Source organism: Pteronotus mesoamericanus, unplaced genomic scaffold, assembly GCF_021234165.1.
Source record: "Pteronotus mesoamericanus isolate MK-2021 breed Mesoamerican mustached bat unplaced genomic scaffold, CSHL_Meso_final contig_1, whole genome shotgun sequence".
NCBI classification, from domain to species: domain Eukaryota; kingdom Metazoa; phylum Chordata; class Mammalia; order Chiroptera; family Mormoopidae; genus Pteronotus; species Pteronotus mesoamericanus.
Window position 1 is genome coordinate 2,754,482 of NW_026554998.1, and position 1,134,395 is coordinate 3,888,876.

Below are 1,134,395 nucleotides of genomic sequence, written 5' to 3' on the forward strand. Positions count from 1 at the left end.
TGGAATGGAGCGCGATTCCGCGTCACCTATGGCGGGTGACTGCCCCTGAGGACGGCACACAAGTTGGCTGCATCCTGTCCCTGTTTCTCTGAAATCACCTGAAAGCAAGAGATGTTTCACAAGAGCTTATTTCCCGCGTAAGGGTTAGTGCCATAGAAACGCCTGGTTTGGGGCCCAAAGAACACAGGACAGGGTTCCCCCGGCCCCCACGCCGGGCAGAGGAGGCTGGAGGATGTGCCGCACTGGTCCACAGCGACTGACGGCGCCTGGCGTGGGGACTCTGTGGCTGTGAGACGGAGCCCGGCGAGACACTCCACACGCAAGCCAGTCTTGCCTGCGCTGCCTTGAGACCGTGCCCCACGGTTCCCGCCCCGGAGCCAACCCCTGTCCACCGGGTCCCCGCCGGGGAGACGGCCCGCTCTCCATCTCGGGGGGCTACAGAGGTTGTGTCACCGGGCCCAGGTCAGGCAGGCGGCCTTCGGTGAGGACTTGCACCGAGGGTGGGCCGGCGCAGCAGGAGGACCAGGACTCCGGAGCTCCATGCGTTTGCGGTTTCTAGGTGTGTCCACCGTGCGGAACCAGCACCTCCTCACAGAGGCCCCTCCACCTTTCCTGAGAATGTTCTCCGAGAGCAGCTGAGAGGCGGGGCTTGGCCCTGCTGGTGCTGCCTCCTCGGGGAAGCCGGCGACCCCGCCTGCAGCGCGTGGCCCACGGCTGTGACCCTGCCGCAGACGAGACCAGCAGGGCCAGCGAGGGCGGGGCGCGGGGCGCGCGGCTGGCCCCGTGCCGACTGACCCCGAGCCCTGGCGCCTGCGGGTGATAAGACGACTTGGTGAAGCAGCAGAGAGAGCGGCTCAGCTCCTGTGGTGGCCGCTGGCACCAGGGTGTCAAGGCCACAGAGAGGGCAGGGCTGGCCCTTCCGTGATGCAGGTGCGAGAGAGCAGAGCGCGGGACGCTGAGGGCGGGAGGCTGCGGCTCTGAGGTGCGCCCCCCACAGCATTCGCCTCGAGTGCCGATCCAGGAAGCCAGTGACCCCCGTGAAGTGAGCGGGCAGGGCGGAGGGTTCGTCTTGCCAGGGTGCTGCAACCAGCAAGGCCCACAGGCCCATGGCGGTGTCCCTTCCTCCAGGTGGAAGCCTCAGAGACAGGCGATCTCTTTGTGTGTGTCTCAGACGGAGGATGAAGCCCGGATGCCACGTTGCAACCAAACAAGAACTACTTGGGGTCCAAAGCCAACTGACCCCCTGCCTTCCCCCTGTTAATGCCGATCCGATACTTTCTAGGTCACTATGTGAGGGAGCAGGCGCCATGAAGAGTCAGAAGTCCGACTGCACCCGCCTTTCTTGCGCCGGTTCTGATCCTCAGCAGATGGCGGTGAGCGCCCTGCCTCCCCTCGGGGGCCTCTGTCGGTGGGGCCGCTGGGGCGCAGGCCGTGGCTCAGGGCCGGGGGGCCTGGGGACGAGGCGGTGCTCAGGGGGAGGGAGAACAAAGAAGCCCCAGAATCATACAATCAGCTGTCTGAATGCGTTTATGTGTTTTTGTTTCAACCACAGCAGGGACGGGAGACGGACGGCAGGGCGGACGAGCGCAGGAGCAGGGGACGGCCGTCCGGTCCGAGCGGCACCGCGCTGTGGCGGCCTGGGGCTTGCTCGTCGAGGTCCCGGGTGGCGGCAGCTGTGGTCCAGCTCCACAGCTCCTTTGGGCGTGCGTCCCACGCCACCTCCGCCGGCGACATCACTCCCCGGTCCCGGGCCCCTGCGGGGCGGCGGCAGCGATCACCCCAGCCTGCGAGGTCGCAGTCCCGCTGGGCTCCTCCAGCCGGGGCCTTTTGGCTTCGGGCTCCCCGGTGGAGGAGGCAGAGGTGGCGGCGGGAGCTGGGGTGGCGGCGGCGGCGGCTGGCTCCTCAGGCCCCACCTCGCACACCCGGGTGACCACCACTGGCGTCGACGAGCTGGCCTGGGCCGCGAGGAGCTGCAGGGGGCTCGTGAGGGCTGGCGGGGGAGGAAAGGGGGTTTGTGTTGGGAAACCGGTCGGGACCAGCACCGATGGTTCTGAACACAGGCCCGAGTTGCTGCACAGGAACCCGCTCCCTAGCAGCCCCAGTGCCTTGGGCCCCAGCACCCTGGTGGTGCTGGTCCCCACCGGCTCCCACGGCAGCCGGCCTTCCGTCCCGGGGTTGGACTCCCATGAGCCACCCCCTCCCTGGTCTACCCAGCGGCCCCTCGCTCTCACTCCGTGGGGGGCCCTACCCGTCGGCAGGCTGCCAACAAACGCTGCCCATCCTGAACCACCCGACTGGCACCTGAAGCCCTCCCTCCGGTTGGCCCCTGGCGCCGCTGCGCGCCGTGGGCGTCCCTCCTGGGCCTCTGGTCTCACCCGGCCGGGCCTGAGCCCCGAGACAGGGGGCTTCGCTCTCAGCCTCGCCACGGTGCCAGCTGCTCAGCAGGCAGACTGTGCCGACTGGCTCCCTGGTTTAACAGGGAAAGCCTTCTGCTGCGGCAGTGGCTGCGGACTGAACCCCAGCTTAAAACGAGGGCGTGGCAGTCGCAGGGCCTCACCGTACGCGCTGCTGGCTAAACTGTTGGTGGGGACAGCGTGCTTTCCGTTCTGGGTGACGGCCCGGACGGGCAGGTGGTGCTGCCCGATGCTCACGGGGGCTGCCGGCTGCAGGATGGTGACCGTGTGTCCGGAGACCCCGGGGGCCATCTGGCCGGCCACCGTCTGGATGACGCGGCTGGCGGCGGGGATGGTGGCGAAGGCGATGGTGGGCTTCTCCTCCGCGCCTGCGGGGGGAGGGCGCATCAGGGCCCGTGGCCGCGGCCGCGGCGGGAAGGCCACCCACGGGGACAGTGCACCGGGCCTCTAAGCACCGAAGGGGAGGAAACCCCCCTGGAGGGTTTTAGACAAAAGTCCAGATACCTTACACTTTAACCAGCCCAGGTGTAACCTGAGAAAGGAATTGTATTGATCCGAGTGCCGTGATTTGCATTTAGAGCCATACTGTTGCCTTTCACCCAAATGCATCTGTCACTTGACAGTGTCGGAAGGGACACCGAGGCGGCTGGGGGGCGGAGGGGCCACCCTCCCCGATCCTGCCGGGCCTGTCCCCTGCCGGGCCTGTCCCCTGCCGGCTGCACCGTCAGGACTCACCCGTAATGGCCTGGGGTCCAGGTTTCTAGTTTAGGGCTGTGTGACTCTTTTACTTTCAATGACTTCTAAGGACGTCTCGCTGGGCAGGACTCATCCTCTGGGCCCCGTGTGGGGCAGCCCCCCCACCCCCTACCTGACTCAGCGCGGCCTTGGGGCTCTGAGCGCCGGGAGCGCTATTTCACGAGGAGAGACATGTTTCGGAGGATGAACAGTGCTGATCTCAAAGGGCAGACCCCCCGAGAAACACGCAGCTGGGAGCGGGGCCGAGGCTGAGAGCCAGCGGCTCCAGAGGTGCCTGTGCCCCGACACCTGGGCTCCGTAGCCCCCGAGGCCCAGGCTGGCAGCGCCGCCCCCGGTGACGCAGCCCCGCGGCCGCGCGGCTCCTTACCTCTCGCCTCGCCGCCCAGGTCCAGCACCGCCGTGCCCGCTGCTTCGTGGGCGCCCCCGGCCGAGGCCTGGCCGGCGAGGATGTACCCGTTGGCGGAGCTGGCGGAGGAGGTGACCACCCGGAGCATGGTGACGGGGGGGGCCTGCTGCACGACGTGGATCGCGTGGCCCGAGGGCGGCTGCGCCGTCACTATGGACGCCGGCACGTAGGCCACGGGCTTGGCCACCAGGCTGGGCGGCCGGGGCGGCACGGCCATGATGACGGGCTGGGCGCTGACGGGGGAGCCTGCGCGGAGAGGGTGCTGTCAGCGCGCGCCCGGCACCCCCCGCGCTCAGGGGCAGAACCGCTCTTACCGGGTGCGCTTTGGGAGTACCGGTACTCCGGAACAGCAGCTAACTTTGACCCAAAGTCGGGGTCGTGAGGAATGGGGGAGCCCTCCCGAGACAGGCACTCCGGAGTCTGCAGGCCGCTAGAGCGAGGGGACATCAGCCCCGGGTGGGTGGGCGAGGCCGGAGCGCTCCTAAACGCGGGAGAAGGGGCCACGGAGGTGAGCGCGCCCAGGGAGCAACGGCCCCGCACGGCTGCGCCCGCACGGCTGCGCCCGCACAGCCGCGGCCCAGTCGCCCTCACGCGGGGCCGGCGCCGACGCTGCTGGGGCGACACCTTTGCCACCCAACGGCCCCACCGGCAGCGCCGCGCGGACGGCCCAGCCCGGGGCAGAGTCCGCACGGCGTGGCTACAGGCAGAGCTGCGGTCCCGAGCGATCTCTCCCCGAGGGGACCGAGAGGCTGTGTCTTTACAGAGGCTTCCATGGGGCGGGCACAACCCCCCCCCCCAGGGTGGGTCTAAAACAAAGAGGGCGAAGCGCACCCTCCGTGGAGCAGCTGCCGTTGGGGAAGCGGGCGCCGCACTGGGCACCCTCCAGTCCTCCGCCCGAAGGCCGTGCCGAGTGGCTCAGCTTCCCGTGGCCGCCACGTCACGGGGCAGCCAAGGCACGAGCACCCCGATACCAGTGTGAGGGTGGCCACCGGCGGGGCTGGGCTCACCTGGACGACAGCGGCCCGAAGGGGGTGCGGAAGCAGGAGACGCCCCTCTGCCTCCGTTTCCGGAAGGCCTGTTCCACGAGCTTGGCCTCCGAGGCAGGGTCTATTCGCCAGAAAGACCCCTTCCCGGGCTCCTCCTGGGAACGGGGCACTTTAATAAAATAGCGGTTCAAGGAGAGGTTGTGTCGAATAGAGTTCTGCAGGCAAGCAGAGAGAGTCACCGGTCATTAGCAAATCAGACCGCAACCTCCGCCCGCCCCACACCAGACCACGCCGGGCGACCAGAGGCGAGGGGAGGCCACGGTCCACACCGGCGAGGGCTCCCGTGGGCTGTCCGGGGCCACTGCCTTACGGGGAAGTGCAAAGGTGCAGCCCCACTGCCACTCTTTTAGAAGGAGTAGGAGAGACAAGCCCCGGCTGAGGGGTGCGTCCAGGTCAAAAGCTGCCCTGAGCCCAGACGGGGAAGACGCTAGGCAGGCAGATGGATGAGCGGGATGCGCTGGTCGTGCCCGGGGGCACAAAGGTCGTACGAGCCCATACAAAGGACCACGTCCACAACATGTACGACCAAACGTGGCGTGATCACAACGCACGCACAGAGCACCGCAGCGTAACGAGGCAGGTGGAGCAGCCTGCGCAGTCCTGGGGCTCGGGCGGGGCCCGGGCACCTTCCCGTTCCGAGGAGGCCGCGGGCGGCCGGGGGCGCGGCTCACCTGCCAGCCCTTGTCGGCCGTCCTGTAGTAGGGGTAATGCTTGGTGATGTGGGCGTAGATGCCGCTCAGCGTCAGCTGCCGGTCCTGCGCCGAGGAGATGGCCTGCACGATCAGCTGCGCGTAGGAGTACGGAGGCTTCGACTCGTCCTGCGGGGGCGGCAGCGCGGCTCCAGGCGTGTTCCCCAGCCCGCCCCCCGCCGTCCCCTCCCAGCAGAGGAACCGTCCAGTGAGCACAAGGGCTGGACAGTGTGTCTGCGTGAACCAGACCCAGCGACCTGCGCGGGCCGGCAATGCGCCCGCTTGACCGGGAAGGGCTGCCGTCCCCCCGCCTCGACAGACCGGCTTTGGAACTTATCCCGTGATTTCACTCCTAGGTGGTGTCCAATGAGCAACAAAAACTAACAAAGTAGAAACAGACTCAGAGAGAACAGACGGACAGACGGCAGCAGGGCGCTGGGCAGCTGGGTGGAGAAGGTGCCGGGATTAAGCAAAGATAAGTAAATAGATAGGTAGATAGATATAAAGTTAAACAGATTTTGTCTGCCCAGCAGTCGCACTCCTGACCCCGGGCTGTTCCAGGGGCAGCTGTGCGCACTGAAAACAAGTGCGTAGGGTTGTAAGCAAATCACACTTCAAAAGTCAATAAAGCAAAGCTGCACTGAGATATATTTTTAAAAAGCTATCACATGGGAATGAACTAAGACACAAAGTTGTAAGGCAAACACCCGGGGCTCCTGTCAAAGGCTGTCACCAAAACCCTGACGCCGGCCAGCAGCAGGAGGTGGGCAGGGGAGGGGGCGCCGGCAGCGGTCACTGAGCCCCACCCCCGCCCGCGGCCCACTGGGCTGGCAGCGAGAGACCTTGGGGCTGTCGCCTCCCGACGTGTCCGCCTGCTGCTCCGAGGCGGCCTTCGCGGCGAACTCGGCGGCCAGCTGCAGGTCCGAGGTCACGTTCTGGACGAACCGGTAGCCGGAGGACCCGGCTCCGCGGGGGCTGGCCGGGCAGGAGTTGGGAACACTGCGGAGAGAAGGACATGGGTTGAGGCGGGGTCCCCAGGAGGGGACTTGGCATAGGGACAGGACCTCCCCAGGGGACGGAAAGGCTGGCACAGGGAAAGGCACTTCCCTGTTCGCTCTGTTATCCTGGCGCCGCACCAGCCCCTGAGCAGGCTGGTGGCTCGGCAGGCCCGGCTACTGCCCTGCACCCCCTTGTCCACACGGGGGCGCCCTCTGCAAAGGTTGGAGCTGGGCCCCGTGGGTGAAAACCTCGAGGGGCCCCAGCCGCGCTCCCTGCCCTCTCCTGGGCTGCAGAGGCCGCCCAGGCCGAAGCTGCGACCGGACAGGGGGCCGCAGCACCTCTGGCTGCTCCTCCCAGGCCGCTCCGGGGGCTCGGCCCCGGCCACAGGCCCAGGCCCGTTTCCTCTCAGTAACACATGGCCTTTGCTTATCAAACCACATCAAAATACTGGCTCTAAAATGAACTCTATTACAAAATATTCAGAGAAAACCAACAAAAGCACTAAATGCGGGCAACACACCCAGGTGGGAAGTGCGCTGCTGGGTGCGGCCCAGGCCCCCGGCCACAACTGCACAGAGCCACGTCCCCGCTCCCAGGTGTGGGGCCTGAAGCCCTGCTTGGGCCAGCATCTCCAAGCAGCCCCCGCCCCCTGGCCGTCCGAACAAAAGACCCCCGCACCTCCCCCCCCCCCCGGGCTGCAGCTCAGGTGGGGCCCCGGCCCCTTGCTGGACCCTCGTGCCCGAGCCTCCCCCCGACAAGCCCGGCAGGGCTGCCGACATACCGTCTCCGGTGACGCTTCGGCGGGGACGGGGCACGCCGGGCCGTCCTGGGGACCTGCCTTCGCACACATGGCCTTTCCAGCCTCGAGCAGCCAGCCCCTCAATAACCCCCCTTCAGCGCCCGTGCGCTGGCCTGGCGGGGCCGCGCCTCCGCCCGGGGGAGGAGGCCCCAGGCCCCGTGGGCTGAGCGTTTTGGGGCTGCCCGGGCTCCGTTCTGGGTCAGGCCTCCGCTCGGAGGGGCTCCACGCCGCTCCACTAAAGCTCGCCGACAGCGAGCGACGCGGGGGTGTCCCTGCAGGGGACGAGGGAGGGGGTGTGGGGCGCCAGGCCGAAGCGAAGACCTGCTCGCCTCAGGGGCCCCCCACGGCCCAGGCGCGCGGGAGGTCTGGATTCGGGGCGCGGTAAAGCAGCACTGGGTGTCACGTGACTCAAATGCTCGCCTCGACTTCAGATTCAAGGTGGACGTGACGGTGAACACGCATGCGACACTGGCGGTCACCGATCCCCCCTCAGAAGAAATGATCTGAAGTCAGATTTCCATTTCAGGTCCCACATGGCGACCCCTTGAGGCTAGGCTGTCCTGCCAGCAGCTGCCCGGGTTTGGGCCCCTGAGCTGCCAGGACAAACCCGTGCCGGGCCTGTGACCGCCCGGACCTATGACACGGCTCCTGCGACCGCCCGTCGCACACCCGGCAACGCCTGTCCCCACGGTCGCAGTGCTGGAAAAGCCTGACAGCAGGCACGGTGGCAGGGGTGCCCGGACGCGCGGGGCCAAGTGCGCGCGGGCGACTCCTGTGCCGAGTGCCAGGGGTCAGAGGCGCGCTGGCTTCTTCACAGCGGCCCCCGAAGCCAGGAAACGATGTAAATGGCAGGGGGACCCCCCACCTCGAACTCTGCACAGTGAAGTCGCCTATTCGGTGTGAATGGGGAGCAATCATGTACGAGCATGGACCTCTCTGGGCCCGTCTCCCTGGGAGCGGCTGGAGGGCGTTCTCTAATAAACGAGGGGGCGGATGGGCAAGGGGAACACCGGGAGTCAGGGAGGAGCGGGTCCCCGGGCGCCCGCACCCGGGGCAGGGCGGCGGCGAGGCCTGAGCCCCAGCGCGAGGTCTTGCCCTGAAGGCACGAGTGACAGACGCGCGCTCTGGGCACGGGGCGGGGGAGGGCTGGCCCTTGGGACACGCAGAGCCAACCAAGCACCGACCGGGCCACACCGCTCCCAGGGGGCACAGGTCGGAGGACCCGCCGGGAAGAGTGGCCAAGACCGTGACTGCTACAAGGTCACACCGGGGAGACCCAACAGTGACCAAACCAGCAGTTCTTAGCAGGCCAGAGGGTTACACTGAGGAAAATGCAACGCCAAAGCAGCCAAGAAAACTCCGCGGGCTTTTGCTGGGAATGGGATAGGGGCCAAGGCTACCCCTGAATCTCCACAGGGCAGCCAACCTACAACACACGCAGCCCCGGGAGGCGCGAGGGGTGTGTCCGTGCGCCGTGCCGGTGAGAAGCTGGAGGGGCTGTCCAGGCGCGGACCGGCGGGGCGTGGCCAGGGGACTGCCATTCTTGTCATCAGCGTTCTCGGGAAATCACCTGAATTCTCACACCCTGTGCTGACAGTACTTTGATAAAAATAACCAAAACAGGCCTTTTAGGACCAGGCGTGAAATAGACCATCATGCACTGTCCCCATGGTGCCGCCCGCTCTGCGCTGCAGCTTCCTGGCCTCCGCTGCAGGGGGCGCTGCAGGGACGGGGGGGGGGGCGCTGAGCACCCAGCCTGGGCACGGTGGCCTGAGAGCGGGCAGTTCCCGTGTCATCACCGATCTCAGTGCCTTGTGGCTCCTGACCCTGAAGGGCACATCGTAAACAACAGGACCAGATCGGGGAATTCTAGCGCCCTGGAATAAGGCGCCCAGGCATCTCTGGGGGCAGAGTCAGACGCCTGATGTGCCGCTGACCCGCGGAAGGCGATCAAGTCCCCCTTGAAGGAGGAGGCCAGGGTGAGGCCCCTCCTCTTCCTCGGGAGGGACCACATGCGCCGCAGCTGCGAGAGGGGCCGTCGCGTAGCCCTGAAATGCAGTGACACGGAAAGGTGCCAACCACAGAGTGAGGAGGAAACACGGGGGCAGGGCGGTGGGCACGCCACGTGTGCCCCTCCTGGGGAGGCGTGGCCGGGGACGCGCCTGCTGCTCAGCCCCGGGCAGGGCTCGGGGACTCTCCCTGGGAGCGCTCGGCCCCCTGCCGGACGTGTGCGCGATGCGTGTAGATGGTTTGTGACGCTTCGGCCGGGCCCTAACCCAGTGTGCACCTTGAGGTGGGGGCCCGCCCTTGTACAGATTTGGGGGGGGCGCCTCCCGCCCCTCAAATCCCAGAGGTGTGGCCTGGGAGGGGCTCTCTGGGCGGCCGGGCGCCCACACAGGCTGGGCGTTGCCTGGCAGGCACACCCAGGAAAACATGCACCGCCTTCAGAGGGCCCCTGAGCCGTGCCCAGAACAGGTGCCCAGCCCCGGTGGCTCTGCAACCGACACGGGAGTTCGTCTGCGCTCCAGTCAACTTTCCTTCAACAGTTTAGAGCCCAGTACCACCTGGCAGGGATCAGGCAGGAGGGAAACACAAAGGACCTGGGAGGCCCGGCTTTCTGTGGGGAGGAGCGGATTTTCACTTCTCTGAAGTTTTCAAAGGGGCAGAGGGACCAGGCGGGGGTGGGGCTGGGGTGGTGGGGCCCACAGGTACAGCGAGGGGAGGCAAAGGGCCCCCAGGGGGGCCCATGCGTGGGGAGGCCTGAGACGGGCGGGCAGGGACGCCTGTGCGCCTGGGTTAAGCCGAGAACCTCGCCCCTCGCGAGGTCAGGCTGCGAACAGAGCGCAGGCCGCCGCCTTCTGGGGAGTCCTGGGCTCCCCGGGGCCTGATGACCCCCCGCCTCGAGGGCGCTGACACCCAAAGCCAGACAAGCACCGGGCTGGGTTCCCTGCAGCAACAAAGGAGGACTGTGTCGAAGGTCGCGATCTCAAGCGGCCGCGGCACTGGTGTTGGGCCGGGGTGTGTGATTCTGGGTCCCGCCAACCTCTGCCAACTCTCAATAAACCAGTGACGCTCCTTTCCGATCTCCCTGTTAGAAATATCAAGAAATGCTTTCTTAAACAGCTTCTAAAATCTTGCTTTCATGAGCAAAATGCAGTTGCTCTCTTCCTGTGATGTGCCTTTTCTCTGCCGATTGTAGCCGCTTTCCTAAAACTGGCTCGGAGGGGCGCCTCTCAGCCTAGCCTCTGTGTCTGCAATACCCAGAAAATGATTAACCAATTTCTTCTTTCCTGTAAATAGCACTTCTTTGCAAAATGAGGAAAAAAAGAAGTCAACAAAACACAGCTTAAGACAGCGGAATTTGTTTCAAAGACAGTTCATTCATTTTCTGGGTGGAGCGCCTCATGGTGAAAAAAAGGAGAAAAGAAAATGCAAGGCACACGCCCTGGCGTGGCGGCCCAGGGGAAGCAAGAAACGGGGACAGGGCACAGGCGGCTGGGTCAGGAGGGCAGGGCGGGGCTGTTTATCAGGGCGAATGTTCCTACAGGTACAGCCACTCCCCAAATCTTGGAGGACGCAGGGGCGCAGGGCAAGGTGCAGGCAAAAACCGAAAATCTGCTCCAGGAAGGGAGGGAACGACCCCGACCAAGGTCTCCAAACTGCAGGCTCTGAGCTGGCCAATGGGGCGCGCCGGGCGCAGCCGCACCAAATTAGGAGGCAGGCGGAGGAGGGGCCGCGGCCTGCATTCTTAGAAAGGGCCCAGTGGTGGCGGGCGGCTGGCTGCTGCGGGGGTGCCAGGGCGCCCGGCGGCGCCGCAGCCTCGGCCACGCCCCACAGAGGATCCGGGAGGCGGGGGAAGGGCGGCTCGACTGTTTGTAAATACTCGGGCTCCTCCCCTCCGATGAAGCAAACCTCAGGGGCCTCTGAGGTTTCTACAAGGCTCAGCTGAATTCTGCAGTGCGGGCTAAGATAAACAGCTGTCGACAGGAATCCTCTGTGACATTTGGTTCAAGGCCCCAGAGTGAGGAAGCCTGTCCACGGTCACTACTCTCCCTGCAAATATCTCGCCAAACGAAAACAAGCCAGTCCCTTCTGGGCGAGTGGGGACCAGCTGGGTGGGGACCGCGCCACCCTCTTAGGATCTCCTGCCCCAAGAGCAAGTTAAATATAAACCCAGCGCCGCCCGGGCAGTCCAGCCTCTGCCGGACCTTCCCAACGACGGTTCCGGCAACGCCGGCTGGGCTCCGCTCAGCAAAAACGACTCTTCCTCCCTGCGCGACCCGCCGCCTCCTCCTCACGCAGAGCAGCTTCACCACCAGAGCTCCACTGGGGCATCTTCACCAGCGGGTCCCATTTTTATTTGGAGTATGACTAGGAAACAGACTTACTTTCCGAAAAGCTCTCCCGGTACAGACCCAAACACTTCCTGAAAAGCGTCTACTTGGCCAGATTACAGGCGTGCTGTTAATGATCCCGCCCCCCTGCACTGGCCGCCGCCCCCGTGGCTCTCCCGGGAGGCAGAGAGCACCCTGGCCCCGCCGGCCTGCACGGCTGGCCGCACGCCGGGGACGTCCCCGCAGCTGCTCTCAGCGGCTGCCGGGTAGCGGGGTCAGTGCGAGGTGTCCTCCTTGGCTTCACTGATGACACACGCCACACACTCTGAGTGCACCGTGAGCGGCTTTACCGCACTCGCAGCGCCGCGAGACCGCCGCGGCCGCCCACGTCCAGAGCACGGCTGTCCTGCGGGAGGAAGCCCACAGCGCGGCGGCCGCCCACCTACCCTCTGTCCCTGCAGAGCGGCCTGTTCTGCACGTGTTGCACCCACAGGGCATGACGAGGGTCTCTGTGTCCGGCCTCCGTCCTGTGGCCAATGCTCGCGAGGACTCCCCACGCTGGGTGCCGCGGCTCTCGGGGCGGACCGCACGCCCCGCTTAAGGTGGCCCCCAGCCCAGCGCTGCTCGTCAGCTGGGAGACACGTGACGCCCTCCGCCCAGGGGCTGTCAGAGGGAAGTGGCCGTGAGCCCCGGGGTCCCCGCTTCCACGTGATGGCAGGCCCCATGACAGGGGCCACGTGGTGACGCTCTGTGTCACGCCTGGAGGGGCCGCCAGACCAGCGCCCAGAGCGGTGGCCACCTCACCTCGCTGCACTGGACGTTCCCGCGTGTGAGCTGTGCGTGCCCAGGTACATGCACGCGCATTTTCATAGCGCAACCTGGTTGTGGTTCACATGAGATGAGTTAGATGTCGGAAGAAAGTGAGAATACATGCCAAGTTTTGGGCTTTAGAACAGAGCCGTTGCAAGAGATTGAAATGAGCCCGCGAAGAAACCGTCTACAGGGCCACGCACGAGGTCTGCTGGAAGCGGTTGCTCCTCGTTGTTATCGCAGACAAGTAAATGAAACATCACGAGGTCTGGCCGCACAGGGGAACGGCACACAGGCTTCACCGACGACAAAAGCCAGGCCCGCGAGGCTGCAGGGACCTGTCCCCAGCCTCCCACTAGCTGGGCTCGGGCCCCAGACGTGGGATGTGGGCCACGTTCAGTGCTGTCCCCGGACCTGCTCTCGGCAGAAGAAAGACATGCCTATGCAACCGCCTCTGGAGGGACCGACTCCAAATAACCCAACGCCAGCAGCTCCCAATGTGTGACCGATGTGTCATGGGCAGAAAACAAAGGTGCAAGTGACGCTCTGATTATCACAAAGAGCTCCCAGCACGTGGTTCCCAATGTGACCGTGGAAAGGGAGGACACAGGGACCACCGAGGCGCGGGCTGTGAGCAATAGGTGGGCCTGGCGCCTCATGACACAGAGGGACAGCAAGCCAGCCGCCGGCGTGGCGGGGCCGCTGGGGCGGCTCGCAGACGCGCCCGAGACCCCGAGGGCGCGGCAGAGGCGCACCGTGCGCCACCCCCGCACCGGGCCGCCCGCACCGGACGCCCAGCCCTGCCGGAGACGCTGTGCCAGGGCCACACGTGCAGAAAAGGAAAAGAAGCCAGTTTTGTTTAAAATGTCCCCAGTGGAGCAGTAAACTAGTTTAAAATGTATTACATCGCGACCTGCAAATAAGTGCGTGTCTTCCCACGTCACGCCCAAGGGGCGGGCGGCACGGGGCCGCTGCAGAGGCGGGACGCTGGGCACAGGGCCCCGGCACCAGCACAGCCGCCCGCTCACCGGCCGCACAGACCTCTGGGGGCACGTTCGCTGGGGCTGCGCCCAGCAGCCAGGGATGAGAAAGCTCGGGGACTTCCTTTCCTTCAGAATTGAGGCTAATTTCTAAAACTTCCCAAAGAATTTCCATAAAGTTCAGCAAGTGCTGCTATACAAATACTGCGACAAAATATTTTCATTGTCCTAAAAAACAATGCCTGTGCTCACTCGAAGGGGCCCCAATACACAAAGCACCTAACTGGCAACGTGATGGAGTAGCTCGTGGCTCCCTTGAGGGAGAATTCTCCAGAGACCTGTTCAAAGAGTCAGGTCCCCTGATGCTCTTACAATAGTCCCAGAATCCCTGCCCGCACGCGCTATTCCGGACACACGTCACACACCGTACGAGCTGCGGAATGTCCGCGCACGTCCTTCGTTCCTAAGCTGCGCGGGCGCGAGGCCGCTCTGGCGCAGAGCCGTGCGGCAGGCGCTCCCGGGGGCCCGGGGACGGCGGCTCACCTGATGGTGCCGGTCGGCGAGGGGACGGGGCTGACCAGGCTGCGGAGGTCGGGCTCGGGAATGTGGATCCTCAGCGGGGAGATCTGCGGGCAGAGCGGCCGGAGGGGCGAGGCCGGGGCCTCCTCCTGCTGGAACAGCGCCGTGAACTGGATCTTGATGGCCGTGCTGGGGAAGCGGAAGGTGCACCTGCAGGGGAGAGCGCGGCGTGAGGCCCAGAGGCGAACGAGGAGAAGGACCGCGTGGCAGCGACGCCCGGGTCCACCGCAGTCTCGGGGACCACGTGACGTGGCGCTCGTGGCCGCCCTGCAGTTGGCTGCGCTAATGTCGCGTCTCTTCTGCCTTCACCAGGACCCCCACTAGTGCGACGCTGGTTTCCCTTTGTGCACGTGAACAGCCGAGATTTGAATGTCCCCAGACAAGCGCCTGGGATGTCACCCCTGACGGAGGGTCCAGACAGAGCTTCTTCCGGCCACACCGCATGCGACTCACTGCCCCACGGAGAACGCTCGTGGGAAGCCGGGGAGCCACGAGCACAGGGGCTGCGGTGACGTTAGGGACCGAGAGACATGAAGCGACTGGGGCACGGCCGGGGCCGCCACACCGCCCAGGGCCGCTGGCCGGGGCCTGGGGCCGGGACGGGACGAGCACCGCCGGCCGCCTGGCCACCCAGGCAGCTCTGGGGTCCAGAACCAGGGGCCCGGTTTTCTCCGTGGCGGACGGCCGCATGCGAATGCGCCAGCACCTGCTGGCGGCCGGGGCCAACGCACCACACGCGTACGTGGGCCCCCGGGCGTCCCCCTCCGAGGACCCTGTCCCTGCCAGGTCGGGGCATTACAGACGCAGCATGCCGCCCGGCATCTGAGCCGACCAGCCATCAGCGAGGCGCTAACTGCGTGGCTTAGTTAAAATCAAGAACCTCCAGGAAAGCAGGCTGCCCACACGAGGCAGGCGGCATGGCCCACCTGCGGCAGCCGCTTAGGAAAGGCTCTCTGCGAAGAGCAGGGGCGGGGGGCTCGGAAAGAATGGAAACCCCCGCCGCCGGCACGTGTCCAGCCGGTTTCATTAAAGAGGCAGGTGTTCGGAGGGCGCCGCTGAACCCCTGGGACGAGCAGCCACCTTCCACGGTGCAGCTCGATCATCCAGGATCATCCGGGGCCTCGCCGGCCCCTCCTGACGCTCTGTCAATTCAGCGGCAATGTTTGCACAGCAAACGTGCCTCCAGCCTCCCATGGACACAGCAAACACCTCTTCATTTGCATCCCCTTTTTCTCTTAGGAAACTAGTCTTTAAAAAACAAGACCTGCCCTGGCTGGTGAGGCTCAGTGGATTGAGTGCCGGCCTGCAAACCACAGGGTCACTGGTTTGATTCCCAGGCAGGGCACAGGCCTGGGTTGCAGGCCAGGTCCCCAGTGGAGGGGCGCGTGAGAGGCAACCTCACATAGATGTTTCCCTCCCTCTCTTTCTTCCTCCCTTCCCCTCTGTCTAAAAATAAATAAACAAAATCTTAAAAAAAAAACCACCCAAAACTCAAGCAAGATTTAAGAGCAGGTCACACAGCGACCAGATCAGAGGAGCTGCGGAAGGTGCCCCGGTGGCCTCGGGGTTCCCCTGCGCCTTCCCCTCGGAGACCCGCCGCTCCCGCTCTGACTCAGCAGTGCGCGCACCTGCCCTGAGAGCCGCCGCATCCCACGGAGCGAGGCAGCGGCCCCTCAGGCTCCACCTGCCGGCCCTGCTCCTCCCAGACGCTGAGCAGGCCGTGCGCTGTCCCGAAGGGGTGCCCGGCCGCCGGCACGGAGCCCCCGGTACCATCAGACCCACAGGCTCTGCATTTCTGTTTCCAAACCCAAACTCGGAACAGAGGGCCTGTGAGCCTTCCCGGCACTGCCCCTGGCGGGGTGCTCTCTGGGCTCTGGGAGAGGCAGCGGGGTCCTGTAACGTGCAAACGGCAGCACCCCCGCGTTCTGCACCCTAGGGCTCTCCAAAACCACTCTGCCACGCTCTTCCTTTAAGCCGCGGTTACACAAGCCACGACGTCCTCCCCGGCCTGCGTTTCCCCAGCGCCCAGCAGGAACTTCCTCCGTCAGCCCCCCGGCAAGAAAGTCACAGCACGCGTTTTCCTGAGGTGCTTCCCGAGGCCTGCGGTCTCGCCAGACCCCGAGCCCTGCCCGCCTCTGTCAGTCGCGGGCCACGGGCCCCCCTGCGCCTGCCCAAGGGTGGGCTGGGCGTCCCCAGCACAAGGGAGGAAGGAAAGCGTGTGGAGCCAGACACGTGGCCGGGACTCCACGCGGGTGCGCTGGGCAGGCGAGGGGGCTACCGGGGGAGCACACGTGCGTGCACACCCACTGCACAGTGTCGGCTGCAAAGGCACAAGAGTGACAAGTAAGCAAGGACAGTCTCCGAGGCCTTTGCCACGTGGCCCTGCCTTTAACTGCTGCCGACGAACAACGTTTTCATTGCCCTGTCTGCCCGAGGGCCACGCGGGGTGCCGCTGCCCCGCACCGTGGAAGGCCCTGCGCAGCCATGAGGTCGTATCCCGCTGCAGTCGTCGGGGCGACCAGGAGGCGGGTGTGGCTCGGCCGCGACAGGGCGCACGGCAGATGGGGAGTCAGAGAACACGGGGGAGGGCGAAGACAAGGGACGGCGCGTGGCCCAGAGGGCGGGGCAGGGAGGGAGGCCGGGGCGCAGCGTCCGGACTGTCCCTGCCCCCCACCCCTCCGCCTGCCGTCTGCCTGAGGAGCGCCCGCCGGCGCGTGGGGGGAGGCCCGGGAAACTCCAGGCAGGTGCCGGGGGAGGGCGGCGTGACCTGCTCGCTCGCCAGAGGGTGCGCCCTGAGCATCAGCGGTCGCCCGCGAGGTTCCGTCTGGGCCGCGAAACCGAGGCTCCGGACGCCGTGTGCACGCAGACTGAGGTCCGGGCAGACCGGGCCGCCTCCGAGGCCAGGGGCTTGGGCGCATCACGAGCAGCGACGTCCGACACCACCACCGCCTGGCACTGGCGGGGCCATTTCCCTTGGGAGGCACGTTTCCAATGAAGGTTTAACGACAGACACTTCCCTGTTATTTGCTGCAATAGCTATTTCAAAAGCACCTCCTGACCCACGCTCCCAAAACTCACCCCGAGGCGTACGCTCCCCTGCCTGGGAGGAGGGGGGGACGCCCTCGGGTGCGGCTGAGTTTGCCAATTACGCTCCCCGTAATATCGTGGTTCTGGTTGGGCCCTCCCTGCGGTTTTCAGGAGCACGTTCCCCGACGGAGGCTGCCCTCGCGGGTGCGTCCACGTCGCCCGAGAGCCAGACGCACAGCGCACGCTTGCCAGAGGCTCCGGACAAGCCACCACGGGCCCTGGCAAGCCGAGCCCGTCCCGCTGCTGCAAAACCCTCGCCGTGGCTCAGAGACGGCAGGCGGGGGTGGGGGGGCTGCAGAGGGCAGGGGGTGGGCAGGCAAGCGACGTCCCCTGGGCACGGGTGGCTTCCAGGGTGACACACGTGTTCTCAACCCGAGTCGGGCAATGGCCGCGCGACCATGAACCTGCTCGAACCGCAGACGTGAACAATGCAGACGGGCCCGTGGCAGCGCGGCGCCTCGGCCGAGCTCGCTCCGAGGGCATTCCCGCCCTGACGCAGCCGCGCTCGGGGCCGCCCTGTGCGGCACCAGGCTGAAGAGCACCGTGCGGGGCTGGCTCGGGGCCAGCCCTGAGGCTAAGTGGCCCGGCGGCCCCTCACCTTCACCTCCCTCTCGCCCTTCAGGAGGAGCCCAGCGCCTGCCCTTGCCCCCAGGGTGCTGCCGGGGAGTCAGGCGGCTCACTGACTCCTTGCTGATACTAAGAAACACGCAGAAGACATCACACCCTTGCTACCCTGACCTTTGTTGTACAACCAAACCTGCACCCCAGGTCTACATGGCCAGAGTCCCCCCCACGCACGGCCGCGGGCATCGGTGGGCACGGCCCACGTCGCAGGGAGGGGCGCCCTGGCCGTTCAGAAGGAGGCTCTCAGCGCCATGGGCCTGGGCGAATCTCCTGGCCCCGCAGCCCTGTCCCCCTCTTCAGGGCGCTTCGCGGGGTCGCCGTGAGCCTCCGTGACGCAGTCCGGGCAAAGGTGATGGGCGCACACAGTGTACCGTGTACATCTACGCGCCCACTGAGGCTGCCCGCAGGGCAGCGCGGCAAATGACGACACACAGACACGGGAAAACGGCAGAGACCCAGCGGCACGGGTCGTGGCTGCAAGGGCAGAATGGGGGCCGGGGGCAAGGGACGGAACCAGAGGCCCCGCGCTGGCACCCTGGGAGCCGGGGGCACTGAGAGCAGGCGCGCGGGGCCGGCTCACAGCACGTGGCCGGTGGCGCGGGTCCAGCTGTTGTTAGACAGGGATGGGCGGATGCAGGGATGGAGGCTGCCCCAGGTGAAGGTGCTGTTGAGGCCACTCTTTTCTCCAAAATGTTCTTTGAATGTCGTTGCTGCGTCTTTTAAGACGTGAAAAACTCAAAGACTCGGGGGGAAAGCTGTTATACCCGTATTTTGCAAGGTGTGACGGCCTTCTGGGAACCTCGTCAAGTGTTGCGCCTGCCCCAGTTCCGCCGTGTGGTCCGCTGTGGTGGGGAGGGACCCACGGGCCCAGGCCCCTCAGATTCAGAGGGCGGGGGCAGGCGCCCAGCACGGCCTCCCCCGGCGCTCTGTGCCCACCCTCACCCAGTGGCGTACCCCGGGCCCCCCACCCCGGCCAGAGGCTTCCCCGGGGCGCCCGGACCCCCCGCGCCCTCAGGGCGCAGGTCTAACATGAGGGCCGCTCGAGGCTCAGGGTGTGCAAAGACGCCCAAGAAAAATCAGGCTGTTCAGGGAATAGTTTTGAAAAACTTTTACATATAATATCCTCCAATCAAAGGATTATTCAATATTTTTAACCTAAAAGTTCTATTTCTAATGACAATTTAAAACATTTTTCTAGGACACCTGAAAAACAGCAGAGGCGGCGGTGGCGGCGGGACAGTGGCACCTGAGGGGCCGGGCCGCAGAGATGGTCTGGGGAGGGCCGGCTGCGCCCCGGCCGCCGGCCCGGGAGGCGGGGGGCGTGTCCTCTGCTGCAGGACAGAGTGGACTTAAAACAAGCCAGACCACTCGGTGGGCAAGGAGGGCGCCTGCGATGGCACGGAGGGCCGGGAGCTGCCGGCCTCGCTGCGCCGACGCGCGGCCACAGTTTAAAGCCAGAGGTTCAGGGGCCATCTGCGCGGCGATTGGCACCCGCCTGTTCGAATGCTTGTCTGACTGAAAGGCGGTCGGATGACAAGGGTCCCTCCACCGAAGGGACAGCTCCTCCCTCCCCGGTCAGAAGCCGGCGGGACTCTCCGCCACTCTGGCCACCTGCGAGCCGTGCCCGGGGCCCAGCCCGCTGCCCTGTGAGAGTGCCAGGCAGAGGCCGCTCAGCCACCCCCTGAGGACACGCCGAGGCCCCGCCCATTCCCAGCACACTGCTCACGCCCAAAGCCGACAGGACACCTCAGACCCTACTGCACTGCCAAGAAGGAAAGAGAAAGCAAAGCTCTGTCTCCTTGCCCTTCATTCCCGGGGCGGCTGGTCTCCCGAAATACCGAGCTGGTTCACAGGGGCACGACACAAACACAGCCGGATCGTCCCCGCGGGTGTCTCAGCAAAGCCACGCCCCTCATTGGTCTCAGGAGCGTGTGGTGCAGCGAAGAGACACGTCTCTGCATGGTGTTCTCGTGAGCAGGGAGCGGCTGGGGACTAAGACAGCAGCCCCCACGCTCCAAAGGAACCCCAGCTTTAAACGGGCAGAGCCGACCCACAGAGCTGAGGCCCACGGGCCCGGCGGGCGAATGGGTGTGTGGGGGATGCGGGGCGAGGGGCGCACCAGGCAGCGGGCGTGGCGCACGAGGGTGGGCCTGGGCGAGCTTCTGCTGGGGAGAGTGCAGAAGGTGAGCGCCCACCCAAAACCCGCTTCCCTTCTCTACCCCGCCCCCACTCCATGTCCACAGCAGAAAGATACCATTTCCACCTCCCCTGCAGCCAGGGACGACCAGGGGAGAGTGAGCGGAACCTGCTGGACAAGCCTCAAAAGGTGTCGCTGCGGAGGGGCACGGACCCCTGCCGACCCGCCCGCCCGCCCGCTCTCCCCGGGAGAGAGATGTGATGGCTGTGCCCCAGCAGCCACGCTGCACAAGGGGTCTCCGTGAGCGGGGAGCCTCGTGCTGAGAATGCAGGACAGGAAAACAGAGTGGCCGAGCGGGCGCGGCCACGTGACACATTCACACACACGCACTCAGAGCGCGGCACAAACCTCTTTCCCTTGACGTATTTTGGACAAAACAAAATGCTTGGCTTTAGGAAGGAAAGCAAGTCATGGAGAAGTTTGTCTCTACTGAAGAAAAAACCAGCGGGGTCCGTCCACAGCCACAGAAGGGCGGGGGCCCTCGGGGAGCCCCTCCTGCTGGGTCGTGATCATTTTCACTCCCACAAGTTAGGAACACAAAGTACCCGAGGCCCTCAGAAAAATTAAGAAGCAGAAAATGCAAGGTCACCAAGTGTCCTGAAAATGAATGGTGATGATTTGGAACAACATCTGCCTGAAAGAGGGAACAGAGGCATAACACACAAAACACACTTCCTGATTCCTACAGGCGCTCAGTGGGTGTGCGGCGGCCACAGCGGTTGCCACGGCAACCGGGACACTGGCCAGCAGACTCACAGGCCACGGACGGGGACGCGCGGGGCCGGCCAGGCCTGCCGGGCCGCCCTCCAGCACCGGCGCCTCCACGCCCCCTGCACTGCTCACCGGGGGGGGGGGGGGGGGGGGGCTGCGCAGGGACCGTCCTCGGAAGAGTTGGGTGCCGCCTCCAGGACACGGGCGCACGAGCTTTGGAGGACGGACGGAGCCGGCGGTTCCAGGCGACGCCGCACGCCCGCTCTTTCCCTGACTGGGTCCCTCGGGGTGAGGCAGCACCGACGTTGTCAGAAAGACCCTGCTGTCTTTGCCTCGTTTTGCCAGGGGAGGGAAGCTGGACTCCCAGGGAGAAGGCATTGTCCGCTCAGGGACACCAGCTGAGAAGTGGAGGGGCTGGGATCCGAGCCCAGCGCCACGCCTCTCGTCCGCATCTCAGCGTCTGAGAGGCCTGCGCCTGCCGCCCCTCTGGGTCCACCCCACAGAGACAGCCACGTTCCCCGCCGCACCACCTCTGGCAGGGGGCTCCACACACAGGGCTTCTGGGCTAAACGCCTGCTCTTTGGGAGCTGGGCCCGAAGCACAGGGGGAGAAGGAGCACCCAGCGCGGGGGCTCCCTGCGCGCTCCGGCCAAGACTCCAGGGAAATCCCTGTCATGGGTCCTTCTAGCAAAGGAGACACCTCCAACGCACCACTTTTAGCACCGCTGAGGCTAAAAGGATCTGGCACATCTTTCAGGAGTTTCTAGAACAACAGACACTGGATGCTGCCTGGGGCGGGGACATTGGAAGGGAGGGAACAAAGCTCAGTCCACCTCCTGGTGTTTGTCTTCAGGCAGCAACAGAAGAGACACCAAACTGTCACCGAGACACACCCGCCTCCTGTACCCGCCTCCTGTTCCCTCGGCCGCTCAGTCAAGTGCTGGGCAAGGCCAGACCCTAAACCCAGGGCTCGGCCCAGGTTGCCTCTCTCACCAGGGCCTGAGGGCCGGGCCGGGGCTGCGGGAGGCTGGGGCGCAGGGGCGGGGCCTCCCTCTCGGCCCGGCGCCTGGTGCCTGGCACGTCACAGCGAAGGTTATCGATGGAACGGGAAACTCTAACAGCAATGATGATAACAATAAAACAAACAAACAAACAAACAAACAAAAAAAGGAAAAAAGGCCCAGAGATATTCAAGGCCTCTAAGGAGAAAAGTTATAAAATTTAATGGAAGGACATAAAAGACCTACCTGAACGGGAAGATAGGCCACCCAGTTTTTAAGACAGTTTATAATCGGCCTGTCTGATCCTGAGGAAGCATTTGACTGTTGGGGGAGAAGGGATGTTCAAACACGTGGCGAGGACGAGGCGGCGCCAGACGGGGCGAGGCGGCGGGTGCGTGAGGCCGCGCTCCGCTGGGCCGGCGCATCAGCCAGGGGGACACGGCGGAAGCGGGCTCCTGGGAAACACGGCATGTCCACTGAGGACCAGGGGACCCACTCCGCCCCCGCCGAGGACCAGGCGACACTCAGGCCGCACAGAGAGCCCTCGGCCGGCCGCGGTGACAGCTGCGCGGGCGCCCGGCACACCCTCCGCACCAGGGAGACCCCTCCGCGCCCCCGAGAGGGGCCGCGGGGCGGCTAAGGAAACACAGGCCGGGGGTGAGCCCCGGGCCTCGGCCCCTGCAGCCCGCCGTCCAGGGAACCGCGTAAAGCCACTCGTCGCACCCGGAACGAGGAAGGTCTCAGACGGAATGAGAAGGGGGTCAGCAGCCACCCACATGGAGTGGCCGCGATGTCAGGAGAGCTGATGCGGATTAAAGCACCCGCCGTAAGGCCTTTAAGACAATTACAGGAAACAGAAAGTTGCCATGAAGAAACAGAAGGTAGAGAGTCACACCGTGTGGGACACCACCAAAGGCCGCACAGTCACGGCGCCGGAGTCCCAGGTCGGCACAAGAAGGGGGTGGGGTGAAGAAATACCCAAAGAAGAAATGGCCACAAATGTCCCAACTTTGGCAACGAAGGTAACCCTACAAGCAGGTGAGTGAACCCGAAGAGGGTAAACCCAGAGACTCCCACAGCAGCCGCCTGAAAACCGGAGACCGAGACATCTTCAAAGCAGCCAGAGAGAAAAGATGAAAACAACTCAAAGTTCAAAAGCCATTTCTGGGAGCCTGGGTTTGGTGAAGAGTTCGCAGACACGCCACCCAAAGCCTGTCCCATAAAGGAAAAACAAATCGACGAGGGGCGGACTTCGCCGACATTTAAAACGGAAGCCTGTTGTCAGGTGCCGGCCGGGGGGCTGCGTGAACGGCGTGTGGGGCCGCGGGCTCACCTCGAACGCGTGCAGAACTCTCAAGACTCAACAAAAAAACCCAACCGTTCAATCAGCCAAAGACACGAAGAGGCTTTTCCCTGGAGACAGTGCCTGAGAAGACGTGGCAACAGTGCTGGTCATCGGGGCAACGCCAGTGACAGCCCCGGCTGGGACGCGGCCACACACCTGTCGGAGCGGCCTGCCGGACGCTGGCGAGGGCGCGGGGACCCGGGGCCCCTCGCATACCGTGGCAGGCGCGGAAAAGGGCCCTTTCACGCGCTGAACACACGCTGGTGATACAACTCAGCGACCGCACCCCTGACCGTGGGTCCCAGAGAGTGACACTGCGTCCACTCCAAGCCTGCAGGGGACGGCTCCCAGCAGCTCCGTCTGCGACGGCCCCGCCCTGAGTCCGCGGCGGACGTCCCCTCCACCCGGCGGAATATTGATCACGCAGCAGGAAAAAGGTGCGAGCCACTAAGCACATGGCACCTGGAGGAGGGCGGGGTGCCGGGCCGGGAAAAGCCCAACCCCACCGGTGCATACGATCCAGGGATGTGATGTGGCCGGAGCCAGGCAGCCCAGACCCCCGGTGGCCGGAGCTGCGGGAGGGCCAGGCGGGGCTCTACGTGGGGGCGGCGCCCTGTGGGCCCTTGTGGAGTGGAGGTTACACAGACCCGCATGGGTAGAAACGAGAAAACCGCACAGGCGGTGCCACCGTCCGCTTCCGGGCTGGGAGGCTGCGCCGTAGGCACCTCGGATGCGCCTACTGAGGGAACCGGGGAGAAGGGCACAGGGCCTCTCCTGCTGTATTTGCAGCCTCCTGCGAATCTCTAATCGTTCCAAAACCAGTGGCCTGTGAACAGTTACAAATTTGCTCTGTTGATCATCTGAAAATTTAAGCAACTAGCAAATTAAATGAATAAGGCAAGAAGAGATTTTTCTTTTAAGCCACAAATTTGCTTGGATAAGTTACCTGAATAAGGTATTGGACAACGAATCTGATGTGACGCTCGTCAGCTGAAGGGGCCAGGGGGCGGGCCGCCCCCTAAAAGTGCTCACCACGCTCCCCTGGCTCGCCCTAATTTTAAGATGAAATCTCGTTCTGAGTTCTGCAGAAGTCACAGAGCGGTGAGCACAATTTAAAAATAAACGCTACCTCTTGTCAACTGGAAGCGACCAGAGCAGAGCGCCAAGGCCACGCCGCGCCGCACCCACCCCTAACACCCTGCTTGGAGCCAGGGCAGCCGGCCAGGCCGGTGACAGGGGACGGTGACCGCGGCGGTGCCTGAGAAGCCGGGCAGCTGGCACGCCAGGTCAGACAGCCACGGTCACTTCCGAGATGACAGACTTGACCCAGGGCTCGGGACAGCAGCTTGGCGCTGTCCCCTCTCGGGTCCGTCCCCCACCTGCGGCCATGCTGACTCCTGGGTGGTGCACAGCCAGGCCGAGGTGATTCCTCTGTGACCCCTGCCAGGGAGGCGGCCTCCGCCCCTTGGTCTGGGCTCCCCACAACCACCCCCGGCCAACGCTGCACGCAAAGCGGACGCCGACGCCTGGCCCTCGTCACGTCTCCATTAAAAGTAGCCCCGTGTCTGAGACAGGACGTGCACGCCAGAGCGAGGGGCCTGGGGTGCGGCCCAGCAGCGCGAGCCTGGCCGTCGGGCGGGGCGTCTGGACGTCGCCTGCCTCTCCCGCCCGGGCTCGGGTGCAAGGGCACACACACCAAGGAGCTGACAACAGTCGAGCAGAGACGACCCGCCGGGTTTCGGGCCAGGGCCGCCGTGGGCCCCGCTCCCGCGCTCTGGCACTGGCCGCCAGCTCCCGGCGCGCGCCCTGCCCCCTCCCTACACACAGCTCTTCCTGGCATCCGGGGCCTGTCGGCCGCCCGCCGCAGCCCCTGCCCCGTTCCTGACCTCCGTCCACGTACAGCCGAGTCCAGCCTCGCCCACGGCCCGCTCACCTGTCTCCCCCTCCCTGTGAGCTCCGCACCCTCCGCACATCTGAGCGTGACGTCCCGGGCCCTGCGTGGGAAGCCAGCCGGCTGGCAACCCAGAGCTGTGTGGCCTGGGGAAGGGGCGCCATGTCCAAACCAGGCCCCCTCTCTGAAGTGTGGTGACGCCACACCCGCCCTTTGGAATTATGGGGACAACCGGACCACGGGAACGTGACGCACGGAGCCCAGTGCACGTGACAAAGGCCAATGCACATACACAGTCGGACAGGTTTGTGTGTGTCGGTCTTCTCTCACCGAGGGGCCACCTCACGACAGCCCGTGTGTAGGCCGCGGCTGACGCCGATCACACTGCCTGCCTCCTCTACGAACGGCCCGCGTTCCCGGGGCCACGGAACCACGCGGACGGCTCCCTGCTCTTCTCTCGCCACGATGTCTGAGGCCCACTGAGAGCACTGGACCTTCCTCTACCCAGGGTCCGGCCCTCCTCAATGTCCAGACTGGCCTTCTCTTGCAATAGAAACTGCTGGCTGCTCCCCGGAGCCTGTCTCTTCTGTGGGGGCGCGCGGCTCCCACCCCCAGCATCCTATGCAGTCCCGTGTGCCACGGAGCCCGGTTCTCACGGGGAGCGGGGGACGTGAGGGTTAAACAAACCGCTGCTGGACCAGTGCGTTGAAGAACTTGCTCCTTCTCTCCTCCTTCTGGCGCCCCCGTGAAGTGGATGTTGTCCCATCTGCTAACACTGTCCTCATTTTCGGGGGTTCTTTTTTGCTTCCTTATGCTCCAAATCGTTGATTTGATTCTCGGCTTCCTCCACTCGACTGTTGTTTCCCTGTAAGTTGTTCTTTATTTCAATCAGCGTATCCTTCGTTTCTGACTGGGTCTTTTTTGTGCTCTTGAGGTCCTCACTGAGTTCCTTGAGCAGCCTCATAACCCGTGTTTTGAACTCTGCATCTGATAGATTGCTTATCTCCATTTCACTTAGCTCTTTTTCTGAAGTTTTGATCTGTTCTTCCATTTTGGGCTCTATACTTTGTCTTCAAGTTTTGGGAGCCTCACTGTGTTGGTTTCTATGCATTAGGTAGAGCTGCTATGACTCCCTGTCTTGGTCGTGTGGCCTAACATAGTCGGTGTCCTGTAGGACCCAGAGGCACAGCCTCCCCTATCACCCAAGCTGGGCACTCGTGCGCCCCTCGTGTGGGCTGAGCACACCCTCCTCTTGTGGTTGAGCCTTGGTTGCTGTTGGCAGGTCAATGGGAGGGACTTACCCAGGCCAGTCAGCTGCAAGGACTGCCTGTGACCCCTGACCACCAACCTCCGCCCTCTGTGGAGGACCCGCTGTGCAGGGGCAGGTGGCGGTGCTCCGACGTGGTCTGTGGCTGCCCACTGGGTGCACTGGCCCTGGGGTTTCCTGGGGGGTGCAGCCCAAGGTCAGCCCCCTCCTGTGTTGTGCCCGGGGCACCCTGCCTGAGCTGTAAAGCAGCCTGAGACGGCTGCTGCTGGTGCTGGGCCTCGGGCTCCGAGGCCAGATGTTGCTCATTTGAGAGGGTTTAGGAAGTTGTGAAGCAGGAGCCAAGACCAGCCGTTCACATGGAAAAGCAGCTCGGGTGGGCCCGTAAGTTTGATGGAGTCTCAGATATGGCAGTGGGGAGGGCTCAGAGAAGGGACAATGTCTTCTCCTGACCTTGATGCCAGACACTTCAGTCTCTCCCCGTGTGCCACTGGTGCCCTCTAAGCTGCCATCCCGGTGCCGGAGCTCAGAGGGAGGGAGTCTGAGTGTGTCCGTGTGTGGGTTCTTTAAGAGGAACTGCTTGGGGCTCTAGAAGTTTCTTCCACCGACTCAAGCCCCACTGGCTTTCACAGCCAGGAGTTATGGGGACTTATCTTCCTGGCACTGGGACCCTGGGCTGGGACCCCTCGCTCCCTAGATAGCCCTCCCGAATTTTTATCCACCACGTGTGGGCGTGGGACCAGCCTGCTCTGCGCCTGCGCCCCTGCCTCCAGTCTGGATGGGTGCGGTTTAATCCCCGTAGTTGTCAGACCTCCATGGAACTCGATTTCTGATGGTTCCAAGTGACAGTGGTTCTATATTTTAGCTGTAATTTTGATGTGCTTGTGCGAGGAGGCAGCCATGTCTACCTAGGCTGCCATCTTGACCAGAAGGTTTATTTACAAAGTAATTTTTAAAAGTTACTTCTTTTGCCTGTTTCCCCCTGGGCATCAGAATGACACGGGCACCACCGGCACAGCTCACAGGGTGCTGGACCCCAGGAGCCCGTGGGCCCTGTCACCGCAGGGCAGAAAGTGTCACCACGCCCACCGTACAGTGAGCAGCCGAGGACGCCAGGGCAGCTTCCGGTGACTCCACGTTGGGAGTCACTGTTATGTGGTAAAATCTCACTGCCCCCACGTCCAAACCTAAGGTACAATATGCAATTTGAACTTTTTAAAATCAGGTGTTAAGCGTTACTGTGGCAAAATTAGTTCACAATTTACCAAATTTAGATTCTGAAGCTCCTCGTGTTCGATGCCTAGCAGACCCCACGATGCCCGGCCGCTGCGCCCCTGCCACGTGCCCAGGCCGCGCAGGAGACGGCCCGGAGGTGCCTGGGCCCCCGGCCGGGATGGGGCCCCGGCGGCTGCCTTGCCTGTGCAGCTGGCAACCCACCCGCACACGGTTGCCAAACGCTGTTAGGTCCCTGGCCCTCTCTGGGCCCTAAGAATGAAAATAAACGAGAGTTTCTCCTACAAGGCAGGGCCCCTGGCCTGGTCGACCGGGCAAGCAAACCCAGCAACGAGGGCGGCGTTGAGAGGGGCGATGGGAATGGGCGGGCAGGCTCCCCCGAGGCAGGAGCGCGAGGTCCGGGGGCAGAGCCGCAGGTGCCCGGTCGCCTCCGGTCGTCCATGTTTTCCGCTGGCCTCTCTTCCAGAAGCTGCGTCTGACCACCACCGGCCCCCAAACTGGCCAAGAGGGAGGAGCGGGAGGAGCAGCCCCCCTGGCCGCCGTGGGCAGCCAGCAGCAAACCCACGCGGGACAGGGACAGGAGGGAGGGCCACACCCCACTGCTGCTGCGGCTGCGGCTTCGCCAGCCTCCTGGCTTCCCCGGATCACACAGAAGTTGAAGTTAATACCATTTGGGGCAAGTTGCTGTATTTTTATTACACCAATTTATGATACTTCGGTCACCTTTGTTGTCATTCTGTCACATAAAATTCCATATTAAACTGAAAAAAATCCCTGCGGATAAGTGAAGGCTAAGTTAGATTTTAACCTGCACCACCTTCCCCGAGGGAGCCGTCTGCCCCGCGTGGATTCCCCGGTCGCCCCCGGTCAGCAGAAGCGGGACTGCGGTCAGGGCGCGCGGCCAGGTTTCCCAGGGAGGGAGGCGGGGGTAACCGCTGGCGACCGGCGGTGTTTACAGAGCAGCGGGGGACTCGCTTAGAGACCTCTCTGCCGCCTGGATAGAGCCCAAAACAAAACACAGGACGGCAGAATCTGCTCGAGCGGGGTTTGAAAAGGCCTTTATTTGGCTTAAGGCTCAGGCCTTCAAAGCCACAGAGCTCAGATCCAGGAAAGCAGAGCCCCGCCCGGAGGAAACGCCCTCGGTCAGCCCCCCCCCCTCCGCCCCCCGGCAGCCCCTCCCCCGCTCCTCAGGCCCGGAGGACTCGGGCGCGGCCTCCGCCGCAGAGCCGCCCCGCACACCGCCCCGCACACCGCACACCGGGGGCGGCCTCCCCCCACAGCTGCGGCCGGGCGGGGGCGGGGGCGGGGGTGGGGTGGGCACGGAGCAGAGGAAGGAATTCCAGGGACGGCTCTTAAAACCGCCGTCCCTACGCACATTCCCAAGTCCGGGAATGTTTTAGAGTCAAGGAAAAGGAGTCTCCGGGTGCGAAAACTGGGTCATAAAACAGATGAAGGGGGCTGAGCCGCGGCGGCAGAGGGCAGGTCCGCGGGACACGAACCCTGTTTCATTGTTAGGTAAATTGCATCGGCAGGCCCCTGGATTTCTCCCCACAGCCTGGGGCCTATTTGTTGGGACAGTTTTCTCTGAAACAAACCGAAAACACAAAACCCAGCCAGACACGCTCTGCCAGTGGCCACCCGCCCCCCCCCCCCCCCGCCCAGCCTGGGGCCCCAAGTCCCAGTGAGGTCTCCCCGAGGGTCGTGCAGCCCTGTCCAAGGGCCTGGTGAAAACAGCAGAAGCAAACAGTACACAGTGCAGGGGGCGGGAGGGGAACACTGTCCCTCCCGCCCTGCGCCTGGGCCGCATCCCCCGGCTCGCCGGCGCCCCGGGCCGGGCCCACAGGCAGCGCTTCCCTCAGGAGCCGGGCAGGCCCCGCGCCGGCCCAGTCCTCATCTGTACGGAGAAACCGCAACAGCGTCCAGTGGAGGTGTGAAGCGGCTAAGTTGTTTCCTCCTGGGATTCTGCCGTGAGCTGCTGTATTATTTGTTCAGTTTCAATACAACTATTTGTAGATCCTGCAACAACAGAAAAAGTGCTCCAACAGCAGGAAGCTTCGCTGGGCAGGACTCGTGCAAGTGACGGACCTGCGTCCGGGGCGTCCGGGCCGGGACCGCGGGGTCAGGCAGGGCCTCACCGCTGAGCACACTGTCCCCAAGGCCTCGCCCTGTGACACCTCCGACCCGAGGGGCAGGACCCCCGGACACCGCTCCGCTCTGAACACAACGCCGGCCGGACGACTAGGAGTCACGTTCTGCGTCCGGGCGGCGCGAGCATTCTCAGACCCTGCCCCTGGAGCTCGGGCTCTCGGGGAGGAGGGGGAGGGCTCCTTCCCTAGGAGAGAAGCGGGGAGCACAGCCCGGCGCCGCCCCTCCGCCCGCCCGCCGGCCCCGCGCGGCCCTGCGTGTCGCCCCTTCCCGTTCAGCCTCCGCCGCAGGGCCGCGCTCCTGCCGGCCCATCCGACAGACACAAACGTGAAAGCGGTGCTTCCAGGCCCCTGAGTGAGGGGAGGGTCCCCCACAGCGGCGAAATCCCCGACACAGTTTCAGCTCCGGCTTTTTTTGGGTGGGGGTGGGCGGGGGGAAGCAGACACAGGAAAACCTGGAATGGCGACCGCAGTCATCGCTGTGGAGGGCGGCGCATGGCGCTTCTCCCATCTCCATGTCTGTGTTTTCCAAATTTCCTGTGAGCACAGGTTTGCACAGATAACACCCAAACATTTGAAACCATAAAGGTTAAACAGATAAATAGCAGAAGAGCTAAAGTATGCCTTTCCCCCCTTTCTTTTAAAAATTGGCTCCTCCAAAAACAAATGGCGCTGAAGAATTTTGACTTTTAAGAAAATTAGAGAGTGCAAAATGATAAAAATAAGCTCCCAAATAAGCTATACAACTCGAGGCTTCTGACTTCCTGTTGCCTGCCATGTTAGTAGTCTGGAGTCCCCAGGGAAAAGCCAGCTTGTGGCTGTTGCTGTTTTAACGATTATTTACTCGCAGCGGCACCTCAGTGCTCATCACTCATCTGTCCCGGGATTCACAACTTGTGCCGAAACCAACGGGAACCGAGGAAGCGCCGAGGGGCGAGGAAGCGCCGAGGGGCCAGGCGTCTCCTTCCGCGGGGCAGTGCTGAGAGGCACGCGAGTTCTAGCAAGTGCGGCGAGTCCCGAGCACGCGCCGAGCCTGAAACGTTTTTTCCTCGTCAAACTGCGATGGGCACAGGGTTTGACAAGTTCTGAAGCCGACGAGTACTGAGGCCCCAGTGTATCTACTTTTAGAGGGACCCGGCGCATGAAGGCCGTCCACACCGACTCGAGGTGAGCGGAGCTCCTCTTGTCGAGTCTCCCGCACTTGGAGCTCCATCCTCTGGAGACGCGGCACAGACGGACACCAGCAAACAAGCCGACCTTCTCGACCGATCGCGATCGCGCCGCCCTAGGGCGAGGGCGTCCTGGAGACGCCTCGCCCCTCCCCCCGCCCCCGCCCCGGTGTGCTCCCCGTGGCACGGGCGCAGCCCTGCCTGCTGCCAGGCCGGAGTCCCCTCAGCTCCACCGTGATCAGCTCAGACACCGCGAAGCTTCTGCACCAACAGCCCAGCTCTCACTCTGACGACCGAGGCCCGTAGAGCGACCGCAGCCCCGGTCTGACAAGGCCACCACGACCGCAGCGACCGCAGCGTGTTGTGGGTGCGTGGTGAGTGCGTCCGTGCGCCAGCACTGAAGTGAGCGCTGCGACGCGTCACCTTTAGCTTGTCACGGTCTCATAATTGCCCCAGAAGCGGGCAGTGCGCCCGCGCTACAGACGAGGAGACAGGGGCTTGAGGTTCGGTCACTCGCCCAAGGGCGCCCAGCTGCGGGGGACGCCAGGCCCGTCCAAAGGCAAGCTGCCTTAACGTAACACTGGCCATGTTCTTTAGCCAGGTGTTTTTGCGTACAGATCTGTCCTGTTTGTTTACTCATTTTGCCAACTATTTACAGGGCGCCCTCGACGCGCCAAGCACATTGGCAGGTGCTGGGGCTACAGGAGTAAAGCCAGGGAGGCCGAGTCCCTTCCCCGCCCCCAGCACTCGTAGTGTGGCAGACGAACACAGCTGCCGCCTCCTATAGGACAAAGGGGTGGCTCCACGGGGCCCTGGGCACCCGGGGGCGCTGCCCGTGGGATGCCCCCTGCCAAGGGGCATTTAAGGAGGTGGCTTTTAGGCAGCAAAGCTGTATTTGCCCTGAAATGCCTCCTGTGTGTTCCTGGTCAAGCCGAGAAACAAGAAGGGAGCTCATTACAGAATTTACTCCGTGCTATTTGGAAGCTCTAGGCAATTCAAGGAGACAACAAAAAGAAATGAGAGGCACTGGTGGAAGAAGGAGACAAAGTAACTTTTATTTGCAGATGAAGATTAGACCTAGAAAACTCATGGGAAGAGAGAATTAAAAAACTGTTACTAAAAAACAATGTGCCTGGATACAAAATTAGTAACTCATTGCCCTACTGAACTGCAACAGTAACTCTGCAATTACAAAGGAAAAACAGTAACTATCTGGTGCAGAAGCCTGACCCCCCAGACAGCCGCCCATAGCACCTCCATGGAGGACCCCGGGGCGTCTTAAGTGACACAACGAGGAGAGCACGGCCCCCTCCGGCGGCTCAGACAGGCTCAGCCTGAATCTGACCAGGGTTTTGTCAAAGGACATTGAGTCTAAATTGAGAGACATCCAATAAATGTCCTGCTTCCTTTTAAAAATGCCAAGGTCAATCAAAACAAAGGAAGGTTGCAGAGCTGTCCCAGGGGTGGGAGACAGGAGAAAGGACCACCAAGCGACCCCTGAGCGCAAGGCTCGATTCTGGGCGGGGCCCCGGGCGGGCCGGGAACGCCACAGGGATGCTGTTGGGACAAGTGACAAGACTGGGCTACGGGTCAGACGAGAATATCATATAATCCGAAATGTCCTGCATGTAATAATGGGGGTGTGGGCATAGACACTTCCTTTTCTTAGGAAATATGTTGTAGCATCAAGGGAAAGGGCCACAACAGACAGAACCCGCCCCCAAATAACGCGCGCACGGAACTCACTCAAGCAGATGGGGCGGAATGTTGGAAAGCGACGAATCTGGGCAGAGGAGGTCTAGGAACTACCTGTACTAGTCTTGCAACTTTTTGGAAGCTTAAAATAATAATAATAAAAAAGGATTAAAAAGCCCATACCAAAAAATAAAAAAAAAAAAACCATAAAAAGGAAAAAGAAACAGACACACACACACAGCCCACCTTTCGTGCACGTAGGCACTGACCCTTTAGAAAACAGAATAAGGAGAGAAGATCCTATTCATGTTAACCACCCCCCAAACAAATACAGAAACGCTGAGGAGTAAACTGAGCTCACTGAAGGCACAGACTCTATAGGGACAGCAGGTGGCAGGAGGTCTCGATTAGTCTTGGCAAGATGCGCGAACAAGGACGGCGTCGGTCCCCAGCCAGGCGTGCACACCGCTTCTGCGGATGTTTCACGCTTACGGGCCACGTGGTCTGTCTCCACTAAGCAGCCAGACAGCACATACATGTGGCTGTTCCAATAAAACTTTATTTATAAAAACAGGAGTCTGGCAGGACTTGGCTTGCAGACCTAGTAGGTCCTGCTGACCCATCCACTGTAAGTGGGGCCGAGCTGGCCTCACTGTCCCCGAAGGTGTCTCCTTCGCCCTGGCCTGCGCTGAGCTCCAGCTGCTGGCGCGTGCGCGCTGCCACCTCAGGGCGCGGCCACCACTGCAACCCCACGAGGGGCGGGCTGGCCGGGCGGCGTCACCGGGCGTCTGGGGCCAGCCCCACCCCTGGTTTTTGCTGTGAAAGAGGTGTTTTCTGACCACTGATCAGAAACACCTATTTTGGAACTTTCCATGAGCCAGATGTTGGCATTTCTCTCTGAGAACAGCCAGCAGCCTGCAGAAGACTATATACAGGGAACAGGACAAATAGGGCCCCTTTTTATTACAAAATCACAAGCATGTCATTCTGTAACATACAATGTCACATGCAAGCGCATCATGTGACATTTTGGGAGAAATGTTCAAATTAAAACTATAAACGACTACACCCACGTGACTACCTTGCCGACCACGCCCAGGCAGGCCTCGCTTCTGCCGGGCCCTGTGCGTAAACAAACACCCGCTCAGCCTCCGGAGGGCCAGGCGCGGCCCTGCGTCCTCGAAGCTTCCCGAGGGCGGGCACTGCTCAATGGGCACACTGCACGGGGCCGGGCACACTGACGGGTGCCACCTGCAGTGCACGGGCGTCCCCGCAGACGGCGCGGAGGCACGGCGGGCACACGCGGCACGCGCGCCCTTGGGAACAAGGACGGCAGGCCCCCGCGGGGGCAGAGGCGGCGACGTGCCGGGCAGGGGCCTCCGTCACGCAGCCCACACGGCGGGCCTGGGCTGTGAACGCCGCGGGGAGTGTTGACCCCCCGCCCCCCGCCGTCCACGGGAACCCTCTCAGGCCCCTCGCGTTCCCCTGGGCTTTAGTAACTGGGAGGTAAAGGCACACGGGAGCCCCGAGTTGTAGCTGGCTCGGTCCCGCGGGCAGAAACCGGGGACCCTGGGCAACCTGCGAGCACCAGGGGCCCGCCAGCCAGCGCTGGGCCCGCGCCGCCCGCCGCTGCGGCCGCGGCTTCGTTCCGTGTGTCGGCCCGAGGCCCCGGCCAGGACACCCCTCTTTCTCATGCAGCCGCAAATTGTGGAAACAGTCCTCGTGCCCAGAGGGGAATGGGGTCAGCCCAGGTGGCCACACCCAGGAGCCCGGGGCGTCAGAGACCTGCCCCCTCTTCAAGGACACCAGGCACAGCAGCGGCACGTGCGGCCCCTTAAACTTAATTGGAAAATGAAACAAAATTCAGTTCTTCAGTCACATTAGCCCCACACAGCTAGTGACACAGAGAGGTCTGACCCGATCACTGGGGAGAAGGCAGAGCGGCCGTAGGAAGCGTTGGCCAGGCCTGGTGACCAGCCCGGGACGGGACTGGCGGAGGCGCGGAAGGCCTCCGGAGCGCCTGGCGTCGCCGCCAGAAGACCTGGAAGAGGAGCAGGGCTCCCTGGCTCTCGGGCCTCCTCTCCCTCCAGGGAGGCCGGGGGGCCACGCTGCGGCTGCCTGCACCGCCCAGCAGGCGGCGTCCCGGACGGGAGGAGCCCCGGGCGCCTAGGGTCAGGCTGGCCGGGCAGCGGGGCGGGGCGTTCTTTCTTGGGGGCTCCAGCGGGGACGGGCTCTGAGGCAGAAGCCTGCCGTTCTTCCAAATTGCGTAGCTTTCGTTTCTTAGGTTGTTTCAGTTTGTAAACTCACCCTTTAGAAATAAGAGCATTAAAAGCTAGCAGGGGGCATGAGAGGAGAACCCAGGTGTTAGAGTTCAGCCTTGATTGACAGGCTTAGTGACTAACGCGGGGGAAGCTGCCCTGCGCAACGGGGAAGCTTTTGAATGAAGCCTCCTTTCCTCGTCGCCCAACCTCGGCCTCGGGAACGCTGCCTGGAGGGTGGCGGCGGCGGGACCCGCTCCGTTACAGTAGTGCGTGCGTGCTGGACGGCGCAGACACAGAACACTGCTCCACTGCAGAAAGTTCCGGGCTCTCCATGGGACCCCTGCTGGCGAGCCCCAGGGTGAGCAGGCCCGGAAAATCTTTTCTCACCACGCGGCTGCTGGGAAAGCCGAGGAGCCCTGCAGGCAGGGAGCCAGGCCTGCGGCGAGCGCTCCCGGTTTGTGCGGAGCCCAGGCGGGGGGAGGCGACCGCGCTGCAAGAGCACGTTCTCCTCACTGTGGTGAGTCACCGTTCCCAGCTTCAGGGACGTACCCGCCAAGCGGACGGGGCTCCCGCGGCCCGCAGGGCGGGGGCCGGACACAGGCCTGGGCAGCTCTCCTGCCCCCGCCCGCCCCGGCCCTGCCCCGAGTCCCATCGGATTTCAATGTAACTTTCTTTCCCCGTTGCCTCGGAGTTATCTTCACCGACTCCCCTTCCAGCGTGGCTCCCTGGTAGCATCGAGGAGGCTCCGGATCCTCGTCGGCCACCGGAGCGGAGGCACATCTAGAAGGCTCGCCCTCGGCCCGCCGCCCCTGCCCGGCCGCTCTCAGAGCCCGAGCCGCGCGTGGTTCGCGGGACAGGCGAGTCCGCCTCCCGCGTGTCCGCCTGCAGCTCCGCACGCAGCGGCCGCCCGGATGCCCCAGGGCAGCTCCGCACCCGTTTCCTCAGAGACGCGGCTCAGAATTCCGAAGGAAGCCCTGAAATGATTCTTGAACCCGCCACGCTGCCCCCACACCCAGAGCGCCGGCGAGGGGAGGCCCCACGGTCCGTGGCGAGGGAAGCCACCGAGCACGCACCCAATGTGTCCGCGACGGTTAGGAGAGTGAGCGCCTCTTGTTTTTGTGACAAATCACAGAAAGCAAAGCTTTTTCAGAATGGCTGAAGGTCACGTATTCTCTGTGTGAGAGGAATTTACTGTGAGGGGTGATCGAGCGAACTGTCCCCTGAGAAAAACGCCAGCCGGGGGGGGGCACAGGACCGTGTTCTGAGGTGGCGCCCGCGTCCTTGAGACGCGGGCCTAGCGCCGGTTCAGGGAAGATCCCAAGCGGGGGACCTCCCCACAAAGCCACACGTTGTCACGGATGTCCTTGAGGCCCGCAGAGCCCCACGCCCGCCCTGCCCCCCTCCTGGCCCGCGCCTGGGGCTGCAGGGAGGAGGCAGGGCTGCCGCCCGGAGCCGGCGTGGGGGAGGAAAAAGGCCGCCGCTCCCTGCCTGGTGACGCGAACAACGAACAACGGGCCAGGTGGAGAGTTCCCTGGGGAATGACCAGGAATCGAGGTGCAAAAATACTAAATTTAAGCTGAATTATGTCACAACGTGCTAATGAGGCCAATAACTATGCTATATGACTTTTTCACTGCTATAAAAATACTGTGTCCCACTCGACTCTTAAAGCAAATTTAACAATTAAACTGTATCAAAAAGGCTGACCCTTTAGCTGAGATGGAGTCAAACGGCAACACCGGGCGCTGGATCTCGTGCCGCGACAGCCGGAAAAGGCCGGCGAGGCGGCCCCCGTGGCACCGGCCGCCGACCCACCGGCAACGACCCGGGGGCGCCGCCCCGCCCCCGCGGCAGCTACGGGGCCTGAGGCCCGACTTCCCCGGCCCGAGGACCCGAAACGACATAGCCCCACCAAGGAAAAGCCGGAGCGCCTGCCGGACATTAAAATCTTTTACAGAAAACGAACACTTCCTATGTTTCTTTTGTTTTGGGAAACAGTTATTTTTCACGAAATGTCGTTTTTGAATAGGGTTCTAATGGCGGTTTTTGAATAGGTTAGTTTCTAACATGGTGAGAGAGACAGACAGATCCCCACATGAACTAAAGCGGAGGGGTCCCGGCCGCAGCGGTGTGCGACCTGCCGGAACACGCGCAGGCGTGCGGTGCCCGCAGGCACCCGGCCCCCCGAGGTCCCAGCACACACACATCTGGGAGGTGCTGCCTCTGAGGAAATGCTCGGGGACAAAATATTACAGATGGCTGAGGGCCAACGTGCCTTCAGCTGTCACCTCCTCAGGCTGCTCCTCGGAGAGAAGCCACACGCAGGCGGCTCCTGCCTGGATGCTGGGTGTGTTACATCTCAGCAACGCAGACCCCACCCCGGCTCAGCCTCCCGTGTCCGAGGAAATCCCACGTGGTCCGTTGTCTAGAGGTGGGACCCGTGAGGCCAGGGGACGGCCAGGACACACGCTGCCATGGCCTCGGGCCGGACAGCGCCCGGCCCGCCTGCCGGTCCCTTTGACGCATCCAGGAGGTATGTTCACACACACACACATCCCATTGTTCTTCTTTTTAATCACCTGGCAACACTTGACCAGAAACTAGAAACTCCTGAAAAATGAGAGTAGCAATGAAAATGACCTGCAAGTTCTCTCAGTGAGTCACGATGCAGGGGTCCATTTCCAGGACACCAGAGTGGAAGTGTTTTATATAATCCTCTCATTTTAATATGAAATGCATTAAATGTAGGGTAATTATGGAAATGAGGTGTTGCTGCAATTGGAGGTGTCATTGCTTCGGTGAGTCTCTCCCCTCACATTCCCAAGGCTGGCGCGCAGTGGGAGAAATGCCTGCACGTCCCGTGGCCGGGGACTCTCCCCGCCGGCCTTCTGGCCCTGCCCTGACCTGTCCCCCTGTCCCCTCAGCAACGGGAGGCTTCCGGAAACGAACTACAAATCCAGTCGCACCCACACTCCATGACGGACGACGTCCCTCTCCTAGACTGATTTCTAAAACGCGACATGAACGTTCTTGTCCGGTGCGGAGCCCCGCACTCTCCGGGTGAGCCATGTGCTGGAGACGGTGGCACCTATTTTATTACCCGGTTCGATAGACTGGCTCCCAAAAGCCTTTTTAAAGCAAGCTTGGAACTAGACGACAGCCTAACTTTGAGCAAATACACACGCTACAGAGTAGCTGCTAACTGGCAAGAAAACCGGACTAAGACGGCTCTTCAGCGAGTGCCCGGTCTCGGGCTCGGGCTCGACCCAGCAGCTGGGGCTCCTGTGCCGTGTGGGGGGCGCGGGTCTCCGGGCCTGGGCGGCCCTCCCTCGGGGCTCCCAGTGCGCCCGCCCCGCAGCAGGTCCCGCTGCCCCGGGCCAGCCCGGCCCCTGCCGGCTGAGCACAGCCCCCCTCCCGCTCCCAGTGCCGCCCTGTCCAGGCCCCGCAGGCCCGGCCTGTGCGCCCCTGGCTCTGCAGGCGTCCGCACGCATAGCCACACGTCACAGGGGACTGTCCTGCCTCATCACAGCTCTTTTCTCCACATGACAACAGCCAGCAGGGTCTCCCCTGCCCGGCTTCCAGGTCCGGCTGGGGACGCAGGCGGATCTGGCCCCCTCTCTGGTCCAAGCGCAAACCCAGCTCAGCGCACAGGCCCACTCCCGGGCCCACCGCCCAGCGCGGTGGCGTTGGCGCCATAGGGGCCCGGGGGAGGCCCAGGGACCAGGAGCCGGAGGAGCAGTGTCCTGTCCCCCAGGACGCTGGGTAGTGAGTATTTGGCTGGTACCTGCTGTCTTCACTAAGGCCAGGACACTTCCCAGTTAATTTCAAAACACTTTCAGTCTAATGACCACCTGTATGAAGGCTAGTGGCTAATTCGATATTCTTGGAGCGACCCGTTGAAACAGCAACGAGAAGCTGCTTTCTGTGTGCTTTTAGAGGGCCTGAAACAATTATTTATGTCGTAAAAAGCTTTGGTGGTTACAATTAATTACTTTTTACCACGTTACACGTGCAGAAGCCGTGACCTGTGACCTCTGCCGTCCCCAGCGCGTCCCTCAGAGGGCAGAGCGTGTCAGCACCGCTGAGGAGGGGCCAGGAAGGACCGGGACGGTGCAGGCGACAACCAGCGCCCGGACGGGGCGAGGCCGGGACCCAGCGCCAGGGAGGAAGACCTGGAGCCGCGACAGACGCACGGGCCACCCGCTGCCTGGGAGCGATTCTGGCAAAAACATCAAACCTGAGTCTCTTCAAACCTTTAGGTCCAGCCACCAAGTGACAGGAATGACAGGGGACATGTCACCCTCCACAGACACGATGGGAATCCAGTCTGCGAAAGGAGACTGCGGGAAGCTTGGAGGACCAACGACCGCGATCCCGGGCGAGGAACAAGCCGGGGGGACGGGGGCCACCGCCTCATGTCCCCACCACGCCCACCAAGCCCAGCGTCTGCGCCCGCCTGCCCGACGCCAACCACCGCGCTCGACAGCCTCCTGAGGCAGCGAGGGAAATCCAAGCGCTGACTGGGTGTTTGTTGATAGTAAGAATTGTTATTAATTTTTTAGGTGTGATAATGATATTGTGGTTAGGTTTTAAAAAAAGAATCTTTATCTCTTATGGAAGTATTTCCAGGCCGGGTGATAGGGCATTTGTGATTTGCTTCCAAATAACTGGGGACAGAGAGAAAGATGAGTGGGGACGCGGATAAAGCAGGCCAAGCCCTCACACCGGGGCCGCGGGGCCGGGGGAGGGCGCGCCAACAACGAAGCCGCCTCCTGCGACCGCGGCCCACCGCGCCGCAGCTCCCCGAGTCCAGGCCGCGCTGGCGCGGCGCCGCCCCCATGAGGATTTTGAATCTGTGGCAAAGAGATTCATTCCATCAAATATTAATGGCAAAACTGTGTACCGAAGCCGGAGGGGAAACAATGACTGACACTCCGTGAAAGTCCGCAATGAACTGCCAATTTCAGAGCGACAAAAACGTACACATCCAATGTCCTTGCTCTGAATTCGTTAAAATCTTGATCAGTTTCCATGTGAGCGGCCCAAGATCCTTGACCTCACTCTAGAAAGCAGTTCACAACAGCCCACACTACGTTCGTGAGCACTGAGTCTGCGGTTTCTGGAAGAATATAAAATGCTCAAACTGTCTACAGGCTTGTCAACAGGTTGCGACAGTTTTCAGAAGCAAACAGCCCTTTCTAGGAGGGCACACATGGACGTGCGCCGAACGATGTCCCTCCTTCCGCACGCGTGGGCTGTCCTTGTGCATTCTGCACCTCTGCCCACGGGGACACTGCCCCGAAGCAGAGCCACGGGCAGAAGGGCCCCAGGGGGCAAAGCGCCGCATGGGGGGGGGGGCACGGGACCGCCTCCGCTGCCAGGCCTGCCCCTGGCTCAGAGGCCGGGCTCTGCGGGAATAACCCTGCAAAGCCCAGAAACACCGAAGCCACGTCACAGGCCACAAACGCGGTCTGGCCTATCTGGCGGGTGACCGGAGATGCCTCCGGCGAACACGTCTCCCCCTTGAGTCAGAGAAAACAGCGGTGCATTCGCGATGCAGGGAGGCCCAGGTCCGGTGGGCGCCCCAGGGCCTGGCAGGGCGCTCTGACGCCGGGCTTCCCGCAGCAGCACCTCCAGGACCTGAGTCACATCAAGTGCCCTGGCAGCAACCGGCCCCTGGGGCCCGCGGGGCGGGCGGGAAAGGAGCCCTCGCCTGAGCCTGCTCGCAGCAGGGGCGGCGGCTCCCGGGCGCAGGCCGTGGCCCAGGATGGAGAAGGCGTGAAGGTTATTACGGAAAAGGCAGGACGGAGTAATGACAACCATGAGGTAGAACGGCTTTAATTATTCATCAAGTCCTGGTTTCCCCAAATACATACCTTTCACGTTTGCAAAATGCAGTGAGTCATTGTTGATGTTGCACTTGAAGGTTATTCAATACAATATTTACAACCAAACAAGCCAAGACCCCAGAAGAGGAGCAGTTTATAGAAGCAAGCTCCGGGCCCTGGGAATTGCCCCGGCAAAAACTCCCCGACCACGAGGAGCTTGTAAAAGGGTAATTAGACAGCCAGAGACACTGCGGAACAGGGGGCACACAGGAGAAATATAAACATTAGTGAGGAGTTAAAAAGCAATTACTACATAGAAAAAGAAAGTGCCTAAAGAGGAAATGCGTAGTTAAATGGGCTTTCTTATGATCTTGAGAAACCAAGGATCTTGGGGGAGGGGGGGTGCGTGCGTGGGAACCGGAAGAGGGGAAAGTGAGGGAAGAGCGGAAGGAGCGCAGGGATGTTGCTAAAGCTCCCGGCGTCACGGCCCTGCCACCGGCGGCGCCCCGCGCGGCCTCCACACCCTGCGGTTTTCCCTTCCTGCCCGCGCCCCCCGCCGCGTGCGGGGACCCTGCCCACCCCGGGCGCGCCGGCCTCCGACCCGTGTCGCCACGAACACCGAGCAGAGGGCACCCTCGGCCCGGTCCCCTGCCCTCCCTCGGAGCGGAACGTCCCCTCCCCGCCCAAGTCGCCGCGGCTTCAGACCCGGCCCCTCCTGCCGGGGGCTCGGGCCTTCCGGGGGAGCCCGCACTTCTCCGAGCGGCACCACCTGACGCAACCCGTCTCGCGAGCGTGTGCGGGGGCGACCCCGGGGTCCTGGTCGCGGCGGGGACAAGGGCAGCCTGCAGGCAGGGGCCAGGAGTGACCCCTGGGGCGGGGGGCCCAGACCGGGCGGGGTCAGAAGTAACCCCGTGTCCACGTCGGCCCGGGCCGGGCGAGATCGGGCCCCCAGATCCCGGGCCAGGCGGGGTGGTGGGCGTTGCCCGGCGGGGCCGGGCGGGGGTCGGGGGTCGGGGGTCGGCGCGCACTCACTGCTTGGGCAGCTGCAGGGCGGGCGCCCCGCGCCGCTGGAAGGCGCCGTCCACGAAGACGCCGTTCTTGCCGAGGCAGCGGAGGAAGAAGTACGGCTCCTGGAAGGTGAGCTGCAGGTGGCGCCGCGAGATGAAGCTCGACAGGCCCATGCTCAGGTCCACCGAGCCCTGCGACGAGTTGCGGCCGATGGTGACGCTGGGCTGCCGCATGAGGAACTCGAACTCGCGGCCCTCCAGGCGCGCCAGCGCGGGCCCGGGGCTCCGGCGCACCGAGTCGGCTGCCGCGGCCACCGCGGCCTCGCCCGCCGGGCCCGCGTCCCCCGCGCCCCCCGCGATCGCGCCCGGCGGCGGCGGCGGCGGCGGCGGGGGCTGGGCGGGCGGCGGCGGCGACGGGGTGGCGGGCCCGGGCGCCGCCGGGGCGGCGGGGGCCGCGGCGGCGGGGAAGGCGGCGGCGGCGGCGGCGGCGCACAGCACTGGGCTGCAGGGCGCCGAGCGCAGCGCCAGCAGGGCGCGGGCCCCGCTGTCCTCGCCGACTTCGGCCATGTTCGCGCAGCTCCGAGCGGCCTCCGGCGGCGGCGCGGCGACAGGGGGCGGGGCTCCGCGGGACCCGGGCGGGCGCGGAATCCCGGGCTGGATCGCGCCACGCGGGCGCGGAGCCGGCCGGCCGCGCGCCCCGCCCTCCCGCTGCGGCTCGCGGGGGCGGCGCGGGGGGACCGAAAGGGGCCCCGGCTGTCCCGGCCGCCTCGCCTGCCCCGGGCGCGCCCCTCGCCCACTGCCCCGGCGGTGGGCTGCCCTTTCCTCCGCTCTAGGTGGGCTGGAGCGGGGAACCCCCGAAATGTCACACTGGAAAGTTTTGGTTCTGGAACAAATGACATCAGCAGTTTCCTGGGCCCGAACTGCTCCATCCTCCAACCCAAAAGTATGAGCACACTTACGCACCCAAATGAAGGGTTTCCGTACTGTAAGTGAAGTTTGCCTGAAGGTGCTTGCAACCCCTGGGGCCCTGTGTTTCTTTGTGGAATCATCCGTTTACTCAACCAACGGCCCCATCAAATATCCCGGGAGCAGAGCTGGACACCAGGGTAAACAAACCAGACAGGCCTGCGCTTCGAACCCGTCCCGGAGGCAGGTGCGGGGAGGGATCTCAGCCGCAATGACGACCTGGCCAAGCCGGGCACGCTCAGGTCCCAGTAGCACTTAGTGTGGTGGTCACGCATTCCTGATTCAGCCAGGTGTCGACCCCCCCAAAAGGTGGCAGCGTTCCCACATTTGCATCCTTGAATAATCATTGAGGGTGAGGACATGGACCTTCCGTGGTGGAGCTTAGAATCCAGGGGGGAGACGCAGTCATGAGTGAAGGGCAGAGACTACGGGTGATCAAATCAGCACGGTCACAAGTCCTGGGAGGCCCTGCTGCGGGGCGCCGCGGGAGTGTGCGGGGAGAGTGACAGGTGGGGGGCGGGAAGCCTCTGTGCTTGCCCACTTTCCACCTGGCGCTAAAACTGCTCTTAACCCAGTCGCCTCGGGTGAACATATCGATACATTCGAGGCAATGTGTTGGAGGCAAGTAACGCATTTTGTGAGGTGCCTAACAACAGAACGGGTCGCGCCAAGTTGCCCGTCCCCCACGTGGCGGCTGGGGCCAGGCCCGCCGGGTGCCCGGTCAGTGGTGTCACTGCAGTGTGGGGTGCCCCCTGCAGACAAAGGCCACCCATGGCCCAGGAGGCGCTGATGATGTGCCCTGGGCAGGAGCCCCCTGGGAGCCCTGGGGTGCCGCTGGGCACAACGGTGGCCACTCGAAGCCTTCGTGACCCAGGCGGGCCCCCGTGGAAATGCCTGGGGACAGGTCTGAGCCCCTGTGTTTCCGACGTGGTGGCCAGTGGCTACGTGTGGCTATCATGCTGGTCCGAACTGAGATGGGATGTAAGTGTAAAATACTCAGTACCCTGGACTTGAAAGACTTAAAGAGAAGCAAATCTCATTAATAGTTTTCATATTGGCTGCAGCTTGAAATGATAACATTTTGGATCTCTTCGGTTAAACAAGGTGTATTACTAAGATTAATTTCACTGATTTCTTTTTCCTGCCTCAATACAGCTACTGGAAAATGTAAAACCACACGTGCGGCTCTGTCGGTCGGCGCTGTTCGGGAGTGCCGATGGAGCTTTCTCTGTCTCGGCAGATGGTTCTGTCTCCACTGTGACACTTCACGTTTGGGGGCTCCTGGCTGCCAGTCTGGGGTCCGAATCACGCGCATCCCTCCCTCTTTCAGCCTCGCGTAGGTTTCCAGTCCAAGGCTGCCTGCGGGAGTGGCGGAATCGGCCAGAGGCAGAGCTCACAGTCCATCCGCCGGCTGCGCTGTCCCTGCCCCAGGGCACTTTGTTTTTTGGCTGCGGAAACCCACTCTGGCCAACTTAAACAAAGAAGGAATGTCTTGGCATGATGGTAGGACGCTCACAGAACCCAAGACAGCCCAGAGCCAGGTTTCAGAGAGGGCTGATCCAGCAGAAAACCCTCCCACGGTGGCTCAGGACGCCCCCCTCCCCGCCCCCCCCGCCCCAGGTTTATCAGCCCCGGCTTTCCTCTCCTGGCACCAACCTCAGCGAGGCTGGGGTCCCCAGGAGAGAGCGGCGGGTGGCTTAGCGGGGGCTCTGCCCAGCCCCGGGCCCAAGGTGGGCAGCCCGGGAAGACGGCTGCAGAGGCCTGGCCGAGGCTCAAAGCGAAGTCTGGTTGCTGTTAGTGGGAGGGGGAGGGGGCCTGAGCCGGCAGAAACAATAGATGTCCACGGTCTCATTCCAACCAGGTTTCGTCAGGCCGGCGGCGGACTCCGCCAATTCAGCTTTTTCAAAAAGACTGAAGTTCATTTTTAAACAAACTTTACATTATGGAAAGATTGAAAACATATACAAAAGAAGACAGAATGAACAAATAACCCCCCACGGCCCCATCACCCAGCTGGAACAATGACTCATTTATGGTCAATCTTATTTCACCAGCAAGCCACCCAAAGCCCTGGGGTTCCTTTGAAGCACATCTCAGGCGTTACCTCATTTCCTATAAGTCAGTGTGTGTCTCTAAAGAGGCTTTTCTTAAAAAAACACAACCACAATATCATCACTTGTAAGAGAATCCTGATAATGTCTTAATATTCACATTTCTGGCCAGTGTTTTAACTTTATTAACTTATTTTTAACTTTATTGAGGTATAATTTACATAATGACAACATTCACACATTAGTATACAATTTTAGTAGGTTTATACAGTTGTTCAATAATCACCACAATCCACGTTTAGACTATTTTAGAATGTTTCCATCACCCCAAAAGTTTATGTCTGTTCAGTTAACCCCCCTTTGGGAAAACAGTCTGGTTATTTCTTAATAAGTTCAACGTACCCTTGGTGTGTAACCCAGAAACTGCATCCCTTGGAATCTACTCAAGAGAAATGAAAACACACGTTAAAGACAAGGCGCCGGGCCCTGGCTGGCACGGCTCAGTGGGTCGAGCGCAGGCTGCGAACTGAAAGGTCATGGGCTCGATCCCCGGTCTGGGCACAGGCCTGGGCTGCTGGCCAGGTCCTCGGTTGGGGGTGTGGAACAGGCAAACACGCATCGGTGTGTTTTCCCTCCCTCTTGCTAAAAATAAATAAATAAATAAATCTTAAAAAAAAAAAAAGAATAAAAGAGCCCATGAATGTGTATAGCAGAATCATTCATAAAACCCAAACTGGAAACAATCCATATGTCTATCAAGTAGCTGGATCAATTTTAAAGAACTGTGCTACAGTTACACAGCCAAGTGCCGTCAGCAATACCGAGGGTGGAGCTGCTGGGAAGCAGCAGTGGCCCCCTCCCCCGCCCCGCCCAGTGCTCCCCGAGGGGAGCCAGGCACAAGCACCCGCACCCGGGGGGGGGGGGGCTGCCTCTGTACGGGACGTGGTGGGGAAGGGAAGCTACAGAGGAGAAAGCGGCTCAGTGGCTGCCTGGGCCACCCCTTCTGGAAACTTCTCCCCGTCCCTCCCCAGGGGCCCTGGTGTAACCCCCTCACTGAAAACTTAATGCTTTCAGTCCTGCAACCAAAGCTCCCCTAAAACCACGGCGCTCCCGGCCTGGCCACTTCCAGCAGCAGAACCCGAGAGAACGGGGTGCAAAAGGACGTAGCAGGAGATACCGTGCCGCATACATTTGAAGAAGTGTGTCTCCATGTTTTAGAATAACAACACCTTGGTTTTCAGATCTTCGAAGTGTTTTGGACGGGGGTTAGAGAGTGTTGTTACCCTGCTTTGGCCGCTGAGAAGACGGACAGCCAGGCGTTGCGCGTCGCGCCCAGGTCTCCCAGGGGCTGCTGGTGAAAAATTAACCCGACCTGCCCCTGGAGCCGGTCGCCTGCCCGGTCCTCGGCTCGTCTCTGCGGTTTGCTGCGTCATCGTTGGTCTGCGTCCCCGTTTGCTGAGCGCGGGCCATGCCGTGTGCGTGTAGAGGGCTCGGTGCGGCCGGCCCTCCGCCGCGGCCCCCTCGCCGGAGGCTGGCTCCGTGCGCGGCCACTCACGGATGGTCCGCCGCGCTCAGCGTTGTGGGGGTCTCGTGGTTCAGCCTGAAACTATAACCCAACTCTAAGTGAAAAAAGACCCAAGTCGGAGGGCGGCTAGAAACCTCCAGAGCTGCGACAGGGGGCTGAATGACTTAGACAGAGATGGCGGGAGAAAACAAGACCGGACTTGAGTGAACGGCACGGCTCAGGCGGAGCCTCTTGTTTCTCCCTCCCTTCGGACGACCTGCGAACAAAGCCCGTGTCGTGAGGTGGGAGGAAGGAGAGAGCAGGTGTGGTTTCCCACTTGCCTGGGCAGGGGGGGATCTGTGTCCTCGAGGAGCGGCCGGGATTTGAGACGGGGTCCTCTGGGAGGGACCGGGCTTACTGCCGGGGTCGAGGGCGCAGCCGGCGGTGCTCCCAGCGGGGACGCGGGTGGGGAGGCCGCGACACGCACGTGATGGGGGCACAGCCCGCTTCCTGCGGCCCCAGGGCTGCCGGCAGCCGCACGAACCCGCCGGGGAGAAACCAGCCAGCTAAGAGGCTTACCAACTCATTTTGTCTGCAGGATCAAATCCAGAAGGCATCTCTGTGCCTCCCTCCTTTTAGGTTTGTTATTTCCGTCAAGGACAAGCGGCCTGCTGGTGAACTTTGGTTGAGGCAGCACACCGGCCTCCTGGGGTTGAACAAATCCTCCCTGGCAGGCAGGCGCTTTCCTACGACGCCAACAGGAGCAAATGCGGGTCCCCGAGGGTGTTTGGGATAAACCGAGGACCGAGGTCAAGTCTGAGAAAGCACCAAATAAGTAAATAGGAGAAGAAAGAGCACAGCACCCAAGAAGATTCCCGAGCCCCTTTTAAAACGAGGCCCTTAAACCCCGACCCCATTCAAACAGAGCCGTGCTTGACGGACGCAGGAATGCACGGAGCCTCTGCAGCCCCGGCCACGCTCCCCGACCACGACACCGCTGCCCCTGAGCGAGCCCCCGCCCCGGGGCGAACTGCCCAGCCCCTGCTCCGCAGACGTAAGGAGCCGCTGAAGACGGAAGATGGTAAAGGGCGGGGAGCCGGCCTGTCTAGGATGCCAGAGCGAACCCCTGTTCACGGGGATGGGGGCAGGCAGGCGTCCTGTGGGAGGCGACCGGCGGCCTGGCCGGCTGTGGCTGCCACCTGGCTGCTGGTCCTGCGGTTTCGGGCGGTGCGGCGGGGCCAGTGGCCCCGGCCGGGGCGGGGGGAGCCGCCAAGCCGCCAGCAGCGCCCCCCGACCCTGTCCGCTCTGTAGTTGCCCAGCTTTGATTCTTTCTGGGAAGACATTGCGTCTTAAAATGACATTTCTAAGCCATGGCATTTCTCTGCCTTCCTTGAAGCCAGGGGCGGCCGCCCGGCTTAACCGTGGTTGACGCGTGTAAGTGGAGCCCGCCCGCCCGAGCCTGCCCGGACTTTCCCGGCCTGAGCCAGGAAAGTCCTGTATGCGGGGGGGACGCTGCAGTCCCAGACAAGCTGGGACTCTTGGCCACGCTGGAGAGGGCTCTCCGGGAGGGACGCAGGGCGTCTGGGCTCGCTACTGGAGTCCCCGTGGGACGAGCTTAAGACAGGAGCCACCAGCCTACTGTGACAGAAGGAACCGACGGGAAGAGCGGTGACCGAGGCACCTGAAGGGGACCGAGAAGGGGCAGCACTGAGCGGCTGGGTGCGAACCTGGGGCTGAACCTGGGGCTGAGGTGGGGACAAGTGACGGGGATGGGGCTGTAGCAACTTAGGAAACCAGAGGAGCTGGAAGCCCAGTTTACGAGGGGGGCTGGCCGGTGCGTTGTTTCTGTGTTAGAAAAGTAGCTGCGGGAGGAGAACCCGCTGCGTCGCAGGCGCAGGTGCCGCGGGGTAAAGAGGCCGGGCTGGAGGAGCTCGCGGAAGCTCCACAGGTGGGGACCCGGAGGGAGGAAACCTGGCCGGCCCGCCCTTCCTCCCCCACCTCGCGGGCTTGGTCTAGCGCCACCTACTGGCAGGCCGGAGCCCCAGCCGGACCCCACGGAGCAGATCTACTGGGTGGGTCCGGGGCCCGGAGGCGGGGACTCCCAAAGGGGCACGCTTTCCCTGCTCACGGCACCCTCCTTTTCCCGGGAGGAGGCCACCGCACCAGCATTCGTGGGGTCGCCCTGCTTCTCCTCAGAGTTTTATCACATGCACATGCAACCCTGAATAATGTGGTTTGATTCTACCTGCTTTTCAAGCTTCTGTGGTTGGAATGATGCTGTATATGGTTTACTGTGTCTGGGGGTTTTTTTTTTGTTTGTTTGTTTTTTAAAAGGACACTAACATGATTAAATTTAGTAGTCGGTATTACTTTTTTGTTTTTATCCTCACCCGAGGACATGCTTATAGACTTTGAGAGAGAGGGGAAGGTGGGGGGGGGGGGAACAAATGTGGATGAGAGATGTTGATCGGTTGCCTCTCATACGTGCCCTGACCTGGGGCCGAACCCTCAACCCAGGCATGTGCCCTGACTGGGGATCGAACCCGCAACCTTTCGGTTTACAGGAAGACGCGCCAACCCACTGAGCTGCGCCAGCCAGGGCGAGTCTGGCTTTTTACATTCAAAGTGTTTGAGAGATGCACACTTATGTTGCAGATGGTGGTCCTTCATTCACTTTCAAAGCTTTATAGTGTGAATGTTTTATAACGCACTTCCCGCGGTCAAAGGCTGATGGACATGTTTAGCTACTGCTCCAAGCACGTTTCCTGTCCAGGAATCCTGGAGGACGTACGTTTCTCTAGGTGGTCCTCAAAGCGTGGTGCCCAGGCCATCGGCACAGCCAGGGAACTGGTCAGAGGGGCACGTCTCGGGTCGCACCCAAGCCTCCTGACTCACTCCCTGGGGTGGGGCCCAGCAGCTCCCCAGGGGGTTCTGAGGACGCGCAGTCCCAGGACCACTGCCGTGAGCTCTACCTCTAGAAGGAGCCTTATGAGTCATGGGTATGCAAAGTTCAGCACCGGCTCAGCGAGGAGGCGTTGCCAGCCAGGACTGGAAACCCCGCTCCTCGTGGCTCTGACAACCGACGGGCTTTATGGCCTGACTTACGGGAACTAGGGGAAAGGGCAGCCCTAGAACTCAGTGGTGCCAACCCGGACTCAGCCTCTGTCCGGCATCTGGCTTCCCTGTCCTGGAAGGATTGGCTTCCCTGATGTCGAGGTGGCTGCAGAGGTCCTAGCCGTCCCCGCCCCTCACCCTGTCTTCACAAACTAGATTCAGAGACCAGTTTTGCTTCATGCATCTCTTAGGAACAAAGCCGCTTTTCTAAGGATCTCTTCCCCTTCCGGGGCCCACTTCCCCTCAGGCCTCATTGGCCAGGGTCACACACGTGCTCTTGTCCCGCCCACGGGGGTGGAGACCACCCTGCCTTCTCACCCAATCAGGATGCTCTCGGAGCTGGGCCCACCTCTCTGGAGCTGATGGAAACTGGGTATCTGGACAAAACCTGGTTCTCTTGGCGGAGAAGGGCGAGGGGTGGGCAGGGGCTGCTGGGTGGGCAACCAAAATATACCTGCTACACCAGGGCAGAGGTCAGGAGACCAGGCCCCCGCGCGTGTGGCTCAGTGGATTGAGCACCGGCCTGTGACCCAAGGCTCAGTGGATCGAGCACCTGCCTGTCAACCAAGGAGTCCCCGGTTCTATTCCTGGTCAGGGCACAGGCCTGGGTTGCAGGCCAGACTCCCGGTTGGGGGTGCACGAGAGGCAACCACACATCGATGTTTCTCTCCCTCTCTATCTCCCTCTCTCTTTCTCTAAAAATAAATAAATAAAATCTTAAAGAAAAAAAAAAAAGAGCGCTGGAGACCCCAAGGCACAGGTGGAAAGAGATTTTCAGGGCTGGATGTGGAAGCAAAAACTAGGAACCACGGATCCTGAAGGTGCTGTCCTTTCTAGTACATTTATTAAATGTAATGTTGTGGTGCCCACGATCACTGAGGTCAGGTGGTCTCGTTTCCTGCCTGGTCTGAAGTCAGTTCGCGCTCACTGCTCTGCAGCACGGCCTCCCTAACGGGTGCCCACCAGAGCAAGGCGGTCATTAAAAATGATCATTGCCAAGCGGCGAGTTCGCCTAGCAAGGACTGAATGGAAGGACCTCCGACGGACCGCCGAATCACACCGCAGCAGGCCGCGTGGGAGAAAGGGGATAGCAGAGGGCTGTTCCAATTTCTATTAAATTTCATTTTGCAAACTACGCTTCTGATTAGATGCAACATATGTTCACTGTAGAAAATCAGGGAAAACTATACATATGAACCTAGTCATAGACGTATTCCCCCCTCACTTGATACAGAGTTGCCTCATGTTATTAAGAATCCCCAGTGAACGTCATTTTCAACGACTGTATGGCGCCGGCACTGATCAGTTACCCTTGGCTCCACACTGCGTGGGCTCTGGAGGGGCTCCCACAGGGAAGGGGCGGGGTGAGTGCCGGAGCGCCGCCTGCCTTACCGGCCTCGCTGGCTGGATTCTGAGGGTCGCTCAAAGGTTCAGCATCCTTCTAACCTCGGCTTCAGCTGGGGGAACGAAAGCCTGTGTTGAGGACGGGGTGGAAGGAACGTCTCTGAATTTTTTTTTTGTGTGTGGGACCCTGTGCGTTCATTTGTGCTGCAAAATACAAAGTAAAGACAAACCCTGCCGATTATTAGTGGTGTTTCTTGCCAAGACTGGCCATGGAGGGTCTGGCACCTCCTGGGCTGACAGTGCGTGGGTCGGGGGGCCTGCAGCTGGGCCTCCCTTTTCCTGCCCTAACGGGTGTGACCCATCCTTAGGGAAGCATAGGTGTGCCATTAGAATCCTCGCTTGTGTTGTAGTGTCACTTTAATTAAGAAAACAAATCTCACAATAGTAAAGCTGCAGAATATTTAACTGCCCCCTCTATCTGGTAACAGGGTGCGTCTGACTAATCTCTGTCCCTAACCGGATGGGTTCCAGTCACTGAGTTCTGTTAACCTTAATGGATGAGTAGGCTTTGCCCATCACAAATCAAGTCATGAAATGTGGTCCTCAGGTTTGTTTGCTGTGTGAGGACGGCGGCTGACTCTTAGGCTGAAGCACCGCCCTGCTACCCTCCCCCCGCCCCCCGCCCAGCCCCCTCTGTTCTGCACCATAGCGGTCCCACAGTCGCCAGCCTAGCACTGTATCCAGTGCGGTGACATCTGCACCTTGAAACCACCCCCCCGCCCCCACCGGGCCAAGGATGGTACTGTCACTTGCATTCCAAGCCAGGGTTCACCCTATTTTCGCATGGCCCTGTGCCCTCAAATGTGAATGGATGGCCTGCAAGTGCTCCTGAGGCTGCTTCCTGCTTTCCTGGTGTTTTAAAAATTAAATTTTAATGAAAAAGAAGGAGCTTCCACTCAGAGGCGGAATGATCCTCGTGCATGAGGGAACCACTGCATCTGGCTACAAAGGCCATTTCCCTCGGTAACAGGATGATCCAAACAGACCCTCCCGTAACAGTCCTGGTCCCTTGCGGCGGGGTGGTGCACGGGGACTTGCCTGGGAAACGATGGCTTGGTGCTTCGGCCTGTGTCTTCCGTTTAAAAAGAGGGGCCAAATTTCACATTTGTAGATGTGTGAATAATGCATCACTTACTGGTTAATGCATAGTGGCAACACCGGGGATAAAGGGACAAAGGAGTCGAGATTCGAAATGTCTGAGGAGGAAGAGAAGTGGGCTTTTTGTTTTCTCTCCCATCCTCCCAGTATGCGGCTACTTACAAAACTTGTTTAGTGGAGCCTTTGGTTTCTAAAATAAGACAAGTTAGGGCTGCAGGCAGGCGAGCCCCCCTACGCAGCCTGTGCCCCCTGCCCGGGGCCTCTGGGGCCCACAGGAGAATGGGGCCTGTTCCAAGTCCCCCCGCAGGCGGCCAGGCGGCTCTTCTTGTGTGTGAGTCCGGGAGGCCCAGCATCTTGTCAGTGCCCTGCTGGTGAGAGGGGCCAGGGGGTCTGTCTGCTCAGGCCTCCGGAACCCTCTTCCTGCTTAGAAAAGAGGTTTTGTTTGGCTCCCTTTTTGGCCTCCCAGGCACCAAAGGGAGTGATTAATAGGGAGCCACCTCGAGGTTTCAATAGCGCAGCAGCGAGAGCTGCCTCGCCGGCCAGGCCTTTGTTCAGCAGAAAAGAGCTCCGAGGGGTGAGGGCTGCTGCCTGGGAACTCGGCCCTCATGCCGGCCCCGCTGCATCTCTGCCAGGCCCACCTCCTGACCTGTGCCGGTCTGGGAAGATTCCTCTGGGGGCTGCGGGGCCTGCAAAGTGCTCTGGCTGGGCCCAGAGACCCTTGTTTTCTTTTGTGAAATCTCACAGATAACAGCGAAGGAGCCAGGGGCAGGGTGGCTGGAGGGTGCACCTCCCAGGCCTGGACGCAGAGCGGGCTCCTCCGAGCCGGCGCCAAAGCGGCTGGGCCTCCCGGCCTCCGTGAGCGGGAGAAGAATGCAGGCCTGTGAACGGGGACAAGGCTCCCGTCCCCCTTGGCTGACTCTGGGAAGGCTGGGCAGGGCTTTGGGAGTGTAGCAGCTGCGAGGGCAGGCGTGGGAAGTGGAAGGAAGGTGACGGGCATAGGAGTTAAACCGGGAAGGAAATCAGCAGCCAGCGGGCTCACGTTAGTTCACATCACCATCACCGGTGAATAAAGCTCTGTGTCTCTCTGGTTTCAATGGTCTTACTCACTAATTATCAGCCAACGTTACGTTGGGAGGCAACTCAACTTGACAGCCTGCAGTTAAATCTCAGCCACAGGTTGGCTATGGGGATTGTACGTTCTATCGTTTCTTTGGCAGAGGGTGCTGCACATGCTTTTATGTCAGTCAAGCTCGTAATAAATGTGTGTGTACATATGTACTCCTCCCCGCGCCAGCTGTCATACATGTACCATCAGCATGATGTTTAGGGTAAAGACTTCCTGGATTCCCTTTTTAATTTAACCACTTTAACAGTTCCTGTTCGCTAGATGTAACCCGAGATGCCGCCGAAGTGTGTAAACTTCTGAGGAACACTAATTCTACAGAGCAACCTCAGCGGCGGCACAATTGTGAGCCTTTACGAGAAAACGGCAGAAAAAGTCAGGGCGAATTCTGTTTGCTTTTTAGTGACTGCAGGCCCCTTCAGATCTTTTTAGACTTAATGGTATCAAGTCAGAGGGGGGGAAAAAAGGGCAAGAGCCACAACTACCCTAGTCTCCAGCGCTGGTGGGCGCAGCAGTGTTCTTTTCTGTGCCGAATCTCATATACCTGGAGGAGGTGACAAAATAAAAAACCGGACACACTTCTGGAATATAACAATCCCATCAGCTCGCCATCCGTTCACATATTAAATGGGCACAGAGCACTTTTCTAGGCACGGACTAAGAAAAGGACGTGGTCTCAGGCCCGGAGGCGGCCCAGGACCCCCGCCCGACCGGCGAGCGCGGAGTCATTCACCGGCCATCACAACCCTGCCCCCGGTGCACGTCCGGCCCGGGACCCACGTGGACCGCTGGACGCCCCTCCCTGGTTCCTACAGCCTCGCCAGCCCGCGCCTGTAACCTTGGCGGGTCGCCCCACCCCGCTGGGACCCCGGACCCTGCCGACGCGCAACAGTCACGAGGACGCAACGGACCCACGCCCGGATCCCGCTCAGACCGGAAGACGCATCGTGACGCCTTGTGCGCAGGCGCACCGCGCAGCGGGCACGCCCGGCCGCCGCCAGGGGGCGCTGCGCGCCGCCAACACCGTGGGGGAGGGGAGGCCGCCGCGCCGGACCGGACCACGTGCGTACCACGTGGCGCCCCGGCAGACCCGGACCGCGGTAGGGCGGCTGGGTCCGCCACGCTGCACAGTAAGAAGCCCGCGAAAGTGAAGGGCCAAGTTTCCCCGCTGGGGCCCCCCGATGACCCCCGACCTCCGACCTCACTACCTTTAGGGTTACCCCTCACCGGCGACCTCGCGGTGTGTTTATAAACACAACCCCTGGCGGGGCCAAAACCCTGGATAGCGGATTTACACTCGGAGGGAGCGGAACCTTCCGCAAAAGCCTCCTTCCGCGCATGCGCCCTGAGCTCTGCCGCGCGGCTCCCCTTGCGCTTGCGCGCTCGCGCTCTCGCGCTCTCGCGGCTAGGGCAGGTAGTGCGGCGAAGACGGGAAGGGAGGGGTGGGCCAAGAGAGCGGGACTCGGGCGGTGGTTGCCCGGCAGCCTGGCCCCCGCCCCGGCTTGTGCTCGCCGCCGGCTGTGCGACCCGGGCAGGCCGCCTGGCTGCTTGGAGCCCGGGATCCTCGCCGGTGAAGTTGGGCTGAGGTCGTGGTCCCGAACGTCACGTACTGAGCTGCCTTAGCTACTGTCCCGGGTCCGCGGTGGCCCTGGGGACCCTCTTCTCCTGTCCTCCATTTGCCCTTTAAACACACGAGCCCCGCGCTCATGAATGGGCGAGCAGAATGTGGCGCTCACACACAGCTGATCCCATCAGCCTTAACAGTGGCCGAGTCCATTTTGTGCCGTGTGTACTTTATCATAATCCGTTGCGTGCTGCGACACGCAGGGGCCTGGAAGACGCTGTGCAAGTGAAATAACCCCGACGGAAGGAAACGCGTTGCCTGCTTCCACTTCCCTGAGGCCCCACAGTCTCCTTCTCCTGTTCTAAAGGGCCCAGCCTCAGCCCCACCCGTGCCACCTTGAACCCCTCCGGCCCCACCAGCTGCCTTTCCGACCTAGAGCACACGGGCCTTGCGTCCCCTCCTCGCGCTTCCCTGCGGCAGAAGTGCTGTTCCCTCTCCTCTTCTGCTGCTTCCTTCTCCTGTATTTAATAAACGTATATCCAGGCTTACTTCCTGTGGGGCTTGCACAGGGAGCAGGGGACACACAAGTGATCAAACAGAGAAGGACTCCCCTCTCACGGACTTTAAATTCTGACGGAGGCAGAGCCAGTGAACAGAACAGGGCCAGGTGGTGGAGGCGCTGTAAAAGCTTAGTGACAGGGGACCGGCATCTAATCTAGGGCAGGTGATCCTGAAGAACTTGCTGAGGGGGTGGCCCTGAGCTGAGACCTACAAGATAAAGAGGCCACCACGGGAGCCTGGGAGAAGAGGGAAGGAAGGAGAGGTAACCAGTGCACAAAGCCCTGAGGTCAGAACCATTTGAATGTGTCTTGAGAAACAGAAAGACAGACCAGGTGGCCGGCACGTGAGTGAGGGAGCGGCTTAAGAAATGAGGGTGGAGAGATAGGCACTCCATTATGCTGCAGAGCAAGTTACTCTCAAACCTATGAGTGTAAAACAATCATGTGTGGCCTGAGATTTGACGGGTCAGGAGTTCGTTCAGGGCTCAGCGACACAGTTCTTGCTTGGGGTCTCAGGTGGCACTCTCAGATGTGCGTGGGGGCTGAGGGCACCTGGAGGCTGGATGGGGCTGGACGTCCAAGTTGGTTCCCTCGCCTGGCTGGCAGGTGATGCTGACCGTCGGCTGGGCGCTCAGATGGGGCTGCCTTTGGAAGTACCCACCTGTGGCTTTTCGGCATGGCGCCGGACTTTTTGCCCGGCAAGGCTCCCAAGAGAAGCAGGCAGAAAAGACATGGTCCTTTAGGGACCAATGTGTAAATTACAGGGTCCTGGGTTTGGAGGCAATTCTCCTTGTAGCCACGTGGGAGTGTTTCCATTTCCACACACCCCTGCTACCCCTTGTTATTTTCCATTTCTAAAACTGTATCCATTCCAGCGGGTATGAGCTGGTGGCTCACTGTGGTTTTGATTTACATTTCCCTAATGACTAATGACGCTGAGCATCTCCTCATGGGTTCGTTGGCTGTTTTGACTATCCTCCCGGGAGATAAAAATTGTAATAAATATTGATAAAAATACGAGTAAAATTTAATAAAATATTGATGAGTATCGTAACAGAAAGCAAACTCTCAGACTTTCGTGTTAGGGTCACTTGGGGAGTTTAAAACACCCCTGATCTGCAGGTCGCACCCAATGCAGATGAAATCGGGGTCTCTAGGGGTTCCCACGCCAGCAGCTTTAAAATCCCTGCAGGTGGTTTCAACATGCGGACAGGCTGGAGGGCCCCCTTTGCTGTGTCTGTGCGTCACCAAATGGGGAGCTGGTTCAAATGCCAACCTTGATCCAGGAGGTCAGGGTAGGGCCCAAGACTCTGTTTTAAGCAGGCTCCCAGGTGATGCTGAGGCTGCCCAAATGAGCATCGTAAGTAGCAAGTCTCTTCTAGGAGGTTCTAGTGCCGATGCTGCTGTCCTTGGGTCACGTGTAGAATATGAAAGAGAGACCTACGTGGCATCGGACTGGCAGCATCGGCACCTGGGATTTGCTAGAAGTACAGACCCCCAGGCTCCACCCCAGCCTCCCGGGTGCTGGCAGCCCCCTACCCCGGGGTAAGCACCGCCTTGGCCCTGTGGCCCCGCCAGTTCCTAGCGTAGGAGATGAGCAGTGCGTGTCGCCCCGGCAAGTAAGGGGAACGTAACGCTGAGTGAGTTTCTCAAGCGCCCTGCCCTGACCTTATTCAGATCCAACGCCCTGGCAGTGAGGGTGACTGTGTTTCCCAACTAAGTTCGCCGGGCCTCTGAGCACCCTGGAGGGTGCCCTGCGTCCTGCAGGGGGCAGTGCAGGACGGGAATTGAACCAGGAGGGCGGGCGGCCTGCAGCAGCTCCTCCCTGACTTAGGCCTTCATTCCCCTACCGTCAGGGCCCGGCCTGGGCGACTCCCCACGCACCCACCCTGAGCTCTGGGTTCCCGGGGAAATCAGGAGTGTGCGTCCGCCCAGCCCCGCTCCCTGAGCGATCCTCCGACTGGACGATCGGGTGGACAGGTCGGGAGGGAGGGGCGGTGTCACGTTATCGCGAGAGCGTTCATTCAGTCATTTAATCAGCATTTATTAATTGCCTGCTATGCAACTGGCAGCCTGCCAGGTGCCCGGGACACAGACCCAATGCAAAGAAAATAAACAGTGATTAAACGTCACCCAAATACATGAGAGCCAAGAGGAAGTGCTACCAAGGAGAGTTCCCCGGGGCTCAAAAGAGATCTCAGGAGAGGCTGCGACCCTGTCCGGGCCGCAGGAGCTGAGGGCTGACCAAGCAGCTGCGCAGAACGGGTGAGGCAGGGAGCACGCTTAGCGGCTTTAAGATGCCAACACAGTTCTGCCTTGTCTGCGTGAATGACAGATTTCCTTCCAGTTTCCCATTCTGCCTGGTGACAAACTGGACTTAGCCAATCAAAGCTGGAGTTTCCGGGACATTGTGTCCCTCCAAAAGGACCCTAAGCTTTTCTGCAGGGATGGCCCCAAAGGCGACGCCTGCCCTCAGAGTGCTCAGCCAGTGTCCTCTGGGGGTGTGTCGTGAGCAGGGCGTGGCGCGGGGTCAGGCTGAGAAGCGACAGACAGGCTCCCGCCTGCGAAGAACCACTGATTTTATTGAAAAGACTGGACACCACCCACAAAAAGAAAGAGAACGTTGCCGTGTGGTTTGCAAGATGGCAAATGAGAGCCGGAGGGGCGGGGACGCCGCGGCAGTTCAGAGGACGGGGGCGGGGTGCTGGGGCAAAGGGGGTGGCTTAGCCGGGGGGAGGGCAGGCCTCCCCTGCTTGTCCCCTCCGCACCCCAAGGGGCAGGCGAAGGAGGGTGGATGGGGCCCGTGCAGCTGAAATCCCGCCTCACCTTAAATCTGCTCTTACATTTTGCATTCTACTCCATCTGAGAGGCATGTTTAGCATAAAAATAATGTTGTGAATTGCTAGCTAAATTGTTGGAGTTTTCCCTCCCCATCCCTCAGGACAGACGGAGGCTTTGGGGAGGGGCGGGCGTTTCGGGCCCATCACCGACCGCTCTCCTCGGCTGGGCAGGCGGCTGGGGAGGGGCTTCTTCCCTGGGGGCCTGAGGGCCCGCCTGCTGGTGGGCGAGCCCTTCGCCTGTCCGCGGGCCTGAGCTCCGGATGGGGACGGGTCACAGGACCCACCTTGTGGGGTTGGGTGTCGAGTGAGTCACCGTGCATAGCAAGCAACGTTAGATGTTATGACACTGTTCGTAAATGTCGGGTGCCGTGATTACCAGCACCATTAATGGGTCATGGGCGGTCTTGACTGTTCACACCTCAAAAAGCGCGTCCAGGGCCGGGTAGGGGGGCGGGGTCCTACGCGTAAACGGTTGTGGATCTGGGGACCGGCAGGGCTGAGGGGCTCGGCCTGCACTGTGAGGGCCTCGTTGCCGTTGGCCCTTGGAGAAATAGGCAGGGGCAGCCATGCCACACCAGCCAGGCCACCAGCTGGGAGGACCGGGGAGGGAGGCCGGGGGTGGCGACGGGGTCACATGCCGTCGAAGCCAACCTGGGCGAGGTGACAGGGAGGTGCCCCTTTGTGCCACGCTGAATCTTTGCCCCCTCCAACATTCACATGTGGAGTCGTAGCCCTCAGCCTGGCTGCGTTTGGAGGTAGGGCTCTCTGAAGAAGTAATTAAGGGTAAATGAGGTCCCACGGGTGGGCCCCTGATCTCGTAGGATTAGTGTCCCTATAAGAGAGCTTACTACCCCTCTCTCTGTCTGAGACGTGAGGTCAGGAGGAGAAGGTGGTCGCCTGCGAGCCAGGCAGAGGGCACAGCAGAGAGAATCAGCTGGACTCGACGCGGGAGGTCTGGCCTCCAGGACTACGGGAAAACGAATGTCGTTGGCCAAGCTGCCCCATCTGTGGTCCTTTGTCACAGCACTCGGAGCAGACGGACACATCATGCGGACAGAGCGGAGCTGGCGGCGGGAAGGGGGGCTGCCACCTATCAGATGCCCGGCATGTCCAGGCCTGAGATGCTCTGCATGTTGGATTTTTTTTTTTAAGCTGAGAGAGGCTTATTCTGACTGTCCCTGTCCCCAGGTCTCTCCCTCCCTTTATTATTGCATGTTCTTGGGCTCATGTGCTTACTTTATTTAAAAAAAAAAAAAAATATTTATTTATATTTGGAGAAAGGGGAAATGAGGGAGAAAGGAAGGAAGAGAAACAACATTGATCGGTTGCCTCTCACATGCTCCCCACTGGGAACCTGGCCTGCAACCCACGCCTGTGCCCTGACTGGGAACCGAACTGGCGACCTTGCGGGCCCCAGGCTGGCCCTCAACCCACGGAGCCACACCAGCAAGGGCTCAGTTGTAACGTGATGAGCTTGCTGAGAGGGCGGGCTGCTTGGTGGGTCCCTGAAGAGGACGCCTGCAGACGCCAAGGGTCTCAGAGCTGGAAAGGGCCCTGGGGGCGTCACTGCACTCTGATGTTCGGGACTGGACTCCGGTCTCCATGTTCCTGGAAGCCGGTCACCCAGGGGCTGCTCAACGCGCCCAGTGTGGGACTCCCCGCCCCCTGCCCCCGCCGGCACCGCGGAGGGCCTGCCAGTTCTTTGTAAGAAGACGTTGGGTTGCTTAAGTTGTCCTTTGTCCTGAGCCGTTAATCTATTTCCTTGGTTTAATAAAACGATACACAGGACAGAGCCAAGAGGAGAGCTGTGAGGTCTTGAGACCTTTTCCTGGCTCAACAGCAGCCCATTTATTAAAACTTTGCCTTTGCCCCTCGGACACTTCCGAATGCCTCACTCGGCTGCCTCTGCTGGTGTTTGTCTGTCGTACTGTGAGGGCCTCTGTCACATGATGGGCTGACTTGACACCCAGACACACAGTCTCCTTGCCCTCCCCTCGGGGGGGCGGGGGGTGAGCTCCCTCTGGTGCCGCTGGCCTCGGACCGGGCGTCTCCTACGGACTGTCCACCCAGCCTTCCCCTCCCCGGGCTTACGAGGTTTTAGATTTTGGCCCAGACGTCATGTTTTGCAGCTTCCAGAAGCGGCCCTCTCTTGCTTCTTTGCAAAGTGGGACATCTGTTCATCTCTCCTCTCATGGCAGCTGTCCGCCCCTCGGGGCTTTCTGAGGACGGGACATGTCTGCCATGGTCCCTGTCCTGCTCGCGGCAGTGGCCCCAGAGCCTGGCGGCGAGGAATGCCCAGTGACGGTGTGATCCGAACTGGACAGGCTCTAGCCCCGCAGTCTCTGCCACCAGCTCTGTCGTGTCTGGGACCCTCTGCTTTCCCAGATCTCACCCGTCACCTGCTGTCTTTATTCTTAAACAATAACATACTCTTTTTGTAACTCTAAAAGTAACACACGTGCTTGTTAAGGATCCTGAAAATTACCAAACAAAAATTATCCATAATTCAGTGCCCAACATTTTCTTCCCAAGTTTTTTCTTTTTTTTTAAAAATTGATTTTGAAAGAGAGAGGAGGGGGCAGGAGAGAGAGACAGACAGACATTGGTTTGTCCTTCCACATATTTATGCACTCACTGGTTGACTTTTGAATGTGCCCTGACTGGGTATCGAACCCACAACCTGGTCCTATCGGGACAATGCTCTAACTGGCTGAGCTACCCTGCTGGGCTCTTGCCGTTCTTGACTCAGATTTCCCACTGCCTGTAGGACATTCCTGTGGGGTGTGCCCACAGCTCCTCCAGCCCCTCCCTGCCTCAGTCACCCTCGTCACCTTCCCCTTGACACTGTTCCAGTCCCTAGGTCAGTTCATAGCATAACCCTTCGCCAGGGCACCCAGAACGGAAGTCTTGTGTTATCTTCCTTGGGCCCCAACACCCACTCAGTCACCGAGACGGGCCCGCCCCACTTCCTGGAGCGTTTCCCTGCCGTCGCCCGGCGTCCGGGCTCCGAAGCAGCCTTATCACTGCTTATCTGTGTGATGGCTGGGCCTTCCTGCCCGCCTCCGGGCCTTCACCCCTCCTGTTGGGCAGCCTAATCTCTGCGTGCCGCTGGGGTAAGCCGCCTTAGCCCCGTGCTCAGAAACCTCGGCGACACTCTGCTGTCCAGGGAGAAATCCAGATGACGCTCAGAGACCCGCAGCCTTGGGTTCAAATCTCTGTCTTTAGTTTTTTCACACTCACTCACGGACACGCTTCTTGATTTTAGAGGGCGGGGAAGGGAGGGAGAGAACGTCAACGTGAGAGCGCAATGTTGCTCGGCTGCTTTTTGTACCCACCCTGACTGGGGACTGACCTCGCAACCCCTGCATGTGGCCTGGCTGGGGATTGAACCCATGGCCTTCCGGTTTGTGGGACGACGCCCAACCCACTGAGCCACACCGGCCAGGCAAATCTCTGTTTTCGTCCTCACCTTCTACTCAAATGTCACGCCCTCCAGGGAGCCTTCTCTGATCTTGAGGGTCAGAATGAACAACCCTCTTTCTCTGCTCTCCCACAATACTTTGGTGGGGTACCTTTAACAGGTCTTACCAATCGTTTTGTGGTTTGTCACATATGTATCTTGCTCCTCTCTAGGTTGGGAACTCACCCAGGCAGGAACTGCTTCATTAATCTTTGTGGCTGTGACACAGAGAGGTCTGACCCGATCACTGGGGAGAAGGGAGAGCGGGTGTAGGAGGCGTTGGCCAGGCCTGGTGACCAGCCCGGGACGGGACTGGCGTCGCGGCCAGAAGACCTGGAAGAGGAGCAGGGCTCCCTGGCTCTCGGGCCTCCTCTCCCTCCAGGGAGGCTGGGGGGCCACGCTGTGGCTGCCTGCACCGCCCAGCAGGCGGCGTCCCGGACGGGAGGAGCCCTGGGCGCCTAGGGTCAGGCTGGCCGGGCAGCGGGGCGGGGCGTTTTTTCTTAGGGGCTCCAGCGGGGACGGGCTCTGAGGCAGAAGCCTGCCGTTCTTCCAAATTGCGTAGCTTTCGTATCTTAGGTTGTTTCAGTTTGTAAACTCACCCTTTAGAAATAAGAGCATTAAAAGCTAGCAGGGGGCATGAGAGGAGAACCCAGGTGTTAGAGTTCAGCCTTGATTGACAGGCTTAGTGACTAACGCGGGGGAAGCTGCCCTGCGCAACGGGGAAGCTTTTGAATGAAGCCTCCTTTCCTCGTCGCCCAACCTCGGCCTCCGGAACGCTGTCTGGAGGGTGGCGGGGGCCGGGGACCCGTTGCTGCTCGGTGGCAGCTGGGCTCTGTCTACGGGTTAGTGCTCAGGTGGTGCTGGCTCTTCAAGGTTTTGGTAAATAAATAATCTACTTTTAAAACACTTTATTTTGAACTAGTTCTAGATTCACAAAAAGTTTCAAAAAATATTCATAAGGAGGTTCCATTTGCCCTACACCGGTTTCCCCCAATGGGAACATCTTGCATAATTATAGTATAAAATCATAACCAGGAAATTGACATTTGTACAATCTGTAGACCTTTTTCAGGCTTTACCAGCCATACTGTGTGTGTGTGTAGTTGTATGTAGTTTATTGCCTGTGTAGATCTGTGTAGCACACCAGTCAAGACGCAGCGCTGGTCCTCCACCACGAACCACGGTTTCTCTCCTGCTGCCTCTTTACATCCCTCCCCCAAGTCCTAACTCCTGGAACTGTAATTTGTTCTCCATCCCTATGACTTGTCACTTGAAGAATGTTACACAGCCCTGGCTGGCGTGCCTCAGTGGATTGAGCATGGCCTGCGACCTGAGAGGTCGCCGGTTTGATTCCCTGTATGCACCTGGGTAGTGGGCCAGGTTCCCGGCTGGCGGCGTTCAAGAGGCAACCAATTAATGTTTCTCTCACACACTGGTGTTTCTCTCCTACTCTTTCTCCCTCCCTTCCCCTGTCCCTAAAAAATAAATAAAAATCTTTAAACAAATAAAAAAATGTTGTATAAACAAAGCCATATAGCATGTAATTTTTAAAAAAAGATTTCAGTTATTTATTTTTAGAGATAGGGGAAGAGAGGGAGAGAGAGGGAGGGAGACATGGTCGTTAGAGAGAAGCATCTGCCAGCCGCCTCTTGCACGTGCCCTGCTGGGGACTGAACCTGCGACCCGGACAGGCGCGCTGGCCAGGAAGCGAACCAGTGGCCTTTCACGTTGCAGGACGAGGCCCCACCCTCTGAGCCACACCTGTCAGGGCAGCATGGCGTCTTCTGAGACCGGCTTACCGCTCCCCCACTCCACTCAATTCCCTTGAGATTCATAAGAGTTAGGCTGAGCATCAGTGTTTTGTTTTCTATGGCTAAGCAGCATTCGCGGCGTGGAGGGTGTAAGTCCCCTGAAGGGCACCTGGTTGTTTCCAGTTTGTGGCCGCTGAGAATGAAGCCACTGTGATCGGCCCCGGGCAGGTTTCTGTGTGCACAGAAGTTTTTATTTCTGGGCGAGTGCCCAAGAGTGCGATTTCTGGGTGGTATGATAAGGACATAGTTAGTCTTTTAAGAAACTGTCAAGCAATTTTCCAGCATGGCCGCAGCAGTTTGCCTTCCCAGCAGCGATGCGGGAGCGATCCGGCTCCCCATCCTCGCTGGCACTGGGCGTTGTCCCTGTTTTTCATTTTAGCTGCCCAACAGGTGTGCAGCGACACCTCCCTGTGGTTTTAACTGCATTTCTCCAGCAGCTAATGGTGTGCAAATGCTTTCCTGTGTTCGTTTGCCACCTCTGTATCTTTGCAGTGAAATGTCCCTTCATTTCCTCTGCCCATTTGCTAATTAGATTGTTTTTCACTATTGACTTTGAGATTCTGTGAAAAAAATACCCTCAATACAAGTCTTCTGGTAAATAAGCCGTTTGCAAATATTTTCGCCCAGTTTGTAGCGCGTTCTTTTCCATCCTTGCAACAGGGGTCTTTTTCCCTATTGAGGCATAACTGACATGCCACACACCCTTTCACGGAGTACAGTTCTGTAGTTTTAACGTATTCACAGGGCTGATCCACTCTTACATTATTTAACTTCTGAACATTCCCATCACTCCGGAAATGGCCTCCGTCCCGGTCGCAGTGACTCCCCGTTCTCCCTTCCCTGCCACTCCGAGCCTGGGCCCTGTCCCGACGGAGCGAGGCGTCTGCTCCAGGTATTTCACGTGCACAGAGTCCAGCCGTGCGACCCTTTGCGCTCAGCTTCTTTCACTTTGTGTCACGTTCTCAGGTTTCGCACGTAGCAACACATACCAGTATTCTATTCCCTTTTATTGCTGAGTAACATTCCGATGTGTGGGTCTGCCCCATTTTGTTGATCTATTACCGCGAGCTGAACTGTATCCTCCAGGAAGGATACATTGAGGTCCTAACCCTCAGTGCTTGGAAGGGCGACTGGATCTGGAAACAGAGTGTTTGGGAAGGGAGTGGTAGCTAACCCAAGGTTCACCGCGGAGCAAGCCCTTCATGACAGGTGTTCTTAGGAGATACACAGAGAGAAGACAGCCATGTGACAACAGGAGCAGAAGTGGGGGTGACGCAGTGACGGGGCCAGCACGCCAAGAACGGCTGCTCCCCACCCTGTCCTGCCCCAAGGAACCCGGGGGAGGGGTGCAGGAGGGATCCCTCTGCGGGCTTCAGAGAGAGTGTGGTCCTTCCAGTGCCTTCCCTTCAGACTTCCAGGCTCCGGACCATCCGTTTCTGCCGTGCTGTCACCGGCTCGGGGACCCTCGGAAACGGAAACGCCCGCCGTCATCCAGCGGACCTGTGGCTGCTGCACCGCCTGGGCCGGGAGGAAGCTCGCCGCCGACTGGTCTCGGGCAGGTCTTTGTGTGGCCGTGTGTTCCATTCTCTCTGGCACACACTTAGGAGTGGAATTGCTGAGTCATAGGGTAACCCCAGGCTTAACTTTCTTTTTTCCATGTGGCAAAATACACAAAATCTATCATTTTAACCTTTTCAAAGTGCGCAACTGAGTGGAATTAAATAATAATTCACGATGCTGGGCGGCCACCCCCACTCCCTGGTCCCAGAAGCTTTCTGTCACCCCGCACGGGGACCCCGCCCTCAGCGAGCGCCCACTCCTCGCGGCCCCTCCCCCCGGCTACCTGCCGTCCCTAATCAGCTTTCTGTCTCTGGATTTGCCATTCTGCACTTTTCTTTTTTAAAAAAAGATTTTATTTTTATTTATTTTTAGAGAGGAGGGAAAGGAGGGAGAGAAACATTTATTGGTTGCTTCCTGCACGCCCCGAACTGGGGACCTAACCTGCAACCCAGGCCTGCGCCCCGACTGGGAACGGAACCAGTGAACTTTCGATTCGCAGGCCGGCGCTCAGTCCACGGAGCCACACCAGCCGGGGCCGGGCATTTCATTTAGATGGGATCCTGCCATATGTGTCCTTTTGTGTTCGGCCTCTGTCACTTAGCATAATATCTTCAAGTTCAGCCACATTCTGGAATGCATTGGCGCTTCCTCCCTTTTACGGTGGGATGCCGTTCTGTTGGCCAGATGGACCATGTTTCGTTTATCCGTCCATCAGTTGACAGACACCTGGGTTATCTCCGCCTTTTGCTTGTTATGAATAGCGCTGCTGTGAACATCTGTGTACCAGTTTTTGTTTGAACTGTTTTTCATTTTTGCATATATACCTAGGAGTGGAAGTGCTGGGTCATATGGTCATTCTATGTAAAGGTGTCTGCAACTTGGACATTGTCAACCAAACTTGGCCATGTTGGCGCCGGGATGTCCAGCCTTCAGGGCTGTGAGAAAGAAATTTCTATTGTTTATATGCCACTTGGTTTATGGTGCTGTGTTCTAATAGCCCGAATGAAGACAGCGTTGCCTGTTTTTGAACTTGATCTAAATGGAATCCCCCAATACATGCCCTTTCATGCCTGGCTTCTTAGCTCAGCAGAGTGTCTGTGAAATTCACGCGTGTCATCGGAGCCGCGGCCGGTTCCTTGGCCCTGCCGTGCTGTGCTCCGTCACCAGGGATGTCGTGCGCTGCTCAGCTGCCCGCTGGCGGTGGGTGTGGGGTCATTTCCGGCTTTCGCCCGGTGTAAACAAAGCCGAGTGCTGTTCCGACCTGTCTTGGGGTGGCTCCCGGCCCTTATTCCCCTTGGGAATGAGTGGGCTCACTGGGTCTGTGTGGGTTCCACGACAGCAGGCACCGCCACACATGCTTCTAAAGGGTGGCTGGGCCACGCCATGCGCCATGATCGGAGGGAGAGCTGACCTAGCCCAGCCTGGCTCCACGCTGCGATTTTCTCCGCGTGATGCTGTGGGGCACCTGCTCAGGGGCTTATTCTCTGTTCACTGTTACCTGCGAATCAGGCTGCCACCCTGAGAAGCAGCCATTCGTGTCCACTGGGCAGGCAGGACCTTCGGCGGACAGAGGCCCAGGAGCCCCGCCGGGCATGAGCCGCGGAGAGTGGCAGGCCCGGGGCTGCTCCCATTACAGGCCTCTGGTCCTGGAGAGGAGCCTGGGTTCGGGGGAGGGTGCCTTGCTCTCCCCACAGCCTGGAGGTGGATGCGGCGGCTGGAACTCAGGCGAGTGCTTCTTCAACCTCGGCCACATGGGGTTAAGGAGGCGGGCAGGGCAAGGCTCCGTCCTTTGTGGCCAGTGCTGGTCTTAGACACCACGGGTGTTTTACAGGAAAGTATGCTCTGAGGTCCAAGCCAGGGATGGAGGACCGGCCCGTGGGAGCAGGCCTGTGAGCCAAAGAAGACATTACGGCTTGAGTAACAGTGAATCCTGGAAACACTTAGGCCACTTGCAAGCCACTGGCTTGGTCGGCAGGAACCTGATACCAGGCCTGCATGTGGGAGGCAGAGGCCTTCTCGGGTTTTGAAATCTCCCAGACGCTAGAATCCATCTTCCCATCTGTTTTCGGTCAGAGTCCCCAGCAGCAAGTTCTGAGATGAGGCTTTGTGTGCCAGTCATTTATTAAGGGTGTGTCGGGGATTTCTGGAAAGGAGACCAGGAAGCCAAGTTAGGGCGGTGGTTTTTTTTTTGTTTGTTTTTGTTAAGTGCCTGGGGCCTGGGCGGGAGGCGGGGGAGGGAGTGCTTGTCCAGACTCCTGCGGCGAGAAAGCAGGGCGTCCACGTTCTGGCACCTGCTGGGCCCCGGCCAGGGGCTCCCATGCGGATGCAAACCCCGGGACGCCTCCACGTCCGCCCCCGCGGCGAAGGGGCTCCGCAGGTGCAGCTGTGGGAAGCCGAGGGAAGCGGGGCCTGGGAGGGGCTCCAGCGTGACTCACAGCCGTCCCTCCAGGACACCAGGGACGCTGTCTTATGCAGTGTTTTTCAGTGAAATATTGCTGTCCCTCAATGTGGAGAAATGTTGCATACGCTCACGTTGGCCCCCCAGACTTGGGGATGTGCAGATACCACTAGAGGAACATTGCGTGTGCCCACGTCTGCCTGCCAAAAAGCTGGGGTTTGGCATTATTTCATAGCACCGTATGAGGGGCGGCGGCCCCCCGAGGTTTGCAGGGCGCAACCAGCATCGGGGATGGCAGCCCCTCTCTAAGACAGGCTGCAGTCCCCCAGAAGTTTGTGGGGGACAATCTACGGGGTCCGCACTCCCTCTCAATGAGAGGCCGCAGCCATTGGAACACTGGCTGGGGGGACAAATGTCAGCGGCCCCTCCCCTGTGGAGGAGGCTCTGGCACCACTGACGGTGGCAGGGAACCTGTTGTGGGATCCGCCGAACCTCCCGATGGGGGGCTGCGCCCACCAGACCTGGCCTGTGGGAGGGGGTGCGGGGGGCACCTCTGCTTCTCTCTACGAAACACTGCCTCGCACAAATATTTACAGACATTAGCATAGGCACTCTCTCCCTATGAAATACTGTCATCTGAAATATTTCTATTAAAATGCACACCTCATACCTGCCTCCCACGGAGGCTTTTTGTTCCTGGCCAAATGCAGAGGACAGGCAACATGCTGGGCAGCTGAAAGGGGCGGCGGTGGCCGGCTGTGGCCAAGGTCAGCTGGCCGACCGCTGGGAGCAGCCCGCCTGCCCGGCCAGCCCTGGGTACCCGTCGGAAGCTGCCCGTGCTGGCGGCCGCGCTGGAGAGGAAACGTGGCGAACACGTGCATGTGCAACATTTCTGTGAAATATGGCTGTACCCCCACGTTTGGGGGGGCAAGCAGGGACACGTGGCAATATTTCCCTGTGAACATGGGGGCCCGTCCGTATTTCACAGAGAAATACTGCGCATCCCGTCTGTTCTGCAGACATCGGGGTGTGGCGATATTTCATAGAGAGATATTGCTGACGCTGGCGTTTCCCCCGGACTTTGGGGTGCAGCAGTATTTCACGGACTTTGACCTGATGGCTTTTCCAGCCAGGGGCACCTCCGTTTTGAAATCGGCGGGGGCGGGGGGGAGTAGGTGGCTGCCCACCCTGTTGGAATCACAAATCAGCTTCACCAGGCTCCCGCTGCTGATCAGCTGTTAAACAATGTGCCGAACGCTTGCGGCCTTTTCATTTCCTCCGGAAAACAGGCCAGCAGCGCTTTCTAATCGCAGGCGCTCACTGCCTGTCCCCAGCAGCCAGAGCGAGGAGCCCTGCACGCGGGGGAGGCCGCAGCCTGAGGACACGCGGGCCCAGGGGGCGCGCTGCCTGCCACTCCCTCCTCCTTCGGCGCCCCTCCCTGCGCAGCGCACACCCGGGCGCTGCGCTGCGACATTGCCAGTTAGCGTGTAGCACGTGCGCACTCAGTTTCCCCGACGTGAACCCTCCCACGCGACCTCCATTCGGGGAGAGCCACACCGCCCGTCACCGCCTGGGAGCCCCTCAGGGCAACGGCCCTCCCTGCGGCGCCGCGGGTCGGCGCTGCCTGCTGCCTGCGCCTCCCACAAACGGAACCGCACGACGCTCTCGTCTCTCGGGGCCCCCCTGTCGCGGGCGCTTCACGCGCTTCCTGCAGGTCCCCGGCGTGGCCGCAGCCTGAGCGTCTGCACCGCTGGGCAGCGGCCGCGGTGTGAGCAGACCCCGGTCAGTCACCTCCCGACGGCTGGTGGGCGCTCGCCAGCGGCCCCCACGGCCTGTGGAGGTTCCAGGACCTGCTGCTCCGCACAACGTGTACAGGCGGTGGGGCGCACACCGCGTGGGACTGCGGGGTCACGGGTGTCTGCGGGTTCGGCTCGCTGACGCACCGCCGGGCAGCTTCCAAAGCGGGCGTTTCCGGGTGCACCTTCCCGCCCGCGAGCCGCTCCAGGTCCGCTGCCGCCGGGCCAGCCCGCACCCCCCCCTCCGCCCTCAGAGCGGCCCCGGTTGTCACGACGTCTCCGTGGGGATTAGACAAAGGCCGCCCTCCCTGAAGGCGCTCGGCTTCTCTCTGCGGCGCGTTTCCGGGGCTCGGTGATTTGGCGGCGTGGGGCACGTGACTGTCCTCCGCCGGAAGCCCCTGGGTCGCGGGTCGCCGCGCACGTCGCGCACCCGGTACAGAGCGCGCCTCCGGGGCGTGTGTGGCGGCCTCGGGCGGCGCCCGCACAGCCACGCGTGGCGCCTCTGGCCACTCTCCCCGTGCCCGCCCGCGCTGCAGGCGACGCGAGGCCTAGGCAGAGGGTCCCGGGGCCGAATCGGGTCTGCTTTACCAGGCCCACAGGCTAAAATAGAAAACGAAAAATAGGCCAATATTTAAAAATTGGGGTTTAAAAAATCTAAATAATATGGAAAGATCAGAAACTAGAGGAACTGAGCCCACACCCGCAAGCTGCGAAACAGGGGCTGATCTGCGTGTGTCTCCAGGTACCCTCAGGCTCCGCTGCGGCCCGGTGCCCTGCGGCCGCAAGGCCTCCGCGCCCGCCGCGGAAACGCCGCCAAATCAAGCGAAGGCCAGAGCCCGGCCCCGCGTGTCCTCACTCACTCAGAGCGACGGCCTTGCTGCACTCGGCAGCCTCTCCGTGAGCACTAGCCTTGAACTTGATGGCCCTTAGGTTGTGAGGTAAAATAACTCAACTCCCACCTTCTCTGTGCTGGAGTGATAAGCCCCACCTGACAAGGTTTCCATGGAATGATAGGGTCATGGTGCTTCATGAACCGGTGGCCAAGAAATGGCGAAGCTGGGAGAACGTGGCAGGTAGGGCTGGGGTGAACAGGTGAGGGTGAGCAGGTGAGGGCGAGCAGGTGGGGAGCAGGTGGGCGAGCAGGTGGGCGAGCAGGTGGGGAGCAGGTGGGCGAGCAGGTGGGCGAGCAGGTGGGGAGCAGGTGGGCGAGCAGGTGGGGAGCAGGTGGGGAGCAGGTGGGCGAGCAGGTGGGCGAGCAGGTGGGGGAGCAGGTGGGCGAGCAGGTGGGCGAGCAGGTGGGGAGCAGGTGGGCGAGCAGGTGGGGGAGCAGGTGGGCGAGCAGGTGGGGAGCAGGTGGGCGAGCAGGTGCAGCCTCCCGATGCAGAGGTCTAAATTAAATAAGAGCATTTCTGAGGCCACCAAGAGGAGATTACTTGCATGTGGGAGTAGCCTTATGTGAGAATGAGAACTTTTCCTCCCACAAGAAGACAGAGAGGCTCTGCCTGGCGCTGCCGCTGTGGTTCACGGGGCCCGAGCCCGGGGAGGGAAGGGCACAGGGGAAGAGGGGGCGGAGACGTGCGCGAGAGGTCCCGGGGACAGGTGTGGCGGGTCCCTCTCCGGGCCTGGCGTGCCTGGTGTCTGGCAGCCGCACCTGTGCCCCCTGCAGCGGCCCCGCCCTCAGGGGCTCCTTCCCCCTCCCTGTCCGCTTCCCCCCACTGCCTGGGCTTTCCCCCTCCTGCCAGGAAGTCCGCGACGGGCCCTCCCGCCTGCCCACGCTGGCCCCCCTGCGCCCCTGTGACCGCACGGCGCTGGCGTCCTCAGGGCCCTGCCTCTCGGCGCTGCCTTCTCCCGGTCTCCACTCAGTGGCCTGGCGGTCCTGGCTGCATTCCCAGCAGAGGCCTGTCCGCTGGAGGTCTGTCCACAGCAGGTGCAGGGACCATCCTCCGACAGCCTGCTGTGCCGCCGCCCCTCTGGGACGCCTTCTGTGTCCCTGTCACACCTGCTCGCCACTCACCTGCGCCCAGGGCCCCTTCCAGGCAGGTCTCTCCTGACAGCCGCACCTTTCTCAGCTATTGGGGACCCCTGTCCCCTGCAGCAAGAGAGAGTTTGCCAGGTGCCCAGGGGGCCAGTCAGGTCAAAAGGCCAAGGTCAAGGCAGAGCTGCCCTTGGGCTCCATTCGAACCAGGTCAGGCCACACTGAGTGAAACCGACGAACCAAACGAAGCCACTTTCTGCAAATCAGCCCCAGTGACAACTTCTTAACGTTCCTCGCCTGCGGATATCTGCGAAGATCTATCAGTTTTATTTTAACCACTTTTCACAGCAGCGTGATTTAATCTAGAAAAGCTTCTCATTCAGTTTAAAACAGATTGTTCAGTTTATATATAATTCAAAACACTAAACCAAAAAGTAGTTTCCACCGATTCAAGAACACCGCGCCAGGTGCCCGGGACAGAGACTGACACACCCGGCATCTCCGGCTTTGGGGTGGGGTTGCCTCCCCCTCTAACGGCAAATAGCTCATGCTCAGCGCAAAAACACTGAAAAGAAGAAAACTCCCACAGAAAACAAAAAGAAAGATGCAATCGCTCTCCTGCATCCCGCTCCCGGGAGAGAAATAACCACTGCTAATATTTTGTAAGGATCTTGTGGCTTTAAAAATATGTATACACCCACACATACATAAATTATAAACACTTATGGGTTGTCAATGATTTATGGATAACTATAAAATTATACAGTTGTATAAAATTACAAAATGCATGAATTTACAAAATTAGTGGCACACTCATCAGCATAATGGGTCTCCTTTTTTTCTCCCTGCAATATATTAGGCATTTTCTCACAAACTGCTCTTCCCCAACATCAATTGTTATAGCTGTGTCTTTTGTATGAATTACTTGCTTTTCTGTGCACAGGGACATTCTCTTGTGCGTTCTTTCTATCCTGGGGCCTGTTCCTAACACCTATCGCATTTAGTTCTCATCGCAGCTGCTAACTGTGCAGCAGATGTGGCCTGGAGACGCTCTGCGTGCGGTGCCCAGACTTTGTATTGCTACCCGGTCCTCGGACTTGACCACACTCCTTTGCTGTGTCGCAAATACAGCAAATGCCCGATGCCTGCAATGCCTGATACGTTAGAATTCTCTAGAAGTTACCTTGAAGGTCATTGTCACTCCTAAAACGATCTTTTAATGAGAATGAAGAGCCTAAGCCATCTCCTCAGACTTAAGCGTACACTTTCTATGCAGGCGACGCTCGGATTCACAAAGGAGGTGCGGCCCGCGAGGACCCCGCACGGGGCAGCCGCCCCTGCGGATCGCGGGCTCTCGGCGGGCAGGGCCGGCGGGCGTCTTTCGGCAGCTTGGTCTCCATTTCGTTTCACTCTCCTCTCTGTGTGCTTGGCTTTTCAGATTGTTTTTCTAGGTTTTTAAATTAATTTAGAGCTTAATTAGTTTGATTAAAGGGCGAGCCCCGGTTCCAAAGGGTCTCTTGGCATGAAGACAAATGGAGGCTCAGCCTAATAAAACCCGGCCCCTCCCAGCGGCCGAGGCCGAGGCCCCTCCGCGAGGCCAGGGCCAGGGCCAGGGCGTCCCAGGCAGGTGTCGCTGTGGGCCCCCAGGCCCCAAAACCAGAGACCCAAGGCGAAGTTCTGGCGGTGGCCGCCCTCCGGGGCCACGGCTGGCCTTCTCCCCGTGTCCCTGGGGGCCCTCCCATCCTGGGGTTCCATTTTATAAGGCCACGCCACGCTCCTGACCTCAGCACCTCCGAAGGTCCCTCCTCCTAACACGGCTGTGGCTGGGGGTCTGCGTTTCAACACGGGAGTCCTGGCGGCCACGTGCAGCCCGCGGCTGGGACCCCTTTCCTGCAGTTCTGCATGGCCCACCCATCGTTGAGGCGCACGGAGGCGGTTATCCTGTTAGAGAACCTGCCTCTGCTCTTCTGGATCAGCCGTGGGGCCCAGAAGCGCGGCCCCCGTGCAAGGGCCGTGAGGAAGGAAAGGGGTTGTTTATTTAAAGGTTATACAGACTCAGAATATGGCGGGTTTCTGCCATTAACTCCCACTCCCTTTAAAACATCCCAAAACATATAGTCCTGGCCCCCGCTTTGCGAACTCAGGCCAGTTTCAGAACGCGCCAGGCAGAGGTACCGTCTTTCAGGAGAGCGGAACAGCGCTCCCGGCCACAGCCCAGCGCCGCGCCGCCTCCCGCGGTCCCGCTGGGTCAGGCAGCGGCTGCGCTCCGGCTCCACCGGCCGCGCTGCCCTGTCTTCTGGGCCGGTTTCCCAGGGGGCTCCTCTGTCCTCTTTCTCACCCCAGCCCTTAACCCAAAAGCATGTGGCGAAATCCTTACACACCAGACCTCGTGCCGACGGCGGGCGTGGGGCGCGTCCGCGTCCTCGCCAACCGCCTGCCTGCCCTCGCACGGCTGGCCCAGGCCGCAGGGCAGAGTCCGCCGTGGGCCCGCGTGGCCCCGCCCGCTCTGCAGGCAGAGCCCCCTCCCTTCCCAACCACCCTTATTTTAAATCCTGACCCGGAGCCCCCTCCCTGGCCCATACTCAACACTCCACGTCCTGAATGCCACGCAGACCTTTTCCCTGGGCGGCCGCAGAGCTGCCCTTCAGGCACGACTTGCCGTGGTCATGCAAAGCACCGTAAGCCCAACCATCCGCCTGCCCCACCCCCAACGCCATCCTCCGGCTGTGGGGAATTTCCGTGGGTCCCTCGCCGCCCACCCCCTTTCAACACCAGGCGTGACAAGAGCGTCAGTTACGTTTGGGAACTGGACAGAGATGGTGGCTGCGCATCACTGGGAAGACACCAAGCGCCCGGAGTCGCACACTTACATAAAGTGTAGGCATGTGGGTTTCACCCCCACACGCAGAAAGACAAAAAGAGGCCTTAGTTCATAACTCAAAAACATCGTCACACTTCATCACAGCCCTGCCTCGGAGCAGGCGGAGAGCGTGCACTCAGCTCCTTTAATTCTACCCGTGCTAATTGCAGCGGGTGCAGGTTTCTGGCCGCGGCAGGCGGACTTCACGTGATTAATTCAGCAAATGTCACGGTCAAGAGGACACGCTGTACAGCAGACCGACAGGGGTCTGGGGCCCGGCTCGGCCCCTGAGGAGGTGTGTGACCTTGGCAAGATTTTTAATTAAAAAAAAAATTGTTCATTTATTATTAGCAGCCCACGAGGAAATGCAGGACGATTATCCAATATTCTGTGTTTAACTTTTAATGTCTCACGAAATTTCACTTCAGGAAATGTCAAGTGCGGCCGAGGAACGTCCAAGAAGGAGGAGGGTAATCACAAGTCATAATGTCCCCAAATGTTTCCAAATGTTAAAAAAATGAATCACTGACTAAAACCCCATCTGGGAGTCGCAGCAGCTTAAATCCTTGGTGCTTCGGCTTCTCGGCGGGTGACTGGGACTAATAAGGCGGCCCATCTCGCTGAGGGCGCTCAGGGTCGCCGAGCGTTAACGTCCGGCTCGGCAGAGCAGAATTGGCCACTGTGGTTGCTACGAGTATTTTCAGGAACTCGCCCGTTAGCTCTGGGAGGGCGGGGCTTCCTCCCACACGTAGGCCCCGCCTGCAGCCGGGCACTCGCACTCCCAAAACGGGTGCTCAGTGGTTGGCGAATTATGCTCATCCTCACCATCTGGAGCCGAGTGTCTTGGCTGTGCCCTTGGAGTCCGGGGGCGCGGCTCTGGGGGCGCACGCGCTGGGGGAAGGCCTGCGCCGCAGTCGCCCTTTGAGTGCAGGGGACTTGGACCTGCGTTGCTGTCGGGGTCGGAGGGCAATAGTTCCTGGAAGCTGAGCCTGGGGCTGGGGTTGATGACCGCATGGAACCTCGGGCCCATGGGACTGGCCAGCTCAAGACGCCTTCGATTTGGCCTCCCCTCCGCGGCACAGGGCTGATGGCAGTTGGGACTCGGACGTGTCTTTAAGGGGGACACAATGACACTCACGTTGTCTAGAACAAGAAAAGCGCTTAACCGACTCCTCTTCCGGCCTCAGGTGCTGTGGCCGCCGTCCAGCTGTCCTCTGAGGCGGCCGCCAGTCGGGCAGAGCTTCCCGGCCGCGAGCGAGATGCCGGGAGAAGCTCGCTCCCGCTGACCCACCTCAACCAGAGGCACAGCAGGACTTGGGGGAGGGGGTCCTACAGTCCGATTTCGCCTGGCTGGCCGGAGGCGACGCGCGCAATCAGCAAAGCTGGTGATGGGCTCACACCGGCGGCCCGGAATCAGTACGCGTCCTCGACAGCCTTCTCGGGTCCCCAGGCCTGGGCGCGGGGTCCAGGAGGCCTAACGCCTTTTCCTGGGAGATCTGTAAGTAGGACATAGTGACAGAGAAGGCCCCTGGGCAGCCCTCGGCGCCCTCCTCCCTCGTGAGCCGCAGGAGGCCCACGGGAGCCGGGGGGTCCCTCGGGGCGGCTCCGGGCTGCCCCCCGTGGGGACGCAGCGGGCCCACTGGCGCCCTGCCTGCCCAAGAGGTGCCTGGGGGGGCCGCGCGGCCCGGCCCGGCCCCCTGCTGAGCCCCTCTCCCCGGGGAGGCATCAAACTGCTGTCTGAGCGGCTCCGGTGGTTCTTCCCCATGGCGGCCTCTAGCGAGGAGCCGTCCAGGCCCCGCACAGCAGGGGGCTCACCTGCTTCAGCTCTTCCATCCACGAACGGCCTCCGCGGCGCAGCCCCCGTGACTGGAGCGGGAGGGGGCGCCGACCAGCCCCCCCTTGCTGAGCCGACAGCGACCAGCCCCCGAGCCACCGTGGCCGCCCCGCGTCGCCTCAGGGACGTCGGGACTGCGCGTCGGTGCCGCCGCGGCCGCCTCCTCGGACCCACCTGCCGGCTCGGATTCCCCAGGCCGCAGCCTTGAGAGGGAGTGTTTGCAGGATCGGAAACAGAAAGATGTCCAGGACCCACACCCTATAACTCAGAAGCCAGTATTTAAACCATTAATATATTGTCATTTTTATTCAGTTCAGTATTTTTAATATTTAAAGGAGCTAGAATAACATAATAAAGATAAACTACCCTTCCGGTCCCTCCTCCATTTCAATCTCCTTTTTATTCTCCCTGAAGCAACATTATCATAAGTTTGGTGCATATCTGTCTACTCTCTTTCAAATGATCCCATTATATTTCAATGAATATGTATCTCTATACCATATTGCAGGGTATCCTTTTATGCGTTTTAAACTTTTACGTAAGTCCTATGTTATGCAGAATGTATCCTAAAGCTTGATTTTTTATTCAGCGCTGTGTTTCCCAAGATCCAGGTGCCCTGAACCACAGAGCAGCTTATTTATTTTCAATGCCGTGTGGCATTCTCTTGTTGAATGACAGTACCATGGTTTCTTTATGAATTTTCTCACTGAGGGACATGTAGGTAGTGCCTGTTTTTCCCTCTTGCCAATGACGCTGCAACAATACTGTTTGTGCCTCTCCCGGTGGACAATGGTGAGCATTTTCGGGTCGTAGGGTGTGTGCTGTGTGTTACCAGACAACGCCGCCGCATGGCTCTCCACGGTGGCAGTGCCAACCTGCACCCCCTCCGCGTTTTAATGCATCTGCATAGTAAACACTTGGCTTTGTCAGGCCGCTGGATTTGGTCATTGGATGCATGAAAGGGCGCCTGCAGGCCGGACCCCTGGCCACGGGCCAGGCGCTGGACCCGCTCTGGCTGCCGATGCCCCGTCACGGGCCCGGGGACCTCACAGCGCCACTTGGGGGTGAGGGCGGAGGCCCCTGCTTTTCCCCGTTCTCTGCGGGAGTCCGTATGAGATTTGCATCATTCAGCTGTAAATATTCGCAGGCCTTCCCAGGGAGGGCGGTCTGGGCCTGGAGTTGGCTTTCTGGGGAGTTTTTAAATTATAGATTCAATTTATTTCACAGTTGCAGAACTCTGCAGATTTTCCAATTTTCCTGGCGTCAAGGTTTGGTGAGGTGGGCTTTCCTAGTTATTTGTAAACTTTGTCTAAAATTTCAAATTTATGAGAATATGCTCGTCCTAGTTCCTTATTTTCATTTTAATGGCTAAGGAAGTGTCCGTAGAGAGGTTGTCTGTTTCATCCCAGGTACTTCTTTCTTTCTTCTCTTTTTCTTATCAAGGAATTGTTCATTTTATTAGTCTTTTAAAAGACACAATTTTTGGCTTTTTATCCTGCCTATTATATATGTTTTTTATTTGCAAATTCTGCTCTTGAATGTTTCCTTGCTATTTTCTTTTGTTTAATTTGCAGTTTTTCCCTTTTCAGGGGGATGATGTGCTCCCTGGTTTTCGGTCTGTCTTCTGTTCTTTCTGCGCGAACGGAAACAGCTTGTGAAATGAAGTTCTGCTAAATTAAGTTGTGAATTAGAGAGATGTTCATCTTCCTGCTCATCTTCTTAAACAACAGAGTAATTATGTGTTCTTTTAAAGGTTAACCAGAAGTCATTTCCTTGTCATTTCTTTATTTTCAAACTTTCTGTGTCATTTTGTTTCAGATAATTAGTTTTAAGTGTACGTGGTTCACTACTATCTGATAGAGTCTGCAATTTTTTCCCTCTTACTGGGATCATTTAACCAGTTCTTATTTATGGGATTATCAATGTGTTTTACTATATCACCTCATCTTGTTTTATATTTATTTCCTCTCTTTTGAGGATTGCTCATTTCACTGTTTTATCATTTTTTTCTCCAGTAGTTTCCGATTAAGAAGTTATACATCTATTTGTATTTTTCTAGTAATTACCCCAAAAGTTTTTTCAGTGTCTAGAATTAATCATTATTTTCATTTTCTCTGGAATAAGATAAGGCCTTTTATATCAATTTGTTCCCCTCGTTTCCTACCTTGCTTCCTCCGCTTCACACCAACATACCTCTCACGTTGAAATCATGGAATTGTTTTAGCTTGAAGTTTCCAGTAACGTATTTTAAAATATTCCGCATCCTGAACTATTTAGACACATGATTTGTCTCCCCTCCATTCTCTGCATTTTCCACATGTGACCCTCGTGAGATCATAATTTTATTGTATTTCATTTTTTTTCCTCATTATGGTCCCAAGCATTTTATGTTGTATACTTAGGTTCATTATTTTTGTTTGTTTTGGTAGAGTAAACCCTGAGCAAATTTGTTCAAAAGACATTGATGGATGGTACACTCTCTGAGTCCTAACATGGCTGAACGTGTCTTCATTTTGATCTCATACTTGAATATTAGTTTTTGACTGTGTACGAAACTATGCTCAAATTTATTGCTGGCATCACTGCTGCGGATAAGAAGGGGGAACTCAGTCTGATTGTTGCTTCTTTGTAGGCAACTGTTTCCCTCTCTCTTTTTACTGTGTAATCCTATAGTGTTTCCCCTTCATCCTGGCTTTGAAATTTCCCAGCCTGTAGCTGCTTGTCTATTTTTCATTCATTTGGACCAACTATCGGTGAACTCATTCAGCCCAATATTTGTGTCTCTATCTCACTCTGAATAATTTTATTATTAGAATTTCCCCCTCTCCTTTATTTTCTCGATCCTCTGCATACGAAATTTGTGCCAGATGGCTTTGAGAATGGTTTGATTATTCAGGAGATAATGCGTTTTTAGCTGCATCTCTCTACTATTTATCCATCTGCTGAGTTCGGCATTTTAACTCTCGTAGTTTACGTTTCTAAGACCCTTACTTGGTCCCCTTATCTGTTGCAATCTCTGAGCGTTGCTTTATCTGTGGCAACAAAACACTTCATGAAAAGACGGGAACGCGGTCCACGTTAGCTGGTATTTCAAAGAGCTTGAAAATTATGCAATCCCAGCTGGTCCGGACCTTGATATACAAGTCAGCAGCCAGAAGGGATACTATTTTTAAAAAATAACTCCTGTCAAAGGTACAGTCACCGATCCTGATTCCCGTTAGGCTGAAGCAACACGAGACTTAATCAAGTCCCCAAAGAGGGTAAGTCAGCCACAGCGACATCGTAGGGACCTCACAGGCCACTCTGACTGGTTGTTGCACCGAAATTTAGACACCTCCTCGTTCTAAAACTAGGACGTTTATTTTTGTTCACAAAGAAATGGCCCCGAAGTCAGTTCAGCTGCTTTTAATTCATAAAACAGGTGAGAAATAAAGATACTAATCGCAGCATTATTTATTCCAGCACAGGTTGCAAACAACCGAAATGAACACAGAGAAGAAGAAAACCGACTGGATGCGCTCACTCGGAGGGTGCTGGGCGGGCCTCGCCGACGGTGGCTGCACAGGCGGCGGGAAACACCCGTTACCCGACACCAGGACGCAGCCTTGTACAGACGCCACCACAACAGGGCGCATGCACAACCTACTCAGACGCGGGAAAACGTAAACATGTCAACGAAAGGTTATCTGCGGTAATGCATTGCGGTTTTTTTTATGGGGGAATTTCTTGTTTGCTCTTCAAAGCCAAGTTTTTGTAATGAGGGATGACTTTGAAACAATTAGATTATTTAAAAAATGTCCAGCAGTCAGAGCCAGGGGTTCTGGGCTCCCGACGCGGCCCCGAGCTGCGGCAGCTTCTGTGTGTTTTGGACGTTTGCTGCTTTTGTTGCCTCCCCCTCTGTAGGTCACGTCCAGCGTGTTTTTCTACTTCAGAAAATCTTTCACGTGTTCAGTCCAGTACTGTGAGGGATTTCTTCTCTTTAAACTTATAATTGATGCCATTTTATGGGATTTGGAGTCAGAGGAAAGTGATGTTTTTACATCATTTTGTTGTATTTTATTTTTTGTTAACTACTCAACTGTTACAAAGTCATGCTTATTCATACCTTCTTCTCATATTATTTCTCCCACAAATCTTCGCGTTTTATTTTTAAGTTAAATTTATGGGGGTGACATTGGTCGCTGTGATTATACATAGTTTCACGGGCATAATTCCAGGGTGCGCGGGCCGCGTACTGCGCCGTGTGCCCACCGCCCACGGCCGCATCTCCCGTCACCGAGGCTTTGACCCCCTTTACCCGCCACTACCTGCCCTTCCCGCTGGGAACCGCCCTTCTCTTGTCTGTGTCTCTGAGTTTTTTGTTTGTTTTTCTTGTTTGTTCGTTGGTTGCTTGCAGTTTTATATCCCACATACGAGTGAAGTCATATGGTTCTTAACTTTTTCTGTCTGATTTATTTTGCTTAGCATGATATTTGCAACTGTATTTAGAAGTTTAGCCCGTGGGGCCGGTCATAGAATATTGTGTTATTGCTAACTAAATCTTATGTGAAAATTTGAGTCTTTAACCACGTCTTGCCTCCTAGAGTTAAATAAACTCAATATTACTCACAGCATTGACTATGGACCTAGAATCTGACTCTTTGCTATGCTACACAGCTTGGCTGAGAGGGAATGCTGAGCATTGATTCCGTAACATCATACTGAAGGTCCTAACTCGTGGGCTCTGCTTCTGGCCAAGGCTCTGGCTTACGGACTGTTAAGTAAGACACTTAATCTGTTTTACTTTACGTGATGCGTATTTCATGGCGGGCCCCCTCCGCGCTGGCCAGCCTGGGCCCACTCATTATAAAATATCCCCCGTGAGTAAGTGCTCATGGCTGACTAAGTCATGGCTTATTACGAGGGTAGTCCAGCAGCTGTCCGCCGTGTGAAATGTGGCTACTAGGAAATTTAAAATTACATATGCAGCTTACATTTATCACTTGAATTATATTTCCATCAGACTGTGCCAGAATAGAAAGTCCAGAAATAGATCCATACATAGATGGTTAACTGATTGTTGGCAAAGATGCCAGGGCAAATCGGTGGGGACGGAAGCGCTGTCTCCCACGCCTCCGCCTGAGGCGAAGCGCGAGTTCCCGGCTCTTCAGCCCGTGCCCCACGGCGGCCCCCACAGGCCGGCCCGGGCTGCGCTCACGCCGGCTGTGCCCGCGCGGCCCCAGTCTCCGCGTCCACGGGCAGGGCTGAGAGCAGCCGGCTGTCGGCCCCACGGGGCTGGCAGGCTCAGGCAGGGACACTGCCCTTTAGCACTGAGCCCCGTGGGGACACATCACGGTCGCTCATTAAGTTGGGTCACGCGTGTTGGTGGCTGTGACAGAGTCCACAACAGAGGAGGGACCGGGCCCCACGGGAGGCATGGGGCTGATGGGGCCTGAGACCTGACGCCCGTTTTTCAGAAACGTGGCCGCTCCATGCCTCTGGGGAAGGCACCCCTGGGCACGGAGGGGTCGTGGGTCCAGAGGGACAGAGCTCGTGGGTGGGAGGCTCCTAGGATTTAAAGTGTCAGGTCAGGGCCTCGCAGATCAGGGCGCAGAGCGGCAGTTCCCCGCGCCTTTCACGGAGGGTTTCAGAGCCCGTGCCTGGAAGACGGAGCATCAGCTCGTGGGTTGTGACGCAGTCACTCTTTTGGATGCTCTGGTTTCTCTAGCATCGTGGGGGCGGGGGGTGCGGGGCGTTGCTTTCCCAACACTGAGCACTAACGCGGTGCTGGGCGCTGTCCCGGGTGCTGAAAGCGCAGCCCCACGCAAAGCCGGCAGCTTGCGTGGCGGGGAGAGGCGGGCGCCCGGGGCGAGCACACAGGCGCGTCTGTGTGCGACAGGGCGCAGGGCAGCGACGGGGTGGGGAGGGGCGGCGGCAGGCGGGTCGACCCTGCGACAACACGGAAAGCCTCTCGAGGGCGCGGGCCTCTGAGCCAAATCGGACCGGAGGTCCCGTCAGGGGGTCGGGACGCCCTGGCTCGGTGAGTTTCCATTACACGCCAGGAACCTGCGCTGGCGGCCGCACGCCTGGCTCCCGTGAGCCGGGCTCTGACTCTAGAGGCCCGAGGCCTCCGGTATCTGTTCCCATTCTCTACCTTTCAAGGGACAGAAAAACCACCCGAAACGGCTTTGGTAGAAAGGAGGCCCGTGGGCTCATGGGACTGGACAAGCTCCCTGGTGTCACTGGGACCTCCGGTTTTCCTGCGTCCCTGGTTCCGAGTGCCCGCAGGGAGCCCTGCAGGAAAGGAGGGGGGGCGGTGGACTCACGGCCGAAACGCCCCTGTTCCTGTGACGCCCCTGCCCCGGCCTCCCCTGCCCCGCTGATGCCGGGCCTTTGCTTCGGCCAGTGGGTTGTTGGCAGACGCAGCACAAGGAGAGATCTGAAGTGAATGACTGGGCGTGCACTTTGACCTTGACCCTGTACACCGACGGGAGAAGAGCTTCCTCTGAACAGCTTTGCCCCTTACCCTGGACCCCACATGAATATGCAGGTGCCGGCCGGAGCGTGGATCCCAGGGGCGGGAGGGGACAGGCCAGCAGGCCACCAACCTGAAGAAGCAGAGGTGCCCGTGAGCCCCACCCAGGTCAACAAATGAGCGGCCTTTTCTGGGCCATTGAGATTTTGTGGATGTTCCTTATGCAGCAATAGCTGACTGATGCAGAAGGTGAAGCCACCCACCGGGGAGGGGGCGGGGATTGCAAAATGTCATGTCATCGCCTTCTCAAGTTAAGTTTGCCTAGACAGGCCCTGGTCCCATCTCAGAAACCGCAAGTCCCACGTGGCTTTTTCAAACACCAGGTTCCTGTCTACCTCCCTCGCTATGATTTGCGGGATAACGATGTCATTGAACAGCTTTTAAATCTCTCCCACCCACCACGCGATGGGATCGTAACCCACACTTTGGCAGGATTTCAAAACTCAAGGGGAGTTGTTAGGCCGGTTCATTTATAACAAAAGGAAATGACTTGAAGGTTTTAGTTTGCAGTTACAAAAGTTCTAGCACAATTTCGTTCTTAGCTATTTTCACTAATATCTCCTCCGTGCTTGACATCTGAGTACCCGTTCAGTCAACAACCATAATGGAGCTCTTAGTGCCTGCGGGGCTGCGGGGAGGGAAAAAGAAGGGAAAAAACGCTCCCTGCTCTCCGGGGACAAACACGAACGACTAAGCAAATCAGTCACTCCCGTAAGTGCAGAAGGAACTTCATCAATGGCCTCTTCCGTCACGTTATTTTTCTACGTTATTGTGATAATTTTGTTTACTGCAAATAGCTTACAAAGTATAGAATACGCAGCAAAAAATAGATTGCCCGTAACTCTACCATTTAAATAACGATCGTTAACATTTTGATGAATAACTTTTCTGACGTGTTTTTTCCACGGCATGTGTGGTTTGGTACACACATTCGTTTTTTAAAGAAAAATGGCATCGTGTTGCATTTTCGCTTATTATAACACGGCCATCATTTCATATCGATATTTATTGATTTGCAACATAAGTTTACCGGCCGCGAAGCATCCCTTCGCGCAAATATGCCAGGATTTGTTTCATCAACTTTCTATCAATAGCTGTTTGGTTATTTTCCTATTTTCTCTGTTATAAAAAGTAATGCAGTTAATATTCTCATATATCCTTCTGTGTCCAATGGTCCCTTTATTACAAGTTCCTACGTGTAGAAAGAATCTTCAGGTCAAATGTTGTACAGAGCATTGGCTATACTTGGATAAACTGACTTCCAAAGGTTCAGTTTTAAATGTCCTCCCTAAAAACTCTAAGTGTTTTGATTAGATGGCGTGTCGCAATGGAAACGTGTATCTGAGCCTCTCTCAAGGCCAAAGGCTACTCTCTTCAAGCTCCTCGGCCGGCCCTAAAAGCTCGGAGTCCCCGTGGCTCCATCGAAGACCGAACCGGGGTCCGCCAGCTCGTGTTCAGAAGTCCCTTCCCTCCCGGGGCCTGGGGTGGGGGGCTCTAGCCCACCGGGGGACACCGATGCTCCCGCGGAGGAAAATGAAAGCAAAGACAGCAGCAGCCGCGGGTGCTTCGCACCCTCCGCAGGCCCTGCTCCCCGCCCCCCCGCGGACCCCCCCCCCCCCCCGCCCACGGACCCCCAGGGCCGGGCAGGGCTCTCTAACCGCAGGCTCCCTGACCGGCCAGGGGATGTCGCTGGTTGGAAACAGGCCCCCAGGCGGGACCAGTGCTGTCTGCCCACGCGGTGGCCCCTGCTCCCCAGCGGTCAGGGCGGCTGCGCTCACGGCTTCTTTCTCTGCCTCGTTTCTGTGGCGCGTGGGTCTTGTCCTCAGTCGCTTTCATCTGGCTTGAAAGAAAAGGGTGTTGCGCGCAGATAAGGGACTTGCACAGTGACTTACAAATGAGCTCTATGCCACGGGGCTTTGTAGGGCGAGTGGATCCGAGGCGGGGACACTCTCCGCCCAGACAAGGTGGCTTTCGCTGGGCCTCCCGGTCCTTTTTCCCTCTGGGGGTCCCCAGTTCTGTGTCGGACGTCATTAAAAACAAAGGGGCACTCAAACAAAGACAAAATATAGGGAGAGGAAAGGAAAAAAGGGGGCCGGAGGTGGCGGCTGTGACAAATGGGTTCCTCCGTCCTTCCCACGGTGTGAGTGGAAGCCCCCCGCCCCCAGCGGCTGCTTTGACCCCCGGGGCGCGGCAGGGCCGGCCAGGGCGGGGACGGACGCCTCCCCGCACCCCAGACAGTGACGGCAGAAGCCAGCGCCGCGTGGCTGGCTGGGGGGCCGGGGGGGGGGCGCGGCTGAGATCCCCCCACCTCGCTCCTCCCTGCCGTGTCTGTTGTTCTTAAGAGCCTCTTCTCAGGTGAAGACACGCAGCGGTTGAAAGTAAAAGGTGGAGAAAAAGACCCACCAGCCACATTGTGGCGCAAGCCCGCGGCGCTTAGACGGATATTAGACGAAGCGCACATGGCGCGGCAGCTCGGGCGGGCACGGGGCTGGCCTGCCAGGCGGCGCAGGGGTCGCCCGCAGTGGATGGAACCGCAGAGGAGACCGGTGAGTCCACGGTGCAGTGACTTCAATGCTGGATAAGTTAATGAGACGAACAGCGAGCGAGGAAATGGGGAACGCGCCCCCGCTGCAGCCTTGGCCTAAGGGACCCGCGTGGAACCCTGCACTCAGCACACACGGGACCTGCAAGCCCCGCCCGCCTGAACCGTGCAGTTACTGCAGCCTCTGCCGCCGGCCTGCAGACCGGAAGGTCGCTGGTTCAGTTCCCGGCCCGGCACAGGCCTGGGTTGTGGGCCGGGGTCTCTCATTGGGGGCGTGTGGGAGGCAACTGATCGATGTTTCTCCCTTTCCCCCTCCCTTCCTCTTTCTCTAAAAACCAATAAATAAAATCTTAAAATAAGAAAAAAACCTTAACCTGACACACTTCGTGCAGCCCCATCCTCTGCTCACCCCCCTGTGAAGTCAGCAGCTAATACAAAAAGACAAATTAAAAAAGAGGCTTCCTCGTTAGGAATTTAAAAACACAGAGCTAAGTAACTTGCAGGAGGGAGGAGAAATCTTAATGGAAGTCTGAAAAGAGCCAGAAGTTGATTTTTTTGGAAAAAACTCCGAACGAAGCAACGCAGGCCAGCTTCCGGTAGGATGGATCGGGAACAGAGGGCGAAGGCCCAGACAGGCAGTGGGGGAGGAGAGAGAGGGTTACAGTTAGGGACGGAGCTGAGAATGCAAAGATAAGCGACGACTCCAGACAAATACCGCTGTTCTCGGCTACTCGACCCAGGTTTTACGGAGTCGCCGCGAACTCTGAAGTAGCGACGCCGGACCTTCCTCCCAGGGGAAGGGCAGGGCGTTTTGCTGCCTCTGGTCACTGCCTTTTAGCAGCCGGTCGATAGTAACCTTGTTTGTGTTGCTTCTGCAAAAAGACACCTCATTTCTCATTTAGACGCGTTGCCGACTCACTGGCAGCGATGCACCGCCCGCAGCCCCCGGCCCCGCCACGCAGGCGGTGGAAGCCGCAGCAGCCGCCCGGGCTCCCCACGCATGAGCGCCCCGGGGAGCCTGCATTTTTGCTTCTCCGCCCAGGTCCATGAACAACCAGAGCTCCGTGCATGTGCATCTGGGGGTCAGACACATTGGAGAGCGTGGCGGCTTCAGAAACACGGACTGCGATTGAGGAGGATGAGCTGTCCGGGCCACTAATGTCTTTTGAAGACACATTTTTTAGAGCAGTTGTAGGTTTATGACAAGATCGAGGGGACGGTGCAGAGATTTGCCATGTGTCCCCTGTCCCCCCTCGGCCCCCCCACCCCAACGCTCAGTAGATGATGCGAACACCGGCCGCATCACTCACTAGAGGGCGCCTTCGCACCCAGGACGAGCCGACACCGATAAAATCCCCGGAAGACCGCAGCTTGCTGCAGGGTTCGCTCTGCGCCGCTCCTTCTGTGGGTTTGGTCACGTGTGTAATGACATGCGTCCCCTCTTAGTCCATCATACAGAGCGTTTCTGCTGCAAGACCACCCGTGCGCTCTCCCTGTTCATCCCTCTCCTGACCCTAGAAACCGCTGACCTTTCCACTGTCCCCGTAGTTTTGTCTTTTCCAGAGTCAGAGCTGGAGTCATACGGTACGTCCTCTTTTCGGGCTGGATTCTTTCACGTGACGACACACATCACGTTCCCTCCATGTCTTTCCCCGACTCGGTGGCTCACTTCTTTCCAACGCTGAAGCTCATTTCGCCGCCTGCTGGACGGCAGTTTGGCCATCTGTCACCTGTGGCGGACAGGGCCACAGCTGCCGTACTGCCCGCGGGCAGGTTTGTGTGGACACCGTTTTCCGCTGCGTCGGGCAAATACCAACCGCCCGGATGGCTGGGTCACAAGGGAACAGAGCGCTGGGTTTTGGAAGAAACCGTCAAACTGCCTCCAAAGCGCAGCCCTTGCCCCGCGTTCCCGCCCACAGTGCCTGAGGGTCCCCGTCACCCCGCGTCCTCTCCAGCGTTTGGTGTCCTTGCTCTTCTGGATTTTGGCCGTTGTAGTAACTGCTGTTTGCGTTTCAGCTCCCTGAGGACACACGATGTGGAGCATCTTTTATGTGCTGATCTGCCATCTGTCTACCTTCTTGGGTGAGGTGTCCATTAAATCTGTGGCCAAGACCCACTCTGATAAAGACAAAGCAAAGCCCAGAGTGGAGACGGCCTGAAGATTTTCACCTAATTCCAGAATCATCTAGACTATAAACTCAGTGAGGGCGACCGCATGTGTCTCAGTCTCTGTTGAGCTGCCCGCTCTGAGGGGCCCCCCAGCCCACAGCAGAGCCCCGCGTTTGCTGAAGGAATGCTGGACATCAAAGATGACGTTTGCCTGGATTTGTTCCGGGGTCAGCACATGTGGCTGGTGGGCCAAGGCCGGCCCTCAGTCTGTTGTTATAAATAAAGCTTTATTGGGACACAGACACATCCATTTACTCACATACTGTCTAGGGCTGCTTTGGTACAACGATACCGGGTTCATAGTTGCGAATGAGACCACCTGGCCCGAAAAGCTGGAAACTACTCACTCTCTAGCCCTTCACAGAGACAGGCCAGGAGTTGGTCGGAGGGGCCGGTGCCTGGAGGGGGAGGGTGCTTTGTTTTGATTCTTCAGCACTTCCTGTCACTTTGTCAATTATTCTGTCAGTCATCGCACTGAGGCCTCAGGCTTCATGGGGGCGGGCGGTGGTCGGGGGAGGGGGTGGCCAGGGAGCCAGCCCGTGCTCTCCCGTGGCCTGTCTTGGAGACAGGCAGAGAGATGGGGGACGCAGGTCCCTGGTTCCGATGCGCAGCTCCTACAGTCAAAAGTTCTGCAAACTGAAAGTTTTTGAAACTCTCTTAGCTGCAAAATTTGCCCTGATGCAAGGCTATTTATAATCGTTATTTCCCCCACTTCCTTTGAATATTCATGCATTTTCCTGCAGAAATATTAATGGGTTTGATTACAGGATGCTGCCCCGCTCCTTCGGGGCTGTGAATGGGATTTGAGCACAGGCGCTGCATTGTCTCCTGGAAGCCGGGGCGGCTGAGTCCTGGAGCCCCCGCCCCAGGGGTCCGAGGAGCCACCCCTTGCTCGGGGCAACATGCCACGATAGGGTCATGGCTCAGTTGTGGGTGCAGCGCTGGGCTTGGAGCCGGGGCAGGAGGGGCCCCGGGGTGGCGAACGGCTGGTGGGCAGCCGTTGGCGGCAGCGACCGGGCGCTTGGGCCGTGTGGGCAGACAGACGCGCAGGCTCGGCGCGTGGCAGGGGCCCCTGGAAGCAAACCCCTCGTTTTCCCTGGGACCGACTCCACCTGAGGCCCCTTCTGCAAGATGTTGGACTCATCTGCCTCCAAGTAAAACTGACGTCGACAGGACCTTGGTGTCCTGCCGCCCCCTCTCATGGCCCCCCCACCCGCCGCCCGTTAGCGGCGCCCCCTCTGGGGGTCTGCAGCCTGGGGCGGAAGAAACCCCCTTCCCGCGCTCAGGCCTGGTTCTGGGGAGGACACTTGGCCACTGGAACGATAGAGCCCCCCTCCCCACCCTGAAGGTGGGGACCTGGTCAGACGCTGGGTGTGCAAAGTGAACGGCAGCTCGGGAGCGAGCTGGAGCCGGACACTGACTAGAAAACAAACAGGGGCTGGAAACCAATGAGCTCGAGGGGATTCCGAGGCCGTCTGCCCTTCGGTTTTACCTCTCTCCTCTCAGCGTCGCCAATTTTTGCTCCCTCCCCCCAAGTTGGAATCACATTACGTGTTCAGAATCTAGTCATTTTTTACAGACTGATGGAATGACTTCATTGATTTGAAAGAACTTTCTGCCAACTGCCTTTAATTGCTATTTTTACCTTTAAATCAAAGGTGCTTATGCTCAGCCCTGGATCTGCTCCAAATTGAGAGGCTCTATGTTGTTGTTGCCTCTCCACTCGCCTCTAATGTCTTCAGAGTAGGCGGGCCATCCGCACCCCCTAGAGCAGCGGCTGTCCCGGGGGCGGGACCGGCGTCCTGGGCGGAGGCAAGCGCCCACCACGGGCACCGCCCTTCGAGTTCTAACGGGAGGGACCAGATGCGGAGGCAGAGAAAGTGAGGGGAAGGCTGGCCGCTGAGATGACAAGCTAAGGAGATGGGTGGCTGCAGGGAGCTCTGGACTCCGAGAGGCGCAGATGCCTGTGCTGCGTGGGGCGTTCCTGAGGGTTCTGTTGGGACAGACCAGGCCCCGGGCCGCGCTGTCCCAGGTGGCAGGCGGCAGGTGGCACGGGCGAGGGGCGCGGCCCACACAAGGACACAGGGGTGGCAAGGACCGAAGGCGTGGCTGTGGCCAGGGCTCTGGAGCTGCGTTGTTCTCCCTGCTTCTGTAGGAAGAGCATTGTGCGGCCCGGCCCCGTTGGAAAGCGGTTCCCGGGGCCCTTGAAAAGCAAAGACACCCGGAGCATGAGCCGGTCAGAACAAACTGCCCAGGCATGAAGGGGAATTAGCTGCAGAAGTGCCGGCGGCAGGGGCTGCCTGGTTGGCGATTGCCATCTGCTCAATTATCAGGGTGATAATGGCTTGAAAGGACCTTTCGGCCCATCTCCAGGCTCGTCTGGGAGGGTGAATATATTCCCCCATCCATTAGCTGTTGTTTTTCACTTTGGTGTCTCAGTTCCATTTCAATGAAGGGAATTCAGGACGAATGGACAGGACAGAGGGACCGTCGCCTGCCTGTGTGGCCACGTAGAGGCCCTCCAACCACCCCGGCCGGAAGGTGGACTCGCCCAGCTGGGGACAGAGGGAGGGGCTCTGAAGCTCTGGAGGAAGAAAGGAGGGACAGGAAGGCTGGCGCCGCCCTGGGGAGCCGCTGCCCATTTCGGTTGGTGTTGCATCTTCCCGCGGTGCCTCCGGAAGGGCCTGCATTTCCTCAGCTCCTCGTGGTGGATGCCATCAGAGGACCGGCCTGGAATGGGCGCTTGGGTGGCCCTCCTGCCCGTGGCCGAGCCTGTGCCTCCGGCTGCGCACCCAGCCCCGGCCCCCAGGGGGCGCCCGTTTGCTGGCGGCGCATTTCCATCTGGGGATTCGCCCTTCGTGGCTCTTCCCAACCCTCCTTTTCCTCCGCCGACTTCCCCACCCAGTCACACAGGGACCTAATGTTTATCTTTAAAACCTTTCTTTTGAATTCTCATCTGTTTCCTTTGAAAAAACCGCCTTCGAACCGAGGCACAGCCCACAGAGGCCGCGAAGCACGCAGGTTCCCTGTGTGCGTGTTTGCCTGGTGCGGGACTGCCACCCCCTCCAAAAGGCGGGGCCGTTTCCACCATCCCAGGAGGCCTCCCGGGGTCCCTCCAGTCCCTCCTGACCCCAGAGGTGGCTGCTCACCTGCGTTCTGTCCACACAGGCGGGTCTGGGGTGTCTCGCTCGTCACATGAAGGGGACCGCATGCTCGGTGCTCCGTTGTGTCTCGCTGCTCTTGGTCAACGAAGTGCCCAAATGTTTCATCCGTATCACTGTTGTTGCATTTTCAAGATGGCTTTGTCGCATCCCGTTGTCTGATAGGCCGTCGCTCTGCTCTTGCTGGCGTTGGGAGGGTTTCCACGTCGGGCCGTTACGGGCAACGCCGCCGCGCGTCTGCAGGGGCGGCCAGGCGGGCGCGGAGCTGGCGGCGCTCTGAACGGCCTCCCGCAGCGGGGGCGGGGGCCGGCCCCACCGGCGGTGCTGCCGCGTGCTCGCGTGCTCGGCCACGTGGGCTGTGGCGGCGTCTTTCCTTCTTTTTAAAAATTTCAGCTGTTCCGATGGGCGTGCGCTCAGGTCCTACTCCAGTTCAGAGGAAGCGCGAGAGAACAGAAGCCACAAGTACAGCCCGCAATTACGGCTCGTGAGCAGGGTTACCAAGGAAACTGAAGGGGGTGAGACAGGCCCACAAGGGCGCAAGGCCTGCGGTGGGTGCCCAACGCCACCTCTCCAGCCAGGGCCTGGGGAGGGGGCGGGGCCTGGGACGGGGAGGGGCCCGCCATGCAAAGCAGGGCTTGTTCTGAGCAGGAAAAGGTACCTGCAAAGGTCCCAAGGCAGGTCGCCCCCGGCAGTATTCCAACAAGACAGGAACAAATGCGTGGGGGACATTTCTTATGTAACACATTCACCTGGTAGCGACTTATTCTGTGGCCGTAAGTTCCCTGAGTGTTAACGGCTGTGCCGTAATTTTTTTGAACTTCCTGGATAACTTGCTGTCGCAGAAAGAGGGGCGATGAGGACGTAGTCACGGGAGGGCGTGGCGAGCGCCTGGTCAGAAACCCCAGGGCGTCCCCAAAAGGCTGCCGGGCCCCCGGGCTTTTCCTGCGGTGAACTGCTTTCCTTGTTTCCATGTTGGAAGGAGAAAGCAAGCAAGTTAATAACCCACAACAGCAGGCCCCCGGCCTGTGGCGCTGATTGAAAGATTTACGGCCACCGCTTACACCGCCCTCGTTAATCTATGAGGGGACAGAGCCGGGGTCACCGAAAGCCCCGTAGGAAACACTGCAAACGGGCCCATAAGTGAAGGGTGAGGGGCTGGCGTCGCCAGCACCGGGTCGGTGAGAGCGAAGCGCCGACCACTCGGGCTGCCTGTGCGACCGGCCGCAAACCGCCGCCCGTTAGGGACACGTCAGTAACGGAAACCTTGGGAGGCGGCGGAAATGAAACACGGCGCTCGGGAGGGAGTGTCACCTAACTGACGGCACGGGTCACCGAGGCGGCCGAGCCCTCGAGAAAGACCTGCCTGCAGCGGCCGGAGGCCCGCCCGGTGCAGCCCCGGAAGCGGGGGCTGCGGAGGCCGACGTGCCCGTCCCATCGCCGCGCTGCCGCCCTCGGCTGCCTGACCTCAGGAACTCACTTCGTGTCCCTGTGTCTTGGTCTCTCCGTTCATAAAGGGACGGCGTCACTATCACCCGCCTCGGGGGCTGTGTGGCTGTTGTCCGGCGTCTGGGGCCTGGTGGCCGCCCCTGTATCCGTGAGCTAAGGATGGATTTTACATTTTCTTTCCTTTTCTTCTTCTTTTAAATCCTCACCTGAGGACACGCTCATTGACTTTAGAGCGAGGGGAAGGGAGAGACACTTCGATGTGAGAGAGAAACATGGGTCGGTCGCCTCTCATACACGCCCTGACCTGGGGCCGGGCCCACCACCCAGGCCTGTGGCCTGACTGGGAATCGAACCCGTGGCCTTTCAGTTTATGGGACAACATTCCAACCAATGAGCCACACTGGCCAGGGCAGTTTTTACATTTTTAAGTCACTGCAAAAAACAAAAAGAACGCCCCACACCATCTCCCTCCTCCACCACTCTGCCTGCACCCCGGTGCCTCACCCCGGGAGCCAGCAGCAACGGCTGGGGACCCAGAGGAGCTGTGTGAGGGACAGACGACCAAGCACTGGTCTCCTTTCCGCCAGAAAGCCAGCCCGGCTGACGCAGGAAAACAACTAGAGACTCAGTAACATGAAGACGTTTTGATACTCCATTCCTGGAAAGGGCGCCGTTGGTTTATGTTTCCTGGAAGTCACCGTGCACCTGTGTGACCTGCCGGAGGTGCCACCAAGGGGCGAGGGGCACGAGTCGAGACCAGGGCTCTGAAGGGCCAGGCAGGAGGGGGCACCGCCGCTTGGGCTGGCGGTTGGGAGGCCGGCTCTGCGGGCAGGCCGGCCACGCGGGTTTTCCAGGAGGTTGGGGGAGCTTAAGCCAAGTCCCAAATCCGCTTTCCTCCGCCAAGAGTCAGTGCCGCTCGCACGCTCGGGCTCGGCGGGAGGGCCCAGGGCTTGTCCGGCTCCTTCCAACGGCCCGAGGCAGCGGACCCAGCACCACCTGCGTCTCATGGCGGGAGGCCGAGGCCTCACGGGGCCTGGGGGGCGGGGAAGGGGCCGGCTGGCGCCCTGCCCCCCGAGCCACACCAGCAGGGCGTGTTTCCTTTTCTTAAATATATTTTACTGATTACGCTGATACAGTTGTCCCGATGTTCCCCGCTTTGTCCTTCCTCCCAGCCCCCCTCACTCGTGTCCATGGGCGTGCGTGTAAGTCCTTCAGCGTCTCCGTTCCCTCTGCTGTTCTTAGGCCCCCGTCCCCGTCTGTTTTGTACCTGCCAATTCGTACTTATTTCCTGCCCCATTTCCCCCACCCCCTGGGCTGATAACCCTCCAAATGATCTCCATTTCTATGATTGTTTCTTCTGCTTGTTTGCTTAGTTTACAAATAATTTGGTTTGTATTTAATCTTTATTGTGTGTTGCCCATTCCCTTCTGGTCCCCTTACACCCCTCCCCCCAGCAGTCGCCACTGTGGTCCGCGCGCGCGAGCCCGTTTCCCTCTTTGCTCCATCCCTCTGCCGCCGACGCGCCGCCCGGCTGTCGTCTGCTCTCCACCGACGCGTCTGTCCCCACTTTCCGTAATTCAGTTTATTTGATTCCACACATGAGTGAAATCATACGCTGTTTGTCTTTCTCTGACCGGCTTATTTCACTCAGCATAATGTTCTCCAGGCCCACCCATGCTGTCGCGAAGGGTACGATTTTCTGCGTTTTTACGGCTGAGTAGTGTTCCCTCGTGTGAATCTGTTTCATCCACTCATCTGTTGGCGGACGCTCAGGCTGCTTCCAGATCCTGGCGATTGTAAATAACGCTGCAGTGAACATAGGGGAGCTCATGTTCTTTTGAATTAGTGTTTAGTTTGTTCGACTCAGTTGTTGATAGTTGTGAATTTGTTGCCATTTTAACGTTCATAGTTTCATCTTCTTTTTCTTAAGTCAGTCCCTTTAACAGAAGATGCCTGAGAATCCTGCAGTTTCTTCTGCTGCCCCCATCCCCCACCAGCTTTTGCAGCCAGAAGTGGGGACCTGTCTTCCCGGCACTGGAACCCCGGGCTGGGGGCTGGTGTGTGGCTAGGGCCCCTCGCTCGCAAGGTGTCCCTCCAAATTTTTATCCACCACACGTGCGTGTGGGCCCTCTTGTCTCTGCGTCTCCTCCCCCGCTACCAGCCTGGGAGGATGTGGTTCTTTAATTCCTTGGTCGTCGGACGTGCACAGAGCTCAGTTTTCTGGTGGTTCTGGGTGATGGCTCTTCTGTGATCTGGTTGTAGTGTCCGCCGTGGCTGTGGAGGAGGGGAGCCGCGTTCACCCGCGCCCTTCGCAACCCTTTCGTTTTTGTAACTGTGGTTCTGTGGCCTGCAGGGGTTGAAGGCCGAACCACCAGAGGGAGGTAGAGACTTTGGTGCCTGGATCCCAGGCTGCTTGGCCGAGCGGCCGTCACGGAGGAGCCCTGGGGCAGGGCTGACAAGGCGTCCACCAATTCCGAGGGATGGGCGGCCTCGGAATGAAGCCCAGAGGCCCGGGCAGCCCCCCGGCCCAGCCCTTCCTCTCTGGGGACCCCCCCGGGCCTCAGTGGAGGTCCAGCCCCAGGCCCAGAAGAGCAGCGGGGCCAGGGGGTCAGCGCCAGGACCCACCGCAAGGGCTAAAGTCAGCCGCTGTTTTCAAAAACTGAACACTAACCCCCGAACCCTGTGTGCACGAAAGGAAAAACAATTTTACATTCTTTATATTAATTATCCGACGCTAGATAACAGAGGGGGAAGAATGATTACTTTTGATGGCTTGTTTACGTTTCTCTCAGTTTTCCCGCTGTACCTACTCTCCATCCCAGGTAGCTGGTATATTTCTGAAAAACAAAGTCTTTCAATACTGCTCTGTTTTATTTTTCAGAAAATTGCCTGCAATCTTCTTCAAAGTGGTTCTTATGATTAATGAATTTGAAATCATTGACACCTTTGATTGATTCTTCTCAGTCAGCCACAGGATTTTAAATTGCACAAGCGTGACTCCCCAGGCGCCAAGGTGTCTGGAAGCTCGGAGCAATTCCAATAAATGTAGGTTATTATCAATCTATTATTTTTTTGTTAAAATGTGTAAACATTTCAGTTCAAATTCTTATAGATCCTCTTTTTGCTTCCATTCAAAATACCGTCTGTTGCCAAATATTTTTATGACTCAAAATTAGTGAATCGGTTTACTCAATTTATGATTCTTTTGAGTGTTTCGCTAATCAAAGATGCCGGGAAGTTTTAAGTACTGAGTATCTATTTACAAAACTAAAAATAGGAGTGCCATCAGAGAGTCTTCCTGCAAGTCTAGAAATTTCCAAACACAATTTCAGGATTTTTAAAAATGAAACCTTGTATATGGTTTGGGCTCACATCATTTAAGCTGTTTTCTTTCACGCTTGCGTTTGTGGGGACAAATTTCAATAGCTTTCTGATTGCAGACTTTATTTTCAATAATTGCATTTTGCTGACATCTTCAAGTGCTGGAGCTCTTTTGCTACTTCATGATTACTTTAATTAAAATTTCCAAGCTATTTTGAAAAAACACGATGTTTTCTTCAGTTGCGCGTGCGTGCATGTGTGTATGCGCGGGCTCGCACAGGAATAGGTGCGGAAAGATCTGGAAACTCTCCCGGGGGTGGCAGGACCTCTGTGACCCTGTCTCCTTTTCCTTGGAGCTTGGTGAGGGCTTGGTGGAAACAGTGCTGAAAGTTGGGGGGCAGAAGGCCCGGGGTGAGGGCAGGGCCCCCAAGAGCCCTTCGCAGATCCGCAGCTGTGTAAGGAGCGGGGCTGGGGTGGGGTGGAGCGGGGCTGGGGTGGGGGGGGGGGGGGGCGCCGGGCCAGGGCTGGGTCAGACGCAGGACATCAAACACGGCGTTCGGAGCGGTGTGTTCACAGTCGCCCCAAGGTGGGAACAACCCCGGGGCCTGCAGTGGGTGACCGGATAGGCAACATGCAGCCGGTCCGTGCCGTGGGATGGGATTCAGCCGTAACAAGAAAAGCACTGGCACACGCTGCAACGCGGGCGCACCTTGGAAACGTGCTAAGTGAAAAGCGCCAGACACAAAAGGCTACCTATTTTGTGACTCATTTACGTAAAATGCCCAGAACAGAGAAGTTTATCCAGCGCGAAAGCCGACTGGAGGGCGTGTGGCCTTGGGGGGAGGGGGGAGGGGCGACTGCCTCATGGGTGTGGGGTCTCCTTTTGGGGGATGGAAGTGTTTGGGAACTAGACAGAGGGGGCGGTGGCACCACACGGTGGAGGTGCTAAAGCCACCAAACCCGTCACTTTGAAGTGGTGACTTGTATGCTGTGAGTTTCATCTCAGGGACAATAAACTTAAAACCAGTGGGCGGCACTGGTTCTGAGACCCAGGCGGCCCTGCCTGCGGGGACAGGAGCCCAGATCCGCTCATGCGGGGCGACCCTTCCCTGAGTACCGCACACGCTGCCAGGGACGCGGGTGACTCTCCAGCCTGTGAATTAACGAAGGGCAAAGACTGCGGTTCCTGACAAGACACCCGGGGAGCAATTCACCCTCGTGAAACACTTGGGGGTAAATGGGGGGATGGCATCGACCCACCCTCAGCATCTCCGGCAGCAGAAGCACATGTGAACACAGGTAGCTGCGTGTGAACAGGTAGCTGTGTATGGACACAGGTAGTTACGTGATACGCCGAGGCGCCCAAGGTGCTCACTATTCCGGGAGACCCGGGGGCAGGTGCGAATGTCCTCGGAGGGCTCGGCTCCGCCAGGTGCGTCTTCTCGGGCCCCTGAGGTGGGCGGACCGGAGGCGGCACCTTCAGGTGCGGCGAAGAGAAGGCGTGACCGTGTGCGCGGGTGGGCCGGCAGAGGAGGCAGCCGGCTCCCAAGGGTCCGAGGCAGGGCCCCTCATCAGCTGCCTCGGCCGCCATCCCAGATGACCTCCAGGCCCCCGCTCAAAGCCAGGCCCACGCTCACCCGGCGCCCAGGGTGGCCGCCTGCGTGGATCCGCGGCCCCCACGGGAGGGGCAGCCGGGCGAGAAAGGGAGGCCCTTCTGCAAACCACCCGCAGTTGCCAGGCATTCTCACAGCGAAGCAGGAGGAAAACGGAAACTCTTTGGCTGCGCTCTGGGGAGGGCGGGGCGCGCCGCACGGTGTTACCTCCACCCCTCCCTACGCTGGGGAGGCCATGAAAGGGCCGCGGGGCGGGGGGAGCAGCGAAGGGGACGCGGTTCGGCCAGACCCGCCGGGCCGTTCGCAGAGGGTCGGCTCCCGCCAGGCCGCGCAGGACCAGGCCAAGAGGGAAACGTTTCAGATTCTTCCTGCGAAAAGAGCCCACCCCTGACATTCCCACCCAAAAGACCGCAGTGGTATTAGCGTCGAGACCGCAGCTCCTAATGATAATAGCGACAACAGCCATCAACTCGAGCCATGTAGATGCAGAAATTCTAAATAAAATATCGTGTTAGTGAACAAATCCAGTGCCGTTTCCCAATACATCATGGCCAAGTAGGTCATTATGTGAGCAGTATAAGAACAATTCAATCTGAGGAAATCTAAGAAAATAACATAATTCGGAGGGGAATGAAAAGATCATCTTCATTTTATGCTAAGAAGACATTTCAAAAATTTCAATATCCATCCTAACTTCTTTTTAAAAAGCACTCAAAGAAATAGGAATAGATGGATGTACCTTACCCACCATGGATACCTGATAAAATATATCTGTCCCAGCTCAAGACTCGGGATCATTTCAGATGAAAATTCCCTAGAAGCGTTTTCATTAAAATCAGTCACGGGGTGGGGGTGGGGCTGGGCGAGCACCACCGCGGTGCTGCCCGGAGCTGCGAGCCGCCACCGGGGTCTCCCCCGAGGGGCCACGCGGAGCCTGAGCGGCCTGCGGGTCCAGCCCAGGGCGCAGGAAGCGCAGAGGCCAGGGGTCTGGCTGAACGGCCCAGTGCGGATGCAATCAGATAAAATCCCCCCCAGATTTTTCCGCAGTAAATTCTAAGGAAAAAAACAAAACAAAACATGAAACGCTCAATGATTGTGAAACTGCTACGCTGTGCACCTGAAACCAGTACAAAATGATATTGAAAACAGGCTGTAATTGAAACATGAAAAAGAGGAAAAATGAACTAGAACTCGAGATTAAATGGGACTTAAAAACGTAGCACAGCTCCTCGGGCCAAGATGGCTGCGGAGGCAAACGCGATGCTCACCTCCTCCCATGACCGCATCAAAATTACAGCGAAACTAGAGAACCACGAGCCGGCAGAGCCCCCGAGACCGAGCTAAATGAAGTCCCGGAACCGGAGATATGAAGGCTGGTAGGAGGGGCGGAGGTGAAGCGTGGGCTGGGCCCACACCCACGGGCGGCAGGTAAGAACGGGGAGGGGTATCTTGGCGGTGGAGGCCTCCCGCACCGAGGTGTGCGGGGTCCCAGGTCCGCACCAGGCCCCCCAGCCCGATTCTCAGCCAGGCGGAGAAGCCCGCATAACTTCGGCTGTAAAAACTACCAGGGGCTGAGGCTGTGAGAGACGCAGGGCTCCTGGAGTCCCTCCCTCCGAGCTCCAGCGCGGGGGCAGCAGCTTGAAGGGCCCGGCGCACATGGGGCGTCCCGAAGTGCCCGGCCTCGGCGCGAGGGGGCGGCAGCGTTCTCCCAGGTAGAAGCGCCGCCGCGCCGCCGCGCCGCCGCTGGGCCCTGCCCTGCGCACCCAGGCGGGAACCGGCTCCGAGGCCCCATCAACCAGGTCGCCCCATGCAGCCGGAGCGCCCAGGCCCCCTGTCTCTAGCGGCTTTTCCATACAAGCAGCCCTCCTTGGCTCCTGCTTCAGACTGTTTCAGAATCGCCCGAACAAGCAGCATCTGGCCTTGGCGAGCCCTGTGCCTCTCGTTAAGCAGCCGCCGGCCTGGAACGAGCAGCAGCGGCCTTGGCTCATGGCATGGCCTTGCCGGGGCACCTCCAAGCCCAGCACAAGGAGCAGGCACCTGCAGGTCGCTTTGTACCTCATGCCAGTGGCCCTGGGCAGAATGCGGGCGGTGGCCGACCTTGGCCAGCACCTCCGGGGGGGGGGGGCCCAGAGCCAGCACAGCCAAGACTGCGTGGAAGCACCACCCAACGCCCTCGGCAAGCAGCACGCTCGAGGGGTGGACTCAGCCGGAGCTAGGGCTCCGCAGAAGCAAGTCCTGCGTCTTGGGGTCGCCCGCCCAGCTGATCCTCCCTGATGGTCGCAGCCAGTCCTTGCAGCGGGCGCGAACAGGCTCGCAGACACGGGGGGCATTCTGACGGCGGCTGGGTGGGAGGGGGTTAGGGAGATGGGCGGGAAAGGTGGAGGGGTTACGAGGCAGCGGGGGGCAGGTCCAGGACCCTCACAGGGACGTGACGCACAGCACAGGGACTGTAGTCGGTAACGTCACCGTGACTCTGCGTGGCGCCAGGGGGTTACCATGTTCGTCGGGCGATCACTTAGTAAGCGACGTGACGTCGGCTCACTGGGGCGTACACCTGAAACTAATGGAGCACTGTGTGTTACCTGGCGCTGAAAACTAAATTAAAGTCAAGCAATAAAGTGCAGATTTCTAGAACAAAACAGTGCGGTTTTTAAAAAGTGGGCGAGACTGACCGATGACGTCTAGGAATGGACACTGGGTGATCTACTTACTCAGGAATGCGAGGAAGCGGCGGCCACGCGGGCGCGAGCGGGGAAGCCCCGGGCCGGTCCCGGGCGCTAGTCTCCCTCGCGCCCCTCGCGCAGCGCGTCCCTCCTGCGTGTACGTCGGTACCCGCGTCCTACTTCCCGGCAAGAAGGTGTCCGGCATGTTAAACCCTGCACGGCGCAGAGCGCCGGACCGCGGTCGGAAGTCCAAAGACAAATCGCACCACGTGCTGAGGTCGTAGAAGCAAAGGGTTGACTCTAATTGTATAAAGAGTTCTTCCAATTCAATAAGAAAAAAACACGTTTATTAGAAAACCTGACAAAAGAGCCAGAGTTTAGAAAACGTATGAAAGGTACTCGGCTGCCCTCGTGGTCAGGGATCCCGCCAGTATCCCGGCTTCCCCCTCCTTTCTGGCCCGGGCCTTTGCGGTCACGTGATGGGCCCCCGCCAATGAAGTGCAGCAGAAGTGAAACGTCACTCACAGGTGGAAGCATTTCAGGACGCGTGGCCACGCCCCGTGGAGGCGGTGCCTGAAGGGCGGTAGCTGGGCAGTCACGTGACTCCGAGCGAGCAGGCCCCAAGGCAGTGCCCCGACGCCCCTGAGATCCTGTTGCAGCGGCCTAACCCAGCCCGTCCTGGCGCACGCGTGCGGGGGAGTCTCAGCTCCGTGCGCCCGGGCCGGGGGGGGGAAACGGCGCGGGTCCCCGTCGGCCGTGGGGAGGCCGCCCAGTGACGCTGATAGGGTGAAGCAAAGGACAACCGTTTTCACCAAGCCCAATGTTTCCATATTTCAAAAGGTGACACCACAGACGATATGTTTTGATGACCACACGATTTCATTTATTTTGTGATGTCAACAAATGCACTTTCTCATGAAAGAAATAGCAGCAGGTTTTTTTTTTCCTTTTTTAAAAATTTATTTCCCTTCTTTATTCAACAAAAATTTATTGAGTGCCTGCTCGGAGTTTGGCACTTTTCTGGGTGATATACCAGGGGATAACGGCAGTAAAAAATTCCCGCTGGCCTGGAGCTGACGTCTTAGCAGGGACCCGCAGACAACAGCAAACACAAGACAGAAATAAGGGGCGCAGGCTGACGGCAGGTTTCAGGGCCGCGACAAAAACAGGGCAGGACCCGGAAGGCTGGGCGAGCCGGGCGGCTGTGGGTGTTCTCAGGGGTCAGGAGAGAACTGACAAGGTGATCCTGGAGGAAACACTGGAAGGAGGACAGCTGTCACGCTGGACAGCTCTCCGCCATTGCGTCTCAGGGAGGTTACGTGGTCTGTGCAAAGGCACTGGGGCATTAGAGGACAATGAGGGGCTGGCACGGCCCGAGGACATGTGGATGAGAAAGAGGACAGTACAGAGAGAGACCGGCCGGAGGACCTGCAATAATCCAGCCCGTGGGAGCCGAGGGGTGACGGATCCCTCCAGACCCGGGGGCTGCCCTACTTTTGGCTCCGGACACTGGACGCAACTGCTCTGCTGTGGCCCCTGTTGGCAGAATGGACACGTGAGGCCCCCTTTCCTTTGCGGCTGGTTGCCATTCCCAGACTAACAGAACTCGCGGCCGGGAGGGGCGGGCGCGGGTCGCTGGCGCCTGGCAGCCCGTCGGCAGGGAGGTGGAGGCACGGAGCGAGGCTCAGGCGCGTCGCGGCTGGAAGGAACGCTGTTTATGCTTTTTTTTAAGGTTAAATTTATATAAGTAAAACGCACAAGTGTCAGTGTTAACAATTTGACCGGTGCCGACACCTGTATCAGCTCCGCTTCATGGCCAGAAGTTGGGCACGGCCCTTATGCTCACATCCCATTGGCCCATAGATGTCATACGACCACATTTCGCTGCAAGGGAGTCTGGGAGATGTAGTCTCCATGTGGGCCACCTGGTGCCCAGTCAAAACGCTGGGAAAAAGGAGTTTGGGGCAGACCCCCAGTGATCGTCACAGTGACCTCTGTGCTGGAAGTCCAGGGCGGGGGCGGCCGCAGGAAACGCATGACCCGGGCGAGTGCTTCCTCCCTTCGCCAGGTTTGGGCCACTTCTCACAGAGGCGGCTCCGCTCCCCACAGCCTGCCCTCTTCCCCCCCACTCCGGCACCTCAGCACCAAACCAGCACCCGGGATCTGCCTCCCAGCCCCCCTGCACCGGCCCTGCCCTGCCGTCGAGCTCGGTGCTGCAGACAGTGGAGCGGTGGCAGTGTTTCCCGGCGACCCCCTCTGCTACCCTGGTCCCCCTGGGGTGTCCCCTTCCTGCGGGTCTGTCTGTCTGTCCATGTGTGCCAGAGTCTGTGAACTGTATCTATATCCTGGTTTCCATGAAATCGGAGTTTATGGGGTTTTAAATTCTCTCTGTGTTCCTTGCGCACGGTTTTCAGGAGAAGTGGAACCGTGTTCCCGTGCAGCTCTGGTCACCCCGGAAGGTGCCTACGGAGCTGTTTAATAAGCCACTTTATCCCGGTGAGCGGGGCCGAGGCCCTGGTCTTGGGACACGGTGGCAAAGGGAATTTCTCTGTCGGGCATAGAGACGGCTGCCAGTTCCCCTTCAGGTTGGTGACAGAGAATCGGCTTGATCGAGGACAACAGGATGAGATGAGGCGGAGAGAACGCGTCTGTGTTAGGAAAGGAGCGTGTCTCACGGTCCGCTGTCCCCGCTGCCCCGGGTCATGCCTCCCCAGGCACATGTCAGCCGGTTCTCTGCCCCCGAAATGGGCGCAGGTGTGTGTCCGAGGCAGGTAATGAGCCCACAAAACAGCAGAAACACCGAGGACACAAATGGGTCAGTGCCCCTGAGTCAATGCCAAGAGAGATGGACGCACACCTGTGTCCCCGGCTGGGCACTGTGGCCACGGGGCATAAAGGCATGGGGCGCGGAGGCCGTAACTCTGGCTCCATCTGGTGCCCCGGGGCCAGTGAAGTCGGCCATGCGGCTCGCCTCGTCGCTCCCCACGAGGATGGCTCACGGCACAGCGGTTTCTCTGGAGCGTCCAGTTTTGCTGTTTTTCCCTTTTGAAGCAGATTGAGGGTCTCAGAGCCAGAACTGTGAACAGAACTGTGGCCCCGCGATGTCACCCATCACCAGGTTAATTGTAGACGTTTTGTAATGCATGCAGATAGAAGAGGCAGCCTGGCTGTTCTCCAGGAATGTTCATTCAGGGCTGCCTCCGCGAGCCGGCTCTCTGCTGCGTGCCGAGGACGTGGCGTTGCTCCCTTTTACAGATAAAAAAATGGGCTCCCGTGTCTTGTTCACACCACTAAGCCGTTAAACCGGCCAGGTGGCCAGGGTGGATGCTGCTAAATGTGTACTTAACGCTCACCATCCCCTTCTCCTCTGCTAAGAGGAACTTGAATTTAAGATGGCAATGCACCCAGCCCCAAGCAATGACTCACATTTATCTAAACAATCAGACGAAGCTTTTCCCCAGTCCCCCAGTCTGTCCTGCAGCCAGGGGAAGCTGTGTGACCTGGTTCTGATCCACAAAACCTAAGGAGAAGAAGGCTCCATGGAGCTCTGGGAAAACTTTTGGTTTTGTTAAAAACAAATAACCAACAAAACACACAATGAGGTGACTTCTCATGGTTTCTGCCCTTCCCATTGCTTTGTTAGCAGAAGTGATATCTGGTGCTGCTGCAGCCATCTTGTGACCATGAGGCAAAAGCAAACAAATTATGTGTCTCAGCGCTAACACACCCTGGACCTCTGACGACGTTATTAAAGCAGCGAAAGCACCGTCAACAACTGCTCACCTCTAGATGTTTCAGTTTTGGTCCCCTGGAGGCACCTTGTCTTCCCATAAGGTGACCCATGTACATTCCTAGGAGACAGACAGGAACTGAGCTGACTTCTAGAAGGGATGGCTGCTTTCCCAGAGGGGGTTGCGAGTTCGTTTCAGAGGAGGGGTGGGGGGTGCGACAGAGTCCTCTGTCCCTACGTTGCTCTGGGTGCAGAAGCTTGGGAAGGAAGGCCCGCCAGAGCCCCCCCAATCTCCCGGCAGGGGAGTCGGCACCCCGAGACCAGTGGGATGGACTGTGGCCGGGTGGGGACGGAGCAAGAGTCCAAATGCAGGGCCGTCCGATCGGGAGAAGTGTGCTTTCCGCTGCTGAAATGAGCTGTGCACCTTAGCCCAGCGCTGATGCGGAGACATCATTCACGTCGGGAGGGAGGACGAGACCCATCACAGCAAACTGACTCAGCAGAAATCACGTCGAAACTGGTTGTTGACTGTGGCGGGGACAGGGCCACCAATCACGGAGGTGCGGAGCCGCTGGTAAATGAAATGGGCCCTCCCCCACCCCTCCCCCGGCTCTGGACGGGGGATGAGCGATTGGTAATGCGCATCCAGGAAAGTCAGAGCAGCGCAGAAACAATGCTCAGTGTGAACAAATGAGGCCATTAGTGTGGCTCGGATGCTGCCGTCCCTCCCCTCCTGAAACCGATGACATATCCCTTCTCCGGGGCCAATCAGGAGCCTCTGCTGCTTACCCTGGTGACAGCATCCTGCCGAAAAGACGCTTAGGAGGGAAGGCCAGGCTGCGATCGCTGGGCTGAGTAAGACTCCCTGGCTCGGCAGCCCCGCGTGTCTCCTAAAAATCCTTTCCTCGCAAATAACGTCTCTGCTGACTATCTTTGTGCACGTGTGGTGGGGCCGGGGGGTGGGGGGACACCTCAGCGCACAGCTGAGCTCTCTTAACGATCTTCAGTCTTTTGTTTACTCATATGGATCCTCTCCCACTTACTTAGATCTTTAATGTCTTTCAAAAATGTTTTGCAGTTGAAAGTGTGAACCTTGGTCTTGAACTCCCAGTCTCCAGAACTGTGAGCCCATATGGCTGGCGTTCAGGCCGCTCGGTGGGCAGTGGGTTGCTAGGCAGCCCCGGGAAGCTCTTGCAGGGAAGTTGGGTCAGCCGGGGAGGCCGGGGCTCACACTGCAGACCCTGCCCCAGGCCGTGGGGCGGTCTCTCTGGCCACTGGGTCTGCCGGGCCCTGCGTCAGCCACCAGCGCTGCTGCTGCTGGCAGGTCAGCCCGCAGAAGCACCCAGACGCCTCGGAATCCGAGGTTTTATTGCTCTGTGTTTGCCTGGCTCATGGCCAGCCCTGCAGTGTGGGAAGCTCATCTTATCTGAGTGGCTGTGGAGCCCGGGAGGACCGGCTTGGGGTTTCTGCCCAGCCGGCGGCTCGTTGACCGAAACCGTTATCGGGAAAGAGCGTCGGCAGAGCAGCAGGCACCCTCGCAGGCTCGTTGGGCAGAGCACTCGCCGTGGGCCCAGGATGGAAGCTGAGAGCCGAGCGGGCGCGCCTGGCGCAGGCCGAGGACAAGCGCAGTGTCAAAGAAAGTTTGCGGGGGAGCTGACCGGGCGGAGGGCCCTCCACCGGCACCTTCCCCGTCAACGGCGGGTGGGGCGGGCCCCCAGGTGGCCCTGCCTCGCGTCTCCGTCTGCGGGACATTGGTCGCAGCGCTCCGAGAGGCGTGGCGTGAGCGAGGCTGTGGGGCGGGGCTGGGGCGGGGCTGGGGCGGGGCTCGCAAGGCCCGTGTACTCGGAGCCGAGGCGCTGAGTCCCGGGGTCGCAGAGATAGTCACAGCCCGTCTGGAGTGCACACCTGTGCGCAGGCGCCGGGGTCAGGGGAGCCGTGCGGAGCCCTCCCTGCGGCTCCCACGGAGCTCGCGCTCCTGGCTGTGTGGCGCCACCCGAGTCCCCAGGAGGCCAGCACCCAGCTACCTGCTTGGCCCCTTGGGTGCAGGTGCTGGTGGCCGGAGCCCGGGCGACAGGGCAGGGGCGGGGGCAGGCGCGGGCTGGCCATCAGCAGCTACAGGGCCGCGCGGCTGCGCACAAATTCCACACAGAAAGTCTCCCCAAAGCAGAGAAAATACAGGAAATAGAATGAGCCTGAAAAAGCATCATGTTGTTGTCACAAAACCCAAAAGCAAAAAAACACACTTCAAACCAGGGCAACCTGGCCCTAAAGCAGGTCAGCCCTCGCCCGCAGCATGTACAGCGAAGTCCGTGTGGCTTCGCGTGCCTGTCTGTCCTCTCCGGTGACAGTTTGTCTTCCCAGACATCCCGGCCGCAGCCTCGCGCTGCCGACGTGGGGCTCTGGGCCCAGCAGCGCCCTGTCCAGTCCGCGGGGCGCGATTCTCAGCAGGAGCGGCCTTGGGCAGAGTGTCTAGGGTTTTTGGTTCAGAACATCCCCTCCACGGAAAGGAGAGGGTGGGCGGCGGAAGGGAGTGGGGGGAAAGGAGTGTCCTCGCACCTGCTGCATTTGGGAAACTGGGGGGCCTTCCCCCAGCTCAAAGCTCTGCTGGGCCCCGACCACACACGGGGACTCTCGGGGTGGAGGGTCAGGCCCCGCGCCCAGGAAGGGTCCCCGGAAGACAGGGCGCGCGGCCCCCGCCGCGCCCTTGCTCACTGTGCCCTTGCTCCCCGTGCCTGGTGTGGGTCTGCCGAGTGGCCGTGGTCTCTCACAGCCACAGTCCTACCGGTAAGGGGACGTGGGGCCCCTCCCATGACATCCAGACCTGGACTCTGCCTGGGGCGCTGAGCACTGCGCCTCGGCCACCCCCGCGCCTGTGGCACGAAACGTGAGCAGCGGGCCGGGCGCAGAGCTGTGGTTCCGCTTCAGGTTTCCGCAGCGGTTTGCGCTGCGTTCCCGCAGCTCAAGAGCCAAAACAGAGCCATGACAAAGGGGAAAAAGTTTTCCAGAAAACGAGTTACGGCTAAAACGCCGGCCTGGGACGGGGGAAGGGACAGCAGCTACACCTGCGGGCAAGGACAGGGGCCTGCGGAGCGGTCCTGAGAGGCGGGACGGCGCCGGGCTGCGGGGGGTGGGGCGGGCTGGCGTGCACGGCGAGGGGCAGGCGTGCAGGGCGGCTGGCGTGCACGAGGCAGTCCGGGACCGCGTTTTCTCAGAGCCGTTCGCTTTATTTGGAGACGCTGTCGCTTTCCGTGTTTCCCACGTACAAAGCTAAACAATTAATAAAAAGGCACCTGGAGACAGCAGAGACTCATTCATTTCATGTGACATATTTTAAAAAAAGATAAAAAGATTTAAAAAATACTCTGGTTAACAATGCAGACCTCTCACACAACAAGCAACTCCGAAGCGCCGTGTCCCCCGGCTGGGCGGGCGGCGAGCGCTGCGCGCGCGGAGGGCCCGGCTTGCTGGGCCGGCGGGGGCTTCCGGCGCTGGGGCTCCTGCTCCTGCTCTGTCCGGTTGAGAGAAAGGAAGGAAGACAAGAGTCCCGCGCTTCACCACTGGGATGTCACAGAGGTGGCCGCCGGGCCGTCGCCGGGTCAGAGGACAGCACCTTAGGATCTCCTGCCCGGCCACCAGCAACGGTCAAGCTGACTCCCCGACGGGAAACTGCCCGGTGAGAGCGTTTCGGAGGCGGCCGCAGCCGGGCAGGAAGCGCTGAGCCCAGGCCGGACGTTCGGTCTTCCAACCCCGGGACGGAGCTGCGGCCGGGCTGTGGGCGGTCGGGTGGGCTGCTGGCCGTTCTGCCGGAGGAGGCCCAGGAGGTAGAGAGGAGGCCGGTGGCCTGGAGGCGGGTGGGGGCCTCGTTTGACCGCCGGCTCCTCCCGTTCCGCCCCCGGCCTGGCCCAGGATGGAGAGCCCGGGCCTGCGGCCTGCGAGGTCCGGGTGCCAAGCCATCGCACCATGAAATACGCCTTCTCGTAAAAAGAAAAGAAAAACAAAGAAACCCGCTTCCTGCAGCGATGTTACAAAAAGCCATTAAAAAAACCTTCCTAATTGAAACCTAGTGTTCACAAGTAGGTAAAACCGTCGCCTGTCAGAGTCTTTTTAAACAAAAGCTTGAGCTCAAGTCGCTGGAGCTGATTGTCCGAAGGTCTGCGCGGCCGCCTGGCGGAGGCCGGTCACACGAAGGACGAGAAGCCGGTGAGCGGAGTCCGGGCGCCGAGGCCCGCGGGCGCGAACACAGCGCTCTGCGTGGTCACCACAGCGTGCAGGGGCGGGCCCTCGCCCCCCGCCACCGCCTCGTACCTGTGCGGGGCCGCGCGCCCGCCGGGCGCCCGCCGCTTCCAGGAGCCGCAGTAGGTGGGGTCGCTCAGGTAGTGGTTGACGAAGGAGGGCTGGGGCGGCGCGTCCTCGGACTCGGAGCCGGAGCCCTGCTGGGGGGGGCGGGCTGTGAGCGGGCGCGGGGGGCGGGGCGCGGGGCGGGGGTGGGGCAGGACGTGGGGACGGTGGCCGCGGGAGGGTGTGGTCACGGGGGACACCGCCGCCGGACAGGGCGGAGCTGGGAGCAGGGAGTGGCCAGGAGGCGGGGCCCGCATTCACCGCCCCACGAACGGACGAATGGACGGTGTGGGTGTCGGCGTTTCCCACCCCAGTGCCCTCTGCTCACCCCCCCCCCCCCCCCCCCCGTACACGGACCGCCGCAGCCTCCCCCGCCCCCCGCCCGGAGCCCAGCGTCCCCTCCCTGCCCGAGGGGCCCTGGCCGAGGCGCCCTGCTGTGTCAGGAGTGGGTCTGTGGGCCTGGGCACAGGTCGGTCGCCATGGGGGAGGGCCGGGCCCCCAGCCCGCTGCGGTACCGCGACTGAGGTCCCGCACAGGGAGACGCAGCCCAGCAGGACCGATGTCCCCAGCCCTGCGGACCAGAGGAGTGGGAACCTCAGAGGACGCTGGGAGCCCAATGACAGCAGCAGATGGAGCCCAAGCCGGCCAGCGGGTTCACGGAGGGAGGTGGCGGCAGCCGCGAAGGAGAACCCCTGGGGCCACAGCAAACCCCAGAGGTTGGCAGCGCCCTGGGCTCGACCCTGGGGTTTTGGCAAAAACACAGAGCTGGCGAGCGGCGGGGGTTACTGCGCGGCCGCACCCACGGAGCCCTCGCGCGGAGCCAGACGAAGAGGCGAGTCCGGTGGAGCCCGCAGCGGCCCCTGTCGTCGGACACGCGGTGTCCAAGGCCGCACGCGGAGCGCGGCGTCGGGGGACACGCTGCAGAGGGCGCAAACGCCACAGCCAAGTCCAGCCAAGTCACAAACAAATAGGCGAACAGCAACATCCCCAGGGGCAGGTGGGTATCCATAATCGGGGTCGCTGTGACATGTCACCTAAAACGGCCTGTTTTCAAAAACACGGACAAATGTGGCCCGTGCACCGTGGGAAAGGAGCAGCCTCTGCGGAGCCCACGCGGCAGCAAGGGCTTTGAGAGCAGCTGCTGCGACGGGTTCTAAACACCGAAGGAAGCGACGGCTGAAGAGCTGAAGGAAAGTGGGATGGCAACGTCACGCCAGGGAGCGAGTATCAAGAAAGAGAAGTGAGTCAAAGCGCCAGATGAGAAGTTCTGGGGCTGCAAAGTATCACAGCCGACGTGGGAAACCCACCCGGGGGACGCAGCGGCGACCGAGCGGGCAGGGGCGTCAGTGCCCTCGGGGATGGGCTGAGGGAGGCGGCGCACTCGGAAAATGGCGGTGGAGAAGGAGCTCGGAAAAGCGCCGGCCCTGGCAACGTGAGCCGCAGAGCGCGGCTGCCCGCGGGCGACGGGACGCGGGGGAGGCAGAAGGAACTCCGGGAGAAAGGACGGCTGCCCCAGCCTCCCGCGTCCCATCAGATGGCCTGCGCGCCCAGCCGGCTCAGGGACCGGCCGGTCAGAGAACCGGTTCCACGCCCAGGCGCATCCTCACCGAACAAGGACAAAAAGCAGCTCTTGGAACTAACAAGAAAAATGGCTCATCGTGCCCGAGGAACTTGAATGGCATTAACAGCTGATGTCTCCGCAGGAAAAAGGAAGGACAGAAGGCCATTCAACGTCCGGAAAAGAAGGCTGTCGGTCAACAAAGAATCTTTTAAAGATGTTTATTATTTTCTTGGTCAAGGCTAAGACTCTTATATTCAGAAAACTTTGAAAACTAGAGGTGAGTGAAGACACTGAGGTGAAGCACCGCAGCCGGCAGTCGCGCCGACGGAAGGGCTGTGGGCGGAAGGCAAGGGGGGCCCGGCCGCGCCCGAGCCCACGCGGCGCAGCAGCGGCGCCGGCAGCTTGGCTGCGCAGGTGCTGACGAGAGACAGCACCGCCGCATGCTCCTCCTTTCCCCTCGCATCCGACTCTGAAGTGATCGACCGCGCAGAACGACAGGCGTGTGACACGCAGAAGTGGGACGCGCTGCACGGTGACAGCCCCAGGGAACAGCGGGAAGGAGGCGACCGCAACAGTAAAGGAAGCGCGACGAGCGACTCTGGGTTGGTGCCCGTCGGCCTCCCTCAGCCGCTTGAAAGACCCACAGCCTGTGAAGCGATAGCCGTGAAAACGCATTCTGGGTTTCGTTGACTGTACAGGCACAACATGTTTAATGACAGCTCGCAGGGGACAGAGGGGGAAGAGAGCTCCCTCGGAGCCAAGTTTCTAGGCGTCCCTGAAATCCAGGGGGTCCGAGGCACACCCTGCCGCCGGAGCAGTGACCAGCAAGAACGGCCGGAGGAAGTATAAGCACAAGCAACGCGAGGGCGCGGGAGTGGGACACCAGGCAACATCCACAGAAAGAAGGCGGCCGTGGGGAAAGGGATAAGACGGTGAGACAAACGCGAAGTGCGGAAGGCGCGCCCCACAGCGGCCGGGTTAAGTGTGAATGAATTAAACAATCTAGTCAGAAGGCACAGGCTGGCAGAATGAAGACGCTGACTTTACCCAACTGCATGCGGCCTCCAGCAGACATGCTAGTGATGCAGAGACTCAGACAGGTTGGAAGTAGAAGGATGGAAATGATACACCGTGTAAACAGGGACCAGAAAAGAACTGGGGCGCCTGTACTGAGATCAGACAAGATAGATTTTAGTATAAAAATTGTCACTAGGGACAAAGCGGGACGTGCTTTATTGATGAACAGAGCCAATGCGCCAAGAAGACAACAATTACAAACACACATGCGCCTACCAACAGAGCCCCGAATACAGGAAAGAACAATGAACTGAAGAAGCAGGTAACTCAACGGGAGCAGTCGGAGACTTCCCTTCGTTAGCAGACGGCCGAAGAGAAGTTGGCACCATAAACCAGGCGGGCCTGACAGAGCATGCCCCCAACAGCAGAGTGACACACTTTTTTCAGACTTAGAATATTTTCCCTGCCCGTACCACGTGCTGGGTCAGGAAACAAGACTTGGTAAGTTGAGAAGGATTTATAATATATCAAGTATGTTCTCTGACCACAATGGAATAAAAGTAAAAATCAGTAACAGAAAAAAATTCGGAAAACTCACGGGTAAGAAATTTTAAATGCATACTCCTAAATAACCGAAATGCCAAATCGGGGAACCGTGTGCTATGAGAATTATGTCTCCATCCAGCTGGTTGAGAAACATGGTTCAAAGTCGGCCTCCCCCCTGCCGAGCTGGGACTTCCAGAGGATGCAAGCCCCCCGGGCCTCCCCACGCGGGCCCCACGCACATTCAGCGTGGCCCCCGCTCCCAGGTTCATAAGGCTCCAAGTCGGGACCCAACAAGATCTCAGAGCCAGGCCGGGTCTCACGCTGCCTACCCGAGACCCCGGCGCAGGCGGAACCGGCCGGGGACCCTGCCCGGCCCGCGGGGCCTGCATTCCCATCTGTTACATGAGACCGCGACAGCCTCCCTGCAGGACTTAGTGCGGGCTCCACCTGCCTCTCCCCTCCCTCCCCCCGTCCATTGCCCCCCTTTGTGTCTGTACCGCATTGTCGTTGGGCTTACACACATGGGGGCACACGTGCACACGCACACGTGCATAGCCCAGCTCTGTGCCAGCAGGTGCCCTCCACAAAAATCAGCCGCATGGAACCTCAAAACACCCCTCATGCGAGACCCATGCCGAGGGCTTCCCAGGGACCCGCCTGAGGACGCTCTCACGAACGGGCAGCGCAGAGCTCAAGAGCCAGTTCTGGCTGCTGCGGGAATGGCCACAGGCCCCCGGTGCTGGGCTGGAGGGCGCATGGTGGGGGGCGGTCAGTTGAGCCCCGGAGATGGGGCTGCACGACCTCGGCCATGGCCTTGTCGCCTGGTCAGTGCGGAGACGTGTCCCGCCTCGTGGCGGTGTCGGCGTGTGCCTGGCCCACGGTGGGCGCTCAGTTCGCGCTCAGCACACACTGACCCGCCAGCCGCTCCGCCTGCCGAGCTGGTGCGCCCACGCTGACCGTCGCCCCGGCCTGTGTGTTCAGGGGCCGGGCCCGACGTCAAGGCCCGAGCCGGGTGGGCGTGTGGGGCAGGGTCTCGTGCTGCTGGCGCAGCCAGGGCCTGCGGGCGGCCCGCTCGCCCACGGCCGCTCTGGGTGCAGGCTGCCAGAAGCAGGCCGCTGGCTCTCGGTCGCAAGGAGGCAGGGAGGTTTGCAGGGTTTGTCCAGCCACAGCCCCCGGGTTTAGACAGTGGCCCTTTCGGAGCGTCAGAGCGCGGCTTCCTCCAGGCCAGCACTGCCAGACAGAGGGCACCCCGTGGCCTTTGTAAACAGAAACTGGGGGCGGAGCAGGTGAGGCACGACCTGCCGTCCCTGCTCCCTGGGAGTGTGCGTGCAAATCACAGTTTAAAGAAGCCATTTTATTGCGCCTCAGGGCTCAATAAGGCTTGAATTCAGGTCAGAATGAAGGTGAGACTTCTTTTAGATTAAATATTGATTTAGAGTAGAAATGCCAAGAGGTGGGGCTGACCTCCATGTCTAGCAAGTGGCCTGGTGACGTCCCTCCCGAGGCCTGGCAGAGCTGAGCCGGGGAAGCCTGGGGGGCGGGGCCAGCTCCCGGGGCGCTGCCCCCCACCCCGCCGGGCGGGGTCCGCCCTGCCCGCTCCCCTCTGAGCCTCGCACGCAGAACGGCTCGGCTCCACAGCTGAGCGCCTCCCACGGCAGAGGCGGAAGTTGAGGCCCGCAGTCCTGGCAGGGGGCGCGGGGGAGGCGCACCGTCCTCCTGGGGGGAGACCTCCCTGGTCCAAAGGCTCAGCGAGGACAGGGCCACGTCTCAAGGGGGAGCTCGCCGCGCCCTGTGAACTGGCCCAGGGCTGCTGTGCGGGAAGTCCCCCTTCAGTACGAGGGGCAAGGACAGTGGCAGGCGGCGGGGGCGGCGGCGATGTGGGGGAGCGAAGGGAGGTGTCCCCATTTCTCTCAGCCTTGCAGGTTCTGGGCCGCCACCGCTCGGGCTGGAGTCCAGAGGCCGCCAGGTGCGCGGCCACCCCTAGGACACATCAGGCTCGGTTCTGAGAGCAGGGGGCAGGAGAGCGGTCTTTAGACCAAAGGTCAGCACAGCAGAGGGCTCGGGACAGGAGCGGGAAGGGGTCACACTGACCTCGGATTCGGACGCGTCCACCGACTTCTCCTTGAGGGTCATGCTCTCGGTCAGCACGGCCCCGTTGTACTTGTTACATATGTCCTCGTCCGAGTAGTGCAGGCCTCCCGGGCTCGGCCGCGGCGGGGACCTGGGACCGGACGGTGGCCGCTGAGAGGGCGCGCAGGGCCCCAAGCCTTGCGGCCTCTGGCCGTTTTGGCGCAGGCGCACCGAGCTCCCCGTCTGCCGCGCCTGCGAGCCCCGCGGGAGCAGGGGCGCTCTAACCCCAGGCGCTCGGCCGCGACAGAGGGCCCGCCCAGGGCTGTGGGGTCTGCCTGGTCACCTCCCCGCTGGCCCGAGACCTGTGCGCTCTTTACTGCGTCCCTAGGCTTCCCAGAGCCGGCCCTGACCGCCCTCCTGGACTCAATGCTGCCCCTGCTGGGATTTGGTGGGACCCGCGGGTGTGAGGACAAGTCTCTGGCCAGCACCCAGGTCCTTGGAGGGAGGAGGTGGCAGCTGCTGTGTCCTTACCTGGTCCCGTTCTTCTTTGAGAAGGTGTTCTTGACGTTGAGGTGCCGGCTGTTGAGCTCCAAGGCAGCGAAGCCTCCGTTGTCCAGGGTCACAGACTCCTCCACGTGGGAGAGGCTCTTACCTGGAGTGGGACCGGGACTGTCAGCAGGGTCTCAGGGAAGTGTCCCCACAGCTTCCCTGCGCCCGCGTGGGCCTCTCGGGTGCTCGCTGGGCCCAGGGCGCCGCCGCCGCCTGCGGGGCTCTGGGGCAGGCGCTTGCTCTGGCTCGCCGTCGGCCTCTTAAGTTCCGAGCAAACCCAAGTCCTAACGGTTCCCGGCCCCCTCTGCTCGGCCCGCCGTGCCGCCGGGGGACAGGGCTGCGCGCGCCGGGCTCCCGTGGGCCTGCTCCATTCGTTCCCATTGCTAACTGCCCCCCACCTGCCGTGAGGGCTGCCTCTGTGGGGGGCCTTGCCCCTCAGCGAGCCTGCAGCGCCAGGGCTCAGAGCAGCTGGGAAGATGAGGGTGCTGGCGCGTGGGGGTTGGGCAGGAGCCGCGGGAGCCGGATGAGGACGGTCACGCTCGGGTGCGGGGGGACGGGGTGGGGCTGGGCTTGGTGTCCCCGGGGCTTTGGGGGCGGGAGGGAGACCCCCGGCAGGCAGGTATTTGTCCTGGGCTCCACGCAGGGCGCGACACTCATCCTGCAGCGGCAGAGGCCGAGACCAGAGGCTGCGGGTCAGCTCTGGCGCGTCAGCCCCGCTCGCCCGGTGGGCAGGAGCGTGCCGAGGGGGGGACCCTCCGTGGCCAGATGAGGGGCCACTAACGGCATTAACTCAGTGAAACGACACGCCATTCATACACTGTGGGCCCTGCTGGGAGAGAATTTACACGGAGAACACATCCTTTCCTGGAGGGATGAGCTGCTCATCGGCACGAGCAAGCGGTGAGGCGTTCGGGGTCCGCCGGCCCCTCCTCGGCGCAGAGGGCTCACGTGGCGGCCCCGCCGCAGGGCGGCCTCCGGGGGCCTGACGCCTCAGAGGGCGGGTGGGCGAGCTGATGGGCTGGGCCCGACGGCCCAGGCCTGGGCGCCCCAGACGAGGGGCAGCGGGGGGCGGGGAGGGGGGCGGGCAGCCCGCGCCCTGGGCCCCGTGACGCCTGCCTGTGTGGGGAGCGGCTCCCGGCCTCTGCGAGACGGCCCTAAACCGAGGACCCGAACGCACCAGGTGCCCGGGGCTCCGCTACCTCCCGCACCGCGGCTCCCACTCGCGCCCTCTCTGCCTGCCCTCTGCCCGGAGCAACACTGTGTTGCCTTCCGGAAACGTCCGCTGTGACCGTCCTGTGAGTGGAGTCGCACTCTGGGCGCTCTTTGGTAGCCAGCTTTGCCCCACCTCTGTTTGTCCCTTCCTTTTCTCCAGTGCTGGCGACCACGCAGCAGCGCCTCCTGAGCACCTACCATGTGCTGGGCACAGAGCTTGTGGGGGGACACGGCGGTGAACTGGCCCCTGTGGGCGCGGTGCTGGGACGTGGGGCGGAAGGCCAGGCGCAGACTCGGCCGCCAGGCGGCTCTGCCTGGCGTTTCTGTGACGCTGCGCGGGACGCGGGCCAGCCCCGGCCGCAGTGCAGCCCCCGCCCCCTGTGCTCGCGCACAGCCGCCCCGGCGCAGGGGCGGGTGGGGAACTCAGACTCCCGGGGAGGAGGGGGAGGGCCCAGGTGACGCTCCGAGGCGCGCACACGGCCACGCCGAGGGCAGAGCGGGAGGGCCTGGCGCCCGTTCGGCCAGCTCCGGGCAGGGCGACGTCCCACCTGTGCTGCAGCTCCGGTACCTCCGGCTCTGCCCGCGCAGCACCAGGGCGAGCCCGGCCAGCAGGACGACGACGAGGCAGGACAGCGCCAGCACCAGCAGGAACCACCACTCGGCGTAGAACGGGGCGTCCGCGCGGGCTGAGGGCGACACGAGCACGCGGTCACGCTGCACAGCCGCCGGGACTCGCCGCCTGCGCCTGCACCGGCGGGCGGACGCGGGGGCGGCGGCCGAGTCGCGGGGGAGGGGGGCCGCGCCCGGCGGGGCGGCGGCGGCAGCGGGCTCCGCCTCCTGCGCGGGACGGCGCGGCCCACGCGGCCGCCCGAGGCCCAGCCGTCCCAGGGCCGCCCCCACCCTGTCGTCAGCAGCGCCCTTGGCTCCCCTCGCGCCTCCTGTCTCCGAGGGCGCGGGCTACGGGAGGAGGAGCAAGGTGCCCGACCCCATTTCCCGGGGTGCCCGTCCCTCCCCGGGGCCCCGCCCTCCCGCTCCCACCGCCACCCACCGCCTGGGGCCTCGTCCTGCCTGGGGTCTCGTCCCTCCTGCCGGCCACCAGAGCGGCCTGTCTCAGACGGCACCAGGTGGGCCCCTAAAAGCCTGCGGGCTGTAAGCCCAGAGGCCTGCGCGGGGCAGCGTCCACACCTGCCGACCGGCTCGGGGCAGGCGTGCACTGGGGCCTGCGGGGCTACCTGCCAGCCTCCTCCGCCCGCGGGTCCCCTACAAGCCGGGCTGTTTTCTTTCTTTCACGCCCCCAGCAAAACCGAGTGGAGCAACTAGCCCCATTTTCAGATTTTTTTTGAGAAATAAATGGAAAAGTTCTCATTTACAAGTTGCTCTAAAGGAAGATACCCATTTCATGTTTTATCCTGTTTACAAAAAACGAATACGTAGACGTTGTTTCTTGGAAGGGGCCGCATGGCCCTGGAGCCCCACGCCACGCTGCCGCCCAGCGCCGCACACCCCGTGTGGGCTGGTGCCGACAGGGCGCCTGCAGCCGCTGGCCGCCCCCCCGCCCCCTGCCCCAGCAAGGGCTTCCCGGAGGGGACCCTACCTGACACAGCCGTGGACGGGCTGCTGGGCTCCCCGTAGCCCAGCCGGTTCACAGCCACCACCCGGAACTCGTAGGTCACTCCGGGCCGGAGCCTGTCCAGGCTGACAGTGTAGGACGTGGCGCTCTGGGGAATGTCCTTCGCGAACATGTCCCACAGGCCTTCATCTGCGAGAGCAAGAGTACTGGGTGCAGCTAGGGAAGCGGGTGCAGCGAGAGCAGAGGCTAGGGCTGCTCTCCCCCACGATCCCGCCCAAAGTGAGCGCCCTCAATGCATGCCTGCTGGTTAGCTTGCAGGCCCCTCGCCCACGGTGCGCCACATGCCTTCTGGAGGCTGGGCGAGGCGCACAGGGTCGGGGGCAGCGGGTTCGGGGGGCTGAGTCCTTTCCTTCATCAGCACACGCTGCTAAGGCTGCAAGCGGGCTGGTGGCTTCTGAATGTCCCCTCCGCGCTCTGGCTAGGTCTCGGCTTTGGTTCAGGACTTCTGGCCTGGCTCGCCACTGGGGCTGCCCGCCCTGTGCTTGCTGCCCCCCGCCCTCTGTCCCGCCTCCCTGAGCGACCCCAGGACATCCATCCCGGCCACCACCCTGCACCGCCGGCCCCTGCACCCAGCAGCCACAGTGCTGAGTTCTTCCCAGTGCCCGCGGTGGCTCCCGGGCATTTCAGCGGGAACCGATGATCAACATGCAAACTTTAAATGACCCTTGGCCTCTGCTGCCAGCTTTGCAGGGATGCCGTGCAGCTTTCCGAGACCTGCGGCTGATCACGCTCTGACCGCAGCGAAGGCGCCGGTGCTGCTGGGTTGCCGGGTCCGCACGCACCCTGGGACGGCCCTGCCAGGGCCCCGCCCCCCACGGACACTGCCTCCACCGCCCAAGCAAAACTCGAAAAGTGCCGCCCTGGAGCCCGAGCACCCTGTGGAGCGGCTGCAGCATCCCGCCTGCCCCAAGGCCGGCTAGTGCCTCCGCCTGCGCCCGGCGCAACCAAGCACCAGCGCGACCGAGACGGGTACGTCGGGCTCCGAGCAGGTACTTGCACAGCCACCGTCCCAGCGCGGTGTTCACAGAGCCAGAGGGTGGCCGCGCCCAGGGGTGCACTGACAGAGGAGCGCAGCGGGGCCCATCCACACAGGGGCGGCTGCTCAGCCCCGAAACCCCCGCGCGTCCTGACACCTGCTGCCCGGGGGCGGGACCTGGAGGCCTCCATGCTGCGTGAAGCAAGGCGGTCACCGAGGGACACGCACCGTCTGATTCTGCTTCCACGAAGTCCCTAGAGGAGCCAGATTCACAGAGACGGGGAGTAGGAGGGTGGGAGTTGGCGCTCGACGGGGACAGTCGCAGTTTGAGACGACGAGAACGCTCTGGAGGCGGTGACGGTGGCGGTGACGGCTGCCCAACACCGCGAAGGTGCCGCCTGCCGCCTGCACTGGGCACTTAACAGTGGCTCAGTGGTGGGTAGTTCCTCAGTTAAGTGTGTTTTGCCACAAACTATCTATTGCATTTACCTAAACCCTGACACACAGGAAAACATTAACATTGAAATTAAAGCCCTGGACTAATTGAAATCAGCCACTCACAGGACAGACACTGTCTGATTCCAGGGGAACGGAGGGCGCAGATGGCTCTGGCCCTGAGCGCCCCCCACCGGCCCGAGGACGCGCGATGGGCAACGCCCGCCATCAGGACCCTCGGAGACCGCACAGTGACAGGCGAGCGGACATGAACCCGGCCTCTACACAGGCCGTTGGGCAGAAAGCGGCAAAAGGACGCCCAAGATGCTGGCCTGGAGCAGTGACCCTTCATGAATTAGTTTCTTGGGCGGGCACGGGTCCGTGGTCTTTTGCCATGAGCGGGAGGTCCGGGGCTGGAGGCCCGCTGGCACAGGACAGGCACGTCCGGACGCGCCCGCGGCCACAGCTTCTCCGGAGGCCAACCTCGCCATGCGCCTCGAAGCGCCAGGCAAAGGACCGCTCGGGTGGACCAGCCCGACAGCAAGCAGAAGGGAATGGCTGGTGCGAGCCTGTGTCTGCGGAGGGCTTAGCGTTCGCGTGGAGTAAGTCCCCGCAGTTGCAGGGAGATGAGGGACCGGGTGTGGATGCGCGTTTAAGGTGCACATCTCTGCGTGGGCAGGAAGGTAGCGCCGCGATGGTTTACATCTAAATATTCACATGTATATTCATTTCTCACCAGGATACCCATTACTGCTAATAAGGTCAAAATGGCATGCCAGAGTTTAAGCCTTTCCTTTTTCCTCCTAAAATACTGAGGTTTACACACGGGAGGTTTACACACGGAAGGATGTTGCATGGGACTTACATCCTGAATTTTGCGTAAGAGCCACCAGGGAAGGAAAGGCGCAGAGGCTGTGTTGCCTCCGCACCGGCCACGCCCCCACCTCCCCAGCGCTGGCCCCTTTCTCCCCACCCCATGCACCCATCAGGGAGCCAGATGAGATGTCTGTTCTCAGAGAGCTGCGGGCAGGAGGTGAAGCAAAGCCAGCAAGGCCGCTCGGCCCTGTCGGACTCGCCTGTGCGGCCAGCCCTGACCCCGCCCCTGCGCCCGGGCAGGCGTGGGTGCTCCTGCCCACGGGCTCCCGGAGCCTCCTCACACTCCTCTGACTTCACACCGCGGCGCCCTCGAGGCTCTCAGGAGCTCAATAAATGCCTGTGGACAAGGCCCACCTGCCTGCCCGCCCGCCCTCCCTCTGCCGGTCTCCTGCTCCGCCGTCCCTCGGTCCCTCCGCTGCCCCTGGGGGAGGCGTGCTCACAGCCTCCCGAGGGGCCCCACGAGCGGCTGTCGGCCAGCGACAGCCACCACCGTGCTCCGCCCGCTGGGCCGCAGCCTCGTTCTGGGGCTTTAAGTGCCGCGTGAGTCGGGCAGTGCGTTTCCTCTGAAGAGACAGACACTATAATTCTGCTACAGAGATGAGAGAAAAAAGCCCAGGCTCTTTCAAACTGGATGTGGCTTAAAGCCCCTGGAATCAGGACGAGGGGCGCGAGGGGTGCTCAGACAAGCCCGCCCGCCTGCGCACAGCGGGTCCCCAATGCTCCCTGCCATTGCGATTCTGTGACGCTTTCTTGCCGCTGGGGAAAAAAAAAAGCGATTTCCTCTTCCTGCACCGGCACCTGAAGCCACATTTTATTTTAAGCACTCTGTCATAGCTCTAGGAATCCTGTGCATTTTTCATAAAAAACTTTTAAAAATATTGATGCAGCATTCTCAGCCCAGACGAGGCCTTTGGCAATCCACTTACGGGGAAACTGCCAGAGCGCGAGATTTCCCCCGAATTCACTGAAAATAATGCTCACTCTTTTCCTCTGCTTAATTCTTCCTTTCCAAAATTAGCATAGTCAGCATGTTAGGCCTCATTTATAATCCACACTCACGTTCAGTCAGAACCAGGAGCGGGGGGCCTGGCAGCCGCCGAGGCGCCCACCACATGGCCGCGCCGTGGGCTGTTGTCATTTGTATTGTGCTGCTAAATATCTAAGTAAATCAGGGCTGAGGAAGGCACTTCTACAAACGGGGGGGATCGCATTAGGGAACTATTCGCAGTGAGGAGGCCTGCGCAGCTGGTTCCCGAGCACAGGCAGCGCCGCGGCCGCCCCCGCCCCGGCCAGCCCCGCACAGGGCCGGGGGCACGGCCGGGGGGAAGGGCCGTTCCGGCCCGAGTCAGCCAGCTCGGCGGCAGCCCGCGGTGGGGAGCTCAGCCTGCCGGCACGCGGGGGGACCTGCTGCTGCCCTTCCTTCCCCCTCGGGGAGCTCTGCAGTCACCATCCCGAGAAAGCCGTGGCGGCGGGAAGAGAACAGCCGTGGCCGGTGGGAAAACAGCCGTGGTGTCTTCCAGAGCCACCTCCCGGGATGGCTGCCGCCGGGACGGCTGAGGAGCTGCCCTGCAGGTCCGGGGCGTTGAACTTGCTGGGGGGCATGTCGACCTTCGGGCTGGGCTTCCCTTGACCTCTAGTGGGGGGGTCCGCGGCCACGCAGGGACCCCAGATAGGGTCTGCCTGCTGGGCCCGCCCCCTGTTCCTGGTCACCTGAGGGGACACCTTCCTGGGCTGTCTTGACCGAAACACTATCCAGAAAATGCCACTGCCAGCTGAGAAGGTGGGGACGCCGCTGAGAGATAAACTTTGCAAATTGTTCCTGAATAATCACATTCTGAGGTCCCGGCAGCCGCGGGAGGAGAGATGCGTGGGTCCACACACACGTCCGGTCCCACTGCTGCACTTTTCCTTAAAGAACAGAAACCCGCCTTGCGGCCCTTGACATATCATCCGTCTCAATAAAAGGGAAGCGGCTGCGGTCGGACCCGAAGAACGGCATCTTCCATCTGGAAAATGGTTTTCTGTCCCTTCTGTGTCTGTTTCTAGCGCGTGGACCGAGCCAGCACTCCCCCCTCGCGCCACGTCCCCCGCCCCAATGTTGCGGGGGGGCGGGCACAGCTCTTCCCAGACAATCTCTGGATAAACTGGGCGCGCAAATGCCTCGTTTCTGGATTGAGACAGTTTGTCGCTTGATTTACCCCTCGAGCACCCCGGGTGGAGCTTCGCTGCCGGTGCCGGGCGGGCACCGCAGGGCGATTTCACGGACAATTACACAGGGTCTCCACGCCGAGCGAAGCCGCCAGTCTCGGCCTGGCTCTCCGGCCCCCTCGCTTCCACCGCCTACATGGGCTGCCAGCCCGTAGCCCGGCGCGCACGGGAGTCTGTCCGTCGTCGGCTTCTTAAACACAGCCGTTTCTCTTCATGTGAATGGTCAGCCTGGCTTAGAGGCTCAACTGAAACAGGAAGGCTGAACCATCTCTCATAAAAAAATCACGTTTTATCTCAACCCTGTTTAAGGCAAACGAGGTGAGAGTCGAAATGCAGAGGCTGGCCTGCGGGGGAGAGCCCCCAAGAGAGACAGGGACGGGGCCGGGCCGCCAGCACACGGGGCTCCGGGGGCAGGCGGGACGTGAGGCCGCGGTGAGGCGGAGCCGCCGTCCTGCTGTGCCCACGGACGTGGGAGCTTCTGGGGAGTTTACACCTTCGGAAAAATACTGATTTTCTTTTCTGTTCAGCTGGAAAGTCTCTTGGCCGAAGGCCCACAGGGAAGGACCTGAGTGGGAGGGAGCGGCAGGCTCTGGGAGAGTCCCAGTCTGGGCGAGGGGCCGGCTCTCCACCCTCAGCTCCGGGCCAAGCCCGTCCTTTGTGAAGAAGCAGCTCCAGGTCGGCCTGCGTCAGGCGCAGCCGGTGCGGGCCTCGGCGCCGCTCTGCAGCAGAAGCGCGTTTGCTGCTCCGCCGGCGCCGTCCCAGCCTTTTGTGCAATAAGCAAACTGGGCTCTGTGAGCTCCGTGCTGGACAGGATGCCTGGGGACAGCCTGTGTAAATAAGTCCTGTGCACACGCATGCTGTGCAGGCCACCTCCTCCCGGGGAGTGGGACGCAGCCGGGGACGCGGGTCTTGGGTGAGGCGTGCCCGCGGAGTCACCGCGCTGTCTGGGGCCCATGCCCGCTGGTCGTGGCCACAGCGCTGCTCTCTCCCGTGTCTCCACGGTGGGGCAGTGGCGGCTGCGCAGTGCAGTGCATGGGGGGTAAACTGAGGCGGCCCTGCCGCCGCCCCCGCTGCCCAAGGCCCTGGCTGCCCGCTTGCTTGGCACCAGCCAGGAGCCGATGAGCTGCTGGGCACAGACAGAGACTCGGGTGGGCGGGAGGACGGCAGGTGAGCAGCCCCCACTCCCGACGCAAAGTGTCTGGTGGCCCCCTATCAAAAATAACCTCTCCTGATCAAACGCAGGGCCCCCACTCTAAACCCCGGCTGCTTCGGGAAGCCGCTGCCCCGCCGGGAGACAGCCGTGCCGGGGCGCCGGGGGGACACGGGACGATGGGCGGCTAACGTTTCGTGGAACAGGGCCTGTCACACACAACGGCCGGCACCCACGGCCCTGTGGCATGGCAAGGCGCTCAGACACCGGCAGCCCGCCGAGCGCTTCAGGCCGCCGAGCTGCTGTGGGCCCCGCCTCTGCGGGCAGGCCTCCCCTCACCCCCTGACGCAAAGGGGCACTGCCAACGACCCTGGGGGGGGAGCGCTGGCCACCTGCCCTGGGGCGTCGCGCAGCCAGACGGGAGCTGAAGCAAAGCCTTCGGTGCCTATTGAAACACCTGGATGGCCTCTTCCGGGGCAGTTTCCTGTCCCGCCCCAGTCCCCCAGGGGCCAGTGTCCGCATTCGGAGACCTGCCCGCTGAGCTCTGGCCTCCGGCGACCTCAGAGGCTCCAGCCTGGACACGCCTCCAGGTGGGGGGCTCGGCGGGAAGCCGGGCCGGGGCCCCATCTGCTGCAACCACCCACCTTCCTGGCCGGCAGCTGCACACCCGGCCGAGCGCCGCCTATTGCCGTCCTGCATGCCCGAGGGCGGCACCTGCCACTCGCCGAGGGGCTGCCGTCCTGCAGGCTGGTGGCCGACGTGCCCTGCTGGTGCCCGGGACACATCCGCGCCCGGCTGCCTGCGAGACCCTCCGTGGCACTGTGTGTGTACAGTACACAGAAAACTTAGGCCAGACATTTTGAGAAAACCGTGGACTCCATGCAGTTGTGGAAATAAACAGAGATCCTGAGTGTCCTTTCTCCAGGGCCCCAGTGGAGACAGCGTGCAAAGCCACAGGCGTCGCAGCCAGGGCGCAGGGCGCTGCCAGCAACGTGGTCGCATCCAGAGCTTCCCCATCCCCAGCGCCTCCGGGGCCCTTGCTGGGTCCCACACCCGCCGGCCCCTCGCGCCCTAGTCAGGGAGACAGGAAGTCTCCGCGCGTGTCTTCTAGGCGAGGCTTCCTGCTCTTTTCTTCGTGCGTGGGCCCTGCGGCAAAATCTGCTGACCTGAAGGACATCTTCTGAGAATGGTTTTTGGTGCATGAAACAAAATTAAAGAGGAAACCCATTCCACTGGTAAGGCTTTTAACCACCCAGAGGTCAGTGGGAGTCCGCCGGGCGTCTGCCTCCTGGCGAGGCGGCCAGAGCGCTGGCGGGCAGCTTCCTCCGCAGCGCGTGTTAGGCTGCAGAGCTGGTGGGAGACGTGGTGGGAGGGTGGGCTCGGCCCCCACCTTCCTCCCGGGGTCGTGGGACACAAGGTCAAGCGGGGCCTGCAGGTGGCGACTGAGCCCGTGAGGCACCCGCCCCGGTGGGAACGCAGCGCGGAAGCACCCGAGGTGTCCCTGCTGACGATGTCTCAGGGACTGCAGCGACGTTTGTGGTCCTGGTTGAATTGTGTCTCCTCAAGATTCATATGTTCCAGGCCGAGCCGCCAGCACCTTAGAACGCGACCTTATTTGGGAATAGGGTCCTGGTGGAGCCCGTCAGCCACGATGTGGTCGCGAGGGCAGGCCCCTAACGTGACTGGTGTCCGTGCGGAACGGGGTTGACAGCACGGGAAGCATGTGAGGGGAAGGGCCCTCCTCTCCCGGCGTCACCAGGGAAACGCGGGGAGGAGGGGCGAGGGCTGCCGCTCAGGCCCTCGGACACTGGGCGCAGACACGCGCCGGGGCAGCGCCCGACCCTGGGGCCCGCGCCGCGCCGCCCATACCTGAGGGCCGGGCCTCGATGACGTAGCCCGTGGTGGGCGCCCCGCCGGCGCGCCCCTCCGCCCACTGCAGCGTCAGCTCAGAGGCCGACTTGGTGACCAGGACGTCTCTCGGGGACCCCGGGGAACCTGTAGGGTGAAACAGAGAAGAGGGATGTTTCGGCCCCTGCGGCCTCCCAGCCCCCGCGTGGGGCTGCCCTGTCCGCGCCTCGGCGCTCCGGGCAGGTGCCCCCGATAGGCCCCGGTGGCCACCGGGGTGACCGGAAGGCCAGGTGGGATGACGGGGCGTGGTGCCCAGTGCTCTGCGTGGCCTGCCTTTGGCGCCTCGGCTCCATAAGATTTGAACAAAGGCCTGGCAGTTTCAGGAGGAAGCTGCATGGCTGGTCTTCGCGCCATGTGAAAACTGAAACTTTCTTATGTATATATTTCAAAAACAAAACTCACTTATTTTCTCTTAATTTTTCCAGAAAACAAGTCAAGACTTTCCACACTTAACACCTAAGAAGCCCCTTGTGCGCACTGACGAGGCACGGGTGGGGCGTCACACGGGCCTTCGAAGACACCCACAGGCCACCCGGTCCGGGGCTCGGGCCGGCTCCGCGCGGCAGGCCCTGCTGCACCGACAGTGCGGACGGCCGCCCCCAGCTCGGGGACGCGGGAGGCGCCCACTCACCCTCGGCCGGCCCGGCCGTGACGTTGGCTTGCAGCTCGGGCCCGTAGGCGATGGTCCGTGCTTGGACGCGGAAGAAGTAGGTCACGCCCTTCGTGAGGTCCCGCACCTTCAGCCAGCGCTGCCCGTTCCCTTGGACGTCCACGGTCACCACCTTGCTCACCCCTGGAGCGGCAAGAGCACAGACAGGGGGCCCCGTTCAGAGCGGGGCCCGGGCGCCGTCCGGAGCGCAGCACGCTGAGGAAGCGCTCCTTGCGCTCGGGCGCAAACAGCCAGTGCTCAGCCCGGGGAAGTGTGCTCGGAGCTCACGCGTGGCCGTGGGAGCCGATGGAGGGAAGGCCCCGCCCCACAGCCGGAGGGAGTGGCCCGCGGCCTCCCTGTTCACAGCATCTGCCTGCGGGCCCTGCGAGGGATCCTCGGCGCCGCCCCGGCCCGCGTGCTAGCAGGCTGACCACAGACGGGCCACGCGTGTGCTCGCTATGGAATGGATCTGTCCTCCGAAGTCGCCACTCCTACAGGTCTCCAAACAGCCTTCCTTTGCTTCACTGCTTTCATATCGTGCTTTTTACAAAACATCAATTCAGCTCAATTATTCCAAGCCATTTCAGAGTGATACTGACTGATGAGCGGCCTCCAAGCCCAAGCTCTCCCGCAGGGGCGCAGGGGCGCAGGGGCGCAGGGGCAGCCCGGCCCTCGCCTCACCCCGCCTCACCCCGAAGGGGCTCTGGGGGCACGGCCCGTGCCCACCGTGACCCTCTGGCTTGAGTCCTGCTGTGTATGAAGCTATTTCGGGGAGCAGCCCCCTTGTTTTGTTACACTGCCTCCCTTCTCCTTATTCCTGGGCAGAGAGCAGCCGAGTTGCGACTTTGGGCGCCTGTCCCAGCGGGGGGCAGGGCTCGGCTGGCCTCTCCCCTCTCAGTCACGTCAGAATCTTGTTTATGTAGCCAATTTTCAAACCGTGCCCTGTACTACAAAGCCTCGGGGTGCAATCGAATAAAATATTACAGTTAAAAACATTTTAGAAAACATAAAAATAACTCTGCCATAAAATCAAATTCCCAAGAACATGGCTCAGTGTTCCCTGCAGCTCGGGGCTCCCCCGTGACAGGGACCGGCCAGGGCGGCGTGTGGGAGGAGCCAGGCCCGCCTTCCTGACAGGCGGGCGGCGACCTCAGGGCCCAGTCCCCTGCACCTGGGCTGTGCTGGGCAGGGGGCGGGGGGCGGGGGCGGGGGAGGGCGGTCCTGGGGCCCTCCCAGTCCCTGCCCTGCCCGCGGCTGGGGGAGGAGCCGCGAGAGGATGCTGATGGAGCCACTCCCAGCCGAGCTCACGGCGTTACACGTTGCGTTTCACTACCTTTACCACGACACGTGAGCATGTGTGCAATATATATATCGTATCTGCTGATCTTCACCAAAGAACCAGCCTTTCTACAGAGACTAACATAATTCTGGCCCCAAACAAAGATGCTGGATGTTTTTATGACACTTGCAGTCCTATGTTATGTGTGGAAGGACCAAGAATGTTTAAGACCTGGTCACGACTGCCAACACCCAGGATGTGGCATGAGGGGCGGGCCCCTCCGAGAGCCCCGCCAGCCCCCCGAAGGCCTGCACCCGACCTGGCGCTGGGCAGCGCCCTGGGGTGGATACAAAACCCAACGGCTTTGGGAGAGAAGAGGACCTGGAGCGGGGCCGGGCGTGCAAGGACCGGCAGGGGCGGCCCGTAGCGGGCTCTCTCCTCCTGCTGGGTCCCAGCACCGTCCGCCCCGGGGGAGGCCAGGAGAGCCAGTCCTTCCTGGCAGACAAGAGCAATGGGGCCGGTGACACCTGCTCCAATTACTTGTGAAAAGACGCGAAAATGGCTGCGGCTGAAGTGACTACAGCTGTTGCCACTCGGGAGACTGAGTCTCACGCTCAGCCAGGAACGTGAGACACTCTAGCAGCGGCTCTTCACGCCCCAGCTCTGCTGTTCCTGACACGCTTGCTTCCAGGGACACGAGTGTCTGGACACTCCCCTGTCACGTAGCGGTTCAGACCCACGGCTGGGGTTCCGATCCCACCCCTCCGACATCCTCGCGAGACGGGCCCTGGCCAAAAGTCCTAAAGGCCGAGGCCCGACTGCTTGGCAATGTGAGAGTGAATGCGCCGCTGTGCCCTGGGCCGCGGGTCTTGGTGAAGGTTCAGAGGGAGCGCGGGCCGGGCCGGGCCCGTGTGAGTGCGGGGCGCACGCTGTCACGAGCCTGGGGTCCGGTCTGCAGGGAGCGGGAGCCGTGTGTGGGCCGTACCCTCCGCGCGTGAGCCTCCCGACGACGCCAGCCTTGCTGGGACATGAGCGAGCCACCACAGCCCTGGCGACGCCGTGATGCTTCCTGGGAGATGGGGCACGATCCGCGGGGGGGCGTGCCGTGCGGAGAGGCCCTGGGGCACCGGCGGCTGGCGATCGCGGTGGGGGCCTTGCCCGAGAGCGAGCGTCTTCTCGCAAGAGAACCGGCGCGGGGACGGGCCCAGCGGTGCCCGCGTGGAGCTCCGAGAGGATCTGCAAGCCCCCGACACGCACGTCTGGTCCGCACCGAGCACTTGTCGGGGGAAGGTGGGGCACCCCCCGCCCCGTCCCTGAGGAGGAGGAAGCCCCGCGGTCCGTCTGGAGCATGACTCTTGGCGGCCCTTTCTCACTTGAACGGCATCATGTTTGCGTGCGCGTCCCCAGCTGGGACCCCACCGAAGCCCAGCCCGGCCACCTGGTCCCCAGGCTGGCGCTCGGTTCTGAAGGCGCGCAGCCAGGCGTGGCCACGCTGCCATTTACAAGCCAGACCCGCGGGTGGCTATGCCGTTCCTCACCCACGGCCGCTGACGGCCTGGACACCTTTCCCCTCTCACGTGCCCGCATTTTGGCCTTGAGCCGCGGTTCGGATTTGATGGCACCAAAGCCCCGGCCGCAGTTTGTTGAAAGTGCTGTTTCTGTTCTTAGCGCTTCATAAAATAACAATGAACCCTGTGGTCAACGGCACTGCAGAGCTGATGAGAAGGGGCCGAGCGCTTAAATTTCTTCTTCAAGTCGACTCTTTGTTTCGCCTGCGTGCACTCTCTTTAAAAGGAAACTTTCCTCACGGCTTCAAGTGGGAGCTGGTGGTGTTCGGTGCGCGGGTCATGCTTTTCCCCAGACGTTAACTACCTGTAATTTTCACAGCCCGACTGTGCGTGTTGCCAGGGAAACCTGCCCCGGCCCCTTTCCTGCTCTGGAGCCGCAGTGCCTGGCCCAGGCGGGCAGGAAGGAGGTGCCCACTGGACACGCACGAGCAGGGCGGGGGACGCAGAGGCGGGGGCGCGGCACAGCCACGCAGCGGCGCGGTGGGCTACGTGTCCTACAGCAGGGCCACGGGCGGGTGCCATGTGAGTGGCCGCAAAGGCCCCGCCCCCGGCTCCCGCCCCCACCCTCGTCTAACCCGGCACAGCCGCTGGCTCCGCCTCCGGCCCAGCGCACCCTAACCCGGCCCCCCCCTCGCGTCCCCTCTCTTCCCCCGCCTCTCCCTCCTGTCACCCCGGGTCCCCCCCACCGCCACCCCCTCCCTGTCACACCCTGCTCCCGGTCCTGGGCCAGCGCGCGGCAGCGCCCCGGCTCGTGTCCCCCTGCCCAGACCTCCGGGCTCGGCCCTTGCCCCCAGCGCGACCCAGCGCTCATGTCCAGGCTGTGGCCGCGGCTCCTCTCGCGGCCCCGTGTGTCTGAGCATCTTCTCTGCTCCTCTGAGGGCCTGTTCCCACTGATCCTGGGCGTCAGGCGGTCCTCGACACACCTTCCATCCACGGCGCTGAGACTGGCACGCAGGCAGGGGGCCTGGCCCCCGGGGCTCGGGTCCTCCCGCTCCGATGCACCGTGGCCTTGCGTGGCCCGGCCTGCTGGCAGCAGGAAGGGCACCGGCACGGCCCTCCTTCTCCCTCGTTAGCCTTGGTCTGGGAAGACGCCGCCCCCACCCCCGGGCCTCTGGGCCGCTAAGCCCCCTGCGGGGGGCTCCCCCTCGGATCTGTGCGCCTGGGGCCCTGTCCTTACTCAGGCCTCCTCCCTGTGCCCAGTGCTCGCCCTCCCCTGCTGTTCCCTGCCGAGCGCTGGGCACTGCCAGGGTTTGGCCTGTTCATGGGCACGTTGCATCTCTCCTCACTCGAGCCCAAGTGCACTGGGCTCAGGGCCGCCAGGGTTGCAGCCCACCCGTCCATTCAGATCCCCGCTTGCCTGGACCGGCAGGCGCCAGCGCCCAGAACAGGGCTCGGCACACAGCAGGCGCCTACTGATGACTCGCGGAGGGAATGAGCGAAAGGAGGGGAGGCCAGGGAGCCACCTGGCAGCCCCCTGCCCCAAGGCTGAGGGCGTCTGGTCGACAGCGAGCGGCGCACACGGCGGCGGCTCGGGGCCGCAAGGACTGAGAGCCCAGGAGGAACCGCGGAGAAATGTCCTGGGAACTAGAGAGACGAGGGCCGGGCGTAGCGCCCAGGCCTGCACAGAGAGCGCCGCGCTGGGGCTCGGGCTGGGGCGCGGCTGCTGTGCCCCCTGGCGGCCCCCCCGCCGTGCCCACCCTGGCCTTACCTTGCACAGGCGCCAAGGGCTCGTAGACCACGCGGTAGCCCTGCAGGACGCCGTTGGCGGCTGCCGGCTCGCCCCAGGAGACGTTGAGCGTGGTGGAGGTTATTTCCGAGAACGCCAAGAAGCTGGGGCTCCCGGGCGCTGGAGGAAGAGAACACAAAGGGACCGTCGCTGAGGCTCCGGACGGGCCGCCTGCACACACGTCTCTGCCTCCGTGGGGAACAGACATGTCATTAGAAGCCATCTTCTGCTCTGTGAAAGTCTAAATGCCATCCGGGAAAAGGGTATTTGTTGGCCATCTCCAAACTTCTAGGATCAGAGAGCCAGGCGTTCCAGGAAAGAGCGGAGCGACACCAAGGAAGCACACAGGCACAGTGACGAAGGCCTGCGCGTGAGCGACAGGTAGCAACGGGAAGCAGAGCGCAGGCCGCCCCGTGTCCTGGCCGCTGCTGGAGCGCCCGGGCCTGGGCCAGCCCGTGGGCGGGAGCTGGCCTGCGCTGGCCGATGGCCCTGCCCGCCCCCCACCCCGCGGGCGCCTGTCCGCCGCGGAGAACGCCCCTCCCTGGCCCTGTGCCGCCTCAGAGTGCCCGCGTGGTCGGGGGAAGGGCGGAGCTGAGGGGCCGTCCTGAGTGGGGCGCCGGGCTGCAGACACAGAAGGCCAGGTGGGTGGCCAGGTGGCCGGGGGGCACGCCGTCCCTGCTCTCACGCGCCCCTCTGCCTGGGCTCTGAGCAGAAGTGGGGTGGGTGTTGCAGCCCAGAGCTGCCCCCTAGTGGCCGGGGTGGGGACCGCTCCTCCAACTCCCCTCGCTCCTCCCTCCTGCCCTGGGCTCTTTGGCCCTGTGACCCACGGGCGCGTGACGGCTGGTGGCTTGCTCCTGGACCTGGCCGGGGGTGGTCTGTGGTCCCCAGCCCAGGGGAGGGCTGACACGGTGGCCTGGGCTCAACCCACAGGTGTGCCCTTCGAGACAGAACATGCTAGTGGGTGAGTCTGACGGGAAGTCCCCAAGGACCTGGACCGCGCCCTGGTGGTTGTGAGGGAGGCCGAGGTCGTGCCCTTGGAGACCCCGGGGCTCAGGGGAGGCAGCATGGCTCGCACTGGCTCACAGTTACCGAGCTCTGCCGAGACGAGGCCGCGGCTGGGCCCGGGGGGCGGCGGGAGCCCAGCCCAGGCACGGCAGCCTCCCCGCAGGTGCCTGCCCCTCAACATCCGCGCCTCCCGGGACAGACGGAGCAAGGGCTGTGCGTCCTACCGGCCTGGTGGGTGCGCCCCTGCCGGGGGTCACTTCTGGGCCCGTCTCCGGCGGCGTTGAAGGCGGAAATGCTGACCAGGTACCGGGTGTGGCTGGTCAGGTTCTTCAGCTTCACCACGGTCTCCGGCAGGAACAGCACCTTCATCTTCTCCGTGTCATTCTGGCTGCCTGCCTCCCAGTAGTAAATCTGTTGGAGAAAAGCGAGGGGTTGGAGGAGGACAGTGGGAAGGGGTGCCCCGCCCCCCACCCCGCCGTCTCCAGCTGTCAGGAGAGCGGAGCCCTTGCGCGGGAGGCACGGCCCTGGGGCGGCTTTGCTGAGTGGGGGCGCCGACGGGGCCTTGCCCTGCAGGCTCGGGGCGGGGAGGGCAGTGCCCGGGCCGGGGGCGGGGGCAGCGCGGTCCGTGGGCCCGGGCTCTGTGGCCTGAGCAGCCCGCGGGAGCCCAGCACAGAGGCCCCAGGGTGCGGGCCCTGCCGGGGGGGCATCGCTCATGCCCGCCCGCGGGCCTCAGTCCGGCTGCTGGGCTCTGAGCTGGCCCCGTGGGGCCCCTTCCTCACGAGATCAACGTCCACGCCCAGTGTCTCTATCATGAAGGAAATTAGAAAACCTAGTTTGCACACGCACAAATGGTGCCTTGACTCCAGGCTCAGGGGACCCCCGTCCCCTCAGGAACTGCCGTGAGGGCCCTGCCGCAGAGGACGGTGCTCACGCTCCCAAGACGCCCCCAGGCACCGTCTTCAAACAGACACGGGATTGGTCGATAGCCATCGGGCGGGCGGCCCGTAGGACCCCATGGCTGACGGCCTGGGCTCCGGCAGCTCAGACTAGGACGTCCATTCGGGGCGGATGGGGGCCCTCACTGCTCCTTCCTGCAGGACCGTCGTGCGGGCCTCGCGGCTGCTAGCTCTCCGCGCGGAGCCAGGCCGACTGACGCAGGAGCGTCCGGCCCGGGGTAACCCAACCCCGCAGCGGTCCGTCCCCCGAAACCCCTCTTGGCCCTGCCTGCTGCGTTTCTTGCGGCCCATCTCTGGGATCTTTAGCTAATGTGGAATTGCAACATCTTAGTGTGGTGGTTCTCAAAGTGGGGTTCCTAGGGACGACAGCCCCCGGGGGAGCTTGTGAGGGTTGTAAATTCTTGGGCCCCACGCTGGACCCATTGCCTCAAGAGGCCCCCGCACCACCCAGGGGGACCCAGGGGCAGGGCCGGGATGGGGAGCCCTTCTCCCCAGCGCTCTGCCTTACTGCCGGCAAAGACACTGGGGCCCCCGCGCGGGTGCGGGGGGGCGCAGGGCTCCCTGCAGACGCGGGAGGGGAGACCCCTGGGCACAGACCGGCCAAGCGGCGCTCCGTGTGGCCCACGGCTCTGCGGGCTGAGCGTTGGCTGTGTCTGCCCCACAAGCCAGGGGACAAGACGGGCCGGGAACGGCAGCACAGGTGGGGCCAGGATGCCCCCGGGGATCTGGGCAGCTCGCTCGTGGTGGCAGCCCCGTGACCTGGGAGGAGGAGCCCAGCCCCGCGAGAGCGCATTGCCTTGTAGCCCTGCACGTTCCCGTTCTGGCTCTCGGGCGGCGGCGGGTCCCAGGTGACCTCCAGCTGGCTGGCCGTGAGCGGGTTCACCTGCACGTTCTGCGGGGCCATGGCCGGGGCTGCGGAGAGAGCAGGACAGGAGGGCAGCTGACAGGCTGTTCGAGGTGTGGGCCTGAGAGGCTCTGCCCCGGCCTCCCCTTTGGTGCCGGGTGCACGGTGAGCCTTGCCCAGAATCACGCTTTTAAACACACAAAGTAAAATCTGGGCAGCTACAAAGAAGGCGGATGGCGCTGAGACACAGCAGAGGGCTTGACGCAGAATCCGTGTGCTCCGGGGCCGAGGCACGAGGTCAGGCTTGGGGCCTGGTCCCACGACAGCCGGGACAGTCTGCGGGGTGGGGGGAGGGCGCTGAGGGAGGCGGGGAGGTTCAGAGGGCGCGTGGGCTCAGCGAAGGCGTCCGCTCCCACACCGGCCGGGGGCCAGGTCCAGGGGGGAGCTCATCCGCGGGGACAGGCCGCCCCTCCAGGAGCGACCGGGACGCAGGTTCCAGCGTGGCCTGCTCTGGGGACACAGAGTTAGTTCAGTGTGACACACTCCCTTGTGAGGCCCCGATGGCCCCAGGTTCTGAGGACCCAGTCCTTGCTTCTGCTCCCTTCCCTGCCCCCCCACCCTGCACCGGGGGGAGGGGGACCCTGGGTGCTGGGTGGGTGCTGGCAGGGCCGCGGGGCGCCCGCAGGAGGCGGCGGCGACGGGTAGGGCGGTGGTGGCTGTCGCGGCCCCCGGGCGGCCACTGGGAAGCTGGGACAACACAAAGGACGCGCGTGCAGGGGGCGGGGCTCTCCTGCGCGCTGGGCCCTCTGACAGCGCGGTCTGTCCCCTGGCCTCCCGCCCTGGCACCCCAGCGGAGCCTGCGCGGAAGCCAGCGCGGCTCTGGGGGTGTCCGCGGCCCGCTCGCCACCTGTGGCCGCAGCCTGCGGGCCCGGGAGCTGCCTTCAGACTCAGGTCTGTTTATAGGCCACGCATGGAAACCGTCCGACAGTCGCCATGGGGGGAGGCGGCCCAGCAGACTCGGCCCAGCGCAGCGGCGCCGTGGGAGGCCTTCTCTGGAGAGAATGACCTTGTCGAGTCTGCCCTCCCCGCGGCGCCCCTCCCCCCCGTGGAATAAAATAGTAATTAACACCCGCTCAGCCCGACACCAACATTTGTTTTGCTCTAACCGTGTGGTTCCCGTGTCCGGGCTGCCCGCCCTGCCACTAATGGGAATGTTAATAACCCGCACCAGGTTGTTGTGACAGACGCTCAGCCTCATTATCAGAAATTCTTATTTACCGCTCCATTAAACAACAGAATCACACAAAAAAACAATTCAATCAAAACTAACTGGAGGAATTTTAACAGCCGCATTAATAATCCAAAACATAAATAAAGTTAATGTCTTCGGCATGTTTGCCGTCGGCAACTCTATCGCAGAATCACTGTCATGCAATTAGAAGGCGAAAGACAAAATGGAACCCTGTTGCCCTGCTCGCCGGTGTGACCCGTCCCTGCGTGGCCCCCGCCTGCCCCTACGGGTTCCTTTCCCGAGGCACCGCCACACCCAGCCCGAGAGGGCGCCGGGCAGAGAACCACGACCCGGCGAGGGTGCCCCCAGCGGGGGCCGCGTGTCCCTGTGCTGCGGGGCATCTGTGCTGGACAAAGGCCCATGGGCCGCCGTGGGTGGCGGAGCCCCCGGCACTGCTGTCCCCAGGCTGGGGTGCCTGACAAACCCACGTGCTATGCTGCTTCCGTGCCCCCGAAGCGTGGCAGGCGACAAAGGCCGCTGACCACGATGACACAAGAGGCGGTAAGTGCGGCGCAGCAAAGCATGCTGGGCTGGGGGCCTCCTGCTTGGGCTCCCGAAAGGAGATGCCGGACTGAGGAAGGCTGGGGGGCGCGACCCCAAGCGGATCCTCGCCAGACGGGTGTGAGCGCAGCCAGTCGCCCACCGACGGGCGAGGACGGGCCAGCCCCCACCTCCCAGCCCGGTGTCCGGAGAACGCCGGGGCCAGTCAGCGTGCCATCGGAACACACCTGAGGTTATCTTTCCAAAGTGTTTTAGCCCAAGGGGCCTGGCGTCTGCGGATGCCGCGCTGGAGGTGGGACGCACAGGTAAAGACGCGAAGCAGACGCCCTCGGGGCATCTCACCTCGAGGCTGACGACGCTGTCAAGTGGCTGTCATGCACGGTCCTCGGCGGGACCACGCACCTCCGGGCCAGGGAGTTCCACGCTGCCACTGCACGGAGAGCTTGCTGAGTCAGTGACAGAGAACCGCCTCGCACCTGACAATTCTAGCGGACTTCCAGAAACGTCCGCGGTCTTCTGGCATCCTGGCCAGGCGCTCAGGGAGGCCCTGCGCAGGTGGGTGCTGTGGGCTGGACGCGGGTGGGCTGGCTGCAGGGCCGCCGGGCAGCCCTCTGTCCATCCAGCCGACCTCTGGGCGGCGCGCTGCCCACCGTGGCCCTCGGACACCGGTCCGGTCGGCAGGCGGCCCTGGGAACACAACCCGACTCGGTGCTGGTTTGCTGGTGAGGGGAGGGCGCCCTCGGCCTCTGGCCTCCACATCCCTCCGGCTCCCACAGGCTCAGCCCTTTCGGGGCCCGGGCCCGGCCAGCTCCCGGGGGACGCCCCTCGGGGCCTGGCAGCGGCGAGCGGGTGGGCGCTCAGGGACGAGGCCTTGGTCCGCCGCCAGCACGCAGACCAAAGAGTCTCCAAGAATCTGCCGTGGGCTTGGACTCGGGACCGTGTGACATGTGGGATCCCTTCCAAATAAAGCATTAGGCACGAGGAGGTCCCCCGCCTGCAGTGATGGAAGTGAGGTCGTTAATAATGCCATCTGTCTACCAGCACTTCCTGGCTGTGACCGCGGGGGAAGGCGGTGGGCACAGGGCCGGCAGGGACGCAGGGCTGGGCGGGGTGCGGCTCGCGCGGCCGCAACGGGGGCGGGGGGGGGCCCAGGGCGGGGCCGGGGTGCGGCTGCAGGGCAGGCTGGGGCGGGGCCAGCCCCGGGCGGCTTTTCTATCCCTGCAGGCAACGGGGGTCCACCAGGCGTTGAGGCAAAGGGACCGGATGGCATGTGGGTCCCGGAAGGACCCCCGCAGGCCCGCGCAGTCGGGTGGAGAGAGTGATTCCAGAGGTTTCTGGGCTTCCCTGCTCAAGGGGCCTGGGGCTTCGGCTCACGCCAGCGTGGGGTGGCGTGGGGGGTGGTCCTCACCCTTCCCCCTCCCAGCGCCACGGACGCCCCATCAGGGCCGACTTCTTTCCCTCTCGGGGCTCCCGGGGTGTGTCCGACCCTGCGCCCGCGCTTAGTTCCGGGAGCACCCAGAGTTCTTCAAACAGCTGTCCCTGTCACTCCTGCCCCAGGCCTTCTCCTCTCCCCGCTTAGCACCTGTCCCCACGTGTGTGCAGAGCCCTTTGAAATCAACCACTACTGGGCTCTGCTACCTCCTGCCCCACGCAGGCCTCGCAAGGGGGGCACCGGGAATGGGGTGCTGGAGAGGGAGCCAGGCGGAGGCAGCGAAGGGCCCCAGGGTGCCCTGCGGCGCTGGAGGCCCGGGGGCGGCACAGCGAGTGCTCCACTCTCGCACGGTGCCTGCCCGCCTGCCTGGGGCAGGCCCAGCAAGGGGGCGGGATGGGTCCACCGCAGTCCCCGTTCTGAACCCCCTGGCCGGGCTCACGGAGCTGAGCGTCGGCAGCAAGGGAGCCAACCACACGCCGCACCGCAGGGGGCAGGGCAGCCCTGGAGCCCGGGTGCCAGGCTCAGCCACTCTCTGCGCCCCGCGGCTGCTGGCAGCATGGCGGCCATTCACGGCCCTGCCAACGCGTGGCCCTGCCGACCTGGTGGGCCGGGAGCCTGGGCACCTGCGCCATAGGGGCTGCCGAAGCTTTCCCAGCTTCGCGGCCTGGTGTTCCATCCAGAATGGCCCCGAAGCCCCACTGAAAGGCCCTGCAGCGTGCAGGACAGCCACGCGCACTCGCAGATCGCTGCCACGCACCGCGTCCCACGCGGGGCGCCCACCGGCTCCGCCTGGCTCGGCCTGGTCCCCGCACCGCGCACGGCATGGGCTTTGCTTGCCAGGAGGGGGCGCTGAGCCAGGGAGCGAGCAGCTGTGCGGCGTGTCTCCTTCCAGCCGACAGTAATTAAAAACGCGGAGCCCTGGCAAGACAGGCAGCATCTGCGTTCTACAATAGGTTTCTTGTTCTTTGAAAAGCAGCAAACCAATAGTTTCAAGATACTTTCTGTCTTCCGAAGCAACACACACTCCCAAAGCGACCCAAATGCCACTCAAAGCAACGGGATGGTTATAAATGCTGAGTCTGTGTCTGTCTCTTTTCCCTTTTCCAGAAAAGCTAGGCCAAGGACCCAAGGCCAGGGCCTTCGGCAGCTGACCTGAGCTCTCGGGGACGCTCTGCTCCCTTTTCTGGCCTGGAGCCCCAATGCGTGTCAAGGACGAGGCCCATCGGCTGCGGGCGTAGCCGCTGTGTGCGGGAGGGGCCCACGCGCACCTGGGGCAACACCCCCGGGAGGCCACGGGCAGGGCCTGATCCAGGAAAACCACAGGCTCTGGCCAGGTCCCCGGGGTCGAGGCTTGAACAGAATGACGTTATCAAGACTTCAGTTTAGAATTTAGTACTCTTTCCATCAAAATCCCAGCAGAATTTTTTCTGTAAGAATTTGCCAAAACAATTGTAGAGTTCGTAGAACAGTTGAGAAATTTTGGAAAACAAAACCACAGGACAAGCGCTACCATGGAAACGTGTGATGAAGCACCGCCAATGCGAGGCTGGGGGTGGCCCTGTCAACCGTGAGGACAGCCACAGGGCGCGGCGGGAGGGCCCGGTGACCGTGAGGACAGCCACAGGGCGCGGCGGGAGGGCCCGGCGACCGTGAGGACAGCCACAGGGCGCGGGAGGGGGCCGGGGACCGAGACAGCCACAGGGCGGGTGGCCCCCAACCGTGAGGACAGCCACAGGGCGCGGGGGGCCCGGGACCCTGAGGACAGCCACAGGGCGCGGGGGGGGGGCCCGGTGACCGTGAGGACAGCCACAGGGCGCGGGGGGGGGGGCCCGGTGACCGTGAGGACAGCCACAGGGCGCGGGGGGGGGGCCCGGCGACCGTGAGGACAGCCACAGGGCGCGGGGGGAGGGGCCTGGCGGACTCCGCTGTGCAAGAGTTCACGCGTGACCAAGAGCCATCACAAGATATCAATCGACAGACGGTACTGGGGCCTGGAAACTTCTCTGGCAACAAACAATCTGTTTTGGAGCTCACTGTGCACCGGGCACCAAAGCGAACCCCAGGTGGATGACAGACGGTCCTGGAAAAGCAAACCCATGAAGGCTCCGGAGCCTCCGGGGGAGCACGTGCCAGGTCCCCGGTGGGGCAGAGGGGCAGCAGGGCGGAGGTTTGACTACACGGGGATGAACCACAATCAAGTGAGCGACACGCGACAGAGAGGGGAGGCTCTGCCGCCGAGGCGGTCGGACGTGCGGTGCTGAGGGGTACGGGCTCTGAGAAAGCGGCCGTGACCGGTCCCGGGCACTGACTCGCAGACCGGCAGTTTGTGGCCCACATGGTACAACGATAAGGACACATGGGCCTGCCCGCGAGGGGGGGTTTCAAAGTGGGAGGACAGGGGAGGGCTGTCATGAGACCGCGTGCTGGTCCCTGCTGCGCAAGGCGTCCCGGAGTTTCAGTGTTGGAAGGCGCGAACCGTCGGTGCTGCGGGAAGCCCCAGAGAGGCGGTCACGGGTTTGCCACGCTCTCTGCCGCAGCCTCACTCGCAGCCGCGAGGCCCTGGACCCCGGGCCCCAGGTGAGGGCAGACGGTAACTGGGCCCCGCGGCCCAAAATCCACCCCAGTGCCAGGGCTCCAGCAGCACCCCGGCCCCCATAAGGCGAGGACGCGGTTAGCGCCATGCAGAGTGGGCGGCTGGCCCGTGGTCACAAGGCTGGGCCAAGTCTCCTGCCCCCGTGCAGACCCGGGTAAGTGACATGGCCCCTGGGCCCCACTGTCCTCATCAGCAAACCTGTGGGTGACAATGTGGTTGCTGCTCTGAGCCACCTTCCTGAAGATGGCCACGCATTTGGCCTCAGCCCCATCTGCCGCATGTCTGGCACCCGGGTCCCCACTATGGCTCTGTGGCCTGTCCCCACAGGTCCCTGGGCCTCTACTGGTAGGACAGCAAAGGCATTCGGGCCCCTTGGTCCCAAACCCAAGACAAGGAGATTTTGAGACAGGCACCACAGTCCAGGGAGGGGACACACAGTGACAGGACAGTCCCATCAGATGACGACGCGCAGACGTCCCCACAGGGCCCAGGCACCAAGGAGGGAGCCCGGAACGCTGCTGGAGGGCGTCAGACCGAGCTTCCCCGAGGAGGAGCCCCCGGGGCCACATCAGGCAGCAGCGGACGCATCTGGAGAGCAGAGGCCGGCGCGGCCCAGGTCCCAGGCTCCCAGGTTAAAGCTGGGCCCCGGGACAGCTTCTCCGCACCTCACTGGCCGCCTGACGGGCTCCGTCTGCCGGGCCCCCCCACCCCCCGCAAGCCCCGAGAAGGGGCTGCCCCAGGAGTCAGGCTGAGGCAGGTGCCCCCGAGGCCCAGCCAGGGACTCAGGGGACGAAGCGCACATATCCTCCCTGCCGACGTGAGGCTCCCCGTCCGGGGCCCGCACGGAGGCCACAGTATCGCCCCAGACGTTACCCGAACACCACAGGTCTCAGCGTGACACTGGATGGCTCGCTCTGGCCCCTGGCCGCCCTGGGCCCCGCTCGCCCCTGTGCCACTGCCGGCAGCACCGTCTCCAGCACCGGGGGGGGGGCACTGTGCAGCCACGCCACTCACCGGGGCGGGGGTTGGGGGTGGGGGGCGGGGCTTACCGGCCTCGCCGACGAACACCTCCACCGGCGCCGTGGCCGGGCTCTCGCCGACGACGTTGTAGGCCGTCAGGACCACTTCATAGCGCTGGTACTTCTTCAGCTCTGCAAGGTGGGCGGGGGTCAGCTGGCCGGGGGCCTCTCTGCGCCACACCGAGGGGTTGGTGTCCCCGAGGGCCCCGCGGGACGGCGCGCCTTGCTTCCACACGGGAGCAGGACGGGCCTCTGTGCCCGTCAGTGGCACAGCCCGGCCCCGTGCCGGGTCGTGCTGGCCGCCGTGACGTCCGGCAGTCGGGCAGCGGCGGCACAGCCCTCGCCCATGCACGGCAAGCCTGGTGCACCCCAGAGCAGCAGCAGCAGGAGCGAGGCTCGGGGTGCAAACACGCGTGTGCACGGCCGGCCCCGCGGTGTCCTCGCTGGAGGGGAGTGTGTGTGAGCCGCGCGGGCGGTGGCCAAGCCCGTGCGACCTGTGGGAGGGGCTGACCCCTCGCCGGGCCCTCGGGAGGGCGCTCTCCCGGCCGGTGCTGCTCCCTCGGAGCTGGCTGTCCTGAGGCCCTGCGTGCACGTGTGGTCCCCGGGGGGCTGTGTGGTCAGGGACACGCCAGGCTTGCACCTTGTGGCTCCAGCGAGTTCCTTGCTCAGCAGAGGTTCAGTGACTGGGACACCACGTCCCCCTGTCGCTCACAGAGGCGTCCCCGAGGCCCTGCCACGTGGCCGCCCCCCATCCTCACCACGGCCGGAGTACGCAGCCCAGCAGGACCCCCGCCCCCGCCGCAGTGGCTCCGGGACCACAGCAGCCTGGCCCGTCTCCACCCCGGGGCGCGTGGTGCTGAGTCCCCAGAGTGCGAGGTGACAGTAGGAGTCCGTGGGGACACACGGGAATGGCCGCGGACGAGCCGCGGGGCTGGGCCACCCCTCTGGTGTCCATCACCCACGACCGAAAAGCCTGGAGTGAGTGCTGGCGAGGCGCCCGTGTCATTGGAGCCATGTCTGCGCTGAGCTCTCTGAGCGGCGGGGCGGTCCCCGTGTCGTGGGACCGACGGGGAGACGGCGGGCGAGTGGTGGGGCGGGGGCGTGAGCAGGTGGGCAGGTGAGGTGACGTCAAAGGGAGCAGAGAGGAGATTTTGCTCCATCCGACTCTGTCCCAGACTGAAAACCAGCTGGGCAATAGCCCCCCTCCCAGCCTCTTTCTAGAAGGTTCCTCTCCTGCCTGCCTGTTGGTTTGATGTATTGAGAGGGGATTCCACAAATTACGGCCACTGAGCCCAGCTGGTGCTGGCTGGAGGCGGCGGCACTTACGTGTCAACTCGTACGTGGTCACCGCGGAGCTGCTGTTCGCGGTCCTGAAGCTGCCGTGGGCTGCGAGGGGGAGCAGAGCAGGGAGGCGGTTAGTGTGCGGGGCGCGCTGCGGGGACGGGGCCGCGCTGCCCGTCCGCTGCGGGGTGACTGCACTCGTTCCCGAAGCGGCCAGGCTCCCTGCCGGACACGGGTGGGCCCCGTGCGCGGCCTCTGAGCACCAGGTACACTGGCCGCACCGCATCCGGGCCCTTAATTTCATCGCTCTGATTCGCTACGAGGCCCAGGGGACGCTCCCAGTTGTCTGGTCGCAGTGAGGACAGCAGGGGGCGAGCTGAGGGGGTGGGCGACAGCGGAGCCCCCTCGTGTCAGCACCCCAGGAGGGGAGGGGCCGCGGGCGAAGTCCCGGCGCTGCCTGCCGCCAGCCTGCGGGACCTCGCGGCGCGGCTGCGGCCGAGTGTGCGGCAGAGGCCCGGGCAGAGCGCGGCGAGCGAGGCTCTCCGCAGCCACCCCGCCCCGCCCCGGCATGCCCAGGGGCAGCCTCCACGGCTGTGGGCAGGGCTGTGAGCCGGGCCAGGGTCCTGGCAGAGGGCCCCGCGCTGAGCCCTTGGTGGAGGCTTGCTCTGCTCAGGGCAGGGACTCTGCGGTCCCTGCGGCCCTGGCTGCCCCTCCCTCATGACGTGGTCCTCAGCCTGCGGCCACGTGCTGCGCCCCTGACTAGCTGCCCTGGGCCCTCAGCCCCTCCCCTTCCCCGGCCTCCCCCCAATTTAGTTTTGCGAGGTCCTCCCCAGGGACTCCTGGCCCTTCGCATCCTCGGTGAAGTCCCTCCACCTAGACAACCTGCAGACCGCGCTGGTCCCCGCGGGCGGAGGCCCCAGAGCGCAGGGTTTTCTGTTCACTACCGCCTGGCTGTGCGCCCTGGCTGATGCTCCTTGTTACGGGGGGGACCTCCCTCCCGACGCGGTGGCCCCTGCGCCAGGAGCGGGGAAGAGCGAGTGGCGGGCTCACCTGGGAGCTCGGTCCGTGGCGCCGAGGGAGCTCTGGGCGTCTGGTGCGCGGTGGCCGGGGCCGCCTCGTCCTCCAGCTCCCGGTAGTAGATCCTATAACCCTGGAGGAGGCCGTTCAGGCTTTCGTCCCTCGGAGGCTGCAAAGACACGGCCACAGTCGGCAGGTGTCACCGGCCAGCTGCCCGGGAGGAGGTCACGTGGTCACGCAGATAGCGCCCAGGTGTTCACATGGAACACCGGGCAGGGCCCCGGCTGCAGAGCCAGGCTGGGCAGCCTTCTCCTAGAGCCCAGGGTGGCGGGCCGGGTGCGCACGGGAGTCTCCCCCTGCTCCAGCTGTCCTGCCTGGCACTGGAACGGACTTGGCCGGGGAGGAGGGAGGCCGGCGGGCAGATCAGGGCTGGCAGCCGGGTCGCCCGAGGCTCCAGTGCAGCGCTGCCCCGAGCTACCATCGCAGCTTCCTGCATGCGGTGTTTACAAGACCCCGTGGGACCCCAGGCCCTTACCTGCCACTGGACCAGGACAGAGGAGGTGGTGTGGGGCGTCACTGAGACACGAGTTGGAGGCTCCCCCGGAACTGAAATCCAAGGCCGAAAAACCAGGGTTAGCGGGTCTGTGGGTACCTGCCCCGCGAGCCTGGGAAGCTGACGAGCCAACCCCCTGCTCCCCCTCTTCCCGGTGGGTGCCCTTCTCCCACCTGTGCAGCCTGTGCTAGGAGAGAAGGGACCCCGCCCTGCAGTGTGACCATGTCCCCCGAGACAGACCCACGCTGAGGCCCCGAAGGAGTTTGCCTCTCTCCACTGGGGGCCACGCGTACCAGCGGGGGTGCGGGGACCCGCGCCGAGAGCCTTCCTGAGCCCGGCCCCTCAGGGGCCCGGCCCCCGCCCTGAGCAGCAGCACTGGGTTCTATGTGAGAGGCTGGGTCTGAGCCGCTTCTGAAGGGGGCCAGCCGCCGGCCCGGGCACAGGGCCTGGCTTTGAGCCCTCGCGTGACCGGCGGGGACGGAGGCGACCACGGGGGCGGGTGGGCGGCACGTTCCGGCGCCAGCAGAGGCCCTGCTCTGCTCGGCTGTGGGCCGGGGCTGCCGCCCCGCACCCCGCCATCCCCCAGTCCCCTCGGTGCCCACCCTTCCCACAGCCCTGGACCCTGAACGGACCCTTCACGGCCCCAACCCCACGGTGTGTTCCTGAGACCCCACCCGGCAACATTCGGATCTGTCACGGGTGGAACGGCCCAGGGTGCTCTCCCCGCCCCAACCCCTCCTGTGTGCCCGGTGCACCCCCCGCCCCCTGTCCTGCCTTGGGGACAGCCCTGTGGCCAGGCCCTGGGCCGCCCGTGTCCAGCCCCGGTCGTCGGTGAGCCGCCGCCCGCCCCCGCACCCGGGACAGCCTGCCAGCCTCAGGGCCCGGCCGGCCCTCAGGCCCTGCGTCCCGGAGCCTGTGTGCCGTCCTCGCCTCCTTGCCGGCCTTTCTCACGTCAGCCGGTCTGGACCGGGAGAGCTTCCCAGGGGAGAAGGGACACCATTTCTCACCCCCACACAAACCACCCAGGAGCTCAACGGGCCACCGCCCCCCAGCCCCGGGCCTGGAGTCAGTCCCTGCTTGTCAACCTCCGAGGCTGGCTGGACAACACAAGGCAAACACAATGCAAACACAATGCAGATCCGCAGCGAAGAGCAGCTGCGATAACAAGGCGGGGACCGCAGGAGGGGCAGCGTGACTGTCAGGGTGCGGGGCGGCCTTGGGAGGCCTGCAGAGGCCTGCAGGGGTCCCCCCGAGCGGCCCCCCTGAGGAGCCGCGCCCGGGCGCTGCAGGCTGGGGCGCCTGCTCTGCAGCCTGGCCGGCTGCACCGGCTTTTTTCTGAGAACCAGTGCTCTGTGGCGATTATTTCCCAGCTGTGTAACGGGTAACATTGGAATGGAAGCCACCAGAGACAACCCTGGCATCTCAAGGGGTCCGTCCCGTCCCCCGTCTCCCTGAGGGCCTGGTCAGGCCGACGTCCGAGAGCCGGGGCAGTGTCTGTGCGGGGCCGAGAGGCGGCAGGGGCTTCCCCTCGCTGGCCCTGAAGGTCCCTGCGACCTCGCGCTGCAGAAGCTAAGGCCCCAGGCTGTGAGAGGAGGGGAATGAAGGCGTGGGGTCCCTGTGAGCGGCTGGGGGCTGGCCCTTGGGGGAGGGCTGGGGACAGGACAAAGTGCTGTGGGCGGGCTATGGGGCGGCGGGCCCTGGGTCGGAGCGGCTGCGGCCGCCCGCCTGCCCCGGAAGCCGGCCTGTTAGCCCGGCGGGGTGAGGGCGCCGCGGGGCAGCGCCGTTGCTCGGAGCCCGGACCTTCAGCCCCGCTCCTCTGAGCAGGGCGGGGTGGGTGGACGCCGTCTAAAGCCTTTGGGGGGCCTCGCGTCCGTCACTGAATGGCGCTCCTGGCAAGCAGCCAGTCTGGACACGGGGCTGAATGAGAAACGCGGGAACACCTCTCTGAACCCAGCTACCCGGTGACATTCATTTTTAATGACGCTGTAAATTATTCAGTTTCTGCGGTGCTAATGGGTCATGGGGCCTGGAAGCCAATCAAAGGAACTTCCTTCCTCTCGGAAGCCCTTCAAGTCTTCCCCGCGCCACGGGCTGCCCAGGAGGCTCCGGCTGCCGCCACGAATGGAACCTCACCGCTCCCCTCCCCCGTCCCTTCCTGGCTCAAAGCGGTGCCTCTCGGGAGGAGCCAGTGACTCGGTGCAAGGGCAGCAGCCGCCGGGCTGCGGCCACGTGTCTGCCCGCCTGGGCCCTGCACACTCACCGTCCTGCAGTGTGGTCACCGCCTCCGTCTCTGTGCTGAAGTCACTGTCCCCGATGTCATTGGTGGCCTTCAGGCGCAGCTTATAGGAGGTGAAGGGCCTCAGCCTGAGCGGGACACGGGAGAGACCGGTGACGCTGGGGGACCTCCTGTCCCCGCCCGCCCGAGCTCCTGGGGCGGCCCCCACGCCGTGAGCCCCGGCCGGCTGTCCCCAGGGAGGAGGACGTCCTGGGGTCGGACGGGAGAGAAGGGCTGCCCCGAGCAGGGGGACGCGGCAGGCCCGGCCAGTGCAGAGGCTCGGCTCAGGGCTTGCGGGGAGCAGGCCCGCCTGGGCCTGGAGACCCTGGGCAGGCGGCCTCCGCTCTGCGGGGCCGGAGGCTCCTCGGGGGCCCGTCACAGCAGCCCGCGCTCCCGTCCAGCCGGGGGGCGGCCTGCCTCGCTCGCCTCGTCTGGAAGCCACATTTGCCTGCCACGCTAGGCAAGGCCAGGACAGTGTCGACTGTCCCTGTGGAGCACGGCCCCGAGGCGCTGCGGGGAGCCCTGCTTCAGGCCGGCCCCCAGGGACGCGGTCTCGGCAGGCTTCTGGGAGAGACCCTTGACTGAGCTGAAACGAACGGCTCCCCATCCGATCCCAGCTTCCCAGGAGTCCTTGGATCTAACTTTGGTGAGAGCCACTGGTTCCTTCTCCTGTGAGCTCTGCCTCGCCTGTCGGCCCCCACTGTGCCGCGCCGGCCCCCCCCGCCCGGGGCTGACAGGAGCGCCGCACGGTGTGGCTGTCGTTCGGATGGACCCGGGCGAGGCACCCCCTGGGAGAGGGCCTGGCGCAGAGGGAGGCGCGCAAGGCCTCTGCCGTCAGCGTCAGCGTGACAGGAGGGACGAAGTGGACGCCGCCCTAGCCAGTGTCCGCACCCACCGCTCACGTCCTCCCCTCCTTCCGCGCCCGTGTCTCCAGCCGTCTGTCTCCTTGGCAACTGTCTCTGCTTTGCCAGACTCGGGGCTCCGCGAGCGCAGGGCGCAGGTGGCCCCGGCACCGAGAACAGGGCCCGCAGGGCCTGCTCAGGACGCAAAGCGCGGTGGTGGCGTGGCCTGTCTCCGAAGGTCCTTGGGGGCTGGATAACAAGTCACGTGAGCATCATCAGCCCAGCCTCTGGCACGTTGCAGGTGCCCAGCCAGCAGCGACCTTGTCCTCTCTTCAGCACCTCCGTGTACTTAGTTTGTTGTGACTTAGGACGTGTTTAGCGCATACGATTTGCCACGTGTACGTAGGGCTTCTGCTCTCTAACGATTTCGAGGTTGGGGCCAAAGGTCGAGCGCCTCCTCTCTGGCGCACAGAAGGGGTGCTGGGGATGCTGCGGGGGCCGGGCGGGTCGGCGGGCTGGGTGCCGCGGGGCCGAGAGCAGACCCCCCCGCCCCACCGCCCTGGGTTTGCCAGGCCCCTGCCCTCACAGGGCGGCTCGCGCTCTCAGAGTCACGGGCTCCCTAAGGCGTCTGAGCTGCGGAGCTGACCCTGCGGCGGGAAGAGAGCAGGTGGAGCGGGGCTCTGGCAGGGGCAGCGAGGTGACGGCGGTGACTGTGCCCCTCTCCGGCGCCCCCGTCCGGCTCCAGCTCAGCGGCGGCCCCCGCTCCCTCAGCACCTCCCGGCGTGGCTGCCCCCGCACACCGCCTTGATGATCGAAGCGGGACGGGCCTCCGTGCACGGCTCTCCGTCCACCCTCCGGTCCCCCCGGCCCTGCCCGTTCCCAGGCCGGCTCCAGCCGCCATTGGCAGAGTAGGACCCGGCGCTGGCTGCGCTCACGGCTCTTCCCTCTCTCTCCCCCCAAGGCCTCCCGTCTGGGCAGCATCCCTGGCCCCCGGCCCCATCCAGCATCCCTGGCCTGGCAGCTCCCTGCCGTCCAGACTCAGAAACAGGCGAGAGGGAGCTGTTTGAGGCGACGTTGTTATCTGGACTCCAACCGCCCCAGTTCAGGAAAGGGGTCGATCTGGCCGGCACGGGCCCCCGCCAGCCGCGCCGGCTCAGGGCTCTTGCAGAAGCCGTGTGTTTTCAGAAAGCAGGTCAGTGCCTGTCCTGCCCCGGCTGCCCCCTCTCCTCGCACCCACATGCCCACCCTCGGCTTGTGCCTGGGTGGGGGGTGCGCAGCTGGCAGCCCAGCGCTCCCCCCGTGAGCTAACCAGAGTCTCAGAAGGAGAAGCGGCTCCACACAGCCATCCGTTTTGATTACAATAATAACCGCACAAGCCCTGGCATTTCAGAAGCTACCCACTGCTGCCTTTATGTGTTTATTGTTAAGGTGCTGAAAATATTTGTTAAGAGCTCATTATCTGCATCACAAAGGACGCTGAGCCCATGCACAACATCCTTGCCCAAATGTACCTGGTTCTAAACAGGGCATTACTTTTAAAAGGAAATAAAGAGCCAGCCAGTGGGGGTGGGGCCGGCACGGACTTGGACAGAACCCGTTTCTCACACGTGGCGCCCCTGCCCCCGGGCCCCGTGGTTTGGGCTGGTGACAGCACCTGCCCCAGCAGGAGGCCGGGGGGAGAGCAGAGCCCGTGATTCCCGCGGCCACCCCCACCGCAGGTGCTCACGCGCGCCCTGTCCTGCCGAGGCGACATCCGGGCGCCCACCTGCCGGCGTGCACGGCCCCTCCTCTTCAGCTACACTCACTCTGTGGACGCTGCCCCGGCTGTGACTGCCGCCGCCAACCAGACACCCACCGTGCCTTCGGCCCCGCCCCGCCCCGCAGCCCTCAACCCACCGAGCTGGCGGCAGGCCCAGCGGCGGGAGCGCGGGGCCGGGGATCCCGATGATGACGTGCTTTCCGCCGACAGGCGGGGGAGCGTTTGCCCTGGTTCTGTCCCCTCAGGAAGTGGACGCCAGCGCCTCCTGCACCCCAGTGAGCTGCCTGCCCCGGGACAGGCACCTCTCCTTTCCAGCACCGAGTCCTGCGCGCACAGCCGGCCTGCCGGAACCAGGAGGCTCCGCGGCAGAGAGGTGCCTGGATCTCATTTCTGTTCCCTCCTCAGACGGTCACGCGGCGGCGATGTCGGGCGCGCCCACGGGCACGTGATTGCTGCGTGGGTGCCGTGCGATAGCCACGCCGACCAGGCACAGCCTGGGCCCCGGGGCGCTGTGTCCGGGCCGTCTCACTCCGCAGCGCAGGGAGCGAGGGCTCACGTCCCGTGGCTGTCGTTGGAAGGCTGCGGGGACCTGGCGCACGGAGCTGGGCGAGGTGGGACGGCCTTGTCAGCTGGCTGGTGGGCAGCTGAGGCAGGTCTCGGACTCGGGGCTGGAAGGGGCAGTGCACGGTGCTGCTGGCCCCGGCTTTCACGGGTGAGAAACCCGAGGTCGACACGCCCACAGGATGGGCTTTTCCAAGGCTGCGCAGCCACTGAGGGGCGGACGGAGGGCCGAGAGTTGGCTGTGTGGACGGAGACCCCGCGAGGGGTGGCGTGGTGGTCGGTGGCCTTGCCCCTCTGGGCGGCCGGGGGCCGCCTGGGCCGCCGGAGCCTAGGGTCGTCTGGAGCGCCCGGCGCAGCAGGGGCGCGGCACCCGCATTGCTCAGGATGAGTGGGCCTCGGCCGCCCTTCGCGCAGCGGGACGGAGAGCCGGGTCTGCATCTCCACGGGCCGCGCCGGGCATCGTGGGAAACTGCGTGCGGGGACCGTCTGGCAAGGCCAGGGCGCCACACAGGGCTGCGATGCTTACGGCTGGGACGGCGGCGACAGTGGGCGGGCCCCCGGGCGCGGCAGCCGTGTGGCGGTGGCTGCTGGACGAGGTCGCTGGCAAACACCTCAGCGGAGCATCGGAACTGATGCCCGGCTGGTCCCAGGTCCGCCCGCGAGCAGGTGGTTACAGGCGTAGCCGCTGTAGCTGGTCTTCCTAACACCAGCTGGCGCGGACCAGTCTGGTCCCCTGTGAGAGGGAGGCCAGGCGGTGACTACCGTCCTGCGGGAAGCGACACACGTGCTGGGGGCCCGGGCTGCTTGGGTCCTGTGAGTGAAGGGGTCCCCTGTCTGGCCTCTGGGGGCCAGGACAGCGGCAGCTCCAGGCTGGCCGAGCCCCCTCCATCTTGGTCTGTCACGGGCTCTGAAGGCCACCTCCTAGGGGTCCCCACGTCTGGGAGTGGGAGCAGAGATGCCGGAAGCTCCGTGTGTTCTGCCTGGTGATGCTCACGGCTGCCCAGTGAGCACACGCTCGACACGCAGGTGCGCCGCCCGGGCGCAGTGACAAGGACGGCGCGACGCCAATGGCCGCCGCTGCCCCAGGGCTCAGCGCAGAGAGGAGCCTGGTGTCTTCTCCCAGCCGTGCCCCCGCCGAGTGCCAGTGACGGCGAGACATCCCAGAGAGCGCGAGTCGGCCGCGCAAGACCAGCCCCGGGCAGCGGCCTCAGACTCCCCGCCTGCACCTCCGCCCCCCGGCCACGCAGCCTGTCGTGGGCACCGCGCTTCCCGCCCTCGGGGCAACGGGAGCCCCTGCTTTCTCAGCTGCGGTCACGTCCTGGCGCAGTGATGGGGCCCGGCTCAGCCCGGGCCCCGGTCCACAGCCTGAGCGGCGCTGGGGTCCAAGGACGGGGCCGCCTGTCCTCCCTGCCGGGGCTCAGCGGAGCGGGGGTCGCGGCGGGCAGCCTCCACGGCGGGGGCGTGGGACGCCCTGCGAGGTTTCCGCTTTTCCCTGCTGGCTGCGCAGGGGCGGCGGGCGAGGGGCCGACTCCTGAGCCCGGCTTCTCATCGGTTCAGGGAGGACAATGACCGCGTGTCGCCCCGGGCCACCATGGGGATGCAGTGAGCTAACAGTGTGGGTGGCGGTGCCCAGCACAGCGGCGGGTGGGGACCGGGGGGCCGACGGGGGCCCGGCCTCGCCCAGGCCGCCTCCCCCCCAGCGGGGGCGGGCGAGGGTGCCAGGGCCCGTGCGGCGGCCACTGCTCGCAGCGCCTCCTCACCCCCGGGGCCTGAGCGTGACAAGAACGTGACCGGACTCAGGGCCGGGAGACGTTCGGTGAGGGTGCGGGCCCCGAGGGCGCTCCTCAGAGCCCCGCGTGCCGTCCGCACGCCTGAGGGGGGCCGGGGCGGGGCCAGGGCCGGGCCGAGAGGCCCTGCGGGCACAGGGCCCACGCGCCGCCAGCCCTGCCTGTCCCCGGCGTCCAGGGCGCCGCGCGGCGTGCCGCCTCGGTCGGGGCCATGCCGGCCGTGTCCCTCCCAGCGCCTCTACCCAGCGACAGCCCCGAGGCGAACCCTGTCGGCCCTGCGGACCGGGACAGAGGGCAGGGAGCGGGCACCCCCATGCAGCCCGCGGCCCAGCCCCCAGTACCTTTCGACAGCGCAGGCTGTGGCCTCGTGGCTGACGGACGAGGAGTAGGTGTGCCACCGTCCCCCGGGCAGCTCGCGCACCTGCACGGTGAAGTAGCGAACGGGGGAGGCCCCGTCGCTGCCCGGGACCCACTGCAGCCGGAGGCTCCGGGCGGTCACCTCTGCCTGGGGCACCCGCAGCTCCCGGGGGGGCGCCGGCCGCTCTGCAACACAGGGGGACAGACCGGGGCGTGAGAGGCTGCTGTCCTGGGAGAGGCCCGGGCGCTGCCTGCGGGGCGCTGCTGCCGTGCGTGCGGGCTGGGCAGCCCGGAGGTGGCCGTGGTCTCACGGGGACGCGATGCGCCCCGGCAGCTGCTCTGGGCGGCCCGCCCACGGGGACCTGACTGCAGACCCTGAGTGCCCTGCCCTGGGAGCAGACGGACACACAGACAGTGGGGAGCCAACTGACACGCACTCCCCGACACCAGGCTGTGGGTGCCATGTCTCTGAGAGACACCGAGGCTCCCAGAAGCCTCTGCTCCCTGGGGACTCCCTCTTCCTGGCTTTGGGCTCAGTGCGCCTTCAACACCCCGCTCCCATCCCTGGAGGTCCCCCTGAGCCAGGGCGGTGCCCCCGGGGGCGTCCGGCCCCGAAGAGGGGGCTGCAGGGGCACAGAGTGTGGCTCGGTCGCTTGCCCCGTGTCTCCTCACCCCATTGATTCTGACAGGGAAACTCCATGGGGAGAAATAATTGTTTAATTGGTTATCATGACGGTTATTGATTGTGATTAGGATGTGTGGTGCGTAGCGATGCAGCGATTGATTGCCGCAGGGCGGGCTGGGGGACTCTTCGATCTAAGTCAGCATTCCTTCCCGGGGGCATGGGGCCGGGGCCTCGCTCCCGGACCTGGGACCTGTCCGCGAGGAACGCAGCGTCTCGAGCTCCCTCTGGCTGCCCACAGGACGGGGTCTGAGGCCCCGGGGGAAATCTCCCTGACTCCGCGGGCCGGACCTGGCGGGGCGGGGTGAGAGCTGGGGTGGGGCGGGTCTGGGGGTGCGGCGTGGGGGGACATGCCGGGCGGGCACGGCTCCTCCCCATCAGCCGCAGCCCCAGGACGGCTCCGCAGCTGCCTGGTCGGCTGCGAGTTCCTGCAGCCCCCCACCCCCATGTGAAGGCCCCGGGGCCTGACTGGGGGGGCCTTGTGCCCGCCAGGTTTGCAGGGGCGACCCCTGCCCGGCGGCCGTGCCCGCGGGCTGGGCCTGCCGGCCTCACCTCTCTTCTCGGTGGTGATGACGGTGGCCTCCAGCGGCTGCCCCCAGCCCTGCCTCGTCTTGGCGGACAGCCGGAAGAGGTACGCCGACTCCGGGGCCAGCTCGGTGGCCGTGAACTGCCTGACGGTGGCGCCGACCTCCACCGTGGTGAACGTGTTGGGGCTACTGCTGGCCAGGCGGTAGGCGATCTGGTACCCTGGGGTGGGGCACGGGGCGTGTCAGGCGCCCAGGGAGAGCGCCCTCCAGCCCCCGAGCTGCAGTGGCGGCGGCCGCGTTGGATGCCCAGAGCCCTGTCTGCCCACAGTCTCCTCTCCCCAGCGGCACCTGGGAGGTGGCGCCGAGCGCTGGGAGGGCGGCTACACCCGCCATGAGCACCTCCCCCACCCCCGCGATGCTCGTTCCCCTCTCCTGCTCCACGGGAACAAGACACGACAGCAACAGCAGCCCCTCTTCCCAGGGGCCCTGGGCATGCCGCACGGATGCCGCGGGGTGGCGGCTGTTCCTGGGGGGGCAGGTGTGCGCCAGGCCCTCCTGCCATCCTGCCCTTCCCCTCCCTGGCCAAGGGCACTGCCCCCTGTTAGCAAGCTCTTCACACCAAGCTTCTGCTGCAAAGCCTCTGCGACACAAGGCTGGCGGGGCACCGGCTGGCCCTCAGGTCTGCCTACCTCCCCCCTGCCTTCCTGTCTGTCCTCAGGCCCCCAGCTCCCTGCCACGCTCTGCTTCCCGGCCTCCTCTGTCCCCTCTGCCGCCAGGAGGCCCCTCCCCGCAGCCTCCACCTTCCGCGGCCCTCCCCCAGCAAGGAAGCCGGAGGGAGCTTGTTAATTGGTTCAGGGAGGGCCCGCCACTCTGAACACCTGACCATCGGGGTCCGTGGCTGACCAGAGCTGCTCATGACCAAGCCCTCCCAGCAGCCCCGCGAGGCCGGCCCGTCTCTGAGGCCGCGCCAGCCTGCAGACCCAGCCCGCGCAGTGCGTCCGGCTGCCGCGCTCCGCCGATTCAGAGCACAGCTGGCCCACCGCGCAGCCACGTGATGACAGCCAAGCTGGTCCTGCCGGGGACCAGCCAGCAGAGCCGGCCTCTGCCCCATGCTGGCTCCCACGTGCGGGGCCTCGGCCTCCCGCCGCGCCCGCCTGGCCCCTCTGTCTTCCTTCCCGCAGAGTCTTCGGTTCAGGGGTGACCGAGCTCACTGGCACCCTCCCAGCTCCGCGCTCGGTCCAGTGACAAGGAGGCCAGGGGCCAGGACTGCGCTCGGCCTGGAGTGCCCTCGCGCCAGCCCCTGCCCACGGCCGGCTGTTGCTGTCGCCTCGGGAAAGGATGCAGCTCCATGGCTGCTGTTTGCTGACAGGCATGTGTAGGACCCTGAACTCTGGCCCCTGAACGTCCCCTGTGGCCGCGGCCCGGCCTGTGACGGAAGGTCTCTTCCCCCTGCTGTGCTGGCCAGCTGTCCCCTGGATTCTGGACATGGCCCAGCTGTCCCCTGGATTCTGGACATGGCCCAGCTGTCCCCTGGATTCTGGACATGGCCCGAGCGCCCTGCTGGACGCCTGTGCTTCCCCTCTCGCTGCCCTCGGCCAGCTCTCCTCCAGACCCCCCCCCGCCTTTCCTCTGCTGCCTAGGTGCAGTGGTCTGGTGTTCAGGTGAAACGGGAACCGATCCCCAGCCGTTTGAGACCTCGGGACTCCTCACTTCCCGACAACGAGGACACCGTAGTCACTGCGGCCACATGGCGAGGCTCTTCCTGCAGGACTCCTTGCAGTCCTTGGCCCCGAGACCTCACAATGGCTTCAGCAGGCAGCATGTTCACCTGCTCTCTGTCCACAGGGAGTAAAGCTCAGAGAGGGCAAGCGTCTGCTGGAGGTCACACAGCACGGGAGCCGCAGTGCCAGGGCTGGAGCCCGGGGTCTGTCTGGCTCCCAAGCCTCCGCTCTCCACAGCCCCAGGGCTCCCCTTGGCTAGGTCCTGGCTCCTCTAGACCACAGTCCCGGTGCCGACCACAGATGTGCACGCCTTCCGGGCGTGCCACGCGGAACAGGCGCGGGCTTTAGAGGCTCTGCGAGCTCTGTGAGCGCCGCGCTGTGTGACGGTGCGCTCGGAGGCCTGGCGGGCCAGACTGCGATGGGGAGCAGAGCCAGAAGCGCCCCTGGCGCTGCTGGTCTCCCCGCGTCTGCCGGTGGCTGCGAAGGCGGCTGCACGGGCGTGTCTGCGAGGCTCACGGGCTGCCGCACTCACGCCTCCGCAGCTGCTTTTGCTCCGTCAGACGCGGGCTTTCCCTTCTGATCCTTCCGAGGGTTTGTCACCTGCTCCTGGTTCTCTGGGACGCAGCCCGAGAGCCGCAACGCAGGCACCGCGCCTCTCGTCCCGCCCGCCCGCCGCGTGAGGTGAGAGGCGGGGAGGCTGGCGCCGTCCCGTGCCGCTCTGCCTGCCCTGCCACACGCCCCGGCCTGGTTACAGAGCCGCTCTCTTTTCTCTCCAACTGTCAGGCTCTGCAACTTGAAGTGCCTGTGTCTCTGTCCTCAGGGCACCAACTTGGACCCCCGTCCCTGCCACCCACCGGCAGCCGGGGAAGTGGCACCAGCCAAGGTCCTCACGCCGCCGCTCGCCTGCCCCTCAGCACTCGTGAGCGCGGCGCTGCTTTCGTGTGGTCGGGGTTCGGACGGGGCTGGGGGTGGACAGCGGTGCCCGACCCGCAGGCTGAAGGCAGCCGCAGGGGAGGCCGAGCTGGGGGGGACCGGCCGCCGTCCCGGGCCTCATCTGCCCTACAACAAGACAACATCCTCCAGTCTACCCTGTGGGCCGTCGAACACAGAAATTAATACCTGTTCTCACCTCGACATGTTTTTAAAATGTCTTACACTCAATGGACAGGAGAGAAGAGGCTTTTTCTGCACGTAAATGGCAGCTGAGTCCTAGCTCTTGCATTTTTAGAGAATAATGACAGATCGCATTGGAGAGAAGAGCGTTGGGGTGGACAGGACGGTCCTGTGATCAGGGACAGCACCCGCCGGTTCCGGCTGCAAGGCCACGGCCGCGGAGCCCCGTGGCAGTGCGGTGGCCTGGGTCGTAACAGGAGGGCGAATGACCACCGCGCAGACGCCCGCGGGTGCGGCCATGCCCTCATGGTGCAGACCCAAGTCGAAGACTAAATGAGGGAGGGAGGAGCCCAAGCATTTTCTGAAAACGCCCAGGAGGTGGAGGAAGCCTAGGGCACGTTAGATGATCAGAATCGAAAAAGGTGTGTGTGGGCTTCAAGCGCCGGCCAAGCTCCAGAACCTCCTTCCGTGGGATGTGAACGGGGGGAGAGACCAAGAAGGTGCGACTGTAGCCCGGGGCCGGGGTGACGGGTCTCAGCCGCCTCGGTTTGCTGGGCCGGCTGCCGACTGACACCCCGAGCCGCCGTGGAGAGTCCTCTTCGGGCACCGTGGGTGGCTGCGGGCCTTTTACGGACTGCGTGTCTCCTGGGCAAACCACAGGTTTCTGTCTGAGAGCCGTCTGCCCCGTGACACGTCCCTGGGGCCCCGATGCGCAGGTTCCCGCAGCTGAGGCCCTGGGAGGCGGGGCGCTGCCGCCCCTGGTAGCCACGGGCAGCGAGTGGTGACACCCCTCCGGCAGCTGCTCCTCGTTCAGACAGCCCGCAGAGCGGAGTCGCGGGGGCGGAGGGGGGGCGGCCCCGCCCACGTGCTGTGTGTCTTGTTGGTTTTATAGCTTATTCAGCCGAGGGCTGGGGCAGACAGTGCAGCCCTGGCTCAACCGACATGTTTGCAAACACGGGTAGCATTCGTTCAGCGCCTTCTCCTCCAGAGTCCGCGCGTCCGTCCGTAATAAGCACAAGTCACTGGCAGGCCCTCGGTAGGCCGGGGCGGCGAGGCGGGAGATTCCGGCAGGTTTGGCGGGCAGGCCTGGCGTGGGCTTGAGGAGCACACGATGCACTTCAGCTTAACGGCGTTTAAGGGAGCCGTCGGCAAGTAAGGGAGGGACGCCCGCCTGGCGGCTCCGCCGTGTCCCCCAGAGGAGGCTCTAAATGCTAAAAGCTCTCCATAGGAAAATATTTATGCAAATGAGCAAGTGTTTGTCCCTGTAGGCGCTGCCAGTGTTCTGTGCTGTTAATCTCTTTTGGAAATGCGGGAGCATGTTTTGATCTAGATTACAGCCCGCAAGCTGCCGCGGCGTTCAGACACTCTGCAGGGCTGCCGCCACGCGGGAGCCGTGAGTCAAGGTCTCTGGGTGGAAAGCAAGCCTTGAAAAAAGACGCTTTCCTCTTTCCTTTCTGCCCCTGAGCACCATGTGCATCTTTAGAAACGGCTTCCCCATCTCTCCTCCAGCATCTGCATTTTCTGTGCCAGCTGTAACCACATCACGGCGACAGGGGACCCATCATCCCCTTTGGTACGATGACAACCTGCTGGTGTCCCAACCAAAGAGGCTGGGACGGGAAGTTCCGTGCGTTACGGGGACAGGGCGCTCTTTTGCCAGTGTCTGGCGGCGGAGGCTGGAAGGCTCGGTCTTTCGATGCCGCTCCCCCGCCCTGGGTTGCTGGGACTTTCAAGGCACCCCTGCGTGGTGTCCCAAATGGACACGGGCCCGTGACTACTTGGCGACTGGGTCTCATGGGGCGGCCCTACAGCTCCAGGATGACAAGGGGAGCCGTCCCTGCAGAGTGAGGAAAGGAGGGGGAGACGGCCACTCGGGGAACCTGGGGCGCTGGGAGCCCAGTCGGCCCGGGAGCCCCGGCAGGTCCTCCATGGAAAAGACGCAAGTCCGATGATGCAACAATTCAAAGGTCACCTGAAAATCATGGCAACCAAAGTGACAAGGGGAAGCTTTTGCAACACGGGACGGTTAATGTTCTCAACGATCACTTTGTTGGTATGTACTGAGCTGAACAGCGGAGCCCGGCTCCAGGCTTGGGCGCCCCGTCCCGTGGTGCTGATGCGGCGCCAGAGCACACAGAGCGGCCGCGTCGCCAAGAGGCGTGGGGCCAACGGCTGTGCCACGCGGCGCCGTGTCGGCCCTGCCCCCAGCATGTCGGCTTTCTGGCCCCAGCACCTCTGGATGGGGCTGTGACTGAGGACGGTGTCTGCAAAGACGCGATGAAAGTAAAGTGAGGTCACACAGGGGTCTAACCGTGGTGACAGGTGCACCTACAAGAATGGAGTGGGGGGGAGGCCGTGTGAAAACACAGCCGTCCGCGCGTCACAGGGAAAGGACCCGGGGACACCAGTCCTGCCTGGCAATGGACCTCTCTTCCCGCAGGGAGGACCTTGAGTGAGCAGATCACAGTCATGGCAACCAAAGCAGCACAGGCCCGTCTGTGGTAGCAGAGCCACCCACAAGGAACGCGCCCCCTGCTACACACCCTGGAGCCTCCTGCTGACGCCGCAGGGGGCGCAGAGACGTTGCCGTGCGGGGCCAGCGGGAGGCCCTGTTGCCTGTTGGCACAGAGAGCACTGTCTTTAAAGACCCCGGGACTGTGAGGGACAGGCCGGAGCCTCGTTGTCCCAGCTCTAAAAATGGTCCCAGTTTCGCCGCATGCCAGGCATGTCTGCTGGGAATAGGACATTGGGCCCGCTCCTTCCAGGACAGGCTGCGGCCCGGGCGCGGGGGGCAGGGCAGGCCCCCCCCCGGTGAGCGGTGCATTCGCTCGTCCCCTCCCCGGGCCTGGAGCCTGCGCCTGCCCTTCCCTCCCCTCCAGGGCCGCCAGTCACCGCCCAAAAGGCCTGCCTGGCCACGCCACACCGCCATCAGCTCAGAGTTTCAGACTTTTAAAAAATGGACTGAACCCCCTTTCAAGCCAAATCTTAGAGCCCTAACATCAGAAGCAAGTAAGAGCGGTGGGTTTCACTTCCTGTTTGTCAGCTCAGGTTTACAGCGACCTCCCTGTAACTCACCCCGAGCGCCCGGTGCCCGGGCTGGGCTCTACTGGGTGCAGGACGAGGCAGACACCTCGTGCACGTGTGGCACATCTGAGAAGACACCGCCTCTGGTGCCCATGCCTTCAAATGCCCATGGTCACCTTCCCCATGGCTGACAGGGCGGACCCTGGGTCCCAGCCGGCCCACGTCTCCAGCTGCTCAGTCTGTGCTCCCCAGGACAAGGCCTGTGCTGGCTGGGGGCCCACCTATCAGCCCTCCTTCCAGGCTTGGGAAGCCACTTATCCGGAAGAGCCAGCCACAAACAGTTCCACCCACCGAGGCCCCTCGTGCCGTAGGTGCTGCTGGCAGGGCCTTTGGTGACCTCTGCTGTCACCTGTCACCTTGTGGTACGGCTGTGTCTGCCGGCGCCGTGAGTCTCGGGAGGGCGCGTCCTCTTTGCTCCTTCCTCCCACCGTGTGCGTGGCGCCGGCCTGTAGAGGCCTTTAATTTGCCATAGTGAGAGGGCGGCTAGATAAAGGCTCTGATCATTTTTTAAATAAAAGTTGCTGCCTTCAGGGAAGTAGGAGAAATTAAGGCTTTTCGTCAATGTTGTCGGAGTGGCTCCTCTGAATGAAAAATTAAAAGTAAACACCCTCCCTGGGGCCCGAGGCACACAAGTCACTCTGCACTTCTTCAGAGGACGAGGCCCGGCCCTGAGGCAGGAGAGCGCTGATGCCGGGAGTGCGTCGGGGACGCGGCCCAGCTCTGTACCCCGCGGGAACGAGTGACTGCTTCCAAGGACGCATCAGAGTAGCTGGTGACATCAGCGCTGAAGGGCAGGGCAGCTACAGACGGCATAGCTGTGACCCCCAGCGAGCGGGCGAGATTCTGGGTTGGCACACTGGAAGGTTCCACCTGCCGAGAACACCTGGCGCCTGCTCGCAGAGCCATGGGCGCTGCTGCCTCCCGGCTCGGAGGACGCCCGGTGCCGCAGATGGAGCGCCGCCGCCGGACGCGGCTCGACAGGGCCCCCGGCTGCCCTGCCCCCGCCGCCGCCCTTACCCAGGATGATGCCGTTGGGCTGCTCAGGCGGCTGCCACACGATCCGCACCGCCGTCAGCCGCACTTCCGGGAACACCAGCCTCACCGGGGGGCCTGGGGCTGCGGGAGAAGGGAGCCGCGTGAGCCGGGGGCCCTCGCCAGGCCATCGGGCTACAGAGACACAGTTCCTGCCGCGACGGCACTGTTCGTGGGCGGAACGCTAAGTTTTGGGGGAATGAGTTTGGAATTTTATAGGCTCCATGTGGCTTCCTAACGATTCTGAGGGAAAACCTCATTTTTCACCCCAGCCCCGCTGAGCACGGAACACCCAGACTTCGCGGGACAGCTCAGCGCACAGGGCGCTCGGGGCCTAATCCAATCACTTCGGTGAAGATGCTCAAGAGAACCTGCGGTCGTTCTGTCTCTGTCAGATGCCGCAGACCCGGGGCGGGCAGGGGAGACGCGTGTCTTCCCCTGACAGTCTCACTGCTGCGTCCCCGACGCTGAGAGGGGACAGGAGCGGACCCTGAGCCGCTGACGCCGGCGGAGAGGGAAGGCAGGGGTCATGGTGCCTGGGACTCCCAGGACCCCGAGCAGGCGACAGGCTCCTGCTGGGAAGGCGACCTGGGTGCCTGGGACTCCTGAGGTGCTCGCTCACAGGTGAACTCCTGATGACCTCAGAGGGTGCAGAGGGCGCCCCGGCGGCACCGGGACCACCAGGCACAGGGCTGGCGGGCGGACGCCCCCAGGAGCGGCTGCCTCCGTTTTAGGGCCCTGCCTGCGGCCGCGACTGCCTGACGCCGCAGAGCGACCCCGGAAACTCTGCACTGGTTCATAATTAGGCCATAAAAATTCTCTCCCGGCTGCAATCGGCCATATGAAGGCTCAGTGACTGAAAAACAATTTTGTTTTGTTTTCCTCAACCAAAAAACAAAAAGTGGTTTGGAAAGTAAGTTAATAGGGAGAGCTGTCCACATGGTCTGGCTCCTGAAAGCCCAGCAGGGCGACGGCGGGGGCGCGAGCAGGCACGTACCATCGTCTTTGGTGCGCTCCAGCACGAGGGGCAGGCTGGGGACCCCGTTCCCGATGCGCGTGAACGCCAGCACCTGGAGCTCGTAGAGCGTGAACTTGCGCAGGCCCGCCAGCAGCGTGGACTGCGTGTGGTTCCCGCGCACCACGTGGCTGCTGGGCTCGGGGTCCAGGTCCTTGGCCCGGAACAGGATCTGCAGTACCAACACACAAGCGGGCGGGCGTGAGTTTGTGGGGGCTCAGGAGGGGTCCTGGCAGGCACGGGGGGCCACGAGGCCAGGGCCAGCCCACGGCGCTTTCCCCAGGGCAGCTGGGTTGGAGGCTCGTGGACCTGTTGCCGCACGCTGGCGTGTGTGTGGGGGGAGGGGACGCCGCGCCTGTACCGGAGTAGAAGGGTGGTTGGAGCTGGGCCGGCCCACGGCGGCCGGCTGGCTGCCCGCCCAGCCATAATTTGCAAGGTCTGAGCCACTGAAGGCAGCCGCGCTGACCACAGCCGCCAAGAGGATCCTGTGGTGAACAGACACAGCCTGCTCCCTACCGGGCCCCAGTTTTTGGGAAACAGGGCTCCTGTCTCAGAGGAGCAGCTGCTGTCACCTGCCCCAGGCTCCGGCCAGGCACCCAGCGGCCGCAGAGGGCGGGCTCCTCGGGCAGGAGGGTGCGGCCAGCCTGGCGGAGGCGCTCTGCTCCAGGCCTAGGCGGGGGCGTGGAGGTTTGGTCGTGGACCCTCTCCGTGGGACAGCCATGTCCAGCAGGGCCGGCGGAGAGCGGCCCTGCCCAGGGCGGGGAGCGGGGGATGGGGCGCTGGCGGTGGCAGCGTGGAGCAGGCTTGCTCAGACCTGTGCTGTGGGGCGTGAGAGGCGCGTGGCCGGGCTGCCCGCACCCGGAGACTTTGTTCTGCGGCTTCGGGGAGGTGACAGGGCAGAGCCAGGCGTGGGTGTTTAGGGCCTGAGTGCGTGTGCGTAACAATGGACCAGAGGGGCCCCCAGAGAAGCTGGGAGGAGTCCGGCCTTGCTGTGGACGCCACCGGCCAGGCCCTCCCGCCGGGGATGGCGGTGCGCCTGCTCACGCCGTCGACACTCACGGGCAAAGTGCATTTTAAAACGACCCTACCATTACCGCCCCCTGCACACGAGGGGACAGAGGCTCGGGGTGTGAGTGGCCGCCACCATCAGCGCTGGGGCTGGCCGGTGTGAGGGTCACACCGTGCCGAACCCCCAGGCTGCAATGAGGCTTAGGGGAGACGGCGGACGGAGAGCCAGGACGCAGGCCAGAGCTGCAGGTCCGGGGGCAGACGGAAGCCCGCTGGCTTGGGGAGGTGACACGTGGGAGTGCTCGCAGGTCTTGAGCAAAGAAAAGTCACCTGAACACATACCTTGTAGCCCAAAATGAGCCCATTCTGGTCCTGCTCGGGCACCGAAGCCCACGTCAGTAAAATCTGGGTCGAGCTGACTGCCACAGCGGACACGTTTTCAGGCGCGGCCGAAGGAACTGCAAAGAATGAGTTAAATCGATTGGCAACCATGGCCCAAAGGCCTCTACAAATAAAGGTCCAATTTTTACCTAAATAATGAAGTTGTCCTTGAAACAGCAGTGCAGTCTGAGCATTTTGTACTGATCAGGTTGTCTCCAGGGTAGAACAGAAATGTAAATCTCTTCAATATTAGCAACAAATTCCATAAATCCTGGGTATTTAGGAGCTCAACTTTATCTGCGTCCACCCAGCAAGAAACTGCGCTTGGTCTGTTTTGTGTTAACTTGCGGGGACCGCAGACTTCCATCGCCGGTGGAGACCCCTGACTTTTGCACGCCGGCTCCCTGCACGCTCTGAACGCGGCATTGAGCGAGGGGCAGGAGAGGTCACCCTCACTCCCCGTGACTGCCCAGCGAGGCGGGCGTTGCTGCCCAGCTCGGCAGACGGGCAGATGAGCGCCGGGAAAAACTGCACCTGGCCGCTACTGAAACGCTGCGTCTAGCGAGGCAGCCGTCGGGGCGCAGGCGCACGTGTCCGACTCGTGTGCAGGGGAGGCCACGCTTTGCTCTTTTCTGTTGCCTTTGTCACCGGGCTCATTCGTCTTGATACGTTCACATGTGAAGTGTGTACAGGCAATGCTCAAACCTGAACGATACCCTAGATGATCTCAACTCGCTTCTCTGGCTCTCTTACGGGCCCACGTGAGCCGCGAACATCACTCAGACGGTGAAAAGCGGGCCTGGGGGTCCTCACACCGTCAGGGGCGCACTGTCCCCAACAGGCACCAAGCCAAGGGTGGCTCCTAGCTGTGGCTCGAAGGCCACACCGCCCTCCGGAGCCTCCGTGGTCGAGGACGGGAGAGGCTTCACGGTCAGTGAGTCCTAGCGACTGCAGGGAGCGACCTGTCCCCGTCTCCTCACTCAGCCCTGAGGGCAACTTCGGGGCTGACCCCGCAGGAGACGCTACTGCTGTGCAGGGTCCCCGCCAGAAGCCAGGAGGTCGGGAGGCTGACCCTGTGAGGACGACCGTGAGCGAATGGTCACGCGTGTTCCCCTTTCCTGGAGGGCGCTCCATGTCCCTGGAGAATGAGGGCACCCGGGTGACTGCGGCAAAGACACGGGCTCAGACAAGGCAGGAGTCCCGCTGGGACAGGGAGGGGCAAGTGGCAGGAGTAACATTCCAGCCGGCCTGTGTCTACCCGCACCACGCCTGCCTGCCACGTGGTTATGAGGTGTGTTTGGTTTTAAGACTTGAAAGAAAAACCAGACCCGTTAGCTATCTGGAGGCAGAGTCAACCCCTTGCCCGAGCTGACACCTGACGTCTTAAGTTCCGTGTCTCGGACATTCCCCTCCCGTGGGAGCAACGCCACGAGAAGCGCAGCGTTTCCTCCTCCGCTTGCCCTCCCGTCCCGGGAAGGAACCGCGGCGCCGAGCTCGCCGCCATGCCTCCTGCCGCCAGTCTCTCACTCTCTCTCGGGTTTGAGGCCTCGTGGATCTTTACAATGTAGCACGAGATGCCGTGGGGGCAGTCAGGCGGCACTGAGGACCGCGAGCTCCTGCCAGCGTGGTCCCAACGGTCCTGCTCAGTGTCCCCGCCCCCGTGCAAGCCCGGACCTGGGCCTCGCATGACTCACTGACAGATGCTGTCTCCCCGGCGACACTTCATTCCAGAGGGGTGTCGGGGGTGCGTTCTCCCCCTCAGCTCCCTCTGGCCCCCTTCCCCTTTGGCTCCCTTCACCATTTGGCCGGGCCACCCCTTCACCCTGCCTACCGCCCCCCCAGCCCAAAATGCCGAGAGGGCCTGGCGGGGCCAGTTCTCTGCTGGGCCGGGCTCTGTGCTGGGGATAGTCAGGGGGACTATCAGCAGGACAGGGAAGGCAGGACATCAGACCAGGAGGGCTTGCGGCTCAGAGTGGGGAGCTTCTGCGGCAAAAGGTTTTAGAAGCTCCGTTCGGAGGCGGAGGGACTGAAGCTCCAGGACCGCCAACGCTGCAGGGGTGCCCGAAGCGCCCCAGGTGCCACCCGCGGCTGAGCGCCAGGGCCCCTGTGGGGGAGCCAGCGAGGAGGGCGCCGAGGCCCCGCCTTTCCTGGCCGAAGAGCGTCTGACGTTGAACCACCCTTGCCTGCGAGCGAAGGGCGATAAGCCTCGTATCCAGCCGGTGATGAGAGCCCCTGCTGGGCTCAAACGCCTCTTCCCAGGGAGAAACGCACCGAACAAAACTCCCCAAGTGAACAAACACTCAGCGTTAGAAGATAACTTTCCCTGCACCGTCACCATCCAACGGAGGGAAAGAGTGAGCGCTGACAGAGAGAAGCCCCAGGCTGGCGCCCGTCCCAGTCAGGGGTGGCCGCCACCAAGGTGCGAGAGGGGCCTGCGCGGTCGCAGGGCTGCGTGCGACGCGCCCGCCGCCGCGCACGCGCACCCGTCCCGGTTCGCATCAGGCGCGCCCTGCCGGTCCCGGGCGGCTGTGCCACCAGCCACACAGAGGTCTCCATTTCTCCACATCGTCCCCTACACTCGCTCTTGTCCCGTTTTAAATTGTATTCCAGCCCCCGGGGGTGCAGTTCCGAGGTGCGTCTCCTGACGCTGACCGGCGGCTTGCATGTCGTCTCTGAAGGCTCGTCTACTCACATCCTTTGTCTGGTTTTTAGTGGGGTCGCCTTTTCATTGTGGAGTTGTAAGAGTTTTTATAAATGTGCACTCTGGACACCAGTCCCTTATCAGATATATGATTTGCAAATATTTTCTACCAGTCTGGGGATTTTTTAATACTCTTTATGGTATTCTTTGGAGAAGAAGATTTTTCATTTTGATGAACTCCAATGACTTTATTGCTTTCTTTTGCTGCTTGTGCTTTTGTGTCGGAATTAAGTTCTACACCAACTGCTCCTCTGGGGGTTTCTGGACCATTCGCACTGCGCACGTTCAGAGCCTGGACCAGAGCAGGCCCTGGCGTGGCGCCCAGCAGACACAGGGTGCCCCGGGCTCCCCCTCCGCACAGGGCACGGCCTCCCAGGGCCCTGCCCGTGTTGGGGGGTCTCGGTCCTGACAGACGCACCAAGACTTGAGGCCGAGAGTTCCTGGTGGGCATCCAGTCCCGAGTCCAGGAGCCACCTGAACGGAAGGCCGCGGCCCCATCCACACCCCCTGACCCCCGCCGGGACCCACACCGGGCTCAGCACCTGCCACTCCTGCCGTCCGTTCCCTCGGTGCCTCTGCGTCTGTGGGACCCCCGTTTTTCTTATGCACCCATCAATAAAATTTAAATTTCAAAAATTATACTTTACCCCTACTTTTCTAGTAACTTTTAAAAAAATGTTTCATTGACTGCCCATGACTGAAGTCAGACCTGCCCCCCCCAGACTTCTTCAAGGTCTCTCCTTGGTCATGAAGGCTCAGAATTTGAAGGGAACAGAGCTTCACGGAAGTGCACGCGACCCCACGGCCCTGGCAGCCCCCGCGCTCAGCGCTGGTCCCCCTGGAGGTGGGGGCTGCCCTGTGGCTCGTCCTCAGAGGCGCCCGCCAGCCTGCCCGTCTGGCGGTCCGCCCGCTCCGGGGTCGCAGCGCTCGCTGACAGGTCCTGGCCGGGAAGCCGCCCTGTTTCTCCAGCTGCTGGTTGGGGGTCCTTCCTCTGCCCCTCCCACTCCCACCCCCACCCACAGCCGGGGTTAGGAAGAGATCAGTCACACTGCAGGCCCACAGCCTGGGCTCCTGGGAGAGACCGCAGCCTGGAGCCCGGGACTGAGAGCAGGCCAAGGTCAAGGTCAGGCTGCCCCGTACCCTACACGTGCATCCTGACAATGGCCAGGCCAGGTCCAGACCCGCTGGGAGGCATCGGGGGGAATGGGCACGGGCCACGAGGCTGAGGAGAGAAACCGTTCTCCCTGCTTCCCGGGCCGTTCTGCTACCAGGCTCGCCGGCGCCACGCCCGTCCTACCGGGCCCCCCCCTCCCTTCGCGAGGGTGGGCGCTCTCCCTCAGAAGCCTCTGTGCGCTCTCGCTTTTCACCACTGATGGTGAGAATATCCCTAATTAAAGAAATAATACCTGAGTCCAGCCCCTGGAGAGCTCAGTGTCGATTTCAAATTAGGGGGATGGGCTCTAATGGAGTTTTACTTAAATTATCTTTGAGGTTGACTTAATTCCTGGGCCACAGAGACACAGGAGGGAGGAGCCAGAGAGGAGCCAGGGAGGAGCCAGGGAGACCCAGGGCTCAGCTCTGTCTCTGGAAGGCGCGAGGGAGCTGGGTCTCCAGGCCGGCGTCTCACCTGACTCGCGCGTGCGCCCCCGCACCACCTCGCTCCAGGGCCCGGCGCCGATGGCGTTGAAGGCCTGCATCTGCAGCTCGTACTCGGTCCACTCCTCCAGCTCCTCGATGGTGCACTCTCGCTCCAGCCGGTCGCTGATGACATGCGCCAGCGCCGGGGTCTGCAGGTCCGCGCGCCAGTACTTGACCCTGTAGCCCACCGACTCGGGGTTCCCGTTGTACTGGGAGTCGGGCAGGGGCTGGGAGGAGAGCCACACGCGCTGATGTCTCAGAACGGCCCCGCCCAGGTCTCCATGCGGTGGGGGGCCTGCTTACGGGGCCAATTCCATGGACAGTACTTTTTTGGGGGAATATTTTTAGAAACTATATTTGTCCCTGAAACTTTTCTTCTGTTAATTAAATGAAATCTTGTCAGTAAATTTGGCTGGACGTAATTTTTTTTTAATACACCTTGGCTTAATTCTGTGGGGAATGTTCTGATTAAATACCAAGCGGCCTCTCTTGCAAATATGAAGTTCCATGCTGAGCTGGGTTAAGGACTTACTGGTCCAGCCTGCGGCACCATCCACACCCTCCCCTGAAGACGGCCCCCCAGCGCCCGGAAGCCCATGAGGAACATCACTGATTAATGAGAGAGCCTGGCCTGGCCTGGGATCCGGCGCCAGCTGCACAGCAATGCTTTTGGCTTAGTGGTGAGATTAGCCTTGACTGGCACAGGGGCGGGGCTGAGAGGGGACCGAGCTCTGGGTCACGTGCGTCCCTGGGGGCTGCAGACAGGCCCCGGCGCCTCCCCGGCCTCCCCGCTCACCACCCAGCGCAGCCGCAGGCTGGTCTCGCTGGCGGTCCGGACGGTGACACTGGCGGGAGCCGCGTCCGGGGGCGCCTGCAGTGTCTGGATGACCCGGGAGGATGGGCTGAAGGGGCTGGCACCGACCACGTTCACCTGCCGCATCCGGAACCTAGAGGACAGCCGATGACGCGCGTCACGCTGCAGCCAGAGGAGCCGGGGGAGGTGGAAAGACAAAGGAAAATGGCCCCCCAGGGCTGTTTCGGGGAGGAGGGGCTCAGGCACAGGTCTACCTGGATCCTGGAGGCCGGAGCTCGGGGGCGCCCTCTTCCCACCCGGTGCCATTACAAGTGCACGCTACATAGCTGGCCCCTTCCCCCCAAAGACCCCGAAGAACGGCAAACCTCCTGCAAATCAACGATTTCAAATGCCCTAGAGGGGCACAAGTGGTGGGTCCCGCGGCAAGGTCTGTGCCGTCCGCTGCCACTGGCTGACTCAAGGCGAGGGTCGTACCAGGGGCCAGGGCCCCGCGGCCACCGCGCAGAACGGCAGCGGCAGCAGGCCGCGCCCGGGGGCCGTGCTGACAGCGCCATCTCCGTGATGACCGCGGCCCCGCGCCCCGACCCTCGCCGGCTCGGGAGGGGAGCGTGGCCCCAGAACCCACGCCCTGGGGCTCTTATCCCGTCGGCAACCAGCCTTCCGCGGATCAGCCCTGTCTCCCTGTCTATAAAGTGGGGGTGGAATTAGATGTTCTTTGAGGTCCATGTTCTCTTGGAGCATAGAGAAATGTATACCTGAAACCCATCTGATTCTGTTAACCAATGCCACCCCAATACGTTTAATAAAATAAGTAAACAAAAGGAAGTCTATGTTCATGTTTCCAGCTGTCTCCTCTTTACCTATATCTACAACTATTTGAATAGAACTTTATACCAGCAAACTACCCAAAGCGCACACACGTAACGATGCCCGAGGCATCCTGCGTTTGTATGAATTGGAGACATGGATACTGATCTCTAACTGCAGTCTCCGATCTTAGGAATAATCATCAAGCTGATGCTAATTTCACGTGGTAAGTCTTGAACCCCCTCAGCTCATTTTACATTAAACGTTTTCTCTAAACGGAGCGACTGGAACCTTGATTCGCCTGCTCCGATCTTGGGGGAAATGTGAGAGGAGGAGGAAGCGAAGGGGCCCCCCTCAGGTGTCCGCATAAACCCTAACCTCGGGGTGGGCCTGAGGATGCTCCTTCACAAGGCGTCATTTCCCCGCGTGCCCCCCGAGCTATCAGTCGTGGGCCTCCATTCCCGGATCCGATGAAGCGTGCCGTCCCGCAGAGCAAGGCATTACCGTCCTGCACGTGCGGCGATAGCTGGAAGTCCCCTCCCCCCACGCTTATGGGAAGTCACAACATCACTCGGTCAAGGCCAGAGGTTTACTACCTGGGAGGGTTTCAGGATCAAGAAGTGAAAGGCCGAACGCCACGTTAAGTGCCTGAGCCATGAGGCCGGCAGCCCCTGGGCCCCGGAACGGGGAGTGGAGGGGTGTCCCTGGGACGCCCGCTTCGCCCACACACGGCGCGGAGTTTTGTACAGCACAGCAGCGTGAGTCTGGCTGCAGAGCCGCCAGCCCCTCTGCAGGGGGCTCGCCAGCTGGTGTGGATGACGGATGCTGCTGAAGTCGCGGCGAGGCAGCCCCGGGAGAGGCTCCGCCGCGCGCTGCTCCTGCAGGGTCGGTTTCCGTCGCCGCCCCTCGCAAACGGCCGGCTCACACGCAGGAGACAGGCCTGGCCGTGGCCGGCAGAGCGGCCGCCGGAACGCTGCGCCCCCTCACCTGTAGTGCGTGTAGGGCGTGAGGTTCGGGATCTCCAGCGTCTGGGCGTTGGGCTCGTTCTCCTCCTCGTGCAGGGTGACCCACTCCTCCTCGTCCCCGACGGCACCCACCTGTGGAAAGGGGAGTCCTGGGCCACCGGGCACGCTGCAGGCCGGGGCGCAGTGGGCGGGGGCCGGCGCGGCCCCTGCATCTCCCACGCGGGCGGGGGTTGCGTCCCGCACACGCACCTCCCCCCTCTGCCCTGGAGATCGCGCCCCTGTTCCTGTCACGGTCCGACCTGAGAGCGAGGTCCCTGGAGTGGGCTTCCGGGGGCTGGGGGGCGTCCCGCCAGCCCGTCCCTCCTCCCATGGCGGCGAGGACTCAGAGAGAGGGGGCCGGCCTGGGTCCCACACGTCCTCACTGCGGGTCCAGGGCCATGTCCTCCATGTGCTGACCGGGGGCCTGTCTGTCCTCCTCGCACCCGTCCTCCCTGCCCCGGCACACCCTGAAGACGCCGCCGCTGGCCGCGACGTGGGGGGCCCTCAGGCGGACCAGGGCTCGCAGCTGCCCCGAGCCGGGCCTGCGGCCCCGCCCCTCTGGGATGTGACCCGCCTCTGGGCAGAGCTGACTCTGCCACACACAAGCCCACCAACAAGCCCCCGGGGCTGCTCTGCGAGTCTCCTGCTGTCGACCTCGCCTGGGTCTCTGGGGGTGTCCTCGTGTGGCTGTGACCCTGGCAGGAGCCCCCAGTCGGACCTGAGCCACACCTCCGGGGGTTGTCTGTCGCTGCCCGCGGCCGCGCCTGCAGCCGTGTCCACACTGATCTGACTTCCAGACTCACCTGGCCTGGCCAAGCAAGTGAGCAACAGGGGCCCACCCTGTGCCCTCAGGCCAACCAGGAACCACCCTGCCCCCCCGGGAGGCCCCTGCAGGTGTCTGCACCGCTCCGCGTTGGTGCTGTGCTCTGCCGGTCAGCCTGCCGGTCAGCCTGCCGCTCCCCGACCCGTGGCCACGCAGAGCCTACGGCCCCAGCAGGCGCCGTCCCGCAGAGCCGGGCCCCGGGCACGTGGGCGCGGGAGCGAGGAAGCCGGCTGCCGAGCGGGCCGTCCTGCTCCGAGGAACCGTAGGTTCTTCTGGGCCTCAGCATTGCCAGATTCTTGCCATTTTTATGGACTTGTAAAGAGAAAAACATCACTGAAACTACATGCCCAGGAAGGCGGACAACTTAGAAGCTCATTTCAGGGGAGCAGTGTGTTTCTGGGGTGCACGCCTCCTCGGGCCCACAGCCTCCGGCCCTCCCTCCCAGGCCGCGACCTCGCCTTGCTCCCCCAAGAGCCTTCCCCACGTGCTGGAGGCGGGGTGGCGTTTGGTGTCTCCCCGGGACCCTGGAGTTCTGCACGGGGCTGGACCGCAGCGGGGCTCGGCGCACAGAGGGGATGAGGGGGACACGCAGCAGCCCAGCCGCGGGGCGCACGGCGGTCACCACCAGGTCCTAGTGAGGCGCGGGGGAAGCCCGGGCTGTGGGGGCTTCAGCTTGAGACCAAGGAAGCCAGGCACCCTCGCCGGCCAAGGCAGCACCTACCTTCCCGAGCTCAGGGCCGGGGGGCTTTATGGGGAGAGGCCTCGGCTCCGGGGCGAGACGGGGAAGCAGAGGCGCTGCCACCCCTCCTGGCTCCGCTCCTGGCCTGAGCCCACAGAGGCGGACGGTCGCCTCCCGCAGTCCGTGTGGTCGGCCCCGCGGGAAGGGCCCCTGGGAGACGGCAAGGTCAGCGTGCTGCCCTGGCTCCTCCCGGGAAAGTGCCGCCGCCAACGGCATCGCGTGGGCGCCGCTGGGCCCCCGTGGCCTCTGCGAGCGCCTGACCGCGGCTCCCAGGCACCGAGCGCTGCGTCCGTCCCCGCCGCTCCTTAGTTACCGGGGGCCGGCAGTCCACAGGCTTGTGCTGGGTGTATGGGCCCATCAACCCTCCCTGAAACAGTTCCTTTTAAGCAAATGGCTCCTATTACGCACAAATAAGCACTAAGTGGGCTTTCTCTCCCTTCCATTTTCGGATGCAAACAGTTCCATCTGCACCTGAGGTGCTGGCACCGGCATCGTCACCAGAGAGACCTGCGTGGAGCCGCTGGGAGGCCCGGGCTGGTGTTGCCGGTTAGCGCAGCCCAGGGCTGCATGCGCAGGGCTGGTGGCGGGGTGACATAAGGGGACAGACACGTGTGTCCTGCCTTCATGGAGCTCCCTGCAAGCCCGGGAGAGGCAGAGGCGTGTTGCTTGCTCTGCGGCCAAAGGTTACTGATTACGCAAAGCATGAATGAATCGGACACCCCTGTAAAAGCCGCTTTTAGAAATTCGAACCCCCATCAGCTCGTTAGAGGCCTGTCCGCGGGCTCGCCGACCACGGGCCTTCTGCCCTGTAACACTGGCGCGCTCTCCAGGTCGCCCGGGCTTGCTGGCGCACTTTAGAGTGGTCAGAACGGAAAGGACGTGTTTTGCAAAGCGAATCTGACGGAGAAGCAGGTCCCAGGGTAAGAAAGCACACCCTGACCTTCCGGGGCAGGGGCGGGGGCGGGGGGCTGCTGCGAGGCCTGAGCTGGCGCCCGGCCCAGGTCAAGGAGCAGGGAAGGGGTCCTCCTCTGGAGCCTCAGGCAGGGGCACGCCCAGCAGCCAGGGGAGGGGCTGCCCCTGCTTAGTGACAAAAGGACAGTGAGCCTGCACCCCCAGGGGGCTGGGGCTGGCGAGTCCAGGGGAGCAGGCGGGATGCCTCTCTGAACGCACCTTCTTAGTGGTTTTATCTTGAAGTCATGCAAGTGAGTTATAGGCTTGGAAAGAAATGAAATAAAAAAAAAAGTCCTAACAATTTGTTAAAAAGTGACATGATTTTAAAAGGAAGGATTCACAAAAGACTGAAGCCAAAGAAAAAACAAAACAAACCCTTAAAATGAAAGAATCTAATTTTGTATGAAGCTGAGATTTAACTGCATAGAGAAAGGAGTGGTAGGAATTTCGGATTCAGAATTTTGACTATGCCCACGGTATAATATAGTCTAAGGACAATGCTTAAATTGCTTCCAGTAGCCTTATTGTTAGTAGTACGATTGCAATTACAACATTGAAATTCTTTATCCAATAATAAGATACAGATAATAAGTAATTATGTTAATATTTCTAAAAAAAACATAATTTTTAGTGCAAGAGAAAAGGTATTTAAAATATAAACTCAGAGTAAAATAATCTTTTTTTTTTTTTTTTTAAGCAAAAATCCTTGTACATTTATTTTTACACACATTCGTCATTTTTTCCTTAAGACTAGTTTCTCAAACTTGGGTCAATGGATGTGCATTATTGAAAGCTTTTGACTCCCACTTCCAACTTGTTCTAAAAAAACGCTGGACGGTCGGTACAGGCTCAACCGAGGCTGGAACGACCGCGTCGGACGCCCGAACCCTAATCGCGCGCTGCAGCTCCTTACACCTCGGCACCGTGGGACAGCGATGCGGCAGGAGAGGAGGGGCGGCGCCGGCGCCCCCGCCCCCCGCCTTCCACCTGGACACACGTGTTCACCCGTGTGGCTGGAGAGACAGAGGAGCTGAAATTTTATTCGATTTTAATTGATCTAAATGTAAAGAGTTCCACGTGGCTAATAGCTACTGTTTTGAATGGCACTGGTAAAAGAGGTATCCTCAGAACTAATTCTTCTGAGAATTATACGAAGTCACTTAGTATCTTTAAATAAAAACTCCTGGGAAGAAAGGCAGAGTGGGTGACAGTGGAGAGAGACACAGAATGATCCACACACCAGGAAATTAAACAGGTGTTATTTCTAGGAAGTGGGATAGGAGGTGAGTTTTTGTAATTACTACATTTGGCTGTTGGAGCTTTGCTTTAACGGGCTGCGTGTGTGTTACTTCTTAATTGTCTGGTTTGCGGGAGTAAAAGGGGAGAGGTCACGCGCGGTGGTCTGCTCTGAGTCGGGGCCACTCCCGTCCGAAGGGCTCTGCTCGCCGGTCAGATGGTGGCCCTCGACGTGTTCCCCTCGTTACGTCCTTTTTCCTTTCACGTAATCCTGCCGCCTCGTCCCCTCGCCTCCAAAAGCCCACGTTGCTGACTTTTATGAAGTGTCATTTCTTCAGCAAAAATACTCGGATGTGTTTATCCTCTTCCTTGGGTTACATTTCCGGAATCCTCCTTCTCTGGGTGAAGCGCCCTCCGATCCCTTTCTACACTGAGGCGTGGCTGTCGCGCCGAAGGCGGCAACTGGGCCGGCACAGGTGGGCTCTCCCCGGGGACCGTGGGCCCCGCCCCTCGGTCGCTGCACGGCTCTGGGGGTCCCTGGCTTCCCTGCCACGTGCGGCATCGCTGCGCCCTGCACAAGGGCCTGCTGCACTGAGCGGGGGGCGCTAAGCACGCGGGGCTGGGCTCCCCACTCGGCCTGAACCCCTGGAAAGGGCGCGGCCTCGCGACTCCTCTTGCTGCTGCCGCGGCAGGCCTGGGTGCCGAGCGGGGCCAGGCCGCGCACAGTGTGCCCCTCCGGGGCGCTCGCTCCTCTCTGACTCTTTCCAGACTGGGAGCATCTCATACAAAGCTCAGGATTTGGAAAATTCACCTTTTTCTGAACAGCTTCTAAAAGGCGGGCGTGGCACCAGATTCTCTTCCGTTCCTCAGCCTCCATTGTTCCTTTTGTTCCTTTTGCTGAACGCTGATACGGGGTTTGTCCCCGTGGGACGTCAGCCGCGGCCTGCGTGCCCTTCTGTGGCTGGCTGCACACACAGGCCGCACGCCCACACAGCGGGCCACGCAGCAGTTGCGCACCAGGCTGCCCGGCCGCACCGCGCGAGGACGAGCCACCGACGCGCCGGGCGAGGTCACGGCACGAGGTTGCCACGGCCTTTCCGGAGTGGTTGCCTCTCTCTGTTTGTCTCATCAAAACCAAGGCTCTGTGGCCCAGTTTCATCCCACGCTGTCACCTGGAGCCTCATTCTGCGCTTTCGTGACAGGTGTGCATGTGACAAGCATAAAGGTTGAGAGGTGGCCAGGATGTTAGGTAAGTGATTGGCAGGTGGTCCTCAGGGAGTCAGTGAGTGCTTCTAATAGAATGATCAGCTCTTCTGTGGGCCGTATGCAGGGATTTCACACCCCCAAACCCCTAGGTTTTTAACTTACACCCCTGTATTCTTAACGGGATACAATGTAAACTATATCAGAGTAAAATAATCTTAAATTGGAATTGGAAATATCAGTATGAACTCATGATGCTTCAAAAAAATGGTATTGTCCCTCTCTGTCCCTCCCCTGGGAAGGTCTAGAAGCAGCGACCAGCCAGCAGCAATGAACACCCGCCCCCTCCGCTCAGTGCCCAGCGTATTGGGCAGCTAATTGTGATACAGAGTTAAAAAACCTATCAACTTTGCTCTCAAATTCTGGATCCCCCTTTGGAACCACCACACGAATTTTAAGCCTTACCACCACATCTGCTACCGTCCAGGGAGACCCCAGCCTGACATCTCCGGTCCCCTCTCCTTCCAGCCCCAGGGCCCCGATCGGCGTGGGCCTCTGGCTCTCCTCCAGCCACGGCCGCGCCGCAGCGGCCCCTGCGCCAGCTCCCCTGCCTGTCCCGGTTAGTCACTGCGGAGGCGCCGACCCGGCCCAGCTGCCGTGCCCCTCTGGGGACCCCCTCTCCCCAAACAGACGCGCACCTGCCCCTCCACGACCCATCTGGAGATGGACGTCTTCCCGTCGTAGCCCGGCCGGAACTGGAGCGTGGCCGAGCGAGGGCTGATGTTGGAGATGACCAGATTCGACGGGGCGCCGGGAAGTTCTAGAGAGAAATGAGAGGAGAGACCAAGACTTAAATTCTGTTGCAGCTTAGGAAACATTCCAAATGTGTCAGCAGGTAAACGCGTTCAAAATGCCTTTATACCAAAAAGAGGATTGATTTTCAAAACCATGAGCGTGAGAAGTGGAGCTGGCCCAGACCATGGGCGCAGCGTGATTCCTACTTCAGTAGGGTCACTACTACGCCCCCGGCCATGGGCCGTGTGCCCTCTCGGATGACAGACGTGGAAGGCGGCCCTCGTCCGTGCACAGAGTGGGTCCCTGTGCAATGGACACGTGTTAAATGGAGAGCGGGTGAGCGGCGGGCCCCTCACAGGACACAAGGAGCGTGGCGGGGGGATGAGGGGGGAGGGCGTGCCCCCCGACAGTGACCATGAAGCCTTGGGAGGGGTGAGGGAAGGGGGTGGAAGCGGGCACACCCGTGTCTCTGCGCAGCGGACACGGGCAGGTGGGCCAGCCCCAGCCTTAGCCTTCCTGGGCCTGTTTCCAAGACAACGAAATTCAGGTGTGAGTGCCGAACTCTTTCCCCTCTGCAGTGCGGTTGCTGTGGCAACTAAGAGCCAGGAGGGTGTGTTCTGAAGACGCCCGTCCCCGAGGCTGCCTGTGGCTTCAGCTTCTAGAAGACTCCTCCCTGCAGGGCCTGTCCCCTCAGAAGCAAAGCACTGTGGGTTCTAAAGGGCCGAGGGCGTGCGGTGCAAACTGCTCGGAGAAGGAGCAGGTACGAGGGAGGAAAGGGACCGGTGCCTGAGGAGTGGCCTCCCAACGCGCTCTTGCCCGGGGTGTTTGAAGCCAGCCCGACAGGACTGGGGCCCCTAATGGGGGGCGGCCACACTGGCTCTGGGGCCTTATTTGCTGCATGTGTTTTATTTGCTTGGTCTTCCCTCCAGTCGCCCACATCCCTTCCAGGCTAATCCTCAGGCTGTGGAAACGGTACTGGCTGCGGCCCCGCCACCCAGGACGAGTGCTGGTGGGGAAGGGATCGCCCAGCCCCGACGACCGAGGCCAGAACAAGGCAAAGCGACATCTTTCGGGTGGCAGGAGGCCAGCAGCTGCAACCACAGACCGACAGGCGCCCGCCCCGTGTTCTCGCAGGCGGGGTCCTCAGGGGAACACTTGGTCTTCAACGTGAACTTCGACACGGGAGACAGAACGTTGAGTGGCAGTCTTCCAAAGGGGAGAGGAGCGCGCTGCCGTCTCAGAAGGGGACGTGCATTGCAGAGGGACAGGGGAGCGGCTGCCCCCTCGCCCGCGGCACAGACCCCGTGCGCCTCCGCGGCAGGCCCTGCGCGACCCCCACCTCGCGTCGGGCCCCCCTCCCTGCCGACCCTCCCTGCCCACCTTCTCTTTGCAGCTTCTTCCCTCACACCCACGTTCGCATTGTTTTGTTGAGTGAACAAAGCTCTACACCTCCCGTTGTGTGCAAAAGCAGGGTTCTACGGAGAACCAGCTCACGGGGTGACGTGACCACTGACCCCTCACTGGGCAGGCCGCACCTTCCTCAGAGAGAGGATGCGAAGCCGTGCCCTTCGGTTCTGCACACCTGTGGGCGCCCCGTGGATGCCTGCGGAGCCGAGCCCAGGCCCACTCAGCTGGCCCACCCCGAGGCGGCCCCAGCCCCAGGGACTCTCCCGCAACAGGACCCCGGCCGGCTCTCCCCACCTCGGCGGCTTCCTTCAGGCCCCTCCCGAATCCCAGCGCATCAAAGAAACTGCAACACTGTTCTTCTCCAGAGCACCTACAATCTCGCTTCCTTGCAATTGCTATCTGTTTGGCTCAAATAAACTCAAGTTCTTACGACAATTTTCTGCAGGTTTGGACGTTTCTTTCATAGACACTATTCTTAACTCTCAGATCGACCTTCCCGGTTTCTCTCCCTGCGGTCGCCTCCGGCGTGGCTTCCTGGGAGGCGGCCCTTGGGGCCAGCCCTTCAGGGGCCCCTGGCCATCGCTGGCCCGTTCCCACCGCCGCTTCCCTCAACCGAGGAGAGGTCAGGTCAGGACCGGAAGACGCCAGGAAACAGGCTGACGGTTGGGTCATCGCCTGCCTACCCCAGCCACCCCAGCAGGACGCCGACGCCCCCTTTAATAAGTATTAAATGAGAGGTCAGAGCTCGGAGGGGAAGGGGGGCGGGAAGCCGCGCCGTTCTCACTGACCTGGGGGCACGCCCGAGGAAATGGTGGACGAGGTCGCCACGCCAGCGCCCGCGGCAGTGAGAGCAGCTACAACGATGGTGTAGGTGGTGAGAGACGACAGCCCTTGGATTTTATATGCGTGCGTCGTGCTGCTGAGGGTGTCCGTGAGCCGGGAGTCGTTCCTGCCGTACACCTCCCAGGAGACCCGGTAGCCTAGGGAGGACACACGGGGTTGGCTGGGGTCCCTGACGCTGGGGGCGGGGCGGGGACCGCCGGCGCCTCTGCGGAGCTGCAGGGGTCTGACAAGCACCGCTGACCCCGGGAGTCGGGCCTCCGACCTGTGTGCCCCCTGGGCAACCCTCATGGCCCCACTTCCCAGCCTGGGCCACCTGTCTCCCGTGACATGTGACCTCCGCGGGACAGCGCCGGCCTGACACACTGTTGACCTCAATCCCTTGAGCGAGGACTGAGGCGCGATCACTGCCAGCCTGCGGTGCGCGATTTAACCTCCTCTCGTCAAGTGATGGATGCGTTTCGGCAGTATTTCCATTTTTATAAGCTCATATTTTCATTACGCAGGGCCCTAAATCAGCAGCTGGCTCCGGCGGCACCTAATCTGTGGACATGCTGCGCCTGGTTCCCGCGGGAGTGACAAATGGACGCCTTCGCCGCAGGAGCGCCCTGCGCCCGACTGCCCCAGCTTCGCCCCCAGCTCTGCCCCACTTCTGAGCCTGTGTCCCTCGGGAAGCCTGGTTTCCCTCACCCTGTTCAGTGGGGCCTCGCGATCCCAAGTCATTCTCCCTCGGGGCCGCTGAGATCGGGGCTTAGAGGGGAAGGGCCCACCAGCCCCTGCGCCCGCCCCGCGGGGGTGCTGAGGGGCGTTGCGTGGGGACAGGGCCAGTGGTGGAGAGAGCCCCCCGCCCCAAGGCCGAGGGAGACCTCCGAAAATGCTTGTTCCCCTCCTTTCCAGTCAACAAACTCGCAGACACCGAAGTGTCCTAACGCTCCCGCTCATTCTGATGAAAGCGACAAATACAGTTAGGAGCTCGTACCTCAGGTACATGAGGATTTACAGGGCGGCCTCTGGGGACTTTAATATTAAAAAAAATTAATGTCAGAAGCCACTGCGGGTCTGCCGTCCCTCGGTCATCTTACGGCCCAACGGCTTCTGCGTCGGGCATGGGGCTCCCGCGCTGCAGGGGTGAGACAGGAGGAGGGTGGCCCCCATCGCATCGGAGCTCCCCAGGGCACAGTAGCTGCTGACCGTCTGAAGGCTGCTCCTGGCGTCTGGGTCCACGCTTGGACCCCCGTGGACCACTAAAGCTCTGCCGCACGTCTGGCCGGCCTGTCCGGCCATGTCTCTCGGGCTGGCCGCGCGCAGCTGCCTGCCTCCGGCTCCTCCCCCTGACTCCAGCCCACCCTGTAGTCCCACCCTCCTTGCCTTCCACCACCCCGACACCAACGTCCCTTCTTCCCCCAGCACTAACATCGGGGTGCACCCAAATCACTCAGTTCTCTTTTTGCTAATCCAGAACTTTGGAACTAATTGCACAATTAAAGTAAGAGACAAACCTTCCAGGCACCCACTGTTCATAACGTCACACGCGGGGAGCGTGGACAGCATCCCAGGGGTCCTGAGCCCTCGCATAGACCCACTCGTTCACTCCGCACGGCGGCCCTTGGGGTGGAGCTGCCGCCGCGGCTGTGCAAAGGAGGGAAGCCCGGCACCAGGAGCTGGAGAGCGCGCCGGGTCAGCGGGGTCCGCCCGGCTCTCCGTGCCTCCCGCCCTCTGGGGTCAGGGTATGCGCCAGGAGCTCGGAAAGCTGCCCCTGGCCGTGGCGGGTTACCCCCGGAAACCGAAACAGTTCGGTGCTCGGGGGCTTTTCTGCACGTGTGGGAGGAGAAGCCTTTGTTCGTCTGACAACCTTGTCAGACAGCTTCATTTGTTTAAAAGTGGTTCTCCATTGAAATTTTCTAAATGACAGCGTCTTGTGCGGCCTGGCAGCCTGGAGCCCAAACCTGGCCATTCCAGCCTCTGAGGCCGCAGCACGGCTCGGCTTTATCGCATCAAAACCGAGACCTGCGGCTGCGGCGGCTGTTGAGGTCACACTCCAGGCTGAACGGGCAGCGGAAGAGCGTCCTGGCCCCAGCGGGGCCGCAGGCACAGCAGCACAGAGGAGGGCCTGTCAGCGTGGACGGGGGTGGGCGAGGCGCTCCTGCACTCGGGCAGACGGGGCAGTGGCCGCGGCAGGCACGCGGCACGCGGTTTGCGCGCCGCTCTGGGGACGTGCATGGTGGCTCTCGGCCGTGAGTGTTTCCTGCAGCTCCTGCCTGCGGGTGAGGGAGGGGGACGAGGGCAGCGAGGAGACGGCCAGGAGGCAGTGCCTTCTGCTGGCACCCCACCTGCTCCCGGCGGCCGCCTAAAGGAGACTAACGACCCAGGGAGCTTCAGAAATAATTTTCTGTGGATCTGAAGTAAATTCTCTAAGAGAGAGCAGTGCATCCAATCGCAAACTGTCCGTGTGCATCCAGGCCCCCATAAATCAGACTGCACGGAGGCAGAGTGGAAGATGCTGATTCACAATGTGGGCGAAATGGGCTTTGCTGGGGCTCTGCAACCCCCGCCCCTGGCCCCGAGCGCAAACGAGGCCCCGGGGACGCTCACCGCACCGGGTTCCATGGGCGGGGGGCTGGGCAGGGCCACGGAGCCCCTCGCGTAAGGGGTGCCAGGAACACACGGCCCTTCTCCTTTAGAAGGAAATACAAATGCTCTATTCTTTCAATTAATGTGTATTATTTATTTTAATGGCAATTAAGTGGTTGGCATATCAATACTTATTAAATTGTTTGCACCTCACTGCCAAATCGACAGAACTGTCAGGTGGCCCTTCAGCCCGGGGTCCGTGGGGAAACTTAGTGAGGCCCCAGGAGAGCGCGGGGCGGGGGTGTCCGGGTCGGGGCGGAGCGCAGCCCCCCACCCCCAGCACCTGTGCAGGCGACGGAGGCGGATGCCTGGACCCCCACGCTGGTGCCGCCACCTGCCGGCCTGTAAGCCAGGACAGTGCCACCCTCGGTCTCAGGTGGAGGTCACAAGATGCTCCTCCTGTGACTGTTGCGATGCTGAACGAGATTCTGCAATGCTTGGGGGCCACCGGTGGGGGGCGCAGGGTGGCGACCACTCCGCGGGACGCGGTGTGGGAGGAGGTCGCCCGAGCTCTGCTGCTGGGAGGGGTTCTCGGTGCCTGCGAGCACTGGGACGGCAGAGCCACAAACGGACAGCACAGCTCGGGCCGGGACGCTCTCGCCAGGGGACGGAAAGGGCCCGGCCAGGAGCCGGGCTCCCCTGGAGCCTCAGGTCCGCAGGAGCGGCTAGCTGGGTGGGAGCCCCCCAGAGGGCGCCGCCACAGGCCATGTGTCCAGCGGACGGGCGACCGTGCTGCCCGCAGAGTAAGTGGCCGGCTTGACAAGCGATGCCTCCCGAGTGGAAAGGGCCGCCCGGTGGCCTCAATGATGCCCCCTCAGTGCACGCGGGTGTCAGACGCCCGGGGTGAGGAGGCGCAGGTTCGGAGGGATCCGGGGTCCCCGAGTGGCAGGAGAGTGGAGCACGGGTCCCCTGCCTTCTCCTGAGGCTGCAGTGTGCGCTGGCTTCACCAAACCTAGAGTGTTTCTTTCCCACCTGAGATTTAAATTGGCTCTGACCTAGGAGTCCTTCCAGAAAGCTCTTCTATAACCTAAGGCTGTTAAAACCCTGCCAAAGGCGATGGTGGCAGGAGGTGGAGTGTCTGAACCCTGAGGCCGGAGCCGGGCAGCCGGCCGTGCCTGAAGGGGCCGGGGTCCTGGGCCAGGGTCTGGGCGTCGGGCGGGCCCCTGCCCTCTGTCCCACGCCGCCGACGCGCGTGCTCCCTGTGGGCGGGTCCACCGGAAGCTGCGCCCGCGCCCCGTGTCAGGGGCTGGCACACCCACCTGTGATGACTCCGTTCTTCTCCAGCGGCTCCTGCCAGCCGACCTTGAGCGACGTGTCCAGGACCTCCGTGAAGCTCAGGGGCCCCACCGCTCCCGGCCCTGGCAATGGAAGGGTCGCCTGTTAGCGCGGCGGCCTGTCCGCGTTCGGTCGGCTCTGCGTGGGACAGAATAGCCCCGGCGACAGAAGGGCGGCGGGAGCCCGGGCCAGGGCCTGCGCTGTGTCCGCGAGGTCACAGAGGGGTGGCAGGTGCGAGAGGCGCCCTGGCTGTGGTCGCCGAAATGACTTCCCCGGCCTCCCCCAGCCGTGCCGAGAGCTGAGGAGATGGTGGCCGGGGAGTCATGCGCTGCTCTGGTTAGAACAATAGGCCGGGGGAGCGGGAGGGCAGTCGCTTGCGCCCAGCTCCCTGGACACACTTTGCAACGTGAGTCGTGCTTCTGTGGGGCCGTGGCACCTCGGGAAGCCAGAGCCAGAGCGTGGGCCGAGGCACGGCTGGCCCTGCTGGGTGGCCGGGGCACCCCGTGAGGGTCAGGGTCCGGGAGCCCAGGCACAGGGCGCTGAAGAGGGCCAGACTCCACCCCCGGAGGGAGGAGGGGCAGGGACGGACGGGCGGCGGGGACGCTCGCTGGGAGGCCTGACGCTGGCGGGCTGACCGCTGCCCGCAGCTGAGAAAGCAGCGGAGCTGGGGGGCTGAGGGCGGAGGACGCGGGAGGACACGCAGTTGCAGCCCTGCGGGACCTTAAAAACCTTGCCGTGGTTTAATTCTCCCTCTAAAGGACACACTCATTGTAGAAATGAGAATTATGTGTAAAACATGAAGAAAATTGTAAAAACCCATAATCACGCCACACAGACATGTTTCCTTTGAGGTCTGTTCTCGGCTTAGGTCACTTCATGCAAGTGCGTTTCATAAAATGTGGATCTTGCACAGTTTCATGTGCTATTTTGTTTTTCACTTAGCTTAGCATTAGATCATGATCAGTTTTCCCTCAAGCCTTTTTTAACCACTACAAAATATTTAGTGCATCGCCATTGTACAATTTCCTTCTTTTTCGAAGACTAAGAACTGTATGGAACCCTCTCGGGAATGAGCCTGGGTGCCCGGGGCGCGCTTTCTCGGGACGGCGCCGCTGGCCCGTGAGCAGAGCAGTGCTCCGACTGACCGGTGGAGGCGCGCAAGGCGGAGGGGCGGAGGGCGCAGGGGAAAGGGCCCAGGGGTCAGGGAGGCAGGGCGGGGGTACGGGGGCTGCAGGAGAAGGGAGGGAACTTGAAGGAGAAACCCAGGCAAAGAGGCCCAGCAAGACCGAAGCTGCCCACGTGGCGGGACCAGGTTCCCTCCTGTCCTCGCCCTGCCCTGTGGCCGGGGGCCCACCCGCCCCACGGCAGCCTCTGCGCTCTGTGTCGGGGACTGCCTGCTGCCTCCCTGCGGAGCTCCCTGGGGCCCCGGCTGTGCTCCCGCCGGCGCTGGACACGGCCGAGGCCCCAACCCTCCACAGCCGACCTGGGCTGCTGCTGAGACGCGGGGCCAAGGCGCACTCACTGTCCTCGTGAGTCCGGACGAGCTGGGGCGCGCTCGGAGGCCCGTCCCCCGGCGTGGTGAAGCACAGCGCCGCTGTGAGGTAGGCAGTGAACTTCCTCAGGCTGGTTATGTACCCGTGGTGGACTCCGTGGAAGTCTGGAGCGATGGTGACGACGGTGACAGCCTCGGGCGTGTCGGCAGGCCATGCCAGGAGCTGGGACGGGGGGACAAAGAGGTCCCTTCCATCGCACGCCTTGAAGTCGGCGTCAGGATTTTATTTGGTGATTAGTGTGTCTTCAGAGTCATAAATAAGAAACTCCATAAATCCAACATTTATAATCTACTGAAAAATACTGAGTTTAAAGCATCTCTCATAGATTACTGAACACATACGTATTTTTATATATGTATTTATAAATAAAATACCTGCTTTAACTCACACGGTAACAGACACTCCTCAAACCTTCACTTTTCCTCGCATAAACACGGTACCGAACTGGTCTTGTTTAAGAGCAAGCGCCCATCCGGTACTCGACAGGCTCCGCGCAGTGGTGCGCGAGCAGGGACACTCGTCCAGAGGGCCTGCCCTGGCTCAGACGCCAGCCTGACTCCGCGGGGACGGGCATGATTTTCCGCCATTTCTCCCTCCGTAGTGTTCAGAAGAGGGTTTTAGGACATGAGCTACAATTCTTAAGAAATACGGTATATCTACACATCTTCCAGGGGGAGTTGTTTTGAGGTTTTGGCAACATCAGGCATGAGGGCGGCCTTTTAGCCCCTGAACGCGGAGCAGCCCCGGGCTAGCGGGGCTGGAAGTGGACGCACTGCGGGCCACAAAGCGCATTTATATAGATCGCGCCGCAGCAGGGCATCGAACGAGCGCCCCGGTCTCACCAATAAGACTTGACAGAGAGTCAAAAAGGCAAAATCATCCCGGTCGATGAATATGATTTTCTTTGAAGAAAACTTGGAGTGCAGGTGCCTCTGGGGAGAAGATAAGGGCGGGGCGCGTTGCCGGCTGTGCTCGCCTCGCTAGTGAAAAACAAGTATTCTCATAGACTGAATCCAAATGGAACAAAAACTAAACCGGGTGTCTGAGGAAGGGCCACTCTCTGACTCTGTGGCTCCCGAGTGTCCCAGCAAATGAGGTGGACACTCGTCTCCAAAGGTCTCCCGAGTTTACGGCCAGAGCAGAGGGCGAGGGACCGCGCCGTGGCTAGAATGGGCTCCCAGTCCGCGCAGGAGAGGGTCTGACAGGGAAGGGAGAGGCATTTCGGGAACCTGCGCCCCATGTGCATAGGGACGCTTTGCGTACTGGAGAGTGAGGACCAGCGGGGATGTGTCCGTGTCTCGAATTCAGGCCAGGGAGGCGTCCGAATCCCCGGGTCTGCGTTCTGTGAGCAAAACTCTCCCTTCGGCGGGGAAGGGGAGGAGTAACTGTCCTCGCGTGCTAGGAATGTCACGCAATCACACCCGGTGCCCCGTCCCCCTGAGAGGACCCCTTCCAGGGCAAAGGGGCTCGTACACATGCTGATTCCAATCAGCCAAGAGAGGCCTCCTGCTGGTGACTTTTCCATGAAAGGCCTTTCTCACAGGAGCTGCTTGGCTGCGTGTGAGCCGCCCCTGAGAGCCGAGACTCTGAGTTTCCGAGCCAGCACGGCTGGCGATGAACCCGGGGCTCCAGGTGACCCCACCTGGCGGGGTGCGCAGCCTCCCCCGATCCCAGGGCATGGTGTCCATGACAGCCAGAGGCCACGCCGCGTACCTTGTATCCCTGGTTGATGCCATTGATGAACTGCTGTGGCGGGGGGCTCCACAGGAACCGGATGGCCGTGGAGTTCACAGCTTCCGCCCGCACGTTCTGTGGGGGCGCGGTGGGCACTGTTCCCGGCCGGCGTCGTCAGAGACACCCACAAACGGGAGGCACAGGAGGGAGGAAATGAGAAAGAAGCTCTTAGCTGCTGCTCAGACTCACAGGCAACTACGGCGTGGAGAGCGGGGAGTGTGATGGATGTTTTTGGAAGCTAATAGTGACATTACAGAGAAAAAGGATTGGGCTATTTCTCATTTTCTGTTGCCAAATTCTTTAAGGCTTAGGCAGAAAGCTGGACTGGACCATCTCTCTGCACTCAAAGGCGAGCCTTTCCTGGGGGTCCGAGGTGGAGAGCGAACACGTTCTCTGGTTTCTTCCCCAGTTGCCCAGGGTTTTGTTTAGAAGTCCACACCCCCCTCACATGCAATGATGTTTCAGACCCTGTTATCCTTTATGTGAAAACAAGCACCTCCTTCCCACACGCACTGTGGCTTTTCATTTGGAGGCTGGATTTCTGTTTGTCTGTCACAGGGGCCCCCGTTTTTAAAATCTCCACTTTTTCTTCTTCCTTTTACTGAACAGCTATTATATACCTGGCAGATGGCCTGCCTCAAGGAAGTCACATTCTAGGGGACAGACCCACGTCATGGGAGCCGGCAAGTCTGTCTGTGGAGCAGCAATCACACGGGGCAGAAGAACCAGCTCTGCCTGAGGAAGGCGTAGGAGGCCTCTGGCCAGGGGCCCGTGGGGAGGCCTGGGAGAGAGGACGCCCCGGAAAAGGGACAGGCCGGGAGGATGGCAGCCTCACCTGGGACGGCGGAGTGAGCAGTGGCATGGCATCCTGGGAAACCCAGCGCATGGGGAGCAGGTGGCGAGTGTGGCTGTCGCATGTGGGGCAGGCGCCGAGCAAGCGGGGGTGGGGGGCGCTGTGGGGCTGCCTTCGAGCCCACACGCCGGCATTGATAACGTGTGTGGTAGGCCATGGGGAACCGAAGTATTTGAAAAAGGCAGCGACCTGGCAGGGTCACGAATGAGGGACCAGCCCGCTGGCTGTCCCATCACACTTTTGGCAGGGGACACAATGAGTCCCGGCTCTTTAGGAGCTCATTCTAAAAGTGAGACATAGAAGCCCAAAGGGCCCTTTGGCTCAAGGTACAGAAACAAAGACAAGAGTCTCCTGCCACAGAACACATGGGGACAGAGCGTGGTCCTACTAAAAACCACTGTGCCTTTCAGTACTCTCTTCCTGAAAAGCTTGTCTCATTAGGCAGTGATGAAAAAAATGTCAAGTTCATCCAAGCCTTTCCACCTGCTCTTCCAAGTCACGCTCTCCTTCCCATTGTCTCTCAGCTCTGCCTGTGATGTGCCTCAGTCCCTCCCTCCATAAATCATCGAGAAAATTGTCCTGCTTCCCCACTCAGCACCCATCCAAAATCTGTGATCAAAAATGGCCACAGCAATGGCTGGGACCAGGACATAAGCAGTTGGGAAAAAGTCATATCTGTCTAAGAGTAAAAAAGAGCTGAACATGCTATAAAATCATAACTTTCCGTGAGCCCATAGGAAGCTGGCAGAGGGCAACAGGCAGTCTGAAATCTAGGAAGAGAGGGCCCTTCCATGGGGTTGGGTAAGAGTGCTGGCTCACCTGCAACAGAACCTAGGAGAAGGGGACAATGGACACCGTAGAGTAGGAAAAACTCAGCCTCAGTTCTCAATGAATTGCTAAAGGCTGAGTGGGTGCCGGCACGGGAGGGCTGAATGTGTGGATGCTGCTGAGACGCAAAGAAGATACAACACACACCGAGATACAAAGATGATAACGACAGCAGCCTTCTTCTTGGAAACTATGCGAGCCAGAAGGTAATAGAACGATGGCTTTAAAGCACTGGTAGAAAAAACTATTCTCTCAGAATTCTATGGCCTGTGAAAGTATCTTTTAAAAACAAAGGCAAGATAAAGACATTTTTCAGAAGGATAAAAATCTGAGAGACATTGTTACTAGCAGACCTGCACTATGAAAAATAAATGTTAAAAAAATATGTAATCAAACGCCGAAACTTTAGCTCTATGCAAATAAAAATGATGACTCAGAAATGGTTAAAATGAAGGTAAATATAATATACTTTTTTTATTTTTGACCCACTCTCAAAGACAATTGTTTAAAGCAAAAATAGTAGCAATTTATTGTGGTCTAATAACATAGGTAAGAATAAAATAACTGTCCACAGTAGTACAAAAGACAGGAAGGAGGGATAGGAAGTATATTGTTGTAAGGTTCTTATATTATACATGAGTATATTTCAAGATAAATTGTAATTAGTTAATGAAGTACATTTGAAACTTGGGAGCAAATACTAAACAATTTTGAGAAAAAAGATATAAATAAGACAAGAGTGGAAAAAAAAACCTAATTAAAAAATACCTAATTAATCCCAAGGCAGGCAGGCAAAAACAATAGAAAAGGAGAAAATAAGAGGAAACAAGTAGAAATAGTAAGATGAAAGAGTTTAAAACCATCATATCCATAGTTATAATAAAATGTAAATAGTTTATACATCCTGATAGAAGAGAGATTATCAGTTGGATAAAAAGTAAGACCTGGCTATATGTTGTCTAAAAGAATCCCACTTTAAATATGAAGATACAAATAGCTTAAGAGTAAAAGAATGGGAAAATATACATGAAAACACTAATTAGTCTGGAGTGATTATATTGATATGAGGAAAACTAGATATCCTACCAAAGACTAGAACCAGTGACAAAGAGACATTTTATATAAGGATGAAGTGATTTATTCACTAAGAAGACTTAAGGGCCTAAGTGTGTAATGCAGCATAACTTCAAAATACAAGAGCCAAAATCAACAAACTAAAAGGAAAACTAGAAAAATCTACTGTTCTAGTTGGAGACGTTAATGCTGCTATTTCAAAAAAAGAAAAAGTAGACAAAGAACATCAGTAAGGAGATACGAGGCCTGAACAACACAACACCATCAAGCATCTTGACCTGTATGATAACTATTTCGAAACCTACCCATCACCAGCAGAATACACATTCTTTTCAGGGGCACATGCATCTTAATCCACACACAAATATTTTGAGCCCAAAACAAACCTAAACAAGCTAAAAATAAGTGAAACCACAAAATACATGTTTTATGACCCTAAAAGAATCTAACTTGATATTAACAACACAAAGATGGTGGAACATCCCTAAATATTTGGAAACTGAGCAATATAACTCTAATAACCATGAGTCAAAGGGGAAGTCACATAGAAAATTAAAAAGAACTTTCAACTTAATGAAAATGAAAATTCAACATATCAAAATTTACGGGGTGCAAAGGTGTTAGAAGGAAATTCATAGCATTTAAATGTTTAAATTAGAATCTAAGCTTCTATCGTAAGAACCCATAACAGTACCTTAAAACCAAAACAAGCCAACTCAAAGAAATAGTAAAGAAAAAAAGCAGAAATCAATGAAATGAAATAAGAAAAATAACAGAGAAAATCAGTGAAACCCAGCACTAGTTCTTTTAAAAGATAAATAAACCTCTAGCCAGACAAATCAAGAATAAATGAAAAATCACAAAGTTACCAATATCACTATCAAGAAAACCTCTCCAAATCCTAGTGATATTAAAAGAATAGGGAACATTTTGAACATCTTTATGCTCATAAACTCAACAATTTAGGTGAAACAGATGAATTCCTTAACAGAAACACACCTCCAAAACCTACTCAAGAAGAAATAGAGGTCCTGAGTAGTCCTGTAACTATTAAGTATCTGAATATATGACTAACACCTTCCAACAACAACAAAACCCTCTGAGCACATGAGGCGCACCAGCGAGCTCCACCAACCTCTGAAGACGGGTAGAAGCGATGCCACAGCGTCACCGGCACTCAGGCCGGCGGGCACAGAGAGCGCTGCAGGCCCAGGCCCTTGGGAGCACAGGTGCACGATGCACTTCGTCAAATCCTACAAAAGCAGACTCAACGACCTGTAAACATCATGATTTATCCTGATCAAGTGGGGTTCGTCCTGAAATGCAAGGGCTGGTTCAACAAACATCAGTCAGGGTAATTCACCAGATCAACAGAATCAAGAAAAATATGATCATCTTAATAGGTTTAGAAAAAGTGTTTGATAAAATTTAGCATCCAGTAGTGATTAAAAAAACCCAAAAAGTGTTTGATAAAATTTAGCATCCAGTAGTGATTAAAAAAAACCAAACAAGCCTCTCAGCAAAGTCGGAACTCGCCAAGCTGAGAACGCACATCTGTGACACCCGTGTGACGGCGCACTTAGGAAGGACGTCTCCCCCGAATTAGGGGCAACGCAGAGGTGTCTCCCTGACTATTGCGACTCGGGAAACACGGGCCAGTGCAGTAGTGCAAGAAAGAAGAGCTAGAAGGCATAAAGACTGAAAAGGGGAAAAACAGCAGAACAAAGAACCCTCTATGTATGCAAACCATGTAACTGTGCATGAAGAACATTTTTGAGTCAAGAGTCAACTGTATTTCTAGACATAAGCAATGAACAACTGGAAATTAAAATTAAAAAGTTAATACCATTTAAATAGCAATGGAGACATGAAACAGATATAAATTTAACAAACTACATGCAAGAGCTGTATGCTAAAGACTACAGAACAACGATCAAAGAAAACACAGGCCCAGGGAAATGAAGGTCGCGTCATGTTAACCGGCTGGGAGACAACGTAACAAAGGTGTTGACTTTCCCCAGACTGATCTCTGGATTGAATGACATCCGGATCGATGTGGCAGCTAGGATTTTTTTAGAAATTGAAATTTTTACTTTAAAATTTATAGGGAAGTGTGAAGGAATTAAAAAGCCAAAGCAATTTTGAAAAAGAACAAAATTGGACAACCTTCAGTACATAATATCAATACAAACTCTAAACCTACAAGAATTAAAACAGTGTCACTGAGAAGAATGGACACACCGATCAATGACACAAGAGCCCGGAAAGCACTCACACGCACATCAACGTCAACTGGGTTTTGATTAATGTGCAAAGGCGGTTCTACGGAGAAAGGACAGTCTTTGTAACAGACGGGGTTAGGAAGGTGGACGTCCACGTGCGAAAGAACTCTGGGTCCACGGCTCACGCCACAGAGCCACGCCCCGTCCTCAGGACCTGGCGGTACAGCGGGGGTGGGGGGGTGGGGGGGCCTCCCGAAGCGCCTGCCTGAGCAGCCCGCCCGCCACAGCTCCTGGGGGCTCCATCCCCGGAGCCACAGGCCAGGGGTTTGGAAGCCTGAGACCCCCTTGCACACCCTGGGCTTTATTCAGAAGATCTCTAGTTCTCCTCGGCCCTGTTCTCTTTTTCCTGATTCTTGGCAGCAGAGTTATTCAGGAGTTTGCGGACAGTGGGATTAGAAATTCCCTCCAGTGAGAAAAAGGCCTGCAGCCAGAAGCCCCTCTTGGCAAGGCGCCCTGTGGGGGGGCCGCGGGGGCTGGAAGGTCTTCACCGTCGCGCCCTAGGCAGCCCCGCCCCTGAGAAAAGACGGGTCCACGGAGACTGCGACCAGCTGGTGCTCGCCGAGGGCGCGTCTGCCCAGGGTGCGAGCAGGAGCCTGTCTTAAGTCTGACCGCACCCTGGCTCGTTCTGAGAGCCAAGGGCGAGGGGCTGTGGTGTGCGCACCAGCACCCAGGGGCGCCCACGAGGACATGTGAAAGGGCACAACAGGGCAGGGTAGGTACGGCTGTGTTACGTGTCAGGAACGACTGCGACCCGGCAAGCAACGGCCATTTCTCTCACCCCAAGATGGGATTTCTTAGGGTGGCACGTAGGAGGCGCCAGCGTCACCTTCAGTGGTCACGCGTGGGTGGGCCACAGAGACGGCCGTGTGTCCCTGTCCGTTTCCACAGCAGTAAACTGCTGTTAACAGCCAGTCAGAAACGCACACCTGTATGCGTGCCCTGCATACGGCAGGCTGAAGAAGCCAGTCTGGGGGCCACAGGCCTGCGGTTCAACTGCATGACGGCCTGGAAATATAACCAGACAGTGAAAAAGTTACCTTCACCCCTCAAGGTCAAATTTCTCCCTAGAAATCTGAGATTTTTGACTGGGAAACGTCATACAAACTCAGTGTTGAACAATTTCCCAAAGGTGACCTGCGAGGCTGTTAGCATGACGCTTATTTGCTGTATCTCGCCACGACCACCTTAAAAATCAAACCCAGCACCCAGCACGACCACCACCAAGACGACTGCTGAAACCTTTTTGGGGTCCAGTTTTTGTTTCTGGTTTTGTGCCCCGTGTGAATTGCCCAAATTTCGGCTTTGGCTCTGTCGTGTTTACGTACATGTCATGTTGTTCCATGACGGCCCGTGTGCGTCTACATGCCGTGCTTGGGCTGGGTCCTTTCACATCTCACTTGACTTCAACCACTGGCCTAACGGGACGGCTCACTCTTGATTTCTGACCTGGGATAGAAATATGCGGATCACCCCGGCCGTGGCCCGGCGGCCTTGAGAGGCATGCCCGCTCCTTCCCCTCCGAGTCACCGGCAGGAGCGCGACCAAGAAAAGCCCGGAAGAATGATGGGCTTTGCAACTGAAGTCACCCTCCAAGTGGTGGTTGATCAAGTAAATGACACTCGGGGCACAGCCGAGCCCTAGGAAGCCATCCAACTGTCTTATCGCCAATCCATCTTGGCCACGAGCACGCTCACCAAGTGACTTAGTGGGTGAATGAACGAATGAGTGAGTGGAAGTCCAGCTACAGGATGAGTGCGGCGTTTGGCCCCAAATCAAAGGGAGCGCGACTGGCAGGATGCGGCTCGTCTGGAAGGGCCTGCGGTGACCTGGCTCCCTGCTTTGGGTAGAGCCGCGCCTGCGCCCTCTGGTGAGGGTTTCGCAGCTTCGCCTGAGAGCCTCCCCTCCATCCCTCACTTCTCAAGCTTCTGACGAATGCGCTCTCCTCCCCCGTTCAGAGACGAGGCCGTCCCTCCTCAGAAAGCTGCTGTTCCTGCAGAAGCCCCATGAGGCCTGCTCCGGCCCCGCTGACCTCCAACGCACGGAGACAGAGACACGGGCAGAAGCCGCCCTGGGCTCGCGGCCCCCCACAGCCGAGGGCCCGCACTGGCGGACCTGGCCCAGACGGTTCACTCCTCCTCAGTCCCGGGTCGTACCCAAAGCTCCCTTTCTTTCCCGAGTCATGACCTTTATCTCAAGGAAGACCCGGCCTTCTTTCTGCCCAACCGTCCGAGTTTCCAAAGACCCAGCTGAGGCTTTCTGTGGGAGGCCCCTCATCCTGCAGCGCCCGCGGGGCCTCGTGCCTCCTGGGTCGCAGTGCAGGCAGAAGGTCGCGTGTGGGCTGCTGCGTTCCTCCAGCGGCAGGCAGCCCCCCTACCAAGCCCTGGCACAGCCTGTGGTGCCGTGGGATGGGCGGGCTCCTCGGTGGCCCACACCTCTAGCCATGGAGCTCGGAGGAGCAGTTTTCAAATGCGAGCCTGGGGGCGGGGGGGCCAGCTGACCCGCACGTGGTGGGCCTGCCCCAGGGCGCCTGACAGGGCCTGGGACTCTGCATTTTGATCAGGTGACCAGACTCTGAGCACCGCCCTAGTCTCAGCGCCCTAGAGCGGCCTTTTTGCTTCCCTTCTCTTTCCTCCCTCCCTCTGCCTTCCTTGCTTCTCTTCCTCGGTCCCTGCGCCACTCCCTTGCTTTTTACTTCCATTCTGTCTAGGGCCTACCTAATTGGCTGACAGAAAGCCCACTCTTGTCCCCATGAGCCCCTTCCTCACCTCTCCTACCGGGAGTGTCTCCCACCATTTGCAGCCCACAGGGCTGGGCGTCGTGCCTCGTGGCACTGCTCCCGAACCGTCCTCCGCAGCCGAGGGAGAGACGCTCGTTGTTTTCTTTTCTGATATTTCATTCAAGTACTTAAACAATATTATGCAGATGGTGTAAAGCTTATTTGCAACGTCTCTGAATAAATTCTAGCTTAGTGTTACAATTCATCTTCTCTTCAGCCTACGTAAATGGGAGGATCAGCTTAAAATAATGGTTAATCCAGAGACCAGTGCTGGCCAAGAAGCTATCTGAGCTCTGAAGGCTCACAACCTGTCAAATAAGATAAACCCAGTGATTTGCGGGGCCTCGTGGGGCGGTGGCGTGGGCGCCCGGGCGCCAGCCGCCGGAACGGGCTGGCGTCTGTGCCTGCCTGTCACTGCCATCGAGCTGATGCGGGCCCAGCCCAGGGACCCTATGCAGCCCACGGGGCTATGATAAAATTAGCTGAATTTAGCACAGAATGGAAGGGTAGCGCATTGTCTAACATGACGTCTGCGTTCTAACCCGCCGGGCGTGTTGTTGAAGTAACACTGTCTGTCTGCGGCAGCTCGACGTGAAGCTTCGCTGTCTCCCCGCCTCCCCGCCTCCTCTCTCCTCGCCCTCGTGTGTGAGCTCCGCGTTTCTGGCTGGCGAGCGGCCTCGCAGGGCCACCGGCTGAGAGAACCAGCGTCTCCTCTCTGCTGCTCAGGTTCTGTTCACCGGGAGTGGAGCTGCCGGCTGGGCAGTTGCGCCCGGCAGGGCCTCCCGCCGTGGAGGGTTGCAGACCCGCGTGGCTCTGCCACAATCCCACACGGTTTCTCAGTGCCCTTCAAGCACGATTTGAAATGTTGGGGACCGAAGTGTCTCTCGGGAGTGTACGAGGGTGTGTTCCGGAGGGTCACCCGCAGAGTTCTGTGTGTCTGCTTTTCCGGCAGGGCAGGGGTGGGCCCGTGAAGGGGCTGAAGGCTGGCCACGCGCACTGTGGGTGTGCGCCAGAGCTTGGGCGTCGTGCTAGCACTAATTCCAGATCACAACAGGCTGCGGCTGAGTTTTCGTGCTGTTATGGCTCCTGTGGTTACAAAGCACCTGGTGTCTCGCTGCATTAAACATTTCTAACACGTTATTGGAACAGCAAATCTTGGACAAATAATCTCGGGCATCTTTTTTTATGGCTTGCATAAGAAAACACACTAATACTTAAAACGTTCAGTGTGTCCGTTTTTGAACTTATTTTTCCCAATTCTTTATTTGCCAGGCACAGAGGAGGAAGTCTCTGGGACCATTTTCTTGGCCAGGGAGGTGGGGCGCGCGGGGACAGACAGGCAGGTCCCGGGCTCTCTGAGGCAGGAGAGGAGGCAGGTGTCGTGCTGAGTGTGGGGACCATATCAGCTCAGAGCTGGGGCCGGAAACGGGGACTCGAGGCATCTGCCCGTGACCAGACACCTGCATGGGCTCTGTTTGCTTACGGGGCAGGTACGGTGCTTGGCTTGGGGTTTGGACAAGAGTATGGCCGGCGGGCGCAGCTCCTGCCCTCGGGGCCTTCCCACCGGTCTATGCAGCTGAAAGTAACGCGCAGGTCTTGGGGCTGAAAGTCGCTTTGATTTTCCCTTGTCTTCCAGGGACAGCAGAGGGGCACAGCTCATCCTAGGAACCTTCCCCCTCACGAGGTCACCCGCACGGGGACAGGGCCGGCACCCGGGCCCTCCGTTCCCTGCTGTGGGTCGCAGTGCAGACTGTCCACAGGCTCCTGCCAACCCACCGCCATGGGGACACAAGCAAGGTGAGATTTTGTTTCTTTCTCTTCCATACGCAAGCCGTTGGTCTGAAGCAATCTTTGCCCACGTTTGATACGTGCAGGACGGAAAAAGTACCCCCGACAGGCTCTCCCTGCACCTCCTAGCGACGTGGCCTCGGAGAGCTGGTTCCGCCCCCAGCTGCCGCTCTGTGAAGTGGATGCAGGGGCGCCTCTCTCCCTGGCGGCCGGGCGAGGGATGGAGGGAGGGAATGAGGGCCAGGGCCCGGCGCAGGACCGCGACGCCGGGTGGACGGGGCGTCCTCTGACCTGCCGCTTTCCCGTCCTGCCCTTTCCTCAGGGCCCTCTGCGGCCAACCTGAGCCAGGCCTGACGGGGCATCCCGGCTTGTTTCGTGTGGCGCTAACTTGGTGTGGTCGGAGCTACAGGCAGAGGTGGGCGCATCACCCTCCTCGGCAGGTGCGCCCGAGGTCGGGAAGCCTCGCGAACTGAGAGCCAATCGTCTGTGCAATGCCGTCGGCGCCGCAGGGAGAGCGTCCCAGGAGGAGAGCAGAGTGTTGCTTGCAGAGAGAGAGCCTGTTCATTTGTAATCCTACTTCAAACCCTTTCCAAGCCCAAGTGAACACTTTGGAGCTTTTACTAATGTTTCGGAGATGTGGGTAACCAAATGTTTTTTCCATTTCTTTTTAAATATAAAATATTTCTCTTTCATTAGAAGGTAATGTTCTGAAACCAGAATAAATCATTACAGCACAAGAATACCTGTTATAAGAAGAGAAACGATAAAGAAATAAAACCAGAAAAAAAAAATTACAGCTTCGGTGTGCTTGAAATGATGATTTATAGCATAATTTGTCTTTGGGCCCTCTGTAGGAACGCTGACATCTGTCTCTCCGTGACGCGTGTGTGCAAAGGAGTGGAGTCCTGTCTGTGGGGCAGAGCGGCGCGGCCTTCACGGCGGGTTCCAGCGTGTTCCACACGCAGGCTCCCCTGATAACGCCACGGTCAAGTCATTTCTTCTGGTAGCTTCTACCTTTAGTTGAACAACTGTTAACATAAATGGAATCTGGAACCAGGCGGCTGCCTCCGCACCAACCCTGAGCGGCCGAGGCCTCGGGGGACCACGGACTCCGACGGGGCCGCTGTGGTGGGACATCGCCGCAGGGAAGGCCTGAGGGGCGCTGGGCGCTCAGGGAGGTGGGGCTCGCACCCTCGGGCCTGCTCCACTCGCACCCTGGCGCACGTGGACCGCCGGGGGCTCTTGGAGAGGGATTCTCGAGCAAACTGAAGGTATTTTCTGGCTCGGCTTGCGGACTCGCAGAGGAGATTTGACCAGCAGGTGCCCCGGCAGCTGCCCGCGCGGAAGGAGCCGCTCCCTGTGCCCTGGGAAGCCTGCCGGCTGGCGCTGCATTCCAGTGGGGCCGCTCGGTCCCTAAGCCTGGGCGTCGCGCTTTGGAATGCCGAGGCCGACGCGGCCACGGGGGCGCTGCTGGCCAAGCCTATCAACTGGGACAGGGGGACGTGGCGCGTCCGGGCGGTGAGGACGTGCACGTGAAGCAGACGCTGCTTCCCTGGTGTCGGCCCAGGCAGAGAACGTGGGAGGAACCCCGCAGAGAGACCAGGCACGGCCACTGTCTCAGCGGTGAAGGGGCTGCAAGGACAGTGGGGTTTGTGACAGGCGGCCGTGCCTTCAGGTGACGTCAGGGGTCGGCGGCGCACCGTGTTGGACTGAGGCAGGGTGACTGCCAATGGAAGACAAGCCACACTCTGGGCCCTCGATGCCGGTCCCCAGTGGGGGCAGCTCTGCTCCCCTCGGCCCTGGGTGGAGCACCACCGCGCTGGTGACGGGGTGAGGCGGTCGTCGTTCAAAGTTAGAGGGCTTATTAATAGCAATATTCGTCATTTTAAGTGTTTCAAAATTTATTGTTATCTTATTAAATGGATTAATCAAAGCAAACACCAATTGCCCAGGTTTTCGGGTATTTCCATTTTCCAGGGAGTAATTAAGAATTGCTCGCAGACGAACAGCCTCCCTGCTTGACTTGCATGTTAAGCGTTTCTGCTGCTCACTGTGAATGCAGCCCGACCTCACTTAATTTATCAGGGAGGACTGACATATGGACCCTGGGATGACAGCCGACAGCTGATCAATAAGGGATGGTAATAACAGCATGTAATATCAAGGAACGTTAGGTCTCAGGCAGGATTTGGGGAGAGAAGCGGGCAGTTAGAAACCTTGTCATCTGAAAAAGGTTGAGGCCTGGGAACAATAAAAATGCTTAAGCAAATAAAACCACACCTGCGGGTCAGGAGAGAGGATGGAAATGGGTCTAGATTCTGTGGGAAAACGGCTCCCCTGGGCGCGGATGTGGGCAGCCTGGAGCGTGCAGGTGCGTTGCGAGGGGGCCTGCTCAGTGCTCAGACCGCCAGCAGCGACATGCAAGGCGCCCGCCAATGTCCAGCTCTGTCCGGGGCCGAGCCGGACCCTCCAGAAAACAGCGGGGGTCCCGCTTGTGTAGAGCCTGCAGCTGCTGGGCCTCAGCACGGGGGCGAGATGTGAGGCCCCTGGTTTTATGACAACCCCTCTGGCTATTTTGGGGGCAGAGGTTTTACTGATCTAGTAAATGGTTTGCTTGTGTAACTGAAAAAGAAAACCATAAGGAACACCAAGGGGCAAACCTCATTACTACTAATCACATCACATCACTAAGAACAAAATTCTAAGCCTTCGTCTTTGAAAGACATTCACAGGAGCACACAGACTCCAAGATGCAAATAGACCGCCCTTCCGTGAGAAAAGGCCCATCCCCCAGGAGCACTCATCGAGACCCGGAGGACGCGTGGAAGGGCGTGTGCTGCTGCTACCTGTCCTCGGTGGCCGGGGAGGAGCAGTGAGCTCACGGCCCCTGTGACCGGATCGCTGCCGTGTCAGAATCGGTGGCGCGGTTAAATCAAATAGGGGTCGGATCCTCTGTATGTACCCCCAGATGCTCCAGCCACACCGTGCAAACCGTGCAAACCCTGCTCCCCCACGAAGACCCGCAGCGCGGCGGGAAGCCGCTTACCTCCTTGTAAGGTGTACTCGGTCACCGCCCTGCTGAAGACGCCCAGGCCGGCCCCGTTGTAGGCAGCCACCTGTATTTCGTACTGGGTCCAGATGATCAGCTCTGTCACCAGGCAGTAGTTGACCTCGGGGCTGGTGATGTTCCTCTGCTGGTGCTCTCCGGGCAGGCCGGCCAGGCGGTACCTGCGTCGGGCCACAGAGGGGGGGCTCATACCGGGAGCTGGTTTCCCGCACTCTTCCGCGAGGGTGGGGGGTGGGGGGAATGCACACGCGTGAGGCCCAGGTCAGCCTGAGGGCACCGCCCCGCTGCCGCCCGCTACTGAGGCGCAGTCTGACCTCGCTGTGGTGACGCGCTCCGGGCAGCACAGCCTGACTGCCGAACCGCACTAACGGCTAAGGGAAAATGATAGCTCTTTAAACAAAACTCGTCTCGGGCGTAGAGGGACTTAGCGCTGGGAACTCCAGACAGGATTCCTGCCGGTGCCTGCTGTAGCTCAGTGCGAGCTACACGTGGAAACGTGCGGAGACGCAGAGAAGCCAGCCTGGCTCCGGTCCCACTCAGCACCTGGGTGCATTCAAGTAGGCCCCAGGACCGCGGTGAGTGGCTTCGAAGGTGTTCCCACTCCGAGAATGCTGGTCCGATGCTAAGTGTGACGAATCGCTCTTTAGGGGGCCTTTGCGAGCATGTGCGGGGCAGGCTCTGTTGGACCAAAGGCAGATATTTGAAGTTGTATTTATTTTAGAAAGTGAGCCACAGGGCTCTGGACCTCGACGTGTGCGAGTGAGAAATTGCTGTCTCTGCTCTGAAGGGACTGTCACAGCATCGTTCTGAGGAGCAGGTGATCTTCCAGGGTCCTGCCTAGAGAAGGCGGCCCGTGCCCCGGGGAGGCAGGGCCTGCACAGGGGTCCTCGTGCGTGCAGCCTCCGCGGCAGCAGCGTTCCATCCAGGCGCGCTCCTGCCGAGGGAGGCCCGGCCTCGTGAGATAAGTGGAGGAGGGGCAGGACGCGAGCCCACGGCGGGGGTGGGGCGCAGCTGGAGGCTCGCCGAGCTGACCGCGGGCTGGGCTCTCCAGGCTCCTCCCTGACGCAGAGCGGCTCTGAGGGCGCAGAGTCCTGGTCAGGCACCTGTGCTGTCCCGGGGCTGGACCCGCATGTCAGCCAGGCCGCCGCCATCCGAGCAGAGGGGAATCCCTGAAGTTCAGGCCCCCGGAAGGAAATCGGCGCGCGGGGAGAGGAGGACGGCCTCTCAAGCGGGGCTCTTCCTGAGAATCGGGGCTTCCTGCGGCTCCTCCCCGCTGGCCGCGGACCAGCTGTCCTGGGCGAGGCCTGTGCGACGGGGGTGGCAAGGGGGCCTGCGGCTCCTGTGCCCCTGGCCTGGCAAGGGGCGCTGGGGATGGACAGTCCTTTGTGATTGATGTGTCAACCCACACGTTTCGCTTCATACCCATAAGCCTCTGACCCCTCCCAGGCCGGCGGCACCCCGCTGGAGGGACGGGGTGCGTGAGTGAGTGCGGGCGCCGCTCGCCGCGGAACGAAGGTCGCTTACGTCACGTGGCCGTCCCGAAGGCAGCGACGGCAGGGAGAAAGGCCCTGTGCGGAGTAACGCCCAGGCCAGATGCTGTCACTAAGTTCGCCACGCGCAAAACACACCCTTTCGGAATGACTGGCACGGAGACTGTGAGCTAGCCCTTTGGAAAAAAGCTAAACATTGGCTCCACACCCACACCAGCCCCAGGGTGCCTGGCGTGCGGCTGGGGCCAGGACCAGGTGTAGCCAGCACGGCGCGTGCTGGGCACGGTGGCTCAGGAAGCGCCCCTGCGCCCCTGTGCCACGCACGTCCCGCCGACGCGGGCTGGGAGGGGACCTGAGCTGGGTGGTCTCAGCCAACTCTGACCTCCGGGCCTCGGTTCCCACCTCCCTAAACTGACATCATAGTAATGGCGCTTCACAGGGCTGTTGCAAGAATAAATGATGTGACGGAGCAGAGTCCCCTAAACATTTCCCTTTTGAAGGCGCCTCTCCTTGGAGGTGCTGGGAGAGAGCCAGGCTCTCCACCAGGCCGCTCTCCACGCCGTGCTAACGAGCCACAGACACGTGCCTTGGAGATGAGCCGCTGCTCCTTCCGCGGCGGCAGGGGGGTCCTCCTGCCCGGGGCTCGAGGTGCTTTTGCTGCAGTCACAGAACGTCTGGGAAGGTCACGACTGATAACGGAGGGGCAGGGCAGCATCCTCTGCCGCTGGGCTGTGTTGCCCAGGAGACCATCTCAGGCAGAACAAGATGATTTTTTATACGGAATAACAGGAGACTGTTTACAAAGGATATAACCCTTCTACTCCTCTTAAAGAAACGCCCTCCCCATCATTATAAATATTTGATCACCGCGCACGCATCTGAACTGCGGCCCCCAGCCAGGGCCTCGATGTGGTTTATTTTCCTGCTACGCTCGCGGGGGCTGAGCTGCAGATCTGACACGGAGACGTGCGCCTGGAGACGCGCCGGCGAACAAGCCGATCTGCAGGCCGGGTGATTCGGAACTGCTGCCAAGCAAGTTCACTGCGGCGCGGTCTTTCATTTCTGAAAGCTTTGATGTTCACAGGCCCATGAGCTGCGCCTTCTTTCAGGGCTTTCTCAATTTAAGCCCAACACACATGGATGCCCTCTGGCCCAGTGCTCGGCTCCCTGGACATTGTCACGGGACACCCTTCAATAGAAGCCACCCCACAAACGGGCAGTGTGCGCTCCCCGGCGGGGCCGCGGGGCACCAGGGAAACCTGACCGTGAGCTGCCCGCCCCAAGCTGGGCCCCGCGGGCTGAGCTTTAAGGCCCACACCCACCCCCCACCGGCGGCTGGAGCCTCGGGAGGCTCTCCCTCCAGGAGCGCAGAACAAGACAGCGCAGCCGGGACGGCGAGCGTTTGGAGAGGGGTGAATGGAGGGGGGAGGCTGGGCCGAGAGGGCCAGGCCCACTGTTTTCATTAGTGGGTGAGCACAGAACAAGAGTGACAGCTGAAACAAGGGGCGCAGGCAGGACGTGAAGGCCTCAGCCTCCCAGGGGAGCGCCAGGCAGGGGCCCAGCCCGCGGCACCCGTGACGCAGAAGGCAGACTGCGGTTGCCTTACCCGCCCCTGAGACGGGGCAGCGCAGCTGGGCAGGCGGAGACCCGGGCCCTGGGGGGGCAGCCCGCGCACCCCAGGACCGCCCCCTGGGGGCCACGTCACGTAGACAGTGATCTGGCTTGTGCTGAGAGGATGATTCAAATGCTTGAGGAGCTTGACAAGAGCAGTGAGTCAGCGGTGACAGGCAAGCGTCCCCAGCACACAGATGCACACGTGTGACATGCCGAAGGCACCACCAGGTAATACTGGGGATGAGCTGCCCTGCACATGCAAAGATCACGGAGCTGAAGAAACAACCTGCCACGATTTCTTGTGCTCTCCCACTTAAACCCTTGCTAACCCAGCACCTCTTGGTGGCGGCTCAGCAGGGCCCAGGCCAGGCGTCTGGAGGAAGGCATCCAAGGGTTCTTGCCCCACGGGCTGCTAAGGGGGTCAAAGGTCATGTGAGATTAACAAATGCACCAGCAGGCTGCTGTACCACCTGTTCAAAGAGATCGTACGATTCTCCTTTAACGCTGCTTTTCCTTTTTCCTTGTGTCAACAAACCGCCACAAGCACTGCACTGGATGCGAAGTGTAAATTAGCAGTGGTTCTGGCGAAGGAGACTCCTCCCCTCAAATCCAGCCACGCCTGGCACCGTCCACTCCACGTTCTTCAAGGCCCAGCCACCCCTGCAGGGCACAGGGGCGCAGCCGACCCCTTTCGGGCCACATCTGGCCTATACAGGTGTGAGTTTCACCCACCTTGTATTTCAAAGTATCTTGGTTTCATTTCCAACCCCGCACAACTGTGAGATTGCATATAAAAAGTCAGGTTTTTAAAATTCTTTGAAGCACAAGAAAATCTGGCAGTACTGAACAACATACTTGTATGGTAACCGCTGGCTAATAATTTGATCAGTTAAATGATTGTTCATTAGAAATTGTGGTAGCTGAGAACGCATGCCCTGGTAAAAACTCCGAATGGAAGGGTTTACAGTGAAGAGCGCACCTTGCCCCCAGCCCGCAGTGCACGCTGCCAGCTTTGCCCCAACGCAGCTGCCAGTGCCGGTTTTGTGTGCACACACGTGTTCTGGCGGGACATACAGATGCCGTCCCCGCCAGGCCGCCCGCGTCCCCGCTCTCTCACCGGGCATGCCCGCCGCTCCCCGGGCCCTCCCAGCTGGCGAGCTCCCTGCTGGCCCGGGGCTCCTGCGCACGTGCGAGTTTGACCCTCCGCAGGACAGACAGGGCAGAAGCGGCCCCCACGGGCTACCTGCCTGAGGATGTACCCACGCAGCACCCCGTTGTGCTCCGTCTCCGGCGGCGGCTGCCACTGCACCATGATGGACTGGTTGGTACGCCCACTGGCCACTATATTTTTGGGGGGAGCACTGGGTGGCTCTTCAGGCAACATCAACCTAAAAACAAAAGGCACGGGGGAAAGACGGGTCAGCACCAGGCGCGGGGGACGCACGTTTGCATTCTCTGTTCTGCGGGACGTTGAGCCCAACTATTTACTAAAATCTGGTGCTGAACAAAGAAACACACAGCTAATCACACGGAAGGGACAGGTGTGAAGTAATTACAGTAAACCAACGTAACGGAAAACCCGTTAGACAAGTGGCAGGCGGTGGAGGAGGGTGGCGCCCCTGTGGCTCGGGCTCCTTGGAAGCACCACGAGCCCGCGTGAGGGGCCCGCGGGCCCGAGCCCGAGGCGCCTTCCAAAGGATCTCCCTCGGCTCTTCCGCCTTCTCATATCGCACTCCCATGGTTTGAAACAAGGCGTTGAGCCTTCCCCTCGTCCCGCTGTTCCCTGGCCCACGCCCACGGGGAGCTCAGGCCGGCTGCGGAGGGCACGCTGATGTCGCCAGGTGGGGGCCTTTCCTGTCCCTGCACCCCAGGGACGGCGAAGCGGCCAGATGGCTGGGGAGCCTGACACCACCATGGTGGCCCCGTAGCCTCCTGGCTCCCCCGGACCCCTGCTGGGTGTTCGTCTGTGGGGACGCGGCACCCGCTCCTGTCTGGCCGGCGGTCGGGATGGATCAAGGCGCTACACACCGCGAACGCGTCCCGCACGTGTGCAGAGGGCTGCGCTATCACAGGTGGCATGTCTAAGGCATTTTGCTGGGAGCAATTGTGGAACCCCAGCCCGTCCAGCCGCCTGGTCTCCCCGGCTAGTCTTCCCCGCGCACGTCCTTGCCGGGGAGCTGAAGGCTGAGGGCTCGCTGTGTGGCCCATCTGCCCCGCTGCCCCCAGGGCCCCCATTGCCTCCAGGCTGGCCTCACGCACCTGCTTGTCTCTGCGCTGTACTGGCCCTTGCCCACTTGGTTCACGGCGCACACCCGGAACTGGTAGGTGCGGGCTGGTGTCAGGCCTTGCACGGTGACGCCGGTCACCTCGGGGCCGATGTCTGACAGGTGCACTTTCCACGGCGAGTCTGAAACAATGAACAAAACAAACGCAAACCCACGTGAGCACGCGTCTGAACGATGCCACAGAACGCGTGGTGCGTCCCCAAGAACCCTCTCGCGGGCGCAGCACGGCAGCTCCGGGGCAGGCGCGCTGGCCCCACTCGCAGGGAGGAAACGGGCTCAGGGCCCTGAGGCTGGCAGCTGGGGAGCCTGGCACGGAGCACGGGCTCCCTGCCCCGAGTGCCGGCGCCCCCTGTCACCCCGCGCCCCCGCCGGCACGCGAGGGGATTTCTGTGCAACCCACGTCGGGCCGCTTAAGTGGGTCTCCACACTCCTCGCCCCCGGGCTTGCGAGGCAATGAGAGGGGCTCCCCACCGGCTCGCGTGGTCAGCAGACTTGCTGCCCAGAGGAGGGTGCTGCCCATGTCGCCCAATGATAAATAAACACTATATTCATTAACATTTTAATCAAAGAGGAAATGAGCGTGATGGAGACAGATGGGGTGTGGGCTCTGCGACCCATCTGCGTGGCGGCCCGTTCCACCACCGCACTCCTGAGCGGCTTTGGCTGGAGACATAATGAGACGCCCAGCCGCGCGGAGCGTCTTTCCAGCAGCCACCTGCAGGTGTGCCGAGCTGCTCTGCCAGCGAGGGGGCTCTCGCCTGCGAGGCTCCGGCGGAAGGTTCCGCCAGCTCCTCTATGCTCACATGCTTTTTCTGCCGAGCATCGGCCCGAGCATTCCTAGAGGCGGCCTGGCGTGACTGAGGCCTGGCCAGGACTCTGAGCGCCCACTATGAGCTCCCGCGTGGAACGGCTCTGATGCCGGAATGCAGTTTTCAAGTTCTCAGGGAAAGCTTCCTCTGGACACCAAGCTGTTTTCCCATCCTTTGGAAGTGGGGAAAGACTGCCAGTCACCCGTGCTGGAGAAGGCGGCACAGAGGGGTGCCCATGGCGGCGGGCAGGCGGGCTGTGCTCACGCCGTGCGGCACACACAGAGCTACGGCCCCTGGAAGCAGGGGTACTCAGGCCTGCACCAGGAGCCCAGCAGACACACACCCGGTCCCACGGTGCAGCCGCAGACTGCCCCGCGGTGAAAGGGGCCTCGGCCCCAGGCCGACCTCAAGCAGAGCTGCCCGCCAAGGTGTCCGGCTGTTAGCCAGGCTCCTCGGCAGGAAGTTACACTGCTCTGAGGCCGGCTGCCAGTTGGTTCTGCGAAGGCCGAACCATTCCAATTGTTTCAAATAAAGCTGCTTCCGAAAACGGCTTTCTGGGAGCGCAGTCCGCACGGCCAGCTGGGCATTTCAGTGTCCTCGCTCCGTCTTGTGAGCGAGGAGGTGGTCCACAGCGACAGGCTGCCCTCCCAAGATGCTCCCTTGCGAAGTGCAGCGTGTGCAGCCCCGACTCACTGTGGAGGATTCACGCCAACCTCTCTCTTCAGCCCGGCGGCCTGAGAGCCCCCTCCGGGAAAGAGGAAAGGGTGTCCCAGCATCGGGGTTGCTGGCGCGGCAGGGGTGCCAGGGCCCCTGCCTGCGAGGCCGGCTTCCTTGGAGACAGCGGGTGCACAGCAGGACAGAGGCCGGAGCCGACGGGAGCTCTTCAAAGGGCAGTTCAATTTGATTTGTTTCTTCTTTCAAAACGGGGGAGAAATCAGAACCCCCATGAGCTCTTCCCCCCCCCACTGGGACGACCACTATCAGAATTGCAGAGAACAGCAGGTGTGGGCAAGGACGTAAGCGTCACCCTGCACCTGGGCTCGGCGTGTCCTCCGGGTGCACCTGTGGGGTCCTTCACTCCTTCCCTCCTCTCCCACGTGAAGGCGGCAGATCTGGCAGGGAGGGAGCTTAAACTGAAAGCTGTACCCATGGACCCGATCCATCTCACGGGCACCTGCACACAGTGGTTTGGGAAGGGCTTGCGCATTTGCTAGCTTCGGAATTGCAAGCTTGCTGAGAACTGTTAAAATTTAATGGTGAGTGTGTTCCCAACGGTCAATAAGCAAAATTCCTTTAAAAGACTCTCCTTCCAGCCCTCACAGAAGAGAAGTGCCAGCGCTTGTCTTAGGAGCTGGGGTGGAGGAGTCTTTTGATAAAGAAAACCATTCTGTGCAAGCTTCAGGCGCTCTTCCGGCCCCTTCGGGGCGCCTCCTCGCCTCTGATCTGGGAGACGCAGGGAGTCTGCTTCTCCGCGGTCGGGCTGGTTAGCCAGCCTCTGCACGCACGGGTGTCACGGTGTCCCTTAGCTCTGGGCGCCCAGGGTTGACCGGGGGTGACCGCTCCTCCTCTCTGTCTGCTCGTCTAAAAGCTGGACGCTTTCAACCTTCACAAATGTTCTGGAAGCTTTTCCCATTAAGAAGAGCATCACCATGTTCTCAATTAGAGGGGCCTAAGGAAGGAAGCTCCTTGTTTGGAGATCTCTTTAAAGCCAAAAGCACCATCGTTATTCCGCGTCCCTGATGTCTGCGTGGCCGCGTGCGGTCTGGTGTGCGTTCACGGCTATGACCTCACAGCTCTTCTCCTGTTGGGGAGGACGAGGAACTCAGACTCGGGGAATCGAAGGGACTTCCCCCAGGCCTGGCAGCTGTCACCGAGGGACTTGTGGATGGGTCGCACGTCACACAAGCAGAGCAGCATGAGATGCAGCAGGAAGGACCCAGCGACACCCAGGAAGTACTGATGTTCACACACACACAATCCAAGAAAACACACAAAACCGAAATCTGAATGCGCTCTGATTCCAGGCTTCAGGCAACGGAGACAATGGAGGGACCCATTGAATGACACCACAAAGACACACTCAGCCTGGCTGGGACTGGGGACTTTCTACAGGTCACATGGCCCAGCTGTGCACCAGCAAAAGGAGGGGGCGAGGACTCTCATTGATGAAGAGACGTAGGAGACAAACCAACAAACTCAACCTGGGACCTTGTCTGGACCTTGACCTGAACGAAGCAGCCAACCGTAAAAGACAATTGTTAGAACATTAGAGACATTTAAATGTGGATGAACGTTAGGTGGTATGAAGGGTCACTGTTAAATTTGTTAGGTTTCAAGTCGATTTTTTGAGCTCTTTACTGAATCATTTAAAAGTGAAATGATAATCTCTGGGACATCCTTTAAAGGACTGGCAGAAAAAAGCAGGAAACTGATGAAGCAAGTATAGTGAAATGTTCATGGTTATTAAGCTGAATTCAGGACTACTCTGTAGCTAGGTGCTCTTCATTACAAAAAGTACTGAGTACTCTTCATAACAAAAAGTTTTTAGAAAGTGGCTGTTCTGTCACAACACAGCCAGCGTTGAGCGTAACTGGCTCCAATAGCACATTTGGTAGATGAGAAACGTGATTTCGCGGACATTTTCCCTTGGGTTTGTTTTCTCTAACATGAATGAGAAACGAACATTCTTTCATCGCCTCCCAGGTGACAGAGCAAGCTGAGTGGAGGGCCGTGACGCAGCTGCTATTTCCTGCCTCCTCTCCCACTGCTGTCTGGCTACGACGGTCTCCACATGTGGCCCCCGAAATGTGAGCGCTAGTGGCCCAGGCAGCAGGGCACATCGAGGGTGGGGTTTCCGGGGGAGTTCCCAGTCCCAGGATGGGCTCGCGGTCTCGGTGACGCCTCGGGCGCATGCCCCCAAGTCGGGGAGGCTGTGAGCGTGCAGAAGATGTAGACGTGTTCTTCCGATGTGACAAAGACGAAGTAAGGTATTAACTTAACTTATGGAAGACACCGTTTCTAAGTGAAGAAAAATACACTGATTCCAAGCTGGAGGCTGGAGCCTGGGGCCCCGACAGGGGCCGAGCCCCGCCGAGCATCAGTCCGCTCTGGCGCCCGTGCAGGGTGGGGCCTCGGGAGCTCACGCCAGAGCGGGGGAGCCTGCAGGACCACCGCAGAGGGGGCTCTCCTGCCGACCTGCGCAGCGCTGCCCAACAGAACGTTCGCTTATTTTAGCTCAGAAATACGACATTTCCTTACACATATTAAAGAAACCCTGAGAACCAGGGAGGAGAGGAATGCCTTACACGAAGAAAGAGCGCTGTCTCCAATAGCATCTTCACTGGCAACACTGGAACTTCCGGAAATGCTGCGGACGTTTTTTATCTGGCTTGGGGAGTGAGCTACGTGGTGCGTATATACTTGTCAAAATGCTCTTGAGATCTGTGTGCTTCATTACATGCAAATTATACCTCCACACGCAGCACAAACCCACACCATACGTCATAGTAAGATCCCGGCAGACATTCCACTGAGATCTGGCACTGAACAGCAGGAGATGCTCCTGTACCGGTTATTTTAAAGTTATTCTGACCAACCCAGTGAGATATGAAAACCAAAAAGAAAACAACAACTTTCATTGTTTGCAGAAGACACCGTGGTTTCCCTTGAAAACTAGGAGGGCCAGCTGAGCCATCACCAGGGCAACAAGAGAACGCGGGGGCGGCTGGATGGAGACAAGCCCCCAAACAGCCACCCTCCCCGCGCCCAGCGACCACGGCCTGGCTGGAGGGTGACGCGGGGAGAAATCCCGGCCACGGTGGCAACGGGACAAACCGCAGGACGACTCTAACGGAGAAGCGCAGGCCCTCTGGGTAGAGACCTGCAAACTTCGCTGAGTGATGTGAAAAAATAGAAGAAATGGGGAAGCATGTTGTTTTCTGGATGAAAAGACAGAATTACCAAGATGTCAGTTCTCATAAAAATGCTCACAGGCTTAATGTGATTAAAAAGTCAATGAGACCATTTCTGAAACTTGACAAAATAATTCCAGTTCTTTCCTGAAAGAATAAGCAGGTGACAAGAACAAAATTCGGAAGGATGAGGGGACTGGCTTTATCAGTCATTAAAACACATTTTGGAACTGAAACTATTGAAATCCTCTAACACTGGCGGAAAAACAGATGATGAACCCATGGATCCAAATAAGCCCCAAACACACTTTTATATGAGCAGATCCTCTTAATATGTGGAAAAGTAAACATTCATAAATAACTGGATTATTTAATAAACTATGTGAGGAAAATGGAGGTCATTTGGAAAAAAACAAAGTCAAATGTCAGAATACTTAACACATCTACATTCTAAATGATTTGAAAAGTTAACTGTATTAAAAGGTAAAGCTTTAAAAGCAAGATGAAAACTCGTAAGAATATGTATTTTATGCTTGATCATGTTGGAATATCCAAATGTGAAAGCAAGAAAAGAAATTGTACAGGAAAATGTCAACAGATTTAAGCACATAAAACTCAAGCATTTTGGTCTGCCAAAAAAGTAATACACAAAAATTAAGGGCAAAAAGCAAGTTGAAAACATACTTGTGACAAATGACAGAAACCCGAGGCCCTGACAGAAAAGCAGGGGCGGGAAACCGAGAGCCTAGAGCAGAGGAAGCCGCCTGCCCGCGCGGGAAACCGAGAGCCTAGGGCAGAGGAAGCCGCCTGCCCACGCAAGCGGCCGCGGCTCCCGCAGCCCAAGACGAGCAGCTCAGAGGAGCCAACGGCCCGCGCGGGAAACTCAGCCGCGACTCTTCTGAGTGGGAGCACAAGAGAATGTCTTTGCCAACTGGGAGCAGGAAAAACTACCGTTTCCTTCTAGGTGTCTTCGTTAGCGGCGGTGCCCTGCCTCGGCTCGGCGCCCCAAGGGCCTGGTCTGCCATCGGGTGCAAGGAATGTCCGCGAGGGACGCCGAGGCAGCGCCCCCTGGAGGAGGAGAGGCTGCAGAGGACCCGACCTAAGACGGCGGCGGGCAGCAGAGAGCGCGCTCGGACACGGGCAGGGCAGTGGTAAGGACACCGGGTGCTCAGGGAAGTGTGGCAACGCCTCGCCTCGGAGGCGTGGCAGGCGAAGCGGGGCGCGCAGGAGCTGACCCTGGAGAGGCAGGTGCGCCGCGGACAGTGGGGAATGGCGCTGTGGACCACGCTCGTGAGCCCAGAATCTACTCGTGAGCAAGGGGGCCTTCCACCTGGGAAGAATCGGGGCAACGATCTGGTTAGAGGCCTGGCCAGCGACGCATCTTCAGGCCGCGCTGGAAGCCCAGCGCGCTCCAGGGAGTCAAATGTGGCTCTGGGCGGCCGAGGCTCCCTGCCTGGCTCTGCTGTGGCACCCTCTCTGGGTGGCCCTGAACGTTTTGGGCAGCGAGGACGTTCGCTGGGTCGGATGCGTGCTGAGAGCTCCTGCCATGTCCTCAGCCGACATGGGCTGTGTGACCGCAGTCACAGACTGACACACAGCACCGACTCCTTCAGCTGTAAAAGGAGGGTCAGATCGAACCTGCGGGGGCCTGAGGACGTGACATCAGAAGGGGACTCTGCCACCTGAGAGGAGGGGACATGTAGGAGAAACACGGCGAATTAAGTCAATAACTAGAAAGAGTGCGCAGGTCGGCGTGAGCGTGGGGACGGCCGCAGCGGCACCGCGGGCACGCCGCCTGCAGAGGTGAGCGGTGCCCAGGACGCGTGCGGGGCTCCGGCAGGCAGGCAGGGCCCTGGGGGAGGGACGCCGGCGGAGCCTATTCCTAGGTATCCTGGAACGGCGATGCCGCAGTGGGAAGAGGACCACCGGCCTGGCTCAGTCGCACCTCGTAGGGGCCCCCGGGAAGAGTATGGCATAATGGGTGAGACGACCCAGGGAGGGAGGACCCAGGGTGGGGACGGTCACACTGAGCGGTGTGCCCAAGAGTGTGGGCTCCGGGAGATGCGGGGCGACCGCCGAGGGCAACTGTCCAGCCCTGTGAGCACGCCAGGTGGGGGTGGCGCTGAGCCCGGCGTCTGGCCCAGAGCGACCACCACGGGGGCACAGGCTGCGGGAAGAGCTGTGTGGCCAGCAGGTGTGGCTGTGCAGGGCCTGGGAGGCTGCTTTGTCCTGACCCCCGGGTCGATATGGAGGCCACAGGCCAGGTGTGCCGTGGCACCCAAACGGCAGCATTCACGCTGGGATAAAAACAGCAGGCGAGAACAACAGGAGAGGCTGCTGCGGTTGCCTAGTGAGAGTGTGGTGGCCTGGAGAAGCGGGGAGTGGGTGAGGTCCAGCTGTGCCCCTGAGCACGGGCTGGTGGGTCCCGGACGCAGTGGGTGTGGGTGCGGGGCTGGGGGCGGGGACAGGGACTGAGGACCCCCCAGGCTTCTGGCTGGAGTAGCAGCACAGACCCACCGAGGGCCCGAACCGGCTGCACAATGAGGCGGGAACAGAGTTGGGGTGAAAAACAGTCAGAGACGCAGTTAGAAGACGTTCGGTGGGAGAGGCCTCCGAGCCACGGGACAGAAGTGCCAGGGCTTAAGCGACGCGGCCGAAGGTCTGGGTGCAGACGCTACAGAGATCAAGGCATCTTCCCAGGGCCCTGGAGCCCTGGCCAGCACACTGCACCCGCAGACACGTGCAGACACGCTCACGCTCACTGCTGTGTTCACTGCTCAAATCGGCCCCAAGCGGAAGTCTCAGGAGCCCATGCCAGGGCCCGCCCTGGGGGCAACGCTGAACCCAGCGCCCTACTCAGGGCGGCCCGTGTGTACGCCGCCCTGTGGGCCCCAGCCCAAAATCCAGGCTCCCATGGGAGGCCTTCTCCGTGCCTCTCGCCCTGCCTGGCCCCCACTCGCCTGCCACCATTCCTGAAGCCAGAGCTGGGGTTTTCCTCGGCAGCTCCACAGAGCCCCTCGGCGTTGTACCAGATACTGTGGGCCTGGGCCAGAAGTAAAGGCTGAGGACACGAAAGCGCAGGGAGGAGCCCGATGACCGTCCCCGGCCAACCCTGCCTGGCTACTCACTGTTCTCAGACAGCTCCACAATGTAGTGCAGGACCGGGCTGTTGCCGTCGAAGGGGCGGACCCAGGAGAGCCGCACCGCGTGGCTGCGGGAAGCGTTCAGGCTGGCCAGGAGGTTCTGCGGGGCGTGCGGCAGCTCACTGGAGCGCAAAGGGACAGAAACAACAGAGGGAAACACATCAGAGTGGGTGGTCAGCCTGTGCTACGCCGCGCAGTCCTGGTGTGTCAATGTTGTGAAAACGGAGAACGTAAAATCTGTCCCACACAAACCCTACCTTTACCACCACAAAACCCCGCCTCTTCGCTTCTCACAGGTAGCTCTGCCTTCCGAACAGGATTTGCCTCAATCCCAGGGGCAGGAACTGAAACGTGAGTGACGCCGCCGTGACTTAAATCGGGCAGGGAGCACCAATTTCCACACCATATATTATTCAACTGAGAAAGGCGGGCCGGCGATTTGTTTTACACCCCGAAGCGGTTCCTGAACACGCAGCCAGCCAGATAAACGGCACAGCTGGGGAGATGGGACTGACAAGAGTTTCCGACGCCAGGCATTTAAGAATTTCCAGCTAAAATGTGCATGTGTGTTCTGTGACGACGTGGGCGCCTCGTCAGTGACAGCGAGAGGCCATCCTGTGGCCATCTCCTGCCGGACGTGGAGGTTCAGGAGAGACACTGAAAGCAGGAGGTGGTGGGGACGCTGACAAACCCCGTGGGAGAGAGACGGACACACCGGCGGGGCCGTGAAGTGGACATGTGGCACAGGAGGTGGATTCCGGGGCCGCGAGCTCGGGGACTCAGCGGGGACGCAGCCCCCACCTGAGCGCACGCTCCCGCCCAGCCCTGCCGCCTTCGATGGGGGCGGCCCGCGGCTGGAGTTCGCCTCCCCTTGTCCTGAGTCTGGGAGCAGGGCCTGTCTTGTGGCCACGAGGGGTGGCTTCTCTGTGGACGAACACTTCCAGGCACACCCGTCGGGCAGCGCGGACGCCGAGGGCGACCCGTCTCACCCACTAACAAGTTCTGGCCTCCCTTAGCCATCGATTACTGCTGACCCACAGAGGCCAGCGCAGAAGCCGTAATTATACTTGATGTTTAAATGTACTCATTACCCTTTGAAATTTACTAAGCTGTTCTGTGCTCATGGCTACCTAAGAAACACATCTCTCCCTAACCATGCACACCACTCATAAACAAACCCTTCTAATGTAGGCTGGGCCTTTAAATTAGTACAATAAAGAATAAACTTGGGCCTGGAATGGGGGCTTATTTTCTCTTTACCGTGGAGTAAGTCTTAAGTTAGAAGTGGCGCTGCGAGGAAGGCCTGGGTGGGAGGTGCCGCAGCGTGACAGTCAGCAGGGAGGGCAGCAGCAGCTGGGGCCACGCGGCCGTGGCCGGGAAGCACGCTGGGGTCGCAGCAAGATGTGGGGGGTGCGCAGCTGGGTCGGGACAAGGCCACTGCTGTCCTGGGGGCTGGGTGAACCCGAGAGGAGGCAGACGTAAAGGAATGGGCTCCTCTTGGACAGCAGGGGCCTCACCCTGTGGCCCACGGGAAAGCACGCATGTACGCTCGCCTTGCCTGTGGCCGTGCACACGCTCCGCCGCAGCCGGTTCCAAGCTCCGCCGGGGCCTCTCCCCCACAGCGGGGGGAGCCCGGGGCTCTCGCGCTCGGCTGCCGTCGCGCTCCCCTCAGCCTGAAACGAGGGCGCTGAGCAGTGACCCATCTGACAGATGAGTGGACGCCGTGTTCCCGGGCTGGGCTGCTTTGCAGATGGTGGTCGCCGCTAGCTGGGTGCTCCCCGGCCCAGAGGCCTGCCCGTCCCACCGTCCACCCTCGGAGCCAGCCGATCTCGCTCAGGACACGAGTCTGTGAGTGTGGCTCCTGAGGCCCCTCCCTGAGCAGCTCAACAGTCACCAACGAGAAGGCCGTGGGCCGGCCACAGGTTGCCACGCTGAGCAGCAGAACGGTCACCAAGAGTCAGAGATGGGGGACAAAAAAAAAGATTTTGAAAGAAGATTGGGAGAAAAAGACTGAGCCACTTCAGAGGCAGCACTGCCTTGGGACAGTTGACACAGGGAGCAGGAGGCGCCGCCCAGGATGGCCAAGGACACCGTGTCGGCGACGTGTCCAGAAATGACGCGCCTGCGTCCACTGCTGCCCAGTGAGTCTCGCCTGGGACGGTGTCCTGATGCTGATGTCATTGTCAGCCACATCCCAGACTCAGAGTCAGAGGAAACTCAGATCTTCGCTCAGTTCAGGCTCTACAGGCTCTGAAACCTCCTCTGTAATGTCTCTTGTGTTCAGTTCTACCTGCTTCTCAATGCAAAGGACTTTTTAATATATGTTGGAAACAAACTGTTTCTTTAAGTGATAAGTTTTGGTTATCTGGAAAATTAAGCTTTGTGAGATACTTGACTAACCCATCAATAACCGATAAATGCGGCTTTAATATATTCTGAATTCATTTCAGAGAATCTTATCTAATAGGAATAGATTGCATCTTGGCATTGCTCTGCCAACTTTGAAAGGAGATAAATGATCAGCGGAGTGGCTCAGACGGCGACATGCAGACAGGGTGACAAATGACAGAGAGCAGAGGGAACAAGGAACATGAAGCCTGGTGCTGAGTCACTTTGTAATTTAGAGAGACGTCGGTGGGGGTGGGAGAGGGCGGGGGCGACCCCCGCCCAGCCCAGTGCACCACAGCCACCTCCGCCGCCACCGAGCAGCCGCGGCAACCCGACAGGGAGGAAGGGGCGACGCGTCAGTGTCTGAGGGAAGCAGCTTTGGAAAAGGCCCAGGAGAGAGGAGCTGCAGAGCTGGGCGCGAGGGCTGCTGTAGCAGAGGCAGCCTGGAGAAGGGCTTCTCTCTAAAAGTGCTGCCGCTTTAAAAATGCATGAAGGGGAACTTGGTGAGACCCACCATCCTCGACTCCCCCCAGGGCCACGATGACAGGCCTGATGATCCCGGAGACGCGCACTGTTCGCTCCCCACTGTGGCTTTGTCGCCAGCAGCTTTACGGTGAGGGCCCCTCGGATGGCCTCCCAGGCGGGGCCCTCACGGGGCCCTCAACTGGGTGTTCCCTGCGCCCGGCTCACGGGAGTGCACCTCTGATCTCGGGAGGAAAGATGCGAAGCCAGTGGCTCCACACAGCCCCGGAGCCTGGCCCCTGGCGAGCTCACGCCGCCCGGCGGGTGCGGGCCACCCTGGCGGCTCCTTTCTGTGAGGCACCAGCCAGGCCCCAGGCCAGCGCTTCTCGACCGCCGGCCCGGTCAGACCTCACAGCGGCACTGTACGGTGCGGGACCGCGTGCCCAGTTTACAGATGAGAAGACCGAGGCCGAGACGCGAGGGGACCTGGCCAGTCACGCAGTCTGTGAGGGGCGGAAAGGCCGTAGTCCCGCTGGGCCATGGGCAGCACCTCCTGGTGGCACTGTGGCCGCCACGGTCCTGGGTGTGAGGGGACCCCAACCAGCCTCGCCAGGAGAAGAGGACGCAAGAGGCTGCACACAACTGAGCGAGCCTGCGGCCAGCCGCTCTGAAAGCCACTTCGAAAGCTCCCGATTTCCACCGCTAACGAAGCAGCTTTTAGCTTAAGTGAGGCGGCAGGGGAAGCGGCTCTCAGGCACCTTTGAAGGACACCATTTGGTGGTAAGTACCTCTCAGTCACTTCTGCAATATGAGATTTTTTTTCTTTTTTCATTTTTTGTTGTCATCTGAGTAAATCACGGAAATGCTACTGAGCTCAATTTGAAAGTTCTCTGTGAAACACACAACACCCTGCAATCAGGAGTTATGATTGTTGTCATTACTGCTGTCATCGCTGAGGCTGCGGAGTTAAGACCGACGTGGGTCTGAAGACGCTCCACGCCGGAACCTACGACTCGCCCCATTCATTCCGATTTGGAAGAGTGGAGTGATCATTACACCAACAATTCACGAGGAGCAACTGTCTTCCAAATCAGTTCTGTAACCAGTTGTCCCTAAATTGGTTTGAGTCACAAATTTGCAAATATTTCTATATTTGGAGATGAGGTGTTTTACCATTACGGGAAGCCTATTATTTTAGAGACACAGCAACATTTGCTGAAAAATGTATTTTACTTAGAGGAAATCAAATAAGCAAATAGTAGGGAAGGTATGTAAATCAGCAGAACATAAAAACTGTGCAGAATGGGAAGAATGCACTATATTAGAAGTATGCAATTTAGCTTCTGCTGACAGGGTCCTTATGAAATGCTAGCATTTATTTGGTACCAGTGATGGATGATGTATGAGTTCTCAAAGGTAGTTTTTAAAATGTGAACAGCACAATGGATTACGTGCAGTCACCAGCCTGGACTGTGGCACTATCGAAATTAAAACAAAAAACCAAAAACAACCCGCTGTGAGCTGGGGGTGGGAGGAGGAGACACGGGGTTTGCTGCTGGGGAAAAGCCCAGGGTGTGGGCATTGCAGGGGACGGGGCAGGAGCGAAAGCAGGAGGCGGTCGCCCGTGGCCCCTGACACACACGCTCACTCCTTCCTGCATTCAGTCGGCCGACGAGGGGCTGAGCCCTGCCTGCCGGCGCCCCAGATGCCTGCAGCCCCAGGTGCTCGGGTTCAGCTCCTGCCTGGCACGGCCCGTGGGCGGCGCCGCAGCGGCACCTGCTGTCCCACTGGTGGGTCTGAAAGGACAGGTGAGCGCGTCCTTCAGGTGGCCAGGGCAGAAGACACCAGTCAAGACACGGAGGCCACAGACCACTGAGGGGCCCTGCGGGGGGCGCCGGGGGACAGAGAGCCAGTTGGGGGCCCAATGGTGGAGGTAGGGGAGGGGCACCCCTGCACTTCCGCGCTCCCTCACAGTGCTGGGGGCCTCTGCGCCCGGCCTGTGGCCACAGCGCCAGGACCCCGCGGACCCCCTGGGGCGGTGGGCTCCTGCTGTTTGCGGCTGACCTGGGCCACCTTTGCTCCCAGCAAGAGGGTAACCTCCACGGAGCACAAAGGGGCTCGTCCTGGAGAGAGCCCACCTGGGAGGCGGGGGGAGGGCGGCCGGGCCCGCTCTGGGGCTCACCCCAGCCCCTGCACAGCGCCCTTGTTTACGGGCGTGTCTGGGCCGCAGATGCGGGACTGCGCGCGGCGCTCCGCAAGCCTGCTTTTCGTCTCTAATCCCCTCGGCCGGGCCCAGGGATGCAAAGACAAATGACGCGTGGCCCTGTATCCAGGCGTTCAGATTCTATTTTAAGGGATGAATTTTGACTATAGAGTCCTTCCTGGACCGAGGCGAGCAGAGCCCAGTAACACAAGCTCTCACAATCGCCTTCCCTGGCGGCCCAGCCCGTCTGCGTTGGCAGGGATGCTGCTGGCACCCGGAGCGGCTGCCGCCCCGCACCCACCCTGTCGGCGGCTTGTGCAGGTTTTCCTTTGTACGTGTGCACTCAGGGAACACCTGGGGGGACAGCATTTTCAAAAAGCAAATAAATAACATTTGTCAGCAGGACTTTCAGCTTCCTGCCCGTGAAGAGAAGTGAGACAGAGGCTGTGGGTCCCCGCCCTGGGCCGGGGGCCCTGGGGGGTGCGGGCTGGAGGTTGCGCCAGCTGACCGCGTCTCGGGATTCCTAGAGACGCCACGGAAGCGTGTGCCCGCCGCGGGGAGGTGCCGGCACCGACTCCCACGCGGGTGCCTGCCTTGGCTGCGAGCCCGCCGTGTCCCGCTGTCCGGGACGCGGAGGGGTGTGGGACGGGAAAGCGGGCCTGCGGTTGCTCGCGTGCGCCCCAGAAGCAGAGCCCCCAGCATGGAGTCGCCAGGGGGCCGTGACGAAGGGAGCCACGAAGGCCGGTCATCGAACCCCCAGAAAGCCGAGGGGCCTCCTGCGCGCACGTGCCTGCAGGCCTAAGGCCAGGACGTCCGGCTGCTCGCTAAAAGCCAGCGCGGGACCCGGCGATGGGGCGCAGGCCCGCTGCTGCGGGCCATCGGGGCAGCTCGGGGACGCAGCGCGGACTCACATCACCTCCAGGCGGGCCGTCCTGGAGTCGCTGCCGCCTTCGGAGACGACGGCGCACGTGTAGTCCCCGATGTCGCCCGACCACGTCTGGCTGATGAGCAGGGACCCGTCCTTCTCCACCACGACCCTGGAGCTGCTGGGCGGGCTGATGACCACATTGTCCTTCTTCCAGACGTAGCTGCGGCCAAGCAGAGAGGCTGCTGTTAGAGGGGGTCTTGAGGGAGGACCTTGCTGATGATCCTTCCCTGTCTGTTCAAAAGTGGGCGGCCAGCGACCTTGTGGCTGTACCAGAAACCACTTTCTGCTCTTGAAAGGATGAGTTTTATCATATGTGAGTGAAATGTGTAATAAAAGAAGAAAAAACCGCAACCAGATACGTTGCTCACAACACAGAAACAGATGCTGAGGTTAACACAGAACAAAGGAGATCGCTGGGCCTGGCAGGCGGCCCTTGGGCGTAGAGACGGGAAGCCAGGAGCCACGGTCACACATGTCACCTACGGCCAGACACAGTCCCTCACGTCCCTGCCCAGGGCTGTCCCGAAGGACAGGAGTTGCCCGGAGAGGAGGCAATGACTGTTTAAAAAATCCCCAGAGTGGAATCCCCCACTTCCTGGGGCAGGGGAGGATAGATCACACCCCATAAATAGGTTTCCTCAAAACCAAACCACTCTGGCAGACTGCCCCCCACACTGCATTTCCTCTGTGTGTCATCTTATCTGGGACGGCGTCGGTGCGCTTTTCCTGTCAAGCACGGAGCCACTGGGCCACCTGCGCACGTCGGAGAGCACCCTGTGCCCAGCCTGGCGGACGGAGTGGCTGGCTCTCCCTGCAGAGCGGAGGCTTCCACGCACGGGGACAGACACACACCCACCGCTTGTCTCAGATCTCTGTCCAAGGCAGAGCAGGGCTGATTCCACAGGAGGAAAGGAGGGGATGGCGCAATTTGGGTGCAGCCTTGAGCTGTGACCGTCACTGCAGGGCCCGGTGTCCCTTGGGCAGAGAAACCCTGGGGCAAGGGCGGCGCCAGGAAGGAGCCCTCTAACTCCTTCCAGGACGGGGGCTGCGCTTGTCTGTTGAATTCCATGGGAAGAGAAGAGAGAGCACAGAGACCAAGGGGGTCGGCGAGCAAGGAGCAGGAGGCGGGCAGTGCCCTGCGCCCCGCCCTGGAGGGAGGGGGCTTCTCCGGGCCTGTCTGTCTGTCTGCTCCGACAGCCTCCGAGGGGCCTGGGAGCCTCTGACTCATTAGTTTTTGCACGTGTTGCATTCAGTGTTCTCGTAACTAAACCAAAGCGGGTTTTGAGCTCTGGGGCCTCCAGAGGGCCAGGTGCAGGTATGGAAGTTCTCGATTTGCCAAACACCTGCCCCAGAGGAGTGAGGAACAGCCCGGTCCCTGGCCCCCGCCGGCCCTGCACACCTCCACTTCCAGCCCCCGCTGCTCAGGGGGGTACCCAGCGTGCAGGGGGCAGCACGAGCTGACCACTTGACCGGAGCACAAACGCTAGGGCGCTGCATCTGTCTTTCTAGACTTAGGCCCCCGCCTGCGTCTGGGAGTCAAGGCCACTCTGAAAGCGGCGAGCCTTTGGGCTAAGCTCACGGCCGCCGGCGGCCGGTGCTGGCCGCCGTGCGTTCACCCGCAGTGTCGCATTCTCATCTTTCCTCTCCCGGCCTGAGCTCCGGTGGAGGCGGGGCTTATAATCCCCACTGTGCCTCCATACATCGCCCAGCCCCCTCCTGTCCACAAACTGTCCTCTGCCCGTGTTAGACGGCCGTGCGCGCCTTTCTCCGGGCACAGGTCTGCGCTCCCGACAGTGCCGTCCCTGAGCAGAGAAGAGCCCTCGTGGGGATGGCCCAGCCCTGCGCAAACACGGCTGCAATCCCACCTGATCCCTGCGGGTTTCCCTTTCATTAAGCACCGGCTTCTGCTGTGCACGCCGTGCAGACAGTGTATTAACCTCGGCAGGAAACCACAAGGCGCTCGCGGCACCGAGGCGCGGAGCGGGACGCAGCTCCCTGTACGAAGCACAGACAGCAGGCGCGGACGGCGGGCGCGCGAGATCAGCAATGGGGCCGTGACCCCGCGGTGCCCTGACCAGGGCTCTGTGGCCGAAATCAAGTTCCTGAAACCCTCCCTTCCGGTCTCAATGCCACTTCAAAAGCCCACAGAGTATTATCGAGCCCCAAACATGGTGACTGAGGGGGCCGACCGGAGAGAGACGCGGGGGTCGTGGGTGGCTCCGCAGCGCAGCATGGCCGTGGTCCCCTTGATCACCACGCGGTCCTCAGGAGGGTGGACGATGGACGTTCGGTCTGAAAAACACACAAGACACAGTTCGGACAGAATTACCTGCCTCCCTCAGGGGCGATGAATCGGTCACCCGACGTCAGCAGCTCCCGCCCATCCCAGCGATAAGCGTGCGAATCGCAGCCGCGGAGGCCGTCTGGGGGCTGCAAAAGCCTCCCGCCCTGTCGGGCCATCTCTGAATCTCTAGGCTCTGCGGAAGCAGGGAGCAAGGAGCAGTGCCCGCCAGAGTTTGGGAGGCTCCGTGCTCCCAGGGGAACGTCTGGGCCCCCGCCCGGATGGTCTGGCCGTCCACGGCCCGCCCGGCACCTCGGCACTGGTCTCATGCTGCCCTCGCAACAGCCTAGTGTGGGCTGTGACGTCACCCTGCGCCGGCTTGCAGGGGCTGAGCGGGGCTCCGAAGCACAGGGGTTGCTGGGGGCTGCCGCGCGAGGCAGCCGTGGGCCTGGCGCCCAGGACGGGCTGCAGCTGTGCCCGGGCCAGCAGCTGCCCTGCGCAGCATAGCTGCCCCGCGGGGCCCCGGCGCCGGCCCTGCAGTGTGTGTGGCCACGCCGCACCCTCGGAGGTGGACGCTGCTGCGGCGCCACGAGTGTGGCCTGATGGACGGGGGCCCAGCTTGGACATTTGCTCGTAGGTGCCTGGAAAGCACGGCTGAGCTTCCGCCCCTGGCTGCAAATGCCCCGTGGGTCGGGCAGCGCCTGGTGCTCCCCTGCTGCTCTGGCCTTGACCTCGGCAGAGCCACCCAAGTGCCTGGTAAGCGATCTGTCAAAACGCAGACATAAATTTGTCACCAGCTTTTAGACATACGGTTAATTTCAGGGACCAGGACGAATCAGAAGTGGCTGAGGGTGTCACCCGCCGAACGGGACAAAACCCGCTTTCCAGCACTTGACAACCCCGGGGGCAGGCCGCTCCGCCGTGGACTCGGGCTGCTGTCGGAACACTCGTCCCGTGGGCAGGCCCCGCCCTGCAGTGGCCCCAGCGGCCTCCGGGAGGCCGACACGGGCACGGAGTGACGCCCACGCCAGCTTTTCTTCCAGGGCCGTGTCGGGACCCATCGTCCACGCGGCCAGTTTACAGAACTCTGACCGTGGGCACTGTCTTTGCCTTTCTGAACCGTGACTTCCGAGGAAGACAGACACGGCTGACGTGGAGGGAGGAAGCTCGTGGGCGAGAGGAGCTCTGGGGGCGGGGTAGGTGTCCTGGGTTAGCTGGCCCGCCTGTTCCTGAGAACAACTCACTGCGCACGGCAGAGACCCGTGTTGTAGGTGAGACACGGAGGAACAAAAGCTGGGGAAGCAAACACGCCTCGCTCCTCGTATCTAGGGAACATTAATTTTTTGTAGGCTAAGAGTGCTCTGTTGGTAACAATGAGAGTATAGGAAAAATACGCTACACTTTCTCTAGGATTTTAATTCTTGACTTGGTTTTCTTACATAACGATTATAAAATTAATCCACCTGTCAGTTTTGTTTTCCAAGCTGCTGGGGACAAAGTCCGCCCTCTACGGATTTGAGAAGGTTGATCTTCCATCGCCCCTGAAACGCCCCCTTTAAATTGTGGAAGATGCTTTCTAATTCTTCTTTGGAAACTGAAACACTAATTACTCCACAGCTTCCTATATATAAGTTATGAGAACAACGCTTGTCTTCTGATGGAACCAGAGGGCCAGCGGGCACCGTGGCAGCCCAAGCCTGGGGGACACGGTGCTGTGGCCGCGAGGGGGGCAGGGCCCAGGGCCCGAGATCCTTACTCCACACGGTGAGCGTGGCCGACGCGCTCAGGGCTCCCTCCGTGTTGACAGCAGAGCAGGTGTAGTTGCCGGCGTCCTGGGCGAAGACAGGGGCGATCCGCAGACCCCCGGACTCAAGCAGCAGGAACCTGGGGATGCGCACGGAGCCGCTGGCCAGAGTGTGGCTTCCTGCAGAACAGCAGAGGAAATGGTGTCAGAGCCGGGACGCGCGAGAGCAGGGCTGCCTAGAGCCCCAACCAAGAAAACAGCTCAAGGGGATGCTGCGTGACGTGGGGACTTCACGCACAGACGCGGCCGAAGCCGCGGCCTTTAGCTTCCTTCACAGTAGCGAGCCACGAACGTCCTTGTCCAGTGCTGAGAGGTTTGGTGAGACAGATTAGGATCCATGTCTACGATTGTTACCTTGGGGGACTGATTCCGAGTTTTCTTAATACTTGCATGTATTTGAAAAATTTCTCTATGAGCTATGATTACATTCTCAATCAGGCCACAATACACCCACAGCAAACAGAAGGGCCCTGCCCTTCTCATTAATCTGCGGCTTCCCAGATCCTTCTGTTTGTCCTCTGTGGTCTGGGCACACGGGTTGTACCTGAGAGTGGAGGAGCCACCTGTGGTCTTACACTGGGAGTGTGAGCAAGACCGTGGCTTTGAAGCCCCACCCAGGTGCCGTCTGCCCAGCATGGCCAGCCAGCAGGAGTCGGCGCAGGTCAGCACAGCTCTGCTCGGGACGCTGCGCCGGCGGGCGGGGCGGGGGGGTGGCGGGGGGGGACTGCAGAGAAGGCTGGGACGGCGCCTCTCCCCACGGGAAGGAAATAGAGCGGGAACGGAGGGCCTCCCACGCGTCCAATGGGGAGGACGCTGTGGTTCCAGCCTTTCGCGGCAGCGCTGCTCCCGACCCCACGCGAGCACTAACGGGGCCCCAGGCCCACGGCACAGGACGATGGGCTTAGAGGACAGTGCCATTCAATTCGATTTAAACAGGCGATTTTTAAAAAGTCTTTGCTTAAGTGAAGACTAGACTGAGCTGCAGGAAGGCGACGAGCGTTTGCCCGTCTCATCCCAGTGCCTCCGGCGTCTGGAACTGGGAGCAACCCTGGCCCTTTAATTCTCCCTGAAGGGACAGGACACGCCACCTACCTCTCCTCCACGTGATGGCGGGTTTGGGGGCCCCGGACACCCCACACCTCAGCGTGGCTGTCGTCCCGTCGGTGACTGTGGTGTCCGCCGGAGGCTGAACAAAAGCCGGTGCGACATCTGGGCGGGGGAGGGGAACAGGGGCATGGTCAGTGCACTGTCCCCCCGAGGCGCCGCCGCCCGCCGCTGCACGGTCCACGGGGACTTTTTATAGACCTAATCGCGGGGTAACCGCATCGACAGGAAGTGAGCCCTCCCGGGGGTGCCGACCGCCTCCCCAGACTCCGCCCCCAGAGATGCGGCCTCCCGGCGCGGCGGACCCTGCGGCGAGGCTGGCGGGGCTGCTGCGCTGAGCGGCAGAGGGAGAAGGCGTTTGCAGAAATCCAATAAGCTGCTTTCGTTACTTTAAACAAAAACAAAAAAACCCTCTAAAAATTTGATTTTTGAATGTGAGATATTATCCCAGTGTGACACTTTCACACTTCCTAGGATCTGTTCTGAAAGTTAAGACGCCTGGATTTCAAGGATTCAGTAACGCGTTCCCGGGAGGCGTGACGGATGCCGCTGCAGGGGTCTCGCTCACGGAGACCACACGAGCCTCCAGCCCCTGAGCCCCACGTGGGGCCGCCGAGGACGGGGAGCTCAGGCCGGCTTCAGCCGGGCTCGCCCGGTGGTGCCACTGTGACCATGATGACACCAGAGTCCCGGAGCAGCAGTGGCCTGAGCCTCTGGGTCTGGCGTGAGGGCCCCTGTCTGCCCGCTGGGCCGATGGTCCCGGGAGGAGAAGGGCGGGGCCCACGGTGGCCAAGGCATGGCGGCCGCCTGCCCGAAGGCCCTGCGCGTCTGCCACGAGCACAGCTGGGCCCGCCCCGTCTCCCTCCCACGTGTGGCCACCGGGACGGTCTCAGGCCCCTGCTCTCCGCTCGCAGTCCATCCCGCCCCAGCTCTGCGGGCCCCCGAAAGCGCTGAGTGACACCTGCCAGCCCTGCTCAGAGCCCCGAGGCCCCGCCTGCCCTCCCATCCTGCTGACACCCCTGCTCCTCACCTGTCGGCCTTGCCCCTGAACACACCCCTGACTGGTGTGTCCCCCTAAGAGGTGTGCAGAACCCCTCCCCTCACCCCACAAGGCGCACGTCCCCCAACAGTGTCGCGACGGGCCCTCTACCTCCAGGCCTCGGCCACGGGGCCCCTCAGCATGGCCTCCCTGGCACTGCGAGCTGGTCTGTCTCAGCGTCTTCACAGCGCTCGCCTCCTTCCTTCACTGTCTGCCCCCACGACCCGCTGTCCTCCTCGTGGCTCTGCTGCCAAGCCTGACAGACCCTCAGGGCCTGACATGCGTTCTCAGTAAGTGTTTGCTAAGTGAGCAGGTAAATATTGGCTGTTCTGCACCACACTTTCATTCAATTAAAGGTGCTTCAATTTGGAAAAAGTCCATTTTGCTAAACCCTCCACTTAAAAATCATAATCATTTATTTATCTGTTCACTTTCCAGTTGTCATGGTAACCAGTTTAAGCAGCACTTTCATTTAAATTTCCAACCCAATCCTCAAAGAACCCAGAGAACGGGGCGGGCTGGCCCCCTTTTGACGGTAACAGGGGGGCTGAGAAGTGGGGGAAGCTCCCTGGGTCTCTCGCGGGGAAGGAGCTGGCCTCCTGGACCGCGGGCGGCCGGCCAGGGCCGGCTTCTGTCAGGGAAGCTCTGCAGGAGCGCAGCCGCGCCCACGTGCTCGGCAGTGGCCGTGCTGCATGCGCCCCTCTGCAGAAGGAGTCGCTGGGACGGAGCCCTCACCCCCAGCACCGGAAGTCCCTACCGTCTGCCCTCGTACAGGAAGCGTGTGCCAGTCGCTGCCCATAATGCCCTGGCCCACTGCTGCCGATGAGCTTTGATCGGTTCTAATGATTGATCAACGCTCGGCTTCCAGCGTAGGCACCCAGCTCTCTTTTACTGTTTGGGGCAACACTGGTTTCCTGTGCTCCGAACCTGACCCCTGAGCGTATGCACAAATCTATAAACACTCCATCCGTCTCCCTGTGCACCCCACTGACGAGCGCCGTCGGCCTGCACAGCTGAGGAGATGAGCAATTTTCTCCGAAAGGGCGGCCGTGAGCGGTGCAATTCCATCATCACGGGGTTCTACTTGGTTTCAGAAGAACAATAACACAACTGTGGGAGATCAAGAAGAGAACCCACAGATAAAACGAAAGCCTTTCCTGCCCTTTTATTGCTCAGAGAGCCCAGGTGTTTCTGTTAATGGGGTAACAAAAGAAACTCACACAAGAACTGCGATTGTTCAATAAAACCACAAGAGAGAATGAGTATTTTAAAAATGGAAAATGGTCAAAAGGGAAAGATTAGGAAGGCGCCGCTCACGCAAAGTCCAGAAGAATGGGGCTTTCCTACTTCTGGGTACAGAGGAGGCTCGGGGGCTGGGACCTCAGACACCCGCCAAGAGCAGGTGGTCCCCGCAGGACACCTGGGCCCTCGCACCCACAGGCGTCCACAGAGCGAATGGAGGGGGCTGTGGCGTGTGCGGTGCGGCTCCCCTTGGCGGTCACCTCGGGCCACTGCTCCCTGCCCATCACCTTGGGGGCTGACCAGATAGGACCTCTAAGTGAGCCCTTGGGGACAAAGGCCAGGGGGCTCTGCCCTCCCTGAGGGACGGTACTCACTAGTGACGTCCAGGTAGGTGGAGGTCTGGACCTCGCCTCCGTTGTTGCTGGCGAAGCACTGGAAGACCCCGGAGTCGTCAGGATGCAGCTCCTGGACGCGCAGGCCCCCGCCGGGGAGCACTCTGTAGCGGGGGTGCTGCCGTGGGTTGACGCGCTCGGCGTCCTTGTACCACTGCAGCGCGGGCAGCGGGACCCCTGCGGAGGAGCGGGGGTGCCTGGGCGTTACCGGCCGCACGCCAGGGGCCCTGTCCCCAAGGACTGAACAGCAGCGCTTCACCGGGCGTTTCCGGTGTCGCTTTTCTCATCTGACACGAAGCACAGGGCCCAGGGCAGCGTCGAGTGGGAGGGCAGAGCAACGCCCACACCGGTGGCAGCCCTTCCGGGGCCCTGCGCTGCACAGCCTCGTGCTCTGTGTGGACAGAGTGAGCCCGCGGGGGTGGCCTTCCGGGTGGACGGGGTGGGGATGCAGGTCCCCGCTGCTCTCAGGCCTGATCCTGCCCCTCGGGGATGGTCACCAGGGCGGGAGACAGGAGGGGCCAGCTCCCAGGGCTGCGCCACGTGGGCAGAATGCCCCCGCTCCTGCGCCTCACGTTCGGAAAGGAGGGGTCTCTCATGACCTCGGGAGGCTGTCATGAAGAGGCGCCGGGCTGGTCTGTATGAAACCCTGAGAGCCTGGCGCACGGAGAGTGACACGGGGACAGTGTCCCTGATTGCCGTGACAACTAGCAACAGTCACAAGGAATGCCACCTCTTACATAGCTCTCCAAGGAGGTGGGCGTCGCTGATCTGAGTGGAGTCTTTTGTGGCGAAGGGTGGAGGGTGTATCAGGTTCAGTAACAAGCACACGAGGTGCGTTTGGCCAGAGGTCGAGGAGACCCAGTGGCATTAAATCGTGGGCGTAGGAAGAGTTGCCTGGCCCTGAAGACAAAACACGTGCAGCGGACACTGGCCAGGGGCTGCGGGACGGCTCCCTCCTTGAACCCCAGGAGCGAATGGGGCTGAGAGCACAGCCGAGACTGTGACCAAGAGGACGGGAGGCCGGGCTGAGTCTAGAGGCCTGGCTGCCGCTCCCTGGAGCCCCTTCTTCGTCCCCATGACACCCGGCTGCCTGGGAGCTGTGCGTGGGGCCAGCCAGCCTGCCCTGCAGGGGGGCTTGTGCAGGCGACCAAGGACAAGCTCCCTGGGGCGGAGCCTGGGCTGGAAGGGCAGGGACCATCCTCAGCCCGACAGCACGAGGGCCCACCTGCTCGGCCCACGGGGCCGTGGCTGTGGCCATGCCGTGGCTGGTGCTGCAGCCCAGGCGAGCAAGCAGGCGCCTGCTGAGCCCCGGGGCCTTGCCGCACCAAGCAGGCGCTGACCAGGGGAACGCCGGGCTCCTCTGGGGAGCTCGTCCAGGCTTTACATGGCCAGCAATGGGAGAGACCACGTCCTTGGGACTCTGCCTTGGCCCCTCCTGGAGCCACCACGGGGGGCCCATGGACACCCTGGACAGGCTGCCACAGTCCTGAGCTCTGGGGGGCACAGTGCTAGCCGGGGGCTGCCAGGAAGTGCAGATGGAGCAAGGCTTATTGCTACATCTCAGATAGGTCCCTACCTCAGTTTCCCTAGGTAGAAAGTCAACGTAAAGAAAACATCTTCACATGATGCGTGGTGGAGAGCACACAGCAACCTCTTGATTTAAGATGCTATGTAGGTGTAAGACGTCTTCTTTCAATAAATAAAGTTAATGTCATGGAATAGTTCAAGATAATGCATTCTCAGATTCTGTTCTCTGCCTTAATTATGTTTCCTGTCACTTTTCATTAAGTCAGGAAATTAAAAAAAATCCATTTCAAGGTAAAGGCATCACCAATTCCTGTGGAATCCCCTAACAGCAATCCCATGATGCAGCTGTCACGGAGAAGAGCCGCTTCGCGTGCTCCCGCTGCGTCTTGGTCAGAGCGAACGGAGAGCAGTAAATGATGCGAGGGCAACGCTGGGGGAAGACTGTCCAGCTGTTTGCAGCCCGCACTTAACAAGCAGTTCACCCGCAGAAATCGTGTAAAACGAGCGTTCTCTTGTTGAGGGGAAATCTTAAGATGGTCATTTATTGAGAAACAACTGCTAGTGCAGAGAGAACGAGGAGGCTCCTTTTGGGGGCAATTTCATGCCATTAGCAGACTTCCCCCCGCAGCGCGGCTGGGTGGCCTCCCTGTCTGAGCTGCCGGCCTCGAAAAGCCGGCGCTCACGCAAGAAAGGGGCAGTGCGCCCACGGCTGTGGGGACATTCTCGTTTAGGGTTCGTGTTCCTCCCCCCACCCCCGCCTGGCTGCCTGAGGGTACGGAGAGGGACAGGGGCAGAGCAGAGCTGTGACCGGCAGCCACCGGGAGCCGAGCCAGAGCTGCTCAGGAGATGGCCTTTGGGACAGGCGCAACTGTGGCACAAAACACAGTGGACAGAGGAGGGATGTGCGCCACACGCCGATCCCCAGTCACCATCAGCACTGTTCAGAGTGACTCCTCCATGTTTTCGGAAATGAAGAATGACACGCAGGGGCCGGAGGGATCGGCGGCACTAGTTCTGCACCCCGGGGTCTCGGCTCTCAGGCAGGAGCCGGCGCCCCGCCTGAGGCACTCGCCCTGGTGGCTGATGGACTTGGGTTTGGATCCGGTCCCCCCATGCCCCTCGGTGGGTGCCTGCCCAGCCTTTGACAGCTGGCAAAGATTTTACAGGACGTGTCTTCTTGGCCGCCCTGCCCCCACCACTCGGGGCCTTGGGGGCATTAGGGACTGTGCTTTCTAAGGCGTTGTTTTCAGCTGTGTCCGGGGACACAGTCCCTCTCACGGAGGTAGTTTCAAGATTTACAAAATTGCTAGGAACCCTCACCTCCAAGTGCTTAGAATAAACCCCCCACTTTCAGGATGGACAGACATCAACATAGAAAAGGCCCTTTCCATTTCTCCGCACTCTCCAGAGCTACCGGGCTCTGTTCACACAGGCGCCTGAGAGAGCCCGACCCTGCCTGGGGCTCAGGGTGGCAGCCGGTTCTGCTGGAGGGAAGATGGGGGCAGGGGACAGCGCGGAGCCACAGCAGGGGGGCAGGGCTGGGGCTGCCTGAGTGACACAACAGAAGTGACCTGAAGCTAAAAATGCAGAAAACAGAGAGATTTCCTGTCTGAAGATTTTGACTTTTTAAAAAAATCCTCATCCGAGGATACGTTACATTGATTTTAGAGACGGGGGAGCGGGGAGTGGGCGAGAGAGCGAGTGAGAAACACTGCTCGGCGCCTCCCGCACGTGGTCCGGCGGGGATCCAGCTGCTGCCTCCCGGTGTCCGGGCCATGCCCCGCCCGCCGAGCCACCCGCCAGGTGCCTCTCTGGAGAATCTGAAACCACCTCTGTCTACAGAGCAGATGTGCCTGCAGGTCCTAATCGCCTCGTGGATGAGAGCGAGCTTCCCGCCCGAGTCTCGGGGGCCACGGTCTTGTGGATCAGAGCGTTTGAAGGGAGGAAGAGGGTCTTTGGGGTGAATGCTGCTGTCCCGGCTTTGCAGGTGAGGAGGCAAGGTCCGGCACCCTCCTGAGGCCACATGTAGCGTGACCGACGTCCACTCGGTCCCCCAGCCCCCGTCTCTGACCGTCGCACTCAACGAGTCCCCCTAGTGAGGGCGGCTCTGCCCGGGAAAATGCCACTGCGCCCCTCCCACCCTGGCTGTTCCCAGCAGCCCCCCACACTCACCCATGGCTCCGCATGCGATGTCCACGGACGCTTCCACCTCTGCCGAGATCCGACTCTCAGGCTCTGAAGTGAAATACGGTGGCTCTTCAAACAAGAAAAGAAACAAACAGCCCTAAGCAAAGGAGGTATGTTTCAGGAGCCCCTCTAGCCTGGAAGGGGCTGGGCTCCTTTTAAAAACTAGTTTTGAAAACTGCGTCTGCACAGTTTTCCTGTGCGCAGACTCGGAACTCAGTGAGCCGAGGCCGCGGCAGTTTACGCTCTCGGGCTGGGGCCGACTCCAGCACAGGGCGACGGTGGCTTCCGTCGTGGATGTCTTAATTCAGATTTCAGAAGGACTGCCCCGAGGGTTTGTAACGGCTGATACTCACAGCACAGTATTGTGCAGGCTGGTTTGCTTCAGTATCTAAACCGAACACCAGCTCACGGGGCACGCTGATGAGAGCCAGGCTCTGGCCTGTGCCAGGGGTGGCGCGGCCTATTAACATATTTTTAAAAGTCTTAGCAGCTCTTCTCTCAAATATAGATTTGTTACGTCAGTGGAACACAAAATAATAGCTAAGAGCAAAAGGGAAAAGGGCCCCTCATCCATCTTTAGTAGCAAACCCTAACCACTTGCATATCTCTGGATACTCTACTCGCCTATTCAACCAAAAAAAGAAATAGTGGTTGTATTAAACAATGAATTTCCTTGGAGAATAAATTGCAATATTTCTTCTCAGTTTATTCAGCAGGAATTCAACAGTGGCATGGCCAGGCTTGGGGAGTGTTAAGGCGGTGGTGACTTCATTGTCACGATAACAAAAGGCTCTTGTGTTCACCTTCTGTGTGATAATTAATTTCTGGGCACTGTTGCCGGAGGGGTTTATGTTCACTGTGCCCGTGTGACATGTGGGTGCTCCAGCCTGGCAGACCTCCCGGATCACCTGTATCCTGAAAACAGATGGAGCCCCCCCCAAAAAGAGGAACAAAAACTTAGCATTTCTAAGAAAGGATTCAGGAGAAAAGGCTGAAGGCTCCTTTGCGGAGGCAGAGCTGGGTGTCAGTTCTGCATCCACAGGGGCCACACACGCAGAACAGCCTGCGCGAGCGACCCCGTCCTGCCAAGGCGGCGGCTGCGAGTTCGCTAGATGGAGGCAGAACCCTCGGCTCTGTTCTGTGTGTATGGACCAGGCCTGAAGGAATCCTGCTAAGGCCGAACGCTGTCTTTTCAAGCTGGTCTCCGCCATGCGCCTGTGCGTTCCCATCCAGCCCTGTCTCCTCCGTCAATGATGTGCCAGCTGCAGGGCTTCCTGTCCGCTCCACACGCTGCGCCCTGCACAGGCTGCGCGCAGGCCGCACCTGGCCCCCACTGAACATGCCGGCTGAACCCAGGGAGGGGCGGGGAAGGAGAACACATTGACTTCAAACATCAACATCTGCCTGTGATTGATGTCTTCCTTTTCTAAGTGAAACGTTTTGGCTTGAGTTAATGTACAGCCCCCTGCAGTTGTAGGAAACGGTAGCGAAGGGCACCGTGCATCCTTGCCTCAGTTTCCTTTCATGGTGATATCCTGCCAACTGGTACGGAATCATGGTGGCCGTCGCCCCAGGGCCTTCTGACTCCGCAATGCCATGGAGTCCCCAGGCAGCAGGGAGGGACCGGGCACGGGGTCAGAGACGAGGGGCGCTCCTCGCCCGGTGGCGAAGCTGGCCCGGCTGAGCAGGCATGCAGCTCCAGGGCTGGACATGCCCGCAGGGTCTGTGGCGCGGCCGTGGCCCCAGCGCTGAGGCTGCTCGGGGGGAAGACAGTCCTGTGCGAGGAGCCTGCAGCTGGGCAGGGCGCGCCGGCCCCCACGCGGCGGTGGGGGGCTATCCTGGCCTACTCAGGAGCGGGGCCTCCACACGCAGCCTGGGGAGGTTCACAGAGGAGACCCGCCTTCTAGCTCATTCACGCTGGTTTAAGAAAAACTTAAGATGTCTTTTTTACAGTTTTCACATGTGACCTGTATTATTAGAAGCACCCAAGTGTACGACAGGCACCTATCACAACTGCAGAACTTATCTGTGTGGGAGTTTATGACCGAATGAAGCTCGGAAACTAGAGCGATTACAGAACTGTTTCTAAAGTGAAAGGTAAATCTGTATGAAGGTAACACCCAAGGACGTTCGGGCGACCTGCTCCTGAAGGCGGCTGGCAGCCCTGCTCTCAGGGCCGGGCGGGGGCGGGAGCCTGGCCTCGGGGGCGGGAGCGTGCGGGTCCTGGCGCCTTGTGACCGCCCAGCTCCCTTCCCCGCACGGTCTTCTCTGCTCACCGTCGTGTGTTGAGCACGCAGTGTGTTCACGTCATGGACGGAGGACTAGGGAGCAGGATTTGCAAAGGTGGACAAGACACATTTCCTCCCCTAAGAAAGTGGAAACATTTTAGATCTTTGGTAACTTCCTTCATCTCTTCTTCCGGTTTTTAACTGTTGTCTCTGAAATCAAGCTGATGCTAAAAATACAGAGAAGACTAAGATAGCATTCTTCTCTGAAAAAGACCCCCATGTGGCAGAGGGCTGACATACGGGCCGGTCACACAAATCGGGACGGTCGGCCCCGAAGGGAGCGTGGCAGGCCGGCCTGGAGGCCGGCGGCTGCTATGCAGTGGTGCAGGCGTGTGGGCTCCCGGCCTGGGCGGGTTCAGCTGGCCTCCGGCCCGGCCCCCAAGGCCTGAGTCAGGCTGTGCTGGGCTGGGTTCTTCCCCCTCTTGGCTCAGGGAGGGGGGTGCTGAGCCCTGTTTGCATCGTTGTGGGGCCGGGGCTCCCGTGTCCTTGCTACCTGTTGGCCAGGGTCATCCTCAGGTTCTAAGGGCCACCTGCACCCCTGGCTTGTGATGCCGGGCTCCTCATGGGGGGGTGGGGCCCCGCAGTGTCTACCTCACTGTGTGCTGGGGGGACGCAGGAGGTCACCACAGAGGGCGTGGGCGGGGCGGTGGAAACGGAGACGGAGGGCGGGGTCGGGGGACTTGCCGGTGCAGCCCCGCGGCTGGTGCTCCTGCGCGGAGGGGCTTGCAGTCGGGCCGCGCTGCCCGCTCGCGCCGCAGGGATTAAGCGGCACAGCGGGGAAGGCGACAGGCCGAGTAAACAGCGTGCGCACCTGTCTGGTCTCATCAGTGTGAAAGAGGAGGAATCGGAAGCCAATTTGTCTTTGTTTTCTTCCATCTCATGTTCATACAAGAGCTCCTTCCAGGGCCCCACGGTGACAGCCGGGGAAGCTGGTGATGCCTCCCGAGGACCCGCTCCCTGATTGCAGGGCTGGGGGTGACAACCTTCCAAATCTCTCTCAATTGACGGAGGCCCCTCAGGGCTTTTCCAGGACGACTCAACCACAAAATCCCACTTGTCACAGCGAATTCTTAGGAATAAAAGGGGATCGAAATTGACATTGTAAAGAACCAAAGTGTGTTCCAGTACCTTTAAAAGCCAGGCACAGAGCGGTGGGACTCTAGAGAAGGCAAGCAGCCTGCTCTGGAGCTCAGATGCACATGCAAGACCGAAGTTCATAATAGACTTAAATATTTTTAAAAGGAATTACGATGGAAACATTCTAGTTTACAAGGGGGTAAGTTTCTTCTCCGGTTTAAATTGCCTTACGGTGCTTTACCGCAACGTGGTCCTGTCTGCTGGAGACTCACACTGCACGGCTTTTACCTCTGGCCCGGTCCACCACGTGCTGGGCTCGCGCAGCTACGGGTCGGCCTGAGGCGCCAGTCCTCCGGGGCAGGGTGCCACGCTCCCGTCTGCGGCTAAACAGGGTGAGGCAGGCGGCAGGAGCCCGAGCTCGGGGCCCGTGTGGAGTCACAGCAGTTTGCCACCCCGCGCCTGCTTCCGCGGGCGCTTCCGTGAGCCTTATGCTCCGTTCGGAGGGGCTGCCGGGTGTGCCGTGTGGGCGTTGGTTGGCCATGGTCGGGCCATAGGGCCGTTTCTTAATGACTGAAGGGAAGAGACATCCTCAAGGCCGGCTGCCTTTTATGCAGTATTTCTCGATACGCGTGTCAATTTTGTATGAGAAGACAAGCTTTTACTTTGTCTTAGTTTGAAAGCGGCCAATGGCAGTGTAGGTTACGTGAGGAGCTACTGCTCTCTGAGGGGCTTTCTGAACCTTTGATTTTTCCTGGTCTCCCCTCCCCCTTCCGAGGGGGTGGGGGGAGGTCGGGATTTCCCTCCCTGGTGTCGACCTGGAAGGCACTTGTCTCCACAGAGGCCACCATTCTCTGCAGGACAGGTCACCACGGCCACTGAGGAGCAAAAGCATTATGGGAGTGGGACCGAGGGGAGCAGTGAGGGCCCTGCCTCTGTTTCACGTAATTGGGTCATAATCTGAAGATAAACGGAGGCTCCCTCGGCCACGGGACGAGGCCCGGGCTTTACCCCGGAATCTCCCAGCACTTAGAGTGACTCGACACGCCTGTCTTCCCCTCCGCATCCTCCTGGTTCAGGAGCAACACCAGGCTCGCGGTCTAGGCAGCAGCTCTGTTCTCATTTTTTAACTTAACAAAAGGTAACATCGAACACTTTTTCACTCTCTGGGTCAAAAATAACAGGGCTAGAATCTCTGGGCACTGATCGGAACAGCCAAACAAGAGAGACAGGAGAACCAGTGGCGCAGAGGGCAGCTGGGGGCGGTCAGCATGATGGGGCCTCCCCCAGCCCAGTCCCCATGGGAGCCTTCGGAACGCCGACCCCGGGTTTGGCGACGTCGCCAGAAAGGAAAGCTAGGGAACTTTTGGGAAACGAAGCCGACTGCACGCCCCGGTGCTGGGTGCGAAGCGAAGCTGGTGAGAGGCGGGCGTGACTGTGCTGTGTGCAGGGAAGTGCGGTGGGGCCGGGGCCTGGGGAGGACAGCCGGCCGCAGGTTGAGCGTTACCTATGATGGAGAGAAAGGCTCGCGCTCGCGCGGGCGCAGACGCGCTCCCGGCCAGTGCCGCCTCACAGACGTACTCCCCGGAGTCCAAGGACGTCGGGCTGCTGATGGTGAGGCGCCTCCCGAAGCTGCGGACCCCGCTGGCGACGGTCACCCCGTCCCTCTTCCAGCTCAGACGCAGATCCTCCAGTGGCCTAGGAGAGAGAGGGCGGGGCACCGGGGACAGGAACTGTGAGTTGGGCCGAGGGCGGCGCTACTGGCTTCAGGCCTTCGGCACACGCTTGGCAGAGCCAGCTGTGCCCTGCGGGTGAGCAGTGGACACCTGAAACTGAGCCAGACACACCGCGGCTCCCTCACGTTTCTGACAACGATACATCCTGCTCAGGGCTATTGAGCAAGGATAGCTAATTGCAGCAGCAATGGCCCGTGAGCACTAACGATTCCATTTGCTCAGGGAAAGGTGGTGTAAAGTAAATGCTGCCAGGGGCACGGCCACTGGGGAGGCGCGACTGGGGAGCCTGCCCCGGAGCAAGAGCACGGGCGAGAGAGAAGGGCGGCTCGCGCCGCCCGGCCAGGCTCCCCGCGGGGCCGCGCCAGCACGGCCGAGGGGAGACCCACGCCCGGGGACGCGGGAGCTGGCGTGGGGGTCGCGGCCGCTCCCGCGCGCACGGAGCTCATGCCCAGCTGGGCCGAGGAGCCGCCACCCCCGGGAGCCCCCAGCCCTGCCGTGGAGTCGCCTCGCCATCCTCGTGGGCCTGCGTCCCCGCGTGCAGACCAGTGCGTACCTGGCGTTCGCTATGCACTCCAAGGTGACCTCGCTGGACCCAGCCACCACGCTCCGGTTCCCCGGGGGGACCACGATGACGGGGACCATGGCTCCGGGAGCGCCGGCGTCCCCTGCAGCAGACAAAGCACAAGGCCACGGAGCCCTGAGCGCAGCAGGGGCGAGGACAGGAAACGCCCAACGAGAAGCCCTGCCCGGCCGCTCGGATGGGACCCCCGGAATCTCAAGACCCACCGCAGCCCACCCCTGCGAGGGGGCCCCTGGGGGGCCGCTGTCCCCGGCCTTTATCCGGTACTTGGAGCCCGGAGCAGGGCCCCGCAGCCTGCAGGGCCCACCAGGCATCCGGAGGCTGAGGCCGCCTGCTGCTCGGTGTCCTGGGGGCCGGGGGCTTTGAACTGCAGCGCGTTCTCTGTGGTGCCTGCTGACTTTACCCTTGTCTGACTGATTGAACGCTTCGCTACTGCGCCACCTGGTCTGCCCGCTGTTTTAAACTCTGTTCAGTCCCACAAACACACCCGGCACAGATGCTCTGCTGGGCACGCGTGTCAGGAGAGAGAGGCCGGCTCTCCCCCGGGCCCCAGTGCAGGCGCGTTCGGGGATCGAGGTGTCCGCGCTGCTCCGGCCCGCGGGGCCCTCTCCGGCAAGCCCGCGTTCCCCGCCTCTGCGCTGGGAGCATCCAGCGGCGGGGAATTTAGCTCACACTTCTGGTGACAAGGGAGAAAAAAACGACACACTTTTCTCACTTTTCTCTAAAATACATCTAATATCAAAATTAAACAATCCACAGTACACTCTTTGACTGTTTATTCAGGGAAAATGAAGACTGATCAAACATTTCTAGAACAGGAATTCCAATTTAAGGGTGGAGATGGGAGAGTCTGGAAATAAAAATAAATTTAAATTCCTGCAAACGCAAACATTTCATCGCATCCTTTACGCTAAGCCCCCCCGCCGTTCTGAGCTGCAGCCGGGCGCCGGGCGAGCGGGGTGCGGGCCCGCTGTGGGGCTGGGGCCGTGGAGGCTGCGGAGCCAACACACGAACCCTTTAAAGTCTGTGCACTGGCCACGCGGACGTGAGGCCGACTGTCACGTCTCCGTGGTGTCCTGGACAGCCACCTGCCTCCCGACCCTGACGGCTGCTCTGGAGGTGACCGGCGACAGGCTCTGGCTGAACAGGGCAGGGACTGTGGCCAGTTACTGCGTTTCTGAGGAGATGCTGCTGTGCAGACACCTTCATGACGGCACAAAGGACGAGAGCGGAAAGCCACTCAGACTAACAACCTGCCTGTCGTCTGTGAGAGTCGCCCAGGAGAGAGGACCTGAGCAGCTCATGTTTGCCACTAGTTACGTGATGCGAAGAGGGTGGCAGAGAATACTAATGGTCACTGAGTGAGGCGCTACTTTGGCTTAGTCACTGCTCAGCCACGCGGCATGGGAGGAAGCCTGTGCTCGGCACTGGGCGCCGCCCTGGGCGACAGCCCCGGTCAGCCAGCCCCCACGGCAGCTGGCCCCGCAGCGCCGCGCCCCAGGCCACCGAGCTCCGAGGCCGGGTTCACAGTCCCGCAGGGCAGGGACTTGTCTGGCCCTCACGGGCTCAGCCACAGTGACAAAGCGGTGGAGCCCTCCACTGTGGCTCCCGCGATGGCACCGTCCGCCCTGCGCACTGTCTGCGGCCCGAAGCCACAGCCCCACGCATCCTCCCGGGGCCGGTTTGCTGACAGCTCATCTCCCTTCCTCGCTGTGGGCCTAAGGCTCTGCCTCCGGACTGCTTTTTGGTGGGATTTTACTTCTTTGTTAAGGGAGACGAGGTAATGGATGTGCATTTTGAACCTGCCATGCTGGCTTTTCTACCACATTTTGTTCCCACATTTAATTTTTGGAAGAAAGATGCATAGAAGAATTCCAAGTCATTCTTAAAAGAATAAAACCAGCTCTTTATTTCTGCTGTGTCCATAGAATTTACGATATGACACACACTCAACAAATCTCAGTGATTGCTTAGTTTTTCATAAATATTCTGCAATAATGAGTCACTACTACTTCCACCAGAAATATTACCCTCTCCTTCAATGTTTACATTAAAAAGTTTTAAAATTCCAAATAGTAATGTATTAAGAATTATTCCCAAGGAGGAAATAAAAGGGGAAGGGGGAAGGGAACTGTGTTTACTGAGTTCCCAGGACTAGATGGTTTGCAAAACGCTCACATTCACCAGAGCTGCCTGTTTAATCGAACCATGTGCTAAGGAGAGATTGACTGTTTTCTAAGAAGACCGAGGCCCATGATCCTCTGACTTCAAATGGTGGAGAAAGGGCTTAAGTAAAGGAATGTCTTCACCCAACGTTCGTAATCTTTCTTTTCCAGAATGCTGTTTCCTCCTCATAAAAACTCGCCGTGCTTAGCTAACCAAAACTCAAACGCGCTGCCGCGCTCCCTCCCCACTGCCCCCCATGCCTGGCATTTCCTTAAGTGAGACTTAATTTTGGCATTTTCCACTGAACACCTCCCAGGCTGGTTTGGGGCGGTGGGAGGTAAAGACACAGAATCAGAAGCGATTTCTACAGAGCCTGCCGCCAATGGGCCAGGGGCTCCCAAGGCGGAAGCGAAGGCTCCGACGGGGCCTCTCTGTCATCGGGAGAAGAACGGACCGCGGGCGGCGCAGGGATCAGGCCGACCCTGCTCAGTCCTCCCAACACCCGCCACTGAGTGCGCGAGGCGCTGAGCAGCGGAAGTTGCCCAGGATGTGCTTCACTGAAGAGTACATTCAAAGGCTATTGAGTCTCCCCAGCAGAAAACAGGGTCAGAGCCGGTCTCAGCGGCCAAGCTGTGGGGTCCAGCAGAAAACGGGTAACGGAGCACCACCGGCTTTGTGGCCTTAGAGGCGGTGCTACGGGTGGAGAGCCGCGCTGTGCTGAAGGCGAGGCGGGACAGAAGGAGGGCTGGGGCCGGGGCGAGACCACGCGGGAAGTGAGGGAGGAAAAGCAGCCTTGTGGCCCTCGGGGCACAGAGCCTTCCGGGCCCGGGGACCCATGTGGTGTGGGGGCCGAGGGGCTGGCGGGACCTCATGGGCTGCGGGTTCTAAGTGCAGGAGGGAAGCCACTGGAAGGTCCGGGGCAGAGGAGTGACTGTGACGTCGTGTTAAAAGAGGCAAGTTCTGGAGACCGAGGGGGAGTTCACGGCAGTGGGTGAAGGAGGACACGGGAGGTCAGCCAGGGGACTGCCAGAGCCTGTGCGAGACACGGTGCTGGTCGGACGGGGTGGCGGAGGGGCAATGAGAGGCGGGACAGTTTGCAGGCGCAGTCTCCGCAACGGTTGGAGGTGGGGACGGCTGCGGAAGTAAAGCTGGCAGAGGGGAAGCACCCTTTCTGGCCCGGAAGGGCGGGCTGGGGTGACTGGCGGCGTTGGGCGTTGGGCGCGGTCCCTGCGGGTGCCTGACCCAAGCTCTCCCCACCGCTGGGCTTCTGCGGCCCTGCTCCTGGGTCCATCCTCCTGTCTTGTCTGCACTGCTGCTGCTTTAAAAAGTTGGCCATTCTTCCAAAAATTAAAATTAAAAACAGAACTACCATGTGACCCAGCAGTTCCACTTCTGGGTGCACATCCAAGGGAGACAGGTCCATCCTGAAGAGGTGCCTGCGCCCCGTGCTCACTGTGCACTGTTTACAGCGGCGAGGCCAAGGGAACAGCCTAAGTGTCCAGCAGCGGACGGAGAGGTGAAATGTGGGGCAAACGCACAGACAGCTAGCCTTCACCCACCGAGAAAACAGGGAAACCCCGCCATCGACACAGCTGCATGATGGACTTTGAGGGCCCCATGCCAAGCGAGGTGAGTCCGACAGAGACAGATCGGCACCGGCACCCTTGTGTGTGGGACCTAAAGCAGTGGAACTGACAGCAGCAGGAGGGACTGGTGGCTGCCAGAGGAACAGGTGGGGGTGGAGGGAACGGGCGAAGGTGGTCAAAACATGCAAACTTCCGGCTGTAAGATAATACGATCTGGGGTGCAATGCTAACATAAAGCATCTCTAGGCGTGGCCTACTGTCCACTGTACAGCAATACCGCCCCGTCCTGTGTGAGGGTGTCTAAGGAAAGGGTACAGGGTTTTGACACGCTGAGTTTTATGGCTCATCAGCCAGAACCCCGCCTCTAATCCTGCAGGCGTGAGGTGCCCTGAAAGGTGGCGAGGGAGGCAGGGGCGGGGCGTGCTCCGGGACAAGGCTGTCACAAAGCCCGCTGCTCCCTGCGAGAGAGCGCACGGGCTGACTCAGCGCTTCCTGTTTGTGGCCGTGAGCAGGCTGGAGAAGACGGGAGGAAACGCGGCCGGGTCGCCCATTCACAGTTTTATCTTCCCATGTGCCTCCGTTTTTTATCTCAATACACTTCTGGACTTTTCTATTGACAGGAGACAATAAATAAAATAATCTGACAGTTGACAAACAATCCAGCCGTTTCTTTCTTCTCATTTAAATGGTATTTCAAAACTCACACATTTGGAAATGAATGGAACGTAACAAAGAATGTATTTTCATTGGTTTTTCACTGGGCAGAGAAAAATGGCTGTGATAAAAGGCGACTCCACAGCAGGCTGCGGGATTCATTGTGGGAAGAGTAAAACTGGGGGCCATAAAGGAGGCGTGTGGACCTGGACTGCGTGGTCAGCCAATGGGATGACCCAAATCCCTGATTCCAGCGACAGCAGCGGACAACCTGCTTTTTATTTAAACGAAGAAATGCACACTCTACCCTTCTGTAGGGGAAGCCCTGCAGCGGTCGAAGAGCTGGGACCAGGTGCAGTTCAGGAGGGCTAGAGGGCGATGGCGGTTTGTCGCCAGGTCAGGTCCCTTTCCGAACGGCACCCTGAAACTGGTGAGAATGTGACAAGGTGCAGTCACTTCACTTTTAGCGCCAATAAAAACGCCCTTGAATAATTTTGGCAAACATGCCCATCTGGGCGTGGAACCCAGGCCCACCAGGGCAAGTGGCGCCCCCCCGAGGCCGCTTGCAAAGACGGTGGGGACGACAGAGACCCTGGCAGGGGCCTCTGAGGCCTTGTCCTCCACCCCCGGAGCGGGGAGCTCCCAGCAAAGCCCCGTCTCTGGAGGTTGGTAGATGTGTAGGGAGAGCCCCACTGCGCTTAGCTAGAAGCGGGGGGTCGAAACCATATTTGGTCTCTTTTAGTGGCCAGAAAGCCACACTGCAGATGCAGGCTGGGTTGACCAGTGATCTCTGTCTGGGGGCAGGAGGGCTCCACGACAGAGCTTCTCAAATGAGAAGTCCAAAGCCGAGCAGGCCTCTCTTCACATAGTGTTTTGTGAAACTAAAATGCTGGCAGGTGGTTCTAAGCAGAACTGAGGAAATACGGGATCTGTCACGTGGCATTTCCTTACGACCTCTCACGTTAGACACCATGTCCATGCACATGCTGACAGACACGTCCTCTCCTTGGACACACGTTCTCACGCACACACTGGTGGACACGCTCTCCGCGGTGTTTTCAGAGTCCACTTCTGTGCGCTCCGTCCCAGAGGAGGGTGGCCCCTGGGCAGCAGGGCGAGCAGGACTCCCATCCTAAGCGTCGGCATGGGGCACAGGGGCCGGGGAGGCTCCGAACCAGCCAGCAGGGAGAACACGGGGGCTGCACCGCCCGCGCCTGCTCCACGGCCATCCTGGGAACGGAGCAGCGTTCCATCTGCTGACACGGGGAGCAAGGAGCCTTTCTCTCTGGAGGACGGAGTGGGGGCTTCCCCACACCTCTGGGAGGGCCCACAGGGCTCAGCCCACCTGGCCACACAGGCAACAGCGGAGTGGGGGTCTTTGCTTTTTCCTTGGTTTCTCTCATGCCCATTCACACGTGTGCTTTCTCCCCATTCGCCGCTGGAAATTCGTGGGTTGCTGTCCCTGGGGAGGGATGCAGCAAACAGGACCACAGAAGGGGCCGGCACACAGAGGCTTTGACACTGAGGGAGGAGAGCCCGCAACTGTCCTGTTTCCCTGCCTCTCCGCGGTCTGTTTGCGGTTGCTGACTCGGAACCGCCCTGGGGGTCACAACAGGGGCGCAAGCACACAGAGAGCCAAAGAGAAGAGAATGCTCCTGCTGCTGCTGCGCTGGCTCCCTCTAAATGAATGGAGGCAGCGCCACAGCACAAGAATAGCGTGCTCAGCTGGAACAAGACATTTTCTGATATGACCCAAGGTTATCTGTTTAAACCAACTAATTCTCAACTCAATCTGCTAGGAAGCAGGGCTTTAAAAAAAAGTCAACACAATCTCATTTATATTTTGGTCTAAAATCAACACCAACAATAAATCTAAGGTTGATGACAGAGAGAGGAAGAGCGTAAGGAGCAGAATCTGTGTATATAAATTAATTCAGAGATGCAGCTAAGATCCCTTTTAAGATACGCACTTAAAAACACGACATCACACATGTTATTGGCAGGGGGTGTGTTGCTGGTGGAAGAAGAAGTCTGTTCACGTCGACTGGAAGGTGGGCGAATGAAAATACAGTCCTCATCCTACCCAGGGGGCTGCTCAAATATATTAAGAAAGAAGCTGGTCAGGGCGGGCCAATTAAACGAGTGGACGGTCGCGATGACTCAGCAAACCCGGGCTGTGCAAACCATCAATTCGAACACGCGGGCTCCAAGAGCACATCCCACCCACTCTGCAGGTTGTGCAGTTTTAAAGCCGAGCACGGGGGCTCAGCCTTCTGAGAGGCAGCGAAAAACCATATGTGTAGAGAATTTATAGGGGGTCTAAAAATAATAATGGCCAATCTTTACGACAGGCACTTCCACTGGGCCTCTCCCAAAGCTTCCAATAAGAGGACACCCTCCCTTTAACTTGAAAGTGTGACCTAGTGTCTGCCTGATGCCTGGAACAGCCTGTCTCTGGGCAGCCACATGTCCTCCCCACCCACACACAGGGTGGGGGGAGGGCTGGGGCCGGGACGGCACTTGCCTGGTCACCGGCACAGGACCGTCCGGCCTGCCGACGCCCGGCAAACTCACCGAGGGGGACAGAGGGGCATGTGAGGAGCCGAGAGTCAACCCCCTGTGCCTGGACAGAAGTCAGGGGTTCTCCTCAAAATCACTCCTCCAAAGAGAGGGGGCAGCTTTGGCTGAGTCCTAGCAAAGCCTCTCAGATTCCAGGCGCTCTATTTCTTTTGTTTGGAAATGAAATACTGCTTAGGGAGGACACGTCAGCCAAAAAGAACCCCAAATGGAACTCGAGGCAGTTCGAGGAAGGGCTGTGGAAATTTGACGTAGATTTGACAACGATTTCCTGGGCCGCAGCCTCCCTGTATAAGCATGGGTCAGTGCTGCGGAGAAGCCTTTTCCGAGCCATTTGGAAAGGGGACAGTAACGCGGTGTGCCCCACCGAGGGGTGCGGCGCAGCTACGGAAGGGACTGAGGAGGCTCCCCACGGACCGGCAGAGGGGTCCCTAACGTGTCCCGCTGAGAGAAGAAAGCAAAGTGCTCAACAGTATGTGCAGTGTGTTACTTTTGGGATAGATAAGGGGGAAGAAATAAGACAAGGTTATATACATGAATATTTTGTTATTTCCATAAATAAAAAAGTAAAAATAATTCAGTAAGACGGATGTGAAAATTACTATTTTTTTGCAACTAGGTTTTTCTAAGAAATGGCTATAGACAAGATGTTCTAAATGATGATAAAAATACAAGTCTTAAATACATTTATAAATGTACTCTCCTTCTTCTGAATCTGGAACAAAGTTTATTTTCCTCAGAGGGTCTTTTTTGGTTAATTAATTTCAACCTCCTCATAAATGAGCTCAATTTGATGTTAGTATTTTCTGTTTTTAGAGCAGGGCAAGACCACGTGTGTTCTCACAAACAGAAGGCCTTTTTTTTTTTTTGTGAGGCAAACAGATTATTGTACTATTATTAATTATTGTATTTTATTCATAGTATTTTTTAAAATTTATAAATCACATTTATTCTAATACAATTGTCTCAATTTCCCCCTTTGCCCTCCCCCACTCATCCCCCCGGCCCCCCCCACAGTCCATTCCCACTCTGTTGTCCATGTCTAGGGGTCACTCATACACATTCTTTGTCTAGTCCCTTCCCCTTCTTTCCACCATTGTCCTCCTTCCCCATCCCCTCTGGTCACTTCCAGTCTGCTCCATGTCTCCTTGCCTGTGGTTTATTTTGTTCGTTAGTTTATTTTCTAGAATAGATTCCACCTATAGATGAGATCACATGGTATTTGTTTTTCACCGACTGGCTTATTTCACTTAGCATAATATTCTCCAGCTCCATCCATGTTGTTGCAAAAGGTAGGAGTTCCTTCTTTCTTTTTTGTTTTTTTTAAATGCAGATTGATTTTATTTATTTTTTTAAATGTCAAAATCCATTATAAAATATTAAAAAATTTAAATCCATTATAAAGTCTCAGCAATTAAAACAACATGACACCAGCACAGAAATAATCAAGTAGATCAATGAAATAAAATGAGCAGTCTAGAAACAAATGTATATATCTAACAATGTAATATATGATTAAATTGATATTTCAAATCAATGGGGAAAATAAGGCTTATTCAACAAATAAGGTGCATCGACCACTATTACTTGAAATAAAACAGCTATAGAGCCCTATTTCACACATTATACAAAAATTATTCAGGTGAGTTTAAAATCAATATGTAAAATTTAAGGAGTTTTAGGAGAAAATACCAAATAATGTTTTTCTTACCCTGTAAAATATTCAAACCCAGAAGCTATAAAGTAAAATATTGACAATAAGACTATATTAAACATTTAAGACTATACAGTAATATACATATAAAAAAAGTTAAAGGACAAGTCATAGAATAGCAAAGTATTTGCAACACATCTAAAAAAGGGTTAATAGTTTTTTGGGGGTTCTTTTAGGGCAGAAATTCTACAAACATTTAGTCAAAAAATGGATAAAGAATACCAAAAAGTCATTTAAAGCTTTTTAAAAATAATAGAAATGGGCAAGAAATATACAAAAACAGGTTTAGTTTCAACAAATAATGAAGTAACAATTAAAATAACACATCATTGTCACAATCAAACTAATAAGTATTAAAAATATATCAAGTATTGGTGACTGTGAAAGGAACTGGTATTCATAGACTCTTTTTCTTCATCTTTTTAAAGCAGTCCCTTTTGCATATTTTGCAGTGCTGGTTTGGTGGAAGTGTATTCTTTTAGCCTTCTTTTGTCAGGGAACCTCTTATTTCGCCTTCCATTTTAATTGAGAGCCTTGCTGGGTAGAGCAGTCTTGGTTGTAGGCCTTTGCTTTTCATGACTTGGAATATTTCTTGCCATTCCCTTCTGGCTTGTAGTGTTTCTGTTGAGTAGCTAGTAGCTAGCCATACCGGGGCTCCCTTACATGTTACTACCTCTTTCTCCCTTGCTGCCTTTAGGAGTCTCTCTTTGTCTTTGATATTTGCCACTTTAATAATGATGTATATTGGAGTGGGCCTCATTGGGTTCTCCTTGAATGGGACCCTCTGCGCTTCCTGGACTTGTGTGACTTTTTCTCTTCTCCAATTAGGGAAGTTTTCCATCATTACTTTTTCAAACAGGTTTTCTATCTCTTGCTCCTCTTCTTCTCCTTCTGGTAGCCTTATTTAATGGATAGTATTATGTTTCAGGTGTCCTGCATTTCCCTCAATGCCTCTTCATTCTTTTTGAGTCTTTTTTCATTTTCTTGCTCTTTCTGGGAGCTTTCTTCCACCTTATCCCCCAGCTCGCTGGTTCGATCCTCTGCTTCATCTAGCCTGCTTTTGATTCCTTCTACTGTGTTCTTCAACTCAGAAATTGTATTCTTCATTTCCTCCTGTCTCTTGTTGATAGTTTCTATGTCCTTTTTCATGCTGATATAGTTTGCAGTAAGTTCCTTGTAGTTTCTCTTTAGTTTTTGGTAATTCTCTCTGAGCTCACTAAGCTCATTGAGTTTCCTTAGAACTGTTGTTTTGAACTCAATATCTGATAGTTTACTTGCTCTATTTCATTTATTTCTCTTTCTGGGGATTCCTCCTTTCCCTTTGACTGGGGGGTATTTCTTTGCCTTCCCATTATTTATGAGGCTCTTCTTTTTGTTTCTGCTTCTTAAATTGACCTTTGTTGATTTCCTGACTTTGTGGTATGAACTTCTATGGTAGGAGACTGCTGTTTTTTTCTTTCTGGATCTGCCTCTAATGATGTCAGATGTTGACCCTATCTGACCTTAGGCTTTGAGACTTCCAGGAATCTACTGTCTGTGGCTGTCTCCTTCAGCTGTTAATCTAGTTACTCCACACTCAACAGGTTGGGGCCGAGGCCCTCCTGGGGGCAGGGCTATTGAGTCCTCTCACGCTGTTGCTGCTCAGGGGCGTGGTCTGCCTGAGCAAGATGACTGCTGCCATTGAGGGATGTGTCAGCACCGGGATCCCATGGGTTACTCTCTCCGTTCTCTCCCCAAAGCCTCCATCTCCAGTCTCTCCTCAAGTGTCTCTAGACCACTCTGTGCCCCCTTTAGCCAGAGATCTACTACCTGTGGCTGCCATGCTGTACTTAGCAGTAAGACTTTAGCACCACCAGGTCAGGGCAGGGTCCCTCCTTGGGGCAGGGCTATTGGACCCTCTCATGCTGTTACCACTCAGGGGAGTGGTCTGCCCAAGCCAGATGGCTGCTGCTGTATGGGGGATGAGTCAGCACTGGGATCCCACCGGCTACTCTCTCAGTTTTCTCCCCAAAGCTTCTTTCCCCAGTCTCTCCTCAGGCATCTCTAGCCCACTCTGTTCCTGCCTTTGTCAAAGCCCAGGGTAAGTGGCTGCAAATAAAAATTTATGCATTGGCTCTTTAAATGGATCTTTGTGTCTCCAGCTGTCTGTCTCTGGCAGAGAGCAACCCTGCCGCTTTTCACAGCTGTCTGTAATCTGTGTACTTTTGGGGTTCTGGTGCTGTTTGCTGGAGATCCCCGCTTATTGTTTAGACCCTGCTCTTCTCAGGGAGATCCAACTGGCCATTTCAATATCTGTCTGGTGCTGCCACCGGTGGGTGCCCTGCCCGCTTTCTCCAGTCTCTGCCGCACTCCTTACCAGTTAGATTGCGTTAAAGCCGATTCTTCTGTCTCTGAGGTTATAAGGCTCCTCTCTCGCTATTGTTCAGTTGTTCGTTCCAGGTGTTTTCTTCACAATTTAGTTGTAATTCCAGGTTGATCCTGGCAGGAGGCCAGTGTGACTTCCACTCGCTCCTCCGCCATCTTGATTCCATAATCAGAAGACCTTTTTATTTACACCTTCTAAGTCGGTGCTTCTAGGGCTTTGTGTGCACACCCGGGGGTGACTGGAGTCCCCTGCCCAGATGCTGGTTCTAAGTCAGCAGGTGAGGGGGCCAGGGCCCCACCTCTCATCACCTCCCAGGGTAGGGGGTGCTGACAGTAGAACTCACCCTGGTTGCAAGGGAAAGGCCATGCCTTTCAGGATGTAGTGAGCATGCAATACATTCAGCACATGACAGCCAACTCCCCTGCTCCTGGGGTGGGGACCGGGAGCGCAGACCTCTCCTGGGAGCTGGCCAGGGGGGCAGAGGCCTGGGCCTCCCTCCATACCTACAGCAGCGCTGAAACGCTTTCAACAAGTCTGCTGGGTGATGTGCCTGCTCCGTGGATTTGAGAAATTCTGGGCTGGGTGACCTTATTCTTCAATTAGGATTATACTCATCTGTTTATCTAGAAGACACCCAGTCAGGTGGGAGCTGGGCCTGGCACGCAAGGCAGGTGGGAGACGGGCTGTGCCGTGGCAGGCCGGGGATGCGGCGGGTCAGGCGAGGACTGACACGCACAGGGAAGGAATTTCGATGCGGGCTCCCTGGGGTGAGGGCGGGGGAGGAGGCTGGAGAAGGCTGATGAGCAGCGCGACCGGAGACCTGCAGGTGCGGGCGAGGCGGCGGAGGGGCAAAGGGCAGGGAAGGCGGGAGGGGAGGGAGGCTGTGAGCAGAATTAAAGGTCCCAAAGGTGGAACATTGTCAGAGGTTATAAGAATTAGAGCAACCATTTATTAACTGCTCAGGACGGGCCAGCACAGTGCAATCACCTGGCGTTCATCATTATGTATGGCTTTATTGTTCCCATTTTGACACAGAAGGTAGCAGAGACTCCACCGTGGGTCACGCCCCATGCCACAGGCAGAGCTGGGCTGCACACCCAGGGCCTCATGGCCCTGAGACAGAGGTCCCGGGCGGCTGCGCGTGAGCAGCAGCAATCAGGGCCAAGAGGGGAGGAGACTGAGGAACCCCACAGCCAGCACGGCCACTTTGGAAGTGGGACGCGGGCTTCCCGGAGCGCACATCAGCTCGCCGCCCCCGGACCTGACAACCACTCCATTCCTGCCGATCCCCTTAGCGACACTCCCTGAGATGTGGCGTTCTTGTCTCCTTCCTGGCGCAGAGGACGCTCGCCCGTCCTGTTCCCTCACGTTAGGTGTGGCACCGTAATGGGTTTGCCCTCAAAATGTGAGTGCGGGAGGCCCGTGCCACTTCTGTCAGCTGCAGTCAAGCACCTGTGTGAGAGCCTGTCCCACATGCAGTGGCCTAAAGGCCCCCGTGGAGATGGCCTCGCCACACAGGGGTGGCACATCGACAGCCCCGAGACCCGCACTGCCCAGGTAACGTGAATGAGAAATGAACTCGGCCCTCTGAGCCTGCGAGGCCTCGCCGCGGCCCCCGCGGCTGCGTGCCCCTTGTCTGCGCCTGCCCAGGACCCGCTGATCCATCCGCACCCAACACGCCGGCCGTGCTCGCCACGTCCCACCAACACCGCCCACCTCGGGCACCCTGGCCCCCCGCCCCCGCCTGCGGCCTCCAGCCCCTGGCCTGGCTCAGCCTGGCCCCGCTATCACCGGGCGACCTTGTAAACTGCCCCCCGAGTCCGGCCGAGTGACTGGGAGGGCACGGCAGGAGCCGCCCGCCGGCGTCTGAATCTCAGCACGCCCGTTAGCGAGCTGGGGACCCTGGCAGGTTTCCTGGTGTGCGGGGGGCGGCGGGTCTCCCAGCCCCGAGCCAGCGTGGCGGCGGCCTGAGGTTGTGCGGGAGGCCTGCCGCCCAGGCCCGGCTGCGGGGAGGTCCGCGGGAGCTACCGACCTTTCTGTCATTGTGGTGGCTGTGGCTTCCTCCGAATTACCAGTTCTCTAAAGAAAATGCGTTGTTTCTGCTGCTGAGGAGAATGAAAGCTACATAAAATCTGTCCTACATTTTCAGGGTTCTTGACCGGAGCTGCTCTCTGCCACACTTTAGCAGTTTCTTCTATTAAAAAAGTTTCATCATCATAATCAAATAAAATTTGCACATGTAGATAAGATGTGCATATATTAATCAAATTAACTTGTAAAAGGTTTTAAATTAAGTTGTAGAACTGAAGCATTTTAAACAAAATAATATTATTAGCTCACTGCAGGGAATTTTATACTGAAAAAATGGAAGACCTGCTCAATTATCTAGAGGATCCAGACTGAAAGACCCCGCGCACTGTCGTCCTCCCGCTCGGCAGCCCGACGGCCCTGGGTCCTGGAGACAATGGCTGTAATTCGCGTTCCCTGGGAATTCTGTTCATGTGCTTATACCTTTTTGAAGTTATATCATTAATTGCTATTAACGCTTCCTAATCAAGACAGAGCCAGTCATGAAACAATCAACCTATTTCTGAAGGTGCGAGCAGGAAGACAGCTCCTCAGCTTCCGCTCTCCCGCGGTGGCCTGAGTCGGCTCTGGCCACCAAATGCTCTCCTGCTCAGGCTCCTGGCGGCTGCTGTCACTGGTCCAGACACAACAGAGGGCGAGCCCACGTCCAAGGGTCACTCCTGGCTCTGTCAACTCAGGCAAGGGCCTCAGGCATGACCGCAGTTTCCGCCACGAAAGTCGTGCCGGGAGCGGGGTCCCTGTGGAGAAATACCCCTCCAAGCCCACACTCTGTGTGAAGTGAGAGGCACTGCTTTTGCTGCCGAGCAGAATTCTAAAGGGGCCTGGGCTGGGGCCTGACGACATGCTGGGTGCCGCAGCAGAAGATGCGGTAGGTGAGGGACTTCCCGCAGCAGCCGGCGCTGAGTCTGGTCTTCAGCCTGGGCGTCACGCGCCCCCCAGATGAGGGCGTCACGGGCAGAGCACGGGCTGGAGTCCCAGGACCCTGAGGGGCGAGGCCTGGCTCTGCTGCTCCCTCGCTTCCTGCGCCGGCAAGCGTCGGTTTACCCCAAACTTCCTCACGAGGGCAGAAATGGGCCGTGCTGTTGTGAGGACACGGCATCTGGCGCGCAGTAGGTGCTTAGTAAATAAACCAAGTGCCCCCAAATAGCTAATTAAAAACAGGATAGAAACTAAAGAGCCCAACGTTTTGTCAATGAAATAAAATCCTGTTTCAGTAAGTTATATGATTACTTTGCAACAACACACAATGTTAAAAGGATCTTAAATGCCAACATGTTTATAACCTTCGACACCCTGTGAAGGGTGAGGTTGGATCTGGTTCTGTGGGACCTCCTGGGCAACCTCTGAGCCGCCTCTAACTGCGGAATCTGAGGAGGGAAGTCAGCCCCTCTCTGCCCAGCAGGCGAAGTAGGAGCCAACAGAGCCCACTGGCGGTGGGTCAGGAGTTCGCCTAGGGACTGCAGCCACAGGCTGGGGTCACCTGGGGCCACAGGCGAAGCCCTCAGGGTGACCAGCCTTGACGCCGACTTCACTCGCGTTCAGGCCGCTGAGCCTGGCTGGCTGCCTGCCCTCTTGGATAAGCGAAGAAGGACAGCGCTTCCTCCTGCCCACGCGAGGCCCCGGCCGTGCTGGCCGCGAAAGGGTCGAGATGGCTGTGAGCCCGGGTCTGCACGGTGCCAGAGCCAGTGCCTGTGACCTCCACGCCCTCCTGCCTCTCAGGAAGTGCCCCGGCACCTGCACGGTCGGGGGAACCTGAAATCAACAGTCCAGTGACTCGTCCCTGTAACCGACCCAGAGAAGAGCGGGGAAGGCGGAGAGGAACAAGCCCGGCGCCTGCTGAGCACCCACCGCCTGCCACGCGCGCTCAGTGGGCCTCCCCGGCGGCTGCGGGCCCTCGCGGCCAGGAGAGCCCTCACCAGGTGTGCTTAGCATCTCCTCCAATGCTCTTCCCATGACGCACGCGCCCCCGCGCCCCCAGCGCATGTTTAAAGAGGGCTCTGTCCTGGGGCTGGAAGGCCAGAGGGGCGGCTGGGCGCCGGCCATCTCCCCGGCAGTGGCTCCAAACACCGCACAGGCGCTGCTCGCAGACTGTCACACCTCCCCCTCCCGCTCTGTGTGGACGTGAACAGGGGCGGGAAGGGGGGATTGTACAACTTGTAAAACCTACTTGTGGAAACACAAAGGACCGTTAGAAAAATTCCTAAAGCACAGCTTCCATTCCATCCGCACAGAGAGGCGGAGGCGCACCAGCTTTGGGGCGCAAAGGAGCTCCCCTGCACAGAGCCACACCGCCTCCCCCTCCCGGACTGCCACCAAGCCCGGGACGCTTTCCCATGATACTTCTTCAGCTGAAGAGGGACGAAGGGAACTGCGTGCCCAAAGCTCCCCGCCTGTGACCAGGACCCTGGGCCCCGCCCGGAGCCCTGTGGGGTGGCCTGGCAGGACACAGGGCAGGAGCGCTGGCGCACCCCTGTCCAGATGCAGCTGCATCTGGGTGCGACGGTTCCCTCTGGTGGCTGCGGTGAACAGGGGCCGCTTCTCCTGACGACAATGTGCCGTCGCTGTGCCCATATCCACGTGAGCAGCAGGCTGCATTGCGCGTGCACGACTAGCCGTGGTCCTGGGCAGAGACCGGCCGCGCCCTCCGACCCACACGGCCCCCGGCATAGGCACAGTGTCGCTGTGCGGCTGGGGCTCAGCGCCCCCGCCCCGCCCCATGTCCAAGGGGCTTCCAGCTGACACGCCTGCTCTCCTCCTGCTTCCTGGCCCTCACGGTCCCCATGGCGAGAGGCACGGCTGTGATTGTGCCGACCCTGCTCCTTTGACGGAGGCTGCCTTGGTGGCTCCATGAGGTGCTTGGGACAAGGAGACAGACTCTGAGACAGACAGGTCTGAGGAGGGAGCTGGCACAGTGAGGCGTCAGGGTCGCTTTAAGAGCCCGGACCGAGCAGGTCGTTGAGCATCCGAGAGACTGCGGTGGGTGTCCCCACTTCACCAGCTGGGTGAGAAGGACAGCGGCCAGGGCTAGGGCTGAGAATCGCCACATGAGGTAGTGGACAAGTGGGCTATGTCCTGGGAAGGCGGCCCCTTCACGCCGTCACCCACACACTCGGGGAAGAGAACAAACATTCTGAGTGGGAAGCATTACGACATGTAGAAGGAGGGTAACGGGTGAAGGAATTCATTATCATCTTCAGTGCCTCCCAGTAAACTTGAAAATTAACATGCCAAACGCTGCGAGGGCGAGCTGGCAGCGGAGATGGGCCCGGCGCAGGCTCCGCCCCGCCCCTCCCGTCCGTCGGGGGGGCCTGGAGGAGGGACGTCCCGGACAGTCCCCATCAGCGGTGAACTGGAACCTGAGGGGCCCGAATGGACTCTGGGGGCGTCTGCGGTGGTGAACCTGCGGGTGGCCAGGTGGGCTCAGACGCAATGTGAGTAGGTGACATGCACCTCTGTCACCACAGGGAGCTTGCGCTCAGCCTGATGTCCCGCAAGGTCACTGTCACTGTCCCCGTCACCGCTGGTCAGAATTGCCTCCTTGCATCCCCTTCTCAGAGCCATCAGGCTGCCCAGGCCAAATGCAACGTGAGCCCTGTCCCCGGCCAGCACCACGGCCGTCCTCGCGTCCCCGTCCCCCATGCTCCTCACCCCCGCGGGCCACCCCGCCAGGCCGCTGCTCCTTGGAGACGCTTGGGAGCCCAGCCGCGCATGTCCCTGGCCCCGCTCCAGGCCGCAGGCTGTCGTCACCCCTCCCAGACGGTCACAACGCCCCCCCCCACCCCCACAGTCTCTGTGACTGTGTCCCCAGCTCACCCAAGGCGCCATCATCTTCAAAAAGTGCAGCTTCTCCAGGTACCCAGTTGACACCCCCTAAGTCCCACAGGGACTCCCAAAGGGGAGAAACCAGGCGGTCGCTGTGCTGTGGAAACGAGGGTTGGTCCCGCCCCGGGGGCGTCTGCAGGGTCGGATGGTCTGGGGATGCCTCAGGCAAGCGCCAGGCAGCACGGTGCTGGCCTTGGGCTTGGCCCGCTCGGCTTCAACTTGCGGCAGGCCCAGCCTCCGGTGGGGCGGCCCAGCGGCCCGCAGACTGACGGGTGTCAGCCGTCTGCCGGGCGTTAGGGCACGGCCCCCCATTTCTGACTCCGTGCGCCTGCGTGTCTGCCAGGCTCCCAGGTGAGGCTGACCTTCTGCCCGGGCGACCGCTTGGCGGTACGTGCTGGTGAGGGGAGAGCAGAGGCCGGCAATTTCGGGATGAAAAGTGGGAAAGAAATTGCTTGGCCCTAGGGTAAAATGTCTTCATCCCATCAGGCTGAACAGCGGTCACCTCACGCGGGTCCCCAGGCTCATTAGTGTGGCAGAGGAAAAGCCAAGTCATCCTAATAATAAAGCCCATAACAGGAAGTCAGTCCGTAAAGAGGAATCCATTTAAAGGATATTAAAAGAATATCCCCCTTCTGAAATAGAACACTTCAGGAAATTTCTGAAACAAATCTAAAACTCATTGAGAGGAGTAATAACACAGTGTAAATATGAAAATGCAATAATCGGGAATCAGGGAAGATTGCTTTTAGATGAGGATACAACTGCCAAAATTAAAAATGCAACAGAGGCCCTGAAGGACGGACTGGATGGTACGCAAAACCAAATCAGTGAATTTGGCTGGAGTGGAGAGTTTTTCCTAGAATTTAGAGAAAATAGACTTAAATGGGCTATGATGGGAAAATAAGCAAAATGCACGATTGACCCAAGAGAGCCGATATAAGCACAGTAAGAATTCCAGAAGATAGAAACAGAGTCAGTGAATGAAAAACATTAATCAAATCAACAATGTGGAAAAACTATTCTAACATGAACAAAGAAAATTTGCATCTTCCAAAAAACAAAACAAAACAAAACAGGCTTATTACGTACTGAGAGAGAATTATAAAGTCATATCCTAGTAAAGTGTTTTAGCATCATGGACAAATGAATAACACGTACAAGAGTCCAGAGAGATGAAACTAGGTATCAACCCAAAGAACACAAAACCAAAACCTGAAAATCTTCACATTTCTTCTCTACAATGGTAAGTGTCAGGACAGAATGAAGTAAGGTCTGCAGAGTTGTAATGGGATACACTGTGTCACAAAGCCTCCGGCCACACCCCCTCCTCAGGGAGTCCCACGGCTTCAGCCCACGTGACACCCAGCCGTTTTCCGACACGTGGCCCAACGCCGGGTCCCTAGCACTTGCTAGCTTCCCTGGGGCGCGTTCTCCCACCGTGGCTGAAGGTGGGGCTGCCCCAGCCTGGCAGCTTAAGTGCTGACTTGCCTTCTGGAAATTTCCATCTTGGCACGTACAACTCCCTGTGTGAGAGCAGAATTCAGGATCTTGTCTCTTCTCCTGTGCTTCCCACCAGCACCTGGTCCCCGTGTGATCCTGGCCCTCGCCGTCACCTCTCGGGCCTCTCCGACTAGACACGCGCACGCCCGAGGAGCCCCATCAAGCAATACATGCTGACTCCCCCACCTCCCCCACACTCCCGGCACGTCCCCTCTCTCGACCCTCATCACTGCTGTCTCACTTCATGGCCTCTGGTGCCCACCTGCCATGTGGCAGGAGCCCTCCTTCAAACCGGCCCGCATGCCGCGGTCAGAAGGATCTGCCTAACACACTCCCAGGTTTACGTCCTTACTGCTTTCCTGGACCCGCAGGACAAAGCCCCAAAGTCTAAGTGTGCGCAGTGCGCTCACCCCCGTTGGCCCCGAGGCCCGCGCCCCGCCTCCTCCCTGCACACAGGGGCCGCCGCCGGCCGCGATGGCGCGCGCTCCAGCCCTCTGCACAGGCCCTCGCCCGCCCTGCCCTCCCGCCCGGCCCTCTTCGCTGCATCCTTTCCCTCCTGGGAGGTTCTGCTGGGGGCATCTCCTCCCCCAGAACCAGCACTGCCTCAGGTGGCGAGGTGCCCGGGACCCTGGAGCCAACAGAACTGACAGCGTCTAAGCTGCCACCCTTCGCACCTCTCCCTGAGGACGGCCGCCTCCCTGAGGCCCAGGTCTGTCCAAGGTGTGAGGTGCGTGCAGCCCGTGGCGTGTGCGGCCTCGGACAGGCTGCCGGTCCTCACGGGCTCACCGTAGACCCCACCCAGACCATAAGTTCCTGCAAGCCAGCTGGGCTACCTGCGCCAGAGGGCCCAGCGGGACATGCGGTCTGCTCACAGGTCAGCCCCTGGACACGCTCGGGGAGCGCAGGCTGCTGGGCACAGAGGTGGCGGCACAGGAAGCGCACAGGAAGTGCACAGGGGTTTCTCGGTCAGGGCTTGAGCACGTGGACATTTTGTGCTGACTCAGTTTACCGGGAAGAGGAAGGCCCGCCCCCTCTCCTGCCACCGGCGTCCCTGGGTGGGTGGGGCGGGCAGGGTAGGCGAGCCCGCTCCGGTACTTGGCCTGTAGCATTAGGGGGCCCTGCGGCATCAGCCAAGGCGGCGTCCGACGGGCGGAAGGGCCGCCCTGGGGCGCCCGCGGGAGCCGCGACCCCGGCGAGGCTGTCCAGGTCTCGTCTCTGCAGACGCACCGAGGGCTCCTTGGTCGCTGACATTGTCTGCTGTGTCCCAGGACACAGGCCTGCCCCCGGGGTCTGTGAGGACCACCAGGCGGGGGGATCTGTCAGCTAAGGCCAAGGGAGGTGAAAGGAAGTAGAGGCAGATGAGGGGCAAAGACGAATTACATGAGATTCTGGAATATAGTTAGTAATGATAATTATATTAGTGATAGCATGAATTATTCATGTTTAGTTAATAGTCATTATAACAGCAGTGATAGTAACAGTTACAAGTTAATGGGCTAATGATGATCGCATTGAATGTTGCAATAATAACGGAGGGAAGAATCACTCAGTGCCAACAGACCCCTTCGGAAAGAAGAGAACGACACCGCTGTCAGCGGTGTGAGTGTGCACGTGAGAGGTGGGACAGGCGAGGGGCCGTACGTGTGGAGAGCTAGCGGAGCATGTGCTGGGCCAACGAGAAAGGCAGGCTTCCCGTAGGACCACATCCCGTGTCGTTTCCCACAGAAAGGCTGAGTGGCACAGGGATGCTCCCTGAGAAGTCCCAGGCCCCCGGGGTGCAGTGGGAGATGCAGGGGCCCACGGTGCTCCCGGGGGCTGCCCCTCCTGCCGAGTCTGGGGGCGCCGCTGTGAGGCCGGGTCAGAGGAAACGTCTCTGCGTTAGGCCCGCCTGGAGGCAGGACCCCGGAAAGGCGGCTGCTGCACCAGGCCCTCGGCCATGGCTTCACTGGGCCTTGGAGCAGAAAACTAGGAGCACAGTGGAGGCTGCTTCTGCTTTACAGATAGTCTGACCAGAACCACAAGCCCCGAATGTTCTCAGCTCCAACGGCGAGCCCAGCCCTGAGTGCAGGAGGGGGGTGCGCGTGTGTGCGCGTGCACCTGCACAGGCAGGGAAGTAGCTTCGAGATCCAGCTGTTAGAAATCAAGCTTATGCCCGGGGTGTCTTCGTTTCCCCTCCTTCAGAACTGTGGAAGGAAAGGGCGAGGCACCCTTTGACCTGGCCGTTGGCCTCCGCTCACGCGTGAACCTGGATTTCCCAAGCTTCCCTCCCGTACTGCCCCCTGTCCCCAGCCCTTGGGGTCCAGGGCAGACACTCCTCCATGACACTCTGAGCCGGGGGCCGCGTCCTCTGAGCCCCTGTGTGCCCCCGACCTGGCCTCCGTCGCGTGCCTTTTCGTACCCTGGGCCTGTCCGCCCTGGGAGAGAACCTCCCCCCGGACACTGTGCGCTGGGGCCTCCTTCTGCCGCACATACCTCCCGGAGAAACCAGAGGGTCAACAAATGCTAGATGAACACGTGATGAATGGCGACTTAGATACAGAGACACTTGCCCGTGAGACAACGGACAGAAATCTGAGCCCTGTGCCATCGAGTGACTGATTTTCACCTACGGCCCAGGGGGACTCAAAATGGTCAGCCTGGAAGGACCCTGGGTAAGTGTGGGCCACGCGACACAGAGCCTTTGCGTGTTTCCTGGAGCCTCAGGATTCCCTTGAGAGGAAACAAAGGGGCGCTGGGTGGTTGAAGGCGAGGGGAGTGATTTTAGATGGAGATGTGCATTAGGTTTGGGAGCCTTTGGCCTCAAAGAGTCAGCAAACCGGTGAAACGCTGCCCCGGACGTGGGCGGCTTCCCGCAGCCGGCGTGCGCCTGGCTCAGGAGTCGCTGCGGAAATCTAGCGCCGGCCGGCCTGCCTGCTGCCATCTGTAACTGTTCCCTTCCACCAGATGGGAGGTAACGTGAAGCACACAGAATCTGGAAAAAGTACTGATAGATTTCTCCAGTAACTATTCAGTAAAGAAACTGCTACTCATTTTCCCTAGAAATGTCATGCGTGCACACACACACATGCACATGGTATGTCACACGGGAAAATATGAATCGTCCCAAGCCAGCCTCTGAGTATCTGGGGGCATGTTAAACCTCGCCCGCAAACTGCATAAAGTGACTGATTTACCTGTAACACGCATGGTCCACTTGCCACTGCCCCTTGCGGCAGCGCAGCAGGAGTACGAGTCCCCTTTTCGACAAGAACACTCACAGGGACAGACTTGCAGAGTGTCCTCCCCACTCCTACTTCACAGAGGTGGCAAAGAATACAGAACAAACAGTAGGTTACAAAATTTAAAAAAAAGGTATAATGTCTAATACCTACACATGAAAAGTGATTCCTTTGCGCCTGGCCAGGCAGGGTTTGGATGGCGCGCTCTGGGCGGGCGGTGCACGTGGGAGAGAGGACGGGGCGGGGGCGCCTGGCAGCGCGCTTGCTGCCCCGGGTACCCGCCTGCACTGGCCCTGCTCTGCCGGGTCCTCCCCGTCTGCACGGCCCCCTGGCTTCGCCAGAGAGACGGCGAGAATCGGGGAGAATGGGCTCTTTACCCCCTGATCCACCGCCGACCTGATTGATCCCATGTCAGCTCTGTTACTGGAAAAGGTGCTCGACCGTGGGGGCCCCTGAGCCAGTGCGGAGCTCGCCGGCCCAGGGCCCAGCCTCCTGCTGGGGAGTGCGCCTCCAAACCGGCCGAGCGGCCAGGACTCAGGCCTCACACCTGCGTCCGCGCCGGCCACGCCCAGGTGACGTGAGGTCACTCTCAATGGCCACTGATTGACACGCAAAAATACTCCCTTCTGGGGATGTTTGAAACAATTTCTTTTTAGAACTTCCAACGGCTGCAAAAGACTTCTGTAAATTCTCAAAAAGTAAATTAGCCACTAAATTGCATGGACCTTTTCTCATCATTCCATTTAGCTTTTAATCAGCCGGGGGCTGTAACGGTCCCTCTGGGGCAATGTCTTAGAGCTGCTTTTTAGCCACGTCACTGTGGTCGTCACGGACACCCAGCGCTGTCCCCGCACAAAAACGGGTTCGCAGGAGCTGCTGGGTGCAACGGCTGCGCTTGCGCAGGAGAAGCCTTGGCTCCTGCCTGCCCCCGTTGCTTCGATGTCCTGACCAGCAGCCAGGCAGTGGCCGCCCACACGCCGCCTCTGAGTTTGAGGAGGGAGAAAGCCCTCCGAGGCGCCCCCCTCCCAGGCCCCGTTTTCCCCCGCCCCCCGCCCCCGTGACTCAGCCACGTCCCTCTGCGCACACATGCCTACACGTTGCTCTGTTTCCCCCTGAGTCTTGGACCCGGTGGGATGTTTTGCACGTTTCGAAGATCCAAAATGAAGCCAATGAATCGAGAGCCTGGGCGTGGGTGGGGGGCAGGGGCAGCGACCAGGCAAACGCACCAGCGTCCTGGCCTGTCACGGGAAAGGCACAGGGGACGTCACACACATGCTGATCCCAGATGCAAGGGAAAGCTGCATGTGGGCTCCCACAAAATATAAAACGCGGAGCTGCCCCCGGCCCGGCCCCTGAGAACTGCTCCTTGCCTTTCTCGACACCTGGAGCGGACTCTTCTACTTTCTAATATCAGGAAGCTTCTAGAAGACTAGGCGTTGCAAGGGTGGGTGGTACACCAGGAACGAACACTGTCCCAGCGCAGCCACTCACCAGACGTGTGATCTGGGGCCAGTCGGCTGCCCTCCGGGCCTCGTGGACACTGGGGGCTCAGCCAGCGCGTCCGGGGTCAGTGAAGCAAAGACGAGGAGAAGCGGGAGGGAAAGCACAGAGGAACGGGCAGGGGCCGGGTCTGTCTCGCCCCGAGGCGTGTCTCATTTCCACAGTCCTTGGAGGTGACAAGGGCAGAGGGACACAGCTAAGCCTTGGGAAAACTGGCTCCCCCAGGCTCGGGGCTGAGAGGGCAGAGCCAGCGCAGCGGAAATGAAGGACCGGGAGCAGCTGCGGCAGAGGGAGCGTCGGGAGCGGGGGCTGGGGCCTCCCCTGAAGTGGCGCCACAGGGCTCACCCAGCACGGCCTCCTGAGGGTGGCTGTCCCCCACCTGCCCGCTCACGCCGACCCCGGGACGCTCTCCCCGTCCCCGCCTGCGCCCTTCCTGTCCCGACCGCCCTGGCCAGGCTCGTTTGGGGGGCAGGAGGAGAGTGGCAGGAAGGACCCGGAAGGACGTGCCCCGACTCGGAACCCTCCCAGGAGGCCGCTCAGCGCAGGGAGAGCGGTGGGCGCTGGAAAGGCAGCTCGCGCTCCAGCTCAGCAGCTAACGCGCTTCCCAGACGTGTCAGCACGGGAGCCCAGCCCGCCCCTCTGCCGTCTAGCTGCCGGGGCCGTCGCCTCTGCTGCCGCTTCCTTTCGTGACATGTCTCCATGCCTGTACTCGCCTCTGCGGGGACGCGGGGACGCGGGGAGCGGCCGGGGGAGCCCGCTGGGGGCGGAGGCGCCTGGGCACTCACAGGTCAGTGGTTGGGCTGGCCCTGTTGTCTCCTCAGCCCAGTGAGCCCAGCTCGGGCAGTCTGCGCCTGGGCCCCGGGGACCCCCCGCCCACCGGCGCTCCCCCCACGTGGCCCCGCGGGAGCACAGCGTTCCCGGAGCCTTGTCCGGGCAGGACTGCGCCGTGTGCCTACGTGTCCATGCAGCAGCTTGGCGGGCCTGTCGCGCGCCAGGGACTGCACTGTGAGCGGGTCTGCGGTCTGTAAATCCAGCACCCTCGTCTGTTCAGACCTCACAGCGTGAGCACGAGCGCAGGGAAGCAGAATCAGGGAGATGGAAAAGCGGCCGCGCTTGCTGTGGCCCAAGAACCACAACGGAGAAGTGGGGCCCCCTTCCCCGAGCTCAGCCACCACCCGCCGCCACGGAGCCCCGGCTGACATGCCCGGGGGGTCACAGAACACGCCCTCTGCCCTGCTCTCGCCGCAGTGGGGCCTGGCCCTCACCCTGGCCCACTGGGCGCCTTCGTTCCCACTCAGGGGGACCCCCACCTGCCCGCTCACGCTGACCCCGGAACGCTCTCCCCGTCTCCAAGCCTCTGCTCCTCACCACCCCCGCCCCGCCCCTGCCAGGCACAGCTGCGGCGTCTCCACAGCCAGGAGAGCTCTCCGCCCGGCTCTCAGGCCACCTGTCTGCGCCCTCCGTGAGATGGCTACTAGCAGGACGCGTGGCCGCAGGGAGTTCACGGCTCTCCTCGAGCGCCTCATGAGTCATGTGGCTGTCCTCTCCTGTGTGACTGTCCCTCCTGCTGCGCGTGGTGGAGAGCAAAGACAACCGTGGTCCAATAGAGACCTGGCCGGCCTGGGCCACCGACCAGCCGGGAGACCTGGGTGGCGTTGCTTGCCTTAATGAAGGGCGCAGGCGTCGGCACGCAGGTGAGTGCGGGCGAGAAGCCCAGGTCCCCTGGGCGCAGAAGGGAACCTCGCAGTCTGGTGGCCGCGCAGAGCCTGTGTGTTCCAGCCGATCCGGTTTGTAACTGTGTCATTTCACCTGTGTCCTGGTTAAAAGGAGAAGTTCCACAGAAATTCGCCGGCAGGGCCGCTCTAGTCCCGACAGCATTTGGAGCTGGCGCGGGGTCAAGGGTGCCGTCTGGAGAAGGCCATGCGGAGCCAGCGTGTGAAGAGGGCAGGAAGCCCGAAGAGCCGCGCCACGCACGGGGACTGAGGACGGGGCTGCCGCGGGCCTGGGGCAGAAGCCCACAGCGTCCCCAGCAGGTGCCGCGTTTAGGGGATACCCCAGGATGTCAATTATCCAGACTAACTGGGGCTTAACGATCTGAATAATCGATTTTTCCTGGATAAGTGATCAGGGGGTTTTGAGAGGAAGATCAGCTCCTCAGGGAGGAGGGCCAAAGTCCTGGCCTCCCAGGTGACTGCAGCCCAAAATCAGGGCCAAGGACGGCGCACAGGCGAGACGGCAGGAGGGCGGGCCGCAGGGGCGTCCTCTCCCACACCTCGGACCGGATGGGCTCGCGCACGTCGGGGCGAGAGCCCCGCCCAGGAGCGTGCAGACCCCGGAGAGGCCTGGGACGGCGGCACACTGAGGTGGTGGCACCCGTGCCACACGGCGCACGGCCGGTTCCTGCTCGGCCGTGACCTGCAGCGCTCGGACGCCTCCAGAGAGAAGGAAACAGACCCCCGGCCTCCGCAGGCAGCATTCTGCCGCGGGCAGCATCTTCCCTGCACAGGCAGATCCCTGGGCACAGAGAGCCTTTATGGACGGGCGGGTCTCACAATGTGCCCCGGGAGCGGGGGGCAGCTCTGAAGGGAGCTCTGTGTGGGCCTCCTGCTGCTCAGAGCCCCGCCTGCCGGGCCCTGGCTGCCGGGGCGGGAGCAGAGGTGCAGGGCACGACATTCCCCTGCCCGGCAGGCGAGGGACGCACACACTGCGCCATTGTTCCCCCTGCGAGGAGGCACAAGGTCCCACGTCAGCATCGCCCCAAAAGTCGGCTGTCCTCTCAGAGGGCCTTTCAGTCCCCGGGCTTCCGTTACAGCCAGGCATTCTAAAGCGCCTCACCCCTGGCCTCTGCCTCTCCTCACGTAAACGCTCACCCCCGGGGCGCAGCTGCAGAGCATCCTCGCTGCTCACTTCTGTTTCCAGGGCTGCGCTTCAATTGGCGTTTAACTTTTATCCGAAGGGGCGGATCCGTGCACCGAGAGGCTCCTTCCTCTAAGCGAGCGGGCGCACGAGGAGGTAGAGGCACAGGGTGGGCTCTTTACTGGCTAGGCTTCGCTTGAGTAAATTTTAAAGTATCTGTACCTGGAAAATGTGCATTTGTTTCTAGATAAAACACATCACAGTGTGAAGCTCACGGGCCCACCCCATCCGAACACACTTGACACTGGGAAGGCACTGTGCCAGGCAGGGTGTTTCCTGACCTCTGGGGAAGCCAAGGGCACCTCATGCACGCGAGGTCAATGCATGCTGCTCGATGGCCACAAAGCCCAGGGCGGGAGCACAGCTGGGGATGGGGGCACCGTGGACGGACCAGCCCGGCCCGGCTCCCCCCACACCGTACAGCCGGTATCAGGAAGAGCCAGTGCACTCAAAAACACGCTTTACACCCCTGAACTGGAGAAGATGAACTGATATGAGAGACTATGAAATAAGGAAGTCTGAAGTGATTACACATAAAAGAAAAAAGAGAAGTTCCAACAAAGTAATAGAATGGTATGAAAAAAAAAAGGCAGATTTCAAAGTAGCAAATGGAACTTTTACAAATGAAAAATAGTCATCGGAATTAAAAATTCAAAGGCGAGGATAAACATCTGATAAAAAAGAGCAAAAGTGAAAGTAATTAAATGGAAGAGAGATCAAGGAAATGTCCCAAAATGAGGCTAAGAGAAAGTAAGGTAAATCAGAAAAGTCAAAATGTGGTTAAACAAGGGTCTGAGAAAGAGCAGCTCCGACGAAAGAAGAGGAACATGCACAGAAACATCGCAAGGAGGCTGGAGCTGATCAAGGACAGGACTCCTTAGACTTAAGAAACACAGTGATTCTTAAGCAGGAGGAAATAAACTGCCGTGTGAAACCAGGAAGCAAAGACGAGGGAAAATCTTAACAGCCACAGAGAAGGATTACCCACACCAGAGTAATTGAACTGGCAGCAGATTTCTTATCAGAGAAATAAAGTGGCTGGAAGAAAATGGAACAATGGCACCCGGGGATGAAGGAAGTAAGCCATCCATCTAGGACCTCACACACAGCCCGGCACTCAGCCAGGTCGCAGGTGAAGCTTCCGCCGCTGCCAGGCACACAAACGCACCAATGCTCAGCGCAGTGGCGCCTAGAACGGAAAGCTACCGAGGACAGCTGCGCATCCTCCCCGAGCAGGGCACGGCAGAAGGGCCCGTGGGGCGCTAGCGTGGAGCCACGCTGTAGAAGGAAGTGGTGAAGATTTCTGTGAACGGACTTCCAGGATATTGGCTGAAAAGACAAAACAAGGTACTAATGACGCTTCAGGAAAACTATGCTTGTGTTTTTATTGACATTGTTCACACACCCTGAAGGTCGCCGTTTTAAAGTGAACAGCTGAGGGGTTTTTGTTACATACATGCGGCCCTGCAACCATCAGCCGAATCCCAGGACATGTCACGGTCCCCACAGCGGGGCCCGGGCCTCCCCGCAGTCACGCCCGGGGCCTGGGGCCACTGGCGGCCGCTGACCCCCTTTCTCCCTGCGGAGCTCGCGGCTCTGCACATGCGCTGGGGACTCGTCCGCTCCGTGGACCCCGCGCCCGGCCCCGGCCCAGTGCCCCGTGCTTTAGGGTTGCCCACATCGCGCCATGGGGCGGTGTTCCGTCCCCCTCATGGCTGAGCGGCGGTTCGCCGTGGGCCACACCAGGCCGGATCTATCCAGTCACCTGCTGACGGACGCGTGGGTTGTTTCCGCCTTTTGACTACCGTGGATGACATTCATGTACCAGGTTGGGGGTAAATACGTTTTCAGCTTCCCTGGGCATGGAGGTAGGCGTGGGATTGCGGGGTCACACGGCCCCTCCGTGTGTAACTCCCTGAGGAGCTGCCGGACTGCTGTCCCCAGCAGGGGCGCCACTGCACACCCCGCGGTCAGTGTGTCAGGGCTCCGGTGGCTCCACATTCTCGCCGGTGCTTGTTTTCAACTAAAAAAAATAACCCTCAGCCTTGTAGGTTTGAAGAGGTATCTCTCGCTGTTTTGATGTGCACTTCCCTAATGACAAACGATGCTAAGCATTTTCTCCTGTGCTTACTGGCCATTTGTTTATCTTCTTTGAGAGCCACCTATTAAGATCCTTTGTCCATTTTAAAAATTAGGTTATTTGTCTTTTTATGGTTGAGTTGTAGGAATTCCTTATCTATTCTGGACAGCAGACCTTACCAGACACAGGACCTGACTGTTTACGGGGCATGGCTGGGGATGGGAACCATGTACAGACGGGGGGATGGGGCTTCTCTGTGGATCTTTTGATAAAGTTTAATTTGTGAACTATAGCAATGATCTACACCTCCAAAAATATATCACTAAATAAATAGGGAGATAGTCCTACAATTGATAGAGACAGAAACAAATGAATGTAACTATACATCAAAGAGGTAACATATTACACAGGAGAAAAAAGAATCCAAGCAAGTTTGCAAGGCAGTATCTGATTGTAATGCTCAGTGGGGTATCTTCTAAGCACACGCACATACCCACAAACCCCAAACTAGAAAGAAATCTTGACTTGTCCTTAGTGACTTCGAAGTAGGTAGTATTATTGATATAGCAATTCCAAAACAATTTAGTGTGAACTGTGAGATTGAGCCCGCAAACACGCATTGATGTTGTTGGGAGCCAGCGTTCTCGCTGTGGGAGAAGGCAGACAGAGATGTGGGAGGGAGTATATAATCTCCCCGCTCCATCCACCGAAAGCGCCGGAAGCAGCAACACCTCAGCAGTAACACCTCAGCAGTGACGAGCACACCCCGTTTCCAGGCCTTGGCTCCCAATCTCAGGGTTGCGGCAGGGAAAACACAAGGTGAGACCGGAGCCTCTTGTTGTGCCAGAAAGTGGATGGGCTCAAAATCAGATGAGAACATATTGTAAAAATACAAAAGATCCTTTAAATGGACTCCCACCAGGCAATTTTGGAACAATCTGAGAATCCAAATAAATAATTGAAAGAGTACATGATAGCATGTTGAATTAATAAAAAGAACACCTGAGTCCATTTTTAAAAATAAAAAAGGGCGAGGAATTGAGAAGGAGCAGCAGGGCTTTGCAGGGGAGCACCCGCTCGGGAAACAGGACAGGAGAAGCAGAAGCAGGCGGCGGGGGCCGCTGTCACGGTCCGAGGCCAGCGTCGCCCGTGGATGGCGAAGCCCCGGGAGGCAGCACAGGGACATGGTTTCAAAGCGTCCCTGCTCATTTTTAACTAATGACAAAGAAAAATGCCCTTTACCTTTAGAGAAACCTGCTGGCCTCCATTTAACCAAAAGTCACTTAGCCGACAGTCGTTCACAATGAGACACCCAGGCACCGCTGACCTCTGGTGTGGATGGAGGCCCGGGGTCGGCATGGGCCACCACAATGTTTACCCTGAGCTCAAGAAGAGGGGACAATCAGGTAAACTCAAGGTTGAAGAACCTTTACAAGCCAGCTGGCTGGGACTTTTCCAAATGTCAATGTGAAGACAAACGAGACACCGGGACCCCTTAGGTCAGGGCGAGGAGATGGAGGAGACACAAAACAAATGCCGCGAACAGCCCTGAATTGGATGCCGGGACGGAAAAAAGGCCGCAGAGCCCTTTACCATTGTCCTTGGGGACGCTGGGCTGTGGTCCGCACAGGGGTGACAGTGCCGAACCGGAGCTCGGCTTTAAAGAGTGGCCGTTCTGCTGGGCCCTGGAGGCAACACTGCTTCTCGCAGCCGAGAGGCTGCGGTACGAACGACAAACTCGCAGATGCTGCCGCCTGCCAAGCGCGTGTGCGCATGTGTGCGTGGGGTGGGGGGTGGCGGGGGGAAGCAAAAGAAGCAGAGCGGTGACAACCGGCGAAGGGCCTGAGATACACGTTTATTCAGCTTGCATTTCTGCAGGTTGAGGTATTCCAAAGAGAAGGGGGAGGACAAAAGAGACACAACAGTATTTTCAGATTTTCAGTGGAAATGACTTCGGAAGGAGGCACTTTGCCGGAAGGACTAACCCAGAGGGAGGAGGGGCGGCGAACAGTGGGGAGTGAGCCACGCTGGTAAATCAAGATGAACTCTGTGAAAAGTAGTTTTGTAGTATTAATGCTGGTACCTTGGGGATTACAAATGAGAGAGCAGCAGACCACGAAGGCATGAAGTACCGACGAGGAGCTCGCTGATTGGCACTGGAGCTGGTTCAGGAAGTGCCGCCTCATTTTAAACTCCCTTAAGTCGGTTATGCATGTTAAATATTTGAGGGCAACCACTTTAAAATGGAAACATTTGTCTAAGTTTAAAACACACAAAGTGTATCCTGTAGAATTATGGGGAAGAAAGCGCAATAAAATGGAAGAGCACGGACTGGAAGGACTGCACCACCCCCAGGCTAACGCTCTCCTCGGCAAAGAGCGGAGCAGCGGGCGGGGACTAGCTTTCCTGTAAAACTGTATTTCTCGAAGATGTTCCCATTTGTTAAATGCTGGTAGGGTACGCTAGTATCACGTCACAGCTTTCTGCACGTTTGAAGCATTTTGTCGTTAATAATTTAAAGCAGAAGCCATTAGAATTCTTCACACTGTGTATGGCTCGGCGGGACAGGGGCCAGGGCACCGGCCCCAGGGAACGGCTGCCATCGGCTGTGACAGCTCCTGCTGCCGGGACGGGCACCGGGCCTGGGAGCAGGAACGCTCGGGAGCAGGGCACGGCCCTGGGATGCGTGTCAGCCGCACTGACACTTGCAGAAGGCTGACAGTGGACACGGCGCTCAGGACAAGGAGGAACAGGGTGGCCAAGGTGCCGATGCCGCAGCACAGGGCGTGGGACCCTACAGAAGCGGCAGCCCCGGTTCCGGGGAGCAGGAGGTGAGCTGAGGGCTCTCCCTGCGCGCTCGCCCAGCCTCCCCACCGCCCTCTGGGGAACCACGGTTGCTGCCCATGGCCTGCCCGGGAACCTGCTGCTTAGAGAGAAGGAGACATCTGCTGATGTCACGTGGTGCTGGGCAGACCGAGGACCGTGTGTGGGCCTTTCGCCCTCACGGGTCCGCCCATCAGCGAAGGATAGACTCGGGAGCCCCACGGAGCCAGCACTGCCGTGGGCAGTCCCTGCGGGGCGCTGAGGCTGAGCCGCCACCGGACCATGGCGGTGAGGGGCTTCCCCAGCAACACGCCAGGGGCGGCGGACGCCTTCGCTTCGCAGACAGCTCTCACGCCCCAGCTCCCCTTTGACACTGCCAGTGGATCTGGGAGGATTGTGGGAGATAAGGTATTTTAATAAATTTCTCATGATTAAAATTGAAACCAAAAGAAACCTAGAATTATACTGATATAATAATAAAATGAAGTGTACACAGACTGTCTCTCCTTACTCTTGATGTATAATTGGAAAACCACTAATTCCAAATGTATGGTAATTCACTTAGGGGCTGGGCTAAAATAACCCGCGTTTGTTTAAAGGTAAAATTTCCTCTCAGCAAATCAACAACGTAAACAAGATGTTAGGGATGCACGTAGTCCAGAGTAAACTTCGTTGCACTTTTCTAAATGAACCACCACCTGTGTATTCAAACGTGTTCCCAAAGAGCTCTAATGCGCCTCACAGCGGTGGGGCGGGGGTGGAGGGCAACCTGCCTTTAATACCATGAGAGTGACGTTCTAATTAGTCATTCAAAATTCTCACTCAGATGACTTATCATTAGTCAGAATTACCGAGAGGCCACTCTTTTGTTTTAGGAACAATTATTTTCATAAGAACAATAGGCTGTAAACAGCAGAGGACAAGTGATAAAATTGGAAAAATATTTGCAACAGACAATGTCTAAAACCCATCAAAAATGGGCAAAGGGCATGGAAAATAAATAACACATTTTATTGTCTGATTTTAATCATCACACTGATAAGTAATCCTCTGCACCCCATTTTAAAATGTTAAAGCAAAGACTGAGGGGAAGAGGATTCCGATAAAAGGAAAATAGAGAGATGGGTGGTGACCACGCCACAGGGCGCGTTTGTAGTGCCAGTGAGGTACATGCTTAAAGGGGACTTCACGTCATGCGTATTTTAACACAATTAACAATTTATTTAAGAAGTAGATGGAGAAGACTTTTGCTTTCAACCATGAAGGAGGAAGAAGAATCAGACTCATTCCCCACCTCAAATGACTAGGAAACCAGACAGAACATGGGAAACAACGATTTTCAGAGCCGGGACCGTGGGCGGCGCGGGACAGTGATCTCTGGGTGGGGGCAACAGATGGGCGCCCGGCTCGCTGCCCCCCGCAGCTTCCCAAACGGATCCCAGCGGCCCGAGTCCGGGGAGGCCGGGGGCACAGCCATGGGCAGAGCCCCCAGGCGGGCAAGGGGCCATCTGCCACCGTGAGCTGCCGTGAGCCCTGCGGTCCTTTCGAGAACCGCCCGGCGGAGGTGGGGGCTGGGGAGGAGGCAGCAGGAGGCGGTATGACCCGGGGAGCCCGCCCAGGCCAGGATGGGCGCGCTCCCACCGCGCCGCACGGCTGACTCCTCCATCTGGCAGCCCAGCTCTACAGAGCGGCTGCAGCAGCGCCTTCAGTAGGAAGGAAACGATGGACACGGGGTCAAAGGGCGGCGACAATGGTGCATGTGCAGGAAATACAGAGGGCTCGTTTCTCATTTAAAATGTGTCTTTCAAAGTCAGAGTTAGTAAAGAGACAGAAGACTTGAACACTGTTGTAACCAACTTGACCTGACTGATATTTATGGAACACATCACCCAACAACAGTAAAATATGAATTCCTTTTAAGTGCACACAGAACATTTGCCAAGATATTCTGGGCCATAATACAAATCGCAATGAATTTAAAAGGATTAAAATCATGCAAAGTATATTCCCTGACCACAAAAAAAAATTAAATTAGAAATCAATAATAAAGATATTTGGAAAATCCCCAAATAGTTGGAATTTAACGACACACTGCCATGGGTCAAAGAAGAAATGAAAGTTTATCAGAGAATATTTGTCATGAGTGGAAATGAACACCGAGCATACTGAGAATTTGGGATGCACCCAAACTGGGCGCATCGAGAGCTTTATAGCGTCAAGCTCGTATGTCAGAGAAGAAGGTCTCACATCAGCGATCTCAGAACCCACTTCACACAACTTGAAACAGAAAGCACACGAAGCGTGGCGGAAGGGAGAGTGGCAGGGGTTGAGCGTGGCTGGTGCTCGGCCTCGTGCGCGCTCACTGCCTCATGGCTGCAGAATGGCTGCACTATTCCCACCTTTTCATCCATGTTCCAGGCACGAAGAAGGAGGAACAGCAAAGTGGTGGTCGCCTGCCTTTCTCTTTTTATCCCCAACAGAACGCGCCCCAGGAAGTCCTCCTCAGCAGACTCCCGCTGAATCCTGACAAGGCTGCGCCCAGCTGGGAGTGTCTGGGACTGTGCCCTGGGCCAGCCTGCAGCGTCGGCTGCCCAGGTGAAAGCACCAATAAGCGTAAACCACATACGGAAGTCAGGGTTTGACGTCGTCCTGTTTCAACGACTGGGCACGTGATCACGGCTGGCTCTTGGCACCGAGCCCTGAACTGCTCTCTCTCACTGTCTCCTTCGTCAAGGACGACGATGTCCCCCATAGCTGCGGCATATTTTGTGCTGTTTTTCTTGTCTTACCATGGAAATGCTGACCATATTCCAAGTAGAAATGACAAAATTCTTAGAGGGATGAAAGAGACACGCTGATAATCTGTTGGCTTGATACGCTGTGTGGCTGGAGCGTCACTGGGCTGCACACCGGGTGCAGAATTCCCCGGGGAGGGGCTCGCGGGGGGCAGGCTCCCCACCTCCAGGGGCTGGCACGAATGCTCTGCAGAGACCGCCAGGAGGGCTCAGGGCAGACATGGGACACGCAGCCCCGCCCGGGTCACCAGGCTCCCGGGCCAGGCGTGCAGCCCTCAGGCCCAGGAGACTAAAGGGGAAGCGGCTCATTTAGCAGGAGCCACGCACGTGATAAACGGCTCCTGATTTAAGTTACGGGGAGAAGTAAATTAAATTTTATGAAAGCTTTGACTTTTAATACTATCGGCAGTATATTAACATGCTCAGGAGGTTATTTATGATACATATTTTCTAGAACTGGTCCAACTCCGGTGAAGGAAAGCACGGAAGGCTCCAGCGAAGGGACTCAGCGCTGCTGGCCATGTCTGGACAGCAAATCTCTGCGGGCGGCTGGGGACACCCCGAGTCTGTTAGTGGGATTTATTCTTGAGCCTGCGGCATCACGCTGTGGACCCGGCGGATGTCGTGGACATTGGGGTAAGGCCATTCAGCCAGGACAGCACAGGGCGCGCGTCCGGGGCTCCTCCCCTCGGCAGCGCACACAGGGGCTAGCAGATCGTCCTCCCCCGAGACCCCTGCTCAGGCAGCCTCACGCTCCAGAGGGCAGCTGAGTTTTACAGGGACGTGGTGGGAACCAGTGATCTTCACTCTGAAACCTGGTGCGCTTTGCTTCGTATCTGAAGGACTAGTAACCCTGGAAACAGCCTTAATTGACCCGGTGTAAGGGACACAGCACTGCGTGGCTCACGCTCTGCCTTAAGGAGAAGTGAAGGAATGAGCAGCTGTTTCACAGACAGACAGCTGGAGGCTCCGGAGTGCGAACGCCCCTGTGACCGCGAACTCCACTCTGGATGTATGCACCGCTCCTCCGCCTCTTCACCAGCTGCGAGGCCCGTTCCAAGGGGTGGCCCTGTGCGAGCTGCGCGCAGAGAGCCTGGCCCCTGCGGGACGCAGGCGGCCGAGTCCGAGCGTGGACGGCTGGGCGGGCGGTGCAGACGCCGAGTCCAGCCATCGAAGGGCTGCCGCTTGAAGCTGGAACCACAACCGCAGTGACGGAAGCCGGCTTCGCACGTGTCGGCTCGCTCGTTCGCACAGCAGGACTGGGAAGCTGACACTGGAGCGGCTGCTTACAGGCAGGCACGCCACGGGGCGCTGAGCACCGCTCAGCCGCTGCCCGGGGCTGGCAGAGCGGGCGGACCGTACACTCCGAGTCCCGCTCCTAACCACTTGGCTGGCTGTCCCTGGACAGAGGTCCCACCGGGGGCTGAGGTCCTGGTGGAGGCGTCAGGTTCTGATTGTTTGCCACAGGAAGTGCGTGAAACGATAGCTGTGGCAGCCGCCCTGGGCGCGCGGCGCTGTGTTCGTTTCACAGCCGAGGAACCGGCCCAGGAACCGGCCCAGGAACCGGCCCAGGGAGTTTGCAGTGGCCCTCGCCCCGCCCCCCTAAGAGGCAGGTGGCATTAAACTCACACCAGCTGATCCCGAACCGCAGGCTCCTCCTCTGCAGCCTGCGCTCTCACGGACAGCGGCCTCCTGCCTCACGGAGCAGTGCGTCCTCGAAATCAACCCACGGTGCCACGCAGCCCAGCCTTCGTTCACCTTCAGAGGAGCCCGCGACCCGCGGGAAAAGGGGCGGCCTGAGGTGCCCGTGCAGGCGGCGGCCGAGCGGAGGCCAGGGCTGGGGCCTCGCTCCTCCCCACGGGTCCCTGAGCTTCCCTGAGGCAGAGGCACAGGGACTACCCGAGGGCAGTCCCCGCTCCCAGCCCTGCGGCTCTCAAACTACGTTGCCTGGCAGGGGCTCAGAACCCCCATGGCAGCGGCCGCCCTGCCTCCAAGGGGAGTGTCCGCAGCGTGTCCTGCGTTTGCTCCACCACTGAACGCGGCGGGGCGGGCGGGGGGCGGGGAGAAGCCACTCCTTGTCCTCGTGGGCCTGGAACCCTAGGTCGGGGAGCTGCACCTGCACACCAGGTTGACCTGGGCAGCCTGGGCTCGGAGCCCGTCGCCGCTGACGTTGGGTCCTCTCAGGCTGTGGTGCGGAGGGGACAAGCGTCCCTTTCAAGCGGGAGGAAAGCCCGCGTGACCAGGAGGGCAGCGTGTGGCGGGCTGTATCACCTGTCCACACGCGCGCCTCGCCGCCCTGCTCCCGCGTGTTTGCCCACAGACGTCCGTCCCTGCCACGTCGGCTCTGGATGGGGCAAGTGACCCACTTTGCGAATGAAAGCGGGGGAGGACGTGGTCGTGTGCCGGTCCCCGGCCGGGGCCTTACGGGCGCCGTGTTTCCACCCAGCCTCCGAGCCCCTGCAGTGAGAACGTGCAGGCAGTGGCTGCTCCACCAGCGCCGGTGGCCTGGAAGGGCTGCGTGCTGGGCCACGCCCCGCAGGGCCACGGCTGGCCGAGACCCACGGTGGGCGCCATGCGCCGCTGTGAGCCCCTGACGCCTGCAGGATAGCCATGTCCGCAGCAGAAACGGGGGAAAGCCATGTTCAAGTGTGACGGCCCACAGCCCCCTGCGGTCACTTCAGAGCTTATGCCGAGGGCCCCAGACAGAGCAGAGGTGGGGGCTGACCGTGGCCGGCACCACCCAGGAGACCCTGGGAGCCTGTGCAGTCAGCGGACAGTTACAGACCGTGTCAGAGCACCACCCCACCACCTCCACAAGCCACGGAGGGCAGAGGCGGTGGTCAGTGGCCACAGCCAGTCCTCGCAGCTGACTGGCCGGGGCGAATCCCTCCTGTTGACCTGCCAGCAGCAACCAAAGCTCAACCACAAGAGGAGGGTGTACTCAGCCCACACGAGGGGCGCACCTTGAGTACCCAGCTTAGCTGATAGGGGAAGCTGTGCCACTGGACCCTACAAGACACCAACTACGTTAGGCCACACTAACAAAATATGGAGTCAAAGCAGCTCTACCTAATGCATAGAAACAAACACAGGGAGGCTCCCAAAACTTGGAGACAAAGTATAGAGCCCAAAATGGAAGAACAGATCAAAACTCCAGAAAAAGAGCTAAGTGAAATGGAGATAAGCAATCTATCAGGTACAGAGTTCAAAACATGGGTTATAAGTCTGCTCAAGGAACTTAGTGGGTACTTCCACAGTATAAAAAAGCCCCAGGCAAAAATGGAGGATAAGCTAATTGAAATAAAGAATAATTGACAGGGAATCAACAGCAGAGTGGATGAAGTCAAAAATAAAATCAATGATTTGGAACATAAGAAAGAATAAGGCATCCAATCAGTAAAGCAAGAGGAAAAAAAGAATCCAAAAAATTGAGGATGAAACAATGTTAAACATTCTGACATTTGCCTCATAGCCGTGCCAGAAAGAGAAGAGAAAGAGCGAGATATTGTAAACTTATTTGAAAAAATAATGAAAGAAAATTTCCCTAATTTGGTGAAGGAAATAGACATACAAGTCCAGGAAGCACCGAGAGTTCCAAAGAAATGGACCAAAAGAGGACCATACCAAGATATATCATAATTAAAATGCCAAAAGTTACAGATCAGGAGAGAATCTTAAAAACAGCAAGACAAAAGCAGAGAGTTACCTACAAAAGAGCTCTCATAAGACTAACAGCTAATTTCTCAAAAGAAACTTCCCAGGCCAGAAGGGACTGGCTGGAAGCGCGAAGTAAGAAACGGCAGGGACCCGCAGCCCAGACGACTCTGCCCAGGAAAGTGCTCTATCCACCGAGGAGGGACGGGCAGACAAACTGCTTCCCGGTGAAGGCTTCCTAGAGGGGTTCATCGCCTCCAAGCGATTATTACATGAAATGTTAAAGGGACTTAAGAAAAATAAGGAGATCAAAAGCATGAACAATAAAATGGCAATAAATACATAGCTATCAAGAACTGAATCTGAAAAACAAACTACGCAAATAAGCAGAACAGAGACAGAATCACAGACGTGGAGAACACCGGGTGGTGGCCAGCGGGGAGGGCGCCTGGGAGACGGCAGAAAAGGGGGTAAGTACAGACTGGTAGGTACAGACCAAGCAGGCGGAGGCGGAGAGCAGGTACGGAAATGGAGCTGCCAAAACACTTACACGTGTGACCTATGGACATGAACTGCGGGGGGCGGGAGACTGCCGGGGGGGAGGGCTGGGTGGAGGGGGGGCAAAGGAGGAAACGTTGAGACAACCGTAACAGTGTAGTCAATAAAAAATTAAATTTTATAGTTTCTTTTTAAAGTTTGTGCCATTTTCAGAAATGCTCATAGACTCATTTTTAGGTAAAAAAAAATTACAATGAATATAGTTTATCACACAGAATAGGAAGAGGATGAGGCAAAAGATGCGGAAACCTTGCCAATTCCGCAGCCGCCTGATGTCAGCCGCTGGCTCCTCGCACTGCGACCGCCCCCCCTGCCCAGGCTCGCTGTCCCCGGCGCGGCGCGGGGGTGGGGGGGTCTGCTCTCCCGCGAACGCTGACTGCCCCCGTCAGGCCTGCGCCGGAGTTCAGGTCCTGTTCGTTTGTAATTTACCGGAGTCATTTCCCCTGTGATGTTCCTATTGTTCTGAGATGCTGCGCGGCTCAAAACGCCATTTCCAAGGGCTCAGCCTGTGGACAGCGAGCGCAGCGGCGCCGGTTAGTGTGCCAGCACCGATTTACTGGACACGCTTTCCCTGGGGCCCTCAAAGGCCTCTGTAAGTCCCTCTCCCCAGGGCGAGCAGTGGGCTGTGGACGGGAGGGGGGCGGTGGCCTGAAAACAGCGTTGGATGGTGGCGCGTCATTCTCCCTTGAAACAAGGAATTATTTCCACAGGTTCCCCAACCAACAGCGAGCGAGGGTGGCCCGGGGACAGCTGTGCAGGTGTGACTTCTCTCCCTCCTCTAACGGCAGCCCCGTCAGGCAGGCAGGGGGCCCCGTCAGGCAGGAGGAAGGAACGGCGCGCACTCGCGAGAACACGTAGCCCACGCCTCCCCGCCTGTGCTGGTCCCCTTTCGGCTGAATCGTAAGTTTTAACAAGTACCGCTCAGGAAGCCCTGGTACATCTTTCATGTCATGGTGGCCACAACTACCTAATTGTCACTTTCTTCTATGAAACAATCAGATAGATAGAGAAAAGAACTAAGGCACAAGCGTAAGTGAAAATTTGCAGGATGCAAGACCAGCAGGCCCCACCTCAGTTTTTTGGGGGAGAAAGGTTTATGAAAATAAATGAAAACGCATTTTTAGTTGCTCAGGTTTCTGAGCACCAGCGAGGACGACGGCGGACCGTCACCGTGCGCGCTTCACCCAGGCTGGGATGCAGAGGCGGGAGGGAGGAGGCCGCGCCGGCCGGGGCTGGCGGGGGCGCTGCTGCGAGGGGGCGCGGGGATGTGACAGCAAGCTTCTCCCTTACAGAACCAAACAAATATATCTTATTAGCAATCACAACCTTGGTTGGCTCTGGGCACTTCTGACAATTGAATTAATGAACAGCTGACATTTATAGCCCAAGGCAAAATTCCTCCAGCCTCTCGGAAATCCCCAGGAAACGCCCCAGGTGGGCCCGGATCAATGGCAGCTTAATTACCAGACCCCTCTACTGGGGAAGACACTGCCGGTGGTCCTGGCCCCAGCAGCCCCCTGCCCTTTCTGCGCACCCAAGAGACTGCACTTCTCAGCATCTTATAATTAACCGGGGCCGTGTGCTGAGTTTTGGCTGGTAATGTGGAAACAGAATGGCGTTATCATTTCGGGAATAAATGAAGCGTGAGCAGGGTCCAGCGGTTCTTGTGGCCTGCCGCAGCTACCAACGCGCCTGGAATAGAGAAACCACCATACCAGAGCCACTTGGACCCACGTTGGTTAGAACGCTGAGACTGTGGGGTGCTCGTAACAGGGGCAGAGTGACAAGCCAGCCCGCTTTTCACTCTAAGTTTGAATTAAAAGTACAGCGCTCTCACAAAGACCCAGCCTCACTGGCTTCCCTTCTCTGCAGAGGAGGCTGAAGCAGCCTCCTTTGGAAGCAGGTAGGCTTGGCACATCGAGAGCCTACTTTTGGGAAGGGTCGGGGGAAAGGTACCGACCCAGATGGAGCAGGGCCGAGCTCATGAAGCAACTGCTGGACTGAGCTGCACGTTAAACGTCCGGGCTGGCAGGGACAGCGGGGACTTTCCACAGAGGAAAGAACCCAAGCGGCCTGCAGGGGTTCCTGAAGCAAGGTGTCCGCTCACCTCCGGCCTGCGATCTGTCCAGTGGGAGCAGCAGGGCGGCCTCTGTGCTCCGTGCCCGGCACTCCAGCCTCTGCGCTGTCGGCCACCAGCCCCCGGCCGGCGCCGGCTCCCGCCACCCTACAGCTCTCTCCGGGGCTGCAGCCGGTTCTGCCTCCACCCAGAGGGGCCAGGCCCCCGGAGAAGGAGCTGCCCTGTGCAGCGCCCCCTTGACCCCAAGGCCGCGCCTGTGCTGGCTGCAGAGTCCCGGCCCCTCCAACGCAGCAGCCGTGCCTGGCAGTAAACCGCGGACCGGCTGCCTCCCCCCCCTGGCGCCCGCCACTCCTGTCCCACAGCCGGCTCCTCAATAAACCGCGTGCACTGAAATGCTCGCCTCAACTCAACTCAGCGTCTGAGTCAGGGGATTCAAAACCAAACAACATGGAATATGCACAGTCCGGGGCCCTGTCTCCAGAAAGTCCTGTTTATTGTGAGCGCAGGGAGGAAGCCGAGGGGACCGGCTTCGATTCGGTCACACAACCAGTGAAGGTCTGCTCTGGGGGGCCATGGGGAGTGGAGCAGGCCAGGAAGGACCTAAATAATTGAGTGTCACGCGTCCTGTTTCTCGAAAGATACGACAGTAGATGCCATACCAGTCACCAGCCTAAGGGAAAAAAAAGAGGCTCGCAAAAACACCCCCCGGCACCACCGAGAGGTGAGGATGGAGGGCGGGGGCCAGACGGAGGGGCAGAGACAGGGCCTCGCCAAGGCCGCCTGCGGCGACGCCTGTGTAGACAAGCGGCAGCGTGAGGAGGACAGTGCCAGCGGCCTGGCTGCGCTCTGCAGACCGAGGGCCTGGGTCCCCCGGGTCAGGGGCGAGGCCCGGCCCAGGCCTGCGTGCTCGGCACCGAGTCGCAGTGCTGGGGAGCTGTGTCGCAGCACCAGCCGTGCCCACAGGCCCTGCGCGAGGCGCCCGCGCGCCCCACCCCTGAAACCACCAGTTCCTCCCAAGCTCCCCCTTGACACCGACCCTCAGGGGTCCTCAGAGCCGCCCTGTCCCAGCTCCTGGTGTCACACACATGCTGCGCGCCATCGAGTTGCACCCGTCTCACCTGCTGGCGGATTTGGGCTTGGGCCCACCTACCCCGTTCCCCCACCAGAACAGGGGCTTCTTCTGCAAGAGAAACCTGGGGGACCAGCGGGGGTCAAGGGAGACCACCTGCCTTCCCACTCTGTCCCCTTTCCAGTTTGCCTCTCTGGAGTGACGGGGCGCATGGAGAGGAGAGAGGGACAAGCCTCCACCCGCCCTCGTCCCAGGCCTCCAGTGCCCTCACCCCCCAAGTTCTGCTCAGGGGAAGGTCACCTTTTCCTGTGGCCGTTGGGGGAGTGACAATGATCGGTACATTGTCTTTATGGAGACCAACTGTGCTGGCTTCACGGGACACAGGGGGCCCGCGCGTTCCCCGTGCTCTGTGCTCCCCGCCTCCCGCCTCAGCACCCATCCCCCGGAGTAAGGGGCCGGCCCCCCCCAGCCTGTGAGCCCCAAGGGGTCACGTCCCCAGCTCCCAGCGTGGGCCTGGCACACAACAGGGGCTCACGGGTTGCAGGTTGAAAGGGTGTGAAGGGACAACAGGAAGGCCAGGCAAGGCGTTGAGTCTGGGGCAAGGCGTCCTCGTCCAGGGCATGGGGCGAACCCCCTGCTGCCTTAGGCTGCGGCGAGGCGCCGGCACGGCGACGTCCAGAAACGTGACTGCACGAGGGAGAGGTCCGGTGGATTTGGTCCAAACACACAGGCACCTTTCACGCACCGGACACGGGAACTGAAGGCACGTGCCCTCCGTGAGCCTCAGTCGGGCGGGACGGAAACACGGAGGCCACGCCCAGCGAGCCCTCGCGCCTGGTGGGGCGGGCTGGACCGCGCTGCACGGGGACAGCGGGGGCTGCTGGTGAGGCGGCGACGGGGGCGCGTCTGTGTTTGGAAAGTAAGCCCTTTGGGACCACGCGGAGGCTGGAGTGAGGGCAGAGGCTGGAGGCAGAGGATCCGTGAGACCCCCGCGTGACGCAGGCCAGAGCCTGGGCTGCAGCCAGCGGCAGGGACGGGATGGAGCCAAGGCCTCTCCTTTCCCCGAAGGCGGAGTGTGCGGTGACCACGCAGCCTGGGCCCGAGGGCTGGGGAGTGGCGCCCAGGGCTCTGGCTCTGTCTCTGCAGTGCAGTCTATGCTGCTCAGAGGGACGATGGGAGGCTTCAGGGTCTGGGGCCCCCTGGCCCCCGAGGGCCTAGTTCCCTGAGACCCTGACTGCCCTGCCGGGGAAGTTCTGGAACCCGTTTTTGCAGTGAGTCGGTCTCCGGTAATGAAGAGCTTCGTACACACACCCACCCCCCTCTGGATTAACGTGGAGAAGACGGACTCACAACGTTACCCCAAGAACTTTCTCTCTCAGACACACCCTTCCCTTCGGGCTTTCATCAAGGAGACCAACCTTGTCTAGTAAAACTCCTTTGAGAGAGAGGAAAGAGCTATACGAAAAGGCTGCACAAGTTCTTTTAAGAAACATTTTTCTCCAAAAGAAATCTTAGGAAGAGCCTTAATGTAGCAAACAGGAACGCGGGCCAAGCTGGGAGGAGTGTGCGTCGGGGGCAGCCCTGAGGCCGCTCGAGGGCCATCAGGGTCCGCTTCGCCCCGGGGCCCCGGCACCCCCGGAGCACCCAGCACCTGGGCTCTGCAGAGCTCCGGGGAAGGGACTCTGGGCTCCGGAAGCCCCGCAGGGGCTCGGTGGCGGCTCCCACACTCCAGTTCCCTACAAGGATCACATCTGCGTGGCCCTCGCAGCCAACGTGGAGCTGATGTATGGAAATGGGGCGAATGCTCCATTACCAAAATTACTTTGAAGGGAACAAAAGCCAGAACAATCTCTTAGGCCTGCCCGGCCAAATTGTATTCTACATCAGTGCAGTGCGGGAGCCCAGAGGAAGCAGAATAAGTCCAAATTATAGATTTAAAAATATCAGTTTCATTCATTTTAACTGTTCAAATGAATTGCTAACAAAGCGCTTCCAATAGAGGCCTGGCCAAGGCTGCTTCAATAAAACAAGGTTCATTTGTAAATAGTGACACCAATGGATCTATGTCCTCAAAAATAGTTTGTTCATGTAAATAGGCAAAACATGGCCCCACAGTGCTATTTACATTCTAAATTGGCTCCACGTTTTCTCTTCTCAGAGACGGTGCCTGGTAAATTTCATTATTGGCCAGGTCAGGTGATCGTAAATTCTAAATGAGCAGAATCCAAAAGAGGTATTTACTGAGTTCAAGCTCAAATTCAAGGGCAGAATCAGAGTTTGGGGTCAGATCATAAAGGGGATAAAAGATCAGAGCCGAAGAGAAGGTGCCCCTGAGAGAAAGAGGGGCCACTGGTTCACGCCGGCCGCGACCTTCACGCAGCCGCCCAGGGTCAGCCTGCCTGCAGCGTCCCTGGACTGGGAGGCATCTCGGGAGGCCTGCGGCTCACGCAGGAGCGCTCAGGAGCAGAGCGCCAGGCTCCCGCGGCCTGTCCCGCAGCGTGAAGGCGACCCGCCATGGCTGCTCAGGAGGACGCAAGCCTAATATAGCGTAAAGGCGCCTGAGCGGGCCTTTGTATTAACCGCTCTGCTGCTCATCCCAGAAGGTGCACCCCACTGAGTTGTGCTGCGCTCTGCCTTTCGGGCCTGGGCTTCTCCCTTGTTTTGTTCTCAAGGGTGACAGGCTGGCTAGGTGCCCTTCACCGGCCGATCATTGCAGGAACCTTGGGTGTGTGTGTGAAGCCCGGGCTCAAAGCCTCCTCCAGCCTTTCCTTCCCCAGGACAAATGACCTGAGACACGCGCAGATTTCTGACGAGCCCCACCTTGCCCGGGGCAGGTTGGACCCCCTCGACGCTGGTGCGGGCTCCCGGCCTGCCTGGCGCGCGTCTCTCTGCCAAGGCCACATCAGTCCGTCACCTCCACCAACAAACATGTTTTGGAGAAAACAAAACTAGGCCAGGAGAGGGCGGAAGGGGCAGCAAGCACCATCTGTGATTCAGCTCAGGCGCCCCTGAGCTGAAAGGGTTTTTGCTGTTCACCTGCCTGCGTGTTCTTAAAACAACCCGTGCCTGCTTTTAAAATGTCACCACACATCTGTGCATGGCTGCACTGGTGTTGCGGTCTTGGCAGCACTCCAGGGAGGCGAGGGGAGCGCACAGGGCGGGTCCCCGCATGCCCCGCTGCTAGTCACAGGTCGGGGCCTGTGCACTGCCGGCCGGCTGGCTGCTGAGGCTCCTCCCTGGATTCTCCGTCTCCGAGAGCCACGTGGAGCTGGTCTGCAGCCCCAACCGGCTGTGAAGGATTTATTTCTGAGAGAGCTAATATTTAAAAATCTTTTTTTTTTTTTTTTTTGCCAGAAATTGAGGCACGCCTGACCATCCCGGAGCCATGGATCACACGCCGCGGCCGGCCGAGCGTCACGTCCGCTCAGCATCTTTCACAACGACGTCCTCACTGTCAGAGGGCATGGAGGTGATTGACCTTGGCGTCCAGGATGAAGGCAGCATTATTTTTCTTGATTACCAGCAGCAGAATGGAAGGGAAATTATAAAGCCATTGAGACGATTAATACAGCCTTGATCTCTCTCTCCTGGCTCTTTATCTCGAATGATTAAAATTCTGCAGGAAAAAAAAAAATGGTCACGCAGCACACGCCGGCTGCCACGGCGTGCTCCGGTATCATCTCCACGCATCGGCTCGCTGCGGCAGCCTGTGCAGAGGTTAATTATGCTCACTGTATATGGTTTTAATCACTTTAATCAGAGCACCGTGCCGCTGCAGACCAGGCTATAACTTTTCTACAAGCAGGGAATGCACTTCGGGCATGGCAGTGTTTGTGCAGGAAGAAAGAGAAGAAAAATGGTACATTAACCACAGAAAAGAAAGATAATGCAGAAGCTCCTGACTGAACAATGAGATTAAAGCGGGCGCCCGCCCCGAACATGCAGTGGACCGCTGAGCGGACCGACTGGGGTCTTCTCCGCCCAAGCTCTGAGCACAGCGGGCCCCTCTGCGCCGGCCAGCTCCGTGGCCCTGGGACGCGGCTGCTGGCCACGGGGGCACGTCGCCTCGCAGGCTCTCCCAAGTCCCTGGCGGCTTCCCTGCGCAGAGCGCCCCATTTGTTCCTGCGTCCCCACCTGCACCTGGTCCCCACAGGCCGGTGCCAAACGGCGGTGCACGCCAGCCACCCCATCCGGTCCTGACCCGTACGCACTGCCACATTCTCTCGGTCACACGCTTCGCAAGCCACCGTGACCTGCCCTTGGGATTTCTTGGTTTGGTTTCACGGTCAGAGCCCAGCACCATGGATGGTCTGAACACCAGGCAGGCTGCGACACGCAGAGTACTGAGGAGGGACTGCCCTGAAGGGGCACAGAAGCTGGAGACCAACGAGTAGGTCCTTCCCAAGAGAGATTATTGACTGCCGGGGGAAGATGCTGTCGTCCGGGAATTGCCAGGGCAAGTTCATATGTTTTTTATTATGATCATCTGTCTTAGAAAATGTCAATAAATAAAACTTGCAATCGCGCCCTGGGGGCAATCGCACAGGTGTTCACTCTGTAATCACGCGTCCCGCTGAGGGCTTCATCCTTCAGTGCGGGGCGTTGAGCTCCACGAAAACTGCAGCTTCCCCGGGGCAGCCCTGCAGGGGGCGGGCAGTGCTCTCTCGGGGGCTCACGGTGGTGTCTGTCTGGCGTGGACGGCAGGTCAGGCTGCACTTCTGCCCTCAGCGCTCTGACCTCGGCCCTCGCTGCGCCCTCTCGAGAGACGGGTTGGCTGACTCGGGGCCGGAGCCCCGCTGTGACACGGATGACCACAGCTTTAATCGTTGCCATGACAAAAGGGCTTTGTGGTTAAAGCTTTTAAACAATAATTTCTTAACTTTAATAAGAAGAAATTTTAAGAAGATGCTCTTTGATTTTAGGGAGAAAATGTTCTTGCCTATCCTATCAAAGAATACAGAAATATTTTATTTTATTCTAAAACTCCTAAATGTGGAGCTATGGACATTACACATGCTTTAATGGAAGCGTAACTTAGCGGCACCCTTCCCAAGAGAATTTGGTAATATATTTCATTATTGAAAACATGTATTCTCTCCGTCCAGTAAATCCACTTCTAGGATCGTATTCTAAGCAAATAACTATGTATGTATGAAAGATACACATATAAGGCAGTTCCCTGGGAGTAATCTGAATGTCCACCCATGGACAGTATTCCAAATTTATCTAATTTGGAAAATCACACAGTGGCCTTCTATGATGGTTCTTGACTGACATGGAAACACGTCTGCGGTGCAGCAGTTAGGTGAAGAGGAGGTTGTGGAATGGCGCATTCACACGACACCATTCTCGCCCACATCTGGATGTTTTCACAGAAGCGGGTGTGGGAGGGAGCACTTCAACCGTTGATGGCGGTTAGCTCTGTACTGACAGGGTAATGGGTAGCTTTGCCTTTCTTTTCCGTACCTTCTTCTGTATTCTCTCGTTTCATACTTTTATAACCAAAATTGAAAAGGGGGCATCACCTGAAAACTAGCAGCTGGAAAAGAGAGAAATGGCTCCATTAGATCGTGCTGACATCTGCCATCGGGCACCGACCCACAACGCCGGGACTTCCTGGGGGCGCCCTGTAGCACGAGGCGGCGAAGGGACGTCTCCTCCCCTCAGACGCCACATCCAGCTACGTCCTTCCGCTGAGGGCCTGCTCTGGGCAGGGAGCCACTGTCCCTTGGTCAATCCTCATTGTGACTCTGACATGAAGACGCTGGTTTCCCCTTGTGTGGAGGAAACTGAGGCCCGAGAGGCTGACTCCCCGGCACCCAGCCGCCCCTGCCAGGGGAGCCAGGGGAGCCAAGGGTGCGGGGCGCTCTGACAGGCGTGGGGCCATTCCGGTTAGTCAGACATTCATCCTGATTGACCACAGAGCTCCTTCTGATCGATTAGGTGTCTGTTCCTGGCAAGAATTTAAATTCAGGTCTCTCTGATTCTGAGGCTGGATCTTTAACTGCCCTTTCAACTACGAACCCACTGCCTCCGAGTCTAAGAATTTAGATTTATGTAGGAGATCAGAGGGAGAGAGCGGAGGGAGTTTATTTACCTTATCAAATAAGTCTTTGCTTTACAAAAAGAACGATGTAGAACACCTTTGAAAAGAAAATCCCCATCGATATTAAGATAGATTTCAACTCCACAAGAACTGGGCTAGCAGCTGAGGAAGCGCGACAGAGCGGTGCGGACACGTGGGGCGGGGGCGCAGCCCGCCTCAGCTAGAAGGCCCCCCAGGCAGCCTGGCCACTTAGCTTGATGAAAAACGTCACCATGTCAAAGAAAAAATAGTGTCTGTGTTCCTAAAAAAAAAAAAAAAAAAAAAAATCTTTCCGTTGGCCACATTTTGAATTTCAAAACCTGAAGTGCAATCTTCAATATCATCATCTTGAAGTACCTTGGGAGGTCAGGAGCCCTCTCTAGTCATCTACCTGTTTTAAAACTACAAACCCAGCGCCCAGAGAAAAAGTGCTGTCCTCCCACCGGTTATTAACTGCACCTCTTCACTTAAACAGAGAAAGTGCTGGTAAGAGGATGTTACAGATGGGTTCTTTCTTTGATCCTATTGAGTTTCCCAGGAATTTAAGTAACAATTTCTTCCACACTCCATATGCAAGATCCTCCCAACAGGACTTGCAACACTGGATGTCAAACAGGTGGTGTGCGACATCTAGCTGATCACAAATTCCCTACCTGAAGGACGCTGGGGAAAACAGCACCCAAAAAGGTGAAGATTAAAAGAGAAAAGTTGGCGAGAGCTGTCAGCACGCCGGGAGACCGCCCCCGCCCCCGCTCCCTGCAAGCCCGGTATGAGCGGCTCCCGGAGGGCGCTGGGAGCCTCTGGCCGTGCGTGCCCGGCCATCTGGGAGGAGAGAGGAGCCTGGTTCCCCACTCCCCCGAGAGCGCCCCGAGGCCCAGGGCCTGGCTGCAGTGCCTACAGCCGAGGGGCTGCTGTCCCGCACACAGCTGCCTCCCACCAGGACAGCAGTGCAGCTGAGGGGCTGTTTCCAGAGGATCACGAAAGGGGCAATGTGACCTTGCTTTGTCCTTGCCCAAGAGAGCTGTCCAGGAGCGAGAGAAGAACTGAGCTAAAACCCCTGCCACCTGGGGGCTGAGGGAGGGGGCGCAGGGCCCACGGGCCAGGGAAGGCGCCCTCTCTCCCACGGAGGGGCTGTGGTGAGGGCTCCCAGCTGGGACGAGACCCAGGGCTCTCACAGAGCGTGCCCCCCTTCGGCTCCTACCCCGGCAGTTCGAGCAGTGCTAGTCAAGTGAGAACGCTCCTGCATCCCTTCTCTATGCCCCTGCCCCACCCAGCCGATGTTCCCTCCCTGTCCCCAGACCTGTGGACTGCGGGGGCTCAGGTTGCCCTTGGCCGGCTGGGGTAGAGAGAGTAGAAACAGGAGCAGGGAGCGAGGAGACCCGCCCAGTCCCCGCCCCACTGTGGACAGCCAGCCCCGGTGCGCCGCGGGCCTGAAAGCGGAGGGACAACGAGCTTTAAGAGCCTCCCCTCACTGTCTTGCCAAGCAGTTTAATTTCTGAACTGGGAATCATCTGGGGCATTAAAGGGAGGGAAGGACTGTTTATTTTTCTGAGATTGACTTGGAAGGTAAATAGCAGAAATTAATTACAGTGAACTCCTGGCTTCAGCTCCACCATGTAAAGAGCTGGAGGTAGCATTGCTCCCACTGTCCCCACAAGCGAAGTTTGGGACAACATGCATGCCGGTGACTCTTCCTGAACCTGCCAGGGAGCTGCAGGTGCAGGCCAGCCAGCCAACCCGAAGTGGAGGAGGAGACGGGCGCCTCAGGAAACGGCGGGGCCCGAGCGCTCGCTTATCTGGAACAGACATGCTGGCTGGGTCCGAGCCCACCGGGAGGTGCAGCTGTAGGTCTGAGGAACTGCCTCGGGTCGGGCGTGGCTGGTGTGAGCGCGCTGTCCCAGGTCCATGGGGACCCTAAGAAAGTTCCCCCAATGGTGCTGGCTGGTCTGCGTGAACAGCAGCCGCTGCTGAAACTCTGCCAGAACCATCTCCTGTTTGCCCTAAGGACAAAACTCTCAATCTGTGGGGACCAGGACACAAACAGCGAAAGGCACTGGTGGGACCTACCACAGCTGAGACAGGGGGACAGCAGTCCCCACGAGATTCTGCCCGTAACCCCTTGTCCCGAGCCCCCTAAGGAGCAGAAGCCTCAATATGCTGGAGAAAGAGGAACGCAGCCCAGCAGGGAGGTAGGGTGGGGCCAAGGAGGCGTCCTGGTTGGCTCGGGGGGAGGAGAGGCAGGGGAGAGCCCCCGCCACGCCCCGGAGACAGAGACACAAGCGAGGCTCGTACGGCCGCCCTGCAGGAACACTGAGGACAGCACCTCAGCAGGATGCGGTGTAGGTCAGGGACCTGGCTCCGCACGGCACAGTGGAGAGCATCAGCAAGGGAATTAAGGAAGGCAAATTAAAATTATTTTTTTTACTTTTAAGTTTCCTAAAAGATGGCTGATTATTTGAAGCTGTAACGGCAACAATATATTGTATACTTGCATGTTTAAAAGTGAAATGTATAACTAAGACTATTTAAAAATGTATATTGTGAAGTCTTATAGCAGCCATGTTAAAAGTTTTCAGAAAAGAAGTATAAAATCGATGAAACCAAAAGCTGTTTTAAAAAAAAATCAATAAAAATAACAAAACTTTCGGTAAATTGGTTGAGAAAAAAGGGAAAAGACACAGATTACAATATTGGAATGAGAAGCGGGACGTCATTACTGACACCGTATACAGTGAAAAACAAGAAACACCACAAACAACCCTTTGCCCGTAAATTTGATAATTTAGGTGACATGGACTAATTCTTTGAAAGAAACAAACTACCCAAATTCACTCAAGAAGAAAAATATAACTCAAATAGTCCAGTATCTATGAACAAAATTGTAGTTGTAGTTGAAATATCTAAGAATAAAATAAAACAAAACTCCAGAACCAGGCAGTGTCACTAGTGAACTGTTCCAAACATGATAACCCCACACAATCTCTTAGAGGAAACAGAAGAAAAGGGAACACTTCTCAACTCATTTTATAAGGCCGGTGTTACACTGGTACTGAAATGAAATAAATACATTACAAGATTATAACACTACAGATGTAAACATTTTCAACCAAATACTAGCAAATTGAATCCAGAAATGTGTATGTATATATATATATATATATATATATATATATATATATATATATAATAATTCCAGAAAAGAATAATACATTCTTATCAACTAAGGTTCATCCAAGAATTGAAAGGTAGGTTCAGTGTTTGAAAATAGATCAATGTAATTCACCTATTAACAGACTAGGTAAATAAAACCATATGATCATCTCAATCAATACAGAACAAAAATTTGACAAAATTAAGCATCCCTCATGATAAAAATTTAGTAAATGAGAAACTGAAGGTAACTTTCTTAACCAAACATAGAAAATCCACAAAAAACATACAGCTAGTATTATCTTTAAGAATGAAAAATTTAGGACTTTCCCTTTAAGCTCAGAAGCAAGGAAAGAATGTCTTTTCTCACCATCCCAAGTCAATATCCTATTCCGTTTTAACCAGTACAACAAGGCAAGAAAAAGGAATAATACAGATTGTAAATGAAGAAATAAAATTGTATTCACAGATGAAATGACTATGTAGAAACCCTCAAATAACCTATGAAAAAGCTCCTAGAACTAATAAGTGAATTTAGCAAGATGGCAGATTACAAGGTCAAAATATGGAAAGTCAATATAAATATATACAGGAATACAAAAACAAACACAACAAAAATACATGAAGTAAACAGGTATTAATCTAACAAAACATGTGCAGAATCTATATGCTAAAACTTACACTCTACTCATGAAAGAAATAAAAGACCTATGTAAATGGAAAGGCATACCATATTCATGGATTAGAAGATCGATGTTGTGAAGATTGCAAATTTTCTCCAATTTCATCTGTAGATTCAATTCAATACCTATCAAATAATTTCTACAAATATCTGACCAGTGTCCTTCCAGAGTGTCAAGATGCTAAAAACCAAGAAAAGAGTTAGAAACCTTTACAGGTTGGAGAAGACCAAGGAGACATGTGGTAGCCTCCAGCAGAAAGGACGTTAGTGGAGCAACAGGTGACATCCAAGTGAATTCTGTGTTTTAGTCAATGGTGATGCACTAATGAGAATTTCTAGGCTTCGACAAATATGTTATGGTTATGTTAACATTATGGGAAACTGGATGAAGTGTATACAAAACTCTGTACCAATTATGCAAATCCTCTGGACATCTATCTAAATTTGTTTAAAATGAAAAGTTTATTTGTTTATTTTTTTAAAATAGAAGGTAACTGGTACCTGCTTTGGTTTTACCCCAAGGGGTCATAGAAGGGCTAATCTAAGGAAAGGGTCTTGAAATGACTGTGATAAACAGGAATAAAACCTATTTATTTAAAAATTATCAGGCCCTTCTAAGTTCCACTTATTCAATGTAATAGTTTCGCTCGATTGAGTACTTATCTTATTCCATCACCTCTACCTGGAAACTGGCACATAAGTAGGCTGCCTCTGCTGAAAAGGGGCAAGAAGCTGTAAAAATAAGGAGAAGTGCCAAGTATGTGATATATCAGAATAAGTTCATAGAATGAGAAAGTTAAGTTTAATATAGCAAAAACTCATGGGAACTCTGGCCCCTAGATGGTAGTATCTTTATGGAGTCTTAAAAGCAAAGCGTTACATTGCTTTATGTAAACTTTTCCGAGTGTTCACCAAGACTCTGTGTGAAAGCATAATGCATTTTTAAATGCCTGTCATTGTTTGATCATCTTAGCTTTTGATGACACAATGACACGACTCCGTTCACGTGGACCTTTAGCAAGACACTTGGACGGATGCTGTGATGTAAGTCCACAGGTGTTTAAGTTGGTTTAAGTTGTAACACTCGGGGAACAGTAAATATCAAATGGCATTTCTTTTGAATAAAATGATTTAAACAGCATTTTCTTCTCTATCCTGTGGGAACAAAAGGAATCCACAGTCTCAAATTTCAGAGTTAAGAACATTGCGCCCACATTTTCTCGTTTGCAAGGAAAACAGAGCTGCCCTGTGGGGGCTGAACGCTGAGCAGGGGGCGGAGGTCGCGGAGAGGAGGGGGCACAGTGCCTGGGCCACAGGCCAGGGCCTCACAAAGCTGGCGTGACCTGACGCCCCGCCTCCGCCCTGGGCTTCGCTCTCCTGACAGAAACCTCAGAGAAATGAAAACCACGGCTAAGCCAAAACTGTGTTAGTTACCACTTCTTTTTAGAAGATATCTTCGGTTAACAGGGCTCTGCAGCCAAGCGGAACCCCCCAAAGAATCACAAGAATTAGCTTTGCTTTCCCTGCCAAATCAACTCTCATTTCCCCTGTTACTGCCTCCCAGCACCGTGCTGCAGTTACTCAGATTTCTCATGCACAGCAATGCACAAGGGGGGACCCCAAAAAACTGGAATTATCGTCTGCGAGGCGGGCCCCTTGTAGTCCAGGTGTCCCCCGCCAGGTGACTGTTCTGGGAACCCATGTGGGTCCGTGTACTAGCCGGCGCTGTTGTGAGAGGCTGTGTTCAGCTTCAGAGAATTTTTTTGAAGAATGTTTTCAACAAGTTTGCCCATTTCACGACGGGTGATTTACGAGCGCATCTGCCCACACCGTGTTGTGTTCAGCAGTTTCCGACCAAAAAACGCCATGACCCCCGTGTCCCATACTCCCTATTCACCTGATCTCGCCCTGTGCAACTTTTTTGGGGGGTTTCCCTGGATGAAAAAAGTCCTCAAAGGGAAATGTTTTGCTGATGTGGAAGACGTGGAATAAAAAATGGCAGAAGGGCTAAAAGGCATCATAATCAATGAGTTCAAAACTGTTTTGAGCCGTGGAAGAAAGTCTTAATGGGTGTATTGCAACAAATAGAGAGGACTTGGAAGGTGACTGAAGCTTAAACGCATAAGAATAAACACACAATTTTTTATAAATAAATTCCAGGGTTTTTGGGGGGGTCCCCCTTGTACACTTCACTTATTCCTCTCGGAGCCCTGGGAGAAAACATGCACGCAGGTGTTTCTAGCGCTGAGGTCAAACACGATGCCTGGGGCAGCTCCTTTTATAAACAGCGGCTCTGGAACGCATTCCCATGCACGCAAGTTAACGGGATATTGTGGGTTAATTTTACTGTGGAGAAGAGGGCACACACTGTGGCACGTGGGCCTTGCGTGCCCCTCATGTCTGAAGAAACCAGTACAGAGGAGCGTAGATTCACACTCGCACTGATGCAGGAGGACGCACCTCCCGGCCGTTTGGTCGCGGGGGCCGGCCTGACACGCTGGTGAAACCTCGGGGCTGAGAGCCCCGACGCCAGGCCGGCGCGGCCCGGCGGCCCCGCATTACCGGCCGGGAGCCTGCCCCGAGCCTGGGGTTATCCAGTAGCAATGCAAATTGTGTGTTCTGCAAAAACAGCGCGTTTATTAACCAGATGCCTCCCAGGCTGTAAAGCCAACTTTTATAAGGTGGCTTTCTTTTCCTATTTCTTTTTTAATAAAACCTAGTTCCTCTGCACAATTTTAATCTCATTACATCAAGGGCCTGCTTGACGATAGTTAATAATCACAGCGCTTCCCTGAGACAAATCCTCCCGCTCAGATCACTCCAGTCACCAGAAGAAACTCAGCAGCACATTTTTCAGAATCAATGATCGGTGACAAGTTTGTTTATTGTTCATTAATAAACAATAAATGATACTGTGCCTGGTGGGTAATGTCAGGTTACTTGATTATGTTTCCTTCCAATTTATAAGGCGGACTCATCAATTTTGGGCAATTCTTCATCATGGCAAGTAAATGCGCCAGGATTAACATTCTGCTTAACATTCAAACCAAAATTACTCTCCAGTTATGAAACAGGGTTTTTATGAGAGGTTTTATGTAATCTGTGAACTCTGATCATCTCTGGAAAGATATAAAGGATAAGTAATGGTCTGCCAGAAAATGTTCATCTCTTCCATGAAAGAAAGAAAAAGAATAAGCTAACACAGTGGAAAACCATGCATAGCAAATGGATAATGGCTAAGGAATAAAACACTATTATTTCTAAAAAAAAAAAATTCTGATAAAAAAAAAACACTATCTGAAAGCTGGAAAATAACCTAGAGATTACAAAGCAGATTTTAAGTTTTTAAAATTGTTTTAATCAAAAAAGCTTCATTTTTATACCCCTCGACATCAAAATAATCGAATTCTAATTTCTTAATGTGCTTTAGGAAAATACGCTTTCAACGAAGAGTCCATCACTTTTTGGTCCTGTGTTGAAGGGGTTCAGTGAGTTTGAACTGATTGACAAGGCCAACTATGTCACTGGAATCTAACGGGACAAAACCCCCCGAACAGGCCGCTTGTGCTGGCGGAACCTGAATTCCCTCGGTTCTCGTGTCATCACTTAACAAACATGTTTTCCCTTGGCCCTGGCAATGAGACCCACCCTCACACACCAGCCGCTCCCCCGGGGGCTGCCTGCACCTCTCTCACCTGGATCCCTGCAGGGGACCCAAGGCCACCTCGGGACACGGGCCAGTGAGCCGAGAGCTGCGGACCCGAGGCCACTGGCTCTCTTGGCTCCCGTGACCAACGGGGTCAAATTCAAACTCCTCAGCTGGAAATCGAAGCCCTTCAGCAGGGCCTCCCCCAGTCTCCCCAACAGTGTCTCCTCTGTCCCCCCGCAGGAGAGTTCGGCCTCTCTCCTGGATGCATCTGCAGCCCATGGACGCGGCCGGGCAGGGGGCGTCCGTAGCAAGGGGTTCACAGCGCTGGCTGTCACACACCGCCCCCCACCTCAGCCCGCCCTGTGGCAGCTGCAGGGCCTCCACTCCTGAAACCCATCACCACCACCTTCCTTCCTCCCTGAGGCCTTGGGGCGGGGTCCCTCTGCCCCCTTCCTCATTCAAAGTATGGCTTCAGTCTCGGGAGCCTCAGTGGCTGGGCGCTGCTGATGGGTAAGGCACCCGTCCTCCCAGGGAACGAGAGCTCCTAGTGCAGGGTCACTAGCGAGTCCCCAGGGCTGGACCCCGTCTGGCGGGGCGGCCGCTCTGCCCCATCTGCTGGATCAATGACTGCGGGAAGGAACCAGCCTCTGGAAGTGGTTGGAGACCCGAGAGAGGCTCTGGTTTGTTTGCTTTTGATGAGGGAAATCAGCCTCCCGATAATCAGGACGCTACGCTGTTTATTCACAAATACCTAACAAATCAACCAACACACTACAGCCGTGACGTTCGGTTCCCCTGGACTTCTGGCCTGTTACCTTCCAAGCAGGCATCTGAACTGGCTTACCATTGCTGTCTTTGTTTTTCAAATGTATCTTCAAAGTTTGTTTACTTGTTCATGCCAATAGGGCTTCCCCACCCTGTGGATCCAAATATAATTCCTGGGAAGTCGCCAGCGGTAGGGATCTGGGGTCGAGGGTCATGTGGAAGAAAACCCATAAAGCTGATGCGTTAGGGACTGAGGTGAACAGCCAGCCCCTGGCTTCCAGCTGGTGGTTATTCAATCATTTCTTCCTCAAGACGGAATTTTTTGTAAATGGCCACATCATGTGTCAAACAACGTCCTGAGCCGGTGGTCTTATCTCCACTACCCTCCCTGTCCCTCCAAAGGGAGACAGTAAGGGCCCTCCCTCCTCTCTTGGTCTCGTTGGCTCTGTGGGGGTCCTCCCCGGCCGCCACCAAACCCTGGCCTCCAATCGCTCACGCCCCTCTCTCCTGCCCATTGCATGGTGGCCCAGATATGGATCTTTCTGCTTTGTAAATATGAAAAAAAAATCTGACAAGTGTATAAAAGTTACCTTCAGTTATAAACACAAAGCCTTTATTTAAAAATAAAAAAAAAGGAAATTGCCCCAAATTGCATATTCCAAGGGGATATGGCCACCCTGTCACAACAACACAGGCGGAGGCCACCTGAGCCAGGACGCATCGCCGGTGTCTGCAGCCTGAGCGCCCCCGGGAGATTCCCGGACTCCCCATGTGCTCTTCCCCTGCAGCCGCTGGGGAGCTGGTCTGAATAAAGGGAGCCCATTTCCTGATCCGTGCGGGATTGGAAAGGCCTGTGGCTGAGTCATTCAAGGAGATGTTTGTTTTGGAAACTCCTCCAGCCGTCGTCGGCAAGGAGGCTTTTTGGGAAACTGGGTTTAGCTGGGTCCCTTCAGGCCGAGAGCTAGTTTCCTGGACACTGGTCAACCTCACCCCCAGGAGGCCTGCGGAAGGGAGCCCTATAGCACAGTGAGGACCCTGTACCCCAGCGCCACTCGACTGCGTTCCCCAGAAGAGCCCCGCACACTGGGACAGAGAAACACAGTCTCGGCTCACTCAGTAATCAGGGCAGATAACGACATCCCGTAATTGTTTTCTGTTTTCAGCTTGGGTTCGCATGGATGGGAGCCGGTAAAATTAGTCCACGAGCCCTGAGAAGTTTGCTACTTTGCTGATTAAAGCCTTAATTGATTCAGAGTGTTTTACAAATCAATCTCCGTGCGTTACTTCAGGCGCAGGAAGGCGTCTTATAAAGAAGTGTCAGCCCCAAGCCCCCGGAGGAGGCTCTGAGTGAGCGCGGAGCCAGCAGACGGCACCTCTGCGGAAGGCGCTCGCGTTCTCCGCGGGGTGGAAATGAGTCCTGCTTTCTCCCGCTTGTGTTCACATTCGGATTTCATTTCTTCCTGGTGGCCCCCGAGCAGCAGGGGGCCCACTAAAACTCTTCCGTCTGAAGCACACAGCACCCCCAAACCGAGAACTGCCTGAGTGGTGCTTACTCCCCTCCTGTGAGCACCGCGTGGGACAGGCTCTAAAGCTACAAAGACGTCAAAGGAGGAGATGAGTGGGTTTTGTTTAAACAACAACATAGGTGACTAAGTGGTGGGGAGGGACACCGGTGACCGACTGGTGGAGGGGGCCGGCTGGGCACCCAGGGCCGCCCGCGCAGGGCGGTGGGGGTGCCGAGCCGGCCCATTTCCCGCTGAGCCCAGCACAGCCCGCTCCTCAGGCCGCCCCGCCCGCGGGCCGCTGTCTCCCAGAGCCGCGCACCGGGGGTCGGAGAACCTCGGATTTACCGTCGGTACAGACCTCGCCCAACCGCTCTCCAAAATGGCCGCATTAATTTATACTTCAATTAACAGCACTTTGAAAATTCCATTAGCCTATAAACACCCTGCCAACATTGGACATTATCAAACTTTTCAGATGCTCAGCACTTCAATTGTTTACAATTTGTTTTAATTTGGATTTTCTAGATAAACAGGGAGCTTGCCCACCTGTTCATGACCGGCAGCCTGCGCTCGCGCCGCGCCCACTGCCCACCCCGCGCTGTCCTCTCGCAGCCGGCCTGCCCCTCCCCAAAAGGCCTGGCCCCCCGAGACGGCCTGCCCCCGGACAGCGCCCTGAGGCTGCCCGGCTGCCCGTTCCCTTCCGGCTGGCTCTCATCTTGGTTAACAGGACCTTGGTCACACAGAGCTTTCACTTTTCGTTTTTTTGGATTTTCAATTTTGATGCAATAAAATGTTTTCCTGGCTCTCTTATTGCTTTACATTTTTGTTTCTTAACGGGCCTTCCCTCCAGGAGTGTTTTCTGAGGCTGGAGTCGGCGGTTCCACGTGTACGGGTTTGCGCTGCGTGGAGCCTGCTGGGAAGCGCGCTGCGAGTGCGCAGGCGCGGCGCAGGGGTGGCGCAGGGGTGGGCTTCTCCGTGGGGACCCACCGCGAGCATCCCTTTGAGCCAGTGAGCACGTTGCGCAGAGGCTGCCGTCGCAGGTGACCTAATAAGTCAACAGGGAAGGCATTTCCACGGTGTCCCTTTCTTACCCTGCCGACAGTGGGAGGGGGCAGTAGGAGGAAGACCAAAGTGCCACCAGCCACCTGTCCACTAACTTCGAGGGAAACCAGGCTTGGGGTGAGGCTGGCGGTAGGGACACTGGGGAGGAGAGCAGAAAGCCAGGAGCATCTGGGGCCCTGGTGACATCATGAGCCCCACTGGGCCGGCTCTGCCTGGGGACAAACCCTTGCAAATAAATCGCCTCACCTTTAAGAAGCAGGCTGCGTTGAGATTTTCCGTCACCTCAAGTCCACAGGAGAGTGCCACCCCCCTGCAGCCACGGGAGGGAGAGCCCCCAAGGGTGAGACGCGGTGAGGAAGAGCCACTCGGAAGGAGACCTCTAGCCTGGCACCAGCGACCACAGGTGGACTGAGCTTGGGGGCCAGTTGTGTCACTGGTGACGCAGACCAGGGCCTTCGCTCGCTCCTGCTCCGGTGTCACAGGTCCGTTCCTTTGCCTGCGAGATCTGCTTGGAGACCTCACAGGAGGCCCTTCCCTTGTTTTCTAGTCCCTGCTTGTAAAACTTTCTCTGGGGACGCGGGCTTCCAGGAAGACAGAAGGGACGCGTGTTCCCTGTTCCCCGGGCGAAGCCCGATGGAAACCCCGGGCTTTGCGAACAAAGGCCCGACAGGAGAGTCTGCACGGTGGGCGCGCTCCTGGGAGACCGTCCCCCGTTCTGGCCTCACCCTCTCTCTCCAGAGAAGGCCATGGCTAACAGCCCAATGCGCTTTTATTCTGCATCTTTTCCAATTTGTTGAGCTATCTATAGGTACTGACAAAATGTATAAAGTACTGTTTTGTGTTTTTTAATGAAATATCGTACGACATGTACACACACACACTCACATGTGCAGTATCCACTTACACAAATTTTCTAGCACAGCTTTCAGCATTAAAATGTCCTCAGTAGAAAAACACATGGTGGTTGTAAAACGTCGGACCCACTGAGCTGTGGGGTCCTGAGGATGGTCATGTATCCTGCTGTCTCCCCAGCTGCTGGCACCTGGCAAACGCCCCCAAAACTGTGGAGTGAACAGGGAGACGGTCGGCCTCCGGGCCTGCACTCAGGCCAGGGTTTCCAGGGCCAGGCCGCGCTGCCGGCCGCATTCCATCGCCGCCGCCGCCGCCAAAGCAGCGCACACCCGGCGCCGTCCGGTGACGGGCAGGCCGTTCTCCACGCGGTGGGGCGCGAGGCAGGGCTAATCCCAGGAGCCCCGGGCTGGCCGGCTGCCTTCGCCAGGGCCGATTCTGTTACACAGACTCTGGGGGCGGTGGCCACTGTGACAAAGGTCCAGGGCATTTAAAGACTAAAGAACCTTAGGTTTTCTTTCCTTAAATCGCATATTTTAAAAGTAAGTTTCAAGAAAGAAACTTAGACAAGTGCTGCCTGCTTCTCTCGCCCTTTTCAGCACTCGGGACCCCGGAGCACCTCCAGCCGCGGCGGGCGATGGCAGCGCTGTGACCACTGCGGCGCCGCTGCCCTCCCCAGCAGCGGGCTGCCGCTCTCCGGGCCGCCCCGGGCATTAGCCAGGCTCTGGCGGCATTGCCGCTTCAAAAGAACCGACGAGCTCCCAAGAAGGAGCAAGACGCCGCCGCCCCGGCACACAGCCCGCGAGGGGCAGAGGGCTGGCCCTCGCCATGGGGACCGTCCTCTGGCGCGGCGCTCGGTGGACGCGCTCTGCGGAACACAGACCCGAGACCCACAGCGGCGCCCTTCCCTTCCATTCACCAGGTTAACTCGGTGGCTGCTCCGCGCCGCCCCCAGCGCCCGCGGCATCACACACTTCCACGCACACTCCAAACACGGGTTTCCTATTAGGAACACATTTTTCTCTTATTTGTCAAAATATGTCAGGGCTCTGCTTTATTTATAGATCTTGTTGTTTAATAACAACACTTGAGGTCTTGTTTGTCTTGCTCCAGGGGTGCCTGATGCTGTTGAGCCACTGCGCTTCCATGGGCGGCCCTTTCTCAGCGGCCGCGGCCCCGGCTCACAGTGGCTGCGCGCAGGGAGCCCTGCCAGGACGTGCGACCGCACACGCCGCCCGACCAGCGGCCACGAGGCTCTTTGTTAAAATACACATCCTCACAGCGCCTGTGGGACTGGCAAGCTTCACATAGAAGACATTATTTATCTCAAGGACTAGTCCCGTGGGGTCAGTATTTTCAAAATGTAGCTCCATTCAAGGGACACTGGTGGCGAAACGGGAGTGTACACACAATGCAGGGACGCACATCGAGGTGCTGTCTTTATGGAAATAGGAGTGTACATTAGTTTTAACTGAGATTTAAGATGTTAAATACTTATAACATTATGAACATGAAGCAGAAATTAAATATCAGTTTCTTAATAAATATGAAAATACAATAATTCCTTCATTGAAATGGTAATATCACTAAATTATTCAATTAATAAAAAAGACTATCTCATGTCTTCAAGACAGACATTATCTCCCAAAAGCTCATTACTCATGGGAGATAGCATCTTTGCCGCCTTGAACAAGCTTTAAATGCATTTTAATAAAATGATAATTTTCACTCTAACAAATGAAATTTCCAACATATATTGTATAATTTTGAATTATTAATAATGCACACTTGGGGTTTTTTCAGTGGGTTCATCAGGCTTGGTCAAGAAATCCATTTTTAGAAATTATATAAAAAGGGCCTTATTTTTACTACTAATAAAACAATAAGAACAATAATTGATTAAGACAAGAATAATAAAGTAAGTACCATTTTAGTTAATAATTGATAAGTAGGTAAGTCAATAATAATGAAAGTAAACGCCGTTCTGCATATTTCAGGCCCTGTGGCGCACGCCTTCCCCACGTTTATCTGACGGTGGTCGCGTGCTCCTGTGAGGCGGGAGTTGGCGCTGCCCCATCACACAGGTGAGGATGCGGGACCCAGGGAAGGCTTGGCGGCTCCCGTGGCCGCACAGGGCCACACGCCTCGCCGGCGGCGTGGCCCGACGCAAAGGCAGGTGGCCAGTCCCCAGGGCTGGCCCTCCTCACGCGACCCTGGGCCCCCCACTCCTAAATGGCTTTTGTCATTAGAAATCGGCAATGTGGGCTACGCCTTCCACATTTTAACTTGCTAGATGACACCCAGGAGCCCCTAGTCCACCTTCTGCCCATCCCAGCATGTGAATTACTGGTCACCGCCATGTGTGACAGTGCTGCCAGTATTCTGAGCACCTGGGTTCTCCTTCTCCTGGAGCTGACACGTTCTCGCGGTGCCAAGCACCGCCTCGGTCATTACAGGTCTGTCGGCTTTTCTCCTGCGCACCCCCTACATCAGCCCTCAAACAGCTTTTTTAAAAAAGATACAGCTATGGTTTTTGGAAGTTGCACAGATGATAGATATAACAACAAGAAGCAAATCACCCCCCGCCCAAGGGACTGTGTTGTCACTGAGCGAATGGCCGCGATCCGCAACGTTCACATCGATTACCAAAATAGGCCCCTGTCAGGATCACCCATCAGGACGAATTCTGCATCCTGCTTCTAATTGACATTCGCCAGGTCTTCCAGTATGCTCGGCAGGTCTTCCACGGTCATCGGAGCCTCTCGCGGTATTCTCTGAATACCTTTTAGTCAATGAATATAACCTCAAATTGTTTAAACAAATCTTTCTGAGACCGGTCTTTCATAGGCAAATGAGCCCATTTTCCTACAAGGGCCCACGGAGTCTGATCTCTTGGCGTCCGCGACCTAGACCTGAGGAGCCAAGGTCAGAGGGAGGCGCTGCCTGGAAAGCAGCTCTGACCTGGGCGGGCAGCTGCCCCGCCTGCCGTGGGGCCAGCACGTGACAGGCGGGGACGGCAGGACAGGACTTCAGGAAAGGGGGCCCACATCCCACCCTGAGATTGTGCAGGCAGGAATCGGGGCAGTGAAGGCGCGCCAGGCCAGAGGGTCCGTTTGAGCTGTGCCGCAGGCAGGGCGCGCCGTGCGCTGGTCTGGGGGGGAAGAGTCCATGGGGGAAGCCGACATGAGAAAGTGAAGCTGACACAGCCTGGGACAGGTGTGAAAAGGCTTAAGCTCCGGTCGCCGGGGGCAGATGGCAAGTTCTGAAGGAGGAAGTGTCATGCGTGGAAAGGGAACTCCATGGTTGCTGCTGAGAGTTGCTGGGGGGTGGATGCGGTTGTTCGGGGGCCTGTGAGGGACCGCAGAGGGGCCATGCAGCGGAGCCGAGTGGCCTCCACACCAGGGCACCCAGGCCACCGCGAGAGGCGCACCTCAGTGACTCTCGAAGCCTTCCGTGCTCCTTCCTGACACAGGCAGCCTAAGATGTCGCTGACCTCTAGCTTCCCTGCAGGCCCCTTCCTCATTGGGCCTCTCCTACTTTGGAAATGAGAGGCAGGCCTCTCACGGGGCCGGGTCCGAAGGACCGACCACAGTGAATGAAGCCCTTTGGGCACCAAAATGAAGAGACAGCCTGAGCCCTTTCATCAGGGCGCCAAAGCTTAGATGGCCCTGGATCCCTCTCATTAAGGGATGCATTTCCAATTGAACTTTTTAAGTTTAACAATTATTTTTGAAACGTGAAATATATTATGGTATGCTGACTGTGTCTAAAAATTGTCATAGTGATAACACAGAGTTAAAACAGAGTTTATGGTCACTGGAAATAATTAACAAATTTCAAATGCGCCTTATAGAAGTATGTTTGTGTCCACATGCGTGTACACATATGAGATGCATGTGGATGACTACATGTATGTATGCCGCAGGAAAGTATGATAGGGTGGTTAATGGAAACTCTGGAGGAAAAAACCCCATTAGGGTAAAATTCTACGTACGCTGGGGGAGAATTCAATTGTTTGAAAATGCGCCAGCACCACCTCCTCTGGGAGCCTGAGAGGGTGGCGCGCGTGCCTGTATGTGGGTGAGTGGGTGAGTGTGTGCGTGCGTGCGGGTGCGCAGGCGCGCGCAGAGAGGGGAGCCCAGCTCTCGTCGGGAGTGCTGAAGGCAGGCCCGCCGCCTCCAGGGCAGCGTCCAGAGCCGGTCTCGCGGGCGGGCTGTGCCCTTTCCCAGCCCCCCAGCACACCCAGCACTGCGTGTCAGGCCCTGGGCCGGCTCCACAGAGCGCCCTTCCCTCCCTTCTTCTGATGGGCCTGGCTAACAACTTGCAGTCACTTGAGGGTCTCCCCTCCCAGCCCCTCCCCCCACTCTTCAGCTGTGCACGCCCTGAGAACTTCCTGGGTCACCGCCCTTGACCCACCCTGGCTCAGGCCTGCACCTCGGAAGCGGAAGCTGCGGCGGCTCGTCTCCACGGGCCGGGCGGGCAAGCCCAGATGGTTCATTCTCTGCATGTTGTGTGATCACAGACGCTTTGCTGGAGCACAGATTCTGGCCTGTACAGTATTATGTTAAGAGCCCTTTTCTTGAAAAACAAACAACAAACACTTATTTGCTAAGTGATAATTGGATTAACTCAGGAGGGTCTACTTAGGATGGATTTTGAATACAGGATCATACATTTTATAAAAATTAAGCCTCTTGTATAATCAGAGCAAATCAGAAACATGGTAAGTAAACAGGTTTGACTTTTGTCTCCAAGGCCTTGGGCAAACAGCAATGTCGTACACGTGGGGCTTGTGCTGGGCATCTGCCGTTTGCCTGGGCTTAACTGGTCCTTCAAGTTAGAAGTGATTTTTTTCTTTCTCCCCAAATTCTCCATTGTTGAAATTCCAACTTAAGGAAGTGGGCTTTTCTTTGGGTTAGTAAAATTCTCTGTTGCAGAAGAGATTAGGTCGCAGGAAGCTGAAAATCTGGGGGGAAAGACCAACAAAGGCGCAGGCTCCCCGCCGCAGGGCCCTGTGAGCCGGGCTTAAGCCGCAGGCGCCGCTGGGTCAGCTGACCCCAGGCCCCTGGGCCTCAGCCGAGCGCCGGGGTGCGCTGGGCGCCACTGGGTCGGCTCCTCCCCTCCCACCTGAGCCGCCCCCTTTCCTCCACCTTTGCCGGTGAGCATTCTGATTGGCATTCTATACTGGGCCATAAGACAATGTTTAATCAGGACAGTGTTTATATGTTCTTCACACAGCTAGTCTATGTAGGTTTATTTATTTTTGATCGGCTCATAGAACCTGGTTCAAGCCCTCGCTCTACAGAGGAGAAAACTGAGGCCCGGAGCCCTGGATGGGGGGTGGGGGCAGCGCTGAGACACAGACTCTGGGCCTGGACCCCGGGCCGGCTCGGCGGCACAGCCCTCTGTACAACAACGCCTGAGTGCCCGCGATAATACTGCTTCCGTCCTCACAGAAACTAATTAATTTTCATCAAAAGCATTATGAATAAAAAAATCAGATGTGCTGAAAAATGAATTAAAACTAATGAAAGAATATCACCAATTGAAAACAGGTTGATTTTAGTTAATTCGGAGAAGAAAGAGCCAAGGCCTATTTTGCAGGTGATAGGATTTTAACAAGTTCTTCTCCGCCATAAAAGCTCTTTCTGGGGGAAAAAAAAAAAAAAAAAAAAAGCTAGAGACAAAGTTAATAAATCGTATTCCATCTGGGGTCATGAAGGCAGTGTGAAGCCAGAATATTCAATTTGGTCCGAGCACAAGGCGGCCGGAGCCACGCCGCGCACGATTCTGAGGCGCAAGGTGACCGCGGTGGACAGAGGAGCCCCGGTTCTCCTTTTGGGTTGGCGCCGGGCTCCGAGCTCAGAGGGGAGGTCAAGCGGGAGCCCGGCAGGGAGGCCCGAGCCGCCCCGCGCTCCGCAGGCTCCTCTCTCATCACGGACCCGACGGCTGCTCGTTAGGCCCGTTTCCTCCCACGTCCAAGCTGACCGAGGCGCTGAAGCAGGTGCCTGGCGCGCCTCCACTAACCGCGGGTGGGGGACCCGCTGCTGTTCCTGATGGACATGTGCTCACCTGAGGCTCCTCCCCAAGGACACAAGTCTCGCGTCCCAGGGGGCTCGGGGCGGTACTTGTGGTAACAGCACGTCCTCTCTGCTGCGCAGACTCGGCCCCGGCTGTGCCCGGGTTGAGGGAATTGAGGCGCAAGCCCACTGAGGCAGGACGACGGGAAGGAGGCGGGCGCCCCTTGGCCCCTCGGGCGGGGTGACCCAGACCTTCAGCGGGCTTGCCCCTCGTCGCGGCTGCTAGGGCCGCCCCCTGCCTGTGGGCATCAGTGGGGAAGACGGGGAGCGGGCCGGCGGGTCGCCCGGCTCCACACCGAGCCCTCCCCGTCCCAGGGTGCCGCGGAGGCCGGGCCCCTGGCGGCCGTCCGCATCAGGGCCCACGCCAGCACAGCGCCCTCATCCCTTGGGCGCTGGCCCAGGGCCCGTGCGCCTGGCAGGGGCTCGTCTCCCGGCCGCAGGCGTTCCGAGGGGCGGAGCCTGGGGGCGGGCGGAGCCGGGCGCGAGGCGGCGGAGGGGCTCCAGCCCTGCTCCCCCTTCGCCACTGTCTTCAGGGACTGCCCGAGGGGCCGTCTCGGGTGGCCGATGGTTCTGACCCACCCGGGAGTCAGCCCAGGAGCTCCCGTCCCCTGCCCGTTGGGTGTGCGAGCCCCTGCCGGCTGCGGCTCGGGTCGCGAGAGGGCGGAGAGCCGTCAGAGCTGGAGGCGCGAGCGCACGGAGTCCGGGCCGCCCTTCCTGTCTCTCTCCCCCGCCTCCTTCACTTCTTGGGCGCGGCCCCCACGGACCGTTTCCACCTGACCGTCCTCGTGACCGGGAGAGCGAGCCAACACCTGGCTCACGCCGGGCGCTCCTGGGGCCGGGCCCTCGGGGCGCGGTGTCTGTGCGGACCCAGAAACTCACGAGGGCAACGTGTTCGTCCTTCCCAGAGGACGCGCCGCCCTCTGCTGCAGAAGGAAGGGCCGGGCTCCAGAACTCCTGGGCCCCGACCTGCGCCTCTGCCCCTGGGGCTGCGGCGGACGCACGGCGTCCCTCTCCAAGGACGCCGCCGGCACCCCCCGATCTGCCGGGTCCAACGACGTGAGCTCCTGGACCTCCGGACAGCCCCGCGCCCACACACCCGCGGCCTCTGGGCACCGAGGCAACGACCGCGGGCAGTGTCCGCGCTCTCAGCCGAGCCCGAGCATTTGCCGCCCTGTCTGCGAATTGAAACCCCCCCCCCTCCCCGGTGCTTCTGAAACGCGCTGCTGCAGCCCGGGTGGTTTTCACGGGCACCCAGGGTAAAGAAGTAGTGTCGCGTGTTTAAAATATTTTTATTCTGTGTTGTCACTTTACCCCAGCACTTTTTCCAGTTTTGTGGGGTTTGCCCGTGGTCGGTTCGACCTTCCCATTTCCCACCAACCCGGCGCCGGGCGGGGCAGGCCGCGGCGCCGGCCCCTGCCCACCTCCTTCCCTGTTCCCACTTGCACCTCCGAACGCAGCAGAGGCCTCGCATGGCCACGTTTACTGAACACGGGCTTCGTATAATTTTGTCTGTATAGTCCGTGAAGGAATTTTGAAAAACTATATCCCCCTCACATACTTTAAGTTTACTTTCAAATATTTACATTTAATTTCTAGTGCATTTTAAATAAAACTCCAGATCACTCTTTTAAATGTATCCAAAAATACCGAGGTGCCATTGTGCCTGGATATCCACCATCATTCCTTTAAAGTCTTTTTAATGAGTGGAAATGTTATTCCTTTTCCTCCTTCAATCCATGCATGGAATTTTACTTATTATTAATGAATATAGTTCCTGAAAGTCTTTTATCACTTTGCCCACTTCTCTATACAAGAAAGGATAGGAATTTCATTAACTTTTTTTCAAATTCCTGTGATCCAAAAACTCTAGATGTTAAATTCTGGGTTGACTATCCATTGTAATTATTATTAATAATTAATAATCAAACCAGCATACATCATTACGAATTTTGACAAATGTTGAAAAGTAAAATTCTCTTGGAAATGCATCACAATGAGATAAATGATACTGTTATTTCTAAAAATTAATTCATGTATTTATGCACAAATATTCTAATATGAGAAAGCATTCAGCATTAATTTTATCGCTACTTTCGCTTTTAGTAACGTGTGCACTGAGAAAACTTATTTTCATCAATAAGCCCGAGGGGACGGACGGAGCCTGTTAAACAGCGTCACCCAAGTCCCTGGCACCGTCTGATTGCACTGCCCCAGATCCCGTAATAATCTATCATCAAACGTTATTTTTAATGACCCATTGGCTGACGCCCCGACTGGGCCTCCTTCAGCTCTGCTGGACGCTGAGGGCCGCAAGCCCACTGCCTCGCAGGAGGGTTTCTGTCTGGCCACTGAGGTCCGCTTCCTCAGCGCTGGCCCCGCATTTGACATGCCCCACCCTGTGTGGCCTGCGGAGGGCGCCACCGGGCCCAGGCCCCTGGCGTACACCCCTCCTTGGGGAGGGGGAGGCAGAAGGGGTGCCGAGGAGGAAGGCTCTGCTCCCTCCTCCCTGCATGCCCTTCTCGAGCAGGTTGCTCGGGGAAGAGGACGAGCGTAAGTTCGAGATGCAGGCACTGGAGGCCCCTGGAGTCGCCAGGCCTGATTTGAAGACCCCTGGTCCAGATGAGCCCCCACCCCTTTAGTGGCGACCAGCTCGGGCACGCCTTTGCCCCACCCTGCTGGCAGGGCCCGGCAGGTGGCTGCATAGGGAACCCCCCTGGGCAGTGGGAGTCTGTCCACCCGCACGCCGGGCTCTCACTGCCCTCCTTTTGGTAGAGGCTGGCATAGCAAACGGCATCTCTGCTCTCAGAAGAGCAGTACTGCCAACATCACAGTGAGCAGCCCTGCCTGGTCCCCCAGCGAGGTCCCGGGCCGGGAGCCGGGAGGCCGCGGCATGAGGAGACGTGCCCTGGGAAAAGCCAGGCCGGGGCACGGGGCGCGGAGACAGCCATCTGCAAGCCAGGGAGAGGCTCTCACCAGAAACCAGCCTGCTGGCCCCCCGACCTTGGACGGCAGTCTCCAGAACGGCGGGAAGACAGACGCCTGTTGCCCCGTCCACGGTGTCCTGTTAGGCAGCCTGAGCTGAATGCAGCAGTTTCACGTGCGCCTCCAGGTTGCTTTATGCATCTGAAGTACATGCGTGACGTACACAGAAGTTATAAGGAAGCCATTTCTACAAGTCACACCTAATGGCTGAGAGATGAAGGGCTCACATCAGCAGTCCATGTGTAAAGCATCATTTTTTAGTGGATATTAGACCACCGACTGCATCACCTCCAGGGCCTGCCAGCTGTGCCCTCAGAAAGACCCCCACATGAGACCCCTGGGGCCGTGGACCCGAGGGCTAGAATTCTGCTGACTAGGACACCCGTCCTGCATTAAAAGCGCGCTTTGTCTCTTCCCCTCCCGACCGAAGCTCGGACGGCAGAGCCAGTCTGCCTTGGCCGCTGCTGTGCTCTGACGCCCGGCCCGGTGCTGGCCCTGAGAAGCACTCAGCAAGTGCGGGCTGGGTGAACGAGCGAACGGATTTAGGGATGGGCAGTGGCGAGACCAACGTGCGGATGCGCCGTCTGGAAGAGTCAGGGGTTTCAGGTAAGCGTCCAGGAGCAGGTAAGAGCCAGAGACATGGAAGGCGGGGGGCGAAGCGCCTTTCTTGGGAGCCCAGGAGAAGCGCCTGTGCCTGGCAGGAGGCGTAGAGGGACAGGCTCATTCTCCTCCCGAGCCAGTCTGCCCAGAACGCGAGCTCCGGCGACAGCTCTGCCAGCAACCAGGAGCAGCGCTGTCCACAGGGCGGGTGAGACACAGATGAGGGAAGCTGGATGGCGGTCGGGGCCAGAGCCAGGTGACGGCCTGGTCTTCTGACGGAGCAGGCGCGTGGGGACAGGCCTCCCATTGCAGAGGACCTATGAACTCTGGCAGCACCGTCCGACAGTCAGACGGTCATCGGCATTTCAGAGCCACAGCGATGCGATGCCTTCTCACCCCACGTTCCGCCTCGGTGTCGGGCGCCCTGTCTGGGCAATGTCAGGCGCTCAGTGTTTTCTAGTGGAAATACCAGGGCTGAAAACTGGAGTTTCTAAAAGGGGGGATTACACACCTTGGAATGAGAATGAGGCGGGCGGACTCCAAAGCCAGGGGAGCCACCCCGCCGCCCTCAGGCCGCATCTTAGTGCAGACAGACGTGCGGACATGCGGAGGCAGGTGCGGGGGGTGACCCAGACAGCGGGGTCAGTAGTCTCCTCTGCGTTCTGCCAGGCTGAGCAGCATCCAAAATATTTCCGACCAGCATGCCGGGCGCCCGCCAATCAGAGCGGGAGCCAGCAGGGACAGCGGCTTAATATCAGCCCTTCGGGGCCAAACCAACGGGGGGCTCCAACCTGGCCACTGCTCACGCCAGCGCAGGGTTCAGGCGGTTAGAAATGCCATCTTGGTTTTTATCAGGAACGTGGTATCTGCCACTTTTTTAACGCTACAACTAAAATGAACAAAGAAATGAAAGGCTCAAAATATTGCTTGTTCATTTTATATGTTTTTATGACAGTAACATTTTGCATATTTTTTGAGGCTGCTTTCTCAACTCAGGAGTTTTCTCGCACATACTAAGGAGATGTGAAACCACCCAGGCTTCTGAGAGGGACGCGCAGCCAGAGGTCGGCCCCCGCACGCGCGGTTTCCACGCAAGAGCCCTTCTGGCCCCCTGGGGGCCTCCCAAAGTCTGAAGGGATGGCAAGGGGGGGCCTGAACTCTCCTGAGGGAGAGCCAGCCTCTGTGTGCCCCCCCCTGCCTGACCCAGCAGCGCCGCCGGGTGCTCCCTGACGGGGGATATGTTAGAGTGGGCGCCAGCCTTTCGCGGGAAGTGAGGGGAGCCGCTTGGCGTCGGGCATTTAATCCCGGATGGGAAGCAGCTCAGCAGAGCCCACTATCAGCGACACCGGCAAACGCACACACGGGCCCCCGCCGGCTGCCCAGCCGGTCACCACCCCTGACTTGCTTCTTCCCTAGGTCCAGCTCCCACTCCTAAGTCCAAACTGGGGGCCAAAACAGAGAAACGGATGCTCTTTCAGGAGTTTCACTTGAGTTTTTGCACTTTGGGTTTTTGTTTGTGCCTCGCTCCCTAGGGACACCCCACATTATGCCGCAGGCTCCCCGCGTGACAACTCAGGCCTGTGACCAAGGGGAGCCAGAGGATTCCAACCTCACATTTGTGTGACTCTACAAAACCATGTGAAATCATAATCTTTGGAATCCACCTTAAAAAGCTCCACTTGTCAGATGTCCCTGGGCAAAAAGCAAGGCACAGTGACAATCGGCAGCCACGCTTCTTGTGCCCTGCAATGACCTGCTCTGCCCAGCGCAGACCTACACTAGGCTCTGAGACAGAAGCTGGTTTGGTGCCAAGGAGGCCATTCTCGAAGATCGTGACACGGGATCTGTGCAAAAGCACTGCCTGAAATCACAAAGAATCACAGGCAGGGGCATCGCTGGGAACTCGTTGATTAGGACATGTGGGAAGAGTACACCTTAAGAGAGATTCTGGGCTCTGTTATTTCTGATATCAATTCTATTTTTTTTTTTTTAACATCTCAGCTGCAAAGTGCTCCTGACAAAGCGTGGAGTCCCTTGTTCTGGATTTGGTCATGGCCTTCAGAGGAGCTCCGTGACCTTTCATGTTAACGGATACTTTCCCTCATTTTCTTTAGGCTTGATTTAATATTCTCAACCACACTGTGAAGGTCTGCAGCTTTAATTACCTGCTGTAATTGCCTTCTATAAGAGCCAGGAGAACATCACTTTTAGTGATCAGCCGTAAAATGTTACGGCGAAGTGGGAAAGGCAGACTGAAGTGCCATCGGAAGGTGGCCGGGTCAGGCTGCCACACAGGCAGAAGCCAGATTGAGAACGTCCAGTGCGATTTTAAAAAGCAGAAACAATTTTGCCATATAAATAATCTACAGTGTAGAACTTGAAAACCTCAAAAATTCTGAAGGAAGAGAAATGAAGCAGCCGGTCCCTAATGAGCAGCTTCGGCTGTGGAAGCCTTCGCAAAAGGAGGGAACTGGGAGGAGGCGGCGTGGCGTTGTCTCGCTTTGAGAGGAACCAGAGGCTGAGCACCCGAGAATTGACCATAACATTCATTTGTGTTCTACTATTTTCTTAGAAAAACTATATTTACAACTAACAACTGGTCCTGGGGCCTCATCTCAGCTCACAACCAGACGAGATGTGCCTCGGATGGATGTGGTTCATGCAGTGATTACAGGGAAACCCAATTTCCCATGCCCCTTGCTCGTGGCCTCTAAAACGTCCTGTTTGTTCCCATCGATTATAGCGATGGGAAGCAGACGAGGCGCTCCGACGCAGGCAACCTCCAAGTGTCCGGAGCAGTAGACGCCGCATGGGTACATTGTAACGTTGAGTCACTCTCACTGGACACTCTGAAATGTTATGTTTACACACGATGAGCCTACCATGAGGTGACCTTAAATTTTGGTCAGTTGAATTCAGGTTGTGGCTGTTGGCTAAGGTTAAGCAACTAGACCCCAGAGTCGAAGGTAAGAGTCACTGGGGTCCCTTCTAGGTAAAGCCCCAGAACTGCCACCTTAGAACTGCTAAAAGACTTGTGTGTTCGAGTATCTGAATACCACATTTAAATGGGCACATTTAACAAGGCGGGCAGGAGGAGAGGCAGTGTGGAGAACATCAAAGTTAAGCTTTGTGGAGGTGTTTGTAGTCAATCTGACCGGGCAGGTCGCTGCCCAGTCCATGTTTGTACCCCTAAATAATCGTACACAATGGAGAGAAGTAAGTGAACACACGGTTCATTTACGGAATCCAAGTGAAGCCCGCGGAGAATCAGCGAGCGGCTCACTCGTTTAAAGGTGACCACCCAAGCTGATCGGCTCGGGCAGTTTTTGTGTCTACATCACCTGAATGAAGTTGGTAAAACTATGTGTCTTCTGCAGTTGAAGTTGATGTCTAAACTTTTCCAACACAGATCTGAAGGACTGAAAAAAATATAATTTCTAGTGTATTTTAATACTTTAATATTATAGTCCATTTTAATAAAATGAAACTACTGACACTCTTTTATGTGTACCCAAAGGAAGTTAAGTATTTGATACAGCAGGTCTGAGAATTTGATACACGTCATCACCCATTTACAAAAACACATGGACAAGCTCTTATTTTTAAGTCAGAAAGTTTAGATCCTTTCTTTATTTTCTTCCCTAACTTGCATTTTCATTCTACTCCTCCCTCAGAACCTTCCCCTCATTATATTTCATGATTCCAAGTATTTTATTGGCCACCCTGTTATAGCCTTTGAAAAAAATATAAATTTAAATTTTTCCAGCAACTATATGCCTCTGGCATATAAAATTTTTTTCTCTTGGATTGAGTTATTATTTCAATTATTATTTGCACTCAATCAAAGCAAATAAATGTATAAGAATCTTGAGACTATTTTATATAAAATTTTAAAACCACTGGAAATGCATCGCTCTGCACGCTGGATCAGGAGGTTTACTACTGTAATTCCAACACTAGTTTCCTTTTTATAGATATAACTGCGGTGAAGTCTCATTCATAGAAAGAAAGTAGATGGGAACAGGAGGAATTTTGTTGTAGAAATTGCTCTCAATTCTTGAAATTCCAGAGTATACCCAAGTCACACAGTAATTTATTAGTCACAGCAGACTATTTTTCTAGTAACAAATAGACCCTGAGGTCCTGGTGCTTCATGCACAAAGCTTTGTTTACTCTCGTAGGAAGCCCCATTCTGCCTGGCTGTCCCCTCCACTTGCTAATTCCAGGACCTGGGCAGCTTCCTGCTGGGGGCTCCAACCATCTCCACATGTGGCCTGGCCTCCATTGTCCCTACAGGGGAAGGGAAAGCCTGAAGCTGACACACTGGCTCTCAAATGCCCGGCCTGGAAATGACCCACTTCGCTCCGCTCACGTTTCACTGATCAGCCGCTTGGCCCCACACTGAGAAGGGGCTGGAAGGGCTTCCTGCTCCACGAGCAAGTGGCCTCTCTGTCATGTTATCAATCATCCAACATTATTTGTGATAAACTGCCGGCTGACGTAGCGTTTGGTTCCTGCCTTGTTTTGTAGACTGCAAGGGATTGGAAGCACCTCATGTATAAAGCGATTTATTTCCCAGTTATCAGAGTACCTCACGTTCTCCCTCCTGGATATTCAGAGCAGCTGGGTGTTTATGCCCTCAGATAACGTCTGTGTGACAGATTTGGGGGAGAGGGACAGGGGCCCAGCGAGAGGGGCAGCAGTGAGAAGAGCCCCCTGAAACCTGAGCATGCACAGATCTGAGTTTAGACAGAGCACAGGCGGGCGCCCAGAGAAGGGGCCCTGAGACCTGTATACGCCCCTCATTCCCCGGGAAACCTGTGTGCGCCCTGAGAGGCCCGCAGCCCAACCTGATGATCGCGGCTTTGGGAGACTGGGGATATCGGGCTAGCCCAAATTTGTTCAAACGTTGAGAGCAAATTACAATTCAGGGTTTAACCCAATTTCTTAAGACTTACCGAGGGTGAAATTAGGCTAAGTAAGTCACGAGAGGGACGAGGAAGCTTGGGATGAGAAGGGATTGGAATACGGTGCTAAGAACATGAACAGGCAACAGAAACAACCTAGTTTTGTCTTGTGGGGCGGAAGAGAATTATGGCCGCATTTATCTGTGATTGCCTTGGTCTTTTTTTTTTTTTTTTTTTTTAACTGAAGTCTCCTTCAGAAGCTCCAAAATCTCATTCACCAGCCCATACATGCTTACATTTTTGGGGTTCAGAAACAAAACGCGAACAGTGGCGTTTTTATTTATGCTTTGGAACTGAAGCCACAGGAAGGAAACTAACCTTCAACACCCTCACGCAGACGGGCCTATCAGTGAGATGGCAAGTCGTACCCCGTGTGCAAGGAGCTCCCAGGGAGACCCCAAATCGCTTTCCAAAGAGGTGGGCAGGTGCCCTCAGGACGTGCCCACGGGCACGACTCTGCCTTTGCCGGCCGCAAACGCCCGCGGCGTGGATGGCTGGACTGGGATGCGTCCTGGGGAGGAACGGTGGGCCTGAGTTGCTCAGAAAGCAAGCCCAGAGGCAGGACTCATGGCAGCTGACGCCATTGTCACCATGTGCTTGTCCTCAGCCGCAGGAGCAGCACAAACAATTCTTTACAGGCAATGCTGTAAAAATTTGCCCCAAACTAAACATCATTGGGAAGACCAAATAAAACATGGACTTCCATTCACAAAACATATGCTATGGGAGAGACGTGAACTAAGGATGGAATGCAACAGTCATGGTTAGCAAGATATGGAAGATACTGCTTATTTCATCTTTATCTCTTTCGTGTGAGAGCTTTATGCTTATCATTTTCGTACAACTAAATCTGCATGTGTTAGGGCTGCAGGCACAGGATGACGTATTGACGAGACCACAGCCCGTACTCAGCTCTCCCGGCCGCCTTCCGGGGAGGCCGGACCAGAGGGCCCGCGCCCTCACACAGCCCGCCCGGCAGCGCTGCAAGGCTGTGTGGCTGATGGCAGAGGCACTTCCTGCTGTGTCTCCGACACCCTGGTAGCCAAGTCCCAGGCGGCTGACGGAGCCAGAGCCGGATTCTAAGCTGGTCATTTAGGAAGCAGACAATGTCTCCAGGCTGGGTTTTAGTAAAACTTCAAACTGTTCCGATTGCTTTGGGAATCCAGCCCACGCCAGGGAACAGCTTAAAGGCGGATACCTGCCCCTCTCCATTTAATGTTAAAGGCACAAAGAAAATAAGCTAGGATTGCACCCCGGCGCACAAAAGCCACGTCTCACAAAGTCCTCTCAGATGGCTGTTCCCACACATCGTTCTCGGGAATCCACTTTCAGCTGCTGAACGTATATGAGGCCCACAGTGAAATTATCATTAGAGAGGACAAAAGAATGTTAAGTGGTCTTCAGAATTAAAAGCAAGGGCTTGTCAGCCTGAAGGAGGATCATTTGGAATGATACCCTATCCGCGAATGTTGTGTGAAGAGGAGACATTAAATGAAAGAGGTGAAAATAACAGGAGAGAGAGAGGCCGTTATTTCTTTTTTAATCTCCATTTCATCCCTAGGAGAGAATCTCATTACACTGGACGTGTGAACGTCGGGTCGGAATGATGAGCGCTGACGTGTGCGCAACGGGCTTTAAACAATAGCTGACTGACGCCCATACTGAATCCCTCTCATCTCCCAACTCTACCGCTTTTCTTTTCTGAAGAAGAAACTCTCATTCACGTATGAATTCAGTTCAGAAGATCTGATGCACCAAAGTTAACGCCACGGAAAGCCTTCAAAGTGAGGCCCGACGCCGGGTGACAGGTTTGTGAAGCTCGCCGGCTCAGGCCTCAGAATGGAAATGTCGCTTTCAGGCGAGCGGGCCATTTTTCTCTTCTGGTGCGTTTCTGAGCAGCGGGAGCCGACCATGAAACATTCACATAGGACGCTCCAACAGTCCCTGTGTCCTTAGCATCTGCTGGCCTCACGTCACCTGAAAACTTCAAAGTGAACCCCCCCAGCCCCCGAGATGGCAGCAAGCTTTCCCTGGGAGTGGGAGGAAGGGGCGCTAGAAAGGCGCCCCGCTTCCTGCGGCGACTGTCTGTGCGGAGCTCGCTGTTGTTCGCCTCCTTAACCAACCAGAAGGGGGAGACGCTCAGGGGTACAAACACCGTCTGCGAAACACGCACGAAGCACCCATTATGAGACAGCATTTCACTTCCAATTGTCACACGTGCAAAAAAATTATTTATTTTTACCTAAACCTTTTTTATCTTCTGCCTCCCAGGAGCTTCAAGTCCAGCCCAAACATTTAGCAAGGAAAAAGGCGGCGAGGGCTGAGCTCCAGGGCGCGGCTGTTTGGGAGAACACACGGCTCCCTCCTGTCAGCTGGGGGGTGGCCTGCCACTCGCTGCCAGATCTGGGACAGGGGTGGCTCCTGGGGGCTGCTCACTGTGGGGGAGGGGGGAATGTGTTACTGCAACAGGAAACAAGGCGGGGCCAGTGCACGGCCCTCCAGTTTTAACTTAATTATAGCGGAACCCACCAGGAGGTTGATTCCCAGTGCCTTCCATCCCGGTTGCGTTCACTATGTAAAGGTTCCCCACCTCCTGCTCCTGATGCCAAGGACTAATTTATCTTTGTTAAGTGAGAGTTGGGCTGTAATGTCTTTTGATTCTTCAGAAGTGCAGCTGGCAAGTTTTTAAAAATACACATCAATGTTGTTTGGTGTTTTGTTTTATCAATGCCCTCATCAGAGAAAAAAGACTTTCGAGTGGGAGGAACACACTGTGCCTCACCTGCAATGGCAGCTGGTCTGGGGCGCCGCACTCTGCGGCACAACCGGGGCGGGGCGGGGGGCGCCCTGGAGTCTCAGGGCCCGGCCGGCCGGGGCGCGCTGCGGGCGCTCCCACTGGAGGCCCGAAAAGGAGCAAGACTCATGTACAGTTCTGGGGTTTTCTGCAGATTTAGCACGACTTCTGATCTTCAGGGGTTTTCAAAGTAGAAGTTTTAGTGAGAAATGCATAGTTGGGTGCCATCTAACTTTTAGCTAAATCCACTATGTCAAAAGGAAGTTCTCCTAAGAATTAAAATAAGGCTGTTTCCTCAACTCCTTACTTCTTACATTTTCTTACTTCTCATCCATCCCAACAAAAAGCAAAGAATATATAAGGGAACAGATTGCAGGTTTTCTCCTAAGATGTGAAATACATCCCTCCATACCATCAACCTCCTTATATCTCTCAACGCATTTTACCTGGTGCCAATGAAAAGATACAAATATACAAAGGAATGAATTGCAAGGGAGTTAATTGTAATATTTATGAGCTGCTTCCAGTATACTTCCTGTTTGCAGTAGAAACTAAAATTATTTTAACAATTTGCACATTCCAATTATCGACTGCAGCGGCGTTGCGTTGGCACGCGACGTGCACGGTCCCCGCACGAGCTGTGTTTTCTACGGCTCGCAGCAGATGCCTGGACGCAGCTGCGGCATCGCTTCGGGCGGTCAGCGCCCCGTTAAACGAATATTTGTGCATCTAACAGACTGAATCCAATTTCCTTGTTTCTGACTCAAAATTGCACCAATCTGACCTATTATTATCCTGGTATGTATATTATAATTCAGTGCCGAATCAGATTTGCCAGACAGAATAAATGGCTCTAACTGTAAAACTTGAAAACCATTACAGTACTTACAATCTATTTGGTAATACAATCTCCATCCTTTATTGTCAATATTGAAAAAAATCTTGATAATTCACATTCATTTCTATTATGATTCTTGATTCAGGGGCTCCTTTAAATAACAGTGCATCACGCACTGACTGGCTTTATGAACCCCACACCTAATCAAGGGACGTGACTCTCCAAAGCACTGAACAGGCCATGCTGAAGGCTGACTGTGCACACTGTCTGTCGCCTGGAGACCAGGGTTCGGTTCCTTTCAAGGACTCATGGGGCAGACGGCGGGACGATGGCCGCTTGGGAGCCTTGCCAGGAACATGCCGGGCACATGAGAGAACACAGGTAATTCCCAGTCCCCTGCCCCCAGGTTTGCTGCAAACATTCACTCAGAAAATTCTACTAGAAACCACATGACCCTCAAGGACCACAAGCAAACATCACAATCCTATCCTATGAGCAAAACAAAACTTCTCAGACTACCTGAGGCAGGAGCCATTCCTTCAAGGTGTTCTTTAAAAAGATGAAATCTATTCATACACAGACAAATCCATTTAACTCGCTCTTGTATGACGTGGTCACAATATTTTGAAATGTATCACGGCCTTCTCTCTGCTCGCACTGCACTCCCCGCCATGAAGCCGCATGCAGCAAACATCTGGTGGCAGGCTGTCTGATCTGCACACTTTTCTCTCTCCTGGTTCAGAGCTCTTGCTTCTGGTCATTTCCCCTCTCCAGCAATTATCTCTGGTTAGCAGGATTTCGGGAGCCTTCTTTCAAAGGCCTTACATTTGAATTACGTTTCCTCAAACTAAAATGTCCTTAAGTAAACTGGACACCTACCTGTAATTTGTATGCATTCTTGACCTGATTCTGTTAAATCAGGTAGAAAAAAAAATCAGCTGATTGTGCTTAAGAAACACTGCTAATTTGAACAGAATTATATTAGTATTTATATTTTCTGAGGGATTTTTTATTAAATTAAAAGAACATGCCCTGTGCCTAACCTAGTCTCAAATGAGATTCACAGATACAATTCCTGTAAGTCAAAAGATGTTGTGTTGTTAGAAACAGTACATATTAACAGTGCACGGAAGCAAAAAAAAATATTTAAATTTCCCAAATTAGATTTTGCATTCAGAATTATGAGTTATATTCACATTTTCTGCCTATCATTTCACAGGAAGCAACCACTGACCTTAGATCGGTACTAAACTATAACCCTGGCACTAGGGAGGTAAGGCCTAGTGCTAAATGCCCCCATGAGGCCGCAATTGCTCAGTAAACCCGACTTCCCTGCTTTCAGGGCAGTCGGTAGGGTTTCAGAACTCACTGGCTACGCTCAGGAGAACAGGCGGGCTGGTCTTGTTCTCGCCGTTCCTCTCGTTGACGGCCTGTGCATAGTAGGCGCCCGCGTCACCTGCCGCCGCCGCCAGGATCACCAGCTGATTCTCCAGCGTGATGGCTCTGTTAGAGAAGGGACAGCGTTAGAGCCACTCTGAGGAACCTCTCATTTGTCAGACACATCAACTCACTAGGCCAACAGTGAAGGAAAGTCCCAAGGTTTTTTAAGGTCAAAAAAGGACCTGCAAGGGCAGAAATGAATCCACGGTCTGTCTTTAGGGACCTGGCAGCAGCCTCTCCAGCGTGGCTGAGCCGCTCCCACCGGCGGCAGGTCGGCGCCTCCAGGCCCCCTGTGTCTGCCCCGCACTCGGCTGGGGGGCGGCAGCATTCCAAGGCCCAGCCGCCTCTGGGAGCTGGTAAGAAAAAGAAGCTGGATGGGCTCCTGAAGAGCAGGCCCTCTCCCTTCAGGCAGGGTTGTTGGATCAGACACTGAGAAGGGAGGGCTGGGCCACCGAGACCTGGCCCAGGGCCGCCGGATCAGTGGAGTGGCCTCGCGGAGCCTCGCGTGTCTGTGTCCGGGCTGCGGGCAGCCCGGAGCGGCCGGGGCCATGCTTCTCCCAGAGCCGCGGGTCAGCCCAGGGCCGCACTCTTGCCCTGCACCAGCCCGCGTCCAGCGGGGCAAGAGCCTGTTGGTCGCCCCTGAATCCTTCTCACATATCCCTACTCTCCTGCGGAAAGGACCCTCTGCGGTGCCTTTGACCCACCTGCCTGCCCCTCTTTAGAAATGAGAAGACTGAGGGCCCGCGAGGCTAAGCTGTTTGCCTCTTTGCCGAGGTAACTCAGCGAGGGAGCAACGCAGGAGTGGGGAGCAGGTCCTCTCACACGGACCCTGGTGCCCTGCCAACAGGGACACACACGGACTCTCACCTGGTGACTTGCTTAAAGGAAGAAGAAAAACAATAAAGACACGGCTTCCATAAATCCAAGCAGCTTTTAGTTAAAATGCGCCCCCCGGACCCTGTGAGCATGCTGGGCTCTGCGTTCTTTTTATGAGCTAAGGAGCTGGGGAAAGTACAATTTGTTGACAACAAAAACACCAAGGCGAGCGAACTTCTCTTGGGCTGCTGAGTTGGGCTCTGAGAGCGAGACACATTCCCAGCACCAGACGTCACTCAGCCGTCACTCAGCCTATGTGGGCTCCTGCTTCCCGCTCCTGGGCAATGCCCACTGGCGAGGCCATGCTCCTCCACAGAGTGGGGTTGGTTTGTTGGCGTTTAAATTCCGCAGAGTCGCAGGTCTCCCGTGTGCAGGTGAACAAAGATCTCTGTTCTAGTAACGTAAACCACAAAAACTCCTCCTGGGGAGTTTGGGTATAGTAATCTTTTTCTTCCTACTCCCTTTAGGAGAGCTTTTCCCAAACCCTCGACTTTTGCATGTTGTACCCACTTGTCGCGAGGAGGTGCTGCTCATCCAGGGTTTCCCAGGAGCTGCCAGTGGCAGGTCTCTATGGCTCACTCAGCTCATTTCCCATTTAAGAAAATGTCTTTGTTATACAGTTTTCAATTTTTAGTCCCATAAAAATGTTTTTAAAAAGTTTTACTATAACATTTATGACTCCTTTATAGATTCCCTTAGAGAACCATAGAAATTATTCCATTTCACTTTAGTCCATGTTATACTGGTACCTAAAATTAAATATGAATATTTATTACACATGAAGTTACACATTTAATACCATGATTTAAAAACAGTAACTTTTTTCTTTAACATCTGATTTTTGCCTTAGTGATTTCAAATATGCCTATTATTTCTCAGAACTTTTCTCCAAAAATATCCATTAATTCTCTATATTCTATGGTGTTGTTTCAAGGGTACTGAAAATTTAACAGTACATAAAGAATAAAAATATTAAATATTCAAATTTACATTTATTATCATTTATATCTTTAAGCTAATTCTTCTTTTAGTTTTTAATTTCTGTACCAGTTTAAGTCAAAACTCATGAAGAAAACTTATCTACTGCCAAAAACACACCACAAAAATGCCCAAACTTTGGAGAACAGACTTATAAGGATCAATTCCCCAGAAAACTGACCTATGTGACCACCCAACTCTTTCTGAACACAGTATTCTATTAAGAAAACCGATTTTAAAATGAAAGTTAGAATACTTTCATCTTAATTTTAAACTCTGACAAGGGCTGCAACGCGTAAGCGGGGAGGAGCCTCTGGCGGCCCGTCCCCCGGAGGCGGCCCGCTGCCTGCGCCAGGTTTGGATCCTGACCTCAGAGGACGGTGACGGCGCTCCAGCCACACCCGAGAAAACAAGGAATTGGTCGGGGACCCGCCTTGGCCCAGCTGGACGGGAGGGACCAGGCTTCTCCCTCCGTGGGGAGCCAGCCAGGAAACACCAGCCCGGGACTGCCGGGAGCCCCTCCGTGGGACCCGGGGCCCCAGGGAAGGCAGGGTGCGCACGGAGGCAGAGGGAAGGACTGAGTTTCGAGCGGCAGGCCGAGGAGAGCAGAGCCAAAGGGCGGCGGCGGCCAAGGAAGCCGAGCCACCCTGTCACGCAGCGCGCGGCCCCAAAGCGCCAGGGCGGGGCCAGGGCGGCCCAGGCTGGGGCTCAACGCAGCTTCAGTCCCGCGTCCCGCCATTCTGAGCGGCGCTGTGGTGCGGAGACCTGCCCTGGTCAGAGCCCCTCCTGCTGATCCGACCTTCTTACTGGTGTTAAGAGGGGAGGCCCATGGGAGCCCTGGGGACTGCACTCGGCCTGGGGCGGCCCACCGAGCCCGTTAGGCTCACCAGAGTGCGGGCGGGGCTTCCACTCCGTGGTCGGGGTTGGGCTTCTCACCCCCCACGAGACATGGGCAAGGACGCACGTCGTCCCCGGCGCTCGTGGCCATGCCATGACCACGCGGGGCCGGCCTCAGCCTGGCGCTGATGGTGTCAGGGGCAGGACAGAGACCCCGGTCCTGACAGCCTGACGGTCCGCAAGCCGCCGCAGCCCGCCCGTCTGCGGCCGCCCGGCCTCTGGAGCGAGCGCCCTTTGCTCTGGGTTCCGCTCGCTGGGGTTTCTGTCGCTAGAGGTGAAACGCATCCTGACACACATTCAAACAGCACGTGCGATACCATCCCTTTGGGGTGAAAATGATAAAAATGTATGCATCCCTTGTGCATAGAAAACTGGTATTATACATGTGTTTCAGTAGATACGTGTATACATAAAACGTTAACAGGGGTTAGCTCTGAGTGGAAAGATGAGTTTTTGTTTTTGATTCCTGTACTGTAAATATTTTTCCACAATAAATTAGTGTCACTTTTGTTATCAGAATAACAATTTTCAAAATGAACACAAGGGCATGTTAAGTAATTATGTTAGCAAAGTTTAATACTTCGCCCAGAATATGAACTCCATGGCTTTATTATAACATAATTCCAAAGTACTAATTTAAAACTTACACTGACTTTACAGAAGAATAACATAAAAGCCAGAGAGAGTTTACCATATTTTAACTTTACTAAAATAAATGTAAGTATGGTTTTATGCAAAATTATTTTCTTAGTCTTCCCCATCTTAATTCTAATTTTCCAAGTGAAATCTTATACCTGTAACTTCTAATTCCATGGGATGATAATAAAGAAGAAGATAAATAAATACAAGAGCTTAGGCCAATGGGGTAAAAGGCAGCGAGAAGCGCGGGAAAGCGGAGGCCGGGTCCTGACGGCCGGGATGCACCCCCGCTCAGTGCAGGCGCGGGGAGGGCCCCGAGGCCCGGCTGTCAGCTGCGTGCGGAGAAGGCACCGCTGCCGCCGCCGAGCGAGAGGGCTAATTCGCCGGGGCGCCCTCCAAGAGCTTTGGGTTCCCACCCAGTTCTTCCAGCACTTTTTTGACGCAGGGAGCAAAATTAGAAGTCTCTATTTCAGAAAAGATGAGACCTTGGAGGAGCTGCCTAGGGTCTTCCGCCATCGGCGCGGACCGAAGACCCCCTGGAAGGTGGGGCTCGCAAGCGCCGTATGGGGCTGGGGGGAGCAGCTGGGAGACCGGCAGCGAGCTTCCTGCCGCACTTGAGGGGCCCAGGCGCGCCCTGCGCCATCCCGAACACCTGCTGTCAGAGAGAGGACGCTGACGTTAATTCTAGAAGTGCCGTATTTATGATGGATGGAAACAGCTCAAGACCAGGAAGGAAAAGTATGGGTATATGTTCAACAGGATCACCATGGCAACAGGACAAGGCAACTGCACTCACTACTTAGGCATCAACAGTGTGAGACCCCGGGCCTGACTCGGCGTGGAGGGACACATACCTGCACCAGGAGCCCTCTGCCCGAGTCCCATGTAGCTTCCCCTTGGTAGGTGTAAACACTAGGAGGAGGAACAGGAAACCCTTGAATAACTTCCCCTGAGTGTGGCCGCGGGCCCGCAGGCTTCCGCGGAGCCTCACCCCCGCGGTGCCGCCTTGCTTGGTTTTCAGGAAAAGGTCCATTTCTTTAGTCATTACTAAGTATTTTGATCTTTGACACTTTAAACACAAACCAGGATGACAACATACACATTAATTTATACATTATAATGAAAATTCAGTAAAAGGTTCAGTACAATGACTTTGCCCATAAAATATGAAAGTATACTTGGGGCTGTGGTTTTACTACACAAATATTAAAGTGGCATTCGATTCGTTTCAATGGATGTTCAAGTATGTTTAAAAAAATCAATGCAGAAAAATGTAGAATATTCGTTTTTAAGCCCTTAAAAAAAACCAACAAAACCCTGTAAAATGTGCTCCATTGTAATTAAATAACTTTTTCATGGGTTGGTTATAAGGTTTAGTGTTTTGAACATAATCTGGATCTCGAGCCTCACAGTTTAACCCAAGTTTAGGGCAGACAACTTCAAAGTCGACACGCTCCCCTCCCTTGTGCTCTGATAAGAATTAGCACTGCCTCCCGGGCTTGGGTGGACGCAGAACCTCTGGGTGCTCAGTGAGGGGCAGCGCCAGAGTGATGTGCTGCCTCCGTCACGGAGGAAACACTTGCGCTGCCTGTGGGCTCTGGGTCCAGGGAAGGGCTGCAGAGCAAGTGAAGGAGATTCCGGGAAACCTGTTTCTCAAAACTTCACCCCACCGGAAGTGATGAGTTGGGTTGTGTTCAGGAATGGAATCCAGGCGGGCTCGGCACGCACGGCGGGAAGTGGGGTGACCGGGACTGCGGCTCAGCGCCATGGACTGCGGGTGCAGCAGGCTCTGGGGACAAGCCAGGGGTCAAGTCTGAGAGCTGTGGCTACCCCGTGAGAGGCGCGCAGCCCACGGTGGGAGAAAGACCACAGGTGACCAGAGGGAAAACACTACTAGAGACGGGCGAGGGCCATTCAAGCCCTTGTGGCCCAGGCCTGTGTAACATGTCCACTGAGTCCCTGCAGGGGCTTTTGATAGGGCACGTGTAGTTAGTTCCATAATGGCAAATGTATAGAAAAACAGATTACATTCATAGATAAATTCTCCTTCAAATCTAATTCTTCTATTTGAACTTAACTGTCAACTCCTAGTTACAAATAAAATGGGACTAAGTTAAAGGGCGGGGTTTCTAAAGTGATAACTCGCTTAGAATTGTTTGGATGTGAAATAGATTCGGATAAAGACGTGCTCTGCCTTATACACAACCGAACCCCAGTGTTCACACACCGAGCCTGATACGCAGCGCATGGCCGGTGACTGCGTGTTGGACGGACGAAGGGGACATTCAGCTGCCCGCATCCACAGGTTCGCTCTGGCAGTTCCTTTCCGAGCTTGCAGCTATTGGGTTGGCCAAAAAGTGTGTTATGTTTTTTTCTGTAAGATGGCTCTAGTGGTGCTTAGTTATCTTTAATTTCATTTGAAACAATTTCGTTAGATTGTATTGTGACAGCTGTCATATCAGTATGCCTTAAAATTTTTTATCAAAATTGGTAAATTTTAATATTGAAGATGGAAGAAGATAAGTAATATTTTCAGAGTATTATACTTTATTATTTCAAGAAAGGTAAAAATGTAACAAACACAAAAAAAGCTTTTGCAGTGTATGGAGAAGATGCTGTAACTGATTGAATGTGTCAAAAGTGGTTTGCTAAGTTTCTTGGTACTATTGACATTTTAGTGAATTAATTCCTTGCTGTGGGGGTATCATATGCATTGGAAGGTGTTTAGCAGCACCCCTGACCTCTCCCCATCAGAAGCCAACAGTGGGAGATGGCCAACATACTCAAAATATTCAAATCAATAAAGTTAGCAGTGAAAATGAAAAAATGTGCTTTTATTTTATGGGAAACATGGAGTGGGCTTTTGGGCCACCCTGGTACACTCCGGAGTCAGAGCCCAGGCCGGGAGAGGAGCAACGGGCCCTCCAGCCGGCCTGCTCAGAGCGCCTGCTCTGTGCGCGGCGTGGGGCGTGGCGGGGTGCGGGAGAGAGGGCATGGCACCCAGGGAGCTGGTTCCCTGGGAAGGAAGTGTTCAAAGACGTAAGAAGGAAACCGATTGTGGTATCAAGTCTCCAGCGCGTGAGGCCAGCCTACATGCTTCACAGAATTTCAGAGAAGGCGGCTGCCTTGTCACAGAACATGTGGCTCTGACCCCAGGCATCCTCCTGGTGGCAGCTTCTTGAAAACTCAACCTCGGAGGAGAGGTCAGATAAGACAGACAGGCCTGGCTCTCTAACCCAGGACGCCTGTGAGGGTTCAGGAGGCGGAGCACTGCTCTGGGAAGTGACCTGGGAGGAAACGGCACAGTCGCTTCTGCTGACCCTCTGCCCGGCTCTGGCCTCCCACCGGAGCTCTGGGCACCCGACCGAGCCCCCGGGGGCCTGCCTGGGGCCTCCCCGCTGCCCTCTGTGGGCGTGGGCACTGGGGGAGCCCGTTGGCGAGGCTGACAGAGGCAGAGAGGGGACTGCAGTGCATCGTGGGGAGAGCCGAGAGGGACGCCCCTCCTGGGTGCGCACTGTCTCTCTGCACTAGAGCAGAAAGGGGATCAGAGCCCAGCGGGCGTTCGCCTGTCCACAACCAGCTCCTGGGAGCCCAGGCAGAGCGCGCTACACTCTGAAGTGCTCCACTGAGAAGACACCCCCTCCTTGGTCTGGAGACGAGCACAGACGGCAGGAAGTAGCGCCTCAGAGGACCCGGAGAAGTTGCCACAGCCTTTCGTGTTATTGCACCTTGGTTGGGGCGGGGGGCGCAGGACGGATCAGAGCTGGCCCCGCCTCTGCTCCTCAGTGTCATTTCGTGGGGTTGCCCCTGTGAAACAGGGGTGGTGGCACTTCCACCAAAAGGACCCCTACGGGGCACGAGTCAGGTGGTGACGTGACAGAAGTTGGCACACCGGGGTCCCCGTGGCGTCTGCTGAACCTGAGCCGGCTCCTTGCTGGGGTCGATGGTGTCAACTGTCCTCTTTTGGGGGCTAACAATCAAATCCTTTCTAGAGTTTTAGTACATTGATGTCCATACAGACAAACACTGCCAGATCACTGAATTGTCAGATGAAAGTCATACAATGACCTGCAGTTGCTTCTCTTTGCAACAAGGCCACCTGCTCAGGGGCCAAGTGTGATGACTTAGCAAACAGGCCAGGGACGTCCATCCAGCTGACAACGAGCCACAGAGCCCACCTTCTGCGGCGCTGCTGCTGGGAAACCCCAGCCCCTTCTCCGCACGGCCCACATGCCGTCGGCTGTCACCCCCTCCAGGAGAGCTGCTCCCAACAGGAGGCTGGGGGAGGGATGACGCAATCACAGGGCGACTCGGTAGGACTCGTAAAGGGTTATTTCATCAGGGATTTTGCCCAGAAGAAATGTATTTACTTAGAGTGGTGTTGCTTCAATCCTCTAGCTAGTTTTAAAAGGCACTTAGTGAGTCTGCAGCCAGCCAGGGGCCTTAGGCCACTTTTGCGGCTGCGCCGGGGCCGGGCACGCCAGCCTGTGCTGTGCTCCGGGGCAGCAGAGCCTGCGGGGAGGCGAAGGCTGGGCCCAGGTTTGGCCATGAAAGCGGTGAGCCAAGCTTCCTCTCTGCGAAAAAAATTTTTAACGTAAAGGAAACAAGACTTTATAAAAATGTGCGGAACACATGTGTTTACGTCTTTATGCCCTTAAGTGGTGGAACTTCCCCAGAGTCTGAAATCCACTCAATTTAGAAACCATTAAAAAAGATGACAGAACAGATGGGCACCATGAGAGCCGCTCCACGGGGGCGGGGGCGCGGTGCGGGAGTCCTGTCCCTGGGGCTCTCTGAAAGCGGCCAACGAGCCCGAAATAAATTCATTTGCATATAATACAATAAAAACAATGTGTAATTCAGCCAAAAATGGAGTGCTGTAGAGCTTCCCCGGATGGAAGGAGGAGCGGGAGCGGGGCAGCTGTCCCTCTGCCGGACGCAGAGCGCCGGGGAGCAGCCCCCGGGACCACTCTGCCACTCCCAGGCCGGGCGGCAGGCGGCCTGGGTACGCCATCCCCGTGCAGCAGGCCCACCAGGTCTCAGCACCAGCCCACCCCCCACGTCCTGGTCTCTCCTGAGCATGGCGCTCAGATGCCTTCTTCCCTCCTGCAGGGGACGGGGTGCTGGGCCGAGCGGCTGCCGGCCCCGCGCAGCGCTGTGTGCAGGGCGAGGCCTCCCGCAGCGGCGAGTGCGGGAGATGGTGCGTGAGGGAGCTGGCCTCTGACCGCAAGCAGCGGCAGGCTCAGCGTCAGTTCCTCTTCAAAGGAATGTGGTTATTACAAAGGGGTCTGCTCTCTATCTTGCTCTTCAATCACTGAGCGACGTAGCTGTGCCTGTGGAGCCAGAAGCACCAGTCTGGCCACGGCCGCCCTGGTCTCGAGTGTGACAGCTGGTCTGCAGGGACACTGGGCCTTCTCGCCGGGCCTGCCACATGCTCGCTCCCCCAACTACAGAAGAGAGTGCCCTGCTTGAGAGCAAGCTCCGTCAACAACAAGGGTGAAAGCAAGAGGGAAGCTCAGCTCTCCTTGCACGACTTTCCTCCTGGAACAAGGATGGCAGCCAGTGTGTCTGTGCGGCTCTCTGCTTTACTGGATGCCATGGTCCGGCCGCGGCCATGCACGGCTCCGGCAGACAAATGCAGGGAAACGGGGGAGGGTTCAGCAGAAAGAAACTAATTTATGAACAGGCGGAAAGTCACTTAAAACTCTGGCATATGGGGTGGGCTAGCATGCTTCTCGCTAGCTGTGAGATGAACGGGCGTTCCAGGAAGAGGAGCCCCGACCGTGCCCCGCTGGGCTGGGGTCAGCAGGCCAGGCACCGCTGACACCTGCGCTCGGAGCTGTTCCAAAGGCGCTGACCAGCGAGTGCGTCCGGCTGCACTGTCTGCCGCGGCTGGGGGCCACCACTGGAATGATTTCGGAGTCCGACAGGCTCTCCACGATCCGCCACAGCAGGTGTGAGCGTGCTTGCTTCGTACGCACCTCCCTGAGGACGGGCCTTCCAGCTGCTCCCCCGTCAGCTGGCGCCCGGGGGCCACGTGTGGTCCGCAGAAGCAGTGCCGAACCTCTTTTTCACTCTCCTCCCCTGCGAAGCTTCTGCTCTGCCCTCCTCGCAGGAACAACAGAACTCACTTTTCTAGCACTTTCTAGGGGCCTGCCACGGTACTGGTCACCCTGCACGCATTGCTGCCTCAGGCCCTCACAAGGAGCGGTGGCCGGGACCAAGGACAGGACGGAGATGCCTGCCGTTCCCGGCCGTGTGCACCGACACGTGGCCTAGGGCCGCGCTGTCGTGGGAGGAGGAGGCCCCCATTCTCGGTGTTGGTGCGAGAAACGAACGAGACGACACGCGGAAACTGGGAGCATGACCCCGGCCAGGGCCTCAGGAGCGGCAGGCTGCGGCCGCCGCGCCCATCTCACAGGCAGGGACAGAGCCTGCCAGTGCGGAGCAGCTTCCCAAAGACAGCGGGACAATCGAGACTCTAGTTCAGCGCCCTCTCCATGCCCACCCCAAAGGCAGCACTGTCCCCCCAGGCCCCGGGCCCTCTCTGTGCCCCGTCCCTCTCCCCAGGCCCCGTCATGCCAGAACAGCACTTGAGGCAAAGCAGGCATGGGTTCAACAGTGGGGCGTCCACGGCCTCCATCTCTGCCTGCCTGTCTGTCCCCCTGCCTCCCCGGTCTGTCCTTCCCGGTCTCTCTCCCGCCTTCGCATCTCTCTCTTTCCCCCTCCCTCATCCCACTTTTCTGGGACCCTGGTCTGGTCCCCCAGTGGCGAGGACAGTGCCTGACTGACGGCAGTGACCGCGGTACTGGCGGTGCCGAGGGCGGTGCTGTGGCCCTACAGGCCTGGTGACCTGCGTGTGACGTCACCTGCAGGACACCGTCCCCGCAACATGGCGGGTCTCGCCCGGGCGCCCGTGCGTCCCCAGGTTTACGCGCTGGCGGTGGCTCCCTCGCCTCTCCCAGCAGGACCCCCAAAGCAGGCCCCCAGCCCCTGCTGCGCACGCCCCCTCCCACAGGCCAGGGCCTCGCGCCGGCTCGCGAGAGGCAGAAGCAGGAGGCTTGGCGTCGGCTGCGGAGATTAGCAAACAGTTTTTCCTTTGGAGATAGTAATGTCTTTTTTCTTAAGAATTATGAACTTTGGACTTTCCTGGAAAAAATTCTTATAATACCCTTTGTTTGAAACATTAAGATGTGTCTAAAAAGAGAAAATACAGAGGCAGCTTCAGATTCTCTTGGGTGAGTGGTGGCCTGCCCTAAATGCAGCCATAAATAATTTAAAGAGGACCATTTGGGGAAAGTCAAAGTATATTGAAAACATTATTAGCCACGGTGATGGGCCTAGAAGGCCTGGGCGGGGCCCGCGTGGAGGAAATATCGCTCCTGTGCCCGGACGCCCCACCTGAGAGTAAGAGGAGAAAGATGTATAAACACGGAGAAAAAGGTGACAGCCAGGTTCCCCAACTGTCCCCCTCCCCAGTGTCGTGGGTGACCCTGCTGTTTGTTTCCATGACAAACGGCGCAGTCACACACCACTAATTGCCCATCCGTCTTCCGGGGGAGCTGCGCGGCGGGCCCCCCCTCTGCCCGCGGCCCCAGGCCATGCTTCTCGCCGGGCAGCCGACGTGTGCCACGCGCAGGGTGTAAACGGCGCTCCGGCCCAAGGGGATTAGAAGGAGCCGGGCACCACACTGGGCAGAATGAAAAACCACGGCCAACCACCCGCCAGAGTTGCCCGAGGGTCAAGACCTTGCAAGGCCCTGCTGGGGATGTCACTCCGTCCAGAGGAAGGCACACAGGTGAGCGTCCTGGGTCTGTGTGGCCCAGCTCTTAGACAGGATGAGGGCCTGTTCAGGGCATGTGGAATCGACAGGAAGAAGGTCCCATAGCCTCCACGGGGGAAGAGTTAGACAAGCGTCGTTATGGCCACACAGCAGAATACCACGCAAGTGACAGGAAGGGCCGGCTGACATGTGCAACTGGGGTGCACCTCGAGGGCATCAGGCTGAGGCAGAAAAGCCGGCCTCAAAGGTTGCACCCCGTGCAGTTCCACGGACACCACTTGGAATGACAAATGACAGAGAGTGGCTGCAGGTTGGAACGTTGTGGGGAGGAAGGTGGGTGTGTGCACACACGGTGGCAGGTTGGAGGTCTGAGGCGGGGGCACCGCTGCGTCTGGACAGCAGCGGTGGGAACACGCGTCCACATGTGCTGACACGTCAGAGTCACACGCGTGGCACCAAGGCCAGCCTCCTGGTCTCGGCAGCGTGTGGAGTCACACAGACTCACCACCGGGCGAACGGCACACGGGGCCTCTCTGAATGGTCTTTAGAGATTTCTGTGAATGTGTAATTATTTTAAAACCAAACATTTTAGAAAAAAGAGAAGGAAAAAAAAGGCCAGAAAAAAGAAAAAGAAGGAACAGTCCCCGCTCACTCTGTGGGGACGGAGCAGTCTGGAAATTCACACCAGCCTATTGTTGTACCCTCCTGGGCGCACCTGCGGGCCAGCGGGAGCTCTGGCTGCTGCTTCTGGGAGCGGTGGGAGCTGGAGCCTAGAGCTGAGTGAAGGAGCGCGGCAGGGCTCGCGGCAGGAAGCGGGGACAGAGGACCCAGGCCGAGGCGCTAAGTGTAGAGGCCTGGAGACAGGACAGGCAGGGTGTGCTACCGGGGTCAAAGGGAGCCCAGGAGGCAAGGGCAGGCTTGAGGGGGTGCACGGACGGATAGAGCTGGGAGCAGCTGCGTCATCCGGAACTTTCCAGGCCTTGCTCAGAGGTCCTCGTCCTGGGGAGGCCCTCGCCCTGGGGAGGCCCTGCAGTCACGGTTCCCAGGCACCCTCTCCTGCTTCAGTCAAGCTTGAAGATCAGACCCTTGGGGCTGAGGAGGGACAAGGGAGATGGGGGGTTGACCGCACATTGACAATCTACCAGGAAAGTAATGAAGTATATGAACGTAGCTGTAAGAACTCAAAATACATAGCTGAGGTCAGTTAGTGTGTTTAAAATAGAAAAAGGATTAAACAATACAGTAGACTCTAAGGGTCATAGAATAGGAATTTATGCTTTTAATTATAACCTTGAAGTGATATTGAAAAAAGAATAAATTATATGCACCATGCTCCAAAGAAAAGTAGAGACATATTAGAAAAGTTTTCATTAAAGCCACCACAAAGGGAAAAAAGGTTATGGTGATAAAAGATTACTTTCAGCTATTAAAAGAAAAAAGCCTGTAATATGAAATAGCTAATTATACAATAAGGCCTAATAACTGAAAGAGCAGTGTGTCTAATTTTATCATCCACACCTGTGTCCCCCTTTGCTGGAAGCCTGTCAGCCTGCGAGGGCGAGTCTCCCCGTGCCCTGGGGCGCCTTACGGACGCTCCTCGACTCACGGCAGGGTCGCGCCCCAGCCAACCCGCTGCCAGCTGCGGACGCACAGGACACTGCGCCGCGGAGGGGGCTGCGGGCCCTCACGGCAGCGGGGCTCCCTGGGAGCTGTGGGTCACTCACACTGTCCAGCATCACCTGTCAACAGCCCAGGACAAGATCAAGATTCAAAAGTTGAGCAGTGTTTTTACCAAATGTGAATCAGTTTCACACCATCATAAAGTCGAAAAGTCATGAGTGAAACCATCGTTAAGTCGAGGACTGCCTGTCGTAAAATAAAAGGAATTTGCCAAAGGCCATGTCTGGCTGCGCACATACCTGAGTTTGGTGCACCTCCCTCAGGGTACAGGGAACTCAGGGGCGGTAAGAAAAGTGAGGTGCAGGGCGGTAGCCCCCCAGAGCCAGGGGCTGAGGCGGGGACGCAGCCGCGCCCAGAGCCGGCTCTGCCACCTGCTGGCCCACCTGGGCTTCCGACGCGCCCCTGTGGTGATAAGGCATCGTGGGGGGACAGAGGAGTTAGCTTTCCGACGCAGGGGCAAGGCGCGGCGCAGAAAACCTGAACATCTGGCATGTGGCTGTGGAGCCAGCAGCACGTGGCTATAAAGAAAGAGAATGTAACTCGCAGAGTGAAGGGCACATCGGTGTAGCTAGATGTCGCCGCCCCCAAGTCACAGGAAGCAAGGCTCAGAAATGTCCTTATTCAGGTACCAAGCTGGCAGGGAGTCACTAGAAGGAGAGCTAATAAGGTAAGAGAAGAGAATGGCTGCGTCCCTCACAGGGTCAGGCGCGCAGGCTGGAGGCCTGGTAGCACAGCTCGCCGCCGGGGCGGGGAGGGGAAGCCGGCCGACCGCAGCCCGCGCTGCGGAGTGGCGCCAGGGTCCAGCCGAGGAACGTCAGGCTTCCCTGGCGTGCACTTGGAGGAGTCTAAAGCGATAAATAGTTCTGGGAAAGATATTTTGTTCCATCTCATAGAGACAAGAAACCAAAACTTCATCTACAAAAGGAACGAAGAAAAGGGTAGAATGAGCTGGAAAACGCAAGAGCCAAGCACCCATGCTACAGTGACTTAGCGAATGTTAAAGTAGATACCGAAACAGATGGTCCCGACTTTGCCCTTCCGAAGACCTCGTGCTCAGACAAGGCTAAGGGAGGGTGTGGGCTACCTCCGCCAGCGTCAGCATAAACAGGGCCCTACCCGTCGCTGTGCCCACGTGCGAGAAGCCAGGGAGGCCCCACGAGGCTCAGGGGAAACAAAGAGGCGCCGCACCTCCGCGGGAGAGGGTGATCGGATCACAGAGACAGCGTTTCTTTCTAGATTTAGCTGCAAAGTAACAAAATACTAAAGAACATGCCGGTTGGACTTTCTAAAAATTCACAATGAATACTTTTCAAGTTTGTAAAAAAATTAAAAAGTAAAAAAAAAACCCAAAATTGTTTTAAAAAGGAGAATAAAAATGAGGGACGTATCCTAGTAGTTAGCAAGTGACATTAAATCCATACATACTATTATAAATAATTACTGAATAATAAATAATTGATAGAGAAAAGATTAATTTTCCTTACAGGGGAATCCAAATTAATAAATGTAGAAGTAATGAGGAAAATAAAAACTATCACCATTAGAAGTCCACCGAGGTCATTGTGGCAGGAAGACCCACCCCAGGACCGCGAGAGTCCGTGAGCGAACTCTGGGAGAAACAGGACGGCCGCGCAGCCTCGGCGCATCTCCTGGGCACGTGCCAGCGGTCTGCAGGGGCGGCGTGTCCGGGCCACAGGCGCTGAGGTCCCTTCTCCCAAGCAGGCGGGATGCACTTGCCCTCCCCTTGCACGTGGGCTGGACTCAGGGCCAGCTTCTAGGAGTGGGACATGGAAGAGGAAAAGCAGCGGCTTCACAGTGACAGACCGGGCTGACACCACCTTGACCGCGTGAGCAAGGCCAACGTCACCGGTCATCAGTGACGCTGCTGTCGGGGGCCCCTGACAGGATGTGACGAGAAGTGCACCTCCCTGGGACTGTCCCCCCGAGTCTATAAGCTCAGCCTGGCCATGGGGGACCTCAGGCGAGCCCGAGCTGCGGACACTGGGCGGGGCAGCTCCTGCGAGCTCTCCGAGAGGAAGTGCAAGGCCGGGAAGGACAAGAACACGCGCTGTCACCGGTGGGAGGGGACTAAGGAGACACGACAAAGAAATGCAACGTGTGTCTGGGGCTGGACCCGGGGAGAGAAAAAAGGCATCAGGACAAAAAAATTGGGAAAAATGGAGGTCTCCAGTTTAGTTAACAGCCCGTAGAAACGCTAATTTCTTAGTTTTGACAGATGTGCTAGTCCTGTCAGATGCTAATGTCAGCGGGTGGGGGTGGGGGGAGACCAGAGCTCTCTCACAACTCTTTTATCCCTCTAAAGTTATTCTGAATTAAAGTGTTTTAAAATAAAATTGAACAAAAACAAGAAAACACTGGCATCCGTACAGAACAGAGAACCTCAAGGCAGACCATGGTGTGTGTGTGTAAATAGTTAACATGAAATAAAGGAAGAGCTGCACACCAACGAGACGGGAACGGATAATTCAACAAACACCCTTGGACGGCCAGTCAGGAAAACAAGATGTAGGTCCTTACCTCATGCCACACAGCAACATAAAATTCCAATGAGATCTTTCAGTGGGAAAGTAATTGTGGAAGAAGACTTTATAAATTATGGTATTCACATCATGGGATATAACACAACCAGTTAAGAGAATGAACTAGAGCTATGCAAGTTGAATTCAGTGATTTTTACTGTACATATCACTGAGTATGAAAATCAAGATATAGAATATCATGTAAGATATGATCCAATGTTTTAAAAACACAATAGCAATAAAACTCATGTGTGTGTCTCTGCGTGTATGTGTGTACACACATCTACATGGGACTAACAAGTAAGGAAGCTACACCTTGGCCTATTGACACGGGCTGAATGGAAAGAGCACGGAGGAGAGAAGGCGCAGAAAGGAAAAGGGGAAGCATGACTTCTAGAAAGAGACCTATGTGATCACACTTATGCCTATTTAAAATTATAATGTGGGAATATATGCTTAAAGAAATTCAATTGTAGGAATTAAACATTATAAAACAAAAAAATTAGGTAAGTACATGTGTAATTGCTAAATGCGAATATACCTCTCTGAGTATAAACACTAGGTAAAAAATAACAAAGGAAAAGATTAATAAACTTGATGACATACATTTATAACTTAAAATGTAATGTAAAAAATAAGAAAACTGAAAGGCAAACTGGCAAAAATGTATAAAACATAAAATTCATTAAAAATGGACAGTGAACAGCGCACGCCTGGAGAGAGCTCGGCTGTGTCCTGCGCCCGCAGCGCGCAGAAGCCTTGCCCCGCGCTGCCCAGAGACACGGAGGTGATGGCATCTGGATGCCCACTGAGGGCGGCCAACGGGAGTGCCCGGGCTGGGTGTCCAGCGGGAAGGGCGCCGGCGCCCCGCTGGCCAGCAGGCACAGGAGCAGCCTCTGTCTTTCAGGGCACTGCTTCCCGCAAAGGGTGCCAACGTGCCAGCTCTGAGCCCCGCTCTCTGTGGTGACCTTCTGGATGAGGGAACCCTCTTTCACAGCCGAAGCCACCTCTCCGTCCCCCTGAAGCTTCTCCATCCACCTGCTCCTCGTCAGGCCCGGGGGGAAATGCTCTAGGTGTCCCCTCTGCCCACCGAAAGACCTTATCTGTCCTCCCTCCGTCGGCCTAACCAAGCTCCGTTCTCCCATTCATTTCACAGAGTTATTTTTTTAAATGTATTTAACCTTCTTTTCTTCCCCCTCAACACATCACAAGATGCGGCTGTTGTCTCTAAGCAAATTCAGAGAAGCACAGAAAGAGAAGGAGGCACAGAATTGGGGGCCCTACTGCCCTGGTTTCCAGAGCAGCCCATGGTTTTTAAAGGCAACAGTTGTGAATTCTACTTCTTAGCACTCTCGTGATGTCTGCGTGGGCATCTGATCGTGAATCATCACCTTCCCAGAAACACATTTTATGAGCTAAAGTGAGATTTACTGTCCTCACTGATATTATTCACAGATTTTTTAGTACTGGACTCGAGGAAGAATACAAATCGGTCCAATGCCATTACCGCGTGAACTGGGGACGCCGGCTCCTGTCTAGAGCGGATGCTTCACAAAGGACGTGTTTAAGTGAGCTCTCAGCTCTCCAGCTAACACGCTGGGCTGCGGCACAGCGGTGGCACTTTTCAATTTAATGTCAGTTAGCTTTTGGTGACAAACAAGAGGAGGGAGAAAGTGGCGGCTGAGAGACAGGCAGCTCACGTCCAGGTCCAGGAGGAGCAGAAGGAACATCGCCCGGCGCAGCCAGACCCTCCTTCTGCTCTGCAGAGATGCCCGCCCTGCTCCCAGCCCGCCGCTGGACGGCTTCTGTGCGCTTCTTGTTCATGTCTAGGCCTTCCGAGCCCCCCGTCATAAACGCACAAGAGGATCTGCGAGCCTTGAGTCAGCCCTTCCAGCAGCGCTCCTGCAGGTGCCGGTGGGCACCGACGGCCGAGTCTCGTCTGACGTGCCAGGCCGGTGGCATCGATTTACAAGACACCGCACCCAACATCGCCGCACAGAGGACAGTGATCATGGCCATTGCGTACTGCCCACAAAGTGTGCTGCAGGAATGAGGTGGCTGGGGGCCACTCATAAATCCCACCCAGGGCGCTAGGACGGCTCGGTGTGGGGGACAGAGTCAGGAGTCAGCCAGCTGCGCCACTAACCTTGGACGAGCTCCTGAGCTGAGGCTCCATCACCTGCCCAGGCAGAAGGGTGACGGTGCCTCGCGGGGTGGCCGCAGACAAGCGCGGGCCCCTCGCGGGGGGCCGGGCACGGGCTTCACACTTAACTCTGATGGCAGCACCAGCAGCTGCTGTTGGGTTTATAACAAGCCCGTTCATCTTTACTTCAAGGACACGCTGAGTGACCAGGAACTCGTGCAGAGCGACCGACAGGGACCCGAGCGGCTGCCTTCTGGGCCTGTTGCACAGAGGAGAGACTCGCAGCTGCGGACGGAGGGAGCGCGGGCGCCCAGCACCCAGCCGGCCGTGTGCTCCCTCTCGCCTCCGCTGTTCTTGCTTTTTGTTTTGGAACGGTTTCCAGCCTTAGTGAGCTACTGCTGGTATATTAAATGCTTTCTTTTCATTAAGTGTCGTCTGAAAATAAAAAAGGAACTAAAATGGGAAGGTTAACTTATGGAATCCAGGACAGTGCTGATTTCAGAGACGGCAGGGGCCGGGGGCCCTTCCGTCATATGGCCCATGTTTCATGCCTTCGGCTGCAAGCTGATGTTCTATTTTAAACTTTGTGCACATCCAAAATAAGTCACAGTATGTTTTTGAAAGGAGGTAAAATTGTAAAATGAACTCAGCAGATATTAGAGGAGTTTTACAAAGAACACGTGTTTTGCCCTGTGCTAACAGGGCAGAGGGCTTCCCCTGCGGAGGAGCTTAGTGCCCCCAGGGAGCAGGGCAGAGGACCCTGTTCCAGACGTGCCTAGTGTGACTTATCAGGGTGGGGCCTGGTGTGGGCTCCAGCAGCTGCAGCTGTGATTTCCCAGGTGACTGCTATTGCGTGGAAACACCGCCCCGCCGCGCCCTGCGCCCCGGCTGCGCTGTTCCCTCCGCAGCAGCCATTAAAGAGTCAGCGGGGGGACTTGAGAGCTCACTTCCCACAGCTCAGTAAGTGGCAGAGGAGTGGAAGGTTAAGAAAGATGTAGTTTATAGCTTCCCACACCTAAAGAAAAAGCAAGATTGCTTAGTTGCTGACAATAGTTATAGAATCAACAGACAACAAGGATGCAAAAGCTGTAAAAGGCAGAGGCTCAAGAGTCTACTCAACCGTGTGCAGGAAGGAAGAAGCTTGGGACTGCCGGCGGCACAGGGAAGCCTTTCCTGAGCTAAGAGCATCCACCTTTGTGCGTAGAAATACTCGGCGTCAGTCACGTCCACTGCCGGGCAGGCTTTTCTGCAGAGCAGCAAAGTCTTAAACACACAGCTTTTCCAGGCATTGGATAACGCGTCTGATGTGTAGCTGATGATTAATAACAGCCCTGTCTTTTCAGAGGACTGCAGAAAGACAAGATTTAAAGCAGGGGTGTCCAAACTTTTGGCGTCTCTGCGCCACACGAGAAGAAGAGTAGTAGTCTTGGGCTACACATTAAATACATTGTGACATATAATCACAAAAAACAAATCTCAATGTTTTAAGTAAATTTACGATTTTGTATTGGCCACATGCATAGCCATCCTGGGCTGCACGTGGCCCATGGGCCGTGGGTTGGACACCCCTGATTTAAAGCTAAGAAAATGAATCATTTATAGGATCTTAAATAGTGGAGGGTTGCCTTCAAATTTAGAAATGTGTTATTTGTCTTTTATAGAAATAGACCAAAATACTGAACCTATAACCTTTATAAGTTTCCACAATTTTAAAGGGATGTTTGGGCAGATATTTTTCATAACAGTACATCACTCTGCTTAATGGTGCTAATTTTACCATCATCCCATTTGTAGAATTCTGAAATCTTTGGACGTTTTTTCCATTACCTCCCACACAATTCTCTGTATTATTATGAAATGAATCTTTTTCCTTCCCATATGTATGGAAGGCTTGAGTTATTACAATGTTAACAATTTCATTGTTTCAAAGCTACAACTAATCACATTCATTAAGCTTTCTCTGTTAAGAGCTAGGACAGCATGTGTGCCAGAGGAGGTGGCCATGAACCAGAGCCGAGGCAGGAGCCAGCAGTGGCCCTGGCGCTAACAGCGCAGGCTGAGATGTACGGAGAACCAAGCAGGATGCATGGATAGGTGCATGGGTGGATGGGTGGATGGGTGGGTAGAGAGCGGATGGAGGGATGAGGGGGTGGATAGATGGATGGATGGATGGATGGATGGATGGATGGGGGAATGGATGAGTGGGTGGATGGATGGATGGATGGATGGACGGACTGATAAATGAATAAGAGAGGCAGAAGAAAGAGATGTTCGAGTCCCTGATGAGGGATAACACTCAGTCAAGCCATGGGAAAGAAAGGGCACAACACATCTGGTTTGTATGATTCATTGATCCCTCAGTGAACGAGGCCAGCCCTTCACTGGGCCTGCTTGGCAGGGGCACAGGGAGGTAGAGCTGTGTAAACCTCAGTGCGCGCCCTCAGGAACGCCCGCCCTAGTAAGGAACGCTGGAGCTCAGCTTGTTCACTGGGGAGGACAGGACGGAAAAGGGGCATGAGAAGTGGGGAGGGAGCACAGGCGGGCAAGCACTCAGCGCTCTCACCAGGAGCTGCAGGCCCGGGATGGCGGAGGGGCTGGAAGTGGGCGCGCGGGGTGGTCTGGAGCCATGCAGTCTAAGAGGCTTTGTGTAGGGCCCATGCAAGTGTCAGAGGAAGGCCAGGTGTCTTAGTGCCGCATTTGGCCAAAGGATCCAGAACTAACTGATGTCCCTAGCGCGCACCCTGAGCTCATCACCCTTAATTACGGTAATTTCCAAATTGATCCCTCTTCTAGTGATAGGGAATAGGAGGCTTCCTGCAGCTGAGAGGGCACCTGCTGGGAGCCCCTACTCCTCGATCCGCCCCTCCCCCCCGGAGCTGCTGACATCATCCTGCTGGGCCTCCGGCTGGCCCCCCAAGGGCTGCTGGCCACAGGGCTCCCACCGGCAGCCTGGCCCCTCCCACCAGCAGGTCCTGGACCCGGTGCTGCCTGAGCGCACGGCTGTGGCGGGAGGGGCCTGGGAATGAGCTGCGGGCACCAAGTCTTTCCTCGCGTCTAGACCAAGGCTGGCGCGTGGTTTCTGCTGCCGTCCCTTAGAAGACCAGCAGCCCCGGCACCTGGATTGCAAGGGGGGAACGCGCTCCCAGACCCACCCTTCTCTGGCAGCCGCTCTCCTGTGTGTTGGTCTGGCGGTACCGCGCCCTGCCGCCCCCAGCGCCAGTCATGCTGCCAGCTTCGCCCTTCATGGCGTTGGTGTTTGACAAGCACTGATGCAATGCTCGCTGTGTCAGCCACTGCTCAGTAATCCCCGCGACACCTAGCAGAGAGGTGCTGTTTCTGGAAGCCGAGGTGCGGAAAGGCTCAGGGACCTGCCCAAGGTCGCAGAGCCATGAGCTAGGGAGCTGTGGGTCACAGCCCAGCAGAGGCGCTCGGAGCCTAAGCCACTCTGAGCCCGGGACACCCTGGTCATTTCCGCGCACCGGACTTCTCCCCCAGCCGCAGAGCCCCCTCAGCGCCAGCCTCTCCCGTAGGGTCCCCCCAACCCTGGTGGCAGCTCTTTGAGCCCCCCAACACCTATGAAACCAGAACCCCATCTCATGTCACATCCCCTCTGTTGAAACACTTAGTGAGGTTTCTGTTTTCCTGCCTGGCAACATAAATAACCGAAGTCTTTTCTCTGAGGCTACTCAACTTCATCAGAGATGACACATGCCTTCCAGACCATGAGGTAACGCCGGTCGCTGGTAGAAATGGGGTGGTGGTTCCACACTCAGGGAACAGTCTGTCCCTATGTCCTGGTCTTGCCCTGCCCTCCCATCAGCTTTGCTCCTGAATGGAAACTGGTCCTGGGAAGCGAGGTTGGGCACGGCAGGAAACAGCCAGACCCGGTCAGGGACCGCACGGCACGTGACCTCCTCGCTGACCTGCCCCTCCCACCCTGCACTGCACCCTGCTCTCCTGGCACCTGTTCTAGGGCCTGTCCAGGTGTGCGGCAGGGGACCTGCAGGCCCTTCGGTCGTGAGGTTGTGGCCGCCCCACGGACCCCCTAACGACATTGATTTACACGTAGGGGAAATGGGGAAAGCAGCTAGGAGTCGAATTAACTTCCCCAGGTGCTAGCCCCTCCTGGGGCCAATCAATGTCAATCTTTCAGGGCATGTCCCTCGAAACCAGCATTGTCACATAGAGCACGTGGTCAGCCTCTGACTTCTCGGGGAAGAGCTAGGGGGTGTGAGCACCTGCAGAGAGCAGAGGAGCGGTCCCAACGGTCCCCTCCACCTCCAAGCCCACCCCGAGCCCGGGACCGAGCGGGAGAGCCCGCAGCCTGTGCATCAGGTGCGAGCTCCCCCGGCCCCTCTCACCGAGGCGCCACGCCTCCCCCCCCAGGAGCGGTGCCTTCGGAGGGGCCTTAGGGAGCGCACTCCAACACACTGCACGCAGGCCCAGCGCACAGCATTCTGATGAAAAACATGACCCAGCACGACCGCTTGCCTACCAGAGCTCATTCAAATGCAGACAGAGTGGTCGATGTCGCTGAGTGCCGAGTGGCTTGCTCAATTCCCCATCCCCCTGTGGCAGGCCATTCTGCCCGGTGGTGGCAGAAGCTGGAGAGCTGAAGGCGACTTCCAGACTCCCTGGGGGCTTCGCGGCAGACCAGCGCACCGGTGGTGGGGGGGCAGGGGCTGTGCGCCTGCTGTTCCTTCCAACGACACCAGGGACACGGGGGAGGTGGGGCGAGGCCCGCAATCAGAAGTCCCGGACCCAGTCCTTTGTCTCCCGAGTGTTGAGAGGCCGGCTGTGTCACTGTGAGTGGCCCCAGGAGCGCCCTGTGCTCTCTGCCGCCATCCCAGCAGAGCGGGTGAGGCCCTGGCCAGCACTGGCGTCAACTTGGGGGCGGCCGCCTCTGGCCTGTCCCAGGGAATCTCTGCCCAGGGCGGCCGATTCCCAGGCCTCACTGAGAGCTGTTCCCAAGCTCAGTCCTGAGTCTGGCCCACGACCCCCAGTGGCTCCGTCCTGTCCCTGTCCCTGCAGACGACGGAGAGCAGTCCCTGTGCTGTCTGCCTTTGACACGGGCAGTGGCAAAACCGCACCAGTCCCGAGGTGGGGCCGTGCAGTGGACTCTTGGGTGAGAGACGCTTTTACATGCGTTTCTCGCAGCAGCCCGATGGATGGGGCGCACGGACATGTCACGTTTCTGCTGAGCGGGTCACCTTCAGAGGGGCCGTGGGGTTGCATTTCAGAGTCAACTGCGTTGTGGTGAACTGGCTGGAATTTTATAAAGAAAGGACAGTTATGGGCCAGGCCGGCTTTAAAAAATAGACGTGAGTCCTACAGCAAGGTCTCTGCCTTTGCATAAAGAGGCATTTTGGGAGCCCCTGAGGGAGAGAAACTGGAGGAGCTGGAAGAGACTTCACACCAATGACTTAAAAACCTAGGCACTGGTTTCTATGCATCTTTATTTCTTCTTTTCACATAGGCTCCTCCTCAGGGTAAGAAGATGCTCTTCAAACCAGTGAAAGGTCGGGAAGGGCATGGGGTCCTTCTTGGGGGGATGCTTTGTCACCTTCCTCTTTATGCGAATAAAGTGGTGTCTTTGTACTTTCCTGAGTTAATCAGAACGTAGATGCATGCAGTTAGAAAAAAGAGTTTTGTCAATTATAATTAGCATTCAAACAAAGCCAGAAAATTAAAATTAAGTGGGTAAAGAAGGAAGAGGATTAAGGCTACAATCTATGGCAGAAAAGTTTTCCTACTGGGATTTTAGAAAAAGGTTTCAGTAAAAGTCTTTTCTGGGATGAAAGAACTTTAACAATAATAAAAATACTGTCAAGAGAAGTCACATTTCTTATTCGCGATCAGAAAACAAAAAGCCACGTTCCTGTCAGCCACCACTCTCAGTTCGGTTGGCGCGAAGGAGGACAACCACGCTCGCACCCCGCCCCTGCTACTGTCCTTGGTATTTTTAAAACCAGGTGACACGCTGGTGCTCCACATGCCGCTCTCCTGTGAGCTGCCGAGGCTGCAGGGGGCGGCAGGAGGGCAAGCAGGGCTGCGGGGCGCCGGCCCGGCTGGCTGGAGGGCCGCACTTCCCACGTCTGGTCAGAGGTGTTTTTTCAGAGGGCGGGCCCTGGAAAGTGCTCCAGAACCGCTTTCTGGCCTCCTCTCTCCCCTAGGCCGGTGCACGCATTCTGATACATCAGAAAGAATGGCCAGGAAAGGCACACATTGTGCGCAGGTCACCTTCGGCGACCGGCTAGAAGGAATGGAGTAGAGCGCAGCGCGGGGACACAGGCGCAGCTATTAACCAGCAGCCACTGGCAGCCTCCTCTGCCCTCCCGTCTGCATTTTTTCCGCAAGTGGGTTCTAAGAGCATTAACTAGACCCTCTCTCCTTTTCTATTTCACATGCATTACTGCCACTAGGTCAGAATTTAACATCCCGAACCCAAAACTGCCTGGTGGTGTGCTTTTCAGTGGGAAGAAGAGAAGGGCGGGAGAGAGGCGGTCTCTCCCCCGGTGCCACGGCTGCTCTGCTCTGGGGTTAGCACTCGCTGGAGAGCTCGCCGCAGCCCGGGCGGCTGGACAACAGAGACCACGGAGGACGCACGGAGGCGGCGGTGACAGGACGCGCAGCCACCTGGCGCACCACTGCTGTCTGCTGGGGGGTGGCCGGGAAGGAGGGAGAGACAGACAGAGCCCAAAAGAAAGAAAAGCTAATGAAACTACGAGCCCTTAGGGAGAGTAACATGCCCACTCTGCACCACGGGAACACCTGCTCATCCCGTTTCAAAAGTGGTGACATTTGTTGTCACACACGTGACCACAACCAAATCATCTGACAGAGCAGGATGACAAGATTCACGACCCAGGAGGAGTAAGCAAGTTGCTTAAAGTGTGCTTATCTAAAACAAACACCAAGTCTCCTACAGCGGTGGTTGCCCTGCGAGGCTGTGCGGGAAGCGGGGTTGGCATGCAGGGACGTGCGTGACAGAAGATGCGCCAACTGTCGCAGCGACACCTGTATTTCCAATGCTTGGGGAAACTGTAAGGAGCTGTTCTCCTCCCTCCTTAGACCCCTCAGACTTAGAGCTTGGAAGGGTGGGGATATCCTGGAGGACTGCACTTTTCAAATTAAATGTCTGCAATTACTATACAATGTCCTGACGTATTGCTCTTTCCCTCTGACAGCAGGGTCTGTTACTAGGATAATTAGTAATTTGTAATATTGTTCTGCATTTTTTGCTTTTACATTTTCTGAGCAAATTGACCTCAGCTTCTTAATTCTATAATTCACCCCTGACCCCAGGTTTTCACTCAGTTAGGAGAGCTTTTTTATTTTAAGTGGTATTAAGAGTAAAGAGATGTGATATGAAGAACATCAACACCCAGACGTGAAAACTGGGTTGCATTCAGGGACGTCCACACAGCCAGGCTGGGCTTGGCTAACTTTGGCCTTCATTGTATACAAGTGTTTGGGATACTTGTTTTTGCCACGCTAGAAAGAACGTGAGTTCACGGACCAAAACCAAACACCGTCCAGGGTCTCCCGTTGGTCTTTAGGGTCATTTGTAATCCTGGGAGCCATGACACAGAAGACAGGTCCACCGGGGCTCTCCCGCCCAGGGATGGGACTGAGCACATGTGTTTTAAACCCTCACCCGAGGATATGTTATTGATTTAGAGAGAGGAAATGGTGGAGAGAGAGAGAAACATGAATTAGTTGCCTCCTGCATGCACACTGACTGGGGATCGAACCTGCAACCTTTCGGTGCACAGGATGATGCTCCAGCCAACTGAGCCACCGGCCAGGGCTGCAACCCTCTCATGCATGACGGCAGTCCCAGTGGACTGGCTTCCTGAGGCTTAGGGGAGACACCAGGCCAGTGTCAACTCCGTACTCATCCTTTTCAGAATTTCTTGGATCAGATGGTAGTTTTAGTCTTAAAGATAGTATGTTTATTATCTATGTCAATCAATTTAAAATAACATAATTAGAAAAAAAAACTGTGCAGAATTTTTAGCCAAATGATTAAAGAAAATGGAGGATCCATAATTTAATACTGCCTTTGTTCATTCCTTTTTCCAGTAAGGCATTCAGTAAAGCATCAACCGATCAAAGCGGCTGCCGCAGTGGGATCCCAATCCCATGGGGTGGCAAAGATGTCAAACCTACGAAACTAACAGACTGGCCTGGAACCATGGAGGTCCTTCACGGCGCCGCGGGCGAGCGCCGCCCCCCACCCCCACCCCCAGCGCTGTTCTGGGAGGCGGTCCTCACGTGTCACCTGTCACCGTCGGGGCCCTTTCAGGCGCCAGCCCCGCAGGCCCCATTCAGTTTGCACTGTTAAAAGCTCATCCTCTTGATTAAGCTTATGTTTAATGTCAGCCACTCTGCCAACTACGCCCTGTTAAGATGATATTTTTGGATATTTATGGGTCATGCTAGATGTGTGTTTGATCTAAACAGACTTCTACCTACTAGAAACATATGTGACGTACTCGACCCTAATGAAATGGAAACCTGCGTGCCCGCTGTCTGGGCACCAATGTCGATGCGGGTGCGCCGTAGCCCCGATGTGCAGACACGGCTGCCAGGTGAAACACACACACTCAGGCGGCACCGGCCAGACACACGGGGTGAGGAGCACGGACTGCAGCCCAGCCAGTTAGAGGCCATGCGGTGCAAAATGCTGTCTCTTGAGGAGGCTTTTTGCTTGAGTCCCGAAACACTAGACAAAAGCAGTATTGTTAAAATCTCTGCCATGAGGGCTTGTCCTACAATATAATATTCCCTTGCTTTCTCACGCTAACATCCTGTCTTAAGGAAGATGCTGTTAAAATACAGACCAACATCAGGAAAGAAAACCTTGGCTCCCGACACCCTTCTTTCTTAGCGGGGAAGCTCCGTGTGCTCCCGGTCACAAAGGCTTCCACCGCGCCCACCACAGGGAACACCCAGGGGCAGTCCCAAAGGCGCTGTGCGTGCCAGGCACTACTTGGTGTCTTTGAACACAGGTTCAAAAGCATGGCCCCTCCCTGAAAGGAAGGCTGGAGGGTAATCAAGAAAGAGTCCCAGCTACTTACATAAACTAAAATCTTACCAGGAAAGGCCAGCTCCCAAAAAACAATGTCTCCCCTCCCCTGCGGTCCTTCCTGGGCAGGAAGTGGGGCTCGGACTGCTTAGAATTGGGGCTGGGTAACCACTCTCCTCTCATAATCACCACGTACAGTTAGCAGTACTTCACGAACAACTATCTGCAATCCCTAAGATTAAGGTGATTATTGTGCCTTGTAAGATGGCACAAAATAAATAACAAATAAATGTGCCTTGTAAGATGGCACAAAAAGCTGAGAGCTGGTGGTCCATCCACACTCTGAGAGCGCCCACTTGGCCTCAGGCCGAATATCCCACCAGTAGCCGTGGGCGATTCAATGGGCACCGCTGGCGGCAGAGCGGCCTCGGGCTCCTCACGGGTCCGCGGTGGCTGCGTGAGTACAAGGACCGAGCCTCGTTCCGGGTCCCACTGCCCTGTGGGTTTGCTAATCCCCATCAGGGGCTGCTCACTCGTCTGTGAAATGACACCCACGCTACCTGCCCTGACTACCACACAAGGTGAGGATCAAGTTGGATTGTATGAGCAAACACTTTGACAGCCATAAAGTCATATTCAAACAATAGACTATTTGTGAAAAGGCTTAGGAATATCTATTAAGCAGCATACTAATAAAGGCAAATTGGGGCATTGCCACCTGAATATAAAGGGTGGGACAAAAGTCACTTGAAGATCAAACTTGTGTTTCATGCAGGTCTACAGTTAAAACATTCATTTTGGGTCTCAAGTGTCCATGTCGTAATGCGAAGTGTGCAGCCTTACAGTGACCCCCTTCACCTTCTCCCGTGTAAGTGCCACGGGGCAGGAATAGGCCCAGGAAGGGCGAGCTATGAAACAGATTTTAGGGGAAAATATCCTTGTGATCAGCAACGAGGAAGCGGGTGTCTGGTGGGAAAGCGCGGAGATGGAAAGAAGGCTCGTGGGGGACGGACGCGATCCCCCGGCGGGCCAGGCTTGTGCCGGCACCCGGGGCGGGCGTGTGGGGACGGCCGCGCTCTCCTGCCGGATCAGGTCAGGTGCACGCTGGCTCTATGTGCTACAGTTCTCTGCGTGTTGCCATGGAGATGTTGAGCGGTCCCACTATCGGGCGGCCTACACAAGACTGCTGCATGATGTGCTCAGGTCTCAGTAACAAAACCAAGGTCAATTTCTATTACAGGTTCTTTCCAGATTCATCCTTGCCCAGAAAGCCAGCTTACTGGTGCACGAGTTGGTTCTCTGCTTTAATTCTTCCAGAAAAATAAATATTAGCAAAGTATCTCCTCTTCATTCTCTCTGTGTTGTTTCTCAGGCCCCTTACAGTGGGCTGGCGATGTATTTTGCAACGCTTAATCTCTGTCGCGCACGGTGGCTGCGCGCGGAAGGCCCACGCCACCGGCAGAGTGGTTTGTACGCAGTCACACATCATCTCCTGCGAAGCCTCGCAGCAGCTCTGGGGGATGGGAGGGGAGCCACAGCCGAAAAATGCAGCAACAGTGGAGCTGACCTGGTTCATTATATGGAGCTAGAAATGTCAAATGAGATGGAGAGGCGAGCACAATTTGTCCAGGTGACAGTAACAGAGGCCTTAAATGATCCCATCATAAATCCGACAGAGCAAGCTCCCGGGATGTAATTGGGAGGCAGAATGGGGGAGCACGGCGCATGGACAACTATTCCCCTGAAGCTCCCCAAGCACCACACGCACATCCGCCTCACGCACATCCACCCCCGCGCCGCAGGAATCGACCGTCTGCCCCGCCTTCATCTCCCCAAGGGCAGGGCACGCCTCTGGAGCAAACACCCACCGCCATTCACTCGCTCTTCTGCGGGTTCACCCAGCAAGCGCTCACTGGGAGCGCACTGCATGTGACCGGCTCTCGTGCCTGAGGGACTGGCGCTGAGCCCGGGTGTGTGCAGTGCAGGGGCCTGCGAGTGGCACGGGGGAGACAGGTTCCACTTGGTTAGGAAGTGAACAGAAACTTGCTTAGCGAATCAGTGCAAATACACTGGTCACGAGCAGTTAAGCTGTAGGAGAGGGAGAGGCAACGACATTAATTTAATAACTATTTCATTTAAAGAGGTAATAATGATTGAGCATAAGAATTCAACAGGAAAATATGAAAAAATTAAAATGATATGGGAGGCTGAAAAGGACTTGGAAACATCAACTGGAAGAACCAGGAGAGACGTGTCCGTGTCGAGCGTGCAAAAGACCGACCTGCCGGAGGGCGCGGACAGCCTCCCTCTGGGGCGAGCTGGGGGGCCAAGCAGAGCCTTGGGCTGCCGCGGGGAGATGCGGGGAGACGCGGGGAACGGGGCTGCGCCACATGCAACTGCCAGCCCTCAGCTGCTTCTGGCCCACCGCGTGGCCACCACGCACAGTTCATCTGAATAGGAACCAGTAAGGCCTCAGAAGGCAGACGTGGTGACGATAGACTACTAGGAGCACATAAAAACAGAGGCCTCGAGCCATTTCCAAACCACTCATTTGTCCTGTACTTGCTCCCCTTGGAGGAGAGCGCAGCCGGACAGCCGGGCCGTTCGCGTTGACCCTCCCTGGCTTGTCAGACCCTGGGGAGCAGAGCTGCGAAACACAAATGCCACCGAGTAATTTCAGGAGGCTCGACAAAAAAGTAGAGTTCAGGAGAATACTGTGAATCCTGGAAAAATACCTCCACATTTTATAACTATTTTTTTTAGATTATAAAAGCAATGCACACTTTTTTTAGAAAACTTGGAAAGTGCAGAAAAAAAAATCAAGAAATATTCTGGCAAAGATACAAATTTCGGAGAAGGTAAAGTGTATTGCTCTCCGTGGTGGATGGTTTAAATGGATTTGTTCAGAGACCAATTCCACCCTCTGCAGCAAACAGAAACGTCCGGGCGGCGGTCGCTGAAGCCTTCCCTCAGACAGGTTTGAGAGATTCAGGACCCAAGAGACCAGCCTGATCACACGTGTGGTGACAAGAAGGGTGGGGCACATCGTCTGGGGCCGCCCAGAGGAGGGCACGGCTGTCCTAGCTGAGCCGTCCTGACCTGCCCACAGCCAGGTGACCCTCAAATGGGAGGGAGCGCAGTGTGGGTCAGCAGAGCCGTCAGCCTGACCCACAGCTGCCCACAGACACATGGGCGCGCCCGTCTGAGACCGAGCACCCAACTGGCCCAGAGGCTCACAAGCAGTAACAACGGTGCCCTGTGAAGAGGGAGGCACACTGGCCAGGGACCCCAGGACTGGAGGAAGGTGGCACGGGCACGTGTGACCGCCCCCTAACGAAGCCACGGAAGAGGGTACCCAGGCTTGGTGATTCCCGACCCCTAACGTAGCCACGGAAGGCAGCGGAGGCAGGCGTGCCCCTCCCCGCACGGAGCCGGAGCCCCGTCAACAGCGGAAGGCGAGTGCAGCGGCACAGCCGTGGGCCATCAGCCGACTCCGCTATGCAGCAACAGCCAGAAGGGCTGTCCTTCCCGCCGGGCCCTTGCACTTAAGGCCGAAGCACAGTGTGTGGTCCCTACGGCTTGTCCTTAAGAACGAGGCGGGGTCTCCCCTCCCGCCACCCCTATTCAGCACAGTGCGGGGGGCGCCGACCGCCGGGGAGGACGACCGACAAAGGGAAGAGGTAAGAGCGCCCCCATTTGTAGATGGTATGGTTGTCTCCTTAGAAAATGCCATGGAGTCTACAAAGAAAAACCTCTTGGAACTAATAAATGAGCAAAGTCAGAGAATATACGATAAATACACATGCATGCAAAAAAAATCAATTCTATTTCTATACACTAACAATAAACATATGGAAGTGACACAATAAAGGAAATTAAAGGCACAATACTATTTATACTTGCTCCAAACAAAATGAAATACTATAAACTTAGCCGGTAGAGATTCTGCATGATGAAAATTACAAAATGTTGATGAGAAAAAATCCAAGGAGACCTACACAGATGGAGAGAAACACTGTCGCGGACCGAGATGCAGCACAGCCAAGATGCCCGTTCTTCGCAGCAGCCTGAGGTTCAGGCGGCGCACCCACCAAAAGCCCAGCGAGACTTTCCCAGACGTAGACAAGGTTCCTCTGAAAGCCCCACGGAAAGGCCAAGGCACCAGCACAGCTAAACGATTTTTAAGAAGAACACTGAAGACGGTCCATCTGCCTGACGGTGGGACTTCCCACAGGACAGGATGGAACTGGCAGAAGGACAAACACGAAGATCAATGAGAGAGAAGAAAGAACCCAGAAATACACAAATATGAACAACTGATCTTTGACAAAGGCACAAAAGTACTTTAATAGAAGAATGATAGCATTTTTGACAATTGGCCATGCAAGGAAAAAAAGAAAATTAACCTGGATCTAACCCTCACATCATACAAAATTAATTCAAAGGGATCGTGGGCTTAAATGTAAAAGGCAAAGCTACAAACATCTTATGAAAAAAATAGGAAAAACCCTTTGGGACCCAGGGCTTGGTGACGCGTTCTTAGGCTTGACCGTGGCAGCAGGATCCATGAGTGGGACACTGACTGATGGGGCCTCGTCCAAACTTAAAACCTTTACCCTGCAAGGAGCCTGTCAGGAGGCGAAAAGACAAGACACAGGCAGAGAGAAAACGCTTGTGGCCCACATACCCGGCCGAGAACCGGCCTCTAGAACATATGATGAACTCTCAGCCGCAACAGCCACAAAAATCAATCAGGAATCGAGCAAATGATAGAGAGAGATATGTGAAAGGAGTATGTAGATGGCAATCAACACATGTAAAGATATTCAACATCACTAGCCATTGGGGAAATGCAAATTAAAGCCACACTGGACAGCATCACGCACGTATCATAAAGGCTGCAACAAAAAAGGAGAGACATCATCAACTGCTGGTGGGGCCGCAGAGACACGGGACCCTCAGACGCCGCTGGGGGATGTGACATGGGACAGGGACTCAGGGAAGCAGTTTAGCAGTTTCTTATGAAACCGAACATACAGTCACCATACAACGTGGCAATTACACTGCTGGATATTTATCACTGAAAAGTGAAAGCTAACGTTCACACAAAATCCTGTGCGTAAACATTCATAGAAGCTTTATCCATAATAGCCCCGAACTGTAAGGAACCCGGGTGTCCTTCGGTGGACGAATGAGCCATGGCTATTACACACCATGGGCTATTACCTACCAATGATATCGAAGGGGCCATCGATACACACAACTTGGATGCCCCCACCCCGGGAATTCCGCTGAGGTCTAACCGCGGAGGTCGACGCTGTGTAATTCCATAGACAGGAGCCAGAGACCCGGCGAGGGGTGGCCAGGGGCTCAGGCCTCAGGCGGGGTGGGGAGGTGAGCGGGGGTCAGCGCGCGAGGGCGGCTGTACGAGGGCGGCAGGAGGCCCTCTTGGTGGTGGAACTACTCTGCATCTTGACTGGGTGGGCACAGGAACCCACATAGGTGGTTACATTACAAACACGTACACATGCACATGTGCACATGTGACATCAGCACAGGCAAAACCAGGGACATGTGAATGTGGTGAATGGGTTTTTATCGATGTCGGTATCCTGGCTGTGATGTTATTGTGCAGTTTTGCAAGGTATCGCCATCATGAGAAACTGGGTAAAGGCTCCATGAGATCTATTATTTCTTACAAGTAAGTGTGAATCTGTATTTCAACACAAAACTGTTCCCTTAAAAAGTCTTACTGTTCAAAATTTGGTGGAGACCACAGACAGGGCTCTGCGAGAAAGCAGTGTCGCTTCCCAGATGTTGCGTGGCGCACGTACCCAGCAAACCCACAAGGGGCTTGGGGTCCCTCGGGGCTTCCTTCTGCCCCGTGTCCCCACCACAGGCCTGCGGGGCAGGGTCTGAAGGGGCAGTAGGTGGGAAAAGCCAACAAGGCCATGTGGCTCAAGAGGGCCGGTGGGATGGGAGGGGGAGCCAACTCAGAGGGGCAGCGGGGAGGCTTCGGAGCACGTCAGCGCTGGCGACGACGTCGGTCCGTTTTTCGGTGCACCCAGAGCTGTGTGCCTGATCTTCCCACAGACTGCTGCTGTCCGGGTGGGAGAACACGCGTGTACTTCACCCAGCATCCAGTGGCACTGGTGTGTTCAAGAGCCAACTCCTGACACTCAGAACGTGTGGCAGAGGCCGGCATGCCCCATCCAGTTACCAGTCACAGCCTGGGAGTCTGAGCCAGTCAGGAAGGACCGAGGGCTTGGTACTGGAGACTAGCCTACTCCATCATTTTTATTCCATTTCCTTAAAATATAAGAAAGGTTCAAGATGACAGTGAAATAGCTCGCCCACCACTGACCCTGCAGTCTCTGCCAGGACAAAGCTCTCCCGGAACCGGGCCTTGCCCTCTGCTCCATGGGGGGTAAACGCGCGGCGATGCTGCCGCGAAGCTGCGCAGCCTCAGAGCTCGTTTCTCCGCTGACACTTAGGAGGGAGAGCAGGGGGACTGTCGCTCTCCGTTATGCCCACAGCTGCCTTACCGACAACAGGGCAATTAAAAAGCTGTCGTTAAACCAACAACCCAAAGACTAAACGGGACGTTAATGACCATCAGCGTGGCATTCAGGAGCTGCGGCCACTCCCGGCTTCGCCTCTCACTTGCTCGGTGACCTCGGGCAGATTAACGCCCTCCTGGTCTGAGTGGGTGAACACGGGCGATGAAACAGTGCCTGCCTCTCAGCTGTGGGGGCTGAAGACGGGACAGTAACGTAAGTTAACACAGTGGCTGGTGCCAAGTGGAGCTCTGATAAGAAGTCATTCTATGACAACGATGACCAGGAAGGAGGAAAACTGCCACTCTCTTGCTATAGTTTTTGCTTCCTTCCAGGAACTTCCAGAGTTTGTTTTCCTGTTTTGTTTTGTGAGGCAATGATAACTAACAGCACAGAGCTGGGACTCAGATTGCTGGGTCCAGTCCTGGCTCCTCCTCGTCACCATGCTGCCTGGACCTGCCACCTAACACCTCAGGCACTCCACTTTCCGTCTGCAAAGTGACACGAGCCACCTTCTCCCTCTGAGGGGCGTGGCGTGAAGGCAGCTGGTCAGAGGCAGTGAGCGCCACATGCTTCTGAGCTCCTAGGAACCTCGTTCTGTGCTGACCTAAGTAGCTACAGTACAACTCAGGCAAAACACACATGAGGAAAACCCTTCCCACAGCCTCACACTTGGGGGTCTCTGTCTCACTTGCACCCCTTTTTACACCTGCCTGGGTTGCTCCTGTCCTCATAGTCCTGAGCTGCAGTCCCAAATCTTCTGCCCTTGGCCTGCGGGGCGGCCCCGGCCAGCCCCAGTGTCCACTCGCAGCCCGGATGGACCACTTTCCCTGCCCAGCCTCCCCGACCTGCTCCCCAGCTTGTCCACTCGGCATCCCCGCAGCTGTGCGGCCCACCCCTGGGTCTTGCGCAGCCGCAAGGCCTCAGAGGCTCATCCCGTGCCACTCCCACCCAAGTGTTCCAAAGTGGATATACACCGTTTCCTCTTCCCCGCACCCCCTCGCTCCTCAGGTTTTCCCTACTAAGGTTATTAAGAGGCTCCTAGCTCCCCTAACCACATAGCAACAACCGGCCCCTGGTCCTCCGCCTGCTAGTGCTGCGTCTCCTGTGGGCCCTGCAGATATGACGGGCTTGGTGTCCGTGTTCAGCAGAGGCCACGGCCCGAGATTGCTCTAGGAGTAACCCTGCTCTTTCACACCTTTGACTCCCAAGTGTCTGCGCGTAACAGGTGAGTTTACACATTTGTTGTCTACCGAGAAACTAGTTACAAAAAATTCATCAGAGGAACACAATTCCTAATCTTACCATTTATTAGTGTTTCCAATAAAAACTAATAATGACCCAAACTATTTTTGTTCTTGTTCATATACATTTGTCTCCATTTTCCTGCCACCACTTTTCCCTGCCCCCACCCACCACCACCTCCCACCCTCTATCCTTCCCCGCTTTGGCTTTGTCCATGGGTCCTTTGTATACGTTCCTTGATTTGACCCTTCCCCTTCTTATCTCCATTACCACCCTCGCTTCTTCCTTCTCATTACTGTTTGTTTTTTCTTTCAATGTTGCTAGTTATATTTTTCTTGCCTGTTTGTTTTGTTGATTAGGTTCCACTTATAGGTGAGATCACATGGTATTTGTCTTTCACTGCCTGGTTTATTTTGCTTAGCATAATGCTCTCCAGTTCCATCCATGCTGTAATGAAGGGTGGTAGCTCTTTCTTTCTGCTGCATAGTATTCCATTGTGTAAATGTAAAAATATCCCATTTTTACACATCTCTACCTTAGGATGTTGTAAATGCATTTCACTTACTCATCAGTGAATCTCTGTATTTCCCTAGGTGAGTTTCTATCCATTTGAGACTATTCTTCCAGAAAATGTTCCATGTGCATTTGAAAAGAATGTGTATTTTGCTTCTTTGGGAATGAAAGGTTCTATATCTGTCAGATAAGTCTATTTAACCTAATGTGCCATTCAGTTCCACAATATCCTTGTTGATATTTTGTTTGGAAGATCTATCCATTGTTAACAGTGGGGTGTTAAAATCCCCTACTATCAGTGTGTTGCTGTCTATATCTTTCTTGAATTTCTCCAAGATTTTCTTATATATTTGGGTGCTCCTATGTTGGGTGCATATAGGTTTACAATGTTTATGTTTTGATGGATTCTTCCATTGAGTACTATGAAGTGTACTTCTGGGTCTCTTTTTATGGCCTTTGTTTTGAAATCTATTTTGTCTTACATAAGTGTTGTTACACAGGCTTTTCCCCCTGTCCATTTGCTTGGAATATTTTTTTTTCCATCTCTTCACTTTCAGTCTGTGTAGGTCCTTTGTTGTGAGGTGGGTCTCCTGCAGGCAGCATATGTGTGGGTCATATTTTCTGATCCATTCAGCTACCCTATGTCCTTTGAGTAGAGCATTTAATCCATTTACATTTAAAGTTATTATTGATAGGTACTTATTCATTTTTTCCCTTTGTACCTGTGATCCTCTCTTTCTCACTCTTTTTATTCATCTTCTTAAAGCAGTCCCTTTAGCATATCTTGCATTGCTGGGTTGGTGGAAGTGTATTCTTTTAGCCTTCTTTTGTCTGGGAAACTCCTTATTTCACCTTCCATTTTAATTGAGAGCCTTGCTGGGTAGAGCAGTCTTGGTTGCAGGTCTTTCCTTTTCATTACTTGAAATATTTCTTGCTATTCCCTTCTGGCTTGTAGATTTCTGTTGAGAAGTCAGCTGCTAGCCATATCTGGGCTCCTTTGTATGTTACTACCTGTTTATCCCTTGCTGCCTTTAGGAGTTTCTCTTTGTCTTTGATATTTGCCATTTTAATGATGATGTATCTTGGAGTGGGCCTCACTGGGTTTCTCTTGAATGGGACCCTCTGTGCTTCTGGGACCTGTGTGACTTTGAGAGATCCTCAAATTAGGGAAATTTTCCATTATTACTTTTTCAAACAGGTTCTTTATCCCTTCCTCCTCTTCTTCTCCTTCTGGTAGCCTTATTTAATGGATAGTATTATGTTTCAGGTGTCCTGCATTTCCCTCAATGCCTCTTCATTCTTTTTGAGTCTTTTTTCATTTTCTTGCTCTTTCTGGGAGCTTTTTTCTACCTTGTCCTCCAGCTCACTGATTTGATCCTCTGCTTCATGTAGCCTGCTTTTGATTCCTTCTACTGTGTTCTTCAATTCAGAAATTGTATTCTTCATTTCCTCTTGCCTCTTATTGATAGTTCTATGTCCTTTTTCATGCTGATAGAGTTTGCAGTAAGTTCCTCATAGTTTCCCTGTAGTTTTCAGTAACTCTCTCTGAGCTCACTGAGCTCATTGAGCTTCCTTAGAACCATTGTTCTGAATTCAATATCTGTTAGTTTATGTGCCTCTATTTCATTTATTTCTTTTTTTTCTGGGGATTCCTCCTTCCCCTTCAATTAGGGTATGTTTCTTTGTCTTCCCATTATTTGTGAGACTCTTCTTTTTTGCTCTGCTTCTTAAATTGATCTGTCTTGACTTCCTGACTTTGTGGTGTCAACTTCTATGGTAGGAGACCTGTGAGATTCAGTGGCACAGTCTCCTTGATCTCGTGAACTTGCTGTTCTTTAGATGCCTTTTATGTCATTTATGTTGTCTCTCTGGAAGTAACGGGGTTTTGATTGTTGTTTGATCATTCTTTGGTGGGTCCTACTCTACTACAGGTGGTTTACTGAGGGTTACTCTGCTCACCACATCTTATGTGTTTTTGTGCAGGTGCTGCCAGAAGAAAACCATAAAGCCCAGGAAATGAACCCACATCTGCAAAAATAACTTCCTTCTGCAATCTCACTATCAACAGCAAATGAACCAGTATTAATAAGGCTGTAAAGAGATTAAGACTATTACAAGAAAGGAGAGAAATAAACTCTTAGTATAAGATCTAATGACTTAATATGCACAAACTTGATGGACCCGAAATGAATGTTAAAAAGCTATGTAGTAAAGAAAATATCGCAAATCATGGAGAAGACCAGAGTGAATTTCATCTTGGTAGTCTCTAGTATTTACTGCTGTTTTTTCATTCTGGATCTATCTCTGATGATGTCAGATGTTGACCCTGTCTGATCTTAGGCAGTATGTTCGAGACTTGCAGGGATCTACTGTCTGTGGCTGTCTTAAACCTTTAGTTGTTAATCTAGTCACTCTGCACTCAGCAGTCAGGCCTAGGCACCACCAGGCCAAGGCAGAGTCCCTCCTTGGGGGGCGGGGCTATTGTTTCCTCTCATGCTGCTGCCGCTCAGGGTGTGGTCTGCCTGAGCAAGATGACTGCTGCCATTGGGGGATGAGTCAGCACCGGGATCCCACAGGCTACTCTCTCCGTTCTCTCAAAGCCTCCATCTCCAGTCTCTCAAGTGTCTCTAGACCACTCTGCACCCCCTTTAGCCAGGGATCTACTATCTGTGACTGCCACTCCACACTCAGCAGTCAGGCTTAAGCACCAGGGGGCCAGGGCAGAGTCCTTCCTGGGGGGCAGGGCTATTGTATCCTCTCATGCTGCTGCCACTCAGGGTGTGGTCTCCCTGAGCAAGATGACTGCTGCCATTGAGGGATGAGTCAGCACCGGGATCCTACTGGCTACTCCTTCTGTTCTCTCCCCACAGCCTCCGTCTGCAGTCTCTCCTCAGTCATCTCTAGCCCACTCTGCCCCTGCCTTTTCTGGAGCCCAGGGTAAGTGGCTGCAAATAAAAATTTATGTTTTGTCCCTTTAAATGGCTCTTTGCATCTCCAGCCAACCATCTCTGGCAGAGAGCAACCCTACCACTTTTCACAGCTGGCTGTTATCTGTGTTATTTTTGGGCTCTGGTGCTACAGGCTGGAGATCCCAGCTTAGGGTTTAGACTCTGCTCTTCTCAGGGGGATCCAACTGGCCGTTTCAATATCATTCTGGTGCTGCCACCGTGGGTGCCCTGCCCACCTTCTCGAGTCTCTACTGTACTCCTTACCAGTTAGGTTGTGCTAAAACTGATTCTTCTGTCTGTCTGAGGTTATAAAAGTCCTCTCTTGCTATTGTTCAGATGTTCATTCCAGGTGATTTCTCCACAGTTTAGTTGTAATTCCAGATTGGCCTGGGAGGAGGTCAGTGTGACTTCCATTCACTCCTCTGCTATCTTGCCTTCAGCCCAAAACTATTCTTTACTGATTTCTCACTGAAATTCAGGCACTATTCTTAATGTTTCACGTTATATGATTTCCTTAAATAATTGTGGCACTCCCCTCCCCCATTAAGGTACAATGACCCCCATTTGATGGTACAATGACCCCCACTTGATGGATAAGGAAACTGAGGCAACAGAGAAGGGACTTGTTTGATAGCGTCAGAATGAAAATAGGTGTAGTCTGACTTCACAGACTCACTGGTAGCTACCACCATTCTGTTTGCTTATTTCCCAAGGTGAAAAGATAATATACTTTGTAATCCATGGTGGCTGAATCATTTGCTTAGAATAAAAGAATTTCCTGAGGCATGGATTTAGAAAATGTTCAGAGTGAGGAAAAAAATGGATAACTAGTGTGCTTACTTTACATCAAACAATGCAAATCAGACACTGAGGATATAAACACAATTCCATACAGTGGGAATGATGCACTCTGTAAGTCAATTTTAGAGTTTTGCACATAATTCAAGGTGCAACCCTCAAACATGACATTTCTTTTCATCAGTGCAAATATGGCCAGAAATGTCATATCTTGGAAAAATGTCATTTTAAAATAAATGATACACTTATTAAAAACATGTTCTCCTGAAGCAAATGATTAGTTCTTTGCATTGTAATGTTATTCCTACCAGGTCTCATATTTCAGTGAGGATGATGAGCTAAGAATATAAATACTTTAAAACACGATCCAGGAAGTATTCTCAATCCTGTTGAACCCATGTCCCCTGCCCTGCTTTTTTTTTTTAAAAAAAGTATTTAATCATGCTGACTTTATTCTTCTGAAATGAACTTCACAGATAAAATAGCCAGCCTTTACATATAAATTCAAAACATTGATATAATATCTTAATAGTGCTATCAAGGAGAAGTAAAAGAAAATGGTTTATAAGGACCTCGCATTTCAAGATGTAAATTCTCAAGCCTGACTACACTGGAGGCCGAACGAAGTCGTTAGATGCTGCACCTTCTTGTAGAGAAGAGATCTGGATGTTGACAGGTGAGCAGTCAAAGCCCTGCCAGAGGAAAGTGGAAGAGTGGGTGTATGGAGACGCCTTAACAGAACAGTCCTAGATGCGGAGAGAGAGCTGCCGACAGTTGCAAACAACCACACAGTGGGCTCTCAGGCATACGTTGTGTGCAAGAAGCCAGATTGCAGAGAGTATATGCTCCATGTTCCACGTCCATGAGATGCATCAGTGCCAGCCCAGTCCCCTTTGTAGGGTGGTGCTGACAGAAATACTTGCTATCCTGATCTGGGTGGCATTTTCATGGGTGTGTATATCCTTATGTATTCATTGTAGTATATTCCTACTAAGACATGTTATTTATCAAAAAAACAATAAACAAACAAACTACGGACATACCAAACAACACGGATGGATGTCAGAAACAGCTTATTGAGTAGAAGTAACCTTAGACAGAAAGCAGCCACATAGCCTATATGACTGACTCTATTTATATGAAGTTCTGCTAGGGGCTAAACCCATCACCCCCACATTGTCTGGTCTCAGCAGCCTCCCAGTCTGAAAGTTAATTACTGAGAACCTCCAAAAGCTTTCATTCATGTTGCTTATATCTATTCCTATTATCACATTAGATTTTAAACTGATATACTTAAAATATTCATTAGTTCATTAAAAAGAAACAATAGACCTTAAATATTAACATACATAAAATATTTTAAGATAAATAACTATATTTTCCAAAACAAAAAATAGTTAAAAGACAGACACTGATTTAATTTTTGAAAATGTCTTTAATGTTCCTCTTAAAAAAAAGACAGCTGGACTCTCATACCTGCCTCTACGTCCAATTTACACATTAAAATACATATTCATTATGAATGACTTTCTTTTATTTCTCTTTTAGAACAAAGCTAGGGCGTTATATTGATTTTTGGGGATTGTATGTGTAGGCTGGTTATTTTATTCATGACTTTCATTGCGGGAGAGCAAAGGGGGCACGATTAAACACGTGTTGTGAAAAGGGGGGCCGCTCTGTCGCGCGGGACCGAGAACACCCTCTCCGGGCGCGTGTGCGAGCGCCCGTCCTCCCCTTGGCTCACCCCCCATGAAGCGGGGGCCTGGCTGCAGTGACACCGCGATGCACAGAATCAGCGCGGGGCTGGAGCCTCGGGGACGTGCACAGCAGGAGACGTGGGAAAAGGTGAAGGACACCCACAGAGTGTCCTAAAAATGGCTTGGACCCCACGACCCCCTTCAAGGGTTTCAGGGCGCCCACGAATGCCAGGGCTGCCCTGGTCTATGATGAAAACATCCAAAACAGCAGTTTCCTCAGGGGTCAAGGTCAGGGTCAGGTCTGACTGGGAAGACACCTGTTCATTTGGCTGTGAGCATTTCAGACACAGACGGGACGGTGATTGCCCAAGGCCATGGTGTCGACTATACACAGATCTACCCTTTGTAAAGACAGAATCAAATGGTACGTTTACTATTTATGCATTTCATCATATGAAAATTTTACCTGGAAAGGGTAAACAAATATTACACTAGTTAATAATATGCACGTTGAAGAGTTTAGGAGTAAATCGGAGAAAAAGATGGTTAGATAGAAAAACAGAGGTTTGGGGAGACGAACAGACAAGTGACGAAGCAGATACAGCCCAATGTTTGTGGTAGTGTTTGGGAGGCAGGGGCACGTGGGTTCGCTTTACAATTCCCCCTGTGTCTGAGATGTTCACAATCAAAGGCTAAAAAAATTCACTGAGTTGTACACTTAAGATTTGTGCACTTTACTATAGGTAAATTATACTCCAATAAAAAAATTTTAAACTATTAAACAAAAATATTTAGGCTAGGCTAAATAACAGATTAGGCTTATTTGTAAATAAAAGAAAGAGGAAATATTTACTGAAACAAGTCCAAGAGAAATTACACATTATTAAAGTAAAAAAAAAAATAAATATATGACATTTTCAGAAAGAATGAGGCTTAATTTTAAATGCAGTATTAAAATACTGCGCTACGCTGACATGGGACAAGGGTCCTGACAGAGGGTCCCAGAACACAGCTCCTATCTCGAATCCCCGTCACCTGCCAAGCGACAGCTGCAGCCCTCACCAGCAGAAGGAGCGATCTGAGAGACTACACCGCAATTACGGTGCAGGCTCCTGGGCACAGCGTCAGAAAAGGGCTGGAAACCAGCAGGCAACTCCCCCAACTCAATAACTCAAATACTATGTAATTCTGTAATGTATTCACAAAAATAAATATTAGAATACAAGAAATAACATGAAAATGATTACTAAAGTGTTTTTAACCTTTACTCTTTTTAAAAAAACAACACTGTAAAGTGTGATATCTTCACACGGCAGGCTCCTCTGCTCATTAAACGCCCTTGGCCCTCTGTCTACGGCAATGGCTCTCAGCGCCCCCTGCCCCACCGCACCCCCGCGCCTCTGCATCCGCAGCTGTGGGGAGACAGGTGTGCCGTGCCGGCAGCCCGGGCGCTACGGGGACACTGCGGAAACAGTGAGCGGCTCTTGGTAAAGTTCCCAACAAACCGAAGTACAATTTCCCCTCCATTTACTCAGTAATTGCTTTTGTGGAAAATTTCAGTGTATGTTGAAACTGCAAAAATGCTATGTGCTTATTTAAAAAGGGAATGTTAGGCTCAGGTCAGGATGAACAGTTGTTTTGTGTCTGTAAACCTACGTAAACAGCCAGGGACACGTGGACGCTCGCGGCCATTCCTCCTCACGCGAGGCCGTCCTGAGCGCTGCAGGCGGCCGAACCGGGAGCCTGCGCTCTCCGTGACCTCAGCACTGGGACCACCAGAAACGCCCCCATTAATTCCAGTCCACCCCTTGGGGGCAATGCTATCTGCACAAAGTACCACTGATCTGGGGTGAGCAAAGGATTGTTGTAGGAACATTTAGGTTTTAATAGTAGAAATGTTAGGTGGCTAAAAAAGTCATATGGATTTTTCTGTGAAACAAAAGACACATTTTTTATTTTTACCAATAACTTCACTGATTTGGGTATTTTGAGTATGTCGGCTATCTCCTGCATGGTATAACGTGGATTATTCTCAATTTAATCACTATCAACTTCAACTGGTCTACCTGACTGTGGAGCATTGTCCAGCAAGAAATCTCCAGCATGAAACTTCACAAACCACTTTTAACACATTTAATCAGTTACAGGACCTTCTCCATACATTTCACACATTTTTTTTTTTTTTTTTTTGCGTTTCAGTTGTGTTTTTACCTTCCTTGAAATAATAAATCATAATACACCGAAAATGTTGTGTATTTTCTTTCACCTTCAATATTAAAATGGCTAGGCAAAAATTCACCAGTTTTGGTAAGGTTTTTAAAAGCACGCTGATATGACAGCTGTCACAATACAACCTAACAGGATTGTTTCGATGGAAATTTAAGACAACGAAAGGCTACAAGACCTATCTTACAGAAAAAAACCAAGTGAACCTTTTGGCCAACCCAAAAATAGAATTAGCAGGCTATTATGTGTTCATTCCTAAATCATTCAGTATAAAAATATCTTCAATCTCTTTAAATAATTTGTGGCCAAGTTGTGATTAAAATAACATGGACCCCACACTCAGAAACACTGTCACCTACTGACATTTTGTGAGTATAGTTTGCTCTAAAGAGAGCATTTCAAAGAGCAGCTAAAGACTTCTCACATGGAAACAGTATGGCTGACTCTTGCCTTGGGCTGGATCTGAACCAATGAGCAGCAGTAAAAAGCTCCGCACTGTGCTGTTCTGAGGTCGAGACAAATGCGAAAACTTCAGACTTGTTCTTCAATATTGTTCCTAGGATTTTTGTTACCAATTTTCAAATGAGTGGACCTCAGTGTCCAGTCCTGGATGACTCCGTAACTTTCACGTCTCCTTCCATTCGTTACTTGGCCCCGGCCTACTTTCACCCCGATGGAGCTTGTGCCCTCGAAGCCCCAAGTCCCCCGCATGCCCTCACACTTCCCCAGCATCCTGCGTGTTTGCTGGGTTTGCCTCCTCCTGCTTCTGTTCTCGCTCTCTCTTTCATCATCCCTGTACAATGATTAGGCCTATTTTTATTTAAGGCAAGACAAAATGATGGCACATGAATTCATTTGCTCAAATTAGTTGCCAAAAAATACCTAAGTCAATCACTAAATATGGACCAAAAGAAAAATGTGCTTGATTGAAAAAAATTACTACTGGACTTTTCAAAGAAATTAAGGGGGAAATCAGTCACCTCTAAAATGCTGATTTTAACTAAGCAATAAAAATGTTCACTAAGGAGAGGTGCTGTGCATTTTATGATCTACATAAACAAAAATTTTGCAAACCCTGACATAAAAATTAAACAATATCCGACCCACACTGCTAGGTATCTAACCAAGTGAATGGAAATGTAGGTTCATGAAAGATTGCGTAGGCAAATGCTTATTCATAATCACCCTGACAACCAAAACATCCTTCAACAGATGCATGGATAAACAAATGTGATACATCAGACAATGGAATATGACTCAGCTTTGAAAGGAATGAATTGTGGACTCGCACAACAGTGTGAATAAATTTTAAACGCGTTTTCCTTGGTGAGAGACCTGAAGATCCCATTTATAGGAAGTACTGAAAAAGGCAAAACTGTGGTCAGAAGGGAACTGACGAGTGGTTGGCAGGAGCTGGAGGGAAGAACCCACAAGGGAACGCACAGGACTGGACGATGGAGCCACGGGGCGATGGAGCCGCTGCACACAGCGCTCTCTTGGTGGCTGCCCGCTCTGCTGCTGCGCACCCCACAGGAAGGCCCACCAAGGCGCGAGTAGCTGTTTGCAAACCAGAAGCAAACGGAATCAGCCAGGACTGGGGAGAGCCAGGGCGGGATGCCGCTGCGGTGAGTGAGCGACCAGTGTCGGTAAACTTGCTTCCTGCGGGCGGCGGGCTAGCAGCCCCGAGCGAGGGCGCGGGAATGCTCCGGCCAAGCCAGTCAACACACTGCGCAGAGTGGCAGCGAGGTTACTCACTGTCAGAGAAAGAAATCCGTAGTCAGAAGCCGAGGCAACTGGCATGATCGCGGGGTCCTGGAGTCGAGACAGAGGTGCCTATGGGAACGCATGGTTTTTCTAAAATATGTGTGGTAGACAGAGGCAGAGAGAAATGCAGGCGTGTGTGCACCTATGGGCCGGAACTTGCGTCCACCGAGCACTGAGAGGCAGCGGCAACCGGCACTGAGGGGCTCCAGCCCATGTTCCTAGAGGGGCGGTGGACTCGGGGGCGGTGCAGGTCGTCTGCCAGGTGAGCCGGGAACACATTGTGGTGTGGAGAGCAAGGATGTGCTAAGGAAAAAACCAAGGGAACACCGGCGCCAACTCCAAAACGCTCCAGAGGTCAAAGCTGGGACGATTTCTGCTACAAATTAAACACAGATGGATTACAACCCCAAGAATAACATAAATGTCCACATGGGAACATAGATGCTGAATAAATAAATGGGGAAAAGGGGCAACTCGTCATCGTAGAAGAATTCCAAACAATAAACAGAGGAGTGAGGGACACGGACACAGCCGTCCTTGCTGCTGTGAGCAGGATCCACTGGCGGAAGCCACAGCTGGTGGCCGAGGGCTTGAGGAGGAGCAGGTCCCTGCATGGCCGCGAGTCTCCCCAGGACATTTAGGGGCGGCTGCAGTGGGTTTAACACGGCCTGCGCAGAAGTCAACGCTCTCCCCGAGAAGTGCAGCTTCCTTCCCTGCCCCTTCCGCTTGGCTGTTCCTGAGCTGAAGCTTTTATACAACACCAGTGTCAGTCAGCGCAGCGCGTTCCTAACCCCGGGGAGTCGTCCTGTCCAGCCTGGGGCGGGGCGCACGAGAACCCCTGCATTTGTAGTCAGCTGGGCAGAAAAGTGGGTGGCCTGGGCGCCCCGTTGGCAGCTGGCATCTGACAGAGAAAAGCTGGTGAAATACTAACAAAATCTAAAGTTTAGTTTTAAAAATGGGGGATAAACTATTGACACATACAGAATAATACGAATGTGTCCATGCATCGTGCTCTGTGAAAGGAGTCAGTTACAGAAGGTCCATAGTGTCTACACCCATTTATAGGACTTGGTGGGAAAGGCAAAATGGCAGGGTCGGAAGACGGGTAACTGGCTGCATGGGGCTGGGGCGAGGGGAGAGGCTGGCTATGGAGGGACACGCCAGGGAACTCAGGGAGGTGGTGTTCTGTGCCTTCATTGTGGCAGTGATCACCAGACTCAAAAACAGTGAATTTTACTGTAGATAAATTAGAAAGTAAATTTTAAAAATATCCTGATATCCCTCTTAATTTACAATTTCCTGCCCTGATTGGTGTGGCTCGGTGGGTTGGCATCGTCCTACAAATGAAAGGGTCACCGGTTCAATTCTTGGTCAGAGCACATTGCGGGCCAGGTCACTAGTAGGGGGCTCACAAGAGGCAACCGATCAATGTTTCTTTTGCACGTCAATGTTTTTCTCCCTCTTTTTCTCCCTCCCTTGCCCTCTCTCTGAAAATAAATAAACTTTTAAAAACAAAATAAAATGTCCTACTCAAGCCTATACCATTCACACTTCGTTAGACTCTTTTTCTGTACAAAGCGAGAGACTGAATACAGAAATGGGAGACAGCTGGGCCGCGCATGACAACAGAGCTCCGACCCCCGTGAGAAGTCGGAGGACCAGCCACGTCCTCTGCACCATCGGCCCAGAACAGTCAGGACTTGGTCCATGAGTGGTGACTTCCCTTATTTTTGCCCCAAACCCTTCGCAGCTGAGGGCCATCTGGAGAAAGCCAAACCTGTGCCCCTAACCACCACATGAACGTCCCGCTTCCAGTTCGGTGGCCGCAGCTTCCCCAGCGCCCGCCTCCGGCCAGGGCTCTGCTGCAGGGCCTCCTGTCCCCCGTGACTCCCCGGCCCCTCCTCCTGCCCATCTCTAGACGCAGGGCCCCTTGCAGAGCAAGTGCTGGTCAACAGCCCTGCCGCTTCTCCTGTGGTCGTGGTTCATTCCCACAGAGGCAAACCCCCTTCGCAAAACAAAGCCTCATCAGAAATTAGGCAGAACGTTGCCCAAGTGCTGTGTGATCAGCAATGCGGGAAGCTCGGGGGTAATGAACGGATGGCGGGAGGAAGCTGGGAGGGCTCCCTGCCCAGCAACTTCCTTTCAAAGCCACAAGCCCTCTGAGCCCCTGGGGTCCCCTAACGAAGGCCATCCTGCGTGCACACGAGCTGTTCCGGGGAACAGGCACTGTCTTGTCACATGAGGTTTCTTTTCTCCTGCCCGAATTCTTCACGGTGTGTTGTTCCCAGGGACAAGGGATTCTGCTGTTGTTATGACTTAGAAACTGGGCCGTGCTGTCACTAGTCCGCGATCCCGGGAGGGCTTTCCAGGTAGGAGATGGCAGGAAGGGCGGAAGGGCCTTGGGGCAGCGGGGGAAGAGGAGGAACTGAAAAGAGGACCGGCTCTTCTGGAAAGTGAACTTTGCTGGAAAGGATACAAAGGAATTGGTAATGGAATGCCTCCAAGGACTGATAAACTGATTCCACTTCACAATAATTTAACATTTTAGTGCTTCCTATAAAAGAGTTTTCTTTCTCACCACCTGCACCAGCTTGCCAAGCCATCTGACTTTCAGGGGAAATATTAATATGGGTTAAATTAGCTGATGTAAAATTAAATTATTCTGACAGAACAACACCAAGCAAAATTTGCTGAAGGAAGCCATAAATTAAGAAACCTTCTTAAAAATGCAATATTCAATTATAACTTAAATAAATCCCTGGGGTATGAACCAAGACAAGTGTATTAAAAACTAATATGAATTTCTCAGAAAAAGTATTTTGGTTTGGTCAAATGAAACCTCTCCGAGAGCCAGCTTCATTAGCCGGCGTAACAGCGAGGCTCTTGGCGTGAGCAGCTGATTTAAAGCACCTTTTAGGGCTAATTTCCATATGGCCTAGTCATTTATGTGTTAGTTTGGGCATAAGTCTTGAATGGAAAGCCAGCAGGAATGCCTAGAATAGCAAGTGTCTTTTAGAATGAGTTTCCTCATCAAATAGTTTATTTAGTTTGCATCGTACTCTCCTTCAAAAATGTTATTTTATATGTGATGCTGAATTGTCACCAACATATTTCACTTAGTAACAAGAAGAAAAAAGGACAGTTAGCTGCTGAAGGGCCCACCCAGTTCTGCCTTCTTCAAAACGTGCCATTTGAAACGTACTACTTGCAGCCCCCAGCCTCGCACAGCCTGCAGAAGCCGTCTCACAGGCCCGGGGACCGCCTCGCGGCCCCTGGCGGGGTGCGGGGGGGGGGTGCCGCCGGGCGCCCGGGAGTCCGGTGAGCAGGCCTGCAGCGCCGTGCTCGCCCTTGATGCACCACACCCCACGGGGGCCGGGATGCGACCGCAGGACCCCAGGGGCACCCTCCTGCGGCTGGCCGCAGGGCCGCGGTACCAGGCTCAGGTCCCTTTGCTCTCTTGCGCGGACGCTGCCTTGTGTTCCTCTTTGCTTGCTCTAAAGATCCTTTGGTTGGCACTGACTCTGGTTTAGCAAATTTGCATTTATTGTTTCTCTCATATTGAGGGTGATGATGATGTTTTATTACAATGAAATGTGGTTGTACATCAAAGCTTCCAGGGAATTCAGAAATCAAGTTCACAGAAATGACAGAGCTTAGACTTTCTACTTTCCTAACTTCAGGTGGGAAAAATAGTAAAGAGAATACTATGAAACTAATGTTGAGATTATTATATTTCCGGATGTAACTTTAAACAAGTTGTGACGTCTAGCTTGTGAATCACCATCATTGGAAATACTGACTGCACCCTGAAATCCTCTCGATTTGGGATTGTCACCCCAGATGCCTTACTGACTGGCAGCCGCCGCCCTCAGAGGCTCCTGGGGGCGCAGCGTCTGTCGGCTCACCCAGTCAGAGAGCGCATGGGGTCGGCGGTGAGTGCCCTTTCGGGGGCAATTGAGGAAAGCTGGGACTGAGGCTGGAGCTAATAACGAAAACTAGATTTAAAAATTCAATGTACTTATCATAGACTTACTACAAATATTGTTGGGAGTTCCAAGGGAGAGTAAAGGTAACAGATTGTAAATAAGCTGGCCCACAACATATTTATAGTAACCAATTAGAATTTTTCACAAAAATAAAGTTCTTACCTTGGAAGATGGGTCTCATGATTCATAATAATAAAGATGCAAAGAAATAAATGGATTCAGAGTTACAAGAATTGGTGTCTAGAGAGTAAGGAAAAAAGACTAGACCATATAGTCCCAGAAGATGTAAATCCTTGCCAGAATTCTAAGATCAAACTCTCAAAACAGCTGTTTCTATAAATGTTACTGAAAGTATATCTGGCAAATTTTTATTTTTTTATTTTGTAAAGGTTTATTTTATTGTCATTCAAGAGAGGGGGAAGGGAGGGAGAGAGAGAAGAAGAGAAACATGGATGTGAGAGAGGAACATCAGTCATCAATCAGCTGCCTCTTGAATGTGCCCCTAACAGGCCCCAAACCTGCAACCCAGGCACGTGCCCCGCCCGGGAATCGAACGAACGACGCTTGGGGTACAGGTTGACACTCCAACCAACTGAACCGCAGAGGCCAGAATCATACTTTGACTAAGACTTTAAAACTCCCCCTAAGCTCAGTACAAATAGTTTCCCCATGAACCTTATTTTCTCGTCCAGTTTGCACTTAATTCTATTAAAATCCTAAGGTCAGACAACATTAAAAGTGTTGGGAGTTTTTGCAGAATAGTAATTATGTATCAAAGTGAAGGCACCAAAACTGTGATTTTCAGGAAACTATTTAAATGAAAGGAAACCAAAGGAAGGGGTCTTTGAAGTCGCTAAACATGCATTACGATAAAAAAATAATTGATCTAATAAATTCATTACATAGATTGTAGACCTTAATAACAGTGAATAACAAGTTAACAGAGTCAACTTCAGGCTCAACGATCAGGTTGGGCAAGATGAAAACAAGAATTGCGATACATGTTAATCACATAGGCAGAGATTTAGAAAGTGTTTATTAGCCAACTTCCTCCTAAAAGGCTGTTTTGAAATGTAAATCATAGGAGGCAAAATCCCATCCTCTGGGGGCTAGAAGTACGCCCCCCATGAAACGCTACCCTCAGCTTCTCGCCCACCGTCCCTGCTGATCTACCCACCATTAGATATGGCCACACACATTTCATAACCGAACTGGGAGAAGAGGCGGAAGCCCCCAGGGCTTCCAGGAGAGTGGTCCTCAGAGGAGACCTCTGAGCAGGGCTGTATGGAGCCTCGGTATCCGGGGTCAGGTGGCTTCGGGGCCTGGAAGGGAACATCAGCTCCCCAAGGCCTGTCCGCTGTGTCTAGTCACAGAGCTCGGTGCTGCCGTCAGTGAACTGTTGGATAATTTCTGAGAAAAAGTGCCTTTCGAGAGGAGACCTATGTGGCTGTCAGAGAATCACCCCTGATCGAGATGCAGTCCTGAGAGAACAGGCCCCACAGGCCAATGACCGATGAGGACAAGCATCAGGCCTGCAGGAATTTAGCTGCACTCGCTGTCCCCCGCCCAAAGCCCTCCTCGCACGTGGCCAGCGTCTCCGCGTGGCCAGTGTCTCCAGGCCCACTTGCATGCTTGGTTTGCTGCAGTGGCCACGAATCGTGAGTGAGGCGCCGACGTCAAGGCTTACGGCACAGGAAGGTAGAGCTCTCTTACGTGACACCTCAAAAATTAGGAGACCTTGAGAAGCCTGCAGTGCACAGGACGGCCCCTGGCAGAACTTTAAGTGTCGTGTCAGCGAGGGACCGCACGTCCTGGAACATCAAAACCGTGGGCTCCAGGCTCTGGCGGCCTCATGGGGACGAGGGAGAGCGCTGCAGGCTCTGGGACAGCAGCCACAAGGGGAGCTTCAGGGGACTGCTGCGGTGGCAGGCCGTGCCAGCAGGCAGGCTCTGCCCAGGCCGGTGCATGAAGTCACCTTCTTTGTCACCTCTCCTGGAAGGGCAGCCACGCCGTCTTCCTTCTGCTCCACCGAGGGAGCCAGGCTGGCCTCCTCTCACAACTGAAGCAGAAAACAGTGCGAAAGAAAAACGTGCGACCAGACGGCAGAAAGAGAAACCTGCATCCACGGGGGCGCTAAGTGTCTCCCATTTCACAGAGCCTCCTCACCGAGGAGGGTGTTGCGTAGCAGTTACCAGTTGCGCATCAAGTGCCTTCGCACTTGGTAACTTGGCCCAGCTCAACCTCCGCCTTCTTCCTACCTCGCACTGTGGCAGCCCCTCCCTCACCCTCCTCTTTGTCCAGCCAGTCGCTGTTTTGCTTGAACCGAGCACCTTCTTTCAGAGATGGCGGTGGGACTACTAAATCCTCTGTCCTCCTTGGCAATGATAAAGTGACACTACTCAGCGATTTCTGATTGAAGCAAGTCAAAATGACCGTACATTCTGAGAGTAAAACATTGTGCCAATTTTGTTTAATAAACTAGGTCAATTTTGTGCTAGGCAAATCAATCATGTCTCAGACCCTAAACACATACGTCTTACCATAGTCTGTAAACCTGCATGAGCTTTGTATTAAAGACTTGGTGTGGCAACCATGCAGTGCAATGTACAGATGATGTGTTTTAGAAGTGCACACTTGAAACCTACACACTGCTATTAAATGTCACTCCAATAAACTTAATTCTTCAAAGTGTGCAAAATGTACACTTTGCACGTTCACAAGCACTCCTGCTCTCCCAGGGCCCGTCGGTGTGCACGGCTGGCAGAGGCGGGGCTTGCTTTCATTTGAGCGCCTTCCCTACAGCACGCACAGGCGCTTGGTCGCCCCTCGCTGCTGCCGGGCCACGCTGGGGCAGCTGCGGCCCCGGGGGCTGTCGGGCGGCTGGGGCTCTGGACCTCCAGCCCAGCACAAGCCAGGGAGGGGCCTGGTCCCGCTGCTCCTGGTTCACTACAGGAAAGCAGGGGGTGCGAGAGGCTTTTTCTCTGCCCACACCAGGCCCAAACTGCGAGTGAGCCAGGGCACGGGATGGGGCCAGACAGCGGCAGGGCCGCTGCCGCCCACTGAACATTCGCCTTCTTTCCCTGCCTCAGAGAGGTGGTGCTCTCCTTAGCCTTCAGCGCATTCGTACCCGTCAGAGCATCTCATTAAACTCTGGAGGCATGGAACTGGAAGATTTCGATCTGTCAAAATACCCCCATTACTGCTGTGTTTCCATTCACGTATGGTTTGGTTTCTTTTGTTCCCTGCTAAACTGAAACTTACCCTAAACCAGAACATCATTATTATTAATGAATTCCCGTAGAACAGAAAAAAGTCTAGCTATAAAGAATCAGATATACCTGAATAATAGTTGCTGTGAATAATACTGAATATCAAAGCATATGGCAGCTGAGATTCTGAGTTTATGTATAGTAATTACATGGTTGCACTGAGTACTTTTGAATTTTCAGATTTGCCTTTGCTCCCAGTCAAATAAAATAGAGATAAGATTTAATTTACCCTATGATTTTCCTATGGTAACAAAACCAGAATTTTTACAGTTCAATGCATGACACATGAAACAGAATTATGTATTAGAATTTCTAAAGCAATTGCCCAAGGCTAGGTGATTTCAGTTCCTCACCCAGATCCATATGATTGAATAATATATTTTAATAAAAATGTTGAAGCTTAAAGGTCCTTAATGGAAAAGTATACATTGAAGGAGACCTTAAAGGGACAAAGTCAGCATTAGCCCAGACGCCAAGCCATTTAACAGGCATTTGTCAGTACCAATTCATAAGCCCAATGTGACATACACAGACTGCTTATTTAAATGTTCCAAGATAAAAAATGAACTTATTTTTCTGAAATAATGCATATTTTTCTTTTTTAAAACTTTTAAAAAAGATTCTATTTATTTATTTTTAGAGAGGGCAAGGGAGGGAGAAAGAGAGGGAGAGAAACATTCATGTGTGAGAGATACATCAATCAGTTGCCTCTCACAAGCCCCCAAATGGGGACCTGGCCTGCAACCCAGGCAGGTGCTGACTGGGAATTGACTGGTTTGCAGGCTGGTGCTCAATTCACTGAGCTACACCTGCCAGGGTAGAAATAATGCATGTTTTTCTAAGTAAATAGTAAGACCTACTCATTTTAGAGAATTTGGAAAATACAAGAGAATATAGAAAGCTCTGCTCTTTCCACTAAACAGAAAACTGCTGGATTAACAATTCTGAATTTCACTCAGGTTTTGCATTTGATTTTTATTTTTCATGCAATTTTTCTTTTTCAAAATGGAGAGTATACTGTACATGCTCTTTTGTGTCCTGCTTCCATTATTTCCTATCATGCCATTAAATATTGTATCATTGTGCATCATTATATAGAATTATACACAATATAATCACATTTAGTCATTGTTATACAATATATAATAATGACACATACACTAATATCGCTCAGTGGTATTGAGAAAGATAGGTCATCTTGTAGACCATCTCAGTTTAACTCATATATTTTGCTGGCATTTTTGTTTGTAACAATTTTTTTTCTAGAATATTCCTCTAGGGATCTCTTCCCATTAAACAACCACTGTGAACTCTAACCAAAAGGGCATTTATTTTTTATGTCATAAACTCTGATGGATATAGAAGACATTGAGGAGCAAAGGGGAGAGAGAAGAGACAAGAAACGGGGAGGAGGGACAGAAGATTTAATGTAATCAGATATATGAAAACAATTAGAAGTTTCCCCCAATTAGTGTTCTGTCCCTCCTATTTCAAGAAGTGAAATGCAGCACACACAGGTATGCACCGTGGAACACGCACACAAAGTGCAGCACAAGAGGATGAGCAGGGCACTGAGCTTCTAGTTGAGAGACCTGGGCATTGGTTGGTCTCTCTCTTTCTCTCTCTCTCTTGCTGTCTCTCTCTCACACATAAACAAACACATGTACGTCTGGGGAGTCATTCACTATGTGTTCTTTGGTTTATACAGCAGTGAAATTAAAATAATCAATAGTTCGTTTCTTTCTTTAAGGAGTTGGTGATATAGTGACATAGGATAAATGGGATTGCAAATGTAAATATAAGGGCTCCTAGTTTAAAAGCTCTACATAATTTGCATAAATCTGCATGCTGAGTTCAAAAGGCACAAATCTGTCATATTAAAGTTAATTAGGGCAAAGTACTTATTTAATATAAATCCAATATTCAAGAATAATCTAGATAAAATACAGAGTAGTCTGAAAAACTGACTGCCCTCACCATCTCCTGGCTCGGAGGCTAAACTAAGCTCCCGGCCTGCAGCGCTGCCCCGTCCCCGCCACGCCGCCCCCGCAGGAGAGCGGAGTGCACACGCGGGTGATGCGGATGGCCCACAGGTCTTCTCCCAGTGCCGGCTGCGCCGGACTCGGGCTGCAGAGACCTGAAGCGCTGCAGCCAGCCCCTCGGTCAGTGCGGGGCGGAGGATGCTGCCCCGGCGACTCCTTCATGTTTCTTAGCACCTCAGAAAGCCGCTGGAACACCCATCTCGCGGGGATCAGGTGGCCGGGGGTGGCAGCGAGGAGAGGCCGGGAAGCTGCTTTCTCCCCTGGTTGCAGAGAGCAGCAGGAGGCCCGCTTACCCCAGCGTTAGGTCCCTGGCAGCTTTCCTACACTGGGTGACCCTTCCTAACAGTCCACCTATGAGGGAGCCACCGCAAGCCACCTGAGAGGAGAAGCAGGGTGGCGCAGGGAGACCTCTGAGGACTGGTTCCTCCCTAAAAGCAATGAGAACGCTGGCAAAGGCTTTTTCGGGACTTGGGAAGCCACCAGAGGCCCACGACAGTCTACAGGGTGCGCAGCAAAGAGAAGTGATGGCCCTTGTTAAGAATAGAAAACTTGGGGTGTTTTCATTCGGCCTCTTCCCATACTCCTCCCCCATCCCACCGCCTGGGTAACAACAGCGTCCATAGAAACCTAGTCTCTGGAAGCCACTAAGCAGGATCGCGTGGACACTGTGACTGGTCTGTCAAGAAGGCCCTTTGAGCAGCTCCATTCTTAGCGTCTGCTTTCCTTTCTTTTGACTCAGAGTTCCCTCCGTGTGAGAAGCACCATCCCCAGGGACTCGTTGAAAATAATCAGTGACAACTGTTCAATAGAGCAGTAGCCTGAGCCAGCAATGCTAGTCGGGTCTATCAAGAGACTGGTCAGAAAACTGGAAAAGAAAAACTGGGAAATGAGATGTCAGAAGGGAGTTTTTAAAAGCTCAAACATATTCCAGGAAATTAGAAGGCCACATGTGTGCAGGGCTCTGCACACATCACATATCCAAGGAAGACCTGAAAGGACACCTCTGCTTGGATGTTGCAACGTATGAAAACCAGTCAATGTAATATGTTACATAATGAAGGGGAAAACCGCAGCGCCATCTCAGGTAAGGCCAAAAAAAAAAAAAAAGCATTCAATAGAAGTTAATACCTTTCATGGTAAAAACACTCAGTGAAGTAGGAAACAATCTCAACATAATAAAGTCCTTAAATATCAAAAGGCCACAGCTAAATCATACTTAATGGTGACAAACTCAAAGATTTTCCTAAGATTAGGAACAACACAAAGATGTCCACTTTAGTCACTCTATTCAACCCAGTATTGGAATTCCTAGTCAGAGCAGAAAAAAAGAAAGAAAGAAAAGAAAGGAAGGAAAGAAGGGAGGAAGGAAGGAAGGAAGGGGGTAAGAGAGGAAGGGAGATAGGAGTGAGCAGCCAGAGGGGAAATAAAGGCAGGGCCCTTGCCATTACAATCCAAAGAGGAAAAGAGGCTTGAAGCAAAACGAAAACGCATCCCACCAATCAACTCGGGGGTCCTGAGCTTGGTTTGATAAGATTGGTTTGATAAGATTGCCAGGTGTCCACAATCAAAACAGCGCAATCAAAAGCATCGTAAACAAAACAACACAGGAAGAAGCAGAGTCCCCGAGCCGTGCTGAGGACTTCTGTGCCAGCCTCACTCAGCTGGCCGGGTGGTCTGAGCATCACAAGCAGGAATTACGCAGGAGGAAGCGGGGCTGTGCTGGGAAGGGGGCCTCTACCAATTTCACCAGCTGGGACAAGGAGCCTGTACTAACTGAGAGGGAAAGGCTTTGTAGCTGCACATCACTCCCAAGGGGAAGAAGGAGGGGAGCCTAGAAGCCAGCTGAGGTATATAACCCCTGAACCCTAACAGTTGGCGTCCTTAGATTAGCTAAGTGCCCACTTGTTGCCTTGGCTCAAGTGTATAGAACAGACTCACTAACTTACTAACGAATTTACTAAAAACTTTCTTTCTTCTGTTGGGGGCATTTAGCCTTGCAGGGTGCCTGCTTGCAGCTCCCTGCTTGTATGTGTTTCATCACTAAACTTGCTTTTTCGTTTCCACTCTACATGTTTGTCCCTCACTTGAATTATTCTCTGTAGCACAATGAGCACCGAGGTAGAAGGGAGGCCTCCCAACTGGGGTCTCTCCCCGCATCTGTAAGAAAAGGAGGGGGACACGTGACACAAAGACCCATTGCTGCTCCCTGGCGTGGCCAGGGCCTTGCTCTGTGCTGAACTTGGAAACGCAACTACCAGGGAAGGAAATAATTGACTGGAGAGAAAGCTGATCCCTTTGCTATTATAATTTGTTTTGAAGAGGGAGGCTGTTCACTAGAAAACTATGCAGCGGAAGATTAAGTGGCTTAGATGCACAGCAGCCACACTCATAACGAATGGCCACACATCTCAAAAGCAATTTGGCCTCCAGCCTGGATATTTACACTCATTCCTCCAACTGGAAAAGAACTGGTGCTTAATTAATGGTTATTCCATGTGACCAAGTATTGGAAGGGAATCATTATTTAAGCTGCAAATGGTAACTAATCTCAGATAATATTTTTCCACTGAAATGTTTAGGCCTCTTACTGAATTACTGACTTAAAACTTAAGGAGCAACTCCATTACAGACAAATTCTAAAATTATCTCTATTTGAGGACCATTTTTAACATCATCTATATGTGAATCAAACTCTACATACAAATTCCATGACCTTTTATTACTCTGGATGGAGGAATTTCCTCATGCTAATTTGTGTAAAGACAAACTTAAAATCTTTTTGACCTAGCTACGCCAATGTTGATTTTATTCCCATCACGTCACAGAATTCAGGTGTCCCCAGCCTGAGCTTTCAGAGCTCCAGCTCCACCACGGCTCCTGCTCCACCACGGAGGAGCAGGAGAGCGCCGACAATCCAGAGGACGTTAAAGCAGCTGTGGTCCGACGCCCGCCTGACTCTCTAGCCTGGGGAGAGGGCTATGGCTCCTGATCTCGGTCACTGGTCAGGATGCAGCAGTGGGTTCTCAGGGCCCAGCCAGGGCCTGGGGCGGGTCGGGGTCAGTAGACCCCAGCGTGGATTCCTCCGGCAGTTCCCCCTGAAATATCTCAGAGCCTTTAAAAATTATACTCTCGGAGCCCATTCCTTGGAGATCCTGAGTTGGTATCTCAGAGGTGGGGTTCCTGAAGGACATTCTGATTGGCCGAGAGCAGTCACAATAGGTGGGGGGAGCAGGGGATGGAGCCCCCTGTGAGGAGGCTGATGAGAGAAGAGGCCTTGGCGGTCCCACACAGAGGCGCGACCAGCAGTCCCTACCTGCTCTTTTGTTCATTCCTTCTTTCTACAAACAGGCCCAGGTCACTTCACTGCGAGCCACTATACCAGGGTCAAAGCAGACAGACGCAGCTTCTGGAGCTCCGGGGTTAGAGGTGACGCAGATGTTACCCACCTGATTAAAGGGGCACCCAGGAACACCCACCACACAGCCTCCGTTGCTCAGGGTCTCACCGCGGGGCAAGGACACCTGGAACCCCCAGCTCTGCAGAGGAGACCAGGTGAATCTGTGGGAAGCAAAGAGGGCACTTCTACTCCCTGCAGTGTCTCCACGCCAGTCCGCTCACGCGGCAGCCTCCGGGGCATGAAACACTACAGAGGCTTCATCTCGACCACCTGCGCGCCTTTAGCAGGCTTCCCCAGGCAGGCACTGTCTTCATGTCATCCTGTTAGTGGTCTTCAAAGTGTCTGCTTGGCACCTGATTCTGACACAAGGAGCCTACTGAAGGTCACAAAGTGGTAAATTCAAAACTCTCTGAGGACCTACCACATTACATGGGTAGTGGTTCACAGTCATGGGACACCTGTTCAAGAAACGTGTCTAACTCTTTTACGCTGACCATCAAATAGCCTAATGTCTGTTTTGTTTAATTGGGGAAAATTTACAGAGCTCCAGGGATGGAGTCACTTACCAGTGCATAGACAAGTGACAGAAACGCAAGCCCACAGTGCCCATGATGCCTTTTCTAGAGACCGGCTGGCTCCCTGGACCCCGGGTGATCCCGGCCAAGCTCAGCTCACTCTCCGCAGCCGGGAAGGCTGGCCGCTGGGAGGGAAGCTGAAGAGCCGGGAAGGTGCAGCCATTGCTGCCTGCACTCCAGGGCCATCTGAGCCCCGCCCTGCGCCGTCAGCACTGCCGTGCAGCGCTCCCCGCAGTGGCTGGGCACCCCGCACGCAGGGCCAACATCCCCTCTGCTGCGAAGTTCCCCTTTGGCGAGTGCCTTTCTAGGCATTTCAGAGCCTGAGTTAAATAGAGGACACACTGCAAGACTGTGTGTTTGCCTCTGGGCTGCTTGAATGCTTTGCACTGAGAAAGTGGAGAAATGAGTTGCTAATAAGAAAATAAATATGTCAACAGAGAGAGTTAAGACTGAGAGAGGACGGGTGGAAATGCTATAGACATGAACTGTGTGAAGTAAAAACTGTATAATTTTTTAGAAAAATCTTCCTTATCCTTTCTTGAAATTTGAGAAAGTTCCGTTTCATTGTACCTAAATAAGTCCCCAAATAATACGGCAGCTCTCTGCTAACACAGTGCAGGAAGGTATTCTTACTGTCTACACGCGTTTACTGTACTTCCGTGTTCAGGTGCTGCAGCAGCCTGCACGTCAGCAGCTTTCCCACGCCCTGCAGACCCGCGGGGGCGCTCTGCTCCACCCCACCCACCCCTAACAAACGGACGGCCAATGGGAGCTCTGCGCAGTCACTTAACAACTACTGGTTCCTTTATCATTTCCCCTCAAAAATAAAGCTGCCAGGAGGCTTTCCTCCATGGGGACTCATTCTGTTTCTCCTGAAACCTGGGTGCCTCTTTTACGTAGCCCTCCGAGCAGGCCGGGTGCGAGGGTGCTCCTGGGGCTCCCACGGCTCCAACGCAGGAATCTGTCTGCTTGCATCACCCAGCCAATGAGCCTGCGAGGGGATCGCGACCACAAGGCAGATTAAAGTTTACACTGGGCTTAGCTCTGAAGCACCAGCAGTGCGACCAAACAAGAAAGAAAGGGGAAAGGGCAGGAGAGAGGCAACATAATAGCTGTCGGCCCTCTTGCACGTCCCCAGTTCTGGTAGAGCGGGGGCGTCACGGCCACACTGGCTCCTGACTCCACTCTCCAGAGTCGCATCCTGCCACACTGACTCTGGGCGGGTCTCGGTCTGGCTCCTAGTGGTTCTGCAGCAGGCACAGTATAAGCAGCAGCTTTAAAATGCACGTGTGGGTTTCTGCTTCCTCCCAGGCCCACTGCTGTGAAAACAGGCCCACAGGGGCCTCATGAAAGCACCTGGTGGACAAGGCGGCAGAGAGGCAGGCCCCCGACCTGAGGCTGTCCTTGCCTGGCTGCTTCCAGCCAGCTGCTCTCCGGGGTCACGGAGGCACACGGGAGCCCACCCCGGTGGCCCACCTGCCAACTCACAGACATGTGAGAAAACACAAGACATTATTCTTGGAAGCCACTAACTTTGGAGGTGGTTTGTTACACAGCAGTAGGTGCAAAAGCAGAGACTATGAACTGAGAACCAAAAGTATCCAAGTCAGGGTTGCTCAGAGGTTCATCTGGGACCTTGAGCCAGATGATGTATTTCACAAGCTAATGGCAGAGTCATGAAAGGCCTCTCGTTCGGGAGCCAAAGCATGGTCTCCAGGGCCAGGGTTTGGTGGGGCACAGCTGCCCGAACAGCCGGTCACACCCCCACCTGCCCCTCCCCCTCTCCCTGCATCTGCGGCTCTTCCAAGGGCTGCCTCTTGCTCTGCGGGCTCTAGCTCTCCCTGGAGGGATCATGCACCTTCACTCAGTGAGAAAACGCGATCTAAGATCTGGAACCGATGTTGCAACTCTCACATGCCATTGGCTTCCTTCCCAGACAAAAGTCCAGGTGCCACCTCGCCCTCTCAGACCTGCCCCAAGGACACCCAGCCCCATGATGGACACCGGGCCCCTCTCCCTCCCTAGAGCCTTCCCTTTCACATCTGTCACCTCCTTGTCCTACTCCCGTCACTTCACAATCTGCTCCTGGAAAATGTGGACACAGATGCTCCCAGAAGATTCAGAGTCTTGGCAACAGCCGGTTCCACCCACGGCTCCGTCTGGAGCGCCCGCTCTCACGAGGCCTGAAGACAGGAGCTTGATGCCTCAGCTGCCAGAGCCCGTTGATGGCAAGAGGGAAGGCAAGGAGAGGATGGCAGAGTCGCCAGCAGCTAGCAGTCCCCGTGGGGGGAGACAGCCCTCCGCTCTCCTGGGCTGCCGCTCGTTTCACTCGAGGAGTCCGTGTGCTCAGGTCCTCTCTGCCTCAAAGGGTCCCGCCAACCCTGGCTCCCAGGCGGTGGGCCACCCTCCCCATGAGGACAGAGGCTTCCTTCCAGGGCCATGACGTCCATCTGCACCCTGGCACTCTGGACGGACTGAATAAAGGGGGGCGCGTGTGCAGGAGCACCGCAGAGCAGAGTCCCGGTACCTGGACAGTGACATGGGCACGAAGCTGCGTGACAGGCCTGAAGTGCTGTTCATCAGAACTGGTCTCCTTTGTCAGGCTGAATGGGAGCTGCTGTTCTAGAAGTCATTCTAGAGCATTCTAGAAGGCTCATTCTTAGGTTGACCTAGGGCCACACGAATTTTCTAGGGTTATCTAGTGTCTTTTAGACCAAAACAACACACAACGGCGTGCCTGCAGTGGCGGGGGAGGTGCGCCGGACAGGCGCCAGGCGGCACAGCCAGCCGCGCAAGTCCTCACTCAGCCGAGCGCCGCTGACAGCGGGTCAGAGCGCCCCCTGCCGGGGTGGGTCGCCCGTGCGGACTGGGATGCTGAACAGCATTCCTGGTCTTCGCCTGCAAGATGTTGGTAGCACCCCTCCCCCGGGCTGTGACAACCAAAAATGTTCCCAGACTTTGTCAAGTGTCCTAAAGGGCAAATTCCTCCCACCCCCGAACCACTAGTCTAGGCCACTGTGAGTATCTGCAGATAGCACTGGAGTGAACACGCAAACCTTAAACTGTACGCTCCATCACGAGAGTCTGTTTTCATCTGGGCTATGGCACAGTTTCATACCTGGATGTATAAATGTTAACTTTGCTTCTAAATTGAAGAGAGAACAGTAAATGGTTTACTAAGAAAAAGACACAACTTCATTAGACCTTACACCCCGACTTCACCAATACCCGAACTAGTTTGATGCTCTGTTAAAATCAGTTCTGGCGCTATCCAGGCAGACAGGGTGCCGACGGAGGTTCGGCTGTTACTGAGCAGGACCCCATAGTGTGAGCAGCTGATCTCAAAGGCCAAGGTCACGAGGTCCAGCGGCACCCTACCTTCACCCCTGTGTCGTCTTCCTTCGTAATTTTTAAATGCAAGTCTTCCTGTGTGACTTGCTGACAACAACATGTTCACTCCTGAATGCTGTCACTTTGGCGGGCACTTGGGGCGCCTGACTCGGCGCTGCCTGTGGAAGCCTCAGGGGCCTGTGGCTGTTTCTGTTTGGCAGCCTGCGCTGTGTCGGGCTCAGACTGCGCTGGGGAGGAAGGGCGCTCACTGCCACGCCTTTACGGCACAGGCAGACTTGCGCACAGGCACGGCCGACGATTACGCAGGGCAGCGTGTAGAGCCAGAGGACAGAGTGTTAGGAACACATTCACGAGAGCTCAGCTCAGTGCGAGGGCTACCAGTCTATTTAGGGGGAATTTTTCATGTAAAATAAGAATGAACACCGTGGGCAAAGAATAATTAAAGGCTCGGTTGGGGGGAGAGGGACCCCAGAGGGCCAACGTTCACGGGGAGCAGAGCTCCACGTCCAACATCCTGCCGTGGCAAAGGGAGGCTTGAGTCCCAGCGGAGAGACAGCTGAGTATCCTTCCACGAGCGCGGGCCTCCCTCCCCGCCCCAGAGTCCCTTTGCGCTCTTAGAACCAACCGCTGGAGTTTGCCAGCCCCTGACTATGCGGGGTCCCTCCCCTGCCCCCACTGTCACCAGGTCCTCTCCGCTACTGACCACCAAGCATTCCTGGATAAGTTCTTCGTTTTACCCACATAAAAAAGACGGCATTAAAACAGGCAGATGCATGGAGGGGGGTAAATAGATTAACTTTACGCAGAGAAGCCCAACAAACACACCGCTCAACCAGGTGCTCCAGGTCAGCATCAGCAGGGACAAATCCCTGACATGATGTAATGAGAGTGGCATTTCACCTCTGTGTCCTTCCTCCTCCACACTCATAATCCCCGGCCAACCATGAGGAAAGTATCAGAAAAGCCCACAGAGACGACCTTCTACAAAATATCTGACCAGCATCCCCTGCGCTGAGGAGGTCACCAAGGACAAGGGCAGGCTGAGACGCTGCTGCAGGTGGTGGAGCAGAGGAGACACGGGACTAAGAGTTGCGTGGTGTCCTGCGTGAGCCCCTGATCAGAAGGGGGACACTGAGTCAAAACGAAGTGGGCATGAATAAAGCATAAACTTGGTTTAATGTTGCGTCCCTGATGGCTCATGTCGGATCGCTGTCCCTGGCAGAAGAGGAGGATGGGCAGGGCACGCTAAGCCGTAAGGGGCCCAGAGACGGCGCCGAGGCTCCCGCGTCTGGCGTCGGCGGCGACAGCAACGCTAATGGGAAATCCAACCTCACATTTCCTTTCTGGAGTGGAAGGAAACCACTTCCTATTCAGGGATTCTGATTACACATTAGATCAGCAGACGCAAACAAACAGAACTCTGATTAAATCAATATGGCAACAAGGTTGCCTTTTAAACTGAAAACAGCTTGCTTCTCATCTGCCCTGCACACAGCCAGCGAGGGATATTTTTTTTCCCAATGACTTTGTGATGCAGGTGAAAATTTTAAAAACCCGTTCCCTTCACTGGAGGGAAATCTTGTCGTCCCCCCCGCAGCCAGCCTGCTTCGCCGTCACACGCACATCACGCTGGTGAAGGCTGAAAGGCACTTTCCCAAGAATGTCACTCAGAGACCTACCTTATTCATGACCCATTTATCACAGAGACAGGCAATTACAGTTTGATTAGCATGTAATAAATGGTGTTTCTTTCCAATATATCTAGCAAAGTGGGTGAGCAAACTCCTTTTCGTGTGATTTACACCCCTCCGGACTGCACAGGGGAGAGGCGGTTAGAGCAAGGCACCGGGTACGGGGCCGGCAGGTGGGAGGCCGACTGCAAACACGGGGCTGGCAGGTCGCTGCCCGAGGCGGCTGCTGCCACCCACTGTCCCAGGCGGGGGCTTCCCCAGCCTCCTCACTAAGCAAGAGCTCCCAGAGTTTGATGTTCCCCTCTAGCCACAATTTTAAAAAGTCTTTGAAGTCTTAAAAGTTTAGATTTTTAGAAATCTAAATTGGAAGTGATTTAATGACAAAGGGTAAAATCACAAACAACTACATTGTAATGAATAAAGCAAATAACAAATATTTTAGAAAGCTCTTACTAACAAAATACTAAACAATGAATTCATTCATTCTCTTTAAAAATAGGCAGAGGGGTGACAGTTGGGCCTCAAGGCTACAAAAAATTAATTTCCTATATGAGATGCCGATAGTTGAGTCACTACTTCTCATTTCATTGTTTGCATATACCGTCGATCTTAATATCCCAAAGCATTAACTGTGTTCTTCATGCTGATCAGAGTTAATGAATTTTCATAAGCATATCTCGAAATCCAATCACTAAAAAAGGAAGCTCCCATCAATCCAGCAGCCATGCTGTTTTGCCGGGAGTGGTGCAAGGCTCTTAGGACAGGGCTCTTGTGCCAGACTGACATGTCCTTCAGCAAAGACGTCTCAGGACCCAAGACCTCCTCCGTACGGGGGGAGTCCTGGCCCAACTGCCGCACGGCAGGCAAATGGAAGGTGGTGTGACCTCAGGCACACTTAGAGATCAGCACTTCATTTCCCCCCAAAAGAATGTCACTAGTGTCCCTCTTGCTCTGAGATACTGGCACCTGAATATAGCCTATTTTCCTCAAAGCGAGCATCATCTGTGATATAAGCATGTTTTGGCCCAGAATCAATTGACAATTGAATCCCGACTGCAATAACTTTGTAAACTTTATTACAATAGCAAATTGTGGTTTCAAGTCAGATGTCACTGGTGACCATGCTTGCAACAGGGAAAACGCTGCTTTCATGCCAGCGCGGCACCCCCCTCCTTCCAGGGGTCCTGGCTCAGTCAGGGGTGGGACGTCTGACTGCTATGAGCGAGTCCCTGGGCACAGGTGACTCTGACCGTCTCTTTAGTGGCCTTGTCCTCTCTGTACTTGGGGCTCCTGACTCCACACATGGTTGGTTTATGTCAAAAAGTGGAGAGCAACAGAGTAGCACGGATGAACTCTAAAGTTTCTGAAAAAAAAGTGATTTTATTTATAGCATTAATGTTCTTTTAAGGGGATTCTTAATTATAGCTCTTCTGTAATGACTAGGAAACCTTTTTCTTTTAAGTGTGAAATCTGTCAAAACCTACGTCATCTTCTGCTCGCGAGGAGAGCTGACCAGAGGGCCGCAGAGCAGACAGCGCCCGGCAGCCGTCCCCCAGCCCTCCGCCCTGCGACAGCACCTTGAGACGCGCCCCCTCCCACAAGGTCACAGCACAGCTGCAGATCCGGGTGTGTGAGAACTTCCTGGGGGTGTCCCAAAGGTACCTCCTTAGATTGCACACTCTCCAGCCTCTCTATTAAGACTAAGAGTGGATTTTCTTCCTTAACTGAGCTGTAATCAGGAAAGTTAATTCCACTATCGACTGAAAGCTGATTCAACTCCCTGAACAATCTTTCTCTTAAGAGCCTGCCTGCAGCCCATTTCCAGGGGAACCCTGAGGCTCAGGAGGGAAGCCTAACCCAGAGTAGCTGGGGCGGCGGCCATGGCAGTGAGGCTGTCTATCCCTAAAATACACACGCACGGCAGGGAAGCCGCTCCCCAGCCGGAGACTGGGGCCCGGCCCCGTGCGCAGGTGGGGGTGGCTGTGGGTCATGCTGCCTCATCCCACGGGGTGGGGGTGGGGGTGCGTGCTGCCTGCAGGCCAGGCTCTCAGGGGCGAGGGGGCCCCCACCCTGCTGCTCCTTCCAAATGCTGACAGCTGCGGGGCCTGTGCCTGAGCCACCTCAAAGAGATGGTGGCCTGAGGACCAGGAGCAGCATCCTGGGCTGTCCTGGGAAGGAGCCTGTTTCCAGCCCCAGCCTCGCCCAGCACAGCTCAATGTGGGGACCCTCCTAAAGTCCAAACACAGTTTCTAACCTCATTTCCCAGCACAAGACAAAGGGGGTCCTGCTCAGACACCACAAGCTGAGGGTGCGATAGAACAGTAACTCCTTCATGTGCCACGATTTACTTTCTGCAGGTGCGGGTGGACTGTCTTCTTCCAGTCCTGGAAACGTCTTTAATGAAAAGAGCATGGCTGTGAAATTCAGGTTTACAATGCAAGTTCTGTTAAGGTGGACAAAAATGATACAATTCTCTCACTGATTTTCCTAATTCTGTTACTCATGTGTGAATACAGACAACTGAAGAAATACACTATTTCAACGTACCTACTTGTTATATCATCAAGAAACTGTGCTGGTCCTTAGGAATTTCCTTTTATCAACAGAAATATTTTTCAGAAGCTTGTATCTCAGATAAAAAAATGGTTAATCTAGTATTTCAGAGAAGTGCTCTCCAATTTCTATGGTCATATGAATTTATGTCTACACCGCAGTACACATTGATAACTCACTTATTTGGTCTAGCTTATTTATTCTCTCCTTTTGGACTCTATGAATAGGAACAAAGCTAAATTTTGAATATGGGACCTTTTTTTGTAGAACACACCCAAGAGATGTCTGAGAACAGAATTGTGCAGACCCAGCTTCCTTCCTAATGCAGATACCTGGCCTTGCAAAGCACCCTAACCTTGCAGTTTCTGCCTCCCAAGTGTGAAATTGAATGTTTCGTGCTGCAGTGAGCACTGTGAAGCTTAAGACTTGTAAAGCAAGTTCAAAGTGAGGGGAGTTTACAAATACCAGGCGCTCAGGCCGGCTCCCTCCTCCGCGCTGGGAAACATGCACTTCCTGAGCACAGGCCAGAAGGCCAGAAGGGGTGTGAGTGTGGCCCTGGGGGCCGGGAGCCCAGGCCACTCCGCATGGCTTCTGAACCCCATCGCTGCCTCTGTGGACCCCGAGCCGGCGCATGTGCCTGGGCACCGTGGGCTGTGGGTGCTGGCCCCTCTCAAGCTCCTCCCGTGCCCGCACTTGGGTGGCATGCTATGGTGTGCACAGGAGCCCCCCATTCTGAAGAGCATACAGACAAAGATAAGGGACTGACGGAACCGCATGGCAAGCTGTTCCTGAGTGCGGCCCCCTGCAGGGAGTCGGACGGCCAGGCAGCCTTTGGCAACTCAAAGCTTTGTATACACTCTCTGCCTGGGCCGACCTCCCAGGGGATGGTGCTGCTTTGACTGTCTCTTCAGCTCAGCATCCGCTCTGTCCCTGGGCCCCCCCGCTGTCTAACAGAATCCCATACCTGGGAGCCGTGGCACAGGTATGGTCTCCCACTGCCCCTCTTTCTACCAAGCCAGAGCCTTCTCTTTGTGGAAACCCTCTCAGCCAGTTTGCCACTAATGATCATGAGAAGACAAGAGGGTAACTGACGCGTGAGGACAGCACAGGTCCCTGAAGGTGCCCTGCGGCCTGTCCCAAGTCGAGCAGGATTTGGCAGTCCCGGCCAGCTCTCGGCTCTGCGCTCTGTCCTCGCGGCTGTTTCTCCTCTGCCCTCTTCTTCCCCCTCCGCAGGGAGAACACAGCGCGCCCCGGCCCTGTCCGCTGTCACAGAGGGGATCGAGAGAACGGGCCACAGAGGGCCATCAGCACTAGAGAAATGCCAGCCAGGGTGTCACTGAATCACTCTAAGATGCCCTTTCCAAAATTCAGGAGCTTATACTTTGCAAGCCTATCGTTACTTGATTTTTGCACATTCAAATTGTACCTTTAATATATGCCTTTGTAAACTGTGACTGCGAAATGATGACAGACCCACGTGAAGTTGCAGAGAACTGCAGCGGAAGTCCCAGGTACCCTCCGCCTGGTCCCCCACGCTGACATCTGGCAGAACAGCCACAGGACAGCACCAAAACCAGGAGCCCAGCTTGGCACAACCCACGGAGCTAACCCAGGCTTTCCCATTTGCCCATATGTGTAAATACAGGTCCTTGCAGTTGTATCCCACATGTAGTTCTGTGTAACTACCACCACAACCAAGACGCGGAACGCATCCTCACCGCGAAGCTCCCTCCAGCTACTTCTGCACAGCTGCACTGGTCCCTTGGCTGCCCGCCCCATCCCCAGCTCCTGATAGGCCATAATCTTGTCATTCGGAGAATGTATATGAGTGGAACTCTATAGTATGTGACCATTTGAGGTTGGCCTTTTTCACTCAGCGTCATTCTCTTGAGGGCCATCCAAGTTGTGTGCATCAAGGGTTTGTCACTTTTTATTACCAAACGGTATTTCATGGTATGCAAGTAGGGTTTTTTGGCCATTCATCGTACGACATGTGGGTTATTTCCAGTTTGGGGCTATTACAAATAAAGCTACTGTGCATACCTGTGTGCAGGTTCTATGTGAATGTGGCTTTCACTTCTCTGGGATGTGCCTGAGAGTGCAACTGCTGAGTCACATAGTAGGTGCATATTAGTTGTAGAAGAAACTCACAGCCCACTTTCCAGGGTGTCTGCACCAGTTCACATCCCACCCAGCAATGCACACACCATACAGGTTCCCTCCATCCTCCCCGGCATTTGGTGTTCTCACGTTCTTTATTTCAGTCATTCTGGTAGGTTTGTAGTGATAGCGCGTTATGACTTTAATTTACATTTCCCTAATGGCTAGTGATGCTGAATATCTTTATACCTGCTTGTTTTCCATTTGTATATTTACTTTGCTGAAATGTCTTTGCATGTCTCTTGAATATTTTCTAACAGAAGTTTCCTTAATGTTGATTTCTGAGAATAGTTTACATACTCTATATAACCTAGTATATTCTAGTCCTTTGTCACATATGTGCATTGCAAATATTTTCTCCAATTTTCAAATATTTGCAAATGTTTTCTGCAATTTGTCTTTTCATAATGATTTATTAAACTTTTTAATTGTGAAAAGGTCTAATTTATCTTTCTTTCTGTTTTGTCAATCATACTCTTAGTATCGTCAAGTTTAAGAACTCCTCTCCTACTTTTATCCCAAAGATATTTTCTGATTTTTCTAATAGTTTAAATGTTTTACAGTTCAATGTAGAATATATTTCAAATGAATTTTTCAAGATAGAGTAGGAGGTTTAGGTCAAAGTCCCCTGTCCTGCGTGCGCTCTCTGAATGCTCCCTGGCTCCGGCTACACTTACTGTGATGCCCACCTTCCCTCCACTGAGTCCTGCACCTTCATCAGGAATCAGGTGGACATGTTCGTGTAGGTTTAATTCTGGCTTCTCTGCCAAAGCCACTCCATCATGGTCACTATTGTTACACAGTGATCCTTAATGTTAGAGAGAGTGACTCTGTATGTTTTATTAATCTTTTTCAAAATTGTTTAGTTATTCCAGGTCCTGTGCCATGCCACATAAATTTTAGAATGAGAATGTCGATGTCTACAAAAAATGGTTGGGTTTTTGATGCAAATTTTGTTAACTCAACAGCTCAATTTAGAGAGAACTGACATCTTTACTATGTTGAGTTTTCTAATTCGTGAACAAAGTAAGTCTCTCCAATTATTAGGTCTTTTAAAATTTATTTCACTTCTCAGCATTTTCTAATTCTCAGCATAGAGCTCCTGTATCTGTTTTGTTAGATTGATACTTAAGTATTTTGACTTCTTTGGAGCAATTGTAAGCAGTATTTTTATTTCTGGTTTCCATATGCTTGTTATTATGCAGAACTGTGATTGATTTTTTATGTTGATTTTGTATCCTGCCATTTAACTGAAATCAGTAATTAATCTAGGACTTTTTGGTAAATTTCTTTGGACTTTCTATGTAGGCAATAATGCCATCTGAAAATAGGAACAGCTTTATGCTTCCTTCCCAATCGGAGTGCTTTTTTTCTTGCCTTATTGCACTGGCGGGCTACTATGTTAAATGCAAGGGCAGGGGTGGTGGACAGACACACTAGCTCTGAGCCCTCCTTTGGGGAAAAGCATTGAGTCTTCTGTTTTCTTTTACTGGCTTCCTGTGGGTTATCTTGAGGGTTTTTAGGATCCCACCTTGATTCTGAGAGTGTTTTTTAGTGTCTCACTGTATATAGCTTTCTTAGTGCTTGCTCTAATTATTACAGCGTCCACATGTACATTTCCACCGCCCACACGGAACCACACTCTACTGCTTCAGGAAAAGGCCCGAGACACCGTTCCCTTCCCCACTTTTTAAACAGGGTTGTCATGTTCTCTCTGTGGACCATTGGTGCTACTTCAGGTGCTGTCATATTCTTATTCTTCATGTTTCACATATAATGTAAGGAACTCACGAGAAGGAGAGTCTCTTTTATTTTCCCTTTGGATAGCCATTTCTTTTTGTCTTCTTTTAAATCACCATTTCTTTGTTCTTCTTCCCCTTCTGCAGTTCCAAGCTTCCTTTTCTGATCGTTTTCCTCCTGTCAGGAGGGCGTCTGTTAGCCATTCTCCAGCGTTGGTGTTGTAACAACACAGACTCGGAGATTTCCTTAGCCTAAGTTTTTGCCTTCATTCCTAAATGTGGTTTTTTTTTTTTTTTTTTTTTTTTTTTTTTTGCCACATACAGATTCAGAATCAGAGGTTGACAGTTCTTTTTTTTTTTCAGTTTGAAGAGTTTTAATTTTTCTTTACATTTCTGAAGTTTAATTATGATCTCTCTGTCTTTGAGCAGATTTCTTTGACTTTATCTCATTTGGGATTTACCCAGCTTCTTGAACCTTCAGGGTTGTGGAGGTTTCCAGTCTGTGATGCCTGATCTCTTTCCAGCCTGCCCTCTCTCCTCTCCCCGGCACGTGTGCCAGGTATGTGAGTTAGATCTGCGGCTATGGCCTCAAAGGTCCCCGAGGCCCTGATCTTTTTGTTTTAAATCTAATTTCTCTCTGTTGCTCAGGCTGAGTAAATTCTACCCATCTTCCCTCAGTCACTGGCTTGATCCTGGTCACCTCTACCCTGTGACTGGGCTCAGCCACCGAGATCCTGGTTGTCATCACTGCATGTTTCAGTTTACTTCACGAAGTTCTACCTGATTCTTTTTCATTATCTCTGTGCTGAGATTTTTTATTTCTTCATTTATTTAAAAAGAATTAATAATTTGCCGTTGAGCACTTTTATGAAGGCTGCTTTAAACCCTTGTCAGGTCATCCCAATGTCTGATTCATTGCAATGCTGGCCTCAACTTGTGACCTGCCTGGTTCTAGGGATGGTGAATGATTTTCAGTTGTACTCTGCACATTTTGAAAATTATGTGGAGATTCTGGATCCTGTTTAAACCTTTTATTTTAGTGGGGAGTTGTATAGGCTTTAGCCTACATTTGTGGGCTGTAGTTCCAATGACAATTTATCTTTCAGAGCTATTCTGGTCCCCTTCATTCTGTCAGGTCTGCTGCGGCTCCTGCTCTGTCCCTGCTCCTGCTGCCTGAGAGGACAGAGGCACCTCTGTGAGCCGCCCTGCACCACCGGCTGCGAGGTGACAGCTGCCAGGCCTCTGGACAGAGAAAGTGCTCTGGGCCATCAGGTGTTGCTCATTTCTGGCTGGTGCCACCCAGGAGGGAAGTGCCCACTTGATTCCCTTCTGCCACTGGGGAGGGGTCAGAAAATGCTGGGTCAAATAGTTTTTAGTTTAATGACATTTCTGGTAAGTACATACATTAATTCATTTATAGTCTGCAGTTCAGCTGCAAAGGTGAAATAAAATGTTAAGTTTGCAATTCTCTTTGAACAATTTATGACAATAGTGTATTTGTGAATAGGGTAGTTTAATATCTCATTAACTGATGCTAATTATATGTGCAATTATTTGGAATCTAGTGAACAATAAGGACAGTTACAATCTTAGCATTTCACAGACTTTAAGTCATTGTTGAGAGGTTGAACTGACGGAGAGATGCATGTCCTCTCTACTTGCGTCTTCATTTATTTTTTATTTAATTGAGTTTTAATGCTACATAATATTGATTCACAACTTAAAAGATTACAATTACAATCAATCTAAGCCCACACTGCATTCTCTCAAAGCCCATTTTAAAGTCTAAAAATTAGTGTCATTTATTAATTTCATTGCAATTTGCACTTAATTAGAACCCCTCAATGTTTGAGACTAATATGCAAAACAACTCATCCTGGCACGACTGGGAAATGAAGTCCTTCAAGAGCAAATTTCCCAGACATTTGACGCTCAAGATTTCTAGCATGGAAACTTGTTTTAGAATTGCTTTTCGGAGAAAGTTTTCTGAAATTATTATAGTACAGCAGTTCCTGTCCTTAAAGAGGATGCCATTTAACCTTCTCTTGAGGACTCAGGACAATTTGCACAATTTGTATATTGTAGTAATGATACGGTCCCTGCTTACGTGAGATGCTGCAGGCTGCAAAGCCCGGTGAGGACATTATTTCTCTGGTATGAAATGGGCAGGTAAAATACAATTATTGTTCACAAGTTAGGAGAAAATGGAGTCTCATAAAGGGTGAATGACTAGTTGACAATTAAACAGCTAATCAAAAGGCAGAAAAAGAAGTAAAAGCACCCAGTGTTCACATTGTACTTTTGCTGTGCCAAGGCCCTTTTCACAAATAGTATTTCATTTATTTCTAATAACACTATTATCTTCACACTTTACAATGGGGAAACTGAAGCTTAGAGAGTTTAAGCCCCATCGGTCTCAGGGTGAATTACGGAGGCCTGACCTCAGGATCCCACACTGTCTGCAGCTCATGGGTCCTCAAAGCCCTTCTGGATCTGACGTCCAGTGCTTGTGCTGTCGTTTGCACACCTGCTTGCTGGGTTATTCACACCTGCCCAGCATGGCTGCAGGTCGCTGTGCTTTGTGACTCTGGGCTCGGTCTCCTCTGATGGCAGGCTGCTGTTTCTCACCTGCTATTTCAATGAGTTTGTGGATGGGATGAACGGCTTTTGAACTAGGGTGTGAGGAGCTCTCTCTTTTAAATGTGCCCATGAATGAATGTGATCTTTATTTGGCAAACCTGCTCTGCCAATTCCTGGTTCTCAGGTTTGTTCTCAATCACAACAGATATCACATATCTAACTCGCCAGCGAGTGACAGGCTTTGACCATACTAACTCAGCAGGAGCAAATGATACAATAATTAATGAAATATTAAACTGCCCGGAGGTTCGCTCTCCCAGCTAGTCTGCTCCCCAGGTGAAGGTTCTAGTTTGGACCCCTGACCAATGATCGAACACTGCGACAGAACACTGTCGAAAGGGATCTGATGGCTGATAGCATCAGGCTCTAGTGGGGCTGACACATGCTTGAAAATGTTCTTTACTGGATTTTCTGTCACAGAGACTAACGTCTAGACTGAGCCCAATTCAATGCTGAAAGACTGCTGGGGAGAAAGAAGGAAGAGATGTGCAAGACGGTGAGAGCAACAGACGAAAAAATTCCGAGGGAAAATGTGTAACAATCATTCACCTCCCCTTCCCCCCATGAAATGATTTCTTAGGGAAATTTGGAAACCCTTCCTTTCTGAGGAATTAGATTCCTCCAGGCATGGAGAGACGAACACCCGCATGCACTGTACACAGAACCTCGGTCCCCAAAGACCCTGCAGGGAAACGGCGCCCTCTCGCCCCAGCGGAGGAAGACGTGTCCTCCCCACCAGTCGCCGTACTGGTCAGCAGACTTCGCTTGGCAGCAGGCGCTTACCTTGGGGGCCCAATTTCCTTAGCCTTCTGAGGGGCTCCCTGCACCACCTAGCTGCCCGCAACCCCCTGACCCTGCAGACTTGGACTCCTGCCCTGTCCAGGGACGCAGCCTGTCTCCTGTCATGCTTTGGTTCCCAGCCACGCAGGCAGGCATCCCCGCGGCTGCCTCTAGGCCCGCAAGGCAGGCTCGGGCTAACTAACCAGTCAGTAGCATGGGTGTTGCGCGGAGGGTCTGCGCCTCTGAGGGGCTGGGCAATGAGGCTCTGGCCAGAAGGAAGGCATCCAACGGTGCTAGTGAAGGTCCAGGGGAGATGCCGTGAGGCCCCCGGCAGTCACAGGGCCACAGGCATCTATTTAGCCACGCCGAGGCTCAACGCCCTCACGCAGCCTCTTCTGACCCTTTCCCCAAATGTTTCTCTCCTTCGTGTCCAGGTATACCCTGCGTGTACCTCCAACAGACAAAGTGACTCCTACCCGCGACCTGTGTGTCTGCAGGCCCACCGCATGGGCGCCATGCGGGCAGGGAGGTGTCCGTTCATCTGTCAGCAATGGGTTGCAGTAGTTGTCCTGTCGCTGAACACTTGCTTTGTTCCAAACGCTGGCTTAAGCCCCTCCCACGCACTTCTTAAAAGACCCCCCATCACACTTTATTATGTAGATACTCTCATCGATCTCATTTTACACGCGAGATGATCGAGCTTCAGAGAGCCCCGGCAGCCTGCTCACGTGGAACGACCCCCCTGAGAGAATGTCCGGGGTCGGCCCTGGCAGGGCTCCCCCCGGCCTCTGCTTGGACGCAGCGGCCACACGCTCAGATCAGGGCGCAGCCTGCTCACAGGGGTTCAGAGGCGCCGCGCTGCGCTCAGAGTAAAGCCCCCGGCGTCCACAGACTGAAGGCCCACAGGGTCTGGCCCCTGCCCGCTCTCCGTGCCCCTCTCCGGGACGCCCCGCTGCCGACCGCGCCCCCGCCCCACTCGCTTCCTCCAGAAGCGCAGCTGGTCCGCTCCGGGCCCTCAGAGCTCACCGCCCGCAGCCCGGCCGGCCGTGCCAGCCCCAGGCGTTTGCTGCCTCGTTCCTACTTCCGGAATCAGCCCAAACGACACCTTCATCCTTAACCACACGCCAAGTAGGCCACCACCCCATCACCGGAACACTCTATTTCCTTCATATAACTCATGGCCATCTGTAATCGTCTTGTTTATTCATTTGTTTACTTGTTAACTGCCTGCCTCTCCCATGTAAACTGTATGAGGTCAGAGACTTCTTTTTCCACTCTCTGCTGTATCCCTGAAGCACAAGCCCAGTGCTAAATAAATATTTAATGACACAATAAATGAGTCCTTAATAGCGAAGATGATGGATAGCACAGTCTCCTAAGTTAATGGAGATTATTTTCCCTTTAAAGAAAAGAAGGAAATTTGCAAAACTATTTAGAAATGTTTTTATGTTGTTAAAAAAAGCCGAATCATACTGTTTGCTGTGATAAAAGAGAAAGTACAGGGTCCGGCAGAAGGGAGGCTGCTTGAGTGTGGTCGGTAGGCTAATACTATGAGTGTAATAATTCATGGTTTTAACTAGAACATTCACCTAAAATGTCATATGGCCAGCTTGAGTGCGATGTTGTTATATTACAGAATTACATGCTTATGATTTTGTAATAAAAGATTTTGTAATAAAAAAAGGGGTGTTATTTGTGCCGAACCCCTGTATATCAACCTTTTTAAATTATATAATTTGAACTTCTGGATATAAAGCTATTCTACCTTCTGAGCAATAATATAAATTGCTATCGAATTAAAGATGATGAATTCACAAAAGCACCACCTGAGAGTTCCCAGGAAATAAAATTTAATTTTAAAGTTTGAAATTGATATGGATGTAAAAGAATAGCTTTCAAATATACTTTATATTTTAGAGAAAAATCTCTGTATTACTACAGGAAGCCAGAGTAATAAAGATATCAAGCAGGCATTTATTAATGATGAAGCATTCAATATACATGTAAAGTATGAGGTAACTTGAAAACAGAAATAACCAAACGCCAGTGCAAACATCCCTAGGACATGCCCTCAAATGCAGACAGGGGGGTGGCTGTCAAGATCAGGGCCCCGCCAGCCGGGAGCCCCTCTACCTCAAGCGATGCCAGGGCTGCAGGTAAGTCCAGGGCGCGGCGCTCACATCTCTGCACGGCAGGCCGGCGCGAGAGGCACAGGAAGCAAATGCAGACAGCTTAACTGAGTGGCGCACTGAGACAAAAGAGAGATTTTCCCCAAACAGCTTGTTTTTATATGAAAACTAGGAAAAACTCCAAGCAGATCTCTACCCTCAATAATTTCAGCATGTGAATTTTAATGAAAAAACAATCAGATGTGGCCAATGGATGTTTTCAGTCTCCTAAAAATAGCACAGGATAACTGAATAATCAGGGAACAAACAAGTTATTAAGCGTGTCCAGAATGTGACAGTCTCGTATCAAGCTAGTTGTTCTGAAGGAAGCAGGTCTTTCACGGGACCCCTCTCTGAGACACCCAGGAGGGACGACAAGATGTGCACCAATGGGACGACTAGTCACAGTGTATTGCTGCCCATGAGTATCACAGACCCTGCCACTGAAAAATGAGAGAAATATCAATTCCCTGCCTGTCCTGAAGGAATTTAAATGTAAAAGGCACTGTAAGCAATAGCAAAAGTTTAGCATGCAATGTTTAAAGAGTTTTAATAAAATTTATCTCTTTTCTCTATAGTCAAATAACATACCAAATAATTTTTAAAAGTTTATCACAAAATACAAGAGAACATTTGGGTCTTGGGGCACCCGACCCAGGCCTTGCTGCCCAGAGCGCGCGCCGCATTCCCCACGGAGCCTGGAGGGCAGACGGCGCAAGGAGGGAGCCGGGCGTGTCCGGCCGCTGCCCACTCTGGAGAGCCAAGCTCTCCTGCCATTTGGGGGTTTGGTACCCCTGCAAGGTGGCTCGGAAGGTTTTCAAGCCCAAGCTCAAGTCAACAGTTTTACTCTGAAAGGCAGGAGAACAGTTGTTGATGCGAAGGAACAGAAAACTACAAAGCTGTAACACAATGAAACAGCAACAGAAGCCAGCCCCTTGGGAAGCCAAAAGCCAGTATTTTAGAAGTGTTTTCAAGTGGGACGATTCTTACCGAAAAGACATCTGAGAAGATTCTTCAGGGAAAAAAAATCATTTTGAAATGATTGTTGACTCACAGGAATTTGGAAGGAGGGCATGGAGAAGAAGCACGCGCCCTTCCCCTGGTCCCTCCTAAGGGCGCGTCACTGCGAGGAAGCAGTGCGAGGCCGGGACCGCAGCAGCGCAGCAGGGGCCGTCCCCTCACGGGAGCCGGCGTCCCCACGCCCACGGCCGCGGCTGTCAGCTCCCCTGGCGCTGCCCCTCGGAGGCCCGCTGACCGCCCTCGCCGTCGCCGCCCCGACCTGCCGCCCACGGGCTGGCTCTGTGCCTGTGTGATGCTGCCGTTCGGAGAGTACTGCGTACGCAGAACACCCAGTCGGAGGCCTGTCGAGAACGGCTGTGCAGTCCTCCCGGGTGAAGGATGGCGAGGCTGTGGAGACCAGTCCCTCGTCTGTTGTGATCGGGCAAAGGATACTGACCGGGGCGTGGAGGCGATCAAAGAGCTGGACGGCCAGGGGCAAGCAGCGGGGGACAGTGCCAGGGAAAGGCCTGCGCGTGTGGAAGTCTGACAGCCTTCGGGGCAAAACACGGGAGGCTTCCTCGCGGCCTCTCGGCAGAGCGGCCACGTGCTTCCGTCCGCGGAAGGTGAGCCCCGCCTGCCGAGAGCGCGGAGGACGGGACCGGCCGCCTCCGCCTCCCCGGGACACACCGCACATCACCGCGAGCAACGGAGCCGGGCGGGGGCGGTCAGCACGACACAAATTTCAGCTTTTCTTACAATTAGCAGATGAGCAATTTAAAAACCTCAGCCCTGTACGAAGTGATTATCATTATTTTCCAAACGTAATAGGAAAACACCCAGCAAGTGGTTGACGTTCCCTTTGTTCACTCCATCTGGTTTTATTACAGGAACTGGTTAAAGACAGAGAGAAAAATCTAGAACACAGACTTCTTTCCCATTCCCATGCTCCTACCAGAGCCCGAGGGAGCACATCCCTGCCAAGGGCCCCAGAGGGTTTCAGGCCGAGTGCTCCGCCCGGCCCCGCGGCCCTGGGTGCCAGCGGGGCTCGGGCGCGCACCCGCCCTCGTCTCCCTTCCAGGCAAGGGCAGCGCGGGAGGTCTCCCAGCTGCGGGGCGGACCCCCGGGCTCAGAAACAGTGCGATGCTCTCCCTTCACAGCGAATCACGCTTTCTCCTAATTACATTTAGTCTCTAAATTCAATACACTATTTAGTAAGATAATTAGAAAAAGAATAAATGAGAAAATAATTAAATATAGTATTTCTTTCATTCTTTAATTAATTTTCTTATTGTTGTTTTAGAAGTTCGCATCCATAAAGAATTAGAAATTTAGACAATCATTACATTAAATAGACAATATAATTGCTGTTGCTTTTTAACCACCTTAGTAGAGATGGTGATGCAACATAAGAGTGAAAAGTATAATCTATGAGAAAGAGAAAGTTCGACTATATATTTCAGAGTATATCACCAAGTATTGCCAGAAGGACAAATTAGTAAAAGAGAAATAGGTATATAAAAGAACATAGATGAAAAAACAGATTTTGGTGCACATACAGGTGCATGGTTATAAATAAAGTAGCATTATAATTAGTGTGGGATATTTTGTTACATGTAAAAATAATAAAATTATTAAAGTCCTTAAGAAATAGTATAGTATATCTTTATATTAATGGTATATAGGAGACATGCTATTAATGTAATATGTGTCATCTATAATTTTTCTTATTCATCTAGCATATATTCAGATAATTTTTAAAAACACTATCATAACACAGGATTGGCAAATCACACACACACTCACAGGGGGTACAGATGGATGATATATAAATAGAAATATTGAATTAAATATTAAAATACCAGAATTTGCCCATCAAATTAACATATTAAAATCTGCAAAATTGTCAGAGATGCCAAGGATGTGTAAATTGATACAACTCTAGAAAACAGAAGAATGCTTCATATTATATGTTATATAAATTGGGTCAAAAGCATAATATTTTCATAAGGCTTCATATATGGTGTGATATACATTGTATTATAAAAATATAGCTTTTGATCCAGTAATTTCAACTCTAGATCATACTCTAGGCTGATAGTCAGGAACGTGACAAGAATCTACACTTTAATCAACAATCATCACATAGGTTAAAATAACACAAATGTCGGAGGACACAATTGGAATGTGTCCAAATGGAGAAACAGACAAATGATTTATGGTACATAACTAAAATAAAAATTATTCAGCACACCTAAGATATGTTTTTAAGGATGTTTAATGACATGAGAAGTTCTCACTATTTAATAATCATTTAAAGGAAATAGCAAATTGAATATCTTATATGATCCTAAATGCGCACACACACTCACACATAAGGAGAAATATAGGGAAGGAAATATATCAAATGTTAACAACAGTTATTTTGTTAGGGGTGGTGGGTTATATTAGGTTATTTTTTCTGATATATTCCTCTCTTTTCTAAGCTTTCTATAAGGTTTTAGAATCAGAATTTTTTAAGAAAAGGAAATAAAAAATTATTTGGGGTATTTGAATAGCAATTATCGTTATAATTGCAACAAAAACCATTTATACAGTTAGTTACTTAATGTCTGTCTCCCCACTCAATTGTAAATTAAATTAAAGTAGCACCTACATCCGTGGTGCTCACAGCTATAGTCTGAGTGCCTGGCACATTGGAAGACCCTAAAAAATACTGATGAGTGAATGAGTATACAGGGAGGGAGGGAGGGAGGGAGGGCGGGAGGAAGGGCAGGGCAATGAAAGCAAGGTCACGGGTAGCCTGGCAGACACAGAGCCCCTCTAACTGCCTGCTTCCTAAGGGCGCCCCCACTGACTAGCGTGTTACTTGGTTTATAATTAATGCTGAACACAGGCTGCAGAAATGAATGAGTAGATAAACCAAAATTTACTTCTTAAGGCAAGAGCAAGTGCTACAAGCCCCTACTTTTCCTCCCCTGACTTGAACATTTTCTAAGCATAATGGCAGCTAGAACTTGAGGGACATGTGTGACCTGTGTTAGCGTTGGTGTTGTGACCAAGGTCGCAATGGGAAAATCAGTAAGATCAGTTCACATGGATTGGGTCAGATAATAATCTTATTTCGTTTTAAAATATCGTGCCCCCAGGGCACATTTAGCCGCCACTTCTTGTTGAGCACTCCACAGCCGCCTTAGCCGGTCCCCGCAAAGGAAGGGGCCCGCCTGTTCTCTGAGCCTTTCCCGCCCGGGCAGCCCCGGGCGCTGGGGCGGAAGGCGTCCATTTCAGTCCGCAGTTAAGCCTGTGATCCGTCCTGCGCTGCCTGGACCAGCCTGGCCCCTGTGTCGCAAGGCAGTCCCGTCGGGGGGCATTTTTACTCTGCTTTGTGACAACCGTCAAACTTAAGAACTGGGGCTGTTTTATGCCCCTCATGGGTCTGAGATCCAGAAATCTCTCATTGGATTTCATTTTCATTTGAATTTACTCATGTTGAAACATAATTTTAGGTATGAAACATGGTGTAACTTTCTGAAAGAAACTGTCATGCTTCCTGTAAAACGTTAAGAAAAATGTGATACAAGCATTTCTCCACGATAAGTTGAAGACATTTTCTTCCAAATAATTTTCCTTGAAGAAAAAAAATCATCTGCCAGGGACAAGCACACTATATGTGAGTATTTCTGGTGGATCACAGAGTCATGTAAGGAAACGTCAGTCCAGTGAAGTGCCTATAAATACAGGCCAACATTTAGTTCATTTTATTTCTGAAGTGTTTTGAGACTACACATTAAGAAAGGTGTTAATAAATACAAAGTAATACTTTTAAATTAATTTTTGTTGGAACTCAAACAAGCCATATACGGCTTTTGTTAATGCGAAGTTTGTCTTGACCTTGCAGTGAAGATAATCAGCTTGAAAAAATATTGGTAAGAGCTTAGGGTTAGTTTTAACCCTAACATGGAATCTTAAGAGCCGCCGCCAACACGCTCTCTGTGGAGCACGAGCCCAGGTGCTCCCCACCCCGTGCCTCGTCCTCCCTCTTTGTCCCTCAAGGTGCGTCTCTCTCTCCTCCGTCCTAAGCTCCAAGGGCCCTTCTTTTGCTGTAACTTGTTTCCTGAGGCCATTTCTTCTGTGGCTTCTACCTCTGTGAGTTTCTAAATAATTTTTTTCTGAAGAAGAAGGAGAAGGAGAAGACAACAACAAAGTAGGAGGAGGAGGAGGAGAAGGAGGGGGAGGAGAAGGAGGGGGAGGAGAAGGAGGGGGAGGGGGAGGAGAAGGAGGAGGAGGAGGAGGAGGAAGAGAATTGCTTTCCGGTTTTCTAAACAAGACTGACGGTGGCACTTGCTTGGCGATTTATCTGTAAGCGCTTAAGCGTCATCTCAGGATTCAATGTTGGTAGAGTAGCTCGATAGTGATTTATTGGCTTTCTCTTTATCCTAAATGCCAACAAAAGACACAGGCTATCCAGTGGGCTTACATTTTGATATACTACATGTAACATTTAAGAGAGAAACAATATGAGAATCATAAAACGATAAACCCTTGCCACTATCATTGCACATTAACAATATGCTTCAAGTGAATTATTATAATTTTGGCAAAAAATACCATTTACTTATGGCTTTCAAAGAAAAAAATACACAGTAAAAACAATCAATATTGTAGACTGCTTGAGACATGAGCATAACTTGCCATTTAATTCTGGGTCTGCGGGAGCGGTCACGTGGACGCCCCCGGCCGGCACTGGGGGCGACAGCCGTGCCGGGAGGGGAAGCGAGAAGCCCGAGGGCAGGAGCCACTCCGCCCGCCCCGGCGCCTCCCCGTCTTCTCCCGAGGTCGGGTCTGCTCCGGGCCCTGAAGCGCGAACCTTGTGTAAGAGCCTAATTGCCCCTGGGTGCTTTTCTGGAAGGCAATATTCTAAGAAATGGACAAATGTATTTGCAAAAGCATTTAGCAAATATATTTTGTAGCTTAATGACTCAAATGCAAAACATTCATTTCCACACAGATGATCAAAACAAGTATTTCTAAACTGGAAATATTTTTCTTTGCAATAGAAACACACATTCTGGCTGTCAAAACATTTCTAAATAAAACATGATTTTTGCAAAAGGTATTTAATTTGGCAAATATGTGCCTGTGTAGACTCAGAATCAAAGTAATTTAAAATTATGTATGCATTTATCAGGAAAAAATTTTTAAATAAAAATAATAATTGTTTGTTTATTCTATAGGAGGAACTGAGCAAAAGCTTTATAGTTATCATCTAACTTAACCCTCATCACTACTAAATGTGACAAGCGAGCGAGGAATCCAAGACCCGCTTAAGCAATCTAAGCAACTGTCCAAAGTTTCACAAATAGTAAAGAGAGTTTTAAAGGGTGGATTGCACTGAGTCACAGGCAGCAACACAAACAATTTTAAAAGACCTTAAAAAGTAGAAGTTTATTTTCTCACATAACAACATAGCTAGAGAGGGGGCATCTAAGACCAGCGCAGCAGCTTTAAGACATCTGTCAGGTATACTGCCCATCCATTTTCTTATAGCTGCAAGGGATGTTAGGAAACCCAGGGGCAGGATTATCATAATATCCTTAGAGGAGGAGTCGGCAAACATTTTCTGTAAGGAACTGAGTAGGAAAAGTTTAGGGTTTGCAGGCCCTTTGGCTTTTGTCACAACTACCCAACTTGGCCCCTATGGGTGGAGAACAACCATAGATGATATGTACATAAATAGGAGGCTAGGGGCCCATAAAACCTTGTTTGCAGAAACACAAAACAGGCAGGGTGGGGAAATGGGACTTGCCCTTGGCTGACTGCAGTTTGCTGACCTGCCTTAGAACAGTCATGACTCAGCGTGGGAAGGGGGAGGTATGGAAGACAAGGGCACACAACCTCATCTGGGATAAAGTCACAGGCCTGTTAGGAAGGCTGACGGGCTGGTCCTGAGTGGCACATGCCCCAGGACAGAGGCAGGGTCCCGACGTAGGTCTGGAGGGTCCCACAGCCTGTGCCTCCACCACCATGTCACTTTATCGCCTTGCCTCCAGCAAGCTCACCAGAATGCATGGTGGCGAAAACTGGAAGGTATTGGGTTGGCCAAAGGGTCCATTGTGTTTTTTCCATATAATAGGTCTAGTACTGCTTAATTGTCTTTAACTTCATTTGAAACAATTTTGTTAGATTGTATCATGATAGCTGCCATATCAGCATGCATTTAAAAATTATCAAAACTGGTGAATTTTTGTGCAGCTATCTTAATATTGAAGATGGAAGAAGATATGCAACATTTTTGGTGTATTATGTTTTATTACTTCAAGAAAGGTAAAAATGACCAAAACGCAAAAAAAGGTTTGTGCGGTGTATGGAGAAGGTGCTGTAACTGATTGAATGTGTCAAAAGTGGTTTGCAAAGTTTCTTGGTACTATTGACGTTTTGGCAAAATAATTCTTTGCTGTGGGGCTGTCTTATGCATTGGAAGATGTTTAGCAGCACCCCTGGCCTCTCCCCACTAGGAGCCAATAGTGGGGGGTAGCCGATGCACTCAAAGTATCCAAATCAATAGTTATCGGTGAACATGAAAAATGTGTCCTTTATTTTATGGAAAAAGTGTAATGGACATTTTGGCCAACCTAATGCTTTGCACACTGTCTACTCTGACATATTGAAGCTGTAGATGAGGAAGCCAAGGGGACAGTTAGGTGGTCTCAACAAGCCGCTGTGCCTGCTGGAGGCAAAGATGACATTGCCGTCTTGCACCAGCCCTGTGTTCCCTATGTCTGTGCCCGCAGCCGCCATGCTGGTGCCCATGGGCCATCAGAAGTGCTTGATATCACCTCTTTTATCCTTCAATGCAGACACAGTGGTTAACTGCTCAGTTCTCAGTCTACATGTAAGAATAGAAGCCCCAGAGATTAACCAACTCCTAAGGCCACACGGCCAGGACGCGGGAGAGCCAGGAAAGGATGGAGGCGATGTGCCAGTGCTGGTGGGGGGGCCGCACTGCACCCAGGGTTTCAGGCCTGCAGTGCCGCTCGCCCGGCGACACTTGGGGAACCTCTGCCTTCCTGAAACAGCAGCGAGACCACCGCCTCCATGAACACAGCACCCAGAGAGGAGCTGGGAGCAGGGGCATCGTCACCACACAGAGTGTGGCCGAGGACAGACGAAAGGGCCTGAGGCGGGGCGTCCTCAGGGGCCACTGGCCTTCGGAGGAAAACCCTCGGTTGCCCCGCAGGGCCACGGCCCCCCAGCGCTTCGGGCCTTGTGCTCTGATTACTGATGTCCCGAGCCCAGCTCTCAGAAAGGAAAGAGGGCGGTGGCTATGGTTTTCAAAGCAATTTTACAGTGGAAACCTTAATCACTACTCTTCCTTCTTTCCCCGCGCTCCCTGAGGAGCTGCAGAAAGCAAGACTCCAGCCACTTCCTGCCACCCCGGGAAAAGTCACCGAGAAGCGGCAGAACTCCTTCCCTTGTGATGTCTCCACGTCACCTCACACAAGGTAAGTTCAGTGCAGACCTTGAGGCCAGTTCCGTGAGCTCTCTTTCCTGTGTTCATTCCAGAAATACTTGCTGAAAACCAGCCTTTTTATGTGGAGCTCGTCACAGGCTCCCATGCAGCGGTGAGACACACCTGACGGCGCCATCGCCGGCCCCGGACAGGCACTCAGACCAGAGCCTGTCCGTCCCCTGGAACCCCTGCTGCAGCCTTGCACCGGCACACACACCCACGTCCCCTCCCCGTGGCACTGGCCCCTAGCAACCCCTCATCTGGTCTCCATGCCCGACATTTGCATTTTGATGACGTTAGATGAATGGAATAAGACGGTGCCTGACCTTTGGGGGCTGAATCTTCTCTCACCTTCATTCCTTCAAGGTTCGCCCAGGCCGCTGCCGCCGCCGCATCGGCGGCGCACCCCTTTCTGGGCTTGTCGGAGTCCGCGGGCCGGGGCGCCATGCGGGGGCTGCGTGTGCGTTATCCAGTCCAGGCCCATTTGCCTCCCCCAGTCCCCGCCCCAGTTTTGGGTGATTATTGAACTGAACTCCCTGGGTGATTGCCGAATGGAATCAGCCTTCACTAACTGGAATAATCCTGTACGAGTCATGATACGTAGTTCTTTTTATACATCATTAAAATCAATTTGCTAGTATTTCATTGATTTTTGTGAGTGTTTCAGAGATATTGGTCTATAGCTTTCTATTTTTTTTGTATTCTCTTTATTTGGTTTTGATATTTAAGTAATACCATCCTCATTTCTTTGGAGGAGACTTGTGTAAAATTGGTGCTTAATCTTTAAAAGTTTTTGTTAAATTCTCTAGTGAAACTCACTTCAAATGCAGTGAGTGACATTGGAAACTGCACAGAAGTTTCTTTCAGAAACATTTTAGTTACAAATGCAATTCCCTTCATGATTATTGGATCACTCAGGTTATTTAGTTCATCTCCGTTGAGTCTTGGTGAATTTTCCTTTTTACAGGAACAAGTTCATTTCATCAGAATGATCGAATAATGTATTTAGACTAGTTCACACTATTCTTTTACTATCATTTTGACTTTTTCAGGACCTGTAATGATATCCCCTCTCATTTCTGACACTTGTGATTTGGGTCTTTTCTCTTGTCAGTCTTGCTATAGGTTTTTCAATTTGATCTTTTCAAAGAACTGCATTTTTAAAAAATATTTTTCACTTTTTTCTATTTTCAATTTCATTGATTTTTGCTCTTATTATTATTATTCCTTCCCTTAGCTTTATTTTGCTCTTCTTTTTGTAGTTTCTTGAGGTGGGAGTTTAGTTTTTTGATTGAGGCTCTTCCTTTTTTCTAATGAAAATTTTTACATGCTATAAATTTTCCTCTCAGACCTGCTTTAGCTGCACCCCCCAAATTTTGATATGTTGCATTATATTTTCATTCACTTCTCTACATTATTAAAAATTCCTTTGAGTTTTCCTTTTTGATCCATGGATTATTGAGAAGTATGTTGTTTAACTTCCAAGTATTTGGAGATTTTCCTGTTGTCTTTCTGTTATTTATTTTTAGCTTGATTCCACTAAGGTCAAAGGAGATTTCAATATGAATTCAATTCCTTTCATTTGTTGGGGTTTGTTTTATGACCCAGATAGTGTTTATCTGTGTGAATGTTCCAGGTGTGCTTAAGAAAGATGTTCATTCTGTTTTTGTGGGTGTGGTGCTCTGTATATGCTAATCAAGCTGTTGGTTGTGTGTCTTGCTCAGTTGTCCTGTGTCACTGCTCATTTTCTGTCCAGTAGTCCCAGCAACTGCTGAGATTGGGATGTTCATGTCCACACTTCAATGGCAGGTTTGTGTATTTCTCCTCTCTGCTGTCAGTTTTGGTTCCATACATTTTGAGGTTCTGTTGTTTGGTGCTCACACATTTAAAGTTATTTCTTCCTGATGAATTTAGCTTTTATCATTATGTACATGCACGGCTTGTTTTATTGTGCTGCATTTTATTGAGCTTCACAGATACTGTGTTGTTTTTTTTTTTTTTAAACAAATTGAAGGTAAGACTTTCTACCAGCGAAAAGATATGACTCGCTGAAGGCTGAAATGATGGTTAGCATATTTTGGTAACGAAGTATTTTAAGTTATGTACATTGCTTTTTAGACATAATGCTATTGAACACTTAACAGACTACAGTATGAACATAAAACATATGTATTTGGAAACCAAAAAAATTTGTGTGACTCGCTTTAGCGCAACACTCGCTTTATTGTGGTGGTCTAGAAATGAACCCACGCTATCTCCAAAGTGCACCTGTAATCCTCCTTTTCATCTCTGGTAATTATCTCTGCTTAGAAGACTACTCTTATGGGTTGACTTGTGCTTCCTATCCTTCCCCCTCCAAAAGACCCTAAAACAGTTAAGTCCTAACACCCAAAGTCTCAAAATGTGACCTTGTTTGGAAACAGGGCCACTGAAGATGCAATCAGTTAAGGTGAGGTCACACTGGAGTAGGGAGGGTTAATCCGATACGAGTAGAGTATAAGAAGGGGCCCCATGAACACAGAGACTCACCATGCGATGAGAGAGGCAGACTGGAGCTATGTGGCTGCAAAGCAAGGAATGGCGAACAACGCCAGGAACCCCCGGGAGTCAGGAGGCGGTAAGGAAAGAGTCCCCTGCAGGTCTCATAGGCGCAGGCACTTGCCAGCACCTTAGTTTTATGTTTCCAGCCTGCAGACCATGAGCTGATAATTTTCTATTGTTTTGAGCCATCCAGTTGGTGCAGTTGGTGGTACTTCCCTGCATGTGCTGGCGGAGGGCATGGCAAAACCCACCTCTGACACCTGCCATCCCACTCCCGCTCGTCTGCTTCCTTCTGAAGTTGTTTTTTAACAGAGTTCTAAGAGGTATGTTTCTCTTAAAGATAAAAGGTGCAAATAACCACTTGTTTGTTAAGTAAATATTTGGTGAGTGCGGAGTGCGTGCTGGGGGCTGTGACACATCGCACCGGGAAAGCACTGGGGAGGAGGACAGGGAGGAGCCTTACGCTGGCAAGCCTCTTCTCCAGGAGGAGGCAGGCAACTTAGCCTAACCTGCGACCAGGCTGCAACCTACGTGCACCCACTCAGTCGCTTCGCTCAGTGTAACTGCCTTGCCAGGTGATACACCTTGTCTGGAAACGCACTCCCCACAACATGTGCTACTTAAACGCGGAAATCCAGACGGCTGTGCGCAGGCCCTCTCCTGCTTTGGGAGGACAGCGCAGGCTCAAGCGATGCGGGCCCCGCGCAGGTGACATGGGGAGAGCCGTCTCAACAAGGACGAGAGGCATGGTTGCAGGGCACTGGCAGCAAACGTCCCAATCAGGGTGCGGTCGTGGTCAGTGCCCACACGGAAGCAGACAAATGAGTTTGGACCCTGGGCAACCCGGGGCGCACGTGGGCCCAGGTGGCTGCACTGCCATGAGCTCTGCTCCAAATTTCAGCACAACTGCGCGGGACTTAGGGCGGCTTCATTATGAGGGAGCTTTTCCTCTTCAGGAAATGTTAATTTACAAGCCACAAAAACTGCCCCTTTCATTCTGGGAAGCAGCTGTGGCGCTGCTGAAAAGGCAGCAGAATCGAGGGATGCGGCGTGTGTTTCGGCTCTGCTGCTTGGTGCACCTTGGGCTCAGGCCCTTATTTGCTGGTGATCTGATAGAAGCACATCTCTGCTGCCTAACATCTCACAGAATTGTAATGAAATTTAAAACATTTTTGCAAATCCTGAGGTATGATTTTTAGTATCATGGTCTTTGCTGGGTGGTCTGACAGGCAGATTCTTTAAAATTCTATAACTGAAGGATTGCAGTAGTGTCCCTTATCTGCAGCTTCCTTTTCTATGGTTTCAGTTACCTACAGTCCAAAAATAGTAAATGGAAACTTCCAGAAATAAATAATTTATAGGTTTTAAATTTGGAGCCACTCTGAGGAGCATGACGAGATCACGCCCCCCTGCTCGGCCCCACCAAGACAGGAACTAGCCCAGCGTCCGGCGTCGCTGCGCCGCGGCCACTCCCCGGCCCTTAGTCACTTAGCAGCTGTTTTGGTGACCAGATCGATTGTCACGCTATTGTGGTGCTTGTGTTCAAGTCACGCTTATTTTACTTAATAATGGCCCAAAGTGCAAGAGAGGTGATGCAGACATTAGGATATGACAGAGAGAAGCCATCCAGTGATCCCTTTCAGTGAAAAGGTAAAAGTTCTCAACTTCATAAAGAAAAAACTCTTATGCTGAGGTTGCTAAGATCCACGGTAAGAGTGAACCTTCTATCCATAAAATTGTGAAGAAGGAAAAGGAAATCCGTGCCAGTTTGGCTGTCCTACCTCAACGGCAAAGGTCACGGCCACCGTGTGTGAGAAGTGTTCAGTGAGGCTGGAAAAGGCACGAACACGGAGGGTGGGAGGCATGATCTGAACACATGTTCCGGTTGATGGCACCGCTTCGTGCCAGAAAGCACTGGAGACTTCAGTGTGCGGCCCCTGAGACAGGCCACGCCAAGCCGTTCGATAGACGTGAGAGATGGTTGCGGAGTCAGGAATAGGTTTGGCATTTCATCATTTCACATCATCACGAGAAGAAAGGTGGGTACAGGATAATGAGACATTTTGAGAGAGAGAGAGCATACTCACATGCTTGTATTATAGTAAATTGTTACATAATTGATCTATTAGTCACCATTGCTAATCTCTTACTGTGCCAATTTATAAATTGAAACTTTATTACATGTGTGCACCGGGTGGCTCCCACCTGCTGGTGGTGTGAACAGCGCTGCTATGGAGGTGGGCATGCGGGTCCCGGTGGATGTTTCTGCTTTCAGTTCTTTGGGTACAGACCCAGGAGGAGATCCGGGAGCAGGGTGGCCATGTGGTCATCCCGTTTCATGTCCTCAGCACCCACCAGACCCAAGGCAGCCGTACCAGATCATATTCCCGCCAGCACACAAGAGGGCTCCCATTCCTCCACAGCCTCACCAACAATTGTTACTTTCCATTTTAAAACTGATGGCCCTCCTAATAGGTGTGAAGCGGTATCTCACTGTGGTTTTGATTTGCACTTCCCCAGCAACTAGTGATGTTGAGCATCTTTTCACGTGCTTATTGGCCATGTGTGTATCTTCTTTGGAGAAGTATCTTCTCAGTTCCCTTACCTGCTTTTGAATTGGGTTGTTTGCCTTTCCTGGTGGAGCTGTAGAAGTTCTCTCGTGCATATTCTGGGTGTCGTCCCTCATCAGGCCCCGCCAAGCCTGGGACAGCGGGGAGCTCTCCCCCAGGCTGTGATGCAGACAGGGCAGTCTACAGCAGGGGCTGGCAGCTGTGGCCTCTGGGCCACAGGCAGACCAGGCCTGCTTTAGGACGGTCCACAGCTAAGGAGACTGAGGCGCTGGGTCTCCATCCACAAGGTCAGGAGAGACAGAAAAGGCTCCCTCACCTCTACCCCTCACGATCTTGTCCAATTACCCACTCACGCCCACCAGGACTAATCCACATATGCTCTGTATCCAGTGTGGGCCGAAGGCAGCTTCTTTTGGCACACAAGAGCCAATTTTGTGCTTTTCTGTCTAACCCCTAATAGAATAGGGTCATGGTGGCAGTTGAAATCTGCTTTGGTGGGAGAATTTACACCATGGAAATTGGCAAATGCTACTTTTCCTTGACAAAAGCCAGTTATTAAACACTTGAAAGCACATCACTGCCTTTATCCCTGTTTTGGGGCAAAGTCCCAGAATCTCAGCGTATCCTCGTCTCCTGCCCTCATACCCCCAGAAAGCTCCACGCGCCCCCTGCCTCACTGCAGCCCCACCCTTCTGGACATGTCCGTCACTCTCACGGTGCCCCCGGGACCCAGAGCCCAACCTTGGCCAGAGCCCTGCACTGTTGACCTTTCCCTCCTCCTGCTTCACCGGACACCTGTTCTCCCGGCTGACCTGGTGCCCTGGCGCCTCTGCCCCCCGCCCCTCACACCACTAGGCTCGGAGCAGGCGCAGGGCCTCTAGCTTCGCAGGCTGCGTCCGTCTGCCGGGCCTCCGGCCTCTCTCACTGCCCCCACGCCCCCCTGGGAGCCGCAGGTCGCCTGCAGGCCTGCCCAGCACCCCGCACTGCGGCAGCCTCCTCCCAGCGCTGTCTCTTCCTCTGGTCTGGACACTGTCTCTCTAGACTCACACTGACAGCACTTTAATCAACATGGGGTCCGGCTGGGTGGCCCAGGGACATTTCCTCGTTCTCTCCTAGAGCCTTAACAAATTCCGGACTTCAGAAGTACCTGGAATTCCATGATCAAATACATGTCCCTGTTGCCACCTATTCAAAACCTCCTTCAAATAATCCCTTATTCCCTATAAAAACTCTACCCTTAGTTTTTTAATGAGATAAAAATGGCTTTGTTCTATTTTCTAATAGCTATCTACAACTGTTTGATCGATAATGATAATATTCAAGAAGAGGTACTGAGAACTCATTTTAATGATATGATTCTCAAATGAAACAGACATTTATGTTGTTCTCCCCTGAAGTGGAAACTGTCTGCCAGGTGGTGACGTGCCTATGCCAGCAACGCAGTCCCCAGGCAGGAGGGAGCACTGTCCCGGGCAGGCCCTGGCATGTCCCGCGCTCTGGCAGGCCTGCCCGCGGCGCTCGGAAGCAACGCGGGACAGGGCGGAAGCAAGGCCATGCTCGGGCATCTCCCGATGGCAGCGGATCGAATCCCAGGGGACACGCAGCCCAACTGTAGAACGGCGGCCTGCCAGTGTTTTTATTCTGACATGTTTAAATACAGGGTGGGGGCGAAAGGAGGTCTACAGTTGTGGGCATGCAGAACACAGAGTTGATTCTTGTATTACTATTTATTAATGATTGTCTTATTTTCCATACAAACAACTGTAAGCTACTTCTGCCCCACTCTGTGCTTGACCATCAATTTATTAGGAGTTTTAAGATTCTCCTATGAGCTGAGGAATGACTAGCAGAAGAGGGCATATACTGAACAGAAGAGCCAGTTAACAGAAACCAAAAGAAGGCTCTTTCAAACAACGAATACTTTCACTTCCTGCTCCTCCTCCGCTGGCGCTAACTGGCAGATCCTCCCATCGAGTGGCTGCTCCTTGGACCACGAGCCTGTCCGTGAGGACCGATTACTCAGGCCCCCCTCCAGCCCCACACCCCCACCTCGCCGGTGCAGCCCCTGTCCTGTGTGCAGGACGAGAGCATTGAGATAAAGATCTGTTCCCTTTGGAACTCACTTTCTGAAAAGCTTGGTGTATCATTGAAATTTAGAAACCACTGCTTTTCAAATTGGTCAAATGCTACAACAAAAAAGTATCTTCGTAGTTTAATTATTTATTTACTATCAGCAAGAATTACTCTATAGCCAAAAGAAGTAAAAGTTTATCCTCTAAGAATGCTAGAAAAAAGCAAATGAAGAGAAAATCATTTGGAACCCTTGGAAGAATATTGAAAGGTGCACCTAAAAATTGTCTTCCACTGACTGGGTCAGCACAGCGCTCTCACCAGAACCTGCCGCAGACACGCGAAGGCCGGTCCTCAGGACGGGACCTGTTCAGGCCCCAGGCGCTCGCTGCAGGCCCAGGGCGTCCTCGGTTTCCCTCGCTTCTCCATGTCGCCCCCTTCATGAGGTGGCACTGAGGTCTCTGAGAGGGACACTTCTGCCCTTACCCCACTCGGGTTTCCAGTCCACCTCCTCTCTTCATCTGTACGGCCTATCTCTCCTGTCGTCTCAGGTTTTTCTCAAGGGTTCTCAGTAGATGGAATTGTAGACTGAGTTTTTGCTTCTGGCCTCCTTCCACCGAGCATAAGAAATGAAAGACTTTTGGTGTCCGGGGTTGTCGGGGAGGCGAGCCCCCGCGGGAGCAATGCATGGCGGGTGCTCTTGAAGAGCCAGCACCCTGCAAACGGCTGAGAGGGATCCATCCAGGGACGGTTTGACTCTCACCGGGACCCCCTCTTTGTAATTCTCCCAGCCCCTCATCCTGCCATGCTTCGAGTTAGACACATGGTCACTGCACAGGATTCGCTGCTCCCTAGTCATCAAGAAAACATCTGGAACCCAGGAGACTTCATAACCCGAAGCACCACTCAGCCTTCCCCGAGGCGCACGTGACTTCAGAAGAGCGCCTTCTCGCTTCCAGGGTCTTGGCTGATTTCCTCACTTAACTAAATAAAAACAGCAAGCAAGAAAACAAAAAAATTCCCAGCCTCACTACACTACACTATGAGGCCCAATTAAATTAGAAGAAGCAGCAGCTATAAAATGGTTTTGAGATTTCCCACAGGTGTTATGGATTCCATGTGTTGCTCTTAAACTCTACATAATCTCATTATAAAACTCAATGAAAATGTTTTAGATTTCTCACAACATTGTCTCATTAAGGATTACTTTTTTCTGAATGACAACAGCAACAAGAAAAAGTCTTTGGTTGGCTAACTAGCTGGAGAAACATAAGTTTATTTTATAAAATCATTGCCCACTCTTAAATTTGTTAACAGAATTAACAATAATCATACACTCATACAGACTCTATTTCTCCTATAAACCGAGAAAAAAGGTACAACATCACAGACTCCATGTGAGGAGTCTGTAGTAACAAAGAGAGTGACAGCTAGGGCTTCATTCCCTGCGCAATAAAGGGACGCTATTCCATCTTTGGGGGACTCTATACCGATTCCACACCTTTCTTAGAATCTATGATTCCAAAGGTCGAAACAAGGGCGAGAGATTTCTTTGATGTGCCAAGAGCCGTGGAAGTGTGGAGTTGAAAGGAGCTTTCCAGAGCAGCAAGTCTAATTTTTTCGCCAGATGGGGAGAGACTGGAGCCCCAAGAGGAAACATGACTTTGCATTAACGGCAGAAGCCAAGGGCAGGCCAGCCCGACTCCCCGTTTCCTGCTTCTCCTGCCCTCTCTTGACACTTCGTGAGCCTCCCCACAAGCCAGACTGACGCTGGGCTCAGTGATGGGGGCAGACAGCCCAGTCTTCACCTCTCAGAGCTAGAACCTTAACAGAAGATGCAAACCTCAAGTAACTGGCCCATTTTAATTATGACTGAGATAACTACCTCAAAGAAAGATACAGGATGCTCTGTGAGAACAAATAATTGTTGGAATAGGAGAAAGTTCCCTAGAAAAAGTTACTTTCAAACTGAGCATGAAAGGGTGACCATGTTATTGATTGCACAAACCAGCAGTAAAGGGGACCCCTAAATTAATTAATAGGCACTCCCTGGTCTACAAGAGACATGACCGGGTCTGCCCTGGGCCCACGAGGGGGGCACGCCCTCCTGGAGCAGAAGGCTGAGTCAGCCTCAGCCAGGGCAAGTGCGGGGTGTGCCGAGCAGAGGGAGGAGCCAGTGGAATCCCGAGTCATGAAGGGACATGGGTCATTCAAAGAAATCACCTACCCCCTCCCGGGGGCTCACCAAATGTCAGGCCCTAAGCTACAAGTTTATGTTTTGTCTCATTTGATTCACACGACAACCCTACGGTGCAGACACTAATAACTCCGTTTCACAGATGAGAATACACAACAGAGGTTCAGGAACCTGGCCAAGATCATCCAACAAAAAGCTAAGATTCAAAATCAGACAGCTGAACCCTAGGCACTGAGAGTCTGAGCCGGATACCGAAGTGGCTTGGCTGCATTCAGAGACAGAGAGACAAAGCCAGCAAATGGGCAGAGGAGGTAGGGCCAGCGCTTTGTAGATGCTGCAGGCGACATTAAGGATTTGGTTATTCAGACAGATGTGCTAATGGATTTTAAACAACAAAGCAGCACCGCGGGGCTCACGTTAATGAGCCGCCCTGCCCACCGCAAGGAGGGCGGAGACGGAGAGCAGCAGTGGAGGCAGGCGCCCAGGTGGAGCACTGAGAGGACAGCGGGGCAGGAGGGCGACGGGCGCGCACCGGAAGGGGACCGTGTGTGGCGTGTCAGGAGGCAGGAGACGGCGAGCCTCGAGGCTGCGCAGGCGCGGAGGTGGAGGAAGAGGGGCGGCGAGGGGAGTCCTCGGTCCTGGCTCAGCAGCACCGGGCAGCGGCGTCATTCCTGCTACGGAAGGGCCCTGGAGGGGGACCAGGGGTGCGTGGCGTGAGAGAGGGCAGAGGGAAAACAGGGTCAACGATGATTTTTTTAAAGTTCTGTTTGGGGGTGTGGAGGAGGACATGCCTTTGAAAATAACCCAGGACAGTGTCATGAACAGGCCACTGACGATATGGGCCTGAAGGCCAGAGGAGCGGCTTGGGCTGGAGATGCGAACCGGTGAGGCTGCCACGGAGAGGGAGGCGGGGTGAGGGAGGTCTGGGGCCGAAGGTTGAGCACACCCAGTATGTCAAGGGCCGTTAAAAAAAGAGGAGCTGGCAAAAGGGTCTAAGAAGCGGAGAGAGACAAAAAATAAATAGATCAACAGGAGTGTGTGGTGGCCTGGACTCCAAAGGAAGAGTGTTCTGAGGTGAAAAAGAGTGAACCAAAAGGTCAAAACCAGCTAAGCTGGAGCAGCATCAAGAGCCAAGAGCAGCTGTGCTTGGCAGAGAGCAGAGGCAGAAGCCGTGGGCGCCAAGGCGCGGCCAGGGCTGAGCGTGGAGCGGCTGCTCCCAGGGGCCGCAGGGAGAGAGCTGCAGCGAGGGCCGGGGTCACTGAGCATCCACATCATTTAAATGGCACACAGTGGCAGCTGCGCGGGCTCTTACATTCCTCTGCTTCTCCACTACTTCCCCATGTTATTTATTATAATTTGGAATTCTAGCATCGTATTTTTTACCTAAAAAATTCAGCATTCAATTAGACTAACCAATACATTTTGCCACTTAATTTGTTCATTATCACTGCATATAGTCTATCTCTTCCCAGATTTGTTTTTCTTCTTCTTGGAATATGCCCTTTTTAAAATCTTTCAAAGAGGTTTGGTGGTTGGTAACCCTCTTAAGCCCTACGTGGTAGATTATAACATCCAAATGGGTGGCAACAATGCCTTCCACTGGACATGCTGTCCAGCTCCTTGTCCTGCCCCCATAAGGAGATGGAGTCCCTTCTCCTGGCCCTGGGCAGGCCTATAGGACTATCTCAGCTAATAGCATAATGGCAGCAATGACACAGTGTGACTTGCAAAGCCAGTCCCAGAAGGCAGCGCAGCTTCTGCGGGGCTCTCTCTCTGGGGACACCTGTCCTTGGAACCCGCTCTCCTGCTGAAGGAGCCCAGGCCATCGGAGGAGGCTGAGGTGGAAAGGAACTGAGGCCCCGGCCGCTAAATGAACTCCCTTTGGACAGTGGACACCGCCTTGCAGGCTGGAGTGTGGGTCCTTGTGGAAGAGGGCCACCGGACCCGGGTTGAGCTGCTCCCCACGCAGCATAGGCAAGCCTTCCCACGAGTGCCCAAATTGCAGACCCACGGGCAAAATAAATGACCATTTTGTTTTAAGCTACTGAATTCCAGGATAGTTTATTAAACAACAGTAAATAATGAGAACACCCCGCACGTGTAAAATGCCGTCATCTCCCCCGTCTCTTGAATGAGTTCGGCCAGACATAGAACGCTTAGTTTCTGATTGCTGCCACTGAGCACTTTGGAGTTTCTTGTAACATTAAACGCTTAACCTTCAGACCCAGAAAGTCCATTCTAGGAATGTAACTCAGTGAAATGAAGGCTTATGTTTGCACAAAACATGTTTGTAAATGTTTACAGTAGTTTTATTTGCAATTGGCCCAAAGTGAAAATACACCAAATGTCTTTCGCCCGGTGAGCAGAATAACCGGCTGAGGTGCACCTACACAAGGAAACGCTGCTCAGAACCAAAGGGGACACGTTTCGGATACGCGCAGCAGCACAGGCGACTCACTAACGCACTCTGTTACGTGGGAGAAGCCAGGCTCAAAAGGCTATGTGCTGCAAGGGGCCATGTAGAGGACATTCTGAAAAATTCAGAGCTATAGGCACAGAGAGCTAATCAGGGACAGCCGAGGTCTGCTGGTGGGAAGAGGTGATACGAGGGTCAGGAGGGGACTGTGGGGGGTGACGGAGGTCTTGTACGTCTTGACTGTGGGGTGGGTCAGAACTGCAAGTGCTTGTCACAATTCATGAACCTGTATGCTAAGAGGAGGGACTTTATACCTTAACTTTTAATGAAACAAGAAAGACGTTAACTCTGGGTAGAAAAGACTTGGCGGGGGGGTAGAGAGAGGTTGGGAAGGAGACTCGTTCAAGTGGACCCGTCTCCTGGACATGGAGCACAGCCACGGTCCAAGGTACTGGCAGGGAAATGGGCGGCCACGCTGAGCCATCGGGACTGAGGCAGCCCCCGCCCGCCTCTCTCTGCCTGTCTGCCCCCCCTACCTCTCTGCGCCTCGTGTCCATTTCCACTTTCCTCGTAGCACCCACCCCTTGCTGCTCCTTGCAGAACTCCTGCCTCCCCTACCGTGGTTCCTCTGTGACCCCGCGACTTCAGAGGATGATAGGTGGCTTTGCTTTCTCCAAGAAACCAGTCTACAGGCTCTAGGGTGTCTGGACTGCTCAGTACATCTTTCTTTAAGAGCCCATTTGGCTGATGATCAGCCAGTGATTAATTTCTCTGATCTGAAGTCAGCAGTGGCCAGAGAAAGGCGCCCTGGGGCTGAAACGCAGCCCAGCAGGCTCTGCCCTCAGCGGGCCGTGGGATTGGGAGACACCTCCCAGAGAAGGAGCGATGAGCTAGAAAGTGTCACTGTACGTCACCAAATAGGAGTTTTTAAAAAGTTATAGATTTATGGACCCAGGGACAGATTAACCCAGACAGAAAAATGAAATAATTAACCAAAGGTAAAGACGTGAGAAATGACAAGCTGTGTCCCCAAAATAGCAAATGGCCTGTTCTGCCTAACGCGCAAGACCATTTCTAGTTGGGGCTGAAGAGAGGGGAGCTGGACAGGCTCAAGGACAACTGCCATCCAGACGTCCATGCTGGAGAGGGAGCGAGAGGGGACACCACGAGGCCACAGGTGCCTGGGCCTGGCCGCTGTGAAGATGGGACAAAGGGCTTGGCCTCGCTGCAGCTCAGAGGAAACAGCTGTCAAATGGTCCAGCTCCTTCCACCTGCACAAGCAGCAATCGTGGTACCAACTTGGCTTCCTGGATGCTCTCGTTTGGGGAAGAGGGTGGCCTGGAGGCCAGCGCGGTGGTCCCTGGGATGTGCCGGTCTTCGTTAAATGGGTGTTTGTCTCTCACATCACTCTCGGTCTTCTGAATAGGATCAGTTCCAAGCACACACGCGCAAGCGCCCATCGGTTTGGGATGTAAGGGCCGAGGGCCAGATTCTGGCTGTGGGGACGGGTCGCTGGAGAGCGACGGTCTCCCCTGAGTAGATGCTCTCTTCCTGCGGAAATGGCCCTAAGCCACAGGTTTTTAAAGAGCTCTGAATACCAGAAAAATAGACAGAATTTAATCATGTATGAAATAAGTGACATTGTGGGTTTTTAAATTTAATATTCAGTCACCAGAATGGCCCGCTGGGGACATTTCCCCAGTGAAGTAAGCTGGAACGTGCGCTGGCACGTGGAGGTGGGAAGGTGACCGCAGCAGCCAGTCAGCAAGAGCTGGACGGCGGTGGGTGTGGAAGAAATAGCGCAGAGGAGAGTGGGGGAGCAAACTCAGGGTTTCCTGTCACTCCGTGACGAACTTGACCGTGTCGAGGTTAGGGGCTTTCCGCCTGCCCCCCTGGAACTCCCTCCTCTACCTTCGGGCGGCCACTGCTCGCTGTGGAGCCACTGTTATGTAGACAGGGTCGCAGGGTATGTGCTCTTTGGCGGGGGCTCCTCTTGCTCGGCATGGTCTTTGGAGATCCGCCTGTGCTCTGGCACACATTCATTGTCCCTTTCTTTTTTATTGCGGTGGCTTTATTGAGCTATAACCGCACCATACAATTTGCCCATTTAAAGTGTATAATTCGTGGATTTCCGTAGTTCATTTTTTTTGTTGTTGCTGCTCAGTGGTGTTCTGTGGTATAGCTGCACTATAATTTGTTTGTTTATTTATAACACCCAGATATTGGTGGGCGCTTTGTTTGTTCCCAGATTTGGCTATTACAAATGAAGTTTCCTTGACTATAAAAAGAAAAAAGAACGAACTCAGGCAGATTTCATCGACTTCCACAAGAAAGAAAGAAGTTTCTCTAGAGAGAATGACACCACGAGCAGAATCCTGCCACTTTTACCTTTTCTATTTTTTAAACTCATAAGCACAAAGAAAAGGCTATCATATGACCAGAAAAAAAGGTGAGAGAACGGAGCGTGTGTTAAGTTGACTCATTCCCTTCCTCACAGCGCGGGTGCATTTTAGCTGAAGTCGTCCCAGGCTGTGGGGTGAATAACAGCCTGGCGTCCTCATCCATTGGCGAGCACCCTGGTCTGCCTGTGTTTCCGCCTCCTCCAAGGCAAGTGTGTTTTTGTGAGGCGTCCCTCCGCGAAGACAGGAAACCATCTTCCTGTGACCAGCTGGAAATGCTCTCTGGCCCATTCCGGCAGGTCTGCTTCAAGCCCTGGACCCGGTGCCCGTGGAGCGCAAAGGGGGAAATGTATGAGAGGCTGCAAAGAGGTGTGACTTTCTGCGAGGCTAGATGAGACTGGGGCCAGGGACCAGCTTGCAGTGAATTATCCTCACATCGGCAAGGCCTCGCCTACAGTGAAGCATGTCAAGTTCTTCCTATGGTGACAATGACATATCACTAGGAAAAATGTTCTGAAAATAAGTTAAGCTCTGTTCACAAAACGCCTGTGCCTCACTTCGCATTTAGAGGACAGCGAGCAAGGCTGGATTTATTTTTCTATTTCCGTGCTTCTCTATAGATGCAGGGTCTCTGACACCCGTGGGGAAGATACGTATTTATAACACGGCTGGGGTTTATACCTGCAGCAGCCACATGCTGCCAGGTGTGCAGCCGACCCCCCTGGTTTGCTGGGGACTTTAGGATTTTCAGTTCAAAACAGGGACCGTCCTGAGCAAACGTGAACGAGGGGGCCCCCTCCAGGCCAGGTCACAACAGCACCTTCATTTCCTCACCTCTCCCAGCGGGTGGTGGTGCTGGTGGAAACCCACCCCCGCACCCCATCGCCCCGCACAAGCCCCTAGGAGGAAGACTTTGCAGAAAGTCAACTGAGATCAAGCCCCAATTTAAGGAGATATGTCACAAGCATGCACTCAGCTTCCCTAACATTTTATTAAGTTAAAAACTCAAACTATAGTATACAGGAAAGGTGCTTCCATTTGTGTATAACCCCTCTCAAATTACCCCATTTGAAGACAGAAAGACGATGCCCGTCCCTCTGATCTAGCATGTCTTATTGTCACTACAAGTCTTACTCTAAAAGTCAGTATCACAATTTTGCTCACTTCCAATACAGAGGAGTCAAAGTCTTTTGTCATTGTAATAGATTTTAAAATATGGAAACATTTTAGTCAACTTTATTTAGTCTGACTACATTGATGCTAATTTAAACTATTCTTCTTCTGCTAAATTAAACTATTCTACTTATGCATTCCTCCAAAGTCCAAAATGAAATCAGATAGGTGTAGTAGCTGTCTGACATGTCATACGTGTGCACATCTTAGGCATAACACACACATGCGCACACATGAGCACACATATGCACACACATGCCCGCACCCACAGACACACACCTAGTAAGTGTATTCTGCAGTTTGTCATGTTCTCAGCGATGGCCCCCGGCCCCGAGCCTGTGAGCTCTGCCCTTCACCCCCCGCCGACCCCGTCAGTGCCCTTCTTTTCTTGGGGCCTCAAAACAGACAATCTGGCTTCCAGAAACTTCCCATCTGCTAAAACAGGGTCTTGATATGAAGAAATGAAATCTTAGAAAGCTGTGAGCAGTGAGGGGTTTGTTCCCTTTAGGGTTAAGGTGCAAGGCAAGGGGGCAACAAAAGTCTCCGTGTCCCAGCCATGACAGGTTCTGGGGCTCCCTGTCTCCTGGAACCAACGGGACGCCTCCCTGCAGGGCGCTGCGCTGGGCCCCGCCCCGTCCACCAGGGCTGCGTAACTCAGTCCCCAGGCCTGCCCCGCGGCCCACCTCCGGGGCCTGTGTCACCCCTGCTCCGTTCCTTCCCGCTCACTGCTGCGGCCAGGGCCTGGCCTTCAGTTCACATCAGGGGTGAAGGCAGTAATGCTTGCGCCTCCAGAAGGACGGCCGTCGCCAGAACTACGGAATTCACTTTTACTGTGAGGGACTTGCTCGAAGGGAACTCCCACCGAGAGAACACGAACGTTGTCCTCGTCCCGCCACCCCGACCCCGGCCCCTGTCTGGAACTCTCTGAGGAGCACCGCTGGCAGTCAGGGCGCCCTCTGGGGGCTGAGCCACTGCTGAGGTGACAGAGGGAGAGACCGCCCCATGCCCCAGACCGCGCCCCTCCTCAGCGGCAGGCCGGCTGTGGCCTCCGCGGCCACTTCAGGCTTCACGCTCTTTGCCACTGTCCTCGTTGCTTGCTTGCCAGTTACTTCTCTTACCCTTCCTCAAGATATTCAGACGACCAGCGAGACAGTATTGTAGAAAATGCTACGACAAGAGCCTTTCCCACCAAACGTGTAGAGACAGTATATTTTTAATCATTAGATGGTTTTCAAAATTCCATGCTTACCCCAGTTCCTTACTCCATCACTAGATCAAAGAAGTGACTGGCTTGTACGTGGTACATTTACAATTTTTTTCAACTCCCGGAGCGTCAGATGAAAGCCAGGCGCTAATGAGGCGGGCATCCCGCTCCCAGCTCAGGACGCAGCTGCCCGCGGCGGGCTGGCGGCTCCTTTCTCGCCACTTCAGTTAGCGTGAGTCCTGTCCGCATTCATTTCCATGGACGGAGCTCGCAAATTTAACTAAAACATAATTTGACGATATTAACCCCCTTACCGCAGCTTCAGAACAGACGATTTCTCTGTCTATATCCAGTTTTAAATAGGAAGAAGTAAGATTATCGATAGTAAATTCGTTGTTCAAAGACGTGGCATGACCCAGGTTTCAGACAGGACACGCAGGACAGCAGAGCGGAGGTAAACGGTAGCCTGCCTCTTTGGAGTGGACGGTACTGGTCTCCTGGCGGTTTTACTGAATGACCTTGAACACAGGTAGGCTCCACACAGGCCCTCCCGATGGACCCGAAGGTACTCAGCATAGGTAATTCGCAAAATTGTTTCATGTATTCAACTAGAGACTCCGACTATCAAACCGAAGTTCACACATTGTATGTGTAACAGAGGACATAGTTTATCTCTTGGACATAATAAGTTATCTGCTCTGATAATGAATGGCCTCAGCTGGACTGAAGAAGGAAAGACTCATGGTCTGAGAGACAGACAAGTGCTGGGCGCTCCTCCCATTTATAACCTTCCCAGGTAAACCGTGGCCACGGGGTCGGGGATGACAAGGAGCAAGCACTCAACCTCGGAGAAAGCCATCGAGGGTGGCGCACGGGCTGGGGGCCGCGACGGTGGTTTGGGCCTCACCTTCCCGTCTGTCGGCGGCACAGCCCCTGCGGGGGCCCTGGCGCTGGCCGTGGCAGAGGGGCCGCACCCTCACGCTGACGGGCTGCCGGGGGAAGTCCTCGCCACAGATGAGGGGGGCGCCTGGCTGCCCCCGCCCTTCCCATCCCCACCCTTCCTGTCCCTCCCCGGCGGGTGTCCACGTGGCGCCCCCCTCCGAAGGCCTCCTCCCCCAGAGCTCGCCCCAGAGGGGCCCGCTGTCCTTGCGGTCTCGACCCCGTCGGATACCCAGCCCCGGCCACCCAGCCCAGCGCTTGCTCTGAGTGCCACAGCTGCACGCGCAGAGGTGCGCGGCTGGGCGCCCATGAAGACAGCTCTCAGGCGTCTCCCTGGACGTGGGCGGGCCCGGGCCCTCCTCATCCTGCCAGCAGGATCTCGGCAAAGGCACACCAAGGGCCTGTTGACCCACTCTCCACCCGCTCCTGCTGATTCTTTTTCTTTTTAATCCCTATTTTGTTATTATTTATTCACACCATCGTGGTTGACCTACTTTTCACCTGTAGCTTTAATTTGTCAGGGTTCCCCCACTTCCTCTGCGCAGTCTTATCCAGGCTACCAGCGCCTCTTTGCAAAACAAGGATATTTGCAAAAGCCCCCTAAGAGGTCTGTTCCCACTTTCCCCTGCTGCCCGCTCTTCACACAGCAGCTGGATTTTCTTAGCGCAGATCCTGTGGCGGCATCCCAGTCTCTCCACGGCACGCGGAGTAAAACCGCAGCCCTTTCCCACAGCCCCGGGGCAGATCCAGGGTCGCCCAGGCCACTCCCCTCCCACACCTCCGCCAGGGGCTCCCTTCCAGGTCCTGGACCGCCCAGGGCCCCCACCCACCTCAGGGCTGTGCCCGAATTCCCAGCCCCAGTCCTTCCTGTCCCTGGCCCCTCCTCTGGGTCCTCTCTGGACTAAATATGAAGTCCTTGGGCAGGGCTTCTCGCCTCACCTGATCCTCTGTGTCTGTTCATTTGCCCATTTTTTTTTTTTTTTTGTCTGTTTTCCTTCATCAGACTGTAAATTCTTTTGAGACCAGGGACCAGTGTGACCTCAAACCAGTATCTGCCAGTGTCTGACACTGAGGAGACAGCTGACAAATAGTTCTTAAAGGAAGGCCTTTTCTTCACCCACCATAGAACTTAGCTTGGGAAAGGTACCCCCAAAATACTTAATGATGATCGGTGGAAGGCAAAAACCCCTACAACTGAATAAAGACTACATAAGGTGTCAAAAGGCCCCATAATGTATGATTCCTTTTACTTGAAATGTCTAGAATGGACAAATGCATGGAGACAGAAAAGTAGGTGGGTGGGGGCCGGGGCCGGGGCACGACCGCTACTGGCTGCGGGGCTTTCTTTGGGGTGGCGGTGCGGCCTGTTAGTGCAGACGGCTGCGCCGCTCGGTGAATACACTTAGGACCAAGGAATCCCATGCTTCAAAAAGTGTCTTTTTAAAAGAATTTATGATAGGTGAATTACTTCTCAATGAAGCTATTATTTAAAAAAAGAAAAAAAAAAAGACCACACAAGATGAACTCCGATGAAATGGCTACACCCCATTCACTGAGGTGTGAGCCCGTCAGGGGCAGAATGCGTTCACTGAATTTTTTATCCCCAGAGCCCAGCAAGGTGCTGACTGACAGACTGAATGGGTGAGTGATGACCTTGAAATTGGGACTTTTGTTTGGATGCGAGCACCCCAGCCATTAGAGCTGAGCAGGCTCTGCTCACAGTGAAGAATGCACCCTCGTGAGGAGATGAGTCCACCGCGCAGGGGTGCGGCTCGCGGTCATCACGGAAGGCCCGGTATCTCTTGCTGTACTTCATTGTCACACAGAAATAAAAATCCTGTGCGGTGCACAGGCCAGTTGCTTATCACCTGTATTTTCCAGATGAGGACAAGGAGCGGCATAGAGGTTAGAGACCCGCTCTAGGACACGGGGCATCGAGGGGCATCGAGGGTTGAGGGGCCAGGGGCCAGAGCAGGGGCGCCAAGGCCTGGGCGGGCCCTCCGGCCCTATCATGAGCCTCGCGGGCAAGCTGAGGTCAGCACTGCCATACGCACTGACGAAACACCCAGAAGACCCCGAGCAGGCGCCCAACTCCATCCCCGGCTCCGCCGCCCACACAGCCTTTGACCCTAAATCCTACAGCCACTTTCCTTTCCCGCGCTGTTGCCATGAACTCGGTGTGACGGGACTTCCTGAGCCTCCCAGCAGAGCGCCGCGAGGATGCAGGCAGGGTCGCAGGAGACAACAGGGACGCTCGCGCCCCAGAGCCCCCACAGGGGCTGCCCGCGAGCCCCTGCTCCTGGACGGCGGCCCCTTCCGCAGCTCATCACAGCCTCAGCAAACAAATCAATGTCCGCATGCGGACAATCACAGGGTTGCTTTTACCCCGTTTCACCTGTGAAAGGGCTGAGTCCCTGGACGTCACGACGGGCCTGTCCAGAATCAGAAGATGAGAGAGTACAGCTGGTTCTCAGTCAGCACCTCTGACTTAAGTCCACTGTCTTTCCAGACACTTCCCCTCCGCACAGGGCCTTGTGTTTACAGCCAGCCAGTTCCTCCATGGCTCCCACTGGCAGGGTTGCGGGGACCCTGCAGGGGGCCCTGGTTCTCCTGGCAATGCCCCTCCCTCCCCACAGAGGGTGCCCGCTGTGCACACGCTGCCCACGGTGACAGCAATACCCCCCATGGCCTGCCAAGTTCAGCCAGCCTCCGCTCACCTGTTTGACCTTCAGAGACCCTCCCCACGACCCACTGTCTGATCTCGCAGTTCACAGGCTCCTCGTGGCCCGGCCCCACATTGCACACGCACCTGGGAGGGAGACCCACGTCCTGGGACTTCCTCTGAGCTCTCAGCAGACCCCTCCCATCCTAGGGTTCCTTTCTCTCTCCTCGTTTGTACAAGAGAACTTCACTTTGGTACCAAGATTTCTGCCTAGAGATTCTAGAGTAACGCCAGAAGGGACCAGCCAGCCATGATAGAGTCCCCAAGGTGCGGGCATAAACTGAACTGCACTCTGACCACCAGCTCAGATGCCCCCTGATACGCAGGGTGACATGCATCCTGGAGCGTCACTGGATGCTGCCCTGAGGACTGGGCCCTGCGTCTGGGCTATGGATGACACGGCACCACAATCCCCCTGACTTCTTAGCTCCAGCGGGACTCCCCTGGCCAGAGTCCGAAGCGCCTCCCCGTCGCAGGGGGCCTGGACCCCGCAGCAGCCCTCACGGATGGCGTCGGGATGCCTGCGAACGAGCAGACGTGTGAGCGAACAGAGGAGCTGCGCTGGGGCAGAGGAACACGGACGCGGATGATCCGAAGACGGAGTCGGTGGAAGCCACTCATATTTGACTGCGTATTAACCATACGTGAGCTGCACAGACAGCGATGCCTCCCCAGTTACTCAGCCACCGTTCAGACTGGCTTCCGCTTCTCAAGGGCACTGTCACAGGGCAGAGCGAAGGGGAAGGGGCAGCTGGTGGGCACAGTTGCTTGTATTCTGTACCACAGGGACCGAAAGGCTGTTACCTAAGTTTCCTCGAAATCCATGGTTCCAAACAAGCTGATGAGTAGTTGACTTCGATACGAATGCATCATCATGTATATAATTAGAGCATATAATGAGCAGAGGTGGGAATAATAAAAAGAATACCACTGCATTTTATTTACTTTACAGGTCAGAAAGTGTTTTACATCTATAATTTTCTCCATCAAATCAATGTTCCCTGCAGTAATCCCAAGAGCTGGGAGGGCAGCTATCATGACCTCCGTGTGGGAGTTTCCACTGTGTCCCGTGGCCAGGCGCCAGTAAAGCTGCCACAGCTGAGATGGAGACCCTGCCGTTCTGAGTCTCAGTCCAGAGAAACTGTCCCACACCATCTCCCCAAGCTGAGCCAAGTTCTATTATTTATTTACCTTTAAATTTTTACTTATTGGTTTTTAGAGAGAGAAAGAAAGAAACACTGATTTGTTGTCCGGCTTACTTATGCATTTCACTGGTTGATTCTTGCACGTGCACCACCTTGACGCATCTGGTCAGTGCTCAACTAACTGCCCACTCGTCCAGGGCATGTTATTTATTTATTTATTTGAGACATATTTAACCATTCGTCCAGTGAGCATGAATTACGTAGTATGGCCAAGGGCTGTGCTGAGTTGCTGGCCCTTCAAAGACAAAGAAATAATTCAGCTAAAACAAAAAAGTGGGCAAAGTAGTTGAGTAGACATCCTTCCACAAAGATATTCAAATGGCCAGCAGGTCCATGAAGAGGAGCTCACTGTCACTGGTCCTCAGAGGAATGCACGTCAAAACCTCCACGCGATGTCTTCCCACCTGTTGGAATGGCCGTCGTCAAAAAGTCGAGGTAAGTACTGACAGGACGTGGGGAAAGGGAGCCCTGCGTGCAGCTGGCAGGAATGCACCCTTGTGCGGCCACAGTGGAAGATGGTTTGGAGGTTCCTCAAACAACCAAAAGTAGGGTTACCCTATGATCCAGAAACCCCACTCTGGGTGCGCATCCAAAGGAACTGAAATCACTGTCTTGAGGAGATACCTGTGCCCCATGTTCAGTGCGACATTATCACAACAGTCAGGACATGGAAACAAGTCAAGTGTCCATCAATGGATGAATAGAGAGAGCCATCTGTGACAGCACGGATGGACCCTGAAAGCGTTACGCTAAGTGAGATGTGTCAGACAGAGACAAATACCATATGATCTCACTTCCATGTGGATCTCAAAATCCTGAACTCACAGTTACAGAGGACAGAGTGGTGGTTGCCAAAGGCGGGAGTGGGGGGAGGAATGGTTGAAGGTGGTCAAAAGGCACAAACTTCCCGTTATTCTGGGGACACAATGTGCAGCTCAGTGTCTACAGCTAACAATACTGAACTGCATATTTGAGAGTTGTTAAGATAAATCTTAAAACTTCTCATCACAACAAAAAAATTTGTCACTATATGTGGTAATGGATGTTAACTTATTGTGATAATCATTTCTTAATTTATACATATTTCAAATCATCCTGTTGTATATCTTAAAACAATACATTGTTAAATGTCCATTATATCACAATAAAACTCAGGGATAGGACAAAGAAAACCTTTTCCTTGCCTCAAGGGAGTAAAGTTAGTAGCAAACAACAACCGTATACAGGAGGTGAGCAGACACATGGCAGCCATAGAGAGGTTAGTTAGCAGTATGTATATGATATGCATTAAAAATGATTCTTGCTCATGACTATTGCCATTTCAAAACACAATGTAGATACAGATTTAAGAGCTAAAAATGATCTAGGTATGATTTAACTAACACATTACAGGCTTGGCAACTTCAGAATTTATTGTTCATTAAAACTGTATTTTAATTATCCGAGTTTTAATTAAAGTATTAAGTAGAGTTGGCGAAATGCAATTATGGGCAACTGACTTAAGATGTATAATAGGCTAATATTTGTGGAAAAATGCATTATTGTCACAGATTTGCTCATGCAAAATTAAGTGGTATTTATTTTCACATGAAAAATTGGTACAGAGAATATTAAACTCTTGTCATTAAAGTTAAACACTACATTGCCAACTCGAATGGAACCAAGTTATTCCAAGACGCCCTTCCCTTAGACTAGTCGGTGGGCCTGGGAAGGCTCTGCCTTTGCCCAGAGCAGCGCCTGCACATGCCTAGCAGATGCTGGCAGAGAGAGGACGACGCCAGAGAGAGGACGACGCCAGAGAAGGTGCCACAACGGTCATCGCTGAGTACATCTGCATCTGGCGCTGCGAGGCGCAGCCCTGACTGATCTGGCAGGGTCCCTCCGGGGAGGACACACTGCTTCCCAGTCCAAACGCGAAGGAATCCGCCACGCGCTCTCTGCCTGCCTCTCCGCGTGCACGGCGAGGTTCTGACGAGCCAGCACTGCGTCTGCATTCACTGAGGCAATGCAGCACTCACAGTCCTTCTCTGTGGACATGAATGTGCCTGGGACAGTGTCCGCCTGGACAGCGCAGCTCCTCCTGAATGTGGTTAGACGACAAGAGCAAGACCTTCAGGCTTCAGAAGTCAGCCCTTCGATGAGCCTGGGCGGCATGTCCAGGAGCTGAGGCATCGTGGGCAGAGCGCTGTGCCCTCTGCTCCAGCACCTCCTCTGCCCGGGTTCCTCCGCCCCAGCTGGCTAAGTCGCAGAAGACGTCTACAGGCGGAGCCACAGGCAGAGCCACGTGTGTGCAGGGCATCTTTAAGGTGAGCATCAGGACGTGATTTTCAGGGTGACATATAGCAGGTACGGTCTTTCAGTTCCTCACACATTAGTTGGTAAAGGACTTGTCACTTGTTACGTCACGTTCAATCTCATGACAGCCCCAGGAGGAGATCACTCTCCCGCCCCACCTGAAGTGGAGGCGCTGGGGACTGGGTGTCTGGTGGAGCCCGCTCCCTGGTTCCCAGCTGGCGTCTGCTCACTGTCCTCATGTGCTGGAAGGGCGAGGAGCTCCCTGGGGTCTCTCTGTGAGGGAGCTGATCCTATGAGGAGGCTCTACCCCATGACTAAGCACCTCCTACCACCACAGCGGGGAATGGGCTTCATCGTTTTAGGGAACCTCCCTACAGTGGCCTCTCTGGACATGGCCCCCGCTCTCCAGCCGCTCTTCTGGAGCACTTCCTTGACGTTTGTTGTTTGTGCTAGCCTTCATGTCCCTGAGCCCGCCTTCCCTATTTCCCACCTTTTTATCTCTGTGCTTTACTCGGATGATGTCACTCAGATTTACCAGGATAATGTTTCTTATTTCAGCCGCATGTTGTTGTTGTCTCTTTTACCCACTCTGTTAACTTTTTTATAAATAATTATAGTTTTCACTTCAATAAGTTTAGTTTTTCCCTATTTGGTTCTTTATAAAACCAGCACATTAAAAAATGTTCAACACTATCAGCCATTAGAGAAATGCAAATTAAAAACACAACGAGCTATAATTATACACCTATCAGGATGGCTGAAATAAAAATGGTGACAACATCAAATGCCAGTGAGGGAGCAGAGAAACGGGGTGCTCAGGATTGCTGGTGGGGACACATAACGGTACAGCCACTCTGCAAAACAGTGCGACTGTTATTAAAAAACTGAACATGCATCTACCATCCAACTCAGCCATTGTCCTCTTGGGCATTTATTCGAGAAACGAAGATACGCCTGCACAAAAACCTGTACAAGAATGTTCATAGCAGCTTTAGTTACTGTGGTGAAAAACTGGAATCAACTCAAATGTCCTTCTGCAGGTGGGTGGCCACGCAGACTGTGGCAGGTCCCCACCATGGACACCAGACAAGAACGAGGAGCCCACCGCTGTTACACGCGGAGACGGAGGAGCCCGCGATTGACGCTGAATGAAGAAGCCAACCCGCAGAGGCACAGGGCAGGCTCGGCTGCATGGCGTTCCCTGAGCGGGGCCGCACAGAAACGGAGGCCGCGGCAGTGGAGCCCGGGGTGAGGGTGGGGCTGAGGGCGGAAGGACAGTGGCTGTGGCTACCGGCAGGAACACGAGGGTTTGCGGGCGATGGAAGGTCCCATGTCCCGACGGCACCCAGGTCAGGACCCTGGTTGTGATGCTGTAGCTCAGTGTTACGTGATCTGACCATTTGGGGAAACTGGGCAGAGGGTACATGGGATCTCCCTATATTATTTACTACAACTGCACGAGAACCTAAAATTAACTTGAAATGTTGTATCTAATTAAAAATGGAAAAAAAGACATACTGACTGTATGACTCCACTCATCTGAGGACGGAGACCGTCAGATTCAGAGAGGCAGAGGGGAGAAGGCATGGTGGGTGCAGGGGCGGGGGGTGGTGGGGATGGGGGTTCAGCTTTACAGGACGGAAGAGCTCTGCTGGGTGGCACAATGTGATGAGCTTAATGCCACCAAGCTGCAGGCTGAAAAACAGTCAAGATGGTAAATTTCCTGCTGTGTATACTTGACCACGATTTCAAAAAGTTTTTCAAAAAATCCACAAACCCTTCAAAGCCCCGTCGTCTCTCGGTAGAGAATAAAGTGCAGGCTCCTTCCCGCTTCCTGGCACCTCCAGGTCTGCGCCCTTCCCAGGCCTCTCTCCTGCCCACCCCAGCCCTCACTGCACCCTAGCGTGAAGGAGCGCCTTGGGCGAGCAAACACAAGCCCGCCCCGCTCTGCGGCCACCTGCCCCTCTGCCAGGAAGCGCGCCCTCCAGTGGCCGGCCCCTCTCCGATGCCACCCAGGAGAGCAGGCAGCTCCAAGGGGGGTGCGGGCTCAGGGACCACGCAGCTCCCACACGGGCCAGCCGGTGGCCTCTCTCCGCCTTAGCTTGTATCAGAGAAGCAAGAATAATAACCATACAGCTCACTGGGCTGCTGTGAGGATCAAATGAACCATTATATAGAAAACATTTAAAACAGTGCTGGCACTCAAAAGTATTAATAATTACTGTTATTAAATACCACCCTTAGACTGTCACAGAAATTATGTGGAATAAAAGAAGCCAGACACAAAAGATTTAATATTCTATGATCCCATTTATAAGAAATTCCAGAACAGCCAAAACCACCCCATGGTAACAGGAATCGGGTGAGTGGGTGGGTGGGCGGTGAGGGGGCGGCACCAGTGGCAGGGGGGGACCTGACCGGGGCGGAGACAACAGCCGTGCGCTCAGCCATCAAACCGTGCGCTTCAAGTCTGTGCGTCGTGTTGTGCACAAATTACTATGACTCAGGAAGGCGGCTTTTACAATGTCGCCGTACGGAGACGCTGTCCCGACCACGTGCTGCAGCGCGGCAGCCGCCCCTCCCCTCCCACTCAGGTCAGCCCCCGACCCTGTTCATCCCTCTCATGACGTCCATCCTCCGCTGGCATCGTGCTGTCCGCTAACCTGTTTCTGCACTGGACCACAGCTTGCTGACGGCAGCAGCTCCGAAGCCGCCTCTCCGTCCCGAGCCGGCACGGAACAAGCGCTCAGTGAGCACCTCCTGCAGGGGTGGGGGGTGAGGGAGAGAGAGGGAGGGGTGGAGCACCCGAGGGCTCTCCCCCCTCCCCAGCGCCCTGGGCCCTCCAGTACAGGTGTCCCGACGGGGAAGGGGAGGCGGAGGGAGGAAGGCGGCTGCCCGAGATCGAGACTGATGGGGATGCAGGCCGGAAGCCCACATCGCCTAGTCTTCTTTGCTTACAGAAAATATGGCTCAAGTCACCTGTACAGAACACTCTATAAACATTCACAAAATGCTTATAAAATATAATATAAAGATTTTAAAAGCATATTATTTTGAAAGCTCAGTTAACTATAAAAATATCTTTACAGCCAGATCTTCATCCAGGCATTGAGTTGTGACTCCCAATAGAAGGGCTAATTTAAACAAACCCTTGGAGGAGTGGCGATGAGATGGGAACGAGGTGGCGGGCGTTCCAGTGTTTACACGTGAACGGCGGTGAGCCAGCTGCCCCCACCCCCCAGCACCGGGACGCTGTTTCCTGCCCCGACGTCCCCATGCAGATCATTCCTAGCGAGGTGTCTCGCAAGGCTGGCTGGCGGTTTACAATATTGAATGTGTAAACTTCGCATTCCCAGGGAGACCCGTGCACGCACATTGTGCTCACGCATTCCTGTCAGGGAGGCTACAGGATGCAATTTGAGCACAAGAACCTGCAATTAAGCAAAAGAATGGCATCGCGCAGAACAAGTTTTTGCGTCCTGATCTGATATCTGTCACCATAAATTACCTCCTGGAGGTAAGAGCAGTACTACATGACATCGACATCCACATTTCATATTTTGAGAAATAGAATGAAACAAAGAACATATATCTACACCAAAATAGCACAGAACAATTTTAGCATCAAATTAGACTCCATTTATAAGGACAAGGCTGTCCTGATCTTTGATATGCAAAGATAGCACAGTCACTGTTTGGATTCAGTACATCAGAAAAATAAACATGCGTTTTTTTCATCTTCTCAGATAAACAAAACCTATAATTTCCTATTCAAAATTCTGAGAATAACTTAGTCTCAATTCTTTCACAATATTGTTTAGCTTTCCAAGTTCCATTTCCCGTTCATTGACGGTGTTTTCCCCTGAGGTCTGTTATTCTTCCCTTTTCGGTGAGGAAGTTCATAGGCACTACATGGCTCTGCCTGCTGTCCATTCATCCCTTCAGCCATCCCAGTGTCGCGTGTCTGTCAGGCGCGGCACCGGGCCAGGCGGAGTTACGACCATGGAGGATTTAGAGGGTCAGTACCCGGGAAGGTTAGGATTATGGGAGACAGGACCCATGCGCGCCCTCCAGGGCCATGACCCTGGCCAGGAGAAGTCTGAAGGCGAGGTGTTGGGAGAAAGAGCTGCCAGCGTCCGGTGTGCACAGGCCACGGGTGCGGCGCTGACCTGCTGGTGCGATGGGAGGCCTGGCCCTTCTCCTTTAGGCCCCGTCTCACCTCGCCGCTTCCTGACGGCGTCTGCGGGCTCCACCCCCTTTGCCTGCTGCCTGCCTTACTCACAGGCTCCGGGGATTATTAGGACCTGGGCCTCCTGAGACGGCCAGGAAAATTGACTTGCTCCCTGCTCCCTGGGCCCCGGGGGCAGCCCAGTTACAACCAGGTTCCCTCCTTCTGGTTCAGTTCTGCGTCCTCTAAATACTCTGATACACTTTCTCTTTCTCAGAGTCATCCTCTGTGACTTGCAGCCAAGGGCATCTTCGTGGATCTGGCCAACTCTCCGGCTTCACTTACTGGCTTGCACAGCTCACGCAGAGCGAGCCCTGAGGAGCTCTGAACGCCATCACCACACCAACAGCCCGCCACTTCGCTGGCTCTGAGTCTGTCTGCTGTGTATGACCACCTAACCCTCGGATCCCCTTGCCCGTCTACCATGCATCTCAGACCTACACGTTCCAAACAAACTTGAAACACCACCAACCAACCCCACAAACATACACAAAAATCGCTTTGCCTAAACCCGTCCCCAGGGGTAACTCCATCTGGAAGTCTTCATGGTTCATGGCTCCTTCCTTCTTTCATGCCCCACGCCGGCCCAACGGGCAGTCCTACAGATTCCACTTCCAAAGACATCCCTCGCTGACACTCCTCGCCACTGCTGCCCGAGCCACCCTGACAGGAGCCGCCTGGATTACTGTGGCAGACCCCGGGCTCCTGGCTTCCGACTTGGTCACCCTTCAGGCTGCGCACAACAGAATTCTTACCAGGGGGATCGTAGGAGAATTGTGCTGCTGTTCTGCTTGGATTCTCAGTCATGGCCCAAGCCCACCCCATGGCCAAGAAGCCTGGGTCCTCAGCTCTGGCCCCTGTCACCTAGACAGCCCCCTCTCTGCCCCCCCCTCCAGCCCCAGGCGAGCCCAGGAGCCTCCTGGTGCTCCAGCCTCAGGGCCTTCACACCTGCCGCCCTCATGGGTGCACGCCACGCCTTCCCCCTGGATTCATTCGGGCCTCCCCTCGGACGGGGTACTGCCAGAGGCCGCCTCTGATCCTGTGTCTAAGACCGCGCCCCACCCGCCCGCACTCCCTGCTCCACCACCCGCTTTGTTTCATCCTCGCTACCTGCCACCAGCTGGCATGACAGATACGCATCCGTCGGCACGTTTCCTGCCACCTGCATTAGGTTCCCTGTGAACAGGGACTTCCTTTGTTTCTGCTGCTTGTCCAGAGCCTGCAGCGGTACCTGACACACAGCATGTCCTCACCAACAGTTGGGTGAACGAATAGGGAAAAAATGCCCACATTGCCGTCTGGACTTTGTACGTGTTTATTTTCATAAAAATCTTACTGAATTTATTGGGGTGACATTGGTTAATAAAATTAAACAGGTTTCAAGTGTACAGTCCCGGAACACATCACCTGGATATCGCGTCATGTGCTCGCCATCCCACCCCAAGTCTCCAGGTGTCAGGGAGCCTTCCGCAAGGACCACCACCAGGACACTCACCAGTGACTTTTCTGGGGATGATAATAAATTTCTGCTGCTATTTCTCCCACACAATTTAAACCTCCTCACCGAACAAGTGTCTAGCTCAAGAACAAAAAGGCTGCCAGGGACCGGTTTCCAGGTCCTGCCCATGGCAACCACCCCTCAATCTCTGGTCGCCACCTGCCCCGCGCGAGGGCACCCGGTGGCCCCTGCACAGGGAAGCTCCTGTCTCCAGCCCCACCGCTGAGCTCCACACAGTCGGCGGCTTATCTGGTAGCCCACACTTGCCTTCTCTTTGTGAGAAATTTTGGAAGGTAGGGACCCACACACCCAGCACAGAAGGACCTGCGCGGCGCACACACAGGCACCCCCTGTACTGACTGCGCCCGTGTGTCTGCGTGTGCCCGTGGCACACGGTGACCCACCCTAATCTATGGCGTTTCACATTGAAAGCCGATGTTCTAGAAAAGAGGAAAAAACAAAGACAGTGTGTGGAAAAAAAATAATCAAAACACAAGGAAATCTCAGCCAAATAAAGTAAAACGAACCAGGCTGGTGCAGGGCGAGCGTGAGGCTGGGGCCGGGCAGGCCTGGTCTGCACCCGGGCTCCGCCATCGCCCACCGCGCGCCCTCGCGTGGGCCATTCACGCCTCCCACCCCCAGTTCCGAGTGCGCTAAGTGGAGCTAATTATACCTGCCTCAGAAGGCAGCTGTAAGGGTTAGAGAAGAGATGTTGAAATTAGCAATTCGGTAAATAGTAGCTGGTCTTAAAATTATTAATGGGCTATGCAACTAATTTTTCAAGTTAGGGAACATTAGACTTACTGTTTCCCGTGGAAATGAAAAAAAAAATCATTTAATTGTAAGTCCAGAGCTGACATTTTGAAGGTCATGAGATAATGTTGGTAACTAGGGGCAGGAACAAGCTGTGTCAGGGACCTGACCTCGGAGGCTCAGGTTAAAAGCAGGTGCAGAAGCTTGACCTGTTTCAACACACGCGAGACCTTTTGAGGTAAACATTCCAGTTTTGAAACAACTCCTCTGACATCCACCTGCCAAGCCTCTGGACGGGACGTCGCAAACACGCCCCTCTTGGGTGGGCCAAAGCCGCTCTCCCCCGCGGGTGCGAAGCAAAGCAGACGCGTGCGGAGAAGACCACGCGCAGACTGAGTTAGGACACCTCACACAGTGGCACTTAATAAACATGAGGGCAATGATGAGGTGGAAAACAGGAAAGTGAAGGGCCTTGCGAAAGTGTAAATATCCATAATCAGCTTCATCTCATCTCTTTATTAAGAAAGGTACGCCGGGATATTCTGCTGCTGAGACGGGAGACTCCCAGCAGCTTCACAGCTGTAAGCAGACCATTTGTTTGATGTGACATGAAGCTGAAGCCCACCAGTATCTTTACATTATTAGCTCACCAGGAATTAAACAGTCTTTAGCAAGAATGTGCAAGTGAAAAACAAAAGCTTATAAAATTAAGATTTGTTATTTCATTCCACATCCTTCCGTCCTTCTTGGGATACATGTTGTCTCATGAATACATGCAGAGCACAGGTTAACCAGTGAATTACCATATAATCATCTGCTAGTGAATTAAAATACTCCTCCCACACCATGAACCGTGGCCCCACTGATGTGCCTGGGAAGCTCCTGGGGCGGAGAGGAACCCTAATTCAATCTCCCACCCCTCCCAGCGCCGCCACTTCCCAGGACTCCTCCCAAGTCAGCCCAGCCACACTGCGCCACTCAACGTGAGAACCTTCCAGAATATTTCACAGGAATCTGGCTTAGCTGCCTTCTTTTCAGCCAGTCTTCTAAGAGAATGAGAACCTGATCCCTCATCTTTGTTTCACCCCTACTCGAGTAATTTGTTAAAACTGGGATCAATATAGAGGTGGATACCTAAGCAATTTTTCATAAAATAAGAAAAAGATAGCAGCTATCCTATTTCTAGGATAATTGTCCTTTTACTAGAATTTAAAATAAAGCTTTTATATATATTTCAATCTTTTTCCCGTTTCCAATAACCAAAAAAGAAACGTTAGCGCGGGGAGCTCGAGGGGGGCCCGAGGGGAGCCCAGGCCGGAGCAGGGTTCAGACGCCCAGGTGGGAGGCGGCGCCAGGCCGCTCAGGTCGGGGAGCGGGCTTAGCACCCAGCACCCCTGTCGCAGTTACATCTGAACCCCATGCAGCATGTCGTCTTACACATAACCTTTCTGGAAGGCAAACCAAACCAGAGCATTTCCTGCTGGTGGATCCCCTCTCAGTGCAGCCATCTGATGGCGCAGATGTCCGACTGGCCGCTCTAGCTCGTGGCTTCCTGGTCCTCCTGCGCGCTCACCTCCGAAACCCTGAAGTGTGGTGTATTGTCTTTCAATTACATGGCAAGATGCCAGTTATGAAATATATGCTAAATGTTCTTTTTAATCACTTTAAGCTAAATGAAGAAAATCTGTTTGCCATTAGATAAATAAATTGAATTTGGGATAGGCAAGAACACCTTGAAATAATGCTTAACTAATCACAAAGCAGCTATTCTGCAATAGATGGGCGAACCACTAATTAGACGAAGGGAAATAAAACTGTCATGGCAGGATAAAAGGATAAAGAGAAATAAGCAGTAATTACCCCTTTATCGTCAAAGAAAGTGGTACCCAACAGTAAGAGGAGGGAAAACCCGAGCGCTGTCAGTAAGGCCGGCGCCCATGAAGCGGGCACATGGAGTTCACGCAGCTCAGGGCTGACCGCGCCGTCGCAGACGCTGCGGTCACGCGGGGCGTGGTGCGCTATGAGGAGCGGGGAGGGTGCGCGCAAGCCGAAGAACTACAGCGCCTGGCTGCTCTCTCAGCCTCTCACGCGTTTCCACACCAGGCCTAAGGAGCGGATAGGGCTACCGACGAGGCTATTCCTTTTAAATACCACATGGGGCAGTTAATACGTGAACGGCGCCAACAAGTGCAAGAGTTGGTACTTTAAGCTCGAAGGTTTGAAACGACTCACATTCTGTTGCTGGGAATAATCTTGTGTCCTTCTCGGAACCAGGTCACTTGAGGCCGAGGGTGGCTGCTGATGGGCAGTAAGTCGAGAACTGCCGCCTGGCCTTGAGCGACCATTTTCCTCTGCTCTGTATCCACGAAATTTCCCATATCTGCAGAGAAAAACCAGACCTTTTAAGTTCTAGAAAACTCTTTTTCTGGGGGGGTGGGGGTCCAAGACAAAAGCAACCCTAGTTCACAGCAGGCACCCATGCCACTATGATGGGGCGGCGGTGTGGAGGACGCGGCCGTGGGGAGTGAGGCGAGCCCGCCCTGCTCCCTGTGCTTCGGCCGCAGCGCCCTGAGGCACACCCATGACGTCCATGCTGGCTAGACCTGGTGACCAGTCCCGGTGCCACATGGGCCGGTTTCAGACGTGATGCTAAAGAGCTCAGACACTGCCCAGCTCCCTAGTCTCTCCCACTAGTTCCCCCGCACCTGCGGGCATCCTGATCAGCGTCTCCTTATCTCCATTTCTGGGGTGACTGTCTCCCTCAGAGATCTTTTGGGAGAAATAATTTTTAACCCCTGATTCATTTTTAGAGGGTTCTCCAAACCCCACACTGTTGACTTAGTTTGGGGTAGGTATGTTTGATTCCAGTCTTTGAGTTACTCGTTACCAATTTTAAAAAAGGGTCACGGGGGGGGGGGGGGAAATCCCAGTTATTAGAATGTGGATATAAGTGGCCAATTTTTAAGTTAGTAACATTTGAAATTTTTGGACAAATTTCCATGTTATGATTAGGTACACATATATGTGAATACGCATAGATGTGGCGCATACCCTGTATTTGCCTAAATATATAGAAATTTGGAATAGTCCACAGAGTATCTCTATTATCAACGGCTTTTTGATTAAAAATAAACTACTTCTTATATTATAAGCAGCACTTAATGTTCTAGGAGAAAGATAAACTAATGAAGCAGATTAGGAAAACAGTCCTAGTTATATTACAGTAAAATTTGTTATCAAAGGGCAGGAGAAAAGAGATAAGAGAAAATGTAAGAGATAAAGGATAGAAACAAGAAGATAAATAATTAAGCAAGAAAAAGTCTAAAATTTAATTTTACAAAGTAGAATTTTACTGTGTTATAATAAATTCCAAGCTATAAACCTACTCAAACATGTTTGTGGTATAATTTTATTTATTATGTTTCCAATTTTTCAATTGAAAAAAATTTTAAATTAGTTGGCAGACAGATTTAGCCGAGTGACTTCACCACCACAATTCAGAAAAATAAATGCCATCCTAGTAAATAAACACATAACCAAACATGTTAGCATCTGCATCTCCCAGTCACTAGTGATTACAGAAGAGTAAAGTAACTAGAAATGGTTTTACTTTATATATTGAATAGTAACACTGAAAACTACAGGTCTTAGCTGGGTCCAAATTAGCAGAGGAGAAAATGCCGTTGTCACCGGTCAGCACAGCCCAGTTTAGGAGCTCTGAAGAGTCCTCTACAATCTATTATGACGTATTAGTACGTCATTTATAACTTCCTAACACCTTTTGCTTTCTGTTCAATGGAAACATTTAGGAGTGAGTTCACAACTCCATGAGGCAGGCAGGCCGGCTTCTCGGTCACAGGTGCTGGGAGAGGAAAGCGCAGACGCTCCGCACTGGCCCCCTGCCGCTCTGCCCTCCGCAGCCCGTGCGGGAGCTCGTGCCCCTCGCACTGGGACGGCTCCTCGATCAGGCACTCCAAGCCTCGTCCCCCTTAACGGGCCTGCCCAGCAGAGAAGTCACTCAGTCACTGTCACGTTAATACCATCAGTGATGCTACTCCATGAACTCTTTGTTGTGCAGCTAAAGAGCTTCTAAACAAATCAACCTCGGAAAGAACTGATTATGAATTGATGAAATTTTATCTAATTGGGTTTATTTTTATTTTAAGAACATTTCAATCAGAATACAACGGAAGCTAAGAGCAGCTAAACTAATCTATAAAACAGAAGGCATCTTGTTCTGTTTTTTGGGGTTTTTTAATACTCCACAGTGTTTATCGGGCCCTCAGTCAGTTGCAGGGAAAAAGCAGCCTTCACGTCATTAGCCCCGCCGTCACCATTGCACCAGCTACCTGGCAACTTCCTTATCTCCCGCCACGTTTAGTGCTTGCTCTGTCCCACATAGAACCTGACATGGAATCCAGGCCCTGAGATGGCTGAAAGTGATCCCGCTCAGCACCCCGCAGCTGTTGCTGAACACGGAGACCCGTCAGCGCACACATACATGCGACTTGAACTTCCGACCGCCTTTGCAGGAGAGCTCCCATTCTGTTTCGCACCACGCAGCGGTAGAAGCCGGCATGCAGCCTCTGCAAAGACGGGATGACGTACCTGCCAACACAAGACACGGGTATTAGTGGTGGCCCCTCTAGAGCATCCTGGCATCCCAGCCGGGAGCTGCTCCACAGACACCTTAGTTTTGGTAAACTAGTACCTCTCAGTCCTCTCACGGCCAACATACTTCCTGCAGCTGCAATTTATTTGTGAGGTTACTTAACCCATCTCCATCTCCCCAACTAGCTGTAAATGTTACATGACAATCAGATCGGTCTGTCCACCACTGTCCCCTGGGGCGGCCACAGTGCCATGTGCACAGGGGATGTCACCGCGGCTGGTTGAAGGAATGGGAAACGTAAGTAGCAAAAGACCATTACACTTAAACTAGACCTCTCTATACAAAGCCTTTGTAATTGTCTCAGAATTTTTAAAAATTATTTCTAGAACTGGCAACAGTTTTAACACAATGTGCCATGAGCCACTCTTTATGAAGGTTTAAACGATGCATCCCGGATGTGGTACAGATGTCACTCAGAGCAGGGACCTCCTAGCAAACGGCCTCTCCGCTCACTGCTGTGGACAGCTCCCCACACAGCGCACACACTTCCCTTACATCTCTACTCGTGGCCTGACATTAATTTTAAAACCTTTCTAGATGACTGAATGGTCACTTCATTTGTATTTTCCATTCCTGTGACTATAGGCAATCATCTTTCAAATCAACGCCTTTCAGAAAAACTCAGTAAAATTTTATAGGGGGAGAAAATGTGGACAGAAGATAGTTTCCATTAAAGCCTGCTTTAGGTTTACTATCAGTTACATAACTTAGGATGTTTTGAAACCCGCAAGCAAGTGGGATGGATGACCCAGAACCACACACAGCGAGCTTCGCAGCCCTGAGGCCAGGCCTTTCACGCTACGTGAGAGAGCACGTTAACCGGCTTCTAGGCCATCTGCACAAACAAATCAGGATTAAGATTTAAGGTGTGGGGCGTGGACACTTTTCACATGGGAAGATGTCTGTCATAAGAAAGAAGAGAGCTAAAACCCAGGCGAATGGTAGCCTAGTCTCCGAAAAAGAAAAATGCAGTGATGCTATCCTTTCCTAAAGAGATGTTCTGGCAAGAGTTACTTCAATTTAAAAATACTTTCCCTTACAGAATATAATCAGAGTAAGTTAAATCAGGTAGAAGGTACTACATGTGGTATGTTTTATTTGCTCAGTTCCTAAGCATACCTTGAAATCATTGAAATTCAACTAGTTGCTCATCTTTTTACTCAAATATGTCCAATTAGTCAGCCTGAAAAAGGAACTGATAGGCATAACTTTTAAGTGAATAAAACATTTGGACAATCGAGCTAATTCAGTATTAAGCAAATATTAATTGAAGTATGTTTTTCCTCTGATAACCATCTTGAGATCCTATGGCAAGACTAATAAAATCTTTTATGAGAAAAATATTGCTGAGTTTTAATCTTCAAAATTTGATTCTTTTCTGAGGAATGGTTCATCTCAAATAAAAAATTAATTAGTGAATATAATCAGAATAATATTAAACTGAACAGAAGGATTTAGTGCCATTTATTTAAATTACAAATAAAACTAGAAGGATGAGCAATTTCTATTATATACAGTGATTATAATAAGGAGGAGTTTTGAGATTAGATTAAAACAAAGTCAAAAAAGTTTCTGGAAAAGAAATAACAGTTACTGGAGCACATATTTGAAAAACTGTAAGAATAGTTTCATCACTGCAGCATATCCATGTTTATATAAATTGTTATTCATTTTATTTTTCCTTTTTTGTAGAATCTCAAATAGATGGTAAATCCTTGAGTTCCTACAGCTATCCTATACACTAGTGCACAGAATAGCACTGCTTTCTAACAACAGAGAGAAACAGCTACAAAATGGAATATTAAGCATATGCTGTTTTGGACCATATCTTTAGTTGAATTTCTCACCAGGGGAAATAATGTACAAAAAAGTTGCAAAGTACTCCACCTATTACAAGAATTCTTATACATGTTATGTTCACCTAACAGATGGGACTATTCATTGCATGCCTATTGTTTATAAACACATTTTTAAGCAGAGAAAGTTTCCTGGCTCGTTATGAGAAAATATGATAAAAATCTTAGGACCATATGCCACTAAAATATAGAAAATGCTGCTTTCGTTTTGAATAAACACGGTGGGGAACGTCTGCAGCCACCGCGCCAGAGCCCAATTCTGCTGGGCTAGCAAGCAGATGCTTTCCAGGCCAGCTCATGATCAGAAAGATCAAATTAAAGAAAACCCAACAAAATCAAAACAAAACCAAGGGTGCGAATGTCCATTTCTGCTTAGGAGAAGAGCGCCCCAGCTCTGAACAGCTGCTCCGAAGGGGCCACAGGACCAGCAGCTCTCCAGGGAGAAGCTTGAGGGCCACTCCGGCCCCGAATGATCGCTCTGACCAGCCCTTTTTGGAGTGGACGGCGGGCGCTGCAGTCTCCCGGTACCTGCCCCACGTGCCTGTGCTCAGAGAGCGCGCCCCGCCGGAGCCTTGGGGAGGCAGGCCCGGGAAGCAGGCAGCCGCTCACACCATGGACTCTGAGACCCAGGGCTGGCAACGCACAGGCGCGGATCCCAGGGAGACGCGTAGGGCAGCAGCAGCGGTGGGCGCTGCGAGGCCCTGGGCCGGGTGAGCAGTTCTTGTGTCCTATGCCAAGTCGGGTAGTGGCCCCAGAAGTGTCACCCACAGTCCCACGCCACCAGCATCAGGACCCTGGCTCGAAGAACAGCTTGCTCCACTAAGCCTGTCGTGTGAAGTCCTTGGAGAGACTGTGACTGACTGTCCTCTTGGAGGGGACTCTAATGGGTGGCACTCAATAGCAGGTGTGAGTGATACTGAGGTTCAAAGAACGGACCCATTTGACTCTCTAGTGCTCCACTTCCGGAGCCCTCCTGGGCCCGCCTTTCACGTGAGCCACCACGAGAGTTCCTGCGGCCTTGACGGGCTGCGCGCGGGGCAGCGGGCCGCGCCCTTGCACCGGCCCTTGCCCCGTGCTTCCTGCTTCCTGTCCTGAGGGTCCTCTGGCACCGGAATAGGTCCATGGTGCTCAGGCCCGTGACCAGCCACGAGGGCTAACGGCCAGCGGCCAACACACAGCGACCGCGTGGTGGGACTCAGAGGCGAGTCTTTCCCTCCTCCACCCCTCAGGCGGGACCGCTCCGAGCCGCACTTCGCAGGGCTCCCTAGGCCCCCAGTGGGACTAGCTAGGGCCTCTGTGATGCTGTCGGCTTGGTGCCAGCCCGGCCAGGGGTTTGTATGGGCTGTCCTGTGTCGCTCTAGCCGTGGCCCCTGCTGCCTGAGAACGCACCCCCAAGCATGCAAACCTGTGTCTCCAGCACTACGTTTGGAGAATTGCAGGTTCTTATGGATAACAAACCTGTTTAATTTGTTGCAAGTATTTTTCTGGTTTATTTTCATTTGTAATGAATATTTGAGCATACATTGTAACACTGAATATGGTTCTCTGCAATCTGTTTTTGGTGAATTTTTCCAATACACTCTATACTTTGTCTTGGTATATTTATAGATCATTAACCTCTGTTTTTCTTACAATTTTTCAATTTTACTCTTAAATGTATCTAAAATTTATTTCAGTGTTTGATATAAAATGAGGATCCGTTTTTCAACATTGTTTCCAAATAACTGATTTCTTTACCATTGATTCTAATGCTCATTTGAGCTTATGTATTTTTATGTATACAATGGACTAGTTCAAACTCCCTTCTGGAATATTTGGTTATTTTTATACCACTAACATGTTATTTAATCACTGAGGCATTCTAATTTGCTCCTGGAAGGGAAACTTCCCCCTTATTATTCACTTAATGTTTTGAAAATTTGTTGGTACTTTTTTCTGTTTATATTTCTAAACGAGCTTTGGAAACACCTCATGAATCAAGTTATCCCCCAAAAAAATCACATTGAGATTTTTATTGAAATTAGGCTAAACTTCTATAATAATTTCAAAGGAATTGATATTTGTACAATGTTTAGATTTCCTATCTAGGATTCTCTTTCTTATTAGTAACGTTTACTACTTTTCTTTATGTAGGTTCTACTCATTTCTTACAAAGGCGATTCCCAGATATTTAATAACTTCTATTGATATTGAGAATTTTTTGTCTTTTTACCAGACTTAAGAAAAAGTACCTTTCCCCTTAACAATTTCTATTTTTACTGTAATAAAAAAGAATAAACATCCATCACCTTTCTATTGTTACACTGTCATAGAGGTTGGACCCCAGGGACAGGCCACAGGAGGAAACTGTGAGATTTTCAGCAGTTTAGAGTGTCCAATTATTCTTCCTTTTTGACAGTGGGTATTGTGCCTAACGTTAAGAAATTCTTGGCTGGGAGATACATACTTTGAATATAACTACAAAATATTTTTATCCCAAAATAGAAAATAGTTTAGAATACATGTTTTCTGGAAAAAGAAAGCAGACAGGTATCTGCCTGTGACGCCTACATATGCAAACCTGGGGTGATGACCGAAGGGCTGCGGCTCCGCCAGCAGCGCCCCCTGTGCTGAGACGAGGACGCGCGCCGGGGGGAGCAGCACAGCGCCTGAGGCCCGAGGCCCGAGGCCCGAGGCTCGCCAGGGCTCGTCGTGCTGCTGAACCGCGATACAAGCACTGCAGGAAACGCTGTGTTTTGTTCAAGTTGCAAAAGGTGAATTTATATTATTTTCTCTTTTATCGAGTGAGCATTTTCATGACACCAAAAGTGGAGGGGGTGGGTAGGGATCCAGTATCAGGCGGGACACAGCGACCATTTTCATAAGGCGCTGTCTTTTCAACTTGAGACTTGGAACAGTCTCATGAAGGTTAATGCATGACAGCTGAACGTGCTTATTGGCAGTAAGGAGATGAAAGAGTAATTTGAAAAAACAGCATGAGATTTTGAGAGGTTTTATATCTTAGAAAAAAACAGTGACAAACAGGATGGTCCTTGATAGCCCATCTCCATATCTGAAGCCGTCAGTGAACAGAGTAGAGCCCATCTTGCCAGCCCCGAACCACGCTGCCTCAGGAAACCCGCTTCTTCTCATCAAGTGTCTGGGGGAGTGGTAGCGCGGCACCCACTTCTTGTAATGGTCTGTATGTGACGAGTCACTCCCTCAATACAACAATGCGCTCTCTTCTTTGTGGACTATTCAGAGTGCATTGAATTAACAGGTCCATTTGCCTGCACAGAGTGCAATGCAAAAAGAGTCCCATCTCCGCCAATATTTTTAAGTTCACACCAAAACTGTTTTACTGTAAATTTAAATTGTTGCATATATAAAATAATCGCATAGTGGACTTCTGGCTTTTTAAAAGAAAACTTTTACACCACTGTTTAAATTTATTCAGTGGAATCTAAGTAATATAGCGATTTTGATATCCACATTATTAATTTGTTAAAAATGAACTCTATAACCAATTCAACTTTCATATTTTTAACTCTTTGAACTTAAGCATTAAATCTATTACTCCACAGAAATTTATTCTAATGTAACATATTTTTACGCCTTACAGATACACACAGATTTCCCATCATACTTCTCTGAAATAAAAATATACATAAAAATTAGATGGAAATTTAAAGAGATGGCAATTTAAAGAGAATTTTCTTTGACCAAAAGATTCAAAGTGCTTTAAAAAATTTCCTCTGGGCTACATGTTTGCTGTTATTCAAAACACAATAAATGTTTTACATATTTTGAAAAATAATGATTAAACATTAAAAACTTAGGAAATGTGTTTCTTAATGAGATGGAAATGACTGATTTTATTTTTCAATTACTTTACACTTCAGTATATAGGAAGTTATTTACTACTAGAATGAACAGAATTAGATAGAAATTAACAACAAAAAGAAGAGAAAGCATTGACCACATGGCGGCACACAGTTGATTTGAATCTAATGGGTACATGGGAGAAACAAGCAAGTAGAGAAGAGGCTGGCAGGCAGCACCTGTAGAACACACTGAAGTAACAGAAAGGACAGGGACCTCATAGTGAATAATTTTTTTTAGTCAAACTTAATGAAAGTATCTTCTGCATGAATGTTGGAGAAAACATAAAGCACAGATTTCCAATAGTGCATGGTCCTCCTGTATCAACACAGAACATTGATCTGTGGATGGAATGAGAACTTTCTTCCCCTCTTCCCTGAAATCTGAAACTGAGTCGGGTGAAATGCAGGCAGAGGGTGCTTCATAGAAGAATATTTCTCAACTTGTTTTAAATTTCAAACAAATCTTGGCTATTCCAATTCTAATGCATGTAAATAGGAGCCAGGGAGTGTTACGGGGCTGTGCCGCCTGATGAAACACGGCGCCTGCCTCTGCGCCGTTTCTCGCAGGGGCTGTCTTTGCTCGGCTCTCATTAAATGTTCCTCGAAGTACAACATCCTCTAACGTTCTCTTTGACGATAGTTGGGGAACAGAAAGGAAAGGGGGTTAACCAAAGCCTCATACAACTCTTGCTGCCCACATGCACAGCATACTTAAAATCAGAAACCTCCAAGACTGGTCAAAATATCCCATTTCTAGTGTCATACTTTGCAGTTACAAGAAATACGTTTAGGACTTCCAGTCAAGAGGGAGGCATAGATAGACACGCTTTACCTCCTCACGCAACCAGAGAAAAGAATTACAACCATATCTCAAAACTGGTAACACCCAGAACCATCAGGAAATTGAGCTGTATGGAAGTCCAACAACCAAGGATTTAAAGAAGACACATTCATCCAGGTGGGTAGGAGGGATGGAGCCACGGACACGGGTGGAGAGGTGCTGCGTGGAAAAACGGCCATGACAGCGGAGGCGAAACGGACAGGAGGGACACCTTTGGGAGCAAATGATCGCAGCCCCAGGTCAGACTGCACAGCCCAGGGTTCCAGCCCTGGGAAAATAGATCTCCATTACATCTAGCTGTAAAAATCAGTGGGGGTTGGGGCTGCAGAAGAAACTGCTAGATTTTTGCCATTCAAGGGGCCAGCACCGTCTTAGAACATATGCAAACCTACCCATACTGGCACCCACCACCAGTGTAGCAGCTGGAAGTTGCCAGTTATACACAGGAAGGGGGTGAAGTGACTTAAAACAGGTCAAGGCCTGGGCGAACCACCAGAAGGCAGGTGGTGGCACTGCCCCCTCTCAGAGCCCTCCCTCCAGAGCCACAGAGCCGTGAGGTGGGTTGCCCACCCTGGCGATCACCTACGGCTCCACCCCGTACAATTTATTGGTGCCTTTTCGACAATAGGCCACATTACTAAGATGGAGTCAAAGCAGCTCTACCCAATACAGAGAAACAAACACAGGGAGGCTGCCAAATTGAGGGGACAAAGAAACATGGCCCGAATGACAGAACAGAAGAAAACCCCAGAAAAAGAAGTAAGCAAAATGGAGATAACCAACCTATCCGATGCAGAATTCAAAACACTGGTTATCAGGATGCTCAGAGAACTCACTGAGTATAGCAAGAGCATGAAAAAGACCCAGGAAGAAAGGAAGGCTACGTTAAGTGAAATAAAGGAAAAATCTATAGGGAATCAACAGTGGAGGGGATGAAGCCAAGATTCAAATCAATGACTTGGAACATAAGGAAGAAATAAGCATTCACCCAGAACAGCCAGAAGAAAAAAGAATTTAAAAAAAACCCCCAAAACGAGGATAGCATAAGGAGCCTCTGGGACCTCTCCAAACGTATGAACATCCAAATCGTAGGGACGCCAGAAGGAGAAGAGGAAGAGCAAGACATTGAAAACTTATTTTAAACATAATGAAAGAACACCTCCCTAACTTGGCAAAGGAAATAGACATACAAGCCCAGGAAGCACCGACAGCCCCAAACAAGTTGGACCCAAAGAGGACCACGCCAAGACACATCATAACTAAAATGCCAAAGGTTAAAGATAAAGAGAGGATCTTAAAAGCAGCACGGCCAGAGCAGAGAGTCACAGAGGAGCTCCCATGAGACTGTCAGCAAAGCCCTCAAAAGAAACCTTGCAGGCAAGAAGGGACTGGCAAGAAGTATGCAAAGTGGTGAAAAACAAGGACCTACAACCTAGATGACTCCATCCAGCAAAGCTACCATTTAGCATCGAAGGGCGGATAAAGAGCTTCCCAGACAAGAAAAAACTAAGGAGTTCATCATCGCCAAACCATTTATTATATGAAGTGCTGAAGGGACTTATTTAAGAAAAAGAAGACTATCAAAACCATGAACATTAAAAAGACAACAAATTTACAACTACTGACAACTGAATCTACAAACAAAACAAAACCAAACAAAACGAAGCAGACAACCAGAACAGGAACAGAATCATAGAAATGGAGATCATTTGGAGGGGGAAGGGGGAGAATGGGAGAAATGGGATGAAGCAGCATCACTGGTAGGTACTAAATAGACAGTGGGAGGTTAAGAACAGCATAGGAAGTGAGAAGCCAAAGACCTTACACACATGTCCCATGGACCTGAATAAAGGGCGGGGACTGCTGGGGGGAAGGGGCACACCAGGAAGAGGGGGGCAAAGGGGAAAAATTGGGACAACTGTAATAGCATAATCAATAAAATATACTTTAAAAAAATGAAATATGTTTATAGTGAAAGGCAAGAAGCACTTCTATGGGTTGCCTAAACGCCCAATATTTTGTTGAAGTGCAATATTTTGAACTGTGTGTGTGTGTCCTGTGCCCTAAGGTATAGCAGGGCAAGAAGGCTCAGGCGGCGAGGTGGGCCCTCCCGCTGCGAGACCGGAGCAGCAGCGCAAGACCGGAGCAGCAGCGCAAGACCCTGGAAAAGGGAACCCTGGCAGGCGCCCGACTCGGGCACATGCAGGCCGCTCAGGTCCAGAGAGCAGGCAAGTGGAAGCAGGAGACCCACAGACAGCTCTTCTGACGCCTCCCACGGCCAAGGGCCCCGGGGTGAAGGCCGCTGCTGTAGGTCATTCGGTTACTACTGTTTATTATGATGAACGAACTGGGTTCTTTAAAAACGTCACTGCTTTCTTCCTGGAGCACCAAAATCTTGTCATTTAATTTTGACATGACCCCCTGAGGTGGACTTTGTTACACCCATTTTAGAGGTAAGAAAAGTGAGATCACTCTGGTTAGATAACTTGTCACAAAGTCGCATAGGCAGTGAGCTGAACATAAGTACTGGAACTCAAGTCATCTGCTGTTAAAGCCCATGACTCACACAGGGCTCTCATTTCCAAGTTCATTGTTTTTCTGTCTTATACCCTCCTAACAAGCAAGCCTGCAGCATCACAGTAACGCGCTGCCTAGGATTTACTAACACACAGGTTGTGGGCCAGAAGATATGCTGTGCACACACATTAGAACCTTTCCCGGCTCACAACGCCACAAAGGAGGTGTGACCACCCCTCGCAGATTCTGAAAGTGGGGTCACGGACACCCTGCCCAGAGTCAGCCGTCAGGCCACCTGGTGGGAGCTGGAATTCAAACCTAGGTCTGCTCGAAGTCAACAAGCTCTTAAAACCATTTAATCGCTCCCAATGGCAGACACTCCAACAGTGCGGTCCTAATAATGAAAGAAGAGGCCGTACCGGGCGGCGGATGGAGGACCGGAGCACAGCAGGGGTGGCATTCTAAGGTGGGGATCAGGGTGCACAGAGGGCCGGTGTGGCTGTGCCTTTACCGAGGTGCAGCATTGCCCAGGGCCTGCTGCTGGGGGCTGTAACCCGGGCGGCCAGGCCCACCGGCTGGTCAGGACGGGCTGGAAATGGGAAGCACAGGGGTATGTAACACCTCACCACCGTTAACTGTTGGCAATCAACTAAGAAATTGGTTCTGCGTGTATATCCACATATGCTTTAAACAGATTTTTTAAATACACACAGCACACTGCGAGCAGGCTGCCTGTGGTTCCCGGATCACCCTGTTGGAGCCACTGAGGCAAAGAGTGAGTGGGGGGCCATCACTCTCTTTAAAGTATCCCCAGGAGGTCCCTCTCGCTCTCACTTCTTTCCGGCGAGAGCACGGCCCTGCTGATGCGCACGGCTCGGGCCTCTTGGACCTGCTGGGCAGGCAGTCACTAATTCTCCGTCCTGCCCGGAACAGCAGCATCTAGCACAGCCACCCTCACACACAAAGGGAGGTTGAACTGATGTGAACCTGGAAAGACCCTACCCCACTGCCCAGTATCGCTGCTGCTCCCGCTGCTGCTCCCGCCGCTGCTGCTGCTGATTCCCCGGTGAGGCCGCAGCCCAGACCCTGTCTCCGTTTCCGTCTCCGTTTCCGTCTCCGTCCTTGCACTCGGTCCCACAGCATCACGCTCACCCCTGGACCCCAGGACCCAGCCGCCGGCAGGTGGGCTCTGCTGCTGGATGCAGGCGCCTCATGCCCGCCCTCCCCAACTCTGTCTCTCCTGTCCCAACCCTGCGCGCTCACGAGGAAGCCTCCTGACGAGTTAAGGCTGCAGGAGCCGCTAACCTGAAGCCTGTTTGAACCCGTGTGCTCCTCACGGGGGCAGGGGGCAGGTGCCAGGAGAAAGCAGATTTATTGTTCTTTAGCTTTTTTGGTCTGGCAAGCCCCTGAGAGGGCTTAGTTTTACAACTATAATGACAGACTTCCTAGGTGTAAATGCAACCTGTATCAGACTAGTAAGCCCCATTGTAAGTACGTGTTCAAATCTATTCCTTTAGTCCTAGGTGCACTGGAAATTCAATGCAATATTTTCACCCCTTGTGCTACAGCGGCCAACAAAGCAAATATTCTAAACACAGCGCCTGAAGTGGAATCTTATTTTTAAGCAATCAATTACTTATATTCGCTGGTGTAGGCGGTGAGCTCACTGTCATTGTGCAGCCACTTGAACTCCAGAGGCCAGCTCCCCTCAGCAAGGCAGGTAAGCACAAGGCGGTTCCCTTCCAGATGGACCTGTGGGAGGCCTGGCTCCGTTTTAAAATATGGCACGACATCATCTGAAACAGTTAAAAAAAAAGAAGAAAGAAAAAACTGAATAAAGTGCACACAAAAATGGCATTCATCCAATCAAACAATCACTTGTTTAAATAGATCTAATTTTTAAAAGTAGAAATCATGGCTATTTGGCCCAATTAAGCAGCAAATAATGCTTGACCCCCTTGAAACATGCAATGCCCTAGATAATATTTCCAAAGGCTGAAAGCTCACTGAGAGCACCATCTGAGAGCATCTGACAAGTTCATCTGGGCCAGTTCCACTTCGGATGAACACATATTTACCAAAGGGACACAATGGGCAATCTCCATTGTAAGAGGGCGTTCTATTCTCAAGGTAGCAAGCAGGGTCTATGCTTGGGCCTGGAAGAGAAATGTCCTCAGGCGACCTTCAGCTGCTTAGAGGAAAGTAACTAGGATGAGCGAAGTGAGTGCATGCACAGCTGGCATGAGGCGCACCAGCTTCCCCTCACCCCTATAGCCTCTTTCAGGGATGCTCCATGGGCAACAGAACTGGAAACCTGTGTGTTTCTGTACAGAGGACACTGCACAGCAATGGGAATAAACCAACTCTTGCTAAACACAATGCACAACCCGGGTGAACCTCACAGGAAGAAGTTCATTGCACATGCTTCCATCCAAAAGCTCGCGGAAGCGCAGAGCCAGGCCACGCTGATCTGTGGTTTCAGAGGTCAGGGGGAGCATTCCCTCTGGGCTGGGGCAGGTGTCAGGAGACCAGGATGAACCTACTTCTCTACATGCTTACACAAGGAGTGCGAATTTTGTGAAAATTCATTGAAAACCATTCTATAAATGACGTGTACAATTTTTGTATTGTAAGAGGACTGTCCAGAAAATATCCAGTCATGTAATAGGAAAAATAGAGACATTTACTGAAGAAGATACAAGATACAAGAAACATTGTACATAGGACAATGACACTTCAGTCCCCTTCAACGTAGACACCTTGGGCCCTCACACATTTCTCCCAGTCGCCATCAGCTACCCTATCAAATCTTCCTGAATCTCATCGATGGTCTGAAATCTCCTCCCTTTCAAAGGTTATTTTAGTTTTGGGAAAAGCCGGAAGTCGCAGGGTGACAAATCTGGGCTGTAGGGGGACTGAGTCACTGAGTGACTTGATGTTTTGCCAGGAAACTCTGCATGACATGACACATTGTCGTGATGAAGCTGCCAATCACCAGTTGCCCACAGCTGCTGCTTTCTGAATCAGCCCAATAGTTTCCATGGAGTAATGTTCACGCTTAACGCAAAATTGGATACAGATCCATTGCTCTGCTCCTTTGGTCATTTTGAATGTGTAACATGCTCACTCAGCATCGACCGTCCCCATTGACCAGTACAGTGAAGTCGTCATTGTTCATGCATGCGCATTCCAGTCCACTCTCCTTGGCTGCCAGGTTACACTGATGTCATACAACCCATTCTCATTATATTAACAATGGCTGTACTTTTTCTGGATAGACCTTGTATGCTTTCCACGTCTTGATGGAGAAAGACAGATGGTTTCAACACAGTATTTAGGGGGAAAAAGACCGTGATGGGCTGGATACAGGGGTGAGGGAGGACGAGGCATCAAGGAGGGTTCTGAGATCTCTGACAGGGGCAGTAGCTTGTTCTGGAAACACACTGATTCTGCAGTCAGCACTGGAAATAGACGAGAACCAGGCAGGTGCTGTCCCAGCAGAGGTCACAGTCTAGGTCTGTGACAGGCGCAGCAAGGTGCTAGGTGTGGCGGTAGAACCGCGTAACTGAGAGGCAGGAAAATGCATCCCTCGCCCGGGTCCAAGAGGGCACCTGTTCCCCTGCAATCGCTGCTCCACGCTGCGCTCCACGTGCAGCTGTAGGTTCTGATTATCAGTCGCATGTCGAGTTGCCCTATTCGCTCCCCTCTCATGACCCCAGCGGCCTGTTGAAGCTGAGCTGCGATGGCTACAGCTTTGACCCTTGGGACTGACTGAGTGCCACGCTTTATTAATGTGCTGCCATTGGTACTATATTTAACAACAGAAAAAGAAATGCCACTTCATATTGTTCCAGGGTCCTACAAGAATAAGTCATACAAAATACATCTTTCTGAAAGAAAAATGCTTCAAGATAGACACTCAAGAATTTGCATTTGGCTTCACAATTGACAGAGTATCCTTGATTTAATACATGATATGATGGTTTTGAGTGTAAATGATACTATAATTCATTTTTTCATAGACTTCATCGTTTACCAAGCATGCTTACACTAGGCAGAAATTATGCCGGGTACTATGATCTGGTAGAAAAAGAAATCTTCATAAAGAAGAGTTTCATATACCTGGCAAGCAAATACCTTGTGGTGCAAGTGATTATGGGACGATAGTCAGCGCAGACGCTAACATTTATATTAGGAAGAAGGGCAGGCAAACCAGTCAATGCTCGGGAGTCTTGAGTGTCTACATTAAAATACTTGAGGTAGTAACCTGAGGTATTTTAGCGCAGATTAGCCAATGTGCAGAATAACCCAGTTCTCTCTCGGAGCCCAGCGCGTTTACCACTGAAATACACACAGTATGTCATGAAATTAAAAGGGACATAAAGGTAACAAGCACAAAAACTTTGGAGGGAGAGAGAGACAAAAGGGTTAGTATTAGGCACAGGTCCCTTCGAAAGCCTGTGATCTTTATATCCCTTAAACGGAACAGGGGAAAAAGTCAGAAAAGGTCCATAAAGACAAACCTGACTGAGTTACCTCTGAGACAGGAATATCAAACTCTGACCTGGGAGAAAGCCCGTGGGGTCCGCCTGACACTCTTTGAGGCGGTGGGGGTGGGGGGAGTGGTGTACGTTTGTGTGTGTTTTCCCCAATAATAACTAAAAAGATCTCACCTTCCTCAGGAAAAAAATGAGCAACATGAAGCATGCTTCTGTATTCTTAAAATGAACATTGTAAGACCCCAGAATGAATTACTCAGGAAAACTGAAATTTCCATTTCCCCATACTTTTAAATAGAATATAAATCATTTATGAAAGAGAGAGGCTCGTCTGTCTAGATAACATAGATTTAAGGTCCATCCAGAGGACAGGGATGGACTTAATGTTCTCTCAAGACAACACCATAATTTTATGATGTGGAAGTCACTTCCCTAAATGGACTTTTAAGGTTTGCGGATATAATGTGAATGCACTTAACTTTCCTGTCCACTGTGAGGGTAGTCGGTGCTCATCCAGACAGGAGCCATGGCCCCTTTGCCACAGGAAGAACCACGGGCCAGGAAGCTGGGGGATAAGCAGCAGCGGAGAGGAGGGGCCACATCCGTGGTCCTGGCTTCCTACCACCAGGAGGGTGTGCTGCCGGGGGTTCGCTATCTGCTCACAACGGAAAATGGAGGATCTACCACAAGAAACTCGTTCACGGTAGAAGGGATAGGAATCGACAATTAGGTGCTGTGAAAGCCAAAGTCAAACTCAATCTGTTCTGTGACTCCGGCAACAGAGGCGCTCCGGCTGGGCCAGCCAGCTTCTGCTCACTGACTTCCCGCGTTCCGCTCTCCTCCATTTCAAAGCAATCATGAATAAAGAAATGATAATCCATTTCCACCCAGCAGAGGACTCCATCAGGCCCCCACAAACAAGGTCTTAGAGGAACAGGCCCTGCTCTGGACCAGTGACGAAATTTATCAGGCCCATCCAGTGGAGGGACCCGATGGGGGAGGCGGGAACAGCAGCCTGAACGCAGCAATCAGGCAGAGCGGGACCTTCTATGACTGAACTCTGCTTTTCGACAGCCAAATTTCCCAGAGCGGCTAATCTTTTGGTTTAAACCACTAATCTTCCTTTCAAAACTTCTTTTACATCAAATTCAAACGTTTTCATGCCCCAAGCTTATGAATTTACCACTAATGGAAAGTTTCATTTTTCAAATCCCAGGGAGAAACAAAAGCACAGGGCATAATGTATCATTTGTGAACAACTCTTCTGAAAAATATGGGTAGAAGATCCTTTTGTGTGAACACAGCCATTCAAGTTTCAGCTGCTGGCAGGTCGCTATGGACACCTATTGAAGCCAGGAATTTAATCTCACAGTGTGTGCTGCCTTTTCCATAATGGTAATAGTAATCTTTTCAAAGAAAACAGTTGTACATTTCAAATGTATTTCTGAGATAAAATTTAAATGTATGATATGTCCTACAGTTAAATATGCAAATACTAGCACAGATGCTAACATTTATATTAGGAAGAAGAGTGGGCAAACGTGTCGATGCTCTGGAATCTTAAGTGTCTACATTAAAATTACTACCTCAAGTATTTTAATGTAGATTAGCTGATGTGCAGAATAGCCCAGTTCTCTCTGAGAGCCCAGCATGTTTACCACCGAAGTGCACACAGTAGGTCACGTGACCCACGAAGGTCACAGTCAATGCGGCAGGGTGACCCTATAAAGTGGCTGTCTCAGGACCAAGTCCTTCATGTGCTGCAGGAAAGCTGACTGAAGCTGCACTTTCTCTAACCACTAACTAGACCCTTTGGTGGCTAAAGTGGGGAGCGGAGAAGGCTCTATCCTCGTAGCTAATTCTCAGGCTGCATTCTCTTAGCTTATCAGAAATTTTTATAAATATTTTCCACTGATAGACCTTCAAATACAGTAGGATGTGCCAGCATATTTGGTGAATTTAAAAAAAAGTAGCCAGCTTCTCTGTATGTCACTTTACATATTTCGTTTCTGTCTTATAAAAATAAATGTGTCAGAAACTTCAGGGTAAAAGGTAGTTACAACTGAGTGAACATATAACAACTAATCCCGCGATTACAACTACAAAACCTAGGAACAGCGGTTTTTCGGGTCGTCTCACTCTCCGAGGCCCTGCCACCGGCACAGCTGGGAGGGTAACAGGCTGGCACACCACATGCAGCCTCCCTGACTGACAGCCAGGAGACCTTCGCCACCTCCTCAGTGTCCGTGGAGCGTGGCCCAGGACAGGAGGCTCGCGACGAGTCCCTCTTGCTTCTTAGTCACAACGCACCGCACCTTCCCTCGAGCACTCACTGAGTGTCCTAGCTGGTTGGCACTGGGGACACAGCTCTCCCACCCTGAGGGGCCACAGTCCAGGAGGTGAGACAGGGCAACAAGCCAATGGCAGTGCCAGGAGGGGAGAGGACAGGGGCATGAAGCCACTGTCTGACAGGCCCTCGATGGAGGCCACGGCCGTAGGGCCCCCGCGGCTGCAGCGCAGCCAGGGCAGCAGCTGAGGGAGCACCACGCCCGGGGAGCCCGGGGAGCCCAGGGAGCCCGCGCCACCGGGCAGATCAGGCTTCGCAGGGTGGAGGCCCCAGGGTCCACAGAAAGATCAGGGCTCAGGAACACCTTGTGCTGCTTCAGCTCCATGGCGGCTCTCAAAGGCTTTGGAAGGCTCCGTAAAGACCTGTTCCATCCTTGAAGGCAAAAGGGAATGTGTTTGGGCAAACGCACTCCTCGGGTCCCACTAGGGAGTGGGCGTGCATGAGCCCGTCACATGTGTGCGGGTGCCGTGAAGGGTGAGCAGGGCTGCGGGAACACCCTGGCCCCTGGCGAGGCAGGGTCTGGAGGGCCAGGGCGCCTGAGCACCCCCGCACCAGCCAGGGGAAGGCAGGCTGCCTGTCTCCGTCCCACTGTTTTCCGAGCACAGCATCATGAGAATGGAGAGAGCAGACAAAGCTTGCTGTGCACAGCCCTGGACTTCCCTCAAAAGTCGTCATGTGGGGTTTTCTCTGAGTGGAGTAGCTCATCTGCAGTATTTTCTTGGTACTTGGATCTGTGCGTGTGAAAAGAGAGAAAGCTGGAGGGGTCCCCGAGATTTCCATTAAACAGCTCTGGGAACAGCGTGCCAGTGCATTCAGTCAGGGGACTGCACACTGATTATCTCTGTCTCCTCTGAAATCAATGCAAATTAACAGCATATTTAAGGGAACTCATGGGGTAGGCCTGCCCTGCCAGCATTTTCCCCTAGGAAACCAGTGAGTCTTTCAGGGAGGTTGCTCTGCAGTGAGGCTCACAGTAGGAACGAGAATGGCTATATTTACATCCTGGTTCGAGCCTGCACTGTGCTCGTCTATTTCAGCATATTAATTAATACGAAGAGGCAATGGGATAAAAGCAATTCCCCTACTTCTCCAAACTAAAATAAGCTTCTAGCTCTCCAATATTTTATTTCAAACAAGAATTGCACTACAGTGTCATTTCTATGGTTTGTAGTGAAAAAGTATGACCAACCAAAATAAGAGGAGTTATTAGAAATAACCGACATTTTTTTAAAATATGGTTCAGCATTTTTTTCAAACTGTTCTTTCAAATACTCCTAAAAATCCAACTCAGATTAAATTAAAGGCCAAAAAGTCCAAGAACAGAAGTGCGGGCATGACCAGCCTTCTCCTTGCTGAGACTCTTGCTGGGGAGTCCATGCCGTGCGTGTTCTGACTCAGGGAGGGGGCCTCCAATGGTTTAGGGTTCACTTTAGACCAAAAAAAAATGACTTTTTAAAAACATATTTAAGGACATCCAAGTTCACCTACACAGGCTTATTGATTCTAGCAGTTACAAACCACGATGCTTTCTCAGAGAGAAGTGCCGGACGTCAGGGCAGCTTAGAGCAAGGGCCTGGGTCCACACCCCGGCCCCGCCCGCAGGAGCCTCCTGTGGGGAGCTCAGTCCCCTGCGATCTGCGCTGTCTCCTCTGCCTTGGGGACAGCCACACAGCAGCTGACTGCTTCTAGAGCGGCGTTCCTCAGGCTTTCTGGTCTTAGGACCCCTTGACAGCTTTTGAGGAAATTATCAATAACCCCAAATTTCTTGCTTCTATGAATTACATCTCTACCATATTAGAAAGTTAAACTGAGAGCTCTTAAAATACTTAACTCACTTAAAAATAATAACACTAAAGTTACTGCGTGTTCTAATGAAAGATATATTTATGAAAAATAACTGCCTTATCCTCCAAAAATATATCGAAAAGAATGGCACTGCTTTACTTTTTTTTTTCCCTTCAAATTTCTTCACTGTCTGGCTTAACAAAAGACTACTAGATTCCCACATAGGCTTTTGCATTTAATCTCTTGCAATTGTGCTGTTTTGATTGAAGGATATGAAATAATCCAGCCGCCCACAGACATGTAGGTGGAAAAAGGGGGTGTATTTTAATATCCTTTTCAGATAATTGTGAATATTCTTGAAACTGGATCAAAACTGAACAAGCGGTAGTTTCATGAAGACTAGTTGCAGTGCAGAATCCGAAACTCTGTCAGTGAAATCTGGGAGCTTTCTTTCATAAAATCCTTTGGCCTGTCTTGCATTTTGAATCGGTCATTCACACAGGACGCCTCTGTTGGTTCCTAGCTTACGTAGCTCTTCCAGATGTCGACATATCTCCTTATACAATACAAAAACTACCACATGTTCACACCACTACCTTTCCCATCAGAGAAGTTCTTGAAAAATGAGGCGCTGTCAAGCTCGTGCTGGCACGGTGAAGATTTCCAAAATCCTAATTTTTGCTTAAGAGTTTGGTTTTTGATATTAGTAACAAATACTGTCCATTGTCTTTGGTCATGCAACATTATCTTAATTGTTTTCAAGAAAATGCAACCAAATACCCAACTCTGAATAGCCATGTTTGTCTATGAATTGCTGCTTCCAGTGAAAATGGTACCATGAAAAAAGCAGCTGGCTAGTCCCCTCGCAACTCAGTCTCACGAGGGCTTGGCCTGGGGACAGCTGTCGCACCTCAGTAAGCAGCAGGGCGGTTGTATGTGGTCTGCATTTTCAGTACAAAATATTAAAAAGGCATGCCTCAGCATCAAAATTTAGCAAAATTAATTACGTTCACTACTTCATCAAGGACATTCTGAGGAACTGGGTGCATTTTAACCGCAGCGTGTGGGGGAAGAAGCCCACGCCAGCTAACAGACCTTAGCGCCGTGGCCAGGGACGCACCTGCTTGGGGCCCAGGAGTTTCCTCACAATCACTTTTGTATCATCGGCTAGATCTTAACACAGGGAAAAAGCAAACAAATTCTTAGTTTTATTATAAAATGCATTTGGCCACTTGGGCCCCCTGAAAAGGTCTCTGTTTCAAGAACTAAGAGATCCTCAGAACACATTTTGGGAATTGCCATCCTGTGGAGTTGTCACAGGATTAAATTACCAAATGCATTCAAAGCACTCAGCACAGTCCCAGGTACCAAAGCTCATGACATGCATTAGCTCCTACTAAAGCAGAGAGACGTAGAATGAAATTGCATCTTCCCACAGAATGTTGAACCTGGAACTCCATTCAAAACATCTATCTTTGGCCTTCTAAATAACATGCATAAATCAGCTCACAGTTTTAAAAGTAAATTATTAAGCCAAAGAAGTCCAATTTTTTTAAAGTGTTCATATTTTCAATTATTTCAGAATTCCGGAGAAGTCTAAATATTGACTTAATTATTTGTTCTTTCATTCAACAAATATTTATTGAATGGCACCACATCTATAAGATGTGCATACAGATGTGAGTAAAAAAATGAAACAATAAAACTCACATCTTTATGTCATTTATATTCTAGTTAAGGGAGATAAATAGCAAACAAATAAAGAAAATATATAGTACAGTCAATTTTGCTAAAGCTCTTATTTCTTTTACTCAAATGATGACATTTGTGGTTAACAGAAAACTGATATTAGTATAATGTGAAAGCAGTATTCGTTCATACATGATTTCCCCAGCATATTAATGTTATAACATAATCAATGACAATATTTGTCATTTATTATAAAGTAAGCCTGAAAACTAAAAGGCAACAATTAGCAACAACAGTAACAACAGACCTAACCGCTCTGAAGTCAGAGATGTGCCCCGCTGAGGTGGGGGCGCGCGCACGTGCACGTGCGGCGACGACCTGCAAGCGCAGGCGGACACTCTCGGAAGCCTTGCTCGTTTTTATCAAAGGAGCAGATGGATAAAGAAGGTGAGTAGGAGCATTATTTTTTATTAGTGCCCTGGATACAAATTTTTATGTTTTGGGTGGTCTGTTCGTAACACTAGTTTTCTCATAAGTTCTGTTATTTCAGTGTATGGAGCTTTTCAGGAACACATATACGTGCTCTTAAAAAATAACTCTATTATCCCAAACAAACAAACAAAAATATTAAAACGTGTGACACTGTTCTACTTTTTTTTCAAATTTCTTCAATGTCTGGCTTAATAAAAGACAACTTTCAATCGCTTCTCATCTACGCATTTGCATTTAAGGTCTTGTAATTATGTGCCCCAGAACTAAAAACAAACCTCAACACATTTAAAAGAACTGAATTAATACAGAGTGTATCCTCTGATCGTAAGAGAATCAAACCAGAAACCAGTAACAAAAAAACAATAGAAACATCTTCAAAAATCTGTAAACAATGTTTAAAACATTTCATGAGCCAAGGAGAAAGTCTGAAAGAAAATTAAAAACTACATAGAACTGAATGGAAGTAAAAATATGTTATATCAAAATATGTGGGACACAGCTAAAGCAATGCTGAGAGGAAAGTACATAGTACTAAACACTTACATTAGGCAGGAAGAAAAGCCTCCATCAACAACCTAACCTCCTTCCTCGAAAGAAAGAGGGGAGGGGAGGGGAGGGAAGAAGAAAGTAACAAAATCAGGATTAAAATAAATCCAAAGCATGCTGAAGGAGAATAATAATAATAAAGCAGAATCAATAACATTGAAAAAAGAGAAGCAATACACAAAATCAATGGATCAAAGGCTTGTTCTTTAAGGAAAAAATACAACTGACAAAACTCTAGCAAGATCAAAAAAGGAAGACAGCGTAAATAGTCTTACAATTCAGTAAAGAAATTAAATTTGTAATTAAAATCTTCTGGAAGAGCCCTTACTGGTGTGGCTCAATTGGTGAGCATCATTTCTCAAGGTCAAAGATGACTGGTTTGATTCCCGGTCAGGGTACATGCCTGGGTTGCAGGTTCAGTCCCCAGTTGGGGTGCATATGAGAGGCAACCAATTGATGCTCCTCTCTCACATGGATGTTTCTCTCCCTCTCTTTCTCCCTCCTTTCCCTTCTCTCTAAAGATAAATAAAATCTTTTTAAAAGTAAATAAATAAAAGCTCCTGAAATAAAAATCTCCAAACCCAAATAATTTCACTGTAGAATTTTATCAAACACTTACAGAATTCACATCAATTTTACTCAATTTAAAAAAGAAACAGAAAAGAAACATTTCCCAACTCATTTTTGAGCCTAGTTTTATTGTGATAGAAAATCTTATAAAAATAGTACAAAAAGAGTCAATTATTTTCTCCAAAATAGTCATGTTCCAAACAAGCAGAATTACACAAAGACGAGGTGACCACTCTGAGTCCCTGAGGCCCCTGGTGAAGCTCAACGTGAGAAAGGGGGTGGCTGACCCCGGGCCAGGCCTTCTGGAGCTTCTGCCCACCCGCGGGAGGGGAGGGCGGTTGTGGGAAGGTCTCCCGCCCCCAGGCCCTTCCCTCTGCTCTGGGCTCTAGCAGGGAAGGCAGGGGAGGCGGGTGTGGGGTGGAAGTGAGAAGGCAAGTGCCCCTGTGCAAAGCCCTGGGGTGCTAAGGAGAGAAGCGTCACTTCACCAGGATCTTCTTAATGCCCAGAAATAAGCCTTAGACGAGCAGGACTCTGAAACAGCACCTGAGCCCTGCTGTGGTCACAGATGCTGAACCACCTGGAATACTGTTCCCAACAGTGAGGTGGGTGGGTCTCTTTGGCACCCCCTTTAAGTTCCAGCTGCAACGCAACAAGGTCTTTACAGACAAGTTATCTTTTTCCAAGTACCTGTCTCAACTCCCCACTGCTGTGAGCCTGGTGGGGAGGAGCACAGAGGGCTCGGGCTCCAGATCTCTCCCCTCAGGAGCCCTCCTTTTCACCTTCACCCCAAGGATATTCATAAACGATGCAGTAAAAACCCTGCTACGCCCAAACCCCAAATGCCTCAGAACCAGGCAGCAAACACAAACTTTCAGATCGTCAGATAACATGTTTAAGGCTGCAATCTAGGCAGTTTCTGGAGCTGCAACCCAGCCAAGTTCCTCTTGTTGAAGCCTTGACATTTATCCACGCAGGGCCCCACAGGGGAGTCTGCGAGCGCCGTCAGCCTGCTGCGCGGTGCGCAGGCAGGGAGGGGTGTCTGCGCACGCAGAGAGGCAAGAGAACTCAGAGATAAGCAAACAGAGGGTGAAATCCGCCCCGGGACAAATAAAGAAAGAACCTTCCCAGGGCAGGATTCATCAGCAGCAAGACACGAACAGCATCATTAAAATGTCACCAGAATGACCAGGAGGCAGAGAAAGAAAAGGCAGTGAGTGGGTTATAATTGCCTGGACTGTGAAAGGACCTGAAGCAGAAGGTAGTTTCTCACACATGCAGGCTTGAACCTTGAACGCTCCTCATTTTGCCAGGATTCTTTTATTCTGAAATGTTTGAATGTAAGAGGGGGTGGCAATTATATTTTTAAATGGTGTGTAATATTTTTACGATAGATAGCTGACATTTTATAGTCAGACATCATTTCGATTTCAAACTGTTGGGTGATTCTTATAATGACTTGAGGACTCAAAGGAAATAAAGTATCAGCAGGTGGTCAGTCAAACACTAAGAAATTCCTCCCTCCACAGGCAGCAATCTGGCTGAAATACTTCCTCCATTACTTCTAAAAATAGAGCAGAGAGTGAGACACAGGCCTGTGCAGTTTCAAAACTGTAATTTCCACTAATGGCAAAAATATATTCATTAATTTCTATAGAAAACCACCAAAAGCTTTGTTTGTAATTTGTATCAGTGTCTCTTAAGAAAAGTAGCACTGGGAGGAAATAGAGGTAAATCAGCGCCTCTCAAACTTTGGACCCTGTCCTGGACTGATCCCGGTACGCCTACAGATTTGTGCCTACAAGTTTGTGAATCACCAGTTTAAAGTTTTCCTCTCTTTGGAAAAATTTCACAAACATTTTAAAAATGAGCTCCAAGTTTGAAATACAAAAACAACAATACATGTACACACTAGTATGCACGCGCACGCACACACGCTCACGTGCACTGACCCACACTTGTACGTGTGCACACATGAACACGCATGCATACTCCCCAAATGACTGCAAAGTTCACGGGTGGCTTCCAGTAGCTGTGGCCCCATCACGATCAGTAACACCTTCCCACCCATCAGTGCACAGTAGGCCCAACGCAAATTTTACCAAGAAACACACCAGAAAAGCTCTCAGAGCCTGTTCTCCCAGAGGAGGAAGCCCAGCCATTTCTGTGATTTGTTTTTCTGAATGTCAGGATGAGCAGCCAGCACAAAATATTCCTTTAATTTTGTGACTTTCACAGCGTACCCAATGCTGAGCCTCTGGGCAGATGCATCGCCCAGAGAGGAACTAATAACAGCAAGGCCTCCCCTGGGTGGCCCGTGATCCTCCCCACGTCAATCAGATAAAAGTGCCGAATTAACAGCTCGGCCCTGCTGTACCCCGCAGGCTCAGAACAGTTTAAAAAGGGTCTGTTGGGAGGTTTCAAAAACCGAGGTCCTGGCGCTCAGGATCATGATGCCGTGGAAGGAAAAGGGTAATCGGCACAGCAACTGCTATCTGCAACATAAAAACTCTAAAGGTAAAGGTCAGCACTTTCAATTACCTATAATGTGATCTAAGCTGCCTTCCGCAGAACAGTACAACTCTAAAGTCAAAACGTTAAAATACGAGATCCACGTATGAAAAAACAACCAAATATAATTAAAGAATCGTTGCAATAACAACTGTGGCTCTTAATTTGGGGTGTACATTAGAATCTCGTGGGGACTTTCTAAAAACACTGGCACCCAGACCACACCTCGACCGTTGGGGGTCTCTCCAAGCTTCCCTCGTGCTATCAGCGCGCAGCAAGCCAGAGAGCCCCGGGGGCCTGAAGGGAGCCACATTCGGTGACCTGAAGGCACCAGTCTTCCCCCAAGTATGATTAGAATTCTGATTTTTATTAACAGACCTCTGTTGCATAAAGCAGGAGATTACTGTGATTTTGTGGTTTAAAATATTAGTATTCATTTTTTTAAATACTGAACAGAATTTTTTAAATTGTCAATTCACTTTTTGGTGCAGTTTATTTTGTTAAAGTTGTTATATAATGTGAAAATAATCTTTGTTCTACAGAGTTTGATTCTCCTATTGACCTATAATCTGCCCTCTCTGTTGGTATTTTGTCTATAACTCTATTTATTCACACTCCAATCAAAACAATGGCAAAGGAAAGGTGGCAAAAAGGCTAAATCCATTTCTTTGCTTCCAACCAACTAGAGTTTAAGAAAGGCTATATGTGTTTCTACTTCAAATCTGTGAAAGTTCAGCTTCTGCTCAGGAGCGCCTGCAGCCGGGGAGGAACTGCACAGGTCCCTCGAAGGTCTGGCGCATGGCCTGAGGCCACCTGTGGCAAGCTACGCGTTTCTGCTTTAGTTTTCAATGTTCTAAACCAGCGCACAGTCCACTGCATGGCTGTCTTGATGCCAACATGGAAACAGAGTTTCTACATGCCATCACCTCTGTGTCTCTCATAACCCAGCACCAGATCACTAGCTCAGGAAGCATCTGGTTCCAGTTGTGTGGACCAGACTGAGCAGACTGCGAGTTTGGATCGTCCAAAGATTCCATTTGTACATATCTGTCACGTTGTCCAAGTAGGATGGCTATTCAAGGCATGATTAGGTCAGTAACACGACACGGCCCTCTAACACCAGTTCTCTCAGCAGATGACACTACTAATGTATGTCAAAGCTGAGAGAAGACACTCAGGCTAGAGAGGCAGTGTTGATGGACACACAACCGCAGCGCCAAGTCTCCTTAAGTCCTGGGTCTCAGTTTCCATGTTGGCACAATGGGTAACACTTCCTACCCTGCGGAGCTGACATCTGCACAACAGCTCTTAGCTGGTATCAGTACAAGCAAGCTCCTGCTCCTCACATATGATCCACTGCTCTATGTCAAGAAACTAAAATCCCAAAGGAGAAGGCAGCTTCTTTTGTAGTAAATAACAACTTCAAAATCATTTTTGACAAGCAGAAGCCATATGAAAATGCCTAGGAAGAGAAAGAAGAGCAAATGTAATGCATACTTTGATTCTTTGATTTCTTTCATATGGATCATCTGAAATAGTGATCTAAAGTAGCCCTGCTTTCTTCTCGAGTTTCTCACATTCAATAAACTACTTTATTCTAGAACAGAACAGGAAGACACTAAATCAAGCCAATACAGATGTTGATAAAACCTGATCAATTTTAAATGAATAATTCAATCAGTGAGGTATTCAAAAGGTTTCACTAAATCTTTTTCAACACCTATCTCGCACTTACCAGTAAGCCACTGACTGAACAGATTTTTAGCAGCTCAGCAGCAAGTCTGCGTGCTCAGTCTCAGGGCCCCAGGACTTGGTGCCTGTCTCACTCACTCATCATCCTCACAGTCACAGAAGGAAAACTAAATGCTTTGAGCCCAGGGTCTTTCATAAACAAACCAAAAGTATTTTGGTTTGTATGTTCTTGTTTTTTGTTTTTACTCATTGACCTGCTACGAACTGCACAACTGTCCAGCACAGTCATGTGCCACTTAAGGACAGGGATGCATTCTGAGAAATGTGTCTGTAGGTGATTTCGTCATGCAAACATCGCAGCGCACACTTACACACACAGGTGGGACAGCCTGCCCCACGCCTCGGCTGAGCAGCGCACTCACCGCTCCCCAGCTGCAAACCTGCACAGCTGGCTGCTGCCCAAAGCGACGTGAGGTTAAATCAAGGGCAAGAGAACAGACGTCATTGAGAGACACCGTAAGCACGGGCCGTATGGGGCTGCCGCTGGCATACCGGGCGTGCTGTTTTACAGCAAACTTTTTTAATAAGAAAGAGTACACTCTAAACTAATGATAAAAAGGATAGTATAGTAAATATGTAAACCAGTAACATTGTCGTTAATTACCACGATCAAGTGTGTGCTGTGCTTTGCTACAGCTGGTGGTGCAGAGTCGTCTGCATCAGCACCCCCACAAACACATGAGTGAAGTGTTCTCTATGACGTAATGGCAGCTACAAGGTCACTAGGTGGCGGGAATTTTTCAGCTTCATTATAATCTTATGGGACCACCAACATATGTGTGGTCCGTCATTGACTGAAATGGAGTTATGTAGCACACGACTATACAGACTTCACCCATGAGTATATTACTGAAATAATGTTTTCATTTAAACAAACCTAAGTATCTGCAGACTAAAGACGGACACTGCTAAAAACGGGACATCAATGACCTAATGTTGTAAATCTCGCAGACAGGCTTTTCATGGAGTCACGTCTACAGGAGTAAGAGGTATACTTTGCTTTAAAAACCTTCCATTTAACCATCAAATCAGAGGGTGACATGTCACATGATTTCTCTGTAACTCAGCTTCCTTATCTGTGCAACGTGAACTTAACAAAGTAAAGGAGGCTTGGGTGCCCAGGGTCACCTGTGGGTCTTTCAATGTTGAACATTGCTGGTACGTTTCAAGTAAGATTCAATTCCCCAGGAACTGATTGACCCACAGCTCCTCCAGAACAACCTGCGTTGGCACAGATACAGTCTATAGGGGCAGTGAACCATCCAGCACGCTTTACGGAGCAGTTAGAACATGGAGAGCGCTGTGTTGGCCACAGAGAACATGAAGGCCCTGGGGGGCCTAGAGCTTGGAGGTGGACATGGGACACGCACACTGGGCCAGGTCACAGAGGAGTGGGAGCGTGTGTTTTCTGTCGGTTCGGCCAGGCCTCAGGGTGCCCTGACAGCTGATTAAACCCCGTGCCCAGGTGTCTGTGAGGGTTTGGGCAGAGGTTAGCATTTGAGCTGGTGGACTGAGTGAGGCAGATGGCCCTGTGCACTGTGGGTGGGGGTCCTGCAACCCACCTGAGGGTCTGCAAAAGGCAGAACAGCAAAGGCAGGCTGGGTCCAACCTCCGGTGCACTACTGCCCGAGCTGGGACACGGATCTCCGTCCTCTGACCTGATGCTCCTCAGGCCCTCAGACAGAGCGGAACGGCACCGCCTGCGCTCCTGGGGCTCCTGGGGCTCCTGGGAGATGGCAGGGCGGCTCAGCCTCTGTAACTGTGTCACTGCGGGAGCTGGCGCACGTCATCAGTGCCTCTCTCACAGGTATCTGTTCTGTTTCTCTGGAGACCCCCGACTCATATAAGCTGCAAATGCTGGAAACCTCCAGCCCTCTAACCCCTCTGGCTACCAGCCCTGGAGGAAATCTCCTCTCTCCACCCCTGCACTCCCCGCCTCCCCGGCCCCTGTCCTTGGCTCTTCCCTCTTGCCTAGGTCCACGAGCAGAGCCGGTGTGAGGACCCTTTCCACGCGATCTCACGTGCCTCCAAGGACGCCTCCCTGACAGACTTCCTGCCTGAGCTGACCATGCCAATCCCCAAGCCTCTGCCCTGGGCCCTCCGCACTTCCCTTCTCCTCCTCTGCTTCCTCCTCCCACCACAGGGAGCAGTCACGCCCAAGGACTGCTTCACTATGATGCCAGCTGACTGTATGTGGGCGCTCATTGCTTAAAAAAACCACCAACCTCCATGGCCTTCTTATCACAGGGGCTCGCTCGCTTCTCCAGCCCATGTCACCTCTGCAGACGCGGCAGCATCTCTCTCCACCGAGAGCTTTCTTTCCCCTTGCCTACAAACATGGAGAAACCCCCCCTTGACATCGAGATGACAGTTAAGGTTACTCTGTCCTTGGACACTGTTATAAAATTGCTTCTGTTGTCCTTTCCCACATGCTGGGGGAAGCACAGAGCCCTCCTCAATTTTGCTGCTAATCCCTAAGAGACATGTTCTCATGGCCACATTAGCTGGGCACACTTGGCCTCCCCACCAGCTGCTGGCGCACAGCCGGGTGTGCCTGCTCTCCATGCTGCCCAGTAACACTTTGCCCTTCTGTGGGCAGGGCTTAAGTTCCTCGCTCTGCCCCCTCCTGCCCAAGACCCCCACCCAAGGCGTTTCTGTGCCTGGGTTCTCACACTGGCACTGATGTACGCTCCTTCTGCAGAGCCCCCTTTCATGGTAAAAGCAATGCAAACCACAAAGGAAAGTAAATATGGTGAATTTAGAAAAGCGGGGGAAGGACAGGAAGAAGCTCACTCCCTGTCCTGTAGTTCTAGGGGGATCAAAAGCTGGTGCTCCGACCCTCTCAGCTCCTGCTGCTGCTGACCACTCTGAGAGCCTCAGACCACCTGGAAGCTCCGTGACACTGCCATCTGCTGCTCCCTCTGCTGTGTGGACACACCAAGGGTCGCCTGAGGATGCGAGGAACAAGGAAGCTGTGGTCTCTGCCCTCGAGAAGCTTACAGCATGGTTGGGGGCAACAAAACTGAACAAAAGCATATTGTAAGCCAGCCCTTCATTTGTAAAATAGAGAATGCTTTCCTCACAGGGCTGCTGCAAGGATGAAGTTTTCCGTTTATCTCACTTTAATTTAACTTAACAGACATGGAAAGCTCTTAGCACAGTGTCTGACACAGACAGGGTTCAGTACACAGCAGAAGAATGAAAGTGCTCCACGGCGGGAGGGAAATCGCTCTTAAGGACAATGGCACAGAGGTGGCACTCGTGACAAGAGCAGTGCAGCGAGGGAGCCTGGGGAGCCTGGCAGGGCCCGCCCTGGGGCACGCAGACCGCGCCAGGCAGCGGGAGGCTGTGCGCCTGTGGCTGAGGGCTCCCGCGCAGGGAGACAGCGGGATCCGTCTGGGGCTGAGGTCTGCTGGCTGCAGGCTTCAGGCCCTGGCCATCCATCTCTCCCAATCTCCTTTCTGTGCCTGTAAAGTGTGCGAATGAGAGGACCAACCTCCGAGCGCTGTTGTTACTACTGTCACTGCGGCTGGGAGTAGGTGGTTTGTAGAGACGTGAGAGGAAAAGAAATGCAAATGTGGCTGTGGTGGTCCTGGCAGCGTGGGTCTAGGATCCCAGACGGGAGCACGGTTTTGTGTGGAATGGACTCAGCGGAGGGGAGCCTCCCAGCACGCCCAGGCTCCTGGGGGTTCACGCGCGCCCTGACCCTGCGAGGTAGACCAGATGCCAGGAGTCAGGTCAGAAGGTGGCTGCAGAGGCGCCGAACAAAGGAGAGGAAGACGGATGCACACCAAAGCCCAGACCCTCCTCAGGTGCCCACCAGCTGCCAGGGAAACGACACGGCTGGCCCCCAAGGACAGGCGCAGGCCACCCCAGGAAACAGTGGCTGACTTCTGCTGTGCAGCGACTTCATGCATAACTTACAAGTACACACTTTCCCTGAATCAAGAAAATGTCAGGAACAAAATGTAAAAGCTCTAGTTTCTGGGGCAATAAAGAAACACTACTTTCAGTATGTACATATAGGCCCAGTGCAGGCAAAACACAGCCACACACATGACCATGCACAGTTCACACGGGGATCAGCAATGTCTCCCACGCTGGAGGAAAATGGTAGAATTGACGATGGCGGCTTTTTCTGGCTAGTTAAAGCCAGCCTTACCACAGTGCAAGCAAAACGTTCAGGTAAAGAAGTCACCTGCTGCAGAGTGGAGGGCTTGGTATTTATGAACTGGATCGGTTTCTTAAAAGATCAATAGATTAAGTCTCCAGGGACCTCCGACTGCCACCAGTGCCATCGGGCTGCACACAGGACTCCTTTGCTCAGTGCTTTCCGCTCTTGCTGGCCGGTCCTGAGGAAGCGTGGGTTTTCTCCCACAGGCAGTTCGCCTGCTTTCCGGTGCTCCCGGTGCTCCGGGCTTGGTCAGAGTCAAGCAGAGATGTCTGGTGTAATTTCAGAAGCCTTTCGCCTGGGGCAGGCCACAGTAAACAATGGTGACCCTGGGGGGCCGACTTGGGGGTGATGGCAGGAAAGAGCAGTCTGAACGGCGCAGCATTATCATCCTCCACTACTCATAAAGGTCCACGGGAGGTCCCACTCACAACTGGTTTGATGGAAAATTCTGTTGAGAGCAGGAAATGATAATGCAGCTTTGTCTAATTACAATTTCAGGTCTGTTCTGAAATGTAAAGTCAGATTTGTGATTTTCCTCATTTTCCCTTTTCTTTTTTTTACCTTTGAACACAATCCAGATAAACACACACATTTGTAGGAAGAGCAGGAACATGAAATCACTGCTGACCTGGGTCACGCGGGGAAGAACTGAGCAGAGATGAAAGACTTCATCTCCCATTTCTCCTGGCTATTCACAGGCCTCACTCTGGAACTTGTACCTCTAATAAAAAAATAAATAAGGGGTTTATAGTTTCCTGGTTTGTAACAAGACAAATGCTGTTGTGTCCTGAGTTTCAATGATACATGATAGACTGGGAAACTTGTTTTTAGTTCAGCTCTGTAACTCTAAAAGAACAAAGAAAACTTGATGGGTTTGAATGCAATTAATAAGTTGACCCCCAAAACTTTCTCTAAACAGATTTATCGCTTTTACTAAGATAGTCCCTTTGAAGCTCTTAGTTAATGGAATTTTATTCTTTATTTCCAGATTTATTTTTCTTTATCTTGAAAAACCAAAAGCCAGCCAAAACTATTTATAGCCAATGTGGTAGTTTTTCTTCCCTCTAGAAAAATGTATAGATGTATTCTTTCAGGTTAAATAAAAATATCAAATGAGATTCTCATCTGTTGTTATGGACTGAATGTTTGTGCCCCCCCCCGCCATCTATCTGCGGAAGCCCCGCCAGCCAATGGGAAGGCGTTGAAAGATGAGGCCTCTGGGAGGCGCTTCTGGTTACGGCCAGCCCCGAGCAGGGTCCTCACGGCCAGGTCAGTGCCCGTGAGAAGGAACGCCAGGAAGCTTGCGGCCCCAGGCTCTCGCTCTCTCCCCCATGTGAGGACAAGCCAGGAGGGGAACTCTCACCAGGAAGGGAATAGGCCCACACCTTTGTCTTGGACTTCCAGCCTGCAGGAACGTGAGAAATAAATTTCTGGGCTCTAAAGCCCGCAGTCTATGGTGTTTTTCCGGCCAGAGCAGACCAAAGCAGATCTCAATTCAAACTCCCAGACGTGTCTCCTGAGAGTAGCCGAGGCATCCTTTGGTCTCCTCTTGAGTGTAAAGCAGTGACTGATCATTCAAGCGACTTGAGGGGGGCTGGATGGAGCAACTCAGAAAATCCTCACCTGCTCGTTGAGATACCAAGTGGCTCCAATGTGTCGGCCATACTCAGACATTCTCTGTAATTCAGAGAAGGTGCTTTTTACATTATTAATTTGAAAGCCTGTTAATGACTTCTCTTAATCCACAACTTTTAACTTATTCAATTTCCTCAGACTTTCTTTCCAACTTTCTTTCACCCTTTACCACATGTTCCTCTATTTGGTTCAGTCATTGGCTTGCTCCATAACTTTAAGCATAATTTTTCCCTCTGATTTCGTGAAGCCAGGACGCCGAGTGCCACACCAACTGCTCGTGTGCTGCTTCAGCGGTGTGAAGGAGGGTGGTGTGCGGCGGGGAGTGGGACTGCGCCCCGGCACCAGCTGGGGGCACTGGCCAGAGTCAGGGGTGTCGGGCAGAGGCCGAGGATCTTTCCCAGGTTCGTATCCTCTCAGGAACAAGAACACTGGCCCGGCTGGTCACCTTGAGCCCAGCTTCTGACTTCAGTTAACAGCAGCAGAAATGGTAATTCACATACCAGCTCAGATGGGGGACTGTAGAATTAGCTTTGGAAAGACAGTGAGCTCTCAGCTGTGAAGTCTGTCCTCCTCATCAAAGGAAGCTATTTGGAATCCAGCAACACACACCCTTATCCGCAGAGCACTAGTGAAAACAGCAACTCTGCAAAGAACAGCACCTATAACACAGCCCTGCCTACAGTAAATATTCAGTGTGCGTGTGTGTCCTCCCTCTCCCCGTCTCCCTCCCCCCAATGAGCACTGAAATAAGAACTGTAGGGGCTTCGCGTGGTCTCTGTGTGCCTTAGAAAATCAGTTTACCTGGCCACAGCAACCAGAGGCAGCCTGGTTCCCAGAGAGCCTTCAGGCTTTCAGTTTGGCTTTGTCCCTGAGCTAATTGTGATCAATCACTCAAACCCTGGGGAGAGGATCATTAGATTATTCTTCCCAGTCAAAGGCTGGCTTTGGTGGAAGTGCTCATTATCCAGGTGCTATGCACCCGTGGATACTGCTGTTCTCCCGGGGACGGCTGCACCTATTGCTGCCCTTCAGCTCTGCTCTTCCCTGGGCCTCCAGCAAATGGACCCACCCCATGTCCTGGTGCTAACGCGTATGTGGGACCCCAAGACTGGCCCGACAGAACGGGGCCCATGTCTCAGCCCCTTCCGACTGGGTTCTGCACACTGCCAACACCTCTGTGGGGCCATTTGCGTTCTTTTGCCCCTCTCAGTGACAGCCGCTCAACATTAGTCCCCTGTCCCAATTCCGGCCCTGGTTCTCTCACCATCTCTGGTTCTGCAGTAACTCCTCCACCCTCCCCAGCCCACCTTCCACTAGGAGACCAGAAAAACCTAAGTATTTTTTCAGGTCCCAGCAACCTTTAAAGTTAACATATAGCTCCTTGCTGCTCTGGGATAAAGCCCAGGCTCCTTCAGAGCAACTAGAAGTGCTGCCCAAGCATGGCCCACCGGCCCCCACCCGGCTGTATGCAGGGGTCCTGGGGTGCCTTGTGTACTTCCCCTCACTCCTGGGGGTCACCCGGGCTGGGCTGCTTTCCCAGCTGGACACAGCCCCACTCACCTCCTCTCACCAAGTCCTGCCTGCCCTGCAGCTGAAGCGCCCCTGGCAACGGGGCCCTGCTTTGGGCCCCTTCTTCAGGGGACACGCTCCTGCTGCACCCTGCGCCTCACCACCACACCGACGTGCCGCTCAGCCAAGGCCCTTGTGAGCCCCCGCAGACCTACAGGCTCTCTGGGACAGGGAGCACCGGTCTGCCTCGTTTGCAATTAAACCCTCTGTGCCTAGTCCTGTGCCTACCACAGAGCAGGCACTGGATAAAGAGCCCCTGAGGAATGGCTGTCCATCTTCACTGAGCAAAGTTATCAGAATAAAATAATAATAGAATAATAATAGCAGGGGCCATTGATTGCGCTCATACACTGCAAATCGTTCTGCTAAGCCCTTTATGTGCTTGGCTCACTTAATCTGTGTCCTTTCCGGCACATCCCTGCCGTCTGCCCTGCGGTCACCCAGTGGTCTGTTCCCTTTATTAGACAGGTCAGAAGAAATTACCCCCATTGACAAGATGGCCACACCAAGCCCTGGTCCTGATGCCCATCGTGCATGTAATGTCCATATTCATGCCCTGAGGGTCTGTCAGATCCTAACCCCAAATAGGCTCTACATCCTCTCCAATGAAGTGCTTTTGTCTAGGATTGTCATCAATTACAAATACCTTACTTCACAAAAATCCATGAAATACCATTAAACAAATTAGAAGTCTAGCAAAGTACTAGAAAAAAGTAGGAATGTATATAAGTTACTTACCGTTACGAACATAAGTTAACATTACAAACTATTGACTTAATAGACCTCCTATCATCCACAGCATTTTGAACATAGTAAGTATCCAACAGATGTTTGTTGAATTGAATTAAAAGTATTAGTCACTTCTTGCTGATCTGTAAGCTCAATTTAACAGGTCAGGTACCCTTTTTTTTTTTTATGGTTTGGAATGGGTAGTTAGCCAATTAATCCTCTGTACTTAGATGCTGAATGAGTAGGTTTTGAAAATTTTCCTAATAAGAAAGCAAGTGAGTAACTCTGGTGAGAGAAGGGAGAGATGAGAAGAGAGTGACTAAGGGCTTTCAAAGGGCTGGGGGGAAGGTCACCAATTAGCTTAAAAATACAGCCAGCCAATTTAGTGCAACGCAAGAAAACAGGTCACCTTACACTTCCTCACAGCTTAGGCCAGAACGGCTTGCCCGATTGAAAAATTTGATCCTATTCTCTGATTACCAAGAATGCTGTATTCAGTGAGCTCCTGTATTTCTCAACATTGTTTTTAAAAGGGTTTTCCATGATTTAATAATTTTTAAAAGATGTGACAAACTCTGAAACAAATAACTACTTTGCTAACAACAAAGATAGCCTAAAAATAACATTAAAACCAAGATTTTTCAGATTGATAATAAAAAATATTTATGCACATGCACACATACAGGGTGGGGTAAAAGTAGGCTTACAGTTGTTTGCAAGGAAAAATAATACAATAATTAATAAACACTAATACAAGAATAAACTATTTTGCTTACTCACAACTGTAAGCCTACTTTTGCCCCACCCTGTATATAAAGAGAGAAGGATATTCCAGCTATTATATCAATTAAGTAAAAATCAACTTTAATAATCCAACTATAGATTAAGTTAAATAATAGAGGATACTTAAGTGGGGTTTTGAAACTAGGCTTTTCACCAGGAAGATGCTCGTTCCCTTAGAGAACGGCTGGGTATTGGTCTGGTGTGATTTCAAAACTTCCTGGTCGTGGGGAGAGCAAAGCTGGTCTCGGGAGTGAAGCTGTTCCAATGGAGAAGCAAGGTCAGCTGTGCCAAAATGTGACCGTCCCAGCTGCTGCCGGCGAGGAGCAGTCAGAGCTCGGCTGTGGAGGGGCTCTGCCGGGCTTATCAATAAGACACATAGGGAACGACTACAACAAGGGGACATCTGGACCGTGAACAGAGTTCGTGAGGACGGTGGGAGGTGTTCGGTCTGTGCAAGGCTGCCCTTTGCTGATCTACACAGCTATGCAAAGACCCCTGGGACATTAGCTCCAGCCGTGGCAACTGGTAACGGTGACTCCGTTATCAGCAGTGATAAAAACTGCCTAGCAGCCCTGAGCAGGACACCTGCCCTCAACACCAGCGTGTCCTTGCCCAGGAATGCGCTCTGGCAGCTTCAGCCGCCCGGCCCTTGTGCACCGCCACCCGCGCCGGCACCGGTGCCCCTCTCCCCGGCCCTGCCAGGAGCAATGCCAGGACTAATCCACCTCTGGCCTGCAGTGCTATTCCTTCATTAACTTATTAAGAGGCAATGTCCTATTTGCTGTTGGTTTGTGAAATTATTAATTTGTGTTCAAATAGAGCACCTCACAGAGCGAAGCCCGAAATGCCTTCAGGGACCCGCGGGTGCAGAGTCGCACCCACCTCGGCACCGCACTGTGAGACACGGCCAGGCCACACCATCTGTGACTGGGACACTCATTATCGATGGTGTTGTTCTAAATCAAACTGTCGTTAGAAAACAAGAATTGTCTCCAGATAAGAGAACTTGAGAGATTCTCAAGGGAGCAATGGGTTAAATGGGGACCCTCAGCTTTCAGTGAGAGGCAGTTAAATGATGCTTAAGAAAACGGGACGCTGTGGTTGTCTCCACGTCTTTGCCACCATGAAAAATGCTGCAACAAACATCGGAGGGCATAAATCTTTGTGAATAAGTGTTTTCGAGTTTTTCGGGTAGACACCCAGAAGAGAGAATGCTGGGTCAGATGGTAACTGTATTCTGAGTTTTCTGAGGAGCCGCCACCTGTCTTCCGCAGCGGCCGCACCCGCTCGCGTTCCCGCCGGCAGTGAACGAGGGCCCCTTCTCCAGAACCTCTCCATCACTTGCTATCGCCTGCCTCGTTGATAATCACCATTCTAACAGGCGGGAGGCGGTATCTCACTGCGGTTTTGGTTTGCGCTTCCCCGATAGCAAGGGAAGGGGAACATCTTGTCCCTTATCTGATGGCTGTTTGTATGTCTTCTTGGGGGAGGTGTCTGTTCAGGTCCTCAACGCTGCCATCTGCAACAGCATGGATGGGCCTTGAGATAATATGCTAAACAAAATAAATCAGTTGGAAAAAGCTAAACACCGTATGATTTCATTCCTAAGTGGGATATAAAACAAACTCGTGGACACAGACAACAGAATGGTGGTTACCAGAGGGAAGGGAGCAGGGAAGTATAGGTAAAGGCCACCAACTATAGGGTGACAGAAGAGGATTTAACTTTGGGCAGTGGGCACACAATGCAACATAAAGACCATGTATCATAGAAATGTACACCTGAAACCTATATGACCCTATTAACCAATGTCACCTCAATAAATTTAATAAAATTAAAAAAAACACACACACAAAAAACAGGGACGAAGCAGCCTAAGGCTTGTCCTAGGCTAACAGGAGGTTGGTGCTACACAGAGAATGAGGAGCCCGTGGTGGCTGCCCTGCTTCTTGAATGTCTGCAACTTAGGGTTGTGGGGAGCAGAAAGCGATGAGGAGAAAATGATGATCCTAAGGCCAGAGTCAGAGGAAGACACTGAGCCTCCTCGACACCCAGGGGATACAGTCCCCACTAAAATAAAAAACCAAGTGTCAACTGCATGTCCCAAAGCGCTGACACTAACAGGTTTAAGTCAATGTCTTCCTCCCAAAGTAAGAAACATGTGGTGCATGATGGGAGCGATTTCCTTCACTAAACGCAGGGTGACACCCGGCTCTCCAGCAGAGCGAGCCCAGAATGCTTGCGCCAGCGTGCAGGGCCTTGGTGCGTGTCCTGGCTCGTGTGCCAGGGCGACCCCGCTGCTCTGCAGACAGACAGTGCATTGGGCAGCCCTTCAGGACCCTTCATAAGGCTTTACAAAGATGCCACTGAGACGCATCTCACTAAACCACTGTCCTCCACATCAAACTCTTAAAAAAAAATTCCTCTGTCCCAGCAGCACCACGCAGAGCTGGGCTTTGCCCTGTGAGCTTTGGGAACCAGGCAGCTGGCTGGGCTCCGCTTCTCCTGCTGGCTGCCTGGGGCTCCCGCAGACACAGGGCGCGGTGTGGCACATGCCCTCCACCCTCCGCCCTCCCCTTTCTCCTGTCAGCCTCGTGTCTGGTTCTAGCTCCAGGCCTACCTCTGTTTTTCCCTGTTTTTACCATTTCTAACTGATGTATGCTTTTGCTCTCTTTATTCCTTTTCACCAACTTTAAACACATTTTAAAACTAAGCAAGGTGTACATTTTAAATGTGAAATATAAACATTACAAGCTCATTAATTTTTTCAAAATGACAGTCCAAACAACTGCCTATAGTACCAATGTGGTACTAGAAATAAAAAAAGTATGCCATGCTAAATATTTAGGAATACATCAGAGAAGTTAAACTGAAGATAAAGGTTTATTTGTATAGTGAACAAAGTTACTAAGTCATCTATAGTTTCTCTGGAGAAATATTTTCTTTTATTACCAACACACACAAAATGCACACATGCTCCTGGTAGGAACAACTGGTTGGGATGTGAATGGCATTTGAAGGGCTCTGGTGACCAACATCACCCACCACAGACCCTACAAGATGAGGTAAATTTAGGAAAACATTATTTCATATCACAGAGCTCGCCAGAGGCCACATCTCTACGTCACCAGAGGTAGGGCCATAAATTATAAAAGGCTCCGTTGGCCCAGGGTCTGCTCTTGGCCATGCACTGCTGGTGCAAAGCACTTCTGAGGTGCTCCAGAACATGGCCCTGACTCCCCACAGGGACACTTGGAATGTTTACCAGAGGGAAGCCCAAAAGACACCAAGCAGGAAGGTCAAAATTCAATTAGACAAAAACTCCTTGAATGTTAATCATTCTCGGGATTCAAAGATGAGCCGCTCACAGTCCCTGACCAGAATAACCTGAAATCTAATGAGAGAGAGAATATGTACACTGTCACACAAAGAATGGTAGTGACCGCTGCTATCACAGCTGTGCAACGAGGGCCGGGGGCCCTGAGACAGACGCGAGGACGTTAGGTAGCATCACAGAGCTGTCTCAAGTAGCCACTTAACAAGAACCGGGGTGGCGAGTGGACTGATCGCACCAGCACAGGCGCTGGCTCCAACAGCAAGCCTCGCAGCGGCAGCCCTCTTGAGATCCTGGAGAACGTGAGACAGGAGCAAATGCGCAGCTACTTTGACCCCGCCCTGATTAGGATGAGCGAACAAGAGGGAAACCTCATGGGTTTACCCGCTTATAACTGATGCCTGTGTGATGGACAAAGAAGAAAAGGTGGCAGAAGCCCCGAAGGCTGGGCCCATCTGAATCTGAGCACCGTAAGAACTGACCACAGCTTAACTGCTGTCTGTGATGCTCACTGACATATAACACATCACATTCCTCATTTACTTTTTACAAATTTACTGTGGCAGTTTAGTTCCACCAGGGTAAGGATCTTTGTCTGTGTTGTCTGTTTTGTATAAATGCCAAGACATAACAGTGAGCCCTCGATAAATACGTATTGAATGAACCAATGACTGATGAGCTTTAAAAGAAAAGTTCATACCAATTAACCCCGTGCTTCTGTTTCTAGAAATAACACTATAGTAATAGCTACCATTTATTAAGCAGGTTATTATGTGCCAGACGCACTCTAATCAGGCTATAGGTTTAAGCCATTAAATTCTCGCAACAATCCATGAAGAACGTGAGACATAGAGAACAAATACCTTGTCTTAAGGTTACACAGTAAACAATGGAGCACTGTTCCAAGTATTCTAGGTAACCTATAATATCACCAAATAAATATGCAAAGATGTTCACTACACTATGTTTTATAGACCCTGAAACAATCTAAACACCTAAGTGTAGGGACAGCTTTCATAATTACACAACGCTACACTCATAAGGGGAATCTCCCACACCCATCAGAACATGTTTGCTTACAAAGCATTTTAACCACATGAGAGAGGATGAGGAGCACAAAACCAGGACACAAAATTGTACGCTGAGATCTCAGCCATATGTGGAAATATGAATTAGGAAAAAAAGGCATCAATTCTTTCTTTTTCTCTTTTAACCCAGGGGCACAGGCTATAACCCTACCCTTCCATGTGTGGCACTTTATTCACTGTCCATGCAAGGCCCCCCTTTGTTTCTATGTGTGGATGGATTCACGCACCGATTCCCTACGCTCATGCCACAGCCCTGCCAAAAGGAACAATCCTGTGTTCTGCGGGTCTCCTTTGGCTTGAATGCGCTCATCAAAATACACACTGTTCTGAATGTGTGCGCTTTTAATTCAAGTGAATGGTGGTATGTAGCTACTGATCTCACCCCGCCGCTTCCCATGCCTCCCCCTTCAGTCCCGAACCGCACCCAAGGGTGCGGGGCTGCCCGCTTCCAGTTGCTCCGCACATGCTGCCTCCCCATCTGGCCGCCCTGGCACCCTGCAAGGGCCCTCTCAACACCCTGCCTTTACCTAGAGATAATGTCTCCACAAACCTTGTCCACGCCCCTTACCCAGTTATCGACAACGTCCTTGGCATGTACACCCAGGAGAGTGTGTGTTGCTCATTGGAGGAAGCGCTTCGGGCTGTGCTCCGCCATGGCCACAGGAACCTGTGCTTTCCAGCTTTCTAATGACCGCTGGTTTGACAGTGATTGTAATGTTATTTGCCAGCTCTCCTTTCTCTGATCACCGTTGAGCCTGACGATGTCTTCGCACACTGTCAGGGTTGGCTGCTCCCCCATGAGGTGCGCGCTCCTATCTCTTTCTCAGGGTTCTACTGGGGTCGCGACCCCTTCGTATTGTCTTGCAGGAGTTTCTTGCAGTTCTAGACTCTCGTTTGCTGTAATCTCTTACAAGTTTTGGACACTGCACACACCATCTCCCCTTCTATCATCTGTCCCTTTGTCTATGCAGGCCTTCGTTTCACACAAATCCACAACTTCATCAAATTATGCTGTTTTCCCTACTGCTTTATGCTTTTGTTGAAGTTTATCAAGTCTTTAAAGGCATACAAGTAAAATTTTGAAAAAGAGATTGAGTTGAATTTCAAGATCAATTCAGGAAGAACCAATGCCTTCTTAATACTACAATCAGGAGAATAAAAAGCCTCTTTATTCACTCACATAATCTTTGTCTTTTATTAGGCTTAAATCTTTCTCTAAAGAGATATTGCGCATTCTTGGTTAAATCACAGATACTATATAGTTTCTGTTATGAGCTGCATCTTATGTTTTATTACATTTTTAATTGGATATCACCAGTATAGATAAATTATACTGATTTTTATAGATTGATCACATATACAGCAGTTGTTACCATACTTATTAGTTCTAATAATCAGTTTATTACCTTCTGTTGGTTCAAGCCACCATACTCCCTATAAATAATGACAATTTAACTATTCCCACGATTCTTGGGCCTCACCTCCTTTTCTTCCGGGGCAGCTTTCACCTGGACGTCAGTGCTGCTGTTAAGGGCAACAGAGACAGTGGGCAGACGTGGAGGGTACTTTTGATTGAACCTGTAACTCCACTCCTCTCCCCCTGAATCTGACTAGGTCTGAAATCTAAAAACTGCATTTTTCACACTCCTTCATAGCTAAGGCTCTGGATGCAACTTGATATCTGTCATCTAGACGCACTCTCATGTGATTTGGGAAAAAAGGTACTGTAGAGGCTGCTTACAGTGGACAGGAGCAGGCAAGGTTGGATACGTGTTTGCGGGGCTGCAGTTTTAAGGGTAAAAAGCAAATGGTAATGGAAGTGGAAGCAGCAGCAACTTCCTGTCCCCTGGGTTGTAACTACAGTGGTATGATCTTGAAATCTGTCCCCCAGAGTTGCCCTTTCCAACAATTTTTTAACTACCTGATCCATTGTATGACATCTCTTTCCTCTTGAAAACCTGAAATTACTTGGTGCTTCCTGCATTGCACTGTGACTGACAGCAGTATGCTCGTCTTATTCCCTGTATTAGAGGAAACATAGCTAAAATTTTTTCTGTTAAGCATGATCTTTGATATAGTTTTTGGTATGTAACCTTAAGGAAGGTCCCTTTTGCTCCTAATATGTTACATGTGTGTATTTTTAAAATCCTAGGTAGGTGTTAGCTCTATCAAATGCTTTTGCTACACTGCTTGAGAAAAACATTTTTTCCTTCATTCTTTCAATGTGCAGTATTACATTCATTCAGTTTCTAATAGTGGCTTCAGTAGCTTTATAAAGTGAGCTGGGCAGCTTTCTCTGTACCTTCTATTTTCTGGAACAACTTGTAAAAGATGTTACTGTTTTTTGAACATTTACCAGAAATCGCCTATAAAATTCTCCCTGGAAATTTTGGGACAAAACATCTTTGACAGTTTCTACGGAGTGGTCTGATCATATATGGGTCTAGTCATGTTCTCTATTTCTTCTCATGACAACTTTGACATTGTCTTATTTATCTTTCAAAGTGCCAGCTTCTGCTTTTCTCAACCTTCTCCATCCTTTAGTGCCATTATAAGTCTATATTTTATTGCTTTTAGTACTTACTTCTGTTGTTTCTTTAGGTTTGTTTTGTTGCTCTTTTTTTACCAACTTTTGAGTTGAATGTTCAGATTACTTGTTTTTTAATCTTTCTTGTTTACCGATAAATGTATTTAACATTACAAATCCCTTTAAGCACTGCTTGAACTATATCCCACAATTCTGACATTTACTGTTTTCATTATCTTTCCATTCTAAATACATCAAAATTTCATTTTTATTTCCTTTTTAACTTAGTGGATATTTAGAAATATGTTACCTAACTTATAACCATGAGGATTTTTTTTTTGCAGAGGGTGGGTATCTTGGGTAGTAATTTCTTATGATATTGACACTCACTCCTGAGGAAACCTAATTTGTATGACTTTCCTTCATGGGAAATTATTGAGACTCCCTTTAAGGTGTGTTATGTGGTTTATGTTTTCTACCATTCCATATAACGCAAAAAACACACACCGTCTGTGGAGTGTGCAGTTTTAGACACATTTCTAACGGCTCAAGCTCATTAATGGTGTGGTTCAGTCTCCTCTGCAACTGCTGCCTTTTTGGCTGCAGGACTTAGCAGTCTCTGAGAAGAGAGGGTGAGAAATCTTCAAACGCAGTTGCGATTCTCTCTCCCCGTAGTTCTTTCAGTTGGTGCTCGGTGTATTCCAGGAGGCTGTGTTGTTAGATACCTACGTTTGTGATGACTGCACTTTCTTGTTCTAATGCTCCTTTCATCACTATGTAACATCTTTCTTTCTTCCTTAGAAGAGATTTACTTTAAGTTACCACTACTTTCTCTTGGTTCATATTTGAGTAGTATCTCAGCATCTCTCTTTTCTATCCTTTTATTTTCAACCGTTGTCTGCATTGGTTTTGGAAGAACGTTCTTTCTGTTTAACTCACTTTTGCATCTTATTTTCTCATCTAGTTTGAAAATTTCTCCTTATAATGGATATTTTTTTTCATATTTTCCATTTAATGTACTTAGTTTTTGTTTCTTTTCTCCATCCCACCCTCTTTTCTTGCATCTGATGGATCAAGTTTTCTTCTGCTGGTTTCAAAGCTGCACCTTCAGTTTTTTGCACTTCTGCCTTGAAGATCCATTCTTATGTTTATTTACCCCTACAGTCCAGTCCCTTTGGTTTCCTCTCCACCCAATAATGCAGATCCTGTCTAGTATTTTAGTCCTAGGCCCTGGCAGCATTGCTCAGTTGGTTGGAGCGTCTTCCAATATACCAAGGTTGTGGGTTCAATCCCCCTTCTGGGCACCGATGAATGCATCCATAAGTGAAATAAATGATGTTTCTCTTTCTCTCTCCCTTTCTCTCTCTCAACTCAATTTTTAAATTTAGAATTTTAGTGCTGGGTTATTTTGCTTGCAGTTTCTCTTTGCTTTGGTCCTTGACTTCTTTTTTAAAGGCACTGACAAAGTTAATTCATATACTGGGACCCACAAAATAGAGGCCACCCCAGGGTTCCAGCCCACATCAGAAATCAAAACCTCAACCAATCGTACTTACAGGAAACAGCTGACAACACCAATTGCAAACCTCCAGCTCAGCTGTAGCCAGCTAGCCTCACCCCAGAAAACAGGCCCTGAGCGCCTCCCCAGGAAATCCCCACGCTGAGCCAGCCACGCTCCGGGTCCACTCTGCCTTGTCTCCATAAAGCTCATTCTTGCCCCAAGTCCCTGGGGGAACAGTGCTCCACTGATGTGAGGCACTGCCCGCACCAATCCACGGATGGTTTCCCTTGAACACAGGACATCGAACTGGGTACTGCCTTGTATGAATTAGCCTTTGTCATTTGACAGCACCAGTAAGCTTTCCTAGGGCATCGATCCTCCATACTTCCCTTATCTCTTGGAGCTGCTCCTGTGTTTGTTTTGCGCATGTTTAAATACTCCCTCCCAACATAGTCCAGTAAGGCCTTGCACAGCCAAAGATACTCGTTACATTTGCAGGGCAGTTTGGCTGGAAATCAAATTCAAGGTGAAAGTAGAATTTAGTGTGAAAGTACTAGTGCCACTGAACTGTACACACTGATTTTGTGTATTTTACCAATTTTTTAAAATAGTTTAAAAAAATAAAACTTTCCTGCAGACTTTTATGACACCTCTGGCTGTCTTCCTCACAGGTACGGCTACCTCTTTCCAATGATGCAGAAGCTCGGAAGGCTCTTCCTCTCTTGTGAGTTCTTAGCACCCATATTTCCCATGAGCTTTGTCTTTTCTCCAGTCCCCTATGCTACTTTACCATCCTGGCAGGACTAAAAGCCTATCTATCACTTTTGCCTTTAAAACCTACAGAAGACTATTGCCACAATGTTTTCTCTGATGGGCATGTTTTACTTAAATAGACTGAAAATGTTATTTTAAAGGGAAGGACCAAAGCCGATAACGGCAAGTTATTTTAGTAAACTGTACGGCATGGTCTGAAACCCTCAGGGATGGGCTCTCTCTTGCACTGAAGTCATGTTCATCAGGGTGCTGTGCAATTTTCCAACACCGAAGCTGTGTTCCCCAGGCAGACGCTGGCTTCGAGGCACACACTGTGGAGGGATGGTACCGCGTTCTGTCCTCGATCGACTGTGTCAGTGTAGCTGCGGTTGTTGAAAAACGAAGACCTAAAATACCTGTGATTGCATGTTTGCTCTGTATTTTTCCCTACTGGCATTTTTGTTAAATTAATCTTTCTCAATCCATTTTAACTAGAAAAATGAAAGCAAATGTAAATTTTTAAAGAAGACTCTGATAAGAAAGTGAAATACTTATAACTTACAGGTTCCTTACAAAAACATGTTGCAAATGCAAGGCCAGTCTATAATGAGCCTTATTTGAACCCATGGTCAGGAAAACATACTTAGCTTGCTTGTTAGAAATAGCGCCTCTGGAGGGAAAATGTGCTCTCTGTGGCTTGGCCTCTGATATTATCTCCTCCAGGTTTAGAATGTAAAAACGTGAAGGCCATACGTAAGCCATACAGAGAGGAACTCTCAAGTCATCAACTCAAATGGAGGGGTCCAGTCTAGATTCACAAACAACATGAGCACTTTTTATGTGCCAGGCATTATTCACAGTTAAAACCCCCATTCAGGACAGCAAACACACACATATACCAACTGGCGAGTCTCTTTGGGAAGAGCCTGCCCAGAGGAAACACAGTAGCCAGGAGAATGTGTCTGCTCCCTCCAAGTCCCACATCCTCACTCACAGCTGCCTGTGACTGGCTGGCCTTACATTTTGATTTCGTCACACTGGGGCTTTGACAGGCTTAGATTCTGGGCTGCTTGCATTGGCCACCATGGCACTGGAGTCACCCCAGCCTAGTGGCCTCCTTGTCTAATTAATTGTACAGAGATGGTGTTGCCAGTCTGCTAACCATAGCAGCGTGGTCTCCAGTGACCAAACTCAGGACAGTCCTTGAGGCACAGAAATGACTGCATTTCCCAACAAACTGGACATAAATTGAGTGAGAAACACATCCAGGATGACAGCAACTTTTTTTGCCCAATCAACTGGAAACAGGGTTGTCGTTAATTAAGATGACGAAATCAGGAGTAAGGAAAGGATGCCTAGAGGTGTCCTTAACTAAGATGAAGAAAGTAGGAGAAGATATAAATGAGGGTGTCATTGGCACAGAAACAGTACTTAAAGAGAATTTAATTAATTGGACATTTGTATTTCTCAAAAGAAATACAAGTAGCCTAAGAGATGCTTTAGTTAGGATTATTCAGGGTATACACAGAACATCTTCTGGAAAGATATTACTTTATGATAACATTTAAAATAATCTTTATGATAAAACACACATTCCTATATAAAGTAGAATTCGAAATTTGTATGAGTTTTTAAGATAAAACATCAGACTTCAAAGAAACGTGTTTGTGACAGGTCCTCTGCGCCACGGGCTAGCTTCCTGGAGCTGTGCACTTCTCTCTTCTGCCAGCACAAGTTTCCCTGTGTTCTCCCACGTTCTGAGGAGCTCAGTGCTTTTTAAGTTTATTCAACATCAATCATCTTGAAACATTTATTGAGTGTCAAGCACTATACTGGGAGCTGGGGATGCAGCTTGAACCAACCGTGGCGGCCCTTGTGAAGTCTAGTCTGTGTTGATGAGATTAAGTTCATCTGTGCTTGTTTTTATTTAGGTTGGTTTTTAAAGGAAAAAATAGTGCCGTCTCTGTTTATACTTTGTGGGATTACTTTGAGGCTCAAATACGTATGATTGCAAAAATAGTTTAGAAAATGTAAACAGATAGGCAAGTGAACTGCATCAGCACTGCTTTAGAACAGGGCTCTGACAGACGAAGTAAGTGCTGCTGCAGGACACTCGGGGATGAATCAGAAATGCTACAAATGAGTGCGCATCTGTGGGCGCGGGCTACTGCACCTGGGCACTAAATCAGGCTCCAACTGTTCTGGCGCTAAAGAAAAACTTAAAGCATTTTTTGTTTGTTTTGCTTTCTGGCAAAAAACAAAACAAAAAAAACCAACACAAAAATTCTTTGGCAGAGAAAATATTTCTCCTGGCAAAGGACGCAAGCAGGGTTCATGTGGGTCTTTGTGTACGCCATGCTGGGTGACAGAGTGGACATACTGCCCACTGTCATTTACAAAGGAGACAACCGTGCTGTCTTGTTCAACTGATGGCTCCTATGCTAATGAACCATAATGTCAGAAGGCATAACAGTAAATTACTCAATTATCAAATCCTGGCAAGAATCATTTTTCTGTACTGTTTGTGCTTTTATTTCCAAGTGCACATCTGACTTTTGTAATAACAGTAAAAACAATTATTTTTATGTCACAGGTTCATCATCTGAGCTGTAGATTAAAAGCTTCAGGGAAAGTACCATCAGTTGGAGAGGGCATGCTTACTTTCTGCTTTCATTCTTAAGTGTTCAAAATAATACATCCTGTATGTAACAGAAAAATTTAAAGCATTCAGCCATTGTTTTGAATACCCATCAGTCAAAAACCTGCTTTCAAACAATAATTCTAGATATGTAACCTCAAGTGCAGTAGGAAAAGGTGGCTACGTGAATCTGTAATAGAACATGTACTTGCCTAATAAAAGAGAAAATCAAAAGTATACAAATGTTGTTCCTCGTTTAAATGCTACTTTTGAATTTTTGATAGTCTCTAATACAAATTGGTTTGTCATACCAAAGGGGAAAGATTCTACCTAACTCAAAAGCTATAACAATTAGATATGCTTTAACAATTATTTTTATATTTATGATTTAGCTATCATTTGTCCAAACTGGAAGTCTGAAGTTTCAATTTTTTTGACATTGAAGTCTAAGTCTCAGAATGATCATTGAAAAATAACTCCCGCAAGCCATGGCAAACATTAAATAGGTAACACATGTAAAGCTCTTAGCTCACTGCCTTCTACAGAATAAGCACTCAGCAACAATTTTTTTTTTTTGTGAAAAAAAATATATGAATAGAAAAGGCCAGAAGGAAATCCACTAAATAATTATACCTCTAGATGGTAGGATCATGAGTATTTTTACATTTTCTTCTTTTATATTTCTCGGTATTTTCCAAATGTTCTACAATTAACACGTTTTAGTTTGATGATAAAAAGTAAGTGTAATCTAAGTGTGTACCTTATCACTTCTTAAGGTACTAGTTAAACATCTTCTGCACAATCTCCATATAAAGTGAAGATGATGATGAATGTACTAGTAAAATCCCAACATATCTTCCATTTCTGGGTTTATCAGACAGTGGGATAGATTGACTGGCAAGACCATTTAGCTCTGCTGCTTTGTTCTGAGAAGGTACTGATTATTTCAAAGTCTCTTATTTTCCTTAACCCCTTAAGTGACCTAATTAGCAAACTGTACAACAGCTAGGATAAACAGCTCACTATGATTCACAGCCATAAATAAGGAAAGATCCTACTCTGTGGTCAGTCCAGCTCAGAAACACTGCTCGGAATCAACTCAACAGAAAGCAGCTCTTTCCAATGTGATCCAGCAAAAGGAAAATAATTATTTTCAAAGAAAAAATATGAATCACAAACTAACACATCAGCAAGCTCTGCCTTCCTTTGAGACCATGTCAGGTTACATGTGAGGAGGGAAGGGCAGGTAAAGACCAAGCGTTCGTTCCCCAAACACCTCCAGAGGCCGGGGACCTTGGCCTCAAGTCACCAGTGGGCCGGCAAAGGGGAGACCTCGCATCCAGAAACTGTAGCCAGCTGGGACCTGGATGACTTCTGTCATAGCATCAGTACTTGATTTGCTCAATTAAATTAAGACTTTTTTCTAAAGCTTGATAACTTAGTCACAATTTCTAGACCTAAATAATTGATTCCCTTACAAAAAAATTTTCTTTAAAAACACTTTTAAAGTTATATAAAACTACTAAATTTAGGCAGAAAGTGGGGGCAGATAAATTGATATTTTTGGTTTCATTTTCAGACGGCTTTAATTCTGGGGGGTGGGGGCAAGACTGAAGAGGCTCGCAGGTGAGCCCTGCAGTGCACAGATACAGGCCTGATTGCCCATTGAAAGGAGGAAAACACCACTGCAGGTTGTGCCCAACTCCATAAAGTGATGAAGACTTTGCAGCTGATTCCCCATTTGAAACTTTTATCAAGATAATCTTGGCAGATTGTATTACATATGAACATTGAAAATTAATTTTATTTCAAATATCATAAAGTAGTACACAGATGCTCACTTTAAATAATTCACATTCCCATCAGGTACTAATAAAGTAATATGACCTATATTAATACATATTGCATTATAAACAGATATGCTTTTTTAAAAATTTTTTTGGCTGAGTTGTAACTCCTGAAAACATCTATTCCTGGCAAACAACTCTTTCAATAAATAAAATGCAAATGAACAAAGGGGAAAAAGATTTTAAGCAAAAAGGAAAATTTAGTTTGTATGATCTAAAAGTAGGTGAGGTCCTTCTTGGTTGTTTTCTCCTACTCTGCTAAAATAAATTACTGAAAGCTGTTTGAGTTTACTCAACATTTATAAAATTTATTTTAACCTTAGTTTCTTTTAACAGTAAACAATGATAAATAGGTTTAAAATTAGCTCACATGTTCATTTCAACTGGGCTCCAGAGCTGTACTGCTAAAAAATTATAAATTGCTTATCTTTAATAGAGTAAAGCATTTCCTCAAAATATTAAAATATGAAAATAGAAGGAACGACGATAGTTCTTGCAAGAAGTCTAATCTTTCTTAAATAATCAGTTGTCACAGTAACAATATTAATATCACACAAAGCATTTCAAAATTTCACTTTACATTTTAATGACTCCAAGAGAGTTTGTGAACACATCTGTCAGATCGGTAGAATCAGTACAAGAGAATCCCTGACTTGCTCTGCATGTTCTAAAAGTTCAGTGTTAGTGGCTACCCATCAAGTATTACAGATGGAGAAAAACCAAATATATGATAGGCAGGCAACGAGGACGCCGATGAGCGTGATGCCAGGAGAGTCGGAGGAGGGACAACGGGCACCCAGCACTCAGCGCGGCAAGGCTTTGAGGGCAGAGGCACGCGAGGCGCAGGCTTTAACCAAGGCGGCGTCCGGAGGACTTGCGCCCTTTCCTGGGAGCATGTGCAGTACCCATAGTTCTCACTTTTGTCATAATGTATGGATTTTGAGCATATAAAGTCATCTGAAGACTACATTAGAAAAGCGAAGAAAGTACAAATTACTAAAATATAAAGCTAAAAGAAGTCCAAGCACTGAAATATTGGTTTCTTTACACATCACAAGATACCTAAAATATATGGCCTCTTTAATAAATAGAGATATATTGAGCTACATATGTACACATACATGTATGTATTTATATGTAAAGCTAAAAATTCATGACTTTACAAATATTGTGATCATTGTGCTGGTATATAAAATATTAAATATAGTATAGTATATCTATCTAAATACTGTTTTTAGATGCTGATTTAATGAGACCGTAAATGAAGCTGGCTTCATTGTTCAATCTTAGTGTTACATATACCAAAATAGGATTTTTTTCCTTTCCGGCTAAGTTTGGCTTGAGAAGAGAAGAGGCCCATGTAAAAATAAACAAATAAGTCGGCCACGACGAGATCTCTGTTGACACTGCAGGCCACAGACAGGCAGCTGGGAAGAGCAGTGCTGGGGACACACGCGCACACACCGCCGTCCCGCAGGGAGGCTGGCGGTGCCGTCGGTCGGGGCCCCAGAGACAGTTCCTTCAATTTTCACCTGATTCACAGGATGATAGTTTAAGTTTGTGCTCAAAGTTAAAAACAAAAACAAAACTACTGCATGGACACCAGGCAACTGCAGGCGAGAGGCAAAGATCCACGTTCAGCCCGGTCTGCAGGTCCCGGGTGGCAGCGCTCCCCCCGCCCACACGAACACCACGAGACCGCAGAGCCCTGCTCCGGAGAGAACTCCTCTCATGGTCCTTCGGCACAGGGATATGCTTAGCGCAATATATGTTAACTTTTTAGGTAAAATGGCAACTCACAAGGCATTGTATGTACATCAGATAATTAGTGATGGGTCCTTATTTCAATTCTGTCTGTTGTTGGTTACAGTTGAAGGTACAAAAGCACGTGGAAGAAAAATAAGTAATGTTATATGGACCCTGTGGCGGCTTCCACGAAGAAAACACACCTCCCCAGGAGACCAAAACCCAGAGAAACCCCTCGTCATGGCTTCCAGAATTAATCCAGTTAATTCTAGTTTCCATGAAAAGAAAAAAAACCTATATGCAGGAAAGATGAGCAAACACAGGAGTAAGTCTTAACACAGTACAAGTTTTTTGTACAGTTTGGAAATACCCTGCACTTCCCCTGAACAGATAACAGAGATGACAGAGGTCACGCAGCAGCCAGCCCTGCAGAGGGACGGGATTCGCTGCCTGGGGGAAAACGGGCTTCGGGCCTCCTGTACAGCGGGTATACTGATACCAAGGGAAACTAAAACCCAGTTGCTGCTGTTTGTGACTGGGTCCTAACAGAGGTCTCTGATTCATGCTGGAGAAGGAGATATTGGGGTCAGAGAGGTGATAGTTCCTTCATGACCTTATTAATGTGTCACTCTGCAATAATGATAAAAAGGGTAAAAGATTATCAACTCCACATTGCACAGGAAGCCCTAAGTTAATTAGTAACCTGCTAATATAAAAAGAAGTTGGGAGCACAATAATTTTCTATAATGAATGATGGTCTATCCTGAACAGAAAATAGTAAGATTTTGCATACAATTAAAGAACAAAATCATTCATTGGCACAGCCCTTCTGAAGAGCAATTTAGAAATTCATTTTAAAAGCCTTAAAAAATGTGAGTCCCTTTAACCCAGCTTCGTCCTAGGAACATGTCCTCAGGAAGAAAAAAAAATCATGGATCCACTTATCAGTGTAGACATAAGGATGTTCATCACAGCATTATTTATAATGACCTAAAAAACTGGAAACAATCAAATGCTGAGCAATAGAAAACGTTTTTCTCCTCTGCCTCTCCTTCAGGAAATGTAATAGGGCAACATCTATCAACATTTACAATGCAGCGTGTGGCTTTGGGAGTGGAGCAGACCAGGGCTCAAATGATAATGGCAGCTAGTACATACAGTTACATTTCACCGTCTAGAGCTCAGTCTATTACCCGGATACAGTCTTTGCCCAAGATAAATCTCAACATTATTGTCAAAAATAACTTTTATTTACCAGATAAAAAGCTTTGATCTATAAAAGGACCTCTGTATTTTCTGCTTATTAGGTGCACCCCTGTTTTTCTAACCCCTTCCACAATCCCATGACACTGCTCTGCTTTCTAACGCCTTTCTCCATCCCTAGCAACTCGGAGGCTGGCTCTCGTTCTCATTCCGCACAGTGCTAGTATCAATTCAAATTCTCCCCTAAAGTTGGCTCCGGTCAGATTTCCTCTGTAATGTGGCTTTGATGCTTCTGCCCATCAAAGAGTCCTGTTCTCCTCAGAAGCCAGGGTGGGACTGCCTTCCCTGCCCACTCACTTAGGCCTGGCATCTTGTTTCAGCCAACGAGAGGCAAGCCAGTGAGCGCTACGCCCACTTCCTTCTGCTCTGACAGGTATCAGCAGCATTTGAGTCTATGGCCCCCTCCAACAGCTTAGGCCCCCCAGTGGCTAAGCAGAAGTCCCTCTGCCCACCCACATTGGATGTGTCACGTGGCATGAAGTAAACCAAGATTTAATAAACCAGACTGCCAGCACAGTGCTCTCTGGATGCCCCACAAAGGCTGCGAGCGGCTAGGGGTCTAACGCTTCTTCATCCACACCATGTCCAATGCTGCCTTTGCTGACAAAATGCACTCTGCTCTGAATTAAGTTGCAAAGGAAAAATGTCTTTTAAATTATTCTGGCAGTTTTAAACTGTTGGGAACCCAGATGAATACATATGGTCCTTGGAAACTGAAGGATTCTTACAGAACTATATTAGAAAATTTATAATCAGTCAAGCGTGTCTCTGTAAGCATTTAAAACTGAAATTGATGCTAGAAAGGCCAGATAGTCAAAAGCATTTACTAAAGAGAAAAGTCTTTAGCCAAGGATAACATAATTTATGGGAAAAATAATTCAAATTTAAAAACTACACACTTCAGATGTTCAAGGAAGGATTAAACAAGTTGAACAGTAGCACAGATAACTAGTGATAACAATCTATGAATAAAGAACTGATAATTTTTCAAAAGTAAAGCCCATATTGACAAAAACAAAAAATTAATAAAACTCAAATGGCTATCAGTGTTGTTACTACCAGTTAACAAATAAATGAATATTGTGAGGTAATTTACAAGCTAATACTCATTAAACATTCTAAAAGATCATCCTTTTGTACAGAGTAAATAAAAAATGAAATTCAAACCATATGAACATCAACAGAATTTGAAGACATAACAATGAAGGGCATGTAATCCCCGCCAATGTCTATAAGCTTAACACAGTCTGAGAAACATACCCAATGTCATTCACTCCAAATCTCTTCTCAGAAGTAAACAAATGGCCATCTTACATGTTTCCAGACCTGCCTTTATGTGGCTATGTGTCATCTTTATTACCCGCTATTAGAAGCGGCCATCGATAGATGAATGGATAAAGAAGATGTGATCTATATATATAATGGAATATTACTCAGCAATAAAAAAGAATGAAATCTTGCCACTTGTGACAACATGATAGACCCAAGGGGTATTATGCTGAATGAAATAAATCAAATAGAAAAGACAAATATCATATTATTTAACTTATATATGGACTCTAAAAGCAAAACAAACAGAAACAGACTCATAAATACAGATAACAAAATGGTGCTTGACAGAGAGGATTGGGGAAGGGGGTGGGCAAAATAGGGGAAGGAAATTAAAAGGTACAAACTTTGATTTTCGGTCAAGATGGAGACATAAGCAAACAGGCTTTGCCTCCTCAGGGAACCATAGAAAGAATTACAGTTAGACCTCAAAACAAATAACACCCAAAACTGTCAGAAAATCAAGTTATATGGAAGTAGGACAATCAAGGATTTAAAGAAGTCACATTCATCCAGACGGGTAAGAGGGTCCGAGAGGTGGTGTGGTGTGGAGAGGCTGTGGAATGGGCCGTCTCACACTGACATGTGGTGGGTAAAAATAGAGGGGGACGCCTCAGGAGCAAGGGATCCCAGCCCCAGGCAGACCACACAGCCCAGAGTTCCACTGCCAGGAAGCTGAATCCCCATAACTCCTGGCTGTAAAAACCAGTGAGGCTTGGAGTGGTGGAAGGAACTGCTGGATTTTCAGGAGACTGCATCTGAAGGGCCTGCATGGTCTTAGAATTTATGCAGATCCCCCCGCCCCGCCCCGGGGTTCAGCACCAGGGCAACAGCTGGAAGGGCACCGCTCATATATGGGGAGGAAATGAAGTGAATGGAAACAGGACGAGTGTCAGGCAAACCTCCAGAAGTCAGGCAGCAACAATGACCCCACTCTGAGCCCTCCCCCCAAACAGAGCCACAGAGCAATGAAAGAGGTGTAGCAGGTTGCCCTGCCCTGGCGATTATCTAAGGCTCTGCCCCACACAACTTACAGGTGCCTTTTCGACAATAGGCCACATTACTAAGATGGAGTCAAAGCAGCTCTACCCAATACAGAGAAACAAACACAGGGAGGCTGCCAAATTGAGGGGACAAAGAAACATGGCCCGAATGACAGAACAGAAGAAAACCCCAGAAAAAGAAGTAAGCAAAATGGAGATAACCAACCTATCCGATGCAGAATTCAAAACACTGGTTATCAGGATGCTCAGAGAACTCACTGAGTATAGCAAGAGCATGAAAACGACCCAGGAAGAAAGGAAGGCTACGTTAAGTGAAATAAAGGAAAAATCTATAGGGAATCAACAGTGGAGGGGATGAAGCCAAGATTCAAATCAATGACTTGGAACATAAGGAAGAAATAAGCATTCACCCAGAACAGCCAGAAGAAAAAAGAATTTAAAAAAAACCCCCCAAACGAGGATAGCATAAGGAGCCTCTGGGACCTCTCCAAACGTATGAACATCCAAATCGTAGGGACGCCAGAAGGAGAAGAGGAAGAGCAAGACATTGAAAACTTATTTTAAACATAATGAAAGAACACCTCCCTAACTTGGCAAAGGAAATAGACATACAAGCCCAGGAAGCACCGACAGCCCCAAACAAGTTGGACCCAAAGAGGACCACGCCAAGACACATCATAACTAAAATGCCAAAGGTTAAAGATAAAGAGAGGATCTTAAAAGCAGCACGGCCAGAGCAGAGAGTCACAGAGGAGCTCCCATGAGACTGTCAGCAAAGCCCTCAAAAGAAACCTTGCAGGCAAGAAGGGACTGGCAAGAAGTATGCAAAGTGGTGAAAAACAAGGACCTACAACCTAGATGACTCCATCCAGCAAAGCTACCATTTAGCATCGAAGGGCGGATAAAGAGCTTCCCAGACAAGAAAAAACTAAGGAGTTCATCATCGCCAAACCATTTATTATATGAAGTGCTGCAGGGACTTATTTAAGAAAAAGAAGACTATCAAAACCATGAACATTAAAAAGACAACAAATTTACAACTACTGACAACTGAATCTACAAACAAAACAAAACCAAACAAAACGAAGCAGACAACCAGAACAGGAACAGAATCATAGAAATGGAGATCATTTGGAGGGGGAAGGGGGAGAATGGGAGAAATGGGATGAAGCAGCATCACTGGTAGGTACTAAATAGACAGTGGGAGGTTAAGAACAGCATAGGAAATGAGAAGCCAAAGACCTTACACACATGTCCCATGGACCTGAATAAAGGGCGGGGACTGCTGGGGGGAAGGGGCACACCAGGAAGAGGGGGGCAAAGGGGAAAAATTGGGACAACTGTAATAGCATAATCAATAAAATATACTTTAAAAAAGGTACAAACTTCCAGTTGTGAAATAAATAAGACACGGGGACATAATTTTTAAGATAGGGACTATAGTCAATATTACTGCAATACAATAAATTTGTTTGGTGACCAATGGTTACTACAGTTTTTGTGTGACCATTTTGTAAGGTATATGAGTGACAAATCACTGTGTGGTACACCTGACACTAATGTAATACTGTATATCAACTACAGTTCAAAAAACAGAAAATAATGAAATGAGACAGACTTTAGAAAGCTGACAGTCTTATGGAAGAGAAATTTGTTAAGCGCTGAACCCGTACGAAGTGCTACGGGCACAACGATAATGAGCACTAAAGACAGAGCGGGACTGACATGCACAACGGCCCTGGCGCGTAGGAGGCAACACGAGGAAGATGAGAAGAGAAAGCGCCTGGGAGCAGGGGGAGGCTTCCCAGCAGGGCTCCCGCAGCGGGAGGCACTGGGAGATGTGCAGGAGCACGGAAAGACCAGCGCGTGGCTAGGTCACACCCTCCCCGGCACAGTGACCACGATCGCTCCACATGGCCTGGAGCACGGGCAAGTCCAAGGAAGGACCTTAGTAAGTGGGTTTTGTTTGACCTCTAGACAATTTCTAACTCATACAAAGCGCTCACTAGAGTAATTTATAATCAATTATAAACTTTCAACAAATAAGATAAAAATAAAAACATCTATTAGTTCAATACCATAGAGAGGGTTTACTTTGTTATACTCAAGGTCAAGGATACACCTGTTTCAATTTTGACTTAAAATGCCTATGTGTCACTTGAAATAACATGGATCAAGTTTAGGAAATAGAAATGATTGTGTCAAATGTTGGAGAGACTTGGGAAATCTGTTCTTTGATAGATACTATGACAAATTAATACTGAGACTTTAACTGGGCTTCCCTCCAATAAAATACAACCTCCTAGAATAAGATCTACTGTCATAACTTTCCCCGGCAGACAAGACAAAGGCCCATCCTGTCCTGGTGAAGAAACAAAAAGAGTGGTTCCCTTGGCAGTTTCATGAAAATTCCTTAAAATATTTTAAATACTTCTTTAAAGTATTATATTATAGGTATATGAATAATGGTCTTCAAAATTTCAAATTAATTTATAGGAACTTAGGCTATTTTTTGGCCAAAGCTTTAAGGAAATAACTTTTAAAGCCAGTTTTGTCCGACTGACACCCTACATCACAGCCCAGACCATATTTATGCCAGACCGACAGTAGCTGCATCATGTTAACACGCGCTCTCCCTGTCCTCGTGAATGATTCACCGTGCCCTCTAATTACTTGACTTCCCCTTAGTATGTATCACAGCAGATATCTGTCAACCTTGCCCAGATTTCTTGAGAGTCTTCCCTTCTTTAGATTCAAGTTCACTGCTTTTCTCTAGCACTTTAATTGCTCTTTCTCAAGCATTCTGGGGAATTCGTTTCCCTCCACCTGCCGCTTACATGCAGGTTCCTGGCAGCCCAGCCCCCTTCCTGTTTGGTTTGCTGGAGAGCACATGTGAAGGCCCATGGACCAAATCTGCCTCATATGTGTTTTATTTGTTCCTCAGCGTAGTATAAATTTAAGTGTAAAAACCAGGGTATTGGCAATTCCACTGCTGGGATTATACCCTAAAAATCCTGGAATACCATTTCAAAAGGACCTATGCACCCCAATGTTCATAACAGCACAATTTACAATAGCCAAGTGCTGGAAGCAACCTAAGTGCCCATCAGTAAATGAATGGAACAAAAAACTGTGGTACATTTACGCAATGGAATTCTACGCAGCAGAAAGAAAGAAGGAGCTCCTATCTTTCACAATAGCATAAATGGAACTGGAGAGCATTATGCTAAGTGAAATAAGCCAGGGAGTGGAAGACAAATACCATACGATCTCACCTATAAGTGAAACCTAATCAACAAAACAAACAATCATGCCAAATAGAACCAGAGACATTGAAATAAAAAACAAACTGCCAGTAACCAGAGGGCAGTGGAGAGGGGGGGTAACAGGGGAAAGAATGGGAAGGAATGTCAAGGAACATGCATCAAGGACCCATGGAGAAAGCCAAAGGGATTAGGGCTGAAGGTGGGAGGTGAGGGGGGAGTGGGGGGGGAATGGAGACAACTGTACATGAATAATTAAAAAATAAAATATCATCCCGCATCAAAATAAATAAATAACACCCAGGGTATTTCCTGTTACCGTCAGAGTTCTGCTTCCATCAGCAACACTGGGAGCTTTGTCGTCATGTCTAGGGGCTGCAGGTAGGCAGCAACGGTCCCTCTGCCAAGGACCGTGCAGCCTGGCCAGCCACCCCGCCCCAACACCAGGGCAGGCTTCAGATGCAGCCTGTCACCCCAGGGAGCGCTCTTCCCTCACCTGCTAGGACCCCGTTCGCCCAAGGCAAGCCTGCAAAGCACGCAGCAGCGTCTCTTCATTGCCATGACTCATCTTTGGGTGGATGGTGACCCGGTGGTAACTGCCTGGTTTGCTCGTCAGCCTACAGCCGCCGACTGAGTACCTACTGCGTGCCAGGAATCACGCCAGCTGCCAAGGATCCCAGTGCAGATGCGATGTGCCCTGCTCCACCCGAGCTGCAGTCTGGGCCGGGGCCGGCAGGTGCCCCAGTCGGCTCTGAGCAGCAGCCAGAGTCTCCAGGCCGGACGGGGGGAAGCCAGCACAAACTCAGCTTGTCCAGCCCGAACACCTGCAAAGCAGCTCTCTCCTGGGCACTGCAGGTGGCCCGGGCAGGGACCCACAGCTCCCCTTCCCTTTTCCATTAAGATTCCACAGAAACATTCAAGTAATTTTCAAACCATTCCTATACCAACTTTGAAGGAGTTGCTAAAGCAAAGCACCATCTGGGTGAGGTCTGCATGGCCACACTCCAAGTCCTTGGAGCGCGCAAGGTAGAGGACGCTCTGACTCCCCCGCCCCAACTACCGCTGACTTGTGGGGAGAAAAGCTTACTACTCTGGGACAGGTGGCCGGAGCAAAGAGGAAGGAGCTGCTGGGAAACTGCTCCTTTGGGCCTTTCTTTCCCCTTAATGTTGCTGGGCATATTCAACAAGGGAACAACAAAACCAGAAGCCATTTCCTATGAGCTGAGCCACACCAGTTAGTAACTGGGTTGAAAAGGCAGAAGGGACAGGGTGCCAGTTTGGGAGCCATGACAGACACGGGGGGCCAGGAATCCAGCAAACACCGCTCTTGGTGCCGACAGCCATGAAACTGTGCCAGCAGCGCAAATGAGCTCTGGGTCTCTTTCTCTCCTTTCATTTTGTTCCTTAAAACATGATCCAGCCACTAAAGCAACAGTCTCTTGACCTGGGACTGAATGGGCCCCCTTGCCCTCCCTCCAGGTTCGGGGCACTCGAGGGTGAGGAGAGCCTCAGACGCCTGTATTGACCCAAGCACCAAGTAGCTGGGTTGGCAGGCCTGAGGGGACCCTGTGGACTCAGTCCACTGCCACATAAAAGGAATAAAATACAAATTCCTTAGCATGTCATCCAAGACACTCTACATTCGGACACCATCTTCCTTAAGGGTGAGTCAGGATAAACTGCCGACAGAGCAATAGGAAGGTGCTTCCCGTTAAAGTTACTTGATTGTCAAAGTACAGAAATTCAGTATTTCTGAACCAGTCTCCAAATTAGCAAAGAAAACTTATTATTTAAATGACAAAAATTAATCAAAAGAGATCTATTCCTAAACTGATTAAACAAAAAGGACTTCCAAGATAAAGAGGGCAGATTGAAAGCATACATTTATTTTAATTCTCCTTTGAAACTTCACTGGAATGACAACAAAAGGATTTTTGATTGGAGGTGCAGGAACGCAGGAGAGCATATGAAATGTGGACCACTGGAACGCGGCCCAGCCGTGGGCAACGTCACAAAGGACACCAGAGCCCAGCTCCAACGCCAGCAACAGGGAAACCCACAGCAGTCAGGATGCACAGTCAAAATCCACAAAGGACTTCCGGCGGCCCGCACTCCCCGCAAAGGACTGGCGGGGAGCCACACAGGGAAGGCCACTCGGAAGACGGTTACAGCACAGCTGCTGCGTGGCGCCCTTCCCCGCTCTGCCCAGCTGGGGGCCGGCCCACTCCCTGCTAGACAAGCACATTCTGGAGAGGGTGACCACAGGTGGCTGGACAGACTCCAGGAAAGTCACGTCCCGGACAGCTTCCTGGGGACAGGGAGATACCTGAATTCATGTGTCCATGCCCCAGCCCAGCTTCCCACATGCTGACAGCCAGGCTATTGCCATCCGCACAGGAGAAGCAGAATCTTCTCTGGGGAACCCAATCTGCTCAAAAGGACACACTTAAAAATGCCAACATCTAAAGAAGTTCCCTGACTGGATGCCCAGTCAGATGACCCTACAGCCAAGGCTGGAGTCAGAAGCTGCTAGACCAGTGTCTGACTCATATTAGCAACTTGAGGAAGGAAATACTTGTTGAAGGAAAATGGGAACATTTTCTTTGTAACAAGCTAAGTTTGTTGCACTTCACAGCCCCAAGTATGCTGGTACTGTGGGGGAGGACTCACATTATAAGGAATAAAATACAAGCCCCCGGCAGAACCTTCTCATGCAGCACTCGCAACAGAGGAGCACGGCCCCTGTCCACACGGCCAGGTCAGCGGCTGCCGGTGGCAGGGGCGGGGAGGGACAGGGGGATTTAAAAGGGGTTTGAGGGACTTTTATGGGATTATTGGAATGTTTCATATTTTAAGTGCAATGGATTAAAAAAATCATCAAAGGGTAGAATTGAAATATCTGCATTTTATTATATGTAAATTATACTTCAATTAAAGAGACTGGGAAAAATAAAATATTTTTAATAAGGTATGATTTAATAGTCAATAAAGAATATAGTTTTATAATTCAATTAAATTACTACTGACTGATAATTACTTCATAATAACATACTATGTTTTATTAAAATATTTTTTCCCAATGAAAAGTCAATTATTAAAATATAAAATACAATGAAAAGCATAAAGGAAAAAAAATAACTTCAAATCCATCACCTCATACAAGCACTGTTAACATTTGTTTCATTTACATTCAGACACTTTTCTATGCATAGAATTTTAAAATTTTTTCTGCTAACGCAATTCAAATATGCAAAGGGAAACTAGGTATTTTTAAAAAGGCAAAGAATTAAAAATTAAGTTTATTAATTTATAAATTATAGCTACCAGATATTGACTAGAAATAAATATGTTCAAAAATATGTTTATATGAAATCATTTCCAAGACATAAGGGGGGGGAAGTAGGATGCTAAATAGTGTCTGCATTATGATTTATGTGCATATACTGACACATACACAAAATTTCTGCAAGAAAATCAGTTTTGTTTTAGTGGGGGAGGGGAGCAGACTTTCATTTTTTGTTTTATACACTTTGACAATGTCTGAATTTTCCACTATGATTCACACATATATACATATAACATTTGCATTAGTTAATTATACTTTTATTACTTCAAAAAGAAAGACCTATATAGACATATTTTGTCTAATAACAAGGGAATATCACAAATACAGGGAACCCAAGGGCCCAAAAAAACTTTAAAGTGTCAGTTTAAGTAACTTGTGTCAGGTCCCACAGCTACACAAGCAGAACACCCCGACCTGGAGAACCCATTCTCGGTTCCCAAGCCAGCCCTCCTTCCACACTGTGGCCACAGGATACACAGTAATCAAGTTGTTGTTAAAATTAAGAATGAGAGCCATAAATTTATGAAGGCAACATTCAACACTAAGGCATATAATTAGAATAACGTACATTTTACTTTTAAATTAAACAAACATAAATATAGGGACTCTTTATAGCCTACCATACTTGGTTTGAATGTAATAAAACAACTATCCACACTTAACCCAATCATACTAATGAAAATTAAGGTCCAAGCTTTTATTTTATTAGCTTTGATAGTTCTGAAAGAAATTGGTATGTTTTATTAATTTAAACCCTAAAGCTAAATGTATTTTTCTCACTTTACAAGACCCTTGGCATCTACTAGTAAAACGATGTTGAAAAAAATACCTATCATAGCTCTTCCTGTGAAAACATTGAACTTTCTTTGTGATATACACCTATTTTTTATTTAAATTATTTTTATACGAAATCATTTTGCAACAACGCAAAGGAAGAAAATGACCTATTATCTCATTCTGATTGAGGATCACGGTAACAAAGCCTCACTCAGGAGAAGTCCTCCCCCACATGAGTGGCCGGCCGTCCTGACAGATGAAGTGCGTGTTGTCATCTGTTAGTCCCCAATTTAACTGGTGAATTAGAGTGAAATTTGGAAAATTGGAATTGTAATGGCCCTGAATATAACACCCTCCCCATCCAAAAAAAGACAGGGACTCTGCCCCTAATTCCCCCAACAAAACCTCCCACATCAAACATGCTGCAAACAGGTTACATTAATATTTAAAAACCAAAACAATGAATAAGCTTTCAGAAGTGATAAAGCTTTCTATGATAATTCAATGAAATATCTCATATTCTTGGAATTTAAATCTTTCTTGTTTTAATTTGAATAGCTTTCTACAATAGTTTTGCAAGTTTAACATGAAGAACTTAATATTGTATATATTATATTCACTCACAGCTGGAGAACCCCAGTGAAATAAGATGGGTCACCTTACAAAAGGTCACATATATCAGCAGAGTTGATGACCAACAGACATTTGAGGAAAGCCTTTAACATGGATGACAGAGACCAAGATGAACAAGTGGAGGAGGAGAAGGAGGAAAAAGAGGAGGAGGAGGAGGAGGCGCTGCAGCAATGAAGAAGAAAAATCTCCGATAAGACACTTCAGGAAAAAAAACTGTGAAACAGTGACAGGTGGGGCAGGTGGTGGTTAAGAGATGAAGAGCAGGAAAGAAAAAGAAATGAAAATCGGATCAACTCAGCCAGTCCAAAAACTCCAACAAACTCATACAAATTCTATAAAGAGACAAAAGACAAAAACAGAAACAAACTACAGTACTAACACCAAAAACATTCCCCGAACATGAATGTCTACCTTTTAAGGATAAACAGAGTACCTAGTGGTATTTCATTCTAGACTTTCAGTGCTAATTAGCTTTATTCAGCATGTGTTAAGTTGATTAAAATATTTAAATTTAAAACACTGCTTTAACACAGCCCTTTGCCATCTGGAGAATATATAGGTTTTATATTGGCATCACTCTCAGAATAAAACTTATATATTTAAGTCACATTTAAGTCATCCCTTAACCTTTCCTCCTCGAGTTGCAGTAACACCACTTACTTAAGCCCTTGCCAGTGGGTTCCTCTCAACTCCCCCAGGTTTAGCAGAGCCTGTCTCATGCCTCAGCCCGCCTGCACTTTCTGCTCCATGTCGCCCTCTGTAGGAAAAGGAATCCTGATCGGCTTCCGATCAGCAGGGATGAGAATGTGATACATGTGCAACAAGGGACAGGGGGCTGTTACATACCACGTGCATTCGGGGTTTTCACTGGATCTTACTCTATAGTAATCCAACATGGTTCCGGTTGGTTACAACACTTGAATCACTTTTATATCATTTCATTTCTATATACACACAGGTCACTGGCTTTCTGTTTATATTTCGGTATTTCTCTTTTTCTATTCATTGGCACGCATTCTCTGCCCTCACGTGACTGTTTGTTCAGTGTCTCCAGCGCTCTCTTCCTCCCCACATTTTCTCCATTTATTGAGCGCTTGGATTGGCCCAGTGGATGGCACTTTTGAAGACGATGACCCCAGGGGCAGGGAGCAGAGCAAGGAAGGGAAAGCAGCAAAAGATGATGAGGAACTGAACCAAACCATGTAACAGAGACGGAGAGGAGGGAAGGCTCCAGAGACCTTTAGGCTGTACACCAGGCAAAGCTCTAGGAACTCTTACAATGGAGAGTGTAGACCAGTACAGGGAGATACTCTAAGTTTCTAGTCTAGGCAACAAGACTCCATCAAGAAAGAACACACACCTTTTTATTCATCAGGACTGATGACAATGTTCCTAACAAATATCTGGCGTTAATGTCATAGTCACAGTAGAAATGCACTGGACTTGGAGACAGGGAACCGAGTCTTCAACCCAAACTTCTGCCACTGCTGCGTGTGTCAGCTGGGGCAATTCCCAGAACACCCTTGCAGGGCTCAGCTTACTCACCTGTGAAGGAAAAGGGACGACCCAGCACACCTGCATCAGCAACCTCACAGGGCCTGGCCTTTCAGAACAAGGTCCCAAATCCAGAAGCAACCTGGGGACACGTGAATGGCTGACAGGACTGACTGAGCAGGCCAGCACTGACCCGTGACTGCGTGGGCCCACAATGCCACCCTTCTGGGCTCTGATTAACCATAAACAGTGAGTGATTCTTAACAACTGTGATTTCATAAGCCATGGAGAACAAAAAGCTAAACACGGAGAAAGAGGAGTCAATAGAAGTCAATACAACAGCAAAAGAAATGCATCTTATTAACAATCTCACCAAGAAGGAAACTTTAAAACTAGGCATAACACTCAACTACTTCATGTCAAAAAATAATGGTCCTGAGTCATCAGAAAAAAGATTAAATTACATTGCATATCCTCTTATTAAGAAAACATAGGAAAGTAAGAAGGTAGAAAGTGTATAATATATTTTATAAAATTTTCCATTAAAAATGGTTAAATTTAAAAAATTTTAGCCCTTGAAGGTGTAAGATTCAGCTACCTGGAAAACTAATTTATGATCAGTTACCTGGAAAATTCCATCTTATTTTGGAAAATGGCCAGATAAATGGGGTGTTACTGAATGTGCTACTTTAGTACAAATAAATGGATCAAGTTTAAAACAAAAGCCTACTTAATTTCTAGACAACTCATTTTACCTGAACTGAAAAGTATCTCCTATGAATTCCTTGTGTATTTAAAATATTAATGTGTGACACTTTACAATGTTCAGATAAGCATCGTAAAGAGTAAACCAAAATCATTCCTTTTTCAAAAATAAACTCTCCCATGTATCACTTCTACAAATGTCAGTACCCAGGTGGAAGCGACAAAAATAAATAATGGAATTAATTTAATTATGTACATTAATTGGGGAGGAAACGGACTGATTGATGCCAAATTATGAATATTTTTAAATCACTATTTGAGACATACTTAGATAGTGGAACAAATTTAATACTTATACACTAAATACACTCTAACCAGCCTGCTTTCCCTGCTGGCTAGACACAGACTATGGCTAGGAAAGCATGGGTCTTTGTGAAAAAATCCAAAAGACAAAAATTACCTGCTCAAATTGCAGGTAGTTTAAATTTAGTTTTTTAAATTTTAAGAAAGTAAAAGTTTTATCTGCAATTTAGCCTTCCAAACCCATTATGCAAATAAATTTAAATTGCTGTCACGTCTTTTAAAAGATTTTATTTATTTATTTTTAGAGAAAAGGGAGAGGGAGAGAAACATCAGTATGTGGTTGCCTATTGCACACCCCCTACTGGGGACCTGGCCTACAACCCAGGCCCGTGCCCTGACTGGGAATCAAACCAACAACCCTTTGGTTCACAGGCCAGTGCTCAACCCACTGAGCCACACCAGCAGGGCTGCTATGACATTTCTTACTACCCTTAAGTAACCAAAGTCAAAATAATCCTGAACCTTTCAATACAAAATGAAGAGTAAATAAAGGACATACACTGAGCACTAAACTAGGGTCCGGATTAAGACCAAAATGTGCCCCTGAGTTATTCAAGTAAAACATGGAATTATGAAAAGATCTACACTTCATATCAACTGAAAACTCCATGTAGTTTGAGGGTCAGCACTTCATTCGGACAGTAGGAAACTGATCCAATATTCAGAGGAGGGTTCACATTAGCCAGATCTTGTTAGATTTCTAAATAAATGATTCATTCACTGGTAAGTGAAGCAGAGTTATTTTGGTAGAGCATTTTAAGAGCATAATTCCAAACACTGGCCATATCATTCCCAAGCCAATAAAAATTGAACAGAGATAATTTAACTCTACAGTAAGAATTTTTCATTGAGAAACAAATTTTAATAATACTTAGACTTGACCTTCTGGATAGTTGTCTATGTTTTTATACATAAAGACGTAATGAGGCAAGCAATTAATTCTTTCAGAAAATACATCATCACATGAATTGTTCCCAGAGGTAATTTCACAGGCTCACCAGTGCTCCTCGTGAAGTAGAAGGATGCTGATACTCCACGCACAAGTTTAACTGCTGTAGCCTGCATTTTCATCTCTCATTCATTCACATTCACTAACTTCATAGTCAAGGTAATTGTTAAATACATAATTTACCTTGTATGCCTATCTGTTTGAAAATAAGTATTCCTGTCAATAACATTACAAAGAAACAACCATACCAGTTTCCCTCTATTGTTCATTCCATCCATCTATTTTTCCTTTAAAAAACTATGAGGGAATCTTTGAGTTCTATCTATCTTTATTCTCTTTGGCTTGGTTTTCCTATTTCTCTGATGGCTTACAGTCATTCTAATAACTAGAACTAGTTGTCAGTAGACATCTTCTACAGATTATCACATAGATTAATATGATAAAACACATTTCCTTTAGTAATTTGGAAAGACCTGAAATTTTTATAAGCATTTAGCCACTAAAATAAAATCGACAAATTTTCATTATAAAAATCTTCTTACACCAGAAGTATGTAATTTCTGCTCTTGGACACATTCAAATGGATCATTTCTAAAATTCTATGGTTTTTTGTATCATATTTTAAAATGTATACAAATAAACTCATTGTGATTTTGAGCTGATATGATGGGTACTTACATATCACTAGAGTGAGTGAAAATTTCTGCTAGGTTTTAGGAATATAATTTCACAATGATTTTCAAAAGTCCTTAAAAGTTCTTAGTATTTGATCTGGTTATTACATTCTTAGAACTCCACCTCAGATTCTACACTCTTTAAGTTTATCTCATAATAGTGAAAACTTAGAACTCTGAAACTACCCAGTGTTGAATTATGACTTATTTCTATGATGGAGTACTATTTTTTTAATTAAATGGTTGCTTATAAATAATGTTACAAAGAAGGAGAAATGGCTATGAGTTATATTATGTTTAAAAAGCAGGACATAGAAATATATATATGGCATGATTTCAACAATATAAAACTATATCAGATAAACTAAAAAAGTAAACAAAAATAGAATGATTATTTGAGTAATTTTTGTTTTCTTATGTTACCATAATCTCTATAATAAACACATGTTTCTTTTAAATTCAGGGAAAAGACAGTTAGCTGTTAAAGGAGAAACAAGCTTTATTTTCTACCGTGTGGGTGTAACAGGGTGGCTGATGGTTCGAGACAGGAGAGTCGCGGCTGTTTCGCTGTAGCTTTGGGATCTGCACGCACCTCCATGACCACTGATGTGCCTTCCAGGTCCAGGAGGAGACCCAGGTGGGACAGACAAGCACTTGTGTGGAGGAGGACCTGCTGCTCGCCCTAGGCCATGACACGGTCACCACCACACACCGCCTCAGACACCAGTCCCAGCAAAGGCCAAACTGAGAACTGGGCTCCCTCCTCCCCAGGAGCAAGCCCATTGTGCCTCAAACGGCTGTGTCGTGTGTTCGCCTGTTCAGCTTTATATGTCAGCCCCAACAAGAACTGGAGCATCCCGGGCTTTCCGGCATCACACAGATTCTTAACCCTTTAAAACTCTTCCTGTGGTAAATGGATTCAAATTCCACCTCCCTGATGTCCAGAGCCAACCACAGCACCTTCTGGAACTCACCTTCTGCCTGGCCCCTTGCCCTCAGCGTCTTCCCTGAATAGCACCATCACCTCCTCCTTTAACTGCAGCCCTTGCAGATGGCAGCCGTTTTCCCCCCTCTCCCCATATGCCACTGTCCTGACGATGCTGTGTCAGGGCGGTTCCAGGTCATCTTCCTCACGCAAAACTCTCTGCGAACTCGAAGAACTAGCCTTAAGCAATTTATATTATTCTCCTCTGGATGCTATAACACACTACCACAAACTCGGTTCTTAAAACACCACACATTTATTAGCTCACAGCGTGGAGGTCAGGAGCCCTAAATGGGGTTCATCGGGCTGACGCCGGGCTGTCGGCAGGGCTGCACTCCCTCCGCTTGCGCGCCTGTTTCCAGGGCCTCCTGTGTTGCCTGACTTGTGGCTCCTCCCATAACTGCAAAGCCAGCCGCGCTGACCTTTAAGCCCCTGACTCAGTTTCCATCATCGTATCTCCTTTTCTGACCCTCGCCCTCTTGCTCCTTCTTACAGGGACTGCTGTGGTGGCCCAGCATGATCTTCCCATCTCAAAACCCTTAATGTAATCACATCAGCAAAGCCCCTCCTGTGGTAGGTGACAACATAGTCTTAGGTTCCAGGAGTTGCAATGTGGATATTTTTTCAGGATCGTTACTCTGCTTTCCAGACAATCCCACGCATTTGCTTCTTGCTAAATGCAGCTACGGGCCTCCGGGACCGTCTTCCCCCCACTGACGAGATCTCAGCACTGAGGCTGAGTCTTACTCACACCGCAGTGCTGACCCACCTGTCCTTTGCTGTCATCATCTGTGAAGAAGTCCTCCCTCCCTCCTGACTTGGTCACCATCTTCCATGATTATATGCTTGAGAGTGTGACAAACACTCCCACTCCACCCCTGGCTCCCTCCCTCAATGGCCAGCACAGTAAGCAGTCCTGCTAACACGCCCCGAAGCCACCAGCTACCAGAACGTTTTTACTGTCATTCCTTCATTTGCACCCGATGCTCAGTCCCTCTACAGTTTAGAGCCCACGGTCCATCACCACGCTCCCGCCCTTACAGCACCCCAGCTCCACTGTCACCTGCCCTCTGCCGCAGACATGGGAAACCCCAACAACTAACTAAACTCACCCCCACCTTACCTACACACAGAGTTGAAAATGGTTCATGAAAAACACAAAACCAAAGTGACTCGATCTTACTTTAAATGCTATCTTTACAATGATAAATCATAAAACCATTGCCGGCCATAGCTCCCCCTAGAAATCTATATGCAACGAGTACACTAAGGCCCTCAGTTTTGGTGTGCAAACCCCATCCTCCACTAAAGGGGAACCAAGGCTCCTTGAAGGATAGTTGATTACAGCATAAAACTGAGATAAACCTGGAAAATACATGTGTCAGGAAGTAAGGAAATACTCAGAATGATGGGGTATGTGGAAAAGTTTCATGAGCCAGACAGAAGGGACTTTCACTAGCTAAATCTTGGGTAATTTGAACATCAAAATAAATGATGGTAATAGATACTAATAAACAAATAAATGGGAAAGAAAGTTCTTAAAGCAGAACGCCTGTTAAATGAGGAAGAAGTGATGAAGTTTAAAAATCGCCATTCAGTGACCACCATAGCAGAGGACGATTCCGACGGGATTCAGCAGTGCACGCTGGTGCTGGGGCAGAGCGATGAGGAGCAGAATATTACTGTAATGCCAGGTATCTCCCAACAACTTACACCTCAATGACAAAGGAGAATTCGGAGACCAGGTGGTCTAGGCTCACATTACCCGTGCTGGGATGTGTCTACTTCTTGTGCTTCCTAATGAGATGGACTGAGGTATCCCTGCCCAAATTCCAGCCCAGGTCTACAGAGGAGGACACGTTGGACAGACTCAGGTTGAGGGACATCCAAGGGAATGAAAGCCCTGAGCTCTTCCGAACTGTCAGCTCTGCAGAACTGTGAAGATGAGAAAACTCTTAAGAAACTGGCAAAGACAAATAGAAACAGGAGACACGACACCTGAACACCACAGCAGAAAGGAGGAAGATGTAGGGCGGTGGGCACCACGTTCACCATAGTATTCCCAGTACTTATTAGTAATACATAGTGGACATTCAATAAATATTTGCTAAATTGACACATTAATAGAAATGTATGCGTAACAAACTGCTATGAAAGAAAATAGAATCATCCAAAGATGTAGATTCACAATAATGTCAAAACAACAGGGTTAGTGACCACTAGTAACATTGAGAACAGATGACCAACCAGAGATGTGCCATTAATGATGGAATTTATATAATTATAGAATACTGAAACTGAGGATAGATTTATTGCAATTTAATGGACAACTGCCGTATGCACATCAGAGAAAGTGAGCAGAGCGTGTCTGGGAAAAAGCCTTCCGGGGCTGCCCAGATGACAAATACCTTCATAATAATATAAAGCTAAATCTAGAACACATAGATAGGATTCAAAATTGCACACTCCGGTGGTTTGTATAAGCGTCAAGAATGAAATTCGAGCCCAGGAAAGGCCATCCATGGCTCTGTGCAGCCGCGAAGAGAAGATGAACCAGCACGCAAATGAGACAGGTGGACGGCACGAAGGAAAACCTGACAAAATAAACGGGATGGCAGGAAACAGTCTTGACAATGGAGAAAAATGAAAGTGACCATCTTGTCCAGCATTCCCAAGCAAAGTGACAGAGGAAACGAAAACAAGTGCATACTTATATATGTAACATGTGCTCTCGTTATGTATAGAAAAATACAGGGTACAGAAAGGGACTGATAAACTTTCAATCTAAAAGCAATAATTATTAAATGGCAGTTATATTAAATCACAGGGTAAAACACTAAAAATTTTCGCCATTCTCATTACAAGGAAATGCATTCTTGTTTTCTCCTTTCTATTTTATCTGTATGAGAAGGTGGAATGTTAGAGAACCTAGTGTGGTAATCATTCCACAATATGTGTACATCGAACCACCATTGCTGCATGCCTGAAACTTATACACTGATGTGTCAATTATTTTTTCAATAAAACAGGAAAAAAATAAAAATTTTCTCCAATATATGAAAAATACTGCCCATTTACCATAAAATAGGTACCATTAAAAAAAAGTGCATGGCAAATCCTACCATGTAAAATGGGATGGCAAAAATAACAAATCCTACAAAGGCCAAAATATGAATTACTTGAGAGCAGGGATATATTATTACCATATTAATATCTATCCCAACCCCATTTTAAGTCCTTGATAAAAATCTGAATTTTATGTAAGTGAACAAAATTATATAGGACAAGTTATTGCAATAAATTGGATAGTTTTTATTGGTCAGAGAGTGGGGAGTTAGAAAACTCCAGGCAGAAGAAGCCACCGACAGAGCATCCGAGACAGAAAACGGCAGGGCACATGGGAGAAGCTGTTAGGAAGAGCGACCCCAGCTGCAGCTTCAATGTGGGTGTCACTCATCCAGAAGTCACCCCCTCACCCCGAAGGGGTCTCTGAGAGGGAAAAGAGGTGAGAGGAATTAACTCAGACCCAGTATAGAAGAGGACTCTGCAATCAGAACATTGTACATGGAATGGCTACGAAGCATCTCCAGGTTGCTAATGCTGGGACACCGCTGAATTAATTCCACGTTCTTCGCAACCAGCCGCCCTTACAGGCTGCACTGGGGCGTGACTGTGCAGCCACCAATGGCCCAGAGGGTGAGAAAAGGGCGACATGGGGCCTAAACGGCCTCAGAAGCGAGGAGGTTCTCCCCGGGTGCATGTGAGTAAACCACCCAACACAAACTTGCTCCCTAAAGGAAGGGCAGGGACAGGGAACAACCTGCTGCACCCAGCATCCACTCCCGGTGGCTTGAACGCATCGCGCAGAGATGCCCGCCATCATCTGCAGAGGTAACCGCTGACTCAGAGGAGTGAACTCCACTTCTACACCCAGGAGCTGCCCATGTTGAAAGATAGAGTCATACTGACTGGCTCCCTTTAAACTCATGGTCACAAGCCTCAAAGGTCACAGCCTTCTTGCTGTCTGGTGAGCCCACTGTCTGTCCCCTCCACTCCCCAAGGTGACGACTTTATAGCCCTTTCCTCAAACCTCCCACATCGCTTCCCTCTTCCTTGTTTTCAGCTTGCTCCCCGGCGGTGAGAAAGTAAATGTCACCAGAGGAGCCCCTGCACAGGCACCCGCTGCCTCTTCCACCCGCCCGCCTGTCCCCATTCCTGCGGACGCTGCCCTCTCTCCTATTACTGCAGACAAATTGGCCAGGCCCCCGGCTGAAGCCCAAATACTCATTTGCACACTAACTCAAGAAAGTAATTTCAGCACCTCTCCCCTCTCCCCCCTACTCACCACTAACTTTTCTTTTATCCCCAATAACTAGCATAGTAGCTCACTCGTCACGGTTGTTCGATAAACACCTACAGAACAAACAAATGGATGAATTCATCCTGTGCAGGTAAGTGAACGATAGGTGATGGACAAGTCGGAGGCTGTCGGCTGGCAGGAGTACGTGTCTCCTACACAGGGAGGCACGAGACGTGGCACAACTCTCGGCCGGCGGGGGTCAGCCCTGTCCCGGAAACTCGTGCCAACCATCAGAGCTGCCGAAGTGGAAGTGGGCTTTTGCAATGGGATGTAAAAAGGTAAACAAAACCATTAGAAACCCAATCATTTATGATAATAACAAAAAGTGTTCGTCAAACTACAACGCTTTCCGCCACAGTATTGCTGAACATTTACTGGGCACCTGCAAAAGCAAAGAGCATGGCCGGGTTGGGGGGAGGGTGGGGAGGCAAATTCGTTAGGGTCCCAGGAGCAGAACTGACTCCTGTGTGAGCCAGGCTTCTAGTTTTCTTCTGTTCTTATTTTCTAGCTTGACGAGAAGAAAAGTGTTCACACTGCTGCAAAAGTCTGCCTGGTTGTTAACAACAGCACAGCTTACTTAATAGCCAATCATTCCGATTTCTGACAGTTACAAGTTTTTCTCCTGCTGTGGGAGGCTGGGTGCCCCCATCCACACTCACTGTGGGGGGCCACGCCCACTGGGCTGTCGCAGATGCTGTGAGAGGAGCACCACTCCATGCTGTCAGGCGATGACAGGTCCAGAAAGACTCAGCAGGGTTCTAAGGGGTTTTAGCCGTACCTTGAAAGACTAGTAGCTGCTGACCAGCCAGGCCAGGCGAGAAGGGGTCAGTTTCACTCAGTAATCCAATGCTTCGTGACAGCCTGCTGTGTGCTGCGCACTTATTGCATGTCTCTCTGGGCCCACAGGTGCGACCCTGGAAACACGTGCCCTGCGTCCGTCCATCTCACCCCTCCCTGAGTGGACGCCGGGCCACCTCTCTAGGACCCAGCACCCAGCAGAGTCCCCTGTGTATACAAGACATTTGTAACTGTTTTGTTAATGGAGAAAAAAAAGAAGTTGTTTCTTTTCTGATTTAAGAATGCTCTCACAGTATTTGGTGGCACTTTAACAATGACAGCATTCAGGTCAGTTGTAGTGTTTTTCAGACTTCACCTCTTCAAGTTTATTTTCATATAAAAAATATTGTCATTTATAATTCAAATGTGATACCTAAAATTTTGCCCTTACTTAATCCTGATCTACAGTACCTGTCTCATGATGTAAATGTTAAAGGTGCACCAATCCACCACTTAGAATTAAATTATAAATTTGCCTTGAAGAGGGTTTTTATAAAATGATTACCCAAGTCCTGTACAATATAATTAAATAAGTCAAACTAGCCCTTAGGGACCTCTTACTCTGAAATGCAATTTTAGAGCCACAGAGTGCCTGTAACCTTTACTGAAATCATGTCTAAAATGCTAGTTTGGATTTAGCAAACTAATCAGATCTCCTTAGCAAAGGCTAGTCACACTCTCTGATGTGAGTCTCACCACCCACCAAAAATCAATATAGAAATTATTTTAAAAGATCTTGCTTTTTCAGGGCACTCTGAGCCCTAAAGCTGGAGCCCTGTGCACCAGTGACTCAGGGTTAGGATGGTCCTGGTGACTTGAGTCGACGGGCCCTCAGGCCTCTGGCCATTTGGAAGGGGACTAGAAAGCAGCAACCCTTCCAAGGTCAGACGAGATGACCCCATCATCAATCAGCATTTACTAAGCGTCTGCTCCTATGCACCTACCCCATAATGAGCTCTGGGGCAGCAGGACGAGCAAGTCCCTGCAACCGGAGCTCCAGAGTATTTACTGTTGCCTCACAGGTCCTTACAAACTAGTAAACATGCACCCATACTTCATCAGCAGGAAGACTGTTCAGCTCAGTTTAAGGTGCATGTCTGAAGGCTCTCTCAACACATCTTTAAGAAGCACTGCAGGGATCGGGCACTGGATCAGAATCAAAGCCCAAGGCTTTGCTTCAGCTTATGACACTGGCATGCTGAATGGTCTTGATAAAATAACTTCAGATTTCCGAATTTCCTCTCCTTGTATTCAAACAGAAAAGGCAATCCTTCCTATCCAGACTGTGTCCTGAGGGCGGCTCCTGGGAAAGGCTGCGGAGCACTGGAAGCCTGGCACAGGAGAAAGCTTTCTCATGCTCGCCAACATCGCAGCCGCAGCAAAGCAGAGGGCAATGCTGCGTGCAGTAAAGCCAAAAGACAGCGCCTTCGTGAAGGAGTTACTAAAGCAGCCACTTAAAGTTAATGCTTTAAAATCATAACAGTCTCAGGACGTTGACACTTACAATGACCAAAGTAAGGAGGCTTTGTTTTAAGCTGCTATGTCAGTGATATGTTATTACAGTAGCACAGGTCAGACAAGAAGGTACACAAACCAAAATACAACTTCGGACTTGCCACCCAAACAGAAGTGATTCTGTAACTGCTAGTAAGCAGCAGGCTGGGCAAAGGCTCAACATGCCCACTGGAGCAGGGGAAACAGGAAAGAGCAGTTTTTACCTAAGAAAACTTGGAGGGATTCCCATAGCCAAACTGAATTTTAAAATACCTAGGTCAAAGGTATTAGAACTAATGCACATGATAAGAATATTTATTTACTGCAACTGCTTTTGAAATAAAGTGAGAAATTTATGCTAAAATTTCAAGACATTCAGGCAAAACATCCCCTTATAATCCAATGAGTTTTCTTTAACAGGATTAGGGGTACAGTCTGCATTACAAAACACAGCCAAGTCAAACAGCCTATGGAGAGCTTGTCTATGTAACTTTGTTATTAATATGCTACAGCAATGAGATAACCACCCAGGGTGTCACCTCCGCTGACAGACTGGACACAGTAAGTCAGTGGCAGTGGGCAGCAGCTCTCCGGAGGCTCCGGAGAAAGAGAGGCTGAGGCCAGGAACTTGTCGGCCGAGTCTGGATACCATGCTACCCTCAAGGCCGCTGTGTCAGAAAGCCAGCAAAGGCAAACCCCAGAAGCAGGGCTCCAGAGAAGGCTCTGGTAACTTGATGTCTAGCATTTTTACTGACCTAATGGCACAATGGCAAAAATATAATTCAAAGTAGTAACTTTGAATCTAATTAAAACAATTTTAAATAACCCTTTTTCCAAATGCAGAACGTGGCAAATAAACTTGGGAAACAAAAATACATTCACAAATAAAATCACCCATAATCTCACCATCCAGAGGTAATCAATAATATTAATATTCTGTTATATGGTTTCCTAGTTTATTTGTATAAATTTATTGTATATTTTAATATATTGGTATTAATACCCTTTTTATTAAAATAGCATCACACTTTTTTAAGGTTTAGCATTATGGAAGGCACTTTACACAATCTGATTTTTTAGTGTCCTCATAGAATTCTATTATAAGATTCCCCTTTTAGTTAATATAACCTATATGTGTAGAAATATAAGTGGATTCAGAAATATAAGTTTTTTAATTTTTTCCTCACATTTTATGCACATCTCTGTGTGTAATGAAGACACAATGAAATCCCGGCTTCACCATTCCCTTGCTACATGATACCGGACAAGTTATGTAACCCTTTGTACCTCAATATTTTAACCTAAAAATGGACATAACAACAGTACCTATCTCATAAGATCATGATAAGTTAGATATGTTAACATATGTAAAATGCTTAAAACAGTGTCCCAAACACAGTAAGTGGTATAGAGATGTTAGCTATTATTGTTGCTGTTATTATTTCCTCCAATAAATTTCAAAAAGTATGATTATTGGGTAGAAAGGCTCATAATTAAATAATTTTTAATACATATTACTATTTTTTCCAGAAAAGACAATACAAAATAAATTATTCACCGATAAGAGATGTATTTTCCTGTTTAATATCAACACTTATTGAAGTATACTACTACATAAATTCAGCCTACCTTCTAGACAAAAACAACTACAAATATTAACAAATATTATACATATCTCACCAGAACGCTTTGAAGGATGAACTGTCTTAATGGGAGCGGGCCTGGAGCTACACCTCCATCTGGCTCTGTAACCCCCCGGCAGGCTTCTCCACCAAAAAGGGAGGCACAGAAACAAACTAACAAACCAAATACAAAACGAATTACCATTAGACTAGGAAAAAATATTTAGTCACTGGCTAATGACAGCATAATAACAAGTAATTTGTTTTCTGAAAAGAGTAATTTCAACTGTAGTGTCAAGTGCTAGAAAAATGGTCTTATTTAACGATGACCTAGGAAGAGATGCACTGGGAATTCTCTAGATGTTCCAGGAAGAGAAAGCACTGGGTGGTGGTAGACTCCAAGGCTAACGGAACAGGCAGTGTGAAAACGCCGAGAGCCTTGTCAGCAGGCGGGTGCGATCAACATGAACGACTTGCAGGTAACAAGCTCGAGATGATAACTCAATCTACACCAGGCTCCGAGCTATGAGTAAGGACAGGTGACACATTTGTGGCTGTTGTCCAGGGCTATTTCCTAATGAAACAGGCTCAATAAATTCCTGCACAAAGGATGCAAAAATGGAGAGCATGATCAGGAACAGTCTGTGAAGCACAGAATATGACATGACCTCTTTCTATGGAACAATGAGCATTTCCACCTCCGAGGCGGTACAGATTTCGCACAGGTGCAAGCCAAGGGAGAAGAGTGAATCAAACAAAAACACGCTAAAATAACTGAGAGGATATAAGAGACCCACATAAAGATAAACTAAAAACACAGTACTCTATAAAATGGAAGAGGAAATCGGGCATGGCTGAAGCTTTTATCAGACGGACATGCTGGCTGTATGGGGCACTTGGAAAACCCGCAAGATGCCATCTCCTGACCACCAGGGCGTTGCTGTTACCCTTTTGGAAGGCTTAGGGGCGAGCTCCGACCACGAATGGTTCAGGCTAGAAATGTAACTCAGCTCAATCACAGTTTTAATACATTTACCACTGACGTATACAAGAGAGGCCACAGAGAACAACCAAACCTCCACTGTGCATGTAACCCTAATTCTCCAAGATGACATAATCAAACACACTCCTTTCCCACAAAAAACAGTCTCCGACTATCAACATCAGAGAGCAACTAGTGGGCTGATCTGACCCCATATAGGACTTCATAGCTCTCTATTTGAATGCTTTTTTGTATCCCCAAATTATGGGTAATAAACTCTATTATAGTTAATGAATCCTTAAGAAAGTATGTGCTTTTTTAAAAATGATTTTATATCAGTTTCTTTTACTGTAAAAATGTATAATACTAGATACATTTCAAATTGTTAATTGTCAGACAATAACCACAGTTCCTGGCACTAGACTTCCATGAACGTTTCCAAATTATCATTTATACAAACCCACAGTAATTTATTCAAAAGGCTATTATACCCTAATTAATATATTTTTAGAACACTTTGCAAAAATATTGTTAGTAGTACACTAGAAAATGATTCCTTAAGAGATCAGGGAAGCTCTAAAAATTTTTCATTTAGAAATCAGGAGAATGTTCTCATAAAAGGCTTGCAAATTATTTAATTATTTCTTAAACTATAAAAGAGACCACCCTGGTCAGTGTGGCTCAGTTGGTTGGGTGTCGTCCTGCAGAACAATAGGTCGCCAGTCTAATTCCTGCCTGGGCACATGCCTGGGTTGTGGGTTCAGTCCCCGGTAGGGGCACGTACAAGAGGCAACCAAGTTGATCAATGTTTCTCTCTCACCTTGATGTTTCTCTCCCCCTCTCTCTCCCTCCCCCTCTCTCTATAAATTAAAATAAATAAAACAGAACTTTTAAGTCAAATACTTAAATTTATCTCATTGTACTTTCAATTTTTTTGTTAAAAATATATGAAATAAATATCATCCAGCAGGATGGTGTGACATAAGCAGCTTGCATGCAGTGGCAGTGTGTGTGTGTGACGCACATGTGTGCGGGTGTGCCGATGGTGAGTTACATATAGGCACACATATGTATAAATAAATCTAGCATATATGCATAATACATAATGGTCAGCATGACTGTGTATATATGTATAACCTACATAATTACATTATATGATATATAGGTACATAAAATATATAGTTTAAGTACGTATCTTAGGTTTTACACACACACGCCTATTTTAAAAGTAGATCATAAAACCTTTAATCTTTTGAGTTAAAGGATAAAACAGAGGGAAGCTCTAAAATTTTCTTGCATTCTTTCAACTTCATGCATCAAAGACAACACTTTAGTTCATATCCAATGAATTACAAGTATAAAATAACAATGAAATAATTACATGTGCAGAAAGCCCATCTAATTATACTACATGAACATTTTCAAAGGTCAAAAATGAAAAATTTCGGTTAAGTCTGTTAGTCATAGTAAAGAGAATTTTCATTAGTTATGTTTCAATCTTCAAAAATTGATCAAAATAAGGTAATTTATGTCTTTGAGAGTGTACTACAGGGATTTCTTAATAATGCATGTGTAACTTCAAGTAATCCATAATTTGTAAAATCAAGTGAGCTGAAAACAGTGCAAAATGTACAAGGCAAATTCACATCAATATTTCTCTCTTTGGCTAAACCCTCCGTGCTGCTGTGAAATGACCTCCCAGTACTGACATACGACACTTGCTCCTCCCGTTCCAATCATGTAGGTCAGGGACAGTCTGCGCACTTTAACAGCACGTTCTATATTACAGAGGGTGCTTGATGATGTTATCAGAAATATGGCTCTGAGCGTACATTATTGAGCATTTCACTGCACAGCTGTGTCCTTAAAGTCACTCATGAAGCCATAAGCAGAGTTTAAAGTCGTGAGTTACACACAGCTGTAGCCCTGCCATTGTCATATCACTGCCATTGAAAACATGTACCGGGAGCTTTGTGCACATGGACCTGCGCTATGGCAGCTCATAAGGATGCAACTTCTGCCCGCCAGGATCTTGCTGGTCAGAGGTACCTCTCCTTCTGAATTCATTGCAGACAACAAAAAAGAATAAATTTTCTTCTTTTCCCAAAATACAAAACTCCTCCTATGGGATCGTGTGTAAGGGTGGTCCCGAGGGGTTGAGTCAGCTGTCAGTCCAAGACATGCTCACCTTCACAAGGCTGTTCAACAATACAGTGGAATGGGAAGCCACCCAGCCTCCCCCTTCTTCCGCCTGCCTCCTCCCCCCACAGAATATACTTGGAGATGTTAAAGGAACAATAGTGTCAAAGGTATTTCCAAGCCTATGCAACATTATGAAAATGCATTCAGTGATGAAAAAGGTCTAAGGAATTATTTTTCTAGTTAATGTTATAAATGTTTCCTTTGTGCTTATTAAAGATAAATGCTGGATGCGTGTGTAAAGATAAACACAAATAAGGTGGAGCAGAGAAGACTGCTTGTCCAACCCAACATTCATTCTCCTATAGCTCCTGGTTTTAGTTCCCGCCCACGAGACGAAGTTAAGTGCTATGAGGCTACTTCCCGACACCTTCTTAAAGGCAGGCTAGGGATGTGCCGTTCGCCCTGTTCCCCTCCACCCTGCAGGCCAAAATGCGCAGGAGCTGGCCACGAGCATCCATGTAGAACAATGAGGAGACGCTCTATGGATGCAGGGCAGTGAGTCACGTGAAGCCTGAATCTCAATGACTGTGGACCCACCACGCTAGCCCTGGACAACCTATTCCTCTAAATTTAAGACAGAAATATACATCTGTCTTGTTTAAGCCACTTGGATTTTCTATTAAAAGCAACCAAAACTAATCTGATCTGTAAATTATCTACAAATGTTTGTGAGTTCGAACTACATGTTTCCTTATTTCATTAACAGAAAATACAAATTGATACATAAAAACATTTAATTTATAAAATGCAGAAATGTCAATTTAAATCTCTGACACACACATGTGCACACACACAGGATTTGGACTAAAACCATACAAACTTCTCCAGACACTGTGTATGTCAACATTTGCTCTGAAAAGCTGACAATGTGTTTTGCCCTTCTGCTCTTTCCTTCTTTCTAAAATACTAACATATTCTTTATATTGTTTGCCATAAATGTATCTTTTAGCTTCATGAGTCTCAAGTCTTCATTAAGCCACACTAAAAATGACAAAGATTTAAACAAAGAGATTGCTAGGTATAGAAAGACTATTTTTTAAATGTCAGTTATTCCCAAACTGATTTATAATGTTAACACAAGTTCAAACAAAATCCCATAATTAAGGCAAAATGTACAGGTAAACATTATCAACTTTTTTGCCTGGTGTTTCTATGTTTCAAGGCAAGAGAAGAAATCGTAAGAGAAACAAATAAATCTACTCAGACCATATTTTTTTAGAAATTAAAAATTTGCAACCACAGCTTAAAACTAGAGCCCTGGCCGGGGGCTCAGTTGGAACACCACCCCGTACACGGAAAGGTTGCGGGTCCAGTCCTGGTCAGGGCCGTGTTTCTCACAGTGGTGTTTCTTTCTCCCTCCCTCCTGTCTTTCTTCCCTCCCTCTGTAAGATCAATGAAAGTATCCTCAGGTGAGGATTTTTAAAAAGTTTAAAAACTTGAAATTAAAAAGCAAACCACAAACCTAGACAAAATATTTGTAACATATTAAACATATTACACAACATAGATAGGTAATTTCCTTATGAACATACAGTTCACAGGAAATTAATAACAAGTGTAACAAGAAAAGCCAGTGCACAAAACAAGAAATGCAAATTAACACATATCTGAACAACTTTTCATTATCTTTGAAAGATTATCAAATGGAAACAAGAAACCATATTGCAAAATTAGTGAGATTTTTAAACCAGACACTTAGCACTAGTGGCTCCCTAGGACTGAAAATAGATGCAGCGGCTTCTTAGCAGCAGAGCAAAGCGGATGCAGAAGCAGGGGGCTCTGGAGGAGAAAGACGCCCTGGGTGTGAATCCTGACTCTGCTCCTGGCATCGTCCTGGGCTCCAGTTTCTCCAGCAGTAAATCACGATCATCGTCGCCCTGCCACACAGGGCTGCCGGGAGGAGCTGGAGCACTAACACGTCACAAGGACCGAGCACAGTGCCTGGCACGCAGTAAGAGCTTACTCATGGTAAGTGCTGTTATCTTTATTAATGGAATTACTGGACAGCAACCTCACACTACGTATAATGACTCTCAAAGATGACTCTCCTCTCAAACTAGTCTCACTTAACTTCAAAATGGTGAAATTATGATTGTTTTTAAATTTTTGCTTCTTTAAATGTTTATGCTTTACTAATTGTCTACAATGGCTTTATTTTATAATAAAGAATTTTTAAAAATAATTGTTAACTATCAGCACTTATCACAATTACCAGGGGGAAAAATGAATTAGAGGATTCCACAACATTAAGACAACAGGAGCAAAAGCTAAATAAACACTTTGACAAGTCATTTAACAAAGTCTGACAATTTGCAAAATTGATTAGCAAATTTTACATATTAGTTAAATGGTCATTAAAGGAAAATTTAAATATAAAGCACTAATGTAAATAAAATGATATAAATAATCTGCCTACTGAACTTCAAATAATTTAAACATCAATGAATTGAATTGAATTGTCAATGAATGGAAGTTATTTTTTAACCAGTTTATTTAACATCATTAAATCTCAGAACATATAAGTAAAGATATTATCACTCTGTAAATGAAAAGAAAGGATAATCTAAATACACTCTAGTTTCAGAACACACTAAACTATGTTATAAATGCCCAACAAGGAAGAAATAAAGCGCAAACCACCTTATTAAATGAACGGCATCAGCCTCCTCCCTTCTCAGACCGCACACCCACCCCGGATCCCACTGGCTCAACCCTGAGAGGCATTCCTGTCGCCCTGGCTCAGCCCACCTGTGTCCGGGATTACTGCCACAGCCCCCAACCTAGTGTCCCTGATGTCACGCTCAACCTTACACTCTTCAACACAGCAGCCAGAGCAGTCTTTTTCCAGAGCTGGAAGCTGTCACTTCTTGTCAGGTGGCTTCCCAGCTTACGCAAAGTAAAACTGCAGTCCTCACCGGGGCACTGACGGCCACGCCCTGGTGTCGCTCTCGCTTACTCTCCTCTGCCGACCACCGCTGTCTGCGACCCAGGGCCCCCCAGGAGCTGACCGGAAGCTGCGGAGCCGTTCTCCCTCCTGGCATTTGCACACCCCAGAACACTCCTTCCAGAGACAAGAGCATTGCTCACTCCCTCTTTTCTCTCAAGTCTGCTCAGGCCTCATCTCTCAACCACTCTATTTAACCTGCAGACCTCTCAGCCCATTTCTTTCCCCATAGCACTTATCACCTTGTACCATACCATATAGTTTGTTTGCTACATTTATCCTTTATTCTTTGTTCCCTCTGAATGCTGCCACTAAATAAAAGCTCAAGGAAGGCAGGAATTTTTGTCAATTTGCTTCACTAATATCTCCTAAGCATCTATAGTTTAACTGGCACATAATACATGTTAAGTAAATGTGTTAAATGAATGAAAAAAAGTGGTACATTTACCATGATACACCAACATACTATGGGAAATCTACCCAAAAATACGTTTAGAATGTTACACTTCTGTCTTTTTTAAAACCAAAGACACTTAACTGTGCTGTCAAAGGTGATCATTATCATGCATCAGGACACTCTCCTGGTTGTGGAGAAAAACATGCACTGAAATATCTGAAAAAAAGATAAACACATTCCTTCTCCAAAGTTAGCCTCTCATTATCCTTCAACTCTTCATTTAATCCATCTGCCATACTATTTTCTTAAAAACCAAAAATCAGAATGTTAGTCAGCTGACATGCTGTCACATGACACAACTTAGCACTGCAGGGCCAGCAAACACATCAATGTAACAGCTTCACGCGGCCAAGGTGTTATGAGTAACACCTACTGGCAACAAAATTTTCTGTGCAAATCAATCACAATTTGAGTATCAGCCATCACTTCCCTAAGAAACCTGAAACCCCTGAGACACGCTGGCTTCCTCGTCACCGTGCACGCTGCTCTTCCCTCACCAGGAGGCCAGCAGCACACCTGAATTCCCGCCGCAGCGAGACGTGCCCAGGCCCAAGTGCTGCGACAAGGCTGCCCTCGAGAACCTGGGGGGCCAGGCCAGTGACTGCGCCCCCTGTAACTCTTCTCGGCCAGGCTGCGCCTCGCAGGGCCGCCCGCAGAAGGCTGAGCGTCACGGATCTGATTCATTCCACTGTCTGAACTCAGACTCCAAATGCTTATTTCCTGTGTGTCAAGGGCTCTCTCTACCTGTCATGTCCCGTGTCTCACAGAAACCCTGCCCAAGGCCAGCGGCCGTGAAGGCCCGTCCTGCCTGGCAGTCACTGCGTGAGCCTGCCTGAGACCGAAAGGGAGAGTCCCGTGGTGGGCAAGGAGGCACTGCACTCTATCTGCCCCTGGAGTCCCGGAAAGGGGGAAATTATTTGAGGATATAATGTTTAAGTTTTGGAAAATTGAAAATATAAACCCAGGTATCCAAAAGGCCAACAAACCCCATACAGGATAAAAACTAAGAAAACAAACCTAGACACATTATAATGAAATTCCTGAAAACTAATGACAAAAAGAAATACCATATGTTGCCATACATAACGTGCTCCTGTGTACAATGTGCACCCATGTTTTTGGCCCAAACTTTCAGGAAAAATATCTTTTGTTCTAATTCTTTAATTCATTTTATTTATTTATATATATTTAGATACTTATTTTTTGTATTATAAAGGAATTTTAACATTCATTTTTAAACATACTATGGTAAAAGAAATTTTATGTAACTAACTACAAAACACAAGAACAGACACAAAGTATTTCGGTACATTGTACATGTACTGCCCATGTACAATGTGTACCTTATGTATCCCTCAAAAATTTGGGCAAAAAAAGTGCACATTATACAAGGCAAAGTACTGTACTTATGAAGCAGTCAGAAAGAGGAAAAAAAAGATAAATTACCCACAGGTAGTAGATAAGAGTTATTACTGACTTTTCATCACAAACAATACAAGTCAGAAAACAAAGGAAGAACATCCTTGTCTTTCAGGACAAAATAAGCCTGTCCTCTTGGAATTGACATCCAATGAAAATGTCATTTAAAGATAGAACCAAAATTAGTTTTCAACCCAAGAAATGCTTAGAGAATTTCTCAAAAGAACTGGGGGGAAAAAAACCCCAACAACTTAAAAAAGGTCTCCAGGCCAAAGGAAAATGTTATAAGATGAAAACGTATCTACAAAAATGAATAAAAAGCGTTATAAATTTTAAGTATGGTTAAATATAAACTAATTTTTTTCTTTTTAATTCTTTAAAAGATAAAATTGAGTTGAAAGCAAAAATAAAAATTATTGTAGATCTTATAAGACATAAAAGTATTGTACATGATAACAACACAAAGGCAGGAAAGGGGAGACACAAAACACAGCCGCAGTGTCTCTCTTCTGCATGAAGGGGCATGACGCTCCCTAGGGTTAGACAAAAAATTAAACATATGCATTATAAACCCTACGGCACCCAGCAAACGTTAAAAAGGTTTAGTTAATAAGTCAAAAGAAAACAGGTTATACTTTAAAATACTCAATCCATAAAAAGGTAAGAAAAAAGGAAAATTTCTACCTCATTTTCAAATACATACAACCTGTATGTTTTAAGGAAAATCACCATAATACTCAAAGAGCTTACCCTATAGAGTAATAGCCAAATAAAACATTTGAAGTTATACTGCCAATTAAAAAATTTTTTATTTACATTATGATGTAAGGTACACAAAGTGCTCAAAAATATGAGTTGATTGAGTAAACTAAGGGTATATATAATACAGATTTTTTGTGTATTCACAAATACACAAAAATCCTTCAATCAAATCCTTATAAATACTGGTTCATGCTTTGAATAGTTACTTCCTATTATTTTATTTTTTAAAGTGGTACAATCCATTTTCCAAACAAAATCTTACGTGGAACTACAACCTACATAATGAATGAGAGAGGGACTCTGTTAGAGACAGGAGGACAGCCTGGGGACCAAGACCCCGCCACTTGGCTTCCCTTTAGCTTGGCAGCCCCTAATACATCTCTGACATCAAAGAAAGTCCATGAAGCACAGTCCAAATGCATCTGTTGTTTATCATTTTACTGACAGCTAGAGAATAGCTGGGTTTTATTGAGATTATCAAATACCATAAAATTTATTTAAAGTATACAATTTTAATGGATTTAGTATATTCACACAAATGTTATCACTATCACAACCTAAAATTAGAACATTTCGTCACCCCAAAAGAAATTCCCCATACATTAGCAAGTCTTCCCTCTTCCCTACCTCATTCCCAGCCCTAGGAAACTATTAACCTTTTCTCCCTATACATAGTTGCTTATTCTGGGCTTCTTATTTAAATGAAATAATCGAGTATGCGGTCTTTGTGTCCGATGGACAATTAGGATCGATTCCACTTCAGAGCTATTATAAATAATGCTGCTAGAACATTCATGTACACATTTTTAAATGAATGTGTATTTTCATTGTTCTTGGGTACATGGATAGTAGTGGAGTTGCCGGGTCATATGGTAATTGCATCTTTGACATTTTGAGGAACTGCCAAACTGCTTTCCACAGTGGCTGCACCATTTTAGATTCCCACAGCATATGTAAAATTATTTTCCTTCTGTTGCTTGTGCTTTCAGTGTAATATCTAAGACACTATTACTTAGCCAAAGGTCTGAAGATTGCTGTTTTCTTCTAAGAATTTTATAGTTTTAGCGCTTAAAAAGAGTCTGAGTTAATTTCTTTTCACATGGATATTCAGTTGTCCCAGCACAGTTTGCCAAAAAGACTATTCTTTTCTCTATTTAATGAATGGTCTTAGCATTCTGGTTAAAAGCAATTGACTACAAATGTAAGGGTTTACTTCTGGACTTTCAGTTATATCCACTGATCTATATATCTTTTTTTTTTTTTAATGCCAGTAGTACACTGTCTTGATAACTGTAGCTCCGGAGTACTTGAAATTGGGAAGTATAAAACATCCAACTTTGATTTGCTTTTTCAATGCCATTCAGTTATTCTGGATCCCCTGTATTTTATGTGATTTTAGAATCAGCTTTTTGAATTTTGCAACTAATTTCAGCTGGGATTTTGGTATGAATTCTGTTTAGTTTGTGTTATCAGGTGGGGGGATGAATGACATTTTAATAATATTCAGTCTTCCAATCTATCAATGTTGTATCATTCCATTTACTCAGATCTTCTTTATTTTAACAGCATTTTAATAATTTTCAGTGTACTAGTCTTGCATTTTATTTTTATTTGTAAGCATTTCACTCTTTTTAATGCTACCGTAAATGTAGTTGTCTTCTTAGTTTCACGTGGAGTATTAACTGCTGCACACTATGCACAGTAAGGCTCAATCTTGCCTTGTTGAAAATGAGTATTTTGACATATTACAAATATCATAACCCAACTAATCTAATTCTTCCAAATACAATTGCTGGAATTTCTGACTCTTAGTGAATATTTTCTTACTCCTTTTTTCCCTGGAGCTGGTAAATTCTTAAGAACCTTGTAACTACATATAATTTAAATATTTCATGTTAATATTCACTTGCCATTGTCAGGGGAGGACAGAGTGCAACAAGCACACCACTATCTCCATGTAATTTTAATTAAAAGAACCCAAAACATTAGCTGACACAATGGCGTCATTATCTAGTCCAATGTGCTGAACTCAACACATAACATTAATGATAACATCATCTGTTAGGTAATTCCAATTCTCAGGAGAACAAAATATTTTGCAAACATTAGTTCATTAATCCCTACAATAATGCAATGACTTGGTAGGATCAGGATTACCATCTTCATCTCAATATTATAGCCAGGAAAAGTGTGTTATAGAAAAAGTCAACAATTAAATTGCTCAGGGTCACTCAGAAAATCAGAGGCTGTAGCTGATTCTAATAAAAGGCCTTTTAATTGGTTTAGAACTACGGTGTATGCTCATGCAAAATACATAGTTCTGAAAGATATGAGAGTTCAAATTTTGTATATATGATCACGATTTATATGCACTAGAGGTGCAATTAAAAATAAATCGTCTTATAAAACATTTTGTTAAAAAAATGTTTTGGTTAGAACTCTCTGAAGAGGCAGCCCCAACCAATAACGCTTGTGTAGAATTCTCATCTCACAGCCACGGCCATGAGTAAATAAGCCCTAATTACAGCGCTGTGTTTAGTCAGAGCAACCAAATGACAGTGCGCTTATGCATAAAAGGGATTTTTATTAAAGGTTTGTCTATCACTAAAACTTAAACTGTTAATAAAAAACAAAGTTATAAAGGATAAACACCTTTGGTCAGGGAGGCAAAACAAGCAAGAATAACGATAAATTGAAATGGTTGCAGAATACTTTAAAATTCCAAATGCCTTTAAGTCACAGGAACCCATGAACCTTGGAGAACATCAAAAGAAAGAAATATTTCTCAAAATAGTCTCCCATTACTTCTGAGAACTTGTGGGTAGTATATAATAATTTGATAAAGTTAAAATAATTGCTCTACTTTGACAAAAAAAAATTTTAAAATTATAATAATGGACCAGTGGTATTTATGTCAGTAACTAGGAAGATTAGAAAATAAATTAATAAGTAAATTATTGACTAGAAAAGTACAGATGCTGGATCAACTAAATTGACTAAGAAAAAACAAATTACCCCAGGTCAATTTTCATTAACACTTCATCTATTTAGAATTCAGTTACATGAATACGTCATGTTTCTAGAATACATGGGGAACAGGAATTTCCCATTTGGGAGTTCAAAAATCCAAGAATGGGGAATAAACAAAAGCATGTTTCTGGGTCACCAAATAGATGCCAAAAAAACTCATTTGGAGCACAGGCTCCAAAACTCATCTCTCTGCACAGGCTAGTCCCTTAAACTGCCACTCAGAATCCAATTGTTCTAATTTCAAACAATCCTAATCAGGTTGTTTTTTCCCCCCAATTCCCTAGCCTGTAGCAAATTGGAAAGAGCAAACCAGAGAAAAGGGTAGAAAGAAAAAGTGACCAAAAGCCAGGCAAGAGATTGAAGAGATTGAAAGAATCTAGGGAATTGGATCAGTCCCAGAAGAGCTCTCTAAAGTGACCAACATCAAAGGTGACCCCGAAAAGAGCTCAGGCAGACCACCTACAATGAAATGCAAAGTTAGCATGTCCCACCCACAGGCTCAGCACTTGTCAACTTTTTAGCCACCATTTTGCATTATAAGCATGTATCTAGGATTAACAGTCACCTAAGGAAAGACGTTGAAATCGTAGAAAGATTTCCAACCTTAGAAAGGTTAGAAAGCAAAATAATCATAATGAAACTAAAAACAACTTGCTCTACTTTGAGGGAAACAAAGACTATGAAGAGAGGAGAAAACTTCAAACAAATTTATTAATATTCTGAGAGATATGAAAAACACATTGCACCTATTAAACAAGAATAGGATGTTATGAAAAGGAAAAGAACAACAAAAACAAAACTGTTTAAAATTAACATGATAGGGAGAAAAAAGAATTGGAGCATGAAGTTAAAGAAATCTCCCAGAAAGCAGAACAAAAAATCAAAATGCAAAATGAAAGAAAAGATAAGAAACGGAAGGCCAGGGCAAGAGGTCCAGAATCCAAATAATGGGAAATGAGAATGTCATTACAATTATCTTAATTTTAATTATTAAAATTATGAAATTGTTCTAGAAAATTTATCAGGACTAAAGGAAGTCAGTTTCTGTGTTTGGAAGCACCCACTAATCACCCAACATGATGGAAGAGAATTGATCTCTACCTAGGCAATTCACTGTGAAACTTAAAATATTGGGGAAAAGAGTGGTTCTTACAAATAGCAAAAGAAAAACCGTAGGATCACATCAAAGAATTGGGAAGTAGAATGGCTTTTAACGCCTCAACAGCAGCACTGGAGCAAGAAGACAATGAAGCAATACCTTCAAAATTACAGATCAAAATGATTTCCAACCAAAAATTCTCTAACCTGTCATTCTAAAAATGAGGGTAGAATAAAGATGAGGGTAGAACATTTTTAGATAGCCAAGATCTCAAAAGCAGCATCTCCTCCGCAGCCTGATCTCAGAAGACACTGCAGGATGTGTTCACCAAAACAAGAACATAATCTGAGAAAGAAGCAGTGTGGGGCGCAGGAAGCCTGGGGTCCAGCACAAAGCAGCAGCCAGCGGGAGCTTCAGAACACAGCAAAGAACGATCCTAGGATAAGAGCTGCACAACCAGCATAGAAGGAATTGATCCAAACCTCAACAATGAGACTCGACAGATAGGCAGGATGAGGACTCTCACCACAAAAAGCTTTGTTGTTTTGTTTTGTTTTTACCATCTTTTCTACCTGAACAGAAAATGCCCAGGTGAGCCTGACTCAGACTGTCTGTGCCTGGCTTATCCTCACCACAAGTTCAGTGGAGTTCCTCCTCTACACCCTACCGACTCCAGACGCCACAGGGACGCTTTATCTGCTGAGGAGGGACCTGTCACCATACCAAGGCAACTCTGATGACCTCTGCAGAGCTGGGGTGGGGCACCGTGAACTCAGGACCTAGCGAAGCACTCACCCCTCTCAGCACACTGCTTGCGGGCGCCTAACCCGAGACCTACACAAACAGCCCTGCCAGCTGTTCTGACTGGAGCGATCCCTTTGCTTCCCAGGGCTCATTCATGGCCTTGACCACTGACTTCCCCAAGGGCGGGGGGGCGGGTGCAGTCTGTGAACTCCCAGGGGAGGTGAAGCCCAGCTCGGACGGACGCAGGGACTGAGTGCAGTTTCTCTCATTGGGGGACCCCCCCACCGGCAGTGGCAGTGCTGCCCTAACCGCACCCCCTGCCCGGCTAGGCGGATGTAAGTTATTTTTTCAAAAACAATGAAACATTTTATGCAAAGTGACAGTGTGCTGGGTAGCCTGTAAAGAAGAGCATGGAAACATGGGTTACCTCTGGGGGTGCAGCAGGGGCAGAAACAGGGAGCGGCCTCCTCAAATACAGATAATGCTATTTTCTTGATCTGGAAGTTGCTATGTAGGTGTTCATTTTATTATTATTCTTTAAACCATAGATATTTTATACATCCTCCTTCATGTAGTATACAATCACATTTTTAAAGAATAAAAATAGCTAAAAAAATGGTTAAGGCATTAAGGAATGATTGGTTAATAAACCCAATTTTAATACAGCAAGTTAGCACTTTATTGAATGACGGGAAAGCTTCAGCACTTGCAGAGCAGGTGCAGCGATGTCTGTGGCACAGAGCTACCGGAAGGGCGACAAGCATGATCTATCAAAAATTTAAAAGGAAATGCAAAAAAGAGGAGGAGGTGGCTTGAAAGCCATTTATGTAAGTTCATGTTACCTATATGACTGTTAGTTGAATTAAATAAAAGCACAAAATAAATCTGGGAAGATGTCCATCATAAAGAGATCATTTAATGCTGCACTGAGTATAATCTGGCCAATTCAGAAAATGAGGTTTTCTAAAATCAGTAATTTCAGAGGCATCATAACAACAAGGAATTAGTTGTAGAGTGGACACAACTAAAATTTGTATTATAGAGTGATTTTAAAAAACAAAGTATAAGACACCTACATTGTAATTAGACTTTGGATTTCCACATATCATCAATTACCAATAAGAGTAGTCTCCAAAAAGAGAAATGAAAAAAAGAGTTGTCTCCAGATCTATGGTGTTCATTCCAGAGTTGAGCTTCACCTGCCTGAGGGCCGTGACCAGCCTGCCGGGGGCAAGAAGCGCCTCTCCGAGGGGCCCACGGGCAGGTGGGGGCTGGGGACGACCGTGCGGAAGCGTCGGCAAGCGAGGGAGAGCGGGAGTCTTGCCTTTGGAGGAGGCTATCTGCAGAGAGTAAAGTAGGAAGAGATGAGGAAAGGAAGGAGTAATGGCTATTAATAGTAGCTGGTAATTAGTAATAGTAATCAGGAGTGAGATCAGTCTTTCCCTCTCACACACAATGTGCTGGGCAGCACATTGAGCACTTGACATGTACCATTTCACTTAATTCTCCCAACAACGCAATGAGACAAGCACTATCATCACCTCATTTTTACAGACTCAACAGACAGGTTAAGTAATGAGCACATAAATCTAGAAATTGGTAAATAAGGAATCCAGTCCTAACAGCCTTGTCCACTAAGTTTTCAACTCCTGAAAAATCTGAGAAACAGATCCAATGAGTACACATTCATATATAGTCTTTAGAGTAAAAAAAATATTCTTTACAGAAGCTGATGTTTTTTAAGGCAGACCATGACTTTCTTTACCCCAAAACATCACAGAGACAAGAAACTAGGCTTAATTTTACATATCACTCCAAAACAAGTTTCAGGAATAAAGGTTTAGAACTTCAAATAAAATGTAGGCCAGTTTAGCCTAAGGGTTTTAAATGACCAACTTTCGGAGAGCTGGTTTCTTTAAATCAATTATGATCAATATAAGCCAGATGGCTGGACTGTCAAACTGGATAGAGCTGTCTGCGTGATAAGGTCACTGCATCTGTCACCAGGACTTTGGAAAAAGTGTCACATCCAGAAGCTCCCTAACCTCCGCGCCCATATATCTGAGAAGAGCCCACCAGGGATTAGGAGGTGCAGTGAGGGGATTAGATTGTGTTCCAGTGTTTGATAGCATTTGTCTGTCAAGTTGTTGTTTGCATTTTTATTTTCGGAGTAAAGAAAGCAAGCAAAATCAAAAGCTCTCCACAACTAAGGTATACGACTTTATCCCTTCATCTTTAAACCACTTTCTACTCCATCTTACTATAAACAACGTAATCTTAACGGGCACCACACTGTGTCTGATATCAGGAAGCATATTACCATAATTAAATGTTATTTCTGTTAGGATGTGTGTGCTACAGGTTGAGACAAGATCATATACAGTATTATCTTGCAATTTGCAAAATCATCTCACTCCTGCTGCTTCGGAAACTCCTTCTAGAATGGCAATGACAGCGTGGCGACAGCACTTTCATAATAAAGGTGCAGTGATGTCTGCAGCAGAGAGCTACAGAGAGTGATAAACATCATCCATCACAAAATAAAGAGCAAATGGAAAAAGGAGGAGGTAGCTTGACATTCCCCACCAACACTATATTTATTCACACAAATCCACAAGCGCCAGTCCCCAGTGTGCGTTTCTATTTCACAGTTTCAGCACTGGGGATGCCTTACTTCAGGGCAAATCCACCTGAAAAATAAGAGAGTAACCATTGTGCTCACACAGAAGCAATGTCCTCGCAGGAGCATTTTTTCAGGTCTTCCTTTTAGGTAAGTCACAGATTCAAATGAAACCTTAGGAATAAGCATAGTTTGGTCTGTTAATAAGTATTTCTGTTAAAATGATTTTAACACTCCTGTGTTTATCGTGAACATTTCTCACTGGAAACATGACATGACCACAAATGATAATTAGTTATTCCACGCTGAGAACGTAAAGGGATAGAAACATGAACACAGGGACACAACCACAATCAAATCAGGGGGTCTCTGAAGAGGAGTCTGGGTGTGTACTACCCTAACTGTGGGAGGTAAAAAGATTTTTATCTTTTACCCTGCAGAAGAAATTAGCCAAATTTGGCTTGAATCTGTATACCTTTACTACACTAAATGAATTAACCAACGGGCCAGTCTTTGTGCTTTCAGAAGGTAACAAATGAAACTGAATTGAGAAGCAAAATATTCAGAATACAGACGTTCTTCATAAAACACAAATTCAACATGTGAAAATTCACTGTTTTGAAATTTACTGAACATAAACTAATGTATTTCATGTGACCTGATTCTTCATTGTTTTAAATTTTCACCATGATGCAACCTTCTCCAATTAACTCATTTGTTAATGCAAAATAATATGCTTCTCCCTATATATTACACTTAGGAAGCAAAACAAAATAAAGTAGATACAAATAACCTTTTTTTAAGATGATGAAAATATAATGTTAAAAGTAGGGCTTGGTATCCTAACAAGTTACAGAAGCTTAGAAGGTAGAATGGTTTTATTCAGAATCCTTTCAATAAACTGCAGGGACCACAAAAGCAGCTGCAGACACGGGGTCGACAGTGGCGATGGCACCAGCCACTGGGGCTGCAACACACGGCCCACGACTCCACCCTAGACACGGCCCTCGGAGCCTCAGGAGCGTGACCTGCTGTCCCTGCAGCAGGCCTGCGAGGGAGGCACCGCATCGCGTCTGCTCTAGCAAGGCGGTGGCAGGCGGACTGAAAGGTCAAAGGCAAACAGCCGCTTGCTCTGAGCTGAAGGCAGGCGCTACCACTAGACCAGAGTCGCTGGTGGAGGTCTTGGTGGGAAGCATGAGGTCATCACTACTGTTTTCCATGAGAATGACTTGGTCAAGGTTGTGGGGAACCCAACCTGCGTACCCCAGATGTGGGCTTGAACCAAGGCAACAGGGAAGGACGGCGGCCCTACGGGGACGACAGTGCTGAGGGAACCGGGACAACGGCCTGCGCGGCAGGCTGTGGGCACGAAGGAACGCGTGGAGATTACGCTAAGGCTTCAGCCCGAGACAGAGGGTGGTTGCCTCACTCACCAAGACAGGGAATGCCAAGAGTCCTAGCACTGCAGGGAGACAGAGACAAGACAATGTTTTAGCTGCCTTTATTACAAATTTAAATTCTGAAGCAGCTCCGTTTCCAACCCAAAGAGCTCTTAAATACAGACAGCAGAGCCAGCTCTTCATTTACAGAGATCACTGGGAATAGGTACAAGATGACGTTCCCAGGCGTCAGCACCCCCTTCAGCAGGCAGTGCCACCACCAGGCAGGCGCAGTACCAAGGTCAGGAAGGTCACCTCACAGAACAGAAATTCTGGAAAGGTCCAGTATTTATAGGTTAATGCCTACACTTCACAGGAAAGGCTCAAATTTATGTGGCCCAACAGAGAAAATACCATTCCCCAAAGATCCTCCCAAATGGATCCCTGATTTCCCACTGAGATTGCGTGGAGTTTGCTGTCCCACTGGCCCTGGGCATGTTTTCCCATGTGCACGACTACTCCTCTCCGTCTCCGTGTCTGAGGCACATTAGGCTTCGGGTTCCCCCAGCAGAGAAGGACGGTGCTAGGCCATAAGCCATGAAGAGATAATGGTCTGGAATCAAAGTGAGAGGTTAAGGGGCAGATAGTGAGATAGAGACACACATGAAACCCTGAGACCAATGAGAAGCCCCCATGTCACTTCTTGCCCATGGTCAGTGTTCCCAAATAAAGTGCCTGCTGTAGGCTCTAAATTATGCAATGTAATCAGTGCCTGAGGTGATCTAATAGGCAAACCTTAGAAACACTTGTTTTTCTCATTTTAAACATTAAATTGTAATAACTTCGGTGGTTTTCCCAGTATATTCTCCTTCCTCTTTAATTAAGTACACAAAACATAACCCTTAACCCTAATTTTCACAGTAAGACGTAATGTCACGGCACCCTCAGAAGCCGTGGACTCAGTTACTCGCCACCCCCTCTGTGTGCGCAGACCATGAGAGCCCCTCCCGCCCTCCCAGGCGTGATGCACGCCTTCTCACGGCCCGCTGCGCCCTCTCGCACTACTCACCAGCACTCTCTAAATTCCTATCTTTAACCCAGACTATGACGGAATAACATGTAACAGAGCACATTAAAATCATATGTAAAGTAGAGGGAAAAAAAAACCAGACTCAAGATTAAGAAGTAAAAATGCTCTCCCCTGCAATAAGGAAAAGGACTTCATGACAGCTGTTTTGAATGCTGGCGGGGAGGACAAGGTGTTTGCTTGCTTTCCCTGGGTTCTTGGGACATCTTTGACTTCTAAGTAAATGGGATGAAAGTTTACTAAAAAAATTCAGCTTTACAAAATTCAACGAAATATAATATGGAAGTGGACTCTCTCAATGCACAGTATGAACCAGAGCTTATTCTTCTGCCCTCTCAGACTATATCAAACCACTGGAATATTTGATGACTTGTGAGCTGCTTGAATTGATATTTCCAATTCAAAATGGAAGTCTGGGTGAAGGATTTGTAACAATTCAATCTGGTCATTCCATGTAGAGACAGATTCTGACTGATCTACTATAGGAAACTCAATGTTCCACAAGTCACAGAGGCTATGTCGTAAGTGAAAAAGGATGGTCACATGCAGTATTTGTGAGCTAACACAGGGATAATACTTTTAACCTTGCAAGAAAGAAATTGAAACTGAAAAGCCCTAGCACTGCAGAAACTCTGACTCCTGAAGCTAGGATTCATAAAAGTCTTTGCATCATTCTCCTTTTCTTTACTTAAATAAAAGAGAAGGCCAAGAAAATAAAATTTCTTGATTAATTATGACTATTTTACCAATGTGGGCACTTCCTTGTAAATATGTGTATCTTAGAAATAAAGGAAACAGTATTTTGTAGTGAGAACAGCACACAACACCAGAAGTAGTATTTTTAATTGTTTTTTAGAACAAAATCTACAAATAGCATTAAAATCTGATTAATACAATAACTCAGTAGGCTGAGCTCTGGATTTAAGGATTAAAAACTCAGAGTTTTAGCTCTTAAGTAAAGTCAAGAATGGATAAATAAATAGGTAGATAGGTAGACAAGCAGACACGTACTTAAATCTTCACTTGCAATATAGTATATGTGTAAGCTACTTACTACTTGAATCTCAAATTCCCAGAGTTTTCTTGGCTCATCTTTACATATAGAAATTTTAGTCATTAGTCAACTAAAGTCCAAATTACGTTTTATGTTTAATCAAGAAGAGCAGGCTACACAGCTGCAGTGTTCTGTTTGCCACGACTGCCAATGAGTTCGGACTTTGTTTTATAATTACAGTCTTAATAGGGTGTCAGAATGTTATGTAACAAACAGAACATGGGTCAACCAGAAAGCAACAGGGCACTTGTTAGATGGGAGCCGCTGAGACGCAGGACCCGGCGAGCTGTGAGGAGGAGGAGGACATGGGAGGAGAGCTCAGTGCGGTGCCTGCTGCCCACACGCTCCTGCAGAGGGTCGCCCAGCTCCAGACACGCCTGTCAGGCACCAGCTTTTTAACTAGAGACATTACTCTTTAACTCATAAATCTCCCCTCACAAACATAGCAGAGAAGAAAGTGTGAGATGAACAGAAGATACTTTTGGAAATGCTCTACATTTAAATAAGCAGTTATTACTGTGTTTTAAGTCCCTAATCTATTAGAGGAAATTTGGACATTCCTGCCAAATGTCCAAATCACAACTGGCTTTGAAAATCAAATCAACACCTTAAGTAGTAACCAGAAACCAACGGGAAGTCTATGTAAATTGCAACAAAAGGTAATGAGTTCCATATGGATAGAGTTCTCAATGCCTGTAATATGTTTCATAAAAGCACCTATATTCACAGCATCATCCAAATTGTGGTCAATAAGATTCTCTTACCTATGCTAATTACTATGTCTAACTCTTAAATTTAAATTCTGTTCAAGAGTAAGGAATCTTTAAATGGCTACTTTATACTTTGATTATACAATTGTTAGTATATGAGAAAAAGTATCTGGCTGGCAATCAATGTTGGATTTATTGCTCTGGTTCATTAAAAAAGCCGTTAACACTTCGGTTACTTTCGGTGGTGCAAAGAGGCAATATTTAAAGTTCTGTCTCAGCTAAGAATGTGTGTCCTGCCTTAATCAGTAGCTGCAAAAAGATTTCAGGAGAGATGTAGCTATATGTTTCTTTTTCTAAGTAAATTTCATCAGACAAAATCAGGTAATTCTATAGAAGTTAAGACTGCTATCACAATGGTTTATGAGTAGGGAAAAGGGAAACGTTTTAATCTTTAATTCATTTTATAGGCAATTCAACAACATTTTCTGTAACATCTACCATAAAACAGCACAATTGAATTGTCCAAAGCTCTAAACCACTGGTTCTCATGTTTGGTTATCCCCTGAAATGGCTTGGGAACTTGACGAAACCCTGATGCCTGAGTTCCATCGCAGACGCTCTGATTAACTGGCGGGAGGAGGCAGTCTGAGCATCAGTAGTTGTGAGCTCCCCAGGGACCTCAGAGCCTAGAGGGCACTGCTGCTCGAAGCCATCTCGGGTCCTTGAAGACACCTTACAGGCATCTATTTGCAATGCTCCACATTGTGCTACTCTGATCTGAACACATGCTGGCCCACCTTGTTGCAGTCTCATTGCAAGGTGTCAACATGGGAAACATTTGACCAGGAGCCAAAGTGGGCCCCCTGGCCACTAGTGAGACTTGGACATCCTGCTCACTTATGGCTACATACGCATGTAAAATGAAGTTACGTGAGCACACGCATGAACTTCTACCAGGCAAATACAAACGAGAGCCCTGCCCTCTTTCTACTGCAATCTGTGAAGCGGGGTGGTACGAGGCTTAGAGCAAATGTGCACAGAGCACAAGGCGGGGGGAAGGTGGTCAACCTGCTGATAGTGGCCAGGGCCCCAGCATGAATGCTACAGGACCGAATGTCACACACACAGAAGCAGATATGCCTGTGGGAGCAGGGGACAGGGAGGACCTACTACTCTCCTAGTCTTCTCCTAGAGAAGAAAGCCCAGGAAATGAGAGAAAATACACTTCACTAAGACAGAAAAGCAGCTCCTGCCTTGGAGAAGCTGGGAGGCTGCTCACACGTGGGAACAGGGCTCCCTGCACATCTGAGGCTGTTGGAGGGGAGGGGGGCTCACAGACCGCCCGAGTCAGCGATGTGGGCTCGGGCAGCGTTCCCCACTCACTGGCCCAGTGTTTCCTCACTCATGTGTATGCACTGAATTCCAACCCTGGTAGGAAGTTTACATGGAGGTGATGGGGAGCCATAGCATTTTATATAGTAAATGCTTCACACAAAATAACAGCATCCCTAAAGAAATATCATTAGAAAAGGAATAGCAACCGTTAAAATGACGAATGAAAAGACATGAATGACTGGCAATCATAGACACTCAAAAATTACCTGTTGAATCAATGAATAAACATGCTCCACGCCAGGCAGGATACCTAGGCCAGATTTCAAACGCCTTCCCCAAGATTAACAAAACAATCTTGAAAGAGCTATTAAGAAGTATAAATCTTCGGAATTCATTTCTCTTGTGCTAATTGGTATCAGTGATAAAGGTCATTAGCTTAAAATATGCCGATTTCCTATGAAAAGAATTAAATAATCTATTACTCATATTAAACTAACTAGATGCAAAGTAAAGAACCTAGAGGTTATCAAGATTAGAGAGATACAAGATACACTATACTAATAGTAATAATTTTACTTTAGACAGACTTTTCATTTAATTGGTACCTATGTCTAAACATCAAGATAAATAATTCCAGTCTGAAGGCAATTGTCAATATATCGTTTTTGTGTATACTCTCCATAAAAATGAAAATAAACAAATGACCAGTAAGAACAAAGGGAATAAAAAACCTCATCTTGACAATGAGCTATCTGAATGTGTTAGTCTTTGACTATTCTACGTATAATTGGCAGTATCATTTCCTTATGACAGGACTCACTTAGTGACACTACAACTTCCCACTAATTCAGCATTTTACACAAACTTGAACTAGTAATTAGCTGGCATGAATCTTGCTGCCTTATCACATATATTTTGTGACCAAATTTTAATAAGACCATCTCATCTGTATTCACACAATGCTGTTAAACCAATTATTTTTATATGTTGCCTGAAAATGAGTTCACTTTATTTTTCATATTAGAAGCTTCCCTTGTATTACAAATATGCAGGAAAAGAAATAACATTTTAATAAAAACAAACTAGGTAGCTAATCACATCTGGAGTTATACTTCAATCTCCAGATATGTACTTTTTTTTTATTATTAATAATTAGTTTCTGAAAATCCAGTGCTCAGTGTTGGATGAACAATAAGAAGATAGTGTCTGCTCAAAATCCTAAGATTCTAAATTATAAAAAATATAGCAAATATATATATGTGATATTCTCATAGTACTAGAAAGAGAATTTCATAGTAAATATTTTTCAGTCAAGTGGTAATTATTTATTAAAAAGAAAAATCATACCAAACTTTCCATGATAAGCTCAATTTTTTATAGCCAAAGTGATGCTTGTTTAGTTACACCTGAAAGAGTACCTATTCACAGTGAAGTGTGTAGGTTGTTTACCAAAGTCAGAGCCCACAGCACCGTCCAGTGTGGCCGCGGTGGCTTTCCCGCCTAGTCACCCCGGCACACCCCGCCCCACCCCGCCTTTAACCACTCCGAGAGCCCTGCTTTGGTCCCTCGGGCGCAGGGCCTGCTCCTCACGCCACTGTGCCCTCTGCAGCCCCAGCCCTGACTCCCCCTCAAGCAGCGGATCACCATTGCGCCTCCAAGCCACAGCGGCGACACTGACAACGACCGGACAAGGAGTGGGCCTACCACACAGCTCTGGTCCTTGGAGGGGCTCGGATTGCACGCTGGCACAGAGGCACTCAGGGGGGACGCTCACTCTTTTTAGCCTCTGGCCGTTGCCTGTGAGAGCCATCCTGAAACCCCAAGCAGCGCCCGCCCGGGAGGACAAGGCCAAGCTGCCAGGCTGGGACGAGGAGAGTGGAAAATAGAAGAAACTTCAGTTTTTGATGATGCTACTGAGGCCTCCAATTAACGTTCCCTAGAATGACCCTACTTCAGGGCTTCTTGTGTAGAGAATAAATTTCCTTGCTGCTTAAGGCATTTTCAGTTGGTTTTTCATTACCTGTAGCTGAAAGCCTCCTAACTTATGATCACTGTAATGGACTTAAAAATCACTTTGTGACCACAGAACACTTATAAAACTTGATTATATATTATGCCACAAACTAAGCCTCAATTCAAAAGAACATAAGTTACAAAGATCATGTTCTCTCAAGATAATGTAATAAAAACTAAAATTCATAAAAATAATATAAACCAAAATAGCTAAATGAAGTAAAAAAATTTTAATTCTCTTCAAATACTAAATCACTTCTCAAACAAAGAAGCAACTAAATAAATAATTACAAAATCTTTAGAAAATAATGACAGTAAGAACATTACATACTAAAAAAGAAAGTGAAGAAAGGAAAAGTAAAGATAGGAAGAGGGAACAGAAATATAGCCAGATTTGGAATCAGAAGAAAAAATATAGCATAAAATTGGAGAGATGGGAGGCAGGAAAAAAATTGATTAAACATATCAGAAAGCAAACAACAATAGCAAAATTAAGATAAAAGATAAAAAAAAAATAGATGAATATGGAAAAGAGCCAAATTGGGAAATTAATTCACGAGAGATTCTTTGAAAGGGATGGGGGAAAGAAGCTGCTAGCTAATCTAATAAAGAGCAATTAGAGAAAATGTAATATACAACGGTAGGAGTAAGCAAAATGTGTAACCTCAGACACAGACACTACAAAAACTTGAAAGAACATTATATTCAGGAAATAGTACTTGAATATGAGTATCTTATCATTTTCTCATTATCATGTCCACAAGGAGCTTTCCTAATCAACACACTGTTCCTAAAGCTACATGATGAGGAGTGAGAATTTGTTCAGTAGGACTGAGCCTGAGAGGGCCGCAAACTCTTGTAACTTCTGAGATGATTTTGCCTCTCCCAACACACCGCTTTTCACAATAACACCCTTGTTGAGAATGTTTGTATTAATACTAAGTATAATGCTTTAGAAAAATAAGGATTTTCTATATGGATTCAAGAGGAAGAATACCAGAAATACCAAAATGGGTAAAATTGTATGAATTTTCTACAATTACCACCAAAAAAGTTAACAGACACAGATGATATTACAGACAGATAGTATCTAAATTTCAGGGTCTCATAATCCTTACGCTAGACCAAGAGTTGGCAAACTAAGACCAGTGGGCCAAATTCTAGCCTGTCACATGTTTTTATAAAGTTTTATTAAAACACAACCACACTCTTATTTACATATCATCTAAGGCTGCTTTCATGCTACAATGGCAGAGTTAAGTAGTTATGGTAGAAACCATAAGGCTCACAAAGCCTAAAATATTTTTTAAAGATTTTATTTATTTTTAGAGAGAGGGGAAGGAAGAGAGAAAGAAAGGGAGAGAACCATCAATGTGTGGGTTGCCTCTCACGTGCCCCCAACTGAGGACCTGGCCCACAACCCAGGCATGTGCCCTGACTGGGAATCAAATCAGCAACCCTTTGGTTCATAGGCCAGCACTCAATCCACTGAGCCACACCAGCCAGGGCAACCCTAAAATATTTAATTTCTAGTCTTTTACCAGACAAAAAATTGTCTGCCCCGTACTAAGACCATAAAAAGACATACAACATTTGCAAAGCAAATATAACTTTTATGCACTTAATAGTTTTAGTACATATGTAAGATAAAAAAGAAAACGAGAAATTGATAGAGAATAAGACAGTTAAGAGAGGCAGAGAATAATGTACACTCTTCTCAAACATGAGTGAAATCTCAAGGATAACAGAATACATTCACAAATTCAAAAAAATTGAAGTCATATAAAACTTGTTAAATAAATGTAACAAGATAAAATTAAAACATGGTTACAAAAAAATACTTCCTATTTACCTATCAAACTTGGAAAATCATACATGTGTTTTTGGATAAAGGAAAAAACTAAAGGAAAAATTCCCAATTCTCTTACATACAAATAACAACTATATCTTACAGAATTAAAAACTGGGAAACAGCCAAAGCAGTGTCAGGATAAAATCACAGCATAAGATGCATTTATTAAAAAATACAAGAGACTGAAAATGATTAGTTTTTAAGTCAGAAAATGAGAAAAAAACTTCACAAATAAATCTAAAAAAGGAAAGTAGACTAAATTATTGAAGATAAAAGAAGAAATGAATTAGGAAACAAAACAAAAATATGAGGACGTTTGAAATCCAGATTCTTTGAAATGGTCAACAAAACTGACAAAATTTTGGCAAGTCAGATAAAAAAAAAAAAAAGAGAGTCAGTCCAAATAACTCACTCTAGAAATGGAAAGGGGAACATGACTTTAGATTTGAAAGAGATTTTTTTTTTTTACTTTTCCCCATATAACTTTAATTTCAAAACCTAGGCAAAATGAATGAAATGTTAGAAAAATGTACTATAACTTTCATAAGAATAAAAAGAAACATGAACAGACCAAATAATCATAGAAAAAACTAAAATGGTAATGATTTAATTCTTTATAAAAAGAAAAAGCACTGAGCTCAGAGGGTTATTTGGAAGAGTTTTCTAAATATTCAAGGAACAGATAATTCCCATGTTATAAAAAACTTAGGACAAAGCAAAGGAGAAGGAAGAAAAGGAGAAAAGAGGAGGAGGAGAAAGGAAGGAATAAGAAGGAGAAAGAAGGAAGGAAAAAAGAAAAGAGAAAAATGCTACCTATCATGTTTTACGAGGCCAACATAATTGGGAAAGTATGAGAACCAAAACTTAGATGGAAATAGCATTTATAAACATAGATGTAACATTCTGAAATAAAGTATTATTTTAAAGTATAAAAGTTAGCCAAGTGTTGTGACCACATGATATTTACCCTAGGTATATAAATGTATTTCAATGTAAAAAGGAAAGTCCCAGTGAATTTACTACAGTAGCATATTAAAGGAGAAAAAATAAATCATATGACTATCAAATAGAGGCTGAAACAACATTTGATAATATCCAACTCCAATCCCTAAAAAACATGCTGAGCAAATTTGGATAAAGAGTAAAGACCAGAAATTTAGAGAAAATTTTATACTCAATGGTAAAATATTAGAGGCATCCATTAAAAGGAAGAGTAAAATACAAAGACCTGTTCTACCTGCCACAACTCCACATTGTGCTGGCCTGGGTATTGCAATAAGATAAATAAAAGTTAGAGCTATAAATATTGGAAAATAGAAAACAAGATTATCATAACTCACAAACAATATGGCTATTCACCTATAAAATCAACAGAAAAATAAGAAGAAATTTTGGCAAGTGCGCCACATACAAGGTCAACACAAAAATCAATAGCTCTCTTACACCTCCAAAATAGCCAATTTAAGAATCTAATAGCAAAAAGTAACATAAACACTAAAGTGGGTATAAAACTAAAAGAAATGTGCAAGATCTTTATAAAGTCAACTATAAAACTTTGCTAAAGGACTACAGAAGTCTGAATAAATGAAAAGATATACTCTGTTCAAGAATGGAAAGACAATATTGTAAAGATGACAGTTTTAGCAAAATCATTGATACATGTAATCCCTATCTCTATCAAAATTCAAGCATAATTTTTGGGAAAACTGACGCGCTAATTCTAAAACTAACATAAAAAATATGTACAAAAAAATTTTTAAAGGACAATAAAAGAGCTGGATTACACAAAACAATACAAAAACAACACAGCATATTAATTAGAGCGGTATGATATTAATACAGGAAGACAGAGCCCGATTCACAGAAGAGAGCTGCACAGCCTCGAAGCGACATCATCGCTGTCGCATCCTCATCACCCTCACAGCTAACACTCGCTTGGTGCTCATTCCGTACCAGGAGCGGTTCTAAGTCTGCTACACAGACAAGCTCACCTAATTCTCACAGTGATCCTTTCAAGTGGGCAGTTTCACTCAGCCCACGTTAGTTGACAAACCCATGACAGAGAACGTCTAAGTAACAAGTACTTGGCAGGATCTGCACTCGAACCCAGTACCTCTGCCCACAGTAACCACCATATCATTCTGGTACAGTGCCACATAGTTCATCGAGTTTGAGAAGTGATGAAGGTAAAATTTCCAACCAACGGACATGCTGAATATCTTCCACGCGCTTCTCTAAATACAGCTGCGTGCACCCTGCTCAGTGCCCTGCAAGGCTCACCTATTGGGACTGCCTTACTGGGCTCCCGTGGAATCTGGCTGGTTTCAGACAATGGGGTATGAGGATGAGGATTTAGGACAAGGTAGGCATTTTGGTCCCCAAAACACAACTGCCCCAAAACACAACTGTCCCATCCTACAAAGAGCTGCCACAAGGCTCATCACACCCCCTACAAAATGCCACCGCCCCTCAGGTGGCCCTCCCCACGCAGCCCGGCCCGCACCCATTCCCCACGTCACGCCTCCACCCCCTAGGGCTTCACGGTGGAAAAAGCAGTCACTACTTGCTCCAGAGTTAGAATTCCTTTCTGTCTCCCTAAACAGCCACACCTATGGGTAAGTCTCTTTACTAAACTCTTCCCAAATGATCCCCGTTGGCTTTTACAGTCTGTTTCCTGCCAGGACCCTGAGAGACTCAGTGAGAAAGAATCAACGAGTCAAATCAGCTCTCCTGCGGGGGAGACAAATGGGTAAAGTCCTGGCTGGCATCAGTCACAAGCAACATTCTAGATGAACTGAAGATTGATATACTCAAAACAAAGCTATATAAATACTGACAGAAGATACAGAAAATACTATATAACATTGGGTAAGGATTCCTTCTTTAAGAAGACATAAAACTTAAAATACATAAGAAACAGTTAGTGAACTTAATGACATCAAAATTTAAATTTCTGTGTGACAACAAAAAGGGCAACAGATTTGGCTGGCAGAACTTCTCATGTAAGAAAGGACTAATAATGAAAGCATGCAAAGAATGTCAAAATCTTTCTGAGAAAAGATAAGCCACACAGTAATAAAGTGAAAGGACAGATTCTACCAAGCATATTGTAATGCTCTACAAATAAAATGTATAGTACAGGTGTATGAAAAGGACACAGGTTTTGTTTCACAGTATCCTAAGGGACCACATACCCTAAACTATGTACCTACTAACAGCAATTAAAAATGCAACATGAAAATATTTCAAAAAATGCTATTCTAAAATGTATTTTTGATCAGGCAAGAAAATAAGGAGTTGGTGGAGGGGACGGGGGGGCGGCGAGTGAACGCTGGACCCTGGGGTGGGGGGCGGGGCAGCGAGCTCTTGCTGTCTCTGAACTCTGGTGGCCTGCAGCTTCTGGTGTGACGACTGCACAGTGCATTGGAGACAGGCAATAAAGCTCATGGTCTCTACAAACTGGGAAGCTCAAAAGAGACTCTGAATTAAGTTGAAATCCCAAAGTCCTTTGATTCCAGAGTAAAGGTGAATGAGAAAGAAATCCCTGTGTTGAAGAGAAAAGCAAAGAAAGAAGCCTGACTTATTAGAGTGGAAGGGAAAGCGGTTCCCTGAGAATTTATAACCACCAGGGGGCCTCACGCAGGTCTGCAGCCCAGATTCCCACTGCACTAACAGGAAGTCCAAAACAACCTCAAGCAAATAATTTTTAAATGTAGCTTTCAGGTGGTTGTGCCCCCAAGCAACTGGCAACAGCAAATACTGGTGCCCTCCAGAGGAAAGCTGCTCCAACCCAGATTCAAAGCATTACTGAAGGCAGCCAGATGGAAAACCAGGTAAAGGATTAGCAAGCAATTCACACAAGATAAAATATACATACTCAATCAACAGAGAACACAGAAAAAGAAGAATCTCACCAGGAGTAACCAAAGACATGCAAATGAAAAGACTAATGCAATACTATTTCACCTACTTCACTGGCAAAAATGTATAAATCTTATAAGATACGTGCTAACAAGGACAAAGGGAAACTGAACTCTCACCTGTTAAATCATTCATTATTCAACAAATGTTTATTAAGCTCCTAATAGGTACCTGGGAACTTCTTAGTGAAAACACAAAGTCTGTTTGAAGCTTATATTCTAGTGACCAGAACCAAACAATAAATAAATAATTATGTGTTAAGGGGAGAGGGAAGAGCAGAGAGGGTTCAGGGCTATTAAGAAAAATAAAGCAGGCAGCATCTCTAGAGCAGGGTTCTGCAAGTCTTTTCCATAAAGGGCCAGAAGTTAACATTTGGCCTCAGGCAAAACTACCCAGCACCACCAATGTAGCACAAAAGCAGCCACAGACAATTCATACACTACTGAGTATAACTGTGTTCCAATAAAACTTTATTTACAAGAACCTGCATGGGGCCAGATTTGGCCCTCAGACTATAGCTTGTCAACTCCTATTACAGAATGAAAAGCATTGTGAATGTTTCCAATATAAAGAAAAGCACAAAAAAATTCTAATGAATATCTAAATACCCACCACCCATGTTTAATAACATGTTGCCATGTTTATCTTATCAAGATTTTGTTGAATTATTTTCCTCATTAAGTAGCAGACATCATGCTACAGCCTCTGCATACTCAAGTATGGATTTCTCAAAAATAAGGATATTTTCCTACGTCATCACCCTATTGTCACAGCTAACAAAATTAACAATAACTCCTTAATTTCATCTTATCCTCAGTCCATATTCAAATTTCTACAAATGTCTTTTAAAAACTACTTTTATAGCTAGTTTGTTCCAATCAGGATCCAACCAAGGGCAATCCACTGCTTTCAGTTATCAGCTAACTTTTAAGTGTCTCTTAATCTTGATTAGTCCCCAGTTTTTCTTTTTCCATCATAGACTTGTTGAAGAGACTGGACCAGGTGAGCTATAGAATGGTTCACCTCATGAAATTAATGAATGTCAATTCCACTTTTAATTATATACCTTAGAGAAACTCTCCCAAATATGTACAAAGAAATGCATGAGTATTTTTTTTTGTAACAGCAAAAAAGTGAAAACATTTAAATGCTTATTTATATGGAATAGATAATTAACATCATTATTCATAACATGAAAAGTCATGTAGCAGTTAAAAGTGATATAGCTGTATCTATTTATATGGATAAATCTAAAAATATTAAGTAAAAGAACATTTAAGAACAAACATAGTACATTGTTTATATATATTTAAAACTATGCATTCATAAAGCACTACTGGACACTTCATAAATTTTCATTCAAAAAAATGTGTACATTTTAAAGGAGAGAAAAAAAACAGATTAATCTATATCTCCAAAAGCATTTTTGCAATCAAGTATGAAAAAAAAGATAAATATTTGAAGTCCCTTTTAGGTGCACAGCTCAACTTGCAAGACAGAAGGGAAAATCCTTTTCAAAGGACAGAGCCAACAAATATGTAACAGAAAGATGGCATACTCAGCTGGCCACTAGACTTAACTATGGTGACCGCTTTGTAAGGTACACAAATGTCTAATCACCATATTGTACACCTGAAACTAATATAATGCTGTATATCAATTATAACCAAAAATAATTTTTTTAAAAGATGAAGCATAAACCCCAAGAAGCTTAAGTAAGCTCCAGAACCTGCAGCCTCTACTTTCAATGATTGCACAAAGGTCAGAAGATAAGACCTTGAGCCTAGATAAGGTGGAAAATTAAAATAAAGCCACAGAAATTAAAGGTTTCTTGTGCAAAAAAGGAAACTAGGGGAAAATCTGTCCCTCCAAGTACGCAGAAGAGAAAAGCAATGTGCCAAGGCAACACTAGCAAGAGGCCGTGGAGAGTCTCTGCAGGCAGGAGCAGGTTGCCCCCCCCCGCCCCCCCGCCCCGCCCCCCCCAGAGCAGCTCCTGTCTGAAACCTCGAGGGACAATCAGTCTGTGTCTTGCGTTTTCCAGCCTCTCGCGGCTGCCACTGTAATTTGACTCTCGGCCCCTTCCCCCTTCAAAGCTGCAATGGCCGATGGAGTCCTCACCACCTCACACCACTCCGACCTCTTCTGCTGCTGCCCCACATTCGAGCCCTCAGGGATGACAGGCAGGTCCACCCAGCGATGCGAGGCGACATCATCTCCCTGTTTCAAGATCGCATGATGAGCAACAACCTTAATTCCTTCTTCTCCCTTAATTCCCCTTTGCCACGCAAGCTGAAAAGTTCATGAGTTCTGAGAATCTGGATGTGGGGGGATGTGTTACATCATTTGGGGAGACAGGAGAGACACAGAGGGCACACTGTTCTGCCTACCTAGGAACATAAACTCAAATTTATAAAGAAAAATATTGAAAAGTTCCGAGCCCCGCCTCTGGCTTCGCTTCCCTGCTGTCTGGTGCCGCGGACTCACAACCAAGTAGGCCCAGTTGTCGCGTGCACCATGTCTGGTTCCTCAAGTGTCACCGCTATGAAGAAAGTGGTTCAGCAGCTCCGGCTGGAGGCCGGGCTCAACCGCGTGAAGGTTTCCCAGGCAGCTGCAGATTTGAAACAATTCTGTCTGCAGAATGCCCAACATGACCCCCTGCTAACTGGAGTATCTTCAAGTACCAATCCCTTCAGACCCCAGAAAGTTTGTTCCTTCTTGTAATGAAATGAACCTTTGAAGGTATTCTAAACCACTTTTCATGAACCAGTGAATATTCAAAGAGAGCTAAATTTGAAGCCTGTACAAAAAGCTTATTATCCCTGTAACACGTGCCACACTATACAAACTTCGGCTTTTGTCAGTCCTTAACATCTACCTCTCTGAATTTTCATGAATTTCTACTTCACAAGGATGATTATTTTATATACACTGGCAGCGTCATACAAATAAATACTTAGTATAAAAAAAAAAAAAAGAAAAATATTGAAAGAACTTTGATAAATTTACAGATACATCATTTAGTGGAATATTTTAACATCTCTCAGTAATTGCTAGATAAACAGACTAAATCATTAAAAATATTAAAGGTTTGTACAATATAATTAACAAGCTGATTAATAGATATTTTTAGAATCCTGCTTCAAAAAACTGGAGAATAGATAATCTTATGCAAATGTGCAACATTTATAAGAAGTGACCACATACTGAGCCACAAAGTAAATCTCAACAACTTTTAAAGATGCAACTTAACACACCTAATATTCTCTGACCACAGTGCAATTAAGTTAAAAATCAGTATTTCAAAAGACAGTAAGATATTTTGTCATTTATAAACACATCTAAATAATTCATTCATTAAAGAAATCAATTAGAATGTTAAAATATGCAAGAAAAATAATGAAAATAACACCTCAAAACTGTTAAGAAACAACAAAAGTGATTAGAAAAAAATCATAAATTTAAATGCTTAAATTATAAGAGAAAATAGACTGAATAGCAATGAACAAATCATCTAATTTAAGCATAAAGAGACAAATAATAGATTAAACCTAATCAGGTAGAATGAAGTAATAAAAGAGCAGAGATAAATTAACAAAGATTCAATAAAAGTTAAACAAAAACTTTGATTCCTCGGAAAGCCAATAAGATTGAGAAATCCCTAGCAACACTGATCAAGAGGCCCCCACACAACTGAAAACAAAGGTGTATGTGTAAAACTCATGGTAACGGACATCCAATTTTATTTGCATTCTATTTTAAAAGAAGATTTAAAATGACATTTCCAGGTTATTTTTCTAGTAATTACCATATTTGTCTTTTTAAAAATTTTCTCCAAATTAAAAAAATAGAAAAGAAATGAAAGAAGACCTCATTTAGTAAACACATAGCTTTACCACATTTCTGAAATAAGCAGGGAAACCTAATAACATAAAGATGTCAAAACTCACACATGAATTTATAAGATGAGTTTACAAAATAATTGGTATCCTAATCAAAACTTCAGGAGTTATTGTGTAAAAAATACAGTAATTCTCAAATTAGTCCTGAAGAATAAATAGGAGGTAATGACCAAGATATTTTGGAAAAATAACGAGAGATTTCCCCTAAAAACATGAACATGTATTATAAGAGGATAACACTTTAAAATGTCTTTATTGATAAAGGGCTATAAAGACAAATCAATGGAACCAAACAGAAAATCCACAGCAGGGTAAAATTTTATAAGAAGTAGGTTTAAATGAATGGGAAAAAATACAGTTAAGTAAGTAATGGGAAACTGCTATGAAAAAAGTAAAGGTAGACATCCAACTCATACACACCATACCATCAAATATGCTACTTAAGAACTGCAGCACTTGGGAAATAAACATTTCACAAATATGACGAGATACATACAAATTTCACCCACCTTCTCATTGTATGCATTAGATAAAAATAAGCAAAAATAAATCATGAAGATATTTTCAGTAGCAAATTGGAAATCTCTATCAACTGACCTCGACAAGGCAGCGACTTAGCAACGAGTGTAATTGCAAAGCACAGAGGTAGCTTCTGTTTCGGGCTCACTGTGCTCTGAGTTCTGGCTCCACCTCGCTGCCATCTCTCAGACCTGGCCTCCGCTAGCATCCGCCAGCTCCACACACAGAATGCTCACAGACCTCAGTCTCCCATGTCTGCACGTCTTGCCGTCTCTAAGGGAGTTTCTCTTCCTCTGTCCACTGCAGTAAGTCCTAGTCATACCTATCTCTTGCCAGTCACTGTAATAAACAGAATGCCATGTACTGCTTGGATATGGCCTGAGTTCATTCACAGCAAAGGGACTGGGATTATGCCTTTAAATTCAACCCAACAGGGTCAACCCTTATGCCTGGGGGTGAGGTCATCCAAACCAAATTACAGCTGCTGAAATGATGAAAAAGAAAGAATTGGAGTTTGAAAAACTAGACTACAAAGAGATCAACAAATTTAACTATATAAAAATGCTAAATTCCATAAGTCCACCATCAAGAAAATGAAAAAGCAATGGTCCAGGGAGAAAAATCGTATACATACTAAAATAAAACAATGGTAGAGTCCTATATGACCCCAACCTTTTGTCAATAAAATCTTGGAGGTTTTACTAAGTTGTATCATTTGGCAGAAAAAGGAAACAGATTTCAATGAGAGTAATATGTAATAATCTAGGGGGAAAAAATAAGTAATGTCTGCTTAAAAGTTAAGACATGTTGGAATTACCACTGGCCTTTTTTTGAAAACCCAGCCTTGCAAGTCGCATGCTACCAAGACTGGCCATGGTAACTGAAGACACCATCTACGCACACAATGCGTGCTTCTTTGGATCATGCAGCCCTGTGTAACATTCAGGTCACTAACATGAAAGAAAGCTATGAAGGTGGAAACTGATCAAAGAAATAAGAACACAGGAACACCTTCCATATGCATGTTATACATTTACAAAGCACTCCAAGAACTTTAATGAATGAGAAAGAACATAAATAAAACTAGTCACCTAATCCACAAGTGAGAGACATTGTTTTGAAATAGGGTTTAATTGGTTTTAAAAATATAGGTTTTAAAAATATAAAGCCTTCCATGACAAGTGGAAGTTTTAATTACCAAGAGACAATAATAAGCAGGCTTTAAAACTAAATTAAAGCAACTAAATTATGGTGGAATTTTAAAAGGAAAATCAAAATGTTTGAGTTAATTAATCTTTGGGGACGAAATCACACAGGGCAATGAATAACAAACACCTCATGGTGCCACAGAAGCCACAGAAGAGCTAAGGTGATTTTAGTTTAAATGCGATCCACTATGAAATAATAGTGTTGTATATTTAGAGCATTATGGACAAACATAACATTCTTCATTCTTTCAAATGAATATATCCTACAAGTTTGACCTGACAGTTTAGTGAATTTCTTTACCTTTAGCCCAATTCTCCCATGGACTTTCATCTGGAGGAAGAAAAAAAAAACTAGTCATAACATAAGCAAGTAATATCTAAAAGTAAATCTTTAAAAAATAAATCTTTTAAAAATCAAACAATGGAAGAAAAATAATTACTCTGCAGTAAAACATTAGTAATCAAAATGAAATTCACAGTTGGAAAGTGTTTGAGAGAGAAGAAACTAGCATGTCGAGCACATACTACGTTCCACAGAGTTCTGCCAAATCAAGTGACCCTGCCCCCGAGAGAGATGGGGCGCGCCGGAGGGAAGGGCCGCGCCTCTGGGAGAGCTGGCAGAGGGGGCCCACAGGGCTGTTGGGGTTCCCCCAGAGGACTGAGCGTGAGTAGCTGTCAACCCGTAGTTGTCACCCAGAGAAACAAGTGGCACAGTCAAGGGGACAGGACTAGGGAGATGGCAGGGAGAAGGAATTCCAGAGGAAGAGGAGAACAAGCCATTCTGGAAAACAGAAATGTGCCGGGAACTAAAGAGCAAGAGGAGAGTGCAGGTTCCAGACCACTGTGGACCTCATTATGGGCCATGCTTCACAGAAGGGACAATGGAAGGAACTGAGGAGTCGTAAGCAAAGGATGGCAAGATTAAATCTGCTTTGAAAACAGAATGGATTGAAGAGAGTGAATGCAGGCCCATCAGTTACAGCATGTTACTACAACGATGGGGGCGAGAGATGGTGGCAGTGTGAACTACTATGATGTCATTAGAGGGGGGGGAAAGCAGCCTGGTTAGAGAGATCTGTAGGGAGTAAACACGGCAAAACAGTAATGAAGCGTGGGGGAGGTGGGGGCGAGAATGAGAGGGGGACGTAGTGGAGAGTGGTGCCACTGACCGAATCAGAGAACAGAGGGAGGAAAGGTCGAGGTGGGAGTCGGGGTCAGAGGGAATGGCGTGGGTTGTAGACAGATGAGCACGAGGGCCTTTAAAGCATCTCCCGGAGAGGTCAAGCGGACATGGAGACGACCCTCACACCAGGATGCATGACAGGCATCTACCCGCATCTTGGAGGTGAGAAAGGTCAAGGCCCAAAGATGTCAGCAGACTTGTCTAAAACCACACAGCCACAAACAGTGAAAGGTGTCTTTCAACCCAAACTATTCTGACTTGAAAGCCCAGGTTCTTGCCACTACCATTCACTGTTGTGGTAGCTAAAAATAGATACAAATTTGGAAAAATAGCCTAAGGAAAAAAAAAATAAGACAATAGTCTTAAATGATCACCTAGTTTCACCACACTCCCTGAACATTATCATATATATAAACACCTTATATTGGGAGTCAGGGCTCTTTGTTTAGAAAGAAGCTAGAAAGTAGAATGAAGGTACCTAGAAAAATAAAATAAAAGCAATCATTCAGGATATATTAGTAGCTGAACCTAGGAAAAACATAGTAATGACTAAGCAGATGGAAGTGTCGAGAAGAATTCCAAGGGCTTCTTTAGAGGTCATTTAGGACTGCCAACACCCCACTTAGTGCCAGAGTCCCCTCTTAGAAGCGTGGCCCCTCCAGGTTTAAAAGCTTCACAAAGCTGTTCTTAAACCAGCCTCAGTTTTTTGGGGTTTTTTTTTTGTTTTGTTTATGCTATTTAAGTACTAATAATACACATAACTCTACAAAGATTCCTGAAGAAGTAAATTTATAAAGCATTTAAAAAGGTACAAGGCAAGTAATTACGACACACATTTAAACCCAATTTCGCTCCTCATTTTCTACACGTTCTATAATTGATTCCCTGGCTTGGAAAAGGATTTGGGGTGGAACTAGCTTTCTGAGAGGCAGGGGGAAAGGCTTGGAGCAAGAAATTTGGGATTAAGGCCTCGCTTCACTTACTTGAGCACATTATTTCCCTGATTGGCAGGCGTGCTTTCTCATCTTAGATCAGAGAGGACCTTCCTCACAAGTCTGCTGTGATGCTCAGGTAAATTGATATATGATACATGAAAATATTTTTTAAATCATAAGAAGCCATGCAAATATAAGGGATAGGGATGCTGATGATGCTGATAATGATGGAGAAAGAAGAGTAGCAAAAGCAAAAAGGAAAAAGGGAGGAGGGGTGGGGGGAAGGGTCAAATGTAACAGCCTTTGACTCTATTACATCAGTAATGCTTACCAGCTCCAATGCCCAGGACTGTTACCCTTTGTTCTAACGCTGGCACAGCTACTAACTAGCTGTGTGACTTAGGCAAGTCACTCACTGACCTCAGTTCCTTCAAATGTAAATGGAGTAACTTTGGCCAAAGTCCTAAATTTTAAAAGCTTTCTGGTGCTCCACAAACTTCAATAAAATAGTGATTCATTTTCTTTAAAATTTGAAAGGTAGTATCCTGCTTAGTTCAAGGCCTTGTGATGGGGATGTAACCATTTTTAACTAAATACAGAACCAGTCATTGTCAGTTAAAATTATTCTGCTAAGATATAACAATAATAAATTTAGATTTGTTCTTTTAAAATATACTCATTATCTTTATCTTGTATTATTTTCTAACTTATTAGCCTTTTCCTTCTTATTAGATCATAAATCTCTCCAGACAGGAAAAATTACTTTTTTTCATGTCCTTCACAATATCTAGCAATGTGCTGGTCACATGCCAGATGCTCAATAAAATTTGCACATAATATGTAACAGGGAGAAACTAAGCTGTTCTTTATAATCCCTTCTCCAGCAAAAGACGTTTCAAAAATATTAAAACATCATTCCTAAAAATGGAATTCTGTGAATAGCTTAAAAAAAAAACAAGATATGCAAAACATTTAAAATCCTTTTTGCCAAGAAAAAGTAATGGAGGGAAGTGTGAATTTACTCACCCAGCGCACAGAGGGAAAGGAGACGTGGGTAAAGAAAGCCCTCACATACACCACTCCTATAACACCACCACCTCTTTTACATAAGCAAAAATACAAGAGGGACATGCAGATTACAGAAGTGAAAAACTGAAAGAATGCTCAAGACTACGAGGCATGCACCAAGTAAAAGTGACTGTGGTTATGAATAATTTGAAGTTTGATTATGTGAAAGAGGAAAATAAGCCTTTCCCCAAATCAAATGCAAAAAACTGCAATTTCTGTTTTAGAAAAAACCTCCCATTACAATGAAGTTTAATGCATAAAGTCCCAGAGAATGTTTCAGCCAGTATAACCAGACAAGTTTTATATTAAAAACAGAAAGCCAAATAGACTTTAAAAAGTAAAAGCATGCTCCTTTTAGCCTACTGTTAATATTTTTGAATGAGGAGAAATAAGGACTTCAATCTTTGCTTCAAAGAATTTTGAATCAAAACTATGAAAGAACAATGTTTCCAGGTTAAAAATACATATGGAGACCAATATTTAGACAAAACTAGTATATGAAAGAATAAATATAAATATCTTATTATTCTGTTAAGAAAAAGTTAAAGCATGCAAAGCTTATTTTTGATCTTGGCTAATAAGAGCAGTATATTATCTGTTTCTTTCCAATATCATCTTTCACTCGAGCACAAGCCAAGCCGGCCCACTGAAGCTGAAGCTGTGTCTTACTCTTGACTGGCTCCAAACATCTCAGCCAAACTGAAAGAATGATGTAAATATGCAAAACTGAGCTTCAACTGAATGAGTTGAAGAATGTAAACTGCTCATATTGCTAACTTTATTAATGACTCCTTAATTAGTAAGGTTTTAAGTACCTGTAGTTGGAGGATTAACACATACTAAAAATAACGGTGTGAAATAACCCAATTTACAATATCAGAAGATGATAATGATTTTGCAGAAAGAAACAAGGTCTAATAAAAATTATCTAGATTCCCAACACTACTACTGACGATCACAGCTTTATATCATGCTAAAATTACATACTTATCTCCTCATTAGCAATTAATCTCACTTATTCTTCTTGCCAAACCAATTATGAGAAAATTTTCAGGCTCAAATAAATTAATAGGACACTTGGACCTCTCTCAGTCTTCTCATGACTCAAGTAATTAACAAGCACTTGTATATGAAAACCAAATGGTTTTCCTAAAGTAATTAATGAAATGAAGGACATCAAAATGTTATCAACTAATAGGAACTCAAGTCCCGTGTACCAGTAGCCTTCAAACAGATAGAATAATTGCCTGATGTTGACAGGGTCTTTTTTGGTCAACTTAGACTAATTTGGGATATAAATGAGGAGGAGGAAAGAGGGATAGTCGCTTATTTAAAAAAAGGAAACTTCATGCGATAAAGGAAAATTTTACAGGCAATGTCTCATCTATTAAACAGCTTCTGGATTCTCCAACTCTTTAAGCACATAATACAAAGTGAATAAATGATTATAGCAGAAATTTACATTTATATGATATTTTCCTCTAAGCAGCTCAAAATGGAAGAACATAAGGCTAAGCCATTTTTCTTACAATTTCATAAAATGCCTGGAATTTCTGAAAAAGAATTTGGAAAGCTTGAATCTCCTGTCAGCTCCTTCTTTTCTGCGTCCTTCCAACCATTCGCTTCAGAAATCAAACTGTGACCCTTCATTAGACTTTCAGACTGTTCCCTCTCCTTCCATACCCCAAATTCAACAAAAAGTTCCCACTGTACCCAGTTATACCTTTCTTCCCATGGTTTTCATACTGACTGAATGACAGCCTCAAAGCAGACATTTTTAAAAACATATTTTGTTATAAATTAAGTTCATTAGCTGTTCTGAGCTCTAACTTTTAAAAGGTTATGTTAACAGTAAATCAGAAACTAAATTTAGTTTGACTACATATTTTGTATTTCTTTATTAAAATTGAGGTCCTGCCAGAGTTCCTTAAACGGCTGCTTCGGAGCTGTGAGGGCAGCACGTTGCCCCCGAGCCCACAGCACGCTGGCTCCTGGGCCGGCAAGGGCCGCCCATGGAAGGCAGTACTGCACAAACCCGGGTCTGGCACAAACAAGCGCACTCTGCATATCTGTTTAAAAGTAGGGAGGCCAGAGGGAAATTAGCATGTTCATGTTTGAAATTTTTAAACTCTAGATTCACAAAAGACCAGTGGAGAATTCCCGCTATGACACTAGGTCCCCATGAAGCTGAGAACAGATGGAACCTTGCCAATCTCTTCCCCACAGACACCAGTGGTGGTAAGTGCAGTAAAATTAATGGAAGGCTGTTGTTTCTGGCCATCAACATTACTGCATGGATTTTTGTCTTTGAGACAAAATTTAAAATATTCCTTCATACCAAGTCAAGCAAGTCTCTGAAATCTCCAACCAACGATTAAATTATTGATTAGCATAGTTGTTTTCCTAAATCTTAATTCAGAGAAGAAGCTTCACCTGATCTGAAAATCTTAGGAAGCATTTTCAATTTATTTGAGAAAATGCCTGACAGACTTCTTTTTAATCTCCCTTTAGATAAAGCTCTCTGAAGATCAAAGGGGCCTCACTCAGGAAGATGCGTTTTGCTGTCAATGGCTAAGAAGGAAAAACTGACTTCAAGCAAGATGCTCAGAGAATCCTTAAATGATTAGGCATCAAATGGAGAATACAAAGCCTCCAGAAAGGTCAACGGATAAAGCAAAACATGGCATTCAAAGCAAAACTAAATTTTCCTTGGAAAACCAACCTAGAAATAAGCCATGACTGAAAAACTAAATCACAATTAAGGAGACAAGCTCTGCATAAATATTAAAAAATACTGGCGAAGTATACATAATCTTGCACTATTTACTGCACGTCTTAAGTTCTACTGAAGATTGATGCAAAATTCCAAACTTAAAATTAGTCTGTACATAATCACATGGTCAGAAAAATCAAGCTTTAACCTAATAAAGTATTGGTAATGAATATTTCATAACTTCACATAACTAGAGAAAAGCCCAAATTGTGTAAACAGCCCCCAAAATTACATTAATCAAGTTCTGCTTATCTCCTTTCAGATCATTGGGCACAAGAGAACCTCATTTCATTGGTACTAAAGGAAAGCAAATCTCTCCCGGACAAAAGGAATAGCACATGAAGGAAGAATAGAGAGGAAAGTATAACATATATCTGAACTTGCTCACAACTTGAACCAAAGAATGATTTTGCTACGCTTTATTTTTTTAATTCAAAAAACAGGTACCTATTCATTTCTTGAATGTATTACATTATAAATGTCTGAAGCAAAGAACTGATTAAAATCTTCATTAAAGAAATAAGATAATGATAATGATTATATCATCCATATATGACTATTAGAAACTCAGAAAGCATAAAATTTATAAAAAGCAAGCTCTCTAATAAACTTGTGATGCAGGTTTCTCCAAGCATTATTTTAGTTCATAAGCTAATAAATAAAGACTAATGCAAAGGAAGAGAAACTAAATTTTCATTTGAAGGAGAAGTTTTAATTAAATACTGTCCAATTGAAATCGATTTACCATAAAATTAAGTTTATCGTTAATCCTACCTCAATTTATAAATACAAACTAAAATGTAGAAAGAAATCACTAATACTATTGGTTATAAGACAAATTCTTAAAGGTTTCAACAAACTTTTTTCTCAAGGAGGCTTGATAGTTGCAAAGACAATGGACTACAATTCTTACAGCATTTTAGTAACAGGCATCAACTTTAAAATAATTTACTATAATAAAGGATTAACTAAAAGCAAACAAATTCACTCAGGTAAAGAAACATCTGTTTCTTTTTTTCCAAAAACCTAAGAGATTGTTATGTTGCCAGGTGCAGTTTTTGCACAAACTAAGAGCACTGTGGACAATCCTCCAATCCCCTTGAGTGCGGCTCCGAATTACATGAGTGAAAACACAGCGGCGCCTCAGGCCTTGCCGCCACGTTGCGCCAGAATTCCTTGCGAGCGCTGCAACTGACTCATACATGTTCTAGCAAGTGTGAACAAGTCCTGAGCAAGCCTCGAGTGCTGAAACATTTTTTTCCCATCAAAATGTGACAAGTACAGGGTTTGACAAGTTCTGAAGCCAATGAGTACCAAGGTATAATTGTACTTTCTTTTGAGAAATAAAAGTGGTTTTTAGCTCCCTCCAATTCATATGTTGCTCAATACACAAATTTTACTGTGTTTCTAATTATTGGCAAATTTTAAAAGCATATTTTTATTGCAAAAGAATGTGCCGATAACAGAAAAATCTATTTGCCAATGATAAAAATAATACACGTTCCCCATGAAGCATAGAGCAAAGTGTAAAGAAATTAAAAGTATCCCAAATTCTACCACCCACATACAACCTCATTTATCAACATTTTGTTGTCTTTCCTTAGTCTTAACTTACTAACCTGATGTTTTCATATGTATGAAAGAGAGGGAGAGATTTGTAAAGCATACAGTATTTATCAAAAGAACTAGAGAGAAGATAATGAAAAAGAATTGAATTGTACATGTTTCCCATGGATAGTTTGTAAGTATTTCCAATTTTAAAAGCTCAGTGCTTCCAGTCATTTGTCATCAATTTAAACAATATTAAATCATTAGTCAAAATCCATAGCTATGAAAATTTCCTTTCTGTTGTTCAATTCACCTCTGCTTTGGCGAAGTGGGTAGGGAACACTTTGTGTTAATACTGTACACAGACTATCATAATCATTTGGATAATTCTGTCATTATTAGCAAATGCTACAATAGATAGGAGCCAGTTATTATTTTAAGTGATAAGCAAGAATGACAAGCAATTTCATATAAACTGTGGCTATGGAACATGGTTCAAAAGAAGACATACTCATTCTGAGATAAGAGCAGATAAAGATGAGTAAACATCTCAGAAACACACAAGACTGAGCTCACAGCCCAAGCTAAAGAATCCAACTGACAACCCAAATGTATTCTTGAGGGTGGGCCACAAGCGAAATTAAGAACCTTGTCACCCTGTCTTCTGTGACAGAGTAACGCTCACTTTGTTCTCCAGGTGAGCACCCAGCATTTCTGCAGTATCAGAGAGAGAGAGAAAATGTGATGAGATGTTGCTGTGCTTCCTGATGTTGAGAAGCAGCACCCAGAGTTTCCTAACCACAGAGCAGCTCATTGCAAGGTCAACGTCTGTTCCCACACCTGCGGAGCACAATTCCCAGCACCAGCGTAGAAAGTTGAGAACCCACCTGAAGACACTAAGGCTCACCACACCCCCAAAACTGCATAAAGTTAGGCTGTTATGAGTTTTAACCTGCTACTAATATGTCCAACAGCCCCATTCTATGAGGCTTATTCAGAAGCAAAACCTCTTCTTCTAAACAAAGTCCATTTGAGGAGAGTAAAACCTCCGCATTCAAAAGCATCTGCATCTATGCTTTCCTATCAGTCCAGAAACACAGTGATGAAAAATTACATGACCTTTTTATTCAGAAAGGACTTGGTCATGCGAGCACACCTAGGGCGTGATTGGTAGAGCATCCTCCTCAGCACGTCCCTGTGGCTGCGTGAGATTTCAGACCGACAGCTAACTCAACGTGGACCCCGGAAACGCTCCATCACAGACTACACAGTATTTAACAAGCACCAGTGCAGCGCTGCAAGCTGGTTCCAGCCCTCCTTCCAAGCCTTCAAGTCTCATCCTGAATGGTCACCTAAGCGAATGATGAAAGAGTACCGGGCCCAGCCTCCTCAGTGAGCCTTTCCCACCCTCCATGAAGTGGTCCATCAGGGAGAGAGTTTACCGTGCCCCGGGAGGCCTGATCCCACCAAAGCCCGACATCATACAAACCTCAGCAATTAGAGGGAGGTAAAGCGATTCCAAGAAGACAGGACAGCTTTCACAGGTATTACATCACAGGGAAAACTCATCTATGGAGACACCAGAGTAACTCTGCTAGAAATTAATGCCTCTTCTCAACTTTAGCCTCCAATGGCCAAATCTAAAATTACATACCTATTTATCCTAGTTTTCATTTTTGGTTTACAAAGTTTTATTTATAGTTGAATTTCCATGTGTTATACAAATGATGGAAAAAAATAAGATAACCTGTAGAGCAGCAGTCCCCAACCCTTTTGGCACCAGGGATCAGTTTTGTGAAAGACAATTTTTCCATAGACCAGGTGCAGGGAGCTGGTTTCAGGATGATTCAAGAGCATTACACTCAAGCTCACCTTTCGCTCTGCAGCCTGGTTCCTAACAGACCCAGACCGGCACTGGCCCACAGCTCAGAGGTCGGGGACCCATGCTGTAGAGAATGCTATCAGCTGTTACAGGTGACAAAATGAACGCGAGGGCCTCTGCTTCAGCTGGAAGCTGGGCCATATCACATGTAGAAAGCACACCACGTGGTCTGTCCTCAGAAGCCCCCGGTCACTCTGCAGCGGAGCAGAGCCCCGGTGCTCGGGAGCCCTCCGACAGCAGCCTCACGAACAGCCGGCTCGCCGCGCTCCGCTCTCCTGGTTCTTCGCCTCTGGCCAGGTCTGTGGCCCCCCTCTCAGAAGTCTAGTGCGCATGCGGTAGCAGGAACATTAGCCTTGGCAACAAGAAGTATTTATTATTTTTTAAATACTCAGTGGAAACTAACATTCAATGTCAAACACTAAAAGAAAAAAATCATATAAATGTATATTTTTCTACAATAAGAACTAATTTAATGTACAATATAAAGTCACAATGTATTGTGAAAATCTGCTATAAAAACTAAACTGAAAAATAAGTCATGAAATTAAAATATATTTCAGCCAAGACATGTGTATAAATATATACATACACTACCATGAATGTTAAAAAACATACTATAAATTAGGTATTAAGCAAATATTTATTTTCTCTGAATTATAAATGTTGGCCTTAAAAAACCAGCTTTTCTTTAAAAAGAAAAAAAGTTGACAGAATGAACAGGCATATCTTGCTTTAACAAAAGAAATCAAAAGTGTCTCTGTCCCAAAAAAATTTTTGAAATTTTTCTTACAAGTTTCACTCAGAGAAAGGTGTGTCAGTGTAACAGCACTAAGAAATAAATACATAAAATGTTTTAAAATATTTTTTACAATTGGTTAAGTCATAGTTGAAAGATACTACAAGGAGTTTGATTAGATTTAGATTGAAGCTCTCAGAACAGGAGAGATTAACAGTAAGAAGATCAGTTTACATCTGCTTAGTCCGCAGTGTGTCGAAGAAGCCAGTTTAGGTTCTGAAGTCAGCATCAGATTAGATCCTCCTCACGTAGCCCATTTACGGAGGGAGCATGTTAAAAGCAATCAGACACCAACACAGGGAAATGTATGGAAACACCAGTGTTAGAAGAGACAAAGCCGGGGATGGCAGGGGGAGGTGGTGAATGAGACCAGGAGGGCCTCTCACAAGGCCCAACCCCTGTCCTCATCATTTTCCCTTGGGAGCAAAGTAGTTTGAATATACACAGAAAACTCACTCACTCTAGAAAACCAGAAGTTAACAACACTCCTTTAGCAATAATCATGATCATCCGATGATTATGGGGCACTTACCATGGGCTGGCACTAAACGATGCCCTTTTCATTTATATTATTACATTATGTATGTATGTATGGAATAGCCCATGAAATTTCCACTTCAGATGTGCATGTTCCTCAAATTGGCTGTGATTTGTTCTTGAATGTTTCTGTATTATTTAGAATGTAAAAAGAAACATTTCTCTGTCAAAGATAATTGCTCTTTAGTCAAAAATCTAGTCTAAAACTTCTTATTTTAAAAATACCAAATGACAAAGAACAAAGCAATGAGGAAGTACAGACGGCCAGAACTGGCTTCTGTAAGCGGGTTAAGTCATTTTCATGGGTTATTAAGTTAGTGAGTTCACGAGTCAGTGGGTTAAATAAGATTCATTCATTCTCCAATCTATAACAATTGGACTGTTTTGGGCCTTCTAATAAGTTCTTTTTAACAAATTCCTTCACAAGGACTAAACAAAACCACTTGACACCACAGGCATGAAACTATTTCTAATTGTTTTCAAACTGAGATATTAGGCAGAGTAATATAATCTATAAAGTAAGGATAAAGGGAGAAATAGCAAGATTCAGGTGATTGAACTTGAAGATGACGTGAATGAGATTGTATGGAAGTCAACTGTTGTGACATACTGCTCTTTCCTAACATTGCATTTCCAAACTCTTTCTGAATCTGGAAAAAAAAAACAAACCAGTTATAAAATCTGAATTGTCATCAAATAACAAAGATATATGTAAAACAATTTGTTATTCAGTCATGTTAACACCAGCAACCTATAAAAATAGATATTTCCTGACTCAGATTCTAAAGCAGAGTTCCTAAAAATTAATAACTCACTAACGAAGCCTTATCAGATCCAGTGACTTAATTTAGCAATTTCTGCCCTTCTTAGATTATGTTTATGAAAGACATAACTTAATCATCCCACAATACAGCTATGGGAAGCAGGTAACAGCATCTGTGCACCTCAGTACCATTCTATTCTTTGGCTGAGGAAAATTTAGACAGCATTTTCCCATTAAAAAGATAAATGCCGTTATGCCTAAAACACCTTAGGAAGCAATACTTTATAGAAACTGAAATGCCATTTACCATCTTAAAATATCATCACATCTTAATAGACAAAACAGCTTTCAAAATAAACATTTACCCCCAAACTACTCAATTTTAAAATGTTAAACCAAAAACAAAAAACCACTGACGTTTAAAATCACTTTTTTTGCTATCCAAGGAGGAGGCAAGTTTCTGCAAATTAATAAAACCAAATTATATAATAAGAAACCTAAATAAACGTGAGAGACACCTTTTCCCACCTACGCAATGCTCTCTCCTCTCCTCCTGATGACAGAGCTGCAGTTAGAACAGCAGTGGAGAGGGAGGGGAGGCCTTCCCCAAGCCATGCTCTGACTTAGGGCTGGTCTAAACCAGCCACAGCGACCTCACTGCCCTGATCAGTGACTGGTCTGGAGGGTCCATGCAATTGAGTCTGGCCAAGTACAGTTCTGATTCTGGAGGCAGCAGTCTGGGGGCAGGAGGGGAGGGACTTAGGAAAACATTTGCTTCCTGGTTTTAAGAGAGCGAGAACGAATACATTCTGTAGGCATCTCTTCATCCCTTGACGCCTTCCCCATTTCCTGTCGGGAAGAGCGAAGCGGTGCCTCAGCGAGGAGGCCACAAGCACAAGGATGAAAACCAGCGCGTGAAGGAAGGGGAGGCAGATGGGCAGGAAGAGGCTGGGTTCTGGCCGGCCCTGGGAGCAGCCACCCCAGCCCAGCACTGATGGTCTGCCAACTTCAGATAAAGCTTTAAAAAAACAAAACATATGAAAGATTCACAAGTTTTAAATTGCTTAAAACCAAACCACTAACAAAGTGATAAAACATATAAAAAGCATAAGAAAACATATTATGCAAAGAGGGATGTAAGAATTTTCTTCAAATATACTATCAAACTCCTGCTAAATGAACAAGAAACTGCAGGGAACGGGCAGACAAAATTCTCATGCAATTTGTTCTAAAAAAATAGAAAAATTAAAATAAAAAGAATATACACGTCATCAATTAAAAGATACAATATTGTAACGTCATCAGTTTTCCCCAAGTTGATCTATAGATTTAATGCAATCCCATTCAAAATCGTAAGAACATTTTTTGTTTATCTGTGTGTGTGATTTAACACATTGATTCTACAAACTTATATGGAAATACAAAACAGTCAATAATGATCAAGACAATCCTGAATAAGAACAAATTTAGAGACTTCATTAATAAACTCTGTTTATAAAACTACAGCAATTAAAATAGTGTTGTAACGGTGCAAGGACAGATGAAAGAGGACGATGAAACAGAACCCATTTGCTTAAGCAAAGGAGAGTCCCACACATGCAGCGACAGTGCACTCTTAAAACAGGGCGACCACATCAATGACAACGCTGTGTCCACTGCCAAGCCCGGAGAAAAGTGAATCTTGGCCTCTATCTCATAGGACATGTAAAAACCAACAGCAGGTAGGTTGTTCTGTTTCCTGGCAGGATTCTAACCATAAATGTGCTTTACAAAAAAAAATGTGTGTGTGTGTGTGTGTGTACACATATATATATGAAAAAAAGGGGGAAAGGATTCTTGGAAAATAATATATTAGCACACACAACAATAGGAAAATGGGAGGATTAACTGATAAAAATTTCCCTGTGTATAGACAAAAAGAAAAGGAGCTATGCAATAAAAGAGGAAAGACAATTAGAAGATAAACCCAGGAGATTTAACTGCCAGTAGAAAAAATTCAATCACTCATTCATTTACCAAATACTTATTATTCTAGAGTGCTCACTCTGTAAAGACAGTATTCCAGGCACTTGAGATAAAACATGAATAAAAGAGACAAAACACTCTCTATTTTTGGAGCTTATATTCTAGCAGAATTCCAAAAAGTGAAAAGAGAGACACAAGAGGGAAGGCATTCCCAGAGAACTTATTAGACAATTCCCAGGAAAGAAAAACCATCTCCAGATTAAAGTAGCCCTCCAAGATTCAGCCCAGTGCCATAATGCCACATCAAGGCACAGCAAAGCAAAATGTAGAAACAGCAAAGATAAAGAGAAGTATCTGAAAGTATTCACATTCCTGTATGTCATTTACAATATCCTGAGGTATTAACTTGGTTCTGGGTAGTGACGCTGATTTGATATTAGTTATTTATCAGGAGTATAACTCAAATACCTGTTTGTTTGAAAACAGGTATTGCTTAGAATCACTGTTAATTTGTTCTACAATGCTATTTTACAATACACTCTCAGGAATCGACTAGAGAAAATTAAAAACAGAGACTTGATAGGGTTAAATGAATCCAACGTGTTTAACTTGCTAAAGTTTGTAAAAGTAGGTTGGTTGCCCTTACTCATATTCCCTTTTTAAGGTTCCATTTAAATATTAGTCAAATAAAGCACCGACAGAGTAATTTTAATTTAGTTGCATGTGAAGGGCTGGTAGAAATTTCGCCAACTCTAAGATTCTATCCAATTTTCTGTGATTGTATGATAAAGACAAGGGGCAAAGTTTTTTAAATCAGCTAACCCTTGGTTCATTCCCTAACTCAAACATTTCTTAATTTTGTGACTGTGGCTCAGTTAATTTACTTCCATGAGCCTCATGTTCTTCATCAACAAAATGGAGAAAATATAACCTAACCCATGAGGGTCTGGGGAAGATTAGACAGCATACAATATGTTAAGCATATAGCAGGTACTCAGTGAATTACAGCAGTTAATACTGCACATTAGCAAAATTTAAGATTTATAATAAGGCTATTAAAAATTCCAAAAAGAAAATACAAACAAATATACATAAAACAAGTACAAATTAAACTGCTGACTATCACTATATCCTAGAAAAAGTATATATTTTGATTTAATTTAATAGACTTTATTTAAAAGAAATAAAATCATTAAGGAGAGCTCCCTGCTCCAAATCAAGATGGAGTAGACATCCTTCTCTCTATTCCTCCTGCTCAATGCTGCTAAAAACTCTGGGCATTATATACAAAACAATCATTAAAAGTCTCTGAAAGGTAGAGAGAAGAAGTCAGAGTGGCTAGGGACATTGTGACCCAAACGATGACACAGCAGTGCATTCTCTGGGTTTCCTTTCACCTCGTCCCAGACTGGATCCCAAAGAAAATGGCAATCTAGGAAAACCAATAAGAGCAAACAAAAATATCTCCAAGAAAAATTTGCCCCCTCTAACCTAAAGGACTAAGAAGGGTACAACCTAACAAGACAGAAAGCTTTTAGATAATAACCACTGTACCGTAGCCAAACACCACAGGAAAAAAACACAACCACATCCCTAGTAGCAGAAGCCAACTGGGCAACCTAAACTGCCACCCTTGCCCAGCTACAAGGAGGCCCTATCCCACTGGACTGCCAGCATTAGCGCAGACAAAGGACTGTCCCCGCTGCCCGGCAGCACAAGTTCCCATCTCCACCTTCCCTCCAATGAGTCATCATGAGAATGGGGATCACTGCTTTAGGTAAAGGTACCTCCCTCCAATCAAGCGGGATAGGGGCCCCCCACAGACAGAGTAGCGACCAGGAACAGCAACCTAAGGACTGACTGCGGAGTAGCAATCCCACGGCCGGGGAGGGGCGCACGGACGTGGGCCCTCTCGGGGGAACTAGCCATGCACCGTAAGAGTGTGTCCAGTTCTGGGTGACCGACTTTTAAAAGAACTTTGAAAACTACAGCTTTCTTGTCAACGGAATGAAGTTTTCTTGTTCTTGGATGGAGTAAGGAGTCTTCTCTCTTCTCAGACCTACCTACTACTACAACTATATCTTGAATTCACTTGCTCATTCAACAGATACATATTGTCCTAAACACCAGAAGACAAAAATGAGTGAGGGAGAAAAGGGAAGGAGGGAGCAGAGAAGCCAGTTTACAGAAAGGAAGATCAAAGCGCCACTAAGGACAGGCGAGGCTGGAGGCGCCCAGGACGGCCAGGCGGAGAGGTGAGGCCGGCAGAGCGAGCAGGTAGAGCGAGCAGGCAGACAAGCGCGGGCACTGGGAGGCTCTCTGCCGGGCGGACTCCCAAGGAAGAAAGCGCAGAGCAGGGCCGGGCCCAGGGGGCCTCAGTCATGCCTGTCTTATCCATGGGGACAAAACTAGATGGTCCCTGCCCAGAGAGTAGCTGCGCAGGGTAAGGGTTTCCGAAGGAAGGCCCCTGTGGCAGTCTGTCAGAGAGAGCTGGCGTGGCAGAATGCTACGCAATAGCATCTGGAATCTTTGTGCTTCTCATCGGTCTCCACGCTTATTGCCAAAACAACTGTGACTACTTCCCATTTGCGCTAGCCCACAGCCACGCTGGCGCACTGCAATCCACTAATCGGAGCCACAGAGACTTTTATAGAAACTCCAGTGCACTCACCATACCTTCTTTCCCTAATCCCTCCGTTGGATCTCCTTTGTGCTGCAGCAAGAAGACAGCTCCTGAAATGGGCTTGTGGGCCCTGCATGCCCTGGCTGCTCCCTCACTCTCCAGAACCATCTGCAACATGCTCCACCGCTCTCTCTGTTCCCAGCCCCCGGCCTGACCTAAGGGCCTCACCTACTAAGTGTGTGTGTGGGGTGAGGGGGGGGCGGTTCTCTCCTTCCAGGGCCTCTGCACTAGCTCTTCTCTTCTTCACGTGGTCAGTTTAAGATCACAATTTAAGCCATGCATCCTCAAGGAAGTCTTCCTTGACTGCCAGCAACAATGACAATAAAACGTCCTTGCCCTTCAAAACACCTAACACAGTTAGAATTATTGGTGTGACAATCTGTCTAACTCCCCTCTGGAGTGCAAGCTGCTGAGAGACGCTGAACACCGGCTCAGCACCGTATCCCAGCACTCAGGTTACTGCCACGCACGCATGCAGTGGGCTCTCGGTAAGCAGGGGCTCACAGAACAGACGAGTGGAACCCAGATCGCTAGTGAGTGCATGTTCTGGAGTCAGAAACATCCGGTAAAACCTCTTGTTGATAAAAGAGTATTACTCTTTGATATTAAAGGCTACATTACATGATGATAATAAATAATGCTTTTGTTATTAAACCATTTCTGTTAATATTATTCTGCATTCAAGTCTTTAAGTCATATTGGCAGATCATGTTCTGTTTTGCTTTAATTGAAGTTATCTGTTTGAATTTTATTATGGAACTGCCAATGGTGATATCACTAGCTTGATGACAATAAATTGATAACAAAGAATCTAAAAGGGAAAGCTATTATGTTTGCTCACCACCAAATAAAAACAGATTTACTATCTTCAAGGTCACTTAGAGCTGAATTTCAAAAATTCAGTATCCCCTTGGCAAGCACAGATGAAGAAAGAAGCACAAATCTAACCACCATCCGGGCTGGTGTGCCTCTGGCTTATGCCAGCTGTAGGGGATATTTAAACTTGGTATTCAGCTAGCATTCTGGTTTTGTAACTCGTCATCATCTCCTTCATTAATAAGCTGTTACTGACAAAATCAGATCACATCATCTGTGCGGTTAATTACAAACTGGACAATATTCAGGGTATACAAATTTTATTAGCATTGCTGACATCTGTCAACTATATTGGTTAATTACTCCTGAATTTGGATTCTAGCCCTCAACTATTTCAAATTTTAACATATTTGACATCAACGGTTTTCAAACTACCATTAGCTCTGTAGAGTATTTTTGCCTTATTCCTATTCTGAAATAGTCAGAAATAAGTACAGTTAGCTTGCATACTGACATAGTTCATTCTACAGCTAAATAAAATAAATTGTTAATTGGCAGAACACCATCTACCACATGGTTAAATTTTTTGGTCAATGCTTATTCAATACTCTTAGCATTGCTATATAGGACATAACATATTCTGTACTCTAAATTACATGTTAAGGATATAACCCTAAAATTTTCTCTTTATTTCAGAGTAGAAAAAACATTTGACTTTTTATTTTTAGAGGTTAGCTATGGACAGGTTGTTTGGGTTGCTTTGTAAGTCAACATGTTTTCCATCCCTGTTCCGATCTATAAGTCATTTGCAGTGTGCGAGGGCAGGCTTCGTGGAAGAAATCAGTTTTGCAGTGAAAGAGAAGGCTGACTGGGGTGAAAGAAAAGATCAAAGAAGGAAGAGGGGTTGCTAGAGGTGAGACAGGGTGAGTAGAACCAATAATTTACAGGAAGCAAATGCAAACTGGTTCATTGAACACACAGTTCCCATTTTCACAGGTACTCAGTGGCAATGAGAACATAAAAAATTAAAGATAAAGAGTGGGAAAATACATTATACTAAAAACACAAAATGTACGAAGCACAATAAACCCAAGAATTTACTTTTAATCTCTCCGTACTACTGTTATGATTTCCTGTACCTTTAAAGAAGAAAGGCTTAGAGAAATTCAGTCCCCAAGTTCGCAAAGGCAGAGCAACATGCAACTTGAGCCCAGATGGCTGACTTCATGCCCTCAGCCACGACACCACGCGAGTTTGAAAAGAGTGCTCTCTCCATGCAGGACAGTGCGGGCCCACTCTCAGTGACAGAAACGCTCTGGTCTGTTGCTGAAGAATCTGTAGTTAATTTGCAATGACCCAGTCACCATTCCATTTGTCATCTTCATTCAAGGGACTAAACAGGGCCGCAGTGTCAGCTATGGTGGTGATAAGCCCATTACCTGAGTAAAATCTTAGGCTCACTACAGCAATTGACCCTCCTTCAGAAGAAAACATGAATCCCCAACATGAAAGCCTCCATCCCAGCAAAGACATGGCTGTCTGCATGCATGTGATGCCCTGATGTCCCCCTTCACTACACATGTGGTGCTCCTGTGCATAGTGGCTTAACCTTGGTTGGATGTTCCTTTGCTTTTCCTGCAGGAAGCTCCCAAGGAGGGGCCCCTGAGCAGAAGAGGATCTCCATAGTCTTGGACTGCTGGCTTAAATGCCTCCTAACCTCACCCAAAATGCCCGCCACCCAGTTGGGTGTCAGCAGACCAGGTGAGTGTACATATCTGTAGTCACTGGCATCTGTGTGACAAGGATGCCTATGGAAAAGGTTACTATTTCGGGTAAGGCATCTAATATTTAGACATCTCCTAGCAAGTGAGAATTTGTGGAGAATTGGTCAGGCAAATTAAGCAAAAAGACCAATTTCCTGAGTGGTTTACATTTTAAACCCAGATAATGGTTTTAAATTTCAGAGACCCAAAGACACTGTTCATAGTTTGAAAGACTTAATATTGTTAAGATGTTAATTCCCCCCAAATTGATCTATAAATTCAGTCTAATCCCAAACAAAATCCCAGCAGACCTTTTGGTAGAAATTGATAAGATGGTTTTAAAAACCATACAGAATAGCCAAAACAACTTTGAAAAAGGAGAACAAAGTTGGAGGACTAATGCCACCTGACTTCAAGAATTAGTATAAAGCTACTTTAATCAAAACAGTGTAGTACTGGTGTAAAGAGAGACAAATAGAGCAATAGGACAAAGTAGGTAGTCCAAAAATAGACCTATACATTTCATGGGCAAACGATTTCCAAGAATTGGAAATTTGCAACTGAATCGCCTGAATACCTACCATATGACTCCAAAACTCCAGTCCTACATTTTACCCGAGAGAAAAATAGATGTAATAAATGTACATCTAGATATAAATAAAGCTGGTGTGAGTGTAAGTCCAAACCTAGAAATAATCCAGATACGCATCAACATATGAATGGATAAACAAATTGTATCCATACAATGCAGTACTTACTTGGCAATGAAAATGAACAACTGACACATGCAACAAACATGGATGAATTTCAAATTATTAGGGCAGGAAAAAGAAACCATACTACATGCCTTCATTTCATATAAAACTCTAGAAAATGCAAACCAATCTATAGTGACAAAAATTAGATCAGTGATTGCTGGAGGATGGGAGCATGCACAAACAACTTGATGGAGGAATTACACCACCACTCAACGGAATTGGACAAGAGGAATAAATCTATGTTCACTATCTTGAGTGTGGTGATGATGTCACGATGTATATGTATCAAAACTGATCTAATTGTGCACTGTAAATATTTTCAGGTTATTGGATGTCAATCACACCTAAACAGAGCTGTAACTTAAAAGAACACCAAAACGCCAATACAAAAGAACCTATGCACCCCAATGTTCATAGCAGCACAATTTACAATAGCCAAGTGTTGGAAGCAATCTAAATGCCCATCAGTAGATGATTGGATCAAAAAATTATGGTACATATACACAATGGAATACTACGCAGCAGAAAGAAAAAAAGAACTAAACTTCGCGACAGCATGGATGGAACTGGAGAGCATCATGCTAAGTGAAATAAGCCAGGGGGCAAAAGACAAATACCATATGATCTCACCTATAAGCGGAACCTAACCAACAATGCAAAGATGCAAGGAAAATAGGACCAGCAACACTGAAAGGAAAAGAAATCAACAGAGACAAGAGGGAAGGCAGGGGGCAGGGAAAGGGAAGGGAAGGGGAAAGTCAAGGAACATATAGCAAGGACTCATGGACAAAACCAAAGGGGAAGAGCTGAGGGAGGGATGGAGGGAGGGAAGGAGGGAGGGGGCAAGGGAAAGTGGTGGGGGGGAGGCAGAGACAAATGTATTTAAAAAAGTAAATAAATTTTTTTTTTAAAAAAAAGGACACTAAAAAAAATAATAAAGTGAGTTTAACTTTGGAAAAACAAACAAACAAACAAACAGTCCAGTATAGGTTAGTCTGGGAGTTAATTAATGTCCCATTCTAATCCACGTCAGAAGCTTCTGGCACAACAGAAAGGCCCCCTAGAAAGAAAGATAGTCTTCATATGTGTAGTCAGAGCTGTGTTAGCTATTCTGTCTTCCCCTCACAAAGCTGATGGCTTTAAATCATGATAATAAAACTAAATAATGTATTAATGAAAATGTTTTATCTGCTCTATAAAGCAAACTATGATATGTCACTCAAAAGTGTATCAGACCCTTAAGAAACAAATTTAGAAGGAGAAACTTTTAATTTTTTTCCCACACTACAAAGAACTAAGCCAATCTGGGACATTCTTGGCACCAATGATGCATAGTAACATTCCCACAGAGTCAGTGTGAGTACTGACATGCAGAATTGGGGACTTAGCTTAAGCATCTTGGCGTATAACTGATTCCTGTCCACTGAGTCATCTGAGGAAAGTCTGACCACAGCCCCGAACAGTATAATATTCCTCTTGAGCACTTCTCCCTGGTGTGGAAGGAGCACAACGTGGTCTCCAGCGGAAGAGCCGGATCCAGAGCCTGCACAACCCTCATGTATAACCACGGCCGGAGAAACATTAGCTGTGTCGGCTCTTATTGTTCACTCAGAAAAATTAGGTTATTTATCTTTTAAAAACAAGTTAATTCTGTCATGTCTCCACAATTGAGACTCAACTAAAAACTTCTATGAACTACACATCCAAAATGCTGCACAATTAATGAAGAGGGGAAGAGGACTGCTGCCTGTGGGGAGCAGTGGAGAGTAAACCTTTCGGGATGGGGACGCGTGTGTCATCTCCGGCGAGAGAAGACTCTGTGGAGACAAACACTAAGAATCTAAACAGGGGAATAAATGAAGGGTTGGTAATGAAGATGAGAGGTCCCACAGCAGCTAAGTGATGGGCCAGGACTGGACCCCAGACCCCGGCTCTCAGCCACGGCACTAACCCAAATCCCTTCCATGCCGTCAGTGGGCTAGAGGGCTTCCCAACAGATGTTTCAGAGCCTGGGCGTGTCTCTGCAGCTGTCGCATTTGCACAGGTGGCACAGAGGACACGCGAACACTCGGCAATGACAGAAAAGTTGAACATTTTGGAGGCCTCTTCGATAGAGAAACCTGAGGAATACCTGGCACATTCTATCTTCTCAATGTCCTTAAATGAGGGTGTCAAACTGAGCTGGAAAACAGATGGCATAAATATACAACGATAACCCTGGTTCCATGTTCTTATATAAAAGTCATATTCATAAGGAATATGAAGTAATAATGGCACACAGGTCTTCGGAATAAATTTCTGGCTTAGTGTTAACTAAAGTGCATAAAATCAAGACTTAAAAGACCATACAATGCAGCACCTTAAAAGCACTGTTGGCAGTAAGGGGGGTGAGGGGATGAGACAGAAGGTTTCAGAAGATCCAGAGAGGAAATTAGTTACAAATATTAACCATGAAGCACTGGATAGCTTAATTATTCCCAATCTATTTCTTCACCTGTAAAACGTAGAATAATTCCACCCGCCCTAACAATGTCAGCCCCAGGATTGGGAGGATCAAATGAGATCATGTAAAAGAGGCTATCAAGTCTCTCACACACGTGTAATGGGGGTTCTCATTGTCATCACACTTATCTCTTTCAGAGATGTCAACTCTGTGTCTCTTCACTTCAAGTTCCAGTACTACAAAAGATAAAACTTCTATTCAGCCAAAACTTCTACAAAGGTATCTGAATTTTTTGTTTTCCTTAATCACATCTAGTTTTAATGCTGACATCTAATAGAGAATTACAGGTTTCATAAATTTCCATATCATTAAAAAGTTTTGCTTTTCATATACTATAAAATATTTGTTATGTCAATTCATTCTTTTTTAAAAATCATATTTCTGCCTGAAAAATAATCGCATTCATCTTTTATTCCACCTCAAAAACCACCCTTCAGTTCTGGGAAATGACAATATTAGATTTTTGTTTTAAGAGTCATTTATTACGTATCACTCAGTTAGGGTTCAGACAAATTTTTTGCATTGGAATATCTCCTTTCACTCCTGAAGAGCACTGAGCAGCAAAGGTGAAGGACTACAACAAAATGTCCTGATTTCTAAGGACTGCATTAATCGTCTTTTAGTGTCATAAGATCTTTGAGAAAGAAAAGCAAAGTTAAACCAGACTGGACTCTTCTGGATTAATAGAGGACGGGTAGTTGCCCCTTAGATATCTAACCCAGGAATTTATTTTTAGCATGACCAAGCGATTAGGTATTCTATGCTCTGCATTTTTATCAATAAATAATAATGAAGTAAACATATACTTCCATTAAAGAACATTCTATTTTCTGTGCACATTCCTGGGGAAGGTGGGTGAGCTTTTAAAGGTAGTCTAGCATCTTTCTGGTTTTTATTTATAACTCTGGAGCATAAGTTTCAGGAAAAGAGAGAAGAAAGTAAGGACAAAGATTCTGTTCTAATTTAAATATTTTTCACAATTTAGTAATTACTTCTTTCAAGTTTCAATCACCGTCTAATATTACATGATAAGAAGGGGAAAAATTGTATTACCTAGCCAAGACATTAATAAAAGTACATTCTAAAGTGCAATCATTATTTTCATTTTCTATTTAATATTTTTCATTTTTTATCCTCTCAGTTGCCAAATTTCAATCTTCATTGATTAAAAACATAGAACTCCTCGCATACAAATTTATTCAGGTTTGCAAACATTAAATCATCATTAGATCAGAATGGCAAGCATGACAAAATTAATACTCCACAGGAGTTCAGGGAAATATAAAATCTCAAATGTATTGAATTAGGTCTTAAACTGAACTCATACAAGTTTAAGTTCAATGAAAACTAGTATTACACACCTTTTGATCAATTATTTCATCATCATCATCCTGAATCCTTTAATTTACCGAGAAATCCTACCTAAAAAGTTTTCTAAAGTCAGCCATAAAGCACCACTGAAATGCAAATTGAATATAAACTTTCATTAAATCTATCAAATGTCACCTTACCTCAATTCATCAAACTACTTTACATGAGTGAATATAAAGTGTGTCCTCAGTGCTCATTAGTGTTACAAGTAAAATCAATATGTGGAAAATAAAGCGACAGAATTATTTGGAACCCTTACGGATCTAAACTCCTTAAAATAACTTACCACACAAGTCACATGATACTAAGCTTATTTACTACCTTAAACATAACTTAGAACTAATTTCTAAAGCTAACATTTAGTCAAGAGCAACAGACCTGCTTTGTAATACACTTTTAGTGAAGAGAAACACCTGTGTTGGTCCCATTGTAAAATGTGTGGTTAACCAGTGACTACAGGGGAGATGGTAGGTCTGGAGATAGAGGTTTGGGAGTCGTCCTATACCCACGAGAAAGGATGAGGTCCTCAGGCAGTGAATACAGACAGGAGAGAGAGGAGGGGGGCAAAGTGGGATTCAGACGGACCCTTGACAATTAGGAAGAGTCTTTAAACACTGATCTAGAAGTTTAGCCCATCATCTTTCCTCCAAAAAAAAATCACCTGTGAAACAGAAGAACATAAATCTACAGTTATAAAAAGGGTCAGTTCTAATCTGTCTTAAGTTTGCTGGGGGTCAACATGGAAGCAACAGGAGACTCCACTGGGATGTGCTCTGCTCTCCCTGTGATCTGATCTATTCGGTGCCCTGCACAGCTGCTGTGTGGGGGCTTCCATTCAGAGCCCTGAAAGGAGACAGGTTTGGGCTGGTGATGACAACACATTTCACGGGGAAGCAACCTAGAGGAGTGGTCAGGACCATCCCTGGTGGGTCCAGGAGACTTGAGCTGGCACTGGAACCCCAGCTTGGAGACTTAACTGGACCGTGGATGAGCTACTCAACATCTCCGAGCCAGAACTGCCCCATCTATGAAATGAAGGGTGTAGTAGTGGAGGGGTGAGGATTAAAATGAAGAAATGTATGTGATCTTCAATAAATGGCAGCTGTTAGTAGGGCACCCCATCTTCTCCAAGAGAAGTGGGTGGCTCTTCCACAGGGGAAGTGCAAGGTGACATCGCAAGGACACTTGTCCTCAACAAAATTTACAAAGAGAGGACCTGAGAAAAACTCCACTGTCACACACAAAAATCAAAGGGAACAAAGTGGAAATTCTGTTACAGTGCCCCGCACCACCAGCAAAAGAAAAATCAAATTGACATATTCATCTGCATTAACTGCCTTTGAAACCATGGTCTCCTAATCTTCTGGCCCCTTTGTCTGGTAAGATGAGTAGTGAGTAGCACCACACACATACTTTCTAACTCTAGGTCTTCAAAGAGAAAAAAAAAAGAAAATTGTCATGAAATAGTCCAAAATTACCAGCAAAAACACTTTATAAAATGGACCAATATCTATAGTTTTTGACCCTTTGCTGTTATTATTCCTTTATTAAATTTCCTTCAACTGACTGCTTAAAAGGAGCACTGCTTTAAATGCTCAGACATGTGGTATAACGATTCTTAACACTTCCTTAATGTATTGCAGTATTTGCACGCAAAGTATCCTATTTAATAAAAGTTAAACATATTAATAAATCATTAAGTTCACAAAACTTCAATGTAAAATTGTTTAAACATATAATCTCTAAGGTTGTTAAGCTTGTGATGATATATGAGGCATGTTAAAGATTCTCAAATTTGTAGTAGTATCTTTCTTTGTGCTGAGTACCGACTACTGTTCTTAAAATTTTTCTGAGTCTCCCTAACTGGTGTGGCTCAGTGGGTTGGGCATCACCCCACAAACCAGAAGGTCACCAGTTCGATTCCCAGATGGCACATGCCTGGGTTGCAGGCCTGGTCCCCAGCTGGGGATGTGCGGGAGGCAACTGATCAATGTTTCTCTAGCACATCAACACTTCTCTCCCTCTCTTCCCTTCTCTCTAAAAAAATAAACAAATAAAATAAATAAAGTCTGAGTCAGTTGAGCTGGAATGGCAAAAAGATTTCTAACATGTTTGTATTTGATGTTGGTCCCTAAAGGCTGTCATACAAAGATTAATAGTTTCTTGGCCAAGTAGTCTTTAATGTTGCAGTTCGCTCAATCATTGTGCTGGAAATTTTTCTTCTATTTAATGTAAACCTAAAGGAGAGGGAGAGAAAATAAGAGGAGAGAGAAAAAGAGGAGATGGAGAAAAAGATGAAGACAGAGAGAGGGATGGAGAAAGAGGGAGCCCATTAACTGAACAGGATAATCTGAGAACCTGCCTCATCTTTGTCAGAGGAAAGAAACAATAGGAATCTAACCCAGCCTACCCCTCCTCCTAAAATGAAATGACTAACCCAGGCAACAACTTGTACACACCTTTTGAAGTGACTATAAACCAGCAAGTGAAACGGCAAAACATTTGTAGTATTAACAAATGGCTATAAAATTTATCTCTGGTTTAACATTCATTTGAGGCCAGTAGAAAATGAGGACTAAAGCAGCTAACCAGATAATTTAGGCAAAAGCAGGCATATTTTCTGGCCTCCGCCAGGTTTCCCTTGGACTTAAATACTGTGCTGTCACACTTGGAATCCACTAGTCAGCATGACTTATGTTGCTGGAATCTCCTGGGGTATGTTTTGCAATCAACATGAAACTTTGGGAAAACCTTTCTCTAAAATGAATGGAAAACTAGCTTAGCTCAGAGAGAACTCTCAACAGCAATGTAAAAGAACTCTTAGATAAGATTCTAGTCACTGTTTGATGTAAATGAATATTTACAAGTCTTAGTAATAATATGCTATGAATCATGTAATTCCCAGCACAGCAGTATTCATCTTCAGACTGGTTTGTGAGAGTCTTTTATAGATGTAGAAGAACAATTTTATTTGGGGGTTATAACCAAGTTTTGTTATATATCTAGAGGAGAAACTGATTCTTCAAAAGGAACTCAAATGCAGCTATCAGTCTGTTACAAGAGGCAGCCAGCCAACAGCCTTCTATGGCAGTTCAGGGTGCAGTCCACACTCAGATGTCAACAAACCTGGGTCTTAAGATTCAAGCGTTGTCTATGTTTCTAGCTGCTTAATCTCAGTGCTTTAAGAGTTCCTCTATGTGAAACCTGGCAAAATACATTTCTTTCTTACAGTAATATACTTTTAAATAACTAGGGCTGTTATGTAAATTCAGCATAAATACATGACAAATTACTATTTCTTCCCACTACTTTAATCATTCAAGCTTGTTTACCTGTTTGCTTTCCGGATATTTGTCCTCTGGAGAATGAATTCACACACACCCATAAGACTGCCACACTGCACAGCAAACCTTCCGCACAGCGGCAACACAGCTCTGGAGCAGCAAAATGAAACTGCCTCCAGTCATTCCTGACCAGGCAAGATGACATGGTGCCCGCGTGAATGGTGACTCAGCACCAGTGTTGCAATGTCAAGACCACTATGATGATACCCATGTCAACAAGATAGCAAGGATATGGCCAAAATGGCACCAATGTCATTGCCATGCTAGAAATAATTCACCCAGAAATCCAAGGTGCAGGATACTCTGTTTACTGCAGCCTGCAAGACACTGTTGTTAAAGTGTTTCACATGGATTTACTGAGCTTCTGTCAATTCTGAGAAATTTTTTTCTTTATCTAGTGAAAGTATTTTTTTTAACTGGCAGGTATAAATTTAACCATCAATTAATCAGTTTAAAAGACTGAGAAGCTGAATCTTAAAGGAATTCTAGGGAGAATCACTTTATAAACCACAGGTCCCTGATACTTAAACACACACACACTCATGATTTGTACAAAATCTTATTATTCCGCAGGCGCAAATCAGAAGGTACTATGTTTTATCGGGGAGACCCCATTTTGCATATGAGGAAGTAGCTAGAGGTTAGTATGTTTTCTCATGGTCAAAAAGCTAGTCAGTTGCCAAATAGATTCTATCTCAGAGCTCCAAGTTCCCCGCCCTCTCCTTAGTCCACTGGGCCTCTGCTTCTTCGGCTGAACTGAAAACAGACTGCAATAGAAGATTACCATAAAGTGTGATTTGTCTGTTCACCGCCTTACAAACTGCCTGTACAAGCGCAATACAGAAAGCTTTACTGGGCATTCACCTTTGAAATTTTTCACTGCAATAAAGCAGCACAGAACATGACTAAAACACAGTCTTACAGACCACACCAAAGTCTGTCTGTTCAGATTCCTTATCTAAAGAATCGGCAGGATATCTGGTTAAGTAAAGTAGACAAACCTGCTTTAAAATAATCTAGTTTTCAGAGTAAATCTACTCCTGGCCCTTCTTCTTTGTATCAGAATTCTTTGGGAGACCTTTACTATTGGGAAATTTTAATTTGAAAACACAGAATGTGTGATGATAATTGTTTCTTTGGTTTAAAAGTAACAAAAGATACAAAGCCATAAGCAAAAAATCCAAATATAACTAGTGAGTAACAGACCTGAGTGGGCAATTCCCATTCTCCCTCTGCTCTGGTTCCAGTGGAGGACCAGGCACCAGAAGCCTGTAGGGAGCACAGGACTCAGCCCCCCCAGGCTACAGACGACTGCGCTAGTGAAGAAGCCAAACTGTGATGAAGCCCTAACTGTTGATGGATCAGATCCCTATCTGTGATGGACACCTACCTAATAATGGAAGCCTAACTAATGATGGATCCCTATCTATGATAGAGCCTTATCTACGATGAACACCTAACTAGTGATGAATCCCTAACTGGTGATGAATCTCTATCTATAATGGATCCCTACCTATGATGGAACCTAACTAGTGATGGATCCCTAAGCAGTGGTAGATCCCTACCTAGTTCAGGATAGGCCAGCCAAAGTCATTGTCTTTGGAATTCTGGAATCAGGTCTCAGAGACTCTCATGAGAATCTGCTCACGACTGATAATGAGCTCTAAAGCCATGGGCCTCCTGGAGGCAGCCATGGAGGACTGTGTGCTCAGGGTCTAGACCAAAGCCAATGGAAAGAGGAAAACCAAGCTGACAAGTAGGGGAAAAAAAGTTGCTGCAAGTGACCTCAAAGCCAGAGAGTCAAAGATAGAGACAGATAGTCAGAGATAAGCCAGATGAAGAGAGACATTCCAGAGGGCCTAACAGAGTTCCAGTCCCTGGTCCCTTGCGGACAGGGAGATTCTAATGTGAAATACCCGCTGTAATCCTAGAATCAGTATCTTTTTAGTCAGTGGAGTGTTTCTGTTTCTTGCTGTCAAAAGAACTTTATTAAGACACAGTCCCAATACATAAAAACAATACAGAATGCTTATACGGTCAGAGAAATGGAATGTAGTATATATCAAGGAACTTCCTTTTTTCTCAGATTTAAAATATCCAAGAAGCGGTTCGCTGAAATGGCTGCTTTCCCCGTGAACACGTACTCCTGCACAGATGAACGACGCGCCAGAGCGCCTGCTTGTCAACAGTGCAGCCGACAGGAGGGCTGCCCTCCGGGCGAGGAGCAGCATTCCCAGGATCCCAAGCTGGGACTCGAAATGCAGTATCTATAAAATTATGATGTGCACTTTTTTTAAATACAGAAAAAAAAATCTGATAAGAGAGAGACACGGAGACACAAAAACAAACATATGCATTTAAAGTAGGCTTTTTGCACTATGGCCCAAGTACCAAATCACATTTTCAAACATTATTTCTACAGAAAAGTGCATTTTGAAATTCATACAATGGGCTTTGTTCAAGATCAAAGATGAGAAATATGCTCCCTAACTATCTTACTTTTAATAATGTTTTAGTGTGGTACCTTTCACTTAAGAACTATGTGACATATTAAAAGGAGCCTGGGTTTAAAAAGAAAATTTCAGTTTCACCACTAATTCTGTTAACTTAGGAAAGTTACTTAACTTTTCTGAATCTCACTGTAATACCTGCTAAGCGGATTTTTATGGGAATTACAAAATAATAAGTATGTAAAAGCTACACACAAGGCCTGGCATTTTAGAACACTAAATGATGCCACTTTTTTCTTTAATCATATTTTTTCTCAGCCTTCATCTTTCCAGGCCTTACTGCCAAGCCTTTGAGTCCATCTCCATGTCTCAGCCCTCTTCTACCCTAGACAACTTCAGAGGCTCCAAAACAGGCAACCTCCCTTTTGGAAGCTGAACTGGAGCTCCGAATCAGACTCACTCAGCTCTAACTCCTTACTATGGGCTCCTGCCACCAGCTGGCCAAGGAACGGAGCGCGACTATGTGAGGTTAGGCCTGAGTCCTGGGGTTGCCCAAGTTCACAGGCGTCTCCACTGCTATCCAATTTTTCTCCACTGGACTCTGGGGATGTTCCTTTCCTTCTAAGGGCTCTTTGAGTTCTGGGTTGGTCCATTTTTCATTCCAAGTCTGAAGACTCTTGATTCATTCCCAGAACCACCACCCTCACGTAAGGTCAGGTGTGTCACCAGCTCCCAGCAGCTTTGGACAACAACTCATTTTCCTTGTAAGCTCTGACAAAATTACATGGTCAGCCCACTTAAGCAGACACGGGGTCCCTACAGGACTACAGATGTAATTAGACATGCTGAGGACTTTCTCTTTTTGGAAGATAATCCATTAGTAATTCAGACTCCAAAAATATTTTCTTTGACAGAAACATGGAGGGGCTGTGCCTCCTTGTAACATTAAGGGCCAGAGATATTTAAAAAGTTATGTCAATGGTTTCTGACACTTTTTAACTATGTGACCTGAGGCAGTCATTTAATCTTTCTGAGATTCAATTTCTTTGTTTGTAAACTGGTTATATAATACAGGCCGTCCTTGCTTCGCACAGTTCTGAAATGCCTATGTTTCAGTTATCACGTTTCAGTTAAAAACATCATACCCCCAACAGCGGGATTCAAATGTCAGTTACTGTGGTATAGATCATGATTAGATGCATAAAAGACAAGCTTCATGACTAGCTCTGCCGTCCACAAATTACTACATGAGCAACAGGAGTGTATCATGAAGCATGACCAATCACTTCACTTCTTTCAAAGCTTGTGTAACTGTTCATTCACACACAGACAGCAAGGTGTATAGCTGTGTGCCTCCTTGCCTCCCAGTGATAAACCCACTTGACATCTTACAAAAGTGGGTACTCACAAAAGAGTATTGGCCAAAACAAGGATGGGGCTATGATGTTTTTATATTTTTCTAGGACTTCCCATAAAAAGTTTTTAGTCTGCAAATGTCCTAAAAATGACTGACTTTTTCTATCTATTTATTTCCCCTAATTAACAGAAAACTTTATCATAAGTACCTTTAAAATTAAACGTGCAACATATTTCATTTTCCCTCTCCTGCCTAAAAGGTAGATAGAATTGCTTTGATAGTTCCTGTTAATGGGATTCCCACTATACAGATTTGTTTTCCACTCTATCATCTGAGTTATTTATTGAGTTAAATGAGGGTTCCAGGTGAATTCCAGAACTACCTAGCAGAAGAAAAACAAATCTATCATTCTGTTATTAAGTTATATTTCACTTACTCAGTTTATGCCAAAATACAGAAAATTGGTAGACGAGGATAATTTAAATGGGTTACCAAAGAGTCACTCAGAAATCAGTCTCCCAATCATAGATTTATGCTTAGAGGGAAAAATAGGCATTCAGTTCTTGATTTATATCAGTCATTCATAAAAGTCCTCAACAGATAAGGCCCATAAATTTGCTCTCTGGGAAAGTGTGAATCATCGCCGCAGGGGATCAGGCAGGCCTGCCTCCCCGAGATCACGCAGAAGCTGATGGGGGAAAAGAGTGGGTAATTTTTAGTTCAGTAGTTCCTACAACTTTTCTACCACTTGCCAAAAAGCTGACAAGTTTATAACTGTCAAGAATGGAAAAACGAAGACCTCCAGATTTAAATACTTTTTTCCATATAGAGGATATGATAACTGCATTAATTAATAAATACTTGACTTAGCCAGAAATGGCTTTAATCAGCTGTAGCTACGTCGAAACAAATGAAACATACTTTGCTATCCATTTTAAATATTTTAGGTTTTATTTTTCTAAGAATGAAAGATGTTAACTATAAATGTACTTTGTTTTTAAAGGGAAATTCCTAGAAAACTAAACCAAACTAAACTGCATATCAGCCACACTATCACCAAGAAAGAAAATGATTACATTTGGATGCAGTAAGATTAATAAATGAGACATATCCTCACCAATCTCCCATTTTTTTTCTTTCCACAATAATACTAAAGTCTCTCTCTTTCATTAAAATGAAAAAATTTCCTGAAATAATCCATGTAGTTCATAAACCCCTTACACTTGAGGGCAGTGTAAGGAGGTTAAATGTTTAAGGATGTGATTTCAGAGAAAAGATTTATCTAAACATAGGTACTCTAAAAAGATAGCAAATATCTACAGCGAGCTACCCTGGTAAGCATACATTTGAACATAAAATAATGCATCTTTTTACAACTTTGTTCAAAATGAACTATAAAATAACATTCCTAATGCTAAATTAATATATATTTGTCAAGAACCAATTGTTTATTGTTCAGAATGTACAGGCAGAAAAACAGAGTAATAGTTTTACTTATTTTACTCTATATTACTTACAGAGAATATAACATTAGAAAAAATGCTACAAGATTGAATTATAATTTTTCATAGCAAAGAAATTGATAGTGTCTGTCTGACCTTCTGGTTCCTGGTTCCACCAAAGGCATTTTCCTAATCCATTCAGATATCAAAACCAAAACTATATTCAGTTTAAATCCCTGAGTTCCATATTACAGTACTACCTAGCAACATACTTCCTTTATGTTTAAGGGTCCTCTGTATGTGAAAAAAGAAAAAGAAAGAAAAAGTATAAAAAACAATTGGCTCCATGATTAAAGGCAATTCCAGGGCTTATCGACTGACTTTTCATTCCTGTTTTTATGTTCTCAACTGTTCCCAAAAATTCATCATAGGAAATCATAAAAACCTACTTATCCCAAAAAATTCTCCCTGTTGAAGATTCAGTTAGCCCTGCTCTGCACTCCCTTTGTGACTCTGCCCAAAAGTTCATTTGTTCTTTTGACAGGAATCCTGAAAATTAATTACATATTTTCCTCTTCCAAAGACAGAAAGCTCAGGTCCTAATTCCTCAATAAAAATTTTATCCTTCTCTACCATCTGACATAAACCAAGCCAATTATATTGACCATAATTTTTAAAAACATAAATTATTGGAATCATTTGTGCTTAAATTTTCTTAGGGAAGGATGATAGCTCTCACCAACCAATTTATTCTTTTCTCTTTATATGCTGGATGTACAATAATTTCCTTCGACTCCTATTGATTATGGTCACTCCCCAGACTTTTCAATTTAAGAGTAAAGGAGAAATAGTACAAAAAAGAGTTTAAAATTAATTTATCTCTAATACTAATGAATGCTCATTAAACTTTAGCAGGTATAGAAAATTGGTCTGCCCATTAATATCCCTAATATGCAGGGTAAAATGAGAAAAATAAAGTACTTAGCACAGGACTTTGAAATATTTAATAAATGCTATCTATTTTTATGATTACTTTTAAAAATCAGATCAATTGCTTCTGGCATTTTTCCCTGGAACTGACAATCTATCATATTTGTACCACTTCCCACACCAAAACAGCTTCACTTTAGCCCTGGATGGTGTGGCTCAGTGGATTGAGTGTCAGCCTGTGAACCAAAGGTCCGCCAGCTTGATCCCCAGTCAGTGCATGTGACTGGATTATGGGTCAGGTCCCCAGCTGGGGGCAAGAGAGAGGAAACATCTGTGTATATCTTCCACATTGATATTTCTCTCCCTCTTCTTCTCCCTCCCTTCCCCTCTCTCTAAAAGTAAATAAATAAAATCCAAAAAAAAAAAATTTAAAATATATTCATTTTATCCCCCACCTTTCATCTCCTGGTCTGGGTTTTGCCAGGGCAAATTTTTCAATCAATTAATTAGAAATGCATGTGAACTCAAGAGCTATAGATAGAATGTGTTTGACTTGTGTAAAAAACAATACAAAACTATTGTTATTAACAAAAGAATTTCTCATGCAATGAATCCACCTAGCTTCATAACCTAGTAACAATTATTAGATTCAATTCAAGTTCCACTGGTTACATATTAGTTCTTTCCTATTACAGTGTGTGGGGTTTTCAGCTTTGATTTCCCCACTGCCTTCAATATAGTTTTCATTCTTTTCCTGAAAGGATTCATGTTAGAACAATGGCATGTCTACATAGTAGTTTGGCTGGGTATAGAATTCTTGGGTCTAATTTTCTTCCACTTAAAGCTAACATGTTTTCTTCTGGTTAGATAATTGTAGAAGTTTCTCTTTGCTTTGAAATTCAGAAATCTCATTATATGTTTGTGGTTGTTGTTGCTGCTGTTGTTAATCAGTCCTTATGTCTTTGGATTCACTATTTGATTCTGAGCACCACCCAGTCTGCTATTTAATTCCTTCATTCAGCAACTATGTTTTACAAATCCAAGAATTATTCTCCACATCCAAACTAATTTCCCTTTGATTTCGGTCTCTTCTTATTTATAGATTTAGTACATGGTAAAATGTCACTTAAAATTTTAATTATGGCTCTGGCCAGGAGGCTCAGTCAGTTGGAGCATCATCCCACACACCAAAAAGTTGCAGGTTTGACCCCCAGGCAATGCGCGTGTTGGGAGCAGTTTGTCAATGCTTCTCTCTCACAATGTTTCCCCCACCCCCATCTCTCTAAAATCAATGAGCACATCCTTGGGAGAGGATTTTAAAAAATTATCAGGTCTCAGCTTAAATGTTATTCCCATAGCACCCAGGGTAGACCCAAACTAAAACTTAGACTATCTAGTTTTTATTCAGGCTAGTCATGAAAAAAATAAATAAAAAATAAATTTTAAAAAAACCTAGGGAAGTTCTGTGGAAGTGAGAAAACACTACTTAGATTCACGGGGGAGGCTCAGTCACTCTAGGGATCTTAAGTTGACTGAGTTGACAGATTAGCTCAAGAACTTTGCCCAATTTCCAAAAGAGTCTCAAGGACCCAGAAATCAGGAAGTAAATAAAGACACAGCTCCTGAGCAGCTCTTGCATTTGCAGTTGAGAGCAGGCTCTCATAAGCCCACAGTACTTTAATGTTACCTTTAAATTAGGGGAGGGAAGTTATGTCTTTTGGTAAAATATCCATTGTCAAGTCCACAACAATGTCCCAACCGAAAACTAATGGAAAGCTACCTCATCACCCAGATGTGTTTTTAGTTTTGGACACGTGCAATGTAGAAAATGTCCATTTTCTATTGATTTCACTTTACAATATAATCGGTTTACATATGATACCTCAATGCTGAAAATCAATTACACTTACACACATAAACCACTAATGTGAAATTTTAAAACTATTCATAAAATAATTAGGTCAAAAGTTTATCAGAAAATAGTGAAAATATTAAAATACATTTTTAAAATCTTTGGTAATTGTGAACATCACAATTATTTGGTGACCAACGCTAAATTTAACATTGAAATAACCAAAGGTAAAGTGCAAAGAAGGAAATTTGTTGTAAAAACACCACAGATAAAAGGTTTTAATTCATTCTTTCTCCTTTGGACTAACACTTAAGCAACAGTGCTCTAAAAAATCCAGGTATTGTGATTGAAAAAAGAATTGTTTTTGAGATGTGGTAAATTTTTCCATAAAGGTTCTCTTTATGTTAAAATGAATGAAACAGTATTCAGTTTCTTTAAAACACACACACACACACACACACACACACACACACACAACCCTGCAACTTATTAGAATTCTACTTATTATTGAGCCACGTATCCAGGTCTGTAAAAGACAAATTATATCACGAAATTAAGTAAAACCTCCCCTACCTCTTTCCCAAAAGATTAGCCAAGCTATTAAGAGTTGTGATAAATGCCCTGACTGATGTGGCTCAGTGAGTGGATTGAGTGCCGACCTGCGAACCAAAGGGCCTCTGGTTGGATTCCCAGTCAGGGCACATGCCTGGGTTGTGGGCCAGGTCCCCAGTAGGGGGCACACAAGAGGCAACCACACACTGATGTTTCTCTCCCTGTCTTTCTCTCCCCCTTTCCCTCTCTAAAAGTAAATAAATAAAATCTTAAAAAAAAAAAAAAAAGTGGTGATGAAAGAGACACAGAGACATATAAAATGCACAGAAGTTCATTAACGCCTAACTACTAAAGCATACCTTCTACATACAGTAAAATGATTATTGCTCTGAAGGAAAAATTAATGAGAAAGGAAAAATGCAAAAAGATCAGAGGGCATTGAAACCATCTGAGCTGTAAAGTCTTCCCTGCGGCTGGCAATTTATCACACTGTGCAAAATAAATGTTACTTTATCTAACCTTTAAAAATCTTTTAGGTTAAACAATATTTTCAAATTCACCAAGCCAAAAAAATAATGGCAAAATTTTAATGCTAATATTACAATACTGTTAATACTGTTATAATATTATTACTAACACTTTCAAATTTAAAGGATAGCAAATTGAATGCTGAATAGCATTTTATTTTGTTTTCACTCCAGGGCATTTTTCTCTGTGCAGTAACTATGGAAGGCTCTCCAGTTTGCCAATGACAAAGAGGTCTGAGCGCCAGAGAAATACTTCAAACACTCGATTCTTTGGCGGCACATTCACAAGTGCAGGGCCTGCATCCATTTCTCATTATTACCTACTTTGGAGTCATTGGTACATCTCTAACGGTTTTGCATATTTTCCAATTTTCTTATTTATCTTTGCTTTTCCACATTTTGCCCTTTTGATTGTGGAACTTCTAGGCAGGGATTAAGACCAGGCCACACTGAGCTCAGTGTTGTTCTTTGGAGAAAGCTGTTAATTCTCTTTTAATAGTGTGGTGCATTTTGTGAACACTGGGATCTTTAGTACTTCGTGATACACAGGTATTTATCAACTTAAAAACAGATTATGTTCCAAGTGTTCATGTAAATCAGCTGGCGGAACTAGGAACCTATTTTCCCATACACTCAACTTTGTGAAGGGTGACTAGGGTTCTTTAGCAGCATTCACAAGCTGACTGAGTTCACAATGAAGCTCCTATTACAAAGGAATCCCACAGAGCCGACTGGTGTCCAGTGCCCAGGGAGCCTGGCAAGGTCCAGCAGAGCGGCTCCCCTGCAGAGCTGCCCTGGTGGGAGACAGTGGAAACCCACGTGTCGATGTTTCCCTAGACACACTGGAGGTGAAGAGGGGACATCAGAGGTGAGGAAACAAATGGCAGGACGACGGAGGCGGTCAATCCTGGCACCGACTTGGTGACCAAGCACCCCCAGGGACGGGGGACACTCCAGTAGCTAAGAGCACGGACACCGAGCCAGCAGGCCTGGGTTCCGATGCCAGTCCCACCACCCCCGCAAGCTGCTTAAGCTCTCTGAGCTTCCGCTTCCTCATCAGTGGAAAAGGAACAAGGGCAGCTTCCCAGCAGGTTTCTTGTGAGGACTGAACGAGTTAACATGTGTAAAGAGCTCAAAACAGTTAACTCCCCACTGCATTGTGTGCCTCTGTTACTATTATGACTTTTCCTATGTAGAACAAACCAGGACCAAGGCCAGCACTGCTCGCTGATGTGCCCAGGACACCTCCCACCACACTCTGGAAGGTGTTTACAATAAATGTCTTCACAAGGCCACGGCTATTATACAGGGTGGGGCAAAAGTAGGTTCACAGTTCATATGGAAAATAATACAATAATTAATAAATACAAGGATAAACTTTTGTATATTCACAACTGTAAACCTACTTTTGCTCCACCCTGCATATCCAAAAGAAATGAAAACACATATTCACACAAAAACCTGTACACAAATGTTCACAGCAGTATTATTTATGATAGCCAAAAAGTAAAAACAGGCCATGTCCATCAACTGGTGAATACATAAATAAAATGTGGCATATTTATACAATGGGATGTTATTCAGCAATACAGCGAAAATAATACTGATGCCCACTGCTCCCTTGATGAACCTTGGAATATTTATGGGAGTTTGAAAAAGCCAGTCACAAAATGTCACATGTTGTGTGATTCTATTTATAAGAAATATGCAGAATAGGCAAATTCATAAGGACAAAAAGAAGATTCATGGTTGCCAGGGGCTGGGAGGAGTGAAAAATGGAGAGCAATTTCTAGTCGGTAGGGGTTTCTTTCTGAAGTGATGAAAGCATTCTGAATCAGGTGATGGTGGTGTTTGCATAACCTTGTCAATATGTTACAAATCACTGAACTATACACTTTTAAATGGTGAATTTTATTGTATATGAAATGTACCTCAAAAAATAAAATCCTAATCTATAAACTTCCACAGAATATGAACTGTGTCTTACACACCTTTGTGTTCCCAAAAATATCATGCACAGAGTAGGTTCTCACACTTGCGGCATCACTGTTATGGACAGAAGGCATCTCATTGGTGCAGATTCACTGGAAACCTCCTCTCTAGACTATCCCCCTTCAGTAAGATGAAACGTGATTCTTACTGAAGAGGGTAGAGGGCCTCTTACCACAAGTTAAGTGAGTTTCCAGGTTCTGGATGTTCTTAGTGAGCCATCTCATAATAGATGATGAAGAAACCATCAAATAACATCTGGAAGCTCTGGCAGGGTGGGTCACAGGTCTGAAACTACAATTTATGCACTGTCCAGGGTCCGGAATTTGGCCCCATAATCCTCCCACCCACCACCCACACACGCACACAGTCTGAATTGCAAAAAAGCCTGCTTTTATTATATAAAAGAACTTATATTTAATGGCAATTTACCCTGATCTGTTTTCTATTTTCGGTAGTTTGAAATAATACACTAATTATGCACCTTATGACATTGTGTCAGATAAATTGTTTGTAAATTTTATCAATATGAAGCTCCATGGAGAGTTCATTCAATACTTAAAGTACGTTTGTTAAGGATGTACTATCCTAGGCAATGGGCTCACATCTGGTGAACCAAGTCCCAGCCCCTGCCAAGCCCTCACATACATTCCACAAGTTAAACACCAGAAGTCACAGTCTGTTGCTCTTAAGTTATAATCAAGTCGGCTCACAATTTTTTAATTGTAGAGAAAGTAGATACAAAGAACACAGGAAAAATGAGAAAAATGTGTATGAATAAAAAAAGCCACTGCATTAAAGGGAGCTTTCCCAGGTTAACATCACACATTGTTCATCATTTCACGGCAGTGTACCAACTGTGCTCAGATTTGCTGAGAAGCACCACAGGTGCATGATAGCTGAGTTTTGCAAGTGGATCTCTAATTATCTGACAAGTGTCAGACGCAGCTTGCTAGTGGAATGTTCTATTGATAAAATGTATGAGTTGGGAAAGGTGGGGGATCAAAAGAATAACTCTAAGCTCCAAATTTTAGCTCCTGATTCATCTATATTATCAGATCATATGTTTCTGCTTCTTATCATTGCACTGACTGTCAATTGTTTTAGCTGCAAGGGGAAATACATTTAATCTGTTAACAGCAAAGAGTGACTCAGACGGCCTTTTCTCAGTCTCTTCCTTGATCTCCATGCAGCACATGACAACATCAGCCAACAGGGACTTTTGGCAGCCCCCTTGTCCCTAAATGCAGACGGTGCATGATCACCCTTTTATTCTCTCATTCTCTCACTCTGCTTTGCTCTGTGTGGATCTCCTTTTCCCCTTTTGTTCTTCCCTAGCAGCTCTCAAATGCCAAACCTCATCCTCACCTTCCTGTCAGATTTCACTCTTACAATGACAACTGTTATTAAAAAGCTCCCCTTACAGTGTTTTGAAAAGCCATTTGTCCATTTGATACTACAACAAGGTTCTGTGCGTTATTTGGTCCTTTATCTTTCCCCTCCCCCAGGCTGCATGCAGCTCTGCATGGCTACGACACGGCCTAACACAAAATTGCAAATTTACTTAAAACATGAGATTTTTTTTGTGATTACACGTGGCAATGTATTTAATGTGTGGCCCAAGACAACTCCAGTGTGGTCCAGAGATGCCAAAAGGTTGGACACCCCTGCACACCATACAGCCTCTGTTCAAGATCTCATTTTTACAACGAAAGGAGAGAAACGTGTAGTTACGAACATGGTTGGACCTGGGTTCAAATTCTGACTCCTGCACTTACTAATCACGTGACCTTTGGCAGAAGAAGTTATGTGGCTTAAGCCACAGCTTTCTCTTCTATAAAGTATGTTAAATACCTCTTCCCCCAAAAATGTTTTATTAAATTGTGGTGAAAACTAACATTTAAATATCTTAGATACTGTTAAGTATCATTTAAGATACTGTTAATAGTATCATTTAGATATTGTTAAACACTTTATACATGTTAACTCATTTAATCTTCACAAAAATCCTACTGTTATACCCCTTTCACAGAAGAGGAAACTAAGGCAGACCCATTATGTTTGCTAAGCCCTATCATAGTAGCTTGCAGGTGCTCCATGAACAGTGGCTGCCCTCATGGATGCCTCCGTGCTGCCACTCCCAGACATACAGCCCATCAAGTGCACGGGGGTATCTCCATCCCCTTCAACTCTGACACGGGATTCCCACCTGATGTCTCACCAATGTAAACATGAGAAGGTCAAAGACCAAACTCCACATTTCACTCCCCTCCACTCCATCCCACCTACACAAAGCGAGGCTCTCCTCTCGACCTCTCCCCTTGGGCTGGGGGTCCCCAGCCTCCTGTGGCCACTTCCAGCCCAGCCCCGGTCCGGACTCCTCCCACCTGTGCTCCTCTCATTCCCATCTCCCCTGCTTTACACGCTGTCCCGCCAGAGGGCTGGGTTCTGGAGCCAAACAAACTAGACTGAATCTATGCTTCTGGAATAATTACATATTTTATACAGTTTGATGAAAACAGGAAGCAGCAACACCTCAAAGCCTGTCCATAAAGGACATCTGAAAGGTGATGGAGGGAGAAGAGGCAGGACAAGACCAATTGACAGGCTTCCAGATGGCAGATGCAGGAGCAACTATGTGATCAAGGTGTAGTCTGTGTTCAGAGGATCTAAGCACATTATTCAAATGGCCTCAAAAGCACCCAAAACAAAAATGTAATGACATCTTAAGAGAGACCATCATAAGGGAAAGGAGGGGTGAAGGATACAAAGACTGGTGAAATCTCTTCTGGCAAAGGAGTTGAAAAACGCCAACTCAAACTGAGTAAAAAGGCCCATGATAATAAGAAGCAAAAGTGTCAGTTTACATTATCTGGTATTGCTTCTGTGTCATGAAAAAGAAAGCCAACTCATATCTCAAGGGTGGGGAAGGAAAGAGGCTGACCACAGTAATGCCATCCTTACATTTCCATTTTAGCAGCCTGACGAGCCAGTACTATGTGCCTCTCTGACTGGCATCAGGGTTGATGGAACCACTTCAACTAATCAACCGAAGGTTTTAAAACACAATGGGAGCCGTGCATCGGCATTGCTTAATTATTTCAGAATTGGAAACTGCTAAATAAATATTGCAAGCCTTTAGTAAATAAAGGACACTGCCATTTTATAATGTATTATGATTAAGTGTTAGTGAATACTTTTGAATACGCAAAAGCAATAAAGTTTAAAAGCAGAATTTAAAATATATAATAAAACTTAAAATATATAAGAGCAATTTATGGTACTGTCCAACATATCAAATGTAAACAGTTAATTCAAATACAGACCAAATCAATAAGTTTATATAAATAGATGTTTGAAAAGAATGATCAACATACAAGAGGCAAAGAACTTCCTTGAAAAAGATGATAGATGAGATACTCGAATATGTTAAATATTCTTCTTCAGTAACTTGTCAAATGGCATGCTGTGTGGAATTTGTTCGAAACTTCCTTTAGAAATAATAACCAGAGTATAAATTTTTTTAAATAATCAATAAAGCCAGTGTTTATAATTAAAGGCTGATATTAATATTATAAAACAGAGAAAAAGCAACACTTCAGTTATCAAGTAGATTTCTTTGAGCCAAAAGAAGAGAGTGAACTATGGCGATTTCCAGGCCAGCACAGTGCACTGGCCTTTCCTGAGCCTTGCAGGCTCCGCCTGTGCTTCCCGGCCCCTGCCTATGCCTTTCTCACAACTACCATCGGTCTGTGGGAAACAGGGCTAGGTCTGCCTCTCTCTCCAGAGTCTGGTACAGCGCCTGACACATGGTAGTCATGCAATAAGTTATAGTTAAGGAATTTGTTTACAGGTCTGTCTCTGTCACAAAAGTGGGAACTCCTTTAAGGGATTCTTATCTTTGTATACCCAATGCCTAGAACAGTACCTCGCACATAGCATGCAACCAAGAAATGTTTGCCAAATTAAGGATCATCATTTTCAATCTATAGTACCCAGCTGAGGATCTTATAATATAGTTAAATATTAGGATGTATGTCACTCACATAAAGCTGGTTTCCTGAAAAATAAATCTAATTTGTTAAATGAGAGCTGGCTGAGTGTTAAAATGAGAGCTTGTCTCAGTGTTAAAACCTGAGATAAACAATTTCTGAATGTAAACATACTGTCACTATGCTTATTTTTATTTTTTTCTTTTATTCAAATCTTTTCATTGCAGATATTTCAGCAGGTTGCTGAGACCAGTCAACTTTGGCACTGGTCACAAAAAATACTGCTTAGCAGGATGCAAAACCTGTGAGACCTGGCACTGTGTGAGGGAGCTCACGGAGGCTCTGCTTCCCGTCAGCCACTGAAAGGAGCGTCTGGTCACGGCTATCAGCAAAGATTATGTTGTTTGAAAATCCCTGCTGCGATCTGTGAAATTTTAATACAAAGTTCCAGGAAACCCAGAGAATTCTGAGCAGGTTGTGAACTGATAGGGAAACAGAAGCCACCTGCTAAGGACATCTTTCACTCCAACCATTGTTAGCACAGGCCAGTATTCCCTGCGTGCTCATCACGTGTTTTCTGTTTTTTTGTTTTTTTCTGACCCTTCAGGGAGAGAGAGCGCATTCCGGGGTGAAAGGACCATCTCCACCCTTTCTTCCGGGATCCTTGTTCCCATCGGTAGCCGACTCTCTGCACCGCACCCACTCTGTAGTTCTCAATCTTGTCCACAAAGATGTAAAAATCAGGTATCAGAGTAGAGACTTTCTGCTTTTGTTTTAGTATAAAAGTGGACTGTTTACATTACAAATGTACTGTCCGTGTTTATTTTAAAAAATGGAAACTCTACTTTTCAGTTAACATTCTAAATTCACTTTGTGTTTATATCAATTTTTGTACACATGCATACATAGCAATTTCTTTAGGTATGTGTGCTTATAGATGGATACTGTAGCTTCTCAATCACTTAAAAAATTATCAGAGATTAATATTTTCCCCTAAATATTCCTTCTTCTGAAACACATCCAAAAACTAGAATTAGCTTATCCTAGTTTAGCACCCTAGTCTGGATGGTAAAGCTAACTGCTTTCAGGACCATGTTTCATTTAACCTGCAAAATAATCTGTAGAGTAAGAAACCAAAACTCAGATCAATAAACTAGCCCAAAGCTGAAGAAAGAGAGGCACAATTTGAATAAGATCTGTCTAACCCCAGAGTATCTGAACTTGAAAGTAATATTCCAAGGCAGTACAGTGGGGTCAGGGGGAGTAATCCAGCAAGTTTCCCTTAGATGTAAATTGTAATTCAGAGAGAGAGACAAATTTGCTACTTAAGTACAAATCTGACGTATTTATATTGCCTGGGCTATACGAAATGCTGTCCCATAGATGGTTGCTAGGTAGGTAGGTAAGTAGATAGCCAAGAAGATTGACAGAGAGAAGAGAGAGATTTTTTTAAGCCAAGTGTCCAGTTTAATACACATGTCCAAGTTCAGTGCCAAGAGAAGCTAAGTGAGAAGGTAATTGACTGAGTTCATATGTCAATGCAACAGCTAAATGAGGACAAAAAATAACTTAGCTTGACTAACTTGTTCTGGAGTTTGGTTAGAAAATTAAAGACACAAAACTATACTGAGAAGAAGGTAATGAAACAAGTCAAGAACACTGCTATTAACTTTCTTACAGGGTCAGATAACCAGCCACTTGATTCTGCCCTCACAGCCCTCCCTGCGTTGCTATCAATAAAATAAGCTTTCTTATAGGCTGATCCAATGATGTCATTCTCCTCTCAAAATCCTTCTCTGTCTACATATTACCCCAGCATGGGGTCAATTTAAAAGCTTCCAAAGGCAAATGGCAGGTGAAACAGTCCAGTAAGAGACTCAAGAGGAGGGACTGTGGGGAATGGAACGAGCATGCGCCTGGTGAACGTGTCCAGACACTCTACGTTCAGGGTTCAGGGTAATTATTCGATCCAGAGGTCAGCCCAGTGGCCACTTGTTTCCAACTTGTGCACTCACAGGGTGAAATCTACGCTTCTTTGTCTAGCAGTAGGGCTCTGGGTTTTCTGGGCATGGCATGTCCAAGTTTTACTCCCAATTAATCTGCCCTACCTTTCAAACTTCAAGCTCATGTAACAGCAGAGCCACCAATATGCCACAATTTTTCCAAAAGTATTCTAGGACTAAGGAAAGCTTTACAAATAAGGGCCTTGGACTGGAGCAGTCTTGGAATAGAGCCTCTTATTTTTTTTTAATTTTATTTTTCAATTACAGTTTATACTTGATATTATTTTATATTAGTCTTAGGTATACAGCATGGTACCTAGATAATCATATACTTTTACAAAGTAATACCCCCGATATTTCAAGTACCCACTTCCACTATACACAGTTATTACAACATTATTGACTATATTCCCTATGCTGTACTTTACATCCCGTGGCTATTTTGTAACTACTAATTTGTACTTCTTAATGGCCCCTCCCCTCTGGTAACCATCAGTCCATTCTCCGTATCTATGAGTCTGTTACTATTTTGTTTATTCATTTATTTTGTTCTTTAGATTTCAATATAAGTGAAATTATATGGTATTTGTCTTTCTCTGTCTGACATTTCATTTAGCATAATAACCCTCTAGGTCCATCTATGCTGTGTGACCATCAATAGACGAGTAAATAAAAAAGTTATGGAACAGAGCATCCGTAACAATGAGAAAACTGAGATTTGCTAGTGTCAAAGGTTGCTTGTGAGATAGGCCATGATCAAAACTGCCAACTAATTCAATTTCTAGATCCAACTTTTTTTGTTTGGTATCTTTCTACATAAACACAATTCCCTTCTTACAAAAGATTTACCCTCTTACAAAAGGTTTATTTGAATATTTTCATTTGCTTAATACACAGAAACCTGTATTTTATCACATACAGTGCAGAACACAAAATTAACAAGTTACATTATTTTAAACTTCATGCCTTTGAACACACTCCAAAATAGCTTTTACATCCTCATCCAATCAAAACACATTTATTAAAACACCAATTACAGCAGCATTTAGGAGGGTTTTATATTGTACCACTGGACAAAACAGAACCACTTGCCAAGGCGGCAAGTTGTTTCAGCTCCGAAGTAGCTGGCCTCAGTCATGTACAAACACTGACAAGAATCAACTGGCCTTCAGCCCAGAGAAGCTTTCAAAACCAGTTCAGAAATATTTAATATTTTTAAACATTTCAAATTCCTTTCCACTGAGTTATTTTTGTACCCCCAAAATAATGTCAAGCCTAAGGGCAGACTATATATTGTTTAGGTAAACAAAGAAAAGTCAATAGACTCCAACAATAATAAAGCTATCTATTCTCTATTACCTGAGACAGAAAGATAGGCAAGTAGATAGAGATACACTATACATACCTATATAAAAACATTATATTGCTTTATTGCAACTTGGAAAATGCTACTCCAGCATTCAGAAGTATAGTAACTACTCCAACACCCACACAGCCATGTAGTACTCCCACCCTCAGAGAGAGCACATGAGTGAGCAATCAGTATGAAAACAGGCAACAGTGACAGACTCTTTTAATAGACAGTAACCATTGTGCAATTTTACAACAAAAGCTGATGTGAAATTGAGCCTCCCTTTCTTATCATATTTGTGTTCTTTCCACTCTTTAGTCAGATAAGCCCAGTATCATCTGCTATTTTCTTTATAAGTACAAAAAAAAAAAATTTGTTTGCCTGAGTCATTATGCTGCTACCTAAACCACGGCCCAAGTGCAAACCAAAACATCTGTTTTTCATTGGCATGTAGGAGTCAGCACCAAAAATCAAACAGAAAACACTGTCAAATAGTCAAAATATTAAAATAACCTGAGATGGGCAACAGCAACAATTTTTCCAGTATTAATTTCCAAACATTTGAAAGAAACAATCATTCATCACTTTTATGGGGAATATAGTGAAATAAAATAAAAATCACAAAATTTTAGACTAAAGGAATCTTAGCAATCTCTTAATGAGTAAGCTAATGACAAAGAGGTATAAGAATGCCAGTTTATCTGATTTATAATAAACAATAGTGTATATAATTAATGTCTATCAATCAGAAGCCATCACAGTTACCTAAGAGCAAAATAAGTTTAATAAGTTTCCACAGAGTCAGAATCTGTTGCTGAGTTTAGAAAAAAGTTTATATTAACTAATAGACTCAGTAATGTTAAAACAAACACATTGGTTTCTATTTTTAACCTACACAAATAGTGAAGGGAAAATTGCAATCAAGAAGAAAACAACATTGTGATTTATTTAAACAGCTCAAAATGTCACCATAAAATGGTCCATATGAAAAAAAAAGGAACTACTTCAAATTATTTGCCTCTCACAATGCACACTCCTATTTCACAGGGAAAATTTAATTGTGTTTTGCGTATGACCTTTAGAGCATCATTGTCACAGCTTGATGATAACATCCAAATAATTTCAATAAAACATCTACCACAGATGGGAAGTAATAAAATCATAATAGAAACACTCTAACTTTATAATAGTATCTAGGAGAAATTTCTGTTCTAAAACTTAGTCTTTGCCTCTTCAGAAATGAATGCTGTGCTTCCAAGTGAATTTCTTGAGAAGACACAATGAAAGCTACTAAAGTACCTCACCCCTTCCTCCCTGGCTGGCCAAACTCCACCATCCTGTATGTCTGATCGCCCCTCAGTCCTCATCAAAGCCTTCCCTAGGAACTGCAATTAGATCTTACGCATATCCCCTGCACATCCTACTGAGCGCAAGACGCTGTCACACGGAGTGTTCCCTGCTTTAAGGGGTGGAGTTTTTTGCATTTATTTCCTGCAAATGACACCACTTTGCCACCATTATTCACACAGAAGCCGTGCCGCCACAAGCCAGGCTGAGTTCCATGAGGGCAGGACTCAGTCTTCTGTTTCTTTGGTATCTCCCGCAGCAGCTAGCACAAGGTGCATATACAGCAGGTGTTTATTCCTCCTAATTGGCAAAGGCAGTAAAGACAGCCACCCAAATATATGAGAAAATTAGATATACAAATGTATTAATATAAACTCCTAGACCTAAAAAAGAGCAATTGCTCTTTTACAATTTTACTATTATTACTAAAATGGCTATGCATCCATACAAATGCCATTTGCTCTCACTTGGACCAATATTTAAATGTTATTTTACATTTTATATATTTGAGTAAATAAGGGGTAATTTTTATAAATATATTAGTAGATACAAAATCATTCCAAACAGACAGTACTATTCCCATAGTTCAGGGAACCATAGATAAACTAAGGCTCAGAGAAGTAATGCAACAGCCCGAAGTATAAGAAGTAAACCCAGAATAATTAAATTCAATCAATCAGAAGCCATCACATTTTCATAGGACTAAAATAACTTTAATGCACTTCCACATAGTTATAATAGAATCCATTGTTGAGCTTAGAATAAAGTTTACATTAACTAATAGACTCAGTAATGCTGAAACTTAAAACACATAGGTTTCTATTTCATTCTTTAAAACAGGAACACTGTAATTGTTTAAATTACCATTTTCTTAGCTACCTTTCCATTCTGATCCTGCCTCCATGATACTATGCTTGACTCATCACAAATGTGGTTTGGTTATTTACCCCTAAATCTTTGCTTCATTATTCTAACAATGTCTTGAACACTTGTACAAACGGTGAACATCATGCTCTGAGTACAGATTCTCAGAATGGTGGCATCACTTGTATACATATTGGACTGACAGCTGTTATAAACTAAACCCCTCAGAGCCCGTTACAGGGCTGAGGGCTATGAAACGTAGGCGGTGGCAGGGGCCGAGGAAGGGGCAGTGTTAGACAACTTCTCGTCTCCAAGTGGCACAAGCAGCCATCACTTTTTTCATCATTATCCCCAACGTGTCCTGATTCTGGAGCCAGGCCAGCTGAGGCAGCCCCATGGGACGTGTTAGAGCTATGCTCTCTAAGTAATTCCTCTGCCCACAAAAAATGCCTTTAAAAGCTGAGGTTGAAGCTCCTTTAAAAATTTGGCTGCATAATAGATTCCCCATCTTACATGCTAATGTGAAAACAACCATAATCATAAAATGTTTTGACTTGTGTGTGTTTTCAATAATGTAACAAAACCCCATGAAACAACTATTCCAAAATGAAACTGGATTTTAGGTATAAGATAAAAATTCCTAGTGTTCCCCTTCCATCTCTAGGTCTGCCCTCACCTGAAGTGTCAACTAACTGGAATCCTATACTTTTCTTTTTATAGTTTTATGTTCATTTATTTTTGTTTAATGCAAATATTATGTACTTTATGTATATATGAATATTTGTGTTTTTAGTTGTTTCTAAGTTTGTAAAATAGGTAAATTCTGTATGTAATCTTTAAGGACTTACTGTTTTCACTTGCTATTAAAATTCGTCCACATGGTGGGGATGTGGCAGGCAGAGGGAAGCGGGGCAGGCAGAACTCCCAGAATAGTGGAGTGGGGACCTGGGTAAATGCGCTCATCCACAAAAACAATGGAAATGCTGGCACAACTGTAAAAATCAACTTTTTCAAAATTCTGGATATTAACCAAAGGCTTACAATAATCTAAGAAGCGATCTCCTAGGAAAACTGCTGAACCTTCGTTAGAACAGCTGTGTTTATGGCATATTAATGTTGTCTATTGTATACCCTTCTCCTATGCTCTGCAATAGCCTGAAAAACCAGCACCCTGCCAAACCAGCAGCTTCCCAAGCACAGTAACTGTGATAACCTATAGCCCTGAAGCCACTGGATTTGGACCTCCTAAAGAATCGTCCTCTCCAGAGCACTATCATTATTTAACTTGTCTCAGCTTCCTGGAAAAGCCCAATTCACAAAATATTATTTGATGTCGCTCAGCACTCACTAGCAGGAAAAGCCCAACCCTCAGGCTATCTGTCAAAAAACGATGAGCTGCAACTGATTACTACTGCAACTCTTAAGTCTGCCATATCAAGTGGGCAAACAAGAGTCCAGCCAAAATTTAAAAGGAGGATCTATGGAATGAGATGTCCACAGGAAGACCCAGAAGTCTGCACACACAGATGTACATTCCAAGGAAAGACTTGAGAGGGCCCCGCTCTCACACCCCAGACGCCACTGCGGCCCTCCCTCACTGGAAGGTTAAGGCAGGTTCTTCAAGTACCTGAGCGTTGGAAGTATGCCCCAATATGCACACGAAACCTCTCGCAAAAGCCTAGAAGACTTATTGGTAACAGGAAGGTAAGGAAATATCTGTCCAATCATTAGCTTACCTCTAATCAATCCAAGTGGAGACTTCACTGGTCACACACAACAAAGAAAACAAAGGATTAATTTGGAGAAGTCATTTCATAAATGAACAGCAGCCACACAATAAGAAGATGTCCTTCCCTGGCTGGTGTGGCTAAGTCACTGGGCGTCGTCCCACAAACCAAAAGGTCGCAGGTTTAATTCCCAGTCAGGACACATGCCTGGGTTGCAGTTTGGAACCCCGGTCAAGGTGTGTGCAAAGGCAACTGATCCATGTTTCTCTCCCTCTCTTTTTCCTTCCCTTTCCTCCTTTACAGAATCAATAAAAGAAAAAAAATTAATAAAAAATATTAAAACGATATCCTGAGAAGATGAGGAATTCTAAATTCCAAAGTTTATGCACTAAATCATTTAAAATTTCTGGATTTTAGACAAAAAATTACAAGACACACAAAGAAGCAAGAAAACATGGCCCATACACAGAAAAAGGGCTGTCAACAGAAACTGTCCCAAAGAAAGCCCATACTTTGGACTTATTAGACAAAGACTTTGAATTATCTGTCATAATTATGTTCAAAGAATAAAGGGAAATCACAGCTTAAGAATTAAAGTATGAGCACAATGTCTCACAAAATGATGAATTTCAATAAAGACAAGGAACATTATAAAAAGGAACCGATATAAACTTTTGAGTTGAAAAATATAATTACCAAAAAAAAAATATTCACTACATGGGCTCAACAATAGATTTGAATTGGCAGAAGAACAATTTTGAAGATAACCTCAATGAGATTATCCAGTTCAAAAAACAGAAGGAAGAAAGAGTGAACAAAAATGAACAGAACCTCTGAGACCTGTAGGATTTGACCAAGTGTGCAAAGATAAGCATAATGGGAATCCCAGAAGGAGAGGAGATAAAAATAGTCAGAAAGAATATTTGAAAAAAATAACAGGACTGCTGGTTTCCACTCCAATGTATAAAGACATTGAAAGTCAGAAAGAATATTTGAAAAAAATAACAGGACTGCTGGTTTCCACTCCAATGTATAAAGACATTGAAAGTCATCACTTGAAGATAATCACAAATGGACAAATATTGTACAATTCCACTTACATGAAATATTGAATATCTATAATAGGCAAATTCAGAGGCAGAAAGTAGGCTAGAAGCTAACAGGTGCTGGGCAAGTAGGGAATGGGAGACTGCTTAGTGGCTCCGGAGTTTCTGTTTGTATTACTGAAAAAGTTTTGGAACTGCTGTAGATAGTGGTGACAGTGGCACAACACTGTGAACATAGTTAATGCCACTGAATAGTGTATTTAAAAATGGTAAATTTTATGATATATATACACACGCATGCACACAAGGTGGAGCAAAAGTAGGTTTACAGCTGTGAGTATGTGAAACAGCTTCTTCCTTTTGTTTTGTTTTTTTTTAAGATTTTATTCATTTATTTTTAGAGAGAAGGGAATGGAGGGAGAGAGGGAGAGAAACATCCATCAGTTGCCTCTCGCATGCCCACAACTGGAGACCTGGCCCACAACCCGGGCACGTGCCCTGACCGGAAATCAAACTGGCAACCTTTAGGTTCGCAGGCCGGCACTCAATCCACTGAGCCACACCAACCAGAGATAAAAGAATTTTTTTTTAAACTAATGGAGTCATGTCAAGAAGTCACAAGATGTAACTTAAAAGAGCCCCAATTGGCCACAAATGTGACAATTTGAGTATCAATAAAAACTAATGACTGTCAAAAATTCATAAAGCAATAATGACATTAAATTTGATAAAATCATTGGTCACCATAGAATTTGTTAGGGTATTAATTAAGGTAGATTAAAAATGGCTGCAGATTCTTTCCTACTCCTCTCCTAAAATCCAGACTGGCCTAAGTGAGTGACCTGACCAACAGAAGGCATTAGAAGTGATATCCTGAGATCTCAATGCCAGGATCTAAGAAGTTTTGCAGCTTATACCTGGGACTCTTAGAACATTCTCTCCAGAAACTGAGCTGTCCAAAAAAAAAAAAAGAGTCCAACTACTCTGGGACCTCCATTCCTGAGGGTACATGTATAGGCTCTCTGCTCAATAGTCCCAGGTGAGCCCAACCTTCTAACTATTCCTTCCAAGGCGCCAGACATGTCAGTGAAGCCATCATGGACCCTCCAGACCAGCCCATCCGCCAGCTTAACACCTTCTTCCACAAAAACATAATCACCAACCAAGCCCTCCAAAATTTCTGACCTATCAAATCATGATATATAATGAAATGGTTGTGGTCGTATGCCCCTTGAGTTTTGGGGTAATTTGTTATGTAGCAGTAGATAAGCAAGCAGGCATCAGCTCATTACCCTGAAAATTGATAAAGGGGAAAAAAAGCAAGCATTTATCCTGCCCTCCTAGTATAAACTATTTTCAGAGTAACTATATAGCTGATGAGAGTTAAGTTCTATAAAGAGTTCTAGCCAGTAAAAGCATAAGAAATGATATAATTAGAAATGCACTGTCTTTCAAGCCCTGAGGAAATCACAGTTCTAGGCAATAATCATCAGCAAGCACTAAAACCTCAGGGGGAAGGTTCATGGGAGAGGGATCAGGCTCTTCCCACGGGCTGGCTCACTCTCTCCCTGAACAAATCAACTGCAGGAAATAAAATGAGGAGAGGAGAGGCCATTACACAATAAAAGAGGCTGAAAGGACATAACAATCAAATACAGTGTAAGGATCTTGTCTTGCTTACATCCTGATTCAAGTAAACCAACCCTAAAAAGTCATCTTTAGAGACATCCTAAGAAATCTGAATATAGATGAAAAATGAGATGATATTAAGGAATTATTATTCATTTTTAAGGTATGATTACAGAATAGTAGCTATTTTTAAAAAATCAGTACTTATCAGGTAGAGATGCAAACTGCAGTAATTAGAGGTAAAATGGCATGACGATCTTCGGTCCTGCTTTAAAATTCTCCTGAAAAACAAAACACACTCACCCCCTCAAATCCCTGGAACAATACCAAGGTTGCCAAAATGTTGGTAACCGTCAAAGCTGGATAATGGGGACATGGCTTCATACACTACTCTCACGACTTTTTGGAGGTTTGAAAATGTATGGGATGAAAAATGTTTTAAGTGTTCCATTGATTGGAACTGAATTTATGGATTAATGTGAGGACAAGTACCATCTCTAATACTGATACTGTCGTTATATGGTACATACCCGGATTTGTTTATGTCACCTTTATGCCTCTATAAAGGGCTTGCATGTTTTCTATTTTAATCTTAGGTGGTATATGTGTATGGTGATTATGAACATGATATAGTCTTTTAAAAATGTTTCTATTGTTCAATAATACGGTACACATATCACTTTTAGACAGTTTTGTAAATACATTTTGGGTACAAGGATTTCTTTGTGAGAAGAACTATTTCTCTCTATAATAGGAAAAACTAAAAAGGCAAGCCATAATTTCACTTCTGGATGCACATTAGGCAGTGCAGACCTTTCAGGGACAACTCTATTGCACAGGATGAGGCGTCCTTTCATGTCCAGCCTTGCTACAGGCAACCGACTGCATCCCAAGTACATTTCTGCATCTGCACAAGGCAGCAAAGGGCCTGTGGGCTTGATTGGCCAAGGAAGAGAATGATGGAAAAGGAATTTTAAGAGTTTACTTCTACAGAGTCTATCCTATGCAGCCAGGGGCAAAAATTACCAGTAAAGACACAAATGACAGTAAGACGTGGCACCCTCTCTATGCAGCCTGCCTTCTAGTTTGATATTGTTTGATCCTGTGTTCAAGGTTTTTTTTTACTGCTTAGCTAGTACAGAAGGTTTAAGAATTACCCAAGGAGCTATGGTAACTAACTGAAACTTGCAGAACTCTGAATTTGAAAAAGCTATCGTCTCACTGCCTCTGTGGAAGAGTGACATTTTCTGTTGGTTTTTTTAAGTTAATTTGCTAGGGCCCATTATTTAATTCATACTTATTGGAAGACATATTAGTTTCTTAGCCCCCCCCCCATAACGAAATACCATAAGCTGGGCATCTTACAACAGAAATGTATTCTCTCACACTTCTGGAGATCAGGAGTCCAAGGTCAAAACGGCAGCAGAGCTGGCTCCCCAGTTGGAGCTCAGGAAGAGCGCCTGTTCCACGCCTCTCGTACCGTCCTGGGGGTTGCTGGCAATTCCTGGCATTCCTGGGCTTGTGGGAGTGTAACTTTCATCTCTGCTTCTGTCTTTACGGGCATTCTCTCCCAGTGCATCCCCGGTGTCCAAATTCCCCGCATGGTATAAGGACACCAGTTATTGGATTGGGGCCCACCTAATCTGGTATGACCTCATCTCAACTTTATGACATCTGCAAAGACCCTATTTCCAAATAAGGTCACAATCACAGAGTCCAGGTGAACATGAATTTAAGGGGAACACTATTCAACCCAGTACAGGAGAGATGCCACGCAGAGTTTCTGAAAGAGTAAGAAGACATGCAGTTCTCATCCATTTGTGTAGAGCCTTAGTCCAGCTGCACTCCTGCTTGCAGACACCGGGCCCAGGGACCTGAGCTGGATGTCCACGAGGAAATCAGCCCTCCCTGGCAAGGGTGGGCGGGTGGGCTGGACATTGTTATAAGACATTCAAAAGAGTCCACTTCTGGAGGAAGAGAAAAATACCTCAACAGAGAGCACGGAAAAAAATTCAAACATCATGGACTTAAAAACTAGAAATTCCTCTAGATGGCTCTTTTAACCCTGGACATACTACATAAAAAAATGTGAGTACATTCTGAAATGATTACGAAATTCTATGTCATAAACCTATACAAGTTAGATCATGTTCTATCTAACAAAGCCTTACCATTAACCCTACACTTTTAAAAGAATTTTTTTTAACCTAAAGTGTTAAGAAATTCCTGATAAGACAAAATTGTAATGTGCACGGTTTTAAAAGTATCACCAAAAATGCACACACATTTCTAACAGATGAGGCAAACCCAAACATCCACATCTTCCAATATTATTAACCTTACATCACACAATGTTATTAGAATTTGAATGAATATTAATGCATAAAAGTAGTCATTCTACTCCTGAATATTTTTGAGAATGATCAATGTCATTTTAAAATAGCAGTTCTATTTTTTCCTATTGTTACGTACTCAATCTGATGAGAGGAATATTTTCCCATTGTTTATTTGATTACTATTACTGACTAATGAAAACCTATAACATTGTTACTGCAGATTTACTTCATTAGTTAGTACTAAGGTGCTGAAATCACAGGTATTAAAAACTCTACAAGTGAACACAAACTTGCTCCAAAGAAATTTTGTTAAAATTCGGAATTATAAAATATTGTAATATCTTACTAATATCCAAAGTGTGTTTCTTAATCCCACATCACAAACAATATATGTAATAAAATGTATGGTAGTCAGAAGAATTAGGAAGAAAAAGGCAGAGACCGAGAGAGATATCCAGGGTCCGTTTCTAGGTGGCTGGGGAGAAGAAGGGAAGGAGCAAGTCAACATGCATGGAAGAACATTCCAGGCAGGCAGACCAGCAAAGGAACTGAAGTTGACACATAAAGATATTATCCAGGAGTTTTAGGGGAAGGTTGGAAGTTGTTCAACAAGAAAGGAAAAGTACATTCATTATTTTTCATTAACAAGAAAAATATATATTTTATGCTCATGCTTTTAAAAAATGAGTGACATCAAAAATTTAAAAATAGAAATTTTTGTTTCGAACATACATATGGAATGGAAAATTTAGGTTAATCACTTTTTTAATTGAAATTTAACCCACATCAGGAGGAATAAACATTCACAGCATTATTTCCAATTAATTTTGATATATTCCATATATTATAATGTTCCAATAATCCTATAAAGTTTTATCTTCATTCATAGAGGAAAATGGTAGAAATTAGACCAGATCCTGGGTGTCCTGACCCAAAATCTGGTTTCTTGTTTCTTGGGGTTGTTTTTTTTTTTTTAACACAATACTGTAATGATATGGAAAATAGTTTAGTTTGTCTTCAATGTTTTAAGTGTCCCTATAAGGATCATAGCCATCCTCCTACTTGAAAATACCACACCTTGTCAAGCCTGCATCTTGAAGAAGGCAGGTAGAAATATGTCATGGGCTGGTAAGTTTTCTCATCTGTTTATTCAACAAATATTTTCTGATTACTGTCTGCTATACACTGCAGGTAATGAATAAATTAAATACATATGCATGTGTATATCTACATAGGTGTGTATATATCCCTATAAATGGGTATATTTGTTTATACAGGTGTGTTTATATACATGTGTACGTGTTGGTATATGTGTAACAGAGAAACATATCTGCTACATTTGAATGTTGAAGTTCAAGATCGGGGAAGGAGAAGAGCTAAAGCTTATAACAGTACATCACAAAATGACTGTGGACCACAAAGTCACAGGGAGCCTCAGGATGCTCATGGGTAGAAGAATAGAAGTTTCTGTCATCAAATAAGTTTAGGAAACACTGGGTTAGACAATGCTTAAATTGATTTATTTATATGCTCTAGGTTTTCTCAGATCCCTCAATAGGTTAATGTGGTTATTCTAAGAAGAGGATGTAGCACGCAGGCTTTAGCAACTTCATTCAACCATAGAGTCCTTTTTGGAAAGGCATCTCTTAAAAGAATTAGTACTCTTCAAATTGTCCTTCAAGATATACTACTATTGAAAATAAAAATATATTCTGGCTGACAACTTTGGAAACTGCTACTGACTATAAAACACTAAAAAGCATATGTGAAAAGATTAAAAGAGAAAATTTACAAAGTACATAAAAAATTAAACTCTGGCATTTTAAAATGAAAATATTTACAAAATATCAAACTTTTCTTCTCTGACTAGCTGTAAAAGAAGCTTCATTTCAGATATCCACAATGCTAACTGAACATAAATTTTATCCATTTAAGGCCTAAGCTAAGTTTGTATAAGATACAAAAATTTTATAAACTTCAATAACTCAGTAGCTCTATAAAGTACTGTGCAAATAATAAACATACTTACATTTTAAAATAAAAACTTTTAATATTATAAGTGTAAGAATCTATAATGACTCATAAGATTGACTTAAGTTCCCTAGCCAAAGAGTTTTAAATAATGTTTTTCTAAAACAGAAAAAAGGGCACTGTGTACTGTTGTCTTTTGGATGAGACCATTTGTCCATAAAGGACTACTCTAGTTACTTAAATTATTCAAATGATACTAGCATTTAATAGGCTCCATGAATCAAAGATGTTTGACAATTATTAACCTTTTAGGGCTACAGAAATTTGTGCAATTAACTTGGGGGAAATTATTTTTCTCAGTCACATAATTAATTGTCCATGCATTTTTAAAAGAATTCTTGCACCTGGACTAAAAGTTGCACAAAAGAAAAAAAAAAAAGAGAAAACCAAGGCTATACAGTTTAAGATCAGGTCTTCAACAGAGAAAGTAAAATTAGCTGGACACTTTTCAAGTGCTTCGAATATGCATGCAATCTAACTGATTGAACAGAGGCCAAAAGGAGATGGCCAAACATCCTCCGCAGCTTTGTAAACAGCCAAACGCTTCCTCAGGCATCACTTTGATCCTTTTAACTAAGACTCTTTAATTGGGAAAAAAAAACTTCCAAGTTCATAGTTGGAGTTTTTAACTGAAGCATAAGAATATAACAACTGATATTTTATTAGTAAAGTGAGAGAATGGATGATATACTTTTAATTATCATCATTGACCGGTACCTGTGGGTGTTCTCAAGTTGGAGTTGAAGTGAGAAAATCAGGAAGAATTCCTTCCCGTTACTCGCAATGAAAAGCTTTGTCAATGAAAGAGATGCATGAGTCAGTATATGAGACAGAAGCCTACTGAATGAACACTAATCCACATTTCTTAAGTGACTACCACTCACTGAATCAGATGTGAAAAATACAAATACAGAGTGTGTGTGTGTGTGTGTGTGTGTATGCATATATATATTTGATCATACAGTATATATTGAGTTATAGAATATAGTTTATATATGAGGCCTGGACAGAAAAAGTCCAGCCATTATTAATAGAACAAGAACAGTTTGTGTGACATCTATGTAACCTGGCAGCCAAGGAGAATGGACTAGAATCTGCATGTGTGAACAGTGACGACTTCACTGTACTAGTCAGTGGTAGAGGTAGACACCATAGAGCGAGCATGTGTACATTGCGGCTGTCACATTCCAAATGACTGAGCAAGTAGAGCAACAAATCTGCATCAAATTTTGCATTAAGCTTGAACATTCCTCAGTGGAAAATACTCAGCTGACTCAGAAGGCCACAGATAACAGGCAACTGGTGACTGGCAGCTTCATCACAACAACATGCCTGCTTATGCATCATGTCTCGTGCAGAGTTTTTTGGCAAAACATCAAATCACCCGGGTGACTCAGTCCCACCTACACAGCCCAGATTTGGTGCCCTGCGACGCCTGGCTTTTCCCAACACTAAAATCACCTTTGAAAGGGAAAAGATTTCAGACCATTGATGAGGTCTGAGGAAAATACCACAGGGCAGCTATTGGTAACAGGGAAAACTGTGTGATGTCCCAAGGTGCCTACTTCGAAAGGGACTGAGGTATCATTGTCCTATGTACAATGTTTCTTGTATTTTGTATCTTCTTAAATGAATGTTTCTATTTTTCATATGTGGCTGGATACCTTCTAGATAGACCTCATACATTTGTAATTTTCAACTTTTCTATGATTGCTTTTATATTCAGAAAAAAATGTTCTTAAAAGAAACTGATGTTTATCATATGGTTTGGCTTATGATTAAATATATTCATATATAATAAATATATTATAGATATAAACAGGTAGATAATAAATGTGTACTGAAAAAGCAGGCTTACACCTATTCCAATTTAGTTCATTTTTATGTTTTATTCATGTCGTGAGAAACTAGATTTGCAATGTCTGTTTTCTTCTGTATTTTTGCCAATATTCCCAGTAGTTAGTCCCACAAAATACAATTTGTCAACATAGTCAGGAAAATAGAACTTCACTATCAAAATGTACTCACTTAAAATAAACAAAGTATATAATTTAAAAATTAGCATTACGTGATGATTTTAAAAATCAGGATAATTAAGATTGTAAACATTTCAAAATGTTACAATAGATTATGGCAATTAAAACACTTCAGGAGATGTCTGGCACAAAGCAGTCCAGTGACGCTGGCAATCATTTTGGTAAGTATATTAGGATGAACCATAAAGTTGACAATCTTTCATCATGTTTTTTTACTTACTAGGAGGCAATTCTATATGGTTCAACCCCCGTGAGAGTAGTTACTAACACCGCGCCAGAGTCAAAGAGATGCTGTTTAAATCTTGGTGTTACCACTGACCAGCCATGTGATCCCAGACACATTATTTCAATTAGCTGAGACTAGGGTTTTGTCATCTTTAAAGTGGACACAATAATAACACCTGCCTCATAGATATTTCTTGTGAAGGCTGCATAAATAGCACAGATAGGATACTTAGCTTTCTGTTTGGGACAGAGTAGGTCCTCAGTAAATGTTAGTTACGATGAATTACATGTTTTAGAGACAAAACTATTACACTAACTGTTTGTGTACAAATCTATGGTTCTTTATCTCTAAAATGCTTACAGGTATCATTCAAAAATATCAACTAAAATTTTTTAGTTCCTATGTAAGATAATGCCCCAGCACAGATTGGTACTGCTGAACTTAATTCAGTCCAGCTCCCTAACCAAGTTTTCAATGCAGCCCAACTGCAGTGAGCACATTTTACTTTTTCCCAGATTGTGTAAAACTTCCATCGATAAATGGTCTTGTCCATCTTCTGCAGACTGCAGGTCTGCCACCGCTCTCCTAACACAGAGGATGATGTCTTTTCTCATCTCTCAAAGACAAACGTCATTAGAAGGTCACCTCTCCGAGCCCTGCCACCACATCACACAGGTCCCTCCACATCCACACAGCTTTCCTTCCTTCAAGGCCTGTCCCTCCCCCTGGGCTTGGATTTCAGCACCTTCCGCCTGCCTTGAGAAATACAACCCTTCCGTAACACCCGTTCTCAAGGATCTCCAACATCTAACCATGCGTGGGTACTGACTGTCTTGAACCCACATCTCCCTCCAACCACTCTGCTCCCCGCCCCTGCCCTTTTGTCTTGGAGAGTCATTTACTCTCACGGTCACTACTTCACCCCTCTTCACCACAGCCCACAGCCATCACAGAAAATACTTTTTTTCCAGTGGCTTTCTTTTGCTGAACCCAAGTTCAAGCCTCAGTTCCTGGCGTACCTGACTCACCAGCACACAGGATGATGTACACTCTGCCTCTCCCCTCAACCCAGGCTTATATTATACCACACCCTTCAGGGGATCACTCCCTACCACTAGCTCATGGTCATGTCTTCCTAATGTCCTTTGAGAGCATATCCTTGTGTCCCTTCAGCACTAAAATTCCTCAGGGTTCTTTCTTAATTCTCCTCTTTTCTTACTATACATGCATCCTCTGAGTAATCTTAATCACACTCCTGACTTCAACTACTACTTATCAGCAAATAGCTCCTGTCGCTGACACAGCAAGTTCCCCAACCAGTATCCATCCTCTCCTTTATTAACTGGACTCTTATTTTGTTCTTTGAAGAGCAGTATGTTCTGGTTTAGAAACAAAGAACGAAAGCTTGATTTCTCAGGTTTCCTTGTAATTAAAGACGGCTCTGTAACACAGTTCTGGCCAGGGCCATGTAAAGGGAAGTCTAATGACTTTCTGAAAAGAAACTTTAGAAAGTCTAAAGTTTCTGTAAAGGCTACTATTTTTTTTCTGATAGAGACAAACCCAAAAGCAGCACCCTTCCTCCCTTGGCTGTCTGAATCACAGAAGACATTTCTGGAGGTGCAGTGGCCACCTCGTTACCATGAAGTCAAATGCCATACGGAAAGGATGGTAGAGCAGGGAGACAGCCTGGCTCTTTTGTGGCGCATACAACCAGCATACATGTTCTGAACAGAAAGAAACTACAATGTTAAAATTAAATTTCAACCTTAGTCTCATTAAGTTACCTGTTTAAGCAATTATTTGTCTGGGTTCATGTTACTTGCAGCTGAATACAATCCCAATGATACAACACCAGGTTAGCCAAATTAAATTGCCAACTCCTAAACACATATTCTAGACCTGAATATGTAAATGCTATTCTACAGACACTTCAATATCGAGGTATCTAAACCTCAGCGTTTCTGTAACTCTTAAAATATTATTTGTAAGATAAAAAGACAATGTCTTTGATCACTATGAACCATTTAACAGCTTTAATGCAATTATATTATGAGACACTAGCAAGAATTCTTAAGTATGAAGTAAATTGTCTTCTATTGCCTGGGTCAGCTGTGCCACTAATTTTATGCCATTTCCATTAAGCATGCATTAACATCTTTATGATACTGCAATTGGTACCCATTGACCTATTAACATTTTTTACATATCATAAGCCAAACCATAAGATAAATATCAGTTTCTTTTAAGAACGTTTTTTCTGATTGTAACAGCCATTTGCACTCATAGAAAAGTTGAAAATCAAATGGAAGTTTTAGAAAAAGTCCTGTATTCATAATTAGGAAGTAATTTCCACTCCAAAAGTATAAAAATGCTCTGCTTTATTTTCTTCTAAATACATTGTTTTTATTTTTACATTTAAATTTTTAATCCCTGTGGAATTTTCTTGATAAAAGGAGTATAGAAAGAATCCAACTTACTTTTTTCCCCCGAAACACTGGCTGGTTGCCCCAACACCATTTACTGAACAACCTGTCTGATCAATGACCTATTTCTGTATAACAAATTACCCCAACACATAGTGGCTTAAAACAATAAACACCAGTTTCTATAGATGACATCTGAGAGTAGCTTAGCTCTGTGCGTCTGACTTTGATCCTCAGGAGGTGGCAGGCAAGGTGTTGCCCCGTCTTCAAGGCTTGCCTGAAGCCTTGAAGGATCTACATACAAGATGGCCCTTCCTCCTGACCAGCGAGCTGGGGTGTGTGTGTGTATTGGGAGGCATATTGCTAGCTCTGTAACATCTCTCACTTTCTGCTATTAACATTGCTATCGTATTTTCTCTCTCGACTTAAGTCCATTTGGGTAATTTATATTTTCCTAGGAAAGTGTCCATTTAATTTGGGTTTCAAATTAGAATGTAACCATACAAAATAAATACGTATTTTCTTAATTTATTTTTCATGTCTAGTTTTTCATATTTTGTTTCATCTCAATTAGGCCTTATCCACTGTACTGGAGCTTTTCCTCCAAAATCAGAACACTTGAATTTATCAATTATAATGTTCTTGTTTTCTAGTGCATATTTTTATCTTTAATAACTTTCTTATACCTGTCATCTTCAAGATTACTTTTGTCCCATTTTAATGTTTTGTCTTATAGTAATAATAGACCTCACACAGTGTTTGCATTTACCAGTTTCTTAAAGTCTGAGTTATTTTGCTTGAAATGCAACTTTTATAAAGAAAAGCAGTTGGGTTGTTTTTAACTTTGTGTCTGGTTGGTGGGTTTTTAATTCTCCAACTGTAACTTGGGCTTCATTTTCCTTTAGATGGCCCCACTTCCCAATCAGGTGACAGGGACTTGCCTGAGGGCCTGTACTGCAAACCACCACTTGTAGCACACGGTACCTAAATGTATCCCAACCTCCCAAAAGGGCAGGAGGCTAGGAAACTTCAGACTCTCTTCCCAACTAAGCAAAATCCAAGAGTGGTGTCCTCCATGGATGAAATATTCTCTAAGTGGCTTTTCAAGGAACAGAACATAAATGCTCTTGTTTTACATCTGAAAACTGTCGTTAAAAGTTTATATTCACAATCAAGCTGAATATAGTTAACTGGGCCACAGACTTACAGACTTCTGACATTTAATAGACAAGATACCTGAGACAAACCTAATTTGTGTGACTTTGTAGGTAACCTGCTTTACTCTCCTGGGCTTGTTTTATCCTTAAAATTCAAATATTTTGCCAGGATAAGTCTAAGTAGGAACCTTTCTTCATAACTTTTAGCTGTTCTCAGGGGGCCCTTTTGATATTTACTCACATTCTTCTCTGGCACAGAAAAGTTCAGCCATGATTTCCCTGATTACTGCTCCAGTTTCCTGCTCTGAAACACTTCATGGGGTGAAGAACTGACCTCCATATATACTTTTCATATTTGCATATCTTTGTCCTTTTTTCTTTGCATTCTGGAGTGTTCTAAAGTTTGTCATCTATATTATTCTTCCATTTTTTTAATACCAAGTCTTCTTTTGATTGCTTTCATATAAATTTTAAATGTTATTGCAATTTTGGTTTCCTTGCACTCTTTCATTTCAACCAGCTTTTTGACATTTCTACTCTCATCTCATCCTGTTCTATAAAAGACTGTCTGGTTTCCATTTTACATGAAGCCATGACTTTTTTAAAAAAAAAAAAAACACACAGATTTGTACTAAATTTATTATAAATTTATACTAAATTTATTAGTTACATGTAATCATTTTCTGAGAGATGCACTGCATCTTCACAGCCATTCTTTCCTCTCCCTTGTATTCTAGAATGTTTCCCAAAGCCACATGCTAGGCGTATTTTGTGTGCTACCTTTAGCTCCTTTTAGATCTAATGTGGTTGCACAGACAGGGTAACATGTCCTTAGTCTCCTCGATGGCCACTAAATACTGGCAGGCTCTCCCTCCCAGATTAAGATTTGGAAATAAGAGATGTGTTCTGCTCTCAGCTGAACTGACTAGTAATGTGACAGTCATTCCTTCTAATATAAGCATGGGGACGGAATTTAACTCTTCTGGCTCTGACAGGCAAGGTACTCCTGTTAATGGTCACGTGCACCACACATAACACATGAAACATGGGCACCCACAGTGCTACTTAATAAGCTTTCCTTTAAATGACGGTTGTCCAGCAGTGTGGTGCACCCTCTCCCATGTCCCCTAGCTCCTGCTGCAAGGCTGCACCTTGGGAGCTTTGGTTTTTAGATAAGAGTGAATAGAAAGGAACTAAAGGAGGGAGAGAAAAAGAGCAGGTTAAGGACACTGGTTTGAATGGCTCCAGATTGTGAATGGCAAAGTGTTGCCATGCGGCACATCCATCGCCCAAGCCAGGCAAGCTGCGTAAATCAATTTTTAACCTGTCCTACTTTTAGTGGGGCCATTTGCCCCATTTTAGTTCAGAAGTAGAACACGTGCTATTTAGTTCAAAACTACTCTCAATCCGTTCCACCAACCATAGTGAGAAAGCTTCTAGCCAGAGGTTGGCAGGTGGCACTTGCTTTATAGTCAAATTGCCTGTGTTTGTCATCTCCGTGAATGTTTGAATGGGAATAGGAAAATGGTACATTGGGCCCAAGCAGTCTGCTGCATTATCCCAGAAATGTCCGACTTAGGAGCTCATATCCTTTATACCATCTTCCAATGTTTTACTGAGAACCTAGATTGTAGGCTGCACACTTTTCTTAAGACAAGATTACTTTTCCATATCATTGTGAAGTCGAGCCCCAGACTTACAAAGAACAGCTGACAGAAACTGTTGTCTCCCTCCCTCCGGGGTTAACATTTGTGTAGCCATCCCTCTGGTTGGCACACCCTGTACTGAAGAAAAAGAGCCATCTGCCTTGCTGTCTGAAAAACACCCCTTGTCTGAGGTTCCCCTGCCACTAAGGAGACTGCTCCGAAAACCCACGAACTTGCAAAGCAGATTCACTTTAACGTTAACAGTCACACTATCAAAACCAAACTCTCTAAAGTCATATACATATTGCAATTTAAAATCAGGTATAAATTAAAATGTTACCAGACCTATGTTCATACTATTTATTATGGCTCTGAATATAGTGATTCAGACAATAGTCATGATACATTTTAAAATGACGACTGGTTTCAGAAGTCCTTTTCACTGGGTAGTAAACGCTGTCTCCCATGGGTGAAAGTGGCACCCCAACATCGGGGCTGGAGGCTGGAGTGAGTGCGCTGACAAGGCCCAGAGCTACCCAGGAACCGCTCTCATGAGAGGACACTGGCCTGTCACAGATGGGAGTAAGTATTCACTCTGAATAAGTGAAAAGAAGTGTAAACAGGTTTTACGAGTTTAATTTTCATCTATTAGGATGGAACAACTTCAAACCTTTAAATTAATTCACATATTTTACTGTCATTAGCAATGCTTTATCAATTTACAGTTTTTCAAAATCAGCTCTTCGGTAGCAACATAAATGGCATTGGAGAGATTTTTCCATAACACTCAAATAACAAACATTTTTGGTTTTGCAGGTCATCTAATCTGTCATATCTTTGCAACTCTTGTCATTGTAGAGTGAAAGCAGCCATAGACAGTATGTAAACAAATGAGCATACTATGATTCAGTAAAATTTTATCTACATTATTAAATGAGGCAGTAGGAAGAAGCACAGTCCAATGAAATATAAAAATCTGGGCAACACAATTTCATAGAATTATACAGACTTCTTGATTTTTTTTATGTATATATGAAATAGAAAAAACAAGGGGCAATATTTATATAATTTAATAGCAATTGAATTTTATGTGTAATAGCTGACTTGTATTCAGCTCTTACTATGTGTCAAACACTGTTTTAGTGCTTTACACTGTCTCATTCAGTTCTTGTAACAACCCAGAGAGGTTTTTAACAGTGTTAAGATTCTGTTTATTTTTTTCTTCTGTTTAAATGTACACTCTCATTTTATTATGTGCCTTGTTCCTTGATAATGCAAACGTAGGTAGATAGATAAGAGAAATATTCAGTACTACTGACATTTTTGGTTTTTTGTTGGATTAAGTCAATTTCCAAGTTACTCTTACCAGTTACTCTCAGAACTATTATAATGGCTTAGAAGAGTAGGCACAATTTTAAATGTTTTTCAGCTACATGTTTTCACTATGTCAGCTTACCCAATCTTTAATAAAAAGGATACATAGATTTCACTTTTAAAAAAGAAAAAAAGATTCTGTTTATTAAGAGGAGATGCCAGGTCATCTCAGGCTGCCTTCCACGCCTAGAAGTAGAAATGATAGCTAGAAGGGAAGATGGGTATGGAAAGGTCCAAATGGCACAAGCTTCAAGTTCAAGTAATAGACTCTCACATCGCAGTGGTACACGGTTAGTCACCTCTGCTGGCTCCTGTCCTCGCTGGTTCCCTTCTCTCTACCATCCCATGACCCAAACCCCTCCACGTCCATTTCAATTCTCAAATTATCAACCTCATGCAACCTCCTCTACCTTGTACTGACTGCTTTCTTCCAATACCAGGAATACTAGATGGAAATATGGTAGTAAGAAATATTAGATTTGTTATCCCTTTGACAAAATTTGGAACTGAATAAATGTTTCCCACAAAACTAAGCTGGGCAATAGGTTATTTTTAAATGTTCTCTTAAGCAGTAGCCAAACAGGAGGACAAATATCTTTTATTTTAATAACAGGTACACAGAAGTTTCTGTCTTTTAAGAAAGGAGACACTTAGGGACACTTTCATCTCTTTGTAATACCTAGAAATGATCAGGCCTTATATAACTGACTCAACCATACTAAACTACATTTTTACATATTTTATCTGCTTGAGAGTTACTACTCACAGATGCAATATTTATTTTCACTGAGGTCAATAATAGACTTGCAGAAATGTGACAGGACTCCTTCCTTTTGCAGATCATTTTCTATTAGAATCATCACTTGCACAGTGATGAGGGATCTGACAACACAGTAGGATCCACTGTTTAATGGCCTTTCTACAAGGTTCATCCTCAAAGGGAATGCTGTCAGCAGCAGCAGCCCCCAGTAAATACGAAGTTAAACATGTTCTAGTTGTTCTAATTTTCAAAGAAAAACACTCTCCTATATATTTATTTTGTGCTGTAATAACAGTTTGTATCAAAAATAAATAAAACACAATCATCATTATCATCCAAACAATACACTGAATTCCCTAGTGGTACCTATTATCTGATTCTTACAGTTATGGGAATTGATAAAAGCTTACTCAAAATGAGAACAAGGAAGTGAGCAGTTGAACAGGTGGAGGGGGAGTTAAATTAGAATAGTCCAGACCAGAGTTCAACAGACTAGAGCCCATGGGCCATATCTGCCCACTCTTCTCCCTCTTGCCTGTTTTTGCAAGCAAAATTTCACTTGATCACAGCCATGCTCATTCATTTACGTATTGACTATGGCTGCTTTTACTTTTGAGTAGTTGTGTCAAAGACTATATGGCCTGCAAAGCATAACCCTTTACAGAAAGACTGTAAAGCCCTGGTCTAGACAAGAATCTAAGGACAGAGACCATACAAATTAGTTACAAATACAGAGGGGGAAAGGGTGCATGAATGCGGTTCTACAAAGAGAATTAACATCACTAGGCAACTGCTTCACAACTGAGAAGTTTAGGATAGACAAAAAGACAGTGGTGGCATTCTGTGGTTTTCTGGTATATGGTGAGAAAATTAATCAACACAGAGCCTTAAATAATCACTGTTGGCAATATAGCTGGTTTGAAATATAGCCCAGCAAAGGTGAGCTGCTAGAGAATGTGGACACAAAAGTACTTCCTCACTTCACTCCATCTACATAGAACACCTGCATGCATAAAGATCTAGATCATATGAAACCACAACTGTAAAAAAGACAAATTTTTAAAAACTTGTGCATACAAAAAGTAAGATAAATGGCAAGCTGGGATATAATATTCACATTCATCTACCAAAGATATAATCTGCTTTTTCCTTTAAAAATTCAGGCAAATACAAAAATCCTGATAGGTAAATAGACAAAAGACATGAATCAACAGTTAACAGAGAAGAAAGCCCTTGCACATTTTAAAAGATGCTCAACTATACTCATAAGAGAAATGTACATTAAAACCACACTGAGATACCACTTCTCGGCTACCTGGCAAAAACCCACTCTCCTGGCAAGGTTGAGGAAAAAGACTGAAAATTGTAAACACTATTGATATAGTACAAAATAAAATTATCATAAGGAGGAATGTTGTGATATCTAATATAATTATACATGCAAAATTACCCAGTACTTACACAGCTGTAAAAAGGAGTGATGAACATCTCTATGTACTATTATGGATTATCTCCAGGATGTGGTATAAAATAAAAACCACAAGGTGAAAAACAGAATTAAGAATACTACCTTTTGTATGAGAAAGAAAACACAGTATTTACTTATTTTACGAAAAAAAATTAATAAAAGTGGGAGGATACTGAGAAGGAGTAAAGCAGTTAGAGATGTGAAACTTCTTTCAAGGCAAGTTTTTATTTAAATTTGATTGTTTGAACCTGAACAACTATATGCATCTCTATATCTCTATACATGCATAGATGTATACATAGGTATATACGAGATCTGTCCAGAAGATACCCAGCCATGTAATATGAAAAATAGAAACATTTATTGAAGAAGATACAAGATGCAAGAAACACTGTACATAGGACAATGATGCCTCAGTCCCCTAGGCACACTGGGGCTTCACACAGTTCTCCCAGTCTCCATCAGCTGCCCTGTCAAATTTTTCTGAATCTCTTCAATGGTCTGAAATCTCCTCCCTTTCAAAGATGATTTTAGTGTTAGGAAAAGCCAGAAGTCACAGGGCGCCAAATCTGGGCTGTAGGTGGGAGATGAGTCACTGGGTGATTTGATGTTTCACCAAAAAATTCTGCACAGGACGTGATGTGTGAGCGGTTGCATTGTCATGAGGAGGCTGCCAATCACCAGTTGCCAATAGCTGTGGCCTCCTGAATCATCCAAATAGTTTCCACCAAGGAATGTTCAAGCTTAATGCAAAATTTGATGCAGATTCACTGCTCAGTCATTTGGAATGTGACAGCCACACAGCACACATGCTCACTCAAAGGCTACACTGAAGTCGTCATTGTTCACACATGCACATTCCAGTCCACTCTCCTTGGCTGCCAGGTTACATAGATGTCACACAAACCATTCTTGTTATATTAACAATGGCTGACTTTTTCTGGACTGACCTTGTATGTAGACATACACATATTCACAGATATAAAGAGAATAAATTAAAAATAAATGCAGAATGTAAAGAAATGGAAATAAACCAACATTTATATCAAATTGGTAAGCTGTCTACACTAAAAAAAAGAATTTTTTAAAGAGACTTTTAAACTCAGTACTCTGTATGTCCATCATATTATTTACTGAAAGGACACCTCAAAAAAAAAAATACCTTGAACTTTATTAGGTAATTTTGAATGCTATTGATCCTGTACTTTCAAAATATTTTTGTGTATTATAGAATAAAGCAAACAAGCTAATGTTACTAAAACACCAGTATTTTCGGTATAAGAGAAAAAGGATAGAAGTATAAAGTGGAAGAAGAGAAAAAAAAAATCCACTCTTAAATTCCACTTTGAAATGTTAATGTAAACTCATAATTACTTTTCTTCTTCTTCCATTTGGAGCCTGTTTCTTTGTCTCCCCATTTTGGCTGCCTCTTTGCATTTGTTACTATGTATTAGGTAGATCTGCTATAACTCCCAGTCTGGATAGGGTGGCCTTATGTAGTACATGTCCCATAGGACCCTTGGCACAATCTCCCTGATCACCTGAGCTGGGTGCTCTAGAACAACCTCTGTGTGCACTATGCGGGCCCTCTAGTTGTGATTGAGTCTTGATTGCTATTGGACTGTTCATGCATGGGATCTACCTTCAGTCTGGCTGACTGTGAGGCTCAACGCCCAACACAGTGTGCAAAATGCTGTGCAAGTGCTCATCACACAAAGCAGAATTCATCTCAGCAGGTTTAGGTGCCTGCCAAGAACTCCCTGCGGACATGCTGCTTATGAAGCTTATTGGACCCTGCTCTGTTATTGCCTGAGGCTGGCCGCTGGGTGTATTCACTCTGGGACTCTTCAGAGGGACTATGGCTCAGGCCTTAGTCCTTACGTCAGATGCCGCTGGTGACTGGCCCTGGTCAATCTGTTTGGAGCTATCAGTGATCCACATCTTGTGGCTTCCTCTGCTGGGCCTGGGTGTGTGAGGAAAGGATCAAGCTGTGCACCAAGGCCAGCCTTTATCAGCACCAGGCCCTAGGGAGCGGGTCAGCACAATTCTCCAAGTACCCAGACACAACTTGGGGGCTGCCTATGAGGCTTAGTCACCGAAAGAGCCTCTGGCTGTACCTCTCAGCAGGGCACAAGCTGCACAGTGTGGGATGAGAGGGTCTTCAGCAGACAGGGCCATTGCTTCCTCCAAGGCTGATGCTGCATGGAGGGGAGGGGCTCTGCCCCAGAAAGGCTGCCTCTGCAGTACGGGGGCATGACTGGGCACAGGGATCCAGGCAGCTGACCCTTCATCTCTCTCCCGAGAGCCACCAACCCCAGACTCTCCTCACACAGCTCTAGTCTGCTCTGCCTTCCCTCTGCCTCAGCCCAGGGTAAATGGCTACAATGAAATTTTGTGTGTTAAGGAGGAGCCTGCATCTCTAGCCTTCTCCCCGCAGTGGACAGAAACCCTGCTGCTTTCCACAACCAGATGTTATGTGGGCACCATACTGGTGCTCTAGGCTACAGAGCCTGGCTTGGGGTTTAGACCTCACACTTCTCAGGGGGTCCCACCCACACCTGAGATATCCCTACATAACTTCAACCTCCCTCAGGCTTCTGTACTTCCTACAAGTTTCAATGTGGCTTCTTCTTTAAGTCCTTGGTTATAGGGCTTCTCTCCAGCTAGTCTTCAGCTATTATTTTCAAGATGATTCTTCTATAATTTAGTTGTAATTCCAGTTTGGCCTGGGGAGGAGGTTAGTGTAGTGTCTACCTAATCTGCTGCCATCTTGGATCCCAATCTAAATTCCTTAAAGTATAAATTTGTCACTTTAAATTTCAACCAAAGTAAAAAGATGACAGATAGTGTAGTCAACTCACTATTTGGTTTCTTCAGCACATGTGCTATAAATGGCAACTGGAGGCCTTACTATTGAATGTGCATAACATTATATAACACGCAGGCAAAACCATTTCCAACAGGGAAATTCCTCAAATTCAATCTTCTGCACCCTCCCAGTGGCCTCCCAACTGCACGGAGCCCCCTTCAGGCCGGCGCTGACAGTCAGGAGCTGCTCTCCTGCTGTCCAGGTCAGGCAGGCCCGGTGATCGGGACTGTGGCAGCACAGGAACAGGGCTGCACAGCCTGGGACAATAAAGCCGGAACTAGCTTATCTCATGCTCTTGACAAGTTTTAAAACACATAGAAATGAAAAGTTTACATGTTTCATCGGCAATGTTCAATAGCTACTTGTACAGAAAGTAAAATTTGTTTCTGTCAATTTGGACATTTTAAGACATTCACTCTCATTTACCACACGCACTCACACACACTTCATTCAGTAAGGTAGTCCTGGCATTTGACTAGGCTACCCCAGAGCTACAGATTTGCATAGTAGTGTTCCTGAAAAGTCTAATTGCCTTAAAATACCTGTTTTCTGCACTGAGCTAACGAGAATCAGCCTCCCCAATCACTTCAGAGCTTGAGTCACTATTTCAACAGATTGTTTATTGAGCACCTGTTCCGCCAGGTACTCCACTGCAGCTGGCAAAGAATGTGATGGTGAGCAAGATGAACTTGACCCTGTCCTCTTGAAGCTCACGTTCTCTCACTAAAGAGGCAAACCAACACGAGTAACCGGAGTGTTAAAGAGAGGCTGCTCTGGTCTAAGAGCACAGGACTATGAAAGACGAGTACCCCTCCCATCCCTGCTGTTATGTGCCCTGCAAAGACAATGGCAGAGCTTTTAGTAAAATGGAGAAAAAGTTGTAGTACTTCACTTATAAAATTTCTTTGTGAAAGTGTCTGTTGCTATAAATGAGGACAATCACTCCAGAGTCAAGGCAGAAGATTCATTCTGCCAAAGAGCCTTCCTCGATTTGTCCTATGACCCCAAGGGTCAAGGCTACAGTAAGAATCCCTATGTCCAGAGCTTCATTATTGCACATTATTCCTTTTTTACAGTGACCTCCAGAATGCACTGAATAGTAGCATACTCCAGAGTCCCACAAAGCCTACAGGAATTGCCTTGAAATTGGTAAAGTCTTGAAAATGAGGTTCATGAACTCAAGAGTGAGGGCAAGGGCTGCCCTGGAAATGGCACGTCTGCTCTAGTGTTCCCGCGGTATTCCCTGCAGGGAGCCCGGAATCCTCCAGACTGTAAGGTCAGCACTTGGGACTATAGGAATTCTGTTCTGGGAACACGTTAGAGAAGGTATCCAAAATGTTTTACTGGCAAGGTGTAGAATCATTCACCCAAGCAACCAAAAATATAATAACAAATTTAAAAACTAAAAACTGAAAGCTCAGGCTCTGTGATTCTTTTAACAACACCTTGACAATGTAATTCCTAATTTGCCATCTTCCCTAAGTCTTATTTATTTATCTCTCAATTCTAAGTGGGAATTAAAAACCCACATAGCTTAAACAGAAATGAAAACGCACGCATCATGAGGGTGAGCAGCACTAGAGAGGAAGACTTCTACCCAGGTGGGACCCAGGTTCCTCGAGTGATGTCAGGACTGTGCTCTCTGCCTCTGCTCCGTCCACATGTGCATTCTTCAGAGGAGCTCCCCCAAAGCCAGGAAGAAGGGCGCTTGGCAGCCCGTACACAAGCAGCAATCCAGCAGGGAAAGGCAGGCCTTCCTGTCTAATTCTCAAAAAAGTACCAAACGGGACGCCGACTGAGCTAGTCGATCACTTGCCCATCCCTTGAACTAACACTCTCTAAGAAGGGGCTTATCAAGGTCTATCATGGGAGAAGACATGGGGGAGTAACGGACAGCTTCCGCCAGAGAGCTGTGCTCTGGCACGTGCACACAGTAAGGGATGAAAATGGGGTTTGAGAAAGGAACAACAGAAAGGAAACTATTACAGGCAAACAACTATAGGTACCACAGCCCACTGTACTAATTTTTCAACTTTTCATTTTTATGAAAGCAAACCTTTCTTTAAATTAAACCTTACATGTTATATGTGTATAGAAGGCAAATAAATAAAACTGAGAGGCAGAGCTGGGTGGAAAGGGGGAGGAACAATGCCTGCCCCCTTCACCCCGCAACACACAGCCCACAAACATTCCTTACCCTCAAGGTGATGCCTCAGGGAACTTCCAAAACTACTCCTGGAGTCCTGAGAAACAGTCTAAAAACCAGGGCTCTAATTTAGATGTTTCAGGAGTGGGGGGAAAGCTACACTAATATTTCAAGCCAGGCCTTAGAAATGAGTGTACTCTATTCCTACCTAAAACCATCATTACTTAATACCTATTTGCAATTAAAAAGAAAATTTAATAGTTAAAATGTTTAATACTTATATCAAATGCTTAAAATCCACCCCATTTTGGCTCCATCTAGGGTGCATTATTTACTGTAGTGCAAGTACATTTAAAGGTCTCAGAACTCAAGTCCTCCAGGGATGGCTGCCAATTGGTTTAATTTTCAAAATCAATACCAATGCTCAGAGCTGCTACAACCTTCAATCCTGCAGAAAAGTCTAGCTGCATAGTAATTCCAGACAACACTTAGTTCTATTTTGAGATCACTTTCATAGAAAAACTTTTTTTATGAGTCATACCTTAATATATGGTGTAAGCTTGAAAGGACATTTTAAAGATCAGATTAGCTAAATGTCCCAAATATCCTCTGTCATTAAAATAACTTACCATTCAGACAAATTGTCCAAGATCACCACTCTTGAACAAGAAATAAAGGGGAACAGTTTACACATCAATCAATAAATATCATTAATGGTTTAAAGTTTTATTATGCTACCTTCTTTGTGTTACTAAATATATAGTTTTTAAAAGCAAATATAATTGAAAAATATAACTGTACATGCCTAAGACAGAGAGCATGAGTAAGGAAAATGAGTAAAGAGTCACAAATCATAACTCCAACAACAAAGAAGTTCATAGTTTATCATTGTTTTCAAGAAGGTACCTTCATTTAAAAGATGCTTGGTGGTCACATAATAGTATATACACCTATCAGACCAACCTAAAATACATTCCTCACTCTTTACTCATTAAAATCTGTTAGCCTGCCTTTGGTTCCTCAGGTCACAGCTATATGATATCTAGGTAATCTGAGTAAAGATTACTCAGTAATCTAGATTAATCTAGGTAATCTAGGCAAACTGAGTAAAATCTGTTTTATTTACTTGCCTTCTATACTGTGCCATTATTTTAAAATTTTGGTTCTGTGGGCTTTTTTCATTGTTGGGGTTTTTCTTTGTTTCTGTATCACATTCATGAGAGGGGAAGAAGAGAGAAGGAGACTGAGGCAGGGCAAGAAAAAAAAAGAACAGGAGGAAAAAACCTGATAAAGAGATGAAGAGGAAAAGACACAGAAACATAAAATGTCACATTCTATAAGACCATGATTGTGAACATGTATAACAACAACAGGAGTGTCCAAAATCTCAAAAAGATTAAATTCTGACTACAAACACATGATTTCAAAGAGAAAAAATGGAAGAGACACTTAGAGATTAATGTGGTGAAGCAGGTATTTTTCTGATGAGCTCAGATTTTCAAAAGACATATGCAAAAGACAGAGATATATCATATGTATAAAAGAATGGCATGAATCTCTAAAATTATCAATAAATAATCTTGAAGTGAGGTTTGTAAGAAATAAAAAAGTTTCATTTAGTGACACTACATAGTAACAAACAATTACAGAAAACATGTTAAGTGTACATCTACTTTCTTGGTCAAAGTAAATGATCTTTAGAATACATACAGAAAACTAAACATTGGAGGGAAAGATAGGTACAGTCACTAAAGTAACGAATCTTAGATACTCTAAATAAGATGCAGCCTCCTACCCTCTGTTAATTACAACATAGGAATGTGTGCATAAACTCAGGATACCTGCCTTAATCTCTAAAGAGAGATGAGAAGAGCAAGAGCTTCTGGGAGCTGGCAATGTCCTACTTCTTGATCTAGGTGGTGATTACACAGGTGTTTATTTTACAGTTGGCTGAACTGTATATCTGCTTTATGGATTTTTTTACATGTGCTGTATTTCACATAAAAAAACAGACTAAAAATTTAAGAGGTGCAAGATGACTGGAGAAGGGCAAATGCTGTCTAAACTTCCAAAAGGTATGGGGGGGAGGGGTGTGTGGGTGTGGGTGTGGGTGTGTGTGTGTGTGTGTGTGTGTGCGCGCGCGTGCGCGCGTGTGATGTGACTCCCTAGCACGATTCTTACAAAGTAAGAGAACAGTTAGCAAAAGCTAATGAAACTGACATGGGAATTCATACATACTATACTATGAGGCCATGAAGCCCCCTTTCAACAGTGTGGCTTGTCAGGAACTATACGTGCTACAGTGTCCTGCTTCTACAGTGCAGTCTTCATGGTAAGGGGAGGGGAGGGCCAGGTGGACAAATACCAGGAATGCTGGAACAGGGTGTGGTCTCTCAATTTGGAAGAACAGGACATAAAGAGAATTAATTATGGGATCAAATTCACTCCAGAAGGACAATCCTAGGGATGTGCCCTGCCTCCCAGCATGTGAGGATAAGAAGAGAAAAGATGCCCTGGCTGGTGTTGCTCAGTGGATTGAGTGCCAGCCTCCAAACCACAGGGTCGCTGGTTCAATTCCCAGTAAGGGCACATGTCTGGGTTGCAGGCCTGGTCCCCAGTAGGGGGTGCACAAGAGGCAACTGCACATTGATGTTTCTCTCCCCCTCTTTCTCCCTCCCTTCCCCTCTCTAAAAATAAATAAAATCTTTAAAGAAAAAAAATAGAAGAAGAAAAGACATAAAACAACAGTTGTAATGGATATCAAATTTGGGGATGATAAAAGAATTTAGGGAATACTTTCTGAAATTAGGATCAGAAGCCTTTAAAAATAGTGAGGATGGGTGCCTAAAAGTAATGTGGACAGGTGGGTACGAAGTTGAGGGAATTCCAATAAACAGCTTCCATTTCTTCTGTAAAGGGCACCAGTGAGGAAGGAGAGACGGAAACTGAGAAGACTGGAAATGATCTGACAAAATGATGCAGAGAATGGAAGAGACTAGAAACAGTGAAAGTGCTGAGATTTTAATTTATAAATGGCAAACAGTGTGCTTTCACTAATGGGTGTCTATATTTTAAAAATAACTCCATTATCTATGTGAATAACTACTCATTCATATTCAACAGACTTTTAGCCCCAATTTCAGAGAATATTCACAATCAATTTTTAGATATAAGACATTCTAAAATCTTCAGTTACTTATTTTTTTACATCTTGCTGCATATCTTAATAAAATATATCAATGAACTTATCAACTAACATGACTAAAAAAGGGCTGGATTTGGAGAGATAGGTCCGATCCCAGATTAATCAAAGAAAATAAGAAAATAAACTAAAAAATATTTATAATCATATAATTAGAGCTTCCCAACAGACACAAAAAAGTAAGCCATTTTTACATACAGTAAATGTTATCTAGTGGATTATTTTAAACAGTAAGAATTCTTTAATGCCATCAACTAAATGATGTAGCTTAAGTCCAGTAATTTCCTTATTTAACTTGGCTTCATTATATTTTGATATATTTAAGTACAACATAGTCAATAATATTTTGCCCTTATCACTTCAGGATATATTTTTAATAAGGTCAAGGGTTAATGCCTTATCTAGCAGAGCTAAACAGTACCCCACACTACAAAGTCAGTATCAATTGCCAATGAAATATAATTAACTGTACTTTATTTAATAAATGTTTGACTTTGATATACATGAAAAAAATAACATAGACTGATCATATGAATTCTCTTCAAGAGTTATTATAGCATTAAATGATACCAAAAAAAAAAGTTCTTGCAAATGAAATGTGAAGACTATTAACCTTAACTTTTCTGATGTTGCTTTACCAACATTTTCCCCAGGAAATTGGCTTCTAGAATGATTATAAGTACCAATAAAAAAAGATAGTATTTCAAAAACCACCTTTTCCTTACATAACTTTCCAGACATAAACATGAGGCCTAAAATGAAGTTATATTGTCTTGATTTGTCCACAGCCCTAGTTCTCCTTTTTGCTTCTCTGTCTTAAACAACAATCTGAACCTTGGTGAAATGGACAGTGGTCTGAAATCCTGATTCAGAACCAGGTCTACCGCAAAATGTGTTACTTGGGCACATTGGGCAACCTCCCTGTGGTGTGGTTTCCTACCTCCACCCTCATGGGATCATTACAAGGACCACACAAGGTACCCCTGGAAAGCCTTCTGCATGGAGACAGGCACAAGGACATGCTCGAGCACATAGACATACAAGTGGTAACAAGCTTCTCCTTGTCATTGTCACCATTTGTATGGAGTCCTCTGTGAAGTGGCCTTCACCCAACAATGGTCCCCGTAGCCACAAATCACATGGGCTGTGGATATTCATCTAGTTATTATGGTTTCTCTGCCTGACAAAGTGAAACTATCATCCTTTGTAACAGGTCTGGGTGGGGGGCAGCCCCACTGGGCATTCAGAAATGGACTCCAAACCATTCATGGGTAAACCATTAAGGAAACTATACACAGGGCTTGTCTAACAGCTATACCTTACTATTTTAACTTTACAAAGAGTAGAAACAGAATATGGGTTATTCTATTAATTCCAGTAAGTAATATAACTAACTTTTTTCTCAATGTTTTAATTTTTTAAAGTTATTTTTAAAGTATTTGAAACTATTATTTCAAAATTGGGAACTATATTTAGTATATTTTATAAATTCAAACATGGGCTAAGCTTTTATCAACATTCTAAATGCCATTAAGTTTCAAAAACCCCCAGAATGAAAGATATTCATTAAAATATTTAAGTAGCTAACCAAGATTAAGTCACGCATTTCAAAAAGGGTGAAAAAGAACCTTCTCTTAATGGCTCTTGGGTTTGTCAGTGCCATCATTTACATCATAAACGTCCAGCCTCTATTCAAAAAAGGTAACAGCATGAACAAAGAGAAACAGCCTCAGGAGAAGACACTGTAACTTGGGATAATGTGGAAAACAACAACAATAAATGAGCCAATGGAACATGATCACACATGTGTAGAAAAACACACATATCTACCTGACACTTTGCATACTTTCTGCATCCATGATGTGACAAAGTATTCCTTCAATGAGGCATCTGTTCTGGTAGAGTCTTATTCTTTGAGAGCTCATTTCCTTATAAGAAGCTGTGAATGTCTGAATCTTTTTGTGCTGCTCAAAATTTGAAAAGAAAGAGAAGGGGGCCAGGGGAAACTTCTCTAGATCCCAAAAATCAGTAATAAATCTGGAAAGTCTCTTCTCTTTTTTCCTCAAGAAATGGAAATGGGAGGAGTGGTTAAATCCCAAGCCTGTGCATCCAAGAGGATCTAAGCTGCCTCTATAACCATTATTTAAATAGAGAGGCAGAAAGAGTCTACTTCAACCTGAGCCTCAAATTGTCTTAAGCCTCTGGCCCAAGGTCACGCTGTAAGTTAGTCTCCTGGGCCCTGCGGAATTGAAAGCAAGGTTCATAGCCAGCCAACTAAAACCCATATGTAAATGCCCTGTTTGCAGTGAATCTGGACTTCCAGTCCTGGCACACTCTCTTGCCATCAGCAGGCAGGGCCTTTTCCCCATGCAGCTCAGAGACTTACTTTCCTAGTCCAGCTCAGATTGTTATTGGACAGAGGGGACCTAGTATCTGGGTTCTTGACTTCATGCAGGAAGGATTTCACAACAGGAGTCCAGGTGACTATGAGAGTATGTTTATTAAAGCTGGAGCAGTAAAACAAGGGAGGGCTTTCTTTACTGGGTCTAGAGTGGAAACACAACTAAGACCTAGCTGTTATCTCCAGGGAGGAGAGGCCAGAGGGAATTTTCCTAGCTTACTATCCTGCCTCAAGATGATCACTAGCCTCCAAGAAAAAGAGAATTTTAAAAAAATATTAGAGATCTCTGAAATATATAAGTATCAAATATTTGACATTAAGAAAAATACACCCAAATGTTGACGATCTAGTTACTATATTCAGCAACATAGTGATTTTTTTTAAACCCTCGCCTGAGGACATGTTTCCATTGATTTGAGGAGAATGAGAGAAAAACTGATGTGAGAGAGAAACATCAGTTGGTTACCTCCCCTACACATCCCAACCACGGATCAAACCCGCAACCTAGGCATGTGCACTGACCAAGAATTGAACCCACAACCTTTAGGTGCACAGAATGACGCTTCAACCAACTGAGCCACACGGAGTTTTTGGTGTTTTTAAAATGACAGTTCTTTGTCCTTCCAGTACTATCATAAAACTTCATTAATCTATAAAATATTTGGAAGTATATTTCTTAATTTCCAGACATATGGGGATGTTTCTATTATCTTTGATTGATTCTTTGCATAATTCCTACATTTAGGGAACAGAGTCTACATAATTTCAATCCTTTGAAATTTGTTGAGACTTGTTTTACAGTCCTCCACATAATCAATGTCAAATGTTCCATAGGGGCTTGTACAGAATGGGGCATACGGAAAGTATGTATGACATTCTATCTAAGTCTACTACGTCAAATTGCTATTTATGTTTTTTAAATCATTTATATCCTTCTGAATTTTCTGTTTACTATGTCTATCAATTATTCACAAAGGTTTATTAACTTCCCAAAAGATTATGAATTTGGCTATTTTCCTTCTGTTTCTGTATCTCTCTGCTTACATAATTAGTACCTATGATACTAGGTACCTAAGTTATTACATCTGGTGAACTGAACATTTTACCATTGTGAGTGAAGCAATTGCTTCATTTCTACTAATGCCTTTTACCTTAATGTCTATTTTATTTGATAGCAATATAGTTACACCAGTTTTCTTTTAATTAGAATGAACCTGAAATATAATTTTTCCATTCTTTTGCTTTCTATATGCTGTTTTAGATATGCTTCTTGTAAATCTAGTATCTCATTAGACTTGGTGTTCTTATCTAATCTGACAATTTTGTCTTTTAACTGAATCATCTAGTGTATTTACATTTATTGTAGTTACTGACACTTGGATTTATAATTATATTATTTAGCACTACTTTCCCTACCTTTTCTCTATATGTTCTCCTCATAGAGGACAACAGTGCTAAGGTCCATTGTTTCTAATTCCCCCGCCTTACGTTCCTTCTGAGTAATGATAGTAAATTATTGTATTACGTAAATAAAATGATTCATCAATTTTCACTCTTATTATTTATATGTTTTTGTTTCCATTGGGATGAAGTGATGTTTAACTTTCCTAGTTAATAAATTCTTATGCTTTTAGCTGATAGGAAAACACAGGACATAAAATCTTTATAAAATTTTGATACAACTACCATCTGGTCTTTAAGATTAACCAATCCATGGGTGTACAAGCCCACCCATTAAAAATAATAGCAACAGACTCTCAGAATAACTGCTGCTGAGGCAGTAACCAAGCTGCTTTCAAATTTGTTTTATTCTTCTAGTTTTAGCCAATGAAGCTAAGGTATACTATCACAAAATAGATACCTCCATATCAGATATTATTGATCCTTGCAGCAACCAGATGTCACTAATTGTATTTATTCTATCATAATTCTCTTTCAATACCAAGCCTAAAATAAAAACCAGTTGAAGTCAAACTTTTCAGAAACAAAACAGTATTATTTCACTTTCCATGGGGAAAAACTGATTATAATTGTCTCATTCATTTTTAAATTTCATACGCATGATCAATTGTGAGAAGTGAATTTAAACCGGTACAAAGTTTAGCATTATACCACAAGCCAAAATTAACATGACATGTTTGGTGACTGTAGAAGTAAAAGCCAGGACATCACTAGGAAAAGGCTATCCAGCCGTGGTCAACTGCCTCATAGACTAGCAGTCCAGGAGGATAAGATCCTCAGTTTTGCAACCCAGAGACCTTATTACAGTCTACACTCACAAAAAAAACACCTCGGGCCAAACAAACATAAAGGCAGTTAATTATATAAAACAAAATGGCATGTTTTTAATATTAATAATTTACAAAAAAATAAATAACTGCCAAGATGACTGAATACCGAGCTAATCTGCTCACTGTAATCTGATGCCATAGGTGAGCTACAATGGAGAGCGAAGAATATCAGATGAGCACTCAGTAGATCTGGAATCACAACAGTTATTTACAGGTTGCAGAGGTTTCTGCATCATGTTGTCTCTATTCCCACTATGAGAATATGCCTTCCCTAGGCCACCCTCTCTGAGAGAGCATCTTCTTCAATAGATAATGCTCACAGAGGCACTCACAAACTCTTTGTCTAATTCTTGGGGTGGGGAAGGTTGTTTTTTGAGCTCATTGCTGAATGGCCGCTCTTCCCTTTGTGGCGTATTCATCTCGTCGTTTCTTTTTGGTCATGTTCGCTGGGCTGGGTGGGGAGGTCTCTCACTCCTCTCCCCTTTGATCCATTACATACTGGTTGACTTAAAATGGTTTACCCTTCCCAAGCCAAACTTGCTATTATTAGGACATCTCACCCATATACACCACTAACAGCATGAACTCTCATTATTGTGCTGCATAAAAAAATAGCATAAATGTCGGATACATAAGTCCCCAAGTGGAACTTCATCCTTCTGCTGCTAGTTTATCAACAGCCCAACAATGCCGAAGCAGTAAATCCCTTAAATCTACCAACCCAGGGTGGTACCTAAAGATACATGTGCTCTGGCCCAAAAAGGCAGGTATAACTTCACAGACTACCCACCCACAGTCCTCACTTCTTACTTCCCTACCTGCCTCCCAGACAAATGCCAAGGCAGCTCCTACCTGGACGTGTTGGCCAGTCACACTCAGATCCAAGAGTCAAGCAGAGCTTCATAACCACAGAAGCCCAGAGCTCTTCCTACCAGGCAGCCCCCCGCCAGCCCCACTCCCCTCTCCAGTCCGAGCAGCTAGTCTCTTTTCCAGATGAGCGAATCCAAGAACAACTTTCCCCTTAAGTAAAATGAGCCATGGTCTAATAAGGGTGGGACCCTGCTCTTACCACAGAACCACAGCCCCCATCACATCAAAGTCATACCTACATATAGGATGACTTGAGATTTTTTGAACTGCAACTCTATAGCCAAAGGCAATGGAAGACTGAGGACAGAGGCAGCCAAAGTAGGGGAGGCACAAGGATACAGGAGAGAAATGAAGAAAATGCCAAAACTAAAGTTCACTTTCAAGTTACTGCTGCCTAGGAGACAAAAAGGGGAAGACCAAGCCAGCCACAAACTCTCCAGTGACATGTACAAAACTGGGGGGAGAGGGGTGCATTCCAGAGACAATACAGCGACTAACAACATGAGAAATAGGTGCAGAGCATCACAGTCTTCATACAACGAGTGGCCTATAACATCTGCACCTTAAATCTGGAACCCTCTGCAGATGAACATTTTGTGTTAGTAACAGGAAGAGCAAAAGCTATTTTCTATCTAGTGTTGGCTACTTTGTCCCAGGCACAGCACTTGGCACCTTTTATCACTCACTTAATTTGATCAGCTCCAAAAGTCATAATAATAAATAATAAAAATAGCAGCTAACATTTATTAAATTGTTAGTTTTCATAACAATTTTATGAGTTAGGTGCTAGTAATATTACAGTTTACAGGTGATACAGATGGCAAAAAGCTAAGTCAGAGAGGTTAATTAATTTGCCTAAAGTCACATAGTTATCAAGTAGTAAAGCCAGGAACTGAGCCCAGTCAGTGCACCTGGGTTACACCCTAAAACCTAGGGGCTTAACCACTGTTCTACACTGTCTCTGATGTAAGCATAATGCACTTTAGAAAAAAGGAGAGAGGTTAATCTGCCAAAGTCTAACAGAGGTACAGGGCTGAGCTTTGAACCTGCTTCCTCTTTATTGTTATAATACACTTCTCTTACTGAAACATTACACGCATTTAACTAGTTATTAAGAAGGATTCCTATATTTAAGCTCAATTTCCATCTGTTTTCAAAGGCTCAAATTTACTTTATCAGGGAAAAAAATCCATAGTGTATGTAACCGGCTAGATACTAAGCTACACTCTAATGCGTAAATTATTCCCCGGGAATTAATAAGGTACTTAAGAAACTTGTATTAACTCTTTCAGGCCACAGGGGTATCATTCAGTGAGCTGAAGTCTTAATTTACTAAAATGGTACCCTAGGGCTTCAGAAGCACATAATTTTCTCTGAAGGCACTGGGAGAAAAAAAACTTGTAAAGCCATTAGAAACAAACTAAATTCGGAATACAATTAAAAACCAAGCTACAGGGAAATACTGTTCTAGTGGATTAGCCTCTAGCCATTCAAAATATGGCAGAAAAGAAACTTCAGAGTATTTGGAAACACCTAGGTCTTTTGGTTACACACAGGTATGTGAGCCCAGTAGCCAGGGCACAGCCTGGATGGTAGTCATCAGGGAGCAGATGAAAGCACAGGGTATTTTGCTCCGGCTTCATCAGGTACTTTGAGCGAAGACAGTGAGCAGTGGTTTTAGGAGGAGTCACCAGGACTCCAGCTGGCTCCACTGTCTTCCCATTCTGTCCTTCACCCTCCTGCACTAGAAGTTCTAACCCATCAGTCTGTCTTTCAGGAATATTCCTTCTTCTCACTGTCTCATGGCAACAGCATATCACTATTCACAAGTCTCCAGCGATCGACATCTGACTGTATATATTGTATTCTCCAGACAATGTAAGCACTACTAATGCCGAATTAAATACATTTGTTAGCCTATGAAACCATTGCTCCATATACCACATAATATCAGAAGCTTTATACTGAGTGTTGTCAGCATAGTGCAGAATTGCTCTAAGAAAAGCAAGAACATAAAAGAATCATTTCTGATTTGTGCAACTGGAGAGAAGCTCTTGGAGGAAACAGCATCTAAGCAGGGACTAGGAGAACAAGTACCATCTCAGAAAATAGGCTGAGAGCTAGATGAAGGAGATAGTGAACAAAAGCAGAAGCAACCGCCTGGGCAGGGGACGGAGGTGAGGAGGCGCAGTCGTTCAGGGAGCAGCAAGCAAAGAGTTCAGCTGCAGCCTTGGGCATCTGAAGTGAAACCCTCCAATTTCTTCAGTCAAAAATAACAGGCTTCTCTCTGCTTCACTGCTAATTACTTTTCATATATGGCCTCACTGGCTTTCTTCTTACTGACTCTGATGTTCTTATCAATGTTCTCCTTTAACATTTTTTCCACATCTAATGTCAAATGAAGATATAATGAGCCATACTTAGTATGGTTTGATTGTTCTTCTCCAGTATTCACTTTAGGAGCCTCTTTCTTAAAATAGTCTCCTTAATTATATTACTGTCCTTATGTAATTCATGCTTTTAATTCTTCCACTTCTATTTAAAGATGTGAGTACTGCCATGGACACTCAATTGCTCAGAGTCCACAATCTACCTGGTCATGGGAAGCCCAGTTTTTACCCACTCCACTAAGAAGTTTTATCTTCCAGAAATCCAGGCCTCTGAGGTCCCTAAAGACCTTCCAGTGTGGGGGAGGGGACTGAGTGGGGAGTCCTTAGATTTTGCTATGTGAAATAATTTGGCTCCACATTCCAGAATAAGATTTTACATTCTTCTATATAACCAAAAAGCCTACTTAAGTGAACTTCCCAAAGCAATACTTTGTTCTCAAAGATGACCTTGGGCTCCAATCTCTAAAAGGCAGGAGAAGTCCTAGAAATTTTAAAAACAGTAATTGTTTAAATTGTAATGATTCAGATTTCGAAAGCTAACTGGATCAATAATCAAAACAAAAGTCCAGGAACAAATGGCTTCACTGGTGAATTTTACAAAATATTTAAAGAACTAATACTGATCCTTCTTAAACACCCCCAAAAAATAGGAGAGGAGGGAACACTTCCAAACTAATTTTATAAGGCCACCAAAATCTGACAAAGACACCACAAGAAAATTACAGGCCAATGTCCCTGATGAACAGAGATGCAAAAATCCTCAACAAAATATTAGCAAATCAGATTCAACAATACATTACAGGGATCATACACCATGACCAAGTGGGATTTATTCCAGGGATGCAAGGATGGTTCAACATCCACAAATCAATATGATACTTCACATTAACAAAACAAACATTAAAAACCATATCATCATCTCAACAGATGCAGAAAAAAGCATTTGACAAATTTCAACACCTATTTATGACAAAAACTATCAACAAAGTAGGTATAAAGGGAATATATCTCAACATAATAAAGGCCTTCTACCTATGTCAAGCCCAGTTCACATCATATTTAATGGCAAAACACTAAAAGCTTTTCCTCTAAGATCAGGAACAAGAAGATGCCCACTCTTACCACTTTAACTCAACATAGTATTGGAAGTCCTAGCCAAAGCAATTATGCAACAAAAAGAAATAAAAGGCATTCCAGTTGGAAAGGAAGAAGAAAAACTGTCTCTTCTTGCTTCTGCATAGTATACAGGTTCCAGCAGAAGTAATATTTAAAGAACTAATACTGATCCTTCTTAAACACCCCCAAAAAATAGGAGAGGAGGGAACACTTCCAAACTAATTTTATAAGGCCTACTTGAGTATGGTTTGTAGGGTAATAATATGGTTTTAATAATTTATAGTTTTAATTTGAACATTTCACCTAAAATGTCATATGTGTGCTTGAGTGTGATATTGTTATGTTACAGACTTGCATGCTTATGATTTTGTAATAAAAAAGGGGCCTTATTTGTGCCAGACCTTGTACATAGAAAACCCTAAAGACTCCACTGAAAACTGTTAGATCTAAGAAACAAATTCAGTACAGCTGCAGGATACAAAAATCAATATACAAAAATCTGTTGCATTTCTGTACATTAATAACAAACTATCAGAAAGAGAGATTAACAATCTCATTTACAATGCATCAAAAAGAATAAAATACTTAGAAATAAATTTAACTAAGGAGATGAAAGACCTATACACTGGAAATTGTAAGCCACTGACCAAAGAAACTGAAGATGACACAAATGGAAAGATATTCCATGCTCATGGATTGGAAGATTATTATTAAAATATCCAATCTACCAAAAGCAATCTACAGAATCAATGCAATTTCTACCAAAATTCCAGTGGTCTTTTTCACGCCAATAGAAATAACAATCCTGAAATTTGTATAGAACCACAAAAGACCACAAATAACCAAAGAAATCATGATTTTAAAAAAGCTGGAGAGGATATGCTTCCTGTTTTAAAACTGTGTAACAAAGCTATAGTAATTATAGCAGTATGGTTTTGGCATTAAAGCAGACACATAGATCAATGGAACAGAACAGAGAACCCAGAAATAAACCAAAAGCATATATAGTTGATTAATTTATAACAAAGGAGCCAAAAATATACAATAGGGAAAGGACAGTCTTGTCATTAAGTGGTGTTAAAAAAATTTGACAGCCACAAGCAAAAGAATGATACTGAACCACCACCCTACACCATACACAAAAGCCAACTCAAACTGGATTAAAGAACTTGAACATAGTAACTAAAACTATGAATCTCCTAGAAGAAAGAATAAGTAATAAGCTCCTTGACGTTAGTTTTGGTGATGACTTTCTGAATTTGACATCAAAGGCAAACGCAACTAAAGCAAAAATAAACAAGTGGAATAATATCAACCTAAAAAGCTTCTGCACAGCAAAGAAAACTATCAACAAAATGAAAAGACAACCTATCTAATGGGAAAAAAATGTTTGCAAATCATGTATTTGGTAAGGGGTAAATATCCAAAAAAATGTATAAAGAACTCATACAACTCATAGCAAAAAACAAAAAACACACAATCTAATTTTAAAAACGGGCAAAGGTCTTGAATAGACATTTTTCCAAAGAATACATACAGATGACCAACAAGGACACGAAAGGTGCTTAATTAACATTGCTAATCAGCAGGAAAATGCAAATCAAAACCACAATATCACCTCATACCTGTTAGAATAGCTATTCTCAAAAAGACAAGAAACAACAATTTGGCAAGGATATGGAGAAAGGGAAACCCTTGTGTACTGTTGGTGGGAATGCAAATTGGTGCAGCCCCCCATGGAAAAACATACAGTATGGAAGTTCCTCATAAAATTAAAAGCAGCATTACCATACAGTCAAACAATTCTACTTCTGGCTGTGTATCTTAATGAAACAAATACACTGACTCAAGAAGATACCTGTACCCCATATTCACAGCAGACATTGTCCATCATTGGATGAACAGATAATAAAATGTGGTACATATGGAAAAGAATGCTATTCAGCCAGACAAAAGGAAATCCTGCCATTTGCAACAACATGGACCCTGAAAGCTTTATGATAAATGAAATAAGTCAAAGAAAGACATATACTGTATAATCTCACTTACATGTGGAATCTAACAAAAAACAACTAAGCTCAATTATGAGAGCAGACTGGCAGTTGCCAGATGGAGAGGGAGGGAGTAGACAAAAACGGGTGAAGGTAGACAGCAGGTTCAATCTTTCAGTTGTAAAGCAAATGTCCTGGGAAGTAACGTGCAGCTTGGTGACTATAGTTGATAATACTTCCTCGTGTATCTAAAGCTGCTGAGAGCAGATCTTAAAGTTCTTATCTCAAGAAAAAAATTTGTAACTATGTGTGATCATGGATGTTAATTAGACATAATGTGATAATTACTTTGCAATATATACACATATAGAATCATTATGTTGTACACGTGAAACCAATGTTACATGTCAATTATATCTCAGAAAGCCTAACTGGGTCCAGTCAGCACAGCTGGGCTCAAACCATAGCTGCACTGCTTCATGGCTGTGTGAGTCCAGACAGACCACTTCACACGTCCTCAGTTATGAATAATGAGGGCAAGAATGACACCTGCCTCAGGCTCCTGCAACAAGGAATAAGACAATGCATGTAAAGTGTCTGGCATAAGCATTTAATAAATGTTGGCTCCAATTATTATTTCTACAAAGGCACCAGAGAGCACAACACATTTGAGAAGTGGCAAGTAGTTTCATGTAACAGGACCACAACTGTCTGCCAGAGGTGTTGTGGCAGGAAGGAGACAGAATTAAGGGAAAGCCTAGGAAGAAAGCAAAAACCAGAGAACGGCCAGGTTGCAGGCTCTCTGGAGCTCCGCAAGCCCACAGGAGGCCTCTGGGTGAAGGGGAGAAGTACCCGCTGCTAGCAGCCCTGGAACTTACCTACTAGACAAACTGGTGGGTCTCCCCTCCTTTCTGGTACCCACATGCAGGGTACAACCAACTTTACTGTGAGCAGCACTCCTGCATGCTAAGAGTCTGAATTTCATTCTGAAGACAACAGAAATCCCCAGAAAGATCTAAAGAAGAATATGAGGTATTCAAAGTAGCAGTTTAGAAAAATTAGGTCCAAACTAAATACAGTTTATGCAGGAGTACAAACATCAGAAGTAACAATGGAATTGTTCTAAAAGAGATGTTTTAGTTATTGTGCTTAAAAGAAAAAAAAGAATTGAACACTATAAACATGTGATGACAGTGTAATTCCAACAAGCTGAGAATGGTTGAACATTGATGTCACAGCAGCCCAAGACGCATAATCTAGACAGTAGAGAGATCAAAAATTGCTGCCAGAAGCTCCTGGATTTGGAAAAAATCTCGTAAGCTTCACGGTACAAGGCCATTTACTACAGAGGAGGAGATACTCCAGGGAAACACTGGGATAGCAAAGCGAAAGGGAAAGGATGACCAGAGTAAACATGTCATGCTGAAGGAGCTTTTTAAGAGCCCATCCTGAAGTTCGAGTTTCTGTAAACATATAACAGGTTCTGAGAAGTGAGATTACCATATCCTATCATCAGATCAAGAAGAATTTTCTAGAAAAACAAAAGCTCATGTTACTGAATGTTGTTAATACTTTGCATTAAAAACATGGCATTGCAAATCATGCTTCTTGTTGTATGAATAATTAAAATAAACTTAATGTCTTTGTATCACTAAATACGGTTTTCAGAAAAACCCAGTTCTCATGAAAAATGACAGCTACTTTATTCACATAATATATTTATGTTGAATTAAAGGCTAGCTCAGTCTTTTATTCTCATTTGTTCCTTAACATATGTTACTGTTCCAATATCTCTTTTTCAATCGGTATGTTATTTTGAAGTTAAGATAGTTAAACTGTGGAAATATTGTTAATCTGGTACAAGTCAGATCCTAAAGAAACCAGGAAATAGATCATTATATCAGCATAAATGTTTTCACTACACAGCCAATAAATCTGAAAAATAAAATCCCCAAAACCCAAAACACAGTTCCTAATGATATTCTTTCCGTGTACTACAGCACAGTAACAATCAAACTATGTCCCATAAAGCCCCGACGTTCGGCAGCAAAACTTCAAAACTTTCATACACACTTAATTAATTTCAATACATTTATTTTAATTCTTAATGAAGCATGACAGTCATAATCACAGGGGTACTACCCCAGTTTTTACATACAGAAGTCCCTAAAAACAGTACCCTGTGTAGTCAGGTCATGGTGTGCTTGTGTAGACCTAAGACAAAGCAGCTCTTACTATTACTGTCCAGGGGTACTGATGGCCTGCCGTAATCATGCCATTAAGTAGAAAGGGTTCACCATTCACTGTTTTCTGAATTCAAGACTGTTAATTTTTATGTTCACTCTCACAGAGCTATACTACCACAAGCACACTTCTGTAACACATGTGCACAAGTTAAATTATACACCAGAGAGGGTTCAGGCACATCCGACTGAAATGTGCTTTCAGTATGCTATTATAGTCAGTCCAACAAAAACAAATGAAGACACATCCATCCATTCTGAGAGCATAAAATGTAGTTTAAACATTTGTTACAAATTTGGGGGTCTTTCTTTTCTACTTATGATAATAACAAGAGCAGTTACCAAATTTTTATTCAGCTTGGAAATAAACTTCTTACAATTCTTTTAAACTTCTATATCAATATAACTAAGGTACATCTTGAAATTGCAAAAGAAACTGTTCTTAAAAGCTATTAACAACTATTGCTACTTAAGTAAATCAGAATGTTCTCATATCATGTTACTAAAATAAAATAAAATTGGATCCTGAACACAATATGATTGCATATATGACCCATAAATCTTCAATTCCTTTTTTTTTTTTTTTTTTTAACAATCATCCAGTTCCCACTGATGGACTTTAAAGATTCAAAGATTTATAAAGCACATGGCTATATATGAGACAAGACAAATTCTCCTTCAATCTTTTTCTTAATACTGTTTCTTGGCTGTGTTCAGGCATTTATTTTCCATGTACACTTTAGAGAAAAAAATTCATGAACACGAACAACAGGGTGGTAATTGTCGGGGGATGGGAGGATGAAGGGCGGCGGAGGAGAGTATGGAGGGCATAAATGGTGAAAGAAGGAGACTTGACATGGGATAGAGAACATACAATACAGTGGACAGATGATGTGTTATGGAATTGAGCACCTGAAACCTGTATAATTTTGTTAACAAGTATCACCCTGCTAAATTCAATAAAAAGAAAAAATAAAAATTTAAAAATTTTTAAAAATCATTTTTAACAAATTAATAATAGGTATAGTCAAGTTTTCCACCTCCTTTAGTTGATTTTGATTATTTATAATTAGCCAGAAAATGATTCCTCTTAATTTTCACAGCATTCTTCTTACTTTGTGATTCTGTTGCCATAGACTTGTTAGAGTGTTTTCTTATATTCTTTTATACTCTTCTGTTTGTGATTGTATCTTTGTTCTGTTTCTAACAACCACTAATTTTACTCTTTTCCCACTCATCAGTATCCTGAGAGACGTATCTAGTGTGTTAATCTTTCCTAAGAACTGTGTTTTAGATTTACCTATATTTTATACTTTGTCTATTTCATTGATTTCACTATTAATTTCTTCTTCTAGTTTGTTTTGGAATCTAGAAGAAAAAATGTTCATATGTTGTTCCAATTGCTTAAATGGGATACGTAGCAAAGGACTTGAGCAAACATTTCATATGGCCCTGGCTGGTGTGGCTCAGCGGACTGAATGCCAGCCTGCGAACCAAGGGGCTGCTGGTTTGATTCCCAGTCAGAGCACATGCCTGGGTTGCACGCCAGGTTCCCAGTTAGCGGCACAAGAGAGGCAACCTCACATTGATGTTTCTCTACTTCTCTTTCTTCCTCACTTCCCCCTCTCTAGAAATAAAATCTTAAAAAAAAAAAAAAAGATACACATATAGCTAATAAGCACCTGAAAAGATGCTTCACGCCATTAATCATAAGGGAAATGCAAATCAAAACTATAATTAGATACTTCACATCCATTAGTACAGCTGCTACCTTCCTGCCACATCCTCCCCCACCCCTCAAAAAAAAACACAGAAAATAAGTGTCGGTGAGGATGTGACAAACTGGACCCTGTGCTCTGTGGTGGGAGTGTAAAATGACGCAGGCACTATGAAAGACAGCATAGTCTTTCAGTGACTCCTGAAAGACTTTTCTTTTGCCCATAACAGAATTTGTGGTTGATAGTTCTATTCTTTCAGTACTTGAAAAATGGTGTGTCAGTCCGTCTGCCCTCCATGGTTCCAGACACGAAGGCTCCTCTCTTTTGTACTGGTTTTCCCATTAATTGGTGTGTGGTTTATCTCAGACTACTTTTAATAATTTTCCTTTGTCTTTAGTTCGCAGAAGTTTAATTATGTTGTGTCTTGGCATAGATTTCATTGCATTTATTTTGCTTGGGATTCACCTAGCTTCTTGAATATGTAAGTTTATGTCCTTTACCAAATTTGAGAAGTTTTCAGATATTTATTCAAATACATTCTTGGTCTTGGTCTTGGTCTCTCCTTTCCATCTGGGACTATGTTGACAAGAATACTAACTCTTTTCTTATTGTTCCAAAGATCTGTGAGAATTTTTTTTTTCAGTCTATTTTCGCTACTGTTCACATTGGGTAAGTTCTATTGGTTTATCTTAAAGTTCACTAACTCTATCCTTCTCATCTCTACTCTATTATTTAGTCCATTCAGTATTTTCTTTTAATTTCAGTTATTTTTCAGCTCTACAATTTTTTGGCTCTCTATAATTTCTCTTTCTTTCTGGGACGTTTGAATTTTTTTATTTATTGCAAGAAAATTTGTAAGAGCTTGTTAAAACATTTTTATCATGGCTGCTTTCAAATCTTTATCAGATTAATATGTCTTGGCACGTGATGATTGTTCTCATTCATGACTTTCCTGGTTCTTAGTATAATGAGTGGCTCATTGCATTCTGTGGATTTTTGTATTGAAGCCCTGGATCCTACTTCACCTTCTTTTAATTAAGCAGTCCCCCTGTTAAGGCTGAATGCCAGGGATGGCTGCCCACTGGGCCCTTCCCCAACTTGACACCCCAACATAAGTGAGGTGCTGACTCACATTATCTTGTCACAGAATGGTGAAGTGGAAGTTCGGTTTACTGACACCTTCCTGGCAAAAGTGTGACTCCAACCCACCATTTCTGTTGCCTTCCTGTGAAAGCAACTTGCCCTTGGGCCAAAGCTACCAGAGGGAGGAAGCCCAAGGGCTGTCAGACCCTTTTTCACTGAGAAGCCCCGCACCCTAATGAGCCCCTACCTTCCATGGGACCCAGGAACGAAGGGAGTGGAGCGTCAACAAGCCCTGCCTCCCTCTACCCACTCCATCTCCTTGATGCCAGTGGGTGGAGCAGCTCAGTTCCCTTCTGGGAGACCACTGGTGCGGGGGAGGGGCCATCAAGCCTAGCAGTAATTAGTCCCTATTTGCACCACCTGGTTAAATCTCATTTCGGCTGGTTGGCCCTGTCACACCACCTGGTAGAAAAATTGAAGTGCCACCTGCTTCTGCCAGGCAGGGAATAGATGATTAGCTCCCTGATCAGGCATATCTCCAACCTCCAGGTGGGGGACTGCAGCATGCTGCCTGATTCTGGAGGGGCGGGGGGGCGGGGGCGGACAGAAAGTCAACTCCCTGCTCAGTCCTGCTGAAAATGTGTATCAGCAGAGGGTTGCTTTAGTGTTTGGATGAAGCAGGGTGAGTACTGAAAGAGTTTTTTCTTCAAACATCCTTTCACTGTCATTTGGCTGAGGGGGACATGCTCTGCTTGTGCCTGTTCAGGGCTGGAAGCTTCAGCAGTGCCCTGTTTGGGACACACGGTAGACAATGAGGAAATCCAAGGAACTCACCCTCTTGTCATTAAGTCCCCAGGTTCCCAGACTATCTGCTGCCCTCCTCCCAGCTTTCAGAGACTTTCAGTGCTTCTTAGTGTGTTATCTCCAGAGATTCTGAGCTGTGAGCAGGTAGAACTGGGCAGAATAAGAGTCCATCTTGACAGAACAGGAAGTTTCTAGCCCTCTCCCATTTATACCTTTCATCTTGCTCTGCTGTTTCACACTGTTTCCACTCTCCTAACTCCTACTGGTTTGGTCAAGTCATTCTCTCCATTTATTTCTCTTGTTAATTTGAAAGTTCCATATGTGTATCATTACTTAATGTTCACTTTCTCTTACCTGCAGTAATAATCAGTCACATATTTTACTACTCTTCAAAGTTTCCCTCCACAAAGACACTTTATACTTCAATCTTACATATTAAGACAAGGCCATTAGAATAATTTCACTGTCTTCACCTTCCAATCAGCAAATATTTGAGAATCTACTATGTGCCAAGCAAAGAAAGCATAAATCAGGGAGCAAAACAAAGTTCTACCCTCATGAAGCTTGTATTTTAGTGGGGAACAGAAAACAACTATACATACCACTATGTATCTATCCCAACGAATTACAGAAGGAAAAATTAGGCGGCCAGTGTGGAAGAAGTTTAGTGAGCCAGATGGAACCAGGAGCTAAGGTCAGAAACATAGCCAGGACCTACACACATAGAGCCTTGCAGGCCACAGTAAGGCCTTTAAATTGAATTCTAAGTGTAATGGGATTTATATGCTCAGTGAGAGTGGAAAGGCATGACCATACTTGCTCAGACAGTTGGGTATAGAAGAGTAAAGTGAAGGTAACCATTTATAAGGCTTGCTAGTGATGATGTTGGCCTGGGATGGCAACAGTAAGGTGGATTACAAGTGGTCAGTTTCAAGATTAAGTCTGAAGGCAAAGCCAAGAGAATTTGTTAATGAACTGAATGTGAACAATGAAAAGACTGAGGTTAACTCCACAGTTTTTGGCCTGAATTACTGGGTAAATTATAATGCCATTCACCAGGATGGGGGACAATGGGTGAAGGGCAGTTTCAGAGGAGAAAAAAAAAGTTTTTGTTTTAGACATATTAGATTTGAGAAGATTTGAGATATCTAAGAGAAGACCAGTGTAGGCCACCGAGAATATAAGTATAGGCCTCTGGGGGAGGTTAGGGGAAGAGGCTAGAGATAAATTAGCAAGGAGATTACTCACAAAGAGAGAAGAAAGGAAAAGGAGGACTGAGCTTCCGCCAAGGAAAGGATTCCACAAAATGAAGGGAAAGAGTTTTTTTTAAGTCAGCAAGAGAGGAGAGCAGAGTGTCCTGGGCTCTGAGGAAAGAAAAGTTCTCAAGAAGGACAGAGCAATTTGATGGTATCGAACGTTCATGACAGGTTGTTTTTGGAGCCTCCAGGATGTTTTATTTCCTTCCTCATACCTGCCCTTCTCACCTCATGGACCCCAATTCCAAGAGTCTGTGTCCCTAGCTCTCTCCACCTTTCTCTCTACTCATACAGTGGTGTTACAGGTACATACAGTAATTTGAAAGCAACAGAGAGAAGGCCAGAAGAGCAATTAAGTCCAGTTCACACCACAGCTTTTTTCCCCAAGTTTAGGTTGCAGTCATCTGCTTAGAGTAAAAGGAGCCACAGTAAAGTGGAGTAGGAGCTGCCACTTTAAGGAACAAAAGATCACCCTTCCAAGGACAGGTGAAAGGACAGTATGGCAATTTTGATAAACCAGCTCCAGTTTGGAAATCAGACATTTGTGGATAATACTGTAGACTAACACTCAAATCTTCCACAGCCTTCCATTAGCAGAGAGCAGAGCTGGGAGCTAACCATCACACTTCCCAGCTCGCTTGCTCCTGGGGCCTGGACCAGACTGCAGTTCTGCCGATTAGATCATGGCAAATGTGAGGCATGCAAAACATGAATTCGTATGCTTGTCCCAACTTAGTTAAGACTGAAACTGAATCCAGTAGAGAGAGAAACAGTGTGACATCTTGGGGATGGCCACCCAGGTAGCATGGTTCTGGAGCCAGGAACTGAGCAGCAACATCCACTGCAGCTCAGCCCCAATGGGGCAAGCACATAGGCTCCCCTGGAAGTCTGGTTCCTCAGGGTAGAGCTGGGAGTCACTCCTAGCAAATCAGGTTACAGCATGTTTTTAAGCTCCCCTCAACCATTCAGCAAGATATTTAATTCCCTGTAATAAATCTGTTTCTGTTTAGAGTAGAAAGAATTAGATTCAATTTTCTACAACTGACACTGACCAATACAAACAAGTCTTCGAAGTTGTTCTAATTCACCCTAAGTACTGAGCAATGCAGCCACAGGAGCAAATAAGGTGACGCACTTATGTTGGGTTAGGAATATGCATGTCAGAGAGATTGAAAAAGCATAGAGACAAAGCAGTCCAGAGTCCTGATATAAGAGTCAGGTGACTCTGGAATCCAAGATGAGTATGGAAGGAAATGAAATCCCACCTAACCAGGCATCAGAGATAAGGAAAGACACACAGCCTCGTAGGAGGCCAACTAAAGGAAGGCAGAACCGAAATTGGAGCCTTCCACAGTTGCAGTAAAAGCACATCTTTGACTTTGTTGAAAGGTAACATACAGTTATAAAAAACAACAAACACCTTCTCAGACAATGAAATGTTCCATTCATGTAACTTGTAGGAACTCCAGAAGCCAGTAGAGGCCCTAGAAATAAGAAATCCCAGGTTCTCCATAAGTAGTGTCTGAGCATCATCATGTTGCCAATAACTGGCCCCCTCAGCTCTGTGCATTCTGGCCTTCGTTAGGAATCACACCTCCCACCCAGCGCCAGCACAACAGAAACACAGCTCCCAATTCCTTGAGCAAGAGATGTGAGCTCATCCACAGCACACCTGTGAGAATGTCCACATCAGCCACACTGCCTGAAGGAGCAGCTCTTCTGTTCTCAGCAATGCCCTTATAAAAGGTTATAACATACTGACAAGGAGGACTGTAAGAGCCTTTCTGGACAATGAAACCCATTCCCCAGGCTCAACTTAGTCTTCAGTTCTAATCAGTGGTAATGTCAACATGGTCAGCTGAATAACTGCTCAATTTAAAATGTTAATAGTATTTAGGTATTTTCAATGATATGAGAATTGTGTAAAAAAAAAAAAAACGGCAAATTTACCAAAAATATTGATATTTATTGTATCTATTTTGGGCAATGGAGTGGGGAGTATTTGGAAATCAACACATCTTCCTGGCTGAATGTCAGAACCTTTAAAAGTATTACTGTCCCCTACAGCAAACTATAACATTCCTAAAAACTGTTCTAGAATCTAGTAACTTTAATTTAATTATGAAATGCAGCCTTTCTAGGGCCTAGGAATATAATTATTTCTAAAATAAATGGCAGGCCATTTATATTTATAATAAATGGCAATAATCTTTTTTCCCAAATAACAGATTCCATTATCACTTCTTTATAATTACTCTGACTTCACTCTGAGTTATTACTTATTAGAAGTGAAAAGAAGGGCAATTTTTAAATTCTTGAATCCTACTGAACTTATATACCTTTTCACCCACAAAATAAGAATTCATATCTGTATCAGATATAATGCCAGAATAACTGGAACAATGCGAGAACAATTTACAGCACTGGCATTAAAGGACGGAGCCCTGCTAGGATAAATTTGTACGAATGTGGTCGTGTTTACCAGCAAGCCATGCTATGTGCATTAATTATACAGAAAATTAAAAAATTTAAAATTACAAAAGAAAATTTTTAACTTACTGTAGATGATCAAAAATAATTAAATTCTCAAAAAAAACTCAGTTATCAATTAGTATCATTGAAAAATCTTTGAGATATTAACTTTAAGGTTACAATAGTTTGGATAAAGTATTTTTTAACCTGTATCAAATTCATCACCATCTTCTTAGCATAAAAAAGAGGCTTGACACTAACCAAAATAAGGCATGAGAAAACTACATTCTGAAATTCCAAAAGTAGACATTTTTGTAGTACCTATAAAATAATAACAACTGTTTTATCATAAATATGCAAAACTGCATTACAAGGTCACATTTTACTGTAAAAACTAGATTAATTTTCTCATGCAAATACCTTCAACTATACTTTCAAATAAAACATCTAAATCAACCTGGTTGGTGCTGCGTTAGACTAAGTTGCCCCTGAGATCACCTCAAGGACTGAGATAAGGAACATGTTGCCTGTACCCAACCTGATGTACCCAGTATCCAAAGGAAAGGTGTTTCGTCAAGTAAATTCATTGATTAAAAGGGTATGTTCAGATACAACAGCAAAAGCACAAACAAAAGAAAAAATAGACAAATTGGACATCATCAAAATTAAACACATTTGTACTTCAAAGAATACCATCAAGAAAGTGAAAAATCCACAGAATGGAAGAAAGTATTTGGAAATCATATACCTGATAACACACTTGTATCCAGAATATATAAAGAACTATCACAACTAAAAAATAAAAAGACATCTAATTTAAACATGGGCAAAGGATCCAAAGATATGCAAATAACCAATAAGTACATAAAAACATACAAAACCTTATTAGCAATCAAGGAAATGGAAGTCAAAACCACAATGAGGAAACCACTTCACGCCTACTAGGATGGCTATGATTTAGAAGTTCTTTTTAAAAAGTGAAAAATAACAAGTGTTGCAAAGATTTGGAAGAACTGGTACCTCATACACTGCTGGGGGAAATAAAAAATAATGCAGCCACTTTGGAAACAATATGGCAGTTCTTCAAACACTAAAAATAGAGCTATCATACGACCCCACAATTTCACTTCTAGGTATATACCCGAGAAAGGAAGACACATGTCCACACAAAAACTTGTATATGGAAGCTTTACTCATAACCACCAAAGTGAAAACACCACAAATACTTGTTCTTCAACTGATGAGTAAGTAAAATGTGGTCCATCCACACAATGGAATAATATTTAGTCATAAAAAGGAAGGAAGTACTGATACACACTACAAGGTGAACAAACCTTGAAAATCTGATGATCAGTGAGAAAAGCCAGACACAAAAGAACCACATGTGAGTCCATTTATATGACATGTCCAGAACAGGCAACTCTAGAGAAACAAAGTAGGTTGGCAGCTAATCTGATTAACCACAAATTATATTAGATTAGGGGGTTAAGCTAATTAACCCTCTAGGACTCCTGCAAATAAGGAGGATAAACAACATTCATGAACACAGCTAGGAAAAAGCTACACTGGTAGGACCTTCTGTTTCGGTAATTCAACACACTCAACATATTTAGATGTACATATCCAGCATTTCCATAGTAGGAATGTACCTTTGGATTTTCTTGCAAAAATACATCAAACTACACATGCAAAGCTATTCACTGCATAATCATTTCTAATAACAAAAAAATAAACAACTTAAAGGCCCATCGAGGACTGGTTATGAAAGTTATGGTACACATGGAATACTACACAGTGGCTACAGAGAAAGTATATCTATGTGTGCACTTACAGAAAGGCCTCTAAGACACATCCATGAAAAAGCACTGGACAACATAACAAATATGATCCTATTTGAATAGTTTTCTTAAATATATACTGACACAAAGTTTTCTGGGGGGAAAAATATAGCATATCTTTAATAAGTTACCCCTGGGTAGAAGGATTGGGGGAAGGAGACTTTTTCTACATAATACTTTTTTATGCTGTTTGATTATATTTTTTTAACCAAATGAGTTGTTGCTCTTTTTATAAATACACACATTTTAAAACCAAACTGGCTTGCTTTCTGTGTTAAGTTTGTGGCGTGGATTACAATACAAGCCACCGAGATCACTTGAATTAGAATGTTAGCATGATCTAAAATGAAATCATCGTCATTTACAAGCAACTTCAATATATATGCCTAAAAGCAAATTCAAAGAGCTCATAAATGTAGACCTTAAAATAGGCTTGATTCTGTTTTATGATACATTACTTCATTTCAAATAATTCAAGTAACACTGTAATGCACTAATCAGATTGGATAAAATGAAAGACTTTAAAATATCATCTGTCATTTGCCTCTAGAAGATAACTCTATGTTGACTGTTATAATATTTCAACATTATTCTTTCCTTTTTCAGAAGAAACATTAAACATGTGCAGAATAATAATACCATACTAGTAACATGTTATTCTTAGGCAGTCCTATTCTGAATGTGTTCCATATATTAATCTAATTTTCACAGGCTCCAAAGGTAAAAACATGGAGGAACTATTACCCACTTTTTACATATGTATAATGATCAGGCATCAAAATACACAGTATATCATTCAACATATGAAAAAAATTACATTATAGGTTTAAAGAAAAACAAACAACCCTTTGGGCCAGAAGAGTTTGGGAATTCAGACTTCCTTAGCTTTTGGAAGGGTAATAACAGCATTACCTAATACTCCCTTGGGGTATGAAAAAGCACACTGTAATCAAACACATTACTATTTCTGTAAAGAAATGCATGACTGTGCACAGTAAATAGGAGAAAGACATCCATTCAGGTCCAGGTTTGCCTCCAAATGACTTCTGAAAAGCATTTCAGAACTTTTATTTTGAAACTAGGTATGGAATTCTGGGTCTACACTGGACAGCTTTCTAGCTAGAAAAAATTTCCCCCTACTGGAGAGTATTTTCTTGGGTAGCAAAATTACTTTAAACCTCAGATTTAAATCATTGCTTGAAGAGATGGGTATATGAAACAGAACTTGACAAAGATCATCTCAGGTTTTTCTGGAAACCCAAAAACATCACTTGTGCCCCATAACCAACCACTTGCTTTCATCAGTTGTATATAAACAAAATTGAGTAAACACTAAGTATGAGGAGCCAGAAAGGAGATATAATTTATTGCTACTTAATTTGCAGCTTCTTCCTTGTTATCCCAAAGCCCTTCCACATGACACATCTTCAGGTAGTTGTCACCACTCTTCGCCCTCTTCCCTCAGCTCTGAATTCTCCAAATGGAAGAGCCCCACCTGGCTCCTTCCACAGTTCGGACAGTGTGCCCTAATTCACCATTCTGGTCGCTCCCTTCTGGATTTGCCCATCTAGCAGAGTCCCGAAAATGTCACAGCTCAGGCCCAATGCTGCAGACGTTATCTGACCAGCATGTTACTTCCCTGGAACCGAACCTTATCTTTACATCTAATATCTTAAGATTATTAAACCTAAGTGCTAAATCACACTAATGCAATTGGTATATAACCAGAGAAAGAAAATCAACTTATTGACTATTAAATTAAAATGTACAATCACTTTGTACCAAATATGTATCTAAAAGGATAATCATTCTCAGTAATAAATGAAGAGATGTAAAGATATTTAAATTTCACATGGGTTAAATAATATGTCTGGAACTTGCTTCACAATAAATGGGAGCCAGGGAAACAGATGGGATGCAGAAAAAACAAGATCAGCCATTGAACTGAAATTACTGAAACTGGGTGATGGATGCGTATTCTTACATTGTATCTTTCACAATAAAAAGGTAAAGCAATAAAAAATAAAGGAAGGAAAATAGAGTGGGGAAAAATTATCGGTTTTCATATTTATTTGAAATAATTTTAAAGGACCGACAAAGCAGTGATGGTGAGAAGATGTGGAAACGAGGACTTAGTGGGAGTGTAAACTAACACTGCCTCCCAGAAGGGCAGCCTGGTGACACGGAACAGAGTGGGCGCACCCTGCCACCCAGCTGTCCCGCTCAAGGCGTTTACCCTAACGAAGGTGATCACCAGACTGGGAGGGAAAGACAGATACCGAGCCATAGTCATCACATTATGATTTTAAAAAGAATTAAAACAAATCCCAATGTCATTATGCCTTTAAAAAGAACTAAAACAAATCCCCATGTCATTATGATTTTAAAAAGAACTAAAACAAATTCCAATGTCATTATGATTTTAAAAAGAACTAGAACAAATCCCCATGTCATTATGATTTTAAAAATAACTAAAACAAATCCCAATGTCATTGCTTGTGTAAGTTCTTTTGAATATTAATGAAAATAAAAAGTAAAATTACATATGTCATGTACAAATGTATGCAGTAATCCATAAGGGTAGAGTACAGAGCAATAGGTTAAGAAGCTGCACATAAAAATTAGGCTGTTATATATAAAAGCTTGGGATTACTATAACATATGTATTAGAAAAAATAGGCTAGTGATGCTTAGGTCATAAGTCCTTGTGTATCAATGTTTTTGAGATGGTCTATTGCTTTGAGGTCTAAAATCTCTGCATTAAAGTACCACATCAGAGTCTATGTTTTAAGAAGGACCTATGTGACTCAGGCATCACCAAAAAGTGGTTGGGTTAGAGTTTAAGACACTGTCCTTCCCAGAAAGTCCAGGATTCTTTTGGTAACAGTATGATAAATACAGTTCTAGAGACACAAAACTAGTAGGTATTCCATTAGCAAAATCCACCACACTACATAGGGCATGAATCTAGTTTCCTAAATCATCTTATCTGTTCAAAAAGTAATTCAACATGGAAAGGTTGCCATCTATAAAATTATAAAAATTAACCATGGAAAAAGGACTTCCTTTCTAATGTTCAACCACAGAACTTTCAAACATATAGACTCTGACATCTTATCCTTTACTTTTTTCTGGGCACAGATTTAATAAAATTATAGAAGAGAAACACTAAAAACTCTAACCTTAAAAATATAAAAATGAATAACCCACCTAAAAATGGACCACTAGGATAATTTTCCTACAGAACAGTCTTCCATTCTCTATTTTATTTATTTTAGAGAGAAAAGAAGGGAGGGAGAAAGACAAGAAACATAGATCAGTCGCTCCCCACCCTCCATATGCTCCCCAGGGGACCAAACCTGCAACTCAGGCATGTGCCAGGAACGAGAATCAAACCAACCTTCAGTTTCGCAGGACGAGGCCCAACCAACTGGGCCACACTGCCGGGGCTCTATTTTATTTTAACAGCAAAAGTAAGACCCCACTATTGCTTTGAGTGTAAAACCCATTTTTATAACTAATAGTTACTTATACAATGGGAGTTTATTACCTATTACTGAGAAGATAAGGGACTCTAGCCCACATCACCTTGGGTCACCAGGGCATCTTCCACAGCAAATAAACCTGCAAGAGCTGCCTAACTACTCTCATCCCACGCCCCAGACAGTTGAATTTAAGGCTTATCTTTTAATACCTACTTCTTAAAAAGAATAAAAGCTGTAATAAAAAACATGTATTTTATATGTTTATATATGTATATGTATTTATATGTATGTGTATGTGTGTGTGTGTGTATATATATTAAAAAAAATAGCCAAAGAGCTCATCAAATTAATAGGCAAACAAAACACTGCTTCCAAAGGGACCAATAAGATAGTCAGTCAGGCTTCTGGCGTAAATGTTCTAATGTTTGATTTGGCTATTAATTACATGTGTATGTTCCATCTGTGAAAGTTTATCAAGTAATACATTTATTATCTCTGTACCTTCCTGTATGTCTATTTCAATAAAAAGTTTACTTTAAAAAAACATTCTGCTTACAATCGAAATAGTCTACTCTGATTTCACTGCTAAGATAAAAGAGAACGAGGAGATAGACAAGAAAAACAATCTGAACCCAAAATTGCAATGTGAGAGAGGAAAGAAGCATGAATCACACTCCCCTAGAACAATGCATACTAGATTTCATCATGGGGACTAACAGTCCGTTTAAACTCATTTCTCTCAAGCTTATTTCTACATCATGAGATATATCACATGATTAAAAATCTATCACATATGCAGGGATATGAGACTCTGAAGTCAAAAGGCAGAAAAAAAGACATTTTCAGTGGCTGGAGCAGAGCCTTCATCCAATCTGCTAAAACAGCACTGCAGTAGGCAGAATTTCAGAAATGCCCCACCCTAGTCTCTGGACCTGGGAATATGACATCGCTTCTGTGATGATGTTATGTCACATGGCACATTTAACCTTCATTCAAATACAGAGATTACCCCAGTGGGCCTAATCTGGGTGCGTGAGCCCTTAAAAGCTGAGCTTCTCTGGCCAAAGCAGTAGTCACAGATTTTCTAAGTGTGCGAAGGACCTGATGATGTGTGGCTGTTGGTTTGCAGGTGGGGGAAAGCGGGGGAGAGGGGAGCGTGCTGTGCATGAGGAGGATGGTGAGTGGCCTCCAGAAGCAGAGAGATTGGCCCCAGCTGACAGCCAACAAGGATGACCTCAGTCCTACAACTGCAAGGAACTAAACTTGATCAACAACCTGAGTGAGCTTGAAAGTGCTTTTTTTTTTTTTTTTTGAGAACCTCCAGTTACATTATGAACCATCCAAATGCTGGCCCATGTTAACCATATATTTTCTTCCTATCTTTCCAGCAAGATCTAGAAATTGAATAAGCCCAGGCTTAAATGGTAAAGGGAAACAAATTTTTCAATGCATTCATTCCACAAGTATTTATTGGGTTCCTATTATATAATGGGCACTGCGCCAGGTGCAAGAAATACAATGATGAATAAGATAATCCTATCTTTCGAAGTTCTCAGACTGGTGGAAGAGATTGATATAATAAACTATACGGAGAAAGGTACCAGGGCAGGAAGACACAGGGGACTGTGGGAACCAAGGTGATGAGTGGTGTGGAGGACACAAATCAGAAAGGCTACAAGGATGGGTGATGCCAGAGCAGACAGTCAACGAATGAGCTGAAGTCTTTCTGGACAAAGGTAGGAGACGAGAACTAGGAGGCAGCATTCAGGGCCAAAGGGGCCTGCAAAACCGAGGTGGTGTGTTGGAGAGAAGGGAGCAACCAAGTGGACCTACTGGCGAGTCAGTGTTCAGAGAGCGCCAAGTGAGACCCAGGAAGGGATTCCAGCCCAGAGGAAAACAAGGTGCATCTCACGAAGATCCCTGAAGGCTGTGTGTAGGAGCCACGATAAGCAGAGATTCACGGTGGGATTCAGGTTTGGAAACTACATTGGGGATGAATTTGACCAAGAATGGAGGCAGAAAGGTCAGCGTGGTGAGGAGAAACTTGAGAAATATTTAGAGGAGTAAAACCCATAGGTTTTCTAAAACTGACTAACTGGATGGGGGGTGCGGGGTAGTCAGGAAGGAAGAGGTAGACTCAGGTGAGTCTCAGGTTTCCAGCTGAGGTGACTCAGAAGATGATGGTGACACCAAGGGATGGAAAATACTGGCTGAAATACAGACTAGGTCACAGGAGGATATAAGAACAGGCTGGGAAGGAGTACAGAGACGTCTAGAGGCTCTCAGTAAGCTTTTAATGCTAGGCTCAACTTGGTAAGCTTTGGAGAGCCAAAAAAGGTTTCTAGGACTAGAAAAGGTAGTCCAAGGTATTCTCTGAAAAATGATCAGTCATTATAATAGCCCAGACAGTAAGTGGGGTCCCCATTCAGGTGGAGGCAGTAGACATGTGAAATATCACCACATAGAAACAATGGGGCCCAACAATTGACTAGGCAGGCAGGTAGGCAGTAAATAAAGTCTGTGAAACATTATTTAAAAAAAAAAAAAAAAGGAAAAGATGAGAAAGTGTATTCATGTATACATTTATTACAAAAGTACAAGTGCTTCCTGTAGGTCAGATAAGGCACTCGATAGCATGAGTCAGGCCCAAAGGTCAGATCAGGGGCTCGAATGAGCAGATCCAGGTGAAATAATTTGTTTAGGAAAGGTAGCTGGCAAAGAGCAGATGAGATTACAGGGAAGAAATGCCCAAAATGAAACCCTGAGGGACATTTACACTTATGGAAACAGCACAAAACCTTGCACATTAATTCACTCAGCTCTAAATGAATGAGCATGAAACAAGTTCAAGTCTCTGAGAAAGACACACGTTGGTCTCAAGGAGTCTGTGTGGTGCAACAAGGGAGCTTTGTACACAACTACAATACTAAACTTCTGGTTACCATAGTAAAGTTGCAAAAAAACACAAGGGAGATGGCATACTATTCTAGCCTGAGTGAATTAGGGAAGATTTCATGAATAATACACCTGAGATGACCCTTCAAAGAGAGAAAGAAACTAGGCACAGGTAAGATAACAGAACGAGAGAAATGTTAACCAATAACAATGACAGGCCAACATATAGTTGGTCAGTCTTTGCAACTGTTACCTGGATGGGGGCTGGCCCTTAACAGGGCTGCCCAGGGGCGGCTGGGAACGAGTGGGCGCTTGACTCCCTGTAGGAAAGATTTCACAACAGGGGGCCAGGTGACTGTGAGGCTACATTTATCAAAGCTGAGGACAGGGAAGCAAGGAAGGGCCTGGCACAGCAGAAGTCAGAGAAAGCAGGCCTGGGGGACAGGCTCGGGGGCCGGACTGGGACAGGCTGCCAGCGGCCCCTTATCTTAGCTGAGGAGGCGCGTCCCAGTCAGGAAAGAACTGCGGGAAGGAGGAGAGGAGGGAGCGCCCGCCCACCGGGAGGCTGTTCTCTCTTCCTTGCAGGCGAGGCCCTCAGGGGAGGCTTCAGCAGAACACACCTCAGCTCTCCGGGTGTGCTCTTGGGGCCACGGTCTCCACGGACGGGTCAGGGACAGGGCCGGGGTCACCTGTCAGCGCCGCTGGTCTGAGGCTCCCAGGGCATTGTTTGTCTGGTTTTGCTTCTTCTCTGGGCCTGGAGCTGAGGCCTCGTTGTTACCCCAGGGAGAGCAGGCCTCCCTGGGGGTGAGGGACGTGCTTTCCCAGTTGGCCCCCTACCAGGTACTTGGGGCCTTCCTTCCCCCGCAGTGACCAGTCTGCATCTGGCTGTAAAGTGCTCAGTTTGTTCAGTTATTTGTCTCAGTTTTCCTATCCCACATGTCAAGGAATTTTCCTGGCTTCTTACTACCCTATCTCACAACTACTCATTTTATTTATTTTTTTTTAAAAAGGAGAATAAAAATCAAAAAGTTGAGTATAGGTAAGATTGTGTTGTGGCAAAGAAGATGGACACTTTGCCTCAGCACAGATTCTTCTCAATATTTTCTATGATCAAGAATAAAAACTAAAGTGGCTATTCACTTAAATGTTTAGATTTTTAGTTGAGGGTAGTAGATCCGTTTACATAAAGTATAACAATGCTCTCCTGTAAAACTCTCATGAGTCCCCACAACAGGGGCAGCTACACTTCTGGGTGAGCCATAACTGATGCCACATAGCAGTTCCGACAGGAATAAAGAACGAGAAAACTTAATAGGAGCACTAAGGAAAAAGCTCAGGTAACAGTGGCTGAATTTCTGCTTTCAAACATGCCATGTGTCAGACCATGGGCTTTGGCTGCAGCAATCCCACATCCAGAAATCTATCACTCAGATACATACCAGCACAAGTGCAAGACCACCCACATCAAAGATTATTTGATATGCACTATCTGAAATAGTAAAAAACTAAAAATAACCCAAGTCACCTAGGGACATGTTGAACAAACTTTGGTATATCTATACAATAAGGTACTACGCAAAGGGGAGGGAGGGGAAGGAAAGAGAGCAAGAATCTGTGTGTGCTAACATGGGAAGATTCCCCAATTATATTGTTAGGTAGAAAAAGATCAAGTTACACACACACACACACACAAATCAAGTTATAACTCTGTATGTAATATGCTACCTTTCATACATGACTGGGGGAAATAAGAATGTGTGTGTGTATACACTTGTATTGGCAAAAAGAATATGGAACAAACCAGGAACTAATAATAGAATGGGAAAAAATAAACAGATCATCTATCTGATAAGTGTTTAGTGTCCAGAACATATGAATAGCTCTTAAAACTCAATACTAAAAAGACAATGCAATTTAAAGATGGGAAAAGACACTTCTCCAAATGACATACAAATGCCCAATGGTTATATGAAAAGATGCTCAATATGATAAATTATTAGAGAAATCCAAATCAAAACCACAGTAAGATATCACTTTCACACTTTCTAGGATGATCTTTTTTTTTTTTAAAGAAAAATAACGAGTGTTGGCAAGGATGTAGAAAAACTAGAATTCTCATACATTGCTGGTGGAAATGTAAAAACGGTTCAACCACTGAGGAAAACAGTCAATTACTCAAAAAATTAAAGACTTATCATATGGTCCCACAATTCTACTCCTAGGCAAATAACCAAAAGAAATGAAAAGCAACTAATAAAAATGGTTACCTGTGACAGGGGAGGGGGCAAACAGGCTCGAAGGCCAAGGTATAAGCAGTACCTCTGTATTCTACCTGCACAATTTAACCTTTGACTCTTATAAACACGATTACAAAGTTGTCAACAACAATTGCACATCTATTTTATTAAATTTTACATTTAAAAAATAACTTCCATTACAACATGAAGAGTGGTTTTTTGTTAAGTAACTTCTTCAGTTAGCATAAGATGTTTACAATATATTTACCAAAAAAAAAAAAAAAAGTATGGTTTGTCATTCATGTAAATTGATCATGATACTGATTCAGAATCAACCAGGTAAGTGCCTTAAGTTCTTACAATAGTTTAGCAGGTTCTGATCCACATTCCTGAGCTGAACATCCAGAGCCGGAGATACCAGAACAGGTGAAAGGTCACTGCTCACAGGATGACCCCCAAGAGTCTGTGCTTTCAGAAACCTTATGTACTCTGAAGAAATCAACTCAAATGAAATGACCCAGGAAAACCAAAGATGATTTTCTAATTCATGTTTACTTTGACTTTGAGGCTTCTAAGCAATCTGTCAAAAAAAAAAAATCCATAGTATCATCTTGCTTCTAGATTTTTTAAAAAGATTTTGTAGTATATCAAAAAAGAAATTCTCTTTTCACATACAATAAATATGCCTAATAATTTTCATTTCAAGAGCCTTCAGTTTATTTTCCCTGAAATACCTTAAATGTAGGACACAAGATATCCTGAAATCCTATTATATTAGCAAAAATTAAATTTCAGAAGAGAAACAAAGAAACTTGAGAACTTTGGAGTGCTGTCAGAGTCTACAGGCTACACCCAATTTTTATCAAGTACAAGGTTTAAGGTAAGACTCCTCAGCCTTAGCTGATCATTTTTAAGCTACACTTTTCCTGATAATACCAAAGTACTAATTTCTCTAATTCCTGAGATCTATCAAAATCATTTTAAACATTTTTGGTCTATTTAACACTATATATAATTTTAAAATAAAATAAAACTTTTTCTATATGTGTATATGTAAAGTTTTATCTTATTCTATAAGCAGCAAAAAAGATATGAAAGAATTTCCTTTCTTATCAAAGATGAGTAGTTAAACAAATTCCATATCTCAGAAAGAGGACTTATTCTGGGAAGCTTGTAATTAATATTATTTAAACAGAGCAACTGCTTAATACGTAAGACATTTGACTAAAATCTGCAAAGACCAGGAACTGGGACCACAGATTTGGTTTGATTTCTGGTAAGTTATTTGGAAAGAAGAAAAATTAGTCAAAATTCTTCCTATCTTTAGGGTTTTCACATACCAACCAAGAGAAAAATCAATCCATATCCAGCCAGGCCAGTTTTTTAAAGAAGGAACTCTGACACTGAAATACACAATTCTGAACACTAAGCAGCAGTTTATAGGAACATGAGTTCTTATTCTGCGTAATATAAAAATACACTTTGATTACTTTAGCTTTCTCCGTAGAGTTCAAGTTATGTGTAAAATAATAACAAGGAATAGAAAATAGAAGGAATCCATACATGCAAAGGAAGGCAAGGACGTTTGGAAATCAGAATCAGGTCTCTAGAATGGCTAAGTCTTGCAGAGTATATATGCAAGTATAGGGGAGGTGGGAATGAGGTGGGGGAGGTGGGGGTGAGAGGAGGGATATGTGCATGAAGCAGGATCTTCTGGAGTTTCTAAAACCGAGGACAGAGGGGACATGAATCTGGAAGCAGTATTTCACAAGGGCAGAAGAATTAGGATTTCTGCCACACCATACCCCTCCCACCACTTCTGGGCAATTCTTTTGAACACATTGAAATTCATTTTCTCTCTTCTCAGAAAGCCTTGGTACATAGTCCAGCCATCATCTCTCTAAATGTTCACATTTTCAGAAAAGTAAATTTTAAAAAAGATTATTAAGAAAGGGTTAGATTTAGGCAAATGGAAGAGGAACTCAGATTTTTAATGTAAATAAATAGTGACAACAAAAGTAAAATCCTTGAACAGGACATTCAAATGTACTTCAAGTGCTACATTTCTTTGGATTTCTTTCAGTGAGTATAGTTCCAAGGCCCAAAAGGCTATTTGAGTGGCAATGAACACACCAGGCCATCACGAGACAGCAGGTCCTTCCTCCTCACCACAGCATAAAGCGATAGATAGAATACCGAAAGGGAGAAAAACATTGAGCTCATCCAACAGTACATACGAGAGGGTCCCCCTCAAGAAATAAGATTTAAAAACCTGTGTACTTACTCTTACATGTTTAAACTTCAGTTACCTTCCAAGGGCTCTCCATTTAATGCAACACACCTATTCAGACGGTTTTTCCACTGCTCAGTTTTTGAACTTATCGATGTTGATGTCTTTTAATGCTTCTGTTGTTTTTTGTTTCACCTATTCCACATTGGCAAAATGTTTCCCTTGGAGGAATTTTTTCATTCAGGGAAACAAAAATTGCTCAGGGCGAGACCAGGTGAATAGGGAGTGTTGGGCCTGGGGTCATGCCACTTTTAGTCAAAACCTGCTGAACACTCAGCACAGCATGGGCAGGTGCACTTGTAAATCACCTGTCATGAAATGGGCAAACACACGGAAAGAGTCTTCAAAAAAAAAAAAAAATTCAATTAAGCTGAATGCAGCCTCTCACAACACCACCAGCGGGTACACTGATACAGATGGGTTCCCAGAACACCCACCTAGCAGGGGACTCATGTACTACAAGGGGCCCGCCTTCCAGAAGATAATTTTGTGGTTTTGTGGTGAGTGCCTCCTTGTACACGTATCATCTAAGTAGTGACAACCTAACAGGCCCGGAAACCAAAAAAAAAAAAAAAAAAAACACTCTAGCAGAGGGGATAAAAGAAACTTCTAAGAGGTAAGCCACCTGGCTTAGGCCATACCAGCCAATGGGCATACAGGGAATCAATCTGATAGAAATGGTACCTTACACTTGCCAGATAGGCCCCCAGAGGCTCTTACAGGCACTCAACCCCCTTAAAAGCCACTACACAAATATTTCTGGGTACACAAATCCTGACTGCTCCAAGCCTGACAGCTTGGCACACCCCCACCAAGTGAGACCCATGCCTTCCCTATCAGAAAGGGTGGGGCCTTGCCCCAGCTAGAAAGCTTGTACCCTCAATCAAATATTAAAATAACCTTGGTAGGCAGCTCATCTATTTAAATAGTTTATGTCCATCATACACACATACACACATACACACACACGCACACTTTTTTTTTTTTAACACACCACACCCTGCATGTTATTCTCTGTCAGCCCCCAGTGCCTCTGACTTATCAGGACAGCTTTCAGTGATCAACAAGTTGTTCACAAACTCTCTCCAATGCACCTACGCTACCCCTCACTACCGGCCCCTGTGGACAGGTCCACACTGTCCACGTGCTTCTGTGGCATCTCAGCCTCACATTTACTACGCTGCCAGTTGCCATCCTTACCTAAATCTCAGATCTATTCCAGCTGAAATTCCAATCACAAAAGAACCATCTGTCTAGTGACTTGAATAAATTTGATTGCCAGTATGAAATTCACTCTGGAGTTCATCAGCAGAGACGCTCCTGCTCTGTTGGGGCTGTACTGAATCACAGCCGATGCGATGGCAGGGATGATATGGTAGGTCAGGAAAGTCATCAGCAAGCCAAGAAAACTCAAGGAAAAAAAATGCATTAACACCTTTTTTGAGGGGGAGGGTGGAGAGAGAAGAGGGAGAGAATATAAACAATGGATTAGAGGAAAAAGGCAACCAAGGTAAGTTAAGAAGTCAAGAAACAGGTAATGCCTTCTCTGTTTTATTTTAGTAGAGAAAGGAGAAACACATTAGGCGTTCATTTGATCTGATAAATTAATGAGCACAATTATAGCTGTGATTTATTAAGCAAGACACTGTGCTAAATGCTTTTATATACATCTCTTATAATCCTTGCAAAAACCTTGTGAAGACATATTAACTTTTCATTTTCTAAATGTGCAACTGAAACACAGGTTCTGTAACATGCCCAAGGTCACATTGCTCATAAATGGCAGAGCGAGGATTTGACCCAGTTCTATGACTCATGACACTATCATGTTATAATGCCAATGCACTATAGCCAATGGCTTAAAAGCATTTTCTATGTATGTATTTAAAAAAGACATATGTACATGTGCTAGTATGAAATGATCTCTAAGATACATTGTTAAGTGACAAAAGACAAGCCCAGTGAGGCCAGTTCCTAAGGTAATAGTATGTTACCATTTGTATGAAACCAAAAAGTAGGAGGCGGGGGGTAATATTTGTATTATATATAAAATATCACTGTAAAAACACTTAAGAAACTGGGAACAACGGTGACCTCAAGCAGAGGGATGAGGGGACCAAGGACCAGAGAAGCAGAGCATTTCCACTACATATACTTCAGTATTGGCAGTTTTTAACATTCTTCATGTAATTTATTCATAAAGAATAAGCGCTACATGGTAAAATACAACATGAATGTAAAAACTAAAATCCTGCCATTAAAAGATACTTTAAGCCTCCTTACTTACCAAAGCTAAATAAAGAGGCTTAAGAACAACAAGGGTACCCCTATTTTAATCAAGCATCCTACCCAGGTGTCTTTACCTGTACAGGGTACCTATTAACACTGCTCACATCTGAACATGGGCAAACGTGCTACCGTACACAGAAAGAAAAACCAATCCCTGTGAAAATGGAAGGAGGGACTGCAGGTAGGAAATTTTAGTGAGGTCGAGAAGAAAAACAGCCCCTGAAAAATAGGAAAGCAAGAGGGGTATAGGCAGGGGCAAGCCCACTGCCACTGGCCCGTGGGAACACAGCTCCAGAACAAAGACAAGCTAGAGAAATGAGAAGGAAGATCGAAGGCACAGGGGCAGCTAAAGCAAGGTTAGGAGAAGGAATTCTCACTCCCCAGTTAGTACAGAAAATGGAAACATGGAAACAAAATCAAAACACACACAGACTAATTTCATTTGCTCGTTGAGAATCAATATGCGTTCCTTTAATTGCTTTAAAATACTATTAGAAATTCCATAATTTTGTATTTATAATGTGATATTCAAAATTATTGACAATGCTTATTAAGCACCCCTGCCCCATTTTAAAAGGTTTCAATACCATTTGTTTAAGAAAACCAACTCCAGTTAACTTGAGCCGAAAAGGGATATACTGAAAACAAATAGACTTGAGGAAAAGCTGAATATCCAAACTTCAGGAAGGGCAAGAACCAGAACAGCTCTGAGGCTGCGGGGATTCTAAACAGTTCCATGAAAACAAGTGATGGCACGGCAGAGACATGGCCAGTGGGCGCCCTGCTGTGTGCCAGGCCCATTCTCAGAAAACAGCACATTTCTACAAGCCAGGTAGCACTGCAGTTCTCTCCTGCTACACGACAGCTTTCACATATAACACTCTTGTAATTTACATTTATAGTATAGTTAACATTAATTTTGATAAATTTGTAATTTACATAAAACATTTAAATTTAAAAATCACTCCTAATTTTCAGTTACAACCAATTACATGCTTCTAATTTTTTGTATGTAATACTATAAAAAAATTGAATTTATTGAATTGTTTCACTACTAGGAGAATTTGACACCAGAATCATAAAACAAAGATTAAACAGCACTAACCGGAAATCAATGGTACAAATGCAATTACCAATCCATCTTTCAAAGGAGTTTTTGTTCTTACAATGAACCTGTAATTTCAGATACAGCATGCCTTTTTCAAATAGGTGAACAAAATAAGGCCCAAAGCAATCATTTAAGTTCCCGCAGATAGAAAAAATTCTCAGGTCCCATTAAAGCAATCTCAGCCTAAGCCACTAACCTACTTCAATACCATATTCCTCCTAAAGTCCACTAGTACCACCACATTATGGTAAATAAGTACTTTCATAATTTTTTTAAAAAGTTATAAATGCTTGTTGTTTGAAACTTAGAACATCAGGAAAAAAATTTCTGTGACACAGAGAAAAGCACTTTAAGTTAGCTAGTCTATTACTTCAACCGTAACTCACTGGACATATTTATAAAACTGAGTAATTTCTTATCCAGTTCTGACTTAATATTACATACCCATTACTTTTCAAATCTGTTATACTTTTCTGCATTTTATGTCATTTCTTATTTCAAATGCAACCTAAGCACATTGTAGAAAATCACAAAATAGAAAAAAAAGAAAATACTTATCTCTCTCCTAAGAAACATGTTATCAAAATCTTGATGGGTTGCATTCCTGACTTTTTTCTTACATGTGTATGAATGACCCTATGTCAGGACTTCCCACATGGGCTCATGTCACACATAAACAGCAGCACAGAGCCAGGACCAAGAACAGGAGCTCTGGAACCAGCCAGGGTTGTATTCAAAGCCCAGTTCCACCACTTATTAAGTGGGTGACCCTGACTTCTCTGCATCTGTTTCCTCATCTATAAAATAGGGCTGTAAGAGGATATAGGTACTGCATAGAAAGGCCTAACACAGTGTTCAACACATAAGAAACACTCGATAAAGTCAAGCTAATATTATATTATACAAAGCATAATATATCATTTTTCACCAAATATATTCTAAACATCCTTCCATGTCAATTAGACCCACTTCTACAATGTCCTTTTTAATGCTGATGTAGTGTACTAGTTTTCCCACATGCTATATCGGCCACTAGAAAAGATGTCAGAAAAATTCAGGGCCTCATTATATTAGTCAGGGTCACCAGCTGTTGACTAATTGAACAGAGGACTCCAACTGACCCTACTTGTTCCCTAAAATGAGGGAATAAGCATCAGAGCAGAATAGGACTCATTTTTCCCTACTTGCTGACTTGGGAGAAGTCACAGGGCAAATGAGGTTTGGCTGTTTGTTTGTTTTTAATATTTTTGTTGCCAACAGTATCTATTTTATGATGAAACTCAGTTTATTTACACAAGAAAGAGCAACTATTGAAGCAAAGAAATCTTGGCCTTAAAAAAACAAACAAAAAACTTAAGCTGTATTTGCAACAAATAAAACACTGAATTATAAATTTTAAATTGCTACAAAGTCTCCATCTACATAGAAACATAGAGCTTACTAGTGGGACCTTCCATAGCTCAGTTGGTAGAGCGGAGGTAGTGGATGAGAAACGTATGACTTATGTCTTACAGTTTTGATTAAGAACAGCAAAGTAGAGACATAGACAGCCTTTATCTTTCCAACTATAACACTGTGATACTAGATTTAAGTAATTGCCAAAGGCCAGGAATTGTTTAAAAACAACCAGTCAACCATATCAGGCTGCCACAAAACTGCAAATGTGTACACTCTCGTTTGCCACTCGTTTTCATCCATTGTACTTCCTATCTTAACCATGTTCCTCCAGATGTACACTCTCCTTCAAATGCTCTTAAAAGTTTATCCCTATGCATTTAATGCAGCGAAAGTCCTCTGCTCCCACAGCTAAGAACTGGAATGTAAAGGAAGTCATTGTGGAATGTGTTGGCTAAACACAAAGGTGTTGGTGTTCAGTAGTTCTGTTTGGCAACAATCATATTATCATCCAGATACTGAATTCCTCACTCCTGTCGCTCAGTTTCTACCCAAGTCCTTCATCTTTTTGTTCCCATGTGCTAACCTGAATCGCCAGAATCTAAAACAGTCTGCCTACTTGTACCTGCTAAAATCCTGTTTAAGCTGATCTCCCGGATTCTGAACCTTCCATATGGCCTAATGGGCTCTTCAAGGTCACTTAACACTGCAACATAATTGTTGGTGTGCCTCTGCTCAATTAACAGTAAGTTCCTTTATGAAGGAAGGAACTGTTTATTTATCATTGTACTTTTACTGAGGGATACAGCACATTGCTCACTGAAAGTCCTCACTAAGCACTGAATGAATGAACTCTCAAACGAATCTGTCCACTGTACAATATTAGTGGAAACCGCCAATGCTCACTTTTCTCAAACCACAAGGCCCAATACATAAAGAGTAAATTTTAGGGACACATTGCAACCTATCACTTAGCAAGCACTTTGCTCTGTGCATTTCACTCCTTTCTTCTGGTTTCTTTAAGTACATCTTTTAGTGGTTCCTTCAGCAAGTCTGAGTGATCAACATTATCTTTATCTACAGTCGTTATTTCACTCTTACTTGTGTCTGTTACTTTATATGGAAACAGAATTCCAGGTTGGTGGTTGTTTCTCCCCCTTAGCACTTTGAAAACATTATTCAATCATCTTCTACAAACAAAATGTCTGCCAGTCTAGACATCAGTTTCTTGGGTTGTTTTTGTCTTTCCTTTTTTTTTTTTTTTTTTTTTTTTTGCCCTAGTATTTCACCTACAATGTCTGGGTATGAGTTTATTTTCATTCATCCTGCTTCGGGTTCATTGTGCTTTTTCAACCTAAGAACTCAGGTCTTGCGTTTATTATGGGAAATTCTCAGCCATTATAGCTTCAGATTGTTTCTTTTTTTTTTTTTTTTTGGAAGCCTACATAAGGTAATACTGGACTTTCTCCTACTAAAGCTCATAAGTCTTAGCCGCTCATTCCTACCATCTCCTTATTCCCCCATATCATATTCCAAGCAATTTTCACACATCCCCTTGAAGAGCAATAGCATTCTCTTCAATTATATCTACAGCTGTTTAGCCTGTCCATTGAGGTTACTTTTATTTATTGGCTATAATTTTCACTTATAGAAGCTACATTAGGGTCTTTTCCAAATCTGTGTTGTTTTTCTAACCTGCAATTTTCTTTCATTATGATCTTACCCTTTTTATCTCTAATAATTTTAACCCCTGTGTCCCAGGAGCATCTCCTGAAGTACCAATACTCCTATTTACATCAGCTCACGCTGCTTCATAGGGACTCATTTCCTGTGTGGCTAGCAACTTTTTATTGCAGTTCATCTTTAGCATGAGTTGTTTCTACTACAAGAGTCCTAGATTTTTCATTTGCTCTGCAGGATGGTTTTCCACTTATTTCTGAGGGCTCCATGGTTTCCATAGTTCTGGCCCAGATTTTATGGTAATATCTCAGCTTGAGGGTTAGCTGCATTGTAAGATGTTAAATTTTAACCCAGCCCCAATGTGAGGTACACAGGGTTTAGATGTTCTCTCTCTCTTTTTTTTTTTAATTCTTATTTATGCACAACCTCAGAATGACAGCAACTCTCTCTGCACTTTCTCATACTAGTGGGCAAGGTTCTTCTAGTCCTCTGTTCACAGCTGGGCCAGTCCTTCGAGGTTTTATGCAGGTGGACCTCACCTCTAACCGCCTCCCCTATGCAGACCTCAGACTGTGACTCCCGTTCCTTCATGAGACCCTCAGGATCAAGCCCTTGGGGCCTATATCCAGATCTGGAATCACCACAGGCCTTTACTCCCCACCTCACCCTGGCCTGGAATTCTCCTTTCACTCTGGCACCTGGATTTCCCGGCCTCTCTGGCTCAGGGATGCTTCTGTTAGTCCTCATCATACTTTGTGCAGCTTGTGTGTGTTTGCAGCAGAGAGAGGGTGGAAATCCTCTACCTCAGGTCTGGCAGCAATGTTACTAGAAGCCTCTAGTCATCACAAAATGAAACTGAAATGATCCCTTCAGAGAACTGTGATGATTACTTACATTTTGCCAGATGACAAGAGCCCACTTTTATTTTTTTCAGGCTTGAGAACAGTTTTCAAATTGGAAAAAATAAACATTTCTAAGGCATTTTGAGATCATTTTGTCACTATACACTTCAAATTCTTGTTTTCTTGCTTGAGAATTTCAGTAGTATGAGAACACACGTGTTGGCTCCATTTTCTCACTACCCATTCATTCTGTAATCAACTTTGGTCTACTTTATACTCCTACAACTCTAGTGGAATTATACTCAGCAAGAGAAGCATTTCCCACCTAAACAACAAATCCAGTGGCCTTTTCTTGGTCCAAATCTTACTCACCTCTCTGCAGCAAAACTGACCTTGATTGTTTTTCCACCCCAGCATCATCCCGGGTCAAATACTTGTTATTCCTATATTATCACAGCCACCCTCCAGTTTACTCCCATCACTCCACATTCCTCCCTCAGTGTATCCAATAAGCCACAGCCAGATTAACATTACTAGACTCTAGTCACACCAACTCTCCACCCTCCCGGCTGTGTCCTGCAGCGCTCATTAATACCTAGTACTACGGGAAAGGTGAAGGAGGCATGTCCTGTCCACAAACATGCAGATAACAACACTTACGGGATGCATGCTAAGTACTCAGTCATCCTAAACACCTTGCCTATAATTGTATCAAATGATCCTCACAATAGTTGTATGAAGTAGGTACAATTATATACCTACACTTCAGGGATGAGGAATAATGCTTTAGAAAAGTTAAACAGCCAGCCCAGGGAAGGACAGCTAGCAAGCGGCTGAGGCAGTTTTATTTTATGCCATGCCCATCCTCTTAAACAACATATGCTATACTGTCTCCATAAATATTAATACCAAACACCAGACCTCTCCTCTGACACAAAACTCATATCCAAACACCTTCTTAGAAGCTCCACGTGGCAGCTTTAATGGTAATCCATTTAATACATTAATACATTTAAAACCAAAAGCATGATCATACTGCCCAAATTGAGATGCTGCAGCTTCACTGAACGACCGCTCAACTAGTCAAAAACATGGACATCACCCTGGACATATTCCTTCTCACCCTCCACACATCCAATGACCAAATCTTGCCCATTTCTGTATCTTCCTTGCTCTCCCAACTCTGCCCAGTGCTCTCCCTCCCCAACACCACCACCCCAGTCCAAGCTTCCACTTTCTCTCACCGCAGCAGCTGGTACAGCCTAACTGGTCTACAGTCATTCATTCTGGTTTCTCCCACCCTGTTTTCAGTTTTGCAGTCAATATGCTTTATTCCCCCTCAAGGTTACGCTTTTAAAATACAAATCTGATCATTTCACAAATTTTGCAATCAGGACCAAAGCTTTAAGTCAATCTTTACTTAGGGTCTGAAGCAACAGGAATGCAAAGACTGGTGATAGCTGGTTTTCAGTCACAAGAAAAAAGCCAATTTGCAGTGAGAGTCAAGAATGGCACCCAACACAGGAACAGAAGCAAACTGAGAGAGGAAGACGAAGAAGACAGTGCCTGAGAGATTTCAAACACTTGGCTCTAGTTATTTCTAAGGTGGAGCTAAATCCTAAATTTGCCAAGTTTCAAGGTATTCTTCATTACACAGTAAATCTTTAGGATGTCTCCAATGAAATCCTTTTTTTCTTAAGTAATTCAGACTGAGTTTCTAGCTTGCAACCAAGAGTCTTAGCTAAGAAAGAAGAAAACTCCAGAAGAGCCCGGAAGACATACTTAGAAAAATGGGACATGCCTACAAGGTAAAAAGATAAGAAAATTCTACATAAAGTAAAAATACCTCTGGCCAGAAAATATATAAATATGTGCACTGTTTGTAAACTTATGTATCTCCTTTAAAAGGTGTTACACAAGATGTTGCAAGGTGAAAGCTATGCTTTCTTTAATGTTCTGCAAATCATCACAGCTCACTATAGAGCTAAATACTGAATAAAAACATTTTAAGTGAAAGCATGACTGTACAATAACATAAACTGTAAGGTGCATTCTTGGAAACCCATTCTCTCTCCCTGGAAACAATTCATGCACATGCTCATGTAAATAAAATGGCATTTTCCAGTAACACTTTACCGCCATTCTATTTCCTGGTTTTGATTTGCATTGTCAGGGGTATAAATTCACCTTGTTCATGGCTAACAATTCTATACATTGCATAAATATACTAAAAAGTAGTGTACAATGGAAGGAAAAAAAATCATCTATGGAAACTACAGATCATATTCTATAGAAACACTTTTTCTATTGCCATCTGGTGGCTCATGTATTAAATCAACACTGACGACAACCATTGTATAGAAGGCTTGGTCTACAAAATCAAAATCTATTTTTTTTTTTTTTGTATCATATCTAACACCTAGGGAGGAGGCAAGATAGAACTGACCTTCACTTTGAAAACAGGCCCCCTTTCGTGAGAAAACTACACACGCAAAACATAAATTAAGGGTCACACTAGAGAAGAGAACCCACAGTCTCCACCACCTCTGGAGATGATCATCCTTAGCTATGTATGATACGTTACACCTATGTAATATAAACTTTCAAATCCCTCCTTACCTCAAATCTAAATTTTTCCTAACTAGGCTACTTGGGTTGCTAAAATTCCCACCACCAATTATTCTTAGTAAAGGAAACTGCTGGCACTCTCAGAATAGCCACACTCCTCTTAGAGTCACAACAGCATTCTTTGGTTACCTCCCAAATTTTTTTCTTGGAAAGATCATTCATCTTTGTAAATTCAAGATTACATATTTGTGAGTTTCCTAACCTCTTATGATAAGGAATCATGTCTAGAATACAAAAGAGAGTTCTGAAAGGGAAAAAAGGTAACAAAACATTGCACCAAAGGCTAATGTTGTTTGTGTTATAATATGGGCCTGGGAGTCTAGCCCATTCTCTAAAGCTCACAACTCCAAAGGCTGGCCTTATCAGTTTAAAACACACACAAACACAGACAGTGAAAAGCCAAAAACACTGCAGAAACTATTGTCTCAGCCCATGTTCAACAAGCTCATCTCCAAATATCAGTAAATAGATGTAGCTGACTGACACCTGTTGTCAAGAAATTGGATTATTTAACTGATAGTGGCTCAAGAAATTGGGTTATTTAATTGATAGTGGCTATCTTTGCTAGACATTGTATATCAACAGGGTGCCAGCTAAGCCTGTTGAAATAATTCTTGTTAATTTTGAGGGCTTTTGATTTACTAAAAGTCCCTAATGAAGACAACTAACCTAATGTTAGGTTGAACACAAACTTCAACAGCAACCGTCTACTAATCTCTTATTACTGATGGTCACTGTCCAGTAAATACAAACATTCCCCTATCCATCCGTTTTATATCTCCTTAAATTTCTCACTGCATTAATTACCTCCAGTAGATTCCAATTAGTCTTGCCCTTTAGTCTTCCAGCTATTTAAATAAATAAGCATCTCGCTTTTTTTTCCCTCTAAGATTTTATTTATTTTAGAAACATCAATTGGTTGCCTCTCACATGCCCCCAGCTGGGGACCTGGCCCCCAACCCAGGCATGTGCCCCGACTGGGAATGGAACCAGCAACCTTTCAGTCTGCAGGCTGGGGCTCAGTCCATTGAGCCACACCAGCCAGGGCACATCTCACATTTTAGGGAAATTTATTTCCCCAAATTTCAGGCTTATACTGACAAATTATGGCACTAATTCATTTTAGAGAACTTAAAATTTTGAGCATGAACCATTTTCAGGCTAGAGCAAATGCATCATGTGTTAGATGGCAGCCCCTAAAGAGAAATATTATATTGCATCTTAGTTGCCTTTACACTGTATTAACTACCCTGGCAAAGGTAAAATGAGGGGAATTAAGTTCCAAGAGCTAAGACGTGGAGTTACAGAATCCCTGGAAAGGAGACACAATTATGGAGCCTGGTGAGGGACGGAAAGGATTTGACAACATGCAGAAGATCAGAGAATCAGAGAGGAACAATTTTGAAGATCTAGTCTAATCCCCAACTTTTACAGCTGAGAAAATACACTCAGAGAGGCTAACAGATTTGCTCATATTGCAAATTAGTTACAGAATGAAATAAAAATCAGGTCTACTGACACTTAGCACAATGCCTTTTCCACCCACTACATCTGTGTTTCTAAGAAATCTTTTAAAAACATTCTTATTCCTACAATACCCCCAGGAGACTAGGTAGGGGTAGAGGGTTGGGGGCTGGGGCTGGGGCTGGAGCTAGGCTAGGGCAACAAGTCTCTGGCTTTAAAGAGGCCTGACAGGAGGCAGACCACCTAAGTACTAGAACAGCAAGGGTTTCCTAAAGCAGCGCTTGCAGAACATTTTAGTTTTTGTATTTTGATATAGAAAGAATGATGTTAATCTAATGAAACCATATAGTTCTCCCGAATAGGTATTAGGTATAGGATCAGTAACTGGCAGTCAGGTATCTGTCAAACTATGGCAGACTTTTGCATTTCATGGATTCCTTGAATAAATAATTTCTTTGTGATACTACAAAAGAATGAGAGGAGTCCCACATTAACAGTCCCCGTTGACAAAATATATTCCTCCTTGGTATCAAAGGTACAAATGTTTATTATCTTTTTTTATTAAAAGACATAAATATAGGGGGAAACTTTTTAAGAAAAATGACATAGAAATACTCAAGTCAAATTAATGAGAATGAAAGAGACTACAAATTTAAAAATTCAGTTATATGAGGTAGAAATGTATCATCTCTTAATAGGAGTATTTAACCAGATAATAAGACATATCAATAACTTTACTTTTAAAAAAGATAAATCTACTTTAACTCCTCTTTTTGCTATGCCTTTCAACCTGATTTTCGTTCCCCATCCTCAGCTTTACTCAACTTTTGTGGATTTGGATTTAAAGGGTCTACTCTTACAACTACTGTTTTTCTTAAATTTAAGAAAATTTACCTAGTCGAAATCCAGTTTTGTGTTTTCACTCTGTCCCATTCTCCAGATTTAGTCAGCCAACATTATTGGTCTCTGACCTCTGGGACTCCCAGAGGAGGACCCCCAATCCATGTCTCACAACAAAAACCACAAAGACTCTTAGGATAGAAATAAAGACAACTGGCAGGTAGAGTTTAACTCAAGGTCTTCTTTGATTCCACTTAATTTCCTGTTTTCCAGAAGGACTTCGTTTTACTCCAACATTTGAGGGCACTGGAAACTTCCTGGCTAAGTATAATAATCCCAGCACGCAGCTTAACCTAACTATGGTTAGATTAAATGCATGCTAAAGCAAAATAACAAATCAAAAGTCTGCGTCTGAAAAACCCCAACCCCATTTTCAGCTAAAGGACTTCAATGTACGTATTGAAGTGCAGATAAAAGAATTTCCCAAGAATTCCTCAAAGAAATGGTTGGTACACTCCTAGTGGTCAATTCTGGGGTATTCAAATCTGCCACCAAACTGCCACAACCCGTACTCAGTTGTGATTTGACCATTATGTTATGGGGGGAGGGGAAGAAAGCCCTTTGGAAAGAAAAACACCAAAGTGGCAACAGTGATGTTATTATGGGAGAGGGTGGGTATACATAGAGGGAATTATACCTATTCCTCTTCTCTAGTTTCCTAATTATAGAACATAATTTTTATTTTTTACAACAGTAAATAAGGTAACTAACTGTAAACTTGCAGCCAAGCAACTGGACACAATGTGTAGAAAATACCAGCCGCAGCCTTCCCTTCACCCCTGCTCCTCCCGGGTAAAGGTAGAGGCCACAAGGGAGACAGCCCAGCCAGCGGCCATGGACGCAGACCGCAGACCAGCCAGGCTGCTTTCCACGGTGGCGCCATCATGACTAGTCCTGGGACCTTCAGCAAATCAGGCAACAGCTCAGTGCCTCAGTTTCTCACCGGTAAAAGGAATATATGCGCTCCCTACCTCCTGGGCTGCTGTGAAGAACGAGCGCGCCCCCCTGTAAAGCACCTGTGCTTGGCACACACCGCGGGCTGCGCGAAGGCCGGGCTGCGGCCGGGCGCCATCCGTCATCCGGGGAGCGGCCTCCCAAGGCGTGACCAGTACGGATCCGAGCCCTCCCTCCGCGCAGCCCTGCGAGTGAAGGCCCAGGAAGCGGGGAGTCTGGACGTGCAGTTCCCAGTGAGACTCCAGCTCTAACGCTGAGGGCGAAGGGGCCCAGGGGTACGAGGAGGCCCTTCCGGGAAACGGGGCGCCGGGGCCCAGAGGAGGCGCGGCTGCGGCCGGCGAGCACAGGGAGCCCCGCTCGGGCCGCAGCGCAGGGGGAGAGGCCTAACCCGCCGCGCCGCCGAGGCTGGGACCGCCCGGGAGACCGGCGGGCGAGAGTGACGGCGGGGACGCCGGGCCGACGGGAACGGCCGACGCGGGGACAGGACCGCGGGAAGAGGACCCAGGACGCGCCTGCCTGCGGGGCTTTTGGAGAGCGACCTTCGGCCTTCGCACCCCAGAGGCGCTGCAGGGTGGAGGGGGCTCCCTGGTTCGCGCGCGCACCTCGGCCCAACCGGAGCTCAGCAGAGTCAGCCGCCGCCACGAAGGAACGAGTGACTAAAAAGCGGAGTAAGTCTGAGAAACTTCAGTCTGAGATGGGATGCGTTTGAGAGACAACAGGTTCAAAGTCCATGGAAAAATCGTGAAAATTTGGGGCGGGCGAGGGTCTACAGTGAACCCCAGGGCGGAGACAAGGCTAGAACCAAAGCCGAACCACGTGACGTCGCTTAACGGGGCTGGCGCCACGGTTCTCAAACTTGCCCGGCGCGGAACCTCCGGCGCGTGTCCCGACCTCCTGACGGGCAGGTCCAACGTGAAGTCAGGGACACCCGACCCCGGGAACGAGAGCCAGGCCTCGGGGCTGTCCCCAGCTCCCTGGCGATGCCACGAGCAGCCGCGTTCAAGGCCGCGCGGCGGGCGAGGCCCCAGGACACGGGCGCGCCTGGCACGAGGAGAAGGCGCGGCCCGCGAGGCTCGCGGTTCCCGGGCTCCGGGTGCCCGGGATTCGCCGTGGGCGGGCGGGCCCGGGAGCTGCTCCGAGGGAGGAGCCGAGAACCGCGAGCCACCCCACGCAGCGACCGGAGAAGCGCGCCCGGCGTCTCTCGCGCGATGACCGCGCACGTCACGGGGCCGCCCGGCCGTCGACGTCCGGCCGGAGAGCGGCGACGCCGCGCACCTCACACCCGGGCCACGCGCGGCCCGGCCACCGCCGTGGGGAACAGGAGGACACTGCGCGCCGCCCCGCCTTTCAGAGTTGACGTCTTGGATCCTCGGGAGCCCGAGGAGCCAGAAAGCCACGCACAGCGATGCACGGAGTGGACACCACAGAACGTGTCTCCACGCGCGCTCGCGATACCGCGGGCGCCCGGAGTCGCTTTCTGAGGATCTGAACCTGCTGCTTCACACAGGCCAACGGCGGCCTCGCTCCCGCCTCAGCGCTGCAGCGAACGCCACGCGCTCCCACGCGCTCCCACGCGCGAACGTCGCGCTCGGCTGCAGGCCGCGCGCCCCCCGACCCGGGGGCGGCCCCCGGGCGGCGCCCGCGGAGGGACTGGGGGGCGGCGCTTCCGCGTGAGGCGCCGGGGCGCCCCGCCCGCCGCGCCCGGACGGCCGCCGGGGAGACGCACGCGCTGCTGTCGAAGGGCGGCGTCGCTCCTGTGACAGGAAAAGTGATGGCTCTGTTACACGTTGCGCAGAGCGCAGAGCGCGGACACCTGCCGATGAGTTTAAAACCTGCGACAGCCCGTTCGAAATGTCACACCGAAAGCTCTGTGCGCTTTATAAACCATTTAAATGTAAAACAGGAACCGCCGTTTTTACCGGCGCGAGGAGTAAGCTGCTCCTTCCTGACGAAGTCTGAGGGCTGCCGTCGCACCTTGTTTAACACGCCGGCATTAACATTCGGTTGTAAAACCGCGACACGTCCCAGAGCCTTCAAAGCGCAGCCGAGGAAAAGTTGGGCCCCGCGCCCCGGAAACCGCGCCCGGTCTCGCGTGGGTCGGGGCGCGGGGCTCGCTGCCCGGCGCAGGTCGCGCTTTCCTGTCGTTACTCGTTTTTCGGAAAAGTTCACCAACCCCGCTTCGGCCGGGAAGGTCCTCCCGGAGCCGGGCCCGCGGGCGGCCTCCGCCGCCACCGCACGACGGCCTCGCACGCGCTCCCGCCGCGGCCGCCGCGCCGGAGCCGCGCGGACGAGTGAGACGAGCATCTCGCAAGCGACGGAGAAGTTAAACGAGGCAGAAGCGGGCGCTGCGCCTTCAGGGAGGCGGGCGGGGCGCGGCGCGGCGCCCGGCGGGGCACCGACCGCGCGGGGCCGGCGGCGACCCGGGGGCGGCCCCCGGCCCCGGCCCCGCGCCGAGCGCTCGCCCCGCTCCGCTCACGAGGGCCGCGGCCCCGCCGCGCCCGGGACTCCCCGCGAAGGGGCGCCGCCGTCGCTCGCACCCCGCGCCCTCCCCGCCCCGCACACCTGCGCGAAGGGGGCGCTCCCGGCGCGGAGCGAGCCCGCGGCCCCAGGGGCCGGGTTTCGGGGCAGCGCCCGGTCCCCGCAGCTGCCGCCCTCCGCGGGGGGCCCCGGGCGCCGCCACGCGGGAGACACCCCGCGGGTCTGAGGCGAAGCCCGCGCGGCTCGCTGTGAGCGCGGCGACGCCGTGCGGGAGCCGGAACCAGCGCCAGCCCCGCGCCCACCGTGCGCGATCCGTGCGGCGCTCGGAGCGGCGGGCTCGGCTGCGGGGAGGGCGCCGACGGCGCCTCCGCCGAGCAGCGCTGCCCTGACCGGCGCGAGCGCCCCGGCCCCGCGCCCGGTCCTGGCGTCCGCCCCGCGCCCCTCGCCGCCCGCCCCGCGCCCCTCGCCGCCCGCCCCGCGCCCCGGCCCCCGCCTACCTTGCGCCAGCGCCCGGAGCAAGTGCAGCTGCAGCGCTAGGAGCGCCCACCATCCGCGCCGCCGGCCCGCGCTCAACTTTGTCGCCGGCCGCCCGCCGCGCTCCCCCGCGTCCTCGCCGGAGCTCTCGGGCGCCTCACTGGCTCCCCGGGGCCGCCGTCGCCGCCGCCGCCGCTGCTGCTCGGGGCCGGGCAGGGACCCCTGCGATCGCCCCGGGCCCGCCGCGCCGCCGCCCGCTGCCCGCTGCTCGCCCCGGGCCATGCTGAGGGGCCGCCGCCCCGGCCCCGGCCTCAGCCCCGCGAGCGGGACGGACGGGCGGGGGCCCCGGCCGAGCGCCCGCAGGGCGGCCAGGTGTGGAGAGCCGGCGCTGAGGGGCGCGGCGGGGGAGAAGTTGTCAGCAGGAGGATTCCTGTCACGCCGCCCTCAACGCCCGGGTGGCCGGAGCGCCCGGGCCGCGCAGCGTCTCGCAAAAGGGTCTGCGGGCTCTGAGGAGCCGCCGCTGCCGCCGCCCCCGCCCGGCGCTGAGGAGAAAGTGCGCCCGCCCGCGCCGCCCGCTAGCCCTCCACCGCCGCTTCTCATTCACAGCCCGACCGAAAGCCCCGCCCACCACGCCCGCCGCCACCCCGGATTGGCCGAGGGGCGGTGGCTCGCACGGCCGAGTCCCGCCCCCTCGCCCTCGCCAGTTTTCAAACTCGCCGCGCCCGCCCGCCTGGAATTTCGCGCCGGCCCCGGGGCTCTGCTCCGCTGCTTCCGCGCCGGCTGCGCCCCCTAGGGACGCGTGGAGAGCACTGCAGGCCACCGCCGTCACCGCGCGCGTCCCCGGGTGGCCCCCGCGGGGGGCGCGGGGAGGGGGGCGGTGTCGGCCTCGCCCCGCGCGTGCCGGCGCGCAGGTGGGCCGCCGCACGTGCGGCGGAGGGGCAGACCACGGGCTGGGGCAGGTGGGCGAGCCCTCCCCGCCGCGGGCTGCGTGTTCGGGTGCGTCCTCGCCAAGTGACCATGATCGCAAACGAGAAACCAGCCTGTTCCGTCCCGGTTTCAATTCCTGGCGACAAAAGGCTCCCCTGGGTTCAGACCCGGGGCCTGTGGAGAGGAGTGGACACCGGGTCTGCAGGGGCGTCCAAGGTCATGCGTGGCCGGAGGGGACCCCAGCGCTGGCCGCCTCCCGCCTGGGGCGGGCGGGGCGGGCGGGGCGGGGAAGGGTCTCCTCGAGGAAGGGCCTCCGAGGGGCCAGGGTCTCCGAGGAGGACGGGCCCTGGCGCGATGCCGGCAGCGCCCTCGAGGGGAAGGGAGGGGCGGCGGGCGGGCGGCGAGCCGGCAGCATGTGGTTAGCATTATCCGAGTTTACAGGGTGAACTCAGCGCGCTGGAGGCTGGGAGGCCAGCGCTGTGCAGGGAGGAGGCCCGGACGGTGACACGCAGTCTGCAGCTGCTGGCAGTGGGCCGGGGGAGCCTGGGGGCAGGTGAGGACTGAGCCAGTTGATGCAAGTGGCCTTGGAAGCGTTGGGCCAGGAGGGCCGGGGCGGTGGGCTGCAGACACCCTGCTCAGTGCCCCTGACTGACGGGCAGGGCCTAGGTGAGAGGGGAGGGCCTGCGGTTCCGGGTGGGGCGGCGGGGAGGAGCCAGCGCCCTAATGCAGAGCGCCTGCTGTATGCCACACGACTTTATCCGAGTTTTAGCAAAGACCGTGTGCGGGAAAGACAAGGAAACTGGCCCGAGGACAGCAGCCAAATGAACGTGGACTCGGAAGGGGACCGCTGCCCCTGCCCCTCCCACCGTGGGCAAGGAGGGCCACTGAGGACACACTCGGAGCCTGTCCTGGGGGGCGGTTTGTATGGTAGCTTCATCATAGTCGTGCTAATCCCCACCCCCCGCTGTGTGAGAGGTGCTGTCCCTGGTACAGATGGGGAAACTGAGGCGAGGAGGTAAAGTGGCTTCACGGCTGAGCACCTCTGCTTTGCTCAGCGACGGGGGCTGGGGGCACGAGTCGTGCAGATGGGGGCTTGGAGGCCTCAGCAGCACGCGCCTCTAGTTGTGAAATCTGGGCAAACAGCTGACCCTACTGTGCAAAGTTGGAGATCATCCCACTGCACAGCGCGGTGGCGAGGCGGTGAGACAATTCACACTCTGCTGTCCCAAACCGCCCTTGCTACACACACCAGTTGCGTCCCGGACACATTTAACCTTTTCCTCTCAAATAAAAATGTATGCCCCTTCCTTTCCCAGCAAAGAGCAAGCCAGGCCCATGTGCCCTCCAGCACCGGGATGAATATGGCTCAGGCAGCTTCCTGAGCTCGGAGCACTGAAAAAAAGAAGCCCAGAGCCTCTTTAGCAGCTGCGTATTTGTTTGCTCCTTAAGCAGGCCTGGAGGTCCCTCGGGGAAGCTCTGTCCCAGCATCATCCAGGATCCCGAGGGAGTGAGGCCTCGCTGCACAGCTGAAGGGCTGAGCCTAGGAGGCTCAGTAAAGCCTGAGCATAAATCCAGCTCTCCCGGTCCTGGTCCAAGGCTTTTTTTCCCCACCAGACTATTTAGCGATTTACGTGAGCCATCAGATTACTGTCTGAGGGTGTGTGTTTAGACTCTAGCTATTCTTTCTCAAAAATTATACAGGGAAATCGCTGTATAATGCTGGGGAGGGGAGAGTGCGCAGCAATTGGAGTGTTTCTGCCCAAAAGGGCCTGCTAATCTCTCCAATTAATTTTATCCAGCTCAGTGAGAAGATCTCGAGAAGTGAACATTTTATACATGCATGCTCGCCTTTAAAACTTTTAGTCACCCCTTGACCCATGTGGCTCAGTGACTGGGTGTCATCTGGTAAAGCAAAAGTTCACCCGTTCGATTCCCTCTCAGAGCACATATGTATGTTCAGTCCCCAACAAGGAGAAGCAACTGACTGATGTTTCTCTCCCACTCTCTATCCCTCTCTCCCTCCCTCCCCTCTCTCTAAAAACAAATTTTTTTTTAAAAAATGTAAATCCTTTAAAAACTTAAAATGAATAAAGTCTTTTAGTCATCTATTCTAAAAGGTAGTGTGGTTTAAGAAAGTTATTTTGTGAGAGCAGACTTATTTTTCACTAAAATAATGAACCGTGGCTATCTCACTTTCCAGGACAAGTTAGAGCTTTAGAGAGAAAAAGAGTTTTCAAAACAGAATGACAGTTTAAGTGGACTCACCATCACTGAGCTCACCAGTGTCCCCCTTGTCATGATGTAAAGTTGCGGTGCCCGCATGGGCCATGGGCCATCAGACTCAGCGGGGAGCTCATCAGACGTGCAGACTCTCAGGCCTCTCCCCACCTATCCAGTCGGAATCTGCATCCCAGCAAGACCAGCAGGCAAAGGCCGAGGCTCACTGCGCATCCCTCAGGAATCCAACAGGCGCGGTGAATGCAGCTCTCCTCTCCGCTCTCTATCTTCCTCTTGGTCTTCCTTTTCTACCTCACTCTGTCTTCTCCCTTCCCTCTACTTTTGCCCTGAATCGGCCATAGGTAAAAGGAAGGCTTTTTTTAAAATAAGAGAATCATAATTTTATTTTTTTATTTGCAAAGGAAAATACTCAACTTCCTAGAACATCAATAAACTCAACTGTATACAAATTGAAAATGTATGGTGCTGGGGGGGGGGGAATGTTAAGAGAAACACACAACAAACTGGAGAAAGTGTTACTCTCTCCATATAAATAGCTTTTACAAGTCAAGGAGAAGCATGGATGAGCAACCCGATAAAAAAGATGGGCAAAGGACATGAACAGGCCAGTCTCAGAGAAATACAGGGAAAGCACGCGTCTGAAAAGTGCCCAACCAAAGGGCTGCAAGAAATGAAAAATTAAAGTAATAGGGCTTATAAAAGTATTATAGGCCTGACCATAGCCAGTGTTGGTGAGGGTGTGTGGAAACAGGCGTGCATATTATGGGCGGATGTATAACCTGCCTTTCGGGAGAGAAACCTGCAACCCACAGCAAGCTGTAAATACAAACTGTCTCTGATCCCTTCTGCCTTGTGCACAAATGCACAAAGATGCATGTCTAGGGTTGTCCATTGCAGCATTGCTAATAATAGCAACAACAAAGCAACCTACACGCCCCTCCAGGACGGTTCAGGGCGCTGCGGCACACACACCACCACAACAAAACGCGCCTGACTGTGAAAGAGCGACACGGAGTTAGAAGGATGGAGGCAGAGATGTCCACTCTATCCAGTTCCGCGTTTTCTTATAAAGTTATGGAGTTTGTGAAGAATAGTCCCTTTTGTGTTTACTTTTTTGTGAAAGGATGGATGCCAACTTTAATAAGGTTTCCTTCAGGGGGCATGGAGTCACATGCTTTTCTGTCGTTTTTAAATTTTCAAATGTGAGTATGTATTTTGTAATCCAAAATAAACTCGCAGAACTTATTTTTAACAAGTGGGTGGTAATGAGTCTAACATGTTTCTCCCTCGTGGGCTCGCAGGGGCCCTTCTGAGGAAAATATTCCCCAGTCCCATCAGAGGCCGCATCCCGCCGTGCCCACGGGGAGGTCGCGCCCTTCCGCGTGCTCATCACGACACCGGGCGTGGGAATCCCTTGCACCTGGTCTCGTGGCAAAGCCTTCTCGATGAGAAGTCTACCCTCCGGATGCCTCAGTAGCTCACGCTTAAACCCCTGCCAGCTGCTAATCCTGGCCTCAGCCTCACCTTTGTCCCGTTGCCTAGAAACCCATTAACGAGCCACCAGGTGCTGCCTTTGATCCCCAGTGGTGTGTGTGCTTTGGTTACCTTAGAGCCACCTGAGGCCTTTTCCAGAAGCTAAGCTCTCATGAAATGCTTTCAGGAAGCTACGAAAAAGAGGTGCCAGACACTGACCAAGCCCCCAAAGCCTTCTACCAGCCCTCTTATAAAGGGACCCTCCCTCGCTCTGCAGGCTGCTCTAACCTGTACAAAGCAGAAGCTCCTAACAGGGCTCCACACCAGCATTTTCAGCATCACCTGATTAGAAACAAAGCCTGGGCATCACCCCACACTACAGGATCAGAAAGTCCCAGCAGGCCCTCGGCGGCGCAGCAAGCCCTGTTAGAGCCGCTCCCCAGGGGGCTCTGAGGCCGCTGAAGTGTGAGAACCTCCATCCGTGCTTACTCCTCAACGAGTGTCTACCAAATTCCTGGCCTGGGCCGGCCCCAGTGCCCTGCGAGGGAGAAGCAGTCACAGGACCTGTGAGAGAAGCAGGAGCCCTTAGGGGGGCCTCTAACACGGGCCTCGCAGCCTCGGGGAACCAGGGGCTGCTCTCCTGGGGAAGTCAAGTCCGAATGGAGGGTGGGAGGATAAGTAGGAGACAGGAGGGTGTTCGGGCAGTGGAAACAGCCGATGCCCCAGCGCAGGGTGTCGTGAAGGGGAGCAGGGAGCGTGAAGAGGAACCCCCAGTATGGGGGTGGAGGGCAGGGGGAGAATGCGGAAGATGAGGCGCTGCACAAAGCGGCGGGCCAACGAGCCACGTCCGGCAACGTCCAGAAGCCCTTCCCGTAGGACCCAGCCTTCCGTCCTTGTCCAGCTGGCGTGTCCCAGGAACAGCACCCAGAGCCTCCCGCCCCTCCCTCGGGTCCTGGCTGACAGCTCCGCGTGGGCCCCCGGCTGCATTGCCAAGGGCCGCCCCAGTGAGCCCGCATGCCCCTTCCCTGCCCACACGCTCGGCCCTGAAGACCTGCACCGTCTGTCTCCATGGGCCTGACATCCCACCCGCGGGAAGGTCCAAGGTCACGAGCGGAGTTGCTGACTTCACTGGGCACATTTCCTTCCAGATCATTTGCAAAAACATCACAAGGGACCATTTCCAGGCATCCTCACCAGGGTCCCCACAGTTGATGCTGTTCCTGCCAGAGCTGCCTCTTCATGACTGGTCTTCGTTCCTGTCGCTACGTCATTTCCTTATCCATTAAAAAACAAAACCCACACTATCCACTCCATACTGTGCCAACTAAAGGGTTAAAACCTAGACTAGGGTGCAGAGCCCTGCCAAGGGCTCTTTGAAACTCTCCGATAGTATTTCCATGTGTTTCCCCCTGTGATCCTTTGCTCCCGGATGGAGGTGGCACCGGACGCGGTCCCCTGTGCCGCAAGAACAACGCTCTTCTCCCAGAATCCCTCGTTGGCCTAGGTGTGCAGTGATCCTCCTATTTACTCATGAGTCACAACCTTGCCCAGAGCAGAAGTGACATCCACCGGTTGTTCTCCAGGTCCTGCTAGAAGCTGCCCCTTGGACTCTTTTACAAACCTCTCCACCCTCCCAGGGACTCCCCGCGGGCCCAGGGTGTCCTCGGTATGAAGGTGGTTAAAGAGATTCAGGCAAGTTACTTGCAAACTCTTTTTTTTAAACTGAGGAAGTTTTGTTCAACAAAATCAAAAATGGAAACGTCTTCATGCAACAAATATTTGTTTTAATGCCTGCCCTATGCCGTGCACTTCTCTGGGTCCTTGGAATGTATCAAGGAACTAAACAAAGGTCCCGGTCTGTGGAGCTGACACACAGTAGGGCAGCAAGGCGAGGAGAGACAAAGCAGTGGCATCGTAAATTGTATTGTATATCCACGGGTGACGGTGTGATGGGGGACAAAAGATAGGACAGATAAGGCAGGGGGTCACCACTGGGAGGGGGCAATGGAGCAAAGACCTGGGGAGGGGGATGTGGGGACCGTCTGGGGGAAGGAAGGGCTCTGCAGAAGGAGCCGGCCTCCGGGCCTCCGGCCTCCGGGGGCAGCGAAGAGCAGCCAAGGGAGGGGCCCGCCAGGGAGGGGGCCTTCGGGGCCGGCGGAGCTGTGGCTCTTGGGAGCCGCGGTGGTGTTCTGAGCGAGGGAGCGCTGGGGTCCGGGCGCTGTTTTAAATTTCCTCTCTGTGACAGAACATAGGGAAGCCACTCCACACGGGGAAGAAGAGATCTCAGTGGGGCGACCCCAAACTCCTGGGGCTCTACAAATCCTTTATTGGTTCCAGTCGTTATACCACTGGGTTTTAAAACATAAATTTTATTACAAGAGTTAGGCACGGCAAGGCCGACAGTGCAGGAGACAGCCGCCATTGAAGAGACAGTCTTGTACTCACAGGTCCCGAGGCGGGGACTCGGCCTGCCAGAGGAGGCCACGCAGGAAGCACCAGGGCGCGTCAGGAGGCCGAGGGAGGGGGAAATGCCGGCAGGAGCCTTTACTGCGGCTTCTCAGAAAGGGACAGGCGAGGCAGGGTGAACAGGCTTGTTTGGATACTCCCAGCAGGCTCTGGGCACCGGCTGTTTCCCCTTGTCAGGTCCTCGAGGGGGACAGTGGCCCCGAGCAGGAGAGCCCACAGAGGAGAGGTGGGGTGTGGGCTCTGGGCCGGGGTTCACGCTGGAAGGACAGGCTCACAGGTGAGCTGCTCCTTGCCGCTGGCACTTGACTAACCTCGGGAGGGCGGTCCCACCAGAATCAGCAAGATCCCAAGATGCCAAAGCCTCAAAACTACAGAATAAAAAGATATAATCATAACGCACCAGTCCTCATTAGTCTCACTCAAGGAGCTTTGGAAACAGAGTGACCCTAGGCCAACGGAATCGGAATTGGGGAGGGCGGCGAACCCCCAGGCACACAACCCCTCCCCCGGCTCCTCGGAGGTGGGAAGCGGGAAGCCCCGGGGCAGAGGCCCTGGCTTGGCCACCGCCGGCCATGGTCCGGCCTCGTGGCTTTCCCTCCGCCAGCCTTCGCCTTCTCTGGGAAAGGAGTGCTCTCTACCTCCCCGGTGGCGGCGATCTGCATCTTGTCAAAGTGCTCTGTGACTATAACAAGCTTACAAATCTCCTGATTATTTTGCCGATTTCTTATCTTGAGGGCTTTTGAGATCATTTCAGAAGCAGGACTCTGAGCAACACTTTCACCTTTCTGCTGACGCACGCACTGTGCTCTGCCCTGTCTGACGACCCCTGTGCTCCTGGGACATCCTCCCCTGCGATGCTGGGAGCTCCTGAAGGGCCACGGTGGCCCGTCACCCTCTCCTCCGTGTCAGACCGCAGGCTCCCAGAACTGTCCTTACATGGAAGCAAGGTCAATACACGGAGCGTGAACCCTCCGTTTCCCTTCCCAGGCCCAGGGATGTCCCCTGCAAACACCTCTTTGGCATAACAACGGCACTCTCGACTTGCAGCCAGGGAGGTCTTTAGGAACTGTTGACCACCTGCTGCCTGAGGGGCAACCAGGCTTGTTCCTTCTGCAGGACTGTCCAGTCAACAAGGAGTTACGACTACAGCAATAGGACGTTTCTTATTCAGCAGGTATTTGTTGAGACCCTGCTATGTACCAGATACAATCTAAGGGCCAGAGAATAAAAGACAACCCTGCTGCCCTCGAGGAGCCCGTAGCCCAGCGGGGGAGACGCAGAGAGAAACAACCCATTATACTGCACATGGCTCCTCTGCTCTCACATGCTCAATTAATGCAGGTTCCATTACAGGAGTTTTAAAAGGTCCACCGTTTATTTCACTAGATTTTCCAAAGTTAAAATGGGAGGAAGCCAGCAAGTGATGAAGATGGATGAGATTTCTGTTAGAGAGGCCAGGAGGAAAAGCCTTCCTTAAAAAAATAAAAAATAAAAAAACAAATGAATGAATAGACAGAAGCTGGCCCGTTGAATGAGACATCTGGTAGGCAGAGGGCGGACACATAAAGCCAGATTATATACCCCAACGCCAGGGGCCGCGGCAGCCGGTGGGGATCTTAGCGTCACTGGCATCGCGCAGGCCTGGTGGCAGGGGAACAGTGGATGAGATGGGCTTCTCGGCCAAAAGCTACGCAAGGAGAGGGGCAGGGGCGGAAGGGTGAGACCTCTGGAGACGGATGCGTGCGTGGCAGTGGGCACCTGGACTCCCCGGGCAGAGGGCGCGTGAGGGAATCCCAGGGAGTGGAATTGCAGCTGCTGGTACAAGCACAGCCCACCCGCCTCCCCACCCCCGCCAGCCACGCCCTGTCTGGGGGTGACCAACAGTAGAGAGAATATCAACAGTATAAGCAGAGCAGCCAAATTATTCTAGCGCTGATGGAAACCTTTCCTTACCCTGCACACGTAGGCCAAAGATCTCATCGAGCAGAAAGCAAAGGCCAAGTGTCTTTGAAAGTCAATGGTCTTTCTAAATATCTCAAACTTACACAAAAGTTGAAAGAACGGTACAATGAATGCACACAGACCTTTCTGCTAGATGTACTGGAGCTAACAATTTGCCATTTCTCTGTCTCCTTATCTCTCTCTCCTTCTCTCTCTTTCTCTCTGTCTCTCCCTCTCTCTCTCCCTTCCTCTGTTTCCCTCTCTCTCTCCTTGCTGAACCACTCATAGCACCTCATGTATCACAGGAACATTCTCCTGCTTTCTTTTCCATAGGTTATCTCATTTCATCCGCACAACCACCCTGCACAGCAGGTGTTCCTGTCCACATTCTCCTGGCAATAACTACGGCACCAATATCAGGCCTGGAAGAATTAATATTAACTCCTTTATCTGATGCATGTGCCCGTTTGTTTCCTGAATGCATTCTGTAGCTTTGCTGTGCTTTGTTCCACACGGGACCCACTCAGGATTAGCCTACCGTATGTGGGTGTTCTCTCTGCGGGTCCTGGCTCTAGGATAGTCCCCCACTTCCTCTTGCTGGTTTGTTTCTCACGACATGACATTTTGGGAGAGTCCAAGTCTGTTGTTCTTTAGAATGCCCCACTTTCTGGATTTGCTGACTGTTTCCTCATGATGACATCAGGTTAAACACCTTGACAAGACACAGGTGGCGTAGCCTTGTCGTGCATCACCCCGGGGCCACACGAGGTTGAGCTGTCCCACTATTGGCGATGTGCACTAGGTGGCTTGGTTAAGGCGGTATAAAGATCAAGTGTTTATAAGGGACGAGGGACTGCTGACTCCCCGCGGTGCACGTTGGGGAGGAGCCCAGCCTTGACCAATGAACAGCGACTGGACCAGGAAGCCATGGTGGAAATGGGAGGGGAACATCTGGGCATCTATTGGCCCTAAAAGTACCTTTGTGTTAATTAGAAAAAACCACCCCACTCTGGGAGATGAATTCCGCCCACCATCCCATGAGAAGGGGACTTCCAATGACATTAAAGAGGAGAGACTTCTAAAGACTCAGTAGGAAACTCGGGTGGGGGCTCGATTAGCCTGGACACATCGGTTGCCATGAACGAGACGCCAGCCCACACCAGCTCTTGGCACTGGACAGGCAGACGAAGGCGCTGTCCTCGGAGACCGGAGACTGTGCGCGGGGGCCTGCTGTTCTCCCTGCCGATCTCCCAGCTCCTCCCTGTCCCCTGATTCTCGTCCTCTTTCCTGCACGCTCACGTCTCCTCTGGGGAAGTGGGAGGAGGGACTTGGCAGGGCTGGGTTTCTACACGAGCAGGAAGAGCCTCCCCCACAGGCCCTGGATCCCTGCAGCCAAGGGGCCTGAGCCGTGTGGTTGGCGGCCAGCACGGCCACCATGGTGGAGCTTGGGGAGGACAGTTCCCCAGAGGGGAAGGAAGTGGTACCAGTCAAGCAGGCTCCCAGTGGGCGGCGGGGGAACCGGGGCGTCAGCCCATTCCCGTCTGACTCCGCAGCACATCCTCTCAGTCACTAAGCAACGCAACTCCCTGATCACAGACAAGGTCAGCCTCCTGCTAGGAGCCCCAACCCCGCGGCTCACGCCTCTTGTGGGAAGGATGACGTGACTCACAGATGTTCTCCATGGGGAGGAGGATGAAAGGAAGCAGCGAATGGACTGAACGGACCTCTCGCCTTGGTCACACGGCTATCGCAACGGCTCCTGCAGCAGACAGGTACCAGATCAGACCGTGGTCACTGCCAGGGCATTCCGAGCCACATCGGAAAGACGGGAGCAGAGGGCCCCGCCGAGGGCCCCGCCCGAGAGGGCCGCAGGCACTCGTGGTTGAAACCAGGTTGCGAGGCTGGCCAGCGAGTGGGACCCGTCAGCACGAATGGCCGCTGTGCTGGCGAGGACGTCGGCTCGCAGATGTGACGCTGGCCCTCAGGGCACCTGGGCAGGGCCCGGGGAACGGTGGCACAGAGGAGTCATCCGGACCACGCTGATGGCGACCAGGGTACAGGAGAGAGGCCTGTGGGCTTAAAACCACCTACAGGACAAGGGATGAGTGGGCTGTGGAGCCACACGGGCGCTGCCCGCGTGGCTGAGGCCCGAGGGGAGTGAGCAGCGCCCGGGGGTGCCGACGGCTCTCTATCCCGTGGGGTCAAGGCACAATGAGCAGCCACGGCACCCAGGAAGTCGCAGGCTTTCTGAGTCACGCTGTCTTGGCCCCAACCCGGGCCGGCCACCAACTTGGGCTGCGTGAACTTGGGTCATGGCAGAACTTGCTTGAACTTCCCTCACCTGTGAAATGAGGACAATCACACTTCCTTCCAAAGGCAGTGTTGAGAATTAACACTGGTAAGGGAAGCACCTGGCTCGTGGCAGGTGGTAATAAACGGCGGCCAGCGTCCTCTGCTCCACCTGCAACCGAAGGATCTGCCAGCTGAGTCTACGTGCTCAGAGTCTCTGCGGCCCGAGCCTCCAGGGCCAGTTTGGAGGGTCTTTGAGGAAGTAACGCAACAAGATTCCAGGCTATCTTACCAGTACTTTCCAAACAGCTCTGCTTGTATTTACTTCCTAGGTAAGATTCCTTCAAAGAAAAGCTGTGGCCTCACCTCACACCCCGTCCTCACTGCTTTTAGGGCCATTTACCATAATTAATACTAGTTCTGTGAAACAGTAACACAAGGTCATTTGCTTCAAGGTTTACCACGCGCAGACTCTGGAGCATCTGAACAGGTGGCCGAGAGCGTGAGCCCTGGGGCCAGGCTGGGCCAGACCCCGGCTCTGCCCGTGCAGACTGTGTTACTGTAGGCAGTTGCTCAGCAGTTCTGAGCGGCCCTGTAACGTGGGGCCGATCGTCATAAAAACACTTGACTCATAAGGGAGTCGATGAAGGAATACATGCAACTGAATGAGTTAATCATTGCAAAAGTGAAAACCAGGCCTCGCACTGGTAACTTCTATTGTCATGACCAGGATGATTGTCACCATCGTCACCAGCATCACCACCACCAATATCACCACCACTATTAAACGTTTTCATCATTGTCATCATCATCATCATCATCACCGCAGTCACCACCAGCACCGCTGCCATCGTCGCCTCCTTCATCATGACCTTCATCATCATCCCTTTCACATCGTCATCATCGTCACCACCACCTTCACCATCATCGCCACCATCATCATCACCACCTTCATCATGGCCTTCATTTTCATTATCGTCATCCCCATCATCACCACAATTATCGATCTTTTCCACCATCCTCTTCGTCATCACCATCACCACCACCGGCACCATCTTCATCATCATCATCTTCGTCACCGACAGGACACCCGCTGTGATGCTTGCCTCTACCCTGCGGTGCGGAGCAAAGAGCAGCAGTTGTCCTGGCTTGGACGGCGCAGGGGGCCAGCAGGCGCAGACGGGGCCCTGGACGGGGGCTGGGCCGAGGAAGGAAGCCGGAGGGGGACCTGAGGAAGGTGGGCTCCCCTCCCGCCTGCGTCGGAGGCCGGTCCTGCGGAGACCGAAAGGTGACCCAGGCAGCAAGGGGCTGTGTTTTGTGCTGTGCTGTTGCGTGGGCTTCTTGCTGCAATTCAGACTCAGCAGCCAATTAACTGAGCACCTTCTCAGGTCCTGATCAATACGTTCACCTTTGTAGGTGACGGTGGTGGCACAGCAGTGGGGTGACCAAGGGTTTCGCGGCTACAAAAGGTTTGAAAAACACCTACTTAGACTTTCAAGACTTCAAATGATCTTATTCACTAAAGGCTCTTTGAAACAATCGAGCGGCTCACCCGGTGAGACGGGGGCTGCTCTGAGCCCGCCAGGGATGGGTGCCAGTGATAAAGGGGGAGACCCTTCTCTCCAGAGGGGGGTACCGGGAACCGGCCTCCTGAAAGGTCACTGCCAGCCCCTGCCTTCTCGAACCTTCTCTCCCAAGAGCTGGAGGGGGCGGGGGAAGCGGTGAGCGGTGCAGAGGAAGCTCGGGGTCAGCGGGTAAAGGGACAAGGGGTGGGAGCCTGAGGACATGGGGACAGGCAAGCCTCAGGGCTCTGCGGGTGGGCAGGAAGGAGGGAGACAAGCTCGACTGTGAGCAGGTTAGAGATGACACACGGAATAAAGCGGGAGGTCGTGGCGCGTGCCCCCAGCGTGCTGCTTTGGCAAAGTCGCCCTGCTCCCGGCATCATGAAGAAGAACAGTAAAAACAGTATGGGAAGGCCGCCCGTCCCGAGCGCGGCCACTTCGTTTGCTCCCTGCCCTAATTCCCCAACTTAAGAGACGTTCTGAGCCCTCGCTCGGCGAGGCCCAGGGACGACGAGCCGGGGCCAAGCCGTGGGAGGCTGTCGAGGGGGAGCCTGCGGTCTGCTGGGTGGGCCATCTGGCTTGTTCAAGTGCTAATGGCCTTGTCGCTTTCCAGAGGCCAACCCACGGGGAGGGTAAAAGCCATGATGCCGCTGTTACTTCCCCAGACGCCCTATCAACTCAAGTGGGAGATGACTGGGTTTTCTCTCCAGAATGCTTGCTCACGTGTGACCGGTGACCCCTCGGGCCCGCTGGCGATGTGTGCAAGCCCCTGGGCTCGGACGAGCTGGCCGCAGAGCTGCCCCGGCTTCCTGCGTCTGGCGGCTCGTCACATTGACGCCGCTCGTTTAGCCTTCCAGGGCGAGCTCATGGCCTGGGTGGCCCGAGAGGACTCTCCGGCCAGACGGGCCCCCTCTGCCCGTTTCACTCGTCCATCTCCTTCCACGAGGCTGAGGGGAGGAGTGCAGCAAGCTTGGCTTTTCAACAGTATTGGGTGTCGCCTCAATAAATACGTTTCACTGGGGGAAACATGCTAAATATGATATTCCCATGAGTCACAAAACAGCTGTGCTGGCTTCGCAGGAAAATCTGCTCCGCCATCGGCACCAGTGAGTGGAGAAGGATGGGGATCACATTTCAGACTGGGCCATCGGAGATGCAGGGGCGGTCACCACCCGGCATTCTGCGGGGACCTTCAGAACTGCTACGAACAGCACATTAGCTGGAAACAATGGCACCCAAATAAATTGTGACAAGGACCCATGGAGCTCAGCAGCCTTGGAGTTCATGGCAAGGAAGAGCGATGGCAGAGAGAGCTCTACAAGACAGAATGATCACGTCGCCCTTGCTTCCATTCCTAGCACGGTTTAAAATAACCAGTCAAACCCAACACACCACCCACCCGCCACCGCCATCACCACCTCCGGTGCTGGGGACCTTGGGTCACAAACAATAGAGCTAATATTTGCAAATCCACTTTTATAAAACTGAGAGTGCTCTTGGCACCCCTAGGTGGTTGTTGTCGTTGTCATATAAATGACCACTTAGAGTCGTGACTCCCTCCATAGACTCAGCAGAACAGGGAGGGGACTGGGCAGAGGGTCTTTAGAATAAAGTCAAACCCCAGATGCCTTAGTGTTAAATGGCAGAGGGTCCTAAGGGCCAGCTCTTGCCGCGGCCATGTTCAACGCCCACCCCACTCAGGAGGCAGGAAAAACGGGAGCGCTTTGTGGGGCCCTCCCTAATGGCAATGCAGCCCTGCGTCCACCTAACCCGAATGCGCAGGGAGCCACCCGTGTCCCACGCAGGAAGGCTCAAGGCGGCGGGCAGTGGCAGAGTTTCCTGCCGAGCACTACAGAGCTGAGAGTTTGGGGAAGTAATTTTTAAATCCACTAATAGGTTGCCTATTGTCTTGAAACAATTCTCTCAGCCCGGAAGAGAGCCAACAGCCACGGGTACAAGGGCTCGCTCTGTGCTGTGCAGTGCGTTTTGAGAGAGGTCCTTCCAACCTTGTGCCGCCTTCCAGTTAAGTTGTAATCTTTTCGAACTTCTGCAAACAGCCTGCCAGGCTCCCACCGCTTAAGTCTGAGAAATCCCCCAGGCAAGGGCGGACTGAGGACATCTCTGAGGGAGCAGCTGAGTTGCTCCAAAGCCCCCCCGGGGTCCAGCTCTCCCCAGAGCCCGGGGTTTTAGTGTTTCAGCTTCCTCCCAGCTGCTCACGAACCTCGGGCTCAGCCCCGATCTTGCTCTGAGAAGTCCACGTGGAATGCACAGTCTTCTAATAAAAAATCTAAAATTTAATCCTTGTGCCCTTCAATAGCATCTTGCAAAAGCAAAATTGCCTGCTCAATTACCCAAATAGCACGTTTTGTCTATGCAGAGAAAAATGACACACAATAGTTGATATACTTAATATTATATTTTCAGAAGCATGTATCATACCTTATCTGTTACTGTAATTAATTTAATTGAGTAGTGCCCACCAAGAAAATTTTAAATTATATTGCCATGTGAATAGGTGATAGGATTATAACAAACTAACATTCCTTGTTTGAAACCTCGCATTTATTGTCAAGTGACAGGCAGGCACTGAGAGAGGGTGGAAACCATTGCCGCAGAGACTCGTGCGGCCACGATTTACAGGGAAGAGATAAAACCGAGCACCTCAGCCGTGTTATTGCCGTAATTGCCTGCCGTTTAGCCACCTTGTAAAATAAACGGATCATGAAACGTGAGAGCGCGTTCAAAACATACAGAGAAGGTGTTGGAGTGATTACGTGTAGGCTGCCTGACTTAATTTTAAATTGTTTCTCTTTCAGCGGGAAGTGAGTAGGTATTAATTAGTAGTGATTTGACAAGATTGGAAGTCCGTGGACTTTGGCTGAGAGAGAACTCTGCCGAGGAGAATTTTCTGTTTTTTAAGCCTCGAATGGCATTCTGTTGTTTGCTAATCGCTGATGCGGGCACGCACTGGAAGGTCTAGCTTTGGCAGGTGTTTGAGTGGCTCGAATTTGAACAAGGAGCGTTTCTCTCCCGAACCCGGGAGGCTGGACCATGCCACAGGGCCCCAGAGAGCTGCAGACGGGGGGCTCCATCGCTGCCACCAACCCAGCTGTCTCCTGCGACCACGTTAGAAGGGCTGGCACCAGGCCAAAGTCTGACCCACCACTCCTGCCCCCTCCCAGTCCTCGGTCCTGTGCCTTTTCCACGGACAGGTTTTATCCTCAGCAGCCAAAATAATTCACTGGCTTCCACTGTCCTCCTCGGCCAAACCCTCAAGTACATCAGCTCCCTCCGTCTCTGGACAGACTCTATAACTCAGCAGCCGTCTCCTCAGCACCTGCTGGTCACCCCTCCTTCCTCTCCAGACTCGTGATTCCTTCTTCCTCCTTGAGCTGCAGGGGCATCGCAAGCAAAGAGATGCCGTCCAGTGTGGGAGACATGAAATGGGCAATGAGCTCTCCCACGGTTTTGCTTCTTTGGTTTTTGTTTGTTTTTTAATCTTATTTATTTTTTCTGTACTTCGCTTTTTTTTTTTTTTTAAGATTGTATTTATTTATTTTAAGAGAGAGGAGAAGGGAAGGTGAAAGAGAGGAAGGGAAACATCCCTGTGTGGTTGCCTCTCCAGCGCCCCCTGATGGGGACCTGGCCCACAACCCAGGCCTGTGCCCTGACTGGGAATCGAACCCGCAACCCTTTGGTTCACAGGCCGGTGTTCAATCCACTGAGCCGCACCAGCCAGGGCTGCTTCTTTGTTAAAATAATCTCTCTTGGATGGGTAGCAAGTCAACTTCATGGGGGCCTCACCCTCTGCGAGCCCCCTCCCAGCCATGACTATTCGCTGCTTTCTCACCAGGATGCTCTGTTTTACCTGGGAAATCTGTGCTGCCCTCTTGTTTGGTGCAAAAGCAAACCAGCATGGCGCAGGCCCTGAGCTGAGCTGAGCTGAGCTGGGAAGGGGATCCAAACATGCAGGCGGTCTGATTCACACAGCCTTCTTTGGCGATCCATCTTCCCGGGAAAACCACCAAGAGTACACGTAACTCTGATTAAACTCTCCGCTGTAGACAAAACAAAGTGATAATGGGGAAGTGAAAAATGACTGGTTTAAAGGAGAAGCGGAACTTGGCTGGGCTCCATGCAGTGTGTGTGAGTGTGCGTTTCACACCAGCCTCCGTTACTTTTGTACGTGGGACCGGAGACTTCCGTCAGTCCATTAGCTTCCAGGACGGATCCCAGCGAGCAGGCGCTCGGGGCAGCGTCGGGCCCGCACCCAGGCCGCAGGCAGGCAGAGCACAGCCCGTCGGCTCTCCGCACCCAGGACGCTGAGCTCGCGTCAGGGAGTTCCAAGTGAGGCTCCCTGTCAGCCCTGCTGTAAGACGGGCACCAGCGTGGGCCTGCGGCCCTGCTTTAACCACAACATACCTTGAGGCTTTGTTTTGCAGGCAACATTTTTGATGAAAGCGATGTGAAGGAGTTAACATTGAAACTGCTGGCAGTGGGGAAGGACTGGAACAGAGCACCAAAGAGAAGCAAACCTTGGACGTGTGTCTAAAATATTACCCACATCTCCCTTTGCAGCTTTAATTATTTCGACACTCCTGATGAGCTGTCTTGACGGCTAAGCTGGGAAGGGTCCCCAAGCCCCTCCCGCAGTCCCTGACGCTTGGTTGTGGCTTCACTTAAAGCAGACAAGAGGGAACGGGAAACTGAGGGCCAGGAGGGGATTTGGGAGCGCGGTCAAACCACCCACAGCGGTTGTAAGGATACCGACCCCTGAACAGCCACACACGGGTACAGGATTCTGAAAACAGCCCAAAATGTAGATCTCCCTCACATTGCAGGCAGAGTCCCCACCTTCTGACTGAGTCAGAAGTGAGGATGTCCAGAAAACAGCCCCTCAGGATAACCCACATAGGCACAAGGCTGAGAAAATGAAGTCAGGCGGTAAGGAGAACACACTGTAGGATACAGCGCGCTTCCTTCATAGGAAAGTCAAAGACAGACATGATTCATCTACGGCACTGAAGACACGACGGTGCTTGTTCTCTGTGGGGGTCTGTCATTGAGAAGGGGGTTGGACGAACTTTCTGCAGTGCTGGATTCTAACCACGCTCTGGGTGCATTTACTTTATGAAGATTTATTAAGCTATAACTTGAGGTGTGTGAATTCACTATATATATGTAAGTTATACCTCATTGGTTATGACTTTACGGGACCTCCCTCTCTCCTTCTAACTCGCACACTATGGAAAATGTGAAACATACAGAAATGGATAGGGAATGATAGCTTAAATGCTGCGTCCTCACAATTCAATTTTAACACGACAATGTTTCTTCCAAATCTTGCAGTTGCCTCCAAATATTTTTCTTTTCTTTTTGAAGAAATAAAGCAGTACAGGTGGAATTGAAATTCTTGGCATCTCTGTGTCTGGTCCCGCTGCCCGCTCTTCTGCCATCCTGCATTCAATGTTTTTCATTCTCATTCATGTTTTTACACCTTCCCAACATAAGCATTTGGTGGGGCCGTAAGAGACATATTGAGCTGTTCTGAAGGCTTTTCAACTTGATATAAAAGTGAATCATTCTCAACTTCCTTCTTCAGGCAAGAGATTTTGTTTCCAGGATTGTTTATATACATGCATGTAGCTCTGTTTCCTTCATTTTAGCCACAATATAGTACTCCATTGCAAAAAATATACTGCAATTTATGTACCCATTCTCATAAAGATAGACATTCAAGTTGAGTGGCAGAGAGTGCCAGTTGCTTCCCAGATCCCCTTCTCCCTTCCTCAGGGCCAGGACCCGCAATGTGCCCAGTTAAAAGAATACATTTCCCTATCTTCCGTGCTCCCAGGTGTGGCCATGCCTGTCTTGTGGCCGCTGCAACATAAGCAGGAATTCCTGGGTGGGATGTAAGAAGAGGCTTCTTTAAAGAGAGACCGACCAGGGCCTGACCTTTTGCTCTTCCCCGCGTTCCCTCTTCTTGTTGCTCGGAATGGGAATTTGGTAGCTGGTGCCCCTGCTAAATCTGACAGAGCAGGGAGACAAAAGAGAACTGGGTCCCTGGTGACTTTGTAAAGCCTTCATCCCAGCCCTGAACTTTTGATATGAGAGAATAAGTCCTTACATAAGTAGCTCTCTACTACTGGCCACCAAACGACTACTGACGCTTGGTTGTGGCTTCACTTAAAGCAGGTATCAGACGAGGGAACGGGAAACTGAGGGCCAGGAGGGGATTTGGGAGCGCGGTCAAATCACCCACAGCGGTCGTAAGGATACCGGCCCCTGAGCAGCCACAGGAGGGTACATTACACTGTCGTTACAAATTGATGGAACCTGGGAGTTCTTACAAGCAATAATGCAGTGACTGTTCCTGGTTCTGTCTTACTGTGTGCACATGTGAGAACTTCCACAGGGCGCTGCGTATTTCATGGATTTTCAGGCTGTTTCTCATTTCCCATGCCTTTCTACTTCATTCCCTTCCCTCTGATATTGGATACCTGCCGGTGATAAACTGTGTTGTTGTATGTCTGAAAACGTCTCTATTTTGCCTTGGCTGCCAACTGATAGTTTAGCTGGGTATAAAATCCCAAGGAAGGCATTATTAAGAAACTTTTCTTTATTCTGCTTAGTCCATTGTATAATGATAGCCATTGTGTGATTATTTGGAAAATGTCTGTCGCCCACAAGAATGACTTTGTTTGTTTCATCCACCACTGTGTACTCCGTCCCTAGAGCAGAGCCAAGGCATGTAACAGGCCCTCCGTAAGCAGTAGTGAATGAATGAATGAGTGAGTGAATGAATCCTTCCCTGACCTTTCTGTTCCCTGAGGTCAAGGTGGGCATCTTCCTGTTCAGGACAGAGTCTTATCATCCTGCCTAGTGCATGAGATAGTAAGAACTAAATAAACATTTGTTAAAGAAATAAATAAATTCACCCGTGTTCTAAAACAAAAGAATAAAAGCAGCCGTCTTAGGAATTCATGCCTTTTGAAAAGGCACTCTTTGCAGTCTTCTGGGTTCACGTTTCCGTTCTAAACTTTCTCGCCTGAGGTTAGCGCACAGCGGTGGGAGGCTGACGGGGCTCGTGACAGCAAGGCCCTCCTTGGGGCGTCCCCTTGCACCAAATCTGCACAAACTTTCAAAGACCTGCCCACAGAAAGGAGACTGTTCTCCAGCTTAACTAGGAGCCTGAGTGAGCCCTTGTTTCTAAATGGACCATGAGGCATTATTGCCAGTGGCTCCTTTAAAGGAAAAGGGTGTCACAATGGGAAAGATGACGTCCAGATGTAGACTGTAGGGACAGGCACAGCCACTAATAAAATATTCAGCAGCTGGGACTGTGGTCTCCGGAAGGATGCCCCCCGGGTGAGGAAGTGCACCAGGAGCCGGCATTAAGGCCCATTTAGGAAGGACGCAGGGGCCTTCGGGGCCCATTGTGCAGGAGGCCTTTAAGGAGTGGGCCCCCCGAGAGCACTAAGGCCCTTCAATTTGGCCATTTATAAAATAAAAGGAACTATTAACGCCCGGAAAGTCTGCCTGGTCTGCACCACTTAGAGGACACAGGGGTCACCAGTGTGTCAACAATGGAAGAGGATCGTTCATAAAACTCTTGGTCTATCCGTCAGTCCCAGACCCCGCTCACCGTGACCGTGGGCTGCCAGTGTGTCTTCGCTCTGGTCAGTTCTAACAAGTCTCAACTGAACATCCGGCCGCACACACTTGCAGTCCCATCTCCAGGTGGCTTCTCTAGACATGGGTCGCACTCTGTCCCACACAAAATGCCCCCTTCTCTTGTTTCAGACGCGCTCTGCCAGTTGGTGCCAGGCCTCAGTGCACACCTCCGCCCTGGTCACTCACTCACAGCCCCGCACAGTTCCCTGACAGCCACGCGGGAGAGGGACAGAAAGGAGGCAAAGAATGAGTTCTGAAGATGCCAAAACTAATGTGTCAGCAAGATTTTAGAAACATGTTTTCCTTGGCCCGCGGAGCAGAGGCCTTTTCACAAGCGGCACCTCCTTCAGCTGTGACGTCGCCTCTGAAACATGGGAGGATAAACAGAGAAGTGCTCCCCTTCCAAACGTCGGTTCAGATGCAGGCGGGATGTGGCCGCCAAAGGAGAAGAACAAAATCAGAAAAGCAAATTGTTTTTTCAGGCCTCAAAGCCAGTTTCCCGAACAAAGGAGAATGTTATCTCTTTGTTAGCGGAAGAAAGTCATTCTGGAACATACTTTACAGTCACCCCTTAATGTTGATAGACTCCCAAAATGTTTTTGCTCTGCTCTGAGCCTGCCATTCGCTATCACCCTTCAGGGACACACCAGAGTCAGTATCCTCAAGAAAGGGACTCGCCGAGTGGCTTTCCGTGGCTTTCAAGTAAAGATTAACAACAACGACAACAATAAAGTAGTACATCGGCCTTGAATCTTGGCAAAACCTAAAGCCATATGTTCTGAGAGTTGCTTCATTCACTGGTAATTAAGTTTTCTTTTCCCCACCAGATGAGACTTTTTGGGCCCAACAAATAGCTTTCGGCCCATGGGCATCTCGATGGGGCCTCCTCCTCGGAGGATCAAATTCTGGCTGGTTTTGTTTGAAGTTCAGAGCCCGAGGCTCATTAACAAAATAGCAGTACCTGTTTGGAGCAGTCCCCCAACATCAAAGACTTCACACCAGGAGGGAAGTGTCACAGTGACTCACCGACTTCAACAACAACAAAACGTAGGATGGCCCCCCAGTCACTCTGCCTTATGGAGCCACGCATATGTCCTTGTGTGCCGGCCCCGGCGCGGGGGCGCCAGCATGCTGTCTGCATCTCTTCGGAACCGCGCCTGGCCCGGACGGCCACCAGCCCCCTCCAAAGCAAAAGTCACCGAGCCTTTGGGGAGACGCACAGCTTGTTTGTCTTGAGCTAGGGCAGCCTAGCAAAACACAGATGTTTTCCTTTTAATCCTGTTTGGACTTTGCAGCGGTCACGCTCAGTGCCACTTGGCCGCAGGGAGCCCCGCAGGACCGAGCCGGCAGGAGAAGCAGCATCTGTGTGGGGCCATCTGACCCGGCAGCTCCCTGCCTCTCTGCGCAGCCGAGCACCGTCCATTTATTGGAACATAACAGGGTAGGAGGGTGAGAATGAACATGTAAATGTTGCCTTTTTTTCAATGCTAGCTCTACAGAATCTAACCCTCTGGTCCCTAAGGTAAGATTACCACTGTGTTTAATGTATTTGAGTGTGGGTATTTGGGGGCTGTGTGTGTGTTTAATGTATTTTTGGATGCTCACTCCTCCTCCAGGATTTGCAAAGAGCCATCCTGGCTTTCCTGAGAGAAGCGGCGTATCTTACGATTTAAGAGCCCACATCAGCGGCAAACAGCCTGGGTTCAAGCTTTGGTCCTGATGCTTCCCAGCTGTGAGGCTTTGGGCAAATCACGTTCCCTCTCTGGGCTGCCTCTTAGTACAGAGGCGAGGACACAAGCACCTACAGCACAGGGCTGTCGTGAAGATTCAGGAAGAGGCGGCACCGAGGCAAGTGCGCGACGCAGGTTTGCTGTCCTGCGATTTACTCCACGTCCCTCGGGCCTTTCGATTCTCGTTTCGGGCCCTTGATCTTGATCTGCATGAACAGCCAGCTCGGGGTCACGAAGCAGACCGCACGCGTGTTTCTCCTCTCCCCATGAAAACTGCCCCTTTGATCCCTCCTTGGCTCGAGGAGCAAAGGCTGCCACGAAGCACAATATTATTATATTACTCATGTCACCGTGATGCTGTGGGGCCAATTGCGGACCAGCCCTGGAGAGGCCGTTGGCCCTAAATGAACAGGACATGGGGCAGGTCAGCAAAGGACGGTTCAGGTTCATGGTGCCGGGCAGTCTGTTAGGTCTGTTCTCACACGGAGTTTTACGTGATCCACATAACAAAACCGCAGGGCGGGGGTCACGGGCTCCATTTTACAGAAGAAGTAGCCGAGCATTAGGGAGGCTAAGTAAGTTGTCCGAGACGCAGAAGTTCCCTCTGCCGCACAGGGCGCGTCCTGGGCCCTCCGTCTGTGCTTCTGCCTCTTCACCTCCATCCCGCACCCCGTGCCCCCGCCGCGGTGACCCAACGTGCACCCCCAGCTGCCTTTTCCTGGGCAGAACGGGAGCTCAGATATCACCAGCCAACCGTACAGCCAGCAGAAAACCAACCCCAGAAAGCACCGAACGCTCATGGCAGCCCTTCCTGACGATTGCCTGCGGAAAGCCCCAGAGCCCAGAGCGATGTCCTAAAAACCCACTTCCCACGCCTCTCGCCGCAAAGCCCTGTCCGTGCGGGGGCTGCTCATCGCGCTACCTGTTCTCCCTCCGTTACCTCTTCAGAGCCGCCCCCCTTCTTCCCTCATCCCCGAAGCCTGCCCCCTCCTTCCCCCAGGGTGATGCGTGTGGCCAGCTCTGGCCTCTCCCCTCACGGCTGAGCGCGGGGTCGGCCAGCAGGGAGAGCGGCCGAAAGACTGCGGATGTGTCTGGCAAGGTGTTTTCTTTATCACAGTGACATTCCACCCAGCGAAGCAGAACAGGTGGCGTGTCCCGCGTGGTCCTTGCAAAGCCCTTTCTCACACAGTCCTCTGGCCCCAAGTAGCCCCTTCTCTTGTGCCTCCCCCTCCTCAAGCCCTAAGGCCCACTTGGCCCAGGGAGGAGGCCACCAGCTGAGAAGGAACAACCTTGGCCTCGGTGGAAGGGTCAGGGCCCCTTCCTGGGCCCCACGTGGCCCTGGTCATCGGGCACATGTTGCGCTGGCCAGGCCACGTGGCCGTTATTTGTTTCTAGACCCCTCTCCCACCCTGCGGCAGGCTTCTCCCGGGCCCCACGGCCAGCTCTCCACGGGCTATTGCTTCTGTCCCTGTGCTAGACCAGCTTAAACCGGAAGGAACAGAGTCTTCTCAACAACACACAGGGGTGCGCCCTCGCTGGTGCCGATTCCAGGCCGGCCTCCCCGGGGCCGCTGGGCCTCGCCTCCACGGGACACGCGCCCCTGCCCCCAGCCCGCCGCCACCAGACAGCGCTCGGCATCTGGGGGGGCAGTGGGGGTGGGGGCAGCGCGCCCGCGGACTCCTGTCAGGAATGCAAAGGCTCCCCCAGAGCCCCGCCCGGCCTTGGACCTGAACCAAGGGGTCCCGCCGGCAAGCGCCGGCTTGCAAGTGTTCCCTGCAGGCCTAATGGGGTGCGGTGAACTGATTCGTTTTTGGTTTTGCTTTTGTTTTTCTTGGAGTTAAATCCACATGGCATAACGTAACTATTTGAAAGTGAACAATTCACTGGCATCCGGCACATGCCCGGCGCAGTGCGACCGCCGCCTCGGGCCAGTTCCAAAGCACTTCACCCCCTGAAAGGAAGCCCCGGGCCCCTCAAGCAGTGGCTCCTCATTGCCCCCGCCCTCTGCCCCCGAGGACCACCAGTCCGCTCTGCCTACGGGTGCACCCAGTCTGCATGTTTCGTATACATGGAACCGTACAGCATGTGACGTTTTGCGTCAGCACTTTTCATTCGGCATAATGTTCTTGGGCTGTAACGTGCATCAGAGCGCCCTTCCTTCTATCTAGTGTGCGGATGGACCACACTCAGTCCGTCCGTTCATCCGCTGACGCACACTGGGGTGAGTTGTCGTGTGGCGAGCCCGGCCACCAGGGCTCCAAGTGCCCGCTGCGGGCCTCCACGAGCGCGGGGGCCTGGGCAGGGCGGCGGGGGGGCGGTGAAGACACGCAGGGAGGCCTCGGGCGCCTGGAGGGAGGGCGCGTGCTCCTGGTGGGGGAGAACCCCTTGGGTCCAGATAGCATCTTCCCCTACTTCCCAGTCAGGGGAAGCCCCTGCTTCCGCCTCCACTGGGAGCCACCGGGGAAGCGGCAGCTTTCTTCGCCCGGGTCGTCTGCCCCAGGACCGCCACGGCTGGAGCCCACCCAAGCCCTGGTGCCATCTATGTCCTTCTTATTGGTCATCAGTTAGGATTCGTAGCCAGTGACTCTATTCTTTCCAGAGGCTGATAAGTTGGCAGACGCAGGACTCAGTCTTCAATCGTGAAAAGCCTTTAAGACTTGCAAGAAGCAGCAAATTTGGGGGTGCCCTCCGTGGATCTAAGCGACGGGTCCTCCCAGCCATGTCTGCATCCACCGCTGGCTGGTGGCTGTTCACCTTCGACATGGCCTCCAGGATCTTGGTTCACAGGCCCCTGCTCTGCAGCAGTCGGCACTTGCGCGCGGGCCACGGGGGCTGAGATGGGCCAGTGGGCCAGGGAAGCAGATGGGCTCAGCATCCAGGTTCACGTGGAGGCACCAGTTCAGCCCTTTCAAACTTTTCACTCTGGAGACACACGAGTATCTCCAGAGCAAGACATGAAACCTACCACGCTGTCCCCTGCCCCCAGAAAGCCTGTCCTCCTGGGGAAGGACACGGGAGGGAAGCGCCCAGCCGCCGACCCAAGGCAGGTAAGGGGAGAGCTAAGCAATGACATTAAAGGCACCGAATGAACCAGCACAGCCCAAGCCAACCGGCTTCCCTCCAAAGCAGATATCACTTCTGCCTGAACCATTATAGCATCTCTGGTGCCTGAGTCTGTAAGACCTGAGTTTGAATCCGGGCTCTGCCACTTACTAGCTGGGTGATCTTGGCTAAGTTACTTAACCTCTCTGAGCCTCAAGTTTCCATCTAAGAAACAAGAATAATGTCGACGTCATGAGAAGTAAAGCGAATAATCCTGTGAAGCGCAGGGCCCGGCACAGGGTGGAGCTCAGTAAACTGTGGCGATTAACATTGTGTGTGAGCCCCCAACGCCTCGCTTCACTTGCCCTGTGGGTCAGAGCTGCCAGGACCGCCCCTCAGGACCTCCCCGAGTCCATTCATTCCAACCCAGGGTTTCACAGACTGAAATCTCGCCAGGACATTTTTCTCAGGGGGCCCTGTTGGCCAGGGTGGGCTGAGGGTTATAAAGCATGGTTAAGAGTTTCAAGGTCAAACCTAGTACTTCCTATGAAAATAAAAGATAGCAGTGCATTACTTTGTCAAGTTAATACAGTGTGATGGAGCACCTCCAGACTGGCACGTCCTGGGAGACTGTAAACGTCGAACAGATTTAGGGAAACTGCACCTCGGGGAGAGCAGTAGACGGTGCTCATCGATGGATCAAAACTGTCATTGGGGCCCCTCCCCGGGGACAGCTGCGCCCCGTCAGTAATAGCTTTCCCTTCTGCCACCTGGATAAAATACTGCTTTGCCCATTCGCTTTCTACACAGCGGGCAACATTGTGAGTGGAGAGAACACCTTATCCCACCCCAAAAGAAAGAGTGTGTTCTTTGGAAGCCAGTTCCACTTTCTCTTAAATTATTATAAAAGGACATAACGCCAGACTAATTGCCTTGCTCCGTCATTGCTGCTTTGGGGTGCATTCGGACACATTTAGCTTCATGCCTCTGTTGGTGAAGGGTCATCAATTACACCGAGGGATGTTTCCATGCACTTAAGTTTTAATCGGATATAAAATAAGCAGAGTGTGAAGTTTGCACATATGCTCCTATGAAGGTATCATTTCAACAAGCTTTTATCCTGGGAAGAGATGCGGTTTTACAATGAAAATGTTAACAGAAATAGCTTAACTGGACCATGCAGACTTTTTAAGGGTTAGCATGTGAAGTCATTGATTTCTTTTCCTCCTTTTGTGCGTCTGATGCTCTAACCATCTGAACAGTCACTTAGGAGCTGTCATTCCAGCAGGCGGGGCTTTGATGGGGCGCAGCACCACTGACAGATTCTCGCCCCCTGCATCTTGCATGTCTTTCCATTAGTTGGGATCTAATCTCTTCCACGAGGAGGACTGTTCCAGTTGAGTCATTTCAGTGCCCTCAGTGACTAGACAATGCATCACAGCCCCCCTCAGGGACCCTCGGCGTCTGTCGGAGGGAGCCTCCATCGCGCAGTCTTGACCCCTCGGGCTTGCGACGAGATGCTGTAGGGGGTCACGCGCATCACTCCTCCCCGCGGTTGTTTGTCACCACAGCCACAAGCCAGCCAGCTCACAGGATATGGGAAATAGACCCTATCTCTTGATGAAAGGGTTGTCAAAGAACGAGCAGCCATCTTTTACCCGTCAGAGCGATCAAGAGCAGGCACGAGGTGGTGGCTGTCCTGCGCTGGATGTTGCTATTTGAGGCGCATCGCTCAAGCTTATTATAAAAAGAAGGTGAGCAAAGTGTAACTTAGGTCATTACGAGGATTTCTATGAAGCAAATTCGATTTACTCTTGTTTCTCATCCTCCATGTCTAAGTGGTTTCCAAGAATCACTACATTTAGTCAATTTTACCTTCTAAACATTCTGCAGATATCCGCTTGCCTCCATATCCCCTACACAACCGCCGCCGCCATCGCCGCCACCGCCATCGTCACCACCACCGTCATCACCATCGTCACCGCCCCCCCCCCCCCCCCCCCCCCCCCCCCCCCCCCCCTGCCGCACGCCATCACCATTATTTCCCTGCTCTCTCTAGAGGAAGCCAACATCATAAATCGGTTGTAAATTCATCAAATTCTTGATTTTATATTTTCAACATATATGTGCAATTATAAATAATGGATGATATGATTGCATATCTTTAAAATTTTGTACAGATGGCATCTTTTTCATACTATTTTGAAATATGTGTTCTGGGATATCTATTCATTCTGATACACATGGATCTATTTTTAACTGCTTATGATGTTCCTTCATATACATATTTTATCATTTATTTACCTGCTCTTGTTCTGATGGTCATCTGGTTACTTCCAAATTTTCACTTGGCAAACTCCATTGGGATAAACATGGACATAGGCACCAAAGTTTCTCTAGAGCACGTACCTGGATATAGAGCTGCTGGCTCTGTCTCTGAAAGGGTGTGTTTGGGCCGTTTACATTTAATGTAATTATTTGTATGTTTGGAATTAGGACTCCTTTTTAATTTTACTTACAGGTGCATGTGAATCATCAGTCTGATATGGTGATCAAAATATTGCTGACTGGAATACTATTCAACAATCAACTGGGATGAATGATTGATATATGCCATGCTGACATATGTCACATCATAGACGAATATCAAGTATATCATGCTGAGTAAAAATGGCTGAGAGTTCCCACTGTGTGATTCCATGTACATACAGTTATGAAGCAGGGAGAAAAAGTGGTCATTGCCTCTGAAGGGAGTGGGTGAGGATTTGCTGGGAATGAGCATAAGAGAACTTCGGGGGCTTATGTAGTATTTTTCTATAGTTTGATAGGTGTTTTGGTTACACAGATGTATGTGTTTCTCAGAATGCAGGCAATGTACCTTTATGATTTGTGCATTTCATTGCATGTAAATTTGTACCTCAAAACAAACTGTAAACATGCTGAACTCCGAACAATGCTATGCTTATTGCAGAAGTCGAAAGAGTCCCTATGGAGGGCTGCCATTAATTTTGAAACGCATCAGAAATAGGTAGTTAATGAACGGATAGAGGCTTAGATAGATGGATAGATACATGCTAAGCAAGTGTAGTAAACTGTTAATGGTAGAATCTAGGGGGTAGTCATATTGATGTTTATTGTAAACATCTTTCAACTTCAGTGTATGTTTGAAATTTTTCAGGTGAAAATGTTGGGACCCACATTGGCACAGTCCCGAGACAGCCGCCTGGAGGCTGCAGGGTGGAGGCCATGTGGCCTGGAGGCTGTCAGGAGGAAGGAGGGCATTCTTCCATTCCCAGGAGCGGGGAATGTTTTTTCCCAGGTTGCTCCTAAGTGTACAATTAGGACACATGAGTGTAGGTTATAAGCCAGAGAATTTGTACTTTGTAAGGAAAATCCAGTGACGAGAACTATCCAAACATGAGATGGCAGCTTCACGAACGTAGCTCCCCATCCCCGAGCAGAAACTAGCTGCCCAATCGTCGGACACGTCTTAGAGACAAGTCCTGGTTCCTCCTCATCCCACTTCTCTGCGTTCTACATATTGGCTGAAATGATTTTAGAATAGAGGTTGGAAAACTACAGGCAGGAGGCAAATGCAGCCTGAGGTCTATTTTCGGAGATAAAGTTTGAGTGGAACACAGCCATGCTTGATCATTTATGTATTATGTATGGTGGCTCTCACACTCCACCAACTGAGCTGAGTAGTCAAACAAAATCTACCATGTTTATTATCTTGGTCCTTTTTGAAAAAGCTCTGGAAGACTTGGGCCGCCCCTCTCACTGCCCCTTGGGTGAGTCCCTGACTTCTCTGGGCTCTGGCAGCGCACTCTAGTCTCGGAGCGCAGGGCAGTGCCTGAAAACAGCTGGCGCTCAGTAACTACTTGAACAAATGAGCCGCAGGGTGACTGAATGATGGGCAAGGCAGCATCTTAGAGCAACAACTTCAAAAAAGTCTGCAGGCTTCCTGAGGGCAGGAGCCTTGTCTGTGGCATTCCGCCTGGTATGCCGGCCCGACACAGTTGACCCCCACCAAGTATTTGTTGGATCGAATTGAACAAAATGCACTGATGGCAATGGGTTCATGAAACACCAGCCACCACTTCTGAGAGCGGCATCTTGTCTCTAGGCCACCAGCCTCAGTTGGCTTTGAGAAGCTTGAAGAGGGAAGTTCCCCTCGGCCCTCAGACAGCCGTCCCTGTCCCCACAGCTCATACGACTTTGGTCCAGCCCGGGAGCAGTGGCAGTGCGCCAGAAGGGCGCAGGCGAGTGGGACCACCTGTTCCGTCAGCTGGGCCACCACCTCTTTGCCAGGAGAGGGTTGGCACGTTGTCTTGGCAGCCACACTGCTCTTGAGCTTAACAAGTCCCCAGTACTCAAGTCCCACCCACAGGGGACCCAGGGTTTCAAACTGTCTAAATCTATCCGGTTCCACAACCTGTAAACACACAGGGAGCTAAGTCACGGCTGCCACCAGAACTGAGCCAGGGCTGCTTTCTGCTCCCATTTCTGCAACTGCATCCTCATCTTTCAGGAAGCACGTCCAGTGTCACCTTCTCCGGGGAGCCTTCCCTGAACTCACGTGTGAAGCTCCCTCCCTCTCAAATTCATGGAGACCATACAAAGGACTTCTGAACGGCAGCCATGAAACCCTGAGCCCGCCTTCATGCCGAGCAGCAGGCTAACCTGACATCGGGTAGGGCTTCAGGATGAAGAACAAGGACTTGGGAAGACGAAACCTCTAATCTCAGCTCTTTCACTCAACCCGCAGGGTCTTCACGTGAGAGAAGGAAGAATTTCTGCCTCACCTGGATGGGTAGGTAATTCAGTCGCTTGCCCCACACAGCCTTCCTCGAAGCTACCTGGGTCCTGTCTCCCCACAACCCTGTTTCCCTTACCGCAAGATCCCAGCTGCAATGAATGGAATGTTAATGCCCCCAGTTCACATGTTGAAATCCTACCCCCTGATGGGAGGGTGTTAGGAGGGGAAGCCCTCGAGAGGCACACAGGTTATGCGGGTGAAGCCCTCACAAGTGGGGTTAGTGCCCTAGAAATAGACCCACAGAGCTCCCTTCCCCTTCCACCACGTGAGCACCAGGGACGGGACACCGCCGAAGCAGGAGGAGGGCTCAGCAGACACGGAATCTGCCAGCTCCTTGATATCAGACTTCCAGCTTCCAGAACATGAGACGTGAACGTTTGTTGTTCAAGCCGCGAGTCCACAGTACATTCGTTAAAGCAGCTCCGAAGCACTAAGACACCAGTCCAAAACACGGTACTGAGCCTACGTTCGCTAACTAACTAACTAAATGACTCACTAACAACTTCCTGTATTTCAGGTTTCCTGCCCCAGAGAGAGAAGTTAAAGCTTCCTAAGGACAATGGCAGCGTCTTTTATTTCTCTGCAATAAGAGGGGCACAGAACTCTCTGCTGGGCTGGAAATATCCTACACCTCAACCAGGGCCGTGGTTACAGAGGCGCGTACAGGGGTTCACACGGCCCCTGAGCCCCGCACACAGGTGCGCTGCCCTGCGTTGTGATGATTTCGTGCGCAGTCACTGTGTACCAGGCTCTGGGATTCACGCACATTATTTCTATCCTTACAACACCTGGGTGAGGTCGACACATTCTTTCCACTGAACAAATGAGCAAACTGAGGGTCAAAGAGAGGAAGCCTGTGCCTGGGGCCACGCTGCTGGTCAGTTTGGGGTCGCGGGCCTCACTCAGCAGATTTGACTGTGAGTCTCACGTTCTCTTCAACTGAGCTCACCAGGGTCCCCAGGGAGAAAGAAAAATACACACACACACACACACACATGCACTCACACATTCTTATTCAAGATGAGCTTTCAAATTAAAATTCCAGAGTACATCTTACATAATTCCTCCCTAGGAAATGTAAATACAAAGGAATCTGGAAGGACTCCTTGAGATGAACCCAGACAGTGTTTCCAGTCCCGCATGTGCCCTGAACCACCCGGGCATCGTGTTAAAATGCAGATTCTCAGTCCAGATGTCTGGGGTGGGAGTTGGAGGTCAGCATGTCTCTCATGCTCCGGGGCACCAGCACACTTGTCTGTGGTCCACACTGCACATAGCCAGACATCAGCGTATATTTCGATGCACATATCATTGATCAAATCATCAGTAAAACACAAGGAACCACACAGACAATTAGACAACAGTTCCTGCAAACGCAAAATATTGGCATTGTCCCCGGACAGATTAAAAACTAAATTACTCCCCAAAGTGGCACATTTGAAATCCATTTTTGAGGGGCCCACCTTGCTGCTGGGTGTCGGGTTCCTCCGTGCTCAGCACCCCCAGGGACCCCAGCGGCGGTTACCCACCCTCTCTCCCTGAGGCGGGGGGACCCCGGCTCTATCTCCAGTTCCCCCAGTGGCTTGTCCACCTACAGCCCCAGGTGGGCACCGTAGCAACGACCAGCCCTGAGTGTCTGCGCTGGAAGGTGGGCAGGACACGGCTTCTGCCCCTGCCGTCCCCCCTCTGCCCGCCTCCCCCGCACGGCGCCCAAGGCATGACCAGGCAGCAGGCGTGAGGGCAGCACACTGGCGGGGGTACGAGAGCTGTCGGCCTGCGAAGTCCAGTCCCAAGGTCAGACGGGGTGTGGGACTCCGGTCCAGGTCTATGCAGCGGCTGTCACATTCGTTACTGAGAGATCAAAGCGACTGTTGGTGGGGACACTTCGACTTAGAGCCTCACGCCTTGTGGGCCATGACAAAGGAAGCAACCCTTCCAGCCAGCCCTGCGCCCTGACCGACGGGTGTGCTCCCTGGAACCACGCAGCGGCTCAGCAAAAAGGCGCGCGCGCGCACACACACACACACACACACACACACACACACACACACACCGGGGGCAGGGCGTTTTGATTCTCGGGGCTGGTATTGTGCTATCACATGATCTGAAGCATAGTCCTGAGACCTCGAGATTGCTCTTTGCTTTGTGCCACAGTTTGGTAAAATACATGCAGAGAAGGAGTGTTTGTCACGTGTTTCTCTGTGTGTGTGCATGTGAACTGTCCCGGGCCGGCCAAGATGGAACAAGGACCTGAGGGCTGAGGGCACGTGGGGCTTGGGGGGAGCACGGGACGTGGGACACGGGCCGTGGTGTGGGAACGCGGCGGCCGCAATCAGCTGTGCGTTAGACCCGCAGCTGCCAAGAGCCCCCCCGCCCCGCCGCCCCCGTAGCTGTCTCTTTTGTGAGATGCTGACATGCAGGGTTTGGCTTTGTGGACAACCCTGCTCTAAGCCCTCCACAAAGATCCAGTTACTTGGCTGTTGTTATGGGAACGGTACAATTACAGCCAAATTGGCGGGGTGATGGGGGACAAAAAAGAAAGTGGATTGGGGGTGGGTAAAATTGCTATTTTCATCCAAATGTATTTTGGCTGATCACCTGGACTGAACGTGAAAAACAATCAGGAGCCAGGTAGCAGAAACCCTGCTTGGCTCCAGGAATTACAGGCCTGAGTTTGTGCTAGGGGAAAAAAAGAAAAAGAATTTGCTGTTCAGAGATAAAATATCACATCCTCTTACTGTCTTTGTAATTTTGCAAAAATACTATGATTGTGCATCAGGGCAGGAAGTTCAATGATGTTCACAGGTTCTATGGGGTCTCTTTACTTTTGTTTCCAAGTTAATACATGCCCAAAATATGTAATTTTGCAATTCAAGGTTTTTTGATTCAAAAACCTGAAGTCTCACCGAATGCTCTTCCACGAGAACCGTTGCCATCACCCAGACGCACACCGTCATCGCGCCGGCGCCTGCCGACAAGCTAACGAAGACGGGGGCCGCGGGGCCGGCACGACCGCTGCTCCAGAACCTCTTTTCCAAAGCCGCGGGGGGAGAGGAGGTCAAGCCCCATCAAAATGGCTGTGTGAGTTCACACAGTGCTTCCTCCCTTCCAGCTCCAAAGTCACAGAAATAACGAATGTGGTCAAGTATAAAAATATGGTTTAAGACTTAACTGCCCTTGAAAAACACATAGATTCTTTGAGAGTTCAACCCTGCATGGTAGAGTGAGCAGGGAACTGCCTCCATGCGCCAGGACGGGACTGGAGGGCCGGTGCCAGAGGGGCGGTGGGCTTCTCCGCCGTGAATGGAGGTTAGCACACTGCAGCCATTGGGCTGTCATTGCTGAGGTGGCTGGGGGAGCAGAGGCACCTCCGGGACTGACCCAGTGTGAAGTCACAGCCTGGCAATGGCCCTGTATCTGCGAGAACCCCAAGCCACCGATACTGGGCCTCGCTACTCAGGATCCCAGCGGGCTGGATGGAGGCCTGCAGGTCTGCTGGTCACAGCGGGGGAATCCCGGGGAGGGGACATACACCTCTTCTATTCAAGGTGAGCTTTCAAACTAAAATTCCAAAGCCCACCTTATAGGACACAACCACCAAATCTATCATTCCCCACAGAAGGAAAACACTAGAGCAATCTGAAGAGGACGTTAAGTAAGTATAATTATAACCTTAACGACAAAACAAGCAGTCTGGAAATGGGGTCTTTGTGGGTCTCAATCCAATGACTATGTCCTTCTAAGTAGAGGAGGGGACACAGAGCAACAGACAGAGAAGTCCAGGGAAAGGAAGGGACAGAGGTGGGGTGACGCATCCACAAGCCGAGGAATGCCCAGCATTGTGGGAACCGCCAGGGGCCAGGAGGGGAGCATGGGATAGCCTCTCCCTCCGAGCGTCCATGAGGAAGCAGCCTCTCGGCCGCAGGCTTCCACCCTCCAGAACAGCGAGGATAACTTCCGGCTGCGTTAAGTCACCCGGTTCTACGGCGCTCGTTACGGCAGCCCCAGCAAACGGAGGCTGATGTGAACGCTGAGATGATACCGATGTTAGAAGGATTTGTCAAAAGGTTTTAAAGCACTCGACATAAAATGCTTTAGTGAGCAATTATGAACACACTTGAAGTGAATGAAAATGTAGGACGTTGCAGTGCACAAGAGAAGATAAAACCGAAAAATACAACCAAAGTAAAAATTACGGTTGATGGGGTTTAACAGCAGAATGGAGGCGGGGGGGTGGTGGTTGGAGGAAACAATTAGTGAATTTGAAGCAAGAACAATAGAAATGACCCAATCTGAACAAAGAGAGAAAATATACTGGGGAAAAATGAACCGAGCCCCTGGAACCTGCGGCGCCATAACAAAGAACAAACACTCCCTCTGAGTCTCAGCTGGAGGCAGGAAAGTGGGTGGGGCTGGAGGGCCTTCAAAGAAATAATGGGTGAGAGGTTCCCAAATTTGGCAAAAGACGTAAGTTTACAGACTCAAGAAGCTGAGTCAACCTCAAACAGGCTAAACGGAAAGAGATATAATAGTCAAATTCATGAAAACTCTTTAGTTGAAAAGTAAAATAAGAAAAGAAAAAATCCTGAGAGCATGGAAGAGAAATGAGACCTTATCGATAGAGGAAAAATAATTCATGTGACAAGGAATTTCCCACCAGAAACCACTGAAGACAGAAGGAAGTGCGCGGCATTTTTCAAATACTGACGTGAAATAGCTGTCAATCCAGAATTCTATATCCAGTAAAAATATCCTTCAAGAGTGAAGCAGAAATTCAGACATTTTGGAATGAATAGAAGCTCCAATAATTTGTCACCAGTAGACCTAAACTAAAAAAAATAACTAAAGAAGTTTTCTAAACAGAAAAGAAATGATAAAAGAAGGAATCTTAGAACACAAGGGAAGAAGAAAGAATACAGTGAAAGTTTCTTCTCTTGAAATTTCTAAATTATGTTTGATGGCTGAACAAAAACCCCAACACTGGTGTGATTCTCAATGAGATTACACATGCGGGAAGATACAGGGGCATGCAAAGAAGTAAGATTTCTACATTTCTGCTAAAATATTGGCACCAGTAGGGCGCTAAATGTCCTGTATGTATAATGTAACACCTAGAGCAACGCCAAATGAATCTGTAAAATAGAGGCATTTGCTGCAAATAACTCCAAATGGGAGTAGAAAAAAATGGTGAAGTAACCAGTAAGAAAGCAGGAAAACAAGAGGAATTAAAAACAGGAAACTGACCTTTGGTTTCAGCTCCAAAATGCAAACAGCTTGGAAGTTGTCACTCCTGTCCTCACAACAAGGAAAAAAGTGACAACCAACAACTCTTTGTGGAGGTCACAGGGAAAACTGCCGCCTTGAAATTTGGAGAGATGGTGACCCAAACAACTATAGCTTATGGGGAGCGGAAGCTGCTGAGAGCTAAGCCTCCGGGGGGTGCGGCTGGGGACCCCCACTTTCATAAGATGTTTCTCCAAGAGACCCTCCAGCAACAGAGGAAAGCCCTGTCATGCCCCAGGCAGGAAGAGACAAAAGTTACCATTTTGAAATACCTCCGGACATTGCATTTTCAGGAGTAAAGGCCTTCTCTCAGGGAAAACTCCCAGAACCTTCTCTGACCTTGGCGAAGCACAGTTAGACATTGGAGCCCATTCTAGCTTCCTGGTCTCACGGAAGGGGAGGCTGAGAAAGCCTTCTGAAGGTCACAGCGGCTGCTGAAAATAAAAATAAAACCCTGAGGTGCAATCACAATAGAATGGAATGTCCCCTGTCCCCACCCCGTCAACAGTAGTAACAATGGGCTGCAGTAGAGGGAGCGGCAAGACACAGGCTCTGTTGAAAAAGAAGTTTCTAGGGAAACCCAGTGACAACAGCAGAGAAAAACAAAGACACCAGGGAACCCTGAAGCCTCTGACACCAAAACTACAGTGCAAGTTCACCACAGCCCGACCCCTAGCCAGGCAACCGGAGGGCCGCCCACTCAAGGCCTCCTTGCTTCTGCTCCTGGTTCCTGGCTCATGACACCTGACGGTCGACCAGAAAATCACAGGCATATAAGGCGTGAAGACAGAAACACGGCCCGAAGATGCAGAGCAAGCAGAACCAGATGCAGGGACGGCACGGATGTTGAAAATATCAGGCCAGGCACTCAAACCGACTACGGCCTCTGCACCGAGCGTAAAATTGGGCAGCATGCGCTGGCAGACAGGTGATGTGCGCAGAAAGGTGGAAATGCCAATAAAGACCAAAAGGCTAGAAATCAAAAACGCTGTGACAGAAATATAGAACGTTTTGATGGGCTCCTCAGGGGGCTCGACATGACCAAGTGAGCTTGGAAACTGTGAACGGGAGCTCCCCAAACTGAAACGCAGAGAGAAAGAAGAACCAGGGCAGGGGTGACAGAATTTGCAGAACCGTGGGACAGTTACAAAAGGTCTAACATACCTGTGGTGGGGACATCAGAGAAAGGAACAGGAGGACTCTTTGAAAGGACAGTAACTGAGGATTTTTCAGAATGAATGACATATACTAAACTACAGTTACAGAAAGCCAGGGAGCATCAAGGAGGGTAAGTACCCAAAAATCCACGCTAAGCCTATTACATTCCAACTGCAGACAACCAAAGACAAGAAGAAAGCCCTGAAGGACGCCGGACGAAGAGAGCATCTCACTCGGAGAGGAACAAGGATTAGAATTACATCAGAGGCAGAAGCAAGAAGCAACGTTAGAAGGAGTTCTGCCAGTGGAAAACGATGCCGATCAGAAACTCGGACCTATGCAAAGAAGAGCAACAGAGAAGGAATAAGTGAAGATAAAATAAACTAATCTAATGTTTCTTATTCTTAACGGACTTGTTAGATCACTGTTCCCAATAATAAGAGCAGCTGTGTGTTAGCACGTGAACCGCCTGACAACGGCGTTATAAGGGAAACGGGGCCGCTCGCTTCCAAGGCGCCTGTCCCGGCCATGGAGCCACAAGGCCGTGTTGGAAAGTGGAATGGGTCAGTTGTAAATATATATTGAAAACGCTAAAAAATTTCTTAAAAGAAATATATTTGACATAGTAATAGGGAAGAGGAAATTGAATCACATAAAATGCTCAGTGCAAACCAGAGAAGGCAGAAAAAGAAACAAAGAACAAGGGCTGCGAACAGAAAACAACTACAAATATGGTAGATATTGACTCAACGATAAAAGGCTGTACTTAGACAAGTCTCCTCTCCTACCACTTCCACCCAAGCCCCCTAAAACTCACAGACACCTGCGTGCGTTGATTTCTGGTTTATCTTTCCCATGCTCCTTTTCAGAAAAAAAAAATCAAATACACACACACACACACACACACACACACACAACTTAGAGTGCTGTGTCATTCTCTAGTCCTCTGCTTTTTTCGCCTAACACCGTATCCTGGAAACCACTCTTGTCAGCTCTTAGGGATCCTCCTCATTGTTCCCTTTTCCTCTCTCTGAATATAAATAAATACAATCGTTTTAAAAATGTATCAGTAATTTTTTATTTATTGCATCTAGATTTTACATCATAGCTGGGGAAAATTTCTTCCCACCCCGGTTATGAGGGAACTCATCCAGAATTTGAAAAACACGTGTATGTTTTCATTATCTACATTAGATTTCTAATCATTTTGAATTTATTCTAGTTCATAGTGTAAGGAACAGGTTCAACTTTATGCTCACACATCTATCACAAAACAAATTATTTAAAAAATCTATCTTTCCCCAGCAATTTGAGATGTCACCTTTATCACATACTAAATTTCCGGAGGCCCTTGGGTATGTTTCTGGGTTTCCTATTATCTTCCTTTCTATCTAAGCGCACACTCTTGGTTTGAGAGGCTGTGTAACATGCTGTCATAGCTGGAGAAGTGGTTCGCCCTGAGTGCCCCTTTGGTGGGTTCCTATTCTTGCATGTTTATCTTTCTCTTTGAACATTCAAACCAACGTGTCTGGCTCCAGAAACAGAAAAACGCTTAGTGCTTTCCTGAAGAATCGACACCTCCGTGGTGCTGAGCCGTCTTGTATCAGAACACGGGATATCTTACCATTTGCTCGAGTTAATTTTCGTGACTCCTTACTTAGGAATTACATGTCTTGTGCTGAGCAGGATAAATACAAATAAATTCACAAACAGAAACTGCACAGTATTAAAGATAAACAGAAAAATATTCTTAGCTCCTAGGGAGAAGACGTTGATTACCCACAAAGCAAAGATCATTAAGCAGACATCCTTCTCATCAGTAACATTAGATATCAAGAAACACAAATCTGCAGAAGAAAAACAATTGTCAATCTAGAATGATATACTCAGAGAAGCTATCACTCAGGAGTGAGGGCAAAATAAAGATATTTTCACACGTAAAAAGATGAAAAGAGTTTATTTCCACAAATGGCCCTGGTCTCCCACAAGAAGCTACTAAAGGATGCACTTCCACAACCTCAGCAAAAAGGAAAGTGCCCTCTGGGGAAGGACCAGGGCACAGGACGCAGGAGCAAACAAATCCATCATTAAATCATTTGATAAATCTTATTCACTACTGGCTGTAAGGAAAACTATGTTTGTGTTGACCAAGGTAGGTGTAGACGTCTACAGAGCAGTAACGTGGGAGACAGCAGGGAAGAGGCTGAACTGGCAAGGCCCTCGTTTGAGGGAAGAACAGAGCCACCGTGTGACTTTACGCTTTTCAGAAAAACCCAGTCTTTATGTTTAAAAAAATGTATGCATAAGAAAGGAATAACAGAAAGATAAGCTTTTCCAACACAGTAAAGAAACAAAAGCGAATAAAGGAGCATTATCAGTCCACAGAAGAAAGAGAAGGGGCTGGGGGAACATGGCAAATTAAAAAATACAAAATAAAATGAGAGCGTTCAGTCCCGGTACATTAGTGATCTAGTAATCATAATAAATGTGATTGCACTAAACTCACTATTAAATTAAGTTGGATTTAAAATACTATTATATGCCCCTCAGGAATAATAGAAATGCTTAAAACCAAATGGCTCAGAAAGGTTAAGATTCTAAGGTTGCATTTCAGTTCTTTCTTTGTACCTTGCACTTCTTTTTGTTTTTATTTGCCCCAACGCAAGAATTTAATTTATCTTGGAACACAACAGCTTATGCAGTAGGCTGATCATTCTAGTCTGTGGGGGCGGGTTGGTCTGATTCTGTCACCCATTGTAGTCACTACTCCTACTGCCTTGTGACATGTCCCTCCTTGATCGGTCTTGCACCGATTGTTTGGAAGACGGAGGAAAGAGCCCCAAGGCGCTCCAGTGAAGACCCCAACTCCTTAACGTCCCCGTTTGGATGATTTCCTGCAACAGGTCGCAAATTCGCCTGGCCCTCTTCCCCCTCGCCCCGCTGTTTCCCGGTCCCGTCCAGATACGTTAACCTGCCAGGGCTTTGGCCTCCAAGACACAGAGGACCCTTGCTAACGACAGACTCAGGACATCACAGACAGTGTTGCCCCCAAACCCCAAACAACTTAGACCGGTTTCTTAAGCTGGAGAAGGAAGACATCAGCTGACCAGGAGAGATGCTGTGCTTCTGCTACTTAATTAGTGCAATACACGGGGCTCTTCCTGTGCCTCAAACACCTTTGATGTCTGTTCTCTTGTTTTCCATTTGCAGTAATTGAGAAATAAAGGTTCTGAGTCAAGAAACAGCATCAGAACAGGAGCCGTAGCTGCGCACGGGGCGCTGTCCCCGCGTGAAGGGAAGCATGGAGAAGCCTGGGCGACACTCGCCGCTGGCGCACCTGTCGCTTTCAGTTGCATGAGAATAATTAACTGCGTGGAAATGACTTCCATTGGAGGTTAATTTACTCTGGCTGACAGTCACACACACCCCCCGAGATGTCGTGTGCTGCAGCTCTGCAGAGCTTTATTTAGAACATTTTATTTATATAACTTGGGTGATTTCATTCCTAAGAAATTGAGGGAGAAAACGAGGAGACAGAGCAGGAATGCAAGAAGAAAACATAAACATTCTCAACCTGAAAGAAAGAAAGAAAGAAAGAAAGAAAGAAAGAAAGAAAGAAAGAAAGAAAGAAAGAAAGAAAGAAAGAAAGAAAAAAGGTGGGGGCGAGGGGAGCCGCGAGAGGCTGATGTCCCGGCCAAGAACTCGGCTTCCTCCCCAGGACACAGTGGCCGTCAGACCCATGAGGACGGGGTCAGGTGTGCGCGCTGGGGGCGGGCAGAGTGCAGAGGGCACAGGCAGGGCTGGAGGACTTGGCCAGTGCCCTGTGGGCGGCCAGGCCTCCCTTTACGGGCTTCCTCCCTAGAGGTCGGGAGCGGGGCACAGTCGCCAGCACGCTGTGCTCGCAGACAAGCCGGCATGAGCTCAGCGCCTCAACATCAGCCCCCCCGGCCCAACCACTGTCACGCCGGCCGCCCTCCCTGAGAGTCCAGGGCGACTCATCTCACCAAATAATGGCAGAGCTTTGTCATGGGCTGTGTTATGTGCCAGGCACTTTACAAGCAAAATCTCATGCCATCCCCACCAACTCTGTGTGGCAGGGACTTGTCCCTGTTTTATGGCAGGGGGAACCGAGGCTCAGAGAGGTCAAGGAACTTACTCAAAGTTGCACAGCCAGCCAATGATGGAGCCAGGTTTCGAACCCAGAGGCAGCCTATGCTCATAACCAGGGCACCACATTACCTCTCTGCAACAGGTGTCATCCTATCGTCATGGCGACCAGTGGTCCCACGCCTCTCCAGTCTTTTAAACCCCTGAGGATGGACGTGTGCCGCATCTTCACATGCCAGCCTGGGCTGGCAGAGTCCGACCGGAGCAGAGCTCTGGGGCTCGGGTGAGCTCTAGGCTAACCCCGGCTTCCCCACCACATGGGGAGCAGAGCTGCGAGGAAAGGCCCTTGTTCCTGATAATCATCTGGCCAGCAGGCCCTCCTCCCTGTAGCTGTCCTCACTGCAGTCAGCCGCAGCTCGACGCCCACGGGGTCCCCAGAGGGTGCTCATCACAAGGGGTGTCGGCTCGGTCCCCGACCCCAAGGCAGCAGTGCGCAGTGGCAGTGCTCGCGGCTGCGGCCCCCGCTCCTGCCCACAGCGGTGCTCGCCGAGGCCAGGGGCTGACCCGCCCCTGCGGGCCCGTCCCTCCCGCCCACCACCTTGCTGTCTGCGGCAGGCCATTTCACCTGTCTGAACCTCTGTCCCCTTCAGTGTGCAGGGGGCTAATTACCCCTATTTCAAAAATAATGCGTAATTAGCCACGACTTTGTATGCATGATTTATTTATCTAGGGTGATTGCATCGGTTCTCACAGGAGCCCTGCTGGGCAGGTACGGCGAGGGTGCCCCTTCCAGACCAGGAAACCGAACCTGGCAGAGGAGACTGCAACCTCCTGAAAGTCACCCAGCTTGTTCAGGAGCAGAGCAGAGGTTTGAACCCAGCTGAGGGTGACCACGACGCCCAGCTTGTCACAGGAATGAGAGGTGGTATCTGCCAGGCCTAACCCAGCGCCCAGTGCAGCACCGTAGGAGCCAGCTGCCAAGGCGCAGGCGCCCGAGGGCTGAGCCCCAACCTCGGGCGGCCACGCCCCCCGGGCAGTGGAAGAGAGAGTCCAATATCCCGTGCAGGCTGGGCAACCAAACTGATGCCAATCTTTTCTTAAAATAGGTGCTTCTTTAGAAAAACCGAACAAGACCAAACCAAAACCTGCTCGGCCAGACGGTGCGGTTCTCTCCCGCAATAGCTATCTTAATGAAATCTCAAGTTCCTTGCACTCTGTCTGAGGGCCCCGAAAGGAAAAGCACCGTGTCCCCGCTGCTGATCTAGAAGCACAGCCCCGAGGTCACCAGGCCTTCCGGTCAGCAGCGGTTCTAGGGGCAGACATAGCCGCTGGCCCCGCAGCAAAAGCTGCCACCCCCGCTCCACTCCAACTGCCAGGAAGAAGACAGCCATTGTTTGCAGAGCCTAGTGCGGTCTCTTTGGGGCCTGCAGGTGGGGAGTGTGCGGGAAAGTTCCCACCGCGAGGCTGGGCTGCCTGAGCTGAAACGAACTCCAGCCAGTAGCGACCCCGCTGTGCCTCAGTTTTCTTGTCTATAAAATGGGAGCTACAAGAGTTCTACCTCCAAAGGGCTGCTATATGGATCCGATGACTTTTGGGCACTACTTGGCACATAGTCACACCTACGGGACTCCTGGTAGTTATAGCAGCAAAGGTAATAATAAATAACTAGTTAGAACAATTAATACTAATGTGGCTGTCCTGTGGAGGCAGGTTTGATCTCATCGCATCCGTGGCAACCTGGCTCCTGGCAGTATTTTTACAGGCAGATCTGGGTAATGAAGAAGCTTTTAGCCCCCTGGCAGGTAGGGTCAGAGTCTGCTGTTGGGGAAAGAGTGGGGTGGGGCTTAGGGGTGAGAGAAGTTAGGGAGGGTGGAGCCTGGGGGTCCTGGGTATCATGGACCCTCCTTATACCAAGGCCCGAGATGGGCTCAGAAATGGCTGGACTTCAGGCGGGGCCCCCCTCAAACCCAGGGGAACATGAGACAAGTCTCTTTACTCAGCCCTTGCTTCCTATGACCAAATCCTTCCAGAAGGTGAGGGACTAGCTTGAGCTTTGTTTTATTTTGTTTTGTTTTGTTTTGTTTTTGTATGTGTTTTAGGAGGGGATGGGGAGGGTGTAAAGAAACTTGATGGCTCTAGAAGGTTCTAGAAGAGATAGGCCCAGAAATTCATCAGATGGCTCCAGGAAAAGGTGATAGCATTCTACAATATCTGTAAGCCCATGGAGTGTTTTGGTTGACCCCTAGGGAGTATGAATATTGAATTTCACCTGGAAAACAGAGTTATGGTTAAGACGCAGCTCACAGCAAGCACACACCCTTCTCCACGTGACTCAGACAAGACTCAAGGATGCTGCCGCCTTATTTACCTGCAACAAAGCCAGACACAGACTCCTCACCACCACTCAATCAGTTCCCATCCTTCGCATCATCAGTGTGTAGCTGGACTGCTGGTCGCCTGGACCGAATGCTGGTTAACAAGATTCGGGTTCAATGGCCCTTTCCTGCAGATCCCTGAGCAACGGCCCGCCCTTCAGGAGAGCGGGCAGAAGGATGCTCCGTAGAACATTCTCTGATCCACTGTCTCACCATCTCCACCCCACTCCCATTTAAAGTACTTCCCCACACCCCCTCTCTCTGGCCTTGCTGGCTCCTCCCTGCTGAAGAAAACCCCTGTGGCCTGACCTCTGACACTTCGGCTCTGTGAACAGAGAGTGCCCGCAATTGCAAGGGCCCCTCCCCCACCTTCCAGCTACAAAGGTCCTTCGGAATACAGTCTGTCCTTACTGACTCTGGATTCGTGTGTTTTGTGTGGGTCTCCCAAGGGTGGTGGCGCTCTAGAAGGCTGGGGTCTGTCCCTGCTCCCGGTGGCTTTCTCAATGCACAAGAGAAAGGGACGCCCTTACCCGTCTCCCAGAGGAGCCCCGCCAGACGGAGCCGTGTCTGCGATTACCCGCGCCTTGAGAAGAGCCGAAAGGGACCCCGCATGGCGCAGTGCCCACCATGGAATTCCTCAGTTTCACCACGAGCTCAAGTAAGGGGACAGCTGTCCACTGACTTACTGGATCTGGAACCATCATTGGTGCGTGTACAAAAAAAAGAAAAACATCCTGCATGTTTTGCTGATGCCGCACCTAGCAGAGCTCGCCTTCCCTCGTTCCCAGCTTCAGCCACTGAGGACGCCGCACCCCCTGCGCGCCGGGAGAGGAGCTCTGCTGAATAATAGAGCCCGCCGCCACAGCAAAATAATGAGAGCAAGCCCCGGCGATGAGGGGGCCCTGGAGGGACCCAATTAGGGCCTCGCAAACAATGTGAAATGACATGCTCGGGATTGACTGCTGATAAGAATGTTCCAGCTAATTAAAATGTCAGGGTTTCCTGGTTCGCCGGGATTGATCATCGGCCTGGGAGGTAACACTTGTCCGCTGGTCAGTTCCTGCTGATAAGGAGTTGAGCTTGGCAGTTACTGAGGTTTTGATAAATAAAATATGGGAAAACAGATGAATTATTACTTAATCAATGCGGCGGTGTTTGGGAGGTTTGAGAGTGCAGAGGTTGTAAGTGGGTGGCCTGCCGGCCAGAGCCGACGCTTGGACGCCTTCTCCTTGGTCAGCTCAAGGTTTCTAGTCTCATTTCCCTAGTCTGGGCCAACATTAAAGAAAGGAGTCAGTGCACATGCGTGCACTTGTGTGCGCCTCCACACCCCCCGCAGCCCTGCGGCTCCTGTACGAAAGCCACCCACACCGGCCGCATGTCCGGGGGTGGCGTTTGTCTGCAGCTGTGTCGTGGCTGCTGCCGAGGGGTGGGGACCCGTGGAACCCACCCCGTCCCGACCTTCTGACGTGGGCGCAGTGCTGGTGGCTGCCCATCGTCCCCTGCGCCCTCCTCGTGCCCCTGCTTAGCTGGGGAGAAGGGAAGCTGGAACCCGGAGCACAGCCGGTTGCTCCGCTTCTGGCCCGTTTTCCTCTGTGACTTGACCGAGGGCCTCGCTGGGTGAGGGGCCAGCACACCGCACGTGGCCCAGGGCCCGGTCCGGCCCCCACTGTTTTCCTAAAGGCAGTGCCGTCAGAACACAGCCGAGCGCGGCTGCTCAGGGGCTGCCCGTGGTTGCTTTGGGCCTCGGCGGCAGCGCTGAGCGGCGGCAGGGCCTGCCTGGCTGCAAAGCCTCCGGTATCTCTGCTCTGGCCCCTGACCTGTGACCCTGAAGGAAGAGGCTCACCCCACCTGCTGTTTCACCTGGAGCAAATGGCAGCTTCTCTGAGCTTCAAGTGCCGCATCTCTAAAGTGGGGCGTTTTGCGAGGCTGTCCCATAGAACCGCTGGGGGGATTAAATGAGATGAAACGTACGTGCCTGGCACACAGCGGGTGCATTCGATTCAACAAACGGGGTCTCCTGATATTGGTCAGAACACGGCCTCGGAAAGGATAAAAATGTCCAAAGGCACGCCACACGTTGATTCGATGTTAAGAGTTGCCACACGGGAACTGCAGGAAGCCCCAGAGACTGGATCCCCGCAACCTAAAGGGCCCCAGCACCCCGAGGCGAGCCATGGTGGACGGCAACACAGTCTGCAGCTCAGTTCAGGTCCGGAAACACGCGGGGGCACCAGCCTGGCCAGGATGTGCCTCCAGGCACCGCGTGTCGGTAGCCCCGGGGCCGGAATGTGTGCAAAACTCCAGAGAAACCATTAGGAGAGCGGGCACCTTGCCAGCCCTTACTCGGAGCCTCAGCTGGGCCCGTCATGCCTTCACCCCCCCGGGAAAGCCTGCCCGGGGGAGGCCAGCGGGAACAGCTGCCGGGGCAGGGGGCTTGCCGTGGGCCGTGACTGCAGAGGAACCGCGGTGACTGGGTGAAGGGCTCTCCTGCCCTTTAAGTGACACGGAGCAGAGGCGGAACCCCCATCCTCGCAGCGCCTCCTTCCCAGCACCCCTTCAAGCGCCTGGGCTGTCACACCCGTCGCTTATGGGGACCCTGAACTTCTTGGTGTGACACCACAAGTAACATCACCAACACCGTCCAACGAACACTTGTGGAGCACAGACTATTTAAATTTTATTTATTTTTAGAGAGAGAGGGGAAGGGAGGGGAAAAGAGAGGGACAGAAACATCGATGTGAGAGAAAAACATCGATCAGTTGCCTCTCACCCACGCCCCAACCGGGGGCCAAACCTGCCACCCAGGCGTGTGCCCTGACCGGGCATTGAACCAGCGACCTCTTGCTTTGCAGACGAGGCCCAACTCACTGAGCCACACCAGTCAGGGCAGAGTACCTGCTGTTTATTACAAAGGCACCCGAGTGGGCAGCAGAGCTCCCAGCGAGCTGACGTTCCTGGGAGGGCCCGACGGCCCACAAATAAAGAATACCAGCCAATGTCAGGGGAGAACTGAGGTGGGGGGTATGCGGGAGGGGCGATCAGCAAAAGGCTTTCGTTTTCAGGGAGGACATTTGCGCAGACACACTCGAAGCGGGCGTGGAAGCCGGCCAGGTGAACAGCGACGCTGCAGGTTGTGTAAAGGACGTGGCGAGTCCGCAGGCCTCGCGGCGGCCCTGGCGCTGGCCTGTCAGGAGGAGGGCCACGGGGCCAGAGCCTTGCCGAGTGCGGTCGGGAGGGCAGTTACCGCTCTCAGCGACTGCCCGCTGGGCAGGGGGAGATGACTCAGACTCTCGCGCCCTCCGATGCTCCAGCGGCCCAGAGTGGTTGTCATCTTTACCAACTTCGTCTTCTGGAGGGAGCGGTGGGGGCGCAGAGGGGTCAAGGCGCTTACTCCAGACCGCAGGGACCGAAGGCAGCCGAGCTGAGGCTCACACAGAGGATGGGCAGGTCGCTTCACCTGCCCTGCACGGGGGCCATGGTACGCGAGATGCAGGTCGCCCTGAATGGCAAACCTGGGGCCACTCCAGTTCGTAGCCCTGTCCCTCTCCCCGAAGCAAAGCAGGGCCATCGCTAACCATTCTGAGCAGCCGCCGCTACCAGCTCGGGGGCCCCCTTACGACCTGCCCCTCCGCTGCCGGCTCCAGCACTCGTTCCCTTTTGTGCTGTTTTTCCGGAAGGGGTGCTGCAGACCCCCGTCCTCGCCATGGTCCCCACTGCGCTCAGACACCCTGGCTTACGAGGCCCCCAAAGCTGCTTGCCTGCTCTCTCCTTGCCACGACCTCAATCTCAGTGCTCCCTCCAGCTCCCTCTGGGGCTACGGCTCGTCGAGCGAGGTCACTACGCACTCGAAAGAAACAGAGAAGAGTCCAACTCCTGGCTGTCAGGTCTGCTTCAACCAACACGAAACGGACGGAAACGAGAGGATGAAGGTGGCGGGAGCCCTGCCACTGCGTCTGTCTCTTCTCAGGCCACACCCTGCCAGACCCTAGTTTCCGAAGGACAACCATCGTAATGCAACCCCCACCAGCGAAGACTTCCCAGGGCACCGTCGTGTACACGAGCATCTTAGTTCATGCCCAGCTCCGTTCTGCAGCGCAGGTGGAGTCGGTGCCACGGCATCCACTTCACAGAAACAGACAAGGGAAGAGCGGAAAGGTCCCGCCAGCCCTGCACGTCCAGCTCTGGGCAAGTAGAGTGTCCCCGTTGCCCCCAGGCCCTCCCTCTTACCACTACAAACCCCCGAACATGGCGCAACCGAGAGCTCTAAGAAGAGTCCCCCTCTGCCCCCGCTGGGGTCAGCAGGGCTGTGGCCTCCCTCCCGCCGCAGCAAAGCGGCGGGAGCCGGCTCTCCCTTTCTCCCACGCTCGTGTGGGTGGGGCACGGCAGGGGACCTCAGGGATGACGGGGCGGCGCAGGCTGGCTCTCCACACGCCCTGGGCGTCAGCAGGGCCCGGGGGAGGCTAACGACCGCCCACCCAGCGGCCATGAGGCCGCGGAGCCCACGCCCCTCCTGCCAGGACGGTGGGCTGGCCGCGTGGGAAGCTGAACGGCCGCCCATGTAGCCCTCCTGCTGGGCTGTGACGAGGAGGCTGGCTGCTCGGAGAGAAAACCCAGATAGGACTGGGCATCTCATAAATGAATACCCCAGATGTCCAGGGCAGAGTAGAAAGTCGCTCCTTGTGGCAAGAACCAGGAAAATCACAGCTTGGCTGAAAAAAGACAGTCAGTAGGCTCCAACACAGCGATTAATTGGGGGCGGGGATCATCAAGAATTTAAAAGCAGCCATCATAAAAATGCTACCACAAGCAATTATGAATTCTTTGAAATGAATGAAAAATAAGAACTCTCAGTGAAGATGTAGAAGTCATAAAAAAACAACCTACTGGGAATTTAAAAACTGAACATCTCCACAATACAGAGAGAAAAGCCCTCACTAGATAGTCTCAGTAGCAGGGACGAGGTGGCAGAGAGTAGGATCAGCAAACTGGAGGTCAGATCAACAGAATGTTTCAATCTCAGGAACAAAGAGCAAAAGAGACTGAAAACCTCTCCAGATTCTCAAGGACCTTGAGACAATAGGAAAAAAACGAACATTCCCGTCTTCTGCATTCCAAAAGGAGAAGAAAGAGTGGGGCTGAGAAAGAATTCAAAGAAATAATGGCTGAAAACTCCCCAAATTTGGAGAAAGATATAAACTATAGATTCAAAAAGCTGGGTATACCTCAAAGAGGATAAACGTAAAGAAATCCACATCGTATTTACACTTCTCGGGGGGCGGGGAGGCAAATACATTGAACGCATTCAGAAACAACATGTAATTTGGGAACATTAACTTGAATGACAGCAGATTTCTCATCTGAAACCACAGAAGCCAGCAGGAAGCGGCTCGTTGACTTACGATGGGGTCACGGCCCAATAAACTATTGTAAGTTGAAAATATCATTAGGTCAAAAATGCATGTAAAAACCTAACCTACCTAACATCAGTGGCTTAGCTTGGCCTTCCTTAAATGTTCTCAGAACACTTAAATTAGCCTATTGTGGGGCAACATCTTCTAACACAAAGTCTATAATAAAGTGTTGACTATCTCATGCAATTTATCATGTGTATCACTTCTGTACCATAAGGAAGTCAAAAACATTGTAAGCTGAACCATCACAAGTCAGGGGCTGTCTGTACTATTAAAAATATTAACTGCAAATTCTATATTTTATAAAAAGAATAGTCTTCAGATGAAGGCAAACGAAGAGAACTTATTATTGGCAAATATGTCCTTAAAGATTGGGTAAAATGAGTTACCTAAACAGAAGCAGTTTTTTAATAACTTCTATTTTTTTTTACTGAGAATTTCTATTTTTTTTCATGTGTTTCAAAAAGCTTGGAACTTCAGAAAGGAAAAAAAGAATTTTGGAATGTGTAAAAATAAGAATAAATATAATAGACTATATTTCACATGAGTATTTTAAGTCATATTTGATAACAAGCAAAAATTACAACATGTAACGTGGTACTCAGTGCATGTAGAGAATGCACTTGAGACAATTATTTATACAATATATAATTGTATGTGTGTATACACATATATAATTGTGTATATATTATATATAAATACACATATATACACGTTTTAAAAGAGGAGGTTAAAGGGACATGCAGTGGTAAAGTATCAATACCGGTAGACTATAATAAATTGTGTACATACATTGGAATCCCTACAGCAACCCATAATTTTACACAATCTCTCTCAGAAAACCAAAGAGAAAGTAACACTTTCAACTCATTTTATGAGGCTAATGTTATCCTGACACCAAAACCAGAATAAAATAGGGCAAATAAAGAAAAACATGAGCCAATATCTCTCAAAATTTAGATGCAAAAATCCCCAACAGAAGTTTAGCAAATAGAATCCAGTAAATTATATATACACCATGACCAAATGGGATTTATTCCAGGGATGAAAACTGGTTCAATATTCAAAAATCAAGAGTCAACAATATTAATAAGCTAAGGAAGAAAAATCATATGATCTTATCAATTTATGCCAAAAAGGCAATGGGCAAAATTCAACATCCATTCCCTATAAAAACTCAGAAAACTAGGACTAGAGGCAAACTTCCTCAACTCGATCCAGAGCATACAGAGCCTTCGGCTAAGACACACTCAGTGGTGCCATACTGAACACTTTCCTCAAGAGTGGGAACGAGAGAAGGTTGTCTTCTCTCACCACCTTATTCAACATGGCACTGGAAGTTCTAGCCAGTAAAATAAGGCAGGAAGAGAAGGGAAGGGAAGGGAAGGGAAGGGAAGGGAAGGGAAGGGAAGGGAAGATGTATAGATTGGGAGAGAAGAAATAAAACCATCACTATTTACAAATTGCATAATCTGTAGGGGAAATATTTAAGACGACTATAAGGAATCTACAAAAAAGCTCCTAAAGCTAGTAAGTGGGTTTATTGATGTCATGATATAAGATCGACTCACAAAAATAATCCCATTCCAATATACTAACAATAAACATGTGAAAAGTGAAATTAAAAACTTTTATATTGCTTCAAAGAAAATTAAATACTTAGGTATAAATCTAATATAATGTGTACAGAATCTATAATCTTGAATATTACAAAATACTTGTAAAATAAATTTAAAAAGGCCTAAACAAATGGAGAACTATACCATGTTCAAGGATTAGAAGATTCAACAGAGTAAAAAAAATGTCAATTCTTCCCAAACTGATCTATAGGTATAAGGCAAATACTAAAAAAATCCCAGCAAAATTTTTTATAAACATGTTTATTCTAAAGTTTTTATGGAAAAGCACAGGACCTAAAATAGCTAAAAATGATCTTGAAATTGATTAACTTAGGAGAAATTTCTCTATCCAATGTTGAGGCTTACTATACATTTACAGTTATAAAGACAGTACTGCTCTGACAGAGAGAACAGACACACAGATCAGTGGAACAGAACAAAGAGCCCAGAATTAGACTCACACCAATGCCCAATGGGTTTTTCAAAAGAGGAAAAGTGATTCAGTGCAGGAAGGATAGCCATTCAACAATCGAGGCCGGGGCAACTGGACATCCATAAACAATAACAAAATAAACTCTATCTAAGCCTCCCATTTTATACAAAAATAACTCAAAATGGATCATGGACTTAGGTAAAAATACATTTACACACTTTTTAGGAAAAAAAAACATAGGAGGAAATATTTAGGATATGGGACTAGACAAAGAGTTTATTAAAAGCACATTTCCTAGGAGGAAAATCAGTTAATTAGACCTTCTCGAAATTAAAAGCTTTGCTCAGTGAGAGACTCTGTTAGGGAGGATGAAGACAAGCTATGGACTGGGAGAAAATATTTGCAAACCACATATCTGACAAAGAACACATATCTGCAACAGATAACGATCTCTCAAAACACACAGTAAATAAACAATCCAATTAGAAAGTTGGCAAAAGGCATGAATAAACATTTCACCAAAGAGGATACACAGAAGGCAAATAAAAACGTGAAAAGATGCTCGGCGTCAGTAGCCAGGAGGGAAATGCAAATTAAAGTCACAATGACCTATCACTACTTTCCTCTCCAATGGCGCAAATAAAAACTAGTGATAACGTCCAATTTTGGTGAGGAGGAGGAGGAGAAACTGACTCACTCATTCAAGCTGTTGGCCCAGCAATCGCACTCCTGGGCAGTTATCCCAGAGAAATTAAAACTTACGTTCATGCTAAAATCTATACAGGAATGTTCATAGCAGCTTATTTATAATAGCCCCAAACTGGAAACGACCCACACGCCTTCCAAAGGGTAAACGATTACACGGAAGGCAGCAAGTCCGCACGGTGGGATGCTGCTCAGCACTAACAAAGAGCCGACTGCGGACGCACACGACGACTCGCCGGATCGCAAGGGAGTTGTGCCGAGTGATGAAAGCCGGATCTCCGGGCCTCACGTAGCGTGTGATTCCATTGACAGCACCCCCTCAAAATGGCAAAATGAGAGGACAGATTCGGGGTGACCTGGGCCTCCGGCGGGGGGGCTGGCTGTAAAAGGCGGCACGAGGGATCCTTCTGATGGGACTGTCGTGTGTTGACTGCGGTTGGCACGCATCACACGGCCCACACGGATGCACCCATGCAAATGAGTGCGTGTGAAACCCGTGAAATCTGAATAGCATGGGGTCGCACCAGTGTGTCAGTTTTGTGTTGTGAGGCTGTCATATGCAAGTCAATACTCTTGGGGGAAGGTGGGGGAAGGGGGAGCAGGCTCCTTCTGCATTGTTCTTACAACTAGACCTGCATTGACTTTGACCTCAAAATAAGAGTTTTTTAAAAGATCACAGCTGTGTAATAGATAGAGCAGACTCAAAGTTATGTCATTTCTGAAGTCCTTGCTAAATGCACGGCATGTGAGTCGGGGGCACAGAGGTAGAAACTGCACAGAACTTGTGGCCTAGTGGCCACATGGAGGCCACCACACACCCTGCGGTCCCCAAGCAGATCCCACCAACAGGTCAAACCCACCGAGCTCAGACCTGAGCCACATACCCCCGCCCACCCCCAACTGCCCGTGCAAGGGCCCCGCCCACCCAGGGCCCCACCCACACAGCCGCCCAGACACCTGCCTCTTCTAGGCATCCCGCCGGGCGGAGGGGGCCACCCTGCCTCATGTCCTGCTGGGCTCCGACGGCTGCCCACGCCCACCCGCAAGCACTGCTGACAGCCTCTGTGAGCTGGGCCCCAGCAGGAGGCTGCGCGCTGGGAAGGGCCGCGTCGCTGTCCCCTGCGGGCTCCGGCAGGAGCACCGGTGAGTGCCCGGGCGAGTCCCCCGTGGCCGAGGGGCCGCGTGCGTCTCGATTCCTGTCGCTTTGGGGACGCACACATCTCGCCTGGGCTGTCGCACGCCCTCGGTTCCTTGGCGGTCGATGGTTTCCGCGCTGTGCGGGGGCTGAGCTCCGTTTCCACTCGGCCACCCTGAGGGTGGCGGATGAAATCGTCCTCAGGTCCCGTCCGTAAATACTCGCCGAGCGCCTTTCCTTCGCATGCAAGCTCGTGGGTGTTGTGGGCCACACACAGGGAGACAACGCGGGAAGAGCCCGCTCTGGAAATGTCTCCTGTCTGCTCTGTGGTGTTTCCCTTGACTTGGAAAATAAACAGGAGGAAAGTAAGAAAATAAAGGGTCCTGGGCTCCCACACGGGACCAGCCGCTCTGTGGGTGGGGCAAGTCCGACTGGAAGGGTCCCACCGACGCCCCAGCTCTTCTCCCAACTCTGCCGGCCCAAATGCCCCAATAGGCAATCATCCTTTGATTAAGATTTGCCTCCCCTGCTAGTTCTCTCTCTCTTTTTTAATACAAATACTTCTAGAAAGACAACACTACGCCCTTAACCCCTTAGAACAGAAATGGCACGTGACTTGACCGGCACACCCATCGGGACACGCGTGGAGAGTCCTCTGGGGCTCGGCCAGGCCTCTGCAGCGACTGTCGATTGATTCGCGATGTCTGCCAGGAGCGCAAGCAGGGAAAGGAGCGTTTACTGTAGAGGAGCTCAGGCATCTGTGCCCGCAGTGAAAGAACACCCACCGGCAATCGGAAGGCGGAGCCAGCAAAGGCGGAGCCTGAGCCCCCGCTGTTCCGGTCAGTGAGTAGCTGACAAAGGAGGCGAGAGCACACGAGGGGGTAAAGAAAGTCTCTTCAGTAAATGGCGTTGGAAAGCTGGAGAGATACATGCAAAGGAGAAAAAAATGAAACTAGACCACCTTCCTACACCGCGTACAAGAATGAACTCGGAACGGATTAAAGGTTTAAATGTTAGACTCAAAACCACAAAAATCCTAGAAGAAAACATAGGCAAGAAAATCTTGAACATTTCTCTTCATAATATTTTTCTGATATATCTCCTCAGGCAAGAGAAACAAAAAAGAAAAAAGCCAATGGGACTACATCAGATTAAAAAGGTTTTGTACAACAAAGGAAACCATCAACAAAATGAAAAGACAACCCACTGAGTGGGAGAACCTATTTGTCAATACATCTGGCAAGAGGTGAATATCCAAAATGTATAAGGAACTTATAAAACTCAACACCAAAAAAGAAAATAATCCAACTTAAAAGTGAGCAAAAGACCTGAATAGACACTTCTCCAAAGAAATGGCCGTAGACATAGGAAAACATGCTCAGTGTCACTAATTTTCAGAGAAAAGCAAATTTAAACCACAATGAGATATCACTTCACACCTGTCAGAGTGTCTGTCGTCAATGAATAAAAGAAGGAGCGCTGGCGAGGCTGTGGAGGAAGGGGGCCCTCGTGCCCTGGGGGTGGCCATGCAGACCGGTGCGGCCGCTGTGGGAAACAGTGCGACGTTTTCTCAAAAAATTAAAAACAGAGCTGCCTTAGGACCCAGCGACTCCATTTCCAGGAATATATCTTAAGAATCCTAAACACCAATCAGAGAGAACACATGCGCCCCTGCGTCCACTGCAGCATCACTTGCAGTCGCCAAGATCTGCAAGCAGCCCACGCGCCCATCAGTCAATGGGGAGAGAAGAAAGCTGTGGTTCGTTTGCACAATGGAGTATTACTTGGCCGTAAAAAGAAGGGAATCTTATCTTTTGCGACAGCGCGGATTGACCTGGAGAGTATTATGCTAAGTGAAATCAGCCCATCAGAAAAAGACAAGTACCATTTGATTTCATTCATATGTGGACTCTAATGAACAAAATGAATAAACAAAACTGAAACAGACTCATAGATACAGAAAACAGTCTGACGGCTGTTAGAGGGGAGAGCGTTGGGGGCTGGGCGAAAAAGGTGAGGGGATTAAACAAAAAGAAAAAACAAAAAAACATAGACACGGGCAACAGTCCGGTGATGACCAGAGGGACAGTGGGAGGGGGAGGTCGCGGGGGGCAAAGGGCAAACGGTGACAGGAGACCGGACTTGGGCGGTGAACACACACTACAACACACAGATGATGTGTTATTGAATCGTACCCCTGAAACCTATGTCATTTTATTAACCGATGTCACCCCAATAAACTCAATACAAACTTTTTGAAAAAGAAAGAAAGGGCTGCGGCTGCCAGCCTCACCCGGTCGCCCCCGAGCCGGCCCGCGGCCGTCGAGCCTGCGGCAGGAGGCCCGAGTGCGCCCCTGCGCCAGGGCCGCCCCCGTGCACCCCGCCGGCCGACCCTCGGGGCGTTTCCGTTCCAGCCCCACCGAATTGTTCCAGCCTGTTGAGGTATGATGACGAGGATTTTTGTATAATTCAGTTTGTCCAACGTGAGTTTTTAAGGGGTACGGTGTGATGGTCCATACGTGTACACGTGGTGAAACGATGACCACACCCAGGTGACACCTCCGTCACCTGGCGCAGCCACAGCTGTGCGTGTGCGCGCGGCGACAACCCTGAAGATCCACCCGCTCAGCAACCTTCAAGTGCACAACAGTCTTATAACTCCAGGGACCGTGCTGTGCGTGACGTCCCCGGGATTCATTCCTCCTGTGACCGAAAGTCTGTGCCTTTGCCCCGCTCCTCCCGATTTCCACAGCCCCTGGTGACCACCACGCACCTCTCTGGTCCTCCAGGCTCAGCTGTTGCAGACCCCACCTGCGCGCGGGACCACACGGTGTTCGTCTTCTTCCCGCACCAGGCTCACCACTTCGCGGTGTCCCCCAGGCTCACGCACAGCATGACACACAGCAGGGTTCTGCTCTCTTACAGTAAGACTCCGCAGCAACCCTGTGTGTGCGTCACATTCCCTTCGTCCATGGAGGGGCGCAGGGGGCCCCCGGCCTCGGCGCTGTGAGCAGTGCCGCACTGAACGTGGAGTGCGGGCACCGCTCCGAGATGCTGGCTTCCTCTCCTTTGGGAAATGTCCCCAGAAGGGACACTGCGGGATCGTACTAGTTTTAGGCTTTGGGAGGAAGCGCCGTACGATTTTTCAAACGCCTTCTCCAGCTTCAGGCTCATTAACAGAACCCAGGGCTCCTGTCTCCCCACATCCTCGCCCGCACTCATTTCTGTTGCCCGTTGGGTGGTACCCGTCCTCACACGTATGCGGTGACGCCTCACTGCTAGTCTTGGTCTGCTTTTCCCTGATGCTGGTGGCGTCGAGGACATTTTCATGTCCCTGTTGGCCATTTGCATGTCTTCTTTGGAAAAATGTCTGTTCAGGTCCTTTGCACATTTTTCAGTTGGGTTATTTGGGTTCTCTTCACCCCCCACTCCCCCACCACTGAACTCTTTGCAAAGCCGACAGTGCCTTTACCACTGCTCCCCCTCCTCCGCCGCCTGGACCCCCGCGCCTGCCGCCTCTGCAAGGGAGCTCTCACATCGCTCCATCCTGGCTCGGCTCAAATGCTGCTTCCTCTGAGAAGCCCTCCCTGGTTCCTCGGCCATGGTCCTCCCTCCCTCCACTCTTGACCCACCGCAGCCCCGGCCTGTTCGTGGCGGTCTCCCCCTCTGTCACCCTTATCCTTTGAGGTGTCTCACTTTCTCATAAGACTAAGAGTTTCACGAGGCTAGGCTTGGGCCAGATGCATGGCTAGTGTGCAACGACCATCACCTGAACATACGAATGAATGAATGAGCTTCCCAGGCGTCAGACCGGAGCTGAGACCAGCCCTCCGTCCATGTGCCCGCCCATCCTCAGGCCCCTACAGAGGTGCACCACCGCGGCGGGTCGACCCCAGGTCCCCGTGGCTCAGCAAAGGGCCACTTCCGTCCCACGAAGACCTCCGTGAGTCACACAGCCCTCCCGAGCAGCTGCCTTGGGACTGATCCTGGCCCTTACCCTCTGCGTGCGGTGCCTGGCGCCTGGGCCCTGCTGACCGGGGCCTGGCCTCCCAGGGCCGGCCGAGTCCCAGAGAGAGAAACCTCCCGCCCAGGAGCACGCCTTTCAGAGGCAGCCCCCCGGCCCCGAGCCCACGCGCCGCCCTCCCTGTGGCTCCCACTCGCCGGCCACTGTCCACCGGCCCTTGCCACCCGGGGCCGGCACCAGGCAGCGAGGGGCAGCCCTGTGCCCCTCGGCCCGCGGAGCGAGCCAATGAGCCGCTCCTGGGCCCGCTCACCTGCCGCATCCATTGTTTCCTGCAGAGACCACAGTAAAGGCTTTTCTCCACCCTCTGCACCCCCCTCCCACCTTCTGATGGCCCCGGGTGCGTCCCCGCGTGGCCCCGCACGGCGTGGCAAGGTGTGAGAGGCATGGTCCCTCCTCTCGGGAACTGTAACAACTCTTTTCAGTGGCCCTTGTCTCCTGACCTGCTGGCCTTACTCTACGTCTAATTTTCGATTGAAACACTATTTTAAAACACTTTTCCCTTCAGTGAGTCCGTCCCCCAGGCTGCACCCCTGCGTGGCTGCACCACACGGCCCACCATCCTGCGGCAGGGACTGGGGGGCAAGCCTCTCACGGAAGGGCCCGATCGCCTCTGCTCGCCCCTCGTGGGCTCCGCTCCGGCCCCAGAGGACGGCCGAGCTCGGGGCGCGCCGTTGGCCCCTTCACCTCTGGGCTCGATCTTCCCGTCGGAATTAAGAATGAATCACCACGCTGAGGTCAGTGTGTGTTTAGTTTCATAACTATGACACGATATGATTTCAGAGGACCATTCGCCGTGGATATGACCTAGTTTGTCACCAGAAAATATGGAAGCTGTGTGTTCACCAAGCCGACTCCAAGGAGACAAGGCGCGAGGACAGATGGGGCCGTAAATGTGCTCCGGCGTGGGCGCCCTGAGATTAATGGGCCGAACCCCACGAGCTCACCGGCTCGCCCCTCCGGGGCCAGGAGCAGACGGGGCCATTTAGGGGTGGTGGGTTAGCGGGGACGTGGCGGAGAGGGAACTGCGTCTGCCGCCGCCCTGCCCCTGGGCGTGGCAGGCCTGTACGGCCCTTTGCCCCAGACAGGAGCCTAGTGGTCACGTGACGCAGCTGAGTGGTTGAAGGGTCTCAATTGTTCCTGACCAGGGAGGGGTCGGCTGCGGAGAGACGCCTTTGGAGTATGTGAAACACAGCCCCAAAGGAGCTGATAAATCCTAGTTTTTTTCTCCCTGAGTATGAAAGGCTGCTCGGCTGCTCGGTTTGGACAGGCTGAGGGGCTTCACCCCTCCCGTTCTCCCGCCTGCGGGCAGTGCCTGTGGCATCACCGTTAACCAGCATGTGGGCGGAGGCGGAGAACCAAGCACGGAACCGAGGCTTTGAAAGGAAGCAGGGTGGTTCCCGGAGGATGGGGAGGAAGGAGCGTTTTGTCAGGGCCCTTTCGTCGGCCCCTCGCCCCACCCTGGAAGGGGGCCTTCATTTCTGCCAGTGAGGATGCGGTGCTCAGAGCAGGCAGAAACCAGCCTGGGCCCGCATGGGACTCCGGCGGGCGGTGGGACCGGGCAGCCGGCGCCCGCTGTGCCCCGCAGGCCAGGGGCGGGGAGATTAAGGCGGCCCTCCCTTATCCCCCCACACCCGCTGGGCACACCGCTCCGCTCCCCAGGCCGCAGAGGCAAGGCGCTCACTGCAAAGGCCTTCTGGTGCCCATCTCGCCAGCCCCAGGCCTGGGTGCCCCAGGCAGCACTGTGGTCTGCGACGCATGTGCCCTTACAGCCCCCGCCCCTCCAGTGAACCCCGCCGGCGGGGCCTTCTACGTAAACCCAGAGTGGAAACAATCTCAGCTGCACGTGGGTGTCAGATGGAGCAGTTTCGTTTCCTGTGAGGCCCAGCCATGTGGCTGCAATGACTCAGTCACTCACTGTCCTCCCTGCTCGAGGTTCCGGCAGGTGACACAGGGACACCCAGCCATGCAGCCTCCCAGAGGACTCTGCTCGGCAGCTGCCTCGGGCGGGATCCATCCCTTCCCTTCAAAGCCTGCAAGGAAACAATGACCTCACTCACCCCAGCTGCCTCCAAAGTCGCTTTTCAGTAAAAGTAGATGTATTATTAATGAACTCAGGAGTTAGGGAGAAAATCATACCTTCTGCTGAGTTCTGGCCCTATGTTCACTCAAAGAAAAGCAACCAACTAGGAATATCTTGTGGCCACCTGCCCCAGCAAAGGACGGCTGTCGGTAACAAATAAAGGCTCCTACAAACCAGAAGGTCAAATTCGTGTCCCGATGAAAAACACGGGCAAGGAACGCTGTCACGGGTCGTGATGGTGGCCATTCCTGCTTCTCCCTCCTCGGGGGTCCCAGGCAGGCTCAGGGCTCCGCCTCCACGTGGACGTGGGGGGACATGCGCCGCAGAGTGCCCTGGAGTCCGTGTGACCAGTGGCAGTGGACCCACAGGCGGGATGGGTGACGGGCAGGGAAGGGCTTCTGTCCCGTCGGCTGTGCGGGGTGGGGAGTGGAGGACAGAGGCTTCGGGGAAAGGTTTCCTCAGCCTTGAAAAGGGACGCTGAGAGGGGGCCCTTCCCTGCGTGAGGGCATCGCGGTGCCGACGTGCGGCCTGACGCCACGGCTGATGTCTCGGACCTGGGTGGCAGCGTGGAGGCGCCTGGCGAAAGACGAGTGTGTGTCCAAGGACGGCAGGCGGGGCCATCGAGAGGACCAGGCTCCTCCTGGCATCGCTGCTGCTGAGCCCACCGACCTCAGGGCTACTTCTAGTCTGAGCTCTTTATACTTAAAAAAATTGTTTTTAGCCCTGGCTGGCGTGGCTCAGCGGATTGATTGAGCACCGGCCTGTGAACCAAAGGAATCGGCACTGGTTTGGTTCCCTGCCAGGGCACAGGCCTGGGTTGTGGGCCAGGTCCCCAGCAGGGGGCGTGCGAGAGGCAACCACACATGGATATTTCCCTCTCTCCCTCCCTTTTCCTCTCTCAAAATAAGTAAATAAAATCTTTTTAAAAAATAAATTTTAAAAAATTGTTTTCAATTGTCATAAAATGTATGCAACACAAAATGTACCCTAGTAACCATTTTTAAGTGTGCAGTTCAGGGGCATTAAGTGCCTTCACATTGGTGTACAACCATCGCCACCATCCGCCTCCAGGGTGTTCCCATCTTCCCAAACTGAGGCTCTGTCCCCATGAAACACTCACCCAGCCTTGTGCTCCCCCAGCCCCCGGCCCCCACCTTCCACCTCTGTCTATGAATCTGACCCCCTCTAGGTCCTTACACGTGAAGTCACACAGCATTTGTCCTTTTGTTACTGCCTATTTCACGTAACGTGGTGTCCGCTAGGTCCATCCATGTTGTAGCACCTGTCAGAATTTTCTTTCTTTTCAAAGCGGAATAATATTCCGTTGAATGAGGGATGGAGCGCATTTGCTTATCCGTCCACCTGTCAACGAGCACTTGGGTTGTTTCCTCACTCTGGCTCTTGTGAATATGCTGCCGTGAGTGTGGGTGTAAAATCTCCCGTTCGACCCTGACTTCAGTTTTGGGTGTGCCCCAGGAGCGGAATTGCTGGGTCACACGGTCGCCCCGTGGTGATGTTTTTGAGGACCATTAAGTTCCTTATTGTCGAAGCCGGTTGAATCTTGGTTTTCTGTTTCTTGCTCCCCAAAGCATCTTAAATCCTACCCTTAGAAATAAGTACTCTTATAGATGAGATATGATTGGCCATAAACTTGACAATATGCTTAGCCTGAGTAGTTAAGTGGGGAAATGCTAATTGCACCAACGACGATAAAATTTGTGCTGTTAGACTGGTAAAGAGTAAAGAGACGGATGAAATGGAACGTCGGCGAGGCTGTGGCGAGCGGCAGCTCTCGACCGGGTGCAGCACAGGGTAATTCGAACAGCATTTCAGGAGGGCGATGTGGCAACATCTCTAAAAACTTAATCACACATACCCTTTAACTTAATAAAGCCGATTCTACCTGTTTCATAGAAACACTTGCACAAACATACAAAGAAACAAGTAAAAAGATGTTGACTTGGAGCGACAGTAAAGCTGAAAAAAAAAAAACGGAGAAAGAGTCCAATTGCTTCCAAGACGGACTTGCCTGAGCAAGGCCTGACGCAGCCACGCTACGGGGAACGGCCGGGCGGTAAAAGGCGCGCCTGAGTGCGCTGACACGGAACTGGCTCCGGCACAATAAACAAAGGTTCGGGGAACCAGTCACCGAATAACGTGGACGGCCTCGGCGCACTGACGTCATAAGACCTTGCACCTGAACCTACACAAGCATGTGTGTTGGTACAGAAAATCATAGAAAAGGAAGACAAAGGAAAGAACGAAAGTATTAACAATGGCTCCTCTGAAGAGAGAATGGAGAGACAGGAATAAGGGGAACTTTAACTTCTTATTCTGTGTTCTGTTTGAAATAAAATTTTTGGCAGTGTATTTATTACTGTATTGTATGATTTCTTTCCAAATGCAAGCTACTCACGATGTTCAAAGTCAACATGTAAAAGGGACGTCGCACAGAACAGGGGGGGTTTCCTGATGTGCGGGTGGCTCTGCCGCCCTGGCTCCTCTGCGGCCCGACCCCGCCGGCACCACGCCCCTCACCCCGAAGAAGCTGCTGCCGCTCCGAGGCCACCCAAGCCAGGCCGGTGCCTCCGGTTTCCCAGAGGGGCCTGAAAATGGAGAGGAGTGGCTCTCGGGGACCCCAGGCCTCTGCCTGTGCCAACATCCATCCCAAGCGCTCCATTTCTTCCTGTCTGGCATCACCCACGGAGCTCCGGCCTCAACCTGAAGCTCGCTACCCTGTGACACCCAAAGGTCGCAGCTGCCTCGGCCACGTGTCCAAACCGCCTTTATTGCTAGGTGCCTGGAAAACTCCTTCTCACTGTTTTGTTTGTTTCGGGGGCCCCTGACATCTCTGTGGGGACGGTACCTGGGGAGGGCTGCTGAATTTGGGAGGTGCCAGGGGCTTTATTCACCTGTCAGGGGTCCCCGATCCAGGGCCGCGTCGGGACATGTCCAGGAACCGGGCAGGCGGTAACCACATTACTTGGTGCATGTCCCCACTTTCCCAGCCCCGCCCTCCGTGAGCCCCGTCTGTTAGCGGCCATGGCCCTGAGCCAGGGCCCTGAACTGCCTAAGAGCGAGTCCTTGTGGCCACCTGTAACCTGGGGTGGCAGCAGCTGACTCCCAGAGCTGCATGAGGAGCAAGTGAGCCATGCAGAGTGTCCAGGCTGGGAAGCCGGGGCGAGGGCCGGCTCAGGGCATGGGGGCACTTCTCTAATACCCGTGAAGTCGCCGCGCGGGCCGGCTGTGGCCCTGGGTGAGCGCCCTGGGGACGAGGCCAGCCAGAGAACCGGAGGCTGGACAGGGCGTGGAGGGAGCGGAGACGCGGAGAGGAGGGGAAAGGGCGGGGAGAGGCCGCGGTTCCCCGGCCTGGCCAAGACACAGGACTCGGGTTTGCTCTGGTCCCAAACCCAATGCACCTCGAGTTCACAGAGGAGGCCCTGGGGTTCCCTATGGAGTCAGTGTAAATATGGAGCAAACCCCCGGCTCAGCAGAGAAGCAGGAGACAGGACTCAGGCCAAGAAGCCCGGGCCCGGGGTTTCAGTGGGGCACAGCCTCCCCTGGAGAAGAGAAGAACCAGCAAGAGACGTTCCTCCTCAGGAGACGAGAAAAAGTGTCCTTCAGGGAGAACTCTGAGTTAGACACGGCTGATGTCCCTTGGCTTCAGATTTAATCATTTTTCCCCAATTTCCCTTTATGGCAACGAGGCTGTTTTGAAGAACGCTCAGCACTATAAAATAAAGCCAGAACCCATAGCCGGGCTTCCACAGAGCCCGCCGTGGGAACGCAGACCACAAAAGCTATTTAATAGCGAGGGGGCACTTCGGCAAGAAACTTACAACCGCGTTTAGAATTAATTTAGCGCCTTGTCTGCTCCAAGGACATACGCTATGTGTCTGGAATTACGACACCTCCAGCACCATATGCACGCGCTTGATGTGCCAGGACATCTCGCAGCCTCCTGGCGCGCGGGCCAGGCGCACCGCACGTGTCGGCGCTGATCACAGCTCCCCATGTGTGCGAACGCCACCCCCGCGTCTAGGATCCGCGTCTTCAGAAATCAGTGGGCATATGGCTTATGTCTCACGTTTGGCACCAGGCACAGAAAATAAATGCCGGTGTGCAATCCCCAGCCAGGCAGCGTGTGACCTGCGCTGTCTTTGCCGTCTCGACTTCGCACGCTGTGGCGGGTTCGCAGCTCAGACGGCGGGTGGCGTCCCCGAGGCCTGCGGTGGGGCCGTGGGAATCGGTCACGGGCATGGGCGCCCCTCTGGTTCCGGAACTGACAGCTCTCAGCACTTTCACCTTTGAAGCAGGAAAACAGTACCTGATGGCATCTGGTGACACATAACTAGAAAGTCTGAATTAGCTGGAGACTCAGCCACTGCCCAAGGGTGGGAGCTTGGAGACTGGAGACAGAATCACAAACAGAGGACGTGGGCCAGTCCCTAACACTGTGCAGGAAGAAATCAGGGAAAGCAGCTATTGTCACCGACCCAGTATGCACTCCTTTGTCCCTGTGGTGCCCAGACATACCAAGAAGCCCCAAGACCCTTCGCCACATCCCACGTGAGGGCCGGACCCAAAGCCACCTGTATACTCTGCGGACAGCTGCTGGGCGCTCCTGCGGAGCGAGCTGTGCAGAAGAGGGCGAGAGGCCCCGCTGCTGTCCTCGGGGAGCCGGCGTTCCAGCCAGGGCGTGTGTGGGGCTGCGGGCAGCTCGGGCTGCCCCTTCCAGAGGCTGGAAGTCCCAGCTCAGAGTGCTGTCCGGCTTCGGCCCTGCAGAGGGACTTCTTCCTGGCTTGCAGATGGCCGCCCTCTTGCTGTGCCCTCACGTGGCCTTTCCTCTGTGCACCTGCAAAGAGAGAGAGCCCTGGGGCCCCTTCCTCTTCTTATGGGGCCACCAGTCATATTGGATGAGGCACCCCCTCTTCGTGATCTCATTTCACCTTAGTGACCTCCTCAAAGGTCCTAGCTCCAAATACGGTCACTTCAGGGGTTAGGGCTTCTACATGCAGATTTTCGGGGAGGACACAGTGTAGTCAGTGACAGGGGGAGAGAGACACACACGCTAAGTCCATGGCATTGAAGGCTGGAAGGAACATGCCGTGAAGAACAATGAACCGGGGAGGGGTGGGGAGTGCAGGGTAGGTTCGCAATTTCAATGAAGAGGTTGCACAGGCCCAGCTGACGGGTGGCATTTAAAAGAACCAGCCGCTCGGCCTCGTAGAGTCTGGGGAGGGCACCTCAGGGCCCAGGACCACAAGGGCAGAGGTCGAGGCTCGCTGAGTGGTGACGAGGAGGTCAGCCGGCTGGAGAGGGGCCCGGCAGCGCTCAGGGTCAGAGGGAGCAGGCGGGCGGGCCAGCGGCCGGGCGCAGGTCCCGTGAGCCCTGTAGAGCGTGGCGGGAAACAAGCTCTCGCTGCTGGCGCCGAGGAACCGCGGGGGGTGCGCAGAACAGAGCAGGGACGTGATCTGACCTTCACTCTGGTTGCTGGGTCGAGAACATTCTGTGTCAGGATAAAGGTTAAAGCAATGTTTTTTTTTTCCTTCAGCCTCAGTGAGTTCTCACTTTAGTCTCTGGCTTTCCAATTCCATTTAACACCTTGTAGAGAAAACACAAAGTCACAGTCAGGAGACCTGGATGGAAGCTCTCACTCGGTGACCACGGATGGATCGCCTCAACGGTCTTGCCTCAGTTTCCCCATCTGTCAAGTGGGGACAGTCACAGCAGCGGTCCCCACCCACTGGTAGTGCTGGTGCAATGAGACTCCAGAGACACAAAGCTTGGAAAGAAAAGTGCTCTGCACCCTGGGGGTCCCTGGGGTGAAGCCACCACTTCGTGCCCCGTGTCCCCTCGTTCCAGCTGGGGCAGGGTGCGGTGTCGCAGCATCCACACCGAGCAGCAAGCGGATTTGTCAGGCTAAACGGGGACCGTCTCACAAGGTGATGGCTTGTGTGTTATTCCCGGCGTGGAATGTCCCTCGAAGGGACTCTAAACTCCACTTCCAACAGCCAGCTGCGTGCGTTGTTTTTTTTCCATTTAACAATCGCCAAAGTCGTCTTCAAATTGTGCAAGTTGGAAATCCGCTCATGAACCAAGAATAATGTTAACTAGAGAGTGGAAGAGCTAAAAAAAGGTAGGTTTTTAAAAGTTAGCGACTCCTGGCAGTGAGTAGAGACTTTGTCAGTGCGAAGAGGTGTCACCCTCGCTGCGCTGAAGCCCAGGGTCCTCCGAGAAGAGGAGGGCGTTGCCAGTGTGTGCGTGCGTCCTTCCAAAAAAGATGGCCATGCCTGTGACTTCACGCACGCACGCACGCACGCACGCACGCACACCATGCCTTTAACTTCACAGCGGTGAGTGAATTGTTCTCTCTTTGGCACTTTGATTTTTTTCACTCACCAATACGTCTTGGACATGGTTCCATAATGGCCCCTAAAGCACTTCCTCATTCCTTTTTGTTTGTTTCTGCACATTTATTTTTCACGGAGTAAAAATACTACAATTTATTCAAGCTGCCTCATGGATCTGGGTTGTGTTCTGTTTCTGGATAATTTCTAGTGTTGGAAAGAATCTGCTAGACAAGGGCTTCTGGCGCCTGGGTGAACACATCTGCGGGATAATCCCCACCTGAGTGGCGGGACCAGAGGTTAGGGCGTTTGGCGGGTGGCTAAGTTCCACCACCACCTCCCCGAGAGCTCGCATCTGCGCCACGGCTCCCCGTGCATGAGGACCACGCGTCCCCAAACACAAATCGTATTCGCTTCCTGGGGCTGCCATCAAAATGACCACACACGGAGGCTTAGAGTAACAGAAATTTATTTCCTCACAGTTCTGGAGGCCGAAAGTCCAGAATCAAGTTGTGGGCAAGGTGGGTTCCTTCTGGGGCCTGTGAGGAAGAAGGTGTTCTAGTCTCTTCGCGCCACTGGGGGTTGGTTGCTGGTCGTGCCCGACGTTCCCCGCCTTGCAGACACATCACTCCAGTCTCCACCTCCATCTCCACAGGGATCAGCCTGTGTGTCCCGTGCCCAGACTTCCCTCATCGTACCAAGACCGTGGTCATTAGATTAGGGCCCAGACTAACCCAGTATGACGTCACGGTAACCTGACTGCGCCTGCAAACACCCTATTTCAAATAAGGTCACAGTCATAAGAACTGGGGGGTTAGCACCTCCGCTTGCCTTTGTGGTGGGGCGCGGCTGGACCCACAGCAGAGGGATCGCGAAGCGTTCTGGTCTCCGGCACGTGGGAGACCCGGCACTTCTTCCAGCCGAGTCGAGCCACCCCCGTCCAGGCTCAGGGGCGCAGAAGCAGGGAGAATGGGCCCCTGGGCATCGGTGCAGGGTGGGAAAACCTTCAGGCGCCGCTCAGCAAACAGGGGGTCCCCTGGACACGTGCTGCAGCTCCCGAGACGCTGAGAAAAACTCCTGAGCAGAACTGAACGCTGCCGGTCACGGCGAGGTTCCCAGCTCCCAACACCACCCGGCTCACCACCAGAGCCTCACAAATGCCCAGGGTGAGAAATTAGATCTGAGAAGACATTTCCCATTAGGAGACTTGTTTATTGATTTTTAAAGGTTTTTTTAAAAGGCAGCTCTTATTGATTACAATTTAACGCCTTTAATATTTTAAGAGAAAAACAGATCCAATATTGGAATGATTTTAAATGTGTTGTGTGATGGTTCGTTCCTGTCCACGTGACCCTGTACCAAACAACCACGTGAGGACCAGGGGATTACGTGGGCTGCGTTTGGGGACTCATCGCGATTCCAGCACAGATGTGCTGAGCCCTGCGTGGGTCCCACCGAAGCCCGTGACCCCCTTGGAGGTCCGTCTGATCTGAGCCCTTCGGGTTTTGGAATACCACTGCCAAGTTAGAAAGCATTACAGACAGGGCACTAAAAACCACCCACACAACCAGCATTGAAGGCAGGATAGTCCAGGTGGACGGTCTCAAAGTGGTATGTGAGTTGACTATTAAGGAATCTTTAAAAATCTCTTCTGGAAATGCCTGAAGGTTTCCGTTGGAAATGAGGTTCATTTCCTCTCCCTCCTTATTCCCACCAATATTTGCTTTAGAAATTAAAGTCCTTTTCAGACACTGAGACAAGTTTGTCATCAGATTAGTGCAGAATGACTGCTCATATTTGAAAATAATTTAATGCGTATTTGTCTTTGGTCATCCCTTCCCGTGACCAGTTACAAACTTAGGGGACTCTAAGTAATTGAATGAACAAAGGAATGCGGTCCTCTCGTTCCCCAGGACCTGGCACTAGAAGATCCACACCAAGTCTTGGGGGACCATCCGATTGCTGGCCGGCAGAGGAGGAGGCCACTAGGCCTGTTTGCCAAGAATCCCCTGTCCGGTGACTGCAAAGAGAAAGAGCGGTGAGGAAGGAAGGGAGCAGAGAGACGGAGAGACCTGGCAGACCCACGCTCCGGGGATCTTACTTATGTCCCAGCTCCTATCTTACTTCCGACCGCCTCTCTCCCATTTGCCCACCCTGGCCAAGTCCCTCCCCCTTCGCCGTGCCCATGCCCCCAGCCACGGCACTGCAGTCCTTCCCACTGAAGGCGAGCAGAGCGCCCCCCACAGCCTGGCTGCGGGGTTGCTGCGGGGTCACTGTGGGACGTGCTTTGTCCAATGCCGGGAGGAGGCTGTGGCGCTGTGCCAGTGTCCCAGCTGGGCTCCGGGAGCGCGTGCACGCTGGCGCCCGCCTTCCACCCATCTGCCGTCACCATGAGCTGGAGTGGCTGGCCTGCCCCAGTCTCAGGAGAGAGCGGAGGGACGTGTGGCTCAGAGAGACCCCAGCTGAGCCCAAGCCCGCATCCGGCCGCAGCTGGCCCTCGCGACTGTGAGCCTGAATAACTGCTGCTTTGGGCCCCTGAGTTCTGAGGTGGTTGTTACGCAGCAATTCCGCATCGATAACTAGCGGATATACTCCTTTCCCGGGACTTGCTTGGCCTTCCCCATTCTGCGTGTTTTGGCCCATCAGCTCCTTCCTTTGGCGACACCCACACCAGTTGCTTCTCTATGTGTTGGATGCTGATGTTGATTCCTACGGCCCTTTGACCACATCCCTGATTTTCCAGGCCACTCACTTCCCCTGAACTGCCATTTCTGTGTTCTCTGGATCTTTCTTGGGGAGTCCTGCCCTCATGCCCTCCCCGCTGCTGTTGCCTGTCCTCCCGGCCCCTCCCCCGGCTCTCCCCATCTCTCCATGGCTCCTAGCACTGGGAAGGGGCTCGCCTCCGCTGCCGGAATCCGTGCCGCCTCCTCTGCAGGCAAGAACTTAGAAACGCGCTCTGCAGGCATTATTCATACATGAGATGCCGTCACCGTCGACAGGGCAGGTAGGCCCCGCAGCGGCCTCAGTGACCTCCGGAGCCAAGGGTTCCTGCCAGAGGAAGCCAGGCTTTCACAGAGCAGACACGGCCGTGTCTGGCGGCGCACAGCCTCTGCCAACAGCAGACCCTGTCAGCCGTGACTGGTATTTGACAGCATTTGTTAACATATTAAAGACAGGAAAAGGCTTTTTGGCAGAAATGTCTCATCCCTTGGCCCTGCTCTCTGGAAGAAAAGCATGGGAGTGTGTGGGGACATACAGCAGACACAAAAGAGCCAGGCCCCCCCAAAGGGGGCCCCCAATTTCAACGGTGCTGTTTTTTTCATCCTCACCCAAAGACATGCTCATTGCTTTGAGAGAGAGAGAGAGAAACATTGATATAAAAGAGAAACATCAATTGGTTGCCTCCCTTAAGTACCGCTCAGCACCCCAACTGGGGATTGAACCCACAACCTAGGCACGTGTCCTCACTGGGAATCGAACCCACAACCTTTAGTGTATGCAATGACACTGCACCCCACCGAGCCCCAGCCAGGGCTCAGCAGCGCCGTCTTAGAGTGTGGGCTGTCAAAGCAGAAATCCTCACTGTCTGTCTTTTGAACCCCAAAGTCACAAATTTGGTTTAAAGAACAGTGACCCACCCAGCCTAACCCAAGTAAAAGGGACCTCTCCATCAGGACCCCCACAGTCACATGAAGATGACACAAGAAGAGCTTCAGAGAGACAATTTACAAAGTGGGAGGAGTCTGCTGCTGGGAAGCCACAAGGGGAAGTGCAGTTGTGCCAGATCCAGCCACAGGGAGCCGCCCCCACCCGCAAAGGGGCAGAGAGGCGTTCATGACAAGAACCAGGGAGGAGAGAGTCACAGAGAGAGAGCGCCACTTACAGGTGGTAGACACAACTGACCCAAGGTGACCCCACAAGGAGAGAGCCAGGAAGTCGGCAGCGGGCCTGGCCCACCTCCGTCCCCTCCACACTCCTGCTGGGACTCCCGGTGGGTGAGCCCAGTGGGAAGCCAAGCGCAGAGGGTCCAGCGCCGTCATCAGCACTCAGCCTCTCAGGCTGGGAGCAGAGGGCAGAGGGAAAGGGAATCGAGGGCAGGTCTGGGGGTCTGCAGCCCTTAGGCGACCCCGAGACAGCTACTCAGGGCTGGGCTTCCCAAAGTCTGAGGCCAAGCGTGGGAGGGGGACGAACGGGAGACAGGTCCAGGGGCCTCGGAAGCAGCTCCTTCATGGTCACTGCAGCTCAGCTGCTGGGCGGCTCCTTCCGGTCTCCCCTCCGAAGGGCAAATCCATTCCCATGTCTTCATTTGGAATCCTAAAGAGAGAATCTGAATGACCAAGCTTTAGGCTCTGGGACCGAAATAGCAGATCCAAGAGGACGCTGGTTGGGCTCTGCATCACCCAGGTATCAGGCTGGTCCAGTCTGACAGGTGGCGTGCTCCCGGTGCCAGGTGACAGGACAGTATCCCCGAATGATCCACGACAACGCTATCATTCTGTCCCAGCCTGAGCTTCCCTCCAGGCAGACCCTGAGACTGGGCTGCAAGCACGTGTCCTTCATCCGGGAGGCGGTCCCAGGAAGCGTGAGCTGGGGACTGGAGACAGAAGCAGGAGAGGAAGACTCCGAGGCAACAGAGGGTGAGCGTGCGGACCGCCAGTGCGGGCAGCCGGCGCCAATCCCGCTGGCCTGTCAGGGGCCTCGGCTGTCCCTTCTAGGAGTGGCGGCGGGCAAAATATCTACACATGTGCTGATATTGTGTGTCACATGCCCATTATAGTTACATCACATATATCAGGGAGGGCAGGAGCGCATTCTGGCCCCGTGTCCAACCAGTGCCGGGAGTGGGCGCTGGGCTCTGTGTCCCGAGCCGATTCCGGAAGTAGCTGGGCACAGGCAGGGTTGCGCCCTCTGCCCGAGCCACCAGGGAGACGCTGTTTGCTGGCTTTTCAGGACGTGGTGTTTCCTGCTGAGTGAGCACTGCAAGGCCATTAGGGGACTCTGCGGCGTGCACCTGGGAGCTGGGAAAGGGACAGAAAGGATCCGTGGGGGGAGTCAGGTGGGCCGGGCTGGGCAGTGCCTGGGGAGGGGGTGAGAGGCTTCCCTGACGGGGGCTTTGGGGGTTGGCTTCGTTGCGTAAAGAACATATTCCACTTTCAGAGACGGGAGCCTCCAGAGCAGAAACACCAAGAATCTTCAGATGAGGCAATTACTTTTCTTATTTAAACCCCATCCTCCCCAACGCAATACGTTTCTTTTTAGCAAACTCTGAACATTAACATGGCCCAAAGTAATGAATTGCCCACTTTGAAAATCAGGGCCATACACTGAAAGGAAATAAAATAAAGTTATGAGGACACATGGAAGATGGAGCGGCTTCTAGAGTATCCTTTGGAGAATGACCTCAGATGCTTCCCCATGATGTCCGAGGCCACGGGCCGATGAGGTTGATGGGCTGTCCTTTACAGGGGGCCCTCTCCCTGTCATCCCTGGGGGTGGCCCCTGTGACACCCATGAGGGCAAGCCCTGCTAGAGACAGCCCCCCTCGCTGGGGACAGGCTTGGGGGCTTCGGGCCGCGGCTCCTGCAACTGCAGTGCAGCGTGGCAGGCAACATGCCGAGCCCAGGACAATTGCGAACGCCTCCTTTCATTATGATTTTCTTTTTCCTTGAGCTTGCTAATTAAATCATTAAAATTTTATCTTCACTTAACCATGGATAAGAACCATTTGAAACATTTAATTAGTATGCTGTGAGAAGCGCGCAGGAGCCAGGACTCACAAGCCGGGCCTGCTAGGAAGGCCTGGTGGGCGAGGGCAGCGAGAGAGGCCGGAGCTGGAAGAGAGATTAGCAGGGGGTGCAAGGCTTGTTTACTCACCGATCTGCACCTGCTCTCCTGCCTTTGCAGGGAGCTCAGGGGGGCATCAGCCCACCTGCCGGGTCCTGCCCTCTGCCTCCTCTCAGGAGATTTGGCTGCAGCCGCAGCCAGGTTCTTATCCAGAGCAGTGCTCCCTGGGCGGCGCCCACCTGTTACCTGGGGCGGGGGCGGGGGGGGGGAGCGCCAGACTGAGCATTCCAGGACTCTTGACTCAAACACCTCAACTGCATTTCAAATTTTACATCCATTCAGGGTCTCTGAATTCCTTGCCCTCTCCCTCCCCCAGCCAGCAAAATAAAACAGCGTGAAATAAAATTGAAGTACAGCGGTCCCCCTTATCGGTGGTTTCTGTTTCCACGGTTTCAGTTACTCATGGTCAGCCGTGGCCTGAAAATATTAAATGGAAAATTCCAGAACTAAACAATTCATCAGTTTTCAATTGCGAGCTATTTTGAGGAGCGTGATGAAATCGTGAGCCCCCCGCTCTGCCCCGCCCGGGACACGGACCACCCCTTTGTCCAGGGTCGTCGCGCTGTCTGCTCGCACCACCCGCCAGTCACTGAGCAGCCGGGTCGGTTATCAGACTGATGTTGAGGGGGGGTCACAGAGTGTGCTCACGTGGCCCTCATTTTGGTTCATAATGGCCCCAAAGCACAAGAGTAGTGACGTGGATAATAGGATATGGGGTGGGGGGGGGAAGCTGCAAAGTTCTTGTTAATCCCTTACTGTGCCTAATTTATAAATTGAACTTTGTCAGAGGTCTGTATATGTAGGAAAAAACATAGCACATAAAGGGCGCAGTGCTGTCTGTGGCGTCAGGTGTCCACGGGGGTCTTGGAGCATGACCGCGAGCGTGGGGGCACCGCTGCAGTGCAGCCTCAGCCTCAGCTAACACCGCGCAGGTGGGGCGAAGGGCCCCTGCGCCCTGGGGGAACAGGAGCTGCCCGTTCGAGCCAGTGCCCAGCCGCTTGCTAAGTGGTTTTCTTAGGATCTTGTCTAATCCCAGGACAGCCCCGGGACAGAGCGGGGGGCTGCAGGCCCCACACAGACAGGTGGACCACGGGGCTCCGGCCTCCCCCACCCCGTTCCCCAGCAAACAGGTCGCCCCACTCCCCTTAGGAGCAAGGCGCACGTGCACCCAAGGAAGCCATGGTTAGATTCTTGGGTTGGGCAGGGGGAGGGCAAGTCATGTTTTTCCTCCTTGTTAGGAAGGCACATTCCACAGAAGAGAAAGCAGAGAGGTCTCTGTGAGGTGCCTCTGGAACTTTCTATGGCCCCGGGCACCCCCTGGGGCTTTACTGACGCTCCAGGCAGTTCAGCTTGAGTGGGATCTGAGCGCAGCCCCTGATGGGCCACCCTGCTCCCCCACAGCCCCCTCTCACTGCGAGACGAGCTACGTGGCGCCCGTGGCGGGGGCGCCTGCTGAGCGGACACTGTGAGGAGCTGGCAGTGTTCCGCGCTGCACCCTGTGGGTGGAGGCCGGGCGCCGGGCCACTTTGTCTCCTCCCCACCAGGCGCGAGTCCCCGGGGCCAGTGCCTGTGATGTCCCGGGAGCCTGGGCGAGCTGTCGGAGGAAGGTGTGACCCAAACAACAGCAGCGTTGGGTCACCGGGAGATGGCCTGAAGCCCATGCCTGCCGAGCCAGTCAGTCCACCGGGATCCTCCAGGGAGCTGGCGTGTCACGGTTTGAGAAGCACATCTGAGATGCTCCCACCTGGCTGACACCAAGGGCCGCCCTGAAGGAGAGCGGAGAGGAAGATGTCCCCGGATCCACCTGGTCTGAAGGGACAGTGCAGACAGGGAGGGCCCTGTCCTGGAGGTGGCCTCTGATAGGGACCGAGTGTATGTGTCCCCAAATTCATCTGTTGAGCCCCAACGCCCAGTGTGCTGGTATTTGGAGGCGGGGCCTTTGGGAGGTGACTAGGTCATGGGGTGGCACCGTCAGGAATGGGGCCAGTGTCCTCAGAACAGGGACTCCGGGGAGCTGGAAGGCCCCAAATGCCACGTGAGGATGCAGCAAGAAGACACCGTCTACAAGCCCAGAACCCACCACACAGATGCTCACGCTGCCGACCTCGGGCTTCCCGCCTCCGGAACTGTGAGCAGTAGACGTCTCCTGTTGGTAGGTGCCCGGTTTGCGGGGCTTCGTTACAGCAGCCGAAACGGGCTCAGGCGACCTCCCTTGCACGTGGGGAAAAAGCAGCTGCATTTTGAGCTGGGCTTCTTGCAGGGTAAAGGGAAGTGTGTGCCCCCCGCCCCCGTCCTGCTCACCAGCCTAGTAGGAGGAGACAGTGACCCCCGGCAGAGCAACCAAGAGCGAGGAGAACAGGGAACAAAAGGAAACCCTGCCTTTACCACTTCCCTCCGCAGGTTGGTCCCAGGCTCGAGCTATCGCCCTCTGCTGGCCCCCCTGAGGACTACAGCTGGGGGCTGCATCCGGGTGCCTGGGGTCAACCCGGACCCGGTGGTACCTTCAGGAACCGTGACCTTACAGCCAACATTCACGAGGACAGCTCTGCCCTGGGCACTATTCGGCGGTCTTTATATATTAACCCGTTTAATTCTCACAGTCCCCACGAGCCTTTTCTCTTATGAGAGACAGCAATGTTGGTACTTCGCCATGCCTGCCCCCTTGCTGTACGACGTGGTGTATGTGCGGCAGAAGCTTAACCATCGGACTCACTGTAAGCGTCCAGCTCACACTGTGCCGTCAGCGCCACCCGCCTCCAGAACCTTCCCATCTTCCCAACTGAGGTTCTGTCCCATCAACATTCTCTCCCCCTCCCCCTCCCCCAGCCCCTCTTCTCTCCAAAGGGAATCGACGCAGACGTGAGGCCTGGCCTCTCTGCTCTGCCCCTTCCAGGTCCCGCATCCTTCCCTGCACAAGGAATGAGGCAGGGGGCTTGCCTTCGTCCGCAGGGCTGCGTGGGCGCCGATCTAGTGACGCAACCGCCGTGTCAGCCGGCCGGGGTGCAGGAGCGCGGAGCAGGGTGGGGTGGGGGTCCTCCCGGGGTGGGGCAGCCCCGTGCACAGAGCTGCATTTGGGGTGGGCTCGCAGGGCGAGGCCCAGCAGGTCCCTGGCAGGCGCCCGGGAGACAGACCTTGAGGCCGCCCTGGAGCTCGGTTCAGAGTCAAAGCAAAGCAATGAGTCTGTTAGCAGGGACTCAGCCCTGGGTTCTCCCCAGGGAACTCGCTGAAAAAGAGGTGTCGCCTGTGGGGCCATCGACAGGGCCGCGCACCACCCAGCGTCACCCCGTGCTCCCACACCCCGCATCTCGCCCCTCTGCCAGGGGAGGGGCGGGGCCGCAGAGCACACTCGACTCTGGGCGCTTGGCCGTCTTCTTACAGGTGTCCCGGGCAGCCCCGCCAGCGAATGGCGAGGCATGGTGACAGGGGCCTGGGGTGAAGGTCCCCGTCATCCCACTGGAGGACAGGAGACCAAGCTCAGGGACTTCTCCAAAGACCAGAGCCCCGGCCTCCAGCCTCCTTGTTCGGGGTCCTTGGCTTCAGGCTGCTTCACGTTGCCGTGTAGGGAAAAGCCTGGTCTTCTGAAAGTTAAACTAAACCGGCCAGAGACCGTGTCAAGTGCTGCGCCACCGCAGGGGCTCGTGGTGACCTCCGTGGACGGCACAGAAGGAGCACCTGCATCGCGCCGGAAGGTCCTGCTGGGCAGAACAGAGCAGCGGGACCGGGCTGGGTGAGCCTCGGCCCTCGCCTGCGGTCCGCTGCCCCTTCGTGCCGAGGACGCCTCCTTGGGACACGGCCACGCCCGTCCTCTAAATTGTATCGTCTCAGCGGCCACTTTCCCTGCTTTCCCGCTGCGAGCGGAGAGGGGAGACCGAGGCCATGGCCAGCGGACCTGCAAGGCAGACTGACTGTCCACCGCCCGAGCTGTGTGCCTGTCCCCGCTCTAGACGGGGCCAAACATCTGGGCCCCGTGGCACCATGCAGAGGCCCAGAGTGACCCCGAACCGCAGAAACCCCTCTGTCCCTACCCCTGGTTCCTGGGGTGACTGACACGTCTGCCTGTGTGTTTCTGGAAAAGAAGGGCCGTTCCTCCCACTAACAGGGCGCTTCTGCCCCTTGCTCGCTCGTCTCGGCTGCTTGCCCACGGCTCTGTCTGCCCTCGCCCTCTGGCCCGTGCTGCTGCTGAAGGCGTCCCCGGTCCTCCCTGAGGGTGGCCAGGGAGGGGTTTTTCTCTTTAAGTGTCATGATGGATTTAAACCTATTTGCTGCATTTCAACCCATTGCACTTGCCCCCCAGGATGCTGAGCCAGTGGAGGGGGTCTGCGGGACCAAGCCCTCCGCCCTGGAACAGGGAGCGTCAGGCACGAAAGCCACCAGGCGGCGTGGCAAAGGCAGGGGGCGCCCGCCCGCCACGGGCTGCAGCGCCCCACCTGGTCAATCCAAGATCCGCCATGCGCACTTGGGTGACTCAGAAGCACAGCAGCCCAGAGCAGAGTATGTTTTAGGACCCAGCCAGCTGGTGGGAAGGACCAGGCACCATTCCTGGTCAAGAGTGAGAAACCTGGACCCAGTTTCCCCGGATGGGGATCGGGCCTTGTTGAGCTTAGGCTGATTCCAAGCCTTAAAACACACACACACAGTGTCACACATACACCTATACACCCATCACAGGCACCACATGTGTGCACACACGCACAACACTCACACTCCCCACACGTGCACACAGCCGCTGCTCGCGAGAATAATTTCCTGCCTCCTGCTCCCTCCCACCTGCAGAAAGCGCAGGTGCTCTGATGACTCAGCGCCGGCCGACTCTCCAGTTTGATGGAGGAGCGGGTTCCGCTTCCTAAGGCACAGCCGCCCCTGGACCTGCCGCTCTCCTCCCTTCTCCTCGAGCCTCGAGCCTCGGAGCCCCTGAGCCGCGGGTCGGGACTAACCGCCACTGTCTAGTTGAAGCGGAATTTCTAATGCCATTTCCAGAGGCTGCACACGCCCACTGGCCGGCTGTTTATTTTATTTGCTCAGTCCCTGCTCAGGACAGGATATTGGAGGTGAATTATTTATACCCCCAAGAAGCTAAAAGACAGAGGGAGGAAAAAGAGAGCGAGAGAGAGAGCAGGAAAACAGTGATTTCTCTATGGCTGTCTTGCAGGTTTCTGCCCCTCTCAGTAAAAAATATTTTGTTCTTCCTTCATTTTTGAAAATTTCATTTGTGCCCTGCCACTGGAGGACAATGTTGTTGATATATTTAAAATATTTATACCGAATTACAAGATCGAGACAGACATGCACATTAGCAGGAGCAGGGACAACAGTGTGCCCGCAAAGTCCATTTTTAATAGGAAGTTGCGACGGCTGAGTCTGCGAACGTCACGTGACACGCCCCTCGCTAATGACACCTGCCACTGAATCCCTCCCCTGAAACTCAGCATTTCAGGTCGTTTCTCTCTAACTAGTGAGGTAGCAAGTGCATCCCCTGCTCAATAGAGAAATGCAGAAGCTTTTGATCTTCTCCCTCAAATTCTTAGCCAAGTAACCAAGAAAAGGCCATGGTTTGGGCGGCACGGCCTCCCCCCATGGGGCCTCGGGCCCCTCTAGCCAAGGACGGGTCCCTTGGAAACCAGTCGGTTCAGCCTCTCGGGAAGGGACAGTGAGGACGACAGGTCGCTCACGTGCTGTGTGACCTTGGGCAAGTCGCCTGACCCTCCTGAGTCTTAGGGTGGGAGTACGCGGTGGCCCCACCGCCCCGGGCCGCCGCGGAGACGAAGCACATGGAACGCGAGGGGCGCTCCGTGCACAGGACGCCCTCGGCGGCGGCTCAGGGCTGGCTCCCTCGTTCTTGACCCCCAAACCTCCCCCGGCAACGCGGCTCCCGGGCTGCTGCGGGCTCCTGCCTCCACCCAGGCCACCGCGGGTTCCCGCTCACGTCCTACCCCGGCCTTTTCCCTTCTCAGGCCCAAAACATGGGTGAGAGCGGCCACCTGGGCTGGGTGCCACTCTGTGACGGTGACTGGCGAAGCCCCCTGCGTATGTGGCTCAGGGAGTCTTCACAGCTGCCGAGAGATCGACACCATTGTCACCATTTGACCAATGAGGCAACCAAGACGTTAGAGAAAAGTCCTCCCAAGACATGTAAACAGGCAATTCCCAGCAGAGGAAATTTAAGTTGCCTGTCACGCTTTGGCAAAGTTGCCCAAACTCACAGTCAAGGAAATGCAAATAACTCGATCTTGAGATACCATTTCTCATTGATCAGATTAACCGATGATTAAAAGGACAATGATTTCCAATATGAGCAAGAACCCAGGAAAACAGGTGCTCACATGATCGGGGAAGAGTGTGAACACATGCGACCTTTACAGGATTAACCTTCCAACATCGGTTAGAGTTTAAAACACAAACCCCCCTTTCCCAGTTTTATTGAGAAATAATCAATACACATCACGGTGTGAGTTAACGGCGTACAGCACGGTGGCTTGATGGACACGTATCGTGGAATGATTACCACACTAGGTTCGCCAACATCCACCTTCTCACCCAGATACAACAGAAAGGAGAGGAGAAAATGTTTGCTCCGTCACGGTGCCTGGCATCCCTGGCACTTGTTTCTCTTGCAACTGGCAGTTTGTATCTCTTGGCCCCCTTCCCCCAGTCCCCCCACTCCCCCCAGTCCCCGTCCTCCATCTTTGGGGACCACAAGTCTGATCTCTTTTTCTATGAGTTTTGTGGGTTTTGGTTTTTTTGTTTGTTTTAGATTTCCCATCTAAGGGAGATGATGCAGTCTTTGTCTTTCTCTGTCTGACTTATTTCACTTAGCACAATGCCTTTAAGCGTTGTCCACATTGTTGCCGATGTCAGGATTTAATTCTTTTTGTGGCTGAAAATATTCCATTGAACCTGTGTACGCCACAGTTTCTGTATCTGTCCATCCACTGATAAACCTTCGCTGCATCCACGTCTTGGATATTGTAAGTAATGCCCCTATGAACGTGAGGGTGCAGATATCTTTTCAAGTTAGTGTTTTCATTTCCTTTGGATGCATTCTCGCAGGTGGGATTGCTGGATTATATGATAATTCTGTTTTTAATTTCGAGGACCCTCTGTACTGTTTTCCATGGGGCTGCACCAATTTACAGTCCCACCAGCAGTGCGCGAGGGTTCCCTTTGTCCATGTCCCCGCCGAAACGCACTCCCTTTGAGGAGCAGCCACAACAACGCACGAACGACAGGCACAGGGTGTTCCCGGCAGAGAAATGAACGATTCCTACAGCAGTCGTAGTGGGGGAAGACAATGGAAACAACTCCAGGACGTTTAAGCATTGTTTTTCGTTGGGGGTGGGGGGGAATGGAAGCAAACTAAGTGTTCATCAGCGGAGAGTCGCTGAATCAACTTTGTATCGCCACAGCACGGACTGTCACGCAGCTCTTTTAAAGAGGAAAGGCGTGCTCCACAGGCTCAGCTGCTGAATGAGAAACCAGCGGAAGCTGCTCCCCAAAATGTTTCAGGGCAGCGTTTTCGAGCAGAGGAATCTACATCCCGTTATTGTAAATAGATGATATGCTTTCCCAACCCATTCGAAACCCGCAAGTTCCCAAAATTACCAAAACTCTCCCAACACCCTTGTAACAGGCCACCCAGTATTTCTGCAAAACTGCAGGGTGTGAAACCCTGACGGCCTAATGATCTCATACTTAATGCGCTCACTTGATGGTGCTGGGTGCACACTCAGCAGCGATGTTTTCCTTTTCCCCTACAATTAGCAGGTCCTGTAATATCAGCAAATGGCAAAATAATACATTAGAGATGCACAATGAACGCAAATAAGAGCAAAATAAGACAAACCAGGGAATGTTTGAGTAGCGGGAGTTTACTGATTGGAGACGCGTCGAGTGAGGGGCCGTGGGCGGCCGTGGGTGGTGGAGGGCGCTCCAGGTCAGCCACCCCTTCAGGGATGAGCCGGCGTGTCCGGCTGCCGCGGAGCTGTGGGCAGAGAGCCTTCAGCTGGGCCTCCGGGCAGCTGGCTCTGCGGCGGGGGGAGCAGCTCCTCTGCCTGCTCAGGGCAAGCAGGTGAGCGGGCTCAGGAGCAGCTGATTGGCTCGCTCCACGGGCTCTGGGGCACAGGGCTGCCCCTCACTGCCTGGTGCCGGACAGTGGCCAGCAAGTGGGAGCCACAGGGAGGGCAGGGCATGAGCTCAAGGCCAGGGGGCTGCCTCTGAAAGGCGTGCTCCGGGGCGGGGGGTTTCTGTCTCTGGGACTCGGCCGGCCCTGGGAGGCCAGGCCCCGGTCAGCAGGGCCCAGGTGTCAGGGCATCAAATGCAGAAAATTAAAGACAGGCCGTCCCACCTGACACCCATAAGATGCGAGGGTGAGCCTCGGTCTCCAGAGCCGCGTCATGGCAGCGCAGGCGAGGCAGTCACCACGCTCCCGCTCCCATCCCACTGCCCAGCGTCAGGGGACGTCGCATGGTCCCGGGGACAGAGGGGACTCTGCTCTCACCCTTCACCAGCTCACCCCTGCTGCCCGGCACCCGCCAGCCACCACAGCGACCTCAGCCTCTGGCCAGGGGGCTTCCCTGAGACCACCCGGACTCCAGTGCACAGGGGATCTGGTGAGTTGTGCCGTGGGGCTGTCGGCGCCAGGGGGTGGGAGGCAGACGTGGAGTGGGCAGGGGGCAGCGGCGCTGGGGCTGGCCCTGAGGGACTCTGGAGCTGGTGGGACCCTGCAGGGAGGCTCGGCTGGGCCAGGAGCCCAGAGGAGGCGCAGCGCCCCCACCCCAGGCACCCTGCGAGCAGGGATGCTGGGCGCACTGCCCGAGGGATGGGCCGACTTCTGACAACTGCACAGGGACAGGCAGGTGCCGCGGGGCCCTGAGGCCGGGACCCGCACACTCGGGTCTGCTGAGTTAGTACAGAAGGGCTGTGAGCAGGACAGGGCCTGGTCGTGGGGACCTGACCGGCTGGCAGGGAACCCTCCCGCCAGGGGGGCTGGCCGGGGCTGAGTGGGGCCCGTGTTCACCCCAGAGGACCCGCCGTGTCCCTGGGGGGCTGCAGGGAGCTGCTACCCAGCTCAATTTTGTCAACAAACAGAATCGACAAACCGAGGCAGTTCGGGCCGGGCGGACAGAGTTGGGTGGAGGCCGGGAGGCTGCCCGAGCCCCGGAGACGGTGGAAATGCAGTGTGTTGGGTGGGCTCTGGGCAGTGAGCGGCCAGCCAGGAAGCCCCTGGTTGAACTTGCAGGTCAGGGGAGGGCGTTGGGGTCTTTAACTGGAGCAGAACCTCAAGGACACGTTGAGTTTGAGGAGTAAATACCTTCGTGTGAGAAAAGGCATCCCAAGTGGAGTCAAGTAGAAGTTTCTTTCAAGTGCTCACCCACCAGCCTCAGCCCGCCCCCCCTCCACGGCCTCCCTCTCCCCCAGCCTCCGCCCCTCCCCCTCCAGCTCCCTCTCCTTTTCTGGGCTTCCTCCGCGATGACATCTTGAGCACCCAGGTTACTGGGCAGCCTCCACGTAGCACTAAGGAAAACTTGGCAATAATTCTGTTCGACATAAAATTCATTGCCAACGCCTAGTTTTGCCTTAATTATTCAGAATGCAGTATCCGGTTAACCCAAAACCGGGAGGAGGTGGGGAGGGAGGCCATGCAGAGATGCGCCTGCCTTCAGAGCCCAGCGACCCCGTGACCCCACCTCCAGGCGCTCTCCCTGGACGTTCAGAAACTCAGTCCCAGCGGCAAGAGCTCTGCGGGGACCGCACGAGGCCCTGTGGGCCCTTCTTCCCTCCCTTCCGCAGCCAGCGTTGACCCTGGCCTGGGGACAGGTAGGGGACAGCCCTCGCCACAGGGGTCTCCCCATCCCCTGCCCCTGCCCCACCCTGCTCCCGGGGGCTGTGGACTGGGACTCAGTTTGAGAACCACCCACTGGCACCCGGGGCCACCTGACTTCGCACACGCGGATTCCCTAGCCGAATCCCTCCTCCCTGATTTGCGGTGACTTTCTTAGTAAATGATTACAGAGCAGAATGGGATCCTTCTATGAGCAATAGTACTCAGAATAAATCGTAGCGGCATTTTTCTTCTCATTTTTCTCCCGTGTGGTGCGTGCTTTATCATCTTAAAGATCTCTGTTCGGCACTTAAGTGCATTAGTGTAGATGAGTGTGATATTTATTCCCTATTGTAATTATTATTTCCTCTTATAATTGCTGACTTCTATGATCACTTCTAATGTTGTTCCTCCAGCCCTTGAATGTAAAGATCTCCACTCTAGCCCAGTAGCAAGGCTGCATGTAAAACAGACATTAGGGAAGTTGCACAGACTTATAGAAATAAAGCCAATAGCGCTGATTAGCTAAGCAGGATGAATATTGCCTCGTAAGAAAATACCAGCGCCTCCGTTTCGCGGCAGCTCCGAGGAAAGGCAGCGCACCCGCCGGGGCCTAGGGCAGCTCATCCTCTCTAATTACAGTCTCATCCCTGACGGTGGTGACCTTCTCATTGTGCTCAAATGCTTGTTTACAGAAGGGCCTGAGGGGCACCAGGGGACCCTCCCGCGCACTATCCTCTGTCGCGCTGACGCAGCGCCCGGTGCAGAGGCAGTAAAAGGCACGGCAATCAGAGAGCTTGGCCGCGCCGTGCCCAGAGGTGCTCTTGGCTTCCTCACACGCCATCGGTGCCTCGGAGGCCGGGAGACGGTGTTAGAAACCTGTCAGCTTCGCCGAGGCGAGCCAGGGAGCCGGGAGGCCGTTCCCGGGCCGGAGAAACTCCGCGTGTCCGAGACCGCCCGCCCGGCCTCCCCCGGGAGCTTGTCGGACGTGCGCCCCGCACCTGTGGCATCAGACATTGCCACGTCCCGAGATGCGCAGGTGACTGTTCGCGGGCCAAAGCGTGAGGAGCCCTGGTTCAGAAAGAGCTGCTCGGAAGTGACCCCAAGGGAGGGGTGGGGCCCTCGTGCTGAAGGCCACTTGCAAAGCGGCTGTCACGTTGGAGCCCTAGAGCCGGAGTCCGGAGCCCAGGCCCGGGGAGGGCTGGAAGGCGCCCTCTTCCCAGTAGGGAGATCTCCCCTAAGACACTTGGGTGACTCGGTGATTTTGAATCAGCAGGATTTCAGCAGCTACTTTTTCAGGGGATGGGGCGAACTTGAATGAAGTGCTCGGCGCTTCCCTCTGCGTGAGTCTGCTCAGTCACAGGGGCAGATGGCCCTGCCGGCGCACACCAGCGTCCCGAAGTGGCTGGGGTGGGCAAGACCCAGGGACGGAAGGAAAGAAGGGAAGGGAGAGAGGAGGATGGGAGGAAAAAGACAAAGCAGAAACTGCTTTTTATTTTGGGGAAGCATCCTGGCCCGTGGTAGGAAAGGATCGCTTGTTCACAAGAATTTTTATTTTTTAAAACAGCGACTGAATGCCAGGCGTTTCCCCAAACACTGTACTTTACAAATATGCTTTTCCAGTGGGGAGGAAGAACGCTGGCTTGCTCCACACTGTTACGGCTGACCCGTGCCCTCACGAGGGCCCAGGACAAGGATTGTCCCCCGGGAGGCGAGGGTGCCTAGGGGAGGGGTGGGGGGCGGTCAGGCCGGGGCGCTGGTTTTCTGCGGCTGCCGTTGCAAAGCACCGTGAACCCGGTGGCTAAAAACGACAGGCATGCGTTCCCTCCCACAGATCCGCAGGCCGGAACTCTGAAACGAGGACTCGACGGGGCCGCGCTCTCGGGAAACTCAAGGGGAGCCTCCTGTCTGCCTCCCCGGCCTCTAGGGGCTCCCTGAGGCACCCTCGGGAGGTCCTGGGCCTCCCCGCCCCATCTCCTTGCACTTAAAACCAGCTAATAACACAGAGCTCCCTTGCAGGAATGTTGCAAAGATCTGGTCTTTGAGAGAAAACGATTCTCAAGCATGTTGCAAATATGAGGTGTTACAGGAATACTAACTAGGAGGTGACCTAGCAAGGTTTCTCTGGTTCTAAATCTGGCAAGAGAGAGAGAGAGAGAGAGAGGAGTGGGGAGTGTGGGGAGAGAACGAACTATTTTTAATTCCTGGCCAAGAACTGATTTCTTTAAATCCACGCTAATATCATGAGCTCAGCCTGTTCGAACAGTAAGTTCTGTCTCCCTAGTCATTCTGTCTGCCGTTATTCCAGTGGGAAGAGCGAGAATCCTGGTGGCGTTGAATGTAAATCTGTCCGGGGGACAAGTGGGGGTGGGGACGGGGGCGCTGTGGGAGCCCCCAGAGGAGCCTGCGGAGGGCTCCGCAGCCCCTCCTGGGGCCAAGCCATATGACTAATAATTAATATTTAACACCGGTTTTAAGGCCCTCAATCAGCGCACATTATCTACGGTCAGGAACAGAAGAAATGCATTTATTCATTGATTAGCTTTTACCCTCTCGTTCCCATTTGTGTCTCTGCGTAAATGCGGATCAATAGCCAGCCTACAACGTCCAGGTTTTTCGTAAGATCTGGAGGCAGCCGGGACGACAGCGCTCCCTGCCTGCCCCGTCCTCTCAGCCACGAGGCAGAGCAGGCGGCCTAGAAATCTGCTGCTTTTCCGAGGCGCTTGCCTCCTGCTCCCGCCCGCCCCGGCGCCGCGCTGTTGGATGCGAGGCCCGCGGAGTTTGGTCTGCAGTCCCAGGGCAGGTTTTATCTTTTCCAAACATTTGAAACACTGAAAAGCGCAGAGATAATAGAACATAAGCAGGCACTCACCACCCAAAATTCACAAGTGTCCATGTACATCTGTCTTTTGTTGTTGATTTTCGATGTGAAACACGTCAAACATTACTGATCAAGCTCAGTCCCTTCCAAGCCCAAGCCACTGGCAGGGCATCCCGGACCCTGCACCCCCCCACCCCCCGCCTCTGGCTCGGCGCCTGGGCCTTTGAAGCTGTTGTCCTCTAGTGCCTGTGCCTGCCAGCAATCTGCGATGTTGCTGCCGGGCTCCGCTCGGCTTCCCATGCTGGTCTGTAGATACCCAGCATATTGATGGGCGTTCAGACGATTTCCCTTTTACACACACGAGCCCCCCGGTGCACACGAACACATGGACTCCCTGGCTCTTGGCTCCGCACGTTTTCAGCCTCCACATACCACCAGGCTGCTCCCCAGAAAGGCGGGATCAGTTTGCACCCACTCAGTTCTCAGGGCAGGAGAGCTGCTTCCCCCCGCTTCTCAGCAATGTTTAATATTGTGCAAGTTTTCATCAGATTTTAAATCATGGACGGGTGGGGGAGAGAACAGGGCCTCATGAGCGTTTCCATGAGGTTATGCTCTGGCTCTCTGTCGGAGGCACTAACATGGAACAAGGAAACAAAAACCAGAGCAGGAGTCAGGCATAAGGGCTCTGAGCCGGGAGGCCCACAATGTCCAGAGCGGGGCTCCCCAGAAACTCGCACAGACGGCCGTCGCCACCCCACCATCTGCCACCTCAGGAAAGCAGAGGAACACGGGGCGTGCATTTGGGGAGTGGGCTGTGGGGTTGGGAAGCCCTGGGCCCTCACGCTGACTCTGAGACGTGATTTAGGCAGTGGACTTCCCTCTCTAACCTCAGCTTCCTCATCTGTCAGAGGTGGACAATGATTCGGCCACACAGGTCCTGCAGGGGCGGACGGAAGCGGTGTTTGCAGAAGGCTTAGCGCCTTGCGTGGCACGCAGTGTTCAATATAGGCTAATAAGATCATTAATAACGTGTAGTGCATGGCAGCAGCAGAGTCTGGGCTCCGGAGGCGCGCTCTCTGGGCTTCCCTGCGGGCCTGGCCGTTGGCTGCTGTGTGCCTTGGTTTTCTCACCTGTGAAATGGGGCGATGTTCCTACCACCTGTTGGGAAGATCAAGTGAGATCATTGGGATAAAGGACTGAGTGCCTGGTACATAGTAAGTGCTTAGTCGATAATTGCTCATATCCTAACAGGGCAAGTTATTGGGAGCAGAGCTATCCAGTGATTTCACAGAATCTGTTCAGGAACATTGGCCTGGAAGGTCCCCAAACTGCAAACACTTCCAGGTCATGCCACTCATTAAAGGTCTTCCCGAAGAGGGCGCGTCACTCTCCTGTATGTTGACTTTGGCTGCCAGATGCCACCGGGCGCAGTGAGGAGCACCCCGAGGACCCAGGGCCGTTCCGCCCCCGCCCAGCTCCGAGGCGTAACGGCAGGCCTGGCGCCCTGGGCCTGGCAGGTGTGGGGCAGCGGGAAGAGAAGGGGTGGGAGAGGAGGGGGCGCCGTGTGCGGAAGCTGCCCCGTGCTCGGGCCCGGGGACGGTGGGGGGTGGGGGGTGGCCCGTGGGACGGCCTCGCTGTCGAAATGCCAGCAGGAAGCCACGTCATTCCTCAACTCTTCTGAGACTTCCTTGCCAGCCTCTCCTTTCTGACCTGGCCTCTTTCTCAAGGCATTTTTATAAGAAGCCATCTCATGTCAAACATAATTTAAATGGCTGGGGTGGGGGCCTGCAGTGTTTATTAACTAAACAAGATTATAGGACCAGGTTGGCAGCAACAGGCAGGGAAAGAAGGCGTCACCCATGCATTCTGCACCCAGCGCCCAGACCTTCCGGGGGCTTCCTGATGAGATGCTTTTTGTCGTAAATCCAAATATCTGTTCGCGCCAATCTGCATTTTGATGCTGGAATTAGATGCTCCGTGTGTGTGTGTGGATGTTGGATTATTTATTGGTAGTTAAAATTTCATGTTCGCCGGATTGATGTCTGTGTGTAGGAACACATGACTAATGTGTTTCAGGTAGTTTGAATAGTTGTAAAGATTATTTAACACCGGCTTCTGCTTTCTGCCTCTAGAGTCTCTAAGAAACAAGAAACCAAGTCTCTAGGGACGATCTGGGGAGAATGGAAATAAATGGTAAACATATAAATAAGTCAGTTCTCTCTCCTATTGGTCGGGAGCAGGTTTTCTCTTTTAAGATCTTGTTACAGTTCTAAATTTATGAATTCTAAAGAAAAAATTTAGAGGCAATTTGAAATATTTAAATGTGTTTTAAAGACTCTGTGTAGGAAGTGAGCTATACCTGACATCATCCGAAGTGTCAGCCGGGCGGGCCCCGGCCCCCTCAGAGGGGCCGCCAGGCTGCCGCCGAAAGCAGGGGGGCAACGCCCGCGGCTGGCTGTCCTGGGGACCCAGACGAACCCCGGGGACCACCTTACAGAGCTCGGTCCCTGGAACACAGGCAGCAATGGTCCTCAAAGACCGTGTCAGCAAGAATGCGCCAGAAAAGCGAGGCGGCTGATCCCAGCCCTGCTAGTTCAAAAGCCGCGTCCCGCGATGTGTCTGGCTTGTAGCTCGTAACTGGATGGACCCGTCCTTGCCCCTCCTAGGGGTGGCATGCAAGGGTGGGCGCCGCTGTCCCAGAAACCTGCAGTAAGACAGTGTCATCTGCAGAGAATTTAAAAGCAGTAACAAAACCCATTAAAATCAACTGGCCTTTTATTACTGTCCTGCGCCGGTGATTCTACGCGGTGCCCGTGGGAACATGCACCTCCCCCGCAAAGCTGTTGTTGGCCTGAGTTCCAGGCAGTGGCCACAGTCCCTGTGGACTTTTCGTGGTTTCGCTTCAGATGGGCGCCTGTGCCCAGCTTGTCCTCCAACAGACGTGGCATTCAGCGTGGAGAAGCCCCCGGCCCCGCGGTCTGTCCCAACCCAGCGGCCCATTTCAGGAGGAAGGTGGCCGAGGTTAGGAACGGCTGGGGCTCCGCTGGGGCGTGGTCCAGGCCTCCAACCCGGCGTTCCCCGTCCCTCGTTTAAACAGTCGATTCAACACAAACAGTCGCCCCCTCGCTAGGAAGACACAGAAGCAGAATCAATTCGCCTGCTCATTGGGATGCCTCGCCATTCATGTCCTCAACATTCAGAATCGCGAGACGGAAGGAGAACTGAGAGGCGGCGTGTTCCTGTTCGGGACATGCAAACTCTAGGGTACAAGAGAGATGTCTCTGAAGAAAAGTTTATTTTTAGTCATTACTGTTCATTCTAAAACTAAAATGCGATTCAAGGAAATGATGGTTACACGATTATTATAGGAAACGATTCTGTCTTACAAAGGAAGGGTGTTAAAAATAATGGGCCTCAGGGACCCATCGGCTCGGCCTCCCTCTGCCTCCCGCAGACTCGCCCCACCCCCGCGTGGTGCGTGGAGGGTTCGGGCCTGGGCCCGCGACAGAGGCCACAGGAGACATTCTAAGCAGTGAGGCCGACTGGGGGAGCCCAGCTCCATCACATACATTTCATGGCGCAGGGAGCATTTTTTTTAATCAATGGGGGTCTAGCAAGAAACGAATGGTGCACGCAGATGGTGAATCATCTCTGGAGACTCAGAAAAAGACAATTGACAAAATCCATACCTGCTCATGAAAAAAAAACAAACTAGGAATATGAGGGAATTTCCTCAACCCCATGAAGAACATCTACAGAAGCCCCACAGGTAGCGCCAACCTTACTTTGGGAGACTGAACACATTCCCCTCAGACGGAAAATGAGGCGAAGGTTTCCATTCTCGCCACTTCTATTCGGCACTGAACTGAAGGTTCCAGCCAGTAAAATAAGGCCGAAAAAAATTAAAAGGCATCCAGATTGTAAAAAAAGAAGTAAAACTTTTTATTGCCAAATTCATCCTATATGTAGAAATCCTACAGAATCTACACACACAGAGATTCCTCTTAGAACTAATAAATTTAGCAAGTTTTTAGGGTACAAGATCAGTATATAAAAATAAATTGTATTTTTGCATATTAGTAATGAATAATTTGAGGATAAAATTTTTAAATTGTATTTGCAATAGTATCGAAAAGAATAAAACACTTTGGAATGAATTTAACAAAAAAGCATGAAAGAATTGCATGCTAAAAACTATAAAACATGACTGGGAAAATTAAAGAAGGTATAAATAAATAGAGATATTCCATGGTTATGGATCAAAAGATTTAATATTGTTACCGTGTCTGTTTCCCCAAATTGATCTATAGATTCAATACAATACCTATTAAAATCCCAGCAGGATCTTTTGAAGAAGCTGACAAACTGGTCCTAAAATATGCATGGAGCTGCAAAAGACCAAGAGTTGCCGAAACAATTTTGAAAAGGAAAAACAACTTTAGAATATGTCTACTTACACCCAAGACATCATGATAATGGAGTACGGATCAGCATATTGATCAATGCAACAGAATGGGACTCCAGAAATAAACTCTTACATTTATGGTCAAATGATTTTTGACAAAGATGATGCAATTCAACAAGATAAACAATGGTCTTTTTTAAAATGCTATTGTAACAGCTGGATATTTGTATACCAAAAAAAAAAAAAAATGGGCGTAGGCCCTTATCTCTACCATATATAAAAATTAATTCTAAATAGATCATAGGCCTAAATATAAGAACTATACTTATAAAATTTCTAGGACAAAAATCTTCAAGACTTCAGGTTAGGCAAAGAGTTTTTGGACATGACATTAAAAGCCTTAGCCAATTGATAAGTTGGACATCATTAAACTTACAAACATCTACACTTCAAAAGACACCATTAAGAAAATGAAGACAAGCCACATTCTGGGAGAAAATATTTGCCAATTGCATATCTGATGAAGAACTTGTATATTCTGATCAGAATATACAAAGAACTCTTGCAATGCGATAATAAGAAGATAATTTAAATTTAAAATGAGCAAAAGCTTGATGGACAGACATTTCACCAAAGACGACAGACGTACAGTGGCTGGTAAGCACAGAAAAAGGCACTCCACACGATCAGCCATTGGGGATGCACAGTAAAACCATAATGAGATACCACTGCACATCTAATGAATGGCTATAATTTTTAAATATCAAACAATACGGGATATAGGGGAGGATATGGAGAAACTGGGACTCATTCATTGCTGGTGAAAATGTGAATGATACAACAGCTTGGAAAGGCATTTTGACAGTTTCTTAAAAAGTCAAACGTACGCCTACCACACGACCCAGCACTCCCACTCCTCAGAGCCTACCCCAGGGAAATGAGCGCTCACATCCACGCAAAGACTTGCACACAACCCTTTGTGGCAACGTGGCTCAGAACAGGCAGAGTCTGCAAGCAACCCAAATGCCCATCAACCAGCAGACAGATAAACGAATGTGGTGAGGCTATGCAACGGGGTACTGTGCAGGATAAAAAGGAACAAAACACACATCTGACACACTCGTGGGCGCTTCTGGGCAGCAAGGATTCTGAGGCCGTGTCCCCGCCTCCGGCTGCACGACGGAGTCACCTGGGGACCGTGAAAGGGCACCGGCGCCGGGCGCCACCCGAGAGGTCCTCGTCTCTTCGGCCTGCGTCTGTCAGAGCTGCCCGGGGAGCCCTGGGGGACAGCGGGGCTGGGAACCACTGTCCTTACGAGCCTTGATCTCCCCCCCCACCCTCGGGCCGGAGAGGTTTGCCCCCAGCACCGCAGAGGGAAGCTGACTTTCTGAACCTCCTACCAGCTCCCTCTCCCAAGAAGGAAATCGATGATGCGGAGCCTGGTGCCCGCAAGCGGAAATGTCAACTGGCGACAAAGGAGAGTCGAGGAGGAGCCATGCGCGACCCCTTAACCCAGTGGCGAAGCCTCAGTGACCCCAGGGAGGGGGACCAGGCGGTGAGCTCTGCTCAGGAAGCAGAGCAGGGACGTTTTCCCTCGGGAGAAGGGAGAGCCTCTCCCCCAATCAGGACCTCTGGGCCCCCTTGAGCATTCTGGGGGAGTTGCAAATGTGAATGTATGTGCTCTGGGAAAGTCCTACTCCCAGAGCAACACTGTCCCAGTCCTCTCGGTGGGGAGCAGCCACCGTCTCCACTTCTGAGGTTCAGACAGATGCCCACGGCTCCAGCTCCGAGACACCAGACAGCCCGCTGTCTGCCGAGAGCTGCGGGCAGAGGGCCCTGTGGTCCCTGCCGGGACGGGGAGGTGTCAGCCCCGCAGCAGAAGCCACTCCGACAACACTGAGCCGTCACCCGGATGTCGCCGGGACCCAGGGAACCGAGGGTGAGGCCGGATGGGAGGGAGAGCCTGGGAGCCTGGCAGGAGGAGGCGCGGACACGCTCGCCGTCGCTGAGGCCCGCATGAGAGGGAGCAGGGCTTCTTTGTTTTTGTTGTTTTAGTAAAATTTCCCCACACGAGGTGTTTTCTATTGGGGTAAAATATGACATAAGATTTCCTAACGTAACCATTTTCAAGTGCACAGTTTGGTGGCATTACGTACATTCACGCTGCTGTGGGACCATCACCACCATCCACAGAATTTCCCAAACTGAGACTCTGTCCCAGCCACACGCTCACTCCCTGCCCCTCCCCCAGCCCGGCACCACCCTCCCACTCCTTGTTCCTGGGTCTCTCTCCCCCGGGGCCTCACGCAAGGGGTATCGCACCGTATCAGTCCTTCTGTGCGTGGCTTGTCTCGGTGGGTACGACGTCCTCAAGGCTCATCGATGCTGGAGCAGGTGGCAGAGCTTCCTTCCTTTTTAAGATGGGAGCACTGGTTGGGAGGCTGTTTGAACACCCCCTCCAAGTTCATGGTCCACGGGATGAGATTACGTGGGTCCGATCGGCCTGGGGCACCTACCCCTTCTCCAGAGAAGAAGTGGAGTTACCCCCAAAGAGCGTGCCTGATGGGAGATCGGGCTATTCACGGAGAGTCATGAGGAGTCGGGGAGACAGTACCCGCGACGTGCCAGGTACGCAGTGGTGGCTTCCCGCCCGCCCCCCATAACCCTGGCGCTTCGCTGTTCTTGCCTGTGGACTTCCCTCCCGAGTTCAGCCCCACCCCAGCATCCGCATGGGCAGCGAGGGGGCCTCTCATCTTGCTTCTGTGCCCCCAGAGGCTCGGTGGAAGGAGCGCTCTGCACACACGCCCCGCCTGACCGCATTCCGGCTGATCGGCACACGCAGCCTCCGCCTTCCCCGGAGTCGCGTCCGCCCCACCAGAAATGCTGGCTCAGGAGCGTGCTGGTGCCTGGTGTACGTTTTGATTAAAAATAACTTTAAAAATTAATTCATTGTTTCTTAATAAATGCACCTTAGTACGCAAAATCTTTCAAAGTACATGATGTATGAGGAGCACAACCGGGGGGCCTTTGTCCGCCCCCCGTTCCTAAGTGTGGATGTCACCACCCCCCGCCAAAGCCCTGTCCTCCGGAGCGCCAGGCTGGTGTGACACCGACTCAGCCATCTGGACAGCCCCTCCGGGCCAGGGTGCCCGACCGGAGCTGAGCGAACAGCAGCTTCTGTTTCGTACAGAAAATTGTCTGCAAGCCTTTCCCCCCAAGTGGAGACGGGAGAGGTTAATGTGTGATGACACTGGTTTCCAAAATCTTGTTTAGATGTTGGTTAAAAAATGTTCAGTGGGAAGCGCTGCCAGGTCTCGTGCCCGCGAAAGCTCTGAGGCCGCCGCCCGAGGCCACGGGAGAGAGCCGGTGGCGCAGCTCCAGACCCCGGGGAGACCGGGGAGGCTCTGTCGTGGCAACTCCAGGCAGGAGGCAGAGTGAGAGAGCAAGTTCCTCCAAGAGGGAAAATTCCGCAGACAGGAAAGCGAATCTGCCTTGAACTTGACCCCCGGGGCTTTGTTCCTGGAGGAGAGATGCTTAGGGTGGGATAATCTCCCCTCCCCTCCCCTCCCTTCCCTCTCTCCCTCTCCCTCCTCTCCAGCCGCCCCGCCCCGCCCATAGTAAATCCTAATCTTAGCTTTTCTTCTCCTAAACCAGGCGTCCCAGCAGAAATGCCAGATAAAGCAAACAAAAAGATGTATGCTAAAACACTTCGTCGTTTGTCTGAAATCCAAATTCAAACCATCAGTCCAGGGGACTCTGGCCTGCCCCCCACTTCACGGCAGCGCCCACAGCCCCTGCTGTGGGGTGCCGCTGCTGGCTCCCCAAACTTCCAGGGGGGTAAATGTGTTCGTGCGTGCATGTGTGTGCATGCAAACACATGCACACATGCTTGGGACACGACAGAAGGTGAAACTGAACGGTCCATGGCAACTGCCTTGTAAATTGTAAGCTTGATTCTATTTACTGTGTGCATGAGTATAAATCACTTTTCAAAAAATCAAGGTAGGCACTAAAGAATAAAGACAGGCCTCGACCACCGTCACCTGAAGAGATGGGCCTCGTTGCAGGGCATGCGGGCGGCCACCCACCCCCACCCGCGCCGTGCCCACGGCAGGCCTTCTCCCGCCCTGAGCCCTGGCAGGAGGCAGCAGCCCCTCCCCGGGCACCGCCGCCGCCCAGCGACTCCCGGCCAACTGCCCTTCCGAGGCCTGCCCGGCAGGACTTGGCGAAGACAGAGTCCCGGCGAGGCTGTGGGACACGGGGCAACCGGGCGGACACAGAAGAGGCGCCCCCACTGCACCCTTTCACTCGGCATCTTTCCGCGAGCCGGGGGGCCGCCCGCGCAACCTCGCCAAGTCAAGATAACACAAAAAACGTGGGGCGTATCTGGACCCATCCCCTCCTGTTGTTGAACGTGTAGACTGTGACTGTGTCCAACTTTATAAAGGCTTCTGAAAGTCTTAAAGGGAAAGAAGAATGGGGTTATAATAGTGATGAACGCATGTGCTAAGTGCCCGCGTTTTATGTATTATCTTGACTTGGCATGTTTGGTGATGAGCTGTACAGTTTTCATCAAAAGATATATTAATGGGCTATTAATGGCAAGTCCACCGTCCTGGTCTGGAACTTTAAAAACATGTGGAGGAAGAGCAGATCAGAAATCATCTGAGTGGAAACTGTTGCCAAGGCACGGTGGGGCGGGGACGGGATGGCTTCCTAAGAGCTGCATTTGCAAAATGAAGCCATCTGAGGACTAGTGGAGAGAGAACGCCCCAGCAGAAGCGACGCCCGCCCAGGCCAACGCGGGCAGGAGTCCGTTCTGGTCTACCCAGGCTTCCCCACTCAAGTCCCACCCCTGGCAACCAGGGGGCGGCGCGGGGCGCGGAGGGGGATGCTGTGGCTGCGCCGGACCCCGCGGGCGTTTGATCTGAGTAATAGCGAGTCCTCTCAAAGCATCAAGCCCCCAGAGCAAAACGAGGCCAGGAACAGAAGCACAGCCCGCGATGGTCAATGGGCCCCTCTGCCGGGAGACCCCGCAGCGCAAAGGCGGTGGGACAGGGAGCCGGGCGAGGCGCACACAGGGAGCGTGGTCGGCCGCAGGGGCCGCCGTGAGGGCCGGAGGGAGCCGTGCGTTCTCCGCGCTCCACCCCACGACCTCTCCATGACGCGGACAGCCGCATGCGTGCCCAGGTTCCCAGCCCGAGCGCTGGTAGCACCGCCCCGACTTCCTTTCACAGGGAGCTAGAGAACCAATTCCTCCCTTTTAGAAACCCCCTCTAGAGAAACTCCCCTGCGCCGCCTCCCTCCATCCTGAATAATAAACCCAGAAGGTGGAATTAAAGCCATCAGAATAAAGCCACTTGGTGACAAGCTACGACTTGCGGAAGCTAAATGAGTGTGGATAGAAGGACACCGGGAAAATCCATTTGGGGAAATTGTTTCTAAAGTTTGCTGTCCATGCGCGGCCTTCAAGTTTTTATCTTCCCAGAGCACGAGCGAGAGGGCCATCGTGGTGAGAGAGAACTTTCTTTGGGAAATGCCATGAAAAATGTCTTTGCTCTGGCGAGGACGGCAGAGTTGTGTCTCATTTTCCTGGTGGGCACGTTGGAGGAGACAGGGCAGAGGCGAAGAGTGATGGGGATACTGCCCGCGCCGCTGACAGGCGGGTCCGGGGGCTAATCAGCTCGCCCAGGACTGCGGGCGGCGGGGGCGGGGTGAGGGTGGGGGATGAGCACCTACGAGCTATAAATAGGACGCCTGCTGGGGAAGCGGCTCTTCCCCGGAGACGGCCTTCCCTGTGTTGTTTCATTGATTCTCCCTGCATCAGGGGTGTGGGGGAGCGTACCATTAATCTCCCGGCTCGGCTCTGGAATAATAATGCTTCTCCCCTGCCCTGTCTCTCCGGTTTGACAGACAGCTTGGATTCATCAGAGAGAGGGCCCACGCGCTGCATCAGTCATTAGTACACAGAGATCGATAAAGACCGGTGCGAGAGGGAAGCCTCGAGTCTATGATCCGCGGCGGCGAGTTACCTCTGAACTCCGCAGTCCGCTCAGTTCCCAAGCCCCAGAGTTCCGCGAGGCCGCGCGGGGCCCTCGGGCCCTGGAGATGCACGCACTTTGGAAATTAATGCTGCTACGAGGCGACCAGGGCAGGAGGCAGCTCCCCTGGAGGTGAGCAGGTGTGCAGCTCTGGGTTCCACACTGGGCTGCCCTCCACACACGCACGCACACGGACATGCACACCCCCCCCAACCAGTCGGCAGAGCAGGGCTGTTCCCTGCGAGAACCATCAGAGGAAGCAGCTGCAGAGGCCTGTCTGCGGGTCGAAGGCCAGAGGGCTTGCACGGCAGCCAGCGGGGTCCCTGGGGTAGTAACCAAACACCGGCTGGGGGCTCCCCCTTTATCTCATCTGCCCATTAGCGCCCTCCCTTGTTTCCACGCGAGCAGGAGTGTTTCCACGTGGCGGACGGACAGGAGAGGCGGGCTCTGCCGCGTCCCGTCCCTGTTCCTCAGTGCACTTCACTAGGCCTGGGCAGGCGCACCGTGGCCTAAAGGCACAGGCGTCCCTGGCTCTGCTCCAGGCTGTTGACTCAGCAGGGGCTCAGTGCCGCCCCATCCTGGTCCTGCTCGCTGGGACCAGCAGTGACCACACCAAGTAAGAGCTGAGGCGCGAGAGACCAACACGCCCAGGGTCAAAGCCGGCCTTTCTGAAGCCACGCCCACGCCCATGCCCAGCTCACCCCGCAAGGTGGGCCCCTATTCCGAGCGCGTGCCTCCCGCCCCGCCCCTGCAGAGCAGCCAGAGCGGCCCCGGGGCAGGCGTCCCCTCAGACCCTTTTGTCCTGAGGTGACGAAGCCCCCGCCGCACTCTCAGTCCCCGCCGCACTCTCAGTCCCCTCAGCCAGCCCCTGGGTCTCTCTGTGACAATGTTCTGGCTGCCGGCGCCCACGCCCCTGCCCACGTGGAAGGATCTCTGTCCCCCCCCCACCCCCAGCTGCTCCTAAAGACTGACCGATGGGTTTGGGGTGTCTCCAGCCCCCACTGATTGGGACACTGAGGTGTGACCCGTACTGCCTCCAGAGCTCCCTGGGAGACGAACCCCAAATTTTGTGGCTTCAAATAGCAATAAGATGGGTTGTCTCACTGTTTCTGAGAGTCAGGCACCTGCACGTGGCTTGGCCGGTGCCGCCGGCTCAGGGACCCACGAAGCCGCAGTCTGGACAGTGGCCGGCGCCGCCTCTGGCACCGCGGGGCTCCGCGTCTAAGATGCCGCCTTGCAGGGCGGCCTGAGGGCCCGCACCCCGTGGCGGCCGGCCTCGCCGTCCCCAGGGACCCCAGGGAGCACGGGAGGGACGCATGTCTCTGAGGCTTGCCCCCGAGTCTCCCTGCCCCTCGTCCTGTGGTCAGACAGGCCTGCCCTATTCAGGGTGGGGGGGGCACACAAGGGCATAAACACAAGGAGGGGAGGATCCGCGGCACCGGGGCCACCGCAGTGTCCTCATGGGACTGTGTTCGCCTTTGCAGCCTCACGTGGCCTCCTTCCCCTCCAGCTCCCACATTCCTGCTTTCCTATCAGCTTTTACGGGGAGCACGTCCGAGCCGAGCACCCCCCGGCGCATGCTCCCCCACCGCATGGGCGCCGGCGCCTCCCCGCTGGGTCTCCGGATGAGCCCGCAGCGTCCTGCTGGTCGCAGGGCGGCTGTGAGCTTTGCCCCCTGCTATGGCGGCGGTGACCCAACCCACAGGATGCTTGATTCTCTCCTTCATCTCAACAGCCACCGGCCGGGGTCCTGCTGAATGCACCGCCCCCCAGAACCGACAGTATCTTTTACCAGGCACTCAGCGTGCCTCCCGCCGTGTGACTTGACTCCCAAGGATCCTGTACGGCGTTATGGTCTCCGCTCCCAGGAGAAGTGACGGAGGTTGAGAGGAATGAGGTAACGTGCACAGGTGGGCCCATGTGCCCCAGGGCTGAGCTCACTCGCCCCATCACGTGGCCGCTGTGCCTTCGTCATTCTCCCCGCCTGCTCCCACATCTCGTCTGGCCCTCCCGAAGCCGGGGATAGAGCCGGGGAGGGCCACGTCTCCCCCCCTGCGGCGGCCGGCCGCTGGGGCTGACTTCCTGTCCCTCTGCGCCTAGAGCGGAAAGTCCCTGCAGGCACCTGCCTTCCTGCCTGAAGCAGCCCAGCGCTGTGGTCACCCTGGCGGGGACACATATCTGAGTGATCGGCCCCTACCCTCTGCCGCACGCCACCTCAGCCCCTCACCTCCGGTCCAGGAGGTCCACGTCCCTCCTGTCACAAGGCGCCGGCCTGGCCGCAGCAGGTGGGAAGGCCTCTCCGTGGTCCAGGGGATCCGCTTTCCCCGAAACCGTGCCGCCGCTGCCGCCGCCGGCGCACATCAGTGTGGGCTCCTTTGAGGATGGGGCCGCTGGAAGGCCGGGCGCAGAGCCGGGGGCGGGGGGGCGCTGCCTGTGGGCTGAGCAGGCAGTGGGGCCTGTCCTCCCCTCCTGGGCAGGATCAGGACTCAGGGACCCGGGCCTGGGCCAGGGGCTCCCGGGACAGGGCCTGCCTGGCGAGCCAGCTGTGCTGCGTGCACTTGCCCTTCAAAGTCAAGGACCAAGCTCCTTGGGCACGCCATGGAGCCAAGTTCAATTTTAAAGTGGGACTCAAGAAAGCATCACCCAGGGTTTTTAAACATTGTGTTAATTACATATAAACGTACATAACATCCATATCTTCTCCCTATACATCTTCTCTCTATATCATTGCTATACCTTCAGCAGGCAGATACTCAACTTCAAATCTGAAGTCCCTTACGATCGCACAGACAGCTCAGCACGCAGGTGAGCGCCCACGCGGAGGGGAAGGACACTCCAGCGCCCGGAAGCCTCCTCGCTGCCCTCCCCGCCACCAGCCCCACCCTCTCCCGATTCCTGAGGCCATAAAGTAGTCAAGCAGGGTCACGCGGGTGCGTTTTTTTAAGTGAACTATAATTCACTCGCAATAAAAGGCACAGATTTCAGGCATTCAGTTCAATGAGTCCAGACAGTTGCTCTTTAAAAAATGAAGTCATTAAACTGAGAAAAGAGCCCCCCGTGTTGTTGTGTGTGGCGGTGGCTTGCTCCTCTTTGTTGTGGAGCATGTCCCGGTGCACGGATAGAGCCCTGCTCATCCGGGGCCCCTGCTCCCCCGCTGGGCACGTTGCGGCTGTTGTCCGCGTGGGGCTACGGCGAGCAAGGCTGCGACAGGCCCTCCTACAAACACGCTTTCATTTCTCCTGGGCAAACACCAGAGAGGACTCACCGAGCTCCTCGGCGGGTACATGTTTAACTTTATAATAAGCGGTTCTCCGAAGGCACCCTACCATTTCGCCTTCCCATCAGCCGCTTCTGAGAGTTCCGTTTTCTCCCAATCTTTGCCAACATTTGGCTTGGTTAATAGTCTTTATTTTAGCCCTTCTGCCTACTGTGGTTATAGTTTGCGTTTCCTAGATCACTAAAGAGGTTGTGAGCCTTGACATATTTATTGCCCGTTCTTAGATCTTCTTTTGTGAGGGGCTGATCAAGTGTTCTGTTCACTTTTTAAATTGGTTTGTTGCCCCCTCATTGTTGATTTGCAGGTGTCCCCTGCATGTTCTGGGCACAAACCCTTTGCCAGAGACACACGCCACTAAGATTTTTTTCCATCATTGGTTTTTATCTTAGTGGCGTCTTTCTGTGGGTGATTTCTCCCCACGCTCCTGTTGCAATGCGCAGAAACCTTTCACCTGGGTGAAGTCCAGTTTATCCAATTTTTAATTTTGGGGTGAGCGCATTTTGCATCCTGACCAGAAAACTCTTTGTCAAACTCATGCGATTTTGTCCTAAACGTTTGCTGCCAGGACAGAGGGTGCGAACAGTAGCTTTCGGGTCCGCTCCGGCCCACCTCCTGTGTTCATACAGCTTACGAACTAAGAGGAGTCTACATTTTTTTAAATGGCTGGAGAAAATCGAAACCAGAATCATGTTTCGCTCCACGCCGAAACTACACGAGATTCCGGTTCCCGCACGCGTCACTGGCACGCAGCCCCGTGTGCCCGCTTGCACGCCGCCGGCTGGGGCCGCTGCCACGCGGCGAGGCAGCGCTGCGTTACCAACCCGAGGGTCCGCAGAGCCTCACATAGCTCCTGTTTGGCTCTTTACCCAAAAAGAACCTGCTGAGCCCTGTCCTAGAAGCTTCTGTGGTTCTTCTGGGTTTTGTATTTGGGTCTGTGATCCATCTCAAGTTAAGCTTTGTGTTTGAAGCAAGATAGAGGTCAAGTTTTATTCAGATTCTTTACACGATTTATTTGAATTACGTGGCTGACGGGCAAAGACAGGGTGCACCACACGTCCCCGGAGTGTGTCGCAAAGCGCCCCCTCCCCTCGGGAAGGAGGCTGCAGCCCCTCCCAGCGGCAGCCTTGGGGCTGAGGACCCAGCTCGGCCTCCTCAGAGCTGAAGGAGCAGACTTCAGAACGGCGTGGTTTTCAGCTCGGGTGGCTTTTCCCTGGTTACACACGCCGTGTGCACGCCGTATGGGGTTTCCATATGAAGATCGCGCCCTCTATTCAGAGCTGCCTGCTGTCCCCTCCCCAAGCCTGCACCCCTCCGCAGACAGGGGTCACGGGCCTCTCCTGTCACAGCGGCCCTCGCCCGGAGCCACGGGCGCGGCACCCGCTGAGCGCCTATTAGTGCGGCACTTGTGTGGCCTCTGTCGCACGAGCCGTCTCCTGCCACCCTCCAGCCACGCGGAGATGAAAGGGAAGCCCTGCTCACGCGAGGAATTAGTCTGAGTCCATGCGAAGCCGGTCGGCCTTGTTTGGCTCTGAGAACAGAGTTCACCACGTCGTTCTTCCTGCAACGCGGCAGGAATACCTGCCCGTCGTTTAAAAGTTCTGCACCTCGTGGGGCTGCCTGCCCGACACGGCTTCTCATGCAAAGCCTCCGGAGGCGAGGTGTAATGTCTGCCTGTGGGAACAGGATTTCGGTGGATTGATCGACCGTGTGTGTTTGCGTTGCCTGTCTTTTGTCCGCACTGGATCTCCTCGTTATCATTTATGCGGTGCCGGGACTGGTGGTTATTTTGCTTTGTGAATCTTGTTTTCAGTAGAAACCTCGCACACAGGCCACTCTCAGGTGCGCATCCCGGCAGCGGGGACCCTGCTGGCCTACCCTCCCCCCGCCCCGCACTCCACAGAGATCGCAACCACGTCCTGTGTTCCATCCACCGTTGCAAAGCGTTCCGCAGATGGCAGCGTCGTTTTCTTCCTTTTACAAATGGAGAAACTGAGGCCCGAAGACGCTTGTGACATTTCACGTCACGGACCCCTCCCGCCTCGCTAGGCTTGCTCCAGCCCGGCCCCAGCGCTGACGGGTTAGGACCACACCCCGCACTTGCTGCTTTCACGTGGTGGGAACCAGGTGCTGCTCTTGGCACCTTTCACAGACGAGCAGCACCAGTCCTTGGCGCAATTTATAGCCTCAGGTCTCAGGCGGGGAAGACAAGGTGTGGAAAGACTGAGAAGTTGCCCAGGGTCATTCAGCGTTGAGGGGCAGAGCCAGAATCCAAACCCTGGTCGGGGAGCACCAAAGACCGCCCTGGGGTCTGTGACAATGTCATCTCGTCATGACCTGTCCCCTGGAAATTAGGCGCGGGCGCCCATGAGTCAGGGCTACGTGGTTCCCATCAGCAGGACCAAATTTTCAAAGCATTTCTTCACAAATCAAAGGAAAGTTAAAGAGCAGATTTTTCCTGGACATTTTGAAATCAAAACTATGCCAAAGGACACTGAGCCTGAAAGCGCATGTGCCGCCAGCGATGTAGCTGGAGCCATTTGTGACCAAGGAGCCTTAGAAAGGGGTGCAATGGGGCGAGACAGCCATGAAAACCGGCAGCACGCTAATTTCACTTTCAATAAGCGCGCATTTCCGCAGCCTCGACCTAAATCTACACGCACAGCGGGGTGAGCCCCACACGCGATGAAAGCATCTGGACTCCCCCTGCCTTAGAACACAGTCTCCAAGGATTTCTCTGCGAGACCAAGTAAAATTACAAGGTTGGTTTTCTCAGGGCGATCACAAAATTACAGTTGCATAAAGGGCACTCGAAAGGCCAACGATCATGCGGCAAATTGACATTTGTTAATAGCAGAGGACAGGGACGTGGCAGAGAGCCTCCTGCCCAGGTGTGTGGTGAGGAACTGTCCTCCGTCTCACCGCAGCCCAACAACAAGGACACTGAGGCTTCCATGACCTTGGGCACCGGGGGTGCTGGGAGGGGCCGGGGCGCCGAGGCTGTCAAGCCGCAAGTGTCTCCGAGACTCTGCTTCTCACCACCCTTCCCCGTCCTTTGTTGGTCCAAACTCACTCAGCACATATTTGAGCCCCTCCAGTGTTCCAGACTCTGGGCAGGTGGATGGTGACGGAGTCAGACGTGGCCCACGCCCTCGCAGAGCTCACGTCTGGTGGGGAGATGAGCCCTGAGGGTGGCCGTGTCTGGACACAGGCAAGGAGCACGGAGCCAGCCTGGAACGCGCCCACTGCAAGGAGCGCAGTCCTGGCTAGAGAGGCTCAGCCCGAAAGAGTTAGTGTCCCCACCTAATAAGGCCTAGGTAGGGGGCTGGAGGCACTGGTGCAGCCGCTCAGCAATGTCGAAACCCACATCTCGGCAAATCTCTTGGCCTTTCCCTCAGGATCACAAGATGACTGCTGCAGCTCCAGCCATTGTGTTCTCATTCCAGGCAGTAAAGGTAAGGAATGGGAGTAGAGGCTGCGCTGTTCCCCTCCTAGGAGAAAAGAAAAAGCTTTCCTGGAACCCTCCCCTGACCCACGGCCAGCCTGGCTGTAAAGCTTTAGCTGCTTATCTGGACGCATCCCTGCTCCATACAAAAGTCAACAGAGGCACACTTGCATTCCAGAAAGTCAAGAATGGCAGGTTCCTCCAATGTCACAAGGCAGTACGTTTCTGGCCCACAAGATCCTGTGAGGTCCGGCTTCTTGCCACTTCCCCATCAAGACAGGGAGCTTGAAAGTAGCAAGAGGTCACTGTGGGGTTTTCCACAGGGAGCCAAGTGACAGATTTGCATGTTGAAGCCCACGGACTGCAGTGGGGGCATCAGATGGGGCATCTGAGAGCCAAGGGTGCATAAACTTCCTGTTTCTAATAACAGCTCAAAGGAACCTAGAAAGGCAGAAGTCAAAAACTGGGATCGGGAAGTGAGCACCCGTAGCTGGTAAAAACCAAACCTGAGCTGCTTAGCTTCAACATCTTTTTAAAAACAAGAAAACTGTGAGAGAGAAAAAGAGATACACGTGGCTTTCTCCAGCTGACCCTTCCAACAACGAGATGAAATCATGGGACATGGTCTTTGGGGTTGCACTTGCTGGCCACGATTTCCTCTTTACACCTCATTTTCATCAGCAGTACAATGGGAGCAGCGTTGCTTTAAGATTCAAGGGGGTACAGGCTTAGTGCCTGGCATTACGGGGCACCCAAAACTTAACTCCCCTTCTGTGGTGCATTTAGTGGAAAATTTAAACATTTTCACACCCAACACTGGAGCACCTAACTATATAAAGCAAATATTAACACACTTGAAGAGAGAAACAGACAGTAATGCAATAATATTCAGGGACTTCAACAAGGTTCAACCCCATGTTCAATACCCCATGTTCAACAATGGATTGACCATCCAGACAGAAAGTTGATAAAGAAACACTGGATTGAAACACATTGCATCAGATGGACTTAACAGATATATACAGAACATTCCATCCAAAAACAACAGAATATCCATTCTTCTCAAGCACACACGGAAAATTCTTCTGAAGAGATCATACGTTAGGTCACAGAACAAGTTTTAATGCATTAAAGAAGATTGAAACCATATCAACCATCTTTTTCAGCCAAATGGTATGAGACTAGAAATCAGTCGCAAGAAAGCTTAAGAATTCACAAACATGTGGAGATTAAACAACATGCTCCTGAGCTACCAATGGCTGAAAGAAGAAATCAAAAGAAATATTTTAAAAATATCTTGAGACAAATGAAAATGAACACACAACATACCAAAACTGAGGGGATGCAGCAAAAGCAGTTCTAAGAGGGAAATTCATAGCGATAAATGGCTACTTAAAAAATAATTTGAACACAGGATTAGCTGCCTTCCATGGGTTGTCCTTATATTCCCAATAGACTTCGAGCAGCTGTGATGACAACAGCTTTGTTTTTTTGCACAGGACGGTAGTATATTCATAAGTGCCGCCAGCAAGCAAGCCCCCCATCCCACCCCCACCCACTCCAGCACCACCGTGGGATGCGTTCTTAACAGCAAGTGCGAGGTGCATACCTAATGCTTGATGAACCCTCGCTGCCCTTTACATTTCCTTTCTCTTGGGAGAGAAGGTGCACATCTGAGAGGTGGCGTGGCGTGGAAGATGGGGCTCCATTCAGTGGGTTTTCATGCCAGACTATGACAGCGTCCCCTTTCGTTAGAGAGGGTTGTTGCCCACGATGTGCCACGCATGCTGCCCTGGAGGGAAGACCTGGTTAAACTCATCTTTCTTCAGGCTAAGCGGAAACTTGGGAGATTATTTTTCCCCAATTAAAATAACAATAAAGCCAATTTGGGAAGAAAATAAAATAAAACAAGCCGGAAGAGGCCTAAACATATCTATTTGTCAGTTTTGCCATTACAAATAGAATTAGTCCACACATTTAAGTGGCTTTCATGAGCCTCCCTCCTGTGGGCTCCCTCCTGAGTATGTTCTCCGTGTGGAACGTCATTAGGTATAATTTATCCTCCTCCAATTCATTAGATTTCATCTATAAAATGCTGCACTTATTTTAACAAAGAGGTTTTTAAACAAATAGAAATAAATGCAGATTTAATTTATTTCACCAGACGACAAATTCTCAAGAAAATCAATTTTCATTTGCGCAGGTATTGTGGAAGCCACACACCCCTGTCATTACACGCTGCTCCTTCTGAGCTGGCGTGCACATGACAGATAGCTTCATTTCTCAGCGGTGATTCTCTTACTTACAGAAAACTATATTTAAAGAGTATTGAAGGTCTCACTTAAACTGACAAAAGTCACCGAAGCTCCTGTCAAGCTTTAACTTACGCGGGAACGCGGGGAAAAGAACACGTTGCCACGGTGTCCGGGGCACGCGCGTTCACTGGCAGCCCCTGTTCCGTTAATTTACGGAAGGCCTTCAATGGCACCTGACAGAAGGACGGGGTCTCGGCCCTGCAGGAGAAGGTCTGCGGACGGGTCCTCTCTCATCCCTGAAACCGTGCATCTCAGAACCCGGCGCCGGCAGCGCCCTGGCGCGGTTCTGAATACTCCTGAATACTGAGTCCTGAACACTCAGTCCATCCTCGTTCTCGAGCCTCAGGGCTCGTTGATAGACATGAACTGGATCCTCTGCCTAAAACCTCTCCAATGGTTTTCATCTCCCTTCCACCCTCCCCCTCGCTCCTTAATGGGTGCTAGGGCCTCTCACAGCACCGGCTGCACCCCGCAGGCCCCCCGGCTCTGCGTCCACCGGGCGCGGGCGTCCGCACCAGGGAAGTCGGCAGACAGATCAAACCGGAGCTCCGGGTGTGCCCCGAACACAGCGAGCGCTTTCCTCCGAAGCTTTTGCACCTTCAGGCCCCTGAGCACCACATACTCTTGCCCCTCGTAGTAGATGCCATCGCTTCCTTACTTCTACCCGCCGACCTGCCCCCCAGGACACGGGCTTCCCACTTGCAGCGGCCAGGCTCTCGCTGATCCCCGGGACTTGCTCCGGCCGCTGTGGGGTGCCAGTGGGGAGGGCCAGGGGGCCAGGAACTCAGGCGCTGTCCCCACCACCCCCTTCACAAAGATGAGCTGCTGGACGAAGAGCCCAACCCCTGGCCCTCCCAACCGGGTCGCGGGGGCGCATCTTCCACAGACTCCCTGCGCCTCGGGCGCCTCCCAGCAGCCGGCCCACTTTGGAGCTGACTCACTTGCAATCGTGGTTGCTAAGGCAGCTTTCTCCACGCCTTCCTCCCTCCCCGCTGTGCCCCGCCCCAACTCAGGATTCACTTGTCACCCTTCAGGATTACAAACTATTGCCCCCTGCGAAGTGCATCCCCTAGAATGTGAATAAACATCACAGAAAAGGGCCCCCCAGTGAAGTGACTTCGGGAAACACGCGAGCCCCGCCTCGGAGAGTCACAAATCCAGCCGCCTCCTACAGCCTCAGTGAGAATCACAAAAAGCCGGAGCAATCACTGTGCTTCTCGATTGCTGTCTTACCTGAGCTGTTCATGAATCCCAAAGAGGGAAGCTTATTATCCGGTCCAAAACTGACTGCCACCTTTCGGTCCGGAGATGCTCGTTTTGCACCTGCGCTGTGCCAGGCACCGCGGTGGATGCTGGGATGCTGATCGTGAATGAAAGGGCACAGCCCCCACCCTCAGAGCTCCTGCATTTATCGCGCGAGACGGGGATCCTAGGCACTGGGACCCGGGCTGTGGCGGACGACCCCAGCACCCTGACCGTGACTTCTGGGAGCCGGCCGGCCTTGGCAGGCCCTGCGGACACGGGTGCAGCACGTGCTGCAGAAACCTGGGTCTGGGGCAGCGGCTCTCGGGCTCTTCAGAGGATCTTTCCATCCTGCACCATTTCCACATTCTTCTAGAAGAGTCTTTTGGTTTTAGTGACACAAAAAACGATAATATTCGGATGTGTATTGACTTTATGAACAAATCACTTCCCATCAGGAGCGACGAACGCGTTTTTGAATCCCTACCACCACAAAGCTGCCGCCAGGCCCTCATGGACTGCAGGGCGCACAGGTCCTTGGGCCGCCGCGCGGGCCCGGGCGGCCGTGTGAAGCTCCCCACGAGCTCTCCAAAGGCCCTCGTTTGTCCCGCTGCCAAATCGAAATACTGACATTCCTCCAACTTCCTTGTTGAGATCTTTTGAGACAAAAGTAGACTGATGTTCTCAGCCACCGAGCCCCCCGAGGGTAACTGGCCCGCCCCTTCCCAAGGCCCTGCCGGCGTCGTGGGGCGTTTGGGCAGGTTTCCAGCTCTCCCTGCCTGGGACCCCGCCCTGGGGTGCACCCTAGACCTGGGCTTGGAGCCGGGGAGGGCCTTCAACAGGAGGCCTTGAAACGGGCCGGAGAAACTGCCGCAGGCGAGGCGCTGTCTCGGCCTCAGGAAACGGAGGCCGACCTTGAGAAGTGTCCCTACTGGGTAGAGTACTTCGCTCTTCTCTGCTGTAAAATTTTAACACCTTGGCTATGAACACATTTTTTTTTTTAACCACACACTTAAAGACTACTTTCCAGGCAGCCTCTCTTTCGGGATACAGGGAGGGCGGATCGCTAAAGGACAGGTGTTCCGTGGTGGCATGTGAGCGGCCGTGTCCTGCCGAGGGCGCATCCTCTGACACGGGGAGCTGCTCACCTACGCAGGTCTTTCTCAGACTCCGGCTTTTTGGACTTCATTTCGTGATCTGCCCCAAACTGAGGTGACCCCCCCCCACCCCCAAGAGACGGAACAGTGGTTTGAAGCCTCTTCGCCACCAGCGAAGGGTCCTACGCGAGGGTGACCGTGGGGTCTCCCTTCCCGTTGGTGTCAGGTGTGAGGGGAGTCACGTGGTCTGCCACCTATCTTCACAAAGCCCCGGATTCCCAGGGCTGGGAAGCCCGCGTGCCCCGTCCCGGGTCTCAGGGCCCCCGAGCCTTGGCACGCCCCCTGGGGCGCTGCCCCCCCCGAGGCCCCCCAGTGCCCACGGCCGGCACACCGCCTCTGGGTCCTGACCTGGACGTCCCGCCTGCCTTGCCTGGCGTCAGCCTCCCGGACCCGGTCCTGCCCCTGCTCCTCTGCCTTTGGGGTTCTGGGCCCTGCACCAGGGGGTAGGGGGGCCCCAGCCCCTGCGCTCGATTCCTCCCAGGGCCCCACACACGTGGACCACCCTCCAGGTCCATCCTGCTGGCCCATCCCGTCCCCTCCCTTCAGCCTCTGGGAGGACCACTCAGGCCTCCAGGGAGCCACCTCCCCTGCACCGGGGAGGCCCAGCGCGTCCCGGGGCCCCTCAGCCGGAAGCACTGGTCGAGCAGGGAAAAGCCCAGCGAGGATCGCCCTCTGGCCCTGCTGGTTCTGCTGGCCTGTCCCCCACAGGCACGTTCAGCTGGCCCGGGGCTTTCATTTCGCTTTTCCTCAGGACAAGTTTTCCTGTGTTGCAGCCTCCGTGGGCTCCGAGGACGATGGAGCCCCTTTATCCCATCTTCACGGCCTCCCCCTCTCCGGCTGCCGACGGAGGCACGCAGATGCCGTGGCTTTCTCTTCGGGGGACCAGCGGCGGCCAGCACATCGCAGAGGGCGGGGCTTCCTCCTCCGTGTCTGTCACAGCGTCTGCCTGGCAATCTCAACTTCCTGACATGAAACAAAAGTGAAACCGAGGGGTCCCTAATTGGGGCTCATGCTCAAGAAGCCGTCATGGGGTCTCTTAGAAATTAATTCAGCTCAATTGTTCCTTGGACCTTCGCTGAGGAGCTGGCGCGGTGCTCCTGACACCAACTTGTCCCATTTGCATCCCGTACTACGATAGTTCCCTGACAAGGCGGCAGGATCGGCTCTCCGTCCACAGATTGGAGAGTCGGCGGCGGTGCCAGCGGCTGGTGCACACGGAGCCATGATGGCCTCACCGCGAGGCCTCCGGCTCGTTCTCCATGAGCAGAAGGTGGTTCCAAATGATGTGACTTTGCGTTTGACAATTCCCCCTTTTCCCTCAGCTACACTTAAAAAATGGAACAACAGTTTTTTAAAAAGAACTTCGCCAAGTTACCCATCTCGTGGAAATTAGAATAGGATGTTGAGTTGTTGTAGGGCGAACGAAGTTTTTTAAAAAAGGGGGGAGGGCCCAGAGGCTCCATCTGAACACATCTGGCCACCAAAACAATGCCTCGAGCTCGCTGGGCCAGGATTCACGCACCATCCCCGAGAGGTCACTGTGGCCAGCAATATAGGGAGGCAGCTCACATCTTAGTCTACATCAGCCCAGCCATGGAGCCCAGGGGACCTGGATTTCTGACTCTGCCAGTCCACAGGCGCGCCCCTAACTCTCTAGAGCCTCCACCTCCCCATCCATAGAGTGGGGACAATCACAGGCTCCTTCCCCGGTTGTCAGGTGGAGAAAGGAGGTAAGACACGGCGGGCCCGCGAGTCACCGGCCCCGCTCCCCTCCCCCGCAACCCGCTGTAGGTGTTTTCCTCTTCGGTTTGGTGCCTGAGGCCTGTGCAGTTCTGCATGGCGTGATGCCAATCAAATCACGGTTACGATTAAACACGCCCCCCCCCCGCCGCCCCCCGCACCGCTGCTGCTCACCCTGCCTCCGCTGCGCCCGACCTTCCTGCGGGAAGCCTCGGGCCTTATCGGAGAAATCGCTGTGGGCTTGCGGCGCGGGCTGCACCTGGTCCCCACGGCGCTTGCAGGCAACACTCCTCCGGACTGCACTCGTAAGTTGTCCACAAAAGCCAAGGAGAGAAGTCAAAAATTCATGAGCGCTAAATGAATTGATTTTCATAAAATTAGCATTATACTGTGTAAGAAAATTTCCCAATATAAAGTCTTTTCCTATTAATATTTATCACATTGTAAGGACTAAATCATATGTTTGCATTTATAGTGATCTTTTTTTAGCCCTAGTCTGTTCCAAAGATAAGAGTTGCTTGTGGACCTTTGTTGATGCCACTGGCTGGGGGTTTTTGGTCTCAGTCTTCGGAGGGCTTGTGTGGCCCCCTGCATTCTCCCCACGCAGAGACAGTGCGCCTTTAACAACAGCCGCAGACGCACACACAAGACTTCGGCAAGGAGCCGGTGGGACTGAAATGTCTACCAAGGCCCCCAGCTTGGAAAGTGTCCAGCTCTCATTTCACTTGAACGGTCTTCTGCTCTGCACCTGATGTGAAGCGTCCCTGAAAAGGGAGGCAAACCCACAGCCGGCCTCCTCCCACATCCTTCCTCTGGGGGTCTGGGGACGCAGCAGGCGCCTGCCTGCGCTATGCGGGTCCCCAGCAGGACGCGGACCCCGGCCACTTCCCGCAGGAGGCTGGGCGCCCGGGCGGGCCTTCCTGAGCTGTGGTGCACAGACGACACGAAACGCACCCCCGCCCCCTGCCCCCAACCCGGGGGTGCAGGAAGCCCGCAGCCCCTCCCCGGCCGCACCCCTCCGGGCCCGGAGGTGGGGAACCCTGCCCTCTTCCTTTCACACCAGCAGATTTGTTTAAAGCGTCACTGCTTTTTCTTCTCACCAGTAATTTAAGTTCGGGCTTCCGTGAGCTGTGCCTGCGTCACCGGAGCTGAGTAACGGCGAAACGCACCGCTCCCCCACCGCTCCCCAGCCTCCCCCCTTCGTCGCTGAGTGTCCTGTGACGAAGCACCGCACACCGGGCGGCTCAGACCCCGGCTTTGTCATCTCAGGTCTGCAGCCAGGGGCTCAAGGCCAGGTGCCGGCAGGCGGCTCCCTCCTGGGCTGCAGGGAGGACCTGCTCCAGGCCTCCGCCCGCGGCTTCGGCAGTGCAGGCTGGGCGCGCACTGCAGAGCCCAGCGCAGGGGCGGGGCGATCGCGCTAAGAGAAGACGTGGCCACGCTACGCTCACGCCCTTCGGTGGCGGTTCCCGCTGCTCTTGGGATAGAGCCGGAAACCCCTGGGCTCAGGCCTGGCCTGCGCGGCCCCACCCTGCACGGAGTACCCTCCCACGCTGCCCCCGCCACAGGCCTCTGCAAATGCTGCCCCCTCAGCCAATCGCTCTTCCCCTCTGTCACCTACCTGTGGGACTCCGCCTCATCTTCAAGTGTCACTTCCTCGAAAAGCTCCCTGACCCAGGCAGCCTCTCACTGTGGGCCGTGAGAGCTCAGGGCGCCTGGAACACAGTTTGCGGGTCTGCGTCTGTTCCTGAGATTAAGTGGTTATCGTGCACGTCTCAGGGGATCGTAAGTGCCTTGAGGACACAGGGGCCGAGCCCGGCTTTTCTTCATTGCTGTTTCCCCAGAGCCCAGCACAGCCTGGCACATAGGAGGTGCTCGATAAATACCGACTGAATGAATGAATCCTTTCATTTGTGATATCAATAATATATGTTACAAACATATAATGATGTCAATATTACGATAACATTAATGACTGAATTAATGAACATACACATCCACCCATCAAGTAACTACTCACAATGGAGGATTTCACAGAAAACCTGTGATGCATTCACATTCATGGCTTTACAAAAAAAAAAAAAAAAAAAGCAAGAACCGCTGTGTTCCGGTCCCTGACAGCTGTGAAGGATCGGCCCTCCAACAGGTTACAAATAGCCGTGGGCACCAGGGAGCCATTTTTCCAAGTAAGGGCACACCTCGCGGGTGGTGGGAACTTAGGAAGCGGCCCCTGGTCGGGGAGAAAGAATGGGCTTCCCCAAGCCGGCCTGACCCAGCTGCCTGCGGGGCGGGGCTGCTGGTGGCCGCGAGAGGCCGCTCCGCTGCTGGCTGCCCAGCTGCATTCCGGAATTTTCTTCCAACAGGTTGACGTTCCCGGCGATGCATGTCCTGGGCTGATGTATCAGGAGCCAGGAGGCGAGAGGCGGGGCGTTGGCACCCTGGCCCTAGTGCGTTTTCATGGCAAATGACCCCTGTGGAGTCTCCTTCGGGGGTCACAGCATCAGGAGTGGCCTGGGACGCGGGCTCCCTGCAAAGGAGCTCCCTCCGGCTTCACCCCTTCAGCGGCACCCTTCGTGCTGCACCGCACCCCTCGCTCCTGCTTCCTCTGTGTCCCCGGCCCCGCCCCGGCCACTCCCGCCCGGGGCTCCTGGGGGCCCGCACGGAGCTGCGAGGCCTTGTCTCGTTTCGCTGTGGGCAGCTCCCAGCGAGGCCACCACGCCCGTCCTACGGAGAGGAAGCGGAGGCCGCGCTTCAGCCTGCGCGGCCAGCTGTCTCCTCGCAGCCCCGCAGGTCTCCACGGGAACCGCCCAGCACAGGCGGGGGGCGTCCGCAGAGCCGCGGCACGAGCGGCCATCCCTGCGGCCGGCTGCCCCCGACCGGATGGAGCGGCGCTCCTCTTGCCCCAGGGACCCCGGGGGCGACCAGGCCCAGGAGGCGAGAGGACACCAGGTCCTTGGGGAGGGAGGCTCCCAGCCGCCTGCGTCTGCCCGTTCAGCGGCACCATCAGCACCCCTAATGGCCCGTTTCCTTTCATGTGTCCTTGTTGTCACATGAAGTCAAAAATGTCAGCCCTTCCGAGGAAGCCAGCCCCATCCAGGGACTGGGGAGAGGCGAAGCCAGCGCCAGCCCACGCCGGCTATGCCCCGGGCCGCAGCGTGGCTGCAGACACAGAAACGCCCCTGGGGGCCGGCTATGTTCTCCGCATCGAGCCCCCAAACGCAGGCCAGGCCAGGAGGCTCCCGCGGGGGAGGAGCGCACCGCGCCCTCGTGCCCGCGTTTGCAGCCCCGCACCAGAAAGTCGATGTTGTGCAGTAAATTCTTCCCCAACACAGCAGCAGTGCGTGACCAGAGTGCTTTCCTCCTGCCCACAGCACCATCCATCAATGCCAGCAAGTGGAAAGCAGGTTTCCCAAGCTTCTGGCTGAGGCTGCAGCTAAAAGCGCACACCTGTTCGGGGCGGCCGTGCCAAGGCGCGGGCTGCCAGCGTCGGCCCAGAGTCCGGCGGGGAGACGCCTGGTCTGAGCAGCCCTTCCTCCTTGGCACCCACCCACGCCCACCCTGGGGTGACCTGGGCTGGACAGGGCCCCTGGTTCTTCTCTGGGGCTGCAAGGACTATACTGTCATCTCATTAGGGTTGAGGGCTATGTTCTCTGTTTCCAAGTAAGGAAAAGCCGCCCACTCAGGTGTCTCAGGTGAGTGAGCAGAACCCGCTTCTCCTGCAACCCTATTAGATGTCACCCCAGCTGCCCAACGCCGCCCCCGGGGCGGGAGGCAGGTCTTCTCCCCAGACGGGGAGAACCCGCCGCTGCCATCGAAGACACCTCCTCCACTTTTCCCGGCGGGAGAGGCAGCCTCGCTAATGAGAACAAGCGGATGGAAGCTCCCGAAACACCGAATGCAAACTGACACTCCTCTGCTCAGCAAACCCGAACAGCAAGCCCACGCCCGAACCTCTCCGCCTGGTCTCTTGCCTGTGGGACCGACGCAGCCGTGGAGGAGCGGAGCTGATGGCTCTCCTTGGCTTCCCGGTGCCCTGACTGTTTTGCCTTGTTAATCCATCCAGAGCAATTCTCCCCGCGCTAACGATGCCTTGCTTCCCGCAGGGCCTCTTGTAGGCGTGGCATTGGGTCCCTTGGGAGAAGTTTCTGCTGCCACAGTTAAATAAAGAAGGCGAAATCGCCCACTTTTCCTGGCCCCACACCCCGTCTCAGCAGAGGAAGTCCCTGCTTTTCAAATATACGGCCAGCATCTCTCTGCTTTGTAAGGACAAAATAGTAAATATTGCCTCTCTCTTCTCCTGCCATCAGCTGAGGGCGGGCAGGGAGGCGCTGTGATTCTCCTCCTCAGGGAGGTGGAAGCTTTACCCGAGGACAGTAGCTGGGTCTGCCCTCCACCTGCCAGTGTTTGGGGCTCGGCTGGTCTTTCAGTCATTTCAGAAAGTGCCTTAGAAGTGTCCAAGGGGGAGCCTGTGTCCGCTGCCCGCGGGCCTGCGGGTCAGGACCGTGCACCCCAAGGGCCGCGTCTGCAGCTCCCTGAGCCTCTTGACACGTTTAAAGATGAAAACAGGCCAAACTCATTGTGGCTGGAATGGCACGAGCCTGCTGACGAGCCTAAAAAAGAAGGAACACCGGGACAGACGGCGTGAGGGGAAAACATCAGTCAGTTCGGCGGTTTCTGCTTCGGTTTGTTTTCTTCCTTTTTAAAAAATTCCTGGTCTGCAGGATGCCGACGTCTGCTTGGCCTGATTTGCTCTATCGATCCCAGAAGGCCCTGGACACACGGGCCCCTGCCCACTCATTTCCGCTCCTGCTTGCACGAGTCCCCTTCAGAGACGTGCATCAGGCCCGGGCGGGAGGTTCTTTCCATCCTGAGAGCCCTGGACTCAGAACCAGGGACCAGATTCTTTCCAACGAGCCCCCTGTCCTGCACCCCACTTGTCTGCCTCCCAATGACTCCGCCCATAACCCGTGAAGTGCCGTTGGCTGTCCTCCCCCAGCACATGGTGACCTCAGGATCCAGCCAAGGTCAGCCCTGGTGTGTCCTTCGAAGAGTGGCAGCTGCCACTCCCCCAGCGCCCCCACCCCCCTCCATGTATCTCTAGGACGTGACGACCGTGCGCGGGTTTGGCTTTCAGGCCTCCCGCGAAGCTGGCTCGCTAACCCCGCCCTCAGACACCCCAGGGGCCTCTGCTGCACCCCTGGGTCCCCTCGGTCGTCTCTCCCAGCAGCACCTCCACTTCCGGTCCCCCCACCCCAGGACACCCACACTCATCCACGGGTCTGTCTCCAGCCAGACGCGCGTGTGTGTCCCATCTGCTGACCGCAAGCCCTTACAGTTACTTGTCCACATCGCAATTTCCGTTAGAGTCCCCCTCTCCACCCGGAAGCACCCCGGCGTCCCGCACATGCCCAGACAGGACCGGCGTCTCTTCCTCTCCTCTGACTCATCCCCTGCGTCCGCGGAGGCCTGACTCCTGTCCTCCCCGGCCGCGGGGCCTGTCTGGGCGCCGCCTCCCCGCACCCCAGCCCTCGGCCTTCCTGTGAACGGGGTGGCAGCCGGGGCCCGGGCGGGCGTGTTCTGTCCGCTCCCATCGCGGCGCTTGTCCTGCGGTGTCTTCGGGTTCATCCGTTTGATGGATTTTGTGCACTGCGTCCTCTGCTTACATTTGCATAGAAAGTCAGTAATTAGCCGTGGAGCATTTTGTTAAACTTCCCTGCGAAATGCTAGAGAAAAATAAATTGCGTTGCATTGTATCTCGCTCCCCGCGCCGCTCTTGCTGCCCCAGCCCTGACTTGCCTGCTGCATTACCATCCCGAAAATTGCTATTCTTGTCTTGATTACTGGGTCTTTTCAGCCTCAGAATTAGTTTTCAGGGTACAGAGCAGTTTCCACCAACTCCATCCTTTTTCAGAAGGGTCTTATTTACCAGAGTTAATTTTGCTCATATCGCAACGCGCTTGAAAATAAGTATGAATCTTGTTTATTTTCATTTGCAGCGTTCCACCAGCAAGTAGCAATTGGAACTAAATTACAAGTGTTCAAGGAATGTGCTCACATATTTCAGAGCTGCTGAGAAACATCTTGCTGGACAAAGCCAGGTTCAAACAAAGCTATAAAGCAGACCGTTGTTAGCTTTAGGGCCCCCCAGAGAGCGAGGCCCTGGGGCCGCCCCAGGCCCTGGAGGGGTGCGGCCGGGGCCCTTTGTTTGGGTTGCAGAAGCCGGTCACAGTGTTACCATCTGTCTCTACCATCCCTGGCAGGCACGCTGGGACGGCATCGACTTAATGGTTCCTAGCCCATTAGAAATGCAAACCTTTTTATTTCCTTGGAAATAAATCTCCGCTTATTTCCAAGGCTGCCCGAAAGGCAGAGCTGGCAAGGAAGGACTTGGTACTTTCTCAGCGAGGTCCTCCTCCGTGGAGAGCTCTGTGCCTGGGGAGGGGGCCGGGGAGTCAGGCAGCAAATCTGGAAGGCGGGCTTGCCACGTGCCTGCGGGACCCCCCAGGCGGGTCCCCGCCCCTTGCCGTCTGCCCTGCCGCCCAGCTGCGTGGTGGCCTGTGCAGGCAGGGCCGCGGGGGAGGTCAGGAGGCTCCGAGGACCCAACGCAGGGCGCCCTGTTGGCCTGGCCCCGGGAGGGCTTTCTGAGGCGGGGACGTTTCAATGGGGCCAGAAATCCTGACTCAGGCCGCGAGTGTGGGGGGTTTTGTTGGACTCAAAGCAGGATCCAGCAGCGTTCCGGGGCGTCATGTGCAGGTGCGGGGTGCATTGCGAACCTTGAACTCCTTGTCCCCAGAAATTCAGGGACCAGTTCCTATTCTTCACCAGACTCGATGCCGGGGAGGCTTCTCTTCATCTCAGCCACAGCCGCTCTGGCAGGGCGCCGACCCCTCTGCTGCGAAGTGTCGCTCTCCCTCTTGGCCCGTCCAGGTTACTCACGCTCGAAGTCTGGGTTTTTACACTCAGACAAAGACATTTAGAAATCCTCTGGGTGATCACAAAAATGACCCTGTTTCTCTGGCCCTCCCGAAATCCATGCCCTTGGCCTCTGACGCTGGAGCCCCTCCCAGCAAGAAGCCGGGACTCCTTCCTCCCCCCAGAAGCAAGGCTGGGCACGTGATATGCTTTGGCCAATGGGATGCACAGGAGGGATGACACGCAGGTACATTTGTGCTCCTCGGGGACCCAGGCCCCAAGAGACCTGTGCACTGACACAGCCCCCACCACCCCCGCTTGCACCAGGAGCACGGGCCAGGCTCCCTGCTGGGCACAGCCACGCGGCCGCTCAGCCCGCCCCCGCCAGCCGGGCCCTGACACAGGTGAGCGCAGCCAGGAGCAGCAGGACCACCCAGCCCGCCCGCAGACCTCGGAGCAGTTACTGCGGCCAGGTGTGTGCCCGCCAGCCGGGGCCGCCTAACGGAAGACTGCGGCGGGGAGGGGTGGGGCAGCCGGGGCCACAGAAGTGGATTGTCTCCCGGGCCTGCAGGCGGGAGGCCTGAGGCCTGAGGCCCAGGCGTGGGCAGCCGTCCTCTCCCTGCATCCTTGCCTGGACGTTCCTCTGCGTCTCTGAGCTCGAATGTCCTCGCCATAAAAAGACGCCAGCCATGTTGAAGGAGGGCTCCCCGCAGGACCTCCCTGTACCTCAGTTCCCTCTTTAAAGGCCCTGTCTCCAAATACGGTCGCATTCTGCGGTTCTGGGGGTTAGGGCCTCGACGTGTGAATTGGGAGAAGGGGGCGTGCTGCGGCATTATCGCGGCAATGAGCAATGGCCCGTGGGCGGGCACCAGGCTCCGTGCAGCCCTGGGGCTATAAGACGCAGTGGACAGAGCGCGTGCCCCCAGGGGCTGAGCCCGTGCCCAGGGCCACCCGCACACGTGCCCGCGCATCCTCACCTGGAGCCCCGTCCCCGGCCAGCGCTCCGGCTGAGCGGAACAGACTCCAGGAAGCGCAGGGAGAGAGGGAGAGAACGTTATATTCCCCTCGTATCTTCATACTCACTCACATAATAAGAAGCTACATTTTGCTGCCCCAGGCACTAGCTTGTTCTGTTTTAATTAACTTGCCTTTTATTGAATTTCCACATCTGTCACCAAATACCAACACCTTTAAGAGCAGCTGTGGCGCTGGCGATCGTGCTGCACGGTGCTCTGGGACGCACTGGGCCTGCGATCGTGCGGGGGAAGGCGCGGGCTCGCACGGAGACTGTCTCGTGGTGCGATCCAAGCGCGGCGCGATGGGGGCGGGGCTGCAGAGAGACGGGAACCAGGAGAGTCCGGGCCAGCGTGCGGGGAGGCCAGAGTGGCCCAGGGGGCGCAGAGTTGGTGGCTTGGTGACGCTCTGTGAAGGACAGGCCCGTGTCACACTGGTGACTGTGGGTAACATGCACTTTCCTGCTGCAGGTAACAGCAACACACCAGTGGCAACAGGGAGAGAGTGGGCACAGGTCATTGAAACTGAGGAGCACCTTCTCAGGGACCCACCAAGGCCTTGTGGGGGCAGGGCTGGACTGGTAATAAATAACAAAGGCGGGGGGACCCACGCATTCTACCCCAGCCCGGAGCACCTGCCAGCTGCGGCCAAAGGGCAGGCTGTCAGCGGTGTGCTCGCGGCACTGCTCCGTCCCTGGCGCCGAGAATCCCGCTGGGCGCAGAGCAGGTGCTCGGTACCGGCTGCTTTGAGCGGGTGCGTGTGCGGCCCCGCCGCCCCTGTCTTCCCGTGGGTCTCTCTCAGGTTGCTCCCCAGGAGCAGCTCCTCAGAGGAGGAGGGGGAGCTCGCAGGAGAAACGCAAGGGAGGAGGGTGCGTGCGGAGTGGGCAGCGAAGGGGCTGGAAGCCGCAAGGCTGAGACGGAGCGGGGCTTCTGCCCGACCTCGCGGGATGTGCTGGGAGGCGAAGGCCGCGCTCCCCACCTGCCCTCTGCATCCAGGGTGTGGGAGAGGCGCTCTGAGGTCCCACGGGGGCCACAGGCTGCGGGAGCCTGCAGTCTGTCTAGTTCCAAAGCATTTCTGTCCCCCAGGAACAGACCTCACGCCCATGAAGCAGCCACTCCCTACTCTGCCCCCGCAGCCCCCAGCGCCCCCCTCTGCTCTCTGTCCCTGTAGGTTTACCCATTGTGAAAATTTCACCTAGAGGGGATCACAGACACGTGACTTTGAGTCCGGCCGCGCTCACAGAGCACACATCCTCGAGGCTCGCCCATGTGGCTGCGGGCGGCCACACATCCTGGGCACGGCCGAGGAGTGTTCCCTTGCAGGGCATGGCACAGCCGGTGTGTCCGCTCCCCCGCTGACGGACACTTGAGTGGCCCCCATCCGCTGGCCACGGGGAGAGGGCTGCTGGGAACACTCACACGCAGGAATCCGTGTTTGAGGCTGTGCAGGCAGTTAGACACGGACCTTACACGGAACTGCAGGTTCCCTGGCTCCGGGGCCAACATGCGTTGCTGGACCGTGTCTGAGGCAGACGCAGCCGTGAGGCACACGGATGGCAGTGGGCGCTGCACCCGCTCCTGGCCGCGGCTGGGTCAACTGTGACCGTGACTCAGAACCAGAAAATCGCGGCTGAGTCGGATCCTTCCCAGGCGTGCAGACAAGTCGAATATCTTACAAATAAAACCACCTGACAATGAGGAATCAAAGGACCAAAGAGGGTTTTGTCTTATTCTCGCCTTCAAAAGGCAAGTACGCACGCACACACCCTCCATCCTACGCTACGCTGAGCCCTGAAACAGCACCAAATAGTTTGAATACTTGGGAGCAGCACTCCAAAGCCTCCCCCAGTAGGGCCCCCCAGGGGGCTCCTGTGGGCCGGAAGATTGCGTCCCCTTCCCCGGCCCAGGAGAGAACCTTCGAGAAACAGCAGCTGCTGAGGAAATCTGTACACTGTGGCAAGACCAAAAAAAAAAGAGCCCGACATTTCCAGCTTTACAGCCTCTGCATTTCACGGCCCCTGGAACCATCTCCGTGGCTGTATTTTGAAAGCAGCAGCCTCACCCCCCAGAGGCCCAAGCAGGTTGCAGGCTTTGAGTTATGGCTTTGGATCCCGCTATATGTTGGTTGTTATGCAAAATTAATTATCTCGGTCATTTGAATGTTTTCCCCCAAACATAATATAATCTCATTACAGACTACTCCATACCAGAGTGAACCTCGAGCCAAACTCCATTTAGGAAATTGAAGGTAATTTAGGGTTATGCTTTGCAAAAGGAGGAGAAGCAGGAGCCCCTGTCCCCGCTAGATGCTCGTCCAGCCTGGCCTGTCTCTGTGCTGTGGAGGCGGCGTGCGGTCGGTCGGGCGAGTGAGCAGGAGGCGGGTTGGCCGACGGGGCACGTCGGGGTCTCTGAGTGACCCGGAAATGAGCGGCGGGTCAGAACTCGGCGATCCGGGCTGCAGAGGACAGAGGCCCACATCTGTCCGCTGGTGACAGCGAGTCCGTGGGAAAGGCAGCCCTGGCACCCACGAGACGAGCGTGAGCGGAGGGATGGCCACGCGTTGCCGAGGGGACGAGGGGGAGAGCGCCCGGGCCTCCTGCGCCGCCCGGTGCGAGGCCGCCCGAGCAAGGGAGTAAATAAAGCCTCAGCCACAGAGCTTTATTTACTCCCAATACAGGAAGTCCCAGGTCAAGGCTGGCTCCTGCCGCGGCCTCGGTCCTTGACGGGGGGCTGAGGTCTGCTCCCTGTGTCCCCCCAGGGTCGCCCCTCTGTGTCTGTCTGTGCCCGATCTTCTTATAAGGACACCCATCCTGCGGGGTTAGGGCCCACGCTCATGGCTTCCTTTTCCCTTAATCCCCTCTTTAAAAGTCGGTTCAGGCTGATTCCTCCTCCACCCGGGGATTCAGGTGGCGAGTCAATCAGCCTCAAAGAATTACACGACCTCGTTCCAACTTATGTCAGTGCAATTGCTAGTGAAACGGGGAACACAACAAATCAGCGATTCCTTGAAAGAGTGGATTTCATCCTCTGTGAAATGACAGTCAGTTCAGGGCCCTGCCCCCGGAAGCCGGCCCTGGAACAAGGAGGAGAGTGGGCTCTTTTCCTGGGACACAGGTTCCAGGAAGCACCGCAGAGGACGAGGGTGGCAGGCCCGACAGCGCCAGCCCCCGAGGAGATGTCCCAGCCCCGTCCCTGCACCCTGGAGCGTCACCTCTTATGGAAAAAGAGACTTTGCTGATATAGTGAAGGGTCTCTGGGCGGGGGGTTCTCCGGAATTATTCCGGTGGCCACTTCATGTGGTCCCATGTGACTGTGTGAGAGGGAGGCAGAGGGACACTTGATTGTGGGAGCAGAAGCCATGTGACAACAGAGGCAGAGGCTGGAGTGTGGCAGCCATCGCCAAGGACACCACCGACGGCTGGCGGCCACCAGACACAGCAAGAGGCGGGGACGGATCCCCTAGAGCCGCAGCGGGGACCATGGTCCATGGACACTGATTCTGGACTCCTGGCCTCCAGACCCCAGAGGGAGCAGGGTCTGCTATTTTAAGCCACCGTGCTTGTGGTCCCCTGTTGTGGTCGCCCCAGGAAGCTGACACAGGCAGACGGCCAGTGTGCTCAGGTTACCAAGCAGCTCGCCGCTGTGGGCCCGGGCTCCGTCCCGCTGGGGGACCTTGCTGGGGGCGTGTGGATCACCTCCGAGCCATCCCCGCGGCGGGACGGGGAGCTGGGGCCTCCTCCACGGCTGGGTTGACAGCCACGCCTGGGGCTCCGCTCTCTGTCCCATGCAGGAACCAGGCCACGAGGGAGAGCGCCCAGAAGGAGCGACCCCTGCTGCAGGGGTGGGTGCGCGTGTGCGGACCGGAGGCACCCAGAGCACACAGGCAGGTGTGACAGAGTCCGCGATGTTGACGAAATCAAGGGAGGCTCAGAAGTGGGTGCCCAGAGTAGCGCACGCAGGCTGAACCTCCCGTAGGGCCTTTTCGGTGGAGAGATCAGAACCCCGAGAGGCGCAGCTGAACACCCACCACGGCTCCCACGCACCCCAGGGCCCTGGGTGAGCGTCATGTCCGCCAACCGCCTGCCCCGCCTGCCCATCTACGGCGCCGAAATTCTCTCCAGCGCACTGATTAGTTTCCCCGGGCTGCCGTAACAAATCACTGCGAGTTGGCTTAAAACCACAGCAATCCATCCTCCCACAGCGCAGGGGTCGGAAGTCCAGGGCCACGGTGTTGTGAGGACCAGGCCCTCCTGGGGGCTCGCAGGGAGGCTCTGCTCCTGCCCCTCCGCCGGCGCCGGGGGCATCGCAGGCACATCACTCAGCTCGCACGGTCGGTGGCCTCCTCCGGGTGCGTCTCTGTATCCTCTCCTCTTCTCAGAAGGCCACTGTCCCCAGATCCAGGCTTCACCTCATCGCATTACCTACGAAGACCCCATTTCCAAATGAGGTCTTGAATTTTGGACAGACGTGACTTGGCGGGGAGGGGAGGTGACGCTATTTAACTCACTACCCAACTTACTAGCATCTCCGTCTTGGTGAAGGCGGGAACCGAGGTCGCCGAAGGCCACAGAGCCCGTGCGTTGAGGACGGAGAACTTCGGCGCGGGGTCATGGACAGCGGGGAGCCGGAGCCTGCGCCACCTGCCGGGCAAGCCCCCGCGGGAGCGCTCGCGGCAGGCCAGGCGTCGCTGGGGCTCGGCAGTGTTGGCGCGTCGGAAACGAGTGTTCTCAAAGGGCCCCAAACGCCAGGCTGCAGTCACGCTGCATTTCGCTTTTACATCCACCTGAAGGGGGCACGTGTCCCGGGAAACGGGGAGGAGGCGTGATCGGCCAGGATCAGTGGCCCATAGTTTGTGCTTCTGTCTCCCGCTCTTGTCCTTGGTATGAGAAAAACCCTCGGCCACAATCAATTTTATATTTTATTGCTTTTGTAACCTGGTTCTCAAGCAGTTTTAAGTACACTGGAGCATCTTTTATCCTTAATAGTCTGTCCTCCCGAAATTTATGTTGGGAAACAAATGAGTAAACAAAAGAAACCAAACCCAGCTTGATCCTAATAACCCTGAACCAGACAAATTGGGCTCCTTTTTAGCCTCTTTGCCGTGTCCCAGGCTTAAAGGGTCCTACGAGTCACGCGCTGGTGGCCCGCGTGGAAGTGTAGGGTCACCAAGTGGCCCTGACGGCGGGGGCGGTGGGGACTCTTCACGAATCCGGCCTCCGACCCGGAAGGCCCACCTGCTCTCAGGGGGGACGCGCGGACACACGGACAGGCCTGGGGCTCCAGGCCGCTCAGTCACGGGGGCCCGGTTTTCTGTCCCCAGACAACACTGCTTCCCCCTCATTCTCATCGCTGGTCAGAAACAAAACAGAAGGTCAGAAGGGCAGGACTCCCAGATCTCAGGGGAAACTCTGGTCCGGAGTAGCAGTCCGTCCACCCTGAAAAGCGTTTTCTCCAAACAAAAGCGACACGTTCTCATCGATGTCGCATCGGGTCAGCCCTGGCGCAAGGAGGAGACCGGCCGTAGGGCAACTCCGACCCTCACCGCTCAGAGTCAGGTCGGACTCGGCGGCGTAAAGCTGCCCTCCCTTCAGACGCCAGCCCCCGCCCGGACCGGCGCTCTCGCTGCGAACACGGAGCGCCCACTCCTCCCTCGGGTTCGAGGATGTGCTGGCACGGCTGCGGGCGCGCAGGAAAGCCCGGTGCCGAGGAGGGAGCCCCGTTTTATTGTGCAGGATACAGACGGGGACCAGACGCGGGAGGAGACCCGGGCGAGGGCGGCAGGGCCCCAGGCGCGCAGCGCCGGCCACGCTCCGCGCTCTTCGGCGCCCGATGGCCCCAGTCTCGCTCCAGCGCCCCGAGCGTTGAGTGTGTTTCCTCCACTCAGACCCAGTTCCCGGAGTCGTCGTCACGTGATAGGACTCAGGCTCCAGCAAAGAGCTGGGGGCGCCGGGGGGCTGGACGCAGGGGCTTGGGGCCCGCGGCGGTGGCGGCAACGGGGCGGGGCTTCCGGAAGCGCCCCTGAGGGTTTCCGGTTGGACCCCCGTAAGACACCTGGAGACACGTGATGTAGGGATGAAACTCCTGCTCCCTTCTGACCGCGGCCCTGCGCTTTTGGAGACCCTCCCCCGGCCCAGGCCCAGCGGTGGGGCTCAACCCGTGGGTGTTCCGTGACTTTTAGCCATGTGTCAGTCTCCGTCCTCCCAGGGTGAACTTTTCCTCTCCCACGTGCCGTCTTCCCGCTGCAAACAGGACTCGCTGGGTTTGCCAGGCGCCTCCACCTCCGAGCGCAGACAGGGCCAGGTGCACACCCACGGGTGAAGGGGCAAAGGCCCTGGGCCCGTGCGGCAGTTTGGCCCTGGATGGTGTCCTGCTCCTTCCTTTATCACCGTCCCTGCCGGTGCTGAGCGTGGGGCACAAAGCGGGAGAGAGAGGCCACATTGCCGGGACCAGTAATGGGCATCTCCCCATCGGCGTCAGCTTCCTGACCTGCAGAATGGGGACTGGCCCACCCAGAGCGCGAGTTAGGCGCGGCCTGCGACTCCGGAGGGACCTGACTGTTTGGTGAGCCCGCGCCGGCCCCCTTAGCATGGAGCACCTGCATTTCTGAGCCTGAGGGATGCTTTCCAGATGCTCCAAGAGCTGTTTCGTAAATAACCCCCTGTGCTCCCCAATGAAAACGTGTTCCACTGTTCTGAGTTGTCTCCCAGGGTCCCCCGGCAGCGCCCCTGGTCCTGGCCTCCCCTAACACCGGCCTATGTTTCCCGGGATCACCTCCCACAGAAACCACTTGGGCAGAAACCCTCTTCTCAGCGCCGGCCTCCAGGGAAGCCCAAACGAGACGTGATGCAAAGCGACTGTGAGGTACAGGGAGATCCAGGGCGAAGGGCACACAGGGTGCGGGAAGGCGCGTGAATCGGGAGCAGTCAGAGCTTCTGGGTGCACGAGAACATCGGGGAGCTGGGCCCCGCTGAGCGGTCCAGGTCGGGGAGCGAAGGGGGAGTCGGTCACCTGAGGATGCGCCCCCGGGCTGGGGGCGGAGGAGCCAGGAAAGTCCAGGAAGGGTTGGCCAATGTCAGCGCTCCTGAGCTCCTCGTTCCCAGCGGGAATGAGCTGCGTTTCTCCAAATCCGTGCCCCCTAGCCCTGTGTAGCTCTGTCCTCCTGGTGGGAGGGCGGGTCTGCCATCGAACCCAAGCCCCAGGTAGCATAGAAAAGGTGGCCTCCTTCACCTAGGTTGCCCGTTTTTACCCCTTCCTCTGTTGCTGCTCCTCTTGTTCCCTTACCTTGGGCGTTACTGTAATCAGAGCATCACATTACACCTGCAAGCCGCCTTCCTTCTGACGCTGGCTGACGTGCTCCGAGACTCAGAGGAGCCCCACAGAGGCCTGCTCGGCTCCGCCCCCCTGTCGAGGGACGCGCGGGGGTGGGGAAGCAGCAGACCGCACCGCCCTCACGCGCTTCTCAAAATAAATCCGTGAGGCGGGAATGCTGGTCCGGTGCATGGGTGCAGAAGGGGGCCCGCCGGCGGCAGGTGTCCTGGTTTGTCACCCAGGCCTCCCGTTTCCAAAGGGCTGCCCCTGGGCCTGCGAGGCTACGTCCCCGTGCAGCGCCCTGATGCAGGAGGGGGACACAGGCTCCGCCCGCGGCTGTCCACACCCCTGCCCGCGGCGCCCGCCGGCGTCTGCCAGAGCAGACCCGCTCAGCACCCCGCGGAAAGCACGCTGGTATTGCGCGGTGTGTCAAAAGGGTTCCTTTCTTTCAGAAAAGTATGTTAAATGTGTAACTTTGTTGCTGCTTTTGCATGTTGTCACATATTCAGAATCGTGGGACTTGTAAAAATGGAGGTGTAAAAATGCTGTATTGTGTGTGTGAAAGTCGCTGAGAAAGTAGATCTTATCAGTTCTCTTCACAAGGAAAGAAACTGGTGGCCCCATGAGGCAACAGCGTTCACGAAACGTCCCGCGACCATAGCACAACATGCACCCACATCGACCGTCAGCCGAGACGCCGTCCGGCTTAAACGGACCTGCCGTCCCGCAGCAACTGTATCTCGCCAAAGCTGGGGGCAGGGAGGGAGAGCCTAAGTGGCTTCTCTAAGAGAAAACATCTCTGCGTGGGGAGATCCTCACAACACAGAACAAAACAAAAATGCAGGAGCAGGTCTCGGCTCCCACAGTGCCGGTCGGATTCGGTCCACAGGTGGCAGTTCGCTGACCCCCTGTGTCATAGATGATCAGTTGTCAAGGGAAAAAGGGCAGCTGGCCCTGGCCTCTCTCAGACCCCTTCCTTTTAACTGTCACTCTGTCTTGGGTTGGGGACCCCAGAAGCAGACCCTGAAACAAAGATTCGAGGGCAAGACATGGACATGGGGGTGGTCTCAGGACCCCAGCAGGGGAGTGAGGGGGCGAGACGGGCCGGGGGAGGCGGGGGAAGGGTCTGCGGTGGAACAGGGCCTCCGCGGCAGGCCGCCCACACCCCCGAGCCAAATAAAGCCTCGGGCGGCGCAGCCGCGGGGCCTCTGGGCCCCGGTCGGGGCCTGGCAGCTCCTCCGGAGGACGTCCTTCCTCCTTCAGAACGATCTTCCTCTTCTGCCCCGAAAGCGCTGAGCTCAGTGAGTCAGCTCACAGACGGAAGCCACACTCTCTCCACTTCCCCCTCATCCACGTGAAAAGATGAACACATTTTAAAATACATTTCTGACCGGCCCAAGGATGCGAACCCCCCGCAGAGAGGAATGATATAAGCAGGCCTATCCCCCCTCCCCCCCCCGTTTATTCACAGGACTCCTTCCCAAAGCTCAGGATCTAAGCCGCGCTAACAAGACTCCGCGCCCCAAGGTGGGCAGCGCGGGGGCGGAAGCCGAGGCTCTGGCTGCAGGTCCAGCCCACAGAGCAGAAACTGAAAGAGCAGCGGTTGTGGGCTCGGAGCCACATGACGAGGAGCAGCAGAGCCTCTCGGTCGTCACAGGCCTTTGCTGGCCCCGGGTGTGGATCCGCACGCGGCCCTGGGTGCTGTCGTCCTGTGCCCTCGGCCGGAGAGGGGCGTTGAGACAGAGCAGGGGGCGCCCCTCGCCGTGTCCCCTAACCCCCCAGCTGGTGCAGGGTCCGCTGGGCACAGCTCGGGAGGGAGACAGAGGTGATGGGACGCAGCCCGTGTCCCTGGGCGACAAGTGTGTGCGTCGGAAAGATGGGCATCACAGTAGGATCCAGAGGGTGGCTGGGAAGTGCGGTGGGCACTGGTGCCCCAGGAGGGGGCTGCGGGCACCCGCCCTGGGCGGGGGGGCAGACACGGGCACGGAGCCTGTCGAGGGTTCCGGACCAGCTGAAAGGCGGTCTGTTTCTACGGCCGGAGCGGACCAGCCATGCTCCACGAGGCCAGTCATAAACGCCTCCCTGAAAAAGAACTCTGGTTGGTCTGTCCTGAACCGCTGCTGGGATCACTGCTGGGCTCTAATAATAGACGTGCAAGCCTCACGTCAGCACGTTTCTATTACATGAATGTGGGTAAATTTTGTGTCCGACCCGGGCGTTGATTCAGTTCTGCAGTCTGCCCGCAACACAAACCAGCTCAGCTGCGCGGCGCACTCCTTCGAGGAGTGAGTTCCCCTGGGAACGGGACAAGGATGCTTGTCTTGGCATTTCTACTTCAGGGTCTGGCCAAGGCAAATGGACGAGAAGAAGAAATAAAAGGCATCCAAACTGGAGGGGGGAAAAAAGTACAACCACCTCTATTTGCAGATGACATAATTTTGTACATACCAAACCCCAAGGAATCTGCTAAAAAATTATTAAACTAATAAATTCAGCAAGATTGAGAGATACAAGATCCATATATACAAACCAACTGTATTTCTATACAGTTGTAATAAACAACCTGAAAACACAGTCAAGAAGACAATTCATTTACAAATGCATCAAAAGGTATAAAATGCATAGGAATATATTTAATGAAAGACGTGAAGACTTACACAATGAAAACTATCAAACATCATTGGAAGAAATTTAAAAAGATCTGAATAAATTGGAAGATATCCCGTGATCATACTCCTTAAATTGATCTATAGAATCAACACAATTTCTATCAAAATCTCCCCCTGGCTATTTTGCAGAAATTAACAAGCTGACCCTTAAATTTTATGCAGAAACCCAAGGGGCCCGGAATAGCCAAGACAATCTAGAAAATGAAGAACTACGTGCAATAACTCACACCTCCTGATTTAAAACTTACCACAAAGCTACTGATATCAAGGCAGTGTGGTACTAGCATTAGTATAGGAGAAGAGATAATGAAATAAAATGTAGAGTCCTTATTTATGATCAATTGATTTTTGACAAAGCAGCCAAGACAATTCAATGAGGAAAGAATAGTCTTTTCAGTCATGGTTCTGAGACAAATAGATACCCACATGCCATAGCCAAGTTTGGACCCGGACTTTATGCCATAAACAAATACATCGAAGTGGATCATGGACCTAAATGTAAGGGTTAAAATTATAACACTCTTCGAAGAACACTTGGAAGTATAATTTGTGACCTGGGGTTCTCAATGATTTCTTAGACAATTCAGCACGTGAACAAGTCAAAGGAAAAAAAATCAAGCTGTATCCAAATTAAAATTTTTGTGCTACAAACTACCATCAGGAAAGCAAAAGACAACCCACAGTATGGGAGAAAACCATAAATCTGACAAGGAATTTGTACCCAGAATATATAAAGAACTCTTACAATTCAATAAAAAAAAAGGCAACCCCATTTTTTTAAATGGGGAAAAGATTTGAATAGATATTTCTCCAAAGAAGATACACAAATGGTCAATAAGCCCATAAAAAGGTGCTCAACCTCATGAGCAAATCAAAACCACAACGAGATGCCACTTGGTTCCCATTAGAATGGCTCTGACGGAAAAGCGGCAGGGTCGGCAAAGAAACGGGGCCGTTGGAAACCTCCTATGAAATGGTGCAGCTATGGGTGGGGGCAACCCAAATGTCTGTCAGCTGATAAAAAGACAAGCAAAGTGGTGTGCACTTAGAGAAAGGAGTAATATTTGGCGATAAAAAGAATGCTGCTCTGGCCTGCGTGGCTCGGTGGATTGAGCATCAGCCTGCAAACCAAAGGGTCGCCAGTTCGATTCCCAGGCAGGGTGCCTGCCTAGGGTGTGGGCCAGGTCTCCAGTAGGAGGCGCGCGAGAGGCAACCACACCTTGGTGGTTCTCTCCCTCTCTTTCTCCCTCCCTTGCCCTCTAAAAGTAAATAAATAAAATTAAGAAAATAAAGAATACCGATACATGCTACGACATGGGTGAACCTTGAAAACATTTTGCTAAGTGAAAGGGGACAGATACAAAGTCATGGCATATGATTCCATTTATAGGAAATGTTTAGAGTAGACAAATCCATAGAGACCAAGAGCAGACTCCCAGTGTGCCAGGCGCGGGAGTGCGGGGGCAGGGGGCCTGGTGGGTGGGGGTCGGAGACCGACTGCCAGCGGGCGCGAGGGTTGTTGGGGGGCGGCGGCGAGAATGTTTTTAAATTAGGCCGTGGTGTGATTACACAACTCCGTAGATGTACCAAAACCCATTGAATTGTACACTTTAAGTAGCTGAACTTTATGGTACGTAACATATAGCTCAATAAAGCTACTTAAAATAAAAGGATTTCTAAAAGTTCACAATTGTTCGGGCTCCTCTCAGGCTGGCGCTCATCGGCAGCGCCAGCAACAGGCACTTCATGTCCTGTCTGTAAACAGCGGAGCCCAAATAAATGGCGCGGCGCAGCGGTGATAACGAGCCAACAGGACTTGAATTAGCTCATCGCTGCCATTTTTGCACCATTTGGGAGTTTTATTTATGTCTAAATTCTAAAACAGGGCAACAGAAGGCGAACCATAAGCTGTAATGTTGTCGTTTGGTAAGTACAAATTTCAGTTCATACTCGAGATCTTTTGCTGACTTGCAATGTCTTTTACATTGAAATTCATTCTTCTTATAACTGATCATTGTTTTAAAGCCAATCAACAAATACCAATTTGTTACCGAGTCTTCTGTAGCTCTTACTGAAAATAACGTGGAATGTAAAAGAGGCGACCCAGCTGCCGAGAGGCCGGCGCTGCTGCCGGCGCCGCAGCGGAGGCTTGGCAGGCGCGCGCTCAGGGCACTGACTGCGCCCCGGGCATTAGCTGCGGGCCCAGCGGATCGTAATAGTTATTAACAAAAAAATTGATCTTTATGTTCTGGGTCAAGTATTTTAACATTACAGGGGCCGGTCCACATCATAATTTATTCTTAGCAGCCCAGAGCTGGCAACAACACGCGTGCCTGTGGCCTCCATCGCTGGCCCGGGTTGTACGTGTGTGAGAGAGAGAGAGTGCATGTCGGGCTGTGTGGTTGCTGTTGTCTTTCGCTTTGGTTTTGCTCTGGGCACATCCGCTGTCCCCCTGGGTGCCCCAGGCGGCAGGCCAGGCGGACGCCCCCCACCTCGACATCACCGAGGACATCCCCTCGCGGCGTTCATGCCGGCCTCCGCGCTGTGGCTGAAAATTATTGCACCTTCTGCATCGTTCTCAGCGTTTGCTTCTGTCTCGTCAAATCAAACATGATTGGTTCTTGCTCTTCCAGTCTCGCCGTGGCTTCCCTGTCCCCCCATTTGCTCTCCCAGCTCCCCCGTTACTGCAGCTGTGACGTTTCTCCGTGTTCTCGCATGCTGAGCACGGCCGTTCTCACATGAACCCTTTGCGTGGCCACAGTTCTTTGATTAAGAAACTCCAAAGGTCAGAAACACAAATTCTGCCAGACCCTCTCCGCATGGTTAAGTTTGTGTGCACCTGATTTTATACACCTGTATAAAGGCCTAAGCCAAAAGGATTAGTTAAGTGCATGCTCAAAAAGGCACGCACTTCTAAACAATCGGACATGACGGTCATGCCTCGGTGTCCACACAGGCAGTGACGGGTACGTCCCGCGCTAGCGGTGGGGGCTGGCCTCCCCACGGGCTGGCGTGGTCGCGGGAGCGCCACACTGCGCCCCGCAGGACCCCGGGAAGCAGACAGAAGAGCACGGTGCACACGCACTGAGAGAGCCTCATAAAGCCCTAGCTGCTCCACAGCAGTTTGGGGAGCGCTGGTGTGTAGACAACAGTGTTTAAAGTGGCTAATTCGATAAGCTACAACACTCGTATTTTTAATGAGCCCTGACTTCGCTGCTCAAACATCGTGTACCGAGAACAGACATAACTCAGAGCCGTTTGTGCGGCTCGGTGTTCCCAGTGGCTCTCTCTAGAAGCTAAGAGGGCGGCGGGGGGTGCGGGGGGGAGCAATTGGCGGGCGGGCATTGATGAGCTGGGCTGAGTAGGTTCCATGTTCACGCAGGGGACAGAAGCAAATACCGGGCCACCGTGAGGTTCTGTGCGGCGAGGAAGGAACTCGGAGGTGATGGAGCACCTTTCAGGCCTCAGGTAACCCAGAGCGCTTTACAGCCTCATCAGTTCCGTGCTGGTAACACGGCTCCTGAAGACAAACAAGGCATCCGTTATGTGCTCGCTGCACCCGCCACGCAGGCTGCTGGCCCTTCCTGCGACTACTCATTATTTACGGGGCGCCCCAAGCGCGCGCACGCCGCACTGTAAAATGGATGTAATGTGCCAATTACCCAACTGTTGATTAACAGAGAAAATGGTGGTCAGGTTTCGGAGGCTGCCACCCGCCCCCTCGAAGAGATGGCTTTCTCGCCATCTGCCTGCCGCGCGTGGGGGCGCCTGGAGGGCCCCTCCTGGGCCCGGACCAGAAGTCCCCCGTTCACCGCGGCGGTGGCCCAGCATCAGCCCCTGTCGTTCCGCATGGTCTGAGCAGGCACGCCTCCCCCTCGGTACCGTGTGGAGTGAATTTCAAGATCTGTTCCCCCCTGAGAGATATAAACGGCCATCATCATATTTCATAACTTGAGCCATTGAAAACTGTTGAATGTGTATTACCAGCCTACAGATGGGAACATTTTCATCTTGGAGCTAAGCCATGCTTTCTGCAAGAATTAAAAAAAAAGAAAAAGAAAGTCAAGGGTCATTTAAGGCGTTCAGCATACCGGAAAGGAACCAGACCTTTCCATAGGTTGATTTTTAGTGGCGTGGGGAGGTGTCGATGCATCAACGCTGTTCTGGAATCATCTCCGCATGGGGACGTGGCGTGGAAACAATCTGGAATCAGGAGGAATGAGCGCGAAGGGGCAGAGACAGCAATAACAGCATGAAAGTATAAAGTACGTAAAACTTAATTAAGGGCCTGGAAGGTTCTGGTTTGCTCCCGATGCTATTTCAGGGGTGCTAATATATACAATGGCAGTGAGGTGTGGCATCTGGGGGAAAAGCAATATATTAATTCTCAGATCAATAGTTTGCGAAATGCCTTTTTGCTGTCCCAAGCGTGTGACTGTTCCGCTGATAAGGAATGATTTTCCGGGACTCAGAGGCGGCAGGCAGGCTGAGATTGCTCTCTGGAGGGAAGGGCGGAGAGAGCGGGAGCAGAGGAGGGGCCGTTTAAGAGACACCTCCCCACACCCCCACCCCCACCCCGAGCTCCCTCTCCCATGTTCCGCGCTCGGTGCCACCCCGTGACCAGGCCCAGGTGCAGCCCGCCGCTGGCGTCCCCACCTCTGACCTTTTGCCGGGGCTCAGGTGGCGCGGGCTGCTGTCTGTAGCTAAAATCTTTGAGGAAACTGCAGTCAGGGAGTGTTGGTAAACACATCAGGGCCTGCTGGGGAGCAAACAGAAGGAAGGGGCTACACAAACAGCTGACGGTTCCGGGAAGGGAGCGGATGGCGTGAACCCTGCCCGGCCCGCAGCCACGGCGTGGAGCCCTGCTGCTTACGTCCTTTCTGTTCCTAAGGCGCCCGTTCGGGGTGACCCTGTCCCTCTTCTGCAGATGTGGTTTCTGCTGGAGTCTCTCGGGGACACTTGTCAGGGGCCTTTGGGGCCCTGTCCCTCTCCCTTCCCAGCACTCCCGTCCCCTCTCTGCCTGCGGGAGACGGCGGCTCTGTGTTCAGACAATCTCACGGCTCTAGATGCTCCCCTGTGCGCAAAGCCTCAAGGCCGCTGGCCGGGCTCTCTGTGCGGACAAGGCATCGCGCGGGCCACCCAGGCTCCAGGGCAGCGCTCCGCAGGCCCTGGCCCGCGGCCTGCGGCCCCCCAGCGCCGGTCGGCAACCAGACAAGGGCAGAAGTCGAGGCTGAGCCCCGAGGAACTGGTGCCGCATTCTGACATGCTCAGCGGGCTACAATCTTGAGTGACTTTTTAAAAAATTCTGTTTTCTAGTAGTTCACTTTTATTACATTTTGCAAAAATATGGCCGTCACCAGCCCATAACAGACCGGCAATCTGGTGCGAGGCGGGCCTGTAGGGGCTGCCCTCCGGCCCAGCCGGTCCAGGCGGCCGGGCCAAGGGCCGTCCGGGCTGCCCTCCGCGGCAGGGCACCGCAGGCGGGGGCTCCCCGAGTCTCTGTGGAGTGTCGGTGGTTCGCCCTCGTGAATGCGGGCGGATGGCGAGCGGCGGCTCACAGAGGGCCCTGTGCCAGGTGTCAGCAGCCTGGGAAAGGGTCTGCACTCACAGGCTGAAGTGTGGCTTCGGAGTGCGTGTCGCTTCCGCGTCATCGTGAAGCGGAGGCTTGTAAGTCTAACCATCCTGCGTCGGAGGCCGACTGCGCTGAAACTGCTCCCAGCGACACACCTCAACGTTTTCCGATAACCCAGTCAAGAAGCAGTTTTTAGACCTAAATTAATTAAAAATAACTGAAATTTAAAATTTCGTTCCTTCTTACGCCCGTCGCATGTCAAGCGCGAGTGCCCACCAGCCATGCTGGGCCACACCATTCTGTGTCCTCAGTGGGGCTTGGTGACACAGTGTGTACAGTTGTCAAAATTCCCTCTATGATGTCATTTAAGGCAAAAGACTTACACAATCTGAAAAGAAACCGGAGTTCACGATATGGTTTAAATCTCTGTCTGTTTTACCTCCTAAAAACTCTGCGGTTAACGATGTGCAGGAGGAGGAGTTGAAAGGTGAAGCGCAGCGAAGCCAGTGTCCCTCCCTCCCTCGGAAATGCGCTGTGATACAAGGATTGATGACTAGAGGGACAGGTGAGCACATTTGTGATAAAGCACGTGCAGCAAAACGGGCACCGCAGCCTCATTGGTGGGATATATGGGTGTTCACTGTGCAGGCCTCTTCTGAATGTTTAAAAATCCTCATTCCGAGGTGTCCGGGGAGGAAGAGACGGTCCCCCCAGTGACCCACACCTGCGCGTCGTCCCGCCGCTAACTCTCGGGAGCAGACTGCTGCCCGGCAGGAGCCAGGCCCCCGGGCGGCCCTGGGCGTGGCTCCCTTTAGATCTGTGTTTCAACTCAGCAGGCGATGGGTGAGGCAGAGCTGCTCCGCGTGTGCGAGGCTGGACGGGGCTGTCTTGGGTGGCCTGTGACAGAAGGGGCAGAGGAGGGATCTGGGGGGGCAGCGCTCTGCTTCCTGACACGAGCGTGGTTCCACGAGGGTGTGCGCGCTGTGTGAAAATTCCTCAAGCTCCAGCCGAGCGCGTGTGCTGAACAGCGTGCCGGCTGCGTCCTCGCTCGGCTGCTGGCAGGCGTGCCCGTCCCCCGGCTGCGCGAGGAGAGCCGGCGCCCCCTTCTGCCTGCACGCGGCGGCCGGACAGGCCTGCCGAGCCTGCCCGGAGGCCCGCAGACGAGGACGCGCAGGCTGCGGCCTTTGTGTTCCTCCCGGACCTGTCCCCCTGCGGCTCTTGGCGCCAACGTTGAACATCCTGGGCAGAGGCAGATGCAGGTCTGCCCCTCGCCGGCCGGTGTGCGTCTGTACAGCTGCCCGGGCCTGGCCCCCCCCCCCCGGCCCCCGCGCCACTGTTCTTTTATCTTCCTGCTCCGCTGTTTAATTTGCAGAATGGCTTCTCCCAGAGAACTTAAAGCGGGAGTCCGGAGCGCGTGTTCTCTCGCTGACAGAGTGGGCAGGACGGGGAGGTGGGCTGAGGCAGAGTACAAGGGGGGCGGATCGGCCGTGGGACGGACAGAGCCCAAGGTCCTCCAGTGCCGGTTTGTCCAGGTTTGTAGGCTGATCCGTGTGAACCCCCGGCCCTGCCGCCCGCACTGTGCTTGTGAAAGAGCAGCTCGCCCAGGGTCCCACGGTCGTGGCCGCGGGGGGTAAAGTATAAAAATGACAGCGTGTGGAAATCACAGTCTCTCGCACAGGCCTGGGCCCTGAGCAGGGCAGGACTGGGTCACGGGGCCCCAGGCAGTGGGCGAGGAAGGGACGGCAGCCTCTGTCACCAGCGAATCTCCGGGAGAGGCCCCGAGGCCTGCGGAACCCAGTTCAGCCCGAGGAAGCCCCCCAGAACAAAGGCTCGGGCCGGGAAGAGGCCTGGGCTGTCCAGGGATGTGGGTTCATTGCTCCCACATTTCTGCGGGACACCCCCCGCAAAGGGGCGTCCCCTCCCAAGGCCACGCCTGAGCTTTGGCAGGTTTTCAGAGCTGGGTGGGGGCTGCTGGCCCCAGGCAGCGTCCAGGCCCCTCAACCACAGCGGCGGCCACCTGAGCCTCCCCCGCCTCCCATCGGGTCCCCCGATCTGGCCCCGCCGCCGCGCCCCCACCCCAGGGCCCACCCCCACCACACCCATCTTGTTACTACCCTCCTCCCAGGCCCAGGACCCAAACTCCTCCCCTCCCCCTCTTCCTTATCTCTTTTCTAACCTTTTGCATTTTTTTAGTCTCATTTCCTGTCAGGTTTTGCATTTCCCTCCCCCCACCCCTCCCAGTCAGTGACACACTTTCTCTCCTTTTCTCTCTCCTTTGCCTCCACCGGCCTCCCGTCTGTCCGACTCCAGCCCAGCCGTGCGCTGGCCCCTTCCGGCCCCGCAGCCCCCGGGCGGGCGCCCGACTGTGCGGGCGGGACTGAGGGCCGGGCTCCGGGGGGAAGCCGGCGGCCTGCACGGAGGAGGTGCCCACAGCCGGCAGAGCATGAGCGCCCCAGGTAGGGGCGGTGGCCACGCGGGGGAGGGGGACGGGGTGGGAGTGGGGGACATGCTGGGGGAAAGTGCGGGCACCGCTGTGGAAGTGACTGGGGTGGGCAGAGGGGATGCGAGGTTGCGGGGCTCCCCAAGCGGGGACGCCTGGGGCAAGGCGGCTGCGGGGGGTGGCGGTGGGGGTCAGCCCGCAGCGCCCGGCCCCCAGGCCTCTCTCCCGTCTTGTCCTCCTTTCCCCTCTGTCTGGTCCCTTCCAGACCCTCCTCTTTCTCACACTTCCCACCTCCCTGAGTCTCCTCCGTGTTTCTTTCTGACCGTCTCTGAGCGTCCATCTGGCAGAGTCCCCAGCCCCTGAGAGAGGAAAGGGGTGAAGGAGGGTCCAGCCGCGGAGGCCGGGCTGGGCGCCCTTCTGTGCATCTGCCCCAGAGGAGGAAAAGAACCTTTTCTAACACCTGAGAGGACAGGAAGTTTCCAGACCACAGCCAGGCCTGACTCAGAGGCCCCTGAGAGCTGGGCCCTGGGCCTCCAGTGGGGTGGGAGCCAAGGGCAGCGGCTCGCCGAGGGAATGAGCGGGACCGTGGCAGGGCCCATGTCCCCAACAAAGCCAGATGGAGGGTGAGGTCGCCTCCCCCACCCCCGGGACACTGGCCCGGCCACGGGCAGCGCGCAGGGCGGGGGATGGGGCCCTGCCGTGGGGCCACCAGGAGGCAGCTGTGCCACAGGGAGCGGCCCGCGCAGCCGGGGCAGCCGGTGGGGAAGGGTGCGTCGGGGCTGCAGCATCCGTCCGGGCTCCTGAGTGTCAGCTGGGGGCTGCCACACACTCGGCCTTGGACCGGACTGGCCTGTGTGCCCAGCCTTCTCTCAAGCCTCTGGTTTGTACTTGAAAACACTCCCCTGACCTTTACGGCCCCTGCAAGGATAAGGTTGCCAACCTGGCAGGGAGAAGGGAGACGCTGCCCAGTCACTGGACCAGGAAGCCTGGTGCCGGCTCCACGTGTCGCGTGCGCCAGGGTGCGCACGGGCACAGGTCCGTCGCTTGCTCCACGCCCGCGCTCGGTCCTTCTGAATCTCCACTCCTCTCCGCCCGCGGCAGCTGCACAGTGATGGCTCCGCCCGGGCCGGGGTGACCTGGGGGCGGGGACACCTGGCACTCCGCCCAGCAAAGCAGTTTTGCCTGTGTCGATTTTCTCGGCACCAATATCAAACCAAAGGCTGGGGGCCCACCCGTCCGAACCGGCTCGAGTCTGCACAGGATCGTCCTTGCAGTGACTTTTTCAAATCGTGAAACCCACACTGCATAAGAGTGAGCAACTCCACCTCTTGCACGTGTCCGGTGCCTGGACATTAAGCACATCCGTGTTGTTGTGTGAGCGCCCCCGCCATCCACAGCTCCCACCTTCCCAACCCGAGACTCTGAGATGCTCACACTCCCCGGCCCCGCCCCCGGCCCCGCCCTCTGCTTTCTGTCTCGGCGTCTGACCGCTCTAGGTCCCTTGGATCAGAGGGACCGTACAGGACATGTCCCCCTGCGTCTGGGCGATCTCGCGGAGCACTGTGACTTCGGGGTCCGTCCCCATCGGAGCAGGGGTCAGAGTCTCCCTGCTCGTCAAGGCTGAGTGACCGTCCCCTGTCCGGGTGGATCCCGTTTGGTTGTCCCTTCACCCTTTACGTGATCTTTGACAAGGACCTGCAAACCTAACTCTTCTAAAGTTGATGGCCCTCGTGAGAGCCAGCCGTGGGCACCCTCCAAGGGACACTGTGGGGGGCGCGGAAGGAATGTGAGGCCCAGGCGTCGCTAAGCAGGGGGTGCCGTGTGTGTGCTGGCCAGCGTGTGACTCAGACCCGCACGGGGCAGGAAAACTCTCACGCAGAGAGGATGGTGGCGGGAGGCCCGCTGAGAGACGGCGGGCGCCCCCAGGCTGGGGCGGCGCCCCGGGGCTGCCTCCCGGCGTCCTCCTCCTCTGCTCTCCTACGGGGCGCCTGTCCGCCCCCGGAGGCGCCTGCTTCGGGTCTGGAGGCGCGGTGGGTGGTGGAGGCGGAGGGCGCGCCTGTGAGGACAGCCCCCGGTGCCGCCTCGGGCGGGACAGGCCAGGCGGAGTCCTGCCGTTCCGGTCGTGGGGACGAAGAGGGGCGTCCCACGCGGAAAACCGGAGCTTCCTCACATCAGCTCAAGAACGGCCTCCGCTTGGTTTGGGGAACGGAGGCGAACCCTGACATGGCCTGGCTGCTGTTGTTTCACACAGCCCGATCGCGAAGACGTGTGTGACCACAAAAGCCAGGCCAAGGGGAGGCGGCAGTAGGAGGTCCCCGCCACCTTCGGACCGGAGGCCGTGGGGAGAGCGGAGGGCGCGTGGCGCTGCGGCCCGCGGGCGCGGGCTCCACGTGCCCCCGCTCGTCCGTGCTCGGCCTGTGCCCTGGGACAGGCCTGCCGCCGCCTCAGCTCTGAGAGTCGCTCCTCCCCAGTGCAGTCAGGGTGCGAATATGGATTATTTTCAGGCTTGTCAGTTTCCCAAAGCATAGAAAGGAAACACGAGATGTGACACGTTAGTGCCTCTGCTGTCACTCCCGAGCCCCGGGGAGGGCGAGGGCTGGACAGCGCGGTCCCCGGGGGCTGGCCGGCGGCCCCCCACCCCGGCGCGGCGGGCTTGGCGGCCCCAGCCCCAGCATGACGGGGAGGGGACGTCCGCCCTGCGGGCGCCCCGCAGTATCCATTGCCCGGCAAATGCAGGAGGGGGTTTCCACTCTGGATCAAAAGGACAAGGAAAAGGCGACTTCCGTGAAAGCCCCTTAAAACCGTTTCTCTGTTAAAGGAGACTTAAACGGCCACCTCCCCCGATGCCAGGCCCCTCCCTGCGACACGACACGCAGGCACAGCGCGCACGGGGGGCGGCGGGGGGGCCCTCCCCCAGCTGCTCCCGCTCTGGGCCAGCGGCTTTGATGGGGCGGCTTTCGGGGGTTACCCTTTCCATTGCGGTTTGCTCGGGGCTCTGAGGTTACGGTCACCGTCCAGTTTGTGGAACGGGCGTCGGCGGCCCAGGGACTCGGGCCCGCTCCGCCCTCCTCTGGCCGTGGGGTCCGGCTCCCCGCGGCAGGGCCGTGAGTCGTGGCTCCCTGCCCCCCGCCCCGGCTTGTAGCGTGGGCGCAGCCGCAGGCAAACGGGGTGGCCGGACTGGGTCGGTGACGCAAGAAAAGTGGAAGAGGACAGGGCCCTCCACCAAAGGTTGCCGGCTCCCGAGCGAGGGATTCTACCCAAAGACAAGCGCTTGCAGGGTGTGGACAAAGAGCGTGAGCGTCGGGGTCAGCACGCTCACTTACAGCTGCACGGGGCGGGGGCAGGCGGGGGCGGGGGGGGGGTGTCATACAGGGGGCAGGGCGGAGGGGGGGCGCGGAGGGGAGCAGGAGCTCTCCTGCGCCGACCAACGGTGAGTAGTTACCAACGTGACAAATGAGTAAGCCCGGGGCCCGGGAACTCCCAGGCCCAGCTGCACCTACCCATCCAGTTTTGGACACAGATGTAAATTGTCGCCTTGTTTGCTGTGGGGGAAAAGCTGGGAGCCACACAAATACCCCGGAAGGGCAGCGTCATCCTTACAGTGGGATTCTATGAGGCCACTAACGAGATGGAGATGGGTCTTTCTAGGGTACGGATGGGAGTTTCTAGAAGGAAACGCCGGCACATGGAAGACGGAACTGCTTCTGGTCTGATGTCTTGAGAATGGGGCTCAGTGGCTTGGTCCAAGGGGAAGAATTTTCGTATTTATTTTGTGTCCTCTCTGGTTTTTACCACGAGCACGTACTATCTTTACGAGTAAGAAGCAAGCAGGAGACGCAAGGTTAAGAAGAGAGGAGCTGGTGGACGCCCCCCGCCTTCTGCTGCCGGCCATTCCAGCTTCCCTGGTTCCCGCTGGAGGCACACGGTTTCCTGCGGAGCCACTTCCGGCTCCAGCCAGGTCGCAGCAGGAGGAGTCCCAGGGCCTCGGCGCTCCCACTGGAACGCAAACCCGACTGGGGGAGGCGCGGCTCCCTCCATCCAGAGGCGGCGCACGGCAGGCGTCCCAAGTCCGATGTGCTCCGCGGATAGGGTCCCCCCGCCCCCCGCCTGCCCTGGAACCTCACAGAAATGGAATCGCACGCGTGCTTCTCCCGTCTCCAGCTCGAGCTTCCTTCACATTGCGGGTAGCGGTCGTCTGAGGGTTTTCCATGCTGCGGGACTGCGTTGTACGGATTTACCACGGTCTCCTATCCATCCTGCCGTTGAGGAGCGCCGTGGGGTTGGCGGTTCCGGGCTGCTGTGACTCTCCTTGTAGCCAGGACCCGTGTTTTTAATCAGAGGGCAAACAGAAGCGCCTTGGCAGCATTGTCTGGGGGTTTGTGATCGGTCATGTCCGTGGATGAATGTTGGGAGGAAGTAAAAGCACCTTTTACCAACATCAGTGCCCCATTCCCTGCCACTGAGAGGATTCTGTGATTCACTGACGTTTTCTCAGAAGAAATGGCCTCTTTTTAAAGGGATCCAAGCACAGCTGGTTCGGGGTGAACGTTCGGTTGAATAATAACGATACCTCACACTTCTCTCCAATGCTCCTGCCTGCAGTTCTCGGACGCTTCTTGAAAACCAACATGTTAGCCTCTGGGGGGGCCCAGGGGCTGGATTCAAGGTCACCCCTGCTCGGGGGTGAAGACGGAGGGCGCGGAGGTCCCCCACCTTGTGGGAGTCCTCCACTTTGAAACGCGTGGCTTCCGCCACGCTCAGGGGAGGTGCTTCCCCGCGGCCTGGAGACCCGTGGGCGCTGAGTCCGGGGAGGCCGACGGGCGCGGGGGGAAGTGGCTTCGGCAGGAGGGGTGGTTTTCTGTAACCGCCCCGAGTCGGGAGACCACCGGCTGCAGCAGGAACAGGGGGCGTTCCCCGCGACTGGAACTGTTGCTTTTCCTTCTCAGGTGTGTGCAGCCCCGGAGCCAAAGCTTTGTCTCCTACCGCAGCTGCGCTGGGAGGCCCTGGACTGCGGGCTCAGCATAAGGCCTCGGGGAGACACCGTGCGGCACGTAACCGCGTTCCCCCGATCTCTTTGAAAGTGGCGTCCACCCACCCTGTCCCCCACGCAATGGCCTCCACGGCCAAGCCCAGCGGTCCACTCTTCGTCCGCACGGGGCCCGACGCAGTAGCGTCGCTGGGCGCGGTCCACACCCCCTCCTGCTGGAACCCGGTCCCTGCGGCTGGGGCCCCTCCGCTTTTGTTTCTCCTCCTGTCTGCGGACACGCCCTCCTCGTCTCTCTTTTCTGATCCCTGCGTCTCCTCGACCTCTCAGGTCCATGTGCCTGGGCCTCTTCTTTCTTTGCTCTCCTTCCCAGTTGACCCCGTCGGATCCCGCTGCTGTGAACGTCACCCTGTGCTCACGATCCCCCAGTGCGTGTGTCTGTCCCCGGCCCCGAGGCCCCTCTTGAACCCTAGGTGCTAATAGCCAGCTGTCTCCACGTCCCTGCCTGGGCTCATAGGAGATCCAAGATCAAACTTCTGGTTTCCCCACCCTACGTGCTCCCTTCCATCCTACCTGGTGCTCAGCTTAAAACCTTGGCCGGTCCCTGGATGCCTCTCCTGGGCACAAGGCCGTGTTCCCGTGCGCCGCCCGGAAACCCGTGGGCCCTGGCCAGGTGGGGCGGAGCGTTGTCCTCAGGCCTGTCGGTGCGTCTTTCGGCAGGGACTCGCTCGCCCTGCTCGTGGGGCACATGGCGAGGTCAGGGCCGACGTGGCCGCGTCCCTTCTCCCCTCTGATCTCGGCTTCCTCGTACGAGCTGAGGTGAGGCACAGGGCAGGTGGCAAGCGGCTTTTGTCCCCAGGGCCCGACCCAGGCCGGCAGGGACGGCTGGCTGGAGGAGAGCCGGAGCTCTGTGAAGAGAGTCCGTGATCGATTGCCCATGTCTGCCGTGGGCGTGAAACCGAAAATTGAAGCCTGGTGCCTCCGATTAGTCATCCCCGCCCTTGCTCGGCGGGACCAGGAACCCTCCAGCTCTAAAAATCCATGATTGCGCCGTGACCTTGAGCAAATCACTGTCCCAAGGTTTTGTTTCCTCACAAGCGAGATGGAGATAAATAATTCCTGCCTCCCTACCACACAAAATTGCTCTGAGGAGCATAGGAGATAGTGGGTGAAAAACTGCTTTGGAAATAACAAAATGTTCTATAAATGGGAGGCTTTATTGTTATTAATTGACCTCGCTGGTCATGAATTCCTGTTAGTCACGCCTCCCTCGGAACCATCTCACTGGGCTGGGCAAACGCTTTGCTTTCACTTTACCCTCCCTCTGCGAGACCGTGGCATTCAGGCGCCCTGGGGACAGTGGGGGGGGGGCCACCGTGGAGGCTTGGAGTGGGGCGCACCTTCTTGAACGACCCCCGCCGAGCAGGGGAAAGGCCGACGCTTCCCCCAACGCCTCCCAGCCCGCCAGCCGCATGCCCCTTGCAGCCTCGGCCACCGTCCCCCCTACTGCGCGACGCTTCTGCCAGGAGGGTGGGGGAAATCTTCCCAAAGTCAGTTTCTGTGTTCTGTTCTGGGTCTTCCTTACGGTCCGGAGCCACAGAGCCGGCGAATGCTCTGGGGGGGCAGCCGGGGCACTGGCCCCCCGGGGTGTTGCTCACGCACCTCTGGCTCGTCCCTGGAGCAGGTGCCTGGGGACCCAGTGGAGATAGCCAGATGCCTCTCTTTCTGCTACCTAATGAAAAACAACCCCCCTGCCTAAATCGGCCAGTCTCCCTGCTTCCACCGGGAAAGCCGCGAACGCCCCGTGTTTTTGCCAAAACCCCAAACACGTCTCCGTTTGCAGCCCCCTCTAGGCGTGAACTTTTCCCAGAGACCCAGGGGAGCCATCCGTCCTCGTGTTACTTGGTGTAAGCAAAGCTTTGGGGCATTTCTTCTTGCCAGTGGTACAGTCTGAGTGGGATTCATTGCTCAGGCTCTTATTTATTAGCGAGTATGTTTTATTGTAATGCGTTTCATTTCCTTCTGTCTTTTACTCTGGGCTTTATTCCGCGGCCTTTGTCATGAACAATGTTTGGTGCGGTATGAAATGAGAAGCATTCAAAACTCTTCTAAGACATAAAGGGATTTTTTTTTTTCTGGTTTGATTTTTTTTTTTCTAGTGGCAGAAGAATAAAGGACTTGAGTTTCCTGTAGGACTGGAAACAGTGAATCAGATTTTTGTTTTGCTTCGAACCTGAAAAATCTCGGGCCGGAGCTGAGGGGCTCGGGGCAGAGCGGGTGGCTGTTTCGGGGTCGGGGGCAAGGCCCCTACCAGGCAGGCCCTTTCTCAGAGAGGGGGCGGCCGCCCACGGCGCCTGCTCTGAGAGGGACAGAAAGGCGACCTGAGTCACCACGCCTTTGCCTTTCCATTCCTTCGCGGGCCTTTCAGTGATTCAACACCTGGTGTTATTCACAGAACTACGCACGTAATGGGCGTGGGCTCTGCCTCCCGCCAGCCACACGACCCCGGACCAGCCGCTGAACTTCTCTGCTGCTCGCCTGCAAAGCAGGGACAGCAGCGTCCTTCTCACAGGAAATTAAACCAGCTACCGTCCAGCGAGCGCCCAGCCCATGGGGCGAGCATGTCACTCTGGGACACCCATCACTGGGCGTGGGCCGCCCGTTAGCGCGGTGACCTAGAGCAAGCACCGAAGGGTGCCCTCCGAATCGGAAGTCTGGCGCGACCCACCTGCCAAGCGCTTGCTTGTGCTCCTGGTGTGGTCCCCATACTCCAGCATCCGCTACCACCATTATCCGCTTCTTCGTGGGTCCCAGTGCCTGCCGGTCACGGGCCCTCCGCTCAGCGCTCGGGGTAGAAGGGTGAACTGGCTCCCCCGCCGCGAGGCTGTAGGCGGTGAAGGGGTTGTCAGCGGCGAGAGGAAGCACTTGTGGCTAAGGAGGCCTACAATGGAGGCCGGCGGCTCCAGGGAGCCGCGAGGGCCTCCCAGAGGGGGCGGCTGGGATGAGGCCGGGGCACGCCAGGCTCCGGGCAGGCGGAGAAGAGCCAAGGCCTGTAGGCAGATGCTGCACGGTGCCGGCCGGGAGGCGCACTGTGTCCGTTGGGAAAAGTCCTGAGGTGGTGGGGCCGGGGGAGGAGAGGCCCCGAGAGCCCCCAGAGGCTGCCCTGGGGAGGCCGAGCGCCGGCCGCTGGCGGCTGGGGCGGGGGCCGCCTGCCAGGACGGGGGTGCGGGGCCGGAAGGTCGCAGTCGGCAGCCAGGGGAGCAGGCGGGAGGCCCGAGGCAGAGGCAGGGCCCCTCTCACGGCGCACGGGCCGGGTCGGATTTATTATTTCAAATACACTTCACACGGAAGGGTCACATAGACAGGAGACACGCACAAATCCCCAGTGGGAAGCTCAGCAGAGATGTCCACTGTCTCCTGCACCCAGACCCAGGAGTGTAACAGGGCAGCTCAGGAAAGGACAGCGGTGAATCATCACAGTGGCTTTACCATGGTACTAATTTAGGGTATAAGGGTGTCCCGGACAGTGCGTGGGACGTTCACGTGTGTGAACAATACTGGCTGTTAAGTCAGAATGCCTGTCGGCGTGGGCACCGTGGTCGTCCGTAGTAGCTCTCAGGCTTTTATTGCCTAGAGGTCCGCTCTATAAATATTTCATGTTTTATCTACAGGCTCACTGATGACTGGTGGGGTGGGAACCGTTCGGGGCCCTATGAGGGAGGCTGCGCGAGCGTCTTGTTCCCACCTTTGGGAGACACTTGATGGTGCTCCTGCCCAGGAGCGGGCTTGCTGGCTCTCAGGGCACGTGTGCGTCTGGCTCCGCCCAACCCTGCTGAGCCGCGTCCCCAGAGCCTCACGGTGGCTGCGCCCAGCTCCACGGCCCACGCAAGTCGCGGGCGCTCCACGCCTCTGTTCACGCCCACTTTTGTCTGTCTCTTCGTTTTAGCCACGCCGGTGGGTGTGCAGTCAAAACAAATAATTCTGAGGTTTGAATTTGCATTTCACTTGTGACTAAGTCGGGCACCTTCCCCCGTGCTTGCTGGCCACTCGGACCCCCTCTGGGGAGCCTGGCATCCTGCCGGCTTGTCGCGGGTGGCTTTTCTCATGGCGGTCTTTTCGCTGAGTTGTAGTGGTTTATGCACAGCAGGTGGGAGTCCTTCGTCAGGTGGATATATTAGAGGAATTTTCTGCAGTTTATGGCTGGCCTTTGAACTCTCTTAATGGAGTCTGCTGATGAACAGAAGGTTTCGTTTTAATATGGGTTTTTTCCCCTTACGGTTAACTCTTTTCTTGAGTCCTGTTGAAGAAAGATATGCCTACCCCAAGGTTTGTGTTTCCTTCTTAAAGCTTTATTGTTTCATTTTTCACATTTAGATGGATAATTCATGTAGATTGGATGCTTCCTTTTCAATCTACGTTATGAAAGTATAATTTACATACAATCAAGTGGACCCACTTTCAGCATGTAGTCCAGCGAGTGTGGGTGAACATATCCCTGTAACCACAACGCTTCCCATGATGCGGACGTGTCCGTCCCCCTGTCCCGTGGGCGCCGTCCCTCTGCCGCTCACGCTGTGGTCCGGGGGCCAGCACATGGCCTCGCCTGGGAGCTGGTCCCGCCCACGCGCTCTGGGGCCGCCCTACACGCGCTGAATTAGAATCTGCATTCTCACAGGCCTCTCAGGCACTTTCCGTGCACGTTAAAGGCAGAGCTACCATCCGAGTTCCTTTGGAGAAAGGTGACAAGCCAAAAATGCTGTTTCCGTTGTTATAAATAGGATGGCCTGAAGCAAGGCAAGGAAGAGATAGATTATTGAGGTTGGGAATAGACAGGAGGGAGAAGGATGGAGCTGGGGAGTTTTGAAGTCGCTCCAGGAGCGCCCGCCGCCCCGGGGCCTGTTGCTCAGAGGAGTGTGAGGACAGTGTGCTGTGCTGCGTCCCAGCTCAGCCCGGCTGGTCCCACCGTCTTTCGCCCCAGGGCGCCCTGCAGCACCCTCGCTGGCAGAACTCAGGTTCCCGTGACACACCACCAAGCGAACTGGCCCCTGGGTCCAGGGCCCCCGTGGGACCCAGGGCCGAAGTGGGAAGGAGCGCGAGGGGAGGGCACCGGCAGACCCCGCTCCCTCCCGGTCTCCCCGACACTCCTGGCACCCTGTGTCTGAAGTCCTGTTTGACCCAAAAAGTTGAGGGCCCCCCCCATCCTGGTTTTGCCTTTTTCAAAGAACCACACCCTAAAGCTAACAAGCGAAGGTGGGTGCTCTTCAGGCTCGGCCAGCAGGACCACCCCTTTCCCATCTGCGGACGGGACCGGTCGCCCCTGTTCCCAGAGACACTGTGAGTGTTAAGTAAAGGGCCGCCGCGGGGTGTGGGGTTCCTGGGCGCAGCCGGCGAGCGGGGCCCAGGGCGGGTTCGGAGTCTCCCGGGGCTGGCTGCCCGGGCGGGCTCGGGCATCTGCCCAGGAGCCACGCCAGCCTCGGCCCCTGCCTTTGCCCGGTCAGGCCGGCGGGGAGCTGGCGTGGGAGCCGCTCCAGAGCCGAAGCCCCTCAGGAGGCGTTAGGGGCTGAATTATTGCCCCGAAAATTCATATGTGGGTGTCCTGATGCCCAGACTCTAAACATGTGGCAGTACTTGGACACAGTGCCCTTAAAGAGGGATTTAGCTAGAAGGACGTCACTAAAATGGGCCTCACCCCGCGCGGCTGGGGTCTTCTGAAGAAGGAAAGGTGAGAACACAGGCACAGAGGGACGGCCACGCGTGGACACAAGGAGACGGTCCCCTGGAGTCCTGGTAGTCTAGAAGTCAAGGTCAGAGGTCTTGGAAGCAACCAGCGCTGCTGAGACCTTGGTCCTGGAATCCCAGCCCCGGGATTGAGAAAAAAGGAACTTCTGTGGCTGATGCTTCTGGTCTGCGGTGCTGGCGTGCATGGCAGCCGGAGGGACGCGCCTGCGCCCTGCGGTGCGGAGAGGCGGCGGAGCCCACGGCTGGGGTTTCACTAGGCACTCGGGGATGCGGGCGAGCTCCCGGCATCTCCGGGCTCCGCTCCCTCTGCGGTGCATTGGCGTCTATCGGACACGCTCCCGTGACACATCAGCCATGCGCGGCTTCAGGCCACGCCGGGCGCCGAGCGTGCTGACAGCCCGGTTCGTCATGGTTGGCATTTACGATCCCTCTCTTGGGTTTTCATATTAGTCCCCAACTCCGTCTCCTCCCTGGGCAGCCGGGGAGGCCACATAGCTTATGGTCCAAACCAGGACACTTGGCTCTGATGACCGACCACACAGGAAGTCAGCTCCCTGGGGCGTCGTCCCTCGGATTTTGGCGCATATGCGGGTTCAAGTGACCGCCAGGGTCTGAACGCTGAACAGCACCATCGCCCCGACAGCTCCGTCGCACCGCACCCTTGCAGCGCCCTGCCCACCCCCCTCCCCGGCACCGCCGGTGTGGGAACGCACCAGCATTCTCTGTCTCCAAGAACCTCCTGGCAGCGCAGTCCCCGCGTGGAGCCCTTGAGGCCGGCCTCCTGCGTCCAGCACGCCATCTCCGAGGTTCACCCACGGTCCTGCGTGTCTCAGTCGCCTGCTCCCCTGACGGCCCCGCAGCATGCGAGGCGCACCGCGCCGTGTCTGGCCACTCGTGGCGGACATCTGGGTGATTTCCAGGTTTGGGTGCTTAGGTGCAGCGCCGGTATAGACGTCCGCGCGCAGGCCTTTGGGGGAACAGCCTTTCCGTTTTCATGGGGGCACGTGCCTGAGCGTGGCTTTGCCGGGTCAGCCTGTAACCAGCTTTGTAAGAAACCACCCGGGGCGGCTCTCCAGAGCAGCGTGCGCGCGTCGCCGTCCAGTCCGCAGCGGCGCGAGCATTCCCCGGCTCCACCTGTCCCCCAGGGGTGGAGCCAGCAGAGCGTTCCATGTCGGGGGATCAGCGTGTCGGGACATCTGGTCACGGCTTCGCTTGGCGTGTCCCTCGCAGCTAACGAGGGCAGAGCATTCGTATATCACTCTGGTAAAGCATCTGTCCAAGTTTTTTGTTTATTTTTAAATGGGGCCGTTTTTCTTTTTTCCTTAGGGCTCACTTTTGAGTCCCTTTTATGTTCTGGATACAGGCTCCTCGTCAGGCAGGTGATGAGCAGGTGCTCCCCTCCCCCCGTCTGCGCATGTCTTCTTCCTTCTTTATCCAGGTCTTTTGCACAAGAACATTTTCAATTTTCAAGAAGTGCAATTTGTCCATTTTTCCTTCCATGAACTGCATTTTTATTGCCCTGTCCAAGGACTCTTGATCTAACCCATTGTTGCAAATGTTTCCTGTTTTCTTCTAAAAGTTTTCCAGTTGCATGTTTTATGCTTAAACATATGATCAGTTTTGAGGCTATTTTCACACAAGGTGTAAGGTGTATGTTGACACTCTTTTTTTCTTTTTCTTTTTCTTTTTTTTTTTTTTTTTTTTTTTTTTTTTGCATAGGGATATCCCGTTAGCCCATCATAATTTATTAAAGACTGTCCTTCTACAAGTAACTTTTGAAACTTTGTCAGAAACAAAATCAGTTGACCATGTTTTCATGGACCAGTCTCTGGGCTCCCTGCCCCTTCAACCTGTGCTCTCATCCCTTGGCTGCTGGCGCTTTGTAATAGTTTCAAAATCAGGTTTTCAAAATTGTTTCGACTATTCTAATTTCTGTGCATTTCTGTGTAAATTTTAGAATCGGCTTGTCCCTATTAAAAATCCTGCTGTGGCTCAGTGGACTGAGCGCCGTCCTGAGAACCAAAGGGTCTCCGGTTCAATTCCCAGGCAGGGCACAGGCCTGGGTTGCGGCCGGGTCCCCGGTGGGGGCGCACGAGAGGCAGCCTCACACTGATGTTTCTCTCCCTCTCTTCCCCCCGCCTTTCCCTGTCTCTAAAAATAAAAAAAGAAAGAAATCTTTTAAAAAATAAAAATCCTGCTGTGATTTTTACCAGACCTGGGGTAAATGTATGGATAGGTTTTGCAAGCATTCACCTCTTGGCCACATTGCGTTTTTAAATCCACAAACACGGTACATCTCTCGTTCACTTAGGCCTTTGATTTCTTCGTCAGTGTTTGCTCAGCACACAAACCCGGAGCCTGTTTGGGAAGATTTGTACCTGAGTTTTTTGTTCTGTTTTCTTAAGCTCCTTTACAATGAGCCAGGGAGCTCTTGAGAGGAAGAGGCGGCGCCCGGCACGGATGGCCCCAGAGTGGTCCCAGGCGAGGCGGGCAGGGCCGGCCGCGCGGGCCTCAGCCGTGAATGGCTTTCTTAAAGCACGAGGCTCAGGCTGGACACAACGCCTGGTGGCATCAGACCCTCGCCACGCACAGTGTGGCTTTTATCCCTTTTTTTGAATCCTCACCCAAAGACATTTTATCATTGCTTTTACAGAGAGAGAGAGGAAGTGAGGGAGAGATTGAGAAAGTAAACAAGAAAGAGAGAAACATCGACATGAGAGAGACACACCCATTGGTTGCCTTCCACGTGTGCCCGACTGGGTATCGAACCCGCAACCCAGGCCTGTGCCCTGACTGGGAATCAAATCTGTGACCTTTCGGCCTGCGGGCCCCCTGAGCCCCACCTGGCCAGGCATGTATTTTATTTGTTCTTATTTCCAAAGATTCACGCATGCAAGCATTCTTTTAAAGTTCTCGAGGAACGGAGCCAAAGCCGTGGTCTCTCTGACAGCGTGTCATCGATCCTGGGCGTCTGCTGCGGAGGCCAGTGCGGACCGGCGGCCGTGTCGCTTTCGCGGCGTGAGAAATTAGCTGCAGGAAGACACGCTTTAGTTTGGGGGCATCATGCAGCGCTTGTTGTTCTGCACCCTTTTCCCTTGGAAATCTGCCCTGGAGCGCTTTCCGCATCCGAATAAACTCCAGCCCATTTGTGACACCTTCAAGGCCTTCACGGCGTGAAAGCTCCGAGTTTAACAGGATCGGTCCCTGTCGAGAGCATTAGGGTTCCTGCCGGTCCTGCTCTTCCTTGGCTGCACACGCCTCTGTGCAGAGAGTGGCCAGGTCTCCCGACGAGGGGCCCACTTGGAATTGCCAGGAGTAGGGTGCACATGCTGTGTTAGATTTTCCCCCACGTTGTCTGGACCAGTTTGCATTCTCACCAAGACAGCAGGAGAGCATTTTTCTCCCTGCACCCTTGCCAAAACTTTATATTCCCAGGATTGAAAAATGTGGCCACGCAGGTTGCTAAAACGTGCTCAAGACGACAGGAGCTAACGCTTACCGGCGGCCAGCTGTGTTCCAGGCACAGCTGCGAGGGCTCTGACCACGTCTGTGGACGCGGGCGACCCCACGGCGGGCAGCCCTGTGGGGTGGGGCCCCTTGTTTTTCCTGCTCAACAGCGGAGGAAACTCAGGGTCAGAGTGGACTCTCGCTGTTGGGACTGGCTCCTCGATCCCCCCTGAATTCGATGGTCACGTCCCAGTCGCAGGTCACGCAGACCCCTGTGTCCTGCGGGTCTTCTTCCTTCCTTCCTTTCCTACGACGTTCCTTGTCTCTTTCTTGGTGCTCGGTGCAGTTTTTATCTCATACATTGCGAGTGTGTCCCTAGGCCAGAGCTGGCACTTTCAGCTCGGTCGCGCTGCGCCCCGTAGCCCGGTTTGATTACGCCGGACTCCAGAGCATCTGGAGCTCCCCAAGTGGCACTAGCTCGCTGCGCCTCCTTAGGAAGGCTTCCTTGTCCCCAGGTCATAGGCATGCTTTAAATTCATTTCTTCTAATGGTTTTGGAGTTCATTACTTATTTTGCAAGGCATAACCTATCTTGAACTTCTCTTTGTAAAGGAGCCAGGTAGGAATATTAGTTTCTCCGAATTGTTAGCAAATCACCGCAGCGGCTGTTGGATACTCCTTCCGGTCTTTCTGTTGATTTGCCACGCCCCCCCGACTGTGCACCAGCCTTCCGCACGTCGTCGAGCTGCCGGGTGGACTTGAGCTCGCTGATCTAATACCTGTTTCTGTAACCCAGTGGCCTGTGGTCCTATAATGTGTTTTATTCTCCAGAGAGATACACATCGATCTTGGATAGAGCCACCTTGCTGAACTCTCGTTAGTTGTCGTAGTTTATGGTCTCATTGTTGTTCCTTTTTAAATAATTTTTAATTTGTATTTTTGGTGTATAGGTTGGAGGTAGTACTTTTTCGTGATTTTTTAAATTTTTATATTATTATGAGCAAGTGTGCCATATGTTATTTCTGCTTCCCATTGTTGCTTGAAGTGTCTTTTGTGGCCTAGTGGATTTTTGTAGAATTTCCATGTGCGTGTGAAACCCGTCTGCGCCCCCGTCGTTGGGTACAGAGCTCTGTTGACCCATGGGAGCAAGCGTTCGTTATTTTCACTCCTCTGATCATGCATATTTGTCCCCTTCTTGGGGGCTTTATGAAGCCTCTCTCTGCGGCAGCGACTTGGCCGGTTTCTTCTTGCCTATCCCGCGGTTTGGCTTCGCGCGCGTCGGCGCCGGGCTGTGAGGCGCAGGGACATTCATGGCGGCACCGGTCCCTCGTCGGGGGTGCCGATCTCCCTTGGCCCCTTTTGGTGGCTTCCCCTTGCGCCCCATTTTCTTGTTAACCCTTTTCTACTGGCTGCGCTTTATGGCACATTGGACTTACTTTTAATGTCCTTAATCATTGTCATTTGTGTTTCTCATCGTTTCTTCAGCTTCCTGCCGTTTGTAGACTTGATCGAGGTTTCTTTGTTCTGTTGCTCCTGTGATGGTTTGCTCATCACTGTTCCTTATTGATCTTTCGCTGAGAGTTGTATTCATTATTGAAAGTGGATTCCCAAAGTCTCCAACTGTGACCTCAGAGCAATTTCTCCTTCTAATTCAGCCAATTGTTGCGTCAGATACCTCAGGGGCTCTGTTGTTAGGTGCATATATGTTTGTAGTTGTTGCATTTAACCAATTTATTGGCCCTTTCATCAATATATAATGTCCTTGTTTGTGTCATAACAATTTTTACTTAAAATCTATTTTGTCTGATACTAGCGTAGCCCCCCCGCTATCTTTGGTTACTATTTGCACAGAATAGCTGTCTCCCTTCTTTATTACGACCCTCTTCTAATGACCTCGTTTTACCGTGACCACCTCATTAAAGACCTTATCTTCAAGGACACCTGACATTCTGAGGGATGGGGGGTTGGGACGTCCACGTGGCTTCGGAGGGCGCAATTCAGGCCACAGCAGGCAGTGCCGTTGTTTGTTGTGTCTGTTTCTTCCCCTTGGGGTTTTGTCCTTTTTGCCGATGGACGTTGTATGGTGGTGGTTTCACTGCAGGCCTGTAGACGGTAAACATTTTGAGTCCTTGCATGTTTAAAAATATATATATTTTTTTCCCTGGAGTCCCTATTTAGCTGAACATAGAATTATAGTTTAGAGATTCTGTTTCCGGGGAACTCGGGAGGCATCGCCCGCGCCTTCTCCCCAGCACCGCCGCGGGCCGGCGGGCCGCTCTCCGTGGGCCGTCTGCGCGGTCTGCCAGCCTTCGGCCTCCCTGGAGCCTGGCGTTCTCGGCCTCACCGCTGCGTGAACAGACGCGCTCTCTCCCCCCACACCTTCCAGGCGCTCTGCGTGTCCTTCTCAGCTGAGGACGCTTGTCTTTGTTCAGTTCTGGAACTTTTTTCCTAGAATTCCTTTGAGCTTGCCTCTCTCCGCTCCTGCATTGCCGCCCCCCGGGTCCCCTGCTAGGGAAACGCTGGGACGTCGGAGGCTGTCCCACTTCTCCCAGCTCCTCCCGCAGCCCGCCAGCCCGTTTTCCTGGCTCCTGGGAGAGCTGCTCCATTCCATCCTCCGGCTCAGTTAGCCAGCCTTGAACTCGATCCGTTCTGCGCCTTCCGTCCACCTGCTGACTTTTGCTCCAGGGGTGTCTCAGGTCTCTGGGGGTTGGGCGGTGTCTCGTGCCTCTTTCTGAGGACGTCCCGTGTGCCTGTTCAAGGGGTTGTTCTGCTGCTCTGTCAACAGATCCCGGGGCGGGGGGAGGTCCTGTTTGTTGCGCTTGGTTGTTTCTCTCAAATGTCAGGTGTCTCTTGGTGAGGGGACAGTACCCGCACTGGGCATTCTCCGCAGCCGCCTCTATCCCCGGCAGCCTTTCTGTGAGAGAGACAGAGAACCCCTGCGCCACCTGGCCTGCTGCACCCCCACCCCTCGCCCCAGACCCTGCCCCGGTGCCGGACCCCAGGCCCATGGGCGCAGCTCCCACCGGTGGGGAAGGAGCCCCGAGGTCTGCCAAGGGCCTGCCAGCCCAGCTGCTCCCGTCCCTGGCAGGACTCTAACCCCAGGGTCATATCTGTGTCCGGCGCTTTCAAGCTTGGAATTGGCCTTTCTGTGGCGGTTCGGACTGAGGTTTTCTCTTTCAGCCTCAGCGAAAGAGTCCACTGGGTAGGGCGTGGGAGATAAGGGAGCCTGCGTCACATACAGCTGTCCTTCGTCCGATCTTACATTATTTTTTTAAGTATCCATGTTACATTATTGGGTCACGTTAAAAAGACAGTTAATCAAAAGCCCAAGACTTCTTTCCTTTTTCTTTTCTTTTTTCCCTTTTTTCCCCCACAAGCCTCGGCCATGCCAGCTCTCCCCTCTCCTGTCCTTGTACGCGTTTTTTTTTAAGGCAAATTTCAAGCACTTTACTTAAATTTTTACTGAATTCCATCTGCGGTTTGGGCCTTACATACATTCTTGCCTGTCAAATCTCTGTGAATAATGATGAGTGCATTTATCATGTTCGCCATCTCCTCCAGCTTTGTGGGACGTGACCATGGGCTAAGATTCCTCTCCCGGTCCCCGTGACCGCACTGCCAGAACCGGGCGCCCAGCAGGGCCCCGCGGCAAGGGCGTGGCCTCGCGCCCGCGGCTGGCCCGGCTTTATTTATTTATTCAGCCAGCGCTCTTGAAGACAGAGCTGCTGCCGCTGCCCTTTAGATGATGCTGTTCGACAACTTGTGAATTCTTCTGTCGGGAGAGACCGTCTGCCCAAATCCTATTACCTTATCTGCAAGGTTATCAGAGAAAACTGGTCCGAAGCTCTGGCAGGATGTGCCGTGGAGCCTGGCGGGTCAGCACGGGGAGCAGGCTGTCTCTTGACGGCTCTGGCACCCATGGCCCTCACTGCCCCCAGGAATTCTCGGGGGAGGGACTCCAGGCGACAAGGGGCGGGAGGAGTGTAGAGAGTTGCCCGCACGCTCCCTCTAACAAGGGAGCGTGTGGGTTCGATGCTTTGTCGATGGGACCCAGCTGGCCGCAGTGCCCTGTGGGCGAGGGTGGGACTTTGATCTCGCAGACAGAGAAGTGCCCTGCCCATCGCCCGGTTGCTGATGGGGGTTTATCAGACTCTTGGACCCAAGCCCAGGCCCCTGCACTGGCCACGCTCCCTGCCCAAGCGTGGCACCCCCCACCCCCGCCACCATGTGGGAACGGGCTCAGAAAATGCCATCCTCTGAAATGCCACCTGACAAGAACGGAGGAGAATGAAGGAAGAGGTCCCCCAGCGCAGGCCTCCCACCCGAAAAGATGAAAGGAGCTGGGCGGCCGGGGTGACGGGTGCTCCCCGCACCTCCCCGGGGGACACCGAGCCCACACGGAACTGGACGCAGTGCTCCGCTCTTCGTGCTGATGGCTCCGTGCCGCGAGGGGGCATTCCTCCCGACGTGCTGTGTGCCTGCGCTGTCCTGGGGGAGCGAGACCCGATGAGACAGACACGTCGCATTTTCCAAACAAGCACAGGAAGCCCTGGTGTGGACGCAAGGCCGCCACCCTTCTCCAGGTTGAGGGACAGGGTCCTGGGATGGGGCTTCGCAGAGAATTGGGTTGGCCAAAACGTCTGTCTGCTTTTTCCCCTAAAATAAAAGGCACGTTTTTTGTTTTCACCACTCACCGCTGATTTGGATGCCTGGAGTGTGTTGGCCGTCTCCTGCGCGGTATAACCTGGATTGTTCTCCTTGAATGTCTCCATTTGATCACTATCAGCGTCAACTGGCCGACCCGCCCGTGGAGCATCGTCCAGTGAGAAATCTCCAGCACGAAGCTCCGCGAACCACCTCTGACACATTCGCTCAGTCACAGCGCCTTCTCCATACATTGCAGCAATGTTGTTTTGGTTTCATCGGCATTTTTACCTTTCTTGAAATAATAAAGCATAATATGCCAAAAATGCTTATTTCCTTCCATCTTCCATATTCAAGTGGCCACACAAAAATTCACCAATTTCGTTTTTTTAAAACGCACGCTGATATGACAGTTGTCACAACACAATCTAACAAAATTATTTCAAATAAAGGTAAAGACAACTAAGTGCTCCTAGAGCCATCTTACAGGAAAAAAACAAACTTTTTGGCCAACCCAATATATCTATGCCTGCGAGTTGCTTCACGGAACAGGGGCCCGGTGCTCAGACACGCGGGGGGCTGCCTGCGGCGCCTCCCCGGGAGGGTCGCGGGAGGAGGGTCCGCCAGCGAGCCCTGCAGATTTCCGATCGATTTCACCGTGCCACACACCCCACTCCGTGTTTGGGGGGGGGGGCGGGCGGTTGGTTTTTTGTTTTGTTTTGTTTTCGGTTAACCGCACTTAGAGGGAGATTCTGCCCGGAGGAGCCTGCCCTCCCTAGCTCTCTTTTTGAACTTGTCCGTTGTGCGGGCAGCCGCTCCTTTACTCTGTCAGACGCTCAATTCACTGTCGCCAAATCTCTTGGCACAACTTCTTAACACAGAAGTTTGCCATGTGCTTCCTTATTCCACACGAGTGTCCCCCACGCACTGCAAGCCGCTTGCAGGGAGGGCCGCGCCTGCTTTGTCCTCGCTCTGAAGCAGGTGCAGCCCCGCACCGGCGTGCCGCACGTGCTTTGCGGGCTTGGCCTCGTTCTCCGGGGGGCAGGACTCTGTCCCGAGCCGGGTGTTTCCTGAGCGCCCTGCAACAGGCCCGGCCTGAGCTGTCCCTGCACGTCGCTCCGCTCCCTGGCCGCAGGCCTCCCGCCAGACAGCGCTCCGCGGGGATACCGGCCTGTCCCTTCGGCGCCTCTGCGCTGGCTGCGCTCTCTGCCAGGCCCCCGGCCCCCGGCCCTGGTTTAGGTGGCTGCTTCTCGTCGTCTGGGCCTTGAACGGAGACTGACAGGCCTCCCCGACCGCCTCGTCTACGGGCCCGTTCCTCTGAGCGACCCACATGGCGTGTTGGCACCTGCCTGCGTCTTTCCTGGCCCTGACCCCACCTGCCATTGGAGGGATTTATGGAACCCGCTCTGCGACAGCACCGCGCTGTGACCAGCACCTTGCTGAGGCTTTCACGCCTGTCACTTCCTGAGGCCTCCGCAGCCCTGGTTCCCTCCGCGTTACAGGCAGGGAAGCTGAGGGGTGCCGACCCGCGGCCAGACTCAGGGCCTGCGGTCCTGGCGCAGCGAGGGCAGGGGACCCGCCCGCCTTGAGTTCCCAACCGGCACGTGTTGGTGCCACAGCCCGGGAATCGCGATGCTGAACAAGAGAAGCCAGGCACAAAGGGCCACGCGTTGTATGACCCCGTCGATAGGAACTGACCAACGGGGAACCCATGGAGACAGGAAGCAGGTTGGGGCGGCAGTAGCCGGAGGGGCGGCGATGCCCACGTTCCGAAACTAGACGGTCGCACAACCTGCGGGCACAGCTGAGACACACGGGGCTGTGCGCGCGCTGCAGTGCATGTTGTGACGTGTGGGTTCGCTCTCCGCTGAAATAAACACACAGACGTGGTGCTGAGGGAGTGCATCGCACGGAGGCAGACGGAACTTTGTCCGGCGCGGGGACGACGCCCGAGTCGCTCATTCCTCGCACGTTTCCGCGCACCTGCAAACACTCTGGGCCATTTGCCAGGCGTCACGTTACTGCTCTGAGCACGACCTAGGGGGTCCCTGACCCCGCTGGGGTCCCGCGGGGCAGACCGGCGGTCATGCGAGGAAATGGCGAGGCTATGACCCGGGGCAGGGCCTCTTCACTGTGAACTTGGATAGAAGCAATTACATCTTTATTCTCACAGACTCTAATGAATATTTAGCATTTCCTTCAAATTATGGATTCAGGCGACATGCCCTGTGGTATCCACGGCACTTTAACTCTGTCACCGACAGAAAGCACAGCGGTTTCCGCTGCAGCAGACATCTCCGCACGCTGTTTGCACAGCCCCGCTCTGAACCCAGGGAGGTGTCCGACCCCGGGCCAGGCACCGTGGGCTGCAGCAGCGAGGAAGCACACGCACAGAGAGAAGGCCGCAGCGTTTAAACTATTGGTTAACTCTGTGTCGATCAAATGGGCTCCCTGTCCCCATCTGTGTGTCACTTCATGTTAAGCAGGACTCTGGAAATGGCCGCAGGCACCAGGTGGATTTAGCCAAGCTCCACCCCCTGGGGAAGGGCTCCTGCCTCCGGTGGCTTCCCAGGTGGCCCCTGCAGAGGCGGGTAAGGGGAGGGCAGCCCCAGGGCGGCAGGGAGAGGCCCGGGTGACCGTGAAGGGGCAGCGGGAGCGGCGCGCGCCGTGGCCGGCCCTCCGCGGGCCCAGAGCAGCGCGAGTCGCCGTGCGTTTGCCCTGGACGGAGGGCAGGTGAACGGGCTTCGGGGGCCCTGGGAGCGAGGACGACGTCTTCCGAAGGAAGCGATCCTCCGAGCCAGCGCCGGCCGGTCGCGCTGGCCTGGGAGGGCTTGCAGCTGGAGGGGGCTCCGAGGAACTTTCGGAAACACGCAGCGGGGGTCGGCGGGCCCTGCTCGGCCCGTGCGGCGTAGCGGGGCGCTCGGCGGCAGGGGGTGACAAGGGGCTCCACGCGCCTGCGAGGAAACAGGCAAAGGGAGGCGCGTTACGAATGGCGTGTCAGCCAGAACTGTAAGGTTCTGGTTTTATTGGTCTGTGTCACAACCTTAATGTCACTTAAATGTACTTGGTGGCGTTTTTTATTATGGTTTTCCCTTCTTTCCCCCATGGCTGTTAATATTTCGTGTCTCGGCTCCCCAGTCTCTGTTGTCACCCCTTATCTATTACTGTCACCGCCCTGCCTGCATGTCCTTGGAGGGGACTCTTAATGCAGCTGTCCCGGTTAAAGAAATTCAATGTGATTGAACTGCAGCGAAGAATCAAAATCCAGATCCCTGAAAGGGATGAATAATAACGAGGTATTAGAGCACATTGGTTATTTATTACCGGCAGAAGGCAGGAAAACATTAGCATGGAAAAAGCTGGAAATTAATCACAGCCGGTGATAGGAAACCTGAAAAAGTCACCTCCGTCTCGTCATTCCCGCGGTGTCCCCGGTCTGCGCCGTCCTTCCTTCCCTGAGGGGCTCGCGTCCCCGCGGGCCTGCCGCGGGCGCAGATGGGACTGATTAAGCCAGAAAAGCGGCGACTCTCCCGTCGCCTAGTGTTTAAAAGGGGGCGGCAGCGGAACACACGTGTGCGCGCTGACCTCAATTCTGGTCCCGGCCCCAGCGCGCGCTCGCTCGCTGCCACCTCAGACGGGGGCCCCACGTCCCCAGCCTGCCAAGCGGACCAATTCTAAAACCTGCCTCGCAGAGTCGTCCTGGGAGTTAAGTGGGGTGCTGCCTGTTTGCGTCTGGTCTCATGGCCAGTGGCAGCGGTGGGGGCCGACAAAGGGTCCCTAGGCCTTACCACTCAACATGCTGTCAGAGGGCCAGCATCCCGTGGAAAACGCAGAGTCCCAGGCCCGCCTCTGAGCCCCCGCGCTGGAGCCCCCCATCAGCAGGATGCCCGGGGAGAACGCGGGCGTGCACGTTTGAGGAGCGCGGGTGCAGCGGTTGCGCGCGTCCGGAGAGGGTCTCAGTGAGCTGGAGAGAGGGGCTCCGTGCGACCCCAAAACCAGGAAGGAGGTTCGCTCACGTTGAAGGAATTCATGGAACAGTTGAGCCAGAAGGTGCCCGGGAAGCCCTTGAATCCTCCTCTTTACAGACAGGGAAGCCCAGGTCCCGACGGCCACGGAGCGTTTGCCCGAGGCCACAGAGCGGGTGTTGTGTTGTTGTGGCATAAAAACCGCCCCAGAACATCATGACCTAGAACAAGAGCGATAAGCAGTTCGGCTCAGGGCTCCGCGATCTGAGCAGAGCTCAGCGGCCAGCACGCATCCCTGAGCTGCTCCGCCAGCTGTGCACCCCCCGGGGCTCCGGGTCCTCTCCCGAGAGGGCACGTGGGCATGGTGGAGCGTCCCAGGCGACAGGCAGTGGATCCGCCTGTTCCTGTGGCTCAAGTAGCTGCAACAGACTCCTGGGGAGGAGACGTAGGCCCCACCCCCCGATGAGAGGCGTGGCAGGGAACTGTGCGGTGGCATCTTAAAACTGCCACAAGGTAGCCTTTCAGAAAGCTGGACTTAAAACATAGATTGTCCAGCACAGAGCTCTCCGCAATTCCAAGTGTGAACTTCCCTCCCTTCTGTCCTTGGGGGGAAATTAGACCCTGTCCGCTTGATTCTACATAACAATAAAAATAACCCCACCTTTTTGTTCCGTGGTCGAGCTGAGCACCCAGGCCTAGGCCATCCCTGCGTCCCGGAGAGACCCCCGGGGGCTGCGTGTGGGGGGCTGGGTTTTCACAACGGCGGGGGTTGCGCAGCCTGGGGCAGCTGCCCTGCCGCCAGCCTGGTCGCCTCAGGACTGTCTCCTGGGAGCACAATTCCGCGACGGGGCCTGGCACCGAGCTTCCCTGGGCCCTGCTCGCTGCTCCCTGCTCGTCCGCCGGCCCCGGGGCCTTGCCCTGCCCTCCACGCTGGTGGCCGCGGGGCTCCTGGGCTTCCTGGCCTTCTTCTACCAGAGACATGCTTTTAACCATCCCAGAAACTCCACCAGCATGGTTATCATCGGCCTTATTTTACAGGGAAACCAGTTACAGACCACCGAGAGGTTCCTAGCGTAGAGAGGCCAAGGCGGGGGTCGCCGGGGGAGCAGGGTGGGCTGAGTGCCGTGAAGTGCTCACCGCTGCCGTCCGGCGTCAAGCAGAGTAACGGCTCTGCCCTGCTCTTTCTGGCGGCTTTCCCTTCACCTTCTCTGCCGGGACTCTGGGCCCTTCCTCATCCGCTCGGCCTTGGAGAGCAGCAGTTGTCGAGGGAGCACGGAGCTGGCCTCTGAGCAGGCCAGAGGGCCCAGGGCCTTCTCACAGGCCCAAGGAGGGGACCTGTGACCCACGTGCCCACGGGAGGGGTCTCGGCCCCCTCCCTGGCCGAGCCCGCTTCTCCGCTGCCCAGGGACCGGGGCGGGCGGGGGCGGGGGAGCTCGCAGGGCGGCAGGTTCCGCTTTGCACAGTAGGCCTTCCCCTCGGCCCTGCGTCTCCAGGCTGGCTTCCACGGCGACTTCATTAGCAGCAGGCTGCTAATTAAATTTCATATTTATGATCAGAAAATAAAATCATTGGACCTTTCTGAAATAGGGTTTTATGAGCTTTGGCTCCAGCAGCTGAGTCAGCAGTCCAAGGCCTGCTCTGTTTAGAACTGGGGTTTCAAGGCGAAGATAAATAAAGCAAACAACGCCGGGGGTGGGGGCGGAGGGGAGGCTCCAGAGGTCGCGGCGGCCTGCTCCTGGGTGGGTCTGGGGCAGCACAGACCTGGTCCCTCTGGTAGCAGCAGGGGACAAGGAGCTCTTGCCAGCACCCCGCGGCTCGGAGGGGCTGGGGCTCGGGGCTCACACACCCGAGCCCAGAGTCCACGTCGGGCCTGTTTTGTCACCAAGGTCTCGAGGCTCCTGGGGGGCTGTTCTAGAGAAGCCGCCCCTCACCCACAGGCTCAGACTCCAGCTTCCCACCAGGTGCGTGTACAGGAAGCGCTGGGTCACCACTGCCTTTGACGTGTGACTTAGCTACTGCCGCCTTCTCCAAGGGGTCTCAGAGCACCCTGCGCTCCGGGGCCCAAAGTGACCCCTCCTCATGGTGGCTGCCCATGAGAACTGGCTCCTGCTCTTCGACGGTGGCAGCGCCCCTGTGTGTCGCCCTGGGCCAGCCCAGCGGAACCTCCTCACCCAGGCATGGGAAGCTGCTCCACCTCATGTCCCCGATGGGGGGCATTCTGGAGTCGGAGCTGGAAGGGACGTCGAGCCCCCCTGGGTCTGGCGCCGCTCGCCCCTGCCCCTGGCGCGTGGCTGGGCGTCTTTCCCCTGAAGCGCCCTCCCCCTGAAGCGCCCTCGGGACCGCGCAGCCCCCTCCGCTTGCTGTTGGCGAGTCTGAGCTTCCTGACGGCGTCTCTGCTGCCTCTCCCGCGGGTGCGTGGGAGGACCGGCTTGCTGCGTGGGAAGGAGGCCAGGTGCAGGGGTGAGAAGACGGGATGGTCCCTGCTCCGCCCCGAGCTCTGTCTGGGCCTCCGCATTCGACACCTCCACCTCCAGACCTTCTCCTGCACCATGCAGACAAAGTGACCTGTCCCACAGGGCGGCCACAGCGGCCAGGGCAGGAGAGGAGGCAGCGAAGGGCCCGCCGAGGGCACAGAGCGAGCCCGGGGCCGTCCAGGGGGGCTGTGGCCCTGCCAGGCGTGCGTGCTACCTCCTGGGACTTCTGTCCCCTCGGCCGGCAACCGTGGTGCGGGCGGCCAAGGGGCACTCACAGAGCCCCCCAAGCCTGACAGGCCACCACCTTGTGCCCAAACCCGTAAGCCTGAGTCTCCCCGCCAAGCTCCTGCCCTTTCATTCGCTTTGGGGACCCACGCAGCAGCAGAGTCCCGCCAGGCTCAGCGCACACCGACCCCAGCACCGGCGGCCTCTGTCCCAGCTGTTTGCTCGGAAGGAAGGGCTTGTGCTCCGGCAAAGATGCGAACGAGGAAGTCCCAGGAAATGCATCTGGGAAACCACCCGAATGTCCATCAACAGGGAGACAGGTACACACCCCGGAGCCGGAACCGAGGAGCAGGCTGCGACGCCCCGCCGAGCACGCCCCGCCGAGCGCCGAGCGCCAGGCCCAGCTGCGGTGCTGCCGCCCGGGCAGAAAGCGCGGTCGTGGTGCTTTGGGTGCGGGACGGAAGGAGAGGGCCTGAGGGAACCTGCTAGAGCGGCGGCCAGGCTGATTCCTGGACAGGGGTCTCCTTTCAGGGGTGTCTTCTTTTTCAAAACTCACTGAACCGTGTGCTGAAGATGTGTGCAGCTTGCCGATCATACCAAAAGTTTTTTAGAAGAGACAAGGGGCCAGCAGGCTCCCTGAGGACCACAGCGGCCTGGGGAGCCAGGGGGATCAGGCCGACCGGTCAGCCTGGGCCGTGCGTGGGGCCGTGGAGCGTGCGGCGGGAAACTGGGGTCCCGCCGAGCCGGGATGGAGGGGACCTGCTGGCTTCTAGGAAAGGGGCGGGGCCAGCCTCTGTGGGCCCCTGGGCGTGCGGGGCGCACCGCCTGTGCGCCCGCGGCGCTCTCCCGCTCTCCCCCTCTCCCGGACAGTGTCCAGCTGCAGGCCTGCCAGGGGATGGCGGGTGGCCTGCGCTCTGTGGACGGAGGCGTCCGAGGCGTCCGGAGGAGATGTGCGCGGTGCTGTGCTTGGCTCTGGGCACCCGTGGGGAGGCTGTCAGAAGTGCCTTCCAGGGATGTCCTAGGCCCCGCGCCTCCCACCGCGCGGCTGCCCCGGGCGCAGTTCAGCCGGGGGACCGCGGTCTCCCGGGCGAGGTCCGGCACAGTGGCAGGGCGGGCAGATTGGGGGTGAGTCTGGGCTCCTGCCCAGCCCCCGCTTCTCTGTCACCCCTCGGGGCCCCTGCTCTTCTCCCAGCCTCTCTCCTCCATGGAAACACCCACAGCCTCTGCTCAGAACTAAAATGAAAAGGGAAGTAGAGCAGCCCACCCCAGCCCCCACCTCTGCCCCAGCTAAAAATAGAGGCGGTCTCAGAGTGGGGCGTGTGGGCTTCGGGGGAGGCCGCTGCTCTGCAGCCGGCGTCTGCTGGGGCCTGGCAGGCACCACGCCGGGGGAGAGGGGCCTGCGAGGCTTCAGAGAGACGCCGCGACCCGGGCAGAGCTGGTTTGCAAACCCGTGAGTACAGTTCCCAGGTGGACGGGCCTCTCTGAGGCGGGCGTGTGCTGAGGTAGGGGCGCCCCATCCTTGCTCAGAGGGAGCCCCCTGCACAGGGGGGCGGCTGCGGGGGACCCCCCCCCCGCAATCTCTCTGCCGTTGTCCACACCACGTGCTCTCCTGGCTTCACGCGCGTCCCTATTTATTCTGTAATTTCTTCAACGACACGGGGGCCCTCCCACGGTTCCACGGGCCGGGGGCGTGCAGCTGAGACGGGAGGGCTCTCAGCCGGTGCCCAGCTGTCGGTCTGGACAGAGCGCGCCCGTCCTGATGGCTGGTTGTGCCAACTCTCTTCCCGGGGGGGCGGTGCCGAGGCCGCGACACACAGGGGTGTTCCCGGGGGACGAGCGCGACCCCCGTGGCCTCCGCTCGGCGGGGAGGAAGTGGGTATAACATCTGTTCCCTGAAGCGGGGCCCCGCAGCCCCGCAGCCCTGCCCTGCCCGAGATTCCCACTCTCCCCGGGGGGCACGTTCCAGTCAGGCCCCCAGAGGTCCAGTGAGATTCTGTCTGTGGAGACTTAGCCCTGTTGTGAGCCGTCCAGCAGGCCGACCAAGGCCGGCCCTGCCCACAGGCAAAGTGGAACGAGAAGGCGCCGTTGGATAGCTGGCCCGGGAGGGAGACCCAGACCCCGAAGCGGGGAGCAAAGGCCCAGCGTGGGGCCAGCGGCCCTCCCCGCTGGCAGAAGGGCCAGGCCCCCAGAGGGAACCTCACCCCTACCCAGGATCCCTGGGAGGCCCCTGAGAAGGAGCCTGGTTTCCTAATGAAACGCTTCGGCGAGTCCTACGGGCTTGAAGAAACCCTTGCAGCCCCGGGCGGGGGCGGGGAGGGGGAAGTGTTGCCCATTGGGGACCCAGTCGTCTTCTCAGAGTCAGACTGCCATCAACGGCTTGAAGAAGGGAACCAGGGCGTAGAGCTGTCCTTTAAAGGGAGGAGCACGTGGTAAATTCATGGGGTCTCCGGGTCAGCCAGCCGATAGCACCCTTGGATGCCGACATCTCCCCGCGGGTCAGGGGACGCCCGGCCTGCTCCGGGACGTGCGTGTGTGACACCGGACAGCCGGCCCCCAAGCCGGGCTTCCAACGGGGGCCCTCAGGCCCAGTGGCCGCACTGGCAGCCCGGTTGCTCCTAACAACCTCCAGCCCCACCGCTCTCGGGCATCTGGGGGCAGCTTCGACGGTGCCTTACTTAATTACTGGCAATGTTATCACTTGCGGCCCGCCCCGCGCCCGCACTCTGGTGTGTGCCTGAGGCGGGAGCTTTTGCTCGCGCGCAGAGAGGCTGCGGGCTGCCAGCGAGCGCTCCGCTTCCCGGTTTCCTCTCGCGGTTACTTTCAGAGACTGGGTACAGTGTTTCCATCGCGACTGTGGAGGCAGCGTGAAAACAGCAGAAAAACACAGTTGCGAGTTACTGGTGCCCGGTCATAGAGAAAGTGAAAAGCGACACCCACCAGCCTCCAACCCCGGCAAATTCATTAGAGGCCCTTCAACACAGAGAGACGGTTAGGAGGCAGGCGAGCTACAGAGCCCCCCTTAGAAGGGAAGCTGGTGCGTTTTGAGGTGTTTTGCAACACTCTCCAGTTATGTGGAAAATGTGAGTCCTCATCGTTTTTGAATTTCAAGCTCTCACGCAGCGTTCAAACAGGTGAGCCGGCCTGGGGGAGATTAGTCAGGTTCCTGCCAGAGCGGCCGAGCTCGCGGCAGCTGCCGGGGGAGGCTGGTGGGCAAACTTGGACGCGGAGACGAGCATGACCCTGCTTTCTCTTTCGCACCCTGCGCCCGCCGCCTCCCCTCCCCTCGCTGTGACTTGCTTCATTTCTCTTCTCTGTTCTGGGCCGTGCACCTGCGCGGGCTAAATAAAGCCCCGAGTTCCTGTTCCCTTTTCTCCGTCCTCTTGCCTACCCCTCGCCCCACCTGCCGTTGCTGCCCCTGGTGAGCTGTGTCCTTGACCGAGCAGCCCACGGAAGCCCCTCCCCCGACTCCCACGGCTTCCAGAGCCTCAGATTTGAAAGCCGCCGAAGGCCAGGCGCACAGACGTGGGCGTGGCTGCCCCGGGGCCCCAGGCCTGCGCCCTCTCCTTCCTCTGTCACCGTCCCTGGCCGACGCTTCCCCGAGGGCTGCGTGATGGTTGGGGCTGGGGCTGCTTCGGGCTCTGACGCTGCACATGTGCTCAGGAAAGGGTAGCTGTTTTTTCATTCATTTTATTTTATTGATTGAGGTGCCATTCACAGAACGTTCACCACTGTGAAGCGAGCCATCGGTGCTTTTAGCACCTTGACGATGTTGTGCAAACACCACTGTTCCAAAGCATTTTGTCACCCCAAATGAAAGCCCCGGACACCCCCATCCCCTCTCCGCGACCCTGGCCATCGCCAGTCTGCTTCCTGTCTCTGCGGGTTCGCCTTTTCTGGATACTTCCACATAAACACAGTCCTGCGCTGTGCGGCTCTGGGGTCTGGCTTCTCCCTCCGCGATCTGCGACGGATGCTGCGTGTGCCGGGGCTTTGTTCCTTTTTACGGCTGCGTAGCGTTTCATTGTGCAGACGAGATGTCTTTATCTTACGGTCTCTGGCATGGCAGATTCAGGGCAGCCAGGGCTGAGATGCGAAGCTGGGCAGGGAGGGGGCGGCGGGGACCTAGCTGACCGGGGCGCAGCAGAGATGCTACGAGCGACCCGCGAGGCCTCTGCCTATCGCCCCGCCCACCTCCCAGGGCAGCTCCGTCTTGTCGTGGATGCTGGGCTCCGAGCCGCCCCTTTGAGTGGCGTGTTGGGGACGTGAGCAGCCTGGCCAGCCTTCCCGAGCTGCCATCTGGCCCTGCTCCTGGGGACATTATTACAATTGATTACAACTAGCCTTTGATTATCCAAAGTAATAAGGAGCAGGAGAACCCAGAGCTCATTGAAATGTGGGGCTGCGGGGGTGCTCGGGAAGGAGGGGGCCCCCCTCCGTGAGAGCGCTGTCCATCTTGCAGTTAATTAGGAGTCAAGGCGCCCATCCAGCGCCTCCCACTTCCCCATCTCTGTCTCCCCATTGGAAGCCTAACGTTTGATTGGACGCACAAACCTATATTCCCGACGTAGTGGAGGCTCCGTGGACGCAGGGTAACGGACACCTCCCGGGCCAGCTCCTGGGCAGAGCGCTCCAGGACAGAAGGTCTGGCCGGCTTCCGCCCCCATCCTGTGCCGCCTAGTCTCGCGGGGAGCCCACCGCCTGTAGCACCCGCGGCCATTAGAGCTTCGGGCGCGGTGCCCCGCTCTTCCCGTCTGCAAGCGTCTCCAGGGAACGGGACGTCGCTTGGAGGAACAGGACGGGCGGGGGGGGGGAGGCAGATTGGGTGTCTAGGACCCCGTGAACAGGGTCATCGCTCCCAGAAGGCCTGGGAACCTCGTCCCCATTTGTCCCTTCCCTGAAGAGCAGTGAGACTCTTGTCTTATTTTCCTGCCCAGCTAAGAACTGAAAACCGCTGTTGGGTCCTGCGGTCTCCCATCACCGGCGCCTCAGTTGCTCGTTTCCTCCCGGGAAGCAGGGCCGCGCGGTCTCACGCAGTCCTCGGTCAGGGGACAGGGCCTCAGCGCAGCCACACGGGCTTGGCGGAGGGTGGTTCTCGGTCCCCCCTGAGCTACGGCGGCCTCTCCCGAGGCCCGGCCTGCCTCCGCCCTCACCGCCTGTTGTGGGTTGTTCCCAGGTCCTTCTGTCCCTCTGAGACTGAACGAGGACCCACTGTGCCTCAGACACCCACAGGCACCGTTGTCCCTGCTTGTCCAGGAAGGTGTCCTCTGAAGGCGAGCTGGCGACGAAGCGTCTATCCACTTCCTGTTGCCTTTCGCCACGAGGGGGTGACGTGCGAGGCTCCCTCCCCAGGACGCTGGCTGGCGTCGGGCCAGCACACCCAGAGCACTCCTTCCCCGGGGACCAGCAGGACCCCGGTGTCCAGAGAGGCTCCCCTCGACGATGCCAAGGCCCCCAGATCCCGGCCGCGCCCCCAGCAGGGAGCACACGCCCGTCCCTCGTCACTGCAACACGGGTGCGATGCTGGGGGGCACCCCCCGATGGCGCGTTCTCCCGGCAGAACCCGGGGAGGCTGGCCTTTCTGCACGGCGCCCGCCCGGTTCGGGTGGCTCTGTCCCTGCAGGTCAGAAACCGCAAGGACATGGCTTCTGGCCTTCTAGTCCATGACTGATTGAGAGAGTGAGACGGTTGGTGCTCAGACCCGAAATGCAGGCGCAGCAAAACGAGCTGGGGACAGACGAAGGGCGTGGGGCCCCGTCCGGGCTGCCGTGGAGAACGCTCGCAGCACCGGCCTAACGGGCTCGTCCGCGAAGGGGAGATGCTCAGCCACCGGAAATCAGGCACTTTATAAATATCGAACGCCTATTTGTACAGAAGTCTTGTGAGGCCCCAGGAGTATGGGAAATAGGAGCTGGGGTCCCTGCCCCAGGGATCTAAGCAACGTGGCAGACAGACAGACAGACAGACAGATGCCAACTCCCCGGGTGGGTGAGCTGCTCAGCAGAGGCCCAGCCCAGAGCGCTGAGCGGACCCGTGGGGGCTCTCCTCCGGACCCCGCAGTGCGCGCTGCTCGTCCAGCCCCGCAGACCCACAGAGGGGCGCGTGGCGGCCGGGGGAGCGTTGCGCCTGGGGCCGCCCAGTGGCAACAAAAGAACCGGAGTCCCGGCCCGGACTCGCTCCCCAGTACCGGCCGGGTCCTGTCCCCGGGCGCCCAGGGGAAGCCGGCAGTGCGACAGCATCGCTTCACCGCAACAGGCGAACCACTCGGGGGCCGGAGCTCCCTGTTCCGTGGGGGGGGGGGGCGCCCTGCCCACAGGACCCCAGCGCCCCAACTCTCTAAATCGGCAGAGCCGCCGTCCTAACCAAGCCGCTGCCACCCGGCCCTCAGATCACCTCCTGCCCCCGCTGCCCCCGTCCTCCGCAGCCTGGAAGTGCATCCAGCGACCTGACACATGAGAAAACACAGCGCTGACCTCGAGTCCTGGGCACCTCGGGGTGACACACAGAAGCCCGGCGGCTCCCCCCCGCACCAACGTGTCTGCCAGAGCTGAAGGCCTTCGGCAAAGGAGGGGCCGGCCGCCCTGTGCCGCTGGGGAAGCCAGGGCCGCACACACCACAAGCCCCGCCCCCGGCTGTCCCACTGTGGGGCGCCTCCCCAATAGTGCCTGTCGCCTCAGACGGTGATGGGACAATCGACAGCCAGAGGCCGAAGCACCCCACCCCCGCACCGCCACCCAGTTCCCCTGCAAGAAAACCTGAATCTGCATTTTCTAGATACTAACCTTCAGGTCGATGGAAATCTAACGTTAGCAGAGTTATTTTAAGATACACAAAAATGTATGTAGAAGTGTTTCTAGTTTACCTGTCCCCGTGACATTTGATGAAATGGACAGCCCCACACCTAGAAATGCAGTTTAAATTGATCGCCACATCGATCTTAAGTATATTTTCGGTGTCTTATAAATGCAGAAGGGGGAGACCAGGCTTGATCTGGGCGCAGCTCGCCCGCCGGGACCAGCTCGGGCCCCGGAGGGAGCCTCAGAGCTGCAGGGGTGACCGGAGCGACCCACGCTGCACTCCCGGCAAACCACTGGGCTCTCCCAGCCCTGCCTCGTCGGAGCGATGGCTGGCCTTTAACACGCAGGCCAGCCGGGCGTCGCTGGGCCGCGTCTCCCTGCCGCTCCCCGGGCACCGGCCTCTCGCTGCTCCTGCCTCTTCGCTGCTGCTCCAAGCCCCTTAACATGCTGCTGACCTGGCCCTCACTTCTCCTTCGCGTTTTTCTCCTGAACCTTTGCATACTCCGCTTCTTTCTTTCTCTTCCTCTCCCTCCCATCCTCCGCGTCTAGTAATGTTGTTGACTCAAGGGAGGGAGTGAACGCGTAGGGCTCCCAGCCTCCAGCTTCAAGTCCGCCCTGAAGTGCCCTCGTTACCAGCCTTCGCAGACAGTGCCCGGCTAGAGGCCCCGAGGCCTGGGGCGCGCCTGGCCTGCCCTTTTGACCTTGACTCCTGCTGCTGTTGGACACGTGCCAGAGAGGAGACAAGGGGGAAGGTTTAGGCCAGGTTCCCGCGCCTGGGCGCTCTCCATGTGCGGCCCGTCCTTGAGGATGCTGGTGGCCTTTCCGGGGAAGCACGAGGGCCTGACCTTTCCCTTAGGAGGTTCTCGGGGCCGCAGGGGCCTGTCGCTGCTCCAGGCCAGGGCACAGCTGCCCACGCCCAGGTTCCAAACCGCCCCCCCCGTCCTCAGGCCACAACGTAACTCGCGGCTTCCTGCCCCCTCTCTGGGGCTGGAATCTAATTTCACTGCGATCGACGCACCCAGGTGCGCGTGTGGCCGCTGCGGCGCTCCTTCCGCGCGTCAGAAACCCCAGGTCTCTGGGCCGGACTCTGGGGAGGCACTCGGTGGATGTGGGGAGAGGTCGCCACGGGCCGGGCAGTCACATCGGAGTGTGACATGTCCCCCCTCAGGGAATCCGCAGCAGTCGTGGGAGTACGGAATGACAGACAGTGGCGGCTCGGCAAGACATCGCAGAGCGCCACCTGGCGCGTCCACGTCTCCTGCTCTAAGTTCTTCCTAGTTCACCGACGACCGAATACCTTCTGCAACAATGGGACGTTTTTATCATAAAACCTTAGGTCATCGGAGCGTTCCATCCAGCAAATGTTCACTGAAAACCCGCCATGGGCTGCAGCGCGCGGTTGCCAGCGCTCTCAAGACTGGCGCGATGACCTCACAGAGGGACCGTGGGCTCTCCGGCCCAGGTGACAGCGCGGTGGCCGAGGCTTTGAAGGGCAGGCTAATGAAAAGGGTCTCATCCGGCCCACAGAGGAGGCGAAGGGCCGTCTTTGAAAGCCCAGAGGATGCCCGAATCAGAACTGGGTGGCGCTCACGGTGACATCGCGGTCCCTGTGGCGAAGGTGCAGGGGCTGGCCAGCCTTCCCAGGCTCGGGGGAGACCGGGCGACCTCACCCTGGGGCCGCGCAGAGAGAGACCACGGGGGCTCTCGGTGCGCTGTGTGCACGGCGCAGGGAGCCAGACGGAGCCGAGCTCCTAAGGAGCCAGTGTGACAAATTGATACACATTTCAGAGCCATTTAAATCCGTCATTCCTAATTGTGCTTTTTTTAAAAGCTCTCTGCAGGAGCGGCGGGGAAAACGAGACCTGCGGGGGGGAAGCCGTCTCCTTGGGTGACGCACGACGCATGCGCCCTCCCGGAATCTCGTCCGGGGGCAAGTGGGAGGCCACTAGGGGACAACCGTGGCCGGGCAGCGGGGCCTGGGGGGCCCGCGGGGCAGGGTTGACGGGGCCCCGCCCTCGGTCTCTGGGGTCAGTGAATGGGCCGTGCCCCATCCCCCACCCCTGGTTCGTCCTGACCGCCTTCTGATGCTGCTGCTTTTCCTAAACGATAGCGAGTCGAGACATTTTTATTCCACAGAGACTATTGGTCCTTTGCCCGGGTCACTCAACATAGTGGGTGGAGCCCCTTGAGGAGCTCTGGGCGTAAATGCTGTAGGGGACCTGGTGCCTAGGGAGACGGCCAGGGGCTGGGCCGGCCCCGGGCTGCCAGGCCGGGAAGCCGGGGGGTGGGGGGGGGGGGTGTTGGCCGAGCAGCTTGGCTGCAACCGGAGATGGGGGCGCGGGGGCTGCGGTGGCTGAGAGAGGAGAAGGGGCGCCCGTGGACACGAGAGAAGCCGGGGGAGAGAGCGGGGAGGAAGCTGCGGGTGCGTGCCCGGGGTCGGAGGCCGGGCCACGGCAGGCGGGGAGACGAATGGTCCTGCCTGTGCACCACAGGCCAGGAGTGGCTGAGCGCGGGGCAGTGTGTCGCCTGTCAGTTACCGTGTCCGGGCTGTGCCTCATCGCCTCATGACATCGGAAGCCCCTGAGCCCCACCATTGGACCCGTCCCTGCAGCGCTCCCTTCCCTGGCTGCGCTCGGTCCTTACCGATGGCCTGCTTACCCTGGTTTTGTGTCTGGAAAAAGGAACGAGAACGAATAGACAGATGAGGCAGCAGCTGCTCGGGTTGTGGGGCTCAGATTCCTGTAGCTGGACCCAGATGACGTTCTTAGACATCTTGGATCTTGTTTGTCACACGTTACCTGTTAGGGTGGTTTTCCTAACTGCAAAAAATAGAAGGAAAACCAGAATTTCATACCTATGAGGGATTTTATTCTGCTGTGGATAAAGGACTTGAAGGTTAGCTCAGACCCAAAGTCCTGGAAGTGTCCCAAACAGCTGTACTTAGCGTGTAGGCTTTGTCTTCATAGTCACAAGATAGCTGCTGTGCTTCAGAGCATTGCATCCACATTCCAGGTAGGAAGACAGGAACAAATAAGAGCCTCTTCTCACCTGATTCTGCCCCCAACCTAGATGTCTTACCAGAAATTTCTACTTGTATCTCACTGGCCAGGATCGTGACACACAACCACCCTAGCTGCAAGGGAGGCTGGAAACACAGATTTTTAGATTGGCTCTGTTACAAAGTAAGAGAGAACGGGGATTGGGTCGGCAGCTGGCAGTGCCTGCCACTCCACTGTGAACTTAAAATGGTAATTGCTGCTTTCAAAATATGTATCAGTGAAGCTCTACTGATTGCTGTACACATGGTAATTGATGGGAAATATTATCATCTCAATATTTCGGTTGAATGAGCTTATCTAGACAGAGGTGAAAAAGTTAACGGGCTGTCAGGGAAGAATCCTGCAAGGGAGTTTTCTTGCTGCTCCTCCAAGTGTCCTCTTTGTAGCAATGAAGGGGAGGAGGGGAGACAGGGAGGGAAGCCTCTGATGCTTTGCCATAAAGTTTTAATTCCCAGGCTGTACCCCTGAGTGGCTGGGGTGCTGGTGTGTCCCCACGCTTCCTCAGTCCTTCCTCACAGGCACCAGATTGTTTTTTTAAATCGTTTTCCTTTTTTTTTTTTTTTTTTTTTTTTTTTTGCCAGAACGCCTTTCAATTAACTTGGAGGCTTCATTGGAATAATTAAACCTTCCATCTCAAGCCGCTCCCTCCAATCACCCAGGCAAATCAATTAACCACAATGTGTTTACCTAACCAACCACTGGACCCGTTCTGGTCCCAGAACTTGCACACCAGGACACCTCTTGACAGAAGAGGTGTCTTTCCCTCAAGGGCGGTTCATTTGCAAAGGCTTTAGCACTCTGGATTCTAAGTAAGAGCAGCTTCATTGTTTGTTTTGCAGGATTTGACTTTTACTTATTCATGCAACAAACATGTATTGAATGGCTACCATGAGTAAGGCCCGTGCTGTGCTCTGTGGGGAGGCCGGGATGAGAGGGACGTGGGGCGGGTAGCGGGGCCTCCCGGAGCCTGGGTCCCCTCCTGTAACGGGGAGGCCGTGTTAGATGAGGGAGCCACAGGGTGTCTGCCCGCAGCACCTACCGCACGCCTTCTCGCAGGCAGTTCTCAGAGGGCGAGCTCCAGCACCGTGAGGGGGTGAGACAGCAAAGAGGAAGCTGCGGAATCTAGTTGGTTGGATTAGACGCTGTGCTTAATAAATGTCATCTGTGACGGTGGCTCGTTAACTTAGGATCGGAGGACGGGGGTCCGCGAGGGCTGAGTTGGAATCTCGCGGCTGTGCCACCCCATCCCCCTCTGTGATCCTACCTCCTCGTCCTGAAGTGGGAGCAGTAAAACCTGCCTCGCCGCGCTGCTGGGCAGGCTGAGCGAGGCCACGCCGGTGCCGCGCCCCACGTGCCGCGAGCACTTCCGGCCTCGGGACGCGGCAGAGCGCGGTGAGTGGGCAGAGGGAGGGAGCTGATCCTTCAGACTCTGTGCATTGTTTCTATTTCCGAGGGTTGCCCTGTTATTTTTGATTATTATTATTTTGACCAAGATAACGCATATGTCATGCAAAGTTAAAAAGGAAAGTAGGCTTGTAACAAAATCATCAGTTCCCAACAGGCCTATCAGCACCCCTGTCCAGACCCCCAAAGGCCACCGCCTCCACCTCTTCTTCGTTATCGTCTTCCTCTGTTACCTCCTTACTCCTGCGCAGTATGCTTCGGAGTAAACGTACTACTGGCACGTATGGACATTACCTGCTCTGAGACCTCGCCTGTTGGCACCCCGTGGTGGACGAGAACTTGGCTGTCTCCTACACCCCTCTGCATGCACTCCATTCCCCCTCCTGCATTCTCCCGGGGCACTTAGGTCACAGTCTTTGTGTTACTTTTTCTTTATCGTCACTCAAGGACACACTCACTGATCTATAAAGAGACGGGGAGAGAGGGAAAGCGAGAGAGAGAGAAATGTCGATGTCCAAGGGAAACACCGATGGGTGTCTTCCCACGCGTGCCCCAACTAGGGGCCGAACCTGCAATCTAGGCATGTGCCCTGGCTGGGAATCGAACCTGTGACCTTTCAGTTTATGGGGTGATGCTCCAACCAACTGAGCCACACCAGCCCAGGCTTGTTACATTTTCGTGACTAGGTAAATATTGTTTATATTGAGGCAAGTTGTGTGCTGTAATTATATTTCCTTTCTTTTATTTTTATTCTTTCCTGGCGTTAATATTGCCTCCCTTTTTCCTTTCATTTGCTAAGACTTTTTACGTACCAGTCCTTAATTTTTTTCCCTCTGACTCTCAGACCCGCCCTTGGCTTAACCGTATTATTTTCTACATTACCAAACCCCCGAGCTAATCCTTCAGTATTTTCGCCCAGGCAAACTCCCCCTCGCGGGCCCTCGATGGTCCTGCCACAGTCTTGCGGCCGCTTTCTGCTGCATCCCTCTCATCCTGGAACTCTCTTTCTTCGTCCCTTTAGAAACTCTCTTTCCTGGGCTCCATACCTTCCTCTTTATTGTTTGGCTGGAGCACATCCTCAAGTAGCTTCCTAAGAAAGGCTACTGGGAAAGAAATGTTTAGAGCGCTTGCCTTTCTGAACATAATACTGTATTTCCACACAGAATAGTTTGGGTGGGTTTACAATTCGAGGTTTAAAGGTATTTTTCATCAAAACACGAAGGCGCTGCCTTGCTGCCTTCCCAGCCTCCGGTGTTGCTGTCGAAAGGCCTGGGCCACGCCCCCTGCCCGTCCTCCACGGGCGGCCTGATGTTTTCTCTCTGAGGCTTTTGGGGTCTCTTACCCGCTGGCGGCTTACAGGATTTCACAGCGATGTTCCGAGAGAGTTCTTTTCCTCTGACTGTATTCAGTGCTCAAGGATTCGTTAAATCTGAAGATTCTTCTTACAGTTGGAGAATCCTCCAATATTATTTCTCTGATAATTTTATCCCTTACTTTACATTATATCCTCAAAAGATATGCAAGAAAGGAAATATAACCTCTGTAATCTCTTTCTAGGATTTGTATTTATTGGATATTAGACTTTATAAGTTGACCTCATCCCTCCTTCTTATCTTCCTTCTCTTAACTTTTTATTAACTTTTTTGGGCGATTTCTTCAACTTCATCTTCCAAACCTATTAATTATAAATTTCTGCTACCTTATTTTAATTGCCAAGAATTCATTCTTTGTTCCCTTTTTACAGCATTATTTTATAGATGCAGCATCTTATCTAATCTCTTAATAGATTTTAATTATCGAACTGTGATTTCTGAAGTCTCCTCTTGTTCTGGGCACTCCGCTCTCTGCCGGTTCCTCGCACTCGGTGGTCTCATTCGGTGTCCTCCATCCTCATGGAGACCGTCCTCAAACGCCACGTGAGGATGTTTGTTCCCAAGCGGGGGCAGCCAAGGCGGTGGGGGCCAGTTCTGCTTGTCAGCCAGTGTGCTTTTGCAGGATGAATGGGCTTCACCAATGGCGCCTGGAGCCCACACGAATAACTCACTGAGCAATCGATTCCTCTTTTGAGAAGCTATAGTTCTTTTTAACCCTGAGCCAATATCTGCCATGTTAGAACCTGGTTTTACTTCTGTCTTAAGCTTGTGTGTTAAAGTGATATTTCAGGGAGCTTTTGTGCATACATTTCCTGGTGACAGACATTTCAAAGGCAGACTTCTTTAAAACGGCAACTCGAGGATCTGCACGGAAGTGATTAAGAGGATGTCAGAAAGCCTTGGGTCCCGGTCCCGCCTTCCTCGCCAATGCTGTGACTGGGACGTCGGCCAGGCTCGGTTTCCTCGGCGGTGCGGCTGACTGAGGCAATCAGGAGAACGCCGCGCCCCAGAGAGCCCTTGAGCTTCGTTAGCAATGCGCAGCGAGGCGCCCGGAGTGCGTGCCTGCTCCCCACGCCTCGGCGGACTGTTAAACACCTGTAAGGCGGCGTCTCAGGGGGCGCAGCCTGCCTGTCTTCCCCGACCTCAGGGTTTGGAGGTGTTACCAAAATTCTACGGGTGGAGGTGGGACGCGTGGCCTTGTGCCTGGCTGTCCTGCACCCCGCTCCCCCAGCCTCTGGTGGCAGGCAGGTGGTGGTGGCAGCCTTTACAAACCCGTTTCCCTCTCTTGCAATTAAAACCTTGCTCACAGTTACATTTTCAAAAGCCTTTTCTTCTGATTGTGAAAGAAACACATGTTCCCTCTTTTTTTAAATGCAAACGCAGGAAATTATGATTTCCCTTTGCCCTTGCTCGGTGGCCTGGGGACGGCCCTGCTGCTCGGCCGGCACTTAGCCCTGGAGACCAGCCCCGAGCGCTCCCTGCAGTGCTCACAGCGGGCGGCTGCTCCCGTCCAGGCCGAGCGCCGCGAGGGAGTGGGGACACCAAAGAGACGGCGTCCTCCAGAGGAGCGTGTCGCTGCCGCTTCCCGGGGCGAGGGCCTGTGACGGCTCACTCTGATCCAAGCTGACACCTGACAAGAGCAGCTGCCGTCAGCTCTGGCGGGCGGGGGCTGGGGTCACCTGCCATTAATCCTCACGGCCACAATCAAGTTCCTGGTTAAACAGCCGCGTCCCAGCGCCCCCTCCCCCCGAGTGGGGCGGCCGTGGGGCACCTGCCCGAGGCCCCCAGCGCAGGGAACGGCAGCTGTCAGGACAGGTGTCGGGCGGGCCTCACCGCCCCCTCCCCCGCCTCCCTTCTGCGGAGGAGAGCGGTCCTTCCCTGGGAACCCACAGCCCCGGCCGAGCCCCCGCAGCTGCCAAAGCCGGGCATCAGAGGCCTCGTCAGGCACAGGAGGCGCCGCCTCGGGGAGACGGCCGCGTGGGCCACAGTGCCAGCCTGCACGTGCCCGCGGCGGGCCAGAGGCCGAACACACTATTCGCAGTGAAGGGCGCTCCTCCCGCCTCCGGGACATGGCTGCTGCCTTTGGCCTCGTGCGTCAGGCGTTGATTAGGACATCTCCGCTCGGCCTGCGCTCCTCCCAGCGCTGCGGGGAGAGCTCCCCCCGCCCTTAGGGGCCCCCCAGGGGACCTCTGCCCTTCCTCAGCCCCAGAGGTCTCAGACCTGCGGCCAGCGGCCTTCCGGGCTGCCATGGGCTGGGACCCAGTCCCTCCCTGCCAGCAGCTGCTGGGCACGGTCCACCCCACGCAGAGAGATGCGGTCCTCAGGTCACGGCGACCCTGGCAGGGCCCCCTTGCTCTCCGGCCCCCACCTCCGCACCTGCCAGATTGTCTTTCCTTCTCCAGATCCTGGCCACCGCCATCCCCAGTCCAGGAGGAGACTGGCTCAGGGAGGGACGAGCCCCAGCCAGGAGGAGTGATGCTCCGACCTCGGTAACAGGAGAGAGCTGCCATCTCGAGCACCGACTACATGCCAGGTAGGTCGCCTGCGCCGCCTCCTCCATGTTGAGCACGGACTACATGAGGGTCCCCTGAGACGTGGCTGCGAGGGGCACGGGAAGGGCCCAGCAGAGGGGCGCAGGGAGCAGGCCCCGAAGTAAGCAGGTGTTTGGTGGACAGAGAAGGCCAGCGCGAGGGCTGGGGACAGTCAGCATGCGACCGTGGGCCTGGCAGGAGGCAGCCACGCGGGGCCTTGGCGTCAAGGCAAGGATTCTGGACTTTCCACTCACAGCACTAGGGAGCCACAAGGCAGATGTTTGGAATGGACGAGTGGCAGGTGAGCCCAGCAGCCACCACGCAGTGTGTCCACGGTCAGGCGGTCTCCTTGTTCGGCCTGGGCAGAGGCGAGCAAAGCGGCCCTTCCTGTCAGGCCTGGTCCGGAACCTCGAACTCGCTTTTGCTGCTGTTTGTAAAAGGCCGGTGTGGTCGGGGGTCTGGCTCCGGCCCACACCAGGCCGCGCCGAGGGCGGGGTCGGGTTGCCACCAGCTCTGGTTGAGGTACAAGGGAGGGAGGACTGTCCAGCAAGGATGATACCGCTTTGGAAACAGCAAAGGTGGCTACATTTTTGTCATGAGCGGAAGTGAGCAGCCTGCTCATCGTGGGGGTGGGCGCCGGAGGCGGGCGCATCTGTGTGGCACGAACCGTGACCCCTGAGCAGCCCCGCAGGTCCGCGCTGTGGTCACGAAGGGGCCCGCGGGGGCGGGGACCTCTTTGGGAAGCCAGGCTGTGGTCTCGCGAAGTCTGCCGGGCTGAACAGGACTCCACCCTCGCTGTTCATCGCTGTCGGCCAGCCGTTGCCCAGAGTACTCCAGGCCCTCTGGTCGCGCGTACAAACGCTCCCACCGAGCAGCTCGCGTTAACCAGGAGATTACTGAAGGTCAATAGCGAGAGCCGGGCACCACGTGCCAGGACCAGTGCCAGGACCAGGACCCGTGCGTGGCCGAGGCTTACGGGGTGGGAACTGGAATTAGAGACCCGGGGAGACGAGCCGCGGGGTCTCTCACGCAGCATCGCCCAGCCCACTGGCCTCCCTGCTTCCCCTCTCGCCCTCCTCACGCCCCTACCCCTTCCCCCACCCTCCCCGCCCCAGACTCTGCTTTAACAGGCCCAGCTCTAACCTCCACGCCAGCCGTTGCCAGCCCCTAACTCAGCTCCCTGCTGCCCACACCCCCAGCCCCTGTCCCTGCCCACGGGGATCCCCGGGGAAAGAGGACTGATCCTCATTGGGCAGGTCAGTCCGCGGGGCCGGAGGGTCTCTTCGGCGCAGACGGGCGCAGACGGGCGCAGACGGGTGTCGGGCTGCTGAGAGGGAGGGAGGAGGAGGCCGGTACTGATGTCCCGCAGCCCCTGCCCGAGGCCCCGCCTCCATCTGACTCTCCGCAAGCCTGGGCCGCCCGCGGATGCCGGGTCCCGGGGCCACCCCTGCGCTCCCTGGGGGGCTATAAACCAGGCCTCCTCACAGCCCCCTCAGCAGGTTCCATAATTTGCTGGAATAATTCACACAACTCAGCAGAATGCTCACTTATCATTGCCCCTTATTTTAAAGGATACAAAGGAAAAGCTACACGGGTGGTTACATCGGACAAGGTCTAGGAGGGTCCCGGGTGCAGGAGCCCCTGCCCCCATGGAGTCAAGGTGCCCCCTTCCAGCACGAGCATGCGTTCACACACGTGGAAGCTCCAGGGACCGGTGTTCGGGGGCTTTATGGAGGCTTCATGACATGGACGTGAGCGATCAAACCGCTCACGCCAGCAACTGGGCTCGGTCTCTAGCCTTTCTCGCCTCCCCAGGGCCCGGGTGTGGGGCTGAAAGTCACTTCCAAGCACGTGCTTGGTTTTTCTGGCCAGGAGCCCCCATCCGGAAGCTCTCGAGGGACCCCTTAATGGCGAGTCATCTCGTTACCACCTAGCAGACGGGCTCTGACCGCACGGAGACTCGCGAGCGCTGGGAGCCCGGCAGAGACCAAGCGTGTGTTCTATTAAATTGCATGTCTGTATTCTGAAATTTCCTTTTTAAAAAACAATGTGTCCTGGGATGTTCTCACCTCCCACATCCCTTTCAAGTGTCCTTCCAGGGCCCAGAAGGACCGCGGGCTACCTGCTGCTCGGCAATCGGGCTGTTTCCGTTTTTCCCATTGGAAATAGTGCTAAACGTTCAAGTAAAAAACTGGGGGGTGGGGTGGCGGAAATGGATAAATGAGGTTGGTTTATTTTTACAATGGAATCCATGCAACAGTGAAAAATTCATAAAGCACTTGAAATCCCGAGCCTGCCTCACTGACAATGGAATGGAATGACGTTGCTCAGGGACCGTGTGGTTTGAGGACTGGCTGTATGTGAAGTGCCCAGAAATGGGGACCGTGGGGAGGAGACCGGCGGCGGCCCTCAGCCGGACAGCTGCGTGTCGGGGGGAACGGGCGGGACGATGCAAGGGCGTGGATCTTCTTTGGGGGGTGATGAGAATGTTCTGCAATTAATTGGGGTGATCCCTGGGCCCCTTGGTGAACGTGCTAAAGACCTGTGAATTGAACACTTTAAAAAGGGGCTTTGTCGGGTACATAAATTGTATCTCACGAAAGCTGTTTTAAAATGAACAAATTAAATTTATATATGTCAACCTAAAAACACCTCAAAAAAACGTAGAGAGAAAAAAGCAAGTTGAGAAAATAAAGAAGCCTACCCACCACACAGCCTCACCGACATGAAACTGTCACACAGAAAATAATGGCACGTGTTGTATCTGGGAAGGTAAATCCTTAGCGAGGTATAAAAACGTGGATTGGAGGGATATGCTCCAACTGCAACATTTTCTCTCCCTGGAATTGTTTTTAAATGCTATGGCTTATCCATCCGCTGTTCGGGGTTAGTAAGTACACGAAGGAATGTGTGCGGGGTCGGCCAAACTCTCCGGTTCCGGTCTGTGAGGCTCAGGGTCCTTGAAGCCACGGTAACACCCGTGACCTGCGCCCCCTTCCACACACAGGGACGCCGGCCACCCTGCCGTAGCCCACGCGCGTCTGCACTCCGGTGCCTTCCCTCCTGCAGCGGGCAGAATGCCACGGTGCCGTATTTTGCCATGTATGATGTGTTCCCGTGTATAATGTGCACCCATGTTTCTGGTACAAACTTCCAGGGAAAAAAGATCTTTCATTTTAATTTTTTAATTCATTTATTTATTTTTAGGAACAAAATCAATTCTCGTATTCCAGGGTATTATTTTGCAAATGGATATCGTGATTGCTTTCTATTACTCCACTTTTAACGCATAAGCATAAATGAAAGGATTAAAAACATTTACGCAGAGACAGAATCAGCACTACCCCTGTATAACGCGCACCCTCGTTTTTCCCTCAAAAATTTGGGCAGAGGAGTGCGCGCGATACACGGCACAGCGGGCACTTGCCCACTGCCCTTTCTCACCTCACGTGCTCTCGAGGCCACCGTCGCGGCCTCCGCAGGGCCGGCCGCCCCGGGAGGCTCCCGGTGACCCCGCGGGCTTCCGTGCGCAGGAGGGGGGCCCGAGACGGACGACTGCATGGAGGCGCTGAAGGACGAGGAGGACGCGCTGTGGGAGAGCGTGGAGTGCCACCGGCACATGCTGAGCCGCTACATCAACCCCGCCAAGCTCACACCCTACCTGCGCCAGTGCAAGGTCATCGACGAGCAGGATGAGGACGAAGTGCTCAACGCTCCCATGCTGCCGTCCAAGATCAACCGGGCAGGTAACGCCGGGGGCCGCGCCGGCGGCGGCGGGGGGGCGGCTGCGGGCGAACCCCCGGTAGCCGTGCCAGCGCCAAGTGCCTGCGCTGCACGTTTTTCAGCTGTGGTCCCCGGGCCCTGCCCGGCCCTGCCCCCGCCGAGCTAGGTAGAGAACCGAGAGGGTCCCCGAGCTGGGATGGGGGCCCGTACGGCCATTTCGGTGGCCTCGGCCGAGACGCAACATCCCCTCCCGCCGTGAGTCCAGGCAGGCAGCGAACCGGGTGACGGCCACGCCGGCGCCTGGGTCAGCTCCGAGGTCACAGGTCTCTTCCCGTCACGTCACCGGTGTCGCCGACCCCCAAGTACCAGTCACACTCCCTCAGCGACTCTCTCCCTCAGAGTCACAGTCGTTAGTAGGTTTGCCAAGAGACGGTGTTATTCAATGCATAAATAAAGAAGCACTTCTACTACTGAATCATCAATTTAATATTCAGTAACTATATTTTATTACAATTGATTCCCGTATAATCCAATGTAGTTTATCTGTTTAAAATGTTATTCTGAGGAGCGGTCAGACCGCCCTAAGGGTCCATGACACTTTATCACATTCGTTAAAGGTAATGAGTATGGTTTCTGGAACTTGTTCCGGTTTTCTCTATGTACATGTGTGCATACACACGTTTGTATATTTGTCTCTGTGTGTGGACACGAGATCACAGTGTAAAATAGCTTCCTGTGGCTCACAGTTCAAAAGGTTTGAGAATCCCTTTCCCACAGAGTGACCGGGGCTAAGCAGCCTGTCCGCTCTGACCCCCCGTGCGCGCACGGCCGACATCGCTAATCACAGCGCGCTCTCCCGCCACGCCCGGCGGGACCAGCACACGCCTCCCCACACAGCGCCCCAAGCCGCACCGCTGAACAATCAGTTGACACAAGATGAAACTCACTTATTACGTCCATCCTAGGGAAAAGGCAGAGTAGTAGGGCCTCAAGGGACGAGGTGTCTGAAAATAAAATGTTTAAGGAAGAGTCAAGAAGTGTAAACATTAAGTGGAACCAGTCGGGTAGAAAAGAAAACTGCTGGGCAAATTACATTTAGGTTAAAGATGTTTCCAGACCATCTGATAATCCCAAAGAAGAACAGGGAGCCAGGCCTGCTTGCTATGCCTTCTCCTGGCTCGCCACACAAATATTTGTCTTTCTGCTCTGAATCCCCGAGAACCACATTTCATCCTGAAATGGCTCTTGTGTTTCGAGCCTCCTTCAATCACGGGAGAGCTGGTGTCAGCAGGGTTCATTTTAAAGCTCTGGTCAATTGGGAAGCTCTTCGGAACTGTGGGTTTCCTGAGGCGTAATTTCATTTATCCTGGTTCTACCAATTTCTTAGAGAAAGGACGCTGGCACCCGCTGAGTCTCTGCTGAGGGCCTGGCGCTTTGATTTGCATTATCTGGGCTCCAAGCTACAACTCAGGAGTGACAGAACGCGGTGACACTGTCTTCGTAGAGTTTATTGAGGAATGTGAGCCCAGGATGAGACTAGACGTGGGGATTCGCATCCGGTGACACATGGATCTTCTCACTGAGTGGCTTGGCCTCTTCCCTAGGCCGATTGCTGGACATCCTCCACACCAAGGGCCAAAGGGGCTACGTGGTCTTCCTGGAGAGCCTGGAGTTCTATTACCCGGAACTGTACAAGCTGGTGACCGGGAAGGAGCCCACCCGGAGGTTCTCCACCATCGTGGGTGAGTGGCTTTGCCGTCAAGAGCAGGTGGGCTCTGGGAGGGGGGGTGTGTGTGTCCACTGGTGGGACAGTTCTAAAGCTGAGTCTGTGCCATGAGGACAGGGCCCCCCTGCCGCCCGTGGGCATTCAACCTCTTATCTCTGCCTGATGATGACGGGGCAGGGCGAAGCATGAGCCGAGAGGAGGGGGTGTCCCGGGAACACCCCCATGAACGTGGGTGGGTGGGACAGATACTCTTGCGGCCCCCTGGGCCGTGTCCTCGCCCCCCCCTTGCCAGCATCCCTGAGCCAGGGCTCTTGGTCACCTTGCCGTCCCTGTCCCCCCTAAGTCTTCGCGCATCGGTCTTCCCTGCATCTCCGCCAGCAGCTGCCCCCGCTCCGTGCCCTGCAGCCCATTGGCTCTCCGCACCAACTCCTGCTCTGCTCAGGCTTTCTCCCCGCCTCCCGCAAACCTCGCGGGCTTAAAGCCACTCAGTGGTTTCCCGCGGCTTCCGCCTCAAGACCCAGGTCTTTAACGCAGCCCACAGGGCTCCCGCAGACCCCCCGGGCCTCTGCCCAGGTGCCGGGCACTTCCGCCTGCCTTCAGTTCCTGAAGTGGGCCAAGTCCCTCCCTCCTCCGTGGGGCCTCGGCCATGTGCCACCTTCATAGAGGTCTTCCCGCTGACACAGCCCTTCAGCTGCACTGACAGGGGCCCTCTAGGCCCTCTGCCTGCCGGGCTGCAGCCGGTGCCCCCTTACACCCTCGCACCCCCTGTCCCTGTAACCCCATGACACCTCTCGGCTGCAGGTGTATCTGCGTGTAATCACTTGCTTTCCTCCTGTCCATCTGCCTTCCCAGACCATGCGCTCTCTCGGGACCGAGGATGCTTTGTTCACCCCGAGTCCCGGTGCCTCGTGGGTGGGGAGGGCTCAGCAGGGTGCTGGTGGGTGAATGAGCACGTGCGCAAGCGCCCCAGGCCTGACCGCCGCCCCTCCCCGCAGTGGAGGAGGGCCACGAGGGCCTCACGCACTTCCTCATGAACGAGGTCATCAAGCTGCAGCAGCAGATGAAAGCCAAGGACCTGCAGCGCTGCGAGCTGCTGGCCAAGTCGCGGCAGCTGGAGGACGAGAAGAAGCAGATGATGCTAGTGCAGGTGGAGCTGCGGACCTTCCAGGACCGGTACTATAAGATGAAGGAGGAGCGCGACAGCTACAACGACGAGCTGGTCAAGGTGAAGGACGACAACTACAACCTGGCCATGCGCTACGCCCAGCTCAGCGAAGAGAAGAACATGGCGGTCATGCGGAGCCGTGACCTCCAGCTCGAGGTGAGGGCCGCCGCGGCTCCAGGCCGACAGACGGGCAAGTGCAGACAGGTGTCGCCCGGGCCCGGCACCTGGCGGGGGCGGAGGATGGAGAACACGTGCTCTGGAAGGCCTGGGTCCACCGAGTGCACGCGCACACCCGCCCCTGGAGCTTAGCGCAAGCCTAGGGCCCGCTGCACCTGGCGCGTGTGTGCACGTGCGCACGCCGAATGGGGCAGGTCTTGGATGAGTAGTTCTCACCTACGGGATCAAGACCCAGGTCGCCAGTGCACATGCGCAGACAGGCGCAGGTGAACCCCGGGCACCTTCCCCTCTGCTCAGAAGCCCCGATCCACCACGCGCAAGTGCAGACGCGCACACGCACCCAGTGGGGCTTCCCTCGGGCCCAGGGGCCCAGCGGCACTACGTGCATGTGTAGGGCGCGCACCCAGACAGTGGGCCCGGTCGCTGAGTGGGAAGATGGGAGGAGCCAGGGGCCCAGACGAGAGCTCCCAGGAAAGGCAGCGAGGACCCCGCACAGTGCCTGCTCCGTGGAGGCATGAGGTCCTTAGAGAGGACACCGCCCTTCGCATCTGTGAGCCCAAAGCTCGGCCCTGCACAGTGGGGGAGCCAGTCCCTGACCGGTGAACAACCTGCCAGCCAAATAATCGATGTCGCTGATGAGTTTATTGCCCAGTGGAGACAGGGAAGGGCATTTGCCTAACTCGTGCCTTCCTTGTGCATACTGAGCGCCCCGGCGCCAGGCCCAGCTGTCTGGAGAGGGCATTTCAATCTGAAGACAAGTAGAGAGAGGCCCGGTGGTACTGAGCGCTGTTACAAAGAGGAAGGCAAGGAGTGCGAGGACAGGGAGCAGAGGGTGGGGGGCCGCTACTTCCTGTGGGACGGCCGGGAAGGTCAATGACAAGGGGACTCCTGAGCCGAGACTGAGGAAAGGGGGAGGCCAGCCATGCCAGGCTCGGGGGGAGAGCTAAATGCCAAGGCCCCAAGCAGGGGGCAGGCTGGGTGTTTCTCCGGAGCCAAGTGAGCAAGAGGCACAAGAGGAGGTGGGAGAGCCCAAAGCCCGTATCCTGGGGATGCGGGAGGAACTTTGCGATTGATTCCAGGTGTGATAGGAAGCCACTGGCGGATTGAGAGCTGGGCAGTGACAACTGATTCATCGCTCGATGGATCACTCTGGCTGCCGGGTGGAAAATAGACGCTCAGAACATTTGTTAAGCGCCTGCCGTGTGTAAGGCGCTGTGCCGAGCCCTGCAGGGGACACAAGGATAAATAACCTGATTTCTGGTCGGGTCACAGGCAATTCAGTCAAAGCAGACAGATCGGGCGACAGTGCACCAGAGTTCGGCTGAACCGAGCCGGCGACCTAGTGGGCAGTGGAGTGTTTTTGCTAAGAGCAGGAGTTTTTAAATCTTATACATTTGAGTTCAAATCTGGCTTTGGGCTTTGGGCTTCTGGCTTCCCCACGTAGTTGACGCTCGGCCTCAATTTCCTCGTTTGTCGACGGCGATAATGGAAGGAACACCACGCCCCCAGAGTGAGAGACGCAGCCTCTGAGCCCCTGGGGCAATGCCTGACCCAGCGAGCACCCGCCGCGCCCACGGGGGCGACCGGGGCCTGGACCGGCCCTGGGCACGGGGGCTGATCTTCCGAGGACTCTTCTTCCCTGGTCACTAAGAGAAGAGATCTCTGTGCCACTCTTCCCGGGATCTGGGGGAGCTGGCCTGTCGGGGGGGTCTGAAAAGTTTCCGTCCTAGAATGTCCTCATGTGTGGCATTGCCATGGACGGACACAAATAGCAAGAGAGCAGGGCTAGAATGGAAGGGCCACCGGCCAGCGCAGTCCCTGGGGCGTCCCCCGGCCCAGGCCGCTCCTCTGCCTGCCCTGGCCCGTCGCCCCCGGCCCTGCCCTGACTAAAGCCGCCACCCTCGACCTGCCAGCTGTACTGAGGTCAGTCTCTCCGTGAGCCTGGAGTTGAAAAGGGACACCGCCCCTTTGGGACCCCCGGCCTTGCAGCCGGCTCCTCCCAAAGCCGACCGGCCTGGGGCCGTAGATGCGCTCGGGCCCACAGGCCTGAGACGCCTCCTGGCCCCCACTCCTGACACTCGCCTTCGGGGGCGGCACATCTCCTCCCCAGGTGTCACGTGTCCAGAGGTCCTGCCACCTCCTGCAGGTCCTTAGGCCAGAGAGCCTGTCGGCTTAGACTCGAGAGGGTCTCAGTCCGTCCCTTTGGCAGGAACGCCGTTTGCCCCAGTAAAGCCGGGTGTGAAACCCAGGAGCACAAAACCTGTACAAGCAGGGCTGCTCTGGGGGCGCTTCGAGGGCCCAGAGCCCCGAGGCCTTGGCCGTGTCCTCACCCCACCTGTTACACTGCGGCTCTCCGGGAACCCTTGAGCCTGGAGGACCAGACCATAAAGGGGCATCAAGCTGGGTGACATGCCCCGGGCATCTTCTACCCTCCTCTGTAACCTGTTTCAGCCCCCAAGGTTACCTGGGAGTTTTCTAAAGCCCATAGAGAGCCCTGGCAGCTGTTGTGAATGAAGGCATCGGGAACCCTCCGTCAGCCAGGAGGCGGTGCTTGTTTTACTGACGCCGGTTTCCTGAGCTGTTCTCTGCCGCCCCCCCGGAGCGAGGGCAGGGGCGCCGCACAGGCCATGCCCGCAGCTCGGTGGGGCGAGACGGGACGAGCGTTGCCCCTTCTGGGCATTTCCCGCCAACCGCCCTCTCCCCTCGGCACCCTTGGGTGTCTCAGATCGATCAGCTGAAACACCGGCTGAACAAGATGGAGGAGGAGTGCAAGCTGGAGCGGAACCAGTCCCTGAAGCTGAAGAACGACATCGAGAACCGGCCCAAGAAGGAGCAGGTGCTGGAGCTGGAGCGGGAGAACGAGATGCTGAAGACCAAGATCCAGGAGCTGCAGGCCGTCATACAGGTGAGGGCAGGCGGCAGCCGGGCCGCAGCGCTTCACGGCGCCCCCTCTGCACACTGCGGCGACCACGGCCCCCGCTTCTCGGACACAGGGCGCACACCGCGCTAGTGAAGGGCTCCCTCAACCGACACACACCGCGAAAATCACTCACGGGGACTTCGGTGCCCGGGCGCCGTGAGGGGAGGGCACCCGGGAAGGCCGCTCATCCTTAGAGGTCCCGACAGACTCAGGGACCAGCCCCATGCGGTTTAGTAAAACTTCGGGTGCCTCCCTGCTTTTGTGGGGACGGAGGAAGTCACTGTGGAATGGCGTCCCAGAGTACAGGCCCCTAAGGGAGAAGAAAGAGGCAGCCGCCCGCCCCTCCAGAATCAGCGCCAGGCCAGGCCGCCCGCCCCGAGGCGCTGATGCGGAAGGGGGGCTGACCCCAGCTGCACCGAGCCCGTCGGTGGATTTTGGGGGCACGCGTCCCGGAGGCGGAGCAGCCCTGCTGTCGCCGTCGCCTGTGAAGCCGGTGCAGGAGCCGCTTCGCTGGGCTCCGAGGACAGCGGGGGCGGAACAGGGGACTCGGGCGTTGCCCAGCCCAGGCGGGTTTGCGCAGCTGCCCAGGTGATGGAATCCTTAAATAAGAAGCTGCCTAAGGCCCCCAGAGAGAGATTTGTATCTCTGCTCTCCTGGCACAAAACCTTCCGGTCACTCAGGGCTGTCGCCGGCTCTTTGCCCCCTGCCTTCGCGGGCCCCCTCGCTCCCTGCCCCACAACCTCCGTGTCCGCGTCCCCCTCCCCCGCAGGCCGGGAAGCGCAGCCTGCCCGACTCGGACAAGGCCATCCTGGACATCCTGGAGCACGACCGCAAGGAGGCCCTGGAGGACCGGCAGGAGCTCGTCAACAAGATCTACAACCTGCAGGAGGAGGTCCGCCGGGCGGAGGAGCTGCGCGACAAGGTGAGAGCCCGCGGGCGGGGGCGCGCCCGCCGGCGGCTGTGGCCCCCAGTCACCAGGAGCCCCAGCCCCTCCCGGACCCTGCAACAAACCCCGTCCCTGCCCCCCATGAGCGCTCCGGCAACTGTTTGCATGTCACAGGGTCAGCTCAGCACCTGTCTCCCCGTCCTAACGGGGGCCCGCGCAGGGTCTGCCCTGGCCCCCACTGCATCCCCTCGCACACAGTAGGTCTGAAGCAAGCCCCAGCTCTTTGGCTGGCCTGCTGCTCGGGGCGGCTGCTGCTCAGGAAGCTGACTCAGGACAGGCCGGCCTGGCCCGCGGGGGGCTCGGTGGGCTCGTTGACCCCTCCCTGCCCCCCTGTCACGCCCACAGTACCTGGAGGAGAGGGAAGACCTGGAGCTGAAGTGCTCGACCCTGGGGAAGGACTGCGAGATGTACAAGCACCGCATGAACACGGTCATGCTGCAGCTGGAGGAGGTGGAGCGGGAGCGCGACCAGGTGTGTCCGGCCGGCCAGCGCCGGGGGCCGCGGGGGCGATGCTGGGCGCCCGCAGGCCATGCCCAGCCACCAGGCTCAGCAGGAGTCGCTCCCGAATCCGCTGTCCCATTTCTGTTCCAAAGACGGACTCCAGCCGAAGGCTTCCAGAGTTCACTGCGCACTGTGGGGCCTGGGCTGGACAGAGCAGGGCCTTCAGTGCCCAGTCTCTCGAGTGGCACAGCCGCGTCCAGGGCTGTCTCTCAGGCGTGTGGCCGCAGACACGCAGGCAGTCCCGGGGCCCTTACCTGTAAATGGGGATCACAGCTGCACTGCCTCACAGGCGCAGCAGGGACGGGGCGCAGGGGGTCTCTGGGAAACAGCGCCTCCAAACTCACAGCACTGTGCCTAACTGGGAGCGGGGATGGGACAGGCGGCCGCAGGGACACGGACTGACGGGACGGTCGCGCCCGGCACCCAGGCACTGGGGCGAGGAGAGAGCGGGAGGCAGTGCGGCCGACCCCAGGGCTGGGCGCAGGTGTCGGGGGGAGGCCGGGGGGAGAACCAAGTGGCCTTGTGCTCCCGCCGGGCAGGCCTTCCACTCCCGGGACGAAGCACAGACCCAGTACTCCCAGTGCCTGATCGAAAAGGACAAGTACAGGAAGCAGATCCGCGAGCTGGAGGAGAAGATCGACGAGACGCGGATTGAGATGGTCCGGCGGGAAGCCTGCATCGTCAACCTGGAGAGCAAGATCCGGCGCATGTCCAAGGACAACGGCAGCCTGGACCAGGTGGGATGGGGCTGGGCCCGGCCCGGGGCCTGCAACCCCGTGCGTCTGTGGAGGGATGAGCAGAAACCGTGCACACTCACGCCAGAAGCCGCAGGGCCGGTCCCCGGCCGGGCTCTTCCCCAAGCTGCGTCAGCGCCTCGGCTGACCGCGCTGGCGTTGCCGCCGCCGCCGCCACCTGGCGGCCACCGGGTTTAAGACGCCGGCCCCTGCGAGTGCCTGTCACCGTGGGCAGGGTGGGGTTTGGAGCGCCCGTCACAGCGGGGCCCCGGGCTCAGAGACCAGGGGCGCAGCCCTCCAGGCGGTGACAACACTGCAGCCCCGGGTCCCGTGCGGTCGGCGGCGCGTTCCGCGCGATCTCGTCTCCTCGTTTCCCAGGGAGGGACCCCGAGTAGCCTGCCTGAGGCACTGCTAGTCAGCATTCGGGGGCGGGCTGGGGTGAGACCCCCCGCACTCACCGGGCACTGGAGGCAAACCCAGGAGGTGCCGGCCCAGCGGGGCTGTAAATCAAACAGGAAGGGGCATGAGGTGCCAGGGAGGGTCCTTGGCAGCGGCTCCGCAGGTTTCCGGAAAGGCTTTCTCCGGCAGACCCCCTTAATTATCAGCCGCCAGACCCCCTCATGCCATGGAGCGCTGCCCCCTGACCTTGCCTGGCCAGGTCCTGCCCTCCCCCGCCCGCCTCCCCCCCACCCCCCGGCCTGGGCTGAAGCTTCTGGGCTAGGCCTTCTGTGTTACACACTGAACCTGGGCCGCATTCTGTCATGAAGCGGAAGCTCCAGGAGGGCCCCTGTGTGTCCACACCCACCGCCCTGGGAGACGCGGCCTCGGGGCAGCAGGAGGAGGCGGGGGGCACAGCGTCCGGGCATGCTGGCGGCAGCCACGACCGGCGATTTTGTCGTCGTAGACGGGGAGGTGGGGACAGGCAGGGGGCACACCTGGGGGGGCAGCAAGAGGGAGCAGAGCAGCTTGCAGCTCTAGGACCTGCACTGCCGTTTGCCATGGGACCGTGCAGGGCTTTGTGCGGGGAAGGGGCTTCAGCACTGGGGACAGTGTGGCCTGAGGGTGTTGGGGGCTTCGGGGATCAGCAGAAGTCCCGTGAAGCCCTCACACCTCAGCCTCAGGCCACGCAAACAGGCCACGGAGGACAGTACCTGGCCCAGTTTTATCCTCAGTCTGTCGTCCTGCCATATTTGCATAATTGTAACTTAGGCCGGGGGCTTGGAACCGGGGAGACGATGGTGGCCAAGACCAGTGGGTGTCCGTGCCGTCGCTGCTCTGCCCTGGCCGGAGGCAGGCGGGACGGAGGCTCCCGAGGAGGAGAGGGGGCTGAGCTAGGAGGCGGCCTTGGCATCCAGGGAGTCGGGGGGGAAGCACAGGCCACCCTGAGTTTTGTTCTCGGGCGCCCGGGGGAACTACAGCGCCGTCGCAGAGCCCTGTGCACCAGCTGGCGGCGGCTGCTCGCGCCCCCTCACGGCACCCACGTCTCTTTGTCTCCAGAGTCTGCCCAGGAACCTGCCGGTGACCATCATCGCTCAGAACTTCGGGGACGCCGGCCCCAGGGCCAACGGCCAGGAAGCCGACGACTCTTCCACCTCAGAGGACTCGCCGGAGGACAGCAGATACTTCCTGCCCTACCACCCCCCGAAGCGCAGGATGAACCTGAAGGGCATCCAGGTGCCTGCCAGGGCCGGGGGACACGGGGTGGGGCTGGTGCCGCCCTGCAGATGGGCACAGTGCCCGTGCGCGCTTTCACCTCTGGGCCTCGCCCAGTGTGCGGCCCGTGGCGCAGGCCTGGCTCTCGGCAAGGAGAGGACACGGGAGCGAGTGAGCGAGTGAGTGAGAGAGAGAGAGAGACAGATCTCACATGAGGGGCCGTGACCGGCAGGGCCTGACGGTGCTCCTGCTGTGCCCGCCGTCCCCTGCATGCGTGGAACCAGAGGCAGCACATCGGAGGCCAGCAGGGGACCCTGTACTGGACCCACGTGTGGCCCGGGCAGCCGCCCGAAAGCCCCGTCCTTTCCTGACCGTGCTTGCACCGGGCGCGGTTCCGCGCAGCCTGGCACTGCCGCGCACGCCGCTCCCTCTCTGCCGCGGTGGGCGCCTGGCCCGTCGGAGCCACGCCCCGGAGCTGAGCCGCCAGGACGGGCACGTGCGCCCCCCGCGGCCGCGGCCCCGTGATGAGCGCAGCCCAGGCTTGCCTCCATTTGTGTGTCTCTGCTGCTCTGGTGACACGGGTCTCAGGCCTTGTTCGATTTGCGTCCCCCGTCTCCCCGTTTCAGCTGCAGAGGGCCAAGTCCCCCATCAGCCTGAAGCGAGCGTCGGATTTTCAAGGTCAGTGCGACGCCCAGGCCTCTCCCGTCGGTCACTCGGGTCGCCCCGTCGACCTGCGGCCCCCACTGTAGCGATCGCGCCTGCGGGGAAACCTGGCGAGCCCTCGGGGCCCCGGGCGGCGGGGTCTCCGCAAGGGCACGAGCTGCCACCACAGCCTGCCACGTCCGTGGTCCCCTGGCCCGCCACCCCTCCCTGGGGGTGCGTCCAGAGCCCCCAGTGCTTCAGCTGAACTGGGGATTTCTGCCGCCGGCTGGTCAGCTGGAGGGCTGCTCCACCCCGCTCCCGGAGCTCAGGCCGAGCCTCCCGGGCACGTGGGGTGTGGCCCGACCGCAAGCCCCTGGTCCCCCGAGACACGCTGTCCTCAGAATCCCTCTCACGGGTCCTCCCCGTGGCCCTGGAGTGGTGACTGTCTAGGCACAGTCTCCCAGGTGAAACAAGCACCTACTGTGTGCCAGGTACCAGCAGGTCCAAGTAGACGCTTCCGGAGCCCATGAGCTCAGGCCCGTCGGTGAGACGGAGGGGCTTTGGGTGCCCAAAGGGTGCTTGGAGGGAGGCTGGAGAGGGACCCGTCAAGGAGCAGACATCTAGGTGGGGCCTGGAAAACGGGGGGATTTCAGCCTGTAGCCACGGTCTCCAGAAGGTGCCCCCGGACAGAGCCGGGAGCAGGGACAGCGCGGCGCCTAGCGCTCCGCCACGCCGGAGCTCGGAGCAGCCAGCGCTGGGCACGACGGCTGAGGCCGCAGGGCAGATGGGCCCCGTCCCTCAGAGGGGCTTGCGGAGGGCGGGTAGTGGGGGTCCAGGGCTGCGCTGGAGGCTGTCCTCCGGGGGCCTGGTGGAGGGCGAGGGGCCCCTGTTTCATTCCCTCGTGGCCACATCAGGTGTCTCAGGACCCTTTCCCCCAGAAGGTGGGTGTGAAGGGCCCGAGGCCCGTGGTGGGGAGCAGACAAGGCGTTTGCCCCGAGGAGAGGGGAGAGGGGACGCGTGCTGTGTGGGGGAGGGTCCTCCTCGGCTCCCCGCCCAGCCTCAGGGGCTCCCGGCGCCAGTGCCGGGGACGAAGGCCAGGTGCCCTATGGTTCATCCCCTCAAGAAGCCCCGAGGAGCGCGAAGGCGGGGGTGCATGCCTGCGTCTGTCTGTCTGTCTGTCTGTCCACACCCAGCACAGGGTCAGGGCACAGGTGGGAGAGCCCGCCAGTCCTCTGCAGCAGGACAGGGCCCCAGACAGCCCCGCCCCGCCCCGCCCCTGGGGTGACTGGAGCGGCAGTGCCCCCCGCGCCGAGGTCCAAGTGTCCCCCTGGAGAGTGGGCCTTGACTGAGGGCCCCCTGGGCCTGGCGGGGCGCAGGCACCTGTTGGTGAACGAGACCGGGCGTCCCTGCTGGGGCCTCCGGTGGGAAGGGGTAATGAGAGGAGCGAGCGAGCCCCCCTGGGAGAGAGGAGCGCAGCCACCAGGCAGGATCGGCCCCCCCCACACCGGTGCTGAAGGGGCTCTCAATTCCCTGTCCCCTTCTCTTTCCCACTCTGCCTCTCCTGCCGATGGGGACAGGGAGGGCCCAAGAGGAAGATGGCACGGACGCCAGCCCCAGCTCCGCCCGGTCCCTGCCCATCACCAACTCGTTCCCCAAGATGGTAAGCGGCCCCCTTCCCCCACCCCTCCTCTCCCCCCCTCTCCGACCCAGGGCACCCACCAGGCCCTCGCCTCCTCCCGAGCCAGCCTGTGTCCGCAGGAAGCTGCGGCCTGGGCCCGCCTTACGTTTATTTAAAGACGTTTCCAGGTCTCTTGATGTGTTTACACCTTGTGGCCACCTCCTCTCCCAACCCAGCACTTGATGGGAGGAAGAGATGGGCCTCCCAGGGGCTACAGCGCACTGCGCCGCTGCGGAAACTCTGCCACAGCCTTCCGGCCCCGGCGACCCTGGCCGCCTTGGGGGCCTGGTGGGAGGAGGCGGGTGGGGGGGCCAGCTGCTGGAACCCAGACGCCCCTGATCAAAGGCTTGGTGCCCCCTCACCCAGCCCAGCGCCCCCCCCACCTCAGCTCCAGCCCGCCCCCCCCACCTCAGCTCCAGCCCCCCCAGGCAGGGCCAGCGTGGGCTTAAGCCACCACCCCCTGCCCCTCCCCCAGCCAGGCCGCAGGAGGCTTGGGGTTAGCAGCTCTGACCCTGGGGGAAGCCCTGAGAAGCTTGTCAGCTCTGCTTCCAAAGCTGGGCCCTGGGGACCCCATAACCAGTGAGGCCTGTCTGCAGCTCTGGGGAGCGAAATCCAGGCTCCGCTGGAAGGCAGCCCTTGCCGGGAGCCAGCAGGCCTGGTTTGGAAGGGCCACCCCGTTGTCCCTATACATGCCAGGGGCGCGGGCCTCCGTCTGCTTCAGAGCCGGGGCCCACGGCCGGCGCAGCGGGGATGTGGCGCTCAGCCGGTGCGGGGTACAGGGCAGCGCCCTGGTTCCCAAGCCTCGGCCACTCCTGCCTGCGTCCTCCCCACCCCTCCCAAGGCGAGCAATGCGCACCAAGCTCGGCCACCGCAGCAAGGTCCCGCCGAGACCCTGCCAGCCCCACCCCCACATCGGGGGGGGGGGCGGCCACCTCTGTGTGAAACCCAGCCCCTGTGCACGTAACATCGACGCCCACGGACGTGCGACTCCCCGGCTCCCCTAACGCATCCGCGTGCATCCAAAGCAGCCCCACCGGAGCCGGTCCAGCATCATGTCCATCACGGCCGAGCCCCCGGGGAACGACTCCATCGTCCGGCGCTATAAGGAGGACGCGCCTCACCGGAGGTGGGTGACAGGCGCCTGTGCCTGCGTGCACCACTCTGCGCCCGCCCCCGCCCCGTCCCCGGGCCGCCGCGACGGGAGGCGGCGCGGTGCCCGCCCCGCAGAGGAGGAGGCTGAGGCTTGGAGAAGGGACACGTCCTCCCCAGAGCCACCCAGCTCGTGCTCAAAGACCAGCCTGTGCCCCTGTGCCCCGTGCCACCCAGAAATCGGGTTCCTGTGTCCCATGGCCCCCGGCTCAGCTTTTTCTGTCGAAGAGCAAGACACCCTGTGAATGGCCCCGCCTCCGGCTCCCTGTCCCCCTTCCTCTCAGAAGCCATCAGTGTCCCCAACAAGCAAAGCTGCAGGAGAGGCCCACCTGGGCACCAGGTGTTCCCAGGCCGCAGGCGTTAGGCATGGCCCACTCCAAGTCCGGGGCCACTGGGTGGCTCCGGAAGGGCCAGCAGCCCAGAGAAGCAGGTGCGGGGTGCGTGTGTCCGTCCTGTCCGGGGCCTGGCTTGGGCCCCGTTACTCTATCGCCAGAACCGCACACGGACAACGTAGACCACGCTGATGCCTCACTGCCGGCCCAGCCTGGCTGAGGGCGCTGGGCCGCTTCCGGCCCGTCCGAGCCCCAGGGGACCTTGGGTCCGCTGCGTCGCAGGAGAAGAGTGGCCAGGAGCAGGTGGCGCGTTGGGGACTCTGCCCGTCTGCGTGTCAGGCCCCTCCTCACGCGGCGAACGTGGCCTCTGCCAGCGGCCGGGCACCCGCCCTCCCTGCAGAGCGTCCAGCCTCACCCAGCCCTCCCGGAACTGAAGCCAGGATGCTCCAGAAGCTTCCCCTCCCTCGAGCGCCACGCACCCCGCACGGGAGCGCTCCCACATGCGAGCTCCCTGCGCCCCCCTCGTGTCTTGCAGTGCCATGGAAGAGGACAACGACAGTGTCGGGTTCGATGCCCTGGACCTGGACGGTGGGTGCCCAGCAGACCTGAGGCTTGACTTCGCAGGTTTGCAGAGGCCATGGCTGCCCGCAGCCAGCCAGGGCAAGGCCATGTCGCCCACGCCCTTCGCTCCAGCCAGGCCTGCGCGGCTGGAGCCCTGAGCACAGTAGGTCCTCGGGAACGCACGGGACGGATGCAGAGAGCATCGCAGGGGTGCCGTTTGCGCTCACAGAACTCGACCCTGTCGGCCACGCTGCCCGGCGCCAGAGGCGCCCGCAACCTTGTCCTTGGCGGTGTAGGCACTGGGGGCCGCCAGCTGCTGCCCAAGGCTCAGGGTTGACTTGGGTGTCTAAGAGAGAAGCTCCGTAGTCGTGGCCAGCGCCGCCGTGGGCGTGCCGGCTCTGTGTGCCTAGCCTGGCCCGACGGACTCCCAGCGACCCGGCAGAGGTGCCCTTGTCCTCGTTTTGCAGAAGACACGACCTTAGGGGAAGGCCCGGGAGGTGGAGGGGGGCCTGGAAGCAGGGGGGCCTCTTAAGAATCCGCTTGTTAGGCTGCTGACCCACCTGAACAAGACAAGTAGAAATGGGGAGCGGAGTCGGGGCTTGGTGTGGGCAGCAGCTGAGAGGCTCTGTCATCCCCGGGAAGGAGGTGCGGGGCGGGAGATCACCAGGCAGACCAAGGGCACGTGGTGGCCCCAGCCCGGCTGCCAGGACAGTCGGGATGTCACCTGGGCCAGAGAACAGTGCAGAGAGCCGGCTCGGGGTCTGCCAGCAGGGGGAGAGCGTGGGCGGCGGCGGCGCCGCCCCCACAGCCTCGAGGCCGGGTTCAGCCCCACGCGCATGGAGCCCCCATGCCTCGCCGGGCCCTCGTACAGATGCACGGGACACGCACTCATGTCCTCGAGTTCTTGCCGTGGCAGGTTGCGGCGCAGCTGTGGAACAGTAGGGCAGGCAGTGCAGAGTCCAGACCGGGAGCCCCGGGCAGGGGTGGTGGAGCGGGAAGGCTCCGGGCCTCTGAGATGGCTCAGCACCGTGAGGTGGCGGCAGCGTCCCCTGGCCCCCAGAGCTGCCAGCACGGAGGCTGGCCCCCCCACCGTGCCTCTACCCTGGCCACCTCCGGCCGCCAGCAGATAAAATGAAAGATGAGTGGCCTGCCTTAATTGGGGACCATGAGACGCTATCAAGTGTTAAAGCGAGGTTAGCACCTAATGGTGGCTGGGTAATGAGAGGAAGCAAAGGAGTTTTGGAAAGGGGAGGCGGTGAGTTCTGGGCAGCAGGCCAGATGCTTTTGCAGCGTCGGGACAAACTCCCTGTGCGGCGGCGCCTCCACTGCGGGCCCAGAGCAGGTGTGCGGGGCCGGGCCGAGCGGGGAGCGGAGGGCTTCCGCCAGGGGCCGGGCCTTGCCCTCCCTGCCCTGCCCCCCTCCCACAGGCCAGGAAGCGGGGAGATGGTAGGAGGGACCCAAAACGAAAACACGGAGCCCAGTTCAGAAAGAGAACTGGCAGCCGCTAAAGGAGGCCGTCTCTTCCCGGTACAAAAATGGGCCCTTAGACACCAGGGAGCTAGCGAGCTTCCTATGAAGGGGCTCCCGGGGACGGGGACTGGACCCTGCCCCTGCGGGGGCCTCGGGACGCTGCCTGACACGGCCCCTTCTCCGAGCTCCCGAGCCCGGGAGGGGCCCCGAGCCTGGCTGACCGCCCTCAGCCATCCCAGCGCGTCCAGGGAACGCCGGCGCTGCTGGGTCCTGAGGGGCCTCCGTTCCTTTGCAGACGACAGCCACGAGCGGTATTCCTTTGGACCCCCCTCCATCCACTCCTCCTCCTCCTCCCACCAGTCCGAGGGCCTGGACGCCTATGAGCTGGAGCAGGTCAACCTCATGTTCAGGAAGTTCTCTCTGGAAAGGTACTGCGGTCATGGGAAAGGGGACCCGGGGTGGGGGTGGCAGAGACAGGGCGAAGGCCATTCACCTCCTAAGCCCCCCACAGAGGGGACCATCCACGTCACCCCTGGAATCTGGAGCCCCGGTCTGGGGACCCTGCCATCCCCCAGTCAGAACACTTCCCCTGGAAAGGGCCCCGGGCCAGGCCCAGGGAGGAGAGGGGGCTCGCGGGGCCCACAGGGCTGGGCGGTCGCAACCTGGGTCCGCCCCGGCCCGTGCTCTCGAGCCGCAGCGGCGTCTGCCTTGGTCGCTGCCTGCGGCCGGAGCCCAGCCTGGCGCAGCCGGGGCCCCGTACACGCCTGAGCACCCCCCGGCCCAGGAGGCTGTGCCCCCTGGTTGTCCTGGTACAGGTGTCCCAGTTCCAGCTGCTGACGCCCGTTTCTCTTCCCGCCCAGACCCTTCCGGCCGTCTGTCACGTCGGTGGGGCAGGTGCGGGGCCCCGGGCCCTCGGTGCAGCACGCCACGCTGAGCGGCGACAGCCTCACCTCCCAGCTCACCCTGCTCGGGGGCAACGCGCGCGGGAGCTTCGTGCACTCAGTCAAGCCGGGCTCCCAGGCCGAGAAGGCGGGCCTGCACGAGGGCCTGCAGCTGCTGCTGGTGAGAGGCTGGGGCCTGGGGGCCGCGGCTCGCCCTTGACCTCTGCGCTGCCGGCGGAGGACACATCCCCCTCCTGCCAGCCTCGCCTCCAGGGGTCCCTCTCTGGGCCGTTGTGAGGCTGTGCGCATGCGTCTACACACACCTGCACACGGGGCTCCGGGTGGTGGGCAGCCAGGCCCCGTGAGGCGGGGAGCCCTCTGCCCGCACACGCTGAGTGGCCGCTGCGGGCAGATAGGCCTTCGTTTCTTGGAGGAGCCGTCCCGCCCTCCGGGCCCGCGGGAACGCAGTGCCTCTGCTTTCCAGCTGGAGGGCTGCATCAAGGGTGAGAAGCAGAGCGTCCCCTTGGACACGTGCACGAAGGAGGAGGCGCACTGGACCATCCAGAGGTGCAGCGGCCCCATCACGCTGCACTATAAAGTCAACCAGGAAGGTGAGGCCCCGGATCCCCCTCTCCCGGCCAGGCTGACACTGGCTGCCTCTGTCGGGCTTCCCAGCCCTGAGGGCGGAGTCAGCTCTGGGGTGGCCGCTCTGGCACGCGCAGGGCCATCGGGCCACACAGAGCCGGCCTTGCGCCATGGCTCCCGGGTCCACGCCAGCCAGGGCTGCCCCCGCCCCCCACCAGCCCGGCTCCCAGCAGCTTCCCCCAGCCCCCTCCTGGGCCAGGACTCCGGGCAGCGGGCGCCGAGCTCTGCCCGCCATTCCCCGCGGCCCAAGTTCTCATTCGTTCTCACCTCTGGGCTTTTTCCTGCATGATTATCTCTGCAGCTGGTCTTATTTTTAACCACCGGGGCTCATGAATGTTTCAACAGAGCATAAATAGCCACTTTCCCCCCGCCGCTCCCCGCTGCCGCCCGCCTGCCCGCAATCCTTCCCGGCAGCGCCTGGCCGGTGCGGAGGATGGTAACAATGCTGTGCCCCCAAACCAGGGCCCCTCCTCCTCTCAGCCCAGCTGGAGTCCCTGGGCGGTGTCCCCCAGAATTGTGCCGCGGAATAGCCCCGCAGTCTGGAGTTCGGCAAAGGAAAGGGCCCTGGCAGGCCCGTTTGTAGGGAGCCCCCGTTTCTCCATGAACCTGATCAGACAACCACACACCGCAGCGTGTGCGGGGCGGACGTTTGACAAGCGATTTCCGGGCCTGGCTGTCAGGACCATGTGCATGTCACTGCGTTCGTGCAGCTCCCTGCATGTGGCCCTGACTGGCGGATCGAAATTATGGGCTATGTCGCAGGCATTCATTCTGCGGCGTTTACCGTGTTTGTGGTTCATGCCCCACTTCCTTCCAGAGGGACTTGTAAAAGTTCACACTAGAGAGCAATGATGTTAAATAGGGTTAAAACAGCACACGCCGTGGTCCTACCACTTCAGAAAGCCCGTGGCAGTGTCTGCTCAGGCTAAACGTACGCATAGGCAGTGAACTGGTCATTCCACTTCCGTGACTGTACCCAAGAGAAATGAGCACACGCATCCACCAGAGATACATGTAACAAGGTTTATAGCAGCGTTACATGTAAGAGCCAGAAACAGCACCAACGTGTACACAAGAGAACAGAGAGCAACACCCAGCGGAGTAGCGCGCAGCGATGAAAAAGCGCGTGGCGCTCCATTACAGCATCGCAGGTGGCTCCCCCTGGCACGATATTGAGCGGTAGAAGCCAGGCGGGACCAGCACCTGCTGTTGGCTCCCCCCTGCATGAAGTGGGGCACGGCCGGTCTGCTGATCGCAGTCAGGGTAGCGGCTCCCCACAAAGGGTGTAGACAGAGAAGGGGCATGAGCGAGGGCTCTGAGTGGCGCTGGCCGGCTCGGACCCATCTGTGCAAAGGCATCAAGCTGAAGCCTTAAGGATGCTGCTGTGTACTGTGTGCACGTCACGCAGTGATTGAAGGGAAGGCAATAAAAACACAAGCACCGTGTAGAGGCAGGGGGCGCATGGAGGTCGTAGCAGAGATCCTAGATTTGTTGCAACTTGGCCCAAGGTTTAGCTCTGAAATTCCTGGCAGCCAGGACAATGAGGGGACCCGTCAGTGCCCCAGCCGCTCGTCCTCAGGGAGGACAGACGTTTCCCTGGCCACGGCTCCATGGGGAGCCCACGGGAGGGTTGGGGCGTATTCCTGGGGGCGGCACCGGCGCCACACACGCAGCCAGCACTGCGCGTGCCCCCCGCCCCGCAGGGTACCGGAAGCTGCTGAAGGACATGGAGGAGGGCCTCATCACCTCCGGCGACTCCTTCTACATCCGGCTGAACCTGAACATCTCCAGCCAGCTGGACGCGTGCTCCATGTCCCTGAAGTGTGACGATGTCGTGCACATCCGGGACACCATGTACCAGGACAAGCACGAGTGGCTGTGCGCGCGGGTCGACCCCTTCACGGACCACGACCTGGACGTGGGCACCATCCCCAGCTACAGCAGGTGAGGCCGGGCCGGGCGGGCGGGGCTGGCGGCTCAGCCGCAGGGCTTGCGGCGGGGCCTCCGCCTGTTGAGCGGCGAGGCCCTGCCCCCTCCCCGCCGGGAAGCCTCCCCAGGGACGCCGCTGTCTCCCTGAACCCCAGCGCGCCCTCTCGGCCGTCCCGGCACGGCTGGGCTCTTCATTTTCGTCCTCGTGTTCGCTGGCCCCTCCCTCCCCGACATCGGTCCATAGGTCCGTGGCAGTGCCAGTAGCTGCCGGGGGCTGAGCGCCAGCCCCCTGCCCCGGTAGATGCACGGGCGTCGGTAAAGCTTCTGTAAACTCTGGCACCGCTGCTCAGCCAGCCCCGCGAGGGCAGCCTCAGGGGGCCCAGCTTCCAGATGAGGAAACTGAGGCTTACCGAAGTTGCCCAGGGGCTTTGCCCAGCACCAGTCCGACGGCACCGGCGGCAGGATGGCGCCGTGGCCGCCTCCGGGGACCTCAGAGCTCCTGTCCTGAGGCCCCGCCTCCCTCTCCTCCCCAGAGCCCAGCAGCTCCTCCTGGTCAAGCTGCAGCGGCTGATGCACAGGGGCAGCCGGGAGGAGGCGGACACCGCCCACCACACCCTGCGGGCTCTCCGGGTAGGTCGCCGGCACCCTGCCCTCCTGGGCTTTGGAGGGATCACCGATGGGAGCCGTTAAGGGCAGGCAATGAAGGGCCCCTGGGGACGTGGCTCTCAGGAGCCGGGCAGCCCCTCCGGGTGGAGCCCACCCTCGGCCCCCACGGCCTCTGACCGGAGCCACGCGGTGGCCGAGCAGGGGCTGCTGTCTCCACGGGGACACGCCCGGGCTCCTCTTGCCCTCTGAGCAGGCCCCTCCCGGGTGGGGCTCCCACGACTGGCAGTTCCCGTCGGCACGGAGGGGCCGGGGCACACGGCTCGGGTCCTCGGTGGAGCTCACATGTCCTGCCGAGCCCGCAGGCCTGACAGACGGACGCACTGATTTCAGAACACGCTGCAGCCTGAAGAACCGCTCCCCGCCGGGGACCCGCGGGTCAGCCCCCGCCTCTCGAGAGCAAGCTTCCTCTTCGGCCAGCTCCTTCAGGTGCGGCCCCCCAGCGCCACCTGACTCCCCCCCGCCCACATCCGTCACGGTCGCGGCCCTGTCCCCTCCCCCCGAGAACAGAGGCCGTATCCAAACAACAGCAGCGTCACCTCGGCCGTCCCAGTTCATCCCCCCAGCGACAGGTCGGGAGTCCGCCTCTGCGTCTGTTCAAAGCAGAGCCCGCGTTCACAAAAGATCTGAGGGTGCTTATGGCTAAAACACTGAACCCAGCCGGTGAAACATGACTAGGAAACCCAGCACCTGTATCTGGGGAAAGGGAAACAAACGTTTCAGACACCTGCGTCACCTCAGTCCCTCAGACTGCGAATGAAAGTTACCTCTGAGCATCCCGGCAGTCCAGGGGAAAAGGGAAACCAGCAGAGTCTTCAGATCTTCTCTGACCACCAAAATATTGTAGCTCTTTGGGACAAAATTTTTTTTCTTTTGTACTTGGTTCTAAAACTTAGTTCTTAGTTCTGTTTTTTTCATAGATCATTATCCAAGGACCGTTGAGTAGCATAGTGGGTGGTGTCAAGAAATGATTTGACGTAAATACTGGGCAAGCATCCAACCTGGCTGTCCCCCCATCACTGGGGGACAAAAGCCGAGGCGGTCATATTAAGAGGTGGCCCCGTGGGCGCATTCTTGTGCTAGTGAGGTCCCGGGGAGCTAGTGTGTCACTGCATTGCTCCGTCCTGACTGGGGACATGGGAAACCCGGAGGCACGGTGTGAGCCCGGAGTCCAGGCAGATATGCGAACAAGTAGCAGAAGGGAGCCCTGGTGAGGTCCGGGCGCTCGAAAGGCGGCACCACGCGAGAACATGCGTCTCCGCCTGTGGGCCACGCCCGCTGAAACTCGAGGGTCGCTGAACCGCAGAGCAGGCGGAGGTCCCGCTCCCGGGGTCGGCCTCCCTGCAGGGCCGCCTGCGGGGTGTGGCGGAGCCTGTGTCTGGGCCCCCCAGGGGGCAGCCCTTTTGCCCCCGGACTCCTCTCTGAGCAGGTGCTGCCCGAGGAGGGCCGAGGACAAAGGGCAGGGGACGCAGAGAGCAGGGTCCTGGGAGGCGAGGTTCTGCCTGCGCCCACCGGGTGGGCCGGTTGGGTGCCCCCAGTCCCACCGTGCCTGCAGAGCCGCACCCCAGGTCTGCGGGATGCTGATAGGTCTGCCCGAGTGCGGGCTGAGGGGCTGGGTCGGGTCGGACGCGGGAGCGGGAACAACAGCCGCCTCCCCCCACTGTCCTCCAGTTCGTCAGCAGGTCTGAGAACAAGTACAAGCGGATGAACAGCAACGAGCGGGTGCGCATCGTGCCGGGGAGCCCGCGGGGCGGCCTGGCCCGGCCCTCTCTGGACGCCACCAAGCTCCTGACCGACAAGCAGGAAGGTATGGCGCTGACCGCCTGCTCCCCGCCCCCCTCAGGCCCGGCGGTCTCAGGGGTCCCCGCAAAGGGGGCTGGGACGCCTGCTCCCCCCACATGGGGGTGCCACCCGGGGAGGATCTGCTGGGGGGGCATCCCGCCCGGCCCCCCCTACCAACGCCCGCTACAGTTGGTTTGCACCCAGATGCCCATGTTAATTGGAGCTGTTTGCTGTGGAGTGTTTGCTTATTGATTTCCCTCCCCGGCGCGTGCTCTTGCCATTTATCAAGCCAACGAGGGGCACCAGGGCACAGTACCCCCTGCAGGGCCCTGCTGCTGGCCAGAGGAGGGCGGGGACTCTGGGAGCTCGGACAAGCAGGCCAGCAGACGAAGCCCACAACAAGCCTCTGGTTTCCGGAGAGGCCGTTCCTCCAGCTGCCTGGGGCTCCCGCGTCCCAGCCTCGGGGGATGGAAAAGGCGGAAAGGAGGCCCGGCCGCTCCCTGCCCCTGTCCCCAGGGGCGTCCAGGGCTCCTGCAGCCGGCCCCAAGCCCCGCCTGGCCGGCCCTGCCCCTGGTGGGCTCCTACCAGGCCCTCGCTCCCGCCAGGGTTTGCCTAGAGAGGGGCTGCTGCAGCCCCCTCCCTGCCCAGGCCCCCCCTTGAGCAGCCCGCCCTGGCCCTCCTGCTCCAAGCCTCTGCCTCAGAGCTCAGCGCTGTCTGAAGTGACCGAGCTTGTGTTTGTGACCTGCTCCTTGTCTGCCTTCTGCCTCACGGCCCTCCTGGCCTGCAGCGTCGAGAGGCAGGGCCGTGTGCCTGGCACAGGGCCTGGCCCGCGATCACTTCCTGGACGGCCCAGGGCGTCCTGGGTGCCGCACATGGGCTTGCCGCTGGCCGTCGTCTTCCAGAGCGAGCCCCCGGGTCCACTCTCCCCAGAAAGCCTCCGCGGGGCCCAAGGGCACCCAGGCCTTCGTGCCCCCGCCTGGGCTGGCAGGCCGGGGTCTCACCACCAGCCCTCTTCTGTCCCCTCCCAGAGCTGGACCCCGAGAGCGAGCTCAGCAAGAACTTCAGCCTGATCCCCTACAGCCTGGTGCGCGCCTTCCACTGCGAGCGCCGCCGGCCGGTGCTCTTCACGCCCACCATGCTGGCCAAGGCGCTGGTTCAGAAGCTGCTTAACTCGGGGGGTGCGATGGAGTTCACCATGTGCAAGCCCGGTGAGCACTCCCGCACGGGACCCCGGAGCCGTCCGCCCCGCGCCCCCCGGTCACACCCCACATGGGGCTACGGGAGCGGGAGGAGCGAGGGAGCCGCCGTGCTCCTTCCGGCCTGGCGTGGGCGGGAGGTCTGCACACCTGCGCCCGCCTGTCCAGGTGCACAGTGGCCTGGAGCCAGGACAGCAGGCCTTCGCTCCCCCGTTTCACACTGAGGGCGAAAGGATGAGGGCCGCAGAGTCGGCCAGGAAGCTCAGCTTGGGGTCCCCGCTCTGGGCCCTTATGTGGGAGGCAAGCCGCCCCCTCACTGAGTTCTGCATCCTCGTGAGACAGGAGGACAATGATAGGTAGACAGACGAACTGATGGGTGGGTAGATGGGTGAATGGTTGGATCAATGGGTGAATGGGTGGGTGGGAGGGAGGGAGGGAGGGATGGATGGATAGATAGATGGGTGAATGGTTGGATGGATGGATGAGGAGATGGACTGGTGGGTGGGTAGATGGTTGGATGGATAGAAGGCTGGGTGGGTGGGTGGGTGGATGATTGGATAGATGGGTAGATGGGCAGGTGGATGGATGGATGGGGAGATGGGTAGACTGGTGGGTAGGTGGATGGATGGATGGATGGATGGATGGATGGATGCAGTGTGGATGGGTAGATGGGTGGGTGCGTGGGTGGGGCAGGAAATCCTTCATGATAGGCACCTGATGATCAGTATTACAACACAGTGCCCACGCTCCACCGTCCAATGAACCTTATTGCTGAAAAGCCAGGCCAGGAGCACTCACAGAACACTAACCAGCTGTTCTGTTGCCGGGAGGCGTGTCCTTGGCCACGCCCCCAAGGAGCCTCCCCGGCTGCGGCAGGAGGCGGGGTCTACTTACACAAGGCCCGAGGGGACTGGGTCATGGGGTTCTGTCCAGCCCAGAGAGGGTGGCAGAGTCTGAACAGGACGGTGGGCCCCGCGCCACCTTGTGCCTCCCTCGGGACCGGCCCCCTCCCCACAGATGTTGTCACGAGAGATGAGTTCCTCCGGAAGCAGAAGTCGCAGCCCATCATCTACTCCCGAGAGAAGAACCCCAACACCTTCGAGTGCATCGTCCCCGCCAACATCGAGGCTGTGGCGGCCAAGGTGAAGCAGGGCTGCGGGCCAGACGGGGTGGCACATGCCCAACCACTCACCGCGGCTGGGCCAGCGCCGGATGCCTCCCGGCTGTCGCCTCTGTGGCGGGCCCCCCTTCCGCGCCGCCCCAGCTCTGGCCTCATGTTTTGAAGCCTCCGCTTCCTGCCGGCCTCGTCCTGGCGCTGTGGTCCCAGTGTGTGCTGTTGAGGGACGTGTGTGTGTTTGGCTGTGACAAGGGCCCGCGGGAGGGTGCATGTCCGGGCAGGAGCCGGGGTCAGCAAGGGGGTGGCAGAGGTCCTGTCTGTCAGATGAGGGGAAAGGGAGCACAGCAGGGTGGTGGCCGTGCGTGATCCTGAGTCTCCCGGGGCCAGGTGACAGGGCCCTCAGCACCAAGCTGCCCCCCGTCCAGGGCTTTGTGGAGGCACAGCACCGACCTGGGGCGGTGACCTTGGGGGCGGCAGGCACAGGCGCCCCAGCCAGGGACTCCACATGTGCCATCCCGCACCCTCCCAGCACGGCCCCTCCCACAGACAGAAGCACAAGCTCGAAAGCCTGGGCCGCGGGGGGCGGCGGGGCGGGGGGCTCGGCCGGCGGACGGGCTGGAAGATGGGTGTGCGGGTGGGAGCTGGGGTGGTGTCCCCTGAGAGAGCGGTGCCGCCCGACATGTGTGTCTGTCAGGCGGCCGGGCAGCGGCTGCGCTGGAGGAGGGGGCAGTGGTCGGAAGGAGCATGGGGGCACTGGGACGGGCGCTGCCCGCGCCCGCGCGGCAGCCTGAGCCCCGCCGGCACGCTGGATCCCACAGTCCGCTGGCCGCAGCCTGGGAGCACGTGCCGCTCTCCAGTCATCCTCTATGTCAGTGCGAAGGTGGCCTGTTTCTGAAGTGACACCTTCTGCCAAACAGGGAGTGTCCCGTTTCAGAAATGGGGAGCTCGTGGGCACCAGGGGACCTTGTGGACACCCCAGGAACGCCGGCCACCCCTCGCCTCTCACGTGGGCTCTGCCCCTTGCCCGGCACCGAGAATGCCTTCACAGGCCGCAGCGAGCGCTGGTGTTCTGGACGCCGAGTTCATGTCCATGAAGAGCCCCCCCACCAGCACCCCGCGGCCAACCCACCCAGCCCAGCGCCTGTCTCTGCACAGCAGAGAGGCGCCAAGCCTCCAGGAGCGGGCCTCGCCTGGGGTCGCTCCCGGGTTGGCGGCGGCTCTCCGGGCCCTCGGCCTGCCCGCGTCCCAGGCCCTTCACCGGCTGGAGCAGCGGGTGGACCCGCCGCTGACCACCGCCCTCTCCTTGCAGAACAAGCACTGCCTGCTGGAGGCCGGGATCAGCTGCACCCGAGAGCTGATCAAGTCCCGGATCTACCCCATCGTGCTCTTCGTCCGGGTGTCGGAGAAGAACATCAAGAAGTTCAGGTAGGGCTCCGAGCCCCACCCCGCGCCCAGAGCACCCTTCCTTCCCCACCACCATGGCCGAGCACAGCGGCGCAGCGGTCTGGGGGGCGAGGAGGGAGGGCTGGTTTGGGCCCCCGCCAAGGCCGTGCGGTGGGTGTGTCGAAGTCTTAGCTGCGGGGTCTGATCGGAGAGGGGCCGGGATGACCTCGAGGCCCAGGCCTGTCTGTGCCAGGCGTCCTCGCCCACCCGCCTGCAACCAAGCTGCACTGAGGCCACTCTATTCTGCCACCTAATGCGGCAGAGCGCCTGCTAAGTGCCAGGACCTAGGGAACCCGTGAGCGAGCAGACGAGACCCAAGCGCCCACCTGACCACGGCACACACGGCCGAATGGCCGGGCCCAGCCCAAAGCCGGCACAAGCCGGCGGGCGCCGGGGAGGCGCAGCTGCTGGGGGATCCAGGGAGCAGGCTCCTCACAGGTGAGACACAGGGTCACCATAGGACGCAGCCCACCCGCTCCCGGCTTGACCCGGAGAACTGAGAGCAGGGCCCCAGCAGGCGCGTGCATGCCCACGTGTGCGGCGCGGCTGCGCACAACAGCCGCCGGGTATCCACGGGTGGACCAGCGGGGGAGCAAATGGGCCCGTTTCTCCATTGGACTGTTGATCGGCCTGTAAAGGGAAGGGAATTCTGACCCGTGAAATGTGGGTGGACCTGAAGGGACAGGAGGACTGTGTGCTCAGTGAAATCCCCCAGACACAGAGGACAAAGCTGTCCCATCCCACTTCTGCGAGCCCCCCTCCCCCCCCCAGGAGCCAACTTCACAGGGACAGGAAATGGGAGGGCGGGGCCCGGGGCCAGGGCGCGGAGGGCGTGGGAGCTCCCTGGGGACAGAGTCTCAGTTTGGGAAGGTGAGAAAATCCTGGAGGCAGTAGTGGGGACGGTTGCACAACCGTGTAAATAAACTTACCTCTGAACTGCACGCTTAAGAATGACTAGATGGCCACTTGTGTTTTATGTGATTTTACCACAATTAAAAGGTAAAAAAAGGTTTTTTGTTTAATCCCCACCTCTTGGGCTTTCCGTAGCAAACAGAATAAAGGGCTCCATGTGCCGTGTGCTGGAAGGCGGGCAGCCACCACGGAGAAGCACACAGAGAAAGGGCGGCCGGTGGGGGCAGCTGGGGTGGCCAGCAGCGGGGGGCGGCAGGGAGGCACAGTGGCCGCACACCACGGGGACCGGCCTGCAGCCTCACCCTGTGCCCGCAGGAAGATGCTGCCCCGGCCGGAGACGGAGGAGGAGTTCCTGCGCCTGTGCCGGCTGAAGGAGAAGGAGCTGGAAGCCCTGCCCTGCCTGTACGCCACCGTGGAGCCCGACATGTGGGGCAGCGTGGAGGAGCTGCTCCGCGTCATCAAGGACAAGATCGGCGAGGAGCAGCGCAAGACCGTCTGGGTGGACGAGGACCAGCTGTGAGCGCGCAGCCCTGAGTCGAGCGGACTCGGGAGGGGCGTCAGGCCCCACCAGGCAGCGCTGTGGGGGCGAGGGCCTCGTGTGGCCCGTAGAGCCGCCCCAGCCTAGGGGCTCCGTCCCACCCAGGTGGAGCCCCTCCAGGGAGCCCTGGGGGCGGATGCCTCCAGAGGGAGCGGGGGACGGCTTATTCTGCCAGGGCTGACCCCGCTGAGGGGCCTGCGGCTGCTGGCGTCAGCGGGGAGGCGGGGCCCCGCTGGGGACAGGAAGCCAGGCCGAGGCCGGCGGCCCCGCAGGAGCAGAGCAGCAGTTGAATGTAATGGATGGAACAGGTGCACTGCCTGTGAGGCGGGGGGCCCTGCAGGCCAGGCGCCCGCCTGCCCTGGGGACGCACAATGTGCACATTCCCAGGCAGGGGATTGGGCGGAAGGGAAAGTGCGCCATACCATTATTTTTCTCGCATTAAAATTTCTCTACTTCCTCGTTTCGACCATCTTTTTAATTTAATAGTTTGCACGGGGGTTCAGATCTCGGCACCCTCCCAACCTGCAGGCCGCTGCCAGCCAGCTTAGCTGAGGCTCCGTGTCATGCTGGGTGAAGGTCGAGGGACCGTCCGTCGCCATTGTCGCAGGACAGGCCAGGTTTACACTTGGGTTTGGGGCTCATGACTAAGATGCATCCTGATTCGGACCATCCGTTATGGCTGCCCTGGGAAAGGCCCGTCCTTGGGAGGCCTTGCTGTCCAAGCCCCTGCGTCCGCCCCTCCAGCTCCAGCGCGGAGGCCAGGCAGCCCCTGCTCAGCACACCCACGCATGTTCTCCATCTCTGGCTAGTGATCCTGCACACAGCCTCTCTGCATCCTTCAGCTCAGGAGGGGTCCTTCAGGGTGAGGCCCCATCTGTGTTTGCTCCCAGTACCAGGAGCGGGGCAGGGGGGCGGGGAGGGCGTTGTAGGAAAGCTATGCTTCCCTCCACAGCAGCAGCTAGCAGAGGCCCTGTGTTCTAGAACGATTGTTCTTGACCCCTATGATGCAAATTTTGACTATGGACCCAACAGGGCACAGGCAAACAGGGTTCAGCAGTTGGTAGGTGGTGGGCTGGGGTTCAAACCCAGGTCAGTGTGTTTGTGGGACCTGTGGGTGCAACCGCTAGCTGACAACCCAATACCCACACTCCCTTCCTTACTAACAGAATCCTGATTTTCATTCTGGGAAACTAAGCTAAAAGGTCGTAGTTCCCCGCCTCCCTTGCAGCTAGAGTAATCAAGCAAATGTAAGGTAAAAAGTTTGGGGGAGCGACACAGACCGACAGCCTTCCTCCAGTTCCCAGTCTGGAATGCCGACCTGATGGCTGGCGCTCCAGCAGTCGTTTTGGATCTTCAGTATGAAAATCCAAAACCTTGAGTATGAAAACCCTGTGCAGAGGATGGTGGTGCAGAAGGACCGAAGGAACCAGAGTCACTGATGGTGCTTTGGAGCCCAGGATTGTTGCCTGGGTTTCTTCTGCACAAGACTGAAATTTTCATCTTGTGTGAACTGGCTGTTATTTCCATTCCCAGTTATTTGCAGCCTCGAGCAATTTCTAACTGATGTAGGAGCCATCCTTTCTTTTATAGTTTCAAACACCAGGGGCATGAGCTGATCCTCTGCTAGGTTTTGCCACATAGTCCAAATATGAATTATGAATGAAAGAACTCAACACATGTCTCCGTAAAAAAAAAATTACTGTGCATCCTGGAGCATTTCCTAGCATTTCAATCCTTAGAAGTCAAGTTAACACAAAGCCCCAGGAGGGATGAGGGGCCCTGGGGGTCCAGGGTGGGGGCTGGTCCTCTCCTCCCTCTGCAACCCATCTCTACGCCCCATCTGCGTGTGCCGGGGAGGACGGCGCCTTTGAAAGCAAAAGGCGTTCCTCAGAGCGCCGGTCAGCGATGCCTCTGTCCCCAGAGCAGCCCAGGAGCTGTGGCCGCGCCGGGCCTGAGGGCCATTGGTCCCCAGGCCCAGCGGCAGTAACGCAGGGCCGTGCCAGCCGCCACCCGAGCAGCAGGCTGGGAGGATGCCCGCTTCGCCCGTGCAGAGCTTGGGGTTACGCAGTGCATTTTCCCCACGCGGAGGCAGCCACGTTTCCACTTGGAAACCGCACTTCCTTATGAAGTACTTAGAGCCAAGGGGACTGACGTGACTAGAAAAGGGTCCAGGGACAAAGACCTGCTGATTTATTCATATTTATTTAACTTCAGAATTCTCGGGTTTGCCTGCAGAATAACCCAACCCAAGGTTTGCATGTAATTTGGGGGCTGGGGGTGGAGACGGATGAAGAGGGGCTGGGCCGTGTGCGCGCACGCGTGCGTGCGTGCGTGCGTGCGCGCGTGCGCATGGTCGGGACGGGGGGCGGGCGGTGGGAGGAGAAGTCAGGAATGAGGGGCTGTGTTCCGGGCCTCCCCGCAGGCGAGCTGATGAAGCTGCGGGAGGCTGGGGCTTGGCGTCCTGGGGAATCGGTCCACGGGAGAATTTCTAACCCCGACGTCCTCTGCTCGGGCTCCCGGCTCCGATGTGTCAGCGGCCGAGAGCCCAGCGGCGCAGCCCTGGGGCTGCTCAGAGAGGAGGGAGGGCTCCACGGGGTGGGGCCGGGGGGTGCTGACCGCCCGGGGCTCCCCGCGATGCCGCACCCGTGCCCACAGCAGAGCCTGCGGTCGGGTGTGTTCCCAGGAGTCAGGCCAGGGCTCAGGGGGCTGCCCCAAGACGCGACACGGGTCCGCTGCCCACACAGCGAGCCCCGCGCCTGGGCCCGGCTGATAACGCCGCAGACAGATGCTCCGTCTACCTCCAAGGCCACCTGTGTGCGGCCCAGAGCCCAGAAATCCCGCTGCCTGTGTGGACGGACCCACGGTCTTCCAGGGAAGAAGTCCTGGCTGCCCCAGACGCCCAAGGGGTCTCGGGCGCCCCCAAAGATGAAGGGCCGTTGCTCTCGGGTTGGGCAAATATTAACAGCCATTTTCTGAGTTCCTGCTCTCTGTGAAGCACTTTGTAAATGTTCTTTTACTTACTGATTCCCCAAAGTCTTCTCCATTTTATACAGCAGGACACTGAGGCTCACAGAGGTTAAGCCACTTGACCAAGACCACGCAGCTGGTAAGCTGGAGCTCTACCCAGGCCTGGCCAATCAGCCAGCTGCAGGTTCTCCCTTCCCTGGATCTTCAGTTTGGAGGCACTGTTGGCGCCCTGGTGGCACCTGCTCAGCCGCTCCCCTGCAGTTCCAGCGACCGGGGAGCGTCCAGGGCAGTAGCGGGCTTGGGGCCGGTCGCAGGATGACCGCGCAGGCAACGTGGGCTTCCTCTCAGGGACACGCCCCAGCAGCCCTGCCTGAGCGGCCGGTTTCTACCTATCCGGGCCGCCGTTGGGGGTGGGGGGGTGTGGGAGGGGACCAGCTTTGAGCCCTGGCACCCTGCCAGCATGCAGCCCACAAAAGCTGCCGCATCTGCTGGCCTCGTTTTCCCGGGTGCCTATCTGGGTCGGCCTCCCTCTTCCGGCCAGGCTTGCCGCGGCTCCCAGATGTGTCCTTGCCAAGGTCGGCCAGGACGCCGGGGCTGCCTGATGGGAGACGGGCTCCCAGCCCCTCTTACTACCCAGAACATTCTGCAGGGCCCCCGGCAACTTATGGAAGCCTTGTCCTGAGCTCTGAGAGCTGGGGCCAGAGAAATCTCCAGAAGGGGCGGGGGCCTCACCAGCTGGGGCTGAACCCTGGCTTTGTAGTTTAAACCCCGAGAAACCAAACTGACAGCAACTACAAGTGCCGACCCCCAGTGCCCCCAACGGCTCTCCCTCCACCCCCACCCGCCCGGGCCAGCCCAGCCAGCCTGGCCAGCCCGCACCGGTCACCTCGCAGGCCAGCTGCAGGGACCTGGGAACCTTAGAGAGGCAAGAGGCTTTGCAAAGACGGGTGGCTCCCCTTCGTTGTAACCTGGAACTCGCGTCCGTATTCAACAGAGCATTCACGGAGCGCAGAAGCCACGCCTTACGAAAGCCCCCCCCCCCCCCCCCCATTTAAGACGCACCTGCGCCTGTCCCCGTTCCCAACATTTGCAGAGGCCACGTTTACGAGTTGCCACTTGGGCCCTTCTGGAGCCTTGGCACAGACAAGCGACGGGGACGCTCACTCCCTTTGTCACACGGCAGCAAACACGTTAGCCGCTCTCTTTTGCACTTTGCTTTTCTTTAAACCCGAAGCGGGTGTCTTGGGCCTCTTTCCTTACCCCCCGGCAGGCCATCCCGCTGTGGAAAGTGCTGGACCACTCCCTGCCGCTGGGAGCAGCCCCCGCATCTCCCCCTGCGCCTCCCGCAACCCAGCCACCGAGGGACAGCGGCGGACAGAGCCGGGGCCCCCAACGCCTGTCACCGCAGCACCGCCCCGTGACTGGCCCAGGAGTCTCTGGGGACGGGCTAGACGTGCTGAGGCAGGGGCTGTGGCGGGCCTGGGGCGTGGCCCCACATGTCCCCCGTTCTGGTTATGCATTATTGCGTGACAACCCCAGCACATAGTGGTTTCGCATGGCCCCCATCTTCCGGAAGTCTCTCTGGTGCTGCCGGAGGGCAGACAGCTCCACTGGGCAACAGTCCTGCTCACGAAGAAGGGTCCTCCCCCGTCGCCGGGACGTTCTCGGTGGCAGGTGGGCTCCGTCGCGCCTGCACTCTGGCCTGAGCCTGGCACGTGGTCTCCAGCCAGCGGGCTTCTTCCACGGTGACGCAGGCTCCCAGAGGCAGAGTCCCCAGGGGACTCTCCTGGCCCGGGCTGAGGGGTCCCACGTGACACGGCGAAACGCGAAGGCCAGCCCAGACCCTGGGGGAAAGGATGAGATCCTGCCTGCGGCCGGTGAGTCCCAAAGAACATGCAGCCTCATTGAATCCACCTGGGCCCCTCCCGACGCCAGGGACTCCTGGGTGAAAAGGCAGCAACGCCCGCAGCGAGGCATGAGGCCAGTGGCGTGTTCTTTGCGGAACTCTTCCTGGTCCCCTGTGGTTGCTCAGGGCAAACAGGTGACAAGTGACCCCACGGTGCGGGAGAGGCTCGGCCTGTCGGGCGCTGTTTGGACCGCTGGCCTCCCCGGGGGGCGGGAGGGGGCTAAGCTATGTCGCTGCTGCTCCAACACTGTGACACAGCGGCAGGGGCAGGTGGGCAGAGGAGGAGCCCCGGGGCAGGGGGGTGGGGCACGCGGCTCCATCTGTCCGCTCGCCAAATGAATCACCCTGGGAACAGAAAACGCTCGGGAAGCTAGGGAGCAGCGGTTTTCAGCCTGTTGCATCTCGTGGCACACACGAGCTAATGACTAAAATTCTGCGGCCCACCCAAAATATATCTTTTTGCCAATCTGACAAAAAAATAGATATAATTTTGATTCGTTCCCTTGTGACGGCTGTTGTGGTGTTGACTGCTATCACTTTTTGCACTTCACAGTCAAGGGAAAAGCGGTCAGTGCCCCTGATTACGTAGGCGGGCATTGCACGTTTGCAAAATTCTTGCGGCGCGGCGCACCGGCGGCTGCTGCAGAGAGACGGACGCGAGGCTCTGCTACGCTGTTCAGTCTGGTAGCCATTGGCCTCAATGGCTAATTAAGTTTAACCAATTAAATTAAAAATTCCTCAATCACGAAAAGCTCCTCCTCAAATGTTCGATAACCTCATGGAGCTGGGGCTAATGTATTGGACAGCACAGAGTGAAGTTCTGTCGGACAGTGCCACCGTGGTTCCTGCCACGACTCGGGCACAGGGGTGTATCTGCCCCGGTTCCTCTCTCTGGGCCCTGGCAGCCTGCCAGGATGGACACGCAATTAAGAAAGTCATCACAATGTCATCAGAGTTGCCTGGTGGCCAGCAAGGGTGTGAATAAGTGAAGTGGGCTGGAGTAACACACTAGGGACAGGTGGGAACCATGGCAAATCGGCAAGAACGCAATCCAGGTAAAAGGGGCAGCTGGAGCTCGGCCCCAGTTGCTTGGTGCCCTGGAAGAAGCAAGCCCTGGCTTGCTGGGTCATCTGACTCTTTAAGAGAACTGTAGGCTTCCTTCTTCATCCTGGTTGCCTCCTCAGCACAAAGTGGCTGCCACAGCACCAGGGTCACATCCTCACAGGCTGGCGCCCAAAGCAAGGAGGAAGGAGGGTTACTTATTTATCACGGCGGAACATCTCAGTCCCAAGAGTCCTTCTTTTCCATCTCATTGGCCAATACTGAGCACTTACCACCTTGGGGCTATGCCTTTTGTCACTCAAACATAGAAAACAGGCCTGGCCTTTATGAAGGCAAATAGTTGTCACAGGGGAGCTTGTTTAGATGGCATGGTCTCCTTGAGAAGGTGACATCTGAACAGAGGCCTCAAGGGAACATCAGCACATAAGCAAAGACATGGAGCAGTAGCGTTCAAGCAGTGAGAACAGCAAGTGCAAAAGTCCTGAGGCCAATACTGCACCCTGCGCACTCAAGGGAGCCCACATGAAGAGAGCGGCGGGGCTGCAGCGTGATGGCTAGACTCCACCCCCCTACCGCCGCCCCCCTCGCCTCTGCCTCCACTGCCCAGTGGCCCCTCGCCCCCTGGGACGGCCCTACCCTTCCCAGACTGGGAGGCATTTGGGCAAGAGCTGCGGTAGGAGTTGGGGGACATTTTCCAAAAGAAGAGACAGCAGCTGCCACGTGAGCAGTTGCTGGGAAGGGGGAAGATCGTATTTTACAGCGCTCACTCGGTAACCTTTAAGAAACACACGTCTTGGAATTCCATTTTTGGTCTCTGGACTGCATTTCTTGGCTTGGGCTGCTTTTGAGAGGCGGCCCTTGGGTCACATCTTCAGGGGGGCTGAGAACTTCTGGGGCCAGAAAGCCCTTGAGCAGCCAGGCGCCTTGAGGATGGCAGAGCAGCCAGGACGCAGGGCGCCCCGGGTGTGTTGAGCCCAGAGGGCGTCTCGTCTCCCTTGGTGACCTTTGTGGCAGCTTGACAGCAGCACAGGGTGGGGGCAGGGGTTACACTTTGGGAATTGGCAAAAGCTGCGAATCAAGGCTCTCTCCCCCTCGAGAGCAGTTGTGGAACCTTCCGGAACAGCTCTGTGTTCTCCCCACCCCCCAGCAGGCGTGTGGTCCTTCGCCTCAGTCTTCCTGCTCATCAGGTTTCTCTCTCTCTCCCTCTCCCCCTGAGTTGCTCGTTTATATTCGGTTTCCACACCCACATGACTTGCAGCTCGGAGCCAAGCGACTGGGCTCCCAGGTGGCCCCCACGTTCCTGCGGGGGGGCTGTTTGGAGCAGCCTGAGTCAGGCGGCCGCCCTGGCTTGACCAGCTGTGCGCCCAGGCAGGCCGCGACGGGGGCTGGCCAGGCCCGGGGGAGAGGTCGGGGTGAGGGCGGCCTGCACGCCCACGCCCATGAGCTTCCAAGGCCCTCCGGCTCTGCCATTCCCGCTTAGCTCCGGGCCGAGCCTTTGGAAGAGGGAAAAATCCCAGAGAGACTGGAGGGAGGAGCAGCGCGCGGGCAGGTGGGGACGCAGCTGCAGCTCCAAGAGAAAGGGCAGCGCTCGCCCCATCCCTCCCCCCCTCCCTCCCTGACCTTTCCTGGGCTCGTGCCTAACTTTTCTCCTGATCCAACTGTTACATAGCATTTTTATGCATTAAAAAAACATCGTACACCAAAGGTGGACACCACTTTTATTCACGGCCGGTGCATGGGGGCCTCCCCCTAAGGGGTCAAAGTCCTCCCTCCTTGCAGGCCTGGGTCGAGGGTGCGGTTGGCCGCCCACACCGCCCCTGCCCTCCGCCTGGCAGCGCTGGCCTCTTGTCATCAGACCCTGCGGCCCCGCGCGTGGCAGACGGGCCTTTGTCTCCCTCTTGCCCAGTTACTTGCTCCCGTGCGCCTCTGAGCGCCGCCTCAGGTGGGCCGGGCGGCATCGCCCACTGCCTTTGCGCTGGGGCCCTAGGCCTCAAAAAATACCGAGTGGCCACATGTCACTTCCTAACCTGGCACCGATCTGGGCCACTGGCAAACATCGCCCCCATTTAATAGACAGGGAAACTGAGGCTCAGAGGGGCTCGCCACCGGGAAGTGGGGGGCGGCGGCGGGGGACACCTCGGGACGCTTCCCTGAGCCGCCTGGTGCAGATCACCCGGAGCTCGCTCCCGGCTCCGTTGTCGGGGTGGGGGTCAAGGTCAGACCAAATCCAGGAAGACTGAGGGGAGGGGTGGGCCCCGTGCTGAGGGTCCGTGGGAGACGCCTCAGGTCTGCACGCAGGCGGGGCTCGGCTTGGCTCTCCCTGTCGCTCGCCAGGCGCCCCTCTGCCCGCAGCAGCACCAGGCCCGCCCCGGCAGAGCCGTCCACAGGCCGGGGGCCAGAGGCAGGAAGTCTGGGGCTCAAGGCGGCCGTGGGGGAGGGGCGCGGGGGAGAGAGGAAACTTGGGCTTTCTGGTTTGTTTGGATGCTAAAATTAGCCCCTGGTGAGTGAGGGGGCGAAAGGCCCAAGGCTTCTCAGCACAGGCTGCTCGAAACCCCAGGTGCTGGTCTAAAATGGCACCGAAAGTTTCCGAGCCGCCGTGGTGACTGGAAATGAGCCCAACACAGGAATTTCTTTCCCTCCTGTCACATGTCTCGTTCGGCTCTGATGGTCTGAACGACACTGCCCGTCTCCCCAGCGTCCGTGGGGCCGACTGGATGGGACTGCGTGTGTGAGCGAGTCTGTGAAGTTGCGTGTGCATGTGTGCGCGTGTGTGAGGGGGCGAGGACAACAGGGAGGAAGGAGGAGACACACGCAGGGGCCAGGAGGAAAGACCGCAGCTCCTCCAGGACAAGACCGGTTTGCGCCCCCCGGGTCCCTGGCCTGAGGCTGGGCCCAGGATGGACGTCAGGCACCTTGGTGGCCGCCACGTCCAGTGCACGTGGCTGGGCAGCGAGGGGTCCTCGGGCCTCTCCCGGCTGGGAGACGTGGATGCCAGGAGCGAGCGGCAACACCCGAGTGACCTCCCCGAAGGTCGTGTGTAGAATCAGACGATCAGACCTGGGTAACTGCCCCCTGGGGTCACTGTGAGGGCCCCCTGGGGTCACTGTGAGGGCCCCGTGAGCTCCTGCGAGGAGCCCGAGCCGTCGACGCCAGCTCAGCCGCTGCCTAGGAGGCCAGGACCCCTCGGCTTCTCGCGTTGGCTTTACCCAAATTCAATGTTCAAAACCAAACAGGTGCAGCATTATCCCCCTAAAGCCCCCTCCTCGTCCCGCTCCCTACCCGGCGTCGACCCCACCAGCCTCGATGCCCAGCTTCACCCCGTGCCCACGAGCCGCCTGCTTCTCCCCCGCCCCCCGCCCACCGTGAGCCTGCCTGGAGGGATCGCCCCCAAACGCCACCAGGGCCCCCAGGCGGCACTTCTCACCGCTTCCCACCGTGAACCCCTTGGGCATCTCGAAGTCATGTCTTTAAATATTGGGTTGGCCAAAAAGTTTGTTTCTTTCCGTAGGATGGCTCTAGTAACATGTAGCTGTCTTTAACTTCGTTCGAAACAATTTTGTTAGATTGTATTGTGACAGCTGTCATACCGGCGTGCATTAAAAAACCGGATCAAAATTGGTGAATTTTTGTGTAGTCATTTTAATATTGAAGATGGAAGACAATATGCAACACTTTTGGCATATTATGCTTTATTATTTCAAGAAAGGTAAAAAACGCAACTGAAATGCAAAAGAAGATTTGTGTGGTGTACGGAAAAGGGGCCGTGACCGATCAAACATGTCAAAGTGGTTTGCAAAGTTTCGTGCTGCGATTTCTCACTGGACAATGCTCTACCAGTTGGGTAGATCAGTTGAAGTTGATAGCGAGCGAATCAAAATATTCATTGAGAACAGTCAACATAATACCATGCAGGAGATAGCCAATGTACTCAAAATACCCAAATCAATTAAGTTACTGGTGAAAATGAAAAAATATGTCTCTCATCTTACAGAAAAAACCATGTGGGGTTTTGGGTCAACCCAATACATCAAGTCAAACACGTAGGATTGCCAAGGAACCCGTCTTTGTTGAAATACAGTTATCAAAATACTTGAAGAGCAAATTCATCATCTGGCCACTCGTATGCTTGTTTTGTGATGCATTAAACTTTTGAGACTCCACAGCAAGACCTAGTGATGGCGCCGACCGCTGTCATTTCAAAGTTGTGATGAGCCTAAACTATCTCCTGTCACCTGTGGCGGCCACAGGGGACACCGGTTTCCATCGGGGAGCAGGTCAGACACGCAGTCAGAGCGCCCCCAGCAGTAAGGAGTGCGGACCTCCGAGCAAAGTTTGAGCCTGCGGGGCCTGTCCCAGAGTTCACCGGCGACAGGCCATCTTGCCTTCTCCTCGGAGGCCTTGACAGCTTCGAGCAAACCGCTTCCCAGACACTCACGGCCGCCCTTCGCACCGGACAAGAGCCGGGAGCCGGCGCTGCAAACGGGAGTCAAGCAAGAAGAGCTCCAGCGGCCCTGCTGCCCCCGGGCAGGGCGAGGGGCGGCGCGGCCGGGCAGGAACCGGCGGCAGTGAGGGTGCGTCGGCGGGCCCGGCCGGCAGGGGGCCAGCCAGGGCCACAGCTACGCCTGCAGGACCGGCTTCCCGCAGCACTGGGGTCACCGCTGGGCAATGACCCAGGGACATTGCCGCTGGAAAAGTGCTTTCTTCCCCCCGGCGGCTGTCAGTGCCGCGGACAGAAGGTAGGAGGGAGTGACGGGAAGGAGGTGTGCCTGACGCCCAAAGCCTGGAGAAGGGCCCCACTCGGCAGCCACGCGCGTCTGGAGACCCTTGGTGCAGCCGATGATGGGTCGGGAGGCAGGCGATGTGTCTGTTAAATGGCACCGGCCGTTCATACTTCATCATCATCAGCCTCCAGGATTTACAGCCGTCGTCGGCTTGAATTACCATCAACTGCTCTATTTGTCAAGGGTTTTTCTTTACTTTGTCTTTCTCTTGACGATGAGTGCGCGCGCGCGCGTACACTCATGCGCGCACACGTGCTGGCTGTTCAGCGAAGGAGTCTGGAGTCTGGGAAGGCTTCTAGCGCCCTCTAGTGGCGAGGAGGGCCCCACCACTGTGCACAAGTGAGTGGGTGTGGGTGTGTGCCCTGCATTTGGGCGCATGCATGGGCATGCATGTGTGTGTGCATGTATGCAGGGGTGTGTTTTAATGGGATGCATGCGCAAGTGTTCGGATGTGTGTGCACATTTGTGTGCATGCACACATGGGTTTGGGGTGGGTGGACACGGAGGTTTTGTGTACGCTCGTGTGCACACCTGCCTGTGTGTTTGGGGTGTGTCGATGCACATTTCTGCTCATGCTGGCATGTGGGGTGTCAGGTGTGGGGGGACACACGGGGGCATGGGTGCTGGGCTCCCAGTCACATGTCACACACGGGTGCATGGAGGCCACCCCCGACTTTCCTCCATCACCTCCTAGCCCAGTTGATGGCTGTGTTCCCTCCAGGCCGCAACTGCCATCTGCCCCCGCCCCGCACCCCACCCGGTTCAAATTCCCCCAAAGAGGCTGCTGGCAGCTCGGCAAACCCTCTCCCTCAGGCCCACTGACCTGCCTGTTGATCAGAGTAACGGGGGGAGGGACTGGCTCCCGTTCCCCCGACCCCAAGTTCTGCTGTCCGAGGTAAGGCGGAACTCCCAGGGTCAGCTTTCCTGGGACTGTGGGGACGTGGCCTCGCCTGTCACCTTGGGGCACAGGTGCCCTGCACCTGCTTGCAGGACCATCGAGCCGGTCATCTCGCTTCTGCAGAACCCCACGGAGCTGAAGGGCAGGCCCTTCTTGGCTTTTCCATCCTGAGTGGCCTGGGGTCCCCAAGGCCTGGCACAGCCCGGACGCCCCAGACCCTGGATGCCGTGGAGAGAAACCCTGAGTCCTTCCTGCTGGCCCGGACAGCCTGTGTGGAGGAGACACTGTCCCGGCCCCGTGACCACTGACGCCCATTGACAGGGTTAGAGCCTGGCTGTCCCCTCGCGCCCTGTGAGCTGAGCAGGTGCCTCGGCGTCCCGCCTGTGGAACGCGCGTGGATCTGTGTACCACGGGGGACAGTCGCGCCTGCAGGGGAACAAGTCCCTGCCACGGGAGACACCGATGCAGACACTCAGAACACACATTACAGTACAGGAATATAAGGTGTGTTGGAGACATTTATTTCTGCGTTATCAGCTATTTTTGGCAAGTGATGCTGGTTTCCCATAAACCATGGCAATGCAAAGTTTTCTTTTATAATCAGTTCGTTTATATTGAAAAAAATGGTGACCACTTAAAGGAAAATGACATTGGGTCGGGGTGGTTCATCAGAGCCGCTCGAGGTCCTCTGGGTCGATGGGGTCGGAGCGAGGCTACAGCACCACTGGGGCTGCTCAGCAGGCCTCCGGGGCCGCGGCCGCCGGGGGACGGGTGTCCTTTTCTACGCCCAGACAGACCGTCCATGCGCCCAAATCGGAGAGGGCGGGATTAAAGTCTGGGCAACAAAGGAACCACGGGACACTCACCCTCCTTTTGAGATGACAGGGACAACCTACATCTTCTCCAGCTCCCTCATTCCATGGGGCCCACGGGCCTGAGGGCACCTCGCCCAGGACCACGTCCCAGTGACCCAGGCTGCCCCAACTTTCCTGCCCACTGGCCATGTGACCACAGACAAGCGCCCGAACCTCTCTAGGCCTGAGCGCCTCCGTCTGCGCAATCAAAGCGGGAGCTGATTTGGAATGGCTCCTGAAGGCTCCTGAGCACACAGTCTGGGGTTCCCTCTGTCCCCCACTCTCTCAGCCACACAGGCTACACCGATGGCTTTACCTGCCAGATCCAGACAGCGATAATCGGTTTCCACCAGAAACCGTGGATTTACACCCAGCTCAGCAGCCGCAGCCTCATCGCCCGCCCCACTTATTGACGAAGGCAGCGCGGCTTACCCCGCCACCCCCGCACCACGCTGCCTGGTGACATCGGAGCGGCCTGGGGGACGCTCCACCGAGAAGCTCGCCTCCAGGTGGGCCAGACGCTGAGAGACCTGTCCTGCTAAACCCTCCAAACAGCCTGAGCAAAGGCGCCTCGTCCTTTCTAGCGCAGGAAGTGGAAACTGAGGCTCAGGGAGGGCAGGGCCTTTCCGAGGGTAGAAGACCCGCCGCCGGGATTCACCACCAGGCCTTGCTCCCCGGGCAGTGCAGACTCTGCCACACCCGCCCGCAGGGCTCGGGTCTGAGTGCGCCGCCCAGAGGGGGACCACACGGATTCCGCGGGAGGGCGCCCACGCCAAGCAGGCCCTGGAAGCGCCACGTGATTACAGCGATGAGCAGCAGCAGGTGGATATGTCTCCTTTGTGGACTCCTGAGAGAGTGGGGGGCTCCCAAATTCATTAACCCCAGGTTCATTCACCCTCCCTCCACCCACGTCTTCACGCCTGGTCCCAGCACCTGGTGGAGTTTCCGGGCCCCACTAGGGGGCGGAATAGGCATGATCGGTTCCCTGAACCTGCTCCAGGCTTGCACCTGAGCCAGGCAGGTGGGGCCAGATGAGGGACCAGGCGCAGAGCCGTGTGACCTTGCCCAAAACTCCCCCCCCCCAGGCTGGCAAGACCTTGGGACTCTGAGGAGCAGAGGTCACCCCGGGGGGCCCATCATCCTGCCCTGTGGGATTTGGCAGCAGCACCCTCCGATCCCCCCGCAAAAGGGACCCTGTCCTGGGGCTGAGCCCACCTCTGCCCGGGCACCCGCACCCCCACCGCAGGCCAGGACATAAATTAAAATTCAATTTCATTAAGCCAGCACACAATCAATCCCTGGCTCCGACTAACAATGCCAGGCGGGGCGCTTCCTCCGCGGCTGTAATTCACCGGGCCTCCCCCGCTCCTGTTCGCAAACTGCTAGAGCTGCACTTTCCACCCAAATTTATGGCGCTGGCCGCGTCTGGGGCCTGAGTTACAGCCGCGGGTCTGGTGGGGACTGCATCATTCTGCATCTAATCCTCGCGCCGCTGCCGGCCTGGGAAGGGATGCGCTCTCCGCCCCCCCCCCCCCCCCCCGCCCCCTGCCCCAGGCAGAGGCCGCCCTCCGCTCCCAGCGCTCAGCCCACCTCACGCCGACGCCCAGACAACCGCTCCCCCGCAAAATCCACGAAGGAGGGATGCAGGAACCCCATTTCACAGATCAGCAGAGCGAGTACCCGGCTGCTCACAGCAGAGCTCATGGCTTAGCCTCTGCGCCCGTGAAACACTGGCCCAGCTGCAGGCCAGCCGTGGGCGTGGGCCCCTGCAACGGCCCCAACAGGCCACAGGCCGCAGAGCAGAGACGGGCGGGCGCCGACGGAACTCTGGGCGTGTGGAGAAGAGCGAGGCAGCTCCGTGTGCCCTGAGAGGCAAAGACGTCCAAGGTGTGCTGACGCGCGGCAGCAGCTGGCAGGAACAGGTACGCACATCGTGTGGTGGAGTCCGTGTGCACAGGGTGCAGGCCCGTGTGCGCAGAACGGTGAGGGGAGGCTTAGCTCAGGCCACGCACCTGGACGGAGAAGGGGTGCTCATGTCTCCCCTTGCGTAGCGGGATTTGCAACGAGCCCACAGCGCTTGTGTAATGAAAAAACCCGGGAGCTTTCTCAAGACCCTTATTCCATGCTGCCCCCCCCGGCCCCGCCCCGGACCATATGGCTGCATCTGGAAGTTTCCACACCCGTCCTGGATATCAGATGTTCACACTGGCCCAGGCTAGGAGGGCTCAGCCATCGGTGCCCCCCATGCCCACCCTGCTGGGACCCTGGGCACCTCCCAGCAGGACTGGGGTGCCTGACCAGGCTCCCAGACCTCTGGCCTCTCTGGCCAGCCTGTGGGAGGGGAATGCTGACTCTGGGGCTGGGGAGGGGGGCGGGGGCTGGCCAGAGCTGAGGGTGGGCCTGGGAGAAGTGGGGACTTGCGCCAAGTGCAGTCCTGGGGCAGTGTCCCCCCCTCCTTCAGAAACACCCTGGGTCCCACAGCCTCCACTCCCGCCCACAGCCTCCGGGAAACGGGCGGTAATTCCCAGCCTGTAGCGGGGTCGCAGGGTCCTGGAGCAGAGCACGCCCCTGGCTCCAGCCCTGTTTCACGTCCTTCTAGAGGCAGCATTGATCGAAGCTGCTTTCGCATCCCTGGGGGCCGCCACGCCTGGAGGGGACTCCTGCCCTCCAGGAACTCATGGGCTCAGCAGGGGCCAGAACCAAGGGTTTGGGGAGTGAGACAGGCACCCAGGGCGAGCTCGGGCCGGCCAGGGCAGAGGTCGAGCCCACGGGTCGGCGGGGCAGAGCGGCTCAGGGGACAGCCCCAGAGGCGGCGGGGGAGGGGAAGGTGGCGGCAGGCCCAGTCCCCCCTTCTCCATCGCCTGCACCCCGCGTCCAGGCTGTCATCACCTCGCACCGGTCACAGCCCGGGTCTCCGCAAGAAGGTCCACTCCGGCTTCCCCACCCCCTGCCTTCCTCTCTGCAGCCCAAGGGATCTTTCTAGAACACAAGGCCATGGCCTGGTCCCTGTCCAGCCTGGATATCTCCAGGGCCTCCCAAAGCCCTCGGGACAGAATCTGCCCCTTGTCTGGTCGCTGCGTCCTGGCCGACTTGATCTGCTCACCCCCTACGCACACGTGTGTGTGCACACACAGGCCCTCAGGCGCGTGCACGCGCCTACTCCACTCCAGCCGGCCGAGCACTTGGCTGTCCCTCCCGCCCTTTGCTCCCCGTTGTCTCGCTAGTTCCCACCCTTCAGACTCAGCTGGGGCAGGGGCTGCACGGGGGCCCCCACCTGCCGGTCCCCACCCCTCCTGGGGTCAGGCTGCACCCTCTGACCAGGGGGCTGTGCCCCGTGAACGGGCGCGGGAGACGCTCACGCTCCCTTCTCCCTCGAAAACCAGCACATGCGGGGGCTCAGGGGGACCTGGAAGCTGTCGGGTCGGTACCCAAGGACCCCTGCCTGAGAGACACTCTGGAACGCCGCCAACTGCAAGCGACCAGAAATAAAGCCTCGATTCCCTGACCTCCCTCCCGTTCACGCTCAGCCCCAGCGTTAGCGCCACCTGGCGGACGGTCGGGGCCCTGCGAGCCACGCGGGCGGGGTGGGCGCAGCGCCCGTGCCGGCCCATCGGAGGTGACATCCGCGCTCCTCCGGTCCTTCAGTGGGCTGTGGACAACGCCGACGGGGCCGGGATGCCCTTTGCTCGCTCACTCAGCTTCTTTGTGAGTTGAAATGCACTTTTCTTGTTCCTAATTAACTCCCTGCCACCCTGCTTGCCGTAAAGGCTGATTTATTTCCGCCTCTCCACGGGCAGGGGACCCTGCCACGCGGACTCCGGCCCAACATCTCAATGAAGCGCGGGTCCCTCATCCTGTCAGCGTCCTGCCAGCAGCCCCGTCTCCCAGCCCCCGCACCCCGGCCGCCGCTGCTGTCAGTGGCTGCTCTCCTGCCGTCACACCCTCTGTCCTGTGGCCTGTCAGCCTGGCCCGGGCTCCGCCAAGCGACAGTCACTGCTGTGAGCCTGGCCTCGGGAGGGCGGGCTGGTGGGGTCACGGGGAAGCCAGACGTGGGAGCCGGGTGTCCCCCGCTGGGCCCTCTGAGGCCTGAGGCTGGTGCTCTCGGTGCTCGGCCAAGCCCAGGGGTCACCTGTGGGCAGTTCCCAGAGACACAGCCCCCAAGAAACGTTGACGTCCCAGCCCTCAGAACCTGCACGTGGGGCCTTATTTGGAAACAGGGCGCTTCGGACGAACTGAGTTAGGATGAAGCGAAGCCAGAGGGGCCGGGCTCGGCCAGAGCTGCAGAGCAGGGTGGGGCTCCCCGTGCCCGGCCCTCCCCCCTCCCCTCTTCTGTTCGCAACCATCAGACCTGCACACGCGCACACACACACACATGAATGCACGCACGCACCTCCTTTTGACCCTATGTGCTCCCTTTTGGGAGGGTGGGGAACGTAGAATGTGAAATCCTGACCATTGCTTTAAAAATATGTGGTTCCAGAAAGATCTGAGAAGTCAGTGAGGTCTGGAGCCGGGTCCTCCCTCCTGGGAAGAAGACGCTCCTCCCGGGAGAACAGAGGAGAGGCTGCGGCAGGCGAAGGGGCGAAGGGGCGAAGGGGCGGGGGGCGGTGCTCCTGGCGGCGGTGACGGTCCGTGGGTCCTGCAGCCCGCCACACTCACAGAAGCCCCAGCAGCTGGACGCCTGGGGACAGACGGGGCCTGGGGGCATGCTGAGGCATGGCACCGCGCTGACACGGAGGGCAGCGGGCAGAGGGGTGGGGGACGAGGGCTCGGAGGAGGCAGGGGACAGCGAGCAGGCTGTCACAGAGGAAACACTCTCGGGAATGACTGAAGAGCGGAGCAGACAGGACAGTGTCCCTTCAGGGGACGCCAGCGTCGGGGCAACCACAGTGCCACATGTCTGTGCTGTCCCCTGCAGCAGATCTGCCATTCCAGGCCCAAAGAGGGCACAGGGAGGCTCCAGCCTGAGTTTAAGTGACCGGGTTTATCTGGGATTGGCCAAGGTGACATCTTCTGGCATTGGGTTGACCTACAGAAAAACAGCGCTCACTCCCTGGCGGCCCAGGAAGTGTGTCCTGCGGCCGGCCGGCCGGGCCACTTCCTCCGCACGGGAGCCAGGGAGACCCCAGAGCTCAGCTGGGAGGCTGGAGGCAGGAGCGGCCAGACCCCTGAGGCCTGACGCGGCACCCGAGCTAAGACCCTGGCAAGGGGGACAGGGCTGCTCCCTGGGAGCTGCGTGGGAAGGCTGACCTTGCCCCCCGGGGCTGCTGGTGCCAGGCGGGGCGGGGCAGCCTTGGGGGGCACGTTGTGTGGCTAGGGCGGTTGAATGGACTTGCAGACCCAGCCAGGGCCGAGGCTGCTGGGCAGGGCTGCTGGCTGGGTGGAAGGAGCAGCCTCGGGCCTCTCAGGTCTGGGCCCTAGCATGTGCCCGTCCCAGGCTGCCAACAGCTGGGGCACGGGGGCGGGGCACAGGGGGGGCGGGTGAGTGAAGCTGGTCACACCTGCCCGGTTCTGGAGGAGGAAGCCCAGGCGCTGATGAGAACTCACTGCAGCCTGGAGAACTCAGCTGCGGCTCCACATCCTCCGCCCACCCCGACAGAGCCCCTGCTGGGTTTTCTTGTGGGGCATGAGCGGCACCTGGTGGTTGCAGGAGGGAACTTCAAGGCATGTTATCGAGGATGTCAAGGACGCCTGCAAGACCCCGCCTCTCCCTGGGCAAAGGCGGGACCACCCACTGAGCTCAGCAGCATCTCAGCCGCGCCTGAAGACCTCAGCACAGTGGCAGTGAGGTGCAGCCGCAGCGACCCCGCCTGCCAGTCGGGAGTTCTCTCTCTCTCTCTCTCTCCCCCCCCCTTCCTTCCTTTCTTTCTTCCTTTCTTCCTCTCTTCCTCTCTTCCTCTCTTTCTCTCTCTCTCTCTTTCTTTCTTTCTTTCTTTCCCCCTGAACGTGTATTAAGCACCCACTGTAGGCCTGGCATTAAGGATAGAGAGATGAACAAAATGGTCACATGCCTGGTGTCATGGAGCTTAAACCATAATAAGGAGGCAATGACGAGCAGGCAAGTAATAAGATGATTCCATAGTGTGTTCAGTGCTGTGAGGATTCTCCAAGTTCAGGGATGGAGCCCAAAATCTTCCACGGGGTCTTCAGTGAACCTCATCTCAGCCTCATCTCCCAACACGCCCCATGACGTGGGCCCTGAACCCCAACCCTGTGGAGCTCCCCTAAAGGCCTCAGGGCCTTTGCACATGCTATTCCCTCGAGCTGCAGTGCCTTTCCAGGTGCATCCCCATGGCAAACCCCACTTGCCCTTTATAACAAAACTGAATGAAGGTCGCCTCTTCTGTGAAGTCTTCCCTGATATTCCCCCCTTACTTATGCACCCGGTATGGACTCTTACAGAAGGTCAGGCAGTGGGATGCTGTGAACACCCTACTTGGAGCTGGGAAGAGCACGTGTCCAGCCCAGATTCTGCCTCTTTCTAGTTTTGTGACCTGGGGCCCAACCCTTAACCCTTCTCCTCCTCGGCCTCCCTGCCAGCAGAGACTAGGGCTTGTCACAACATGCACCTCCCAGCCGCCGGACTTTAAAATTTTCACACAGTGAAGTGCTTCGCTCGTGGACAAGGTCGGGTAGACATTACCTGCAACGGTTGGTGCTATTGTCCCCCGCTGCCAGTCAGGCGCTGTTGGTCACCCGGCTGCCCCGCAAGGCCCTGGGTGTCTTGCTCTATCTTGTCGGAGGGAGCGGGCGTCCTCCTGGGGCCCCGGAACTGTGTCTGGGACTGCTAGCTGGGGGCAGGCCAGTGACAGGTGTCCCCAGCCAGCAGCAACAGGGGAAAGAGGCGGCCGAAACGCTACCCGCCGTCTCCCCACCCCTCCACCCCATCCGTACAGGCAGGAGACCATCGAGGAGGCAGAGAAGTCAGGCGTTGGGGGGGGCGTGGAGGATGAAGCAGGAGGCTTGGTCTGCGGTTTCCACTCTCTCCTCACCCGGGTCCAGTGGGGAGGGGGGAAGGAGGAGGAGGGGGCTGGTCCCCACCCCCTCCTGGGCTCCCGGGGCAAGGCTCCGCTGCTCCGCTGAGGGGGAAACGGTGAGCGTTGACGTTGGATTTGAGGCAGAAGTTTTAGACTCGACCAAACCAGCCTTTTTATTGCCCTGAAGTGTCCGAGGGATGTGCGAGGATCTGCCTGAGCTGGAGGGAAGGGACAGGAAGCTGCAGCGTCTGAAAAGAGCAAGGCCGCAGGCAGTGAATCACCAGGGAAAACCCAATCCATTTCCGGTGCATTCTCGGAGAGGCCAGAGGCTCCACAACGGCCGCGCTTGCTAGCTCGTCCCCCCAGGGTCCAGAGCCCAGCGCCCAGGCCCGGGCCGCTCCCCCCGCCACCGCCGCCTAGATGCGCTCCTGGCCCCAGATGACCCCGTGGTGCCCGCGCCCTCTGCAGACTCAAGACCAGGTGCCCGGAAGTGCCCCTCGCTTGGTTCGGTACTGTGCTGCCATCTGAAATCCTGAGCACCCGGTAAACAAGGGACCACGTGTTCAGGCCACACTGGGCCCCACAAATTCTGCAGCTGTGCCTGGTGGGCTCCTTGCTTCCTACAGGCGCCCCCTGAGTCTCTGACCCCAGCAGGCCATCCCTCCCTCCTCTGTGCCCTGGAGGCAGCCCCCGAGGCCACCGCCCACGGAGGCCCCTCTGCGTGCTCCAGAGCCTCGGTCTGCCCGGGCCACGGGGACAGGGGCCCCAGAGAGCAGTGAAGGGTCACATCGCCGCAGGTCTGCCCATTTCACAGGGAGGGGGACGAGGAGGGCACTGCTCCCCGCAGGGAACCTGCGGGAAGTGAGGCAGGATTTCCAGACAGCGCGGTGGTTCGGCAAGGCCAAGGGCGGGGCCTGAGACAGATGCACATTTGGAATAAAGGCAGCGCGGCACCTTGCACCTTCCGCCGGGTCTGGGTTGTGGGTTCGGTCACCGGCTGGGGCATGTGAGAGGCAACCAATCAATGTTTCTCTCTCATCGATGTTTCTCTCCTCTCTTTCTGCCTCCCTCCCCTTCTCAAGTAAAAGCTTTAAAAAGGAAAAAAAAAAAAAGAATTGCTGACAGTTCCCAAAAATGTTCTCCTTCCGGGGCTTGGGGTACAAACAAGCAGGACCTAAGTTCAAATAGGGAAGTTCCTCAGGACGTGGTCTTGGGTCCCATGATCAACTCTCCCTTAAGAACATGCTGACTTCGTGGGAGATAGCTAGCCGCAAAGACAGCCGGCCATCTCTCCAAACCGTGGCTGGCAGCACCCTGGAGAACCCCCTGTCCACTTCCCAGAGAGCTGACAAAGCTTCTCCTAAAGAGAGGGCCCTCTGCAGTGTCCCCAAGTCCCTGGGGACTATGCCTGCCACCCACCCTCCCAACCCTCCATGTGCCCTCTCACCTGCCCATTCGTCCACCCACCCACCCATCCACCTACCACCCATCCATCCATCCGTCCATCCATCCGTCCATCCATCCTTTCATTTTCCCTCCCTCCCACACGTCCACCCAGCACATAACGACTGGGTTCCTACCGTGTATAACAGACACAGGAGCTCGGGCCCGACTTAGACAGACACAGACCCTGCCTCATGTACGTAGTGGGGAAGACAGGCATTCAACAGACAACTACACAAATAATTCCAAATGTGCCCAGCGCCAGGGGAGCAGGCGTGGGGTGCTCGGGGAGAAGGTCCTGGGCACGGGGCCTGGTTTGGTGGGTGCGGCAGGGAAGTCGGGGGTAAGCTAAGCCTTCCTGAGAAGGTGTTGCCCGAGCTCAGCTGCAAGGTGAGAGCTGGGAGGGAGAGGGGGGCGGGGTCGTCTCTGGGCTGAGGGGACAGCCGGGGCCAAGGCAGGGAGGCAGGAGCAATCTTCCCCGTGTGACCACCGCAGCCAGGCTCTTCTGGGTGGGAGGCGGGAGGAGGAAGGAATGGTGACCCTATTCTTCATCACAAGGGGTCTGTGCCGGGAGACACGTGACACCATCCGGGGAGCACCAGGTGCCCGGTGAGGCTGAAAGACCGGGATTCAAATTCGGCTTTTGCCCCTCCTTCAGCGTGAGTTGGGGCGAGAGGCTTTACATTGCTTAGTGTCGGCTTTTCGTCTGCAATGTGAGGAGGATAATAGTGATAACTGGCATGTACGGAGACCTTACTTCGTGCCATTCTTCTTAGGGCTCGATGCATGTCATCTCCTTTCATTTTTACTGGTTTCAACCTTGTCGTACTAGCGCATCATCATCCCCACGTCACAGATGAGGGAAGGCGAGGCACAGCGAGGTCACGCCATTCACTCGAGGTCCCGCAGCCGACAGAGGACAGAGCCCCGGCTGGAATGCGGAGCCTGCCCCCACTGTCCGACCCCACGGCTCACGGAGTCGTAACGTCAGGGTGAATCGGACGAGGGCGTGGTAACTAAGAGCCCCAGAATCTTTACCAGGACGCAGTGACAAACAAGTTTAACCAGCTTCTGAATGTTTACTCAGGTGTATTTTTAATTTCTGTAACTTTGGACTTTTCAGAAGATATATGTATGTTCGTGATATCAAATGTAATTACAACGTGGTCAGAGAATGTGGTCTGCATGATATCAGTCCTTTAAAATGTGTCAAGATTTGCTTTAGGGCCTATGATGTGGCCGATTTTTTAAAACGTTCCTCGGACTTGAGCAGAATGTGTGTTCTCTGATCATTGGGTTGACTGTTCAGCGTATGTTGTGCAGGTCAAACCTGTTCACTGCGGCACAGGAAGAAGCGCGTTCAACCCTTGCCCTCTCCCCAGCAACAACGGGGGACTCTTCAGCTGCCCCTTGAGGTTTGTCCACTTCTTTGCCTTGAATATTTGAAGCTATGTTATTAGCCACATGCAAGTTTGGACTTGTTATGTCTCACCATGGAATTAGCCTTTTCATTGCACAAAAGGAGTCCTTATCACTCATCAGACTTTAGACTTAAAATCTATTTTGTCTCCTCTTCACAAAGCTTTGCCAGGCTTCCTTTGGTGGCCATTTGCCTGGCGAATCTCTCTCCATTTTTTCTTTCACTTTGATCTTTTCCAGTTCTTCAGGTATGTCCTCGAGAAGCAGGTAGCTGAACCTTGTTTTTATTTCATCCAGTCTTACAATCTTTATCTTCTAACCATTTTAGTTTATTTATATTTGATTTGGTAAATCATATGTATGGGTTTATTTCCACCTTTTCATTTTGTTTAAGTTGTTCTGTTTTTAATCTTATGGGGTTTTTTTATTTTTTTGCATTCCTTTGTGTTGGTTGATTCTCGTTCCCGCATCCCATTTTTCCTCTCTGCTTGTGTGGAAATCATACACCCTATCTCTCTTCATTTTGTGTTTACCCTAAACGTTTTAACATGACTATGTAACTCAACAAAGTTGAACATTAATCAAAATATTTATTCTCTTCTCAAACAATTCAAAGATTTTAGAACACTTTAATTATGCTTGGCCCTTCCTGACACACGCCTTTTGTGTCCAGTGTTTTTAGTTCTATTTTTTATCAACTCCACAAGTTAAAATTATTATTGTTTAATACAGTCAATGATAAAAGTACTATGTGTTCACAATTCCTCTCTTGTGTGGGAATGCTTCCTTCTGAGATTGGTTTCCTTCTTCCTGAAGCACATTGCGCTAGATCACAAAGGGGCCGACACCATGAAGTAACACGGACTGGGCGATACAACAGCGGAAATGTACTTTCTCACAGACCTAGAAGTGCAAGAGCAGGTGTTGGCAGGGTCGGCGTCTCCTGCGGCCCCTCTCAGGCTCGCAGACGGCCGTCCTCTCCTTGTGTCTTCACGTGGCCTGCCCTCTGTCTGCGCCTGTGCCCAGGTTTCCTTTTCTTCAAAGGACACCAGTCATACTGGATCAAGGCCCACCCTAGAGGTCTCACTGTAACTTAATCACTTCTTTAAAGCCCGAACTCCAAATGCAGCAACATCCTGAGGGACTGGGGGTTAGGGCTTCAACATACGAATCCCGCCCTTAACACACAATATATAAAATAAGCTGTTTTTATCTGTCTGACATGCCCTCATTTTCTCCATTTTTTTGGAAGATATTTTTGCAGGGTTTACAATTCTTTGTTAATGGTTATTTTCTCCCAGTGCTCTGAAGCTATGATTTCCCATCTGGCTCCCGCTTCTGTCGCTGAGACATTGGCTCTGAGTTCGTGGGGTTCCTATGAGGGTTAAGTGAGCTGGCTCGTGCAATGCGCTTAGCATAGGGCCCCGCACCTGGTAACTATGCTATAAATAGTAGCTATTATTATTATTATTTTTCTCTCTGGCTGCTTTTAAGATCTTCTATTTGTCTTTGGTGCCCTTCAGCTTCACTCTGGTATATCTCAGTCTGTATTTGTTTTTATTTATCTAGCTAAGCATTTTGTGCTATTTGTCAGTTTAAAATTCTCAGCCATTATCACTTCTAATATTGTCTCCTCTTCATTCTTTATATCCTTTTTTAAGAACTATGGTTAAATATATGTTAGAGATTCTTCCTCTGTCTTTCCTGTCTCCTGTCCTCCCTGTCTTTGTAGGATCCTTGGTAAATTTTTTTTTAATCTATTATTCAATTTATTCTCTTCACCTATGTTTGAATCTGCAACTTAATGTATCTCTTAAGTTTTTATTTCAATTAACATAGTTTTAGTTTTGGATGTATTACTTGATTCTCTTTCACCTCTGCTCAGAGTGTTTTCTGATTCACCTTTACTTCTTTTAACTGCCAAGGGGCTGACACTGATCCATTGCTGTACACAATCGCTTTCTTATTTGTTCAAAATTCCTATTTTCATTCTAAGAAATATTTGCCTTCTGAGGCCTCTCACTCTTCCTTCACCTCCATCACAAAACTGGTGTTTGGCTTTTTTTTTTTTTTTTGGAAGACCATTTTCACAAAGAAACCAAGCTTTTTTTCATCATTTTGAAGGATGACAAGCTAGATAATTTGTTGACTCATAAGTGACACAGATTCATGCCTCAGCAACTGACAAATGCCACATCGCAGACATTCAGTGTCCTCAGGGAGTTCGGGTCTCTGAGTTCAAACACTGAGCACCCGGGCAGACGGCGCCGAGGGGTTCATGGCTCTGCACTCCCCTGGGGCCTTGAGCCCTGAGCTCCCTGACTACGGTGGGAGTTTCTTGACACAAAAGCTGCACTTTTCCGCCTTCAGATTCCTCTCCAGAAGCCCTCGGTGCCTGGCAGTTTCACGACTATGCAAAAACGTTATCTGTAGAACTGAATGAGATCCCATTCTCTAATGCGTTCTAGCGTGTCTCCCCCTCTGCCCCTGTGCCCTCAAAGTGGACCAGGACTGGGTGCTCACCAGCCCCTGCGTGGGACCCCGGCTGAGTCGTTCGTGGCTAGGCTTCATTTTATCCACCTGCACCTGAAGAGAAGGAAGGTTTGCACAGGGTGGCCTTTGACCTTTAATTCAACAAGGTAACCCCTAGCCTGAAGTGGCCTGTGTAAGAAAACCAGGACGGAAGCCTGCAAAGGCACAAGGTTACAAAATCAAAACGCTACGGACGACCAGTCGCAACCAACCAATTAGTTGCCCGGCTATAGCCAATCAAACGCTTTTCCTTTCTTTGCTTCTGCGCTTTCTCTGTGAAGTCTGTGATCTGGCTGGGGGCGGGGAGTGCTCCTATTGCGCGACTGGCATAGATTTTTGCTCAAACTCTTAAAATTCTTCACATGCCTCAGGTTGTCTTTAACAGCGCATGGTTTCTACATCTGACCAATCACCTAGAGATGAAGAGATACCTGCGTTTCTTCCAGGAGCTTTTGACTCACACTAAGACTGTAATACAATCAGTCAACACTTAGCAGGAACGTCCTTGGGTCCAGGCACCGTGCCAAGGGTTTTACAAGTTCATCTCAGTATATAGCTTCGCAGCCATTGCTATCGCGGTTCCATTTTACAGACGAGCAAAATGGAGGTAAAACCAGGTGGAGGAGGAGGCAGAGCTGCCTGAAAGATTTTGTAACTAGTCGACGAGTTGGGGGTCGAGTGCAGATCCCAGCTCTCAGACCCAGCAGCTCCAGCCACACTCTCAGTTACGGCGCTGCAGAGGGCTTTGGGGGGACTTCTGGTGATTCAGATGATTAACCAGCTCTGAGGAAAGCAGCCCAGAGGCCCCTGCCGCTCTCAAAGGGTGCGTTTGTCTGAGATGGATGGCCCATCCCCCTCCGGTGCTTCTGGAAAGAAACGGTTTAGGAACAGCTGTCTCTCTAAACACAAGACGAGCAGGTAGACCTCTCATCGGCATTCCCCAGCTCTCGGGCAACGCGGAGCCGACTCAGCTAACTCCCAGGTCTCACAGGTTGAACCAATCTGAGAAGCCGGGGCGAAGTTCTGTACACCTGGCACTTTGGGTCCCGCCCCGTTTCGCAAACTCCCCAATCCGAGGCCCACTCGATGTGATTGACGTGAGACCAGACCAATAATAATTGGTCATGGTGAACGGCTGTTCCTCCTCCCGATGACCCCGCCTCCCTTTCATTCTGAAAGAAAGAAACTCGGCCAGCCGTCCAATGAGAAGCGCCCCCACCCTAACGATCCAGCCTCTTTTGGCTCCTACCCCGCCCCAAAAGCCGAAGGATGCCCGCCTTTCGGCGTGGAATGAACCAATCGAAGGGCACGTTCGGCCCTATGGGCGGCAGCCGGCCCAATCCCCGGGCTTCGGGCCGCGTCGCCCCGCCCCTCCGCCGGGGCAAGGCGGCGGGCGAGAGCGGGCCTCCGGGCGGCGGCGGCGGACGCGGCCTGAGGGAGCGGCCGGCTGCCGCGCGGGGCTCGCCTCGCCCGCGGCGGGGTCCATGGCCTGAGCGGCCATGTCCGGCGTGGTGCGGACCCTCAGCCGCTGCCTGCTGCCGGCCGAGGCCGGCGGGGCCCGCGAGCGCAGGGCGGGCGGCAGCGGGGCCCGCGACGCGGAGCGCGAGGCGCGGCGGCGCAGCCGGGACATCGACGCGGGGCTGGCCCGCGAGCGGCGCGCCGTGCGGCGCCTCGTCAAGATCCTGCTGCTGGGCGCCGGCGAGAGCGGCAAGTCCACGTTCCTCAAGCAGATGCGCATCATCCACGGCCGCGAGTTCGACCAGAAGGCGCTGCTCGAGTTCCGCGACACCATCTTCGACAACATCCTCAAGGTGCGTGCGTCCCCGCCCGCACACCTGCCCCAGGTGCGCCCAGGGGCGTGCAGGGGCGGCCCCGCGGCCCCCCGCGCCCGGCCGGGAGTGCGCCCCCCTCCGGTCGGCCCCCGGTCCGGACCGCCCCAGCGGCTCCGCACCCCCAGACTCGGGGAAGCCGGCCGAGGACGCGCGCCCCCTCGCCCGTCGGAGGGGCGGCCTCCGCGCCGGCCCCTCCGGGGGCTTGCGGCGCTGGAAGCGGGAGAGCTGGCCGGCCTCCGGGGACCGGGAGGGCACAGGCCGCGGGGCGCGGGCGGGCGGGCCTCTGCTCACGCCCTCGCAGCCGGGAGCCGGCCCTGCCCGCGGGCGCGGAGGGGCGCCGTGGCCCGGGAAGGGCGCCGGCCGCGGCCTCTCCTTCTAAACTGCTCATCAGAACTTCAGACGCGCGCCCCGCAGGGGGCGAGCAGGGCCGGCGGGGCGTGCCCGCGGCCCTGGGCCTCCGCCCCTGCGCCCGCCGCCGCCGAGCCGGGCCCGTCACCTGCGCCCGCGCGGTCTGGAGGCCGAGCGCCGACGCCGGGCGATGACACTAGAAAGCGTCCTGGCAGGAGTCACCGAGCGATCGAGCCGCTTGTGCGGGACGCGCCCGCGGTGCCCCTGCCAGACCTTGGAAGCGCGTCGCCCGCATCGGCGCCCGGCGCCCGCACGGAGGGGCCTCGTTTGTTTGTGCCGGGACACCAGTTAAGTCCTCGCGTCGAGCGTTTGACACATGTCATCCCTGCCGGGTCATCGCCGGGTTCTCCTCTGCCTCTTGCTCCGTTTTCGTTCTTTACAGTTTATTTGAGGGAGAAAAAAACAACCTGTAGCGTTCGCAGAGCTTGGGCCGCAGAGGCACGGAGCCCAGAGGAGCCGGCGAAGTCGGCAAGGCGGCCCCGCGCCCGGAGACCGTGTGTCCCGTTTCACCACGCCTGCCCTGCCCGGCCGTGGCCCCCGCCTGCGCTTCCCCGGCCCGCGTTCCCGGAGCCCAGGCCGAGGCAGAGCGGGCGGCCCCTCCAGAAAGCGGCCTACAGCCTCGGTCGTGAAGTGCCTGGGGGGCTTCACAGTTAGCAGAGGTCGGGGAGCCGTCAGGAGCCTTGGCCTCCCTCGCCCCCGAGGAAGCTCCGGCCTCGAGACCAGTGGCTCTGGGCGGGGCGGGGTGCGGGCCAGGCCGCACACTCCCCGGCAGCAGCAGGGCTCTGGCACCGCGTTCCCGCCCTGCCTCTGTTGTTTGGCGCTGTCTTCGTGGTAGAAGTGGCCCTTTTGGGGTCAGGAAGAGGGGGGCGGTGGGGGGGAGGACTTTTGGGATGATAATCCCAATCCCCCTGTCGCCGTCACCTCTTTCAAGAGCCTGTGAGTCAGCGCGCGGCCCAGCGCTGCAGCGTTGAAGGCCAGGTGCCCAGAGTGAGTCAGGGGGGTCAGCTGTGCCTTTAAAATTCCCCTCCTTTTCTGGGATGAAGTGCATGTGATTGTCTTTCTGTGCTGCTGAGCCAGATTTTATTTTTGCTACTTTTTTGGCCTCCAAACGAGGCAGGTAGAAGAGCAGTAAGGTTTGGCGGACTGGCTCCTGGTTTCTTTCAACTCCAGAGGCAGAGAAAATAGTTTGAAACAGAAACTTAAATCAAAATCGGTGGTTAAGTACGGTTTAGAAAACGCAGTCTTAAGCTCTTCCCAATGCATAGAAATGTTAACTTTTGCTGACTTCCTTATCAGCAGAAGCAAGACATTTAAACCAATGCCATTTCTTCCTTCTGAACTTTTTCACTAATTGTAGTTCTGTATTAAACTCACTTTATTTGTTGTGACTATTTCAATTACTCATTAGAAATTCAGCTTTCATTCTGAAACCAAAATTTACCCTCCCTCCTTTTTGTTTGGACAGATCACTTTGGGAAGAGACTTTTTAAGTAAATCTGCTTTGTTGTGGCTCTAAGAGCGGACATTTGAATGTTGCTCCTCAGAATAATATTTGTGTTTAAAACACATTCAGTGTCGACGGGCTGCTTTTAAAGCCCTGGCTGTGAGCCGTACTCATGGCAGGCCCCTTCCCTTCGTGACGTTTAATTTTCACAGCACTCGGGGTGGCTTTGTCCCGTGTAGCCAATAAGGAAATCCAAGCAGAGAGTTTCAAATCTGCTCAAGGTCAGTTACCTAATTAGCAGGTGGCAGCGCTGGGAACCCAACCTAATCTTTTTTTTTTTAATTAAACTTTTAATTTAGAGATAATGACATCGTCCTATGCAGCTGTAAGCAACAATTCAGAGACCCCATGTCCCTTCGACTGAGTCGCCCACCAGGGGCACCATGCAACACTGGGGTGCGGGGTCACAGCCGGGACGGTGACGCCAGGGAGACACAGAACTCTGTCACCACAGGGTGCCTCCTGTTGCCTTTGATAGCCACTCCCTACCTGACTGTTCTCTTACCCAGGTTTATAATTTTGTCACTTCAAGGATTTCATATAAAGGAAATCGTGCAAAATGCGACCTTTTGGAATCGGCTGCTGTCACTCAGCAGAACACCCGGGAAAGTCACCCAGGTGGTCCCCAAGTCACTAATCAGCAGCCTTGCACCGTGATCGCTGAGGAGCGCCCACGTGCGGAGGTCCCACTGAGCACCGTGTCCGTCCGCCTGGGATGGGCGCCCGCTTGTCTCCCTGCTCCTGCCTAGGTCTTTTCCGTGAACGGAATAGGATATGTCTCGGCGTATATTCTGTGGGCCTGGGTCAGCGAATGTTCCATGGAAACCTGAAAAAAGGTTTGTTATTTGGGGAAGTGCTCCATCTATTCAGATCCTGTTGTGGGGGAGCGGGGGCATGTTCTTCTGTATCCTTGCTGGTTTCGTGGTTCTGTCTGTTGCCGAGAGTGAGGTGCTGAAGTCTCCAGCTGACCCCTGAATCACACAGGGCGAGGGGTGCTGACCCTCCACGCAGTCAAAAACATGCATGTGACTTCTAAGTCCCCCAAAGCTTAGCTACAATAGCCCGGTGTTGACTGGAAGCCTTACTGATAACAGAAAGTCAATATAACATATATTTTATATGTTATATGTAGTATATACTATATTATTATGATAAAGTAAGCTAGAGAAAAGTAAACATTAAGAAAATCACAAGGAAGAGAAAACACATTTACAGAACCCATTGGGAAAATCTGCATGTATGTGGACCTACGCAGTTCACCCTGTGTTGTTCAAGGGTCGTCGGTATAATTGTGGATTTGTTGACTTTTCCTTTAGCTCAATCACTGTTTGCCTCAAGTAGTTTGAGACTGCGTTGTATAGTGTGTAAACGTGTAGGATTATGTCTTCCTGGGGGATTAACCTCTTTGTCATTATGTCCCTCTTTGTCTCGGGTGATTTTCTTTGCTCTGAAGTTTATCTATTTCATCATTACCACTTTGGCTTGTTACAAATGCTTTCATGGTATATGTTCTTACATCCTTTTACTTTCAACCTGCCTAGCCGTATCATTGTATGAATTGAGTTTGTATATTGTTAATCATATTTTCTTTATCTACTCTGTTCATCCCTGTCAATTACTCTGTATATTTAGACCAGTTACACTTAACAGAAAATAATTACTAATATGTTAGGGCATAAGTCTCATTTTATTATTTTTGAGGGCTTTTTCTGTTTCTTATGTTCCTGTGGGTTATTTAAACGTGTTGTAGGATTTCGTATATATAAATATATATGTATATTTTTAATTCTCCCCTGAGGATCTGTTTTGTTTTAGAGAGGAAGAGGGAGAGAGAGAGAAACATTGATACGAGAAACAAACATCCATTGGTTGCCTCTTATATGTGCCCCGGCCGGGGATCAAACCTGCAACCTTTTGGTGTACGGGACGACGCTCCGATGAGCTGAGCCACCCGGCCAGGGCAGGAGACCACTTTTGATTGATTGGCGATTGGCTTTCAAGTGTGACCATCAAAGCCCTGCGCCACTTTCTTGGTGGCTGCCTGGGTTCTCGGTGTGCATGTACGGCCTGCCCCGCTGACCAGGAGTCTGTGTTTTACAACTTTAAGTGACGTCTGGGAACTTTACTTCCACTTTGCTACCTTTACCCCCCAACACATTTTAAATTTAAATGACTTAGGTAATTTCTTAACACTTGGAGCACCAGGTCATTGGCTTTGCTTCAGCCATCAAATATGATTTAAAAATGTCACAGAAAGTAGGATGGTTTGCTCGGTTCACCCCTGTTTCTCCCTATGCTGAGAGCGCCCCTTCCTTCCGGGGCCCTAAGCCTCTGCCACTCGCCCCTCTGTGTGGGGAACTTCCAGCAGCCACTCACTAGGCGTGGGTTTGCTTACAGCCCCTCCCCGCGCTTTCCCTCTCCTGGGGATGTCGGTACCCCCCTTGCTTCCTGGAGGGCCCTCGCTGGCCACAGAACCCCCAATGGACACTCCCTGTCTCTGTCCACCTTCTCTGCGCTCACGGGCGTGATGGCGGGGCGTTTTCCTCGGGGAGCGCGGGGGAGAGGGGGCCGTCCAGGCGGAGCCGGCAGCCTCCGCCGTCCTGGTTCTGGGATGCCAGCGTCCGTTCTGATCCCAGTTGTGCCTGAATGCGGTGTGTGCCGGCCTCAGTGCCGTGGCAGCGTGGCTCACTGGGGACCAGGGAGGATGAGCCCTGGCCAGGCGCAGGGGAGAGCCTGTTGGGGCTGTGGGCTGTGAGCTGGCCTTTGAAGCCCTGGATCTCAGCGGGCGGGGAGGACAAAGGACCGGGCCGTCGCTGTGCTGTGCGCTGTGTCGGGTCAGGCGGAGCACTCTAACCAGCAGGGGTGTCAGCCACACGGCGTGCAGGAGCTAGGTGGGACTGTGTAACGCCCCGGAGGGGTCACGGTGCGTGCTCACTGGACATGGGGTCCTGGTCCTCCAGCTGAGCGCCGTGGGCGCACGCACCGGAGAGGGGCACCCCAGGCCACCCATGGGCACTGTGGACAGCCGCCTGGGGACTCTCGTTGCAGACAAGCTAAGGCAGCACTGAAGCTTTGAAAACTGAAATCTTTCCTTAGGATGGTTTACTGCACCACACTTACCTGTTGCTGAGGTGAGCAGGACTTTGAAGAGGCCCCACTCTCCCACAGAGGGTCCGCGGAGGGCAGAAGCGTCAGGGCGCCTCGGGCTCCGAGAGCGCGGGGAGGGCTCGTTCACGTGGGCAGGTCGCTCCCATGAGCGAGTTTACTTCACACTTGGACGTGCGCGCTGGCCCTTCAGGGAGGCCGGGAGACCAGAACCATCACTTTCCATCAGCCAAAGAATCCAGAGCCTGCCCAGCCCGGCCACTCGGAGGCCTGGAGCACACGGGGACAGGTCCCCCGGCCCTCGGGCTGATGTGGTGGTTTTTCACCGCGTCTGTGTTAGGGGGCGGCGTGTGGCCCGTGGCCTTCCCTGTGGGAGGTTTGGACCGCGCTGGGTCCGGTGCTTGATGGTGTGTCGTTGCTTCTGTGATTGCATAGTTGAGAATGGAGACATGGGTGTTGCCGGCTTTCATGGGGCGGGAAGCTTAAACGCATGGTTTATCTGGAGATATAATTACAGGGCAATCTTCCAACCGAAGAAGCCAGCATTACACAAGGGACCCAGTGCTGAACTTCACCGGCTGGAGGGCAGTGGCGTCCCTGAAGGCGGCCGCTGTCGTGGCAAGTCTCACAGTTGCGGGCAAACGGAAGCACGGAGTCCCCTGCGCCTCCTTTCGGGTGGGTTGGGTGAAGCCCCTCTTGATGGCAGCTGCTGACCACACTGGCGTGGTCTCCTGAGCGGCTCTTCTGCACATGGAGGTGCGTGTCCATCTCACGCTGGGACAGGCGTCCAGGCAGCCCAGGCGCTTGGCCAGGGTACCGGGGAGAGAAGCCGGCTCTGCATCGGTTCGGTGGACCGAGGCAGCCTGGAACTTGCGCTTCGGGCGGCAGCATCCGCAGGACACCGCGGGGCTGCTGGGACTCACGGGACCTTCGCAGGCGGGGAGAGCAGCCCTTCCGGGTCCGACGCCGGGGAGGGGAATCTGAGGCGGCAGGGGCCAGGCGGCAGCACCTCCCTCTGAACTTGGCACCTCCTTGCTGTCCAGCCTGAAAACCTCGGCGCCAGCCAGGTCACGTGGCCCCGCTGCCCCCACCTCAGCAGCGGAGCCGGGCCTCGTGGGTGCTCGCCTCTGTGGCAGCACGGCCAGGCCTTTCTTGTCACCCAGAAACGTGAAGCCAGGGGACACTGAGTCTTGGGGGATTGGTGTCCTGGGCAGTGATCATGCTGTCATTACCTTGGTGGCATTTCAGTGCCTGGTGGTCCCATTGAGCCCTAGCAGGCCTGTGCGGGACAAACAGAGGCTCCCCGGGGGAGTTCAGAACGTGGGGAGACCTGCACCGTCATGCAGGGCGGGCCTCGGCCTCCCTGGGGGTGAGAAACACAGGGAAAGGGATGGAGCCGGAAGCTCCCTGGTGACGTCACTGGAGGGACAGGGAGGCCAGAGCAGGGTCACGCAGACGAGTGCAGCAACACATGGCCCGGGGCCGCCGGGGACTCAGGCTGCGGGGAGACCCGTTAGCAGACAGCGCAGCGCTCAGCGCAGGTCAGGACCAGGGCGGCTGGCCCGCATGCCGTGCGGCGCAAGTCGTTCCGGTGTTCCAGGCGAGGTTGTGTTGCCCTTTGCAGACAAGACGCAGCGTTCCAACCGGAAGACTTGACGTTCCCGAGGCAAGAAGGGGAGGGTTTGAAGTCCCCCTCTTCTACCAGCTCCCGCTGCGTGTTATGGCACTGAGAGCGGCTTGTTCCCCTGCATTCACCGCTGACACACAGTGGAATCCCAGGGATTGCTGGCACCGGAGACCACCTGGCACCATTTCCACTTTTGTGAGCATTTAGGTGTTTTTCCCAGGAAACGACATCCCATGAGTTTAGTTTTAGGATGAGGAAGGGACTGTGTTCCCCTGGGGTTCCGACACCTTGGTCTGATCGACAGAGGCTGCAAGCTCTGCAGCAGCGCGGAGGAGGAGCCCCCCAGCGGGCTGGCTGGGGGTACCAAGACGCAGAGAGCCGGTTGAGTACCTTCTTACGCGCACGCTGCACCGGACTACAAAGTGATGAAGCTGTGTTTTCAAACAGACATACCAGGGCTGCAGGGACGTGCAGTCAGAGCAGCTTTCTCATTAAAGGTGTCGGCTCAGGAGCCGGGGCAACGGCACAAGGGCTGTCCCGTGCGCGCCCCTCTGCCGGGGGGGGGTCCCTTCTCCTTGTATCGGAAGCCCCTTCGCCGTCACCTCCCTGGGTCCCCTCCAGAGCCCTCAGCCGAGGATGGGTTGTAGTTGGTGGGATTTCCATTTTTCCGGCCTCGTCCTTCCATGAAGGCATCTCAGCTACAGGCAGGTCCTTGCCTCCTCTTGCTGTCCATCCCTCGTGTGCATGGGGGACTCAGCCTCCCAGTCCTGTGCCGTGGGTCACCTGCCCAGGAGTGTGGCATCTTGTCTTGAGCATCCCTGAGTGGTAAAGGGAGGTGCCACGCTTGGGTTTGTCCAGCGGCGGACCGAGCCCTCAGACACTGAATTCTCCCCTGGCAGCCAGGATTTTCGCCTCCGCCCTTCCGCCTCCATTTTGGTTTCCAAATTGATTCTAGACTTGGGAGCAGAAAAAGGAAAACTGGGACCCAGTGAGGACAGATTTGCCCGGGGTCACTGCAGGGCCAGGAACCCCGTGCTGACATCTAAACTCCGTTCAGGCCTTTTGCTGGGACGAGCGCAAAGAGCAAGCTGACGGTTATTTTAGGAATAAATGCGGTTGCAGCGCCCTGACCGTTGGCTCAGCTGTGGGGAGCGTCGTCCCGCACTCAGAAGGTTGCGGGGAGGAAATCGGGTTTTTTCAGCTCCAGTCCCCCCCGCGCCCCCCATAACCCTCCTTGTGGAGGCCGCCTTGGTCATGGCGACCTCACAGCCTGAGCCCGCAGGGGCGCGTTTCCCAACCAGCCGGGACTGTCGGAAGCCCCGCCCCCGTCGGCCTCTCGGCAGTGACCAGGATGTTTTCATTTGGATCGTAGGCGCTTTAACTTAATTTGTGGTTTAAATCTTGCTGCAGAATTTTTGTGATCTTGAATATTTTCAGAATGTGTAAATATTTGCTGAGGAGACCACAGCATCTTCAGCATATTTTTTAATTGGAAACGTGTCTTGTTTCTTAATCCTTGGTAACTTCAAGGAAAGCGCGCCGAGCGCCGAGCCCCTCTCCCTGCGTCCGCTGCGGGCGCCCTTTGCCGCTCTTTCATTAATTTTTGTCAAATAACACTTTTAAAAATAAAGCGTTAGAGAAAAGGGGAGTGTTTTAAGTGTAGGTGTTTTCGAAGTAAATTAAAAGACTTAAACTTTGAATTAAGTCTTTAAAAAAAACTTTGTCCAATTTTTATAGTTAATTTGCAATATAGTATAAGAAACATATATGGATAGTCATTTTCTTTTGTATTGTTTTTATAATTTGTACTCAGGTGATTGTTTCTTTAATTATGGCTTCTATTCCCAAACTGTTTGGCCATAGATCCTGTCATTTAGCCTATTTTATGGAATACTCAGTACCAGACCCCCGCAGGCGGAGAGCTCGCAAGGGTGCTCACGTGGGGACGGGGGCTCCCTGCACCGACGGCCGCGTTTCAGGCCGCAGCCAGGGGAGCCACCTCCTAGCCAGGTAGCTCAGTGATGTTCTGGAGTCAAGGCAGTTAAACAAAAGTAAAGGGGTTACGTGTATCTATGACAGTGAGCAAAAGAGTAAATCCAAAACGTCACCACAAACTTACTGGAATTAAAGACAGTTTCAGGAGTGGCTGGATATAAAATAAACGTTGGTGTGTGAGTGTGTGTGTGTGTGTGTGTGCGCGCGCGCGCGCGCTCCCGCAAGAGGGAAATGCCCGTTCCTCACGGCTGCAACCAGGGGGGACGCTTCCAGGGGCAGGCCGGGCTTTGAGTGGAGGGCGTGACAGTGACTTTCACCAAACTGTAGCAAGTAGTGACCTGTGATGAAAGGGGGTTTATCTCTAGTGTCGCCACTTCCGCTCTCTAGAGCGCGCGTCAGGGTTTCAGGAAATGCCTTTTTAAAGCATTGGCCTTTCTCTGAGCAGTGTCACTGGCTGCCCCTCACTCCGCCAGAATCCCCCGCTGTGCGCTTCGGAAGCACAGCGTTCGTCCTGCGCCTTTAGGAGCACGTCCCCGAGCTCCCGTCTTCTCCGTCAGCCTCGTGTGTCCCGCCAGCCCGGGACGCGGGCCCCGTGGAGCTTGCAACTGGGTCACCCTCCGCGGCACTCGCTGGGGTGCCTTGCTCTCGCTCTGGGGCGTGGTGGCCGGGCCTCGCCATGGGCGGTTTAGGTTCCCTCCATCGGCAGAGGGTCGTTATTGGCGTGACTGAGAGACCGAGGATGGCCAGCTCCTCAGGCTCCCACTGCTTCTCCGTCACAGCCCCTGTCCCTGTCCCTGCCCGGTACTTGTCTTCCGAACCCTGGAAGCTCCAGGCTTGAGCTCGGAGACGCTGCCATGTCCGCACACTCTTTGTCCTGAGTGCCGACGACTTGTGCGAGATAAGTGGCCATTTTATAGCAGTTGTTCCACCTTGTCTCTGCGGTCCCTGTCCTCCAGTTTACTTGTGTGTTGTGCGTGGTAGGGGGACACCCTCCCCGAGTGAAGCCCACCGCAGATGCCTCCAGCCCAGCATCTCGGATACAAACGCTGTCTGAATGGGCAGTAGAAGTTAGAATGACTCTGTTCAAGGCCGGAGCAGCGGCCGGTAACCATAGTGTTCCTGGAAGGCCCGCTGTCTCCGATCTCTTCAGCCACAGTGGGTTCCAGTGAGTGAGAGGTCAGGGACGCGGGGACTGCAATTGGGTGCGGGGTGGGGGGTGATTCTTTGTGGATAGGGCTTCCGGAGGGACTTACAGACCCCGGGGGCGGGTGAGGTGTCGGATTTGTTTGACTCCTTGGCAGGTCCCTGTCTCTGTCTCCACCAGGGCTGGCGAGGGCCCCGGAGGCCCGCCTTAGATTGGAGGCGAGGGTGTGCCGGACCTCCCGCCCGCATTCGGGACTGCCGCCCGGTGGCTGACACTCTGCGGCACGAGTCGGACAGGTGGGTCGTCGTTAGATGGAGCCGGCGTGACCCAGTGAAATCGGGGAGGTGAAACAAACCAAAATCCTACAGAGGAGGGCATCCCAGAAAGGGTAGCTTCCAGGGGTCGATTCAGAATTTGCAGATTTAAGTAAAGAGTGATGGAAACAGAATAGGAAAGCCGGGCAAAGAGCGCTGCGAAGCCGCGTCGGGGTTTCCCGTGCTAGTTCATGCACGCGTGGCATCCTCACGCAGTCCCGGCCCGCGCACCCCGAGGGCCGGCTGGGCGAGCGTGCGGGCACCGGCCTCGATCCCTGGGAGCCTGAGGCCCGGCACGGTGCGGGCACATGAGCAGGCCTTCAGGTCCTTGTTGGATGTATGAACAAGTACTTTTACAGGAAAAAATGTCTAGAAGAACGTGGACACTAAATTTTAATGTTGATGATCTCACCAACACCGCATTCTTCCTGGTAACCAGGACGAAGGCCAGGCCTCCCCGGAGCAGGAAGGTAGCCTAACAGGGCCTCCCGGTGCCCGGCCGCATCCTGTGCCGGGCTGCCTGTCGAGGGGAGGAGGTGAGCTGACCTGACACGGCCAAGCCTCTCGCTGACCCGGAGGCTCGGGAAATCGGGTGACTGGCAGATGGCCGGCCTGCTGCACCCGCCCCCCATGCGTCGGCGGCTCAGGGCCGCCGCCCTGAGCAGGGCCGTGGGCACGATTCGGGAGTCTCATGAGCAGCTGGTAGCCGCTCTCCAGTCACTACTCCAGCAACCAAACACGGGCATCCGATTCTGTCTGCCGCCCACGTTCCCGCCCTGGGCGCTGACCCTGACTCCTGAGAGGACGCCGGTAGCGGCGCTTTCGCGTGGCCTTCCTGCGGGGGCAGCGTGGAGGCCCCGCTCTGTGGGTCATCTGGACTCACGCCGCTCCCGCCGTTGCAGCACCTGTGAGCCCTGGCGCCGGCCCGGGCAGGCGGCAGCGGGGAGAGCGCTGAGGGGGGCCCCCCGCACTGCGCTGGAGTTGTCGGGGGCGCGAGCACTGCCCCGGGAGTTCTGTCCGTGTTCGGGTGGGGCCGGAGTGTCCCCCTCCCCGCGGGTCGGTCAGCCAGGAGCCCCGCTGACTGCGGGGGAGGGTGCCCCCTGGGCACGCGGCGGCCAGAGGCGGGGGCGGGCCAGTGTGGGCAGAGCGGGCGAGGGGCTGGAGGTGGGGCGGCAGGGACGGGGAGGCCACACAGAGTCCTGTGGGCCATGCTGTGGATTCGCATCTAAACGGGGGGCAACGGGAAGCCAGTGCCGTTTTCACGGAGACATGGAAAGATCCGACTTCTCTCGGCTTTGCAGCGGCTCCCTCAGCGCAGAGTGGGGCTGGGGCAGGAGCGGGAATGGCACGCGGAGGACGGTGCCGACGGGCGGCCTCGGCGGCTCGGCTGGGTGCGGCGGGAGCGGTGGGCGCAGGTCTCCTCCCCCGGGGGCCACGCTCGCCCTCCTCGCCTTGACTGGCGGCCGTGCCCTCTCTCCCGCCTCTTCCTCTCCAGGTGCGGCGCACACAGGAGGCCTCTGGGCGCACGTGCGCATCGCCGGCACCGACAGGGGTGCCGCCTCCGTGTCGGTGACCCCTGCACCCTGGCCTCCCTGACCGGGGACCGCCGGTGCGCGCGGGAGGCCGGGGGCTGTCACAGACGCCCTCTGTACTGTGGGCATGGGCGCGCCTACTTTTGAAATAACTAAAACAATTTTTTTAATCTCCCTACAGCATTCTGTTTCATCAAAGCTGGTATTTATATTGTCGAACTTTGTTTCACCTCAGAGCTAGAAAACCTAAGACAAAAACTACAACGAGAGGTTACTGTTGGGGACAGAGCAGTCACGCTGCGAAGGCCACGGAATCCTTTGCCTTTCCCTGCGTGTGTGTCCCGAGCCAGGCGACAGGGCTGAGGGAGGGGCAGGTGACCGGCCCGGCCACTCCCGGAAGGCAGGGGTTTCGGGGCGGGCGTGCGCATTCGTTTCTGCACTCGTCCCGCCGCGCTTTCAGATGGGCTTTGAAGTTTGTCACCGATGTGGGCGCATTCACGGGCCCTGGGCAGAGTCGTCACGGGAACCGGGTGTGATGGACCCGGAGCGTGAAGTCACCTGGTTTCAGCAAATGACCAGGGCCTAGAGCCTCTGTGAGTGTGTGTGTAGCTTTCCAAGAAAAACGAGCAAGATGGGAGGACAGTGTCGGGGCGAGTCCCCGTAGCTTTGAGGAGCGGCAAACAAGGGTCCCTGAGCAGGCGTGCTGACGGGCTGGAGGGTGCGGGGCCGCGATCCTGGGGCCGGGGGCCAAGGCAGGCGGCCGGAGCGCAGCTCTCCCAGAGAGCCCCCGGGACACGCGGGGACGCGCTCGCCCTCAGCGTCACGGCTGTCCCACGTGGCAGGGTGGGTGGCAGCACGCTCTGGAAGCTTCCGGGAGGGTCCCCCACTGAGAGTCACTAATGCTTTTGGCAGCACCTGCCGGATGTCCGTCGGGGTCCCAGGGAGGCGGGGTGCGGCGTTCCCCCGGCCTCTGCAGAAGGCTCCCTTCAAGACGGGAGCGGGCTGCCGGGCCGCCGCGGGCCGCGGGCCGTGGAGCCCCCCCTGGGAGGGCAGCACTGGTCACGCGGCGGGTGGGACGCAGCGTCCCTTCGCTGTGCCCCTCGCCTCCTTGGAGCCTGTGCGCTGGGCGGGGTCCTCGCAGGCACGTGGTGGGCTCCTTGCGGTTTCCCATGGGCTTTTCAAAGGCAGCTCCATGCGAACAGGGGTTGGGCAGGCACTCCTTTCGCGGCCTCCCGTACCATCGGTCCGGTAACAAAGCCGGTGTGTCTCCATCGCCATCGGAGCCCCGTCACACCCCGCTCGTCCCGGGCTCCCTGTCGCCGCGGGGCAGCTCTGTGGCCCTTCCGTCCGCCGTGTGTGTTGGCACGACCCCGGTGCCCTGGCGGCACCGGCCCCGGCAGCGCCCAGGCCTGCCTTCCGGAGTCTGAATTGCCGCCTGGCCCCCGGGAGCCCTGTTCCCCCCTGCCCTGCCCTGCCCAGCCGCCTGGGGCTTGGGCGTCTTGTAAGTCTGTTCCTTTTCAAATTCCAATCTCCCCTTCCTGTTGGGAGACCAGTCCCCTCCCGTGACCGAGTGCGAAGTCTGTCTCCTGCTTCTCTTCCGCCAACGGAAAGGCCTCCCTGCGCCCCGCTCCCCGAGGGCTCTCACCGGCCTCCAGCCCCGCTGCCGTCCGTCGTTGGGGCTCCAGCATTTTATTGTCATCATTGTTTTGGTACTAATAGTATCCTGAGCTAAGTTCCTCCGAAGGAAATGGCGTGGTGGTGGTGGCAGCGGTGGCCGCGGTAGCTGCTAACTCGCTTGCCTTCATTAATACTTAACCCGCTGCCCTGAGCAGCGAAGCCACCGTTTGGTAGAGGTCGCCTCCCTGCTGGGGTCGGTCCCTTTCCAGTGCCAGAACCACCCCCACGAGAAAGCGGCCGGCTCCGAGTGGCTGTGTGGGACTGGGCGGAGGCAGGCGCTGCGGGCGGCTCCCAGTTCCCAGCGCTTTTAAGGAATCCTTGGCATCTCATTAGTTATTAAAGGACGACACGTGTGTGAAAATCCCTCTATTTGAGCCTTGTCCACTGCTTTACCCTTTTAATTTAGTTGCCACAGTAAGTTGATCTGTTCCTTTGGTTGAACTTTTCCTGTAAACAGGCTTTTCTTTTATCTCTGATGTATGAAGAGGAGATAGTTCTAGAAGGAGCTTCCACACCCATTACACAACTGAATTGCTCTCAAATAAAGCATGGCCCAGTATTAATTTTTTATTTATTGATCTTAGAGAGGAAAGAAGAGAGAGAATGAAACATGATCTGTCATTCCCTTATTTATGCATCCATCAATTGATGCTCGTATGTTCCCTGACCGTGGATCAAACCCGCCACCTGCGCGTTTCAGGACAGCGCTCTAACCACCTGAGCTACCTGGCCAGGGCCTCAATATTAATTTTAATATTGATAATTCTATTAATTTTAATTTAAAATTAATAAAAAATATTAATTTTTTAACCTCACTAATTCCTCGTGTGGCCAGACTTTCAGGGAGAAATTGTTGAAATGACCGATGATGTCTGGCTTGTGTGCTGCGGATGAGTTTCAGTACCAGGCAAACCTGATTGTCATAGTGCCACCGCGTGCCCTCAGGCGCCCTCACTTGGGCCTGAGAGGTAGAAAGAAAGGATTATCCCTGTGCGGCCAAGGAGGGAGCTGAGACCCAGGCACCCTCATCACGTAGAAGGTCACGTACGGTGCAGGTTCTGGGAATAAGGGAGATGAGGAGGCAGCCCCGGGCTCCTGCCTTCCCAGGCCTCGCGTCGCCGCGGGGGCGGCGGGGGCGGGGGGGGGGGCAGATGGAACGCAGATAACTGGGTAAAGGGCGGCTGCGCCGCGGGGGCAGGGCGGGAGCCCGCAGCAGGGGAGGCCACGGTTCTGGACGAGGAGGCCACGAGGAGGCCGGGCAGACCTCGCTGGGAGGCCGGCCTTCGAGCAAGCCCTCGGAGGGCGGAGGGGGTCGCGTGGGTTTCTGTGCTGAGGAGGCTGCGGGCCCCGCGGAGCAGGGAGGCCCTGGCGCTGGGGGAGCAGCAGGGAGACAAGGAGGGCAGGGGGTCACGGGTGGGAGGGCCGGGCCACAGCTGGCTTCTGGGCCTGGGGGAGGGCGTGCGCTTTCCCTTCGATGAGAAGGACGTCGAGGCGGGCCTAGACCCAAGCGATGCTGTGGTGACTTATCTTGAGACTTGACTGCGGGACGAGTGTAGACATGAAGAGACCAATTAGAAGGCCTGCTGGCGTCCGGGAGAGAGGCCGTGGGGGCGGGCCTCGAGCGGCCGCCAGCAGGTGGGGCCGGGCAGGAAGCAGCCAAGCTCCAGTCCGCGCGGAAGGCCGCGCAGCGCGCCCGCAGGCTGCCCGGCAGCGGGGCGCGGTGGGACCCCTCGCCTGCCTGCGGTCCTCAGCTCCTGCCCGCACAGGCCCCCGGCCCCCTTCCGGACGCCGGCCTGTGGGCAGCTGCCGCCACAGCCCACAGCAGGCGTGGGCTCCAAGGGCACGTCGGCCCCTTGGCGCCCACCTTGGTGACCTGCACAGGGTCCTGAAGTCACCTTTTCAAAGGTGTGAAAAAGTGTGGAAAAAACGTGTTCATACATTTGACCCAGCAGTTCACCATTCAGCTCCCAGGAAGGAGGCAGGCGCCTGTGGGGCCCCCGGGTGTGCGCTGCCCGCGCTCGGGCGGGCTTGTCGGAAGCGCGGCGTCCCCACGCAGCAGCGACGGGCGCTGAAACCCTGAAGGAGTCAATGGCGCAGGACAACGATGTGTGGCTAGAAACGTTCGTAGGGTTTACAAAATATTGATATATTCACACAAAGAAAGAGAATGTCTATCAAGAACGAGACAGATAATCTAAGATGTTAACAAAAGTTATTTCTAGATAGTGATCTTTTTGAGGGTTTAATTTCTTTGTGTGTTTCAATGTTTCCTCTCTTTTTTACACGAAAAATAACAGTTTTGTAATTGGAAAGAAACAAACTTCACTTTAGGAAATGCTCCCACGCCGGCCTGGGAGCCGGTGAGAGCGCCCACCGTCTGGGCACGCCCAGGGTGCGGGCCTGGCCCTGGGCAGGGCGCATGCGTGTGAGAGTCACAGACGCGTGTGGACGGGCGGGACGCCTAATCAATGTTCCTCTCCCCACCCCTTTCTCTAAAATTGGTGAATGAAATAAAATTTTTAAAAAACATTCCAATAAGCAATGCTGTCCAACCGAAATGTAATGGGGACCACATATGTGCTGTACATCACCCACATTAAGAAAGGTTAAAAAATGGATAAAGTTATGTATTTTAATAATGCAAAATAGCCAGAGTGTTATAATTTTAACATGGAATCAAAGTTAAAAAATTAAAAGACATTGCCATTTATTTTTCATGCTGAGTCTTTGCAACCAGCCCATGTTAATAACGCATCTACGGACTGGCCGCGTCCCCCGCCGCCCACAGGCGCGGGTGGCGCGGGCCCCTCGGGAGTGCCGTGCCATCCGAGTCTGCGCTGCTGAGGCCGTACGTCTGGGCGAAGGCTCTCCTGTTGGTAAAGCGGGACCCGATGCACTGATTCTAACTGAAGTTGAATCCCACCCCTACCCCCCGCCTTTTATTTAACATGTAGGAGAACCAGCCTTTTCAAAACAGCTAGAAAGAGCTGATGATACTAGTTTGTTTCTCCCATGCACTCCCTAAACCCAGAGCTTTTCTGGGAGTTTCGTGTATTTCCTGAAAGGTTTGCCTTGGATGTCCCATCGTCCCATCAAATTTAACTTGTAACTTATCCAGGTCCCACCTTCCAGGCAGCCAGTGCTCTGGGCGCAGCCTGGAGGGCAGCCTGGCAGTCTCCGCTCACCGCCGCCCCCGCGTCCGGCCAGCTCCCTTCTCCTGCTCTTAGAGCTCACCTGCATTTCGCGCCACCTCCTGGCGCGACGGCCCACAGCCGGGGTCCCTCTGACTGCCCTCCCCGCCTGCATTCTCCCCCTTCCCTGCAACTGCAGCGAATCCAGAGCCCGGGCACGGGCCTCGCTGTGAGGCCTTCCGGTCCTTCGAGGGCTCCCTGCTTCTCACAAAGTCACATCCGGGCTGAGCTCACCGTGGCCCAGCGGGGTCAGCCTCTGACTGGTGCGGACCCCTGGGAGCGCGTCGGCAGCCAGCAGGGCAGCCCTGGCCCACTCACCGCACTAGCCGGCCCTTCTCGCTGCGGGGCAGGCCCTCCCTGCAGCTGCAGGTGGGCGGCTTCCCTCGGGGAGGGGCGGGTGCGGAGCCCCGTCCTCTGGAGCAGGCGCTGGCTCCTGAAAGCTGCACGGGGCGGCCATCAGCTCTGCCGTGGAGCGCGGAGGGCTGGCTGTGCGCAGGCCGCCCACCCTGCCTGCTTTCCGCTGGGCCTCTGAATGAGCGGGTCCCGCCCTTCAGGGTCCGAGGCTGAGGGGGGCTGCCTGCCTTTGCCGCTGGACTGGCCGACTTAAAGAGATGGGTCCTGTTTGCATTCCTGCACTTTTCTTTGATTTGGATGGTAGCCAAAGGCAAACAACTCGGCCTAGTGGGTTTGAAACCGAAACGGAGCTTCCTGAGCACACACGCTGTTGTCTGGTGGGGGGACATGCAGATCCGTGAGCTGCTTTAGTGTAACCCTTTCCTTCTGTGGAAAGGGATAACGCGCTCTCTGCTGGCATTTGAGATCTGTCTTCGGTTAGAATTTACTGTGGGAAGAGTTTAGTGAGGAATGGCTAATCTAAGAAGATTCGGTTTGATTAGGGGCTAAACTAACAAACTGCATTTCGAAATGAGATAACAGGATTTGCGATTTTTGGTCTTCGTCCAGCAAAACCGAAAATCCCCCAAATCACCATCCCCAGCAGACAGGGAACCTATTCTTTCACTAGAAGTTTAAATTTTTGGATTTATAAATTGTCTTAAAAATGTGTTCTTTGAACAGTTAAAGTGTTACATAGTATTGAGATGAAGTCATCAAACTGCCTAGGGCTTTAACTGTGTATATTTGGGTGACTGGATAAAATGTATCATTTCGGTAAAAGAAGTAACACTCAACACTGAAGGCAGCTTGCCTTGTAGCCATTCAGGAGACTTAAAAGTCAATTGCCTTCTGCCTTAACTTTTATTTTCTTTTGAGTGTATATGGATTTTAGGACTTTTCTGTTTGGCTTTTGTGTTTTAGGAAATTGGTCTTTTATAAGAAATTGATAGGGGCAAGATGTTTTTTGTCCTGTTACGCCTGCTCTAGGAGGGTCTCACTCTGAAGACACCGGCAGCTCTGCGTGATGACCGGGCCGTGCGGTGCCGGGAGCAGCTCCGCACAAGGAAGTGCGCCCTTGCCAAAGCCCGCGGGCCCTCTAGGGAGGAAGATGTGGACGCAGACTTTCAGCAGATGTCCCGAAGCAGAAAATGCCCCTAGGTCGGTTTGGATATTCAGAGCAAAGTTACTGCTAGTGGTTTTTGACAAGGATAACTTAAAAGGACAAAAGAGAGAGACATCTTTTTTCTTGTTGCCCTTTTCCTCCAAATAAGGCGATTAAGATAGAGAAAATGAAGTATAGCTAACTGGTGTGATGCGGAGTTCATCAACAGCTTTGCAGTGTCCCTGAATTTTAAAAGGAGAGCGATTTTGTGTCTGGGCGAAGTTCGCCTGGACCACTCCCAGCTGGCCCGGGTGGCAGCGCGCGGGAGGGAGGCAGACCGCCTGTCTTCGGACGACGACTTTCTGGCCGGACCTGTGCCCGCCCCGTGATCAGGGAAGGCCTGGCCGGACAGTGCCGAAGCAGCCTCAGCGAAGGGTTCCTCGGGGCTCTGGGCCAGCTCTGGCCCCCGCCGTCCCCTCCGACACACAGCGACGGACATCCGGGAAGTAGAAGCTCGATTTAGCGGCGCATGAGGCGGTGCCCTGGTGAAGCTAAGCTTCCAGTGTGAGAGGCACCCCGTGTGCCGGGCCGCCATGCGGCGCGGGCGGTGGGGACGGGGCCGTGCACCCAGCAGGCGGGGCGGGCGCCAGCCACAGGCTCCTGCTGCCCGGATGGCGCCCAGTGGTTCGCGCAGAAACGGGCGTCATAGGCAGCACCTCCTGCTGCGCGGCGACATGGAGGAGGCGGAATCGCTCCCACTGCCCCCGTAGGAAGGGCTGCTTTTTAGGATTCCTGCCAGCTCCGCACCAGCAAGTGGCACATGGAAGTGGGGACTTAGGTGTTGTGTGACTTTTTTAAGATTTTATTTATTTATTTTTAGAGAGGGCGGAAGGGAGCGAGAAAGAGGGAGAGAAACATCCATGTGTGGGTGCTCCTCAGGCGCCCCCTGCTGGGGACCTGGCCCCCTACTCAGGCCTGTGCTCTGACTGGGAATCAAACCAGCGAACCTTCGGTTCGCAGGCTGGCGCTCAATCCACTGAGCCCCACCAGACAGGGCTGTTCTGTGACTTCTAGTGCCAACCTGGCAGGGGTGACCTGCCACTCTCTGTGCTGGGGGCCGTGGTGGCTTTCCAGATGGGGCCCCACTGTCCTTCACAACCCCAGATGGATGGTGCGTCCCCTCGGAAGAGCTTGGAGACCCCCTTAGACACTGTGCCGCCGATGCCACGGCACCCACCGAGAACGGCGGGTGGAGCCGTGCAGTGCCCGGGGCAGCCGTCGCCCCTGGGGCAGCCTGGGTGCCGTCCCCACAGCCGCCCCGCCCTCGGCTGCCTCCACCCCCTGCCTGGTCCCCGAGGTCAGACAACGGGAGCTGCATCTCTCACAGTGAGGAAATAAGCACAAGAACGAAGAGTTGTCCCTCCCTGCTCGGCAGTGGCACGGACCCCAGACCACAGTCCCAGCTCGTTGGGTGGGTGGCCGCTCTCCATGCGTCACACGCTAGCCTTGTCCCAGCCCTGACTGCCGCCTGCCTGCGTGTCCTCGCACTCACTTTGGGCGGGAGCACAGAGCTGCGCCCTGGGATGGGGTGCTGGCCGATTTGGGGGGCGAGGGCAGCGGCGGGGCTGGGCGAGGTTGCTCAGGTCGCTGTCGCTCGTGGGCGTGGCCCGTCCTGCAGCGCTGGCTTCGCTGAGTTTGCTGCCGCCTCTCCCCCCATTCAGTGTCCCCTTCCAGGGCCTCTCCAGATGAGTAGCAGCGAAGGGCCGGTCCGCCTCACGGCGTGTCCGTGGCATGTACACATGGCATGTACATGCATGTGCCACGGCCCAGGCGTGTCCCTAGGGATAAGGCACGAGTGCCCTGCTGCCTGTCAGCTGGTGCCTGTCACAAGGCGCTCTCTCGTGGTTCCCTCTTTGGAGCCCAATTAAACCCTTTTCGTCCCTGTCCTTCCCTAGGGCTCGAAGGTCCTGGTGGACGCGCGGGACAAGCTCGGGATCCCGTGGCAGCACTCCGAGAACGAGAAGCACGGCATGTTCCTCATGGCCTTCGAGAACAAGGCCGGGCTGCCCGTGGAGCCGGCCACCTTCCAGCTGTACGTGCCCGCGCTGAGCGCACTCTGGGGCGACTCCGGCATCAGGGAGGCCTACAGCCGCCGGAGCGAGTTCCAGCTGGTGAGTGGGCCCTCCTGGCCGCGGGGTTGTTTCGCAGGACTGGCTTTGACCTTGGGTGGGGTGTCCTTGAAGATTCTGTGAAAATACAGGCAAGCTGGAAGTTGCTTTCAATCCTAAAATTCAACAACAAAAGCACATAATGAAGCACACCATCTACATGGTGCGGGGGGTGGGGGGCGGGCGGGAATTGACTCGCTCAGGCTAGGTCAGGTTTTGCTCATGACCCTGGAGGACTCTGAAAGCACCGAAGACCCGTGTAAGGCAACGAGCTCCATGGCTTAGAGCTTGGTCACGGCTGGAAACCGGTGTCCCCTGAGACAGCGCTCTGGCTGACAGGGCAGGACCCGGCCCGGCAGGACGCGGGCGACTCCGGGTCGGTGCCCTAAGAGCCCATCCGCGCCTCCCCTCAGACTCTTCCCTTCGCTCTGCAGTCTGAGAATTTCAAAAGGCGCAGCCACCTTCCTCTTCGAGGCTCACCTGGGGCGTGAACCCAGGCAGACAGCGTGGGCGCGGCCCCTGCCGAGGCTGGCAGGCTGCGGGGGCCACGTGCCCCTCAGCACGCTGTCGTTTGCAGGCACGACCCCCGCTCAGCCCGCTGAGCCGGCGGAGGGACCGGGGTGGCTCGGCGCTGGCCAGGCGCTGGATGGACGGTGAGGCGGGGATGTCGTGTGTGTGCTTTGAACTGTGTCTCTGCGCTCCCGCGGCTTCTCCAGACAGTCGCCTGAGGCCTGGCTTTCCCTGTGGTTGGGAGTGGCAGCAGCAGAAGGGGGCCAGCCGGGTGGCCAGGGAAGCCCTGTGCGGGGCGGGGAGGCCTGGGAAGCCCGTCCCTGTGCCAGCCTGGAGCAGGAGTGCAGCCTGCTGGCGGGGGCGGGACGGGGGCGGGGCTCACTGCGGCCACGCCCGCCAGGCCGGACAGTGAGAATTACCTGTGAGCAGAGGCGCCACAGAGGCGTTCAAAGCACCGAAACAACAGGTCCGAGCTGCGGTTGTTGCAGACTCACTCTCAGCCGCGTGCGGGGTGCGGTGCGGGAGGCGCGGGCCGGGCGGCGGGCCCTGCAGGAGTCCGGCTCCAACGCCGAGGGCCCAAGCCAGGGCAGGGGTGGCTGTGAGACCTGACCTCCCCCCGCTTATGACTTCCTGCTGTTGGAATTCTGCGCCGCTCTTTGCTTGTCGTCTCACTCACCGCGGCCTTCGTGGTCGGACTTCCCTGCAGACGCACCCCTTGAGCGGCCCGGGGGGGTCCCGGAGGGCCCCGCTGCCTGCGTCTGCCAAGCCAGGGTTGGCTTTTCGTCCTGTTCCTGCTGAGCACCTCCACTTAGCAGCACTGCTACTGTAGGTTAGGGTTTGCTTTTCTTCCTGCCCTCTAGGCGGTGGCCGCTCAACGCCATTGAACAACACTGTTACTACAGGTTTGGGGCGACGCCTCTGCTCGGAGGGTGGACAGTTACCCCGTCCTGGGAGCCAGGCCTGGCGAGTGCTCACCTGACCTCCCGCTGCCAGCGCCCCCGCTGAGCACCCGCTTGTCCGGCGCCGGGAGGCCTTGCACAGGCGCACAGCTGTGGGGAGCCCTCCACTACCCTCTCCTCTGACACCGGCGCTTCGCGCTTCTCAGATGTTAACAAAAATTCACTGAGTTGTGAATACTCTTTTTCATCCTTTCCATTTTTATTTCAAAGCTGCAGGGAATGGTGCTTTCTTGTAAGGTCTTCCTCCTTTGGCTTTGGAAGGTGGAGTTGGAGGCCCGTCCAGAGGATGTTTATGTTTGCAGCGCCATGTCTCTTGATTTCTGGAAGTCAAGTGATTCTGCTGTTAGCGATTGTTTTCCTGTCCTGTTCAAAGGAATGACGTCTTGGTGATGTTCCCAGAGAGCGCTGGGGAAGGCTGGCTGTGCAGGCCGACCATCAGACGTGGAGGCAAGCCATCCGTCGCAATGGTGGGTGGGCGCCGCTGCCTTAGGACCCCGCGAGGGATGGGCTCTGCGAGAACCAGCCTGCGGCTCGGCAGGTAACACGCTGACTATCGGGAGGCCCGCTGGGCTCAGTGGCTGAGCTCCTAACACAAATCCACGTGTGCTGCGCTGTTTCCGTGACGTCTGGGGCTTCGAAGTCACTCAGTCAACTGTGTTAGTCCCACGGGCTTGTCTGGGCTGCAGGAAGGGCTTTGCCCGCCCTCGGGCCGGGAACGCACCCTCGGCGAGGCCCCAGCGTGAAGGGGAGCCCGAGGGCGGCTCGCACTGGGCAAAGGCCGCGTTTCGGAGGACAGAGCAAGTCCGTCCTCCGAGTGGGTTTGCCACCGCGGGTGACACTCCTTGGGAAACGCGCCTCTGCTTTTGCTGCTGCTATTTTAATTGTGTTTCCAAATACCACCCCCAAACTTCCTAGACACTAGCGGGCTGGGCTACACGGAAGGCGGGGTGATTTGTAGCAGTGACAGGAGCTTTCAACTTTCTGGGGGGCCACATGAAATGCGGATATGATGAAAGAGAGGTTTTGTTCCTTTTCTGTGCCTGGTCCCCTGTGCTTCTAGGAGAGACATCAGCTTTTTCGTGGTGGCTCTCAGCTCCTCGGGAGCAGTTTCTCAGGAGCTGGCTGATGGAGAATGAGACCGGAAAGAGCTGCCCGCTGGCCGATGGCCGCTTCCATCCGCAGACCGCTTGGGGCGATGGGGCAGTGTCCCACAGGCCCCGAAGGCTGTCGCTGGCCCAGCCGCCCCCCTGCCCATCTGGGTTTCCCCCAGGCCAGCCGGCTCTGGTCGTAGTCCTCTTCCTCTTCGCTCTGCTATCGAACACCCTACGGACTTGCCTTTTGAGATGCTGCAGTCTAAGGGTTCAGCCTAGAGGCGATAGGAGAGTCTGGCACAGCAAACCCAAACGGCGGGGACCATTTTCCCCTCGTGAAGGAAGCTCAGGGAGGGTAGGTCTCTGCGCAGGCCCATCCCAGCGTCTTGCCACCCGGCTGCGTCCTCAGGCCCGGTGCTCAGAGTGCAGCCCAGCTGGTGGCGGGGTCCCTGCTCTTCCCGTGAGGCGACTTCCGGCAAGCACCAGCTGACAGTCCTGGCAAAGCTCATCGGCGGAACGTGGTCCCGTGGCCACACCTACAAGGAAGCTCGCCTGGCACCGCGTCACAGAGAAGCTGCCAGCACCTGCCGCCACTGTCCCTCTGGGACCTTCTGCCTGCGCTGAGGGGGTGCCTTGGGGGTCCTCAGGGCGGGGCCCTGGGAGGGCAAGGGGGGTTTTGCCCGTGATTGTGACTCTCCTTTGTTGAGCAGGGAGACACAGTAGCACATGATATGCATTCGACGACTTATTAGTACATGCGGTTCATGGAGACACCACACCACTGTGCTCTCAGTCGTGTGTGTCTCTCATTTATGGAATTCATTCATTCAGCAAATACTTGTGGGGCAGACACCATGTGTCAGGCACTTACAGACCCTGGGAAATGGCAGCAAACAAACAAAAGGCAAAGCTGTGCCCATATGGAGCTGCCGGTCGGCCAGGAGGAGGCAGAGTGAATAGGTGGGGGAGGGGTGCCCCTGTGTGTGAGGCAGATAAAGCAGGGCGCTGGGAGGAGGCCTGTGGACGGCGGGGAGCGCTCCGGAGCAGATCCGTGGTCCCCCACCTTGCTTTCCCCTCTCACATGGCAGTCACAGTGAGAGTCTGGCCCCAGGGCCAGGCAGCATGTTCGCTCTCGGTTGGAGCGACCATGGGGCTTGACTCTCAGTCCTGTTCTCACAGTCGCCGGCATGAGTTCCCGAGCCCACGGGGCGGGACGGCTGCGCCGGCAGGGGTGGGGCGAGAGGGGGCAGCTCCCGGAGCAGAAGGGTGCTCAGCGGGCCCTGGGGGCCTGGGCTCTGGGGCGAGGAGCGGCACCGTGTGATTCCTATTTTAGTAGGGCCACCTCGGCAGCTATTTCAGTAACAGAAACCAGGGCCCTCGATGGCAGGCTTTTGCAGTAACGTGGGTGAGAGATGACGGTGGTTCACGTCAGCGTGGTAGCGATGGGGTGCCGAGAAGGGGTCAGGTTCACGTGCCTCAGAGCCGGAGAGGGCTGGCAGGGCACCGGTCTCCCTGCCCACCCGGCTCAGGAGTCCCGTGGGCGCGCCGTGGGCACTGACACGGGGCCGGTATTCTGTTTTACGTTTTAAAACCGGATGCAGCGGAGAGTGCCCTGGGGACATGTGGCCAAGGACCCGGCGCTGAGAGTGCAGCTCGGAGGGGCCCCGCAGGCGGGGTGTCTCGGCGCCGGGCAGGGGCAGGCGGACCTCTGGAAAAGACACTCGGGTCCTCACCCCTGGAGTGCCCCACAAATGACGTCCCAAGGCCAGGCGTCCCAGAGATGGCCAAGGTCGCGAGGAGTCCAGGCCCGATGCCCGGAATCTGAGGAAACAACGGGCAGCAGAAACAGGGCCACAGTGCGCAGGTGTGGTACACACCAGGCACAGATTTTATTTAATCTGTTTAAAGAAAGAAAGAGAAGTTAGAAAATACCCTCGGGAAAAACGGGAAACTATTTAAAACACAGTATATTTTAAAAGAACAAACTAGAACTTCTAGAACGAAAAAACACCCAAACCAAAATTTAAAGCTCCGTGGATACATTAAGCAGTAGTTTGAACACAGAAAAAGAGAATATTAACAGACGAGAAAAAACCCTGGTAGGAAACGATAAGGCTGTAAAACAGAACAAAAGCCGGGAGAAGATGGGGCGCAGCGAGGGGTGGTGGGTGGGGGAGAAGTGGACGTGGGTTTTAGCAGGAGTCGCAGGGAAACGGACGGCCGGCCAGGGCGGACGCTGTGTTTGGGGAGGTCGTGGCTGAGAGAGTGTAACCAGCTACGTAACAGGAAAGAACTTCTCGTTAGACATACGATGAAACCGCAGAAAACCAAAGACAGGAGAGTCTTAAAAGCAGTGACAGAAAAAGGCAGAGACTCACTTTGAAGGCGGGCGGTTGGCAGCGGCCAGAGGAGCGAGCGCCGGGGGGCGGGCCGGCGAGGGGCTCCGAGGTTCTGTGGGACCGAGGGCGGCGCGCAGCGTCCGGGCAGAGCGCGCTGGGCATCGCAGGCCGTGCCCGGTGGAGGGAAGTGCGTCCAGAGGGAGGGTTCGCAACAAGGAAAATGAGGAGCGATTTATCACTTTTTGCTTTTGGTGCCAAATCCAAGAATCCCTTGCCACATTCGTGGTCAGGAACATTGACCCCTGTACTTCCTCCTTATACCTGGGCAGCTCCCTCGCAGTTAGGTCAGGCCGTCCTGAGTTAACTTGGGGGTGTGGAGTGAGGTTGGGGTCCAGCTTCCTCCTCCTGCGTGTGGACACGTGGTCGTTCCAGCACCATTTGTTGGCCGTCTGTTCTTCCCCATCGAGGGTCTTGGCACTCACGATGAAAGGCAATTGGTTGTGCATGTCGGGGTTTATTTCTGCGCTCTCCTTTCTGTTTAATTGGTCTGTGTATCTACCCTTATGCCTGAAACACACTGTTCTGATTACTGTAGCTTTGTAGTGAGTTTGAAAGCAGGAAGCGTGAGTCCCGAAGCTCACACTCTATTTTCGTTTTCCTCCGTGTGGGTTTGATTTGCATTCCCCTGAGGACGAGTGACGTCAGCCCACGTTTGGAGAAGAGTGAAACGGGAGGGCCCTCTCCCCGCTGCAGCCAGCACCCTGGCCTGTGGGCCGCCGTCCGTGCAGCCGGGTTTGGCTCGGGCCCTGGCTAGGAACGTTTTCCACGTTCTCAAAGGCTTGGAAAAAGAAGAACATGCAGGGAAGACGACTGTTTCGGCCACAAGGCCTGAAATATTTACCGTCTGGACCTTTACAGAAAATATTTGCTAACCCCTCGTGTACTAAATCAGATACTAAGATTTATTTTTTTTAAAAAGCTTTAATACAGTGGAGGTATTGGTGCGGAATTAGATAGTAAGTTGGTGGAACCACATAGAGAACATTGAAATTGGACTCCTACACACACATCCAATTTTAAATAGATCAGAGACTTAAATATAAAAAGCAAAACCATATATCTCTTAGGAGGTAATATAGAAGAACCTTCATAATCTTGGTATAAAGGAGAATTTCTTAAGTCATTGCAAGTGCAGACACAAAAGGAGAAGGTTGATAATTGACTACCATCAAATTAAGAACTTTTAATACAGACACCAGCAGCTGTGTGAGTAGAGAACATGTTCACCACCTACAACTACGGAGGAAGCCTGTCCAGAATAAAGAACTTCCATAGATTTGCAAGAAGTAGGCAAATCCAATAGAAAAGTGGGTTACAGGCTTGCGTGGGTACCCCCGAGAGGAGGAAATGACTTGATTACATGCTCACCAGATTCGCAGAAATTAAAACGCTCGAGAATTCCGAGAATTGGCAAGGACGCGGAGTAACAGGAAGGCCTGCCCACCCTGGGGTGGCGGGTGTGTGGACCGGCACCGCAATGTGGACAAGCAGATGGGTGCTGCTCAGCGCGCGGCCTGCACGCAGGCGTTCTTAGCGCTGAGGCGCTGAAGTCCTTGAGTCCAGGCTGATGGCGTCAGTGACGCCCTCACATGGCATGTCACATGCAGGAGCAGCCCTGGGCAGAACTTGTGCAAACACAGCTCGATGCAGGTCCCTAGGCCAGTGCAGCGTGAAGGGAACTCCGTTTGGCTGTGGTCTGTTGCCTGGGTGTTTGGCATCCTTCTGGGGCATTTCATAACAAATTCTCCAGAGCTCATTCCTGAGTATTCATTTCCCAAGCGTATAATGGGACGAGCCGGGATGTCTCACGCCCCATGTGACTGTCCTTGGAGTTCTGGCTGCACACCTTGTTTCGCTTGAGCGCAGGAGGCCGGTGACGTCTGCGAGGTCTCAGCAGATATTTCCACACCCACGTCACAACAGCCTAGAGGCGGAAGCCACCCCAAGGCCCATGGACGGGGAACGGCCAGCACAGTGAGGCCCGTCCGCACACCACAACACGACTCAGGCCCAGAAGGGAGACAGTGACCCCCGCTGCAGCGTGGGGGGCCGGGGGGTGGCTAGTGACACAGGCTGGCGTCAGAAGGACACACTGTGTGATTCCACGTCCATGGACAGTGAAGTAGGTTCCTAGAGACAGAGAGCAGAACAGCGCCGGGAGGGACCGGGGAGGAGCGGGGCGGCGGCGTCTAGCAGACGCAGTTTCAGGCCCTCGAGGTGGCAGGTGTCTGGAGCTCTGCTCCACAGTGATGGGGACACACCAACACTACAAAACCGCGCACTGAAAAATGAGGAGGATGGCAGGTTTTATGTAATGAGTTCTTACCACGATTCTGAGAAAAGTAGATGTGTGTGCGGAATATGCAACAAGAGCGCACAGGACGGGCCATTGTGAATGAGAATGGCCCACCGGATGCCTGGCTGTCCCTGCCCCCTTTCTCCCTCTGCTGACTGAGTCACACAACTCAGAGGGGCCCTCGAGGTGAGAGAGCACCCGCCATTCCCTGCCCGCTCACTCCCGTGGCACCTTCTCGCGTTAACTTCTGCCATCAGCAGAATGGGTGCTATTTGTCCTTTAGGTTTCAACAAAAGCGACTGTAAATGCCGAGGGCCCCTCACTGAGAGGACTAGGCCAGAGCAAGGCCTCCAGGCCCAGGGCACCTGCGGAGGGAAGCAGGGAGGACTGTCCTCTGCGCACGAGCGCCCGCCGGGGCCCCGCCCCCGGGGCAGGGTTCAGCCCCAGCCCCGATCTCCGGAGAGCCCGGGAGCTCGAATGCATGCAGAGGCCCCAGCGCAGCGGGCAGGCCTGGCTCGGGCTAAGCCAGCTGCTGGGCAGCACATTTGAAATGCTTTGTTCCCCTCTCCCAGATAAGGACATGAGAATTAAAGTCTTACTGATTTTGGGGGGGAATTTTTAAAAGACTTTAGCAAAACATCTGAGAGCAAATTCTTTAGCATTAAGTTAGATAAAAGTATGACTGTGAAGCCCCAAGCCACAGTGGAGAAAATCCATTTGCACGTTAGAGACCAAGCAAACCCTGCCTCCCAGTGCCAGCAGGGAAGCCTGGACACGCGGGTCGGCCTAGCTTCTGGCCACCAGGCGCCACGCTGCTCTGGACATGCCATGCCACCGCCTGGTCACAGGAGGCAGGGGCCAGTGGCGCTGAGGGGTGCTGGCGCCCACACTTCCAGGGCAGTGCTGGCCGGTGGCCGCGTCTGTCTCTCCCCGTCTCTGGTCCAGCATCACGCGAGAGTCAGATTCTCTGAGTGGCGGTTGGTCCGATGGTCGTGTTAGTGAGACAGAGGCGTGAGCCTGCCTCTCCAGGTGGCCTTGGGGCGGGGGGGGGCACCCCAAAGTCAGCGAGCATGAACCCAAGGACCCGGCCTCGGGGGTCCTGCTGCACCCCCGACCCCCGTTGTCACTCATTTCAGCCTCAGCTGAGGCCAGTCACCAGGAACCAGTGTTTTGGCTTGGGGGCTTTTTCTTTTTTTTTTTTTTTTTAAACAGATCTGTGCTTCTCAATGAATTTTCTCTTTTAAAAAAGGAACTTCATCTACTAGTCTAGTGCAGAATGTGATAAAATAGTGTGTTCCCTGAGCTCTAAGAAGCAAGATGTCATGAAATAATCCTACAATTCACCCTTTTGTTTGCCGAGCTTAAAACACATTTTTGGAAATATCAAGCAAAATTCTCCGTTTGAGAAGGTGGAAAACATGTTGCTCTGAGAGGCAGTTTATTGACACCTTTCAAATGTCCCCTTTGTCCGAGAGGCTCCCGCTGCCCCGGCCGTGGGCGGCTTACGTTTCCTTTGGCTCTGCTCTTGGACAACCCCGTGTTGTTCTAAGGAGGAACCCCCGACGCAGCCTGCCTGCGTCCCGCCGGGAGCCTCTCCGTAGGTGGCACTTTGCTCCCAGCGTCCAAGTTCTGAGTTCCCTGGGGCTGGCACCGGGGCTTGAGTGGGGAAAGCCGCCGGGACCTTTATTTCACACCCGTTTTCTGCTGCAGAGAAAGAGGACAGGGAAGCCCCGGGGGCCCCAGCTACCGACTGAGGTCCGATCGCCACACTGCTTGGCAAATCAGCGTCACAGAAGGGCCTCGTGAGACACTCCCTTTCCCGCTGCTTCTGCAGACCCCCGAGAAAGGCCGCTCGGCTGGGCCCGGCCCGTTTGTCCGGTGGCCGTCTTAAAGGCCCAGGGCCATTGATGAGATGCGTCGAGGCTGCTGAAGAGCGCGCCGTGACAGTGCCAAATTTTGAAGTCCTGGGGCACCGCCAGATAGGACAACACAGGCACCAGTGGGCGCCACGCTCGGAACCTCCTCGACGGTGCTTGAGTGGGCGCCGGCGGCGTGTTGTCCCCGTCCCCGTCCCCGCCCCCCCACGCGGCAGCTCTCCAGGTGGCGCCCACCGAGGGCCGCCCTCATTGTCTTGCACTAGCTTCAGCCCCAGGGCCCGTGAGGGCAGAAGAACCAGGCGGGGTCCACCAGCAGGAGCTTCCTGCCGCCCGGCAGGACTGTACGGTGGCCGGCCAGGCGCCGGGGCCTTCTCTCCGGAGGGGTTCGCTCGGACAGCTGGCAAGGCCGCAGGAAGAAACTCTGCAGGCTGCCTGCCTGGAACTTGACCTTGATCTGCCAGAGGGATCAAACACACCATGCCGGGTGCCGCCTCAGGGAGCCCCATTTCCCTGCCCCTTGGCTCCCGTGTCAGGGACCTGAGTTTCTCCTGCGATTACCCTCAGCGCGTGCTCCACCCTGGTGGCGGGTGTCCCGTGGTGGCAGGACGTTTCAGAGCCGATCCTGGTCGGAGAGAGGCAGGAGCCTCTGAGGCCGCCCAGCGTGCTGTGCCCCCGGAGGACATGGTCAGGGTGTCTGTGGGGGGCAGGGCCGAGGCCAGGAGCACAGGAGCCCTTTATGCGCCGTGTCTGGGTGCCCCTGCCGCGGGCCTCCGCCTCCCTCCCCCCGCCGGCCGCAGTGCTGCCGGCTTCCCCAGCTCCCCCAGCAGTGCGCCCTCTCTTGCTGCAGAGAGCCACGCTGCAGGCGACGCAGACCCTGGAATAGTGACGTGTCTCTGAGCCCTCTCTGTCCCCTCTGTTCAGGGCAGTGGGGGAGGGTCGGCCGGGCGAGGGGCCCGCACGTTGCGCCCTGACCCGTGGCTCTGGCCCGCCCCCACCAGCGAGGGCGGCCCTTGGCGTCAAAGCCCTGCCCGTCCATGGGGTCACAGCCTGTGTGGCAGCCAGGCCATCAGGCTGGGATTGCTGTCCGCACACCGAGTGTGGGCGTGTGGCCTTCAGTGGTCGTTTCCGTTTGTGGACTCGGCCCTGCCCATGAGGTGAGGGGACAAAAACCCGGCCTTTGGGGTTGATCAACATTTTTGACCTCAGGCAAGTCAGCTTCTAAGCTTTGGTTTTTTTAGCTAGGAAGATGGGAATTGTGCACCATGATTGGATTAAATGCGATCATACGTGCCAAGCATGTAACACGCTGCCTGGCCTAGCTGTCTCCGAGAAGCTGTGTGTGGCGGTGGCAGCCGGCGGAGCGAGCCACGGGCCCTCCGTGGGCTTCAGACACCGGGCCTGCTGGCCGGCTGCCCGCCCCGCTCCTCCTGGACGCAAAACCGCAGGCAGCGCCCGGGCTACAGGGTCCATGACGGCTGGGGCTCAGAGTCGGCGTCTGTGGCAGGCCCCTCGCACGACCGGCCCCCCCGGCTTGCAGCCGTGTGCCGCCTGCGGGAGGTGGAGGGACGGCCAGGCGCTGCGGGCTGTGTGGTGCTGGTGGGCAGCTGGGGAGGGTCAGGCCTGCTGGTGGCCCCCCTGCTGGGCAGCGGGACATGCCGCCACTCTGCACCCTGCCACTCGTGGCTGTGACAGATGGGACGCCGCGCAGTGACTGGGAGCTGAGTTTCGAGGGGCGACACGGGCCTGCACCAGAGGGCGGGGGCGGACTTCTTCGTGGCTGTCCGCTCGCCAGAAACCAGCCATGCGGACGGCCCAGGCTCCCAGCGGCCCATGGGGGGCCGTCCGCAAGGGGGCTTTCCACAGACTCGAGTCTGCGAAGGAAGACCAGCAGCTGCTGCGCTGGGGCGGAACAAAGCTGTGTCCACGTGCGGGGCCGGGAAGCCAGTCGGGGAGCGTGGACGTGTGACGTGGGGCCTGTTCCGTCCTCCAGCTGCGGGGACGAGCCGGCGCTGACGCTGGGGTGGCAGTCCCTCCAGCGGCCCTGTGCCCGCGGCGGGGGGTGTGTCCGTGGGGGAGCCTGGGTCTCCTTGGAGGGCGGCCGCAGCAGGGTCCCCGCCCAGGCGTCCTGGGAGGGCAGCGGCCCAGAGAGCGAGGGGTCTGCCCACAGGGGGTCTGCCCACAGGGGGCCCGCCAAGCGGGGCCCGGACTGTGCGTGAACTTCCGTGCAGACGCGTCCTCCTCCCTGCTGAGTGCAGCTCGGAAAGGGTTCCCATGGCCAGGTCCAGGTGACGGAGGACAGGGGCCAGGCTCTGTGCGGCCTGTGCCGTGTTTGTGACTCCATTTGCATTGCATTGTTTTGGGTCCAAAACAACAGTCTGTCCCAGCATGAGTCATGGCCCAAGCGGATGGACCGGGCGACCTTGTCAGACAGGAAAGGACAGAAGGAACTGCAGTGAGAGGGGACCCGGCAGAAGAGTGTCCCCCACATGAAGCTGTTGTGAGGAGGGACCCTGTCCCCGGGGGCTGACAGTCTACGTCCCTGCAAGCAAGAGGCTGGTGGGCTGCTTGGGGCGGCCCCACGGGCAGAGGCCTGGGGACGTCCCTGGAGGGAGGACCAGGAATGGTGGCAGCTAAACTTAGCTCCCGGATAAGCTGCCTGTACAAGGAAGCGAACGGGGATTTGGAGCTGGGGGTTGGGAAGACTTAAAGGGACAGTGACGGGTTTTAGAAGACTCCTCTGCTGGGGCTTGCGGGGTGCGGGCCTGGCAGGGCCTTCAGAGCCTGTGACGTGGCATCCCCGGGACTTGCTGCCATGTCCCTGGTGTGCCTTTGGAGTAGAGGACAAACGCGCCCCAAGCGCGCCTGCTGAGTGCGGGGAAGGCTGTGGGGCTGGCGGGGCCCCGTGCGGGCGGCGGTCGTGTCCCTGGTGGCCAGCCTCGTCGGGGCTGACGCAGGCCTGCGCCGGGCGGGCGGGAGAGCACCCGCGAAGGGTGGCAGCACTCCTTAGAGGTCGCCCGGGGCGTTCACAGCCGACTGTCTTTTTGTCCCCTCTCACCGTCTTCCCGCCCTTCCCCAGGCAGGGGCGCGAGAGCCCTCAGCCCCGGCCGCACCGCGGTCAGGCCGAAGCGCCAGGCGTTTTTCTAGCTCGTTTCATACTTGGTGTTTCTGTCATTGTTTTGTGTTTGTGGTCACATGGCAAAGCCTCCGGCTGCTTCCGCTGGAGAGGCCCGAGGCGGGGGGGGGGCTGGGGGGAGTGGCGGGAAGATGGGGAGGGCGCTGGCGAGGCCTGCGCCCGTGTCTGCACCTCTGTCCAAAGGGAGTGGCTGCCTCGAGGGCCGTTTGGGGACCTTGTGTTTTTCTCTCTCTTGCCCTCCCTCGCTCTGTTTTAAAATTGTACACAACTGTCCCTTACACCTGCGTGACTGCAGACGAGGGCCTGAAAGCGCACGCGCCCACCCCGCAGAGGCAGGCCCCCGGCGTCATTGGGGGACCCCATGTGCCCTCTCGCGGCTGCCACGCACCGGCACCCCTGCCACCGCCCCATTCTGATTGGGGCTCAAGATCCCTTTCCCTTTCTGTGTGTCCCCACCGCCGGTGACCCCAAAACAGGGCTGAGGGGCCCTGCGGCCTGCCGCCAGGGCAGGTTCCCTCCCTCTTCAGGGGGGTGGCCCGGGCCCTGCCCCTGTTCTTTTGAGGGTTAACTGCGCTGGCGTGGGAACGGTGCTCAGAGCAGAGCCCGGCAGCGGCAGTGACTTCGCGTAGAAGAGGAGGGTGCGAAGGTCGCACTCCGATGTCCCCTTCGCCGGGTGCCTGGGGAGCGGCCGTGTTGGCCACACAGTGCTGGGTCCGTGGGCTCCCCGCCTCGCATTCTGCTGTCCGACTGCGCGGCCGTGTGTCCCGCCCCTGACCTCGAGGGCAGTGGTGGCTTCAGGCCTTAGCTTTGAAGATCCTGCTGCCGGGGTTCTCTGGGGAGGCGGTTCTCCTACTGACACTGTCCCCCGTCCACGCAGGAGTGGATGGTCATGTGGCATGCGTCGGTGACATCACTGGTGGCCGCCTACACATGTGCTTGTGTGTGCTTGTCTCGCCTCATTCCCTCGGTGTTCATGGCCACGTGTCACATGTTGATAGCTGGGGGGCGAGGCCGGAGCGGGAGGCGGCCCCCCGCCGTGCTGGACCAGGTCAGAAAGGACACGGGCTCGTCCGCTGCGGGGCCTGAAGCAGCCGGCGCCCGGCTCACCCCTTGTTTCGAGTTGGTTCAGGACGCCTGCCCGGGCAGGAGGCTTCGGTCCCCGGTGAGGTTTCTACTGCTCCTGTCGTATGGTCACTAGTCGGCTCCATGGAGGAGGAGGAGGAGGACCGCCCTGATTACTGCCGTTCGGATGTGGGGACACCTTTCTTCGACAGGCCCAGGACAGCACTCCCAGGCACCAGGGGGCGCGCGAGGAAGCCGGCACTGAGCCAGCGGGGGAAGGACGCGCGTCTCCCTCCACCCTCCGCCTGCAGCACCTGCTGCACAAGGCACTGCTGGAGCTCCAGGCGCCCACGTGAAGGTGCAGGTTTATGGTCTGTGGGGTTTTGCCCCCAAAAATGTGTGTGTTCCGTTGCCGGATATCAAGCGATCACAGCGTAGCCGGTTAAACAGCCCCACAGATGTTCTGCCTCAGCAGGCGCTGGCCAGGCTGGGGCCCCGGAGCCTGCGGGGTCTCGGCCTCTCTCCCATGGGCTCACCTGTCCTTGGTGGGACTCACTTCCCTCCAGCTGTTTGCCTGGGATCCTCTTTGTATGGCCAGCTGCCAGCCGGGACCCTCTCCGCTCCCAGCTCTGCCCTGAGCTCGCTGCCGCGTGGCTCCTCTCACTCCCTGCTGCTTGCCCTCCTCCAGGGCGGCATCACTGGATCTGTCGGTCAGTTTGGTGGAAATTGACTTCTTAACAATATTGAGTCTTCACTGTAAAAAAAATTTTGTTTCAGCCCTGGCTGGCATGGCTCCATGGATCGAGTGCCGTCCTGCGAAGCAAAGGGTCGCTGGTTCAATTCCCCGTCGGGGCACAGGCCTGGGGTGCGGGCCCAGTAGGGAGCGCATGAGGGGCAACCACACATGGATGTTTCTCTCCCTCTCTTCCTCCCTCCTTTCCTTTCTCTCTAAAAATGAATAAGATCTTTTTTAAAAAAATCTTTTAATATCCCAGTTGCTTCCTCCCAGTAGATAAAGCTCACTTGATTTCGGTGTATGGACCTTGCATCTTGTGACCTTGCTGAACGCACCTATCGGCCGTCTCGCTGGCTCTCTCCCAGGGGCCTCAGGGTTCCAGCTGCAGCCAGTGGTGCGACCTGCAAAAGCGGCTCCTCCCGGCCTTCAGGACTTAGGCCCTTTGTTGCTTTGCTTGTGTGCGTGGTGCTTCTTCGCACTCACTGGTCCCCGCAACAGTGTTGACCAGAAGCGGCCGCAGCGGGCACGTCACCTGGGGCCCCGTCTCCTGGTGACAGTGTTCAGGCTCCATCGCTATTCATCGGACAGTCCCTTTTATGTAGCTGGCTGGCGGGTTGTAACCATGAATGGATGTTGGCTTCTATCAAATGCTTTTTCTGCATCTGTTGAGAACCATTTTGTTACAATGGTTTTCATCTTTTATTTTACTGATGTGTCGTCCTTGTTTATATGTTTTTGGGGTGGCTTCTGCGGCAACGCATGCCCACGGAGCACCGCTGGGACCTGGCGTGGGGCTCCGTCGCCCGCTTCCCCAGGCCACAGCTGGGTGCCCTGCGGTTTAACTCGCTCCGACCTGTCCGCCTGGAGGTGCCTGCGTCGGATCCCATGGGTGGGGCTCTGCCCACAAGACTGCCCCCGCCACGCGCACACTTCAGGTGCCAAGTGCAGGCCCAGGGAGCTCCCTGTGTGTCTTGGTTTCCGGCATCTCCATCTGACTCTTGGAGTGTCCACCTCTGCTGACGTCACCCGCCTGTCCTTGCCCGGGGTCCGCTTTTCTCCTTAGAGCCCCTAGCATATTAATCGTAATTATTTTAAGTTTCCCATCTGTTAATTCCCAACCCTCTGCCACGTCTGTGTCTGGTTCTGAAGGCTGCTTGGCCTCTTCACGCTGCGATTTTTGCCTTTGAGCTTGTCCTGGGATTGTCTGTTGAAAGCCGGACACCGCACGCCGGTTGCAGGCCCCAGCCGCAGCTTTCACCCCTGACCAGCTGCGGTTCTCTGTGCTCGCCCGCCCTCCCGGGGGCGGGGGCTCCGGCTGCCTTGTCATGTCCGTCCGCCAGTGACTCTAAGACGAGCTGTTGGCTTCCCGTCTGCTCAGCTTTTACTTTGACGTGGGGACGAGAGCTCGCCACGTGTTGGACCAGAGAAGTGTGCGCTCTTCTTCGACCTGCGGGTTATTTAGAAGCAGGTTGTCCCAAACCCTGACTATGATTTGCTCCGTATTTATGGTGTTTGGAATTAGTGGGGCTTCTTGAGATGTGTAAATTTATGTCTTTTACCAAATCTGGAAAGTTTTCTGCTTTTTTCTTTTAAAGCGTTCTTTCTGAGTCTTCCTGTTCTCTGCTGTTGGAGTCCAACCAAGGTGCTCTGGTCGGACCTTCTGAAATCGCCCCACAGACGCCCGAGTCGCTGTCGCCATTTACTAATCTCTTCCCTCCTGGGCCCGGGTCAGTTCTGTCGTTCTGACTTCAAGCCTTGGGGGCTCTTTTCCGTGTCCTCTCTGGCCTGGGTCCACCCATGCAGGTTTCGCGTGGATGCTGTGCGTTTCGGCTCCGACATTTCCCTGTGGCGCTCTTTGTGCTTTCTGTCTCTCTGCTGGGATTGTGTGTGTTTTCATTCTTTGCAGGCACCCTGGTACCTAATCGAGCGTAATTACAACAGCGGCTGCGAGTCTTCGTCCGGGGCTCTGGCGTCTGGGCTGTCCGCGTCGGGGTCTCTGTGGCGCCCCCTCGAGGCCCGCAGCCATCTTCCCGCCACCCCCCAGTGGGCCCTGGCCCGCACCCTGGACGTCACAACTGCTGTTTTAGTCTCCAGCCAACGCTGGCGTGTCCGCCTTGGCGGGCAGTCACGTGGTGAGGCTGCGGGCCAGATGCTCCTCACTGGTGCGGCGTGGCCCCCCGCCCCTGTCAGACGGCTCCAGGGACACCCCCGGGGGCACTCGAGGGGTCAGACCCTCCCGATTCGGGTGAGGCAGTGGAGGTGAGAGCACAGGGAGCGGGGTCGGAGGCCGGTTGGGGTCACGCAACGCAGGTCTGCTGTGGCCTCACCAGCTGTTTCCTGTCCGCCCCGGGAGGAGGCAGGACGCGCAGACAGAGCAAGAACCCGGCAGCAGCCAGCGGGTCGTAGCCGTCCCCAAGTGCAGAGCTGCAAGTGGGAGGAAGAGGCCCGCAGTCGGGATGGGGCGGGGCAGGGAGCCCCCATTCTCCCTGCAGCAGTGGGTGCCTTCCCACGGGGCGCTCACCCCTGCGTCAGACGGGCAGGGGGCGTCCCGGCATCCTGGGGGGACGTCTTGTTTGCTGTGCTCTCCCAGGGAAAACGTGTGTTCCTGTCCCCTTAAATCATTCAGAAGGCCTTCACTGTCCAATGGGAAGGCTGGTTCCTCACTGAAGGAAGTGCCCCCTCGCTCTCCTCTGGCACGCCCCCTTGGGACCAGCGGGGAGGATGTCAGGAGCTGGGCGCCTGTCCCCCCTCGTGGCCTGCGTCCCTTTCACGAAGCCACAGGCCCGAGCGGCCACCTCCTGCCTCCCCACCGCTCTCCCCCCGCAGGGGTCTGGGACATCAGTCCGGGCGTCCCGCAGCCACGTCGCCTCACTGTCTCTGAGATGCAGCGCTTGGGGGGGGGCCTGCAGCACCTCGGACCACCCTGCCCCGGCGGCGCCTGGGAGAGCCGCGTCCCCGGGGTGGGGTGTGGTGGAGTTTCACTGACTGCTCGCTCCGGGCATCTCCGTTTAAGCCACCACTGGATTGCCCTGAGGCTGCTCCTTATGTCCCTGACGGCCGTTGCACTTGGTGCTCAGCCCTTTCTCAAACAGGGTCTGGGTCAGCCAGGGGACAGCCTGTGGGCACTTGGCCCAGAGCATGTAGAGGACAGAGACAGGTACATCGTTCCGGCCACGGGGGCCCGAGCGAGAGGCGGTCGATCCGTCATCCAGACGTGGGAAGAGGGGAGTGTGTTCCGGGGCTCCAGAGCCTGTGCGGCTCCCCCTTACCGACTCCCGTCCCCAAAGACAGCGCCTGGAGCGGCAGCGGGCCGTCTCCATCAGAGCGGCGCTATTGCCGGAACATGGCCTGGGGCAGGCCACGCCCTCAGAGGGATGTCCGCCAGGCCCACGGCACCCGCCGCCGGAGCGCAGCAGCGCGTTCCGAAGCCAGCCTGAGCTTGAATCTGGGGGTCACAGCTAGAGAGACTGCATTTTTTAACTTAAAAAAGTGTGGGGGTTTTTTTGATCTCTGTACAGTCTTAGCCCTTGCCCTCCTGCTCACGCAGAGTGCAATAACGCCCGAGTTCTTCTGTTCACCAGATCAGGGCTCTGCCACTGAGACTGAGCTGTGGGTGTTTTCTCTTTGTGGCAGGGTGAGTCGGTGAAGTACTTCCTGGACAACTTGGACCGGATCGGCCAGCTGGTGAGTGCCACCCCATCCTGAGGCCCGCGGTCGGACTAGAAAGCATCTGTGTGCCAACCAAAGCCGCTCAGGCGATATAGGCTTCGCTCTGCGTAGGAGCCGTGTTTGGTGCGCCAGGTGACCTTGAAGAGTGACGGTGTCATGCTCTCGCTGGGGCGGGAAGGGCATGCTCAGGGTGAGAGTTTCCTGGTGCCAGTGGAGGGCGCTGTCACATTCTCGGTCGCAGACCTTCAGCCACCGCGCCCAATCAGCACACGAGGCAGCACTTCCATAGGGTCCCTTCGCGCAGACTCGCGCAGGGGCTGGGCACTTTAACTGTCTCCTGTGGGAGATGCAAACAGGACCAGCGTAAGGAGCACAGTGAGACCCCAGGGTGGACCGTTCCCGCCCTTGACCCGTCTTGTCTCATCCGCCCCATCCCCACGCCCCAGAGCAAATCCGTCGTCGATTTACTTCATCCGTAATACAGGGTCCGGCACAAATAACACCCCCTTTTTATTACCAAGTCTTCTGTTACAAAATCATAAACATGTAACTCTGTAACGTAACAGTATCACCCTCAAGCTGGCCGTATGACATTTTAAGGGAAGTGTTCAAATTAAAGCTGTAGAGACTATCACACCTGTGCTCTGACCCTGCCAATGACACTTGGGCAGGTGCCACTTCTGCCGGACCCTGCCGTTCAGAGCACCTCTGAACGGTAAGACCCCAACAGTCAAAACCACAGCGCCACGGTCGCTCCAGAGGAGCGGCAGCACTGCCTCAGCACCGGCACCCCCCGCTGGTGCGGGGATGTCCCAGGCGTCACCCCAGCGGCTTGGACCACCAGCCTCGTCCAGCCCGCACACGGTGACAGGTCCGCGACTCCGACGCGTCTTTCTGTCTCGGGGTCCCTCCCCATCCGCCTCTCTCTTTTGCCGGTTAAGGAAGCGGGGGCGCCTCCCCTGTGGGGCCCTCCCGTCGGCCTCCTGCGTGGGAGCCGCTTTCTTGGGCCCCTCCCCTGTCTGCCCTGCAAAGCGGTGACTGGTCCAGGGGCACCGTCACCCCTTTTGGGTCGGGGAGCCTGCGGCCCGAGCGCAGCCTGGGGTGGTCACGGGGGTCCGGCGCAGGCGGGCTCCGGGACTGCGGCACCTGCCTGCATGCCGCCGAGGGCTTTACACGCTCTCCAAGGGTAGCGTTAAATACAGCGAAGGCCTAAATGACATTAGCTCATCGTAAGGACTGGGAACGCATTTGCTCCAGAAGTCGGAACACTAGAAGGTAGCTATGGCACAGACATAGAAATAGATGGCTTGTTTCCTGTGGCGAAGACAATGCTTGAGGTTATTCCATCAAAACCTGACAGTGAGATTCTGAAAACGCCCTCAGACTGGGGAGCCTGCGTGCATTGTGACGTGAGCCCTTCCGCACCCTCGCTGTCTGTCCCGAGGCACATTTCTTACTTTATGCATCAGCGTGGCTTTTGGGATTTGGTTTGACTTCTCATAAAACCAGTTGGCGCCTCCCCTCCTGCCCGCCGTCTGTCCTCGCTTTCCCACGCGCCCCCTTCCCACACTTCTCCTGCTGTGTGTTACAGAACTACATTCCCAGTAAGCAAGACATCCTGCTGGCGAGGAAAGCCACCAAGGGCATCGTGGAGCATGACTTTGTCATCAAGAAAATCCCCTTTAAGATGGTGGACGTGGGCGGCCAGCGATCCCAGCGCCAGAAGTGGTTCCAGTGCTTTGACGGCATCACCTCGATCCTGTTCATGGTGTCCTCCAGCGAGTACGACCAGGTGCTCATGGAGGACCGGCGCACCAACCGCCTGGTGGAGTCCATGAACATCTTCGAGACCATCGCCAACAACAAGCTCTTCTTCAACGTGTCCATCATCCTCTTCCTCAACAAGACGGACCTGCTGGTGGAGAAGGTGAAGGGCGTCAGCATCAGGAAGCACTTCCCCGACTTCCAGGGCGACCCGCACCGGCTGGAGGACGTGCAGCGCTTCCTGGTGCAGTGCTTTGACCGCCGGCGCAGGAGCCGCAGCAAGCCGCTCTTCCACCACTTCACCACGGCCATCGACACGGAGAACGTCCGCTTCGTGTTCCACGCGGTGAAGGACACGATCCTGCAGGAGAACCTGAAGGACATCATGCTGCAGTGAGCCCCGCCCGCCCCGGCCGGGCGCGGGGCCGCGATGAGCTACTGAATCCTGGGGATGCACACTACTGAGACTCTGCGCGCCGCTCAGGGCCGCCCGCGCCCACGAGCAGCTCGCGTCCTCCTACGGCAACGCCGTTCCCGCCGGACGCAGCATCACCGCGCCCGTGCGCGCGCTCTCTAACGACACAACACTGACCAGCTGGCCTTGCAGACAGCTCGCTCTCTGACTTACAGGTCTAACCCAAAGCTCTGCCTGCCGCTAGCTCTAGCTCGTAGGAGCCTGCGGGCACACTGAAGCTGCTAACGCAGTCCCCCGCCTCACCCCGCCCCGCCCCCCGCCCGCTGGGGGTCCCAGCACCACCTCCCAAAGTGAGCCAGTTGCCTTTTAAAACTCCCATGCCATCTCCTGAGAGCCCCTGGGGCAGGCCATTGGGTGAAGCCCAGGGCCCGGCCTGGAGGGCGGGTGGCGCTCCACGGGTGTGGTCTTGCCTTAACGCCCCAGCCTGCGCTGCCCCTTCTGCCCCGACCTGGCCCAGGTCTGTGGACGGGACATGCCCCTCTTCCCCTAGGCCCACAGCGGTGCTCATTTCTCTGGATCCGCCCTGCCCTTCCCCCACTGGTGAAGGCGAACCAACCAGTCTTGTGGGTGACTGTCCCACCTGGGGAGTCACCTCCTGGCACCTGCCGTGGGCTGCACCGGCTCCCTGGGGCACTTCCTGCCCTCCGGCCGCGGCTGCAGGGATTCCAGCACTGCCTGTGGCCACGCACTTGCTCAGGCACCACAGACCCTGCCCTGCAGGAGGCTGGGGACCCCTCGCCAAGCTGCGCTTCTGCAGACTGCCCCGCCGCCGGCGCCTCTACACCCTGGCCCAGCCCGGCCCTCGTTCCCGCCCCGGCTGTGGTCCAGGGCTCCCGCCGCTGTGGCGCCCACACACTAGGCCGCTGTCGGCTGGGGCTCTGCACAGGGGAGTGCGGGAGCTCAGGGCAGGGCAGGCTGCTCGGTGGCACCCAGTTCACCAGCCCCGCTGGGCGCCACGCGTGTGCAGAACGCTGCCCCCCGCCGGGCACCGCCCCGCCGCAGAGCCTGCCGCACTCGTGTCAGGGACGCTCCCGCATGTGACAGGAGAGAGGGAGAGCTTCCTCAGGGGCAGGACGTCACTGCGGTTGACTCGCACACCCTGGGGCCCTTGTCCTCAGGCCACACCGGTCCCTTCCTGTGTCCCTTGGCACCTCGCTTGGCTCCGAGTCAGCAGGCCAGACACGCTTGCATCCCACGGCAAGGCCGCCCCAGGGGAGGGAGGGAGGGAGGCCTGCTTCCGAGGCGCCCGTGTTTCCACCACGTCTTCGATGAGGAGGCAGCATGCGGTCCTCTCTCTTTGGTGCTCAAGGCTGTGCGGCGGCGTTTGGGGGTTTCAGCTGCTTTTCATTTTTTGACCAGAAAGAAGTTGCTTGTTTTGCACCACCTCCCGTGGTGGCCCATACACTGAGAAGCCGTGCGGCTATCGGTGGCCGCGTGGCCCGGGGCGAGGAGCCCTGGGCCGCAGGGGCAGGGCGCTCTGAGATCACGTTGCTTTTGGTGACAGCGGGGGCACCCCCGCCCATCACTGCGCCAGGCCTCACAGGTGTGCGAGGCGTCCAGCCGTTCCTCCCCAGCCTGGAGACGTGGGCCCGGGGAGGCTGCGGACCCCTGGTCCGCGCGCCTGCGGGCAGCCCACCCAAGTGCTTTTGCCTGCAGCCAGCCCGATAGGTGTGCCATTCACGCTCCTTTAAGTGCGAGGGACTGTGACTGCGTCGAGCTGACCGGATTGCAGCGTGGGGTGGCCGGAGGCCGGGACCCCCACCAGCTCGGCCCCCAACCGCGGGGCCTTTTCGCCGAGCCCGGGCATCCCTGGGACCCGGGGCGAAGGTGTCAAAGGTGTCAGCTCTCAATTCTGTGACTCGTCGTAACCGGAGAAGAGGAGAACTATTTGCAAGGCTAAACTAAACCATTCACAACTTTTCTACACATAGACTGTAGTCATTTTTGTCTCTAAAACCTTTGGCTTTTGTAATTTTTTATCTTAATTTCACTGTTATCCTTGATTATTGTCTTTTTTATTGAGATATTGGAGAAGCAGGAGATAGTTGTGCCTCATCTATTATTGCAAAAATGTAACAATAAACTTTCTCAAAACAAGAAGCTGTTCTCTCATACTCTTTACACATAAGAACACATGTAGGGTTTTTGATGAGTTTTTTTTTTTTTTTTAACTGTTCTGTTTGGGGAGAAATTGTTTCAAAGATGTTGAGTTACAGCTTCATAATTTATAGAGATTTCTATCTAGCATTCTTATCCCTGTGATTTTTTTTTTTTACTTCCTGGATAGGGCGGGGCCCTGAGGGCAGTGGAGGGGGCCCCCGGGGACAGGGGCCTGGCCCGCCTTGCACCGCGCATGTGGATGGCAAGGCTCGAGGGCAGCCGGCCAGCAGGCCTGCGCGGCTCCGCGAGTCCGCTCCAGGCAGCCAGGGGGCGACCGCGTGGCTGCGGGGACCCGTCCTCTGCACCAACGTGGCGCGAGGCCCCAGCCGCTCGGGCTGTTGACATTGGCATCTTGGCCCAAGTGCCACCACCCGCCCAGGGAGTCCCTGGACCGCTGGGGAGTCCAGGGAAGGGCGGCAGCCGCCCACCCTGCGGGTCAGCTCAGGCCCAGGCTGGGCCCGGCCGAGGGGCTGCCCGGGTGCTTTCTGAGGCCCAGCCCAGGACACAGGGCCCAGCAGAGGCGGCGAGGCTTGACCGCTGGCCCCACAACTTGGCAGCCTCGGGCAGAGCACCCAGCCCAATCCAGGCCCTCTCGGCCACAGGAGGAAGGCTCCTGCTGGGCAGGGCGGCTTGGAGCCCCGAGGCGGGCGGGGGAGGAGGGCACGGGCGGGCAGAGGCCCGCAGCCCCCGGCCCACAGAGCAGCTCCTCGCAGGCCTTCTCCTGTGTTCGTCTGTCCGACCCTGGCCTGCTGTGCCCTCCTTCGAACTGGGCCGGATCTAAGTTTGGAGCTGTGCCATTAGCGGCTTCCTTGGCCGGGGTGTGTTTATTTTTTCCTTTAAGCCCTTTTGGAGATTTGTCTCCTCCCAGAAAGATCTGGGACGTCCCATGGGTCAGCGTTAGCGGGATGACGTCGCCGCTCCCCGTCCCGCGCTCTGGAACTGCAGGGGCCAGCGGCGAGGCTGAAAGGCCGCCCTGTCCCGCGGGACTGCCAGGCGCAGGGCGGGGGCCAGGAGGGCGGCTTCGGACGGTTCCGACGGTGCCTCTCTGAGAGGAAGGGGGAGCCGAGAGGTCAGGAAGCGGGAAGCCAGGGCTGCCAGAGAGGATGTGTCTGTCGCCTCTGAGAGCGGGGCCTGGCTGCCCACCCCCTTCAAGGAGACATCGTTCTTGCAGGGGAGGGGGGAGCTCTCACTGGCCTCCTGGCCCTCTGACCCAGGAGCCCCAGAGCCCGCCAGGCCTCTCCGCCCGGGCGCTCCGTCCCACTGGAAGCTCGCAGAGCTGTGCTGTGACTCCCGGGGGACAGAGACGGGGCCAGGAGCACAGCCATCGTCTTTGTACGTTTACAGAATCTCTGTCCCCAAATTGTTCTTTCCAGAACATCTCTTCCACCAGCGTCTGCAGCTGGGGGTGGGGGGTGGGGCGAGGCGGAGGCTCTGCTGTTAGGGGCTTGTCCCTGCCCACTTGAGAATGCTTTTTTGGGACACTTGTCACAGCTGAGAGCCAAAGGCCATGGACGCAGATAGAAGTGCTGAGAATGTGGCCTCGACCCCTCCCCAACCCCCCACCCGGTGACCCAGAGCTCCTCCCTCAGGTCCCCGACACACAATCAGGTCATTTAAGAGAGCGGCGGATGTCCCGGATGGAGAGTGAAAGGATTTCTGTTGTAAAAACACAGTCACAGTTAAACAAGTCACCCATGGCCTGGGGGCCGCCCCTGCCCCTCAGTGGAACGGCGTGGAGCCCTCCTGAGGGAAACCGGCGTGAGAAGCGCCCACTCCCTGCCCTTGCCCCGCCCACATCCACAGGGGAGCGCGGTGGCAGCCCTCGGCTCTGGCTCCTGGGGACAGGCCTCCGGCTCTGAGTGGCCACGTAAAACTCCTGCACAAAGTTTGGAATGAGACAAGGAACCACACGTATTCAAACACCCCATAACCTCACCTCGTCCGAGGACTGCGCTCTCACAGAAGACGGAAGGAAATTGGAAAACAGGCCCGAGGGCGCAGGGTCATGGCCAGTCCAAGCCGAGGACGCCGACGGGCGGGACCCGGGGGTCCCGTCGCCCTGCGCTCGCAGGCCTCGCCCCGCTCCGCGAGCCGGGGCGGCCTCTGCGCCCGCCTTTCTGGAGGGTGGTGGGCCAGCCCCCTCGGGTCCCCGGGCCCAGGCAGGACACGCGCCCCAGCGGCCTGCGTCTCAGATGCTGCCTTTGGGAGCCCGCGCCGCATCGCGCCGGGGGCGGGGGCGGGGGGGGGCGGGGGGGCGGCCCTGCAGCCGACCCCTGACCACCCCCCGCCCGCTGGCGCCCCAGCTAAAGGTCTTGGGGGTTTAGCCTGCCTTGGGGCGGTCTGTGGCACTGATGGTCGCCGGCAGCTTGCCCCTCGCCCCAGCTTCCGGGCAGGTCCACCCGGCGCCCTTCAGCAGGGCCCGTGCGCCCTCCCGGGACAGGCCCGGGTCCTGCCTGGTGCTGCCAGGCAGCTTCAGGCTGCCCGGCTCGGGGCCCCTCCTGCGGCTGGGCTTGTGTTTGGTGCTGTTTTTCTCAGAAGGCCCCCACGCCGCACGAGCTGCCCCCTCCCACAGGGAAACCAGCGCAGACCGAAGCGGAGGACCGGCGGCCCCAAAGCGGGGGGGGGGGGGGGACGGGGGACGGGCAGGTGGCGCCCCCTGCTGACAGGATGCGGGCAGAACTAGACAAACGTCCGCACAGACCGAGGGCCTGGGGGCGGTAACTGCGGGGGCCCGGCTGCCTCGCCCGCAGCGCGCCCCCACCCCCGCCCCCGCACACGGCGCCCCGCGGAGCCAGGCTCTGTTGGGCGGCGGCGTGAAGCCGAGGACCGGGATGCTGCTAATACCGCAGAAGTGGCCCTGTCTGTGTGGGGGAGGGACCCAGAGATAGAAAGAAACCCCCTTGGTCCCTCCCAGGGGAGGCGCCAGTCATGGACCCCTGTCACTCCCGCTATAGACACTAGAGGGACCCCCAGGCCCAGAGACCCCCGCCCCCAGGGGAATCCCTGCCCGGCGTAGGGAGAGGAGAGGAGGGGGCCTCCTGGGGCCGGAAACACGGCGAGGTCTATGCCATGCTTTTGGCTTAAAACGCTTGGTTTTAAAATGAAGCCACAGCGATTTGGGTGATAGGCTGTTGCCTTTATTGAAATGAAAACTTTTTAAACTGTGGGTTTTCGCCCAGAGGTGGAAGAGGTGACTTAAAGAAAAAAATAAACACTGTCTGCCTTTGAACTCTGAACTCAGAGTCAAGTAGCTGAGGTTTCAAACAAACCTTCCCAGGGAGAAGGATCTCCCTGCAGTGCCGCGTGCCGCCAGCAGAGGGCAGCGCGGCTACACGGGCGGGAAGGACAAGGCGCCAGAGGGTCCTATGCGTGCTCGAGGCGCCCGGCGCCCTGGGCCAAGCTGCAGGCGCCCACTTCCCGGGAGAGGCAGAGAGAAGGGCTCTAGCACAGCCTCACCGGCCCTGCCCTGCCAGCGTGTCCCCACGACAGGGCCCAGGGGCAGAGCCCAGCCTGAGGGGCCGAGCGAGACAGGGGCTGCGCGTTCAAGGGCGTCTGTCTCCACGCACACGCACGGCCTCCCCAGGGCGGGGCTGGCTCGCCGTGCGGGGAGGAGCGTGCCCAGGATGAAGCTCCAGGCCTCGCAGCGGGCCGGGCCGGGCAGCACCAGGCCCAGCACGCGCGGCGCATCCCCCGGCTTGCCAGGGCAGGATGCCGCCTCGGAGAGGGCCAGAGGGGACTCGAGGAGATGGCCCTGGCCCGTCTCCCAGCCCCGGGCCAAGGAGCCAGCCCTGTCGCCCTCTCCGTCTCCCTCAGACCAGCCCGTCCTGGAGTCCAGGAGCTGGCGAGACCCATGCTGCACGCAAGCGTTGGACCAAGAACCTGCGGCATCCCGGTGCACGTGGGGCGGGCGTGTTCCTGAGTGTCCCGGCCCCGCGGGGTTCTTCCTGTAACTGAGAGCATTCTATACCTTGCTCCCCTGGAGCCCCGGAGCCCCCGGACGCCCAGGAGGGCCTGGGCCACAGCTTCCAGAGGAGATGGAGGCAGGGCCGGCAGCCTGCAACAGCCCAGCAGCGACCCTCCTCGTGGGTCCCAAGTTCCGCTCTCTACACTGTTTCCTCCCAGGTGATGGGGTGCGGGCCCTCCCCACACTCATGGGCTAGGCTCACAGGAGCCCTGGTTTAGGGGAGATGCTCCGAGAGCCTCAGGCTGGGGGATGGGGGTGGGCGGGACAACCCGGCTCTCCCACTGCCTGATGGTCCCGGTGGCCAGGGGAGCGGACAGTGCCCAGGTTGCCTTCCCTGGGGAGCCACCCCCAGGAGATCGCTGAGACCCCTCTCTGCTGGGCTCCTCTGCAGTGTCAGACCAGGAAGTCCCAACCCTGGCGCAGAGCACGGAGCCACACCATCCTGCACATTGGGCTTCTGCCCCCTCTCCGCCCTTTGTCACCTGGAGCAGGGGATGTAGATGGTGACATGTGTGACTTCCGGGCATCGCCCACGAAAACTCCCCCTTCTCCAAGCCCTTCTCTCATTTCTGGTGTGCGGAGGTTGAACCAGCCTTGCCTCCTTGAGACAAACCCCACGTGGTCACCAGAGTTCTTGTGGGTTGTTGGACTCGTCACTTTGTTGAGGGTTTTTCCATGTGTTCATGAGCAGCAAGTCTCATTTCCTTGGAACGGCTCTGTCTGGATTTGGTGTTGGGGCTGCGCTGGCCTCCGGTGAGTGGGGAAGACACTCCCTCGGCCTCAACCCTCGGAAGCAGTGACAGAGAGCGGGTACGATTTCGTCCTTTCAAGTTGGCAGAACTCACCCGTGAGGCCACCTCCAACAGAGGCTCTCTGTCTTGGAAGGTGATTTACTATTGCTCCGTTTCTTTACTAGCAGCAGGTCTATGCAAGTCTTCTTTTCCTTGCACGGGTTTTGGCGGCGAGTCCTCTGAGGAACTGGTCCCTTCGGCTGGGCCATCAGAGCTGTGGGCCGAGGCAACCCAAGTGTTTCTTCAGGGCCCTCCCCGCATCCATGGGGTCACTGGGGTGTCCCCGCTTGCATTTCTGACACTGGTCACGTCTGCCCTTTTTTTTTAGCGTGCCTAGACACTTAGCGATATACTGATCTATTGTTGGAAGGACCAAGCTGATGGTTTAGATGATTCTGTTTTCAACTTGATTTCTGCTCTAATTTTTATTTCTGTTCTGCTTATCTTGGATTTAGCGCGGTCACCTTCCAGCTTTCCTAAAATGAAAGCTTGTTGGTTTGAGGTGTTTTCTTTTCTAACATAAGCACTCAATGCTATGAATTTCCCTCTAAGCACTGCGTCCGCCTCCTGCTGCCGCTCTGGCCGCGGCGGGAGCTTCGGAACACCGGGGCGCTTCCCTCTCGGAGGCGGGCCGCAGACGGGGAGGCCTGTGCCCAGGGCCCTGCAGCCCAGCAGCCACACTGCCGGGGACAGCAAGGCCACGGCCAGTGCGCCCACTGGGCCCTGGGGACCGGCCTGGGTCTCCGCTCGCCCAGATACTGCTGCCCGGGGCTCCGCCCGCCGGGTCAGGGCGGTGAGCCTGCGGTCATGACGAACAGCGCGGTTGTGGGGACTCAGAGGCTGCAAACCCGACCTTGGATGGACCTGGGGTCGTGTCGGGTGAGGCCAGGGTCTAGAGCCAGACACTTTCCAGTCCAGGCCACCTGCCCCCTGCCCCTCGGTCCTCCCAGAGGCGCAGGGGGCCCAGGGGAGACCCCGCACCAGGGGGCAGGTGGCCGTACCATAGGAGGGTCCCTGGTCACTCACTCCTCCAAGCTCCCTCAGGACCCAACACCGACTCAGTGGCCCTGTCAAACGCCATTTATTTTCAGTAGAAAAATGCCACTTTAACAATACGGCAACACACGTGATGCTGGCCTTACTGGTCTCGCCGGGGCCAGCTTCCCTGAGGGTCCCCCACGCAGCCGGGCTGCGCTGCGGGGGAGACGGGGCCCAGCCGCGGGGGCGGGGGCGGCCGCGGGGCCGCCTCAGTAGCAGTCGGCCTCGTTGTCCCCCAGGGCGCCCGCGGCGGCCAGCATGTCCTGCAGGAGCGACTGGGGGCTCCTCTCCACGTGGTCGCTGCTCTGCGCCAGCGCCCCCCGCAGGCCCTCCAGGTCCAGGGCCCGCAGCACGGCCATCGCAGCCTCCGGCTCCAGGGGCCCCAGCGGCCGGCCCTGCTCGCCCGCCTGCCACCTCTGCAGCGTGGCCTCCACAGAGGCCACGTCGGGGCTGCTCCCCGCCCCCTGCAGGCTGGCGAAGGGGGCGGCCTGGTCCCGCAGGAAGAGGAGGAGGTCGCAGGCCTTTTGGGCCACAGCCCGGTCACAATCAAACAGGGCACGGAAGGCAAACTCGAAGAGCTGCACCCGGCAGAGCACCCGCAGGGCCTGGGCCAGCTGGCCGGGGGGTGCAGCCACAGGGGCGGCCACGGCACAGGGGCAGTGGGGGCCAGGCACGCCCAGCGTCTGCACCAGGAACACCAGCGCCAGCTCCAGGCCCTGGGCCCGGACCTCCCAGTCCAGGTCCTGGCTCGCTGCCTGGAGCACCCTGGCCACGAAGCGCTCCGTGTCCTCGGCCACTTCGGTGTGGCTGTCCCTCAGCCACTCCGTGAAGACCTGCATGACAGCCCTCCGGGGAAAGCCCTCCGCATCCGTGGAGAGGACGTGCAGAAGGTCCAGCAGCAGGCTCTTCTGGGGGACAGAGGGGAGCAGGTGGGAGGAGCCTGGGGGCAGGGCAGCGCCAGCCCCCGAGCCCGCGCCCTCCATGGGCTCGGCTGTCCTCTGGGGTGGCCACACCTGAGGGACGGGCGCCGGGCGCCGAGTGGGAGGCTCGGACGTGCCCACGGAGCCCTGGCCTTAGACCGCCCAAGCCAGGCGTCAGGACGGGCCGGGTGTGGGCTGCACGGCCCGGGGCCTCCTACCTGCGGGCCCCCCGGGGGCTCGGGACTGGCGCGGGCGGCGTGCAGTCCCTGGCTGGAGAGCAGCCCCACGGCGGTCACCGCGCTTGCGCGGACGTAGCTCTCGGGGTCTTGCAGGAGCTGCTCCGCGAGCTCAGGCACCTCGGAGGCCAGGAGCGCGTGTCTGAAGCCGGCCTGTCCTGCGGGTCCGAGCCGCCACAGCAGCTGTGACCAGGGGCTGAGCCCGCAGCCTCCCTCTCAGGCCTCGAGGGCGGCCGAGGTGGTCTGGGCTCCCGAGTCAGCAAGAGTGACCGGGGAGCCCGGGCCGCCTGCCCCCACGGGGCCCCCACCTGCACTCACCTGCCCAGTGTCGGGTCATCTGGGTCAGGAACTCGAGCCCCGAGTCCCTCACCTCCCAGCAGGGGCTGCACAGGCGCTTCTGCAGCACAGGGAGAAGCTCTGGGGCGGGAGGGCGGTTCAGAGTGGCCCGGCCGCCCGCCCACCGCCCCCCCCCCCCCGCTGCCCCCGCCTCGCTGCTCAGTGCGCCCCTGGAGGGGCCCGGTTACCTCCGAGGAACAGCTGGGTGTGGGGGTCCAGGCTGCAGCCGCCAGGGGGCTGGGGCGAGCTCAGCAGCCACCGGAGCGTGGCCTGGAAGGCCTTCTTCAGGACCTGGGGGGCAGAGAGGGCTGCAGGGCCAGGAGGGGGGCCCGCCCCCACCCCGCGCTCCCTTCCCCGAGGCCAAAGCTTCAGGAGGCAGAACAGGCCCCCAGACGGGGGTGGGGGGGCCTCATCAGGAACCTCACCCCTGGGGAAATGCAAGTCCTGCCCCCAGGCCCCAGCAGCTACCAGGCGCCTTCGCCTTGAAGTCTCGGGGTCGGGAGGCCCACGTCCAGCTCTCCCCGCCGCCGCTCAGAGGCCTGGGCACCGCCCACACTGCGCCCACGGGGCCCGCCTCACCGCAGGGCTGGGCAAACGGCCCGGGGGCCAGGCAGCGGGGCCCCTGGGCTCCAGGTCACGCCTGCTGCCCAGGAGCCCGTGAGGGCCCCGGACTGCCTGCTTCCCACGGCCAGTGGGCCCAGCACTCCGCCCGCAGCCCCTGCAAATGCCTCTGAGCAGAGACTCTGGCCCCGCCCCCTGCAGGCCTGTACCGTGGGGCTGGAGTCGGGGCTCTTGAGGTAACCCAGGAGGACAGCCAGCGCCTGCGTCTCCAGCTCTCGGGGGCCTGAGAGAGACGGGGGAGGGGATGAAGCCCCGCCGCCAGCCCAGGTGCCCCAGCAGAGGGAGCGCGCAGTCGGGGGCAGGGACAGAGCCCACATCAGCAGAACGCGCCCCCCAGAGATGAGAGATGAGAGGCGAGGACAGCAGCCCCCGCACAGCTCTAAGCAGCAAGGGGAGCAGGGCTCACAGGCATGTGGGGCTCGCTCCACCCGAGCCGAGTGTGGGGGCTCACCTGCACCCTGGGACAGCGCCCCCAGGAAGTCGAGGGCCGCTCGCTGGACCCGGACGCAGCCGGCCAGGGCCACACAGAGGCGTCCGCCCACGTCGGAGGCGGGCACTGCCGAGCCGCCACAGAACTGCAGGACTGCCACCGTGGCGCCCAGCAGGGCGGCCTGCGGCCAGGGCGCGGGGCGCTGGGGCTGTGGGAGGAGGGGGTCAGTGTGCCACACGTGCGCTGCCGGGCCTGCGGCCGTGGGGACGTGGGCCAGGGCGGCACCCACCATGGGCAGCAGCAGCTCCAGGTGGGCCAGGGTCTGGCAGAGGAGGCCCACGCAGGCCGACCGGGAGGACAGCAGCGCGTCCACCACGGCAGTGTCGCCCGCGGGCCCAGCCGGCAAGCCTGCAGGTCAAACCAGACACGGTTCCCAGTGAGCGGGCATGTCCTGAACAGCCGCCACGGGTCTCGCCACCTGTCCCCGACCCCTTCCTTGTCCCCCTCCCCTGTCAGAGACGAGGACGGGAGGTTCGGAGCAGGCGGCCTGTCCAGGGCGATGCCCAGCCAACCCGTGCCACAGCCTGCCTGCAGGGCCCCGGAGTAGCCGGCTGCCCCGCTGCCCCCAGCCTGCCCCGACCCCCGAGCCAGTCTGACCGTCCCACGTGGCGCACCTGGGGGTCCAGGGGCCTGAGCAGCAGCTTTCAGGACACAGGCCAGGGGCTGGAGGAGGATATCGAAGGCCTGTGTCCTCAGAGCCTGCGGACTGCGGACAGAGCACATGGTGAGTACGGCTCCCTGACCCTCCTAACGGCCTCAGCCAGTGTGGGGTGCAGGGCCGGGGCTGGCATCTGGGCACTGGCTCCCACCCCGGGGCGCGCACACGACGGTGGCCCAGGACCGCAACCTGAGGCTGCCGGGCAGGGGCCGAGGGCACAAGCCCAGCCCAGCTCTGGGCAGGGAAGCTCCGAGAGTCTGCCTCAGCCCCGCAGAGCCGCGGGGCCTTTGCTGGGAAAAGCCGCCCCGTCTGTAATGAGCGTGCACCACCGCCTTGGCGGCCGGCCACACCCCGCCGGTGGGCCCAGGGGCGGGGGGCGAGCCTGACTGCCCTCAGCTCGAGCTCCCGGGAGCTCCCTGACCCCCAGGGCCCCCCCATGCGCCCCGCACTCACCAGCCCTGCAGCTTGAGGACCCCCAGGGCCAGGGGCCCCGCCTGCATGGGGCTCAGGCGGCCCAGGGTCTGCGCCATCGTCTCCCACAGGTCGCAGGTGGCACTCCGCGCCGGGGAGCTGCAGGGAGGACCCCAGGACGGGAAAGTCACGCCTGTCTCGCCACCACAGCCCACGTGCCGCCACCCAGGAACCCGCCCCCAGTGGAGAGGGAAGGGCCTCCCAGGAGCCACTCTGGGGCCCCCTGGCGGGCCCTCTGCTGGCGGCAGCGCCCTCGGGGACCAGTGGGACAGGCCCAGGCCTGACCGTTGCCCTGAGGCTTCCCAAGGAGAGCAAGTGCCCGCCCCGCCCCACCGCGCCCCGGGGGCCTGACCGGGCCACGCTGAGGAGGAGATCCACCAGCGCGTGAGCAGCTGGGATGGGGTCTTTCTCGAGCAGACGGGCCACGAGGGGACTCAGCCGCACCCAAAGGACTTGCGTCCAAGGGCTGTGGCAGTGCCCAAAGGTGGTGGTCAGGACATTCAGGGCCTGCGTGACCCGCGGGGTGGCCGTGGAGCACAGGGACTCTTCGACGTGGCCCACGATCTTCTGGGCACACGCGGGCCAGTCACCAGCCTGCGGGCCAGGGGGCCCCGCGGCCGGGCCTCGCATGCACAGGCCCAGGACGTGCACCAGGAGCTGCCCAGCCGCCGAGGCCACAAACAGGCTGGGGTCGCCCTGCAGCGAGAAGACGGTGTCCAGGGCACCTGGGGCGGGGGAGAGCGCGGGGTCGGCTGGGACTCGGCACCGGAGGCCACAGCGCTGGGCTGCGCGCGTCCACCAGTGGAGTCCGGAGCCTCAGGGAGGTGCCTGAGCACTGCCCACTGCTGGAGGGGCCATCGGAGGCCATCGGCTCAGACGCCGAAGACCCGGAGCCAGGCCCTGCGTGCCGGCAGTGCCAGGCCAGCGGGGCTCTGCGGGGCGGGCACTGTCTCGCACGCCGAGGTTGCCAGTTCAATGCCCAGTCGGGGCACGGACCTGGGTTGTGGGTCAGGTCTTCAGTTGGGATACACGCAAGAGGCAACTGATTGATGCCTTCTCCCTCTCTTTTTCCCTCCCTCCCCTCTCTAAAAATAAATAAGCTAAATGTTTTAAAAGAAAAAGAACCGCAGCTGCAGTTTTGTAGGGTGATCAGCACCGTTTCCTACCAGAGCTTGAAACCCACAGAGGCCTCCGATGCCCCCAGCCGGTTCCAAAGCCACCCCAGCCCTGGGTCTCCCCACGAGAGGAAGGACGGCCTCACGTGTTCTAGGGGCCTCTATGGCCCAGTCGCCCCCATTCCTCACAGCAGCCCCAGACATCACAGCCACCCTCCAAGACAACAAGGCCCAGCCAGGTTCTCCCTGGGGCCACGGAGCACCAGGCTCGGTGAGGGTCCCGGAAAACGGCCGCAGGCAGGCGGTGGCGGCGGGGCACTCACCGAAGCTGTCCAGGAAGCGCAGGGCACTGGGGTGCTGCGCCAGGGCGCGCAGGCCCTGGATCCAGCCGCTGCGCACCGTGGGCGCGGCCCAGGCTGCTCCGCCCAGGGGGCCCGCCTCCCCGAAGAGCCCGGGCAGCAGCTCCCCCTGCTGAGTGGAGAAGGAACAGTGACCTGGCCAGGCCCGGGGGACAGGCAGCCGGGGACGCGCTGTGGACAACCAGCCCCCGGGCGGCCGTGCTCCTGGGAGGCGGCCGGTGGCCCCCAGGGCCGCGTTTTATTTTAAACTAAGGTTCCTCAGTCTCGTCACCATTTACTTCAGACTCGCTCCCCCCAAAGCAGCAACGCCAGCTCTACCGCCGAAGGCCGGCTCCAGCCACACCCTTCTGTGCCCAAGGACGGCCGTGGCCTCCAGAGCCTGCTGACCTCCTGTCCGCAGCCGGCCTGCGGGGCCTGCCAGGACACCGCCACCTCTAAGGGCCGCCCGCCCGGATGCCGCCCCAGCACAGCCGTGCGTCCAGCCCGTCTCCTGCCTCGTTCACACTCTTGACAAGACATAGAGTGGGGGACAAGCCCCATTTCGGAGATGGGGGTGGTGACGCCCCCCCCCCCCCCGCACCTGAGGAGAAGGCCGTGCGCGCTCGGGACCGCGCAGGGCGCCAGCTCACCTGAAGGTACTCGAAGCAGTCTTCCTGGGCAGCGAGGACGCCCGCGAGGCGGAGGGAGAAGGAGAGGACGGCGGGGCTCAGGCCCGGGGCCTTCAGCGCCTGGGACAGCAGCTCCACCAGGCAGGGGCTGTCCTCCAGCAGCAGCAGGCTGGACCCTGGGCGCGGGCCCGGCGGGAGCGCGTCACCAGCGGCGCGGGCTGTGCCCCGGAAGCCCGCGCCCCCAGCCCCCGGCCGCCCTCAGGCCTTCGGATCCAGCAGTCTAGCGGGGGCACACGCGTGTGGCCATCGCCACCAAGTCTAACACGGGGAGCAAGCTAGAAAGCCAACACCTCAACACAGGAAGGGGGCGTGAACAGGAAGTACAAATGGCCGAAAACCCTGACGAGGTGCTCTGCCCTGCTGATCATGAAAACGAAAGGCGAGTTCAAGCAGGAGGCCGTTGCTCCCTCTCAGATGCATTTTTCTGACACTGGGAGTGCCCGACCCAAGGAAGCAGTGGAATGGCTGTTCTCACCAGCCCAGCCCCGGGAACCCTGCCCGCACCCATGCTGTGCCCACGGCGCAGGCGGGGGGCCCCGCAGAGGGCCCGGCTGCGAGGACCGCCTGCCACGGAGCTGCCCGCGGGACGTGGCGCGCGGCACGAGGGAGCGGGAGGAGCTCGAGGCAGAGACCAGTGGCCAGGTGGGCGAGGCTGACGGGCACGACGCTGAGCCAGGAGTAACCTGTGAACGGCTTTAACCGAGATGGGCTCCCGATGCCGACGCAAGCACACGCGAGGCCGCGCCGGGTGGGGGCCCCCGTGCGCTCGGCTCCCGGGGCCACTGAACAGAGAACAGGGGCTCTTCTACTAGAGACTCTTGTCCCGCTGGCACACGCAGGCAGCCGCTAAGGGACAGAGGCGCGGCGCACACCTGCCCAGTCCCGCACAGTAACACGGGTCGCCGCCGCTCAGGGACCCTTCCGGGCAGACGGGCGGCCTTAAACGCACACGTCAGAAGCCAGACAGACCTAGGCATTCAACCCGAAAGAGAGTACAAGGACGAGGTGAACTGAAGTCAGAAACAAACCGCAGACAGGGGTGACGCGGAGCTACTTCTGGCCCTGTCCAAACAACGGACAAGAGACTGCGTCGCTCGGCCACTGCGAAGTCATCACACAAAATGCAGGGAATGACACAGGTAATTACCCAACGTGTTCCAAGCAGAAAAGACCCACCGTAACGGTGAGAGAAAAGGCAGGACAGCAGAGTGTATTAGGATGTCATTTTCATAAGAAAAATACAGCTTTGTGACAAGTTAGGGAAAAAAAATCTGACAAGAAACGAAAGTCGATGGCAGTTTAATTTTCCTCTTTGCTCCTTTGTGTTAAAGTTTTATATAAAGAATGTGGATTACTTTCGTAATCAGAGAGAAAGCAAAACCGGTTTCTTAACAAAGAAATAAAAGCAAGTGCACTGAAAACAAAAAAAAGTATATCCACACCCTGTGCAGCCACCTAGCGTGGCCTGGACCCTGCAGGAGGTGGAATTGGCAAGGACGCCTCAGTCCCTTGACCGCTCCCTCAGGCTTCAGCTGGACACGTCCGCAAGTGGCCAAGCGGGGATCTTCAGGAAGGAAGGACTCCAACCAGATGGGCACCCCTTCCCCAGGCAGGGGAGCCCTGTGCACCCTCTGGCCCCTGGCAAGGTTGAAAGCAGCACCCTTGCCCTTACCTGCTTCAGTTACACTTTTAAACCAGTCCAGCAGCTTCTCCAGGCAGGTGTCATCTGCCACGGGCTGTCTGGGGTCTGCCAGCGCAGCACAGAGAGCCGGGAGGAGCTGCGAGCACTCGGGGTCCATGGCTTCCTGCAAAGGAAAGGTCAGGGCGAGGCGCCACCAGCCCTGGTCACAAGCAGCCCCCAAGGAGTGCCAGGCGGGATGGACGCACAGCCTCAGCCTGCATGGGGGAGGAGGCCAAGTGCCAGCAGGCAGGGCCCTGAGCCACGACACTGGGGCTGGGAGGGAGTCAGTCTGGCGTCAACCACCTGGCCTTAGGCGCTCAAAGCTGCCGACCTCGACCCTGGCAGAAGGACAAGAGCCTGTCGCTCACGCAGGCTGCGGGTGGGCCAGTCACGGGGTGTGGCTACGTTCTGGGGTAGCAAGGTGTACAGGGCAAGCGTGTCTCTGTCTGCGCTGGAAGGTCAGTCGGGGTCAGCCTGCCTGCACCCCAGAGCCCTTCAAGCCAGCGGACTGTGCAACAGGAAGGCCAGGCCGGGGCGTGCACCTGCGCGTGGGGCCTGCACGGGGGTGCTCTCGTGTAGACGCATTAGCACGCACCCCAAGTGCGATAAGTAACCTAAACGCAGCCTGGGGTCAAGGAACGCTGGGTGTGGGGCTGGGGAAGTGGCCTGTGGCTCTGTCGGGGTCAGGAGGTCTGCCTGGGCCAGAGTGTCCGTCTGTGCACCCGGACAAGGCTAGGTCCCTGCGGAAGAGCCCTCCCTGTAACACGCCCTCCGGGGTCAGTCTTAGGCCTGTGGATGCCGCGGCGGGCGTCTGGCCCGGGCAGCCCAGAAGGTCCACACAGAGCAGGGGCCAGCAGCCGCGGTGGCGCTGGGACCACGCCGCGGCCGCGCACGCGGGCCCAAGATCCCCCCGCCAGCGCCCTCTCCCTCGCCCTCGCCCTCGCCCGGGGGTCCCCATCGCGTCCAGCCTCGGAGACCCCGACCCCCCGGCGCGCGCCTCACCAGCTCCGCGTCCGTCCGCCGCCGCGGCTCCGCCCCCGCCCCGCAGGCCCCGCCCCGGGACGCGCCACGCGCCGGGCCTGGAGGGGGCGAGGCCCGGGTAGGTGACTGTGGGGGGCCGTGACAGCTCCCTGGAGACCTCGCTGGGAGCTCACAGGTCCGGACTGGGGGGTAGAGCTAATAGGAAAGAAGTTGGAGACAAGTTGGCGCCGAACCGATCGCTCCGACCCAACACCTCCCCCCGCCCCGGGACACTCAGTGGTACGTGCCTGAACGACCGACCGGCCTTGCGCCCGGAAGGCGGGCCTTCCGCGGAAGGGGTGTGGCTATTTTACAGGAAGGGGCGTGGCCTACCCGGGGACCCGGAGTCCGGGAGGGCGGCACGTGCCGCAAAGGGGCGTCGCCGTCCTTGAGGCAAAGTCTTTGGTCCTTTGGCCTGAAAACTGGACATCTGGGGCCCTCGGCCGTGTGCCAGAGGTTCTCAAGGCCAGTAGATAAAAATATAAAAAGAAGGCTCGTCTTTACAGAGAGTTTTTAAGCAACATTTTGAGGGAAACACCGGGTATAAGGAAATAGAAAACAGAGCTCCTATGGGCATAAAATAGAAAGGGAGCTTTAAAAACATTAATTTTGACTCTGGCTGCTGTGACTCAGTGGATTGAGCGGCAGCCCGCAAAGCAGAGTAGCCGTGTTGGATTCCTGGTTAAGGCATGTGCCTGGGTTGCTGGACAGGTCCCCACTAGGCGGCACGCGAGAGGCAACCCTCCCCCGTAAATATTTTTCCCTCTCTCCTTCCCATCCCTTTTTCTCTAAAAATAAATAAACAAGATATTTTTTTTAAAAAATCATGAATTTTGATGGGGGGGCCACTTCAGACCACCACTCTTCCTGATCCTCGCCCTCCTGCCCCAGAACTACGCGGGTGAAAAGGTTTGAAATGCACGGGCGCCTGCCCTGCCCTGAGATCCTTATGGTAAAGTGGGGACGCGAGTCTTCGCCAGAGTCAGTCGTCCTGGAGGAACCTCTCGGCACTGTGCTGAGTGCCGCAAGCACCATGAACTCGGCTGATTCAGCAGCAAGCCTAGGACGGTGGGTGCTGTCGCCGTCCCTCTGGAAGAGGAAACTGAGGCACAGGGAGGCTCCCTCCCACGGTCTCACAGCGACTTGGGTAGGAGCAGCTTGGGTTCAGACCCAGACAGTCTGGCTCTCGAGTTACAAGGCCCACAATTTCTTACCAGAAACATGGGGGAAAATGATGCCCCTCTCAAAACTGTTTAGGTTTTAGTTGTTCAGGTTTAGGTACCCATGCGCTGTGTATGAGATAACAATCCCAGCGGGGCTGATGCCGCCCCCCATCCAGGCGTCCCATCCAGAGGTGTCCAGCCTTTTGGCGCTTCTGCGTCACACGGGAAGAGTTGTCTTGGGCCACACATTAAATGCATTGCAACACGTAATCACACAAAAAAAAATCTCATCATGTCTTAAGTAAATTTACGGTTTTATGCCAGGCAGCATTCGCAGCCCACAGGCCACAGGTTGGACACCCCTGCAACCCGAAGTATTGGTCGTTCTGCCGGGAAACACACTGCAAGTGGAATAAACACTTCACAGCCTCCGCGCAGATGCGTGTCGACAAATGGGTTGAGGTTAGGACAGATTTTGCCAACACAGTAATTATGCGAGCTTTCCAAAGCTCTTAGCATTCAGCAGGGCAGATAAAGAGCCGCGGTCACGTGCTGTCTCTATGATCGAAGGAGAAACAGTGAATGTCAGCTGACGCACGCAGCGCAGGGAGTCCGCGCAGCCCCGGGAGTGGGAGAGGGGACTCGAGCCGCACGAGAAACGGAGCGAAGAGGTCCCGGAGACCCTCGACCGGGGGAGGCTTCGGGAGCGCGGCCTGTCGGCCCGCCGCGGTTGCGGCGCACGCGCGAGTCGGCGCCACATCCGGGGCTCAGCGGGCGCGCGCGGTTGCCATGGCAGCGGGGTCGCGGTAGGCGCACGTTCGGGCCCAGGCTGCTGGCGGCCCGGCGGCCCGCGGAGCCCCGGAGCCGGACAGCCGCTCCCGCAGCGCTGAGGGGCGGCCGGGCAGCGCCGTCGCCATGTCGCTGGGCACCGGGGACCCTGCTTCGGAGACGGTAAGCGCGGGTGGGCCGGCGGGCGGGCCTCCTGGCTCCATCCAGTTCTCCCGGTCGGCCTGCCGGGCGCGGGCCGGGGGAGGTGGGCGCCGGTGACAGCTGCCGTTGTTGCTACCGCCTGAGAGCTGCCGGCCGGGCTTCGCCGCCCCTTGCCCAGCCTCCGGCGCCTCTGGATCCCGCCCGCCCTTGCACAGGCCGCCGCTTCCAGGAAGCTCTCCTGGGCGCAGCGTCCTCGCCCAGGCGCCGGCGATCGCGGCCCGCGGTGGGGCGGAGCTCACTGTGTGAGTGCCCGCCGGCCCAGTGCCTCCAAGTCCCGGCCACGGAGGGGGCGAGCAGCCGAGCAGTCCTGGAGTGAGGGAGGGAACCCCAGGCTGGAGGACAGAGCCCTGCCCAGCACCGATCAGAGAAGGCTTCCCGGAGTAGGTGCCGCCCAGCTTCCCTCCCCGCTGGTCAGGAAGAGCCGTCTCTCGGCCCTCCCTTCGCCCAGGGCTATTGGCCCACAGACCACCTGCGGAGGTGTGTGTGAGTTCCCTGCGTCCGGGCACAGGGAGAGCTAGGCAGTCGGAGGCCGAGGATGGAGACTTGTCAGAAGGTGGAAACTGCACCTGGCTGCAGGGGCCGGCAGGTGGGCTGGGAGGGCCGCTTAGATTGGGCCTCAGGAACAGGCGCTCTGAGCGCCCATGTGCCTGGAAGGTCTGCAGCAGAGGGACCCGCAGTGCAAAGGCCCTGAGGTGGGAAGCGGCAACGTGCTCCAGGGCCCCAAAGAAAGCTTGCTGGACCGTCTGTTGCGGGGAGAGGGCGTGGGTGGGGGGCGTGCAGGGGGCCTGGCCTGTGGAACCTCACACACCCTGCGGGGAGTGTGAACTTTTTCGGGACCCAGTGGGAAGTTTCTGGGGGGTTCTAGGCAAAGAGAACCTTGTTCCCTTTGGCAGTGCAGAGCGGCACCTACAGAGCTCACCCAGAGGAGGGCTCAGTGCCGCGGGCCCCTGGGAGCGGCTGACGTTGCCTGTTTGTCCTCTAGGCACGGGCCCTCCCTCATCGGGAAGACCTGCCCATGTGTCTACAGGCTACAACAACTGCTCCTTCATCTTTGAAAAGTAACTTAAGTGTGATGGTAAAAATAATTCATGCCCATTAGAGAAAGTTTGGAGAATTACCCGTAACCTCACTACCTACAGAAAACCAGTTAATGTTTGGTGTTCCCTTCCAGTCTTTTTCAATGCATCTTTTTTCCATACAGTAAATCTTTTTGTTAAGATTTTACTTATTTATTTTTAGAGACAGGGGAAGGGAGGGAGAAAGAAAGGGAGAGAAACATCCGTTTGTGGTTGCCTCTCACGTGCCCCCTAATGGGGACCTGGCCCACAACCCAGGCCTGTGCCCTGACCGGGAATCGAACCAGCGACCCTTCGGTTCACAGGCCAGCGATCAATCCCCTAAGCCACACCAGTTAGGCCTTTTTCCACAGTTTTAAAAATTGAGACATTTATATTGTCTTGTGACCTTTGCCATTTAATTGTTGTTAGCGTTTTTGCCATATCCACACATTTTCAAGGGCGTGATTTTAAAAATTCTGACCTGTGAATATCCCCGTTTTGTTGATCCATTCCCCTGCTTTCGCTCTTCCCCATCCATCTTTCGCTGGTAGAAATGCCCTTTCGCCCGAGTTGGTCAGGGCCCTTTCACAGCCAAGCTCTGCAGGCACAAAGACGGGTCTCGGCCGGTGGAGAGGCGCCCCCAGCTCTCTGGGCACCCAGGGGACTGAGCCCGTGGCCCAGGCTCACAGGAGCTTCTCTGCTGAGCTCAGCCTGTTTCTCCAGACGTGGGCCACTGGGGGGCAGGCTCTGTCCGGTCTGCCCAGAGCTCCCACCCCTCGGACGGAGCGGTCTCCGGGCTTGCTCGGGAGCTTTGCAGTGTGCTCGCCACGTGCAGGGACTGGGGTATGGGCGGCGGGGGGGGGGGGGGGGCGCCCGCTGTGCTGTGGCCGTGACAGGCCCCGCAGGGCGCAGCCCCAGGGCGCCAGGACCACCAGTGATTTCAGGGCCAGCGCCTGTGAAAGCGCGTCAGCGTTGCAGCCTAGCCACCCCGGGCTCACCCTTGGGTCAGCAGAAGGCACTTTTTGGTCAAAGGCCCTTGGCCAGTCCCATTTTTACCCTCTACCGTGGCACGCACACGTGCAGGTGGTTCAGAGGCTGCTGTCACCGGCCAGCAGCTGACGGGTTTGCCCGGCGTGCAGCAGGGACCAGCAGCCTGGTGTCGGCACCAGGCAGTGCCGACCTCGTCGCTTGCTGGACCAGGGCAGGCCCTGGAACCAGGGGACAGGCCAGGGGTGGGGGCTTTGTTAGCTCAAATAATGCAGGTAGCTCTGAGCATGGTTTTTACGTGGTTTTGAGTTTTTCTTACAAGGACACAGCCACAGGTTCCTGGCACTTTGATGCGAAGGTGAATAAGAGAACATTTAAACAATGTGAAAAATGACGTACTTGTATCATGCTGTCCGCCGCGACGCTGGAAACGTGCGGCTCGGCTGACAGGCTGGGACGGCCAGCAGGGGTTTTTAGTTTGTGTCCCTGCCCATCTCTTCCGATGCCACCGAGCAGCCGGCTGCCCGGCCCCCAGCGTCCGAGCTGGCTCGGGCTCCGATGGGGGTGGGCTGCTGCTCGGGAAGCGTGGCTGCTGGGAGCTCAGCGGGAGCCTGCAAGGCTCAGTGCTCGCCTCTCTTCCCACAGGGAGAGGACAGTCTGTCGGCGGTCACCTTGGACTCTGACTTTGAGACGGTGAGTGTGCAGCTGCGTGCCCCGGGGCTGTCGGTTTCCTGACACGCATCCATCATGCGTGTGCAGTGGGCGCCGCCTTCAAGGGCTGTGTTTAGGCCTGCCATTCAAATCCCAGGTGCTAAGCCACGTTTGAAAAGTGGCAAGTGTTCAGTTGGAGTTGAATAACTGTGATTATAAAGCTTTTATCCAGAAGTTTGTCCTGAGAGGACTACAGGCGAGGCCGTTGACAAGTTGCGGCCTGGCATCTGGCGTCGGCCTACCCCTGCCCCCAGTTCTGACACCGAAGGAGAGGGAACAGGGCTCTGGGCGAGGTCGGCAAAGCCACCGCGGGAGAAGGGTGCTCTCTGCTCGCGCACAGCAGCGCCCTGGCCCGCCTGGCCCGCACGGGCGCCGCCCCGGGGAAGCGTGAAGTGCAGACAGCAGAGCTGGGCGCAGAGGCCCGCTGGCTGCCTGGCAGCCGCGGGGTTGGTTTGGAAAGCAGAGCCTGCTGCCTGCGCTGGAGGGGAGGGCGCCGGGTCCCCACGGGGAGAACCCCAGCTCGGCCGCGGCCCGCCCCCACCCCAGGGCACCGGTCACCTGCAACCCCAGCCGCCCCGGCGCTGCAGGCCGTTGTCTGAAGTGAGGGCCGCTCCCGGGTTAAGGTCTGCCCCTCGGCCCCACTGAGCACACGGGCTCAGGGTGCCCTGGGTGAAACCCCGCCTGCCCTGGACGGGCCCGAGCCTCCCCTGGGAACCGAGTGAGGGGAGCCCCTGCCAGGGGCGGGGGGAGGAAGCAGAGGCAGAAGCAGGCGGCGGGTGTGTCATCCCCGGCCTCCTGACCCCGAGGCGCCACCGCCCACGGTGCCTGCTCTCCGTCGGGGACCCTGCTGGTCCCAGCGGATCAGTCCTGCAGAGGCTCGCCCCCTGCCAGCCCTGCCCTCCGCACCCAGTCACAAGGTTCCACCCGGCTGAGCCCACCCTCGGGGACAGTCCCACTGGGTGCTCCAGGCCGAGGACAGCTGGGGTGGGCGGTTCACCACTTGTGCAGGCTCCTGCACCTGAATCTAAGGTCCCCCACCCGCTGTGTCTGCGATGTGACCAGTGCCACCGGGACTCTAGGGAGCCTGCCAGCCTGGAGCACGCACGGGACACGTGTGCTGGTGGCACCTCGCTGTCCCCGCTGAGCCAGGGTCCCCCCTCGTCGTCCTTACACCCCGGCCCGTGAAGAGGCCAGCGCGCAGCCTGGGGCCACGGGGCTGCCCGGCAGGCTCCAGCCCCCTTCCCCTGCTCTTCCTTTCAGAAAACGAAGAAGAGAAGCGTCCACAGACCCCCACCCACGTCACCGAGTAAGTGCACGGCCGCTCGCGCCCCGCGCTTCTGTTCCCCTCAGAGGGTGGTCTTCAGAGGCTGCGCTGCCCGTGTCCTGGGAGAAGGACCCAGGATGTTCTGTCCTTTGAGTCCTGGGGATCCCTGAGACGCGACCCGGCGGCCGCTCGGCTTCGTCTTCGGGGCTGGAGCTCGGGAGCGCACGCTCCTGGGGTCGCCGCCTGCCCGGGTCCGCGGGAGGAGGCCCAGCGGGAGGGCCGGCCCCACAGACACAGGGCTGCTTGGCCTTTGTGTTGGGTGTCTCCTGCGGATGGAGGGGCTCCGCGCGGTGGGAGGCGGCCAGACTGAGCGGCCATCCTCAGCCTCAGCATTTATACTTTAAAACAAATTTTCCATTGCGCTATTTCTTTACAACAAAACGTAAACCAATGGAAGCAGGCGTGCATACCATAACGGCCGCTGTCTGCGCGGGAGCGCTGGCTCCGGGAGCTGCGCCCTCACGAATCCCTGCCTTGTCGCCTGTCTTTCTCAAGCACACGGCTGAGGGGACGCGGGCGCTTCGCCTCTAACACCGCGTGTTCCCTTTAGAGTCACCGTACTGCGCTAAGCCGAGAGCGGCGGCATCCTGGAGGTCCCTGCGGACGGCAGCGAGCTTGCCCCTCGGCAGCAGAACGACCCTCAGCCCGCAGAGGCTGTGGCTGGGCAGTTCAAAGCCAGGTACGCAGTGTCCCGCAGACACCTGTGGGCTCGGGGAGGGTCGTGGGCGTTGAACGCAGTGATCGGAGACAGAGTTTTTGAAGGGGCTTGTTTGGATAATTTATGAATCTCCTAAAAGACCTCGAGCCTCCTAGCTTTTAGTGACAGCTGCGCATCGGTTCTGATGGCTTGCGTGTGCGACGCTGCCCTTTGGGGTCTCGGGTCGTCAGCACGGCTGGGGTAGTGTGTGGAGCCAGCTCCGACCGGGCGCCAAGCTGCTGGGTCGTTAGGGAGTCCATGAGCCGGCCCACGGCACGTGGGGGCGGCGCAGGCCGCGCCAGGGCTTCCCGGCCCCTGAGGGCCAGCGGCTGCAGGCGGCGAGGCCTGGCTAGGGAGGCAGAGCCCCTCGTGCTCACTCGAGCCGCTGTCCCGTTACACCCGCGCACGTTCCGAGCAGGAAGTGCGGCCCCGCCCCCGAAGTCAGGCCGCCCCGTGGAGCACGCGTGGACCCGCCCCCCGGGCAGCAGCCCCAGGCACCTGACGGAGGCGCTGAGGGCGAAGCGGCCAGACCTCAGGCGTTCGGCCAGCAATGGTGAGCACGTGGGGGCGCGGGCGAGACCGCGGAAGGAAGAGGGCGGGGTGTCCCGAGGACCGTGCCCCGGCGCGCCCACGCTGCCCCCCAGGAGCGGCGCGCCCAGTGTGCACAGTGACACCGCCCTGGGCCCCACTGGCCCCTGCCCTTGAGGTAAGTGCGTCCGCAGCACTGGAGACGGGCAGCCCAGGCAGCGCCGAAGAGTCCGGGTCGCACCCGGCAGACCTAGCCGGTCACCTCCCGCAGCCGCGGGCACACCCTGGGGCCCAGGGGCGGGCGCCCGAGAAGGCAGGGCGCGCGGGCGGTTCGGCCGTCCGAGCGGCGGCGGCGGCTGTGCCGCGTGTGTTGGTGTCCGTGCCCCGTCACTGCGGACGGGTAGGCACGCCCCCGTCTCAGCCCCGCCCCTGCCCCGCCACCCCCGCAGCCCGATCGGTGGGATCGGGGGCTCGGCCGATCGGGGGCTCCGCACCTCCCCGTAGCCTCCGCCGCTCTCCGTTTCCTTGAGGACACTATCGAGATCGGACTGAAGGCACTGAAATGCTTCTGCTCTTTTTTTTAAGGATGATATTATTAGCTTCCAGGTTTTTCTGAAGGTACAGCCAAGAACCCTTCCTCCTTTTCGGATCTTGTAAGGGGCTTGTGTGTCTCCCCCAGGTCACGTCCCGGGGACCCCCGCCTACAGAGAGAAGGAAGACATGTATGACGAGATCATCGAGCTGAAGAAGGTAGCGCCCCCTCTGTCCCCTGCTGCCCTTGCACAGCGGCCGCCTGCCCGACCGCGAGGGGCAGTCCGAGCTGCGTGGGGCGCGAGCCGTAGGATGAGCCCGGAGTTCGCGCCCCGGCTGGTGGCCCCGCTGAAGGCAGCCCCAGCGCCCGCTGCGCCCGCGCGCCGCCTCCCCTGCGAGTCCGGGGGGCGAGGCGACCTCCAGGGCCCTTGGCGCCGAGAGGCAGGCCTCCTGTCGTGGCCGCTGGGCGTTCCGTCCCGGCGACCTCCCGCCCGCCTGCTTCTCTGGTGCCGAGGGGGCTCTCTGCGCGTGCTCTCGCCCAGCTGGCCGGACAGGGGCTCCGCGCGCGGGGCGCTGTTAGCGGGGGGTGACGCTGAGACGCGGAGAGGTCACTGGTCTGTCCAAGGGCAGCCTGGCCTGAACCAGGGCGCCCGTCGGGGTCTCTCCCCCCGTGCTGTCTCCGGCACGGCTGCCGGGGCCGTGCGTGCGCCCGGGCCCCTGGCTGCTAAGTGTTTGGGCGCCGCTGCTCTGACCCGCTGGGCCTTGGTCGAGGGTGAGAATTTTAGGTGGACATCAGCCTTCACTGAGTCTTAGCGACAGTGTCCTTTCTTGCACACACGTGGGAGACGCCATGCGACCTCGGCACCTGCTGGACGTGCTGTTGGCGGCTGTGGCTTGCAGAGCAGCGTCTCCGTAGGGGAGTCGTTAGGGTGCGGCGTGGGCCTGCACCCAACCGGCCCGGCCCCCCCACCCCACCCCACCCCGCGGAATGGCAGCCGTGCCCTCGGGGCCACTCACGGTGGCACCCGACCTCCGCCCCCCGCCGCACGCGGGCCCTGAGAGGGAGCGGGCGTTTGTGTGCCCGGTGCGTGTGCATGTGTGTGGTCCTGTCTTCCCACAGTCGTTGCACATGCAGAAAAGCGACGTGGATCTGCTGAGGACGAAGCTTCGGCGCCTGGAAGAGGAAAATGCCAGAAAGGACCGGCAGATAGAGCAGCTTTTGGATCCGTCCCGGGTGAGTCCCTGGTCCCTGGCCCGCGGCGGTGCCTTGGCTGGAGGCGTGGCAGCCGCAGGCCCCGCTGCGGGGCAGACGGTGGGGGCGCAGGGGGCCTGAGCCGCAGGCAGGGTCTCAGCCGCGTGTGCTCCCCCCAGGGCCCGGACTTCGCTTGGACTCTGGCGGAGAAGAGGCTGGACCCGGGCTGGGTGAGTGTCCTCCGCAGCAGGACGGAGAGCCTGCCCGCCCGCGCAACGCCTCGCCCTGACTGAGCCCACAGAGGGGGGGCTCGGGGCCCCCGGCCCGCCAGGCGCTGCCGCCCCCACGGGCGCGGGGCACTTCCCCACGGCCACCGTGTCGCGCTCAACCGGCGGCGCTGATTTAAACCAGGAGCAAAGCAGGAACGGAGCGAAACCCCAGCACACGTGCCGACAGCGTCCCGCGTTGTCTAGTAACACAGAACAGGCAGGAGGAGACCCACGGCCGCGGCCGTTGCATGACGGGCTGTGGCGACAGACGGGCTGCTGGAGAAGAGGCGCTGCAGCAGGCAGTGCGAGTCAGGGGCACGTCTGAACCGCGGACGCCCCAGGAAACGGGGGGCGCACGGTTGAGCTGAGCGCAAAGAATAAAGCCACGCTAACGAGCGGTTCACGGGGCTAAGACAGACCCTGAAGACGGGGCGGGAAGGGTCCGTAGGTGGGGAAGGGCTCCGAGGCGGGATGGGCGCCGCTGCGTGGCTGACCCGCCCTGTGAGCGCAGCCCGGGACACGTCCACACTCTGCCGGAGGAACCCGTGTGCCCCAGGGGAGCCGTGCTTCGCTGACAGCGCTCCGGCCCCGCAGAGCGTGGGGTGCACGGTGCCCCCGGCTCTGTGCGGTGGGAGCCTGGGTCCCTGGTTTCGCAGCCGGCACCGAGGCTGAGAGGCTGGGCTGGCAGCGCAGGGCCCTGCGGCCGGGCCGCTGTCCCCTCAGGCCCCAGCGGTGAGTGCCCGGAGCTGCCGAGCACGGAGCCCCGTGCTGTGAGGTAGCGACAGAACCACAGGTGACAGAGACCGGGAGGCACCTTGCGCTCGGGACAAGACGGCACGCGGGAGTGGGAGCGCCCTGCCCGGCGGGCTGGGACGTCGGGCCGCCCCTCGCCCACGCCACTTTCTGGGACTGTCCCCAAGAGCCCTCCACACCGCTATTGACAGCTGCCCGACTTGGGAGGGAAACGCAGGAGAAGCCTTTCCAGCTGGAATCCCGCGATCTCCGGGGCAGAGATCCTGAAGAACACGGAGCCGCAGGGCTGTGTTCCGCAGCGTCGGGGGGCGTGGGCGAGGGTGTGGGACCCTCCAGGGGGCGGCGCCCTTGGGGGAAGGCGCTGGGGTCGGCTGCACGGAGAAGTTCTGGGTCCTGGGGTGTCTGCGGTTTTACTGTCAAACTGCCCCCGAGGTGGCTGTGAGCTGTGACGGAGCGCCGTCCTCCTGCCGTGTCCGTGCAGCAGAGACCCTCGCACGGGGGCACGCGGCTGGCGGGGGGGCCGTGACGGCTCAGGCGCCGCGGCCCCGCCGCCCGGGCCCCGCGGGGGGGGGTGACGTGGGTGGGGACCGGAGGCACGGGCTGCCAAAGCGGCGACCACCAAGTCCACGGCTGCGGGACCTGGAACTCGCGTGACCCCGTGCCGGGGTGCCGGGGTGCGCACATGTGCGAGCAGGCGTGCGGTGGCTCCAGGGAACACGCGCGAAGCGGGTCGCAACGTTTGGTTGTGAGCAGCGAGGCCAAAGGCTGTGGTTTGACTTAGAACGTGTTCTTACAAGAAAATGTACTCATCTACTACTAATACAACTTCGACTGTCCTTAAAACCCGATTAAAAAGTTGCCTGGTTCTTCAAAAAGGAAGGGATGTTCTGCCAGGAAGGCGGGTGCCCCCTCCCCCGCGCAGTGATGCCTTAAGAGAGAGAAGGGAGCTGTGCGGGTACATCGGGGCCAGGGTCAGCTGCGAGGGACACTGACCCGGCTGGGGCCGGGCGGTCTGGCTCCCGGGGAAGGGGCCGGCCGGGGAGGCTGACGCGACGCATGGTTCTGCCGCAGGTCGTCAGCGGGCTGAGGCAGAGGGTGCTGAAGCTGGAGCAGCAGTGCAAGGACAAGGACGGCACCATCAGGTACGACCGCGGGGCCGTGCCGGCCGCTGCCGCTCCGCGTCCCAGACGGCGGCTTGCTGCCCGTCCGCCTTCTCTGTTGCGTGTCCCTGGTCCCAACTTCATCTTTCCACCAAAAAAAGCAAACATGAGCTGCCTCCCTCGGATGTCAGTAAGGAGCAGAATTTTCCTTCAGCCGCGCCCTGTTCCTGTAGGACACGCTGTCTCTCCGTGGCCTTTACCCCCAGCGTGAGCTCGGTGATGCTTCGTCTCGTCCCCCGCGGCCCCGCGGGCATGCCCTGCGGCTGAGGGCAACGCGGAGCCTTCCCAGCTGGGTCGGGGTTCAGTGAAGGGAACCCCGAGTTCGCTTTTCCATTGCCTGTGTCTCCTCTCTTTACTGTAATTTCCCCGTCTTTGTTTCTTGCTGAAATTGTCAACTTAAAAAATGTTATTTGCTGGTTCCTCCTGTGTGTGAGAACCCTGAACCCTGTCACTTTCTCTGTTAGGGGCTTTATGTAAAATCTGTTAGTGGCCGCGCTGCAGAGTTACGCTGATGGTCCAAGGGGAAGAGTAGTTCTCTGTCCTCGACACAACTTCCACCCCGCCAGGCGTGGGCTCTGAGGGCAGCCGCCTCCCACTGCCCGAGGGCAGTGTCGGAGTCCGTCGCCGCCCCTCCGGAAGCGGCCGGTCCCTCCTGGACAGGCCCCGTGGGTGGGAACACGTCTCCGGGGGACGCTTTGCCTTCTCCACCTGGGATCGCGGGCACTGTGTGCTGACCCTGAGCTTGGGTTCGCAGCAAGCTGCAGGCCGACATGAAGACCACGAACTTGGAGGAGATGAGGATCGCCATGGAGACGTACTACGAAGAGGTGGGCGCCTTCTGTCGGGGCGGGGCAGGGGTGCTGGGGGACCCCGCCCTCCAGGGCCCACGCGAGGGGAGCCCCCGCACCCAGTGCTTACGCCCGCCACGGGACTGGGCTGGCCCCGGCTGCTGCTCGCGCGGGAAGGCCGGCCTCGCGCACGCAGCCCCTCATGCCTCTCACCTTGGTGCTTGCAGATCTACCGGCTCCAGGCGCTGCTGGCGAGCTCGGAGACCGCGGGCAGGAAGTACGAGAGCCTCGGGCGGCGCCGGTGCCATCCGCACTCACGCCCACAGCCGCGCCCCTGCCCCTCGCTCCTCATGGCTGTCGGCTCTGTTCCCATTGCCGTGGTCGCGGAGGCACGGCCGCCCCGCGGTCCTTGTCCAAACACGCAAGGGCCCCTTTCTTAGGGTCAGCAAGCACTGGTCTCTGAGACGCCAAACAGAGGGTCGTTGGGAGAGACTCGTAGGCCCCTGCCCCCCTCAGATGACACAAGGCTGCCCTGCCACAGAGCTGCCTCTGGGTGATGGGCCAGCCGGAGCGCCCCACTGTGCCAGGCACGCCTTCCCTCCCGCCCATCCCTCGTGCGTGCTGGGCAGTTTAGAAGGTCCCACACGCGGCGCCTCGGCTCTCTGGTTCCCAGGCCCCCAGGGGAGAAGAAGCCCAGCCTGAGGCGGCAGAGGAAGCTGAGCGGTGCCCTGCTGAGCCTGTCGCGGAGCGTGCAGGAGCTGACCGAGGAGAACCAGAGCCTGAAGGAGGACCTGGACCGCGTGCTCAGCAGCTCGCCCACCGTCTGCCGCAGGGAGGGTACTGCCTGCGGCCGTGCCCGGGGCCTGCGGGGAGAGGCCCCGCCCTGGTGCTGTGAGGGAGACCCCGGGCCGTCCTCCTCCCTCCGAGGCCCCCAGTGCAGGCACGGCCCCGGCCGCGCTGCTGCGCACCTGGCACCGTCCCGGGTGCAGGGGTTGGAGCCGTGAACGTGAGCACGCAGACGCCCCTCTGGAGGTGACAGCGTGTCAGGGATGGGGAGAAGCCAGCAGGTGTCAGGCAGGATAAATGCTAGGGGTGAGGTGAAGGGGCGAAGGAGGCAGCAGGGGTGGGGGGCTGGCGTGCACCCGCGAGCAGGGTCCTCAGGAAGGGCCCCCCAAGATGGGGACAGCCTCATGGGCCGCCGGACCCCGGGGGGGCGGGACCGTGGCGAGCACAAAGACCCCGCGTGTCCCGGCGTGCTTGGGGCCATCCAGCGGCCCGCGCGGGAAGCAGAGGCGTGGCGGGGCCTCCCAGAGCACAGGTGGGGGCGGGAGCAGGGGCGGGCGGTGACGTTTCATCATCGGGGCTGCAGGTGCCTGGACCCAGGCGGGGCCGCGGCGCAGAGGGGAGCGGGTTCGGGGGAGGGGACGTGTCAGAGTTGAGGGTCAAGGCCTTGGCAGAACTAAACATGGTGGCTGGCTGTCACCAGGTTGCCTGGGTGACACCAGAGTGGAGGGGGGGCCCTGACTGAGCCCCGGCGGTGGGGCGCTGGGAGCGGGCGGTGTCCGGGGAGCAGGTGCAGGGCCCCCGGGCGGCCCAGGGGGATGTGAACAGGCTGAGCTGCGTGCCAGACACCTTGAGCTTGAAGAGCCGAGTGGATGGGCCGGTGGGCGGGGCCTGGCTGGGGCAGAATCAGGGAGAATGCCCCGCGGAGGCCCGGGGGACACGTGTGAAGACCCTCCGGTGGGAGGGGCCGGCCCCTCATGGTTGAGAAGCCCTCTGAGCACGGGAGTCGGCAGCTCGACCCGGGGCCCCCGGTGGTGCCAGCCTGGGAGGGGCCCGCGGGGGGCTGCACGGAGCGCGCCCCTGACCAGCCCCTGGCTCCCCAGGCTACGCAGAGTGGAGCAAGGCCCGGCTGCTGAGACGGGTCGCCGAGCTGGAGAAGGTGAGCGGCACCACCGGCCTGCTGGGGGCCGCTCCTGGGCTCAGGCCAAGCGAGGTGGCCGGCGCTGCCATGGCCCTGTCTGCGCATGGGCACAGCCAGCCAGTGGGTGGGCGGGACCTGAGGGCCAGCACACAGTGGGCGCGGAGGGCCCCGGCGCCTTCAGAAACCCAGGCCCTGCGCCCACCGCGTTGGGCGGCTTCCTCGCCGCCGTGCGGGGCTCGAGTCTGCAGACGGCTCTGCTTGCCCGCACACTGAGCCTTTCCGCACGCCCGCCGTCGTGTGAGTTCCCAGCCAGGGGCCAGTCCGACGCGGATGGGCAGCTGGGGAAGCACTCAGCTGTCACCTGTGGGCTGAGCAGAGGAAACCGAGAGGGGGTGGTTTCCTGCACTTGGAGGCGGAAAACTGAGGAAGCTTTCACGATGGGTGGTTATCTTTAAATAAACCTCGTCTGGAGGAGGTGCGGGCCGGGCCGAGGGTCCCTAGGGTGAGCAGGCCGCGTGGTAGGGACCGCGCGACAGCGTCTAAGGAGCGCCGGTGCCGCCGCCAGGTGATACGCGCGACAGCAGCCCCGAAGCCCCCGGCTGCAGACACGGGCTGGTCGGACCCCCGGGCGCTCTCCACGCCCAGCTCCTCGGCACCCCCGCCGCCCGCGCCAGGGCCCTGCGAGGACAGCGAGCGTCTCCGCGGCGCCGTGAGGAGCCTGCAGGGCGAGCGGGAGGCGCTGCAAGCCCAGCTGCAGGAACGAGAGTGAGTGTGGTGCCCTGGAGGCCGGGCCTTCGGAGCCACCGTGCGGGCCGGGAGCGGGACAGGCGCGTCCCCCCACAGGAGCTGCGTGGACATTCCTGGGTGGTTCCGAAGCTGGTATTTAGGCTGTAAAACAGGCAGCTCGGGTGGTAGAAGGGAGGCATTGACTGGCCACATTACATCACTGAGAACAGGGGCGTTTAAGTCTCCACTGACTTCCGGTGGGAGTTCCAAATTCTTTTCTGCACCTTGTGCAGAGATTTGGGAATATGTGTATGACCTCTGGACCTTAGGGCATGAGTGCTGTGAAACAGTCGGTGTGCCCCGGGAGTGGGAAGGGCAGAGCCCTGCGGTCTGTGCTCGCCTTCTGCTCTCCAGTGCCCGTCCCCTTCTCCCGCCGTCAGCCGGGGGCTCCTCTCCCGTTGGTTCTGTCCCGAGTGGCCTGAAGCACCCGCCTCCCGAGACCACGGGTATCAGTCAGTGCGGCCCGGGGCTGCTCAGAGATGCCAGGGCTCCCGGGATCTCCTGCCTGCGCCTCCCGGCCTGAGGAGGGCGCCCTGCGCCGTCCTTGCAGCAGAGGCCAGGCCCCTCACTCCCGCCTGTCCTTCCCCTGCAGTGGAGGCATCTACAGAAGCGATAGGTTCCTCGTGAAAGTGAGTGTTTCAGGAAAAGTGTTGAAAATCTGGCTAGTCGTTTTGAAGGGGAAGTCACATCTGGGGTGACCTCTGAAGCCACCCCTCGCGTGACAAAGCTCCACGTCCGGAGCCCCCACCGCAGGCCCTGCTCTGCTGGCCGCTCCACGGTGTGGCCGCCTCCTTGTGGAGAGTCACGGGACCCTGGAAAGTTAGGAACTGAGCCTCAGACAGATGCCTCCTCTTAAAGCCACACCCTTCACCACACGTCACCTGTGGGACCAGGAAGGCCCGCGTGGACGCAGTTCTGCGGGGGGCGTCTGGGGACCCCGGTCCTCAAGGCCTCAGCTCCAGCAGCCCCCGCCCGCCCGGGCCACACGGCCCTCGGGGGCACTCACAGGGACTGGGTGAGGCACCTGACCGTGGGGCTGTGGGCAGGCCTGTCCCCACAAGATGGCGAGGCCGGGAGAGCAGGGGCCGCGGCGAGTCTGGCTGTGCCGGCCCGTGTGCCCTGCGCCAGGCTGTGGGCGCCCCGTGGCCTCGACGGCCTGGACGCAAGGCCTGTTCCTGGCTCCTCCCGCACCCTCTGCCTGGTCGCCTGTCCCGGGTGGGGGGTGGGGCTGGGCCGTCGCTTTCTCTGAGCGCCCTTCCTGCCTGGGGACCATCGGCGGGGCTGCGGTCCTCCGCGGTCCCCTGTGTCCCTGAGCGCTGAGCTGTCTCTGCTTCTGTGTTCAGCCGGGAAGTGACGCAGCTGCTGCAGGCGAAGGCCGACTTGGAGAAGGAGCTGGAAGACCTGCGGGAAGGAGAGAAGGCGAGGACGGGGAGAGAGGAGGCCCTGAGGTACGCAGGCGGCGGCGTCACCGAGAGCGTGCGCAGCCCCAGCGTTGCCTGCGCCCCCCCAGCTCTGCTCCCCCCCCCCCCCGTTCGGCCCAGCTGGAGGGCGGGTCGGGCAGCTCCCCCCCGCCCCGCAGCGCCTGTCACCCCGGCTACGCCCACCCCGGACTCAGGCCCAGCCCGCGCGACCCTTCCCCCCTCGAGACAGCGCTTCCCACACACCCTCGCGGCATCGTTGTCCACAACAGCCACAGAGCAAGAGTGACCCGAGTGCCTGTCCGCTGATAACAGAGTTTTAAAAAACCAAAGTGCGTCCACACAGGGGAATCCGAGGGAGCGCCGTTCCCACGTGCGTGCCCCGCGGGCGAGCCTCGCCCGCGGCGTCCCTGGACGGCAGGCGGAAGAGGCCAGGCGCCGCGTGAGCCTGAGACAACGCGCCGTAGAGGCAGGAAGCAGAGCAGCCGTTGCCGGGGCTGGGGGAGGGCAGCGGGCCGGGCCTTGTCTGGGGCAGTTCCAGAATCCGCCAGTGCTGACGGCTGCCCAACACTGAATTTCCTGAATGCCGCTGGGCCAGGTGCCTTAACACAGCGAATCGTGTACCCATAAAAGTGCCCCCCAAAGTAGATTCGAAATCCGAGCAGAAACATTTAGCGCTCAGAGTAATTAGTAAGACAGGTCACTGGACGAAATGCAAAGTCCTGTTTTCAGAAGAAACGTGATTCGATGTGGTCAGAAGGCTGCAGTGGAGGCAGGAAGGGCAGGTGCGCGGCGGAGAGCTGTTTTCACTCCGCCTGTGAGCCCGAAGCAAGGACGTGCGTTTCCTCCGCTCACACTGTTATTTCAGCCCCCGCCCCCGCCGAGTACCTGTCCATCACCCCTGCGGCCAGCATTTTCGGTTCCTAGCAGGTGCCGCAAGGGACACTCGGGGACCCGCGGTCCCACGCCCGACCCTGGAGCTCCCGTCAGGCAGGACACGGAGAGCAGGTGCCTGTCCCGCCTATGGTGGGCGGCGGCCGGCCCCACCCGCTCTGGGCGAGGCGTCCTTGCCCACTCTTCAGGCTGCCGTCCCTGCTGTCACACACGGGCACCTCGTACAGCGTGATGACAAGGGACGTGCCGCCTTTCCTCTTCCCACGTTAGAGAGGAAGTTCAAGCCCTGACCAAGAAGTTTCACGACCTGGAAGTGGCTAAGAAGACAGAAGAAGGCGGCCCCACGGAACTGACCCCCAAGGTACAGCCCCTGCGAGCCCTTCCCACGCCCGAGCGGCCCCGCCCCCAGCACCGGCTCTCCCGTCCCCTTCTCTCTTCCCACCGATTTCCCCAAGGCGTGAGCATCGCCTCCCGGCTCCTGGGCTCTGCACTGGCTGACTGGCCGGCCGGCTCTCGGGTGCGGCAGGCGCACTCTGCAGGGCCTGCGGGCGGGTGCGAGGCGAGCTGGGCGGGGTGCCCTCCCTTCATGGGGACGAGGCGCTCTGAGTGGCCGTGAGGGCCCTGCCAGCACCGGGCTCCCTGCACGTGAACTTCCAGTGGCCGGGCTGTGCCCCCTCGCCGGCCCCGTTCTCCAACCCCCGGGCTCTGCGGGCGCCCCAGGCAGGCGGCGTCAGTTACCACGAAGCCCCGGGACGAGGAACTAGGGCGCTGTGGCTGCGGTTGGCTCCAAGAGGGGCCGTCCTGCGGCTGCGACGGGTGAGACCACATGGCGGGGGCCGCCCACAGGGCGCGCGTCGTGGTGGCGGGGTCCACGCAGCAGCCCCGTGCTCCCTGTGCCGCGACCCCTTCCGCTTCCCGAGGGGTTTGAGCTGTCCCTGGGGACACTTTTTAGTCCAGGGGTTCTGTGCTTCCGAAAGCACCTCCTGTGTTGGCAGCGAGTGGCTGACAGACGTCGCCGGCCTGGGAGGGAGGCTGAGCTGCCCAAGCTCAGCATCTGTGTCTCATCCGGGACAGGCCTCCTCCCCCGCGGCGGCCCCCGCGGCAGCCCCCGCAGCAACGGCTCGCGTTCAGGCCTCCTCCTGTGCGTGCGCCACCACGGCTCCGCTACAAGGGAGGGAGAGACGCGCGCCCGACGCCGAGCCCTGGCGGAGCGCCGGAGAGCCCGCCCCTGCTGGCCGGCCCTGCCGGCCTTCTCTTTCTTCCCAGCTGGGAACTGTCTTGGCTGGTCCGTGAAGAACAGGTTGTGTGCTGTCCATGGGGGTGCGTGTCCAGGCGGCTTCTCTGGTGCCAGGGGTCACGTTCTGACCCCTGCCGAGCCTCGGTCCCCACGTCCGGGAACGTGGCCGCCCTGCGTGACAGTCCCATCTCCAGGAGCCCGTGCCGAGCTGGACGCCCCAGTGGGCGCAGCACCAGGGCCGAGGGCCGCACCGCGCTGCGCGTGGCGTCCGGGCGCCGTGGCCGTTCGGGGGCATTGTCACAGCTGTTCCTCCGAGGGGGCCGCTCACAGGCGCTGACGGGCTGGGCCTGGCCGCCTCCGGCCATCGCACACCCCGGGGCCCCCCTGCCCCGCGCCAGTGTGCAGCCCGCTCGCTGTTAAAGCTCCCACCCGCTCAGCCTGGGCCCCGCAGGGGAAAACCACTCGCCGCACCCAGCAGGGCTGGAAGCAGCGCTTTGCCTGTGGCTTCCTCCAACCCTGCGGAGGGTCCCGTGGGCACGGGGGGTGGGGGGGCCCAAGCACGTCCCGCCGCCAGCCGTGGGCAGGTGCCCAGCGGAGGCCACCTTCGCTCTGGCCTGCTCCCGGCATGCCCACTGGACTCCCTGCCGGCCTTGTCCCCTCGTGTCCCCCGCTGTGACTGTCGGGGGTCCAGCCCCACGCTGCAGGCCACCTCCTGTCTTAGCGCACCTTCGCCGTGGGGTCTGCCGCTTTCTCAAATTTCAGTAATTTGTTATCTGAACCGACCGCTACCTGCGTGCACGGCTGAGCGGCCGGGGCAGCAGGGGCCTGATCAGAGCCCCTTCCTTCCCCCAGGAAGTGCATCGGTGCCTGTCTCTTGCTTCTCTGGGGCTCAGGAGATTGGCGTGGTGTCAAAATCACCCCTGGTCTCCGTTGTGGTGCCTGAGGCCACCCGGAGGCTTTGTGTCCCTGTAACTGACAGGAACAGATGGGGCATCCCTGGTTTCTACTGACCCCCCAGGGTGGGCCAAGGGAGGCATCCCGGGCTCCCTGCCAGGTCCTGGCGCCAGGACAGCCGCGATCACGGCACCTCAGGCAGGGGCAGCCAGCGGGGCGGGGGGACGTCCAGCGGCCATCTCGGGGCAGCGCGGGCCCGCTCACCGGCGTGGGAAGGCGCCTGTGCACTGGGGTGTGCCCGGCGCAAGCCCCTCTCCCCCAGGAAGATCCCAGCGTGGCCCCCGCTCATCAGGAAAGGGACCCCCGCCCGCGCGGCTGCCCCGAGCAGCACAGTCAGAGCGCGGTCCGCTCGCTCTGGCACGAGCAGGTCAGCATAGGGCCTCTCCTGCCTGGAAGCCTCTCGCGTGAAGAGCCGGGCGACTGGGGGCGCGCTGCCCTCTATGCGGGCCCCGCCGTCCGCACTGGGTGCGTGCCCGGTGCCAGCGAAACACGAGGGGGAGGCAGCTGACAGGGAGGAATGTGCTCGCGAGCCAGAACTGGAAACCCTCCGCCGTCTGCCCTGCGTTGTGGGGGGAGATGCGCCTTTGTCACCGACCTTGCCCGTTCGCTCAGTGACGCAGGGCACGGGTGACAGACCCTCACCTCTCGGGGGTGCCGGTCCGGAGGTGTGCTAGGGCAGGTGACAGCGGCTGGGGGCCGGGCTCCAGGCGCTGCACCCTGGGGGCGGCCAGCACCTCGCGCTGGCTGTGGTGTCGTGGTCTAACAGGATGCGGACTTGGGCTGGTTTCAGCCTCTCTGGGAGGACCGTCTCCCGCGTGCGCCTCTGCCGAGCTTCCCTGTCAAGAGGTGAGAAACACAGTCCCCTGATCGAGAGGCATCCTAGGTGACAGCCGTGGATCTCTACGTGGTACAAACCTGTGTTATTTTGATTGTCACAATAGCAGCTCTTGCTTCTGCCTTGAACACTGAGCTGGGAGTCTGCCGCCTTTAACCCCAGAAGCCCCATGTTGTGCTACAGTGTTAGGCCAAAAAGGCCAAAAAGGAGCCCTGGAAAGCAGGTCGCCGTGCGGCCCACAAAGCTCCCAGGCAGCCACGTGGAGCTGGTCCCTCAGCGTGTGGCCGAGGGCGGGGTCGGTGGGAACCAGCGGGCAGGCGGTCATTGCCTCCTCCGCAGTCATTGGTCTGGCCTGGGCGGCACAGCCTGAGGCCCCTGCGCCTTCCCGGGCATGGGGCCACCCTTTCTGCCTCGATTCCCCACAGGCCCAGCAGCAGCCCCGGCCTCCCCAACCCGCCAGCAGCCCCTCCCCTGGGCACTCGGGGCCGGAAGCCAGTGAGGAGGGCTCGCCCCAGCCCCCCTGCGCCTGCGTGGAGCGGCGGAGGCACGCGGCGGCCCGCACCCTGCAGGCCCGCTGGAAGGCTTACAGGCGCCAGGTGAGCCGGGCATGGGCCGCGTTGTCGCCCAGCGGCAGACCCCTCCCCCGGGCCGTCTGTTCACCGGCCCCCCTCCTGCGCCCTGCGAAGGGCGGGCTGCATGGCAGGGGCGGCGGCAGGCGCGGGGGGGGCGGGGGGCAGGCGTGGGGGGCAGGCTCCCCGCCGAGGCACCGCCATGTCGCCCCCCCGCCCCCTGGGACGGTGGCAGGGCCGGGCCAGGAAGTGGACACTCGCCCTCGTGTCGATTCGTGACCTGCCTCTTTATTTCAGAAGGAAGAGGCCGCACTGCATGAGGTAAGCAAGGTCCAGCGCGCCGATTCCAGGAACGGCGAGGGCAGGGCGTCTCAGGGGGCTTGTTAGGTGCTTGTTTCCATCAAGTCAGAGCAGGCCCCAGCGTTAAGGCTAAAATACGTAAGCGATGTTAGCGTCTGATAAATGCCGGGTACCGCACACCCTCACCGAGCAGTCGGCCACTCATCCGCTCACTCGGCGCCAGCCCGTCGGGGGTCAGTTCTGCGTGAGGCGCCCGGCGGCCCTTGGGGCCCAGACATTCGGTCGAGCGGACAGCCCCCTGACAGGCCAGGGGCAGCCTCCTGCAGGCCCAGGGCCGCCCGGAACCGAGCCGTCGATCTCAGTCCCTGCGTAGTTACGAGGACCGTGAGAGCATGAGGTCGTGGCCCCCGGGGGAAGAGGGTCTGCAGCGGAATGCGGTCCCCACTGAGCCCTCGCTGCGGTCACAGCGGGGCCCGCGGCAGCAATGAGCCCAGCAGCCCGGGGCCGAGGGCCCGCTCGCGCTCCGAGGCCCGGTTCCAGGGGCCGGCGGCCGAGCCCCTTCTCCCTGGAGGGCGCTGCCTGGCGCCGTAGGAGGCTCTGGGTGACGAGAGAAGAGGCGCATGCGGGCGCCCATGACCCCACAGTCGCAGCGGCCACCCTCCCTGCTGCTGGAGCTCCCCAGTCCGCGCCTGCCAGCTTCCTGGGAAGTCAGCACCGCCTCTGTCCTCTCCCCCCACCAGGCGGCCACTGTGCTTCAGGCGGCTTTCAGGGGTCACCTGGCACGGGCAGAGCTGTTACCGAGCAAAGCGGGTGGTTCGGAATCTCCCAGCGCGCCCGGCCGCCCCCGCCAGGTAAGCCCCCAGCGGGACCCAGCCCCAGCCCTCAGGCTTCCGTGGCCGAGGGCAGCGGGCCCCTCCCAGCCCCCCGCCTGCCCTCCCTCCCCTGGCACCTCAGGCCACTCCGGTGCCTCTGGGGCAGCCCAGCTGCACGGAGCCTTAGGGCCCGTGCCTCCCAGGTGCTAGAAAACCGACTAACAGGTTCATCTCGCAACAAAGACAGAAGCTTAAAAACATAGCACAGACGTGAGCTTCCCAGAGCAGCCTTTCCCCTGTGAAGGCAACAAGACGCTCAGCTGCGGGGTTTCCAGGGCCCGGGGGTTAGGACCCCATGGTCAGGAACACACTGACTGTGTCCGCGCGCGAGCCTGCTGTGCGGAGCTGTGCCTGCGCCCGGCTCTCCGAGGGCCAGGCCGGGTGGCCGGGCGGCCGAGGGTCTCACAGGCTCTTGTCCTGCCGTTGCTGCAGAACTCTCCTGCCCCCGGCGCGCCGAGCCCCGCTGTCCCAGCCGAGGGCGACGCAGGGCCGGAGGCGGCCGTCACCCTCATCCAGTCCGTCCTCCGGGCACACCTGGCGCGGGTCGGGCACAGGTGAGCTGGCTGGCGGCCCCGCTCTGCTCTGCGTCCTGGGGAAGTGCCGGCCCAGGCAGGGAGGGCCGGGGCCTCAGCCTGTCGCCAGAGCGAAGGTCGCAGCCTGTAAAAAATGTCCCCCGTGCCATGCAGGTTGGGGGCTGTGCCCACGTCCTGGCCCTAGGGGGAGGGGCAGAGAGAAGGCTTCCCGCCAGGTAGCAGGCGGAACCCAGGGTGCAGGCGGCCACCGGCTCGTCCATGTGCAGTGCCCCTTCCCAGGGCCACCGGGGTCCAGGGGGCACCTGCAGCCACTCACCTGGCCCAGAGGCTCAGTGCCATCCCCGCTACAGCTGCCCGCAGGCAGGACTCCGGGCGGCAGACGCGCGGCACACCATCGGACTGAGCGCGGGGCACGGGGGCCCCCGTGGGGCTCCGAGTGCCCCGTGCACGGCGGCGCCTGCTGCCCCGGGAAACTCGCCCTCCTGGGCGCCGCTGTCGTGCCTCCACAGAGCTCTGCGCTCGGCCTGCGCAGCCCGACGGCGGCCCCACCGCTCATGGGCCTGCGGTGCCTCCTTGGGAGAGCTGGCCGAGTCAGAACACGTGGTCCTGGCTCCAGTCAGCATGGTGGGGTCCCCCGGGCTGGGGGCAGACAGTGGGGAGGCGGCGTCTGAGGCCCAACCTCCACAAGTGGCCGGGGGACTGACCGAGGATGCAGCGCGGCCCCCGCGCGGCACCCCTGAGCCAGGACGCGGGCCCGCCTTCGGGCCGGCGGCTCCAGGGTGCCCGTGAGCCTGGCCATCGGGGTCAGTGGCGTCTGCCTCTCCCCCAGTCCAAGGACAGGCACTGCGGCTTCTGCGAGGAGGACGTCCGCTTCAGCGACGTGCAGCGCGCCCTCCTGTCCCGCCCCCCCCGTGGCTCCTGACGGTGAGTCCGGGTCGCCATGCCTGTCGGCACCGGGGGCCGCTCGCCCTCTGAGGCTTCGGTCAGGCAGCTGCCACCCTCCCGGACGTGTGGCTGCGTGAACATGGCGGGGGGGGGGGCTCGTCCCACCTGTGGCCACCTGCAAACTAAGTCCTGTCTTCGCGGGGAGACGCCTGGGCCCAGCCTCCCCCTCACAGCTTCGTCCCTTGTCCCCTGGGTTGTAGGACGGGACTTGCTGCAGCTCACAAAGCTGCAGACAGTGGTTATCAGCGACTGGGGCCGTTCCCACCGTCCCCGGCCGGCCCCCCAGTGGGCCTCTGGGCCCGGGTGTCCTGGCTTTATTTGCAGCGCCCGCCGGGCTGTGTGGCCCCTCCCTGGGGCCAGGGCTTCCCGGTGGCCGGTTTTTTAATCGAGTCTCTGCTCCTGTGCCTCTTCCCGTCCACTACGCTCCAGAGTGGCCACTGGCGAAGCCTGGCACGGCCGGCACCGTGGGCAGACGTGCGGCCAGCCCCAGCGAGGGGCGGGAGCTGGTCCCCTCACGTGCACGGTGGCAGCTTGGGAATTGCTTTCAGGCCGTGCATCCAGGGCTCTGTGACTGCCCCGCAGACCCTCTCCGCCCGGGACAGTGACTGGGGGCCTCCATCGGCCGCGCCTGCTCAGGCACAGCCGAGCACAGGGGTCCTGTTGGGATCGGAGACCGTCGGGGCCTGAGGATGGAGCTGCGCAGCCTCGGCTGTGACAGTGCCACGTGGGGCGCTGCTCTGTGCCGTGTTCTCAGGTCAAAAGATGGAGCCCGAGGAGGCTGGGCAGGCAGGAAGCGGCGCCTCCGGCCAAGGAGAGCCCGGGGGAGGCAGGCGGTTTGGGGTGTGACGCTGGGTGAGCTCCAGGTGAAGACGCGGTGCTTCGACACGTGCGCATCTCGCGCAGCGACCGCCGGGGAGCAGGCTCCGGACCAGAGACGCTGGGGAGGCACGGCGGCCGGGACGGGCCCTGCGCGGCTCTGACACTGACCCCGTGCAGACCCCCTGCTTCGAGCTCACGTGTCGTTTCAGGTCAGGACGACAGCGACGTGAGCCGTGGGGACGCCGTGGAGGGACCAGCTCCCAAGGCTGGAGGGCCGAGGCCATGGGGGCCCGGCGCACTGGCAGCCCCGCGGCCCTGCCCTGGTGAGTGCGGCCCGGGGGCAGCAGCGGGAGGTCACGGGCGTGGAAGAAGGCGGCGCCCCCGGCTTGCAGCCCCATCCCCTCGGGGCCGGCTGGGGGAGAGGCAGCCCGAGTCTGCTCCATGTCTCACTCGAAATCCATGTTCGAAATCACGTTTAACCCGCTGCGGTCGTTTTTTCCAGCCCCGTCCGAGCTAGCGAGCTCTGGACTTCGATGCTCGCTGCAAAACCTCCCTTTGTAAAGCTCAGCGGCCCAAGATGATTTCAGGGACAGTGTGCAGGTGTTCAGAGCCCCAAACCCCTCGGGGACCTCGGACTCCCCACAGGGCCGGCGGACCCCGTGCGGTGACCCTGGGGTCCTGAGGCCAGGGCGGCACGTCTGCGGACCGCCTTCCCGGCACCCCTTGTGGGTGGGCGTGGTGCTAGGTGCGGCCTCGGCTCCGCCACACGGGGACCAGCCTGTGTGACAACATGCCCACCAGGCCCTGGGTCCATCTATTGTCAGAGCGTTTTTAAAGAAAAAACCTGACGATACCGTGAAAACTCCGCTGCAAGAGAAGTGTCTCTCTGGGGCTTAATGTTTTTAATTAAGTTTCCATTCTAGTAATAATTTTCTTGAAAGTTACAGAAAAGAAGCCGATCCAATTACACTATCAGCAGCGTGATGAGTCTTAATGTCCTTCCCTTTTTCTCACTCACATCTGTGGTTGGTCACTTCGTTACTCTTATCTTGACAAAGCAACCGGAGCAAGACCCTCGCCTGGGGCTGCCGGCAGGCTAGCCATCCTTGAATCCATCACCCCAGGTCCCCGGGCGCCATTCAGAGTCCTCTTTCCCGTCCTGTCCACAGGGGGGTCAGCTGTGGTCAAACAGCGTGGTGGACCCTGCCTCTGCCCCTGGGCGGGCGAGTCCTCACGAGGAAGCTGGTGGCCACAGGCGTGGAGCCTCCGCGGCCGCCTGGCCCCAGGCCCCCGGGGGCCGCTGCTTGAGGAGGCCCGAGCCGCCCCTGTGCCGGCAACACCTCACCCACCGCGCGGGTCTTGCCTTAGAAAGGCCCGAGTTCAGAGCTGAGCTTGCAGGCCACAGTGGGCGGGACTAGGAGGCAGTGAGGGGCTGGTTCTCAGGTCCGTCTGTCCTGACCCCGTCGGGGCGTGACCCTGGGCTTGCCTGCCAGGGAACAGAGGGAACACAACGCTGAGGCACTTGGTGGGACCAATCCCCCCTCTGGTTCGTTTCAGCTGAGCCGCTTCCCGCGGGGCAGCAGCCCCCGGCGCCCCCGCGCGCCGATGACGTCTGCTCTGACGACTCCGACGAAGTTGTCGTGGCTCCGCGTCCCACCGCAAAGGACGCCGCCGGCCTGCCCCAAGCCGTGGGGCCCTATGGGTGCGTCTCCCACTGCGAGGCGCTGTCCGGGGAGGGGTAGGCTGGGAGCACTGGCCCGTTGGGGGAAGGGAGTGCCTGCTCCACGCCACAGCCGCTCCAGCGCTCTGCCGCCCGCTCACTTGGTGTGGGAGGAACCCCAGTGCCTCGGCCTCGTCTTAGGGGAGTGCCAGCGGTCGCTCCAGGCCCTGGTCTCCTGCGCGGGACACGTCGCTGGACTCAGGGGCAGCCAGGGAGCCCCGAAGAGACCCTTCTCTCGCGGCAGCTGACAGCTGCCTGGCCCTTGACCCGGAAAACAACTGGGCTGGGCCTAGTCTGTCCGACTCGGGCCCGTGGACTGCCCGCTCACACTCCCTTCTTCCCTGTTTGCCCCACTGGACGGCCTGGGAACCTGGCTGACCTGGTGGCTGCCCCGTGCCTGTGTCATCCTCTGGGTCTGCCCCTGGCAGCCTGGCCCATCCCGCGCAGGGCGCCAGGTTCAGAGCTGAAGGCCCGGGGGAGCCAGCCGGCCAGGGAAGCGCTGGGCTGCAGACCCGCCTCCCGCGCCCCGTCCAGGACCCGGCGGGTCTGCGCTTCTGTCCACTCGAGCGGCCCCAGGCAGCGCGTCCTGAGGACACGGCAGCTCTGCACGCCCTCCAGGCTGACCCGGGGGCGCTGGCCACAGGCCACACAGAGAAGAGCGACACGAGCCGTGGACTCGAGTTTTCCTGGAAGGCGCCCTGGGCCGTGGAGGTGCGAACGCCAGCCGCGCCCTGGGGTCTCCTGGGGCCCAGGCGGCTGGTCTATTAAACACAAAGTCTGGGCACTACCTCAGTAAACAACACACCTCAAGTAACTCCACGGACACCCGGCGTGCCGCGTCAGCGGCTCTGGGAGCCTCGGGGTCTGCGCTTGGGCCCTGGGGGAACACCGTGGGCCGGGTGCGCCAGCCAGGCTCAGGGCCTGGGGCCAGCCTTCCCCAGGCCAGCCAGGCCGGCCGCGCTGCCCGCAGGCCCCCAGCGGGGCGCGAGGCCAAGGGGAGAGCGGGGAGGGGACTGGGCCAGGCGGGAACAGCAGCCCAGGAGAAGGGGCTGCGGCCTCGGGTGTCAGTGCCCAGAAGGCGGGGCCTGCGCGCCCGGTGGAGGAGGTGGCTTGCGTGGCCCGAGGGGCTGAATTTCGCCACAGCGCCTGCGCATCACCTGGAGCCCGGCAGCAGGGCACCCCCCACCCCCGTCTCATCCCCAACACCCTGAACCAGCAGTGACAGGATGTGACCTGGGGGCCTGGCCACCTGGGCAGCGGGGTGGGGCCTGTCGGCGGGTCCCCCGTCCTCGTGCAGGGCAGGTGCAGGTCTGCTGAGCACCCCCACAGCTCCTGGCGGGGGCCGTGTCGGGCCGCGTGGCAGTGACGCGAAGCCGGGCAGTGTGCGCGTGCGGGAGGGGTCCCCAGCCCCGCAGGCAGAGGAGAGGCTGAGGTCGCCGGGCACAGGCGGGCGCTGGCGGTGCAGGCAGCACCAGTGGTGGGGTGTTTCTGTACCGGGTGGTCCCCAAGAGAGGCGTGCGGTGGCTGGGAGCCGGCCCCGCCAGGACAAGGGGCAGGGGACCCAGGCAACAGAGAGGCCCCGGCACGGGGCAGGCTGCTGCGGCCGGTCGCCAGATGGGGTCAGCAGGGACTCGGCCCGGGGCCCTGGGGTCCAAGCTGTGCTGTCGGGTGGATGTCCGCGAGCCCCCAGGGAGGAAGTGGCCCTGGGGTCAGGAAGAGGTGGACCACCCAGCCCGGCTCTGCCGGGAGCAGGGCCGCACCGCCGGCTCCCTGTCCGCCGAGCCCACGCCGTGGCAGGCAGCCGCCAGCCCTGGGGCGCGCCGGGCGAAGTCCCGGACCCAACGGGCACAGCGAGGCTCGCCCAGAGCCCCTCCCGTGCCTGGAAGTTCCCTGCTGCTCCTCACTAGTGGCCTGGGTAAATAAAAGTCGTTGTGCGGCGTGATCGTCGTAATTGCCCGTAAGTGCGGCTGTTCTCATGACTTCCAGGTGTGGACGGCTGTCACCGTACTCGCGTGTTGCTTGCTGGGCTCCGGGCAGGGTGCTCGCTGCCCGGCTCAGTCCTCACCGTGAGGGGCGGCTGCCTCCCCGCGTCAGCCTGGTCCCCCGATGCCTCCGTCCCATCCCTCCCTATTCTCTCCTTCCCCAGTGAGGACCTCAGCATCAAGAACCAGGGGTGGGGGTGTTTCCTCAGGTTCTATTTTCTGTTTGTTTTAGGGGCAGGGAGCAAATAAGTTGCTTAGGAATCAAACACAGATGCCGATGACTGGCCAAGCTGATTTCTAGGAAATTGGCCGCCAGGCTCTCCAGCAGCTCCCGTCCTGGGGCGCAGGACAAGGTGTCTGTGGCCTCGTTGGCCGGCGCTGCGCCTGGCTGGGCCCTTTCACCCCGGGGGGAGGGTGTCTGAGCCTCTCTGGTGACCCGTTTGGGGCCGCAGATGTGCTGATCCCGTCCTGGCAGGCCGATCGCTGTGCGTCTCGCCGGCCTAAGGCCCTGCAGCTGCATTGGAAGACTCGGTGCTTTGCAGAGCAGCCGTGGGGCCTTCCGGGTCTGTGACAGCGCTGAGCGGGGTGTAATCAGACACCCCAGACACAAACAAGCCCGCCACGCAGCCTTCCGCAAGGCTGGGGCCCCAGGAGCGGGGGGTGGCAGCCCCCGGGGGGCAGGTCTCTGCGGGAGCCTGGCAGTGGGGAATGGGGTAAGGTCCAGCCTCGGGCCTCCGCCCCGCGGAAGGCGGGCCAGCCTGTGGGTGTAGAAATAGGCGTCAGACACACACACACAGGCACACATGCAACCCTGCTCCCACCCTCTGGGTCTGCAAGGAGCCCGTGAGCCTCATGAAACGGGTCATTGAGTGACCCCCGGGTCCTTGCCAAGGTGATTTGGGTGGGAGATCCATCAGAAGTCACCAGGGAACAAAGGGGAAAGGTCAGAACCGGAATCTGGTTCCTTCAGTGCTGCCTTCGGGTCTGGATCTTGAGTGGAGGAGGGGACCCGCCAGCCACCGGCCTTTGGCCACACCTGCCGCTGACGTCCTGGGAGCCCGGCCCTGGTTCCGGTGGCGGCGGGGACCTGCCAGCAGTCTCCGTGGTGCTGGGTCCTTTCTGAATGGGGGGACGGTGGGGGAGTGGCTCCTGAGCTGTGAGTTAATAGCCCAGAAAGCCCCGGGCTCCAAGGCCAGCGGCTGAGCCCTGCCAAGGCTCCCGGGCTCCCAGCGAGGAAGCTGAGTGTGGGCGACCTCTTTCTTCCCTGGCACGGGCGCCCCGGGGCTCCAGAGCGCCGCCCCCGCGAACGCGCACGTGCTTTAAATCGCAGACTGAAGAGGGGGCCGGGCCTGGTGGTCCTGTCCCATCCCCTCCCAGCCGCCCTGGGTCCAGGGCCAGGCCCTTTGGTCCTTCCTCCCCACACTGCCACCGAGGTCCTTGGCTGAGGGCCACTGCGAATGCCCCGCTGGTGCGCGCGCTCAGCAGGTCCCACGGGGAGCACTCGGGGTTCCCTGCCCGCCCGGCTGGGCCCTCCCTCCCCTACGCAGCCCTGCCCCCTGCCCTCCAGCCACACTAGGCTGTTTCCAGAAACGCGAGCCCCTCCCCCTCCCCCCGCTGGCCCCTCGCGCAGCTGCTCCCTGGCCAGGAACGTCCTCTCCCCAGCCAGCCGGCATGGCCCCGCCGCGGAGAGGCCCTGGGACCAGCCCCTCTCCCTTTGTGTTCTCACCGAAGGAGCTCCCTCCTTCTGGTTTAATATTTGCCGCACGTCTGCAACGTGCCCGGCTCCGAGGGCGGGGCCCCTTGTGCTCGGTTCATCTGTTTGCGAACCCGTCCCCACCAGGCCAAGCTCCGTGCACCCTGGAGCGAATTCCTTCACCCAGGAAACATCCACCTGCCCAGGGGCAGGGACCCTCACCCCGCGGGCAGACCGTGGGCTGGGCCCTCCGCCTGGGAGGGGCCCGGGAGCTTGGGGTGCGTGCGGAGGGGGCAGTGGCCAGGCCTCGGGAACCTGCCCTCCCCAACCCCACCCACCCGCCACCCCGGAAAACGGAGAGGCTGGGGCTGAGCCACGGGGAAGTGGGCCTTCCTGGCCATCAGCCCCGCCCGGGCACAGGAGGGAGGAGGAGAGGCCCGGTGGGGGCTGCAGGCGGGCCCAGGAGGCCCAGGAGTTCAGCCCTCCCTCACCGGGGGAAGCCGTGGGAAGAGGGAAGGCTGTTGGCTGGAGACTGACAGGCTTGGATTTGCATTTCAGAGGGTGGAAGGGCCGCTGGCAGCTGGGAGAGTGCAGAGCAGCTTGCAGGCCCCGGAGGCACCCAGTGAATGCTGCCCGCCCCCCACCCCTAGCGCCAGGAGCCCAGGGAGGCCAGGCCCCCCCGGAGAGGGGAGAGGAGAGTGCTGGACACCCCAGGGCCGCAGAGAGGGAGGGGCGGTCTGGCACTGCCCGAGGGGGCCAGCCTCAGAGGGCAGAGGTGGGGGCGCACCCCCAGCCCCCTCCTCTGGGTGGAGCAGGGAGGGGTGTCTCGGAGCGGAGTGTGCCCCTGGGCCCCTGCTCCCCCGTCCCGCCCCCCCAAGCCGCGCTGCAGAGCCAGCTGAGGTGTCGGGGGTGGGGGGCAGGGGCTCTGGGCTGACGGTCCCAGCTAGCCCATCCTGGCCAGGACCTGAGCCTCGGGGTCCCCATCTGTGAACCAGGGAGTGGGGCTGGCCCTGTCCCTGGGCGCCGTGAGCCGGCGGCCAGGGCCGGCCTCCCGCAGCTGGGGAGCTCTCCCAGCTCCATACACGGAGCACCTATCAAGGCCCCGGCCCCCTGAGGACATCCACCCCATCACGGCCTTGCTCCGGTCCTCACCCCTGACCCCTGCCGGGAGAGACGAGACAGAGGGGGCAGAGAAAGGCGACTTTGGACTTCATCCTGCTCCTGGGAGCCAGGGCAGGCCCTCCAGAGCTTCCCTGGGGTGGAGACAGGGTGGGGGGGGGAGGGGAGGGGCGGGGGCGGGGGCGGGGAGGGGCGGGGGGGAGGAGGAGCCCAGGGCAGAGGGCCTGGCCTCCCTGCTGCCCGCGCCCCAGCGGCTGCCGTGGGGGGACAGCCCATGCTGCAGTGCACGGCCCTGGCCCACCCTGCCTCCCGGGATGCCCCCCCCACATCCCTCCCCCCGCCCCCTGCCACACACCAGTGAAACAGGCGGCCCAGGGGCGAGGGAGCGAGGTTTGTCAGAGCCCGACGCTGAGTCCTGTCGGGTGGGACGGGGTCCCCTTCCCGACGCCGAGGGCAAAGGCCCGGCCTCCCCTGCACGGCCCCCGGGGCCGCCCTGAGGGTGGCGCCGGCTGCGCTCCCACCTCAGGCCCTGGGCCAGTCGCTTTGCCCCTGGGCTTCGCTTCCTCCTCAGTGTGTCGGGGCTGGGCGCCGCCCCGCGGTCTGCAGAGACCGGCCGTGCGGCCTGGCGCCTGGCGCACTTGTGCACGTGTCTGGGCTCTTGCACGGTCACTGTCCTCGAGTGAGAGGAGTGACCAGATAGCACTTCCTGTGTCGGGACGGGACAGCTGTCACGGGGAAGCCGGGCTGAGTGCACACCAGGTCCCAGGGGCGGCTGGGCTCCCAAAGGGCCCCTTGCTCCCCACGGTGTTCCTGGCCACTCGGCCGGGCCGGGTGGACGGGCTGGAACGCGGCCTCAGGGGACCTGCCCCGCGTGGGAGGAGGGTGTCTCTGTGCTTGCTTTTCATGCCGGTGTCTGTTCCTATCAGCCCTGGGTCCACCTCCCTCGGGCTGGTATAAAGGCTGCTGGGCGTGGGGCCCGGAGACCCCTGCATGGCTGCATGGCAGGAGCAGCGAGCGGGTCTGAGCAAGCAGCGCTTGTGTGCGGGGCCTGTGAGCTGGCTCCTCCGCTGCTTGCTCGGGGGCCACGCCTGCCCGTCTGCTGTGCCCAGGGGCCCCGGGGGGCGGTGCGGCTGCCAGCGGGGTGACCTCAGACAGGAGGGGCCGCTCACGTCGCCGCCCCCCGGCCCTCTCGGGGACCAAGCTCGCTGGCGTCTCTCCCAGCCCCCGGAGCCACGGGGCTGGCTCCCTCGTGGCAGGCTTGAAGCAGCGCTCCGTGGTCATCCTGTGGCCGGGCCCGCGCGCCAGGGCTCTGCGGTGAGCAGGAACTGGCCGGCGGTGCGGCCACGGCTGGACGGATGCCAGGGAAACCCGGCCCCCAGCTTTCTCAGGAGCTCTAGCTCCACGGAAAATATGAACCTCTTTGGATTGGGTCCAAAGGCAGGGGATTCCATTGTTCTGGCTTCCGCCCCAGCGTTGGGGGCCCAGCTCCCACTGGCCTCTCTCCAGGCTCCCCCAGGTCGCAGAACAAGGGTCCAGGAGCCTCAACCCAGCCACCCTCCTGGCCTGGGCGAGGGGCTCTGGGCAGTGCCTGGCCTGGCCTGCCCTCCTCCTTGTTCCAGATGCTTCTACCAGATGATTCCAAGTTGCTGAGACCTCAGTGCTCGGACTCCCGGATCCCTACGCTTCACTCTCGGGGGGCGCGGGGTGGAGACCCAAGGGAGGCCCTTTCACAGGCAGTCCCACCTGGGGGGCGGGGCAGACTCCCGCAGCCGTTGTAACCGTGCATCAGCGCCCCGCTCGGCACGGGGGCCGTGCTGTGCGGCCACCACCGCTGTCTACTCCGGAAGTCTTTTTGTCGCCCCAAAAAGAAACCCACAGGCTCCGAGCGCGGCCCCCCACACCGCCCCCAGCCTTTCCCCGGCCGCGTAGTGTCCGTTGTGCCGCTGGCCACCATTCGCTTCTCCATTCGCCAGCGGGTGGACTCGCGGGTGTTTCCAGCCTTCGGGCAGCGGGAACGGCGCTGCTGGGTGCTGGCGTCTCACAGGCTTCGCACATCCCTGCGAGCTCAGCGCCACTGTCCCCATTTTAGCCGTGGGCAGGGTACAGCCCACAGAGCACCTGAGGCATGGGCGTGGGACAGGTCCTGTGAGCAGCAGAGCAAGGACGAGCCCCGGGTTTCCACACAGTCCCAGAAGGTGGGTGATTCTCTGAGCCCCCCTCCCCGGGAAGTGGGGTCCGGCTGGAGGCCGGAGGAGATCATGGGTGTGGGCACTCGGGCTCCTAGCTCAGGGCTCTCCACTGGCCACAGCCCGGGCTGTCCTTCCTGTCCCCGTGGGCCGGCAGTACCGGGCCTTCCGGTCCCTGAGATGGAGGGGACAGGACACTGCAGCTCCAATCGTCGCCTGGGGCTGCTTCCTTTGCTGACGGAGGCTGAGCAGTTTCCCATCCGCTGCCTCCCCCTGAGTCACCCCTGAGTCATCGAAGGCTCATCCCTTGTGCTCCAGGCCGTGGCCAGCGCTGCGGACTGAGTCCTCTCTGACCTCTTGGGCCACGGGAGCCCAGTTTCAGGTCATCCCGCCTGCGGCCGCCCGCTCGAGGCCGGGATCTGGTCCCCTCACCGGGCGGTTCTCTTGTGTGTCCCGTGTGTCTCTGGCAACGGCGCGGACGGGCCTCCATGGCTCCATCCAAGGGGTAGGGCTCAGGGGCCAGCCCCCGCCACACATCCAGGACGGGCAGGAAGGACCACACAGCCGGTGCCGCCTTGTGCCCTGCGCCCACCCCCGGCTTTCTCCCTCTCCCTGTGGCACTGGGCCGCAGGAACCCCACTTTTCGGTTAGATGTGCAGGCGCTTCCCTGAGCTCAAACGGCAGCAGCTGTTCGTCTCCAGAGCCCTGGACCCTCCTTGTCCCCCCAGAAGGCATGTTCTGGGGCATTTCAGTGCCACGGGGACTTTCTCCCCAGCACTGGCTCCCACCCCAGCAGGTTCAGGGCTCAGGGTCCCCTCGTGAAGGCTCTGGCAGGGCTTGGCCAGAATCATGCGTGTGCCTCCCTCCTTTTCTCCACCTGCACCCCTTCATCATCCTTCCTCATGGACCCCCTTAGGAAAGGCGTCACCAACCAGACACGTTGCAAGTATCAGTGACAAGCTCCTTTGCCATTTGGTACCGGTCAGTCACGGAGCACCAGCCACCTGGAAGCTCCAAACAGCCCAGCACATGGGTTCCCTGAGGATTCTGTAACCAAGCACCTCACGGGGACTGCGGTCCCCGTCCTGGAGGCCGCGGCCTGATGTCCAGGGGTGGGCGGGCTGGTTCCCCCCAGCGGGCGGGGGTGTTACAGGCCGTGCTTCAGGCCCCCCTCCCAGGCTCCGGAGGCTCTGGCCATCTTCTTTGACTTGAAGACAATCCTCTCCATCTGCCCCTGTCTGTATAAGGCATTCCCCGTGCCTCTATCTCTGCGTCAGCGCGTCCCTGTCTCTCTCTTGCTACACATACACCGTCCTTGCACTGGGGCCTCCGTAATCCATGTGACCTCGTCTTAACTTGGTGACGTCTACAATGCCTGTTCCCAGGTGAGATGGCAATCACCGGCACCAGGATGCAGGACCTGGACAGATCTTTTCAAGGGACACAACCCTCCCCATTATACCAAGTTATCATTTCAGATAATGTTTGGGTCAGGTTTCCTGGCCATGGCGGAGGAAAAGGCACCGTTCTGTGAGGCTTCGAGGACCCTGGAAAGGGGCTCTGGGCCTCGTGCCTCCCCGCGGGGCCCCGGTGGGCCCGTGCGCCGGTGCTGTGTGTGAAGCTGGGCCGTGGGACCTGCTGTCCATAACAGGAGCCAGAAAACTGTGCCCTACAAGGACGGCAGGCATGACTTCCCTCCTCGGCTCCGTTGGTCCCAAGCCAGCGGTGTCTGTAGATTATCCTGAGTGGGGAAACCACAGCTGTGCAGAGCCTCTTGCCCCACCCCTCCCGCGCCTGCCACCTTATCACAGGGAAGCAGGTGTCGGGGCCCTTGGGGAGCAGGCAGACAGGCCTCCAGAGAGGCCCCTGCTGCCCAGAGCCGCCCCTGCCTTCAAGGGCCTAGCCCAGCCTGCGAGGCGCGGGGCAGCAGGCCTGTCTGCTCAGGGAGCAGGCTGAGCTGGGGCGCGGTAGCCAGTTTCTCAGAACCCAGGAGGTCCAGGAACAACAACCCAGGACAGGGAGGGCCCAGGGCCGGAAGGACGCACCACCGGACCCTGGGTGCAGGGAGAGGCGTGCACCAGGTCCAGGCGCCCGCCGTGCTCCCGGCCCCCTCTGTGCGGGGGTGCCCATCTCCACTCTCCTGGGCACGGAGGCGCCCCGAAGGAAGGGTGACTGTGCGGTCCCAGACCCGTGGACGCCAGGCTTTCTCTAAGGGCCGGACCAAGACAAGACCTTCCCAAAAGGAAGGCCGGGCAGCGATTCAATCTGCTCTCAGGTCCCCTCACCAGGCACACTTCGGTTACCGGCGAAGTGACAAGACCTCAGTTCCTCCGTCGGGAGACCAAGTACAGTATTGGCCGCTGCAAAAGCCCCTCAGGACAGTGAGCCAGGGCCGGGCAGCCTGAGCTCACTGGGGAGCCAGAGAAGAGTCGGCCTTGGAGACAGGTTCGGGGGTCTGCCAGGGATGAGCTGCCGCTGCCCACTGCTCCCCTGGGTTCAAGCCTCATGGGGTCCCGTAGAGTTCAGGAGATGCGTGCCAGGGAGGGGGAAGAAGTGAGGGAAGAGAAAGGCGGGGCGTGCATGCCCCCAGAGGGGGAGTGTGGCTGGGTCCATCCCCCCGGGGGGTTTTATCCCTCTGGTAGGTGGGGAAGCTTAGGGGAAGTCTCCCGGGAGGGTTTCGGTAGAATGGCATCAGTTCTCCAGGTGTGCCCATCCAGCGTCCTGGTCTTCGCTGATTGGCTGGCGCCGGACAAGGCGTCATTAGTCAGTGCAGCTGTTCGCGAGGCAGCCCTGGTGCCGCCTGTCTGGTTTTGCTGCTTTTCTGGGTCTGGAGCTGAAACACCGCTGAGGCCTCGTTATTACCCGAGGCGCTCATGTTTAAGGGAATGGCCGTGGGAAGGCCCGCATAGGATTACGTGAGGCCACTCTTCGGCCCCTCGACCCCCTCCAAGGGGGTCTACCGCATGACTAGCAACATGTCAGGGGAGGAGAGGTGACCCTGGGGACGAGGTCCTGGCTTTCCCAGTTTTGCCCCTTGCTCAGCACCGGGGGCTTTCCGCCCTGGTAACTTCTGTACCTGGCCCACCGCCCTTGCTCTCCTCATGTTTGCCTATCACGCTTTGGCGTTCTGAGCACTTTACGCTCATTGTACTTCCCTTTAACAGGCGAGGATATTGATGCACAGAGAGGTTAAGTCACTTGCCCAAGATCACACCACAGCTCTGCGTAACTGTGCCAGGGTCTGAATCCAGATCATCCTATTTTCCATACAGGCCATGGGTCCATTGCTGCGCGCCCCCGCCAGCCCGGCCCGGCCAGGCCGACCCCCAGAGAAGCTTAATGAATGTGCAATGGTCGAACCGACGAGCGAGAGCCCTGATGAGGTGCAGCCAGCGTTCCGGCCCCCGTCCCCGTTTGCGGACGGGAAGAGGGCGCGGGTCCTCCCGGCCTCCCCTGCCAAGCGCCCCTCGGCGGAGGGCGGAGTCACTGGTGGGCGGAGCCTTGGCCAACGTACCAATGGCAGTGTGGGGGCGGAGTCAGAGAGCGGGCGGGGCTAGCGGGAGAGGCGGGGCCTGATGGTGACGGACCAATGGCGGGTCGGGGGCGGGGCGGCGGCGGGCGGGGGCGCGCGGAGGCGGTGGCGGCGGCGAACAAAGAGGCGGCGGGCACGGGCGGCCGAGGGGAGCCGAGCGCAGCCGAGCGCAGCCGAGCCGGGCCGAGCCGGGCCGGGCCGGGCCCAGGAGCGCGCGGGCTATGCGGGCTGCCAGGCCGGGGTCGGCGGGCCCCTGAACCCGGCGCCCCGGGCCAGCGAGGAGCCCCGCCGCGGCCGCGCGCCCGAGGCGACCGGCCCGCCATGGCCGGGGTCAGCTACACGGCGCCCTGGTGGGTGACCCTCCTGCACCGGCTGCCGCACTTGAACCTGCGCTGGGAGACCACCAGCAGCCAGTTCCGACCCGAGGACACCGACTACCAGCAGGTGACGCGGGCCCCCGGGTCGGGGGTCAGGGCTCCGGGTCACGGCCCTTCCTTTCAAAGGTCTAAAGACTCCCCCTCCCCCATCGAGGGTCACGGCCCCTCCTCCTTGCCGGTTGGGAGCCCCCTGCCCGAGGATCGCTGCTCCCTCCTTTTGGAGGGTCTAAAGATGCCCCACTTTTCATCGCGAATCACTGCTGCCCCCCCCTTCCCGAGGTTCTCCCTCGGGTCACGGATCTCTCCTTTTCCAGGTTGTAAGGACCCCAATCCCCCCATCCAGGGTCCGTGGCCCTCCTGCAGGTTCTAGCCTCCCTCGGGTGTCACTTAAGGCCCTCTTTTCTGGGGTTCCATGGAGCCACCTCCCTCCCCTCCGTGCAGCCCCCTCTGCCAGCTGTCAGCTCCTGCCCAGGCCCCTGTCCATCACGGGCGTGGGAGGAGGGGGTGGGGGAGGGGGAGGGTCGGGGGCTGTTGCCAGGCAGAGCCCCCTCCCCATAGGGCCCCCAGACCTGCCGGGCTGCCAGGCTGTGGGAAGCACACACAGGGCAGCGTGCGTGCGTGCGGCGACACCTGGTCTGCCCGGGACTGGCTGCCAGGAACCCCTGAGGGACGAGGCCTGGCCACGGGGCGCAAGGTGGGCCTCAGCCTTGCAAGGCCGGAGAGGGCTGAGCCCGGGCAGAGCCAGGGGTGGCCAGACCCTTCACGGCCCTCTCCGCAGTGACCCAGGCGCTCCCCGTGGAGTCCTCAGACTGGGGTCCTGCCAAACCCCAGCGCCAACCCTGTCACTGAGCCACAGCCGTTCGGGTGCCGGGCAGGGGACCAGGCTGTGAGCTTTCCTTCCTGCCCGGGGATCCGGATTCCAGCAGCCTCAGAACCTGGGTGCCCGGTCACCTGGCCACCTGGAACGCCTCGGGGCCTCTCCTGTCTGGCAGTCATTGCGCAGCAGCTGGGGGGTGTGGAAACGGCTTTGCTTGTCAAGACGGCCCCGGAGTCCAGCACTTCGTGGACCACGTCACAGCTCACCTAGTCAGAACTCTGTGCTCCATGGCCCCCCCACCAGCGAGGGTGGGGGTGGGGGGGAACTGGAAGCAGAGGGCGAGGGTGGCACGGGCTGCCCAGCCCTGCAGGGGGGCCTCAGGCTCCCAGCCTCAGGGCTCGCCTGGTGCCTGCCCGCCCACCCCCCAGTCCCGCAGGCCTGTGTCTGAGCAGATTAGAGGGAGGCGAGAGGGTGGCCCGGGCCCACTCGGAGACAGCAGGATTGTATAAAACCCCACACCGGCGCCTGGAAGACGAGCCCGGGGGTGCGACCCGCGTGGGGGCAGCACCTCTGTGCCCCCCCGAACTCTGCTGGCTCTGCCGGGTCTGGCCCGGGGGCCCTGCTTCCCCAGGCCGGGAGGCCAGGCTGCCCTGGCGGGGCTTCCTTGTCGCTCTGCCGCGCCGGCGGCCCCTGGAGCTCGGGGGCGTCCGGCCACACAGGACGCTCCGCTGGCCCCAGGGCCGGCCCCTGTCGGGGGCCCGGGCTGGCGGCCTTGCTCCTGCCCTCGGGGCACCTGCTGTGCTCCCCGGGCCTCCCAGCTGGGCCTCTCGGACACCCGGGTGGGAGTGAGCAAGGCGCGGACCCCGCCGCCCGGCGGGCCTTGGGTGCCCCTCAGCGCAGCCTGGCCGCCCGCCGAGCCCAGAGCTCCTGAGAGGAGCCTGCTTTCTGCCCGAGCCCGTTCCCCCGTCGATGTGGGAGGCTCCGTCTGACTCACTCCCTCTCCTGCCTCCTCTCTGAGGAGCAGAATGAGCCTCTGAATAATTCACGGTGTGGAAACCGGCCTGTCTCCATCCCCCGCCCCCTGTGCTCCCAGCTGGGGGTTGGGGGGTGAGCCGGACCCGGGCCTGCGGCCTGCCGCTGCCCTCTGTGCTGGGGCTCTTGGGCAAGGATCCGACCTCTCTGAGCCTTCTTTGCCTCACGCCCCGGGCCAGGGCACCTTCCCTACAAGGTCGCGGTGGGGACGCCAGGGCCCAGCTCCTGCTCCCTGTTGAGGGGGCAGCAGAGGGAGCTCCGTCCCGGGTGGGTGGGTGATAGGGCGCCGTGGGCCGTGACTAGGGCCCCTTCCTGCCGCCGCCCCCCCGCGCCAGGTGAAGCACCCCTTGCTATGGGAGGCTACTGCCCTGTGGCGGACTCCTCCTCCCTGCGCTGGGGCGCCTGCCTGTCTCCAGCCCCAGCCGGGCTGCAGGGGCCGGCGGTCCTCTCCTGCTCTGTGGGCGGGTCCTGGCCGGGCTGGGTGCTTCTACCTCCTGAGCCACCCCGGGGAAAGGGGGGCCTGGTGCGGCCTTGGGGTGGCATGGGAGACCAGCCTTTGGCCTTCTTTGCTGCTTCCTGCCCCCACCCCATCCACTGTTGGGAGCCCTGGTGAAACCCACTGGAAAGCCCCATGGCCACTCTGTCAGGGCACTGTGTGGGGACATTTATCACTAGCTCCTTGTCACACGAGCCTGGAAAGAGGACCGTGCCCATTAAACATATGAACAAACCGAGGCTCAGAGAGAGAGGAGACTGGCTCAGAACCGCAGAGTGAGTAGGCTGTCGGGCCAGACCCCTGCCGCTGCCGGCCACTGGCCCCGGCCCTCCAGGGAGGCAGGCTCAGCTGGGGGCGCGGGGCGTGGCTGGGGCCTCTTGGGTGCGGGCTGTTTTGGGCCCTCCCGGAGCCCTGCTGGTCCTGCGTGGGGGCCTGCGGGTGGATTTCACACCCTGAAGGTGTGGTTTCTCTTGGGAGGGAGGGTCTCCGCCTCCCCGCCCCCCGCCCAGTCCTCCGTCCTGGAGAGGACGGGCTCCCAGCCATGGGTGCCTCTCAGGGGGCCCGTGGAGTCTGCTGGACGGACAGACAGCGAGGGCAGGCGGTGCTCCATCTGTGGGGCTGATGGGGTCTGCGGTGGGGCGGCCCGTGCTGCCTCGCGCCTGCCGCGGGAGGAGCCGCTGGCCCGGCTCCCCGGGGGCTGGCCGTCCTGGCGTGCCTGGAGCTCTCGCACGGGGGCAGCCGAGGTGCTGCCCGGCCTTCCCCGGAGGCCGCAGCCAGGCCGTGCGCGCCCAGCAGGCCGGTTCTTCCCTGGAGCCTGGCCTGCAGCGGGCACACTGGCCCACCGTCCGGGACAGGTGCAGCGGTCGCCTCAGGCGTTCCCCATGTGGGGCCGTTTCTTATTAGAGACGTGAGCGCGTTTCTGGCGTGACCCTAAAGACGAGAGGCGGAAGTAGCCGTGCGGAGACCTTGGGGGAGAGGGTGCTAGGTGGTGGGAACAGCATGAGCCAGGACCCTGAGGCAGGGAGGAGCCCGAGGCCCGAACGAGCGCCGCTCTGGTCTGAACACGCTGCCTCAGGCGGCAGCGAGCACCGTGTGCCCGGAGCTGCGCCAGCCCAGGCCGATGCCCTTAGAGCGGACGCAGGACCACGGTCCCTCCGTGGGACGTGATTCAAGGCCAGCCCGTGCCTGACAGCCGGCGGCAGGGCGCCCGTCTGACGCGTGGGGCTGGCCCTGTTGCCGTCCTCACCGCTGATCGGAAGGGGACTCGCTCTGGCTGAACGACACCACTTACGGGCTCACTTCTAGTCCACGAAAGGCGTGCACACGCGTGGGCCGTTTGGCAAATAGGAAAGAGCATGAAGACAGAGACCGACGTCTCGGGCTGGAGTCCGTCCATGCCGTGTGCTGGGCGGGGAGGGGCCTCCACACTGGAGTCGCCCCGTGCGCCCTTCCAGTCGCCTGCGCCGTTTAATCGCCGTGCGTTTGGGACTGTGTCCGCGGTCCTTGGTTCTCGATGCTAGGCCTGCGCCACACGGTAGCAGGCAGGCTTTGGAGGCTGCCAGGGACAGAAACCCTCCGAACGACGGGGCACGCGGGGAGCTGGGCGGAAGCTTCGACAGCAGCCCCTGCGTGGACGGAGCTCCTGGCCTGGCTTCGGGGTGCAGGGCCCACGGGCGGGCAGGCAGGCAGGGAAGCCCCTACAGAGCCACATCAACCCTGGCTGTTTCCCTCTTGGCCGAAGTCCCGGGGCGGAACCCAGTGGCGGAGCTGGGGTCACGTGGCCGCCGGTGGCCTCTGCCGCCGAGTGTGCCCCCGTGGGGGGGTAGGTGTCGGGGCCGAACTCTGCATCCTCCGCCTGGCGCTGGTGTGGGGTGCGTGCCACCAGGCTCTGTCGTTGGGCCTGTCGGCACCTGGTTCTCGAGGGCCTGAGGGTGCAGGGACAAGCTCTAGAGGGTGTGCAGGAAGGGACGTCGCTGTGCTGTCCCTGGCCAGGGGCTCTTCGTTGGGCTCTGGCTGGGTGGCTCTGACCCCCAGGCCACGGTCGCTCTGCCGGAGAAGCTCACGCTCTTTTTCCCATACACGGTTTTCTGGGGAGCCGCACACTGGCGCTGGGGGTGGGCGCCATCAGCCCACAGAAGCAACACTGAGGCGCTGGCCAGCGAGCATCTGTGAGCGGAAGACGTGGGCAGGCTGCTGCGCCAGCCCGCACGCTCCCCGCCCCCGCCTTACGTCCAGAGCCGTTTCGGGTCCGGGGGAGGGGCTCCCTGGGCCCCCAGCAGGCGCAGCGCAGGCGTCGGGCCGGCCCCCTCCCCCCACAGGCATTCTGCTGAGTCCTCAGTTCGAGAAGAGGAACCGAATCTGCAGGCAGGGACAGGTCACCAATATGGGAAGTGCCCCACGTGGCCCCCGAGGGTTTGGGGCATGTGACGGGGGCAGCAGCAGGACCCGGGAGCACCCAGCGGTGCTGCCTCCTGGGGTCTGCAGGGACCCCGCCTCGGCCCTGTGCTGGGCCAGCACTCGCGGCCCTGGGCGTCCCAGGGGCTCCCCAGCTGCGGGGCGGGGGCACCCTCAGCGGGAGGGGACTCCGGTGGGCGCTCGCTGGGCACTGCCACCCAGAGCAGGGACCGCTTCCCAGAAGTCATCCGCGCGCTGAGGTGCCCAGGCGGGGCCCTCGAGCACCCCGGCCGGCCCTGGGGTCTGCCGCCTGCCCAGCGGGACTCCCGGGGGCCCTCGGCGCGGTAGCCGTGGCTGCGGCAGCAGGCGTCCGCGCCACAGGTGGGGCTGGGAGGGCCGTGGAGGGCTCGGCCGAGGCCAGGCCGCCCGCCCAGTGCCGGGGCCAGACGGGCCTGGCGCCAGCTGGCCAGGAGGCCACTCTTGTTCTCCTGTGGGGCCAGGAAAGGTGCCTGGGCAAGGAGTGTGCCCCCAGGAAGTGGGGCCGAGTGGAGCCCGGGTCAGGTGGGCCGGCGGGCGGCACGGCCCCTGCTTCCACCGCGCCCACGGGAGGCTGCGCCTCGTGCGCCCAGAGAGGCCCGTGCACACGCGCGGGTGAGCCCGCACCCCCGGCGTCAGAGCCCCCCCGGCCCCACCGCACGGGGGGCTGGCTGAGCCCTGGTCCCCACGGAGGGCGGGTGGGCTGCGAGGGGCGGGCACGCCCCGGCGGCTGCTTCCTCGGCAGGCCCCGCTGCGGCCGGGCCTGTCCTCCGTTGGCCGAGGGCCTGGGGGGAGGCCGGGCTCCCAAAACAGAGGTGACCACTTCTGCCTCGGAGAAGGGCAGCTGCCACGGGGCCGCCTGCCCTGGCCCTGCACAGCCCGGGCCGGGTTCCCGGCCGCCGTGAGGGGCTCTCAGTCCAGGCCTGGCCGAGTCTGGGGTTGGGCCGCGCTCCCCGGTCACAGGCCCCTGGCAGGGCCAAGCCCCGAGCATGCCGCCAGGCCCGTCTGGTGGCCTCTGGCTGCGTCCGAGGCCTGTGGCCTGGGTCCCCAGACGTGGCCCGTGGAGAGGCACTTGCACACAGCCCTGGTGAGGAGCTGAGGAATTTTCTGGGTGTCACGCTGGGAGGGACATTAGATCAGTGGGACCAAAATAGACAAGCCTGGCTGCCCCAGGGCCGGACTCTCTGATGTCCCTTCAAGCTGCGAGCGCGGGGGCGGGGAGAGCGGGGCCTCAGCACTTCCTCCAGGCTGGCCCCAGGCTGCGGGGACGGGGTGGGGGGTGTGCGGGGCCTGGGGGTGACCGGCCAGAGCGCCTCGGGGCCCCCGGGGGAGGTCCACGTGGTTCCTGGAGGGCGAGTGTGGCGTGCGCCCATGAGGACACAGGGCAGCTGGCGTGTCTGCGTGCCACCTGCTGTCCTGGACTTTGGACCTTGGACCCTGTGGTGGGGGAGCTTGGACAGAAGGTCGGGCCCCTCCCAGGCTCCTGCCCAGCCGGCCGCTGGCTGCGCTTTCCCAGGCAGGGCCACGAGCTCACCGTCATGGAATTCGCAAAACCCCAGCCCCGCTCGGTGGAAATCTGTTTTTAATTTCTGGCCGGGATCTGGGCGCCGCAGCCAGGCCTGTTGGAGGGGCGGGGGCTGCGGCCGCCCAGCCAGCTTGGCGCCCAACGCGGCCCTGCGGCCTGGGCCCTCGGCACCCACCGGCCTGGCCCGGGAGGTGCGGGGGCCTCTGTTGGAGCTGTCCTTGGGGGGCCGTGCCGCCTGCCTCTGCCACTTGAGCGTGGGTCCTGGGGGTCTCCTCGGGCCTCGGGCCCCGGGCCTGGGAAGTGGGTGCCGCCCCCGCCTGGGTGGTCTGAAGACCAGCAAGCCTGTGTCTGAGGCTGGGCCTCTGTGGAGTGGGCGGCTGTGGGTTGTGTGCCTTCCCAGCGGAGGCCCCAGACACAGAGGGTCTGGCCCGATGCCCCTCCCCTTTCCTCGCCCCACACCCTGGCTCCAGCCCGGACATGGAGCGGGGCTCCTACAAGACACCTCCTGGGTGCCTCTCGCTGGTCTCGTCCTCTGGAGAGGGCAGCTCTGGGGCTGGGGGGGCGCCCGCCCCACCCCGGCACGATCGCGGGGCCTGCCGCTCCTCTCCCGCCGTCTGCCTGAACCCGGCCTGGTCGGAGCTGCCAGTGGTCAGGGCGCAGGTTCACAGCCTGGACCACATGCTGGGCATTTGCCCACGCTGTCCCCGCCCCTCTCGGTGCCCCGCTGGCCCCCAAGGGCCCCACGGGACGGTTTAGAGGGCACGGCCTGACGCTCCGGGGCCTCTGGCTGGCTCCCCCAGTGTCCACGCCTCTGGGCCTGCCCATGGTGGTGTTGGGAGCTGCCGGCCAGCCCGGCAGTCCCCGGGGCCCCTAGCGCCAGGCCATGCCGGGTCCGGATGCCACACGTGCTGCCGCCCCCCGTCTCTGCTGGCGTCGGGCCAGGGCCCTTTCTGTGCCACTCGGGCTTCCTGCTCCGGGGGGCAGGGGTCACCAACACGAGACCGAGGGCACCCCTGCCCGTTACCACCTGGGGAGGGCTGGCCCTGGCCCCACGGCTCCCAGCCTGGCTGGGCTGCTGCCCCACTGGGCCGGGATCCTGGCCCCGCCCCGCCAGCTGCGTGCCCTCGAGGAAATCCCAGCGACGTCCACAGCGAGGCTGGCCACAGGGCCAAGCTGCTGTGGCGGGACAGCAGAGTGGCGGGATCTGTCCTCCAGGCTGGCGTCCGGTCCCTGTGAGGGGCCCCCCGTGGGGCAGGGAGCTCCCCCCAACCCCGCCGTGGAGTGTGGGGGCGGACAGAAGGGTAGGGAGGGCCGGGCAGCCTGCGGGGCCCGGTGCTCAGGGTGCAGGGCCGCTGTCCTGGGAGGCGTGGATGCTGGGGGTGGGGGGGGCGTGCTCAGCAGGCAGCGTGTCCGTGGTTCTGGCGTGGGCTCCGCGTGTGGCATGCTCCCCTGCAGGCGGCACGTGGGTGTGCTGGTCGGTCGTTCGTGCGTGCGTGGCGCTCCCGGCCTGGCGGCCTGTGGTGTTTGGTGGGGCCTGTGCGGTGCTGAGCCTGCTGCTGTGCGCAGGTGGGGTCAGGGGCGGGCAGCGAGGGGGGCGTAGCAGGGCCCGACGGAGGCCGGAGCTCAGAGCTCAAGTGCGCGCTCTCTCCCGTCTGTGGGGCGGAGCTGAGCCTCGCGCTGCGAAGCTTTTAGGCAGATTTGGTGGCCCGCCCTGGGCTGCTGGGGGCTCCAGGCCCCCTCACAGTCAGATTGCCAGCAAGCCTGGGGCTGAGCCAGGATTCCCCCCACCCCTCGGGGCCTCCCCCTGGCTCCTTGCCAGGGTGGGGAGGACCTGCTGGGGGCTGGGGGCTTGTCGGGTTGCCTGCCGGGCCTCAGGCCTGAGCCCGGCCTGAGCCGCGATGGAGAGGGGCTTCGGACCTCGAGCTGCGGCTCATCGGCGTTTCCCGAGTGGCCGGGGCTTTGGGGGCCTAAGGGCACCGGGACGGCGCAGGACACCTCCCAGGGCAGGGCAATCTCCTGGATGTGCTTGGCGGCAGGGGCTGCAGGGCCCTGGGGGAGGGGGAGGGGGTCTGGGGCTGAAACACGAGCTGGGGAGCCAGGGGGGCGGGTGGGCTGCGGCGCCGGTGGTGGCCCGTGTGGCCGGCTGCGCCCTCACAGAGCCCAGCGCACTCCAGGCGCTTCGGGCGGCTGGCTGCCAGGGCTGGGCCGGCGTCGGGACGTGGGCCCGAGCATCTCGCTGGGCCCCGCCGGGCGCCGACGTCCCTTCCGTCACAGACGGAAAATTCCGTTCGGTCAGAGCCCAGATGCTGATCAGACAGTTCCCATTCATTTTTCTGAATGGGCCCAGGGAGAAGCCGGGGACGCCAGCCTGTGGAAAGGGGGGGCGGCCCAGGGGAGGGCCGGCGGAAGGCTGGTCTCTGGGGATCTGTCCTCAGGAAACTGGGGCAGAGGTCAAGCATGGCACTGGGCCCTGCGGGCCGGAGGAAGCAGCTACCGGCCTGATGCCGCTTCCCAGTGCCAACTACCCCAAGCCCGGGTTCCCCCGTGCGACCCGGGAGGGCACTGTCCCCTCCCTGCAGGGGCCACGTGAGGCTGTCCTGGTGTGGAGCCCACAGCTTGCCTTCCGGGGCTGCCCAGGGGCCCCGGCGCCACCCGTGCCACCCGTGGGGCTGCTAATTAACATTCCAGGGAGGGAGCTGAGCTGCCAGAGAGAAAGCAGCCCAGCCTCTCGGAGCTTGGGGTGGGGGTCCCGGGGGCGCCGTGTTTCTTAGGCCCACTCTGTGCCAGGCTGAGGAGCCAGGGGGCACCACCCCTGCTGATGGATGAGCTTGTTGAGGCCTTTCCGGCGCCCACGGGGGCAGTGTGGGCAGACAGAGCCCCCGCCTGGATGCAGGAGGTGGGGTCCTCTCCTCACAGTCCGAGGGCCTTCGCGGGGCCCGATGCCGGGCGCCTGCTCCCCCGTGCGGGGCTTCGGGGGCGAGGTGGGCGCCGAGGCCTCCACCTGCCGTCGCTCCGGGGCGTGAGGAACACGTGCTGTTGGGTGCCCTGCTCTGAGCCCCGGGGCACAGTCACTCCCAAGGGCCTGTGTCCCTTGGGCCCCTGTGCCACCCTGACTCGGCTCCCTGAGGCACGGCCACACGGGAGGGTCCTTCTCCCCCAGGATGGCAGCCGAGCCTGTGCGTGAAGCGCCCCCGGCTGGCCCTTCCACCTCTGGCGAGTGTCTGGCGCCCAGGTGCTCGGCACCCCTCCGCCCACCACCCTCAGCCACTGGAAGCTTAGAGCCTCTGCTGGGGAGCTCCTGGGGTAACCCCTTTGTGTGCGTGCGTGAACGTGGGTGTGTGTGGGTGTGAGTCTGTGTAACGAGCATGCGTGGGTGTGAACATTGTGTGATTGCATGGCTGTACGTGTGCACGTGTGAATGTGTGGGCATCGGCGTAGGAACGCGTGGGTGTGCACGTGCGCGTGCTCACCCCGTCTGTGAGCGGCCCTGGGCTGTCTCCCCTCCATAGGCAGGGCACCCGCCCGCCACCTGCGCCCCCCACACCCCGCCGCCCGGGCTGCCATCAGCAGAGGCCGCGAGCAGCCGCCCGGGGGCCCCGACGCCTCCGGCCCAGGTGCCGGTCCAGGCCGCTACGCAGCCGCCCACCCGCTCTCAGGACCTGTTCCTGGAGAGCAACGTTCCTGTCTCCGTTTTATATGTGGGGACACTGAGGCACAGGGTTTAAAGTCCCCGGCTCGAGGTCACTTCTAGAGCCAGGCAGAGTAGCAGTTGAACGGTGGCGCCCCGGTTCCCCAGGAGCTGGGTGCCCCTCAGGGACCTGAGTTTTGGGGATGGGGGCGGGAGCCTGGCGGGAGGCCCTCCCCTGGGTCTCGGTGCAGCCGCAGGTTCAGGGCAGCTCGGCGTCCTGGTGGGGAGTCTCTCCCCTTGACCAATCTCCTAGGCAGCGGGCAAGGGCAGGGGCTGTGCCACAGTGCCGCAAGCCGAGAGGGACCCAAACATGGCCTCGTGGCTGCGGGGCCCCTCTCCCACGTGACAGCCCGGGGCGGGGCAGTGCTGCCCGCCTCACGCAGCCCGCAGGGCCTGCCTGGAGCCTCACAGAGCCTCACGGGCGGAGCTGGGCTCAGACCAGTGGCCTCCCACGCCTGGCTGTAAAGAGCTGCTCCCAGGCTCCTGGTTTTGTGTTTTAATTATAAAGGTAGTACATGTTCGTGGCTTTAAAAAAAAATAGAAAAACAAAACAAAAAAACCCCAACAACAAAACACTAACGCAATCCAAGCTGTAGAAGAGGATCCAGGAAAGCCGCCTGCCCGCCCACCTCCGGCCAGCCCGGCCCCACCCCAGGCGCCAGGAGCTCGCTGGGCCAGCGATGTTTATCTGGCCTCGGCTTTCTCATCTGGTCAATGGGGGTGGGTGGTCCTGGCGCCGCCGAGGCGCGCAGCCCAGGTGGGCGAGCCCCCCGTCCCGGCCGCCCCTCAGCCCTGTCGCCGCCCACACCAGGCTGTGTCGGAGCCCCCTCCTCGCCCAGGAGGGCCCGCAGCACCGGGGAGCCCAGGCAGGCAGGGCTTTGAAGGGGGCTCCGTGGGGAGCCGGCTTCTAGGAAGGGGTGTGGGTGGTCTGAGGGGCTCGAGGAGGGAGGAGCCGCAGAGGCAGGCCCTGGTGACTGAGGGGGCTGGAGGGGGGCGTCGGTGACCGACAGGCAGGCATCCCTTGGAGCCAAGGCCCCGCGCGGTGGCCTGTGCTGCCCTTTGCCTGTGCACATGAAGGCAGGCCCAGGGCACCCACAAGGTGGCGCTCTTCGAGCACCCTGCTGTTTACTGACTCCACGCGTTGGGCGGTGTGGGGTCAGTAGGGCTGGTGCTGGTGCTGCATGCCATGGGGGGGTGAGCGTGCCCCCCACCGTGACTGGGTCCCCGCCCGTGTCCCCACGTGACCTCAGGCAGGGCCTTGGAGGCCCCCCGGGAACACGAGAGCCCGGGACCTCGAGGGAGCCTTGGGCTGAGGGGGCCCAGGTGCCAGCCATGTGGGGCCTGCGCCCCCACCCGCTGGTCAGCAGGGGCGGTGGGTCATCTCTCCTGCGAGCCGGGCAGGGGGGCGGCCCTCCAGCCCCCACGCCCACAGCGCCCCGATTGCTCGGTGGGCAGGACGGGCGGCCGTGGGAAGGGCTGGGGCGGCCTCACAGTGGCGCGCTGGTCTCCGCGGGAGAGTGCCTTCCTCCCACGCCGCCTGGCAACCGTCTCCAGGGAGACAGCCGCTGGGCGCGGGGCTGAGGCGCAGTCCCAGCGGCTCTGGCTCAGCCTCCCCTCCCAGGGAACCCTGCGGGCGCTGGGCCCGGGTGTTCCACCCCCAGCAGCGCCCCGGCTCCGGCCCAGGGAGGGCCGCGGGGCTGAGCGCTCACACGTGGGGAGGGAGGGCGTCCCGGGTGCTCCTGTGGTCTGGGCCTCGGAGCCGGCAAGGGCAGCTGAGGGGTGCCCAGGGGCCCCGCCACAAGTGCGATGGGCCCCCACGTGTCAGTGCTTCCTCGCCCTGCCCCATGGGGTGCACGCGGCCCTTTACCCCCCGCCCCCGCCCTGACAAAGGCCTGTGCTGGAGGCCCTGGGGGGTCCGTGACAGGGGCACATGCGCCCTCCCTCCGCACCTCCCCGGGAGCCAGTTTCTCAGTGAAATGGAGTGAAGCAAACCACCGAGTAGGGCGATGGAGGGCCCGAGGGGGCGGGGCTGGCACCCGTTCCAGCCAACGGGGGCTCTGCGCCGCGTCCATTCCATCCCCCTCCCCCCTGGGTGCCCATGGGGGACCCTAGCCTCGGGGACAGGAGTGGGGGCCTCCCCGAACGTGGTCCTTCAGGGCCTGGAAAGGCGGCCAGGCCCAGAGCAGCCTCAGCAGGACGGTGGAGACGGCGACTCCGTGCTCACAGCCCCTCCCCGGGCCTTCACGGAGACGGTGCTGGGAGGCCCGTCCTCTGGCCACCCCCGCCAAGCGTGTCCTCACAGGGGGACCCCTGTTCACACCTATCCTTCCTGGGACCCGGGAGGCGGCAGGCGCCCGTGGGGAGGGGCCCAGGGGCTGGGGGGGGTGGGTGTTGCAAGAGGCTGAGCACGGCCTCGCCCGCCTGCCCCTCCGAGCGGAGCTTGGGTTGGGTCCTGGCGCCTGGTACAGGGTGGAGGACCGGAGTCTGGGCGACCGCAGGCGCTGGGAAGCCGCGTCCCCAGACGAGGGGAGGGCCCGCTGGGAGCGGGTGCCGCGTGCGCTGGCCGGGAGTTCAGGTGCGGCGTGCCGTCCGGCCCGCACCTCCAGCGCCGCCGCCCGCCCGCAGGCGCTGCTGCTGCTGGGCGCCGCCGCGCTGGCCTGCCTGGCCCTGGACCTCCTCTTCCTGCTCTTCTACTCCTTCTGGCTGTGCTGCCGCCGGCGCAAGAACGAGGAGCACCGGGACGCCGACTGCTGCTGCACCGCCTGGTGCGTCATCATCGCCACGCTGGTGTGCAGGTGAGGGGCGGGGCCGGGGCGGGGCGGGGCCCGGCAGCGGCCGTCGGGGTCCCCTGCGCCGGGGCGGCCAGGGGCCGCCAGCGCCCTCACCCGGCCTCGCCCTGTCCCAGCGCCGGCATCGCCGTGGGCTTCTATGGCAACGGGGAGACTAGCGACGGCGTCCATCGGGCCACCTACTCGCTCCGCCACGCCAACCGCACCGTGGCAGGGGTCCAGGACCGCGTGAGTGGCTGCCGAGATGGGCAGGGGTGCTCTTCCTGCTGCAAAGCCCGTGTCTGGGGGGCGGCCGGGGGGCAGGCGTGTGCCGGTGGCCCCGGCGCCAGCTCACCCGCCTGCCCGGCGCAGGTGTGGGACACGGCCGCCGCCCTGAACCGCTCCGCGGAGCCCAGCCTGCAGAGCCTGGAGCGGCAGCTGGCCGCGCGGCCCGAGCCCCTGCGGGCGGTGCAGCGGCTGCAGGGCCTGCTGGACACGCTGCTGGGCTCCACAGCTGCCATCCCCTTCTGGAGGAACCCAGCGGTGTCACTGGAGACGCTGGCGGAGCAGGTCGACCTCTATGACTGGTACAGGTATGAGGCACACGCTTTACTGTCCGCCCAGGCTGGCCGCTCTGGCCCGGGGTTAGGCTTCACCTGCCGAGGGCCAGTTGGCAGCCAGCACCCAGTGCCTGAGGTTCTGTGGGTTGGAGGGGCCCCACGTGGCGGGAGACCCCATGGACCTGTCTACTAGAAGAACCGTTCCAGTCCGCCCAGCCCAGAACTGCCCGTGGGTGCCCCTCTGGGTCCCCAGCCGTTTGCCTGGACTCTGCCCGCCCAGGTCTAGATGCCTGACCTGTCCCCCTCCTCGCCCTTCCCCTGCCACCGGGGCCCACACCTCCTCTGCCTGCAGGTGGCTGGGCTACTTGGGCCTGCTCCTGCTCGACGTCGCCATCTGCCTGCTCGTGCTGGTCGGCCTCATCCGCAGCTCCAAGGGCATCCTGGTCGGGTGAGTGTGTGAGGCACCCAAAGCTCCGTCCTTACCCCTCCCCATTGGTGGGTCAAGAACAGGGTCTGCCCAGGGGAAGAGCCTGGACCCCGTGTGGGCGGAGCCACAGCTGTGCCCTGGGACCTGGGACCCGGGACCCAGCCCTCTGGCCTACAGCCCTGGGGGCGGCACGACTCCCCCCACCTCCCCTGCACGCCTCGCCGGGGGTGCTGACTGGCTCTCGTTGCCCCAAGGGTCTGTCTGCTGGGGGTCCTGGCCCTGGTCATCAGCTGGGGCGCGCTGGGCGTGGAGCTGGCCGCATCTGTGGTGAGTAGCAGCAGGGGAGGGTGGCCGTCTGCTGGGCCGAGGCACGGGGGTGGGGGAAGCCTCGCTCCTTGGCCCTCCCGGGGAACGCCGGGGCGGGAGGGGCGGGAGGGGCGGGCCCTGCCCTTGGGCACACAGCAGGTCCCTGCGCACCCCACCCCCCGCAGCTGCATACGGTGCCTTCCCGGTTGAGAGCAGACCCGGGCTCAGGCGCCACCGCTGAGAGCGGAGGGTTGGCAGGGCCTAGCGCGGACGGCCCACGGTCCGTGCCCACATCCATTCCAGGGCTCCAGCGACTTCTGTGTGGACCCTGACACCTATGTGACCAGGATGGTGGAGGAGCACTCGGTGCTGAGTGGGGGTGAGTGTGCGGTCGGGCGGCGTGAGGCCGGGGCCCCCGCGCACCCGCTGAAACGGGCGTCAGTGCAGCACCCAGCGTCTGAAGGGGGGGCTCACCCAAAGAGACCCCTCCTGGGTCTGGGGGAGGCAGGGCCCAGCCAGACTGGGAAGGTAGTGAGTGAACGGTCGCACCTTCCGCAGCTGGGAGGCTGCTGGCTGGCGGCCGGGTGGGGCAAGCGACAATGGGGGGCCAGGAGGGCAGCCGGTGACGGGGGAGAGGTGACGGGGGTGTCTTCCTCGAGCCCCTCTGGGCTGCGGCAGCAGCGGGGGTCCAGCAGGGGGCAGGCGGGAGGCGGGCAGCTGGAGCCCATGGGCAAGGGGCGTGGACTGCGAAGTGGACCCAACTGTGCGGGGAGGGCGGAGCTCACAGGCTGCCCGGGAGCTCGGACGTCGGGGAGGCGGGGGGCTCCAGGGCTGCAGGCTGAGCTGGGGGTGGAGCACAGGGTGCCGAGTGGCCCTCACAGATCTGTCACCCTCGTTTGCCCAGGAAGGGCCCGGGTGTAAGCGCGTGGGGTTGGGTTTCAGCTTATGTAGCTAAGGAATCGTTTCCAGCTGAGCCCGAGGAGCCCCACCACGGGGGAGCAGGTGCCCGCTTTGCTAGGGGCTGGCGGGGCTGGTGACAGCTGCCCCCGCCATCGTCCCAGGCCTTGGGGCTGTCAGCCCGGCCTCCCCAGGCCCTCTCTCCCTGGCCAGCGCCTCGCGCGAGGCCAGCACGCCAGCTCCGCTCACGGGCGACCGAGGCAAGATGGGGACCGGGCGGCGTTCCAGCACAAGCTTGACGGGCCCCGGACGCGAGGGGCCGGGCGAGGGTGCGGCCAGCCCTGCCGCCGCCAGCGTCTGCCCCGGGCCCGCCCTGCACCGGGCCCCAGCGGGCTCTGCAGCCGCGTAGAGCTGTGGAGCCACTGCCACTCTTCGGGGGCAGGGACTCTGACCCCCTCCGCGAGGGCCTGCGGGGCCCCAGAGCGGAGAGTGGCGTCGCGCCGGCGGCCGCGGCCTCCCAGGGTGTCCAGAAACAGAGCTGTGAGCGGGTCCTGTCTTTAGACACTGGGGGCTGCACTGACGCCTGTCTCCGTGGGCAGTGACGGACAGGACACCTACGCCCTAGGCCTCCAGGCTGTGGCCTCCAGGCTGCATCCCTGCTCTTTGAAATGACGTGCTGACCCGGGGGTCTGCTGACTCTGTGCCCCCCGCCCCCCCTTAGCGCCCCGTCTGCTGCCACAGAGGGAGGGCAGGCACGAGGCCGCGCCCGGGAGAGTCGTGCCATGTGGCGGGGACACGGAGCAGAAAGGCCTGGACCTAGCCGAGCTCCCTGGGGCCATGCTCACCTCCCGCATGAACATACACCCACGTGCAGACCCACAGGCACGCAACGTAGATGCACGTGCGCGCACAGAGACGTGCACACAGGCGTGTCCGAGCACACCCGCGCCCCTGTGTGAGCACCCCGGGCCCCGCGCGGGCACCCCTGTCCGGATGCATGCAGCCGCCCTCGCTCAGCCAGCCCCTCTCTCCGCAGACACCCTGCAGTACTACCTGGCCTGCGCGCCCCGCGCCGCCAACCCCTTCCAGCAGGTGAGAGCCCAGCCACTCGGGCCGCTGGGGCGCAGGGCGGGGCACAGCCAAAATCCCGTGCCAGCCCCGGCCCCTCATCTGGGATGTCCGCAGCCCGCCAGACCCACTGTCAGGCCGGGGAGCGGTGGGGAGACACCTGGACGAAGCTCTTGTTGATATCACTGACTGCCCCTCGGTTACTGCCCTGGTGCCCCCCAAATCCCTGGGACTCCTCTCATTTCTTGGGTTTCCCTTGGCCAGCCCTGCAGGGCAAGCCAGCAGCTGGGAATGGAGAGGCCTAGCAACACCTCACAGTGCAGGCAGTCCTGTGCCAGGCCTGGAATAAGTGGGGAACCCTCAGCCCACTGCCTGTCACTCCCCTGGCTGCCTGGCCCTCGGGGTCCTGATGACAGCCCGTCTGCTTTAAAGACGCTGTGCTCCCAACCATCTGTGTTCTCTGGGTGCGTGGGCGCCCAGGGACCAAGGGGGGGTGTCCCACAGGCCCCCAGAGCGGAGTGCCTGGGCACCGTGTGGGGTGGGGCCTGGGGGAGCGGGCGGCCGCCCTCAGCTGGCCTCTCTGCGGAGCAGAAGCTGTCGGGCAGCCACAAGGCGCTGGTGGAGATGCAAGACATCGTGGCCGAGCTGCTGAAGACCGTCCCCCGGGAGGCCCCGGCCACCAAGGTGAGGGGCGGGCGTTGGGCGGTGCCGCCACGCGGGGGCCTCCTGCCGTCCTTCCACGCAGAGGCCCCTCGTCCCTCTCCTCTGCCTGTCCCTCTGTGTCCCTGGGGGTTTTGGGAGGGTCCTTTAAAAAAATCCTGCTCTTTATTTTAAAAAGCCGTACAAGCTCCTTGTATTAAAAGAATAAGGAAACTGGGAGCAGGTGCAGGAGAAAATGAAGGCCCACCCGCCCGGCGGCGACCCCTCGCCGGTGCGCCCCCTGGGGGCGTCCTGGGGACCTGAGGAGGGCACTGAGCTTTCTCCGGTCTGCGCTGGGCGGCCCTCTCTCACGCAGGCCCACGCACACGGCACCGTCACCATCCCCGCCGGCGCCCGGCTCCCCCGGGGTGCGCACGCTGCCCTGCACTCTCCTGGGATGTTACCCCCTTTTATCTCCTATTTCCGTCAGGGCACCTCTTGGTTTTTGCAAACTGAGGGGATAGGTGGGTGCGTCAGCCTGCTTGGGCGCGGTCACAAAGCGCCACACGGGCGGCCTAGACGTCTGTCTCCGGGGCCTGGAGGCTGGAAGTCTGAGACCCAGGCGGGGGCGGGGCAGCCGCTCCCCGAGGCCTCTCTCCTGGGCGTGGGGACGGCCGCCTCCTCCCTGTGTCCTCGCATGGGCGTCTCTCCCGGTCCGTGTCCCGGTCGCTCCTCACGGGACGCCGGTGACGATGACAGCCCCGCCCGTACGGCCCTATTCCACCTTCGCCGCCGCCTCGCAGAGCCCGTCTCCACGCACATCGCCGCTGGGGCGCTGGCGTCGGGGCATAAGCATGCGATTCTGGGGGACACAGGCCATAGGAGCAAACCATACCCTGAAACCCATTTCAGGCTGCACAGGGCTCTCAGGGGACGTGTCACGCGAGGCGGGGTCGGGTCCGGTGGCTCGTCCGGGGGGACCACTGTCACCCCTGGGGTGTGTCCATGCAGCCTCTTCCCACGGAGGGGTAGGCGCGGTGTCCGTGCGCCCGGACACACACAACGCGGACACACACACGTGGCACAACACAATGCAGATGCACACCCAACACACATGCACACGTGGCACAGGCACAATAGCGCAGACATGCACCCAACACAGACACACGCGTGTCTCACACGCAACAACATAGGCAATGCATACGCACGCCCAATGCACACACATGACACAGACACCCAACACAGACACACACGTGACACACACACACACTGCAGACACAACGCAGGTGCACACCCAGCAACACGGACACACACGTGTCTCACACACAACACAATGCAGACATACCCAATGCACACACGTGACAGGCACAACACAGGCATGCACCCAACACGGACACACACATATGTGCCCCCACACACCCAACACACGTGACACAGGCACACAACGTAGGCACGATACAGATGCACACCAGCAACATGGACACACAACAATGCAGATGCACACACATGTGTCGACGCACAATGCAAACAGAAAAATGCAGACATACCCAACAACACACACACGCACGACACACACACCTAAACACACAACAACACAAACACGATCAGGCTCACTCTGCACAGTGTTTTCAGTAACATTTGATCACTTTAAAAAGTCATGAGAATTTTTCCTTGTCTTTAGCTCTTTCTTAAAATACAACTTCTGCCCTGGCGGGTGTGGCTCCGTGGCCTGAGCACCGGCCCGAGAACAAAGGGTCTCCAGTTCAATTCCCAGTCAGGGCCCAGGCCTGGGTTGCGGGCCAGGTTCCCAGTGCGGGTGTGCAAGAGGCAACCACACATTGATGCTTCTCTCCCTCTCTTTCCCTCTCTCTAAAAATAAATAAAAATCTTAAAAAAAAAAATACAAGTTCTAAAAGAACCAGGCCCGCCCTGGCAGGCATGGCTCGGTTGGTTGGAGCATTGTCCTGTAACCAAAGGGTTGTGGGTTCCATTTCAGCTTCCAGTCGGGGCACGTGCCTGGGTCTCAGGTTCGGTTCCCCATCAGGGAATGTACAGGAGGCAGCCAATCAATATTTCTTTCTCACATCAACGTTTTTCTTAAAAAAAATGAAATAAAAGTCCTCAGTGAGGATTAAAAAAAAAGAACAAGGCCCATGTCAAGAGACATGTGGGTATTTCTGTTCCTCCTGTCGCAACCAAGTGGCCACATGGGGTGGGTGTCCTGGACAGGCGTTTGTGGGTCCCCCATCCCCCCACCCTCGCGTCCTCAGCTGTCCCCTGAGGCCAGGCCCTGGCAGCTTGTGAAAGCCCGGGACCCTCAAGGCCTGGGTGGAGACCGTGGCGGGGAGATGGAGACTGGGAGGGTCCCCGGCACCGGGGGCTGGCTGGGGTTCCCCCTTCCGACTGCGGCGCTGACCCCATGTGGCGTGTGTCCCCCAGGACCCTCTGCTACGTGTCCAGGAGGTGCTGAACGGCACGGAGGTGAACCTGCAGCACCTCACGGCCCTGGTGGACTGCCGCAGCCTGCACCTGGTGAGGGCCACCTCCGGGCCGGGCCTGTGGTGGGGGAGGGGCGCGGCCGGCGTGGCAGACATGGCCCCGCCGAGCCAGCCCCTGGGTAGCAGGGTGGCCTGGCGGCTGTGAGCCGGGCTGCAACCCGAGCACCCCGCCTCACCCTGCGTCCCATCCCGTCTCTCCCCGCGCCCGCGGGCTCGCCTCCCCGTCCCTGCCGGACCAGGACTACGTGCAGGCGCTGACTGGCTTCTGCTACGACGGCGTCGAGGGCCTCATCTACCTGGCGCTCTTCTCCTTCGTCACGGCGCTCATGTTCAGCTCCGTCGTCTGCAGCGTCCCGCACACCTGGCAGCAGAAGAGGTGAGGGGCTCCGAGAGGCCCTAGCGCTCCCCCCTCCGCCGCCACGGCCCGCGGGGCGTGTGAGGGACCTGCCTTCCGGGCACCCCCGCCCTCGTCCCCAGAGACAGGGACCAGGGCCGCCTCGCCTCCTGGCGCGCCCTCAGCCCCTGCGGGGTGTCTGTGAGGCCGGCGGGTCCTAGATGAGCCCCATGCCACAGACAGAAGACCAAGCCTGAGGAGCCCCCTGTGCGGGCACGCAGGCCAGAGCCGGCGGGGAGAAGCAGGCCCCGCCCTGTGGGGCCGGCAGCCGCCCCACCCCGTCCACGCCTCCGGCGTCTGGGCCGCCTCCCCTCCCCGGGTGCAGAGGTGCAGGGTCGCGGTGGGCGAGGGCCGCCGGCCGGCTGCGGGCACTCGCGGCTTTGCAGCGAGGGTCCCGGGTGGCTTCCGTGGCCCACTCCGCTGGCCGACCAGGATGGCAGCTACCACGCAGGAGGCCACTGTGCCCTTACCTTTGAAGCGGGCTCCTGCCTCAGTCTCCCCAGTCGGCACTGGGTCGGCGGTGTATCGAGGTGCCAGGCCCCTTCCCTTCCTGGGCCCCATGGCTCACCTCCCGCAGCCACCACCTCCCCTCCCCTTTGGGCTATGGCGGCGCCGCAGTCGCCCAGCTCAGAGGGCGGACAGCTCAGCCCCAGCCCCTCCCCTTTGTCCGGGTCCCTACTCCATTGGTTTCTGCTGCGCTGGTGCTGCTGCTGCTGCCCAAAGAGGAGGTGGTGACGGTGGTGACGATGATGGTGACAATGAGGGCGGTGGCTGCGGTGGCGGCGGCAACAAAGATGGCAGCTCCAGGACAGGGTCTCAGAGCACAGCCCTGGAGCCGCGCAGCCTGGATTCCGGTCCTGGCCCCGCCCTTGCTGACCGGCGGACAATGGACGAGGCCCTGGCCGCTGTGGGCCCCGATCTCCTTGGTTGTAAAGTGAGGGCAGTGAGAGGGTGCAGCTCCTGGGGCCCCTGCGCCCCGCTTTCATCAGCAGAGGGTCCCCACATGCAGGCTGCGGCCCAGGGCCCCTCGGCGCCCAGTCTCTGGGAGAAGCTGGGCGACTGACCGCAGCCCGTGGTCCGCGTGGCGCAGCTGGGTCGGAACCAGGCGTGTCCGCACCGGAGCCGGACGCCCGCAGGGCCCTGGTGGCCGCCTCGCGCCTGGGCCTGAGCTGGTGCTGGGTGTCCCTCCACAGAGGCCCCGACGAGGACGGGGAGGAGGAGGCCGCCCCGGGGCCGAGGCAGGCGCACGACAGCCTCTACCGCGTCCACATGCCCAGCCTGTACAGCTGTGGCAGCAGCTACGGCAGCGAGGCCAGCATCCCGGCCGCCGCCCACACCGTCAGCAACGCCCCGGTCACCGAGTACATGTGAGTCGTGCGGGAGCTGGGGGCGGGCAGGGCCAGCTGCGGGGGCTCCGTGGGGCCGCAGGCAATTGCCCGGCCGCAGCTTGGGGGGGCGGGCCCAGCCTGGGCCAGTGACCAAGGAGAGGGGCGTTGGGGAAACGGCGGAACCGGGGTGGGGGCCGTGGGCAGATGCCCAAAGGGGCCATCCTGCAGCGGGGGCCCCGCCAGGGCCGGGCCACCCCCGGGGGCCGCCAGCGTTCGGGGTGGGCTCGGCCTGGCAGCGCGTGCCTTCCGGGGCCAGGCAAGCCTGCGCCCAGGCCCGGCTCGTGGGGGCGGGCAGCCAGGTGAGGGCAAACTCCAGCAGGGCCGAGCGGGCAGGCGGGCACCTGGGCCTGCTCTGAGCCCTGGGTTGCTGTGCCGGGCTCGTGCCAGCAGGTGGCATCCGGGGCGGTGAGAAGGCACAGGGTGTGCCCACCCCGCTGAAGTTAGGGGTGGGGGCGCCGAGCAGAGCAGGGCGCACGCCAGGCTCAGGGCTGGGACCGCCACGGCCCGCGGTCACTCACGGCCCCTCTCTCTGCACCCAGGAGCCAGAATGCCAACTTCCAGAACCCCCGCTGCGAGAACACCCCCCTCATCGGGCGCGAGTCCCCACCACCCTCAGTAAGTCGGGGCAGGGGGCGGAGCCCTGCCGCCTGGGCGGCCTGGTGCGGGCCTCTGCACGCCTGCAGCTGGGCACATGGGGTTGGGGGGGCTCGCAAGCTGGCCTTGAGGCGCCCTGGGGCCCGATTGGGCAGCAGGGGCCAGCGCCTGGCCGCTGGCGCGGCGCTGAGGGGCCCCAGCATCTTCTTTCCAGCTGACCTGCTTCCTCCTCTTTCCCATTTTCTGACATCCTGAATGGAACCGGGTCTCAGCTCCTAGGGCTCAGCCCAGCCTGGCGTCCCCTGGGCCCTCAGGGCGGAAACCTGGGAAAGAGGGGACAGAGTGGTTTTGTGCCAAAGACAAGGAGCTTACAGAGAGGCGGGGCCCCGGGCGGGCTCCCTGGAGGTGGCGGGCTGCAGAGGACGGGCGGCCAGAGGGGCCGGCGGTCGCCTTGCTGCAGAAGCGCCTGCCTGCGGGGGCAGCGGCCACACTGTGCCCTGCAGCTGGGCCGGCCCGGACCTCCGGGGCCCAGGCACTGCAACTCCCAGGCTCCCGGGCTCCCTGCCCCCTGGCACTGTGATCCGGCCCCCAGCCCCCAGCTGGGCCTGCATCCTGGCGTTGAGGCCACTCTCTCTCTCTCTCTCTCCTGCCCCCTCCCGCCCCGGGTCCTCCCAGCGGTATCTGGCCGCCCTGGACTCTGGCAGCCACACGGGCTGGCAGTTTAAGCCCCTGGACAGTGCCCGAGCGCGGTGGTGGCCGTGCCCTCAGAGCGACAGGTACTGACCCACCGGGTCCCCTGCCCTGTGCAGCGCCTGCCCGCCCGCCTCCGTGCCGCACGCCCTCTGCTCGCCGCTCTCCCCAGCAGGGCCGGCGTGGGCCTGTCAGAGGAGCCCCGGGGCCGCCCCAGGTCGGTGCCGTGGGCTGGCTCTGGGCGTGCACAGGCCTGTGGGCTTTGTGGCCTCTAGACCGTCGCCCCCACGTCGGGGCAGTGAGACCGTCCCCACCCCGGCCCAGCTGCAGGCGGCCGCAGCTTCTCCAGGCACCTCCCAGCAGGGAGGCCGTCCGCCCCGGCCCCGTGCATGCGTGCGCCGAGGGCGGGGGTGGCCCGCGGGCCTGGCCCTCACGGCGCAGCCCTGCATGTCCGGAAGCGCGCACGGCGGCGCAGGCGAGCGTGTGCGCCGCTCCCGGCCACCCCTCGCACTGTGCGCCTGCTCGGGCTCCCTCGGGGGCCTGGCTGCAGCCACCGCCCCTGCCCGCTGCATGGCCACGCAATGCCCCAGCCCCCCGTGCCCGCTGCTGCCCCTCCGTGTCCCTTCTGGCGCCCAACGGGCACGGCAGCCCCTCCCCGGCAGGAGTTGTGGGAGGGCTCCCAGGACCAGGGGACTCAGTGCACCCCCCTGAGCTGGGGACCGTGGGGTGGGCTAGTGTGTGGCCCTGGGGTCAGCCTGCCAGACTCCTTAACCCCTGGTGACCTGTGCCTCGTGTCTTGGTCTTTGCTCCCCCACGAGTGTGGGACTCTGCACACTGACCATACCACACGTGTGCACACACATGTGCACTGAGCAAGGCCTCGAGCTCCAGGGTAGACGAGGGCAGCTGAGGTGTGCAGGCCCCCCCTCCCTCAGGGGCCGGTCCCTGCATCTGAGACCTGGGGGTGGTTCCCAGCTGGCCCCCCAGTTCAGGGGACCGCAGCACCACCTCCGCCCGAGCTTTGGGGGCCCTCCTTTCCCGGGGTGACTGGCAGAGCAGCCCACGCATGGCTCTGCCGGTCTGGGCCCTGGTGGACCGCCTGGCTCTTCCTGGAACACAAGCCGCGCCGCCCTTGCGCAGTGCTCGGCTCCGCCCGCAGGGGGAGGAAGGCCTGTGTGCGGCCTCAGGCCCCGGGCGCGGGGGGCCTTCAAGCGCTGGCTTTTCGGGGCGGGGCAGAGCATTCGTCTCCTCAGGACAGGGCCCTTGGGGGCCCGCAGTCCCCACACTGGGCCTCCTGGTCCCCTGCACCCTCCCCCCAGGCTGCCAGCCGCCACACCGCCCTGCCCCGGGGCGCTCGCAGCTGCCCGCCGAGGCTGTGCCGCGCCCCGCTCACCGCACCCCGTCTCCCTGCAGTACACGTCCAGCATGAGAGCCAAGTACCTCGCCACGAGCCAGCCTCGCCCCGACTCCAGCGGCAGCGGCCACTAGACCGCCAGGCCAGCCACCGCCCCTCGTGCCAATCGCCCTGCTCCGCCCCAGGCCAGCACTGCCGCTTCCACCTGCCACGAGGCCGCCCGCCAGGCCCTCCCCTCCCCTCCCCTCCCCGCAGGGCCCCCGGGCCGTGCCCTGTCCCTGGGCCTCATGCCTGTGCACCTGGGAGCGCTGCCAAGGGACCCCGGGCCCCGGCCCCGGCCCCACGCCCTCTGCCCTCCCAGGGCTCCGATTCCGGGCCACAGCCGGCCACAGGCCCTCGGACCCTGCAGCCTCCACCCCGCAGCGCCCGCCTTCCCTCTGCAGCCCGGTGCCTCGGGCCACCTCGTGCCAGCGCCTCCTCGCTCCTCCCCACCGCGTCTCCCTCCTCTTCTTCCACGCAGCAGGCCCCTCCCACCCGTGGGCAGAGGCCTCCGGAGCGCCCGCCTTCTCTGCCTCCTGCCCAACAATGCTTTCTCCCGCAGCGCCCGCAGCGCCCGGCCCTCCACGCGGCAGGAGGGCACTGGGCCCAGGCCGCTCACCCAGTGCTGGCCGCCTTCTTGGTGCCAAACCCCCTCCTTCCCCCTCCAGACGTGGCAGCTCGTCCCGGCTCGCTCTGGCACTAACCAGACTCGTCCTCCCTGGGGCAGGTGGGCCCGGGGCCGCCGGCGAGCACCCTCCCCTGCCCCCTTTCTGTTCAGGACAGGTGCAGCGTCCCGGAGCCTGGGCTCGGGGCCGGACCCGAGCCGCCTGTGAATGAGCCCCAGCCCCTACCGCCCCCTGGGACTAACCACTAACCTCACCCCGGCCACCCGCCGCTCCCCCGGCCAGGCTGGCGCGCGGGACCCCGAGTCCAGGACAGCCAGCCGGAGTCCGGCCGGAGCCGCTGGTTCTTGTTGGGGTGCAGCTGCGGGGGGCACCGACCCGCGGGCAGCCCAAGGCCCTGGAGAGCCCTCCCCAGGCCGCGGGTGCCCCAGGAGGACTGTGGGCTGCAGGACCGGAGTCTCTGTGGCCTCGGTCTCCCTACCTGTGAAGTGGGAGCAAGACCTCCCTTGGGTGCTTTTGGCTTTAGTGTACAATGTTTGCTGTTTCCGGCTGCGGAGGGGCCAACCCCAAGTCGGGACCGGACGTCCCCTGCCAGCCCCAGCCCTGGCCTGGCCATCCTCCCACGGAGAGGCTGGGTGCAGGCTGCGGCCTGTGTGAGGCCCCAGCCTGTCCGCAGAGGGAGCCAGGCAGCTGGCCAGGCAGTTTACAGACGCATGGGCGCGAGCTCCCCGAGCAGCGGCAGCACCCCTTCCCCGGGACCAGCTGGGGAGAGGCCGCCCTCCCTTCCTCTCTCCCTCCGGGACCTTCTGTCTTTGTGCTGGTGTCTGGGACCAAAAGGGCAGGACTAGGCCACATCTGCCCTACCCGGGGTCGGCCCCTACCCCGGAAAGGGAGGGCGTGAGTGGACTCACACTTGGGCCCCTGGCATGGCTGGACCTCGCTGCGCTGCTGGGCGCTCCAGATCCCCGGCCACCCACAGCCTGCCTGCCCACTCTGTTCCCTGGGCTCCGCCCACTCTGCTCCCTGGGCTCCGCCCACTCGCTCCCTGGGCTCCGCCCCTTGGCCGGAGCGTCAGGCCTGGGTCTGGAGGGGCCGGTCTTGCGGCGCCTGCCGGCCTCGTGCTCAGCACAGCCCGCCCGGGCTGCCCCGGGCGAAAGAGGACGCCAGAGCGGCCGCCCCGCCCAGACCTGTGCCGACGTGGAGTCCCGCCATGCGCGTGGCCGCTTGCCCGTGACTCCCCCAGTTGCCCCACTCCCCAAAGCTGAATAAAGGAAAAGGGAGGAAACAAAAGGGGTGCAAGCCTGACCTTCAGCCATGGGTGGGGAGACGGGTCCCACATTGGTTTTACTTCTGTGTTTGGGGCCCCTTCCTAGCCGTCCCCCATCCCATCCCACGGACCCCTCCCCCTCCCCCCTCCCCAGCGGGCCTTGGGCCCTCGGGTCCTGCGGCATCTTGGGGGGTGGGTCCTCGGCCATGCGCGGGGCAGGGAGCCTACGAAGCCCACAGGCTGAGCCCCGCTGGGCTGGGTGGGCTGGCGGCGGGGCCCCGGAGGCCTGGTTGGGAGCCCCCGGCCCTCCCCCAGCCACACCCGCCCCATCTCACTATGCAATTCCAGTCCGAGCACCAGGCCCCCCACCCAGCACCCTGCCCAGCCCGGGGGGTGGGGGCGGCAGCCCCACGGGGCCCAGTGGGGGGTTGGGGGAGGTTTTTGTTTAGCCACATGGTCGTGTTCGCTACACATAATCTATATCGATACAGTTATGTTGAGACTCCAACCCTCCTGGTCCCCTCCCGCGGTCCCCTCCCTCCCGATTTAATATCCAACCCCACTGGGGACGGAGGCCTGAGCCACGGGTCACTGACCTCTGACCTCTGACCTCCCCAGGGCCATGGCTGGATGTGCTGTCGCTGTGTTTGTTTGTTTTTTATTTCTTTCTTTCTTTTTCTTTTTTTCCCAAACTGGGCTTGGGGTTTAATTTTTATATCTTTGGGGCTTTATTTTTCTCGGCAAATACTAAAATCTCGTCAATATAATTTCTGTGGTTTCTATTCAGCTTGGGTTTCATGTTTTAAAATAAACAAATTTTAAAAAACAGGTCTCTCGCTCCCCGAGTCGTCCCGACTCCCGCCGGAGGAGTCTGTGGGCAGGGCTGCCACGTGCGTGCGCGGACGCTGGGGTGGGGAAGCGCTGGAGTGGGCGGCCCACCCGGCTTTGGGGGCGGGGCCTTGGGCCGCTGCGCGGCGGCAGCCGCCTTGCGGCGTGAGGGCTGGGAGGCCTGTGCCCGACTCCTGTCTCATGCGTGGAAGGAAAGCCCACTCTGCAATCTGGATATGCAGTGGAGGGGCCCGAGGGGACGTGGACTGCTGTGCGGAGACGGCCACCAGCAGCAGAGGAGATGGGAAGGGGGCCGGGGCCGGGGCCGGGGGCGGGGCGGGGCGGGGCGGGAGTGGTGGGTGCCTGTCACCCCGGGCTGCAGGAGAGCCACGCGGCCGGGGGCGGGGTTCCGTGAGGCCCGAGGCTCCCGGCCCCGAGCTCGGGGTGAGGCTGGCAGGGGAGGTCTTCCTGCCACTGTCCGGGGGTGGGAGCTGAGTAGGGAAGGGCTGCACAGAGTGGGTCAGGCCAGAGGCTGGGCCTGTGTGGACAAGAGGCTGAGGGAGGGGAAGGTGAGGCCAGGCGAGGTCAAGGGCATGGCCGACCTGGGACTTCAGCCACGGGAGGGCTTGAAGGGTGAGGGGTGAGGGGTGCCGTGGGGGCAGGAAATCGGAGGAACCCCTGGGCGGCAGGGGGAGCAGAGTGGATGATGTTGCTGTGGGGTGGGCAAGGCCTGGGGAGCGGCCGCGGAGTGGGGGCCGACCGAGGGGTCGTGGCCTCGAGGACGGGAGGCGGGGCAGGACTGGTGGGCAGAGGCTGCGGAAGACCCGCCCCGCCCCTCAGTTCCCGCCGGACTGGAAGCCCTTTGAGAAGCTGTGTTCCCAGCTGCTGGTCTGGGCTCGGCTGTGACTGCCACGCTGGGGCCGAAGTGGGAGGTCCGTGGCTGAGGTCGAGGACCCGGGAGTCCGCTGGGCTGGGCCGGGCCGCGAGGAGAGGCGCCCGCCAGCCCTGCCCCAGAGCCACGGGGCGGGACAGTGGCAGGAACGGCCTCTGGACTTCACGCACATTGCTCAGACCAAATATTGGTCCTAATGTTGAGATCCGTGATGCGGATTTTTAAGAGCAAGAGTGGGGCTGCAGGCTGTGGCAAGGGTCTCCCCGCCCCGCCCCTGGGGGCTGCACCCACGGATCTGGACCCAGCTCTCTGGGGAAGGTGGATTCGGACAGGCGAAGAAGCCACCACCTCTGGCCAGCAGCTGGCGCCCAAGGTCCATGGGGTGCTGTGCAGGAGGGGACCCAGCAACGTGGGGTGGGGGGGCTCCCAGCCCCCAAACTCAGCGTGGCAACCTGCAGGGGCCTGGGTGTCGCCTAGCCGTGGGTCCGGCCCAGGGCCCAGAGAGGACATGGGAGGGGGCCACCTCCAAGCACGGCTGGCAAGGCAGCAGCAGGACCAGCTGGTCTGACTGAAGGATGCGGCTGGCCCGGGCCACCAATTACCATTGGACCCCCGCCGCCGAGAGGGCAGGATGGGCCGCAGCCGCCAGCAGGGTCCAGCCTCCCACCTCAGCAGGCCCTGCTTGCTGCTGGTGGGGCGGCCTGGGCCAGGGTCCTGGAGACCCGAGCTGTCCCCCGCCTCCCAGCCTTGCGGGCGGCTCGATCCGCCGGGCTGGATCCGCCGCCCCCGTGCCGGCTGGCCGGGACCTGGAGCACCCCCTCGGCGCACGGCAGCTCGGCAGGCCCCCTGCTCCAGCTGACGCCGCTTCGGGGAAGCCGGTCACGTCAGCCCAGTGGAAAGGAAGTTCTAACTGAGCTGAGAGGGGCCCCACCCGGGCACCCTCAGCCCCTCCCAGACCTGGCCGCCCGGAAGCCAGCGGTGGCGGGGGGCGGTGAGCACCAGCGGCCAGCGCACGGAGGTCTCACGTTTTATTCCTGAAAGCTACAGCCGTTCGGGAGGGGCCCGGCTGGGGGACAGGGAGCCCCTCGGGCCAGTCAGGAGGACCCTTTCCAACCGGCCACCACCCAGTGTGTGTGGGTTGGGGGTGATGATGCCACGAGAGGGTGGGGCCTGCCGAGGTCCCCTCTTCTAACTCCATGACTCATCTGCGCGGCAGGGTGGGGGAGCCTTGCTTCCCCTTCTGAAGACAGAGAACTTCCCTTCCTGGCAGCTGTCAGCGCCTCACTTAGAAGACAAGGCCACGGTGCCACTGGCCTGGGCCCCCAAGGCCCCGGCCAGCCCCAGAGCACCAGCAGCTGGGCTGCATTTACCGCTGTCCCCATTGCTCAGACGGAGCGGCTGAGGCTCTGGAAGGGGCCGGACCTCGTCCGCCTGCCCGGTGCCCCTCTGCCCTGTCGTCCCGACCCAGCGCCCCTGACTCGGGGACCGTTGGGACAGCCCCGATGTGGACAAGGGCCGCACCTGCCACACCGGCACCCGGGGGCCCCCTCGCTCCGTGGAGAGGGGGTGCCAGCTGCCTGAGGCAGCCCTGGGCCCCCGTCTGACCCACGAAGGCATCTCTGACTCACCCAGGCAGGAAGGGGCCCGGGCCTGTGCCCGCGGTGGCTGTGTCACTTCCCCTTACCACCCCACGAGATGTGGCCGCTGCCGCGCCCCGCCCCCGCCCCCACCCCAGCAGGGTGCATGGTGGTGTCGGGAGACCATGGGGCCCCCTCCCCTCCCACCGGCCCGGTCGCCCTCCCGGAAGCCAGCGCCGCGGACTCAGGCCTGTCTGTGGCGGGTGGTGGTGGTGGGGGGGGACTCGGGTCCAGGCCAGGGCAGCCACCAGCCAGGGCTGCGAGGGAGCTGATATGAGCCCGGGACCGTGGGGGTGGAGGTGGCATTTGGCCCCAGTAGGTTGGGGTGGGGACAGGAGATGGCTCTCCACTGTGTTGATGGGGTGAGCCTGGGGCGGGTGGAGGTGGGAGGAGGGGGCTTGGAGCCCGGGGCAGCTGGGGGCCGCTGGGGGCCGAGCCGGGCAGAGCCCCCAGGGCGGTGAGGTGCAGGGGGAAACGAGGGCTGCCTGGCCCCTGCGGGAGGCGTGGGCAGGGAACTCCCAGGTGCGAGGGGCAGAGAGCCCTGCCAGCGCCGCGTCAGCCCCTCAGGGCTGCCCTCTGCAGGACACGGGCCCCCCGAGTCCTGGCCCGGCCCCCAGGGCCTGGGGGGAGGGGATGAGCGCTCGCAGCGTTGGGCACGGAGGGTGGGGGCCAAGGTCCCCCAAGTTTGAGGGCTTCACCACCCCAGCTGCCTGACCTCGGACATCACCCACGCCAAGCCTGTTTCCCCGTCTGCAAAATGGGACCAGAGCGCGTCCTCTGTGGGTACGAAGCCAGGTCAGGGGTCCCAGGCCAGGCCACAGCAGGGCCCCCTCTACTCCCCTCCCCACTGTGAGTGCAAATCTCAGACAGACCAGGACCCCAAGAACATGGCCCCGAAGAGCACCTTTATTCACAGCAAAGGACGTCACCATAGCAACCACGCTTCGATTCCCTGAGAACTTTTCCCTTATTGTTCGTTTTCCTAGCTATGTCTTTGCAGAAAGATACACAGAAGACAGAACACGCGCCCGGGCCAGGTGCGCCCAGTGGGCGGCGGGAGGCAGGTCGATGGAGAGAGACCCAGAAACACACGGAGCGTGAGACAACGCGGCTTCGGCCACGGAGGTGACCCCGAGGGCAGCTGCTGCTTTTTCTGATCCACAGAAAAGATATCACACCCTCCCCCGCTCCCCAAAAACAAAGACAAAAACACCTGCCTTTTTACTCACCCTCTTGAAAAACAAGCACAGTAAAAAAAATACTGTCACAATATTTACAGACACGCCCACTATGGGCGACTTTCTCTCTACTTTGGAGAGGAGATAACATGCTCAGCTCTGACTCCGCCTCTCGGGGAGACAAAGGGAAGAGCGGGCGGGGAGGCCCCGCCCAGGGGGCTGGGGGAGTCACCGAACACCCGGCCGCCCGGCCGCTGGGGGCTTCGTGGGGCCGGCGGACCTGGGCAGGGGTCGCTGTTCCTCGGTGCCACGGTGCCCAGGCCAGAGCTCAGAGGGAGAAGGAGAAGGAGGAGGAGGCTGGGCCATTGCCCCCCAAACCCAGCCTCTTGAAGGGCTCAGTTGTCCTGGGGGCTCTGAGGTGGGTGCCCAGCCCAGGGCAGGGCGGTCCAAAGACCCACAAGAGTAACATAAAACTGCCCCAGAGTGACCTCTGACGTGAACCCTTCCAGACCCGGCTCCAGAGCCCGCTGACCGCAGAACGTGAAGGCAGGCAGGCAGGCCCCCGTGTCTGCTTGTGGGCAGAGCAGGCGGCCAGCAGCCTGCTACGCAGATGGGCACAGAGCACTCACAGAGGGAGGCTCGGCCCCGGGGGCCTCGGACAACGAGGCCAGGGCAGCACAGTGGGCGTCCCCGGGCCCTTTGGATACCAGGGGCGCCTGGGGACGGGGTCTCAGCTGAGGCAGCTAGAAGACGGTGGTGCGGGGACACCAGGGTGTGTCCGGGTACAGGTGGCAGTGGATGGAGCGGAACCTGTGGGGACAGAGTGAGGGGCCGGTCCATGGGAGGCGGGGCCCCCTCTGCCCCGGGCAGGGATCCTGGGGGCACAGAGACACCGAGGGACATGCAGCTCCACCTCCACCAGACTGGCCAGGCACTGGCCTCGGTGATCCCCAGCCTCCCCCGGGCCTCCGCGTCCTCACCTGGACGGGTCGGCCTCCACCGAGAAGGGCCCTTTCACGTGCACCGCGTTCCGCTTGTTCTCAAACATGCCGTAGCTCAGGGTCACCTGCGCGGGGAGGAGCAGAGTGATGCCCGGCGCGGCCCCAACGCCCCAGCTCCGCCCAGGGCTGGCCCTGCGGCTCTGGACGAGGGGCCGGCCTTGCCTGCACCCCTCGGGCCAAGGCAGGCCGAGGGGCCGCGTGGCACCACGCCCCACCTGCTCTGCGCAGCCAGAAAATAAGGTGCCAAGTGCTACGGGCGAGAGCACCCACTGACACAGGGAAAGACCCAAGAGGCCCAGAGGACGAGAAGGGCAGACCAGAGGATTTGCCGGCGGGGACACCTGGAGGTCTGGGCGGCCTTTCCTGACCCCTGTGTTTTAACAGTGGCCCCGGCCCCCCGCCCGTCTGGCGGGCCCCCTCCCGGTCGGCACACCTGCTCCTGGAGCTCCGAGGGCGGCACCTGCTGCAGGCTCTCCAGGTGGGAGTGGAACAGCCCGCTGCGGGTGAGGGGCACGCCCAGCAGCGCCTCCACGATGTAGCCCACGGTGCAGTCGTCCGGCAGCCGGATCCGCTCGGCCGTGCTCATGAAGTGGCCCCCGCTGTGGGAGCGAAGGGCTGCAATATGAGCAGAGGCGGGAGCCTGCCGCCCTCCGGGAGCTGGGCAGGACCCCGCCCGCCAGAGGCCGCACAGAGCGAGGAGGCCGGGCTCGGAGAGACGTGGACGAGTCGCTGGGAGCAGGCCCCTCGGGGGGCTCTCTGCCAGCAGCTCCGCCTGCCCCCCGAGCGCCGGCACGGCTCGCCGCTCTGTACCAGCCTGGTGACGTGCTGCGAGTCAGGAGTTGCTGGCAGTGAGGGGCCCTGCACTAGGGCCCTTGGCCCTGGTGCCGACAGCCGACAGCCGGGTGTCTGCCGGCAGGAGGTGGGAAGTGGTGGGGACTGCAACTCGACCTGCAGTGAGGTTGGGGACACCCCTCCTGGGAAGGGACCACGCCCGGCCCCGCTTGCGGGGACCTAGGACCTGGAGCAGCCTGGCCGGCAGAGCAGCTGGCCCTGGGCCCCGGCACTCACCTGGCCCACGGGCTCATCCTCAGGGCCAGCGCGCGGCTGATGCAGAAGCCGGCTCCGCCCGTGGCAAACCAGAAGTGGACCGGACGCTGCGGGACAGGGCAACGTGGTGAGACCCCACTCCAGGCCAGACAGGACCCTCAGCCTCCTCCCGGCTCACTCAGGCATCGTGCACGGCCTGCTCACCATCTTGTTCTCGCTGACCCTCTCGGTGGCCTGGATGGGCCTGTCCAGGCTAGGCTTGCCGATGTAAACGTCCTGAGTGTGGGGGTAGCTGGCCAGCAGGCGCAGCAGGGCCCGCACGTTGACGTAGTTGTCATCGTCCACGTGGCAGAACCACCTGAGGGCAGGCAGGGGTGTGAGTGGGGTCCACGCTGTGCAAGAGGGGAGAGCTGCTGGGATGGGAGCCTGGCGGGGGGGCACGTGCCCTGGGCCCCAGCCAGGGGCTTGCACTCACTTCCTCCCCGATTCGATGAAGTGGTCATACTCCACCGCCATCTTGCAGGACAGGGCCTGGCGGCTGTGGGCAGCCGAGCAGTTAGTGTTGACCACGTTGCCTGTGGACAAGGGGTGTGGGCCACAGCTCAGTCCGAGCTGGGCCAGGAAAGACGGCCCGGCCTGGAGTCACACGGCTGCCCGTGAGAGCCGGGCAGGGAGCACGGGCGGCCGTCCGGCCGTCCGGCCCAGTGCGCCTCGGGTTCCGTCAGGCTGTGTGCCCTGCGCCGGGCTCCCCGCTCAGACCACCACCACTCCACCCCCCGCCGCCCCACCCCACCCCCGCCCCGTGCTAGACGCAGGCTCAGTGACGCCCCCCGCCTCAGCCCAACCCCGCACGGCCGGCCGCCCTGCCCCGCCTCTACCCATTCAGGCTGCTTTTTCCCAGCACCGGCCACCTGTTGCTCAAAGGGGCCACAGCCGCTCAAAGGGGCCGGGGAGCTGAAAGGGCCTCATTTGCATGAGAATTGGGGGGGGCAAGTGGTGGGGCGGGGCACTGAGCAAACCAGTTGAGTAAACTGCCCGTGGCCTCTGCGACCTCTCCGGAGCGGAGGAGGATGGGGGCGCGGTTTCCTCCTCGGAGTGGAGCCCCCCGCACCTCCCCAAGCCCAGGGCTCACCCATGCGCCGGGCCAGGGCCTCATCTTCCCCGTCGGTGAAAATGAACGTCTGGAAGGAGAAACATGGCCTTGAACAGGCGGCTCTGTGTCCCCGACCTTGGGCCCCCGGGAGCCAGGGCTGAGCCCCCTGGCGCTGCAGCCGCTGCAGCTCGGTCACGCCCACGCCCCGCCTCTCTCTGGGCCTCAGTTTCCCCACGTGCAAGAGCCGAGCAGCGCCGGGGCTTATGTAGACCCCACCCTCCTGTTGACAGCTGGGCCCAAGGTCGCCCCGCAGCTGCGCTGGCACGAGCCAGGTGGGGCACCCCACCCGCCCGCCCGCCCGCCAGGTAACCGGCTCCAGGCCCGCCCAGCGCACCTGCCGGGGCACACACCCTTATTGACACAGCGCCCGACCTGGAGGAGGGGCGTAGGGTGGTGGGGGGACAGGCGGAGGAGGTCGGCTTTGGGAAGCCAAGTCTCAATCAGTCGAGGACAAAGGCCTCGGCTGGGCGGCTGCCAAGTCCTGGCGGACAAAGGGCCCGGAGGGAGGGTGAATCACCAGGCGTTGTCCGCCAGCTTTGTCCCGGGCCGCAGGCGAGGGGCGCCGGGCAGGCCTTAACTGGGCCGCGTTAAGCGAGAGTGGCCGTACCGCCCATTACCATACAGCTGGCCTGGTTAACTGGGCGGCGGGCGCGAGGTCCGGCGGGCAGGGGTGCGGCCGCGGCACTGCGGTCCTCAGGGCTGGGCCATCAGGCCGGGGGGGCCCCCGTATCCCTAGCTGTGTGACCGGTGGGCAGGTCACCTTCTGAGCCAAAGCAGCCACCGCTGTTCTCTGGAGACGCCCAGGGTCCGGGAGGAGGCAGGGAGCCGCACACGCCCCAGGCCGCGACGGATCGGCACCCCGGCGTCCATGCCACCCAGCATCCCCCTCCCGCCGCTGGGGCAAGGAAGCCGGGCTGGAAGGCAGGCCTGGCTGAAGCCACATCAAGGCTTCCCCTGTGCCAGCACAAGGCCACCCCTGCCAGGATTGCGCCTTGGAAGAGGTGGGGGGGGAGACGGGGCGGGGCCAGGAGCTGCCGGCGCCCGCCTGGGCCAGTCGGCACAAGGGAGGAATGTTCCTTCCTCTGCCCTGCCCGCCCTGCGCGTGCCGCCGGGCGCACCCAGGCCTGGCTGAGTGCAAAGCCTGGGGCCTGGGGCAGGGGCGGGGGCCCTCACCTGCTCTGAGCACCAGCTGCAGGAGACCCCCCCCCCATGCCCTACAGGCCTCGGTTTCCTCCTGTGTGCGAGCGGGTCTCACGGAGGGTCTAGCATGTGCAGGCCTGGCTCACAGCGCACACCCAGGGATGTGGGGCCCACCTGGGGTGCCCGCCCGCACCTGGGCCCCGACCTGACCCCAGACCCGAGCACACACTCAGGTGTGGCCACGAGCTGGGAACTCCAGGCTCAGCGCTGGAGGGCGGCAGGCTCCATCCACAGCCTCTGCACACAACCCACAACCCCCCCTACCCCCCTGCCTCACACAGCCCGCCCGCCAGGCACCCCCGGGCAGCCCGCACGCACAGACTCGTACCCGGCCCCCCCCAACCCGTGCCCCAGCATCTCAGCCCAGGAATGCCGTGGGAGGCTGAGGCCGGCCCGTGCAGACGCTGGATTAAAAGGAAAATGCTTTCTTAATGAGATCAAGCGCGGCCTGTTCTCCCGCGCGGGGTGGCGCCCTAAAACCCGGGCCCAAGGCTATGGAGATTGAAGTCACCTTTGTTCACGAGAGCCAGGCCGCCCCGGGGAGGAGCGCTAGGCAGGGTGGGGCTGTTGGGGGGAGGGTACCAGGCCTCCCGTCTCCCCACATCAGAGCAGCCGCAGAGAGGACGGGCCGCAGGCCTCACCCGCCACTCAGAGCTCGTTTCCCGCTCAGCACGACGGGCGTAACCAGAACTCACGTGTGCCGTGCGCAAGGCTGCTGCCCGAGCGTACCCGCAGGGAGACTGAGGCCAGAGAGGGGCAGCCTCCAGCCTTGGTCCTGCCCAGGGGCAGGGGGCCGCTAACCCAGCCTGCCTTGTCTCCAGGGACCCAGACACCCCGGGCCCCTCCCCACTTTCCTGACAAGGGGCAGAAGGAGGAAGAGCAGGGCGGCAGGGCTGGCGAGGGTGGTGGGGGTGGGGGGACACCCACAGGAAGCGGCATTGTTCCTGGAGCTGCGATTCAAAGAAACACAGGATGCCAAGCTCTCCCTCAGCCATTGTGGCCGCTGCCACCGCAGGCTGGCCCACTCCTGGGAGGGCGGGGGAGGACCGTGGGGGCCAAAGGCCCGGCCCCTCGCCCTGGACATCAGGGCCCAGCCCAGCGTGGCCCCTGCTGCCCAGGCCCCCGCCGTCTCTACAATCACTGGAAGTGGCTCGAACATCCCCTTAGCACAGGCTCATGATGCCCCACAGGCCCTCTCTGGACATGTTCTGCTCTCAGTCCCGCTCAGAGGGCACCTCCTCCAGGAAGTCCCCCGCCCCCCAGGCTCACTCAGCCTCTCCGGGTTTCCCCACCGCAGCCCTGACTTCCTCGATTCTCCTCCCTCGGGAGGGTCTGAATCACCCTGTGCAGGCCAGGAGGCGGACCCTCCGCCGCGGGGGCTCTTGTTTGCATGGACAGAGAAGCTGACGCCAGGGGCAGACCTGGCCTGGCCTGGCTGGGGTCAGGGGTCCGGATGGTCCGGATGGAAGCCCAGGTAGCTCTGCATCTGGGTCGGGGTGAGGGCCTCAGGGCACCTCCCCATTCAGAGATGAGGAGCTGGAGGATCAGAGAGGCCCCAGGTCTTGCCCGAGGTCACCCAGCTTGTCTGGGGCTGGTACCTGCGACCCATGGCCACATCCCTCCTGGTGGAGAAAGCCCCCGAAGTTCAACTGAAGTGCTCAGGGCGGGGACAGCCCAGCGGGGGCTGGATGCTGCCAAAGGTCACACAGCAGGGCCGCAGAGTGGGGGGGAGGGGCTTGGCTCAGGGATGGAGCCCCAGCAGGACCGTCAGTCAGGGACGGGGACTGGGGGGGGCGGGGAAGAGCCCCTCATCGCCAGGCAACCTGAGTGGCCAGTGCCGGCGCGGTTCCCATGGAGCGCATAGCTGCACACAAGAGGCCGGAGGCCTTTCTCGGCTGGAGAAAGGGGCTTTGTTACCTTGCCCAAGAGGCCGGCGTGAGAGCCGCCCCGCGCTGGGAATCCTAACAGCCAAACAAAACCCGCGCCCCTCCCGCCAGCCCGCTGAGCCCCTGGGAAAGGCACGCTGCCTTCCCAGGGGGCTGCCGTGGGGTTCCCAGGCCCCCTCCCCACACCGGAACCAGACAGGACCCTGCCCCGGACGGGACTCAGGGAGGCCAGCAGGCCCGGCGGCCGGAGGGTTTAAACAGGCAGGAAGGGGCGTGGCATCTTCCCTGAGCCCCCACTCCAGCCCAGGCTCCCTCCCCCTCACCCCAAAAGCCCAGCTAGTCCCCTGAACCTCCGAGCCACCCCTCCGCGGGTCGGGCCGCGCTCTGTTCCTGCACTCCGTCCAGGTCCTGCCCCCGCCAGCCAACTCCTGAGCCTCAGGGGAGGTTTTCAAAGTGGGGTGTGTCTACTAAGCATGTGTAGGAAGCCGCCGATACTCCAGGAGGGTGTAGGAGCACAGCCTCCAGGCTCCCCGCTCCTGTACTGCATGCGGAGAGGGTCTCGGCACACCCCCCCAAAGCCCAGGGCTCTTTCTGTAGAGATGTACTTCCCAGGGCTCACCCACCCCCACCCCAGCTCGAGCATCTTCAGGAATGGCTGTTCCCCACCCCCTCTCCCGCAAAGACTCGGGCTGGGGAGGGGTCTGCCCTGCACCCAGGGATCCTGCCCCCCACCCCTCTAAGGGAAAAGCCTTCCTTCCCAGGGGAGCTTATGAGCCCGGGGTGGATGCCCCCGGCAGTGCCTGCCTTGGGGCGGTCTGGGGACTGTACCGCCCCCTTAGAGCACTCCGATGCCTGCAAAGCATCCGAGGGCACCAACCCCAAGCATTGGAAGCAGGTGCAAGGTCAGCGCACGCCATCCAGGGCTCTGGAAGCTTGAGGGGACAGGTCCCTTCCCACACTTCCACAGCTGTCCGCGGAGAGTGGCCATGCCAGGCACACCGGGCTGGAAGGGGACGGACGGGCATCGCTGCCCGCGCCCATTCCCAGTGGCTGAACAGAGATGCCGCCCGGCGCCTCGGGAACACTGCCGCTGCCTGGGCGAGACAGGGGCCCCTCACCCCGCCCTCCCGCCTGCCCAGGCCAAGGGGGCTCACCATCTCCTTGTGGCGCGAGATCCAGGTCTCCAGCAGCAGGTCGAGGCGCGCGCGGTGGAACTTTTTGGTGGTCTTCACCGCGATGAAGACGTCGCGGGGCTCGAGCGGCTCCGCCTGGGGCCGCGGGCGGCCGTCGGCGGGACGGGAGGCGCCCCCGGGCGGTGGGCCGGCGTCTCGGCGCGCGCGGGTGAGCAAGCTGAAGTACTCAGACAGACTGTGCACCTCGCGGGAGAGCGCTCCGGGCGCCGCCGCCGCCTCCAGCCCCGGCACCGGGGCCGCCCCCACGGGGCCCGCCAGGCTGCGCAGCGCGCGCCGGCCGCGCTCGGCGGGCACCGGGGGCGGCGGCGGGTCGGCCGTGAGCACCAGCAGGCAGGCGAGCAGCGCGCCCGCCAGAGCCAGCAGCAGCCGTCGGCCGCAGCGCTTGAGCATCGTGGGGTGCGCGCTGCCCGGTGCGCCCAGCCCGGTGCGCGCTGCCCCACACAGCCGTGCGGACGGCCGCGGGTCCAGCAGCGCGTCCAGCAGCGCTCCGCCAGCGCCCTGTCCTCTTAAACCTCTCGGCCCTGGCTCCACCCCTCGGGGGCGGGGCGCTCCTCGAGGCTCCACCCCCGCCACGCGCTCACTGCCTTTTGGGGCGGAGCCTCGCTCAGTGTGCCCCCCAGACCCCGCAGCGCCCACGTGGGGCCGCGGCGGGGGTCTGGGAACCCACCGGAGGTTGCCGCAGGCCCCGCCCCCTGGGCTCTCGAACACCCCCACCGCTCCCCGGCGGGCCGCCGAGGGAAGTGGGGCTTTGAGCCCGCCGGTCCCAGTGGCCTTAAGGGGGAACCCCGGGTGGCCCGCGCTGGCGGGGGCTGCGCCCTGGCGCCCAGCACGCGGAGGGGTGAGCCCTCCGCGCCGTGACCCGGACTCCGGGACAGGGCAGCGGGCTCCAGCGTCCTGTAAGGGACGTCCTCATGAAACCGGAAAGTCGGCGTTCCTGCCGCCTTTCACTACCCAGCCAATAAGTAAGGACGAGGATTGAAGCTTTGGGCGCTTTCTTCCGACGCGGGCGGGCTCTCTACCCTGAAACCCGTCCTAACCTCTCATCTCAAGCCGACCTTTTTACAAGAAAAAGAAAGGGTAGGGAAGGGTTTTGGGGAAAAGGTCAGTCGGGCAAGAGTTGCGTCCAGCTGTGATATTCCTAGTGTTTCTTTATCGGCTGATCAACAGCCCTGCGTCAGGGACGTCCCAGAAAGGTCGCGCTGCCGGCGACCTCCTGGAGTCAGTAGGTCATGTATTCCAGTTCCTGGAACAGCAGCTCCCCCCCCCGCCCCCCCCCCCCCCGCGCCCGTCTCACCCCAGCCTGTCAACTGTAACTAAGGCCGAAGTCTTCAGCTCTTGAGTTCCCCTCTCACTTCCTCGCTCTGCACTTCCTCTCCCCAAGCCTGGCTTCCTCCCCACCGGCCTGGAGGCCCAGGAACTGGGGTGGACCTGAGGGCTAGGGTCTTTAATGTCCTGGAGGGCCCTGGTCACCTGAGCCACAGGTGGGGAGGGACACGAGGACCCAGTTCGGAAGCACCTGTACCAGATTCCACCCTCAGCCCCCGCTGATTTCCAAGAGTTCTGGCCGGGTCGGGGGAGGGGGGGATCGGTCCCCCCAAATCCTTCAGGCTCCCCGCGGTGAAGAAGCTCAGGTCGCCCCTTGCAGCACAGGATAAAAGGCGGCCTTCCGTCCCATTTGGTCCCTCTGCGCGCCCGCCAGATGTGGCCCAGCTGGGCCCCAGCCCCGCCTCCCCGGCACACGGCGGCTGCCACCCCCGGCCCTTCTCACGGGCCTGCCCGGCCCACCCGCACGAGCAGGGGCGGCAGGAATGTGCGCCTGCCGTCTGCGTCGGGGTGAGGGGTGAGGGCCCGGAAGCGGCCACGGGCCCCCCAGCGTGGGATGGGGTCGGAGGCCCCTGCCCGCAGCGGCATCCGGAAGCCCGGCTGGGGGCGGCTCTCCGCTTGGCTGCACCTCCTTCCCCTCCCGCCTGGGCCGTGACCCCCGGGTTACACCGGGTCCCCCTCAGTGTGCGCTCTGCCCACTGGCCCCTTTTCTCCCCAGCGCTGACCCCCGGGCTTATCCCTGGGCCTGCGCCTGCGGTGGCATTTTTAGCCCCTTCCATCCCCCCGCCTGAAGGTCAACGGCCAAGAGAACTGGCCTGCAGCATAGTAGGCGCTTTGCAAACATGTATTTATCCGTGTATTTACTTAGTGAAGATTCGTATTGAGAGAATGGTCCGAGCAGACTGCTGCGGGGCCTGTGGCCGTTTGCTCCGAGGGCCTCAGCCCCTCGGCCATGGGTGGGCTGGGCGATGGAGGTTCCCAGGCCCTTCCTGCCGCCAAGGCCCCCAGGTAATTAGCAGGCGCCACCTCAGTCAGGCAGATGCCTGAGCAGATGGTGCTGGCTGTGCCCAAGTGACAAGTCTCCCGCGGTGTCACCTCCTGCCATAAACCCCTCCCCCATCAGCCAGAGCCCAGCCTGGGAGCCTCCAGGCAGCAGGAGAGGTGGGGTGGGCAGGGGAGAAAATGACCAAGGGCTGAGTGGGTCACCCCCAAACGTCCTGCTGAGCTCCAGCCCCGCCCCGTTCTCCAGCGAAGGGTCTCTGTCCTAACCCCACCAGCGGCTCCCCTCCCTTCCAAATCGGGCTGTTGTGACACAGAGCCTGCTCCGCCGCCTTCCCTCCCAGGCCCCTCGGGCAGCCCCGAGACCCCCATCTCCTTGTCCCCAACCCACCGGGCCATTTACCTTCCACTCAGAAGCACCCAGCCCAGCCCTGGCTGGTGTGGCCCAGTGCACTGAGCACAGGCCTGCGGCCCAGAAGGTCACGGTTCGATTCCCAGTCAGGGCACCCGCCTCGGTGGTGGACCAGGTCCCCAGACATTTCTCTCCCCCTCTTTCTCCTTCCTTCCCCCCTCATCCCCCTTCCCCCTCTGTGTAAATAAATAAGTAAATTTTTAAAAAAGAACCCCACACACAAATCAAAATGCCCCCGGGCCCCGCTTGCCCCAGCCCCAGTCCTGGCCCTCTGTCCATGCACCTTGCCCCTCGGTCCAGCCCTATCTCTTGCCGTCCGTCCTGCCTCCTTCTCCTCCTGTCCCTGCTCCTGAGACGGAGGTTGGCAGCAGCCGTAGTGAGTGGCGCTGCCTGAGCACCCCGCAGGAGGCGGAGGCCGCAGCACACAGCACACAGCCCTCTTGGCAAGGGCCCGGGAGCCAGCCCTCTGCAGCCCCCACCCGGGGCTGGGTTTCCTGCACCCCGCAGCACCCCTGCTTTCTGGGACCCACACCCCCAGCTTGCGCTCCACAGCTCCGGACACCGCGGGCTGTTGGGGGAATGTGCCCGTGGCAGACAGGGCCAGGTGCTGCCCGGGGAAGGACCCGTGAGCGAGGGCCGGGCGCTGCACAGGGGGATCGCCCAGCCTGGGGGCGCCCGCCTGCCGCTTGAGGAGGGGGCGGGGCTGGGCGGGCAGGGTGGGAGTGGGGACCTGGTGCGGCTGCCTGTCTGGGAACAGCAGGACGAAGCCTGGCAGCATTCTTGTGGGGGCCGTGGGCTCGGGCAAGAGTGATTCAATTTCTTTGCTGTCAGGAGAATGGAATTTCGTGGTGACTCCTCGAGGTCTGAAAACTGTAGGGGGGTGGCCGGCCTAGCCACCCCCTCCGGCACCAGGCTCAGCTCCGGCCTGAGCCTCCCTGTCCTGCCTCCCCCTGGGCCCAAAGGCTCCCCCCAGGAACGCACTGGGAACGGAGCTGGGCTCAGAGCAGGAAACGGGGACCTGGGAGGGTCAGTCCTGTTGCCAGGAAGCCCTTTAGGCGTTAGGGTCCTCGGGAGGGGGGCTGGGCCCGGGCGCTGTCCCGGGGCCGTGCCCAGGCCTGGGGGCCTCTGGAGCCAGCCCTCTAGCCCTCCAGTTCCAGGCGGGCTTCTCAGCTCCACGACCTTGGACCTGGCACGGTCGTCCTTGGAGCCTCCGTTTCTCCACCAACCCACAGCCCGTTTCATGGGGTGCTCCCGGGCAGGAGGTCAGGCAAGGCGGGGGCCAGGGACATGGGCCCGTACACCTCCTGGGCTCAGCCGGCCCCCCACCACCTCAGCGTGGGGCTCCTGGCCACCAGGCAGGGCAGCCGAGCGGCCTGAGGCCCGCCCACTGAGGCAGGGCAGAGCGGCCACTGAGGCAGGGACGCACACGGGCAGTGAGGCCCAGGGGCCCCTGCTCCGCCTCCTGGTCGGGCTCAGGGGCGTTGTTGTGACCCCGCCTGAGCTCAGGCCACTTTCCCGGCCGGGCCCAGTCAGTCCCACAGGTTCTGGAAGCCCCTTATCCACGGCTCCATGGGCCTGTCCGCCTCTGGGCTGCCTCTCCCCTGGGAAGGCCGGGGAGACATAATGGGTGACCCATTAACTTGCAGGGAGTCACCGGGGACTGTCCTGCTCAGCACCCTGAGGAAGTCTGTTAGCCTGCTGCCACCTGCAGCTAACCAGGGAGGGGAGGCACAGTCCCCAATGCCACTGCGCAGAGGGGACCTCGCGGTGCCCCATCCCGCCGACCCGCCCGAGAATCCCTGCCCTCAGGGCTGCCGTGAGGGCTGCCGTGGCTGCCTGGGAGCCCCCGATGCTGCCAAGGGCCCCAGCGCGGGGCGGGAGGTGACGGAGGGGCTGACTCAGAAGCTCCGCAGCAGGAGGGAGGCCTGCGGACGGCAGCAGCTGCTCCCCACTCCTCGGCTGGGGGCACGCCGCCCCGCACCAAGGCTGCGAACTGAGCCCCCGCCCCCGGCGCTGCCCAGGGCCCCCTCCCCGGGCCGCTCCGTGTGGTCTCTGGCCGGCTCCCCTCCCCGCTATGGGTCTCAGGACCTGCTGGGCTCTGCGGCAGGGACGTGGCTGGCGCCTGCCCCGCCGGCGCTGCCCACCCCGGGCTGGCTGGAGGCGGGCGCTCTCTGCAGGCCGCAAGCGCCGGTGAGCCCCGGAGGCCTGGCCTCTTTCCTGAACCCTGGGGCCTGGTGTGGTCCGAGTGGCCAGGCCGACAGCCTAGGCGACGGAGTGAGGCTTTGGGAGACGCCCATCACGGGCAGCCAAGAACTGCCTCTCTCAGGAAGTCCTCCCCATCCTGGCACCGGCCACATTTTCAACAGCCCGTTGTTTCCCTGCCTGCCCCCCCCATAGCACAAAGTAGGTGCTCAACACACACTGGTTGCACGGATGCTGAGGGGATGGATGGATGGATGGGCGGACAGAGCAGGTGGATGGAGAGATGGATGGATGGATGGACATGGATTATATGGACGCACAGAGGCTCAAAGGAGAGGCCCCCTGCCTCCCTCTCCCGCGGACCCCAGCCCCGGGGAGCGTGGGACGCAGGTCGGGAGGCCTGGCAGGGCCCTGTGAGCCCTGAGCGGGCACTGGGGCGGGGCCCGAGGGCCGGGCGGTGGGGGTGGCAGTGATCGATGCCCACAGCAGGTGACCGTGTGCTGTGTGCACAGCCTGCGCGGCAGCGTTTCCAGTCACCACCTCCAGAAGGCCTCCAAGGCCTCGCTCAAACCGCTGGCCTGGCAGACTGGACGCAGGGGTGGGAGAGGACAAGAGGCGCGCACTTGACCCCACCGTCTGTCGCAGCTGCGTCTCTTCCTGGTCGCTCCCCGCGGAGGCCGGCTGGGCCGGGGGCTGGACGGCGCTAATTTGATTTGCATCCCCCAGGAGCAGAGCCCTGGCCACCAGAACCCATTGCTAACGTCCTGCAGGAGCCAGACACCCGCCAGGGAGACACCAGAGCCACCCTGCCCTAGACGGCCTTTGTCTCGCCAAGAATGGCAGGCTTGTGCGCGGCCTGGGGCAGGCGGGGCTGTGCCACCCCACCCCAACCACGACCCCGTGCCCACGTCAGTGGGAGCAGCCCCCGGGCCCGCGAGAGGAGGGGCTCGAGGCCGGAGGGGTAGCGGGGTCACTCTTGGTTCAAAGGGGGCCCTGCTCGCTGTGTGAGCCCAGGCTCACCTCCCTCCCGGGCCTCAGGCCCCTCCCCGGTAACCGGCTGGGGGGCGGCGTAGCATGGATTGGCACTCCAGGCTGCCCCGGGGTGGGGGCTGCAGCGGCACTCACACTCCCAGGGACCCACCCACCCCCCTGCCTGTCTGTGTGTCCTCCCGAGCACCCACCAGTCCCTGGGCACTTTCTCCATGCCCGCTCTGCCCGGCAACAGGACGCTTAGGAGGTGGCTCAAAGCAGCCCGGCCCCCACGGCGCTCAGGTCTCGCGGGGAAGATTCGTCAGGCAGAGGGTGGCCGGGGCTGGAAGGTGGGTCAAGGCCAAGTGGGCCGGGTCCTGGGTGACGGGGAGACCATCGTGTGCCGAGGCTGGGCGGTGGGGGGAAAGGGGGCTCAGGAGAAGCTTCTAGGGAACGCCGGGAGGTCTGGGCCTGCGGAGGCCAAGGCTGGTGGGAAGGCAGGACGCAGGGTGTCCGGGGAGGGGTGTGGGAGCAGGGGCGGGGGAGGCGGTGGGGCGGGGGAGGCGGTGGGGCGGGGGAGGCGGTGGGGCGGGGGAGGCGGTGGGGCGGGGGAGGCGGTGGGGAGCCGCAGGAAGTCTGTGAGCAGGGCAACGGGGTCCGGGCGGCATCGCTGGAGGAGCGGCTCCGTGGTCCAGCCCAGACAGTAAGAGTCGACCCTGAGCCTCCCGGCCTGTCCGCCTGTCCCTCGGGCCTGCGTCCCTGCGGCCGGGAGGGAGGAGGCTGGGGCGGCCAGGCCCCTGGGGCCTTTGTTCTCGCTCCTGCCTCCCCCAGCTGCTGGCAGCAGCAAGGCCCCGTCCAGGAGGGTTTGCAGGGCAGGGCAGGGCCAGGTGGCTCCGAGCAGGCAGGCCAGGGTGGGCAGGGATGGAGAGGCAGGAGGCCCGGCGGCGACTGGGCTGAAGCTGGCGATCAGGAGGACCAGGCTCAGCGCTCCGCCCGCTCTCGGTAGCCCCGGTTTCTCCTGTGGACACGTTTTCAGGGACTAGCGTCAGGGTCTCCGCCGCAGAGCTTTAGGGGCCCGGGGTTTTGGGCAACGTCTGCAGACACTGCTAGTTTTCACACCTGGGAGGTCAGACAGGACCAGCTCGTCTGGTCGTGGGAGTCGGGGGTACCGCTCGCCTTGCCGCCGCATACAAGGCGACCCCAAACAAAGGACCGCTGTGCAGGAGGCCGAGGCGGAGCCCGCAGCGGGGCCTGCTCCGCGCCTGGGCCCACAGCAGGCGGCACGTGCAGGAGGTGACTTGAGGGCAGAGGATGTAGCCGCCGGGCTGCCGGGACAGTTCACCCGCGGGGAGAGGAAGGATTGCACGGGGGCTTCCGGGGGCGGCCTCGGCCGTGGCCTCGGCAGGTCGTGGGGGTGGGGGCGGGGACGGCAGCCTGGGCGGTGGTCCAGGGCTGGGTGAGGGCAGGGGCCGCAGAGCGGGGCCGCCTGCCTCCGCCACCTCACGGTCCCAGCTGACCGCAGCCTCAGGATGGGGGGGGCGGGGGCGGAGGGTGCGGGGTGGCCTCCTTCGAGGCTGTTTGCTCAGCCGAGGTTTAATCTCCAAAACAGGAAGGCTGTATTGACAGAAGCGGCTGCCGGAATTGGATGGGCCTGCCAGGTTAAGCTCCCCCGGCCCCCACTGCCGGGAGGCTCCCCCTGACCCTGCCCTGCAGTTCAAGGGCCCGCGCCCCTCCCCACAGCCCCGGGGCCGGCGCTGGATGCCAACCAGGCCTCCCAGAAAGGGGACCCTCCACCTCTGCCAATTGCCGGGAGGGCCGGAGCCAGCGGCCGGTGGGGGAACAGGAAAGTGGAGGGGCTGGGGTGCCCCAAGGTCACGGCTCAGCAGGGCGTGTCTCCCGGTCTGGGTTCGCAAACGAGGAAGCTGAGGCTCAGACGGGGACGTGAGCTGGCCGGGGTCACGCGGTGGGGGGGGCCTGTCCCGGGCCCCCACCGCAGCTCTCACGCCGGGCGTGCGGCCCCCCACCCGCCCGCGGCCCCCGGGAGCGGCCTCCTGTCCACGCGCACCGTTCCCGGGCTCGGGGTGCAGCGCGCTGCGGTGACATGAGCATTGGCTGAGCCCCGCCTCGCGTGACCCCTAGGACCCCCGCTGCCAGAGGGCGCCCAGGCAGGGCCCAGCTGAGTACGTGGGCACGGCCGGGCAGCAGCCCCTCTCCTGACAGGGCCGGGGGCCCGGTGGGCACACGGTGGCCCCTTTCTCCTTCGGAGCATTGGCGGGGGGCAGGGACACCCGGCTCAGCGCTGGGGTGGGGAGGCCACCCGCAGACGGCCTGGGGGAACCCCGCGCGCTCCGTCCGTCTGTGTCCCTGGCTGCTGAGGTGGGCGGGCCGCGGGTGGCCCTTCCAGGCCCGTTGCCTGTGCTCTGGGCCGCCCTGAGTCCCAGCGCCGGGCATCTGGTCCAACACCCTCTCCAGCTCCCGCTGCCCGATGGCGAGGCCAGGCCTGCCCCTGGCACTCGGGGTCCGCCAGTCTCTCAGCCGCTTCTTCCCACTCCCTGCCTCAGGCCTCCCCAGCCGCCGCCACCTACCCGCCCAGCTGCCACCTCCTTAGGGAGCGTTCCAGGCACACACCCTTCTTGTCTCTCCCTGGGACCCCTCCAGCACCGCCTCCGTCCCCGGCGCCCGGGAAGTCATCGACAGCAGTGGCAATGGAACAAAGATAAGGGTTTGCTGGACATGCGAAGAGCTAGAAGGAGCCTTAAAGCCAAGTCACAGATGGGGAGGGGACCCTGCCCATGGTCACGCCAGGGATGGCATGTCCGTGCAGGCGCCCCGGAGGCCAGCACCCTCTGTGTGCCTCCCACACCCCAAGAAACCCTGGCCCTCCTTCCTGCCCAGCAGGGTCTGCGAGAGGCAGAGGCCGGGGCTGCCAGGGCAGCGCTGACTGGTGCCTGGACAGAGGTCGGAGTCCCTGAGCCAGAAGGAGCCTCTGGCCAGGCCTGGCTCTCCCTGGCTGCGCTGGGCACCCACGCGGGGCTGCTCGTCCCCCGGCCAGGGAGCAGGTGGCTGCCGACCAGTCCCCGAGACGGGGAAGCGGGGCGGCCGGGCCTCCACACCCCAGTCCGCAGCGTGGCCGGTGGGCGCCTCTCTGGGTAGAAGAGAAGGTCCCCAGACTTGGCTCTGTCCCCAACTCGATCTGGGGCTCTTGGGCAGGTGGTGTCTCTCTCGTCTCAGCGGCCCCCCAAACAGGGAAGCCTCCCTGAGGCTCGGAGGCCCGGCTCCTGCCCCACAGGGGCGGGCGCCCCAGGACAGACCTTCTGCAGGCCCGGAGCATCCTCAGGGGCTGGCCGCCCCCGCCTGTCTCGTCCCTGCCTGCCGCTGCTGTCACTCGATCCCAGTGACCCAGTTTCCCTCCTTGTCTGTGTCGGCGGGGGTGGGGGGACGCCGGGCAGACAGCGTCCCCCTGGAGGCGAGGGCGGTGGTGGATCAGGTGTCCCGGGCAGGGCGGTCTGCCGGCTCAGGGCAGGGCCACCGCTCTCAAAGCTTCAAGAGCCCGAGATTAGTTTCCATCCCCCGGGAGCCCCTGTCGTGTGGTCATTGTGACAGCGTGGGAACCGAGGCGTCCTGGGCCGGGCGGGGATGCGCCTCCCTGCCCACGGCCCCGGCGGGGGCCGGCTGGCGGGCTCCAGGGCAGGGGCTCACAGGCACGGGCAGAGTCAGCCGCCACAGGGCCCGGGGCCGCCGGCCGCACGGTCCAGGGGGTGCACGTGGGGTCCTCAGACCCCTGCAGGGCCCTTGTACCCCCACCCCCGCCAGCGCCGCTGCTCGGGAAGAGGCTCCTTCTTTGCGGCCTGCTGAGCGGAGCAGGGCCGCCTTTCAGGAGCCTCCCCTGGTCAGCGCGCGGCCTGCCCACGTGCTCGGCGGCCCTGGCACTGCCCCGGTCTGCCCCGGTCCCTTTCCGGCCCCGCCGCGTCCGCCCCCAGCCCCCTGCTCAGGTGAGCTCGCCCGCCACTGACAGCGCCCCGGGCCGGTCCCTGCAGGTGACCACGAGGAAGCAGGGAGGACGGTGGGCCTCCTCAGGTCCCCACTGAAGGCCTGGGTGTCGTCCCTGAGGAATGCTGTGTCGGGGACGCGCGTCAGCTGCCGGGTCTGCCTGCCTCTGCCCCAACCGCCCTCCCGGCCTTGGCCTCGGGGACCTGCTGTGGGGGCCCCGCACGTGTGCGGACCTGTACCTGCCCTCCTGCACGCGGGCGAGCCCGTGCGCACGGGCGGGGGGGCGAGGCGACGGCGGGTCTGCACGTGCGAGTGGGCGGGTGTGTGGTTCTGCACGGAGGACATGTGTGTCCACGTGCACACACGCCCGGAGCTGGCCCCTGCGGCCCGAGCCGGCTCCCGCCCGTCCGCACAGCTGCAGGCTCGGAAGGGGAAGGCGGCCCGAGGCGGCCCGAGCCGGTCCCAGCCTCGTTCCCCAGGGAGGCGGCCAGGCCAAGGTGGGAGGCTGAGGCCAGGCCCGTGCGCTGGGCCGGAGCCGGGCTGGGTGCGTGTTTCCTGTCCAAGCGGCGGCGGCACCTTTGGACGGAAGGCCAGCCCCCCTCAGGAAGGCGCTGCCTGAGTCAGCCCCCCTCCCCGCCCCGACTCCCTCCTCACCCTGCAGCACCGTCCCCGGCAGGAGCCTCCAGGGGCCTCTGCCCCCAGAGCCGCTGAGCTGGGGCCTGCAGCGCTGCGGCCCGAGGGCCGCGTTTCCGGGGCAGGCCCAAGGGAGATGCCCTGTCCCCTTGCACCTGTCCGGGCTGGATTCCCACTTCCCTGAGGGCCCAGGGCCCCACTGGACATACCCCCCCAAGTCCTCACTGCTCTAAGGGGCAGGCGGGGCCCCCAACGTGGGCAGGGTTTGCTTGGGGTTGCACAGGCGGCCCTGGAAGGGTGCAGCAGCACCCTGTGGAGCCTGGCTGCCAGGCCGGGGCCCTCGCGGCCCTGACGCCCACACGCCGTCCCTGGACTCCGACCCCGGGGGGGCCTCTGGCTGGGCGGCTGCTCTGGGCCCCACCGAGGTTGCCTCTGGGAGCAGAGGGGCTGCGGGGCTGGGCGGGCACCCCCAGGAGCAGGCAGGGCGGCCCCTCCCGATGCCGCAGGAGAGGCGGGGGCTGAGGGGCAGCTGGTGCTGGGGCTGTCCGCAGGCGGGTACGGAGCAGACTGCGGGGAGTCTCGGGGTCCCCCTGGCCAGTCCTGAGCAGCCACCAAATCTTCCCCTTCACGGGGACCTGATCCCACATCAGAAGCAGCAGACGCAGAGGCGCCAGGGCCGACCGAGACTCCTGGCCCCGCAGGGAGCGTTTCTGTGCCTGCCGAGAGCCGGGGCTGCGCTGGGAGGCCGAGCAGCTGTCGGGGCGCAGGGGCGAGGGCCAGGCCCTTCCTGAGGAACCGGAACTTGAGCGGGGAAAAAGAGGACTCCCTGGCAGGGGAGCCAGGCCACGGGCAGGCGGGCATGGAGAGGGACCGTGGTGGTGGCCGGAGGTGCCCCCTAGACCCAAACCCACTCTGGCCTGTGTGCCCCGCGGCCTGGTGGGCCGCCGCTCCTCCGAGGCTCCGAGGGCACGGGCGCGGCAGGCTGGCCCCAGCGCTGGCGGCCGCGGCCGCCCTGGGGCTCCCGGGCTTGTGGAGGCGCCCCCCCCATCTCTGCCTCCGACATCACCTGGCCGCCTCCCTGCTGTGTTTCTGTGTCCCCTCCTTCTCTTAGGACACTGGTCATCGGATGTAGGGCCCATCAATTCAGGGTGATCTCGCCTGAAGACCCGGCACGTAACTACATCTGCAAAGACCCTTCTCCAAATGGAGGTCCCCTCACAGTTGCGGGCACAGCTTAGGACTCAGGTTCACATGTTTAGGGGGCACAATTCAGCCCAGCCCACCCCCAGACGCCAGGGGTCTGCGAGCCTGCGTCTTCCCTCACCGCAGCCCCCAGCCGAGCGGGAGCCCCGGGTGCCTGTGAGCGATGGGGCAGCGCCAGGCCCGCCCACCGGGAACTCAGCCTGCAGGCCCTGCCTCCGCACAGGGCGATGGACGGACCTCTGTGGGCCCCCCGGTCAGGGTGACCCGGGCACCTGCCTGGCACACGCCCAGAGGGGCCCGCCCAGACGGGGCAGCAACCCCTGGCCACGCTGCGCCCCCAGCCCTCTCGCTCGGAGGACGCTCCTCTGGCAGCCCGCAGGCCCAGGCACGCACGCCGGGCGAGTGGCCACCAGGCCTGGAGCCAGTGAGGCCCAGGGCTGCCCCCACGGCTGCCCGCGGCGGGAGGCGCCTTCCGGCCCCCGTGCCAGGCAGGATGCAGGCTGAGCAGGACCCCCCACGCCTTGGACAATAAGCGGAAGCCTGGCTCCCCACTCACCCAGCCCCGGGGTGGCAGAGCCAGGGCTGAGCTGGGCCTGTGGCTCCCGTGCCAGACGCTTCCTTGGCCCTGGACGCTGGCCCTGCAGCAGCAGGCGGTGGGGGAGGGGAGAGCTCCTGCGTCCCCAGGAGCCTGGCTCCTCCAGTCCTGGCGCCCAGAAGTGAAGTGGGGTGATGGTCCTAATGCCTGCCTGGCCCCCAGGGGCCCGGGGAGGCAGGGACGGTGTCCCCGGCCACAGAGACCGAGGCCAGGAGGCGCCAGCCTGGCCTCCCCTGCCCGGCAGAAGACAGTCAGGAGGCCCAGGCCCCAGCTGGCCCACCACCTGCTGACCTGCATCCTCTGGGGGCAGCCGGTGGGAACGGGCCACATCTCTGCCTCCCAGCCCCTGGGCGGCTGCCCCCAGGGAGGACTGATCAGCGGGCTCAGGTGTCCCGCACAGCCGGTTCCTCTGCCTCTTCCCAGCCACGGAGCCAGAGGGTCACTCCCCAGGGGCCGTCGGTGAGGCGGTGGGGTGGCCGCCTGGCTGTAGGCTCTGACGCCATCTCCTGCTTCCCTGGAAGGCTGGGCCGCCCAGGTGTGTCCACGGGGACGTCTCCCGGGCCCCCTTCCCAGGCCCCTGGGCCTACCCACAAGGCGTAGTCCCAGCCTGCAGCCCTGGTCTGCTCAGTTGGGGCCCATCCGGGGGGCACCAGGCTCGGGTGGGGTGGGCTCCCAGCCACAGCTGGCCGGACGAGTGCTTGGCAAGCTGCCCCTTTGAGGCACCTTTGCTCCTCAGCCACTGGCCCTCCCTGGGGGTGTTCAGGGTCAGGATCCCACTTTGCAGGGGAAAGGAAGGCTTCGTGGCACAGGGGTCCCACAGCCTCTGAGCCCCCGAACGCCCCCCCTGCCCCTCCCGGTGCGTCAGACCCGCCCTGAGCCTCACCCGGGCCCTGCTGTAGGCCGCGGCGGCGCCCAAGCCACGCAGCAGCTCATCCCTCCGCCTCCAGGAGCCACGCTATCAGGGCCGAAATCTCCGCTCTGCTGAGCATGAGCTCGGGGACCTCAGCTGAGTCGCACGCCCTCCCTGCACCTGGTCTCTTCAGCTGCACACAGGGAGTGATTAGAGGGCCCGTGAGCTCAGCACACAGGCCCGGCAAGAGCGCGGCGACCGGCCGTGGCTGCCCTCACTGCTGCCACTGCGGCCACCGGCTGCGCCGTGACTTCCGAGCCCCTGACTGTCCCAGGCCCTGCAAGCTGGGCGCCCAGGCGGTTTATCCTCAGGGAGTGTTTTCAAACCGCGAGCTGGAGTCTGCGCCCCAACCCAGCGCAGCCACCGCGGCGTCTACCCCTCCCGGGGTGTGTCTCTGGGCCCACACAGCCCCATGCCGAGGGCGCTGCAGGCTGCCAGTGAGGGACCAGCCTGAGAGCCAGAACCCCCCCCGAAAAAAGGCACCCCAGTTCAGTGGGCACCGAGGAGCTGCCGGGTGGGCTGGGCCGGTGCGGGGTGGCGGCGGCGCGCGGCAGCTGGGGTCAGGGGGTGCAGAAGGCAGAGCTGGTGGGTGGGGGCCGGGGCCCTGCAGGCGAGCAGGCAGGCAGGCAGGCCTGCTCCCCGGTGGGCGAGCGTGCCCCAGCTCGCCAGGGCGCCCACACAGCGGCAGACCCGTGCGCCCCGTGGGCCTGCACCAGCCTCCGCAGTGCAGTGTCCACATGGCAGAGGGGGTAGCTGTGTGCAAGGGCTTCCGTCACTCCCCCCAAAACCGGCGCCAAAGCTGCTGTTTGCCCCCAGCACGGCTGCGGAGCGCCTGTCGGTGCCCACGCCAGGCCTCTCCGGGGCCCTCGGCTCGCACAGCGCCTCACGGGGACCTCACGCAGGCACCCGCTGACTCGCTCCTTCTGCCGACGGTTGCAGTTACGCAGTGGCCCCCCGCGATCTCATCCTCTCTGGCCGCTGTGAGGTCCCCCCTGCGGCAGGGGGTGCCCGGCCCTCCCAACGTGGCAGCCAAGGGCCCCGGGGGGCAGGAAGCACAAGGGGGCCGCTGCACTTTCCGCAGCTCGGCCAATGGCAGCTGCGAGGTTGGCCCTTCCTTGGTCTCCCCGGAGAGTTCCGGAATCCTGCTCTCACCCACGCGCTGCAGAGAGAGGCTCTCCAGCCCGTCCCCCCATCCTCTTCCCTTCCTTTTCTCAGGGCCCCCGGACAATCGCTCCCACACTGCAGGGCATGGGGGGCCAGCCGCCCTGCGTGGGGGCTCCCCTCGGTCCCCGGGACAGAGGAGGAAGTACAGGCTGCCAGGGCTCCGCCCACCCCCGGCAGGAGGGTCCCGCCTGGCTGGCCCCTCTTGCCACACGCCCACCCGGCCCCCAGCCCTCATGCCCCGGCCTCTCTCAACGCGCCCGCCCTGCCCAGCCAGCACCCTCACCCCCGGCACCGCTCGGGCCCCGGGGGCCGAGGGCCCTGGGGGTGGGGCCGCGGGGAAGGCCCATCCCGGGCTGCAGACGCCGCCGGGGGTCCCTGTGTGAGAAGCCGCAGGGCGAGCCGGGCTCTCACCCCTCTGCCAGAGGCGACGGGGTTGGGGGCGCGGGGGAGGCTCGGGGCCAGCAGTCAGGCCCTGCCCCGCCCCGGGGCGGCCTGCTCTCCCTGGGGTGACAGCGCGGCCTCAGCTCCAGGCCCAGAGAAGAAGCAAAACCAGACAAGCGATGCCCTGGGAACCTCAGACCAGCGGCGCTGACGGGTGACCCCGGCCCTGTCCCTGACCCGTCCGTGGAGACCGTGGCCCCAAGAGCACACCCGGAGAGCTGAGGCGTGTTCTGCTGAAGCCTCCCCTGAGGGCCTCGCCTGCAAGGAAGGGAGAACAGCCTCCCGGTGGGCGGGCGCTCCCTCTGGGGAGCAGCCCCTGCCGCCCCCTCCTCTCCTCCTTCCCACAGTTCTTTCCCGACGGGGACGCGCCTCCTCAGCTAAGATAAGGGGCCGCTGGCAGCCTGTCCCAGTCCGGCCCCCGAGCCTGTCCCCCAGGCCTGCTTTCTCTGACTTCTGCTGTGCCAGGCCCTTCCTTGCTTCCCTGTCCTCAGCTTTGATAAATGTAGCCTCACAGTCACCTGGACCCCTGTTGTGAAATCTTTCCTACAGGGAGTCAAGCGCCCACTCGTTCCCAGCCGGCCCTGGGCAGCCCTGTTAAGGGCCAGGCCCCTGCCTGGGAGCAGCCCATGCACCGGAAGACCGGGAGGCCCCTGCGCGGTCTGTCTGAGCTACAGCCCAGAGCAGGGAGGAGGGGCACACCCACGCATGGAGTGATTCCTCCCTGTCTGCCCCATCCAGGGGGTGAGGTCCCCGTCACTGGATGCATGCAAGTGGAAGCTCAGCCGGGGAGGAGCCCTAGGAGCCAAGCTAGGGCTGGAGCCAGCCTAACGGGGCCCTGGAGTCGCAGGACCCTGGGACTGTGTCTTCCAGGGAGGGGTGGGCTCTCTGCTGAGGCTGTGGGCCCAGGAGCCGGAGGGGCCAGGGCAGGCCTCCAGCGCGCGGCCAGGTCCGCCGGGCCCTGGCTGGTCTGCCCGTCGGCGGCTGTGTGTCCCCGGGGCTCAGGCGCACCTCTCTGCGTGGAGAGCTCCCCCCCGACCCGTTTCATGCAGAGTCCCCACCGCCCACCATGCCAGCCTGGGTCCCCACCCCGGGGCGGCCGGTCCCCAGGGGAACGAGGCTGGGGGGTCAGCCGGGTGCGGGAGTCCGGACGGCAGGGCCGGCGGCCTCACGGACAAGATGACCTTCTAGTGAAGATTCCAAGAGCGTGAGCGCACAGCTTGCGGGGAGCTTCCAGACTAGAGAACAAACAGCTGGAGCAACGGCCCTGAGGCGGGAGCCGGTCGGGCAGGTTCCAGCACAGCGTGCGGGAGGGGGACCGAGCGGGGGCAGGGAGGGCGGCCTGCGGACCCTCCACCCCCAGGACCGAGAGCCGGCCACTCGGCAAGGCTCCCTTCCCGCCACCGGAGTTCCCAGAGCGGGAGGGCTGGGGACGCGGGGACAGGGACAAAGGCCGGGGCCAGGGGCTGGGGGCCTCGGGGCGGGATTTACGGCCCCCTCTGACCCCGGCGGGAAACCAGCCTTGTTGGGCACGGCGGAGTCACCGCCGACCAGCCAGGGGGTGGGACGGCCAGGATGAAAGACCCAGAAAAAGGATTAGCTGTGGCCCAAAGGCCACGCAGGGCGCCATGGCAACGGCGAGGCCACGGAGCCCGGAGCCGGGAGAATGGGGCCTGTGTTAACACCGGGCCGCCGAGGGCCGGGGCTGGTTAACCAGCTCACCAGGCGGCCCAGCCCGGCCCATTGACATGGAAATCCGGCCCTGCTTCCCGTCCCCCCGGAAGGGGCCTGCGGGACCCTGAGAGGGGGCAGCGGTAGGGGCTGCGCGACGGAGCCCCCCTTCCTCCCTCGCACCCCACACGCCCCACGGCCACCAGGGCTGACAGAAGGGGGCCACGTGTGCCCATCCGCGCGGGATGCTCGGGCGTGAGAGGGGCTCGCCCAGCCAGGCACCCGCCAGGCAGGAGTCCGCACAGTCCGGGCAGGCATGGGGGGACCCCGGGGAGACCTGCCGCGGCAGCAGTGTGGCGGGGGGCCTCGCCGGCCTGAGCCAGGCCTCGGGGCCTCAGGGCGGGGCAGCGGCCCGAGCCACCGGCTCCGTCCCAGGCTGGCGAGGCTGGGCAGCTGTGGACGTGGCCAGCACCCCCACCCCAGACCGCCTGCCTCCTCCACAGCCAGGCTGACGCCTCGTCCCAGATCAGACTTCCACTCTGGAAGCCCCCCGCTTAGCAAGTGACCTGTCCCCCCACTGGGCGACCGTCTCAGGCCGCTTAGACCCGGAGCCGTTCTGCCGGCCTGGCCCCCTCTGCGGGGAGCCCCTCTTCGCCCACCCACCCCATGCCGGCTACTCCAGACCCCGGGATGCGCCCCCCCGCACCCGCCTGGCGCGACCAGGAAGCACGCCGGTGAGCCGCCACGGCGCCCGGCCTGCTGCTGGGGGGACGGGGTGGGAGGGAGGCGGCAGCAGGCCGGGCCCTTCAGGCGGTCTGTCAAGCCGCACTGCGCTCGCTCGGGCGCAGGGGAAATCTGGCCCGGGACCTGCGGGGGGTGGGGAGCCGGCTTGCCCCACCCCAGCGCGGGAGGCCTGGGCTCCAGCCCGTGGGAAAGCCCCCTGCGAGCCCAGCTTTGTGGAGATGCCGGGGCAAGCCCGGGGGCGGCGGGCCGACAGGTGCCTAAGCCCCTGTTGACACAGGATTACAGACACCTGGCCGCCCCGCCCTGCACGGCCCCCTCCCTCAGGAGCCGGGACAGGGCAGCTGGGGCAGCTGGCACCAGGGGCAGGACCTCAGTCTCCCCATCTGCAAAGTGGGGTGCTAGGCGTGAACGCTGAGGGTGGGGGCACCGTCGCGGGCAGCGCTGTGGCTCGCCTGTCCCCTCCGGCGGCAGGGGGTGCCCTTGCAGAGGCAGGGGCGGCCGGCGCTTGGCCGGCCGGGGGTGCAGTCCGGGGGAGCTGCGGCTCGGGCTGGCGGCAGAGCCCAAAGGCCTTCTTGCTCCTGCCCTCCGTGGGCACCCCACGCCTGCACACGGGGCTCCCAACCTTCTCCGGGGCGACAGCACACCTGCCCCAATACAGCAGGTCACAGAGGGACCCTTCACTGCAGGGAAAACCCAGGCACAGTGGTCAGGCACGGCTGGGCCCCAGCCCCCCTGCCCCGCTGGTGTTGGGTTTCGTCGGGGGGAGTCCCCAGCTGCACACAGCTGGTGGGGAGCGGGAACCTGAGAAGGCTGTGCCCCCCTAGCTCCCAGGGCAGGGGGCCCTAGGCGCCTGGCAGAGCCGCGGGCTGAGATGGCGGGCTGCCCCTGGTCCTCAGCCCCCAGCTGCCATCTGTCCCTGTCCTTCCTGGGGAAAGAGGAGGGGCCGGCCCACATTCCTCTGCGGCCCCTCCCCACATCTGCCTTCCCAAACCTCCTTCCTTCCTAGCGGGCCCCGGGACCCCCTCCCCGCGGTGCCCGCCTGCTGCAAGGGGTCTGTGAGGCAGCAGCCCCCGCCTGGCCCTGTCTGGGGGCCCAGGGTAAAGACGTGCTCAGCAGAGCAGCCAGGCCCCTCCCTGCACCCAGGCTCCCTGTTGGCCTGTGGACACATGCCGGTCCCCCTCATCCTCCCACAGTGGGGCTCAGGTGGGTGGCCCTCCGTTCCCGCATGGGACGTCCTGGAAGTGGGGGAGAACTGGGGGGGCCCGAGAGGAAGGCCACTGGGTAACGGGACAGGGATGCCCGTCCGGCCCTCGGGAAGGGGTGGCATTCTCGCATGAAGAGGCAGCCTGATCAGATCTTCTGACCCAAGCCCCGCGGGCGGTCACAGGGGAAAGAGGGGGTCCCTGGGTGGGTGACGGAGACTGTGGGCCGGCGACAAGGGAGAACGGGCCCCAGAGGACAGCGCCGATGGCCCGGCTGCGGGCGGGCTGCATGCCTGTGCTCACAGCCCTGCGGAGGGCGGCCGGGGAGCCAGGCCGCAGCGGGGCGCGAGGGAGTTTCCCAGGCAGCACCCACCGTGGCTCCTAAACCTCTGGGTGGGCCCAGCACTCCGTTCACTCAGCCTGCTGCACGCTGGGCGCAGGGACCGCAACCCGGCAGGGACGCCCGAACCCTAACCCCAACCCCAACCCCAACCCCAACCCTAACCCCAACCATGACCCTTGCCATGGGGGACTTTTGGCTCTTGGCCGTGAAGCCCCGGGATGATGGGAGAGCGAACAGAGGGCCGGACCAGCCTGGGGCAAGTTCTTGCAGAAGTTTGCCGGGCGCGGGCACAGGAAAGCCAAGGCCCGGCCGCCAGAAGCCTGCAGGGTTGGAGCACCGGCCCGGGAACCAGTGTGGAACGGGGAATGGAGCCGCCCAGTCTGCAAGCGGGGCCACAGCCCACCCTCTAACGCTTCCGTGCCCCCCGCCAGGCCTCCACCCCGAGGGAACCCCGAGCCCGGAACCGACTCAGGGAAGGGGTTTGCGGTGGGGGCTACGGGGCACCCCGGGGTGCCTAAGGCTTGTGCCGGGATCGGGCGTGGGCACCCAGGACCCAGGGACAGAGTCACACACAAAGGCACGTTCAGAGACGTGCCTCGCCGAAGGCCCCAGCCCCGCCCCCCGCAGACACCCGCCGCCAGGAGACGCCCTTTCTTCCCGGCCCCTTTCTCTGGCCCTTCAGCAAAGCAGTTGCTCGAAACTAATTGAATTTTCCGCCTGGGAAGGGCCTGGGGAGTTAAGGCCGGGTGGGGTCTGGGCAGAAGCTTGTTAACAGGTCTGGCCCTCCCCAGTCCCACCCCCCAGCCCCTCTCTGCCGTTGGGGGCGGGGGCGGGAGTGGCCGGGCCCTGGCGGCCTAGGAACAATGGGCAGGCGGGACACGGCCCGGCCCTGGCCAGAGCCTGAGTGGATGAGAGGGAGGCCAGCCTGGCTGGGGCGGCCAGCATGGCTCCCGGGGCCTTGGTGTCCCCTCCCCTGCCACAGAGAGGGTGGGACAGGGCTGGGAGGCCCTGCGCGTAAGTAACCTGGGCGCGCCCCCGGCCGACACGGGGGCGCTTTTTGAGATTTGGGACTGCGGCCCGCGCCCCAGATGAGAAGACCGAGGTCCAAGCAGGCCCCCAGCAGGCCCCCAGCAGGCCCCTGGCCACGGGCGGGACAGCAGGGGTGCTCGGCGGGGGAGGGCGCGGCACCGCCCGTGTGCTCCCACTCACAGCGCCTGCTGCGCGAGGCCGCCCGCAGGAGAGTGCGCGCCCAGGAGGTGTGCGTGACGGTGGCCGGGGCCGGGGAACAGCAGAGGGGTCTGCAACCCTCCCTGCCAGACCCCTGTGCCCACCCACAGCCTCTCCCTTTCTCTGGGCCCCAGCCCCCCACCCCCCGCACTAGCCCCGAGGCCCCAGCAGCCTCACAGGGGCCGAGGGAGTCGGGCAGCTCCGGGTCAGGGAACACCTGGAGGGCTGCAGGGCTGCGGCCTCAGGCTCGGACAGCGTCCCCCACCCCTGGGCTCCCGGGGTCTGGGCCGGCGGGGCCCTGCTTGGGGGGGCAGCAACTCCTAGGGCCAGGGAGGAGACCGCATGGGATTTCAGGCCCTGGGACATCCGGGGAGCGGCAGCTCTCGGGGGCCACCACGGAGGCTTCTGGCGGGGCCAGCACTGTGCCCGGCGCCGGTTGGGGGGAGACCTGCGCAGGGTGCGGCCGGGCCACGGGGCCTGGGGCCTGGAATGGGGTTTGAAGCACAACAGGGTGTGCCTCCCTGGTCTGACTCTCCCCTGCCGGGTCTGCGATGCTGGCTAGGGGCCCCCGGCGCGAGGCGCCCCAAGGAGTGACCCGTGTAGACCTGGCTGGTCCCAGACACAGGGGTGGCAGGCCTGGGGGACCCGGAGGGGGGACGGACGAGGGCCCAGACCTGGCCTCGGCCTCGCCGCCCCGCCCCCCTCCACTTCCGGGATGCGCCACACAGCCCGGCTGCCTCCCTTCCTGCCCCACGCGCCGCCGGCCCAGGAGCAGGCCGGCCCGCCACCCCTGGGCCCTCGCAGCCTCTCTGGCCTGCGCCGCTGGGGTCGTGTAGGGAGCTGGCAGGGGCGCTGAGCTCCCCGTGGGCGCGGGGCAGGCTTTGGGCACAGAGCGCGGCTGCGGCTTGCTCGGGCCCGGGGCGGCACTGTGTCTCCTCTCAGCCCCGCCGACTCGCCGCCCGCCCAGCACCCCTCCGTCCGCCCGCTCACGCCTTCCCGCCCGCAGCCCGGGCGAGGGCGGCCTGCCCGCCCCAGCTCCTGCCCCCGGCCCCCAGGCAGGCGGCGCTCGTGGGGTCGCTGCCCGGAAGGAGGTCACTCCTCGCAGCCCCCGGGGAGGGCGGCCCTAGGCTGTGAGACCAGAGGGCAGAGTGTGGCCTCAGGGGGCGAATGGGGCTGGGAGGGGGCAGGAGGGGACGGAGAGGGAGCTGCAGACACAGCGACCGCGAGAGACAGAGACGGCGGCACTCGGAGAAAAGGCGGGGCGACGGAGGCAGCGCCGGGCCGCGCGGCTCGGCCCGGCGCGGGGCGGACAGCCAGGCCCCGCTCGGCTCTGCGGGGCGATGAGGAGGACAGGCCGCGGGAAGCTCTGCTGTCTTGGCAGCCGCGGCGCGATCCCCCTCTTGGGGGCATTTTTTCCCCATCGAATCATCCTGGGCTCGGTCCAGGGCCCTGTCCCCGAGCCCTGGGGTGACCAGCACTCCCCGACAAGAGGCCCTGAAGCCTGCAACGGGTCTGCGAGGGGCCGTTCCCACAGCCTCTCCCGCCCCGGGGCGGCCCCTGCGCTGAGCTGGGAGGGGCCGCAGGTTCGCGTGGGGGTCAGGGAGCCCCCTTGGCGGCCCTGGGGCCGCACCCCGTTGCTGAAGACATTCCACTCAGAGACCACCCACCAGACCCTCGGGGGCCTGAGCCTGAGGCCTGGAGGGTCCCCGATGGGCTCTGTCCTCGGAGAGCCCCTGTTCTGGGAAGGCAGGCGCGGCAGAGGAAGCAGCTCATGGCGGGCGGGGGGGAGGGGGGCGGACGGCCGTGGTCCAGGAAGGAGCCCCGAGGAAGACGTGGACTGAGCCAGGCTGCGCAAGAGGCGCCGGGGGCTCCACGCCGGGCCTCCACCACACCCTCTGCGCGCTTCAGGACCCCCGGCCCCCGCGACAGTGGGTGGGTGGGCACGTGGGTGGGTGGACAGACGGGTACAAGGGAAGGTGGGGGCTGGGACCGATGGGCGGCGGGTGAGTGACCAGATCAACGGGCGGCGGGTCCACAAAGGGGTAGATGGGCGGCTGGAAAGGGAGACGGGGAGAGCAACCTGCAGGCGGACAGACGGTCAGAGAAAGGAACGGACGCAGGTCAGAGACTCGACGCGGCGGGCAGACTGCGCTCCCCCAGCTGTCCACACCCTGACCCCGGGAACCCGCGAACCCGTCACCTCATGGGCAAAGGGACGTTGAGACAGCGGTGAGCGAAGGACCCCGAGAAGGAGAGATGGTCCTGGGCCGTCGGGCGGGCCCAGGGCAGCCCCAGGGCCCTGATGCGGGGACAAGAGGACAAGAGCGTCAGAGGGGCACCGTGGAGGCGGACGCGAGGCTGTGACTGGGCCGCTGGCCCTGGAGATGGGGCCGGGGCCAGGGGCCGAGGGCGTGGGCCTCTCCCAGAAGCGGAGAAGGCCAGGAAGCCGGCCCTGCCTCCGTACCAGCCCTGCCGGCCCCTGCGCGTGGGCCGCGAGAGCCGCCTCTGAGCCGGCGAGACGGCGCGGCCTTATGGACGGGCGGACGGGCGGATGGGCGGCCGGAGGGCTGGGGGCCTTAGGAGGCCCCTAGGCGCATCCCTCCCGTTCACGCGGGTGGACCGCGCTGCTGCACGCTGGGCGGTCCGCCCCTTGGCTGGACAGCCACGCAAAGGTCAGAGGTCAGGCGCCCCAAACTTCCGAGAGAACCACGAGCCCTGAACCTGTGAGACATGATCCAGAACATGCACCTCAGAGCCTACTGGGATGGACAGGCACAGAGAAAGATCTAGAAGGCAGTCCTGGTCTAGACCCAGATGGCCCTTCTTTGCAGGGAGACTGGGGGCCCCTACCTCCTCCTCACAGGTCCCAGTCCAGCCAGCACCCTGCCCCTGGGAAAGGGGGCCGGGGCGGGGACGGCAAGGAAGGCAGGCCTGCAGGGTCACAGCCAGCTGCGTGGCCCCGGGCCTCCCCGCCCTCCACGCCGCGGCCCGCGCTCACCTCGCACGCTCAGACGCGAGGGTCTGCACAGGCCCGCCGCCCTCGCTCCCACGCAGCCACAGGGGGAGAGGCCCCGCCCTGCTCTGTCTCGAACCTGCGGCCTTGCCGTGGCCTGGGCCGCCCTGGGTCTCCCTCCCAGCCCGCGGGGGGGGGGTGACAGCAGGGCCGTGGGGACCGGCGGCGGGGGGGCGGGGGCGGGCCGGCTGTCCTGGCCCTCCTCTCGCTCCTGGCCACCGGGCTTCCTCCCCCGGCCCCTCTGGGAGGGACCGTAATTAACTTCTTCCTGTTCAGATCAGCGGCCGTTTCCAAAAACATATTTCGAAGGATTATTTTGCAAAGGAAATGTTTTTGAAAAAATCTCCTGTCCCGTCCCAGGCCGGAGAGGTGGGAGACGGGCACGGGGCGGGGTGGCCCTGGGGCCAGGCTGAGCTGGCATGCGGGCCCCGGGCCAGTCCACAGCCGCCCTCCTCAGGCCGGCCCCTCGCCCCACCCCGGGCCTTCATCTAGAGTCTCCCCCTCCTCCACAGCGGCCTGTGAGTGCCCAGCAGAGAGCAAGCGTTTACCAAATGCTGAATGAATGGGTGGATGGTGGATGGGTGATGGATGGGTGGATGAATCGATGGATGGCTGGTGGGTGGATCCTGTGGACCTGGTTGAGGTCTTTCGGGAAAGACTTTTAATCTCAAAAGACAACCCCTCAGTTCCCACTTTCCAGAACCCCAGGCTAAACTCTGGGGCGTGGAGGGCCAGGCCCCTCACGCGGGGCCCTCTGCCTCCGTTTCCCCACCCCGCCCCTGCCCGGGCTTGTGGAGGTGTCAGCCCGCCACAGCTCTGCCTGGCCGCTCCTCAGGCCGGGGAAGTTCCACGGGCTCGGCCAGAGCGGCTGCCGCCCGCAGGACAGTTCCCCACGCCCTGGGGTCCAGGGCAGGGGGGAGCGCACCGTCTGCCAGAGGCTGTGCGCCGGCTGCGGGAGTGTGGCCGGGGTGTGAAGGACACGGAGCGGGGAGGGTCCCGGTCACCGCGTCCTGCCTGCCATTCGCACGCTGTGGTCTTCAGACAAGTCACCCAGCCTCGCCGAGCCTGTCCCCCCTCTGGGAAAACGGGGAGACTAGGAGATGAGGCCTTCGGGCCCCTCTGAGGCTTGTGGGCCTCACCCCTGCACCGACCACCCATCCGACCCCACCTCCTGCTCAGCCGCCCACCTCGGGTGCAGCCCCCCCCCTGCCCTGGGGGCCGGCCTGCCCTGGGGGCGTCTGCTGGAGGCCCGTCTGGGATGGTGCGCGGGGGGCTCTCCCTCCCTCCCTCCCTCCCTCCCTCTCTCTGACCCCAACTCTCACGAGCCTCTACTGGGCCCCGGCCACCCCTTGGCTTTCCTAGCCTTCGCCTTCTCTCGGGGCCTCTCCCTCCCTGTCCCCCACTCTGCCAGGGCTCGAGGGCGCTCACGGCTCTGGGCCCCGGCCCCCCACCCTGCACGGTGTCCTGGAACTGGAGTGAGGCTATTTCAGGAGATGGCAGCCCTCGGGGTCTTGGTGGGAGCGTCGGAGGCCAGCGCAGCCGGCCTGAGCCGATGAGAGACACGTGGCACTGGCCGGGGGTGCTTCAGGGAGCGTGGACCAGGGGCTGGGGACCGCGCGGCCCTCCCATGCGTGCCCTGGCTGTGCTGGGCCAGAGCCCATCCCGAGGGGCTACTAGGTGGGGCAGAACCGGCCCCAGGCTGCTGCCCCCAACCTTCAGGGGGACAGCAGAGGCTCCTCACGTGGCTCAGCCCAGCCTGTCCCGCTCACGGTGCAGCCTCAGCTCACCTCCCCGACACCAGCTCCCCCTGCAGGTCATTTCCCATCCCCTGGTCTCCTGGGCGGGGTCCTTCTCAAAAGGCATCTACGGGCGTCATCACGGTCACAGCGCTGAGAGCCCCGCCCTGCTGTGGCTGAAAGGGTCCCCTCTGCTCCCGCATCTCCACCCCGGATGTAGATTGGAAGCACAGGTGCAATTTAAAGTGTGTCTAGTGGCTGTGATTAAAAATTTAAAAACTTCCCCGGCTGGTGTGGCTCCGTGGATTGAGCGTCAGCCTTCAAACCAAAGGGTTGCTGGTTCGATTCCCAGTCAGGGCTGCAGGCCAGGTCCCCAGCAGGGGGCGCGTGAGAGGCAACCACACATCCATTGATGCTTCTCTCCATCTCTTTCTTCCTCCCTCCCTCTCTCTCAAAATAAATAAATAAATAAATAAATATTTTTTAAAAAATGTAAAAACAAAACAGGCAGGATTAATTTTAATAACATATTTTATCTAACCCAATAGATTCAAAATATCACTTGAACATGCAATCAATATAAGAATCGCTTATGAGATATTCGACATTAATCCATCTTGTATTGTTCACGCTCACCCAGCAGTTCAGACGCCTCTGGGACCTGGAGGCCACGTGGGGTCAGGGGCTGCTGGGCGGGACCGTGTGGCTCCGAGCTCCGTCCTGTCCCGCCTCCTTCCTGGCGTGAAGCACCGTCAGAACACGCCACAGGTTTGTTGCCCGGGTTTCCCTCTGCAAGACTCGTTCTGTGCAGCCCCCTCAGCGACGCCCAGCCCCCATCTGGAGCAATCACTACGGTCCGCTCTCCACACCGCGTGTCGGCTGGCCGCCGGCTCCTGCCCTGCCACAGAGGCCTCCCACTGGCCTCAAGTCTGGCCAGTGGCCTCGGCCCCAGCCAGCCCTTCTGACAAGCCTGTCGGGCTGGTTGAGCTTCCTCAAAGATGGCTGCCGTCACAGGTCACTCACTCTGGGGACCAGGGAGAGCCAGCAGGGAGCGCTGTCCCTCAGCCCCAGCCCCCAAAGCAGCTCCCGAGGGCTATGGAGTCTCTGGGGCACCCCTTGGGCTGGGTCCCCCGGTGACCCTGCAGGCTTGCTCACCAGGGAAAGGCACGTGCTGCCCGACCGCGGCCTTGGTCTCTCCCTTGGTGTCGTGGGCTGGAAGCCCTCGCCCAGCAGGCTGTGCCCGGTCGTGAGGGAGGGGCCCTGTTCACAGACGCTGACCCTGGGGCGGAGCTGGGGCAAGGGGCGGGGATGGCCCACCCCCCAGTCCTGGTGAAGAACACCGGCTCCGCCAGCAACTGCCTGTGGGGAGCCTCAGGTGTGGCGTCTGTAAAACAGGGGTGTGCATGTGTGCGAGCGTGTGTGCACATGTGCCCTGCTTGGGGGTCGTGAGAGCCTGAGCGCTGAGGCCAGGCCGGAGGCAGGCCTCGCGGCCAAGGTCCTCCCCGCGGCCTCTGCAGGGCAGCAGAGGCAGCGCTCAGCACCCGGCAGCCGCCCCCTGTCCCCCGCCGGCCCCTCCCCGCCGGGCTTCACTTTCCCCGCCTGTGTAATGGCGGCCGGGCTTCCCAGCGGCCCTCACTGTTCGGCCTGACCCAGAGGGCACGGGCCAGCAGCAGGGAGAAGGGCGAGCCGCTCTGCGTCAAGGCCACCGGGCGCCCGGCCAGGGGACAGCTGGCCCGAAGCCGTGTCCTGGGCCTGGCTCCGCCCTGCGCGGTGCCTCTTTGACCAGCGCGCTGAGGAGCTCGCGCCGACCTGCTGACCTCTCCGGCGGCACCAGGCCCAGCACGGGCCCGGAAGGGTCTTGGCGGCTGAGGGGCTCTCCAGGAGGACCGCGTCACCCACGGGGGTCAGGCTGCGCGCCTGGGCGGGGCTTGGGACGGAAGAGCGCAGCAGGAGGGGACCGGGCCCAGAGGCTGCGCTCGCGCCCTGCCGCCACCCTCCCGCGTCGCGGGGCTCTGGGGGCGATGGCTTCCTCCTGAGCCTCAGTTCCCTCCTCGTCCGATCGGCCGAGCTGGCCTCCCAGGAGGCGAGGCGGCCCGCCCCAGCCTGGCCCGGGAACGAGTGCCCGACTGCCCTGGGCCGCAGGGGTGCGTCGGACCCTGTCTGTCCTCGACGCCTCCAGCCCAGACTTGCCTCCCAGCTCCGGCCGTCCCTCTCCCTGCAGCACCCTTCCCTGCCGCCTTCTAACTGCTACTCATCCTGCTTCAGGTGCCTCCTCCTCCAGGAAGCCAACCCTGACCACCTTCCATCCCAGCCTGGCACGGGGCTCCGTGTTTAGCAGGAAGATAGCTGGGTCCTGGCTTGGCCACACTCTGGCAGTGTGGCCTTGGGCAAGTGACCCACGTCTCTCTCTGTAACACAGGGATAGCAGCCACACCGCGCTGGCCGGGGGCGGTGCCACGACGATGCAAAAAGCTCAGCCGAGCGCCCGGAACAGCGAGCACCCCCACGGGGCAGGACTGCCCACGGAGCGCCGGGCCTGTGCGGGCGCCGCCTGCCGACGGAGGCCCCAGGCCGAGGGGGCTGCAGAGCCCAGCTGGCCACCCTGGGAAAGACCCCACTGGCTGTGTGTGGACCCTGCTGCCGCCCCCTCCGGAGCCTCCAGGAGTCAACAGCCCAGGCACATCCGGGAGGAGGGTGGACGGGGCCTGGACAGGCAGGTCTGTTGGGGCAGGTCCGTTTGTTCCCACGGCACCAGCTCTGGCTGGCCAGCAGCGCGGCGGGGGCGGGGGGGGCCTGCCCACGCACCCTGACCTGCCAGGCTGGGCTGGGCCCCTCCTGGGCTCCATAACATCAGGGTGCGCCTGCCAGGCTGGGTCAGCCACCTAGAGGGGCCTCTGTGTCCCTCTGTCCGCCCCCCAGCCTCTGGGCCCTTGGTAGCCTGTTGCTGAGAGCTTCGGCCACTCCCGGCTCCCGCCCGCGGGGGCGGGGTCCGAAGCCCAGGCAGGCCAGAGGAGACTGCGGGCCAGACCAGGTGCGCCCTCCGGCCAGGGACAGGTGTCCCATGCAGGTGGCGCCTGCCTCGTCCCAGGGGGGTGTTCTGAGACCTCCGGGCTGCTGTGAGCAGGCCAGGCTCCCCTCCCAGCTTGAGGGCCCTGGGCCACCTGCAGCACCAGCCCCCACTGCGCGGACTGAGGGGCTGCGGCTCAGGAGGGACGGGCCTGCTGGGTCAGCGGGTGCTCAGCCACCAACACCGGGCCCCAGTCCACCCTGGCCAGCAGTACTCGGGCCGGCGCCTGGCACAGCCGGGGCCCAGCACCCCCCAGGCCCCCGACGTCCAGCTGGGTCCCGGGCAGCCGACGCTGCAGGACCCTCCACGGGCACCCTTGCTGACCCCACAGCCGGAGACGCAGGCCCAGGCTGCTGTGCGTGGCCAGGTCTGGGGCCCCAGGCCGCCCTCCCGCACAGGGCACGGGCACAGCAGCAGGGCGGGACCACCGAGCCCAGGGCGCAGCTTGGGGGGCCGAGGCCTGGAGGCCGCCCTGCTGGCAGAAGGCTGCCCCAGACCGCGACCCCAGCGGCCTGCTGTCCCCAGCACAGGGCCCTGGACGCTGGCCGGCGCTGGACCCAGAGCTCAGGCCTCGTGTTCCCACCAGCAGCGGACGCCAGGCTCGCCCCGCCCCAGTCCCCCCGGGCTGGGGACAGGACAGGCAGCCCTGGGCTCTCCCTCCTGCTGGCCACTGCAGCCCCCGATGGCCTTCGGGTGGAGGTAGGTGGGCGGGGGCTAAGGGTCTGCAGCCTCCGGCCCGAGGACTGCCGGGCAAGGCCGGTGCTGCGGGCTCTCTGCTGCCCGGGGCTGCCCCCTGCAGGCCCTGCCAGCGCCTGGGGGAGAGGACAGCACCAAGGGGCGGCCCCTGCGCTGTCCCCACCCCGGGGGGGGCATCAAGGCCATCTCCACGCCCCCTCTGGCCTTAGCATCCCCCGCTCCCCCCATAACAACCAGGTGCGTGCCCGCACCGCCCGCGGAAGAGGCCAGGCCGGCACCGGGTCACCCCTGCTCGGGGGCCCGGGGAAGAACCGGCCGAGGGAGTGCTCGGGCCCAGGGCCGCGCACCCCTGGGGCCGGAGGCTACGTGTGCGCCCAGTCTCCCCGAGGCCGCAGGGCCCGAGCCGCACATGCGTGCCCTCACAGGGACACACCGTGAGCTCCCGTGGGCACACGCACAGCCCCACCCGCGGCACATGCTCGCACTCTTGGGGCACGCTCGCGGCACGCTCGCGCGGCAGCCCGGGGCCGCCTGGCTCTCCTTCAGGCCGGTCCCTGGACGGGCGGCCACCGCTGCCCTGAGAGCGCGGGAGACCGCCGCCCCCGCCCCCCTGCCGTCTGCCCCCCAGCCCGGCCCGCGTGCTGCTCTGCAAGGGCCCCAGCCCGGCCGCCTCCCCGCTCAGCCACCGGCAGCGGCAGGGGGTGGGAGAGGCCCCTCCTCGCTCCCGCCACCCTGGAATGCGCTGACCCTAGCTCCCAGCCTAATCCCAGCGGGGCGCCCGTGGGGCCGCTGACGGGCCGCGGAGCCCACCGCTGAGCCGGCTGGAGCAGGGCGCCAAGAAAGGCTGGAGTGAGGCAGGGCAGGGCGGGGTGGGGCCCAGGCTTGCGGCCCCTGGGGGTCAGGCAGGCCCCCGGAAGGCCAGTGCTGGGCGGGTAAGCCCGTCTCCCTTCCCCCACCTCACTGGACCAAATGGGAGGGTTTGGGTCCTTGGGGGCAGAGGCTGGGCTGGGCCGGGCCTGCCTCGGGGCGTCCTTCCTGCAGGAATGGGGAGCAGCTGTGTTCCTAGGTGTCTGAGGACCTTGAGCAGTGAAGCGTGAGAGCCAGGCGGGCCCTGAGGAAACGGGCGGGGCCGGGCGGCGCCCTCCCTGGTGCCCGAATGGGGCGCCCGCTGAGATCGGAGAGGCCCGGGAGGGGGGTCCCAGCGGGGCAGGGAGGGGCGGGGGGAGCAGCGAGCCTGTCTGCGTGGGGGCGGGGCCCGGCCTCCATCCCAGGCTGCGCTGCCCTCCCGCAGACGTCGCGAGCAGGATGGCACGGCAGGTGGGGGAGGCCTGGCTTGCGGGGCAGGAAGTAGGGCCAGGGCAGGGACCCCCGGTCCCCTGGGCTCCTTCCCCGCAGAGCTGCCCTCTCATCAGACCCTGGGCCGAGAGCCCGCCCCCCTCAGGGAGGGACCACGGCTCCCAGGGCGGCCGGGTGGACGGCGGCGGACGGCCGGCCTCCTCACCCCGGCCTCCGTTGCCACCCCCATCTGCCTGCAGTTTGAAGCCTTCTGTGCAGAGGGCCTGGCCCCGGGCTGGAGGCTGCTGGTGCAGGGACACGCGGACGCTGGAGAGGACAAGTAAGGGACAGCAGCCTCCCCGGGGCTCCTCCCTGGCTTCGGGTGGGGTCGCTCCCCCGCTGTCGGCCGCTCTCCCCACCCTAGGACGTCCCCAGGTTTGAGATCCACTTCCTGTCGCAGACGGGGGACACCGCCCTCCACACCCAGCCCCGCTTCGCCAGCGCCACCGTGGTGGGCGATGCCTTCCAGGGCGGCCGCTGGGGCCCGGAGGAGGTGTCCAGCGTCTTCCCGCTGGCGCTGGGGGAGCCCTTCGAGGTGAGGGGGCCGGAGGCCTGTGCAGGGCCAGGAGGCCCGGCTTGGCGCCCATGGCAGCGGTGTCCCTGGGTCCCAGCTGCACCACTGCCCCCATCTGGGGCCCGGGGGGCCGTCTGCAGGTGAAGGGGCCAGCGCACGTCTCCGGACGGGCGGGTACAGTGAGAGGGCCGCCCCGCCCCAGCTGCCGGACACCCCCAGGGGGGGAGGGGGGCCTGAGCAACAGGGCTCTGTGCGGGGAGGGACCCTCGGGCCCAGCTGGCTGTGCTCACGGGACTCAGAGGGCCCCCCGCCCCCCGCCCGCCCCACGCAGGTGGAGGTCGGCCCAGACGCTCAGCGCTCCCACTCCAAGGGGTGGGCGCCAGGGGCTGCGGTTCGCCCACCGCCACAGGCCGCCGGCCCCCGCCGCCCGGGGGCAGGTGCTGAGCGGCCATGGCCGGCCCGGTGGAGCTGGCCAGGAGGGGCCTGGGCTGACCCCCCGCCCCCGCCCCCCGCCGCCTCCCCGCCTCAGGGTCTCTGCTTGTGCAGGGACCCCAGCAGCCCCGAGGGGCCGTCGGCTTGGTCCCCCCGCCGCCCCCTGTGCTGGGTGCAGCTGGAGCTGAGCTGGGCCTGAGCTGAGCCGTGTCCGGCTGCTGGCAGGGGGGGCGCCGCTGAGCTGTGCCCGACGTCCCCGGAGCGAGCACGGCCGTGGACCATCCTGCGTCCGGTAGGGCCGCCCGGGGCGGGGCGGGGGGGTTCCTGGGCCCCTCCCCAGCTCCACATTCAATAAAGTCTGAGCAGAGTGCAGGGCCTGGCTGCCGTGAGGGGGGCGGAGAGCGGTGTCAGGGGCAGCGGAGGAGGGGGGTGGCTCCCGGCCGGGCCGGAGGTCCAGCCGGCCACCGCCAGGATGCTGGGCTCACGCCCCCAGACAGCCGCCCCTCCGCGCCCTCCGCGCCTGCTTCCTGCGGATGGGGGGGCGGCTCCTTCCTGTTTCTCCTCTCGCACCTGGAAACGGGACGTGCTCCTCTCCTGCGCCCCCGAGCGCGGCGGCGGGAGGGGCGACTGGGCGGCAGGGAGGCCTGAGGGCCAGACCGGGGACCGCGGGCAGTGCTGGGGGTCTCCCTGCCCTGGTTTCCGGCCACAGCTTGTCCGTCACTTCCCTACCGTCTATCACGTCTACCTACCTGTCACCTATTACACCTACGTATCCCCTGTTACATCCATCATATCCATCTGCCGTCTGGCCATCTTAATTAAGTGGCGCTGTCCCAGCTTAGGGCGAGGCCTGACAGGCGTGGCCTTTCGAAGGAGTTATTTGGGAAGGGCAGGAGGTCAGCGGCGGCTCCGGCAGGCGGGCGGAGTGGGCAGGCCCAGCTGTGCAGCCGGCTGCCCGGCCGGAGCCTCAGCTCCTCGGCCCGTGGGTGCTGCGGGCGAGCCTGACTTCCGGGGGCAGCTGGAGCCCCCTGCTCATCGGCAACAGCGAGGCTCGAGTGCGTCGACTCAGACCAACCGCTGGACACAGCCGACGCTGTCATGATGTCACCTGCGTGGGACTTCAGGCCACACACGGATCTGGCCCAAACCTCTTGCCCTCTGAGATTTCATAGATGGGGAGACTGAGGCTGGGTGGGGGAGGAACGCTGCAAGGTGGGGCTTTGCGGGGGAGGGCCTGTCGAGCCCCCTGGGCACCGGAGCCGGACAGAGGGGGGCCCACGGCGCCCCCACCCCCAGGTGAGACAATGGCGGCCCCAGCCTCCAGCCGCGAGGCTTCCTTCCTGTCTCCACTCCCGTCCCGCCTCCTTCGGTGGGTCTGGCCGTCTGTCAAGGGTGGGGGGGCTGGCCACAGATGCTGTGGACTGGGCGCTGGGCCCTGGGAAGCGCCAGGCGGCGGAAGGGGTGACCCCCCAGGGGACCACCCTGGCCTGGCTCTGCGGTCCGGCCGGGCTGCCCCCTGCCCTGGGTGGGCGGCTGCACTCGGAGCACCGGGCCCTGCTCACCGCTCTGGGCCTCAGTTTCCTTCAGACAAAGGCCCCTCCGGAGGAGTACTCCCTCCAGACGCACAGATGCCGGGCTTTCTTTTCTTGGAGGGCTGGGCGTGGGGGGGCCGAGCCTGGGGACAGCCTGAGGCATCGGGTCGGAGGTGCTGGCTGTCTCTGAATTTGCCCGTGCCGTCTCCCGAGAACGGAGCAAGGCGCGGAGCGCCCTCGCCCCACGGACGTCAGCCCGTTCGGAGCAGTCGAGGGGCTTGTCTGGGGTTGTTGCGCCAACCGGGGGAGGAGCCAAACACTTTGGGTCTGACAGGCTTCATGCGGGCACCCTGGGCCCTCGGTGCTGGCCCTGGGCGGAGCCGACTCCGAGGCAGCCCCCTGTCTGCCCCGGGAGACAAGCTGCTATGGGTGCGTCAGACCCTGGGGGCCCCCGATCCCGTCTCCTTGGGCCTCCATCTCCCCACCCATGAAACGGCGTGCAGGGCACTGCGGCCTCAGAGTGGAACCCCTCCCAGATACCTGCCGCCCTCGCACACGGCGCGGGCGCCTTTCTGGCCATCTGTGCTGCGCCCCTGCTCAGCTTCACAGCCTGTGGCCAGAACTTCCAGCTGGCTGCTCAGCTCTGACGACACCTCCTCCAGGAAGCCTTCCCTGCACCCCCACCCCTGCCATGCTGCCTCGCTGGGGGCCGGGGAGCAGCTCTGCCCCGGCCCTGCTGCCCCAGAGCATGCTCCCCTCTGGGAATGTTGGCTGAGGGAACTGCTGAGGAAATACAGGAGTGATCAGCTCAGGGGAAATCACTTAGAGCCTTGAACAGGCTAGAGGCGCGCCCCTCCCAACAGGGGCCATGGGGCTGTGGGGGCTTCTAGGGCACCCCCCTCCCTGGATGCCTGGTTCCTGCACTGAGAGGCGAGAATGAACCCAACCCCTCCTGCTGCGGCATCGCCGGGCCCGCGTTCCCCGGCTCAGCCTGCCTCCCCAGCCCTGGCGCACAAGGAGCCGCCGCAGCCTCCGGCCTGCTCGCTGCTCGGGCTTCTCCTGGACGCTCGCATCCCTGGCTGTGCTTATTTATTCTCCATCCCTGTGGTAATCGCGGTTCACAGATTCACCTGCTCGCAGGCTTGCCGGCTCCCTCCCCCGCGGGTCGGCCGGCTCCGGAACAGTGCCAGCCACCTGTGTGCTCGCCCCCGGATTCCCCAGACCTGGCACATCCGAGACACAAAGAGCCTCTGTTAAATTAACAAATGAATAGCAGCCCCTGCTTGAACCCTGCGAGGGACGGGCAGCTCACCACCGACCTCGGCCGCCCATCTCCCTGCTGCCCGGAGGCAAACCCGAGTCGGTCGGCCTCCATCCCCTCCGCCCCCTGACTCCTGTCCCTCCCCTGCGCCGTCACGGCGCCCCCGGGAGGAGCTCAAACAGCCCCGGACACCCTGCAGAGACCCAAAGACGTCAGCAGGGTGCTGTGCTCCCACCCCGGGGGCTCGGGGAGGTCACCAGGGCGGCCCTGGCCCTGGCAAACCTCCCGGAGGACGTCTGGTGCAGGGGTGGAGCAGACACCGGGCCAGGCATGTGCAAGGAGGCCGTCACCCCTGGAGGGTCAAGTCCACAGGCTCCTAAACCACCAACCGGCCTGAGGTGCCAGGCCCTCACCTGGATGGTCCAGGTGAGGGCTCACAGGCCAGCGGGCCACAGGACCAAGTGAGGCCGGCGAGCGCAGGGCAATAGGGGTGGGTGTAGCCTGTGGCTAACAGGAAGGCACAGGCCCCGTTGCGCTCAGCTATGCACAGGGAAAGCGGGGTTCAGAGCAGGAAGGTCTTCTCATTTTAAAAAATGTGAAGTTAACGTGCTGATACCTGTGTCTTTTTAAAAAAGATTTTACTTATATTATTTATAGATGGCGGGGAAGGGAGGGAGAAAGAGGAGAGAAACATCCATGTGTGGTTGCCTCTGGCGCGCCCCCTACTGGGGACCTGGCCCGCAACCCAGGCCTGCGCCCTGACTGGGAATGGAACCCGCCACCTTTTGGTTCGCAGGCCGCCGCTCAGTCCACGGAGCCCCACCAGCTGGGGTTGATACCTGTGTCTTTAAATACCAGCTACTATCATAAGACCTAAACGAGGTACCTCCAGGGACGACTGGTTGGAGACCTCTGCTCTAAACCCAACTTTTGCCCTGTTTTGTCCCACCGGAAGAAAGGTCATCGATTACCCCAGGGTGGGGGTGCCTTCCCGGTGCCCCACATTCCAGGCCCTACCTCAAGCCTCTTGGGCCGTGAGGAACAGTCTGACCAGCAGAGGGCGCTCCAGATGTGGTTTTCCTTGACCTTCACCCTGGGTTCTGGCGCCAGGGCAGGGTGGCATTTTGTTTCCACCCAACGACATCCGGGGTGCATGTGTGAGTCGGGGGGACAGAAGCTGAGCCGGGAGGGCCAGGCAAGGCCACCCCCACCTGCCTTCCTTACTGCAGAGCCCAGCACCCGGCACCGAGTAAAACGATGGGATGAATAAACGCCACATGGACTTGAGCAGAATACAACTTTCCTGAGCCTCAGCTTCCAGTCCTGTGAGGTGGGAGGCCGTGAGGAGCACACAGCACCTGGCAAGCACAGCGGGGCGAGGTCCACGTGCGCCCCCCGCCCCCCGCCACCAAGGCCCCCGGGGCCAGGCCAGGGCTCCCCACCCGGCCCGCGGGCATCTCCAGCCTGCCTGGTCCCCCGCGCCACCCCCGGGCCAGGACCCCCGCGTCGGCTCGCCGATTCCTGCTTCGGGTGGAGGGCCCCACGCACGCAGGGGCTGCCGGGGGCTTGGCGCTGCGCTCCGAGCGTGTCTCAGACGGACCCGGGAGGTCTCTGCCGCCCGGGGAGCGAGCTTGGCTGGAACGGCAGACGCACGGCTGCCTCTGACCCCCGGGACAGCGCGCATAGCGAGGGCCATGGCCCCCAGGTGCCGCCTGTGTGGGTGCCGCCGGCACGGGCCTGGCAGGGGCCTGCGGCCCATCCCAGGAGGCTCCCGCGGTGGCCAACGCAGCTCAGCGCCGGCCAGGCTGGCCGCCTCGGTGGACCAGGAAGAGGGGAGGGGGCGCTTGGCCTCCCCCGGCCACTCCCAGAAAAATTCAGAAAAGCTGGCGGCCAGGGCTGCGGCCGGGGGGACCGAGCGTGGGGCTTGAGAGCCCTTCTTCAACCCGGACGTTACTTCCCCGCCACTCTTTTGTCATGAGAAACGTCAGAGGCCGGGGAGAGCTGAAACAGTCCCCAGTGAACCGCCCCCGCCAGTCGGGACGAGGGGACGAGGAGCTGTCTTTTCAGCACCAAGCAGCCGTCCACGCCGCCGCCCAGCCCAGGGCGCCCAGGCCCTAGGTGCTCCCGGCGCAGGACGCAAGGCCAGCCAGGCACAGGGGCGGGTGACCCGGGGGCGGGGGGCCTGGGGAGGAGCCCACGGGGCACGAGCAGGCAGGCGGCTGGGTGGGCACGGGGGGTCCTCTCACCTGGGGCGCTTACAAGAGGGTCGCGTCCTCTCTGCAGGCTGGAGTGCGGCCTCCTCCCTTGGGGACACCTTCTTGGATGAGGCCCGAAGGCTTCCCTCCTCTCCTGTGCTCCCAAGCCCCAATCGCGCTGGGGTTTGGGGTCAAAATGGAGGCTCTGCGCCCCCAGCTGGCACCTCTTCTCTGCAGGGCACCCCAGGTCCCAACTGGCAGCCCCATGCACCACGATGCCACGCGGGAACCCAGTGCCCTGGTCCCCGCTGTTGGGGCGGGGGGAGGAGGCCCCTCGAGCCTGCCCGAGCCCCCAGCCCTGGTCCTCCCAGGCCACGGGCCTCCCCCCAGAGCCGGGCACCGTGGCCCCTGCCGCCGAGGTCTCCAGGTGGCTGCAGGCTTGGCTGCTCGCTCCTCGCTCTTCTCCGAAGGAGGTCTTGGCTGCAGACATGGTTTTTGGTTTTGTTTTGTATTGTGTTTTAAGATTTTATTTATTGTTAGAGAGGGGAAGGGAGGGAAAGAGGGGGAGAGAAACATCCCTGTGTGGTAGCATCTCACACGCCCCGCCCTGGGGACCTGGCCCGCAACCCAGGCCTGTGCCCTGACTGGGAATTGAACCCGCGACCCTGTGGTTCACGGGCCGGTGCTCAGTCCACTGAGCCGCACCAGCCAGGACTACAAAAATGGGTTTTCTAAGCACGACTCCAGGGGGACTTTGGCCGCCGCGGCTGGAGCGTGGTCAGTCCCTCTGGGCCCCGGGGGAGCAGGGAGAGGAAGTGGGCAGAGCCAGTGGATGCACGGCATCCAGGCCGAGGGAGCCCGGGGGACACCTGGAAGGACCCCGAGTACCCTGGCCAGCTGCCTGGAACATCCCGGAACTTGGAGAGGGGCTGCCTCCTTCCTGTGCCCCATGGGGGGCAGCTCAGAGGGCGGGAGTGGGGGGTGCCCCGTCACTGCCAACAGGCACGGCGCCCCAGGATGCGGAGACCGCAGGCCGGCGGTGGCCCGAGGGCCCTGGACACAGCCCCTCCTTCCCTCGACTGCTGCCCACTCTCCGCCCGGCCCACCCCTGCCCACCCGCCAGCCAGCCATTCAGAGCCCGCTGGCCCGGGACCGGGTCCAGCCCGAGGGACAAAGCTGCAGCCGGGTCCTGGGCCCGGCAGACCCTGACGGCGGTTGGCTCTGCCGCCTCGCGGGGCCCCTCGCCATGGTTACGGCCCACCCGCAGTCCTGCTGAGAGGCGGGCATTGTGTGGGCGCCAGAGCGCGGCGGGCGCCCAGGAGCCCCGGTGGGCACAATGGCCTCGGCGTGCCTTTGCCGTGGACCGGGAGCCGAGCCCTTTCCCACGCTCCGGCCCCGCTGCCGCCCTGGGGAGGGGCGCGGCCTGGCTTTGGCGGACGGGGAACCAAGGCCCGGAGAAGGCATGCATCCCGGGGTCACGACCCCCTGGGACCAGGGTCGGGGCAGGGCTCTCGGCAACCAGACATCGGGTGGGGGCATCTGCACCATGCGGACCGCGCTGGGCCGTGGGTGCGCACACACCGAGCGGCAGCGGCGGCCTCCCCAGCGCCCTCCCGCCCTGCGCCCCCGGCCCAGCCGACGGGGGAGCAGGCCCCAGGCTCGCATCCCCTGACCGCCCTGCCCCAGCGCCCCCTCAGCTCCCCGCCGGGCACGAATCTCCCCTGCCAAGTGTCACCCCCCTTAATCCCTCCCTCCGGCGGAAGGGACAGTTGCCCCTGTCCAGCGCCCACCAGCTTCTCTTTGGAGACTTGCCCCTTCCCTGCAGGGCATGGTCTTGGGGTGCAGACGGTCCTGGGCTCTGCCCGCCCACCTCAGAGGCTGAAGGGCTGAGGGTCTTCCGGCTGGACCCTCGTCACTGCAGGGACGAACCAAGGACAGGCGGTCTGGCGTCATTGGTGGGGTCACGAACGAAGGTACAAGGACAGGGCTGTTGCTGGCACCTGCTGGCCCGTGGCCACCACACAGTCACCCTCAAAGGCAGAGACAATGACAACAATGATGAAGGCAGCAGAGAAAAACCACACACACACACACACACACACACACACACACACACACGGGACAACAGCGGGTGGGCCGGCGGCTGACCTCCGAGACCAGGGGGGCAGCGGGGGCGGAGTCCCGAGTGTTCGCAGCGCTGAACGAATCCAGCCACGCGCCCTCCAGCCACGAAGGTGAAGGGCAGCCACTCCCCGATGCGAAGAGCTGAATCTGCTGCTGGCCGACCTGGCTCCCAGTGAACCCTCACGGAAGCACTCAGGCCGCAGAGAAGCGACACGGGACAGGGACGCGGGTCTGGGGGAGGAGAGGACCAGGGGCCGCCGCCGAGACAGCTTTGAGGGAGAACAAAGCTGGAGGCGTGACAGGACCCCATTGCAAATCTCCCCCAACGCCACGGGGATCACGGGGGTGTTGTGTTGGCACAAGGCGGGCACACCGATCGGTGGAGCGGAGCTGAGAGTCGGGAACTCGGCCTTGTGTTCCTGGATTTTTGACAAAATGTACCAGGACGATTCAGTGGAGAAAGGACAGGTTTTTCAACGAACGGTGCTGGGACCACTGGGCATCATAAAACCCAGCGATGCAACCTCGCGTCATACGCTGGAACGAGTGCCCAGTGCACCCGGGAAAGCCGTGCAAGAGCCAGGGCCGCGCGACACCTGCAAGAAACCGCAGGGGCACCTCCGTGGCTGTGGGTTCAACATGACCGCAAAAGCACAACCCGTAAACCAGTGGACAGACTGGAAGTCGGCTTTGATAACAGCCTCTCTTCGAATGACACCCTTAAGGAAATGAAAAGACAGGCCGCAGGCTGGGAGGCACTGTTTGCAGAGCACAGGCCTGGGACAGGGCCCGTGCCCAGAGCGAGGGAGGGGCACGTTCAGGAAGAAGGCCACCTCGCTCACCGCGGGCCACCGGCTTGCGCAGACAGCGCGTCCGGAGGGTAACTCAGCTGCTGGCGGGCACGTGAAAACACGCTCAACGTCATTAGTCCTTCGGGACACGCGAACCAAAGCCACGTGAGATATGGCGTGACCCACGAGGGGGTGGCGAGCATCAGGAAGGCAGTTACCGGCGCAAAGGAGGAGGCAGGGGAGCCGGAGCCGCATCGCAAAGGGCGCATCTCGTGCGGCCCGGCCTCCCCGCCCGCGGGGCCTCCCCGAGAGGACTGAGGATGAGCGTCTACGGACAGGCGTGTTCGCGGCAGTAGTTCCATGACAGCCCTGAACAGGACACAGTCCAGGTGTCCCTCCCCGAGGACAGAGGCAATGCGGGCCCCCCACCCAATGGGACACCAGCCGGCCACGAGAGGGGCGGCACCGAGGGACGCGCCCAGGGCTCCGCGCTGCGCGAGTCCACCGCGCCCCGTGCGGGAGTTCAGACCGGCGGACGCACAGACAGAAGGCGGGCCGGCGGGGGCCGGGGCGGGCGGGCTCAGGGACCCCGGGCTGCGGCGACGGCTGCGCCACCTGCAAGGTCGCCAGAAGTCGCTTCCAGGGGGCACGTGACGCCTGATGCTCATTTCACCTCGACAAAGTCATTTTAAAAATTGTTTTTGTGGCGCTATTGCATTGTATCTGCATTTGTTGTGCTGTTTATTGTGTCAAAAAAAGAAATACATGGCTGTGAATCTAGCAACCATTGTATAGGGCTTTCACGCTGAAAACTACGGAACACTGAAGACAGACACCAAAAAGGCCCAAAGGCACGGGGAGACATGCCACGTTCACGGACTAGGAGGCTCGACAGTGAGGAGGCCCGTTCCCCAAAACTGGTGTCCAGCGTCAACGCGACGCCCGTGACAGTCCCAGCGAGACCTTCTGCGGACGTGGCGAGATGGTGCCAGGGCGTCCGTGCAAAGGCCAAGGAACTTGAAGAAGAAAGCGGGAGAAGCGGCCGTCCCCAGCTGCAAGCTGCGTTGGGGGCCGCAGGCCCCTGCGTGGCCTGTGTGGCTGTGACCACGAGGCGATGGAGCCGAAGGGAGGACCCAGGAAAAGTGAAGCCAGAGCCAGAGCCAGACCCCAGGCGCGCCGGCCGGCAGGTCGAAGCCTGAGCCGAGGCTGCCCCCTGGTGGGAGGTGCTGGGAGCAGGCGAGCCGGGCCCTGGAGCCCTGCTGCTGGCCCAATACCCGTCCCCAGAGGCAGCCGGCTCCAAGGGCCAGTTCCTCCTGTCCCCTTGTGCACGGCAGCAGGGCCGCAGGGACCCCCTGGCCGGCGGGAGAGGAGCCCCACCCCTGGAGCGGGGAAGCCCTGGGGCCCACTCCCAGCTGCAGGCTGGGCTCAGGGTCTGGCCAGAATCTAAGGGTCCGGGACGGCACCCTGCCCGGGACAGAGCCAAGAGCCCGGCACAGGCTCCGGGCAGGGGCCTCCCCGGAGACACGTGACTTTGGGCAAAGCCGCGGCCTCGGTGGGCCTCAGTTTCCTCCCCCGTAAAGCTGCAATAGCTGCGGAACCTGCTCCTTTGAATGGTGCCGGCTCCTTGGTGAGCACCGGCCAGGGGCGGTGGTCTGAGAGCTTGAAATGTGGTCAGTCCCAGTGGGGATGCGTCATGAGTGTAAAATTGCACAGGACTTCTAAGGCCCACTGCCGGAAAAACCCAACCCAGAAAGTAAGCTATTGTACAAACCATTTTATACAATTCACAAGTTGCAATGACAATATTTTGAATGTATTGGATGAAATATGTTATTAAAATTAATTTTACCTCTTGCCTTTTTTTTTTAAGGCAATTGCCAGAAAATGTAAAGCTACCACACAGCTCAAAGGCTGTGGGCACAGCCAGAGGCCCCGGCGACCGGCAGCCCTGGGTGAGCTGGCGCTCCCGGCCCAAAGAGCCGCGCTGGGCAGGATGGGCCGGGCGTGACCGCGGGGGTCGCTGTCCCCGCCTGGGGGCAGTGCGGCCGGGCCGGGTCCCCGCCGGCCGAGATGGAGGGCTGCGGGCCGCCGGACGCGGGTGGGGCCCGGTCACGGGCCGGGTGTGGCGGGGACCACACGTGCACACAGGTCAGCATCTGCGCCCAGAGGCTGCACGCTGTCCTCTGTCTGCCTCCGGGACCTGCGTGAGCTCTCACCCGCCATGTGGGCTCCCCACGCCCAGGGATAGCCACCGTGGCCGCCGAGGCCTTGCAGGCGTCACTGCGCCCTGAGGGCAGGAGCCAGCAGAAAGGGCCCGGTCGGCAGCTGGGTCAGGACACTGTCCCAGGCCTCTGTCGCCTCCAGGGGCTGGGCAGGCAACGCAGAGGGGACGGCCAGGCAGGTGCCCTGCCGGCAGGAAGTGACTGCGGAGGGCAGCCCCGCCCACAGGCTCCCACCTCCGATTCCCTGCGAACCCTCGGTGCCACTGGACGCGTGGTGGCCTGCCCACCGCTCAGCTGCTCCCCCGCAGGGCCCTCGGGGCCCCCAGCCCAGGAAGTCAGTGAGAGCAGCGAGGAAGGCGCGTGGCCAGGCCCTGGGAGCCCGGTGTCCAGCTCTGACCACGAGGACACGGGGCCTGGGCCGGGGGCTCCAGGGGCCTCCGACCTGCTCTCAGGCGGCAGCCCCGGGGCCGGGAGCTGGGGGCTCAGGCAGCCTGTCCGGCTCTGGTGTCCCCCGGCCTCAGGGGGCCCCAGGCACGTGGGCTCATTAGCAGGAGAGGAGGCCGTGCTGGCCTGGGTGGGGGCTGGAGTGGACGGCGGGGCTGCTGACTTCTCCTCGGCTGCAGGCAGGGGTCCCCACCTCTCAGGAGGGTGCGAGGGTCTGGGGCAGCAGAACGGCTTTGTCTCAGGTCGGTTTCCTTTGGATCATGGCCTTGAGGCCGGCCCCTCTGGGGCCATCAGATCTGGCTTCTGGCGGGAGCCCAGGGCCACAGCTGGAGCAGGTGGCCTCGGGCTTTCCGCCGCCCCGGCAGGTAAGGAAGCAGCAGCCCGGGCGCAAAACACCCAGCGCTCCCCGGCTGCGGCCTCCGCGGCGGGAGCCCCGCCGGAGGGGAAGCGGCCCCGAAGCGAGAGGACACGTTCCGGGGAGACCCCCTGGGCTCCCCCCACAGGCGCTGCTGCCCAGGGCGGGGCGCTCCCGGGCAGCGCAGGGTCGAGGCCGCGGCCGGGCTGGGTGTTTTTCCTCAGCGCTGGGTTTTTCCTCTCTCCCCCCTCCTGCCAACACGAAGGCGCCCACACCACGCGCCCCGCCGCCCCCCCGCCGTGCACTGGCCGTCCACGACGAGCCCGTCCCGCCGGCTCCCCGCTTGTCCGCCGTCGCTGGCCTGCGGGCCAGGCGTCCACCGTGCCCGCCCGCCTCCGGCACTGCCTCGCGCCGGGCTGGTAGTTTCTGCAGTCCGGGCCTCCTGCCGGAGCCCAGGGCCCCGCTCGGAGGGACGGGTACCTGGGGAGGGCCCGAGTCGGGTGCCGTAGAAGGTTCGGGAAGCTGGCCTCGGGGGCGGTGCACCTGGAAAATGGGACCGATAGCCCGTGCTGTGGCAGACTCCGCTCAGCCTGAGCCTTCACAAGCGTCCGCGATGAGGCCTGAGGTTCCCCCCAGCAAGCCGTCCCCGCCATGAGCCCCACTTCCTGGAGACCTGTCTGCAGCCAGCCTTCTCTTTGCGGTGTGATGCCCGCGGACAGGCGCCCGGGCTCGGGCACACGGGCTGAGGCCAGGGCAGGGCGCACACGGGCTCACACAGAGGTGAGACCGTTAGCAGGATGCCCCTTGGGGGGCGGCCACAGGGAAAATGACCCACTGGGCGCCTTCCTGGGAGCAAACACAAGCCCCTGCCGCCCCCCACCCCGAGGCTGGGCAGGCCCCCGGGGAAGCCCCCGTTCGCCTGCCGCCGCCGAGCCGCCCGCCCTGCCCCCTCAGGCCGCCCCTGCCCCGCCCCCTTCCCACAGCACTGAGATCTGTGCTCTGGGAAGCCTTTCTGGAACATTTTAGAACCAAAACATTTTCAACCAAACCTTTTAGAAGCCTGGCCCACTCTCAAAGCCGGCCTCTCTGAAACCCGACGCTCTGAAACCCGCTTTTTGAATCTGGGCCTCAACATTTTGAAACCAAAATATTCTGGAAATGTACTGAAAGTAAGATAGCGCCCGTGATGGAAGAAAACCAGCTGAAAATGGCTTCCCGCTCCATCGGACTGCGCAGACCTCCCCGTTCGTGGAATCACGGCTCGCGGGAAGGCCACCCTGCCCGAGCCGACTCTCGGCCGGAGCTCCCGGGAGGAGGGCGCCCCCGGGGCGCTTGCCTGCTCCGCGGGGACACCCTGCAGCCTCCAACGGGGTGGCATCCGATCGGGGAGGAGGCTTAACCCTCCGCGCCGAGCGCTCTCAGCCCGACCTTCTGTCCCCGGGGTCAGCGAGGGCCTGCGGGAGGCCAGGGTGCCTTCGGGCGGTACCTTCCTGCACAGACACCCTGGGCTGGCGCGGGCAGCGGGCGGGCGGGCGGTGGCGTCCCTGGGCCTGTGTCCCGCTGCGCTCCGCCTTTGTCACCCGCTAAGGTTCCCCATCTCCACCCAGCGCCTGTGTGCCCTAAGGGCACAGTGGCCACCGGCCCGGTTACCATGAGAACGGGGAGGCGCCAGGCACCCCAGCCTGGTGGCCGCGTGGCCCGGGGCACATCTCCCGAGGCCTGTGTGTGCCAGGGGCGTCTTCTCCCCACACAGGGAGCGAGGGGGCTGTCTCCCCCGAGGGGCCGCGCTTGGAAGGGACTGGGTCCGCCCGCGGGGCAGGGACCACAGGGTACCCCTCCCAGTGGGCGCAAGGACAGCTGTCAGCCAAGTCGTCATCACTGCGGGTGACAAGTGGGGAGCAGAGTCGATGGCAGAGTGCCTCCTCGGTGCTCCTCTCTCGCGACATCCTCTGTAAGCATTTTTGGCAATAAAAATTGGAATTCAGTTCTGTAAAAAAGTTAAACAGAGAATTACCATGAGATCCCGAAATTCCGCTTCTGGGTCTCCACCCAAAAGAACAGAAAGCAGCCCATCTGACAAGAAAAGGGGAAAAGAGAACCGGAAGCAGGGCTGAGGTGCACGCGCGCGCACCCACACCCACGCTCCCAGCGGCGCGGTTCGGGGCGGGCGCAGCCCCGGGGGCCACGGACCGGTGGGCGGACAGCGGCTGCGCACGCGCACAGAGTGTCGCCCGGCCAGACACGGGAGGGCACACGCGGCGCTGACAGGAGGGGCCTGGGGGGTCCCGTTCGCAGAGGCAGAGAGGCAGGGCCCGCACCTGGGGCGGGGGGCGGGGAGGGACGGTTTGATGGGGACAGTCTCCGTCTGGGGAGACGAGGGAGTTCTGGAGGCGACGGTGGAGATCTCGGTACAATGTGAGGATGCGCAACGTCACTGAACTGTACGTCCAAAAACGGGCGAGATGGTGCGCTTTATGTCGTGTACATTTCAGCACAATTTTAAAAAGAATCAAAGTTCATGCCAATCAACACCAGCACCGCCCCTGCCCCGCAGCTCGTCCAAGAAAGTGAACTCACAAGGCCGACTTGTTTCTTTTTTTCTTGTGAGAAGCCCTTTTTCCTAAACAGGAAGGGCAACCATCTAATGACAGAGCAAACAGCTTTATTTTCATCATTATTATTACTGGGTGGAAGAAGCGTTTTAAAGACCCCTGCTCCAAGTTTGCTTAAAAAACGATCTCTAGCCCAGGGCACAGGCCCCGAGGCCGACCTCGCTGCCCGGTGGCCTCTGGCTCCCTGGGCCGGGCGGGGCTGGGCACCGGGCAGGGCCCGCAGGGGCGAGCAGCCGCACGCAGCAGCTGCCCCGCCACTGCCCGGGAAGGCGATGCCCTAAGTAAGGCGTCCCCCCTGCCCCGGGCGCTGGTCCCCTCTCCAGGGCCCGAGGGAATTCTCGTGCCCCCGCCTCTGCTGACCCAGGTAGGGCCCTCGCCGCCCCGCCCCCGCCCTCGGAAGCTCCTGAAGCATCTCAGGCGGAACGCTGCCCAGGAGCCGGCGCGGCGGCGTGTCTGCTGCACTGCCCGATGCCTTGGAAGGCACGCAGGGAGGGCAGGGACAGCGCCTAAACTTCCCTCACGCCAGCACTTGGAGGGGCTGGCTGACCACCGCGCGGGGGCCGGTCATTTCACCGACGGCAGAGATGAAAGCACAGGAAACCATGCGGCCCAGAAGCCCGGTTCCCCGGCCGCCCTCCCCGGGCCTGCTCTCTCAGCGCCCCGAGCGGGGTCCTTCGTCCACGTGACGACGGGTTACCACGCTATAGAAGGAACCGGGGGCAGGGAGAGAACCTGCTCACAGGCCAGCCTGCAAAGCCCGGGGGCACCTGGCTGACCGGCCGGCCGGCGCCCCCGCCCGCCTCTTGTTTGTAAAGCTTGGCGGTGCCCCGGCTCAGGTCTGAGCCTCCGCATGGCCAGCGCCACGCACCAGGAGGGCACGGGCGCCCAGGCTCCAGCTCCAAGTCCTGGTCGGACGCGCCCCAGGCCCCGGGCCGAGCTGCCGGTTTGCGCAGGCGCCGGCAGAGGGCCTGGCAGGGCGAGGGGCCGCCTGCGAAGCCGCAGCGTGCTGACGAGGGGCCCCGGCCTCAGGAGCGAGACCCTCTGCGCTGAGGGCGTGGCCGCTCTCCGTCACTGGGACACCGGCCCTGCAGGACTGGGGACCGGGGCGGTGGTTGGAAGGTGCAGGAGGCCAGTCCTCAGGGTTCAAGGCCAGACACCGAGCTCAGATGCGCTGAAGCGCTCAAGCCCCGGGCACGTTCCGGCCACGCCCGCAGGGCTCGGGCATGGGCTCCGGGCACTCTGGGCCCCCGCCTGCCCTCACGGTGCGGCCGGCCTCGGCGTGGCTCTCAGTGGTGGCACCACCCAGGGCACTGGGGCTAAGGGCCAGCAGCCCAGGCCGGGTGCCACGACCTGCTCGGCTCTCCGGGGCCCGGAGTGCAGGGTGGGCCGACCTGTGGAGGGAGGGCAAGTGTAGGCAGAAGCAGCAGGCGCCTGCCGGAGCCGCCGGTCCAGGCCCCCCCCAACCCGGGGAGACATGCGCAAGTGTCTCCATCATAGGTCTAGGCTGGTCAGCTGCGCCCCTTTGTGCTTTTAGGTTTGGAGTGTGGGGCGGGCAGGAGAGGACACGCAGCTCACAAATGAATGAGCCACAGCTGCCGGGGCACTGGCTCGGGGCAGCGGGCCCCCTCTGCCTGCGTGACATCTGGGAGCTTGTCTGGTGCTCGGCAGGGCAGGGCTCCCAGGGAGAACAGACCGTCCCGAGCCGCCTGCCAAGAGTGGCACTCCACCCCTCTGAGCGGCCCTCCGGTCCGAGCGGGGAGGGCACACGCAGGAGAGAGCCCCGCGGAGACCCGCCTTCCTCCCAGGGCACGGAAGGCCCCCCCACGGAGGGCTGCAGGGGTGGGGGACGCGGCGCCCTCTCTCTGGGCGGGGCCGGGACCCAGCGGCACTAAGGGAGGGAGGACCCAGGGCGGGGGGCGGGGGAAACAGAGGCGCTCTTCTCCTCTGGGACGAGGACGGACGCTGGCTTCCCGGGGACAGGGCAAGATGCCCTCGCGGGCCACAGACGACACGGCGCTGAGAAAGCGTCCGAAGTCACAGGAGGGAGCTGAGGCCCAGCGACCTCGGAGCCCGGAACTGGCCCCCAGCGGTCGCCTCACTGAAAACACGTGAGGACGACGCGGCCCCCGGGTTCCCGGGCCCGGGGGGAGGCTCTCGGAAACCACCCTCCTCTCGTTCGTTCGTTCGCTCCCTCACACAACCAACAGTCACCGCGTGCCCACGGCGCGCCAGGCCTTGCCCCCCACCCGGGAAAAGTGGGACAGAGGCTCACACCGGAGTCGGGGCTCACTGCCCACACCTGCGGATTCCACTAGAACAAACCCCACAGCTCCGGCCCTGGAGCCTCAGTGGGCTCCGTGCGCGCGTGAAACGGAGCTGCACGGGCAGGCAGGCCACACTCCTCAGGGCACCCGCCCTGCTCGGTCCCTCCCCCCAGCCCTGCGCTCCTAGCTGGACAGCTCCCGCGCTGCCCCGTGTGGGGCTCTGACTGCCCCCGGGGGGCGGAGCCGAGTGAAAGCCCCGCCCTCGCCAGGCTGTGGGTGCCGGGCGCAGGGCGCACCAACCGCACTGCAGAGAGAAGGGAGGCCCTCGCCAAAAACAAACTTAAAATGAGTGAGAGTAGAAATTCCTTCACAAGAGATGATGAAGGCCCTAGGCACCTAAACGTTCATTAGGAGCTATGAGTGGACACACTGTATCCATACACAAAAAAGTAGATACGCTGTATCAACACACGAGAAAGGAGATACACTGTATCAATGCATGAGAAAGTCTAACAGCCCCTTTCAGAGCTGGGAGCAGGGCAGTGTAACACCCACACACCAGAACTGCTCTAAACACCTGCGGGAGGTGCAAAACGCACAGCCCCAAGGCCGAGGTGCAAGTCCAGGGCAGCCACATCCTGTCTCAGGCTGCGACAGGCGCCGTGCCCGGGTGGCCCTGATGGGCAGCGATGACACACAAGGGCATCCTGTAGCACAAACCACGGCAGTGATGGTTGTCCAACATGTGAATGTGCTTAACGTCCCTACACTGAACATTTAAAAATGGTTAAAAAGATAAAGTTTATGTTATGCATAGTTGACTACAAAAAATGGGGGGAAGGTACCGGGTCAGGAGAAAGGTCGCCGCCACCTTCGCTCATCTCTGCATCTGCGCCTCCGCCCGGCAGCAGGCATGGGCGGGGGGCCTGCCCACAGGGCACGCGGCCGCCTCATCACTGGGCCAACCCTGCGCCCAGGAAAGCGGGAGGAAGAGCTCTGAGCACCTCGGCCCTGCTCCGCAGGCCGAAACCAGGCCGAAGCCAGGGCGGCGCCCCCCCCCAGAGGCCCTCGTGCGCCCCAATGTCAGGGCCCCCTGCCTGCCCTCCTCCCTCCTGCCCACGGCCACCCCCGGCCGGCCCCGCCCCTGCACTCCGCTCACACCCGGGGGCCACGGGCTCCCGCAGGCCGGCAAGAGCAAGGGCGCTCGCTCCAAGGAGACCCCACAGGGAGGCTCGCTCTCCAGGGGCTGGGCGTCGGGTCCGAATGCCCAAGACTCGGAGTCAAGGGCAGGCGCGACGCCCAAGCACCACGGGATGACGACACACGTCCCGCTAGACACACGTTGAACTACAAAGGAACTTGTGCCAGGTGTTTCTAAGGAGCCTTCCGGATCAGCAGGCAGCTTGACCGAGTCAGGGCCGTTGACCGGGACGCCCCCGGGGTCAGTGACGGCCTCGAGGGGACCTAGCCAGCCAGGTGGGGGTGGGGAATCACGGCAGGCCTGACCCCGGGGAGGGACCGCGGGCCCCGCTTCCTTTGACTCAAGCTCAGATGTGAAGCCCCGATCTAACCGCTGTCCCGCCAGACACGGCCCCGCTAAAAGGGAGCTCCTGCCTCCTTTACAAACGCAGGCGGGCCCGATCTCGGGCCGAGGGCCCTCGCTTCCCTCGGCGGCAGGGCGGAGGGCGGCCGCCGGCCGTCACACGGCTCAGCCCCGCTGAGCGCGCCCGAATGACCACACGGGCAGGCGGCGCGAGCAGGCGTAGGATTTACTCCATTATCTCCTCCTCCCCGTCTCATATTAAATATCTGAAATATATTAATCTTAAAAAACAGTATTAACACAGTACTCAGCGAATACAGGCAGTGGAGTAAACAAGAAGTCTGGCTGCAAAACCGCAGGTAAATTTAAAAACTGGAGTGTGGGCGGGGCCGTCCGCGCTCAGCACCCCCGACAGGAGCACCGCGGGCCTGTGCGCCACGTGCGGCCCAGGAGGGACACGAGGCTGCAGAGGCCCCTGGGCGGCGGCCCCTGGCTCCTCCTCGGGACGATGGGCCCGGTCCGCTGGCCTCGGGCGCCGGGGGCCCGCCCGCGCCCTCAGTCCCTGAGCAGGTGCTCGGGCTTGGGGTAGCCAAAGAGCACGAAGTCGGCCTCGTAGAGTTTGTACAGCTGCTGCCTCCAGGCCAGCGGGATGTTGGCGAACCAGTCCTCCTCCCAGCTGCTGGCAGTCCTGTTCCGGTAGCTCGGGGGGAAGTGCAGCCGCCCGTCCACCTTGAGCAGCCGCAGCAGCTGGGCGGCGTCCTGGTCCAGGGTCTCCAGCTTGCCCACGAAGTCGTACTCGATCTGGCAGGGGTGGCAGAGCCGGTGCACCTGCCTCCAGTGCTCGTTGAAGGGCGCCAGCCTCTCGGTGCGGGGGTCCAGCAGGTACTGGATGAAGTGGGAGAAGGTGACCCGGAGGCCCGCGCCGAAGGCCTCGCTGACGGAGGCCGGCGGGCTGCTGTGGTTGGCGTAGGCCCGGAGCATGGGCACGGCGAACTTGCGGTAGAACTCCTCGTTCTCCAGCTCGAACTTGCTGCGGAAGGCCGAGATGAGGCGCACGAAGGGGTCGCGCACGAAGAGGAACTTGGTGTACTTCTTCAGCTTGATCTTCATCAGGTGCCGGGAGAACTTCCCGTAGCGGCGCCAGAACTTGTTGAAGGTCAGGTGGGTGCTGGAGTTGTGGACATACTCGCGGGGGATGTCCAGGGGGTCGCGGTAGGGCGCGCCCCGGTCCAGCAGGCTCTCGCTGAGCACAATCATCACGCGCTTCCAGTTGGTGCAGGCCACCTTGGGCACGTAGCAGTAGATGACGCCGTGGCGGTCATCCACGATGAGGTGGTTCAGCTCGTAGTTGGGGATGTCGTCGAAGGAGCGCTCCTTGGCGGGGAACACGAAGCTGGTGTTGGCGCAGAAGTCCCTCAGCACACCCCTGCGCGCCGCCTGCTGCCCGTCGGCGTCCGGGCTCTGCGGGGCGTCGCGGCTGGACCAGTCGTAGCCCCTCACGCTCTCCTCCATGCTGCCCGGCGCGGGCCTGCTGGGGGCTGGCGGTGGGGGCGGCTCCGTCTTTTTGCCAGGCAGGACGCTCTGCCTTGTGCCAGCACCAAGCAGCTTCTCCAAAAACTCGTCCACATCGGGTGCGAGCTCCCTCCCGGCGGCCTGGCCGGGGCTGGGGCGGGGCCCCGGGGTGCGCGGCCGGGAGAAGGCGGCGTGCGGGGAGAAGTGCGCGGGGCCCACGCTGTCCCAGTACGCGATGATCAGGAGGACCATGCCCACGGAGCCCAGGGCCAGCCCCAGGCGGAGCAGCCGCGCCCTGGCCATCCTGCGCCTGGGCCCCGCTCCGGCCGTGTGGAGAGGCTGGCGCCGTGCCCCGGACCTGGAAACGCAACGGAAACCAAGTTAAAGGCTGGGCCCGGCCAAGGGTCCCTCCTGTGGGCTCAGGGGCTCCTTCCGCGAGGCCCTGCGCCTCCCCCTCCCCCTCCCCCTCCCCCTCCACGCGCTGCGTCTGGTTAGGCCGCCGACCGGGGGTCCTGGATCCTCTGTGTAATGTGACTAATGCTGCTCACAAGGGCCCAAAAGGACGAGTGTGGTTGCTGAGGGGACCAGGGGTCCCTTGTCACTTCCCTGAGGAGGCCCAACAAGCCGTCCCCAACAGACCGTGAAGAGGAGGCGCGAGGATGCGGGTGTGGGGCCGGCGGGAAGGTAGAGCTCTGCGCAGCACCAGGTTGGGACTGTGAAGACGCCCCCTCCCTCGCAACAAACTCTTTTCTGTGTCCACTCGATCCCCATGCACACAGGAGACCAGCCCCACTGCGTGGTCCCTGCCCCGCACATGGGGTCGCGGGAGCCAGGGAGGGAGGGTCCGAGTGCTGGCCCCGCCTCAGGTACTCTCAGTGCTCGGGACACAGCAGGGAAGGGGACAGCGTGTCTGCTCAATTGTGCGGCTGAGGAACGCTGGCTATGCTGTTGGGGACCCCGGCTGGGGACGCTGGCTCAGAGAGCAGGTGGCGGCAATGCCTAGGACGCCTTACCCGGTTCAGCTCAGGCTCCGGTCGACGGAGCAGCCCCCTCGCTCCAAGACCTGCCCTCCTACAACTGAAAACTACAGACAGGCGCAGTTACCAAGCAGAGGCAGAGCCTCTGGGGACCTGGGGAGTGGCCCCAGGGGTTTGCTGGGTCCCTACTGTCTCCCATGCATCCCAGACAGGGCGCAGCAGAGGCCACCAGCCCCAAACAGCCACCGGCCCCCGAGAAAACGCAGGCTCCCGCGGGAGCCCAGCCAGAGGACGGGCAGGGGCAGCGCGTGCCTGCCCCGGGCCCCTGGGAGGCACCCCCGGGGCCCTCGGCCGTGCTGCCTGATGGGAGCTCGTTGTAGGCCTGCGGGCCTTTCCCGAGCCACGGGGTCCCACAGTGCAGCTCAGGATGGGGGCCCGGGGCTGCAGTGTCCAAATGGGCTGCAGACTGAGGTCAACCATGGGGGGCGGGGTCGAGATCGACATGACAAGGCTCCGGGAAAGGCCCTGACCACGGGACCTCCGGGGACGTCCCTGGCGAGCCGGGCAGCCTGCACCCGGAGGGACAGCTGGGCTCCCCGCCCCAAGGCGCCACCCCGGCTGAGGCTGATGCGGACGCTGTGCTGCGGCAAAGCCCGGCTGGGAACCCCTATTTCCTGCCGGTGGCAGAGTGCAGGAGGAGCGTCTTGGGAACCGCTCCTCGCCTGAAGGCACCTAACAGAAGCATGTCTTTGGCAACACGCGTTCCCATTAGGCCAGCACCGCATGGCGGGGGAAGGCCGCCCCGTGCCGGCTGCCTGCGCACGGCCTCCCGTCTGAGGGAGCTGTCCCACCACCCACCAGCAGGCAAAATCGAGGAGGATGGGGGGCCTGTGGTGGCCCACTGCGCTGAGCCCCAACATTTGGGGCGCCTTCCGACTGCCACCTCCCATGAGACCCGTGCGAGGGCACCTCCCACGTCTCCAGCAGGCGGGCGGCTCCCGCGCCTGAAGGCCAAGCAGACGCGCTGCTTGACCTGTGTGCGTCAGCGTGACTGTGCCTCGGGCTGCCCAGAGCGCGGGCCCACGTTATTCCCCAGTTACACGGGGGCGAAAGGCCCCGACCAGCCAGCGCAGGACTGGAGGGGAAGGACGAAGTCGGAGGCCGACGCTCCCCGACTTTAAGGCGCACCTGCGACCGTGACCGACACAGCATGGTGCCGGCGAAGCCGAGAAATGAGCGACAGGACCGGTCGGGGGGCCCGGGAACCGACCCAGCACATACAGCCGGCTGGTCTTTGACGGAGGAGCAAAGGCAACACGAGGGAGGCAGGACGGTCTTTCTCTTCAACAAACGGCGCTGGGGCAGCTGGACACGCACGTGCCAAATAAAACACCGAGGCACAGACCTTGCTCCCTTCACAGAAATTAACTTGAAATGGGCCGCAGAGCTGAACGGAGAACACAAAACAATGAAACCCTGGACGGTGCCCCAGGCGGACACCTGGACACCTCGGCACAGCGAAGCCCTTTCAGGTGCCACCGAGGACGCGGCCCCCAGGGGCGCTGTCCACAGCCTCGTCTGTACAAGGAGGCTCACTGCAGCTCTATTCAGAGTGGCCACGGCCTGCAAACAAGCCAGCGGCCCCCCGACAGCGGAGGGCCCAAACCCACCCGGCGCTCGCTCGCTGCGGACCAGTAGGCTGTGACAAGGAGCGGGCCCCGCCTCACGCATCGACGCTCGCCCCACTTGGGTGGTCTCACAGGACGCACGGAGCCAGAGGACTCAGACACGAGAGAGCACACCACGTCGCTCCCTGCACAGGGAGCTTCCAAAGGGCAAAACCAGTGACAGAAATCCTGGGCCGCAAAGGGACCGGGGGAGACTGGGACGGAGATGTTCTGCTACCCCGCCTGTAGGGGGCCCGTCCACATTCGTTGAACGGTGCCCTGGAAACGTGTGCACTGCCCGTCGCCGCAGCGCCGACCCCGGCAGCCGCAGCCTCGCGGGCACGGGCGGGCAGGAGGGGCAGGCGCTCCGGCGCCAGGGCCGGTCTCTGCCGGTGGCCCCGGGACGTGGCTCACGCCCCCGCTTCCGTCCCTCACCTCCAGCACAGGGACCCCGGAGGCCTGCGCCCCCCACGCTGCTGAGGGTAAAGACGAGAGCCGCCCGCGGAGGCTGCGGAGGAGCAACGTGCCTGCGTTGCGTTGAGCTGCTGGCCCGGCACCCCCGCCTTCCGCAGACCCCCGCATCTGTGGCACTGAGAGGCAACACGTGACTTTCATTATTCTCATGATCCCTGCCAGCAGGCAGCTACCCACCGGCAAAGACGGTGGGTCTCCAACAGCCTCCACGGTAGAAGCAGCGCGCGCCCTTTCAGCGGCGCCGCTCCAGGCCTTGCGCACACTAGTTTGTTCAGCCCCCGCACCGGCTGCGATGGAACTGATGGACGAGGCGACGGGCCGGAGCCCACGCAGCCAGCGCGGGCCGGGGCGGCCTCGGGCCGGGCAGCCAGCGGGGGCGCCCGCCTCCCAGCCACCGCCCACCGCGCGGCACAGGCCTCCTCAGGCCACGCCTGTGCCGGGCTGCCTGCTTTTCACTGGACACTCGGCTTTTTATTGCCTTTGCCTCTGAGAGAGTCCACGTCTTCTCGTCCAACTAACCAACTTCTGAGCGCTCACCACGGGGCCAAGTCCAGGTCCCCATGGGGCGCTCCTGACTGGGGGCAGCGGCCGAAAGGCCGGAGACGCCAGCTCTGCAAACACCGTCTGTGGCAGAAATTCCCGTGTCCCCATCAGCGCAGCGAGCAGAACTCCGGACAGTCCCTGCGCGGGGCCTCGGCATCCACCCTCTGCGCCCGTGCCGTCCAGCCCCGCAGCGGACGCTTCGGTGCCAAGGGAGAGCCCCGCTGTGAGGCAGCGCTGTGCGTGGGGCCACGCTCTCGGCGTTATTTGCTTACAAAACTACTTCCCTTGTATTCAGTTTACCCTGCGGACTCAACCCCACAGTACATCTGAACAGAAATAAGTAATAAATGGTCACATTGACGGGAACGGGAGGCGCGTGTGCGTCCCGGAAGGCCTGGATGGAAGTGAAGTGACCTCCCCGCAGAGCCGGCCGGCCGCTCCCCCTGGCTCGAGGCCCCGGTGGCAGCTCAGGGAACGGGACACCAGCACCCGTGTGCCCATCCCGTACTCAGGAGCTGGATTTCGTGTCCCCAGAAGCCAGGCGTTGGGTCTACTGAGCCCTCCACATTCCTGCCAAGACTAAAGTATCTGATGCAGAGTATTTGACTCTGGAATCCAAATAACTCATTTCTCAGCCTTAAGTCAATTCAAAGCAATTATTTCAAGGTAAACGAATGATAATGAATTTCACCGTGGTTATTCAAGAACCTGCCTGAGGCTCTACCTTACGAGCACACCCAGCCTCCAACCTCTCAGCCCATCCACTGCCCGGCCCCACCCCTGCCTGGCCCCCCGCTTCCGCTCCAGTCGTCAGAGCCAAGGGCTCCCCACATCCAGCCCCCACAATGGCCTGTGACAAACCCCGTGGGAGCGGGATCCGTGCTCTCGTCTCTCCCACGGTACCCTCACGGCCCCGCTCAGGCGGCAGTGGCCTTGCTGTTCCTCATCACCACTGGCCAGGCCCCCTGCCTGGCCCGCAGTCACCACTGTCTTCTGCCGGGACCCCGTCCTCTGCAGGGGACCCTGTGGCTCGATCCGATCTGTGTGCAAAGCTCGCCTCCGCAGCAAGGGCTGCCCTGGTCACCCCCGGCCCGCCTCCCCGACCCCCGCACCCCGCGTCACTGGTCCCCTCCCGCACCATGTGCTCACTGGGTTTCTTTTAAGAAAAGCTCAGCTTTCAGGAGGGGGCACTTGGCCTGCCTACCACAGTGGTAGCCGCAAGGCTGAGGACAGTGTCTGGCATACAGCAGGTGCTCAGGAGAGGGTTCTTACGCTAACTAACAAACAGAGAAACAGGGCTGGCCCTGATTTAGCAATTTATGGAACTGGGTGACAGGTAAAGAAGGGTTCACAGTACTATTCTTTCGGCTTCTGCAAGTGTGTAAAAATCCCTTTACAACAAGTTAAAAGAAAAAGAAAGCTAAAGAAAGTGCCAAACCTCCGATATGTGACCACAGCCAGGAGACAGGAAACAGAGAACAATGACGTTAATAAAGAGGAAATATAAGAACAAGTAAACTCCCTCTGACAAGAAAGTGGCTGGTGCATGATCGACCCACACAAACAGGCAAGACCGGGGCCTCTTCTTTCAGTTGAGCCAGAGCCTCGAACAAGGTCTCTGACACGTGAGGACTGCAACTTTGCCCTTTTTTACCAAGGTTACACACACAGGCTTCGGGTTAACACAAGCAGCGCCCCGCCCTGTTCTCCTGCCCCGCCTCCACCCTCCACCCTCCACCCTCCTTTGCAGCCGAATCTCTGGAATCCCTTGCCTCCCTCCCTCCCGAGGCAGCAGCTGTTCTGTGGGGGCCTCCCCTTCGGACTGCCCCACTGACAGGTGGGCAGACGGGGCCCGTTTCCCCCGTGGACCCTCCACGGCCCGGCCCTGTCTCCGCACGCCTTTCCAGACAGGCACGCCAGCCCTTCCACCAGAGCCTCGCGGGGCGCTTGGGACGCGCCCACCGCGTGCGGGTTGTCACAGCTGGCCTGGCAGCGCCCGCCACGACTGTTCTGTCCCGCATGACGCTTCCTTTTCCCAGGAACCAACCACAGCCCTGGTTTCCGTTTGCTTTGTTTTCCGCGCACTTACAGCACCCAGCCCTGGCGCTGCCGCTGTCGGAGTCTCCGCTCCAACGCCCCACGCGGGCGCCGTGGCAATTTCATCTTCCCTCCAAACCTTTGCGAGGATCCTCGGGCCAGCTCGGGCCACGGGGGGCCTGGGGTCTGTGCCTGGTGCCTGGCGGGCAGCCTAGCCTCGGGCCCTCAGCCAGTGACCTTCCCTGTGCACCGAGGAAAACCCTGGCCCCTCTGCTGTCTTTCTGGCTTCACCGGCTCGTTTTGAGGGAGCGCGCCTGCCAGTCACTTCCCTAAAGGGTCTCCAGAGGCAAGTTTGGGGAGCGTATCTGAACGTACCTTTACCCCCTCTCCTTTGCCTGCGCATAGAGTTCAAGATTGAAAATACTTCCCTTCAGAGTTTTGAAAGCCGCTTCTCTTGTCCTCCCACTCCCAGCCTTGCTGTGGGGGGTCCCCAAGTCATTTTGCGCCCCCTGTGGTGACCTGTTGGCGGCCTGCTTTTATTCCTCCTCTAGAAGCTGGCACGATCTTCTTTATCCTGGAGTTCTGAGATTTCACAAGGACCGTGGAGTCGGTGTGCACGGCTCTCCAAGTCTGGGAGCTGATTTGAGGCTCTTCCAAATACAGCCCCTGGCCCCCACACTCACATCAGCCACTGAAATGCAGCTCCCCTCGCTCTGCCTACCCCTGCCCCCCCCCGCTCCCCCTGCCCCCCGTCCAACCGGAACAGACTAGGAGAGTGAGGGCGCCTGCGTTCTCACCCCGGCTGCCAGCCCCTCCGCGCCCCTTCGGCGCAGGAGGGTCCGCTTCCAGGAAGTTGCCTTGTATCGTTTTGTGGCCGATTTCATTCCACTTCCTTCCTTCCTTTCTCTCTCTCTTTTCATGTTCTTCTTACTGAAACTCAGCCTTCAGCTGTCAACCTCCTGATCTGATCCTTTAACTTTCTCTTTTCTCTCATTTTCCCACTCTTTGCTCCTCCGTTCATCTTCCTAAGTTCCTCCTCTTTCTCGCTCACTGGCCCACTGAGTTTTCAATTCTGCCATTTTTCTACCCAAGGGGTTCCTTTCCAGCACTTGGCTCCTTTTTTCAGAGCACCCTGCTTTTGTGTCGCATGTGTAGCACATTCATCGCCGTGTGTGCACGAGGGACTGCTTTCGAGGCTCCCCCTGCACACCCTCCACTGTCTGCACAGTGTTCCGGCCTCCGCCTTCTGAGTCGGGGGGCCTCTTCCTGAGTCCCTGGTTGTCTGTTCCTATTTAAGGGGTGGGGATTAAAGGAGCTTGGAAGCTTTGAACCCCGGGAGGGGGGTTATTCATTATGAGCATCACTCACAAGTGACCTAGCTGGGCCTCCTGACTGCAGTCCCCCAATGCCCCTGTTTTCAGATCTTTGCTCTTGGGCTGCTCAGAGGCTCCTCCACGCTCCTGCCTGGACAGAAAGGGCAGCGGGCCCAGCTCCGGGGCCCCGCACGCCCCCGGGCCTGCTCGGAACCACGCAGCTCTCCCCCGGCGGGCTGGGCCTGGTGCTTTCCTCCCCGGCTGAGGTGTTTTGAAAGTCCTCTCAGCAGCTACAGAAAACCTCCACCCCTCGGTTAACTGCAGGAAGTGTTGAGTTACTGTGTCGGTTACGTTGGGCCCATCTCTTGGCAAAGTCATGGGACAACCACGGCCCAGCTGCAGCCACAGACCTACTAAGTGTGAAACTACCCAACTGCTACTTTCTGAGTGGAAAGAGAAACAGGTTTAACCGACTGACGCCGAAGGTTAAGTCCCTTCTCAGAGGGCGCACTGGCTGCATTTGTTCAGTGGCGTCAGCGGCATGCTCTGGGCCTTGAAGACACTGAAGTCATGAAGGTCCCTGAAAACGGCCATACGACAAAAAGTAAAAGAAATAAAGAAATAACCTGTCTCCTTCCCGGAAATGGCACTTCAGCCTCTTTCTAGAGGAGAATCGCCCGCGGCCTAGGCGACCCTGCAGCCGGGTGACGGCCATCGGTCGGCCGTGCGCGGCTGCTCTGCCGCCGTCCCTCCCGCGCGGCGGGCCCGGGGGTGGCCCGGACACCCCTCCTCTCTCTGCTGGAGCGGATCGGCGTTGGCCCAACGCCGCCACACAAAAACCAAATGCGTTCGGCCGTCCCTTGCCCAAACTCGCGCCCGCGTAGCTCATCGCTGCCACCAGCTGCGTCCTCCAGGCACCCAACGCTCCTTTTCTCTTCCCTTCTGCCACCGCGCGGAGCCGCAGGGCCCATGACCCCCCGACGCCTGCCCACGCCCGGCCCCCACCTCCCCCCACGCTGCTCGCATCCCCCTCTCCGGGGCTGGTGTCTGACACACAGATGTTACCTCGCCCCAGGCCCGGACGACCCCTCGCCAAGGGGTAAAGTCCACGCGCGCACCGTCCGAGGCCCCTCCCCGCCCGGCAGCCTCAGCCTCGCCCGGCTCGGGACCCAGGCCCGCGCGGTCCACGCGCGCCCCGCCGCCTGCCCCCCGGAACGTCCTCCCGCCTGCGCCGCTGTGGGCCCGGCTCCTGCGGGGTCCCCACCGCAGAAACTTCTCCGGCGCCCCTGCCTCGTCGCCGTGTGCGACCGCCCGCCCGGGTGACGGTCGGGCAGCCACACCGCGCGCGCCTCGCCCACCCGCGCCCCGCCGGCCCGGAGGCGCTCCCCGTGAGCTGCGCGGGGAGCAGGGGCGCCGAGGGGCGCGCACGGGGCCGCCGGCCCGAGGGCGCCACAGCCGCCGAGACCAGCCTGAGGGAGAGGGGCCGTCTCCGCGGCCCGCGTCCGTTCGCTGGCGTCCTCCGGGCACCGGCTCGCTCCCGACCCCCGAGAGGGGCCCCTCCCGGGGGCCCTGGTCTGCGCGCCGGTGCGGACCCGCCGAGCTGTCTGGGCCCCGCACGTGGGGCCGGTCCCCCCGCGGGAGGCACCCGCCCCCGCCGCGCCCGCGGTCCCGTCTCCCGCGCGGAACTGCACGGTGCCCCCGTCACCGCCGCGGCTCGCTCTGCTCCGCGCCAGACGGCGCCCCGGCGCGCCCAGGCCCGCGGGCCACGTCCCGAAGCCCCGGCGCCGCACTGGAGGGCAGGGTCCCCCTGCCGGGCCCAGCCGCGGCTCCCACCGCGGGCGAGGCTCAGAGACGGCGCGCGCCGGGCCAAGGTCACACAGCGGCCGGCGCGGGGCTCGGCCAGGGCGCCGCCGGACCCGCTGGGCGGGAGGAGAGGGCAGGGACCGCCTGGCCGCCGGGAGCCCGCCCCGCGCCCCGCGCCGCGCGCCGCGCGCCTCACGCCCCACACCGCACCTCACCTCCCCTCCGGCCGCCGCCGTCGCCGCCGCCTCGCGACCCTCGGAGGCCGCCCCTCCGCCGGCCCCGCCCCCGGCTTCGCAGCCCCGCCTCCTGCTGCTCGTCTCGCGAGAACTGGCGGCCCGTGAGGGCGCCCACCCTCCACGCGCCTGCGTCCTCCGCGCCCCACCCCGCCTCCCAAGCCACTGCCATGTGGCGCCGTATTTACGACCCGCGGTGGGTCCCGCCCCCTCCTCCCCAGCAGCCAATTCCGTCCTGCGGGCCGCGGGGTTGGCTCCGCCCCCAGCGGCTCCGGCCCCCGAGCGGCGGGGAGCTCGGGATGGCAGTCGGTGGCGCCAGCTGAGACCAGGCCGCGGCTGTAGCCGGTGCGTCCCCGCTGAGCAACGCTCAGGCAAGTGCCTCTCCGAGGCCGTCCGCAGCCCGTCGCCGCGCAGGGGCCAGTGAGACCCTGATGAGACGAGGCCCGAGAGCGCTTGGCGCTGTGCGCTGCTGGGCGGGGCGCTCAGGCTCAGCGATTGTTTTCCTGCGGTTAATGCACGTAACGGAGACGCCACCACCTCCACCGCCTTTCAGGGGTCAGCTCGGTGGCATGAAGGGCAGAACTTCCTCACTTAGCGGTGTTTCCTGTGTTCCTGCCCACGGACAACGACGGGCACAGGCCCCAACCTGGACGAGCCAACGCCCAGGCACGTGCAGCAGCGGGAATCGGACCGAGACCTTTCGCTGCGCGAGCGGGGCTCATCGGTCCGGGCGGGGCTGCCTTCTGCTGTGTCCCCTTCGCTCCTTCCGCAGCAGCGCACAGGCACCAAGAGCCCCGCTGTGGGACCCTGGGACGCGGCAGCGGGGGTGCCAGGCAGGCCCTCCTGCAGCTTCACTTGTAACGGAGAGACGACAAAAAAAGGAACGTGCCAACCCGTCCTTTGCATTCAGCCCCCTCCCTTGGCATTAAACAGACAGGCCCCCTCTCCTGTGCCCCTCCAGCTGCCACCTTCTCAGCCAGCCCATCCAGGCCCGTCTCTGTCCCAGGGCTGCAGTTCCCTGAGCCCCGACCCCTCCCCTCCCTGGACGCGGGCTTCTCCAGCCGGCAGGCTCGGGGTGGCAAAGTGCAGGAGCGCTCAAATGCAGAGATACCGGTTACCTTCTGGGTGTTAAATTGGGTGGCAGGTGACAGAATTTGTCGTGTTATTAATAGGGTTCAAAACCTATAGATATGTCAGCTGTGATGTTTTGTGTTTGTATGTGTTTTAGTAGGTGTTTGTGTATCACACAGCTCCAGGTTTGTCACAACTCATAAAGCTGCAGGCTGACAAGGATACATTTTGTCACATATACATTACACCTCCATTAAACAATATTTTTAAATGTAACTTCTCCCAGCCAGCAGGAATTTAGCTCATTGGGAGGAAGTGGTGCAAATGTTCACCCAGCAAGCCTGAGCCAGCGGTGCTCAGTCAGCATATCCAGGAGGTCGGCCGCTCCCAGACTACCCTGAATTGGGCACAGAGGACCACGGGCGCCCCCGATAAGATAAAGGGCCCCCTAGACAAATGAGAGGGGGACACAGGAAACCCAATTCTAATGTCTAACTAGAGCCAGACTTCCCAGCCAGACTCTGCCGAGATAAGGCACGTTGTGGGTTTTGGTTTCCCGGTGAGTTCTCCAGCGCCTGGGAGGGCTGGTAAAGGTGCGTTTGAATTCGGTCGAGGTTCAGGTGCCGGGAGCCAGAATCCCACACCGCAAAAGCCTTCTTGGGAATTTCCACGAAGCTGTTTGGTGAGCCCAGGACAGGCTCAGGAGAGGCGAGGGCCCAAGCTGGGGTGGGGGGGGAGCAAATAGAGGAGTGGCTGGGTAGCGGGGCCCGCGTCCCCTTTTGGGGAGGTGAAATGTTTTGGAACTAGAGAGAGGTAGTGTCTTTTGCATGATCTTGTGAGTGTGCTAAATGACACTGAATTGGTCACTTTAAAATGGTGTATTTTTATCACATCAATTTCACCTCAAAACACACACACACCCCTCTTACATTAGCAACGTAGCTACTTTTTTCCTTGCTCCCCTGGAGGAGCAACATAGTACCTCCTCACAGACAAGGCAGCAGAGAGAATAACCGATAGCCAAAGGCACACAGCTGTGTAAGGGACAGCGTCTGGACCGGAAGCCAAGCTCGCAGAGCCGGAAGCCAAGCTCGCAGAGCCGGAAGTCCACTGCACTGCAGTGACGCCATGACCTGGAGGGCACCTGCTCTGAGGGTCTGTGAGCTCGGTGGCTCCTCCCTGGAGACGCCCCCATTGTGACTTCCACCTCCTGGCTCAAGGCCTGGGACCCCCTTCCAGCTGGTGGGCCCCATCTGGCTGCCTTTTCCAGCAGTAATTTCATTGGCTGCAGCGCCCCCCGCCGTCCTCTCCCTGTGCAAAGCCTTCCCCAGGGCTGACCCCAGTCTCAGCTTCCGCCTGAGTTATTGCGATGGCCCCACAGGCAACAGCGAGTTCTGGTTTCACAACCAGTGTTGCAACGGAAAAAAGAGAGAAGCTCCGTAGTTGGCCAGGGAACGTCAGCTCCCACCGCTGGGGCAGCTGCGAGGCCCCGAGTCCTCGGGCGCTCGGGTCCAGGGATCCCAGGGGAAGGAAGGAACAGAGCCGGTGTGAGCATTGCAGATTCAACTCGCCTCTCCTGCGGGTGACGGGGACGCGGAGAGAAAGGACCCGAACCTACCCAGCAACCCTGAGCTCACGCCCTCAGCCCCACCCAGGGCCCCGGAGCATCCGCTGGCAGGGCGGGGTGGGGTTGCAGGGCGGGGTGGGGTCACACTGGGGAGGCAGGAAACTGGCCCCGAGGCAGGCGCTCACCGTCCTGCGGGACCTGGGCAGGAGCTTCAGTGTCCTGTCCCTTCAGTGCCTCAGGTGATGCCCTGGCGCCTGGGGCAGCTCTGCACACTGCCCAGCCGGTGTGAGCTGTGCCGGGCCAGGCTGCAAGCCTGCTGGGGGCCCTGCCAGGCTGTCCCCAGCCGACCGTCCAGCCCTCTCAGGCAGGCCGCCCCCTAATCTTTCAGCTCCTCCAGCAGCCTTTGCAGGGGCTGAATTTAGCGAAGACCTAGAGGGCGCCGAGCTGAGAACCATGTTATGTCGTTCCCCTCAGGACGGTGAGACACCACCACTGGATCGTCGTGAAATCCAGACAAAGTGCCCTGGGTTCCCTTCCTTTTACATCCGGGCAAGTGCTCGACCTCTCCGAACTCACACAGAGCTCTTAGCAAAGAGGCCCAGGCCCGGGCCGGAGTCCCCGGCACCAGCAGCGTCCCCAGCAGCAGGTGGTCCAGGCCCACCTCGTGAGGCCGTCCTGCCCCAGCCTGGGCCCCAAGGCAGACCCCCGGGGGGTGCAGGAGTTTATCTGGGAAGCACCGGCTCTGGGGGCAACAGGGCCGCCGTCCGTGGGGTGGCCCACCAGCGTGGGGAGGCTGGCCCCCACCCCACGGCGGGCGGCAGACGCCCTGGGGCTGTGCGGTGCCGGGCTCTTTGGGGCTGCGCGCGGCTCAGAAGGCTTCCTGCGCCTCGCACAGGGGCTGCACCTGGGCCGCAGGTGCACACAGCGGGGCCCCGAGGAGGGCCAGGCCTGCCCGCACCTGGCCTGTCCTCCCGGCCAACCTGCGCACCTTCGTGCAGGACACAGGGGCCGGGTCCACATCGGTTTCCGCTGCTGCCTGGCAGGGCTCGCGAGTCCAGAGAGCAGGAGACGGAAGCCGAGGCCTGCGTGTGGGCAGGGCCACGCTCCCCACCCGCCCCCCCCGCCCCGCCCCGCTCCCCAGGCGCCGGGGGAGGGTCCTTCCCACCTCCTCCAGCTTCCGGGGGGCCTGGCTATGCTTGGGCGCCATAGTCACAGGGTCATCGCCTGTCTGTGTGTTTGTGTCCTCTCCTCTTTCGAGGACACTTGTTTGTGGACACGGGGACCTGCCCTAAAACCAGGATGATCTCATCTTGAGATCCTTAACCAATTACATCAGCAACAACACTATTTCCAAATCTGGCCACATTCTGAGGTTCCAGGGACAGGAATTTGGCAGAGGAAGAGGAAGATGACCCTCTGGGCCTCGAGCCAACCTTCCAGGAAGGGCGGCCTTGCTGAAGGCCAGGGCGGGGCAGGGCTCTCCCTGTCCCAGGAGGCCCGGGGCGGGGGCTGCTCCCCTCCCAGCACACCGCGCGCTCTCGGAGACGGACACAGAGGTCCACATGCACACAGATGCACACGCGCGCTTGCACAGACACAGCCTGCACGTACCACACGGAGACCCGCTCACATGCAGACAAGGCGCCGGCGGGCACACCGCAGGCCCACCCGCAGCCCTGACCGGGGACACTGAGCTCCCAGAGATGTCAACTGCGGCCCTTCCGCTCTTGAGCCAGGGGGCGGCGGGGGGTGGGGTGGGGTGAGGCCTTTCCGAAGGGGCGCTCCAGCCCGTCCTCACGGCCTCGTCCCCGCCGGCCGGGGCCTTGACTTCAAAGCCCAGCACCATTTCCGCCCTCCTGTCCCGTGTCCTGGGAACCCTCCCAGAAATACGCCAACCCCATTTGTGTATGTCCACGCGTTGTCCTCCTCCAGGCCCCAGATCACATCGCGCGTCCTGTTGTGAACCTTTATTCTCGCCGTTGGTGAGGCTGGGACAGCTGCCCACACCAGCAAATAATAGAACTGGGGCTGCTTTAAAAGCGATGAATGTTTCACACTAGCTCGTCCACAAACGGTAAAAATCCAGACAGTTCAGACATGGGTACAGGCCCGCCCACTCCCCTCGCCGCCACCAAATCCCCTCTGCGGCCAGTCTCAGCCCTGTCCTGCGACGCCTACAGGTAGGCGTGGCCCAGCCCCCGCACCCGTGCACACAGAAACGTGCGCCGATGCGTGCCTGCACGTGAATGCAGACTCCTGCCAAGCCTTCCTCGCCCACACCTTTTCCCAGCTCGGCGAAAGAAATGACCAAAGTTACAGCTCATGAACACAGCTGGAGCCTGGACTTTCTTCCGTGCCTGGCAATGCCACCCTGCTCCGCGTGGTCAGCGACGTTTCCCTCTCCGCGCACCTGGGCAGGTGGGTAGGTCACGGGAACGGGAGAACACACCCGTCTCCCCCCCATGCTGGCTCGCCCGGGAGCCTGCGAGCCCATGGGGCGGGGACGGTGTCGCTGCAGACTGGCCGAGGCTTGTGGGACGTTAATGTTCTGCGTCAGCTTGGCTGGGCAACAGCACCCGGGTATGTGGTCCTACGCCAGGCTGGACGCTGCTGTGAGGCTATTGTTTCGAGTAGATGAACGTGACCTCGGCGAGAGGCTTTGAGTGGAGCAGATGCCCCTCGGGTGGGGGTGGGCCGCGCCGCGTCAGGCGAAGAAGGGAGAGAAGACGGCCACGGCCCGTGAGGAAGAGGGTCGCGGCCTCCAGGCACCCTCGGACCCCGGCTGCAGCCTCAGCTCTTCCCTGGGCCTCCAGTCCACCCTGCGGACTCGGACCGCCAGCCCGCAGTCACAGCGGCCGGTTCCTTCGGATATGTCCCCCTCCCTCCCTCCTCCCTCTGGGGGGCTTCCGCAGCCTCAGCCTGAGCTGAGAGCCAGGGCCTGGCGTCCCAGCCACAGAGAGCTCGCCCAGCCGGGAGCGGGAGCCGGGAGGTGCGGCGACGTGGCTCTGAGCGCCGCCCCGGGGAATCGGCCATAAAAGCCAGAGGCGTTCTCTCTGTGAGGACCGGGAAAGGGCCCCGACACACCGTGGGTGGCCTCCTTCTGAAGGCGGCTGCTGGGTGCCTCTGGGGCCAAGGGCTGTCCCCCAACGTGCCCCTGCCAGGGCCCCCGCCTCTCAAATCCAGCTTCAGGGCAGAGCCCCGCGTGTCTGGGCCTGTGTCTCTGGCCTCCCCGGCTCCACTGCCGCCTTCACTCCGGTCTCCTCCGCCCCTGGGCGCTGCCGCCCTGCTGCTTGCGAGGGCTGCTGGGGCACCGCGGGCTGTGGCGTCGGCCTCCGCTGTCGGAAGGCCCTGGACGGGGTGGGAGACACTGGTCTGTGGGCAAGGCCAACTCCACTGAAGCCGGGGTCCCCGCTGGGGTCGCTGCCCCTGGCCCGGGCCACCCCCCGGGCCTGTGAGACGCGACCGCCCCAACCGGGAGCCTCACTCCTGAGCCTGTCTTGGCAGCTGCTGCTCTAGTAACACCGGGCCAGCCCGCAGGCCGCCCGGCCGTCTTGCCCACGGTGGGGGACACGCAGGCTGGGCGTATGCTTCCCTCCCTCGCGTAAGACACGCGAGGCCTTGACTGCTGGGCGCCGTCCTGCTCTGGTCTGGGAGCTCCTGCCCCAAGGCCATGGCCACTCAAAGCCTGTGAGAGCCCCTCCCCGAGAACCCGTCAAAAGAAGGCACAAGGACAAGAAGTTCCCATCTGGAACCGTGAGGGGTGGGGTCCAGGCACAGCGAGGGACTGAGGGTGGACGCAGGGAGAGCTCCCTGCGGGGGACCGGCCCTCCCTCCCTCGCGGCCGCTGACGGCCCTCTGGCGCCTCGCACGGATTCTCCCAGGGCTTGTGCGCTGGCTTGGGGGAGAGGAAATGGGGCCACGGAGGCGGGAAATTTCCTGTCCCCAGGGAGGGTCCAGATGACAGGGGCCTCATGGGCTGGGTGGGGAAGGCGAGTGTGAGGCTAAAGGGACCTTGGCCATCCCTCGCCGGCATTCAGCGTCCACCCGGGGGACTTCAGTGCCTTCTCCCCTCAGGGCATAGAAATGGGAGCCGAGGAGGAGGAGGAAGGGGCAGAAGAGAAGGCCGTGGCGCACGCAGACGGGCTGTCCCGTGTTTTGAGGACGAGCCCAGAGCTGGCGATGTTTCCGCAGGACTCGCTGGCCCAGACGCTGCCGGTGGCCGCGCAAAGCTGAGCAGGTCCCTGGGAGGCCGCGCGGCCAGAAGCCCTTATTAGAAATTACACAGACAAGCAGCCTTGCTTTTGAATGCAAGGGCGGTGTCATGCTCTAGTCCTGTGCCGTCCAGTTAAGGAGCCAATGGCCACACGTGACCTCTGCGGGCCGATGAGGGTGTGCGTGGCGTGCGGTCACACCCCAGGTGACCGTGGACCTCCCACTGCCCCGACATCTCCTGCGGAGGCCGGCACGAGGGGCTGGGGACCCCCTGACCTCAGACGACCCGGGGCGGCAGCGGTGCCCGCTGGGGCGGTGCCGCCCCCCCCCACATGGCACTGGGGCGGGTGGAGCTGACCTCAGGCCCGAGGCCCGCACTGTCATCTAAGCAGTGAGGCCAGGGAGGAGGAACACGGCGCTGAGGGCCGGGCAGCGGGCTCTAGGAGGAGCGGGGTAAGGAAGGAGGGGCGCGGCACTGGGAGTGCCTGCCGGCCCTGGGCCCACGCTGGACCCCTCGTTGGTGGCCACAGGCCGCCCGAAGGGGTTCGTTTTTACATGACCTCCAGCCAACAGAATCGTCCATTCATCCGCTCACTCGCTGGCTGGTTTGTTCCCTCACTCACTGAGTCGTTCACTCGTTCACTCATTGACAGGTTCATTTACTCATTCACTGATTCATTTGTTTATTCATTCCCTGTTCAGTTTACTCATTCATTGATTCACTCACTCATTCGCTTATTCATTCACTCATTCATTCACTGATTCATCCGTTCCTCTCTGGTTCATTCACTCATTCACTGGTTCATTCATTGATTTGCTGAGCCATTCTTCATGCACAGGTTCGTTTACTCATTCACGGGTTCATTCACTCATTCAGTGATTGGTTTACTCATTCACTATTCATTCATTCATTCACTTTGGTTCATTCGGTCATTCGCTGGTTCATTCACTGATTTGCTGAGCCATTCCCTCATTCACAGGTTCGGTTACTCATTCATTAGCTCATTCACAGGTTTGTTTACTCATTCACGGATCCATTCACTCATTCACCGATTCATTCACTCATTTGCTGAGCCATTCACGCATTCACAGGTTCATTTACTCATTCATTCACTCATTCACAGGTTCGTTTACTCACTCACTGATTCTCTGATTCACTCACTCATTCACTCACTCACTGACTCATTTATTCGCCTGCTCATTCACTGGTTCATTCTCCGAGCCGCTCACACGCTCACTGGCCTGTTCATCTGCTCACCCCGCTGAAGGAGGCTCACTGAGCATCCGCCCTGTGCCAGGCTCGCGCAGAGAGCCGGGCACCCGAGCAGCGCCGCCCGGCTGTGCCCCTGCACTCCGGGGCCAGGATGGGGAGGCTGGTGAGCCGAACTGGAAGGTCCCTGAGGGCAGCCACGGGGCATGGCTGCTTGGCGGTGGCTGGTGGCTGAGTCCACTCTGAGGGTCCTCAGGAGGGCGCTGTCTGTCCCCAGGCCGTGCCCCCTGAGAGGCTGGACCCCTGCGTTTCACCTGCATCTGGCCTTCCCCGACGTTTTAAAGCACGCTGCTGGTCGGCCAGACGGGGCCTGGGCTGCACTTGGCTTGGGAGCCGGCAGCGATCCCTGCTCAGGCAGTACCTTCTGAGCTGCTCTGGATGGTAATTAAGTGTGTCTTACGGGGCCGAGGCTCCTCGCCGAGCAGTCCCCAGGCCGCTGTTCTGGGGGGCAGCCTGTCTGACTGGGCGGTTGTGAAGGCCCCATCCACCCCAAGGCAGCAGGGCGTTCACGGCCGTGCCCCGAGGCGTGACGCCTGCGGGGCTTGGTGGGGGCCCAGCGACGCCCCAGCCCAACGCCCCGACGCGCAGCCGGATGGACCCCAGCACCCCCGCCCCGGGCAGCCCCCCCGGGGAGCCTCCCAGCCCGGTGAGTGCATGGCCCTCGGGCTCCCTGGGCAGCTCCGTTTTCAACCCAGGCCTGCCCGGCGCCCGCCAGAGAAAGGGGACACCTGGGCCACCCCAGCTGCCTGCGGGCCCTCGTTGGACACCTGCCGAGTATGGCTTTGTTCTGTGTCCAGCAGAGGCAGCAGCCACAGCGGGAGGGACGCGGGGGTGCCGCGCCCGCTGGGCGTCGGCCTGCAGCACGTGGCTGCCACTCCCCCCGCCCCCGTTCCCCCTGTGAGCGGCCGGCCTGCGGCTGCCGAGGGGCCGTCGACTCTCCCCCCTCTGACTGTCCTACCACAGAGACTTGCGGATGCAAAGGCGGGGACCCTGTCCCCTCGGGGGGCCCTGTGCAGGCCCCGTGGCGGGAGAAGGGTCCGGCCTCTCCTTTCCTGGGAGCCCACCCAGGCGGCAGGCTGCCCGCACGATTGGGTCCCGATCCCACTGTGGGGCTAGAACATACCCGTGCGTTCCCTGCCGCCCCCTCCTAGGCAGCCAGACTAACGGGGACAGATCAGCGTGAGAAAATGGAAGCCTGGTCCCTGCGCACGGGGACGTCGCATCGACTGACAACCCATGAAAATTCACGTTGGGGCCAAGGAGGAAGCGGGGAAATAGTGTCAGACGTCAGAAGCAAGAGCAGGTGGCTTGCAGGTTGTTGAGGAGGAAGGAGCACAAGGCAGGAAACCCCCCCCAGGGGACTCAGAAACTGGGGCACGGCTGCCTAACCACCAGGCCCGGCCTGGCCCGCCTGTGGACCACACCTTGTCCACTCGAGGCCGTCATTGTCCTGCGGTCTCCCAGCTGCCACAGGTGCCTCCGCCTGAATCTCTTGGGCAGAAGCGGGGCAGGTCAAATGTTCTTCCTAAGTCTTGTTCCTTAATACACAGCGTAAATGAGTGAATGGATCAGAGGGTGGAAGAATGAGCACATGAATGAGTCAGTGAGCGCGCGAACCAGTCAGTGAGCGCGTGACTCAACCTGTGAGCGAGCGCGTGCGTGACAGAGCGAACGAGTCTGGGAGGCTATGTAAAAACGATTGTGTCTTAAAAGCAGCTCCGAGGGGCAGAGCGTGGGTCCCCTGGCCCGTGGACATTGCACGGCTCTCTGATAAGAATGTGAGTGCAGGCCACAGCTGGACAAACGAAGAGCAAGTCTCTGCGGTCACCGGATGCCCTGTCCCGGTACAAGAGAAGTCAGCCTTTTCAGACAAAAATGGGGGACAGGCTTGGCCCCTGCAGGTGTCAGGAGGGCACGTGTCCTCGCGGGAGCCAGGCCGAGCTCCAGCCGGGCTCAGGCTTCCCCTCCACGCTGCCTGGCTGGCAGTTGTTTCTGGGAATTTCGTGCGCCGAGAGAGCACATTCCTTCTCCACCGTGCAGGCAAACGCAGGCCAAGGGGCACACCTCTGGAGGGGACGGAACCGCTGGGGCTGCGGGGGGCTGACCCGGGAGACTAGAGCCCCCGGCTGAGCAGAGACGTCCCCTCTGAACCACTGTGGCCGCCGGCGCCGCCCCCCCCCCCCGCAGTATGTCACGGGCACCCAGAGGGCCCTCCCCAAGGAAGCCACTGTCATTCCACCCCCTCCACCGAGGGCCTGCAGCCGGCAGGAGGCCACGGTCACCCTGCCCTGCCGGGGAGGACAGGTGCTGAGCCCCAGGCTCCCCCCGCCCCGCCCGCCTCTGCGATTCCCTGCTGCTCTCGAGTGTGGGAGAAAAGCAGTGAAAGCTTCTGAAAGCAGCAAAGCCCAAGAGGGATTTGCACTTAATTGTTTTCAAGGTGCTGTGGTTTCCAGGTGCTGTGGCAGCGCTTCCACCGGCCGAGCCGAGAACCCACAGGTAAACCTGTGTTGACCTGCACGAACGGCGGGTTTGGGGGAGGCCCTGGGCAGCGCGGGCGTGAAGCAGGCTCTCCAAGGAGCACGCCCGGCGGCGAGACAGCGTGGGCGCGGCGGCGGCCGCCATGTCCTTGAAGTAGATGCCCCGTGCCCAGGAGATGCGCCCACCCTTGACCCACGAACACACACGCCCACAGAACGAGACATGAAAGGACGGCGGGGGGTGCGGTCAGGAGCGGGGGGTCGGGGGTTCCCCCCCCCCGGCTTCGGATCCCAGCTGTGTGACCTCGGGCCAGTTCCTCAAACCCGCAGGCCTCACTTTACTCATCTGAACAGTGGGATTAACAGTCGTTCCTTGCCTCATAGAACGACCGGAAGGACAAACGGACCGACAGCGGAAAGGCGCCGGCACGCGGGGGCACAGGGTACACGGGCGCGCTCGCCGTGCCGCCAGCGAGGGAGGCCAGTTCGAGGCCTGCTTGCTGCCTGTTTCCTCCACTCGATATTGGACTGATACTTTCATAAATATAATAGAAATCAATCACTGGAAAGACGAAGCCAAAATTTTTTACAAAATGGAATCCAGCCCCAGCTGGTACGGCTCAGTGGACGGAGCTCCAGCCTGCGAACCAAAGGGTGGCCGGTTCGGTTCCAGTCAGGGCACCTGCCTGGGTTGCGGGCCAGGTCCCCAGTTGGGGGCACACGAGAGGCAACCACACATGGATGTTTCCCTCCCTCTCTTTCTCCCTCCCGTCCCCTCTCTCTAAAAATAAATACATAAAATCTTTTTTAAAAAATAAAAAATAAATAAAATAAAATCTTTTTAAAAGAGTGTCACCGAGACCCTTTGCACAGGTCCACACTGTCCAATATCCTGAGAAAATGACTCAGATGAAGAGCCGTTCGTCTCCGGAGGCGGAAGCACTGTGCGTAACCGCCTAAAAGGAGGGACAGCCCGCGTGGCCACGTAACAGGGAACAGGAGCCACAACGCGGCCCCCGGCTGGGACCGCGCGGGCCGGCCGCCGCCCCCCCCCCCGGCCCCCGCCGTGTTGCTGGTGCGAGGGCCTGTGTGCCCAGGGCCGACCCGGCGAGAAGGGAGCGGCCCAGGGCGGCCCGCCTGCCTGCGAGCCCTGTCAGCTTGAGGGCTTTGGGACCAAGCGCTGTAGCCTTCTAACGTTCGGAGGCAAACGCTGTGAAGGCCCCGGGAATGTCTGGAACAACGCTCAGAAAAGCCGGGTCAGAAACGCCGACGCTACCGGACTCCCCCACAGAAACCGCGCGGCTCAGGTGACCGCAGTGTGTCCAGGGCCCTCCCCACCCCCACGTCCGCGCCTGCGGCCCGGGGACTGGAGGGCCCGGCAACGTCCACCCACCGACTCCGCGCCCTAGGTGAGGAGGGGGACCGCTTCTTGCTGGCCTTCCTCTCCGCGGAGCCGCCCCCGCCCAGGCTGGCACGGGGCCACCTCCTGTCCTCTGGGCTCAGGTCCCTGGAGTCCGGGGCCCCCTCCTCCGGCAGGCGGAGGGAGGAGCGGCCACTGCCCCCGCCGTGGGCCTGCACCCTGGAGCGCCAGGTGGCCACGATGAGAGCGATGCTCTTGGTGCCCGCGGCCATCTCCGCGAGGGCGGCCGCCGCTGCTGTCCTGGGGGGCCCCGCTCCGGGCTGGCTGGCAAGCGCAGCTTGGAGACCCGGCTCCCCGCACTCAGGGAGCCGGACTTCTGCAGGGAACCAGCACTGGTGGGGGTCAGGCAGGGCCCCAGAAGGAGACCCAGGGACTGTGACTCGGCCCAAGTTGTTTATTTTGGGGGAAAGACTGCTTTGGTGGGGGACAAGGACCAAGGAAGTGGCCTGCAAGGAAGCCAGTTCCTGGCCTGGGATGTCCTGCGAGACAGTACAGCTCTCAGGCCTTGGGGTCACCGCACCCGAGGGCTGAAGGGTCGAACCCAGAGTCACAGACAGGGGCTTCTCCCGGGGGACCTCACTCCTGAGCTCTGCCACCGGGGGGGGGGGTGGCTCCGCAGGGAGCGGGGTGTCTTCAGCCCAGTCACCTAGCTGCTGACAACCATTGTGATGGCTGCTTAAAGGGAGTCCTCCTTCCCGAAGCTTCTCTCTCGCTTCCCCTGGCCCAGCACAGCCCTGACCGGCCCCTGACGCCACACGCACCCACCTCGCGAGCTGGCGGCAGGAGCAGGATGCGGGAGGCCGGCGGCGGAACGAGGACACCCTGCCTGCCCGGCTTTTTCGAGGGTGTGGCTTTTGGTGACTTGTAGCCATTGCTGGGGAGGAAACAAACACAGGCCTCCGCCCGGCCCCTCTGCCACCAGCTTTCTGCTGCGGCCACAGGCCGGGCCGGGCTCAGGGCCCAGAGGGGGCACCCCGCCCCGCCCACTGCGTGCTAGGGGGCACACCACCACAAGGGGGACCCGCGGTCCCAAGGCCTGGCCGCCGGCTGCAGCCCCACCTGCGGCCAAGAGCAGGTGATGCACAGCAGGCCCACCTGTCTGTCTCCAGCAGCATCGGCGGCAGCTGAAACTGGGCACTGCACAGGGGATCCTTCCCGCCGTCCAGCTCATCTCGGCTGGCCTCCTCTGGCGGCGGCGATGTGTTCACAACAGGACCATCCTGGGGCCAGACAGAGGAGCTGGGGAAGGCAGCATGTCCAGCAGAGGTCCCTGACAGGCCACGGTGAGGTTCCGTTCCTCCTGGCCACCACTACCTGACGGAAGCCGCCCCGAGACGAGGCGGCCGGCAGCCCACTCCCTCGCTCCGCCGAGCCCCCACGGTAGACAGCGAGGGGGCCTCTGTGTCAGAGCGAGCGCCGGGGCACAGCCATGTGACCCAGCCATGGCACTCGTGGGCGGGAGGGACGGGCTGACCGCCCCGAGCGCCCAGACACTCACCCACAGGGCGCTGACCATCACTGAGTGCAGCCGCAGCAGGCGGTCCAGCGAGCCCTCGCCCCGCTCCTGGGAGTACAGGCTGTAGCGCTCGGCCAGCGCTGCTGGCACTGGGAGGCCGCCGTCTGCAGGGGCCGGGGGAGGGCGAGTCAGGCGCCCAGGGCGGGCTCCCCTCGGCTGTTCAGAGGTGACTCCTCCCACCAGCCACGAGAAGCCTTTCCCGAGGCGGGGTGCTTCTGTGACTGTCCTCTGTGTGCCTGATTCTATTTAAAAATTTCCTGTTGTGTTCACGTTCGTCACTAAGTAATAGTCACACCTCTAACGCCTAAGTAAAATTTAGTTTAGCAGTTAAAGAGCCTCTCCTAGGTTGACACCCAAAAGAACCAAACACAGGTGTTCTAACAGCAACTTGCACGTGAATGTTTGCAGCAGCGTATTCACAATCCCCCGGAGGCGGAAACGGCCCAAGCAGCCACCGGCTGACGAGTAGGAACGAGGTGCGACCTGTGGATGGGGTGGGGTTCAGCCGCTACAAGAGACGAGGCGCTGACCTCGCCACAGCCTTGAAGCCGTGACACTGAGCCACGAGCCGGACACGAAAGGTCACAGGCTGTGATTCCACTCGTGGGAAGTGTCCGGAACAGGCACATCCAGAGACGGGCCGTGGATCGGTGGTCGTGGGGCAGGAAAGGGCGGGGAGTGAGTGCCTCGTGGGGGCAGGTTCTTATGACCCAGCAGAAACACTGTGGAGCTGGAGGCGGCGGCTGCGCAGCGGTGCCCTGAGCCTGGCTCGTGCTGTGGTTACGGTGTGATGTCAGTTTCACCTAATTTTTTTAAAAGAAATTAAAAATGTGGCACGGTTATAGCTTTGGCAAAATCGGATTGCTGATAGGCGGGGGCTAAAACGGAGGTTAGGTTGTAAGCAAACGATTTTCCAAAACGTTCTTTAAAGTTTTAGAGCGTTTTAAAATAATGTCCCTTTTCCCCATCGTAAAAGCCATGGCAGATGCCTCTGCAAAGGAGAGCTCATTGCTCTGAGTAAGTGCTGACGGTAAACTGTGACGATGATCTGAACACACCACGCTCCTCTCAGGTCCGGATGCTACACACACGCACGCACGCACACATGGGCACAGACACACATAGTTCTGTCACAACAGAAAGTTAAAGAAGCTGCGGGGGGAGCTCAGAGGCGGCAGAGACGGAGGGCGGTCCGGCCCCGGGGCTGGCCGCACAGGCCGCAGGAAATCTAGATAGTCCCCGGCAGGGGGCGCAACCCATTGCCACGTCTCCGCGGCTGGCTCTGAGCCCTGGCAAAGCAACGGCGGAGACGCACAGTGAGCGGGAGAGTGAAGCCGAGAGCTCGAGCACGGCCAGGCCTCGCCCTGAAGGAGGCGCCGCTGGTCCTGGATGATGCGCTGGCACAGCCGCAGGTGCTGGTGGCAGCGCCGGAGGACCAGGTCCGTCTGGCCCAGCAGGCTCTCCCTGCGCCGGAGGCTGGCCTGCAGCCCCATGTTCTCCGCCTCCAGCGCGTGGGCGCGGCGCGGCAGCCTCAGCGCCTCCCGCTGGTCCTCGCTCCAGCCCGGCCCGCAGCAGCTGCTCCGGGGGCGCGGCCTCGCTCTGGGCGCTGGCCAGGCGCTGCCCCAGCGCAGCCTGAGGGGAGACCGCACGCTCCGGGCCGCGCCGGGCCGCTGTGCCACTCCCGCCCGTCTGGATGGGCTCCAGTTTGCAAATCGCACCCACAAAAACACGCAGGTGACAGCGCCCCTGCGTTGGCCCTGCCTTTACCCTCTGTGTGCGGTGCCCTGAGGCCTGGGCCCTGCTGACCGGGGCCTGGCCTCCCAGGGCCGGCTGAGTCCCAGAGACAGAAACCCCCCGCCCAGGAGCACGCCTTTCAGAGGCAGCCCCCCGGCCCCGAGCCCACGCGCCGCCCTCCCTGTGGCTCCCATTAGCCGGCCACTGTCCACCGGCCCTCGCCACCTGGGGCCGGCACCAGGCAGCGAGGGGCAGCCCTGTGCCCCGGAGCCCGCGGAGCGAGCCAATCAGCCTCTCCTGAACCCGCTCACCTGCCTCACCTGTCGCTTCCCAAGGGGGAAAGGCTCTGTCCCATGTCCCACCCCACCCCCGCCCCCGCCACCAGCCGCCTGACCAGCCCTGGCGCTTCCCCGCATAGCGTAGCGCACCCCTCCTCTCGGGGACTGTGAATAACAAACTGCCCAGTTAGCACGTCATCTCTGATCAGCTGGCCTTGCTGTACGATAGACCTCACATTTTCTGTTAAAATGCTGTACTTTAGAGCATACCCCCAGGGCTAGCCTTCGCCACTCCGTCTACTACGGGAGACCCCGGCTGCCCATTCGCACGCTCCTGGAGCAGACTGTGAGCCTGAGTCACAGGGACTATCCTGTGCATCTTCAAGTCCCCGGGGCCCAGCCCTCGGCTAAGCCCTTAAAACACCGGGAAGGACGGACCGAATGGGTCCTGGCCGCACGTTGCCGGCTGCGCCGCGGAGTCCCAGCACCTGTGAAGGCCGGGCTCCCGCCAATGCGCAGGACCGTCTGGGCAAAGCCCCTCCCTCTTTCTAAATGTCGGAGGACTTGCGAGGTGAGAGCGCGTCCCCTCCCCCCTGCGGCAGCAAACACGGGACAGGAAGGGGCTCTCAGTTTGGCTACGGCTCTGGCTACGTGTCTCTTAAGCGAAGCATCTGCTGCCCGCTGTGAGCCGCCTGCCGTCGCCGGACCTGGCCTCCCCTTGCCTGAAACCACACGGCCACGTCGGGCTCGGGGTGGGATGTGGCCGGTGCCACGGGCATCCACCACGGTCTCCGTTGTGTCACCGGCTCCTGTCAGCCGCTCGCCCTTCTCAGGAAGCCAGGCTGCGAGAAGACTCACTCTCCCGAGAGGAGCCTGGAGGCTCAGTGTCCTCTGGCCACGCCCCCGCCACCTGTCCTGTGCCCCCGGGGCACCGGACTTGGAACCTGTGCGAGATGCCGTGGGGAAGCACCGAGCAGGCGCAGCCGCGGCTCTGCCGGCCCGGCGAGGGGCTGGCTGTCCCCCACACACAGGCAGCAGGGGTCGGGGGACGGGACGCCACGCGGCTTCTCCTGCCCGCGGCCCCCGGGGCGGCTGCCCTGCAGCCGCGGGGCGGCCATTACTCCAACACGCAGGGGCGGGGTGCACGGTCAGGCCCGTCCGCTCCCTGGAGACTGGGGACAAGCTCTCCAACTCTCTGAACCCCGGTTTTCCCGCACGCAGCGGGGCTGAACGTGGCCCTGCGTGGTGGGGCTGTTGCGAGCTGGCTGGTGCCCCAGCAACGCTCAGGAAACGTTGGTGACTTGTCACCTCTGTGTCACACGGGCCTGCCGGTCCCTCTCCCCGCCTTGAGGGCCGCGGTCCTCTGCTGCTCGGCCAGCAGCGTGCTGACCTCCTCTCTGGCCAGGGCCACCTCGTGTGGCTCTGCGGGCCCGCCCTCATCCCGGTCCGCGTCCTCTGCGGCGGCCGCCTCTGCCTCCCGGGCATGGTGGTGGGTCTTCTCTGGCTCCCAGCGGCCGCCATGACAGGGCCAGGGGTCAGAGGGCAAGCCACAGCCGGACTGGGAGTCCCCGTTGGCACCAGCGGGTCTACTTGCAGGCGTGGGCATGAAAATGGGGCAGAATTGGGTCTGCCATCTGATCTGTTCTGTACTCGTAAAAAACAGACGTTTCGAAGAAAAGCTGGAGAGGATAAAGAAGCAGTGAACATCCGCGCGGGGTGCCCCGCGACTCAGGACGCTGCCGCTGGCCCGGCCCCTCCCGTCGCCGCGCCCAAGGCCTCCTCTCTGAGCCCCGCCCCTCAGCTGTAAAACTCGGGGGTGACAGCGCCCCCTGGCGTCCCGCGATCTCAGGGCAAAGCCTGCACCGGACAGAATCTGAACCCGCAGGGCAGCCGCCAGGGCGCAGCTCAGGGTGCGGGCTGGGGACGGGGGCGGCGCGGGGCGGGGGACAGCGACCGCTTTATGAGGGGTTCCCGGGGTGCGGGCTTCCTGTCCAATCAGGCAAACCCCCGCCACGGAGGAGACGCGGGGCGGGAGGAGAACCGACTAAAGGCAGGGTGGGTGCACGCAGGGCAGCCGTGGGTGCAGCCTGTCCCGGGCGCTGTGGTGGCCCCGCTGTCAGTGCCCACAATGCCCCCGCCTCCCACGCGTCCCTGCCTGGGTGCCAAACCACACGGTCAGTCCCCACAAACCACACGCACGGGGCAGCCTGCTCCCAGGAGGGCGGGCAGGGAGAATGCGGGACAGTCCAGAGAGCCCTGGCCAGGGGAGCCAGCCTGTGAGGGAGAGACCGGAGCGGCTGGGGGCGCTCTCCGCCCGCTCCCGCCTGGGAGAGGGGGAGCCCGTGGCCACAGTCCCCCAGGGGAGGCCCTGGCCGGCGGCTCAGTTCATTAGAGCGTCCGCCCGACTCACCAAGGCTGCGATCTTGATGCTTGGTCAGGACGCACACAAGAAGCAACCAATGATTTCACACATAATGGAACAATAAATCAGTGTTTCTCTCTATCTCTTTCCCCCTTCCTCTCCCTCTAAAAGCAATCAATAGAAAATTTTTAATAAAAATTAACAAATAAAGCCCCCCGTGGGGACCCACAGGCCAGCGGCCCCCCGCCCCCGGGGCGGGCGGTGCTGGGGCCCCGGCGGGGCCCACGGGCGGCGCACTCAGTCCGCGACGGCCAGCAGGGGGCGGGACAGGCCAGCGTGCAGCTCGAGGTCAGCGTTCGCCAGCTCTGCCTGACGGCGCTGCACCTCCAGCTGCTCCCGAACGGCCCCGACCGGCTGGGCCCGGATCCTGTTCCTCTGCAGGCGGCTGGCGTCCTCTGTGTCCTGGGCGGCCGTCGCAGCTGGGGGCCACAGAGAGCCGGCTCTACTGAGAGCAAGGCCGCCTGAGCCAGGGGGAACCCCACGCTTGCCACCAGAAGGGGTCGGGCCTGAGGAGGAGCCTGATACACCCGCGTGGGTGGGTGGGCAATGGGGGGGCGGTTGATTGGATGGATGGATGGATGGTGGGTGGTGGGTGGTGGGTGGGTGGGTGGGTGAATGGATGCAAGAAAATATTTGCAAACCATGCATATGCTAAAGAGTTAATATCCAAAAATATATAAGGAACACACACAACTTAATAGCAAAAACCAAACAATCCAATGTAAAAAATGGCCAAAAGGACCTCAATAGACATTTTTCCCCCAAGAAGCCACGCAAATGGCCAACATCGCTCCCCGTGGGGAAACCACGGGGCGGCAGCACCTCGGACCTGCGGGAATGGCTCCTCTCAGAGAGACAAGAGGGACCAGACCCTGGCGAGGATGCAGGGGGCGGGGGGGAGGGGCTCGTGCACTGTTGGTGGGAATGTGAACCACCGCAGCCACCACAGAGAGCAGTATGGAGACTCCTCAAAAAATTAAAAAGCAGAGCTACCATAAGATCCCGCAATTCCTCGTCCGGGTGCCAGCCTGAGGGGATGATATTGGTACCTCCAAGAGAAACCTGCGCCCCAGGTTCAGCGCGACATCGTTCAGGACAGCCAAGCCCTGGCGGCAGCCCCGTGCCCGCGGCGAGCGACGGGGTAGACAGTTACGTGCATAGCAGGATACGCAGCGCACGCGCGCGGCGTAGTGGACCCCGGTACCCCTCGGCCCCGAGAGAGAGGGCCGCAGGCGACAGCACCCACGCACGCAGGCCCCGAGGCCGACCGAGAGCCCCGCGCACGCTCACACCACCGCATGCGGGGATTTCGAGAGAAGGCCGCTGGCGAGCCCTGCGGGGGGTGGGGTGGGGAGGGGACCCTTTCACAATCGATCCGCGTGTCCGTTCGCCTCTCGGCCTTCTGCAGCCTGGCGTCCCGGTCACGCTGCTCCGTAAACAACGCTGTTTACTCCTGGGCTGAAGGGGGAGGGGAGGCCTGGCGCTGGGGAGGAACCCCAGAGCGTTAGGGCCACACCCGCAGGCCAAGGGTCCCACCACCGGCCACTGCCTGCCCCCACCCACCCCGCCCAAGGCTTTGGGAACACGTCCTGGGAGGGGAGGGCTGCCCAGGGTTCCCAGGAGGGACGCAGGCGGGGGGCAGGCCCTGGGCCACCCCGGCCTCTGCCCAGCACTTTCTCCATGACGTAAGCCAACTTCTGATTTTCAATCTTTTTCATCTCATGGCGCAGAAGCGAATGCTGAAATTCTGCGGCTCACCGAAAAATACATTTTTTGCCAATCTGACAAAAAATAGGTATAATTTTGATTGCTTTACAAAAAAGATGAGAATAGTAATTACCTACTCTTTCTGCTCTAAAGTGACTTCTTAAAAAAGCAGGTGCTGCCCTGGCTGGTGTGGCTCAGCGGATGGAGCACCAGTCTGAGAACCAAAAGGTCACCCCTTCGATTCCCGGTCAGGGCACAGGCCTGGGGCCAGGTCCCCAGTTGGGGGCGCACAAGAGGCAACCGATAGACATACCTCTGGCACACACATCGATGTTTCTCTCCCTCCCTATTTCTCTAAGTAAATACATAAAGATCTTTTTTAACAAATCAGGTGCTGCCCCGACCGGTGTGGCTCAGGGGTTGGACGTTGTCCCTTAAAGCTAAAAGTTGTCGGTTTGATTCCTGGTCAGGGCGCAAGCCTGGGTTGCGGGCTTGGTCCCGGAGAGGCAACCAATCGATGTTTCTCCCCCTCTCTGGGAAGGGAGGGAGGGAGGAAAGAAAGAAATCCTAAGGCACTCAGGTGCCTACAGAAGGAATTCTGGCACAAGGAATCAACCCGTCAGCGGCAGCCTCATTCGTGTGGCCAGTCCGGCGCGCTCCGTATCCGCCCTCGTATTCATGGTTCAGGGCAGGGCGTTCGCACCCTGTGGCCATTGTTAGGGTGGCTGCTGTCATTTGTTTACTCAACAGCCTCAGGGAAGAGAGCGTATTGCCCCTGACTAGTCAGAAGTTGCATGGTTTAAGAATTCTCGGGGTGTGCCGGGTAGAGGTCTCTGCCTCGGGACAGGGGACCCTCGCTGCGCGCGCCGGGGCCAGGCCTGCGCTGGAGGAGGGATCGGCCAGGCACCTGCCGGGCCCCGCCCACCCAGCCGGGCCCCGCCCACCCAGCCCGGCCCGGGGAGGGGGCCTGGCCCTGAGACTCCCCGCGCGACACGGGCTGCGGAGGGGCCGCTGGCCCTCCCTGAGCCGTGAGGCGGCTGCCTCCTCGGGGTGGCAAAGGGCGCGTTCCGACCCACGTGTGGGTGCGGCCAGAGCCTCCATCACCGGACCGGACCGGACCCGAAGTCACCCAGGCACAGCGGGCTCCCACGGCAGAACAGGTGACACTGTCGAGGCCAGCGAATGACTACATTTGCCTTCAAAGTCGTTCAGGAGGACACTCCCTTCCTCCTGTGAGGAGGGGCGGCCCTGCCCCGCCGCCAACGCCAGTGCCGGCGGGGTCGCACGGGGGCTTCGCCTGCAGGGCCGGCTCTGCGCTCCCAGGCAGTTTCCCGGGAAGCCGATGCGGTCCACGCTGTTTCCACATGAAGACGCAGGAACGCGTCGCAGCCCGGGGGACCCTTTCCTGCGGACGTGTGCTGTGCGTCACCTGGCGCCTGTGCACCCCGCGCCCCGCCTGAGACCCTGCTGCCCCGACACTCCGCCTGGGTGTCCCGCCCCCGCCCCCGTCCTGGGCCCTCTGTCTTCGGGTGCCGATATGCTCCCAGCACCTCTGTAGAGCCACCTTTCTAACGACAAATGACGAACCCAGGTCACTTGACACAATTTTGTTTCACCTCGAATTTGGCAATTATTCTGGCAAGCGACCACCAGCATTTCTTAACTGCGCCGAGAGCCCAGCTTCCAAAGAGCGAGGGCCCTCCCTTGGCCATGCCGACAGCCGCGGGTCTGCATCCTCGGACCACGGACCCGCGGCTGCCACCAGGCCTGCGGACGGTGCTCGGGCCGCGCTCCCCCGGCTCCCGCGTGAGGGCCCGCCCCGCCTCTCGCCTCCCCGCGGGGCATGGGCTGCTCTTGGGAGAGGCCCCCGCCTGGCCCCGCGGCGCTGCCGCACCCTTCTGTGCGCCCGGAACGCCGACATCACACGTCCATCGGCTCGCTGCTGGACCCCACTTGAGAGTGGGCTGGGGGCGGGCCCTCGTCCCCCTCCCGGTGATGCTGAGCATGCCGGGCACTTCTGCGACGGGATGAGCGAGTCCATGGAGACGTGAGTGCGCAAGTTAATGGGGGAGCCAGCAGCGAATTAACGCGGGAGCATGAATAACCGAGCGTCTGTGAGCAAGCGAGGGAGCACCTCGCCCCTCTGGTGCTCCCCCTGGCCAGGCCCCCTCTGCCCCCCGGCCTCGCCTGGTCACCCGCTTTGTGGGCCATGGCGGTGGCTCCCTCCTCCACTTCTGTGTCACTGAGCGGACGGATCCGAAGCGCCACCTGCGAGCAGGACGCCCTGTGGCTGCGGCCAGCCGGGGCCTCGGTTTCCCCCTCCCTCCCCGCCCCCGCTCTTGACGGAGTGCCGAGGGCCAGCGAAGCCTGCGCCCCTCCGCACCTTTGCTCCTGCACTGGCAGGGTGAGCCTGCTCACGCCCCCCAGGACCCTCAGAGGCGCCCCACCAGTCTCAGGCGGGGAGACAGGCGCTCGCCCGCCCACGGTCCCCAGCGGCCAAGTGTCCCGCCCCTCGCCTCGTCCCCCTGCTCTCAGAGAGGACCCCTGGCCCCGGGGCCCATCCCTCCACCTGCCCTGCCCCCTCAGGGGGCCCCAGGGAGGCCCTGAGGGACTGCAGGACTTGGGCCCCTGCAAGCCTCTGCTGTCCCTTTTCTGAGATGGGAACAGCTCCTCCCTGGGAGCCGCCTCTGGGTTTCGGGCAAGGCCCGGCCCAGCTCACCATCACCCCGCAGGCGGGTCAGTCCGGCCTCGCAGGGCCTGCATGGGACCGGGGCGGGGCCTACGCCCCAGCTGGGGGCCCTGGTCCAGGCCCGGAGCCCCCTGGGAGGGAGAGTCAGGGGGCAGGGCGTGAAGGGGGTGGCGGGAGAAGGGGGGCTCACGACACGCCCATGAAGGAAGGCGGGGAGGGTCCTGCCCAGGGACCGGGCGCTGGGGGTGGTGGGCCAGGAGGCAGCCCAGAGCAGAGGGGCAGCCTCGGGCACACGATGCCCTGCCTGGGGCCGCCGGGCGACCAGAGGGACACTCACCATGAGCTGCCGGTCCCTGGGTTCCATCTCCTTCGTGGTGGGGCTGCCCCGGGCGGGGCAGGGTGGCAGGGTGGGGGGTGGGCGCGCGGCCGCCAGCCCGGCTGCCTGCCGCCTGCTGGCCCCGCTCTGGAGGCCGCCGGGCTGGCCGCCCCGCCCCCTGACATCAGCGGCCCCGGGAGCCCCGCAGGCCCTCCGCCATCTCCCCGAAGGCTGGCACTGCCCCCGCGCTGTGGGTGGGCCCCGAGCAGCTGGGCGGCCCAGGCCCGGTGGGCTCCGGCTGGCTGCACACCCGGCACGTGGTTACGGCCCCAGACCCGGTCCAGCCTTTCTGCCTCTGCGCTGATCTGACACCATGGCAACCCCAGGGGTCCTCTGTCCCCACGTCGCCTGCTCTGCAGGTGAGCCTGCCTCAGACCATCGCCCTGGCCACGGCCTTGGGGCTCTTCCCCGAGACGGGGATGGACGCCACCAGCTGACATTCAGTGACATGTTCCCAGCTGGGAGCGCCCACCCAGACGAGTTTCTAAAGCACCCGTGCAACGGCCTTTGGTGTCGTGGACGAGGGCGTGGCGGCAGCCCCTGCCCACGCCGTCGGCCGGCCAGGGCCCGGGGGTGCCGACCGCTGCAAGCCTTGCTGCCCGTCTCAGGCGAGGTGCGAGGGCGCGCGCCCCACAGAGCCCTGGTGATGCTTGGGTACCAAGCAGAGGCGGGTCCCCAAAGTTCCTGTCGGAGATGCCAGCCCCAGGGCCAAGGGTTGGCAGAGGCCCACACCAGTGGGGCGGGGCCTCAGGCTAAGGCTGCTGGAGGTCCCAGGGTGCCCCAAGGTCCGCCAGCCTGGTGGCCGAGACCACACAGGTGGTGGCTCGGGGGCCTGGGGCCAGCTGGTGCGGGGCCTCTGAGGGGAGCGAAGACACCGCGCCCCTCCCACAGCCGTGCCCCTTCTGAGCAAACCCCGCACACCTGGGCGGGCAGCCAGGGCTGTGCCACCCCTCCCCCTCCCAGGCCAGGCGCTCTCTACAGAGGACCAGCCCTGGAGACCCACGTCGACGGTCGATGGCGCGGGAGAGCTGGGGCAGTGTTCCAGAAGCCTTTTATTGACAGTTTACATCAAAGAACTGTAACTGGCAAGTGTAAAGTCGTGAAAAGCTGGCTTTTGGGAAGCTGACAGGGTCTGTGCCACCTCCTGCTCACAGGCACGCACAGAACCGGCAGCGAGAGGTCTCTGCGTGCCTCGCCTGGGGGAGACCAGAGAACGCCCACAACACGTGGACAGACAGGCCGAGGCCCGGCCAGCCAGCAGCACGGAGACTTAAGCCTCACAGGACGAGTACACATGGTCTCTCTGGGCACCTGGAGTCGGCGGGTCCGTGGCCGGCAGCCCGGAGGCCAGCGGTCACGGCAGCCCGAGGACAATGGCAGGGGCCGGCCACGCCCTGCCAGGACAGCTGATCATCCAATCAGACGCCGTCACAGGCGTGCGCCCACCCCGGCCGAGTCCCAAGGACTGTCCCGCAGTGGTGTGTGTGAAGAGCTAGGCCGCCCCAGGGGACGGGGATGAGGCCAGTGGGAAGCCGCACCCTGGCAGGTCACCAGGGGGCAGCAGGTCACAGCAAAGGAAATGGGCCCACACACACGGCTTTGTCCACTTCTTGGTCAGCGGGGAAAATGGCTTAAGTATCGAGGGATCACAAAACAGCAGCTAAAGGGGCAGCTCCTCCAAGCTCGACACTGCGAGGGAGGCGGAGGGGCTCTTCCTCGTTGGGCTCAACGAGGAGCCCACAGAAAACCTGCAGCAGCCAAGGGGCCGACGGGATGATGCGTCCCTCTCCGTGGCTCAGCAGGACAAAACCACCCGGGGGGTGTCCCCGCCTGCCACGCCTGCACGTGACGGAGCCCGGCAGCAACCACCCCCACTGGGGGCAGGGAAGAGGCGCCCGAGCCCGGCCACCACCCACTGTTAAAGACTGAGACACGACGTGTTCACACAGGTCTGCTTTTATTTCCACGTTTGGCCACTGAACGCCTGCAGAGCCTGCAGGCGGGGACCGCGCAGCTGACATGCTGCTCCCCAGCTGGCACCGACGCCCGCAGATCAGAGGAGCCCCCACAAGGAGGCCAGGCGGTGGACAGTCACTCGGCAGTGCGGCAGCAGGAGGCGGCCCTGCCACGGCACCAGGCCAGGTCTCAGCAGCGAACGCTGGTGGCGTGGCTCGGACACCAAACGCGAGACTGGAAGCAGCGCCGCGACACCGCCCCCGGGGGGCCGGGGTGAAGGCACGACTGGAGACGGGGCCTCCCGGGGGCGGGCAGCGCCGGGCAGGGCGGCGCAGGCGCGGCGCAGGCCGTCCGCAGGGCCGACCCAGCTCCGCCACACGGTGACGCTGCAACGAGGAAGGGGCAGGCTCTCGTCCCGCACTCGGCCACCGCGCGGCCCGCAGCCGGCGCTCCCGGCGGGCAGCCCGAACCAGCCCTCCCTGCGGCGGGCGCCGCCCCCAGGTCACTTCACGCTGAGGCCTCTGCTGAGAGGCGCAGCTGCGACGGAGCAGCACCGTCGCCAAGGGTCCCGCGGGGGCACCGGTGACCGAGCCCCACACCCGCCAACCCCGCGGCGCGAACCCCTGGGCCCCTCCCCATCACCGGGGCAGCCTCGGGGTTCCTGGCCGTGCGGGACCAGCTTCGAGGGCTCTTGCCTCAACCCTGCCTGCTCCCTCCACACCCGACCGCACCAGACGCCCAGGTCACATGCAAGGACCCACGGCCAAGAGCACGGCCCTAGGCTCCACGCGCTCCTCAGACAAGACGCGCCCTCGCGCGTGGGCAGAGGCGCCTCACCACAGTGCTCTCGGTCACTCCTGGCTCCCGAGGGGGATGATCTCTTCAGTGACAAAAAACTCGATGGTCTCCTCCTCCCAGTCCTCCACGTTGCTGTCCAGCTCATCCGTGTCCACACCTGGGGGAAAAGGAGAGGCTCCAGCGGGCGGCGGGGTCTGAGGGCCGCGGCTCCGACGTGCAGGAAGGCCGCGCAGAGCACGACTCTTCCCGCGACACCTGACGTCTGTTGAGAAACCTGGGCAACCCACGCCTGGACGCCCACGGCGAAGAGCGCCGTCGCGTGCTCCCGGGCTCCGTCACGCTACCTCCACGCAGCTCCAGGCGCTCGTTCTTCTGCTGCATGTACCGCTCCTGGGCCGTCAGCCGGTACTTCCGGAAGTCCTCCATCATGGTCCGCCTTCTCTCCACCAATTCCTAGCATGGGGGCGGGCGGCAAAGCCGACACTCACCTCACGCCCTCACGATGCCGCGGAGCCAACGCGGAAGCCTGTGTCGGCAGCAACCCCACGCCGGACGGCCTAAGGGCGCTCCACTTAAAGGGAGGCTGCCCGCAGAGCGGACCGAGCGCCGGACTCCAAAGCAAAGGGCCGCCGGTTTGATTCCCAGTCAGGGCCCAGGCCTGGGCTGTGGCCAGGTCCCCAGCAGGGGGCGCACGAGAGGCAACCACACACGGATGTTCCTCTCCCTTTTTCTCCCTCCCTTCCCCCCTCTCTAAAAACATATAAACAAAATCTTTGAACTTAAAAAAGGAGGAGACTGCCCGGGCAGGCATGGGGTTGGGTACCTGTTCTGACCGTTTCCCCCTCACTGCCCCCATGCCCACCGCCTGCACGCGAAGAGCTCCGAGGGTTGCGGGGCCCGGGCCTCGCAGCCGCAGCCCCCACCGGCAGCACAGCACGGGGCGCCCTCCCTGCACAGGGCCCCCGCGCCCCCCGCACCCCCGGCCCCCAGCCAGGCCCTGGCCCCTCTCCGCCCCGAGGCGGCGGGGTCGCGGGGGCCCGTGCCCCAGGGAGAAGAGCAAGGCTGACCTTTGAGGCTTTGGACTGACTCAAACGATCCTTCTGTTCAAAGATCTTGGAATATTTCTTCAGGTCTTTTCTAATTTGCTGGAACAAAGACGAGTCACTCAGAATTCACATGCAAAGCAAGAACCCCCAGTGCAACTGTGGAAGTCACAGACATGAGGTGGCTCCCTCCGCCTCCCGGGGCCTGCGACATCCGCCCCGAGGCCCCTGCTGTGCAGCCCTGGGGGCGGTTCCCCAGGCTCCCGTCTTCTACTCCCACCGGGGTGTCGTCGCGCCCCCCCCCCGCAGCCCCGCCCCCGCCAACCTCCTAGAACGGTGCTGGCGGGACCTGAAACCCCCGCAACGCCCTGGGGCCTGACCGGGGCCACCCTTTATTCAGTTGCCATGGCGAGCCTCTCTTCCACAGGGCGCCCAGCGCTGCCCCCGCCCCCGCGCCCCCGCCCCCCAGGCTGGTGCCAGACCTTCATCTGGTCCTGGCCCAGGAGCGTCGGGGGCCGGGGCCGCCACAGCAGCTGGCAGAAGCGGTCCTTGCTGTTCTTCTGCAGGAGGCGCCCCTGGAAGGTCCACAGCCAGTAGGCGTTGTCTACCTACAAGGGACAGAGACTGGGCTCAGCGCACCGGCTCCAGGGCACGCCAGGGGCCCGCGCCCTGCTGCCGCACCGGGGCGGCCAAACCTGCCCGAGGCCTCCGCTTGCATGGAGCTACGCCCAGTGGGAGCAGGGCGGTCGACACGCGAGACCCACCAGCGGGCGCGGACCACACGGCGCACACGCACGGCGGCTCCGGGAGTGCTGGCCACACACAGGCTCTCACTGGGCCACAAGAGACCCCAATGACGCCCCCAACTCAGCTGCCGTCGGCCGACGCCATCTCGCGGCAAAGTGTCCCTGGAGGAGGCGGCAGTGCCCGCCCTCCCCTGCCAGACCGCGTCTCAGACCTGCAAGCCGGGCGCGTGTGGCCTTGCTGAGGCCTCGACGCAGGCAGGGCAGCAGGTCCTGGCCGCAGCATGAAGCTCTGACTCAACGGGTCGTTTGCAGGTCTGTGTCCCTCCAGTTCGTGTCTCCAGTAAGCAAAACGAACTACCTGACTACAACCCCCAGGCCCCAGACAGCGAGGGTCCAAACCAAGAGCCGCTCTAGAGGAGCTACACCGGGACACACGGGCGAACCCGGACGCGCCTGCCCTCCACGCGCGCGCCCCAAGCTCAGGCCGCAGTGCGCAGCGTGGGTGAACTTAAACCGCGGTGAGGGCTACAGACTGCGAAGCGGGGCAGCCCTGGCTGCTGCAGACCACAGTGGCCGGCACTCGGGGGCAGCAGGCCGGGACATGGCCTGAGGCTGCCGCCGCCCCAGGTGCTCTGGCCAGGAGCACAGGCAGCCCGGCTCACAACGGTGCGCAAGCGACTCGCAGAAACCATAGTCCAGGCTTCGAGTTGTGAACCTCCCCGGGGTCAGCGCTGCGTGGCACGTCCTTGGCGTTTGGGGGCGTGGGCGCTCACGTCAGGGAGCGCCGGTGTGGAGGCAGCCGGGGCTGGGCGCACAGCACCTCTGAACTGTGGCACCAGCAGCAACGCTGCCTGCCCGCCAGCCGCAAGCACGGTGCAAGGCGACCACACCACTCCGGGCGCTGCTTCCATGGCAGAGGCCGCCGCCAGCCCGGCAACAGCCGGTTTCAGAGGGGTGACGCGGCCGGGCCCCCGTACCTTATGGCTCCACCAGGACACAGAGGTGACGACGTAGCGCCCGGTGGGGTCCCACTCCACGTCAGAGGCCATGTAGTGCTCGGCGATGTTCATGACGGTGCAGTCCGAGGCGTCCACGAAGGCCAGGGCGCCGTTCATGCTGGGGACACGGACGGACGGTCCTCGCCAGGGCCCCCAGGCGCAGGCCTTCCCACGCCCGTGCCTGAGGCCCTGGGGACATCATCTCACAGGACGCGCTCCCCGCCCCCGAAGCCACACGAGTGTCTCCAACAGAAGGGGCCAGGCCGCCGGAGGGCGGCTGCGCGCTGGACCAGGGCGCTGCAGGGTCCTCACCGTCCCCCACGCTGCCGGGGGAGCAGCTAGGTAGGGGCAACGGGTGGGGGGGCCTGGGGGCCGTGTTGGAGTGTTCGTGGTCACGCCCCTGCCCCGGAAGGCAGGCTGGCACTGTCAGATGGCCCCGTCTTCCTAAAGGAAGTGGGGACGCACCCTGGGGCACTGGTTCGCCCGGAGGCATCCGCCTCACCTCCTCCCAGGGCCTGCCCGGCGAGTGCGGGAGGCACCCGCTTTCACCTGCCGGGTCTCGGCCCCACGCAGGAGCACGGCACGCGTTCACCCGTCCCATCAACTGAGGCTGGGACGACCCTCCCCAAGAGAACACGCAGGTTCTCGAGGACTCAGCGGTGCCACCACTCAGACCCCAGCGCAGGTGGCACGGGCCTGGGGCCGGGGTTGGCGCAGCGGCCCCGAGTGCCGCTCAGGGACCGGAGGCAGCCACCCACCTCCTGAGGCCGGCCAGCACCACGAACTGCCCCTGCGGGCTCCAGAAGATGGTGTTCGCCTGCTGCTTGTCAAACATTTCTGAAAGGAGAGAGCGCCCACTACGGTTGAGCTGCAGACTCCAGGGCGGGTGTGCAGCCAGGACCGGGGGTCTGGCGACGGGCCCACACTGCCTCACGGGTGTCTGCCAACGGGCTCTTGCCACGCCCCTGTGCTCCGTGCTGGGGAGACCCGCCGGCAGCCACCCGCGAGCACACCTGGCGTTACAGCCTAGGCTAAGGAACGGGCGCGGCGCGCTCAAGCCGTAGTGCCGCTGTTAGCAAGGCATCACGTTCAAGCAACGTTCCACGTTCAGGGCAATGCACTCGGTAGCGTAGACAAAGGCCCCCTGTTGACAGCAAGCACCGCTCCTGGGACCCCACGCCAGGTGAGGACTGCAGGCGCCACCTGACTTCGGCCCACACGCTCATGGACGCCCACCCCTCACAGCTCGCTGCCTGTGCGGACCTGGCACGGAGCCCAGCACCCTAGCTCTGCCTGATGGGGGTTGGGGGGGGGGCTGCAGACCACAACCAACAAGGTGTGAGCAGCTCTGCGAGGGCAGGGCACAGCATTCGCGAGGGGCCCGCCGGCCGCCCCGCTGTCTCCGCTCCCACCAAAGGAAATGAGTGACACAGCCTGATGGCGGACGGCCCATCGGCCCATCGGCTCTGCGAACCCCACCCTGCCTGAGGCAGCGGAGGCTGAATTCTGCACAGGGTTGGCTCAGGAAAGCTGTTCCTCTCCCCAGTCCACGTGAGTAAAACCATCTTTGTGGTCACGCGTCCTGTGTGATGGACGTCCCAGGAGCGCGTGGGGAGTGTGAGCGTGGCTTCACCGCGTCGCCCCCCAAAGCGGGGCGACGTCCCAGCACCTCAGTCACATGAAAAAAGGCCGTGAGGCCGCAAGCAGCCCCCGACCGCGGCACTTACTGAGGCCCTCCTCTGTGCTGGGCCCTCAGGACGCAGGACGGGAGCCCCGCCAGCCCAGGGGGACGGACCAGCCCCTCCCAGGTGGGGCCAGGCGCCCACGCAGAGGACGGGTGGGGTGCGTGCCCCCAGGACGGCCACCCCGCCCGCTCACGGCAGGTGCAGGAGGCTCGACCGGGAACGCGGCCGCGGGAGGGGGCCCCGGGGCCCCGCCCCTCCGTGGGCGGGATGTGCCCACGGGAGCCACACGGGGACGGTCGTGCAGCAGCTGTCCCCGCTGGTCCCCCCGCAGGCCCCACCCAACACAGGACAGGAGGGACCACTCACTGATGAGCTCGATCTTCCCGTTGCTCTTCACGTGGTAGAAGGACACGGAAATGCGTGGGGCCTCGCCGTGCAGCACCGCAAACTTGCTCCCGTTTGGCTCCCAGGCGAAGGCGATGATGGTCTCTGCGGCCGAGAGCCGCCCGGTCAGTCCCCGCCCCGCCCGTTCCTGGGCACGCATGGCACAGAGCCCACAGCGGCACCCCCGCCCGGCAGGGACGCCCTGCGCCGGGGCCCACCCAGCCGCCTGCCGTGGGCTGTGCGGGGCGGCGCCCCCGGCCTCCCCTGCACTCGCCGTGGCGCTGACAGAGCCCACGGGCCCGCGCCGGCTGGGCGCCTCCCTGTCTCTGTGCCGTCCCTGCCCTTTCCCCTCCTCCCTCCAGCAAAACGAAACACGCAGGCGGCTCTGCCACCTAAAGACGCAACCACAGCATCCGCAGTGCTGGGCTGGGTCCACAGAAGCTGCCTTAACCCGGGAGCTTGTGCACGAGGGGCCGGCCCGGCAGTGAGGCCTGGCCCTGCTCCGCGCGGCCGCTCCCCTGCTCCGCGGGCGCCCCGCTCCCCTGGCCGACGGAGAAGCCGAGAGGCTGAACGGGGACACCGTGCGCACGTGCCCTGCACCTCGGGGACACCCCGGTACCTGCCTTTCATTTCCACCACGTCGACAGGTACCTGCTTTTCCCTCATTCGGAAAATTTCAAAATTTGTGACAACACCCTGGGGAGAAAAAAAAGAAGAAGAAAAAGAAGCAGCAGCAGCAGCAGGACACCACACGCTGAAGCCCGAGGGGCACCCAGGCCCCACCGGTCGCCATCACACCAGGACGCGGGGCGCTCAGACGCGGGGCGCAGGCACAGGCGGGGCCTGCGGGCCCAGACTCGACAGCAAACAGCGGCCGCAAAGGGCGTGGCCACACGCCAACCTCCCCTGCTCTGTGCTGTGGCCCATCTGCAACCCGCCCCCGGCGCCGAAGGCCGACCGGGTTTCCCCGCGGCACCTTCAGGACACCGAGCCCCGGGGAGCGCGAGCCCGACCCGAGGCAACGTGGATCGGCGCCTGAGGACGCCCCAGCACTGCTCCGCACCCACGGCCGGCTGAGCCCGCAGGCCTTGGAGCCTGGGGCCCCGGGGGCCGGTGCCACCACCGACGGCCAAAGCCCACGCACAAGCATTCCTGCTCAGCTCAAACCTGCGCTGCCCAAGGGTCAGCGAGTCCCCGTGTTAACTCTGACCTGCGGGAGTGCCACCCACTCCCAAGGGGGCCCCTCAGCCGGAGTGCGGCCGGAGCCCCGGCTGCGTCGTGCCAGCTCACCACTCCCGGTGCCCAGGGGTCTGAGCATGACCCGCTGATTCAAGCCAGCAGCCCAGACGCCCTCCGCACAGAGGAGCCGGTCTGCAGCCGCGTGCGAGGCCCAGCGCGGCCCAGCGCGCCCGCTCACCTGGGTGCCTTTGGGCGTCCTGTCCACTTTCACACACAGGTAGTCCCCGTTCTTCTGCCAGTGCAGCTTGCAGTCCACGACGTTGAACAGGTTCCGGACTCGGATCTCCTGCCTGCTGGGGAGCTGCATCAGCGTGACCCTCGCCGGGATGTCTTTGTCCTCGGGCACCCAAAAGGCTATTATGTTTCCCCCGGGAGACCAGGAAAAGTCTCTGCAGAACGAGAAGAAAGCGTCACCCAAGGACAGGCTGAGCAACGAAAGCGCGCAGGAGCTCAGCAGCCTGCACGTGGCCGGATGCCGCTCCAGGGCCAAGCCAGCGTGCCTCCCCCTCACGGCAGCGTGGCACCACCCGCTGTGCCAGGGCAGGGACAGGTGCCAAGTACGCTCCCACCAGCCCCCGGCCCGCCAGGCAGCACCCACCCCGCTCCTAGCCCCTCCCTGCAGCGGTCAGCAGGTAAGATCGCTGTCGGCAGATGGGCTGGCCACGTGACCTCCGAGGACCCACGAGGGCGCTATGGGGAAGCCCCGTCAGCAGGGCAGGGGGGCTGGGAAGACCAGGGCAGTGCCTGCGCCCTGTGAGCACCCCAGAGGTGCCGGGAGGGAAGACTCCGGAGTTGACACCGTGAGGAGCGTCACCACGGCCTCATCGATGTCAACCAGGTGATTCTCACTGTGAGTCGTCACGCTGCCCAAGGATGCAAGAACGAAGAAACAAGAAACGGGGCTGCCCTTGCAGGACGGGCACCCCACCGCAGAGACACCACCCCCCAGAGGCCTCAGCGCCAGGAAATGGGCCGCTAACAGAGAGGCCGGGCTAGGGGCCGAAGGCCACCGGGACCCACTGCGCGCTCACCCGGGAACACAGGACACCAGTCACTAGGTGGGGCCCCAGGCTCCACCGCGGGCCTCAGGAGGCGCTGTGTGTGGGGAAGGAGAGGCAAGGCCTGGGGCCGGCCTCGCACCGGGAAGGGGACGGTGTGCACCCGGGGCCCGTGGAGGGAGAGCCGGTGAGAGCAGCGGGGGCAGCCACTTACTTTATGCCTGAGATCTTCAAGCTCTTCTTGTCCAAGAGGCCCATGGACTGCCAAGAGAACGGGGTCACAATGGACTCGCGTCAGGCCGGAGTCCCAGGCACGGGTTTTTCTTACCCCAAGGCAGCCCGCGGTCCCAACAGGGGCAGCGCAAGCACAGGGTGCCCGACAAACACTGAAACGGCTGACGTCGCCCAGCCGCCCTCCGGCCCCAAGTCCCGCAGCACAACCTGGGGGTCGGCAGGGGACGACCGGGCCCAGGACACGAGGCCCCGGAAGGGTGCCGCACGGCCTCCGTCCTGCACACGCAGCCGCCCCTTGGGCTCCAGGTTAGGGGACGCCCCGCACCCCAGGCCAGTCCAGCCCGTGTCTCCGCAGCAAGGCCACTCACAGGCGTTTCATAGATGCTGAGGGTGTCGAGTGTCATCCTGGCAAAGAACTTCCCGTCGTGGCTCCACCTGAGGAGGAGAAAGACAATGCCAGTCTCTGCCCGTGAGCTGCCACGGGGGCGGACGGCCCCTACTTACTTGAAGATCGGCCAGTGGGCTGAGCTCTCGCAGTGGAAGCCTCTCTTCTTCTGCCCGGTAAGGATGTCCCAGATGACGATGGCCTGAGGGTCGTCCTGCGTGTCCATCAGGGGGCTGAAGGTCACCAGATACCTGCGACAGAGGGGGGACACTCCCAGCCTCCGGTCCTCGCTGTGGTGACCACCCGCCCAGGAGGACATCCCTGTGGCACAGGAGCCGAATGGCCTGCGGGACCAAGCCTCCGTCCGCTGGGGCGGCCCTGCCTGCTGGGTGGCCGGGGCAGGCTCACAGGGGCCAGGAGGCGCAGGCAGCATCCCGATCCCGCCTGTCACCCTGGTGCCGGGGCGCGTCTCGCTTGGACCCACCCCGCACGCACTGCTGCTGGTGGGAGATGTCGGCTGCTTTGTGATAACCACATGCAGTGATAATGGTATCTATCTGTAAGAACTATTCTGTCCAGATTAAGAATCATCCGTGAGCTGGAACGTAGAGTTTACAGGAAATACAAGGATCAAAGGAAAAAAATGAAGCGATGCCTCGAGGTCATCGGCCGAATCAGGAAGGTGAGCTGGCCCCCAGGCCACCAGGTCCTGCCCGAGCAAGTCGGCGTCCACACGCGACCCAGGGAAGGGTGCACGGTCGCAGGTCAGAGAGCTCTGGACCCAGGACTAAACGCCACGTGTGCCCCAGCCTAGACCCCAGTTTGGACCGACCAGCTGTAAGTGAGCGCGATGTGGGGACACACGGGGAAGCTGGGCCGTACTGAACGGTTCAGAGAAACAGCGCGCACGCGCACGACTCCGGAGCCCGTGACGTGGGGCTTCCGTGGAGGCCCGCCGTGAGCAGCCCGCACGGTTAGAGAGGCAACTGCAGCCCACGCAGCGTCCCAGAGGGGCGGGGGGTGACTGAGCGTGCTCCAGCGGAGGGCGCCCGGACGGAGGCCCGGGCAGGCAGGGGGACGCCGCACGGCACGGCCTTCAGGCTCCCGGGGTCCGCCCCCCACGGGGCTGGGCTGCACGGACCCTCGCACACAGGAGGGACGCTCATGCACAACAAAGTCATCAGCAAAACATACGCTGTTGGACTAAACGCTGACCTAAAGGGAAAAAACTTTACAAAGGACATCACTGGATCAAGTGACGGAACTGGAACGGTAAACCAACATTCAGTTTCCGAAGCTGGTAACTGCGCGTGACTGTGCAGAACCTCCCGTTCCCGGGAAATGCACACTTGGGGGGAGGGGCGTGACCCTTCCACGCCCTCCCGAACAGCTCACGGAAAAACTTCCATCCCAACGTTTGGAGGGAGGGGATGGCGGAGCCCAGAGACACGCGCGAGGACAGAGCAACCTGGGGGGCGTGGGAGGGGCCGCAGGAGGCCCGCCGGGCCAGGAGAGCAGACCCCAGGGGCCTACCTTTCACAGGGCGAGAAGTCGATGAGCTGCACGCCCTGGTGGCTGAACCTCTGAATCTGCTTGAACTTCTCGCCGCCCCAGAGAGCAATGCCGCGCTGGTGGAAGGTCGCCAGGTAGGTGCCCTTAGGAGACCAGCGCACGTACGTCTCTGTCCACCGCTGTAGAGGAAGCAGGCCAGGGTGAAGGCGGCGGGCGCAGCCCAGCGCACACCCCTGCCCCTCCGGGCGCGGCGCTGCCCACTCTGGCCCCAAAGCCTCGGGCCCCTGCGCCTCGGCGCCCGCCCCATGGGCAGCGGCGCTTACAGCCCTCTCCTCGATGGAGACGGGGTCCTTGACATCGTTCCAGAAGATGGACGTGCGGTCGCCGCTCTCGAAGATCACGCTGTACTGGTCTCTGCACTCCGCCTCCTCCAGCCAGTAGCGCAGGTTTCCCTAAAAGGGGCCCGAAGGTGGGATGTCGCACGCCGCTCGGCTTTTATCAGAGAAAGCGCGCTTGTTACTGCGGCTCAGAGGCCGACCGATCCCGTCAGCATCCCTAACTCCCAAGGAACCAGCCCCTCGAGCCCAGAGGCCAGCCAGCAACTCTTTCCACTACTTAGCGGCCGACTCGACACAGCGTACCAGGTCTTTGAAAGGCTGTTTCTCTGGAATGTCCCATTCATCGCTGATTGTCATGTACCTGGAAGAGAGAAGAAAACGCTCCAGTAACACAGGGACAGTGCTGGCCACACCGAGGCCCCTGCCCCCAGCAGGGCGCTGTCTGCTCACACTTAGTGCCGGCCAGGCCGTGTCACCACGAGCCAAGCTCCTGCTGCGCCGTATCGACATGGCCACGAACCGACGCCCCAGGGCCGGCCACACGCACCCCTGCCTGTCTGCCCGGAGCAGGGGAGGGCAGGTTTTCACTGGTAACACACAGTGATGGGAAGCTAGTGGGGGGAGGGCGCTACTGGCCGATGCGAGAGCCAGGGGTGTGGACGGTCTTGCGGGGGTCTGACCAGAGGGTGGAGCCACCTGGAAAGCCAAGCACACTCCCCCCAGAACCTGGCCACTCAGCAGGGGGAGGTCCAGGACCTCATGGCCCGAGTCTGAACTCACTTGTCAAAATCAGTGAAGAGGTTGACCCTGAACGTGTGCTGCTTGTCGAGCTTGTAGCCGTCGGCGTTTTTCACCGCATCCAAGGCGTGGGCGGGAGAGGCGTACTCCAGGAAGATGTACCTGCCGCGAGGAGGAGAGCGGGTCACACACGTGCGGCTGGAAGGTCTGGTTTCTGGTCGGCACGCACAAGACCTCCCGGCCGCAAACTCGGCAGGCACTGTGGCCACGCCCCTGCCGTGTCCGGGCGGTCACATCCGAGGCAGAGAGGCTCCCTCAGCGTGAAGGACCCCCCTTCAACTCCATTACCATCGAAAGCCCAGCCGTCAAAATGCCTATCACCTGGCCTACGGTAACGGCTTCACGGATGTGTGCGTGTCAAAATTCATGCACATTTCAAAGCTATGCACGTTTACTTTCTGTCAATCATTTCAATAAAGCAGTTACAAAGTGCCGAGTCATAAATGTTACATACTACGTTGCATTACAGACAAAGTCACAGAGGTTCAAGTGTGTTCCATCATAAGGCAAATGTAACGTGAAGTATCCTCCTACCCAGCTCCAAAGAGAAAACGTTAAAAATGTTACCTGCACTGGATCACTTCATTTCTAAGAAGAAATTAAAACTATTCTAGGTAATTTCCAAACCCGAATGAAATAAACGGTCACCGTCTCACCCCTGTCCTGGCAAAGGCTGCGGTTTCCGCGAAGTGTTAATGGAGGCGGTCAGACAAGACTGGGGGCCAGACAGGGCGCTCGTCCGCGGGCTCCGGCCAGTCGCTGCCTCGTCGGGAGCGGACACCGCCTGGCGGAGCTGCAGGGGCCTCACGCAACCCCGCACGTCCCCTCCTAGCTCTGGGGCCAGGAGACGTTCCTGCTGCCCACAGGGACGCGTGCCGAGACTGCACCTGCGGACGCCGCGTGTCGACGGGCAGGAGAAGCGCTGTCACAGTGCAACACAGCACCAAGGTGCGCGGAACAAAGGGACGGACTTACGTTTATCAACACGGGAGGCCTGACAGGGGACTTCAAAAGCAAGCTGCGCTGCATATGTGTTAGGCTGCCACTATTAAAAGAGGCACTATTTTAGGCAACACTAGGAAAAATGTTGCTGATTAAGCAATGACACATGCTTTCACCTAGACTGTAAAAACTGCCCATTCCAGAGGTTAGAATGTGGGGGGAGAAAGGGCATGTCTTAGGTTCAACAAACCCCACACGCAAAGTTCCCCTGAAATTCTGCCAGCGTCTGACCACAGGGTCCTTTCCCCAGGGTGCGCCCTGTGCCCGCTGCTCGGACAGATTTAAACACCAAGCTCCCGTCTGCGAACGCTCCTCAGCCAGCGCACAGCACCTCCAGCCGAAGCGCACCTCGCGCCCGCCCCCACGTGCCGGCCCAGGAGCAAGGTCTGCGCTGCGGAGCCCCCGCTGAGGGTGGCTTGGCTGAGTCCCCCCACGAGGCGAGGGGCCAGCGACAGAACTCTGCCACGCAGTGGCTGCCGCGGGCGCCTGCCACCAGGAGAAACTTACGATGAGAGTGTCACTCACCCTTTTGTCTTTCCATCCTCCTCTGGATAGAAATCATTGGTGATTTTCCCGAACTTGGAAAAGATCTTATGGATGACATTTTTGAGCTTCTCCAGCCGGTCTGGCCCCACCTGAGGAACGTTGTCAACGACGATCACTGAATCGATCCCATCCGCCTCCTGGGGCCGGTCTTTGAGCGCGTCTCCAAGTAATTCTGTCCGAGGGAGAGATTTGTCCAGTGACTGACTGACCCAACGACACGTCCATGCGGCAGCTCAGCGCCCTGAACGCACTTTCCAGCAGAGGAGAGCAAGCCATCTAAACGCCTGCGCTGGGAAGGTCAGAGGCCTGCCTCGGCCCTGGGCTGCCTCCAAATTTACACCTCAAGGGTCAGGAAGACTGACCTCTTCGCCCTCCCTTTGACAGTCACAACACAGCAACAGACTGCCGGAAATCACAGAAGACTGTTAAATTAAGTTTTTAAAACAGACTTTAAACAATGCAGAACGCAAACGAAGAGGAAGGGCTTCCACCAGCAAACAGAGGAACCGAGGGCGGGCCGGGGGGCCTCCCCCAACCCGCTGCCAATGCCAACAGGCCACCACAGTCTTGCATGAAGGCAGCACGGGGCTGTGCGGAGCATTTAAACCAGGAGACCAGAGGCCACATAAGCTCAGGGGCGTCGCACAAATGCAGCGTCTGACGGCCAGTGGGGTAGCCACACGATAAACCAGCTCACGCGGCTGCCGGGAGACGCCCGCTGTTTACAGACGTCACACCCCTACACGCTAAGCAGCATGGGCTAGCTGTTGTTTTCTTAAGTACACGCAAAAACTCAGAACACATTGTGTTTGTGCATCTGCTCTTAAAATTAAGATAGCAAGATCCGTTATAAGTATTTGAAACTCCTAGGCTTGCTTCATTTCCGTAATATGGGAGGCTGGAGTAAGAGAAAGGAGGAAAGACAGGCGTAAAAAGGACCAGAACAAGGAAACGCAAGGGGAGCCAGTCCGTGCAGGCCTGGGAAGCCGACGGAAGGCCGAATGCCTGCTGCCCACACGCCTGCAGCGGGCCCCGCGCCCCAAGTCCTTTGACCGTCAGGCTCCGGCACCGGTGAGTGCCGGCCAGCTGCTGGAGATGGGCATCTGGAGGTCACAGTGTCAGGGAAATAAAGCGAAGCTTATCCTTCTGTATAAATTAGCTTGTCTAGAAAGGAGTGCAAGGCCAAGGCGCCGGGCTGGGAAGGAGGACAGACGCCTTTAGAGCCGCCACCGAGGCTCACTCACGGGGTCGGGCCAGCCCGCACGCGCCGGGCGCCGCGTCTTCGTGCTCTGGGCCCAGGCGCGCACTCCCGTCCACAAGCACACTCTCAGGAACCCCCCGCGCCACCCAGACAGGACCCGTCAGAAAGCACTCCTTGCTGCGTTTCACTCTCTCCACTTTGGTGTTTGCGACGTTCCATGGTAAGTTGAAAAGTTTTTCAAAAAGAAGTCCTTTGATTTCAAGAGGCATAAACTGTTATAAACGATTTCTAATTAATTTCAACCTTTACAAGTGATGCCAAAAATGTTACCTTAAAAAAGGAACTACCACTTAAATTTCAAAGAAACAAAAATGGAGACCCATGAGAAAAAAGAGAAAGAGGCAGGTCCAGGTCACACCCCAGAGATGTCGTCCCTCCAGCGGCTGAGGCGGATCCTTGGGCTCCTTTTACAGCCCCCTGACTGTACAATTAAGTGGCCTGTGAAGCCTGATCTGAATTTACAAGGTCCACAATAAAAAGCGCAGCCTTTGCTCAGGCGACGGGCTCCTTCCCACAGCCTTGGAGTCCTTTGCGGGGATACGAGCTCTTTATAAGAGTCTGCGATGCACAGCGAGGAGTGAGGGCGGCAACTATACACGAAGAAACAGGCTTTTGGCCCACACTTCTGGTTACTCCTGGTTCATGGAGTCCCCGCCTGGCTCCAGGAGAAACAGGAAAAAGCAATTCTCAAAACCAAGTAGCAAATATAAGTAATACTTAACGAGCCAAACAAGGAGGCATTTAGAGTTAAAGCTCCTCCTGCGTCTGGCAGAGCACCCAGAGCACAGCCAAGAACCGTAGCAGAGAGCCCACCAGGGTCTTGGCGGGAGGGGCCACGGCTGCTCCACACCCGGCACCAGCCCTGGGCCCCAGAGCAGGTGCCTCACAGGGCTCTGCACCTTCCGGAGATGTGGCTCCTGTGCACCGCATGCTGCTCCCGACAGGCAGAAGAGTTCTCATGCAGCACCGGTGGGCACCGGGCACAGCCAAGAGCCCTCGGAGAGCTGCGGGCCTTCTCAGTGCTGGTCCCTGGTCCGGGCCTCGCATCACTCTGGCAATCACACGTGACTGCCACCCAGGACAAGTTTGGGAATAATTCACATGTTAAAATCTTGTGCGAAGAAGGTGTGCTCAAAAATGCTTAAAAAAAAAAAAAAAAAAAAAAAAGTCAAGCCCTGGCTGGTGTGGCTCAGGGGACTGAGTGCCAGTCTGTGCAACAAAGGGATGCCGGTTCGATTCCCGGTCAAAGCACAAGCCTGGGTTGTGGGCCAGGTCCCTTTTCCTCTCTCTAAAAACAAATAAACAAAATATTTTTTTTTTAAAAAATCAAATGTAGAGTCAATACTGAAAAGATCAAAAAAGCCTCTTAAGTCAACACTTAGATGTTAAAGTAACAAAAATCAGCATGGTAATAAAACTCGGGCCTGGGCGGCCGAGGCGCCGGCAGCACCCGCTCCCCGTGGGCTCTCAGCCGCCTGCCGGTGGTGTAAGCGGTTTCCCTCGCGGCAGCTGGGGCCCACCAGCTGCGCAGCCTTCCGGGCCTCTCACGCAGGAGTGTCTTCATCTTATGAAACAAAGTGTGACACAGTGACTAAGTAACTGAGGACAACAGATAACCCGTTGAAATCAGTTAAAAGCTGACAGCTCTATTTTGGTTTTCTAAGCATTTCATTTTACTTGAGATTCATCATGATTCTGACTCAATCTTCACCCACAACAGCTCAAAACACCTTTGCATCTTATTTGCCCGGCAACATCGCGCTTCCTTGGCGCAGCTCTGGCTGCTTGAGTGGCGGTGCAGGTCCTTTTCCCACTGCAAGAAAGTGCGGTCAGCCCACGGGAGGCCACTGACGCGCTTCCAGCCTGCAGAGGACCACTCGCTAAAACCAAAACACAGCCAACAAAATACAATGAGACTCGGAGCTGGGCTCTGTCCCTCTCCGGCAGGGAGCAGAAATAACTATTGTCAATCAAACCTGACGGAAAGGAGGGCAAAGCAACCTGCAATCAACAGGGACCAGAGACAATCAATCATCTGCGATAGGACGGGGCGGGGGGGGGGGCGGGGGTGTCCGCCTTCCCGGTGACAGACACCCAGGCAGGGGGGTCTCCCCCACCACCCCAGGGAGAAGGTCTGCCACTGTGCGCTCCGAGGGCCAGCGGCCCACGCCCCTCACCCACTGAACCACCTCCGCGTGTTTCACTCTTGACAGGCGTGGCCGGACGCTCGGACACCCACACCTGCAGCCGACAAGTGTCACTAGAGGCCTCGCGGCACGTGCTCTGTCCTGCTCTGCCCGACCTTCGCCGCCCCCACCGCGCACCGGCCCGGCTCCAGCCTCCAAACACCCCAGGCAGGAATGGCTGGGTCCTCAGGCGGTCTCTGTCCCGCCCCGCTTTCACAGGAGAGGAGGTGGTCCAGAATCTTGCCTCCGTGCGGGCACCAGCTGGAGAATGGGGCCGCCCCCCGCCGCCTCACCTTCCTCGCTCACGTCGTCCACGAAGTCCTCGGGGTCGCTGAAGGAGGGCTCGTCCGCGTCCCCGTTCTGCGCCGCGCCGCCCTGCTCTCCGCCCGCCCCGTCGGACTGGGCTTCGGCCGCCGCGTCCCGGGCCTGCTCCCCCTGGGACTCGTCCGCGGCCGGGGCGGGGAGCTCCTCGGGCGGGGGCGGGGACGGGCCGGGGGTCGCGCCGGCTGCCTGCTCTCCGTTGGCCGCGGGCTCGGTGGACACTTCAGGCCCCGGCCCGGCCTCCGATTCCTCGTCCTCGCCGCCCGCCGCCTCCTGCGCGCCGGGCCCCGCGGGCCGCAGCGGCTCCTCCCCCGGCGGCTCGGCGGCCGGCTGCTGCTGTTCGGGCTCTGCCCGCTCCTCGGCCGCCTCGGGCGCCGCCACGTTCTCCGCGTCCTGCATGGGCCCGCCGCTGCCGCCTCGCCGCGCTTCCGACTCTCCCAGGCCGCACCGCGCCTACGGCCGGGCCATGTGCGTGCGGCGGGGCGTCCCACGAAGGCGGGGGGGACGCGCCCACGCCCCGGGGTCTCCCAGCGCCACCGGGAAACGCAGAGGGCAGAAGTGTGTCTCCCTGCGGTTACAACGGCGCTCCCACGACAAGTGCGCGCTCCCCGGCCAGGGCACCTTGCCTCGCGTCAGTCTGCAAACTCTCGGCGACCGCAGCTCCCCGCTCCTGGGAGAGAATGGTTCCGCCCAACATGGCGGCCTCCTCCCGTCGGGCACTGCGGCGCGGGCCGAGCCATTTGTGACGCCGCAGGGAGGGGGCCAGGTCCCAGAACTCAGCGTGGTAGTCAGAATTGGGGAAAAACATAACTTAACTCACAAGTTAATACTAGGAAAACCTGTGAGTTCAAGGGGATACTTTGGCTGCGGTGTATTAGCCTTTCATCAGATAAGCGGTTTCCTTTCATTACTAAGTTCCCCTCCCACACTCCGGTTATTAGGCTCGTCCACTGACTGGGCACAAGAACGGACGATTCCAAAATGTTACAGGAATTCCTGGCGAACCAGAGGTGGCCGACCCTGCTAGAAAGGCGACTTCCCGGCGCAGAACCAAGAAAACGAGCGTTGTTTTAGTCAACCGCGCCCGCGCGCACCGCGGCGCCGGTGGTTCCTCCTTTCTCCGTGCCCGCGGCCACGGTGGTTCCGCCCGGAGAAGCCTCCGCCCTGCGCTGTGGGAGAGGGCGAGTGTGGGTCACGTGGGCGGGCGGGGCGGGGCCGCCGGGGACCGCCGAATACGGGAGCCTGGCGGCCTCGCTCCTCTTTCCCCCTTCGGGAAGGGCATCGTGTATCTGTATCCTGTCCTTTGGTTATTGCCAGGCGTGAGGACAACGGCTGATTGGGGGTGTTTGAATCATCCTGAAAAAGGAACTCAGTGGGGCGGGGCGTGATACGGGAAGTTAGTGTTTAATGGGGACGGAGCCTCCGTTTGGGAGGATGAGCAAGGTCTTGAGATGATGGCGCACCGGGTTCCTAAGGCCAAAGTAGTTTCTTCCCGAGGTCAAAGGCTTCACTTCTAGTTTCATCTGCGCTTCTCATAGATCGCCAGGCTCCCGCCAGCCCTTTCGTCTACAAAGCGCTGAGTGACAACTCAGTGATGGAGAAGCGAACATTCAGGAGAAGCTTGGGAACAGGCGCCGCTGGTTTGGCGGCTGCGTGTTTCTTCCCGAAGACCTCCAGGGCATTGCAGGTGCGCGGCACAGGGGCCGCGCGTTGCTGTTCCCCAGTGAAGGGGCTTGTCATATCCTTTAGTGCAGGGAAAGTATGAATGTGCTCACGATCTGAAAAATAAATATTGGGTTGGCCAAAAAGTCCGTATGCTTTTTTTCCCGTAAGAGACACATTTTTCATTTTCACCAGTAACTATTGATATTTTGAGTATGTCAGCTTTCTCCTGCCAGTAGAATGTTTGTTCTCAATGACTGTCTCCATTTGATCGCTATCAACTTGAACTGGTCTACCTGGCAGTGAAGCATCGTCCAGCAAGAAATCACCAGCAGGAAACTTCACAAACCACTTTTCACAGGGTCGATCAGTCACAGCACCTTCCCCATACACTGCACAAATGGTGATGTTTTGTTTTGTTTTTTTTTGCTTTTCAGTTGTGTTTTTACCTTTCTTGAAGTGATAAAGCATATGCCAAAAATGTGTATTTTCTCCCATCTCCAATATTAAAGTGGCCACACAAAAATTCACCAATTTTGATGGTTTTTAAAAACGCTCCCTGATACAACAGCTGACACAATACAATCTAACAAAATTGTTTCGAATGAAGTTAAGGACAACTGTGGGCTCCTGGAGCCTCTGTATGGAAAAAAAAAAATTAAAAGCAAACGCTGAAAACCCAACATCACAATGTGATCATTTTTGCTTCTAACAGCCACATTTATTTGAAAGAACTTAACAGGAGAAAAATGGCCTCCTTGTGCATTTACTGTTTCTGTTGTTTTTCTTTCCTTCCTGAATTTCCAGTCTTCACCTTCTCCATCAGCAAAAGGAAAGTAATTGTGTTCTCTGCTTCACAAGGTTCTATATACCAAATGTTCTATAAAAAATGTTTCAGCCCTGGCCTTGTGGCTCAGTTGGTTGGAGCATCATCCCATAACACAAAAGGTTGTGGGTTTGAACCCCAGTCAGGTCACATGCCTGGGTTGTGGGTTTGATCCCCAGACAGGGCACATGCTTGGGTTGCAGGTTCGATCCCTGGTCTGGGCGCATGCAGGGGGCGATCGATGTTTCTCATATCAATCTCTAAAGAAAAAAAGCAATTTAAAAATGCCCTTGGGTGAGGATGAAAAAAACCATTTCAATAATGTCTGCTCATACACAAGCTTCTTACTTGCTGCTTCTCACTGAACACTGTTGTCAATGTACCCCCGCATTTTTATGTGGTGTTTGTAATGACCATTTGAAAACCTCATGGACATGCGCTGTGCCGGTTGGGGTTGGGCTCTGGAACAGAAACAGGACGTTGGTGGACAGACAGGTGGAACCCACGTGATGTCTCGGGTGTAGTTCCTGGTCCTGTGCAGATGTGCTTTTCTTGGCTGTCACACGTAGGATGTTAACGTGAGGGTTCACGAGAACTCTCTGAACTACCTTTGCAACACTTTTGTAAATTTGAAATCAATCCAAATAAAGTGTTTGCTAACAATTATCAAGAGTCAAACATGCACTCGCGCACCCACGTCTACAGCAATATTTCCCACAATAACCAACACGGGGGCACAGCCCCAGTGCCCGTCCATGGGTGAAGGGCCGAACAACACGGGGCCCGTGTGGACCGGGGAACGTCACTCAGCCTGAAACAGAAAGGGGACTCTGAGCCCGGCCACAGCATGGACGAGCCCCAGGGCACTGTGCCGAGTGAGACAAGCCAGACAGAAAAAGGCAGGTGTTGTATGACCCCACTCCTATAAGGTCCCCAGAATTGACAGCATCTCAGAGACAGGAAGTAGGTGGTCGGTGCCAGGGGCTGGGGGAGGGGTGAGTGTTCAATGGGAGGCAGAGTCTAGCTTGAGAGGGTGAGAAATTTCTGGAGGTGATGGTGGTGAAAGTTACACAACAGTGTGAACATGTTTCATGTCACTGAACTGTAGAAAATGGTTAAACGGTAGATTTTATTTAACTTGTGCATATTTTCCCGCGATGTTTTTCAAAGAAAAACAATGTTGCAAGCCCTGCTTTCTGGTGGTAGTTGTCCCGTCAGATGGCTGGTAACCCCCAGAAGGATGCTGGATTGAGGCGTCCTTGGCCTTTCCTTGGGCAAGTCGTCCCCTTCGAGTGTTAGGAGTGTTAGGATCGCGGACAAATGAACGAGAAGAAACGACTCGCCTGCAGGCGGCGCTCGCGGTCCACCCGCTGCAGTCGCCGAGCTGCACTGCTCTCCCACACTCTGAACTCCGGAGTGAGAAGCTCTCAGACGGGTCTCTCAGGCATTTCTCCAGGACCTTTCATCTGCACAGGGCGGTCTCTATGCTCACAGGGCAGGGAGAGGAGAGAACAGGGACAGACTGACCCAAAGGGTCCACAGTGGCCTCCAAGCCTCTGAACCCCCTTCTGCACCTGACCAAGGACACGTGTGCCCTCAGTCTAATGTGGGGCATGGTCAGGACTCAGACAGCCCCCTTCAGCTGAGGGGCCGTGGACCCCTCTCTGTCCCACCTGAGCCTGTGTCCTGGCTGGAACCCAGATCAGCTCCACCAACGTCGAGACAGTATCGTGGGGTCCAGAGGGCGGGGCGGGGGGTGTTTCTGCCTGGGCCCTGGCTGTGCACCGCGTCCCCTGGAGCCCAGTTGCCAGGTGCTCAGGCTTCTCGCCTGGCTGTTCAGGGAGGCCTCAGACAAGCCCCGGGGCCGGGAAGGGGGGTATCCCTGCTGTGGGTGGGGGCAACTCCAGCCCAGCGTGGCCCCTGGCAGGTGCCTCCCTGCTGTCCTTGGTGAAGGGGGGTGCCGAGGACTGCAAAGTGTGGTTTGTCATGACGGGCTGTCAGCAGGAGGGACGAGTCGGGGCAGGAGTTGGACAGATGGGTCCGTGCGTGGAGCGATGCCAGAGCGGGCCCAGGCCACCCTCGCCGGCGGAGCGTCCCGGTAGTTAGCAGCGGGGCCGAGACCGACCGAGCCCCAGCTCCGAGCCGGCCCTGCCTCGGACGCCTTACACACACCGCTCCACTCGCTCTTCTGGGCACTTTTTACAATTTTATTTTATTGATTTGAGAGAGAGGAAGGGAGAGTGTGTGCATGTGTGTGAGAGAGAGAAACGTGGATTTGTGGTTCCACTTAGTTATGCATTCATCAGTTGCTTTTGTTTTTAATTTATTTTTTTAGAGAGGGGGGAAAGGAGAGGGAAACAGATCGGTTGCCCCTTGCATGCCCCCAACTGGGGACCTGGCCTGCAACCCAGGTATGTGCCCTGACGAGGGGCTGAACCAGCAAATTTTTAGTCAGCAGACCAGCGCTTAATCCACTGAGCCACACCAGCCAGGGCTGGTTGCTCCTGCTTGTGCCCTGACTGACCGCGGATGGAACCTGCAACGCTGGCGTATGCGGATGACGCTCTAACCGACTGAGCTCCCCGGCCAGGGGCAGTTTTGTCAGTCTTTAATTTCAATGATTCTGGTTGGTGTGCAGCGGTTGAAGTTTCAATTTGCATTTGCTTAACAGTGGTATTAAACATTTTTCACGTGCCTATTGGTGCTCTGCACGTCTTCTTTTGTGACGGTTCTGTTTACTTCTGCCCATTTTTCATCAGGGTGTCTTCTGGCTGCGAGTCCCTCGTTAGGATGTGTGTGACACAGATTTTCTCCTTGTCTGTGGCTTGCACTGCCAATTATTATTGGGCCTTGCGAAACCCAGAGGTTTTGAAGTTTCTAGGAAATCCACTGTGTCAGTTTTTTTTCTGTTCGGCTTCTGCTTTTTGTGCCCCTCGGAGAAATCTGTGCCTGTCTCAAGGCTGCAAACATCCTTCCCGTGCGTGTGTGTGTGTGTGTGTGCGCTACTGGACGCTGAATTTAAATTTTACATTTAGATCTATGATCTGTTTTGAGTTAGTTTTTGTGTATACTATGAGGTGACAGATGAGGTTCACTTATTTTTTTCAAATGGACATTCCCTTGTTCAATAAAATTAGTTGAAAAGACTGTCCCTTCCCCCACTGAATGACCATGGCAGCTTTATTGAAAACCAACTGACCGCGGATGAATGGGCACATTTCTGGGCTCTGCGTTCTGTTCCCTCGGTCTCTTTGTGTTTCTCTGTGAAAACCACATTATCTTGATTACCGTGGCTTTACAGAGATCTTGAAATCAGGTAGCGGGAGTCCTCTGGCTTTGTTCTTTTTCATGATTGTGTGGATTGTGCTAAGCGTTTTGCAGTTCCGTATGAATTTTATAATGAGGGTACGCTTTTCTAGGATAAAAGCATGCTAGCATTATGATTAGAAGTGCATTGAAGCTGTAGGTAAATTTAGGAAGAATTCACGTCCTAACAACACGTTCCTCTGAACAGCCAGGTCTCCTTTAATGACTCTCATCGATGCTTTGTAATTCTCTTTCTGGGGGTTTAGTCCGTATCTGTTAAAAATTATCCCTGAATGTTTCATTTTTTTGTATCATCAGTATTTTATAAAGTCGCTTCCAATCATATATTGTTAGTATGGAGAAATAGCATAGAGATTTAGGTTTGACGTTGTGCCTTGCATCCTTGCTAAATGTAGCTGCTAGTTCCAATAGCTCTTCTGGAGCCTAGAGAACTTGCTATGTACATTGCCCTTTCACAGACAGGTTCCTTTCCTGCGCGCGTTCCCCCGTTTCTGACTTCTCTGAGCGCTGGCTGGCCCGCAGGTGCCCCACTGCGCACGTGGGCGGCGAGCAGGTGCTGGCACTCCGGCTCCAAAGGCTTTCACGCCTCCCCTTAGCCAAAGGGCTGAGAAACGGTTCAAGTGCTTCCTATGCGTCTATTGAAATGATCATATGGATTTTTTCTTTTGTTCTATCAATATGGTGTTCGAGGTTGAACTGTGTGTCCCTCCCCTTCCCCGCAAAAAAAAAAAAAAAAAAAAGAAAAGAAAAGAAAAGAAAAGGTTGAGGTCCTAGCCTTCAGCAGGGAGGAAGGGGACTTGATTTGACAATAGGGTCTTTGAAGATGTAATCAGGAGGAGGTCCTTAGGTGGGCCCTAACTCAATACGACCTACCGACCGGTGTCCCTATAAGAAAAGGAAATTCTCGTGAAGACAGAGACACTCAGCATGTGCCCGCAGCGGCGGGGGCGGGGGTGCGGGGTGGGGGCGGCCGGGACGTGTCTGCAAGCCTAGGAACACCGCAGATAGCGGGCGAGGAAGGGGCTCCACAACGAGGTTCGGGCGACCGCGGCTGCCGGCAACATTACTCCAGCTCTCGAGCCTGCGGAACGGTGCATCAAGGCCTGCCTGCTGTTTCAGGCCCCCAGTTTGTGGCATTTTGTCACGAGGCCCTAGGAAACTAACAGTGGTGAGTTGCTTGATTGGTTTTGAAATGTTCGATCAATCAACTTGTTTCCACTTGGTCCCAATATTTTATCCATTTTATACATATTGCTGGGTTGGATTTGTATATATTTTGTTAAGGATTTTTGTGTGTATGTTCATGAGGAATAATACCAGTAGTTTTCTTGTCTTTGTCTGACTTTGTTAACAGGGTAGTTTTCTTCTAAAGTTTTTGCCCTGTTTTGGTATTATGCTTTGAGAGAAAGAGTTGGAGAAATTGTTTTTTTAAAAAAAATACTTTTGAAAAGAGCAGTTCGAGGCTCCCAACGCCATCGGGAGGGCGGCGCAGAGGCTCCGCAGGTGCAGTGGGCCGCCCGCCCCGCCCTCCGGTTTCCTCCGTGCCGTGCGCAGGGACCAGGGGTGGGCCCTCGCCGCGCTCACCACCCCACGTCCGCAGCCTGCGCTAGAGCTCGGGCCTCGTGTGGTATATTCTGCGTGGTTGGACAACCCGGGGAATGGGTTTTGTTGTTAATTCCATTTCCCATTCGTTTGTTGCTCCTATGTGGAAACACGATCGGTTTTTGTGTACCGGTCGTGCATCCCACTCGCTCAGTAAATTCGCTTATTCTCGTTCTAGTTGGGTCTTTTCAGATTCCTTAGCATTTCCTATACACTTCCATATACACCTTCCTCTCCGGTCTACATGCCTTTTCCCTTCCTATTCCGCAGGCGGGGCCCTCCCATCAGTGTCGAGAAGGAGCGAGCGTGAACATCTTGCCTTGTTGCTCATCTTAGGCAAAAATGTTTAGTTTTTCATGATTATGTATGAAATCAGCTTTAGAGTTTAATAGCTGCTCTTTATCAGGTTGAAGAAATTTCCTTATAGTCCTAGTCTGCCAACAGTTATAATCGTGAATGGGTGTTGAATCGAGTCAAATTTTTTGGCTTTTTTTTTTTGCATTATTTTTCCCCCTGACTTTTATATCTTCTGCATATGAGATGGTCCTATGGGGCTTCTGTTATTACAGAGAGTTACACTGACTTTTCAGATAATTAAGCCAGCATCACGTCCCTGGCAGCAGCTCTGCCTCGGTGAGGTGGCCGTTACTTCTCTTTAGAAGGGTGCGAGAGATCACTAGTGGAGCCATCAGACCAGGAGTCTTCTTAGTGAGGAAGGTTTCTGTTTGTTTCTAAAATTGTGGTAGAAGTCACATAACATAAACTTGCCACCTTAATTGGTTTCTAAACGTGCGGTCCGGCGGCTTGAGCACCACGCATTTAGGAGCCATTGCCTTAGGTTTGTGGAGGCCACAGGTCTGAAAGGAGCCTCCCAGGGTAAAAGCTAGGGGCTGGCGGCCGGTTCCCCCGAGGCCCCGAGAGGCCGCCCCGCCCCGCCCCCTCCTCCAGCCCGGCCTCCTCCACCCCCTGGCCTGCTCGCGGCCCCGCCCCCCGCACCCTTGCCGCTGCGCCGACCTGCCCCGACGGTTCCGGATCCCTTCCCATCTCACGATCCTTAACTTTTCATATCTGCGAAGTCCCGTTTCCATGTGGCATATGCACCAGGTCCGGGGACGTGAACCTCTTCAACGGGCATTATTCTGTCTGCCACAGCCCACCCGCTGGCCCTCCAAGATTCACATCCATACAGTATGAAAATACATTTGCCCTCCCAGCCCAACAGCCCTGAAGTCTGAGGTTACAGCGGGAACGCAAAGCCCGAGATCTCACCTAACTCTCAGTAGGCAGAGGCCCCCCGCCCGTCTCCTCATCGCCTGCCGTCACTCAGGTTTGGGTGAGGCTCCCTGCGCAGGCCACCCCGAGGGGAGGCTCCTTCCCTATGGGCACTTAGAAAACAAATGACCTAATCCCCGAATACAGTGGTGTGACAGGCATGCACAGTCCCCTCCCAAAGGGACAGCAGGGAAGGAGTAGGGATCGCAGTCTGGGATCCGAGCAACTTCGGGGCCCGAGGAGCAGAGTCAGTCAGGTCTCCAGGCCTGGGAGTTCTCCGCGGCTCAAGGTTCTGTCCCCTCCACGTCCCCGCGGCCGCCGCTCGGCCCGTCCTCGTTCCCCACGGTGGCTCCTGTGAGCGTCTGTTTCCTGCCTGCAGATGCTGAGGCCGGGGGAGGCCTCTCTCATTTCGCCCCCTCTGTCCAGCTGGCAGGGCTCTGCTGACGCAGCGCCCTCACAGCCCCTGCGGGCCTCCGCGGGCCGTCCTTAGAAAAGAGGGTCATGCGTCCACAGGCCCTGCTGAGTAATTCCCTCTGTTTTTGCGTCTGCTGACAGGGCGCCCCCGTTCCCTCCCTGTGACTGGATACGCGGGCCTTTGTTTCCTCCCCGGCACCAGGAAATGGCTTTGTCTCCAAAGCACCACCTGACGGCGAGTCTTCCGATTTGATGGCCTTCTGCCGTCGGCACAGGTCCTTTCCCGAGTGACTGGAGGGCCCCACTTCGCTGGGCTTTCCTCTGCTGTCCCTCCGGGTGCTGGTGCCGGCTCCTCCTTTCCTCTGGGCCCCGCCGGAACGCCCACGGCCCGCGGTTCTGCCAACAGCTCGCTTCTGGCCTCGGGGGAGCCGGCTGAGGCGACATAGGTTTTCCGCGCCATGGTCCTCTTCCGAGTCCTCTTCCGAGTCCTCGCTAGGCGGGTTGTGAGCACCCACAGATCCACCGACAACCTCTTCAAGGCGGCCTGGGCTTCCTCTGTCTCGCCGCTCAAGATGCCCCCGCCCGCGCCAGCCCCTAACTCAGAGCCAGCCCCTCTGTCAGGTCTGGCAGAGCGACGCCCGTTCCCGGCACCCGCGGCGGGATTTCTACGTTTTCATTGCAGCAGGCACCTCATTGGTTGACTCTACAGCGCTACGTCATCCAGTCGGCTGTTCTTAGACAGTTGTTTTCAGCTTGGAAGAACGAGCCTTTGTAGGAAACCTTGAGGAAAGGTGCTCTTACGCCTCTCACGTAGCCGTCTGGGCGTGGAACGGCCTCCAGGGCCCAGCTTTTCCCGCTCGGTCGCGCCCGGGCGGCCGCGGCCATGCCGCCTCTGGAGGCTGGGGCTTTCCTCTTCATTAATCCCGATTCCGCCCATGAAGTTCAGGTGCATCTCCCACCCTCGCCGGGACCTGAGCCTTCCCCTCCGTTGCCTCGGCCCGGGTTCCGAAGACCTTCCTTACTTCCGAAAGCGCGGTGCCTTGTTTGGGTGAGCTTTGGTTCACCCTGTAACTTCAAGATTCGCCCTATTTCTAGCACCCTGTCTTGCTCCTTAAAACGAATTTTTTTTTTTTTAAATTTTAGAGAGGGAAAGGGAAGGAGAACGAGAGGGAGGGAAACGTCGACATGAGAAAGAGATTGGCTGCCTCTCCAACAAGCCCCAGCTGGGGACGCAGCTGTGTGCCCTGACTGGGAATTGAACTGGCAGCCTTTGCACGTTGTGGGTTGATGCCCAACCCACTGAGCCACACTGATCAGGAAACCCTGTCTTGTTCTTGACTCCAGCAATGCATTAAATGTGTCTTGGGAGTAAAGCTTTAGCTCCCACTTCCGTACGCCTGCAGAAGAAGGGTGAACGTACTTTTGCATCAGCTCAGACCAGCGTAAGAGGTCTCACAGTTGACGCTGAACCTTCGTGGAACAAGCCTTTGGAGCGAGTGACATGGATGCGCTCACTTTACACACGAGCTGACTGAGCACGAGGGATGTTAGGCCGCCCATCTGAAGTCTCGTGAGGAGAGCCAACGTTTTAAAGCCATTCACACCTTCCAGGGGCACGCGGAGGACACGGGCCGTCTCCTGACGCGGGCGGGAGCGGTAGAGGGAGAATGACTCCGTGGGAGGCGCTGCCTGAGAGGGGGTCTCGGCGCCACCACTGGCCTGGTGGTGACTGCCACAGTGCCGAGGGCGGTGACACTGGTTCAGCACCTAGGGCAGTGCCTGCTGCGTGCACTGTGTGCACCTGTTTGGGGCTACGAACGTTCTCGATGAAATGACGACAATTTCCTCTGCTTTTAGAGTTCCTTCCCCCTCCCACTGTGGCGTACGGCGCTGCAGGCGGCTTCCGCGCCAAGCCCCTGGAACGGGCGGGCAGCCCAGCGGGTGCGGCTCAGCTGGCCGAGCACCGGCCTGCGCGTAGAAAGGTCGCCTGGTCGATTCCGGGTCCGGGCAGGTGCCTGGGTGGCAGGCCAGGTCCCCAGTAGGGGGCGTGCATGAGGCAACCAGTCGACGTTTCTCCCGCACATTGATGTATCTCTCTCACATCGATGTTTCCCTCCTTTTCCTGTCTAAAAGATAAATAAATTAAAAAAA

General features: G+C 55.6%; 13 protein-coding genes across 14 annotated transcripts; 6 read left to right on the forward strand and 7 right to left on the reverse strand.

Annotated features, from left to right (window-relative positions):
- Positions 1–1,511: 1,511 nt before the first annotated feature.
- On the reverse strand, positions 1,512–41,835 carry FOXK1 (forkhead box K1). Its single transcript, XM_054572384.1, has 9 exons — positions 41,294–41,835; positions 13,777–13,962; positions 6,154–6,310; positions 5,294–5,440; positions 4,584–4,777; positions 3,891–4,057; positions 3,538–3,822; positions 2,558–2,782; positions 1,512–1,990 (listed from the first exon to the last, which is right to left on the reverse strand). The coding sequence occupies exons 1-9, from the start codon at positions 41,833–41,835 to the stop codon at positions 1,734–1,736; spliced, it is 2,160 nt and encodes a 719-aa protein (XP_054428359.1). The 3' UTR covers positions 1,512–1,733.
- A 64,688-nt stretch (positions 41,836–106,523) lies between these two features.
- Positions 106,524–661,639, reverse strand: SDK1 (sidekick cell adhesion molecule 1). Its single transcript, XM_054572434.1, has 45 exons — positions 661,608–661,639; positions 437,363–437,522; positions 426,479–426,585; positions 424,210–424,357; positions 308,525–308,658; positions 229,959–230,070; positions 229,177–229,367; positions 224,293–224,376; positions 220,576–220,770; positions 217,909–218,025; positions 216,769–216,936; positions 214,921–215,023; positions 212,715–212,891; positions 206,736–206,872; positions 198,862–199,009; positions 197,850–197,990; positions 193,478–193,659; positions 180,810–180,925; positions 179,066–179,258; positions 177,528–177,626; positions 173,586–173,777; positions 171,294–171,415; positions 165,627–165,736; positions 163,815–163,965; positions 163,008–163,245; positions 158,641–158,756; positions 157,273–157,462; positions 156,261–156,359; positions 149,351–149,545; positions 148,101–148,302; positions 142,796–142,899; positions 140,518–140,588; positions 140,016–140,151; positions 139,011–139,070; positions 137,715–137,816; positions 130,801–130,916; positions 129,273–129,459; positions 128,026–128,163; positions 123,453–123,614; positions 122,783–122,908; positions 115,233–115,397; positions 114,187–114,324; positions 112,409–112,529; positions 111,899–112,028; positions 106,524–106,775 (listed from the first exon to the last, which is right to left on the reverse strand). The coding sequence occupies exons 3-45, from the start codon at positions 426,519–426,521 to the stop codon at positions 106,524–106,526; spliced, it is 6,111 nt and encodes a 2,036-aa protein (XP_054428409.1). The 5' UTR covers positions 426,522–426,585; positions 437,363–437,522; positions 661,608–661,639.
- LOC129069849 (guanine nucleotide-binding protein G(I)/G(S)/G(O) subunit gamma-5) lies at positions 533,379–533,920 on the forward strand. Its single transcript, XM_054572545.1, has one exon. The coding sequence runs from the start codon at positions 533,461–533,463 to the stop codon at positions 533,665–533,667; it is 207 nt and encodes a 68-aa protein (XP_054428520.1). The 5' UTR covers positions 533,379–533,460; the 3' UTR covers positions 533,668–533,920.
- Positions 661,640–794,392: 132,753 nt separating the features above from the next.
- CARD11 (caspase recruitment domain family member 11) lies at positions 794,393–865,540 on the forward strand. The gene is made up of 25 exons (XM_054561818.1): positions 794,393–794,453; positions 834,947–835,077; positions 838,609–838,821; positions 840,403–840,540; positions 841,520–841,845; positions 844,592–844,771; positions 845,556–845,708; positions 846,078–846,203; positions 846,773–846,970; positions 848,465–848,641; positions 849,247–849,298; positions 850,840–850,922; positions 851,966–852,066; positions 852,957–853,009; positions 854,748–854,880; positions 855,313–855,514; positions 855,818–855,944; positions 857,682–857,922; positions 858,441–858,537; positions 858,904–858,999; positions 860,242–860,377; positions 861,381–861,560; positions 862,566–862,690; positions 863,975–864,090; positions 865,336–865,540. Exons 2-25 carry the CDS (start codon positions 835,071–835,073, stop codon positions 865,538–865,540), a joined length of 3,465 nt encoding a protein of 1,154 aa, XP_054417793.1. The 5' UTR covers positions 794,393–794,453; positions 834,947–835,070.
- Positions 865,541–891,804: 26,264 nt separating this feature from the next.
- On the forward strand, positions 891,805–932,291 carry GNA12 (G protein subunit alpha 12). Its single transcript, XM_054572677.1, has 4 exons — positions 891,805–892,208; positions 912,180–912,395; positions 930,089–930,139; positions 931,716–932,291. Exons 1-4 carry the CDS (start codon positions 891,897–891,899, stop codon positions 932,283–932,285), a joined length of 1,149 nt encoding a protein of 382 aa, XP_054428652.1. The 5' UTR covers positions 891,805–891,896; the 3' UTR covers positions 932,286–932,291.
- Positions 932,292–940,350: 8,059 nt separating this feature from the next.
- Positions 940,351–948,909, reverse strand: BRAT1 (BRCA1 associated ATM activator 1). Its single transcript, XM_054562780.1, has 14 exons — positions 948,874–948,909; positions 947,863–947,995; positions 946,152–946,306; positions 945,487–945,634; positions 944,401–944,773; positions 944,031–944,147; positions 943,534–943,625; positions 943,149–943,267; positions 942,881–943,067; positions 942,579–942,652; positions 941,997–942,099; positions 941,791–941,889; positions 941,455–941,630; positions 940,351–941,224 (listed from the first exon to the last, which is right to left on the reverse strand). Exons 2-14 carry the CDS (start codon positions 947,987–947,989, stop codon positions 940,526–940,528), a joined length of 2,469 nt encoding a protein of 822 aa, XP_054418755.1. The 5' UTR covers positions 947,990–947,995; positions 948,874–948,909; the 3' UTR covers positions 940,351–940,525.
- A 1,997-nt stretch (positions 948,910–950,906) lies between these two features.
- IQCE (IQ motif containing E) lies at positions 950,907–975,633 on the forward strand. The gene is made up of 23 exons (XM_054563854.1): positions 950,907–951,005; positions 953,735–953,782; positions 955,061–955,106; positions 955,675–955,803; positions 956,240–956,374; positions 957,029–957,099; positions 958,001–958,114; positions 958,252–958,302; positions 960,166–960,236; positions 961,009–961,081; positions 961,270–961,319; positions 961,716–961,879; positions 962,929–962,984; positions 963,532–963,731; positions 965,096–965,200; positions 966,335–966,425; positions 969,516–969,686; positions 969,957–969,980; positions 970,700–970,810; positions 971,264–971,385; positions 972,194–972,288; positions 973,338–973,451; positions 974,686–975,633. The coding sequence occupies exons 1-23, from the start codon at positions 950,970–950,972 to the stop codon at positions 974,868–974,870; spliced, it is 2,262 nt and encodes a 753-aa protein (XP_054419829.1). The 5' UTR covers positions 950,907–950,969; the 3' UTR covers positions 974,871–975,633.
- Positions 975,634–985,513: 9,880 nt separating this feature from the next.
- On the forward strand, positions 985,514–1,011,940 carry TTYH3 (tweety family member 3). 2 transcript variants are annotated; one of them, XM_054572797.1, is made up of 15 exons: positions 985,514–985,804; positions 998,351–998,520; positions 998,631–998,742; positions 998,866–999,086; positions 999,406–999,501; positions 999,735–999,807; positions 1,000,090–1,000,165; positions 1,001,720–1,001,775; positions 1,002,343–1,002,435; positions 1,004,830–1,004,922; positions 1,005,128–1,005,264; positions 1,006,476–1,006,649; positions 1,007,210–1,007,285; positions 1,007,940–1,008,040; positions 1,009,368–1,011,940. In XM_054572797.1, exons 1-15 carry the CDS (start codon positions 985,682–985,684, stop codon positions 1,009,381–1,009,383), a joined length of 1,617 nt encoding a protein of 538 aa, XP_054428772.1. In that variant the 5' UTR covers positions 985,514–985,681; the 3' UTR covers positions 1,009,384–1,011,940. The 2 variants fall into 2 exon arrangements, with proteins under 2 accessions (XP_054428772.1, XP_054428849.1); XM_054572874.1 differs by lacking the exon at positions 1,007,940–1,008,040.
- A 3,543-nt stretch (positions 1,011,941–1,015,483) lies between these two features.
- Positions 1,015,484–1,023,642, reverse strand: LFNG (LFNG O-fucosylpeptide 3-beta-N-acetylglucosaminyltransferase). Its single transcript, XM_054564772.1, has 8 exons — positions 1,023,214–1,023,642; positions 1,018,953–1,019,001; positions 1,018,296–1,018,395; positions 1,018,025–1,018,178; positions 1,017,842–1,017,927; positions 1,017,207–1,017,372; positions 1,016,753–1,016,838; positions 1,015,484–1,016,582 (listed from the first exon to the last, which is right to left on the reverse strand). Exons 1-8 carry the CDS (start codon positions 1,023,640–1,023,642, stop codon positions 1,016,516–1,016,518), a joined length of 1,137 nt encoding a protein of 378 aa, XP_054420747.1. The 3' UTR covers positions 1,015,484–1,016,515.
- Positions 1,023,643–1,050,488: 26,846 nt separating this feature from the next.
- Positions 1,050,489–1,068,656, forward strand: GRIFIN (galectin-related inter-fiber protein). Its single transcript, XM_054566924.1, is given in 14 exon segments — positions 1,050,489–1,050,743; positions 1,051,194–1,051,460; positions 1,051,619–1,051,792; positions 1,051,893–1,052,026; positions 1,052,418–1,052,490; positions 1,052,560–1,052,638; positions 1,053,185–1,053,404; positions 1,053,500–1,053,659; positions 1,053,970–1,054,010; positions 1,054,012–1,054,100; positions 1,064,216–1,064,302; positions 1,064,504–1,064,881; positions 1,064,934–1,065,004; positions 1,068,465–1,068,656. Coding segments are annotated over 14 exon segments (2,220 nt in total).
- Positions 1,068,657–1,071,426: 2,770 nt separating this feature from the next.
- Positions 1,071,427–1,082,005, reverse strand: CHST12 (carbohydrate sulfotransferase 12). The gene is made up of 2 exons (XM_054565182.1): positions 1,081,955–1,082,005; positions 1,071,427–1,073,283 (listed from the first exon to the last, which is right to left on the reverse strand). The coding sequence occupies exon 2, from the start codon at positions 1,073,226–1,073,228 to the stop codon at positions 1,071,969–1,071,971; it is 1,260 nt and encodes a 419-aa protein (XP_054421157.1). The 5' UTR covers positions 1,073,229–1,073,283; positions 1,081,955–1,082,005; the 3' UTR covers positions 1,071,427–1,071,968.
- A 5,852-nt stretch (positions 1,082,006–1,087,857) lies between these two features.
- LOC129065717 (kinesin-like protein KIF19) lies at positions 1,087,858–1,104,699 on the reverse strand. The gene is given in 13 exon segments (XM_054567017.1): positions 1,087,858–1,087,958; positions 1,093,967–1,094,228; positions 1,094,231–1,094,305; positions 1,094,755–1,094,863; positions 1,095,085–1,095,209; positions 1,095,488–1,095,609; positions 1,096,869–1,097,068; positions 1,097,070–1,097,137; positions 1,098,863–1,099,028; positions 1,100,181–1,100,381; positions 1,101,235–1,101,365; positions 1,103,834–1,103,914; positions 1,104,673–1,104,699. Coding segments are annotated over 13 exon segments (1,668 nt in total).
- Positions 1,104,700–1,106,660: 1,961 nt separating this feature from the next.
- EIF3B (eukaryotic translation initiation factor 3 subunit B) lies at positions 1,106,661–1,123,592 on the reverse strand. Its single transcript, XM_054572943.1, has 19 exons — positions 1,123,114–1,123,592; positions 1,119,353–1,119,545; positions 1,117,808–1,117,927; positions 1,117,331–1,117,388; positions 1,117,013–1,117,141; positions 1,116,711–1,116,868; positions 1,115,297–1,115,428; positions 1,115,161–1,115,227; positions 1,114,773–1,114,819; positions 1,113,739–1,113,949; positions 1,112,945–1,113,017; positions 1,112,304–1,112,426; positions 1,111,011–1,111,089; positions 1,110,232–1,110,370; positions 1,108,991–1,109,116; positions 1,108,533–1,108,610; positions 1,107,810–1,107,918; positions 1,107,505–1,107,622; positions 1,106,661–1,107,053 (listed from the first exon to the last, which is right to left on the reverse strand). The coding sequence occupies exons 1-18, from the start codon at positions 1,123,538–1,123,540 to the stop codon at positions 1,107,519–1,107,521; spliced, it is 2,373 nt and encodes a 790-aa protein (XP_054428918.1). The 5' UTR covers positions 1,123,541–1,123,592; the 3' UTR covers positions 1,106,661–1,107,053; positions 1,107,505–1,107,518.
- Between the last annotated feature and the right edge of the window lie 10,803 nt (positions 1,123,593–1,134,395).

Excerpts from the sequence above, each read along its gene's own strand:
- IQCE (XM_054563854.1), top strand. The coding sequence starts at position 950,970 with ATGTCGCTGGGCACCGGGGACCCTGCTTCGGAGACG. Across the intron at positions 961,880-962,928 it reads CACCGTCTGCCGCAGGGAGG|GCTACGCAGAGTGGAGCAAG; the intron begins GTACTGCCTGCG and ends CTGGCTCCCCAG. Across the intron at positions 969,687-969,956 it reads GGAAGGCTTACAGGCGCCAG|AAGGAAGAGGCCGCACTGCA; the intron begins GTGAGCCGGGCA and ends TCTTTATTTCAG.
- CARD11 (XM_054561818.1), top strand. Across the intron at positions 850,923-851,965 it reads CCAACTCGTTCCCCAAGATG|CAGCCCCACCGGAGCCGGTC; the intron begins GTAAGCGGCCCC and ends GTGCATCCAAAG. Across the intron at positions 860,378-861,380 it reads CCTGACCGACAAGCAGGAAG|AGCTGGACCCCGAGAGCGAG; the intron begins GTATGGCGCTGA and ends GTCCCCTCCCAG.
- FOXK1 (XM_054572384.1), bottom strand. The coding sequence starts at position 41,835 with ATGGCCGAAGTCGGCGAGGACAGCGGGGCCCGCGCCCTGCTGGCGCTG. Across the intron at positions 13,963-41,293 it reads GCCCTGCAGCTGCCCAAGCA|GTGCACCTTCCGCTTCCCCA; the intron begins GTGAGTGCGCGC and ends TCTCCCCTGCAG. Across the intron at positions 5,441-6,153 it reads CGGGAGGCGACAGCCCCAAG|GACGAGTCGAAGCCTCCGTA; the intron begins GTCTCTCGCTGC and ends CCGCCCCCGCAG.
- LOC129069849 (XM_054572545.1), top strand. The coding sequence starts at position 533,461 with ATGTCTGGTTCCTCAAGTGTCACCGCTATGAAGAAAGTGGTTCAGCAG.
- CHST12 (XM_054565182.1), bottom strand. The coding sequence starts at position 1,073,228 with ATGGCCAGGGCGCGGCTGCTCCGCCTGGGGCTGGCCCTGGGCTCCGTG.
- LFNG (XM_054564772.1), bottom strand. The coding sequence starts at position 1,023,642 with ATGCTCAAGCGCTGCGGCCGACGGCTGCTGCTGGCTCTGGCGGGCGCG. Across the intron at positions 1,018,396-1,018,952 it reads GGCCCTGGCCCGGCGCATGG|GCAACGTGGTCAACACTAAC; the intron begins GTGAGCCCTGGG and ends CCTTGTCCACAG. Across the intron at positions 1,017,373-1,017,841 it reads AGGATGAGCCCGTGGGCCAG|CGGGGGCCACTTCATGAGCA; the intron begins GTGAGTGCCGGG and ends TCGCTCCCACAG.
- GNA12 (XM_054572677.1), top strand. The coding sequence starts at position 891,897 with ATGTCCGGCGTGGTGCGGACCCTCAGCCGCTGCCTGCTGCCGGCCGAG. Across the intron at positions 892,209-912,179 it reads TCTTCGACAACATCCTCAAG|GGCTCGAAGGTCCTGGTGGA; the intron begins GTGCGTGCGTCC and ends GTCCTTCCCTAG. Across the intron at positions 912,396-930,088 it reads GCCGGAGCGAGTTCCAGCTG|GGTGAGTCGGTGAAGTACTT; the intron begins GTGAGTGGGCCC and ends TCTTTGTGGCAG.
- SDK1 (XM_054572434.1), bottom strand. The coding sequence starts at position 426,521 with ATGGGAGCTCTCCTGCAAAGGCGGTCGGAAGTTCAAGTCGCAT. Across the intron at positions 206,873-212,714 it reads ACGGCCCGCCTGGAGGTGAT|TGAGCTGCCGCACGCCCCGC; the intron begins GTGAGTCCGCGC and ends TTTGCGCTCCAG. Across the intron at positions 165,737-171,293 it reads GATGGGTCGTGGAGGGGCAG|GTGGGTGCCGTCGGGGACGA; the intron begins GTGCGCGTCTGT and ends CCCTTTCCACAG.
- BRAT1 (XM_054562780.1), bottom strand. The coding sequence starts at position 947,989 with ATGGACCCCGAGTGCTCGCAGCTCCTCCCGGCTCTCTGTGCTGCGCTG. Across the intron at positions 943,626-944,030 it reads GTCCTCAAGCTGCAGGGCTG|TCCGCAGGCTCTGAGGACAC; the intron begins GTGAGTGCGGGG and ends CTCTGTCCGCAG. Across the intron at positions 942,653-942,880 it reads GGCGCTGTCCCAGGGTGCAG|GCCCCCGAGAGCTGGAGACG; the intron begins GTGAGCCCCCAC and ends CGTCTCTCTCAG.
- EIF3B (XM_054572943.1), bottom strand. The coding sequence starts at position 1,123,540 with ATGCAGGACGCGGAGAACGTGGCGGCGCCCGAGGCGGCCGAGGAGCGG. Across the intron at positions 1,114,820-1,115,160 it reads TCAGCATCTATGAAACGCCT|TCCATGGGCCTCTTGGACAA; the intron begins GTGAGTGGCCTT and ends TTCTCTTGGCAG. Across the intron at positions 1,112,427-1,112,944 it reads CGACGTGGTGGAAATGAAAG|AGACCATCATCGCCTTCGCC; the intron begins GCAGGTACCGGG and ends TCTCGGCCGCAG.
- TTYH3 (XM_054572797.1), top strand. The coding sequence starts at position 985,682 with ATGGCCGGGGTCAGCTACACGGCGCCCTGGTGGGTGACCCTCCTGCAC. Across the intron at positions 985,805-998,350 it reads AGGACACCGACTACCAGCAG|GCGCTGCTGCTGCTGGGCGC; the intron begins GTGACGCGGGCC and ends GCCCGCCCGCAG. Across the intron at positions 998,521-998,630 it reads ATCGCCACGCTGGTGTGCAG|CGCCGGCATCGCCGTGGGCT; the intron begins GTGAGGGGCGGG and ends GCCCTGTCCCAG.